This window comes from Coregonus clupeaformis, chromosome 25, assembly GCF_020615455.1.
Source record: "Coregonus clupeaformis isolate EN_2021a chromosome 25, ASM2061545v1, whole genome shotgun sequence".
Taxonomy (NCBI): Eukaryota; Metazoa; Chordata; class Actinopteri; order Salmoniformes; family Salmonidae; genus Coregonus; species Coregonus clupeaformis.
In genome coordinates this window covers 35,496,589-36,611,907 of record NC_059216.1, presented here as the reverse complement: position 1 = coordinate 36,611,907, position 1,115,319 = coordinate 35,496,589, and the positions used below count along the sequence as shown (strand labels likewise).

The following is a 1,115,319-nucleotide window of genomic DNA, read 5'->3' as shown; positions in this document are numbered from 1 at the left end:
CTAACAAATTGAGCATTTCGATTTTTGTCTTTATGAAATATAGAGGCACAGAGAACAGCAACACATACAATGGTGTAGTGGAGAGTTGTTTTTATGCCCAACAGTTTACCCACCTTTTGCAGAAAAATGCATTATAAGTATAGGGAGCGTTATTTTCTTTCACCATGACCAGTGATCAGGGTTTACCCACCACATTTTTTTACCACTATATCACTGATCAAAAACATTTCCAGTAGATCTGTAGAAAGAAAATGTCAGAATTGAAACCAGAGACTTGATATGCCACTCCCTTATGCCACTCCCTTGTGGACATATGCCAGGCCTAAGACTCATGGAATGATTAATCAGCATCAAGATTAGGCTATGATATTTGTCTTATATTAGGCCTATGCAAAACACAGCTCAGCTCCCAGAATATAAACTGTCACTGTAGCCACACTGTGAAATGGGTTGCCTTTTACCACCACCTTGTGGTGATGAAATGAATCAAAAATCTAATCATTTGATAATCAAAAAATCAAATCAAATCAAATCAATTGGTCACATACACATGGTTAGCAGATGTTATTGCGAGTGTAGCGAAATGCTTGTGCTTCTAGTTCCGACAGTGCAGCAATATCTAGCAAGTAATAACAGTTCTACAACAAAAACCTAATGCACACATATCTGAAAATCTGATACAACTTGGCCCATTTACACTAGATACAGGGTTCCCAAACTCGGTCGTCGGACCCCAAGGGGTGCACATTTTGGTTTTTGCCTTAGCAATACACAGCTGATTCAAATAATCAACTAATCATCAAGCTTTGATAATCTGTGTAGTGTTAGGGCAAAAACAAAAACATACACCCCTTGGGGTCTCCAGGACCAAGTTTGGGAAATGCTGCACTAGGAACTGTAACACTGATCTGGATGCTACATCCAGTACAGCATCCAGCACAGAGTTACATACAGCATCCAGCACAGAGTTACATGCAGCATCCAGCACAGAGTTACATACAGTATCTGGCAACAGGCACAGAATTACATCCAGCGTCCGGTTACACCCATTTACATTTTAGTCATTTAGCAGACGCTCTTATCCAGAGCAACTTACAGTAGTGAGTGCATAGATTTTCATACTGGTCCCCCATGGGAATCGAACCCACAACCCTGGCGTTGCAAGTGCCATGGTCTACCAACTGAGCCACACAGTTCAGCAGCTGGCTCAGAGTTACATCCAGCATCGGCTCAGAGTTACAGTACATACAGCATCCAGCTCAGTTACATCCAGCATCCAGCAGGATGTAGCAATGAGCTGGATGTAACACACTTCAAAATAAGAGTCCCCCAATATGTAATGCCAAAATAAGTCCTGTCTGCATTACTGATTCCAAAATAAGAGTCCCTCACGTTGTCCTGCCAAAATAAAAGTCCTGCATTTTCAATTTCAAAATAAGAGTCCCTCAATTGGTCATACCGAAATAAATCCTGCAATTTCCTATTTCAAAATAAGAGTCCCTCGATTAGTCATGCCAAAATAAAAGTCCTGCAATTTCCAATTTCAAAATAAGAGTCCCTCACTTTGTCATTACATTTACATTTACATTTTAGTCATTTAACAGACGCTCTTATCCAGAGCGACTTACAGTTAGTGAGTGCATACATTATTTTTTTCATACTGGCCCCCCATGGGAATCGAACCCACAACCCTGGCATTGCAAACGCCATCCCTGCCGGCCAAACCCTCCCCTACCTTGGACGACGCTGGGCCAATTGTGCGCCGCCCCATGTCTCCCGGTCGCGGCCGGCTATGAAAATAAGTAATGCAATTTCCAATTTAAAAATAATAGTACATTTATTTATCATGCCAAAATAAAATTCTGAATTGTATTTCTTTCAAAATAAATATGTCAATTTCATGCCAAAATAAGTCCTGCATTTCTAATTTGAAAATAAGACTCCCACGATTTGTCATGTATGTTTTATTTAATTTCAATAGTAATTTAAAACCCCAGGAAGGAATGTCATTAAATTAATTGTCAAGGCACAGATATACATTAAACACAATGTCATGCTGTTAACTCACCCCTTTGTTAGCCCAACTCATGTAAAGTTGCCTCTGACCAGAACGAATGCATCTATGTCTGCATCTATGTCATATCTTTGACTGTACCATTAAAAGTGATATTGTCTGAAACAAATTACACAAAGTTATTCCAGTCTCAGCCTCTTTCCTGGGAGAAATAGTTTGAGCTCCCACCAGATCTTAGAACTTGTATTGTACTGTATTAATAGGCAGAGCTCCCCATGCTCTATTTTTAAACCTGCGGATGCATAGGTCATCAACACTTATCCCTCTACATCTATATTTACACACACACACACACACATATATATATATATATATATATATATACACTACCAGTCAAAAGTTTGGACATACCTACTCATTCAAGGGTTTTTCCTCCGCATGTGTATTTCCCACTGTAAAGCATGAAGGAGGAGGTGTTATGGTGTGGGGGTGCTTTGCTGGTGACACTGTCTGTGATTTATTTAGAATTCAAGGCACACTTTACCAGCATGGCTACCACAGTATTCTGCAGCGATACGCCATCCCATCTGGTTTGGGCTTAGTGGGACTATCATTTGTTTTTCAACAGGACAATGACCCAACACACCTCCAGGCTGTGTAAGGGCTATTTGACCAAGAAGGAGAGTGATGGAGTGCTGCATCAGATGACCTGGCCTCCACAATCCCCAGACCGCAATCCAATTGAGATAGTTTGGGATGAGTCGGACGGCAGAGTGAAGGAAAATAACCCAACAAGTGCTCAGCATACGTGGGAACTCCTTCAAGACTGTGGGAAAAGCATTCCAGGTGAAGCTGGTTCAGAGAATGCCAAGAGTGTGCAAAGCTGTCATAAAGGCAAAGGGTGGCTATTTGAAGAATCTCAAATATATTATATATTTTGATTTGTTTAACACTTTTTTGGTTACTACATGATTCCATATGTGTTATTTCATAGTTTTGAATTCTTCACTATTATTCTACAATGTAGAAAATAGTAAAAAGAAATAAAGAAAAACCCTTGAATGTGTCCAAACGTTTGGCTGGTACTGTATATTACACTATTTATTTCCTTTTCATCAACAAGTAATACTATATAGAGCGAAAACCCTGCAGAGTACACAACTTGTGATGTGGAAACTGGAACCTAGACCAAAATCAAAGAAAGAAAAGGTTTTTGTAACATTTGTAATGCTTGTTATTTTACCATTGCAACTGTCAACAAAGGATAAAATACCACAACATAGCACACACAGACATTTATATAAATGATTAATAAGACACATAGAATGAAACAGCATGGAAATGGCAATGTTTTTTTGTGTGTGTTAGCAATGTATTCAGCTACAAGTGTTTGTGCCAGACAAGACTAACCTAGAGACAGTATTCAGGACTCAGGACTTATAAAATCATATCAGGAAAGGGTAACAAAACATGTAGTCAACATGTAATTAATCATTCGTTTATGATAAAAGTTTCAGTAAAACAATCACTTTATTCACTGTTATTCACTCTTGTGATGGATAGTGTGCTGGTGGTTTCCATTTGATAAACACCTGTCAAACAGACTTTTATGTAATTGTGCCATTTGAAGCATTTGGGTTGGGCAGGATCGTACACAGCAGTGTGTGTCTTTTTGGTTGTAGACACAACATGGACGAGAGCTGCAGCCACCTCTTCCAGTTCAGCTTGAGTTAGTGGTGTGTGGCATCCATCCAGCTCACCCATGCAAAGAAATAAAAAAAAAGCAGTATGAGTCAACATATGTAAGACCTTCAGTGACACTGACAGCATCAACATGTGTTGCAATATTGTTCAGATAAACAATATTGTGCTTTTGGTTCTCTCAGACTGGGCTTCAATATCCCCTCCTTTATCCAGAAGGATCTCCACCTCAACATGACCCGCTGTAGCAGCCAGAATTAGAGGAGTGAAACCTGGGGGCAGACAGATTACTCTCCAACACCAGATACATAGATACAGACTCCCACTTCTACACACAAATGATCAAGTTCCCTGAAAAATGGACATGAAAATCTAGCTATGTGGTGTGATTTACAGTATATGTGCATCGATGTCCCCAGAGGGGTAGAGGGAGTGCATGGAGGGTGGGGACACTGCGTTGAAGGGTGTCTGTGCTGTGGGTATGGGCGAGGTTGTATTGTTCAACACAGGCACTCTTCAAAAGCCCAGTCTTTTTTACACTGCTGCTACTCACTGTTTATTATCTATGCATAGTCACTTTACCCCTACCTACATGTACATATTACCTCAATTACCTCAACTAACCTGTACCCCCGCACATAGACTACCCCCTTTATATAGCTTCGTTACTGTTATGTTATTGTGTGACCTTTTTGCTTACTTTAGTTTATTTCATTTTGTATGTATTTTTTTACCAAATATTTTCTTACTTACTTTTTTTATTTTTATTCTGCATTGTTGGTTAAGGGCTTGTCAGTAAGCATTTCACGGTAAGGTCTAACCTGTTGTATTCGGTGCATGTGAAATGTTTCTGTTGATGTAATTATACTTTCCTGTGGATGTATTGTCTCACATTCCTACCGCCAAAAGGACCAACCACACGGACAACCGTTAAAGTACATTAAAATATCATTTTATTCTAGGTTGTAGAGCTAATGTCTGCCCAACAATTCAATACAATTCAACGGCAGGTTTCCAGGCAAGCTGAGCACAATAACTGTGGACACGGTCACTTGCATGGTGGCTCTCATGGAATTAACAAACTTCACAAATCCGAGAGAGGATTAGGGAGAGAATCCATTGAAGATGAGACCAGTAGGCCTATCCTGTTTGATTGCAGTCTGAAGACAAGGCATCTCAGAGCAGGTCCAGGAGGAGATCAAGGTCTGTCTGTTGAATTTACCTTTCGTAATAATTACAGGCTATGTAAGTAATTTTCTTTATGATCATCAATGAACACAAAGTTTAGTGAAAGGAAATGAATGTACCACTGTTTAAGCAGTTTGAAATCTAAATGACAACAAGGGAACAAAAAACAGCACATAGGGTAATAGTTAGAGGGGAAATGGGGGTAGGCCTATATAAATGTGAAAATATAGAAGGGTATTTATACAAGGCCTGTATTATATTAATCATTCAGGATTCTTATGTTTAGCCTGGGTACCTGTTTGTGCTAACATTCCACTACTTGTACTCCATGTCATATGCCAAATATATGACACAAATTACAAGGAGTGGAATGTAAGCACAAATCAGGTCTTATTTTCCATACTCCACAGAAATCCCCAATAAGGACAACCTTGAGGTCCACATGAACGAGATCTCCCTGGAGGAGTTGAATGGGAGCCATCATGACTCCACTTCACAGCTCAACATGCAGGGTGTCTTCCTCCACATCCTGGTTGATGCCCTCGGCTCTGTCATCATTGTGGTCAGCGCTCTTCACCTACATGTGGCAGCCTTGTCATGCAGGAGAGACCTGTGTCAACCCATGCTACAACAGCCACGACTACACTAACCACCACCAACAACCAGTCAATGCTACACTGGTCACCATGCTTGGTAGTAGTACCCAGACTACAGTGCACCTCGCTGGGCCTTGCTGGGGGCTCTACCTCGACCCCATACTCTGCATCATCATGGTGGCCATCTTGCTCTATACCTGAATGAGTCAGCCCTCATCCTCCTGCAGACTGTTCCTAAATAGATAAACATGCACCGGCTGCTGGGGAGGGTCAGGAGCCTGGATGGTGTGTTGGCTGTCCACGACTTACAGATCTAGTAGCTGGCAGGGCACAGGATCATTGCCACAGCACACATCAAATGATTCCTACATGGATGTGGCCAAGTAAATCAAAGGCCTCTTTCATGAAGAGGGTATCCATGCCACAACAGTTCAACCACAGTTTATTCCCGTTAACTTTGTATCTAATACACTGAACGAAAATATAAACGCAGCATGTAAAGTTTCCATACACACAAAAAGCTTATTTCTCAAAAATGTTGTACAGTGAGCATTTCTCTGTTGCCAAGATATTCCATCCACCTGACAGGTCTGGCATGTCAAGAAGCTGATTAAACAGCATGATCATTACACCGGTGCACCTTGTGCTGGGGACAATAAAAGGACACTCTAAAATGTGCAGTTTTGTCACACAACACAATGTCACAGATGTCTCAAGTTTTGAGGGAGTGTGCAATTGGCATGCTGACTGCAGGAATGTCCACCAGAGCTGTTGCCAGATAATTGAATGTTCATTTCTTTACCATAAGTCGCCTCCAATGTCGTTTTAGAGAATTTGGCAGTATGTCCAACCAGCCTCACAACCGCAGACCACGTGTAACCATGCCAGCCCAGGACCTCCATACCTGGCTTCTTCATCTGCGGGATTGTCTGAGACCAGCCACCTGGACAGCTGATGAAACTGTGGGTTTGCATAACCAAATAATTTCTGCACAAACTGTCAGAAACCGTCTCAGGGAAGCTCATCTGCGTGCTCGTTGTCCTCACCAGGGTCTTGACCTGACTGCAGTTCTGCATCGTAACCGACTTCAGTGGGAAAATGCTCACCTTCGATGGCCACTGGCACGCTGGAGAAGTGTGCTCTTCACGGATGAATCCCGGTTTCAACTGTACCGGGCAGATGGCAGACAGAGTGTAGGGCGTGATGTGGGTGACCGGTTTGCTGATGTCAACGTTGGGAACAGAGTGCCCCATGGTAGCGGTGGGGTTATTGTATGGGCAGGCATAAGCTACAGACAACAAACACAATTGCATTTTATCGATGGCAATTTGAATGCACAGAGATACCGTGATGAGATCCTGAGGCCCAATGTCGTGCAATTCATCCACCGCCATCACTTCATGTTTCACTTTGATAATGCACGGCTCCATGTCGCAAGGATCTGTACACAATTCCTGGAAGCTGAAAATGTCCCACTACATCAATGGCCTGCACACTCACCAGACATGTCACCCATTGAGCATGTTTGGGATGCTCTGGATCGATGTGTATGACAGCGTGTTCCAGTTCCCGCCAATATCCAGCAACTTCGCACAGCCATTGAAGAGGAGTGGGACAACAGGCCACAATCAACAGCCTGATCAACTCTATGCAAAGGAGATGTTTCGTGCTGCATGAGGCAAATGGAGGTCACACCAAATATTGACTGGTTTTCTGATCCACGCCCCTACCTTTAAAAAAAAAATGCCCCAAAGCTGTGCTGTGGAAGATTTGACAGAACAGCGCTAAGAGTACCTGCTGGAGAAGAGGTTGTTTCCTCTCAGTATCACTCAATACAACACCAGTCAACCTCAATACAACAGTCACCCTTTGCAGCTACCATCAAGCTAACTGCCACGCAGAGCCCCAAGCCTGACATTTATAGAGGCAGAATCCTCAGTGTAATAATGAATGTATTTATACATTGGGAACTTGAAATTGGCGAGAGGTTTAAGTGAACTTCTTAGCACACTGTATGCCACAGCAGGAGGCATCGTAAGTGATACTCATCCAACTAAATTCCTAGTGTCTGGATATTCTGTCTACTGTGTCTATGCGAAGCAGTTGGTGTATGCTGAGAAAACAAGTAGTATTACAGCATCTGCCATGGCTTTATGAGCTCTTTAGTTGCTTTTGTCATTTAATAGTAAGTCACAATTGTGTCTATAGGCTTTGCAGACAACTTGAGTATGCAACTCTTAGAATTGTGCCAGCAATTAGGTCACTGCATTGAGAATAGTGAGCGCACCCTGACCTCCTATCATTCTCACCCAAATAACTGAAATTATGTGAAACTGGATGCCCGATGAAGACCTAAGGGTCGAAACGTTGTTATAAATAAATATCACCTGGAGCCTGAGCAGCAATGTGCGGCGTTTTCCTTTCTGTATTTCATGAATTTGCTACAACTCCAGCACGTGCGGAAAGTACCTGGATGTGCATATTTTCTTCAGCTTTTGAAGCTGATGAACATCCCATTTATCAGAACCGTTCATGTTTTGTTGCACATATCAACAATAAGTGTCAAAATTATATGAATATTTTTGACAATTTAATTATTTTTTGTCTCGCCTGTCTGCTAGAGGCAAAGCAGACTTTTGTCCCACTTTAGTGCGCTCCCGCATATGTCTTCCGGTTGTCAGCAGTCTGGTTGTTTCGGCGTTCTTGACCTCCCAAGATGGCTGGTGTTCGAGCCCTGGGTGCACTCTCCAGAATTACAGCAAGGAGATACAACGTTCTCTCAGGTGAAGTTGTGTTGAAATGTGTGGAATTGATGCCAAAGTCAAATGTCTTTCAACGGTTTAGGCACATTTTGGAAACCGACGAAGGGTCTCTACTGGAGATGCAGCTAACTTGGCTAGCTAGCTAGTTAACGTTAGCTAGCCAACACCGGTAGACTTCTGACAGCTAGCTAGCTAATTAATTTAGTGTGCTAGCAACAAAACAACGTTACTGGTAGACACGACTAGGTTTAGATACCTATTTGTTATTCATTTAGATTAAGATAAGTTCACGTGAGTAAACGTTCACCGCGTGAGCAAATTAGCGTGCTAGATAGCTAGTGAACTTGATTCATGTGACGTAGGTAACGTTAGCTGGCTAATCAAACTTTTCCTGCAATTTTATTGTTGTCTTAACATATCTACACTTTACAGTAGACGCTTCCATTTGTCATTCATTGTCTAACAGCATCAATGTGTCCCTGACTGATTGTAGACAGGGAATCTAGGTGAGAGTTCACAGTGGTCAGTGTCTTAAGGTCAAACTATAGAGCAGGCAGGCATCATCATATACACTGAATATATATGTATTTTTTTGTTTGTTTGTTTATAATATAAACGCAACATGTAAAGTGTTGGCCCCATGTTGGCCTGGCTGCCAAGAGGTTGGGCCTATGCCCTCCAAGGAACAAATTACAAACCACTTTACATTTTTTTTGGGGGGGGGGTAGAAGGATTACTTTATCCTTTGGGATAGGATAAAGTAATCCTTCTACCACCACACCCATTTCTCCTAAAAAAAATAATATTGTAAAGTGGTTGTCCCCTGGCTATCATAAGGTGAATGCACCAATTTGTAAGTCGCTCTGGATAAGAGCGTCTGCTAAATGACGTAAATGTAATGTTTTAAATGGTTATGTTTTAGTCAAATATTATATCTGTTTGGGCTTCTTGCTGTCAATTTGCAGTCTACAAATGATTTGTAATTTGTTCCTTGGAGGGCATAGGCCCAACCTCTTGGCAGCCAGGCCAACATGGGGCCAACACTTTACATGTTGCGTTTATATTATAAACAAACAAACAAAAAATATAGATTCAGTGTAGATGATGATGCCTGCCTGCTCTATAGCAAAACCTTGCTTAAAGATCACATCTCTATTATGCATGGGAATACTTTGGAACAGATTTCCAAAATAAAAGTTTATTGGAGCTGATTTTCTGGTGTTTTTAGTCTTATGTCCAACAATAAAAAATAAAAATGTATAAATGTTGCTCAGATCTTGGGGGGCAAATAAAATCACCCACGGGCCGCCAGTTGGGGAACCCTGCCATATACATTTTCCTCCCTCTATGAGTCTGTCATCAACATTAGACATGAGTTATCACAGCCCCAGGCCGAGAATAAATAAAGCTTTGCCTTATTTGACTTCCCATACAGAGACACATGTAAAACCTAAGATAGATAGCTGTGTTTTCTTATCTTTCCGAACTACCTGAATGAAATGTAACCCTTTTCTTGTTTTATGTTTTTAGATATCTCATGTCGTACCTTCTCAGTTGCACCTGCCATTTCAGGTAAGTTGAAAGACTGCTTAGTGGGATATGAACTTGATTTGATTAGCCTAATAAAAGTATGGAGTTTGTTAATTTGATATGTTTTTATGTGTGATATTCACTCTTTTTACACAGCCCGAACCCATGTCAACTATGAAGTCAAAGAGGATGTGGCAGTTATTCGGATGAATGACCCAACTTCAAAGGTAATTTACATAAAGATGATGATTGCATCTTCCTTTGTACATTTTTCATTTTCAATTCATGCATGAGACTGAAATCTAAATCTGTCTTTTGTGTATCCATGTGTCTGCAGGTCAACACTCTGTCGGTCCAGATGCAGAATGAGATGATAGAAGTATTTAATGAGGTCTTGGCCAACAATGCAGTCCAGAGTGCTGTCCTCATCTCCTCCAAGCCTGGTTGCTTCATTGCAGGAGCTGACATCAAGTCAGTCACACCTTTCACATTATATTATAGAAAACATTCACATTTTAAATTTGGTGCCACCGAGGCCTACATGCTGTATACTCAAAATGCTGAACTCATTCTTGTTAAATGTTCTGATACCTAGGCCTACACAATACTGAAAATGTTGCATTTTAGTCTAGCTGACGGTTTGGACACTCCTACTCATTCAAGGATTTTTCTTAATTTTTACTATTTTCTAATAGTAAAAATTAATAATAGTGAAGACATCAAAACTATCAAAGAACACATATGGAACCATGTAGTAACCAAAAAAGGGTTAAACAAATCAAAATATATTTTAGATTCTTCAAAGTAGCCACCCTTTGCCTTGATGACAGCTTTGCACACTCTTGGTATTCTCTCAACCAGCTTCACCTGGAATGCTTTTCCAACAGTCTTGAAGGAGTTCCCACATATGCTGACACTTGTTGGCTGCTTTTCCTTCTCTCTGCTGTCCAACTCATCCCAAACCATCTCAATTGGGTTGAGGTCGGGGGATTGTTGAGGCCAGGTCATCTGATGCAGCACTCAATCACTCTCCTTCTTGGTCAAATAGCCCTTACACAGCCTGGAGGTCTGTTGGGTCATTGTCCTGTTGAATAAGAAATTATAGTCTCACTAAGCGCAAACCAGATGGGATGGCGTATCGCTGCAGAATGCTGTGGTAGCCATGCTGGTTAAGTGTGCCTTGAATTCTAAATAAATCACAGACAGTGTCACCAGCAAAGCACCATCACACCTCCTCCTCCGTGCTTCACGGTGGGAACCACACATGCAGAGGTCATCCGTTCAACTACTCTGAGTCTTACAAAGACACGGTGGTTGAAACCAAAAATCTCAAATTTGGACTCATCAGACCAAAGGACAGATTTCCACCGGTCTAATGTCCATTGCTCGTGTTTCTTGGCCCAAGCAAGTCTCTTCTTCTTATTGGTGTCCTTTAGTAGTGGTTTCTTTGCAGCAATTCGACCATGGCCTGATTCACGCAGTCTCCTCTGAACAGTTGATGTTGAGATGTGTCTGTTACTTGAACTCTGAAGCATTTATTTGGGCTGCAATTTCTGAGGCTGGTAACTCTAATGAACTTATCCTCTGCAGCAGAGGTAACTCTGGGTCTTCCTTTCCTGTGGTGGTCCTCATGAGAGCCAGTTTCCTCATAGCGCTTGATGGTTTTTGCGACTGCACTTGAAGAAACGTTCAACGTTTTTGAAATGTTCTGTATTGACTGACCTTCATGTCTTAATGATGGACTGTAATTTCTCTTTGCTTATTTGAGCTGTTCTTGCCATAATATGGACTTGGTCTTTTACCAAATAGGGCCATCTTCTGTATACCACCCCTACCTTGTCACAACACAACTGATTGGATCAAACACATTAAGAAGGAAAGAAATTCCACATATTAACTTTTAACAAGGCACACCTGTTAATTGAAATGCATTCATGAAGCTGGTTGAGAGAATGCCAAGAGTGTGCAAAGCTGTCATCAAGGCAAAGGGTGGCTACTCTGAAGAATCTCAAATATAAAATATATTTTGATTTGTTTAACACTTTTTTTGGTTACTACATGATTCCATATGTGTTATTTCATAGTTTTGATGTCTTCACTATTATTCTACAATGTACAAAATAGTAAAAATAAAGAAAAACCCTGGAATGAGTACGTGTGTCCAAACTTTTGACTGGTACTGTGTGTGTGTGTGTCAAAGCTGTAAAACATCCTAAATATAAACCAACTTAGTGAATAATATTGGTGTTTAATGAGGGTTTCAACATGAAATATATATATATATTTTTGCACACTTTCATTTATTTGTTATGTTTTTGCGCCAAACTGGTGGCAGTCTATTTGGGAGAGTTGCAGAGTTAATTTTGCAATTTTTCATTAGATGCTTTGTTCATTAATTAGGCGATTGTCTCTTGAACCATATGGTCTATCTACTAGAAACTAATGGACAGTATGGACACAGATATAAAAAATGAATAGTATTTCTGAATATATTTTAAGTTATTCAAGTATAAATCTCTGCCGTGCGGTCGCCTAGGCAGAGAGTTCCTGTACATTTAGTAAATATTTGTAGTAATTATTTTTATGGCATTTTTCCCTACGAACCTTTTGTTTTATCAATTAACGATTGATTTAGCTTATTATTGTTTGAATCCAGCATGTTTTCAAGACTGAAGTTTGCAGTTGGTTTTTGGCTTGCTAATATTCGCTGGCTAGCATGCAATGTTTTGATTAGATAATGCTAACTGTCCGGAGGTTGAGGATGGTGAGAAACCCGAATACAGAGATGACAGATGGCCATGACTGTATGGAGGACTATGTTATAACGCTACTCCTGAGTTAATATTGACTGCCGTAGTAGTGAAGAGTAGCTAGCTAGCTACTAGTCCAGTGGCTAGTACGGAACTCTAACTTCATCTGACTGAGTTCTACTACGAAGCCACAGACAGCGTGGATGGCGCTGCCTGCCTGCTCCCAGCTCTCCCCTTTGACCACCTCCCTTCGCTGACCTCAATCAAGCCATTAACTTTATTAACCTTCAGTCTCTTGACCATCTATCTACTCATGATGATTAGTTGTTTTTAAATTGATTGTTTTTTGTTGTTGCTTTACAGCGCTTTGATAATTCTTTATGTAATTAATAGCGCTATAAAAATTTACTGTATTATTATAAATTACCAATGTTACCATAGATTACCAAAAGTACAGAAGATTCCGCGAACTTTTCTAAATTAACGGTAGCTTTGCAACCCTAGCTCTGTTCCCCAACACATACACTCTCCTCTCCTTTGCAGCATGATCCAGGCCTGTAACACCTCAGAGGAGGTCACAAAGCTTTCTAAGGAGGGACAGAAGATGTTTGAGAGGATTGAAAAGTCTCCCAAGCCTATTGTTGCAGCCATCAATGGCCCCTGCTTAGGAGGAGGCTTAGAGGTGAGCAAAATGGCTACCATTACACTGTGTTTTGTCGTAATAGCAGTGCATAATTTGGAGGTGATGGAACAAAAAGTGAGCCCGAGAGGGGGGTGACCTGGGGGGCTCTGAGGTACCAGGACGCATGAAAGACGGGCTACTTTGACACTGACAAACTTGGAATCTGAGATCAATTAAAATGACCTTGTCTTGAATCGATTAATAGTCTAGGCCTAGGTGTGTGGAGACACAGATATTGTACAATATGAGGAGGAAATTATAGTCCTAAAAAAGCTTTCCAGTTTCACTGACTCACCCAATGATGTGCAGCTCACTCACCCACCGGCGATTGGCCGACGCGCTTGTGCCAAAAGCTTATCTCTCTTGTTTTACTTTGTAAAACAATGCTGTTCGCTCAATAGGCTTATTTGGAAGTTGATGACTTTGTAGCCTACAGACAGATTAGTCTTCTCTTTTCAGCAGGATCCATTTGCTTTTTAACCTGTTTCCCCCCGCGATTGTATTTGAAATATTGCGAAAGGCCTGTTTTGGCTGCATGATGTTCACTGACAGAGTTGCCGCGCGTTCCCGACTGTAGGCATGCCTTGTGACTGGGCTACTATTTCAAATCAAATCAAATTTGATTTGCCACATGCGCCGAATACAACAGGTGTAGACATTACCGTGAAATGCTTACTTACAGCCCTTAACCAACAATGCATGTTGTTAAAATAAAACAACAACAACAAAAAGTGTTGAGGAAAAAAAGAGCAGAAGTAAAATAAAATAACAGTAGGGAGGCTATATATACAGGGGGGTACCGGTGCAGAGTCAATGTGGGGGGGGCACCGGCTAGTTGAGGAAGTTGACGTAATATGTACATGTGGGTATATTTTAAAAATATAAATAATAATAATCCTCTGTGGCTAAATTATAGGCCTACTCCTGGTGTAGTATTTTGAATTATGAAATTTGTTTCTGAACAGACAGCAGTAATTCTATAATTTTGGCAAATGTATTTCAATTTATCAGGGGTGCTGCGGTACCTCCAGCACCCTTCCCACGGTTATGATTCTATAAGGAAATAAATGATGAAGTTCAACGCTGGAGAGATGAGAGTTGCAGGCTCATGTCTAGCAGAGTAGAGAGAGGGCAAGAGATCATAGAAAGACACGCTTCTCTCGCTCACCACAGCAATGGCCATGCGTTGATGTATATAGGCTACAATGTACTCCTGAGTGGTGCAGTGGTCTAAGGCACTGCATCGCAGTGCTAACTGTGCCACTAGAGATCCTGGTTCGAATCCAGGCTCTGTCGCAGCCGGCCGCGACCGGGAGACTCATGGGCGGCGCACAATTGGCCCAGTGTCGTCCAGGGTAGGGGAGGGAATGGCCGGCAGGGATGTAGCTCAGTTGATAGAGCATGGCGTTTGCAACGCCAGGGTTGTGGGTTCGATTCCCACGGGGGGCCAGTATATATAAAAAAATATGTATTCACTAACTGTAAGTCGCTCTGGATAAGAGCGTCTGCTAAATGACTAAAAATGTAAAAATGTAAAACAATGTTGTGCAAATCATAAACCCGGGCCGGCCCAACCCAAATCAATTCTTAGAATATCAGGCACGTTTTCACATTACGCTTTTTATGGGGCAGTAGAATTACAGAGGAGTCAACTTGAATTAACTGTGATTGCTTTTATTAGAATTTTTACATTGCAAACACAAAAAACAAAATTCATGCCACGAGGTACTGGATCCTGGCAAATGGGTTCCGGAAGGAAACAGTCAAACTGAGGTGTGCCGGATCCTTTTCCGGCAGGATCTGGCTCAAATTAAGCACTGCATAATAGTACATTTACTGATCTCAAGGAAGAAAATTGATTCATCACTACGAGCATCAGCAATACAAAATGCACATAGATGGGACAAAGGTCAATAACGTACAGACACTGTTAAGTCCTAAGGTACATCATATTATTCCAATATTACTTATAAAAACACATTTTAAAATTCTCTTAACAAGAACAATTTGAGTTTAGTTCCTATTCTCCCAAGGTATGTTATTTTCTAAATGCAATGTTTAATGTGTTGTGTGTTTAGTTTGCCATCGCCTGCCAGTACAGAGTTGCTACTAAGAGCAAAAAGACTGTCCTAGGTACTCCGGAGGTGATGCTTGGTCTTCTGCCTGGAGCTGGTGGAACACAAAGACTCCCTAAGATGGTCAGTATCTGGGGAAATACTCTATAAATCCATAAACCGTACCTGAATAGCACAGTAAAACTTTGATCTACAATAGTATTTCAGAGTGATATTAGTACAGTGCAACAGCAAATCATAGTCGCTACAGTACGCACACTGACTACTGCAGAATGCAGTATTCTTAAGTTGAACAGCTTTGCAGCACTGTATTTGCCTGCTGTAGCAGTGTTTCGTTTTCTTGATTTGTTGTCAGCAGATTTTTTTTAAATGAAATTGAATGTTTTCAGAAATGTAAATATATTTTGTCTTCAGGTGGGTATTCCCAGTGCCTTTGACATGATGCTGACGGGAAGAAACATCAGGGCAGACCAAGCCAAGAAGATGGGTCTGGTCCACCAGCTAGTGGACCCATTAGGTATAGTAATCACTCAACTCATTTAATCATATTATAGTCAATAAAAGTTACTGATAAGCGCATACTTTAATTGATGAAATGTTCATTGAGATTAATAAATATAAATTGTTTACAGGTCAGGTAGTTTCAGTTAAGGTGTCTAAATGCTTCTAATTTATGCTCTTTTGTTATTCTAGGACCTGGATTGAAGAGTCCAGAGGAGAGGACGATTGAGTACCTGGAGGAGGTTGCCATACAGTGTGCCAAAGGAATCGTCAACAAGAAGATCGCTCTCACCAAGGAGAAAGGCATGATGCAGAGTAAGTATTAGACCCAAATACCGTGTAGCACTTGGTATAGTGCCCAAAAACAAAGACTAATGCCAAGAAGAACTACTACACAGTTGTGGCCAAATATATTGGCACCATGAAATAATTCCCTATTTCTTGTCAAATAAGTTGAAATAAAAACATTTAAAAAATTCTCCACACCTTGTTATTGGTTTTCCAACATTGCAGAACCAATTTTATTTTTGTTAACTTAAAGGTGCAATATGCAGAAATTGCTTTGCCATTTCCTGATTGCAAAAATTCTAATAGTTCAGTTTGTGACAACAAGCAACCAAAGTGTAGAGCATCATTGTACCATCTAAACCGCTGTGAAATATATTTTCAATAACCAAAAATATTGTATATTTTCAGCTGTTTGAAGCTAGTGTACAAAACCGAAAGTGAAAGACCCAAAAAACGAAACTCATGAACGGGAAGCATAGGAATAGCGTGCACAGAATAGATCTATCACTTCTTAGACACGCTTACAATGAAAATTACAGATCTATAACTCGCATTTCTATGTGAATTTGGTTGATCTCCCCAAAAGTTACATATTGCAGCGTTAAGTTTATAATTGAGAAAATAAAGACAAATGGCAAGGACAAAATTATTGGCACCCCGGAGCTAGCAGATAAACGCTTTTTGTAGCCATCAATGAGCTTGCTGCACCTTTCTACTTGCAAACTGCTCTAATTCTTCAATGTTTGAAGGGTGCCCTCCACCAACTGCTGTTTTCAGGTCTCGCCATAGGTTTTGGATGTGATTCAGATCTGGACTCTTCACTGGCCACTCCAGAACTACTACCTCTCTCAAAGAGTGCAGTGTATAAAGTCAGAACATCTGCTATCTCAGCCACTGCCTGTCACCAAGGGAGTACCCCAAGGCTCGATCCTAGGCCCCACGCTCTTCTCAATTGACATCAACAATATAGCTCAGGCAGTAGGAAGCTCTCATCCATTTATATGCAGATGATAGTCTTATACTCAGCTGGCCCCTTCCCGGATTATGTGTTAAACGCTCTACAACAAAGCTTTCTTAGTGTCCAACAAGCTTTCTCTGCCCTTAACCTTGTTCTGAATACCTCCAAAACAAAGGTCATGTGGTTTGGTTAGAAGAATGCCCCGCTACCCACCGGTGTGATTACTACCTCTGAGGGTTTAGAGCTTGAGGTAGTCTCCTCATTCAAGTACTTGGGAGTATGGCTAGACGGTACACTGTCCTTCTGTCAGCACATATCAAAGCTGCAGGCTAAGGTTAAATCTAGACTTGGTTTCCTCTATCGTAATCACTCCTCTTCCACACTATCAATCTTGTTTTTATGCATGTATACAACCTATTTGGACGCTTTTAACATTTGTTTTTTTTTCTCTCCTTCCTCTGCAGAAGTCCAAGACTACGTAATGGGCATTGAGTTTGTGCGGCAACAGATCTACAAAACTGTCACAGGCAAAGTCATGAAGATGAGCAAGGGACTGTATCCTGCCCCCTTGAAAATCATTGAGGTAGGAGGAATTTGTCATATCTACTTATTCATTCAATAATAATGAGGATGATTTTAGTGAGATAATGATATCAAATGGCAGCCGTTTTTGAAAGCAGATGCAGAGCTCCAGATTGAACTTGGTTCACTCATGCCCTCTTGGTTTTATTAAAAGACACTTATAACTTCTCATTCTGCTTTCTCCCCCCTCAAGAGTGTGAAGGCAGGCTTGGAGCAGGGCCCAGATTCTGGCTATTTGGCAGAAGCCCAGGTGAGAGAATATACATTGAGTTAGATTGATTATGAATACAGTAAAACATGCATAATGTGCTTATCAATAAGTTGAATGGTTTTGTATGAAACATTTTACAATTATTATTTTGTTACAGAACTTTGGCAAACTGGCAATGACCTCTGAATCAAATGCGCTGATCGGCCTCTACCACGGCCAAGTGGCATGCAAGAAGAACCGCTTTGGAGTCCCTGAGAGACCTGTGAAGTAAGTGATGACCTTTGACCCAAAACTAGTTAAATAGTTATTTTCAGTAAGAAATGCAAATTGTATTACAAATATTAGAATACTGTTCAGACGCAGCTCTGAGGTCTTTGGAGATCAAAACATTTATGCTGATGTCATAATTTCAGATAGGTCATGGCATTAACCTTTAACCCCTTACACTTGTGGGAATTGGCCTATATGGATAGGGCTAAATTGAAATGTTTCTTACAGAAGAAATATGGAAAGCATATTCATAACCATGGTAGCAATGAAAAGGGAACCGTTTGGAGATTATGGGAAATGTATTAGACTAAAGGTGAGGACAAAACAGTAAATCTGACATGACTGAATCTAAACATTACATTATTGATTTTATGTGCATTTTACATTTATTGTACTTTTCAATGCATTTGTTGATAACGAAATCAGAAAATACTCAGTAACATGATAAGAATATTTGGGGTAGGTGCAACATAATACAAAAAAATGACAAGGGTTTGAGTGCGAGGTCTAACTAGCGTCTCCAAGTGTGCACAGTTCCTACATAATTTCAATGCGCTTTTATGACTCAAAGAAGAGGCTTCAATTAGGGCCCTGTGTAGCTCAGTTGGTAGAGCATGGTGTTTGCAACGCCAGTGTTGTGGGTTCGATTCCTAGCTCTCCTAGCTGTGCTGTTGAGGAACTAGAGCAGGGGTAGGCAACCCTGTTCCTGGAGTGCCACAGGTACTGCAGTATTTTGTTCCAGCTAGGCACCACACCTGACCAACTGAGCTAATTGATCAGTTCAATGATTGCCTAAATTCAACACAAGTGCCTGCGGCACTTCAGGACCAGGTTTGCCTACCCCTGAATTGGAGCAAGCAGACTTGTAGTTGTTTTCTTTGGAACACAGCCCTGCATCCCCGCCCTTACACAATTACTGTTTACGCATTCCAAAAACGGTCCATTTATAAATCGTAATCTAGTCAGGTGGGCATAATTTGAAAGTGTGTACTATTGCCAACATGGCTAGCTAAATTACAAAATACGATCTTACAGTGTTAGGCTTTCACAAGTCAATTAAGAGAAGCAGGTCGTAATTTTGGTGCATAGAATAGAGTTCTGGTCACCAACTGGTCGCTCTTCAAGACATTCCTAGTGATCACCAAACATTTATGTAGAAAAGCCAACGATAAAGCCTTGGGCTCATATATTTATTTCTTCGTCTTGCGCTGTCAGCGGCAGGTGCACTTGATTCAGAAGCCCTGCGTGCCGATTAGGCAAAGTTTTCCTGTTTTTAACAATTTATTTGTCTGAAGGGACAAACGCCCACCTATCCGGCAGACCAGGAGAGCTAAATCAAGTGCGCCTACTGCGCTGCCCAATCGGATAGCTCAAATCACCGTGCCTACAGCTTCCACGACCCCACAGCAAAGTTTGATACTAGCCTACGTGAGTTTTCTTAATTTTAAAACCATGACCAAAGAGAGACTGTCAAAGAATACAGCAAAGAGCTTTTACAAAACATAAAACGTGCTTCTCCCTACTTCCACTCGCACTGCAATGAATGACTAGCCAAGTGTATGATAGGCCTGTGTTTTTATTATTAGCAGCTAGTCGTGTTTATTTTAAATTGTACTTTCTTTGGTCATAGCAACAACATGAATTTGTGCATGAGGTAGAAATCTCACCAGAGGAAAGGAGAGAGCAGGGGCCGTGAGAGGCGGAACCTCTGCTGCTCTCACCCTCCACTGAGATGCAGGTATCGTCAGTCCAGTAAAATAAAAAAGCTCAGCTATGCCTCGCAAGTAATACAACTGATCTATTTTGTTATCAAAGCTTGAGTTTTGAAATATAATATGGTGTGAGCAGAACAATATTGGCAGGCCTAGCATAGCCAATATGCTGTGATAATGTACTAGGCCTACTGCACAAACCTCATTCCTACAGAACTGTTTTTATTAGGTTAATGGTGCATAGACTTACATTTTAAGTCATGTTTAAAAAAATAAAAGAATAATCTGAGCGGTAGATCTCTGCTTGCTTTTTTGACTGCGAAAGTGATCTTGACTCAGAAAAGGTTGTTGACCACTGAAATAGTCACGAGTGCATTCAGATGCGTGTTTCCTGCCAAATTTCTTCACAATATGACAAACACAGGCTCATTCGGTTCAGAGCAAACCAGTTTATGACGTCATGTCATCTTGTAACTGTACATCAAGCATAGTGATCATAAACGTCTCATCTTTCAAAATACATAGTCCTCTCTATTTACAGCATTTCCCTCACGCAGACAACAAAAAAATTGCTACAGTTGCCCAATTAGCGGGAGGGATGGGGGAAAGGTCTTGTTGCGCACAGTGTTAAAGTTCCGAACTGCTGTCAGTCGAAACCAATACTAGGCTGTGAAGCGGAGACCTTAAGCTCTGACGTCATGTATAGCATGTTACTGTACAGACACTGCGTTCCAATTTAAGCACTTATCAGTGTCCAAATATGCTATTTTTAACCCATAAATAGGTACAAGTGTAAAGAGTAGGGCTGTCCCCGACTTTAAAAAATCTTGGTCGACCGAAAGTTGTTTGTTCTTTCAACCAATCGAATGTGTATTTTCCATATATAGACACCATATGTGTTTTATTAAAATCAACTATATGCATTGAGCTTGCCTGATGCTTTAAGCATACAGTTTGATGAAATAAGACAAAGGCCTCAACGGAGCCAGAGATCTAGATAGCCAGAGGAAAAAAACTTTACCTGACCCAACTATTCTCCTTCAGCTCCTGCTGGCTTTCGCAGATTCTGCCATTACTCTCCTGAAGTTGCCGGTAATAGGCTACACGAGGAGTCGGCAACCTTTCTCATGTTGAATGCGAATTTATCTTACCATTTCTACCGATCTGCGTGCCAGTTATGGTTTTCATATGCACATTTCCGGGAAACGTTTTTATTTTATAATAGTCTTCGTATCTCAAAATCATTGTCATGTGGTTAATAAAAATTATAGTCAAATCTAAATGAAAATGATACAAACCTAAAAGGTAACTTATATTGCCATTGCCAACTATGTAAAAATAGCCTACATAAAGCCAACAAATAAAAACATTGCAGCCTGCAGGTAGAAAATAACCTGATAAAAATAAATAACCTATAAATCACATTGGCTACACATGGCCTGTCTGCAACGAACTTGAAACATTGTATCAACTATTAACTTGGGTCTGCCCGAAGCTTGCCCTAGCAAACTTGCAACATTATATAAAATATTCTCTGCCCTCAGAGTTTCCTGTGCCAGTGAGCTCGGGACAGACACAGCTGTAGGCTGTTTGCGCAAGGGATAAGAAGTGGTGCTTGACTTGGGCAGGAGCTCGCTGGAGCGGAGTACCAGCACCTCAAATTTTCTACTGCTTGAGCTTCTGTTCCTCTTATAGAATACTAGCTCAAAAGTATTGTGGAGCTCCTGCACCTAAATATAAACAGTACCAGCACCCAAAATGAGTACCGGAACCTATTTCAGGTCAAGCACTGATAAGAAGTAATCAGGTAGGCCTATTTTATGACGTTTCCACTGGATTGTTAGTGGTTATTGGTGGTGCGGTAAGCCAATCAGAAATACTATCAGATCCCCAAATGGGCACATTTATATACCTACATTTGCGCGCAGGCCAGGTAGCCTGTAGGCCTACTTCTATACGTGCCGTCCTTACTCAACATTGACAGGAGCGCTCCAAACAAAAGACAATGACTAAATTGACAAAACTCGTAAATGGAATGAAATACTGTAAACCAAAAGTTGTTCCTCACAAGTGTAGCATAGGTTATGCACTCTGCAAACAATGTGTCCACTCCGACAATGAGAATGGGAAGACTGGAATAATAATATTGAATGTATTAAAATAAATTACCATAACCAGAGTAACAAACATTGTAGATTAGAAATTATAGGAATTAACGGTAAATGTACTACTGGTGATATATGTAATGAGGAATTGATATACACTAACAACCAAACGCAAACAATTCACACAATGAAGTTATGAAACAATGAATGTGCACAAATTGGTGGGAGAGAGCACATTCTGGAGAGAGAAGTGCATTGTGCATCTGGGCGCAAGGTCAATCCGACGTCTGCATTTTCCATGCAGCATTTACGGTGATATGGCCTCAGCAGAAGTCAGGGCATTCATACTTCTTGCGCTGAGCTGTTGTCAAGGAAGTGAGTTTGTGTTTATACAGGATGTACCGCCCCCACATACTGTCAACCTTGAACGCTTTAGCAGGATTCTTGCTCTTCACAACTGGCTACGTGATTATTGCAGCTCAATGGGTGTAACTTTTGTTGACAATTTCTATACCTTTTGGAAACAAAACACGTTTTATAAGGAGGATGGGATCCACCCAAATCATTTGGGTTCCTGGATCCTTTCACAGCATTATAAGGCTGCGTTGAGACAATGACTTAGCAATGACCGAAGCCCAGCTCAACTAATCCCTACCATTGTGACGCAGAGTTGTCAAAATGCTTCAGCAAATGTACATTACACCAGGGGCGTCGGTAGACGCAATATAAGTAACCTAATTTATGTCCCTCTAACTGCACTGAATGTCTCTGCTGATACTACAGCTATTGTATGCAGTAATCATGTGCCTAAGAACCAGATTTATTTTACATTTACATTTTAGTCATTTAGCAGACGCTCTTATCCAGAGCGACTTACAGGAGCAATTAGGGTTAAGTGCCTTGCTCAAGGGCACATCGACAGATTTTTCACCTAGTCGGCTCGGGGATTAGAACCAGCGACCTTTCGGTTACTGGCACAATGCTCTTAACCACTAAGCTACCTGTTAGCACTGAGCCGGTGTGCCCGAGGAGGAAGTCCACTGTGTGCAGCTCACCCTGCACTAACATAAAGAACATTACCACATCTACTGCTGCTAAGCTTCCCAGTAAAGCAATAAAAACAAGTAAGCATCCCAGAAGAAAAGTGCTCAAAATAGCCCACGTTAACATGTGTAGCTTAAGAAACAAGGTTCATGAAATCAATAATTTGCTAGTAACAGATGACATTCATATTCTCTGAAACACACTTAGATAATCCCTTTGATACAGTGGTAGCAATACAAGGTTATAACATTTACAGAAAATATAGAAATGCCAATGGTGGAGGTGGAGGTGTTGCTGTTTTATATTAAGAACCACATTCCTGTGAAGATTAGAGCGGATCTCATGTTAAATACTGTTGAAGTATGGCTACAGGTTCATCTGCCTCACCTAAAGCCCATTCTGGTGGGAAGCTGCTATAGACCACCAAGTGCTAACAGTCAGTATCTGGATAACATGTGAAATGCTTGATAGTGTATGTGATATCAATAGATAGGTATACTTTCTGGATTATTTAAATATTGACTGGCTTTCATCAGGCTGCCCACTCAAGAGATCGCATCAAACTGTAACCAGTGCCTGCAACCTGGTTCAGGTTATCAGTTAACCTACCAGGGTAGTTACAAACAGTACAGGAATGAGATCATCAACATGTATTGATCAAAGCTTTACTAATGCTGTAGAGATTTATTTGAAAGCAGTATCCAAATCCATTGGATGTAGTGATCACAATATAGTAGCCATATCTAGGAAAACCAAAGGTTGGGCCTAATATTGTGTATAAGAGGTCATACAATAAGTTTTGTAGTGATTCCTATGTTGTTGATGTAAATAATATATATTGGTCCATGGTGTGTAATGAGGAGCAAACAGACACTGCACTTTACACATTTATGAAATTGCTTATTCTAGTTACTAATAAGCATGCACCCATTTAAGAAAATGACTGTAATAACGGTTAAATCCCCATGGATTGATGAGGAATTGAAAAATTGTATGGTTGAGAGGGATGAGGCAAAAGGAATGGCAAATAAGTCTGGCTGCACAACCGATTGGCAAATGTATTGCAAATTGAGAAATCATGTGACTAAACTGAATAAAAAGAAAGAAGAAACTACACTATGAAACAAAGATAAATGACATAAAGAATGATAGTAAAAAGCTTTGGAGCACCTTAAATGACATTTTGGGAAAAAAGGCAAACTCCGCTCCATCATTCATTGAATCAGATGACTCATTCATCACAAAACCAACTGATATTGCCAACTACTTTAATTATTTTTTCATTGGCAAGATTAGCAAATTTAGGCATGACATGCCATGCCAGCAACAATTGCTGACACTACACATCCAAGTGTATCTGACCAAATTATGAAAGACAAGCATTGTAATTTTGAATTCCGTAAAGTGAGTGTGGAAGAGGTTAAAAATTGTTGTCTATCAACAATGACAAGCCACAGGGGTCTGACAACTTGGATGGAAAATTACTGAGGATAATAGTGGACGAAATTGCCACTTCTATTTGCAATATTTTCAATTTAAGCCTAGTAGAATGTGTGTGCCCCCAGGCGTGGAGGGAAGCAAAAGTCATTCCGCTACCTAAAAATAGTAAAGCCCCCTTTTACTGGCTCAAATAGCCGACCAATTAGCCTGTTACCAACCCTTAGTAAACTATTGGAAAAAATTGTGTTTGACCAGATACAATGCTATTTTACAGTAAACAAATTGACAAACTTTCAGCATGCTTATAGAGAAGGACATTCAACAAGCACAGCACTTACATCAGTAACCCGACGATGATTGGCTGAGAGAAATTGATGATAAAAAGATTGGGGGGGCTGTTTTGTTAGACTTCAGTGCGGCTTTTGACATTATCGATCATAGTCTGCTGTTGGAAAAACTTTGAGTAAAGCCAGAGTGTCTATGTATGCGGATGACTCAACACTATACATGTCAGCTACTACAGCGACTGAAATGACTGCAACACTTAACAAAGAGTTGCAGTTGGTTTCAGAGTGGGTGGCAAGGAATAAGTTAGTCCTAAATATTTCAAAAACTAAAAGCAAATGATTCACTAAACCCTAAACCTCAACTAAATCTTGTAATAAATAATGTGGAAATTGAGCAAGTTGAGGTGACTAAACTGATTGGAGTAACCCTGGATTGTAAACTGTCATGGTCAAAACATATTGATACAACAGTAGCTAAGATGGGGAGAAGTATGTCCAAAATAAAGCGCTGCTCTACGTTCTTAACAGCACTATCAACAAGGCAGGTCCTACAGGCCCTAGCTTTGTCACACCTGGACTATTGTTCAGTTGTGTGGTCAGGTGCCACAAAAAATGACTTTGGCTCAGAACAGGGCAGCACGGCTGGCCCTTGGAAGTACACAGAGAGCTAATATTAATAATATGCATGTCGATCTCTCCTGGCTCAAAGTGGAGGAGAGCTTGACTTCATCACTACTTGTGTTTATGAGAGGTGTTGACATGTTGGGTGCACCGAGCTGTCTGTTTGAGCTACTGACGCACAGCTCGGTCACTCATGCATACCCCACAAGACATGCCACCAGAGGTCTCTTCACAGTCCCCAAGTCCAGAACAGACTATGGGAGGCGCACATTACTACATAGAGCCATGACTACATGGAACTCTATTCCACATCAAGTAACTGATGCAAGTAGTAAAATTAGATTAAAAAAACACCTTATGGAACATGGGGACTGTGAAGCAACACAAACATATGCGCAGACACATGCATACACACACACGATAACATACGCACTATACACACACGTACACATGGATTTTTGTACTGTAGATATGTGGTAGTGGTGGAGTAGGGCCCTGAGGGCACACCGTGTGTTGTGAAATCTGTGTATGTATTGTAATGTTTTTTAAATTGTATGAACTGCCTTAATTTTGCTGGATCCATAATAAATACAAATGCAAACCAATCATGTCAGTGCGGAGCTATACAGAGCTCTCCGCATTGTTACAAAATTTGTGAGGTGCATGGCGATGCGGTACGGAGCTTGATTTGGCCTCTGCATGCCTTTGGAGGCTCCGCAATTGCATCACACCGTCCATATGGAGCCGCCGACCACATTTTCGGATCAAGCATAAATTGGCTTTTAGTCTAGGCCTCCGCAATGGATTAGTTCACTGAGATGGGCGCAAATATATATATGCAGTGCCTTCGGAAAGTATTTACACCCCTTGACTTCTTCCACATTTTGTTACGTTACAGCCTTATTCTAAAATGGATTAAATAAATAAAAATCCTCAACAGTCTACACACAATACCGCCAGGACAGCGGAGTCACTGTCCACCTTCCGGAGACACTTGAAACCCTACCTCTTTAAGGAATACCTGGAATAGTATAATAGTAATCCTTCTACCCCCCCCTTTACTACCACTGTCTTTTGTCTAAACTAACACCCGACTTATTTCACCTGCTAGCACTGACTTGTTTAAAGAAATGTACTTATTGTGATCGAGATGTAGTTGTCCCTGATTGCACTGACTTTGCTCACAGCTGCTTGTTTGAAGAAGTGTACTTACTGTGATCAAGATGTGGTTATCCCACTGGCTATCCTAAGTTGAATGCACCAATTTGTAAGTCGCTCTGGATAAGAGTGTCTGCCAAATGACTTAAATGTAAATGTAATACCCCATAATGACAAAGCGAAAACAGGTTTTTAGACATTTTTGCAAATGTATTACAAAAAATATATATAAATACCAGATTTACGTAAGTAATCAGACCCTTTGCTATGAGATTCGAAATTGAGCTCAGGTGCATCCTGTTTCCATTGATCATCCTTGAGATGTTTTTACAACTTGATTGAAGTCCACCTGTGGTAATTTCAATTGGTTGGACATGATTTGGAAAGGCACACACCTGTCTATATAAGGTCCCACAGTTGACAGTGCATGTCAGAGCAAAAACCAAGCCATGAGGTCGAAGGAATTGTCCATAGAGCTCCGAGACAGCATTGTGTTGAGGCACAGATCTGGGGAAGGGTACCAAAAAATGTCTGCAGCATTGAAGGTCCCCAAGAACACAGTGGCCTCCATCTTTCTTAAATGGAAGAAGTTTGGAACTAGCAAGACTCTTCCTAGAGCTGGCCGCCCGGCCAAACTGAGCAATCGAGGGAGGTGACCAAGAACCCAATGGTCACTCTGACAGAGCTCTAGAGTTCCTCTGCGGAGATGGGAAAACCTTCCAGAAGGACAACCATCTCTGCAGCACTCCACCAATCAGGCCTTTATGGTAGAGTGGCCAGACTGGAGCCACTCCTCAGTAAAAGGCACATGACCGCCCGCTTGGAGTTTGCCAAAAGGCACCTAAAGGACTCTCCAGACCATGAGAATCAAGATTCTCTGGTCTGATGAAACCAAGATTGAACTCTTTGGCCTGAATGCCAAGTGTCACGTCTGGAGAAGCATGGTGGTGGAAGCATCATGCTGTGGGGAGGTTTTTCAGCGGCACGGACTGGGAGACTAGTCAGGATCGAGGCAAAGCTAAATGGAGCAAAGTACAGAGAGATCCTTGATGAAAACCTGCTCCAGAGCGCTCAGGTCCTCAGACTGGGGCGAAGGTTCACCTTCCAACAGGACAACGACCCTAAGCACACAGCCATGACAACGCATGAGTGGCTTCGGGACAAGTCTCTAAATGTCCTTGAGTGGCCCAGCCAGAGCCTGGACTTGAACGAACATCTCTGGAGAGACCTGAAAATAGCTGTGCAGCAACGCTCCCAATCCAACCTGACAGAGCTTGAGAGGATCTGCAGAGAAGAATGGGAGAAACTCCCCAAATACAGGTGTGCCAAGCTTGTAGTGTCATAACCAAGAAGACTCTGGGCTGTAATCGCTGCCAAAGGTGCTTCAACAAAGTATTGTGTAAAGGGTCTGAATACTTATGTAAATGTGATATTTCATTTTTGTATTATTAATACATTTGCAAAAATGTCAACTTTTTTTGCGTTGTCATTCTGGGGTATTGTGTGTAGATTGATGAGGGAAAAAAATTATTTAATCCATTTGAGAATAAGGCTGTAACGTGACAAAAATGTGAAAAGTCAAGGGGTCTGAATACTTCCGAATGCGCTATGTGTGTGTGTGATATATATATATATACACACACACACACACACAGTACTAGTCAAAAGTTTGGACACAGCTACTCATGTAAAGGTTTTTCTTTATTTTTATTATTTTTTACATTGTAGAATAATAGTAAAGATATCAAAACTATGAAATAACACTTATGGAATCATGTAGTAACCAAAAAAGTGTTAAACAAATCAAAATATATTTTCAATTTGAGATTCTTCAAATTGCCACCCTTTGCATTGATGACAGCTTTGCACACTCTTGGCATTCTCTCAACCAGCTTCACCTAGAATGCTTTTCCAACAGTCTTGAAAGAGTTCCCACATATGCTGAGCACTTGTTGGCTGCTTTTCCTTCACTCTGCCGTACGACTCATCCCAAAACATCTCCATTGGGTTGAGGTCGGGGGATTGTGGAGGCCAGGTCATCTGATACAGCACTCCATCACTCTCCTTGGTAAAATAGCCCTTACACAGCCTGGAGGTGTGTTGGGTCATTGTCCTGTTGAAAAACGAATAATAGTCCCACTAATCCCAAACCAGATGGGATGGCGTATCGCTGCAGAATGCTGTGATAGCCGTGCTGGTTAAGTGTGCCTTGAATTCTAAATAAATCACAGACAGTGTCTCCAGCAAAGCACCCCCACACCATAACACCACCTCCTCCATGCTTTACGGTGGGAACTACACATGCGGAGATCATCCGTTCACCCACACCCGTCTCACAAAGACACAGCGGTTGAAACCAAAAATCTCAAATTTGGACTCCAGACCAAAGGACACATTTCCACCGGTCTAATGTCCATTGCTCGTGTTTCCTGGCCCAAGCAGGTCTCTTCTTCTTATTGGTGTCCTTTAGTAGGTTTCTTTACAGCAATTTGACTATGAAGGCCTGATTCACACAGTTCCCTCTGAACAGTAGATGTTGAGATGTGTCTGTTACTTGAACTCTGAAGCATTTATTTGGGCAGCAGTTTCTGAGGCTGGTAACTCTAATGAACTTATCCTCTGCAGCAGAGGTAACTCTGGGTCTTCCATTCCTGTGGCGGTCCTCATGAGAGCCAGTTTCATCATAGCGCTTGATGGTTTTTGCGACTGCACTTGAATAAATTTTCAAAGTTCTTAAAATTTTCCGGATTGACTGACCTTCATGTCTTAAAGTAATGGACTGTCGTTTCTCTTTGCTTATTTGAGCTGTTATTGCCATAATATGGACTTACCAAATAGAGTTATCTTCTGTATACCGCCCCTACCTTGTCACAACACAACTGATTGGCTCAAACGCATTAAGAAGGATATAAATTCCACAAATTAACTTTTAAGAAGGCACACCTGTTAATTGAAATGCATTCCAGGTGACTACCTCATGAAGCTGGTTGAGAGAATGCCAAGAGTGTGCAAAGCTGTATTCTAACATCATATTTCTTCGTCCCTGATCCACCAGGAATCTGGCCATCTTGGGAGCAGGTCTGATGGGTGCAGGTATTGCCCAGGTGACTGTGGACAAGGGCATTCACACCGTCCTGAAAGACACCACCGTGGAGGGACTGAGCAGGGGCCAGCAGCAGGTCTACAAAGGGTGGGTTTACCAGAGAGCAATAGCACACTGCTAACTAGCTATCGATGCTACATCGGCTACACAATGTTCTGGTTGTCTGGCATATGGGATCACAGAGGGGAGGGATGCGGTTAAAACTCCTAGGAATGGTTTCCTACAGATTAAGCCTGGTCTTGGATTTAGAAGCATTTTTATTGGAGATTCTATATTTTTTGTACCGGACTAGGCTTAATCTGTGTCTGGGGAACCGGCCATAGTTCACCCAAATTACAAAATGACATATTGGTTTCATTACTCTGTATGCAGTCTATGGACAAGGTATGACAGCAATCCATGCTTTGGTTTAGTTTCCCTGGCACTGTTTCCACATGCTTACGTTTTAGTATTTGTGGCACAAATCCCATTCAAGTCATGGGACCGATATTAGCATTTTTCGCGCATAATGTTAAAATCATTTGTGACTTTGTTGAGCATCACAATACATTTTAGATACTTTTGGATGATTTGGACTTGATGCGTGAAATGCTAATATCCTTCTCATGACTTGAATGGGATTTGTGCCACAAATGCTAAAAGGTTAGCATGTGGAAACAGTGCCATGGAAACTAAACTAAAGCATGAATTGCTGCCATACCTTGTCCATAGACTGCTTACAGGGTAATGAAACCAATATGTCATTTGGGTGAACTATTACATTACTTACAGGAGCAATTAGCCATCCTGGGAAAATCGACAGATTTTTCACGTAGTCGGTTACTGGACCAACGCTCTTAACTGCTAGGCTACCTGCCGCCCGGTTCCCTATCCCTTTAAAGCATAGTTGGAGTTGTTGGTGAAGGAACTAAATGAATGTTGTTGAACCTGCCCTAATCTCTCTTGACAGACTGTTAACATAAATGTAAATCCAGTAACTGACGTACACAAGATTTGGTTCTGGGTACCGATATTAAACCTGCCCTCACTTTCCTCACCAGCCTCAATGACAAAACCAAAAAGAAAGCCATCACGTCATTTGAGAGGGACTTCACACTGGCCAGCTTAACTGGCCAGTTGGACTACAGCGGCTTTGAGAAGGCTGACATGGTCATAGAAGCTGTGTTTGAGGATATCAACATCAAACACAGAGTCATCAAGGAGGTTGAAGCTGTAAGTAGCGCTGAATGTTAAAATCAGGGCTGTGTTCATTAGGGCATGCAACGGAAATAGTTTTCTAACACAACATAAATAAGCATTTCTTATTGGACAAGATGTTTGTTTTAAATTAACTTTTGTGTTTCATCGCAGGTGATCCCCCCTCACTGTATATTTGCCACCAACACATCTGCTCTCCCCATCAAAGATATCGCTGCTGCTAGCATGAGGCCAGAAAAGGTATGTTTACTAAGAGTTCAATAGGGAGCAGACGTCTAGAATTACCTCTCTACATGTTTTTTGTGGTTGGGGCTGGGTACTGTGACAGCAAAACATTATTTGTAAGTAAGCAAGTCTTGGACAACTATGCCTTGTCTGAGCCAGAATGGTTCAGAGGGACAGGAGCCTCTGTACTGTGAGCAGGGCTCAAAATTATTTTAAAAATCATAGTACTGGTGGTCCCAACTTTAAAAAGTTAGGAGCACCACATGAAATTTAGGACACCAGATGTATTTTTGTAATTGATTGAGAAACTGCCTATATGGATTCTAGCTACTTTTGAAGCACATGTTGTGCCCTAGAAACTAATTTGTAGTACTGTAAATACATTTGTTTATTATAAAAGCTCAAATGTTGTTACGAATACCTATCATTGAAATTACAAAGTCATTTGTGGAGTATTAGGTTTCTAGATTGTGTAAAAGCACTATTTTCCTATTAAGATGCATTACATTGAAAATTGTACACCGTCTCTTTGAAAACATCAGGAGATATGTCATTCATTCATTGCTATGATCATTGATCTCCTGAAGAAGCTATCTCTTTTCCTTTCTTTCTGTGCCCCCAAATGTTTGGATATACTGGTAAAGTTACCAGGTAGCTAGCTAGCTAGCCAACGAGGTAACATGACTGAGCAAAGTGTAAACAATCGTTAACGACGTTGAGTTTTAGAACTGCCCACGACATGGTTTATGAGTGTAAAATGCAGTATAGGAAAATAGAAATGTTCCACTGGTAATATGGGTCACATCTTTGACCTGGTTAAACTAAAAGCAAGCCGTTTTTGCAGTAGTAATGGTGCAACCATGACGCTAATGAATCTGCACTCACTTGTTTCTGTAGGGTACTCTGAAAAAACGGTACAGTGAAGCCTAATCATTACAATAATTGTTATCTGGGAGATTTTTTTCATAGTCGCACAGTGCTCCCAAAATAAAACTCCTGGTCGCACAGCAAAATATTTATTTGCACTTTAGAGCCCTGACCGTGAGGCAGATTGATGTACAAGTAAATCCCCTGGACAGGATGCTAGTCTGTCACAGGGCTTTACCCCTAATCCATCTTCTTGGTTGAGTGCTTTGGTATGACTCGACCGGGGCAATCCCAATCTCAGTGCGGACACACAAGGCCACTGAGTTGGTTATTTTGTATAAATGGATACAGTTAAATAAAGTTGTATTGTATTCTCTATTCCTGTAGGTGATTGGCATGCACTACTTCTCTCCAGTGGACAAGATGCAGCTGTTGGAAATCATCACTACAGATAAGACCTCTAAAGACACCACCGCCTCTGCTGTAGCTGTAGGCCTGAAGCAGGGGAAAGTCATCATCGTTGTCGGGGTGAGTGAGCTTCTGCTTAGTGCTTACTTCCTGTATTCTTCCTAAGCGTGTTGATAAGCATAATGATGCTAATACATGGATTTTATATATAAAGTGCTTTTCATGGGCCCATAATAATTTGTGTTCTTTGTTGTTTGCAGGATGGACCTGGGTTCTACACCACCAGGTGTCTTGCTCCTATGTTAGCTGAGGCAGTGAGAGTACTACAGGTTAGTGTTATTACACACACACAAACTGGACGTGTCCGAATGCCCATACTAGTGTACAACATACTTCACCTGCATACTATGTATTCTTCATCGCATACTATTTAGCACGTACCGTTTAGTAAAAAGTATGCAGTATGCCACAACCCAGTAGCGGCTCCTTACTGGCTGAGTAGGTGGGGCGGGGCCGAGTGCAGGTGGATTTTTCCAAATTCAACAGGCATGCATCGCATTAACCAGCTAATTTCCAATTCGATACATTTCTCTAAACTCTGAATAGAATAGCAATGGAGTTATACGCCTTCTCAGGCTGGTTATAGGCAGACTATCACATTCGACCTATACCATAGCCCATCTATCCTATTTAAAAAGGACTGAAGACAGAAACGGAACATTTGGTTTCATTTCAACATATTTATTAGTGAAACCAAAGTGCTTTAACATATATACATTAAGTCAAATAGCCTAGTACACACACAAAAACGTTTCAAATGTTCAAATCAAAAGGCGATTACACAGAAAAGCGTGGACATTCGGGTACAATTTCAGAACCGCTGGACAGCAACATAATAAACTAAAGCACTGATCATTGGGAACGAGATCAGAATGACTACTAAGGCTTGCTCCATAAATTTAATAATTAAATGGGTAGCCTCGCAAAAGGCCTGATTTAACATGACATCAATAACGCAGCCATATACCGAGTCCCCGGTGCTGACACATTCAGAAATCAAAAGATGGTTTAGGATTTACTTTAAAAGCTCTGAGGAAGGCCAAGAGAACAAACACTTTTCAATGAGAAAACAGAAATCCAGTTTGGTAAAAAAATACTTCGGTTTTCAAAGATGTAGCCTGTGATGGATGGAGCACAAACACTACTTAGCCTTCATTTGAACACCACCGCAGAAGCTTCGCTATTTGGCATCTTCCCATTTAAGTAGCCTAGTTTTGTTGTTTGGCTACTTGAAGAGAACTAGGCCCTATCACTCGAAGCCCACCTCTTCCAATGCATTGTGGAAAAGTGTGTATCGAATTCTACTAGATGGAAAGCTGAAATTAGTATAATATCTTGGCATTTAAACCGTACTTGATCTTTGAAAATTCACATACTATAAAATGTTAAATTTTTCGCATACTGACAATTTGTCATGCGCTATTGCGTTGTTTTGCATTATTGGTTAATTTCGGTAGCCGTATGACATCCGATCCGGGCATTTAAAGTATACTTGAGTTTCAAAATGTCACATACTATAAAACATAAATTTTTTCGCGTACTCAAACTGCCTATTATTTAAGACGCAAGTATGAGTATTCAGAAACGGCCACTGCGTTGGGATGGTGTGGGTATTGCATACGTCCAATAATATTTTATATTTACCTTTATGTCTGTGCTGTGTGTGTTCTCAGGAGGGAGTAGACCCCAAGAAGCTGGATGCCCTGACCACAGGCTTTGGGTTCCCAGTGGGTGCTGCTACACTGGCTGACGAGGTGGGTATTGACGTGGCTGCCCATGTAGCTGAAGACCTGGGCAAAGCATTCGGCTCGAGGTTCGGAGGTGGAAACATTGAGGTGCTGAAGACTATGGTGGAGAGAGGATTCAAGGGTAAATTCTTGTTTGCAGGACTTTGAGACGAAGACTCTTTCTTAATCAATATTTCCTCGATCCCTTGCATCCTCTCACCTTGCCTTTTTCTCAAAATGCATTGGGGAGGGACTTTAAATATTGTCCTCCATTTGAGGTTTGAGAAGGAGTCAAGGAGAGAGTGGACGCGAGGAATCTAGGGAAAATTGTGGGAGCCAAATGCTATAATGGTAATGCATGGTCATCATTGGTATATCTGATACCCAATTTATTTAATCAACAGGCCGCAAATCAGGAAAGGGATGCTACGTCTATACACCAGGACTTAAAAGCAAAGATGTCAACCCCGATATTGAAGACCTCTTGGAGAAATACAAATTGACACCAAACCCTTTAGTGTAAGTAGTAACCACTGGGGAATTGTCTTCTCTAAAGCAACTTAAAGTACATTGAATGCATAAAAACTAAAAATCTGCATTTGTTACCAACTGAGCCATATAGGATCATACACTCACCACACCACCACTTAACCCTGTCTGTATCTTCTCCCTCCAGGTCTTCAGACTCTGATGTCCAATACCGTCTGGTCTCTCGGTTCGTCAACGAAGCAGTTATGTGTCTGCAGGAGGGGATCCTGAACGGCCCTGTGGAGGGAGACATAGGAGCTGTGTTTGGTCTGGGATTCCCCCCCTGCCTTGGAGGTGAGTGTTCATTCCATACCAGGGGTATTCATATACAGTTGAAGTCGGAAGTTTACATACACTTAGGTTGGAGTCATTAAAACTCGTTTTTCAACCACGCCAAAACTATCATTTGTTATAAAGAAATTTGTGGAAAGTCGGTTAGGACGTCTACTTTGTGCATGACACAAGTAATTTGTCCAACAATTCTTTACAGACAGATTATTTCACTTATAATTCACTGTATCACAATTCCAGTGGGTCAGAAGTTTACATACACTAAGTTGACGGTGCCTTTAAACAGCTTGGAAAATTACAGAATAGGATGTCATGGCTTTAGAAGCTTCTGATAGGCTAATTGACCTAATTTGAGTAAATTGGAGGTGTACCTGTGGATATATTTCAAGGCCTACCTTCAAACTCAGTGCCTCTTTGCTTGACATCATGGGAAAATGAAAAGAAATCAGCCAAGACCTCAGGAAAAAATGTGTAGACCTCCACAAGTCTGGTTCATCCTTGGGAGCAATTTCCAAACGCCTGAAGGTACCACGTTCATCTGTACAAACAATAGTACGCAAGTATAAACACCATGGGACCACGCAGCCGTCATATTGCTCAGGAAGGAGACGCGTTCTGTCTCCTAGAGATGAATGTACTTTGGTGCGAAAAGTGCAAATCAATCCCAGAACAACAGCAAAGGACCTTGTGAAGATGCTGGAGGAAACAGGTACAAAAGTATCTATATCCACAGTAAAACAAGTCCTATATTGACATAACCTGAATGGCCGCTCAGCAAGGAAGAAGCCACTGCTCCAAAACCGCCATAAAAAAGCCAGACTACGGTTTGCAACTGCACATGGGGACAAAGATTGTACTTTTTGGAGAAATGTCCTCTGGTCTGATTAAACAAAAATAGAACTGTTTGGCCATAATGACCATCGTTATGTTTGGAGGAAAAAGGTGGCATGCTTGCAAGCTGAAGAACACCATCCCAACCGTGAAGCACAGGGGTGGCAGCATCATGCTATGGGGGTGCTTTGCTGCAGGAGGGACTGGTGCACTTCACAAAATAGATGGCATCATGAGGAAGGAAACTTATGTGGATATATTGAAGCAACATCTCAAGGAAGTTAAAGCTTGGTCGCAAATGTGTCTTCCAAATGGACAATGACCCCAAGCATACTTCCAAAGTTGTGGCAAAATGGCTTAAGGACAACAAAGTCAAGGTATTGGAGTGGCCATCACAAAGCCCTGACCTCAATCCTATAGAAAATGTGTGGGCAGAACTGAAAAGGTGTGTGCGAGCAAGAAGTCCTACAAACCTGACCTTACACCAGCTCTGTCAGGAGGAATGGGCCAAAATTCACCCAACTTATTGTGAGAAGCTTGTGGAAGGCTACCCGAAACGTTTGACCCAAGTTAAACAATTTAAAGGCAATGCTACCAAATACTAATTGAGTGTATGTAAACTTCTGACCCACTGATTAAATAAATAAAAGCTGAAATAAATAATTCTCTCTACTATTATTCTGACATTTCACATTCTTAAAATAAAGTGCTGATCCTGACTGACCTAAGACAGGGAATTCTTACTAGGATTAAATGTCAGGAATTGTGAAAAACTGAGTTTAAATGTATTTGGCTAAGGTGTATGTAAACTTCCGACTTCAACTGTATAAGCCTGGATGTCCGGAGAGAGTACTACTGGTTTTCTGTTCTATATTATTAATTCTGATAAATTAACTGCGCCCACCTGGTGTCCCAGGTCTAAATCAGTCCCTGACTAAAAGGACAATAATGAAAATCAGCAGTGGAACTGGACTCGAGGTCTAGATTTGAATATTCCTGCTTTATACTATGCTATATGGCACTTACAGTACAGTGTGGGTGTACATGTTTAGGATGTGTATCTAATCCCTGTGGGAATTGAACCCATGACCTAGCACCATGCTTTTACCAGCTGAGCCACACACACAGGATGATCACATGACATGCGCATAAACAGCTCTAGTGTTGTATGTGGTGTTGAACTCTTTTCAGGTTTAACAGTAGGCAGAGAGCCTTTTGTTGTGCTACAATTAGGAATGTTATTTTACCTTCTCTTTGACCTTCCCTGTTTAGTCCTTTCCGGTTTATGGAGCTGGACTTGACAAAAATAATTTGACTATCCAATTTTAGTATTTCAGACTGAGCTATCAGATATGCCTATATTATAATATTATGCTTTCATCATGGGATGGCCTTTTGAAAAGTGTAATCCTACAAACATTGTTTTAACCTTCTCTTTAAACCTTCTCTGTTCAGGTCCTTTCCGGTTTGTGGATACCTTTGGTGCCAACAAGCTAGTGGAGAAGATGAAGAGGTATGAGGAGGTTTACGGCAACCACTTCACCCCGTGTCAGCTACTGCTGGATCACGCCAAGGACTCCAGCAGGAGATTCCACAAGTGACTTTCCCCACCACCATGTCCTACTACCACCTAATAGCAGGCTGCCATTAGAATGTGCCTAGGCCATATATTTGTCTGTTAAAGAAATAAGCACTGAGCTTAAAGAGATGGTTCGGGATTTTGACAATGAAACCCTTTATCTACTTCCCCAGAGTCAGATTAACTCGTGAATACCATATGCTAACTAGTTTAGCTCAAAGACTGAAAGTAATCTAGTGCTAACGCTAGTTAGCATTGGCTCGCGAAACTACCTCTAACTTCCTTCATACTGGACACAGAGACATAAAAAGGCTATCCATGAGTTCATCTGACTCTGGGGACATTGATAAAGGGCTTCATTGCCAAAATCCAGAACTATCCCTTTAAGTTAAAGTTTGGATTGCAGAAGAGAAATCATGAAAGTGGTCAGTTTTTACAAATCACCAAACAAAATAAATGTTTTCAAGTTGTCATCAGAGATTTCAGAATTCATGACTAACAGAAATAGATTTTTTATTGTTTGGTTTGTTTTTGTATTTTGGGAACATTATTTGACGGTTTACTTTTTGATAGTATTCTACTGTAATATCCATCTGAGGCAGGTGTAGACTCAAGGGGCAATCTTAGTCTTCCCACAATGCAAATGTAAATTAAATCCATGGTTACATCCCAAATGGCACCATATTCCCTATATAGTGCACAACTTTTGTTCAGAGCCCTATGGGGCCCTGGTCTAGGAGTGCACTATAAAGGGAATAGTGTTCCATTTCAGCCTTAATAAGTGACTGGTGTAATCCTACTCCTCTTGGCTTGTTCATGTTTTATTGATTGTCATCTACTAATGAGGTAAACATATGTTTTTTAAAAACATTTTATCACGTTGGTCTTTATTCCATGGTTTGGGCAGTGATTGTATAAATATTTAGAGACAGTAAGTTAATAAATAATTATGTTAAAGTCAAATGTGTAGGCCTATGTATATTCTTTGTTTTTCAATGAATGAAAATCAAATTGGGCTAATCGGGTAATTTGTTTATTAGGGGTATTTGATCACATTTATTAAAGAATTGCAGTAGGCTACACCTAGTTACAAGATTTTGTTTTAAAGCGGCAATCAGCAGTAGAAACAATAACGTGATCCCCGCCCCTGTTTCGGTAAAAAGCTGAGGGATGGGGCTGGAGTAATGTCACAACTCTCCAATTCACAGGCAGAGCTATGATGCAAGGACTGGCCATCCATTAAATTATAGCTTTAACCATGTTTTGAGGCTATACTGTGTTTGTTTACATTTACTTGGTTTACAGACATTGGAGTAAAACAAGTTTGTTTTGTGTTCAGATGGTAGGACATTTGAACTAAACTCATGAGGAATTTATAAGTTATATAAGAATCAATGGGTACATTCCAGTTTAAGTCCAAAAATGTATTGTAGCAAGTGCTGATTGCCCCTTTAATCCAATTCGTTGTGTGAGTCACATGTCTTGTTCCTATTGTCTGCAGCAGAGGTAAGGGTGTGTACGGGGGACTGGGGACGTATACAGGGTTGGGCTGGCCTACGGTGGTATTTTTTAGCGGTGGTGGCGCAGCATCCTTTGTACCATGAAGCCTTGGTGCGCTGCATGTGGATTGATGAGAAGGGTGGAGGCAGTTATCGTTGTCAGGATCAAGGAGGATATTCATCAGATTTTGAGAACGTACATGTAGGCTACGCAGGGTATGTCCGTGTTATTAAGTGTGTCCGAGTACAGAATGTTACCATTTTCTGCGAATGACATGAATTGGCTTACCACCTGGGTACCGCTCGGCGGAGGATGCTGCGGTGTAAGACGTGAGTCATCTCCTTGATGCGTGATTAGCGACGTATACGGTGGGAGTGTTGCGGAGAAATCAATTTTCATTTTTACCGTCAAGGATCGAAGGAATAAATATGTCGAGACAGTGCGAGGCTGTGAAGGTGGTGGTGCGATGCCGCCCATTCAACAGGAGAGAGGAGACGATGGACAACGATAACATCTTGGAGGTGAATACAAAACTGGGGCAGATCACATTGAGAAACCCAAGGGCGTCACCTGAAGAACTCATGAAATCATTCACCTTTGATGCGGTCTATGACTCTGAGTCGAAGCAGAGCGATATTTATCATGACACGGTCAGACCCCTTGTAGACTCCGTGTTGCAAGGTTTCAACGGGACCATATTAGCTTATGGGCAAACTGGGACAGGTAAAACATACACCATGCTAGGTATGCCCACAGACAATGAGAGAGGGATCATCCCAAATTCATTTAACCAAATTTTTACGCAGATCTCCAGGTCTCAGAATCAGCAGTATTTAGTGAGGGCATCCTATCTAGAGATCTATCAGGAGGAGGTCCGGGATCTGTTATGTAAGGACAACAACAAGAAACTAGACCTCAAAGAAAACCCAGATTCAGGTGTCTATGTCAAAGACCTGTCTTCGGTTGTCAGCAAGAATGTCATGGAGATCGAACATGTCATGAACATAGGAGACCAGTCCAGGTCTGTGGGTTTCACCAATATGAATGAACGCAGCTCGCGGTCCCATGCCATCTTCATGATCACGGTGGAGTGCAGTGAGAAAGGTGCAGATGGAGAGGACCACATACGGGTTGGGAAGCTGAACATGGTTGACCTGGCTGGCAGCGAACGCCAGAGCAAGACAGGTGCTAATGGGGAACGCCTGAAAGAGGCCACTAAAATCAACCTGTCCCTCTCAGCACTGGGTAATGTCATCTCTGCTCTGGTTGATGGGAAGAGCACACACATCCCTTACAGGGACTCTAAACTTACCCGCCTGCTCCAGGATTCACTAGGTGGCAATGCGAAGACGGTCATGGTAGCCACTCTGGGACCAGCGTCCAAGAACTATGAAGAGTCCCTAACGACCCTAAGGTATGCTAACAGGGCTAAAAATATCAAGAACAAACCCAAGATCAATGAGGATCCAAAGGATGCTCTGCTGAGAGAGTTTCAGGAGGAGATCACCCGCCTGAAGGCCCAACTGGAGGAGCGAGGGATGCTGGCAAAGGAGAGGAGAAGGAGGAGGAATAGCAGAAGACTGACTAAAAGTATGATTGTTGAGGATGTAGCCCACAGAGAAAGAGATGCGGAACTGTGGAAGGCTCTGGAAGCGGAATGGGAGCGGAATGCGAAATACTATATAAAGGAAGAACAGGAAAGCAAGATGAAAAAAGAGGAGGAAAGTATTATAGCGATAAGTAGATGCAACTCCATGGATAACTCTGTAGAGGGCAGTCCCCAAAAAGTTGTTACATCCAGAATACCGATACATAGATTTAGCTCTGTGGAGGATAGCCCCAAAAAGGCTCTTCCCACCAGCGCCCATAGCAGCCCAGGGGCCAGAGAGAAATGGAAGCCATTTGGTGAAAAAGAGCAGATGGAAAATGAAAGGATGATGGAAGACATGCAGAAGGAACAGGAATCCATGGAAAAAATTATTGAGAAATATAAGGTGACAATAAATATATTATTATTTACTCTGTTTATGTATATGAGACAATAATGTGCATTTTGATATCATATTTAATATGAGCAATGATTAATTGGTGATGATAGAGCGCATCAGTCTTAACAATAATATATTATCCATATTGCCACGTGTCTCCCTCCAGGCTATGGAGAGCAAAATATTGGCTGGGGGAAAGAACATTATTGACCACACTAACGAGCAACAGAAGATGCTGGAATTGAAGAGGCAGGAGATTGCAGAACAGGTGGGAGATCATTTTTTTACATTTACATTTTAGTCATTTAGCAGACGCTCTTATCCAGAGCAACTTACAGTTAGTGAATACATATTTTTTTTTATACTGGCCCCCCGTGGGAATCAAACCCACAACCCTGGCGTTGCAAACGCCATGCTCTATCAACTGAGCTACATCCCTGCCGGCCATTCCCTCCCCTACCCTGGACGAATTGTGCACCGCCCATGAGTCTCCCGGTCGCGGCCGGCTGCGACAGAGCCTGGATTCGAACCAGGATCTCTAGTGGTACAGTTAGCACTGCGATGCAGTGCCTTAGACCACTGCGCCACTCAGGAGATCATCTATAAACCAATATGCTATGCCTCTAGTATATCAGAAATATTGCTGTGTCTAATGACCATGTTGAAAGTGGTAAGTCTATATAATATAATGTTTCTCAATGTGCATGCAGGTTTATGCATTGTTTCTTTTCTCTGTGTACACATATCTTAGATTTTGGTCAGCATTAATCTCATATTGTTTGAGTGTAGGCTAGGCCTAGCTCTATTGTGTTTGCATGAATGAACCATGACTCCACAAAGGAATTTCTCTGGAATAAAATGTATTTGTATTTAGATAAGACGGGAGAGAGAGATCCAGCAGCAGGTGATGGCTCAGGATGAGGAGACAGGAGAGCTGAGAGAGACCTTCTCCTCCCTGCAGCAGGAGGTGGATCTCAAGACCAAGAAGCTGAAGAGGGTAAATGGATGACTAACCAGTCCTTCCATATCCAGAAAGCCCATCTAGTGTAGGATCATTATTATGACCTCATGTTTAATTTGAAGTGATTTGAGACAGTGTTTTGATCCAAAATCCTATTTCCTAAAGGATGTTAATATTTCATGGTCTTATTTTGGTTCTCCTATTGTGTTTCCTCTCTCGTTGATCCAGTTGTATGCCAAGCTGCAGTTGGTGAAGGCTGAGATTGGGGATGTCATTGATGAGCATGTAGTAACCAGACAGGAGCTTGAGCAGACACAAAATGAACTCACCAGAGAACTCAAGTTCAAGTGAGTATTAATAACATGTAATCATGCAAGCGCACACACGCACTCAACACACACACTACGCCAACTTGGTAAACTTTTCACAATATTTTTTATGTTTTACCTGCAGGTATCTCTTAATTGAGAATTTCATTCCTCCCGAAGAAAAGAACAAAATTATGAACAGGCTTCACTTTGACAGTGAGGAGGACCAGTGGAGGTTTAGGCCCTTTGTAACTTCAGAAAGGTCAGTGAGTTCACCCAGTCAATACTAGTCTATACTACACTCTTAGAAAAAAAGGTGCTATCTAGAACCTAAAAGGGTTATTTGGCTGTCCCCATAGGATAACCCTTTAAAGAACCCTTTTTGGTTCCAGGTAGAACCCTTTTGAGTTCCATGTAGAACCCTCTACACTATTCTCTGCTAATGTTATTGGTACTACATATTATTGACTGGCGCTGAAAGGACAGCTCCGCTAATCGGACAGGTATAAAGATAGCGGTGTCCAGGGCGAACTTTGTGGTGCTGAAAGGACAGCTCCGCAGAACCAGTTACAGAAATGTCACTGATTAGGGTAGGCACACTTAGTCACAATTTGATTATTTCCTTGTTTCACAAGTCTAAAATAAAAGTATAAAAAAATGTGTCTACTTTGTCACAATATGATATTATATATACTTTTCTTTTAACTTCTTAAATAACCCCTAAACTAGCCTTTCCTCCCGTACACATCTTATTGCAGTAAATCGGCTCATCAGGTGAAACGAAGGCCCACTTCTGTGGTGGGATACAAGAGACCTATCAGCCAATATGCACAGATGGCTGTCACAACAGGAGCTCCATCTAGATACCGGGTGGGTTAGTGCTAGGTTTTTTATCCATGGAAATTAAGTGTAGTGTATTTTTGCTAAATGTATTAGATCTGCTAGATGGAAAATATCTAATCAGTTGTATTTGACAGTATATGAGTTTAAAAAAATCAATTTTGCTCATACTTGAGGGCCATTGACATACTGTACTGACTAATGTCTAGAATACAATTTCCACCCAAAAAATGTAATCATCAATTGCAAATGCTTTCCATCGTCACTGCTCATTACATTAAACTTCCTCTCTCTTTCTCTCTCATTCCTTATTCCTATAGGCTGAGAATGTAATGCTCCTGGAGCTAGATATGAGCCCACCCACCATGTACAACCTCAACCTTAACGGAGCACACCTGGAGCAGGCCTTTGGAGGTCCCGGTAGCCCCAGGAGAGACCTGCTAGTCAACGTCCCCTTCAGGGACAGGACCACTGCATCAGGAAGGGTCCGAAAGTCACGATCCTGGTGAGTTACAGTACCTGTAATAACCTGGTGAGTTTAACCTGCATGGTGAGTTTAACCTGCAGAGGCGGACTCTCTTAGAGTTGCTACATTAACTATTATCTGATTAGTCTTTCCTACTTTACTAATAATTGGCAGCATTTAGAGAAATGAATATCATAATTTTATATGCATTAGTATTGCTGTTAGGCCTACTCTTGAGACAGCAGTTTTGGGATAGTCTTTGTTGCAGCTAAAAATCCATATGAAAGGATCCATATAAGAAGATACTCAAGTTGCCAGCTAAATAGGTCATACGTATACCCTCTTCTTCATTCCCAGGTACCAGGCACCACGTTCATCCTCTTCATGCGTCTCATCCTCTTCATCATCCAGCTCTATAACACAAGGACCCCAGATCCAGTGCTCTCCTCACCCCCAGAGACCCTCCTCATCCATCTATACTCCATTGGAAGGTGCCATTCCAGGGAGCCCCTGATTATAGAACATTCCAATGTATATCATATATGCCTATTTGCTGTGTTACATTATGCAATCAACAATTTCAAAGTATATTATTTCACCAAATACAATTTGTCTGTAACCAAAAGTTTTGCATAATACTTTGTGGAAAATATAGTAAAGCTGAGCTTTTCATTATTTTATATTTTTTCTGCTATCATTATAGCTTATGCTGATGATGACTAACGTAATGTTGAGCTTTTTATGTATTGAAACATCAGAATAAATGGTACAAACTGTTAAATAACATGTATGAACCTACATTTTTTAGTGAAAAGGGAAAATACCTGTCTTTCAAGTCAAATGAACTGCCATTGACAAAAAATAGGGAGAAGAAGAAAAAATCACCAGCCTTAAGGTTTTTATTAATTTTACTAATTTTAGAGGATTTACGCGCTAGGCTAATATTCTATTCTATTCTAGCCTAAACACCGCCATCTCCCCAAAATAGTCACATGTTCTGACAGTAACAACAGTCATGGTATTATTTTATTAGCTATGTATTTTTTTTATAACAAAGTAAAACAAATGTGTTTCAATACTCCAGTGTTTGCCAGTGACAGCTGTCATTTGTACAGTAAGATTACGTCTCTCTCAATGTCACATGACACACTCCTTACAGTAAAGCAGTAAAAGCCCAATATGGCAGAAGCAGCGGGTCTTGCGCGGTAACTAAAGCAACATTTCAACACACTGTCAAATTCAACACTAATCAGCGCAAGACCGCAGCGATGAGGGAGAGACAGAAGAAAAAGAAGGGGAGGACATGGGCAGAGGCTGCTAAAACGGTATTTACTGTCGTTCTGTTCAACGTTTGTTGTGCTTGTTTTCCCTTCGCTCCCACTTGTACAACTGTTTATGAGTTCATGACCCGCTGGTGTAGACGAAATGTTGCGTATGCAACGCAAGGCCTGCTTTTCGGCTAGCTAAGCACTGGAAGTCCATCAAGATTGTCTTGACAGTCTTGTGGATTCATTTACAGCAAATAACTATATCAATGTCTCCATGTAGTTTGCTTTAGTTGCTGAAGTTGTAGATGGGAAATTTACAGAATTATTGTTTGGACCGCAGACGTGGAGCATTACATGTCTGTGTTTCGCTGTAAAGTAAACACCGAAGTGTTGCGCGAGCGTAGCTAGCCAGTTAGCAAACTATGCTAGCTCAAAAATTCAGTTTGACAGCTTGTTCTGAACTAATAAAATACATTGAAACATAGCCGTTGTCAAGTGTCTAGTTCTCCAGCCTAGCTCTAATCGCCCTATGTCGATGGACATAAGCTATAACGCTAGCTAATGACCAATGAACGACAGCTAGCATGGTAGTAGTAGCCAGCTTGCTAACTAGCTAGCTAACTACTTATTGCTAACTAGTAGCTACATCAGTAGTGTTTATAAACTATTTATAAAGTTGCTTTAGCTACCTGGTCACTGTATTGGCCATTCAGTAATATTAAAATGCTTAGCGACCTATAGCTACATGTATTAGCAAATCATTACTGTTACTAGTTTTGATTAGCTACATTGTGTAAACAAGACACACTAACATAGCTAGCTAGCTAACAGTAGTTAGTTGACAGCTGACAGTTCGCCTACTATTCATATGAAAACCTTTGTGATATCAAAGATTTTTATAACTAAACCAAGATAGACCACAGCCTGTCGTTTCCGATGGGAACAAATTAGTCATAGTGGGCAGAACAAGCAAGGAATCAGAGCTAAGCACGAGCTAGCGAGATCTTATTTGCCTGTTTTAGCAAGTATCTGCATATTTCCGTTAGGGAACGCCTACTCTGTGAAGTGCGCGTGTGCAATAACTCAATTCGCCTTTGCACTCCTAAAGAACGCGATTTTTTACAACTTTGGCAAAGGGTAAGGTCTACAAAACTTAGTCGACTCAGTTCAAAACAGATTCTAGTTTTGGGAACTGGAAACTGTATTGAGACTAAATCTTTCATCGATGAGATAATTTGAAAAATGTCGGCCAAAATCCATCTCCTTCCATCTGCTCCCACTGCTGGCCACTGGGTTTCCTCTCACTACCAAATTTGGTAGTAAGTGGAAACGCCAAGCAGAAGCTTCACATTTTATACATTAGGTGAAATATCTGTCTCATTGTTCTATCTGTGGTGACATGTCATCATGGCTATAATTTTGGCTAGCTACATCAGCTATTATGGTGGTGATCTTGCTCAGACTTTCTCTTCTTACACGTACACAAAGGAAGTGAATCATGCTTTGGTGAGGCCATTGAGGTCTGTTTTATTCCCAGCAAGTAATATATTCTCTTGACAATGGGCAAAAGCATGCACTAAATCATTGGGCAGGAGTTGTTGACAGAACAGAGGTTGACTTCATGTGTAAACAAACCACACCACTAATGAATGTAATGTGCTAAAATCTCAGGGGCCGTATGCGTAGGAGTGCTGATCTAGTATCAGGTCCTCCCTGTCTATGTAATTTTATTCATTGTGATCTAAAAGGCAACACTAATCCTAAATCAGTACTCCTTCTCAAAGTCAGAGCTATGACATGACAGCACAGAACTATAGAACACCTCAGTAGAAGCTTGCTCAATTGCTACATGACATGCTAATTTCATACCACTAGGCCCTAATTTCATACCACTAGGCCCAACTATAGAATCGTGGGTTTATAATGTGTAGTAACACCATAAGCAATGTGAATACTAGTCTAGGACAGGTTGACGTATGTTATTATCTTTAGGCTAGAGGTTGTTTTACATACTCAAGTGGTTTTAGGTATGTATTACACATTATTACACTGCAATCCATTGACAGAGTTTGTGCTGTATTCTTTCAGGTATTAGAAAAGTACCCCAACACACCCATGAGCCACAAAGAGATCTTACAGGTGATCCAGAGGGAGAGACTGAAAGAGATTAGGTAAATGAACAGTCTCTCATATGTCTTCTGTGTGTTCTCAAAGAAAAGGTCCCTTTTTAGACCCTTTTTAAGGTTCCTTTAGGTGTCCTCTGTTAGTCCCCATCACAGTTTTGACTTCATTTTTGATACACAAGATCAGCACACTAGGCCTAGTTTTGTTTATGAATAGCAACGCATCATTTCTTCTTGTTTGATTGATTGCTAATGTCCTTTCCCTTTTTATTTTCTTCTTCTTGGTAATTATTACGTTCACATCATTCTAATGATTTCCTTTCTTTCTTGTTTAATTTTTTCACTCTTGTCATCCAGAAGGTAAGACAAAGCTAGTTTTGCCCCTCCCTCCCTTAACAAACTCACTAAAATGTTGTTTGTTTTTCCTGTTGCATGTTATTAACAACTTGTACTTGTAACAACAAGTTACAACATGTGATTAACAACATGTTCTTCCATGTCAGGTATTGTTATTTCAGGCAGCACAGCCTAATAATTTCAGCTGAATCTGTTATACTCTGAATACAGTACACTGGCGCCTGATTCACACTATAGGGCCAAACCGGGCCAGGCTGAGCTGTACTGGGTTGGCCAGCTTGGCCTGGTTACACATCCACCATAGTTGCTGAAACTATGCTGGAAAGGACAATGTGAAAAGGAAATGTCAGAGCCAGCACAGTACAGTTAAAGTCGGCTCTGTAGTGGCCAGTCAGCTGTCTGCTTCATTAGGTGTAACTGGCTGTGCTTTCCTCTTCTCCTGTTATCTAGTGGTACTTCTCCGCTGGCCTGTCTCAATGCTATGCTCCACACCAACTCTCGCGGTGAAGAAGGAATGTTCTACAAAGTACCTGGACGAATGGGGGTCTACACACTGAAGGTCAGTTTCAAATTTCTATAAATCTAAAGCGTCAGAACCAATAAGTGCCGACATATCTCTATGTGAGATTGACATGCCATTTTTTACTAATAGTCAGCGCCACATTGTCAATAATTATGCTGTTAAAAGCATTTATGATGACACTGCTTCTCTTTGGAAGGAGAATGAAAAGTAGAGCAACGTTATGACTCACACAGCGAGCTTGTCAAACAATTGGAAATTCACATGAATCATTATTAATTGCTCTGAATGTTAGGAGTCATTCAAAGCAGTCCGTGTTATGGGGGTGTGTATATAATATCTTATTGTGGTGTGTATGTTATATAATATGTGTACACTGAGTGGACAAAACAGTAAGAACAACTTCCTAATATTGAGTTGCTCCCCCTTTTTCCCTCAGAACAGCTCACAGTCGTTTTGGGTGGTGGACCATTCTTGATACACAAAATGAGCTTGCCAGCAGCTTCACACAAACCGGTGCGCCTGGCACCTACAACCATACCCCGTTTAAAGGCACTTAAATATTTTGTCTTGCTCATTCACCCTCTGAATGGCACACATACACAATCTATGTCTCAAGGCTTTAAAATCCTTCTTTAACCTGTCTCCTCCCCTTCATCTACAATGATTTGAAGTGGATTTAACAAGTGACATCAATAAGGGATCATAGCTTTCACCTGGATTCACCTGGTCAGTCTGTGTCATGGAAAGAGCAGGTGTTCATAATGTTTTTGTGTATAATGTGCTGTATTAATATATTTGTGTATAACGTATATGTATGTTGTGTGTCTGTGAGTAGAAGGACATTGGGGACGTGGTGAAGGAGCTGTCTGAGGAGGGGTCCGAGGAGGACGATAGTGATAATCTGTCTGATTCCCAGGGAAGCACAGAGAACAACAACTACACTAACAACCAGGAGGGCATGAGGGGACAGTGGAGGAGGAGAGGTATGCTACTACTTCACAATATATTTATAACATCACTCTCTTTTTTGATTAGGAAATAGGGAGGAAGAGAGGTGGGATACTGTATATTTCACAATATATTTATTAGCTTCACCTTTTTCCATGATTAGGCTATATTATTGCAGTACTTGAAATTGACTGAAATACAGTGCATTCGGAAAGTATTCAGACCCCTTGACTTTTTCCACATTTTGTTACGTTACAGCGTTATTCAAAAATTGATTAAATTGTTTTTTTCCTTCATCAATCTACACACAATTCCCCATAATGACAAAGCAAAAACCGTTATAGAATTTTTTTTGGTGCTAATTTATTACAAATAAAAACTGGAAATATCAAATTTACATAAGTATTCATACCCTTTACTCAGTACTTTGTTGAAGCACCTTTGGCAGCGATTACAGCCTCAAGTCTTCTTGGGTATGACACTACAAGCTTGGCACACCTGTATTTGGGGAGTTTCTCCCATTCTTCTCTGCTCTGTCAGGTTGGATGGGGAGTGTCGCTGCACAGCCATTTTCAGGTCCCTCCAGAGATGTTAGATCCGGGCTCTGGCTGGGCCACTCAAGGACATTCAGAGACTTGTCCCGAAGCCACTCCTGCGTTGTCTTGGCTGGGTGCTTAGGGTCGTTGTCCTGTTGGATGGTGAACCTTCACCCCAGTCTGAGGTCCTGAGTGCTCTGGAGCAGGTTTTCATCAAGGGTCTCTCTGTACTTCGCTCCGTTCATCTTTCCCTCGATCCTGACTAGTCTCCCAGTCCCTGCTGCTGAAAAACCTCCCCACAACATGATGCTGCCACCACCAGGCTTCACCGTAGGGATGGTGCCAGGTTTCCTCCAGACGTGACACTTGGCATTCAGGCCAAAGAGTTCAATATTGGTTTAATCAGACCAGAGAATCTTGTTTCTCATGGTCTGAGAGTCCTTTAGGTGCCTTTTGGCAAACTCCAAGCAGGCTGTCATGTGCCTTTTACTGAGGAGCAAAGGGTCTGAATACTTAAATAAGGTATTTCTGTTTTTAATTTGTAATACATTTGCAAAAAATTCAAAAAAACAGTTTTTGCTTTGTCATTATGGGGTATTGTGCATATATTGAAGAGTAAAAATAATAATTTAATCCATTCTAGAATAAGCCTGTAACGTAACAAAATGTGGAAAAAGTCAAGGGGTCTGAATACTTTCCAAATGCCCTGTAGGTGCTGATGCTCATTTGGGTGCCGACCATGACTCTTTATATTTAGGTGCCGCTCCCACTCATGCGCTGCGTTATTGTGGTGTTTCCATTTTCACTATTGAGTATGCAGCTGTACATCTTGTGATAAATACTATACAGCAGACTGTTGCCCATCTTAGTAACACTTTAGAAGGAGATTACGTTTAGGCCATTTCTGTCATTATTTCTCTTTGTCCCTTAAACATTTTAAGCAACGGTTATAACAGGAAATTCTTTTTTTTTTTTTTGAGTCGGATCTGTGACCACTTCCTCATATACACATATGAACGAGTTAAGGAGCCGTTGAAGTAAAGTAACAGCGTATCGTCTGAGCACGGGGATATAATATTTTCTTTTTTGTTTTCAATTTTTATTGTTCTTAATATCAATGCAAAAAAGCTCCATCAAAGCAAATGCTATCAAAAGAACCAAAAACACAGTCAAGGGATAACAGCTACGGTGAGTGAGAAATGAAGATACAAGCCTTGTAAAAAAAAAACAGGAAATAACCATTACAAAAGTTGTTTTAAATAATCTTGCTACTAACAGTTTTTTTGGCGGTTGGAAAGTCAAAGATTCTTCGATTTTCAAAAATGCAATGCACATCCAGTCCTACTTTTTGTGGATGTTTTCAGCAATCTTTTAGATGCAACAGATTTGTATGAGTGCAAAACAAAACATATCTACTTTGGTATATCCATCTTAAAAATGAACTGAAACACTCATATCAGCATACAACTTGTGTATTTATGTTAATGTTATCAGTGTTTTGGATGTGAACATTGGGGATTGTTGTTGTTGTTAAGCATAATAATGTGTTATTGACTGTGTGTCTAAGTTGTGCTGTGTTCTGTTTCCTTCCCAGGGCCCTCCAAGCTGCCGTCTGATCCGTCGTCTCCTCAGCCACGTTGTTCATCTCCCTCTGTCCCCAGTAGCAAGCTCATCTCTCCCTCACAGAAACACAGCAAGAAGGCCCTCAAACAGGTAGGCTACTGGGCTAATTCTCCATCGGTCTTGTTTTCACTGGTTAATAGAGACCAGTTCTCTCTTTTCTCAACAAGACTAACCTGGGTAAGTAAATGTTAAATAAAGTACTGCTGCTGACCTGGTGCCTCATGACATGCCTGACAGTGTCTCTGTGATGCGCCCTCAGTGTTTTCCACAAGTACCTGGAGTAGCCAGACAAATAGAAAAATTAGCTATGCGGGCCTCCCCCAACATAATTTTTTTTTTGCAGAATGACCTATATTTTGGTGGCCTCTGGTACATTCTAATGCCTTGATTCCATCTGAAATACACAGCTAAATTATTGAATTCTTTATCAAATTTACCTCCCAGATTGGAAAAATGAGTTGTGGTATTGGACATGACTACAATTTACATTACTGAGAATGTATGAATTCAGTGTATTAGTAGTTGTTTGGGATATTGTCTAGGCCTAGGCCGCTTTGATCAGCACCATCTCCTAAGTAAAATAACATTAAACCTTTTTTAACATTTAACCTGTCTTCTCTTGAGATCAAAGTTTTTTTTAACAGTTTTACTGCATGATCTGAATTGCCACAATAATGTTTGTTCTTTAAATTATGTATTTTCTTTAAACAGAAAAATGGTCCACTGCACACATTATCTTGAAAAATAAATAAAAAATGGCTGATTATATGAAACACCCAAAAGAAAATAAATGAATGTGCCAGAAACAATAATATTTGACTCATCGTTACCACTATACGCTACATTACATGAGAAGTGGAAATTCAGGGCTCAACGCTGAATTGTTTTACAAGGAGCACATTTAGGAGCACATTTAGGAGCACACAAAGAAATGTAGGAGCAGAATGAAAGTATTTGGGGAAGCTTGTTTAAAAAAATTAATTTGTATTTATTGGTTTTAGATCACAACAAAATATATGGAAGGTATAATCAACGAGGGGCTATGCGTTCTATGGAAAGTAATGAATGAGGTGGAAAGTGTGTTCCACGACGCCCTAGCGTACACATATTATTAGAGAATAATTAACCTAAACAGGCCAACATTTAGCATTCCGTAAGGCAATATAATTATTAAGTCATTGTTGACTCTAAGAAAAATAATAATACAAAAATAATACTAATAATAAATACAATTAAACATTAAAAGCAAGGTATCATTTGTTTGGCGTTGGCTTGGGCAGTGGACATCTTTCTGAAGTGTTATTGTTTTCATTTATGTGGTTGTTTTTTGTTGGTTAAATCTCATATTCGTGGGGTTGGCATCCTGGCTTTCCTATCTGCATTGCGTTTGCACCGTCTTTGCGTGCATGACACACACATGCACAGACACGCACACTCTCCCTCTCTCCTTCTCTCCCACACACACACACAGACACGCACCCACTCATGCATACACACGCTTGCACTTCTACACTCACATACATGCACCCATTCACACGTATCCACGGCACACACACACACGTGACCACCGACACATTTTAAAAACATGTACTTTGTGGAAATGTGAAATTAATGTAGGAAAATATAACACATTAGATCTGGTAAAAGATAATACAAACCAAAAAAACATGATATATATATATATATATATATATCTTATTATTTTTATTTTTTATCTTTGAAATGCAAGAGAAAGGCCACAATATAATATTGCAGTTTAGGCACAATTTTGATTTTGGCCACTAGATGGCAGCATTGTGTGTGCAAAGTTTCAGATTGATCCAGAGAAGCATTGCAATACTGGACTAAATACTGGACTATTTTGTATCAAGTCTGCCCAAATGTGCCGAATTGGTCAATTGATACATTTTCAAGTACATAACTATAGAGAACATACAAAAATGATATGGTAATACAAAATGTAAGTTTACACACTCCCAGGAATGTCATACATGATGGATCATTAGCTTATACACTAACTTTCACACATCTAGATGGCCGGGCAGGGTGGGTGTGGAGCCAGAGACAGCAGGGGTTCAAACTGTAGAACCCAGTTCCTACATTTGAATATGAAAATATTTTTTATCAAACAAAACTATGCTACATTTTATCTCTGGGACCCTTGGGATGACAAATCAGAGCAAGATTACTGAATGTAAGTACATTATTTACCTTCAGAGGTGAATGTATCAAACCAGTTGCCGTGATACGTTTTTTGTTGTTGTGCACTCTCCTCAAACAATAGCATGATATTTCTTCACTGTAATAGCTACTGTAAATTGGACAGTGCAGTTAGATTAACAAGAATTTAAGCTTTCTGCCCATATAAGACATGTCTATGTCCTGGAAAGTTTGCTGTTACTTACAACAGTCATGCTAATCACATTAGCGCACGTTAGCTCAACAGTCCCGTATACGGGACACCGATCCCGTAGAGGTTAAGCCAGTTTCTAGTAATCTGTTTAAGTGCTGTTATTCTCAGAATTCTGAAGAGGTACTTATCAGAATCGAGGACCAGTGCATGAGGGGTTCTCCCCAGGAGTATGTGTTCTGGATTTAGAGAAAGTGAGCGTTCAAACATATCATGCAATACTTTGTATACTTTGGTCCAGAAATTATTGAGGACTGGGCAGGAGTATGGGTGTGGTTAGCCCTGCTCTCCCCACGGTTACCCAGCAACTTGGTGTGATGTCACGGTTGTACTTTGATTGTATTATAGGAGTTATGAAAAACCTTGACTGAATTTTCCAAGAGTATTTCCTCCAGAGTAGATTGTTGGTTGTCTTGGACGTGTTTCTAGATACTGTAGATCAGGTCTGTTTGGATGCATTTTGTTTTGGGGAACTTTTGTCCAGACCTTTATGGTGTTATTTATAAAGGTATTTTCTATCTTCCTAGTGTGTTTATTGATTGTCTTCATAAATATAGTTATACTTATTGTTTTTTCCATCTGTCTCCATTTAGCTGTTGATGCTGGGTTCATCCATACAATAATTCATTTTAGTTGGGCGGCCAGGTTATAATTAATTAGGTTTGGTAGTGCTAGTCCCCTTGCTTGTTTACGTTGTTTGATTGTGTTAAGTTTGACACAGGCTTTTCTTCCAACCCCAGATACATTTACTCAGGAGTTTGTCCCACTGTTTAATAGTTATTGGTGAACAAAAATCTTGGGAGGACATTCATTTTAATAGTTTCAAATCTTTCTGTTTTTGTTAAAGGTAGGCTACTAATTTCCACCTTTTGTAGGTCTTGTTTAAGCTGGTTTTCCAGTGTACCAAAGTTATACTGATGTAGTTTCATCAGATCTTGGGGGGATAGTAATCCCTAAGTATTTCAGTTTATTTTGATCCCATTTAAGTTTAAACGTAGTTTTGATGTCTTGGGATATTGGTTGACCTACCGTCATTGCTTCTTATTTCCCTGTATTTAGTCTGTACCCAGATACGGCACTGTATTGTTTTATTTCATCCATAGTGACAGGAACTGACTGAGGTATGTTTATTAAGTAGAGAATCACGTCGTCTGCATACGTTGCTATTTTGTGTTCTTCCTTATCGATCTGTAGACCTTGTATTTTCTGATTGTTTCTTATATTTTCGGCTAACGGTTCCATACTTAAAATGAATATTAAAGGTGTCTTGTCCCCATTAGTAGGTCAAAAGAGCACGATAATGTACCATTTACCCTTATTCTGGCATTTGGTGTTTTATACATCATCAGGAAAGTTTCACAAAAGCGTGTTTTTATGATAAGAAATGACTAAGAAATGAATAAAAGTTAATGAATAAAAGGTTTTTGGGGTGTTCCATGCTCAATAAAGCGCAATGTACCTTCAAATATTTGAGTCACTTGGGTGAGACAAAAATATTCAGTTGCAGATTAGATTCTCTGACATCCATTTGCTAGTACCAGCAAGCTCAACTAACACTGAACAACAACCTAGTGTGTGAACAAAACGATGCAAATAGCCAAGAAACACGAGGACAAAGTCACACTTTAGTAGACTTTGTCCCAATTTATTTAACTTATGGGTCTGTAGTCTGCAGGGGACTCTTTTCCTGGTTTTAATATAACTGAAGTAACTGTTAGATACATGGAACTAGGAAGCACTGAATTGAGTGACGTGTGTTATCATTTGTGTAAATAGAGGCACTACTTTGTCAGAAAATGTTAAATAAAATTCTATACGAAAGCCGTCCATTCCAGCTGCTTTCTCCTCGCGAATGTTTTAACAGTGTCTAATATTCCATTTGGGGGCTTTTTCTATTTTTAGTGATTTCTTTTTTGTCTACTGACAAAATGTAACTTAGGGCCCCAAAAGGCTAGGGCCGGCTCTGACTGCATGTTTTGGTATGGATTTGGCTATGCAGACCTGCGAACCACTGCGGCCGCAGTGACCCCCACCCCATCAAGGTTGCCCATTCCTGATATAGGGAATAGGGTGCCATTTAGGACGTAGACTTAGCCTTTTGTGCTCCGTATTAATTCGATTTTAGTTGATCGCACAGATCATCATTAATTCCAGCTGCCCTGCTGTGGAATTTTCAGCTGTGTGTGTAAGAACAGTTTTTTTATGGGTTTATTAGGCAGAAATAAACCCTATTCAGATAAAGATCTGGCTGCAAGGTGAGGCACACAGAGTAGAGTAGACAGTAGGTGTATTTTCCATCTGTAACTGTTATGTACTGTATATTGAAAAGTATTTATAGGGAAATAAAAATAATCAAGTGAAAATGTAGGCTAATGCCACTTATTTCCTAGTTGAGTGTTTCACTTGCCTGTTAGATTGTAAGGTTGTTAGACAATTCGATTAAGTTTTTTATATTGATAGTGGTGTTGATTCTAGACTAAATCACATAATATATATATACTAGACATTTGGTAAAACATTTCAAATAGCCACGTAGAGGGTCAGTCTAAGACTTAATGGGCTCCCGAGTGGCGCAGCGGTCTAAGGCACTGCATCTCAGTGCCAGAGGCATCACTACAGACCCTGGTTCGATTCCAGGCAGTATCACAATCTGGCTGTGATTGGGAGTCCCATAGGGCGGCGCACAATTGGCCCAGCGTCGTCCGGGTTTGGCCGGGGTAGATCAGCTTAATATTACAGATAGATTGTAACTTCCATCAATGTAATTGTCTGCATCACTTCCAATCCCCCATGTTTTATATATACACATATACACACATACATACATACAGACATACACACATACATATCCTTAAAAAAAAAAAATAATAACCCCTTTATTACATTCCAACCCCACCACCCTTTCCCTACTTGGAGTAAACTAGTGAACAACAATGCTTAGGCCTCTACTTCCAGCTTATACTTACTATCTACATTTTATGGACACAGTCAATTTTACAATAATTATATTTTGTTAGTTTTTTCTCCTGAACTACTTCTACTCTCAACCTCTCCGATCATTTTCATGATGTCCATCCGGTTTGCTTCTATATGCCATATCTTTCTAACTGTGCTCTTTCACAAAAGCTCCCAACCTACAACCTATATACTTATTATGGACACAGTATGCTTACATTATTAGTTATCTTGTTATTATTTGTTGTTAGTTGTTATTAGTCCCATCCTTCAACTCCATTCAACACCACCCATCTATCTCTTAACACCATCCATATAGGATTTCTATTTGCCATATATTTTTCAACTGTACTGTGATGTTTTACAAAAGTTCTGAACCTTTCTATTCTCATTGTTTCTACAGATTGTGAATTGAAAATAAACATCTTTGCTAAAAGTATTATTATATTATTGATCGATTGACTATGACTTTTCAGATCACCCAGTAATGCTATCTGCAAGGTTAGCTCCAGGTAAATATTGCAATCCTTTAGCCATTCCTGGACCTGTGTCCAAAAACAAGCTACAAATGGACAGTACCAAAACAAATGATCTAATGATTCTGTCTCTTCGCAGCAAAATCTGCAGAGCTGGGAAGATTGTATCCCCCATATAAATAACATTCTATTGGTAGCAATAATTTTATATAATAATTTAAATTGAAAGATTCTAAGTTTTGAATCCGGTGTCGTTTTGCGTATCAGTTCATAAACACTATGCCATGGGATCGGTACGTCAAAAATCTCTTCCCAACTATTTTGCAATCTATATGGGACGGCTGTCAATCCTTTTATCCTTAAATGAAACTGGTATACTTTTTTATTTATCACAGTTTTCCTTAACCAATTACAGTGAGGGGAAAAAAGTATTTGATCCCCTGCTGATTTTGAACGTTTGCCCACTGACAAAGAAATGATCAGTCTATAATTTTAATGGTAGGTTTATTTGAACAGTGAGAGACAGAACAACAACAAAAAAATCCAGAAAAACGCATGTCAAAAATGTTATAAATTGATTTGCATTTGAATGAGGGAAATAAGTATTTGACCCCCTCTCAATCAGAAAGATGTTTTGCTCCCAGGTGTCTTTTATACAGGTAGCGAGCTGAGATTAGGAGCACACTCTTAAAGGGAGTGCTCCTAATCTCAGCTTGTTACCTGTATAAAAGACACCTGTCCACAGAAGAACCTTGTGTAGACCTACACAAGGCTGGAATGAGCTACAAGACCATCGTCAAGCAGCTTGGTGAGAAGGTGACAACAGTTGGTGTGATTATTCGCAAATGGAAGAAACACAAAATAACTGTCAATCTCCCTCGGCCTGGGGCTCCATGCAAGATCTCACCTCGTGGAGTTGCAATGATCATGAGAACGGTGAGGAATCAGCCCAGAACTACACGGGAGGATCTTGTCAATGATCTCAAGGCAGCTGGGACCATAGTCACCAAGAAAACAATTGGTAACACACTACGCCGTGAAGGACTGAAATCCTGCAGCGCCCGCAAGGTCCCCCTGCTCAAGAAAGCACATATACAAGGCCGTCTGAAGTTTGCCAATGAACATCTGAATGATTCAGAGGAGTACTGGGTGAAAGTGTTGTGGTCAGATGAGACTAAAATCGAGCTCTTTGGCATCAGCTCAACTCACCGTGTTTGGAGGAGGAATGCTGCCTATGACCCCACGAAAACCATCCCCACCGTCAAACATGGAGGTGGAAACATTATGCTTTGGGGGTGTTTTTCTGCTAAGGGGACAGGACAACTTCATCGCATCAAAGGGACGATGGACGGGCCATGTACCGTCAAATCTTGGATGAGAACCGTCTTTCCTCAGCCAGGGCATTGAAAATGGGTCGTGGATGGGTATTCCAGCATGACAATGACCCAAAACACACGGCCAAGGCAACAAAGGAGTGGCTCAAGAAGAACCACATTAAGGTCCTGGAGTGGCCTAGCCAGTCTCCAGAACTTAATCCCATAGAAAATCTGTGGAGGGAGCTGATGGTTCGAGTTGCCAAACATCAGCCTCAAAACCTTAATGACTTTGAGAAGATCTGCAAAGAGGAGTGGAACAGAATCCCTCCTGAGATGTGTGCAAACCTGGTGGCCAACTACAAGAAACGTCTGACCTCTGTGATTGACAACAAGGGTTTTGCCACCAGGTACTAAGTCATGTTTTGCAGAGGGGTCAAATACTTATTTCCCTCATTAAAACGCAAATCAATTTATAACATTTTTGACATGCGCTTTTCTGCAATTTTTTGTTGTTATTCTGTCTCACTGTTCAAATACACCTACCATTAAAATTATAGACTGATCATGTCTTTGTTAGTGGGCAAACGTACAAAATCAGTAGGGGATCAAATACTTTTTTCCCTCACTGTATGTTCTTTAATGCAAGGCCTACAGACAAGTTCCTTACTTTCTCCCCCTTCCACTTTCCTCTTCCATTTTTGCGTTAAGGCTGCAATTATTTGGTTGTAATTTTGGGTAGAGCAGACATTTCCATATGTTTTTGTTAGCTGCATGTGCGACATAACTCCACCAGTCCTACCGATGATATCATTTACGAAGATTATACCTTTTTGAAACATTTTGTCAAATTTATTTTTATTTTTTGTCAATTAGTATATTTGAGTTTAACCACAGTATTTGTTGCATTATTTGTTCTGTCGTTTTTGGAGGATTAAATTGAAATTGCAACCAACTTTCTATGGCTTGTTTTAGAAATAGTGATATTTGGGAGATGATTTCCTTTTCAAATAACTGAAAGTGAAAAAGGCCATTCTTGAACATTGGGTGAGACAATCTTACTAATTTGCTGGCGAACCAGTTCGGATTTAAGTATAACTTTTGTATGACAAGCTTTTAGTGATAGGTCTAATGCTTTAATATTTAATAATTTCTGTCCTCCGAATTCATATTCATTATATAAATAGGCCCGTTTAATTTTGTCTGGCTTGCCGTTCCAAATAAAATGGAATATTTTTTTCTCATATAATTTAAAAAACTGTTCGCTAGGCGTAGGCAAGATCATAAGCAAATAGGTAAGCTGGGATAATACTAAAGAGTTTTTTCCACATCACCATCAGTAGCAAGACATCATTCCATGGTAGCAAGATCTTATCTATTTTTGCTAACTTTCTATTAAAATGTATTGAAGTGAGATCATTTATTTCCTTTGGGATATGTATTCTGAGTATATCCACATCACCATCAGACCATTTTATTGGTAAACTACATGGTAATGTAAATTTTTTATTTTTTAGTGATCCAATACGGAATATGGTACATTTGTCATAATTTGGTTGTAATCCAGAGAGGTTAGAAAATGTATCTAGATCCTCTATGAGGCTGTGGAGGGATTCTAGTTGTGGATTTAAAAGAAAACATGAATCATCAGCGTACAATGACACCTTTTGTTTTTAAGCACTGGATTTCTAATCCCCTGATATTATTGTTGGATCTGATTTTAATAGCTAACATCTCGATGGCCACAATAAATAGATATGCCGATAGTGGACAACCTTGTTTCACTCCTCTTGACAGTTTAAAACTTTCTGAGAAATAGCCATTATTTACTATTTTACACCTAGGGTTACTATACATGATTTTGACCCATTTTATAAGAGATTCTCCAAAATTGAAATGCTCCAGGCATTTATATATATAAACCCCAGTTGTACTTTATCAAATGCCTTTTCGAAGTCTGCTATGAATTGCAGGCCTGGTTTCCCAGATTTTCCATAGTGTACTATTGTTTCCAATACTTGCCTTATATTATCTCCAATGTATCTTCCATGTAAAAAACCTGTCTGATTAGAATGAATAATATCCAACAATACCTTTTTATTTCTATGCGCTATACATTTTGCTAGAATTTTTGCATCACAACACTGAAGTGTAAGGGGCCTCCAATTTTTTTAATGGACTGGATCTTTATTTTTTCCACTTGTATCCTGTTTCAGTAATAATGAGATCAGACCTTCTTCTTGAGTGTCAGATAATCTACCATTTACATAGGAGTGGTTAAAACATGCTAATAACGGTCCTCTTAGTATATCAAAAAAGGTTTGGTATACCTCGACTGGTATGCCATCCAACCCCGGAGTTTTCCCAGACTTAAAGTCTTTAATTGCATCCAGAAGTTCCTCCAATGTAATTTCACTTTCACATGAGTCTTTCTGTATGGCTGTTAATTTTACATTATCAATAGAAAAAAAATCTCTACAATTAGCTTCAGTTAAAGGAGACGGAGGTGACTGAAACGAAAACATATGCTTAAAGTACTTTGTTTCCTCCTTCAAAATATCATTTGGTGAATCATGAATCGTGACTCCATCAATTGTAACCAGTTTCATTAAATTCTTTTTGGAATTTGTTCTTAATCGACTTGCCTAGTTAAATAAAGGTTAACACATTTTTTTTACAAAAATTATGACAGCACTGGTAAATAATCTGTTCCTTTCTTTATTCCTCTTTTCCTTCTCCCTCTTCTCTGTCCCACAGGCCCTGAAGCAGCAGCAGCAGAGGAACCAGCGGAGACAGGGGGGCATGCCCACCACCTCCAGCCCGAGACTGCTCATCAAGAACGTAAAGGACATGGCTGACACCATTGCCACTAAGACCGGTAGGTGGCAGACATAGACATATACAGTATATGAGCTCCAAAAGTATTAGGACAGTGGCAATGTTGTTGTTGTTGTTTTGGGTCTATACTCCAGCACTTTGGATTTGAAATGATACAATGACTATGGAGGTTAAAGTGCAGACTGTCAGCTTTAATTTGAGGGTATTTTCATCCATATCGGGTGAACCGTTTAGAGATTACGGCACTTAGTCCCCCCATTTTAGGGGACCAAAAGTATTGGGACAAATTCACTTATGTGTAATAAAGTAGTAAAAAGTTAAAGTATTTGGTCCCATATTCCTAGCACGCAAGGACTACATCAAGCTTTTGTTTTGGTTGTGTTTCAGATTATTTTGTGCCCAATAGAAATGAATGGTAAATGGTATTGTGTAATTTAGGAGTTACATTTATTGTAAATAAGAATAGAATATGTTTCTAAACACTTCTACATTAATGTGGATGCTACGATGATTACGGATAGTCCTGACTGAATCGTGAATAATGATGAATGACAATGTTAGACACAAATACGATACCCACAAGACATGCTAACCTCTCACCAATACAATAACAGGGGAGGTTATCATTTTTGGGAGGGTATGATATTTATGCCTCTAACTTTCTCACGCATCATTATTCACGATTCATTCAGGATTATCCGTAATCATGGTAGCATACACATTCATGTAGAATTGTTTAGAAACGTTATATTCTTATTGACAATAAAATTAGGGGACTATGTACAAAATGTGCTGTAATTTCTAAACGGTTTACCCAATATGGATGAAAATACCCTCAAATTAAAGCTGACAGTCTGCACTTTATCCTCCATTGTCATTGTATCATTTCAAATCCAAAGTGCTGGAGTACAGAGCCAAAACAGCAAAACATGTGTCACTGTTCCAATACTTTTGGAGCTCACTGTAGCTACAGTGCATTCGGAAAGTAAGACCCCTTGACTTTTTCCACATTTTGTTACGTTACAGCCTTATTCTAAAATGTATTACATAAAACATTTCCTCATCAATCTACACACAATACCCCATAAAGTGAAACGTTTTTTAGACATTTTTGCAAATGTATAAAAAAATAAAATGGAAATATGACATTTAGATAAGTATTCAGACCCTTTGCTATGAGACTCGAAATTGAGCTCTGGTGCATCCTATTTCCATTGATCATCCTTGAGATGTTTTTACAACTTGATTGAAGTCCACCTGTGGTAAATTCAATTGATTGGACATGATATGAAAGGCACACACCTGTCTATATAAGGTCCCACAGTTGACAGTGCATGTCAGAGCAAACACCAAGCCATGAGGTCTAAGGAATTGTCCGTAGAGCTCCGAGACAGGATTGTGTCGAGGTACAGATCTGGAGAAGGGTACCAAAAAATGTCTGCATCATTTAAGGTCCCCAAGAACACAGTGGCCTCCATCATTCTTAAATGGAAGAAGTTTGGAACCACCAAGACTCTTCCCAGAGCTGGCCGCCTGGCCAAACTGAGCAATCGGGGGAGGTGACCAAGAACCTGATGGTCACTCTGACAGAGCTCCAGAGTTTCTCTGTGGAGATGGGTGAACCTTCCAGAAGGACAACCATCTCTGCAGCACTCCACCAATCAGGCCTTTATAGTAGAGTGGACAGACAGAATCCACTCCTCAGTAAATGGCACATGACAGCCCACTTGGAGTTTGCCAAAAGGCAGCTAAAGGACTCTCAGACCATGAGAAACAAGATTCTCTGGTCTGATGAAACCAAGATTGAACTCTTTGGCCTGAATGCCAAGCGTCACATCTGGAGGAAACCTGGCACCATCCCTACGGTGAAGCATGGTGGTGGCAGCATCATGCTGTTGGGATGTTTTTCAGCGGCAGGGAATGGGAAACTAGTCAGTATTGAGGGAAAGATGAACGTAGCAAAGTACAGTCGTGGTCAAACGTTTTGGGAATGACAGAAGTATTGGTCTTCACAAAGTTTGCTGCTTCAGTGTTTTTAGATATTTTTGTCAGATGTTACTGTGGTATACTGAAGTATAATTACAAGCAAAGAGTCAATATTTGCAGTGTTGACCATTCTTTTTCAAGACCTCTGCAATCCGCCCTGGCATGCTGTCAATTAACTTCTGGGCCACATCCTGACTGATGGCAGCACATTCTTGCATAATCAATGCTTGGAGTTTGTCAGAATTTGTGGGTTTTTGTTTGTCCACCCGCCTCTTGAGGGTCGACCACAAGTTCTCAATGGGATTAAGGTCTGGGGAGTTTCCTGGCCATGGACCCAAAATGTCGATGTTTTGTTCCCCTAGCCACTTAGTTATCACTTTTGCCTTATGGCAAGTTGCTCCATCATGCTGGAAAAGGCATTGTTCATCACCAAACTGTTCTTGGATGGTTGGGAGAAGTTGCTCTCGGAGGATGTGTTGGTACCATTCTTTATTCATGGATGTGTTCTTAGGCAAAATTGTGAGTGAGCCCACTCCCTTGGCTGAGAAGCAACCCCACACATGAATGGTCTCAGGATGCTTTACTGTTGGCATGACACAGGACTGATGGTAGCGCTCCCCTTGTCTTCTCCGGACAAGCTTTTTTCCGGATGCCCCAAACAATCGGAAAGGGGATTCATCAGAGAAAATGTCTTTACCTCAGTCCTCAGCAGTCCAATCCCTGTACCTTTTGCAGAATATCAGTCTGTCCCTGATGTTTTTCCTGGAGAGAAGTGGCTTCCTCGCTGCCCTTCTTGACACCAGGCCATCCTCCAAAAGTATTCGCCTCACTGTGCGTGCAGATGCACTCACACCTGCCTGCTGCCATTCCTGAGCAAGCTCTGCACTGGTGGTGCCCCGATCCCGCAGCTGAATCAACTTTAGGAGACGGTCCTTGCGCTTGCTGGACTTTCTTGGGCGCCCTGACGCCTTCTTCACAACAATTGAACCTCTCTCCTTGAAGTTCTTGATGATCCGATAAATGGTTGATTTAGGTGCAATCTTACTAGCAGCAATATCCTTGCCTGTGAAGTACTTTTTGTGCAAAGCAATGATGACGGCATGTGTTTCCTTGCAGGTAACCATGGTTAACAGAGGAAGAACAATGATTTCAAGCACTACCCTCCTTTTAAAGCTTCCAGTCTGTTATTCTAACTCAATCAGCATGACAGAGTGATCTCCAGCCTTATCCTCGTCAACGCTCTCACCTGTGTTAACGAAAGAATCACTGACATGATGTCAGCTGGTCCTTTTGTGGCAGGGCTGAAATGCAGTGGAAATGTTTTTTGGGGGATTAAATTCATTTTCATGGCAAAGAGGGACTTTGCAATTGATTGCAATTCATCTGATCACTCTTCATGACATTCTGGAGTATATGCAAATTGCCATCATAAAAACTGAGGCAGCAGACTTTGTGAAAATTAATATTTGTGTCATTCTCAAAACTTTTGACCACGACTGTACAGAGAGATCATTGATGAAAACCTGCTCCAGAGCGCTCAGGACCTCAGACTGGTTCACCTTCCAACAGGACAGCGACCCTAAGCACACAGCCAAGAAAAAGCAGGAGTGGCTTCGTGACAAGTCTCTAAATGTCCTTGAGTGGCCCAGCCAGAGCCTGGACTTGAACCTGATCGAACATCTCTGGAGAAACCTGAAAATAGCTGTGCAGCGACGCTCCCCATCGAACCTGACAGAGCTTGAGAGGATCTGCAGAGAAGAATGGGAGAAACTCCCCAAATACAGGTGTGCTAAGCTTGTAGCGTCATACCCATGAAGACTCAAGGCTGTAAAATGTGGAAAAAGTCAAGGGGTCTGAATACTTTCCGAATGCACTGTATATCATAGGTAGAAGCCTACAGGAAACACTAACAATCACTATCGATGATGATCAATGATCATCTCACACTAGTCTCTACCTTTATACACAAAGCACTGTAGTCATAGCTTTCTTATCCAGTGCTAATTTTTTTAAATGCAGTGTATCCACTTGTGTGGCTGAGTTGTGTTTAAATCAAATCAAATGTTCCTCACTCTCCATCCAAACAGAATCCTGTCCTGCCTCTGGTACCAGGAAGATGTCTCAGAGGTCCAATCGACTCAGTGCACGTAAGTACTACATATTTCAGACATTCCAGATGGAAGTTTAATAGAATTTGCATCCATATACCGCAGCAGCATGATCGCCCATTTAAATACTGCTGAGGCAATATCGTGTTACTGCCACGACAAGATCCTACATTTGAGTCATTTAACAGACGCAGACTTATTGGAGCAATTAGGGTTAAGTGCCATGCTTAAGGGCACATCGGCAGATGTTTCACCCAGTCGGCTCCAGGATTCGAACCAGCGACCTTTCAGTCACTGGCCCAACGCTCTTAACCGCTAGGCTACCTGCCGCCTCTGTAGTAGACTCATCCAGCCTATCTTTGTCATTTAGATATAGTAGGCTTATACGGTACATGCCAGTCTCTGTTGGCCTGGTCCCAGATCTGTTTGTGCTGTCTTGCCAACTCCCATGGTCATTGACATGCCAAACATAACAACAACCATAGGAGTTGGCTACAGCACAAACAGATGGGACTAAGTCTCTGTATCCTTTCTTGTTCTTTTGTATGATTTATAGTGGATTTATCTTCTCTTGTGTTGTTGTCTCCAGGGCAACTGAAGCGTACCAAGTGTGCAGAGATAGACGTTGAGACACCAGACTCTATCCTGGTTAACACCAACCTGCGTGCCCTGATCAACAAACACACCTTCTCTGTCCTGCCCACAGAGTGCCAACAGAGGCTACTCACACTACTGCCTGAGGTCGACCAACAGGTGGGGTTATACTAGACACCATAAGGTCTCTAGCGCGAAAGAGGTTTAAAACCAAGAGACTCAACTTGAGATTAATTTCTGTAATCATCCACAAGGTATTTGCAGGAAATAATTGCATGGTGAGTCTCTCATCTCTCTTTATGTACTGATTATGATAATGACGATGATGATGATGTTGATGATATTGAAAATGATGCTGATAATGATTATCACATTGACAAAGATGATGATTATGATAGTGATAATGATGCTGCAGCTTGTGATGATGATGATGATGTACATAAGTTATCTCTGTCTGTATCTCTAGGCCTGTATGGATGGTCTGTTGAAGGTCACCAGTTCTGCCTTGAACAATGAGTTTTTCACATCAGCAGCTCAGTCCTGGAAGGAACGACTGGCAGAAGGTCAGTGCTTCAAGCCTGGTCCCGGATCTGTTTGTGCTGTCTTGCCAATTGTCAATGGCATGATAATTACCATTGGCAAGACGCCACAAACAAATCTTGGACCAGGCTACTGTGCTTCTGCTTCAAAATAGAACATGGAAGAAATGTGTTATTACTCACCTTTTAAAACTTTTTATTAAACATGATCTTTTTCATGTTTCCAGTAACACGTTTTTTAAATGTCTCATAAACCTTTTTAAATTTTTATATTTTCCACACCACCAAGGTGAGTTCACTCCTGAGTTGCAGCTTAGAATGCGTCAGGAGATTGAGAAGGAGAAGAAGGTGGAGCATTGGAAGGAAAGCTTCTTTGAGAGCTACTATGGTGAAAAGTAAGTCATTTTTCAGGGCTGGAATCTTTAAAATACAAGGCAGTTATTGTTATGTCATTCAAGATTTTTTTACCTGCAAGGCTCTGCTTGCATACAGTGAGGGGGAAAAAAGTATTTGATCCCCTGCTGATTTTGTACGTTTGCCCACTGACAAAGACATGATCAGTCTATAATTTTAATAGTAGGTTTATTTGAACAGTGAGAGACAGAATAACAACAAAAAAATCCAGAAAAGAACGCATGTCAAAAATGTTATGAATTGATTTGCATTTTAATGAGGGAAATAAGTATTTGACCCCTCTACAAAACATGACTTAGTACTTGGTGGCAAAACCCTTGTTGGCAATCACAGAGGTCAGACGTTTGTTGTAGTTGGCCACCAGGTTTGCACACATTTCAGGAGGGATTTTGTCACACTCCTCTTTGCAGATCTTCTCCAAGTCATTAAGGTTTCGAGGCTGACGTTTGGCAACTCGAACCTTCAGCTCCCTCCACAGATTTTCTATGGGATTAAGGTCTGGAGACTGGCTAGGCCACTCCAGGACCTTAATGTGGTTCTTCTTGAGCCACTCCTTTGTTGCCTTGGCTGTGTGTTTTGGGTCATTGTCATGCTGGAATACCCATCCACGACCCATTTTCAATGCCCTGGCTGAGGGAAGGAGGTTCTCACCCAAGATTTGATGGTACATGTCCCCGTCCATCGTCCCTTTGATGCGGTGAAGTTGTCCTGTCCCCTTAGCAGAAAAACACCCCAAAGCATAATGTTTCCACCTCCATGTTTGACAGTGGGGATGGTGTTCTTGGGGTCTTAGGCAGCATTCCTCCTCCTCCAAACACGGCGAGTTGAGTTGATGCCAAAGAGCTCGATTTTGGTCTCATCTGACCACAACACTTTCACCCAGTTCTCCTCTGAATCATTCAGATGTTCAATGGCAAACTTCAGACGGGCCTGTATATGTGCTTTCTTGAGCAGGGGGACCTTGCGGGCGCTGTAGGATTTCAGTCCTTCACGGCGTAGTGTGTTACCAATTGTTTTCTTGGTGACTATGGTCCCAGCTGCCTTGAGATCATTGGCAAGATCCTCCCGTGTAGTTCTGGGCTGATTCCTCACCGTTCTCTTGATCATTGCAACTCCACGAGGTGAGATCTTGCATGGAGCCCCAGGCCGAGGGAGATTGACAGTTATTTTGTGTTTCTTCCATTTGCGAATAATCGCACCAACTGTTGTCACCTTCTCACCAAGCTGCTTGGCGATGGTCTTGTAGCCCATTCCAGCCTTGTGTCTACAATCTTGTCCCTGACATCCTTGGAGAGCTCTTTGGTCTTGGCCATGGTGGAGAGTTTGGAATCTGATTGATTGATTGCTTCTGTGGACAGGTGTCTTTTATACAGGTAACACACTGAGATTAGGAGCACTCCCTTTAAGAGTGTGCTCCTAATCTCAGCTCGTTACCTGTATAAAAGACACCTGGGAGCCAGAAATCTTTCTGATTGAGAAGGGGTCAAATACTTATTTCCCTCATTAAAATGCAAATCAATTTATAACATTTTTGACATGCGTTTTTCTGGATTTTTTTGTTGTTATTCTGTCTCTCACTGTTCAAATAAACCTACCATTAAAATTGTAGACTGATCCTTTCTTTGTCAGTGGGCAAACGTACAAAATCAGCAGGGGATCAAATCTCTCTCTCTCTCTCTCTCTCTCTCTCTCTCTCTCTCTCTCTCTCTCTCTCTCTCTCTCTCTCTCTCTCTCTCTCTCTCTCTCTCTCTCTCTCTCTCTCTCTCTCTCTCTGTCTTTCTCTTTCTCTTTCTCTTTCTCTTTCTCTTTCTCTTCCTATCCAGCTCTGGACTCAGCTTAGAGGAATCCAAAGAGTTGCTTGAGTCTGGTCTTAGTCTGGAGCTCTCAGCCACCAAACCCCAGTCGTCTCCTCCAACACAGCCAAGTCCTGCTGGCCAAGCACTGCAAGATCCCAAGGTCCCTGAGAACAGCTGCCATACTCGTTTTTCAGAGAGGAGGCTCCGATCATCATCACTGCCTATAAACCCTACATGTAAACCAATAGAACCTCCATCTAAACCCATAGAGCCTTCCAAGCCAAGACCGGAACCAGAGCCTGTTCAGGAAGAACCAGTACCAGTCCCACCCGTTGTCCCACCAGTTCTATTACCGAAAAATGTACAGAAGACACTGGAGGTTGAGTACCCCAGACACAGGACTCGTAGCAGAGGTTTATCCCTGCCTATAATGGCAGTGGAGGCACCTGTTGTGAGGAGACAAGATGTGGTGGACTCAACCTCAATGGTTACTCCACTTGGGGAGAAGCAGAAGGAGGAAGAGGAACAGGAGTTGAAAGAGGCCCAGCCGGAGACCCCCCAGTCCCCTGAGGTCCCACAGTCCCCTGCCCAGGAGAATCATCCAGAGGTCTGCCCCCAGAAGAAGCTCAGATCGTCACTGCTGACCGACCTTCCAAAGCCAGAGCCTCTGGGCTTGGACAAGCACAGTGGGGAGAGGAGGGAAGATGTAGATGTTGCACCAGAGAGAGGCACCTCAGTCTCAGTGTCAGTCACCCCCGTATCCACCCCCGTATCCACCCCCGTATCCACCCCCGTATCCACCCCCGTATCCACCCCTGTATCCACTCCTGTATCCACCCCTGTATCTACCCCCATATCCACCACCCCATCCCCGGAGCCGTTGAAAAGGAAGTCCTCATCCAGTGAACAGGAAGTAGAGCTGACTCCAGAGAAGAGGGCCCGCATCACATCCGTGGTAACCTCTCCAGCAACCACCATAACAACAGCACAGAGAGTGCCTCCGCTTAAGGTAAATATAGTAATTATTTTTACAATTAAATATTGTATATTGAAATGTATTTGTGGTGAATAAAAACATCAGGTACAAATATATTTAGACCAACTGTGTCTCCTACCACCAGGAAGGCCCACACATGTTCATCTTGAGTTCTTTCTTGTTCACTTTCTTTTTCAGATTCCTGTGTCACGAATCCTATCAGTCCCTGCATCTCCAACCCAGGTGTCCCCCAGAACCCCTCTCCCCCTCAGCCCTGGCCCCAGCCCCGGACGCACTGGTGCTCGCACTCTGGCTGACATCAAGGCTAAAGCTCAGCTAGCCCGGGCCCAGCGTGCAGCAGCAGCTGCTGCAGCCAGCTCCTCCTCTAAAGGTGCAGTACCAGGCCCGGGACCAGGAGGAGGCAATGTAGAGCAGAGAACCCATAGAGCTTCAGCCCAGACCCTCCACTCCAGACCCTCCTCCTCCACCCACAGCTCCACCCAGTCTCAGTCAATCACCAGGCTGCCAGTAAGTAGCACCACTGGTCAATCTACCTGTCAATCACCTGATGCAGTCATCACATCAGCCCACTCCCGTTTGGTCCAATCATCAGGCTCCTCTGTGCCCTTTGACCTTAGCCTGTCTCAAAGAAGCTCCAACACCGGTAGAGTGTCTCTCACTGATGACCAACAGAGAGGCTACTCCGATAGTCTTATGAACCCAGGTTCTCTGATGGGCCCTCAACATGGGAACATTCAACATACGTCATACCCACCAGGTCCCCAGTCAACCTCTAGCTACACCTCATCTGTGTGTGGTGTGAAGAGCCAGTATGTATCTGGTGTATCTGGAGGCTCCATGGCAGCCAGGGCTAGCCACTTCATCCCAGCCAACAACCCTCTGGTCACCTCTCTCCTCCAGGGGAAAGAGGTTCCTCTGGAACAGATCCTCCCCAAGCCGCTGGCCAACGCAGAGGTCCAGATGGCCCAGGCCAAACCCTCCCATGATGACAAAGGGACGATAAAGTCCCACAGCACTGCTGGGACAGCCGGTGGTGAGAATCAGAGCCAATACCTACACGCTGGTGGTGTAGAGGACTACAGTAGATCTGAACAGCAAGGATCCATAGGCCAGTCCACTTCCACCATACCTGGAACAAGAGCAGGTATGTTGGCAGAGCTCCAGCGCCATCCAAGGGAAACACCTAACAAAGACATCCAGGAACAGATCCTCCAGACTCTGATGCAGAGGGCCACCCAGCAGCACCAGAACCAGCCATATGGGGTCTCAGGCAGGGCTCAGCCTGCCCAGTTCGGAGCTTGTAATCTGGGGCACCAGAAGGAGTGTGTGGACCGTCTTCGGTTCTCAGCAGGGTTCCCTGGACGGAAGAGGATGTCCAGGCCTGCCATGTCAGGGCACTACCTCCTCAATGTCTCCACGTACGGACGAGGCTCAGAGAGCAGTAAACGCTCCCACCCATTGACCACCGCTAACACCTCACTGACCCCACTGACCAATCTAAAGAGAGAGCACATTGAGGGGGAAGGGGAGGAGTCAGTGGAGAATAAGTCTCATTCTCATTCTAACCCTGCTGGAGTGAAGATGGAAGAGCAGGGCTTCTCAATCACAAAAATGGATGAAGCTCTGGGCTTTCAACACTGCTCCAGAGTAATGTCTGAGTCTCCATCAGTGGGGGGCTGTCTACCGGAGCAGGAGGACAACAGTTCAGCCGGTACAGATAGAGACAGTGGCACTTCTGCAAGAGCCAAAGAAACCAACCCTTTCACCCAATCACAATCACAGCACAGGAGGCACCCGGAACTCTGCAATACTAAACAGGGTGGTCATTCCGAGCCATATCGTTTATCTGTATCTCCCCATGTGGGGACCATGGACCCCAGTCACCCCAGTACTCACCAGCGTCCGTCTGCCTTTCAAATCCAGAGACCTCCAATCGATAATCAGGAATCCATGGTGGGTTCCTGCTACGGTGGCACCATCAGCATGTCTGTACCTCACCACAGTGCTGCTGCTTCAGGCACCGCTTCCAGCGCCTCCCCCTCTGTGTCAGGTAGTGGTGGGGACAGTGGCAGTGGCACCGGCAGTGTCATGTCTTTCTCAGTGACCGTCACCACCATACCTGCCGGTCACCCATTGGACCACAGCAGCCAGGGGGAGGGGTCTCCAGAGCAGGGGTTTATGGAGGGATCTGGTATAGAGAACGTTCAGTCTAAATGCTACTGCCGACTCAAAGCTATGATAATGTGTAAAGGGTGTGGGGCCTTCTGCCATGACGATTGCATTGGCCCTTCGAAACTCTGTGTCTCGTGTCTAGTGGTACGATAAAACTAATAATAATGTCATAATGCAGTGCTGAGAGAATAACTGTTATTTTTCGTCGGTTCAATTATTTGAATTCCATTTCTGTGAGCTCGATGTGCAGTTAAATCAGATCAAGCCTCAAACTGTGATGTAATAGGGAGTTGTAGTTTCTAACAGGCCAATATTCTACATAGTTTAGCGCATAAAACGTGGTAATTAACTACGTACAATGACCATAATCCATTGTGTGCCCGCTTAACCTTGTCCGGTCTGTGTGGAGCAAGACACGGAGACTGAGAGGAGAGAGAACGCGCAATCGAGAGAGATAGAAAGCAGTTGCTTCGCGAGCCTGAAAATACATGATCTAAGTGATTGATAGTATTTAGCAGTCATAAAAGTATGCCTTATTTGCTTTGAAGAACTACTAAAATAGTGATTTTGTCAGACAGAATAGGCAGCAGCTCTATATGAGATAATGACTTGGAATGAAATAATAAAGTCATCAAATAAAGCAAATATTTTATTAAAAGTAAAGTAATGTGGATGAATGATGGTTAATAAGTGATAAGCAGTAATGGGCAGTCACTACCATCATGGGACTTTTATTAATTGTTTTATTCTGTGTTGTTACAGCATTCAACCCACATAATGTATAGTGCATTTAATGTCTAAAAAGATCATCGAAAACTGTGAATATTTTTTTAAATAATCGAACCGAATTCAAACCGACCTCAAAAAGCACTAATCGCTCAGCACTACATGAATGTAGAAATGATCTGTTTCAATTCTTTATTATTGCACCAAGGAACAAATCAGCATCAAGTAATCTACCATCATCAACAAGTAGCGGTTACCAGCAGGGTCAATATCATTTAAATTCAGGAAGTAAACTGATCCTAATTGTTCTATTTCAATTCCGATTCTAATTTTCAAAACAAAGACGAATTGGAATGTCAGTGTATTTTCCTGAATTGACTGAATTGAAGTGGAATTGACCCTAACCCTGGTTACCAGGGTCAAATGCACAGTGGTCATACTCAACCCAGCACATGGTTTTTAGTGGGGAGGCAAATCATTTATATTGGACGACGCAGGAGGTTAGTGGCACCTTAACTGGGGAGGATGGGCTCGTGGTAATGGTTGGAGAGGAAATAAGTGGAATGGTATCAAATACATCAAACGCATGGTTTCCAGGGGTTTGATGCCATTCCATTTGCTCTGTTTCAGCCATTATTATGAGCCGTTCTCCCCTCCGCAGCCTCCACTTTCATCTATTCCATCTGAAAAATAGTTTGTTTTGTGCAATTCACCGTAGTAGTTTTTGTTTTGATCAGTTCAAATCAAATCTTAACCTTTCAGACATGAGACAAATGTTGAATCTTGGCAATATTTTGCACTTGGACATGTTATTGTGCTATATTTTTGTAAAGATAGTTTAGATTTTAAAAAAGGAAGAAAAAAATGAATGTTGCTATTTTTGTAGAACGTAATAACAATGTTATGTTAAAGACTGCCACTCCTCGTTCAGGAGTTTAAGTTATGATGTTTTAAAAGGTGAAGAAGGGAGTTACATTTATATTCATAGACCCGTTGGGGTTTGTGTGTAGGTGGGGGAGTACAAATACTGATTTATATAGATTTTAAAGGTTGCAATCAATCATTTATATATATATATATATATATATATATATATACAGTACTAAAAACAAACTTACATATATATTAAAAGATAATAGATATTTCCAATTATTTAGATTATAAAACATTATTTCACATAACGATTGCACATAGCGTTTCTACTAACAGGGGTGACTGACACTGAGACTGTATAGAACATGTAGTGTACAGTGTTTGTACTCTAACATGGTGATGAAAAGTAAAAGCACTTCACAAATAAATGGATGAATAGTGCCCTTCAAGGAGCAAGCTGACTATAGTCTGATTCCAGATCTGTTTGTGGTGTTTTATGGCAATCATTTACATTACATTACATTTTAGTCATTTAGCAGACGCTCTTATCCAGAGCGACTTACAGGAGCAATTAGGGTTAAGTGCCTTGCTCAAGGGCACATTTACGTCATTTAGCAGACGCTCTTATCCAGAGCGACTCACCAATTGGTGCGTTCACCCTATAGCCAGTGGGATAACCACTTTACAATTTTTGGGGGGGGGGGTAGAAGGATTCAATGACCATAGGAGTTAGCAATACAGCACAAACAGATCTGGGCCCCGGCTACAAACTGAGGTCTTTGCCATTTCAGATCATTGTGTGAAGTTTACCTACTCCATGAACTCCCAATGCCTCGACTTGTAGATATTCTGTCTCATGACGCATTTGTTTTCATATATGTTTGTTTGTGTATAGCAGAGTAACTATTAGCAGTGATGTACATTTAAAACACTCAGAGAAAGAATGGAGAAAAATGAAGATTTCAGTTCTTGTATTATTATTTTGCTTTGTAAATATTGGCTTTCTTTGAGCTAGATTTAGACATTAATTTAGCTTTATGTTCCTTGCTTAAGCATATCCAACATTACATGTGTTTATTGCAAAAGAGTTTATATCTCTAAAAGAAACTACACAAAAATGTGTATTTAAACGCTAAATGCTGTGCTATCATGAAACCATTCAAAGTTGCATAGGCTCCAGGTACAGTATTCAGGTTGATAGGCAGTAGAGATACAATTTACTAGCGACATATAAAACAAAGGAACATCATATGGGTATGCATGGTGATTGCAATTATGAAATCAAAATGGTATCAATCATATTTTTGAAATTATCTGACTAAAACTGAAGATAGTTGCTGTGTACCGGTATATTTTATATAAATAATTTCCATGGTTAACATGCCAAAGTCACCTTATGAAAACAAAATGATCAGATCTCATTTTTAAATGTCTGACTAGTTAAACAAAGTAATATATTTTAATATAAAAATAAACTATTTACAAATCATAAAAAAACAACAACAGGGTATTTACAAGAATTATATACATTCACCGGCCATCTAGTAGAGGGTCAGACCTCCCTTTGCCTCCAGAACAGCCTGAATTGTTCGGGAAATGGATTCTACAAGTCGGAAACGTTCCACAGGGATGTTGGTCCATGCTGACATGATGGCATCACACAGTTGCTGCAGATTGGACGGCGGTACACCACCGCCACCAACCTGTACCGTTGACACCAGGCAGGATGGGTCCATGGACTCATACAGTTTACGCCAAATCCTGACTCTGCCATCAGCATGACGCAACAGGAACCGGGATTTGTCGGACCAGGCGATGTTTTTGCACTCCTCAATTGTCCAGTGTTGGTGATCGCGTGCCCACTAGAGCCGCTTCTTCTTGTTTTTAGCTGATAGGAATTAAACCCGGTGTGGTCGTTTGCTGCAATAGCCCATCCGTGACAAGGGTCGACGATTTGTACGTTCCGAGATGCCGTTCTGCTCACCACTGTTGTACTGCTCCGTTATTTGTCTGTTTGTGGCCCGCCTGTTAGCTTGCACCATTCTTGCCATTCTCCTTCGACCTCTCTCATCAACGAGCTGTGTTCGCCCACAGGACTGCCGCTGACTGGATATTTTTTGTTTGTTGCACCATTCTCAGTAAGCCCTAGACACTATCGTGTTTGAAAAGCCCAGGAGGGCGGACAATTCTGAGATACTGGATCAGGTGTGCCTGGCACCGACTATCATACCAAGATCATACCACATTCAAAGTCGCTTAGGTCACTCGTTTTTCCCATTCTAACGTTCAATCGAATAGTAACTGGATGCCTGTCTGCCTGCTTTATATAGCAGGCCACGTGACTCCTGTCTGTAGGAGCGATCCATTTTTGTGAACAGGGTGGTGAACCTAATAGACTGGCCGGTGAGTGTATATTGTCTGTCCCCTTTTCTTATATTTTTGTGTGAAAGAGTGGACAGATCACAACAACCTTTGTAGCAAAAAAACATCCCCAAATTTTCTGATTCTGTATGACCCATGTATTTTTATGGAAATCTACATGTCCTTTTCCGCTGAAGTCCTGCCTGGAATATTTTAACCATCTGAACTGTATGCTCTTGTAACGACTTTGGTTAAAAAGATATGGGGCATTGTTTTGTCTAACACATATTTTCAGCATTATGTGCTTATTTGGGGAAAAATGAATGCCTGTAAGTTAACGATGCAATATCATGGCACCATTTTGTAAGTGGTCTGTGGATTGGATCCAGGCCTCCATGTGTGTGAGTGAGTGAGTGTTTTAAAGTTGGTTGTAGTCTTCATTTACAGTCACATGATTCTTTATAGTCTCATGATTCTTTATAGTCTCAAAAAGTTCACAAAGCCTGCATCCCAAATGGGCTCTGGTCAAAAGTAGTGCATTACATATGGAATAGGGTGCCATTGGGATGCAGCCAAATGGTTCATATATGGAGGGTGCATACAGTTGAAGTTGGAAGTTTACATACACCTTAGCCAAATACATTTAAACTCAGTTTTTCACAACTCCTGACATTTAATCCTAGTAAAAATTCCCTGTTTTAGGTCAGTTAGAATCACCACTTTATTTTAAGAATGTGAAATGTCAGAATAATAGTAGAGAGAATGATTTATTTCAGCTTTTATTTATCTCATCACATTCCCAGTCGGTCAGAAGTTTACATACACTCAATTAGTATTTGGTAGCATTGCCTTTAAATTGTTTAACTTGGGTCAAACGTTTCGGGTAGCCTTCCACAAGGTTCCCACAATAAGTTGGGTGAATTTTGGCCCATTCCTCCTGACAGAGTTGGTGTAACGGAGTCAGGTTTGTAGGCCTCCTTGCTCGCACATGCTTCTTCAGTTCTGCCCACAAATTTTCTATAGGATTGACATCAGGGCTTTGTGATGGCCACTCCAATACCTTGACTTTGTTGTCCTTTGCAACTTTGGAAGTATGCTTGGGATCATTGTCCATTTGGAAGACCCATTTGCGACCAAGCTTTAACTTCCTGACTGATGTTGTTGCTTCAATATATTCACATAATTTTCCTTCCTCATGATGCCATCTATTTTGTGAAGTGCACCAGTCCCTCCTGCAGCAAAGCACCCCCACAGCATGATGCTGCCACCCCCGTGTTTCACGGTTGGGATGGTGTTCTTCGGCTTGCAAGGCACCCGCTTTTTCCTCCAAACATAATGATGGTCATTATGGCCAAACAGTTCTATTTTTGTTTCATCAGACCAGAGGACATTTCTCCAAAAAGTACAATCTTTGTCCCCATGTGCAGTTGCAAACCGTAGTCTGGCTTTTTTATGGCGGTTTTGGAGCAGTGGCTTCTTCCTTGCTGAGCGGCCTTTCAGGTTATGTCGATATAGGACTCGTTTTACTGTGGATATAGATACTTTTGTACCTGTTTCCTCCAACATCTTCACAAGGTCCTTTGCTGTTGTTTTGGGATTGATTCGCACTTTTCGCACCAAAGTACGTTCATCTTTAGGAGACAGAACGCGTCTCCTTCCTGAGCGGTATGATGCTGCGTTGTCCCATGGTGTTTATACTTGCGTCCTATTGTTTGTACAGATGAACGTGGTACCTTCAGGCGTTTGGAAATTGCTCCCAAGGATGAACCAGACTTGTGGAGGTCTACACATTTTTTTCTGAGGTCTTGGCTGATTTCTTTTGATTTTCCCATGATGTCAAGCAAAGAGGCACTGAGTTTGAAGGTAGGCCTTGAAATACATCCACAGGTACACCTCCAATTGACTCAAATGATGTCAATTGGCCTATCAGAAGCTTCTAAAGCCATGACATCATTTTCTGGCTGTTTAAAGGCACAGTCAACTTAGTGTATGTAAACTTCTGACCCACTGGAATTGTGATACAGTGAATTATAAGTGAAATAATCTGTCTGTAAACAATTGTTGGAGAAATTACTTGTGTCATGCACAAAGTAGATGTCCTAACCGACTTGCCAAAACTATAGTTTGTTAACAATACATTTGTGGAGTGGTTGAAACATGAGTTTTAATGACTCCAACCTAAGTGTATGTAAACTTCCGACTTCAACTGTATCTTGTAAAGATAAAAAGAGACCCAATATTTATGATTTGACATCTATCATTGCAAACTTTGTAAATTCATTTGATCAGCTATCAAATTGTATTAATTTTATTTGAAATAAATACATGTTTTAGTCTCATTTGGTTTCCCCAACATCTAGTATTGAGTATTGATGTTTTTTTTGTAATGAATTTTGTTTTTGTTCTATTAACTGACTTGTGTATGTGATGGATTGCAAAGAGAAAGTCGTTTTTACCGACATTTTGTAAACAGGCAGCTGACATCTTGTAAAGTATAAGAGAGCGTTGAATTATTGATTCAGTAGCCTACTCCACTTTGTCCTTTCTCTCAAACCATGATTGACTTTTTTAACCAATCGATAGTCTAAATTCTGAGGGATATATTGATTAGATCCCATTTTTAAACCTAAGGACAAAAAGTAAAGAGTGAGGATAGACTTGGTTAGGAGGAAACGTTTCCTAAGTGTCATCAGGCAACCAATTATTGTTTGAAAATGTCTGTCTGTTTGTCTTGTGAAGGGTGCATTCCCTTCAGTCTGTGTCATTTTTGCTGTTTTTAGATTGGAAGTCTTCATTTTAAAATGCAGGTGAATGTAATATAGTAATCAGCACTTGTAAACAAAGTGTATTTTATCAAACTATATATTATGAATAAATAACAATGAGAAAACATTTTGATTGGGTGTGACATTTACATTTTACATTTTAGTCATTTAGCAGACGCTCTTATCCAGAGCGACTTACAGTTAGTGAGTGCATACACTTTCATACTGTCCCCCCGTGGGAAACAAACCCACAACCCTGGCGTTGCAAGCGCCATGCTCTACCAACTGAGCTACACGGGGCCCTAATTTTTTTTATGTCAATTAAATTAAATGTATTTTATAAAGCCCTTTTTACCTCAACAGTCGTTGCAAAGTGCTTTACAGATAACCGGCCTAAACCCTAAAGCTGAAACACAGTGGCTAGGAAAAACTCACTAGAAAGAAGGGACCTAGGAAGAAACCTAGAGAGGAACCTGGCGGTAACTGGTATGTATGTAAGTGACTACTCTACTCTAATACTAGTACAATTTACACTGCAGGCCTACTATCAGTACCACATCACAATACTACAGAAGGCTTTTACACTCCACTAAGATACAATCACCAGTCAAATCAGATGCATGTTGTTTCCATATTATGCATGAGAATTTTTTTTGGTCTATTATTGCTTGGAATATTATGGAACACCTGCTGACTATCACAAATCATATAATTACTATGCACATAAAATATATAAACAAACGTGGGACGTGACTCTTCAGTGGTTTTTACTGTGTGTGCCTCCAAGTGGCGCCTGGCGCTACACTTGCCAGCGTTCGCGCCGGCGCGTAGGGCCGTTTGTGATGCGCGCGCAGCCTAATCTTTCTTGCTTGCCTGCGCTTTGCTGTCCTCTGCTGTTCGGTCGTTGATGATGCTGAGGAGAGAGCGCGCGCTCGTACATTTTTATGAGACACCACGGTCCAACGCAATTCTGAGTCGTAGGCTATGGAACTGGAAACGCACTGGAAATGTAACGATGGATAGATAATCTCAATCGTTTGGCATTGCTCGGACAGCAATAACGAACGACAGCAGACAGACAGCGTGTGAAATTTGTCAAAGGTGAGACTGAGCGCAGTGATGATTCACGAAGGAAATATCCTGACTACTTATCCTCATCATCTAATAATGATGATGGTGCTATGAACGCAACCTGCGTGATTTTCCTACTGGTAAGGCTAATAGATGCATCATTCTAATTTAAATAGCCTATAGAATGCAGAAGGCACATCTAAATTAGGCCACTACACATTTATAAGGGCAGATATTTAGGAGAAATTATCACATAGCATCTCAATATGAATATTCCTTTAAGATACATCGCACGCATATATTCATATTGCAGAAACAATGTAAATTGGGAGTTAAAACCGCAAATGGCCACGTCGGTCGTGCGGTTCCTTCAAGACCTGAGACGCATAAAGTCTTGTAAAGCTAAACGGTTCGTCACAGAGAGCGTTTGAGCAGCTCAACAGAGACGGAAGTGGGTGATGTTTAGACATTCGAGCCCTAAAGCGGCCACTGCAGTGGCCTAGTCCTCCTTTTGCCTCATGTAAAAGGATGTTGTCATTATTAACTACATACCCGACAAGGTGCGGTGAATACTGCACCTTTAATAATCGCCCTTTAAACATTTAAATCACATTCAGACATCCAGGATATTTTTGCATAGCTTGAAGAATCACTGCGTTATTCGATGACATCATTTACATGTAGCTACTAGTTATTAAATTAGTATTTGTACGGGGATGCTCCTATAGAGGGTGATAGGCTTGAGTTCAGTAATTCCCAAAAGGAACCCGTGAAATGACATAATGCTTGGCAATAGGCCTACTATCATCTCTGTATTTGCATTTTGTTTAGGTTTACCTTATATTAAAAACGCCTATAGGCCTAATAATGCAGATGAAATAGCTTCATCATCACCACTGCTATTTTAGGTTTCTGTTTTAACCTTATGATGCCTTGGTAGCCCATTCTTATTTACAGTAAACTGTAGCTTAAGCCAACATATCTGGAAATTGAATTGTATGTGATGAATGTGCACCTGCAGGCCTGTCACCAGGGAACTCAGAAGTTATTAATTATTCACCATATAGTACCTAAAGTTCATTAGGCTTATTTACTTTTAATGTCTTGCGTATTATTAACCAAATCTTGCGTATTATGTTACTGCTGTCCACGAGAGACCAATCAAGCTCTGATATCCTCATAAGTTATATTCAGTTTCACAATGGGCAATCTAAGATGGACATTTGCCTCTATCAATAGAATGTATTTGTTTTGGTTAACCAGTTCCTCATTTCGGGCAATAGTTGCCTACATATGAATAGCTCAGGCAAGCTTACAGTAGGCCTACTTCATAGTGGAATATTACAGAGGGACAATTGTACAATTTCTTCTGACTTGCTTCTGTTAGTTTCCCTCCTGAGCTCAGCTTGTGTTTTCTACCATTCTACATCCTGTTTACTACATATCATAATCATGTAATAACCCTTTATTACACATTATATGGACAACATTATAGTATTATCACAACAGTGAGTGATCACTATGCAAAGGAGGGCCTCAATCTTAGAATAAATAGTAGGGAAACTATCAGAGCTATATATATATATATATATACACACACACACACTACCAGTCAAAAGTTTGGACACACCTACTCATTCAAGGGTTTTTCTTTATTTTTACTATTTTCTACATTGTAGAATAATACTGAAGACATCAAAACTATGAAATAACACATATGGAATCATGTAGTAACCAAAAAAGTGTTAAACAAATCAAAATATATTTTCAAATAGCCACCCTTTGCCTTGATGACAGTTTTGCACACTCTTGGCATTCTCTCAACAGCTTCATGAGGTAGTCACCTGGAATGCATTTCAATTAACAGGTGTGCCTTGTTAAAAGTTAATTTGTGGAATTTATTTCCGTCTTAATGCGTTTGAGCCAATCAGTTGTGTTGTGACAAGGTAGGTGGGGGTATACAGAAGATATCCCTATTTGGTAAAAGACCAAGTCCATATTATGGCAAGAACAGCTCAAATAAGCAAAGAGAAACGACAGTTACTTTAAGACATGTTGGTCAGTCAATCCGGAAAATTTCCAGAACTTTGAAAGTTTCTTCAAGTGCAGTCACAAAAACCATCAAGCGCTATGATGAAACTGGCTCTCATGAGGACCGCCATGAAGGGAAGACCCAGAGTTACCTCTGCTGCAGAGGATAAGTTCATTAGAGTTACCAGCCTCAGAAATTGCAGCCCAAATAAATGCTGCACAGAGTTCAAGTAACAGACACATCTCAACATCAACTGTTCAGAGAAGACTATGTGAATCAGGCCTTCATGGTCGAATTGCTGCAAAGAAACCACTACTAAAAGACACCAATAAGAAGAAGAGGCTTGCTTGGGCCAAGAAACACGAGCAATGGACATTAGACCGGTGGAGATTTGTCCTTTGTTCTGGTCTCCAAATTTGAGATTTTTGGCTCCAACCGCCGTAGCTTTGTGAGACGCAGAGTGGGTGAATGGATGCTCTTTGCATGTGTATTTCCCACCGTAAAGCATGGAGGAGGAGGTGTTATGGTGTGGGTGTGCTTTGCTGGTGACACTGTCTGTGATTTATTTAGTATTCAAGGCACACTTAACCAGCATGGCTACCACAGCATTCTGCAGTGATATGCCATCCCATCTGGTTTGGGCTTAGTGGGACTATAATTTGTTTTTCAACAGGACAATGACCCAACACACCTCCAGGCTGTGTAAGGACTATTTTACCAAGAAGGAGAGTGATGGAGTGCTGCATTAGATGACCTGGCCTCCACAATCCCCCGACCGCAATCCAATTGAGATAGTTTGGGATGAGTCGGACCGCAGAGTGAAGAAAAAGCAGCTAACAAGTGCTCAGCATATGTGGGAACTCCTTCAAGACTGTTGGAAAAGCATTCCAGGTGAAGCCGGTTGAGAGAATGCCAAGAGTGTGCAAAGCTGTCATCAAGGCAAATGGTGGCTATTTGAAGAATCTCAAATATATTTGTTTAAAACTTTTTGGGTTACCACATGATTCCATATGTGTTATTTCATAGTTTTGATGTCTTCACTATTATTCTACAATGTAGAAAATAGTAAAAATAAAGAAAAACCCTTGAATGAGTAGGTGTTCTAAAACTTTTGACCGGTAGTGAATGTATGTATACTGAACAAAAATATAAACTCAACATGCAACAATTTCAACTCAATTACTGAGTTTACATTTCATATAAGGAAATCAGTATATTGAAATAAATAAATTAGGCCCTAATCTATTGATTTCACATGACTGGGCAGGGGCGCAGCCATGGGTGGGCCTGGGAGGGCATAGGCCCATCCACTGGGGAGCCAGGCCCAGCCGATCAGAATGAGTTTTTCCCCTCAAAAGGGCTTTATTACAGACAGAAATACTCCTCAGTTTCATCAGCTGTACGTGTGGCTGGTCTCAGACGATCCCACAGGTGAAGAAGCCAGATGTGGAGGTCCTGGGCTGGCGTGGTTACATGTGGACTGTGGTTGTGAGGCTAGTTGGACGTACTGCCAAATTCTCTAAAATGACATTGGAGGTGGCTTATGGTAGAGAAATGAACATTAAATTCTCTGGCAGTTGCTCTGATGGACATTCCTGCAGTCAACATGCCAATTGCACGCTCCCTCAAAACTTGAGACATCTGTGGCATTGTGTTGTGTGACAAAACTGCATATTTTAGAGTGGCTTTTTATTGTCCCCAGCACAAGGTGCACCTGTATAAAGATCAGCTTCTTGATATGCCACACCTGTCAGGTGGATGGATTATCTTGGCAAAGTTGAAATGCTCATTAACAGGGATGTAAACAGATTTGTGCACAACATTTGAGAGAAATACAATTTTTGGGTGTATGAAAAATGTTGGGAATCTTTTATTTCAGCTCATGAAACATGTTGAGCTGATTGACCAGGGTAACATGCCCCTGTTTCACCAGGGCATGAAACATGTTGCGTTTATATTTTTGTTTAGGATATGTCTTAATATATGGCCCTGCAAACCCTGGCTCTCCAGCCACACGAATGAGGAGGGGGGAATAAAAAGGCCATGTCAACAGAGTTCCTGAGGGTTCAACCTTGGCTGGCTTCACTGATTACGTCCCAAATGGTTCTCTATTCCCTATAATGCACTATTTTTGACGAGGGCCTATGGGGCTCTGGTCGAAAGTAGTGCACTATAAAGGGAATAAGGGACCATTGGGGACACAAGCCACTGACTGCTCACACTCAACTGGTCAGCTAATGCTGATCCCTGGCTTGTCCGTCACCCCATGGCCACAGTAGGCAGCCATGTGATTGGATAGTGATACTGTACTGTATAGACCTGGGTTCAAATATTATTCCAAATCATTTCAAATACTTTATCTGGGCTTGATTGAGCTTGCCTGGCTTAATGGAACCAATAGAAAAGTTCCATCAGTGCAAGCCCCATCCACCTGGCACTCCAGGCAAGCTAGAGCAAACGCTAAAAGTATTTGAAAGATGTCAAATAGTAACATTATATATATATATATATTTCACCTTTATTTAACCAGGTAAGCCAGTTGAGAACAAGTTGTCATTTACAACTGCGACCTGGCCAAGATAAAGCAAAGCGATAAAAACAACAACACAGAGTTACATATGGGGTAAAAAAACATAAAGTCAAAAAATACAAGAGAAATTATATATACAGTGTGTGCAAATGTAGCAAGTTATGGAGGTAAGGCAATAAATAGGCTATAGTGCAAAAGAATTACAATTAGTATTAACACTGGAATGCTAGATGTGCAAGAGATTATGTGCAAATAGAGATACTGGGGTGCTAATTTGGGTGGGCTAATTTCAGATGGGCTGTGTACAGGTGCAGTGATCGGTAAGGTGCTCTGACAACTGATGCTTAAAGTTAGTGAGGGAGATAAGAGTCTCCAGCTTCAGAAATGTTTGCAATTCGTTCCAGTCATTGGCAGCAGAGAACTGGAAGGAATGGCGGCCAAAGGAGGTGTTGGCTTTGGGGATGACCAGTGAGATATACCTGCTGGAGCGCAGACTACGGGTGGGTGCTGCTATGGTGACCAATGAGCTAAGATAAGGCAGGGATTTGCCTAGCAGTGATTTATAGATGCCCTGGAGCCAGTGGGTTTGACAACGAACATGTAGTGAGGACCAGCCAACGAGCGTACAGGTCACAGTGGTGGGTAGTGTATGGGGCTTTGGAGACAAAACGGATGGCACTGTGATAGACTACATCCAATTTGCTGAGTAGAGTGTTGGAGGCTATTTTGTAAATGACATCGCCGAAGTCAAGGATCGGTAGGATAGTCAGTTTTATGAACCCAGGTCTGGTGCCATCCAAGCCTATCATGCCATTCCCCGGGTTTTTGAACCAGTCATTGAATAGCTATAATGTGTTTTGTGTCCATCATCATTAAGTGTCTCCTCTGTCTGCATCCCTGGCTGGCCGTCGGTGTCATTAGTTCACCGGATGCAGTCTTAGCTGAGTGGCGATCTCATGGAGAATTATCATTTGTAGTGTACATACACGGTGTGTTTCCTAAATGGCACCCTGCCCTGGTCAAAAGTAGTGCACTGTAAAGGGAATATGGTACCATTTGGGACACATTCAGAGAGACAGAGCAGGAGCACTCAAGTGTTCACTTGTGCCAGACAGTGAAATTGCACACATCTCTTTAGAGGAAGAAAAAAACACTGTTTTGTAGCGTTCATCAAGTCCTTGAAGGGAGGGCATTAATGACTAATTTAAAAGTCAAGCCCATTTTGTCTGGAATGACTGCTTATTTTAACTACTACAGAGCATACCAGAGACACATAATATTGTATTCTCTTCACAGGGCAGCAGCAGCTAATGCTTCACTTTGTTTAAAATTCAGCCAGCGACAGGTAAATACCTCTTTCATCTGACAAAAGCATCTGTTTTCTTGAGCTTTATGCATAGACAATGTGTGTTTAAATGTATGGTATGTGTTGTACATTATTGAACATTCCATATATGATGTATACATACTTAGAGGGATCAATGTATAGAGTAAACAGAATCAGTTTGATTTACATACTGCATGTAACTTTAAAGATGCGCTATGCAGAAATTCGAATAGTTTGCTTAATTTCTGTTAATGTGACGAAACAAGCAAGTATAGTGTAGAGAATCATTGTACCATCTAAACCGCTGTGAAATATATTTTCAACTGAAAAAATTGTACTTTCAGCTGTTTGAAGCTGGTGTACAAAACCGAAAGTAAAAGACGCAAAAATGAAACTTAAGAACACATAGCATAGAAATAGCGCACATAGAACAGATCTACTGCTTCTTAGACTTGCTTTCAATGAGAATGACACATCTAGAACACCCATTTCTATGTGAATTTGGTCGCGTCTCCCAAAAAGTTACATATTGCAGCTTTAATGTAAAAAATGTATAAGATGTTTTATTTTCACATGACTATAATGGACCTTGATAATGTATAAAATGATTACAATGATATACAATCATTACTGGTAATGCATGTTTGCGGTTTTCTTTTCCTCAAAATGTGGAATAGGTCTGATGTATACAATGTTATACAAACTCTTGATAATGTATGCAATAATTATGTAATTACTTAGTGAGTAGGTAGTAATGCTTGCTTTATTCTTTCCCCAGAATGATTGAGGAGGGCAGTGAAGGCCGATAATACAGCTTGATAATGTAAATTGTATACAATGATTATGTCATTACATAATGAGAAGGGAACGCGTGCTTATTGCCTGTCCTGTTATTCCCCTCAGAATGATAGAGGAGGGCAGTAAACGAGGCAAAGCCATGGTGGAGAAGAGACAACTCTTCATGGAGATGAGTGAGTAGAGAGAGAAGCCTCCAGAGCCAAACCATTACAGTCACACTCTGCTGTGTCTTAGCAAAGCCATACAGCACACACACTCCCTTCCCCATGCAGTGGGTTTTGTGTGTGGTTGAGTTAGAGTTGTTGATTCATCTTTTTTATTTTTATCAGGGGCACAAAACTTTGACGTCATCAGGCTGTCAACCTATAGGACGGCCTGCAAGCTAAGATTTGTGCAGAAGAGATGCAACCGTAAGTACTGCCTGCCTGGCTCGTTTTGTTTCCTCTACTGAAAATGACACTGTGTTACATGTGTTGGTTTCAAATATGGTACACTTGAATGTAATGAATTGATGTTGAAGAAATCGATTCTATTCTAAACCTCTTTCCTCCTCTCCTCTCCTGCTATCCCCCTATCCCAGTTCACTTGGTGGATGTGTGGAACATGATTGAGGCGTTCCGTGACAGCGGTCTGAACACGCTGGACCACAACGCAGAAATCAACGTGTCTAGACTGGAGACTATCCTGTCCTCTATATATTACCAGCTCAATAAGCGTCTGCCCACCACACACCAGATCAACGTAGAGCAGTCCATCGGCCTGCTGCTCAACTTCATGGTGGCCACATACGACAGGTGCAGTAGATGAGACACAGGATATACAGTACATTTGATATAGGATATTAGATATATACATTTGCTTTGAACTGCTTTCTGAAAAGTGCTATACAGTGACATAGGATGTACATATAGTCCATGGATATGTCTATGGTGCAACACCTTATTTACAGAACAATTTAGAATTTAGTGTTAGCGCACAGTTGGACAACACACTCTACCAGGAGACACACTCCACACTGCATCCCCCAGGTGGAAGCAGCAACCGGCTCAAGGGCTGTGCTCTGCCAGGAAGCCTTGATAAGCACATCAGGTGCTTCCAATTAAGGTGATCGTCAGTCAGGGTCCCAGCTTGCAAGCCGTGAGGCTACTGGTTTGTTTGGTGGCCATGAGGCCTTTCGTTTTGGTTTTAAATCTTTACTTTGGGCATGCCTGTTTGTAGTTTTCCTTTCTGTATATATTTATTTTCGTCATCATCTGAACAAATAGCAATCCGCTTGGGCTCGTCGACCCAAAGTAGTCAAGACAGAGCTGACCATGGTAAGGTCGCTGTCTCCTGGGTACATGCATTCAACACAGTGTCGCATATGCTTACTGTTCACATAAATGCACACAATCATTCAGGTTACAGCGAGGACAGTGTTAAAAGTAGGCTGTCTAATCGGTTCCGTAAACAATATGCAATTAAATTCTGCCTCTGGGGTAACATCTATAAAACTGTAGAACTTTAGTTGAATGTGCCTTTGTGTGCACCCCCCAACCCCCCAATAACTAGGTTATATATAAGGGGTACCAGTACCGAATCGATGTGCAGGGGTACGTGGTAATTGAGGTAGATATGTACATATAACTAGGAATAAAGTGACGAATAGTACAAAGTAGCAGTAGCGTATGTGTTGAGTGTAAATAGTTAGTGCAAAAAGGGTCAATGCAGATAGTCAGGGTAGCTATTTGGTTAACTATTTAACTAACTATTTAGTAGTCTTATTACTTGGGGGTAGAAGCTGTTCAGGGTCTTGTTGGTTCCAGACTTGGTGCATCGGTACTGCTTGCCGTGCGGTAGCAGAGAGAACAGTCTATGACTTGGATGGCTGGAGTCTTTGACAATTTTTAGGGCCTTCCTCTGACACCGCCTGGTATAGACGTCCTGGATGGCAGGGAGCTCAGCCCAGTGATGTACTGGGCCGTATGCACTACCCTCTGTAGCACCTAATGGTTGGATGCCAAGCAGTTGCCATACCAAGTGGTGATACAGCCACTCATGATGCTCTCAATTGTGCAGTTGTATAACTTTTTGAGGATCATGCTAAATCTTTTCAGCCTCCTGAAGGAGAGGAGGCATGGTCGTGCCCTCTTCACGACTATGTTGGTGATTGGACCATGATAGATCCTTCGTGATGTGGACAACAAGAAACTTGAAACTCTCGACCCGCTCCACTACTGCCCTGTCGATGTGAATGGGGGTGTACTCGGCCCTCAATTTCCTGTAGTCCACGATCAGCTCCTTTGTCTTGCTGACATTGAGGGAGGGGTTGTTGTCCTGACACGACACTGCCAGGTCACTGACCTCTCCCTATAGGCTGTCTCATCATCGTCGGTGATCAGGCCTTCCACTGTTGTCGTCGGCAAACTTAATGATGGTGTTGGAGTCGTGCGCGGCCACGCAGTCATGGGTGAACAGGGAGTACAGGATGGGTCTAAGCACGCACCCTGGGGGCCCCCATGTTGAGTGTCAGTGTGGTGATGTGTTGTTGCCTACCCTCACCACCTGGGGGCATCCCGTCAGGAAGTCCAGGATCCAGTTGCAGAGGGAGGTGTTCAGTCCAAGGGTCCTTAGCTTAGTGACTGGAGGGAAATATGGTGTTGAACGCTGAGCTGTGGTCAATGAACAGCATTCTCACTTAGGTGTTCCTTCTGTCCAAGTAGGAAAGGGCAGTGTGGAATGCAATAGAGATTGCGTCATCTGTGGATCTGTTGGGGCGGTATGCGAATTAGAGTGGGTCCAGGGTGTCTGGGATGATGGTGTTGAGCCATGACCAGCCTCTCAAAGCAATTCATGGCTACAGATGTGAGTGCTATGGGGCGATAGTCATTAAGACAGCTTATGTTGGCACTCTTGGGCACAGGGACTATGGTGGTCTGCTTGAAACATGTAGGTATTACAGACTGGGTCAGGGAGAGGTTGAACATGTCAGTGAAGACACTTGCCTGCTGGTCAGCGCATGCTCCACCATAATCCGTCTGGCACTGTGGCCTTGTGAATGTTAACCTGTTTAAGGCTCTAGCCTTTAGCTCAGTGGGGATGTTTCCTGTAATCCATGGATCTGGTTGGGATATGTACATACGGTCACTGTGGGGACGAAGTCATCAATGCACTTATTAATGAAGCCGGTGACTGATGTGGTAAACTCCTCAATGCCATCGGATGAGTCTCTGAACATATTCAAGTCTGTGCTAGTGAAACAGTCCTGTAGCTTAGCTTCAGCTTCACCAGACCACCGTATTGAACAGGTACTTCCTGTTTGAGTTGTCCTTATAAGCCGGAATCAGGAGGATAGAGTTATGTTCAAATTTGCCAAGTGGAGGGCGAAGGAGAGCTTTGTATGCGTCTGTGTGTGGAGTAAAGGTGATCTAGAATTGTTTCGCCTCTAGAGATCGCGCACCAGCTGTTGTTAACAAAGGGACACACACCACCACCCTCGAACTTACACAACGCTGCTATTCTGTCCTGCTGATGCATTGAAAAACCAACTAGAATATTATCCATGTCCTTGTTCAACCAAGTTTCTGATGAACATAGGATATTACAGTTCTTCAGGTCCCGTTGATAGGATAGTCTCGAACGGAGCTTGTCCAGTTTGTTCCCCAGTGATTGTACAGTGGAAGTCGCTTAGGTTGGAGTCATTAAAACTTGTTTTTCAACCACGCCACAAATTTCTTGTTAACAAACTATAGTTTTGGCAAGCCGGTTAGGACATCTACTTTGTGCATGACACAAGTAATTTTTCCAACAATTGTTTACAGACAGATTATTTCACTTATAATTAACTGTATCACAATTCCAGTGGGTCAGAAGTTTACTTACACTAAGTTGACTGTGCCTTTAAACAGCTTGGAAATCTTCAAAAAATGATGTCATGGCTTTAGAAGCTTCTGATAGGCTAATTGACATCATTTGAGTCAATTGGAGGTGTACCTGTGGATGTATTTCAAGGCCTACCTTCAAACGTAGTGCCTCTTTGCTTGACATCATGGGATAATCAAAGGAAATCAGCCAAGACCTCAGAAAAAAAATTGTAGACCTCCACAAGTGTGGTTCATCTTTTTGAGCAATTTCTAAATGCCTGAAGGTACCACGTTCATCTGTACAAACAATAGTATGCAAGTAGAAACACCATGGGACCACGCAGCCGTCGTACCGCTCAGGAAGGCGATGCATTCTGTCTCCTAGAGATGAACGTACTTTGGTGCGAAAAGTGCAAATCAATCCCAGAACAACAGCAAAGGACCTTGTGAAGATGCTGGAGGAAACAGGTACAAAAGTATCTATATCCACAATAAAACGAGTCCTATATCGACATAACCTGAAAGGCCGCTCAGCAAGGAAGAAGCCACCGATCCAAAACTGCCATAAAAAAGCCAGTGTCACAGTTCCCTCAGACAGAACCCAGAAGCAGACCAGGACAAGGAGAGTTGAACGAAGGTGAGGGTTTATTACAGACTCAAAAGGTGCAGAATAATCCAGGGAACAGAGCGGGCGGCGTGGATGAGTTGTTGAGGGTGCAGTTGTTGGTCCAATGATGGCTCGGCAGCCGCCCGACCATCAGGCAGAGGTAGGGGTGAAGGTTCCCGGACGAGTGACTGTAGATGGAACAAAAACGGAGGTAAGTAAACAATAGACCAACAAGGTACAAAACAACAAAACTAACGCTAGAAGCTCTAGGACTGATACACTGATAAACCTACTGTTCATGGCTAACGATCCGGCAGGAACTGGATGTTCGGCCAGAGCCTAAGAAGGGTGATGATCAGGACCAGGTGTGCAGATTGCTGATGGGATGCAGGTGCGGAAAACAAGAGAGCTCCCCGGAGCGTTCCCGAACCCTCGGAAACTGGAGATCACGAACAGGAAAAACTAGTCACCAGACAGGACCCGACTCAGACTGCCGGGATCGTTACAGTACCCCCTCCGGCGAACGCCACCGGGCGGACTTCCCGGAGCGCCAGGATGGAGGCGGTAGAAATCACTGATGAGGTCAGCATCTAGGACCTGTCGCCGCGGAATCCAACTCCTCTCTTCAGGGCCATACCCTCCCAGTCCACGAGATACTGGAAACCCCGGCCCCGCCGTCTGGAATCCATGATGCGACGCACCGTGTAGGCAGGACCACCTCCGATCATCCGAGGAGGAGGAGGAGGAGGCGGAGGAGACAACAGAGGACTGAGGAAGACAGGCTTGAGGCAGGAGACATGAAAGGTGGGATGGACTCTGAGCGTCCTCGGTAGTTTGAGTCGAACTGCCACTGGATTGATCACCTTCTCCACCACAAACGGACCAATGAACCCGGTAACAACTTCCCTAGACTCAGTCCGTAGGAAGATCCCGTGTGGCCAACCAGACCCTATCTCCGATGGTGTAGGTGGGAAGCGGGGATCGGCGGCGATTCGCCTGGAGCTGATACGGTCCGAAACTCTAGGGAGTGCCTTTCTGGCCCGATGCCAGGTCCGGTGGCAACGACGAATATGGGCCTGAACAGAAGGCACTGAGAGCTCCTTCTCCTGAGAAGGGAACAAGGGAGGTTGGTAGCCATACAGGCACTGGAAGGGAGACATACCAGTGGCAGATGTAGGGGAGAGTATTGTGGGCATACTCAACCCAAGGCAACTGAGAGACCCAGGAGGTGGGGTTGGAAGAGGCCAAGCAGCGTAGCGTGGATTCCATCTTCTGGTTGGCTCTCTCCGCCTGACCATTAGATTGGGGGTGAAAACCAGATGTGAGACTGACTGTAGCTCCAATGGCCAAACAGAAGGACTTCCAGACAGCAGAGGTAAACTGAGGGCCACGGTCGGAAACGATATCACTGGGCAACCCGTGGACCCTGAAAACCTCCCTAACCAGGATCTCGGACGTCTCCGAGGCAGAGGGAAAGCTTGGCAATTGGCACAAAGTGGGCGAACTTGCTGAATCTGTCCACGATAGTCAGAACGACCGTGTTCCCCTCAGAAGCGGGCAACCCAGTGACAAAGTCCAGGGCCAGATGCGACCATGGTCGCGGGGAATAGGAAGGGGGTGAAGTAGTCCAGAGCTGGGCCGATTGGTACTCTTATTCTGCGCACACACTGGACAGGCAGCAACATAACCCCGAGTATCCTCGGCCATGGCAAGCCACCAAAACGTCTGCGAAGAAACGCCATCGTCCGAGCCACGCCAGGGTGACAAGCCATCTTGCTGGCGTGGGACCATTTGAGACCGCAGGACGAACCGACTCCGGCACAAACAACCGACCGGGTGGACCGTTACGGGGACCGGGCTGCGTCCGAAGAGCCGCCATCACCTCCTCCTCAATCTTCCACCTAACAGCTCCCACGACGCAGTTCGGGGAGAATTGTCTGGTCTTGGACCCACTCTCCTCCGTCTTGGAGAACATCCGGGACAAGGCGTCCGCCTTGCCGTTCTTAGATCCAGGTCGGAACGTCAGGACAAACTTGAATCGTCCGAAAAACAACGCCACCTGGCCTGGACCGGGGAGTTGAGGCGTTTAGCCGATTGCACGTAAGCAAGATTCTTGTGGTCAGTCCAGACAATAAGCGGTTGCTCCGCCCCCCCCAACCAGTGGCGCCACTCCTCCAAGGCAAGTTTCACCGCGAGAAGCTCCCGGTTACCCACATCGTAATTCCTCTCCGCAGGCGAAAGGCGACTAGAGTAGTAGGCGCAGGGATGGAGTTTACTGTCCGTGGAGCATCGCTGCGACAGGATGGCGCCAACTCCCACATCAGACGCGTCCACTTCAACGGCGAACTGACGGGCCGTGTCCGGTTGAGAGAGAATCGGTGCGTTGGTGAATCGCCTCTTCAAATCCAGAAACGCTCGATCCGCCTCCGGATTCCACTTGAAGGTCCTGATACTGGAAGTCAAGGCAGTTAATGGAGGCGGCCACACGGCTGTAATCCCGGATGAATCTGCGGTAGAAATTCGCAAACCCCAAAAATCTCTGGAGCTGCAATCTCGTACCGGGCTGGGCCCATTCCAGAACCGCTCTAACCTTCTCCTGGTCCATCCTAATCTCTCCCCTGGAGATGATGTACCCGAGAAAGGATGTCGTGTGGGCGTGAAACTCGCACTTCTCGCCTTCACGAACAGGCGATTCTCCAACAATCGCTGCAGAACCTGCCGGACATGCTGGACGTGGTCGGAAGGTTCCTTCGAGAAGATCAGAATGTCATCCAGGTAAACAAACACAAAGAGACCGATCATATCTCTCAGGACGTCGTTCACCATACTCTGGAATACCGCTGGAGCATTGGTCAGTCCAAGCGGCATCACCTGATACTCGAAGTGACCCATCGGTGTATTGAAACCCGTCAACCACTCGTCCCCCTCTCTGATCCGGACCAGGTGATACGCATTGCGTAGGTCTAGCTTGGTGAACACCGTAGCACCCTGTAAAGAGTCGAAGGCAGAACTCATCAAGGGCAGGGGATACTTGTTCTTGACCGTGATGTCATTCAACCCCCGATAATCAATACACGGTCGAAGAGAGCCATCCTTCTTACCCACAAAGAAGAATCCTGCCCCCAGGGGTGATGACGAGGGACGAAACGAGACCAGCAGCTAGGACTCCTTGATGTAGGTCTCCAACGCCTCACGTTCAGGTCGGGAGATACTGTATAACCTTCCCTTGGGGTAGACAGCTCCAGGGACCAGGTTGATGGCACAATCATATGGTCGGTGGGGAGGGAGTGACAGAGCCTTCTGCTTACTGAAAACTTCCCCCAAATCGTGATATGTCTCGGGAACCAGGGACAAATCTGGGGGTTTAGCCTCAATCACCTGACTGGGAACCGAATGGGGGCAGGCAGTCTTGAGACAGTTAGCATGACAATCAAGGCTCCAACTTCGTTACCTTGCCCGTCACCCAATCGAACGTGGGATTGTGTTCCTTCAGCCAGGGGTATCCAAGGACCAGAGGAACATGGGAAGACGGCAGAATGAAGAATGAAATCATCTCAGAATGATTCCCCGACAACCGCATCTTAACCCGGTTCAGTCCTCATCGTGATACGTGCCAGACTACTGCCGTTCAGAGTGGTCGCTTCAATGGCTTCCGGCAATTGCTCCTTGGAAAGCCCCCAGCTGTTCCACCAACTCGGCATCAAGAAAGCTTCCGCCGGCACCTGAATCGATAAAAGCGTTAAGCGCTAAGCTCTGATTCCTGTTCACAAGGGTAGCCGGGAAACGGGGTCTGACAGAGGTACTGAGAGGTTGAAACTGGCTCGCTAAAAGTCCTCCCAACTTTAGCGAGCGGGCAGTTTGACGACCGCCGGGGAACAAGTGGAGATGTAATGTCCCGAGCTACCACAGTAGAGGCAGCAGTTGGTCTTACGTCTATGTTGGCGCTCCTCCTTGGTTAACCCGTGCCGCCCCACTTGCATGGGTTCAGAATCGAGAGCGGACCTCTCCACTAATCCATTGTGGTGGAGAATGATCGACGTGTTCTGGTCCACCACCCGACCCGACTGGGAACTGAGAAGCTGATCGATTGGACGGACCCCATTGCTTCTCCCTCCTTCGCTCTCGGACTCGATTATCCACCCGAATAGACAAGGCTACCAAGCTGTCCAGGTCACTAGGCTCCGGATAGGAGATCAACTCATCCTTGAGCTGCTCCGACAGACCCTGGTAAAAGGCCGCTTGCAGAGACTCCTCGTTCCACCCACTCTCCACCGCCAACGTCTTGAACTTCGATCACGAAGTCGGCCACGCTGCGAGTTCCTTGGTGAAGCGAAAACAGGCGCCTAGCTGCGTCCCTCCCTCGGACGGAATGGTCGAAGAGCTTCCTCATCTCGGCCGTGAACCCCTGGTATGAAGCCATGCGGGATCCTGTCGTTCCCAAACGGCTGAAGCCCACTCCAGCGCTCGACCACGCAGCAACTCAATCACAAAGGCTATCCTAGCCTTGTCTGTGGCATAAGAGTAGGGCTGTAGATCGAACACTAATCCACACTGCATAAGGAAGGAACGGCATCTTCCCAGCTCCCCCTCATATTTATCCGGCGTCGGAACCTTGGGCTCACGGAGGGACACAACTTCAGAAGCGGCAGGCGAGATGGGTGAAACCGGTAGTGGGTCCTCCACCGGACACTGGCGTTGGTTCTGGACCTCCGTCAGACCGGTAGAAAGGTTCGAACTGACAACGCGATCTCCTGTAGTACCGTGCTATGATGGCCCAACATCTTCTCCTGCTGGGTAATGGCATGGCGAACAGAGTCCAGGTCCGCTGGGTTCATTACTGGCCGGATCGTTCTGTCACAGTTCCCTCAGACAGAACCCAGAAGCAGACCAGGACAAGGAGAGTTGAAACGAAGGTGAGGGTTTATTACAGACTCAAAAGGTGCAGAATAATCCAGGGAACAGAGCGGGCGGCGTGGATGAGTTGTTGAGGGTGCAGTTGTTGGTCCAATGATGGCTCGGCAGCCGCGACCATCAGGCAGAGGTAGGGTGAAGGTTCGAACCAGTGACTGTAGATGGAACAAAAACGGAGGTAAGTAAACAATAGACCAACAAGGTACAAAACAACAAAACTAACGCTAGAAGCTCTAGGACTGATACACTGATAAACCTACTGTTCATGGCTAACGATCCGGCAGGAACTGGATGTTCGGCCAGAGCCTAAGAAGGGTGATGATCAGGACCAGGTGTGCAGATTGCTGATGGGATGCAGGTGCGGAAAACAAGAGAGCTCCCCGGAGCGTTCCCGAACCCTCGGGAAACTGGAGATCACGAACAGGAAAAACTAGTCACCAGACAGGACCCGACTCAGACTGCCGGGATCGTTACAGCCAGACTACGGTTTGCAACTGCACATGGGGACAAAGATCATACTTTTTGGAGAAATGTCCTCTGGTCTGAAGAAACAAAAATAGAACTGTTTGGCCATAATGACCATCGTTATGTTTGGAGGAAAAAGGAGGTTGCTTGCAAGCCGAAGAACACCATCCCAACCGTGAAGAATGGGGGTGGCAGCATCATGCTGTGGGGGTGCTTTGCTGCAGGAGGGACTAGTGCACGTCACAAAATGGATGGCATCATGAGGAAGGAAAATTATGTGGATATATTGAAGCAACATCTCAAGACATCAGTCAGGAAGTTAAAGCTTGGTCGCAAATGGGTCTTCCAAATGGACAATGACTCCAAGCATACTTCCAAAGTTGTGGCAAAATGGCTTAAGGACAACAAAGTCAAGGTATTGGAGTGGCCATCACAAAGCCCTGACCTCAATCCTATAGAAAATTTGTTGGCAGAACTGAAAAAGCGTGTGCGAGCAAGGAGGCCTACAAACATGACTGAAGTTACACCAACTCTGTCAGGAGGAATGGGCCAAAATTCACCCAACTTATTGTGGGAAGCTTGTGGAAGGCTCCCCGAAACGTTTGACCCAAGTTAAATCCAAATACTAATTGAGTGTATGTAAACTTCTGACCCACTGGGAATGTGATGAAAGAAATAAAAGCTGAAATAAATCATTTTCTCTACTATTATTCTGACATTTCACATTGTTAAAATCAATCAATCAATCAATTTTATTTTATATAGCCCTTCTTACATCAGCTAATATCTCGAAGTGCTGTACAGAAACCCAGCCTAAAACCCCAAACAGCTAGTAATGCAGGTGTAGAAGCACGGTGGCTAGGAAAAACTCCCTAGAAAGGCCAAAACCTAGGAAGAAACCTAGAGAGGAACCAGGCTATGAGGGGTGGCCAGTCCTCTTCTGGCTGTGCCGGGTGGAGATTATAACAGAACCATGCCAAGATGTTCAAAAATGTTCATAAGTGACAAGCATGGTCAAATAATAATCAGGAATAAATCTCAGTTGGCTTTTCATAGCCGATCATTAAGAGTTGAAAACAGCAGGTCTGGGACAGGTAGGGGTTCCATAACCGCAGGCAGAACAGTTGAAACTGGAATAGCAGCAAGGCTATAAAGTGGTGATCCTAACTGACCTAAAACGGGGAATATTTACTAGGATTAAATGTCAGGAATTGTGAAAAACTGAGTTGAAATGTAGTTGGCTAAGGTGTATGTAAACTTCCGACTTCAACTGTACATTTGCCAATAGAACAGATGGTAGAGGGGGTTTATTTACTCTCCGTAGTTTCATCAGTGTGCCCACACATCGGCCTCTATATCACCATCTCTTTCTCTTCCGAGTGTCGGGGATTAGGGCTTGTTCTGTGGTGAGCAGTATGTCCTGCGCCACTGACTCAGTGAAGTAGAAATCTTCAGACAAATCAAGGTTAATGATCGCTGTTCTGATGTCCAGAAGCTCTTTTTTATCATAGGAAACGATGGCGGAAACATTATGAACCCGTAAAATGACCGCTATACATTCCAGGGCTAATCAGTATGCTGAACTGTACTCAAAGCTTTCCCCTTGAAATTATGATTTTGGACCTTCAGACAACATGGTAAAGGTCAAGATGGATTCAGAAGTGCCAATTATTTGTGCTACATTGTGACCAGCATGCTAAAGCAGATAATGGAAAAAAATGAATTTGCTTTGGGAAATATGCTTCACCTTTATCAGAATGATAACAATGTGTGTTTCAATACGTTTGTTACATATTTTCCTAAATTATGTTTTTTGTTTTGTTTTTTTGTTTAGTGAAGGCCACGGGAAACTGACCGTTTTCTCGATGAAGTCTATGTTGGCAACCATGTGTGGAGGGAAAATAGTGGACAAACTACGTTGTAAGTAAATCTCCTTGAATTTAGCCGAAGGGCATAAGTTACAGTTAAAGTAACTTAATAGAAAGTTAATTCTGTTTTGCAGTAGTCACACTTTCATTGCTTAGTTTGCTAATTAGTTTGCATCAGACACAAGGAAGTCCTTTATGAGACCCTTGAATACATGTAGTCTACAGCAGGGTTTCCCAAAGTCGGTCCTGGAGCCTCCAATCAAATCTTGATGATGAGTTGGTTATTTGAATCAGCTGTGTAGTGCTAGGGCAAAAACCAAAACGTTCACCCAGGGGGCCCCAGGACCAATTTTGAGAAACCCTGGTCTACAGTATCTGCTTTTTGATCCTGTCTGCAGTTGCATAAATGATACACACAGGAGCGCTGTTGAGTCAATTACAGCACAAACATCATCGTTGTAATTGGAGTAATTTTATTAGATGGAAGTGTCAAGAAGAAGTATCACCCATACCTCATATTCAATAAATTATAGAAATGGCATATACAGTGCCTAGTGAAAGTCTACACACTGCTTTCACAGTCTTCACATTTTGCTGCCTTAAAATTAAATCAAAAAATTATTACATTCGATGTCTTGATTGCATATGTCTTCAGACCCCAGAGTTAATAATAATATAATAATAATATGCCATTTAGCAGACGCTTTTATCCAAAGCGACTTAGTCATGTGCGCATACATTTTTACGTATGGGTGGTCCCGGGGATCGAACCCACTACCCTGGCGTTACAAGCGCCATGCTCTACCAATTGAGCTACAGAGGACCACGTACATACTTTGTGGAAGCACCTATGACAGCCATTACAGCTGTGAAACATTTTGAATAGGATTCTACCAATTTTGCACAACTCTTAGGGCAACAAATGTATGTTATGATGAACTTCACAGGGTGGTGAAAGTGCAAGCTTGATAATCCTTTCCAATAAATATTGAGGGTCTTCTTCTGGTGACATGATCATCAATGCTTGGCTGCCATTTGACAAATAAAAATAATCTTGCTCTTTTTTTCCATAATAATCTCATCATGTAGGCTATACCCGCCCTGTATTGTGAGATGTCGGCTAGAGCGCATGTGCCAATACCAGAGTTGGCATATACTCATTATATAACAACAACAAAAAAAGTGAGAAAACCATCAGAGTTGAAAATGCGATGGAAACCCATTTAACTTGTATTTTTAATTTGTATGTGCACTACGTAATCACCTACAGCCTTTTATCCACAACAGGTCAATTTGATGGAAACACATCTCTGGTGGGAAAATGCGCATATTGTTTATATGTGGATTTTAGCCTATTCGCATGAAAATCTGTCGCCAGTTGAATGGTAACATTGCTAGTGTCTCGCTGAAAAATTAAACTCTATCCCAGGGTTAGGTTTTCAAAAGAGTGATGCGGGTTTTCTTTTCACTTTTTACATTGGGCTTGCTCTTTTCATATTTATTTTTATCCTGACAAACTCCCCAGTCCCTGCCTGTGACAAGCATACCCATAACATGATGTTGCCGCCACAATACTTGAAGATACTCGGTATGATTCTCGCCGGCAGGGACTGGGGAGTTTGTTAGGATCAAAATATATATGAAGGGAGCAAAGACCAGGTAACAAATTAGAGGAAACCAGCCTCAGTCTTCTGAAAACCCTGGGATAGAGTTGTATTTTTCTGCGGGATATTTACACACATTTTAATGCCAAAGACACACCAGATTAGCTTTCCAAGAGGTATCGAGTGTACCTGAATGGTCCATTCTCCGTCCTGACTTAAATATGCTTAAAACATCAGAGACAAGAGACATCAGAGACATCAGAGACAAGGTTTGAATATTGCTGACCATCATTGATTCCCAACCAGATTGACTGAGCTTGAGCAATTTTGACAAAAACAATGGATATATTTTGCCAGGGACGCAACCTTCACTGGGGACGGGGGGAACACATCCCCCCCAGATTCTGAAATTGCATTTTTGTCCCCCCCAGTTTTATATAATAATAATATAATATGCCATTTAGCAGACGCTTTTATCCAAAGCGATTTACAGTCATGTGTGCATACATTTTTACGTATGGGTGGTCCTGGGGATTGAACCCACTACCCTGGCGTTACAAGCGCCATGCTCTACCAATTGAGCTACAGAGGACCACATGTATCACATGTATCATTGGAATATGATACAAAAAGAGGCAACGGTGTGCTTTAGGACCATGCGGACGCCTCCGAGCGGTCGGGTAGGCTGTTTGGAGTGTTTATCTGACTGGATAAAAAAATATATATATATTATGACGCCCCCACTTCTAAATCCAAAGTTGCGCCCCTGTATGTTGCCCTAAGAGCGCATTGTTGGTAGAATCTTATTCAAATTGATTCACAGCTGTAATTGCTGCCAAAGGTGCTTCCACCAAGTATTGACTTTGGGGTGTGAAGACATACGCAATCAACATCCTCATTTTATATTTCTTAGTAATTTGGAACATTTTGTAAAATCTAATGTAATCCCTTTTTAGATTTAATTTTAAGGCAGCAGAATGTGAAGACTGTGCAAGTGTTGTGTAGACTTTCACTAGAGGCAGTATATGGCACTGATGTACTCACCACCACACGTCTCTCTCTTAGATATCTTCTCCCAGATATCTGACTCTAATGGTGTGATGGCCTTTGCTAAGTTTGACCAGTTTCTGAGGGAGGTTCTGAAGCTGCCCACAGCTGTGTTCGAGGGCCCGTCGTTTGGATACACAGAACACTCCGTACGGACATGCTTCCCTCAACAGGTAGGTTGGCCTGGCCAGGAGTGGGTTTCTATCACTGAAATTATATACAACGTGCACTGCTCACACATCATAAACGAGAGAGAGCGTTGGAGTGAGAGAGGGCGTTGGAGTGAGAGGAAGCGTTGGAGTGAGAGGGGACGTTGGAGTGAGAGGGAACGTTGGAGTGAGAGAGGGAGTTGGAGTGAGAGAGGGAGTTGGAGTGAGAGAGGGCGTTGGAGTGAGAGGGAGCGTTGGAGTGAGAGGGAACGTTGGAGTGAGAGAGGGCGTTGGCGTGAGAGAGGGCGTTGGAGTGAGAGGAAGCGTTGGAGTGAGAGGGAGCGTTGGAGTGAGAGGGAACGTTGGAGTGAGAGGGGACGTTGGAGTGAGAGGGAACGTTGGAGTGAGAGAGGGTGTTGGAGTGAGAGGGAACGTTGGAGTGAGAGAGGGAGTTGGAGTGAGAGGGAACGTTGGAGTGAGAGGGAACGTTGGAGTGAGAGGGAGCGTTGGAGTGAGAGGGAACGTTGGAGTGAGAGGGAACGTTGGAGTGAGAGAGGGCGTTGGCGTGAGAGGGAGCGTTGGAGTGAGAGGGAACGTTGGAGTGAGAGAGAGCGTTGGAGTGAGAGGGAGCGTTGGAGTGAGAGGGAGCGTTGGAGTGAGAGGGAACGTTGGAGTGAGAGGGGACGTTGGAGTGAGAGGGGACGTTGGAGTGAGAGGGAACGTTGGAGTGAGAGGGAGCGTTGGAGTGAGAGAGGGTGTTGGAGTGAGAGGGAACGTTGGCGTGAGAGAGGGAGTTGGAGTGAGAGAGGGCGTTGGAGTGAGAGGGAGCGTTGGAGTGAGAGGGAACGTTGGAGTGAGAGAGGGCGTTGGCGTGAGAGAGGGCGTTGGAGTGAGAGGAAGCGTTGGAGTGAGAGGGAGCGTTGGAGTGAGAGGGAGCGTTGGAGTGAGAGGGAACGTTGGAGTGAGAGGGAACGTTGGAGTGAGAGAAGGGCGTTGGCGTGAGAGGGAGCGTTGGAGTGAGAGGAACGTTGAGTGAGAGAGAGCGTTGGAGTGAGAGAGAGCGTTGGAGTGAGAGGGAGCGTTGGAGTGAGAGGGAGCGTTGGAGTGAGAGGGAACGTTGGAGTGAGAGGGAACGTTGGAGTGAGAGAGGGCGTTGGCGTGAGAGGGAGCGTTGGAGTGAGAGGGAACGTTGGAGTGAGAGAGAGCGTTGGAGTGAGAGAGAGCGTTGGAGTGAGAGGGAGCGTTGGAGTGAGAGGGAGCGTTGGAGTGAGAGAGAGCGTTGGAGTGAGAGAGAGCGTTGGAGTGAGAGGGAGCGTTGGAGTGAGAGGGAGCGTTGGAGTGAGAGGGAACGTTGGAGTGAGAGGGAGCGTTGGAGTGAGAGGGAACGTTGGAGTGAGAGGGAGCGTTGGAGTGAGAGGGAACGTTGGAGTGAGAGGGGACGTTGGAGTGAGAGGGAACGTTGGAGTGAGAGAGGGCGTTGGAGTGAGAGGGAACGTTGGAGTGAGAGGGAACGTTGGAGTGAGAGGGAACGTTGGAGTGAGAGGGAACGTTGGAGTGAGAGAGAGCGTTGGAGTGAGAGAGAGCGTTGGAGTGAGAGGGAGCGTTGGAGTGAGAGGGAGCGTTGGAGTGAGAGAGAGCGTTGGAGTGAGAGAGAGCGTTGGAGTGAGAGGGAGCGTTGGAGTGAGAGGGAGCGTTGGAGTGAGAGGGAACGTTGGAGTGAGAGGGAGCGTTGGAGTGAGAGGGAACGTTGGAGTGAGAGGGGACGTTGGAGTGAGAGGGAACGTTGGAGTGAGAGAGGGTGTTGGAGTGAGAGGGAACGTTGGAGTGAGAGGGAACGTTGGAGTGAGAGGGGACGTTGGAGTGAGAGGGAACGTTGGAGTGAGAGAGGGTGTTGGAGTGAGAGGGAAGCGTTGGAGTGAGAGAGGGAGTTGGAGTGAGAGAGGGCGTTGGAGTGAGAGGGAGCGTTGGAGTGAGAGGGAACGTTGGAGTGAGAGAGGGCGTTGGCGTGAGAGAGGGCGTTGGAGTGAGAGGAAGCGTTGGAGTGAGAGGGAGCGTTGGAGTGAGAGGGAGCGTTGGAGTGAGAGGGAGCGTTGGAGTGAGAGGGAACGTTGGAGTGAGAGGGAACGTTGGAGTGAGAGGGAACGTTGAGTGAAGGGAGCGTTGGAGTGAGAGGGAACGTTGGAGTGAGAGGGGCGTTGGAGTGAGAGGGAACGTTGGAGTGAGAGAGGGTGTTGGAGTGAGAGGGAACGTTGGAGTGAGAGGGGACGTTGGAGTGAGAGGGAACGTTGGAGTGAGAGAGGGTGTTGGAGTGAGAGGGAACGTTGGAGTGAGAGAGGGAGTTGGAGTGAGAGAGGGCGTTGGAGTGAGAGGGAGCGTTGGCGTGAGAGAGGGCGTTGGAGTGAGAGGAAGCGTTGGAGTGAGAGGGAGCGTTGGAGTGAGAGGGAGCGTTGGAGTGAGAGGGAACGTTGGAGTGAGAGGGAACGTTGGAGTGAGAGAGGGCGTTGGCGTGAGAGGGAGCGTTGGAGTGAGAGGGAACGTTGGAGTGAGAGAGAGCGTTGGAGTGAGCGAGAGCGTTGGAGTGAGAGGGAGCGTTGGAGTGAGAGGGAGCGTTGGAGTGAGAGAGAGCGTTGGAGTGAGAGAGAGCGTTGGAGTGAGAGGGAGCGTTGGAGTGAGAGGGAGCGTTGGAGTGAGAGGGAACGTTGGAGTGAGAGGGAGCGTTGGAGTGAGAGGGAACGTTGGAGTGAGAGGGGACGTTGGAGTGAGAGGGAACGTTGGAGTGAGAGAGGGTGTTGGAGTGAGAGGGAACGTTGGAGTGAGAGGGGACGTTGGAGTGAGAGGGAACGTTGGAGTGAGAGAGGGTGTTGGAGTGAGAGGGAACGTTGGAGTGAGAGAGGGAGTTGGAGTGAGAGAGGGCGTTGGAGTGAGAGGGAGCGTTGGAGTGAGAGGGAACGTTGGAGTGAGAGAGGGCGTTGGCGTGAGAGAGGGCGTTGGCGTGAGAGAGGGCGTTGGAGTGAGAGGAAGCGTTGGAGTGAGAGGGAGCGTTGGAGTGAGAGGGAGCGTTGGAGTGAGAGGGAGCGTTGGAGTGAGAGGGAACGTTGGAGTGAGAGGGAACGTTGGAGTGAGAGAGGGCGTTGGCGTGAGAGGGAGCGTTGGAGTGAGAGGGAACGTTGGAGTGAGAGAGAGCGTTGGAGTGAGAGAGAGCGTTGGAGTGAGAGGGAGCGTTGGAGTGAGAGGGAGCGTTGGAGTGAGAGAGAGCGTTGGAGTGAGAGAGAGCGTTGGAGTGAGAGGGAGCGTTGGAGTGAGAGGGAACGTTGGAGTGAGAGAGGGCGTTGGCGTGAGAGAGGGTGTTGGAGTGAGAGGGAACGTTGGAGTGAGAGAGAGCGTTGGAGTGAGAGGGAGCGTTGGAGTGAGAGGGAACGTTGGAGTGAGAGGGAACGTTGGAGTGAGAGAGGGTGTTGGAGTGAGAGAGGGCGTTGGAGTGAGAGAGGGCGTTGGAGTGAGAGAGGGCGTTGGAGAGAGTGTTGAGAGAGAGAGTTGGAGAGATTTGGAGAGAGAGATTTGGAGAGAGTGTTGGGAGAGAGAGAGTTGGAGAGAGAGAGTTGGAGAGAGAGAGTTGGAGAGATTTGGAGAGAAAGAGTTGGAGAGAGTGTTGGGAGAGAGAGAGAGTTGGAGAGAGAGTTGAAGAGAGAGAGATTAACAGAGGATGTACGTACCAGGTGGTCCAGGTTAGCACAAGTGTGATTGACAGCCTGGTTGGGTGCTAGAACCTTGTAAATATAGTCCACAAAAATAGAAAAATGTATGGACAGCATTATAAAAGGTTATCCTCAATAAGCAGGGCAAGTTAATCTATTATTGAAGATGACCTTTTGCAGTGCTGTCCATTTCATTCACTATGTGATGCGTCCTAAATGGCAACCTATTCCCTATACAGTGCACTACTTTTGACCAGAGCCCAATGGGCCCTGGTCAAAAGCAGTGTACTACATAGGGAATAGGGTCCCATTTGGGACGTACGCATGGAGTCAATGCCAGCAGCATTACTACTTGCATTCTGTCTGACAACGTCTTGCTGCTCTGCTGTCTGTCAATTAACCTTATCCACATCTGTTTGTATCTGTTTGTTGAATTATTTTAATTGTCCCGCTCTGTGCCTCTGTGTCAATGAATGCATTGTGGTGTGGTATCTCTGTATAACTGAATGCATCTTGGTGTGTTTGTATCTAGAAGAAGATCTTGCTGAACACGTTTTTGGACATTTTGATGGCAGATCCTCCCCCTCAGTGCCTCGTGTGGCTACCTCTCATGCACCGACTCGCTAATGTTGAAAATGGTAACGTTTCCCTGTTATTAGTTTTTTTCTAGGCTCTATTTTCACAGTGAATTTGCCTCCAAACTCCAGTAATTGTCATTCTAATCTATCTAAGCATTTCTATTGACAAATGTGGTAACACTTTTACCTGTAGGTATAATGCTATTATAAGCATATATGTGCTTTTATAATGCCTTATAATAAATCTTATAATATGTTATGTCTCACTGTATCAACATTTCAACTGACAACATCAGTGACCTATGAACCATTTCTCTGTTGTTTCCTTCTAGTCTTCCATCCCGTGGAATGTTCCTATTGCCGGAGTGAAAGTATGATGGGATTCCGTTACCGGTGCCAACAGTGCCATGGCTACCAACTCTGTCAGAGCTGCTTCTGGCGTGGCCATGCCAATGGTCCCCATAGCAACCAGCATCAAATGAAGGAGCACTCCTCTTGGGTAGGCACAGCAACCACAAAGGTTCTATCTCAATTGGTTTTTAAAATCCCTTTCCTCGTCTCCTCCCCTTCATCTGCACTGATTGGAAAAAGACTTGACAGTAGGGCTGTGACGATCCAAGTATAACAGTATTTTTTCCATGGCAAGAATGAAAACACGAAGCAGGCCAAACTATTTGGTCCTTTAAAAACCTGCTGTATGTAAAATATTGTGTACTATAGCTTAGAAAATAAATAAATATGACTCTGGATGACAACATAATGATGAAGAAGTTAAATCCGCTTTGTGTTTTGTTTCTTTGCCACGATACAAATGGCTATCGCGATACTGGTATAGTCCCGGCCCTACTTGACAGGTGAAAATAGTAAGGTGGAAGCACATCATTAGGCTGGCTTTTCACCTGGTCAGTTCTTTCAGATCACTACAAGAAAGGAGGGGAGGCGAGGAGAAGAGGAGATTACAGATTTTTAAGACAATTGAGAAAGAGCCCATGTCTCACAATCACACTCATACACACCAAAGATAAGTTAGAATCGTTTCATCTTAACGAATACCAAGATTCATCATTCCTTTGTGCTCGGACAATCCAATAGCTACCTGCATGCATTATGTTTCAAGTTTCAAAGTTTATTCACCATGTGCACAGGATACAGGATACAACAGGTGTAAACAGTACACATGTTACATAGCAGAGCATTGGGCTTGTTTCCACATGAACAAACCTTTTTTTTTAAATATTCTGAAAGGGAGTTTATGGGTTTTTACTAATTTCAGCTAATTAAATTGAATTTCCAATGCTATGCCAATTCCACCATTTTCCCAAATCTCAATCAGTGTGATGTAAATTCAAGCTGGGGAAATGATTTGCGCTGGTTCCAAATCCAATACTGAACTCTCTGTGTGCCCGCGATAAGGATGGTGATGATTATTTATTTTTTAGGGCATCGTGACTGGAATGAAATGTCTGAGCATATTTGGAAGTAGAAAAAGGGCTTGGTAATTGTCAGACAAAAAATCTATGACAAAGCAAAGTGAACTATGTATTTGGTCCCATTTTGCATGAACCAATCTTGTCATTCTTCAAATCAAATGTTATTGGTCACATACACATATTTAGCAGATGTTATTGCGTGTGTAGCGAAATGCTTGTGTTCCTAGCTCTAACAGTGCAGTAGTATCTAACAATTCACAACAATACACACATCTCAAAGTAAAATAATGGAATTAAGAAATATATAAATATTAGGACCAGCAATGTCGGAGTGGCATTGACTAGAATACAGTATATACATATGAAATTAGTAAAACAGTATGTAAACATTATTAAAGTTACCAGTGTTCCATGTTTATGTACATAGTGCAGCAACCTCTAAGTTGCAGGGTTGAGTAACCGGGTGGTAGCCGGCTAGTGACAGTGACTAAGTTAAGGGAAGGGTACTGGGTGGAGGCCGGCTAGTGATGGCTATTTAACAGTCCGATGGCCTTGAGATAGAAGCTATTTTTCAGTCTCTCGGTCCCAGCTTTGATGCATCTGTACTGACCTTGCCTTCTGGATGATAGCGGGGTGAACAGGCCGTGGCTCAGGTGGTTGATGTCCTTGATTATCATTTTGGCTTTCCTGTGACATTGGGTGCTGTAGGTGCCCTTGAGGGCAGGCGGTGTGTTCCCGGTGATGCGTTGGGCAGACCGGTGCAGTTGTCATACCAGGTGGTGATGCAGCCCGACAAGATGCTCTCAATGGTGCATCTGTAAAAGTTTGTTGGTCTTAGGGGCCAAGCCAAATTTCTTCAGCCTCCTGAGGTTGAAGAGGCGCTGTTGCGCCTTCTTCACCACACTGTCTGTGTGGGTGGACCATGAAGTAAGATGGCTCCGACAGACATGGAAGCTCTGCTTCTAGCTCTTAAGTAACTTTGCAGTATCCTTTTTTTTTTTTTTTTTTTTTTTTACATTATTAGCCCAGAACGTTTGTTATTACATACAGCCGGAAATAACTTTTGGATATCAGAATGGCGGTAACTCACCAGCATTCCGACCAGAAATACAACTTTCCCGAATTGGATCCTTTCTTCTTACCCCCCAAGGTAATTGATCTTATCCCAGAGGCTGCTCCAAGATGCCACCGGCAGAGAAGAGATATTAGGAGCAGACTTCTAGTCCGTCTCAGGAGGCATGCACATCATCCACTGCTTCCGAGTATATTACTCCCTAATGTTCAGTCCCTGGACAATAAAGTAGACGAGCTCAGGGCGAGGATCTCCTTCCAGAGAGACTTCAGGGACTGTAACATACTCTGTTTTACGGAATCATGGCTCTCTACGGCTATACTGTCCCCGTCCATATAGCCAGCTGGATTCTCAGTACATCGCACAGACAGGAATATAGAACTCTCCGGGAAGAAGAAAGGCAGAGGTGTATGTTTCATGATTAACTACTCATGGTGTGATTGTGATAACCTACAGGAACTCAAGTACTTCTGTTCACCTGACCTAGAATACCTCACAATCAAATGCCGACCGTATTACCTCCCAAGATAATTCTGTTCGGTTATAGTCACAGCTGTGTACACTGTGTGCACAATTATTAGGCAAGTCAGTATTTTGACCATATCATATTTCCCAACTCCAAGCTGTATAAACTGGAATACTCATTTAAGCATATCAGGTGATGTGTATTTGTGTAATGAGGGATGGTGTGGCCTAAGGAGATCAACACCCTATATCAAGGTGTGTATAATTATTAGGCAGCTTCTTTTCCTCAGGCAAAATGGGCCAAAAAATAGATATAACTGACTCTGAAAAGTCAAAAATTGTAAAAAGTATTTGAGAGGAATGCAGCGCTCTTGAAATTGCTAAGATATTGGGGCGTGATCACAGAACCATCAAACGTTTTGTTGCAAATAGTCAACAGGGTCGCAAGAACCGTGTTGAGAAAAAAAGATGCAAATTAACTGCCAAAGATTTGAGAAGAATCAAATATGAAGCTACAGTGAGGGGAAAAAAGTATTTGATCTCCTGCTGATTTTGTACGTTTGTCCTGGAGTGGCCTAGCCAGTCTCCAGACCTTAATCCCATAGAAAATCTGTGGAGGGAGCTGAAGGTTCGAGTTGCCAAACGTCAGCCTCGAAATCTTAATGACTTGGAGAAGATCTGTAAAGAGGAGTGGGACAAAATCCCTCCTGAGATGTGTGCAAACCTGGTGGCCAACTACAAGAAACGTCTGACCTCTGTGATTGCCAACAAGGGTTTTGCCACCAAGTACTAAGTCATGTTTTGCAGAGGGGTCAAATACTTATTTCCCTCATTAAAATGGAAATCAATTTATAACATTTTTGACATGCGTTTTTCTGGATTTTTGTTGTTGTTATTCTGTCTCTCACTGTTCAAATAAACCTACCATTAAAATTATAGACTGATCATGTCTTTGTCAGTGGGCAAACGTACAAAATCAGCAGGGGATCAAATACTTTTTTCCCTCACTGTAGCAGGAACCCATTAACCTCCAGTGCTGTCATATTCCAGAACTGCAACCTACCTGGAGTGCCCAGAAGTACAAGGTGTTCAGTGCTCAGAGACATGGCCAAGGTAAGGAAGGATGAAACCCGACTGAACAAGACACATAAGTTGAAACGTCAAGACTGGGCCAAAAATATCTATGGAGTGATGAGATGAAGAGTGACTCTTGACGGACCAGATGGATGGGCCCGTGGCTGGATCAGTAACGGGCATGGAGCTCCACTTCGACTCAGACGCCAGCAAGGTGGAGGTGGGGTACTGGAATGGGCTGGTATTATTAAAGATGAGCTAGTTTGACCTTTTCGGGTTGAAGATGTATTATTATTATTATGGACTCAAACTCAACTCCCAAACCTACTGCCAGTTTTTAGAAGACACTTTCTTCAAGCAGTGGTACAGGAAAAAGTCTGCATCTTTCAAGAAGACCATGATTTTTATGCAGGACAATGCTCCATCGCATGCATCGAAGTACTCCACTGCGTGGCTAGCCAGTAAAGACCTTAAAGATGAAAGAATAATGACATGGCCCCCTTCCTCACCTGACCTAAACCCTATTGAGAACTTGTGGTCCCTTCTTAAATGGTCGATTTACGGTGAAGGAAAACAGTACATCTCTCTGACCAGTGTCTGGGAGGCTGTGGTCACTGCTGCAGAAAAAGTTGATTGTCAACAGATCAAGAAACTGACAGACTTCATGGATGGAAGGCTTATGACTGTTATTGAAAAGAAGGTTGGCTATATTGGTCACAGATTTTTTTTTTTATGTTCATTTGTAAATTATGAGTTATTTGTTTATTATTCTCACTAACAGATGAAAATAAAATTAGTGAGATGGTGAACTTTTCATTTTTCATTTAGTTGCATAATAATTCTGCACACTAATAGTTGCCCAATAATTGTGCACACATAGATATTCTCCAAAGAAAGCCAAAATCTCACTTTTACTTTCTAAAATATTCAGGTTTGAGGTTTATTAACATTTTGGATTGACCGAGAGCACTGTAGTTGTTCAATAATAAAATGAATCCTCAAACATACAACTTGCCTAATAATTGTGCACACAGTGTATATTCCCCCTCAAGCCGATACCACAACGGCCCTTCTTTGTGCACTACACAATATAACTGGATATTTTAAAGAATTTTAATTACTATACATCTCTTTACACTACTTCTATAAGCAATTCCCACATAACAGACAGCGTTGGGGTCAATTCCATTTCATTTTAATCAATTCGGTAAGTAAACTGGAATTTCAGTTAGTGAATGTAATGTCCACCATCTTGTTTCTGCCTCTCTCACAGAAGTCTCCGGCTAAAAAGCTGAGCCACGCCATCAGTAAGTCTCTGGGCTGTGTCCCCATTGGAGAGCCACCTCACCCAATGTTCCCTGAGCAGTCAGAGAAACCGCAGGACAGCATGGCCCACACTGTGTAAGTATTCTGGATACTTCTACCACCACTGGACACAGATTAAGCCTAGTCCTAGACTAAAGAGCATTTTCAATGGAGATTCTCCATTGAAAGTCTGTGTCCATGAATCCGGCCCTGTATGTCTATCTTCCCAAAGAGTGTCCCATCTGCTCTGTCCTTTTCCCTTCAAGTGCTGCACTGTAAGGGTTCTAAACTCCTTATGATACAACCATTGGCTCGCTGTCAATTGATGGTAGTCTGGCTGACGCGTCCCACGTGACTCACAGCGTAGGGAGAGCGGACTTCGAAAGTTAGGTGTTCGGCAGTCTAAATTGATGGTGCATTGTCAATCATTTCTCACTAAGATGGAAGGAACCATGATTATTTAGTTATACAGTACATCTGGGACGTGTGAGAAAGCTGATGTGTTGTGTAGGTTCAGGTTGGTTTACTGAGAGGACGGTGCTTTCATAGAAATAGAATGCTATATTATATTCCAAGTAATTCTATTATATTCTAAGAAATTGTAGGCGCTTTGAACAGCATCTTGGTCCCCATCAGTCCGCTGTGTGTTATGTCATGAAGCTGGAGCTTTGGTATAAATCTAAGGCTCTGGCTGGGAGGCTCTTTCTTGAAAGTCATTACAGAAACTGTTGTATATCTTACTGGCTGTTGCATACCTTCAGTCTAATTTACATTTCAGAAAATGTCATATTTTTCAGAATAATATGTACTGTGTGTTCCGTAGTCCATTTCACATTTCTATTACCAACATACAGTATATTTGATCGGCACTTCCTTGAAATATATTGATTAAAATTTTAAAAAATACGGGTTAAAGATTGTTCTGGTTTAGATGTTGTTGACTTACCCTTTCCCCGTGTTGATGTCTTCTCTAGTATGCTGATCTTTCAAGTCAAATAAGCTGCAAATTAGTTTTTTGTCAATTACATCCCTTATTACTTTGATACCATTGCGCTGCACCACCATCCGCCTACAAGTCAGATTAATCTCTTTCTCTATCTGGTTTACTAGTTATTTTAAGACCCGGGCTGAATGTCAGTGAGTACTGACATTCAGAGCCATCAGAGGAAAAAGTAGTAATCAGAAAAATGCCAAGAGGAAACATGCTGCGTGTGGAAGTATGTGTGCTGTGCATGGTTTCCTGCTTTACTGCCTAAGAAATACTGCATCTCCAGACTCTGAATCACTCCTGGGTCCGCGTCTCAGAATAGGAGTGCTGATCTGGGATCAGGTCCCCTCTCTTATTCATTATGAGTTAAAAGGCTAAACTGATCCTAGATCAGTACTCCTACTGAGACCCTGTAGGGTAGTTCTGCAGGCCTCTCTCTCCGACTGCTTAAGGGAGATCAGACTTATTAATGGTCTAAAGAGCTTTAAAAATGATTTATAGTATAAATTATCATTAACTTCTAAACACCAGAGTGCATGCATATATCAGAGATATATGGCTCTCTAGTGTATTCACTGCATTTCACAGAAATGTTGCATTTGATGATGAATTTAGCAGATAGAACGAAGCCACATAGTGTAAAAATAAACTAGTATGGAGTCCCACATCTAGCCTGTAGCCTGGTCCCACATCTATTTGTGCTTTCTTGCATACTCCTATGGTTGTTGTTTGGCATGACAGATAAACAGATCTGGGACCAGGCTACTGTTATTGTGCCTCTTTGTTGCTGTTGGGGAGTCAAAGTAGAAACTGACGCAGTATGAGGGTTATTCACAGAGCTCCTCCCTCCATACCTCCCTTGAATGATGTTGAAAACGATTTTCTGGGTTTCACCAAACCAAACACTATTTCTATCAAAATGTGCTGACAGCAGGGAATGAGTTGAGCAACGAGTCCAAGTACAGTATTATGGATGATAATGAAGTATGATGAGGGGCTGAAAAGTAATAATCTGTAAAACCTAAGCATTGAATAAAACTCATAAAATAATTGTTCTCTCTTTGCCATATCTGCTCTGACCAGAGGGCACAATGGTCTGTTTGTTTTGCACATAGCTTCTGCTTCTTCATTTTCATATTTCAATTTAAAATCTGTGGCAATTAAATGCTGCTATTCCTTCCAGCAATATTCCCTGGAACCCTTCTGGAATAAATGTAGGGGAAAATACATCCTCTTCCTCAAAGACCATTTTCAAAGACCTAAGTTGTGTTCCAAGTGGCACCCTACTCCTTATAAAGTGGATTACTTTTGACTAGAGCTCTATGGGCCCAGGTCAAAAGTAGTGCACTACAAAATGGATAGGGTTCCATTTAGGATGCAGATCTAGTCATCTGTTTTCTAATAAGGACAAATGTATTCTGAGAGGATGAGGATTCAGAAGAATTTCCTGAATTTGTATTAGTAGGCCTGAACCGAAATGAAACAGTGTAATTAGGATGATGGTATTTAAATTGAAGTCTGGCTGCAATGTTAAGACATGGTCAGATAAATGAGTGGGTTTGAAGCATAAAGGATTAATATGTGATTGATTGAAGTGTAGGCTAATGTCAATGTACAGGATTTAAACCTATTGAGGCAATGAGACCCTTGTGTGACAGACAGTGGGTATGAGATATTTGGCATGGCCTGATAGCTCCTCAGCAGGCTTATAAGCAAGCTGTGAGTTTAGGATCCCCTGACTAACAGTGAGTTTCCAGTGGATTTATACACTACATGAAGGGAAGCAGAGTTATGGTTTTGTGATGGACTATCTGTCACTGTTGATCTGTAATCTAAACTGATTTAGGCAAAAAAAATTTAGCACCTGACAATTTGACCCCCTCTATAATATATCATGATGAATTTGATGGATTGGCTTTACGCTACACAGTACTACTCAATTCCTCATTTTATGATTGGATTCCCCCGCCACCAATTATGCTTTTGGTTTGGCCCGGTCCTCAGAGGCCGCGGTTTGTAAAGGGTAAAAAAAGTTGCGCAAGGCTTGTAAGAAGAATGGTGCAATAGCTCCTCTCTCTCTCTCTCTCCTCTCTCTTCTTAACAAAACCCTTAATTCTGTGAGCTAACGTGTAACAAATAAAGAAGTACAGTCACATTTAACATGGTAAATTCACAAGCACGAATAAGAATAATATAGAAAATGATATTTTTCAAATGGAGAAAGTTTCTATTGGAAAGTGGCGAGATGCGCATCTCGTGTGTGAGTGATATTTCTCAAAACAAGTGATAATTGGTAACGGTTATATTGGGCTCAATTTTGTGAGTTTAAAGACAACTTTGGTATTATTATAAACTTTGAAACTGGTTTTTAGTAGGCTACAGAATTAGAGAAGTGATGTTTCTCTGAACCTCAGGCAGTATTCTCAAGCAAGCCTGTTTCTCTCCCCAGTCAGTGGCAGCCTGCCTGTCTCACAGACTCTGAACATCAGCAGCAACCTATCCTCCTTAATTATGTTTAGAAAACAAATGTGAAGGCCAGAATTGTGGGGGGAGAGCACTCATCATGTTCATGCAGAATACTTCCAGAACCACCATATTGTATTTCAATTGAGAAAATCTACAAAATAAATTGGCCAACCCTAGTCTTCATTGATAGGGACGCAAGTGACGTTGCACAGCAGTAAGATGGTTTCATCTGATGTTCCCCCATGATGAAAGGGAGCCATAACAGAAAAGGTTTGGGAAGCACTGATCTAGCTAATGATTAGCACAAATACAGATGGGCAACCCCATGCTTCAGCCTATTGATTTATTCATAACCACTATGCTGCATCAGTTGGGCTACAGGTGATAATGCTTATTAACACACCAGCCTGATAATATGGACCAATATGTTGTTAGGCTCATTTTTGCAGGGGAAAATCATATTTTAATGGTCACCATCATTTTATTAATTATGGAGTAGGAAAAACACGTGATGCAACGCTCAATTAAACGGAAACAGTGCTGTTCTGAATGACCAGTAAAAAAATGGGGAGAGGTTGGGTGTTCGAAATGCACCACTGCCTTTCAAATACGTCACTAATTGCTTCAAGCCGCACCCACCAAACGAAGAACATGTAGGCTACCTCAAAGTCTGTTCAAGAACATTGAAGGATGTTTTGGAGGAACCGTGTCTTTGGAGGAAACGTGTCGTTCAGTACAACCCGTTATGCAATGTAGCAAACGTTCAATCGATCTTAACGCACTCCAGAACTGACCTTCTCATAGTTGTTCTATGAAGAAATCGCCAAGCGTGGTGTGTTCAATTAACAGGTGTGCCTTGTTAAAAGTTAATTTGTGGAATTTCTTTCCTTCTTAATGTGTTTGAGCCAATCAGTTGTGTTGTGACAAGGTAGGGTTGGTATACAGAAGATAGCCCTATTTGGTAAAAGACCACGTCCATATTATGACAAGAACAGCTCAAATAAGCGAAGAGAAATGACAGTCCATCAATGCTTTAAGACATGAAGGTCAGTCAATATGGAAAATGTAAAGTACTTTGAACGTTTCTTCAAGTGCAGTCGCAAATACCATCAAGCGTTATAATGAAACTGGCTCTCATGAGGACCGCCGCAGGAAGGAAGACCCAGAGTTACCTCTGCTGCAGAGGATAAGTTCATTAGAGTTACCAGCCTAAGAAATTGCAGCCCAAATAAATGCTTCACAGAGTTCAAGTGACAGACACATCTCAATATCAACTGTTCAGAGGAGACTGCGTGAATCAGGCCTTCATGGTCGAATTGCTGCAAAGAAACCACTACTAAAGGACACCAATAAGAAGAAGAGGCTTGCTTTGTTCAAGAAACACAAGCAATGGACAGTAGACCGGTGGAAATCTATCCTTTGGTCTGATGAGTCCAAATTTTAGATTTTTGGTTCCAACCGCCGAGACGCAGAGTAGGTGAACAGATTATCTCCGCATGTGTGGTTCCCACCGTGAAGCATTGATGAGGAGGTGTGATGGTGTGGGGGTGCTTTGCTGGTGACACTGTCAGTGATTAATTTAGGCACACAGGAATTCAAGGCACACTTAACCAGCATGGCTACCACAGCATTCTGCAGCGATACACCATCCCATCTGGTTTGCGATTAGTGGGACTATCATTTGTTTTTCAACAGGACAATGACCCAACACACCTCCAGGCTGTGTAAGGGCTTATTTGGCCAAGAAGGACGGTGATGGAGTGCTGCATCAGATGACCTGGCCTCCACAATCACCCAACCTCAACCCAATTGAGATGGTTTGGGATGAGTTGGACCACAGAGTGAAGGAAAAGCAGCTAACAAGTGCTCAGCATATGTGGGAACTCCTTCAAGACTGTTGGAAAAGCATTCCAGGTGAAGCCGGTTGAGAGAATGCCAAGAGTGTGCAAAGCTGTCATCAAGGCAAAGGGTGGCTACTTTGAAGAATCTAAAATCTAAAATATATTTTGATTTGTTTAACACGTTTTTTGGTTACTACATAGTTTTGATGTCTTCACTATTATTCTACAGTGTAGAAAATAGTAAACAATGAAGAAAAACCTTTGAATGACTAGGTGTGTCCAAACTTGACTGGTACTGTATATACAGTGGGGAAAAAAAGTATTTAGTCAGCCACCAATTGTGCAAGTTCTCCCACTTAAAAAGATGAGAGAGGCCTGTAATTTTCATCATAGGTACACGTCAACTATGACAGACAAATTGAGAATATTTTTTCCAGAAAATCACATTGTAGGATTTTTTATTAATTTATTTGCAAATTATGGTGGAAAATAAGTATTTGGTCACCTACAAACAAGCAATCTCACAGACCTGTAACTTCTTCTTTAAGAGGCTCCTCTGTCCTCCACTCGTTACCTGTATTAATGGCACCTGTTTGAACTTGTTATCAGTATAAAAGACACCTGTCCACAACCTCAAACAGTCACACTCCAAACTCCACTATGGCCAAGACCAAAGAGCTGTCAAAGGACACCAGAAACAAAATTGTAGACCTGCACCAGGCTGGGAAGACTGAATCTGCAATAGGTAAGTGTCAAGAGTTGCTGTAGGTAGGTGTGGTGTGGAATCAGGCGCAGGACGCAGAAGTTAAGTCCAACAAAGACTTTAGTAGATCACACAAAATATAATCCAAAAACAGCCCGGAGGCGAGAAAAGCGCGCACAGGCGTAAACAAACGGGCGCACTAAACATGTGCGTAATCTTCTCCTTAAAACAAACAAGGAGGTAAGCTACAAAATAGCGCACCAAAACAGGTAGCGCAGCAACACGACAAGGAACAATTACACACAACACCTAAACTAACAACAAGGAACTAAATAGGGTGCTTAATGAGACATAACACAAAACAGGTGTGACAAACAGACAAAACCAATCAAACAAGAAACATAGAACGGTGGCAGCTAGTACTCCGGAGACGACGACCGCCGAAACCTGCCCGAACAAGGAGGGGCCGCCGCGGCGAAACCGTGACAAGTACCCCCCTTGACGCGGCTGCCCAGCCGTGGCGCCGCCCCGGCCTCGGGGACGACCAGGAGGACGCGGAGCAGGGCGCGTAGGATGACCACGATGGAATTCGGTCAGCAGGGGACGGATCCAGAATGTCCCTCCTCGGCACCCAGCACCGCTCCTCCGGACCGTACCTCCCACTCCACGAGATATTGGAGACCCCCCATCCGGCGTCTCGAATCCAGGATGGTCCGAATAGTGTACGCCGGAGCCCCTCGATGTCCAACGGGGCGGAGGAGTCTCCTCTATCTCAAAATCCCGGAGTGGACCAGCTACCACCGGCCTGAGGAGAGACACATGGAACGAGGGTTAATATTCTTGTAATCAATGGGCAGTTGTAACCTGTAACACACCTCGTTCAATCTCCCTCAGGACTTTAAAAGGCCCCACAAACCGCCGACCCAGCTTCCCGGCAGGGGGCAGGCGGAGGGGCAGGTTTCTGGTTGAGAGCCAGACTCGATCTCCAGGTGCGTACACTGGCCCCTCACTGCGGTGTAGGTAGGCGGCTCGTCTTCTGTCGACGGATGACTCGCTGCAGATGGACGTGTGCAGCCGTTCCCACGTCCTCCGAGCGCCGCACCCACTCATCCACAGCAGGGGCCTCGATCTGGCTCTCATGCCAAGGTGCCAGAACCGGCTGGTACCTCTAACACACACTGGAAAGGGGGTTAGTCTAGTGGAGGAGTGGCGGAGAGAGTTCTGTGCCATCTCGGCCCCAGGGGCACATATCTCGCCCACTCCCTCGGCCGCCCTGACAATATGACCTCAGAAACCTACCCACATCCTGGTTGACTCTGCTCGACCTGCCCATTACTCTCGGGTGGTAACCCGAGGTAAGGCTCACCCGAGACCCCCAACCGTTCCATAAAGGCTCTCCAGACTCTGGAGGTAAACTGGGGGCCTCGATCGACACTATATCCTCGGGCACCCGAATGCGGAAGAGATGAGTAAATAGAGCCTCAGCGGTCTGTAGGAGCAGTAGGAGACCCGGCATGGGAAGGAGACGACAGGCCTTTTCGAGAACCGATCCACAAACGACCAGGATGGTGGTATTCCCTTGTGAGGAGGGAAGGTCGGTAACAAAATCCACCGAGAGGTGAGACCAGGGTCGTTATGGAACGGGCAGGGGTTGTAATTTACCCCCTGGGCAAGTGTCTGGGCGCCTTACACTGGGCACACACTGAGCAGGAGGAGACATAAACCCTCACATCCCTGGCTAACGTTGGCCACCAGTATTTTGTACTAAGGCAGTGCACTGTCCGGCCAATACCTGGATGTCCAGAGGAGGGTGACGTGTGAGCCCAATAAATCAGCCGATCCCGACCTCGAGCGGGACGACGTCCACCCACGGACACTGTGGAGGGCTAGGGTCAAGTGCGAATGCCCGCTCGATCTCCGCATCGACCTCCCACACCACCGGTGCCACCAGACAAGACTCCGGTAGTATGGGAATGGGCTCCACGCACCTCTCCTCCGTGTCATACCGCCGAGACAGGGCATCTGCCTTCCCGTTCTGGGACCCAGGGATGGGTGATCTTGAAACACAAACCGGGCGAAACATAGTCCATCGAGCCTGGCGAGGATTCAGTCTCCTGCTGCCCGAATGTATTCCAGGTTACGGTGGTCGGTCAGAATGAGGAAAAGGGGTGTTGAGCCCCCTCAAGCCAATGCCTCCACACCTTTAGGGCCTGTACTACGGCTAACGAGCTCCCTGTCCCCTACGCCATTATTCCGCTCCGCCGGACTGGCTTCTTAGAATAAAAGCACAGGGGCGGAGCTTAGGTGGTGTGCCGGACCGTTAGAAAGAACTGCCCCGATCACGGCCTCAGACGCCTCTACCTCTACTTGGAAGGGTAAAGTGGGATCCGGGTGCGCCAGCACTGGAGCCGAGGTAAACAGGTCCTTCAGTCTCCCAAAAGCCCTGTCCGCCTCAGCCGACCACCGCAAGCGCACCGGACCCCCTTCAGGAAGAGACGTTATGGGAGCTGCCACCTGTCCAAAACCCCGGATAAACCTCCGGTAGTAATTGTAAAACCCAAGAACCGCTGCACCTCTTTAACCGTAGTTGGGGTTGCCAATTACGCACGGCAGACACCCGGTCAACCTCCATTCTCACCCTGACGCAGACAACTGGTAACCCAAAAAGGAGACTGACTCCTGGAAGAACAGACATTTCTCGGCTTTGACATACAGGTCATGCTCCAACAGTCTCCTCAAACCTGCGCACCAGGGCTACATGCTCAGCCCGAGTAGAACTGTACACAAGAATATCATCTATGTACACCACTACCCCTGCGCCTGCATGTCCCGAAAATCTCATCTACAAAAGATTGGAAGACTGATGGAGCATTCATTAAACCATATGGCATGACAGATACTCGTAATGGCCGGAGGTAGTACTAAATGCTGTCTTCCACTCATCGCCTCTCCCTAATGCGCACCAAGTTATATGCGCTCCTGAGGTCCAATTTTTGTGAAGAACCGTCCTCGTGTAAGGACTCCGTCATGGTCGCAATCAGCGGGAGTGGATAACTATATTTCACAGTCACCTGATTGAGACCGCGGTAATCAATACACGGACGCAAACCTCCATCCTTTTTCTTCACAAAAAGAAGCTCGAGGACGCGGAGAAGTGGAGGACCGTATGTATCCCTGTCTCAGAGACTCGGCAATGTATGTCTCCATTGCCCTTTTCTCCTCCTGTGACAAAGGATAACATGGCTCAGCGGGGCGCAGCTCCTGCCTGGAGGGTCTATCGCACAATCCCCCTGTCTATGAGGCGGCAACCGTGCCGCTCTTGTTTTACTAAACACGAAAAGCAAATCCTCATACTCAGGCGGAATGTGCAGTGCTGGCATCTGGTTCGGACTCTCCACCGAGGTCGCCCCTACGGAAACACCCAGACATAGCCCCTCACACTGAGCAGATCACCCTTTAAGAGCCTTCTCTCGCCACGAAATCGTAGGATCATGGGTAATCAACCAGGGAAGCCCCAGTACCACCGGATACGCAGGGAGAGTCGATCAGATAGAGTTGAATCGTCTCCTCATGACCCTCCTGCGTCATCATCCTAAGTGGCGCCGTGACCTCCCTAATCAACCCAGATCCTAACGAACGACTATCTAGGGCATGTACAGGGAAAGGCTTATCGACCCCGGGAAGTAGGGGAATCCTAACTCAACACAGAATTCTACGATCTACAAAATTCCCAGCTGCGCCTGAATCGACTAGCGCCTTATGCTGGGAACGAGGTGCAACCTGTGGGAAACAAACAGGTAATGTTAAGTGTACGACAGAAAGCTCCTGGGTAAGTAGGGAGCCTACTCACCTGGGAGGACTCCCCAATGTGTGACCTGCCATCTCCCTCACCAGGGGACCCTCCCAGCACCTAGCCGCGGTGTGCCCTCCGCGGCCACAGTTGGTGCAGGAGACTGCCCCCTCGCGCCTTCTACTCCTCCTCTGAGCGCCAGCACCTCCGAGCTCCATCGGGCTCGGCTCGGAGGCGCTGGAGGGTGGAATGGGCGGCCCCCACCTGGGACGTCCCGCTGGTCGTCGAGCAGGGTGTCCAGCCGAATGGCCATGTCCACCAACTGGTCAAATGTTAGTGTAGTATCCCTGCACGCTAACTCTCTGCGGACGTCCTCCGAAGGCTGCATCTAAAGTGGTCTATGAGGGCCCGCTCATTCCACCCTGCATCTGCCGCTAGAGTCCGGAACTCCAGCGCAAACTCTTGAGCGCTCCTCATCCCCTGTCGGAGGTAGAATAGACGCTCCCCGCCGCCTCCCTTCTGGTGGATGGTCGAAGACCGCACGGAAGCGGCGGGAGAACTCCGCACAGGTGACTGTGGCGCGTCTATTCCCCTCCATCCGGCGTTGGCCCACTCCAACGCCTTGCCGGGTGAGACAGGAGATGAGGGCGGAAACGCTCTCGTATCCCAGGGCGCCGGGTGTATGGTGGCAAGGTAGAGCTCCACCTGTAACAGGAACCCCTGACACCCGGCAGCGGTGCCGTCGTACGCCCTCGGGAGCGAGAGCCGAATCCCACTGGGTTCCGGTTGTTGGACGGGCGGGTTGACAGAAGGTGATGGTGCGGTAGGTGGAGGTGTGGGTACATCGCTGGTCTCCCAACGATGGAGAATGTTCATCACCCGGTCCAAAGCGTGCCCGATCTGATTAATCCGATCATCTTGACCTCGGAGACGCTCCTCCATGATGTCGGTGGGTGCTCCTGCTGATTCCATAAGAGGTGTGTAATTCTGTCAAGAGTTGCTGTAGGTAGGTGTGGTGTGGAATCAGGCGCAGGACGCAGAAGTTAAGTCCAACAAAGACTTTAGTAGATCACACAAAATATAATCCAAAAACAGCCCGGAGGCGAGAAAAGCGCGCACAGGCGTAAACAAACGGGCGCACTAAACATGTGCGTAATCTTCTCCTTAAAACAAACAAGGAGGTAAGCTACAAAATAGCGCACCAAAACAGGTAGCGCAGCAACACGACAAGGAACAATTACACACAACACCTAAACTAACAACAAGGAACTAAATAGGGTGCTTAATGAGACATAACACAAAACAGGTGTGACAAACAGACAAAACCAATCAAACAAGAAACATAGAACGGTGGCAGCTAGTACTCCGGAGACGACGACCGCCGAAACCTGCCCGAACAAGGAGGAGGGGCCGCCTCGGCCGAAACCGTGACAGTAAGCAGCTTGGTTTGAAGAAATCAACTGTGGGAGCAATTATTAGGAAATGGAAGACATACAAGACCACTGATAATCTCCCTCGATCTGGGGCTCCACGCAAGATCTCACCCTGTGGGGTCAAAATGATCACAAGAACGGTGAGCAAAATCCCAGAACCACACGGGGGGACCCTAGTGAATGACCTGCAGAGAGCTGGGACCAAAGTAACAAAGCCTACCATCAGTAACACACTACGCCGCCAGGGACTCAAATCCTGCAGTGCAAGACGTGTCCCCTGCTTAAGCCAGTACATGTCCAGGCCCGTCTGAAGTTTGCTAGAGTGCATTTGGATGATCCAGAAGAGGATTGGGAGAATGTCATATGGTCAGATGAAACCAAAATAGAACTTTTTGGTAAAAACTCAACTCGTCGTGTTTGGAGGACAAAGAATGCTGAGTTGCATCCAAAGAACACCATACCTACTGTGAAGCATGGGGGTGGAAACATCATGCTTTGGGGCTGTTTTTCTGCAAAGGGACCAGGACGACTGATCCATGTAAAGGAAAGAATGAATGGGGCCATGTATCGTGAGATTTTGAGTGAAAACCTCCTTCCATCAGCAAGGGCATTGAAGATGAAACGTTGCTGGGTCTTTCAGCATGACAATGATCCAAAACACACCGCCCGGGCAACGAAGGAGTGGCTTCGTAAGAAGCATTTCAAGGTCCTGGAGTGGCCTCAGCCAGTCTCAGATCTCAACCCCATAGAAAATCTTTGGAGGGAGTTGAAAGTCTGTGTTGCCCAGCGACAGCCCCAAAACATCACTGCTCTAGAGGAGATCTGCATGGAGGAATGGGCCAAAATACCAGCAACGGTGTGTGAAAACCTTGTGAAGACTTAAAGAAAACGTTTGACCTGTGTCATTGCCAACAAAGGGTATATAACAAAGTATTGAGAAACTTTTGTTATTGACCAAATACTTATTTTCCACCATAATTTGCAAATAAATTCATTAAAAATCCTACAATGTGATTTTCTGGAAAAAAATTCTCATTTTGTCTGTCATAGTTGACGTGTACCTATGATGAAAATTACAGGCCTCTCTCATCTTTTTAAGTGGGAGAACATGCACAATTGGTGGCTGACTAAATACTTTTTTGCCCCACTGTATATTAGGTTTATAAATGAAATACTGTCTACTCGAGAAATTTGACATTACAGTATTCCGACGTAGCCTACAAACGAAAAGGTGAACTGTCTGTTCTACCGTTAAACTGCACTTCAGATCGGATCGCATAGAGCAAAATACATTAAATAAATACATTTTCGCTCTTCTCACTAATGGCAAATGTTATTACATTTATCTGCTCTTGCAATGGAATACTTCAACCACTAGAAACTGTGCGTATGCATGGTCTAAAGTTTGCCGGATGATAAGCACATTCTCACATCAAGTTACGTTTTTATAAATGCCAACTTGTGCGTGAAAACTGGCGTATGTATGTTTTGGGGCATATTTTGTTCGTACGCAATGTTTATAAATGATGCCCCAGGTCATACTCAGTGTAACTTTAAATATTTCCACCACCCAACCTTTACTCATCGTTAAAGGAGTAACTGTTGTTTGTAATGTCAGAATGTCTCCTGTTATTTTATTCCTTCCCTCATCCCCTTAGTCAATACTAATCCTATCACTACCATTGCAATAGGAAATAGTTCTGTAATTAATTTTGCTGTGAGCGTGATGTGATCCATGGGATTTTATGACAGGAATATTGACAGATGGAGAGAATGAGGGAGAGTGCGTTAAGTAGTAGATTAATATTATAGAGGGAAGGAGTGAGGGAGGGAGAGAGGGAGGGAGAGCTTCAGTCGCAGTGGAAAAACATCCTTATAAACACTCTCAGAGCATGTCAGTCTTAAACCTTTTGTATAAGAGTCTTCTCAACCACTACTCTTAATACCGCACATTGCGCACAGTATTTCTCCAGAATTAGGAGCTATTTTTGTATACTGTATGCAGAAAGGTTTGATGATTATTTCTAAGAGGATAGTACAGTACTGTATATGAAACACAGCATGTAAAGTGTTGGTCCCATGTTTCATGAGATGAGATAAAAGATCACAGAAATTGTCCATATGCACAGAAAAAAGCTTATTTCTCTCTAATTTTGTGCACACAATTGTTTACATCCCTGTTAGTTAGCATTTCTCCTTTGCCAAGATAGTCCATCCACCTGACAGGTGTGGCATATCAATAAGCTGATTAAACAGCATTATCATTACACAGGTGCACCTTGTGCTGGGGACAATAATAGGACACTCTAAAAGGTGCAGTTTTGTCACACAACCCAATGTCACAGATGTCTCAAGTTTTGAGGGAGCATGCAATTGGCATGCTGACTGCTGGTATGTCCGCCAGAGCTGTTGCCAGAAAATTGAATGTTCATTTCTCTACCATAAGCCGCTTCCAACGTCGTTTTATAGAATTTGGCAGTACGTCCAACCGGCCTCACAACTGCAGACCACGTGTATGGCGTCGTGTGGGGGCGAGCAGTTTGCTGATGTCGACGTTGTGAACAGAGTGCCCCATGGTGGGGTTATGGTGTGGGAAGGCATAAGCTACGGACAACGAACACAATTGCAATTTGAATGCACAGAGATACCGTGACGAGGTCCTGAGGGTCATTGTCGTGCCATTCATCCGCCGCCATCACCTCATGTTTCAGTATGATAATGCAAGGCCTGCCCCATGTCGCAAGGATCTGTACACAATTCCTGGAAACTGAAAATGTCCCAGTTCTTCCATGATCTGCATACTCACCAGACATGGATCGACGTGTACAACAGCGTGTTCCAGTTCCCGCCAATATCCAGCAACTTCACACAGCCATTGAAGAGGAGTGGGACAACATTCCACAGGCCACAATCAACAGCCTGATCAACTCTATGCAAAGGAGATGTGTCGCACTGCATGAGGCAAATGGTGGTCACACCAGATATTGACTGGTTTTCTGATCCACGCCCCTACCTTTTTATGAGCCGTCCTCCCCTCAGAAGCCTCCACTGATATAAAATGCCTGTTATGTAATGGGCCTTGGAGAACTTTGGATTTTTGAAACACCTGAAACAGCTTTTTCTTATCCAACCTCCCCCCTCCATCCTCACTTATGGAAAACCACATGAATTTCACATATGAACGCGTGAAAATGTGATCACGTGATTTAATGTGAAGCAACATGTGAATGTTTTTTTTTTTTTTTTTTTAACTACACGTGACAACGTTTGAGCACGTGAGAGCATGCTCTCGTGAAATTATTGTGAAATAAATGTGACAAAATGGGGATGCAAAATTTCAACATGTGATACCATGAAATTACATATGTTACAACATTTGAGCACGTGAAAGCCCATGTGTCAAATGTAATTTAGAAATATCTTACTTTAAAAGGCATAATTTACATTAATTCAATTTAAACTGTCATGGTCCCCTGCAGGTTTTGTTTAGTTCCTGGTTTGTTCCAGGAATGTCCCCAAGGACGTTTTTAGGACATTCCCTGAACGTTGTGTCCCCTGGAGGTTTTGTCTAGTTGCGGTGTAAATACTACAAAATGTTAATGTATTTGTTCAGCTAAATTAAGGTGTTAATGTTAAAGGACAGTATGCTGCTGATTACTTGGGACTCAACCTCACTTGGGATTTGAACTCACAACCTCTCGGTTGCTAGCTACCTGAAGTTCCTGCTGCACCAACAGGTCCCGTGTAGCTCAGTTGGTAGAGCATGGCGCTTGCAACGCCAGGGTTGTGGGTTTGTTTCCCACGGGGGGCCAGTATGAAAAAATTAATAAATGTGTATATATATATGCACTCACTTAACTGTAAGTCGCTCTGGATAAGAGCGTCTGCTAAATGACTAAAATGTAAATGTAAAAATGTCTGTGGACAGAATTGAAATTGGCTATATATTTATTGCCAAGAATATATTTCTGCACTTTGCTTCTCACAAGTTGCAGTAGAAATAAAGTAAATATATACAAGAACTTGGTGTTATTTCTATAAAATGACAGTATGGTGCTGCATTCTGAATTCAATTACTGTAAAATCTCTCTCTCAATTACTGTAAAATCTCTCGCTCTCTCACACACACACGCACCCCTCCCCCCACACACACAGACACACACGTAGACGGGGCTTCATGCATCCATTATTTTAAAGGGTGCACAAAGTCCCCTTACAAAAAAAACACGATTTCCAAATGTTTTGCTCATGTGAAACCATGTTTTTTTGGAACTCTTCACATATTATGTGGATTTTCACATTTTAAATCAGGTGAAACCATGTCTTTTTGGAACACATGTTATGGGTGTGCTTGTAATCGTTAAGGACTGGGCACTTTTTTTGTATGAAATAAAAACTGAATGGAGCTAATAATTGTGTGATTATCTGACAACACCAACGAAAAAGTAACAGTGCTCAGGGACACTTGACATTAAGGCCTAAACTGTAAAAAACGTAACTTGTTTTTACGGTAACTTACTGTCAGCCAGTTACCTGTAAGTTGCTGTAAAAAAATGTATAGTATGTTACCGTAAATTCGAAATATACTTTGGTTTAACAGTAAATTACTGTAAAGAAAGTGCTTATTTCATTACATTACTGTAAGAAACGTTGGTTTAACAGTAAACCAACGTTTCTTTGGAATTTACAGTAACATACTGTACTTTTTTTTACAGCAACTTACAGGTAACTGGCTGACAGTAAGTTACCGTAAAAACAAGTTACGTTTTTTACAGTTTAGGCCTTAATGTCAAGTGTCCCTGAGCACTGTTACTTTTTAGTTGGTGTTGTCAGATAATCGCACAATTATTGTCTTGATTCTGGGCAACTTTTAGCAAAGTGCAGAAATGTATTCTTGCCAGAAAATCTGTGGCCGATCGCTCTCATGGTCCACAGACCTGGTGGCGAAGCTGGAAATTCAGATTGCTGGTATCCAATAGGTTGTGTTCAAATCCCAGGTGTGGTTGTGTCCCAAGTGTGCCAGTCAATGTTGAGGTCAATTCTATTTAAATTACGGCCAATTCAGAAAGTAAACCCAATTCCACATTTTCTGGTATTGAAAATAATTGGAATTGGAATTTCTGTGTACTTCCTGAATAAAGGTCATTGTTGTATATTTACTGCCAAAATACAGTTAAGCTGTAAAAATACATTAAAAGTTGATTCCACTATTTTCACCACAACTCAGTAGCCAGTAACTTACTATAAAATTACAGGATTTTTTTGTGTGAAAACATGTGTTTTTGGAACATTTCACATGTGACATTTCACATGTGAACGTGTTTTTGGAAGGCTTCACACGTGACATTTCTAGGGCTGTCAAAGGTAATGTGTTAATAACGCGTTAAAGAGTTACATTTTTAATGCCGTTAATGCATTTTCTTAGTTTGACCCCCTGAACCATCCATAGTTCAAATTCAAGCCTCGGCAGCCGATGCACTAGTTTAACAAACACTTTACTAGCTCGCTACTCGTATGACTGAATGATGGAGAATACTTTAAGGGGCTTTTAAATGGCAAATTCAATTTAAAATCCCTCCCAGATGGCTCTCTGGATAAAACCAAAGTAATTTACATCTACTGCAAGGCTACATTTGTTTATCACCGAAGTACATCGAGTCTTTGTTATCATTTTACATTACATTTACATTTTAGTCATTTAGCAGACGCTCTTATCCAGAGCGACTTACAAGCGAAATACACCATTGACGAGCAGCAAGCTAACACAAGCAATAGCCAAGTGGATAGCTACAGCTTGCAGGCTAGTCCACATTGTGGAGGACGAAGCCTTGAGAGGGATGTAATTTGTATCACATCGAATGGAACGACTCAAAGTATGAGTTGAGAGCAACCGTCGTTACAAGAATACACGAGCTGTATGAAAGCGAGAGGGCTACGAAAGCGGGGGAGTTGAAACATGCAATGGCTGTTGCTCTCCCGGGAGACCACTGGACTTCGGTGAGTAACCACAACTACCTTTGGGTTACTGCGCTCCACATCGATGGAAACTGCATTCACACGCTCTGGCCGTAATGAAGACAGAAATGTGCGCCGAGCATTTCATGGATGTAGCATCTGCCTTTTTAACACCTGCCCTGCACCGCGCACAGCCTCCAAAGGTCCATCACAGTGTCCCTACAGAACAGCGGGTTCGACAATGCCCTAGCCAAATGCCAAGAAATTGTTGGGCATTTCAAACACAGACCACCAAACGCTGCAGAGCTAGGACGTAAATGGGCAAAAGGAGTCACATGTCACAAGTCCACTCTGGAAATGGTAAAGTGTGTCCACAGAAACCAACAACCACTGAGCGATGCGCTGACCCAACAGAAAACAAACCACCATGCCAACTACAGCTGAACTGCAGGAGAGAGTGAGAGAGAGCGAGTGCTTCCACTGCAGGTACTTGACTGAACTCTTCTGGGAGGAGAGAAGTACATTGGTGGTGTTGCCTGCTTTGTGCCATCTCCTCCGGGTGATGGAGAGCTCTGATGATGACCCTGTCTATGTGGTAAGATTCAAGCTGACATTCACAACAGACCTGGAGGAACGCAAGGAAAACACCAACCTCACATGGCTGAAAATCGCCACAGCCCTGGACCCAAGATTTAAGGACCTGAAGTGCCTTCCCAGACCTTAGCGGGGTGAGGTGTGGGCTTTGGTCAGCAACTTGCTGAAGGAAGAGAGGCCTGCACAGCAACCTGATAAGCCAACAGAGTCAGAGCCACCAAAGAAGAAAGCTGCCCTCTTGTTGAGTTCTTCTGACACTGATGAAGAGGAGTCCATTGAGAAATGTGTGGAGCGTTACAAAGCAGAGCCCAGCATCAACAGGGAGGACTGTCCACTACAGTGGTGGTCACAGCATGCAGGGGCACACACCAGGCTGGCGTGCATTGCACGAAGGTACCTGGCAACGCTTGCCACATCAGTACCTTGTGAGAGGTTGTTTTCACTCTCTGGGCATATCGTACAGAAGAAGAGAGCAGCTTTACCATCTGAAAATGTCAACAGGCTTGTTTGCCTTTGCTGCTAGCTCAGTGAAAAGAAATAGGTGGACGACTGAAGTGTATGGTCACAGGTTTATGTTCTGTGGAATTCACGACATTGTTGGACAGGTTTATACTCTTTGTTCTTTGTATCCATAGAGCCAGTTATTTTTTGTTATAGCCAACCCTCCAATCAGTAATTGGGAGAACAATAATTTGGAATGGCTGAAGCTTTAACTGTGTGTGTGTGTGTGTGTGTGTGTAGTTTCATGTTGTCACATGTTGTCACGTTAACTTCACATAAGATTAAACCATTCCAAACCATTATAGGTAAAGTAAGGTAATGGTATGGGGGTTTTAAAGTAAGTGGTATGCTGTTCAGCGAAAATATGACCTAATTTGTGATTTGAACTCATAACCTCTGGATTTAAGGTCCCCTGATATTTTTGCTGCGCCACGAAGTCTGCAGCGTTCCCTACACATTCATTACTATTTTAGTTATGAGTTATTCTCTCATCATTGATTACATTTACTTATTTCAGGAATTTGAGGGTTTTCTGTATAGTTGTCTAATGTTGGTGGGGCATATTTTTCTGTTTTAATATTACTCCTGAATTACTATGATAAATATAATCGTTTTTCTTGAGGGTATTTTTTAACAAAGCTGAGATTTACTTTGAAGTCCAAAGTGTAGCAATTCGGGTGAAATCAGTTATTAACACAGACAAAGTGGCGTAGCAGGAAGATCAGAATGCAGTGAACAAAGAGGTTGTGAGTTTACATCCCAGGTAAGGACATGTTGAATAATAATTACTGTGTAGTTAAACATACATAATGTAGTCATGTATCTCAAATATGTACATTGGAAACACTGTATCATAATGTCTCATTTTTGTTTGCAGGGCATCACCTTTGAAATCTCGTGACATTTTTTATCCACATGTGAAAGATTGTGATCACGTGAAAATCCAGATGTGAATCTTCATGGAATGTCATATGTGAAAATCCAGATGTGAAACTTCATGAAATGTTATGAAATTCAAGCCACATGATTATTATTTATTTTTTTGTAAGGGGACTCTAAAATAATGGATGCATGAAGCCCCTGTCTATGTGTGTGTTGGGTGTGCGTGTGAGAGATAGACGGAGAGAGAGAGAGAGTGAGAGTCTGACTCTGCATTGTCATACAGTCATGTGACTGCTGGGTCTCCTTGGAGACAGCAGCAGAGTAGTTCGTTGAGATACTGGCTCAGTTGAGAGCAGAGCGGACCAGGGTATGCAGCTGGCTACAGCAGCACTTGGATGGTTGGATGTATTTGGTTAGCCGCTAGCCAGACAGGTGCTTTCTACCCTCTAAAGGAGGTAAGTGAGATCTGATAGCCTCTTATCTTTGTCTTGGTTATCACTGAGTCAGTTATTATAGTATTAGATCCTACATGTTAGTGCACGCTGGCTTTTTCATACAGTTGGAGTTACTCTGAAATATTTGATTATAGGAAATCAGCATCTTACTAGAGACGTGTATGTGTCCTGTCTTGCTTAGACAGTAGAACATTCCAAAAGAGAAGTCTGCCCAGTGTCTATGTTCAGATTTGAGTATAAAGACAGAAATATCAGTGATTTCTCTCATCTCTTTCTTGTCTGAACGTGATCAAACATTCTATTTTTATTGTTTGGGATTGTATGTGTGGAGCCAGTTTAAAAATAGTAGCTAAAGAATATGTTCCATGGTGTGCTTTGAAGGTATTAGCTTGACTCTGGGGAAATCTAATATTGGATCTTCATAGTAATGCAAATACACTGCTGACCCCCTGAGGTTATACTCATGAGTAGTACTGTGATTGAATAATGAATTCAGTTGCTTTATTATGAGAAATATTGATACAAATATGATGAATACTGATTCAGTATAATGGTTATTCCCTTGCGTTCATAGAGAGGAGATAACACTTGTTTTCCGTCCCGTTCATTTGTGTACTGTCATGTGAGTACACAAACTAATGATCAGTTTCAGAACAGTGAAATGTCTGTGCAAACATACTAATATTACTTCCCTGACACTTACTGTTATGGAGACTCCTCTATATAATATAACGTCTTATTTATAGAAATGGTTCACTTCCATGAAGGTCAAACATTCTTTGAAGATATTTTGGAGAAACGTATGCTAAATACTTCTCAGTACTCATGGCTGTTTAAATTGTTGGAGGCTTGTAGCTGATTAATGGCTAAGCTACAAAGAGAGGTCTAGAGATAATGGATGAGAGATAGAAATAGTGAGAGTAACCATACAATGTTCTTTTTTGACCAATTGTATGCATGGGAGTGTGAAGTGAGATAGGCTACACTACAGTACTTTAGGAAGAATGCATGAGAGATCGAGATTACTTTGCAACAGTTTTTCTTCCATACATGGAAAGAGAGAAAGACAGATCAGGAGAGAAACAGACCAACACTAATTTACAACGGTTATTTCTCCATACATGGGACTACATCTTAGCTCTTATCCAGAGCGACTTACAGGAGCAATTAGGGTAGTGCCTTGCTCAAGGGCACATCAAAAGATGTTTCACCTAGTCAGCTCAGGGATTCAAACAAACGACCTTTCGGTGACTGGCTCAACGCTCTTAACCACTAGGCTACCTGCTGCCCTGGAGTGTTTGAATCTGAAATATGCAGATGTTTTGATCATGTTTAAAGAGTTTTCTGGTCCAAGCAGCAGAGTCTGCGTCTGAAATGGCACCCTATTCCCTATATAGTAGACTACTTTGGGCCCTGGTTAAAGGTGTTAAAGTGAATATGATGCCATTTCAGACGCACCCAGAGTGAGCCAATGAGTCTGGAGAAGCTAGCCAAACAGATTGAGCCCCAGCCAGCTAGCACAGGACCGCGGTGCTGATATGAAAGCCAGATGGACTTAATAGTCATTATTTACTCTCCCAAATTACCTTCTGTAGTGCAATGTCACCTTTCCCAGTTCCTCACCAACCACAGACTTCGAGTTTAATTAGATTCCTTGTCTGCTTTTGTGCCTCTTGTTCGGTTTTAATTAGTTTTAAGCTAATCAAAATGCCAAATCTATTATTCTTTATACAAACCATGACAAATTAACTCACATATACTGTACAGCACAATCTTGTACATACAGTACAATTGTTCCCTATATGATAATGATAATCCTTAAACACGAAAGGTTGCATCCATTGATTGTAGTCTACAGTCATGATTGCTTATTCATGAACCTTACCGTAATTTACATTTTTATGCAAATGCCCTCTCTCCTCCCCTGTAGTGACAGAATCCTCAGATCTCCCTAGTGTATAATAGTATAAGTATATGAAGTATATTTCTCCTACAGTGTAGCAATAAAGTCCTGTAATCTTGTTTTACTGTGGCATTTTTTCTACATACTGTACAGTAGTTTTGTATGGTGATTGCTTACAGTCACCATTGCATATTCATGATTCCTACAGTAATGTAATGCAAATGTCCTCTCTCCCACCCCATAGTCAGTGTATAAGTCTATTTCACAGTGTAGCAATAAAGTGGTATAATCTTGTGTTTTACTGTAGTCAGCCGAAGCCAGTGGCCAACAATATGAACAACACAATGCTCATGTCGTCTGGGGCACCTACTCCTACTAAAAGGTAAGTTCCTCAGAATGAGCTTTGTTATGGCCCTATACCTATCATACCTAACGTATTTCCTGAATTCCTTGCAGAACATAGGCCATTGTTGACCGACTGCTTCCAGTCCCTTATGTCCTGCGCCCTTAAAGATGTGACCAAGTCCGTCCCCCTGTCTTCCCCTTTGAGTCATTCCTGAGAAAACTCATTATTTGTTAGCTACTTTAGTAGCCCTAATGATAAACTCTTGATTGAAGTGACATGTACACATGGGTTCGATAGCGTTCGCTATGTCATTAGAAGTAGAAGAGATGAGTGTGTATGATCGTGTGTGTGTGCGCAGTACTGCGATGTAATCAGGCCTTGGCAGCAGCTCCGGGCGATTGAGAGGCAGGATTCAGAACACATTCTCCTCTAGGAGGTCATACGCATACGCATACGCATACGCACGCACGCACTTACACACTATATTGCCAGAAGCTGCATATCAACAGAACAGAGAAATCCATTCTGATGTTTAGGCTAAATTGGTTCCAGATTGTTCAGAGTTAAGTGTCAATGTGGATGCAAAGAGATGGTTAAGGTAGATAGTTTTCTCTCGCATTATCAGATCAGAAGCAGGCAGAGGAAAGGTGTGTGTGTGCATGCTAAGGTCTTGTTTGTGAAGCAGCAAGCCAGCCTATTCCCTCCCAGATCCTTCTAGCCTGGCGTCTGACTGTGTGAGCTGACATACTGTCACATTTGGTTTTTAAATATTAATCCATGTAATTATTACTGTGTTCTGCTTGGCTTCTTCTGATGTGAAGGGCCTGGAAGTCAGAGATGTCACTACAGCTGAATAATAGGACTCTGCTTTAGCTCACTGGTGCTTAGCTGAATGCACCAAAAGAGCTTTACGTTTATTTGCCATATGTTATAATAAATACATTGGAGATCTTACTCACCACAGCTCTCGCATTAACAATAGCATGATTAAAACAGTACCTAGAGTATCAACCACTGTTTTATGTCCCAAATTATACAGTGTAGTATTTTTTTTATTCCGGATTCCAGTTGATGAGGCGATCTTATCTTTTTTCTTTTATTCAGAGATGTTTTTATTGTAAGCCTAGTCCATCATAGGGTTGCACAATTCTGGGAACTTTCAATAAATTCCATGGTTTTCCAGAAATCCCAGTTGGAGGATTCCTGGAATCAGGAGGGAATAAGCAGGAAATCTGGAATCCTCCAACCAGGATTTCTGGAAAACCATGGAATTTATTGAAAGTTCCCAGAATTGTGCAACCCTATGATGGACTAAGCTTACAATAAAAAAATCTCTGACATTTCCATCAAGAATGGGTATTATTGTAGATTATGTTTGTGGAGGCCCAACCTTCTATCCCAGTCTTGCACCGAAACCTGTCTGGTCCTCTCTGTCTGCTGACAAAGCATATTTTCCCTCCTCCAGCCTCTCTCAAACAGATTGCTCAGCGCTGCTCTTCCAAGGACCAACCCACCGACCAATCAACACCCCACAATTTATGACCTAATACTCGTGCAGAACCACAGCGCCAGAAAATACAAATAATTTGCTGTTGGAGAGTTCGATGAGTTTTAATTTGGAGTTAACTGACTATTGACCGAAACGCCACCAGATATGAAATCACAGACTGAACTGGTAGGCAGACTGAATGTTAATAACGAGAGGTGTCAATATTGTTGCCATCATGCCCAAGACGAGAACAGTAACTTACAGTATTTCCCCACTGAAATACTTCATGAAATGTTACATTGATTGCATTGTAATAACAAGAACATAGGCATATGTTAGAGAGACTGAGGGAGGGAGGGATAGCCCTGTGATTAACATAGCCATGTGATTGTGTTGATAAACAGATTCTGTGTGTATATGAGCAGTTGTGTTATTTTGCGGTAGGACCTAACAACAACAAACTATTTTATTGTCCAATTTGAATGGGAAATGTGTATGCTGAGACTCAAAGCAGCACAGAATCCGCTACATTATACAGTATTTGAGCATGTTGTGCGTCAAATGGCATAAGCTCATTTGAACCTAGTACAGACAGAAGGGCATTGGTGACCGGCTGCTCACAGAGGATCAACAAGCCGTTTACACACAGTCTTGTCTGCAAGCCTTCTCCCAGATCTACAGTATATGTGCCGTCTTGCCAACTCCTATGGTCATTGTCATGCCAAGTTAGCATGAAAATGACATAGAAGTTGGCAGGACAGCAAAGTGGATTTGGGACCAGGCCATGAAAACAACCAACACAAACAGATCTGGGGCCAGGCTAGAAGACAAGGTTGTCTGTGACCATAGGAGTTGGCTGTACAGCACAAACAGATCTGGGACCAGGCTATTGACTAGTGCCAGGAAACTCTGTCTCTGAAGGAGAGGCACTAAGACACGACCTGGTCGTAGTGGTCTTGTAGATTAATGGAGAGGAACAGCTAACAGCCCAACTCTGACTGACCCAGTGGGGTCATCTTTCTCTTTTCCACACTGATGTACACAAATGTATTACTTAAATCCTGGGACTGACCTCTCAGAACTCAATCTAGAGTTAAGACGCGGGATAGAAAGCCATAGTTGGTTTCTAACAGGACTGACCTCACACTTAATTTAGACTTCTAGGGCCGGTTTCCTGGATGCAAAAAGATTGGTGGTGACCTTAAACATGCACTCCATGAGACAGTGGAATGTACTGTGGGTATAAGACAAACCAAAGTAGTCTTGCTAACACCAGCCTCTCTACGTCCTTGACTTGAGAGTCCGTCAGCCAAGCTAAAACCAAAGAGAGGGAGGGAGGGAGGGAGGGAGGGAGGGAGGGAGGGAGGGAGGGAGGGAGGGAGGGAGGGAGGGAGGGGAGGGAGGGGGAGAGGGAGGGAGGGAGGGAGGGAGGGAGGGAGGGAGGGAGGGAGGGGGAGAGGGAGAGGGAGGGAGGGAGGGGGGAGAGGAGGGAGGGAGGGGGGAGGGAGGGAGGGAGGGAGGGAGGGAGTGGGAGAGGGAGGGAGGGAGGGAGAGGGAGGGAGGAGGGAGGAGGAGGGAGGGAGGGAGGGAGGGAGGGAGGGAGGGAGGGGGAGGGAGGGAGGGAGGGAGAGAGGGAGGGAGGGAGGGAGGGGAGAGGGAGGGAGAGGGGGAGGGAGGGAGGGAGGGGGGAGGGAGGGAGGGAGGGGGGAGGGAGGGGGGAGGGAGGGAGGGGGAGGGGAGGGAGGGAGGGGGAGAGGGAGGGAGGGGGAGAGGGAGGAGGGAGGGAGGGGGGAGAGAGAGGGAGGGAGGAGGGAGAGGGAGGGAGAGGGAGGGAGAGAGGGAGAGGGAGGGAGGGGGAGGGGAGAGAGAGAGCGCTTTTTCACAGAAGTTATTAATGATAAGACCACAGGGATGGCATAAGTTATATGGGCGGCGGTTAGAGCGGTGGGCCAGTAACCGAAAGGTTGCTAGTTCAAATCCCTGAGCTGACACGATAACAAATATGGCGAAGTGCCCTTGAGCAAGGCATTTAACTTCATTGCTCCAGGGTTGCCGTTGATAATGGCTGGCTGTGACCCCACTCTCCCTCTCTCCCCCCTTCCTCTCTCTCTCTCTCGCCAGTGTCTTGGAGAGTCCCAGTAGGCTAGACGAGGAGCATCGTCTGATTGCTCGCTACGCAGCACGCCTGGCAGCAGAGGCAGGCAACTCCACAGTGAGTAGCTCCACAGTGAGTAGTGTGTATGTGACTAGTAGGGCAACCCCAGGGTGGTATTCTGTCAGCCTGCATTTAGCCTCTTCTTATTATGTAACACTTTGTGTAACTGCAGAATGTCCATAAAGAGATAATAATGATCTCTGCACCGAGAATCAAATCAGATAATGTTAAGGCTGTCACCAGAGACTAACACAATCATTACCCACAGTGTAGTCCGTCGATCAAAATTAGATGAAATTAAGTTGCAGGTTGGCTGAAAAGGTCCCTGATGTTAGAATAGTCATTCAAACGTCTAAAGCACAGCACGCATGACTTTTAATTCTGGGCAATAGATCATGTTTGATGTGTTACTCTCTCTTTTATCCACTCAGTTTTATTAATTCTGTGTTTAATGGTAATTTTGTCTTTCAGCAATGTCCTCCAACAGATCTGAGTTTCAACTTTGATGCCAACAAACAACAGAGGCAGCTAATAGCAGAACTAGAGAACAAGAACAGGTGGGAATGTATTTGATTGTCACTTTATGAATAAACATGAAAATAATCAAAAAATCACTACTTAAAGGAACTGTCCGGTGAAAATTTCACTTTTAAAAGTTAATATTCTATTAATTCATACCCAAATAATGTAGTTGACTCATCCTATACTCGTATCTGTGGCCAAAGCATAAATTTGAGAAAAAACACTTCCAAAACCCCACCTCAAACTCAAAAATGCTTGCTATTTCCTCATAGAACATGATGAGATATTGGCTCATTGGCTGAGCTGGCCAATCAGCTGTCTACTCGCATTCATATTTTTAATGACCATTCTGTTGTTGGGGTACGCCCACACCATTCCAACACAGAAAAGCTGCTTTTTAACATACTTAATCAATAAAAAATTGGAAGGAAAACTATTTCACTCATATTGTAATGAATTATAGGTCATATTTCATAGAAATCTGGAAACACTTGACAGTGACTTTATCAGGTAATTTAGTTAAATCAGTCATTAGATGTATTGTATGCTCATAACTTAAGAATTTTGTGAAATATAAGTAAATAAACTGAAATCTATCTTGGTCACCAGAACCTGCTTTCAAAACGTCATCGGCAGATTTTAAATCTCCATTTTGTTGTGTCTTCTGGTCCCTCAGAGAGATCCTTCAGGAGATCCAGCGGCTGCGTCTGGAGCATGAGCAGGCCTCCCAGCCCACCCCCGAGAAGGCCCAGCAAAACCCCACACTGCTGGCCGAACTCAGGCTCCTTAGGTACCACATATCCACCTAGATCTATTACCCACATATATCTTATCTATATCCTTCTATATCAGGGTTCTTCAATTCCGGTCCTGGAGGGCCGAAACACTTCTGTTTTTTATTTCTACCTGGTAGTTAATTGCACTCACCTGGTGTCCCAGGTCTGAATTAGCCCCTGATTAGAAGGAGAGGATGAAAAACAGAGGTGTTTCGGCCCTCCAGGACCGGAATTGAAGAACCCTGGTCTATATCATTTATATCTATGCCCATCTATAACCTCTATAATCAATGTTATAACTGCTCATCACATATTTATACACTCTAAAGTCATAACTACGCCTTTATTAACTCTTTATTACTAATTGATATGCCTTAATAAAGTAAAGTATGCCTTAATTCCTCAGTAAACACAGCATGACCTATAACAGCACTAACAGCCAGTGGCCTATGTGTGTGTTAGATATCTGTCTTTATTATGGCCTATAGCCCTGAGGTAGAGAGGAGAAGAAAGACAGCCAGGAAGCAGATGGTTGAATTTTTTGAATAGGCAGATAGATGGACAGGACAGTGTATTCAGTCCTCAACAACGTTTTGAGCTCATAATGTGAATGAAGATAATTACCACATTTGACCACCAGAGGGTGTTCAGACGCCAATGGTTCAATTGGATTATCATCACATAAAAAGGGATTGAGCCAGTAGTGTGTTCAGTTGTCTCTTTCTGTTACGCTGGAGTGTAACCAGCAGGCTCAAAGAAGGGACTGTCTGTGAGCATGTTGTCTTTGGGATGTTGGGAAAGGGACAGATAAACAAAAGACTGACTAATGTTTTACATCAGTGGTTTTCAAAACCGCTCCTCGGGGACCCCCAGCCATTCAATGTATTTGAACTATTTCAGAGCTATCACACCTGATTCCAATCGTCTATTAATCATCAACTGAGGTAAACTGAGGTAATTGTGAAACATCTGACGGTCCCAGAGAAGAGGTTTGAAAACCACTGTCTTACATCAGCACGACGCCACCTGACAGAAGAGTGTGGGGACTGACAGGCTTTCACCTTTCAGGAGGCAATAGGGACTGACAGCCAGGTGTTGTTTGTGTGTAATTGCGGGACAACAGACACAGGAAGGATGAGCTGGAGAGGCGCATGTCGGCCCTACAGGAGAGCAGACGTGAACTGATGGTCCAGCTGGAGGGACTGATGAGGCTACTCAAGGTAGGAGAGGACTATGACTACGGAGTATTATACACTATCTGATACACTATATCACTATCTGTTTGTTGTTATTCTGACTTTTATATACTAACGCTATACTATTTGTTAGTTGTATATCCGTATCAACATCTATCATTATTGCTTTTCATGTCATCAGGTATTCGTTAGCATCAACCGTGAATTTGTTTTATATTTTATACAACCATTTAGAACGTGTTAGACGCTGCATTGATTGTAGCTGACAGTAGTCTGCCTCAGGGTCCATTGGTTACCTTGAAAGGACCTTACACGTATAAACCTGTCTGTTCTGTCCTGATATTGAAGCTCCTGACTCTTTGCCTTTGCCACCATCTGTCTTTCTTTCTTTCTTTCTATCTTTTTCTTCCTCTCTCTCTCTTTATCTCCATCTCACTTCTTTCCTCTCCCTCACTGCTCATGCTTTATATCACTGCTTACCATTGGCTGGCTGATAGGATGAGGAGCAGAAGCAGGCAGTAAGTGTCTCTATATTCAGTTAACTATACATTAATACACTAATAGAGCAATACAGTAGCAGACCCACTCATTCAGCCACCATAGTATTATGTTTCATACTACTCTCCAAACTTAATGCATGTCTGTCTCAGACAGATCGTGTTTCAAGGAACTTAGAGTAGCATATTTGTTTTTTACATATGTACAGTAAACCATACACTAGACTACATTATAAACTGGGTGGTTCGAGCCCTGATTTGGCTGACAGCCGTGGTATATCAGACCGTATACAACGGGTATGACAAAACATTTATTTTTACTGCACTAATTACATTGGTAACCAGTTTATAATAGCAATAAGGCACCTCGGGGGTTTGTGGTGTATGGCCAATATACCACGGCTAAGGGCTGTATCCAGGCACTCCACGTTGCGTAAGAACAGCCCTTAGCCGTGGTATATTGGCCATATACCACACCCCCTCAGGCCTTATTGCTTAATTATACCATGGCATTGTTGAATACTTGTTTCTGATTGGCTTAAAGGGCATTCTAGAGCGTGCATTATTTAAGTGATAATGCCCGATAAGCCAGTGTTTGGAGGATATATTGGCACGGGTGTTAGGCCCGGGACGAAGCAAACTGTGCCAATATATCCACCAAACACTGGCTTATCGGGCATTCTCACTTTTATGCATCTGGTTACCAACATATTCAAATAATGATTGACATATTTTCATTAAAAACATTATTTTTATGAATTTATTCATATTATTTCATCCTTCCACGAGATATAGTCCCGACACAAATCTAGGGTTGCTACCCAAGCCGGCTGGTCGTTCGTTCTATTGGTTCGGTTGCCATACTTGCTGGCAAAGTTCTTATCCCTTGCTTGCTAACTAGCCAACTACGGCTAACTTAGTCACGTCAAACATCAAAAAGAATAACAACAGTAGCTGCATTTGCATTTGTTTAAGCTGTTTTCTAGTGACATTTATTTGGATACATCCATAACAATGAGCTAATGAGGAGCGATTTCGCCTGGCATAGAAAATGTGCTCTCTCGTCAGGACACTGTTGTTCAGAGGAGCTAGCCAACAACACAGCTAACACAATCACTTCAAACACTGAAGCTGTAAAGACTGCAAACTAGCTGCACTTCGCTTGGTTTTTACCTTTTTTCAATTGACATTTCTTTGTATATATCCATAAAAATTATGCCAGCTGATTCATGATTTCGACTGGCTGAGAAACGCTGCCTGCCTGTCTGTCTGTCTTGTCCCGACCCCTACACTTTCATTACTATGGGACAGCTGGAGATCGAATTTGAAAATTTAAACAATGTTGCAAATGTCAGAGAGACAGACAGCAAGGTTTATACAAATCTCCGCTGTTGAAAACGAAATGTTAGTCCCCTGTTGCTCAGCTGGTAGAGCATGGCGCTTGCAACGCCAGGGTTGTGGGTTTGTTTCCCACGGGGGGGCCAATATGAAAATGTATGCACTCACTTAACTGTAAGTCGCTCTGGATAAGAGCGTCTGCTAAATGACCAAAATGTAAAAGAAATGTGAGAATGTCTAGATGCTTTTTATAGTGGAGATCAAGTTTAGAATTTGCCTGGCTGGGTTGATGAGACAGTGGATTGTGCAGTCAGATGGAACAGAGTAAATAGGCATTTTAACGTCATAGATTTAGCCGGTGGTAACTTGTGGAATAGACACCGGCTGGAATGCGCTTTTAACCAATCAGCATTCAGGATTAGACCCACCCGTTGTATAATCCCTATAACGCTCGGTATATCAGCACGGTAGAATTCAATGGCTATAGTTCATTCTTACATGTTCTATGTTTCAGATGCTTTTGAAAGCAAAAGTTGAAATGAAAACATTATTGGCATTGATTAAGGCAAGTCTGTTTGTTTGGTTACCAAGGCAACTACTGTAGCTATCTAGTCAACTTGCTAGCTACTTCAGTGGATGTTGAACACATTTTGACCTGCAAATGCACACATTTCTAGCAGCAAATGTGTTAAATTATAGTCATAGTATAAAAGGGATAATCGACTCGGGGCTCTATGCGTTCTCTGGCAAAACATGCAACTCCGTGGAAGGTTAGTTTCACTCCACTAGCGTGTCATGGAAATCACCTTCCACTTCGTTCATAATTCTCCATAGAACACAGCCCCTCGTTGATTATCCCTTACATATTATAGTCTACTGGTACCTTTTTGGTCATTTCTATATGAGAGAACATACATTCTAATCTACACTAAGTTACAATTTTATATCTAGGTTATATGTTGCTTCGTGAGATATCATACAGTCAATTATAGACTGAGGTAAAGTCCTTTTAGTGTGCTAGGTTATTTGGTGAGAACTCCACCATGTATTCCTTTCTTTGCCAAACAAACGTCTGAGACCTGTTCCTTTCATCAAAACGAACAACCTTCCCTCTAATGTGACTGCAGTCTGGCTAACCATCTGCTGCCTGGCTCTGAGCCATACAGTCCTGGACCCGGCCAGACCTGGGTTCAAAGTAAACAGTACTCGAAATCTTTCCAATACCTCTGTATTTGCTCTAGCCTGCCTGGAGTGCCAGTTGTGGCGGGGTTTGTAGTTTTGGGACTATCCTATTCGTCCATTTTAAGCTAGGCAGGCTCAATCAAGCACAGATAAAGTATTTGAAATGATTCAAATAGTGTTTGAACCCAGGTCTGGCCAAGGGCCCTGCACCAACCCTCTCCTCTCCCCTTCTTACCTCCTCCCCACCCTAGGAAGGACACAGTGCCCCTTTCTCCAGGCAGCATAGTACCCAGGCGGCACATTACAGGCCCCTCTTTAGCCCCTGCAGGAAGACAGGCAGGCTCACACATGGTTCTCATTAGCTTTCAGAGCAGTAAAGGTGCTGTAATAGACAGGGAGTATATGTTTAGGTGTGTGTGGGTCGGGGGGGTGTAGGTGTGTGTGTGTCGGGGGGGTGTAGAGGTGTGTGTGTGTGTCGTGGGGGGTGTAGGTGGGTGTGTGTGTGTCGTGGGGGGTGTAGGTGTGTGTGTGTGTCATGGGGGGTGTAGGTGTGTGTGTGCATATGTGTGTTTTCTTAGCAAAGATAATAAGTGGTGGTCTAGGCCTCCTCTAATCCTAACCCTACCCATGGTGGTGTTGGTATATTTCTATAGTATTTGGATCCTAACCCATGGTGGTGTTGGTATATTTCTATAGTATTTGGATCCTAACCCATGGTGATGTTGGTATATTTCTATAGTATTTGGATCCTAACCCATGGTGATGTTGGTATGTTTCTATAGTATTTGGATCCTAACCCATGGTGGTGTTGGTATATTTCTATAGTATTTGGATCCTAACCCATGGTGGTGTTGGTATATTTCTATAGTATTTGGATCCTAACCCATGGTGGTGTTGGTATGTTATGTTATCAGGCACAGACAGGAGGCTCACCCCACTCCTCCCCCAGCCACGGGGCAGGCTGCTCCATGCCCATGCCCATCCGCTCCACCTCAGCTGGGTCCACCCCCACCCACACACCCCAGGACTGCCTGGCCGGGGTGGGGGGGGACGTGCTGGAGGCCTTCGCTCAGGGTGAGTCCTGGACCTCCACCTAGCGGGCAAAACTGGTTGAAATGACATCAGTTTCTGGTTGAAAAGGCATCATGACATCATTTCAACCTGTTTTCCCCGCCGGACTATGTCCTCCTTTAGATCCAATGTGACCCAGTGCCTGTCTGTTGTTAGTTATCCTTGCCTTGTTTGTGTCAAGGAGAACACAACAGTTTGACCTGTGTTTGAGCTGTGCCAAATTTGATGAAAGTATGTATTTTTTTTTTACCATGTCTAAAAAATACTAGCCACTAAATGCCATGTAAATCACTTACTTCTATCATTGACTGTGTCCTCTGTCTTTCAGGTGTACCTAGAAATCTTCGTAATGATCTATTGGTCGCTGCAGATTCAATCACAAACACAATGTCTTCACTCGTCAAAGAACTCCACTCAGGTTAGTTGAAAGGCACATGACTTCCTGGTTGCCTGTGTTTGTTTTATAACTCTGGGACTGAAGATATCATCTCTGAATTATTTGGGTCTCTGTCATAAAGTAGATGATGCTGCAGAGGAAGAGGACAACAACATGAGGAACGGAGGCCTAAGGGACAGGGGTGAATAAGTCTTGGCTCAGTATTATGTTATTAACATTGCTTAGTTCCTGTATCAAGCTGTTTGAGATTTTGAAACGTCATTCCTTTGAAACATCATTCTAGTATTCTAATTGTAATTCTCCATTCCAAAAGGAAGCAGGTCATTATTTGTGGTAATCGTATGTATTAGACTTTTATGTTACTGCAAATAACGGATCATTTCTCACTGTTTTCCAGCCGAGGCAGAATGAAAGGAGTGGAAAAAGTATGTATGAATATTCTGATATCTGTGATATTGTCCGTATAATATCATCCCATAGTAATTCATTAGTAATTCATATTGTAATATAACAAATCTGCCAAGGACCTATGAACAAAACAGAGATCAGAGGAACTTTTTCAGTCCGACTTGGATCGTCGAAATCCAAACTTCCTCAGTGAATAGTTATCTTTATGGTTATTTTGTGCCCCAGTCTAAAACCTATCCTTCTTCCCTGTCTGTCTGTGTGTCTTCAGGCACGGTGAGAGAAGTAAAGCATCATCGAGGGAGCAACAACCACTCCATCTATACCGGATGTCAGACTGGACTTGACTGGAAAAGAAGAATCCAAATGAGAATCAGTCACACCAACCAAACCCTTCTATCAGGCATAAGCACGTAGAGTAATGCATGCTGTTATCAAACAGGATTTCACTATGTGAACTACTATCAAACATGTTTATTACACCTTGCTGCGGAAAAAAAAGCAAGATGTGTCTATTAGCGAGTGTATATGTTGTTCTGTATAAAAACTTAAAGCTGTAATTATTATGTATTGATTGATTCCCCTCATCATGACTGCAATGGTCAAAGCTCTAAGGAATGGCTAGCTGTGCTTTCTCTCAACCTGTCTTGTCAATAACAGACCATTCTGTTTCAATCCCAAATGGCACCCTATTCCCTATATCGCGCAGGACTTTTGACCAGAGCCCTATAGGCCCTGGGCAAAAGTAGTGCACTACATAGGGAATAGAGTGCCATTTGGAATGCTCCCTATCTATCTGTATATACTGTACACATTATACATGACCTTGGGAACACAGCACTGAAAGCAACCTATTTTCATGATGATGATATGTTCCCTAGCCTTCATTGCTTTTGTATGATTAGAGACCGCTAGCTAGTATGTTTTTATTAGGGGTTTTGCATGATGTTGCACTGTCCTGAGTCTGACTGGGTGTACTGTAGGTAGGTAGGTAGGTAGGTACGATATTATGCCAGCTCTTTGTGGGTTTATCAGTGTTTCTCAACCTGTGGTCCGCAGGCCAGCACTGGTCCCTGTGATGTTGTTGATCGGTCCCTCAGATAGTGAGTTGAAACTGATATAGTCAGTTCTCAAATGCTAGTTTTAATAGAAGTGGTCTTCAAAGGAGGAAGGACCGTAGCTGGGCCTTGCAGTTCCCTGGTACAAAAAAAGGTTGAGAAACGCTTGGTTCTAATGACTGCTGGGATCTGTAGTCCTGTATGTTGTCATGCCTCAGAATTCACATTGACCGCGTCCCAAATGGCACCCTATTCCCTATACAGTGCACTACATTTGACCAAGGCTTATAGGGCTTTGGTCAAAAGTAGTACACTATATAGAGAGTAGGGTGTCATTTAGGACACAGCCTTTGAGTCACATACTGCTGCTACTGTGTACTCACTGTCGTGAGACACCCTTGCAAAAATATGAGGGCTGTTTGTTTGTTTGGTTAAAGGGAACCTAGTATGGGGGCTATTGTTGTCAATGCTAAATGTTTCATTTAATCAGGGAAACGTCCCTTTGTTAGAAACAGATGTATTATTCTCCTTGTTTTGTCTCTATAAAAAATTAACTAAGTGAGAGAAGCTAGTAAATGCATCTTAAAGAGCATTTAAAACTGCATGGTTCCTCGTCCCTAATCCACTAACTAGTCACTTAGTAGTAACAGTATTTATTGTCCACGTAAAGTAAAGCGAGGGAGAGCACCTCAGGACGTTAGTTTAAAAGAATATGATTATATTGTGTGCTCTTTCGTTCAAATATGTTGAGTTACAACATATCCACCTATACAGCTGTACGTAGGTGAGGACAGGCGGTACAGAAATAAAAGTTATGCACTGAAACGTTTCTTTGATAGCTTTATTTAGTTAAAAGAAACGAGGACTGGAACATGTTTATGTGAGAGTTAATAGATAGGTGCTCAGGGACTGTAGACGTAGATGGAATGTGGTGGTGGTGGCGGGTGGTTGCATCCCAAATGGCATCCTATTCCCTACATAGTGCACTACTTTTGACCAGGGCCCATTAGCCCTATGAGCCCTGGTCAAAGGTAGTGCACTATATAGGGAATAGGATGCCATTTGGGAAGCATCCTCTGTGTGGTTAACTCTTAGGAGTCAGTAGCCTAGGCCCTAATGGGCTCCAGACCTGTGTCTGTAGGGGTCAGAGGTCAGAGACTGTGATCATAAAAGAGCCTGGAGGGAGCAGACAGCAACCCTGCGTCTCAATAATCTGTCTTTCTCCCAAAATGTGCACTCATGCACTCTTCCCCACACATTCAAAAGCATTAAATTGGTGTGAGCATAAACTAAAGTAGAATTTCCACCATATTTATTCTACCGGTTCATTCCTTTTAAATACTCTGAGTGTACAAAGCATTAGGAACACTTTCCTAATATTGAGTCGCACCCCCACCCCTTTTGCCCTCAGAACAGCCTCAATTTGTCAGGCCATGGACTCTACAAGGGGTCGAAAGCGTTCCACAGGGATGCTGGCCCATGTTGACTCCAATGCTTTCCACAGTTGTGTCAAGTTGGCTGGAAGTCCTTTGGGTGGTGGACCATTCTTAATACACACGGCAAACTGTTGAGCGTGAAAAACCCAGCAGCGGTGCAGTTCTTGACACACTCAAACCGGTGCGCCTGGCACCTACTACCATACCCCATTCAAAGGCACTTACATTTTTTGTCTTGATCATTCACCATCTGAATGGCACACATACACAATCCATGTCTCAGTTGTCTCAAGGCTTACAAATCCTTCTTTAACCTGTCTCCTCCCCTTCATCTACACTGATTGAAGTGGATTTAACAGGTGACATTAATAAGGGATTGTAGCTTTCACCTGGTCAGTCTATGTCATGGAAAGAGCAGGTGTTCCGAATGTTTTGTGCGCTCAGTGTACATGAAGGGTAGTGAACTAGTGCTCACGTTAGGAGAAAGGATTATTGGGACATAGGGCAAGTGGGGTTAACCAGTCGGCAAGTCTGGTGTTGACTAAGAATGTTGAATGACTTAGAGGAGAGAAATAGGAGGCTATTGCTGAAGTGCTATGTTTGACTGAGCATGTTGTTTTTGTGAAATTTTGTCTGATTTGGCATAAGATAAGCTATATAGTAGTTACAGGCTTAGAGACAGAGGTGGACTGGAAAAGGATACTGACTTACTTGAATTAGGAGGATATCAGGTCCAATAAAACACTCACGTCTTCTGGTTGATGGAACTTTCTGTTGTTCAAGATTTCCATTTATCTCTGAAAACAATCACTGACATTAATAACTTCATAATACATGTTAGGCTTAGCAATGTGAAACAATAAATGGCTAGACAGAGAAGAGTAGGGTTTGGTTCAGTTTGGTTTGGTTTGTCATGATATAACATGATAATAACATATGAATGATAATAATTGGACCAGAATGATAATAATTCAATGATACCAAACACTGGTTAAGCAATGACCTGTACTGAGTTTGTACTGAATTTGTGCTTGAGAAATAAATTTTGCATTGATATGATGTGTACAGTACAGACCGCCTATCCTATAAGCTAAGTACAAGGTCTTATCAACCTATTACACTGTGTCGAGAAATAAAATAACAAAAAGTGTTTCCGTTGTTCTAAATGTGATGTTTTTATTTGGTTATTTATTTTACATGATGTTATCATTCTGGGTGTTATTCTAGTTTGCTTGTGGAATTTAATCATTGATAATGATTTATCGAAACACATCTTAATCGAGTGAGCACTTGTCTTGCACATCAGTTAGTTGCCTAAATTATTAAGAAGAGTATATTATATGAAACGGTGACCAATATACTGTAAAGTACAGCCCCACATTGTAAAATATAAACATAGAAGTAACTAATACAAATGAAGTCTTATACACTGAGGGTTTGACACTTTTGTTTCTTCTATACAACAATGTATATTCAAGATCTAAAGGAAAATTGAAGTGCTGAGATAGAACCTTTTGAAAAGTGAATAATTGTATTCCCTCTTCACTCCGGTCACAGATAGGAATGCAGTGTTATGATTTGAGTTTGTGCCTAGATGTTCTGTATAAAGTAAAATCCATTCATGCAGATATAAGAATATCAATCAGCCTTTTAAGTAGGAGTTTTAGTCTCAGTGTGTGACAATGTGGAAAAAGTGTATTTATGTATTGTCGTTCAGGAGGGAAAGCAGTACACTTTTATTCAGCCTTTACATTTGTGTCAATGTTTGCAGACGTTGTGTGTCATCATACAGATATATCTACATTCTATATGTTGTTGTTGTTGATGTCCAAATTTTGAGACCACCCACATTTACATGGTCTTCCTTAATTAAAATGTTGAATCGTTACAAGTTCTAGAGCTATCAACAGTTCTAGAGCTACCAACCGTTCTAGAGCTAACAATTGTTCTAGAGCTACCAACCATTCTAGAGCTATCAAGAGTTCTAGAATTATCTCCTTCTAGCCAACAGATGCAATAGAAGGGTACATACAGCACTTTGTGATCATTTTTTTTTGCATAGAGAAAATGTGCAAGATGACAAACCACAAGCTTCCCTAAATGTTATTTATCTATCTCTGTTATGTACCGTTATGCTTCTGGTATACATTTGTTTCTAATGTTAATTTTTAAAACATGGTTTTATGTCACATGACCACTGTCTTTTGTAAATAAAATGAATAAATTGTGAAATATATTAAAATATTTAAAAGCTTGATATGCTTTGTATTGGGATGCCTTTTTCCAGAACTGTATTTACTGATTGTTATCATTTGCACTATGTACAGGAATGCACTATCTATGTGGTCTCAAGTAATTGAGTGGTTGTTGAAAGCCCAAAAAGTATTCCTGGGAAAAAACTCCCTCCTATCTGATGAGATTACCATTGGTCCCAGGGAGTAATATATTCTAGGACGTCCAATGATAAACAATATTGTGTGATGTTTAATGTGCAGATGAACTGTAATCATAACATACAAAGAAGGCATCAGACCAGACCACACTGAAAGAGAAATCAAGACAGAGGTCAACTAGACACTTGGATGTCTGTAGATGAGTGCTATGTTTCAAGGTAAAATAAATAATAGATAATATGCCATTTAGCAGACGCTTTTATCCAAAGCGACTTACAGTCATGCGTGCAAGTTGTGTTCGCGTGTGCATGCATGCATTCGTAAGAGTGTTTGTGTGTTGTATGTGCATATGTGTCTGTCTGTGTGGGGGTGGGGGTCAGTGAGAGCAGCTCCTGTTCTCCTCTCCCTCTGCGGTGGGTTGTGTCATCATACTGCTGTCCTTGACTGAACCAGACCACGAGAGACCGAGAAAGTCAGTCTACCCTACAGACGTGGTGCTGTGTGATGTGAGGAGCTCCTTGCTCCAGCCATGCTTCCAGCTCACTGAACCACATCCACCTGCTGTCCCTCACGCTCTCTCACTCTTTTTCTCTGTCTCTCCCCCCCCCCTCTCCTTCTCTCTCTCCCGTCTCTCCCTCCCTCCTCTCTCCTAAAGAGCTGTAGCCTGTCTGCTCCCCATGGTTTTGTTCTGTTTGTGCTTGTAAGAGCCTCAGCCTCAGGCACTATGTTATGTGTCTGAGACTGACATAGCCTACTGACATCCTCCCGAAGCAACAGACAGAATGTACACTATGTCCCCGTCTAGTGGGCATGTATGGAAATAATATATGATGAGTATATTTATGAATTACTATTGCTATATTTGTTTAATCAATCCACTAAAAATGTAATTTAGGTCAAATCACTCTGGACAAATCTTTATTTGTTATTGGGTTTTATTTATTGGGATATTGGTCTTCAGTATTTGGCACAGAAATATAACATAATTTTGAAACAACAATTGTAATCATATATTTTGTATAAAAATATAAGCCTAATGGCAGTAAAGCAGCAGCCGGCAGTAAAGCAGCAGCCGTTACACCACTACCTTTAGGACCTGGTGGAGACACGATCAGTCCGCTGGCCCCTGCAGTGTGAACGGAGCATCTGGCGGAGTGCTGGCCGGCTGGGGAGGTGGAGGACGGGGAGAGAAGAAGTAGGAGTATCCCGGAGCAAGAGAAAACAAAAAGGGTCAGGCCTGGGACTTGGCAAAACGGGTAATGAACACCGTGACATAGCCCGTTAACACCAAACCCTCTGTATGGGTAGCCTAACCGTTATCGGAATAGACACAGTCATGAGAGCCCTGAGAACGGAAGGCAGATTGGCTGCACTCGATGGTGGTGGTGAAGGGAAACAGTTAGCCTTTTTGTGCTTTTGCAGATGTGGAGACTGACGATTAGACATTGCGATTTTCACTTGAACTTGATGACCGCGTATTTGTAGACACAGAACGGCGATTGTTGCTACAGAATACCGGCCCGTCTGAAAATATCGGGGGTTTTATCCTTTAAATGGTTGTGGCCTATAAACGGGATAGGCTACAGTCCCACCGGTTTACAGATTCTGATTTCCACTGCAAATACGTGTAAAACTTTGTCATTTAGCCTTCAAGAGTGACAAATGCAGGTGACCGCCAACCATGTGTGCATTGATAAAGTCTTTCAATCAATCATAATTGTTATAATGTACAGATGTGTGTTTTGTGCTGACAATGGAACAGTAGGCCGTAACGTTGAGTCCACACTCATTTTTAAATTTTAAAAGTAACACGTTTTGTAGCTGCAATATCATTTTCCGCAACATTTTTGTCTGTTCAAGAAAAAATGGAAACATGCATTTACACTTTAACAATGGTGATACATTTACCAATATGTTTACATTTATATTAAGTATCATTCCAATCTGTTATAAATGTTGCATTCATGCTACATTTGTATCAATGTGTCAGAAAGTCTGCCTGTGGGTGAACGTGTGTCTTGAGCACTTTAACGCCGGCAGTTATCCGTAGTGTAGCACTAACGTTAGCTAAAAATGGGGGCAATGACCAAAACACAAAGGAGGTTTAGCCTCTAACAAGACTAGGCCTATATCACAAGCCTTCTGGAAAAATCACTGAAAAGTGTTACATTGACCATCAACATTGATACCGTTTCTATAGGCTCTAAAGTGCACATGGTAGGCTATTGATCTCAATTAGGTAAAGAGGTAGGAGGCTAAAGTGGGCTAGTCTAGGCCTTGCATGTAGCCAGTAGTCTGTGCAAAGTAGTAAGTCCAGTTTGTAAAGACTGGCTGTAATGAAAATGTAATATGCATATAGACTATAATATGCATAATGCATATACAGCATATCATTCGTTTTCGATAAGACCGTAGGCCTACACACGTGTTATACTGTGTGTAAGAGAAACTGGAGAAACTAGAGAGAACTGACAACTTCTCAGCATCCTTAAAATGTAGTTCTAACAAGTAATCTAACTAAAGCCATGGACAGTTCGGCCCTAATAGGCCCTACTGTTGCCTAATCAGATCACTGCAATTAGTAGGGAGACTGTGATTGATTGAATCCATTGTGTAGGCTAGAATAATGTTCAACTTAATACAAAAACTAAGGAATAATAATAAAGTTATAATATTCTAATAATAAATACTTATGTTTTTGTCCTTATTTTATGTATTGCCAGTTTTTCAGCATGAATGATTCAATTTGTTGTTCTTCATATTGCAGGGGAGGATCATTGATCACCATTTTTTGTTCTGTTTATTTTATTTATCAAATTTTGAAGCTTCTTCTGATTTCCATTAAGAATATCATCCATACGATTTGCACTCTTGGCGATGCCGTCCAACACTGTTGCCACCACCAACACCGCTGCATTCAAAAACTCAGACTACACCTGTGATGCACCTGGGAACAGAATGGTAAGAAACAAACAGCTATGTAAAGCAAAACTACTGTCATTTAAGCACTATAAAAGTGCTATTACGTTATAACAGTGTGTATTACAAGTGTATTATAACATGTCATACCCATGTTGATCAGAGATCTTGTCATGGAGTTTTTTTTTGTGCATTATTAGCCTGAACCACTGTGTAATTGATTTGATTGATTTATTGTGGAAAAGAAACTGAATACAACCGAAGGGATAAAACGTTTAAGCGATTCTCTTGCTTCCAACGTGGTCCCAGATGGAATACACATCATTTCCATAATAATTTCCACATCATTTCCATAATTGCCATACAAGAATGGCCATACACAAAATACACCCATCAAATGTTGCGATTGTAGGTAAGGTTTCATATAGTGCAATGAATCTATACGCTCTACAGTTGGACTATACACATCATAAAATGTAATGCTGGATCACTGTAAGTTAGCCACCCATTGATCTCTCGGCGACAGACTACGTAACATAAATGGCATCTGACCATATTACTCAAGATTTGAGTTCTGGGTTAACCGTGATTAGCCACCCATTAGCCACATTGACAACTGCGGATGTGAAAGGGCTTTATTAATACAGTGTTCTCTTTGACCCCCCCCACACACATTTTTGTGGTTTATATAACTGGACTCAACCCATCAATGTAGGTCATACTTTATTGATAAATATACCCACAATATCACCAATCACCTCTTTAGCTCAGACCATTCCCATAGATATTGGTGACCAGTGTCTATCGGTCATCTATCTAATGTATGTTGCTATGTCTTCTACTTAGGGTTAACCAACTTATAAGAAAATCAATGAAGAGACACTCCTAAATGCTGGACGCTTATTAGTCAATATAACCAATTAGCAATATCACCAATATCAGTTTGAGCTCAGAGAATTTAGCCATAGAGATAGCCTATTAGTTTCCAGTAACCACTGTCTATATGTCATCTAATGTATGTGGTTAACCAAGTTATAGAAAATCAATAAGGAGACGCTATAGGACCCCTAGTGATGAAAATATGGAGAAGAAAATGATTAGTAATGTATATTAATGGAGAGTGTACTGTCTGTAACATGATCACATAGGCCTACTGTATAGTTAAAGCATCATTGATGCCCCCCCAAATGGTAGCTTTCTGTATTATGTGCTGATTGTGCCTGTTAGAAAGATGCCACTGGTTTGTTACTGTGACGTGGGGCGTTGGCTGTTGTACGCTGAGCCAGCCAGCCAGCGAGCCAGCCAGTTGGTGCTGAAACTGCTCTGTTTCTGTGTTATACTGGGGCATTTATCCTCCTCTCTCCTCTCTTCCTCTTCCTCTCCTCTCTCATCTACTACACTCTCCTCCCATCACACTGCCCACCCAATGTATTATTGTTGCTAAGCAACAACCATTGCCTTAAATAAACTGACTTCCGACTGGAAATAGTGCCAGAGATATTGAATAGTGCCAAATAGTTATTGTATTTTATGCCATGTATTGCTTTTTGAATTGCCATTTTTACATATTTTAGTAATGTGTTAGAATGGTGTGTTGTTTCATTGAACATTTTCAGGATTTTGTCAATACAACAGAAGGCTACATGTCCATGGAATCAGACAGCACTGAATTGTGTTAGTTGTGTGGCATCACTCCAAACGAGGCATCGTTTAGGGCTGCATACGCCCTTGCGATTACCGACTTTCCACCCTTGGTGATTTCTGCCATTTGGTGGGGGGTTGGTGACAGCTCATCCCATATAGAAAGGCAATAGGAGTGCATGCAGTGCCAATACTCCTTTGGTGGAGGCAGGCTTAACCAGGCACTAGGATTGTGTCCCAAATGGCACCCTATTCCCTATGTAGGGCACTACTTTTGACCAGGGCCCATAGGGACGCAGTCCTAGATAGGAGGAGGAGGAGGGAAATCACTGCTGGAGAAATAAACAACAGACAATGAAAATGCAAAATCTGATCATTTTATTAATCAAATGTAAAAATAGATTATGAGGATTATGTGAATGATTGAAATATTGCATATGAATCCAGGTCTCGCCCAAGTCATATTAAAACAAAACAAGGTTTTCCATGTACTAGATACTAGATTTACTACAAATAATGTGACTAGATAATGTGGCAGCCTTTTTTTTCACTGTGCTCCATCCACTGTGCTCCAAGCCAAGGCTGTTTTTCATCGGCAGCTCCCAGTAGCTCCCACCTCGTGATGCTGATAGCTGGTTGCTAAGCAGGATTTGGTCTGCTTCAACTAATTGTTCAAGCTTGTCTCCCTTCATACCCCAAACAACACACTCACTAAGACACTCAGTCAGTACATATTATTCAGTTAATATTGAGGCCCTGGGCCTGTATTCACAAAAATAGTCTCAGTCAGAGTAGGAGTGCTGATCTAGGATCAGGTCCCCCTGGTCCATATCACCTTAGAGGGCTTTGTCTTAGGGGGAGGACACAGTTTTATTCATCAAAGGGAATGTGCAGGAGGGGGTCCACACACACACATACACACACACTCACAGTGTCTTTGTAATAGTGTCATTAGGGAATGTATCTCAGTGAGGTCAGGCTCTGTGATAGTATCTATAGCTCTCACTTCACCCAGACTCAAAGGGACATGTCATTCAAATCCCATCTGTCCCATTGTCTCTCTTCATCTCAAAGAGGCACAGGATGGAGACCTATTGAGAGTCCCTAAACTGTTCAAGAGTTGGAATTTATACTGCACACTGTACAGGGTTGGGGTCAATTCCATTTCAATTCCAGTCAATTCAGACAGTAAACCAAATTCCAATTCCACATTTTCGTCGTTAGAAAACAATGAAGATAATTGGAATTGGAATTAGAACTTCAGTGTACTTCCTGAATTGACTGGAATTTAAATGGAATTGACCCCAACCCTGTACAGTATACAGTTGCACTACAATTAGAATCACATTACACATTCATACTGCCTCTCAATTCTATGGGTGATGTTTACTATGCATTTCATTTTAACTGTGAACTGAGAGCTATACAGTAAATTCAGGGTACAATTTTAGGGTTAAAGTAGACACCTTAGATAAGCTAGTTGATAGTAGTTAGATATCTAATTGACTGATGTCACATTTTTTATATGGTTGGTTTGTGATTCTACCTGACGCTACTCTGATTCTACTGTGATTCTACCTGATTTTACTGTGATTCATTCTGATTCTACTGTAATTCTATTTGATTCTACTGTAATTCTACCTGATTCTACTGTAATTCTATCGGACTCTACTTTGATTCTACCTGATTTTGCTTTGATTTTCTCTGATTCTACTGTGATTCTACCTGATTCTACTGTGATTCTACCTGATTTGACTGTGATTCTACCTGATTCTTCATATGAGGGTGAAAATATTGTGTTGTGTGTTTTAGTTTGACAGAGTGAGATTGATAATATTGTGTTGCGTGGTTGTTTGACAGAGTGAAAGTGCGATACTGGACAAGGAGCTGGCAACAGAGGAGAAATCAGCTAAAAGCAACACCACCTGTAAAGTGGGCCGGCCTGCTGGGAAGAAACGCAAGCAGATACCTGTGAGTAGATTATTTGTAATAATATCTTTATTGGGCTTTAGAATTTTTTTCATAACCATCAATGGAGAAACAAGAAACACTGTCTTATGGACCTGAAAGCTGCACACGTTGTAGGTTTATTGTAAAACTAGCTAAATATACAATTTGGTTATTAAAATGATCCCAGATATGTTTGTATACAACGGTTCAAGTTTCAAGTTCATTTGCCATATGCCAAAGGTCCTATAACATATACTATGTGTTTACAGTCATTGCAAAGGCATCTCTTACGAAACTCCGTCATGCATAGTGACATTGTGCCTCAGTGAGTGTTTTCACAGCTGTGAGATGCATGGATAGCAGTCGTAGGAGAAAACACTGTGCCAGAGAATAGGGATGGGTATTTGAAATAATTTCACTATTCGAATAATATCATGACATTTTTTCGGATATCCGGATAGTCGAAAAACATGTTTTTCTGTAACTTTTTAAAAACTGGGACACTTGTTTGCTGCGCAGCCTGTGCAACTCGGCAGCAGGGCAGGGGATGGGCAGGGGTCGGTGTGGCGGACTAAACTCCACTCCATTGTGAAGGAAGTTTCTGATGAACTTCACCAACGGCGTGGATCTGAGACCAGGCTTTGTGGAATCTAGCTCCGACTACATCGATTTGCCCCAAAAAAGAAAAAATGAAACGCCTACCTTGTACCACCACAGACTATTTCCTTATTGAGATTCAATGGGCACATTCGCATTTGCGCCGTTGCCATCTTAGAGCAACAGCAATGAGCAAACAATTGGTGGTTCATTTTGATGAAACTTTATTGAAAAAGTCAGAATTTCAGCAAACAACTACAGAGGCCAAACATAGGTGCAAGGTGGGCATTTCATAATTATTATTTTTGTAAGTATTGACCTGGGGCAAATCGATGTGTTCGGAGATAGATTCTACAAAGCTTGGTCTCGGCTCCACAGCGTTGGTGAAGTTCATCATAAACGGCCTTCACCATGGAGTGGTCTGCTAGGGCCGGTGGTGTGTATGACACAGGAAAGAGAGAGAGAAAAAAGTAGCTACTGACTTGCCCTAGTTAGATAAACTTGTAAACTTGTAAATGCTATCATCCTATCTGGCAGTGCCTGTCTTTACTTCAATCAAATAGATGTAAATACGCTAGCTAAGATAGCCAGCTAGCTAGGCAAGTGAGGCTATTTTGCTGTACTCCCTGTCCTTGTCTACAACTCCATTCAGATTAAACAACAGCCTACCTGTCGGTTGCTCATTGTAGCTAACTTAATTCCGTAATTTAAATTCCATTTTGCATTGATTAGAAATCCTCCACTTCACATTGCTTCACATGGACCCTCTGACTGTAGTGCCAACAACAAGCTACACGCGTGAAACATGTGTAGGCTATACGGTTTGTATTTTTATGGCGCACGTGTCATAAAACCTACATTCAAAAGTTAGTTTTTTAATTAAATTAAGAATTTCAAATATCATGGTATATTCTTTTGTGTAGCAATGTCACATAGATAATTATATTTAATTGAGACAAAGCCTTTTCATTGTTAAATTAGGCCTATGATTTTTTTCCCTAAAAAATGAATACTTTCGCAAGTATTCGAAAACTAACCTCCGTTCGGATATTCGAATAACCGTGCCCATCCCTACTAGAGGCTGGGTGAATCACATAGTTGTCATTAGGAATCTTTCTCTTGCGTTACTATTGACAGTGTGACGAGTACTGAGTATACAAAGAGGCAGGACGCAGACACAGGAATTAACAAGGTCAAGGTTTACTCAAACAATGACAAAGAGAATTAACAAAGATAGAGTACATGACACGAAGCAAAACAATCACACACAACATCATAAGGAACAGTCCAGGGCTAAATAGGGGTGGTGATGAGATGAGGTGCAGGTGCGCTGGAGGTGATTAGGGTGCGTTGGGTTCCCATTCCGGTGTTGCCGAGGTGATGCGCTCAGACCGGTGGCTCAGTAGACCGACGAATCAGAGCGCCGGAGGGGAGCAACGGGAGGAGACGTGACAAACAGAACCTTAAAACCTGTTACACTCTGAACCCCTCTGGTGGCATTTTCTAAACGACGCATAATATTGGATGCTACCCTCATAAAGTACATTTCGGTTTCAAAACTGTAAGTCCAACAAACACATGCTTAGTACTGTTAGAAAGGGGTCAGAAACAATGTGACTACTACAGAGCCTGAGATACAGCAGGCCCCCCCAAACATTTGGGAATAAGAGATTTGAAAGTCTAGGTTTGAGATAAAATATGTCACAAATTACAGTTCCAAAATGAATTTTTAAAAAATTGAAAAAAAACAAATTGTCAGATCTTTTACCGAATGGTTGCGCTCTAAACATTCGAATGACATTGCCAGCAGTAAGATTTGAGTTTGATTTCCAAAAAGACAAAGCCTGTAGCTTTCAAATGATATGTCACTTTGGGGGTACCCTCCAAACTCACAGGGCCCAAAACAACCGCTTAGAGTTTAACAGGTTAAGCCTTAAGTCAATGGGTCTCTAAACGGAGTTCATCACGCTAAAACTTTAGCCAGGAGAGATCAGCTGGTCAACCAACACACAGTGCAGTGAGAACTAAAAGTCTTTATAAATGTATGGAGACTGAAAAATGTGAGTGGCTTATAATGGCTGATTCGATGAAGAAAAATCATATATATATTCAGTATATGTGGCCAAGATTGATTTTAGCATAATTTTGTTATTCTTGGTGTTGTGATAGTTAACACCATGAGTTGGCTGAGTTTCCTGACATTCTATGTCTGTCTTGTCTATGACCTCTGTGACCTTTGGCAGGGGGCCAGTTGTCGGTCACTGGGTTGTGTTTCGTAACACCCTGGTGCTGACAGAAAGTGTAATGTTGCATTTCTCAGACACACTGTCTCTCTCACTCTTTCGCTCTTCCTTACACTACGTGTTGTTGTGTAATGTTTCTGTAAAATGCTTTCCCTGTTTCTTATGTCAGTGAGAAATCAGTGGAATTTGATTTCAGAACACTTTTCTGAAAATAGCTTGACAAATAGCAGTGGACATGTTTTTTCTTCTACTCTGCATTGCAGTATAATTAAGATTGTTTGCTCTAAGGAGACCAAGGAAGCAGTCATTAGTTATTAATAAGCAGTCATTAGTCTGATATAATAAAAATCTTTTCCACAACATCCTCCATTTAATGTTTCACAATCTAAAGTCTCAGATCTCATGTATTATTGATTTTTTTATTGGTTTATTTGGATTATCATTAGCATTTGATATATTTAAGACCAGTTTATTATTATTATGTGGTCCTCTGTAGCTCAGCTGGACCACCCATACACAAAAATGTATGCACGCATGACTGTAAGTCGCTTTGGATAAAAGCGTCTGCTAAATGGCATATTATTATTATTATTATTATTTGCCGAAGCAGCAGCTATTCTTCCTGGGGTCCACACAAAAACATAAAGCACGGCAAGTAACAAAACAGTCACACAAATGTAAAATACAACGATATATAAACAACATAACTATAGAATAATGTGTGTGTAGATTGTGTATGTTAAGCCCTATTCGCACGGGACTAGTATTACTATAGAACGTCGGTTATGTAATTATTACCCCAGCATGTCAGTTTTTCCAGTGGATGATTCGGACAGGATTAGTTTTACCAAACTGCCCCTGTAATTATTATTTTTTCCTTATTCAAAATTGACCATTATGACGGAAGCCTGGAGGCTCTTCTAGGCATGAAGATATTCACATGTCTAGGGATGGCCTAATATTGGCCTAATGACCTTCAGTTTGGAGAAAGTCTAAATAAGAATGCATATCAATAAGAACTATGAACTGTAACCTATGTAGAAATGTAATTACCTGACATATTTGGCAATTTATCAATTCATTGGCACAATATCATCCACTTCATTTTTTAAAAGAGAAGTATGGCATTAGTAAAGTTGATATGTGACAAAACAGATCATTAATCTGTAGGCTAGGTCCATAGCACTTTGTTTGAAGCATCAATTTCTTCCCATGTTCTTACCCAAACTGGGTGCAGCACCTGTTAAACTGTAATATCCCTCACAACACAGGGATGACGATTGGCACGGGATAAGTATTATCAGAGGGCCTGGGAGTTTGCCGAAAAACAGGAGGTTTTTAGGGCTGGGATAATAACCTTCCTGCCTAGTAAAAAATGACTGACATGGCAGATTCGGACGGGACTAAAATGACAGATGTGGTGATTTGTGCTTGTGCACATAATTACATGACCTGAGCTCCCTCAGTAAAACTTATCCTGTCCGAATAGGGCTTTAGAGTGTGATAGAGTGTGTGCGTGTGTTTGTGTGTGTCTCATTTCACAGTCCCTATTGTGCCATCACTGCCATGAGATGTTGTTTTATCAATTTTTTAACTGTAATCTTGCTGTTTGCTTTAGTAGTTGCAGATGGAAGGGAGTTCCAGGTGATCATGGCTTTGTATAATACTGTCCGTTGCGTGAATTTGTTTTGGATTTGGGGACTGTGAAGAGACCCCTGGTGGCATGTCTTGTGGGGTATGTATGGGTGTCTGAGCTGTATGTTATTTGATTATGCAGACAATCTTACATTTTCATCACAGTGATATTTCTCATAAAACCTATAAGAGAAGCAGTTAATCTCTCGTCAACCCTGAACCAGGAAAGACTGGCATGCATGTTGTTAATGTTAGTTCTGATTGTGCAGTTAAGGGCAAGGCGTGCTGCTCTGTTTTGAGCCAGCTGCAGCTTTGTTAGGTCTTTCTTTGCTGAACATTACCATATTACTGGACAGTAATCAAGATGGGACAAGACCAGAGCCTGAACAACTAGTACAGTTGATTTTTGTGTAAAAAATGCAGAACATCTTTTTATAAACCCTTCCCCATCTTCCCAATAACTTTGTCAAAATGACTTGACCATGATAATTGACCATCCAATGTTATACCTAGGAGTTTATTTTCCTCAACTTGCTCAATAGTTACACCCTTTATGCACAACTCCAGTTGAGGTTTAGGTCTTAGAGAATGTTTTGATCCAAATACAATGCTTTTAGTTTTAGATATATTTAAGACCAGTTTATTATTATTCAGCCATTCTGATACTGACTGTAACTTAGAATTTCACTGAGCTCACTTTGGGTGCTGAGATGTAGAATGTGGAATCATCCGCATACAGTACATAGTCATTCTAGCTTCGTGTAAGACCAGTGGCAAATCATTTGTAAAAATAGAGAAGGGTAACGGCCCAAAGCAACTGCCCTGAGGGACACCGCACTGAACACGTCTGATGTTAGAGAAGCTTCCATTGAAGAACACTCTCTGGGTTCTATTGGATAAATAACTCTCCAACCATGTGATGGCAGGTGATGTAAAGCCATAGCAAGTGAGTTTTTAAAATAACAATTTACACTACATGACACCTGCTCGTCGAACATCTCATTCCAAAATCATGGGCATTAATATGAAGTTGGTCCCCCCTTTGCTGCTATAACAGCCTCCAATCTTCTGGGAAGGCTTTCCACTAGATGTTGGAACATTGCTGCGGTGACTTGCTTCCATTCATGCACAAGAGCATTAGTGTGGTCGGGCACTGATGCTGGGCGATTAGGCCTGGCTCGCAGTCGGTGTTCCAATTCATCCCAAAGGTGTTCGATGGGGTTGAGGTCAGCGCTCTGTGCAGGCCAGTCAAGCTCTTCCACACCGATCTAGACAAACCATTTCTGAATGGACCTCACTTTGTGCACGGGGACATTGTCATGCTGAAACAGGAAAGGGCCTTCCCCAAACTGTTGTCACAAATTTGGAAGCACAGAATCGTCTAGAATGTGCTGTAGTATTAAGATTTCCCTTCACTGCAACTAAGGGGCCAAGCCCTATCCATGAAAAACAGCTCCTGCTCGCCTGTGCCATAGCAGCCACTGAACTGCTCCCGGACTCACCTATTGCTGTTCACTGGACCTTATGATCACTCAGCTACACAGCTGATGCCTACTGGACTGTTCCTTTATACGGTACCCCATCCTGTTTATCTGTTTAGCCTCAGCTCAAACTTTCGTCGCCATTACTAGCTGTTGTCTTAGCTCTCTTGAATAACACCTGTGATTGCTTTATGCCTCACTCCCATGTCAATATGCCTTGCCTATTGCTGTTTCAGTTAGTTCTTACTGTACTTTTTCACTGTAGAGCCCCCAGTCCCGCTCAACCTGCCTCAGATACAGTGAGGGAAAAAAGTATTTGATCCCCTGCTGATTTTGTACGTTTGCCCACTGACAAAGAAATTATCAGTCTATAATTTTAATGGTAGGTTTATTTGAACAGTGAGAGACAGAATAACAACAACAAAATCCATAACAACGCATGTCAAAAATGTTATAAATTGATTTGCATTTTAATGAGGGAAATAAGTATTTGACCCCCTCTCAATCAGAAAGATTTCTGGCTCCCAGGTGTCTTTTATACAGGTAACGAGCTGAGATTAGGAGCACACTCTTAAAGGGAGTGCTGCTAATCTCAGTTTGTTACCTGTATAAAAGACACCTGTCCACAGAAGCAATCAATCAATCAGATTCCAAACTCTCCACCATGGCCAAGACCAAAGAGCTCTCCAAGGATGTCAGGGACAAGATTGTAGACCTACACAAGGCTGGAATGGGCTACAAGACCATCGCCAAGCAGCTTGGTGAGAAGGTGACAACAGTTGGTGTGATTATTCGCAAATGGAAGAAACACAAAATAACTGTCAATATCCCTTGGCCTGTGGCTCAATGCAAGATCTCACCTCGTGGAGTTGCAATGATCATGAGAACTGTGAGGAATCAGCCCAGAACTACACGGGAGGATCTTGTCAATGATCTCAAGGCAGCTGGGACCATAGTCACCAAGAAAACAATTGGTAACACACTACGCCGTGAAGGACTGAAATCCTGCAGCGCCCGCAAGGTCCCCCTGCTCAAGAAAGCACATATACAGGGCCGTCTGAAGTTTGCCAATGAACATCTGAATGATTCAGAGGAGAACTAGGTGAAAGTGTTGTGGTCAGATGAGACCAAAATCGAGCTCTTTGGCATCAACTCAACTCGCCGTGTTTGGAGGAGGAGGAATGCTGCCTATGACCCCAAGAACACCATCCCCACTGTCAAACATGGAGGTGGAAACATCATGCTTTAGGGGTGTTATTCTGCTAAGGGGACAGGACAACTTCACCACATCAAAGGGACGATGGACGGGGCCATGTACCGTCAAATCTTGGGTGAGAACCTCCTTCCCTCAGTCAGGGCATTGAAAATGGGTCGTGGATGGGTATTCCAGCATGACAATGACCCAAAACACACGGCCAAGGCAACAAAGGAGTGGCTCAAGAAGAAGCACATTAAGGTCCTGGAGTGGCCTAGCCAGTCTCCAGACCTTATCCCATAGAAAATCTGTGGAGGGAGCTGAAGGTTCGAGTTGCCAAACGTCAGCCTCGAAACCTTAATGACTTGGAGAAGATCTGCAAAGAGGAGTGGAACAAAATCCCTCCTGAGATGTGTGCATCTCTCATTAAAATGCAAATCAATTTATAACATTTTTGACATGCGTTTTTCTGGATTTTGTTGTTGTTATTCTGTCTCTCACTGTTCAAATAAACCTACCATTAAAATTATAGACTGATCATTTCTTTGTCAGTGGGCAAACGTAAAAAATCAGCAGGGGATCAAATACTTTTTCCCCCTCACTGTAGCTCCTTTGTCCCACCCCCCACACACGCGGAGACCGGCTCAATCGCTGCCTCCAGTGATGCTATCTCTTTCATCGTTACCCAAAGCTTAGGTTTACCTACACTGTACTCATATCCTTCCATATCCTTGTCTGTACATAATGCCCTGAATCTATTCTACAACGCCCAGAAATCTGCCCCTTTTATTCTCTGTACCCAACGCACTAGAAGACCAGTTCTTAAAGCCTTTAGCCGTATACTTATTCTATTCCTCCTCTGTTCCTCTGGTGATGTAGAGGTTAACCCAGGCCCTGTAGCCCCCAGTATCTGTCACATTCGTTCAAGGACGGGTCAGACCAAGGCGCAGCGTGATATGCATACATGTTTATTTACAACAAATAAACACACGACAAAACAACAAACCAAACCAAACGTGAAGTCCAAAGGCTGAACACAAAACAAGCCTACTCACGGAACAAGATCCCACAACCCATAATTGCCAATAGGCTGCCTAAGTATGCTCCCCAATCAGAGACAACGAGCGACAGCTGCCTCTGATTGGGAAACACACCCTGCCAAACATAGAACTACAAAACCTAGATCACAAACATAGAAAATACAACTTAGAATATCCACACCCTGACTCAACATACAAGAGTCCCCTGAGTCAGGGCGTGACAGTATCACTCCTACTCCCCAGGCGCTATCATTTGTTGACTTCTGTAACCGCAAAAGCCTTGGTTTCTTGTATGTTAATATCAGAAGCCTCCTCCCTAAGTTTGAGTTATTCACTGCGTTAGCACACTCCGCCAACCCTGATGTTCTAGCAGTGTCTGAATCCTGGCTTAGGAAGGCCTGCAAAGATTCAGAAATGTCCATTCCCAACTACAACATTTTCCGTCTAGATAGAACTGCCAAAGGGGGCGGAGTTGCAATCTACTGTAGAGATAGCCTGCAGAGCTCTATCATACTATCCAGGTCTGTGCCCAAACAGTTTGAGCTTCTACTTCTAAAAATCCACCTTTCCAGAAATAAGTCTCTCACTGTTGCCGCTTGCTACAGACCCCCCTCAGCCCCCAGCTGTGCCCTGGACACCATATGTGAATTGATTGCCCCCCATCTATCCTCAGAGTTCGTATTACTTGGTGTCCTAAACTGGGATATGCTTAACACCCCGGCCGTCCTACAATCTAAACTAGATGCCCTCAATCTCACACAAATTATCAAGGAACCTACCAGGTACAACCCTAAATCCGTTAACATGTGCACCCTCATAGATATTATCCTGACTAATTTACCCTATAAATACACCTCTGCTGTCTTCAACCAGGATCTCAGCGATCACTGCCTCATTGCCTGCGTCCGCAATGGGTCCGCAGTCAAACGACCACCCCTCATCACTGTCAAACGCTCCCTAAAACACTTCAGCGAGCAGGCCTTTCTAATTGACCTGGCCCGGGTATCCTGGATTGATATTGACCTCATTCCGTCAGAAGAGGATGCCTGGTTGTTCTTTAAAAGTGCTTTCCTCTCCATCTTAAATAAGCATGCTCCGTTCAAAAAATTCAGAACTAAGAACAGATATAGCCCCTGGTTCAACCCAGACTTGTCTGCCCTTGACCAGCACAAAAACATCCTGTGGCATACTGCATTAGCATCGAACAGCCCCCGCGATATGCAACTTTTCAGGGAAGTCAGGAACCAATATACACAATCAGTTAGGAAAGCAAAGGCTAGCTTTTTCAAACAGAAATTTGCATCCTGTAGCACTAACTCCAAAAAGTTTTGGGACACTGTAAAGCCAATGGAGAATAAGAGCACCTCCTCCCAACTGCCCACTGCACTGAGGCTAGGAAACACTGTCACTACCGATAAATCTACGATAATCTAAAATTTCAACAAGCATTTTGCTATGGCTGGCCATGCTTTCCACCTGGCTACCCCTACCCCGGCCACCAGCTCTGCACCCTCCGCTGCAACTTGCCCATGCCCCCCCCCTGCTTCTCCTTCACTCAAATTCAGATAGCTGATGTTCTGAAAGAGCTGCAAAATCTGGACCCCTACAAATCAGCTGGGCTAGACAATCTGGACCCTTTCTTTCTAAAATTAGCCGCCGAAATTGTCGCAACCCCTATTACCAGCCTGTTCAACCTCTTTCGTATCGTCTGAGATCCCCAGAGATTGGAAAGCTGCGGCGGTCATCCCCCTCTTCAAAAGGGGGTGACACTCTAGATCCAAACTGTTACAGACCTATATCCATCCTGCCCTGCCTTTCGAAAGTATTTCAAAGCCAAGTTAACAAACCATTTCGAATCCCACCGTACCTTCTCCGCTATACAATCTGGTTTCCAAGCTGGTCATGGGTGCACCTCAGCCACGCTCAAGGTCCTAAATGATATTATAACCGCAATCGATAAAAGACAGTACTGTGCAGCCGTCTTCATCGACCTGGCCAAGGCTTTCGACTCCGTCAATCACCGCATTCTTATTGGCAGACTAAATAGCCTTGGTTTCTCAAATGACTGCCTCGCCTGGTTCACCAACTACTTCTCAGATAGAGTTCAATGTGTAAAATCGGAGGGCCTGTTGTCTGGACCTCTGGCAGTCTCTATGGGGGTGCCACAGGGTTCAATTCTCGGGCCGACTCTATTCTCTGTGTATATCAATGATGTCGCTCTTGCTGCTGGTGACTCTCAGATCCACCTCTATGCAGACGACACCATTTTGTATACATCTGACCCTTCATTGGACACTGTGTTAACAAACCTCCAAATGAGCTTCAATGCCATACAACACTCCTTCCGTAGCCTCCAACTGCTCTTAAACGCTAGTAAAACTAAATGCATGCTCTTCAATTGAACGCTGCTTGCACCCGCCCGCCCGACTAGAATCACTACTCTCGGCGGGTCTGACTTAGAATATGTGGACAACTACAAATACTTAGGTGTCTGGTTAGAACGTAAACTCTCCTTCCAGACTCACATTAAGCATCTCCAATCCAAAGTTAAATCTAGAATCGGCTTCCTATTTCGCAACAAAGCCTCCTTCACTCATGCTGCCAAACATGCCCTCGTAAAACTGACTATCCTACCGATCCTTGACTTCGGCGATGTCATTTACAAAATAGCCTCCAACACTCTACTCAGGAAATTGGATGTAGTATATCACAGTGCCATCCGTTATGTCACCAAAGCCCCATATACTACCCACCATTGTGACCTGTACGCTCTCGTTGGCTGGCCCTCACTACATACAATTGAAGTCGGAAGTTTACATACACTTAGGTTGGAGTCAATAAAACTCGTTTTTCAGCCACTCCACAAATGTCTTGTTAACAAACTATAGTTTTGGCAAGTCGGTTAGGACATCTACTTTGTGCATGACACAAGTCATTTTATAATTCACTGTATCACAATTCCAGTGTGTCAGAAGTTTACATACACTAAGTTGACTGTGCCTTTAAACAGCTTGGAAAATTCCAGAAAATGATGTCATGGCTTTAGAAGCTTCTGATAGGCTAATTGACATAATTTGAGTCAATTGGAGGTGTACGTGTGGATGTATTTCAAGGCCTACCTTCAAACTCAGTGCCTCTTTGCTTGACATCATGGGAAAATCAAAAGAAGTCAGCCAAGACTTCCACAAGTCTGGTTCATCCTTGGGAGCAATTTCCAAACGCCTGAAGGTACCACGTTCATCTGTACAAACAATAGTACGCAAGTATAAACACCATGGGACCACTCAGCCGTCATACCGCTCAGGAAGGAGATGCGTTCTGTCTCCTAGAGATGAACGTACTTTGGTGCGAAAAGTGCAAATCAATCCCAGAACAACAGCAAAGGACCTTGTGAAGATGCTGGAGATACAATGTACAAAAGTATCTATATCCACAGTAAACGAGTCCTATTGTCACGTACGTTAAGAGAAGGGTCGGACCAAGGTGCAGCGTGAAAGGCTAAACACACGACACAGTAACCAAAATAACAAACTTAACCGTGACGGTCCAAAGGGCTAACACACAAGCCTAAACAGGAACACAACAAGATCCCACAACACAGGCAGGAAAACTGGCTGCCTAAGTATGATCCCCAATCAGAGACAACGAGCGACAGCTGCCTCTGATTGGGAACCACACCCGGCCAAACATAGAAATACAAACCTAGAATATTCACACCCTGACCAAACTAGCTAGAGTTCTATAGGCCAGGGCGTGACACCTATATCGACATAACCTGAAAGGCCGCTCAGCAAGGAAGAAGCCACGTCTCCAAAACCGCCATAAAAAAGCCAGACTATGGTTTGCAACTGCACATGGGGACAAAGATTGTACTTTTTGGAGTAATGTCCTCTGGTCTGATGAAACAAAAATATAACTGTTTGGCCATAATGGCCATCGTTATGTTTGGAGGAAAAAGGGTGTTGCTTGCAAGCCGAAGAACACCATCCCAACCGTGAAGAACGGGGGTGGCAGCATCATGTTGTGGGGATGCTTTGCTGCGGGAGGGACTGGTGCACGTCACAAAATAGATGTCATCATGAGGAAGGAAAATTACGTGGATATATTGAAGCAACATCTCAAGACATCAGTCAGGAAGTTAAAGCTTGGTCGCAAATGGGTCTTCCAAATGGACAATGACCCCAAGCATACTTCTAAATTTGTGGCAAAATGGCTTAAGGACAACAAAGTCAAGGTATTGGAGTGGCCATCACAAAGCCCTGACCTCAATCCTATAGAAGATTTGTGGGCAGAATTGAAAAAGTGTGTGCGAGCAAGGAGGCCTACAAACCTGACTCAGTTAGACCAGCTCTGTCAGGAGGAATGGGCCAAAATTCACCCAACTTATTGTGGGAAGCTTATGGAAGGCTACCCGAAACGTTTGACCCAAGTTAAACAATTTATAGGCAATGATACCAAATACTAATTGAGTGTATGTCAACTTCTGACCCACTGGGAATGTTTTGAAAGAAATAAAAGCTGAAATAAATCATTCTCTCTACTATTATTCTGACATTTCACATTCTTAAAATAAAGTGGTGATCCTAACTGACCTAAAACAGGGAGTTTTTACTAGGATTAAATGTCAGGAATTGTGAAAAACTGAATTAAATGTATTTGGCTAAGGTGTATGTAAACTTCCGACTTCAACTGTATCTACCTCAAATACCTCATACCCCTGCACATCGACTGGGTACTGGTACCCTGTGTATACAGCAAAGTTATTGTTGCTCATTGTGTATTTATTCCTCGTGTTATAATTTTTCTATTTTTTCTTTCTGCATTGTTGGGAAGGGCCTGTAAGTAAGCATTTCACTGTTAGTCTACACCTGTTGTTTACGAATCATGTGACAAAAAACATTTTATTTTATTTTATTTGAGTAAATACTTATTTTCCACCATAATTTGCAAATAAATTCATAAAAAATCCTACAATGTGATTTTCTGTATTTTTTTTTCTCATTTTGTCTGTCATAGTTGACGTGTACCTATGATGAAAATTACAGGCCTCTCTCATCTTTTTAAGTGGGAGAACTTGCATAATTGGTGGCTGACTAAATACTTTTTTCCCCCACTGTAACTATGTAACATTTCATATCTCCTTATGTTACTGGGTGAAAACAGTTTTCATGGGCACACAAATCCAAAATAATGAATGTGCAAAATCGAATGCTTCTAACTAAAAAGTCACCTTCCCTTGATACTTTAAACATAATCTGATCCAGGAAGGAATTTTCTGAATGACAGTCAAGTGACGAACAGCTGTTGTGATGGCGCATGCAATACAACAGCCCAAGTGCTGGAAAAAAAGGTGTTCGCGAGGAATGTCCAGAATATGTTGGTGTCTCATTCGTTACGCCGTTGAAGACAGTTGTGCCTGCATCCACGTTGGATCTAATATCCCTAGAGAACTGATCATCTGTTGTTGTCTGCTTGCTTTACAGCAGGGTCTCATTAGATTTAGCAGAGAAAGCATCAAGGTAATTTGTTCATGTTTTCATATGTTATTGTGCCTCGGATTGGACACCGAGTCTACTGTGCGCAATTGTGTAGGATAGACTATTGTGCAACACCCAACGCTATTCCTATGAATTATTCAGGATATAATGACAACAAATTACATATCCTAGTGGGCTTCTTCACAATATGATCTGGTAATGAAATAACATGACAAATACATTTTGTTTTCCATGTTACACCTGCAATTTTAAACAATACAAGGGGCTTGAAGTATCCTACTTGAACTTGAATCTCAGAAATTAAAGTACTGGATAGGCCTACCTTGAAAATGAGAAATGTCCTACATTTGATGCTTGAAAGTCCTTTTAATTATTGTAGCCAATTTATAAGTTCTCCTGCTCCCTTATAATTATCCGTGGTTTCATTTTTGATCCGTTTTTGTAAGAGATGTGGCCACTTTAGTTTGTTTCCCGCTGCTTCAATTGAAGGGTGTTGTTGCGCAACTCTGTTGCAGTAAAACCATGTGCGGTATTATGAAGACGACAACATCTAATGCTGGCTTCAACTTGGATTTCCATACAAATCCTTCGATTAAAAAAGGAACAAGGTTTCTGGTCACTTTCTTATTATAAAATCAGCGATGGTGAGAAATCAAATGTTGCGTGCGTCGGCCACATAGATAGGCTGCAGAAAAATCACCATGCATGCGTCCAATCTATTTAGTCAGGCAATGTCCACATTATTCTCACATATTTTACTATGTAATAATAATTTGAATATCAATGCATGGCAAGGCCTAAAAAATTAATTTTCATTGTTTTTTTGGGGGAGGGAGGGTTCTATATTAGGCCCTAAATGTACAATTATATCAATTATACAATTGTATAACATTAAATTACAATGAAGTTATTTCTAAAAGTTCCTGAAAGTCCTTGAATTTGACTTGCCAATGTCTTATGAACCCTGCTTAAAGGATGTACACTGAGTATACAAAACATTAAGAACACCTGCTCTTTCCATGACATAGACTGACCAGGTGAATCTGCATATATGCACTTTTATTCCTCTAAGTACACATGTGGAACTGCATGAAAATCCTTTTTATTTTTGTTTCAAACTATTTAGAAATGTTTATCCCAATGTCACACATTGGCCCCATTATTTATAGAAAGACCCATGTCCTCTACTTCAAACATTTGGAAATGAAATTAATAAATTTCCTAGGTCATTAAGAAGAGGTGTAAATCAGGTGATCGACATTTGATTTATCTATGTACTTATCTTAAAAGAGTATTGGCGTGTCTGCCTTGACGTAAAGATATTATATAGATATACAATGAAATAGATTTACAATGTAGTTAAATCACGCCCATATAATCCCAGCCAGATAATCTTGTTTGGGTCTGCTATGGGGTCATTGGGTTGGGGAATCTCTGAAATGGTTTCCAGGGGTGAGTCCCCACGTCAATGAAGTATCCAAACAAAATTAAAGATTTCCTTCCTTTGACAGAAATCCAACATTCCTCTCATATTTCTGTGCTGCTGTAATGCCTTGAAAAACTCTACAAATGAGTTACAGCACTCAACGAATGCACAGCCAGTTGAGTTCACAGGGTTTCTGACTGTAACCCTTTCAATGCTGGATAATACAATAACCAACAAACGGTTATTTGTACAGTGTTACTGTATTGACTCAGGTGTAGAGCTACAATGGTTATGGGAGGGAGGCTAACAGGACCTCAGGCTATTGAAGCATGAGATACAAATATACTGAATTGTGCTTTTCATTCAAATAAAGGTTAAAGTGATGCAGTGGAATATGATATATATGACTTTATTATTTTATACATTTCTAACAACGTGAAGTGATTGGCAATAATATCAACACTCAAATGTAATCTTCCTATTGTCTTAATATATCTTCTTCCTTTGCCTGCAGGTGAAGGAGAGTGTGGGCGGAGGTGGGTGCAACAGTCGCACCGGGGTGGCAGCGGAGAGAGAGAGACAGTCTGTGTCTGTGGCGCAGGTGCACAATGGAGTCGTGAGCAGCGGGCACGCAGACAGAGACAGAGACAGGACCCAGGCTGATGCCCGCTGCTGCCCCAAGCAGGACAGGAAAGCTTCAGAGAAGAACGGGTTACAAGGCATCCTTGGTACCCCCAGTGCCCCTGCCAGCCGGGCTGAGGATGCCCCCCCCGGACCCCACACCCTCCTGTGTCAGAGCCGGAGCCTGAGTCCCCCCTCCCTGGAGAACGGGTTTCTACTGAGCCGGGAGCCAAGCCGGGACGAGCAGGACGACTCTGAAAAGGACAAAGAGGAGAGTCTGCCAACTCCACCGCGCAAGAAACGAGGCAGGCGGAAACTGGAGCGCCCAACAAAATGTGAGTCGCGTCTCCTGCTTGGTTATATTATTATCTTCGTTCTCACTACTTTCTTGGCACAGCCAGCTCTGCACTGGCACCACTGACGGCCAATGCCAAAGGAATGAAAATGAACAATGAATTCGCATTGAATGGATGTGAGCGGTTTCTCATTAATTGCTATGGCCATTTTGAATTATTCTTTGGTTGTGTTCAATATGGATGAATTTAACACAGTAATGTAAAACATTTTAAATAACTTGTAATAGAAAGAGAGAGCGAGAGAGAGAGAGAGAGAGAGAGGGAGAGAATCCTGTTCACTGCCAGTCTGTTGTCATGACGTAGAGATTAACCAATTTGCTAGCTTCCCCTCTCCTGTGTCGTGTTCATTAGGTCACACCATAGCAAAACTGGACAGGTGTTTCAGTTTGGTGCCTAATTAACTTTACCCTGGTCACCTCTGTGGCCCCCCTCTTATCTCACTCCTCTCTCCCTCTCTTCGCTCTTCTCAGAGGTGCAGCCAGGCTATGACCTCCGCGTTCCTCTCCCAATCTCCCTCCCCCTCTCGCCCCATCTCTCCCATCCCCCTACCCCCCCCCTCTCTCTCAGAGTGGTGCAGCCTGGCTGTGACCTTGATGAGGAGTAGAGTAAATAAAGCCCTGAGAGAGCTCAGAGTAGAGAGAGGAGAGAGTGAGAGAGAACGAGAGAGAGAGGAGAGCTTCCGTCTCCTGGCAACCTGCCTTCCTGCCCCTGTTCTGTTCTAGTTCTGTTGGGGCTGTGTGTGTCTCCCTGTTCTGTAGGGGCTGTGCTCAGGCTCAGGGAGCAGGTCTGGTGTGTGTGTGTTGTTGTGGCCGCTGCTCCTTGTGCTCTGTGTGTGTGTGTGTGTGTGTGTGTGTGTGTGTGTGTGTGTGTGTGTGTGTGTGTGTGTCTTTGTCTCTGTCGGGGGCACGCCAGGTGGATGGCACACAGCCCAGAGCAGAGCCACTTACACACTGAGTCTGCACTCTAATAACCTGACACACACACACACACACACACACACACACACACACTGCCCTACACACTGTGTAGCCAGCTTCCTATCTAAATGTACCTCTCCAAAACTGCATTGCAAAATCAGTGCTGGGTGAATGATACAGGGATTGTATTTGGTTGTGTGTACAGCACATTCATTTGAAATGTAAATCACACATTCACTGGAGTGAATAATACTGCTGTAGATAATTCCGTTTGATTATTCCACATTAAATTAATACATTAGTTATAAATTGATTAATTAATTAATCTCAAAGGAAGAGGAGAGGAAGATATTAACTTTTGTCAGCATGGTGGATGGATAGATGGATGGATAGATAGATGGATAGATAGATAACAGGCTGAATGGAAGGAGGGGGTTCTGCCATCCATCTGAAGGGCACAGCACAGGAAGGATTGCAGCTTAGAGAGGAGGAGAGGAGGAGGAAGAGAGGAACTGCATGAGCGCTAGCAATACGAGAGCTGGAACACCCCCAAACTGGCAAGGTATAGGGTGAGTCCCAAATGGCACCCTATTCCTCATTTAGTGCAGTATATAGTGAATAGGGTACCATTTGGGACACAGCTATAGTAGCAGGTAGTCTAGCGGTTAAGAGCGTTGGGCCAGTAACCGAAAGGTTGCTGGTTCGAATCTCCAAGCCAGCAAGGTGGAAAAATCTGCCATTCTGCCCTTGAGCAAGGCAGTTAACCCGTAACAACAACTGTTCCCCGGGCAACGCTGACGTGGACGTAGATTAAGGCAGCCCCCCTTCACCTCTCTGATTTAGACGGGTTGGGTTAAATGTGGAAGACACATTTTGGTTGAATGCATTCAGTTGTGCAACTGACTAGAAATCTCCTGTGCGTAGCGCCAGCCAACTCTCCCCTCTCTCCTCTCCTTACAACGCAACAGAAACTCCCATGCCTTGGTAGCAGCCCCAAAGTAAAGTAAGTCTGCCTCACCCACTGGTTATGTAGTCACTTATTCACTTTGAGGAAGCACAGAGAGAGGGAGAGAGAGGGAGAGAGAGAGAGTGAGGGGAAGAGAGAGAGAGGTGGATAGGGAAAGGGAGAGAGGAAAATAGAGAGAGAGACAGAGAAAAACAGAGAGAGGGAAAAGCGAGGTGGAGGCAGAAAGAGAGAGTTACACAAGGGACCAAGTTGAAGAGGCCTCTATGGATCGTGATCCATTGTGTGTAGGGTACTTCAGTGACAACATCAGGATAGTTAAAGCAGAAAACATGGGCTTGTTTCCCAAATGGCACCTATTCACATATAGTGCACTACTTTTGACCACGGCCTATTTGGGCCAAACCCATACTATAAGGACACTACCCCAGGCCTCTCAGAGCTCAAGTGTTGTAATGGGGCTGGATGATACAACTCTTAAGAGTACTGTGTTTGTTTAAACTGGGCCGCCATGGTCTTTTAGGGTATGGTAATAATGTGGTTGCATTCTGTGTTTTTCTTTGTGTCATTCTGTTACGTGCAACAGCTACATGCAATATTGTTTTACATTTTCAATAGACATTGAAGGCTGATATGAAAACAATGTATAGTTTTCGTTAAGGTGTACTGTATCACCACTGTTCCACAAATGCGAACATTGCAACTATGTTTAGCAACAAAACCGACACGTGCGCAGCTATGGGGCAAAACAGATGGAGTTTGCTTAGATCAGTGGTCACCAACCTTTTCAGAGTCAAGATCACCAACCTTTTCTGAGTAAAAATGCAAGGTGAGATCTACCGCTCAGATTTTATTTTTACATGATTTAAAAAATATAAGCCTATGCAACATTAACCAATAAAAACATTTCTGTAGCAATGAGGTTTGTGCAGTAGGCTATAGGCCCAATACATTATCAACGCATATTGGCTATGCTTGAATTGCCCTGCCAATGTTCTTCTCAGACCATTTTGAAATTATATTTTAAAATATTAGGTATATGATTAGGTAATAGAGAATTTGTTGTATTACTTGTGAGGCACAGCTAAGTGAGCATAATAATTTGGTTATTTATTTTTTTACTGGACTTATGGCCTGAATCTGATGGTGAGTCTGATGCTCCATTTACATTGTGACGTATTTCATTACGCCGTATGTCATCTTCACAGAGTCTTGCCCCGCTACTGAACGGACAAGTGTAGTGTTTGTGATACAAGATGGAGGAGAGCCTGTCTCGTCAGAGATGCATTTATTGTGGGAGATTGCAAAATATGACCTTTTCATTCAAGACAGGATAAATATATTGTTTCAGGTGATAATAAAACATGTTTTGTTTAGTTACTAGCTAGCTAGCTAGCTAAACGCTAGGCTAGGTTGAAGATACCATTGTAGTTAGCGACCTCCACCTAATAATTATCATCAAAAACAAACGTCATTACCATCACAATAAACTTAAACGGGAGGCAACAGTCATATAATTGGCTTAGCAGCCAATGTGTATTATTTAACATTACTATTAAAATAGTACACACTTATAGCGATGGGTAATTGTTTATAAGTTGCTAGCTATCCCATAAAGCCATCACCGAATACCACATACTGTGTTTTCATCTTCTGTGGTTTGGTAACTTCCTGTTCTTCGACAGACTCTGACTGGACTGAAGAAGACGCAAAGTTTGAAAAATGTCAATGTATGGGCCGTCTGTCTCACAATGGAGCCTTCAACCACAAGGGGGCGTTGCGTTTCCACTCCATTGTGGAAGTCCCCGTTGAAATGCATGACATCCGGCGCAACGTAACGGAGTGCTTATGGGTGATGTGAACGAGGCTTGAGGAGAGGGAAGGAGCAGCGGTGAGGCTGCCTCTCACTTCGACTCAAGTCGCACTGCATTATTTCTGCCTCATGCACCGATTCATGTTGTTACTCCTATGAGAAAGTGAAGTATTCCTCGATATTAAAAAAAGACACAAGACGCTAATAATAACAACGCAAGCTTATCGGAACACTTTGCTATACTGATTAATTGCAGTTGCAGTGCTGGTTGTAGCATGAGTGGAAGTAGGGAGAACGCACATTTTATGGCTTGTGTGTGTGCCTCCGCTGCTCTCTCTGCCTCTCCTCCCTTCTGAGCCAACCCCCCCCCATCCATCCCCCCTAATATTGCAGGCAGCCAGGCCCAGGCAGCCCCCTCCTCCCCTCTCTCACCCATGACTGAATGTTGCAGTGAGTCCTCAGTAGGGTTGGGCGATGTCAACCTTTGTCCTATCGTGATTATGTACCCATAAAACATTGTGATATACGATACTATCCCCCCTATTGGCCAACCTCCAAAAAATGTATAGATTTATGCAGCTGGACAAATCATGATGAAAGATAATGTTTTAGAAAGTCTGGCAAGTGCATGTAATGGCAAATATTTTCTAATATTCCTTTCTGGTGGAGGAGCAGAAAGGTGTCTGTGTGGCGCACACATGATGGAGCTGTAACCTTCTGAGGAATGGGCTGTCTTACCGTACGTAGTAAGCTAGGTTATAGGCCTACATGAATGTATGGAGAAACATTTTTTATGCACTCACTAACTGTAAGTCGCTCTGGATAAGAGCGTCTGCTAAATGACTAAAATGTAATGTCAATGTTATAACAGTGTTAAACAAAGTGTTGACAGTGCTGAATAACAACTTAAACTTACTCATAAAAACAGCAGCTCTTTGCTGTATTTGTTAAGTCTCTAGCTATGGTTTTAAACGTTTTTAAATCTCACACTATCAACTTTGCTGTTCGTTCGAGGCTTATTTTTACAGCTGGAGGAAACTGTACAGACACGGTGGTCTGAGCTATCTGATTGGCCAGCAGTAGGCCTGTAGGTGCACTTGATTTGTTCGCTGGGCGTGCCGGGTAGGCGGAGTTCTACCTTCAGACACATGAAATGGTTCAAAATGGGAAGACTTTTCCTTCCTGGCGCTAGGGCTGCTGAATCAAGTGCATCTAACGGCAACAGTGCGAAACGAAGAAAAATAACAGGAGCGCAAGGCTTTATTGTTTGTTTTTTTACCGAAATGTTTGGCGATCGACCGGTTGGTGACCACTGGCTTAGATTGTTGACAACATGTTAACTATATTTCAACTCCAATGTTTATTGAAAACATAAATACATTTGCACAATGAGCACTTGTTGTCTCTCAAATACTTTGTTACAGTAGTTAGCTAGCTAGCTAATTTGAGCCATATTAGCATTGACATGAAATCAGTCAAAACACCTCTAAACAAGACATGGTATCAAGATTCCCCACATGGCAGTTTCTTGTCATTTTTGGTAACTAACTAGCCATCCAGAATCATAACTCACAGACTTCTGCCCCATTAAAGCATGCGCATGATTTTCGTGATGTTGTCAGCTAACCCATCTATAAAGACGTGTAATTGTTGTTGTGAGTGTTTGTGAGGGAGTTGCTTTTGGCTTGGACCTTCTCCCTCCCTCAGCCTCTTGCTGCTGTAATGTGTGTAGTGAAAAACTCTTCATGAATCATGAATCATAGTGGCCTAGTGACTCTTCTAGTGTTTCAGTTGGGTAGCATCCATGCTCCTTGGCTAACCTCTGCTGAGCGCAGGCAGGAAAACAATGCTGCTTAGGAATGGCTAACACGCCATTACAGTTACAGCAGACCTGGGTTCAAATACTATTCAAAATAATGTCAAATACTTTATCTGGGCTTGATTGAGCTTGCCCGGTGTAATGTAACCAATAGAATAGTTGCAGAAGTACAAGCCCCGCCCATATGGCACCCCAGACAGGCTAGAGCAAATGCTCAAAGTATTCGAAATATTTTGAATAATGTTTGAACCCACGACTGACTTGCAGACCTCAGTAACTCACTTCATTCAACACCAGATATGTGGGAAAACCCCATGGCTGCGTCCCAAATTGCACTCTATTCCCTATGTAGTTCACTACATTTGACCAGGACCCATAGGGCTCTGGTCAAACGTAGTGCACTATGTAAGATATAGGGTGCCTTTTGGGGAAAAAGGACAGTTTCAGAAGTTAGATATTGTACTATTAGTGGAGAAGGGGGAGTAGGCTAAGCTACATTGGGGTCTAGAGGAAATATGTTTTGTGCAGCATTTAGCCTACAGGAAGTGTGTCAGTTTCCTTTTCTGCACAATTTCATCACACTACCAACGGCAATGTGGCTTTGTACTTTCAAACCAGGTATAATGTTGAAGGTTTATGTTGAGGCTCAGGGCCCTATTTTCTATCCACACGCTCACACGTGCACACACATGAACACACATACGCACACACACACACAGGATAGATATTTTCAACTAAACCATGTGCTCATACAGGAAATGCAATACATATTTCTTTGGGGTGATGTGAAGATAGGAAACACACAGAAACATACAGTCAGGCCAGGGAGTTGATACAAATAGGAGTGATTAGGAGATTTGTTTACAGTGTACTTCATTTGATAGTGCCCTTATGTTGAAGTAGTGAAGAGAACTGCTGAGGCTACTATTACTACTATTACTACTTTATTCCAATGAAGTCATTGGAACGACATTGTTGCAGAAAGTTGTGCATCATTATGAAGGAGGCAGAGTGTGTTAACCCTATCCCAAAGCTTAACCCTTACCTTAACCATTTGGAATGAGTGCCTAAACTTAACCCTTAACGTAGTGCACATAGGTGCAATTTCCTGCCGTTGTGCCCTTGAGCAAGGTACTTAACCTCCCACAACAACAGCTCCCTGGGCGCCCAGTGTGGCAGCCCCCCGCAGCTCACCAAAACCTGTATATGTATGTATGTGTATGTATGTGTGTCTTTCGGAGGGGTTGGGTTAAAAGCGGAAGTAACATTTCGGTTGGACCTTGTGTGCAATTGACTAATAAAGTGATCTTAATCTTAACATAATCAAAAAGGCATGTACCATTGATCACCAGTTGGTGTAGCACATGTCCATACTAGCCCGATTCTATTAAGTGTGTGGAGATCGCAGCAGAGATTGTATGTGGGCCTAAAGTCACACAAGAGAAGCAGTGAGTAGGTTACAGTGTTGTTGTTTTTTCTGCTTAGTGTCAAGGGGTTGTGAGGTGAGAGGAGCTATGGTAATAGCAGCCAGCTGTGGCTCTCCTCTCCTCTCATCTCCACTCCTCTCCACTCCTCCCCCTCCTCTCCACTCTCCTCTCCTCTCCTCCCTTGATGGTATGTCGGGGGGATATAAAGTCACAGTGTGTAAAAATAGAAATCATCCAAAATCAAACATTAGACACTGCTAAAACATTCGCATTGGGAAAAGAACCAAGTCTGGACGGATTTCCCATAAAAATGTATTCAACATTCTGGGACAAAGTAGTGCCCCTATTTACTCAAATGACAACACACATGTCACTCAATTCAGTGCTTCCTAGTTCCATGTATCAGAGAGTTATCTCAGTTATATTAAAACAGGAAAATCTGGGGAGTCCCCTACAGATTACACACCTATACAGTAAGTTAAATAAATTGTGACAATAAAATAATAACAAAACTCATAAGCAACAGAATAGCAAAACTCTTACCAGACCTGATACAGTGGGGGAAAAAAGTATTTAGTCAGCCACCAATTGTGCAAGTTCTCCCACTTAAAAAGATGAGAGAGGCCTGTAATTTTCATCATAGGTACACGTCAACTATGACAGACAAAATGAGAAAAAAATATCCAGAAAATCACATTGTAGGATTTTTAATGAATTTATTTGCAAATTATGGTGGAAAATAAGTATTTGGTCAATAACAAAAGTTTCTCAATACTTTGTTATATACCCTTTGTTGGCAATGACACAGGTCAAACGTTTTCTGTAAGTCTTCACAAGGTTTTCACACACTGTTGCTGGTATTTTGGCCCATTCCTCCATGCAGATCTCCTCTAGAGCAGTGATATTTTGGGGCTGTCGCTGGGCAACACGGACTTTCAACTCCCCTCCAAAGATTTTCTATGGGGTTGAGATCTGGAGACTGGCTAGGCCACTCCAGGACCTTGAAATGCTTCTTACGAAGCCACTCCTTCGTTGCCCGGGCGGTGTGTTTGGGATCATTGTCATGCTGAAAGACCCAGCCACGTTTCATCTTCAATGCCCTTGCTGATGGAAGGAGGTTTTCACTCAAAATCTCACGATACATGGCCCCATTCATTCTTTCCTTTACACGGATCAGTCGTCCTGGTCCCTTTGCATAAAAACAGCCCCAAAGCATGATGTTTCCACCCCCATGCTTCACAGTAGGTATGGTGTTCTTTGGATGCAACTCAGCATTCTTTGTCCTCCAAACACGACGAGTTGAGTTTTTACCAAAAAGTTATATTTTGGTTTCATCTGACCATATGACATTCTCCCAATCCTCTTCTGGATCATCCAAATGCACTCTAGCAAACTTCAGACGGGCCTGAACATGTACTGGCTTAAGCAGGGGGACACGTCTGGCACTGCAGGATTTGAGTCCATGGCAGCGTAGTGTGTTACTGATGGTAGGCTTTGTTACTTTGGTCCCAGCTCTCTGCAGGTCATTTACTAGGTCCCCCCGTGTGGTTCTGGGATTTTTGCTCACTGTTCTTGTGATCATTTTGACCCCACGGGGTGAGATCTTGCGTGGAGCCCCAGATCGAGGGAGATTATTAGTGGTCTTGTATGTCTTCCATTTCCTAATAATTGCTCCCACAGTTGATTTCTTCAAACCAAGCTGCTTACCTATTGTAGATTCAGTCTTCCCAGCCTGGTGCAGGTCTACAATTTTGTTTCTGGTGTCCTTTGACAGCTCTTTGGTCTTGGCCATAGTGGAGTTTGGAGTGTGACTGTTTGAGGTTGTGGACAGGTGTCTTTTATACTGATAACAAGTTCAAACAGGTGCCATTAATACAGGTAACGAGTGGAGGACAGAGGAGCCTCTTAAAGAAGAAGTTACAGGTCTGTGAGAGCCAGAAATCTTGCTTGTTTGTAGGTGACCAAATACTTATTTTCCACAATAATTTGCAAATAAATTCATTAAAAATCCTACAATGTGATTTTCTGGATTGTTTTTCCTCAATTTGTCTGTCATAGTTGACGTGTACCTATGATGGAAATTACAGGCCTCTCTCATCTTTTTAAGTGGGAGAACTTGCATAATTGGTGGCTGACTAAATACTTTTTCCCCCCACTGTACATATTAATCAAATGGGGTTGATTAAAAATAGATACTTAGAAACAAATACAACAACATGTTTTAGTATAATACAATACGCAAAAAAACTAGATGTAGATTTATCAATATTGGCTGTTGATGCCGAAAAGGCTTTCGACCGTCTTGAATGGCCTTTTCTATTCAAAACTTTGGAAGCCTTCAACTTTCCAGCTAAAATAACTCAAAATCATAAAACAATTATATAAATATCCTAAAGCAAATATATACACAAAAAAACATTATCTGATGAATTCACTTTATAAAGGGGCACAAGACAGGGATGTCCTCTCTCCTCCCTCCTGTTTGAGCTTAGGTTGGCATTTATTGTCTTGAATCTTGCCCTGGAGGCAGCTCTGCAGGGTTGTCACTAGCTGGTACAGCCACAAAGTCATACAATCTGATTTTAAACCTAACCCTAACCTTAACAACACTGCTAACCCTAATGCCTAACCCTAAGACAAAAAAGAACATTTTTGTTTGCATGAAATGTTACAATATAGCCCATTTTGACTTTGCAGCTGGCCCATCTAGCGGAAATCGCTCAGTTCTGCCTCCAGGGCAAGATTCATGACAATAAATGTAAACTTGCTGTTTGCACTGGCAATTGAACCGTTTGCAGAAAGAATTAGACAGGACCCAAACGTAACAGGTATCGGTATTGGTAAGCATGAATATCAACTAATTGTATTTGCCGACGATCTCCTGATATACCTGACTTATATTGAAAGCTCATTGCACCCCTTGTTAAAGATATTTTCAGAATACTCTAAAATCTCAGGATATAAAATGAACGTGTAAAAAACTGTAATGGCAATAGAAAAAATAATAACTCATGATCTACACAGCAATCCTTTAAATGGACCACAAAAAATATGAAATAATTAGGATGTTTAATTAGTGACAACAAATATATGAAGATAACTTTATCCCATTACTCAACAACATGAAAACAGATTGATCTAAATGGAACAATCTTCCCATAAATCTTACAGGTAGAATAAACCTCTTTAGAATGGCATGGCTCACAAAGTTCTTTTTTCGGTAATACCAATTACCCCCCGAAGACATTCTTTTAGAATGTATACTCGGTAATAACAGACTTTATATGGGAAATAAAACTCATAGAATATAAAGGAAAGCTTTACATCTCCATAAGTCTGAGGGTGGTTTCAACTCGCCACCCAAGGCTTTTACTTGCGACATATAGTTAAATGCACTAAAGAGGAACAATGGGTACATGTCGAAGATGTGCATGCTCATGCTCAGAATCTTTTCATGTGTCTATCACTCCCTAAAAACCCACCCCTATGGAACAATCCTTGGATAGCTTTTCAGAATTCACTGATAAATTGGCCCACATGGAAAACTAAAGGCACGGAAACTGTAAATGACTTGGTAATAGGAAATATAATGATTTCCATGACAGAATTAAAAAGCAAGTTTGAACAGACCAATATAGAGATTTTCAAATACATGCAACTTAACAGTTTTATATCACAAAATGTTGATCTGAAATCTTTTGGACATCAGAGCAATGTTGAGGGAATCCTATTTGACTCAGAAAAGGATACTCATATGATAGGTAAGATATACGAAACATTGCAGAGAGCCTATCCACCTGACAAAAAATATATAAACTATTGGAACCAAGACTTAAAAAGAACTGATATTGGCACAAGATAGAGGGAGTGTTGGATCATAACTAATGAGATTACAGTTAACGAAAATGTATGCTTAATCCAGTATAAACTAATGTATATAATTGATTATACAAGCACAACGACAGAGTCATGTCTTAAGTGGAAAACAAACAAAGACTCAATAACTCACGCCTCCTGGGAGTGCTATAAAGTCCAAAAGTTATGGTCAGAGGTAGAAAGTTAGCTATCAGAAGCTTTACAATTTAAATGGACCTTTAATCCGTCTATCTGCATATTTCAAGACATGGCATATGAATGTGCGGTGAGATACCTAATGCGTTCGTGAATTATTTTTTGGGGAAAAACAGGAAATCTAATGATCCTCCTTCATTAAAGCGGCAATCAGCAGTAGAAACAATAACAAAGTGTTTTCCCCACCCCTGTTTCGGTAAAAAGCTGAGGGACGGGGCTGATGGAATGTAACCACTCTCAAATTCATAGACAGAGCTATGGATGCAAGGACTGACCATCCATGATATCAAAATTATATTTCAACCATGTTTTGGGGCTATAGAGTGTTTGTTTACATTTACTTTGTTTACAGACATTGGAGTAAAACAAGCTTATATTTTGGGTTCTGATGGGGTACGACAGTTGAACTAAGCACTCTTCCTGGGGTCCAAACACATTATGTCACTTACATCACACATAAAACAAAAGATAAAACAGTACATCATATAACATTATTGCACCACTACATACAGTTGAAGTCGGAAGTTTACATACACCTTAGCCAAATACATTTAACTCTGTTTTTCACAATTGCTGACATTTCATCCTAGTAAACATTCCTTGTCTTAGGTCAGTTAGGATCACCACTTTATTTTAAGAATGTGAAATGTCAGAATAATAGTAGAGAGAATGATTTATTTCAGCTTTTATTTCTTTCATCACATTCCCAATGGGTCAGAAGTTGACATACACTCAATTAGTATTAGGTAGCATTGCCTTTAAATTATTTAACTTGGGTCAAACATTTCGGGTAGCCTTCCACAAGCTTCCCACAATACGTTGGGTGAATTTTGGCCCATTCCTCCTGACAGAGCTGGTGTAACTGAGTCAGGTTTGTAGGACTCCTTGCTCGCACACGCTTTTTCAGTTCTGCCCACAAATTTTCTATAGGATTGAGGTCAGGGCTTTGTGATGGCCACTCCAATACCATGACTTTGTTGTCCTTAAGCCATTTTGCCACAACTTTGGAAGTATGCTTGGGGTCATTGTCCATTTGGAAGACACATTTGCGACCAAGCTTTATAATAATAAATAATAATAATATGCCATTTAGCAGACGCTTTTATCCAAAGCGACTTACAGTCGTGCGTGCATACATTTTTGTGTATGGGTGGTCCCGGGGATCGAACCCACTACCTTGGCATTACAAGCGCCGTGCTCTACCAGCTGAGCTACAGAGGACCACAAGCTTTAACTTCCTGACTGATGTCTTGAGATGTTGCTTCAATATATCCACATCATTTTCCTTCCTCATGATGCCATCTATTTTGTGAAGTGCACCAGTCCCTCCTGCAGCAAAGCACCCCCACAGCATGATACTGCCACCCCTGTGCTTCACGGTTGGGATGGTGTTCTTCGGCTTGCAAGCAACCCCCTTTTTCCTTCAAACATAACGATGGCCATTATGGCCAAACAGTTCTATTTTTGTTTCATCAGACCAGAGGACATTTCTCCAAAAAGTACGATCTTTGTCCTCATGTGCAGTTGCACTGTATCTACAATACAAAATGTATAATACCACCATACAACAATATTACAATGTACACTACCGTTCAAAAGTTTGGGGTCACTTAGAAATGTCCTTGTTTTCCATGAAAACATACATGAAATGAGTTTGAATAGGAAATATAGCAAAATGCCTAGGAAATGTAGTCATTGACAAGGTTAGAAATAATGATTTTTAATAGAAATAATAATTGTGTCCTTCAAACTTTGCTTTTGTCAAAGAATCCTCCATTTGCAGCAATTACAGCCTTGCAGACCTTTGGCATTCTAGTTGTCAATTTGTTGAGGTAATCTGAAAAGATTTCATCCCATGCTTCCTGAAGCACCTCCCACAAGTTGGATTGGCTTGATGGGCACTTCTTACTTACCATACGGTCAAGCTGCTCCCACAACAGCTCAATAGGGTTGCGATCCGGTGACTGTGCTGGCCACTCCATTATAGACAGAATACCAGATGACTGCTTCTTCCCTAAATAGTTATTGCATAGTTTGGAGCTGTGCTTTGGGTCATTGTCCTGTTGTAGGAGGAAATAGGCTCCAATCAAACGCTGTCCACAGGGTATGGCATGGCGTTGCAAAATGGAGTGATAGCCTTCCCTCTTCAAGATCCCTTTTACCCTGTACAAATCTCCCACTTTACCACCACCAAAGCACCCCCAGACCATCACATTGCCTCCACCATGCTTGACAGATGGCATCAAGCACTCCTCCAGCATCTTTTCATTTGGTCTGCGTCTCACAAATGTTCTTCTTTGTGATCCGAACACCTCAAACTTCGATTTGTCTGTCCATAACACTTTTTTCCAATCTTCCTCAGTCCAGTGTCTGTGTTCTCTTGCCCATCTTAATCTTTTCTTTTTATTGGCCAGTCTGAGATATGGCTTTTTCTTTGCAACTCTGCCTAGAAGGTCAGCATCCCGGAGTCGCCTCTTCACTGTTGACGTTGAGACTGGTGTTTTGCGGGTACTATTTAATGAAGCTGCCAGTTGAGGACCTGTGAGGCATCTGTTTCTCAAACAATACACTCTAACGTATTTGTCCTCTTGCTCAGTTGTGCACCGGGGCCTCCCACTTCTCTTTCTATTCTGGTTAGAGGCAGTTTGCGCTGGGAGTAGTACGAGATCTTTAGTTTCTTGGCAATTTCTCGCATGGAATAGCCTTAATTTCTCAGAACAAGAATAGACTGACGAGTTTCAGAAGAAAGTTATTTGTTTCTGGACATTTTGAGCCTATAATCAAACCCACAATTGCTGATGCTCCAGATACTTAACTAGTCTCAAGAAGACCCGTTTTATTGCTTCTTTAACCAGCACAACAGTTTTCAGCTGTGCTAACATAATTGCAAAAGGGTTTTCTAATGATCAATTAGTCTTTTAAATTGATAAACTTGGATTAGCAAACACAACGTGCCATTGGAACACAGGACTGATGGTTGCTGATAATGGGGCTCTGTACGCCTATGTAGATATTCCATTAAAGATCAGCCGTTTCCAGCTACAATAGCCATTTACAACATTAACACTGCATTTCTGATCAATTTGATGTTATTTTAATGGACAACAAAATTGCTTTTCTTTCGAAAACAAGGTCATTTCTAGGTGACCCCATACTTTTGAACGGTAGTGTACGTACGTGTAGAGTGCGTGTTCTAGCGTGCTTGTGCGTTTGCGTGTGTCTGTACCTGTGTGTGTATCTCTCTTCACAGTCCCCGCTGTTCCATAATGTGTATTTTTATCTGTTTTTTTAAATCTGATTCTACTGCTTGCATCAGTTAACTGATGTGGAATATAGTTCCCATAGTCTGTTCTTGACTTGGGGATTTTGAAGAGACCTCTGGTGGCATGTCTTGTGGGGTATGCATGTGTGTCCTAGCAGTGTGCTAGTAGTTTAAACAGACACCTAGGTACGTTCAGCATATCAACACTTCTTACAAAAACAATTAGTGTTGAAGTCAATCTCTCCTCCACTTTGAGCCATGAGAGATTTACATGCATATTATTAACGTTAGCTCTCCGTGTACATTTAAGGGCCAGCCGTGCTGCCCTGTTCTGAGCCAATTGTAATTTTCCGCGGTCCCTCTTTTTGGCACCTAACCACACGACTGAACAGTAGTCCAGGTGCGATAAAACTAGAGCCTGTATAGGACCTGCCTGGTTGATAGTGTTGTTACGAAGGCTTTATTATGGACAGACTTCTCCCCATCTCAGCTACTGTTTTATCAACATGTTTTGACCATGACAGTTTACAAATCCAGTGTTACTCCAAGCAGTTTAGTCACCTTAACTTGCTCAATTTCCACATTATTCATTACAAGATTTAGTCGAGGTTTAGAGTTTAGTGAATGATTGGTCCCAAATACAATGCTTTTAGTTTTTGAAATATTTAGGACTAATTTATTCCTTGCCACCCATTCTGAAACTAACTGCAGCTCTTTGTTAAGTGTTGTAGTGATTTCACTCGCTGTAGTAGCTGACGTGTATAGTGTTGAGTCATCCACATACATAGACACACTGGCTTTACTCAAACTACTATCATTCTTTATATCATTTATCTTTGTTTCATAGTATAGTTTCTTCTTCTTTTTATTCAGTTTAGTCACATGGTTTCTCAATTTGCGGTACGTTTGCCAATCGGTTGTGCAGCCAGACTTATTTGCCATACCTCTTGCCTCATCCCACTCAACCATAAAATGATTAAATTCCTCATCAATCCATGGGGATTTAACAGTTTTTACAGTAATCTTCTTAATGGGTGCATGCTTATTAGTAATTCTCATAAACAATTTCATAAATGTTTCATAAGTGCAGCGTCTGGTTGCTCCTCATTACACACCACAGACCAGCAAATATTCTTATACACTATATTAGGCCCAGCCTTTGAAACTTTGGTTTTCCTAGATATGGCTACTATATTTTGATCACTACATCCAATGGATTTGGGCACTGCTTTAAAGCTAATTTCTGCAGCATTAGTAAAGATGTGATCAATACATGTTTATGATTTAATTCCTGTGCTGTTTGTAACAACCCTGGTAGGTTGACTGATAACCTGACCAGGTTGCAGGCACTGGTTACAGTTTGAAGCTTTGTCTTGAGTGGGCAGCTTGATGAAAGCCAGTCAATATTTAAATCATCCAGAAAGGATACTTCTCTTTTGATATAATATACAGTGGGGAAAAAAAGTATTTAGTCAGCCACCAATTGTGCAAGTTCTCCCACTTAAAAAGATGAGAGAGGCCTGTAATTTTCATCATAGGTACACGTCAACTATGACAGACAAATTGAGATTTTTTTTCCAGAAAATCACATTGTAGGATTTTTTATGAATTTATTTGCAAATTATGGTGGAAAATAAGTATTTGGTCACCTACAAACAAGCAAGATTTCTGGCTCTCACAGACCTGTAACTTCTTCTTTAAGAGGCTCCTCTGTCCTCCACTCGTTACCTGTATTAATGGCACCTGTTTGAACTTGTTATCAGTATAAAAGACACCTGTCCACAACCTCAAACAGTCACACTCCAAACTCCACTATGGCCAAGACCAAAGAGCTGTCAAAGGACACCAGAAACAAAATTGTAGACCTGCACCAGGCTGGGAAGACTGAATCTGCAATATCTGCAGCTTGGTTTGAAGAAATCAACTGTGGGAGCAATTATTAGGAAATGGAAGACATACAAGACCACTGATAATCTCCCTCGATCTGGGGCTCCACGCAAGATCTCACCCCATGGGGTCAAAATGATCACAAGAACGGTGAGCAAAAATACCAGAACCACACGGGGGGACCTAGTGAATGACCTGCAGAGAGCTGGGACCAAAGTAACAAAGCCTACCATCAGTAACACACTACGCCGCAAGGGACTCAAATCCTGCAGTGCCAGACGTGTCCCCCTGCTTAAGCCAGTACATGTCCAGGCCCGTCTGAAGTTTGCTAGAGTGCATTTGGATGATCCAGAAGAGGATTGGGAGAATGTCATATGGTCAGATGAAACCAAAATATAACTTTTTGGTAAAAACTCAACTCGTCGTGTTTGGAGGACAAAGAATGCTGAGTTGCATCCAAAGAACACCATACCTACTGTGAAGCATGGGGGTGGAAACATCATGCAAAGGGACCAGGACAACTGATCTGTGTAAAGGAAAGAATGAATGGGGCCATGTATCGTGAGATTTTGAGTGAAAACCTCCTTCCATCAGCAAGGGGATTGAAGATGAAACGTGGCTGGGTCTTTCAGCATGACAATGATCCCAAACACACCGCCCGGGCAACGAAGGAGTGGCTTCGTAAGAAGCATTTCAAGGTCCTGGAGTGGCCTAGCCAGTCTCCAGATCTCAACCCCATAGAAAATCTTTGGAGGGAGTTGAAAGTCCGTGTTGCCCAGCGACAGCCCCAAAACTTCACTGCTCTAGAGGAGATCTGCATGGAGGAATGGGCCAAAATACCAGCAACAGTGTGTGAAAACCTTGTGAAGACTTACAGAAAACGTTTGACCTGTGTCATTGCCAACAAAGGGTATATAACAAAGTATTGAGAAACTTTTGTTATTGACCAAATACTTATTTTCCACCATAATTTGCAAATAAATTCATTAAAAATCCTACAATGTGATTTTCTGGATTTTTTTTTCTCATTTTGTCTGTCATAGTTGACGTGTACCTATGATGAAAATGACAGGCCTCTCTCATCTTTTTAAGTGGGAGAACTTGCACAATTGGTGGCTGACTAAATACTTTTTTCCCCCACTGTACATTCTGAAGAATTACACACATTTTATCCAGATACTGACTGCTTCCCACAAGAATTGGCTTTAGGCGAGGCAGATGAACCTGTAGCCATGTTACTTCAGCAGTATTTAACATGAGATCCTCTCTAAGCTTTACAGGATTGTGGTTTTGATTATACACAGCAACACCTCCACCGTTGGCATTTCTGTATTTTCTGTAGACGTTATAACCATGTATTGCTACCACTGTATCATCACATGTATTATCTAAGTGAGTTTCAGAGATAGTCAGTATATGAATGGCATTTGTTACTAGCAGGTTATTGATTGCATGATCCTTGTTTCTTAGGCTACATATGTTAATGTGGGCTATTTTTAGCACTTTTCTGGGACGCTTGATTGTTTTCATTGCTTTACTGGGATGCTTAGCAGAAGTAGACATGGTCATGTTATTTATGTTTGAGCTGATAGTGCAGGGGAGCTGCACACAGTGGACTTCCTAATAGGGCACACCACCTCAGTGCTAACACTATAACTGGTTCATAGGCACATGATAGCGGATCAACAGAGGCATTCAGGACAGTTAGAGGGACATAAATGAGGTTACTTACATTGTGTCTGCCAACGCCCCTGGGATAATGTACATTTGCTGCAGCATTATGACAACTCAGCGACACAATTGTAGGAATTAACTGAGCTAGGCTTGGGTCGTTGATAAATCATTGTCTCAACGCAGCCTTGAAATGCATGGACCAGGAACCAAGATGATTAGGATGGACTGCATCATTCCTGTAGAGCATCTTCTGTTTCCAGAAGGTGTCAGAGTTACAGTGGGGGAAAAAAGTATTTAGTCAGCCACCAATTGTGCAAGTTCTCCCACTTAAAAAGATGAGAGAGGCCTGTAATTTTCATCATAGGTACACGTCAACTATGACAGACAAATTGAGAATTTTTTTCCCAGAAAATCACATTGTAGGATTTTTTATGAATTTATTTGCAAATTATGGTGGAAAATAAGTATTTGGTCATCTACCAACAAGCAATATTTCTGGCTCTCACAGACCTGTAACTTCTTCTTTAAGAGGCTCCTCTGTCCTCCACTTGTTACCTGTATTAATGGCACCTGTTTGAACTTGTTATCAGTATAAAAAGACACCTGTCCACAACCTCAAACAGTCACACTCCAAACTCCACTATGGCCAAGACCAAAGAGCTGTCAAAGGACACCAGAAACAAAATTGTAGACCTGCACCAAGCTGGGAAGACTGAATCTGCAATAGGTAAGCAGCTTGGTTTGAAGAAATCAACTGTGGGAGCAATTATTAGGAAATGGAAGACATACAAGACCACTGATAATCTCCCTCGATCTATGGCTCCACACAAGATCTCACCCCGTGGGGTCAAAATGATCACAAGAACGGTGAGCAAAAATCCCAGAACCACACGGGGGGACCTAGTGAATGACCTGCAGAGAGCTGGGACCAAAGTAACAAAGCCTACCATCAGTAACACACTACGCCGCCAGGGACTCAAATCCTGCAGTGCGAGACGTATCCCCCTGCTTAAGCCAGTACATGTCCAGGCCCGTCTGAAGTTTGCTAGAGTGTATTTGGATGATCCAGAAGAGGATTGGGAGAATGTCATATGGTCAGATGAAACCAAAATAGAACTTTTTGGTAAAAACTCAACTCGTCGTGTTTGGAGGACAAAGAATGCTGAGTTGCATCCAAAGAACACCATACCTACTGTGAAGCATGGGGGTGGAAACATCATGCTTTGGGGCTGTTTTTCTGCAAAGGGACCAGGACGACTGATCCGTGTAAAGGAAAGAATGAATGGGGCCATGTATCGTGAGATTTGGAGTGAAAACCTCCTTCCATCAGCAAGGGCATTGAAGATGAAACGTGGCTGGGTCTTTCAGCATGACAATGATCCCAAACACAAATGAAGGAGTGGCTTCGTAAGAAGCATTTCAAGGTCCTGGAGTGGCCTAGCCAGTCTCCAGATCTCAACCCCATAGAAAATCTTTGGAGGGAGTTGAAAGTCAGTGTTGCCCAGCGACAGCCCCAAAACATCACTGCTCTAGAGGAGATCTGCATGGAGGAATGGGCCAAAATACCAGCAACAGTGTGTGAAAACCTTGTGAAGACTTACAGAAAACGTTTGACCTGTGTCATTGCCAACAAAGGGTATATAACAAAGTATTGAGAAACTTTTGTTATTGACCAAATACTTATTTTCCACCATAATTTGCAAATAAAATCATTAAAAATCCTACAATGTGATTTTCTGAAATTTTTTTCCTCAATTTGTCTGTCACAGTTGACGTGTACCTATGATGAAAATTACAGGCCTCTCTCATCTTTTTAAGTGGGAGAACTTGCACAATTGGTGGCTGACTAAATACTTTTTCCCCCCACTGTATCTATAAAAGTGATTCCAACAGAGCTACAGTAATCTTTTAGCCAGGTGTGTAATGCCACACCTGCGGCCCAATGATGGTACCGGACCTGAAATAATTGGCCGCTATTTGGAATCTTTCAGTGCTAGAATCCGTTCTTTAATTTCCAGAAGTTCCAAGCTAGCCCTCATAATGTCGTTTGACCCAACATGGACTACGACAGCGTCAGCTCCCGGCATCTGTGGTAGAATGGTCGGAAGCAGCCTTGTAATGTCCTGTAACCGTGCTCCAGGATAGCACAGGGTTTTTGCCCCGGGAACCTTGATGTTCCTTACCATAGACCTGCTGATGACAAAAGCTGGTGCTAAGGAGGTCCGGCTGTTCTTTCGCCTTGAGTGGTTTCGCAAACTACTTGAGGACTGAGGGGCAGTAGGGCCCGATGGACACGAGCCAGCTGTAGTATCCATCGTGGATGTTGAATGGGCCGGAGTCTCAGACAGCCTCATGGTCTGTTGAGGGTGGGAACTCTGATGATCTGAACCCGAGCCATCGGAGAGGTATCCAGAACAGAGGACGAAGGCGCAGGTACCTCCGGGTACCTCTGAATCCCCCAGGGAAGAAGGCACCAAAGTCTCTGGATCCAAGCTGTTTCTAGTCTGTCTCCGGTCTGGGCTTAACATCTGCAAGGAGGCCCCCATTGCCAGAGGACGCTGTTTTTGATTTCCACGGCGAGTGACGTACAGTGCATTCGGAAAGTATTCAGACCCCTTCTCTTTTTCCACATTTTTTACCTTACAGCCTTATTCTAAAATGGATTAAATACATATTTTTCCTCATCAATCTACACACAATACCCCATAATGACAAAGAAAAAACAGGTTTTTAGACATTTTTGCAAATGTATTAAATATAAAAAACAGAAATACCTTATTTATTTAGGATTCAGACCATTTGCTATGAGACTCGAAATTGAGCTCAGGTGCATCCTGTTTCCATTGATCATACTTGAGAGTTTTCTACAACTTGATTGGAGTCCACCTGTGGTAAATTCAATTGATTGGACATGATTTGGAAAGGCACACACCTGTCTATATAAGGTCCCACAGTTGACAGTGCATGTCAGAGCAAAAACCAAGTCGTGAGGTCGAAGGAATATTCCGTAGAGCTCCGAGACAGGATTGTGTCGAGGCACAGACCTGGGGAAGGTACCAAAAAATTTCTGCAGCATTGAAGGTCCCCAAGAACACAGTGGCCTTCATCATTCTTAAATGGAAGAAGTTTGGAACCACCAAGACTCTTCCTATAGCTGGCCGCCTGGCCAAACTGAGAAATCTGGGGTGAAGGGCCTTGGTCAGGGATGTGACCAAGAACCTGATGGTCACTCTGAATGAGCTCCAGAGTTCCTCTCTGGAGATGGGAGAACCTTCCAGAAAGACAACCATCTCTGCAGCACTCCACCAATCAGGCCTTTATGGTAGAGTGGCCAGATGGAAGCCACTCCTCAGTAAAAGGCACATGACAGCCTGCTTGGAGTTTTGCCAAAAGGCACCTAAAGGACTCTGACCATGAGAAACAAGCTTCTCTGGTCTGATGAAACCAAGATTGAACTCTTTGGCCTGAATGCAAAGTGTCACGTCTGGAGGAATCCTGGCACCATCCCTACGGTAAAGCATGGTGGTGGCAGCATCATGCTGTGGGGATGTTTTTCAGCGGCAGGGACTGGGAGACTAGTCAGGATCGAGGGAAAGAGGAATGGAGAGAGATCCTTTTCATTTGTATAATAAATAAAAAATGACCCCCTTTTCCTCCCCAATTTTGATCTTGTCTCATCGCTGCAACTCCCCAACGGGCTCGGGAGGCGAAGGCCGAGTCATGCGTCCTCCGAAACAAACCACGCTTCTTAACACTCGCCCGCTTAACCCGGAAGCCAGCCACACTAATGTGTCGGAGGAAACACCGTTCGCCTGACGACCAAGGTCAGCCTGCAGGCACCCGGCCCGCCACAAGGAGTCGCTAGAGCGCGATGAGCCAAGTAAAGCCCCCCCGGCCAAACCCTCCCCTAACCCTGACAGCGCTGGGCCAATTGTGCGCCGCCCTATGGGACTCCCGATCATGGCCGGTTGTGATACAGACCAGGATCGAACCCGGGTCTGTGGTGACACCTCTAGCACTGCGATGTAGTGCCTTAGACCGCTGCGCCACTCGGGAGGCCCCAGTACAGAGAGATCCTTGATGAAAACCTGCTCCAGAGCGCTCAGGACCTCAGACTGGTGCGAAGGTTCACCTTCCAACAGGACAATGGCCCTGAGTACACAGCCAAGACAACGCAGGAGTGCCTTCGAGATAAGTCTCTGAATGTCATTGAGTGGCCCAGCCAGAGCCCGGACTTTAACCTGATCGAACGTTTCTGGAGAGACCTGAAAACAGCTGCGCAGCAACCTTCCCAATCCAACTTGACAGAGCTTGAGAGGATCTGCAGAGAAGAATGGGAGAAACACAAATACAGGTGTGCCAAGCTTGTAGCGTCATACTCAAGAAGACTCGAAGCTGTAATCGCTGCCAAAGGTGCTTCAACAAAGTACTGAGTAAAGGGTACTTACTGTATGTAAATGTGATATTTCCGTAAATGTGCAAACATTTCTAAAAACCTGTTTTTGCTTTGTCATTATGGGGTATTGTGTTGTAGATTGATGATAAAAAATTTTTTTTAATCCATTTTAGAAAAAGGCTGTAATGTAGCAAAATGTGGAAAAGTGAAGGAGTCTGAATACTTTCTGAATGCACTGTATCTCCATGGCTGGTTGGTAAGATCAACAACAGGAACATCCACTAAGTCATCCAAGAGCATCTCACCAACTCCATTCTCCAGGGAAGGGATCCCTGCAGAGTACCGGCCAGTTGGCTTTGGAGAGCCAACATGGCGGAAACACTTCCACCTGACCAGAGCGGCGTCTGGTTACTGGATTCCCCAGTAGCTCGTGTAGGTTCGCTACCTGTATGCTAAGAGTAGCCACTTCGCCCCTGTAGTCCTCTGCAGTTGATCAGACTGAAAAATAGTATTGTTTCCATGCAATACAGCATGTCAGATCGCTATTGTTTAGGTGTATAGGCTGCTACATTTATGTAAGAGTTTCTTCTTGTGTCTGTCGGGAGTGATGTGTTATCACGCTTGCTAAATAAATACCGGAGGAAAGTGGAGAGCACGCCATGAGTTTTGTGCGCCAGGCGACCTGCGATTTCTGTGAATCTGATTGCTCAAGACACGCAAAGAGCCTACTGCAGCACTCCGATGTGAAGGACAAAGAAATTGTGAGAGAGTTGACAAATCATGAGGGAAATCGGTCAAAAAAACAGCACTTTGCACAGCTTTTTGAAGCTTTGCGTCAATATATTTTATTAAACTAAATCAGAAGTGGTGTGGCGCTGCCACACCTGATTAAAAAGTGCTGTGGCAAATGCCGCCTCGCCACACATTAGGTCTATTCTCTGTCATTCAGCACAGTGTGGTGTCTGAGCTTCAGTTATGAAAGGGCCTACAACAGACATGTTCAGTTACCTCTGGTTTTATTTTCTACCTGGCAGTTAATGGATTAATGTTTGGCCTGAGAGTCTGAATCAGAGAAAATGAAGATCATCTTCAGGGGCCATGGCCATTGTCTCCAGAGTCCAGAGAGCTACGTCATTCTGACACGTCTAACTTTCCTAAGACAATAGAGCAATGGGGTGAATAGACTTCTAACCCGGTCGGCAGACATTGGCAGACATTGATATCAGGTGCTAAGGTGACAGGCTATTGTGGCTAGCTACAGGTCAGGTAGAACTCTTATGAAAGATTGAGGTGAACGTTGCTCTTGTGTCGCTGACTCGCTGTGTTTTTCTCTAGAGGCTAAACCAAGGTGATGAAGGCTACTGTGACTATCTAGCATTGAGGTGTGAGTGACTAGCCTACAGGTAGACTCCTATGAATGATTGAGGGGATCCATTGGTCCTGTGTGGCTGACTCGCTGTGTTTTCTCTCTAGACTACAGCTACTGTGACTGTAGTCTCTGTCTTCTCATAGGCTGGCTAGCGACACTACTGTGACTATTGGCTAGCCCAAAGGTACACTATTGATTGATTGCTCCTATGTGTCTCACTGTGTTTCCCTCTAGATGTGGAGCAGAAGGAGGAGGATGGAGGGGATGCAATCAAGAATGAGGTAAGTCATCAACTGTCTTCATTCTGCTGTGTTGTGTTACGTCATCAATCAATCAATCATCAATCAATCAATCAATGGTTCGGTCTCTGTAGGTGTGTCTGTTCTCCAGCTTTCTCGTGAAGTGTGCACTTGTACAGTTTCTAAGCTTATGGCATGGATTTAACAATGGTGTAAACTCCCTCCAGCCAATGCTTACATGAAGTCTGTGCTTGATGGGGAGTGTAGAAGTACAGGCTCCTGGAAAAGGGTGTAGCCTCAGTCAGTGCCTTCAGACGCACCTTTAGGACGGCCCACATGTTGGGTGATGGTGATGCTGGACTAGGGGGATGTTTTCCTTTAGTCGATTATTTTTATATCATGACCTCTTGGACTTTTGAAAGAAATGGTACCTAATGGCATATAGATCTGACATATCAAATCCACTTGGTGCCCAGTCCGACACGGAAGGTCCTCGCGTTAATCGATGGTGTCAGCAGGCTCGCCACGCCAGGCTGTGATTGGTTGAGACTGTAGTGGGTTGCAACGGCTCTGGAAGAGACAGTTTGTGCTCCTTGCTGTTTGACCAATTACACACTGTCTGCATTGGGCTGCAGTTTTGTGAATGAGTCATCATCTCTTTCCGGAGCACACACCCCCTCCCTCCACACCCCAAAAAAGACAAAGAGCAAGAAAATGCTACTCCGACTAGCTAGCAACAGTATTAGCCAGCAGTTTCAGCAGTGATAGCATGAAACTGTTTGCTTGCGTCATCTTCCTCCTCTGCAAACATGCAAAATCTTAGCAGAGCAAACAAACATCAAACTAATACGTTAGTTAATTTCTTTATTTTGGTGTTCTTCTTTGTATCCCTTTAAACAGGGAGTTCGAGGCCCTGGGACAGGCAGGCTGCGTGGCTCCGTCAGTCTGCGTCAGAGGCCCATGCCCAGAGTAACCTTCCAGGCCGGTGACCCATATTACATTAGCAAGAGGACCAGGGAGGAGTGGCTGGCTAAATGGAAGATGGAGGTGAGTACAGTACCACCCACCGGCTGGCTGTCTCGCCACTGTCTTAGGCAGGCTTTGACTCTTGGGGGTGCCCAAACTACCCATTGTGTCTTGGGGGTGCCCAAACTACCCAATGTGTCTTGGGGCTGCCTGATGTTGATATTTTTGACAATTGTGGGGCTTATGTGTGGGCTCTAGGGCTGACCACAAAGATTTGTTATGGGGATGATTGGTTCCCAGTCCTCTCTAGCCATCCTGTTATTCAAACCTGGTCTCAGGGACTACAGATGGTTCGGAGCTGCCTGTCTATTAGGGTTAGCAAGAGTCCAATAGACAGGGCATTCACAGCCAAGTGGACCGGTATTTGTTGGGTGCTTTCACAGCCAAGTGTATTTGATGGGTCATTTGATTTATCATAGAGGTACCATTTATTTCATTGGCTTTGTAGGGTGTTTGAGTCTCCTGGAGTTTCCTTCCTGTCTTTGTAGGGCCTACCAATGATAAATGACCACTAATTGTTATTGCTCACTCGTGTTCTCTGTTGCCTCGGATTAGTTCCCACTATACAGCCCAAAATGACATTATAGTCATGGTCCATGCCGTGGACTTGCACCAGTCAGAGACTAATCTAGCCTCCACCTGAATCCAAACTCATTTTAAGTTGATTTGCCATGCAATAAACTAATTGGAAATCTTACTCACCAGTAAGAATCCAAACTAAGGAGATAAACCAATAAGATCATTTACAATATCGAGACTAAAAAGCAAGTTCTTCCATTGTTACATCCACTTCATTATACACTGAGTGTACAAAACATTAGGAACATCTTCCTAATATTGAGTTGCACCCCCTTTTGCCCTCAGAACATCCTCAATTCATCGGGGCATGGACTCTACAAGGTGTCAAAAGCGTTCCACGTGGATGCTGGCCCATGCCAATGCTTCCCACAGTTGTGTCAAGTTGGCTGGATGTCCTTTGGGTGGTGGACCATTCTTGATACACACGTGAAACGGTTGAGCGTGAAAAACCCAGTAGCGTTGCAGTTCTTGACACACTCAAACCAGTGCGCCTGGCACCTACCATCTACACATACACAATCTATGTTTAACCTGTCTCCTCCCCTTCATCTACACTAGGTTTGAATATTATCCCAGCATCTTACAAATGTTCCATCCCGAGAATAAATAACTTTTCTCCCGGGTAACCCAGTATTTCCCGCCAAAACCGGAAGTGTCATTCAAAAGCATTCTGAAGCATATAAATATGACTGGATTTGATTAGAGCTTTGATCAGCATGAAAATTCAAACCTGATGCTACCTGAGCCTGATGAGCCATATATTAAATATATTTTATGAGCCCTACATTAACGACATTTATTGAGCCCAAGCCCAAAAAAGCCCAAATGATTGTGCTGTTATCCAATACATATTTGATATAGGCTACTGCGACAGAAAAATATAAAAACCCATAGATGTAGCTAGCTATATGGTCTCTTGGGTAAATAAATGAAACTAGCTCCAGTAGGCTAATCTTTTTGAGTGTGAACTGTATTACTGTACTGTATTGTATTATACTGGACTGGAATTACGCACATCGTTCAAACCATGATAGAGCAGAAGAAGAGAACATGTGATATTGGTGCAGCACATGCGGCCTGCAAAGTTAGAAGTATAGGCTAGCGAATTTGATTTGAAATTTGAAATATAATAGGACCTGTTTGTATAATTAGTAGGCTGACGCATATATACCTTTCAGAATATTTCCCCTAATGTTATTAGCCTGCCTCTTTCTCTCTCTAGTGTTGCTTCATTCCTTCCTCGCTTTCAACAGTTAAATGAAATACGTTTCGTTGTCCTTATCTTCATCATTCTAATGACATCCTTGAATAATATAGGACTAGAATGAGATGCAGAAGGCTTTCACTTCGCTTCACAAAGATTCAGTGGTTATGGTCTGAATAAATAACTGCTATAGACTACCGCCATTTCGCGTTCGCTCCTCTTTCAAACTACCTCAGAGTTCTATTGGTTGCTGTATTTAACATTCAGCAAAAAAGAGCTTGCATCCCTCTTCGAATAGTCTATTGGTATAAGAAATGCTAAAAAAAATCATGTCCAGCAAGCTATTCTAGTCTAGCTTTTCCTCCATGGGACTTCAAGCTAAGGAACGTTTTTTAAGGAGAGGCCACCGGAGCACAGGTGCTTGCCTAAGTTAGATGCATATTATGCATAACCCATCATTCATTAGCTAAATATAAGGCTAATACTGAATGTAATGTATTACCTGAAAGAGGTAGGCTAGGACATCTAGGTACAGTATTCTGTCTTTATATTACTGTAGCATAGGCTATGCTGCAGCAAATGTAGGCCTACCTGTCACAATAACAAAAGTTACCATGATGAGATGATTGTGAACTGCATTCCATACTGAGATGGGCTGTCTGTCCCCACCCTGAGCGTTGATTCATCAAGCCAGATTTATACATTGCATGTAATTTAACAGTTACATTTCACGCTATGCTGTTCATACAAATCATTTATTATAATTTACCGGTTTCTCACAGTTATTTAAAGAGAGTGGTTTTGGGCGGTAAACGCCGGTAAGTATCGGTAACCGGGTTCCCGCCATTCAACCCTAATCTACACTGATTGAAGTGGATTTAACAGGTGACATCAATAAGGGATCATAGCTTTCTCCTGGATTTACCTGGTCAGTCTATGTAATGGAAAGAGCAGGTGTTCCTAATGTTCTGTACACTCAGTGTAGTTTATGTTGCAGTATTGTGGCTGCCAAATGTACACCCCTATAATAGGCTATTGCATTTGTATTTATTTAAACATGCCTCCTCCTGAATGTGACTACACAGCATCTTACTAACCTGATGTGACAATGTACTCTACAGCTTATTCAAGTTGTGTGATTTCATTTCAGATCATTCATAACTCGTTCCCCAAAAAATATGTCATAAATCCTTGTAAATGTCTCCTTGTAAATCTCTCTCTCTCTCTCTCTCTCTCTCTCTCTCTCTCTCTCTCTCTCTCTCTCTCTCTCTCTCTCTCTCTCTCTCTCTCTCGCTCAATTCAATTCAAAGGGCTTTATTGGCATGGGAAACATATGTTTACATTGGCAAAGCAAGTGAGATAGATAATAAACAAAATTGAAATAAACAACAAAAAATGAACAGTAAACAGGAATAGAGACATTTCAAATGTCATATTATGTATATATACAGTGTTGTAATGATGTGCAAATAGTTAAAGTACAAAAGGGAAAATAAATAAACCTAAATATGGGCTGCATTTACAATGGTGTTTGTTCTTCACGCTCTCTCACTCTCCTTCTTCACATCAGGAACATGTAGTGATTGTGTGATTTCATTTCAGATTATTCATAACTTGTTCCCAAAACAATATGTCATACATCCTTGTAAATGTCTCCTTGTAAATCTCTCTCTCTCTCTCTCTCTCTCTCTCTCTCTCTCTCTCTCTGTGTCTCTTTGTCTCTCTCTGTCTCTCTCTCTCCCTCCTCTCCTCACTCTTTACCTCCCTCCCTCCCTCCCTCCCTCCCTCCCTCCCTCCCTCCCTCCCTCCCTCCCTCCCTTCTTCACTTCAGGAACATGTAGTGAGACTCAAAGTTACATAATGAGTGGCTGTGTCCATGGCAACAAGATGGGCCCTACCATTCTGTCTCCTCCCCCCCTCCAGTACTCAGTTCTGCCATTGGAGCAGGCTCAGGGAGATCCCATAAAAGTGTCTGGTGGGGGGAAATATTGGCAAATTAGCAGGGCATGCTGGGGTCTCACGAGTGAAACGTCGTAAAGAACCAGAGAAACAGGCAGCTGGGGCTAGGCAGCTCACATTTTATAAATAGAGAGAGGCTGTTTTTCTTTCAACTAAAGGATTTACAAATCATAAGATGACATAAGAGGACATTGCACATAAATAAGCATGTGTAAGAAGAAATAGTCAGTATTTTGTTATTGAGAACATTATTTTTTTGGTGATATAATTACATAAGGATGAATTTGTTGTGATGGCATTGCAGCCCTGTGCTCAGGACTAAACAGAGAAGGTAAAGAAGCTTGCTGGTTTGACTGTGTTGTTGCTGCTGGGGCCAGGGCATCAGGTTCACTGTGCTGCTAGAGCTGACCAAGGAAGAGGAGATATCTTAACTGAAAGGGTTAGCTTAAAGGGGAAGAATCCCTTTCTGCTCTCATCTTCCGCTTTCTCAGAGAGAGAGAGAGAGAGAGCGAGAGAGAGAGAGACAGAGCGAGAGAGAGATAGACAGAGAGAGCAGGAAGGGATCAATCTTTTTATGTGCCTTTCGTTGTGTTACAGTGGACTTTTCTCTCCTTCCTCCCACCCCTCATTCTTCTCCTAACCCCTCCCCCAGCCCCAGCTATGGAAATGAACTCTGTGAAGATGAGGTTTGCAGCAATTTTCCAGCCCTGCTTGCAAGACAGCCTCTTGGCTCTCCGCCAACATTTTGCAAGTCCTCTCTAGCCAACCAGAATTCCTGTCGGCAGTCACCTGACCCTGAATTCCCAGACAAAGAAATGTTCATGCTTCTTTCTCTTCTTTTTTTTGAGCGATCTCCTCTACCCCGAGTGGGGGGTAAAAAATTGCAGCCCTACATTGGATTAAAAGGGTCGTGTGTTGGCGTGTATGGGTATGTGGATTGCATTATTTGTTTGATAACATGGTGGTGGTTAGTGTGCATGAGAGATTAGCCCGCGTACAGCGAGGGGAATATGCTGAGTTAAGGTATTTCCACTAGAGTTGCTACAGACCATCTGCTCTCCCTCAGCAGCTTAAAGGGAAACCGTCACTTTAAAAAAGGAACGTGAGAGCAGTGATTTGCAGAAGTGCTGAGAAAAAGTGCTCATGTTTGAAAAAAGTTTTTTGAGATGAGAAGAAAGTAATCCAGAGCAGTGTTTGTGCAGAAAGTGTTTCCTGTTTGACAGCAGTGGCACTAAGAGTTCTTTCTGTTTAACAGCAGTGGCAGTAAGAGTTCTTTCTGTTTAACAGCAGTGGCAGTAAGAGTTATTTCTGTTTAACAGCAGTGGCAGTAAGAGTTATTTCTGTTTAACAGCAGTGGCAATAAAAGTTATTTCTGTTTAACAGCAGTGGCAGTAAAAGTTATTTCTTACTGTACATATTATATCACTTGTGTTAGTCAGAATATTTTTCTCTATTTTGTTTTTTTTGTTTAGATAAGCTACATGCTTATACAACACATAACATTTGTGTGTACATAATCACACATCCATTATAGATTTGAATAGTTATACATACATTATACATTTTCTGACAGATAGTTTGCAGCTGGGAGGTTTTGATTGTAAAGATTGAATAACTGAACCGGTTGAACTGGGAGAAAGTTCACTACTAGGCCCCACCCCCTTCCCATGTGTTATCAGTGGATAAATTACACTTAAAACACACCAGAATAACACTTTTATAATCACCTTCTTTGCTGTAAACTGTTGTAATTGTATAGACCTATAGAATTCTATGGACGTTTTTTTTCCCGATTATCGCATACTTGAATAGTTTACATTTACATGGAAAAAATACTTAATGGAAACTCCTTTTAAGATGATTAAAAGCTTTTCAAGTTATTTTGAATATCATTTAACCAAGCTCCCCAGGAGGCAGTTTTAAGAATGCCACTTGTGGATTCATAGTGAACTATGTTTATATATTCATGACTGACCCTGTAATATTCCTAATTGTCTCCTAAAAGGACATAATACAATGGGGACCAGATGGCGTCTTTCTGGATGTGTGTGTGGGGGGGCTGTGATTGTGTGTGTATGTGAGAGTGACCCCCCTGGGTCAGTAATAAAATACACAGCCATTGTCGGGCATTATGGTAAAGATCAGGGCTAATGAATGCTGTTGCCACATTGCTACACATGGTTCTTATGTGTTAATCTGTGTGTTGAGGCATTTTAAGGGTTCATTTCCTGCCATAAATCAGCTTTCTGGATAACAGTTCATGATCTGATGATCCTAATGTCTGTGAACGATAAAGTTACCTCACATCTCTCTGGGAATCTCCATTGATTTCTTAATGTGTGGGAAAAAAGATTGTTGTGTCTATAGCTTTGCAAATACAAACCCAGTCTGCCATATAGTATACAGATAGATATCATTCCACAAGACAATGCCCCACTACTGCAGTTGTGTTGGAGGACGTTGTGTGAGACACATGACTAGGTCAGCCCTTTTACCATACCTGTGTGGTAACACTTTAGTTGTGTATTTAATCTGGTAACACATGAAGCTGCTCTTATACCTGTGTAGTAACACTGTAGTTACTGCAGTAATAACATAGCCCTGGGTATACGTAAGAAAAGCATAGCCTTTGGTGTACAGTACACAGGCCTACGTACGTGGAAACTGTAATAGAGCCAGTCTATGAATGAGAAGCAGTTCTAATTACCTGACTTTGCACTCCATCACCCTGTAGTTGCCCTGGGGGTATTGTGGTGTACAGAACTACAAGGACGTGACAAGTTTCCCTTCTATTGTGTCCTCAACATGTCTCTACAGTCAGGAAGTCAGCCAGAGGAATGGAGGGCTTTTTCACCGTTTAACTAACCCATATCACAATCACACCCAGGCGCAGTTAGTACACTGAACAGAAATATAAACGCAACATGTAAAGTGTTGGTCCCATGTTTCATGAGCTGAAATAAAAGATCCCAGAAATGTTGTGCACAAATTTGTATTTCATCCCTGTTAGTGAGCATGTTTCATTTGCCAAGATAATCCATCCACCTGACAGGTCTGGCATATCAAGAAGCTGATTAAACAGCATGATCATTACACAGGTGCACCTTGTGCTGGGGACAATAAAAGGACACTCTAAAATGTGCTGTTTTGTCACACAACAGAATGCCACAGATGTCTCAAGTTTTGAGGGATCGTGCAATTGACATGCTGACTACAGGAATGTCCAACAGAGATGTTGCCAGAAAATTGTATGTTCATTTCTCTACCATAAGATGCCTCCAACGTTGTTTTAGAGAATTTGGCAGTATGTCCAACCGACCTCACAACCGTAGACCACATGTATGGCGTCCTGCGTGTGAGCGGTTTGCTGATGTCAACGTTATGAACAGAGTGCCCCATGGTGGCGTGGGGTTATTGTATGGGCAGGCATAAGCTACGGTGAACGAACACAATTGCATTTTATCGATGGCAGTTTGACTGCACAGAGATACTGTGACGAGAGGCCCATGTCGTGCCATTCATCCGCTGCCATCACCTCAAGTTTCAGCATGATAATGCACAGCCCCATGTCGCAAGGATCTGTACACATTTCCTGGAAGTTGAAAATGCCCCAGTTCTTCCATGGCCTGCATACTCACCAGACATGTCACCCATTGAGCATGTTTGGGATGCTCTGGATCTACTTGTTCGACAGCTTGTTCCAGTTCCCGCCAATATCCATCAACTTTGCACAGCCATTGAAGAGGAGTGGGACAACATTCCACAGGCCACAATCAACAGCCTGATCAACTCTATGCGAAGGAGATGTGTCACGCTGCATGAGGCAAATGGTGGTCACACCAGATACTGACTGTTTTTCTGATCCACGCCCATATCTTTTTTTTTTTTAAAGGTATCTGTGACCAACAGATGCATATCTGTATTCCCAGTCATGTGAAATCCATAGATTAGGGCCTAATTTATTTATTTCAATTAACTGATTTCCTTAAATGAACAGTAACTCAGTAAAATCTTTAAAATTATTGCATGTTGCGTTTATATTTTTGTTCAGTATAGTTGAAAGGTTCTCCATTGTTGCCTATGTTTGCCTCATTTTCTGTCAGATAGACTACTGTATATTTCAGATACGTTCAGTGTATAGTACAGTGTGTATAGTACATTATATGAATACTCAGCTTCTTGTGAACATCAAATGTACCATGTACTAGCAAGTAGCTACTTTTCCTGAATAGAGTGGTTTTATTTTTAGTATCCATGCATGGTGTTATTTTCTGTGGTTATCTCTGACATGGCACATACAGTGCCTTCAGAAAGTATTCATACCCCTTGACTTATTCCACATTTTGTTGTGTTACAGCCAGAATTCAAAATTGATTAAATTGATTTGTTTTCTCACCCATCTACACACAATTCCCCATAATGACAAAGTGAAAACATGTTTTAAGTCAAAACTGTATCTCGGCCACTCAGGAACATTCACTGTCTTTTTGGTAAGCAACTCCAGTGTAGATTTGGCCTTGTGTTTTAGGTTATTGTCCTGCTGAAAGGCAAATTAATCTCCCAGTGTCTGGTGGAAAGCAGACTGAACCAGGTTTTCCTCTAGGATTTTGCCTGTGCTTAGCTCCATTCCGTTAATTTTTTATCCTGAAAAACTCCCTAGTCCTTAACGACTACAAGCATACCCATAACATGATGCAGCCACCACTTTGCTTGAAAATATGGAGAGTGGTACTCAGTAATGAGTTATATTGGATTTGCCACAAACATAACACTTTGTATTCAGGACAAAAAGTGAATTGCTTTGCAAAAAATGTTGCACTATTACTTTAGTGCCTTGTTGCAAACAGGATGCATGTTTTGGAATATTTTAATTTTGTACAGGCTTTCTTCTTTTCACTCTGTCAATTAGCTTAGGATTGTGGAGTAATTACAATGTTACAATGTAATCCTCAGTTTTCTCCTATCACAGCCATTAAACTATGTATGTGTTTTAAAGTCACCATTGGCCTCATGGTGAAATCCCTGAGCGGTTTCCTTCCTCTCCGTCAACTGAGTTAGGGAGGACGCCTGTATCTTTGTAGTGACTGGGTGTATTGATACACCACCCGACGTGTAATTAATAACTTCACCATGCTCAAAGGGATATTCAATGTCTGCTTTTTATTTTATTTACCCATCTACCAATAGGTGACCTTCTTTGCGAGGTCTTTGGTCTTTGTGGTTGAATCTGTTTGAAATTCACTGCTCGACTGAGGGACCTTACAGATAATTGTATGTGTGGGGTACAGAGATGAGGTAATCATAAAAAAAATCACGTTAAACACTATTATTGCACATAGAGTGAGTCCATGCAACTTATTATATGACTTGTTAAGCAAATGTTTACTCCTGAACTTATTTAGGCTTGCCATAACAAAGGATTTGAATACTTATTGACTCAAGACATTTCCGTTTTTCTTTTTGTATTAATTTGTTAAAAAAAAAATCTAAATACATAATTCCACTTTGATATTATGGGTTATTGTGTGTAGGCCAGTGACACAAAATAGTAATTTAATCCATTTTAATGTAATTTAATCCATTCAGGCGGTAACACAACAAAATGTGGAAAAAGACAAGGGGTGTGAATACTTTTTGAAGGCACTGTTGGTGCTGCTAGCTGCTATTTCTGAGGTTGTCAGTGGCAGGCAGCGTGTCTAAATGATAAATACTGCATTGTCTCTTTTCTCCACTACCTCCTTCTCTTTTTATTTTTTTCTCCTCTGGATCTAGAGAGCCTGTCTTGCAGGCTGCCTGCCTGGTGTAGCTGCACTCACACGAGAGAGAGAGGCCCTCAAAAGGGGGCATTTACAACTGGGAAAAAGGCCAGAGACAAATATCTGGTTCTTATAGCCACTGTACTCTACTCCTCCCCCACCAGCGTTTGGTAGAGTCAGTTTTCCATTGATTCTGAAGATAAATAACCCAATAGCAGCACCCCGGAGAGAGCAGTTACTCCCCCAATCTTGCCAAAATGGCCACCACATTAGGCTACAGGATTTTCCTCACTTTCTTTGAAATCCACCCTGAATTTATTTACCCTTATTTTACCAGGTAAGATGACTGAGAACATATTCTCTTTTAAAGCAACAACCTGGGGAAGAATTACAGGGGGGTAGAATGAGCCGATTGGAAGCTGGGGATGATTAGGTGGCCATGATGGTATGAGGGCCAGATTGGGAATTTAGTCAGGACACCGGGGTTAATGCCCCTACTCTTACGATAATTTTACTCTCACCCATTTTAACGTCCCATCCGATATATGCCACCCTATGCAGGGCAATGTCCCCTTCACTGCCCTGGGGATCTCCTTAGACCAGAGTGCCCCCTAATGGACCTCCAACACCATTTCCAACAGCATCTGGTCTCCAATCCAGGGACCGACCAGGACCGACCCTGCGTAGCTTCAGAGGCAAGCCAGCAGTGGGATGCAGGGTGGTATGCTTACTGTGTTGTAGTCCCACCATATAGCCTGCTACATTAGCAATGAGTCTGAACCTATTGAACTCAGTTACCTTTTAATTTTATTTCCCTTTTCCAGTCAATGATTAGCAGAGTTTCCTTTGTTGTGCCATACTGTATACACAGTACAGTTGTATTAACAGTTACACTTGTAACAGATTTGACTTGGCATGAATGCTCTTGGCACCAACTCAATTCTTTGACTGCACAAGAAAATGTAGTAAAACTCATCAATCAGTGTTTGATTCAGAAGTTTGTTGAATCAGTGTGTTTGTTTCACAAATCTGTTTGAATCAGAGTGTTTGATTCAGAAGTTTGAATCAAATACACATCCAAGAGGACACCACCTCTATGCTCTGCTCTGCTCATCCTCTGACTCATGTGTTCAACAAAACGTAGTAAAAAGGTTAATAAGACCATAGAGTCACATACCTCATCTCCTGCCTCCTGCATTCCTGGAGCTGAGCCAGCTGAGCCAACTCTCTAACACACATATGGTTGAGGAGGGCTTTGAACCAGGCAGTCATCCACTACTTCTACTGGACAGAAGATATTTATAAACTAGAGCAGAGCCTCTTGATTGAACACCACATGTTTCTGCTCTGCCCCACCAGCCATCTCCATGCTGTCCCACCCTCCCCCCCTCCCCCTCGGGGGCCTACTGTATGGGGGGAGAGAGGCACACTGAGACCGCTGAGACAGGGGCTTAGGGTTTGTTCCCAGCCCTCTCTCTCCTCTCCCTCTGCCCCTCTACACACACACACACACACTACAGTCAGCCCTGGGACACTCATGCGTGTGAGAGAAACCTGAGAAAGATTTTGGACCAGAGCGATGGAATGAGTGCAGCTGTGAAGGGGATTCACGTGTGTGTGTGAAAGTGAGAGTGAGAGAGAGAGCGAAAAACCGGGAGAGAGAGAGAAACCGGGAGAGAGAGAGAAACCGCGAGAGAGAGAGAAACCGGGAGAGACAGAGAGAGAGAAACCGGGGGGGAGAGAGAGAGAGAGAGAGAGAAACCGGGAGAGACAGAGAGAGAGGCAGACTGCAGTAGGATGAGTGCAGCTGTTGGGGATTTAGTGTGAGAGGCTTAAGTCATGTCTGGGCCTGGCTTGCTCGTCCTCTGTGTGATTGACCTAATGGTTCAGTGTCAGGTACCACAAACCCAGTGAACTCTTCCTCTACTGCTGGGAGCCACCAGAGAAAGCTACACAGATACACTACAGTTGAGAGATAGGTTTGGTTTTCGTATTGGTGAGCAGATAGCAGTGCTCTCTACACTACAGGAAATACAAAATATGTGTTTTGTATTGTGTGAACAGTCACTAGTGCTGGACACTAAAGTATTTTGGATTCCTTTTACCTTTATACAGGTTAGCATAATGTTTACACAGGTTTTAGAATGGCTAGAATCTAGAATCAGTTTTTTATCTTTATTAAATCTGTATTTTACCAGGTTGTCCCGTTGAGGTCAAAATCCCACTATTTCAAGGGATATCTGTTTTTATATTTTTATGTAGTAGTTTATGGCTATAATTACTTGCTATATTCCTGCTCCATAGATGTGTAAACATTAGGTAGGCCTAATTGAGGCTACTTTTCTCTGACTCTTGTTGACATTTAAACGCTACACCCATTGAGCTCAGCTCACTACAAGAATGTGTGAAACACATTAGTCCTAGTGGTCGGTAGTCCTGAAGCCAGACTTTGCTGTACAGTTCTGAGAATTGAAAACTTGCACTGCAGCGATGTACATAAGCTGTAAGTTTGTTACAAAGTGGATGTACACTGAACAAAAATATAAATGCAACATGCAACAATTTCAAAGATTTACTGAGTTACAGTTCATATAAGGAAATCAGTCAATTGAAATAAATTAATTTGCCCTAATCTATGGATTTCAAATGACTGGGAATACAGATATGCGTCTGTTGGTCACAGATCAGAAAAACAGTCAGTATCTGCTGTGAACACCATTTGCCTCATGCAGCGCGACATCTCCTTCTGCCCGGTACAGTTGAAACCGGGATTCGTCCATGAAAAGCCGAACTGCAGTCAGGTCAAGACCCTGGTGAGGACGACGAGCACGCAGACGAGCTTCCCTGAGACGGTTTCTGACAGTTTGTGCAGAAATTCTTTGATTGTACAAACCCACAGTTTCATCAGCTGTCCGTTTGGTTGGTCTCAGATGATCCCGCAGGTGAAAAAGCCGGATGTGGACTTCCTGGGCTGGTGTGTTTACTTGTGGTCTGCGGTTGTGATGCCGGTTGGACATTCTGCCAAATTCTCTATAACGACGTTGGTGTCGGCTGATGGTAGAGAAATTAACATTCAATTCTCTGGCAACAGCTCTGGTGGACATTCCTGCAGTCAGCATGCCAATTGCACGCTCCCTCGAAACTTGAGACATCTGTGGCATTGTGTTGTGTGACAAAACTGCACATTTTAGAGTGTCCTTTTATTGTCCCCAGAACAAGGTGCACCTGTGTAATGATCATGCTGTTTATTCAGCTTCTTGATATGCCACACCTATCAGGAGGATGGATTATCTTGGCAAAGGAGAAATGCTCACTAACAGGGATGTAAACAAATTTGTGCACAACATTTTAGAGAAATAAGCTTTTTGTGCTTATGGGATCTTTTATTTCAGCTCATGAAACATGGGACCAACACTTTACATGTTGCGTTCATATTTTTGTTCAGTATAAAATACATTAAGAAATGTATTTAATTACATGGGGTATTGTCAGAAGATTGCTGATTGACATTACTCCACAAAAAAGTTTGTCCCATTAACCTTTCTGCAGAAAGGTATTTTGAATGTTTTAATTTTAAATGTGCTGAAGTGTACATGGAGCTTCCTCATCATCCCTTTGTGGCTTAGTATGTAGAGCATGGCACTTACAATGTCAGAGTTGTGGGTTCGATTCTCACTTGGCCACCCATACAAAAAATGTATGCACACACACACAGATCCTATTAAATAGATAAGTAGTTTCTATATATAATTCTATGTGCACACACTCTTAGATAAAAAGGTGCTATCTAGAACTTAAAAGTGTTCTTCGGCTGTCCCCATAGGATAACCCTTTTTGGTTCCAGGTAGAACCCTTTTTGCGTTCCATGTACATCCCTTTCCACAGAGTGTTCTATATGGAACCCAAATGGGTTCTACCTGGAACCAAAAATGGTTCTACCTGGAACCAAGAAGGCTTCTATTGGGACAGCCGAAGAACCATTTTGGAACCCTTTTTTCTATGAGTATACTGTAAGTAACTTTGGATAAACGTATCTGCTAAATGGAATACATATTATATTAGATTGACATCTCCCCTGCCTGTGGTCTATCTGAGTATGTTTCAGGCAGAAAGAACTGACCTCTCCCTGTCCTCTGTCCTCTGTGGTGTTTCAGGCAGAGATAACTGACCTCTCCCTGTCCTCTGTCCTCTGTCCTCTGTGGTGTTTCAGGCAGAGAGAACTGACCTCTCCCTGTCCTCTGTCCTCTGTGGTGTTTCAGGCAGAGAGAACTGACCTCTCCCTGTCCTCTGTCCTCTGTGGTGTTTCAGGCAGAGAGAACTGACCTCTCCCTGTCCTCTGTCCTCTGTCCTCTGTGGTGTTTCAGGCAGAGAGAACTGACCTCTCCCTGTCCTCTGTCCTCTGTGGTGTTTCAGGCAGAGAGAACTGACCTCTCCCTGTCCTCTGTCCTCTGTGGTGTTTCAGGCAGAGAGAACTGACCTCTCCCTGTCCTCTGTCCTCTGTCCTCTGTGGTGTTTCAGGCAGAGAGAACTGACCTCTCCCTGTCCTCTGTCCTCTGTGGTGTTTCAGGCAGAGAAAAAGGCCCTGCTGGTGTCAGTGATGAACACAATGGAGGACCATGAGGAGATGGAGCCTGAGCCACAACAGAAAGAAGAGGTGTCAGTCATCACACACAACCAACAACAACAACAGCAACAACAACAACAGCAGCAGCAGCAACAGCAGCAACAGCAGCCCACGGACCCAGCGTCCCCGACAGTGGCCACCACACCTGAACCTGTCGCCATGGCAGGAGGGGACAAGACGTCACCCAAGACAGCTGATACTGAGCCTGAGTACGAGGTAAACACAAGACACACAATGTAGCAATTACATATATGCCACTTAGCAAATGCTTAGCAGACGGTCATCCACCAGAAACTGACTTAAAGTACAGTGAGTAGATACATTTTGTTTGTTAGTATGTGTATGTGATGATCTTATCCCAGTAGGACGGATGTGGTTTCAGCATTGGGGAGCTAGTGTGGGGGAAGCTGAGGCGGTTCTCCTGGTGTTGTTTACCGTTGTTGTTGTTGTCCTGCAGGAGGGACGTGGTTTCGGCATTGGGGAGCTGGTGTGGGGGAAGCTGAGGGTGTTTTTCTGGTGTTGTTATCCTGGTGTAGTTGTTTACTGTTGTTGTTGTCTTGTAGGACGGGCGTGGTTTCAGCATTGGGGAGCTAGTGTGGGGGAAGCTGAGGGGGTTCTCCTGGTGGCCTGGTCGTATTGTCTCCTGGTGGATGACCGGACGCAGCCGAGCTGCCGAGGGGACACGATGGGTCATGTGGTTTGGTGACGGAAAATTCTCTGTGGTGAGTAAAAACGGTTAAAACAGCACACCAGTGTCGTGTTCAGTAGGCACCAAACATATGAAAACAGACTGGAACTGGGAGTGACTACCTGGATTAATTTGTCCAGTAAGAAACAGTCATTTTCGGTTTCCGTTTTAAAACGTTTTGCTATGGTGTGCCCTACTGAACACGACCCGTTAAAACTGCATTTTCTGTTCCACTAATGAAAACAAATAAAATTAGAAATTACTAAATTCAGTTGTTCATCTGTGTCTACTATTTTCCTACAGGTGTGTGTAGAGAAACTGTTGCCTTTGAGTTCCTTCTCCAACGCCTTCCACCAGCCCACCTACAGCAAGCAGCCCATGTATAAAAAAGCTATCTACGAGGTGCTTCAGGTCAGTACTGGGCTAAATTTCATTATGTCTCATTCACAGCATTCAGTCGTGTCCCATTTAATCACAGCGGGCTAAACTGGTTGAAATTACGTCATTACAACCAGTTCACAACTAGAACTGGATTGGAATCTGGTTTTAATGGTTGTAATTCGATTGTGATTATGTCATGTCAACCAGCTTTGTGCGCTGAAAGATATTGCTAGTCAGCACCTTTCAAAATCATAGACTGTTGAAAAAGGCCTCAAGTCCTCTAGAATGGCTCAGAGAAGGTCTGCTCTGTAGTAATGATAGATGCTTATAATACCTGCTGAGTGAACATTAGGAACACCTGCTCTTTCCATGACTTAGACTGACCAGGTGAATCCAGGTGAAAGCTATGATCCCTTATTGATGTCACTTCAATCCGTGTAGATGAAGGGGAGGAGACAGTTTAAAGAAGGATTTTTAAGCCTTGAGACATGGATTGTGTATGTGTGCCATTCAGAGGGTGAATGGGCAAGACAAAATATTTAAGTGCCTTTGAACGAGGTATGGTAGTAGGTGCCAGGCGCACCAGTTTGTGTCAAGAACTGCACCGCTGCTGAGTTTTTCGCGCTCAACAGTTTCCCGTGTGTATCAAGAATGGTCCACCACCCAAAGAACATCCAGCCAACTTGGCACAACTGTGGGAAGCATTGGAGTCAACATGGGCCAGCATCCCTGTGGAACGCTTTCGACACCTTGTAGAGTCCATGCCCCGACGAATTGAGGCTGTTCTGAGGGCAAAAGGGGGTGCAACTCAATATTAGGAAGGTGTTTCTAATGTTTTGTACACTCAGTGTATATACATACAGTCACCTCCAAGATTATTGGCACCCTTGATAAAGATGAGAAAAAAAGACTGTATAAAATAAATCATTTAAATACCTAGCTATATTGGATGATTTAAAAAAATTATAAAATGATATTCTATTATACTAATAAAATTACTCAGAGAAAGAGATCTTGTGTAATAATGTATTTTCTCAACAGGATAGGTGTCAAAATTATTGGCACCCCTGTTATCAATACTTTGTGCACCCTCCCCTTGCGAGGATTACGGCACTGAGCCTTTTTCTATAATGTTTTATGAGATTGGAGAACACATTGGGAGGGATCTTAGACCATTCCTCCATACAGAATCTTTCCAGATCCTTGATATCCTTCGTCTGTACTTATGGACTGCCCTCTTCAATTCAAACCACAGGTTTTCAATGGAGTTCAAGTCCGGAGATTGAGATGCCATTGCAAAATGTTGATTTTGTGGTCAATTAACTATTTCTTTTTGGATTTTGATGTGTGCTTGGGGTTATTGTCTTGCTGGAAGATCCAACTATGTGCCAAGTTTCAGCCTCCCTCCCAATATTGTCACGGTTCAGACAGACGACAAGAGGACCACAATTGCGTCACACCAGAAAGTTTATTTAAACTTAAGGGAAAAGGGAAGTAGGGAGTGAGTGAAGGCTCCAGGGGTTATCCCGTCCAGTGTGCTGGGTCTGTGCCTCCCCCCCAGTGGCAGCGATGCGTCCGATGACGCCGGTGGTTGGTGGTCCAGAAGTCCTGGGGGGGGGGAGGAAACACAGACACAACGGGGCGGATGAAAACAGGCAGAAGTACAGTTCAAGGGAAATCCAAATACGTTGTAGCAAGGCAGAAGGCTGGTCAGAGTTACCGGGGTCGAAGAGTAGTCAGGAGTCGTAATGGCAGAAAGCAGGTCTGGTTTTCCTGGGGCAGAAGAGTATCCAAGAATCAGGCAGGTCCGGGGTCACAAAACAAGGGTGAGCCAGAAGCGTGAGCACACAGGTTCGGGTGTGAGCTTTGCAGACGATCTGACAAAGGAGAGCTGAAAGACGGGACTTTAAATACTGGGAGAGGTTAGTGGGTAATGCAGCGCAGCTGGCAGAGTAATTAGAGCCGAGCAGAGCAGGGACAGGTGGAGCTCGTTAGGCTGAGTAGAGAGAGAGAGATGAGCAGAGTGGAAGATAGTGGAAACACATTAAGGTGGTAACCCGGTGGAGTGAGAGGGCTCATGACAGAACCCCCCAAGGGACGGCCCCAGAAGTCCCAAGAGCAACACCACGCCGGGCGGGAGGAGGGAGCCGGAGGAGGGCTAGAACTCCTCCGAACGGTCCCGAGCGAACGCCCTCATCCTCGGAGGAAGCCGGAGGGCCGTGGTCGGGAGATGGGACAGGTCCCGAGACAGGATCAGGCACAGGACAGGAAGCCGAGCGGGCAGGACGGTTAGGGATCCCTCTGGGGCGGCCCCTACGGATTGCAGGTTGATCAGGATGCCGTTGGTGGAAGGCGGTGATGAGAGTCCTATCCACAATCCGACTAGCTGGCACCCAGGTCCTTTCCTCAGGTCCATAGCCCTCCCAGTCAATGAGGTACTGGAGACCCCTACCCCTCCGTCTGGACCGAAGCAGGCGGCGGACGGTGTAAACCAGACCACCATCGGCGAGCCGTGGAGGAGGAGGACAAGGCGCAGCAGGGACCAGCGGACTCTCATGAATGGGCTTAATCTTAGACACATGGAAAGTGGGGTGCACCCTCATGGAATTAGGCAGTTGGAGCCGGACAGCAGTTGGGCTAATCACTCTTATGATAGGGAATGGGCCAATGAACCGAGGTGCCAACTTCTGCGACTCCACCCTGAGTGGCAGGTTCCTTGACGACAACCACACCCTTTGACCAACATGGTAGGTGGGAGCAGGGATTCTCCGACGGTTGGCCCCGGTAGTGTAGCTGGCAACGGATCTGAGAAGTGTGGCTCGGGCCTGTGACCAGGTGCGGCGACATCGACGGGCAAACGCAAGTGCAGATGGGCAAGTAACCTCCCCTTCCTGACTGGCAAATAGAGGAGGCTGGTATCCATAAACACATTGGAAAGGGGACATACCGATGGCAGAGCAGGTCAGAGAATTGTGTGCGTACTCCACCCATGTCAATTGCTGCGACCAGGAGTGGGGGTTGCGTGAAGTCATGCATCGCAGTGCCTTCTCGAGCTCCTGATTTGCCCGCTCTGACTGCCCATTGGATTGGGGATGGAATCCGGAAGTCAGACTGACTGTGGCTCCCAGCAGGTGACAGAACTCCTTCCAAAAAGCGGAGGAGAATTGTGGACCACGGTCAGAAACTACATCCTTTGGCAGTCCGTGGATCCGGAAGACGTGTTCCAGGACCACCTGGGCGGTCTCCTTGGCGGTTGGGAGCTTGGGGAGGGGAATGAAGTGTGCCATCTTGCTGAATCGGTCAACTATGGTGAGAATGACGGTCTTGCCCCTTGAAGGGGGCAGCCCCGTGACAAAGTCAAGGGCGATGTGAGACCAGGGACGTCTGGGCACAGGCAGGGGCTGCAGCAATCCGGCTGGGGGGCTGGCAGGACGACTTGTGTTGGTTGCAGATGGGGCAGGCTTGGACGAATTCCCGTACATCCTTTCTCAGAGCGGGCCACCAGAACCTCTGGGCGAGCAGGTTGTAAGTGCGGGTGGAGCCAGGGTGACAAGCTAGGCGGGAGTCATGTCCCCACTGAACGACCTGGGACCTTAGGGTTTTCGGGGACAAAAAGGCGGTCAGCTGGGCAAGTGCTGGGACCGGGCTGGTTACGGAGAGCTTCCAGCACCTGTTCCTCAACAGCCCAGGTCAGAGCTGCTACGATGCAGGGACTTGGCAGAATCGACACAGGATCCTTGGAGGGGTTGTCATCCTTCTGGAATTGACGGGAGAGGGCGTCTGGCTTGGTGTTGCGTGATCCTGGCCGGTATGACAGAGTGAAATTAAACCTGGTGAAGAACAGGGCCCAGCGGGACTGCCTGGAGTTCAACCGTTTGGCCGTGCGGATGTACTCCAAGTTCTTATGATCGGTCCAAACGAGAAATGGAATGGTGGACCCCTCCAGCCAGTGACGCCACTCCTCCAAGGCAAGCTTCACAGCCAGCAGCTCTCGATTCCCTATGTCGTAATTGCACTCAGAGGGGGACAACCGACGTGAGAAAAAGGCACAGGGATGGAGCTTCCTATCCTCCGCAGCCCACTGAGAAATCACAGCACCAACTCCCACATCCGAGGCGTCCACCTCCACAATGAATTGCCGGTCCACGTCAGGCATCTGGAGGATGGGAGGCGGAGGTGAACCTTACCTTGAGGGTACTGAAGGCCTTGTCGGCTGCTGGGGTCCAGGTGAAGGGTTGCTTGGTGCTGGTTAGAGCAGTGAGAGGGGCAGCAACGGTACTGTAGTTCCGGATAAACTTTCTATAGAAGTTAGCAAACCCCAGAAACTGTTGCAGCTTCTTTCTGTTCTCCGGAACTGGCCATGACGTGACTGCTGATACTTTGGCAGGATCCATTTGGATACTTCCCTCTGCCACTATGTACCCCAGGAAGGCCACCGTCTTGACGTGAAACTCACATTTCTCTGCCTTGGCGTAGAGGGAATTCTCCAGAAGACGATGAAGGACTTGCTGGACATGGCGGGTGTGTTCAGACAGGTTTCTGGAGTAGATTAAGATGTCATCCAGGTAAACGAAGACAAACTTGTTTAACATGTCCCGCAGTACATCATTCACTAGAGCCTGGAACACAGCAGGAGCATTGGTGAGGCCAAAAGGCATAACCAGATACTCGTAGTGGCCTGTTGGTGTATTGAATGCGGTCTTCCATTCATCTCCCTCCCGGATCCGCACTAGGTGGTAAGCGTTTCTGAGATCCAACTTGGTAAAAACAGTGGCTCCCTGGAGCAACTCAAAAGCAGAGGTGAGCAGAGGGAGAGGGTAACGGTTTTTCACTGTGATGTCGTTGAGTCCCCTGTAGTCGATGCAGGGGCGAAGAGATCCGTCCTCTTCCCCCACAAAGAAGAAGCCAGCACCAGCCGGAGATGAAGATGAACGGATCAATCCTGTGGACAGAGAGTCATTGATGTAGTCCTCCATGGACCTTCTTTCAGGAGCAGACAACGAATAAAGACGGCCCCTTGGAGGAGCTGTTCCAGGGAGGAGGTCGATGGCACAGTCGTACGGTCGGTGAGGGGGCAGAGATGTGGCTCTTGCTTTGTTAAACACTTCTCTGAGACCATGGTAGCATTCTGGGACATGGGAGAGGTCAGGGGCGGAGTTAGTAGGTACTGGCCGAGGGGGTAGTGCGGCAGCAAGCAGGCAGGTTCGGTGGCAGTCCTCTCCCCACTCCCTGATCACCCCGGTCACCCAGTCGAGCTGAGGGTTGTGCCGGGCGGAGCCATGGGTAACCCAGGATGAGGGGTTGGCCTGGAGAGGGGAGCAGGTGAAACTGGATAGTCTCTTGATGGTTTCCGGACAGACCCATCAAGACCGGGGCCGTGACATGAGTGACCGATCCGAGTAAGTGTCCGTCCAGTGCCCGGGCAGGAATAGGAGGTGTCAAACGGAGGTTCTCCAGTCCCAGTTGGCGTGCCAGCTTGATGTCCATTATGTTGGCTTCGGCGCCAGAATCCACCAGAGCAGCCAGGGTGTGAGTCGAGTCAGAGAGGCGGAGGTGAACTTGCAGCAAGGGTTTGCGGTCGGAGGACTGGATGGTCATTGAGCTCAACCGGACTCCCCTATGCCCGGTGAGCTTCGGCTTTTAAAGGGCAGGTTACCACACGATGTCCATCACCTCCACAATAGAGGCAGAGGTTTGAGGTGAAGCGGCGCTGGCGCTCTGCAGGAGTGAGAGAGGCTCGCCCAATCTCCATAGGCTCAGACTGATCAAGCTGACTTGGGTGAGTGGCAGTAGCTGACAGGAGCCCAGTCGGATCTCTCCGAATGCCGGTAGTTGGTGGACCTTGGCGCCCCCCTCTCACGACGACGGGTCTGTATCCTTCTGTCGATCCGGACAGTCAGTGCGATGGCTTCATCAAGAGTGGAAGGCAGTTCATGGGAGACCAACTTCGTCCTTGATATAGTCAGCCAAGCTATGGAAGAAACGCGTCCACCAACGATGGTGTGTTCCAAGAACTTCGTCTTGCCAGGGTTCGGAAGTCGATGGAATGGTCTGCGACTGTATGTCTGCCTTGTCGAATACTGAACAGTTCACGAGACGCCTCTGCGGTTGGTGAATCCAGGTCAAACACCTTCAGCATCTCCTCAGCCAACAGGTCGAAGGTTGCACATGCGGGGGTTTGACGTTCGAACTCTGCTGTTCCCCAGAGTCGAGCTCGGCCCGTCAGGTGAGTGATGGCATACCCGACCCTAGCCCCCTCCGTGGCGAAGGTCCTTGGCTGCAAGGAGAACTGAAGTCGGCAGCTAGTCAGGAATGGCCGGACCTGGGTAGAATCGCCGTTGAACCGCTCGGGGTTTCCAATCTTGGGTTCGGGGCAGCGGCTGAAATGACCGGGGCAGGTAACTCGGAGGCAGGGCTGGTGGGCAGACTGGCTGGGGTAAGGTTGGTGAGGAGTTGGATGATCCTGGCGAGTTGTTGTTGCTGCTGCTGGGACTGCTGCTGGTGCTGCTGGAACTGCTGATGCTGTTGGTAGCCGACCTGAAGCAGAGAGGTGATGTCGCCGCTCATGCGGCCTAGCTCTCTCTCAGTGTGTTCCAGGCGTAGCATGGCGGTGGGTTGCTCAGGTTCTTCGGTTTCCATGTCGGGGGAAGTGTGCGCTGAGTCCATGATGGTCAGATCGTACTGTCACGGTTCAGACAGACGACAAGAGGACCACAATTGCGTCACACCAGAAAGTTTATTTAAACTTAAGGGAAAAGGGAAGTAGGGAGTGAGTGAAGGCTCCAGGGGTTATCCCGTCCAGTGTGCTGGGTCTGTGCCTCCCCCAGTGGCAGCGATGCGTCCGATGACGCCGGTGGTTGGTGGTCCAGAAGTCCTGGGGGAGGAAACACAGACACAACGGGGCGGATGAAAACAGGCAGAAGTACAGTTCAAGGGAAATCCAAATACGTTGTAGCAAGGCAGAAGGCTGGTCAGAGTTACCGGGGTCGAAGAGTAGTCAGGAGTCGTAATGGCAGAAAGCAGGTCTGGTTTTCCTGGGGCAGAAGAGTATCCAAGAATCAGGCAGGTCCGGGGTCACAAAACAAGGGTGAGCCAGAAGCGTGAGCACACAGGTTCCGGGTGTGAGCTTTGCAGACGATCTGACAAAGGAGAGCTGAAAGACGGGACTTTAAATACTGGGAGAGGTTAGTGGGTAATGCAGCGCAGCTGGCAGAGTAATTAGAGCCGAGCAGAGCAGGGACAGGTGGAGCTCGTTAGGCTGAGTAGAGAGAGAGAGATGAGCAGAGTGGAAGATAGTGGAAACACATTAAGGTGGTAACCCGGTGGAGTGAGAGGGCTCATGACAAATATGTTCTCCAATCTCATAAAACATTTTAGAAAAAGACTCAGTGCCAATCCTCGCAAGGGGAGCGTGCCGGAGTATTGAAAACGGGTGCCAATAATTTTGACCCCTATTCTTTTTGAGAGAAAAAAAGTTATTACTTGTTAAACAGTATAAAATAATATAAAATGAGCATACAATATAGCTCAGTGTTTCCATGATTTATTTTATACAGTCTTTTTTGCTCATCTTGATCAAGGTGCCAATAATTTTGGAGTTGACTGTATATACAGGTGATGAAATGATGACAACAATGACTGGTCATGTCCCTCTGCAGGTGGCCAGCACCCGAGCAGGCAAAGCCTTCATAGGCTGTCCGGAGAGCGATGAGACAGACACCTCCAAGTCAGTGGATCTACAGAGCAAACAGATGATAGAGTGGGCTAAGACAGGCTTCCAACCCACCGGACCCAAGGGCCTAGAGCCACCAGAAGGTACGTTTCAAGTTTATTTGCCAATTATTTGTAATGAATACATTGAAAATCACCTTAGCTTAGAGCCACCTGAAGGCAAGAGGAGCTTTATAACAGGCGGTTAGAGCGCTGGGCCAGTAACCAAAAGGTTGCTGGTTGAATACCCAAGGCGACAAGGTGAAAAATCTGTCGATGTGCTCTTGAGCAAGGCACTTAACCATAATTTGCTCCAGGGGTGCCATACTACTATGGCTGACCCTGTAAAACAACACATTTCACTACACCTATCTGAAGACTCATACATACAATAACATTTTGTTGTCCATGTTACAGCGAATAACAAAAGTCCCCCCAGACAGAACACATCACACATCACACACAGTTGAGACAAACACATGGTCAAGCTGCAGATGGGGAGCATGGATGTTGTGGGGTTAAGGGCCTAACGGTAGGGGAATGTCTTTAGGATGTGAACCCAGCAGCCCTCCAGTTGCCAGATCAATTCCACCCTTTTTATCCAGCATTCCCCTACCTATCTTTGGTAGTCTTTTGGTAATAGTAAAAATGTCTGTTTTTGTCTGGTTATCTGAGTTGTTTATTGTGTTACTGATATGCCCCGTCCACCAGAGGAGCGTAACCCATATAAGGAGGTGTACCCTGACGTGTGGGTGGAGCCAGAGGCAGCAGCCTACACGCCCCCTCCCGCCAAAAAGCCTCGCAAAAGCACAGCAGCAGAGAAACCCAAGGTCAAGGAGATGATTGACGAGGGGACGAGAGGTAAGGTAGCTTTTTTCATTGGGTTAAATAGGGGTTATGACCTCTATATCCCTCCCCCTCAGGGAGGTTTAGCTAGGGGTGTGTGTGTGTGTGTGTGTGTGTGTGTGTGTGTGTGTGTGTGTGTGTGTGTGTGTGTGTGTGTGTGTGTGTGTGTGTGTGTGTGTGTGTGTGTGTGTGTGTGTGTGTGTGTGTGTGTGTGTGTGTGTGTGTGTGTGTGTGTGAGTGTGAAAGAGAAAGACTGTTTGTGAAAGACAGGGTAGCAGGTGCTTAGTACTAGAAGTCAAAGGGTTAACATGGTCAACTCTATTAATGAGTGTAGGTATTATATGTTATGTAGATAGTAAATGTTATGTAGCACTGCAACACTTATGTAGGTGTTATGAATATACTCAGCCTAGCTCTCGTTATAATATACTTTATATTGGCAAAAAAAAAAAAATGTAATATCTTAAAAGCAAATGGAGAAGTAGGGGTAAGACAGGGTATGTCTGCAGCTTTTTTCTCTCTCTTGAAGATGTCATCTGCAAGGATGTATAGTAACAAACATTCAAATCATATCCTGATCAGAAACCATGTTTGTTTTCTGTCTGTATTTCCAGAGAGACTTGTGTATGAAGTGAGACAGAAATGCAGAAGCATAGAAGGTAAGTGGTCTGTCTCTGTGTTCAGGCAGCCAGGGTCATGTTCAGTAGGCAGCAAATGAAAGAAAGTGACTATTTTATATGAGTCCTCAAAGCATATTAGCTTTCCTTATGAAATGTACATTCCTCTCACAGCTGTTCAAATATGTCTATTGAATCAAAGGCTTGATGCAAGGCAGTGTGGTTTTTAGACCTCCAGTTGGCTTGTCTAGCACCAGTGGTTTAGTGGAGGGTAAATGTTTAGAAACGTTGTTTACACATCATTTCCTTTTGTAAATAGTGCCTGTACCTATTATGGTAAAGTAGCGTTTCTCAATCTTGATCGGCGATCAGGGTTTACCCATTTATTTGCTTACCACTGCATCTCTGGCTTGCACTAATTACATTCTGTCTTTCTCCACAGACATCTGCATCTCCTGTGGAAGTTTGAATGTTTCCCGTGAACACCCTCTATTTGCTGGAGGAATGTGCCAAAGCTGTAAGGTAAGGATGGAGGCCATTAAGGCTATTGAATCAGGGCTAGCTGTAGGCCATGGAGTCTGTATCTCTGGGGCTGTATGTATCAAGCCACTCAAGCAGGAGTGCTGATGATCGGTTTAGCCTTTTGGATCACAATGAATAAGATTACATGGACAGGTAGGACCTGATGCTATATCGGCACTCCTACTCTGAGATGATTACATGGACAGGTAGGACCTGATGCTATATCGGCACTCCTACTCTGAGATGATTACATGGACAGGTAGGACCTGATCGTAGAGGGTGGCAGGTAACCTAGCGGTTAAGAGCGTTGGGCCAGTAACCGAAGGGTCGCTTGTTTGAATTCCCGAGCCGGCAAGGTGGAAAAATCTGTCGTTCTGCCCTTGAGCAAGGCAGTTAACCCCCGACAACGACTGCTCACCGGGCACCGATGACGGCGATTAATGCAGCCACCCGCACATCTCTGATTCAGAGGGGTTGGGTTAAATTCGGAAGACGCATTTCGGTTGAATGCGTTCATTTGTGCATCTGACTAGGTATTTCCTTTCCCTTGACATATACGGGCCCAGGTCTAGCTCCCCTCTAGAAAAGCCTGGCCTCAAGGGACCCCACTTTGAGCCATTAACACGTCTTTTGGACGTCAACATTCTAATAAATACATTTCATATATGCTATCACAAATTATCCTTTGGTTGTGTTTATGAAGGTGTTAGGTAACATTAGAATATGAAAAAATATATATTTCAAAGAACATAATAGCATTTTCATTAGTTAATGTTACTGTAGGCTATAAAGTAAAAATGAAAAACCACTGAAACCCCAACAATTCAACAGTTAAATTCATTATTTCCTTTTGGCAGATCTTAAGAAACATTATGGAAATAAGAAAATGTATTTCAAAAGAACAGAATAGCATGTTTTAATTTGTATTTTGTTACTAGTCTTTGCTTAGTAGCCTGAGCAATGCTGCCGCGAGTGCTCACGTGTTGAACGCATGGAACCGCAGTTATTCTTGGAAAAAGTGGTATTTTGAAATGGAGCTCACCTCTTAATTATTTTTTGTTATTTGACAAAGGTAAGTGTTTTAGGAACTGCAGAATTTGCTCTTTCTGATACTATATAGAAATCAAATTGTCTTACCTGCATGTGACTCTGTTGGAGGATTTGAAAAAGTGACTTTCTGGCGCTCTGTTTCCCTGCATCTGTGTCAATTCCCAATTGGTAATATTGTCACCTATCAGACTTTTCTTCATTTAATCTTGTCTTTAGGCTAACTCTATTATTATATTAGTTTCGATAAAGTTTTGGCGTAGTTTCGATGGGCCATCAGCTGCACAGGCTGACTGGTGGTGAATGAGGGGCAGGGGGTGAAAATGACATGTCCTCTTAAAACTGATATTAAGATTCTAACAATGACAGTGTGTTATATAGACTTATTTAGGAAAAGTCAAGGAAAGGGGGGAGGGAAATTACTTTAAAATGGCAGAGTAATTAAAAATGGAAATTAGTTTGGCGTCCACATGACGCGCTCAGCTTTTCTAGTGTTAAAGCTCTCTGTTACCAAAACACAACCACAGTATTCACATATTGAGTGGTGGTTTTCTAATCGCTACTTGTTTTTCTGTTAATAATAATATTGACAATACTTTATTCAACTTATAGAGCGCATTTCATTACACCACGAATCAAATATTTCTCCACTGCTGTGTCCCAGAACTGCTTTCTAGAATGTGCGTATCAGTATGATGACGATGGTTACCAGTCATACTGCACTATCTGCTGTGGGGGACGAGAGGTGCTCATGTGTGGAAACAACAACTGCTGCAGGTGAGGGGGGGTACTTTCATCTGATGCTAACTAAGTTCATAATTGTTGTGATTCACTCAGTGTATTTGTGTGTGTTAGGTTAGTATGTGAGTATGCCGGTTTACCTTCATAAGTGTGTCTGTGTGTAACATTGTGCGTGCGGATGTTCGTTCTTACGTGTATGTGATTATGTGCGTCCATGTGTCTGTGTGTATTAGCGTCTAGCAGGATAATAACACAGCCCCCCCCAAGGTGTTTCTGTGTGGAGTGTGTGGACCTGCTGGTGGGCCCAGGCGCAGCACAGATAGCTATAAAAGAGGACCCTTGGAGCTGCTACATGTGTGAGAAGGGCCAGAAGGGGGTGTTCGGCCTGCTGGAGCGTCGCGCTGACTGGCCCTGCCGTCTACAGCACTTCTTCGCTAATAATCATGACCAAGATTTTGTGAGTAGTACCTCAGTACTATGTGTCAAGCTTGCTATAAAGTTCACAGCCACAGAGCCACAATTAGTCTGTGTTCCATCGTGACACAGTACGTCCGCGCCTCTATAAGGGCCAAATGAGCTCAAACAAGCTTCCTAAATATGTAAATAATGAGCAGGCAGACTATCACGGCTCTGGGGCTCTACGAATTGAGCTTCAAACAGTAGAGACAGCTGACGTCATTCCAGGCTCTCTCTGGGTAAATACTAGCCCCATATTTTCTCTCTCTCTGTGTTGTTTCACAGGAACCACCAAAGCTTTACCCTCCTGTCATGGCAGAGAAGAGACAACCCATTCGTGTCCTGTCACTGTTCGACGGCATAGCAACAGGTTAGAAGAGAATCTCCTCCCCCTCTTCTCGCCTCCCCCTCTCCTCCTCCCCCTCTTCTCTCCTCTCCTTGACACAAAACCCTCTGAACTTCTCTGTCTCTGTCTGTACAAAGTGTTCCGTCTGTTTCAGGTTTCATTGGGACTGTCCCCCTGACTCATGACTACAAACTAGGCTGACTGTCTATTGTTGTAAAGATAGATAGATAGCAAACTAATCCACACAGCATGCTGTTTAACCATATTGTCTAGCAGTGCGCTTCTCATAGCTTTCCTGGCTGTCCTTCACTTCCCTATCTGTTCAATAAAACCACACAAAAATACTAAAGAAGTGGGAATTCCCATTCCTGTGAAAAGAAAAGACCACCACAATAGTGTGCCTCAGGCCAGACCAGGCCTTCAGTATTGTGTCTCGTCGGTATTGTTATTCAGTTCAGTTCACCAAGTTCAAGTTAATCATCCACTTTATTTAACCAGGATCCACTCAGCAACAACTGCCACTGTTGACCAGGGAGTCATGGAGCATCAAAAGAACAAAAACATGCTACTGTTTGACCTATTTCCACGTTGACCCCTGACCTTTAGGTCTGCTGGTGCTGAAGGAGCTGGGTATCCAGGTGGAGCGCTACGTGGCGTCGGAGGTGTGTGAGGACTCCATCACGGTGGGCATCGTCAGGCATCAGGGACGCATCATGTACGTGGGCGACGTGAGGAACGTCACACGCAAACATGTGAGTATATCATATTTTATAATGTTATGAACCATGGGAGTAGTGCAAGATCACGCATGGCCCATGAATCACATTAGCCTGGCTCAAATACGAACGCCCTAGCCACAATCTCAATAAGGATATTTCAATTGAGAAAGATTGGAAGGTGCCTATCAGCTAGGGCCATTACAAAAACACTTCATATAACATTACTTCAACCTCTAAACCACAAAAAAGTATCTCTTAGTTGGATAATCTGTCTATTTTGTCTTTCTTATCTCCTGTCCTCCTCTTTCTCGTATTGTTTTTCCTGTTCTCTCTCTCCCTTGGTACAGTTACACGAGTGGGGCCCCTTTGACTTAGTGATTGGTGGAAGTCCATGTAACGACCTCTCTATTGTCAACCCGGCTAGGAAGGGTCTTTATGGTAGGTAACAACACTGTACATTTATCACTTGTGTTCTGTGATTGGTGAAGAGTTATTTCCTGTTGCTGAATTTTAAATGACTGTCCTTCTCTGTTTCTCCTGTAGAGGGCACTGGTCGGCTGTTCTTTGAGTTCTACCGCCTGCTGCATGAGGCTCGGCCCAAAGAGGGCGACAACCGGCCGTTCTTCTGGCTCTTTGAGAATGTGGTGGCCATGGGCGTAAGCGACAAGAGGGACATCTCTCGCTTTCTAGAGGTTTGTTCCTTTACAGAGACTATATCACTTCTAGGAGTTCTAGGAGAACGAACTGTACATCAGGCATGTAAATGTTTAACCTTTGGAATATGGATACATTTTTGATGAATGCCACCTTGTGGTGATAATTCACAGTGCATGGTGTCAATATACTGGTTAGGTTATGAGGGAACAATTTAAACGGTTAATTTAAAGATATTAATTTATCATTGTATGAAATTCTCCTTATACGAAAGATCATCTCCACTACTTCAATAAAACCCTTCAGGTCATTATTGTAAAAGAGAATATGTTCTCAATAACTTACCTGGTTAAATAATGGTTAAATAAACCTCCTGTCTCCCCCTCCCAGTGTAACCCAGTGATGATCGATGCCAAGGAGGTGTCTGCTGCTCACCGCGCCCGCTACTTCTGGGGCAACCTGCCTGGCATGAACAGGTTGGTGAGAGAACGGTGAGGGAAGCAACAGCCAGCCTGTCACCTAAAGCAACGCACACCGTGGCTAGTTCCTGAGCCAGTCAAACCCTGCAACGAAAGAATCATCACCTCCTTTTACGCACTGTTTTTATCTCTCTCTCTTTCTCTCTCGCTCACCGTCTCTCTCTTACGCTCTTACTCTCTCACACTCTCTTTTTCTCTCTTTCTTTCGCTCAATCTCTCTCTCTCTCTCTCTCTCTCTCTCTCTCTCTCTCTCTCTCTCTCTCTCTCTCTCTCTCGCTCACCGTCTCTCTCTTACGCTCTTACTCTCTCACACTCTCTTTTTCGCTCTTTCTCTTTCTCTCGCTCTCTCTCTCTCTCTCTCTCTCTCTCTCTCTCGCTCTCTCTCTCTCTCTATTTTCACACATCCCTTACCTTTCCCTCTCTTTTCCTCTGCAGACCCTTGACTGCCATGTGCACTGACAGACTGGACCTTCAGGAGTGTTTGGAGCATGGCAGAACAGCGAAGGTCAGTTATAGATGTCTGGCTTCTTATTGGAGCTGTGCTTTTGCTGTTCTGGCATAGACCAAATTGCCCGAACATGTAAATTGTGTAGTTCATTCATTTGTACAACTTAGTTCAAGGTACATGCACTCAAACGGTGTAGAAACAAACATTGAGTGTGAGTACCTTTTGAATTTTCAAATGAAATGTTTGGTCATATGGACAATTTGGTCCGTAAACAATACTTGGTTATCTTATTCTCATGCACCAGCCACTTAGTGTGTGCACTGTCTGGTTTCCCCTCAGTTTGGCAAAGTGAGGACCATCACCACTCGCTCTAATTCCATTAAGCAGGGTAAAGACCAGCATTTCCCCGTCTTCATGAACGAGAAGGAGGACATTCTCTGGTGCACTGAGATGGAGAGGTAGGAACTGATTACCTTTCAAATTCATTCATCATACCAGCAAATGAAATGACGTTATTACAAGCAGTTACCTCTTTATTATTCGAATGATTCCCTTACAGGAAGTCATATATATTATTCCATATTACCCTTCTATGAAGCACCTAAAAGTAAATCTCACATTGAAATATAACGCCATTTTAGATGTCACTAATTCTCAAGTGTATCTGTCTGTCTGTCTCCTGCTCTGTCTGTCTGTCTGTCTGTCTATGTCTGTCTGTCTGTCTGTCTGTCTGTCTGTTCCCTCTGGTGGCTGTCTGGTTACTGTCTCCCTCCCTAGGGTGTTTGGCTTCCCAGTCCATTACACAGACGTGTCCAACATGAGTCGACTGGCCAGGCAAAGGCTTCTGGGAAGGTCGTGGAGTGTACCGGTCATCCGCCACTTGTTTGCACCACTCAAAGAATACTTTGCCTGTGTTTAACAAGACTTGGCTCAACAAACCATCACAAACATATAACTGATGTTGTAACTAGAAACAAGAGTCTTGGTGAAATTATACTACTCCCTGGTATCATTTCTCAGGCAAGCAAAACATCATCAGAGTAGATATTTCACATTATTTCTTGTATTTTGAAATGTACTTCTTATTCTATTTAATTTGTATATGTCATTTTACCTTTTAGCAGTGTTATCCAGTATTTTTTTATTGATTTATTTGTGCAAGCTATACTTGAGACAAGGCTTTCTTCTCAAGGCACTGAGAAAGAAGAAACTATGATCTGTGCGATTTTTTGAATAAAGACTAGGATTTGATGATTGGAAAATATCTGAAAGATAGAATTTATGATACTGTATGTACAGTATGTATGTGAATGATTTTGGCTGTGTAGGCATGATATTGTATTGGCCTATATCTGAAGTGGACAAAGCAAATCCAGCTCCAGCCACTGAGCCTCGCAGAGCTAAAGTGAATAAGAGTGATTTTCTTCAGTGTGACAGAAAGCTGTGTCTTAATGAATCCAAAACACCAGATCACATATACCTCTTTGTTTACAGTTTATATACACAGTTAACTGAAGGTAAAGGTACTACTGTAAAATGGTTACAATACCATGGTGCTTCGAGACAATAGGAAACATCACAGTCCATGTGGCACAGGCACTACACTTTAGACAAGATGGGAATAATAAATACAAAATATCACCTGGAAAGTTGTTTTTTCAGTGTGATGTTTTCACACTTTTAAATAAGTTATGTGCTATCTTAATAACTTGAAATGACTTGAAAGTGGCGATAAAATAAGGCGTGGTGGCAGAAGACTGCAGAATATCATGCCATATCCTCCTCTTTCCTATGTTTTACAGCTTTTTTAAACAAAGATTATACTGGTGCTTTTTCAATCATTTTTCAAGCCTTGCTACATGCAAACTCAGGCCCCCATGCCTGCCTGTGTCAGACTCTGCACAAACAGAAAATGAAGCTAGCCACATGGGCAGTGATGTTTTCTGTAGTTACAAAAACAAAAAAATCTTGATCAAAGTCTGTGGTGAACTACTTTTTTCTAGTTTCATCCTGACCAATGTCATTACTGTACAACTGTTAGTGAGCATGGTCGGTGGACTGGAGGGAGTGTGGGTGCCCTGGTGTTTCCACAACCAAGTAAAGACTCTCCTTCCCTTCTCACCCCTGCAAACTAGATACTGTCAGGTGCAAGTCTTCAAACAATATGGTGCGGCTTCACAATGTTCTTCTACCTTTTTATAGCAATTTTGTGCTGTTTTACCAACATTATAAAGCACTTTTTATATGTATATTTCTTTCTTTTTTCTTTAGTATTAGAAAATGTCTTCTTGGTTTTTCTTGTGAAACGTTTGTTTTGTTTTTATGAGGTGAACTGTTCTACCATTGTGTAATACAGTATGTTTTCTATACAGTAGGGCTGTGCCAATAGAAGTGAAAGAATGGATTATTAGAAGTATGTTCTATCCATGTATCCATGGAAACAATTAATTATTGGTCCTACTCAATGTACAGTAGATTAATTGAAAATTATTAATGTGCTCCATTACCATATTGTCTTCTGTTCAAAGCAGTAATTCAGTATCATCCTCTGGATAAAAAATAATGTATATTTCTATCAAGATTGTAGGATTTAGATCCCAAATAGTTAGAGAGAGAGAGAGATAGAGAGATAGAGAGAGACATATTCAAACGATTATTAACCACACTTGGATTACATTCCAAATCTGAATTTTCGGATTATCTGAATTATTGTGACCTTGAATGTGGATGATTTAGAAATGAGTTTGTCAGAACTCAAAATTGAAGAGTGAACCGTGGCCAAAAAAAAGAGCAGAGATTATGACTTACCCATCTAAATATTCAATATGACTTAATTTCATAAATGTAGTTTCATACATGATTAAGTTCTTAAGTGACCTTATTGTATCCTTGTCACCATTTTAGTTGAACTTCACACATTGGGTTCTCAGGAATTCTTGTGCGTTGTGTTGACATTCATTCCCCTTCCATATAGCAAATGACCATGCCCCTTGTACATTTTGTACATAGAGTTTTCCTGTTGCTGTTTTTGGTTTGTTTTTATCTTTTTTAATTACCTATGAGATGTACAAATATAATTCTTTGCTAATATATATCATGGAATTAGAAAAAAAAGATTAGGAAGAAAAAAATGGAATCAAGTCAAATGGAAAAAATTGAATCAAAATAAGCTATGAAGCATTAGAGGTGGGTAGACTCCAAGTCTTGCCTTCTAGTACTGTTAATTTGTTTTATTTGTTTTTGTTTTTCAATGTTCTGAGTGAATCCAGTTGAAATGTGTCACGTGATCTTAATAGTAGCCTAATAATGACAGCTTTAAGATGGAACGGTCTATACTTCACTGCACAGCCCTACATAATGTTGGTTGTTTTTTTGCTTTTGTTTCTTTAAAGAATTATAAAGAGGGATTGTAGGTGTTTCTGATGGTGCTAAAAATTTTATCTAATCAAGAAAAAATATATTTGTTTGGAAGAGAAATAAAACTTGTCTTGACAATGACTGTTTTTAAGTTCCTTATAGTAATGATGGAAGAGCACTATTATTTCACTCTCATATGATGCATATATTAACAAAGGCATTTTAACTTTGTACTTGAAAAAATTATGAATAATAAATAATGAGTTTCCGATATTGTTTTAGACTAGAAATTGCTGTAGTTGGTTGGTGCTTATCTGTGGGAAAAACCATGTACTCCGTAATGGGAAATAACAAAAAAAAAAAAACATTTCGGTAATAACTTTTACTGTAGCATAATGCATAATGTATGCTTAAAACTTGGCATCCGCGTTGCTTCTTAATCCCACATTCCATGCCGTAACATCCTATCTTCCATGTCTTGTTTTCAATTGTCGTTTTTTGATTGATGCTTTTGTTATTATTGGCTAATGTTATGTCCCAAATGGCACCCTGTTCTCATTATAGTGCACTACTTTTGGCCAGGGCCCATAGGGTGCCATATATAGTGAATAGGGTGCCATTTGGGATGCTCCCCATGACATTTCACTGTTTCAGACAGGTCAGTTCTATTATCCAGTGATACTGTTAGTTGGCGCTCAGTCTGTGTGACTTCTTCTTTTGTGTCATATTAATTGTTTTATGGCCTATGTTTTTCTTCTTTAAGATGATCAGTGCGTACAGCAAATGTAGCAGTCATTCTCCACCCTTTACCCAATACTTCTGTTTTAGTACCCAGAAAGAAGAAAAAGGCTCCTTATGTATTTGTGCTGGAGAACACTTGAATAAATGTATTGTTTTTGTGCAAAAATATGATAGCTCCTGTTGTTCTTCACCTGTACCGAGAATAAATTGAACTATACAAAATCTTATCACTATTGATCAGGTTCCTTGGCAACATAATAACATACCATGTCTATGGTACCATTGTTGCACATCTATACTAAAGTTATAGCTAAAGCCTACTTTTAAATTGCTTTAAAATCTTTAAAAATTACTTTAAAATCTCAAAGCGGGACCTTTTTCTTTTAACAGTATAAAAGGTAATAGTTTGTTGGTTTTGCTTTTTTTCATATCACCGCATTTGCTCACACATTTAATGACTGCAACTACTAATAATAATCTGTGTTTGTAGTGTTCTCTTGTCTTCATAATGATTACACAAACCATAAATCTGAATAGCATACTTTATGAATTATTTAGAAATACTGTGTATTCTAATGATCATATGGCCTCCTTGCTTTATCCATGATCTTTCCTTTCCCCATAAGCACAGTTCACACCCACTTCCTCACACAATGGTACAGCCCCCTCCAAGTGGACACGCCCTAAGTGCAAAGTAATTGGTTCCTCTGGTGACCGAGTCTGCGTTCCCTATCGGTGATTGGAGCGTCTGCATGTCGCTCGGGCTTGGATGCTGCGACCGGAGGTTGAGCAGGCTGTATTCAGAGTGAAGCATCTGCCCCTGGCTGCCGCAAGTGTTCGTCTCATTCAACGGATTGGTGCTGTTGTAGGCTATCAGAAAGTAACCGAAAAAGCGTTTTGGAGCCGTAGGCCTGTAGGAGAGGTATGTGGAGCGCAATCGAGATTTGCAACCTTAGCATACTGATAGGCTATTTACTAAGAATTATTTGAGGAGGCTTTGATTTGGGGCCCCAGACCATGCAGGTGTATGGATCGTCCCTAGACACGGATGCTTGCTTTATGTGGATACTTTGTTTCTTATGCGGACTGGCTGAATGTCTGTCTGGGGGTTGCTACCTGGCGTCCTGACTGATTATCTTCCATTTCTAATTTTGCCATCCTGATTCCTTTCATGCCATTGACTTTTGTTTGGGTAGTCGAAATTAGAACCTACATGAGTATACCGGCAGACGGCATATGGAACTCAGACTGGGAACATAGGCTAAATGCTATAGCTATCTAATTACACCTGCTATGAATTTGGCCCATTGATTACTACGATGCAAGTGCAACATTATCTTTAGGCGGTGGGATGGAAGAGGGTGTTATTATGGAGTGTTCCGTTATTATGGGAGGGTGGGAGGGTTTTGGAAACCGTTTTCTGGGTTATGTATCCTGAAGGATGAAGGCCGGTGTTTCTTTGTGTCAAGTGGCACAAGTGGGATGTGGGATTTATCATTGTAGATCTATTTACATAGTGATTTATTACCACAGTAAATTAAATATATGTTCTGTCCGTATTTGTTAAGGACTAGCCTATAACATGTTTAGGCTATAAACCTTGGAAAGGCTATACTTTATGAGGGAATCAAACTCCATGACCAATTTTCAAAAGAAATATCCACGTAGGCTACTGTAATTTCTAGGTTTGTGTCAATTTTGTGTGAATATCCTAAACGCTGTTTGTAATAGACTTAGGTCCTATTATTTATGCGGTAGGCAAGCATAGACTAATGAGTTGTGCTCCACCCTAAAATTAGTCGATTTTTTTGTTGTTGTATCCTGTAGGCTATTTGTTTCTATTCTATATATGGAAGGCATATTGCTGTAACTTCATTCATTCATTAATCCTAAATCCTAGAACACTGTCAGATGTGGGTCAGTAGAAGTGATGGATAACCAATGGTTGGGGCATATTTCCTTCCTCCCACCTTTCAAAATGAACATGATATGACGTTTTAGACATCCGCTGTCTGCCTTTACAATTGGCCTAAATTTGAGTCTGAGCATTCATGTGCAAGATGTCATCTAGTCATCATTTTATATAGATGATCTCAGCTCCAAATCTGGAGCCATGAGGATAGAGAGCATGTGGTAAACTTGCTGGCTGCCGCACCCACACTGTCACATACTTTACCACTCCCACACCCACACCCACCTAGACACACACACATAAAGAGGGGGAGTCCCTGGGGGATATTTATCATATTATTCATATTAATCCAATAAAGATGATAGTATTGGAATATCTTAATGTTCTGATGCAATAAGAAATTCCTCTATGTCTCGTACCACAGTACACTTCTACAATATGTATGTACAGGTTCAGTTTATAATGTGCTACATTTAGTTTTTAGAATTAAAAAAATGATGGAATTCTGTTATGGATGAAAAGTGTGAGCCAGTGTGTGACTTGTTGAACAGTTTTAGTCCAGACAGACAGACAGCTAAGCTAAGGGATGTTTGGTCATACTCAGTGACAGACACAGCCTCAGGCCCATTAGTTGATGTCACAGCAGCTTGGCCATGCCAAGTTGAGAACACAATGTTTACTGTGTTATAGCTTGTTTTAGAACACAGCGATTCATTTGTGTTCTTCAGTGGGTCACTCCCCCCTCACATCTGAATGTAATGCCAATGACAGATAGTAGTACCATAGCTTGTATACTTAGTTGTAGTTGAAGTGTTGTGGTATAACTGGTCAGAAACTAATACCATTCTCCATGAGAGTGAAACGTAGTTTTTTTTGTCTGCGTGTCTCTCTTCCAGAGAAAATATGCAGAGATATACAAAAAAAATGGTTATTCTTCTACAATATCAATTTTGGGGCTGTAACTCCCTGCCCCACAAATGAGAAAATCATGGTAGTGTTTTTGTTAACCCTTCACTTCTAATCTCTCTCTTCCAGAGCCATCATGTCTTCCAGTTCAGCGACAACCAGAATCCTAATCAAGGGTGGCAAGGTGGGTATGTTGTGTTGACTGTTGTTGTTGGTGGTGAAGATCTCAGTGGGATCGAAAAATGGTGATTGTGAAGCATTACATTTATGCATTTTCTTCTGTCCAGCACCTGATTCTCTCCAGGACCTGATTAGTGCGTATCTTTTTCCTTTTGCCACCAGGTGGTGAACGATGACGTTACGCTGGAGGCGGATGTGTACATCGAGAACGGCATCATCCAGCAGGTGGGGGAGGGGCTGATGATCCCAGGAGGGGCCAAGGTGATTGACGCCTCCGGGAAACTGGTCCTCCCCGGGGGGATCGACACCAGCGTGCACCTGCAGCAGAGTTTCATGAACGCTACCACCGTGGACGACTACTACAGCGGCACCAAGGTATGGATGGTTTACAGCTGTTCTACTACTGTCTGTGAGGTTGAGAAGAAATACCCACGCTTAAGGACACTGGCATTATCCTCAGTAACCTTGTATAGGCAGTGCAGGATGGATCTCCCATCTGAGTCTGGTTCCTCTCCAGGTTTCTTCCTTCTAGGGAGATTTTCTTTGCCACTGTGCTGCCGCTTGCTCTGGAGATTTAGGCAGGGTTACGGAACAAAATGTTGTAGCAAAAAGGGCTGTATCAATCACATTTGATTGGTTGGTTCATTGAGAAAAAGGTCTGTGTGTGTATTTTGGTAGAAACCTGCGGCAGGGTTTGTCTAGCAATGCCAAATACTCAGTTACAACAATTAAAATCCCAGTGGGAAGGAAAATGGTTGCAATGACATCATTATTACTTTTAACTAGGCAAGTCAGTTAAGAACAAATTCTTATTTACAATGACGGCCTACACCAGCCAAACCCAGACAACGCTGGGCCAATTGTGCGCCGCCCTATGAGACTCCCAATCACGGCTGGTTGTGATACAGCCTGGAATCGAACCAGGGAGTCTGTAGTGATGCCTCAAGCACTGAGATGCAGTGCCTTAGACCACTGCGCCACTCAGGAGCCCACAATACCCTCTGGGAATTTAGTAATACATTATACTAATAGGGTGGGTCATTGAACTGAACTGAATGATGAACTAAATGATAGCAACTATTGGAACAAGAGGCAGTATTGTCTTGTATATTGATTAGAACCAACATGGTGGTATATGTATTGAAAGACAGATACATAATTACTATGTACCATTTAATACACAATAATTGGCCCAGTCTTGCGGGAACCCAGTGGACCACCATCTACCATGGCAACTAAATAAACTCATCTTCCCAGCTTGCCTTGCAGTGTGAGAAAATAACCTCAGACTTAAGGTGGAGACAGACTCTGAATCCCAAGTCAATCCCTTCATCCCTAGACACTCCTTTCCTGTAGATGTGAAAGATTTGGATAGGTGTAAGCAATAGGCCCTAAGGCCAAAACCCCACTCAGCCTATCAGAAGGCACATTGAAGTAATTACCATATTGCCAATGAATTACTCTTTGATCTACAGAAGTAGCTAGGAGCTAGCGGTTGATTAGGGATTTGGGTAGAGACCAAGAAATATTCAGAGAACTACTACAGTATTAAACTGGGCGTGGTTCAGACTCAGAGATGCTGCTTTGATTTAGACAAAGATAGTGGATACATAAGGCTGCTGACTCAAGTTATCTATTATATAATATTCTCTGTTTTTCTGAGTCATCTTTATTTTATTTTATTACATATCTCACCTACCCCATAAATGGTTTATATAGATAATGTGGCAGAAAGCTGTGGAATCGGTAGCAGGGTGTGCTGATGCAGTCAGACAGAAGGGTACTGAACAGACTGGAGAGAGAAGATGGAGGAGGGATAGAGAGAGATAGATAGAGAGGGAGAGAGAGAGGAGAGAGAGAGAGAGAGAGAGAGAGAGAGAGAGAGAGAGAGAGAGAGAGAGAGAGAAAAGATGGTGCAGGGATAGAGAGAGATAGAGAGAGACAGAGAGACAAAGATAGAATGAGAAAGAGAGAGAGAGAGTGCAAGAGAGAGAGCAAGAGAGAGAGAGAGAGAAGATGGTGGAGGGGCACAGACTGAGACTGGGGCTATCCCAGATCAGGGCATGCATGACTCATCAATTATCATTCTCTACCACCCAGAGATGACATATAGAGTCTGAGAACATAGCTGTGTTTTAGACATTAATGACAAGCTAGCCAAGGAGATGTTATCGTTCTGCTATACTGGGGTTGGCAGATCCTGGCGACACAGGCACTATTTTCTGCTCCCCCCGCCCGCCGTTGCTGCTGCCGTGCTGCCCGGCTAGAGTACAGAGACAAATGCAGATCAGTTTCTGTTTCCATGGCTACCGTCTGGTTGCTGCAAAGACTGCTGCGAAGCCTTTTCACTCAGGCCATTGTGCTTGAAGACAATAGTTCTCAAACACACTAGACACACCGCCAACCCTTACCAGACACTACTCCACTCTCTCTATTGTCAGCTGACTGAAAGATGCTATTTGGAGCATTCACTTAGCTACACATAGTAACAGACTACCAGTATTTTAAAGGATTTATATAGAATGTATTTGTTGTTTACATCAGTATCAACCTGGTTTTGTAAGGATTTAGTACATTCACAAATATGTAATGGAGCAGTAGTGAAGCTTTCATATCTTGGAATCTATGAATATAGAAATGTATCCTCTTTAATAATACCTTTTTTTTTTACTATTTTGATGGCCATACAATGTATTCTTCATTCCTACATTTCCGATCTAGTATGTCTGCCTCTGCTTCAGATATACAGCCCTTATTGGATAGCTGATTGAGAGTGTAATAAACAATGAAAGGACTGACAGTTTCTTGATATACGTTAGCTCACAGACCATCATCATGGCTGTAATACCTCTTTATTATACCCCACGGGTTATCTCCCAGTCCCCTTCCCATGTTCCAATCTAGTTATTGATATATGTTTTTCACATCCCACCCAGTAAATAAACATTAGGGGTAATTGACACCTTTTACTGTTGGTTTTAAACCTGAGGTATATTGGCATGTTAATTATGTCTTGCCCCTGAATTTATAGAGAATAATCGATGCATGCATTAACCCTATACAGTCATTGGCATTAACCCTATACAGTCATTGGCATTAACCCTATACAGTCATTGGCATTAACCCTATACAGTCATTGGCATTAACCCTATACAGTCATTGGCATTAACCCTATACAGTCATTGGCATTAACCCTATACAGTCATTGGCATTAACCCTATACAGTCATTGGCATTAACCCTATACAGTCATTGGCATTAACCCTATACAGTCATTGGCATTAACCCTATACAGTCATTGGCATTAACCCTATACAGTCATTGGCATTAACCCTATACAGTCATTGGCATTAACCCTATACAGTCATTGGCATTAACCCTATACAGTCATTGGCATTAACCAGACCGGACGGACATCATCATGGAGCCTCTGGCTAGCGACACTTACATGTATTGTGTCTCAGTGGCCTCCTACTTATAAACCATTTACAAACCCTTTTATAAAGTATTTCTTAATGTAACGTAGTACCTATACTGAACAAAAATATAAACGCAACATGCAACAATTTCAATGATTTTACTGAGTAACAGTTCATATAAGGAAATCAGTCAATTTAAATCAATTCATTAGGCACTAATCTATGGATTTCACATGACTGGGCAGGGGCACAGCCATGGGTGGGCTTGGAGGGCATAGGCCCACCCACTGGGGAGCCAGGCCCAGCCAATCAGAATGAGTTTTTCCCCACAAAAGTACTTTATTACAGACAGAAATACTCCTGAAGTTGGTGGGCCTTGTGCGCAAAATTTGAGAGAAATAATATTTTTGTGCGTATGGAACATTTCTGGGATATTTTATTTCAGCTCATGAAACATGGGACCAACACTTTACATGTTGCGTTTCTGTTTTTGTTCAGTATAATATACCTTTATGTAAAGTGGTATCCATAGTTGTAATGTGTGTGTCTTCTCTGATCTGAGATACTGGTGGTTTTGTCTACAGGCAGCCCTGGCTGGAGGTACCACCATGGTTATAGGACATGTATTACCAGAGAAGAATGAATCTCTACTTGAGGCCTACGAGAAGACCCGCTCCCAGGCCGACAATAAAGCCTGCTGCGATTACGCCCTTCATATGGGGGTCACCTGGTGGGGGCCCAAGGTAACTGTCACACTCCCTTGATAACTGGTGTTTATACCCTTTTCATTTTACTGAGCTAAGATGAACCTAGCGGAGCTGATCTGTACTGCACTGACCTGGTTACACATCCACCATATTTGCTGGAACTGTGCTGCAAAAGTCACTGAAAGGAAAATATCCAAGCCAGCACACTACGATTCAGGTTGGCACGATAGTGTGAAAAGGTATGACTCCTGACTAGGGCTGTGGCGGTCATGACATTTTGTTAGCCTGTGATTGTCAAGCAAATAACTGCCGGCTCTCCGTCACGTGATCAGGTCTTTCTCACAGGCTACATACAAGTGAAGACAGACACATCGGGGACGCAACTGCGCGCGTCCTTATCCAATTCCGAGGCGCACATTGAAGATATTGGAAGAACTGTCCACATTTACTTTTCGTCAGCCAAAAGCACTAGCCTATGTCAATCTACTATCCCCCATAGTACAAAAGTTGACCTATTCTATTCTGTGAGATAAATAAATATTCCAAACATAGTCTGGGACAGTTGTGGGATGTGATAGATCCCAAATTAATACAACCACTAGCATCAAAAAAACTTTTTTAAGCAATGAGCCTGACACAACAGATCAGAACGTTTAGCTTAAAATGTTGATTAAATATTCGGCTATTTCTTCACATTATAAGCTCAGCAATGCGCACACGGCAGTAGGCTATAAGCGTGAATGTTCCATTAGCAGGAAAACACCATTCTCAAAAGTGACCGCAAATGTGATTATGCATGTAATGCTTTTATTATTAAGATGCATTTTTATGGTGAAAATGATCTTCCCCAAACTTGAAACTCACACGCTGCGTATGTATGCCAGGTAGGGTCTACACCCATTGTATTGCGGATTAATGTGCTTCATTTTAAGAAGTTATTTGGCCACTTTAGTTGTGATACAAACCTTAACAAAACATATAGGCCAATGGGCTAAGCTACCTGAGGTGTGCGACTATGATTAGAAAAAGTCGCCAAAAAAAAGGCATGTGCTGTTTCTTGCCATAAGCTGTGCATCATTCACAAGTGATAATATATAATTCACAAGTGATAGGCTAATATTGTCACCCATCAGACTATACTTGATTTAATCGTTACATATACTAAATAATATACAGTACCAGTCAAAAGTTTGGTCACACCTACTCATTCCATAGTTTTGATGTCTTCACTATTATTCTACAATGTAGAAAATAGTGCAAATAAAGAAAAACCCTTGAATGAGTAGACGTGTCCAAACTTTTGACTGGTACTGTATGTGTGAAATTTGTTTTGATTTAGAACAGACCATTATCATGCACCTGTCTCGAAACAGGGGCAGGGGAAAAAATACATGTAATCTATGCACTTAAATAGAGAATGGAGGACACGTTTCCCGTGGTTCATTTTCATGCCAGCCAGGTAGGCTATTCTCCTGTTGTAAAGAGAAGCAATGTGCTTAATATTAGGAAAGTTGAGAAATAAATATAGTAGGCCTAGCCTTTAGAAAGCTGATGGGATCCTTATATTTTTAATAAAGGTCATCACTCTGTTTTCTCACGCAATTGCATAGCCTATAGAAATGTTGCGCAACATGAGCTCATGGGCTCTCATGAAGTGTTTGATTAGATTTTCGATTAGATTTTAATTGATGTCAGAGTGATTAGAGGGACAATAGAGTACCAGGCAGTTAGCAAGTTTGGTAGGCTACTAATGACCAGCAGCAGCATCAGATCTTGGAGAAGACTAATTACAGTGACTAAACGGTCACGTGCAATTTGACCGCCGTCATGACTCGTGACCGCCGGTGTGGTGGTAATACAGTCACTTTAACAGCCCTACTCCTGTCTGTGTTCATCTTGTTCAGGTGAACTCTAACCTCTAACCCCTGACCTGTAGGTGCGTGCTGAGATGGAGAGCCTGGTAAGAGATAAAGGGATCAACTCGTTCCAGATGTTCATGGCCTATAAGGACCTGTTCATGCTGAGGGACTCAGAGCTCTTCCAGGCCCTACAGAACTGTAAGGACATCGGGGCAGTGGCCCGCGTACATGCTGAGAACGGAGAACTAGTGGCCGAGGTGAGTCTCAGACAATGGTTCAATATGTAGTCCCATATCAATTACTTTTCTTCCATCATATCTTTGATCAGAAATAAATACAACAAAGTCAGCTTAATTTCATTAATTACTTTTAAAAACCCTTACTTATCTATCCAACTGTAAGAAATTGGCTGACACAAACAGTTTACACAAGTGTGGTAGGGTCCCCTGTAGCTCAGTTGGTAGAGCACGGCGCTTGCATTTTACATTTTTACATTTTAGTCATTTAGCAGACGCTCTTATCCAGAGCGACTTACAGGAGCAATTAGGGTTAAGTGCCTTGCTCAAGGGCACATCGACAGATTTCACCTAGTCGGCTCGGGGATTAGAACCAGCAACCTTTCGGTTACTGGCACAACGCTCTTAACCACTAAGCTACATGCCTCTTGCAACGCCAGGGTTGTGGGTTCGTTTCCCACGGTGGCCAGTATGAAAAATGTATGCACTCACTAACTGTAAGTCGCTCTGGATAAGAGCGTCTGCTAAATGACTAAAATGTAAATGTGTGGGAAACTGACTGGTACTGGTTTTACAGAGGGACTGCCACCACAGTAAGTAGTATGGATGTGGGTACGCAGACCCACAAGCCACTGCGGCCCATCATGATGAGTTCTGTTTTTTTTGTGGCCCCCACCATCATCAAAGTTGCCCATCCCTGCCATAGAGTTAAAATTACTTGAAAGGACATTCAACGTTCCGTGATGGATGAACCCGGCGGCCATATTTAGTGTACATCCTATTTCTATCAGCACATACACCAGGATTCCTGTGTGTTTTCTAGGGCGCCAAAGAGGCATTGGACCTGGGAATCAGCGGCCCAGAGGGCATTGAGATCAGCAGACCAGAGGAGGTAAGACATACTATAAAAGTGTCTGCTAATTGGCATATATTATTATTATATATTGTAGTCTGAGCTCATAATGGACACTCCTTGTATTTCTTTCATGACTTCATAGACAAAGCCATCAATGGAACACATTTCAAGGAGTTCTATTACAACTGCAGTTTTATAGTCTTATTGTTATCCAGTGAAGCATTTCCAGTGCCTATGTTATAGATATCAGCCCTTCATAATATTGTAATGACCCTAGCATTGAGGAGTGTCTTATACTAACTCAATACAATATCCGGTTGTTTTGTCTTTCTCACAGCTGGAGGCAGAGGCCACCCATCGAGCGATCACCATCGCCAATAGGGTGAGTGTGTGTTCTGTGTCAAGTTGTTGCATTTTCTTTATCATCAAGCACTTCAGCACAATGATAACTGCCCCCGAAATACCCTGCAATATCTAGAAATAGTCATGGGCATTTTGCGTGTTTATTTCTGGTGAAACTCTCTCTAAAACATGTTGTCTCGCTCTCTGTCATTCTCCCTCAGGCCCACTGTCCTATCTACCTTGTCAACGTGTCCAGCATGTCAGCAGGAGATGTGCTCGCCACAGCCAAGATGCAGGGTAAGGCCAAGGCATATCTGTCTTGTCATATCCTGCCCTGCCCTGCCCTGTCCTGTACAGATCACAGATTACTTTTCATGTGGTTTGCGACCCTCTGCTGGCTTGGTCTGGGCTGATCTTCACCACAAGTGCTTTTGGAACCCCACCCGTCTGTCTGTCTGTCTTGTACAGTAACTGGCCACACTACACATCACTACACACTACACATCACAGATCTGTATGAACCCATCTATGTAATCTGTCTGTAGGTAAAGTAGTCCATGGGGAGACCACCACGGCACATGCGGTGCTGAACGGCCTGCAGTACTACCACCAGGACTGGGCCCATGCTGCAGCCTACGTCACAGTGCCTCCTCTACGCCTGGACCCAAACACACCCAACTACCTGATGAGTCTACTGGGAAAGTAAGAGCACACACACACACACACACACAAACAACTATCTGATGAGTCTACTTGGGAATTAAGTGTAACACATATCCTTTGTACCCTGCTGAAGGTGATTTATTTAGCGAATGTGATGTCCCCTGAACGTCTGTGAAATTGCCTTTAAATTCTACCGCTGTGCACAGATCGTACATCTGCGTTGGATTGAATCCAGGCACCAGTCTTAACAGCTCTTGTAGCTCTCATTAATATATATATACATTATTTTAGCTGTTTGCATTCAATGGTATTATAAAATGTCAACAAAATTTCCCCCATGACCCGTCCTCTCCTCCTTCTCTCTGGGCTTTAACAGTGACACCCTGAACGTAGTGTTATCAAATCGAAGTTAATACAATATATATTTGCATTCTCTAAATGTTTCCCCTGACCTATCCTCTCCTCCTTCTCTCTGACCCACTACAGTGACACGCTGAACGTAGTGGTGTCTGACCACCGTCCCTTCACCACTAAACAGAAGGCTATGGGCAAGGATGACTTCACAAAGATCCCCCACGGAGTCCCGGGCATCCAGGACCGCATGAGCGTCATTTGGGAGAGAGGAGTGGTAAGCAAACGTGATGTATCTCTACTGTTTGTGCGTAGGCAAACCTCTACGGCTGTATAGAAAGACAACAGAAATATTAGATCTGCAATTGTGACTGCTGTAACTAACTGCTACCTTGATACCATGTTGCAGTCGGCAATGTATCTGTTGCAATATTTGTTGTGCATGTTCCCTGTCAAATACATATGCTGTTTGAGTCTAGTGCTTGACATCTTGATAACAGAATTGCTCCCTCTGCCCTCTCCCTCTGACATGGAACATTTTGATCCTTTGCTACTGTAGGTCGGAGGCAAGATGGACGAGAACCGTTTTGTTGCAGTGACCAGCTCCAACGCAGCTAAGATCTACAACCTGTATCCCAGAAAGGGTAGGATCATCCCAGGGGCTGACGCTGACGTGGTGGTCTGGGACCCTGAAGGGACCAAGTATGTAACCATATCCACTATCCACTCCCTCCCTCCCTTCTCACTACTACCGCTAAAGCGACCCTTTACCCTATGGGGGATGCTAAGGTTTTTATTTTACACACTCTTAGAATTAGTGGTGACTCGAGGAACCATTGTTAGTAAATGGTTCATATTTGCACCTTCGGTTAGTTGAGGGGTTCTTGTAGGAATCTTTAATGGTTCAATGTAGCAACAGGTTCCTGGAGGAACCCTGGAGTGGAGGTGTGGCTTAGTAGGGGTGTGGCTTTAAGATAGATATATTTTGGGCCACCTGTTAGAGTAAATGTAATTTCTGTTCATGTGTTCTGTTGTATTGTCATCACAAGGTTGAACACTGACAGTTTTGCAGCGTCAATGAGGCTAAACCCAGAACATATCAGTTTTTCCGCCGGCATCACTGAATCACTGGACCTTTAACTCCGGATTCATCGCTACCAGCTGGCTACAACAAAACGGACGTAGCACACGCTAGCCGTGGCCTCTTACTCACTAGCGCTTCACCACCGGACCTTATGATAACTCAGCTATACAGCTGATATCTGCTGGACTGTTCCTTTTTACGGTACTACATCCTGTTTATGTTTAGCCTCAGCCCAAACATGGTTAGTTTATTGTTGTTTCGGTTATTTCTAATTGTACTATATCACTGTAGACCCCCAGCCTAGCTAAACCTGCCTTGGTTAGCTCCTTTGTCCCTCCACCCATACACTCAGAGACCGACTCAATTGATGCCTCTAGAGATACTATCTCTTTCAGTGTTACCCAACGCTTAGGTTTACCTCCACTTTACTCATATCCTTCCATATCCTTGTCTGTTCATAATGCCCTGAATCTTTTCTATAACACCCGGAAATCTGCCCCCTTTATTCTATGTACCCAACGCACTAGAAGACCAGTTCTTAAAGCCTTTAGCCGTATCCTTATTCTAGTCCTCCTCTGTTCCTCTGGTGATGTAGAGGCTAACCCAGGCCCTGTAGCCCCCAGTATCACTCCTACTCCCCAGGAGCTATCATTTGTTGACTTCTGTAATCGCAAAGTCTTGGTTTCTTGCACATAAATATCAGAAGTCTACTTCCTAAGTTTGAGTTATTCACTGCGTTAGCACACTCTGCCAACCCTGATGTTCTAGCAGTGTCTGAATCCTGGCTCAGGAAGGCCACCAAAAATTCTGAAATTTCCATCCCCAACTATAACATTTTCCGTCTAGATAGAACTGCCAAAGGGGGTGGAGTTGCAATCTACTGTAGAGATAGCCTGCAGAGCTCTATCATACTATCCAGGTCTGTGCCCAAACAGTTTGAGCTTCTACTTCTAAAAATCCACCTTTCCAGAAATAAGTCTCTCACTGTTGCCGCTTGCTACAGACCCCCCTCAGCCCCCAGCTGTGCCCTGGACACCATATGTGAATTGATTGCCCCCCATTTATCCTCTGAGTTTGTACTGCTTGGTGACCTAAATTGGGATATGCTTAATACCCCAGCCATCCTACAATCCAAGCTAGATGCCCTCAACCTCACGCAAATTATCAACGAACCTACCAGGTACAACCCTAAATCCTTAAACATGGGTACCCTCATAGATATCATCCTGACTAATATACCCTCTAAATACACCTCAGCTGTCTTCAACCAGGATCTCAGCGATCACTGCCTTAGTGCCTGCGTCCGTAACGGGTCCGCGGTCAAACGACCACCCCTCATCACTGTCAAACGCTCCCTAAAACACTTTAGCGAGGAGGCCTTCCTAATTGACCTGGCCCAGGTATCCTGGATGGATATAGATCTCATTCCGTCAGTAGAGGATGCCTGGTTGTTCCTTAAAAGTAATTTCCTCTCAATCTTAAATAAACATGCCCCATTCAAAAATACAGAACTAAGAACCGATATAGCCCCTGGTTCTCCTCAGACTTGACTGCCCTTGACCAGCACAAAAACATCCTGTGGCGTACAGCATTAGCATCAAATAGCCCCCGCGATATGCAACTTTTCAGGGAAGTTAGGAACCAATATACACAAGCAGTCAGGAAAGCAAAGGCTAACTTTTTTCAAACAGAAATTTGCATCCTGTAGCACTAACTCCAAAAAGTTTTGGGACACTGTAAAGTCCATGGAGAATAAGAGCACTTCCTCCCAGCTGCCCACTGCACTGAGGCTAGGAAACACTATCACCACCGATAAATCTACAATAATCGAGAATTTCAACAACCATTTTGCTACAGCTGGCCATGCTTTCCATCTGGCTACCACTAACCCGGCCACCAACTCTGCACCCTCTGCTGCAATTTGCCCATGCCCCCCCCGCTTCTCCTTCACACAAATTCAGACAGCTGATGTTTTGAAAGCGCTGCAAAATCTGGACCCCTACAAATCAGCTGGGCTAGACAATCTGGACCCTTTCTTCCTAAAACTAGCCGCCGAAATTGTCGCAACCCCTATTACTAGTCTGTTCAACCTCTCTTTCATAACGTCTGAGATCCCCAGAGATTGGAAAGCTGCCGCGGTCATCCCCCTCTTCAAAGGGGTGACACTCTAGATCCAAACTGCTACAGACCTATATCCATCCTGCCCTGCCTTTCGAAAGTATTCGAAAGCCAAGTTAACAAACAGATCATCGACCATTTCGAATACCACCGTACCTTCTCCGCTATGCAATCCGGTTTCCGAGCTGGTCACGGGTGCACTTCAGCCACGCTCAAGGTCCTAAACGATATTATAACCGCGATTGATAATAGACAGTACTGTGCAGCCGTCTTCATCGACCTGGCCAAGGCTTTCGACTCTGTCAACCACCGCATTCTTATTGGCAGACTAAATAGCCTTGGTTTCTCAAATGACTGCCTCGCCTGGTTCACCAACTACTTCTCAGATAGAGTTCAGTGTGTCAAATCGGAGGGCCTGTTGTCTGGACCTATGGCAGTCTCTATGGGGGTGCCACAGGGTTCAATTCTTGGGCCGACACTTTTCTCCGTGTATATCAATGATGTCGCTCTTGCTGCTGGTGACTCTCAGATCCACCTCTACGCAGACGACACCATTTTGTATACATCTGGCCCTTCATTGGACACTGTGTTAACAAACCTCCAAACGAGCTTCAATGCCATACAACAATCCTTCAGTAGCCTTCAACTGCTCTTAAACACTAGTAAAACTAAATGCATGCTTTTCAATCGAACGCTGCTAGCACCCGCCCACCCGACTAGAATCACCACTCTCGACGGGTCTGACCTAGAGTATGTGGACAACTACAAATATCTAGGTGTCTGGTTAGACTGTAAACTCAACTTCCAGACTCACATAAAGAATCTCCAATCCAAAGTTAAATCTAGAATCGGCTTCCTATTTCGCAACAAAGCCTCCTTCACTCATGCTGCCAAACATGCCCTCGTAAAACTGACTATCCTACCGATCCTTGACTTCGGCGATGTCATTTACAAAATAGCCTCCAACACTCTACTCAGCAAATTGGATGTAGTCTATCACAGTGCCATCCGTTTTGTCTCCAAAGCCCCATACACTACCCACCACTGTGACCTGTACGCTCTTGTTGGCTGGTCCTCACTACATGTTCGTCGTCAAACCCACTGGCTCCAGGCCATCTATAAATCACTGCTAGGCAAATCCCCGCCTTATCTTAGCTCATTGGTCACCATAGCAGCACCCACCCGCAGTCTGCGCTCCAGCAGGTATATCTCACTGGTCATTCCCAAAGCCAACACCTCCTTTGGCCGCCATTCCTTCCAGTTCTCTGCTGCCAATGACTGGAACGAATTGCAAAAATCTCTGAAGCTGGAGACTCTTATCTCCCCCAATAACTTTAAGCATCAGTTGTCAGAGCACCTTACCGATCACTGCACCTGTACACAGCCCATCTGAAATTAGCCCACCCAACTACCTCATCCCTATATTGTTATTTAATTTGCTCTTTTGCACCCCAGTATCTCTATTTGCACATAATCTCTTGCACATCTAGCATTCCAGTGTTAATACTATTGTAATTATTCTGCACTATAGCCTATTTATTGCCTTACCTCCATAACTTGCTACATTTGCACACACTGTATATATATTTTCTGTTGTATTTCTGACTTTATGTTTTTTTTACCCCATATGTAACTCTGTGTTGTTTTTATTGCACTACTTTGCTTTATCTTGGCCAGGTCGCAGTTGTAAATGAGAACCTGTTCTCAACTGGCTTACCTGGTTAAATAAAGGTGAAATAAAAAATAATAATAATAATAAATAAACAGAGGTGAGTTTCTCAAGAGCCTATGCAATCCCAAAAGTTGGAATAGTTACAACTTTATTATATGTAATCAGTAATGTTAATATTATATAAAAATATGTAATATGCAAAAATATTCAAGGATTTTGTGTTGTTGTTGCAGTATTCAAACGTTACATGATGAACAGGAATGACATTTACATTAACGGGTGGCCAAAAATAACTATCCGAAAGCCACGCCTCCAATAAGCCACGCCTCCTATCTGATAGGCTGACACATCTACAATATATTATTAAAAAGGAGGGAAAAAAATCCCAACACAAAAAGGTTCCGGTTTGAACCTTTAAACAGGGGTTCCTCAAATACACTTTTCAGAACCTTTTTGAACTAGAAAGGTTATGCCGGTGTGGCAACTCATAAGGTTCTTCCAGGCACATTTACCTCTAATAATAATAATAATATATGCCACTTACCAGATGCTTTTCTTACCAACTGAGCCACACAAGACCAATAACCTATCGTATGTGTTAAGAATATATATTTCTCTGTGTCCAGGACCATCTCTGTGGACACACAGGTGCAGGGTGGAGACTACAACCTGTACGAGAGTCTTCGTTGCCATGGTGTCCCCCTGGTTACCATTAGCCGTGGTCGGTTGGTCTATGAGAACGGAGTGTTCACGTGCTCCGAGGGCTCTGGGAAGTTCTATCCTCTCAGAACCTTCCCTGACTACCTCTACAAGAAGATGGTGCAGCGGGAGAAGGTATTGTAAAAAGCCATCAACAGGATGTGGATTTGAAAATGTTCCTTTACCCATGAATTTTGCAGCAGACAAAAGGTGATCTTTGAATCGCATAAACTTTCTATACCTGCTTCAGATTGTCTTGATTGTCATCAAGTATTATGAATGTGTTATTACTGTGTGTATAACCAGAGACTAATGATTGTGTGTGTCTATGTAATTATTGTGCTTCTCTATGTAATTATTGTGTGTGTCTATGTAATTATTGTGTGTGTCTATGTAATTATTGTGTGTGTCTATGTAATTATTGTGTGTGTCTATGTAATTATTGTGTGTGTCTATGTAATTATTGTGTGTGTCTATGTAATTATTGTGTGTCTCTCTCTCCTCAGTGTCAGGCCCTGAAGCCCGTGGAGCGTGAGCCCTACGTAGGAGACGTAGCATTGATGAATTCTGGGAAGAAGGACTGTGGACAATGTGATGGGGACACTCCAACACGACCACACACCAAGCACGGAGGACAGAGAGACCTGCATGAGTCCAGCTTCAGCCTCTCTGGTAACACACACACACACATATCACTTTGCAATTTGGGATTGTATAATTTGCATCTCTGCCTCTAAGGCCTATATAACTTTATTAATCACCAGCTCTAATGCAGTATCTACTATATATATGTGTTTCAATCTCCACTGGTAAGATGCACAATTAGCTACATTTTGTTAACCTGACAGATTGTTATTTCCCACTTTTTGTTTTATCAATCTCTCCAGGTGCCCAGGTCGATGATAAAATCCCAAAGAGATCTTCTGCGAGGATTCTGGCCCCCCCAGGTGGTCGATCCAGTGGCATCTGGTAACTGTGTGGAAGAGTAGTGAGTTCTAAAACCAAACAGTTACTGTAGTTCTCTATTAGAATGAAGAATGAAACCTGAAGGGAAGTTCAGGGCCAACCAAGACAAACTGCTTGTTACGTTCACCCAGAAAGCATAGAAAGCAAAGAAAACCTTACATGTTATTTCAAAAACGAACTCACGTATTTAGTGTATATATGATGACAGGGTCTGAGTAACATTTATATGACATTGATGTCATTTTAATATTTGTTGGAATATCTGCCTGTATGGTCGAACCCTGAACAATATTGGGCTTAACAAATTTTAGACAAATCGAAACTAAATTTGCACGGTAGCTAAGTTGCTAGTTGACTGTTTTGGATACATGTATGTATGTTAGAGAAAGTACTCTATGTCATTATACACTAATGGTTTTAGGGGGATGATGGGGTTGAGTTGATAATTGGTTTACCTCACTGTTTAACCTACAATATTGCACTTGTATCATGTACTACTTAGCTGCCTTTTCCTTACATGATTTTATGTGTAACAAAACAACTTTTTCTACCAATACAGAACTGTCATGAATTCACGTGATTAGTTATTTACTACACAATATCTCAAAGCACTTGACATGATATAACGTGGATATCATAATTTATGTGTGAAACACCTATTTTCTTTTCCGGTTCCTTCATGATTCCATTTGTCTAATATTGACGAAAACTCAAATGCAAGCTGATACTTTTACATTTTTTTGTATCTTACAATGTTATTTGAAAAGATGTCCCTTTAGATCACTGTCAACAGTATAATCATGAGTCCTGAACAACTAAGGATGACATAGCTCATCAAAATACGTAGGCTAAGTAAGTTCAGAGTTTTTATAGCTTCTATGTTGCTGTTTACAGTTTAATATAGTAGCACTCCTTCCTGGTCATCTCATCTCCCATCAATGTGAATGAACCTCCGCTGTGTTTACTGTATGTATGTTGTGGCATAGAACACTTATATGTGAGGCACTGATATGACTCATATTTAGCAGCATTCTATGTGTAAGTGGTGGTATGATATTTCTTTACTTTTTTCTGTCTGTTAGCGATAAGTTAGTTAGCTCCACTCTGAAATGCCTTTTTCTCACAAGAGAAGTCTCACATTAAACACATATACAGTTACTAGAGATAACATGTTTATCATTGGGATTCCTCTTAGGATGTGCAAACTAACTACTGAGCACATAACACTTTTTATTACTTTGAGTTTCTTTTTTTAATTACAACACTGAGGAATTCTGGTCTTGCACTGAAAAGTATTTGACAGTTTTGTATATCTTTTGGGTTGACATTTCCAAGGTTGTAACACTGTCGATTGGGTAAGAGAAGTGCATGATCTATAATTCGATTGAATCTTGGGTATTATAATGGCAATGTAAATATACAAATGCAAGTTCTTCAGGTTTGTTATGTGTTTATGTCATAATGTCATTCAACAATGCACTGTCGTTATATTACTGGATGGCATGCTTATTCAAGATTGTGTCAACGAAAACCACTGATGTGTTTTTGTTTCAAATTGTCTTGACACTGTTCCATTGTAAGCTACTGAGAACATATCATATGAGTTTTATTTGTGAAGAATATACTTTATTGTTTTGCCATAGTCCAAACCACACTGTACATGATATCACTGCAGTGTAAGAGGTCCTTACTGGTGCTGAATAGCCTACTGTGTTTTCACTGAGGTTTTGTTTTGTTTTATCCTATGTGTTGCAGCTCTTTATCACATGATTGAGTGCAAATAAACCACACGGAAATTTCAAGTTTGAATTGTGTTTCTTTAAAAACTAAAAAACATAATAGGACCTATTGCCTATACTGTATTTGGCAAATGAGGTTCAATACATTGCAATGTATGTACAATTGTGTTTCTTTAGCATATAATAGCCTATAATATGATAGAATAGAATAGCTAGAATATAATAGGGTTTATCAATGGTGAATAAAACGACCTCAATAACCACATTGGTCTTTAGCAAAGCCCTATGTAACTGTAAGTACATGTAGGCTAGTGACTACTCCCTATAATAGGTCAAAGTCCTATTTATATATTTACCGTAGACGCACCTCTAACAGCATGTCGTACGCATGCGCATTAGTTCCTGGATTGTTGCTGACGAAACGTCGGTAGTGGTGGGGTCCGTGCTATCTGGGATTCCTTGAGACGTCCATAACCTTTTGAAGTTGACATTTAAAATGGTTACGGTTAGGGTTAGTTAGAGGTGAATGTAGATTTATTTTCTTCCCGGTTCCGGACCTCCTAAATGCGCGTGCATCAATAAAATGTATGGGCCTAATCATGTATAATCTCTATTAGCCTAATTCAATAGGATCTCTGTGGGCCTAGTCGTAAAGATTCGTCATTTAACTTTTTTAATGTATTACCTTTTTATAGAGGCCTAAACACAACCAGTCATGATGTTTTCATCTGATTGTCAAACAATCTCTTCAAAGGGCTCCTTTACTAGGCTACCCACGCACGTTCATCCATTTGCAACATATTTCCAGCCTCCAAACAGTGGTGAATGCAAAGAGACATCGTTTAAACAAAACACCAAAAGGTGTAGTGCTGATGACATTTGGCCACTGCCATTAGTCCAGAATGTTTGCAGCCACTGCCATTAGTCCAGAATGTTTGCAGCCACTGCTGTCCGTGTGCGTCTCGGTGCATCTCTGTCTTGGCAAGATGCAAATGTTCTTGTCGAACGACATTGCATTTTGGAGCGTCGGCTTGCAGCCTGGTCTCATATATTAGACGTAACATAGTACACGTAAATCCAGAGACTCATATTATTTTGTTTGGTAATTTGGTAATTACATGAGACAGATGGTTACTTAAGGCAAAAAACGAATTGTAGGGGTGGATGGATGCGAGTATAACGTGAAGGCCTAGCAACCCAAAGGTTGCATGTTTTAATTTAATCACGAACAACTTTTGCATTTTAGCTAATTAGCAACTTTTCAACTACTTACTGCTTTTTAGCTACTTTGCAACTACTTAGCATGTTAGCTAACCCTTCCTCTAACCCTAACTTTAAGCATTTTAGCTAACCCTTCCCCTAACCCTAACCTTAACCCTTTTAGCAAACCTTTCCCCTAACCCTAACCTTAACCTTAACCCTTTAACCTAACTCCTAAACTTAACCCTAACCTTAACCCTAACCCCTAGCCTAGCTATTGTTAGCCAGCTAGCTACTAGGCACCTAGCTAGAATTCGTAACATATACATTTAGAAAATTCGTAACATATAGTACTTTTAACAAATTCGTAACATTTTACATTTACATTTACATTTTAGTCATTTAGCAGACGCTCTTATCCAGAGCGACTTACAGTTAGTGATAGCATAATTTTTTTTTCATACGTTTTGCAAATTTGTAACATATCATACTAATTGTAATTCGTAACATATCATACGAAATGGTTGATGGACATCCACAAATTAATACAAACCATACGAAACGTAACATACATCATTAATTATGTTTTGGTTTACGTACAGAATAATACGAAATGTTCTGAGACCAGGTTGCAGCCATACCACCCGTTTTTAAATCCATTCGCACATTTTTCATGTCTCTGACATACGGTAATGATAAATAATGGTGTAACAGCCTACAGTTTTCTTGACATTTTGTTTTCATTATTGTGATAGGCTCACTATTTATTTTGCCGGGACGCCGTACCGGAACTTATCGCCTTACTTTCACCCCTTGGGTCAATGAGGTTTACGGTATGGACGTCCCAAGGATCCCGGATAGCACTGACGAAGTGGTGGGGGCGGCCCGTTACTAACCAGTGGACGGCGCAGGAGCTCTGGCAACAACGACAGCGGAGGATTGGAGCGTAGGAATACTGCCAGCGAAATAACAACAGAGAAAGATAGCTCTCGGAATACAGTGAGTAATGCATTTTTTACCAAAACACTGCATTTGCCTTTGCAAATTAGACATTTTATGCTTGCCTTTTGCATTTTTAGGGCTTAATATGGTGCCTCTTGTCCATTCAGTCAGGATATTTCGTTTACAGTGACAGTCCTCTTTTCGGAGAGGCCTGCAGAGGGGGCCCTGCTCCTTGGATAGCAACTGTAACATTGCAGGGTTTTGTTTCTTTACACCTAATGCTAATTGGGCAAATGTATTGTTCTCTAAGCATGCAATAAGGGATCAATTTACGACGAAAAAATACCGAATAAATTAATATATTTTGTGAACCTTATATAGAGTGAGATTGCGCACCGTTCTGTAAAGGCCTAGAATAAGGTTTAGAGACGACAATAAAATTGACTCCTCGCAAGATAGTGTCTGTGGTGTTTATGGTTGCTTGTAATTGGGCTTTTATTACAGTAGAATAGTCATGATTGAATAACCCTTTACATACAGCCCTCTATAAAACAGTAAACGGCAGGTGGAGTAGGTTTACTGTCCGTTATAGGCTACAATTAGCCTACCTAATTGTGCGGCCCGGTGGGACTTTGACAGATAGGCAGACTAGTGCTATTCAATCCACGCTCCTGGGATGTGCACGGATTGTATATCGCTATGCAATCATGTATAATGTTTCTGAGAGCAAGGGCAGACATGGGGAAAGAGCTAGGCCCTTCTCCTCTGTCGGAACAGACTGATCATTCGTTCATATGAATACATTATAATCAATAATTTAAATGTCATAAAAATATGTACAGTGTAGGCTAACCTTTCTACACGCAACTCGTTGCGTTGGCTAATGCCTTTTCTTTTCGTTTCCAAAAAGGTGATGATACTAGCCTAGGTTATTTATTTTTATCAGGTCATGCATATGTCAAATACATGGCCCATTTCTCTGCACGTATCCACAGATCCTGGGTCAGGTAATAACCGCTAAAAAAATATTTCTGATTGGTTATTATCAGTGCCATCAGCGCCAGTGATTTCTCCGTAGTAATAAGAGAGATTGTTTTTTGCTAGAAACGTATCCTAGTAAATACATTCTATTCCTAAAACAGCAGAAAGGCAGACACTCCAACTAAACTGACTACGAGATGCGTCCTATCTGTCTGTGCTGCTTTTCTCAAGCACTAGGAAATTCTGTCTAATCTGAGAGGATTATTGTGACAACAGAAGATTAAATGTTAAAAATAAATCACTTCTGCAACATAAAACTAGCCCAGAAGGTGTAGTGTTCACTTCAACATTAGGCATAAGTTAGTTTTTATTTACATTCCTGTTTTGTAGTGATCAAATCTTGCAGACATATAAATACCTTTAGTCAAGGCTGTAGTGTAGACCATGTCAAAGCAAGTTTTGGAACAAAGCCCTCTGTGCTGATGTCTTGTGACCCTGTGAGGAACCCTCATGTTCTCCTCTCTAACAAAGTATGAATTCCTTGATTTTTTTTATAATAGTTCTTTGAATTCCTTGTATTTTTAACCACAAAATTCCTTTTATGTTTTGCAGCACTCATATGCTATGCTATGGAGTTTGCTTAAATGCAGCCCAGTTTAACATCTTTGCGCAAAAAAATGTTTTGGCAGTGAATGTCAAATTGTAATGTGTTTTTCTTCTTCATGTATAGAGGATGGCAGTGAATGTGCACGCCACGTCTGTGTCCTGTGACACCCTGAGCCGACATGATATGCTGGCCTGGCTCAACGATTCCCTACACCTCACCTACACCAAAATAGAACAGCTTTGCTCAGGTAGGTCTCCATTCCTGACTTGTGATTTCATTGTGCCTCCAAAGTTATCTATTTTTGGTTTCTTATCTCCACGTAGAGAACACACGAGTTGTTCTCTCATCTCCCAAATAATGTAAATGAATGGCCCTATCCCTTTGGGAAAATCTGGTTGAAATGACATCATTACACTGGTTGTAATTTTGTTATAATCATGACATCATTTCAACCAGTTTTGCCTGCTGGGAAGGACCTCAAGTCCTCAACAAAGCCATTCAAATAATGAGTGGAGATGAGATTTCAATTGTGTTGTCTTATACCAGTATGCATCTTTTCTCCTTCTGTTCACCTTCTAGGGGCAGCGTACTGTCAGTTCATGGACATGCTGTTTCCAGGCTGTGTCCTGCTAAAGAAGGTTAAGTTTCAGGCCAAGCTGGAACATGAGTTCATACACAACTTCAAAGTTCTCCAGGCTGCCTTCAAGAGGATGGGAGTCGACAAAGTCAGACTATTATCTATTTATCATCATCTATAAAACATTACAAATCAGAACATATTCACACCCCTTGACTTTTTCCGAAATTGTTTGTGTTAAGGCCTGAATTTAAAATTGATTAAATTTAGATTTTGTGTCACTGGCCTACACACAATACCCCATAATGTCAAAGTGGAATTATGTTTTTAGAATATTTTACAAATGAAATGTCTTGAGTCAATAAGTCTTCAACCCCTTTGTTATGGCAAGCCTAAATAAGTTCAGGAGTAACATTTTGCTTAACAAGTCACATAATAAGTTGCATGGACTCACTCTGTTTGCAATAATAGTGTTAAACATGATTTGTTAGTGACTACCTCATCTCTGTACCCCACACATACAATTATGTGAGGGCTTGCCTCTAGATTTTTCAATGGAAAGATTTTCATCTCTCAAAAAGCTTTCAAACATTTAATCTTATTTCTACAGATAATTCCTGTGGAGAAGCTGGTAAAAGGAAAGTTCCAGGACAACTTTGAGTTCGTGCAGTGGTTCAAGAAGTTCTTCGACGCCAACTATGATGGGAAGGAGTACGACCCTCTTCAAGCCAGACAGGGGCAAGACATGGCTCCCGCCCCCAATCCAGGTGATCACTTTTCCCACAGACCAAAGAGAACTCATGGTCCTCCAGGTAACCCCAAATAATGGTTATATATCTTCTGAATGGGATTGTCTCGCTGATTGAGCTTTGGATGGCTCAAAACACGCACAGCGCTCTGCAAGCAACTGGTCTGTTTGTGTGTGTGCACGATCCACTGGATGACAGCTCTGATGGTCATTTCACAGGCTAGCATTTTAGAAACAGTCAAGGAAAGGTCGCTCTGGGAGTCAGTGTCCGGATTCTTGTGATCTCCACAGTGCCTTTAGCAGACTTTTTGAACAAAAATACATTATTTTCCAATTTATAAATACAATTGTTCCAGTTATTCTGTATTGAGTGAATTGATAATTGTGGTACCGCTTTGGGACCCTTTGGACTAACAGAGATGTTTTAAGCCTTGATCTTAGACCTGGTATGTGTAAAAGCAGCTTTTTTGTGCATTGTCTTTTGGTATTAAGGTTGAAAATAAATCAGCATCGGTTCTCAAAATCAATAATATAGCAAGTGTGTGTTACACCACAGGCGCAACATTATGCTATGCTTACAACATGGGTTCTCCTTGAAACTCTGTAGTAGTAGTATCCATGGCTTTGATCGCATGGGGTGACAAACAATGAACACTTGTTTACTATGTTTACTAGTATTTACTACTATTTGTACTCCTTTTAGTTTACAACTATTTGTTTAATAATATTTTGTTGACATTTACTGTGAGTATGGCTGGGATTCAAGCCAAGGCGCATTACAGAGCAGTGCACTAGAGAGCCCTCAATGCGCCCTTTAAAGGCATTTTCCCCCAAAGTTTGCGGAGATCGCATTCACTGTAAATTACCTTTAAAAGTCTGTTATAGTGCGCTGCTCAATAACGCTCCTTGGATTGAATCCCGGCCTAAATGTTATAACAGTAAACCTGCACTGCAACACAAAGGACTCTATTCAATCAGTACCACGGAAGTTCAGCGTTACAGCGTGATTGAAATTTAAAGGCAATGTTTCTGCGTTAGCGGAGACTGCATTTACGGTAAACTGCATATGCTCCATATGTCGGCTCAATCTGACATTACCTTTACATTTCTATCGCACAATCTGTAACGTATCAGCGAGCGAGATTGAATAGAGCCTTAACACTATCTGTTCATTCCAGGCCCCCAGAGGATGTCGCCCACAGTGCCCAAGATAATGCCCGCGCCCCAGAGGGTGCTGAACACCACCGTGCATGTGAGGAAGACCCCGGCTCTGGCGCGGAACGGGGGCAGCGACGCGGAACTCATGGAGCTAAATCAACAGGTAGAGTCCCAGGGAGGGTAAGGAGGCCTTACTCTACATTGGAGAAGTAAACTCATGGGCCATACTACTGTAGTATTGACAGTATTCAATACGAATTAATGTGTCCTGTATTAGTTTTACCTCAGTTATCAGGTTTTATTTACTGCAAGTAGAGTCATGCTTAGCCCTAAGTCTTGGCTGTAGGCTAAATCCATGTCTCCGGGCTAAGTCATGCTCTGGTCTTTGTAATGTGAAGGGTGAGTGTAAATTCACACTAGAGTTTGTATCCTAATTTCTGACTCAGTTGTGACTTATCCAATAAAGAGGAGGATAAAAAGTGATATTTGATGCATATTAGGAAACAAAATGTAAGTTCAAGTATAGGAAGCATGTAACTAACATAAGTTTGTACTACTCAGTGAGTACTACATTGACCTTTTCATTCCCCATGTGTTTGAAACGACTTTTTCTTGTCTGTGTAGTTGATGGAGCTTAAGTTGACGGTGGACGGACTAGAGAAGGAGAGAGATTTCTACTTCAGTAAGCTGAGAGACATTGAGCTGATCTGTCAGGAACACGAGTGTGACACCAACCCTCACCTCTCCAGGATCATGGACATTCTCTATGCCACAGAGGTACCTGTCACAACTCAGACATATACAGTATAATTCAATGTGTTCATATAAATCATTGGTCACAACACTGAAACTGAATAAAGAATAGGCTACTTTTTTAAACTAGAGATTCTACAGTTTTAATAAGAATTGTACTAATCTTTGTGTAGCCCTGATCTATCCTTAATTTGATCTATCCCTCTCTCATGTATCAAATATTAGGGGTTGTGGGTTATCATCACATACACTGTAAATCTGATGATATCTGTATTTTGTGTTTCAGGACGGCTTCGCTGCTCCAGATGACGATGAGATTGATGAACAGGCCCACTTGGACCAGGATGAATACTGAGCCTCTCATACCTTCTGTCCATATCCCCCCTCTCCCTCCTCTATACCCTTCTGTCCATATCCCCCCTCTCCCTCCTCTAAACCCTTCTGTCCATCCATATTCACCCTCTCTCTGCCTCTCTCCTTTGTCCCTCTTTCATTTACTTTCACTCTGCACGCTAAAAATACCTCTATCCTATTCCTGTTCTATCTCTCTTTTCCTCTCTTCCTCTCTCTTCATATGTATATATGTTTGTCTCCGCCCTTTCCCCTGGCTATCTACTGTACATACACCACTACTTCTCAGTGTCATAAGCTACTCCTCCCTCCCTCCCTCCCTCCCTCCCCAGTGACACAGTAGCAGCAACAATAACAGAACATATCCTGGTCGTTCCAGCATGGTACATAGTATAACACAGAAAAATGAACAGAGGTGATATTAATGGGGGTGTTAGGCCTACACAATTCATTCAGAGTTGTAAATATGACAAAAAAGGAACGGTTTTGAAATAAGGTAGTTGTCAGAATGCATTTGTTAGTTTGTCTTTTGGTTTGACTCATGCTTTTTCGAAACCTCATTTTGGTTTTGTTTCCTGAGCATAGAAAGCACCTTGTGCATGTTACTGTATTACAGGTTACCCGTTACCACAAGAGTCATACTTAGACTCTAACAAAATGGTCTATGACAACAAATTATATTTCATTTGTCTATACTTTCTTATTTATTGATTTGATTTAACAACTAGTAGAACAATTGATGTAAAATGTATGTAAATTAAACAATACTGTAATTTGTGCTGATGGCAGTGAAACAGCATAACAAGCTTTTTCTTTTAGTTGATGGCATGTAGTAAACATCAAGGGAAAACACATACAAAAATACATTGGTATAGAAATGATCATTTAGGGCATAGGATATGACCTATGCCCTTTGACTCATTCTTGATTAGCTGTATCTGAGCATGAGAATGTTATAATTGACAGTGAATGGGCAATATATTTGTCAACTATTTTATGTGCAGATTTTGTCTTCAGTCGGAAGTGTCTGGTTAAATGCAATGGTATTTATTTTGTATAATGAGTTTGAACTTCATTTGGTATTAACAATACCTGAGGTACTATGTAGGCTGACATTATGGCAGTAAAATGTTTTTTAAATTTAACTGTAAAAATGTGTTATTTGAAGCTGGAATCCGTAATGGTGAAACTGCCTGTTCCGTTTGCGATATATAAATAAAATGACAAAAACAAAAGAAGTTACTTCAAACAACGAACACTGTTTTTTTTTTCACGATGTTGGATGCTCCTCTCCTCCCTTTCATAATTAAAACAATAACAAACGTGCTGGGGGCGAACAGTGGCGCTGTTTCCCCTTATGCGGATTTCAGCTTTTAAAGAGCCTGAAAACAATGATTTACTTTGATTTGATCATATCACGTTTCTGCTGCTAATTTTGCTGTGTTTGTACTTTTGATTTGCTATAATATATTGCTCAGCTGTAGTCTTACGAATTGCAAGTTGAGTTTAGTGAACAGTGAAGTCAGAGTTACGTCCCAAATGGCACCCTATTTCGTATATCGTGCACTACTGGTCAAAAGTACGTCACTATGTAGGGAATAGGGTGTCATTTGGGACACACAGAGTTAGTTAGGGGTCTATGACAAGTTCAAAATGATGCTGGTCGTCATGAGCATCATAAGGAATAGAAGTCCTTTCCCCTGTACTACTGCCTTTACAATGCAAACAGACATCTGTAATAGAATTTGACCTGCATTCTCTCTCGTGCGTTGACTGTATACCAGTGTTTGCATAACTCTCATCTCTTTGAGTTTTATTAAGGAAATAAACTATTGTGAAATAAACTGTTATAATACCGTTGTTTATTTCTGTTTGGCTACAAGATTGTGCGCACAGAAAACCTTAGAAGGGCTATGGTGGGGGCCCAATTGGCTCCAAGTGGGCCCCCTATGCGCAGTGGTTCCCAACCTTTTTCGGTTATTGTACCACCAACTGAATTTTGCTCTGCCAGGAGTACCCCTGAAGTACCTCCTCATGTGCATTTGACCAGTAGGCCTATGGTCTCATGAGTCTTTTCAAGTACCCCCTGTGGATAGGCTAAGTACCCCCGGGGGTCCTAGTACACCTGGTTGGGAACCACTGCACTATGGGACCCACTGTCAATGGTAGGGCCCAGAAAAGACAATGCGTTTCCATTCAACGACTGTAGAGGGCAGTATTGTTCCACACAAAGTGTTGCAGTGGTGAAAGGAATTGTAATTCTATATATTTCGTAGATCAGCCAGAAACATTCATGTAGAAAGAAAATGTATCTACAATTTCGGATATAGATGTCGAATCACCGTACTACTCACATCAATACAGGCAATGCTTATTACACAAGTTCAACGCAACACCAGCGACGTTTTAAACTATTAAGAAGACAAGGCACCCATCCGGGGGATTAGCTCAAATGGTAGAGCGCTCGCTTAGCATGCGAGAGGTAGCGGGATCGATGCCCGCATCCTCCAATCGTTTTCATTTTTTTTGACAGAAGTGAATGTAAGCGTGCTTATTATGAGTTTACTCTCTCAACGTAAATAACATAAAATATCTAAATCAACCTTTAGAACTGAGAGATTGTAAACTTACGAAACGTTTTCATCAATAGGTCCATTATTTTGGTGGTGTGGTGGGATAGGCCTATAGACAATCAAAATATCAGTAAATAGACTACATATTTAATAGATTTAATAAACTCCTTAATTCAATACAGTATTGTCAATTCAAATAATGATGTTTGAAATAAAATAATGCTAAAATCCTTGAAAGTGAATTGGACATAGACATGCTCCTGGTAGCTAGTATAAGATTATGGAGCCAGTAAGTTAAAACTATGTGTTACAACTAAACTACAGTATCAAGTCACCTCTATAACTTTTGGAAGTAGGCCTACACATCAACACACACCAATTGGCTGAAGAGCATAGGACTAGTGAAGGGAGACAAGCAATTTTTCCAGTAGCCATAAGGCACTGCACAGCACTGTGTTTGCCTATCATGGCAAACCAAGTAAAATAATACACTCCACTAAAATCATAGTAGGCTATACATACATAGGTCTATGTGTAGCAGATTTGGGTTTAAATACTATGTAAAATCTATAAAATACTGCCTAGAGCACCAGATGGGTGGGGTTTACAGTTTGACTATTCTATTGGTCCTTGAAGCCAGGCAAGCCTAATCAAGATAAAGTATCTGCATTTTGAAATGATTTCAAATAGTATTTGAACCCAGGTCTGATGTGTGGGGCTGAAACCTAACTGCCTATAGATATCGTAGACGTTTACAGACAAGAACACCCTCTCAGACACCAAGTTGAGTTTCAATGAGCTGCATTGTACAATGTTCGCTTATCAAGGTACACCAAACAATGCACTCCACTGTAGAAAAAGTAGGCACTGCATTTAAAACATAGTAGGCTATACATACGTCTGTCTATGTGTTTGGGCAAAGGACACAACCCTATCTCTCAGACACCCATTAGTTTCTTGGCCATGTATCCAGGCATGCTGTAGATGAAGAGGCCCAGGATGAGCACCAGCAGCAGAGCCACCACTAACTTGACCGTGAGCCAGAAGTACTGGTTGCAGATGAGGTTTTTGATGGCCTTGAAAGGCATAAGGAACCATAGGAAGGCTGTGTCTGGACGACTGGTGGAGAAAAATAGGGTTGGTTGGTTAGTCTGCACTAATGCCTTATAAGGCCATCACACAGACACACAGAGGATGAGCAAATATGACTATAAGAATTAGGGCCGGTTTCCTGTGAATATAAAAGAATCCATAAAAATTATGGGGAAAATAAAGGGTATTTTAGTAACTTACCGTGTAAAGTATGATGATCCCTGGTCAAATCCGGTACTTGGTCGAAGCAATTTCGTAAAAGACCCTTTCTTTATCCCATAATTTGCGTGTATTGTAATCAAATGGACCATTACGTTAGGGTGCGTACCAACGAGGGTGCGCTCCGACCGCATGGTAGAGCGTTGTTTTAGGGCAACCTCATGATGCAAAATCATGCTCCTGCCCCTTCCCCACTCCAATGCAACTTCCCAGTTGAAATACATTGAGTTGGCTCCAACATTTTACACTGTATTTGTTAGCTCAGTGTGTAAACACCCTAAAGGGGGTAGTGGTAAAGGGTGAATGGTGCTCTTACTTGGGTTTCTCCAGGGGCTCAGGTTCGTTGCGTCCGTCACCTACTGGATTCTTCTCAGCCTCCTCTGCAGTCATCAGCTGCAGCTCTGCTTCCACTTTCCCCTGCAAAGACACAAACAACATCACTACTAAAATACTGGGGTTCATACAGTATATAAAGTAGGTCTGTATCTTTTGACTGATCTGTTCAATATTTAACTCAGTTAGATTCTTCAGGGTGTAACCCAATTGTCACGTTTTGTTGAATCAAAGACACCGTTTTGACAAGTGTATAGTTGAATGTGTTTAATCCAGTCCACATTACATTAGAAAAAGGGAAAAGGGGGATACCTAATCAGTTGTACAACTGAATGCTTTCAACCGAAATGTGTCTTCCGCATTTAACCCAACCCCTCTGAATCATACCGTGAGTTCAAAGTCGTCGTTCTCGTCTCTGGCCAGGAAGGGCCACCAGCCCTTGACCCTCCTCTGTTTGAAGATAGACACCATGGGAATATCCTGTTCGTTCAGCACCATATTGATGGAGCACTGCTTGGCTGTCTTCGCTCCACGAGGGAAACGGTTCAGGTCCAGCTCAATGGCGCCTAGGAAGAGACATAAATATCATACATCTTTATTTTATATGCATGAAGGGTTCTCAGCTGTTGTTGTTGATTATGTTGATGTTGTTGTTATGACTGCCACAACAGTATTTTCCATGTCGCACAATACAAGTTCAATTACAAAAAGTAAAATATTACAACAAGGGAAATGCAATCCACTGTAGCCCTAGTCTGAAACGTTATATTCACAGAAAGACCAACATCTACAGCCCAGAAAATCATTATGGTGAATGTTTAGTAGAGGGAAATCAAATCACTCCACCTAAAAAATCATCTGCAGAGAAGTGGTCAGCATCCCAGACTTGTAAGTTGAGACGAGCAGGGATCTTATACTCAGTCTCGTCCCAGGCGAACATGGACTCCTTCTTAGAGATGACGATCTTCTCCTCGGCCTGTAAGTAGTCAAAGGGGTAGATGAAGCGCCAGTTGAAGAGACCCTCCCCTGTCAGGGAGTGGTAGTGGACATCTGTGTCCTGCTTGTCCTCCTGCTGGCCCTTCAGCCAGCTGTTGAATGATAGAAGAAGAAGAAGAAGAAGAAGAAGAAGAAGAAGAAGAAGAAGAAGAAGAAGACATGGTTTAAATATTTAGTACAAGATACCCCCTGAAATTCGAAAAACATATACTTTCAAAGGAAACATTCTTAACCCCCGCACGAAGATATCACTGGACTTTTCTCCAGTGAAGATGTCATCATCCTCCAGAATGACCTCGTCTGTGTTCCAGATGATCACCCTCAGTTCAAACCTGCAGACGACCAAACAGTACAGTGAGACAAAGTACAACTTTTGTTGAATTATGTGATATGCCTGTTTTAAAAATGTGACATGCCTGTTATGTGATATATCTGATCATATAACATGGGGAATTTACTGATATTTATATTACTGATATCAAATCCTGCCGACTATGCCAAATGTAACTTGGGGGACAATGGACATTCATCAGAGAACTTTATCTTCACCTTGCAAATTCTCTTACTGAATGTTTTTGAAAGCACATTACATTGTACTAGAACATACTTCTTTGGTTTCCTGGGTGAAATATCAATGGCAGGTCCAGGTGCAGGCAAATCCTTGGGGAACATGTCCACCCACATCTCAATCCTCCCCTACACATAGAGAAACACAAAGACAAACTTGGGATGAGATGCAATTGAACCAGTGGCATAGCACACACCCCTGCAGCCCCCGCAAAGCAGGGGGCCCCATGAGCTTGGGGCCCATGAGCTTTGCCCCCCTCCCCGAAACTCTGCTACGCGAAACACTAAAATCAAGTCTAATCAATCAGGCCTACAGTACCTTTTGTTAACTTTATATATATATATATTTTTTATTGGGGGGGGGGGTGGGGGTAGCTATGAAACTAGCAGACAGATTGGTTTATAAAATAACATTAGTTGCATCATTTCTGATCCCTTTCTTTGTTTTTATGTTTTACCATCCCGCTCCCCTGGTTGGAAGACCTGGTGGAAAACGTAAAAATTCTATATATATACATATAGCCTCCACCTATTTGTACTGGACTCCAAGTGCATCATCAAATTAACCAATCCTTCTAATCTTAATTCCACCCCTCAGATGTCAACAGACTAACCCATCTTTCCCAGTATATTATCATTTTACTATTTCCTTTTGCAATACATCCTTCTATTTTACTGTGATGTCTCACAAGGGTCTTGAACCTCTCTATTTGTACCATTTCTACTGAGATTGCCTTAAAAATAAATACTTTACCTAAGAGTATAATAATATTTCCCATCAGATTGTGAACGTTAATTTACTCTACTTTAGTTTTGCTTTCAACCTTCACCAGCTGGATTGTTTGAAAGACACTGAAGCAGGCACTCAGGCAGTTAGCAAGCACAACCTTAACACTTGTCTTACCTGTTCGATCCCAGGCTTGTCAGGGTTGAGGAGTGGCCTGGTCTCCACATGTTCTGGAATCAGTTTACAGCCCACCCTGGGGATATCCTCCCAATGCTTCAGCACTGTCAGGGCCAGGTGCTCATCCGTCTGCTTCTTCAGACCTAAAGAGCATCATCAGACCAACCCAGACTAACATACAGCACAGACTAGTCTAGTAATACCTGGCCTACCCACAAGGGGTACTTGGGAAAGCTCATAACATCATAGACCTATATGATCAGTTGTACATGAGGGGGTATTTCAGGTAGAGTAAAATACCAGGCTGGTGGTATTTCAGGGTACAGTAACCAACATAGGAGAGTAAATCCGGGTAATCTGCCGAACGTATTACCGGGGGCAAACTACCCGCCCTCCAAGACACATACAGCACCCGATGTCACAGGAAGGCCAAAAAGATCATCAAGGACATCAACCACCCGAGCCACTGCCTGTTCACCCCGCTATCATCCAGAAGGTGAGGTCAGTACAGGTGCATCAAAGCTGGGACCGAGAGAATGAAAAACAGCTTCTATCTCAAGGCCATCAGACTGTTAAATAGCTATCACTAGCACATTAGAGGCTGCTGCTGCCTATTGAAATCACTGGCCACTTTAAGAAATGGAACACTAGTCACTTTAATAATGTTTACATATCTTGCACTACTCATCTCATATGTATATACTGCATTCTATTCTATAATATTCTACTGTATCTTAGTCCATGCCGCTCTGTCATTGCTTGTCCATATATGTATATATTCTTAAATCCCATTCCTTACTTTTTTCTGTGTATTGGGTGTATGTTGTGAAATTGTTAGATATTTCTGCACTGTCGCAGCTAGAAGCACAAGCATTTCGCTACACCCGCTATAACTTCTGCTAAACGTGTGTATGTGACAAATACATTTTGATTTGATTTGATTTAAAGAAGCATTTCAGGCAGTGTTATTTTGTTCTGCACTATACAGTACCATTTTCATCTTCGATCTCAGTTGGGCCCATGAAGACCCGGTTGGCCACCTTGACCCGTCCTCCAGGGCCGTAGTGTGGCCCGTCCAGCTTACACTCCTTACACAGCTTCGCCAGGATTTGGGTCGGCTTCAGGGGGTCCCGCCACACGTTGTAGCCATGGCTACAGGAATTAATAACAATGATGAATGACACAATTCCCTCACAGTTCTTATAAGATGATATATGGGTATTTATCCTTTACATAGTATATCCTATGCTGTTCGTATATATTGATTACATGTACTGTAAATGGCGTAATGCTACAGAGAGCTAGGCCGCACTTACATGGCATATTTAGATGGGATGCCACATATTGCTCTGTGCTTGCTGTAGTAGCGGTTCTCCAAATCCAGTTGGGTTTCTCCAATGAGATCGTCAGTGCCCACTAAGTCCCAGTCATAGACTGAAACTGTTAGTGTGGAGTCCATGGGAAATGTGGCATCGATGTCAAAGGATCTGATGGGTTCAAAATAAATGACTTTGTTAAGTCTTTGGTCATAACTTTGGTTATAATTTTCCACAGGTTTTACATTTTCAAAGCCTATTCAATGCACAAGCTATAACTACAGTGAGGGAAAAAAGTATTTGATCCCCTGCTGATTTTGTACGTTTGCCCACTGACAAAGACATGATCAGTCTATCATTTAAATGGTAGGTTTATTTGAGAGACAGAATAACAACAAAAAAATCCAGAAAAACGCATGTCCAAAATGTTATAAATTGATTTGCATTTTAATAAGGGTGTCACTAGAACCGATGTGGATGTGGTGGAGGAGTCAGGCGCAGGACACAGATGTTAAGTCCAACAGACTTTAATAGTCTAATGTTTACGAGAAAAAACCCCGACCTCAAAATAACCCAAGAGGCGAGGGAAAATTACGCACACACGTAAACACTAAACACAAAACAAACAGGGTGCAAACACGTAGCTCCGACACAGTGGCAGTCATAACAACACACAATCATTCTAGTGCAAAACAAGGAACTTATAAGACACGTAATCAACACACAAATGGACACAGGTGTAACAGACAGACAAAAGCAATCAAATGACGAAACATAGAGCGGTGGCAGCTAGTACTCCGGGGACGGCGAACGCCGAAGCCTGCCCGAACCAGGAGGAGGAGCAGTCTCGGCCGAAACCGTGACAGTACCCCCCCCTTGACGGGCTGCACCAGCCGTGCGCCGACCCCGGCCTCGGGGACGGCCAGGAGGACGCGGACCTGGGCGCGTGGGATGCCCACGGTGAAACTCAGTCAGGAGGGATGGATCGAGTATGTCCCTCCTGGGCACCCAGCACCGTTCCTCCGGACCGTACCCCTCCCACTCCACGAGATACTGGAGACCACTCATCCGGCGCCTCGAGTCCAAGATGGTCCGGACCCTGTACGCCGGGGCCCCTCGATGTCCAAGGGGGCGGAGGGGTCTCTCCTATCTCATCTTCTTGGAGTGGGCCAGCTACCACCGGCCTGAGAAGAGACACATGGAACGAGGGGTTAATATTTTTATACTCTATAGGCAGTTGTAACCTGTAACACACCTCGTTCAATCTTCTCAGGACTTTGAAGGGGCCCCACAAACCGCCGACCCAGCTTCCGGCAGGGCAGGCGGAGGGGCAGGTTTCGAGTCGAGAGCCAGACTCGATCTCCCGGTGCGTACACGGTCCCTCACTGCGGTGGCGATCGGCGCTCGCCTTTTGTTGACGGATGGCACGCTGCAGATGGACATGGGCAGCGTCCCACGTCTCCTCCGAGCGCCGAATCCACTCGTCCACCGCAGGGGCCTCGATCTGGCTCTCGTGCCATGATGCCAGGACCGGCTGATAACCTAAAACACACTGGAAAGGTGTTAAATTGGTGGAGGAGTGGCGGAGAGAGTTCTGGGCCATCTCTGCCCAGGGGATGAACCTAGACCACTCCTCCGGCCGGTCCCGGCAATAGGACCTCAAAAACCTACCCACATCCTGGTTGACACGTTCCACCTGCCCATTGCTCTCTGGGTGATACCCCGAGGTAAGGCTTACCGAGACCCCCAACCGTTCCATGAACGCCCCCCAAACTCTGGAGGTGAACTGGGGACCTCGGTCAGACACTATATCCTCGGGGACCCCATAGTGCCGGAACACATGGGTAAATAGGGCCTCAGCGGTTTGTAGGGCAGTAGGGAGACCCGGCATGGGAAGGAGACGACAGGCCTTGGAAAACCGATCCACAACGACCAAAATGGTGGTATTCCCCTGGGAGGGGGGTAGGTCGAGTTACGAAATCCACCGATAGGTGGGACCATGGTCGTTGTGGAACGGGCAGGGGATGTAGCTTACCCCTGGGCAAATGTCTAGGCGCCTTTACACTGGGCACACACCGAGCAGGAGGAGACATAAACCCTCACATCCCTAGCTAACGTTGGCCACCAGTATTTCATGCTAAGACAGTGCACGGTCCGGCCAATACCTGGATGTCCAGAGGAGGGTGATGTATGAGCCCAATAAATAAGTCGATCACGAATCTCGAGCGGAACGTACGTCCGCCCCCACAGGACACTCGGGGGAGTAGGGTCGGTACGCAGTGCCCGCTCGATTTCGCGATCGACCTCCCATACCACCGGAGCCACCAAACAAGACTCCGGCAATATGGAAGTAGGCTCGTTGGACCTCTCCTCTGTGTCATACCGCCGGGACAGGGCGTCTGCCTTACCATTCTGGGACCCAGGGATGTATGTGATCTTAAAAACAAACCGGGTTAGGAACATGTTCCACCTAGCCTGACGAGGGTTCAATCTCCTAGCTGCCCGGATGTACTCCAGGTTACGGTGATCAGTCAGAATGAGGAAAGGGTGTTGAGCCCCCTCAAGCCAATGCCTCCACACCTTTAGGGCCTGGACTACGGCTAACAGCTCCCTGTCCCCAACATCATAGTTGCGCTCCGCCGAGCTGAGCTTCTTGGAGTAGAACGCACAGGGGCGGAGTTTAGGTGGCGTGCCGGACCGTTGTGACAGAACTGCCCCAATACCGGTCTCGGACGCGTCTACCTCTACTTGGAATGGTAAAGAGGGATCCGGATGCGCCAGCACAGGAGCCGAGGTGAACAGGTTCTTTAGTTTGACAAATGCCCTGTCCGCCTCAGCCGACCACTGCAAACGAACCGGACCCCCCTTTAGCAGGGACGTAATGGGAGCTGCAACCTGTCCAAAACCCCGAATAAACCTCCGGTAGTAATTAGCAAAACCCAAGAACTGCTGCACCTCTTTTACAGTGGTTGGAGTTTGCCAATTACGCACGGCCGATACCCGGTCTACCTCTATCTCCACACCAGACGCGGACAACCGATAACCCAAAAAGGAGACGGACTCCTGGAAGAACAGGCATTTCTCTGCCTTGACATACAAGTCATGCTCCAACAGTCTTCTCAACACTCGGCGCACCTGGGCTACATGCTCGGCCTGCGTAGAAGAATACACTAGGATGTCGTCGATGTAAACTACTACACCCTTCCCATGCATGTCCCGGAAAATCTCGTCAACAAAGGATTGGAAGACTGAAGGAGCATTCATTAACCCGTATGGCATGACGAGATACTCGTAATGACCCGAGGTGGTGCTAAATGCTGTTTTCCATTCATCCCCCTCCCTAATGCGCACCAGATTGTACGCGCTCCTGAGATCCAACTTTGTGAAGAACCGCGCTCCAGCGTAATGATTCCGTCATCGTCGCAATCAGTGGAAGTGGGTAACTGTATTTAACTGTGATCTGATTGAGACTACGGTAATCAATACACGGGCGCAATCCCCGTCCTTCTTCTTCACAAAGAAGAAACTCGAGGAGACCGGGAAGTGGAGGACCGTATGTATCCCTGTGCCAAGGACTCGGCTATGTAAGTCTCCATAGCCGCTGTTTCCTCTTGAGACAGGGGGATACACACGACTCCGTGGAAGAGCCGCTCCTGTCTGGAGATTTATCGCACAGTCCCCTTGTCTATGAGGAGGTAGCCGTGTTGCCCTCGATTTGCTAAACACGAGTGCTAAATCCTCATACTCAGGGGGAATGCGCAGTGCGGGCACTTGGTTCGGACTCTCTACCGATGTCGCCCCTACGGAAACACCTAGACATCTCCCCTACACACTGGGCAGACCACTCCATAAGAGCCCTCTGTTGCCACGCTATGGTAGGATCATGGGTGCTTAACCAGGGAAGGCCCAACACCACGGGGTACGCAGGAGAGTCAATCAGATAAAACTGAATGATCTCCTCATGACCCCCTGCGTCGTCATCGTCAGTGGTGCTGTGACCTCCCTGATCAGGCCCGACCCCAACGGCCAGCTGTCTAATGCGTGGACAGGAAATGGAGCTTCTACCGGCCGAAGGGGGAATTCCTAACCTACAACAAAATGCCCGATCAATAAAGTTCCCAGCTGCGCCTGAATCTACTAGCGCCTTATGCTGGGAATGAGGTGCCACCTGTGGAAATCTCACAGGAATACTCATGTGACCAACAGAAAGCTCTGGGTAAGTGGGGCGCCTACTCACCTGAAATGACTCCCCAGTGCGTGGCCTGTTGTCACCTCTCCCAGGAGACCCTCCCCAGCACCTGGCCGCGGTGTGTCCTCCACGACCACAGGTGGTGCAGGGGATGGCCCCCCTCGGGTTCCCTCTCCTCCTCTCTCTAGCGCCAGCACCCCCGAGCTCCATGGGAATCGGCTCGGAGGTGCTGGAGGGTGGAATGGACGACCCCCACTCGGGGACGTCCGCGGGTAGCCAGCAGGGTGTCTAGACGGATGGAAATGTCCACCAACTGGTCGAACGACAGGTTGGTGTCCCTGCAGGCCAGCTCACGACGAACGTCCTCTCGTAGGCTACACCGGTAGTGGTCGATGAGGGCCCTCTCATTCCACCCCGCATCCGCCGCTAGTGTCCGGAACTCCAGTGCGAACTCCTGTGCGCTCCTCTTCCCCTGTCGGAGGTGGAATAGACGCTCTCCCGCCGCTCTCCCCTCAGGTGGATGATCGAAGACAGCCCTGAAGCGGCGGAAGAACTCCGCGTAGGTGATGGTTGCGGCGTCTATTCCCCTCCATTCGGCGTTGGCCCACTCCAACGCCTTGCCGGATAGACAGGAGATGAGGGCGGAGACGCTCTCGTATCCCGAGGGCGCCGGGTGTATGGTGGCAAGGTAAAGTTCCACCTGCAGGAGGAATCCCTGACACCCGGCTGCAGAACCGTCATATGCCCTCGGTAGCGAGAGCCGAATGCCACTGGGTTCCGGTGCTGAGAGAGGAGGACTGGCCGTTGGTGATGGGATGTTGTAAGAGTGCGTGGGCACCTCTCGATTCACCAATCGGCGCAGAGTGTTGGACACCTCGTCCATGGCGGTCCCGAGTTGCCGGATCATGGTGGCCTGGTAGTTGATCCGGTCTTCCAGGGATTCGGGTGCCGCCGCTGTTCCTGCTGACTCCATGGTGGTGTGTTGTTCTGTCACTAGAACCGATGTGGATGTGGTGGAGGAGTCAGGCGCAGGACACAGATGTTAAGTCCAACAGACTTTAATAGTCTAATGTTTACGAGAAAAAACCCCGACCTCAAAATAACCCAAGAGGCGAGGGAAAATTACGCACACGCGTAAACACTAAACACAAAACAAACAGGGTGCAAACACGTAGCTCCGACACAGTGGCAGTCATAACAACACACAATCATTCTAGTGCAAAACAAGGAACTTATAAGACACGTAATCAACACACAAATGGACACAGGTGTAACAGACAGACAAAAGCAATCAAATGACGAAACATAGAGCGGTGGCAGCTAGTACTCCGGGGACGGCGAACGCCGAAGCCTGCCCGAACCAGGAGGAGGAGCAGTCTCGGCCGAAACCGTGACAAAGGGAAATAAGTATTTGACCCCTCTGCAAAACATGACTTAGTACTTGGTGGCAAAACCCTTGTTGGCAATCACAGAGGTCAGACATTTCTTGTAGTTGGCCACCAGGTTTGCACACATCTCAGGAGGGATTTGGTTCTACTCCTCTTTACAGATCTTCTCCAAGTCATTAAGGTTTCGAGGCTGACGTTTGGCAACTCAAACCTTCAGCTCCCTCCACAGATTTTCTATGGGATTAAGGTCTGGAGACTGGCTAGGCCACTCCAGGACCTTAATGTGCTTCTTCTTGAGCCACTCCTTTGTTGCCTTGGCCGTGTGTTTTGGGTCATTGTCATGCTGGAATACCCATCCACGACCCATTTTCAATGCCCTGGTTGAGGGAAGGAGGTTCTCACCCAAGATTTGACGGTACATGGCCCCGTCCATCGTCCCTTTGATGCGGTGAAGTTGTCCTGTCCCCTTAGCAGAAAAACACCCCCAAAGCATAATGTTTCCACCTCCATGTTTGACGGTGGGGATAGTTTTCTTGGGGTCATAGGCAGCATTCCTCCTCTTCCAAACACGGCGAGTTGAGTTGATGCCAAAGACCTCGATTTTGGTCTCATCTGACCACAACACTTTCACCCAGTTCTCCTCTGAATCATTCAGATGTTCATTGGCAAACTTCAGACGGGCTTGTATATGTGCTTTCTTGAGCAGTGGGACCTTGCGGGCGCTGCAGGATTTCAGTCCTTCACGGCGTAGTGTGTTACCAATTGTTTTCTTGGTGACTATGGTCCCAGCTGCCTTGAGATCATTGACAAGATCCTCCCGTGTAGTTCTGGGCTGATTCCTCACCATTCTCATGATCATTGCAACTCCACGAGGTGAGATCTTGCATGGAGCCCCAGGCTGAGGGAGATTGACAGTTATTTTGTGTTTCTTCCATTTGCGAATAATCGCACCAACTGTTGTCACCTTCTCACCAAGCTGCTTGGCGATGGTCTTGTAGCCCATTCCAGCTTTGTGTAGGTCTACAATCTTGTCCCTGACATCCTTGGAGAGCTTTTTGGTCATGGCCATGGTGGAGAGTTTGGAATCTGATTGATTGATTGCTTCTGTGGACAGGTGTCTTTTATACAGGTAACAAACTGAGATTAGGAGCACTCCCTTTAAGAGTGTGCTCCTAATCTCAGCTCGTTACCTGTATAAAAGACACCTGGGAGCCAGACATCTTTCTGATTGAGAGGGGGTCAAATACTTATATCCCTCATTAAAATGCAAATCAATTTATAACATTTTTGACATGCGTTTTTCTGGATTTTTTTGTTGGTATTCTGTCTCTCACTGTTCAAATAAACCTACCATTAAAATTATAGACTGATCATTTCTTTGTCAGTGGGCAAACGTACAAAATCAGCAGGGGATCAAAAAAATTTTTCCCTCACTGTATATAAGTGGCAATCATCAATAGTAAATTATTTGGCTAGCTTGTATGCTATTAAGGATTAAGAATTAAGGCCGTATTAAGGATAAATCCACTCTATTACGACATCATGAACTTTAGTGGAAATGGACAAAATGTTGTTTTTAAAGTTTCTCCACTCACTTGCCAAAGATAGGGTTGAGTTGTTTGGAGATGTAGTTCTCTTTGTCTTTGATATCTGACTTGCCCAGTTTGATAGCGATGTATGGATCTGCTTTTCCATTGATATCTGCTGGATGCAGGTCAGTAGCCTGTAGGAAAGTATCAAGTAGAGAGATTTTATTTGTTTTATTTGACAATCAAGATATGACATGTTCATAATCACAGGGTAGTTTAATTACAGCGCCTATAGAAAGTCTACACCCCCTTGAACTTTTTCACATTTTGTTGCCTTACAAAGTGGGATTGCAATAGATTTCATTGTAATTTTTTGTCATTGATCTACCCAAAATACTCTGTAATGTCAAAGTGAAAGGAACATTTAACAAATTTTTACAAATGAATACACACCCTTTGTTTATCCAAGCATAAATTAGTTCAGAAGTCAAATTTGGCTTAGCAAATCACAAGTTATATTTTATACTCACTCTGTGTGAAATAATAGGGGTTGACATGATTTTTGAATGACTACCCCTTCCTCTGTCTCCCATACACACAACATCTGTAAGGTCCCTCTGACAAGTATTGAATTTCAAGCACAGATTCAACTACAAAGACCAGGGAGCTTTTGGAAAGCCTCATAAAGAATGGCAGTGATTGGTAGATGGGTAACAATAACAAATCAGACATTGAATATATCTTTAGGCATGGTCAAGTTAAGAATTATGTTGTGGATGATGTATTAAACCACCCAGACACGTCGAAGATGCAGTCGTCCTTCTGAACTGAGCTGCAGGACAGGAAGGAAACTGCTTAGGGATGTCACCATGAGGCCATTGGTGATTTTAAAACAGCTACAGAGTTCAATGGCTGTGATTAAATCAAATCAAATGTTATTGGTCACATGCGCAGAATTAAAACAGGTGTAGACTTTACAGTGAAATGCTTACTTACGAGCCCATTCCCAGCGTTAAAAAGTACGAGACATTTTCAAAAATAAAAAAGGAAATAGTAAAACAATAAAAACAATAACAAGGCTGTACAGTGCATTCGGAAAGTATTCAGACCCCTTGACTTTTTCCACATTTTGTTACGTTACAGCCTTATTCTAAAATTGATTAAATTGTTTTTCTCCCTCATCAATTTACGCACAATACCCCATGATGACAAAGCAAAAACTGGTTTTCAGAAATGTTTGCAAATGAAAAACTGAAATATTACATTTACATAAGTATTCAGACCCTTTACTCAGAACTTTGTTGAAGGACCTTGGACAGCGATTACACCCTCAAGTCTTATTGGGGATGACGCTACAAGCTTGGCACACCTGTAATTGGGGAGTTTCTCCCATTCTTCTCTGCAGATCCTCTCAAGTTCTGTCAGGTTGGATGGGGAGCGTCGCTGTACAGCTATTTTCAGGTCTCTCCAGAGATGTTAGGTCGAGTTCAAGTCCGTGCTCTGGCTGGGCCACTCAAGAACATTCAGAGACTTGTCCCGAAGCCACTCCTGCGTTTTCTTGGCTATGTGCTTAGGGTCATTGTCCTGTTGGAAGGTGATCCTTCACCCCAGTCTGAGGTCCTGAGCGCTCTGGAGCAGGTTTTCATCAAGGATCTATCTGTACTTTGCTCTGTTCATCCTTCCCTCAATCCTGACTAGTCTCCCAGTCCCTGCCCCAGAAAAACATCCCCACAGCATGATGCTGCCACCTCCATTCTTCACTGTAGGGATGGTGCCAGGTTTCCTCCAGACGTGACGCTTGGCATTCAGGCCAAAGAGTTCAATCTTGGTTTCATCAGACCAGAGAATCTTGTTTCTCATGGTCTGAGAGTCTTTAGGTGCCTTTTGGCAAACTCCAAGCGGGCTGTCATGTGCCTTTTACTGAGGAGTGGCTTCCGTCTAGCCACTCTACCATGAAGGCCTGATTGGTGGAGTGCTGCAGAGATGGTTGTCCTTCTAGAAGGTTCTCCCATCTCCACAGAGGAACTCTGTCAGAGTGACCATTGGGTTCTTGGTCTCCTCCCTGACCAAGGCCCTTCTCCCCCGATTGCTCAGTTTGGACGGCCGGCCAGCTCTAGGAAGAGTCTTGGTGGTTACAAACTTCTTCCATTTAAGAATGATGGCGGCCACATTGTACTTGAGGACCTTCAATGCTGCAGAAATGTTTTGTTACCCTTCCCCAGATCTGTGCCTCGACACAATCCTGTCTCGGAGCTCTACGGACAATTCCTTCAACCTCATTGCTTGGTTTTTGCTATGACATGCACTGTCAACTGTGGGACCTTATTTAGACAGGTGTGTGCCTTTCCAAATCATGTCCAATCAATTGAATTTACCACAGGTGGACTCCAATCAGGTTGGAGAAACATCTCAAGGATGATCAATGGAAACAAGATGCACCTCAGCTCAATTTCGAGTCTCATAGCAAAGGGTCTGAATACTTATGTAAATAAGGTATTTATCTTATTTATTTTCCTTCTTTTGTTTTGCACAAATTTCTAAAAAACTGTTTTCACTTTGTCATTATGGGGTATTGTGTGTAGATTGATGAGGATTTTTATTTATTTAATCAATTTTAGAATAAGGCTGTAACGTAACACAATGTGGAAAAAGTCAAGGGGTCTAAAAAAATCAAATCAAATCAAATATTATTTGCCACATGCGCCGAATACAACAGTTGTAGACCTTACAGTGAAATGCTTACTTACAAGCTCTTAACCAACAATGCAGTTTTAAGAAAAATATGTGTTAAGTAAAAAATAGATAAGTAAAAAATGCAAATAAAAAATAATTAAAGAGCAGCAGTAAAATAAAAGAACAGTAGGGAGGCTATATACAAGGTGTACCGGTACAGAGTCAATGTGCGGGGGCACAGGTTAGTCGAGGTAATTGAGGTAATATGTACACTACCAGTCAAAAGTTTGGACACACCTACTCATTCAAGGGTTTTTCTTTATTTTTACTATTTTCATTTCATTGTAGAATGATAGTGAAGACATCAAAACTATGAAATAACACATATGGAATCATGTAGTAACCAAAAAAGTGTTAAACAAAAATATATTTTATATTTGAGATTCTTCAAATAGCCACCCTTTGCCTTGATGACAGCTTTGCACACTCTTGGCATTCTCTCAACCAGCTTCACCTGGAATGCTTTTCCAACAGTCTTGAAGGAGTTCCCACATATGCTGAGCACTTGTTGGCTGTTTTTCCTTCACTCTACGGTCCGACTCATCCCAAACCATCTCAATTGGGTTGAGGTCAGGGGATTGTGGAGGCCAGGTCATCTGATGCAGCACTCCATCACGCTCCTTCTTGGTAAAATAACCTTTACACAGCCTGTTCGGTCATTGTCCTGTTGAAAAACAAATGATAGTCCCACTAAGCCCAAACCAGATGGGATGGCGTATCACTGTAGAATGCTGTGGTAGCCATGCTGGTTAAGTGTGTCTTGAATTCTAAATAAATCACAGACCGTGTCACCAGCAAAGTACCCCCACACCATAACACCTCCTCCTCCATGCGTTACGGTGGGAAATACACATGCGGAGATCATCCGTTCACCCACACCGCGTCTCACAACGCCACAGTGGTTGGAACTAAAAATCTCAAATTTGGACTCCAGACCAAAGGACAAATTTCCACCGGTCTAATGTCCATTGTTCGTGTTTCTTGGCCCAAGCAAGTCTCTTCTTCTTATTGGTGTCCTTTAGTAGTGGTTTCTTTGCAGCAATTCGACCATGAAGGCCTGATTCACACAGCCTCCTCTGAACAGTTGATGTTGAGATGTGTCTGTTACTTGAACTCTGTGAAGCATTTATTTGGACTGCAATTTCTGAGGCTGGTAACTCTAATGAACTTATCCTCTGCAGCAGAGGTAACTCTGGGTCTTCCATTCCTGTGGCGATCCTCATGAGAAAGTTCTTGAAATGTTCCATATTGACTGTCCTTCATGTCTTAAAGTATTGATGGACTGTTGTTTCTCTTTGCATATTTGAGCTGTTCTTGCCATAATATGGACTTGGTATTTTACCAAATAGGGCTTCTGTATACCCCCTGTCATGAATTGCCCTCATGGGCTGAGGATCAAAGAAGCTAGGCAAAGGTTTGAACAACCCCTCTCCTGGGGGCCAGTTTTATGACCGGTCGTAAATTCCTTGCAGAAACTTTCTCTTCCGTGCCATGCAGTATTGGGAGAGGGAATATCCCTGTGGAACAAAGGAAGTCTTCCCGCCAAGATTCCAACATCCCAAAGTGGATAATGAAAGAATATTTCTACTTCAAAGAATGTGGGAAATGATCAGTGGGGACTTAAAGAACAATCATGTCAAATGCGTTACTATGTTGTGATGTCATTAAAGACGGTGGAACAACATAACTGTATCTCTGGGGGTGTACACTTCCCAGTTATGAGGTTTGCATCTAATTGTTGTATAAAACGAATGATTAAGTATAATAATACTTTTGTGAAGATAACAATGTGATTTTAGCATTCTAGATGAGATGATTGTTTTCCATATTGAGTTGTTCTCAGTCAGTGGCCACGCCCAGATGAGCACAAACATGATGAAACGCCCCCTTTTCTATTTTTGTATAAAACCCCTCGTGACGAAATTCACATAAGACCCGCCGAAGTACAGCGCGAGCTGACTATGGCAAAATGGTTTAAAACTACAACTCCATTACCAAAGGAAAAGACCAAGCAGACTACGGTATAAGCCGGATATTGCGAATGGTTGAATTTCTACCAGACCAGGAAACGTGAAGCTGAAGCTACACGGTTTAAAATGGTGAGACCAGAAAGACCAGAAAACGTGAGACGTTAGTCCGTGCGTTTGAAATGGTGAGAAACTCTGAAACTCTCAATCTCTACAAAAGAAGAAGAAACTCACTAGACCGTAGCATTACCAGTCTGCAGCTGGCATGTATAGTCGTCTAGAGAACTTTCACTAAAGACAAGAGTTGGGAAGGACAATCCCTCTCAGACAACCGTTGGTACATCTGAAGTATCTATTCTAACAGATCAACTCTACAAACTACAGGGTACGCTGAAGTAGCCATTCTAACCACCACTACGACCAGAAACTCTACCAAGGACATTGGGATCTCCGGTGGGCAACCCAGTCCTACATCATCAACTCAACTATCGAGGACAGCTACACGTAAATACATGTTGCATTTCCAATCCGAATGAGCGGTTATTAGGGTTCTAAGCATTTGTATTTCCGTGAGCGTAGTTTCCAAAGTAACAACGAAAGTTTGAATCTCTGTCGCTCCCTTCCACTCTGACCCCTCCTTCTAACCAAGCATTCATGCTATTGTTAGTCCAGTCCACTAGGGACCTGTTTCCATTGTATTACATTAGTAATCAATAACCTATGTGTGTGTGTGTTTGTATTCTGTGTTATTATTTAGTTAGTTAGTAAATAAATAATTATGCCAATTTGTGCATCGCTGATTCATCAATAAGGTTAGGGTTCTTGCAGGTTCAAGGATTATGCGACGTTCAGAATGAGACTGATAAGAGGTAATTATTTAATAAGTGACTGTTATCGATATATAACATAGATCTTCTAAGAGTTTAATTCGGGAGATGGTAACTCGTTAAACAACTTATTCCGTGGTGCCCTATATTCCTAATGAGTTAATTGTTACATTATTAATTTAATTGAGTGACAATTAAACATAGTTAGTTGATTCGATAAATAACAGTCGCCCTATTAATGAAAGTAACGTCATAATACCCCCGTACCTTGTCACAACACAACTGATTGGCTCAAACGCATTAAGAAGGACAATGCAAATAGTCTGGGTAGCCATGATTAGCTGTTCAGGAGTCTTATGGCTTGGGGATAGAAGCTGTTAAGAAGCCTTTTGGACCTAGACTTGGCGCTCCGGTACCGCTTGCCGTGCGGTAGCAGAGAGAACAGTCTATGACTAGGGTGGCTGGAGTCTGACAATATTTAGGGTCTTCCTCTGACACTGCCTGGTATAGAGGTCCTAGATGGCAGGGAGTTCAGCCCCAGTGATCTATTGGGCCGTACACACTACCCTCTGCAGCGCCTTGCGGTCGGATGCCGAGCAGTTGCCATATCAAGCGGTGATGCAGCCAGTGAAGATGCTCTCAATGGAGCAGCTGTAGAACTTATGAAGGATCTGAGGACCCATGCCTAATCTTTTCAGCCTCCTGAGGGGGAAGAGGCATTGTCGTGTCCTATTCACGACTGTATTGGTGTGTTTGGACCATGATAGGTCCTTGGTGATTTGGACACCGAGGAACTTGAGGCTCTTGACCTGCTCCACTACAGCCCCGTCAATGTGAATGGGGGCATGTTCGGCCCTCCGTTTGCTGTAGTCCACGATAAGCTTCTTTTCTGGCACATGTTGAGGGAGAGGTTGTGATCAGGCCTACCACCATCATGTCGTCGGGCAAACTTAATGATGTGTGCGGGGGAACAGGGGGTACAGGAGGGGACTGAGCATGCACGCCTGAAGGGCCCCTGTATTGATGGTCAGTGTGGCAGATGTGTTGTTGCCTAACCCCACCACCTGAGGGCGGCCCGTCAGGAAGACCAGGATCCAGTTGCAGAGGGAGGTGTTCAGTCCCAGGGTCCTTAGCTTAGTGATGTGCTTGGAGGGCACGATGGTGTTGAATACTGAGCTGTAGTCATTGAACAGCATTCTCACATAGGTGTTCCTTTTGTCCAGGTGGGAAAGGGCAGTGTGGAGTGCAATAGAGATTGCGTCATCTGTGGATCTGTTGCTTTGAGTACGCGTCCTGTTAATCCGTCTGGCCCTGCGGCCTTGTGAACGTTAACCTGTTTAAAGGTCTTACTCACATTGGCTACGGAGGACATGATCATACGGTCATTCTGGAACAGCTGGTACTCTCACGTATGGTTCAGTGTTGCTTGCCTCGAAGTGAGCATAGAAGGCATTTAGCTCGTCTGGTAGGCTCGCGTCACTGGGCAGCTCTCGGCTGGGTTTCCCTTTGTCATCCGTGATAGTTTGCAAGCCCTGCCACATCTGACGAGCGTCAGAGCCGGTGTAGTAGGATTCGATCTTAGTCCTATATTGACGCTTTGCCTGTTTGATGGTTCGTCGGAGGTCATAGCGTGATTATAAGCGTCCGGATTAGTGTCCTGCTCCTTGAAAGCGGCAGCTCTATCCTTTAGCTCAGTGAGGATGTTGCCTGTAATCCATGGCTTCTGGTTGGGATATGTACGTATGGTCACTGTGGGGACAACGTCGTCGATGCACTTATTAATGAAGCCGGTGACTGATGTGGTAAACTCCTCAATGCCATTGGAGGAATCCCGGAACATATTCCAGTCTGTGCTAGCAAAACAGTTCTGTAGCTTAGCATCCGCTTGATCTGACCCCTTCTGTATTGAGTGTGTCACTGGTACTTCCTGTTAGAGTTTTTGCTTGTAAGCAGGAATCAGGAGGATAGAGTTATGGTCCGTTTGCCAAATGGGCGGGGGAGAGCTTTGTATGCGTCTCTGTGTGTGGAGTAAAGTTGATCTAGAGTTTATTTCCCCTAATTGCACAGGTGACATGCTGGTAGAAATTAGGTCAAACGGATTTCAGTTTTCCTGCATTAAAATCACCGGCCACTAGGAGGGCTGCCTCTGGATGAGCATTTGTTTGCTTATTGCCCTATACACCTCGTTGAGTGCGGTCTTAGTGCCAGCATCGGTTTGTGTTTGTAAATAGACAGCTACGAAAAATACAGATGAAAACTCTCTTGGTAAATAGTATGGTCTACAGCTTATCATGAGATATTCTAACTCAGGCGAGCAGAACCTTGAGACTTCCTGGGAGAAAACGAAGGATGGATCAACAACATTGTGGTGACTCCACAATAATGACCTAAATGACAGAGTGAAAAGAAAAATACAAATATAGAGAATAAAAAATATTCCAAAACGTCATATGTATGCAACAAGGCACTGAAGTAATACTGTAAAAAACACGGCACAGGAATACACTTTTTGGCCTAAATGCAAAGCCTTATGTTTGGGGCAAATCCAACACAACACATCACTGAGTAACTGCCTCCTTATTTTCCAGCATGGTGGTGGCTGCATCACGGTATGGGTATGCTTGACATCGGCAAAGAATGGGGAGTTTTTCAGGATGAAAAGACACAGGATGGAGCTACTGTAAGCACAGGCAAAATCCTAGAGGAAAACCTGCTTCAGTCTGCTTTACACCAGACACTGTAAGAGGAATTCACCTTTCAGCAGGACATTAACCTACAACACAAGGCAAAATCTACACTGGAGTTACTTACCAAGAAGACAGTGAATGTTCCTGAGTGGCCAAGTTACAGTTCTGACTTAAATCTGCTTGAAAATCAATAGCAAGACTTGAAAATTGCTGTCTAGCCATGATCCCCAACATATTGACAGAGCTTGAAGAATTGTGAAAAGAATAATGGATGCACACAATAAAGGTGTGCAAAGCTCTTATGAGACTTACCCAAGAAGACTCACAGCTGTGATCGCCGACAAAGGCATTTCAAACATGCATTAACTAACATGTATTGGGTGAATACTTATCTAATCAAGGTATACTAGTGTTTTATTTTTCATTAATCTTAAATTTGTTTTATAAATGTTCTTCCACTTTGACATTACAGAGTATTTCGTGTAGATCGTTGTGAAAAAATGAAAGAAAGAAACAATTAAATCCATTTTAATCCCACTTTGTAACACAATAAAATGTGAAGAAATCCAAGGGGGTGTAGACTTTCTATAGGCACTGTACTTTCACCTGAGTGTAGTGTTGTGTACCTACCCTGATGACATAGACTCTGACATATACTGTAAGTACTATTGTAGGCACACAATAGAGAGTAGTGTACCTACCCTGATGATATAGACCCGGACTAGGACGTTGATTGGGTCATTAGTTGGAATGTTCTGGAACATGCCCATGTTGGAGTCAAAGCCCATCTCCCTCTGCATCTCATCTGATACCGGCACTTTGTACATGCACAGAGAACCCTGAAATACAAACAGACATGCACAATTGTGGTGATATTTAACACAATAATGTACCCTATCCAGTTCCTACCTAGCCTGGTCCCAGATATGTTTATGCTGTATAGACATCATCGTTGAACAAGAACTATAGGATTTGGCTATACTATATTATACAGTCTATGTACAGCACAAGAAGATCTGGGACCAGGATAATTCCATCTCTCTTCCATCGCCGACAAAAAATAAGCTACAAAGAAGGGAACACCCTCTGTGTGAAAGGGGTTTTACTTTGAATTTGCCAATAATCCTGTCTTCATCCGCCATGTTCTGGTCGTCGTCGTCTCCAGCCTTCCCTCTGAACAGGTTGAAGGTGTGAAGCCAGTCTTCAAAGTTATCAAACTCATTCTCCAGCTCCTTGGGGTACATCTAATGAGGAAATACGAAAAAGTACTCTATACATTAAAAACATAATTTCTAAAAAACATATTTCAACATATAAAAAAAAAAAAAGTATATAGCACTTGACCCACTGTCCAGACTTTCTTAAACTTAGAGACAGGTTCCAGTGGGTAAAACTGGGCTAAAGTGTTTGAAATTACAATTCTGGTTGTAATGACATAATTTCAACCAGTTTTGCTCGCTGGGGCTCACTGTTGAGTAGCCACATACCTGTAGCTCATCAATTTTGTGCTTTTTCTTCTCTGGCATGTCTCCAGGCCCAGCCCTCTTCTTGTCCTTCTTTCCCTTGCCTCTCTTTCCTTTGACAAGAGAGTCATCAGGTTTGATCTCTGAGAATAGGTTAGGAGTGAGGGGTGAAGGGATGAGGGTGAGGGTTGAGGGTGGAGGGATGGAGGATGGAGAGGAGAGGTGGTGCACAGCAAGGCACTCAAGACATGAATTCCACATGAAAGTTGCCAAACCAATGTATTTTGGCCACTGTATACACAATATGAACAGTATATACAGTGAATGCCAGTGCAACAGACAGAATAGCTAAGACAACATTTACCCCAATAGGAATAGGTCTCTAGCTTAGCTTATGAGTATAAACTTTATCAGTAAACTTGCATATCTAGATACACCATCATGCACACAATCTCTGCATAAAAGTGCATTTGGGATTCCAAAAGATTTGTTTCAGTTAGTTTTCTATAAATATTTTATGTATGATGTTATGTCAAAGCTATACATAACAATGTATAAGTGCTTTCATGGCAGGCATATTGTAATATACCTGCAATTGAGAGCAGGAGGAGGTCATGATATGAGATATGAAGTGATGGAAATCATGGATTCATGTTTGTGTAAATGTATGCAGTGATGAACTATGACAGAGATGTCAGGGGTTATGTGAAGGGTTAGTGGTATGGGTTGTCATGATTTGAAGAGGACAGTGTAGTAGGCATATGAAAGTGGACATAGCATACAATCTGATAACATGATCATTCCCTTTGACTGCAACAATTATATTCTACTTTAAAGTCTCGATCAATATGCAGAGATTCATGATTATGCTGGACTATCTAATCATGCTGGACCATCTACAAGACATAGTATCTACTTGTCAATATCTACCAAATTAACAAACATCAACAACCTAAACAGGACATATTGATGATACATAATACGATGTATATTTGCATGAAATGTGTATAGATATGGCCTAGATGTAATACATTTGCTGCTCTTGTGTTTTCCACATTAGTTTAGGATTGTTTTTGTTACCTCCGCCCTCAGCAGCAATATCCTGGTCCTCTTTCTCCTCAGCATCCGCCATAGCTGCCTCCTGAGCTTTGAGAATCTACAGAGTAAGACACACAAACCAATAATATCAAATACATATACACAGGATCACTTTTTTAATTCAATTCTGAGTATCAAAATGTAGCCATTAGATGATTATAATGTTTAATTGTATAAAAGTTAACAAAATGTCATTTTCACAGATGGCCTCACCTCCATCAGAGTTTCGATCGAGGCAAAGTACTTGGACCACCAATCCAACATGCTCTCATCAAACTCCTCCTCCTCCACCTCGTCTCCTCCCTTCTTCCTCTTCTTCTTCTTCCCTCCCTTCTCGTCCTCCTAAAATATCAATGCAAGTTTAGTTTACAGGTTGCAATAGCCCTTTTACTGTTAACTACTGTACAACCTTTACAAATAAACTGTCACGTACAAATGCTTTTAACATTGCTCCTACAATGAGAAACAGAAACATTTCCAGATCAACGTCGTAACACCTACCTCAATTTTAACCACAGCATCAGACCCCTGGAAAATACCATACAACATATTATATCAATCATATTACAACTCAGTTAGGATATTTTATTAAAGTGTATTATTAAGGTTAACATTAATTTAATGGTGTGAGATCTTACAGAGTCCAGCTTAACCATGGTCTCCATCTTCTTGATGGTGGGCTCTGGCTCATAGTTGACAATGATCTCCTCTGTGAGAGGAGAAAGACTGCATTAGTATGTACAAATCAAAGTGTAAGGGCACAGCAAGGCGTGTGTGTGTTTGTTTGTATGTGTGTGTGTGTTTGTGTGTGTATGTGTGTGTGTGCATGTATGTGTGTGTACCTTGAGTGTTCCAGTTGTTGGCGTGCTTGTCTGCTGCCCGGTAAATGAACTTGCGTAGGGTGGTGACAGCATGGTTCCCCACCAGGGTGTAGCGTCCGAACGCTCTGCAGTCCACCACTCTGATGTTCAGGGGAGGGTGGAGTAGCTCGTTCTCAGGCAGGTCCTGGAGAACAACAAGTTCACAATAAATGAATGGGCCACATTTGGCACAATTATGGTGTCATTTCCTGGTTGTAAAATGGTTGTCTGGTTAAGAAGACGTCATATAACCAGATTACAACCAACTGACCTCTATTACAATAAGGTAAAGATTTCGTTTTCATGATGACATCACAATGTCGTGGGAAAGTCGTTATATTTTGGTTGTTATTAGGTGAGATAACCAGGTGAACGATGGGAATGATTTTAAAGAGAACTTACCACCTCAAACATCTTGACCAGGGTGCCAAAGTTGGGATTTTTCTTGTAGTTCTGGATGAGGGAAGACTGGACTCCTTTACCGGCACATTCTATGTCCACACGAGGCCTGTCCACCGTGGCTAGGTTGACTCTCTTCAGGTCCCTCAGGCCCCAGAACAGCACCTACATTTCAGTATCACTTTATTTAAAGGGTACCTACATAAGGACTTCATAACACATTTATAACCCATACATACTACATTCATAAGCAGTACATAAGCGTTTCATATGTTACATCAACATTTACAGTGCAATATTTACAAATACACTGCCTGTATTTCAAGGCCAAGAGGAGTTTAATTCCCACCTCGATCCTGTACTTGCTGAGGATTGGTCTGATGCCCAGAGGGACAGGTAGGATGGGACCACGGTCCATGTCTGTAGGACCATCGATGGGCGGCAGGTCAGCTTTACCATGAGGACCAATCTGAAACATGAACAGACATAATATAATAATAATATTATATATGCCATTTAGCAGAGGCTTTTATCCAAAGCGACTTACAGTCATGCGTGCATACATAATATTTCTGGGTGGCCCCAGGAATCAAACCCACAATCCTAGCATTGCAAGTGCCATACTTGACCAACTGAGCCATACAGGACATTACTGACATCAACATTACTGATCAATTTGGGTCTAATCAAAGCATTTATAATCACACGACTGGCAGATATTATGTTTTGTTTGACTGTTATTAAAGGCCCAGTGGATTTTAAAGTGTGTGATTTTCCTGTGTTTTGCATATATTTCCACACTATGAAGTTGGAATAATATTGTGAAATTATGATAATAAAGAGCTGTTTGAAAAGACCGCCTGAAATTTCTGCCTGTTTTGGTGGGATGTAGTTTTGGCATTCCATTCTGATATCACCATGTGTTAAATTAGTTAAATATGCACTATGCAGAAATCGCTCCGCCATTTCCCGGTTGAAAAAATTTGAATAGTTTGCTTAATTTCAGTATATGTGACAAAACAAGCAAGTATAGTGTAGAGAATGATTGTACCATCTAAACCGCTGTAAAATATATTTTCCATAAAATATTGTATTTTCAGCTGTTTGAAGATGGTGTACAAAACCTAAAGTAAAAGACGCAAAAACAAAACTTAAGAATGGGAAGCATTGAAATAGCGCACATAGAACAGATCTACAGTTTTTTAGACTTGTTTTCAATTATAATAACAGGTCTATAACACACATTTCTATGTGAAGTTGGTCGGTTCACTCAGACCACTCCCAGACAGTCCTAGCAATATTCTTGCTTGAGAAATTGCCCTTTGCTAAGAAGCTATTTTTGTTTCTTTTTGACCATTTTAATTTAAAACAATCACAGTAAGGTACTTAATAATGGCTGCATTGGACCTATAACCTAGGAAATCTCGGAATACATCAACTTTGAAAGGCAACTTGAAAGTCAACATGAAAGTCAACTTTCAACTTCTACCAACCAATTTCCCTCTACTCTGGGACAAATAATGTGGAAAGTTGATCTATTGCCAGGCTCACCTGCAACAGTTCGAAGGCCGCCAGCATCTCTCCAGCAGTGCAGTTCCCCCTATAGATCTGGTAGTACTCTAGTTGGGGAGGGAAACGCGGAGGTCCGTAGTGTTCATCAGCCATCTTGGTTATGGGCTTGGCGAAGGTCCTGCCCATGAACTCTGCTTTGCCCTGGAGTCACATCATAACAGGAAGACATGGGAGACAATCAAAATATAACCCTGAACCTTCTGTGGTAAATCAAAGTCCACACCACATCCACAAATATTAAGGTTTAAATATTTGAAAGAATGGTCTCTTTGGAATAATGTACCATCTACAATCCGAGGAAATTGGCCGGAGTTTACATTACAAGCGTTTGAAGAGAAATATGTGATATTTAAAAAACTATATCATAAGAAATACAATAAAGGGTCTTCATGGCACGTCATTCATCAATATGTTAAGTATGGCATTAGCTTTACCTAACACAGAAGCATGGCTTGACAATGCACATGCTTCAAAGCTCAAGAAAACACAACAGAACAATGAACAACTAGCCTGGTTCCAGATCTGTTTGTAATGCTTTGACAGCTCGACCATAGGAGTTATCTATATGCACAAACAGATCTGGGACCAGGCTAGAAAACAATGACAAGACACCCAAACATAACCACTGTACCACATAAGCAACAAGCTTTCATTGAAGGAATGCAAGAGGGATAAGGCTGATGTCCAGTGAATTTGTATTTTCAGCTAAATCTTATACCTCTTGCATGACTTGGGCAAGGCTCTCCAACCCTGTTCCCGGAGAGCTAGCGTCCTGTAGGTTTTCGCTCCAACCTTAATCTAGCACACCTGATTGTAATAATTAGCTGGTTGATAAACTGAATCCATATGGCTGAATCAGGTTCGTTACAACTGGGGTTGGAGCAAAAAACTTCAGGAGGGTAGCTCTCCAGGAAGTGGGTTGGAGAGCCCTGCCTTGGGGCATAATTCTATTTCAAACCTTCAATCAGAATTCAGTTCACACTCTACTTATCCCGAGTAAAGGTCATCCAAAACAATGGTGTTCAGGAATAGATGATATGATCATCAGTTGAGTCAACATATACATTCTTTCAAATATGATTCATAACAATTCTGTAAAATCTGATAAACATATAAGGTGTCACATTCTTTTATAATGATGCCAACAAAATACATACTGCAGTATCTCTTTCAAATGCAGAGCCTAATTCGTATTTGAATGACATGTCATTTATGTTACTTAGAGGACTTGAGCAGCAAGGAAATAGTGGTCTGGAAATCTAAATGACTGTATGCATTGTCAGATGATCAATTGAAATTCAGATAGAATCTGTTATGATAGATCTGTTCATGAGTTCTAACCAGGCATTATGCTTACCACCGTGTCCTGGTCATAGATTTCTATGACGATGATGGGAGGGTCGTCCCTCAGTTCTCCGACCTCTCCAAACAGTTCTATGTTGTCAAACACCATCAGCTGGTCCCAGGTGGGGCACAGTGTCTCATTCAGCACCTGGGCAGAGAGTTATATTCATTCATTGATTCATTAATTCACTCACCATCTTGTTACTCCCATTCACCATTCTGTACCACGTAATTCTTATATGGACTATTTAATTACTGGACCAAACTTCACCGCTGTTCAAAGATGATAGTTATATTCGTGGAATCACTGTATTTTGTAATGAATGAACGAACAAACAAACAATCAAATCTAGTTGTCCTACCTCTGTGACCTGGCTGTGTGTGGAGAAGAAGACCCTGGCGAAGGGGTCTGAGAGGCCGCTGCTGTCTGCTGCAAACAGGCTGCGAGCCTGGTACATATGGACCCTCAGCTGGAAGATCTGCTTCACTGTGGAGGGGGGAAGATCCACAAGCATTTATCAATGAGATCCTCTAGTTTCCCTTATTCATAGTGATACAATATGTGCAATATTTTAAAAGAAAATACATTCCGATTCAAGTTCAAAGCTCCCTGATGGTCTGAGGGCACCGGGGTAAGTCCGAGGGATTTGTCTATTCAAATCTTTCTATTTCTATGGAGATATGTACACATGCATGGGACATTATCATCTCCCTTACTCATCTAGACCACAGATAATGTAAGCACTTATCCATGAGATTCCCTAGTTTCCCTTATGCGTAGTGATCTATGTGGCTCATCGGACGCCATCGGTCTCCCTTACTCATGTATGTGAGGCTGATGGGGGGAGCAGACTGCGAGCCAGGTCCTTTCAGCATCTTGTTCTCCTCAAAGCCATTGGGCAGCCCAGACAGGAAGTCCTTCCTCTGACGGTTCAGACCCAGCCACAGGTAGATCTCTGTCTTAGCCTGCACTGTCCAGCCAGCTGCCCCAAAGCCCTTCTTACCAGGCAGCTGGGATGATGAGGCAAATACATGAGTGAAAAATCAGATGGACACATCAGTAGTGATTCAGAACTAGTGAAAACTGAAAAAGGGATGGCTGTAAATAATACAATCTTTGGATTTCAAGCAAAATCAATGAGCCCACAATGGAAGAGGAAGTATGCATAGGTTTGGTTTTGGATGTCGAGTAACTATGCACAGACCTTGAAGAAGATGGTTTTGACTTTGCCACAGTCCTTCCCAGTCTCCTCCTCCACCCCAGAGTACAGGATGTCTTTGGAGGGGACACGGGCGTAGGCAATACGCTTGTTGTTACTCATCATCCAGATGTAGATGTCAGGGATACTGTGCTGCGGCTGCAATTACACATAGAGGAATCAAACAACCAATCAATCTAAAAAATATTTATTGGAAAATGTGTAGTTCAAACATATATACATATACGATAAAATAAAAGAAAGACGAACAAAGACTTCTAGAATGGTATCAATAGTTTTAGATGTATTAACAATTATGTATGTACAGTATATGCACCCCTTACTGACTTACCTCGTCAGCTAGGAACCTGAGCTTCTGGAGGAAGTTCTGAACCAGCTTGACCTTATCCCTCACTGTATTCTTCTTCACCTGCATCCTAATGGTCTTAGCCTGCTGACCTATGCTCTCCTACAAGCACACACAATGAGACAATCATCATTTTTAGCACACAAACACAAGATGAATCAATAAGATATAAATAAAATCAAATTTTAATTTTCACATGCGCCGAATACAACATGTGTAGACCTTACAGTGAAATGCTTACTTACAAGCTCTTAACCAACAATGCCGTTTTGAGAAAAATAAGTGAAGTAAAAAAAGAAGAAAATAACAAAATAACAAATAATTAAAGAGCAACAATAAAATAACAGTAGTGAGGCTATATACAGGGGGTACCGGTACAGAGTCAATGTGCAGGGGCACAGGTTAGTCGAGGTAATTGAGGTAATATATACATGTAGGTAGAGGTCAAGTGACTATGCATAGATAATAAACAGAGAGTAGCAGCAGTGTAAAAGAGGGGGTGGGGGGGGGGGGGGGGGATCATATCATCTATTCCTGGACAATGCAAATAGTCCGGGTAGCCGTTTGATTAGCTGTTCAGGAGTCTTATGGCTTGGGGGTAGAAGCTGTTAAGAAGCATTTTGGATCTAGACTTGGCGCTCTGGTAACGCTTGCTGTGCGGAGCAGAGAGAACAGTCTATGACTAGGGTGGCTGGAGTCTTCCTCTGACACCGCCTGGTATAAAGGTCCTGGATGGCAGGAAGCTTGGCCCCAGTGATGTAATGGGCCGTACGCACTACCCTCTGTAGTGCTTTGCGGTCAGAGGCCGAGCAGTTGCCATACCAGGCGGTGATGCAACCAGTCAGGATGCTCTCGATGGTGTAGCTGTAGAACCTTTTGAGGATCTGAGGACCCATGCCAAATCTTTTCAGTCTCCTGAGGGGGAATATGCTTTGTCGTGCCCTCTTCACGACTGTCTTGGTGTGTTTGGACAATGATAATTTGTTGGTGATGTGGACACCAAGGTACTTGAAGCTCTCAACCTGCTCTACTACAGCCCCGTCGATGAGAATGTGGGCATGCTCGGTCCTCCTTTTCCTGTAGTCCACAATCATCTCCTTTGTCTTCATCACATTGCGGGAGTGGTTGTCGTCCTGGCACCACACGGCCAGGTCTCTTACCTCCTCCCTATAGGCTGTCTCATCGTTGTCAGTGATCAGGCCTACCACTGTTGTGTCATCGGTAAACTTAATGATGGTGTTGGAGTCGTGCTTGGCCATGCAGTCATGGGTGAACAGGGAGTACAGGAGGCGACTGAGCACGCACCCCTGAGGGGCCACAGTGTTGAGGATCAGCATGGCAGATGTGTTGTTACCTACCCTTACCACCTGGGGGCGGCCTGTCAGGAAGTCCAGGATCCAGTTGCAGAGGGAGGTGTTTAGTCCCAGGGTCCTTAGCTTAGTGATGAGCTTTGAGGGCACTATGGTGTTGAACGCTGAGCTGTAGTCAATGAATAGCATTCTCACGTAGGTGTTCCTTTTGTCCAGGTGGGAAAGGGCAGTGTGAAGTGCAATAGAGATTGCATCAACTGTGGATCTGTTGCGGCAGTATGCAAATTGGAGTGGGTCTAGAGTTTCTGGGATAATGGTGTTGATGTGAGCCATGACCAGCCTTTCAAAGCACTTCATGGCTACAGACGTGAGTGCTACGGGTCGGTAGTCATTTAGGCAGGCTACCTTAGTGTTCTTGGGCACAGGGACTATGGTGGTCTGCTTGAAACATGTTGGTATTACAGACTCAGCCAGGGTCAAGGTTGAAAATATCTGTGAAGACACTTGCCAGTTGGTCAGCGCATGCTCAGAGTACACGTCCTGGTAATCCGTCTGGCCCTGCGGCCTTGTGAATGTTGACCTGCTTAAAGGTCTTACTCACATCGGCTACGGAGAGCGTGATCACAAAGTCGTCCGTAACAGCTGATGCTCTTATGCATGCTTCAGTGTTGCTTGCCTCAAAGCGAGCATAGAAGTCCTTTAGCTCGTCCGGTAGGCTTGTGTCACTGGGCAGCTCGCGGCTGTGCTTCCCTTTGTAGTCCGTAATAGTTTGCAAGCCCTGACACATCCGACGATCGTCAGAGCCGGTGTAGTACGTGTCAATATTAGTCCTGTATTGACGCTTTGCCTGTTTGATGGTTCGTCGGAGGGCATAGCGGGATTTCTTATATGCGTTCGGGTTAGAGTCCCACTCCTTGAAAACGGCAGCTCTACCCTTTAGCTCAGTGCAGATGTTGCCTGTAATCCAAGGCTTCTGGTTGGGGTATGTACGTACGGTCATTGTGGGGATGACGTCATCGATGCACTTATTGATGAAGCCAGTGACTGATGTGGTGTACTCCTCAATGCCATCGGAAGAATCCCGGAACATATTCCAGTCTGTGCTAGCAAAACAGTCCTGTAGTTTAGCATCTGCGTCATCTGACCACTTCTGTATTGAGCGAGTCACTGGTACTTCCTGCTTTAGTTTTTGCTTGTAAGCAGGAATCGGGAGGATAGAATTATGGTCAGATTTGCCAAATGGAGGGCGAGGGAGAGCTTTGTACGCGTCTCTGTGTGTGGAGTAAAGGTGGTCTAGAGTTTTTTTCCTCTGGTTGCACATTTAACATGCTGGTAGAAATGAGGTAAAACGGATTTAAGTTTCCCTGCATTAAAGTCCCCGGCCACTAGGAGCGCCGCCTCTGGATGAGCATTTTCTTTTTTGCTTATGGCCTTATACAGCTCGTTGAGTGTGGTCTTAGTGCCAGCATCGGTTTGTGGTGGTAAATAGACAGCTACGAAAAATATAGATGAAAACTCTCTTGGTAAATAGTGTGGTCTACAGCTTATCATGAGATATTCTACCTCAGGCGAGCAAAACCTTTGAGACTTCCTTAATATTAGATTTTGTGCACCAGCTGTTATTTACAAATATACACAGACCGCCACCCCTTGTCTTACCGGAGGCAGCTGTTCTATCTTGCCGATGCACCGAAAACCCCGCCAGCTGTATGTTATCCATGTCGTCGTTCAGCCAAGACTCGGTGAAACATAAGATATTACAGTTTTTAATGTCCCGTTGGTAGGATAGTCTTGATCGTAGCTTGTCCATTTTATTATCCAATGATTGTACGTTGGCTAATAGGACTGATGGTAGAGGCAGATTACCCACTCGTCCCGTATGGCTCAGTTGGTAGAGCATGGCACTTGCAACGGCAGGGTTGTGGGTTTGATTCCCAAGGGGGGCCAGTACAAACAAATATGAAAATGTATGCACTCACTACTGTAAATCACTCTGGATTAGAGCGACTGCAAAATATGTAAAATGTAGTAGGAGGGCCATACAAACAAGTCTTACAATGCATTCTAACCGTATTATACCTGTAGGCTTTAAATAAAGTGTTACCCACAAAGATCGTATATATGTAATTCTGTGGTGTTACCAACATAATATATAAAAATATCACAATAATCTTTGGATCAGGTGTGCCGTACCAGTTCCCTCATGCAGGACTTGAGTCTCTCCTTGTCCAGCTTGGTCCTCCCAGTCTGATTCTGGTCTTTGTTAGCCAGAGTCAGAAACTGACTGAAGAAATAATTAAATGTTAGCCAATTCTGCATCCCAAATGGAATAGGGTGCCATAATTGTGTAAGTAAGTAATATGGGGAAGTAAGTAATATAGGGAAGTAAGTAATATAGGGAAGTAAGTAATAGAGGGAAGTAAGTAATATAGGGAAGTAAGTAATATAGGGAAGTAAGTAATATAGGGAAGTAAGTAATAGAGGGAACAGGGTGCCATAATTGTGTAAGTAATTGTAGAAAGGGTAAGTAGAGACCTGCATCCGTTGCCGAGATCCTCCAGGACCCCTCTCAGTCTGCGTTCAGGATAGGCCTTCTCCGTCTTAATGACCTCCTGAACATCGTTCAGACCCTCCTCCTGTTGACACAGTGTCATAGACATGTTAGAACATTACGAGTATGCTTTAATAATGTTGTTGATTGTGAAAATAATAGGGCTGGTAATTGCCAGGGACCTCACAATACAATATTATCACGATACTTAGGTGCCGATATGTAACTGTATTGATCTTTCCCCCATCACTAGAAAATTATGTTGTAATTATGTTGTTTTTACACATTTTTATGGGTATTAAGGTGATTGACTGACTCACCAGTTTATCTGCGATGTTGTCCATGATGTTGGCATTGTACAGTCTTCTTCTCTGGTCCTGCCACCAGCTCTTGATGTAAATACATGGCTTCCTCTCAAAGTAAGGCAGGTGGAAATAGTTTCTGAAGGTTTGAAATTAATAAAGAGAGACACTGAAACCTGACCTAGTGAGACCTATGATCCGGTTATAGTGAACGACAATCCCAGCAGGAAAACTAGCTGAAGTGATTGTTACAACAACTAGCAGAACTAACGTAATTTCAACCAGCTTTCCCCGCTGTAGTATTCTGCTTATGTGTGTGATGGGATCTGACCTGTCGGTGATGACCGGTTTCATGGGCGGGGTGGAGGACACTGAGACCAGGTCATTATCATCTCCCTCCTCTTCATCACTGGAGCCTTGGATCAGCTCTGACTCCTCTTCATCTCCGTCTCCCCCACCCTTCTTCCCGCTACTCGACTTGGGTTTGGTCACACCGTCAATTTCGCTTCCATAGTTACCTAGTTAAAAGACGCAAGTTTAAAATATGATTATGAACATGGCAATATACAGATCATCAAGGGTTGCCACCCGGACCCAGATTATGCTTAGTCATGGATTTCTTTATATTATTCATGGAGAATCTTCATTGAGGGACGGTTTCCCAGACACCGATAAGGCTAGTCCTAGACTAAAAAACCCAGGACTAGGCTTAATCTGTATCCGGGAAACCTGCCCTACATGTGCTACCTGCTGCCTTAGTATTATGTTATAAAGTGAAGTCAGTTTTATTGATATAATAGGGCTGAATTCGAACCTGAGTTTTATGTGGCTTAACTTTGCATAGCTCATGCACTGATGTCAAGGGGAGATGAGTGAGTATTGAGCTACCAACCTATTGTAACCTCGAAGCTGATTGGTTTGTCCCCGATCTTCCTGTCAATCATGGTGGCCTCCAGGAACGCCCCGAAGAGGAAGAACTCCTCTACTTTCCCTGTGGCGCTCTAGATTGAGAGGCACAAAGATGAACATGGACATACATTATAACAGGAATAATTATTCCACCTTCCCAGTGGCATTCTGGATGGATAGGGAGTAAAGACACAAAGATTAATATGGAAAACATTTTCAGGAAGAACACCTCCACTTTCACAGTGGTGTTCTGCATGGATGGAGAGACAAAGATTAAAAGGAAACTTTTGACAATGATGCCCTTTATCTATTTCTCCAAAGTCAGATGAACTAGTAGAGACCATTTTTATGAGTTAGAGGTAGTTTCACGAGCCAATGCTAACTAGCGTTAGCGCAACGACTGTTAGTCTATGGGTATCTACTAGCATGCTAGCATTGTCATTCTGTCATTGCGCTAACACTAGTTAGCATTGGCTTGCGAAACTACCTAACTTCCTTCATACTGGACACAGAGACATAAAAATGGCATCCACAAGTTCATCTGTCTCTGTATCCCATTACAGTTTTTCTCGATTGCTAAGACACATTTCTTGAAAGCTGCTCTCCTTTTCTCTTAACGGTGAACACAAAACCCAATTTTCAAGCTACATTCACAAAACCTCAGACTCTTCTTGCAAAACCAAACTTTCACCTCAAAACAGTTCAATCTGTGCTCAAAACTGAACTATGTTGTCAAATCGTGCCCCGAGTCAATCAAAATTAAAAACACTACTGAACAGTCACTAAACACTACGTAGAAAAATAGAAAACACAATGCTCAGGACATGAAGCTGGAGAAATAAATGTTTATTGTTCACTGTAGGCTAAATGCATGTTGCAAAACAAAAAAAAACTGTGCATTTAGCACTTGTACAAAAATATAAAACAGAAATCTTGTGCATTTACATGTAGCACTTGTAAAAACAAACAGAAATCTTATGCGTTTGCCACTTGTGTACAGTAAGCCCATGTAAAAATAAAGTACAAAAATATACAAATAAGTGCATTACTCAGCCACAGCATCATGTCTCCGTACTGGGTCAGGCCACAGGACTTCATCCACATCACAGGCCACATTTTGTCTGGCCAGGCAACGGGGGAAAAAAATCCTGGCATGCCGTATCCAGGCTTGGCATGCCTCCACACCTATGTCACCACAGGCAAGTCCCATGGCTTGCAGGAGATTTACCCTGGTGTAAGGTTGGCGTTCATATACCTTCCACCGCCATGAGGAGAAGAATTCCTCAATGGGGTTTAGGAAAGGGGAGTACGGTGGAAGGCAAAGATTGATAAAACCTTGGTTCATATTGTACCACTCTCTAACCTGGAGGGCTCTGTGAAAACTCACATTGTCCCAAACAACAACATAGATGGGATGCTCATCCTGCTGCCCTAACAAAGCATCTCGCATGTGATTGAGGAAAATGAGGAGCTGGTGAGTGTTGTAGGGCCCCAGGTTGGCATGATGGTGGACAACCCCATGATTGCTGATGGCAGCACATAATGTGACATTGCCACCACACTGCCCAGGAACACCAACAATGGCCCGATGGCCAATCACATTACGGCCTCGCCTTCTCCTTTTGGTGAGATTAAACCCAGCTTCATCCATGTAGATGTATTGATGGGGTCTTTCCATTGCATCCAGTTGAAAAACCCTCTGTAGAAATAGATATAGTTTTGTAAGTGATACGGAAAAAGTGATTTAGGCCACTACAGTAAATCACTACTTAGAGTAATCAACATTGAATGTGTCTGGATATATGCCAACCTGTACATACTGGAATCTTTGCTCTTTGACTCTGTCTGAGTTGCGATCAAAGGGCACTCTGTATAGCTGTTTCATGCACAGTCTGTTGCGCTTGAGGACACGATCAACAGTAGAGAGGCTGACACTGTTGATACCCTCAAAATTTAAATGGTCCTCAATGATCTTCTGCTGAATTTCGCTCAGTTTAATGGCATTGTTCTCACGGACCATATCAACAATTAGGGTCTCTTGGTGTGGGGAGAACATACCTGTCCTCCCACCCCCATGTGGCAGTCTTTCAATTCTACAAAAAGAGAACATGGAGTTACAAAAATATACATGGAATACTAGGCCTACAAACAGTTAGACCAACCCTCCATTACAATACTACAGTACATTGGTACAGTGATGTACTGAAACATACATTTACTTACAGTATACTGTGGTACAGTATATAGTATGTCATACAGTAATTGCTGTCAACATTTACATACTGTACTATAATGTCAAAAAAGGTAATTACCTGTTCTCTTCTCTAAATCTTCGGATTATGGTGGACACAGTGAATCTACTGATGTTTGGTTGTACCCTTTGTCCAGCCTCCCTCATGCTCATACCATGGACAAGAACATGGTCAATCACAGTAGCTCTGATTTCATCAGATATTACTGTTCTTTGTCTTCGCTGACCACCTCGACCACCTCGACCTCCTCTCACACGAACTCTTCCTCTCAGATTTCTATCCATTGTAGGGCCTCACAAACCAGTGCTCTCTGAACTGGCTTACTGTATATGTTCCCTCACATCATTAGCCACAAGTGTGATCAATTTTGAGTTGTTGTGTTCAAGTGGTGACACCTGTGCTCTAATTGTGTTTGACTTTTGTCACCTGTGCTCACCATTATGCAGCACGGGTGCATCACAATGAAAATGTGTTGGCAAGTTATGTCTAAACAGGTGAAAAGTGCTTATGGTTTTGCCAAAAGAGTGATTGATTCAATCAGTGGGTTCAGGCAACTGAGCATTTGGTTCAGACAATAGGGTTTAGTGTTTTAGCAATTGAGAAAAACTGTAATATGGAAACCCTCATCTGTGATAATTAAGCAATAAGGCCCGAGGGGGTGTGGTATATGGCCAGTATACCACGGCTAAGGGCTGTTCTTATGCACAATGCAACGCGGAGTGCCTGGATACAGCCCTTATCCATGGTATATTGGCCATATACCACAAACCCCCGAGGTGCCTTATTGCTATTATAAACTGGTTAACAACGTAATTAGTAAAAATAAATGTTTTGTCATACCCGTGGTATATGGTCTGTCAGCCAATCAGCATTCAGGTCTCAAACCACCCAGTTTATAACTGGAGATGTATGTCTTGAGAATGCTGTGATGTGTCCTATATGGTGTCTGATGTATGAAAATATAGTGTATGAGAGTTTGGTGAGTATTTCAATGATGAGTATGAAAATACGGTGCATGCAGAGCTCTGGTTCAGGACTAATAATGTAGCATCAGCGATCAGCTTAATAAAGATGATCAATCATTTAGTCAGATTGCACCGTGATGACCTGTATGTTGTCAGCTGTGAGTCAAAATAGGAGGGTTTATCTGCTTGAGCACTCACCCAAGAGAGAGAGTGAGAGAAAGAGACACACAGAGAGACAGAGAGAGAGAGACAGGAGACAGAGAGAGAGAAAGAGAGAGAGAGAGAGAGAGAGAGAGAGAGAGAGAGAGAGAGAGAGAGAGAGAGAGAGAGAGAGAGAGAGAGAGAGAGAGAGAGAGAGAGAGAGAGAGAGCGAGAGAGACAGAGAGAGAGAAAGAGAAAGAGAAAGAGAGAGAGAGAGAGAGAGAGAGAGAGAGAGAGAGAGAGAGAGAGAGAGAGAGAGAGAGAGAGAGAGAGAGAGAGAGAGAGAGAAAGAGAAAGAGAGAAAGAGAAAGAGGCAGAGACAGTGTGTGTGTGCATGTGTGTGTACGGGCAAGCGTGTGTGCATATTTACATACATGCATGTGTGTGAGACCCACCTCTGAGATGTTGGGCACCCCCTCCACCTGCACCTCGGTGGAGCTCATGATCTCAGGGGAGGAGGTGTCCAGGATCTCCACACCCAGGCTGACCAGCAGGCGGGCCCTGAAGGACACCCCCTCCCCCAGACCCTCGTTCAGGTCCTGGTGCTCGTCCATGATGGTGTAGCTACGAGTGGAGCCATACATGTTCACCCAGGCCGGACCCAGAGTGGGAAGGAAGCCTGGCAGAGAAGAGTATGGGTGTTAAGAGCATGGCAATTTGGCATGGTGGCGCAGTGGTCTAAGACACTGCATCGCAGTGCTAGCTGTGCCACTAGAGATCCTGGTTCGAATCTAGGCTCTGTCGTAGCCGGCCGTGACCGGGAGACCCATGGGGCGGCGCACAATTGGCCCTGCGTCATCCAGGGTAAGGGAGGGAATGGCCGGCAGGGATGTAGCTCAGTTGGTAGAGCATGGCATTTGCAACGCCAGGGTTGTGGGTTCGATTCCCACGGGGGGCCAGTATGAAAAATAATGTATGCACTCACTAACTGTAAGTCGCTCTGGATAAGAGCGTCTGCTAAATGACGTAAATGTAAGTGCTTTTGGAGATTGTGGCGGTAACACAGCCAACTCCGCATCACACACTGGCAAAACGCAAAACGCCTCTCTCGGTCGGTTACACTTGGTCAGACTTTTTCATAAGGTAACACTTCCACAATTTGCTCCAGCTGGGACTTGTCACCTATTGCACTTTACTTTATAAAAAATGAAAGACACAGAAAAGAAAAAGAAAGAAACACAATACAGAGTATCTTCTGAATTAAGGGAAACATTTCTGCACTGAAGCACCTTTGTCTCCATCATTGGCGATCTTTCTCAGGTCAATGAAGTGTGTTCCGAGGGCCACGTCGTTCACTTTGTCCGAGTCTCGGATCTGGACCTTCATGCGTTTGCAGAGTGGTGGAAACATCTCAGTGATGACGATCTGCTCGTTCCAGATTGGCTCGTAGCTGCTTTTCTGGATAGATGTTTTCCCCTGGGATCACAAAGCAGTCCACTTAAACAGTACAATAAAACAAGTTGTGCCCATTGCATATAACATAACATAGCATAATATACAATGGTGAGAGAAAGTTTGTGAACCATTTAGGATTTTCTGCATTTCTGCATAAATTTGACCTAAAATGTGAACAGATCTTCATCTAAGTCCTAATAATAGATAAAGTGAACATGATTAAACAAATAATACAAAAACAATTTAGTTATTGTGCAAATTGGTCCAACATTCAATTTCTTTGTCGGAAAAAGTATGTGAACCTCTAGATTAATCAGCTCAATTAAGTGTATTAAAGTAGTCAAACGTTTAGTATTTGGTCCCATTTTCCTTGAATGCAATGACTACATCAAGCTTGTTTTGGTAGTGTTTTGGATTATGTTTTGCCCAATAGTAACTGAATGGTGAGTGATAACTAGAGTAATTTTCTTTATAAGTGAGTAGATGAGAGGTTTCTGAAGACTTGAATGAATCACGAATAATGATGAGTGAGAAAGTTACAGAGGCTACAACAAAACATATAACATCTCACCATTACCAATAACAGGGGAGGTTAGCATTTTCTGGGGGGGTATGATCTTTTTGCCTTTGTAACCTTCTCATACATCATTATTAATGATCTATTCAGAAACATCTTCTATTCTTAATAACAATAAAAGTGACTCCAAAATGGTAGATATTATTCACCATTCAGTTCCTGTTAGGCAAAACATAACCCAAAACAAACTGCAAATGCATCCAATGAGTTTGTAGAGTCACAAGCTTGATGTAGTCATTGTGTGCAAGGAATATGGGACCAAATACTACACTTTTGACTACTTTAAATCACTTAATTGAGCTGATTAATCTAGAGGTTCACATACTTTTTCCGACAAAGAAGTTGAATGTTGGACCAATTTGCTCAATATAAAAATGAAAAAGTACAATTGTTTTTGTGTTATTTGTTTAATCATGTTCACTTTATCTATTATTAGGACTTAGATGAAGATCTGATTACATTTTAGGCCAAATGTATGCAGACATGCAGAAAATCCTAAAGGGTTCACAAACTTTCTCTCACCATTGTACTTTAACATAGCATAGAATAACATAATGTAACATAGCTTAACATAACATAACATAGCATAGCAACAGAAGAGTGCTATAACTTACCCTCTGGCCAGCGAAGAGTACTTGTACATAAGGGTCCACAAGGTCCTTGTTCTCCCCTATGAAAGCCTTTTTGACATTAGCCATGATGCTGGTGTTCATCTTGGGAAGGCCCTCGGCTCTGTAGATCTTCACATAGTAGCGAGCCCACTGACGCTCCGCGGGAACCCCCTCAGGTAACAGGAGGTTACTGAAACCACAGAATTAAAGACAAACACTTGTAACACATTGCATTGTATCTCTATCACTAAAAACAGCAATAGAAAGTAATCAAGAATTGTGAGATGGGAGAGCTTTCACAGGACTCTCTAGAGCTTGGCCTATTGCTGCTTTTATTACTACAGTATTACTACTACAGTTTTACTACTACAGTATTATTACTACATTATTACTACTAAAGTATTATTACTATAGTATTACAACTAAAGTATTACTACATTGTTACTACTAGAGTATTAGTACTACATTATTATTACTATAGTATTACACCTACAGTATTACTACTACAGTATTATTACTAAAGTATTACTACTACAGCATTATTACTACAGTATTACTACTACAGTAGTATTACTACATTATTACTACTACAGTATTACTACTACAGTATTACTACTACAGTATTACTACTACAGTATTATTACTACATTATTACTACTACAGTATTACTACTACAGTATTACTACTACAGTATTACTACTACAGTATTATTACTACATTATTACTACTACAGTATTACTACTACAGTTTTACTACTACAGTATTATTACTACAGTATCATTACTACATTATTACTACAGTATTACTACTACATTATTACTACTACACTCATATCCCCAGTAATATGTTGGTCATTTTTACCCTTCTATGTCATCGTCATCGGTTTCGGTGGCCTTGTGTGGAGTCTTGATGTTGTCTCCTTTCCCCACGACAGCGATGTCACATTTAATGTAACCTTTGCACCCGGCAGTGATGTCATCAGGGTCAGAGAGAAGGGCCCATTTGTGGAAAAACTGGTGTTCTATTAGACAAAAATCATTATAATAAACGACATTCATATGTACAGTATACTGGTCAGTACCAGAGCCATACAGTATAGACATAGGTCACTAGTAGCTACTGTGTTTCCTTCTATTTCTCCCTGACCTGGATGCGAGTAGACAGTGCCTACATCCAGTTTGAAAGAGCCAACCAGAGTCCCACTACGCAGCAGGTTCTTGGAGTGGATTACCTGAGGGATGGATGAGCAGAGTGAAGATTGCAATGTGCATCAATAATATGTGACCTGAGTTGAATATTATGAATGACTGTATAAATAATGGACACATTGATTCCCATGGCTCGCCGTTCATTTAGATAGGGAGGGGAATTATAGCGTAACTGTTTGTTTGTGTTGTGGTAAAGCTACTCACCGACAGCTTCAGGATCTTGTCAAACATAACATCAGGTGGGACGTGGAAGTCAAAGACAAAATACTAAAAGAGAAATGTGACATAAAATAAATGTATCAGTGTAATGAAGTGTTCTGTTAAAATGTGTAGCTTTATTGAAATTATACATGTAGCTTTATTGATGACTATACATGCAATTACAATGCTTTAGACCTTGTCATCATCATCAACCTCCTCCTCCTTATCATCATAATCATCATCATTCCAGGGCAGGTTGGCTACCTCATTGTAGTATGGGCAGTTTGTTGACTCCTTCATCTGAGTGTACTTCTTATCGTCTCCGATCTCCACACAGACCACTGGATCCATGTTCAGCCCTACTAGCTGCCTGGCCTCTATGATGGTAACACTAACCTGGTAAAATAGGGTTATCATGTATCAACACTCTTTAGTGTAACCATTTTTTATACTGTATGCTGATTATTCCTTGATTCATTGAGCGTATATTTTAATTTACTTGGTAATCCATTGGTCTCCCGGCACTAGGTTCCATCTTAATGTCTGGTTTTGATCTGATGTTAGACACGTTAGAAAGATGTTTCAGTGAGATTAAATCAATGCAGACTTTCATTTCCGAATTTTGTAAACTACAAGATACTACATTGTAAACAATGTAATTGAATCATTAGTCTTCAATTCAACACTAAGAGTTTGCTTCTATGTTATCTAACTACATAGAATTGTCTGTTATGTGTAAATTGACTGGCAAACCACAAGTAACATAGAACTGTGCTCTGTGCTTACCTCTTGTTGGAGACATTAGTGGTGACGGCTGTGACTGAGGCCAGGGAGATGGTGTCGGGGTCAGGACCCCCTCCCCCTCCCATTCCTCCCATGAAGTCCAGGTCCTCTGTCTCCAAGATGGCTGCCTCATCGCCTGGACAATCACAGTCAAGGAGGCCACACCTGTCAGAACAGCCTGACAGGATGACGATAGCTAAGCTTGACAACCACCCTTTTAGGTTGTTTGTGTCACTTTTGTATTGTATTTATTTTTGTTTGAATTTAAGTTGAATATTACTATTTATCATAGGATATGTTACACATTTTTCATCTATACTTTTCTAATTTTTTTATGTCATTTTATCAGAGCGTATCAGAGAGTGATTAGGACCAAAGCTTGTAAGAAAGCATTTTGTGTAGCTCCATTATTATTACAAGAAACAATTGGGGTGAGTGGTGGTGGTGGTGGTGGTGGTGGTGGTGTGTGTGTGTGTGTGTGTGTGTGTGTGTGTGTGTGTGTGTGTGTGTGTGTGTGTGTGTGTGTAATGTGTGTGTGTGTGTGTGTGTGTGTGTGTGTGTGTGTGTGTGTGTGTGTGTGTGTGTGTGTGTGTGTGTGTGTGTGTGTGTGTGTGTGTGTGTGTGTGTGTGTGTGTGTGTGTGTGTGTGTGTTGTAGTATACTGTACCTCTTCCTCCTTTTCCGTGGTCTGACTTATGGCCACGTGATTTCTTCATGATTCAGAACAATCCTTTTCTTGCTCTGTGAAGTAAATAGAATAGATATATAGATTTTGTGGGAGGTTCTTGATTGCGACATAGACTACGTTTTTGAGTTAATAAATCAACAAATACTGCACTGTGGATTTGATTGATGTGAGCTTTTAGGAGCCCTATTTAGTGCACTACTTTTGACCAGAACCCTATGGGTGAATAGGGTGCCATTTGAGACGAAACCAGTGTATTTCTTAAGGCAGGTCAATCAATCAATCAATTTTATTTTATATAGCCCTTCTTACATCAGCTAATATCTCGAAGTGCTGTACAGAAACCCAGCCTAAAACCCCAAACAGCTAGTAATGCAGGTGTAGAAGCACGGTGGCTAGGAAAAACTCCCTAGAAAGGCGAAAACCTAGGAAGAAACCTAGAGAGGAACCAGGCTATGAGGGGTGGCCAGTCCTCTTCTGGCTGTGCCGGGTGAAGATTATAACAGAACCATGCCAAGATGTTCAAAAATGTTCATAAGTGACAAGCATGGTCAAATAATAATCAGGAATAAATCTCAGTTGGCTTTTCATAGCCGATCATTAAGAGTTGAAAACAGCAGGTCTGGGACAGGTAGGGGTTCCATAACCGCAGGCAGAACAGTTGAAACTGGAATAGCAGCAAGGCCAGGCGGACTGGGGACAGCAAGGAGTCACCACGGCCGGTAGTCCCGACGTATGGTCCTAGGGCTCAGGTCTCTCAGTTGGCTTTTCATAGCCGATCATTAAGAGTTGAAAACAGCAGGTCTGGGACAGGTAGGGGTTTCGTAACCGCAGGCAGAACAGTTGAAACTGGAATAGCAGCAAGGCCAGGCGGACTGGGGACAGCAAGGTGTCATCATGCCCGGTAGTCCTGACGTATGGTCCTAGGGCTCAGGTTCTCAGAGAGAAAGAGAGAACGAGAGAATTAGAGAGAGCATACTTAAATTCACACAGGACACTGGATAAGACAGGAGAAGTACTCCAGGTATAACCAACTAACCCCAGCCCCCCGACACATAAACTACTGCAGCATAAATACTGGAGGCTGAGACAGGAGCGGTCCGGAGACACTGTGGCCCCATCCGAAGAAACCCCGGACAGGGCCAAACAGGAAGGATATAACCCCACCCACTCTGCCAAAGCACAGCCCCCGCACCACTAGAGGGATATCCTCAACCACCAACTTACAATCCTGAGACAAGGCCGAGTATAGCCCACAGAGGTCTCCACCACAGCACAAACCAAGGGGGGGGCGCCAACCCAGACAGGAAGATCACGTCAGTAACTCAACCCACTCAAGTGACGCACCCCTCCCAGGGACGGCATGAAAGAGCACCAGCAAGCCAGTGACTCAGCCCCTGCAACAGGGTTAGAGGCAGAGAACCCCAGTGGAGAGGGGAACCGGCCTGGCAGAGACAGCAAGGGCTGTTCGTTGCTCCAGAGCCTTTCCGTTCACCTTCACACTCCTGGGCCAGACTACACTCAATCATATGACCTACTGAAGAGATAAGTCTTCAGTAAAGACTTAAAGGTTGAGACCGAGTCTGCGTCTCTCACATGGGTAGGCAGACTGTTCCATAAAAATTGAGATCTATAGGAGAAAGCCCTGCCTCCCGCTGTTTGCTTAGAAATTCTAGGGACAATTAGGAGGCCTGCGTCTTGTGACCGTAGCGTACGTATTGGTATGTACGGCAGGACCAACTCGGAAAGATAGGTAGGAGCAAGCCCATGTAACGCTTTATAGGTTAACAGTAAAACCTTGAAATCAGCCCTTGCCTTAACAGGAAGCCAGTGTAGGGAAGCTAGCACTGGAGTAATATGATCAAATTTCTTGGTTCTAGTCAGGATTCTAGCAGCCGTATTTAGCACTAACTGAAGTTTATTTAGTATTTAGGGTAGCCTGGTTTCCACTCTACCACCACACCCTCATCTGGCTCCAATGAGGAGTTTAAATAATTCACATCCCATAACCTTAATACAGTGTCTTCAGAAAGTATTCATACTTCTTGACTTTTTCCACATTTTGTTGTGTTACAACCTGAATTCAAAGTGGATTAAATTGTTTTTTTCCCCCCTCACCCATCTACACACAATACCCCATAATGAAAAAGTGAAAACAATTTTTTTGAAATGTTTGCAAATGTATTGAAAATGAAATACAGAAATAGCTGATTTACATAAGTATTCACACCCCTGTGTCAATACATGTTAGAATCACCTTTGGCAGCAATGACAGCTGGGAGATTCTAAGAGCTTTGCACACCTGGATTGTACAATACTTGCACTTTTTTTAAACAATTTTATTTTTCAAGCTCTGTCAAGTTGGTTGATGATCGTTGCTAGAGAGCCATTTTCAAGTCTTGTCATAGATTTTCAAGCTCTTTAAGTAAAAACTGTAACTAGGCCACTCAGGAACATTCAATGTCATCTTGGTAAGCAACTCCAGTGTTATTTGGCCTTGTGTTTTAGGCTATTGTCCTGCTGAAAGGTGAATTGTCTCCCAGTGTCTGTTGGAAGGCAGACTGAACCAGGTTTTCTAGCTCTATTCTGTTTCTTTTTATCGTAAAATACTCCCTAGTCCTTGCCGATGACAAGCATACCCATAACATAAGGCAGCCACCACCATGCTTGAAAATATGAAGAGTGGTAGTCAGTGATGTGTTGTATTGGATTTGCCCCAAACATAACGCTTCGTATTCAGGACATAAAGTTCATTTCTTTGCCATATTTTTTGCAGATTTACTTTAGTGCCTTATTGCAAACAGGATGCATGTTTTGGAATATTTTTAATCTGTACAGGCTTCCTTCTTTTCACTCTGTCATTTAGGTTAGTATTGTGGAGTAACTACAATGTTGTTGATCCATCCTCAGTTTTCTCCTATCACAGCCTTTAAACTCTGTAACTGTTTTAACAGGGGTGTAAAGTACTTAAGTAAAAATACTTCAAAGTACTACTTAAGTAGTTTTTTTGAGTGTCTGTACTTTACTGTACTATTATATTTTTGACAACTTTTACTTTTACTTCACTACATTCCTAAAGAAAATAATGTAATTTTTACTCCATACATTTACCCTTACACTCAAAAGTACTCGTTACATTTTGAATGCTTAGCAGGACAGGAAAATGGTCCAATTCACACACTTATAATAATAATATGCCATTTAGCAGACGCTTTTATCCAAAGCGACTTACAGTCATGTGTGCATACATTTTTACGTATGGGTGGTCCCGGGGATCGAACCCACTACCCTGGCGTTACAAGCGCCGTGCTCTACCAGCTGAGCTACAGAGGACCACACTTATCAAGAGAGCATGCCTGGTCATCCCTACTGCCTCTGATCTGGCGGACTCACTAAACACAAATGCTTCATTTGTAAATTATGTCTGAGTGATGGAGTGTGCCCCTGGCTATCTGTAGATAAAAAAAATTAAAAAACATTATTATAATTTGGTTTGCTTAATATAAGGAATTTGAAATTATTTATACTATTATTTTTACTTTTGATTCTTAAGTATATTTTTGCAGTTACATTTACTTTTGATACTTAAGTATATTTAGAACCAAATACTGACTCCTGAGTGGCGCAGTGGTCTAAGGCACTGCATCGCAGTGCTAGCTGTGCCACTAGAGATCTTGGTTCAAATCCAGGCTCTGTCGCAGCCGGCCGCGACCGGGAGACTCATGGGCGGCGCACAATTGGCCCAGGGGAGGGAATGGCCGGCAGGGATGTAGCTCAGTTGATAGAGCATGGTGTTTGCAACGCCAGGGTTGTGGGTTCAATTCCCACGGGGGGCCAGTATAAAAAATTTAAAAATGTATTCACTAACTGTAAGTCACTCTGGATAAGAGCGTCTGCTAAATGATGTAAATGTTTTAGACTTTTACTCCAGTAGTATCTTACCGGGTGACTTTCACTTGAGTCATTTTCTATGAAGGTATCTTTACTTTTACTCAAGTATGACAATTGGGTACTTTTTCCACCACTGTGTTTTAAAGTCACCATTGGCCTCATGGTGAAATCCCTGAGTGGTTTCGTTCCTCTCCGGCAACTGAGTTAGGAAGGACGCCTGTATCTTTGTAGTGACTGGGTGTATTGATACACCATCCAAAGTGTAATTAATAACTTCACCTGCTCAAAGGGATATTCAATGCATTATTTTTTTTATTTTTTTCATCTACCATTAGGTGCTCTTCTTTGCGAGGCATTGGAAAACCTCCCTGGTCTTTGTGGTTGAATCTGTGTGTGAAATTCACTGCTCGATGAAGGGACATTACAGATCATTGTATGTATGGGGTACAGAGATGAGGTAGTCATTTAAAAATCATGTTAAACACTATTACTGCACACATTGACTCAAGACATTTCAGCTTTTCATTTGTAATGAATTAGTAAAAAATTAGAAAAACATAATTCCAATTTAACATTCAGACTATAACACAACAAAATGTGGAAAAAGTCAAGGGTTGTGAATACTTTCTGAAGGCACTGTACATCAATTAACCACGGATACATTTTACATGCTTTGTGGAAAATTAAACTCACAATAATTATTATTGTATATAAAACACCTTTAAAAGCATGTATTGTATTGTAAGATTTGAATTGTAAATGATGAATCCAACAGATCTCTTCTCAATGGGCTTAACTTTCTGCTGTATACTGTAGCTGGCTTTTCTTTGGTCAAATCTATTTTGTTATAATATTGAGGTAACCAAAAAAGCAAAAGAAACACATACAGTACAATTTGGGTAGAATTAGTTCATGTTTGATTTCATGATAGATCTCTATTCAGTTTGCTTTGACCTGTTTTCAGGTGATCTTCATTCATTTACAGATTTTGCTTCAGGGATTCTGTATTGCATAGTCTCAGTAGAGCTATAGTTAGTTGCTTTACTCAGAACAGGGATGGGCAACTGGCGGCCCACAGTTTTGTAGGCCCGCGGATCAATTCCCCCACCCCAAAAAAATGTATTAACTCAGTCGGGGTCTCAACTTACTGTTGAGAGTTAGAATAGTAGAATACACAAGGTTGTGAACTTTGGTTGTGCTGCAGCAGTTTATCGCTTATGTCAGTCACTTACAGTCAGTTAGCCCATATCAGCTAAAACATTTTAGATTGGTAAATTAGTCTAGCCAGCTATCTAAACTTGTAGTAATCATGGTTGAGTTACCGACCAGGGGGCCCCCATTGATTTTGTTAGTCACTCTCACTCAGATATCATATTAAAAACTGCAAACATTTATCTTCACCCTATGGTTCGTAATTATTGTAAAAAAAAAATGGGGGGGTGATTATGTGTGTATTGTTTTGTATTGCTAGGTATTACTGCACTGTTGGTGCTAGAAACACAAGCATTTCGCTGCACCTGCGATAACATCTGCAAATCTGTGTACGCTACCAATAAACTTTGATTTGATTTGGCAAAATGAGTAGAATGGCATGAAATTAGTTATAAAATTGCTAAATCTCCTCTCTACCCTATGGCAAAATGTGTAGAATTGCAGCATACTTGCTTTAAAACTGCAAAACTTTTTTCTCTACGCCCCATGTCAAAATGTATAGAATTGCAGGAAATGAACTCTAAAACTTCAATTGTTTCTCTACGCTGTCAAGAGGGGGGCTGCAAAAATATTTTGCTCACAAGGCATTTCGCTACACCCGCAATAACATCTGCTAAACACATGAATGTGACCAATGAAATTTGATTTCATTTGAACATTTCTGAGTAGAGCTTGTTATTTCAATATTTTTCCATCCTCACTCATAAATAAGCTGATGCTTTAAACTAAGCTGTGACTATGTTATACACAACAGCATTGCTATCCATGAAGTCTATCGAAAAATGTATAATGTTTATACATACCATACAAGAAAACGGCACACTTTCTTTTTTTTCAAACCAACTCCCAATGGTTCCTGGTGAAAGAAACAAACCAAACTGAGGGCTTGAGTTTTTCTACAAAATAGTTATCCTACATAGCCATTTTAGACATTTACATTGCAGAAACAGAAAGGTCACAAAAGTGAAGTTGCGCTAAAAAGAATATGGTTTGTCCAGGGCCAGGAGTTGGGCTGGAGTGATGTGATATGTCAATTAATAGTGTATGAATGTTGAACCCGAGAACAGACAGGTAACTATAACTAAATAGGTTGGTGAGAGCGATACGTCATCGCAAACAGAGTCTGCCAAGCCAGACAAGCCAACAAGACTTGTTCCACCAAGTTACGGCAACTTTTTTTTATGAGACCTTAAAGTTCAGATATGCAAACATATACAGCACATTCGATGAATCCAATGTGTCTGATAATGTAAGAAATGATTGTAATCCAATGTGTCTGATAATGTAAGAAATGATGGTAATGCAATGTGTCTGATAATGTAAGAAATGATGGTAATCCAATGTGTCTGATAATGTAAGAAATGATGGTAATGCAATGTGTCTGACTCAGAATTCAGAATTCAATTTACATTGTGAAGGGAACTAAAAGTAGCTTTGGGAATTGTGACAGAACGTGGGTTGGCCGAAAATGTTTGAACAGAATTAGGCTATTTCTTTGTAGGCAACCAAAGACATGCGTTAATATGTGTGAGGTCAGGTGTGTGTGTGTACGAGAATGAAAATGACCTGTGATAGATTTTCGTGCTACCAAACAAAAAGTCAGAGTGTCTCAGTATTGTAGGAAGAAGAATGATCTTCCTTAAATCATTCATGGGGTACTGCTCCTATAGGGAGCTCATCTCAGTGTACATTTCTTGGTAGACATCTTGGTCTACTATGCACCATCAAAAGGCATCAAGCCCTATTCTCAACACCACTGTGTTGTGTTATTGCGTTTATCTGGGTTTAACATTGCTTTTAACTTTCAAGGTTTCTGACTACATGTTTCAAGTGATCTATCACACATTTCTAAGTAGGAATGTGGTGGAAAAACAACCGAAATCTAGCCACATGATCTAACAAGGTCTTGTTATGTAAATAACCTAGCTCTTTCTTCCACAATAAATAAAATGGGCATTGAGCAAAAAGCATTGATTATAGTTGTATTACTCAGTTAAAGCACGCTTTAGCAGCTTGTGTTCAATACGAGTTCCACTGAAAACTAAAGTACATTTCACCAGCTCATCAATAACACATACACTCTGTAAGCCATACGTCTAACGTCTAACGTTGCCTGTATCCAATGAAACAAGTCTATCAATTATTTAGGCTTTGGTTCCAGCCAATGTTGCATGTGTCATTCTCATTATGTGAAGGTATCGCCTACATCAAGAGAAAAAGAAATGGATTCAGGTTTGCATACAAAGAATGCATTTACAATACATGTGTAATGCGAGTCAAAACGATTTGGTACTGAAAGCCAAAGCTTTGCTGTATAATATTGAGTGTTACTGTATATACAGTAGTACAATACTGGCTTATGTTGCTCATAATTAGTTATTATTAGTTGGGTATCATTCAAATACTTTTACCATAGCCTTTTCTATCCAGTTGCTTTACCTAAGCCTGCTGTGTGCAGACCAGACTGTGTGCACATTCCATATAGCTCATTGGAAGGGAAACTCATTCTGCCAAGCTCTTCAGAGGGTTCTGATGGAGAACAATAACCAGCAGGTGGTGTGTGACTGCGTGATACCCGTGTTGACATCAACACGCCAGTCCTTGTTGAGAGACTGGGCCTTTAATTACATGATTTAGTACCAGGCCTTGGACTGAGGAGATTTGAACTGTAGTCTCTTATTGCGTCCCAAATGGCATCTTATTCTCTATATAGTGCACTATAGGATGCCATTTGGGATGGGCCCTCTCACTCCTGCATGGCCAGTAACAGGGTCACCACCCCATCAGATTACTGACTTACCTGTAACTCATTCTCTAATGTGTGGTTAAGGATGACACCAGGAGACATTCTGGTCTGCGGGAGTTGACACTGAAGGCTCATGATGCAAGCCAGCTCCTCTGTCGTGGGTTTTATTCTCTTCATGCTTGTCATTCTTTCTCTTCTCTTTCTCTGAAGAATATGAATGAAAGATTTCGGTCAGTATGTGAATAAACTTTATCGACCACAGAGTCTATATGAACACCGACATAGACAGGGATGATTTAATGGTTTGCGTAAATAGGTCTGTACTTTGGTCAGTGGTTAATTTAATGAAATAGAAATATAGGTATATTTATACAGTATGTCAAAGCTTCCATTTCAAATACCACACTTGGTTCAAAATTACATTATAATATTTGTATTACTGTGTTAGAGTGTGGACGACGAGTACTTAGGTTACATCAATGAATATGCATGAGGTTGCAACTGAGCCCTCACAAACGACACCTTTCACAATGCTGTCCAGGGTGACCACAAAATGACTTGATACCAACCATGCAATCTTATCCATGTAGGCCCACACTGTCCAAAGCCCTTTCTTGGATGTGGGACAGACGGGTGATGGCTGGAGATATGTTTGTGCTCCAGTAGCTTTGTAGGTATGCCATCTGATGACTGGGGTGTTATGTGTCATACTGTCATCCTGACAGTCTCCTGGGGAATTTAACCTGGCGTATTAAAGGCAGAGAGAGAGGCAGAAGCATTGTCAATAGGAGTGCATGTTTTCTACCTGGCTTAGAGAGGCATAGAGCGAGACAAGGTCTATTGTCATAGGACTTCATGTTAATACCTGGTGTTAGTCACGCATAGTCACTTTAACTCTACCTACATGTACATATTACCTTAACTGCCTCAACTAGCGGTGCCCCCAGCACATTGATTCTGCACCGGTACCCCCCTGTATATAGCCTCTCTACTGTTATTTTATTTTACTTCTGCTCTGTTTTTCTCAACACTTTTTTGTTGTTGTTGTTTTATTTTACTTTTTTATAAAAAAATAAATGCATTGTTGGTTAAGGGCTGAAAGTAAGCATTTCATAGTAATGTCTACACCTGTTGTATTCGGCACATGTGGCAAATAACATTTGATTTGATTTGTTAGTAAGGTCCCTCATGTTAGTAACTTGATGTTCCTTAACAACCTTGAGGGAAATTAACACAAATCTATTGTAGATTTTGCCTCTCCAGCTGCGAAACAACTACCAGTGTATTGGTATTAGCAAAGATACTGGTAACTTTTATCTGTGGTATTACTAGGCCTGATATAGACCACATGCTAGCTTCTGAAGAGTCTTACCAGTGTTAGAAATTGCGTAATTCAAATCTGGTATTGGAATAAGAGAAAACATAATCAAGAGATATTCAATCCAAGCTAAATTTATTATATGCAAAATGTATGTATGATAAGTATGAAGGTTCGTATACGGGCTCACTGAAAAACCACGCAGGGCAGACAGAGAACTGATCCATTGTTCTAAGTTCTTCTTCAAATACTCTGACAGAAAGCCTCCACTTCTTCTGTTGGCCAACCAGAGCAAAGGACTGAGTGTGGTTCAGCCAATCCGTTGGCGCAGGGGTTGGTCCCAACTCCTCGGCATTTCATTTGTTGCACATTGTTTGCCAGGCATAAGTTGCTATCATTATAACCTGTGGAGTCAGCACCCAAAAGACACCATTCCACTGTACTCCATGTACCCATGTTCAAGGACAGTTTCACAGACAACAAAGAGAGAGTGTTCGTATCTGTGAGAAATACAAGTCTTATCTCATCCTAGCCCCTAACGTTCCTTACATGAATAACAGCCTGTTATGTGAAACAATTTATATCAGTACAGTTCATTAATGCATTCCTTCCAAGCTATTCATCACATACAGATCCAATTATGAGAAAAATAGAACCCAACACCAGTCACCACACAGTGAATATGATAATGAGTAAAGGTATGTCATCTGGAGGCGACTGTTGAACTGTTGCTATTGCCTACATTAAATGTACATTATATTGTGACATTATCGCTAGCATAGTCACAACAGAATATACTGTAACACAACAGCAGATGTCCCTGGCGGAGTCTGACCAATCACAACGAAGGAAGGGCAGAACATAGCTCTAGAAGTGAGTTAGCTAGTTTTGCCATAGATAGGAGGAGGATCCACAGGTAGCGAGGGAAATGGCGTCTCTTGAGAGGGCAAGAACGAGATGTTTGTTAGGGGAAGTATAATATTATCATAAGGATACGTATACTTGGAATACAGAGGAGGAATTAAGGGAAAAAGAGAGGCAGAGGAGGTCGAAGAGAGAGAGGGAGGAAGAGGGTGAGCTTGAATCAGTTAAAAATGGTGGGAAAAGGGGAGATGGTTTGTTAAAGAGGAATGGTAGAAATTGTAAGCAGAGTGAGCTGTACGCCGAATCGAAGACAGGAGGAGAAATGGAAGTGAGTGAGAATTATCGGAGGTGGTAGGTGTGGTGAAGTTCTCGGAGCCCGAGGCTTGCACTGAGGGTCAGGTCTGTGATGGTAGGAGTGACATTTTTGGGGAAAGTGTGGATTCAGGGTGGGTGAAAACAGAGTTGGGTACTGTGGAATCGGTGAAGGTGGTCTTGTGATAATTGTTTGTGTTTCTGCTGGTCAGAGGGAGCAGGCGCTCCGCGTCAAATAATATGGGGACAAGAGATGTGAATTGTTTTTCTCTCAAGAAAAGGTTGCCATTGAAAGGAGTGATTACTGGGGTAGCGGTGAAAGTTCACCAACTGAAGGGGAAGATTCCCGGTGTTTGTGAAGCTCGTCGTTTGGTGCGATGCAGACAGGGTGGCGTGAATGGTGAAACAGAAGAGTCGTCTGTTCTTTTGAGTTGTGATGTTAAGTCTTTGCCCGACAAAGTGATGTTAGGATATATAAATTATTCCGCATGAGAGGCCTGATCACCAACAACGATGAGACAGCCTTGATCACCAACAACGATGAGACAGCCTATAGGGAGGAGTTCAGAGACCTGGCAGTGTGGTGCCAGGACAACAACCTCTCCCTCAATGTGAGCAAGACAAAGGAGATGATCGTGGACTACAGGAAAAGGAGGGCCGAACATTCCCCCATTCACATCGACGGGGCTATAGTGGAGCGGGTCGAGTCCCTTGGTGTCCACAAACTATCATGGTCCAAACACACCAAGACAGTTGTGAAGAGGGCACGACAAAACCTTTTCCCCCTCAGGAAACTGAAAACATTTGGCATAGGTCCCCAGATCTTCAAAAAGTTATACAGTTTCACCATCGAGAGCATCCTGACTCCAGTCACCCAAGTCATAGACTGTTCTCTCTGCTACCGCACGGCAAGTGGTAACGGAGCGCCAAGTCTAGGTCCAAAAGGCTCCTTAACAGCTTCTACCCTCAAGCCATAAGACCCCCCCCCTTTGTTTTTACACTGATGCTACTCGCTGTTTATTATCTATGCATAGTCACTTTACCCTAACCTACATGTTCAAATTACCTTGACTCGGTACCCCCTGTATATAGCCTCGTTATTGTTATTTGATTGTGTTTATTTAGTAAATATTTTCTTAACTCTATTTATTGAACTCCATTGTAGGTTAAGGGCTTGTAAGAAAGCATTTCACGGTAAGGTCTACACCTGTTGTACTCGGCGCATGTGACAAATAAAATGTGATTTGATTGATTTGAGCTTTTGTGCTGTATACATTATGTTGTTACAGGTGTCAAGTTTATGGGCATGTGGCAGCAGTGTGTAGGAGGGAGGTTCCTAGGTGTGAGAAGTGTGCAGAATGGCATGAGACAAAGGAATGTGTAACATTGGGGAAAGAAGTGGTATGTGTTAATTGTAGGGGTGTCCATGGGGCTGGGGATCAGAAATGTCCAGTGTGAGAGAGGCAGGTTGAGGTTTCCAGGGTTAGAGTAGTGCAGAAGTTGTCATATGCTGAGGCAGTGAAGAAAGTAGAGGAAGATAGGTCAAGGGGGAGGGATCCTGAGAGGAGTGGTGTGAGTAGTAGATCTGTACCGGTACAGAGGGATAAACCAACAAGTGTTTTTTTTTCTTCCTTATTTGTTTTAATTTTTAGTCATTTAGCAGACGCTCTTATCCAGAGCGACTTACAGTTAGTGAGTGCATACATTTTCTCATACTGGCCCCCCGTGGGAAATGAACCCACAACCCTGGCATTGCAAGCACCATGCTCTACCAACTGAGCTACACGGGGCCAATAACGAGAGTGTATGCTTTAGTAAGATTGGATTTTTAGCATTTATAGCAATGGTTATCAACTGTTTTAGTGTTTATAGCAATGGTTATCAACTGTACTGCAGGGATGGAACGTAAGTCGCAAAAAATGGAGGTTGTGGTGGCAGCTGTAGAGAAGTACTTAGGTGTATGAGACTTGATGTCCGAATAATTACAGGGTGTGTTGTGTGGTGGTGTCCCGTCCTTTCAGGCTGTTGGCCTGAGGTAGGACTATATATATTTAAATAGTGGAGCAAGGTGGTGGGTTTTTAATGAGTGTAGGGTAAGATGGTAGGGTATTTGTTGATTTATTTCCTTTGTTATTAAAAAAAAAAAAAGCAAAGTATAAGGGAGTTATACTCCAGTCTAGTAGGTGGCGGTAATGCAACATTTATTGGATGCCAACCGCCGTTTAACCTCGAAGAAAAAGAAGATGTCCCTGGCCTCGGGCACGCGCGCAATCCCACAAGTTGTTGTGACGCTTTCGCTCCTCGTGCACTTGCGTTCCTCCTGGCTGGCTGCATGTTTCCTGTCTTTCAACACTTGGCGGCGATGCAGGACAACATGGCGCAAGCAACCTAAGTCTGTAAAAATATACCAAGATAGACGACTTAACTGTTAATGCATAATTTGCCTAACTGACCAAGTTCACCTTTCAAGCTTACAGGTCAGTGTATTACCAGATATTAGGTACAGTAGCTGAGCTTGCTCAGCCAGCTAGCTAGTTAACTAACGTTAGCTAAGACAGTTAGCCAGAAGCTACCTAGCTCTGTTACAGGGCTTTACGTGTGGCTTGCGCTTTCTTCAACGCGCTGAATACACTCTCGTTATTCGCCAGAGTAAAGCTGTAATTTCTCCAAAACACGAACTAGCTACTTTGTTTACCGCTAAATTTGCTCTAGTTCATGCGCATGCGTCGTAGTGAAGACCAGACGCATGCGCATGGTCCAGAGCTAGAAGCTACCGAGCCTAGCCATATTGCTAAGTGAAATGAGCTTGTTTACCAATAGTGTAGGTAGTTAACTAGCTATATTGTAAATTATATCCCTGTATATTTGATAAATAACTGCTAGCTAGCTAACTAATGGTAACTAACTATGCTGTGGGCTAACGGACGTTACTTATGCTTACCTAACCAGCCTGCTAGCTGGCCTAACTAGGTCGCTAGCTAGCAGCTGCTAGTGCTAAAACACTTACAATTATAAATAACGCTAGCTAACTAAACTATATAATGATCAAGCTCTGATTATAAATCATTTCAAGGTATCCCTAAGGCCAGAATGACTGAGGAACCTTTACCTAAAAAGGTGAGTTCAAGAAGTACCTTGCATTAACCTTTCTCAAGCTGACTTTTGCCTCAAGTGACTTTACCTGGTGAAGACCAGAGTCAAAAGTCTCAGTACTAATACTGATCTATTATCCCATTTGTCTATGAAGGTTCGCCTCAGTGAAGCTGATCTGAAGACTCTGACCAGAGAGGAGCTATGTGAAAGGTATTGCTATAAGTTAGCTAACTTTGCTAGTGTGCAAGTCTGCAAGATTAATTTTCTTCATATGCACCATTATGAATAGTTTAATATTCTTTCAGGTGGAAGCAGGAGGATGCTTATGTGCAGATACTTGAGACAAAATATTCAGAGTTGAATTGTAAGTAACGCTGAACTCTTAAATGTTAACATGCATGAATGCCCATTGAACAAATAAGTCTCTTCAAAGGTCTGCACAAGCAACTGAAATGTATCCTGTTTTGACTCTGCAGCAAATGATGTGACGGGCCTGAGGGAGTCTGAGGAGAAGCTGAAGCAGCAGCAACAAGAGGCTGCCAGGAGAGAGAACATCCTTGTTATGAGGTTGGCCACGAAGGAGCAGGAGATGCAAGAATGCACTGTGAGTATGGTGATGTGTTGTTGTTGTTCTGTGTCTGAAGTCCATTGGTTTGAGTTTTCCAACCCTGTATGAAAATGCTAAAATGATCACAAATCAAGGGAACGACAGTTGATAGTAACATGTGTTAGTGACATACAGTGAGGGGAAAAAAGTATTTGATCCCCTGCTGATTTTGTACGTTTGCCCACTGACAAAGAAATGATCAGTCTATAATTTTAATGGTAGGTTTATTTAAACAGTGAGAGACAGAATAACAACAACAAAATCCAGAAAAACGCATGTCAAAAATGTTATAAATTGATTTGCATTTTAATGAGGGAAATAAGTATTTGACCCCCCTCTCAATCAGAAAGATTTCTGGCTCCCATGTGTCTTTTTTATACAGGTAACGAGCTGAGATTAGGAGCACACTCTTAAAGGGAGTATAAAAGACACCTGTCCACAGAAGCAATCAATCAATCAGATTCCAAACTCTCCACCATGGCCAAGACCAAAGAGCTCTCCAAGGATGTCAGGGACAAGATTGTAGACCTACACAAGGCTGGAATGGGCTACAAGACCATCGCCAAGCAGCTTGGTGAGAAGGTGACAACAGTTGGTGTGATTATTCGCAAATGGAAGAAACACAAAAGAACTGTCAATCTCCCTCAGCCTGGGGCTCCATGCAAGATCTCACCTCGTGGAGTTGCAATGATCATGAGAACGGTGAGGAATCAGCCCAGAACTACACGGGAGGATCTTGTCAATGATCTCAAGGCAGCTGGGACCATAGTCACCAAGAAAACAATTGGTAACACTCTACGCCGTGAAGGACTGAAATTCTGCAGCACCCGCAAGGTCCCCCTGCTCAAGAAAGCACATATACAGGCCCGTCTGAAGTTTGCCAATGAACATCTAAATGATTCAGTGGAGAACTGGGTGAAAGTGTTGTGGTCAGATGAGACCGAAATCGAGCTCTTTGGCATCAATTCTCGCCGTGTTTGGAGGAGGAGGAATGCTGCCTATGACCCCAAGAACACCATCCCCACCGTCAAACATGGAGGTGGAAACATTATGCTTTGGGGGTGTTTTTCTGCTAAGGGGACAGGACAACTTCACCGCATCAAAGGGACGATGGACGGGGCCATGTACCGTCAAATCTTGGGTGAGAACCTCCTTCCCTCAGCCAGGGCATTGAAAATGGGTCGTGGATGGGTATTCCAGCATGACAATGACCCAAAACACACGGCCAAGGCAACAAAGGAGTGGCTCAAGAAGAAGCACATTAAGGTCCTGGAGTGGCCTAGCCAGTCTCCAGACCTTAATCCCATACAAAATCTGTGGAGGGAGCTGAAGGTTCGAGTTGCCAAACGTCAGCCTCGAAACCTTAATGACTTGGAGAACATCTGCAAAGAGGAGTGGGACAAAATCCCTCCTGAGATGTGTGCAAACCTGGTGGCCAACTATAAGAAACGTCTGACCTCTGTGATTGCCAGCAAGGGTTTTGCCACCAAGTACTAAGTCATGTTTTGCAGAGGGGTCAAATGCTTATTTACCTAATTAAAATGTAAATCAATTTATAACATATTTGACATGTGTTTTTCTGGATTTTTGTTGTTATTCTGTCTCTCACTGTTCAAATAAACCTACCATAAAAATTATAGACTGATCATGTCTTTGTCAGTGGGCAAACGTACAAAATCAGCAGGGGATCAAATACTTTTTTCCCTCACTTTATTGTAATGGGGAAACTTGATTTACTGTACCTACTGTTGCTCTTTCTTGGGACCTGAGTGCTCTGGTTACACATGGTTGATAAATGTATTATTTTCACCTCTTTTCAGACCCAGATCCAGTACCTGAAGCAAGCCCAGCAACCCAATGTGGCCCAGCTGAGATCTACCATGGTGGACCCTGCGGTCAACTTGTTTTTCCTCAAGATGAAGAGCGAACTGGAAGAGAACAAAGACAAATTGGAGCAAGCCCAAAATGAACTAAATGCCTGGAAATTTACACCTGATAGGTAAACCAAACCAAAATAACCCTCGATCCTCCAGCCAAAGACTGTGCCAGCCAGACAACTGACTCTCTTCTGCAAGAATGCAAAATGGAGGGAAAGGAAGGCAGGAAAATGCAATGCGCTCAAACATGACTGTGACTTTTTAAAAAGGAAAGAGAGACAGATCAGATCAGCCCCACTACTCCTCCTGCATATGTCATAAACTCTTTGTCAGGTGAACTGGTTTCAGCTCTGAGTGACCCTGTTAAGGGGCTTGAAGGAATCGGGACTGCTCAGAAGAGATGGTCACTGACACTCAACCTCCAAACCCTCCCCCGCTAGGAACATTGCTATACTTTGTTTGGTTTGATGGGAACATTTCAGTGTGAATGGCTTAGGCCTAGAACACACAACTTGTAGTCTCCTTACTTAGCATTTGTTGGAGAAAACATGTACTAACTTAAAAGTCACTGACCCCATTCCACATAGAGTATAGATATTGAGTTAAGTTAAATAGTTGAAATGGAGGAACTTGCACAAGGCCCAGTCCAGAGACTGTTAAACACTAAATACATTTGTTATAGTGATCCTGGGCTTGCTTCAAGGAGTCATCTTGAACACCTTTTTCAGTAATATGAACGATACCCAGGTATGACTGTTTCATTTATTAATCACACAATAATCCAAACTTTTTCTGTTCAGTTGAATTGTGCAATTTTTGGACAGCACTGTTGAAAGCAGGCCTGTTACCAAGGTCTAGTTCAGATGTATGTGTTTAAATGATTTCACCTAAATGTTGAACTTGTTTAGCAACTGTAACTGGTTCAGGTAGCAGTGTAAGCATTTGGTAAGTCAAATGGGCAAAATGTATATTGTATTATGATATATATGACAACATATGATCATATTGCCTTGAATCTTGGTTGCCATCAAACTAATGCCCATCGTTCTTGTTTGCTGTGTGAGTTGGTATCTTAAAAAACCCACACTGATATCTTTGAGGGACTGAGCATTGGGGCTGCTGGGACTGTCTTTTGACATTATATATAGTTGTGTGTATAGTCCATCATGTTGACGTTAACCCCTGTCTCCTCTGCAGCCAGACTGGGAAGAAGCTGATGGCTAAGTGCAGGATGTTGATCCAGGAGAACCAGGAGTTGGGCAGACAGATCTCTCAGGGTCGTATCGCCCAGCTGGAGGCAGAGCTGGCCCTGCAGAAGAAGTATAGCGAGGAGCTCAAGAGCAGCCAGGATGGTGAGTACTATAGTCTCTCTATATCCTTAGCTATTTCACTATTTCTGTGGTACACAGGGCTCTAAATTAAAATAAATCATTGGTAGCACTGGTATTCCTAACTTCAAGAAGTTAGGCGCACTACCACATCAGATTATGAGCACCAGAAATATTTATTGTTTTAATTGATTGAGATATAGCCTATATTGGGCCTATGTGAATCCTACTTACTTTTAAAGCACATCTCCTGAAGAAGATATCACTTTTCCTTTCTTTCTATGACACCAAATGTTTGCATATACTGGTAAAGATATCAGGTTGTTAGTAGGGCTGCACGATATGGGCAAAAATATATAATTGTGATTATTCAACCAAATATTGCGATTTGACTTGCGATACAGATCAAAACACCTGGGTGAACTGTTGGAATCATAGAAATATAATGATTTATTCTATTTAGCTAGCTAGTTAGCGATTGGCACAGGGCTGTAAACTAACTTTTTCCACTGGTGCTACAAACTTTTTCAGTTGATGGCACCAGCACATGATTTGGTGCGCGATATTGCCCTAAGTCCAATAATGTACTTGAATTAAATTACGGAACCAGGCTAATAATGACTAGCCATTTTTAAAATTAGCATCCCCTTGAAGGGCTTGACATTCAGGTTAATTTGCCAGTGGCAAACCGGCAATGAAAAGAGTACTGGCCTGGGAAAGAGGATGACGCGTGTATCATTTAAATGTTCTCTTTAAATGGCGGGCTGAGCAAGTAGCCTATAATGACCTATCCTCCATACCCAAATAATTACATTTTAACTTGACTATCATATTTACATTGATCGTTTGGAAGGAAAAATCTCACAGAGGGTGTTATTGTTAACAATTTTGAACCGTCACTCTACAGTTGTAGGGCCCTATAAATCAGTTTGATCTTTTGGTAAATTCAGTTTTTCCTGATGTATTTTTCAAGGTTTCTGAGTTTTCCCAGTTTTCCCCCCATGTTTTCACTCTCAAAATCACACTTTGTAATAGAACCTCAATTTTTTGTAGTTTTTCTAACGCCACAACAATGCTTAAACCACATCAGGAGACCACTTTTGAGGTCTGGGAACAATAAATACACAATAAAAAGATTTGAAGGGTGTAGTTGTCCTTTAATTAAATTGTGTGCCTAGCAAGAGACCATTGTGTTTGGCTAGCAGTGTTTTTGTACTGTACAATTTACAGTGTAGCGTATATGTGATGGCAGAGTTCGCAAAACGAATGCCCCGCGATTGATACAAATCATCATGATATCGTTCAGCCAGTAGGCCTACTTTGCAGTCAACATTTCATTGGGAAGGTTTTTGGGAAAGCCTTTAGAAATGTTCATTAAACAGCGCATGTTGACTCAATTGCGCGTCGCAAAGATTCAACCAAGACTTCGGGCCAACCTTTATGAATACCTGGTTTGCATACCCATTGTTGTTTGAATAAATACAACAAATACATAGAAAAAATAACTAACGTGAAATGCGAGTGTTTTGGTCGCAGTTTTTGAACCCTAGATTAGCATAATTGTAGGCACATGCCAGCGTCCTTATACTAACTCGCAAATCAAAATTAGTAACTAACTTACAAAATAATAATATAATAGAGAAAACATGTGGATTCATATTTAGAAGCCACGTGGAAAACACATCGTTTTTGTTTTGGAAGAATATATTGAGTGCATGAATTGACAGCACGCTGAGAGAATAAACAGCATGGAGGAACTGTGACAGAGGGCGGGGCTTGGTGTGTGTGGCCTGGGAACTAGAAGCAGGCAGCCTGTCTCGTTTGAACAGTGTAGAGAACTGTGTTGCGGCAAATTATTGTTACGCATTGAATTATTTATAGGATTTTCACTTAGCCGCACTGGTGCGCCCAAAATATAACTCCAGGTCGCACTTTAGAGCCCTGGTGGTACATATTTGATTAATATGTTATTCAGTACATTATACAGCTGCCTTTATGTTGTGGCTCTGTCATTCTTCTATGCTAATATAATTTAGCCACTTAGCAGACTCTTTTATCCAACGTGATGTGCAGTCAGTGAGTGCATACATTTTTGATATGGGTAATTGGGTATGTGTGCCCTGCGGTAATATTGATGTGTCTGTCTCTCTGGTCTCCACACAGAGTTGAACGACTTCATCATCCAGCTGGACGAGGAGGTGGAGGGCATGCAGAGCACCATCCTGGTCCTCCAGCAGCAGCTCCGGGAGACCCGTCAGCAGCTAACCCTGAGAGAGAGCTCTGTTCCTGGGTCGGCTCCCCGCTCGGCCCCCCTGGACCACCACCCAGAGCCAGAGTCTGGCCGGAGCAAGGACTGCGAGGTGGGATTGGTCAAGGCCAACGGACCAGGCAACACCAGCCCCTTTGATAGGACAGAAACAGCTCCTGGCCCTTTCACAGAGGCAGAGACAGGCATCAATACAGAGCATGATCAGGAGTCCCTACCGTCTCTATCTCCCTCAACCACAGGCACAGACTCCAAGCTCTCTAGCCACTTTAGGACCATAACGAACCAGCTTAGCGAGGGCTATGAGACTGTAGACTCCCCCACAGGTAGTGATACCTCCGTCACACAACACTTTATAGAGACAGACTCAAACCAGGACCCCCAGGAGGACAGGATAGTGACACAGACTAGGTCTGGCAAAGGCGGCAGGACTGTGGGCTCATGCCATATCCAGAATGGATTGAATGTTACAGGGTAGGGTCTCAGATATTTATGGCCGGTTTCCCCGACCCAGAGTAAGGCTATTCGTGGACTAAACTTTCAATGGATAGAAATCATGCCCAAGAATACTGGCCTAGGTTACTGATAAAATGTTATGTATGCCCCATGTAGAGAAAAGGTTCACCAGTAGTTGTTGAATGTGATGATATTCAGTGATAAAGACATTCATACAGATTTTTCAATGAGTACATTGTCTCAGTTTGTGCACGTGTGATGTGTTATGATAACAACAAGGCGAAGTCAGACTTTTACTTGTTTTAAGTGTAACAAGTTGTCATGTGCTGCATACTTTCATTTTGAACTTGATTATGATTTCCCATTTATTGTGAAAAACTGTTTACAAAAATGTGGCATCCTGAATTTGTAGATGTTCGATCCAGACTGAAGTACAATAAAGATTGTTTTTAATGTAATGAGCATCTCACTTTGTATGAATAATCAGTTGTAGATTGTCATTAGGTGAAGTGTCCAGATGGACTAAGATAAATTGATAACTCAATAGTTTGAGATTGATTCCTTTCCCTCTGTCCTTTCCTCCATGACTGATCATATTGTAAAGTGGTTATCCCACTGGCTATAAGGTGAATGCACCAATTTGTAAGTCGCTCTGGATAAGAGCGTCTGCTAAATGACGTAAATGTAAACATGAGAAGACAAATCTTATCCAGTCCCTTCATCAGAGACTAAGAAAGGAAAACGATGGAGAGTATTGAGACATCCCCCTGGATGTAAGGAGGCTTAAAGCTAAGCTACTCTCCTAGAGGCCCAGCTCTAGTCCCTCGCTGCCAGTCAGTACACTCACTGTATTCTTCTCTCGAATGGTTTGATTTAGGGTCGAGGCTAGCCCACCTCCAGCCAACAAGGAAAGACTTCCATCTAGTGGTTGATGAGGATGCTGACTCACCCAGACTAGAGTGAAGCATTGTGGGATTGCAAGGTATAAATATCCTTCCATCCCTTGCCTCAGATTCATAACGAGAACAGTGGAGTGCATCAGGGTGAGTTAATGTTCATGTCCCAAATGGCGCCCTATTCCCTGTGTAGTGCATTATTTTTTCCAGAGCCCTACAGTGCACTATATAGGGAATAGGATGCCATTTGGGATATAGTACAGCGCAGTACCACTGTTGTCACGGCAACCATTCACAGAACAAGGCCAGATGGATTAATTTGCCTGCCAGTGACTGTCTTTGCCTCCCTCCCTCCTTTCCCTATTTCTTCTGCACTGAATATTTCTTATCCATTTAGCTGGCTCTGGTTCAGTCCCAAATAGCACCCTATTCCCTATGCAGTGCACTACTTTTGACCATGGGCCCTGGTGAATTGTAGTGCACTACATGGGGAATAGGGTACCATTTGGGATGCAAACTATGGCTGCTTGCATTCAGCAGTGGGTGGTGGGATGGGTTGAATTAAAGTGACAGGACTGCAGTACGTGACAGTAGCTAAAGAGATCAGAGTAGCACTCCAGGGTCTGTGAGCTGAGAGATTTTCAAAAGGGAAGTAACCATTTCAGTACAGTAGCCAGCCCCTGAGAAACGAGAATAAAGCTTTTCACTAGGCTATATAACATCCATGTCTCTATTCTAGCTTGTGAAGGACCCTCAGTGGAACTGGGAGAGATAAATATATTTTAAATTCTCATAGATTTTTCTCAGTGTTATTTGGATTATGCATATCTGTGCTTTCCACTTCACTGGACCTGGATGCAGGATCCAGCAAGTCAGCTGGTTTACCCCAAAGGGCTTTTTCCTCAATTTTTCTCTTCTATTTGTTTGAAATGCGAGCAAGCAGCTGAAGCAAGAGGCAGTCAAGGCAGTCGGTCAGCTGCACAGTGAGCACAGGGGACCAGGAGGACCTTCAGTACAGTACAGGCATCTTAAAATAGAAACATAGGAGGAGGAGAGTCTGTGTTGTGTGGCAGAGCTGTGGTATGCCATGCTCAGCGCCTAGCAGTAACATGGCTGTGATACAGGAGAAACAGAGGGAGACCCCCAGCAAGAAGACAGTATCCCAAGAAGACAGAAAGGGGCTTTCTACCAGAGATAATCAAGACAACCAGAAGAAAGATAGCAGAGCCGGGAGACAGGGAGGTGATTACTGTGGCTTTGATATTATATATATTTTTTTACTGTGTTTCTAGAAAAGCAGGGATACAGGGTGGTGGGTAGCTGTAGCTTTGCTATGGTGAGGATGATAGCTTTGCTGTGGAGTGTTCACTGTGTTTATAGAATGACATGGAGGTTGGTATTGTAGCTTTACTGTTTACTGTGTTTATATACAGGGCAGGCTATCTGAACCAGAATCAGCCTCTCCCTTCTAGTTCATCATCAATGGGGAGATGTTCCATCATGTATCTAGGCCAGATAATGAAGTCATTATTTTAATTGAGTTTTATTCTGTAGCATGTACAGCAGGGGAATTTGGAAATGTCTATGGATCAGATGATCTGATATTGCCTCGTACTTGTACATAGATGTTCATCCTATTCTCTACTGCCATTTTTTTTGTGTAAACAGTGAGGTAATGATGTAGCTTATTGAATCACCCTCTATCTCTGCTGTGGTAAACATCAACACTCACCATAGGCCTGATTCAGTAAGATAAATGAATGCCCATTATTATAACATCGAGTGTCAAGGAAGATCATTTTTTGTGTGTCCCTCACTTGCTCGAGAATGATAATGTATTGTGTACGTCTCTTGCACCAAAATTCTGAGATGGTACTTATCACTATTTAGCGACCTCCTGTGAAGCAAGTCTTTCTTCTTATCCTCTTCTGTCTCTATGTGCTTGTTTTCTTTTAGCCATCTCCATGAAGACTTGTGTCAGGCGCTGGCATTTGTTTACCCCTGCAAGGCACAACAGGAACAGGCACATAATAATAGCTCTTTTATTAACAGCTAACATTCAGCCTAGAGGCTTAGTGCCTGTATTAAGTATGACCAGTCAGTTTTCTGGAAACTGGAATGATATGACCTACTGTATAAGGAAATTAAGCATCTTACACTAAGATTATAGGATTCTCTTTTTCTGAGGCAGTCATGTGTCTCAGACTTTGCCAGCAGGTATAAACCATGATGATGCAGTTATACTTGTCATAAACATTTACTGTATGACCACCTTATCATTTCTTATTCTCATCTCATAATGATCCTGACTAAATAACAGTCATTTTGAGTCAGCTGAAAAAGTCAGAGAGACCTAAACAAGATGTTCTCTTTTATTCTTTATTTCGTTTCAGAAAAAGGCAATGACGACATGAAGCCCCATAATTCAGAGAAGAGGAGAGCAGTCATCTGTGTCCCTGCCTCCATCAAATCAGCTGTGATCAGTACCAACACAACCAGCCCTGGAAACCCAGCAGGTCTTACATCAGTTTTTTTTCTCTCTCTCTCTCTCTCTCTCTCTCTCTCTCTCTCTCTCTCTCTCTCTCTCTCTCTCTCTCTCTCTCTCTCTCTCTCTCTCTCTCTCTCTCTCTCTCTCTCTCGCTCTCTCTCTCTCTCTCTCTCTCTCTCTCTCTCTCTCTCTCTCTCTCTCTCTCTCTCTCTCTCTCTCTCTCTCTCTCTCTCTCTCTCTCTCTCTCTCTCTCTCTCTCTCTCTCTCTCTCTCTCTCTCTCTCTCTCTCTCTCTCTCTCTCTCTCTCTCTCTCTCTCTCTCTCTCTCTCTCTCTCTCTCTCTCTCTGGGGTACTGCTTGTTCTTTGCGGGTTATCCGTCATGAGTGGTCTTCCTCTGACGTGCGCTACCGCTATCAAGACATTTTCAATTTCATGCTTTGTCCTCACAGAACGGTTTGAGTATAACCTGACATTGTGCTTTTTTCCCCCCATGTCTTAACTTTAAGTCAAAAAAATCCACCCATTGTAAACTGAATATTGTCTGAATGAAAGAAATAGTGTCCCTTCATATGAACCAAGCTCCAGCTACTGTAGAACCATCTTAAACTCCCTGTCATGATCAGTAATGTCACCAAACCCATACTGTTTAATGTATGTACTTGATGTGGAGTGAATGTGACATCTTTTCTAATATTCCAGGACCCCATGCACTGAAGGTTGATGAGAGACTGAGACTAGCGAAAGAGCGGAGGGAGGAACATGAGAAACAACTTGGTATGTATACCCACACATGATGACGGTACAGCTAATACACCAATGAGATCACTCAATTTTCTGTCACTTATTTTTGTCATTTCTTGAAAGTATTTTAGTAGCCTGGTCCATATCTATTTGTGCTGTCTTTTTGCCAGCTCCCATGGAAACTGTCACGCCAAATGAGTTTATTAGAAGTTAGCTATACAGCACAAAGATCTGGGACCAGGGTACTGGTATTATTGTGGCTAATAAGTCTCACAATGTGTTTGCAGTGTCCAGAGAGCTGGGCTGGTTGGCTCGAGAGGAGAGGGCCAGGCGTCTCTATGAACAACAGCTGGAGGAGAGGAAGAGGAAGCTGCAGGAGCAGAGAGAGAAGGAGGAGAAGAGGAGGACTGCTCTGGAGCGGAGGGAGGAGCATAAGAAACAGCTTGGTATGTAGCCACTGGGAGTACCTGGCCTTATACCCAGGGGGTACTTGGGAAGACTCATAAGAACATAGGCCTAATGATCAGTTGTAGGGGATACCGGGTTGTTTGTCTCACGGGGTGGTTGTCACAGTGCTAATTAGTCCCAATCTAAATGGCGCTGTGTAATATTTTTAAGGTTAAAATGTGTGAATTCTTCAAAATAACTCATCCACCTGGTCAATTCATGTCAGCATGACACAAAACATTGAGGTGAGGGGTTTATTTTGTGTTTTTCACAGGGTAGTGTAAATAAATACATTCTTGGTATTTTCTATTTAAATGTTTTAATTATGGAAGCATCCTGGAACAATTATGTTTGTTGAAAAGAGGAAATATATTTCAAACGAGTTCCTATGCCAACCAGTGTGGTAACTAGCATCTTAATTAGCATGGGGGGGCGGGGTTGGGGATGGTTGTCACATGGAATGTGGGGTTGGTTGTCACTATCAACATTGTCACTCCCAGTATACAATCAATCCCAAGCTATTTTGTGCTTGTGCTATAAAGAGCCCCCTTCATTGCCTCTCTCTCACACATATTTTCTCTGTCACACATCCACACACACACACACACACACACACACACACACACACACACGTATGTGCAAACACACCCATACACATACAAATTTACTCAAAATGTAATATGTTATTCTCAAGGCATAAAATGCTAATACAATTCCTAATATTGAAAAGAGTCATGTAAGATACAATGCATTTGGAAAGTATTCAGACCCCTTGAGTTTTTACATATTTTGTTACGTTACAGCCTTATTCTAAAATGGGTTAAATACTGTATACTGGTGCTGAGAAATACACACAATATGAAGGGGTACTTCGGGGCAGAGCAAAATGTGATAACCAAAGGAGGTTGAGAACCACTGAATAAACAAAACAAAACTCAACTAAATATGTTTGTAGTTTCCAGAGAGCTGGGCCGGTTGGCTCGAGAGGAGAGGGCCATGCGTCACTATGAACAACAGCTGGAGGAGAGGAAGAAGAGGCTTCAGGAGCAGAGAGAGAAGGAGGCGAGGAGGCGCACTGCTGTGGAGGAGAAGAGGAGGCAGAGAATGAAGGAGGAGTCAGTGAGTTCAAATTTTATTTGTCACATGCTTCGTAAACAACCGGTGTAGAATAACAGTGAACTGCTTACTTACGGGCCCTTCCCAACAACGCAGAGAGAAAGAAAATAGACAAATAATAGAAAAGTGATAATAAATACACAATGAGTAACGATAACTTGGCTATATACACGGGGTACCAGTACCGAGTCGAAGTGCAGGGGTACGAGGTAATTGAGGTAGATATGCACTACATATAACTAGGAATAAAGTGACAGATAGTAAACAGTAGCAGCAGCATTTGTGATGAGTCAAAGTTAGTGCAAAAAGGGTCAGTGCAGATAGTCCGGGTAGCTATTTGGTTAACTATTAACTAAATATTTAGCAGACTTATGACTTGGTGATATAAGCTGTTCAGGGTCCTGTTGGTTCCAGGTCGGCATGTTGGGTCAGCATGGATCAACAGTTACTTCGGTTTAGGTGTCTATTGTGGGCACCAGTGTTGCTTTACAGCTTTTTCCAATAACAACCGTTTTTCTACAGAGAAGAAAATATACAGATACTGTTTTCCACATTTTGTGTACATATCTGAAGCTAAACGATTTTAAGGCTCAATATGATGTTATGGAGCTTGTGACCAAGTTACTGTATCACTAGTCATAATGCTCAAACTCAGCACCTACAGTGGATGTGGGAAGAGACTACTATATCACTGACATTGAGGCTCGTGTTGTTGTCTGAAGGAGCGCTATGAGTCTGTGGTGAAGAAGACCTTGGAGAAGAGCCAGAGGATTAAGCAGAGACTCAGCCAGGGCTCTCGAGGAAGGAAGACCGACAACAAGAGCGGTAAATTAATAAAGGCTGCATCTCAAATGACACCCTATTCCTATATAGTGAACTACCTTTTAGTGTCTTCTTGACTTTCATCCTCTTAACCCTTATGCTACCGAGCTTATTTTTCACCCTGTAACATCTTTTAACCCTAATTCTTCTTCACTTTCCTCCTATTTCCTACCAATTCTTACTTGTATTTTCTATCTCTGTCTTGTATTTTCTCTTTATCGCTGTCCCTGTTAATTGGCTTTTCTCCACTATGCTTGGCTTTACCTCTGTAGCTCCTCGCCGCTCCCCCCTGACTGCCTGGGAGAGGGCTCTGGTCAGTCGCCTCCTCACCCCTACCTGCTCCTACCTAGCCAGGAGCAGGAGCAGGAGTCATAATTGTCAGTCAAGAGAAGAAGAAGGTACTCTACAGGCCTGTAGAATAACAGTTATATACAGTATAGAAAGTTATAAAGACCAGATCTAAAGCTAAGAAAAAATGACATATAATACAGTATATTATATGTATTTTGGTAAAATCAATGGATATTTGGACATCATATTTTAATTCCCACAAAAATGGTAAGGCTTCTCAAGTGAATTGTTTACTAACTCTTTGCTTCTTTTTCTTTTCTAAACCATTTTTGGACACACTTACATTCTTTCACTGTATCACTTGCTAACCCTCACCCCATTGCCCCACAACAATGAAACAAACACACTGGTTCAGTTGTCCATATTTGTCCCCGTTCAGTTTCATGCCACTCCATGCCTGCCACTGCCACGAACTCTCACAAATCACCACACCGCTCTGGCACACCTGACCACCACCTGGCGCAGGCAGACCTCCGGGAAGACTACCGGGCTGACTACCGGTCTATCATCCAGGCAAACTACCAGGTAGCCGCCTCCCCGGGTCCCAGCCGTACAAGCCATAGACCCATCAATGCGGCACAGGTAATACCTGCTGGAAATGTCATTGTAAACATAGATCGTTTTATCTCTATGATTGTAAATGTCTGGGTCGACTGGGTTGGTGGGATGGTGTTGTTGGTCTGTCTCCATGCAATGTATGAACTTGTGGGAAATAATTTCCTTGGATGAAGACAATAAACTGAATCTATTCCATTCTATTCCTTCTGACTCATTTTACTATCATATATTTGCTATATTGATAGGTAAATGATTTTAATTGTCATACCATGTATTGGTAATAAGCCTAAATCACTTTCATGTCTTTCTGAGGTCCTAAAAAGACTGCAGTAAGATGATCTTGTAACCTGCCTGTTAATTTATTATGAAGCTAAAAGCAGCGCAGCAGAAGGAAAATGAGAGGACGGCCAGGAGGAATACTCAGCAGCCTCACATTCCCAATGCTCCCTTGAAAGCATTACCCACAAACCCACTACCCAACGCTGGCGTGAAAGCGTTACCCACAAACCCACAGTGCAGAGCAGCAGTGCCCTCCCATGAACGGTATGACTGTCCATCCGTCCGTCTGTCTGTTATTGTGTCTGGATGTTGTTTTCACAAAAACGACTGTACCGAATTTCTTTCATACAATGATAGCACTCTGTTGAGAATATTGTGCAACCAACCCCATCTTAGTGACCCCTTTTGATGTTGTTTACTTATTTATCTAAACAAAAGTCTCCTCTTCCTTTTTTCCAGTAAACCTGTGATCAGACACACATCTGTGATCAGACAGCCCCCATCACAGCAGTTAGAGCTGGAACTGGACCCTGTACCAGAGGAGGACGTTCTTCCAGTCCCCAACCATACCCTTTCCCCTGGGAACTCACGGCCCATCAGGACCCCAGCTGCAGCATGGGACCAGGTCCAACCATTCCTACACTCCCCAGAACCTCAGACTCAGAGAGAAACCACACTTAGTACTGAAGGCAGTGCAGGTGAGGGTGAGTATCTAAAAATGAAAGGTACTGCACCATCAATTACTATCTATTTTCTAGATAGATTTCAGATATTGTATTATTGGGTGTGAGGTTGGAGTGAATTCCAATGCAGGATATCCAGTTCTACAAATTTGGATTGGTGTGTTTTGGTTCAGAGTGACTCTTATGACATGTCCACCTCCTCAGCCCTCCCTCCTAGAGCCACTCCCAGCCCAAGGCCCTCTGCTGGCACCATGGACCCAGAGGAGGCCTCACGTCTCCTGGCCGAGAAGAGGAGAGAGGCCCGCCTGAAGAGAGAGAGAGAGGAGGAGGAAAGCCTGTGTAGGGAGGGGTTAGAGAGGTACGGACGGAGGGCCACCTTACATCTTCGAATGACCCAACATTAATCTTCCCAGTATGAACAAAATCTGTTGAGTAAACTTTTTGCGTAAAATACAAATACGCAGTTGTGTCTTGTGGACCTATTTGTCAGCTTAGGAAGTCTAAGAGGGCATTTAGCGTGTGTTCAAAGGTTCAGATTAATTTGTATAGTAATGTGATGTATGGTGTGGTGTTATGCAAATGTTATGTTATGTGGGATCATAGGCGAGGCAGAGAGGAGCTGGAGCGCAGGAGAGTAGAGCAGCGAGCACGGCTAGAGGCTGAGGCCCAGTGGCTGGTAGAAGAGAGGAAGAGGAGGGAGAAAGAGGAGCAGAAACATGCAGAGGAGGAGAGGGCCCGTGCAGAGGAAGAGAAAGCCCTCAGAGCCATGCAGGAAGCTGCTTTCCTCCAGAAACAGGTGAGGGATGTGGTCTATGAATACTGTACAGTGCTAGAAAGTGCTTTGGTCAGATGGCCGTCAGATATTTATGCACCCTCAAATGATATAGACGATATATAACTGAAACACTAAGTAATACATTGTCCCATTCTGATCTTTCCATTCTCTGTGTCCCAGAGAGAGGAGGAGGAGACCCAGGCCAGGGAGAAGGCAGAGCAGCAGAGGCTGGAGAGAGACAAACACTTCCAGAAGGAGGAGGAACAACGACAGGAGAGAAAAAAGGTGAAAGAGACAGAGGCAAATGTTCTTATCATACTGAAATGCTTGTAAGATATTCTGGGGATCCATATTGTGTACAATTGACTACAAGCACCACTCAGGATCTCTATACAGTGGAGCTCAATTATGGTGAACTTCAATACATGGGATGGAGGGAGGTTAGGGGGTATTCTTGTTTTGTGTTTCACAAACAAACATTTGTTCTTAAGTAAGGGTGATAGTTTATCATAAAAGCGTTCAAGACTTTTAACAGACCTCTTTTTGTTTTCAGCGACTGGAGTTGATCATGAGGAGAACTAGGAAACCTTCAGTTGAAGATAAAGACGTAAGAACATTGCCCTAAAGCACTCAGGTTCTGCCACACCTACCAATGGTTACCCATCTTTGGCTTAAAATGAAACAAAAAAACTTGTATTTTCCTGCCACAAGTACCATAGTCGTTAACCATTTAAAAACCAAACCAAACTTGCCCTTGACCACATTGATGTGATCACTTTAATGAAATCCATCCCAAAGGTACAATGGTTTTAGCAAAAAACTAAACCAAAGCACTTGTAATTTCCTGCCTCAATTACCAATGTTATTAACCATACTTTGCTTTAAAAAATAAACAGAACTTGCCCTTGACTTGACCAAATTGACATTATTGTTTTGTTTTCATGCAGAAGCCTGCCCAGAATGGGAACTCAAACGGTAACTCCTCCTCTCCAGAGGAAGCCCAACCAAAAGAGAACACTAAGCCTGTTAAGAATGGCAACGGCACTTTAGAAGAGGTCATCAACCTAGGGGTCGGTGTTGGGACTGGGACCAAACCGTCCAAGCTAGGTCTGAGTGACACGGAAGACATGGTTCCTGTTGTGGCCTTCAAAGAACGCAGGTATATCCACAGTATATTTATGTTTTTCTTGTGAAACATGTTCTGTGATGCATGTTATCAGAAGTGATGTACTGTATGTGTTGCCTAGCACATTTTGGTTCATTCATTCAGGTCCCTGAGAACTCTGACAGGCATGGAGGAGATCCAATCCCATCAGCGAGCAGGTGAGAGCTCATCACCAGATCCTCCATCAGCTTATCTATACGCTCTATGCTATGTAGATATTACACTAGAGTCCTGAACGAATGAGCTTATGGTTCTAATTTCAGAAGGGTAAGGGTGGGCTGGGCAGTGGGCACCCCCATAGCAAATCACCACCTCACACACTGTAAAGAAAAGTATACTTTGGGCGCCCCAAGAGATGATGCGCTCTTAAAATTCAATGTGTGATTCTAACCATGAAGCTGATTGCATAGTTAAGGCCTTTCAATCATTTTTGTTGTATGTGCTTCTAAGTCTAAGATAAATATGAAGTGAATCAACTGATTTGATCTTATTAACCCTTTTCTATCACATACTCCTCAGAGGTTATCTGAGTATCGTACTGATCAGAGGGGGAAGACAACCCATCCAAGAATCTTTCCACAGCTGTGGTGTTTTTTCCTTTTTTCGACAAAGAAAGGAATAACTGCAGCTTTTTTTCCTGCCCTGCACTTTGAGAGAGAGCATGTGATGTGAAACCAACACACACTACTTTTCCCTGGAAGACTTTCCTATCTCGGAGTCGATCACCACCATTTGGTCACATTTCTCTTTAATCCAAAGTGGCACGAGCTGCATGTGGTATCAGTATCTACACTAGACAGGGGAGCTTGTTTGTTCAGTGTTGCTGCAATGACAATGTCTTATCTAGTCTAAATGAGAGCTCATGCCTCATAGCTGTAGATTTAAACTGTGATAAAATGAGTTCGCTTTGGTGGGAGTCAGACACAGCAATCAATTGTGAAAAGATGTATTCTCTCTACATTTTTAACTGTAGGTTTCACAATCACGACTGATGTTTTTAGCCACGTGCTTTAGCTTATTCCCTAAGCATTTTTTAACTGTGCTGCTATTTGAGCACTTTGCCTTGCAGTTAGTAGGAACTTGCATCCTAGTTTCAGAATAAAAGCTTTAGTTTTGAGTTCAAATAAAGAACACTTTCTGTCTTACATTCCCTATTTTTGTGGAATATAATCCAAAGCTGCTATGGAACTTAGTTCCAGAATAGTTTCAGTACCTTTGTGTGGTTTATAGTTTTAGAGTACTATAGATATACTCACTCGTGGTTGACCACTTGCAAAGTATTTTGGCAGTCCCCTTCTTGGAAATTGTGCAATCATTTTAGAAAACAAATTATAAAAAGAGTGAAGTGTAAAATGTAAGCCTGTTTATTAAAACGTACAAAAGTGTAAAAACAAATAAAGCAATGCACTGATACATCTGTTTGAATCTGTGTAGAATATATAATACACCCCAATTCAGTTCCTTTTCCCCTGTTCACCAGTGCAATATGGATGTAAACCCTCATAAAATAGAACACCTCATCAACATCATAAAACATAATCATGACATGCAGTAGCAATCATTGTCATGTTCTAAAGGTAATGGCAAGTCAGTACAAACAGTGATACGCATGTCCCACATCCCAGTCTGTGTCCTGAGGCAGAGAGGTCTCAGTCTGTGTCCTGAGGCAGAGAGCTCTCAGTCTGTGTCCTGAGGCAGAGAGGTCTCAGTCTGTGTCCTGAGGCAGAGAGGTCTCAGTCTGTGTCCTGAGGCAGGGCTCCAGTGGACTGGTCAGGAGGATGGAGGCTTCTGAATCATCTGCAGTAACTGTCTTGTCTGCTCCGTCTGTGCATGCACCCGCTTTAGCTGCTTGTCGAGCACACTACCACTCATCACCACTGACAACTCTCCGTCTGAAGAATAACATGACATAGCATAACGCACCTTTTGACTATAACTGCATGTACCTGCCCTTATGTTAATCCGCTAGTATTAACTTGCTCAGGACAAATGACTAGAAATTAATGTTATTGACTGAGATATTAACTACAGAAATATGCTATTTTAGGCATAGACAGCGTGACTGGCAAACGGGTTGTTACAAAACCATGACAAACCTTTCTTGAGGTTGCATAGAGTAACAAATCCCAGCTGCTGGAATCTCACTTCCTGATTCTTGAGGTACATCAGTAGATATTCTGAGATGGCAGCGTAGTGTGGTGTCAGTAGTTGGATTACATGGTCTGTATGATATATGAGCGACAAGAAAAATACATGGATTTTACAGCTCTGCATTTTCCATTTGTGCAGAAAACTTAAACAAACTTGAAACATGTTCCGGGGTCATTTTTGTGGCCAAATGAGATCGAAGTGAGTCTGAAAAGAAAAGAGGAATTGGAATTTCAATTTACTTGCTGAATTGAAATGATATTGACCCCAATCCTTTCACCCCAGCTGGTCAGCTGATATAAACAGGAAGTAACACAGAACAGTCTCCTCTGAGGTCACACTGGACACAAGGGCCTCGAGAAGTCCTGTTACACACTCACTGTCCATCAAGGCCTAGACAACACAACAAAGGTTAATCATTTTAATGACAGTGCATGGTTCCCCATATCAGCTGCATTCGTATGATTGTCAATCTTTTTTACAATAATAACATCACATGACCAGGTCGGTATCTCCATATCCTTTTCGAAGGACCATAGGTATGCTAAACTGATAAATAAGTGAGCCTTTTAAAACGTGAACATGTGACTGAACATTTAGATGGAAACCATATCTACAGTCCAATGTCCATACAAGCAGACCAGCTCGAATTAAGCAATGTAATGGCCATGTATTCTACGTAATATGCTAGTGTGGACATTGGAACAGAGCCTAATATTCGAGTGAGTGAGTGAGTGAGTGAGTGAGTGAGTGAGTGAGTGAATGAGCGACATGGCAGCAGTTACTACCTGCTGTCCCTCGCTGGTGCTGCTGAGGTTGGTGATGGTACCAACACTGTGGTTCATGATGATGGAGCTAGATCTGTGACAGATCTGTGACAGAGGAGCAGCTGCCTTATCACCTGTACTAGGCTCTCATTCACCAGGCTCTCCTTGAAGGAAACACAATGAATATTGACTGTTAACACTGGAACAAAGAACATTGATTGTAAATCACCATCATAACAGATAGAATCCTTCCAGATTTTTTTTATCGGCCCTGAGATTCACTGGCTACCTCTAACTTTGAGGCTACCGTTGCCCCCATCAACATCATTATCTATTATGAAAAGTCTCACTCTATTGGGTTGGTGTGTAGATAGCTCAGACAGTAGTGTTATAGCAGATGCAGCCAGAGGGAGAGCAGGGGAGTTCAGCAAAGCTTTCAGAGGCAACACACAGTCCAGGTACATCGGCTGCTCCTGGGTCACAACTACAATACAAAGCATAACAATCAAACTCACTGCATCCAATCCACAAGGCTCTGCACAATGTGAGAGAAATATTAACATCTAACATGTTTACCTGCTTTGTTTAATATTAATAGTTAACAATTATATACTGTTCTACTAATGCTGTGTTTTTGTAAAGGGATGGTTTCTACTCCAGCTCCCTGCAGCTAGTCTAGGCGTGTGGTCAAGGACATGGGTTTTACTCGAGATAGGGGTATCTGGAGCTGACAATTGATTTATGGATGGTTTGGTGATAAAATCTACAGCATGCATTCCATAGAATGAGTTGGGGTTTGTGTAATGTAAGGTACCAGGGAGAGATGGCTCAGGTATGGATAATGATGAGAGGAACCTTGTTTTGGGGGCCAAACTCTGGTTTCCATACAGTAAGAACAGTCTTCATAGCAAATGCTATCTGGATGGGAGATACTCCTTTCTCATATATCAAGTCTCACCTTTTGACCCATTCCACACATCTATTGTTTGTCATATAGACTGGGAGGGTGTATCGTGCTATAAAATATATTTGTATTGTCTGTATGTCGGAGCTTTTCAACCCAACAGTCAAGAGTGTTGGGTCGACCAGCCTCACTTATTACCTTATTAATACGTTTTGAATTAAGTAATATCCTGAATGGTGATTGACCTTGTCTCCACGACAACAATCTGTGTTGAATATGTGCCTCATAACGTTAAATGGGTGTGTTCCGTGGTTATACGTTAGAATGACCATTCCCTGAAAGGATTCGAAGGCATCTGCAAGCTTGTGATGCATTCTGGAAATAAAATTAAAACATTTTGGCTGAGGTTGAGTATGAAAACATTACATGACAGCAGGCCTGGGTTCAAATACATGTGTATTTGAGTTTTATTATTTAAAGTTTTCTGTGTATTTGAGTCCTTTAAATACACAGCCCAAAACATAGTAATGTTATTTGAGTATTTGAATGGTTATTTGTAAAAACCAAATAGTTCACCAAATTGTATTTGTTCAGTTTACTTGAGTGGCCTGCGCAGCCCCCAGATCTCAACCCAATAGAGCATCTTTGGGATAAGATAGAACGGGCTGTTCGCAGCATGAACGTACCGCCGTCCAATCTGGAGCCACTGTGTGATGCCGTCGCGTCAGCATGGACCAACATCCCTGTAGAATGTTTCCGACACCTTATAGAATGCAGGCTGTTCTGGAGACAAAGGGGGTTCCGACCCAGTACTAGATGTGTGTACCTAATAAACTGGCCAGTGAGTGTATGTCTAGGAATGAGTTATGAGGGTTCATAATTAATGTCGGGACCACAATCTAGCCATCTATTCTTGATTGATCTCTATGGTTAACAGTGGCACACATCACTTATTTTGAAAAGTCAACAAACAAGCTGAACACAGCCAACTAATGTGTAATTTGAACTCCACCCATTTTGAACATATCAACTCAGCAACAACCCAAAATGTGGCGGCAACCTGAGATATGTACATTATCTACTGGTGGACAGTCCTGTGCAGACCTACCAGACTGTTTGAGGTTTAAATGGTCCCAAACTGCATTCTTTTGGACTTGAGGATCGTAACACTTGGCTAAAACCAGTAGTGGAATCACCCAATCAGCTGACACGATAGCTTCTCTGTTTGAGTCTACAACAAAATTGAAGCAAATTGAGATTACATCTAGTTTGGAAAACTGAGAGTCATGTTGGATTAGAATGGAATGTTGGGTTAGCATAAAATATTGACAAAACACATGGAACAGGACGTCCAACATATGTGCCATGCCTTTCACTAACCAGAAAGAATGAAGGCATACATACATACATCTTCCAGCAGGGAACACATACATGTTGGAATGTACAGGTAACTGTCAAAATAAAGGAAACACTAACATAAAGTGTCTTAATAGGGCGTTGGGCCACCATGAGCCAGAACAGCTTCAATGCACCTTGGCATAGATTCTACAAGTGTCTGAAACTCTATTAGCGGGATGCAACACCATTCTTCCACCAGAAATTCCATAATTTGGTATTTTGTTAATGGTGGTGGAAAACGCTGTCACGATCGTCATACATAGAGGAGGACCAAGGCGCAGCGTGTTGAGCGAACATACTTTAATTAGTTAAAGTGCACACACGATACAAAACAACAAAACGACTCGTAACGTCCTAGGTAACAATGACCAACTGGAACAAAAACCCACAAACACCAAGGGAAAACAGACAGTTTAAATATGGCTCCCAATCAGAGACAACCAGCCACAGCTGACACTCGTTGCCTCTGATTGGGAGTCACTCAGGCCAACAAAGAAACAGAAGAACTAGAACCCCCAACATAGAAATATAACACATAGAATGAACACACCCTGGCTCAACATATAGAGTCCCAGAGCCAGGGTGTGACAAACGCTGTCTCAGACATCCTCTTGCCCTGTGGATGAAGGCATTGTCATCCTATGGGGGCATAGCCATTGTAGACAAAATAATGGCAAAAATTCTGGGCTGCCCAGCATTTCTCTACATGACCCTAAGCATATTGGGATGTTAATTGCTTAATTACCTCAGGAACCAAACCTGTGTGGAAGAACCTGCTTTCAATATATTTGTATCCCTCACTTACTCAAGTGTTTCCATTATTTTAGCAGTTTCCTGTTTAACATAATGTGTTGTACTGTAGATAACTACCTATGCTAACCATGTGAGTAGTCTGTACGTAAATTTGAGACGTTACATTTAATATGATATGTTACAGTTCGTATGGTATTAATTTGTGGTTGTCCATCACCTATTTTGTATGATATGTTACAAATTACAATTCGCATTATATGTTACAAATGTGCAAAATGTACAATATGTAAAAAATTTGCTTAACATACTATATGTTACGAATTTCCAAACGTATGATGATATGTTATGAATTCTAACTAGGTGGCTAACATTAGCTAGCTGGCTAACTTCAGCTGGGGTTAGGGTTACGGTTAAGTTTAGGAGTTAGGTTAAAGGGTTAGAGTTGGGGGAAGGATTAGCTAACATGCTAAGTAGTTGCAAAGTAGCTAAAAAGTAGCAAGTAGTTGAAAAGTTGCTAATTAGCTAAAATGCTAAAGTTGTCCGTGATGAGATTCAAACTTGCAACCTTCAGGTTAAAGTTAAGGTTAAGTTTAGGAGTTAGGTTAAAGGTTAGGTTAAAGGGTTAAGGTTAGGGGAAGCTGAATGGGTTATTAGCTAACATGCTAAGTAGTTGAAAAGTTGCTAATTAGCTAAAATGCAAAAGTTGTCTGTGATGAGTTTCGAACTCGCAACCTTTGGGTTGCTAGACGTTCGCATTATACGCCCGACCATCCACCCTACTTTTGTTTTTGCCTTAAGTAAACATTTGTCTTATGTAACCATACCAAACATAACATACTAATTTGAGTGTACCAGATTTACATTTACTATGTTACGTCTAGCCTATGAGACCAGGCTGATTGATTGTAAACATGAAATGCACTGACAGTAGCACCAGCACTTGATTTTGTAATGTGTATATTGCCATGTGTAGTGATCTTGTTCTGTAAGCCCGGGACGTATTATTTTCCTCTGGGAATCAAAGTTCAAATGAAGTCAAAATCAAACGTGACAACATTAGTCCACCGACCTGAGGCCAGTAAGGCAACACATTGACAGGAGTTACACTGTGCAGTGGGGTCACCAGACTGGAGCATCTCCATCTCAATTACCTTCTCCTAACTCACTGGGAAACAATAGTACAGTGTTAAATCTTGACACATGTGGCAAAGACAGTGTGAGTGTCTGTCTGTGTGTACATACCTTTGTTCTTCACTAGCAAATGAACCAGCGACAGAGAGGTGGTCCTCTGTACCTCCAGGTCATTGGATAGCAGTAGGGCTGTGTATGGCTCCAGGATAGCAACAGGTAAAGGAGCCTCCACTGCAACAAGACAGAATTAAAAACAATCAATGTCACCAATCATATTCCTATATTTTCAACTTGTATCTTTCTGTAGACCGCTATAGGCTGTACAGTATAGCTTTCCAACTATAGACCTATTGGCTGCCTCCACGTTACAGGGGGAATACATTCTTATCTCCCAGCCCTCAAGCAAAACATTTGGTCTGACATTTTCATAATGCTGGTCACAACTGTAGCACTACAATATAAAAGATAAACTGATGGTAGCCCTTGATCATGACGCTCAGTTCCATTACATTACACATAAGAGTCATTGGACGAAGGCGTCTTCTGTCGGGTGGAGTTTTGTTAAGAGCCCCGACGCTCAATTAACACGCTTCGTTTGCGGTACGGGTTTGGAAACATTAGGACCTTCATTTTCAAAAAACAAAAGGTTAAATTGATACACATCTTGACATGGTTCAGGTTAATGTTCCCACATGACCATCTCTCCACGTTACAACGCTTGTTTACGGAAAACTGACGGAAGACAAGAGGCGACCACCTGTGCTAATTAACTATCTAGCATGCTCCAACACCTGTGTGTAAGCGTAACTCTGGAAGTGTAGTTTCGTTGGATGGAGGTAACGTTACCCATAGCTGTATGGATCGGTGCAAAACTGCCACAGTAAGTTGTTAGAAATTGCGTAATTCAAATCTGGTATTGGAATAAGAATCAAGAGATCTTCAATCCAAGCTTAATTTATTATATGCAAAATGTATGTATGATAAGTATGAAGGTTCGTATATACGGGTCCACTGAAATACCACGCAGGGCACTCAGTTAACTAGAATTATTGTTTACAGATTCTTTCTCAAATACTCTGACAGAAAGCCTCCACCTCTTCTGTTGGCCAACCAGAGCAAAGGACTGAGTGTGGTCCAGACTCCATTCAGCCAATCCGTTGGCGCAGGGGCCGGTCCCAACTCCTGGCACTCCATTTGTTGCCAGGCATAGTTGCTGTGATAATAACCTGCGGAGTCAGCACCGAAAAGACACCATTCCACTGTACTCCATGTTCAAGGACAGCTTCACAGACTACAAAGAGAGAGTGTTCGCATCTGCAAGAAACACAAGTCTTATCTGTCCTACCCCCAACGTTCCCCACATGAATAACAGCCTGCTACGTGAAACAATCCATATCAGCACAGTTCATTAATGCATTCCTTCCAAGCTATCCATCACATACAGATCCAATTATGAGAAAAATAAAACCCAACAATTCCCCCTTTTGACACCCTCTAGGGTGTCACTCATTAAAATACAATACAAACAAAAATAAACACTTTTATTAATAGACAATTTGATAATAAAAGTCCTTCAGTCCTTCCATCTACACCCAACTTTGCAAACGGTTGGCCACAAGTCACCCAGGCACTTCAAACCTTCACATAAGGAAAGACAAACATTCTCAATGGTTAACTTGATTAATAAAGCATAAAACACAGGATTAATAGAACACAAAACATAAGATTATTAAAACATAAAACACCAACAGGGAAGTAAATTTTGGCCCCCTTTAGACACCCTCTAGAGTGTCACTCCACCAAGCCTGGTAGGTCATATCCTTCATTCCTTAGGTCGGAGTCCGGGATTGGGCCGTATCTCACCATCTGTTTGGAAACCACCTTCTCCATCTCCTTTTCTCACCAAACCTCAGACACAGGAAATAAGACAACATCCACAAAGAACAAGTGTACCCATAGAAGCTATAACTTCACCCAGAATAGTCACAACAATAGTTTTCCATTTTACCAAATATGTTATCAAACCAACCATTTATGGAGCTATCAATACCAGAGTTCTCAACCAGTTCGTTCGCCAGCGTGGCGATGGTCACTCAAGCGCTTTGGTCACGGGCCCGTCCGGTGCTATATTGTTGGAGATGAAAGTACAGCACATATATCCAAACAGAACACAAACCCCGTCCCGCTCAGCCAAAAGCATATCTAAAGCTATTCTATTCTGCCATGTCATTAAGCTAGTTGCCGCTGTCTGCTCAGCTAATCCCTTTATTGCATCACGAGTGTGGTTTATAAATCTTTTGCTGGTTATATTAAATATAATTTATCCAATCTACATTTTTATTAATTGTTGACCACCAGAAAATACTTGATTCAAACCCAGCTGCGATCTGATTGTGGATCCCATCAATATATATCCTTTCATCAAAGGATCCCGGGAGGAGGTCCTACTTTCTATGTGACAACTCACCAGTCTCTGACACGTTTGATTGTTTGCGTATGTAGGTGAGTTCACAATCAGTTATCACCACACAACCATCAGATGTCAGCACGGGTCTGGTTTTGGTTCCTAAAATCCTCTGGCTGCAACAAAGAGGAGAGATTAGTCGCATCCTCCACCACTCCATAAAATTCACTGTGTGCTCCTCTAAGACCTATCACCCTTGACCTGCTGAAACCCCCCCAAAATTGAAACAACAAGGCTTTATAAACATCATACTAGGTGTGTTGTTTTTTGTTTGAAAAACCCAATTTGAAAAACAACCACAAATAGCCAGGCCTTAATTTGGTAGCTCACTTTTATGACCTAAATACTGCCTAACTTCACTACTGCTCCCCTAGCCCTAGGCAACATTCCAACGAGATGAGCTAATCTCTTTCTCCTGGTTATCCCCAGTCTTAACCCATCAATAATTGTTTGTATCAATCTAATTCCTCATTTCCCGCTAAACCATTTCAGTTCGCTATTCAATTTATTTAACTGTTCTCTCTGATTATGCCCTAATTAATAAAACAACTACTTGCTATCGTTGATTAGCATACATTTAATGATGTTCCTACTATCTGAACTGTACTGTCTCTCACCCTCCCCTTGCTCCTTCGGGGAGAGCGCATGGTAACCTTATAACATATTTTCATAGACTTTTCTAGAATACTTCTATTTAAGCTATCTAATTCAACCTTTCACATTTCTCAATCCACATAGTAATGTAGGTATATAGCCCCACTGCGAAAGCTTTGTCTACTGTCCCTACCTGTGTTCGAACCAGGGACATCGCCAGTCACTCCACACCATCTACGATTCTCTCAAAGTAAATACTTTCACGTCGCACATCCAGCCACGTCATCACCCCCGTCTAGCCAGCCCTTCCGTCTCAAACACCCTAGTAGCCATAATAAAACACACTCTAACAGCGTTCTGTATTTTCCTCTATCATCGGGTTTAAGAACTAACGTAACAACATTAACTATTCTCTATTGCTGTAGTAACGTCTTGTTTGGTTTAGTTTATTTATTACGGAGTGTCCATAATACTATAATAATACATAATCGAATTCCCCTCATGCATACAGATTTCACCTTATGCCATTGAAATGCCAAATAAACCATAATAGTTCAATGGAGCCCCCTATTGGCTCTCCCCTACCTATACATTACTTCTATAACCACTTTAGTTATGGTCCGATTACAAATTAAACCTTATCACATGATCAAACAACGCCACAACCTTAAACTCATATGGGGCGGCAGGCAGCTTAGTGATCAGTAGCGCCGCGCCAACAACCGAGAGGTCGCCAGTTCCAATCCCCGAGCCGACCAGGCGAAAAATCTGCCGATGTGCCCTCGAGCAAGGCACTCAACCCCAATCGCTCCTGCAAGTCGCTCTGGACAAGAGCGTCTGCCAAATCACCAAAAATGCAAATGTAAATATTCTCTACTTTCTCACCCATCTCATCCCTCGTCAGAAACCCACAGGCACCTCTCAAATAATCACCCCGTGGTGTTCCCAGCCAACTCCAGTCTTTCCTCGCTCCAAAAGCCACACTTTCGCTCTCTCCAGCCCCTCCCCTCGCAACTCTCTCTTCAGCTTTTGAGGAGCTGTGTTTCCAATATTCTGTCGTTATTTAAGGTACTTTAATCTAGTTATTTAAATCAAATTATTCCCACCTAATTAGTTAAAGTTGGTGCATATTTATATTTCAACGATAAACCAAATTATTTCAGTCTAATTGTTTAACCAGTATTTTGCAGGGTCAAACATCAAACGCTACATCAAATAATCAACAAAAAAGCCTCAACCCAAGCACCTAAAACCAGTATTATGCTATGTCTAACACCAAACGCCACAGTTCAATCATATCAGCTCAAACGTTTCAGTTCAGTCACACTAGTCATTCATCACTTTAGCTTTATGTTCCTAATTGTTATTAACGGGTTATATGGTTTAAGCAACCACAAACCCAACAGTTATCCCCAAATTTATACAGTTTGGACAGGCACAGACGTCTTTGATTCCCAATTAGTTTTCTATCAAGGTATACAGGTTTATCATTCACACTCTCATGCATACGTCACCCCTGTCTTAAAGAATTTTAAGTGTCTCCTTTGAACCTAGTCATATCTAGTCTGAACTGATATGTGCCATAGCGTCGCACTGCCTATTTATTTAAAGTACCTCCTATGGGTGTCTTTTGTTAACGTTTGCACAATTTAAACTTTATTTCCTAATTGTAATTCTCATTATTTACTGTTTTAAAATATTGTTTGTATTCTCAGCCAAAATGGTACACAGTTATTACACAGATAAACGTAGTATACAGTTATCACACTCACTCACAATACACAGTCATAATCCTATCACAGTCATAAATGACACACTTACACTCGACACACAATCGTAATTCTTTGTCACACAACTAAAGTTTCTTAGGACACACAGATAACAAAGGTATACAATGGGGCACACAGCCACCTCTACTATGGGGCACACAGCCACCTCTACAATGGGGCACACAGCCACCTCTACTATGGGGCACACAGCCACCTCTACAATGGGGCACACAGCCACCTCTACTATGGGGCACACAGCCACCTCTACTATGGGGCACACAGCCACCTCTACTATGGGGCACACAGCCACCTCTACTATTCCATGGGTTTAACCATCACAATTATCAAACATTTGCATAGTACATTATGAAATCGAAGTAGTATACTGTAATCGTTATTTATAGTATAATAGGGTTTACTTACATCAAACAGGTGCTTCACAAAATTAATTTGGATAAAGCCAATGTGCAAAACTTCAGTTATATTACAATTGGTGTTTTGCTTACCTTTATAGAAGCCCGGGCAATTTGTGAAACACAGTTCGATGACAGTGATGTCCAATAGGCTGGGTGAATTCCAGCGAAGTTCCGCCACCAGATCACAGTCGGAGGTCACCAATTGTTAGAAATTGCGTAATTCAAATCTGGTATTGGAATAAGAATCAAGAGATCTTCAATCCAAGCTTAATTTATTATATGCAAAATGTATGTATGATAAGTATGAAGGTTCGTATATACGGGTCCACTGAAATACCACGCAGGGCACTCAGTTAACTAGAATTATTGTTTACAGATTATTTCTCAAATACTCTGACAGAAAGCCTCCACCTCTTCTGTTGGCCAACCAGAGCAAAGGACTGAGTGTGGTCCAGACTCCATTCAGCCAATCCGTTGGCGCAGGGGCCGGTCCCAACTCCTGGCACTCCATTTGTTGCCAGGCATAGTTGCTATGATAATAACCTGCGGAGTCAGCACCGAAAAGACACCATTCCACTGTACTCCATGTTCAAGGACAGCTTCACTGACTACAAAGAGAGAGTGTTCGCATCTGCAAGAAACACAAGTCTTATCTGTCCTACCCCCAACGTTCCCCACATGAATAACAGCCTGCTACGTGAAACAATCCATATCAGCACAGTTCATTAATGCATTCCTTCCAAGCTATCCATCACATACAGATCCAATTATGAGAAAAATAAAACCCAACAAAGTGTATCTTTTTTTTATTTGAAGGATTCTTTATTACTGATTAAAAATAAAGGCCATATGTTTCGAAAGCTGTATCGCAAGCGATGATTGACGTTTCTAAACGTTCAAACACAGCGTCGGGATTGTAGTTCACATGAGTCAGTCCTATGCGAAGCTATTGGCTGAAAATTGAAGGGAGAAGGCAGAAAGCCGCCTAGAGTTTGAGAGCTAAACTGATGGGAGACCTCGCTGCACTGCACAGCCATGACAAAGTAGTTAGAATATTATAAACTTATAATAACCAGCTGTCTCAAATAAACATGACACTTCCAGTAGGCTAAATGCTGAAATCACCTACTCAAAATGACACTTACACAGTACACAGACTGAGTTGTGTAATAAATGAACACTGCCCCATGATATCCTGATGCTCGTATGTATTTAATGCTTGTAGACAATACTGGGTTGGGCAGTGGGGTTAAACCTGTTATTAGACTAGTGTACTACACTACACATCCATTTACATTACCTGTGTCCAGGTGGTCCTGCAGTAGACGAGCAGCCTGTCTCTGGTGCTGCTCAGAAGTATAGGACTCAGAAGATGCTCTCTTCTTCCTCAGACAGTTACATCTTGACAGGGCCTTTATACACCTTTATCTTAAGTACAAATTCAGCTGACAATCTCTTTACATGAGCATCGAAGTCCTTCAGCAGTTGCGCACACTTTTCACATATTTCAGTGGCCATCTCCAAAGTAAAGTGACAACATTCACTATAGTAAAACATTGATATTGTTCAAATACATTCTACCAGGGCATAGTTCAGTTGTCAAACGTTTTCGAACGTTGCATATAGAAATGCTATGGCTAGAGCTGATGTGATTCTACATGTCAGAGAGGCATGTTTGTTCTACTTAGGCTATTTCTATCTGAACGTTGCATCCGGCTGAACTCGCAACAGTAAGCACGTGGGGACGCATGTTCCTTTGTCATTCCAAAGATTCTGAGCATGTTCATTAAATACAAGGAAATATGACTCAACATTCATAAAAAAATGCTAAATACATAAAAGATAAATGCATATACGTTTGGCTGAATTAATTGCTATCCAAAAGTAGAGTTCTGCAGAGTAGATTCAGATATTGAGAAATAATGGCTGATGTGCAATGTCTTGTAAACATTTTCAACTATATATTCTCCAAGGAAAAATTACTGATTGATAAAAGTTATATTGTACACACATTGCTAAAAAAAAAATCAATAGGATTCAGCTGGACGTTAGATGGGCGGAGGATACTTCGCTTCCCGATGCTCATTGGTGAAATCAAAGACCATGGCTGGAACGTCATCCACAATCTGGAGAAAAAAAATCTCTCACTGTTGTTGTTTTGGAAACCATCGCAACGGAGCTGGTGGTGGGGTCCCAATCGTTTACTCAAATATTGTGGTAAATTGTATGTTTTTCAGTTTGTCGATGTTAGTTTGCATGTCCATCCACTTAAATAAGCACTATTGTAAAACACCGTTACGTTTGGCATCATTGTGGTGACCCTAGCTAGCCAGATTAGCTGATTTGATTAGCTAGCATTAGCTAATGTTAGTAACGCTAACAAGTTAGCTAAAACGGCAAGCTAGCTAGCCACAGTTCTATGCTATAGACTATAGCTAGCTATGTGTGTTGTCATCAGTTGAGTAGGCCTAGCCTATGTAGTCAAAATGGACTGGCTAGGCAGGCTTGCTTGCAGATTGTTCAAATACAAGTTTGAAAACTTCCATTGCTTGCAGTCAGACCCATAACATTGTATTGTGCCCTGTTACTGTAGCTAGCTAACGTTAGCTAACTAGCTAGCTTATTTATCTACCACATGAATGTAGTTATCTGATTAGTCTGCTGCCTTGCATTTTTCAGGAGGAAAATCTCCCTTGGTCCTTTGCATGCAGAATGAGTGTCACTTCAGCATTCGAGAATGCCAGCAGGTGAGTACACACATACCATAGCTTGGTTAATAAATTAAGCCCTGGCCTTATGAATATAGGAAACAGAGTAACAGACTATATTTATTCTCTAGGTGAGAGTGAAGCTCGAGCTAAGACCAGGGCCAGTTTTGACGAGGTCTTCAAGAGATACACTGACCCGGCTACATCGGAGAAGAAAAAAGTGAAGAAGAAGAGCCCAGCTCAGCCAGAGCAGGAGAGTATTGTGGTACGTTCGAATAGGTCAGATCAAGAAGGTTTGGGGCTGAAATCACTTTAACAATATTTGTTGTGCATGGTCTCTGTAAAATTAACTTCCATGCACATAAATGCCTATTCTTACCTTTGCATCCCCACTCTTCTCTTTCAGCTCCAGACTTTGAAACAAAACCTTGACCTTGTGAAAGACACAGAGGACGATGAGACTGTTCTTCAGAACATCTACCACGCTGAACGGGGCAGCCCTCGTTTCACCAAGAACAAGCGTAGGGAGAGGGAGGTAACAGAGAAGGTCAACAACAACAACAATGGGAACCAGGACGAGGAGGAGCAACCAATCAAAGGGAAGAGGAAGGGTAAAAGTACAAGGGAGCTGCCTCCAGCCCCAGTGCAGCAGGAGAACAGTTATATCATTCAAATCGACCAGACTGACAGTACTGCTGGAAATGCCAAAACACCAAAATCCAAGGCCTCCTTGGAGTCGGAAGAACCTGGGAATATACAGAGGAGAAAGAGTAAGAAAGGGAACAGTAAAGAAGGAGAGGAGGAGGTGTCCGGGGCCCAGAGTGGGGATGCGGTGGAAGCTGAGGATGAGTTGCTTCATGAGTACCAGCAGCAGATGGCACAGGAAGAGGAAATGGCTACTGTGAAGAAGACTGTACACAAGAAGTCAACAACAGACAAGACCAATGCTGCCGCTCAGGAAGTAGTAGCATTAAACAATGAAGGTGCAAAGAAGAAGAAGAAGCTGAGGTCGTCATTGGATCTGGAGGAGAGGGAGGCGAGGTTTGTAGAAGTCTTACAGGATGAACTTTCATAACTAGTAAGGTTTGCATGAACCTGGAAGGAAGCTGTAAATGACCTAGCCAGATCTGCTTGTGCTATCTTGGCAACCTTTATAGCCATATTCTTGGCATAACAATGTCCATAGAAGTTGGCTATAAAGCAAAAACAGATCTGGGACCAGGCTATAGGCCTAAACTACCCACTAATGCCATGGAAAATAATTATGATAATCTATTCTATTTTGTTTTACAGTATGATAGAAGATCTGCAGAATAGCCAGTCTGAGGATGTCACTGAGAGGAAGCGGTCCAAAGAGAAGAGCCAAGAGAGCCACCAAGAGGAGGACGAGGAGGACAGACTAGAATCTTTAAAATCTAAAGGCAAAAAGAAGAAAAAAATTAAGCAAGGTGGGTAGAAAAAGCTAAGAAAACATTCCGCAGGTCATACAACTTGCATTATGAACAGTTAGGAATTATGTGGCTAAGCTCTTCTTGAAAAGTTGGTGTGATGTTTTTTGCTATCTTCAATAACATTAGTTAGTGTGATACTGTACGAAGATAGGGAAGCACAAAATACTCTGCTTTACTTGGAAGGTGAATAACATAATAACATTGAGTAACACTTATTTCCCTGGTTGTAGTGGTGAAGGAGGAGAGTGATACAGAGATTGCTGAAACTCCTCAGGGACCAGTCTTTGATGACAACCTGGTCCTGGGAGTCTACATCCACAGGACAGACCGCCTGAAGACTGACCTGTTGGTCTCACACCCTATGGTCAAGATCCATGTTATTGATGAGATGACTGGGCAATACGTGAAAAAAGAGGACAGGTGAGAAATGGTTTTGTTAGTTTGTGATTTTGTTCATTGTGGGTTTTTGGTGTTACTAGCTTGGTGGCCAGATCTGTTTCTGCTGTCATTTAACTCCTATGGTTGTTGTTTGGCAATAAACATAGCAGTTCGTAGCATAAATCGATCTGACTATGACCATAGCAGTTCGCAGCACAAACCAATCTGGGACCAGGCTAGTTGTTGTTGTTACATGTTGCCGTCACAACAAATTAAAAAACTGGTGGTGACGAGAATTTTGATCAAATCGTTTTTGTATCCCTCTCCGTATTTTGCAGTCATCGTCCGGTCTCGTCGTTCTACGAGCAGGAGAGTGTGGAGCATATCCTTCCCATCATCACCCAGCCTTTTGACTTCAAGAAGAACAAGTCAACCGTTCCAGAGTGGGAGGAGCAGATCATCTTCAACGAGCGCTTTGGATATTTCCTCCAGGATAACCATGAAGGCCCTAGAGTTATGCTATTTTTTGAGGTAAAAATTATGCAAAGAGGATGAGTGTGTGACACCAATATCTTCCTTGTGCAATTTTCAATGTATCTTTTCTTGCAGCAGTAGGGGAAAAAATCTTGACACACATTAAGCATCAACCAGAAACTTTTTCCAAAAGGCCATTTTGAAAAGATTGTCTCTTAAATATATTTCAGGTCCTAGATTTCATGACCATGGAGGAAGCCAGAGCCAATGTTGACGTCGACAGACATGAACGAGGGTTTCGAAAGATCGCCTGGGCATTTCTAAAGGTAATGCATTTAGAAATATTTTTGTCAGGTCGTTATGAATAACAATGAGTTTATCCATTATTGAAGAAAAAAAACGATTTGTAACAATTTTTATTTCTACATCTCTGTTCCCTGCAGCTTGTGGGCACTAACGGAGTGCTGAACATCGACAGTAAACTGCGTTTGCAGCTCTTCTGTCCCCCTCCCCGGGGCAAGAGACAAGAAAAGACCATTGAGGTGGTGGACTGGTGGAGAAGATATCCCCGTAGCAGATACACATCCACCCTCTACATCACTGTGAAAGGCCTCAAACTACCCGATCATGTAAGTCAAAACTGCTTTGAAATCATACTACAAAAACATGTTACTGAAATGTCTGCTTTAGCAAAACTACCACTACCACCACTATGATGATAATGCAAATAATAGCAATAGTATAATAATAATGTATTAGTACGTTATTAGTAGTAGCAGTTTAGTAGTAGAAATCAAATCTTCATCCATAAGGAGTTGCTGTTTTATTTCCCATGGGGTGAGTTGTGGTTTGACCAGGTTTTGGTCTGTTGTGTAGGTGGACCCTAGTATCCGCTCCATGATGGCCCTGCAGCAGGAGAGAGGCTCCACTTCCTTTAGCGAGCTGCAGAGTGAGATCACCAGGAGAACCATAACACAACCTCTAGGCAACAAACCTGAGCTCCGTTGGAGCAGAATGCCTGGCCAGGTCTGTTTACTAAATTATCTATTTTCTAAGAATCTCGAATCTCTCTTCTAACAGTATCTAACTGCTACCTAATTCAAGGGCTGTCCAATCGTTGTTGGTACTCCCGAGTGGCGCAGTGGTCTAAGGCTGTGCCACTAGATCCTGGTTCGAATCCAGGCTCTGTCGCAGTCGGCCGCGACCGGGAGACTCATGGGCGGCGCACAATTGGCCCAGCGTCGTCCAGGGTAGGGGAGGGAATGGCCGGCAGGGATGTAGCTCAGTTGATAGAGCATGGCGTTTGCAACGCCAGGGTTGTGGGTTCATTTCCCACGGGGGGGCCAGTATAAAAAATAATAATATATATATATATATATATATATATATATAATATATATTCACTAACTGTAAGTCGCTCTGGATAAGAGCGTCTGCTAAATGACTAAAATGTAAATGTAAATGTTGTTATAAAGTCATGAAGGCATGTTGAGAAACACAACTTTGAGACAACATTTACGCAATGTTCTGTGGTGGTTGTGTGTTTGCTGGGAAATCCAGAAATGCCATCGTCCCCAGATGTGTTACTTTGTGTAAGTTGAATTTATGTTACAGGTGTGCCGGATCCCTAATAAGCCCATGCTGTCGTTCCGTGGTGGTCAGATGGGTTGTTTCACGATACGATTCTCCCACAACGGGAGGAGGCTGGCTGCTGCGTGTGCTGACAGAGATGCTTTCCCCATCATAGGTAAGAATTGTAAACCACTGCTCAGATCTCTCTTATTGCTCAGTGCCTTCAGAAAGTATTTATACCCCTTGACTTATTCCACATTATGTTGTGTTACAGCCTGAATACAAAATTGATTATATAGATTATTTTTCTCACCCATCTACCCACAATACCCCATAATGACAAAGTGAAAACATGTTTTTAGAAAATTTAGCAAATTTATTGAAAATGAAATACAGAAATATTTCTCATTTACTTAAGTATTCACACCCCTGAGTCCATACTTTATAGAAGCACCTTTGGCAGCTATTACAGCTGTGAGTCTTTAGGAGCTTTCCACACCTGGATTGTGCAACATTTGTCCATTATTCTTTTCAAAATTCTTCAAGCTGTCAAATTGGTTGTTGATCATTGCTAGACAACAATTTTCAGGTCTTGACGTAGATTTAAGTCAAAACTGTAACTCAGCCACTCAGGAACATTCACTGTCTTCTTGGTAAGCAACTCCAGTGTAGATTTGGCCTTGTGTTTTAGGTTATTGTCCTGCTGAAAGGTGAATTCATCTCCCAGTTTTTGGTGGAAAGCAGACTGAACCAGGTTTTCCTCTAGGATTTTGCCTGTACTTAGCTCCATTCCGTTTCTTTTTTATCCTGAAAAACTCCACAGTACTTCATGATTACAAGCATATCCATAACATATGCTTGAAAATATGGAGAGTGGTACTCAGTAATGTGTCGTATTGGATTTGCCCCAAACATAACACTTTGTATTCAGGACAAAAAGTTGAATTGCTTTGCCACATTTTTTGCAGTATTACTTTAGTGCCTTGTTGCAAACAAGATGCATGTTTTAGAATATTTTTATTCTGGACAGGCTTCCTTCTTTTCGCTCTGTCAATTTGGTTAGTATTGTGGAGTAACTACAATGTTGTTGTTCCATCCTCAGTTTTCTCCTATCACAGCCATTAAACACTCTAACTGTTTTAAAGTCCCATTGGCCTCATGGTGAAATCCCTGAGCGTTTCCTTCCTCTCAGGCATCTGAGTTAGGAAGGACGCCTTTATCTTTGTAGTGACTGGGTGTATTGATACAGCATCCAAAGTGTAATTAATAACTTCACCACGCTCAAAGGGATATTCAATGTCTGCTTTTTAAAATAGGTGCCCTTCTTTGCGAGACATTGGAAACCTCCCTGTTTTTTTGTGGTTGAATCTGTGAATGAAATTTCACTGCTTGACTGAGGGACCTTACAAATAATTGTATGTGTGGGGTACAGAGATGAGGTAGTCATTTGAAAAGTCATGTTAAACACTATTATTGCACACAGTAAGTCCATGCAACTTATTATGTGACTTGTTAAGCAAATGTTTACTCCTGAACTTTTATTAATTTGTAAAATTTCGAGAAACATAATTCCACTTTGACTTTATGGGGTATTGTGTCTCGGCCAGTGACACACAATCTCAATTGAATCAATTTTAAATTCAGACTGTAACACAACAAAATGAGGAAAAAGTCAAGGGGTGTGAATACTTTCTGAAGGAACATGCCTGTTGTTCTTCCTGTTGTAATGTGTTTTCACATATAGTCTTTAAAAGAACCGATCTCAGTCCTCTTTAAAGTGAACTCTGGAGTAAAAAAGAAAGAGCAAAATAACGCAGTTCTCTTTGAATTCACACTGCCCTTGCCTTTGAATGAGGACTTAACTCTTTTGCCAGTTCACTTCACCTATTTTGTTGTCCGAGTCCTCTTTGCATTCACATTGCTATGCTTAAAAAGCAACCAAGATCTTTTTCCAACATTCACTCGATGCACTCTGGGTCTTTACAAAGTGCAGGACAAGCCATTTCATCAGAACGTGTTATCGGACAGCTAGACATACCTACTTACATTTTGGAAGCTAATAGATTGCATTTAGTTCAAAGATGAGACATTATAGTAATCAGAAGAGACTATTAACATGTACATATTATTGGTAACAGAATAAATAGGAGAAGAATAACTGCAGATTAAATAATGCTGTAATTGAAAATTGTACACCCAATGTAGGCTACTACCCCTTTAAGAGCTAGAATTGATTTTGTACCCTATGTTGTGATTCTTACCAAATATGTTGCCGTCTCACACTATTCAAACCCCACAATCCAATAAACAGCTTATGGAGCTCTCTTAGTCTTACATATTGCTAAAAAATTATCTGAAGGAAAAATTCCACACACATCTTGGAATTTCTGTGCATCCTTGGCAATCGCTAATCGCTAATCAGTATCCCAAAACAGCACACGTTTCTTTCTGCAAAACCTGCACATCACCATCTTCTGTCTTTTGTGGCACCAATGTCAAATCAAATTTTATTTGTCACATACACGTGTTTAGCAGATGTTATTGTGGGTGAGGCGAAATGCTTGTGCTTCTAGCTCCGACAGTGCAGTAATATCTAACAATTTCAGAACATATACCCAATACACACAAATCTAAGCAAGGAATGGAATTTAAGAATATATACATACAGTGGGGAAAAAATGTATTTAGTCAGCCACCAATTGTGCAAGTTCTCCCACTTAAAAAGATGAGAGGCCTGTAATTTCCATCATAGGTACACGTCAACTATGACAGACAAAATGAGGGAAAAAAATCCAGAAAATCACATTGTAGGATTTTTTAATGAATTTATTTGCATATTATGGTGGAAAATAAGTATTTGGTCAATAACAAAAGTTTCTCAATACTTTGTTATATACCCTTTGTTGGCAATGACACAGGTCAAACGTTTTCTGTAAGTCTTCACAAGGTTTTCACACACTGTTGCTGGTATTTTGGCCCATTCCTCCATGCAGATCTCCTCTAGAGCAGTGATGTTTTGGGGCTGTCGCTGGGCAACACGGACTTTCATCCCCCTCCAAAGATTTTCTATGGGGTTGAGATCTGGAGACTGGCTAGGCCACTCCAGGACCTTGAAATGCTTCTTACGAAGCCACTCCTTCGTTGCCCGGGGCTGTGTGTTTGGGATCATTGTCATGCTGAAAGACCCAGCCACGTTTCATCTTCAATGCCCTTGCTGATGGAAGGAGGTTTTCACTCAATCTCACGATACATGGCCCCATTCATTCTTTCCTTTACACGGATCAGTTGTCCTGGTCCCTTTGCAGAAAAACAGCCCCAAAGCATGATGTTTCCACCCCCATGCTTCACAGTAGGTATGGTGTTCTTTGGATGCAACTCAGCATTCTTTGTCCTCCAAACATGACGAGTTGAGTTTTTACCAAAAAGTTCTATTTTGGTTTCATCTGACCATATGACATTCTCCCAATCCTCTTCTGGATCATCCAAATGCACTCTAGCAAATTTCAGACGGGCCTGGACATGTACTGGCTTAAGCAGGGGGACACGTCTGGCACTGCAGGATTTGAGTCCCTGGCGGCGTAGTGTGTTACTGATGGTAGGCTTTGTTACTTTGGTCCCAGCTCTCTGCAGGTCATTGACTAGGTCCCCCCGTGTGGTTCTGGGATTTTTGCTCACCGTTCTTGTGATCATTTTGACCCCACGGGGTGAGATCTTGCGTGGAGCCCCAGATCGAGGGAGATTATCAGTGGTCTTGTATGTCTTCCATTTCCTAATAATTGCTCCCACAGTTGATTTCTTCAAACCAAGCTGCTTACCTATTGCAGATTCAGTCTTCCCAGCCTGGTGCAGGTCTACAATTTTGTTTCTGGTGTCCTTTGACAGCTCTTTGGTCTTGGCCATAGTGGAGTTTGGAGTGTGACTGTTTGAGGTTGTGGACAGGTGTCTTTTATACTGATAACAAGTTCAAACAGGTGCCATTAATACAGGTAACGAGTGGAGGACAGAGGAGCCTCTTAAAGAAGAAGTTACAGGTCTGTGAGAGCCAGAAATCTTGCTTGTTTGTAGGTGACCAAATACTTATTTTCCACCATAATTTGCAAATAAATTCATTAAAAATCCTACAATGTGAATTTCTGGATATTTTTTCTCTCAATTTGTCTGTCATAGTTGACGTGTACCTATGATGAAAATTACAGGCCTCTCTCATATTTTTAAGTGGAAGAACTTGCACAATTGGTGGCTGACTAAATACTTTTTTCCCCCACTGTATATGGACAAGCAATGACAGAGCGGCATGGACTAAGATACAGTAGAATATTATAGAATACAGTATATACATATGAGATGAGTAGTGCAAGATATGTAAACATTATTAAAGTGACTAGTGTTCCATTTCTTGAAGTGGCCAGTGATTTCAATAGGCAACAGCAGCCTCTAATGTGCTAGTGATGGCTATTTAACAGTCTGATGGCCTTGAGATAGAAGCTGTTTTTCATTCTCTCGGTCCCAGCTTTGATGCACCTGTACTGACCTCGCCTTCTGGATGATAGCGGGGTGAACAGGCAGTGGCTCGGGTGGTTGATGTCCTTGATGATGTGAGGGGTTATGTCAGGGGAAACGGTGTTGCAGTAGTCTAGTGTGTGTAGTGCGGGAATAATGACAAGCGAACCTGGGGAGCTTTGTCTTCACATTGCCCTGAAAAAGGGAACCGGACCACGGAATTCAAGCGAACCGAACTCAGACCACCTCTCGAGATGGTTTCAGTTCGCTTCGTGGGTTCTTTTGAGGGGTCTGAGTTTCTTTGAAGTGTTCACACTGCACAAAAGCTTAAGTGATCCACATTGAGTTCACAAACATTGGCTGAAAAGGACCAAAACACCCTAAAACGTTAGTTACACTGAGCTAAGGAGATTGATTCACTTGAGTAATGAATTCTGTGTGTTACTCCCAAACGAGTATGAATTATTGATTTATTATTTTAGTTATCTAATCATTTTTTTTGTCAGTGTATGAGATTCCTTCAGGCAAGGTGTTGGCTGCCTTCAACGGCCACCTCAGTATCGTGTATGATCTCTGCTGGTCCAGAGACGACCGGAGCCTCCTGTCTGCCTCCTCTGATGGCACTGTCAGGTAAATGGTCTACCTGTACCTCAAATATACCCTGCCTGGGAAAGAGAAACATGGAGCCTCGATTAAGATTACGCTGATGCTTAGGATATATTTGTGTACGTGTTGTCACTAATATAATGTATTGATGTCATACCCACATATCTCCTCTAGGGGGCATGTGTGCACTAGGCACCATGCCTCTCTCTCTAATGGTGCATGCACAATATACAGCGCATTCGGAAAGTATTCAGACCCCTTCACTTTTTCCACATTTTGTTACCTTACAGCCTTATTTTAAAATTGATTAAATTGTTTTTTCCCCTCATCAATCTACACACAATACCCCATAATGACAAAGGCAATAACAGGTTTTTAGAAATGTTTGCAAATGTATAAAAAATGAATATCACATTTACATAAGTATTCAGACCCTTTACTCAGTACTTTGTTAAAGCATCTTTGGCAGCGATTACAGCCTTAAGTCTTCTGGGGTATGATGCTACAAGCTTGGCACACCTGTATTTGGGGAGTTTCTCCCATTCTTCTCTGCAGATCCTCTCAAGCTCTGTCAGGTTGGATGGAGAGTGTTGCTGCACAGCTATTTTCAGGTCTCTCCAGAGATGTTCGATCGGGTTCAAGTCTGGGCTCTGGCTGGGCCACTCGAGGACATTCAGAGACTTGTCCGGAAGCCACTCTTGCGTTGTCTTGGCTGTGTACTTAGGGTCCGTTCATCTTTCCCTTGATCCTGACTAGTCTCCCAGTCCTTGCCTCTGAAAAACATCCCCACAGCATGATCCAACCACCACCATGCTTCACCGCAGGGATGGTATTGGCCAGGTGATGAGCGGTGCCTGGTTTCCTCCAGACGTGACGCTTGGCATTCAGGCCAAGGAGTTCAATCTTGGTTTCATCAGACCAGAGAATCTTGTTTCTCATGATTTGAGAGTCCTTTAGGTTCCTTTTTGCAAACTCCAAGCGGGCTGTCATGTGCCTTTTACTGAGGAGTGGCTTCTGTCTGGCCACTCTACCAAAAAGGCCTGATTAGTGGAGTGCTGCAGAGATGGTTGTCCTTCTGGAAGGTTCTCCCATCTCCACAGAAGAACTCTGTAGCTCTGTCAGAGTGACCTCCCTGACCAAGGCCCTTCTCCCCTGATTGCTCAGTTTGGCCAGGTGGCCAGCTCTAGGAAGAGTCTTGGTGGTTCCAAACTTCTTCCATTGAAGAATGATGGAGGCCACTATGTTCTTGGGGACCTTCAATGTTGCAGAAATGTATTGGTACCCTTCTCCAGATCTGTGCCTCGACACAATCCTGTCTCGGATCTCTACGGACAATTCCTTCGACCTCATGGCTTGGTTTTTGCTCTGACATGCACTGTCAATTGTGGTACCTTTATATAGACAGGTGTGTGCCTTTCCAAATCATGTCCTGTTTTCGCTTTGTCGTTATGGGGTGTTGTGTGTAGATTGATGAGGGGAAAAAAATACTGTAAAACGTTTTAGAATAAGGCTGTAATGTAACAATGTGGAAAAAGTGAAGGGATCTAAATACTTTCCGAATGCACTGTATAATATACTGAACAAAAATATAAACGCAACATGTAATGTGTTGGTCCCATGTTTCATTAGCTGAAATAAAAGATCAAAGAAATGTTCCATACGCACAAAAAGCTTATTTCTCTAAAATGTTGTGCACACATTTCTTTACATCCCTGTTAGTGAGCATTTCTCATTTGCCAAGATAATCCATCAAGAAGCTTATTAAACAGCATGATCATTACACAGGTGCACCTTGTGCTGGGGCCAATAAAAGGCCACTCTGAAATGTGAGGTTTTGTCACACAACACAATGCCACAAGTTTTGAGAGAGCGTGCAATTGGCATGCTGACTGCAGGAATGTCCAACAGAGCTGTTGACAGAGAATGTAATGTTAATTTCTCTACCATAAGTCGCCTCCAACGTCGTTTTAGAGAATTTGGCAGTACGTCCAACCGGCCTCGCAACCGCAAACCACGTGTAACCACGCTAGCCCAGGACCTCCGGCTTCTTCACCTGCGGGATCACCTGAGACCAGCCACCCAGACAGCTGATGAAACTGAGGAGTATTTCTGTCTGTAATAAAGCCCTTTTGTGGGGAAAAACGTATTCTGATTGGCTGGGCCTGGCTCCCCAGTGGGTGGGCCTATGCCCTCCAAGGTCCACCCATGGCTGCGCCCCTGACCAGTCATGTGAAATCCATAGATTAGGACCTAATGAATTTATTTCAATTGACTGATTTCCTTATATGAACTGTAACTCAGTAAAATCATTGAAATTGTTGCATGCTGCGTTTTATATTTTTGTTCAGTATAAATGATGTGTGGTGTAGCACGCTCAGTAACATGAGGACACGGTGGGTATAAGTAAGGGGACGTTTACTCAGCAAGCTTAGCACTCCATACATCATCAGCACATGCATTCTCTTCTTCGACATATCTGATATCCTGATCTAATTGTACAACACTATGATCCAGCTCAATTCTCTCTTGCAGAGTGTGGAACGTGCAGAGGTTCCAGGCCATCGCCCAGAAGGTGCTCCCCCACCCATCATTTGTCTACTGTGCTCAGTACCACCCTACGGCCCAGGGCATGGTGGTGACGGCTGGGTACGACTGTCTGGTGAGGGTCTGGAGGGTGGACGTCAAGGATATCAACGGACTGCTGCTCCAGGAGTTTGATGGTCACAAGAGCTTCATCAACGCTCTGTGTTTCAACTCTGAAGGTATGGAGTCAGTAAATCAATCAATCACATTTATTTATAAAGCACTTCTTACTTCAGCAGTCTCTTTCTATTGGAGAATAACTGTTTTTTGTTCCTGACTAGAGTATCTATTCATGGCATTTGGTGTATGGCTTACCGCCCTTATCGCATGAGGATTGAAATATGGAAGTAATGTGTTTACTGTATGTCTATTCAGGAAACCGAATGTTCTCTGCGGACAACGTTGGGTTCATCATTGTGTGGCGGACGTCGGTTGATGACAGTCTGCATCAGAGACCGTGTCGTCACTGGAAGATTGAGAAGGTTTGAGAACAATTTTTTTAGCATGAAGTGTCTTATGCTGGTGACAATGTTCCCTCTGGGGATCAATAAAGTGTATTCATTCATTCAAATTAGAGAGCTGGATTAATACTTTATTTTACCCTGCAGGAGATAGAAGAGTGTGACCTGAATGGCCTTCCCATCAACACATTAGAGGTCCATCCTAATGGTCGTCGTCTACTGATCCACGCCAAAGACAGCGTTGTCAGGGTGATGGATCTCAGAGTGTAAATATATATTTTTTTTTAAACCCCAATTGAGAGCAGAGTCTCATTCCCAATGGTGCCCTGAGTTTATTAGGTATACCAATCTGGTACCGGGTCGGACCCCCATTTGCCTCCAGAACAGCATGAATTCTTCAGGGCATGGATTCTACAAGGTGTTGGAAATGTTCGTTGCTCAAGGGATCTAACGTGTGCTAGAAAAACATTCCCCAAACCACCGCCACCAGCCTGTAACATGCTGCTTACGCCAAATCCTGACTCTGCCATCAGCATGACGCAACGGGAACCGGGATTGGTCGGACCAGGCGATTTTTCTTTCCACTCCTCAATTATCCAGTGTTGGTGATCGCGTGCCCACTGGAAACGCTTCTACTTGTTTTTAGCTGATAGGAATGGAACCCTGTGTGGTCGTTTGCTGCAATAGCCCATCAGTGACAAGGATCGATGAGTTGTGCGTTCTGAGATGCCGTTCTGCACACCACTGTTGTACTGCGCCATTATTTGTCTGTTTGTGGCCCGCCTGTTAGCTTGCACAACAATTCTTTCCAATTCCTTCGACCTTTCTCATTAATGAGCTGTTTTAGCCCACAGGACTGCCGCTGACTGAATGTTTTTTGTTTGTCGTACCGTTCTCGGTAAACCCTAGACACTGTCGTGAGTGAAAATCCCGGGAGGGCGGACGTTTCTGAGATACTGGATCCGGTGCACCTGGCACCGACGATCATACCACGCTCAAAGTTGCTTAGGTCACTCGTTTTTCCCATTCTAACGTTCAATCGAACAGTAACTGAATGCCTCTGCCTGCTTTATATAGCAAGGCACGGCCCCGTGACTCACTGTCTGTAGGACAGTGTCCGGTGAGTGTAGTTGTGTATTGCCATAACTCAAGTAAGTTTCCATGTTCCTTTTATTTATCTAATGTACAGACTTCTAAAATGTCATTTGTGTGTGTGTTGTTGCAGATTGGCTGTGAAGAAATACACAGGTGCCACTAACTACAGGGAGAGGATCCACAGCACGTTCACACCCTGTGGGAGCTTCATCTTCTCAGGCAGCGAGGATGGGATGGCCTACGTGTGGAATGCAGAAACAGGTGAGGAAAAGCCAGCCACATCTGATCATCCAGTATGAATTTAGACACAAACAAAAAACAAACAATGCATGCACTTAGGGCCATTTTCCAGAATCCAGATTAAGCCTAGTCCTGGACTAAAAAGCCTGCTCAATGGATAATCTCCATTGAAATTGCTTTTTGTTCCAGGACTAATCTAAATCTGTATCTGGGGAAACTGGCCCTAGCTAAGTGCATGCATAGTTTTTTTGTTTTGTTATGATCAATAATAACTGCTGGTTTTGTGCCTGCATCTACCAGGTGACCAGGTGGCGGTGTACTCGGAGCTGTGTTACCCCACAGCCCTCCGTGGTGTGGCCTTCCACCCTCATGAGAACATGGTGGCCTTCTGTGCCTTCGGTCATAGCCAGCCTGTGCACGTCTACTTGTACGACCTCCGAGGTGAGCAGCTCATTATTGTACTGAGATAGACCACTTAATGAGAAGATCTTAGGAACACGCCTCAGCTGTGCCTGAGTACCTGGCTCAGAGCATTCAAATAATTGTATTTTAAGAGGACAGTGGCGTTACCAAAGATGGTGGATAAATGAAGATAGTTCACTCAAGCCATTTACCATTGTAAAAAATATTAAATGCTCCTTTCTGTGTAGGTGGGCATTCCCTCTCTCACGTGAGATTGCTTTCCAACGTGAGCTCACAGTTCCTCCGTAATATCTGGCATGCTCAAGTGAGAGAGGGAACAACTGGCTCTGGTCTACTTATTGTCCCCTCCCCGCTCGTCCCACCCGCCCTGCCTAGAAAAAATGTGCCAGTGAGATGTCTTGCTCTAGGACATCCCATCCACGGAGCGGGGGAAATAAGTAGACCAGAGTGGCCCCGCCCCGATCAGAAGAAATTAGGGAGTGGGATGTCTTGCTTTCTCTGGCGTTACTAAGTCTTGATTCCACACAACTTGAGTCATTAGTGTAGGAGTCATTTGACTGTTTATAGCAGGGGTGTCTGGCCCACGGGTGGTTTGAGTAAAATAAAAAAAGTATAAGAAGTATTTTTTTGGGGGGGGTGAAACGAGCACAATATACTTTAAAATGTCTAAAACCTAATTGAAACTGTGTAGAAATTATAATGGACCTACATTCATACACTTTCTGGACTGTGTCCAGCTCGCTAATAATCACCGAAATGAAAACTAGACAGTCAGGGAGCATCGAAAATTCCAAAAACAATGGATAGAGGACTATTTTTTGGTGATTTTGACAGCGAGAAAATATATATTTTTTAAATTGTGCTGCCCTCCGGACCTCATTGAAGACCGAATGCGGCCCCAGGGCAAAATGAGTTTGACACCCCTGGTTTATAACCTTATTGAATATTTTGTGTAAACTTAGTCTGTTTTGGGATGTTTGAAAATGGTAGCTAACGGGTTCGCATAAGGCCTTGAGATTGGGTAGACTGTGGATGAGTATTCTTTGCTGTTTTGTGGACTGAGTGGAAAAAGATGCGCTGAGTACAACACTGGATAACACATTAAAGTGATTCCACTTGTTTCCAACGTGGTCCCTGATGGAATACACACTATCAAATAAAATAAAATTTTATTTGTCACGTGTTTAGCAGATGTTATAGCGGGTGTAGCGAAATGCTTGTGCTTCTAGCTCCGACAGTGCAGTAATATCTAACAAGTAATATCTAACAATTTCACAACATATACCCAATACACACAAATCTAAGTAAGGAATGGAATTTAAGAATATATACATATATGGATAAGCAATGACAGAGCGGCATGGACTAAGATACAGTAGAATATTATAGAATACAGTATATACATATGAGATGAGTAATGCAAGATATGTAAACAAAATATAAAGACAAAACAAATAATATTTTTCTCTCTGTTTCTCCTCAGTGGCCCAGCTGGAAGTGGAGAGTTTGAAGGGCCACAGCAGGTCTGGATCAGCCGACACTAAGATGTTCAGGAACACATCTGACCCAGTCACGTTCCAGGACACCTCCGGAGCAGCCATGGACTGCTTCGCCAAAGCAGCCAGACTGTCTATGAAGATGCAGCGCGTCAAAGATAAGCTGGACTCTGTTCTAGTGAGTATAAATCTTGTTTTGATTTCGTTTTAAAATGTTAATTATATTTTTTACTCCAAACTGTGATGGTAAATCATTATGCAAATGTACTTGAATTTAATAATGACCCTCTCAAACACATTTTTGTAGGAACCATCTCAGAACTCCTCTGCTGTGGAACACTTGTATGAGCAAGGTATGCTTTAACAATGATATTGGTTTGTTTATGCGACAATATGTTGACATTTATTCGACATGTTTTTGTGGTTTAAAGGGTGCATATATCAGATGGGGAGGAGCCTATCCCAGGAAGCTGGCCCAGTAAGTAGTACACGTATTAACTCTGTAAACACTTCATATTAACCGTTTTATTGTCCACAAAGAGGCCCCCTTTGCGCCGACCTCTGTGTGTATGTGTGTAGCCTGGAGGGGTTGGGATAAAGCAGAACACATTTAAGTTACCCTGTATTCTTCTTCTACTGTTTTCAGATGAGCTTGAACTCGTCCCTGCCTCCTCCGTCCCTCCTGTCACCACACTCCAAACTGCAGCTGTCTGGGTCCCTGGGAGCTCAGTTCATCCCCCAGGCACCCCTCACCTCCCAGAACCGTGAGTGGCTCTAACCAGGCCCTTTCTTTGATAGAATTGGTCCACTCCTCGCCTCCCGGCCTTCATTGCACTGATCCTTAATCTAAAAGAACTGACCAGGTGAAGGCCAGCCTAAAGATGAGCTTCCACCATAATGTTTTCAACTGTCAAGTTTTTCCCTATCAGTGCAGATGAAGGGAAGGAGACAGATTGTACTGCCACAGGTCTATGAATCTAAGCAGCTCTGTGAACCACTGTGTCATCAATCATTTGTAAGAATTGAGGTCCGTTTACCCAAATGAGCTTAAGACCCATTCATGCAGAATGAGAGCTTTGGCCAGACATTTCAACAACATTGCAAGGGAAGGTTTGAACAAAACGCAACATTCCCAGACTCACTAGACCTGTTAAGGATCTTACAGAGCAGCATGTTCACTGTACATAAGGACCAAGACGGGCCTCTCCTTGTCTTCAGTGCAGTCCGTAGCGGTAGGTGTTCACACCTCTACGATTATGGTTTATCTTCGATTTAATATATTCATCTAGTATTTCCTTTCTCTCTTTTTCTTCTCTGTTTGCAGGTGGTTTCAGCCCAGTGGGTCAGCATCTAGGAAGAACGCCATCTCTCAGGCTACAGACAGTAAGTCACTATTATAATGTTATATCTGGAAGCTCTTTATGCTTTTCTCATTGCTTCCTTTTATATGTATTTTATTGGGTTTTAAACAGTAACTTTATTTTAGTCTTGTGGACTGAATATTTTCTTTATCTATTTGAAAGAGACCGACGTAACGCATGAAGTTGAATATGGAATTGAAGTTTAGGAACGTTCCCTTTCTTCCCTCAGAGCTTCCCTGATCATCTGTCTACAGCCATTAGAGTGGAAGCAGATTCCTTGGTACCAGTTCAGCAAACAGTAAGTTCATGTTTTTATTCTAACATTGACAACTGTATGCATTATAAGAACATACTATACCCAACAATCAAATATGACAATTTAACATAAGCAGTTATTTTAACACCATGGTCAACCATTCTTAAATCCTTTTAATTTCTCTTCCTCTCTGTCAGGTTGTCTCTTTGTATGACTACAGTGCTACGCGGTCAGATGAGTTAACGGTACAGCGTGGTGATGTCATCCATGTGCTCTACAAAGACAACGACAACTGGTGGTTTGGCCGGCTGGCTAACGGACAGCAGGGATACTTCCCAGCTACCTATGTTGCGGAAGAGCGTAAGTAGAGTTTTATATATTTTCCACATTAATATAATATATGCACTTAGCAGACTCTTTTCTCCAAAGCAACTTACATTACAGTGATTGCATACATTTTATTGAGAGCTTGATCCCTATGGGAAACCCACAAACCCACCTTGGTGTTGTTAGCAGCATACTCTTACCAACTAAGCCACACAGGACCACTTTTCTACATGAAAAAGAACCCATGTGGATATATAGCCTATAAAGTCAAGTCTGTATGGATGTGGTGTTGTTGCTGAGCTATTTCCCTCGTCTGTCCCAGGGGATTACAACGAGGAGCTGTCTCAGGCCCTAAAGGCACAGTCTGCCCTGTCTGAACAGACCGACCAATCAGCTCCTCTGTCTGAACCGCGGACCGACCTATCAGTCCCTCCGTCTGAACGGACTGACCAATCAGATGAGAGGTTGACACCTACCAAGGTAAGGAGAGAGTGGGTTCTGTTTCAGTGATCGTTGTGTGATGTAGGGCGGCAGGTAGCTTAGTGGTTAAGAGCGTTGTGCCAGTAACCGAAAGGTCGCTGGTTCTAATCCCCGAGCCGACTAGGTGAAAAATCTGTCGATGTGCCCTTGAGCAAGGCACTTAACCCTAATTGCTCCTGTAAGTCGCTCTGGATAAGAGCGTCTGCTAAATGACCAATTATTATTATTATTATTAGCTGAAGTGTCTCTTGGTTCTGATGGAGCAGGGTACTTAAAGTAAAATCATTGATTGATGATTTATTTTAGAATTTACCCAGACATCCCCTCCACCAATACAGTCCTCAGCTCATCCTAGTTCGAAAATCAACAGGTTAAGACAACGTCGTCACAAATCTGGGACCAGCGTTGTTGCTAACTACCTACGCCGTTGCTAACTTGCATAGTTAGTCCCATTGTTGCAAAGAGTTATGGGATATTAGAATCCTGTTGTCTTAACCTTTGTCATCTTCAACCTAGAGGTCATCTCGTTCTCCTTCTTCAGGGAACCAAGGTTATATGAATTACTGGTCATTTCCTTGTCCCTTCTTTTTTTGAACTCTCCCTCCACTCACAGGTGTCAGCTGCCGTTGTCTCTGGGGAACTCAAGTTCATCTCTGAGCTGGACACAGACCCTGAGCAGCCTGCTGCCACCAAGTAAGTCCTCTTCCTCACAGCGACAGTCCTCATAAGTCACAGCAGTGGCTCTGATATCATCCCGATAGTTTGTGTACACTCGTCTTCTAACCACATGGAGAGAAAATGGGAAGAAAATGAACTTACTAGATATGTTATATAGCTTATAATTTATACTAGATACTTTATTCGATTACATCAAATTGGTTTAAGTGCTGAAGTGTTAGATTGGTTCCAAAACGAACTCTCTGACAGAACACAGTGTGTGGCTCTGGAGGGCATGAAATCAGACTTTTGACAGCTTACAAAAAGAGTCCCTTAAGGTTCCATTTTAGGGCCGGCTCTTATTACACTGTATGAAATAGGAAGAAATTGAAAGTCTGCAGAACTCCATCCATATGCTGACGACACAATCGTTTACTCTTGTGCCTCTAAAATTGAGAAGGCTTTTCTGTATTTACAACTAGCATTTGATGACATTCACAAACAACTTTCTCAACAAATGGAGTCACTTGCAGATTTGAACTGTAAATGATGATTGATTGATGATGATTGACTGATTTGAAATAGTATGTAGGCATTTGAACTAAGTTTTAGACAGCATATTTTCCCATAACGCTCTTTGGTCTTGTAGTGAGCTACGAAATACTTAGAACTGGGCGAGTGGGTATCTCTGACTGAGTTTAAAACTCTGACTGAAATGTTGTTGACCGCTGTAATTGTTTTAAATGTATTGTCCTTGTATGTGCTCTTGTATTTTATGGTCACGCTGACTACTTCCTGCTGACCTCTTGCCAGGTCCCCTTCCCAAAGTATTTTAAAAATATATATAAATAAATGTCAGGCCAATGTGTTTTTCCCCCATGTTTCTCAAAAGAGTGAAGAAAAAGAAAAAGAAGTTGGTGAAGAAGTTAGAAGCTCCGTCGTCACCAGCCAGTGTCTCCGACCCTGATGCCCCAGGAACGTCATCTACCAGGAGGAGGGCCAAGGCTGCAGGCAGCAGACCACTGCCCCCCAGCCCCAGGACAGGACAGTCCAACAGCACCTTGGAGCCTGATACCTAGACCCATGGATCTTTGGTTAAGAGTACCGTAGGAGCTGTTTTTGAACACTAAATTCCCCTTTGAACAGAAGATAAGAAATATGTTTATAATGAAACCATCCTGTAAAGTGTATGCATATTGTTTTTTTTGGCTTTTTTTTTTTCCAAATATTTTTTAAATGATTGTCCGAATTACTATTATTTTTGTATTTATTTTTATAACATCTGAATTTTAAAAAGCTTACTATTATGTCCTACAATGTAGTATCAGTCCTGGAGAGATTGAGTCCAGGAGAGATTTTGTATGTTTTGCTATTTCATGTTTTTGTCCTATTTATTAGAGTAATGCATTCATTGACTTCTGTAACCTATTTGTCATGAGCTATAGGAAAGGCCTATACTTATTAATAATAGTTTTATTTTCTATAGCTTAAAGGGTTGAGGAAAGTGTCACCAATATATTTAAAAATAGTTGCCAAGTTAATTGTTTGTATATGTATTTCTGTAATTACAAGTTGCTAGTCATATCTTAAATATGTCAGCAGTGATTGTGTAATATAACAACTATGAAATGTGTTATGAGTGAAGAAAATGTAGCTAAATACATATAAAAAATAATGATATCTCTGAATGTGATGTAAAACAAAATAATCTCAAACACAGATAGTAGACAAAATCTGTTCTCTTTTATTATGAATTCCCTATTTTATTTGACCAGACACATTTAATTAGTTAGAAACTTTTGTACAATCTGGAACTCTGCAGTCAGTGAGGAAAAAGGTACCCATTGTTCTCCTAATGCCATTATTGTAAATATTAGTTTAAGAGAGCAGAAGCACACATTGGAATAACACCAAAGGCATGTAACTACAACAGAAGTAACTACAATACTGTAACAAAGGTTTAAGCTTACATTGGTTACATATTTTCAAATAGTTTGGTGTCCTTGAATGAACCACATTTATGATCATACGGTCATTTTGGTCAATGGTCAATCTACATAACCATGAAGGAGGTCAATAGCTAGGCACGTTGTGTTCTGACCCCACTGTTTAGACATATAATCCAAGTAATGTGGTGTTGGAAATTATTGATTGGAAATGAGAGGCATTTACATAGTACTGCATTTCAATGGGTACATATTTACATAGCCAAGTGATAAATGGCCTTTGATTGTCATTAAGTAAACATTATTTTGTGAAACATTCACCTATTCCAAAGAAAATTGTGTTTTGAATTAGTTTGCTAAAAGCTCATTCAAAATGTTCCCAAGCTTTACCACAGCTTGTTGAGGTCCTTGACAGTTCAAGTATACACAGGTCCTATTTTGATATTGGCATAATGCAAACTGCAAACTGAACTGCTTTTGTTTTGATTGCTAATGCTACTCTACGACAACAAATGAGAAGTCAAACTTGTGTAGCATCATCCTCTTAGTTTTACATTTTAATACAAGTTACAGTCCACGTTTAGCATCTCTATGTACTGTATATAGATATATTATTCACTGTCTGGCTGCTTAAATACATTATCACCAAAGGTTTCTTATAACTAACCCAAGATCGATCACAGCCTGTCGTTTCCAATGGAAGCAAATGAATCATAGTGGGCAGAACATGCAAGGAGGTGGGCAGCGCAGAGCCAATCACAAGCTAGCAAGAGCCTATCGGTGCGTACTAGCATGTATTTGCTTACTCTGTGAAATTCGCACTTGCACTCCTAAACAATGCAATTTTTTGAAACTTTGGCAAAGGGTAAAGTCTACTAAACTTAGTCCACTCAGTTCGTAACATATTCTAGTTTTGGAAACAGAAAACTGTATTGAGATCAAATGTTCATTGATGAGAAAATTTGCAGAATGTCGGCCAAAATCCATCTCGCTCCATCTTCTCCCACTGCCAGCCACTGGGCTTCCTCTCACCACCATATTTGGTAGTGAGTGGAAACGCCAACCGGATGCTTCACATTTATACACTACCGTTCAAAAGTTCGGGGTCACTTAGAAATGTCCTTGTTCTTTAAAGAAAAGCAATTTTTTGGTCCATTAAAATAACATAAAATTGATCAGAAATACAGTGTAGACATTGTTAATGTTGTAAATGGCTATTGTAGCTGGAACCGGCTGATTTTTAAAGGAATATCTACCTAGGCATACAGAGGTAGAGTTACATATGGAATAAACTAAACGTACAGTCAATAACACAATAGAAAATCTATATACAGTGTGTGCAAATGTAAGTTATGGAGGTAAGGCAATAAATAGGCCATAGTGCAAAATAATTACAATTTAGTATTAACACTGGAGTGATAGATGTGCAGAAGATGATGTGCAAATAGAGATACTGGGGTGCAAATGAGCAAAATAAATAACAATGTAAATAACAATATGGGGATGAGGTAGTTGGGTGGGCTAATTACAGATGGGCTGTGTACAGGTGCAGTGACCGGTAAGCTGCTCTGACAACTGATGCTTAAAGTTAGGAGGCTTTGTTGCGAAATAGGAAGCCGATTCTAGATTTAACTTTGGATTGGAGATGCTTAATGTGAGTTTAGGAGAGTTTACGATCTAACCAGACACCTAGGTATTTGTGGTTGTCCACATATTCTAAGTCAGACCCGCCGAGATTAGTGATTCTAGTCGGGCGGGCAGGTGCAAGCAGCGTTCGATTGAAGAGCATGCATTTAGTTTTACTAGCGTTTTAAGAGCAGTTGGAGGCCACGGAAGGAGTGTTGTATGGCATTGAAGCTCGTTTGGAGGTTTGTTAACACAGTGTCCAATGAAGGGCCAGATGTATACAAAATTGTGTCGTCTGCGTAGAGGTGGATCTGAGAGTCACCAGCAGCAAGAGTGACATCATTGATATACACAGAGAATAGAGGGCCTCCCACTCCTCTTTCTATTCTGGTTAGAGCCAGTTTGTGCTGTTCTGTGAAGGGAGTAGTACACAGTGTTGTACGAGATCTTCAGTTTCTTGGCAATTTATCGCATGGAACAGCCTTCATTTCTCAGAACAAGAATAGACTGCCGAGTTTCAGAAGAAAGTTATTTGTTTCTGGCCATTTTGAGCCTGTACTCGAACCCACAATTGCTGATGCTCCAGATACTCAACTAGTCTCAAGAAGGCCAGTTTTATTGCTTCTTTAATCAGGACAACAGTTTTCAGCTGTGCTAACATAATTGCAAAAGGGTTTTCTAATGATCAATAAGCCTTTTAAAATGATAAACTTGGATTAGCAAACCCAACGTGCCATTGGAACACAGGACTGATGGTTGATGATAATGGGCCTCTGTATGCCTATGTAGATATTCCATTAAAAATCAGCTGTTTCCAGCTACAATAGCCATTTACAACATTAACAATGTCTACACTGTATTTCTGATCAAGTTGATGTTATTTTAATGGACCAAAAAATTGCTTTTCTTTCGAAAACAAGGACATTTCTAAGTGACCCCAAACTTTTGAATGGTAGTGTACATCTGGTGAAATATCTTCTCATTGTTCTATCTGTGTTATCACAGTCTCTAGCAATACATTCACATAATGTATTAAGAAGTGGTGTTTAGTGTTTGGTACCCATCTCACACTGTACATGTTCCTGGTGGATGATTGTTGTTCAGGACAGAAGACGGGTACGTTCATCTGAAGGTCTTTTCCTCTCAATCTGAGGAGCCCTTTACATCCAAACAAATAAAAGCAAATTCAGGGACAAATAAACATTTATCCGAACCAGTTACTCTTTTCAAATGGCTTTCTCAACATTTATTTTCTACTTGTTTATGTCAATAAACAAAATATATTATGGAATCATTACCTTCTTTGTTGTGTTCCTTGACAGATAAAATATATACCAAGAAAGAAAGCCTGAGGAGAGGAGGAAGCATTAGTCTTATTCAGATTTCCCCGTTTTTTACTTGGCCCAGGGCTAAGATCCATGTGGAAAACATTACAAAATTCCATGTGACCTAAATTACTCTTACTAACTAGCATAAATAATGTGTTGATGTCCAAGTCAGCAATTTAGCACAGACATTTGAGTTACCCATCCATTGGGTCATTAGTGTCGAGGCAGGACTGACAGTATGGAACCGTGTATAATAGGATACGTAAATGTCCGTACTTACGGCTAAAAAGGCCAGGCCTCCTTGAACAGAAGCAGCCCACTCAAAGCTCAGCTGCTGTGTGGTGAAGCCACCGAGCGTTGGACCACAAAACATTCTGAACAAATAAAACACACCTTTGTTTAGGATTCATATCTCCAAACTCCAACTCTCAAATCATGCCTCAGAGAGTTAATATGACAAATATATTAAGCACATACCCAATGGACCACACTGCTCCAAACAACCCAGACACCAGTCCAAGAGTGCTCAGCCCCTCCTCAAATCCATTTTCACTGCCATCGGAAATGTTTTAAATATTATTCCGTATTCTGCACCTCATGCATTATGATGACACCTGTTTTTCTAAGTGAAAGTGGACATTGCAAATATAGTGTGTGTGTGTGTGTACGTGCCCTGGTGTGTATGTGACTGGTGAACTCACTATGCACAGTTGAGTATTTCAGGGAAGGTGGGGATGGCAATCATGCCTAGAGAGAATCCTATGACAACCAGCATGAAGACCAACAGCCACAGCTGACTACAGAGACAAAATAAGTATAATTCTTCTTGTTAGTATAATAGTAGTACAATTATAGTAATAATAATGCATTTCACACTGATAATAACAGATTCGGACCTCTGTATCTGCAGAATGGGGACAGGACCTAAGAACCAGAAACCTGTTGCTGTAGACAAGCCTCCTAGCACCATCAACCACGGCCTCGTGGACTGGAAACACAACCAGAAGGTAAAATCACATTGTTGTCTATGTGTGTAAAAGAGAAGTTGTGACTACGATACACCACTAGTATTGGTTGGTATAGTGTTGGGTTAACTATACTCACAGGAAACCTGTCACTAACGATACCAAGCAGAGGTGAGGCCAGACAGTAAGGCAATGACAGGCCAAGCAAGAGAAGACCCACATAACCTGGAGAGAGGTCAAACTACATGTAGAAACAAAGGAGAAACATATTAAGGTATCGAGGTCCATCCTACTGGACATAACAATCGCATTTTGAAATGTGACATAAATATATTTTCAGATATGAGGCTTTCAGTTATACCAGGGTTTGGAAAATGCCAGTTCAGTCAATTCAGTAAGTAAACGGAATTGAAATGGAATTCACCGCAACCGTGGTATATGCCTGGCTTTACCTTATCAATGGCATATATAGACAAGGTTGCATCCAGAAGGCCGAGTCCAGAGCTCAGGGTGAATATTGCAAAGCAAATAAGGACTATCTTCAGATGCGTGAACAGCCTGAAGAAGGAGTCCTTGGTAGGATCAGCAGCTGAACAATGGAACAAACAGATTAATATAATTAAGCACGAAATATCATCACATGAATAATTGAATCCCCCCCAAAATACAAAATATTGTCATAATGACAAATACAAACAATGTGGTCTCAAAATGTCGGTCTCTTTTCGATTTCAGAAAACGTGAACATTCAGTTAACAATTTACACACTTTATTCTTCAATGGGGGAACGTAAAGGATGTAACTAGTTTATAGACAGATCATTATTAGTTAAAAGTTCATAAATCATGAATAAGCAGTTACCAAAGCTTGGTAAGATGTACATGTTGAAGGGGACCATGAGAAATAGGAAGCATCCCAGAGCGATGAAAGGGACTTCATATCCAAATGACTGATACAACCAACCACCTATTGGTGGTCCCAGTATCATACCCAGCCCTGTAAAGATCTCCAAACTACCCTGAAAAGACAAACACAACACATTAATATTCAACATAGTAAATGTGCACATGCAGTTTTACCTCGTACCAACAGGCTTCTGTTTACAATTCCACACAGAATCCAATTGTATCATCATCATATCATTATGACCAAATAGAGGAACTAGTCACGATGCCTGTTGCTAAGGAGGCTTTCAGACAGCCACAACACGAATTGGGCAAAACTCTTTGGATACAAAACATTTAAACAACCTAAACCATAATGCTTTTTTGTTTGAGCATGGTGTCTAATGCCTACACATAACATACCAGGCAGACCCTTACACAAGGGTTGGTTGACTAAACTCACCAAAACAGTTGCTATGTTGTTTGGGAAAACTTTTGCTGAAATTGCAAAAGAAGACGTCATTGCAGCACTGAAGCCCACAGCATCAACAGACCTTACGATAAAGCACAGAGTAATAAAAGTAGCTCCCTCAGGAACTCTGTCGAGTAAGCTGCAAAACAAGAAGAGGAAAAGTTTTAGACTAAAATATGTATTTGTCCAAGTTGAGTAAAATGTTGAGGAGGGCACTTAGAAATGTGCTTTGGCACTTTAGCTGGTGTCTGTTGATGGATAACTCACTCACCCAAAGATAATGGTGCACCCCGATGACACAAATAAGCCAGAAATTAGCATGACCTTTGCCCCGATCTGGACAATCTGAAAGGACAGAGAGAGGAGGCATGTGTTATGTGTGTGACAAGTCATGTTGCAAGCAGAGTAGTCTGATGACTAGACGTAGGATGTGTGCGTCCCAAATGGCACCATATTCTCTATGAGCCCTATGAGCCTGGTCAAAAGTAGTGCACTACATAGGGAATAGGGTGTCATTTGGTACATAGCCTAGAAATTCCAAATACTTACATATTTACCCAGTACTAAAGAGCCCATGAGATTGCACAGAGCATAACAGCCAAATATAAGTCCGATGACAGTCTGACTGGCTCCTTTTTTCATGGCCTGTACAGAAACAATAGATACATAATACTCCTGTACTATCAATACATTACAATAATCAAACATACAAATACTGCAAAACACCAAAAAGCTTGCTGAAAAGCTTCCGTTGTGCACAATAAGTTGTTTTCCTTTTGGAAGACGAGGGCCAGTGCTTAACAAAATTGGACAACAGTCACAACAGCTGACTATAAAACAGTCATGACTCAAAGTGTTGTTTAGGTCAGTTTATCACTAGCCTAAATTTAATAATCTGGGGTGAGTTTCCCAAAAGCATATAGATCAGCTTTAGCAATTCGATCACCTTCAGTCAATTGGTAGGCAATAGACAAACAATTATCTTAATGCCAAAGATGATCTGATGTTATTGGAAAACTCACCCATGAAAGTTTGTGCCATTACTTGAGTTATGACACTTGCCATAGGCTATCATATCAGTGGTCATGACTTCATTAGATTGGTTATGTCATTATTTTGACACCATTATATTGCCTAGGCCTTATAACAGGGATTTCAGTCAGTCACTAGAGACTACTCTCTGGTCACTGAAATGCATATGTCCACTGGACAGCCTATCATCTGACCTGTGTTGATGTGTGAGTGTCGATTGTATGGTACATCATTGCCCTTAGGAGCTTTGCTCATGTCCAACACATGATACACAGACAACCACTTGAACAGTCATATAGTGATGTCCTACATCCAACCAAGAAAATTAAGAGTGAACTTTTACTATGGCCCTCCTAAACATTTGTCATTTCTGTTTTGTAGGCTATATTATTCTGTAATCTGAATAAAGAAATCATGATTCTGCATAATAATTCTGCATTACTGCTCAGACAGCTTAGCCTATTTCACAAGCAATGAATAAATAAAATGGTTGGTATTGAACATTACCTCGTTGGGGAAGAATGGCCCCAGTATAGAGTAGCAGATCATTGAGCTGAAGTTGACAGATGCCATTGATATCAATGTGAGGATCTGATATCTTGTTATCCTTTGATTAGGACCACTTGTTGATTCTTCTAACGTCATGCCATCTACAGAAAGAATGAATTGATCAAATAATGAATAAATGAGTGAATCAGTCTATCAATCAATCACACAGTAAACACAATATGTGGGCATTATGAAATAAATGAATCCTTTAATTAGAACATAACATAAAGCCATATTAGAGTACATAATTGCAGTCAGAGTCCGACTGAAAACAGAACATATTAACAATGTAACAACTGTTTTTTTGTTGTTGCAACCAATAAGTGCATTCTATGAGAAATACAGCTCATTTCCAATATGTGTAGTGGTAGGAATTACATTAGATGAATTACAAACGGTTTAATGATATTTGAAACTAGACATTTAAAGAGATAAACTCTCAGAAACAATGTTTTATTATTAGAAAAACAGCAACTTCTATGTAATGTCACCAACCTGTTTGTTGAACTTGATCAGAATCCATATTGTTGTCATTCATATTAAATTATACTGCTGATCCGGATTGTTATTCAAGTCACAAATTCCTGTTACACGAATAGACGAATAGATATCGCTTCATAACGTGTTAACAACATAGGGAAACCAAATGTATCACAACTTGGCTGGTTAAATCTACGAATGAAATTTCGGTGCTGGCGCTCATGTCAAAAACAGCGTGGCTCCTGTCTGTAGAAAGAGCACTGTATTCCCCAAAGCGTGTGTGTCTGGAGAGTTGCCCTGTGACATCTAGAGTTGTGAATGTGAACTAACTTATTGAGTGAGAAGGGTGTCTTGGTGATGTTCGATAAGTCCCGCCCTTAAAGGGAGTGCACACACACACTGGCTGAGGCTCTCACAGTCTCACGTCTCACAGTTTAGGCATTAACTCAGAATTTGTATGGTTAGGTTTAAATTTAGGCATGAACTACCAAATGTTAAGGTTAGGTATTAACTCCGAATGGTTAAGGTAAGGGTTAAGGTTTGGGATAGGCATAATTATTTATTTTTTTAACGACTTTCTATCACTGTTGCCCCTAGATGCCAGTTTTCACGTCATCTCCCGACGTCCTCAGACATGGATGGACGTCGAATACTGACTTGTATCACAGGTGACCTGCCTGCACACACTCTCTCACACACACACACACACACACACACACACACACACACACACACACACACACACACACACACACACACACACACAATGAATAGACATAAGTGTTATACATTTTATTACGTTTTTGGACATCGGATGGTAGACCTATCTTTTAATGTATAATATATCTTCTGATATATATTCTGGTTTAAATAATTGTATAAGACTTAAAATAAAATTAAAATCTATCTAGGCAACAAAATAATATTCATTTAGGTGGAGATGCTGATTCACAATGACCACACACTATCTGTATTGATAATAATAAGCATTGAAGTATTGCTGTATTATACAGTAGAGTAACAATGCTAAGCATTGAATATCTGAATCATCACATAACTTGTCTACAATACTTTTTCAAATAATCCTGCAGATATACAGGTAACTGTCAAAATAAAGGAAACACTAACATAAAGTGTCTTTATAGGGCGTTGGGCCAGAACAGCTTCAATGCACCTTGGCATAGATTCTACAAGTGTCTGGAACTCTATTGGAGGGATGCGGCACCATTCTTCTGAGAGAAATTCCATAATTTGGTGTTTTGTTGATGGTGTTGGAAAACACTGTCTCAAGCGCCGCGATAACAATGGGAATCGTTGTCCACAAAGCGGCATGGCGGGCTGTCTAGCTCCCGCCTATCCTTTCTTTGGATTGGTGGATACATCTCATTATTGTAATCCTTTTTAAAATATTTGATGAGGGTCGTTGACGTCAACCTCCTGTATTCAATGGCGAGAGATGCTATGCTACTAGCCTCATGCCATGAATATCCATAGCCAACTCGAGACAACTCCGATATAAAGTGTTTTTTCTCAAAGTTGCTGGGATGTTACGTGTCCTACTTATATCAGTACACTCATAACAACTTAAGCATTACGAAACTTCTATTCGATCATATAAACCTCAAGTAGCAAATAAGCCATTCATTTTTTTGTTGACCAAATTCGACACTCTCTCATTGACCTCCATACAAAAACTCTGCCAACTGCTGGAGGGAGGCGCCATTCCAGAATCTCCCATAAGTGTTCAATTGGGTTGAGATCTGGTAACTGACACAGCCATGGCATATGGTTTACATAGTTTTCATGCTTATCAAACCATTCAGTGACCACTCGTGCCCTGTGGATGGGGGTATTGTCATCCTATGGGGGCATGGCCATGGTAGCCAAAATAATGGCCTGCCCAGCATTTGTATGCATGACCCTATGCATGATGGGATGTTAATTACTTAATTAACTCAGGAACCACACCTATGTGGAAGCACCTGCTTTCAATATACTTTGTATCCCTCATTTACTCAAGTGTTTCCATTATTTCGGCAGTTACCGTACTTTCAGATAAAGCAGCCCAAGACAAATGTTAATTACTGAATAACATGTTCACAAATGAGTCAATAAAATCCTATTAAAATCTGAAAATATAAAAAATGATAACTTCAATGTCTTCAGTACCAAGTGACACACTATTAGCAATAATGCAGACAATCTCTATCTATCAAAAGCAGCAGCAGAAACTCCAAGGAGGCAAAGCACTTCACATTCAAATGCAATGTTCAAGTAGCATCATAACCACACCCAGTGACTAAAACACAGAGCCAACCAAGCTTATACACCATAGCATTAAATTAAGGATAACTTTTCTTTTCTTTGCAGGATTTAACATGAGTTGACCGATCTAGCAGCAGATGTATAAACTTTTCCCCAGATACATGATCCATGCATTTGATGATTTTGGTGAATGATTTACACATGCATTAATTTTTTTTTTTCATAGGTTCAACCAAATGAAATGATGGGCAGAAAGTTAGGTCTAATATTGATAATATACATGTTACAATTTAGTTATAAATGTGTTACAATTTATCTCGTATGAGGGTATGTGGTCCTACAATAACATTTACATAATGGCATGTAAATTATGGCATAATTTACGGAAATGTGGATATTCCTAGGATCACTTCATAGAAGTGATCTTCGAATTAACATCTAAATAAACTATTTTACTTTCAAACTCATCATGTTGTCTTTCCACAATCAACATGGTCTCCTCTCTCACAATACATTATTTCAACATTATCCAACATTGTACTTACTTTTCTTATGACCATTATAACCTGCAATGTTAGTCACGTCTTTTAAAATGGCACGTCTCCACAGGGCAGTTTTTAAATCCAATGCATATGTACGGTAAGTAAGAACAACTTACCTACTAAGAAGCTTTGTTGTGAGGCTTACTAAAGTGTATTTCATAGCCCCATTAACCGTCTTGTCCAGCACAGCACTACATTGACAGTCCCATGTTACAGGACCCAGGATAATCATCTATGATTATTCTGTCACTTTGCACCAGAGTCCGTTGTAACAGAGCCATATACTGTATATGACACATATGTGGCGTTGGGTTAGAGCCAGTGATGTAGTGGTAAAAAAACATAGGTGGGTAAACACTGATCGCCATTTGCGGTGAGTAATGTAACGCTCCCTATACTTTCAATGCATTTTTCTGCAAAAGGTGGGTAAACGCTTGCGCAAAATATCCTCCACTACACCACTGGTTAGAGCAGTCTCTTACTTCAGCCTTTGAGTAACATTGGCTAAGGCAACAGCAAAGGCCTGCACTGCTGAGAAAGGATACTGGAAATCCAGGATATATGCGTTCCCATCGATTCTGCCAAACTGCATCACCTGTAGAAAGACGGGGGAAAAGAGACAGGAAAACAGAAATAAGGAAGTTTTCCCCAACCCCCCCCCCCTCCAGAGAGACTGGATGCTAAACTTATATTTAAAGCAAGCACAAACAGATTTCATATTCTAAATGATATATAGGTGGTTCTCTCTTATTATTATTATATTATATTATTCTTTTTTTACAATGTATCTAGGGTTCAGTAAATAATGGAAGCAAAATTGTACCTGTCTCCCGTCCAGCTCGATCTGAAAGTTCTTAGCAGACTCCTGAGTGACCCGTCCTCCGAAGTCCAACTGGTAGACCTGTGTGGCCTCGTTCCAGAGTGGCTGCTTATTGGCCATGACGTAGATGAATCCCTGGCTGCCCAGCCCGCGGTCCTCTCTCTCATTGGCCTTCCTGCACTTAATCTCCTCCAGTTCACTGGCCATCCTCAGGCTCCTCTTACTCTTCCAACCCTTCTTGGAGCTCTGGCTCTGGTTCATCAGTTCGTCTCCGCTGATGAAGAGCTCAGGCTCGCTCTCCGAACTGTCCTGGAACTCGCTGGTGGTACTGGTCCTGTTGAGCTTCTTGGTTTTGTTCAGCTGCTCCCTCTGGCCTTTGGGTTTCTTCTTCTCCCTGCAGCCAAGCCTGGGGCTGGAGATTAGGGAGTTGAAGTCGGAGAGGGCGCGCCCTTCCTTTTTGGATTTTCCCTCTGAGACGGTGGTCATGTTTGCCTCCTCGGCTCGGCTGTCCAGACGTTTACGACTTTTCTTGCTGAACCTGTCGGACCCCTGTCGGTCTGGAACAGGGCTTTGGTTTGGAGAAGACGGCTCCTGGAAGCTACTGGCAGATTCTGCCAGCTCCTCTGTAGGGCTTTTGGGTTTCGGCAGCTCGGTTGGTGGAGGAGGAGGAGGAAGTGAAGGAGGTGGGGGAGGAGGAGCAGTAGGAGGAGGTGGGGAGAGGACTGGCTTCTCTAACACCTGATGAGACTTGCTGGGGAGGGTGGCAGAGCCTGACGGGTCCTGCATGGGTAGGCTATATGGGTTCCAGGGGTGCAGGCTAACAGGGTGCTGCTGAAGCCCGGCACAGGATGTGGCCCCTGGGTACATTGGGGGCAGTGGGCAGCAAGCTAGGTTGGCATGGTTGGGAGGGTATCCAGGTGGCAAGACCAGGTTGGGGTCCTGCTGGGCAAACTGGGGGACTGGGGCAACTACTTCGTTGGGAGGGCTGGGTGGTGGAAGGCTCTGCATGGACTGGAGTGGGGATCCACCCTGACCTACCCCTGGAGGGAAAGGTGACAGAGAGATCTGGTAGCCCGATGGGAAAGTAACAGTACTTGGGCTGCTGGGAGGTTTTGTTGAGAGTACGAAAGGCAGCCGTGTCATGTCCAGATGCTGAGCATTGCTGAAGATGAGCGGGGGTGGTGGTTTGTGCGTTGGTGGTGGAGGGGGAGCTAAGATAGTCTGTTCTGGGGGTATCCAGAACTCCTCTGAGGTGTTGGGGTCCCACTGGTATGGTGGGGGACGTTTCAGAGTCAAACTAACCTCCCCAAGTGTCAAGTGACGACACTGCTGACTTAATGTCTCGTCTTCGGTAAAGGCAGAGTTCACATACACAGTCCTATCCCTGCTGTTATCAATAGGACTCAGCAGATTGTAAGACGACTGAGAAGCTTGAGGGGAAGTGCTTTTAGAGTGAACAATGATGGTGCTGTGATGTGCAACTTTTCCTGGTGGGAAATCCTGTCGCACTACAGTGCCTCCTACGATGCCACTGCTGCTACTACCACCACCGCTAACACTGACACTGGTGCTGCTGCTGTTGCTGCTGCACTGAGTGCAGGTATACAGAGCCGTGGGCACCCTCTGCTGGTAAGAGAGCGCTAGGGCAGCACTGTTGATCTTAGACTTGGTTGGTAGAGTCCTTGAAGCGTCAACCATCTGGGACACCTTCAGGCGGGATTCCACGTCTCGCCGGTCAGGTCGCAAGGTGCCGTGAATCATGTGACTACTGTCCATGCGTTGGGGAGGAGGAAGTGTCGTCGTGTTAATGTTAACCTGATTGGCTGGATCTGGGTAGGGGGGCGGGTCTCCGCTGGGTATGGAGTATCGTGGCACCGAAAGGCGGCTTAGAGTTGCTGAGCTGTAAGGAAGCAGGACTTTCTTACTGTCAGACGATGAGGTGACTTTAAGTGTGGCCGAACCTCCCATGCCTTGAGCAGCGTAGGTGTTCTGGTTGCGTATGAGTCTTCTGCGAGGGCGACACACCTCCTCTACATTCCCACTGCTGTCAAAGGTTGTGATCCTCTCGTATCCCATCTGATACTGGAGACCAACTGGGTGGAGTGAGAACTCGTCTTTCTTCAGACACGGGTCTGCTGTGACCAGTATGCTAGGGTTGTCACAGTTGGTGATGAGGGTCTGAGGAGTGGTGGAGGTTGTGGCGGTGGCTGCAGACACTACGGTGCCTGGGTAGGGTGGTGGAGGGTTCACCTTTCTCATCTGGATCTCAAGGGAAGTCTCTGCATCGAGGAAGGAAGGAGGTCTGGACCGTAGTGTGTCTGTGTCTATGAATGAAGGAGGTCTGGATCGGGAGGAGTCCACATCGAGGAAAGACGGGGGTCTAGACCGCAATGTACCTGTATCTGCATCAATGAAAGAAGGAGGTCTAGTCCGTATTGTGTCTATGTCGATGAATGACGGCGGTCTAGATCTTGATGTGTCCGCTTCGATGAAGGAAGGAGGCCTAGACCGTAAGCTGTCTACGTCAATGAATGATGGAGGCCTTGACCGCGGTAGACTTGGCCTGCCCAGAGTATGGCTCTGACTATGCCCCTGCTCTCCTCTTTCTGGTCCCAACTCTGCACTGGGGTGGGGTATCTGTTGCAGTACCTGGAACTGCTGCAGAGAGATGGTGGGATAGCCAGTAGGCGGAGGGGGCAAGGTGATCTGCAGCTTCATTTGCTGCTGCATTTGTTGGTGCTGCCTCTGCATCTGTTGGTGTTGCTGTTGTATCTGGTGATGCTGCTGCTGCAGCTGCTGTTGTTGCTGCCTCATCTCTATAATCTGCTGTCGGATCTGCTGTTGTTGCTGCTGCATTTGTTGCTGCTGCTGATGCATTTGCTCATGCTGCAGTTGCATCTGTTGGTGCTGCTGAGCGATTTGCTGATGTTGCAAGTGTTGGTGCTGCTGTTGGATCTGCTGTTGTTGCTGTTGCAGTGCCGCCTGTTGTTGTTGGTGCTGTTGTTGCAGTGCTTGGTGCTGCTGAGTCTGTTGCTGCTGCTGCTGTTGGATCTGCTGTATATGATGCTGCTGTAGTTGTTGTTGTTGAATCTGCTGTTGTTGGTGCTGTAGTTGTTGATGCTGTTGAATTCTCTGTTGTTGTTGCTGCTGCTGCTGTTGGGTTTGTATCTGCTGTGTTGTTTTGGACTGCTGTTGTTGGTGTGTCTGTTGTGACTGAGGACGTTGTTGTTGAGGTTGTTGAGGGAGGTGATGTGGAGGCAGAGGTGAAGGTAGCGTTCCAGCTAGGAGGGGACCCATCTCTAGCCCGTTAAAGATCACCTGTCCTGGGTTGGAGTACCTTCCCAGAGTCCCACTGTACTGTGCTGCTACTGCATTCTGACTGTGATCAGGCCCTGCAATAGAGGCTGATGCAGCTGCAGCGGCCGCCGCCGCTGCTGCTGAAGCCATAGCCGTGGGATTGGTCAAGACATCCAGCTGGATGTTCTGATTGGCCAGCAGGGACTGGACCAGACCAATGCTCTGAGTGGGGGACATGGCTTGGGCAGGGCTGTGGATGGGTGCAATGGGGATGTTGACCGTACAGGGAGGGTTGTCACTTGTCACTCCAGATGGTCCCATCACTGAAAGACAAGTCAAAGAATATTCCAATAACTTTAGGTATTGTTATGAATTACATTCATTACTAAACAGAAGTCAACATCCAACCGAAATTCATGTAAACTTGCACGTGATACTTAATTCCAGTATCAATTATTTGGTAGTTTGTTTAATTGTTCATTCATTCATGACTTACCTGGCAAGTCATCCTCATCCTCACTGAAGACATTTGGGTTAAAGACAGGCAGGCTCATGAAGTCAAGTGATATTTTCCGCACCTCCGGAAGGTAGATTGTCATCTGCCTTGGTTGTAGATGGAGCAAACTGGTCTTATAGATAACTAAAACAGAGGTAAACATTTCTAAAATCAAATTGGAATGAAATCTGAAATGGAGCAGTCAATGTAAAGGAATATTTAAAAATAAAAGATACATTCTGTAAATATGGCCGTGTTTGATTTCAGTACATTTTCTTCTCTCCACATTTTTGAGATCTTACCTGCACCAAGATTAGCAGGTAGGAAAGAAGCAAGTCCAACGATTTTGAACTTTGTCCCCCATATATTGGACGTGACTTGAGCAAGATAATTATGCTGTGAAATCAAGCAAATATATATATTTTTTAATGATGTAGATATTGCATGCGCTAGCCAGACGTGGCTAAATCTAAACATGCGGAAACCACAGTTTCAGCCCCTAACCACTAAAGAACCACTATACCTACTTTCCACACGACACATATTCAGACAATACCTCAGAGATTCCATCCATGGACATCTCTCGACGCGTCAGACTGGGAGATCGAATTGGAGGCTTCTTTGTTGGTAACCGTGGTGATCGTGGGCCTTCCTGACTAGCCCGGGACATTTTGGGAGATTTTCTAGATTCCATGTTCCTTCTACGCCAGATAACAACCAAAACAAACAGCAAATAAAGGCAAAATAGACCAATTTAAAATTATTAACAAATAACATTTAAAACAAATATAATTATCAGTATGACATATTGAAGAAGCTTGAACTTTTGTATAACATCAGCTACTAAAGGTAATGGTTAGGATTAGGGTTGAATATGGTAAACATTAGTCTTATAACGTCATTCTTCCAGAGTCCAGACCATTGTAATGAAAGATACCTGGAAAGCTTGGGTGATCTGTTTCCTCTGGATAGTTTAGGTGACTTCTTCCCGACCCACTCATCACTCAACTCAATGTCGCTGGAGTCGGAACAGTTACAGCTGTCAGTCATGTAGGAGATCATAGCATTCACACACACCTCATCTGAAGAAAAAAAACAAGCAAACAAACAAATAAACAAACAAACAAACAAACAACAAATTAAAAATAATCTTTGACTCAACCTCTATGAACAGGTCAGAACTGTAGAACTTCTGGAAAAAATGGCAATATACATCTGAACACACAATAGTAAGGTTGCCCAACTCATCAATCGTGATCGACCGGTCTAAAATGTGCTTCTTTGTGCGTAACATACTATCTATTTTTGAAAGCACATTATAATACATTTTACTGTGACAATCCCACCTGCTTTGCTGTCTGTTTTAGGGTCTATGATGATGAACTCTGGCCGTAGCTTGCTGATGCGTCTGCCTTTGAGGATGGGCACCAGCCCCCCTAGGTGTTCCAGGTAGAGGGTGTAACAGGGTCCCCCTGCCTCGGGGTTGTCCTCCGCTCGCTTCATGGTGCAGTGCAGCCTCTCGTTGCCAGCAGTGGGGTAGCTGACAAAGTCCCGGATGTTGTTGGGATCAGGAATAGGAGGCTAGAGAAACAAGAGAAAAGCATGAACAGTTGGTTGCAATCCGCTCACTATCCCTACCCTTTCCCCTTGGCCCTTACCCCTTTAGATCGTTAGGATCTGGATAGGTACACTCAGGGTAGTGATGGAGCTTCCAGCATATCCCCTGTACCTTTCAGATCTAGAAACATTGAAGGGTTACGACCAAGGGGTGCTGTGATTTTGAAATGAACAAGTCCAGATGGCTTTGAGCTCAGATAATAACCTACAGTAGCCAACTGAATAAAGCTCCTTTTACCTTGATGGTGGGTATGAAGGCGGTTGTGACGTAGGAGCAGAGTATGGAGGGCATGTTGAGTTTGCCCACGTCCCTCTCCTCCCGCAGGGCGCTGGCGATGCCCTGTTGGCACAGCAGCTGCAGGCTGGCCACCCGGTGCTCCACACGCACCACGTACAGCACCGGGCCACACGCCAGGAACAGACGAGAGTCTCTGTGGCCCCAGCAGATGGTGGTGATGGGACACTGCAAGGCAAAGGTTGACAAGGCAGGTCTCCAGTCAGCCCTGTTCTGTTATATTCACATTCTATGGCTTTCTCCATAGCCCACTGAACAAGACTTGGAAGTGTGGCAACAGTACATTTCATGTTAAGTATAATTTCTGTTAATATTGTAGTTATTCATTGAAGATTTCAGATGACTTATAGACTTTGACTAATACGTGTCAGAGGACCTACCCAGAAGGCAAAACTGGTTGAAATTATGCCATCACAAACAGATTATAACCAGTTTGAAAATATCATACTATAACATTTCAGAAAAGTGAATCAAAGAAGGGAGCTCACCTGGGCAGGTGTTTCTAACGTGTAGATATGTTCTCCTTGGATGTTGTAGAATTTGACCAGGGCGTTCCTCATGATAGAGTCAGAGGGGACTCCAGGGAGCCCATGTCTCTCCATTCCAGCTACCGCCAGGAGGTCCCCCTGAGAACACCACTGGACCTCCACATCTGAACAGGAGAGACTCAGTCACGACGACACATTTGGTCCCCCCACATATAGAAGATTGAAAAAGTAATTACCTTTGAGTCCTGAGCGGATGACGGTAGGAGCGAGGTCATCATAGTTGTTCATCAAACTGATGTCTCCTGATATGAAGCTAACTGTCAGAAGGGGCTTCAGGATACGCACTTGGGAGAGAGAAATAAACACATTAGCCTCCTGGCCAATGTGCACGATCATAGTGTTCACAGTAGAGGTAAAAAATATTATCACATCTCCTTTTTTACGTTTGATAGAGGTACAAGACATGGATGTTCTCTTTCTCATTTGATCTTTGTTCTAGCGTTAAAACAATGTGTTACCTTGAGGTGGGTTATTGTCATCAGAGTCAGTGTCGCTTTCTGTGCTGTCCTGCACTAGGAAGCAGGGGCAGTTCCAGGACATGCCGACGATGCCATCTGACTCGTGTAGCAGGAGATGGGCCAGCATGCGACCATGACAGTCCATCACTATCACCTGACCGTCGGCTGTACCAAACAACACCTGAAGTAAAGTGGGCAGGAATCATTATTTTCTGAGAGAAAACATACATGGAGCTGGTTTCCTGGACAAAGATTGAGTCTAGTCCAGGACAAAGAGTAAGAAAGCCTTGTCCGAGCCAGAACGACCCATAGGGGCAGGAGCCTATCAAATTTCTCTGCAGCATGAGGCAGCTTGATGTACAAGTACATCTCCTGGACAGGCAATAGACAAACAAGTATGCAAGAATCTCAAATGAACATGTTTTTTAGTCCAGGACTAGGCTAAATCTGTGTCTCCGAAACAAACAGATGATTTAATATATTGTTTGCCTGTGACAAAAAGGTCAATACTATAATATGTATCTTATTTGTTTGTAAAAGGGCAATAAATGCTAAATGTTTTGTTTAGGTTCAGCCAGAAACCAGGTTTGTTCAGGTGTACCTACCTGTTGGTCGTCAGGTGTCCAGATGCCACAGGTGATCTGGCTCTCCAGGTTGATCTCTGAGGACCAGTGTCTCTGTCCGCTGACCGACCCCACCAGGACAAACCCATCCCTGTAGGCGATCAAGGCCTGAGTGCCATCATGGGACCACGTGAAATCACTCACCTGATGGAGAGAGTAGAAATGCATCCATTATATTATCTTTCCAGCATTACATAATGTTTTCACCAATACGTTATCTTTCCCAATAAAAATAAATAAAAAATATCCTACCTGGGCATCTTATACCTACCTGGGCACCACGGTCATTCACTAACTCTACAGACCACCGTCCCTCATACTGAATCCAGACGAAGATGCCTCCCTCCATGTCACACGTGGCCAACTTCTGAAAGGGCTCATTCCAACGAACCAACACAACCTGCAAAGGGAAGTATGCAACTGCTATTACACTCCACAAACACAGGGGGCTCTCTAGAAATGTGAAAGTGGAATACAATTCATATTCAACATGGGATACACACGCTGAAAGAGAGAAAATACAAAACAGTCCACTTCCTCCACCTACTCTACATAGTCTATTTCATACTAACACAAAATGCTATTTTGTGATGATTGTCAGCTTAAATATGGGTGTTTATATGAAGGTGTTTTTGATTCATTCTGCAGATAAACGCAGTTTCGGAAAAGAACAAGACCCACCTCACTGTTGTGTCCTCGCAGGTTGAAGTTGATTCTCTGAGGGGTGTTCCTGTCTCTCCTGCAGTGGCTGGATGTGAACGTCACGCCCACCACCCCTCTACAGTTCCCTGTGGCCAACCAGCCCTCCTCATAGTAGCGCCGCTGGCACACAGGCTTGTCCTTCTCGCTCTTGGGGACCCGGCCCTTCCAGGAGAGGCAGAGGATGTTGGAGTCGCTGCAGAGGATGGGACCATGTTCCACAGCAGCCAACATCCCTACTGAGTGACCAGGCTTGGAGGTAAGCAGAGGAGGAGAATATAGTGGTTGGTGTCTTTCTTCAAGGGTATCATTGACTGACTTGATTATTTGTTTGTTTTTTGTTTGTGTTTTTATACCACGCTTTATTCTAGATTATTAGGTAGGCTACAGTGCTTAGGTTGTTTCTCCAAGAGGTAGGCCTAGCAAACCATCCAATACAGTCAGGTCATAACTCAACATTACTAGGCAATGTATGACCAGGTAATGTAACATAGAATATAATAGAATTATAATTGCCTACATGTTACTCACCTCATAGTTCCTGGACATTGTTGACTACAATTCCTCCTTTGTAGGTGGTGTCCATGTTTCCATTCGGATGGTGCACTAAAGAGTGAGATAATTCCTAATGCCCAGATAGAGAAAATCTATCAATGAAAAATTTCAGGGCATCACACAGCATTCAATTTACTACATGGAGACATCCTATTCTGTGTCAAGGATAAATAAAAAGCTAAAGAATACATGTGGCATTTCCTGTTTAACAGCTTTTTTATTCCAAGTTATCCATAGCCTATATAGATTCAATCGAAAGGGTGCATCCTTTAAACAGGAAAAGCACTGCCTTGTCCATTCAGTGCATCAACCTTGAAATGAATATTGCTCTCGGCTATGACATGGGAATGTCTAGAATCCTGGTCTCTATGCAACACTGCGTTGAACATTCTGAACCGAACACTCTTGCGTTCGTGTCTCCATAGATACGGAGAACATCAGTCTGTTACGTCATTAACACCATACTGATTCAATAAAACGTGTAGATTTCAATGAATACACGGAATAAGAATCAGCCCTTAAATGGCATTACGCGAAAGGAATAATCCACCACCCCACCATATGTCCAGTATCCACCGGCTATATTTCCCATATTTACAATAAGATGGATAATCAATGAATCAATCAAATCGCCCTGTCATAGTGAATGAAGATAATGCATTTAGACTGAATCCATCACCCCCATCCACCGCTATTCGTTTAGATTGAATCAGAGGAGAGGAACCAGTATAAAAAGGATGATGACCCTGGCTCGTTTGCCTTTATCTGACCAATTCAAATTCTGACAAAATATGCAGGACACCTACACAAACAAGATGCAGAACTCACTTGATAAAATATAAGGTCGCTGGCCTATCCTTGATCTGTGCTGTCCACCATAGATTTATGATAAAGTGCAGTCGCGTTGCCAAGCTGCTTTCAGCTGACGCTCAGTGCGCCTTTAATGCCGGTTGCCATGTAGTTTTTCATTGTCCTGTAAGCTTCATTGGGTGCGTTCCAGTTTGTCTTTATTGTAGTCACGCTGCGCAGATCATCAGATCTCACAAATCCTGGAGAAGTGTTGAAAATATCAGGGAACATATCAGTATGATATAGCAATCTTCTGAGACCCGCAGTGTGAATACCATAATGAAGACCTGGATCGCAACCAAAGACATGCTATTTGCAGAGATAAATCAGTTGATTAGAAAATAAAATATCAGTGGTGATCTCAGTGGGTGAACAGATGAAGATATTTCTCTAGCAATAATCGGAAATATATATTTTTTAAAGTAATGTTGCTTTTATGGAAAATCATCCCTCTGCTCTACAGACATATCACAGAAACGTTCAGATTTACATGTAGATGTAGACAGACCACATAAGACTGCATAAGACATAAGACCTCTATACCAGGCGGTGTCAGAGGAAGGCCCTCAAAATTGTAAAAGACTCCAGCCACCCTAGTCATAGACTGTTCTCTCTGCTACCGCACGGCAAGCGGTACCGGAGTGCCAAGTCTAGGTCCAAAAGGCTTCTCAACAGCTTCTATCCCCAAGCCATAAGACTCCTGAACAGCTAATCATGGCTACCCGGACTATTTGCATTTTTTCTCAACACTTTTTGTTGTTTTATTTTACTTTTTTATTACAAATAAATGCACTGTTGGTTAAGGGCTGTAAGTAAGCATTTCACTGTAATGTCTGCACCTGTTGTATTCGGCGCATGTGGCCAATAAAATTTGATTTGATTTGATTCGATAACAATTAAACTTTATTAACAACTTTATCAACATATCACAGAAACGTGGGCCATAATAGACAATCCTCCCGACCCTTCATCTTTTTGCACATAGATTCCATTGGGATACACACAGTTTTTCAACATAAACATAGCCTATGGTCAGTCAGAGCACAATCTATTTATTTAGTTTTCTTAGATAGCAGACTGAATAGAAGGCAGGGTGGACCAAAGGACCAAAGGTCACCTTACTCAAAACTGAACAGTTCTCTATAACAGAGGGCACCTATCTCTTCCAAAGGCCCCCTGCAGTAAAGCCTACACTGTAATAACCAGTCAACCTATGTATCCCAGGCAGCATATGGTGACATTATCAGGTGCATGTCTCTTGAAAGGCGTTGATGACACTGTCATATGTGGGAGGAGGAGTCTGTGTGGGCAGGAACCCTTTAAGACTGCTGTTGCCCAACCAGAAAGAGTTCCGTTGGGGTTGAGCTGGCATGAGGGAGGCAGTATCTGCTGCTGATGAATTGGTGGCAGTAGTGTCATGAAGGGGCAAGGTATCCTGGTTGTTAGTGTCACCCTCAGCCCCGTCACCTTGACCCATCCTGCTGCCCTTGGGCACTGGTCGGAAGGTGGATGCTCCTGAGCTGGTCTTCTTCCCCAGTGGCCCAACCGGCTCCACCGATGGCTGTCTATATAGGCTTAGAATGCCTCCTCCTCCAAGGCTGTTGTCACTGCGCCAGTCGAACACGGTGCTCCGGTAGAGGCCTAGGCGGTTGGCCATTGGGTTGTATAAGTGCTGGGAGGTGGCTGAGCGGTGCTGCTGTTTGGGGCGCCTGGTAATCCGGGTGGAGGCTCTGCGTCTCGACAGCCATGTTAGGAGGATGTAGATCAACGCTCCAAACAGGAGGCCCAACAGCATGGACAAACAGAAGGCTAGGACTAGGTTCCCTGGAGGAAAAGGAGGAAGATATCAGACAACTTTTTAAGATTTTCCCAAATTTAAAGTTAACATATTTGAGGTGAACTGTTACTGAATGTTCAATGCTGTCCTAGTCGGGAAAGCTGGTTTAAAAAAAATTGGTAATTACAAGCAGGGAGCAATCAAGTTGATTCACAGTGAGAGAGAAAAAGTATTTGATCCCCTGCTGATTTTGTACGTTTGCCCACTGACAAAGACATGATCAGTCTATAATTTTAATGGTAGGTTTATTTGAACAGTGAGAGACAGAATAACAACAAAAAAAATCAAGAAAAACGCATGTCAAAAATGTTATAAATTGATTTGCATTTTAATGAGGGAAATATGTATTTGACCCCACTGCAAAACATGACTTAGTACTTGGTGGCAAAACCCTTGTTGGCAATCACAGAGGTCAGACGTTTCTTGTAGTTGGCTACCAGGTTTGCACACATCTCAGGAGGGATTTTGTTCCACTCCTCTTTGCAGATCTTTTCCAAGTCATTAAGGTTTCGATGCTGACGTTTGGCAACTCGAACCTTCAGCTCCCTCCACAGATTTTCTATGGGATTAAGGTCTGGAGACTGGCTAGGCCAATCCAGGACCTTTTTTTTTTTTTGCCATTTAGCAGACGCTTTTATCTTTTTATTCTTCTTGAGCCACTCCTTTGTTGCCTTGGCCGTGTGTTTTGGGTCATTGTCATGCTGGAATACCCATCCACGACCCATTTTCAATGCCCTGGCTGAGGGAAGGAGGTTCTCACCCAAGATTTGACGGTACATGGCACCGTCCATCGTCCCTTTGATGCGGTAAAGTTGTCCTGTCCCCTTAGCAGAAAAACACTCCCAAAGCATATTGTTTCCACCTCCATGTTTGACGGTGGGGATGGTGTTCTTGGGGTCATAGGCAGCATTCCTCCTCCTCCAAACACGGCGAGTTGAGTTGATGCCAAAGAGCTCGATTTTGGTCTCATCTGACCACAACACTTTCACCCAGTTCTCCTTCTGAATCATTCAGATGTTCATTGGCAAACTTCAGACGGCCCTGTATCTGTGCTTTCAGTCCTTCACAGCGTAGTGTGTTACCAATTGTTTTCTTGGTGACTATGGTCCCAGCTGCCTTGAGATCATTGACAAGATCCTCCCGTGTAGTTCTGGGCTGATTCCTCACCGTTCTCATGATCATTGCAACTCCACGTGGTAAGATCTTGCATGGAGCCCCAGGCCGAGGGAGATTGACAGTTCTTTTGTGTTTCTTGTCCCTGACATCCTTGGAGAGCTCTTTGGTCTTGGCCATGGTGGAGAGTTTGGAATCTGATTGATTGATTGCTTCTGTGGACAGGTGCCTTTTATACAGGTAACAAGCTGAGATTAGGAGCATGCCCCTTCAGCTCGTTACCTGTATAAAAGTCACCTGGGAGCCAGAAATCTTTCTGATTTAGAGGGGGTCAAATACTTATTTCCCTCATTAAAATGCAAATCAATTTATAACATTTGTGACATGCGTTTTTCTGGATTTTGTTGTTGTTATTCTGTCTCTTCTGTCTCTCACTGATAAACCTACCATTAAAATTATAGACTGATCATTTCTTTGTCAGTGGGCAAACGTACAAAATCAGCAGGGGATCAAATACTTTTTTCCCTCACTGTATTTGGTTGTAATGACATCATTGCAACCAGTTTTGCCTGTTGGGGTTGATCAAAATGGAGTGGCAAGGAACTCACTTGTTGGATAATTGAGTTTTCATATTCAAATGGCAAATTCTTGATTCTATGGTCCACAATTTACATTTTCACAAATGAAAAACCGACAGTAGTAAATCGAATACTCAAAGATGGTCTCATATCACTTAATGCACTGTAGGTATAATTCAGACAATAACTTTAATAACACATGTACTGTAAAATGCATCCTGCACAGAAGTTGAGTGGTCCTTTGTAGCTCAGTTGGTAGAGCATGTCGCTTGTAACGCCAGGGTAGTTTGTTTGATTCCCGCGACCACCCATATGTAAAATGTATGCACGCATGACTGTAAGTCGCTTTGGATAAAAGCGTCTGCTTAATGGCATATATTATTATTTATTATTGTTATTGTTATTGTTATTATTATTATTATTTAAGACTAATGCAATCATTTTCAGATAGAATCCACATATATATATATACAAAAATATATATATATATATATTAATAAGGCAGGCTTAAAATTCTTACCTATGTTAAATGATTTTAGTATATCCAGAAATGGATTTGTCCCATTGAACGCCATTATAATACCGAAAAGAAAAGTAGTTCACATCCAAGCTGATAGAGTGAGAACTCTGCGGCACATTGAACTGAACTCTTTCCAAGACAGGCTGCCTGCTTGGTCCATTTCTTCCTGTTTAGTTTGTTTGCAATAGTGGAAACGTTGCTGTCATGCTTCCTGCCTCTCTCTCTACTTTTTAAAATTAGCTTGTGCTTTGCTTATCTGCGTTGGGCAGAACTCTGGGAAACAAGGCTGCTTCCTCTGACAATCAATGTTCCTCTTGAACAATGGCCTTTTGGCTCCATTATTAAATATTGTGATTTACTTGTATTTGAATGGCAACTTTGTGACTTTTAGATCAGGAGCCTTTTTCATGTTATATAGAGTGTTACAAGGGTATATTGTGTAAGGTATAGGGGCAGTAAGGATATAGTGTACATCAATATAAACACAACCCTCTGTGGCCCACAATAATCTAATTGTTTCCAAGTGTCTTGCAACTGTTTCACCAGGGTTATGTATGATAAGAAAACCCAACAAAATGTCACTGTCCAATAGAAAGTCTGCAGTGAACACTATCTAGTATACAGCCTCTGCTGGGATTTCCTTCAATTGTTGTGCTACTCCCTACCATCCCCCCTAAACTCTAAGCCTTCCTTAACTGCAGTGGTTCCCATGTAGGCTACAATAATCTATGGCCGCTGTCACTGAATTGCTGGTATAAAGTGGTTGCCTAGATAAATAGACAGTTTCCCACAATTTTCTGAATAAAAATATATTGTAGTAGCTAATTACTAGGACTACTAAGCAGCACTGTGTAGTGTGTACTGTAGGCCCATACAGAAAGGCAGACAAACTCCTGAGTGGCGCAGTGGTCTAAGGCACTGCATCGCAGTGTTAACTGTGCCACTAGAGATCCTGGTTCGAATCCAGGCTCTGTCGCAGCCGGCCGCGACCGGGAGACTCATGGGCGGCGCACAATTGGCTCAGCGTCGTCCAGGGTAGGGGAGGGAATGGCCGGCAGGGATGTAGCTCAGTTGATAGAGGATGGCGTTTGCAACGCCAGGGTTGTGGGTTTGATTCCCACGGGGGGCCAGTATAAAAAAAAGATGTATTCACTAACTGTAAGTCGCTCTGGATAAGAGCGTCTGCTAAATGACTAAAATGTAAATGTAAAAATGTAGATAGCCTACATTACTTCAAGAAACCAGAAGATGGCAGTGAAGTCAAATGATAGACAGATGCACATAAAAAACTAAAGTGTAAGGAAAGGAACGTTTCAATTTGACATGGCGCGAATAACTACGTGATAACTTTAGCGCGAGGACCATATTCTCATTTTTTTATAGCAAGAAACTACAAGGAACTGAAATATTATTTAATATTGCTACAATGTTTCACATAAAAAATTATACCTAAAAATACGGCGACTGCTACAGAGTTTGAGTGTTACCATTGGCAACATAGTAACACACACATACACTTCCTCCCTGAAGTCGATGCTTCATGCGCTTGCTGCAGGATTGACAGTTGTGGTAAGAAACGTTTGAGCGCTCTATTTAGTGCAACTTTTCTTAGTTACATTTCTTTTACTAGATTAATCAATTTGTGTCAATTTGTTTTACTAATGTGTTACTAGTACTACTACTGCCTTTTCTTCTAGTTATTTCACCTCATGTGGGGAGGCACATTTCTCGCCTAGCCAATTGATGCAATAGCTCGAGACAAGAACTCCTAATGGAGCCTACATTATAGCGAATTAATATGCAATGACTTGTTGTTTGCAGTGTGACTCAAAATTACATTTTTTTGACAGCTCCTTCATTTTTTGTTTATCCAGATGATGCATGCACTGTAGGCGTACTGTAAACTTAATGTCACTTTCATAGAGAATTTTCTGTTGACTCATGATTTCACATTCCTATTTCATTTATAGATACTAGGGGTTTTGATAACACTTCCTATGAATAGCCTACCTTCCCTCTTCATAATGCATTATAAGCACATTTATAATGCCTTATGAGCTATGAATAATGCTTTTATTTAGTTCATATTCATATATTAATACATGTGTGACAGTGATAGCTGTCACTTTCAAGGAAACACACTTGACTGGCACACTTATCATCTCTCTCCTCTCTAGACAATGAATGGAAGGACGGCTGCCATTGGGTAGCAAAACTGCTGATCCCCCTATCTGAAATCTGAGATTCGATTGGACCCTCTGCTGCAGTAGCCCAAATCAAGCCTCTAAAATCGGCTTGAGAGAGAGAGAGAGACAGAGATAGAACGTGAGAGAGGAGGAGACATAGATAGAGAGAGACAGACAGAGAGACAGAGGGAGAGGGAAACAGAGAGAGAGTCAGAGAAAGGAGGGGAGAGGAGGGGCGTGAGGGGATGCCTTCCTCAGAAAAGTAACATGGGATGATCTCCTGTCGTCTCGTCTGCATCAGTGTATCACCTGCTGTGGTCCAAACAGTAGCAGAAAAACGATATGGCCTCACCATGGCAGTCCGGAAGAACCTCCAAGAACATTGCCAACCTGATGCAAAAACTGCAAGGTAGGTCTCATTCATTTGGGTGCTATGGAGGTACTGGTACTTTGGATGCGTACAAAATGGCACCCTTTTCCCTGACCTATATAGCCTACTATATAGGATATAGGATGCCATTTTAGACAAACCTTTCTGTTAATATCCATTCTGTGCTGCTGTGCTATTATGCTGATTCAATACCTTGGCCATGTGCCTGCATGTCTGGAGTTTGCCAGGTACCCCTGCATGATAGAATGCACAATGCAGACTTTCCCAGACACACATATACAGACCAAGTTTTTCTATTCTGTTATTTTCTACTCTATTCTGACACAACTCACACAATGTGTGAGGGCTTAAGGTATACTTGGCATTCTGTCACCATGATGATGATATGTACAAACCCTATGGAAGGTATGCTGCGCTGACTTGTGCGGAAATCAACGTTTTCCATTGATCAGAAGTTGTGCGTAGCGACACGCAGTATGTGGGAAGTACTGTTAGTATTTCAGATGCCTCACTTGTGCATGTTGAGATATTACGTTTAGGTGAAATACTTTCAGAGAGAAGATATGCATGATTCTGAATACAAGGTCTTGTTTGTAATAGCCTTGTGTGCACTGCCACTGCAGTGCTGCCTGAGGGATAGGGTATGGAGAGAATTACTCCCTCTTCTTAGGATTGCCTACCCATTCATCCTATAACAGGGAATAAGGCACCTCTTTTGTTGTCTTGTTGTTGAAGTCTTTCTTTAACTAAAGCAATTGCTAATTTAATTAAGGTAACTGATGAGATTAATTTAGAGAATTCCTGTAATAGGAGTGGTCACCGAGCTACAAAGAGCTGCATTGTTGTAAGCTGTCCCTAGATAAATGTGTATCAAGGGTAAACATTTTGATTTTAATATAGTGTAATAAGAATTAATTATCATACAGTAAATGTGTCTGTTTGTGCCAGAGCCATATACTACACAGCTCTGGTTGGTGCCATTGATATAAAACACAATTTCCTGTTTGCTCTAAACCAAACAAAATGTTAATGACACTTCCTCAGTATGTATAAAAATATGTTCTTCTTAGTCACTGTCTTATTTTCTAGAAGTAGAGCAATGCTATTTGGAGAAGTGTCAGAGATAAGGTCCTCAGGCATTTCACACTTTGGTTGCCATGGAGTCCAATGCTCGCTGCAATGAAGCGTCATAGCTATCTATTTGTCTTTACTATCTGAACTTAATGATCAGCATTAAACACAGTTTTCAGGACTTTGCTTTGTTGTTACTTTGTGGTTGGCATATGCTTGGGTGCTAGTTATTTTAGGTCAGGTATGACATGACTCAAGAGTAGGCCTAATTGGGTTATTCCACCAAATTAGTACCTTTTGGGTATTGTAACTTCATATATATATATATATATATATATATATATATATATGTATATATTTTTTATAATTCTGACATAAATAGCAGCTGTTCAACTTAATAAAAAACATGTTTTCCCATCTCAAGAGGTTCAATTATTATTATTATAATACTTTTTTACATTTCCATTATTAAAACATGGATTAAACATGATGTTAAAAACTTGGAGAAATGTTAGGGTTAAGTGGGTTAAAATCTTCCTAGAAGTTACAGAGGGTGCACAAATACTGAATTTTGGCACTTTAGCAAGTCTTTATTAATATTAAAAAGATGTGGTCTATATTAAAGGGCACTTCATTCAATAGAACAGGCTTTTAAAATGCAATATTGGTGCACAATTTCTACTTAAAATATCAAAGGGACGCAAAAGGTACTCATTTGGTGGAACGACCCAATTCAGTTTTAGAAAAGGACTGAAAGTGTGATTCCACAAACACAGAAATGGGATGACCTATTTCTTTACCGCAGAGTCTAGTACTGTTGTGACGAGGTGTGAATGAAGGAGTCAGGCGCAGGAGGTAAAACACCGAAGTCCAGAGTTTATTCCATTTACATAAATAAAACGCACTAACAAATGGAAGAGTATGAGCTACTCACTCTCACAATGAAACAATCACTCACAAAGACAAGGGGAACACTTATACACATACTAATTAGGGAAATGAGCACCAGGTGTGTGTGATTGACAAGACCAGACATGACAAGTTGAGTGATGAGAATGGGATCGACAGTAGCTAGTAAGCCGGTGACGACGAACGCCGAAACCTGCCCGAACAAGGAGGGGAGGCAGCCAGCGGCTCCAGCAGTGCGCCGACCCCGTCCAGGAGGACGCAGAGCAATGCGAGTCGGATGGCGACGGTGGAAATCCCTCAACAGGGAGGGATCGAGGATGTCCCTCCTTGGGACCCAGAACCGTTCCTCCGGACCGTACCCCTCCCACTCCACGAGATACTGAAGGCCCCCCACCCGACGCCTCGAATCCAGTATGGAACGGACCGAGTACGCCGGGGCCCCCTCGATGTCCAGAGGAGGTGGAGGAACCTCCCGCACCTCAGACTCCTGGAGCGGACCAGCTACCACCGGCCTGAGGAGAGACACATGAAACGAGGGGTTAATACGGTAATCAGGGGGGGAGTAACAACCTGTATGTAACCTCGTTTATCCTCCTCAGGACTTTAAACGGCCCCACAAACCACGGGCTCAGCTTCCGGCAGGGCAGTTCGCCTTCTGACGACGCACAGCGCGCTGGAGGCGAACGTGGGCAGCGTTCCAAGTCTCCTCCGCGCCGAAACCAGTCATCCACCGCAGGAGCCTCAGTCTGGCTCTGGTGCCACGGTGCCAGGACCGGTTGGTAACCCAAAACACATTGGAAGGGTGTTAGGTTAGTGGAGGAGTGGCGGAGAGTGTTCTGAGCGTATTCTGCCCATGGCAGGAACACCGACCACTCCCCCGTCCGGTCCTGACAGTAGGTCCGCAGGAACCTACCCACATCTTGATTCACCCTTTCCACCTGCCCATTACTCTCGGGGTGAAATCCAGAGGTCAGGCTGACCGAGACCCCCAGACGTTCCATGAACACCTTCCAGACTCTAGACATGAACTGGGGACCTCGGTCGGACACTATATCCTCTGGTACCCCGTAGTGCAGGAAGACGTGAGTAAACAGAGCCTCTGCAGTTTGTAGGGCCGTGGGGAGACCGGGCAGAGGAAGGAGGTGGCAGGACTTCGAAAAGCGATCCACAACGACCAGGATAGTGGTGTTAGCTTGGGAGAGGGGAAAATCAGTAAGAAAATCAATACTAAGGTGAGACCATGGTCGTTGTGGAACTGGTAAAGGTTGTAGCTTACCCGCTGGGAGGTGCCTAGGTGCCTTACTCTGGGCGCACACTGAGCAGGAGGAAACATACACCCTCACGTCCTTAGCCAAGGTAGGCCACCAGTATTTCTCGGTCAGGCAGCGCATTGTACGACCGATACCTGGATAACCAGAGGAAGGTGTTGTGTGTGCCCAGTAGATCAGACGATCACGGATAAGCGCAGGCACGTACTGCAGCCCAGCTGGACACTGCGGTGGAGATGGATCTGTGCGTAATGCCTGCTCTATATCCGCGTCCATCGCCCATACTACCGGCGCCACAATGCATGAGGCCGGGACTATGGGGGTGTTGTCTCTGGGCCTCTCCTCTGTGTCATACAGCCGAGACAGTGCGTCTGCCTTCACGTTCTTCGTACCCGGAATGTATGAGAGTGTGAAATTAAACCGGGTGAAGAAGAGGTCAACACCTGGCCTGGTGAGGATTCAGCCTCCTCGCTGCCCGAATGTACTCCAGGTTACGGTGGTCTGTCCAGACAAGGAAAGGGTGTTTCGCCCCTTCGAGCCAATGCCTCCACACGTCAAAGCTCGGACAACAGCCAGCAGCTCCCGATCACCAACGCCGTAGTTCTGCTCCGCCGAGCTGAGCTTCTTCGAAAAGAAGGCACAGGGGCGGAACTTGGGTTGTGTGCCCGAGCGTTGGGATAAGACAGCGCCTATCCCTACCTCAGACGCATCCACCTCCACTACGAACGGTAGTGATGAATCGGGGTGAGCCAGTACCGGGGCTGAGGTGAGCAGACCCCGCAATCTACTGAAGGTCAAATCAGCCTCAGCAGACCAGCGGAGCCGGGACGGCCCACCCTTCAACAAGGATGTAATGGGAGCTGCGACCTTGCCAAAGCCCCGAATAAACCTCCGATAGTAGTTGGCAAAGCCAAGGAAGCGCTGCACCTCCTACACCGTGGTTGGAGTCGGCCAATTACGCACGGCTGAAATGCGATCTCCCTCCATCTCCACACCTGTGGTAGTAATGCGGTATCCGAGGAAGGAGATTGACTGCTGGAAAAACTCACACCTCTGCCTTGGCATAAAGATCATTCTCCAGCAGTCGGACCAGTACCTTGCGAACCAGGGACACATGCTCGGCACACGTAGCGGAATACACCAGGATGTCATCGATGTAGACCACCACACCGCGACCAAGCATGTCCCGAAACACCTTGTTCACAAAGGACTGGAAAACGGATGGAGCATTCATCAAACCGTAGGGCATCACCAGGTATTCATAATGCCCTGAGGTTGTGCTGAATGCTGTTTTTCCACTCATCCCCTTCCCGAATACGCACCAGGTTGTATGCACTCCTGAGGTCTAATTTGGTGAAAAAAATGGGCCCCATGCATTGACTCAATCATTGAAGGAATGAGGGGAAGAGGATAACTAAATCGTACCGTCACCTTATTCAGTGGTCGATAATCAATGCACGGGCGTAAACTGCCATCTTTCTTCTTCACAAAGAAGAAACTCGAGGAAGCAGGTGAAGTGGAGGGACGTATGTACCCCTGGCGCAGGGACTCAGTGTCAGGCGTGCGGTAGGTGTAATAGTGGAATCAAACGCAGGACTCAGAACGATATTCCCAAAGGCTTGTATTATAGGCCAAACCAAGGCAAATGGAAACTTTGCCCGGAGGCAACAATTACGCACGAAGGCGAAAAGAAACTGCGCACGAACAGGTGCGACAAAATAGTAACCGCGCACAAACAGGTGCGACAAAATAGTAACCACGCACAAACAGGTGCGGAAATACTCCAGTATAATGGAGAGAAGCTCAACCGAGCAAATACACACAACTGACGGAAATCAATTACACACAACACTAGACAAACACAACGAGAAACTTATAGGACACTAATTACGCCAAAACAGAAACAGGTGTGAAAAACAAACAGACCAAAGCAAACGAACAAGAAACAAACAGCGGTGGCAGCTAGAATTCCGGAGACGACGAACGCCGAAACCTGCCCGAACAAGGGAGAGAGGCAGCCTCGGCCGAAACCGTGACAGTACCCCCCCCTTGACGCGCGGCTCCAGACGTGCGCCGACTCCGGCCTCGGGGACGACCAGGAGGACGCGGCGCAGGGCGCGTCGGATGCCCCCGATGGAATTCCGTCAGGAGCGACGGGTCCAAAACGTCTCTCCTCGGCACCCAGCACCGCTCCTCCGGGCCGTACCCCTCCCACTCCACTAGATACTGGAGACCCCCCATCCGACGTCTCGAATCCAAGATGGATCTCACGGAGTACGCCGGTGCCCCCTCGATGTCCAACGGGGGCGGAGGAGTCTCCAAGATCTCATCTTCTTGGAGTGGGCCCGCTACCACCGGCCTGAGAAGGGACACATGGAACGAGGGGTTAATACACTTATACTCCACAGGTAACATTAACCTATAACATACCTCGTTCAACCTTCTCAGGACTTTAAATGGCCCTACAAACCGCCGACCCAGTTTCCGACAGGGCAGGCGGAGGGGCAGGTTTCTGGTAGAGAGCCAGACTCGATCACCAGGTGCGTACACCGGTGCCTCACTGCGGTGGAGATCAGCGCTCGCCTTCTGACGTCGGAGGGCCCGCTGCAGGTGGACGTGTGCAGCGTTCCAAGTCTCCTCCGAGCGCCGCGCCCACTCATCCACCGCAGGAGCCTCGATCTGGCTCTGCTGCCAGGGTGCCAGAACCGGCTGGTAACCTAACACACATTGAAATGGAGTTAGGTTAGTGGAGGAATGGCGTAGGGAATTCTGGGCCATCTCGGCCCAGGGAACGTACCTCGACCACTCCTCCGGCCGGTCCCGGCAGTATGTTCTGAGAAACCTACCCACATCCTGGTTTACGCGTTCCACCTGCCCATTACTCTCCGGGTGGTAACCCGAGGTGAGGCTTACCGAGACCCCCAACCGCTCCATAAACGCTCTCCAGACTCTGGAGGTGAATTGGGGACCCCGATCAGCCACAATGTCCTCGGGTACCCCGTAGTGCCGGAACACATGGGTAAACAGTGCCTCGGCAGTTTGTAGGGCAGTAGGAAGACCCGGCATGGGGAGCAAACGACAGGCCTTAGAGAACCGGTCCACCACGACCAGGATGGTAGTATTCCCTTGGGAGAGGGGAAGGTCTGTTATAAAGTCCACTGAGAGGTGGGACCATGGTCGTTGTGGAACGGGCAGGGGTAGCAACTTACCCCTAGGTAGATGTCTAGGCGCCTTACACTGGGCGCACACCGAGCAGGAGGAAACATAAACCCTCACATCCCTTGCCAACGTGGGCCACCAGTACTTGGCACTAAGACAGTGCACTGTCCGGCCGATACCCGGATGTCCAGAGGAGGGTGACGTGTGAGCCCAATAGATCAATCGATCCCGAACCTCGAGCGGAACGTACTTCCGACCCTCCGGGCACTGTGGTGGACTAGGGTCGGTGCGTAACGCCCGCTCGAGTTCAGAATCGACCTCCCACACTACCGGTGCCACCAGACACGACTCAGGCAGTATGGGAGTGGGCTCCACGGACCTCTCCTCCGTGTCATACCGCCGAGACAGCGCATCTGCCTTGCCATTCTGTGACCCAGGGATGTACGTGATCTTAAAAGTAAACCTGGTCAAGAACATACTCCATCTTGCCTGGCGAGGGTTTAGCCTCCTCGCCGCCCGGATGTACTCCAGGTTACGGTGGTCCGTCAAAATGAGGAAAGGGTGTTGAGCCCCCTCAAGCCAGTGCCTCCACACCTTTAGAGCCTGTACCACGGCTAACAGCTCCCTGTCCCCTACGTCATAGTTCCGCTCCGCCGGACTGGAGCTTCTTGGAATAAAAAGCACAGGGGCGGAGTTTAGGTGGCGCGCCAGACCGTTGTGAAAGCACGGCTCCTAAACCGGCCTCCGACGCGTCCACCTCTACCTGGAACGGCAAAGAGGGATCCGGATGCGCCAGCACCGGGGCCGAGGTAAACAGGTCCTTCAGCCTCCCAAACGCCCTGTCCGCCTCGGCCGACCACTGCAGACGCACCGGACCCCCCCTTCAACAGAGACGTGATGGGAGCTGCCACCTGTCCAAAACCCCGGATAAACCTCCTGTAGTAATTTGCAAACCCCAAAAACTGCTGCACCTCCTTCACAGTAGTTGGTGTTTGCCAATTACGCACGGCCGACACCCGGTCTACCTCCATCTTCACCCCTGACGCAGACAACTGATAACCCAAAAAGGAGACCGACTCCTGGAAAAACAGACACTTCTCTGCCTTCGCATACAGGTCGTGCTCCACCAGCCTCCGCAACACTCTTCGCACCAGGGCCACATGCTCGACACGGGTAGGCGAGTACACGAGAATGTCATCAATGTACACCACCACTCCCTGCCCCTGCATGTCCCTGAAGATCTCATCCACGAAGGATTGGAAAACTGACGGAGCGTTCATCAACCCGTATGGCATGACCAGATACTCGTAATGGCCCGAGGTGGTACTAAAGGCTGTTTTCCATTCATCACCCTCCCTGATGCGCACCAAGTTGTACGCGCTCCTGAGATCTAATTTCGTGAAGAAACGCGCCCCATGCAACGACTCAGTCATGGTCGCAATCAGCGGGAGTGGATAACTATACTTCACCGTAATCTGATTGAGACCACGGTAATCGATGCACGGACGCAAACCACCATCCTTTTTCTTCACGAAAAAGAAACTCGAGGACGCAGGGGAAGTGGAAGGCCGTATGTATCCTTGTCTCAGAGATTCGTCTATGTAAATCTCCATAGCTTTCTTCTCCTCCTGAGACAGAGGATACACATGGCTCCGTGGGAGCGCAGCTCCTGCCTGGAGGTCTATCGCACAATCCCCCTGCCTATGGGGTGGCAACCGCGTCGCCCTCGCCTTACTAAACGCAATAGCCAAATCCCCATATTCAGGTGGAACGGGCAATGCGGGTACCTGGTTTGGACTCTCCACCGAGGTAGCCCCCTACGGAAACGCCCAAACATCTACCCCCCACACTGAGCAGACCACTCCATCAGAGCCCTCTCCTGCCACGAAATCGCTGGGTTATGGGTACTCAACCAGGGCATGCCCAGCACCACCGGATACGCAGGAGAATCAATCAGGAACAGCTGAATCATCTCCTGATGATCCCCCCTGCGCACACATCCTAAGTGGCGCTGTGACCTCCTGATCAAGCCCGTACCCAACGGACGACTATCTAGGGCATGAACGGGGAAAGGAACATCAACAGGAGTAAGGGGAATCCCTAACGCTAAACAAAACTTTCTATCAATAAAATTCCCAGCCGCGCCTGAATCTACCAGCGCCTTATGCTGGGAATGAGGTGCTACCTGTGGAAAACTGACAGGTATACAAAAATGGGCAACAGTGAGCTCTGGGTGAGTGGGGCGCCTACTCACCTGGAGGGAATCCCCCAGTGCGGGACCTGTCGTCATCTCCCCCTAGGAGGCCATCCCCAGCACCTAGCCGCGGTGTGTCCTCCCCGACCACAGTTGGTGCAGTGGATGGACCCCTAGCCTGCCGACTCCTCCTTTCTCTAGCGCCAGCGCCCCGAGCTCCATAGGACACGGCTCGGAGGCGCTGGAGGGTGAAATGGACGGACCCTCCGCAGGACGTCCCGCGGGTAGCCAGCAGGTGATCCAGCCTGATGGACATGTCGACCAGCTGGTCGAAAGTGAGGCTGGTGTCCCTACAAGCAAGCTCCCGACGGACGTCCTCTCGTAGGCTACATCTGTATAAATCGATGAGGGCCCGATCATTCCACCCTGCATCTGCCGCTAGAGTACGGAATTCAAGAGCGAATTCCTGGGCACTCCTCCTCCCCTGCCGGAGGAAGACCAGACGCTCCCCGCCGCTCCCTCCGGGGATGGTCAAACACCGCCCTGAAGCGGCGGGAGAACTCGTCGTATGTAATCGTCGTGGCGTCGATCTTCCTCCACTCCGCGTTGGCCCACTCCAACGCTTTACCGGCCAGGCAGGAGATCAGGGCGGACACGCTCTCATGCCCCGAAGGGGCCGGGTGCACGGTGGCCAGGTATAACTCCACCTGGAGTAGAAATCCCTGACACCCAGCCGCGGTCCCGTCGTAGGCCCTCGGGAGAGATAGTCGGACTCCTCGAGGTTCCGGCGCTGGAATGAGCGGGCTGGCCGATGGTGCTGGCAGGGAGGGAGGTGGTGGAGGCGTACCCCAGCCTCGGATGGTGGAAATCACCTCCTGCAGGGCGGTCCCCATCTGTTGGATCTGCTCTCGTTGGTCCCGAACCTGGGCCTCCAGTCTCGTCTGAGCTGCTTCGGCTCCTGCTGATTCCATTGAGGGTGTGTAATTCTGTCAGGCGTGCGGTAGGTGTAATAGTGGAATCAAACGCAGGACTCAGAACGATATTCCCAAAGGCTTGTATTATAGGCCAAACCAAGGCAAATGGAAACTTTGCCCGGAGGCAACAATTACGCACGAAGGCGAAAAGAAACTGCGCACGAACAGGTGCGACAAAATAGTAACCGCGCACAAACAGGTGCGACAAAATAGTAACCACGCACAAACAGGTGCGGAAATACTCCAGTATAATGGAGAGAAGCTCAACCGAGCAAATACACACAACTGACGGAAATCAATTACACACAACACTAGACAAACACAACGAGAAACTTATAGGACACTAATTACGCCAAAACAGAAACAGGTGTGAAAAACAAACAGACCAAAGCAAACGAACAAGAAACAAACAGCGGTGGCAGCTAGAATTCCGGAGACGACGAACGCCGAAACCTGCCCGAACAAGGGAGAGAGGCAGCCTCGGCCGAAACCGTGACACTCAGGGACGTATGTTTCCATGGCCTCCGTTTCAGCCTGCGACAGGGGATACACATGACTCCTGGGAGGTACAGCGTCTACCCGAAGGATTATCACGCAATCCCCCTCCCGATGAGGTGGTAATTTAGTCGCTTGCATCTTGGAAAACGCGAACGCCAGATCATGGTATTTGGGGGGAATGCGCACGGAGGGAGTACCGTCTGGACTTTCCACCGTGGTCGCACCAACGGTAACACCTAGACACCTACCCGGACACTCACGCGACCACCCCGTAAGAACCCTCTGCGGCCATGAAAAATTGGGGTTGTGAAGGGCTAACCACGGAATACCTAAGACTACAGGGTAAGCAGGAGACTCAATAATCAAGAAAGTGATCTGCTCAACATGCGTCTCCTGTGTAATCATGGTGACTGGTACAGTAACCTCCTTAACCAACCCAGACCCTAATGGTTGACTATCAAGTGCTCTGATGGGGAGTGGAATGGATAGGGGAACCAATGAAATGCCTTGACGGCGTGCAAATGCCCTGTCCATAAAGTTCCCAGCTGTGCCTGAATCAACTAGCGCCTTACACTGGGAAACTACCAGGTGATCGGGAAAGGAGATAGATAAGGTACAGTGCGCCGCAAAGGGCTCTGAACAAGTTTGGTTGTTTGTTACCTGGGGTGATGCGTGAGTACCCTGCCTACCGCCTCCAGACCCATAGGAACGTTGACTGCGACGTGAGGTGGATTGTCCCTTCGTGCCACCAGAGTGGCACTGTCGCTGTCCTCCTGCGCTCTCTCGACCGGCAGCTCCCCCCAGCTCCATCTGCTCGGGGTCAGAGTCGTCCGGAGTGGGAACGGGCAGACCCCTACCAGGACGTCCTCTGGCTGCTAGCAGATTGTCCAGCCAGATGGCCATGTCCACCAGTTGGGAGAACGATAGCATGGCATCACGGCAGGCTAGCTCCCGTCGGACGTCCTCCCTTAGGTGGCACCGGAAATGGTCGATCAGGGCCCGCTCGTTCCACCCGGACCCCACTGCCAGCGTCCGGAACTCCAGCGCGTAGTCCTGTGCGGTCCTCGTCCCCTGCCTCAGATGGACCAGTCGTTTGCCCGCCTTTCGACCCTCAGGCGGGTGATCGAAAACGGCCTGAAAGAGGCGAGCAAACTCCCCGTAGTCCTCCAACGCGGCACCTCCCTCGTTCCACACCGCGTTGGCCCACTCCAGGGCTCTCCCACAAAGTCAGGAAACTAGCCTTATACCTTCTCCCGCTCCAGTGGCACCAGCCTGATGCTGGAGAAATACAGCTCTAGTTGAAGCAGAAATCCCTTACATCGCGCTGCCGTCCCATCAAACGCCGGTGGCCGGGATATCTGGATTCCTCCAGGGGCTGGGGTGTAGGTGGCTGGATCCGGTTGACCAGCTGGTCTCGATAGATCGGGTCCTCTCCTCTCCAGGCATTGTACTACCTGAAGAACCCAATCCATCGCTTCCCCCAAGCTAGCCAGCATTGAGGAATGCTCCTGGACACTTGCCACAACTCCAGGCATGCGGTCTTCTCCTGCTGACTCCATTCAGCGGGTGAGTGATTCTGTGACGAGGTGTGAATGAAGGAGTCAGGCACAGGAGGTAAAACACAGAAGTCCAGAGTTTATTCCGTTTACATAAATAAAACGCACCCCGCGTCAAAACGAAACTATCACAAGGGAAATATTCCACCATGGCAATAACAAATGGATGAGTAGCTCAACCGAGCTACTCGCTCTAACAATGAAACACTCACTCACAAAGACAAGAGGAACAGAGGGAACACTTATACAAATAGGGGAATTTAGGGAAATGAGCACCAGGTGTGTGTGATTGACAAGACCAGACATGACAAGTGGAGTGATGAGAATGGGATCGGCAGTAGCTAGTAAGCCTGTGACGACGAACGCCGAAACCTGCCCGAACAAGGAGGGGAGGCAGCCTCGGCGGAAGTCGTGACAACTGTAAAAATTATAAATGAGGATTTACAACCAAATGGGCACAAGCATTCTTGCTTTAAAGTCCAATTTAGTCTAAGAACAGGCTTGATCTGTGTCTGGAATCCAGGCATTGGTGTCACTCTCTCGACTCATTCCCATTGTGTCGGATGGTGCATACGGTACCATTGGTGTACTCCCTGTATCATAGCCAGTCCTAAAATGATTAATTTATATGTTCCCTGAAATGGAAGTCAGTGGCCCAACCCAAAGTCTGTAACAAATCCACTGTCAGTGTGCTGGACATGGGTAAAACCTGATACCATTCCTGTCTGTCCTTGGAAAGGGGTCAGATCAATACAGGAAGTCTCTCTGTTGGTGTTACCCTCCTGTTGCAAGGGCATCAGGTCATCACCACCATCCCCTGATAGGGGCCATCCCTGAATTGAGAGTCTACATTTTTAGCTTGTAACTTGAACCTTCACCTGTGGGACGTTTGCCCATAGAAATTCTAAATCCATCCTTGAATTGAGAGTCTAGTCTCTGTAGTCCCAATTCTCTCTCTACCCCTTCTACTTGGGCCCAACCTGTCCATGTTTGCAGATCCGAAGGGTGAAAAGCAGTGTAATGTTGGAACTGACAGGTCTGCAAACATCAAAGGGGTTAGGGTCAAGGGAAAGGGGTTTGGGAGCAAATTGGGACCGAATTTGAGCTTGTAACCTGCACCTTCACTTGTGTTTGTTTTGTCACTGATAGATTCAGCAGGGTGTGTGTGTGTGTGTGTGTGTGTGTGTGTGTGTGTGTGTGTGTGTGTGTGTGTGTGTGTGTGTGTAGCTCATTACCATAGTTACTGTGTTATAAAATATCTGTGTGTGGTTGTATCACTTCTGCCCATGTCTATGTCTATTTATTGTGTGTGTGTGTAGTGCTTTACCATAGTTACTCTGTTATGAGACGTGTGTGGTTGTGCCACTGCTGCCCGATAACTAACTTTCTGCTCTTTGGGAGGATGTTTTCCTGTTCGTTAAACTTGAGCTTTTTCTAATCTATGTCAAATTTGAACAGTGAGTGTGGATTTAAAGGGATACTTCGGAATTTTCTTCCCCAGAGTCAGATGAACTATTGGATACCATTTATATGTCTCTGTGTCCAGTATGAAGGAAGTTAGAGGTAGTTTTGCGAGCCTATGCTAACTAGCATTAAAGCAATGACTGGAAGTCTATGGGTATCTGCTAGCATGCTCATTGCCAAAATCTTGAAGTATCCCTTTAATTGTGAGAAACAATGAGTGCCAATAGTCCAGAACACCTGCCATTTTAGTGGACTGTATCTTCTCTTAGAGGTTAAGTGCACGATTTAGGGGACTTTGAGCGGTTCTGGACATGTTGGTGTACCAAGCACTCTGTGAACTTCGCAGGGTCCAGTGCCTTATAATGCCAGAAAGCCACATCTGTCTGATTTCCGCTACCACACTGTCAGCGGAGCTGACTTGAAGTGTCAGGTTTCACAGGTTTCTGGCCTATCCAGTCAAAGATTTCCTCTTCCTCTGAGTGAGGTTTCCTCTTCCTCCAGCAGTCATGGTTTCATCTCGCTGTGATATTTTCAGCCATATTTAGAGCTCTCAACATGACAAAATACAAAATAATTTTATAGAATTGAAACACAGAGGGACTAAATCACTTTGTGCATAAAGCTGAAGTTGTAACGAGTCTGCAGACATTCAAATGGTGTCTCTGCGTTGCTCAGAGGAGGCTTGGCAGAAAATACTCTGTCGTCAGTTAAATGAAATGGGGCCAAATTTGTTCTGTCACTAAATATTATCATATTTATTTTACAGTTATAAGAAAGGTGAAATCTTATAGTAAGTCATTTATAATTTGATTGTTCATATATTTAAAGTTCAGTTATCATTCTCCCACTTTTGTTGAATAGGAAAAATATATATGATTTTTTAAATGTTCATAATATTTGTACTATGTACTTGAGCTTATGTCCTCAAACGTGAGTACACCTCAGCAATTTATAAATAATTTTACCAGAAAGGTGAGTTCCAGACCTTTCTAGAACTATGCAGCATTACTAGTTGTTTATGGTCATCTCGTGAAAAATAATTACTTTTGGGCATGTCTATTTAGGCGGAAATCAAAATTTTGCCACAACGTTCAAGAGTTAATCATCATGACATTTTTGAGGTGGAGATGCTCTCTTAAACTATACATAGCAGAACAGTGTCTGAATTGTATAGGTCGTGAGATGTAAAGTGCAAAGTTTGGTATTTTTATTAATTCATTTTAGTGAATAAAGTATAGTCTTTGAGAAAGATGTGATGTTGACTGAACATGGGAATAATAAAGGCTATCTATAGTTGTAAAACTTTTCTCTGTGCGTGTGTGTGTGAGCGTGCATGTTTGAGTGCCAGTGTATGCCTGTGTGTTTGTGTTTGTGTTTGAAACCTTACTCTCAAACCTTTTGCTTAGGCATGTCCAGGCTTGAAGTGGGCATGTGCTAACCTGGCTCAATGTCAGTGCAAGGCAAAGCTTCCTACGCTTAGTCAATGACAATCTAGTGTGTATGGCTATACTGTATGTTTGACATCCAGCTGCATGTTTGAGTGCTTGACAGGTAAACTCAACAGTGAAGAAAAGCCTATTAATGTAGGCTACATTTACAGAAGTGACACAAGAGGCAGTTCTCTATCCTTCCTCTTTCCCTGAAATTTCCATTCATAATATTTTACCCCCTAATATTTGTTTTAAACACCTAATTGGCTACTTCCTAATAAGCTACTGCATTGCTGACATTCTTCTTCCCTCAATCACAACCACGTCTGTGTCCCAAATGGCAGTCTATATCCTATATATTGCACTACTTTTGGTCAGAGCCTTATGGGCCTTGGTCAAATGTAGTGCACCACGTAGGTAATAGGGTGCCATTTGGGATGCATTCTAAAGCTGGAAAGGGCCCCCATTCGATGACTGTACAGAAAGTACCCAGCTCTACCAGTAGGTGAGGTTACTGAGTTTCCATAGCTTGTGGCTGAAAGAAAGAGGTATTCTGTAGGTAGGTAGGTCACATCTGTAACAGATCAACATAATGGTAGTCTTCAGGTTGGTGTTGTGCATTGTGGAGACCAAAGGAGAAGTAGCTAGTTCATTAGGTCATGCAACAGAAAACGTCCAGGTACTCCTTCTCTGTTTGTCTGTTTTCTTTCGTTTGGTGCCTTATGAACACAACCCAGAACTTACAGGGAACACAACGACCTGTCACAAAAAGGAGATATCCTGTGAAGAAAGTTACCACCTTCTGTCAGGCTGTTGGGGTACTGACGGATTGAATGGTCTCATCTTGATGATGATTTACGTAATTCTCTCCCTGACAGACGTTTTTTGGTTGGCCACTGGGCTCTTCGACTGGAAGCAAGTCTAGTACGCTATGCTACAGCACCATGTGAAATTATACCCAGATTTATCCTGTAGTCTGCCCAACTGCAGGCTTGGTAATTAATTAGTGCTTCCTGAGAGTCAACATAAATTCTCTGTCACTTGCCCTTGGGAAACATTTGGCCTCAGACATTGGGACTCTGTATACCATTTACACACTGAGAGAGGCTGCCTGCCTTAGGCCGAAACAAGTTTGCGCATGGTTAATGACTAAGTATTGAAATTGAACATTCATAGACAGTGCTGTCCATGTCATATAATCCAAACATTTAGCAGAACCATTGCATAACATTAGACTAGAGCACCATGGAATCCACCCAGGCCAACAGATCCTCGCCTCATTCGGATGGATGGTGACTCTCAGGTTACCACTGATGTGTCTTTTACTGCCAGGAGAGACCAGAGAGTAGAGTGGTGTGCATGACTGGCCCAGCCCACCCCAGATGCTCTTGCGTTCAGAATGACATGACTGACTGAGCCATTGTGGTTTCCCCTTTTATGTCTGGGGATGGTGGTCTAAGGTGGATGTGATGAAACACTGCCAGTGAAGGGTTTGTGGTGGGGATGTCGCGTGTGATCACTACCCTCCCTTACAGGAACCACAGTGATAAAGCATAGAGAGAGAACCCACCCACCAGACTTCATTCTGGCCTCTCACAATCAGCATAGCACAAACACGTCGTATGCAGTTTGCTCTGAGGATTTGTGACATTTGTATGTTAAATGGCTCTATATAGAGCTCAGTTGCCCTTTCTGACTAGACATGTCTTGTGTTTCATTCATTTTCATTCATTAATACATTTGCAGGCTATAGGCAGGATATATAGGCTCCATATGAGGCTGGTGGGAGTAGCTATAGTAGGACAGGCTCATTGTAATGGCTGGAATGTAATAAATGGAACGGTATCAAACATATGGAAACCACGTTTGACTCTGTTCCATTTATTACATTCCAGCCCTTACAATGAGCCCGTCCTCCTATAGCTCCTCCCACCAGCCTCCACTGATAGGCTCACATCTCCTCTATAGATGTGAGAGAGTGGTGATTATTCTCTCTGTCTCCATACATGAGATCAGATCAATCTGTAAGCTGTAAACCGTAAGCTGTAGATCATTGAGCCTGTGAGCTCTGGCCTGAGAGTACCTGGCAGCTGCTGCTGACACTGTCTGGGAGATAGAGGAGGAGGCAGCTCTTACAGCTGACCACCCCCCCTCTCTCTCTCCCTCTCACCCCCACACACATAAATCATTGCAATACGTGTATTTACTTATTTTCTGTCATTGTAAAGCCAAGCACCAGATGTCACTGTTTCGCGTGCAAATTCAGACTTTGTCTTATCAAACTTGACTGGTTGAAGTCCAAGTGCAGAATCAGTCCAAGCCCTATAGCCCTATATCATTATTCTATGCTTGTCAGGACTACAAATTACTGTTGCTCTCAGCTAAATGGAGCAACAGAGTGAGTGGGGTTTTACAGTGGGTCCCTGGTGACCTGCAGAAACCTCTGAAGCCGAACTACACTACAGCGTGCTTCTTGCCAAAGGTATCACCATGTCCTAAGATCGCTTTAAGTGCTACATCACTCATGTAAATGACTTCTACTCTGGGGTTGATGGTATTTGTGTTTGCTCCTGGGTCTATCCCCTTCAATGCCATTTAGGTTACATCCCTATTGTAGGGCTTACCTACCGTACGGCAAACTAAATTGAATGAATCGTCTAATATATAATACTGGAAAAAACGAGACCGGCTGTAAGTGAACTGATAGCAGATACATTTTTTACATTTTTGTCATTTAGCAGACGCTCTTATCCGGAGCGACTTACAGTTAGTGAGTGCATACATTTTTCATACTTTTTTTCATACATACCCAGTAGATATTGTCATGGTTTAGAATAGTCCTGTACAGCATAAGCCTACTGATTCCCCTAAACAAAAATAGCACAATAACTCCCTCCTCTGATTTCAGGACTGGACAGCTCCTTCATACACTAGATTATGGTACAGTTTATTCAGAGAAACCGTATGAGTTTTCCGCCCACAATACCTGCAACATGCAATGCATGTACTTTTTTGTTCTATTTTTACTTTAAAAGCTTTTTCAGTCAGGACTGCCTGACTAACAGGGTCCTGTACTGTAGTACTGAAATGGTGTGACGAGAACTAGTTTAGTGTATATATAGTCTGTCAGAAAAAAGCTTTTAGAAGAATAGCTGCTGTGGTCCTGAAAGAATAAAGGCCTTTCTGTGCTGCATATGACAAGCTACCATGTACTAAACTATATTCATTCTATTGTGTTGTTTTATTCAGGAAGGTGGGGCTGTAATAGCCTGGTCCCAGATACATTTTATATACAAAAGTAGACTTTGGACACACCATTTTGCCCTAATGTCACTGAGTTTCCCCTTTGTCTTTATGCTCTCTTTTTAGTGTCTAACAACATAGTGTACTAGCTGAAGGATGAACCATATAGGCTCAATAATACACTATATATACAAAAGTATGTGGACACCCCTTCAAATGAGTGGATTCGGCTATTTCAGCCACACCCGTTGCTTACAGGTGTATACAATCGAGCACACAGCCATGAAATCTCCATAGACAAACATTGGCAGTGGAATGGCTTACTGAAGAGCTCAGTGACATTCAACGTGGCACCGTCAAAGGATGCAACCTTTCCAACAAGTCAGTTTGTCAAATTTCTGATCTGCTAGAGCTGCCCCGGTCAACTGTAAGTGCTGTTATTGTGAAGTGGAAACGTCTAGGAACAACAATGGCTCAGCTGCGAAGTGGTAGGCCACATAAGCTCACAGAACGGGACTGCAGAGTGCTGAAGCGCGTAAAAATTGGCTGTCCTCGGTTGTAACACTCACTACCGAGTTCCAAACTGCCTCTGGAAGCAACGTCAGCACCAGAACTGTTCGTCGGGAACTTCATGAAATGGGTTTCCATGACCGAGCAGCCGCACACAAGCCAAAGATCACCATGCGCAATGCCAAGCGTCGGTTAGAGGGTTGTAAAGCTCGCCGCCATTGGACTCTGGAGCAGTGGAAACGAGTCATTAATCACGCTTCACCATCTGGCAGTCCGACGGACGAATCTGGGTTTGGCGGTTGCCAGGAGAACGCTACCTGGCCCAATGCATACTGCCAACTGTAAAGTTTGGTAGATGAGGAATAATGGTCTGTGGCTGTTTTTCATGGTTTGGGCTAGGCCCCTTAGTTCCAGTGAAGGGAAATCTTAACGCCACAGCATACAATGACATTCTAGACGATTCTGTGCTTCCAACTTTGTGGCAACAGTTTGGGGAAGGCCCTTTCCTGTTGCAGCATGACAATGCCCCCGTGCACAAAGCGAGGTCCATACAGAAATGATTTGTCGAGATCGGTGTGGAAGAACTTGACTGACCTGCAAAGATCCCTGACCTCATCCCATCGAACACCTTTGGGATGAATTGGAATGCCGACTGTGAGCCAGGCCTAATCGCCCAACATTAGTGCCTGACATTAGTGACGACTCATAGGATGGACAAGTTATGGTAGTCGATTTAGACTTTTTTCCCCAAACAAAAGTGAATTGCTGCTAACTCTTTAGGATAGATTACTGTAAGTATTTTTAACATTGTTGAGGGTTTTTTAAAGAGATACTTTGGGATTTTGGCAATGAATGTCTCTGTTTTCAGTATGAAGGAAGTTAGATGTAGTTTCGCGAGCCAATGCTAACTAGCGTTAGCGCAATAACTGGAAGTCTATGGGTATCTACTAGCTTGCGAAACTACCTCATTACTTCCTTCGTACTGGACACAGAGACATAAAAATGGTATCCATTATTAAAGGGACTCAGATGTGTGTTGTCCTGTCACTGGTTTCTTGTCCAATGTTTCTCTCCACAGTCAGTCAGACAATAGGCTTATTGAGACTTCTCCAGCTATGTCATAAAGTGGGCGTCTGGGAGAGGGAGACAAGAACTGTATTCACATAAATTCAGGCAGGAGCTATCAAATACCCCTACAATTCAATCAATTCCAATGTTATTGTCCCCACATGAAAATTCATTCTGCAGGCATGAGGACTGCACAATGTACGAAGGGTAAACGAGAATTGAAGAGTTCAAGAGAACATTTGAACCTAAAATAAGAAATAATAGTCTGAACTCGAATAAAACAAGTTACAGATCAAAATAGTTAATAACTATTGCCTTCACATTGTAGAATGACAATCGTAGGCTCGTTTTGAGGTACTGTTATTCAACAGAGAGCATTCATTTACTTGATTGCCTGTGGGGGAAGCCCTAGGGGAGTCCTATGGTACTGTATCTAGTTTGGTCTCACAACAATAGCCCTGACAGTCAGAGAGCAGGTGGCTGATGCCATCTACCAGCTATGAAATCAATTATTTAGAACTGTTGTCCCATGCTGGGCTATTGTAGCATAGTCTTAATACTATTCTGGTCTTTGTGGGAGGGAAGCTAATGTAATATATATATCATTGATATAATTCAATCTTAGAAGACTTTAGTGTAATACTGTATATAATTTGATCAAACTGAACTGCTAACATTGTGCTGGCCACACATTTATTGTTATTATTAATAGTGCATAAAACACAGTACTCCTTTGTTTGAGTGTCCCACATAATTATAGTTACAGTTACAGCAGATTAGATCTAAATCTTGTATCCAGAAAACATGAAAACACACACACGCACGCACGCACGCACACACACACACACACACACACACACACACACACACACACACACACACACACACACACACACACACACACACACCCCCCCCCCCCACACACACACCCTCCCACTACACACACACACACACACACACACACACACCCACCCACACACACACACACACACACCCTGCTTGAATAGGAGATAATGCAGCCATGGCAGCCTGTGACATCACTGCCTTCCCTTGTGCTGATTGGTTGAGCAGAACTCCAGGCTGATCCCCCCCTGCGCCTGTCTCAGACGGATGCTGCTGCGGGAGGGAGGCAGGGTTACTGGGAGGCAGGGAGGCAGACAATGCAGCGGGGGCTGGTCGGTGCACACATCACACACACCACATATCACATCCACACAACACAAGCATAGCTCTTCTGGATTTTGGGAGAATAACAGGAAGAGGAGGGAAGGATGGGAAAGATTGTACATATCTGTCTCTATTAGAGGGGTTTCCACTGGTCTCTGTGTGTTTGGTCGGTGTGTGTTTGTGTGTGAGGGGTGTGTGTCGGGGTGTCGGGGGAGGAAGGGATTGAGGCTGTGTCCCTGCAGCAGTCAGGCAGCCCCCATCAGCTCAGCTCTGTGTTGTCACCGGGGAAACAAGCGACCAACCAGGCTGAGGCAGCCCAGACCTGTTTTGCTTCCTGCCGCCTGAAATAAAAGGGAAAGGAACAGCTCTGTTTTTTCCCTCTTTCCTCTGTTTCTTTTTCCACTGTGGATGGACTGTCATCTTCTACTCCCACAGACAGACAGACATACAGAGGCTCACAACAAGCGTACAATGTGAAGGGCATAGGGGCAACGGAGAGTGTGTGGATAATGGCTCACTATAAGGATGTAGCTGTCAAAAAGACCTCTTCTCTCAACCTGGTGACGGGATTCTTTCAGTATCTCCGCGGTAAGTAGGCCAGCAGCAGTGATTTCTATAGATCATCATCTCTCACTGCATCCCACCCTCTCATCCTTAGTGGATGATTTAGTTAATGCATATGGAAAATAACAAGGAACCAAGCTTGGATTGTGGTTTATATGGAGGTGAACCAGATGCATGAACCAGAAATATACTGACACAGCGGCACTATGGATGTAAGGCATATGGAGGAGGATTTAGTTAGTGCAGAAATAACAAGGAGTTTACTGATGCTTTGGTGTAGCTAGGTAAACCAGATGAAGCACTATGTTTGTTGTATGCTTCACTGGGCATCCCTGCATGTGCATCACTGATGCTCCTTTAGATTATACTATATGCCTTTGGGTTAATATGGGTTCTTTGCTCTCGGTGGAGGCTATCTAGTGTTAGCATAGCCCTGTTCTCCAGCATCACGAGACCAGAGAGTATACTTTAAGTGCGGATGTTTAAAAATGGCCACTGTGTGTGTGCAGTATTCCTCAACCTACTGACACAAATGCACATGTCACTGTATGTGTTCAGTGCACTACAAACACTGTGCAATGCAAGTCACCCTTTTCTTCTATGATAGCGACAGATGTTTTGTGTAGTGTGAAAGCAGAAATGCATTATGCATAAGGCACAGAGTCTGTCTGCATATATTATCCACCCCTCCACAAAGGCGCAGGCTGGGGGTGACCTGAAAGAGTATGCATGCTGTTATTGGTGGGTTGGGCTCTGAGCAGTGAGTCTGCAAGACGTGTGAAGCTGTGAACAGATATCTCCTCTGCTTATACTCTGATCTACTTAGGACTCTTACTTTGATGGGACTTTTATCTGTCAATATCTAATCATTATACAGTGCATTCGGAAAGTATTAAGACCCTTTGACTTTTTCCATATTTTGTTACGTTACAACCTTATTCTAAAATGTATTAAATAAATGTTTTTCCTCAACAATCTACACACAATATCCCATAATGACAAATCAAAAACTGGTTTGTAGAAATGTTAGCAAATGTATAAAAAAGAAAACGAATACCTTAAAAAAAAGTTTGGAAGCACCAAGACTCTTCCTAGAGCTGGCCGCCCGGCCAAACTGAGCAATCGGGGGAGAAGGGCCTTGGTCAGGGAGGTGACCAAGAACCCGATGGTCACTCTGACAGAGCTACAGAGTTCCTCTGTGGAGATGGGAGAACGTTCCAGAAGGACAACCATCTCTGCAGCACTCCACCAATCAGGCCTTTATGGTAGAGTGGCCAGACGGAAGCCACTCCTCAGTAAAAGGCACATGACAGCTCACCTAAAGGACTCTCAGACCATGAGAAACAAGATTCTCTGGTCTGATGAAACCAAGATTGAACTCTTTGGCCTGAATGCCAAGCATCACGTCTGGAGGAAACCTGGCACCATCTCTACGGTGAAGCATGGTGGTGGCAGCATCATGCTGTGGGGATGTTTTTCAGCGGCAGGGACTGGGAGACTAGTCAGGATCGAGGGAAAGATGAATGGAGCAAAGTACAGAGAGATCCTTGATGAAAACCTGCTCCAGAGCACTCAGGACCTCAGACTGGGGTGAAGGTTCACCTTCCAACAGGACAACGACCCTAAGCACACAGCCAAGACAATGCAGGAATGGCTTCGGGACAAGTCTCTGAATGTCCTTGAGTGGCCCGGACGATCAAACATCTCTATAGAGAGACCTGAAAATAGCTGTGCAGCGACACCCCAAATCCAACCTGACAGAGCTTGAGAGGATCTGCAGAGAAGAATGGGAGAAACTCCCCAAATACAGGTGTGCCAAGGTTGTAGCGTCATACCCCAGAAGACTCTAAGCTGTAATCACTGCCAAAGGTGCCAAAAGTACTGAGTAAAGGGTCTGAAAACTAATGTAAATGTCATATTTCTGTTTCTTTTTTTTTTGCAAAACTGTCTAAAAACCAGTTTTTGCTTAGTCATTATGGGGTATTGTGTATAGATTGATGAGGATATATATTTTTAAAATCCATTTTAATAAGGCTGTAACGTAACAAAATGTGGAAAAAGTCAAGGGGTCTGAATACTTTCCGAATGCACTGCATGTGATTGTATTATAAATATATGGTTTTTAAAGGTGTTTTGTGTGCATCTTTAGTAGGGCCCGGAGGATACCAGTATTGCAATATTTTTTCCATGGCAAAAATGAAAACATATTAAATATTCTGTGCTAAAGCTTGGAAAATAAATACAAGTGACTGTGGAGAACAACATAATGATGTTTGTTTCTTGTGCGACATCATGTATTGACCATGTTCTGTACCACTTCAATTCCAGATGAACAAGAGGCCGTACAGAAGAGGACCTTTACAAAATGGATCAATTCCCACTTGGCAAAGGTAAGAAGATATCCTTTACTATGTCTTTGTGCTTCAACACAACACTTGATAAGATGGGTGTGTGTTAACTATTAATGCCACCCGCAGCCTCCATTTCCATATAGGACCGGAGATGATTGTTACAATGGTATAATCACTGATATTCAACAATTGTATCACTATGATAATATTGCTATCCTGAATATTATCCTGACCTATGTTATCAGATGGCTGTAGTAGTATTGTACTGCTGTCTTTGACCGCCCAGTTTAATAGCTGCTCTATGGACAGTGGCATTTCAGTAGTCCTTATGACAATCATTGTTGAACAGAGAATGGACCATGAGATGAGGGTTGTCATCCAATCATAATGATTCTGCGAGCCACCTCATAGTGTAATGGAACCACATTACACAAACAAAAGTGTCAGAGGTTTTATGTACGTTTTGTACATATGGAAAACTACAGTTTGATTGCATCCATAATAGACACTTAACATTTGGAGATATGTTTTTCATCATCGGGATGTTTGGATTGTGTTACAGAATAGCTACTGAGTTGTTTGTAGAATCAATCCTGTAAAGTTATTTTAATTGTGCTGAAAACTAGACCAGAGGAGAGTGAGGCAGAGAGAGACACTAGTAAAGACGACTCAGGGCAGAGATCCCTGTTTCTCCGTTTCTGAGTAGGCCTACAATATGCCTGGAGTATGCCTTGCCGAGCCAATGTGATCGGCAGAGTAAAGAAGACTAGGAAGGAATCGTAAGGTCTCTACCACAAGGTGGATCTATCTATGTCACTATATTGTATACAGGAGATCACCAGGGCTGCATTTTAGAGTAGATGGTACCTGTAGAGTAAAGCTGTGGGTGTGTGTGTGTGTGTGTGTGCTGCGTTTGTGCCTGTGTGTACGCCTGCACACTTGTTTGTGTGTGTGGGCGTGCGTGTGTGTATATTTGAGTCCATGGCTAGGTTTGGCAGGCAGGGAGTGTTCAGCAGCACGGTGCAGATGGAGAGCGTGAGGTGGGAGGAACATTTCTCTGCAGGAAGCAGTCCCTCTGCTCCAAAAGCCCATGTGACAGTTCAGCTCTTTAACACTATAAACATACTCATATTAAGTTCTAACTATATACACTACCGTTCAAAAGTTTGGGGTCACTTAGAAATGTCCTTGTTTTCGAAAGAAAAGCAATTTCTTTGTCCATTAAAATAACATCAAATTGATCAGAAATACAGTGTAGACATTGTTAATGTTGTAAATGGCTATTGTAGCTGGAAACGGCTGATTTTTTATGGAATATCTACATAGGGGTACAGAGGCCCATTATCAGCAACCATCAGTCCTGTGTTCCAATGGCACGTTTTGTTTGCTAATCCAAGTTTATAATTTTAAAAGGCTAATTGATCATTAGAAAACCCTTTTGCAATTATGTTAGCACAGCTGAAAACTGTTGTGCTGATTTGAAGAAGCAATAAAACTGGCCTTCTTGAGACTAGTTGAGTATCTGGAGCATCAGCAATTGCGGGTTCGATTACAGGCTCAAAATGGCCAGAAACAAAGAACTTTCTTCTGAAACTCGGCAGTCTATTCTTGTTCTGAGTAATGAAGGCTGTTCCATGCGAGAAATTGCCAAGAAACTGAAGATCTCGTACAACGCTGTGTACTACTCCCTTCACAGAACAGCGCAAACTGGCTCTAACCAGAATAGAAAGAGGAGTGGGAGGCCCCGGTGCACAACTGAGCAAGAGGACAAATACATTAGAGTGTCTAGTTTGAGAAAAAGACGCCTCACAGGTCCTCAACTGGCAGCTTCAATAAACAGTACCCGCAAAACACCAGTCTCAACGTCAACAGTGAAGAGGCGACTCAGGGATGCTGACCTTCTAGGCAGAGTTGTAAAGAAAAAGCCATATCTCAGACTGGCCAATAAAAATAAAAGATTAAAATGGGCAGTCTGAGATATGGCTTTTTCTTTGCAACTCTGCCTAGAAGGTCAGCATCATCTTTCAAAAACAAGGACATTTCTAAGTGACCCCAAACTTTTGAACGGTAGTGTATAAACACATAGAATTGCTCATAATGTCATCATCATAATCGTCATCATCATGAGTGTGGGCATAACGCATTACAGATATGGGCTTCATAGAAACTATTAGGGCCAACCATGTTATCTTGCTGTATTTTAGACAGCCATAGGCTCAAAGGCTTTCGGTGACACAGCACATTGTGCTGCTGCTTGGTCAGAGAGGGTGACTAATCACTAATACAGGGTTTAAGTTTTGAACCCAGAGGAGAGATTTGTCTTTTGTTCTGTCAGATTTGGCCAACGGGGAGTTCAAAGCGTGGGGTCAAAAACTTTGGAAGAATCTGAGTAATGTGGCCAGCCAATAAGTCACCATGGAGATCTATTCCTCATTATTCATGTTATACTCTTATACCCCCCCTCTCTCTTTCACTCTATCACTTGCTTTTATTCTCTCTCTCGCACTCTCCCCTCTTTCTTTCTTTCTTTCTTTCTTTCTTTCTTTCTTTCTTTCTTTCTTTCTTTCTTTCTTTCTTTCTTTCTTTCTTTCTTTCTTTCTTTCTTTCTTTCTTTCTTTCTTTCTTTCTTTCTTTCTTTCTTTCTTTCTTTCTTTCTTTCTTTCTCTCTCTCTCTCTCTCTCTCTCTCTCTCTCTCTCTCTCTCTCTCTCTCTCTCTCTCTCTCTCTGTCTCTCTCTCTCTCTCTCTCTCTCTCTCTCTCTCTCTCTCGCACTCTCCCCTCACTCTCTCTCTCTCTCTCTCTCTCTCTCTCTCTCTCTCTCTCTTCTCTCTCTCTCTCTCTCTCTCTCTCTCTCTCTCTCTCTCTCTCTCTCTCTCTCTCTCTCTCTCTCTCTCTCTCTCTCTCTCTCTCTCTCTGTCTCTGTCTCTGTCTCTCTCTCTCTCTCTCTGTCTCTCTCTTACACTCTGCCCTCTCTCTTTCTTTCTCTCTCTCTTTCACTCCATCACTTGCTTTTATTCTCTCTCTCTCTCTCTCTCTCTCTCTCTCTCTCTCTCTCTCTCTCTGTCACTCTCTCACACTCTGCCCTCTCTCTTTCTTTCTCTCTCTCTCTTTCACTCCATCACTTGCTTTTATTCTCTCTCTCTCTCTCTCTCTCTCTCTCTCTCTCTCTCTCTCTCTCTCTCTCTCTCTCTCTCTCTCTCTCTCTCTCTCTCTCTCTCTCTCTCTCTCTCTCTCTCTCAATTCAATTCAATTCAAAGGGCTTTATTGGCATGGGAAACATATGTTTACATTGCCAAAGCAAGTGAAATAAATAATAAACAAAAGTGAAATAAACAAAATTAAATGAACAGTAAACATTACACTCACAAAGTTCCTAAAGAATAAAGACATTTGTCTATATACAGTGTTGTAACAATGTGCAAATAGTTAAAGTACAAAATGGAAAATAAATAAACATAAATATCATCTCTCTCTCTCTCCCTCTGTCTGTCTCTCTCTCCCGCTCTCTCGCTCTCTCTCTCTCTCTCTCTCTCTCTCTCTCTCTCTCTCTCTCTCTCTCTCTCTCTCTCTCTCTCTCTCACACACACACACTCTCCCCTCTCTTTCTCTCACTCTGTGCATACCAATGGACCTGTAGAATAAGCCAAGTCATGAGCCTCTCTCCAGTTCAGCCACATCTACACTAGGCTACTGCTACTGTATGAGGGATTCAAATCTCAATTCTTATCAATAAAAAAAATAAATAATAATAATATGATTATATCAATTAATCTCTCAATCATTTTATCTAATCTCATCTAAACCTTTTCAGTCTGATAAGCAAAGCCGTTCATAATGTATTACGATAGATCCCATGGTGGGTACCTTAAAGTTCCCATTTTAAAATAGATTTTGTCATCAAATTCTGAATGGAACAAAATGTAATATGTTTTCCATGACAATAGCATGGATGGTTTTATGATGGAAAGTGCCGGCTCTTTTAGTTTGAACTTTCACTGGGCAGTCACGCTTTTCCCATTGTGTCCATTTCCTCTCACATTATCAAGCACTTTTGCACTGATTTTATGACAGTGTGTGCGTGTGTCCGTGTGCATGTGTGTGTGTTATGACAGTGAGAAGGGGGTTTGTTATGTGACTCCTATTTTGTTTGTCACTTAACCCAGGATGAGCTTGATGGTTTGTTTACCTTGTGACTCATATAAGTATAATGACATTCTGGAAATGTATGGTTGATGTTACCAGTCAAATAGTTTAATGTAGTTTATATATTTAAATTGATCTTGTTGTTAGGATACTGGTGGTCATGGGGGAGGAATAATAGCATCTAAAATACTTCCATTGGATTCTGTCTTTGAAGCAAAGAAATGTGTATAAAAAAAAAGTGTATACTTTTCACACTGTTGTACCCCAAACAGTCCCAGCCAACTGCGTCCTGTCATCCTGTCATGAAATGTGACGAGTTGTGATACGAACAGCTCAGCCTGCCAAGACAATTCCCACAAATACCAGAGTTTCTGCTCTGCCCAAAATTACAACCGAATAATTGCAGCATTACTGCAAAAATGGAAGAGGAAAGTGGAAGGGGGAAAATGTAAGGAACTTGTCTGTCAGCCTTGCATTAAAGAACATAATTGGTTAAAGAAAACTGTGATAAATAACAAAGTATACCAGTTTCATTTAAGGACCAAAGGATTGACAGCCATCCCATATAGATTGCAAAATAGTTGGGAAGAGATTTTTGACATACCGATCCCATGGCATAGTGTTTATGAACTGATACGCAAAACGACGCCGGATTCAAAACATATAATTTTTCAATTTGAGTTATTATATAAAATTCTTGCTACCAATAGAATGTTATTTATATGGGGGATACAATCTTCCCAGCTCTGCAGATTTTGCTGCGAAGAGACAGAATCATTAGGTAATTTGTTTTGGTACTGTCCATTTGTAGCTTGTTTTTGGACACAGGTCCAGGAATGGCTAAAGGATTGCAATATTTACCTGGAGCTAACCCTGCAGATTGCATTACTGGGTGATCTGAAAAGTCATAGTCAATCGATCAATAATATGATAATACTTTTAGCAAAAATGTTTATTTTCAATTTACAATCTGTAGAAACAATGAGAATAGAAAGGTTCAGAACTTTTGTAAAACATCACAGTACAGTTGAAAAATATATGGCAAATAGAAATCCAATATGGATGGTGTTAAGAGATAGATGGGTGGTGTTGAATGGAGTTGAAGGATGGGACTAATAACAACTAACAACAACTAATAACAACAAGATAACTAATAATGTAAGCATACTGTGTCCATAATAAGTATATAGGTTATAGGTTGAGAGCTTTTGTGAAAGAGCACAGTTAGAAAGATATGGCATATAGAAGCAAACCGGATGGACATCATGAAAATGATCGGAGAGGTTGAGGAAGTTCAGGAGTAAAAACAAACAAAATAAAATTATTGTAAAATTGACTGTGTCCATAAAATGTATATAGTATGTATAAGCTAGAAGTAGAGGCCTAAGCATTGTTGTTCACTAGTTTACTTCAATAAGGGAAGGGGTGGTGGGGTTGGAAAGTAATAAAGGGAAATATATTTTAAAAAAGGAAATGTATATTATGTATGTATGTGTGTATATATATATATATATATACAGTGGGGAGAACAAGTATTTGATACACTGCCGATTTTGCAGGTTTTCCTACTTACAAAGCATGTAGAGGTCTGTAATTTTTTATCATAGGTACACTTCAACTGTGAGAGACGGAATCTAAAACAAAAATCCAGATAATCACATTGTATGATTTTTAAGTAATTAATTAGCATTTTATTGCATGACATAAGTATTTGATCACCTACCAACCAGTAAGAATTCCGGCTCTCACAGACCTGTTAGTTTTTTTTTAAGAAGCGCTCCTGTTCTCCACTCATTACCTGAATTAACTGCACCTGTTTGAACTCGTTACCTGTATAAAAGACACCTGTCCACACACTCAATCAAACAGACTCCAACCTCTCCACAATGGCCAAGACCAGAGAGCTGTGTAAGGACATCAGGGATAAAATTGTAGACCTGCACAAGGCTGGGATGGGCTACAGGACAATAGGCAAGCAGCTTGGTGAGAAGGCAACAACTGTTGGCGCAATTATTAGAAAATGGAAGAAGTTCAAGATGACGGTCAAATCACCCTCGGTCTGGGGCTCCATGCAAGATCTCACCTCGTGGGGCATCAATGATCATGAGGAAGGTGAGGGATCAGCCCAGAACTACACGGCAGGACCTGGTCAATGACCTGAAGAGAGCTGGGACCACAGTCTCAAAGAAAACCATTAGTAACACACTACGCCGTCATGGATTAAAATCCTGCAGCGCACGCAAGGTCCCCCTGCTCAAGCCAGCGCATGTCCAGGCCCGTCTGAAGTTTGCCAATGACCATCTGGATGATCCAGAGGAGGAATGGGAGAAGGTCATGTGGTCTGATGAGACAAAAATAGAGCTTTTTGGTCTAAACTCCACTCGCCGTGTTTGGAGGAAGATGAAGGATGAGTACAACCCCAAGAACACCATCCCAACCGTGAAGCATGGCGGTGGAAACATCATTCTTTGGGGATGCTTTTCTGCAAAGGGGACAGGACGACTGCACCGTATTGAGGGGAGGATGGATGGGGCCATGTATCGCGAGATCTTGGCCAACAACCTCCTTCCCTCAGTAAGAGCATTGAAGATGGGTCGTGGCTGGGTCTTCCAGCATGACAACGACCAGAAACACACAGCCAGGGCAACTAAGGAGTGGCTCCGTAAGAAGCATCTCAAGGTCCTGGAGTGGCCTAGCCAGTCTCCAGACCTGAACCCAATAGAAAATCTTTGGAGGGAGCTGAAAGTCCGTATTGCCCAGTGACAGCCCCGAAACCTGAAGGATCTGGAGAAAGTCTGTATGGAGGAGTGGGCCAAAATCCCTGCTGCAGTGTGTGCAAACCTGGTCAAGACCTACAGGAAACGTATGATCTCTGTAATTGCAAAAAAAGGTTTCTGTACCAAGTATTAAGTTCTGCTTTTCTGATGTATCAAATACTAATGTCATGCAATAAAATGCAAATTAATTACTTAAAAATCATACAATGTGATTTTCTGGATTTTTGTTTTAGATTCCGTCTCTCACAGTTGAAGTGTACCTATGATAAAAATTACAGACCTCTACATGCTTTGTAAGTAGGAAAACCTGCAAAATCGGCAGTGTATCAAATACTTGTTCTCCCCACTGTATATGCGAGAAAAAACTAACATATGGGGGATTGGAAGTGATGCAGACAATTACATTGATGGAAGTTACAATCTATCTGTAATGTTAAAGCTGATCTACCCCCTAAAAATAAAGACCAGAGTTTCATTAATTAAAGCATTGTTTTTGTGTATGATTTCTGAGAATGTTCTGTGTGTTTCATAAAGTAGTTTGCTCTGTCAGCTAACTCCGTCAGAATTCCCTCAGCTTTGATAATACATGGATAGTTGGATACAGTACGTTACATGAAACAACTATGCCCAGCTAGGATTAAATGGACCCATGCTCTGATTTTGCTCTGAATCACACCGCCTCAGGAACGGGCACCTAGCCATCTCAGAGGCACAGGCACCATCTTTTCAGCTGCAGGGGAGCTCTTTCTGTTCTCTTTATAGTCCAGCCTTTAGCTAGCCAACAAGCTCTGTTCGGTCTGTACTCCAGCCTGTAGCTAGCTAGCTCTGCTTATACTCCAGCCTGTAGCTGGATAGCTCTGCTTGTACTCCAGCCTGTAGCTAGCTAGCTCTGTTTATACTCCAGCCTGTAGCTGGATAGCTTTGCTTGTACTCCAGCCTGTAGCTGGATAGCTCTACTTGTACTCCAGCCTGTAGCTGGATAGCTCTGCTTGTACTCCAGCATGTAGCTAGCTAGCTCTGCTTGTACACAAATAAATGTATGCACGCATGACTGTAAGTCGCTTTGGATAAAAGCGTCTGCTAAATGGCATATTATTATTATTATTATTATTGTACTCCAGGCTGTAACTGGCTAGCTCTGCTTGTACTCCAGCCTGTAGCTGGCTAGCTCTGCTTGTACTCCAGCCTGTAGCTGGATAGCTCTGCTTGTACTCCAGCCTGTAACTGGCTAGTTCTGCTTGTACTCCAGCCTGTAGCTGGATAGCTCTGCTTGTACTCCAGCCTGTAACTGGCTAGCTCTGCTTGTACTCCAGCCTGTAGCTGGCTAGCTCTGCTTATACTCCAGCCTGTAGCTGGATAGCTCTGCTTGTACTCCAGCATGTAGCTGGCTAGCTCTGCTTGTACTCCAGCCTGTAGCTGGCTAGCTCTGCTTGTACTCCAGCCTGTAGCTGGCTAGCTCTGCTTGTACTCCAGCCTGTAGCTGGCTAGCTCTGCTTGTACTCCAGCCTGTAGCTAGCTAGCTCTGCTTATACTCCAGCCTGTAGCTGGATAGCTCTGCTTGTACTCCAGCCTGTAGCTGGATAGCTCTGCTTGTACTCCAGCCTGTAGCTAGCTGGCTCTGCTCTCTTTTCTCCTCAACACAAGGGCTGGGGGAGAATGAATGTGTTGTGTTTCTAGGATTGACATATTGAAAGATTATAGTGGATTGTAATAAGATAATACGCCTTTGTTAAACGACAGTAGGTCTATAATTTGTAACAGTATAGCCTACCAATTATCATGTTCAAACAAGTATTTGATTAGTTTCACTGTTGAATCTTCTCTTTCCTAGCGTAAACCACCTCTAGAGGTCACCGACCTTTTCGAGGACATCAAAGATGGTGTGAAACTTCTGGCTCTGTTGGAGGTGCTGTCTGGACAGAGACTAGTAAGCACTGCTCTTAATATATACAGTCATTGGTAATGCTGGATTCTTCTATTCATGCTACAGAGTTCAGTCACATTTCATTACCATAATATTGTGTAAAGGGAGGATTTTGAAAATGTATAAATAAAGGAATTAAGAACTCACAGCCAATAATCACACTGTAGTTAGTTCTGTGTTGTATAGGCCTACTTTTCAGTCAGTGCTACTCTCTTACATTGCTGGTTGTTTATATGTATTTGTCTTGAACTTTCTTGCTGTTTTTAATGTGAGCGCTCTGGTAAGATTTTGTGTATTTACAGGACTACATATGGGAAATACACTTAAACTTTACTTGAAGCCTCCCTCCTCTCTCCCCAGCCATGTGAGCAGGGCCGCCAGCTGAAGAGGATCCACTGGGTGTCCAACATCGGCACCGCCCTCAGGTTCCTCGAAGGCAGGAAGGTAAGCACGCCCTCAGAGTATAAATACACAGCCAAAGGGCCCCTTCGCAATGTCACTTATATCTTATAAGGGTTTTATTAAAAGCAATTGGGCAAGGCTTGTGAAAAGAAGATTCATCTCTGTTTAATGCTAGAGGTTTGAAAATACAATATTGTATCACAGTGTTTATGAACAAAGATAGATCAATGAAGTATATGTACTGTATCTATGCAAGGCCCTTTGGATGGTACATCCTCTCTCAGTCAGTATTGCTTTGAGGCCTGTCTCTTATTGTGACCTTCTCTCACCATGCCTGACCTCTGACCTCAGTCTGTGTACCGAGGATCCCCGGTCAGTGGCTGCCTGTAAAACACACTGTGTTCAGATACTGTATACATTTCTTTTGTTTGATGCACGGTGTGTATTCCTAGCTATTCTTTGGTTGAGCCATTCCTTTCCTCCTAGTGCATCTTGACTATTGTACAGTCGTGGTCAAACATTTTTGAGAATCACACAAATATTGGTCTTCACAAAGTTCGCTGCTTCAGTGTTATGAGATATTTTTGTCAGATGTTACTATGGTATACTGAAGTATAATTACAAGAATTCCATAAGTGTCAAATACTTTTATTGACAATTACATTAAGTTTATGCAAAGAGTCAATATTTGCAGTGTTGACCCTTCTTTTTCAATCCGCCCTGGCATGCTGTCAATTAACTTCTGTCCACATCCTGACTGATGGCAGCCCGTTCTTGCATAGTCAATGCTTGGAGTTTGGAAGAATTTGTGGGTTTTTGTTTGTCCACCCGCCTCTTGAGGATCAACCTCAATGGGATTAAGGTCTGGGGAGTTTCCTGGCCATGGACCCAAAATGTTGATGTTTTGTTCCCCAAGCCACTTAGTTATCAATTTTGCATTATGGCAAGGTGCTCCATCATGCTGGAAAAGGCATTGGTCGTCATCAAACTGTTCTTGGATGGTTGGGAGAAGTTGCTCCCGGAGGATGTGTTGGTACAATTCTTTATTCATGGCTGTGTTCTTAGGCAAAATTGTGAGTGAGCCCACTCCCTTGGCTGAGAAGCAACCCCACACATGAATGGTCTCAGGATGCTTTACTGTTGGCATGACACAGGACTGATGGTAGCGCTCACCTTGTCTTCTCCGGACAAGGTGTTTTCCGGATGCCCCAAACAATCGGCAAGGGGATTCATCAGAGAAAATGACTTTACCCCAGTCCTCAGCAGTCCAATCCCTGTACCTTTTGCAGAATATCAGTCTGTCCCTGATGTTTATCCTGGAGAGAAGTGGCTTCTTTGCTGCCCTTGACACCAGGCCATCCTCCAAAAGTCTTCGCCTCACTGTGCGTGCAGATGCACTCACACCTGCCTGCTGCCATTCCTGAGCAAGCTCTGCACTGGTGGTGCCCCGATCCCGCAGCTGAATCAACTTTAGGAGACGGTCCTGGCGCTTGCTGGACTTTCTTGGGCGCCCTGATGCCTTCTTCACAACAATTGAACCTCTCTCCTTGAAGTTCTTGATGATCTGATAAATGGTTGATTTAGGTGCAATCTTACTAGCAGCAATATCCTTGCCTGTGAAGCCCTTTTTGTGCAAAGCAATGATGACGGCACGTGTTTCCTTGCAGGTAACCATGGTTAACAGAGGAAGAACAATGATTTCAAGCGCCACCCTCCTTTTAAAGCTTCCAGTCTGTTATTCTAACTCAATCAGCATGACAGAGTGATCTCCATCCTTGTCCTCATCAACACTCTCACCTGTGTTAACGAGAGAATCACTGACATGATGGCAGCTGGTCCTTTTGTGGCAGGGCTGAAATGCAGTGGAAATGGTTTTTGGGGATTAAGTTCATTTTCATGGCAAAGAGGGACTTTGCAATTAATTGCAATTCATCTGATCACTCTTCATGACATTCTGGAGTATATGCAAATTGCCATCATCAAAACTGAGGCAGCAGACTTTGTGAAAATTAGTATTTTTGTCATTCTCAAAACTTTTGACCACAACTGTAGTGCCATCAACCAGGTGCTTTCTGGTTGTCATGCATTTTGTATGCATTTCGAAACTTTGGATTCAAATCTTTCCTGATCTCACCTTTTTACTTAGTTACACAATCAAAAAAGATCCTACAAAAAGACAAACGAAAATATGCTGCAACCTCTAAAAACACATTTATGTAAACTAGTTTGTTGATCCAAAGTTTGTTACAGTGATATTCACTACATTGGCTTTATTGTTACTATCCTGCCAAATTGAGGACGCTCCATATGTTATTGAGCTTGGCTGTTTCTGTCTCATTTGCTTCCGCTCTGCCTAATATCACTTTGTTGCATCAGAGAGCTGATTTTGATGGCTGTGAAAGAAAAAACATAAAATGGTCATTATTATGGCAGTGGCCCACTCACTCAACAAGGCCTTTATTTGTTAAACAATGAGTACATGTATTTACCGGACAATTCTTTTTCTGACAAGTTGTGAATTGCAGTTCAATTGGGGTTTTCTTTCCCAACAGATCAAGCTAGTCAACATTCATGCCACTGACATCGCAGACGGTCGACCATCCATTGTCCTGGGGTTGATATGGACCGTCATTCTCTACTTCCAGGTAATGTGTTGTTGTATCTGGTCAGTTTGCAAAGTTACGTATTGTAATATGACTGTCTGTGATTGTTAACAGTGTCTCACAACTCTCAGTGGGTGGTCTTCAGTGTTGTTTGACCTTTTATTCTGTTTGTCAAATGTTGTTATATTGAGGAGTGACACTTTAATAAACGTTTTTAATCTAATCGGATCTACATACATTTATTGGATATTGCTATGGTTACACAGAGCACGTTTGCTCTAATTCCTTACCCTGTCTCAGATCGAGGAGTTGACCAGTAACCTGCCAGCCCTGGCAGCCCTGTCCAGCAGTACCTCCTCAATGGACAGCATGGCCAGTAACTCAGAGACGGGCAGTCCCCCAATGAAGAGGAAGGTAGTACCCAAGAAGTTCCAGGGCAACGCCAAGAGGGCCCTGCTCAGATGGGTGCAGTGCACCGCCGCCAAGTACATATACCACTATATATTTGGGCAGCTTCTCTAACCAGTGCTCCAACGGGCAAAACAGGTTGAAATGATGTCAATACCACTAAATTACAACGAGTTCAACATCATTTTCTCAACCAGCTTTGCCTGGCGGGTGGTGGATTTATTTGCCTGTGTGTGTGTGTGTGTGTGTGTGCATGCATGCATACTCTTGACTGACCACCACCATATTGTCAGCCAAGAGTATGGGAACCCGAACTGTCTGTATCTTGATTAGAATTATAATTTCAAGAGTGCTCTGCCACCGCCCCACTGTAAACGTATACTTCTGTTTGTCCCAAGGCGTCAGGGCATGGAGGTGAAGGACTTTGGTGCCAGTTGGCGGAGCGGGGTGGCGTTCCACTCTGTGGTCCATGCCATCCGCCCAGACCTGGTGGACATGGAGGTGGTGAGGAGGAGGAGCAACAAGGAGAATCTGGAGGAAGCCTTCTTATTGGCCGAGAACGAGCTGGGCATCCCACGCCTGCTGGATCCAGAAGGTTCCTACCTCTACCCTTCTATTTAATAAAAAAAAGATTGCTTTGTCAAAATATGTGCATACCCCCTCACTCATCCCCAGCTCTGGCTGGTGCATAGGTCAGCAACAAAGGATCTCCACCTCTGTCTTCCATGATGCAAGAATTGTGCAATTCCAACAGAACTTGAAGTACTCTTCAAGTTTTCATTGAAGATTGTGCAAGGTTTATTTTGTTCCATCAAAGTGTTGTTGATACGTCTGTCTGGAGATAATAATGCAGACAGCAACTCTGCAGCAGTCACGTCAGGAGAGATCAGACTCCTGAGCCCTGAGGCTTCATTACGAGCCTCAATAAACATCTCTGTTTTTATCATGGCCCTCGTTTTCTCCGAGATCAGGTCAGCGATGGAGACTACAGAATACATTTATAATTAGATGTCAGTGTGTCAGAGGAAACACTACATTTAGTCTCCTTCAGGGCACAAATGTGTTCCCTGTTTTTATTGTGTCATATTTATTATATGTCAGGAATGATGTCCCTGCACTGTCATGTCTGTATTTTACTCTATATATCATTTTAACATACTGCTATTCTAAAGTGACATATAGACCTATTCACACATCATACTTAATTGACTTACTGTAGTTTGCTTGATGGATACCACTAATGTCACGGTTTCACTATTACTACTTTCACGCCAGACTGTCTCTCTTCCTCTGCAGATGTGGATGTAGATAAACCGGATGAGAAATCCATCATGACGTATGTTGCTCAGTTCCTCAAGCACTACCCAAACCCCCACCATTCTGAGACAGATGGACAAGAAGATGAGGTACCTAGCTATATTCACTGTAGTCCTGAGTCAAGTACTGTATTGGCATTGGCAAACTCAGTGTTGTGTTGTAATGCTTTATTTAAGTGATAATGCTCGAGAAGCCGGTGTTTGGAGGATATATTGGCACGGGTTTTGTTCGTCTCGGGCTGGCAAACCGTGCCAATATATCCTCCAAACACCGGTTTCGAGGGCATTATCACTTTTATACAACGGGTTACCAACATATTCAAATAATGATTGACATATTTTCATTAAAATCGTTATTTTGATGAATTTATTAATACTATTTAATCCTTCCACCACGAGATATAGTCCCAACACAAATCTAGGGTTGCTAACCAAGCTGGCTGGTTGTTCGTTCTATCGGTTCGGTTGCCAGAGATGCCACCCAGTCGTTAAGTCTTTTTGTTCTAAATCTATGGATGCGACCCAGTTGTTCGTTCTAAATGTTTCGTTGCCATGATGGCTGTCAACGTCCTTATCCCTTGCTTGCTAGCTAGCCAACTTTGGATACATCCATAACAATGAGCTAATGATGTGCGATTTTGCCTGGCATAGAACATTTGCTCTCTTGCCAAGCCATTGTTCAGAAGAGATAGTCAACTACACAGCTAACACTTCAAACTGAAGCTGTAATGACAGCGAACTAGCTGCATTTCGTGGTTTTCTATTGGCATTTCTTTGTATTGTGATGTCACGAGAGGCTGTGTCCTGGAGGGACGTTACATCCCCCTGAGGTGGCTGCAAACCCAGACAGCTATGGCTCCATCTGCTGGTATGGTCGGGAACTCCAACCCTCTATGGCCAATCTTCCCACGCAGCTGAAACAAATGAGGAGCTGATGAGCTGAAGGTTTGGGAAGGGAAGAGACACAGTCTCCAACCTGGGCTCTCTGGAGGACAAGAGTGCTGCACGTCCACTTCCAGGAGGAATATAAGGATTTGGAGATACTTACCTTTGGGGAAATACTCACCTTTGGATATATGCACCGGTGGAAATACGTGTGGGACATTTGGAAGGACGTTTTGCTGGGTTGGCCACTAGCTGCAACGTGGAATACAGTAAGACTGGGGAAAAGTTATTTGAGCGAGTGAGAGTTATGATTTTGGATGTGGAAGAGACATCCCTGAACTGTTAACCCTTAAAGAGCCACAAGAGAACAGAATTGTGTTATACTTTCGTTAGTTTCCCAAGACCTTTAATAAAATCCTTGTTTTGATTGAACCTGGTCTCCTTGCACTACTTGAGCAATCCCGCTGAAAGCTGTGTAGCCTCTCGTGACATCACAGATGGTGGAGAATACGGGCACGCTCAAGCGTTAATAGTGCATGTCAGAGGGGGATACCGAAGGTTTGATCACCCAGTTTTCCAAGTTGGCCGTAGGCTCCCCGCCGACTGAAATGGAGGACATATTGAAAGCCCTTGTTGCTGGCCAGCAAGCCCAGATGCAAGCAAACGTGGCTCTCTTGGAGGAGCAAAAGAAAGCCAACCTTCTGAAGGCAGAGGAATTGCAGTTGCAGAGACAGAGGGTGGTCCAAAATACCCGCCCAATAAAGGCAAGTGACTTTATATCTAAGATGGGAGCTACCGATGACATTGAGGCATACCTGCATGCATTTGAGGCCACGGCCACTAGGGAAGCCTGGCCCAAGCAACAGTGGGTTGGTCTGTTAGCCCCCTTCCTAACCGGGGAAGCGCTGAATGCTGTCCGGGACCTGGGCCCTAACCAGGTTACTGACTATGATGCCCTGAAGTCTGAGATCCTCAGCAGATATGGACTCACAAGGTTTGGTATGGCCCAGCGCTTTCACAGTTGGACCTTCCAACCAGACCAACCTCCTCGGGCGCAGATGCATGAACTTGTCCGAATCGCAAGGAAATGGCTGGATCCGCAGAGGAATACAGCAGCGGCGGTGGTGGAGGCCGTTGTGGTGGATCGTTACCTACGCGCCCTGCCTTATGAGGCAAAACGGTTCATCAGTCAACAGGCCTTGACCACGGCTGATCTGACCGTGGAAGCTGTGGAAAAGTACCAGGCCACAGCGGAGATGCTGAATGCTTCCCGAAAAGACCCCAGGAGGGCGGCCCCACCACAAATGGGAAGAACCCGTCCAAAGGACCCCAAGGTCTCGAACCCAGCCACGTCAGGACTTATCCCGGCTCCAGGGGGAGCCAGAAACCAGGCGGGTCCAAGAAGAGTACACCAGGAGGGGGAAACTCGACAGTGTTACCGGTGTGGGGAGATGGGACATATCTCCTGGCAGTGTGGGAAACCAGCCGATGAACCTATGCCCACTGCGGAGTCCTCCAGCTCAGCACCCACACACCGTTTTGCCTCGCTCTTGGGAGTCGTAGATGGCGGCCCAGATCGACCCCCCACCTGCCCGGTAACTGTGAATCACCATGATGTGGAGGCCTTACTGGATTCTGGTAGCCGGGCCACCCTGGTGCGTAAGGATTTGGTGGGCCCAACGTGTCTGACCCCGGGGAAAGTCCTCCCAGTTTCCTGTGTCCATGGGGACACCAGAGAATACCCCATTACTGAACTTACAATGACCAGCACACGGGGAACCATACACACGACGGCGGGGGTGGTTGAGTCCCTCCCCGTCCCTGTCCTAATTGGACGAGACTGCCCAGCCTTTTACCCACTCTGGAGAGAGTCTCAGGAGAGGATAACCCGAGTACCTCGGAAACGGAGAGGCAAGACTCATCCTGGGAAGGCTCCGGTGCAATCCTCCGAGTTACTCACTCCCGCCCGGGCTCTGATAGGGATGGCAGGTGCCCAGACCGACACAGAGACGGAGCTACAGAATCTGGACAAAGAACTGTCTGGTCTGAAGGGGACCGCTGAGAGGTATCGTTGGTTAAAGCAACAGTTAGACATGAAGACAGAAGAGTTAGATATCCTCCAGGCTAAACTCCAACAGAGCTCCTTCCCTAAGCAACAGGAGGAGCTGGAGAGGCTGCGCAGGACCATCGAGGAGTGTGAGGAGACCCTGCGCAGTAGTAAGGAGGTCCAGAAGAAGGCAGAGGGAGAAGTACAAGGTGTTGGAGAACAAGATGAAGAATGCGGAGGCAGAGAGAGAGAGGGAACTGAAAGCTGCTCAACAGAAGCTAAACTCTGCTAAAACCAAGGCTGATGCGTTCAGTAAGAAACTCAAGGAGAGACAACAGGAGGCTGAGTCCCTGGTCCTAGAGGTGGAGGAGTTGAAGAGAGAGCAGGCTGGCAAGCACCACGGCAATGCGGACGCCCTCTCCCGGCGTGATGCCTTCTTCGCTGCCTTTACCCGACGAGGACGTCGGTCCCGAGGAGGGGGATGTGTGATGTCACGAGAGGCTGTGTCCTGGAGGGACGTTACATCCCCCTGAGGTGGCTGCAAACCCAGACAGCTATGGCTCCATCTGCTGGTATGGTCGGGAACTCCAACCCTCTATGGCCAATCTTCCCACGCAGCTGAAACAAATGAGGAGCTGATGAGCTGAAGGTTTGGGAAGGGAAGAGACACAGTCTCCAACCTGGGCTCTCTGGAGGACAAGAGTGCTGCACGTCCACTTCCAGGAGGAATATAAGGATTTGGAGATACTTACCTTTGGGGAAATACTCACCTTTGGATATATGCACCGGTGGAAATACGTGTGGGACATTTGGAAGGACGTTTTGCTGGGTTGGCCACTAGCTGCAACGTGGAATACAGTAAGACTGGGGAAAAGTTATTTGAGCGAGTGAGAGTTATGATTTTGGATGTGGAAGAGACATCCCTGAACTGTTAACCCTTAAAGAGCCACAAGAGAACAGAATTGTGTTATACTTTCGTTAGTTTCCCAAGACCTTTAATAAAATCCTTGTTTTGATTGAACCTGGTCTCCTTGCACTACTTGAGCAATCCCGCTGAAAGCTGTGTAGCCTCTCGTGACATCACAGTATATATTCATTAAAAAAATTCTGATTCATGATTTCGACTGGCTGAGAAAAGCTGCCAGCCTGTCTGTCTCGTCCCGACTGCCGACATGTTCATTACCATAGGACATCTGGAGATCAAATTTCAATATTGAAACAATGTTGCAAATGTCGGAGAGACAGACAGCAAGGTTATTAAAAATCTCTGCTGTTGAAAACGAAATGCTAGTCTAAAAATCAAATCAAATCATATCAAATTTTATTGGCCACATGCGCCGAATACAACAGGTGCAGACATTACAGTGAAATGCTTACTTACAGCCCTTAACCAACAGTGCATTTATTTGTAATAAAAAAGTAGAATAAAACAAAAAAGTGTTGAGAAAAAAAGAGCAGAAGTAAAATAAAATAACAGTAGGGAGGCTATATATACAGGGGGGTACCGGTGCAGAGTCAATGTGCGGGGGAACCAGCTAGTTGAGGTAGTTGAAGTAATATGTACATGTGGGTAGAGTTAAAGTGACTATGCATAAATAATTAACAGAGTAGCAGCAGCGTAAAAATATGGGGTGGGGGGGCAGTGCAAATAGTCCGGGTAGCCATGATTAGCTGTTTAGGAGTCTTATGGCTTGGGGGTAGAAGCTGTTGAGAAGTCTTTTGGACCTAGACTTGGCACTCCGGTACCGCTTGCCGTGCGGTAGCAGAGAGAACAGTCAATGACTAGGGTGGCTGGAGTCTTTGACAATTTTGAGGGCCTTCCTCTGAAATGAGAGATAATGTCTAGATGCTTTTTACAGGGTAGATCTAGTATATAAATTGCCTGGCTGGGCTGATGAGACAGTGGATTGCGCAGTCAGATGGAACAGAGTAAATAGGCATTTTAACGTCATAGATTTAGCCGGTGGTAACTTGTGGAATAGACACCGGCTGGAATGCGGTTTTAACCAATCAGCATCCAGGATTAGACCCACCTGTTGCATAAGTACTTTTATCTTTTGTCTTCTATTGTATTTGTATACTATTTGTATGTATGATTGTTTTACTTTACCTAGCTACAGTGTATTTAATATCAAGTGGCAAACTAATACTGGCACCCTCAGTGTTGTAATGCTTTATGTACTCTATCTGTTATTGTATTCTTGTATCTGCTACTGTATTTGTGTTTTCAGTATGCTAACGCTTGTTGCTAACCATATTTCCCATTACACCAACGACAGCTCTTATGAAAAAAGATACATCAAAACAATGTATCATTGCATGAACTCAACAATCATCTTACTTTCCTCATTGTGCATTACGTCATGCTCTCACTCCATCTCTCTGTCTATGTTATCTTTCCTGTTGCATTTGAAGCTGCTTCTTCGCTGCATTCCAACTTTTGCACTCTCTATCCCAAACCTACAAGTCCATCCATGCCATGCAGTGTAGTGTCTCCCTGCACTGTTCTATATTTCCTCTGCTTTATGTTTGTCATGGCTTTGCTTTGATTTTGCTCTCTTTCTCTCTCTCTCTCTCTCTCTCTCTCTCTCTCTCTCTCTCTCTCTCTCTCTCTCTCTCTCTCTCTCGCTGCCACTAATGCCTTTCTGTGCTGTCTGTTTGTTTTTTTGCATCTCTTCGTGTGGCTTTCTTTCCTGGATAGTATGGTCCTCAAGATATAGAGCAAATGCTTGAGGTATGTTGTCACTGAATATATAGATTAATCAGGGATTCTTATTTTGCTTTGAATCATATTGTGCTTGCTGTGGTACTGGAATTATATTTGGAAGGGGTTTGATAGGAGTAGTTTCACTTTCTGTTGTTTGTTGAGAACTCTGTTGGGGTTGAGAGAGGATGAATAATGGTGCATTGTATTACCTGAATATTATCTGTCATCTGAATGCTGTGTGTTACCTGACTCCCAGAGAGAAGAGCGTAAGGTTCTGAGAGAGCTGAAGGTGTGGCTGGATCAACTGGAGAGGGACGTGCTGCGAGTCCAGGGGGCAGAGGGCAACCTGACAGACAAGTACCAGGTTAGTACCAGGCCAACAGGGGGCAAAGGGCAACCTGACAGACAAGTACCAGGTTAGTACCAGGGGGCAGAAGGCAACCTGACCGACAAATACCAGGTTAGTACCAGGTGACCGGGGGCAACCTGACAGACAGGTACCAGGTGATTGAAACCAAATCTCACGCTACAGTTCCAGGTCACGAGGTGGGGGAAAGAGAGAAGAGACAGAGCTCCGTAAATACCATGACTCTTTCTCAATAATCCTTCCTCAATTTCTTGTATCCCCATGTCCTTGCTGACATTTGAAAAAGGATGTGGGAAGAGGTCACTAAAAAATCAAGGAAAGACTATTAAGAACAGGCCCATATCTGACTGAGCCCTACATTCCTGTGTTATATAATATAATAATAATATAATATGCCATTTAGCAGACGCTTTTATCCAAAGCGACTTACAGTCATGCGTGCATACATTTTTGTGTATGGGTGGTCCCGGGGATCGAACCCACTACCTTGGCGTTACAAGCGCCGTGCTCTACCAGCTGAGCTACAGAGGACCACATATATACTACCTCATTTGTTCGATGTGAATGTTCTTAAATAGTAACATTTCTACTTTGCTCCAGGACTTCAAGAGTTTCCGTGTGCAGTATGAAATAAAGAAGAAACAGACAGAGCCTCTGCTGCAGCCAGTGCACAGGGATGGGAAGCTGTCTGTAGACCAGGCCCTGGTCAAACAGGCGTGGGAACGTGTCTCTATCAGGGTGAGTCAGTGTATTGCTCTCTATGGATCCCTGGACAACTAGCCTGATCCCATACTGCTTCAGTCAACTCTTATTTACAAAGATAGTCCACCAGGCTACTGCACAACCAGCCCAAGAGTGCACAGCGTCTGACACCCTCACATAATCTATGGGCCAGATTCAAAGGGCCGATTTCACGGGGACATATTAAGCTTACTGTAATTATGGATTAGAGAGCATACTCTATGGAGAATGTCCATTGAAATTGCTTTTTAATCCATGACTTTATCTCTGTCTGGGAAACCGGCCCAAAGAGACCATTATAAATAGACTGTAACCTTTATCAATGAGAAATTGTTATTTTTGTCCGCCAACTCATTTTCATTTGCTGTGTGTTTATTAGTTAGACTAAGACGCATTGCAGAATGTGACCCCAGATAGCTATCATAATACACTGAATGAGTGTTCAGTGAGGCGCAAGCTTTTGAAGGAGCGCTCATTAAGAGGGCAGGAGAGTTTTGGAGAGAGGGGAACAGAGAGAGTTTTGTTCAGTTGATAGACTGTTCTGCCTTTAGCGAGTGTCCCCAGCCTGTATGGACTATGGACCGGAGTAGCACAACACTGTTGTCATCCACTGGAGTAGATGCTTGAGAACATGTGGAAACCTTTTTAATCACCACCTGCTTTTTAAACAGCGTGGTTAATGCTAATGCCTTGATTGTACTGATTGTTCTGGCTGTAATGGGTGGCTGATGAAGACCTGAGTGGTCGAAACAGTATCACTAACAAACCACATGGGAGAATAGATTGCGGTGTGCAGAGTCTCTTTTTACCAAACTATGAAGACATTTTAATTTTTTTATCCAGTACCTGCTCAAAGACTTTGGATATGTAATATTTTCTTATACTAGCTCCTGGACTGGCACATCCATCTGGATAAGTCGTTGCCTGGCCCACTGGGGGTGATCGGAGCCTGGCTGCATCGAGCTGAGATCGCCCTGAGAGAGGAGATTCCTATCCAACAAGCCCATGAAGAGACGGCCAATGTGATCCACAGGAAGCTGGAGCAGCACAAGGTATTCAGCAAGAGCAAATCCCATAATATATACATGCACTGTTGCAAAATGATCCTTGGATAGGCATTGTTAGAAGGTACAGCAAATCCCATAATATATACATGCACTGTTGCAAAATGATCCTTGGATAGGCGTTGTTAGAAGGTACAGTAAATCCCATAATATATACATGCACTGTTGCAAAATGATCCTTGGATAGGCGTTGTTAGAAGGTACAGTAAATCCCATAATATATACATGCACTGTTGCAAAAGGATCCTTGGATAGGCGTTGTTAGAAGGTACAGTAAATCCCATAATATATACATGCACTGTTGCAAAAGGATCCTTGGATAGGCGTTGTTAGAAGGTACAGCAAATCCCATAATATATACATGCACTGTTGCAAAAGGATCCTTGGATAGGCGTTAGAAGGTACAGCAAATCCCATAATATATACATGCACTGTTGCAAAATGATCCTTGGATAGGCGTTGTTAGAAGGTACAGCAAATCCCATAATATATACATGCACTGTTGCAAAATGATCCTTGGATAGGCGTTGTTAGAAGGGACAGTAAATCCCATAATATATACATGCACTGTTGCAAAAGGATCCTTGGATAGGCATTGTTAGAAGGTACAGCAAATCCAAAGATTCTTGGTTTTGTTGGTCACATAAGAAAAGATGACAAAGTCACATGATGTTTTTGATGTTGCACCAGTGTCTAGTCTAAATGATTCAACAATGCATTGTTTTTTATTTGAACGTGCATGTATGTGGATATGTGTTTTAGGAGGTACTGAAGAACTTGGAATCCCACCAGCAGACGTTCCAGCAGATCCACAGAGACAGATCTGTGAACGGGGTCCCTGTCCCCCCTGAACAGCTCCAAGACATGGCTGAGCGGTCAGTCATCCTTCAGTCAACTCTACATCAGTGTTAACGCTAATACTGTAACACATCTAAGGATGTCTCTGGACAATATTAGCCTGGTCCCTGATCTGTTTGTGATGTCTTGCCGACTCCTATGGTTGTTGTCAAGCCATGAGTTGACAAGAAAACACAAACAGATCAGGGACAATATGACATTACTTAAATAAGACTGATATTGATCAGAATGATCAGAATATTAATATTGATTTTCTATTTTGTCAAACAGGTTCAACTATGTGTCCACATCATCTCATGCCCACCTGATCAAACTGGAATTCTGGGAGATGAAGTACCGTCTGATGGCGTTTCTCATCCTGGCTGAGTCAAAGCTCAAGTCCTGGATCATCAAATATGGCCGGCGTGACTCCGTGGAACTACTGCTGCAGAGCTACATTGTGAGTTGGTCTTTTCATTAGTTGTTACTGGTTTGTGGTAGCCTGGTGGTCTAGATCTGTTTGTGCTGTTTAGCCAACCTCATGTTTGCCATGAAAATGACTATAGGAGTTGGCAAGACAGCACAAACAGATCTGGTACCACCAAGCTAATTTCCGATGGATTTTGTTCCAATTCTATCCTCATGATAATTCCATGCTTTTCTCACCATCATTCCCAACAGTCCTTCATTGAGGGACACAAGTTCTTTGAACAGTATGAGACAACATTTAAGGCACTCAGGCAAGCTGCAGATGTCTACATCAAGTCTGATGGTTCAGGTAGGATGTTTTTTCTTGTGTGTGTTTTACCTCAGATGTGCTTTGATTGAATGTGTTGTCTGTCAGAGAGGGCTAAACGGGCTAACTGTTGATTTCATATTCTAGGCATTAAGATCAGTAAGAAAGGTAAGTCTAGATTCATTTGGTATTGATATACAATAGGTAATATGGTGACCACACTAGCCTTTGATTTGCTGTGCGCTAGTGGCTCACTGGTCTAACAAAAAATCAAAAAGATCTGATAGAATCTCACGGTGCTTGGCTGTTTACTAACTAACATCTCTATATTCTTCCACAAAGATAATTTTCTGTAACACAATTACTCTTTGCATGATACAGTAACAAAACTCACAGTAGGTCTTGGAATGTTAAACACTGCAAATGCAAGTTCCTTACTGTCTTGACCTACTTGGCTTATTCAAGCGCCTTGAAACTTCTCTGTACTGGGTTCTTTTAATAAGATCTTGAGTAACGAGTTAGGACGTGACCCAATAAACCACTGAAAAATTGTATGTCATGATGAAGAGAGAACTGACTCCATTATGTTTTCTTTCAGTTGAGGAAGTCGAGGGGGTGGGTAAGTTCCTGTCGGACGCGTCGGCCCAGTGGAGGAACCTGTCGGTGGAGGTACGTAGTGTGAGGAGCATGCTGGAGGAGGTCATTTCTAACTGGGAGAAGTACAGCAGCACGGTGGCCGGACTGCAGGCCTGGCTGGAAGACGCAGAGCAGATGATCAACCAGTCAGAGAACGAAAAACGGGTGAGCATGAGGCTGGGTGGGTGGGAGGCAAAAAGGTTCAAATGATCTTTATTCCATTGTCATGGAAATTCTTACACAGGGACACTCAAAGTCAATCTTAAATGAATCATTGTTTATTGTCAGCGCGCTGGAGAGGTTCCAACAAACTTAATGCACCATAGTGAACGTCTATCAGAAGCTCTAACGGGGCAGTCCCGTTAGTTCTCTTATATACTGCAGACAAGTCATATTTGCATGATTTAGCTTATTCATTAATAATTAATCATTAATATTTGCTTCATTCATGTGACCGACCAATACTGGCTCATAACATGTGACAGAACAATACCTCACAAGTCTTCTTCTCTCTAAGCTGAGACCTTGAAACTGAGATCTTTTGTTCTCCAAACAAATGTCTGGGTTGACTGCCAAATTGCAGCTACTGATAGTGAGGATTCGTTCAAGCAGTCACTTGCATGAACACAGAAATGGGTTTATAGAAAAGCACAAACATAGAGCATAGAAATTGGTAAATAGAAAAGCACCAACATAAAAATGTCCATCACACCATGTCAACAATTTATGTTTGGCCATTGTGGACATGGAATAAAGATACTCTCAGCTTACATTTTTACCTCCCATTCCCTTCCTCTACAGTGCATATGGAAAGTATTCAGACCCCTTGACTTTTTCCACATTTTGTTATGTTACAGCCTTATTCTAAAATTTATTAAATTGTTTTTTTCCCCCTCATCAATCTACACACAATACCCTATAAGGACAAAGCAAAAACAGGTTTTAAGAAATGTTTGCAAATGTATTGGGGAAAAAAACTGAAATATCACATTTACATAAGTATTCAGACCCTTTACTCAGTACTTTGTTGAAGCACCTTTGGCAGCGATTACAGCCTCGAGTCTTCTTGGGTATGACGCTACAAGCTTGGCACACCTGTATTTGGGGAGTTTCTCCCATTCTTCTCAAGCTCTGTCAGGTTGGATGGGGAGCGTCGCTGTACAGCTATTTTCAGGTCGCTCTCCAGAGATGTTCGATTGGGTTCAAGTCCCGGCTCTGGCTGTGCCACTCAAGGACATTCAGAGACTTGTCCTGAAGCCACTCCCGCGGTGCCTTTTGGCAAACTCCAAGTGGACTGTCATGTGCCTTTTACTGAGGAGTGGCTTCCGTTTGGCCACTCTACCATAAAGGCCTGATTGGTGGAATGCTGCAGAGATGGTTGTCCTTCTGGAACATTCTCCCATCTCCACAGAGGAACTCTGTAGCTCTGACCAAGGCCCTTCTCCCCAGATTGCTCAGTTTGGCCGGGCGGCCAGCTCTAGTAAGAGTCTTGGTGGTTCCAAACTTCTTCCATTTAAGAATGATGGAGGACACTGTGTTTTTGCGGACCTTCAATGCTTCAGACATTTTTTGGTACCCTTCCCCAGATCTGTGCCTCGACACAATGCTGTCTCTGAGCTCTACGGACAATTCCTTTGACCTCATGGCATGGTTTTTGCTCTGACATGCACTGTCAACTGTGGGACCTTATATAGACAGGTGTGTGCCTTTCCAAATCATGTCCAATCAATTGAATTTACCACAGGTGGACTCCAATCAAGTTGTAGAAACATCTCAAGGGTGATGAATGGAAACAGGATGCACCTGAGCTCAATTTCCAGTCTCATAGCAAAGGGTCTGAATACTTATGTAAATAAGGTATTTCTGTTTTTTCTAAAAACCTGTTTTCACTTAATCATTATGGGGTATTGTGTGTAGATTAGAGATGTTTTATTTATTTAATCAATTTTAGAATAAGGCTGTAACGTAACAAAATGTGGAAAAGTTCAAGGGGTCTGAATACTTTCCGAATGCACTTTATATGCTTTTTGGGACAGCATTACATGTGAAGCGCTGTGTCAAAATACTATTTCTTGCTGTGAAGACACCCACTATATCTTCAAAGCTGACTGTTGGCCCCTTTAAAGAATATTCTATGCTCACAACTATTGCTATCAATTGTGTAGAGTTTATGAGTTTCGTTCTTTCTTCTTCACCCCTAGGACTTCTTCCGGAACCTTCCTCACTGGATCCAGCAGCACATGGATATGAATGATGCAGGGAACTTCCTGATTGAGACGTGCGACGAGACCGTCTCCAGAGACCTTAAACAGCAGTTGCTCCTTCTCAACGGGAGGTGGAGAGAGCTGTTCGTTAAAGTCAAACATGTAAATTATTTAAAAATCTCCTATTTTTCCTACACCTACAGTAGATTATGATTTTTAAGAAGCATACTTCTGGATTGGCCATGAAACATGGCTGTAGACTCCTAGACACCATAGGAGTCTACAGCCATGTCTCAGGGCTAACCACAATTAATTAGGCTGTGAGACTCAGGTGTCATAAAAGATCTCGGCATCGGTTTTATAAGAACAGTTCACAAATTATAAAGAAAATTGTTGTATTCACTGTTCCTCTGTTTCCATGGCAGTATGCTAGAGCGGATGAGGTGGACAAGTTGAAACAGGACTATCAGAACTCAATTGCTACTCTCAAAACCTTCATGGATGCAACCAAGGACAAGATGACTGCCCCTGTCCAGGTGTCCTTCCTGAATGTCAGGACATTCGTTCAAGATGTTGAGGTACCCATCACGCACATACAGTGCCTTTAGAAAATATTCATAATCTCTTGACTTAATCCACATTTTGTTGTTACAGCCTGAATTCAAAATTGATTAAATATTTTTAGAAAACATGTTTTTATAAATTTTGGCAAATTTATTGAAAATGAAATACAGAATACAGAAATATGTCATTTACATAGGTATTCACACCCCTTTGCTATGACACTCCAAATTGAGCTCAGGTGCATCCGATTTCCTTTGATCATCCTTGAGACGTCGCTACAACTTGATTGGAGCACCTGTGGCCAATTCAATTGTTTGGACATGGTTTAGAAAGAAACACACCTGTCTATACAAGGTCCCACAGTTGACAGTGCATGTCAGAGCAGAAACTATACCATAAAGTCCAAGGAACTGTCCGTAGATCTCAGAGATGATGAGGCATATATCTGGGGAAGGTTATAAAACAATTTCTAGAGTGTTGAAAGTTTCCAAGAGCACAGTGGTTTCCATCATTGGGAAATTGAAAACATTTTTTACTACCCAGACTCTGCCTAGAGCTGTCTGTCCGATCAAACTGACCACTCTGACAGAACTACAGAGTTCCTTAGCTATGGGAGAACCTGCCAGAAGGACAACAGTCTCTACAGGACTTCACCAATCTGGGCTTTATGGGAGAGTGGCCAAATGGAAGCCACTCCTGATAAAAAGGCATGCCTGGAGTTTGCAAAAAGGCATGTGAAATACTGAGAGCATAAGGGAAAAGATTATATGGTCTGATGAGACAAAAAAGTACTCTTTGGCCTGAATGCCAAGCGCTATGTCTGGAGAAAACTAGGCACAGCTCATCACCCGTCTAACACCATCCCTACCGTGAAGCATGGTAGTGGCAGCATCATGCTATGGGGAGGCTTTTCAGTGAAAGGCTTCAGAACAAGAATGTGAAAGTCCTTGAGTGGCCCAGCCAAAGCCCAGACTTTAATCCCATTGAAAATCTGTGGAAAGACTTGAAGATTACTGTTCACCGCCGGTTTACATCTACACTTAACAAAAATATAAATGCAACATACAACAATTTCAAAGATTTTACTGAGTTATACTTCATATAAGGAAATCAGTCAATTTAAATAAATTCATTAGGCCCTAATTTCATATGACTAAGAATACAGATATGTATCTGTTGGCCACAGATACCTTAAAAAAAGGTAGTGGCGTGGATCAGAAAACCAGTCTGTATCTGGTGTGACCACCATTTGCCTCATGCAGCGCGACACATCTTGTTCGCATAGAGTTGATCAGGCTGTTGATTGTGACCTGTGGAATGTTATCACGCTCCTCTTCAATGGCTGTGCGAAGTTGCTGGATATTGGCGGGAACTGGAACACGCTGTCGTACACGTCGACCCAGAGCATCCCAAACATTCTCAATGGGTAACATGTCTGGTGAGTATGCAGGCCATGGAAAAACTCGGACATTTTCAGCTTCCAGGAATTGTGTACAGATCCTTGCGACATGGGATCGTGCATTATCATGCTGAAACATGAGGTGATGGCGGCGGATGAATGGCACGACAATGGGCCTCAGGATCTCGTCACGGTATCTCTTTGCATTCAAATTGCCATCAATAAAATACAATTGTGTTCGTTGTCCGTAGCTAATGCCTGCCCATACCATAACCACACCGGCACCATGGGGCACTCTGTTCACAAAGTTGACATCAGCAAACCGCTCGCCCACACAACGCAATACATGCTGTCTACCATCTGCCCAGAACAGTTGAAACCAGGATTCATCCGTGAAGAGCACACTTCTCCAACATGCACTAGTGGCCATCGAAGGTGAGCATTTGCCCACTGAAGTCGGTTATGACGCAGAACTGCAGACAGGTCAAGACCCTGGTGAGGACGACGAGCACGCAGATGAGCTTCCCTGAGACGGTTTCTGCAGTTTGTGCAAAAATTATTCGGTTGTGCAAACCCACAGTTTCATCAGCTGGCCGTGTGGCTGGCCTCAGATCAATCAATCAATCAATTTTATTTTATATAGCCCTTCTTACATCAGCTAATATCTCGAAGTGCTGTACAGAAACCCAGCCTAAAACCCCAAACAGCTAGTAATGCAGGTGTAGAAGCACGGTGGCTAGGAAAAACTCCCTAGAAAGGCGAAAACCTAGGAAGAAACCTAGAGAGGAACCAGGCTATGAGGGGTGGCCAGTCCTCTTCTGGCTGTGCCGGGTGAAGATTATAACAGAACCATGCCAAGATGTTCAAAAATGTTCATAAGTGACAAGCATGGTCAAATAATAATCAGGAATAAATCTCAGTTGGCTTTTCATAGCCGATCATTAAGAGTTGAAAACAGCAGGTCTGGGACAGGTAGGGGTTCCATAACCGCAGGCAGAACAGTTGAAACTGGAATAGCAGCAAGGCCAGGCGGACTGGGGACAGCAAGGAGTCACCACGGCCGGTAGTCCCGACGTATGGTCCTAGGGCTCAGGTCTCTCAGTTGGCTTTTCATAGCCGATCATTAAGAGTTGAAAACAGCAGGTCTGGGACAGGTAGGGGTTTCGTAATCGCAGGCAGAACAGTTGAAACTGGAATAGCAGCAAGGCCAGGCGGACTGGGGACAGCAAGGTGTCATCATGCCCGGTAGTCCTGACGTATGGTCCTAGGGCTCAGGTTCTCAGAGAGAAAGAGAGAACGAGAGAATTAGAGAGAGCATACTTAAATTCACACAGGACACTGGATAAGACAGGAGAAGTACTCCAGGTATAACCAACTAACCCCAGCCCCCCGACACATAAACTACTGCAGCATAAATACTGGAGGCTGAGACAGGAGCGGTCCGGAGACACTGTGGCCCCATCCGAAGAAACCCCGGACAGGGCCAAACAGGAAGGATATAACCCCACCCACTCTGCCAAAGCACAGCCCCGCACCACTAGAGGGATATCCTCAACCACCAACTTACAATCCTGAGACAAGGCCAGTATAGCCCACAGAGGTCTCCACCACAGCACAAACCAAGGGGGGCGCCAACCCAGACAGGAAGATCACGTCAGTAACTCAACCCACTCAAGTGACGCACCCCTCCCAGGGACGGCATGAAAGAGCACCAGCAAGCCAGTGACTCAGCCCCTGCAACAGGGTTAGAGGCAGAGAACCCCAGTGGAGAGGGGAACCGGCCTGGCAGAGACAGCAAGGGCTGTTCGTTGCTCCAGAGCCTTTCCGTTCACCTTCACACTCCTGGGCCAGACTACACTCAATCATATGACCTACTGAAGAGATAAGTCTTCAGTAAAGACTTAAAGGTTGAGACCGAGTCTGCGTCTCTCACATGGGTAGGCAGACTGTTCCATAAAAATGGAGATCTATAGGAGAAAGCCCTGCCTCCCGCTGTTTGCTTAGAAATTCTAGGGACAATTAGGAGGCCTGCGTCTTGTGACCGTAGCGTACGTATTGGTATGTACGGCAGGACCAACTCAGAAAGATAGGTAGGAGCAAGCCCATGTAACGCTTTATAGGTTAACAGTAAAACCTTGAAATCAGCCCTTGCCTTAACAGGAAGCCAGTGTAGGGAAGCTAGCACTGGAGTAATATGATCAAATTTCTTGGTTCTAGTCAGGATTCTAGCAGCCGTATTTAGCACTAACTGAAGTTTATTTAGTGCTTTATCCGGGTAGCCGGAAAATAGAGCATTGCAGTAGTCTAACCTAGAAGTAACAAATGCATGGATTAATTTTTCTGCATCATTTTTGGACAGAAAATTTCTGATTTTTGCAATGTTACGTAGATGGAAAAAAGCTGTCCTTGAAACAGTCTTGATATGTTCGTCAAAAGAGAGATCAGGGTCAAGAGTAACGCTGAGGTCCTTCACAGTTTTATTTGAGACGACTTTACAACCATCAAGATGAATTGTCAGATTTAACAGAAGATCTCTTTGTTTCTTGGGACCTAGAACAAGCATCTCTGTTTTGTCCGAGTTTAAAAGTAAAAAGTTTTCAGCCATCCACTTCCTTATGTCTGAAACACAGGCTTCTAGCGAGGGCAATTTTGGGGCTTCACCATGTTTCATTGAAATGTACAGCTGTGTGTCATCCGCATAGCAGTGAAAGTTAACATTATGTTTTCGAATAACATCCCCAAGAGGTAAAATATATAGTGAAAACAATAGTGGTCCTAAAACGGAACCTTGAGGAACACCGAAATGTACAGTTGATTTGTCGGAGGACAGACCATTCACAGAGACAAACTGATATCTTTCCGACAGGTAAGATCTAAACCAGGCCAGAACTTGTCCGTGTAGACCAATTTGGGTTTCCAGTCTCTCCAAAAGAATGTGGTGATCGATGGTGTCAAAGGCAGCACTAAGGTCTAGTAGCACGAGGACAGATGCAGAGCCTCGGTCTGACGCCATTAAAAGGTCATTTACCACCTTCACAAGTGCAGTCTCAGTGCTATGATGGGGTCTAAAACCAGACTGAAGCATTTCGTATACATTGTTTGTCTTCAGAAAGGCAGTGAGTTGCTGCGCAACAGCTTTTTCTAAAATTTTTGAGAGGAATGGAAGATTCGATATAGGCCGATAGTTTTTTATATTTTCCGGGTCAAGGTTTGGCTTTTTCAAGAGAGGCTTTATCACTGCCACTTTTAGTGAGTTTGGTACACATCCGGTGGATAGAGAGCTGTTTATTATGTTCAACATAGGAGGGCCAAGCACAGGAAGCAGCTCCTTCAGCAGTTTAGTAGGAATAGGATCCAGTATGCAGCTTGAAGGTTTAGAGGCCATGATTATTTTCATCATTGTGTCAAGAGATATAGTACTAAAACACTTAAGTGTCTCTCCCGATCCCAGGCCCTCGCAGAGCTGTGCAGATCCAGGACAGCTAAGCCCTGGAGGAATACGCAGATTCAAAGAGGAGTCCGTAATTTGCTTTCTAATGGTCATGATCTTTTCCTCAAAGAAGTTCATGAATTTATTACTGCTGAAGTGAAAGCCATCCTCTCTTGGGGAATGCTGCTTTTTAGTTAGCTTTGCAACAGTATCAAAAAGAAATTTTGGATTATTCTTATTTTCCTCGATTAAGTTGGAAAAGTAGGATGATCGAGCAGCAGTGAGGGCTCTTCGGGTACTGCACGGTACTGTCTTTCCAAGCTAGTCGGAAGACTTCCAGTTTGGTGTGGCGCCATTTCCGTTCCAATTTCCTGGAAGCTTGCTTCAAAGCTCGGGGTATTTTCTGTATACCAGGGAGCTAGTTTCTTATGACAAATGTTTTTCGTTTTTAGGGGTGCAACTGCATCTAGGGTATTGCGCAAGGTTAAATTGAGTTCCTCAGTTAAGTGGTTAACTGATTTTTGTCCTCTGACGTCCTTGGGTAGGCAGAAGGAGTCTGGAAGGGCATCAAGGAATTTTTGTGTTGTCTGAGAATTTATAGCACGACTTTTGATGCTCCTTGGTTGGGGTCTGAGCAGATTATTTGTTGCGATTGCAAACGTAATAAAATGGTGGTCCGATAGTCCAGGATTTTGTGGAAAAACATTAAGATCTACAACATTTATTCCATGGGACAAAACTAGGTCCAGAGTATGACTGTGGCAGTGAGTAGGTCCAGAGACATGTTGGACAAAACCCACTGAGTCGATGATGGCTCCGAAAGACTTTTGGAGTGGGTCTGTGGACTTCTCCATGTGAATATTAAAATCACCAAAAATTAGAATATGATCTGCTATGACTACAAGGTCTGATAGGAATTCAGGAAACTCAGAGAGGAACGCTGTATATGGCCCAGGAGGCCTGTAAACAGTAGCTATAAAAAGTGATTGAGTAGGCTGCATAGATTTCATGACTAGAAGCTCAAAAGATGAAAACGCCATTTTTTTTTGTAAATTGAAATTTGCTATCGTAAATGTTAGCAACACCTCCGCCTTTGCGGGATGCACGGGGAATATGGTCACTAGTGTAACCAGGAGGTGAGGCCTCATTTAACACAGCAAATTCATCAGGCTGAAGCCATGTTTCAGTCAGGCCAATCACATCAAGATTATGATCAGTGATTAGTTCATTGACTATGACTGCCTTTGAAGTGAGGGATCTAACATTAAGTAACCCTATTTTGAGATGTGAGGTATCACGATCTCTTTCAATAATGGCAGGAATGGAGGAGGTCTTTATCCTAATAAGATTGCTAGGGTGAACACCGCCATGTTTAGTTTTGCCCAACCTAGGTCGAGGCACAGACACAGTCTCAATGGGTATGGCTGAGCTGACTACACTGACTATGCTGTTGGCAGACTCCACTAAGCTGGCAGGTTGGCTAACAGCCTGCTGCCTGGCCTGCACCCTATTTCACTGTGGGGCTAGAGGAGTTAGAGCCCTATCTATGTTGGTAGATAAGAGGAGAGCACCCCTCCAGCTAGGATGGAGTCCGTCACTCCTCAGCAGGTCAGGCTTGGTCCTGTTTGTGGGTGAGTCCCAGAAAGAGGGCCAATTATCCACAAATGTTATCTTTTGGGAGGGGCAGAAAACAGTTTTCAACCAGCGATTGAGTGCTGAGACTCTGCTGTAGAGCTCGTCACTTCCCCTAACTGGGAGGGCCAGAGACAATTACTCGATGCCGACACATCTTTCTAGCTAATTTACACACTGAAGCTATGTTGCACTTGGTGACCTCTGACTGTTTCATCCTAACATCGTTGGTGCCGACGTGGATAACAATATCTCTATACTCTCTACACTCGCCAGTTTTAGCTTTAGCCAGCACCATCTTTAGATTAGCCTTAACGTCGGTAGCCCTGCCCCCTGGTAAACAGTGTATGATCGCTGGGTGATTCGTTTTAAGTCTAATACTGCGGGTAATGGAGTCGCCAATGACTAGGGTTTTCAATTTGTCAGAGCTAATGGTGGGAGCCTTCGGCGTCTCAGACCCCGTAACGGGAGGAGTAGAGACAAGAGAAGACTCAGACTCAGACTCCGACTCGCTACATAATGGGGAAAACCGGTTGAAGGTTTCTGTCGGCTGAATGAGCGACACCGGTTGAGCATTCCAACAGTATTTCCCTCCAGAAGCCATGAGAAAGTTGTCCGGCCGCGGGGACTGTGCGGGGGATTTATACTAACGTTACTGTCTGTACTTACTGGTGGCACAGACGCTGTTTCTTCCTTTCCTACACTGACATTACCCTTGCCTAACGATTGCGTCTGAAGCTGGGCTTGTAGCACAGCTATTCTCGCCGTAAGGCGATCGTTCTCCTGTATATTATGAGTACAGCGACTGCAATTAGAAGACATCATGTTAATGTTACTACTTAGCTTCGGCTGTTGAAGATGTTGACGAACCATGTCCAGATAAAGCGTCCGGAGTGAAAAACTTGAATAAGGGAAAAAAGTTGCGATGGAAAAATGGAAAATAAAGTAAAATTGGCAGCTAAAACGCACAGGAAAATGACTCTTCTGTCTCGGGATAAAACGTCCGGGGTGAAAAAGTTTAACGAAAAAAGATGAGTGAGGACAAAACTAAAAAGTTGGTAAATTTGTTGAACACAGAGATTGATTAAACGTTTATTAAAAGTAAAACGTGAATAGTTTGGCAGGTAGCCAAGTAGCAACAAACAGCACAGCAGCACGGAGACAATGCGGAAGCGAGACGGAAGTCACGTGGTTCAAGATGATCCCGCAGGTGAAGAAGCTGGATGTGGAGGTCCTGGGCTGGCGTGGTTACACGTGGTCTGGGGTTGTGAGGCTGGTTGGACGTACTGCCAAATTATCTAAAACAACGTTGGAGGCGGCTTATGGTAGAGAAATGTTAGCTAGCTAAACAATGAACCGGCATAATCCCAACTCCTACTACTACCACCAATACAAACTGATCGTCATAGCTGTAGTCTGAATCTGCAGGTAGCTAAAGCTAACCAACTAGGTTCAGTGTTAGCTAGCTAGCTAACATTAGGCTTTAACTTGCAATTAAAACAACTTTCTGACTAAATTTGAAATGTATAATATCTGAAAATATAGCTAGACTCTTACCCATATACAGTGAGGGAAAAAAGTATTTGATCCCCTGCTGATTTTGTACGTTTGCCCACTGACAAAGAAATGATCAGTCTATAATTTTAATGGTAGGATTATTTGAACAGTGAGAGACATTATAACAACAACAAAATCCAGAAAAACGCATGTTAAAAATGTTATAAATTGATTTGCATTTTAATGAGGGAAATAAGTATTTTACCCCCTCTCAATCAGAAAGATTTCTGGCTCCCAGGTGTATTTTATACAGGTAACGAGCTGAGATTAGGAGCACACTCTTAAAGGGAGTCCTCCTAATCTCAGCTTGTTACCTGTATAAAAGACACCTGTCCACAGAAGCAATGAATCAATCAAATTCCAAACTCTCCACCATGGCCAAGACCAAAGAGCTCTCCAAGGATGTCAGGGACAAGATTGTAGACCTACACAAGGCTGGAATGGGCTACAAGACCATCGCCAAGCAGCTTGGTGAGAAGGTGACTACAGTTGGTGCGATTATTCGCAAATGGAAGAAACACAAAAGAACTGTCAATCTCCCTCGGCCTGGGGCTCCATGCAAGATCTCACCTCGTGGAGTTGCAATGATCATGAGAACGGTGAGGAATCAGCACAGAACTACACGGAGGATCTTGTCAATGATCTCAAGGCAGCTGGGACCATAGTCACCAAGAAAACAATTGGTAACACACTACGCCGTGAAGGACTGAAATCCTGCAGCGCCCGCAAGGTCCCCCTGCTCAAGAAAGCACATATACAGGCCCGTCTAAAGTTTGCCAATGAACATCTGAATGACTCAGAGGAGAACCGGGTAAAAGTGTTGTGGTCAGATGAGACCAAAATTGAGGTCTTTGCCATCAACTCAACTCACCGTGTTTGGAGGAGGAGGAATGCTGCCTATGACCCCAAGAACACCATCCCCACCGTCAAACATGGAGGTGGAAACATTATGCTTTGGGGGTGTTTTTCTGCTAAGGGGACAGGACAACTTCACCGCATCAAAGGGACGATGGACGGGGCCATGTACCGTCAAATCTTGGGTGAGAACCTCCTTCCCTCAGCCAGGGCATTGAAAATGGGTCGTGGATGGGTATTCCAGCATGACAATGACCCAAAACACACGGCAAAGGGAACAAAGGAGTGGCTCAAGAAGAATCACATTAAGGTCCTGGAGTGGCCTAGCCAGTCTCCAGACCTTAATCCCATAGACAATCTGTGGAGGGAGCTGAAGGTTCGAGTTGCCAAACGTCAGGCTCGAAACCTTAATGACTTGGAGAAGATCTGCAAAGAGGTGTGGGACATAATCCCTACTGAGATGTTTGCAAACCTGGTGGCCAACTACAAGAAACGTCTGTGATTGCCAACAAGGGTTTTGCCACCAAGTACTAAGTCATGTTTTGCAGAGGGGTCAAATACTTATTTCCCTCATTAAAATGCAAATCAATTTATAACATTTTTGACATGCGTTTTTCTGGATTTTTTTTGTTTTTATTCTGTCTCTCACTGTTCAAATAAACCTACCATTAAAATTATAGACTGATCATGTCTTTGTCAGTGGGCAAACGTACACAATCAGCAGGGGATCAAATACTTTTTTCCCTCACTGTACATGTATGAACACTTCACGGCAGACTGGAACCGTTTTACTCTGTTTTGTTTGTAGCTACATCTTGTTTGGCCAGCGTGGTGTAAAGTCACTCTGGTTCACACTGACCGTGGCGTGTGCAGAAAGAAGCCCATCACAACTTTTTTCAGCTGATCTGTCGATAGCGCCTGCTAAATTCAGGGCATCAATGTTGTTGAGTAAAGTAGCAAAACTTTTGTAGTTCTCGATGACTAACGTTATATCTTTCAAAAAAGCAGCAGTAGAAAGGATTATCAACACATACTTAGCAGCTCATGTTATAGACAGAATCATGCTACATGGCAGACCAATCCAAACTCATCTCCCAGGATGTCCAGCCCATCCATTATCTCAGCCAATCACGGCTAGTGGGAAGGTTCCTGTCTTTTTCCGTGGCTAAACCAACTAGGCTCGTAATTATATTTATTTATTCGTATTTACATATGGAATACAAGAAAGTTCACATGTTCCAGAAGGCATTTCTGCTCCAAAAACGCATTAAAAAAAAGTTGTGACGTGCGACATACGCCTAGCTTCCTGAAACGGGTCACAATTGAACATTAAATTATCTGGCAACAGCTCTGATGGACATTCCTGCAGTCAGCATGCCAATTGCACTCTCCCTCAAAACTTGAGACAACTGTGGCATTGTGTTGTGTGACAAAACTGCACATTTTAGTGTGGCCTTTTATTGTCCCCAGCACAAGGTGCACCTGTGTAATGATCATGCTGTTTAATCTGGTGGATGGATTATCTAACAGGGATGTAAACAAATTTGTGCACAAAAGTTGAGAGAAATAAGATTTTGTGTGTACGGAACATTTCTGGGATCTTTTATTTCAGCTCATGAAACATGAGCCCAACACTTTATATGTTGCGTTTATATTTTTGTTCAGTGTAACTAAACAGAGCTTGAGAAAATCTTAAAGGAAGAATGAGAAAAAATCCCCAAATCCAGATGTGTAAAGCTGATACAGACATCCCCTAGACGACTCAAAGCTGTAATCGCAGCCAAAGGTGCTTCTACAAAGTATTGACTCAGGAGTGTGAATACTTATGTAAATGAGCGATTTCTGTATTTAATTTTCAATACATTTGCAAAAATGTCTAAAAACATGTTTTCACTTTGTAATGATGAGGTATTGTGTGTAGATGGTTGAGATAAAATCTCAATATAATCCATTTTGAATTCAGGCTGTAACATTAGAAAATGTGGAATAAGTCAAGGGGTATGAATACTTTCTGAAGGCACACAGAGCATACAGAACATGCACATTTGCTTTTCTTTCAAACTTGATTGAACTATCTATAAAGTTTTCAGCTTGGCTCACTTTGTAGCCCCCCGTGTAGCTCAGTTGGTAGAGCATGGCACTTGCAACGCCAGGGTTGTGGGTTAATTTCCCACGGGGGGCCAGTATGAAAATATATGCACTCACTAACTGTAAGTCGCTCTGCATAAGAGCGTCTGCTAAATGACTATAAATATAAATAAATGTTGCAAGTAACAATCACCCGGTGTCAGGCTGTCATTGTAAATTAAAGCATTTGTTCTTTATAGACATTCCTGGTTACATAAAGGTTAAATAAATTAATGAATACATAAATACTAAAAGTAAGGCGAAACGGATCGATGTTTGATCTCTGTCCATCCGCTTCCCTTTCCAGGACATCAAGCACAAAGTGCCGGCCATGGAGGCAGCCTGTAGGACAGCCGCCCGCACCGCCCAGCTGCTGACCAAAGACACACCCCCGGACGAGGTCTCAACGATGCAGGCTGTCATGGCTTCTATCAAGGAGGAGATGAGCAAGGTGACCATCCATCTCACCTCTTCCTGTTCGAATTGTTCAAAATTGCATCTTTCCCTCCTCCTTTCCTTGGAATAATCATTGATCAGATATTACTAGATTGCTGAAAGTTATTTAGTGGAAGCCCTGCTTTCACCTAGCCAACTTTGTTAGATCAGTGATTACCTCTGTCTATCACCTAGTCTTTCCGATCAGCCATCTTTAGTATGGCCCTGCATCAGCCATTCTTCTCCCTGTGTCCTCCTTCTACCAGATAAGGGAGAGGTGTCTGCCGCTGCTGCGGGAGGCCCAGTCACTGCTTCCCCCTCTGGAGGAGATGGAGAAGAATATCACAGGGTTCTACCAGGCGCTGGAGAAGGCTAGCCACATCACCCGCTCCAGGGACTCAGAGGCCCCCGGGGACTTCAAACAGAAATGCCAAGTGAGATCAGGAGGGTCAGGGGTTGAATAGAAGTGATGAAACGTGCTTGAAGGATTTGGTTTTGGTTGCCGTTCAAACTGTTATACAGACTTCTACATAAGTAAAACATAATTCTACATAAGTCTTATATATGAAGAACCTAAGACACTGTGCTGTTGTGGTTTATTAAAACATGATTTGACCCATTAGTTAACACTACTTAATTGCCTAATTAGTTAACATGAATGAATTGCTTAATTGACCCATTATGTTATTACTAGTAACCCAAAGTCTCTACACTCTACTGCCTACCCCGTCTCTGCCTATCCAGGAGCTGGTGACCTTCACCCAGAGCTGTAAGAAATGTCTGACAGTGATTGAGAAGAACCATCAGGGCATCCAGAGAACCCTGGATAGCAGTAAGACCCTACAGCACATGGACATGGCCCTGCTGCAGAAGAGAGTTGTTGACCTGCAGGTGTCCTCACAGGTACTGGACATGACTATACATGGCACTGCATGCTTCACGGTTAGGTTAGGGTTGTGTGTCATTTTGGAAATGAATGAATGAATAAACGTAATCGATCTTGATCGATCAATCAATCAATCAATCATGGGGTTTTGACAGAGGAATATGTGTGTATAATGTGAGGGAGAGAGCGTCTGAATGACGTAGTCGCGCTATACAGCATGTTCAATTCAAATCAATTCAATATAACCTTACTGTCACTGAAGGACAATAAAGGGTCATGTTGAGTGGTGAATGTGAGTTTGTCTGTAATTTTGTGTCACAGGCCATGATCAAGGAGTCCACTGAGTGGAGGAAACACGTGGAAGCCAACAGCAGCTTAATGAAGAGGTTTGATGAGTCCCGTGTCGAGCTGGAGAAGGTGCTCAAGGTGGCTCAGGCCTCTCTGACGGAGAGAGGCAACCCAGAAGACCTGCTCAAAAAACACACAGTAAGACATGGATCGGACCAGAGTTTTAGATGTTGTTTGAGCTGGACTTATCCTGGTCCCAGATCTGTTTGTGCGACCTTGCCAACTCTTATGGTTAATGTTTGGCATGACAATGGCTGCACACTTGGCTGCACAGCACAAACAGACCTGGACCATACTAATCTGGACTATGGAATCAGTAGAGGAACTGAAGGGAATGAGGGGTAGGATCATAAAGACAATCTCAGTGAGACATCTTTGTCAATATTTGCAGGAGTTCTTTGGGCAGTTGGACCAGCGGGTCCTCAATGCGTTCCTGAAAGCGTGTGATGAGCTGACAGACATACTGCCTGAGCAGGAGCAGCAGAGTCTGCAAGAGACAGTCAGGAAACTGCACAAACACTGGAAGGTTGGTGCCATGTTGACAGACAGGACACGTACTGGCTATCATGATCATTCAAAGTCTATCATATTCGTCTTCAGTGTCTTGTGCACTTTGTCAGTCCTGGATAGTCATATGTCTGTCAGACCTTAATTGTATTGTATAGTATGTTCAGGTTAACAGTGAGAATGAAAGAGTCCCTCCCTCCCTAACTCCCTTCCTCTCTCCCTTCTCTCTCTCTCTCTCTCTCTCTCTCTCTCTCTCTCTCTCTCTCTCTCTCTCTCTCTCTCTCTCTCACCCTCCTTATTTCCCTCCCTCCCTCCCTCTCTCTCTCACTCAGGATGTCCAGACAGAGGCGCCCTACCACCTTTTGCAACTAAAGGTAGAGGTGGAGGGGAGCAAGCTGATGGTCTCCCTGCAGGAGTGTCAGTCAGAGCTGACCAGGGAGAACAGACACCTGGCTGGCATGGGGAGCGAAAGGCTGGTCAAGGAACACAGGGTGAGACGGGTTGATGGCTGTGGTCTCCATCCTGATCTAATAGTGATCTCTATTCCATGGTGCAACTCAGTTTGCTTTGCCATGATCCCATGATCTGGCTCATATCAGGCAGTGAATGTGTGGGGACTGTTACTCTACCCTGTAGAAACAAATCAGTCACAGTGCTTGTCCACAGTGCATGTTTCAGAAAAGCATTTCATGACATAAGTTATCGTTTGATTGATAGAGTTTGTCACATTAACAACGTACCTTTCTGCAGGGCTTCTTCAGAGAGAAGGGTCCTCAGTCTCTGTGTGAGAAGAGACTACAGCTGATGGAGGAACTGTGTCAGAAGCTCCCAGACAGATACCCAGCCCACCAGACCCTGGACAGCTCTAAGAAGGCCCACTCTGAACTCCAGGAGGAGATAAACAGCACCCATCACAAACTGATGCATCACCCTGATAAGTGGAAGGAGTTTACTACTAGGTAATATGAGAACATTTATGAACTCACTACTGTAAGTTGCGCTGGAGAAGAGCGTTTGCTAAATGACAAAAAAATTATTGTAATAAGTCCTCACAAACGATGCTGATCCAAGACTGTCACGATCATGATTTGTATTATGTTATTTATCATCATAACATACCATTTTGTTTTTATAATGTTTTGTTTTTGTTTCAAGTCCAAGGACCTTTTTCGCCTTTTCGTAGTCACTCACTACTCACTATCCACATTGATGCACTGACTAATAACAAACCAGGGGCGTCAATTGGGTTTGGCAGAGTATGGCAGTCGCCATACCGTAGCTCAACACCAACAATTTAAAATAAGCTACTAAAATCATTCCAATTCCGATTAAAAGGCAAATGCAGTTAACGGATAGAAGGGCAGGCTTTCTTCTGGCTGGCATAGCGGGCGGGATGTCTTTAGAACGCATCGAGCCGAGGCATCTGCTGTGAACAGCACAACTTTTCTCTTAAAACAGTGCAGAGGTGGAAGATGGCTAGGTAACTACTGTTTGACTTCACATGAAACTAAACTAGAGTTTTTAATCCTGGTGCTAAACTAGTCCGCAGCAGCTAATTACTGTATGTTTGTAGAATGATAAATCCCCTATTATCGACTGAAGGGAGGGAAGCTACAGCAGCCAAGGTGATAGTGGCTGTAGTACATTTTGCTTATTTTCGCTGTTCTCCAAAAAGCATTTTAGAAAGTTTAAATTGTGTAGAAATGCATTAAATGAGCTTTAGAAATGCATTGGGTGGGGGGGGGGGGTGCCCCCTTCCTCAACCACCCCCACCCTGTCACTTTGCCATACCCTAGGTTTAGCTGAAGTGATGCCACTGTAACAAACCACCAATTTATTTAAACCTAATGAAAACTGAAATATTGGGTAGATATACAGTACGATCATACTTTGCCCATCTTTCATCCCAGGTTCTCTGAGCTGTCAGCCTGGCTGTCGTCTAAAGAGAGCCAACTCAGACTGCTGAGGAACCGAGCCAACGACCCCAGCAAGTACGGACAGGTCAAGTCCACCATTACGGTAAGTTGGAGTCCCCCTGTGTGTACGACAATGCATATACTTTATGTTTCAAAGGCATCAGGTTTGTGTTCATTAGGAACCAAATTGACATAAATGGACTAAAGCACTGCCTGCACTTTCCTTTTCACAATGTTTTTCAATGGTGCGCCCTACTCATTATGACCCTGTTGAGCTAAATACACTGTACAGAACAGAAACCATTGCCACCTTACTCATCCCTCTCCAGGAGCTGAGGAACGATGCAGAGCTGCAGGAGGGGAACCTGGGCTGGCTAAAGTCCCGCCTGGCTGTGCTGATAGAGATCTGCTCTGAGACAGATGCACAGAGGCAGGCTGGGGCCCTCAATAAACTTTCCACCAACTTCAAGGGCCTCCTCTCCTATCTAACTGAGGTAAGGAAATAAAGCTTGGGAAAAGCACCCACTATCTCAGATTGTTCTGAAATCATGTCTATAGTTAGAAACAGATGACAAAAAACACCTAATAGTAGGAGCACCACCATCTAGTGGTCAGAACCTGGTAATATCAGGATTTAGGATGGGACATAAACCTAACTTCAATTACTAATTTCTCTGAAGAGGGGAAAAAACATCACCAAATTCACTGAGAATACATTACATAGGATAAAGAAACAATATACTCAGAGCTGCAGCTCCATACTACTTTTTTGTGGTGGGATTGGCGTAGGCTGTGGGGGGTCCGTTGGTGGCTTTTGACCATTTATTTTGGATTCCTCAAGTCTTACTCATTGTTAGAAAAAAGTTAGTTCCAAATCGGATGTTAGGTACTACATTTGTTGAATATTATATGAATCCTGTCAATTACAATGGCTAATTTGGCTGCAATCAATTAGATTAATTTCTCAGACATCAAATTATATTTAAACCAAAAAATGTTGCAGGAATGCTAATCTTATCTGTTTCTAACTACAGAAATAATTTCAGAACAATCTGAGATGTTGGGTGTCATGGCTTTCTGAAATGACTAGTGTCTATCTGGAACAATCCTGGAGCTTAATTATTCTATTAAATATAGGTTCTGTCTTATTGAAGAATAGTCTAATATAAATCAACATGCTGTAAGCCAGGTAGCCAGCGCTGTAGCAAAACCTTTATCTGGGCCACACAGTCAGAACCACAGCATTATATTGTACCCACATTCCCGATACTCTCCCTCTGTGGTTTCATCATCAATCCTCTACTATCACTACCTCAAGGTGATGAGTTATCGATTGTTTGGGTTGGCTAGGGTTCCTTATCACTGAAAGAGGCTGTATCGCTTTCCTCTGTGTTGTCTCCTAGTCTGTTTTACCAACTTCCATTGTCCTTATACCAAGAGTTGTTGAATATATTATCTTCTTTAGTTTGCTCCACTGTTCATGCAACTTGGTTTGAAAGCGAGGTATCTAAGTCATTTGTGGTGTCTAAGTCATGCTTGTCCCTGTTAAAGTCCTGCATTTGTTTTGTTTGGCAATAGAAATTCAATAAGAATGTTTTTTTTTCCTCTTGTGTTTTTGTCTCCCAGTCTGAGAAGTTGGTGCTGGCGGTGGGGGACTGTGTGCAGTTCAGGGAGGAGGTGCGTGGTACGCTGGATGAGCTGGTGCAGGGTCAGCAGGAGGTACACCAGGAAGTGACCAGGATACTGGACTCTGAGACCGTCAGGGAGGCCCAGCAACTGCTCCAGGTTCACCAGGTAAGTCGGACTGGAGTGGAGCACCACTGGCTGTCTATGTTAGATGGATAACTGGCTGCACATTGCTTCTGATTAGATTGAACTATTCTCAAAGGTTTCTGCGATGTAAAAAGATTGAGTTGGAGCAACAAGCATTGCCCTGGCTGTTGGAACTTTACATTGTATTCATCAAAGAACATTTGTTTTTTTTGTGGTTGTTGGAAATTTCTTTTTTTTGACATACAACAGTCGATGCATTCTTTTTTCGAACAGTGAGACAGTATATGACATGGAAAGCATCTGCATGACATTCCAACACTTACACCTTGACTGTGTCTTGTCTGTGTGCAGCAACAGCTGAAGCGTCTGAGGATGAAGAGGAAGGATGTGCAGCAGCAGATCACCAGGGGCCATCAGCTACAGGCTGAGGAGGGGCTGGGGGAGACCTTACAGCAGGACCTACAGAGTCTGGAGACAACACTCAGCAAGATGGACCACACCATGGACTCACAGGAACAGGAGTTAGAGGTGAGCTCTCTCACCGACTGGACTGTCTGGGGTGTTCCAGAACCTTAGGGTCAGTTTCCTAGACACAGATTAAGCTTTGTCCTGGACTAAAAAGCATGTTTAATTGAGATGTCTATTAAAAGTGCTTGTTAGTCCAGGACTTAGTCCAGGAATTGGGCACTATCTTTTACTGTGGTATTTTTGGTGTGGATTAGAAAGGACGTGTCTACTGAAGATGTAATAATGCAGACCATATCAGGGTGTTAATAAGTGTGCTGAATGTCCCCATTTGTTCATTTGTGTATTACCTGTGTGTCCCCGTTTGTCCAACAGGTGTCAGGGTGTTTGTGTATTGAATGTCTCTTTTTGTCCCCCAGGTGACCCTGTCTTCATGGCAGGAGTTTGACAGCCAGCAGAGGGCAGTGCAGGAGTTTGTTACAAGGGCCCGCTCTGTCATGGACAGAGACCTCAACTTCAGCAGCCCAGAGAGCCTGGCTACTGATCAGCACCAGGCCAGGGTGAGTGAGAAGTACATTTTGTGAACATGTTAGTGTGTCAGTTGACACTTTTGAATGATAGTTGACATTTGGCAGGGCTGTATCATGTCTTTACTTTAAAGGTTTGCTATTCAGGCTACATGTTGAGATGTGAAATTAAGATTTTAAAACCTTTCAAGAATAATTAAACTTAGTCATATCACAAAGTGTCAGTCACATTCTGACTCTCACATTCTCCATTGTCGTAACAGGTCCTTTTAAAGCAGAGTGACGCAGAAGCCTCCATGGTGAACACCTTGTTAAGGAAAGCAGCAGAGATCCAGCTCGGTCCAAAGAACAGCACCCTGCTACAGAAGCAAGCCCGCTCCCTCAGTGAACAACTGGACAAAGTGGAGGCTGGCCTCAAGAAAGAGTAATAAAACACCTCCTAGTCGAGGTTCTGATCTGGGCCTGTATTCATAAAGGGTCTCAGAGAAGGAGTGCTGATCAGTTTTGCCTTTTAGATAATAATTATTAACATTACATGGACAAGGAGAACGTGACCCTAGATCAGCACTTCTACTCTGAGAGACTTTATGAATACTGGCCCTGAACTCTATTTGTTGTGTTGTCTACCTACCCAGTTGTATTTTATTAGTGGTTCACAATTGGTTTTGCCTCGGGACCCAAATTGAACCAGGTTGTCTCAGTCGCGACCCAATATTCGCATCGCATTTTTATTCTATTTTTATGCAAACTGAAGGGAAAAAAGTATGCTATATTGACAGTAAATGTCGCAATTATATGAGAACATTCCCACCTTGTGGCGAGTAATTTGAAACGAGTCAGGCGCAGGAGGGTAAATCACAGAATAAAAGGGTTTATTCCGAAGGCACAGTGGTACGCAGCAATGCGTCAAACACTCCACTGCGTAATCAGGCGCACTGAGAAACTAACAAGGCACACGGATGAAATATCCCGGCGATACAAAATACATGGAGCTCCACTGAGCTAAACTAACCTCCACAGTAAACAATCACAGACAAAGACAAGGGGGCAGAGGGAACAGTTATACAGGTACTGATGAGGGGATATGAACCTGGTGTGTGTAATAAACAAGACAAAACAAATGGAATGATGAGATGAGGAGCGGTAGTGGCTAGAAGGCCGGTGACGATGAACGCCGAAGCCTGCCCGAACAAGGAGGGGAGGCAGCTTTGGAGGAAGTCGTGACACACCTTTTTAATTGTCAATAATTCCCCTCGGGGGGCCAGTATGAAAAATAAAATAAAATTATGCACTCACTAACTGTAAGTCGCTCTGGATAAGAGCGTCTGCTAAATGACTAAAATCTAAAATCTAAGAATATTGGTAAACTCACTGGTTTGAGACCACAAAATCAACCAAATCTGATAAATAGCGCTTCTAATAGCTCTATATTTAAAATACTGTGATTGAAGAAAAATAGTTTTCAGAGATTCAATTATTGTAAAATGTAGTTTCATTATAATTTCTACACACATTACACATGTTCTTAGTCATTTAAGTTCAGACTGGAGTATTTTTTCATCCCAGCAAAAAAAACGTAAAAAACTAATCTGACACCTGCGACCCATTCAAAACCTCCCGACCCACCAGTTGAGAATCACTGAGCTAAATTAATCGTGCTCCTTTTCTAGTGTCAAGGCTCTTGATGGGATGAAGGCTCAGTGGGACCGGTTCGGGACAGAGTTTGAGGCCTTCTCCTCGTGGATCTCTGAGAAAGAGAAAGAGCTGGATGCTCTAAAGATTTCTACTGCTCCACTTGAACAACAGATCAACACAGTAAAGGTACTGTAAGCAACCTCTGAATTTCATGTATGTTTTAGCACATTTTCCCTAGACAGTATGCACAGCATGTTGATTGTTTAGAAGATTTTCCATCTTTGATCCAAAGCAGGGACAGATAATTTCAACAGAGCACTCATAACTTCACTTTAATGACTCCATTCCGACAGTAAAACCTTTGTTACTGATCTGACATTTGAGAAAAGTGATAATTGATCAATGTTAGTATTAAGTAGCCTAACAATCTCTATCCTCCTCTCTCCTCCCAGGCGGTGGGTGTGGAGCTGGGGGACAGGGCAGAGGTGTTATCCCAGCTAGAGGCAGACTCCCAGGTTCTGGCGCAGTTTATCTCCTCTGGGGAGGCAGCCCGCATCAAGGCCCGGCTCACCCAGATTGGCAGGTACTGATTTGTGGATGTTTTTACCTACCTTGGTTGAATGCACTGACTGTAAAAATATAAATGCAATGTAAATGTACAATTATCTGGATAAGAGCATCTGCTAAATTACAGAAATGTTAATGTAATGTTTTTAACAAAAATTATTGTTACATAAGCAGCATGAGTCCATGGCCCTATCTTGCCTGGAGTGAACGGTACAGGCTGGTGGTGTAATGGTGTGGGGAATGGTTTCCTGGCACATGTTAGGTCCCTTGATACCAATTGAGCAACGTTTGAACGCCACACCTTGTACAATCCATTCCCCGAAGAATACAGGCTGTTCTGGAGGCAAAGGGGGGTCCGACCCAGTACTATACTGAGTGTACAAAACATTAGTACATTCCTAATATTGAGTTGCACCCCCTTTTGCCCTCAGAACATCCTGAATTCATTGGGGCATGGACTCTATAAGGTGTCGAAGCGTTCCACAGGGATGCTGGCCCATGTTGACTCCAATGCTTCCCACAGTTGTGTTAAGTTGGCTGGATGCCCTTTGGGTGGTGGACCATTCTTGATACACACAGGAAACTGTGAGCATGAAAAAACCCAGCAGCGTTGCAGTTCTTGACACACTTAAACCGGTGCGCCTGGCACCTACTATCATACCCCGTTCAAAGGCACTTAAATCTTTTGTCTTACACATTCACCCTCTGAATGGCACACATACACAATCCATGTCTCAATTGTCTCAAGGCTTAAAAATCCTTCTTTAACTTGTCTCCTCCCCTTCATCTACACTGATTGAAGTGGATTTAACAAGGGACATCAATAAGGGATCATAGCTTTCACCTGGATTCACCTGGTCAGTCTATGTCATGGAAAGAACAGATGTTCCTAATGTTTTATACACTCAGTGTAGCTGGATCTACCTAATAAACTGTATATTGACAACTTGGTCTGGAACCTATATGTTTTATCTATGCAAGGCTCTTTTACTTTGTGCTACAAAAAGTTTCTGAGTGTTATCCTTTCATCTTCAGGTACTGGGAGGAGCTGAGAGAGAGTGTAGACCAGCTAGATGGACAGCTACAGGAGAGCTCCTCCACACAACACCGCTTCAACACCAGCCTCGAAGAGGTACGACTGACAGAAAGAGTCTTGGTTACTCGAGTAACCTCGGGAGAACGAGACATCACCTCTAGAATTACCACTAGCTAGCTATACGTCACCTCTAGAACCAATTAAAATATCCCTTAAAAGGATACTTCGGGATTTTGGCAATGAGGCCTTTAATCTACTTCCCCAGAGTCAGATGAACTCGTGGATACCATTTTTATGTCTCTGTGTCCAGTATGAAGGAAGTTAGAGGTAGTTTCCTGAGCCAATGCTAACTAGCGTTAGCGCAATGACTGGATGTCTATGGGTATCTGCTGACTCTGGGGAAGTAGATAATGGGCCTCATTGCCAAAATCACAAAGTATCCCTTTAAAGGTGTTAGAGCAGATGATGAACGTCAAAGTCAATGATTGTCTGAATTATTTTAATTAAAGGCCCAAACAACTCTTGGCGATCTCCATGAGAAACTGGACCATCCTGTCACCTCCTGTACCTCCTCGTCAGAGACCTACAAAGGTCTCCAGAACCACATGGTATGTCTTTCTCTCACTCTGGTTTCATCATTACGATATACTGACTATATCTTACTAACTACTTATTTAATTACTTACTTAGGCTAGTTCATTTTCCTAATTTCATGTCAGACATAAGACCACAATTGGCTCCCTCTATTGTTTCTTCTCCTTGTAGATACACATTTTTAGCTTTAAGGTTGTACACTTAGAACATCTCCATGGCACACTGCCACCTATGAGGTTCTGCCATTTGACTGACAATGTTGTCTTGCTGTTTTTTCCCTAGTGTTGTCTTTATAGAGCTATATATAGTGTTGTATTAGTAAAATGTTCTATTTCATTATGTGGTTCTTGCTTTCTATCCCCCAGGATGTGTGCCAGAGCTTGGAGAGGCTGAAGGCAGCCTTCTTGTCCCTGTCTGCTGGGGCACGTAGACTCAGTGACAGGGAGCAGGCTGAGAGGGCCTTGGTAGCTCTACAGACCAGCTACGACCAGAGTCTACGGCAGGCCAAGGACAAACAGAACACACTGGAGAAACTGCTGTCTCTATGGCAAAAGTAGGAAGGCTGGGCTGGAGGGAGACATTTTGGGCCGGTTTTCCGGACACAGATTATGCATAGTCCTGGATTAAAGCATTTAAAGAACCTCCATCGAAAGTGCTTTTTAGTCCAAAACTAGGTTTAGTATGGATCCGGGAAACTGGGCTTTTAGCTCTGAAACACTTGTTTTTGAAGTGTCCCTTTTGTTCTTAAAGGCCCAGTGCAGTCAAAAATGTGTTTTAATAATATTTCCACCCTGAGGTTGGAATAATAGTGGGAAATTGTGAAAATGATGATAATGCCGTTTTAGTGTAAGTGCCGTTTGAAAAGACTGCCTGAAATGTCATCCTGTTTTGGTGGGATTGAGTTTTGTTAGACCAATAAGAAAGAGAGTTCCAAACCTCTCTGCCAATAACAGCTAGTTTTCAGTTTTCCCCTCCCCACTCAGACCAATCCCAGACAGCCCTAGCAAAATCTTGCTTGAGAAATTGGTCTTTGTTAAGAAGCTATTTTTGTTTCTTTTTGACCATTTTAATTGAAAACAATCACAGTAAGGTACTTAATTGTTACCCAGAAATGATTTGATATTAAGATCAAAACGTCTGCATTGGATCTTTAAACGTATACTTTGTTTCAGGTATGAGAAGGATCGTTCTAGCTTTGTATCCTGCTTGGAGAGATGTGAGTCTACATCCAAACCTGAGAGCCATTGCCTGCCTGCAGATAAAACCAAGCTACAGAGTGAGCTGCAAGACTTGCAGGTACTATAAATTCATCCATTTTGAATTTGTTCCTGAAGTGATCCTGCACACGTTTCCATATGTATTTAGGGCCAGTTTCCAAGACACAGATTAGGCCTGAAGATTCTCAATTAAAAGTGTTTCTTGGTCCAGGACTAGATTTCATCTCTCTGGGAAATCATTTTGTTGAAAGGCATGCTGGGGTAGATGCTCAACAAAAGCTTGTCTTCTGTAGGATTTGCAGTCTGAGGTGGTGTCGCTGGAGCCCCTCCATACTGGCCTGGTGACCTTAGGAACATCTCTGTACCCCACTGCCCCAGAGGAGCGGGCAAGGCATCTTAGAGAGGACCTGGAGCAGCTGAAGAAGAGATGGAGCTCCCAGAATGAACTCATCCCTCACAGGTCAGTCAGAAGATGGTGTGTTTGTCGCTCGGTTCAACAGTAACACATTGGTTCAATCAGACTGCCTCCAAAATGGCACCCTATTCCCTATACTATGTAGTGCACTACTGACTACAGACTGTCATTGTTGGCAGATGGATCCTGTACATCTTCCAAATCAAGTCTGTTTTGTCATATCACATTTCCAACACAATTAGCTCTTACTAGTACTGCACAGCGCACAGTTGATTGATTTTCCTGTTATTTGTATACTGTACAGAATCCAGGAGCTCCAGAGCCACCTGTCCCAGGTGGAGCAGTTTGACCAGGCCCTGCATACGTTTTCTCAGTGGAGTGAGACGCTCCTCTCCACCCTACACTCAGCTTCCCAGGTCAACATCACTGACCTGCAGCCTGCTGTGGCCCAAGTAAAGGTACGAACTATGGTTAACTGGTCAATCATGTTTTTTTGTTTTGTCTGTTCTACTGTAAGAAGTCTATAATAACAGTGTATATGACATCTCCTCTTCCTCCTCCTCTGCATCCTGTATGGTCTGCTGTAGGAGACTCTGGCTGCACTACAGAAGCAGAGCGGTGTGAGGGAGAGCCTGGAGCTCCAGACAGAGGGGCTGTGTGCCTCGTGTGAACCCCAAGATGCTCAGCTCCTCCAGGGGAGACAGGGGAGCTGCCTACAGCCCTACCTGGAGGCCCAGCAGCTGGCTGAAGTCCGGCTGGACTGCCTGGGGAAGCTAGATACCTTCCTGGAGGTAAGACATAGGCAGAATAGGGTGCCATAGTTCATACAACATTACCAGACAACATGTTAAGATCAAGCTCTGGCTGGCTAGCTTGCCTTAGTCCTGCCTCCTCTCTTGGTCACCATTTTTTAGTACCCAGATATGCTAAAAGTAGGAATATGGTGCCTCCCGAGTGACGCAGCGGTCTAAGGCACTGCATCGCAGTGCGAGATGCGTCACTACAGACCCGGGTTCGATCCCAGACTGTGTCGCAGCCGGCCGCGACCGGGAGACCCATGAGGCGGCACACAATTGGCCCAGCGTCGTCCGGGTTAGGGGAGGGTTTGGCCGGCCTGGATGTCCTTGTCCCATGGCGCTCTAGCGACTCCTGTGGCGGGCCGGGCGCATGCACGCTGACTTCGGTTGCCAGTTGTACGGTGTTTCCTCCGACACATTGGTGCTGCTGGCTTCCGGGTTAAGCGATCAGTCTGTCAAGAAGCAGTGCGGCTTGGCAGGGCCGTGTTTCGAAGGACGCATGGCTCTCGACCTTCGCCTCTCCCGAGTCCGTACGGGAGTTGCAGCGATGGGACAAGACTGTAACTACCAATTGGATATCACGAAATTAGGAATATGGTGGAGTGTAAGGGGTTAACATGTTGGGGTTAAAAAACACAGCCTGTCTTATGCCTCCCTTCCTACAGGCCCACGGTGCAGCTGCAGGGGTGCTACGAGGCCTGAGGCAGACGGTGGAGAGCGCAGGGAGCTGGGACCGGGGTCGGGTGGAGGAGCTGCAGCAAGAACTGGAGGCCATCGTCCCAGACATTAACAGACTGGAGAACCTGGCAGCCAGTTTGGACAGCAGCCTCTGTAAAGGTATTTCTATTATTTATTTAATTTCTATTATTTATTTTATGTATTTTTTCCTCTGTATTGCTATCCTGCACTTTGTATTGCTACATTGTACGACGAGTTATACGAATAACGTTTTGATTTGATTTGAAGGCCACCTCCACGTGGTGAGCAGCACTGCTGAGGGAGGTACCCGGACGTCGTGCCGGGTGCTGGCTGATGGTCTCAGCGGGGAACTAGACACGGTGAGGAACCTGTTGGGGACCAAGCAAAGTGAGGCAGAGGCTCTTGGAGCGCTGTGGAGCTCCTTCAGGCAGAGGAAGGAGCAGCTGCTGAAGAGTGTGGAGGACATTGAGGAGAAGGCGGACAACCAGAGCCTCAGAGAACCCAGCCCACTTGCCCTGCAGCAGAGGTAGCTACGTTTTAACGCTAGTGTCACAAAGAGCAGAATTCAAACATGACATTTAACACGTTTAACTTGACGACTGTCTAAATCATGCATTGATGTCAATGGTTATGCATCTGGATCTCAAGTTAGGTTTTGGGCCATATCCTGCTTGTTGTTTTAATTACAAGTTCCATTTCCATACTCTCTCTCTCTGTTCAATACTCTCTAATGCAGGGATCATCAACTAGATTTAGCCGCGGGTCGATTTTTTCTTTAGCGGATGGTCAGGGTGCCGGAACATAATTACAAATAATTTGTAGACTGCAAATTGACAAGTAGCCCAAACAGACATATTATTTGACTAAAACATAATATTTTCAAACCTTGCTTACATTGTATAAGATCACATACAGTAGTATATCTCTTGATTATGTGTGGGAATACTTTGGAACAGATTTCCTAAATTAAAATTACTTGGCGCTGATTTGCTGGTGTTTTTAAAGTATTTTATGTCCAACAATAAAAAGTAAAAAATACATATTTTTTCATTGCTCAGAAAACTTTGGGGGCCAAATCAAATCACCCGCGAGCCAAATTCGGTAACCCAGTTGGGGAACCCTGCTCTAATGTGTGAGTTGTGAATAGCTGACTGTAACTGAGTCCCTCCCTCCTCTCTCGTTCTCTGTGGCGTCCAGGCTGCGGTTCTTTAACCAGCTGGAGGATGAGCTCCAGTCTCACCAACACGAGGAGCAGTGGCTTAGGGACAAGGGCCAGCAGCTAGCGCAGAGGGATGCAGAGCTGGCTGGGGAGGTTCTCAGAGAAATCAGCCTCCTGGAAACCACCTGGGAGGATACCAAGAGACTCATCACTGACAGGTGCGTAGGTCTCTGTCATCTGCATAACACAACATAGAATAAAGACCTATCACAAAGTCTCTAAACTAATCATGGACATATAGTTAGCAGACCCTTTAAGAGTTTGTTTGTTGGCAGACAGGAGCAGTGCAGTGTTCTGGTGGAGCTGATGAGAGTGTACCAGAGCTTGAAGACGTCCATAACAACCATCACGGAGAACACTGAGGCTGGGGCTGACATTGGTTCTGCTCTTAAGGACCATGAGGAGACCAAGAGAGCGCTGTCTAAGGTTATGATAATGACATTCATCTCAGCTCTCATTTAAAACAGGTTGCAAAAGGTTTACATTAGTACACAGTTACTAGCTAGTATATTTTTATTGCTACTATATTGCGACAGTGAACTTCAAAATAAAAGTAATCACTAAAAAATAAAAGTATTTGTTGCTCTTCGTTCTCACTGTTTTCCCATCTCTATGTGTGCAGCATGAAGCAGCGAAGGCGGAGATGTCAGCCAGGCAGAGTGAGCTCGACCAGTTTTCCAGTAAAGGGAAGCAGCTGTTGAGTGAGCTGAAGAAGATCTCAGACTGTGAGACCCAGCTAATGAGGAAGGACATGGAGACACTGGTGGACCAGTGGCTCGACGTAAGTCTACATTTCCAGGCTTGCCATGAGGAGTTTAGGTCATCCACTATTGGTGTGTTGTTGCTGTGATTAAGTCTTATGTTGATTGTTATATGTTGTTTTTACGTACCTGCACATCTGCCTACATCATTGCCCCTTGTGGGATATTCAGTATTTTGAATATTTTTTTGAATAAAAAACAAGCAGTACAATAGTGATACAGTAGTTCCATTGGAGTCTTGACTTGACCTTTTTAATCTGACCGTGAGGAGCATAGGTGATCCCCAAATGTTCTCCACAGCACTCTGTTTTGGGCCAGTTTCTCAAGTTCCTTCCATTAGTATTTCAGTTTGTCCATTTCTGTTTGTACAGATCCTCTTCAAGTGTTCCTTGGTCTCCCGTGATTTAGTTTGCCTCCACAATTTTGTGAATTTACAGAGGTTGATTTTGTCCCTTTACATTACAGGTGTCGGAGAGGATTGAAGACAACATTGAACATCTGAGCCAGAGCTTGGCATTGTGGGATGATGTACGCCAGATGAGCGAGGAGATCGAGGGATGGACAACCAGCTCTGTGATGGAACTCAGTGAGAGCCTGAACAACCTCAACGACAGCCAGAGGATGGAGACCAGACTCTCTGCATTACAGGTATGATGCATCGAGACACACCAGACACATAGATATACAGTAAGATGATCCTTCTACTGCCATTTCAGTAAAACAGGAGAATCATGGAGCTAAAGTTGTCTGTTAAATGATTCTGTCCAATCAGTTCGACTCAATTCATTTGTCAAATACTGCATCCCAAATCCACTAATCATCCAATCCTCTTAATTCCTGCAAATCCCAAATGCTCAAACATATAAATGAAATCGAATTTTCCCATTTTTTCCGTATGTATAGGTGGAGATGAGTGAGAATGAGCAGAAGCTTGTAAACCTGCAAGGGAACGTGTCAGAACTGAAGCATCTCAGCCGTAGCCAGGAGACTCCCTCCAAACTACAGGTATTGCACATGAATCTTTTGAAGCCCAGACTTCAGACATCTATAGCTTTTAAAAATCTTGTTTGAAGTTATGTATGTTGAGGGCAACTTTTGAACTAACTGACACATTGTGAGTTTTCTAAAACCTTTGTAGAACTAAGATCATCTGAAGTCCATTGGTAGGCAATGAATGAACAATAGTGCTACAAACATTTTGGGAAACTCATCCTCAGTCGGTTTGCCACATACAACTTCTGGAGATCTAAAGATCTTCTGTATGTTTCTATCAGGTGCTGGAAGCAGACTTAACGAAGAAGATGAGCCAGGTGCAGAAGCTGTGTGAGCAGGCCAGTGGCAACCTCCGGGACTTCAGCTCCCAGAGGAAGCAGCTAGAGGACTACATTACCCAGATGTCTGATTGGCTTAAGAGCATGGAGCAATCCCTAACGAGCTCACCGATTGGCTCTGACCCAGAGGACATCTGCAGAGTCAAGGTAGGTAGACGTTGAATTGAAACATCTTTTACCTGAGAACTTACTTGACTCAGTCCTCTTGGCCCTCTTGGGAGGATAGGGCGTCCACCATGGCTCGCCACCTCACTCTTTTCTGCGCAAGGCCTTTACCTCTTTCCAGGAGATCCTGACTAAGTTATTTTCTGAGAGCTCACACATGTTATTCTGTAAATTATTATTGCTGTAGGTGTTGAACTCGTATGTATATTGATTGCATGACAGGACCTTCAGAAGGACCTTCAGAACCAGCAGGGCAGCATAGATTCTACCAGGGAGAGCCTGAATACTTTGTGTCGGAAGTACCCTTCTGAGGAGCTGGCTGGGCTGGGTAGTGCCCTCACTGACCTCATCAAGAGCTACGAGTCTGTCAACCAGCTCTCCTCCAGGACCCTGGCCTCCCTGCAGCACGGCCTGCAAAAACACTTCAATGGTGAGAAGGACTGAATCGATGGATGGATTGATTGATCTATCGATACATCTATTCTGCACTACACTACTGTATTCTATTCTGCAATATTCTACAACCATGATGAGGATGATGATGATAGTCTCTCTTGTTCTGTAGACCTTGTTCGGGAGTTCCACACCTGGCTGTCTGGGCAGAGGGAGGTAGTGAAGGAGTGCTCTGACCGATCAGGAGACACTAGTATCGTGGAGCGCAAACTCCAGAAGCTAAAGGTACAGTCCAAACACAACATATAACCCACACAACCTAGAACCCTTAAATATACTATTAATCCTCAATCTCTTAAAGTCGGTTTCCCGGACGCAGATTAAAACTAGTCCTGGAGTAAACAGTATTTAAATGGACATTTTCCATTGAGTCTGCTTTTTTTGTCCAGGACTAGACTAAATCTGTGCCCGGGAAACTGGCCGTTAAACAGTTAATTACTTGTGCAAGTGTTGCCCTGTCACGAACAGTTTAAAGACATGTCTCCTCCTATCCTTTAGGGGGCTCTGGATCGTGTGGAGGAGGGGGAGGTGCGTCTGACTCAGGTGTGTGAGGAAGGGGAGAAGCTCCTTCTCCACCTCCCTAAGGCCAGCGCTGGCCAGGTGCAGCAGCACCTTTCCTCCATCCAGCAGGACTGGGACCGCTACGTAGGGCAGTGTAGACTCAACCAACAGGCCCTGGAGGACAGCACTGCACAACTAAATGGGTAAGAGATACTTGGGATGGATCTCAAAAATATAAAGAGACTTCCTCTCCTTTCCTTCATCTTCACTTATCCAGGCGTATCCAGTCGTTGCTCTCTCCTATACAGTTATTTCAGTACAGATGGGGGAAAATAGACTTCTAGAGGTAAAACTTTAGAATATTGAGATGCAGCCTTGGAGCCCAGGAGTAGGCCTCAGGAATACAGTCATAGATGTGTAAGAGTCTGTGACTGTGACAGGGTGATATATCTCTGTCTGTCAGGTTTGAGAGCCGTCTGAAGAGGCTGAAGCGTTGGCTGGAGCACATGGAGCAGAGGCTGAACACAGAGCTGCCTGAGGAGAAGCACAGGGATCCTGAGAAGGCAACACTGGAGAGGGTGGAGGGATACCAACAGGACGTGCTCAAAGAAAGGGACTCGTTTGAGCGACTGTGTCAGGAGTCGCAGGCCCTGAACGAAGGTGGACGGGGTGACGGTGGCGAGACGCGGGCGGCTGCGGGGCTGCAGTCTCAGCACCAAGCTCTGCTGCGGAGGGTGAGGGAGAGGCTGCGGAGCTGCCAGATGACCCTACAGGAACAGCAGGCATTCGAGGAGACCCTGCAGAGCACCTGGTCCTGGCTGAACGTTGTACAGGAACGACTGGGGAGCCTCAACAGTACACTGGGGAACAAGGAGACGCTGGAGAAGAGGCTGGGACTTGTACAGGTCAGACAACATGACAAACTGAAGCTGATGTATCCATGATAGAGACCTTAATTCAGGTGTTCTCAATCTTAATCTTTTTTGGTTACTGTACCCCCTATTACATTTACCTCAAGTACCTCATGTGCAACTAATCATTAGCCTGTTCTTATGAGTCCTCCCATGTACCCCCTTGTGGACAGGCCAGATACCCCCAGGGGTGCTAGTACCCCAGGTTGAGAACCACTACTTTGGGATAACACGAGCCATGGAAGGTCAACGTTTCAATGAGGAAATGAGCTACTTGGATGTTGAACAAGTCTTCAACCAGTCTAAATAAAGTTTGCTTTGATCTTCCTCCATGTGTGTTCCAGGACATCCTGCTGATGAAGGGTGAGGGCGAGGTGAAGCTGAACATGGCGGTAGGGAAGGGCGAGCAGGTCCTGAAGCACAACAGTGTGGAGGGACAGGAGACCATCCGCTCCCAGCTACAGAACCTGAAGGACGCCTGGGCCAACATGCTTATGACCTCCATGAGTTGTCACAGGTACAGTACATTGCCCCGTTTACCCCAATAAAACTACAGTGAATCACTTGCTGCAGTTTGGAGTAGCACAATAAAAGATGTTATGTGTTTAACAAGCCTCTCACTCCCCTAAGTATGCACAACTTTTCCACATGTATGTGTGTTTGTTTGTGTTTGTTTGTGTTGACCAACCCAGTCGTCTGGAGTGGACGGTTGCCCAATGGAGTAGCTACCAGGAGAGTAAGAGTCAGCTGCAGCAGTGGATGGAGTCTGTAGAGCAGGAGGTGAGCTTCAGCTGTGTACACTTCCAGAGCTTGGGACTATAAGGTTCTATATCCATTTTTGTCAAAATTGAGTTATTGACATAGCCTTGTTCTCTTCAATGTTGTCTACCATATAGTTCTCAAAATACCCCAATTCATGTTGTTAAGTTCAAAAGAGTACAATATAAAAATTGCTGACACCATTCAAACCAATGAGGGTTCGGAACTTTAAAGACAATTATCTCAGAATCATCTTTTTGCTTTTATAACCTCTCAACTTGTCTTTTCTTACTACCACTGATTTAGCATATAACGGCTATTTTAAAATACTTGATTGATTGAGATATGTGGTTGTTTTACCTTCCTTACCTGAACGCACTGCATGTACGTTTCTCAAGATAAGAGCGTCTATTAGGGGACTAAAATGTATATATAAACGTAGGTGGGTCTGGCCCTGGCCCAGCAGCCAGGCCTGAAGGAAAAGGCTTCTCTCCTGGAGCGTCTCAGAGCCCTGCAGGCTGATGTGGAGGCTCATACAACACCACTGGCCAGGCTGACAGAGAAGGCTGCGGAGCTGCATGAGAAGACAGGCGACCAGGCCTTCGGACCAGAGCAGAGAATGGAGCTCAATGCACACTTTGCTGACATCTCCGCTGTCGTTAAGGTAATCAAGCCTTGCTCCTAAAGGATGGCAGTTAAATACAAGTCTGACGATTATGGTTATTAGCCTCAATTCATCTAGTTTGGTTGTTGTAATAGACTTGCATTGATGTTAATGCATCAAGAAAATATCCTTACAGTCCTTGTTCACAGTGTAATCTATGTGCAAATCTGACACAGCCTAACCCAGTCTCTGTATGCTGTCTACCCCCCAGGGTAAGGTTCACGCCATGGAGAACATAGTGACAGAGCATGAGCACTACCTGGAAGCTGTGAGGGACTTCAATGATTGGCTGACCTCTGCCAAGGAGGAGCTCCAGCGCTGGTCGGATCTGTCAGGAGACTCCACCTCTGTAAAGAGGAAGCTCGCCAAAGTTCGGGTGAGGATGTTCAAGCATCACATACAATATAAACACCTTGTTGACGCATCATTGACAAAGTTATCATTATAGATGTGAAAATTATTTAAGCACATGCAAAAACTTAAATAAATGTTAGCCTCCCGTAAGGAAAAGTATGTCTCTCTCAGTCTGCACTAAGCCTCTATAGGACATCAGAGTGACGAATGGAGAGTAGTTGGCGTAGTCGGCAGGAACAGTAACAGTTGAATGTTTCCTGTTCAAATGTTCCATATTCCATGTTCCAACCCAGGAGCTGATAGACTCCAGGCAGTGTGGCCGAGAGCGTCTCAGCCGGGTGCAGCGTTGTGGGGCAGCAGCAAGGGACCACACAGGCTCCGGGGGCTTTGAGGCAGTGGAGAGGGAGGAGGCAGCCCTGCTGTCTGCCTGGGAGCAGTGGGAGCGCGGGGCACTGCAGACCAAGGCAGGCCTGGAGACTGCTCTCTCTCAGATCGCCAGCTCAGAACAGGAGTTTAACTGCTTGGCTGCTCAGCTGGAGCAGGACCTGCAGGAGTTTAGCAGTCAGCTGCAGGAGTGGAGACACAGACTCTCTCAGGCCGAGGGGAAAAACAGTGGGGAGGAGGCTGTGCAGGGCTGGCAGATCGCAAAGGTAAGGCTCATTTGCAGGTATTCTTATGTATATACTGTTCAAGTATTGCTGCAATGCCATAGCGAAATGTAACAATAAAGGAAGGATCTGTAATAGTTATGATGAGTGTTGACTTTTCAAAGTCAACACCCAAAATTGCCATATACTCAGGGCTACATTCACAATTATCCATTCCTTCTCCTCTAAAGCATCTTCTCATTGTGTGTGTGTGCCACCCAGGACACTCTGGATGGCCTGGTTAAAGTGGAGCCCATGTCAGACAGTCTGAAGTCCCAGCTCAACGACCTATGGCGGTTCTCCAGGGACCTGGGCACTCAGTCAGAGAGAGTGTCCTCCCTCATCAAGGAGTACAACAGGTGAGTCAGTCAGCAGCAGGATGGAGGATTCTTACTATACTCAAACTTTCGCGCATTCACTGATGTCAATGGGAGACTTGCACGGAAAGTTAAGTGTGCAGAATCAGATCTCAAGTCAGAATACCGCCCTGTAGGTGCTGTGTAAAAGTAATTTTATCTGGTGCTCTCTTCTCCGTCCTAGTCTGAGCCTGCAGGCCTCCAGAGAATGCCAGAGCAAAGAGAAGCTTCTGGAGCAGCGGTTCCGTGCCACTTTCCGAGAGTTCCAGCAGTGGCTGGTTAACGCCAAGATCAACACAGCCAAGTGCTTTGACGTGCCTCAGAACCTCAGCGAGGCCTCCTCCAGCCTGCAGAAGATACAGGTACACTAAGGGCCAGTTTCCCTGGACACAAATTCAAGCCTAGTCTATCAGTTCTCCCTCTCCCTCCTGCTCTCTCTCTCTCTCTCTCTCTCTCTCTCTCTCTCTCTCTCTACCACACCTGCTGTCTCGACCTCTGAATGCTCGGCTATGAAAAGCGAACTGACATTTACTCCTAAAGGTGCTGACCTGTTGCACCCTCGATAACCACTATGATTATTATTAGAACCTGCTGGTCAACTATGAACGTTTGAACATCTTGAAGAAAGATCTGGCCTTAATTGCCATGAACTCTTATAATCTCCACCGGGCACAGCCAGAAGAGGACTGGCCACCCTTCAGGGCCTGGTTCCTCTCTAGGTTTATTCCTAGGTTCCTGCCTTTCTAGGGAGTTTTTTCTAGCCACCATGCTTCTACATCTGCATTGCTTGCTCTTTGGGTTTCTATATAAGTACTTTGTGACTTCTGCTGATGTAAAAGGGCATTATAAATACATTTTACATTTGATTGATGAGTTCTTCAATGGATATTCTCCAGTAAAAGCTCTTCTTATCTTTGTTCAGGAAACCTTTTGTCCTTGAACATATTTGTCCTTGCAAGCACATTTGATTTCGGTGGACATTCTGTTTTAAAGTATGCGCCCTCATGTCTTGGCTTCTCTGTCTCCACCCCAAAGGAGTTCCTGAGTGACAGGGAGCAGGGCCACTCCAAGCTGAATGCTGTGGTGCTCAGTGGTGAGCTGGTGGTCAGTATTGCTGCCCAAGACAGAGTGGACGCTGTCCGGGCCAAGATTAGCAGTGCCAGAGAGGACTGGAAGACTCTGATGTCCAACCTGCACCAGAGGGAGACTGCTCTACAGGTAATCAATATATGTACAGTACAGCATGTGAATCCTTTCTGGTGAGAATGTGTAATCTATTCAGTTTGTACAAAACTATTCTCTCACACTCAGTGTACTTTACTGTATCTTGAGAGGAAGCATTTTTGGCCTTTTATCAATTTGTGTGGTGCTGAAACCTCTGGTTTGAATTGCGTTTCAGAAGGTGTGTGTGTTTCACTTCTATGTTTCAGAACCTCCAGTCTCAGATGAAGGACTTTGAGGCGAGTGCGGAGCCTCTTCAGGAGTGGCTGCACGGGACAGAGGTTGCTGTACAGGAGAGCAGCACACGACTCCACGACCTCACAGCCAAAAAGCAGGAGTTGCACAAGCTGCAGGTAAACGTGGCTCTCAGCCTGTGTCATTATGTCACTTCATGAATAGCTATCACCATACCTGTTCCCATCATCCCACCATCCACCCAGCCCTGCCAGGCACCAGCCCTGCCAGGCACCAGCCCTGCCAGGCACCAGCACGGCCGTTACAGAAGCTTACCATTTCAGCTCTGTCACAGTTAATCATAGTCACTGATGGAGTTCCGCATTGCATTGTTAAAGCTTATCATAACTGCTAACTGCTCATTTCTGCCCTGCCATCTACTCTATTTATTTTCAAATGCTTCTGCTGAATGTGTGTTCAATGCAGAGTAAAGAATAACTGTTTACAGAGTTGACACTTGAAAACCCTGTTCAAATGCTTGCATCAAACATCTTTGTCTGCTGTGTTTATTAACCATCTTTGGATTTCCATGTCATGACAGTATTTCATGATCATAATATTGACCAAATCTCCTTCTTCCATGTCTGGTCTCTAAGTGTCTATGTTACCTTAGCTAACTGTCTCTGTGTGTTGGCTTGCATGCCTCTGTCTCTGTGATAACCTGCTTGTGCCCTTGCAGTCTGTGCTCGAGCAGTTAGCCTCTCAAGAGGTTCAGCTGATCAGGCTCAAAGAGAAGGCCCAGCTACTGTGGGACGGACACGCGGCCGGAAAGGGCTTTGTCCACCGTGTCTCACAGCTCTCTGCACAGTACCTAGCTCTAACCAACATGACCAAGGTAACTAATGCCCGCCTGCCAGCCAGCCTGTCTACCTGCAAGAGGGCAGGAAGGAGGTACTAGACTGGGTTTGTCTGGAGCTCACCACTCCGGTTAAAATTGCATAGATAATCAATTCATTTACAATCTTATAGCTGTAGAATGAAATACTGTATCAATGTAAACTTCATTCTGTTTGATACTAATTCGTTTCGAGGTAATGCTGAATTGCTAACACAAATACTGCTAATACTGAATTTCAATTCTTGCTGGCAAAATTACTACTGCTCTTCTTTTCTTCCATACTGGATTGTAGCCCTTTGGCATTTGCATACACAAACCCCAGGTTCACTTTAAGTTGAATTTGTCATGAGTATGCACATGAACGAACACACAGAGGCTGACCTGTGTGCTATGCTGTGTGGTTCCACAGGAGAAGGCTTCCCGTATCGACCGGATTGTCACTGAGCACCAGCTGTTCTCCCAGGGGCTGAAGGAGCTGCAGAACTGGGTGGCCGACACCAGCCACATGCTGCAGACCTACTGCACCCCCACAGCAGACAAGAACGTCCTGGACAGCAGGATGATCAAGCTGGAGGTACAGTACAACCACCTCTGACCTACATCAAGCAAAGCTAAACTAGACTAAGTAAACTAAATTAGCTGAACTAAACTGAGTAAACTAAATGACCTAAACTCAGTAAACTAAACTAAGTAAACTAAACTACGCTAAGATAAACTGAGTTGAACAAATCTAAGCTAAGATAAACTAGCTAAAATAAAATAAATTAAACTAAGCTAAACTAAAATAAACTCAGACTTGGATTACAGAGTAGAAGCTGTTTTAAATCTCCAGTATGTAACGGGTAGCTAAGTTACTATTGCTACTGCCTTCCTGAGGCCTTACTATGTTATACATGGACTGACCCTTGATGTCTTTTTCCCAGGCTTTGCTGACAGCACGTCAGGAGAAGGAGATCCAGCTGAAGATGCTGGTCACCAGGGGAGAGTCTGTCCAGAGGAACACCTCAGTAGAGGGAGTACCAGTAGTCTGCAAGCACATGCAGGACCTCAAAGACTCCTGGGACGCCCTTCTTTCCGCCTCCATCCAATGCAAAAGGTTAGCTTTTCTTTCTTATGTACTGAATGCCTTAGTAGAATACTTACTGGGTTATGATAACATCTGATCAAATTGAATATTTTGTTTTACTTTTAACATTTGGGTAGTGTACAAGTACCTTTTAGTGGTGATTAGCTAATGTATTTATGTTTACTACACTGTATTCCCCTCACAGTCAGTTGGAGGGAGCCCTTTCCCAATGGACCAGCTACCAGGAGGACGTGCTTCAGTTTGTGGGCTGGGTGGAGCATGTTGAGGAGAGCCTGGACCCAACAGACAAACAGTTCTCCGAGATGAGAGACAAAACTGCCAACCTGGGTAAAGCCAAGGTACCCACGGTCATCTATACTACTCATTATTATTGACAGTTGATGGGAAATGTGATTGCAAATAATAACTGTAAAAGAGGGAATCATGTCCGGTGCCAGTGCAAATAATAATGGTGAAAAAAGACGTCATGTGCCTCTGTCTTAAAAAAACATTAGGATAATGTGACCTTGGTAATGATTGGTCACAAAGTGCTTCTCAAACATCTTTAGTTTTATCAAGAGGTATTACCCTGGGAAATGCCATGGTTTGTTTCCACTTCAGACAGTGCAAATAATAACGGTGAAAGAAGACATCCTTGTCGGGTGCCTCTGCCTTAAAAAAGTCTCAAAATGCCAGTCTCCTACACGTTTGGTTTTATCAAGACGTAACCTAACCCTGTGTCATGCTGTGGTTTTAGTACAGTAGAAACATACACATTAACCCTGAGCCATGTTGTGTTTGTTTTAGCTTCTCTATGAGGAGGTACTGAGCCACAGCAGTCTGCTGGACACCATCACTATGAAGGGAGCCAACATGGCCGAACATTACGTCACACAGCTAGAGCTCCAGGACCTGCAGGAACGATACAACAATGTCAAGGACAACGCCAAGGTAGATAGAGTACATCAGTGAAGCATGCTCCATCTCCTTCTCTTGTGTTATTATCATTTGCCAGACATATGTTGTTCCTCCCATGCATTAGCATGAAAAGAAAATTGTAGTAGTTGCATGTCTGTAATGAACATCATTCTTATTGTGTTCCCAGAGTACGATGGGGAAGGCAGAGGAGCTGGTGCAGGCCCACCAGGATTATCAGAGAGGCCTGCATGTGTTTGAGGCGTGGCTGGAGCAGGAGCAGGAGAAGCTGGGCTGCTACACACAGCTAGAGGGGGATGTGGAAACCCTGGAGGAGACGCTTCAGAAACTACAGGTCAGAACAAGAACATACTGCTACCTCCGGATACATAGCAAAAGAAGAGTGGCTTTTCCCATTTCTCTCATTCTCCGAGATGAGAGACAAAGCTGCCAACCTGGGTAAAGCCAAGGTACCCACGGTCATCTATACTACTCACTGTTATTGACAGTTCATGGGAAATGTGATTGCAAATAATAACAGTATTTTTTATTTAACCTTTATTTTATCAGGGAGTCATACTGAGACCAAGGTCTCTTTTACAGATGAGTCCTGAATTACATAAATTACAGAAAATACATACATCAATATAAATACAAAATGCAAGCAGAAAGAAAAACACGGTCATAAAACACATTCATCAGTAATAAGGTCCCAAAACATCACATTTAAGAACATTTTGAAGATTTATTTGAGAACATTATGAAGTAAAAGAGGGAATCATGTCCGGTGCCAGTGCAAATAATAATGGTGATAAAAGACATGTCATGTGCCTCTGCCCACCCAATCAGATTGAGCAACAAAAAATAAAAAACAGAAATACCTTATTTACGTAAATATTCAGACCCTTTGCAATGAGACACGAAATTGAGCTCAGGTGCATCCTGTTTCCATTGATCACCTGTGGTAAATTCAATTGATTGGACATTATTTGGAAAGGCATACACCTGTCTGTATAGGGTCCCACAGTTGACAGTGCATGTCAGAGCAAAACCAAGCCATGAGGTCGAAGGAATTGTCCGTAGTGCTCCAAGACAGGATTGTGTTGAGGCACAGATCTGGGGAATGGTACCAAAAAATGTTTGCAAAAGGCACATAAAGACTCTCAGACCATGAGAAACAAGATTCTCTGGTCTGATGAAACCAAGATTGAATTATTTGGACTGAATGCCAAGGGTCATGTCTGGAGGAAACCTGGCGCCATCCCTATGGTGAAGCATGGTGGTGGCAGCATCATGCTGTGGGGATGTTTTTCAGCGGCAGGGACTGGGAGACTAGTCAGGATCAAGGGAAAGATGAACGGAGCAAAGTACAGAGAGATCCTTGATGAAAACCTGCTCCAGAGCACTCAGGACCTCAGTCTGGGGCAAAGGTTCACCTTCCAATAGGACAATGACCCTAAGCACACAGCCAAGACAATGCAGGAGTGGCTTTGGGACAAGTCTCTGAATGTCCTTGAGTGGCCCAGCCAGAGCCCGAACTTGAACCCTATCCAACATCTCTGGAGAGACCTGAAAACAGCTGTGCAGCGATGCTCCCCATCCAACCTGACAGAGCTTGAGAGGATCTACAGAGAAGAATGGGAGAAACTCCCCAAATACAGTTGTGCCAAGCTTGTAGCGTCATACCCAAGAAGACTCAAGGCTGTAATCGCTGCCAAAGGTGCTTCAACAAAGTACTGAGTAAAGGGTCTGAATACTTATGTAAATGTAATATTTCCCTTTTTTATTTTTAAAACATTTGCTAAAATTTCAAAAAACCTGTTTTTGCTTTGTCATTATGGGGTATTGTGTGTAGATTGAGGGGGGGGGGGGGACAATGTAATCAATTTTAGAATAAGGCTGTAATGTAACAAAATGTGGAAAATGTCAAGGGTCTGAATACTCTCCGAATGAACTGTATATATTAGCTTGAATTAGCTTTAAAACTTATACATTTTCTCTCAGCCTCATTTCAAAATGTATAGAATATCATGAGATTAGCTATAAAACTGCACATTTTGCTCTTTGCTCCATGGCAAATGTGTAGAATTACAGGAAGTTAGCTGCTTCTGCAGGCCCACACACCACTGAAACAAATAGATGAGCAGCATCTCCACTTTTTTGCCCAGGTAGAGATCAATTAACTATTATACAGATAGAGATTTAGTGAAACAAAATCACATCGATTGATTATCAGACAAGTCACTAGCTTTTGGTCGGGAGTAGGCTACTCCACGAGTGAAGAGGATAATAATCCACTAGGCTACATAGCCTAACATGCTAGCAAAATGGTATCAGTCCTGCTAATAGATGAGCCAACTAGACTAATGATGATGAACACTCACCTCAATTTAGCTAACATTTCCCCAGCCTTATTGTAACCAAATATCCAAAACAGATTCAGTGAAAACAAAAATCGGACATTGATTGATTAATCAAGACGAGTCCCAATGCTTTTCTCAAAGCAGCGAAATGGCATTGTCCCAATCAAAACGGTGTGGAAATTATCATCTAGACTGCACACGGCTATTGTTGCTTTACATTTATTATAGCGGTTGGATGACTTTGTAAGTTTCAGTGAGCAACAATTTGATACATGCCTTCAATTACATCAGCCTTTTATTGCAATATTATATTTTCATCATTCAGTTATATTTATTCCCACATTAATTCTTTATGGATCCATCCAGTTGTGGTTTAGGAAATGTTAATGTGGTGGGCAATGCGAAGTGATGGGCAAAGTGACATGCCTTGCAAAGTTTAGAACTGCCACGAGGATGGTAACAACTTAGTAACTGGCGCTGCCTAGCAACTATCATTATAAAGCATCAAATCTCATGAACACGCATTGCTTACGCTGGACTTAGCTACAACTAGTCTTATTTTTGGTTGGTGCAACAGGTGTAAACTCTGATCACAAAGTCAGACGTAGCTACAACCGACCTAGCATTTAAGACCAACTTTTTTTAATGCCCAACTGGTCTAACTGGCCCCTGATGTATTGAATATAATGGATCATATTCAAAATTGTTGTCTAAATAGATGTTGTTCAGCATAGGAAAAAATGCCTAGCTTTACCTGTCGGTGCGAGATGTACAGTATAATGGCGTTGGAATGTCCAGTAATATTTTGGAATGGCCAGTAATATTTCGGAAAGGCCAGTATAAATAACAATGACAGCTGTCTCTCTGCATTCATTCCCAGGAGCTACAAGTCCAGTGCACGGAGGGCCAGGCCCTGCTCAACACCCTGCTAGACAGTAGAGACCAGGTTGTGCCCTGGGGAGTCCCCCAGATCGAGGACCGCGTCCTGGAGACTGTACAGCAAGACTGGAGGCTGTACCAGGGGAGGCTGGGAGACACCAGGGGCCAGTTCAACAGTGCCCTGGCCAAGCTCCGCCAGATGGAGCAGAAGTTTCAGCGTCTGGACAGCTGGCTGAAGAGCATGGAGAGCAAAGGTCAACTACGAAGCCATCGGAGGTCAGACCGCGCCACCAAGGACGCTCAGCTGCAACTAATTAAGGTCAGCAGTGGTTCAGAGTAGATTGCGGTGAAACACTAAGTGACATCAATGATGATGTTGATTATTGTTATATTAGTAGTTACACAGTCTTGTGTGTGCACGTTATGCAGTAAGGGGTAGCAGGTAGCCTTCTTCTCCTCATCATCCTCCTCCTCCTCATCTTCCTCCTTCAGTGCCCCTGTGTTTAAATAAATGATATGCCATGTTATATGTGTCTCTGTATACAGGGTTGGCAGGAGGAGGTGCTGGTGTACCAGGAGGAGGTGGAGGGTCTGAGTGTGCTAGCCCAGCAGGTGTTGGATGAGACCCACATCAGCAGCCGGGTCAGCACCAGAGCTACCCAGCTCACCACCCGCTACCACGCCCTGCTTCTGCACCTACTGGTATGGAACACTTACAGATGCTCACACACAGACACACACTGACGGATACAACCACATGGAACAGAGTAGATTTGATCCCTGTCCTGACCTGGGCACAGACCTGGGACCTTCTGCTCAACAACACTTTGCACTCACCAAGCTCTGCAACCACAGTGCAAGATCTGACAATTTTGTCTCTCTCTTTTTCCTAAAATGGCTGTATTGATGACGTAGGAGAGCATCAAGCAGCTGCAGGAGGAGGTGTATTGCATAGAGGAGGCCCAGAGTGTGTTCAGTACCTTCTCTGATTGGCTGAGCTCTGCCAAGAACAACTTCAGCACCGTGGCCATCAGCATCGACGTAGTGGACCGTGTTACCATGGAGAGGAAGAGGAAGAAATTGGAGGTACAGTTACGGTCTCTTCTTACAGCTGCTGCCCTCAGTCTGCCATAAGAGAGACTACAGTCTTGAGCTTCAGCTAAATGGAAGCCATGCCTCAAGCAACTTAGTTGGTAGACAACAACTGTTAGCGTAGCAAAAGTAAGCTCTTTTGAACTACTTTTTGAGTGCGGACCTAGTGTGTTTTAGCATCGCAGTGACACTCCTAAGGCTCCAACTCCCTTTGCTTTGCTTCATCCTCTGAGAAGCTAATGGTCACAGGCATAACTGTTTCTGCTTTCTCTCTATGTATATGTGTGTCTGGCCTGAAGGCTCTGCAGGGTGACATGGAGCAGGGCCACAGCTTCCTGAGGACGATGCGTGAGAAGACGGAGCGAGCCATGGCCTTCCTGGAGGAACCAGAGGCAGACCAGCTGAGGGAGGAGGTGGACGCCCATCTCTCCCAGCTAGAGGGCCTGATGATTGGGCTACGCACTGAACACAGCTCCCTGGAGAAATGCATCTCCCTCTCCAAAGACTTCCTGGACAAGTACAAGGCCCAGGCTCAGTGGCTCACAGAGACCAAGGCTCTGCTAGAGATGCCTGTTGAACCCAAAGCTGAGCTCTATCAGAAGAAGGCCCAGTTAGCCAAATACAAGGTATGAACAGATCTATCTATCTATCTATCTATCTATCTATCTATCTATCTATCTATCTATCTATCTATCTATCTATCTATCTATCTATCTATCTATCTATCTATCTATCTATCTATCTATCTATCTATCTATCTATCTATCTATCTATCTATCTATCTATCTATCTATCTATCTATCTATCTATCTATCTATCTATCTATCTATCTATCTATCTCATCTATCTATCTATCTATCTATCTATCTATCTATCTATCTATCTATCTATCTATCTATCTATCTATCTATCTATCTATCTATCTATCTATCTATCTATCTATCTATCTATCTATCTATCTATCTATCTATCTATCTATCTATCTATCTATCTATCTATCTATCTATCTATCTATCTATCTATCTATCTATCTATCTATCTATCTATCTATCTATCTCATCTATCTATCTATCTATCTATCTATCTATCTATCTATCTATCTATCTATCTATCTATCTATCTATCTATCTATCTATCTATCTATTTATCTATCTATCTATCTATCTATCTATCTATCTATCTATCTATCTATCTATCTATCTATCTATCTATCTATCTATCTATCTATCTATCTATCTATCTATCTATCTATCTATCTATCTATCTATCTATCTATCTATCTATCTATCTATCTATCTATCTATCTATCTATCTATCTATCTATCTATCTATCTATCTATCTATCTATCTATCTATCTATCTATCTATCTATCTATCTATCTATCTATCTATCTATCTATCTATCTATCTATCTATCTATCTATCTATCTATCTATCCATCTATCTATCTATCTATCTATCTATCTATCTATCTATCTATCTATCTATCTATCTATCTATCTATCTATCTATCTATCTATCTATCTATCTATCTATCTATCTATCTATTCTCATCTATCTATCTATCTATCTATCTATCTATCTATCTATCTATCTATCTATCTATCTATCTATCTATCTATCTATCTATCTATCTATCCATCTATCTATCTATCTATCTATCTATCTATCTATCTATCTATCTATCTATCTATCTATCTATCTATCTATCTATCTATCTATATCTATCTATCTATCTATCTATCTATCTATCTATCTATCTATCTATCTATCTATCTATCTATCTATCTATCTATCTATCTATCTATCTATCTATCTATCTATCTATCTATCTATCTATCTATCTATCTATCATATCTATCTATCTATCTATTCATCTATCTATCTATCTATCTATCTATCTATCTATCTATCTATCTATCTATCTCATCTATCTATCTATCTATCTATCTATCTATCTATCTATCTATCTATCTATCTATCTATCTATCTATCTATCTATCTATCTATCTATCTATCTATCTATCTATCTATCTATCTATCTATCTATCTATCTATCTATCTATCTATCTATCTATCTATCTATCTATCTATCTATCTATCTATCTATCTATCTATCTATCTATCTATCTATCTATCTATCTATCTATCTATCTATCTATCTATCTATCTATCTAGCTATGTGTGCCGTTTACAAATAGGCATATCATCAACAACTGATTCATTATTGACATTCAAAGGATGTTTTTCCTCTTATATAGACGATCCAGCAGACAGTGCAGTCTCACGAGTCAGCAGTGAGGTCTGTGGTCGAGAAAGGAGAGGCTCTGCTGGATTCGGTCCGTGACCCTACCATCAGGGACAACATGAGCAGACTACAGACAGACTACCAGGACGTCTGCACAGCAGCCAGGGTAGGTGTTGGACTACAGTACACATGATTAACTTTTAAAGTATTAGAGAGCTTCCTTGGTTTGTAGTTGTCTAGTATCTTGTGACAGACTAGCTAGCTACCTAGAGCATGCAACCAAAATGAGTCATTGTCCAACCTGATTGGTGTGGTGGCTGAGATAGCTACTGTAGCTTTGTCTATATGGTACAAAGTCATCGTGTACTATTTACAGGGCCAGGTCCAGAGTCTGATGGAGTGGGTGAAGGAGCATGAGGGCTACAGCAGTGAGCTCCAGGAGGTAGAGAAGTGGCTTCTTCAGATGTCTAGTAGGCTGGTCACCTCAGACTCCATGCAGACCTGCAGCATGGAGACGGCCACACAGCAACTGGCCCGGCACAAGGTGAGTAGATGACTGAAGTTATGGAATGGAACCGTATGAGAATCCATGAGAATTAAATTATGCAATAACACCTGTTAGCGTGACAATGGAATTATGCTTCTGAAGTTCTAAACCAACATTCGAAAATGGCATTTTATTTTTCTAATACTTTTTCTAAACAATTTAACCGTTTTTGTTTATAGTCATAACCCTTGTCTGTCACATTTCTTCTCAGGCAATCATGGAAGAGATAGCTAGCTTTGAGGAGCGCCTTACCAGTCTGAAGGAGAAGGGAGATGACCTGATGTCCAACTGTACTACAGACCAGGTGCAGGCTAAGATCAGCCAGCAGGTCCAGGCTCACCAGCAGGGCACCAGAGACAGCTACTCAGCCATCTGCAGCACCGCACAGCGTGTGAGTACTATAGTAACACTCTACTCTAAGCTACGCTACGCTGGTCTGTTCTGCTCTACTCTAATCTACTATACTCTACTCTGATCTGCTCTACGCTACTCTACTCTACTCACTTATCGGCTCCATCTCCCACTAACCTGCTCTATCTCTTCACTTGTCTCTGTGTCTGTGTCTGCTTCATCAGGTGTACCAAAGTCTTGACAGGGAGCTGCAGAAACATGTCAGTCACCAGGACACTCTGCAGCAGTGCCAGACCTGGCTCTCCACTGTCCATGAGGAGCTCCGGCTGCACTGTCAACCTCCCTCTGGCCTGCAGGAGGCCCTCAAACAGGTTAGTGACTGACTGCTCCCTGCTCTTTTATAGGCAAATGAGAATCAAATGACACAATAATGGTGTTTTCATGGCAATGTTATGCCTTAGAGTTCTGGAATTTCGTGGTCAGATGAAAATAGAAGGCTCTGCTTCAATGGGAAAACCTGGTTAAATAAAGTAAATGAACAAATTAAAATGTTTATCAAGCTGATTACATTTGTTTGTATATTTCCCTATTACCTGTACAGGTGAAGCACTACAGGGCTCTACAGGAACAAGCCAGTACGTACCTGGACCTGGTGTGTTCTGTGTGTGACCTGTCTGATGATGCTGTGAGGGTCACTGCTGCTGAGGTCCAGCGGGTCAAACACACGGTGTGTAGGCTGGTCTTACTGTACATTCACTTCTGGTCATCATCACATCATCCTTCCCGTATTGACAACAGGGTTTTCACCATGAGTTTCAAGTATTTGCCCTATGTAATACATACATCTTACTCTCACTATCTCGCACAATAAAAACAACATTAAAGTTCAGGGCATGAGAGTTTAGGGCAAATGTGTAGGCCATAAAGCTGATATACATAAAGTATCACAGTAAAACAATCTTATGTTCATAGGTTGACTTCATGTTGTTTTGCGCTCTGCTGTATACTTCATGTTGTTGTACACTGTACTGTGTGCTGTGCAGATCGAGGAGAGGATGTCGAGCTCCCAGGAGCTGTTGGAGGGCTGGAGGGAGATAAAGGAGCAGAAGCAGGAGCTGTCTGGTCTGTTCCAGGACATGGAGCAGCAGCTCCTCAGTCTCTCCAGAAGACCAGCCGAGCTCGAGACCAAGATCGCCCACAACATGCTTACCCAGGCCAAGGTAGAGATCTGATGACAGACCAAGGTGGTCAAAACATTGTCACCAATATACAACATAGGAGCATAGACTGCAGTGTGCAGAGTCTTTTTTTAACAATTCTTTGCCTGGTCTCATAGACTAGACATAACATAGTAAACGAAAATCCAGGACACTCAAATTAGTATGATATGTTACATTTGGTATGGTTACATACCAAATGGTCGCGTATAACGCGAACATCTAGCAACCCAAAGGTTGCGTGTTCGAATCTCATCACAGAAAACATTAGCAGTTTAGCTAATTAGCAACTTTGCAACTACTTACTACTTTTGAGAAACTTTGCAACTACTTAGCAGGAGAAGGCTTCAGGGCGCCCAAGAAAGTCCAGCAAGCGCCAGGACCTTCTCCTAAAGTTGATTTAGCTGCGGGATCGGGGCACCACCAGTACAGAGCTTGCTCAGGAATGGCAGCAGGCAGGTGTGAGTGCATCTGCACGCATAGTGAGGCAAAGTCTTTTGGAGGATGGCCTGGTGTCAAGAAGGGCAGCGAGGAAGCCACTTCTCTCCAGGAAAAACATCAGGGACAGACTGATATTCTACAAAAGGTACAGGGATTGGACTGCTGAGGACTGGGGTAAAGTCATTTTCTCTGATGAATCCCCTTTCCGATTGTTTGGGGCATCCGTAAAAAAGCTTGTCCGGAGAAGACAAGGTGAGCGCTACCATCAGTCCGGTGTCATGCCAACAGTAAAGCATCCTGAGACCATTCATGTGTGGGGTTGCTTCTCAGCCAAGGGAGTGGGCTCACTCACAATTTTGCCTATGAACACATCCATGAATAAAGAATGGTACCATCACATCCTCCGAGAGCAACTTCTCCCAATCATCTAATAATAGTTTGGTGACGACCTATGCCTTTTCCAGCATGATGGAACACCTTGCCATTAAGGCAAAATTGATAACTAAGTGGCTCGGGGAACAAAACATCGAAATATTGGGTCCATGGCCAGGAAACTCCCCAGAACTTGTGGTCAATCCTCAAGAGGCGGGTGGACAAACAAAAACCCACAAATTCTGACAAACTCCAAGCATTGATTATGCAAGAATGGGCTGCCATCAGTCAGGATGTGGCCCAGAAGTTAATTGACAGCATGCCAGGGCGGATTGCAGAGGTCTTGAAAAAGAAGGGTCAACACTGCAAATATTGACTCTTTGCATAAACTTAATATAATTGTCAATAAAAGCCTTTGACACTTATGGAATGCTTGTAATTATACTTCAGTATACCATAATAACATCTGACAAAAATATCTAAAAACACTGAAGCAGCAAACTTTGTGAAGACCAATACTTGTGTCGTTCTCAACTGTAGATAACGTTAGCCAAAACAAATTGGAATTCGTAACATATCATACGAAATGTAATTCGTAACATTCCATACAAAATGGATGATGGACATCCACAAGTTAATACTTACCATACCATACCAAATGTAACATATCATACTAATGTTGAGTGTCCCGGGATTTTCATTTACTATGTTACGTCTACCCCTGAGTCCAGGTTGCACTCCCATCTTCCCTAGCTTCTTTGAAATGACTTCTCTGATCACTCCAGATGAATAAATAAAAATCTTAATTTTTAGAGGAAAAATCGAGATGGAAATTAGTCAATATCAAAATCTAATAGTGTGTAATAGTCAATATCAGTTTCACCGATTAGGATATTGCTCACTTACAAACCACTAACACAGCATGAGACCAAACATGCACATTGATCAAATCCAATGAATCTTTCTCTACTCTCTCCAACAGGAGTTTAGCCAGCAGCTGCAGAGTAAACAAGCCACCCTAACCAGGATGACAGAGCGTGTGAGTCGTCTGACTGAGGGCCAGCACAGCCCGGAGCATGGGGAGATAGGGCGTCTGAGCCACTCCTGGCTGGAGCTGTGCCACCAGGCTAACAGGCTGCAGGAACAGAGACAGGAGGACCTGCAGAGGACCCAGGAGTACCACGACTGCATCACAGCCATGGAGGGCCTGTTTGAGCAGGTGTCCAAGGAGTGGGACAACCTGGCCAGGTGGGGTCATCTATTTATCTGAAACACAGCACTGAGTTACTACAGGATGGGAACTAGAAGTGTAGGCAATAAGGGTGTATTGCAATAACTTTACTCTGATCCCACCCACAATAGTATCACAATACACTATCAAAGCGAACACATTATGTATTGATAACATCACAAAAAAGCAACAACTTAAAATGTATTTGGTTCTGTATGGCCTGATCCCAGCTGGTCTTGTTGCTATGTGGGTTGCTTGTGAATGAGCAGTCCCTTTCATAGCAAAAGTCTATTGATGTGGGACCAGTCTCCAGAGCACATAGAAGACTGACTCTGTGTGGAATCAATAGCTGAATAATCATAGTTGCATGACAGTGGTAACATGACCAACATTCTAAAAACCATGACAATGGGTCTCAAACACACCCCTTGAACAGTAGAACTGAACTTCTTCAATCACTATCATCACTAGAATGTGTGTTAGCTTTGAAAAATAGTTATTGTGAAATCCAGTCATTGAATATCTTCCTTTTCTCTCCAAGGACTGATGCTGAAAGTTCATATGAGCACTTGGAGGCGTTGAAAAAACTTGCCGTGGCTCTCAGACACCAGAAGGGAACTCTGGAGGACCTGAAGGACCAGAGGCAGAAAGTCATCCACCACCTGAATCTTGACGATAAGGAGCTGGTCAAGGAGCAGATAGGCCACTTCGAGCAGCGCTGGGCCCAGCTACAGAGCCTCATCGACAGGAAGATCCAGGACTCGGTGCTGACCCTGGAGGACATGGCCCAGGTGTGTGTGTGTTTGGGTGGGGGGGGGCAGAAGACACATTTCTGGTCTAACCTATGGGCAATTAAGTATAAATTCTATTCTATTTAGGTGGAGGCCCGTCTGAGGGAGGCCAGGGAGTGGGCCGAGGAGCAGCAGCCTGCCCTGTCTGAAGCCATGAAGATGAGTCCTCCTCCAGAGTTATCCCAAAGCTTCCTGTTTGACCACCTCAGCATCTGCAGTGAACTGGAGGCTAAGCAGCTGCTTCTGGCCCAGGTCATGACCGACGCTGACCGCGTTCTGGCTGACCTGGGGCTCAACGAGCGCCAGCGCCTGCAGCAGCTCATCTCAGACACCCAGGCTGAGTTGGAGTCACTCAGTGTGAAGGTGGGTGTAAAGCAAACAAAAAAGAAGACTATTTGGGTTTCTCACCTCTCTTGCACATGCCTGTTTAACTTATGTTTATACTGTATTCATGCTACTATCTTTTTTACATGTCTTTATTGTGTAAATAAAATAAAGGTGGCCCAGAGGAGGAAGCACCTCAGCAAGGCCTTCACAGAGAGAACACAGTTCCTGCAGGCCGTCAACCAGTCCATCAGCTGGGTCCAGCAGAACGAGAAGAAGGCCCAGGCAGAGGAGTACATCGCCCTGCTACCTGACGACCTGGCCAAGCAGGTGCGAACCTGCAGGAACATCCAGAGCAGCCTAAAGGCCTACCAGAGTGAGCTGACCTCCCTGTGGTCCCAAGGCAGAGACCTAATGAGGGACACCACGCAGGATGAGAAAGTTGAGATGCTCACCAAGCTGCAGGAGCTGCAGAACATCTTTGAGAAGGCCCTGCAGAAGTGTGGCCAGAGGCTCCAGGAGCTGGAAAAGGTGCTTGTCTCCAGGAAGTACTTCAAGGCAGACCTGGAGAAAACATGTCAGTGGTTGAAACAGGCAGACATAGTGACCTTCCCTGAGATTAACCTCATGAATGGTGACTTGGAGCTGAACGTGCAGCTGTTGAAGTACCAGCAGATAGTAGAGCAGGCGATGGAATATGAAAACCTCCTACTGATCGTCCAGAGAGCTGGACAGGAGATCCTGCCCACTCTGAATGAAGTGGACCACTGTTACTTGGACGAGAAACTCAATGCTCTCCCACAGCAATACAACAGCATACTAGCTCTGGCCAAAGAGAAACAGGAGAAGATTGAACAGGCCATTCTATCCAGAAAGGAGTACGCCTCCTTCATAGATGTAACCCATAATGCGTTGAAGGAGCTTGAGGAGCAGTTCCATAACTTAGGGACTCAGCCTGTCGGTCTACAGACAGAGGAGGTTGTCAGTTTACAGAGCGATTACAAAGCTCTTCAGGTTGATCTGAGCAACCTTGGTCTGGCTGTCAGTGAACTAAACCAGAAGAAGGAAGGCTTCCGAAGCACCGGTCAACCCTGGAGGCCTGAAGAGATGACCCAGCTGGTGAGCCTCTACAATGGACTCAAGAGGCTCATCGAACAGCGGGTGGAGCACCTCGATGACACGCTGGAGTCCTTCGAGGACCACAAGGCCATGGCCATGCAGGTGGACTCAGAGCTGAAGGCTACCAAAGAACAGCTGGTCAAGGTCAACGCAGAGACTCAGTCGGCGGAGGAGAGGCTGAAGAACTACCACGCCCTGGCCGGGAGTCTCCAGAGCGCCAGCTCTCATCTCTCCCGACTCATGGAGCAGATGGATAACCTGGCTCCTCAGCTGGACCAGGCTGCCCACGAGGCCTCCAGAGAACAGGTGGTCTTGTGGCAGGAGGAGCTGCAGTCCCTGCAGTCTGCCGTAGGGGAGCTGATAGTGGAGTGTGAGAATAGGTTTGTCCAGAGTAAAGACTTTGAGACGGAGGTGAAGCGGACCCTGGACTGGCTGCAGCAAATCAGGGATGAGCTGGGCTGTGCTGTGGTGGTGGACGTGAGGGTAGAGAAGGTCCAGGAAGAGATCAGGAAGCAGCAGATTATGCAGGAGGAGGTCCAGTCCAGGCTGAGGATCGTGGCTGCCCTGAGCAGCAGGGAGAAACAGAAGTACATCAGCGCCAATGAGCTGGTCCCAGCCCACGTTGACTTGAGCCTGGGGGAGATGGCCAAATTACAGGCTGATGTCCAACAGGCTCTGAGCTCCAAACAGGTGAAGTGATATCATATTGTCTCTATGTATTATAATATAAGGGAGTGGGATTGCAAAAGTCTGGAAAAAAATCCCGGTTGAAGGATTCCATCTGGGAACTTTGGGAACGTTTCTGGAATTTTGTACGCTATGAGGTAGTAATAATGTCGATAACATAGCCTGTTTGTTGACATGTATTAGTATTTTAGCTTCACCTACTCACCATTTCCCTTCCCTGTCTGTTCTCCAGATCACCCTGGAGCAGGCCTTAGCGTTGTGTCAGAAGTACCACTTCCAGATGCAGTCAGCGTGTGAGTGGCTGGAGGACGCAGTGGCCTTCCTACAGCTAGCCAGCCTGGGGGTGGACGTAGAGAACTACGAGGAGTGTCTACGCCAGCAGGAGGACATCATGGCCTCGGAGCAGGTGGGTGCTCCAATAACATGTCCGGGTGGAAAATGTAGAGCAAAAAATAAATCTGCACAATGGTATAACGTCCCCAAAGTGTTTAGTTTCATAGGACATTTCGACACCAATCTGGGCCTTTGTCAGGACTAAATAAAGTGTGGTCTATTAGGAAATGTTGCTATAAGGTAAAGAAAACTGAAACAAAGCTTCAATTGCAACTTATATTCAAGAGTGATTTTTTGTGTGCCGTTTTTTCAATTTTTGATGTGATTGATTGTCTCTCTCTGATTGTGATTGATTGTCTCTCCCTTTACCTCTCCCTTAACCACGTTCTCTCCCTGTGCCTCGTGGCAGGAGTTCTTGGACCACCTGCAGGAGTTGGAGGCTCTGTCCCCCCAGCTGGAGAACCTGGTTAACCCTACAGCCAAGGAGCAGCTCAGGCTGAGTGTGGAGTCTGCTCAGCAGAGAGGAGTGGAGGTCCGAGATCAGCTGCAGTGTCATCAGGACGTCCTGATCAGGTACAGGAAGTAGAGGAAAAGGTTCAATTGTAACCAAAACATGGACATATATAATTATATCTTTATATGCCATTTAGCGGACGCTTTCATCCAAAGCGACTTAAAACCATGCGTGCATACATGGACAATAGGGTTTTAAAAGTGTTGAATACAGAGAGAGAGACCTTGGTGCAGAGATGGGCAATTTAGTGTTAACTTAGTATAACAGACAGAACTGATTGGATTGTCTTAAAGTGATCGCCGTCATTGTGACATTGTTACTCAATTGAAAGTAAGACATTATATCCCCTTCAACACATGCTTCCCTCCAACACAATGAAGTGCATATTATGTTTTATAAACTGGGTGGTTTGAGCCCTGAATGCTGATTGGCTGAAAGCTGTGGTATATCAGACCGTGTAGCACCGGTATGACAAAAAGTTAATTTTTACTGTTCTAATTACGTTGGTAACCAGTTTATAATAGCAATAATTTATAATAGCAATAAGGTACCTTGAGGGTTTGTGATATATTTTCATATATATTTTTTTTGATTCACCTTTATTTAACCAGGTAAGCCAGTTGAGAACAAGTTCTCATTTACAACTGCGACCTGAGTTACATATGGCCAATACCACAGCCAATGGCTGTATCCAGGCACTCCGCGTTGTGTCGTGCTTAAAAACAGCCCTTAGCCGTGGTATATTGCTTAAATATCTTCTGTAAATAGTTGGCTGCACCATGCATTTCCCTACAGGTACAATAAAGTTGGAATTGAATGAAATTGACTGTCCTGTGTTGTCCCTAGCTGTGTTGCCCAGTGGAAGTCCTACCAGGAGGCGAGGCAGACAGTGATTGAACTGATGAACGAGGCAGAGAAGAAGCTGACTGAGTTCTCCACCGCCAAGGCTGCCACCTTTCTGGAGGCAGAGGAGAAGCTCAGGAGTCATAGGGTAAAAGAGGACCATGGGAAAATAAAGATTGTCTTCTATTTGGACTTTTACATTAAATTATAAACTTTGCTAATGGCGGCGTAATTAGCCAAATGATGGCGTCATTGTACATTCATCTTTAGTAATCAAAGCACAAAGAAATAAAGACTACACATAGAATTTTCCAGAGAGAACTTTATTTATGAACACTCATAATATGCAAACTGACAATGACGCTTCTCTTGTGTGTATATTTCCTCCTCTCCTCCCTCCCTGCCAGTCCCTGGTGTCGATGGTGAATGGGTTCCAGGAGAAGCTGACCGGGCTGGAGGAGCAGGCATCCCAGCTGGAGCTTGTGGGTAGTGACGCCAGCAAGGCCACCATCAGCCGCTCCATGACCACGGTGTGGCAGCGCTGGACCCGGCTACGCAGCGTAGCACGAGGGCAGGAGAGGGTCCTGGAGGACACGGCCCAGGAGTGGAGGACCTTCAGAGAGAAGGTATAGTAGGCTAAAACAGAAACACGAGGCTATGAGTGTGAGTACAGTGTGTTCACAAATAAACAGTGAAGAAGACCATAATATCAATGTAAGTTCATGAATATAACTACTGTTCCCTAAGGAGGGCAACAAGGTACAACACAGTTAGGGGGACAGGAGTGCAATCCTCATAGCTGTCCGTTGTACAGTATACTGACTGAAAGGGAACTAAACAGGACACTATCAGCACTTGCTGTATTATCTATTTGTTCCCCTTCTGCCCTATGTTGCTGTCTGCCGTATAGGTTCTCTAAAGAGTGTACACTACTCCTTAGTAGAAGCTAACAATTATGCTTTATAAACAAGTCATTGCAGGTTCAGCACACTATCTAGATTTCCCCTGCCTGTGTTGCTTTCAGATGGTGAAGCTGAGGAACATGGTGGACGAGCTTCAGAGCCGTGTCATGGACTGTGCTGTTGAGAAGGCGTCTAAGGCTACCTTACAGTCTGTGTTGGACCAGCACGAGCTGCTGATCCAGGACGTAGAGAGGGAGCTGTCCTCCCTCACCCTGCTGCGTCAGTACGCCCTCAGCCTGCTCCATGACGTGGAGGTCCCCTCACCATCCCCCACCTCCGAACAGGACCAACTGCCCAGTCTCAAGGAGATCAGAGCTGTACAAGACCGCATGGAAAGGTGCAGATCATGATTTTTGTGTTTTGCATGGTCTCTTCCCACAGCCGCTGTGGAGCACCATGAGTCTGGCAAGTGAGCCTATGTTTTTTTCATTTGCATAACAGATTGGTTGACAACTCACGAATTAGATCTGTTGTTGTTTTGCATAGTTTTGAATAGAATAGATAGATAATTGTCCATTTAGTTACAAGTGGAAGTTTGTCTCCTGCATTTCCCAACTGTCCAGTTCAAATAACTCAGGAGGAACAGAATAATGGAGCGGAGTGGTTTTATGTCTCTCCACCAGTCTGCTGCAGCAGGCGCGTACCAAGCGTACCCAGGCTGGGATGGAGCTGAGGGACAGAGAGGAGGTGGAGAAGAACCTGAGTGTGGTCAGAGCCTGGATCCAGGAGACCAGGGAGCTGCTTCTCAACCCTACCCCAGATATAGATGCTCTGCTGCAGAAGCTGGAGGTAAGCGGCTGGCTAACTCTATGGAGCTAGAGACAGAGTAAACACAATCCAACACATGATCACATTATATTTTGCAACGTTGTATTGGCCATACATGACTCGGTCACAAAATTGCCAAAATTCCATAACGCATTTACTCAACTGTTGTATCAAGTAGTATTGTATGCTAAGGCGTATTCTCACGCTGGGATCAAGGCTAGCTATGGCGTAAATTAAGTAATTGTTATGTGTGTGGCTTGTTTTTGGGTATTGGTGCATGACCATGTTTCTCTGATGTATTGGACAGGTGGTGCACAGTGATGTGATAGGGTACCGTCAGCATGTGGATAAGATAGCAGAGCAGCAGCAGAGCAAGTATCTGGACCTGTACACCATCCTGCCCTCAGAGATCTCAATGCAGCTGGCTGAGGTGTCCCTCGCACTGGGGGCCATAGAGGACCAGGTACTAGACTATCTAAGGCCTCAGTTTGCTATTTCTAACTAGGCAGGTTTCCTGGACACAGATTAAGCCTAGTCATGGATTAAAAAGCATCTGTGTCCAGGAAACCGGTCCACTACGTCAACTACTGTATCTTTTACTATTGTAAATGTAAAGATTAGAAAAGTTATTACAGGGTTAAATTTGTATGTTTCTCTTCTGAATTTTTCCTAAGGTTCTATCCAAAGAGAGAGAGATTCAGAAGACGAGAGACATCAAGGAGGACTTCAGTTCCAGGATCCATGATGTGTCGGAGAAGATGAAAGCCATCTCCACCAGACTCAAAGATAAAGCCAGTGATGTCGATCACGCTAAAGACGAGACCAAGGTGAGCGGGAGCTGAAGATGCTCATGCATACTGTATGTCTCTTAATAAGGGTTGGGGTCAATTTCATGTCAATTCAGTCAATTCAGGAAGTAAACTGAACTAGATACAAAAGTGAATGAGCTGCTATCTTGGTCAGTCTGTTTAACCCAGAGTTTCTCTCCTCTCCTCAGTGTCTTTGTGATGACCTGGAGAGCTGTCGTCGGACTCTCTCAGAGCTGGATGCTGCAGTCCAGGAGTTTGGCAGACGGAACCCCATCTTGGCCAAACAGCTGAGCGATGCCATAGTCAAGTTAGGAGACATCCACCACCACACTGCCCGACTGGCCGAGTGTAGAACCATCTGGCTCAAAAAGGTTAGGAACCAAATGTATACAGTCGTGGTCAAACGTTTTGAGAATGACACAAGTATTGGTCTTCACAAAGTTCGCTGCTTCAGTGTTATGAGATATTTTTGTCAGATGTTACTATGGTATACTGAAGTATAATTACAAGCATTCCATAAGCGTCAAAGGCTTTTATTGACAATTACATTAAGTTTATGCAAAGAGTCAATATTTGCAGTGTTGACCCTTCTTTTTCAAGACCTCTGCAATCCGCCCTTGCTTGCTGTCAATTTACTTCTGGGCCACATCCTGACTGATGGCAGCCCATTCTTGCATAATCAATGCTTGGAGTTTGTCAGAATTTGTGGGTTTTTGTTTGTCCACCCGCCTCTTGAGGATCGACCACAAGTTCTCAATGGGATTAAGGTTTTGGGAGTTTCCTGGCCATGGACCCAAAATGTCGATTTTGTTCCCCGAGCAACTTAGTTATCACTTTTGCCTTATGGATGGAAAGGTGCTCCATCATGCTGGAAAAGGCATTGGTCGTCACCAAACTGTTCTTGGATGGTTGGGAGAAGTTGCTCTCGGAGGATGTGTTGGTACCATTCTTTATTCATGGCTGTGTTCTTAGGCAAAATTGTGAGTGAGCCCACTCCCTTGGCTGAGAATCAACCCCACACGAATGGTCTCAGGATGCTTTACTGTTGGCATGACACAGGACTGATGGTAGTGCTCACCTTGTCTTCTCCGGACAAGGTGTTTCCGGATGCCCCAAACAATCGGAAAAGGGATTCATCAGAGAAAATGACTTTACCCCAGTCCTCAGCAGACCAATCCCTGTACCTTTTGCAGAATATCAGTCCCTGATGTTTTTCCTGGAGAGAAGTGGCTTCTTTGCTGCCCTTCTTGACACCAGGCCATCCTCCAAAAGTATTTGCCTCACACCTGCCTGCTGCCATTCCTGAGAAAGCTCTGCACTGGTGGTGCCCCGATCCCGCAGCTGAATCAACTTTAGGAGATGGTCCTGGTGCTTGCTGGACTTTCTTGGGCGCCCTGACGCCTTCTTCACAACAATTGAACCTCTCTCCTTGAAGTTCTTAATGATCCGATAAATGGTTGATTCAGGTGCAATCTTACTAACAGCAATATCCTTGCCTGTGAAGCCCTTTTTGTGAAAGCAATGATGATGGCACGTGTTTCCTTGCAGGTAACCATGGTTAACAGAGGAAGAACAATGATTTCAAGCACCACCCTCCTTTTAAAGCTTCCAGTCTGTTATTCTAACTCAATCAGCATGACAGAGTGATCTCCAGCCTTGTCCTCGTCAACACTCTCACCTGTGTTAACGAGAGAATCACTAACATGATGTCAGCTGGTCCTTTTGGGCAGGGCTGAAATGCAGTGGAAATGTTTTGGGGGGATTAAGTTCATTTTCATGGCAAAGAAGGACTTTGCAATTAATTGCAATTCATCTGATCACTCTTCATGACATTCTGGAGTAAATGCAAATTGACATCATCAAAACTGAGGCAGCAGACTTTGTGAAAATGAGTATTTGTGTCATTCTCAAAACTTTTGACCACGACTGTACATTTTTGAGGGGAGAAAAACACAAAATACATGGGAAGTCTTGTTGTTGTTGTTGTAGTTACACTGTTGCTGTTGTTGTTACACTGTTGTTGTTGTTGTTGTTACACTGAAGAGGTGGCATTAATGTACTGTGTTGCCCAGCCCAAAATGTTTATATGGGGCCATTTGACTTTTAATCGTAAAAGGTTCTATTTATACCATGACGTACATTACCCATACATGGTCAGTGTCACAAAGGTATGCATTTCCCTGCTGTCTGTTCCCTAGTTCCTCAATGCCTCTCTGTTATCTCACCTGTCCAGGCCGGGGCCCATCTAGAGGAGTACAATGAGATGCTGGACTTCATAGTGAGGTGGTCGGAGAAAGCCAAGGGCCTGGTGAGGGCCAACATTATCTGGAACTCCTCCCCTCATCTGCAGGAACAGATAAGGATGTATCAGGTGGGTGGAGAATGACGAATAAACACATGTAGAGTTGCAGGATTGAAATGCTGATACAGACTGTATAAAATTCTCTCACTGTTCACTTCCACTATACCATCTTCAACAACACTGGTGGTGTTTGTGTGTGTAAGGAAATAAATATGTGTCCTGTTACCCTGTCTCCTATCATTATCCCTCTAACCGGGGAACCAGGATGTTGCTTCTTTTCTTATTAACCGGCATCACTGGATGGCCCTTTTTTTCATAAACGTACTCCATTCATTGCCTGTGTTGTGTTTTCCCCCTCCCCGTCCCATCAGTCTGTGCTGCGTGAGTCCCGGGAGCTCCATGGGGACCTGCAAGCCATGGGAGAGAAGGTGGATATGCTGTCTGAGGTGCTGCAGACAGAGAACATGTCCCAGCAGGTGTGTGAGCTCAGCCGCCACACCGAGGAGCTCCAGCAGACCATCAGGACACGACTGCAGAGCCTACAGGACGCAGCCAAGGTACTCACTCAGACATACAGTATGCACTGGCCTGGCGTTTTAGCCTAGCATCTGCTTTTACTGTAGCATTGTTGTTAGTCTTTGTCTCAGAGACGGTCGAATAGCTTTTAGCATCTCAGTGTTATTCTCACCTGTACATACAAATATACTGTATTTGATTGATTGACCTGTGTGTAGTCTCTCCTGACAGACGATTAACATGACTTGATTAGCTAGCCAGCTAGCACTCAGAAGATTTGGTTCTGGGTTCCGAGATGAACCTGTGTGTGTCCTGTTTCGTCCCCTCAGAGTATGGAGCGTCTGGAGTACGAGGTGAAGGCCCTACATGTTGCTCTAGAACAAGTCCAAGCTACACTTACCTCTCCTGAGCTGGCCCGACAGAGTCTCAAGGAACAACTGGCCCAGAGACAGGTAACCTTCTTCTTCTTCTTCTTCTTCTTCTTCTTCTTCTTCTTCTTCTTCTTCTTCTTCTTCTTCTTCTTCTTCTTCTTCTTCTTCTTCTTCTTCTTCTTCTTCTTCTTCTTCTTTCTTTCTTCTTCTTCTTCTTCTTCTTCTTCTTCTTCTTCTTCTTCTTCTTCTTCTTCTTCTTCTTCTTCTTCTTCTTCTTCTTCTTCTTCTTCTTCTTCTTCTTCTTCTTCTTCTTCTTCTTCTTCTTCTTCTTCTTCTTCTTCTTCTTCTTCTTCTTCTTCTTCTTCTTCTTCTTCTTCTTCTTCTTCTTCTTCTTCTTCTGTGGAGAATGTGACGTTTCCTCCTGTCTGTTTTCCTAGCGTCTGCTGTCGGAGATGGAGGGCTTCAAGCAGCAGGTGCAGGCGGTGCAGCTGTGTCAGAGTGCCCTGCGCGTCCCAGAGGAGGTGATGCCTGGCCTGGCTATCTGTCGCACGGCACTGGGCCTACAGCAGGAGGCCAGCCAGCTGCAGCATGTCGCAATACAGCAGTGCAACATTCTACAGGTAGGGAGGCCACAGCACTCTATGTAATGGATGATTAACCGCATAATGAATAAGATTGCCTGTGACTGAAGACTTGTGTTAGTTCCCCGAGCTAATGGCTAGGTTTTAGCTCAACGGGCTAACACAGTCTTGAGGAACACAGAAAGTCACGGTTTGAATCCGTTTGGCCATACCTGCAAGCCAAGAACAGTTCACCCTCCTACATTGGGCACCAGTATCAACATTCCTTGATTTCCTTTCCTTATGTAGGAGGCTGTTGTTCAGTATGAGCAGTATGAGCAGGAGGTAAGACACCTCCAGGGGCTGATAGAGGAGGCCCACAGAGTCATCCAGGACCGACCCATTGCCACCAGCAACATCCAGGAGCTGCAGGCTCAGATCCTACACCATGAGGTACTGTACATAGCATTACCAGTGGAACGGAATGCAGTATTGTGAATGTATAAAGGAAGTGAAAACCTCTAGATCCAGGACTGGTAGGAACAATTAGGTACCCAAAGCAAAAAAAACAACAACAAGCACACTAGTTAAGCTGTAAAATGTTGTGCCTATATGAATGCTTTGTTCCGCTGTTGTCACCATAACCACCGACTGTGATCGGGATGTTTCTAACAGGAGCTGGCCCAGAAGATCAAGGGTTACCAGGAGAAGATAGCCAGTCTAAACTCTAAGTGTAAGATGCTTGCTGTGAAGGCCAAGCACGCCACCATGCTGCTCACTGTGAGTGACACAGAGGGGGCGGGGCTTACTGAGGAGGACCTGGATGGAGACACACACAAACCCTCTGTAGTCATGGTGAGAGGCCAACTCCCCTCCTCGATCGAGCTTATTGATGTTGTAAACAATACGAGTTTACTAATTATACAGCAGGTTTTTTACTTTGTGTATTTTCTGGTTAATTAACTAACTCAGACAAATCACTCTACTGTTACTCCCTTTATCAAATCTCGAGCTAGCATGCTGTCTGTCAGAAAGACTCTGTGGTGGTCTTTTAATAAATTCACACAATCTTCTCTGCATGTATTTTCTGATTAACTACCTAATTCAAATCACTTACCTATTTGTGATTATCCGTCTCTAAAACCGGGATGCTATGTCTGTCTGTTCTTTCTAACTCTGTCCTATGGTGTGATCAGATGACGGCTGGCCGCTGTCACACCCTCCTGTCCCCCGTCACAGAGGAGTCTGGGGAGGAGGGCACCAACAGTGACATCTCCTCTCCTCCTGTCTGTCACTCCCCCTCTCCCATCACTCCCAGTCAGGTCTGTCACTCCCCCTCTCCCATCACTCCCAGTCAGGTCTGTTGCTCCCCCTCTCCCATCACTCCCAGTCAGGTCTGTCACTCCCCCTCTCCTATCACTCCCAGTCAGGTCTGTTGCTCCCCCTCTCCCATCACTCCCAGTCAGGTCTGTTGCTCCCCCTCTCCCATCATTCACACTCAGGCATCACCTACTGAGTTCTTTCTCTCTCTCTCTCTCTCTCTCTCTCTCTCTCTCTCTCTCTCTCTCTCTCTCTCTCTCTCTCTCTCTCTCTCTCTCTCTCTCTCTCTCTCTCTCTCTCTCTCTCTCTCTCTCTCTCTACTCTACCTGCAGACCATGAGATATGAAAATACATCTCCATATCCTGTCATCCTGTATGCCTCAAATTAAATGCATTGCATTAGCACAGATTAACGCATAGCTAGGCTACTGTACTTCTCCATTAAGGGCCTGGGCCCAGTTGCATAAAACATCTTAAGTGTTTCCCTTAAGGGTTTACCTTAAGGAATAATGTTTAAGGGTGTTGCATAGAGCCCCTCAAATATTTCCTTAGGTAAGGGCATATTTAAGGGGTTGTACAGTAGTTGAAGGCAGGTATGGCAGAAAGAGTATCTGGTTACCACGGAGACGGCCTGATTCACTGACTAAAGGTCTCATCAAGGAGATCCTATTCATTTTGTGAGATTCCAAAATAGAACTTCTACAATCAAGACAGGATACCCAAATTGCTTCAGAAGATAATATATCACGTTTCTTGTAGTTACTTTTTTCCCAACTTGTTTATATTACTTTCTAGTACGTCAAGCTAGTTTACAGAGTACCTATAGCTAACTAGCCAGCTAGCTTCGTAGACATGGATTGTGAACCTTCCATTGTTTAGCTAGCTAAAGTAAGTAGCTAGCTGGTTGATGTTTTCCTTTTGTAACCAGAGCAGATGAAGCAACATTGATATCTATACTGAATGAAGCAGTTAACAGACCTCATGGGCACCCTTAACTTTTTCACTTAATTTAAAGGGGAAATTCACCTTAACATTTTTTGTGTAACTGACTTAAAGTTAAGGAAACTTGAAGGGAAAAGACAAAGGGGGAAATTAACTTAAGGTGTTTTATGCAACCGGGCCCTGACCTTTAACCTTATTGTGTACCTACCTATACACCAAGTAACATTGTGATGCTTCTCCGTATTTATTGCTCGTGTCTTCTTTCAGATGGGACTGGGACGAGCCACCCTCACCAGAGCCCCCATACAGGAGCTATATGACCCGACATTTGAATCTGTGGCCAACTTCGATGACCTGCAACGCTCCTGGGAGACCTTGAAGAATGTGGTATGCAATGCATATAGACTAAATATGTGCTGCCACCTATGTACTATCCTCACTTTCTTTACACAGCGTTTATATTTGATTTCATCATCTATTTAGAAAAGTGGATTTACAAATAAACTGTGAAGTACCACTATTTTTGGCCGAGGTCTGACTACTACTATTTCCTATCCTTCCTTTTACAGATCAGTGAGAAGCAGAGGACTCTGTACGAGGCGTTGGAGAAACAGCAGCGTTACCAGGGTTCTCTCCAGTCTATCTCCTCTAAGATGGAGTCCTTAGAGGCCAAACTCAACAAGCCACTGGAGGCTGACAGGAGCACAGACAGTCATATGGAAGCCCATAAGGTAAGAATCAGTATTGCTTAAGGAAGTCTTATGGAACATTTCGCTATGCTCAAGATACCAATTTCCACAAGGCAGAAATCCTATGCGACATCTCGAAATGCTCAAAATACAAATTCCTGCTTGAGGCAGAAATCCTGTATAACATCTCAGTATACTCATGACTCTATGTTTTCCGTATTCGTAAACTACAATGTAATATTATGGTTCCAACCCTAATCAATGCTCAGTGCTCAGCACAGCCTTCCCATTATAACTAAATACTGTTATTCCCTCCACCAGGCCATGGGTGAGGAGATCCACAGTCTGCAGGAGGAGATAGATAAGCTGCAGACCAGCTTCTCAGAGGAACTGGGTTCTGATGCTGTGGACTCGGATACGGCCGACCAGCTAGCCATGCAGTCCACCCTCACTGTCTTGGCTGAGAGGATGGCCACCATACATATGAAGGCCACAGGGAAACGACAGCTTCTGGAGGTACATTCATGCTCCCAATACCTTTTCTCTCTCTTCTATATTTTTGGCAGATAGGTTCAATCCCACTTCTTCCGATGATCATTTAGCTGTATTTGGAAACCAACGATGATTGTTTTGTTTTGAAGATTAGAGTCTTAGGTCAGGCTCATCACATGACATGACCATTAAAAGCATGTTTGTTGAGGGGTCAAGAGGTTCATGAACATTACAACAAGCTGTGTCTGGCCTACTTCATGTGGTGTCTTGTGATGCCCTGTCCAGGAGCGTGCGACTGACCATCTAGAGGAGCAACGTCAGGAGCAGGCCTTACAATACTATCTCAACCAGGCTGACCAGATGGACCAATGGCTGCTCAGCACCCGCTCTGCACTCACAACCTTCCTCCAGCCCAGCGCTAAGGAGGATGAGGAGGACATGGAGGAGCAGCTCATCGAGTGCCAGGTTAGAACAGAGCCCCCTCTACTGGCGGGTACTCACACGCGCGCACGCACATGCAGTGCATTCGGAAAGTATTCAGACCCCTTCACTTTTTCCACATTTTGTTACGTTACAGCCTCATTCTAAAATTGATTAAATAAAAATGATCTTCAATCTACACACAATACCCCATAATGACAAAGCGAAAACAGTTTTTTGGAAATACCTTATTTACATAAGTATTCAGACCCTTTGCTATGAGACTGGAAATTGAGCTCAGGTGCATCCTGTTTCCATTGATCATCCTTGAGATGTTTCTACAACTTGATTGGAGTCCACCTGTGGTAAATTCAATTGATTGGACATGATTTGGAAAGGAACACACCTGTCTATATAAGGTCCCACAGTTGACAGTGCATGTCAGAGCAAAAACCAAGCCATGAGGTCGAAGGAAGGTCCGTAGAACTGCGAGACAGGATTGTGTCGAGGCACAGATCTGGGGAAGAGTACCAAAAATGTCTGCAGCATTGAAGGTCCCCAAGAACATGGTGGCCTCCATCATTCTTAAATGGAAGAAGTTTGGATCCACCAAGACTCTTCCTAGAGCTGGCCGCCCGGCCAACCTGAGCAAATGGGGGAAAAGGGCCTTGGTCAGGGAAGGGAACAAAAACCCAATGGTCACTCTGACAGAACTCCAGAGTTCCTCTGTGGAGATGAGAGAACCTTCCAGAAGGACAACCATCTCTGCAGCACTCCATCAATCAGGCCTTTATGGTAGAGTGGCCAGACGGAAGCCACTCCTCAGTCAAATGCACATGACAGCCCGCTTGGAGTTTGCCAAAAGGCACCTAAAGGACTCTCAGACCATGAGAAACAAGATTCTCTGGTCTGATGAAACCAAGATTGAAATCTTTGGCCTGAATGCCAAGTGTCACGTCTGGAGGAAACCTGGCACCATCCTTACGGTGAAGTATGGTGCTGTGGGGATGTTTTTCAGTGGCAGGGACTGGGAGACTAGTCAGGATCAAGGGAAAGATGAACGGAGCAAAGTACAGAGAGATCCTTGATGAAAACCTGCTCCAGAGTGCTCAGGACCTCAGACTTGGGCGAAGGTTCACTTTCCAACAGGACAACGACTCTAAGCACACAGCCAAGACAACGCAGGAGTGGCTTCGGGACAAGTCTCTGAATGTCCTTGAGTGGCCCAGCCAGACCTCGGACTTGAACCTGATCTAATATCTCTGGAGAGACCTGAAAATAGCTGTGCAGCGACACTCCCCATCCAACCTGACAGAGCTTGAGAGGAACTGCAGAGAAGAATGGGAGAAACTCCCCAAATACAGGTGTGCCAAGCTTGTAGCATCATACCCAAGAAGACTCGAGGCTGTAATCGCAGCCTAAGGTGCTTCAACAAAGTACTGAGTAAAGGGTCTGAATACTTATGTAAATGTAATATTTCCGTTTTTTGTATTTTATACATTTGCAAACATTTCTAAAAAGCTGTTTTTGTTTTGTCATTATGGGTTATTGTGTGTAGATTGATAAGACAAAATGTGGAAAAAGTGAAGGGGTCTGAATACTTTCCGAATGCACAGATGCACAGATGCACGGACACACACAGAGTCCCTTTGTTTAAAAGCTCCTCCGTGAGTCCCGTGAGTTTTCCCCTTTCACACAGCTGCTCATTTAACATCCCACTATTACTGCCTGTCACATATGGATCCACCTGGGAGGGGTAGGAACCTGGCAGCAGTAAACAACAGTATTAGCAGCAGAGTAGAGGGCAGGGCTGCCTTCAGAGGCTTGGTTAGGTTCCTAAGCGTCTGTAACACTAGTCTAGTTAAGCAGATTATGCAGATGTCTTCTGTGTGAATGCATGGGGCCGTGTCTTCAGGGGGAGGCTTATTTGCTAGATTAATAGATTCCGACTGCAGGGATTGGTGTTGGTGTTGGTGGTGGAGCTGGATCAGCCTGCTAGAATATCCAAGTAGGGAATCCTAACTGACGAGAGCGAGAGGGGGAGGAATGAGGGGAGTGAGGGAGGCGGGGAGTTGAAACCCGTTCAACTTACCGATACACACACACGGGATATGGGTCTATATATGGAGGAAACTCCTTTGTGCACGGATCTTTGAGGAAGCATTTACTATGGGACATCTGTGGTAGCTTTGGATCGTTTCATTACAAATGCCTACAACAGTCCAGGCCACTTGGGAACCTATATTTTTGATCTTGAGCGGGAACCTGCTGAACATGGGACGTGAAGGATTAGTGCTAGTGTGTTGTGCTGTGCTGGAGGTGAGGGTGTTGGTAGGGAGGTGTGCCTACAATGAGAGCAGGACAGTACCTAGAGAGACCTGCTGCTGGGTCTGCTGAAGGGGTCTATACTGACCCTGGGACTGGAGGCCCTGTTGACTGAAGCTCCCTTGGGGGAAGGGTCTGCCTGGTATCCAGCACCATGTTTGAGATGGCCTCTCTCCTCCTGCTGCTCCAGAACATGCTGCAGGAGATTGAGCAGAAGGTGGTGGCCCTGTCGGAGCTGACCATGCGGAGCGAGAGACTGCTGCTGGAGGGGAGGCAGGAGACGCGGATGGACATGAGGGAGGATGCTGAGCAGCTGGCCAGGAAGCTGCGGATGCTGAAGGGAAGTCTGCTGGAGCTGCAGAGGATGCTCCAGGACAAACACATCAACATCCAGGTGAGTCAGGCTGCTTCTGGATACCTGCCCTGTAGCTCACTACTACAGTAAAAGGTGTTGCCGGCTTTATCTGTGGAGAGGAATGTACTAGTAGCCTGGTAGATCTGGGACCTGGCTACTGCTACAGTCATCTCCGCATCTGAATCTGGAACCTCTTTAGAATACTTATTTCAATTTGACTGCAGACAGTGTTTACAGAGTTTACAGAGGTGCCTGGTTGCTTATGTGACTGACTGTGTTCAACTCCAGGTCTCCTGGATCATGTTAGACCACCGAGCTAAAGCCTATGCCTTCACCTTGTTTGTCCTGCAGGCCACTCTGGCATGGGAGGCTTTTCAGGAGCTGAAAGGCCCATTGAGGAAGCATGTACATGTAATGTCTGTTCTGAGACTTTAATGGAATGTCTTCTGATTTTGTCCCCTCCTATTCTTTACTGTGGCTAATGTGTGCAGGGATATGATTGGGTGAACTGGATTGCATACAAATTAGCTTGAATTATTTCAACCACTCTCTTGTTTGAGGTTTACGAATCAAAATAAGGAGAGTTGACTTATAATCAAATGACTTGTAATCCTCACCAGCCTTGATGGTTGGTCGGTCTTGTTGTCAAGATGTGAATCAAACGAATCCTTACATGAATAACCATTTCTCTTGTCCTTTTGCTCACTATTGTTTCCATAAGTAACCCTCTCTCTGCTTGTGTCCTTCTCCAGGGCTCCCTGCAGGGCCAGGAGGACAGTGAGTATGACTCCAGCCTGTCTCCGGGGCCCAGTGTACAGGACTGGCTGGCCCAGGCCCATACCACACGCTCACAACATCACCAGGACAGCCTCCAGAGACAGAGGGTAGGGTAGTCGCTCTCAAACACACACCATCACACTACTGCTGCCATGCCAGTGTAGGATCTTTGTTTTGTTTGCTTGTTTGCTTGTTCGTTCATTTGTTTCTTCATTCGTTCATTCATTCAAAGAGAAGCCATTGCTGTGAACAGAGTGATCATGTTTGTGCGTTGTTGTTGTTTAGGAGCTGGAGGAGCAGCTAGCAGAGCAGAAGAAGCTGCTCCAGTCAGTAGCCAGTAGAGGAGAGGAGATCCTGATCCAGCAGGCCTCACCCAGCAGTGTCAGGTATGGCATCCACTTTAACACAACAACACAGGGTTCTGACATGGAGATTATTTTGAATTACCAGAGGCCAATAAGCCTTATCCTCTGTATAATGTTTTTATGTTATATCATATTCCGTCTGTTTTTTTGCCTGCAGTATGACAGAGCCCTTCTCTCCGGAGCTCTTGCTGGAGAGAGAGACCCGGGCTGCCCAGCAGCAGATGAGACAGAGGTGGGAGAGCCTGAGGAAAGAGTTCAGTACCAAACTCAAGCTCCTACAGAAAACCCTGGAGCAAGACAACAAGCAACCGGTACGGACCCCACCGTCAACACCTATCCCAGCGGCCAAAACCAGATTACAACCAGTTATTTTTGGTTGTGTATCAGCAGTTTTTCTGTTGTTATGTCAGTCACTGACAGTCACTCAATTAGCCATGTCAGCGAACAAGTTTTATATTGGTAAGTTAGTCTAGCCATCTAAACTTGTAGTAATCATGGCGAAATACCGATGCAGGGCACGTGCTCAGGGGCCCTGACTTCCAGGGGGCCCCCCATTTGATTTTGGTAGTCATTCTCACTCAGATATCATATTAACATGGCATAAGTCAATTTGTTATAAAATTGCAAAAAAAAATCTCTGCCACGTGTCAAAATGTGTAGAATTGCAGAAAACTTGCTTTAAAGCTGCAACATTTTCTCTACACCCCATGGAAAAATGTGTAGAATTGCAGTAAATTAACTTTAAAACTTACATTTTTCTCTCCGCCGTCAAGAGGGGGACACTAAAATATTTTGATACGAGGTGGGGGCCTCCCAAACCAAATCGCTTAGGGCCCCCAAAAGGCTAGAGCCGGCCCTGCTCTGAGGTATAGTACTGTGATGTCTGACAGTGACAGTGGTCATACTCTGTTCCAGGTTTACTCCAGAACTGCCAGAGTGACCACCGCTGGGACCCTGTTTAAAGGAGAGACAGATAAAACAGAGGACAAGTCTTCACTGAAGATGTTATATGATGGTTTCAGCCAGACAATGGGAGAGATGTCTTCTCAGGTAGGTTATAACATCCCTCACTGTTATTGTACTGTATGTTGTCCTTGTTTTCTTTTGTTAAATTATGTTTATATATGGAAATATATAAGACAACTATGCACTGTATCTATCAGGGATGGGGCTAATTCCATTTCAACTGAATTGACAAAATTGTAATGGGAATTTCAGTTTACTTCTTAAATTGCTGGAACTCAAATTGAATTTGTATTTACTTCCTTAATTGAATGTATTGAAATGGAATTGACCCCAACCCTGATATCTCTGTCCAGACTGGGGCCTCTGAGGGCCAGGTGATGCCAATGGAGCAGCAGCTCTACCAGGCCGTGTCAGCTACCTCCTCCTGGCTGGATGATGTAGAGAACACCCTCTTCTCTGGTGCTGTGCTGCTGGCTGAGAACGCTGAGACACAGCTACAAAACCAGGAGGTACGCCACAGCAACACCTGAATAGTAGAAACAGTCATCCGGTCCCCAGTCACTCCCCTTGCCCGGCCTAACCCTTCCATGTTTGCAGATCTGAAGGATCTATATAGATAAGTAGTGTAGTGGTGGAGCTTCCACCATATTGCTTCCACCTTAGAGATCTGCAAATATGGAAGGGTTAGTGCCAAGGGGAAGGGGTAGGGAGCAAATAAAGACTCCTTCCAAGTCTTCCTCCATTCCTGTGTATCACCTGGTGCCATGCATGTTTGGTGACTTTGTCATCTCTGTTTCCCCCAGGCCTTAGGGAAGGATGTCAGTGAGGTGAATGGGGAGGTGAGCTACAGTCGGGGTCTCCTGGGCCAACCTACAGGGCTGTGTGGGGATGACCAGGCCCTGCTAGAGGACACACTGGACTGTCTGACAGAGAGGCTAAGGACTCTGGACTCTGCCTTGGGGCGACGCTGTGAACACATGAGGACCAGGATGGAGGAACTCACTGCCTACCAGGTCAGGCTATGTGGTGTACTCTCTATGCTTTAGTTCTCTAGGCTACTGAGCATGTGGTGTACTTGTCCCCTTATGAGCCATTTCGGACTCCACTATTCTTGGACTAAAAAGCTTGCAGTTATGCATTGAGTTTATCTTGTATTGGTTTATGCAGACGGAGTCACAGCTTCTCCTCACTGATCTAACCGACACCAAGTGCCAGATTCTTCAGACGTTGGCAGGAGCCATGGACAGACCGGCCTCCAAACAACTTGAGGTAAAATGACACTTCCTTCTCAACCGACAGTATAAAAGATAACCAAAAGGAATGTCTAAGACGCTAACCAGTATTGGTTTTCTCTTGCAGGTCATTGCTGAGGCTGAGGAGAGTTTGAGAGAGTTTGAGCAGAGGATTACCCAGGTCAAAACCAGAGGAGCAGAGCTACAGGCAGACCAGATCTCCACCAACGAACTGCTAAAGCTACAGGTATCTGACCTCTTCTTACAGACAGTTCTCACACACAAACACCCACAGACACTGTTTTAACACTGCTTAAACATTGGTGTATCAGATTATATCTGTATGACTTCTTCTTCTTCTTTTTCTCTCCTCTCTCCTCTTCCTCCAGGATGCCTATGAGGAGCTGGTGATGACGGTGGGGTCGCGGCGTAGCGGCCTGAACCAGAACATGGCTCTGAAAGGCCAGTATGAGAGGGCTCTACAGGATCTGACTGACCTGGTGGACACTGCTCAGGACAAGATGGCTGCCAACCAGAGGATCATCGCCAGCTCTGTGGAGGAAGTACAGATCCTCCTGGACAAACACAAGGTAAACTTCAACCTTACATATACATTACCGTTCAAAAGTTTGGGGTCACTTAGAAGTTTCCTTGTTTTCGAAAGAAAAGCAATTTTTTGGTCCATTAAAATAACATCAAATTGATCAGAAATACAGTGTAGACATTGTTAATGTTGTAAACGGCTATTGTAGCTGGAAACGGCTGATTGTTAATGGAATATCTACATAGGTGTACAGAGGCCCATTATCAGCAACCATCAGTCCTGTGTTCCAATGGCACGTTGTGTTTGCTAATCCAAGTTTATCATTTTAAAAGGCTAATTGATCATCAGAAAACCCTTTTGCAATTATGTTAGCACAGCTGAAAACTGTTGTGCTGATTTAAAGAAGCAATAAAACGGGCCTTCTTGAGACTAGTTGAGTATCTGGAGCATCAGCAATTGTGGGTTCGATTACAGGCTCAAAATGGCCAGAAACAAAGAACTTTCTTCTGAAACTCGTCAGTCTATTCTTGTTCTGAGAAATGAAGGCTATTCAATCCAAGAAACTGAAGATCTCGTACAACGCTGTGTACTACTCCCTTCACAGAACAGCACAAACTGGCTCTAACCAGAATAGAAAGGGAGTGGGAGGCCCCGGTGCACAACTGAGCAAGAGGACAAATATATTAGAGTGTCTAGTTTGAGAAACAGACGCCTCACAGGTCCTCAACTGGCAGCTTCATTAAATAGTACCCGCAAAACACCAGTCTCAACGTCAACAGTGAAGAGGCGACTCCGGGATGCTGACCGTCTAGGCAGAGTTGCAAAGAAAAAGAAAAATCTCAGACTGCCCATCTTAATCTGGCCTCTGGTAATCTTTTCTTTTTATTGGCCAGTCTGACATATGGCTTTTTCTTTGCAACTTTGTTCTGTGAAGGGAGTAGTACACAGCGTTGTACGAGATCTTCAGTTTCTTGGCAATTTCATTGGAACACAGGACTGATGGTTGCTGATAATGGGCCTCTGTACGCCTATGTAGATATTCCATTAAAAATCAGCCGTTTCCATCGACAATAGCCATTTACAACATTAACAATGTCTACACTGTATTTCTGATCAATTTGATGTTATTTTAATGGACAACAAAATTGCTTTTCTTTCAAAAACAAGGACATTTCTAAGTGACCCCAAACGTTTGAATGGTAGTGTAAGTCTCACAGAATTACAGTAATTTTGGATAGTACAATCAATTATATGCATAGTAAATATTTTTCTTAAATTCAAAAGGCAATTCAAGAGTATATCGCTCAAGGATGCCTTGAAGTCCGTTACAAGGGAAGACATGTCTCTGGTTCACCATATTGGATATTCCCACAGGTGTGGCATATCTCACTCGAGTGGCATTTCTCAACATTATACCATCTCTGGTTTCTTTCTGCAGGAGTTCTTCCAGGGTCTGGAGTCCCATATGATCCTGACAGAGACATTCTTCAGGAAGATCAGTGGCCTGGTGGTTCCTAGGGAGAACCAGGCTCTGGAGGAGACTCTGGCTCAGGCCCAGGGAGTCCTCAAACAGGCCCACAGGAGAGGAGTGGAACTGGAGTACATACTGGAGGTCAGAGACAACCACAAAACAAACTGCTATCATACTTATAAATCAGTCAAATACCCTTTTCACACTAGCGCCAAGCTGTACTGTACTGGGCCGGCCTGATTACGCATCCACCAGACTTGCTGGAACCATGCTGGAAAGGACAATGTGAAAAGGCAATATCCGAGCCAGCACAGTACAGTTGGGGTAGGCACGATAGTCTGAAAAAGTTATATCTGTAACCCAAGTACAGCTGAATTGTTCTTTTTTCATGAGTTATACTTGTCTGTATCTGTGTGTTTTCAGACTTGGAGCCGTCTGGTGCAGGACTACCAGGCTCTGTGTAGACAGCTGGAGGCAGTGGAGGGTAGCATCCCCACAGTGGGCCTAGTGGAGGAGACAGAGGAGAGACTCACTGAGAGGAGCTCACTGTGTCAGGTACAGGATGCCACTATCATCCCTCTGTACAATGGCAGAAAACCAATGGCACTCACATGTATACTGTGTGTTACTTTTGCCATATCTTCTACTGCCTTCTAATAGCATCATACACAGCACTGTCATAATCTTTATCATGATGTTCCTAATAAATACCAGATAACTACCTGGTCAATAGTACAGTAAAATAAAGTGCTACCAAGCATACATTTGATATGAATTTATGTAGTGGTGGAAAAAGTACTCAATTGTCCTACTTGAGTAAAAGTAAAGATACCTTAATAGAAAATGACTCATGTAAATGTGAAAGTCACCCAGTAAAATACTACTTGAGTAAAAGTCTAAAAGTATTTGGTTTTAAATATACTTAAGTATCAAATGTAAATGGAATTGCTAAAATGTACTGAGGTATCAAAAGTAGAAGTAAAAGTATAAACCATTTCAAATTCCTTATATTAAGCAAACCAGACGGCACAAAGTATATATATTTTTTGACGGATAGCCAGGGGCACACACCAATACTCAGACATAATTTACAATCGAAGCATTTGTGTTTAGTGAGTCCGCCAGATCAGAGGCAGTAGGGATGACCAGGGATGTTCTCTTGATAAGTGTGTGAATTGGACCATTCCTGTCCTGCTAAGCATTCAAAATGTAACGAGTACTTTTTGGTGTCAGGGAAAATGAATGGAGTAAAAAGTACATTATTTTCTTTAGGAATGTAGTGAATTAAAAATATAAATAGTAAAGTACAGATACCCCCAAAAACTACTTATGTAGCACTTTAAAGTATTTTTACTTAAATACTTTACACCACTGTATTTATGTAGTTGTGTTGTGGATACCTGTATGCCCCTCTTTCATCATCTTGGTCTACCTAATCTCCTCACCATAGAGTCTGATGGATAGACTGACGGAGCACCAGCACAAGCTGTACCAGGTCCTGGAGGAGGGGAAGAGGTTGCTGCTATCTGTGTGCTCTCCTGGCCTGGAGAACCAGCTCACAATGCTGGGGGAACACTGGCTCAGCAACACTACCAAGGTCAACAAGGAGCTGCAAAGACTAGAGGCCATTCTCAAACACTGGACCAGGTCAGGGATGAACCCCAAGGGATGTTATTTCAAGTGCATTGTGTACTGTATGTGATGTAGACCTGGATTCAAATAGTTTTGTTTTCTTTCGAATACTTTAGCTGTGCTTCATTGAGCTTGCCTGGCGCAATGGAATCAATGAAATAGTCCCAAAAAGTGCAACCCCATCCTTCTGTCACTTAAGGCAGGTCTCAATCAAACACAAAAAAATGAAACACTACTTGAACCCAGGTCTGTACTGTATGTAAGTGGATATTTTGGGGAGTTTGAATATCACCCACTCAACCTGTTTGTCTCCATTTGATGTCCAGGTACCAGAAGGAGTATGCAGAGCTGAATGGCTGGCAGCAGTCTGCTCTAGAACGTCTGGAATTCTGGAACACACAGGCAGTCTTAGTTCCACAGGAGCTGGAGACCGTCAGAAATCATCTCTCTGCCTTCCTGGTGAGTCAACATGTCAAAAGACTGGGTGATACCTTATAGGAAGTGGATATTCGACTGGCAAATCAGGATCAAATGATTAAAGTTATTGGTTAAGGGTAGGGTTAGGGTTGGGATAAGGGTTAAGTATAGGCATAAAGGGTTAGAGAACCATCATCCGGAACCTTTAAAAATCTGCCAGCTGTATACACATCCTAGTTATATTCCATGTGAAACTGACCATTATAATGTTCTCTGTTCACAGGAGTTCTGTAAAGAGGTGGAGATGCATTCATCTTTGAAGTGCTCTGTGATGACTGAGGGCAACCAGCTCCTGAGGCTGAAGAGGGTTGACACCACAGCCCTGCGTTCTGACCTGGCCCGCGTGGACTCCCAGTGGACCCAACTATTCACACGCATCCCAGTGGTGCAAGAGAAGCTACACCAGGTACTGTCTAACCTCTGAACCCAAAACCAAATATTGCGTGAACTCTGTCAAGCTACTCGATTTAGGGACAGTGGTTTATGGTAACTGTGTCTCACGAGAGACAAGGCACTGCACCCTATTCCCCTACATAGTGCACTACATTTGACCAGAGCCCTATGGGCCCTGGTCAAAAGTAGTACCCTATAAAGGGAAGGTGCTTTCATTTGGGACGCACATTAGGAAACAGGCTTATCTGGCCAGGCCAAATACGGCAAATAGGATTAGTGTTTGACTCCTACTCTTCTGCTTCACTCTCATACAGTAGTTAGATCAAGCAACACCTTCTTTTCTCAACCATGTTGTGTATAGAAGTTTCTGTCTATTAGAGGAATGCCTATGACTATTTTTGACTATTTTTATACGCAAAGAAGCTCTCCTTTTCCCTTATTTAGGAATGCCAGGCTGAAATCAAAAAGCAACAACGGAGCAATTCAGTTAGGATCCAGGCTAGTAGCCTATATTTCTCCCATTTGCATGCCTTTCATATATTGGCCTGTTTCTTTTCCTCAGCTGCAAATGGAGAAGCTGGCCTCTCGCCACGCCATCTCTGAGCTAGTCAACTGGATGTCTCTGATGGAGAAAGTGATCGAGGAGGATGAGGAGAACCTGAAGGGAGCAGTGGGGTCAACTGTCATCCAGGACTATTTACAGAAGTATAAGGTAGGGAACAGAACACTAGATAGGTTTCCATCCAATTGGCGACAGATTTCCATGCAAATATTCAAAAATCAGCATAAAAACAATATGCACATTTTCCCACCAGAGATGTTTCCATCAAATTGACTTGTTGCAGATAAAAGGCTGTGCGTGATGACATAGTGCACATAAAAATACCTTTTGCAGTTAAATGCCCATGTACCGAATAACAATACAAGTTAAATGGGTTTCCATCACATTTTCAACTGTTGTTTATATAGAGAATGTGCCCACTCTGGTATTGGCACGTGCGCTCTAGCCAACAGCACAGATACAGGTTCCAGCCAACTGTTGACTACATCGCACGTATAGCGTACATCAGGGGTTCCCAAACTTTTCCACTCAGGCCCCCCTTTCAGCATTAGGGAACATCCCACGCCCAACCTGCGTGGGCGCCACGTCTATTTCTATGGGCACAAGCACTGTTCATGAAACAAACTGTTCACACCCCTCTTGTTGGTGCAGAGAACATTTTGCAGTTTTAAAGCTATTTTCTTGCAATTCTATACATTTTGCCATGTCTAATGTGTATTCATGTGACATTTGAGTGACTCAAACATTACTACAAAATCTATGGGCTAAAAATGTTAGCTTACATGGGCTAGTTGATCTGAACATTTCTAACAAGTTATAAATAGCTCTCTAAGGTATGCAATGACTGACATGACAAAGAGGAATACTGATGATGCACTACCCAATTTGGAAATGTCACCTTGTGCATTCTACTATTACAACTTTCAAAAATAAAAACTCCCCACAGTTAGGAACCACTGGCCTACATGATGAGATTATTATGGACAAAAGAGCGAGATTTTTTCTTTGTCAAACGGCAGCCAAGCATCGATCATCATGTCACCAGAATAAGACCATCAATATTTATTGGAAAGAAGCATCAAGCATCAACCTTGCACTTTCACCACCCTGTGAAGTTCATCATAACTTATTTCATCTGTAGCCTAAGAAACAGCACGCTTTCCCAAGTCGTAGTGGGAGGACCACACGTCATCGCTGGACTCCAAGTTTATTTCGATATGATGGTTATTATATCAATATTTGTGCATAAAAGCGTTTCCACCAACATTTCTCGCAAAGTTCATTTTACAGACACAAAAAGATCCCACCTTGTCTAGGGTATTTGGTTTTGTCGACATTTGGAACGTTTACAGAAACATTTTCTGTTTCCATCAGGCCTGTCATGACATTTCTTATTTGACGTGTACTTTACTGGCATAAAAAGGTTGGATGGAAACCTGGTTACTAAGACTAAAATATTCCATATTCACTACCGGTCAAAGGTTTTAGAACGCCTTCTCATTCAAGGGTTTTTCTTTATTTACACTATTTTCTACATTGTAGAATAATAGTGAAGACATCAAAACTATGCAATAACACATATGGAAACATGTAGAAACCAAAACAGTGTTAAACAAATGAAAATATATTTTATATTTGAGATTCTTCAAATAGCCACCCGTTGCCTTGATGACAGCTTTACACACTCTTGGCATTCTCTCAACCAGCTTCACCTGGAATGCTTTTCCAACAGTCTTGAAGGAGTTCCCACATATGCTGAGCACTTGTTGGCTGCTTTTCCTTCACTCGGCGGTCCGACTCATCGCAAACCATCTCAATTGGGTTGAGGTCGGGGGATTGTGGAGGTCAGGTCATCTGATGCAGCACTCCATCACTCTCCTTCTTGGTAAAATAGCCCTTACTCAGCCTGGAGGTGTGTTGGGTCATTGTCCTGTTGAAAAACAAATGATAGTCCCACTAAGCCCAAACCAGATGGGATGGCGTATCGCTGCAGAATGCTATGGTAGCCATGCTGGTTAAGTGTGCCTTGAAATCTAAATAAATCACAGACAGTGTCACCAGCAAAGCACCCCCACACCATAACACCTCCTCCTCCATGCTTTGCGGTGGGAAATACACATGCGGAGATCATCCGTTCACCCACACCGCGTCTCACAAAGACACGGCGGTTGGAACCAAAATTCTCCAATTTGGACTCCAGACCAAAGGACAAATTTCCACCGGTCTAATGTCCATTGCTCGTGTTTCTTGGCCCAAGCAAGTCTCTTCTTCTTATTAGTGTCCTTTAGTAGTGGTTTCTTTGCAGCAATTCGACCATGAAGGCCTGATTCACACAGTCTCCTCTGAACAGTTGATGTTGAGATGTGTCTGTTACTTGAACTCTGTGAAGCATTTATTTGGGCTGCAATTTCTGAGGCTGGTAACTCTAATGAACTTATCCTCTGCAGCATAGGTAACTGTGGGTCTTCTATTCCCGTAGCGGTCCTCATGAGAGCCAGTTTCATCATAGCGCTTGATGTTTTTTGCGACTGCACTTGAAGAAACATTCAAAGCTCATGAAATGTTCCGTATTGACTGACCTTCATGTCTTAAAGTTGTGGCAGACCAGGGGGTTTGATCAAGACGTTTACACAGATCAGACACGGACACAAGTGTGATACCTCAGTTTCAAGGGTGTTTATTTAAAACAATAAAGAAAAAGAAAAGAAACCGGTCTCCTCCAGGAGACCTCTTCCGGGTTACCATCTTCTGGGCTCCGGGGAATGCTGTCTCCTCTGGGGTAGAACACCGAGCCCCTCGGTTCTATCAGACCGTGAGGACGTCTGTCCGGTAGCAACATCTCACTACCTCCAACCGTTCTCTGTGCTGCCCTCCTGGCAGTTTTATGGGTCCCGTACGGCTGGTGAGCAATCAGCCCCTTGATTACTCACCAGCCCCAATTAGTCCTGGCCGGAGGACCCGCCGAGACCTGGCACGTCTAGCAGAGGGAGCCACCGCCGCGTGATGTAGACTCCGTCTGTCACCAGGCCTCGACGAGTCTCCCCGCGGTACGCCACAAAGTAATGATGGACTGTAGTTTCTTTTTGCTTATTTGAGCTGTTCTTGCTATAATATGGACTTGGTCTTTTACCAAATAGGGCTATCTTCTGCATACCCCTCTACCTTGTCACAACACAACTGATTGGCTCAAACGCATTAAGAAGGAAAGAAATTCCACAAATTCACTTTTAAGAAGGCACACCTTTTAATTGAAATTCATTCCAGGTGACTACCTCATGAATCTGGTTGAGAGAATGCCAAGAGTGTGCAAAGCTGTCATCAAAGCAAAGGGTGGCTTTTTGAAGAATCACAAATATAAAATATATTTTTATTTGTTTAACATTTTTCCTATTTTGTTGCATTACAACCTGTAATTGTAATTTTATTTGGATTTCAAGTAATGGACATACACAAAATAGTACAAATTGGTGAAGTGAAATTAAAAAAATACATTTTTTTTTTTTAATTCTAAAAAAGAAATAACGGAAAAGTGGTGCATGCATATGTATTCCCTTTGCTATGAAGCCCCTAAATAAGATCTGGTGCAACCAATTACCTTAAAAAGTAACATAATTAGTTAGATTGCACACAGGTGGACTTTATTTAAGTGTCACATAATCTGTCACTTGATCTCAGTATATATACACCTGTTCTGAAAGGCCCCAGAGTCTGCAACACCACTAAGCAGGGGCACCACCAAGCAAGCGGCACAATGAAGACTAAGGAGCTCTCCAAACAGGTCAGGGACAAAGTTGTGGAGAAGTACAGATCATGGTTGGGTTATAAAAAAATATCTGAAACTTTGAACATCCCACAGAGCACTGTTAAATCCATTATTAACAAATGGAAAGAATATGGCACCACAACAAACCTGCCAAGAAGGAGCCGCCCACCAGAACTCACGGACCAGGCAAAGAAGGCATTAATCAGAGAGGCAACAAAGAGACCAAAGATAACCCTGAAGGAGCTGCAAAGCTCCACAGCGGAGATTGGAGTATCTGTCCATAGGACCACTTTAAGCCGTACACTCCACAGAGCTGGGCTTTACAGAAGAGTGGCCAGAAAAAAGCCATTGCTTAAAGAAAAAAATAAGCAAACACGTTTGGTGTTCACCAAAAGGCATGTGGGAGACTCCCCAAACATATGGAAGAAGATACTCTGGTCAAATGAGACTAAAATTGAGCTTTTTGGCCATCAAGGAAAACGCTATGTCTGGCGCAAACCCAACACCTCTCATCACCCCGAGAACACCATCCCCACAGTGAAGCATGGTGGTGGCAACATCATGCTGTGGGGATGTTTTTCATCGGCAGGCACTGGGAAACTGGGAAACTGGTCAGAATTGAAGGAATGATGGATGGCGCTAAATACAGGGAAATTCTTGAGGGAAACCTGTTTCAGTCTTCCAGAGATTTGAGACTGGGACGGAGGTTCACCTCCCAGCAGGACAATGACCCTAAGCGTACTGCTAAAGCAACACTCAAGTGGTTTAAGGGGAAACATTTAAATGTCTTGGAATGGCCTAGTCAAAGCCCAGACCTCAATCCAGTTGAGAATCTGTGGTATGACTTAAAGATTGCTGTACACCAGCGGAACCCATCCAACTTGAAGGAGGTGGAGCAGTTTTGCCTTGAAAAATGGGCAAGAATCCCAGTGGCTAGATGTGCCAAGCTTATAGAGACATACCCAAGAGACTTGCAGCTGTAATTGCTGCAAAAGGTGGCTCTACAAAAGATTGACTCTGAATAGTTATGCACGCTCAAGTTTTCTGTTTTTTTTGTCTTATTTCTTGTTTGTTTCACAATAAAAAATATTTTGCATCTTCAAAGTGGTAGGCATGTTGTGTAAATCAAATGATACAAACCCCCCAAAAATCCATTTTTAATTCTAGGTTGTAAGGCAACAAAATAGGAAAAATGTAAAGGGGGGTGAATACTTACGCAAGCCACTGTATGTGTTATTTCATAGTTTTGATGTCTTCAGTGTAGGAAATAGTAAAAATAAAGAAAAACCCTTGATTGAGTAGGTGTTCTAAAATGTTTTACCGGTAGTGTATATTTCAAGTATTTTCTGGCTAAATGGAGTACCTTCTGTACATTCTCACAACCCATCATAAATATTTAATGACTCTCTCACTCTAAAAGAGAACGCAGAATACAAATGTATGTTAGACAATAAAGTAATCTTCTTTTTGTACTTCTCTTTCGCCTTCTCTCTCTCTCTCTCTCTCTCTCTCTCTCTCTCTCTCTCTCTCTCTCTCTCTCTCTCTCTCTCTCTCTCTCTCTCTCTCTCTCTCTCTCTCTCTCTTTCTCTCTCTCTCCTTCCCCAGGGCTTCAGAATAGATGTGATCTGTAAGCAGCTGACGGTGGACTTTGTGAACCAGTCTGTGCTCCAGATCAGTGGTCAGGATGTGGAAAGCAAGCGCAGCGACAAGACAGACTATGCAGAGAGGCTTGGTGTCATGAACCGACGCTGGCAGATACTACAGGGACTCATCACGGAGAGGGTGAGAGAGAAAACAAACCACTTTCAACCTCAACTTTCATGGTTCTACCTGGAACCAAAAAGGGTTTTCCTATGGGGACAGCCAAAGAATACTTTTGGAACCCTTTTTTCTAAGAGTGTAGAGACTAGTTATGATCAGACAAAGCCTGTTATGTATGTGTTTCAGGGATTATTTCATTGTCTCAGTACAACGTATTTGAACATTGTTTCCTGCTCTGTTGTGTGGTCAGGTCCAGTTCCTGGAGAATCTGCTGGAGGCCTGGTTGGACTATGAGAACAACATACAGGGCCTGAAGACCTGGCTGCTCACTCAGGAGGAGAGGCTGAAGAGGAAACACAGGATAGAGGACCTAACCTCCGTACAGAACGCCCTCAAAGACTGCCAGGTACAGTAGGAACACTCGCTGTCTATACTTTGTAATGATTTATTATCTAAATCATATATCATTTTGCACATGTGTGTAGTATACGCTGTAGGTCTTTTTTAAATCTTTTTTTTAATGAAGAATTGATCTTGATCAGGTTCTTGATCTTGATTTTGATCTTAAACCTCTTGACTACTCTCTGCTCTCTCTTTCCACTGCTCCTGCAGGAGATGGAGGAGGTGGTGAAGGAGAAGGAGGGTGAGGTGGAACGTGTGGAGGAGCAGGCCTGTGCCCTCATCCAGAACAAAACAGACGAGGCCTGTGCTGTCGTCATGGAGACGCTCCAAGCTGTCAATCACACCTGGGCTAACCTAGATCACCTTGTAGGCAGAGCTATCTTATCATCTGTTCATTTCACTCTGTATATCTCTCTCCCTCATCCTCTATTCATTCTCTATAGAGTGTAAATAATGTATGCTTTGTCTCTGAGTTATATGAGAGTTGTGATAATCACAGATCTAGCCCACCTATTACCGCACACTGTACAACTGCCCCATTATAACTACCGCACACTCACTAAGCCACTATGATGATCCCCTGTTGCAGAAAAGCACTAAACACAACTGCAAAATGAAGTAAGCTCCTTGAACTACTTTTTAAGTGCAGATCTTATTGTTCTTCTCCATCTCTGCTCCACCCCAGATTGGGCAGTTGAAGATCAGCCTTGTGTCAGTGATGGACCAGTGGAGTCTGTACAAGCTGTCTTCAGAGGAGATGAACGGCTACCTGATGGAGGGGAGGTACTCTGTGTCTCGCTTCCGCCTCCTCACCGGCTCCCTGGAGGCGGTACAGCTACAGGTGGAGGGTCTCCAGGTAATTCACCAACATGCATCTCAGGCTTTTATACATTTGTTTTCTTTAATGACTGGTTAAACCTACACTGTAGACCAATTGTAATTCTCTCCCTTATTCATAAAGTGTGCACTAGTTCCATCCCGCTCAATGATTTAAAAGCATTGGATTGGTTTAAGAAATATGGTAGACATGATATCCAATACTTCTTTGAGGGGGAGTGGAGAAGGGCACACTTCGGGAGAAATTTGGGCTAATGTTTTTGTGACTTGTGTTGTGTAGAGCCTACAGGAGGACCTGGAGAAGCAGGAGGGCAGTCTGAGGAAGTTTGGCTCTGTGACACACCAGCTGCTGAAGGAGTGCCACCCGTCTGTGTCCGACTGCCTCAACAATACCCTGAAGGACGTCAACGCTAGGTTTGTTTGTTTATTTGGATCACTTTAAGACCACAACGTGGGCTTTTCTTCCATGAATGGGTGAGAACCACTGGTGTTGATTCATCATCAGTTGATCCAACAACAATATGATGTTATTGATCCAAGATGTTCATCATCAATGTATGTTGCGTCCAGGTGGAGCAGTCTGCTGGAGGAGATCTCTGAGCGTCTGAGGAGCAGTAAAGCCCTGCTACAGTTGTGGCAGCACTACAAAGAGCTGTATGAACAGAGCTGCTCCAGCGTCCAGCTGCAGGAGGAGCAGGCTGGCCAGCTATTGGAGACTGCCTGCAGCAAGGACATCGCAGACGAGGAGGTGTCCTCCTGGATTCAAGACTGCAGTGTGAGTTGGAACAGGGACAGTGTTGGATTGATCATTTTACATACGCATAGGACTCTCCCTAGATGGCCTACTATGGAAAGAAGTGTTGGCACACTTGAATCAGATGCAAGTTTCAGGGTTTAATGTCCTAAGCTTTCAGTCAACAATGATCCTTGTCTGAAAACTAAATTACATTTGATCATATTGCTTTGTGACAATATATGATTTGTGTTCTGTTACACTAATGTGTGTTGGTGTATGGTGGTGTCTTTCCAGGAGTTGCTGCGGGCTCAGGTTCCAGTGCAGGCATCTCTACAGGTTCTCCAGGAGCTGGGAGATCAGCTGAAGCAACAGGTGGACACCTCTGCAGCGTCCGCGGTCCAGTCAGACCACCTTTCTCTAACCCAGCGCCTGGCCACCATGGAGCAGGCTCTCAGCAGGCAGCTCATAACACTACAGGTACAGGGGAATATGGGACCAGATCTACCCGACAAGACATGCTTTTGCCAGATGCTAAATTGTTCCCGAAGACATTGAGAAGTTAGAGTAACCTCATGCTTCTGAAATCTTCTGAAGAATGTCATTTTCAGTTGCTTCATTAGCCATTGGTTCATTCCTCTTGGCCTTGAAAAAAATAGATTTATATTTCAATGGGACTCACCTGGATAAATAAAGCGTGTGTAAATAAATACATCTCTTGTCCTCCAATCCCTCCTCCAGACGGGAGTCCAGGACTATGAGACCTTCAGTGAGCAGCTGGATTCGTTGGGTCGCTGGATGGTGGAGGCAGAGGAAGCTCTGAAGGTCCAGGATCCCAACGGTTCTTCTGACCTGTCCATCATCCAGCACCACATGGAAGAGCTCAAGGTAAGTCAGCACCATGATCTATCTATATGACTGTGATCCAACTATAACGCTCATTGGAAAATACTTGACAGGTGGAAACAATAAGGTGGAAGCTCATTAGGCTGGCTTTTACATGGTCCATTCTTTCAGATTATAGTGATAAAGGAAACGATTCTTAGACAATATATGCCATTTAGCAGACACTTTTATCCAAAGCAACTTACAGTCATGCATGCATTCATTTTATGTATGGGTGGTCCCGGAAATCGAACCCACTATCTTGGCATTGCGAACGCCATGCTCTACCAACTGTGCTACAGAGGACCCAAAACAATTAATTAGACAATTAGAAAGAGCCATTGTCCTGGGGAGAGTTAGCGTCACTGAGACTCACTACTAGTTATGCTCTTGTTCCCCCTCTAGAGACAGATTCTGAGATTCAGTAGCATGGCCCCTGACCTGGAACGTCTGAATGAGCTGGGCTATCGGCTTCCTCTTAATGACACCGAGATCAAACGCATGCAGAACCTTAACCGGAGCTGGTCCTCAGCCAATGCCCAAACCACCGAGAGATTCAGGTAAGGTTGAAAACTGAAGTTCATGAAAAACTTTGATCACATGAAATAACTTCAAAGACTGACATTTTTTAAAAGAGATTAAGGTAAATTCATAAAATCATTTGATGACATTGGGCACTTATTCTGACTTGAGATCTGTGTGCTTAACTAGAAGTCTCCCATCGATGTCAATTAATGATTTAAGAGAAAGTCTGAGTTGCGGCCACTTATCTTAACTGTATCGGGCCCATAGTTATTACATTGACTGAAGGTTTTTGGGTCTGATATTATTGGTTCTTGGTCTCTCCTCAGTAAACTGCAGTCGTTCCTGCTTCAGCAGCAGACGTTCCTGGAGAAGTGTGAGACGTGGATGGAGTTCCTGGTACAGACGGAGGAGAAGCTAGCTGTGGGAATCTCTGGAAACTACCAGAGTCTGATGGAGCAGCAGAGAGCACACGAGGTACTGGAGGAGTCCTGCTGGAAACAGAGTCCAGTATTGAACCCAGTGGGAAACATTTGTTGTGGTGACATCATTTCAACTAGCTTTGCGTGCTGGGATTTGGGACGTCTGGATTCCATAGAGTCATAATGACTGCTATAGTGCAATAATTACTGCAATGTCGCTTCCCAAGATGCAGTTATTCAGATCTGATTGTATTTTCTCCGCAGCTATTCCAAGCTGAGATGTTCAGCCGTCAGCAGATCCTTCACTCCATAATCAGTGATGGCCAGAGGATGCTGGAGCAGGGACAGGTGGATGACAGGTACAGTACACTGCCTCAGTGTGTAAAGTGTGTTGATACACATATCATGATACCCATATGATGCACTTTAAATAAACTTGACTTAACTTGACGTATACTTGTCTCTTATCATTCACAAAGCTGTAGGTGAGTGCCTTGGTATAAGCATGGTCATTTTTGTCAGATGTGTATGACTGCTCTATGGTATATCTATCTAATCCTTCCTTATCTTACTGTAAATGTCCTCTGTCTCATGCAGGGATGAATTCAACCTGAAGTTGGCGCTGCTGAGTAACCAGTGGCAGGGTGTGGTCCGTCGCACCCAGCAGAGGCGGGGTATCATCGACAGCCTGATCCGCCAGTGGCAGCGCTACAGAGAGATGGCAGAGAAGCTGAGGAAATGGCTGGTAGAGGTTTCTCACCCTGCCGAGGCCCTACAGGCTGGGGCGCCCGTACCCCTGCAGCAGGCCAGATCCATGCTGGACGCAGTTCAGGTACTGTAGGCTCAACTCACTCTGATAACCTCATGACCCTAGCGACCTACTTCTTGGTAGTATTAAACTTGTGACTATTTATACCACAACTCACTCTCACAGATGACTGTGTCAAATGGGACTACCTTTTTTCACCGTGCAAAAATATGGCTTCGGAGATGGAGACGTACAGTACCAGTCAAAAGTTTGGACACACCTACTCATTCTAGGGTTTTTCTTTATTTTTACTATTTACTACAATGTAGAATAATAGTGAAGACATCAAAACTGTGAAATAACACATATGGAATCATGTAGCAACCAAAAAAGTGTTAAACAAATCAAAATATATTTGAGATTTGAGATTCTTCAAATAGCAACCCTTTGCCTTGATGACAGCTTTGCACACTCTTGGCATTCTCTCAACCAGCTTCACCTGGAATGCTTTTCCAACAGTCTTGAAGGAGTTCCCACATATGCTTAGCACTTGTTGGCTGCTTTTCCTTCACTCTGCCGTCCGACTCATCCCAAACCATCTCAATTGGGTTGAGGTCGGCGGATTGTGGAGACCAGGTCATCTGATGCAGCACTCCATCACTCTCCTTCTTGGTAAAATAGCCCTTACACAGCCTGGAGGTGTGTTGGGTCATTGTCCTGTTGAAAAACAAATGATAGTCCCACTAAGCACAAACCAGATGGGATGGCGTATCGCTGCAGAATGCTGTGGTAGCCATGCTGGTTAAGTGTGCCTTGAATTCTAAATAAATCACAGACAGTGTTACCAGCAAAGCACCCCCACACCATAACATCTCCTCCTCCATGCTTTACTGTGGGAACTACACATGCGGAGATCATCCGTTCACCCACACCGCATCTCACAAAGTCACGGCGGTTGGAACCAAAATTCTCCAATTTGGACTCCAGACCAAAGGACAAATTTCCACCGGTCTAATGTCCATTGCTCATCTTTCTTGGCCCAAGCAGGTCTCTTCTTCTTATTGGTGTCCTTTAGTAGTGGTTTCTTTGCAGCAATTAGACCATGAAGGCCTGATTCACACAGTCCCCTCTGAAGAGTTGATGTTGAGATGTGTATGTGACTTGAACTCTGTGAAGCATTTATTTGGGCTGCAATTTCTGAGGCTGGTAAATCTAATGAACTTATCCTCTGCAGCAGAGGTAACTCTGAGTCTTCCATTCCTGTGGTGGTCTTGACGAGAGCCAGTTTCATCATAGCGCTTGATGGTTTTTGCGACTGCACTTGAAGAAACTTTAAAAGTTCTTGACATTTTCCGTATTGACTGACCTTCATGTCTTAAAGTAATGATGGACTGTCGTTTCTCTTTGCTTATTTGAGCTGTTCTTGCCATAATATGGACTTGGTCTTTTACCAAATAGGGCTATCTTTTGTATACCCCCCCTACCTTGTCACAACACAACTGATTGGCTCAAATGCATTAAGAAGGAAAGAAATTCCACAAATTAACTTATAACAAGGCACACCTGTTAATTGAAATGCATTCCAGGTGATTAACTCATGAAGCTGGTTAAGATTATGCCAAGAGTGTGCAAAGCTGTCATCAAGGCAAAGGGTGGCTATTTGAAGAATCTCAAATATAAAATATATTTCGATTTGTTTAACACTGTTTTGGTTACCACGTGATTCCCTATGTGTTATTTCATAGTTTTGATGTCTTCACTATTATTCTACAATGTAAAAAAAATAAAGAAAAACCCTTGAATGAGTAGGTGTGTCCAAACTTCTGACTGGTAGTGTATATCATGGATAACAGTATTGTACTTACCCCCAAAATCCTATGTCCTCACCCTTTCAACTATACCAAATAACAAGGCAGGGCTGACATCTATCACCTTTATTGTTTGCTATCACCATAGAGCCATTGGTAAGGGTCAGGATTATTTTCTAACTATCATGATATTCCTGTGTCTCTGTTATCCCAGTTGAAGGAGAAGGTTATGTAGTGGCATCAAGGTTCTGTTGTGGCTACATCTTAACAGTGGAAGGTTAGGGTCAGGGTTACGTTCTAGCTGTCCTGTGTGTATTCCTCCAGCTCAAAGAGAAGGTCCTACAGCGGCAGCAGGGCAGCTACATCCTGACGGTGGAGGCTGGGAAGCAGCTTCTCCTATCTGCAGACAGCAGGGTGGAGGTGTCTCTGCAGGGAGAGCTCACAGGCATCCAGGACCGCTGGAGACACGCCAACATCTGCCTAGAGGAACAGAGGAGAGAGCTGGCCAACCTGATAAAGGTACACTGAACCAAACTGTAACATAAACACACAGTACCTTTCACTTTTTGGAGGTTCACCTTTTAACTGCAAGTAGATTATTCACTTCAACTGCAAGTATAGACATTTTTTTGATTGATTGATTGATTGATTGATTGTTTGATTGAGGACATATTTTATACTACGATGTTAACAGAAGATGTTTAAGTACTGACACTGTGTGTGGGTATGTTTGTTGTCCACAGGACTGGGAGAGATGTGAGAGAGGCATTGAGGGTTCTCTGGAGAAGCTGAGGGCATTTAAACGGCAGCTTTCTCAGCCCCTCCCTATTCACCACGAGGACCTGCAGGCTGAACAGATGCGCTGCAAGGTAGGCCCGAATCCACTGAATGGTGCTCTTGGAGAGGCGTACTAAAACCACATATCACCAGTGTGCTTTGATTTTATACACTACCGTTAAAAAGTTTGGGGTCACTTAGAAATGTCCTTGTTTTTGAAAGAAAAAGCCATATTTCAGACTGGCCAATAAAAATAAAAGATTAAGATGGGCAGTCTGAGATATGGCTTTTTCTTTGTAACTCTGCCTAGAAGGTCAGCATCCCAGAGTCGCCTCTTCACTGTTGACGTTGAGACTGGTGTTTTGCGAGTACTATTTAATTAAGCTGCCAGTTGAGGACCTGTGAGGCGTCTGTTTCTCAAACTAGACACTCTAATGTATTTGTCCTCTTGCTCAGTTGTGCACTGGAGCCTCCCACTCCTCTTTCTATTCTGGTTAGAGTCAGTTTGCGCTGTTCTGTGAAGGGAGTAGTACACAACGTTGTACGAGATCTTCAGTTTCTTGGCAATTTCTCGCATGGAATAGCCTTCATTTCTCAGAACAAGAATAGACTGCAGAGTTTCAGAAGAAAGTTATTTGTTTCTGGCCATTTTGAGCCTGTAATCAAACCCACAATTGCTGATGCTCTAGATACTCAACTAGTCTCAAGAAGGCCAGTTTTGCTTCTTTAATCAGCACAACAGTTTTCAGCTGTGCTAACATAATTGCAAAAGGGTTTTCTAATGATCAATTAGCCTTTTAAAATGATAAACTTGGATTAGCAAACACAACGTGCCATTGGAACACAGGACTGATGGTTGCTGATAATGGGCCACTGTACGCCTATGTAGATATTCCATTAAAAGTCAGCCGTTTCCAGCTACAATAGCCATTTACAACATTAACAATGTCTTCACTGTATTTCGGATCAATTTGATGTTATTTTAATGGACAAAAAAAGTGTTCTTTAGAAAACAAGGACATTTCTAAGTGACCCCAAACTTTTGAACGGAAGTGTAGGTTTGAGAATATTTTGTGATAATTAGAGAAGTACATTATCTTTAAAAGGAAAATGATTTGTGAACTACCACAGTACAATACAGACAGCTTTTTCAATCCCATATAGGCGATATGATTTCACAGATGTTTCCTTCACACATATTTTGAATGTTTGCCTTGTGTTTTGGACCTTTAGACATGGTCCTCACATTTCTCCTAACAGTTATGTTCAGGTAAACTCTCATTGAACAGTGGGTTTTATTCTTAGCAATCATGACTTTAGAGGCTTTAGAACACCTTGTTCTGGAGGCATATTTAACTGATGTAATTATAGACTCACTTGGCACCTTTATGAGTCTGATCTAATTACAACATTCCTCCAACATTCCCCACACCAATGCCAGGAGCTGTTTACTGGTCTGCAGTACTGACTCACTAAGGATTTGATGAACATAATAGCAAGGTCATTACATGGCATTGCGGTTCATGATCCTAGTAATCAGGAAATGGATTGTATTACTGGGTTGTTCCACCAATTCGGTGCCTTTTGAGAAGTGTAACTTCGTCCCAATTTGTTTTGATTTCACCTCATTTTAACATTCTGTCATAAAGAGCATATGTTCAACTTCATAAAAAAACATGTTTTCCCATCTTGAGGGTAAATTTAAAAAAATACTTTAGTAAGTGCCAAATAAAGTAACAGGGTTGACGATTTCATCTTAAATCAGCCATGAATCCCCTTTTGACAGGGGGAATGGAAGCTTGTTGTGTGCAACAGGGAGTGGCAATTGAAAGCAATTTTAACAAAAACTTTTTTATTGTTAAAAAATGTCCAGCCTGTCTATCTATGGGTAACAGGGTTGACGTATAATGCTCGAACTGGCTCAGTTTACCACCACAAAACACCCAACAATTGCTAAAAAGAGTAGAACCAGCTCACCTGCTTTTACACTATAATTTGACTATAAGATGTTAATTATTATTATTTATTTTTTTTATATTTAAAAAGGAGTTCAGTTCACCTAACAAGCTTGACCTTAAAATGAGGGAGAGACATAAATTAATCACTAATCTCACAAATTAAATAATAATCTTCATAAATGACTTTGTCAAAGCAACAAAATAACTAGGGCTTTACAATGATGGAGACATTTGGGGGGTCAGTGGGTTAAAATCTTCCTCAATGTCACAGAGGGTGCACGGAGGGACATGTCAAAATGCTGAATTAGCAAGTCTTTATTCATATAAAAAGTCAGATTTATTGAAGACTCCATGTGGTCTATATTAAAGGGCACTTAATTTAATATAACAGGCTTTTACGATACAATATTGATGCACAATTTCTACTTAAAATGTCAAACCCACTCTTTTCGTGGAACGACCCTACAATTATTATAATATGTTTAATACTGAATACAGGCAGGCTCACATAATGTCCAGGGAAATTATCTGTAGGTGGGCTTAGGCCTATCATGGACTGTGTCCTAAATGGTACACCAATGGTGTGCACTATGTATGGAATACAGTGCCATTTCAAATTGACCCATGATGTCTTCACAAATGTTCAGCTAAACATAGTCTTGGTTGCTTAAAGCAGATGATAATGTTCTCTCTCCTATGACCAGGACTTGGAGAACACATTTGATGGCTGGACAGAAGACCTAGCCCACCTGACGGTGCTGAGGGAGTCCCTGTCTAGCTACATCAGTGCTGAGGACCTGTCTGTTCTGCAGGAACGCATAGAGCTGCTGCACCGCCAGTGGGAGGAGATCTGTCACCAGGTACTGTATGGCTGTTGAATATGTTGCTGTGAGGAGAAGCAGTCTCTTCCCACAGCCTCTGTGTCTCTGACACAATAGGTGGAGTGGCATCAGTCTAGCAAGAGAGACTAGAGCAGTCATTTTAAGTTGTAATGACATGTGGTCCCATATGGTGGTGCTGATGCTCCACAATAGGCCATGGCTGCACTACGTACAGTAGGCGTAGTTATGGGAACAGGGTTGAATCTTGCAGGCTTGCACTGATTGCTAACTAGTGCAGAAAGGTCTGCAGCAGACTATGGTCAATATGATTGAATAGTGGTTCTGCAGTCTTCTTTAACGCCTTTGTGAAACATATATCTGGTGATTTCATAAAGCTGGTAGCTTAGTGTATAGTGTAACTAGACTTGAAGTAGAGAGAATCTTTCATGCAAAACAGTACAGGATGTTTCTCCTTCAAACTGCATCCGGTGTTGTATGTGTATGTAGACCACATACCAGATAGTGACAGGAAGTCACACTGTGCTAGCTTTAGATGCATACATTAGGTGACACCTCTCCATCACTGATAACCTCTTCATTAATGTTCTGCTAAATCTATGCATATTGCCTAGTACCGGTAGTTGTGTATGTTTCTTTTTTTATAGGAAAATGTTCATTTCTTTCTCTCTGCAACTAGCTATTATCCTTACCATGGTGAATTAATTTCAAATGAGTATATGTATTTACAACACGTGTGTATCTGTGTCTTGCTGTCTCTCTCTCTCTCTCTCTCTCTACATAGCTATCCCTTCGGCAGAAGCAGGTTAGTGAGAAGCTGAATGAGTGGGCCGTGTTTAACGAGAAGAACAAGGAGCTGTGTGACTGGCTCACCCACATGGAGAGCAAGGTCTCCCAGAATGGAGACATCAGCATCGAGGAGATGATCGAGAAGCTACGCAAGGTAAACACCAACCGATACCAGACCTTGTCTTTTCATTTGTGTTTGAGTAATTAGACAAATAAATATCCCATTGAATCTGCTCTTCTCTACTTTGTATTGTACTGAGCAGTAAGAATACAGGTTCCTATGAGAAATGCTTGTAGAAGTTGATTCCTCTTTGAATAATGTTTTAGTCCAAACTGTTATGCTATTCTCCCTTTTTAAATGGTCTGATTCCAGTTTTTACTCCCTCTCCCAGGACTACCAGGAGGAGATAGCGGTGGCTCAGGAGAATAAGCTACAGCTGCACAAGATGGGTGAGCGTCTGGCCAGGGCCAGCCACGAGACCAAGGCCTCTGAGATAGAACACAAACTCAGCAAGGTGGGCGAGCGCTGGCAACACCTGCTGGACCTCATCGGAGCCAGGTAAGGAGAAGGATATATATACTACGGCCGTGTGTGTGGGGTAGGAAGTACATGGATATACTATACTGCTGCGGGTTAGGAATATACACACACTTGTTTACACACGCCATTGGCGTTAATATTTGCTTTGATGCAGCCTGTCAGAAAATCCCTGGCTGCCCCAGTGTACAGTACTGTACTTGGCACAATCTGACCACAATGGGACTTCCTGGTAAAATATAGGTTGAATAAAATAAAAACAATGAGTTGAAAGAAGCGGTTTAATGACTTTGTTAATTGTTTTTAGGTGCTTCATTACTAGGAATCTACTGTGTAGTGTATGTTTTTCTAAAACAAGCATAATGTATCCCATTGATATAGAGTGAAGAAGCTGAGGGAGACTCTGGTGGCAGTGCAGCAGCTGGATAAGAACATGAGTAGTCTGCGGTCCTGGCTGGCCCACATAGAGACTGAGCTGTCCAAACCCATCGTCTTTGACACCTGTGATTCCCAGGAGATACAGAGGAAGCTGGACCTGCAGCAGGTAAATACCCCATCAGCTTGGTGGTCCCAGATCTGTTTGTGCTGTCTTGTAAACTCCTGTAGTCGTTGTCATAGGAGTTGGCAAGACGGCACAAACAGATCTGGGCTGTGGGTACTTTGAAAACACACTGTAGTTTACATCCCCTGATATAGCTTATTGATAGAGCTACTGTACATAATCAATGATGGTTGCTTATGTTGATACTTTATAGATCCTTTTTAGTTCCTATCAGACAGGCTTACAGACAATACAATAGAGATGGGCTTATTGAAAAATCTTAGTAGGTTTCTTGATTCTGAAAATATCAAGATCCCGCCCTCTTTCTCTAACATAGCGTACCATAACATCCTTCCATCTTTCTCTCCGTCCATCCAGGAGCTTCAGCGTGACATAGAGAAGCACAGTACAGGTGTGGCGTCTGTGTTGAACCTGTGTGAGGTGCTGTTGCACGACTGTGACGCTTGTGCTACGGACACGGAGTGTGAATCCATCCAGCAGGCCACTCGCAGCCTGGACCGCCGATGGAGGAGCATCTGTGCCCTGTCCATGGAGAGAAGGCTCAAGTAAGACACACACAGTTTAACTTAACCTTTTACTGCAGTGGGCTAAATCAAGGTCACACAGTGTTTTCTTGGTAGTCTTAAACAAATCTACTTTGAAACAAAAGTATACACCTCACACACATGGTTATGTACAATGTCAGATATAGAGTTGAAATGTATTCAGTTTTGAGTTTGCATCCCAATATTACACTTTATATACGTCACAGAAGACTGGACATAGAAACGTTTAAACAAATATATGTTTATTAATTATGAAATTATGAAAGATATTAATAACATTCCATCCATGAGGCCACTAGAGGGTGATTTGGTCATTTGACTGCAGGACAGTTGTTTCTACAGTAGCACAATTTTTTTCTTCCAAGAGTATCAACAAGCAAAGTGCAGTGATGTAACTCTAGGGTTGGTTAGTCTATTTGAAAGCTTATGATGTAGGCTGTCACCATATCTTAAACTGTCCATATCGTTTTAATTTCTAAGGATTGAAGAGACATGGCGTTTATGGCAGAAGTTTTTAGAGGACTTTACGTGTTTTGAGGAGTGGCTAGTGACCTCAGAGAAGACTGCTGCTCTTCCCAACTCTTCAGGCGTGCTGTACACTGTGGCCAAGGAAGAACTAAAGAAGTTTGAGGTACAGACCACCTTATTTGATATGCTGTAAACCACTATATTCTCTCCCCATGTATCTCACATTCAGAAGACAGTACCTCTAAAGTACATATCTGGACAAAACTCATGGATGGACTGACTTGTCTCTGATTGATACTAAATTATCAATTGTTCAACTAAATTGTCAACTAAATGGATTGAGGTCTGGGCTTTGACTAGGCCATTCCAAGACATTTAAATGTTTCCCCTTAAACCACTTGAGTGTTGCTTTAGCAGTATGCTTAGGGTCATTGTCCTGCTGGAAGGTGAACCTCCGTCCCAGTCTCAAATCTCTGGAAGACTGAAACAGGTTTCCCTCAAGAATGTCCCGGTATTTAGCGGCATCCATCATTCCTTCAATTCTGACCAGTTTCCCAGTCCCTGCCGATGAAAGATGGTGTTCTCGTGGTGATGAGAGGTGTTGGGTTTGCGCCAGACATAGCGTTTTCCTTGATGGACAAAAAGCTCAATTTTAGTCTCATCTGACCAGAGTACCTTCTTCCATATGTTTGGGGAGTCTCCCACATGGCTTTTGGCGAACACCAAACGTGTTTGTTTCTTTTTTTCTTTAAGCAATGGCTTTTCTGTAAAGCCCAGCTCTGTGGAGTGTACGGCTTAAAGTGGTCCTATGGACAGATACTCCAGTCCCAGCTGTGGAGCTTTGCAGCTCCTTCAGGGTTATCTTTGGTCTCTTTGTTGCCTCTCTGATTAATGCCCTCCTTGCCTGGTCTGTGAGTTTTGGTGGGCGTCCATCACCAGATCTTATTTAGGGGCTTCATAGCAAAGGGGGTGAATACATATGCACGCACCACTTTTCCGTTATTTATTTTTTGAAACAAGTTATTTTTTTCATTTCACTTCACCAATTTGGACTATTTTGTGTATGTCCATTACATGAAATCCAAATAAAAATCCATTTAAATTACAGGTTGTAATGCAACAAAATAGGAAAAACGTATCTTGCAAAAAAATACTTTTGCAAGATACTGTATATATTTTTATTATATGTTGTCCTGTAGGCGTTCCAGCGTCAGGTCCATGAGAGTCTGACCCAGCTGGAGCTGATCAATAAGCAGTACCGCCGTCTGGCCAGGGAGAACCGCACCGACTCCTCCTGTCGCCTCCGGGAGATGGCCCACGATGGGAACCAGCGCTGGGACAACCTGCAGAAGAGGGTGGCCTCCATCCTCCGCAGGCTCAAGGTACACAATTGCGTCCAGAGTAGGCCTTGATGAGCAACTGTAACACAACAGAAAGTATTGTATATAGTCCAATTCTACACTCCAAAATATCCGTAGTGCTCACAGAAAGAGGAGTGTCTGCCCAAAGTTGCAATTCATTGGTAAAAAAAAAATTTGTTGCGAGAAATGTGTATCCTAAAGGTTCTCTTCATGATTTCTCCAGCACTTTATCAGTCAGCGTGAGGAGTTTGAGACGGCCCGAGACAGCATCCTGGTGTGGCTCACGGAGATGGACCTGCAGCTCACCAACATAGAGCACTTCTCAGAGTGTGACATCCAGGCCAAGATCAAACAGCTCAGGGTAAGAATGCCCACAACACCTCACACCTTGGGGCTGCCCAGGTACATGATACTGGTCATCATTGTTGCTGAAACATTTCACACCTGGTAGTTGTGAACTCAACCTTACTTGGTTGGTCTCTGCTTCTCTTCCCCTTTTTGACAACCACTGATGTAAAATGAAGTACATTTGATTGATTGATTGATTGTCTACCAGGCGTTCCAGCAGGAGATCTCTCTGACCACTGGGAAGATCGAGCACATCTTCCACCAGGGTGAGGTGCTGCTAGAGAAGAGTGAGCCTCTGGATGCCGCTGTTATAGAGGAGGAGCTGGAGGAGCTGCAGAGATACTGCCAGGAGGTGTTCGGACGCGTGGAGCGTTACTACAAGAAGCTCATACGCCTACCGGTAAGCCTAGGGATGACGGCAAGCCTAGGGATGACGGTAGGCCTAGGGATGACGGTAAGCCTAGGGATGACGTCTACTGGCCCCCTTGGTTCTATTTTGATGTTGTGTGACTGTTGGCTTCTAGCACCCTTTCATTGTTTTGGTTTTTTAAAGAGGATAGAGTTGAGCACATTCTCTCCCTCCATCTGTGACCATTTTACCAAATGATGCCATGTCTTGATTCCTGGAACCTGTTGTCTTTGTTGACTGTCTCATAAGTGTACCTCCCACCCCTCTTCCTCCAGCTAACAGGTGACGAGTACGACGTGTCATTCTCGGACCGGGAGTTTGAACTAGACGAACCGGGGGACTGCATTCCCTGGAGTGAGCGTCTGGGAGACTGCCTGATGTCCCCTCTACCCTCCCTAAGCTGCTCTGCTTCCCTGGCTGCCCCTCTCCGGACTGGGGCTGAGCGCTCGGGCAGGGACACCCCAGCCAGTGTGGACTCCATCCCCCTGGAGTGGGACCACGATTACGACCTGAGCCGGGGGCTGGAGAGCGCAAGCAGGGCCCTGGGCCTGGCCTCTGAGCAGGGGGAGCATAGAGATGAGGGGAGCTACCAGGGATCAGCTTCTGCCTCTGCTCTGTCAGGTCAGTCTAGTCTACACCCCACACCCCTACTGTCAGATACTAAGGATACCACACCCCTCACAACTTAAGATAGCCTCTATCTCAAAGAGAGTAGAGACATCACAGTGGAGAGATACAGTATTGTACAGTGGCGGTTAAAGCGCACTCATATTCAGCCTTGTTAATTGTAAGAAATGTATGTTTGTATGTATATGTTTCTTCCAGATGTAGTGATCCCAGAGAGCCCTGAGGCCTTTGTTAAACTAACTGAACAAACCCTGAGGTCCTTTGATGGTAGGCAACATGCCGTAGTGTGGAAAAATAACACTCACAGCCTGCTCTCTGCCTGCTAGGAGTTTGATTTGGTTTGGTTTTCTCACTCGCACACTGAAGCGTAACAGCAGGCACTGTTAACCAACAGCACCAATTCCTAACGATTTGTATTTTTTTGTATTACATTTTGCAGCGCATAGGCTACTGTAGCTAACCTCAAGCTAATTTGTGGTTGGCATCCTGTGTGTTTCAAAAGGTGCATGTTGTTGTCTGTTTTATTGTGTTACAAATGTTCTTTGTCCCTTGTCTTCTAATTTACCACTGAATGGATAACACTCACTATTAATGATATCTTAGAACGTTTTGCAGTGGATGGATTTCTATGTCTGTTTGAAGAAAACATTTAGGGCCAGTTTTTCAGACACAGATTAAGACAGATTAAAGGAAAACTCCACCCAAAAACTATATTTTGGTATTTGTCCATTGTTGACATAGTCCCAAAATGTTTTGCTTGTCAGCAATCAAGTTTTCAAGATATGTAACTTTCAAAATACAGAAATCATTTTGAAAGTTACTAATCTTGAAAACTAGATTTTTGGATGGAATGTTCCTTTAAGCTCCTGAATAATGTATATTGAAAGTGCTTTTAAAGGTCTAAGAAGGTCTAAGAAACCGGCCCATGAACATAAAATCAAAGCCTTTATCTAACTGTATTCCATGTGGGTGTCCATCTCTTCTTCCCATCCTCAGGAGAGGGAGGTACCCTGGAGACTCACATTCTCCAGTTGGACAAGATTCTGGACACCAGCCGGTTCCACCTGCAACAGACAGAGAACATAATCCGCAGCCGCACCCCCACTGGCCCCGAGCTGGACGCATCATACATGGGATATGTGAGTACTGCTGGTCCCATTCACTAGTTACTATACTTGTCTCATTCACTAGTTACTATACTGGTCTCATTCACTAGTTACTATACTGGTCTCATTCACTAGTTACTATACTGGTCTCATTCACTAGTTACTATACTGGTCTCATTCACAAGACTAGACACCCAAGTCTTCTGCAGCCCATTTGGCTCTTAGGGTTTGTAAAGGTGAAGTTACGAGTTAAAGTATTCCATAAATCGTATTGTTATGTCTGATAAGAGATCCTTATCACCGTTCTGTGGGGTATGTCTCAATGGAAGGTCTTTAGGAAACATTTAGCTACATAACTCATGTGGTTTGTAAAAGAAGTATCTACTCAGTGTGATAACATGATGTGAACATCTCAGTGACATGCTTTCCATCAGTTGCCTGTCCTGTGGTGTTGTGTAGATGCGTCTGCTGGGAGAGTGTCGTGGCAGTATAGACACTGTGAAGAGGGTGGGCTACGAGCTGAAGGGGGAGGAGGACAAGGCCTCAGGACTCGCTGACCCCATTGGTGATGAATCACAAACAACAGGTAACGTTTGGCCTTCAGATGTTGATATACAGTGCCTACACACAATACCCTATAATGTCAAAGTGAATTATGTTTTTCAATATTTTTACAAATTAATTTTTGTATTTATTAAGGATCTCAGCAACATTAAGGCAGTTATATACAATTTAAAATATTACATGACATTACATTTCATAACACATTTCACAACACATTAAGTGTGTTCCCTCAGGCCACAACTTTACTACCACATATCTACAATACAAAATGCTTGTGTAGGTGTGTGTAGAGTGTGTCTTATCATGTGTACGTGTGTCTGTGCCTGTGTGTGTGTATCTTCACAGTCCCCGCTGTTCCAGAAGGTGTATATATATTTTTATTTTATTTTATTTTTTATCTGATGCTACTGCTTGCATCAGTTACCTGATGTGGAATAGAGTTCCATGTAGCAATGGCTCTATGTAGTACTGTGCGCCTCCCATAGTCTGTTCTTGACTTGGGGATTGTGAAGAGACTTTTGGTGGCATGTCTTGTGGGGTATGCATGGGTGTCCGAGCTGTGTGCTGGTAGTTTAAACAGACACCTCGGTGCATTCAGCATGTCAACACTTCTTACAAAAACAAGTAGTGATGAAGTCAATCTCTCCTCCACTTTGAGCCATGAGAGATTTACATGCATATGATTAATGTTAGCTCTATGTGTACATTGTAAGGGCCAACCGTGCTGCCCTGTTCTGAGCCAATTGTTATTTTCCGAGGTCCCTCTTTGTGGCACCTGACCACACCACTGAACAGTAGTCCAGGTGCGACAAAACTAGGGCGTGTAGGACCTGCCTTGTTGATAGTGTTGTTAAAAAGGCAGAGTAGCACTTTATTATGGACAGACTTATCCCTGTCTTAGCTACTGTTGTATCAACATGTTTTGACCATCACAGTTTACAATCCAGGGTTACTCCAAGCAGTTTAGTCACCTCAACTTGCTCAATTTCCACATTATTTATTACAAGTTTAGTTGAGGTTTAGGGTTTAGTGAATGATTTGTCCCAAATACAATGCTTTTAGTTTTTGAAATATTTAGGAGTACCTTCCATTCTGAAACTAATTGCAGCGCTTTAAGTGTTGAAGTGATTTCACTCGCTGTAGTACTGTGAGGGAAAAAAGTATTTGATCCCCTGCTGATTTTGTTTTTTTGCCCACTGACAAAGAAATTATCAGTCTATAATTTTAATGGTAGGTTTATTTGAACAGTGAGAGACAGAATAACAACAAAAAAATCCAGAAAAACGCATGTCAAAAATGTTATAAATTGATTAGCATTTTAATGAGGGAAATAAGTATTTTACCCCCTCTCAATCAGAAAGATTTCTGGCTCCCAGGTGTCTTTTATACAGGTAATGAGCTGAGATTAGGAGCACACTCTTAAAGGGAGTGCTCCTAATCTCAGTTTGTTACCTGTATAAAAGACACCTGTCCACAGAATCAATCAATCAATCAGATTCCAAACTCTCCACAATGGCCAAGACCAAAGAGCTCTCCAAGGATGTCAGGGACAAGATTGTAGACCTACACACGGCTGGAATGGGCTACAAGACCATCGCAAAGCAGCTTGGTGAGAAGGTGACAACAGTTGGTGCGATTATTCGCAAATGGAAGAAACACAAAATAATTGTCAACCTCCCTCGGCCTGGGGCTCCATGCAAGATCTCACCTCGTGGAGTTGCAATGATCATGAGAACGGTGAGGAATCAGCCCAGAACTACACGGGAGGATCTTGTCAATGATCTCAAGGCAGCTGGGACCATAGTCACCAAGAAAACAATTGGTAACACACTATGCCGTGAAGGACTGAAATCCTGCAGCGCCCGCAAGGTCCCCCTGCTCAAGAAAGCACATATACAGGCCCGTCTGAAGTTTTCCAATGAACATCTGAATGATTCAGAGGAGAACTGGGTGAAAGTGTTGTGGTCAGATGAGACCAAAATCGAGCTCTTTGGCATCAACTCAACTCACCGTGTTTGGAGGAGGAGGAATGCTGCCTATGACCCCAAGAACACCATCCCCACCGTCAACATGGAGGTGGAAACATTATGCTTTGGGGGTGTTTTTCTTCTAAGGGGACAGGACAACTTCACCGCATCAAAGGGACGAAGGACGGGGCTATGTACCGTCAAATCTTGGGTGAGAACCTCCTTCCCTCAGCCAGGGCATTGAAAATGGGTCGTGGATGGGTATTCCAGCATGACAATGACCCAAAACACACGGCCAAGGCAACAAAGGAGTGGCTCAAGAAGAAGCACATTAAGGTCCTGGAGTGGCCTAGCCAGTCTCCAGACCTTAATCCCATAGAAAATCTGTGGAGGGAGCTGAAGGTTTGAGTTGCCAAACGTCAGCCTCGAAACCTTAATGACTTGGAGAAGATCTGCAAAGAGGAGTGCACACATCCCTCCTGAGATGTGTGCAAACTTGGTGGCCAACTACAAGAAAAGTCTGACCTCTGTGATTGCCAACAAGGGTTTTGCCACCAAGTACTAAGTCATGTTTTGCAGAGGGGTCAAATACTTATTTCCCTCATTAAAATGCAAATCAATTTCTAACATTTTTGGCATACGTTTTTCTGGATTTTTTTGTTGTTATTCTGTCTCTCACTGTTCAAATAAACCTACCATTAAAATTATAGACTGATCATGTCTTTGTCAGTGGGCAAACGTACAAAATCAGTAGGGGATCAAATACTTTTTTCCCTCACTGTAGCTGACATTGTATAGTGTTGAGTCAACCGCATACATAGACACACTGGCTTTACTCAAAACCAGTGGCATGTCATTAGTAAATATTTAAAAAAGTAAGGGGCCTAGACAGCTGCCCTGGGGAATTCCTGATTCTACCTGGATTATGTTGGAGAGGCTCCCATTAAAGAACACTCTCTGTGTTCTGTTAGACAGGTAGCTCTTTATCCACAAAATAGCAGGGGGTGTACAGCCATAACACATACGTTTTTTCATCAGCAGACTATGATCGATAATGTCAAAAGCCGCACTGAAGTCTAACAAAACAGCTCCCACAATCTTTTTATTATAAATTTCTCTCAGCCAATCATCAGTCATTTGAGTAAGTGCCGAGCTTGTTGAATGTCCTTCCCAATAAGCGTGCTTATTGGTCTGTTGTCAATTTGTTTACTGTAAAATAGCATTGTATCTGGTCAAACACCATTTTTTCCAAAAGTTACTAAGGATTGGTAACAGGCTGATTGGTCGGCTATTTACCCTATTCTTTGGGTTGTGGAATTACTTTTGCTTCCCTCCAGGCCTGAGGGCACACACGTTCTAGTAGGCTTAGATTAAAGATATGGCAAATAGGAGTGGCAATATCGTCCGCTATTATCCTCAGTAATTTTCCATCCAAGTTGTCAGATAGACAACAATACTTTTCACCTCTTCCACACTCACTTTATGGAATTCAAAATTACAATGCTTGTCTTTCATAATTTGATCAGTTATACTTTGATGTGTAGTGTCAGCGTTTCTGCTGGCATGTCATGCCTAAATTTGCTAATATTGCCAATGAAAAAATTATTAAAGTAATTGGCAATATCAGTGGGTTTTGTGATGAATGATGGAGCTGAGTTTGCCTTTTTGCCCAAGATTTCATTTAAGGTGCTCCAAAGCTTTTTACTATCATTCCTTATACCATTTATCTTTGTTTCATAGTATAGTTTCTTCTTCTTTTTATTCAGTTTAGTCACATGATTTCTTAATTTGCAGTACGTTTGCCAATCGGTTGTGCAGCCAGACTGATTTGCCATTCCTTAGAAATTAAAAACTGAAATGTCTTGAGTCAAACTATTCAACCCCTTTGTTATTGTCACGATCGTCATAATGAGTGGACCAAGGCGCAGCGTGATATGCGTACATCTCTTTAATAGAGTACTTTTCAACACGATACAAATAACAAAAACAACAAACGAAACGTGAAGTCCTCGGTCATACACAAACCAACACGGAACAAGATCCCACGAATCACAAGTGCACAAAAGGCTGCCTAAGTATGGTTCCCAATCAGAGACAACAAGCAACAGCTGATTCTCGTTGCCTCTGATTGAGAACCACCCCGGCCAACACAGAAACACATAACCTAGAACAGACCATAGAAAAACGAAACATAGACTCTACACAACGAAACTAACACCCTGGCTCAACATACAAGAGTCCCCAGAGCCAGGGCGTGACAGTTATGGCATGCCTAAATAAGTTCAGGAGTAAAAATGTGCTTAACAAGTTACATAATAAGTTGCAGTGTTGGACTTTGGATTCTGTGTGCAATAATAGTGTTTAATATGATTTTTGAATGACTACCTCGTCTCTGTACCCCACACATATATATTCCTCAGTTGAGCAGTGAGTTTCAAACACAGATTCAACCACAAAGACCAGGGTGGTTTTCGAATGCCTCACAAATAAGGGCACCTATTGGTAGATGGGTAAAAATAAAAAAGCAGACATTGAATAGTTATTAATTACACTTTGGATGGTGTATCAATACACCCAGTCACTACAAAGATACATGCGTCCTTCCAAACTCAGTTGCCAGAGAGGAAGAAAACTGCTCATGGATTTCACCAGGCCAATGGCTGTGATAAGAGAAAACTAAGGATGGATCAACAACATTGTAGTAACTCCACAATACTAACCTAATTGACAGAGTGAAAAGAAGGAAGCTTGTACAGAATATAAATATTCCAAAACATGCATCCTGTTTGCAAGAAGGCACTAAAGTAATACTGCTAAAAATGTGGTAAAGCAATTCACTTTTTGTCCTGAATACAAAGTGTTATGTTTGGGGCAAATACGATACAACACATTACTGAGTACCACTCTCCATTATTTCAAGCATAGTGGTGGCTGCATCATGTTATGGGTATGCTTATTATCGTTAAGGACTGGGGAGTTTTTCAGGATAAAAAAGAAACGGAATTTAGCTAAGCACAAGCAAAATCCTAGAGGAAAACCTGGTTGTCTGCTTTCCACCAACCACTGGGAGATTAATTGACCTTTCAGCAGGACAATAACCTAAAACACAAGGCCAAATATACACTGGGGTTGCTTACCAAGAAGACAGTTAATGTTCCTGAGTGGCCAAGTTACCGTTTAGACTTAAATCTACTTGAAAATGGTTGTCTAGCAATGATCAACAACCAATTTGACAGAGCTTGAAGAATTTTGAAAATAATACTGGGCAAATGTTGCACAATCCAGGTGTGGAAAGCTCTTAGAGACTTACCCAGAAAAACTCACAGCTGTAATCACTGCCAAAGATACTCATTCATTTTCAATAAATGTGCAAACATTTCTAAAAACATGTTTTCACTTTGTCATTATGGGGTATTGTGTGTGTAGATGGGTGAGATATATTTATTTTAATCCATTTTGAATTCAGGCTGTAACACAACAAAGTATAGATTAAGTCAAAGGGTATCAATACTTTCTGAAGGCACTGTAAATCAGGCTTAACATAGTCAGTAATGGAGAGGTCTTTAGATGTAAAGTAGCAATGGTACGTTGATGCCCAGAACTTGTAGTCAACGATGACACAACATTGTGTGGTGGTTGTGTGTTTGCTGGCTTGTCTTTGCCTTATGCGCCAGTAGGCTCAACGAGAGAAGTAAGTAAATAAATACGAAGTCAGCTGTTTTAAGGCAGATACAGTGGGTTGCGAAAGTATTCACCCCCTTGGCATTTTTCCTATTTTGTTGCCTTACAACCTGGAATTAAAATGGATTTTTGTATCATTTGATTTACACAACATGCCTACCACTTTGAAGATGCAAAATATTTTTTGGGGTGAAACAAACAAGAAATAAGAAAAAAAAAACAGAAAACTTGAGTATGCATAACAATTCACCCCCCCAAAGTCAATACTTTTTAGAGCCACCTTTTGCAGCAATTACAGCTGCAAGTCTCTTGGGGTATGTCTCTATAAGCTTGACACATCTAGTCACTGGGATTTTTGCCCATTCTTCAAGGCAAAACTGCTCCAGCTCCTTCAAGTTGGATGGGTTCCGCTGGTGTACAGCAATCTTTAAGTCATACCACAGATTCTCAATTGGATTGAGGTCTGGGCTTTGACTAGGCCATTCCAAGACATTTAAATGTTTCCCCTTAAACCTCTCAAGTGTTGCTTTAGTCTCAAATCTCTGGAAAATGTAAACAGGTTTCTCTCAAGAATTTCCCTGTATTTAGCGCCATCCATCATTCCTTCAATTCTGACCAGTTTCCCAGTCCCTGCCGATGAAAAACATCCCCACAGCATGATGCTGCCACCACCATGCTTCAGTGTGTGGATGGTGTTCTCGGGGTGATGAGAGGTTGATGTTCAAAGTTTTGGATATTTTTTTATAACCCAACCCTGATCTGTACTTCTCCACAACTTTGTCCCTGACCTGTTTGGAGAGCTCCTTGGTCTTCATGGTGCCGCTTGCTTGGTGGTGCCCCTTGCTTAGTGGTGTTGCAGACACTGGGGCCTTTCAGAACAGGTGTATATATACTGAGATCATGTGACAGATCATGTAACACTTAGATTGCACACAGGTGGACTTTATTTAACTAATTATGTGACTTCTGAAGGTAATTGGTTGCACCAGATCTTATTTAGGGGCTTCATAGCAAATACATATGCACGCACCACTTTTCCGTTATTTATTTTTTAGAATTTTTTGAAACAACTTATTTTTTTCATTACACTTCACCAATTTGGACTATTTTGTATATGTCCATTACATGAAATCCAAATAAAAATCAATTTAAATTACAGGTTGTAATGCAACAAAATAGGACAAACGCCAAGGGGGATGAATACTTTTGCAAGGCACTGTACTTCCTTTGGGGCGGAAGAATACAAATTTATTTGGGCTGTACTGGGCTGTAAGTTGTATCTAACCTCAAATGTCTGAATATATAACTAGCCAAAGACATAAATAATAGATAAACTACGCATATATCCCATTACCAAATTAATAATTTCATACCCTTTCTTTCCTACCTCCTATACTGTACTGAACAGTAGGATAGTTAATGCAGTCTCAGGCCCTCAGTAAAGAGATAGATAGACATAGATATAATAGATAACGACGTATATATCCCTGAAATAAATAATATAATACTCCTTCCTTCCCCCTGTGGTGTCAGTGTGATAGAACACTGGGAGTTGCTGCAGGCCCAGGCCCTCAGTAAAGAGATGGATAGATATAGTATAGCGCCGCTTATATAATATAATAGCCCTTTCTTCCCCCCCTGTGGTGTAGGTGTGATAGAACGTTGGGAGTTGTTGCAGGCCCAGGCTCTCAGTAAAGAGATGCGTCTGAAGCAGAACCTTCAACAGTGGCAGCAGTTCAACTCTGACCTCAATGCCGTGTGGGTGTGGCTGGAGCAGGCGGGGGCGGAGCTAGAGCAGCAGCGGAGCCTAGACCTCATTACCGACATCCAAACCATCGAGATGCGCATCAAGAAACTCAAGGTGACCTTTGATTTAGGCTTTTTGCCCTCTGAGTCCTGAAATGGGTGTTGAGCATCCTCACTAAGATTACAAAGCTTGCAAGGTTTGCAAGGCTTTCCCAAAGTTCCCGGGTTTTTCATAAACCCCGATTGGATGGTTCCTAGTACCGGGAATCCTCCAACTGGGATTTCTGAAAAACCTGGGTTCTTAGGGAAAGTTTCTGAAATTTTGCAACCCTAATCCTCAAGAGTTATTAAAAAAAATACTCTATGCTGATATTAGACACACTGTCCAATTATCGCTTTCCATAATGTCTTTCTACAGGAGCTGCAGAAGGCTGTTGACAAGCGTAAGGCCATTGTACTATCCATTAACCTGTGCAGTGCAGAGTTTGTCCAGTCCGCCACAGAAGAATCCCAGGACCTGCAGGCCAGGCTGAAAGAGATGAACAACCGCTGGGACAGACTGGGAACCTCTTTGGGGGAGTGGAGGGCAGCGCTACAGAACGCCCTCATGCAGTGTCACGTAGGTGTCCAACTATCTATCCACCTAGCCTGGTCCCAGATCTGTGCTGTCTTGCCAACTCCAATGGCCGTCGAGGAGTTGGCAAGACAGCACAAACAGATCTGGGACCAGGCTACAGTTTTTTTGTTTTGTTTTTTGGGTGTAGATCAGCTTTAATATTGCATATAGATTGTGGCTTCTATCAATGTAATTGTCTGCATAATTTCCAATCCCCCATATACAGTATTTTTGGGTAAATATATATATTTTTTATATATTTTCCTTCTTAATTATTTTCCCTCAACCCTATCATCCCTCCCCTAATTGGAGTAAACTAATGGACAACAATACTTAGGCTTCTACTTCCAGCTTATACATACTATATACATTTCACGGACACAGTATATTTTACGTTAGATATTTTTATTTATTTTTTTGTGTTATTTTTAGTCCCACCCTTCAGCTCCCCTTAACCCCTCCCATCTATCTCTGAACACCGTCGAGTTTTGATTTCTATTAGCCATATATTTTCCAACTGTGCTGTGATGTTTCACAAAAGTCCTGAACCTTTCTATAATCTCATAGTTTCTACAGATTGTAAATTAAAGATAAAATGTTTTGCTAAGAGTATTATTATATTATTGATTGACTGACTATGACTTTTCAAATCACTCAGCAGTGCTATTTGCAGAGTTAGCTAGAGGTAAATGTTGTAATTCTTCATCCATTCCTGAACCTGCAACCAAAAACAAGCTACAGTGGCTTGCGAAAGTATTCACTCCCCTCGGCATTTTTCCTATTTTGTTGCCTTACAACCTGGATTTTTGTGGGGTTTGTATCATTTGATTTACACAACATGCCTACCACTTTGAAGATGCAAAATATTTTTTATTGTGAAACAAACAAGAAATAAGACAAAAAAACAGAATTTTAGTTTCATCTGACCAGAGTACCTTCTTCCATATGTTTGAGGAGTCTCCCACATGCCTTTTGGCGAACACCAAACGTGTTTGCTTATTTCTTTCTTTAAGCAAAGGCTTTTTTCTGGCCACTCTTCTGTAAAGCCCAGCTCTGTGGAGTGTACGGCTTAAAGTGGTCCTATGGACAGATACTCCAATCTCCGCTGTGGAGCTTTGCAGCTCCTTCAGGGTTATCTTTGGTCTCTTTGTTGCCTCTCTAATTAATGCCCTCCTTGCCTGGTCCGTGAGTTTTAGTGGGCGGCCCTCTCTTGGCAGGTTTGTTGTGGTGCCATATTCTTTCAATTTTTTTAATTATGGATTTAATGGTGCTTCGTGGGATGTTCAAAGTTTTTTATATATTTTTTATAACCCAACCATGATCTGTAATTCTCCACAACTTTGCCCCTGACCTGTTTGGAGAGCTCCTTGGTCTTCATGGTGCCGCTTGCTTGGTGGTGCCCCTTGCTTAGTGGTGTTGCAGACTCTGGGGTCTTTTAGAACAGGTATATATATATACTGAGATCATGTGAAAGATCATGGGACACTTAGATTGCACACAGCTGGATTTTATTTAACTCATTATGTGACTTATGAAGGTAATTGGTTGCACCAGATCTTATTTAGGGGCTTCATAACAAAGCACCACTTTGCAAGCACCACTTTTCCGTTATTTATTTTTTAGAATTTTTTGAAACAAGTAATTTTTTTCATTTTACTTCATCAATTTGAACTATTTTGTGTATGTCCATTACATGAAATCCAAATAAAAATCCATTTAAATTACAGGTTGTAATGCAACAAAATAGGACAAACGCCAAGGGAGATGAAAACTTTTGCAAGGCACTGTACATATTGGCAGTACCAAAACAAGTGATCTAATGATTCTGTCTCTTCGCAGCAAAATCTGCAGAGCTGGGATGGTTGTATCCCCCATATATATAACATTCTATTGGTTGCGAGAATTTGATATAATAATTTAAATTGAAAAACTCATAAGTTTTGAATCCGATGTTGTTTTGTTAATCAGTTCATAAACCATGTGCCATGGAATCGGTACATCGAAAATCTCTTCCCAACTATTTTGCAACCTGTATGGCACAGCTGCCAATTTTTTGGTCCTTAAATTAAACTGGTATACTTTTTTAGTTATCACAATTTTCTTTAATGCAGGGCCAACCAATAAGTTCCTTACCTTCTCCCCCCTTCCACTTTCCTCTTCCATTAGTTGGTTATAATTTTGAATAGAGCCGATATATCCATATATTTTTCTTAGCTGCATGTGTGACATAACTCCACCAGTCCTATTTATGATATAATTTACAAAGATTATACTGTTTTAAACCTTTTTTCCAAAAATAATGTTTTTTTTAATCAATTAGTATATTTGATTTTAACCACAATATTTGTTGTAATATTTGTTCTGTCTTTTCTGGTGGATTAAACTGAAATAGCAACCAACTTTCTATGGCTTTAAAAAAAAACTGCTATATTTTGGAGAGGATTTCATTTTCAAATAACCAAAAGTGTGAAGTTGTAATCTGAATAAAGGGAAAAGGCCATTCTTGAACACGGGATGAGCCATTCTTACTAATCTGCTAGAGAACCTGTTTGGATTTAAGTATAGTTTTTGTGACTGAATCCTTTAGTGAGAGGTCTAATGCTATAATATTTAATCATTTCTGCCCTCCGAATTCATATTCATTATGTAAATAGGCCCGTTTAATTTTGTATGGCTTGCCATTCCAAATAAAATAGAATATTTTTTGCTCATAATTAAAAAAATAAGTCGTTAAGTGTAGGCAGGGCCATAAGCAAATCGGTAAACTGGGATATGACTAAAGAGTTAATCAGGATGATTTTTCCACAAATAGACAGGTATTTTCCTTTCCATGGTAGCAAGATCTTATCTATTTTTGCTAACTTTCTATTAAAATGTATTGTAGTGAAATAATTTATTTATTTCGGGATATGAATACCTAGTGTGTCCACTTCACCACCAGACCATTTTATTGGTAAACTACACAGTAATGTAAAAGTTGTATTTTTTAGTGATCCAATACGTAATATAGTACACATATCATAATTAGATTGTAATCCAGAGAGGTTAGAAAAAATATCTAGATCCTTTCTGAGGCTGTGTAGGAATCAAAATTGTGGATTTAAAAGAAAACATGAATCATCAGCGTACAATGACACCTTTGTTTTTAAGCCCTGGATTTCTAGCCCCTTAATATTATTGTTGGATCTGATTTTAATAGCTAACGTTTCGATGGCCCTAATAAATAGATATGCCAATAGTGGACAACCTTGTTTTACTCCTCTTGACAGTTGAATACTTTCTGAGAAGTAGCCATTATTTACTATTTACATAACTTTAACCCATTGTATAAGAGATTCTCCAAAAAATTACAATATTCCAGGCATTTATATATAAATTCCAGTCATACTTTATCAAAAGCCTTTTCAAAGTCAGCTATGAATACTAGGCCTGTTTTCCCAGATTTTTCATAGTTTTTTTTATTGTTGAATCTGTTGTCGAATCTTAGTGCAAATGTATACAAATTAAAAAGACCTAGCTAGCTAAAAGACAAGTCCTTTAAAAATTGCAGTTCATTTTCTTAAATCGTGTTTGTTATATTATCTCCAATGTATCGTCCATGTAAAATACTGTCTGATTAGGATGAATAATATCCATTATATATACAACACTGAAGTGTAAGGGGCCTCCAATTTTTTTTAATGGACTGGATCTATATATTTATCACCTGGGTCCTGTTTCAGTAATAGTGAAATCAGACCTTCTTGTTGAGTATCTGGAGTGGTTAAAACATGCTAATAACGGTCCTCTGAGTACATAAAAAAGTATAATATACCTCAATTGGTATGCCATCCAGCCCTTGAGTTTACCCTGACTTAAAGGCTTTAATTGCATCAAGAAGTTCCTCCTCTGTAATTTGGCCTTCACATGAGTCTTTCTGTACAGCTGTTCATTTTACATTATTAATAGAAGAAAATCCTAGCAATTAACTTTGGTTAGTGGAGGTGGAGGAGACTGAAATGAAAACAAATGCTTAAAGTACTTTGCTTCCTCTTTCAAAATGTTGTTTGGTGAATCATGGGTGTCTCCGTCATTTTGTAACAAGTTTCAGTAAATTATTTTTTGTAGAATTTTTATGTTGAAGATTAAAAAGTAGACCAGGCTACTGTTGACTTAATCAACGATCCAAAACAGGACTGATAATTTCTGCATGTTGGACAACTGAGACATCAACTGGACATCAACATCAAGGTTTATCATTAGTTAGACATATTAAATATGTTACTTTTGGTAGAAGTCATGACTTTTGATAGAAGGTGGAGTAGAGTGCTGAATACTCCATCGTCTTTGCATTTGTATTCACATCTCCTCTCCTGTAGGACTTCCATGAGATGAGTCACGGCCTGCTACTGTGGCTGGAGAACATCGACCGCAGGAGGAACGAGATCGTTCCCATTGACCCCATCCAGGACAGCGACACCCTCCACGAGCACCACAAAACACTCATGGTAGGTAGAGAAGACTTATGTTAATGTCTAATCCTGAAAAACCCAGAACCAAATCTTGTGTGTCACAAAAGGTTAGTTAAACAGAGTGTTTTAGGGGATCAGTTTGACTGCAGAATCTCTAATATTGGTTATTTGATGAGTAGTTGTTTGGAATGCAAGGTGATTTATAGATCAGAGATTCTTCGCGCTCAGACTGCAATGTAGTCAATCTCAAACATGAGATTTTTATCTCCACTCCTCTCCTTCTACAGCAAATCCGTGGTGAGTTGCTGGAGTCCCAGAGGAAAGTGTCGTCCCTGCAGGACATGTCCCTGCAGCTGCTGGTCAACAGCGAGGGCAGCGACTGTCTGGAGGCCAAAGAGAAGGTGCACGTCATCGGGAACCGCCTCAAACTGCTCTTCAAGGAGGTGACCAGAGACCTCAGAGAGCTGGAGAAGATTCTGGACATCACCAGCAGCCAACAGGTCAGAACAGCAGTGCTTGTACTGTACAATTAAATAGAGCAATTTAATGTACCTCTATGCAGTACACAAATTACACAATAATAAATAGTACAGGAGAAAAGTTTGTAGCCTTTCTCTACTGTATCTAACACAATTTCTCATGCTCCCTCCCTCCCTCCCTCCGTGTGTGTCTCTCTCTGCCTTTCCGTCTCCCCCCCCCCCCCCTCTTTCCGTCCCTCCTGTCTTTCTCTCTCTCCTCTCAGGATCTGTCTTCATGGTCGTCGGCTGATGAGCTGGACACCACCTCTGGATCCATCAGCCCGGTGTCGGGCAGGAGCACGCCAAGTCGCCGTCGATCGGTAACGTATAATAGTCCCCCTGGCGTAACATGGTGCTCTACCAGAAGGAAGGTGTTTGGTACTCCCCGAATGCCCCAGACAGTGCATCACTTGTGCCCCCGAATGCAACGCCCAGTTTTCTCCAGTTTAAGACCATGCAGAGTCACTCCCTCCCACCATCCCAGGACCTCTCCTTCTCACCTCCTTCCCACCACACTCTGATCCTGTTTCCACACCTTTACACCTTGCATGTCTTCTTCTCCCAGAGTCAAACCCACCAGAGTTCTGGAGACATGATTATTCCCTCTCTTTTTTCATTCATTTTTCTTTCCCCCTCTTCTCTTCTTGATGGACTTGACTTCAATTTCTACCCGGGTTTGAACATTTGAAGTCAACATGTCTTTACACCCCAAATTCTGCCCCCTAAACCTCTACTTCTACCATCTCCTGACTGACTCTTTCTTGTTTTGTTCTTCAATTCTTTAGTGTCCTGTAGTTGTAGGTCCCTGTAGTGTAGTGTTCAAGGAATACTGGCTCTTTGATACTGCTGAAAACACAAAGTAGAACATTTAATCCTGCTTGGTTTTTATCAATCCAATTCTCCAATTTCTTTTAGTTTTTCTCTGAAGTAATGACTTGTTTTTTAAGTCAATCCCAAAGATTGATCTCAATGATTTTAAGATACAGTACAAGTATATCTTAAATGTCTTACTTCTGTCTCCCACATAGCATGTCATTCATCATATAATATATCACATAATACAAGTTGTGCTAAAGCAGCTTATGAATTCACTTTGTTCAAAATAACAGCATGACCATCCAGCTGTAGCTGTTCAAAGTAGCTGTACACTTTGAAAAAAGCCAGTTTCCTTGTTTTCCATTGAATTATCTCTCTTATTGTCACCTTCCTTCACAAATTTGATTTTGTTGCTGCCTTTCTATTCTTTCATTTTCATCGGTAGCTTTGTTCTTTATTTGCCTGGACTGAAACATACTTTCTTTCTTTTACCCCCCTGTTCATTGCAAACAGCAACGGGGCAAATGTAGTCTGTCACAGCAGACCTCTGGACCCTCTGTGAGCAGTCCACACAGACCACACAGGTACCTTTCTCCTGGTTTCTAGAACACCCAGAAGATAATGGAACCCATGGAACATGTTACTCCTGTTCTGAAACCTCAGTCCGTCGTGCTGCACGGCACTGCACACATACAGTACAGGGCAACGCTACAGTGCAACAGAAACATAGATAGAAAACCCTGAGTGCTGTTTTTTTACTTACTTCCAAAGGTTCATAAAAGGTAAATGAAAAATGAATTCCATCATCTTCTACCATTCTAGATACTATGTAGAGGCTAGGGCTTTACAGTAGATGGTGGTTAAATCCCACACATCCTTTACATTACAGTTCCGCAAACTATAATGAGACTTGCAAGCCTCTTCGCTGCCAATGTCCTCGGCTGCTTGATTAACTACGCTACCAAGAATGCACCTTGAGTGCTTAACATACTGTAAACAGTTTCTCTAATACAGGGCCCTTAACGCTCCTTTTCTACTGCTGATGGGCACACACAGTTTTTCTTTTGAATTGCCAAGCCAGCAAGTGTCTGCAATGAACAATATGATAGCAGCAAGTCTATCTCTCTATTCCTTTCTCTTTCTTTCTCTTGTGTGTGACATCTATTCTTCTATTTCACATAACTAATCCACCATCTCCCCCTCGCTCCCCTCAATCTGCCATCTGTGGGTCTCGCCTCGCAGGTCTCCATTTGTGAAGTGTTAGGGGGCATTTTGGTCACAATCTAGCATCTAGACAGTCAAACCTGAGGGTAAAACAGACATCACTGTTATCTACACATACCAGGAATATTATTAGTAATCATTTTAAAGTAAGCCAATTTCACAGTTATAAAATAGACCTCAAAGCTACGTAAAACAGATTAACATCAGGTATCACATTGCTGTAAAGTCACTGTAACTCTTCCCAGCTGTTGTTTTGTTACTTTACATTCCTTGTGCATAGTCCAAACAGGTTATTTAGTGTATTTAGTAGCAATTTAGTGTTACTGTCAGAGTTGGGATCAATTCCATTTCAATTCAGGAAGTCCTCATTGCTTTTCAGTTTTCAGTTCACTTCCTGAATTGACTGATTATGGTCCTCTCAGTTTGACAGCAGCCAATGTTGTTCACAGTCAGATGAGGGTGTATTAAGATGCTTCTGCTGCTGACTAATGCTAAAAAGATCAGAGCTACAGCTACCCCCTTTAAAACAGACTGCTCTATGCTGCTATGCTCCTGTCTTGGCATGCTTTTTAACAGGATATAAACTAATCAGAGAGACCTTGTAGGAGTATCTAAACGGTCAACTGCTACTTGCAGCATGCATTTTGTCACGCATCCTAACACCTCGCATCCTTTATAAAGGAATGTCAGCTCAACATATTTGTTTTATGGGTTTGAAAGGATTGGATTTCTTGAAAATGTTTGTCAATGTTTGTCAAGTGATATTCAAATGCCTGTCAGTGTATTGATCACAGATATCATTTGGTTATTCGGTCATGTTTGTGGAGATACACAGTTCATCATCATAATTGTAGTTCAAGAACTACCATACTGTAGTTCCTCAAGATCATTTGGGATAGTTTATATCTTGTAACTAAATAGTTTGATTCTGATTAATCTAATGACATAATGTATACTTGGATGGATGTGTGGTCTGGATGCATGTCCTTAGCTCTACAGGTGTCATAACCTAAATCTACTTGGCTTGGTGTTGTTGTGTGGCCCTCGTATCATGTTTAATCAGGTCTCCCAACGTCGCTGGATCCGCTTCCTCCCCTTCTGAGGCCGTGGTGATACCATCGTCATTCCTGTACCGCGTCCTGTGGGTGGCGGTGCCCCTCCAGTTGCTCCTCCTCCTGCTGCTGGTGGGCATGGCCTGCCTGGCGCCAATGTATGAGGGGGATTTCAGCTGCAGCCAGTCCAATAACTTTGCCCGTTCCTTCTACCCCATGCTCAAATACACCAACGGGCCCCCTCCTGTATAGTCTATCATGACAGACCAAACGTTTGGTTCTGGGTGCCGTGCGAGATTACCTCGTGTATATGCCAGCCTGGCCCTGGCATGGAGACGAACCTGAGAAGGACAGTTGGGTTTTTTAATTGTATTGGAACTGTTTCAATGCTCCACTACCTTGCAGCTTCCATGAAGAATAGAGAGATATGGCATGCCGTCATTCGGCTCCTTGTGCCGCCATAAGCAAGAAACATAGGAACTGATCTTGGACATGTCTTCTTTGTATGGATGGAGTACAGCAGCTGTCTTAACTTATCTTTTGTGGCTGATAGAATCACTCATGTCATCTTTTAGTTGTCTGTCATGCTGTATGTATGTATAGACTAAAAATGATCTTTGGAGAAGCACATGTAAGAACCCAAAATGTTTCTGACTGCAGTCAGTGGATATCAACTGGATGCTGGAACTGTTAGGTTGAAACACAGCTGCCATTTGACACCTAGTTCAATACAGAACATGTAACCTGTGAATTTGCCTGTTGTAACAATTGAACATTTGTAAAATCACATTTTAAAATGACTTACATTGCATTTATTTTTTACATGTATTTTGGCATGCAGTTATAATCTTTGCTTTTACTTATGCTTTCACTTGATACGTGTTGAATAGTTGATTTTTAATATGAACTATACTGTAACTGGGTGTAAGAATCTATTTAATCTGAATTGTGTTTTGAATGTGTATGTAAAACAAATGAAATAATGAGAGTTGTTTGCTATAAACTGTTTGACTGCATAAGAAACCTTTAAAAAAACATGTACTGTATGGAAATAATGTACTGAACACACTTCGTTGTTATTTTTATAACTGAAAATATGGAAACTATCAACTTACTATTAATCAAAACTATAACGAATTATAAAACAACTGTGTATTTTCTATGGCTCTGTGCATTCAGTATTACATGTATAACAGTCCAGGATTACTTAACGTGTTCTGTATATAATATAAATGTATATCTATAATGTATATCTGAGCCTAAATTACAAATATTGAATGCCAAATTCTCATTTTGATTCTGTCTTTTATTCAACATAATTTCTCTCTGGAGGCAGCAAAATGGCTGATTCTTATACTCTGATTCAGTGCTGTTAACTTGACAGTGTGTGGATCTTACTTTGGATACGTCATAAACTCAATTCAAATCCAATTTCAATGGGCAAAAACGTACATGATGCATCTCAAATTAATACATTTGATTTTGATAATTTAAATAAATCATTCATATCATACAGGTGCCTGTCCTAAGCAGAGTCCTCGGGGCCAGTGGGCCTCTGAGAGAAAGCTGAGCGGGACGTGATAGATCCAGAGGTATCTTGGTCCTGGAGCTGTAGGAGATGGTGGTGCTGGTGGTGGGTAGGACAGGGCCAGGACAGGGCCAGGGAGTGGTTGAGGTCATGGTGGGGGTGATGGTGATGGTAGGGGTAAAGCAGGCTCTCCAGAGATTTGATGATCTCATAGTTTGGAAGAGCCAAGGCTGTGACATCCAGACCTAACATCTGAGAGACCACCATACGGAAGTCTACCAACTGAAACAACAGAGTAAACATACCTCCAGTCAGGTTTCGGATGTTCTTTTTCTGTACTCCTAAATCAAATTATATTGTGTGTGTTTGTGTGTGTGTGTGCGTGCGTGCGCATTCATGCATGTGCATGTTAATACGACTATGTATCCATCCATCCCCCCACCTCTTTCTCTCTGTCAGTGAGCTGGGCCAGGGTCTGTCTAAGGGTGGTCAACTGCTGCTGGGCCTCCCTGGCCAGATGCTCCTGGCTCTGTAGGTCTGTCATGGCTGTGCTGAGCTTCTTCTCCACCTTGGCCTTTCCCTTCTCCAGGTCCTCCAGACTCTTACTCTGCTCCCCATTGGTCTGACTCTGCTCCAGGACTTTGAGCTTAGACACAGCATTCCAAATTGGACATGAACGTATTTGACATTTTATCATATTACTTCACAACAACATAACATTCGAAACTATAGTCTTTTGAGTAGTAATAATCAACTTTTATTCAAACTCATTTTGTAAACTTGTAGCTACAGGAAGTCGCCAGGAAATCAAATTATATGACTCTGCCTCTAGAGGATGTGTGAGCCTGAGCCGTCCTGCCCTCTACCTTCAGCTCGTTGGTGTGTGACAGCTGGGCCTTGAGCTCTGTGATGGAGACCTTACTGGATCCCAGTTCCCGCTGCAGTCGCTCCACCTTCTTCTTTAAAATAGAATAGATACTTAAGATAGAATAGATTCTTTAGATACAGTAGAATACATACTTTATCGTCCATTTAGTAAGAAACATACATTTGGCTTCTGCCTATCTTAACCTCGCCTCTGGATGGGGAGCATTTTTAGGGGGTAAGTGCCTTGCTCAAGGGCACAACGACAGGAGATGATACCTTGGATCACAGACCAGCAGCCCTCCAGTTGCCAGTTCAGTTCCCATTTTTTACGCCCGGCCTGGGGCTTGAACCAGCAACCTTCTGGCTACTAGCCTGCCCCTCTAACCTCTAGCCTACCTGCATCTTCCTAGCGGTCACATTGGCGTCGTCTCGCTCCACAGCCAGGGCTGAGCGACTCCTCTTCTCCTCCTCTAGCTCAGACACCTTCCTCCTCAACAGCTCCATGTGGAGCTCCTTACTCTCCAACCGCTCCTTCTGGACCTTCAACTGCAGATAACATGGTATACGGTAAACATGGCAAACAGGTGTTTGAGCACAACATACAATGATACTAGTAGATTGAACAGTTATGATAGTAACTCGATTGACAGTAATGTTGGTGTGAGATCCATTAAATACTGTACATTGTGGAATGTGGAGCACACAAAAATACCAGAGTGCTTGAGTTATTTTTTTTATATGCACCTAGAATGATGTAAAGTGTGCAAACAACCCTCTGAACATCAACAAATGACATGTACACTCTTAAGTTGTAGGTTCAGTAGATACTAGTTTCATTTTGTGTACCTTTCGCTGTAAATTGTGGGCCAGGGTCTTGCTCTCCAACAAAGCCGTCCCTTCTAGTTTGACAAGTTGCTCTGCCCGAGACAGAATGAGCTGTAGCCTCATGTTGTAGCCCAGGTCAGTGGCGATACTGTCTACTTTCATCCCCTCTGACAACTGTTCCAGGAACTGCTCATACTGCATGGGAAAACACAAGGCCCATATTTACAAAGTGTCTCAGAGTTGGAGTACTACAATTTTGCCTTTTAAATAATATATGCCATTTAGCAGACACTTTTATCCAAAGAGACTTAGTCATGCATGCATTCATTTTACGTACGGGTGGTCATAACGAATAAGAGGGGGGGGGGCTGTTCTTAGATGAGTACTCCTACTCTGGGGACGCTTTGTGAATACAGGCCAAGGCAGTAATATCTCAGCTATTCCTGTAACATCCAAATCAATTTACAGTAAATGTGCCATTATGATTTTAGTACGAGGATGGTAATGGTCCTGGACCAATTAAGGTCCCTTGCCGATTTGGTATTAAAAAAAGAAAAGCTTCCACACAGTATGCTGCTCCCGTGCTTTATTACTGCACCCTATACACGGAGTGTGCAAAACATTAAGAACGCCTTCCTAATATTGAGTCGCACCCCCTTTTGCCATCAGAACAGCCTCAATTCGTCGGGGCATGGACTCTACAAAGTGCTGAAAGCTTTCCACAGGGATGCTGGCCCATGTTGACTCCAATGCTTCCCACAGTTGTGTCAAGTTGGCTGGATGTCCTTTGGGTGGTGGACCATTCTTGACACAAACGGGAAACTGTTGAGCGTGAAAAACACAGCAGCGTTGCAGTTCTTGACACACTCAAACCGGTGCGCCTGGCACCTACTACCATACCTCGTTCAAAGGCACTTAACTCTTTTGCCTTGCCCATTCACCCCCTGAATGGCACACAAACACAATCCATGTCTCAATTGTCTCAAGGCTTAAAAATCCTTCTTTAACCTGTCTCCTCCCCTTCATCTACACTGATTTTATTTGATTTATTAGGCTCCACATTAGCCGACGCCAATGGCGATAGCTAGTCTTACTGGGGTCCAACACATAACGAAAAACACATTACAGACATACGTTTAAAAACATTAACATGTAGTGTGTGTGTGCATCTATCAGTTACACATACATGTCAGTACATACACACAACAAGTAGGTCACATGGGGGAGAGGCGTGGTGCCGTGAGGTGTTGCTTTATTTGTTTTTTGAAACCAGGTTTGCTGTTCACTTGCGCTATATAAGATGGAATGGAGTTCCATCCACTCATGGCTCTGTATAATACTGTACTTTTCCTTGAATTTGTTCTGGACCTGGGGACTGATTGAAGTGGATTTAACAAATTACATCAATAAGGGGTCATAGATTTCATTTGGAATCACCTGGTCAGTCTATGTCATGGAAAGAGCAGGTGTTTGTAATGTTTTGTACATCCAGTGTACATTTTACATTTTCGTCATTTAGCAGACGCTTTTATCAAGAGCATCTTACATTTAGTGCATTCATCTTAAAATAGCTAGGTGAGACAACCACATCTCAGTTATAGTCAGTACATTTTTCCTCAGTAAAGTAACTATCAGCAAAGCCAGTGCTAGTAGGAAAAAGTCAAGCGGGAGTGTTAGTTCACGAAAGGCAAAGTGTAGTTGTTGGGGGGGATTGGGTGCATATAACCTATAGCATACTATAGCATGGTGGTATCAACAGTGTTATATACTACCGTAGTTATATGTTCTATATACTGTGTCTAACGTTAGTTATAAAGACTGTTATTATAATTTTTTGGGGGCCCAGCACCAGTGGAGAAATGTGTGATGTTCCCCTACTACACACTCTACATGGTTGCCAGTGTGCACACTCACAAGGTGTCTGTTATGACTCAGCCCATCTCGGTGCACGTCTGCAGTCATCAGCTCAGCTTCCAAACCCTGCAGCCTGTTGCTGAGGTCTGTGACCTGTTGCTCAGCCAGCTGGGCTCTCTGCAGGGCACCGTGGTGGAGCTCTGTCTGCCTGGACACATCCTCACTGACCTGGGACAGCCTCCTCTCCATCTCCTCCATGATCTGACAGGAAATATCGGCGGATACAATTTAAAAACATAACTACTGATAAAGAATAACTACTCAAGGTTATTGCAATGTGCATCCACTGTAGGCTATCGTTCAAACGTTGTACCTCCTGGTATAAAATGATTGAAAATACTGATTGATTATCTATCAATATATTATATTCTTGCCTATTGAAACTGTCAAACAATGTAATAACAATGTAGTAGTATAAGAACAGAAAAAACACACAGAGTAAACCCTACCTACCGCTTTCATACGTTCCTGCCTGGTGCAGAGATCCCCGAGTCTCTGTAGTATTTCCTCCTCAGTTGGCATGGAGAGACCCAGCTGCAGAAGGGCCCCTACCTCCCCCAGGAGGGCCTGCAGTTTCCCCTGTGAATAGGGTCTCAAAATTCAGGAAACTTTACCAAAATCACAGGGTTTTCCAGAAATGCTGGGATTTCTGAAAAACATGGGAATTTGTGGAAAGTTTCTAGAATCCTTCAAACTGGATTTCTGGGAAAACATGGGAATATTGCAATCCTACCTTTGTAGCCTGGTTCTTCCCCTGGCTGGTCTGGAGCTTCCCTTCCAGCTCCTGGATCTGCCTCTCCAGGCACCCTGCCTCCTGCTTGGCTGCCTCAACCATGCGCTGACTGGCCTCCAGCCTCTCTGCTAGACTCTGGTTCTCCATCTCTATGCTCCTCTTGGTCAGCAAGGCACTGTCTAAATCCTGGAAGAAACATTTTGACAAGGAAACGCAAAGTTGCAACAGATAACCATTTACTGTACATAATGCTTGTGTGAAGATTTAACATATTAATTGATGCTTATACATAACAAAGATGACAGTTGTACACTACTGAGACAAGCCAATTCCAGGCTGTACTGCCCTGGAAAAATATATATCCGAGCCAGCACAGTACAGCTTGTATCAGCACAACGTGAAAAGCGTATGTGTTTTAAAAGGATGCACATATGGATACCTACCAGTCTGAGCAGATCCAGAGCCTCTGCACTGCCTGCTGCGTTCCTCCTCTCCCGGGCCACCTCTGCCACCAGTCTCATCACCGTCTCTCTGCTGGCTTTACACTCTACCTCGTAGGACCTTACACTCTCCTCCAACACAGAGACCCTCATCCTCAGTCTGTCCCTCTCAAGGCAGGGCTCCACCTGGGGACACATTAAGCAGGGCACAATGTTGTGGAAAAAGTAAAAAATGTTATGTTAGGTTATGTTAAAGGACAACTCCACAACTTTTCAACCTCATTTTCATTATCTGAAGCACAATACCTGTGTCAACATATGTGAAAACTGCAAATTTCTAAGTTTTTTATTTAAAAAAAGAATAAAGTAAAAAGGTTCTACCAGATGACATCATCAAAAGTTAAAACATTTAAAAACTGTGATTTTCAAACACTATGCAATTCGCGGTGACGTGGGGAGCAAGAAAATACCCTCCCTGGGCTAGAAACTCATTGTTTTTTTACTTTTAATCCTACCATTTTTTTTAGGACCTTATCTTTTTAACCACAGATCATAGAAACCACAGATCATAGAAACCTTTTCACATTAATATGAATAGGAATTGCCCTTTAAGTGTAGAACAAACATGCTTCCCTAACATGTAGAATAAGGTCAGCTCTATTCATGACATTTCTATTTTACCTTATCCAGTTGTCTGCCTTCTGTTGCTGTATCAATACTTTCCATTTTCTTTCTGTGTGTTACTGTAAGTCGCCTTATAAGTAGAGTAGAATAGAATAGAAATAGGTGAGAGTTTTGAGTTGGGATTTCAACCAAGTGCTATACAGTGCTGTTTCCAGGAGTCTCCAGGCAACAGAAAACATTGTCTCGCGTTTCACCAAAGGGGGTACTGTTGTTCAGGATCCCTTGCTTCAGGATGACGCAATGACGCGTCACTGCAACCAAGAAATACAGTAGCTGTTCAAATGAAACTTTATGCGCAACAAGCCTGCGTTCAAACCTCAAACTGTTATGCGGATCTAACCAGTGTTGCCAATTTAGCCTCGTTTTTGTCGCTATATTTAGCGAGTTTTCAGACCCCTCTAGCGACACATTTTCAAAAAGGCGACTAGTGACAAATTTAGCCACTTGTTCTGGTGTTATTGGAGACTTTTGGAGACTCTGACGTAAAAACACGTATCATTCTTACTCTTCTCAACGAGCAGCGGGTGCTGCCGTGACCCCCGGGCCTCACCCCCGTGTGCCCACCCCTCCCCATCCCCGTGGGCCCCGCCCCGCCCCACCCTACTTCACCCCATCCCCGTGGGCCCCACCCCACCCCACCCCCATCATTAGGTGATGACGTCATTTAGCGACTTTTAGGACAGCCAATAGCTACTTTCCTTACTGAGGAGTTGGCAACACTGATATGTGACTAAACGTAGATACTGTAGTTATTTTAACATGACAACCATTGAAACATCTTGTTTGCAAAGCCTGATTTGGTGAGTTATTTTCTTTAGGCTAGCTAACGTTAACGTTACATCAAAGATATTTATAACTAACCCCTTCTGTCTGTGGTTACATCCTTGGATCTCATTCATTTGAAGCTCGCTATTTAGCGTAGCTACCTTGCAGGTGCTAGTGCACGAACCTTAGCTACATCATGGAAGTTTTGAATTGGAATAGTGATACTCTCGTGCTTTATTGTGAGGTTCATGAACAGCTACAATATAGTAACCAATTACCATAGCTAATGTTGCCCAGAACGTTTACTGTAATCTACCTAGCTAGCTACTGTAGCTAGCTATTGCATTCATTGCCATTCAACCAAGGTCAATCTTCTTGTCCTGCAGTATAGCTAGCTATATTAATGTACAGTACATTGCCAAAATGCATTTCTATGTGTGAAGGTTTTATCATGGGGTCCTTTTGAATAGAATAAACCCCATAGATATGTTGTTCCCATCATTATTCAACATTTCTAATTTATTGATTTAGCTAGTCAGTATGCTTACGTTTTCTCTTCGCATTCCTGTGTACAGTCCATCCATGCAGATAACATGCTCCAGACACTGTTGTGCCGACTTAGGATACAGCAGCCTTTGAGGAGTAGGACATGTGCCTATGGCTTCACCCCTGCCAATCTGTCGGACCCTGTCCAGCTGCATGTGACTCCATCTAGAACTCAATTAGCTCACTGGACCACCTTAGACTCTGTTCATCATAGGACCTGTCATTCAAACACACACTCCCAACAGCATGGCTGGACTGTCAGAGGAGACAGGAAGCGAGATGTTTTGTATGTGTCACAACGTTTCAGCACCGGTGTTGTGTCACTATCAGCTATCATTGGTCATCCCACCTCCACCAGACATTGGGGTGTCAGTATACAGAGGAGGCTCTATTCAACGGCCCCTATTAAATCAGTGATTAAACCAGTGACCATGCCAGGAAGTGGGAAGAAACTTCCTAAAGGCCCCAGGACCAAACAACCATCCAGAACCAATCAGCCGACCCCAAAGGAGGACAAGGTGATGCCGTCCACCAATCAGATTAGAGGACTGGGATATTCTTAATGAATATATCTATTTTATTTATTTAACTTTTATTTGTATTATAAGGAAGTGAATGAATGAATGAATGGATACTGAGCATGGACGGATGAATTAATGAATCAATGTTACATACAGGGACAATACAGGGACACACTTTATACATCAGAGCACATAGACCTGAGCACTGATGGCTGGTGAAACAAGTAAGATACCTTACGTGTATCTAACATCTAGTATGACCCGATTCTTGATCATGTGGGTTATTATGTCAGTAATATGATGGCAACCATGTTCAATTTGTCCCCTATAGGATATTATGCAGTGCATTGCTTTTGCAACAGCGGACCAGTATCATTTGCCAACACTCTGCCATGACCTCATAGCCCATGGCTTCTACGAAATAGATTTACCAAGAGGTAGGCCAACACCTTTTTACTTTACTTCATGGATGCTCTAGGCCAGGGGTCTCCAACAGGTCGATCTCGAGCTACCAAACAATTCAGAAAGTACATGCAATCTTCACATGTTCCACCGCAAACTGTCATTAATGCACCAATTATGCACCAATTTGTAAGTCGCTCTGGATAAGAGCGTCTGCTAAATGACGTAAATGTTAATGTAATTAACAAATCTCACAAGTATCAGACACCGCAAGCTCCCAGCTACTATCTAATCAACGTAACATTGACATTATCCCACCCCTGGTTAGCCACTATTGGCTTAAAAAGCCAGACCTAACACAATCTCTGCCAGCAATCTCTGCTCCTGTCTTGGTCTGTATGGTGCGCACATTTGTCTATCACTCTGTGTGTAGCCAATTGATGTGATAACCGTCTTGTGGTTGACAGAAATACTTTACCCCAAATCTTCTCGATTAAATGTTAACTGCAAAGTAGGCTTACCTGGCAGTAGTATGTCATGAGTAAGTATATCATTTGTATCTATTATTTGTTATTTGAAAACTTTCCCATGAAATGAGCAGCAGCGGTACAGAACCATCACTAGACCGGCACATTAGAAGGGACATTCTTTACTCACTAGATGCACAATTAAAGGGCCAGATGCAGATGCGTAATTGAAGGGGAATTAAACACACAAATCCCAAAATGCTAATTTTCTTCCAGACATAAAACAATTCTCAGAACATCCAATTTCATTGTTTCTCTATAAAAAGTGTACATTTTGAGTGTAAAACAAAACAAATTCTAAAACCAGGAAAACTAAAACTGAGAAAACATAATTTGGAAAATATTAAACAGAATTGTGGGGGAAATAATCACAGATTTTATAGGGCTCCCCTTAGAGTTGTTTATTAACCATTATTTTACCAGGTGTATTGGCATAAAACAGTGCACTACTTTCTCTTGTACACTAAGGACCTGGGGAAGAGTTGCGGGGAAGAGTAGAAGAGAAGAATATGCTTATTTGAAAGCTAGGAGAAAATTAGTAGCTCATGACAGGTTTAATTTTTTTTTAAGTAGCTCTCATGCTAGAAAAGGTTGGAGACTCCTGCTCTAGGCTAATTGCATACTCTTTTCATGGCTGTGCAATGATACAAAGAAACATTTTGATCATATATTTTCATTTCAGATGCCTCAAATGTACTTGTAATATGCACTGACAATGCCCAAAAACCCAGTGACAATGCAACAATGTTCTTCTTCAGGTATGTATTTTTCTATATCTTATTGGTTATGTCTCTTAGCTAATTGTTTTGTTTTGAACATTAAGCTATTTTTCTTTCTAGGGAGGGATCAGTGGTCTTTTGGAATGTTGAAGAGAAAACGGTAAGAAGGATTCCGATCCTATTGCACATAAGAAGTCACTGACATATTTCATTAATTTTCGTAATTTCTCACAATAGTGTAGTAATTCTAGTTTTGATAATAACAAAATGATCACATTACAGTCACCTTAAAAATCACTGTTAAGGGAAGGTTTGGTTCTCTTGAACCAGGTAGTCTAAGCAGGGGAATTGTTGAAGGAGCTGCAGATGTCATCAGTTACAGATCAATGATGCAATTTCTTGCTATTAATCTGCTTTGTTTCTCAGATGAAGAAAGTGATGAGGATCCTGGAGCAGCATGAGATTCAGCCCTACGAGGTAGCTCTGGTCCACTGGGAAAATGAAGAGATCAACTACAGTATTGGAGAGTATGTCACCTGATATGGTTGGTCGTAACAGATCGATGATGCAATTTCCAATATGCATTATAGCAAAATTAAATTGTAGATGGCTGAAAAAATGTATGAATGACTTTACCATGATATAGAAAGCAAAAAGGGCTTCTTTTGATTTGTCATTTGGATTGTTCCATAATTGTTGTAGCTATATTGTTGTCTTTGGTGACAGTGTTTTCTTTTGTTCTCCCAAGGGGAAACTCAAAACTACAACATGGTAACTTCCTGCTGAACAATGAAATATATCCTGACGAGGCCGTGCTGGATAAATTTGCATTCTCAAATGCCCTTTCTTTGTCAGGTTAGCTGGAACCCCTTTATGTTTACTGTTTGTTGTTCATGTAGGGAACATTACTGTTAATCGTTCTATATACTACTATGGCTTTCTTACCATCCATATTGTGCTTTCCCGTCTGTCTTGGTTTTGTTTAAGTGAAACTGGCTATATGGGAGGTGGCTTTGGATCACTTTGTGGAGTCGATTCAGTCCATCCCAGAGGTAAGACCTTTAAATGATTCTGTAAGTGTCAACAGACCTCCACACTTGAGAAACCATCATATCTGACCATGACTGAATAATTATACAATGTATAATAGGTTCTCCTAACTTCATTATTTGCTCTTCCCAAAAAGATGCTGAAATCTGGGAAGAAAATAAAGCTGTCCAGAGCAGAGGTCATGCAGAAAATTGGAGAACTCTTTTCTCTGAGGTAAATAAAATCTGCTGCAAATATCAAAGCAGCAGGTTAAATATTGGATTCATTTTGTTTATTACAGCTTGAGTAACCAGAAGCAATTAGCAGACAATACTATGTAACCATCCACCACTGAATCTGGCTATTTTACGTGTTATGTTATTCCAGGCACTGTATCAACCTGAGCTCTGACCTGCTGATCACGCCAGACTTCTACTGGGACAGAGAGAACCTGGAGATGCTCTATGACAAGACCTGTCAGTTCCTTAATATCAACCGCCGGGTCAAGGTAGGGTTTTGTGTCTTATTTATTCTTAGTATGAGTTTATGGATCATATCATATTTGATAACAGATGCAGTATTACTAGGGCGGCAGCTAGCCTAGCGATTAAGTGTTGGGCCAGTAAACAAAAGGTCGGTAGTTCAAATCCCCAAGCCGACTAGGTGAAAAATCTTCCGATGTGCCCTTGAGCAAGGCACTTAACCCTAATTGCTCCTGTAAGTCGCTCTGGATAAGAGCGTCTTTTAAATGACTAAAATGTAAATTTACTTTTAGGATGCTGAACTGAAACGTATATAGAGTGGGGGAAAAAAGTATTTAGTCAGCCACCAATTGTGCATGTTCTCCCACTTAAAAAGATGAGAGAGGCCTGTAATTTTCATCATAGGTACACGTCAACTATGACAGACAAATTGAGAATTTTTTTTCCAGAAAATCACATTGTAGGATTTTTAATGAACTTATTTGCAAATTATGGTGGAAAATAAGTATTTGGTCACCTACAAACAAGCAAGATTTCTGGCTCTCACAGACCTGTAACTTCTTCTTTAAGAGGCTCCTCTGTCCTCCACTCGTTACCTGTATTAATGGCACCTGTTTGAACTTGTTATCAGTATAAAAGACACCTGTCCACAACCTCAAACAGTCACACTCCAAACTCCACTATGGCCAAGACCAAAGAGCTGTCAAAGGACACCAGAAACAAAATTGTAGACCTGCACCAGGCTGGGAAGACTGAATCTGCAATAGGTAAGCAGCTTGGTTTGAAGAAATCAACTGTGGGAGCAATTATTAGTAAATGGAAGACATACAAGACCACTGATAATCTCCCTCGATCTGGGGCTCCACGCAAGATCTCACCCCGTGGGGTCAAAATGATCACAAGAACGGTGAGCAAAAATCCCAGAACCACACGGGGGGACCTAGTGAATGACCTGCAGAGAGCTGGGACCAAAGTAACAAAGCCTACCATCAGTAACACACTACGCCGCCAGGGACTCAAATCCTGCAGTGCAATACGTGTCCCCCTGCTTAAGCCAGTACATGTCCAGGCCCGTCTGAAGTTTGCTAGAGTGCATTTGGATGATCCAGAAGAGGATTGGGAGAATGTCATATGGTCAGATGAAACCAAAATAGAACTTTTTGGTAAAAACTCAACTCGTCGTGTTTGGAGGACAAAGAATGCTGAGTTGCATCCAAAGAACACCATACCTACTGTGAAGCATGGGGGTGGAAACATCATGCTTTGGGGCTGTTTTTCTGCAAAGGGACCAGGACGACTGATCCGTGTAAAGGAAAGAATGAATGGGGCCATGTATCGTGAGATTTTGAGTGAAAACCTCCTTCCATCAGCAAGGGCATTGAAGATGAAACGTGGCTGGGTCTTTCAGCATGACAATGATCCCAAACACACCGCCCGGGCAACGAAGGAGTGGCTTCGTAAGAAGCATTTCAAGGTCCTGGAGTGGCCTAGCCAGTCTCCAGATCTCAACCCCATAGAAAATCTTTGGAGGGAGTTGAAAGTTCGTGTTGCCCAGCGACAGCCCCAAAACATCACTGCTCTAGAGGAGATCTGCATGGAGGAATGGGCCAAAATACCAGCAACAGTGTGTGAAAACCTTGTGAAGACTTACAGAAAACGTTTGACCTGTGTCATTGCCAACAAAGGGTATATAACAAAGTATTGAGAAACTTTTGTTATTGACCAAATACTTATTTTCCACCATAATTTGAAAATAAATTCATAAAAAATCCTACAATGTCATTTTGTCTGTCATAGTTGACGTGTACCTATGATGAAAATTACAGGCCTCTCTCATCTTTTTAAGTGGGAGAACTTGCACAATTGGTGGCTGACTAAATACTTTTTTCCCCCACTGTATGTTGTTTCTTATGGGATATATTCCACTTAAGCTATAGGCAGCAAACCGTCAAAATGCTTGTCATTATGCAAGCAATTAGCTATAGTGGGATTGAAATCCACTTGCAGCAGTGGGGCCTACTGTCATCCTATTTTTTTCCCAGGTAGTGAACGAGAAACTGCAGCACTGCACTGAGCTGACAGACCTGATGAGGAACCACCTGAGTGAGAAGCACAGCTTAAGGCTAGAGTGGATGATAGTCATCCTCATCACTATTGAGGTCAGAAACCCCAACATCACACACACACACACACACACACACACCACCCCCTCCAAGGCTTATGTTCTTGTGATGGTGGTGATGATAATGATGGTTATTATTATGATGAAGATGATAATTATGTTTCTAGCATTATAATGAAGAACTACAAGAACAAACTGAAGCCTAGCTTATCATTTCATTTGGAATGTCATCTCACTACTCTTTTGGTTTTGTTTCCTTTGAATTTCAGGTGATGTTTGAACTTGGCAGAGTGATCTTCTGAAGAGCTGCATCAGTGACGATGAAATAAAAATACTGACAAAATATATATTTTTGTAAGTACATTACATCATGATCATAATTAACAAGACATTAAAAAGAAGGCTAAACTTTTACCGAAAATAATGTAATTTACTGAACAAAAATGGCACAACTACAGTAGACTTACCATTCATTAACACCAGCAGCGATGAAACGCAAGAAGTAGGAGAGAGACTTGAGGAATATCACTTTATAACTTACAATTCTTTCGGGTGGAGCAAGGCGAAAATGATGAGGAAAGTTCATCTTTTGGGAAATCACCAGTGTCAGCGCAACAAAATGTAAATGTCTTGATAGCTCACTTTCGGAATGTTGGATTGCTGTTAGTATGCTGTTAAAAATATGTATCCATATGTGCTCATTAATTAGGGATGTGCATCTTTCCCATTCAAGACAATTTGATACGTATCTAGATACATGGGCTCCGATACGATACAGGAACGACATGTTGTGGTTCGAAGCGATTCGGTTTGATTAGAAAACAAATCGATGCGATTCGGGGGGAATGTAGCCTATGCTTTTTGTCCTCACACTCTGGTTCTGAAATCATCATCTAATTAACTTGTCATTTTTGCAGATTAAGGGTTTGAGCTAGTAATGTATCAATATTTATCATTTACAAATTTGCTATGACATAGCCAATGAATATATATAGCAGAATTTGGGATTTTACCCCTTACCCCCATCTCAAAATTAAATGGTTTTGGCCGTTTGGAAGTTTAGTGAGCTTCTTTTTCTCATCCAGCTTTGGCCATGCATGCAGTGCGCCTCGCAAAAGTGATTCCTCGTTATGAAATTATCAACTTTTCCCTGTATATCTAAAAATGACCATATACACTGATTGTTTAAGGCAAAACTACTAAAACTATTGCTGATGGTGAACCTGAACAATCTAAATAAATCTATTGTAAACCCCGTTCAGCAGATGAGAGTTGTGTCTCCGGTAGCTTACTTTTGTTTTCAACGGCGTATAGATAACAATAACCTAGCAAATGACAAAGGTTGTCTCACAACTAATAAAGTCTAATATCGCGCAAGCCCTTTTAGCATTTGAATGCTGAAGGTTCCGCGCAGATGTGCAAGATCAGGATCAGGCCGCCTACCTCACGTTGGTCAGTGTGCTAAACTTGGCTTTGTCTAATCTACTAATATTCCCTAGGGTTGTTCGACATTCAAAATGACTTGTAGATCAATGACTGTCAACACAGTTACATGCTTAGTTCGACACTGAAGGAGAGGACGCATCAGTTGTCACAAAATATGTGGTATTTTCGGAAGGTAGAAAGTAATATGCGCAAAAAAAATGTGAATCTGCGATTCGTAACGTTTGAATACATTTTATGACCAATGCATGCTACATTTGGATCGGTTTGGGGTCCAGTGGACCGATGCAGTCCAATCTTAATCATTTGAATCGGGCACCGATGCGTATCAGTGAATCATTACATCCCTATCATTAAAATATGCATGTTTTTGGGGGATTTAAATGCTTCTGTTTATATTTGAGTTGAAACTTTAAATTGCCTATATGTATTGATTCACAGTACTTATTTTTATATTTGCAGACATACATGTCCGTGTGTGTCTTAATTCTGGCAAACTGTGTAATAATTCAAACAACCAATCCGATATCTCATGATCCTAGTGACTCGTCTGTAAGAAGCTGAGCCAATTGCCTGGAGCTGCAGGTCATTTAGAGGATGCTAATTGTCTGTGGTCTTGCCATGTCAACTGTTATTCACATTCATGTGATCCATGAAGATCTACAGCACATACATTTGGTGACAGCTGTCATCTCCTGTATAAAGTTATTATTATTATTATTATTAATATCTGTCTTTTATACAGGTAACGAGCTGAGATTAGGAGTACACTCTTAAAGGGAGTGCTCCTAATCTCAGCTTGTTACCTGTATAAAATACACCTGTCCACAGAAGCAATCAATCAATCAGATTCCAAACTCTCCACAATGGCCAAGACCAAAGAGCTCTCCAAGGATGTCAGGGACAAGATTGTAGACCTACACAAGGCTGGAATGGGCTACAAGACCATCGCCAAGCAGCTTGGTGAGAAGGTGACAACAGTTGGTGCGATTATTCGCAAATGGAAGAAACACAAAATAACTGTCAATCTCCCTCTGCCTGGGGCTCCATGCAAGATCTCACCTCGTGGAGTTGCAATGATCATGAGAACGGTGAGGAATCAGCCCAGAACTACACGGGAGGATCTTGTCAATGATCTCAAGGCAGCTGGGACCATAGTCACCAAGAAAACAATTTTGTAACACACTACGCCGTGAAGGACTGAAATCCTGCAGCGCCCGCAAGCTCCCCCTGCTCAAGAAAGAACATATACATGCCCGTCTGAAGTTTGCCAATGAACATCTGAATGATTCAAAGGAAAACTGGGTGAAAGTGTTGTGGTCAGATGAGACCAAAATGGAGCTCTTAGGCATCAACTCAACTCGCCGTGTTTGGAGGAGGAGGAATGCTGCCTATGACCCCAAGAACACCATCCCCACCGTCAAACATGGGTGTTTTTCTGCTAAGGGGACAGGACAACTTCACCGCATCAAAGGGACGATGGACGGGGCCATGTACCGTCAAATCTTGGGTGAGAACCTCCTTCCCTCAGCCAGGGCATTGAAAATGGGTCGTAGATGGGTATTCCAGCATGACAATGACCCAAAACACACAGCCAAGGCAACAAAGGAGTGGCTCAAGAAGAAGCACATTAAGGTCCTGGAGTGGCCCAGCCAGTCTCCATAACTTAATCCCATAGAAAATCTGTGGAGGGAGCTGAAGGTTCGAGTTGCCAAACCTCAGCCTTGAAACCTTAATGACTTGGAGAAGATCTGCAAAGAGGAGTGGAACAAAATTCCTCCTGAGATGTGTGCAAACCTGGTGGCCAACTACAAGAAACGTCTGACCTCTGTGATTGCCAACAAGGGTTTTGCCACCAAGTACTAAGTCATGTTTTGCAGAGGGGTCAAATACTTATTTCCCTCATTAAAATGCAAATCAATTTATAACATTTTTGACATGCGTTTTTCTGGATTTTTTTGTTGTTATTCTGTCTCTCACTGTTCAAATAAGCCTACCATTACAATTATAGACTGATCATGTCTTTGTCAGTGGGCAAACGTACAAAATCAGCAGGGAATCAAATACTTTTTTCCCTTACTGTACATACGTACATACACATACATATCCTTTAAAAATAATATATTCCCCTTTATTACTTTCCAACCCCACCACCCTTTCCCTACTTGGAGTAAACTAGTGAACAACAATGCTTAGGCCTCTACTTCTAGCTTAAACTTACTATCTACATTTTATGGACACAGTCAATTTTACAATAATTATATTTTGTTTGTTTTTTCTCCTGAACTAATTCTACTCTCAACCTCTCCGATCATTTTCATGATGTCCATCCGGTTTGCTTCTATATGCCATATCTTTCCAACTGTGCTCTTTCACAAAAGCTCCCAACCACAACCTATATACTTATTATGGACACAGTATTCTTTACATTAGTTATCTTGTTGTTAGTTGTTATTAGTCCCATCCTTCAACTCCATTCAACACCACCCATCTATCTCTTAACACCATCCATATAGGATTTCTATTTGCCATATATTTTTCAACTGTACTGTGATGTTTTACAAAGTTCTGAACCTTTCTATTCTCATTGTTTCTACAGATTGTGAATTGAAAATAAACATCTTTGCTAAAAGTATTATTATATTATTGATCGATTGACTATGACTTTTCAGATCACCCAGTAATGCTATCTGCAGGGTTAGCTCCAGGTAAATATTGCAATTATTTAGCCATTCCTGGACCTGTGTCCAAAAACAAGCTACAAATGAACAGTACCAAAACAAATGATCTAATGATTCTGTCTCTTCGCAGCAAAATCTGCAGAGCTGGTAAGATTGTATCCCCCATATAAATAACATTCTGTTGGTAGCAAGAATTTTATATAATAATTTAAATTGAAAGATTCTAAGTTTTGAATCCGGTATCGTTTTGCGTATCAGTTCATAAACACTATGCCATGGGATCGGTACGTCAAAAATCTCTTCCCAACTATTTTGCAATCTATATGGGACGGCTGTCAATCCTTTTGTCCTTAAATGAAACTGGTATACTTTTTTATTTATCACAGTTTTCCTTAACCAATTATGTTCTTTAATGCAAGGCCAACAGACAAGTTCCTTACTTTCTCCCCCTTCCACTTTCCTCTTCTATTTTTGCGGGAAGGCTGCAATTATTTGGTTGTAATTTTGGGTAGAGCAGACATTTCCATATGTTTTTGTTAGCTGCATGTGCGACACAACTCCACCAGTCCTACCGATTATATCATTTACGAAGATTATACCTTTTTTTTTTTTATGTTGTCAAAAAAAAAGTTTTTTTGTCAATTAGTATATTTGAGTTTAACCACAATATTTGTTGCATTATTTGTTCTGTCGTTTCTGGAGGATTAAATAGAAATTGCAACCAACTTTCTATGGCTTGTTTTAGAAGTAGTGATATTTCGGAGATGATTTCCTTTTCAAATAACTGAAAGTGAGATGTTGTAATCTGACTGAAGCTTTTAGTGATAGGTCTAATGCTTTAATATTTAATAATTTCTGTCCTCCGAATTCATATTCATTATATAAATAGGCCCGTTTAATTTTGTCTGGCTTGCCGTTCCAAATAAAATGGAATATTTTTTTCTCATATAATAAAAAAAAAACTGTTCGCTAGGCGTAGGCAAGACTATAAGCAAATAGGTAAACTGGGATAATACTAAAGAGTTAATCAGGGTGATTTTTCCACAAATTGACAGGTATTTACCTTTCCATGGTAGCAAGATCTTTTCTATTTTTGCTAACTTTCTATTAAAATGTATTGAAGTGAGATCATTTATTTCCTTTGGGATATGTATTCCGAGTATATCCACATCACCATCAGACCATTTTATTGATAAACTACATGGTAATGTAAAAATTGTATTTTTTAGTGATCCAATACGTAAGACAGTGAGGGAAAAAAGTATTTGATCCCCTGCTGATTTTGTGTGTTTGCCCAATGACAAAGAAATGATCAGTCTACAATTTTAATGGTAGGTTTATTTGAACAGTGAGAGACAGAATAACAACAAAAAAATCCAGAAAAACACATGTCAAAAATGTTATAAATTGATTTTAATGAGGGAAATAAGTATTTGACCCCCTCTCAATCAGAAAGATTTCTGGCTCCCAGGTGTCTTTTATACAGGTACCGACCTGAGATTAGGAGTACACTCTTAAAGGGAGTGCTCCTAATCTCAGCTTGTTACCTGTATAAAAGACACCTGTCCACAGAAGCAATCAATCAATCAGATTCCAAACTCTCCACCATGGCCAAGACCAAAGAGCTCTCCAATGATGTCAGGGACAAGATTGTAGACCTACAGAAGGCTGGAATGGGCTACAAGACCATCGCCAAGCAGCTTGGTGAGAAGGTGACAACAGTTGGTGCGATTATTCGCAATTGGAAGAAACATAAAATAACTGTCAATCTCCCTCGGCCTGGGGCTCCATGCAAGATCTCACCTCGTGGAGTTGCAATGATCATGAGAACAGTGAGGAATCAGCCCAGAACTACACGGGAGGATCTTGTCAATGATCTCAAGGCAGCTGGGACCATAGTCACCAATAAAACAATTGGTAACACACTACGCCGTGAAGGACTGAAATCCTGCAGCGCCCGCAAGCTCCCCCTGCTCAAGAAAGCACATATACATGCCCGTCTGAAGTTTGCCAATGAACATCTGAATGATTCAAAGGAGAACTGGGTGAAAGTGTTGTGGTCAGATGAGACCAAAATGGAGCTCTTAGGCATCAACTCAACTCGCCGTGTTTGGAGGAGGAGGAATGCTGCCTATGACCCCAAGAACACCATCCCCATCGTCAAACATGGAGGTGGAAACATTATGCTTTGGGGGTGTTTTTCTGCTAAGGGGACAGGACAACTTCACTGCATCAAAGGGACGATGGACGGGGCCATGTACCGTCAAATCTTGGGTGAGAACCTCCTTCCCTCAGCCAGGGCATTGAAAATGGGTCGTAGATGGGTATTCCAGCATGACAATGACCCAAAACACATGGCCAAGGCAACAAAGGAGTGGCTCAAAAAGAAGCACATTAAGGTCCTGGAGTGGCCTAGCCAGTATCCAGACCTTAATCCCATAGAAAATCTGTGGAGGGAGCTGAAGGTTAGAGTTGCCAAACGTCAGCCTTGAGACCTTAATGACTTGGAGAAGATCTGCAAAGAGGAGTGGGACAAAATCCCTCATGAGATGTGTGCAAACCTGGTGGCCAACTACAAGAAACGTCTGACCTCTGTGATTGCCAACAAGGGTTTTGCCACCAAGTACTAAGTCATGTTTTGCATAGTGGTCAAATACTTATTTCCCTCATTAAAATGCAAATCAATTCATACCATTTTTGACATGCGTTTTTCTGGATTTTTGTTGTTGTTATTCTGTCTCTCACTGTTCAAATAAACCTACCAGTAAAATTATAGACTGAACATCTCTTTGTCAGTGGGCAAACGTACAAAATCAGCAGGGGATCAAATACTTTTTTCCCTCACTGTATAGTACATTTGTCATAATTTGGTTGTAATCCAGAGAGGTTACTAAATGTATCTAGATCCTCTATGAGGCTGTGGAGGGATTCTAGTTGTGGATTTAAAAGAAAATAGTTAACATCTCGATGGCCACAATAAATAGATATGCATATAGTGGACAACCTTGTTTCACTCCTCTTGACAGTTTAAAACCTTCTGAGAAATAGCCATTATTTATTATTTTACACCTATGATTACTATACATGATTTTGACCCATTTTATAAGAGATTCTCCAAAATTGAAATGCGCCAGGCATTTATATATAAACCCCAGTTGTACTTTATCAAATGCCTTTTCGAAGTCTGCTATGAATAGCAGGCCTGGTTTCCCAGATTTTCCATAGTGTTCTATTGTTTCCAATACTTGCCTTATATTATCTCCAATGTATCTTCCATGTAAAAAACCTGTCTGATTAGAATGAATAATATCCGCTATACATTTTGCTAGAAGATTTGCATCACATCACTGAAGTGTAAGAGGCCTCCAATTTTTTAAATGTTTGGATCTTTATATTTTCCACTTGTATCCTGTTTCAGTAATAATGAGATCAGACCTTCTTCTTGAGTGTCAGATGATCTACCATTTACATAGGAGTGGTTAAAACATGCTAATAACGGTCCACTTAGTATATCAAAAAAGTTTTGGTATACCTCGACTGGTATGCCATCCAACCCTGGAGCTTTCCCGGACTAAAAGTCTTTAATTGCATCCAGAAGTTCCTCCTCTGTAATGTCACCTTCACATGAGTCTTTCTGTATGGCTGTTAATTTTACATTATCAATAGAAAAAAAATCTCTACAATTAGCTTCAGTTAGAGGAGATGGAGGCGACAAACGAAAACATATGCTTAAAGTACTTTGTTTCCTCCTTCAAAATATCATTTGGTGAATCATGGGTGACTCCGTCAGTTGTAACCAGTTTCATTCAATTATTTTTGGTAGCATTCCTATGTTGAAGATTAAAAAAGAATTTGGTACATTTTTCCTCATATTCCATCCAGTTTGCTTTATTTTTATAATATATTACACTTGATCTTTCTTGAATAAGTTTTTCCATTTCTTTCTGTTTTTCCTCTAATTTATTCTGAGCCTCTATGTTACAGTTTTTATTGCCATCTATCAGTTCTGTTAGACTTTCTATTTCCTTTGTTAGTATAAACTCTTTTGACCTAAATTGCTTTTGTTTTCGAGATGAGTACTGAATTGCATGGCCTCTAAAGGCACATTTAAAGGCGTCCCATACAATAAGGGGATTTGCTGTACCTATGTTATGTCGGAAAAAGTCAGTTATAAATTCCTTTGTCCTAGTTAAAAATAAATGATCATCCAATAGGCTTTGATTAAATTTCCAATATCCTCGTCCACGTGGAAATTCAGTAAGAGTAATGTATATGCCAATTATATGATGGTCCGACCGCTTTCTGTCCCCTATCAACACTTTTTTAACTTTTGGTGCCAACGAGAATGAGATAAGAAAGAAGTCAAGACGACTAGCTTGATTGAGTCTCCGCCATGTACAGTGGGGGAAAAAAAGTATTTAGTCAGCCACCAATTGTGCAAGTTCTCCCACTTAAAAAGATGAGAGAGGCCTGTAATTTTCATCATAGGTACACGTCAACTATGACAGACAAATTGAGAAAAAGAAATCCAGAAAATCACATTGTAGGATTTTTAATGAATTTATTTGCAAATTATGGTGGAAAATAAGTATTTGGTCACCTACAAACAAGCAAGATTTCTGGCTCTCACAGACCTGTAATTTCTTCTTTAAGAGGCTCCTCTGTCCTCCACTCGTTACCTGTATTAAAGGCACCTGTTTGAACTTGTTATCAGTATAAAAGACACCTGTCCACAACCTCAAACAGTCACACTCCAAACTCCACTATGGCCAAGACCAAAGAGCTGTCAAAGGACACCAGAAACAAAATTGTAGACCTGCACCAGGCTGGGAAGACTGAATCTGCAATAGGTAAGCAGCTTGGTTTGAAGAAATCAACTGTGGGAGCAATTATTAGGAAATGGAAGACATACAAGACCACTGATAATTTCCCTCGATCTGGGGCTTAACGCAAGATCTCTACCCGTGGGGTCAAAATGATCACAAGAACGGTGAGCAAAAATCCCAGAACCACACGGGGGGACCTAGTGAATGACCTGCAGAGAGCTGGGACCAAAGTAACAAAGCCTACCATCAGTAACACACTACGCCGCCAGGGACTCAAATCCTGCAGTCCCCCTGCTTAAGCCAGTACATGTCCAGGCCCGTCGGAAGTTTGCTAGAGTGCATTTGGATGATCCAGAAGAGGATTGGGAGAATGTCATATGGTCAGATGAAACCAAAATAGAACTTTTTGGTAAAAACTCAACTCGTCGTGTTTGGAGGACAAAGAATGCTGAGTTGCATCCAAAGAACACCATACCTACTGTGAAGCATGGGGGTGGAAACATCATGCTTTGGGGCTGAGTTTTTCTGCAAAGGGACCAGGACGACTGATCCGTGTAAAGGAAAGAATTAATGGGGCCATGTATCGTGGAGATTTTGAGTGAAAACCTCCTTCCATCAGCAAGGGCATTGAAGATGAAACGTGGCTGGGTCTTTCAGCATGACAATGATCCCAAACACACCGCCGGGCAACGAAGGAGTGGCTTCGTAAGAAGCATTTCAAGGTCCTGGAGTGGCCTAGCCAGTCTCCAGATCTCAACCCCATAGAAAATCTTTGGAGGGAGTTGAAAGTCCATGTTGCCCAGCGACAGTCCCAAAACATCACTGCTCTAGAGGAGATCTGCATGGAGGAATGGGCCAAAATACCAGCAACAGTGTGTGAAAACCTTGTGAAGACTTACCGAAAACGTTTGACCTGTGTCATTGCCAACAAAGGGTATATAACAAAGTATTGAGAAACTTTTGTTATTGACCAAATACTTATTTTCCACCATAATTTGCAAATAAATTCATTAAAAATCCTACAATGTGATTTTCTGGAGAAATAAAATATCATTTTGTCTGTCATAGTTGACGTGTACCTAATGATGAAAATTACAGGCCTCTCTCATCTTTTTAAGTGGGAGAACTTGCACAATTGGTGGCTGACTAAATACTTTTTTTCCCCACTGTATATCTCACTAGATCAGGATATTTAAGCCTCCATATATCTACTAGTTCTAATGTATCCATGACATTCACGATTTCCTTAAGAGCATGTGGGTGATTGTTTGTGGTGTGATTTCCTTTACGGTCCATTGAGCTATTTAAAACAGTATTATAATCCCCCACCATAATAATATTGTCTTGAATTGCTTGCAGGGTTGATAATTTATTATATATATTGTCAAAGAAGTGTGGATCATCATTATTTGGTCCGTAAAGGTTAATGAGCCATATCTGTTTATGGCCCAATAACATATTTAAAATAATCCATCTACCTTGCGTATCTATTTGGACAATTTGCACATTCGGATCGAAATTACTATTAATTAATATCATCACCCCTTTTGAGTTTCTTTGCCCATGGGAGAAGTATATTCCGCCCCCCCCCCATTCCTTTTTCCACGCAACTTCATCTAGAATTGTTGAATGAGTTTCCTGTAAACAATAGATATTATATTCCTTCTCTTTGAGCCATGTAAATATTGTTCTTCTTTTGTTATTATCAGCTAAGCCATTACAATTATAACTGGCTATACTTATTTCACCATACACCATAATGAGATACAAGTTTCAAGTCTATTTTTAGTCTTTAAGAATGGCCCTGAGAGGCTCAGAGTGGTCCTTCAAGCCGGATGTAAATGCCTTTATCTGGCTCGAAGGACCATGAGAAAACACTCATAGTACTCAAAGCAGATTTTTAAGACTATTGAAATTAAAAGATTTTCATTTATTTCACTAACAGCTTTGAAATATAAAAATGTCCATGCAACTCTTTTATGTTTTGCATTTAGTTATTAGTTAATATTACATTTTAAGATAAAGAGGAATATATATACACTGAGTGTACAAAACATTAGGAATACCTTCCTAATATTTAGTTGCACCCCATTTTGCCCTCAGAACAGCCTCAATTCGTCGGGGCAAGGACTCTACAAGGTGTCAAGTGTTCCACAGGGATGCTGGCCCATGTTGACTCCAATGCTTCCCATAGTTGTGTCAAGTTGGCTGGATGTCGTTTGGGTGGTGGACCATTCTTGATACACACGGGAAACTGTTGAGCTTGAAAAACACAGCAGCGTTGCAGTTCTTGACACACATTTAAACCGGTGCACCTACTACTATACCCTGTTCAAAGGCACTTAAAGCTACATTATGTAACTTTTTGGACTACCTGACCAAATTCACATATAAATGTGTGTTATAGATTTGTCATTCTTATTGAAAGTCTAAGTGGTAGATCTGTTCTATGTGCGCTATTTTTTTTATTATTATTATTTTTTTCTATGTGCGCTATTTCTATGCTTCCCATTCTTACGTTTTGTTTTTGCGTTTTTTACTTTCGGTTTTGTACACCAGCAAGAGCTGAAAATACAATTTGTTTGGGTATGGAAAATATATTTCAAAGCGGTTTAGATGGTACAATGATTCTCTACACTATACTTGCTTGTTTTGTCACAAACTTAAATTAAGAGAACTATTAGAATTTTGGCAACCAGGAAATGGCGGAGCGATTTCTGCATAGTGCATCTTTAAATATTTCGTCTTTCCCATTCACCCTCTGAATGGCACACATACACAATAATTGTCTCAAGGCTTAAAAATCCTTTAACCTGTCCCCCACCCCCCTCATCTACACTGATTGAAGTGGATTTAACAAATGACATCAATAAGGGGTCATAGCTTTCACCTGGATTCACCTGGTGTCACGACTGCCTCTGCTACACCTGGTCAGTCTATGTCATTGAAAGAGCAGGTGTTCTTAATGTTTTGTATACTCAGTGTATAGTCACAGGCAAAAAAAATGAATACACAAATAGTTCTGTTTTTCAGATGCAACTCGTGATAAAATACAGATTTTGTATCAGTATTTTGGTCTGTGTCAACTAACTATTGCAGTGCATAGTTTGCAAACTTTGCAATTCAACTATAATTCTATGAGATAATGAAGATTGCAATATTCATAGGAAATATGATAAATGTGATATAAATACTAGTCACTACACATGACTAGAGCAAATGTTCTATTACCGGTATGTGCTGAGTCGAGCAAACATTTAGTGTCTGACAGAAGACAGTGATAACACAGTAAGATCGGGAACAAATCTACATACCTGTATATCTAATCAAAGTTTGTCTTTGCATTGTTTTGGTGAGCAGTGGGGTAAATATGTCCTGTGTTGAATGGAAGTGTATTATATGTTGATAAAAATATATGTTAGGCTTCTGTTCAATCCAGAAATGACATTAAAGCTAAAGAAAACTAAACTCAGATAAATATACTCTGTGTAATACAATTATCTAAGGGAAGGACAAACATTTTCTAAAATGTTAACATAAATATTATATAATATACATTATTGTACCTCCAAGTTCTGATAAGATGACATGGTTCCTTGAAAAGGAACACGATTGTATTAAAATAAGTAGAAGTAAATACACATACAGTTAAACTTTGATATAATTACATTGCAACTAACATTCATGTATTCAACGATCTGAATGTCTCCACAATAGCTTCAGCTGACCCCATCTCAGCATTTGCATCTGTCACTTGTACTTGGATCTCATGACCCTTGACATCAGTTAAGACAACCTCAAGCACTGCATCAACAATTGTTTCAGCTGATTCAATCTCTACATCCATCTCGTTTAATTGGATCTCATGATCAGTGACATTGGTTGAGCCCACTTCAAGGGTTGTCTCAACATTTGCTCCATCTGATTCAATCTCAGCGTCCACCTGTTGTAATAGAATCTCGTGATCATTGTCATCAGATGAGCCCACTTCAAGCACTGTCTCATCAATGTCTTCAGCTGACTTTAACTCTGCATCCGTCACTTGTACTTGGATCACATGGCCATCAACAAACTGCACTGATGGCACCTTCTTCGTCACAACCATGTCCTTTGCCTTTAGTGTCTGAACCATAGCGGAGCCTATGAATGGTCTTAGAGCACCCAAAGGATCCTTCTTCTCTGGGGATTCTACTTCAGGTGTCACTATGGAAATCAAAGATTCCAGAACGTCAGATGGTTCCGACATTGGAACGTCAGGCATTGCAGCTGTGACATCTTGAACCTCACGTGATTGTTTCTACAACTGGTGCATTCTCATTCTCAACTCTGTGGGTACTACCTCAGTGACCTCAGATGGACACTCTACCATAGGAGTCACAGGGCTTTTATCAACAGCATCAATTTGTTGAGACTCTTCACCTGTGCGGATTTCAATCTGATTTTTCATGAGCTATCAAAACTGTTGCTTCCGTCTCTTTTGGTGTGTGTAATATATGTGGAGAAACTGAAATTGCTTCCAGATGTGGGTCTTTTGTAGTTACCAATGAGAGAGTTTGGGTTCTGCTAATGGTATCAACAGTCTCATACAGAAGTAATTCTGTGTCCTTTAATTCTTATTCTAGTGGGACAGGTGTTGTGCTGCCTGATGTTTTGGTGGACTCATCTGTCAGCTGTGATACTGCTGAAACCATTTCTGTTGTTTCTTCATCTAGAGGTTCTGGGGCAGTGACGGCTTCAGATGTCAACTCTATTAGGTCCTCGGCAATGGTATCGTCTCGAGTGGCTTCTTCAGCAGTGGACACTTGTGTGGCAATGGTCTCCTTTATTAAGCCTTCCTCAGGTATATCACTGAGTTGCTGATGTTTACTTATGAATTCCGTAAGGTCCTCAAAGTCTTCCATAGCAGTGGGGGATGTTGATGGGGCCAACTGTTCCACAGTATATTTGTCTTGAGCCTTCTCTGCTTCAGTGGGCAGGGTGTCTTTGGGTATGGCCAATTCGGTGACCAGACTAGAGACGTCTGGCTGAGTTTCTTCTTCTGTTATGTTTAGTAGAGTTTCTATAACAGCCTCAGTTGATATGTTGTGTTTCTCTCCTAGCTCTTCTGCATCAAACTCTGACATGGGGACCACTGCTGGCGTTTCAGAGTCCTCCTCATCATCTGATCCAAGACCCTTATCTGCCTCGTCAGAAGATATTGGTTCCTGCTTTTCTCCATGCTTTCTCTTTTTGCGTCCAGGGATGAGTTTCTTTAGAGAAAAAGAAGACTCCTCTTTGGTGATTTCGCTGCCACATTGCATCTGCTCTGGTGAGCTAACTTTGCCTGCCTCCTTGGTTTTTGCCTTCTTATTTGAGGTGATCAGCTTTTACGGTATTTCCATGTAGACCTCCCTTCACTCCCTGAGGGACTTCCAGCTTGCTCAGGGGAAGAGATACAATGTTCATAACCTCTCTCCTGAGAACTGTCCACTGGCGACTGCAGTTTTTCCTGGTTCACTTAGTATTTCACCTTCATTCATGGGTGCTTGCTTCCTCTGAGTCAGATGTTTTTCTGCCCCTCCTCTTTGCAGATCCACATAGGAGAGCCTCCCAAGAAACAGATATATATCGACCTTCTTTTTGGGCTCTTCTGTGCTATTTTCTAGTACATGCTCCCCATCACTTTTCTTTGGCTCCTCATCTTTTGGGATGTCTTCTGGGCGTCATTCGTCCAGGTGCTATCCTTCTTCCTTTCACTGTCAGAGGTTACATCATCATCTGATTCGTGGCTTGACCCTACCTGAGCAGACACGTTTACCTGCTCTGCTGCTAATTCTTCTGGCAGAGAGGCAGGACTTTCTCCTTTCTGGTACTCCGCTGACTCTGTGGATGACAGTAGATCCTCAGCTACATGCTCACCAGATCCGGTCAACTTTTCTGGTTTACTACCTCTCCGCTTCCTAGTAAGCTTCTTCAAACCAGCCCCAGATAAGAGCTTCCTGAGTGGACTTCCTTGATTTTTAGCTTTCTCTTGTGAGCTAAGTTCAGCTTCATTTGAGATAACTGTGTGGAATCCCCAAGAAGAAGACTGCTCATCAAGAATATCCTGGACTGGAATTCCTTGGCTTTTAGCTTCCTCTTGAGAGTTAAGAAGTTTAGCCTTGTTTGAGGTAACTGTCAGTAATATCTCAGGATCTGGCTCCTCTTCAGGAACATCATCTGTGGCTGTGACAAATCCCCAAGAATGAGACTGCTCTTCAATACTTTCCTGGGTTTTAACTTTGTCTTGAGAGTTAAGAAGTTTGGCTTAATTTGTTTCAGCTTTATTTGTTATAACTGTTACGAATCTCCAAGAAGGAGACTGGTCTTCAATAATATCCTGGACTGAACTTCCTTGACTTTTAGCCTCCTCTTGAGAGCTAAGAAGTTCAGCTTCATTTGAGATAATTGTCTGTAATACATTAGTAGCTGGCTGCTCTTCAAGAACATCCTCTCTGTTTTCACTAGTTTTAGGGACATTACTCTTATTGAGTTCTGGGACATTGGATGTCTCAGCCATTAGGGAATATGTTACTCCCTCTAACATTGTGGCTGCAATTTCAAATTGAAGTTGTTTCTCATTTTGTTCCCTCTCAACACCTGGACTGATCTCCTCCTTTGTTTGTTCTTGCTCAAGTCCAGCTTCCTCTGGTGTGTTTACATCCTCCTGTTTTTCAATGCTTTGCGGTTCCTGTTCCTTCTCAACAGTCTCATCTTTGGGCGTTTCCTCTTCTATAAGCTTTTTCTTTTTCTTTAAACCGGCGAAGATTCCAGTGGTGAGAAATGTCTTTATCGGGGATATAATTTATTCTTCAAAATCCAGAATGGTTGGTGCTGGTGCCTATGTCTCTTCGGTTGGGAAGACTTCCTCCTCTACTTTCTCCTTGACTTTGTCCTTAGGTTCCTCATTGACGTCTTCCTTTCGTTCCTCTTTGGGTTCATCCTTGGGTTCTGTCTTGGGTTCATCCTTGCGTTCTGTCTTGGGTTCTTCCTTAGGTTCTTCCTTGATTTCCTCCTTAGGTTCCACCTTGGGTTCTTTCTTGGGTACCTGCTTGACCTGCTTGTGTATTTTTCCTGTCAGGAAAAAATGTTTGAATGGGGACATTTCGTCAACTACCGGAACCAGTGGGGCTGGTGCCTCTGCCTCTCTCTACCTTTGCCACTTCTTCAGGTGTGACTTCCTCCTTAAGTTCTATAATTTCTGTGGTATGTTCCTTGGTAGTTTCATTGAGAAAATTCCACAAATGTGAGGTCTGTCATCGTAGGGCAAGAGGTAAAATCATCAGCAGGTTCCTCTGTTGTGTCATCAACAACCTCATTCGGTGCATCGTCAATATGCGCTTCTAGTGTATAATCTACAAGCTCTTTTAGTGTATAATCAGAAGGCTCATCTGGTATATCATCAGCAGACTCTTTTTAGTATTTAGTGAACTAGTTTTTCTAGTGTATCATCTACAAGCTCTTTTAGTGTATCGCCAACAGGCTCTTTTGGTGTATCGCCAACAAGTTATTTTATTGTATCATCAGTCAGATCTGCTCTGCTCAGTATTCTCCTCAGCATTATCTAAAGTGGTCTCCTGTGTGTCCTTGATATCCTCAGGAGTTCTTGCTTCGCCCTTTTCTTTCTTAGTGCTCACTTCTTCTTGTGTTGTGTCAGTCTTTTTTTCAAACGTTCATTGACTTCATTTAATTTAACTTCTGTTTCTGTCTCATTTGTTGATGCCTCATCGTCTGCATCTGGTGATTCCTTCCCATCACGTTTTCCAGAGGAGGTACCTCTGTGAGAGTCTCTATCGTCTCCGGAATGTCCTTATTCTGAGAAATGAGAACCAAATTTGTCTCACCAACTGCAATGAAAAACAAATATGCATTACCCAAAACTGTTAAATTGCCTGATTCATACATATAACCTATAATTATAAACTACAAATAAACTCTTTACAACCCCATATATAGCTTAATTTGAAGTGTTCACCATGATCGTAACATTGTAAGAACTTGAGGAAACAACTGAACTCTTTTTCAAGAAACCAAAAGTAAATTATTTCTCATACACACACAAATGAACTCTCGTCCACACTGTGATGACTCACCCTCTGCAACGACCCTGTCTTCACACAGGCCATTGACCTCCTCAGTCTTGCCCGCTGCTTTTTCACTCAGCCCGGAGATCTGTCCATTCTTTTGGAGTAACTAAAACAGAGAAGGGAACCTTTTGAGATATACCTAATATACAGTACCAGTCAAAAGTTTGGACACACCTACTCATTCAAGGGTTTTTCTTTATTGTAGAATAATAGTGAAGACATCAAACTATGAAATAACACATTTGGAATCATGTAGTAACCAAAAAAGTGTTAAACAAATCAAAATATATTTTATATTTGAGATTCTTCAAATAGCCACCCTTTGCCTTGATGACAGCTTTGCACACTCTTGGCATTCTCTCAACCAGCTTCACCTGGAATGCTTTTCCAGTAGTCTTGAAGGAGTTCCCACATATGCTGAGCACTTGTTGGCTGCTTTTCCTTCACTCTGCCGTCCGACTCATCCCAAACCATCTCAATTGGGTTGAGGTCGGGGGATTGTGGATGCCAGGTCATCTGATGCAGCACTCCATCACTCTCCTTCTTGGTAAAATAGCCCTTACACAGCCTGGAGGTCTGTTGGGTCATTGTCCTGTTGAAAAACAAATGATAGTCCCACTAAGCCCAAACCAGATGGGATGGCGTATCGCTGCAGAATGCTGTGGTAGCCATGCTGGTTAAGTGTGCCTTGAATTATAAATAAATCACCGACAGTGTCACCCGCAAAGCACCCCCACACCATAACACCTCCTCCTCCATGCTTTACAGTGGGAACTACACATGCGGAGATCATCCGTTCATCGTTTTGAACCCAAAATCTCAAATTTGGACTCCAGACCAAAGGACACATTTCCACCGGTCTAATGTCCATTGCTCGTGTTTCTTGGCCCAAGCAGATCTCTTCTTCTTATTGGTGTCCTTTAGTAGTGGTTTCTTTGCAGCAATTCGACCATGAAGGCCTGATTCAGACAATCCCCTGAACAGTTGATGTTGAGATGTGTTACTTGAACTCTGTGAAGCATTTATTTGGGCTGCAATTTCTGAGGCTGGTAACTCTAATGAACTTATTGTCTGCACCAGAGGTAACTCAGGGTCTTCCATTCCTGTGGCGGTCCTCATGAGAGCCAGTTTCATCATAGCACTTGATTGTTTTTGCGACTGCACTTGAAGAAAACTTCAAAGGTATCTTCTGTATACCTTGTCACAACACAACTGATTGGCTCAAATGCATTAAGAAGGAAAGAAATTCCACAAATTAACTTTTAAGAAGGCACACCTGTTAATTGAAATGCATTCCAGGTGACTACCTCATGAAGCTGGTTGAGAGAATGCCAAGAGTGTGCAAAGCTGTCTTCAAGGCAAAGGGTGGCTATTTGAAGAATAGGGTACTAAGCTAGCATATGGAATATTTGTAAGATACCATGGATCATTTAGCTATTTGATTTGGATTTTTAGGACCCCTTTAGGTATCAACATTTGTTTTTAAAATAAATTAGTTGATAAAATATTGAATTTGGCCTTTACTACTACAGCCAATAGAAACACATTGAATAACACATTCGTCAATGGCAAAAAAAAAACAGTAAAACAATTTATAATAAGGAATAAGTGTTTTGAAGTGTCTGTTCTATATCTAGGAGATATTTATTTTTTATTTTTTACACATTTAACCCCTTATTTTTCTTGGCACAAAACTACCTCCATACTTCCATTTGTGTGTATGGGTTACCTTCAGACATTACACTTGTGTGGGTCGTAGAGCAAAACGGAGAACACCATCAAGTTCGTGAGAGTAATAGCGTAATAGTTTGTAGGCCAATATCGGGATGTCTCATGGTCTGACAAATACCGCTGTAGCTCGGCCACCTTCCACCGCAGATGTGGAATGCCGACATAGGCGGATGATATCTCTAATTTAAACTGACGGATTTTGATGGGTATTTTTTTATTATGTTAATTAGATGTATCATATTTTCCCTTTGGGAGAAAGGGGGGACAACTTTTAAGACTGCAATAGTAGTACTAGTGCATGAGTCATGTTATTCCGTAATGTTATTTCTTGCTTTCAACTTATCAGGAACCAGGATGTCCTCTATGAAGTTATGATAATTTTGCATCCTAGAAATCTGAGAATTTGCCTCCTTAGAAAAATAAGATTGGAAGATTTGGAGAACTTGGGTTACTAAAAGGAATCTCAGGCACAAATGATTAACAGTAGTGTTTGTGCTGTGTTGAAATGTATTACAAGGAGACACATATGATGTTCGTCATTCTATGACTACTAGACAACAATGAATATCTAAGTTGGTAATCAAATCATAAAAAAAGAGAGTAGAAGTGGTAACATTTGGTAATCATGAATAAGCCTTTAATTAACTATTTATAAACAACAACAAAAAAGTTATTTGTCAACATTTGTAAAAGCCTTTATAAGCATCTACACATGTTAAAAGCATTTATAATGGCTTAATCAGGAAAGTTATTTTAAAGTGTAACCAAAGTATTTAATGAAGAATTTGAGTCCTCAAAGACACAGCTAACAGACTTCCTGCTCACCCACAGCTGAGCTCATCATGTCTTACAGTGCATAGGTAATCAATGTAGCTTTATAAAGAATGCAGACAAGGTGACATTCCATCTCTCTCTCTAGGGTCCCACACTTAATTTAGGGCTTGATTCAATCTATATCGCCATAGTTCAGCGCTATAGCTCACTTGAAATGTAAAGGTCATTTCTGATTGAGCCGACATATGCAGAGTTTACCGTGAATGCAGTCTCCGCAAACGTGGCAACATTGTCTTTAAACTTCAATCGCACTATAGCGCTGAACTTGGGTATACGGATTGAATCGAGCCCTTAGATACATCTAAGAATGGAAGGTCATCATTCCACTAGTAACATTTTCCACTGGTATTCTATTCTATGGTCTCCAACAACTGAAACAATATGGTAAAAAGTAAAACATGGACCATGATAGTGCAAATAATGACACAGAAGATGGTATCTCTTTACGGTTAGGCCCAATGAGGATGACATATTATTCTCAGGGAAGACCTGGCTAAGAGGCAGCATAATAACAGCAACGCACAATCAAAAGCCAAACATTGACTCGCAGAGAAGTGTCAAAAAGGACAGTGACACAATGTGCAATTGAATATGAACAGTCAGGTCCCTTACAGAGCTGTAGATGTATTGCACTTTGACCATACCTATAAATTATGTAGCCTAATCTCACATGAAAAAATACTACAGTTTACTATAGAATACTACAGTACTTACTATAGAATTCTGTAGTAAACTGTAGTATACTTAAGCAATAAGGCACGAGGGGGTATGGTATATGGCCAATATACCACGGCTAAGGGCTGTTCTTATGCACGACGCAAGGCGGAGTGCCTGGATACAGCCCTTAGCCATGGTATATTGGCCATATACCACAAACCCCCAAGGTGCCTTATTACTATTATAAACTGGTTACCAACGTAACTAGAACAGTAAAAATAAATGTTTTGTCATACCCGTGGTATATGGTCTGATATACCACAGCTGTCAGCCAATCAGCATTCAGGGCTCGAACCACCCAGTTTATAATATACTACACACTGTAGTATCCCGCGATCATGTGTACTACTTACTATAGCATTTTGTAGTTTACTATAGAATACTATAGTAAATAGGCCTTTTACAGATTTATTGCAAAAAAACACTAGTAAATACTACAGTAATGTTTGCAAAAACACGACAGTGTTGTAACATTAGTAATACTACAGTATTCATACTATAGTACACTATTGTATTTTTCATGTGGGATAAAACTGAAAAATAAGCTATGAGATGTATTGTGAAAATTATATAGACTCCAAGTTATTAGAGATAGCCTACTCAGAAAGTTGAGGAATTAAGCAAGTCAATAGGAATAAACAAAAGAATAGCCTACAGTGCATTCGGAAAGTATTCAGACCCCTTCACTTTTTCAACATTTTGTTACATTACAGCCTTATTCTAAAATTGATTAAATTGTTTTTTCCCCCCTCATCAATCTACACACAATATCCCATAATGTGGTCCTCTGTAGCTCAATTGGTAGAGCATGGCGCTTGTAACGCCAGGGTAGTGGGTTTGATCCCCGGGACCACCCATACGTAAAAATGTATGCACACATGACTGTAAGTCGCTTTGGATAAAAGCGTCTGCTAAATGGCATATTATTATAATGACAAAGCAAAAACATGTCTTTAGACATTTTTGCATTTATAAAAATTTTAAACAGAAATATCACATTTACATAAGTATTCAGGCCCTTTATCCAGTACTTTGTTGAAGCACCTTTGCCAGTGATTACAGCCTCGAGTCTTCTTGGGTATGATGCTACAAGCTTGGCACACCTGTATTTGGGGAGTTTCTCCCATTCTTCTCTGCAGATCCTCTCAAGCTCTGTCAGGTTGGATGGGGAGCGTCGCTGCATAGCTATTTTCAGGTCTCTCCAGAGATGTTCGATCGGGTTCAAGTCCAGGCTCTGGCTGGGCCACTCAAGGACATCAGAGACTTGTCCCGAAGCCACTCCTGCGTTGTCTTGTCTGTGTGCTTAGGGTTGTCCTGTTGGAAGGTGAACCTTTGCCCCATTCTGAGGTCCTGAGCGCTCTGGAGCAGGTTTTCATCAAGGATCTCTCTGTACTTTGCTCCGTTCATCTTTCCCTCGATCCTGACTAGTCTCCCAGTCCCTGCCGCTGAAAAACATCCTTACAGCATGATGCTGCCACCACCATGCTTCACCGTAGGGATGGTGCTAGGTTTCCACCAGACGTGACGCTTGGCATTCAGGCCAAAGAGTTCAATCTTGGTTTCATCAGACCAGAGAATCTTGTTTCTCATGGTCTGAGAGTCCTTTAGGTGCCTTTTGGCAAACTCCAAGCGGGCTGTCATGTGCCTTTAACTGATGAGTGGCTTCCTTTGGTTTTTGCTCTGACATGCACTGCCAACTGTGGGACCTTATATAGACATGTGTGTGCCTTTCCAAATCATGTCCAATCAATTGAATTTACCACAGGTGGACCCCAATCAAGTTGTATATCATCTCAAGGATTATCAATGGAAACAGGATGCACCTGAGCTTAATTTGGTCGGAATACTTATGTAAATAAGGAAATTCTGTTTTTTTTTTTTTATACATTTGCACACAAAAAACTAACTGTTTTAGCTTTGTCAATTTGGGGTATTGTGTGTAGATTGATGAGGATTTTATTTATTTAATCAATTTTAGAATAAGGATGTAAGATAGCAGAATGTGGAAAAACGGATGGAGTCTGAATACTTTCCGAATGCACTGTATATGTATCTAGCCATAGCTATGACTAAAAAGAGAACAAGTTTTACAATCTGAGATATTGTATCATTTCTAAAACGTCTTCTCTTTTTAGTCATAGATATGGCTAATATATATCCTGGAAAGATAATAGTTGGGACAATTTCCAATAGTGAAAATGTAACCCTTTGCATTTTATATCTAGCCTATTTCCAGTGCCATTTAATTCATTCAAATACTTTGGAATGCATTGGAATACTTTGTGAAGCAATGAAAATAAATATTGTATCAAATGCATTGTTGTTAAATGGGGCCGGTATTTTGGCACTGGTGCTCACTTCAATCAACTGAATGACCAACCTTATCTCTGCAGCCCGACAAAAACAACACTTCACAGACAGTTGAGAAGCATCGTCTCTTATTGTTGTGGCTTTAATTAGCCATAGAAGCCTTTCACTTGAATGTCAGGAGACGTAAATACATGATCGTATTAACGTAAGCTAATAAAAGCCTACCATTTGATAAGAATAAATAATAAGATAAATGTATCATTACTGTAACAGTGTGGTGATTGTTGATGCACTCCTCTGTCTATATTTAAAACATTCCCTAAATTCCACTTCAGCTATTTAGGGATATAAAGGCAACAAAATCGAAATATGTTTCCTGATGGGTTAGTTATCAATACATCAATCTGCTATAATTTAGCTTTACCTTGGCATCAGGAGTCTCGCCATCCTGTACATTGTTCGCACTCTCCTCATCTGCCACTGCGTCCTCGTCCTCGTCCTCGCACTTGCTGCTATCCTCCCGCTGCTGCGCAGATTCAGGCGCCCCGTGAACAAAACTGTAGTGGCTCCCGGGCCTGTCCGGTACCGTGTGAGCACATACCAAGTATGGTCCTCCTGCAAACTCTTTTAGAAATAATGCCTCCCCATTACAGTATTGCCTACCGCACACCTTGCTTTGCTGCATCAAGACTTCTGAGTGCAGGGAGACTGAGAACTTGTCCTGGGATGACTATTGCAACAAGCATCTCACTATCTCAGGCACATATGGCAGAGAGGGCCAGTCGCAAGAAGTCTATCTTCCAAAAATAAATAAAATCAAAAGCTCTTAAGGTGAATGTTCCCAGGTGAATGTTCCCAGCTCGAATCACGAAATTTCCTCAAAAATCTTAAATCACTGTCATCAAGATTATGATGATGCTGCAGATTAAGTCAGTAGTGATGTGATGTTGGGATAGCCTTCTGAATGTCTCAGAAGTAAGTTTTGAGGACACCCAGACATTTAAATGCCACAGAGGCCTTTTTGTAAATGGCATAATAATGACCATCATAGTCATGTAGATATTATTTAAATCACTTTATTCATTTACTGTTTGGAATGTGAGCGATGTGATCTTAAAACGTCCAAATCTCTATGAAGTTTATTATGTCCAAAATTATTAGAAGAAGCAGTTGACCTTTTTCCCTGTGGAGCTGGACCTGATGGTGATTTGTGATAGCATCTTTTTGCATTCCAGAACTGTTTGAGGAATATGTCTATTTGATTATTATTTTCTATATTTAATAACTTTAATACACAGGAATTTTACTGTCAACCTCTAACATTATACCCTGAATGAATAGAATGTATGTGTTAAAAACCATCCCAAAGATGCCAGACTGGACCGCAGACAGAGCATTTTAAAAGGAAGTTTGCAGTCTCCCTCAATTTGATCTGCCATATTTCATAAAACGTGTTGACAGAGCCATTTTTAACATACCATGAAACTAACCACCCATAAATTGTGAGGCCACACAGTATGTGCAAGGGTAGGCTATACGGTTCTTTCATTTGAATGTGTGATCCTAGAATTAACATAACCTCCCCATGACCTTTATCCAGAGGAAGCTATGAAATTTACTCCTGACCCCACACTTGATTGACCAAATCTTATTATGGTGTGGTCTTGTCTGAGTGGCTACTTCAGTGGGTTGTCCGAGTCTGTCACACCCTGGCTCTGGGACTCATTATGTTGAGCCAGGGTGTGTTCATTCTATGTTTTCTGTTTCTATGTTGGGTGTTCTAGGTTGTTTATTTCTATGTTTGACTGAGTGACTCCCAATCAGAGGCAACGAGTGTCAGCTGTGTGCTGGTTGTCTCTGATTGGGAGCCATATTTAACTGTCTGTGTTTCACTTTGTGGTTGTGGGTTTTTGTTCCGTGTTCGGTCATTGTCACTGAGGACTTCACGAGTCGTTTATTGTTTTGTTATCTCGTGTGTATGCTTTAATTAAATAAAGCAAGTATGTTACGCAACTAACGCTGCGCTTTGGTCCACTCCTTCATACGACGTTCGTGACAGAAAAACCCACCATAAAAGGACCAAGCAGCGTGTCCAGGAGCAGGCAGACTGGACATGGGAGGAAGCGCCAGGAAAGGAGATGGAGAGGCTGGCGATGGCCCAGGTGGGCAAATCGTGGTCCTGGGAGGACATGCTCAGGGGCAAGGGACCTTGGGGGTAGGATTAAGGCCCTGGCGAGAGAGGAGCAGCGGCGTCAGCAGTGCCATCGTCGGACGGACGAGAGGCACCCCCAATAATTCTTTAGGGGGGCACACGGCATGGGGCGACTGGGCAGCAGGAGGCTGCCACAGGGCGAAATGGGAGACGAGGAGAGAAGGCCACCGGGTTACGGGAGCCATTGGCGAGAGGAGGGAAGGAAGTTGTAGAGGCACGGCGAGAGGTACTGAGGTGTATTGCCAGTCCGGTCCGGCCCGTTCCTGATCCCCGTTAAGGCCAGTGGTGTGTGTTCCCAGTACGGTCCGGCCTGTTCCTGCTCCACGCACCAAGCCTACGGTGTGCGTCGCCAGCCCAGTCCGGCCTGTCCCTGCTCCACGCACCAAGCCTACGGTGTGCGTCGACAGCCCAGCCCGGCCTGTCCCTGCTCCACGCACCAAACCTACGGTGTGCGTCGCCAGCCCAGCCCGGCCTGTTCCTGCTCCACGCACCAAGCCTACGGTGTGCGTCGCCAGCCCTGCCCGGCCTGTTCCTGCTCCACGCACCAAGCCTACGGTGTGCGTCGACAGCCCAGCCCGGCCTGTCCCTGCTCCACGCACCAAACCTACGGTGTGCGTCGCCAGCCCAGCCCGGCCTGTTCCTGCTCCACGCACCAAGCCTACGGTGTGCGTCGCCAGCCCAGCCCGGCCTGTTCCTGCTCCACGCACCAAGCCTACGGTGTGCGTCGCCAGCCCTGCCCGGCCTGTTCCTGCTCCACGCACCAAACCTACGGTGTGCGTCGCCAGCCCAGCCCGGCCTGTTCCTGCTCCACGCACCAAGCCTCACGGTGTGCGTCGCCAGCCCAGCCCGGCCTGTTCTTGCTCCACGCACCAAGCCTACGGTGTGCGTCGCCAGCCCTGCCCGGCCTGTTCCTGCTCCACGCACCAAGCCTACGGTGTGCGTCGACAGCCCAGCCCGGCCTGTCCCTGCTCCACGCACCAAACCTACGGTGTGCGCCGCCAGCCCAGCCCGGCCTGTTCCTGCTCCACGCACCAAGCCTACGGTGTGCGTCGCCAGCCCTGCCCGGCCTGTCCCTGCTCCACGCACCAAGCCTACGGTGTGCGTCGCCAGCCCTGTCCGGCCTGTCCCTGCTCCACGCACCAAGCCTACGGTGTGCGTCGTCAGCCCAGCCCGGCCTGTCCCTGCTCCACGCACCAAGCCTACGGTGTGCGTCGTCAGCCCAGCCCGGCCTGTCCCTGCTCCACGCACCAAGTCTACGGTGCGCGTCGCCAGCCCGGTCCGGCCTGTTCCTGCCACTCGCACCAAGTCTACGGTGCGCGTCGCCAGCTTGGCCCGGCCCGTTCCTGCCACTTGCACCAAGCCAGGGGTGCGAGTCGTCAGTCCGGCACAACCCGTGCCTGGGTCATCGGTGCCAATTCAGGTACCGCTCTACTGCTCCACTAAGGAGCTGAAGCCTACCGCTCCTGCTACGTCCAGTCCAGCTCCAGCCAGCGGGGCCAGACCGGACCAGGGGCGCTATGGGGGGTTTGTTGGAGGGTGGTGGGCAAGCCCGGAGCCGGAGCCGCCGCCGAGGAGGAATGCCCACCCAGCCCTCCCTGTTTTGCTCGATTTGAGCGCGGTCGCAGTCCGCGCCTTTGGGTACTGTCACACCCTGGCTCTGGGACTCATTATGTTGAGCCAGGGTGTGTTCATTCTATGTTTTCTGTTTCTATGTTGGGTGTTCTAGGTTGTTTATTTCTATGTTTGACTGAGTGACTCCCAATCAGAGGCAACGAGTGTCAGCTGTGTGCTGGTTGTCTCTGATTGGGAGCCATATTTAACTGTCTGTGTTTCACTTTGTGGTTGTGGGTTTTTGTTCCGTGTTCGGTCATTGTCACTGAGGACTTCACGAGTCGTTTATTGTTTTGTTATCTCGTGTGTATGCTTTAATTAAATAAAGCAAGTATGTTCGCAACTAACGCTGCGCTTTGGTCCACTCCTTCATACGACGTTCGTGACAGAGTCCAAAAGGAACAAATCATTGCCTGCAACCATCTATTACCCATTGGGAACACCACATAATTTCAACATGGATTATTTAGTCATATTTGGTTGAGACGTTGATCAATGCGATTACCACCTATATTCACCCACTCAAAAAGACAGACAAAAGTTTGTTGAATTTCCAATGCGTTATCACTATGCTTTCAACCATCTAAAATCACAACCAAATTTCAATGGAAAAACAATGTCTGATTTATGGTTTAGTTGTCATCCAAATGTCTATCACCGCGCTTTCAACCATTTAAAAGCACAGCGAAGTTCAAATACAAGTCAGATATTTGGTTTATTTATAGAACAGAATAATTTATTATCACTGTGCTTCTTCGAAAAGCAGAACCAAATGACTTGGATTGCAGTTGAGATTACATTTAAAGTACATGGTGCAAAAAAAGTGATTGTTGTGTCGAGAATACTATGCTGAGATGCTGTGAGAACAAGGAAATCCGCTGACGCTGTACTTTGATCATAAAGGTTTATTCATAACAAAGGGTTACAGCGTCGATTTACAGATACCTGCAGCTATCTGGAGAATAATCGCCCCATCTCAAATATGATTATTCTGTCTTCCTTTGTCTTAACTGTGGTATTTATATCCTATGCCCTATGTAATATAATATGGGTGGTTCTTCCTACCAACCAATCCCAGGAGGACACCTAACAGACTTCCTCTGCTTTAGGGTGCCCCCATAAAACTGCTCCCCAGATGCTCCCTCTAAGCTGAATAAACCTCCTCTCAGGTTCCATTTGAAAATGTTAGCAAAGTCATAATTCCTCAGATACTACATGATCAATGCCGTTCGAGATTCTGCGTAGATGATTACAGCAATTGGGAAGATCTCCACAGATCTGCAACGACTATCTTGAACATGCACGCTTTGTATGATTACATAAGAAGACATTTATAGTTACAGTAACCTCAAAATGTGACCATGTCACACATTTTAATGTTGAATGCTACATTAGTTTGTAAGATAGCTTTAACTTTAGGCTATTTAATGCATTACAAAAGTATTATTGAATTGTGTTTGGTTTACAACGCAACCAAAATCAACATTTAAAAAGGAAATGTATCTACCGCTTGGATAGTTCCATCTGAGCAACTGGCTTAATCCCATTAATTCTTTAACTTTTATTTTTGGTTGAGTTGGAGACGTGAATCCAACATATAATTTGATAACTTGTCGACAAGTTAAAACCCCTATAGTCGATGTCCGCGCCCCCGCATAAATCTAATTAGCATAATAAAAAAATCCCCATACCAATCTGTCAGTTTAAACTAGTGATATCTGGGTTTTTTGCATTGGATGCATCTCAATCCACCTCATCCCCCAATGTCGCGCTTCCGCATATGCAGTGTAAGGTGACAGAGCTAGAGTAGTGTTTGTCAGACCATGAGATCACGAAAATCGGTCTTCTCACAAAATTGTCTGTTGCGTCCTAACGGTTTGGCCTACAAACTATTATGATCCATATGGAAAGATGAGACTCTCACGAACACATACACAGGCCTCACAATACTCGTCTGAAGGTCCCACGGTACCAGTTGAAAAAATGAATGGAAGTATATATGGAGACTGTTCAGTGCCAAAATTAAGGGGTTAAATACATGTACATTTTTTAAATACATTTTTTTGTGGGTAAAAAAGATTCTCTGTTGTTCCAATCTGTTTTTCAAAACGTTTGTATTGGCAAATAGCAGTAAGGCCAAATACAAATATTTTTGGGATACTGCAAGGGGTCTTAAAATTCAAAATCAAATAGCAAAATTATCCTTGGTATGACCTTCTTAAAACAATTCCATATAGCTTAGTAGAACCCTCTGCCCCGGTTTAGACAGGGCTTAGACTGTAATGGGTTAATAGGCCATGTATTGTATTTCAAAAGTGATATTGAATTGTGTTTGGTTGTCAACGCAACCAAATATCAACATTTGAAGGAGATTTATCTTCTGCTTCGATAGTTACGTCTGTGCCACTGTCTGGCTTTAATTACAATTAGTCTACAATTAATAATTGACATGATTCACGTCTCCATCTCAACCAAAAATCGAAGTTAAAGAATTGGACTAAATCAAATCAAACTTTAAATGCACTTTAAATCAAGTTTGATTTTATTTAAGTGCAAACCTCACCAGCCACATTGCGTGCACGAGCGTTGCTAAATAAATCTACAGTGTCTTCAGAAACTATTTACACTCCTTGATTTTTCCACATTTTGTTGTGTTACAGCCTGAATTTAAAATTGATTAATTTGAGATTTTGTGTCTCTGGCCTACACACAATACCCCATAATGTACCCCAAAATGAAAAGCTGAAATGTCTTGAGTCAATAAGTATTCAACCCCTTTGTTATTGCAAGCCTAAATAAATATGTTCAAGAGTAAAAATGTGCTTAACAAGTCACATAAGTTGCATGGACTCACTCTGTGTGCAATAATAGTGTTGAACCTGATTTTAGAAATATTTTTTTAACACCTCATCTCTGAACCCCACACATACAATTATCTGTAAGGTCCCTCAGTCGAGCAGGGAATTTCAAACACAGATTCAACCACAAAGACCAGGGAAGTTTTCCAAAGAAGGGCACCTATTGGTAGCTAAAAAAAAAACAATTTAAAAAATCAGACATTGAATATCCCTTTGAGCATGGTGAAGTTATTAATTACTCTTTGGATGGTGTATCAATACACCTAGTCATTACAAAGATACAGGTGTCCTTCCTAACTCAGTTGCCAGAGAGGAAGGAAACCGCTCAGGGATTTCACCATGAGGCCAATGGTGACTTTAAAACAGTTACAGAGTTTAATATTGGCTGTGATAGGAGAAAACTGAGGATGGATCAAAAACATTGTAGTTGGACCTCCCGAGTGGCGCAACGGTATAAGGCACTGCATCGCAGTGTTGTGGCATCACTACATCCGATCCCAGGCTGTCACAACTGTCCGTGACCGGGAGTCCCATAGGGCGGTGCACAATTGGCACAGCATCATCCGGGTTAGGGGAGGGTTTGTCCGGGGGGGGCTTTACTTGGCTCATCGCGCTCTAGTGACTTCTTGTGGCGGACCGGGAATCTGCAGGCTGACTTCTGTCGTCAGTTGAACAGTGTTTCCTCCGACACATTGGTGCGGCTGGCTTCCGGGTTAAGCGAGCGGGTGTTAAAAAGCGCGGCTTGGCAGGTCATTTTTCGGAGGACGCATGACTCGACCTTTTCCTCTCCCGAGCCCATTGGGTAGTTGCAGCGATGAGACAAGATCACGAAATAAAAAAAATAAATAAAAAAAACATTGTAGTTACTCCATTCTAAAATGGAATAAATAAATAGAAATCTCAGCAATCTACACACAATACCCCATAATGACAAAGCGAAAACAAGTTTGCAAATATATTAAAATAAAAAAACAAATAGCTTATTTACATAAGTATTCAGACCCTTTGCTATGAGACTAAAAATTGAGCTCAGGTGCATCCTGTTTCCATTGATCATCCTTGAGATGTTTCTACAACTTGATTGGCGTCCACCTGTCTATATAAGATCCCACAGTTGACAGTGCATGTCAGAGCAAAACCAAGCCATGAGGTCGAAGGAATTGTCCGTAGAGCTACGAGACAGGATTGTGTCGAGGCACAGATCTGGGGAAGGGTACCAAAACATTTCTGCAGCATTGAAGGTCCCCAAGAACACAGAGGCCTCCATCATTCTTAAATGGAAGAAGTTTGGAAGCACCAAGACTCTTCCTAGAGCTGTCCGCCCGGCCAAACTGAGCAATCGAGGGAGAAGGGCTTTGGTCAGGGAGGTGACCAAGAACCCGATGGTCATTCTGACAGAGCTCTAGAGTTCCTCTGTGGAGATGGGATAACCTTCCAGAAGGACAACCATCTCTGCAGCACTCCACCAATCAGGCCTTTATGGTAAAGTGGCCAGACAGAAGCCACTCCTCAGTAAAAGGCACATGACAGCCCACTTGGAGTTTGCCAAAAGGCACCTAAAGATTCTCTGGTCTGATGAAACCAAGATTGAACTCTTTGGCCTGAATGCCATGCGTCACGCCTGGAGGAAACCTGGCACCATCCCTACGGTGAAGCATGGGGGTGGCAGCACCATGCTCTGGGAATGTTTTTAGCGGCAGAGACTGAGAGACTAGTCAGGATCAAGGCAAAGATGAACGGTGCAAAGTACAGAGAGATCCTTAATGAAAACCTGCTCCAGAGTGCTCAGGACCTCAGTGGGGTGAAGGTTCACCTTCCAACAGGACAATGACCCTAAGCACACAGCCAAGACAATGCAGGTGTGGCTTTGGGACATGTCTCTGAATGTCCTTGAGTGGTCCAGCCAGAGCCCGGATTTGAACCCGATCGAACATCTCTGGAGAGACCTGAAAATAGCTGTGCAGCAACACTCCCCATCCAACCTGACAGAGCTTGAGAGGATCTGCAGAGAAGAATGGGAGAAACTCCCCAAATACAGGTGTGCCAAGTTTGTAGCGTCATACCCAAAAAGACTTGAGGCTGTAATCGCTGCCAAAGGTGCTTCAACAAAGTACTGAGTAAAGGGTCTGAATACTTATGTAAATGTGATATTTCAGTTTTTTTTTTTTATATAAACTTGCAAACATTTCTAAAAACCTGTTTTTGCTTTGTCATTATGGGGTATTGTGTGTAGATTGATGAGGGAAAACATCAATGTAATCCATTTTAGAATAAGGCTGTAATCTAACAAAATGTTGAATAAGTCAAGGGGTCTGAATACTTTCCGAAGGCACTGTTATTCAATCATTTCACCCACACCGCTCGCGCGCTTGAACAGCATCTACGTAGCCAAGCGCTAAAATAGAACTTGGTTCTATTTGAGATGCTCCACGTGCTGCAGGTCCCCTCCTTTTTGGATATCAGGAAGATACAGTGGCGTGTATTCAAGGATGCCAAGGGAAGCCAGGCTTCCCAAAAAAAATTAAGAAGAAAAAAACTACAAATAATGTATCTTTCGTCTCTCTGTGTTTCATAATGTTCCTTCAATTTGCAAGAGGCTCAAAGCTTCTCACCGGAGAAAGCATCCGAGCGTCTCTGTATGTGTAGGCCATCTATCTGATGCTGTCTGGTCAAAAAGAGTATGACATTGTTGCCTCCCGTAGCATTGAATGCGAGGGAAGCCAGCGAGCCTTTGGCCTCCCTTCCTAAAACTTTTTTATAAAATAATAGCCAATCAGTGTTGAGATAAACTGAGTGAGCTGTGAATGGTCCTGGCGCACCCAAAATAAATGTAACGTTTGGATTTGGCTTCACTCCAGTCACATCGAGAGCAATACGTCATTGACAGAAACAACTTCAATTGTTGAATCTTGTTGTGTTGTCCTCCGGTGGCTAGCTAGCTAGCTAGCTAAAATTGGCCCCTTTCCTAAATCAAATAAAATTTTATTTTCCACATGCGCCGAATACAACAGGTGTTGTATTGGCCATTCCCTCCCCTACCCTGGACGACGCTGGGCCAATTGCGCGCCGCCCCATTGGTACTCCCAAGTGGCGCAGTGGTCTAAGGCACTGCATCGCAGTGCTAGCTGTGCCACTAGAGATCCTGGTTCGAATCCAGGCTCTGTCATAGCTGGCCGCGACCGGGAGACCAATGGGGCGGCGCGCAATTGGCCCAGCGTCGTCCAGGGTAGGGGAGGGAATGGCCTGCAGGGATGTAGCTCAGTTGATAGAGCATGGCGTTTGCAACGCCAGGGTTGTGGGTTTGATTCCCACAGGGGGTATGAAAAATATATATATATGCATTAACTGTAAGTCGCTCTGGATAAGAGCGTCTGCTAAATGACTAAAATGTAAATGTAAAATGTGTAGACCTTACAGTGAAATGCTTATTTACAAGCCCTTAACCAACAATGCAGTTTTAAGAAAAATAATTAAAGAGCAGCAGTAAATTAAAAAAAACAGTAGGGAGGCTATATACAGGGCGTACCGGTACAGAGTCAATGTGCGGGGGCACCGGTTAGTCGAGGTAATTGAGATAAAATGTACATGTGGGTAGAGTTAAAGTGACTATGCATAGATAATAAACAGAGAGTAGCAGCAGCGTAAAAGAGGGGGTGGGGTGGGGTGGACAATGCAAATAGTACGGGTAGCCATGATTAGCTGTTCAGGAGTCTTATGGCTTGGAGATAGAAGCTGCTAAGAAGCCTTTTGGACCTAGACTTGGCGCTCCGGTACCGCTTGCCGTGCGTTAGCAGAGAGAACAGTCTATGACTAGGGTGGCTGGAATCTTTGACCGTTTTGGAAGGAAGCTTGGCCCCAGTGATGTACTGGGCCGTACGCACTACCCTCTGTAGTGCCTTGCGGTCGGAGGCCGAGCAGTTGCCATACCAGGCGGTGATGCAACCAGTCAGGATGCTCTCAATGTTTAACTTTTTGAGGATCTGAGGACCCATGACAAATCTTTTCAGGCCTACCACTGTTGCCCTCTTCACGACTGTCTTGGTGTGTTTGGACCATGATAGTTTGTTGGTTATGTGGACACCAAGGAACTTGAAGCTCTCAACCTGTTCCACTACAGCCCCGCCAATGAGAATGGGGGCGTGCTTTTTTTTTCTGTAGTCCACAATCATCTCCTTTGTCTTGATCACGTTGAGGGTGAGGTTGTCATCCTGGCACCATACGGCCAGGTCTCTGACCTCCTCCCTATAAGCTGTCATTGTCTGTGATCAGGCCTACCACTGTTGTATCTTCTGCATACTTAATGATGGTGTTGGAGTCGTGCCTGGCCATGCAGTCATGGGTGAACAGGGAGTACAGGAGGGGACTGAGCACGCACCCCTGAGGGGCCCCCGTGTTGAGGATCAGCGTGGCAGATGTGTTGTTACCTAACCCTACCCCCTGGGGGCAGCCCGTCAGGAAGTCCAGGATCCAGTTTGCAGAGGGAGGTGTTTTAGTCCCAGGGTCTTTAGCTTAGTGATGAGCTTTGAGGGCACTATGGTGTTGAATGCTGACCTGTAGTCAATGAATAGCATTCTCACGTAGGTGTTCCTCTTGTCCAGGTGGGAAAGGGCAGTGTGGAGTGCAATAGAGATTGCATAATCTGTGGAGGGCGGTATGCAAATTGGAGTGGGTCTAGGGTTTCTGGGATAATGGTGTTGATGTGAGCCATGACCAGCCTTTCAAAGCACTTCATGGTTACAAACGTGAGTGCTACGGGTAGGTAGTTATTTAGGCAGGTTATCTTAGTGTTCTTTGGCACAGGGACTATGGTGGCCTGCTTGAAACATGTTGGTATTACAGACTCAGTCAGGGACATGTTGAAAATGTCAGTGAAGACACTTGCCAGTTGGTCAGCGCATGGTCAGAGTACGCGTCCTGGTAATCCGTCTGGCCCTGCGGCCTTGTGAATGTTGACCTGCATAAAAGTCTTACTCACATCGGCTATGGAGATCGTGATCACATAGTCATCCGGAACAGCTGATGCTCTCATGCATGCTTCAGTGTTGCTTGCCTCAAAGCGAGCATAGAAGTGATTTAGCTCGTCTGGTAGGCTCGTTAGCCATAGATGGAGATAGGGATTTGGACTTGTGGTTTTACTTCATTCTCCGTACTGGCCAATGATTATAATGGTACTTCTGATCCAACCATAAATTCATACATTGTGCCCCTGGCCTGGGTGGATGGAAGTTCAATATGTAGCTAGGTGTAGAAGGCTAATGTTAACTAGCTAACGTTGCCCATGGAAGGAAGTTAGGCTAGCGAGCAAGCATTTTAGCCAGGTAGCCTAGGACAACAAAAAATTAAAGTGTGTACTGTATGACAGGGTTATAGACTGTTTTGTCAACATGGCGTTTCTTTACAAGTTGGGTGAGTCAACAGGTTTTTTCTACTTGCACGTACACACACACACACACACACACACACACACACACACACACACACACACACACACACACACACACACACACATACACAAATGTATTCTACCACTATGTCTTCTTATTGTATCAGCCTTAAGCCTACATATCATGGTCGCAAGGCATATGAACTAACAGGTTATAGAGCAAACAACGCAATTCTTTTTTTCCTGGCTTGGTTTCACCAGTGATTTTAGCCATGCACCGCTACTGGAAAGATATAAACCCAAATGGATGCTGGAAAGACGAACAATGAGAGATTAATTAAAGCAATTGTACACGAGAGGGCATGCTAAACAACTTTTTTAGCACGGTTTTGCTGCAGTCATAGGTACGAGGCAGAGCCGATGGGACAGTGGATGCGCAGGGATTTCTCAGATGGAACAGAAATCAAGATGCCCATTTTTGAGGCAAAGGCTTACTTTTTTAGTGTGGCTTAGAACGTGTCTCAACCAGGGGCGGCCTGTTCAATAGGGCGATATGGGCGACGCACTGCCAAACGGGAAAAGGAAGGGATTTTTTTTCTAATCAATTATATCACGGCAACAGTAGTTATCAGTGTTGTAATCTATACGTCTGATCTGCCACAGTGCCACACTGCCACTAAATGTCGAATCAGGCTAAAGTCGTGCTTCAAATGGCTCCCCCCCCTTTTGGGGCGATTTCAGTCAGGTTGAAAATCGCCCAGAAGTCTGTAATAGACTCCCATGTAAAATCTATTTTTTTCAAATTTCAGAGCCTTCAATACAATCTCAATGGGTGTCTGTGGGCTTGCACTTCACGCTTTCGTCATACGTTACGTAACCATGAACGTAACTGAGAAAAGAGTGGATTGTTTGAAAGAAGTTCCTTTTTGTCGGGCGAACAAATGGAGATAAATTGGCAACGAAACAATTAGGACCTCCCAGACCAAATTTAATAATTCAACAGGTTTCTACTAAAGGCGGAAAGTCCTACACCCGAGGATTTTCCAAAAATTGGTACGAACGAAAAAAGACATTGCCACTCACTCAACTGGATGACGAGGGATACAGGCTAGCTGTCCGCCGCCACAACGATGAGGTTAGTGTTGATAATCACAAGTTTACTGGATGTGGATATGGTGTAATAAAGGCAGTTTATTCAGAGGTAAATATATCTGGAATCGCGTTCACGGACCCGTTCGTCAAACTCTTAGGGAGCTATAAATTAAGCCCCATTACTTACCATATCAGATAAGAGAAATTGCTGCAGCTACATATATTTTACATCCTGGCCCTACATAGTTCACTATTTGCATCACTTACCAAAATATTACATGTGGTCATATATGCTTGGAAAGTGGAGATGCCATAGAACGTCAAAAAAGTAAACATTGCTGGAGACACATTGCCGTTTTGGAGAAGACATCGCGTTTGCTAGCGAAGAGATTTGTTGTGGCAAATGAACTTGGGCTGGGAATTGCCAGGAACCTCACGATAAGATATATGCATCAGCATTGCGAGTCTCATGATTCTATACGTATTGCGATTCGATACTGTGATTTTATTGCGCACCATATGTCTGTTGCAGAGGGATCAGAAAGCCATGAGAACGAGTTTTGATCAGTCATGGAAATAAAAGTGCTGAAAACAAATTTGCTCCCAATGTGAAAAGATTGAGAACAAGCTATGAAGGAACAATAATGGTGTTTTGGTGCAGGTACAGCCAACTAGCGCTAAAATATTGCGATATTGTCAATACAGTATATCGTAAAGTATCACTATGTAACTCGATTTCTTTCACCCCAATCCCTCAAATTAACGGTAAATAACTGAATTGTTTGCCCCACATTTAGCTAAGATGATTAGCTAGCCAGCTAAAATGTTTTATTTAGTTAGCAGTCGCATCTACAATAGTTTACTGTCAATAACATGTCTCCAAAAATGACGTGGTGTCTCCAATTGTGTTGACATTTTACAATTGCAATGCGCATCCATGAGTATCCACTTTCTGTAGCTCAGCTGGTAGAGCATGGTGCTTGTAACGCCAAGGTAGTGGGTTCGATCCCCGGGACCACCCATACACAAAAATGTATGCACGCATGACTGTAAGTCGCTTTGGATAAAAGCGTCTGCTAAATGGCATATTATTATTATTATTATTATTATTATTATTATTATCTGAAGAGAGCCCCGAAACATTGTGTGCAGACATTTTATGCAATAAATGAAGTAGGTTCAATCTAGTAGTTCTGATCTTCTGATTGGTCCTGATGAGTTGGGCGAGGTCCCCTGCAGGCTACTGTCACTGTTGCATTGGCTCTGAGTCGGGTTCTCTGTCTTCAAATGTTCAGCCTAAGAGAGGGGATTTTTGTGTGTGTGTGTGTGTGTGTGTTTAACAGTGATGATGTGTGTGTGTGTGTGTGTGTGTTTAACAGTGATGATGTGTGTGTGTGTGTGTTTGTGTGTGTGTGTGTCCTCAGAGCAAGAACTCGTGAGTTGGAAGAACTGAGAGGCCTATGGCGTGGGTGTTGTCCTTGGCCACCTGCTGACAAGGCTGACAAGATAGGACCCTTTTGTCCATTGTTATTGGATAGGAACAGAACTTATAACCAGCTCCTGACCTAAATAGATCTTAGCACAACATTTTACTCAACATATCATATTCCATATTCACTATAACAAATATATTTACTACGACATTAGCAAGAACCGCCACATCCTCAGCCGGCTAATCCAGTGTGTGAAGTTTTGCGGAGTGTTTGAGTTAGCTTTGCGAGGCAAAGATGAAACTGAGGGCTCCACCAACCCTGGTAAGCCAACACTTTTGAGATCAGTCAATAAATGCTTCTGGTATTGACTTATATGCTGCCCCTGTCTTCATGTTGTTGCTGGACATATATTTTTTTAAATGTGTGTAGGTCACCTAAATCATCAGAAAAATTGCCCCTCCTGAGAATTTTTTCAGGAGCCGCCACTGGTCTCAACCAATCACAATGCTTGTTTTGACCAACCCGTTGTAGAATAAAGCAATTGTACACAATAGGTTGTGCAAAACGACTTTTTTAGCACGTTGTGCTGCGGTCATATGTACAAGGCAGAGCCGAGTACCGTAGATCAGCACAGCCTTGCTAATAAATGTTGTTTTGCACAACCTAGAGTGTACAATTGCTTTTCTACAACGGGTTACCAATTAAATAAAAATCGTTATTTTGATCAATGTATTCATAGGCTACTATTTCATCCCTCAAGCTGGCTGGCCGTTCATTCTATTGGTTAGGTTGCCAGAGACGTGACCCAGTCGTTAAGTCTTTTTGTTCTATATCTATGTTGTTGTTGTAAATGTTCCGTTGCCATGCTGGCTGGCAACGCTGTTTTCCCTTGCTTGCTAGCTAGCCAACTCTGGCTAACACAGTCAGGTCAAACAGTGCAGCTACAATAACAGCAAAGTAGTTGCATTTGCATTTGTTTAAGCTATTTTGGATACATCCATAACAATGAGCTAATGATGCACGATTTTACCTGGCATAGAAAATGTGCTCTCTCATCAGGACACTGTTCAGAGGACCTAGCTAATGCAATCACTTCAAACTGAAGCTGGTAAGACAGCAAACTAGCTGCATTTAATGTAGTTTGACCTGCTTTTCTATTGACATTTCTTTGTATACAGTTGAAGTCGGAAGTTTACATACACTTAGCTTTTTTTTCAACCACTCCACACATTTCTTGTTAACAAACTATAGTTTTGGCAAGTCGGTTAGGACATCTACTTTGTGCATCACACAAGTAATTTTTCCAACAATTGTTTACAGACAGATTATTTCACTTATAATTCAATGTATCACAATTCCAGTGGGTCAGAAGTTTACATACACTAAGTTGACTGTGCCTTTAAACAGCTTGAAAATGATGTCAGGGCTTTAGAAGCTTCTGATAGGCTAATTGACATCATTTGAGTCAATTGGAGGTGTACCTGTGGATGTATTTCAAGGCCTACCTTCAAACTCAGTGCCTCTTTGCTTGACATTATGGGAAAATCAAAAGAAATCAACCAAGACCTCAGAAAAAAATGGTAGACCTCCACAAGTCTAGTTCATCCTTGGGAGCTATTTCCAAACGCCTGAAGGTACCACGTTCATCTGTACAAACAATAGTACGCAAGTATAAACACCATGGGACCACGCAGCCATCATACCGTTCAGGAAGGAGACGCGTTCTGTCTCCTAGAGATGAACGTACTTTGGTGCAAAAAGTGAAGATCAATCCCAGAACAACAGCAAAGGACCTTGTCAAGATGCTGGAGGAAACAGGTACAAAAGTATCTATGTCCACAGTAAAACCAGTCCTATATCGACATAACCTGAAAGGCCGCTCAGCAAGGATGAAGCCACTGCTCCAAAACCGCCATTAAAAAGACAGACTATGGTTTGCAACTGCACATGGGACAAAGATCGTACTTTTTGGAGAAATGTCCTCTGGTCTGATGAAACAAAAATAGAACTGTTTGGCCATAATGACCATCGTTATGTTTGGAGGAAAAAGGGGGTTACTTTTTAATTTTTTTGTCATTTAGCAGACACTCTTATCCAGAGCGACTTACAGTTAGTGAGTGCATACATTATTTTTTTATTTTTTCATACTGGCCCACCATGGGAATCGAACCCACAACCTTGACGTTGCAAACGCCATGCTCTACATACCTGCCGGCCATTCCCTCCCCTACCCTGGACGACGCTGGGCCAATTGTGCGCCGCCCCATGGGTCTCCCGGTCGCGGCCGGCTACGACAGAGCCTGGATTCGAACCAGAATCTCTAGACCACTGCGCCACTCGGGAGGTTACTTGCAAGCCGAAGAACACCATCCCAACCGTGAAGCATGCTGTGGGGGTGCTTTGCTGCCGGAGGGACTGGTGCACTTCACAAAATAGATGGCATCATGAGGAAGGAAAATTATGTGGATATATTGAAGCAACATCTCAAGACATCAGTCAGGAAGTTAAAGCTTGGTGATGGGTCTTCCAAATGGACAATGACCCCAACCATACTTCCAAAGTTTTGGCAAAATGGCTTAAGGACAACAAAGTCAAGGTATTGGAGTGGCCATCACAAAGCCCTGACCTCAACCCTATAGAAGATTTGTGGGCAGAACTGAAAAAGTGTGTGCGAGCAAGGAGGCCTACAAACCTGACTCAGTTACACCAGCTCTGTCAGGAGGAATGGGCCAAAATTCACCCAACTTATTGTGGGAAGCTACCCGAAACGTTAAACAATTTAAAGGCAATGCTACCAAATACTAATTGAGTGTATGTAAACTTCTGACCTACTGGGAATGTGATGAAATACATAAAAGCTGAAATAAATCATTCTCTCTACTATTATTCTGTCAGGAATTGTGAAAAACTTAGTTTAAATGTATTTGGCTAAGGTGTATGTAAACTTCCGACTTCAACTGTATATCCATAAAAATTATGCTGATTCATGATTTCGTCTGGCTGAGAAAATGTGTCCGTCTCGTCCTGACACGCTAATTCTCATTAGGACAGGGGAGATCGAATTTCAATATTGAAACAATGTTGCAAATGTCAAGAGACCGACAGCAACGTTTGTACAAACCCCCGTTGTTGCAAACCAAATGCTAGAATCAAGGGCAAATAATGTTTAGATGCTTTTTACAGTGGAGATCAAGTGAATGAATTGGCTGGCTGGGCTGATGGAACAGTGGATGTGCAGGGATTTATCAGATGGAACAGAAAACAAGATGCCCATGTTTGCGTCATAGGCTTAACCTTGCTAAACAGGTTTTTTAGTATACCTTAGAACGTGTCTCAACCAATCACAATGCTTGTTTTGACCAACCCATTGTAGAATAAGCAATAAGGCATGAGAACCCAGGGATTATCGTGTGATAACTCCCGACTAAGGGCTGTTCTTCACCGATGGCCGGGAACTCCCTCCTAAGGTCTGTTACACACTATATATAATCCCCAGGTTCAAGGGCCTTATTGCTTTTATAAAATGGTTGCCAACATACACTAAGTATGTGGACACCCCTTCAAATTAGTGGATTCGGCTATTTCAGCCACATCCGTTGCTGACAGGTGTATAAAATCGAGCACACAGCCATGCAATCTTCATAGACAAACATTGGCAGTAGAATGACCTTACTGAAGAGCTCAATGACTTTCAACGTGGCCCCATCATGGGATGCCAACTTTCCAACAAGTCAGCTCATCAAATTTCTGCCCTGCTAGAGCTGCCATGGTCAACTGTAAGTGCTGTTATTGTGAAGTGGAAACGTCTAGGAGCAACAACAGCCAGCCGAGAAGTGGTAGGCCCCACAATCACACAGAACGGGACTGCCGAGTGCTGAAGCGCGTAAAAATGGTCTGTCCTCGGTTGGGAGAAGGTCTCCAAAGATGGTCTGGAGAAGGGAGGAGGGGATGGGGTAGAGCGGGCAGGTTGTCGAACGGCCGGACCTCACTAGTCGCAGGATTTCATCTGGAGATAGAAGGGAGAAAGAGGTCAAGGCGTAGGGTAGTTATGTGTGAGTGGGACCAGTGGACTAAATAGGCTGAGTGAATGAGGAGCGGATATCGTCAACCTTCTTTTCAAAGTGGTTGACAAAGTCGTCCGCAGAGAGGGAGGAGGAAGTGGGAGAGGGTGGAGGATTAAGGAGGGTGGAGAAGGTGGAAAATAGTTTCCTAGAGGTAGAGGCAGAAGCTTGAAATGTATCGTGATAGAAAGTGGCTTTAGCAGCGGATACAGAGGAAGAGAAGGTAGAGCGTAGGGAGTGAAAGGATGATAGGTCCTCCGGAAGTTTAGTTTTCCTCCATTTTCACAGCCCTGTTCTGTAAGCTCGCAATGAGTCAGTTAGCCACGGAGCAGAAGGGCAGGGACAAGTTGGCCGGAAGTAAAGGGGACAGTGCGATTCCTAGGATGTGGAAAGGGAGGATAGTAGGGTCGAAGAGGCAGAATCAGGAGACAGGAGAGAGAAGGATTTAGCAGAAGGGAGAGATGATAGGATAGAAGAGGGGAGAGTAGAGGGAGAGAGAGCGAAGATTGCGACAGCGCATGACCATCTGGGTAGGGGCTGAGTGGCTAGGGTTGGATAAGAGGGAGACAGAAAAGGAAACAAAGTGGTGATCAGAGACCTGGAAGGGGGTTGCCGTGAGATTAGTAGGCAATCAGCCTCTAGTAAAGATGAAGTCAAGCATATTGCCAGCCTTGTGAGTGGGAGGGGACTGGGAAAGGGTGAGGTCGAAAGAGGCAAGGAGGGGAAAGAAAGAGTTGGAAAGAAATGAATCAAAGGCAAACATTGGGAGGTTGAAGTCGCCCAATACGAAGAGCAGTGAGCCATCGTCAGGAAATGAACTTATCAAGGTGTCAATCTCATTGAGGAAGTCTCTAAGGGCACCAGTTCCAAGCTTAACATTGATCGGCAGTTCCAAATGCTGCCGTAGACCAGGAATTGCACATGGGTTGTGCTTGCAGGGTACACTAAATTAGAAGGGTTGCAGCCAAGAGGTGGGGAGCGTCTGTAAAGCCTACAGGAAAAGGAGAGAACTGGGATAGAAAGCACACACTAATGACCCTGATCTTCAGTGAAGAAATTACATTATTTGTTTAAGGAGGATAGATAGATTACCAGCTCAACCATATTTGTCTATGTAATTATTAGCCTACCAAAAGTGTCCATTCTACATTTAGAGTTTATTTTGTAAGATTGTTAACGTAAACTTCTAATTTACTGGAATTATATAATGTAATTACCATTAATATAATCATCCGTGCTTCATTATATAGCTAGAGGACCCCTGATATATCCAGGAGTGATAAGTATAATTTTTGTCTAGCACTGTCTTTTTGCTGGCTAGGGCCATCTACTTTAAGTGCTGCCTGTCTACCCAGTAGCCTACTTTGTGTGTGAACTGCTAACTGCTCATAACTTGCAGATGATTGTTGACACATCAACCAGGATTAAGGGGCAGGGCAATTTGTGAATGTTGTGGTTTTAGTAATCAGTGTCAGCGGCAGTCTCATCGTCAAAACTAAGACCATTTGATGAAACAAAGACGTTTCTGCCGAGTATTCGAGGAAGGAAAGAGAGGAAAGCTTCACACCACTCTCTCACTTTAGTATCTTACTTAGTTATTTCAGATTATCTCATTTTGCTCTTTTGTAGCTTTGGCACAGGCATAATGGGACCCATGTCATCCAAAAAGTTGACTCAAGTTTCCCAAAAAGCACCTGGAAGCACCTGGCTGATCATCAAGACTCTTGGAAGAATGTTCTATGGACAGATGATTCAAAAGTATAACTTTTTGGACGACATGGGTCCCATTATGCCTGGTGAAAACCAAACACTGCATTCCACAGTAAGAACCTCATACCAACGGTCAAGCATGGTGGTGGTAGTTTGATGGTTTGGGGATGCTTTGCTGCCTCAGGACCCGGACGACTTGCCTTCATAGAAGGAACCGTGAATTCTGCTCTGTATCAGATAATTCTACAGGAGAATGTCAGGCCATCCATCTGTGAGCTAAAGCTGAAGCTCAGCTGGGTCATTCAGCAACACAATGATCCAAAACACACAAGTCTACATGAAAATGGCTAAAAGCAAAACATTTGAATTTTTGGAATGGCCTAGTCAAAGTCCAGACCTAATCCCAATTGAGATATGGCAGGACTTGAAACGAGTAGTTCATGCTTGAAAACCCACAAATGTTGCTGAGTTACAGCAGTTCTGCATGGACGAGTGGGCCAAAATTCCTCCACAGCGACGTGAGAGACTGATCAACAACTACAGGAAGCGTTTGGTTGGAGTCATTGCAGCTAAAGGTGGCACAACCAGTTATTGAGTGTAAGGGGGCAATTACTTTTTCACACAGGGGCATTGGGTGTTGCATAACTTTGTTTATTAAATAAATGAAATACATGTGTTATTTGTTCACTCAGGTTCCCTTTATCTAATATTAGGTTTTGGTTGAAGATCGGATAACATTCAGTATAAAAGAATATGCAAAGGTAGAGAAAATTGGAAAGGCGGCAAATACTTTCTCACGGCACTGTATATAAATCATTGGTTGAACCTCAACATGATTCATTATATTGAGGAACATAACATTTTATTTGTAGGTATGAGAAATAATACAGCAGTTCAGCATGTATACAGTATGACCATGGTTTTAGTTAAGAGGCTGATGGGATGTAGCCCTGACAGTAACACTTTGGTGATCTTGTCTCACATTAACGTTTCAATTCCTCTGATGACTACTCCCACTTGGTAGATTAAATATCTAGAATACTTCCTTCTTATTTTTCACATTATTTTGGTGTTTGGTGTCAGTGTACAATGACGTGAACTTTTAAATGTTATCATGTGCATATTTGCCCTAGCGTAGGCTACATGATTTGCCTTAGTTGTTTGGGTAATCATCCCTATGCTGTCTACCTGCCACAACCCTTATAACAAAGCATTTTTATGCCTAGTATTTTCATTAAAATAGTATTTAAAAAACTGCCATCTACAATCGCGGTATTACAGGAAGACTTATTTGTTTTGAAGGTCAGGTAAAGTGCTATTGACTTGAGGCCTACTGAAATAGTCTATAAAGCGGTGTTTTGGACACAAGTCATATGTTTATTGAGATCCAGTTTAAATCAGGGTGATACGGGAGACTGGATTCAAAAAGGTACTACACATCCTATAATAGACATGTTGTCTTTAAAAACAATAGCTTCCAGACAGTATGGAGGCTTGGCCTGAAACCAACCCTCATTCCATAGGCCCATGTGACATGAGACTGTGACATGACTGGAATGTTGTAAGAACTTAACCTGGCCAGTCAGTGACAGTGACAGTGGCTTACAGTTCAGAATAACTAACCTGTTCCATCATTGGACATATTTAGTCACTGTACTTGCGTTGACAGGTTTTTCTGTGTTCTTGAAGTCACTTCAGAGTAAAACAGGAGGAGAAGAAATTAAACATATTTGGCGACCAACATTCATCATATTGGAAGGGTAACCAAACCAAACTCATTCTGATTGAAATATGTAGATTTGAAATATTATGACTATTTTGTCCTAGAGTTAAATGAGCGCAATCATTGCTTTTATTCAATGATTACATGTGATCTCTTTCCTTCCACTCTCTACATTTTAGGCTACTGTGTGAAAAGGCATGTGATAATAATCCCTGACAAATAGCTATGTCTTGTTTAAGGTACTTTTCATGCTCATATTGTGTTAAAGAGCTACATTTTTTGTCAAAGATTTTGGTGCATTTTTGGGTTAATTTGCCAAGTCACTTTCTATAAATCAAACAAACACTGTTTTCCATGTAAAAAAGACAAGATCAAGTATGTTTTTAAAAATGACCTTTATTACCAGATCTTTGGATTAAGAACAAACTTGTTTGGTGAGTTTAGTAGCATGACATTTGATTTTTAGAACTAAAACATGAATGGGATGAACTGGTTGAAGACCTCAGATATCAGTGGGTTAGTGAGCAGATAAAGGACAAGGGCAAACAGGATAAAACACCAGCAAATCATGGGATTCAAGACAGCAGGCAGAGCATGTAGGAAGATAGGCAGTATGGGGGGAATTCAGACCTGAGTTACACGCGCGTAAATTGAACTTTATTCACTTTTTTTTGCACTTTTCTCTCTACACGTTTTACGTATTCTGATATTTAACTTAAAGGAAGACTGAGGAAAATGACTTTGCCATGAGCAGCAGCACCACAGATATTGAGATGAGCGAGATGCAAGACTTCGCTCTCACAGTCACACACAGTATCTGCGCATGTGCACGGGTTTGCTTCATGCTGTTACAGCATGGTACCCACGAGACTAAAACGGCGGAGAAGTTGAGCCTCGCGCTTCAACGCTCTTAGTTGTTGCGGAATTTGACCCACTATGCTGTTTACTTTCTGCATTTATGTCATATCGCTGAATCTACCCTTAAGCATGAGGAAACGCATGTGACAGCCAGCTATTCGTTTGGGGTGGAAATCATAGAGATGGGCGTATTCTGACCTTGACCAGAGATACTCTATATTAGAACAAGATGGTCTTGTCTCCGCCCTAACAATGGGAGTCATTGTCACAAAGGTGGTAAGGCAGGCGGCAGCAGGCAAGATCAGCTGGGAACATTCTAGCCAATGAGCGCAGATATACGCGTGAACAACAGGCCATAGAGATAGATTTAAAATAGTTTTTCTCAAAGTTGCCAGTGTTTACACTTATATCAGTACATTCAGAACAACCTAAATATTACGAAACTTCTATTCGATCAAATAAGCCTCATTTAGCAAATTAGCAATCACATTTTTTGTTGACCAAATCCGACACTCTCATAGACCTCCATACAAAAAATCTCCACTTGATCTGCTTACGTTGTATTCTCGCATTGGCATATTTTCGCCTCTCGCTTCGCCTTCGCCTCTTCCTTTCTGCCTTGACTTCATTCCCTCATAATTCCACCACCTTTACATGCGAGGAAATCATGAATATGGTAAAGCAACCTGTCGGTTCCAAGTGGAAAAACATTGACTTTGTTTTTTTCCTTTAGAAATAACACCGATATCAATGCACTGTAATTTATACATCGATAAGATCTATTGATAAGACCTAGGTAAATAAGCAATCCATTTGGTTAAGGGAATTGTAAATATAAATTACAATTGTTTTAGATCTATTTTACTTTATGATATCTGGAGACAAATGTGAAAGCAGTCATATTTATTCAACTGAAAAGCATGTCAACATGAAATTATTTCCGCCTCTTTCCCACAGTAACGTTTAAATAGCTAGGGGGGATTGACCCCAGCCATTATCACATTGGTTGCTGTAGCTTCACTTACCTCAGTCAATCTACAAACACATAGCCTATTAGCTATACAATTAGCCGATACAAATGAACTCACATTAACTCAGTTCCTAAAATATGCCCTCATATGCAGGGGGTGAAATTTGGAAACCCAAGCCGGGGCTGTAGCCTATGGAAACGGGCCAAACCTACCGAGTTTATTTATGTGCTCTAGAATGTTTTAATTATATACCCAGACTTTTCACTTTAAAAAAAAAATATATATATATATATCCTATTACATATTAGTATTACACGTTGTGCAATAATTTGGGACATGTAGCCTATTTTAATCATTATGGACCATACATAGCAGTTTAAACCTGGAGCCTGGTGCACAGTTCACGACAACTCTACTGTTGTCATCACAGTTCCTTGATTAGTGAGGATTAGGGTAGATTTATAGGACAATTGTTCAACCCCTATAGTACAGTTTTCTCACTTTTCAATATTTCATGGATTAAACAATTGAATTTGGCAACTTTCATGATGAATCAAATCACTGTATTTTTTAATTCACCAATATATTGTGTGCATTAATGCTCTTTAACTCTATTTATGTATGATTCATAAAAACTTTCCTAACCCTAAATAATCTACAAGATCAGAGTATTTTTAAATCTACCAATTGGTGCAGAAAAGTAGACAAATATGCAGGTATTTAGATGGTTTTCTTTCATTGATCCCAATTCTGAACCCGTTCTTTCAGTAAAATCTGTGGAGAAAATGTAAATTAAAGCTACATCGTATTTAAAGAAATGGCTTTAGATAAATGTACTGAAAACCCTATTGAATACAAATTCCACAAGAAAATCTGTTGGACAGCAAGTGGGAGGGTTTTCCGTAGTTGAATTAAATGTATTCAGTGTGCGCAAGGGGGCCACACCTGCAAAGCCCCTTACACACCTGTATACAGTAAGTCTAAATACCAACTACTGAGAAGTGCTTCAATCTAAATGTGTGAAAAATAAATAGATTTCCTAAGCCTGAATGGGCCATTGGAATCCAGCAAGGCAGGAGGGACAACACAGGTAGGAGATGGGTAGCCTGTTGGTATGGTATGGTGGCTGGATCACTGGGTATCACTGACTCTCTCTCTCTCTCCAGATGAAAGACAGATTCGGCCAACTGCAGGATACGTTGGACAAGCCTGGAGGAAGAGGAGGAGGAGGTTATACCAACAAGGCCTTCTCCACTGTGGATCTGGACCTAGATGACCTGTCTGCCCATTTGGGCAGCAACCATGCAACAGTGGCGCCTGACAACAACCCTGAGCTGAACAGCATCCTCCAGGAGGCCCAGCATGTTCGGCAGGAGATCCAACAGATCCAGGAAGACCATGCCCAGCTCAGGGAGCAGAACTACCACGCCTTGAACAATACATTGATGGACGACACCAGTGAGGTGATCCGGGACGCCAACAACATCTCAGCAGACATCAAGGCCAGAGGAGAGGCCGTGTTGCAGAGGCTACACAGGATGAACAAGGAGACCAGGAAGCTGGAGGTTCAGCGAGGTAGCACTAACCACGTGGTACGCATCGCCCGGACGCAGTACACCAACCTGAGCACCACCTTCAGAGAAGTGATGTTCAACTACAATGAGACAGAGCTGGGACACAGGGAGAACTGTAAGAGACTGATCCAGAGACAGATGGCGATTGTGGGCAGAGACGTCACGTCTGAGGAGGTCGAGGAGATGATGGAGAGCGGGCAGCAGTTCAATATCTTTAACGCCCTGACTGATGGGAAGACGGCCCAGTCGGCACTGACGCAGATCGCTAGTAGACACAAAGAGCTGCTAGACCTGGAGAAGAGGATCCAGGGGGTTCAGGAGCTGTTTCTGGATGTGGCTGTGCTGACAGAGGAACAGGGAGCGGTGCTCAACAACATCGAGACCAACGTACAAAAGACAGAGGCAACTATCGCAGGTGCCAGCGTTAAACTGAACAAAGCCAAGAGATATGACAAGAACAATCCCATCAAGAAACTGTTCTGTTGCTGCTTTCCATGTTGCAAATGATTGTATGTCTCATCTGATACATTGTGTGTGTTATCCATTATTTTGATATTAATGTAAATAATAAGATTGTTTAAGAAAGCAGACTTTGCAATGGGACTGGGAGGTAGGCCTACAATAAGGCCAGGTGTCGATGGATAACCATTTCCAGGAGGTTAATACTGTATGAGGGATGTGTAGAAGGGCCTAAAACCCCTCTTTGGACTACCAACCAACCACACTTTCAATCAAAAGAACATTGCATTGAGTTTGCAGAGAGTCTGAACTCTTTCTATTCTAGGTTTGATCATCTGCACTTTAGTCCTGAGAAGGATGGGCTGCTGTGTGAACTCTTATCATTAGCACAAGGGGAAGCTGATTTGGTAATAGAGGAAGCAGATGTTGATAGGGTTTTAAAATGAATAGCAGTAAACAAAGCCACTGGCCCAGGTAACATTAGTAACCATGTTCTGAAGTCCTGTCACAAGGAATTGTCAGGTGTGTTCTGTGAGCTGTTCAATCGCTCACTGAGAGAGCATACGGTACCAGCTCTGTGGAAATCATCCAATGTATGCCCAGTGCCCAAGAAGAGCTGCCCTGCTATCCTCAATGATTACTGCCCTGTTGCACCTGTCATAGTGAAACGTTTTGAGCGTTTGGTTCTCTCCCACATACAAAACAAGGTTTGAGACATAGTAGATCCCTTTCAATTTGCCTACAAGCAACAAAGAGGAGTGGACGATGCTGTTCTGTACCTACTGTTTCAGTCACATCTTGAGAAGCCTAAGTCCTATGCCCGGATGGTGTTTGTGGACTTTTCCAGTGCTTTTAACACTATACAGCCACATCTAATTGAACAGAAACGTTTGACTATGAACCAAAACGTGGATTCTATATTTTTGGTCAAATAGTCTGCAATGGGTGAGATTCAACAGTGAGTGCAGCACATTTCCACTAGAACACCACAGGGCTCAGTCATCTCTCCTGTCCTATTTACACTATACGGATGACTGTAGGAGCACCTGCCCTGAGACAACTTAGATCAAATACACAGATGACACTGTTATTCTTGACACATCCAACTCTGATGCCCTAATTAAGTCCATAGTGGACAAGTTTGACCTCTGGTGCAAGGAGAACTTCCTAGATCTGAATGCCACCAAGACCAAAGACCTTGTCATAAACTTTAGGAAGGAAACATCAGCTCCAAAGGCAATCACCATCGGTGACCAGAGCATTGAACAGGTGGATGAGAATAAGTACCTTGACAACAAGCTAAACTTTGGAGCCAACTGTGGGCAAGTGTTAGTCTCCTGAGTGGCGCAGTGGTCTAAGGCACTGCATCGCAGTGCTAGCTGTGCCACTAGAGATCCTGGTTCAAATCCAGGCTCTGTCATAGCCGGCCGTGACCGGGAGACCCATGGGGCGGCGCGCAATTGGCCCAGCATCGTCCAGGGTAGGGGAGGGAATGGCCGGCAGGGATGTAGCTCAGTTGATAGAGCATGGTGTTTGCAACGCCAGGGTTGTGGGTTCGATTCCCACAGGGGGTATGAAAAAAATAAAATAATGTAAGTCGCTCTGGATAAGAGTGTCTGCTAAATGACGTAAATGTAAAAAGTGTTATCAAAATGTCAATCCAGACTGTAATTCCTGCGCCAATTTAGAAGGCTGAATGTTATTAATCAATCTATTTTACAGATGTTTTATTGAGTCTGTCATAACATTTAGTTTAGTTTTCTGGTTTGGGTCCATCACACGGGCAAGTCAGAATACCGTAGAGAGAGTTGTGCAGGTCAGTGGTAAGATTAAAGGGAGAACCCAAAAGGCTCCCCTGAGACATTTACTAAGACCACACATGCAAGAGGGGTAAATAAATAATCTTGGATCTAGCACATCCACTGAACAACCAATATGCAATACTGCCATCAGGGTGCAGACTCAGGTCTTTAACTCTTAAAACCAAGAGAAGCACTAACAGTTTTGTACCGGCATCTGTACAGCTTTTAAATATAAATAGATTTTTGTAATTTATATTTATCTTGTATAGTATGGCTCTTATGTTTACTATATGTATTTATCTTATATGACTTGCCACAACTGAAGTTCCTTCTGGAAAAATAAAGTTATTCTATTCTATAACAGAACCATTGAAAAGCATCAAATATCAGCTCATGATCTGTCTTCAGATACATTTCTATTCAGAAAGTATTCACACACCTTGACTTTTTCCTCATTTTGTTGTTACAGCCTGAAGTTAAAATGGATTAAATTGAGTTTGTGTGTCACTGGCCTACACACAATACCCCATAATGTTTTTAGAAATGTTTTCAAATTAAATACAAATGAAAAGCTGAAATGTCTTGAGTCCATAAGTATGTAACCCCTTTGTTATGGCAAGCCTAAATAAGTTCAGGAGTAAAAATGTGCTTATCAAGTCACATAATAAGTTGCATGGACTTACTCTGTATGCAATAATAGTGTCTAACATGCTTTTTGAATGACTACCTCATCTCTGTACCCCACACATACAATTACAGTATCTGTAAGGTCCCTCAGTCGAGCAGTGAATTTCAATCACAGATTCAACCACAAAGACCAGGAAGGTTTTCCAATGCCTCGCAAAGAAGGGCACCTATTGGTAGATGGGTAAAACAAAAAAAAGCAGACACTGAATATCCCTTTGAGCATGGTGAAGTTATTAATTACACTTTGGATGGTGCATCAATACACCCAGTCACTACAAGGATACAGGCGTCCTTCCTAACTCAGTTGCCGGAAAGGAAAGAAACCTCTCAGGGATTTCACCATGAGGCCAATTGTGACTTTAAAACAGTTACAGAGTTTAATGGCTGGGATTTATTTTTTTAAAGACAAAACTGAGGATGGATCAACAACATTGTAGTTACTCCACAATACTAACCTAATTGACAGAGGAAAAAAAGGAAGCTTGTACAGAATGAAATATCCCAAAACATGCATCCTGTTTGCAATAAGGCACTAAGGTAAAACTGCAGAAAATGTGGCAAAGAAATGAACTGTATGTCCTGAATACAAAGCGTTATGTTAGGATTAAATCCAACACAACACATCACCGAGTACCACGCTTCATATTTTCAAGCATGGTGGTGGCTGCATCATGTTATGGGTATGTTTATCATTGGCTAGGGTGTTTTTTTTTATATATAAAAAGAAAAGGAATAGAGCTAATGTCGTATCGCGTAAGTGCTGGCAATTATTGCTGATAAACAAAGGAGTCCGCTCATACTGAACTTTGATCATAAGGTTTATTCGTATCACAAGCTTTCAGCATAAGTTACAGGTGACATGCCCACCCGGAGAGCGACGCCTCAGATTGCAATGGCCGCTCTGACTCCCTCTTTGTCTTGCTCATACTTATAAACAATGCAAACAGATGGGTTGCTCCCTCTTCTGGCCAATCACCAGTCTCCCCTGGGGCGTCACCCTCCAAACGGCTACATTTGAACTAAGATAAACATCCTCTGGTTCCATTAAGAAAGTCATAATCTTTAATACACTACACTAAGCACAGGAAAAATCCTAGAGGAAAACCTGGTTCAGCCTGCTTTCCAACAGACACTGGGAGACAAATTCACCTCTCAGCAGGACAATAACCTAAAACACAAGGCCAAATATACACTGGAGTTGCTTACCAAGATGACATTGAATGTTCCTGAGTGGCCTACTTACAGTTTTGACATAAATCGGCTTGAAAATCTATGGCGAGACATGAAAATGGCTGTCTAGGAATGATCAACAACCAACTTGAAAGAGCTTGAATTTTTTGAACAATAATGTGCAAATATTGTACAGTCTTATAGGTGTACAAAGCTCTTAGAGACTTACCCAGAAAGACTCTCAGCTTTAATCGCTGTCAAATGTGATTCTAACATATATTGACTGAGGGGTGTGAATACTTACCTAAATAAGATATTTCTGTAATACATTTTCAATAAATTTGCTAAAATTTCTAAGAATATGTTTTCACTTTGTCATTATGGGGTATTGTGTGTAGATGGGTGAGAAAAACACCCAATTTAATCAATTTTGAATTCAGGCTGTAACACAACAAAAGTATAATATGTATAATATGGGCCGATTCCGACTTAGGAAATGTACGACTTTCCTACGCGCTTCTCAGTAGTTGGTAGTCAGACTTAATTTATGCAGGTGCATAACGGCCTTTGCAGGCATGGTTCCCTCGCCTGTGCTCAATACATTTAATTAAACCGCTGAAAACCCTCCCACTTGCTGGCCAACAGATTTTCTCCTCTAGTTTTCATTCAATTCGGTTTTCAGTACATTTATCTTAAGCCATCCATTTAAATATGGTGTACTTTTAATTAGACTTTTGTTGGCCGACTCACTAGAATACATCGAAAGAACGGGTTCAAAATATAGTTATCAATGAAAGAAATCCATCTAAACATATGCATATTTGTCTCCGTTTCAGCACCAACTGGTAGATAAAAAAAAAACTGATTTTAGGCTAATTTTAGGGTTAGGAAAGTATGCATGAATCATTAAAAAAACAGGTTTTCAGAGCCTTTACGCACAAAATATATTCCTTTATCCTGAAAGTTGTCATATTCAAGGTCAATCCATGAAATATTGGAAGGTGCAAAAAAAGTGTACAATAAAGGTTGAACAATAGTCCCTAATCTACTTAATCTACCCTAATCATGGAACTGTATGACAACGGTCCAGTCGTCGTGAACCATGCGCCAGGCTCCAGGTTTAACCTGCTATGTGTGGTCTGAGTTCCATGATGATTCAAATAGGCTGCATGTCGCAAATTATTGCACAACATTAGCCTAATATGATCCACTAATGCTAGTGACCCTCAGGAACAACTTCACATACGTGACAGAGGAAAGAAAGGTAAACGGAATTGAATGGAATGATGCAAAATGTAAGCTACAAATGTAAGAAAACTAACACTAAAGTGACAGTTATAAATGTATGTGGGTGTTACTGATGGTGGCTCCCGATAGTGGCTAATATTTAACATGATAAAAATGATAAAATAAAGTGGAGAAAAGCCCAGGCATATAATTAAAACATTCTAAAGCGCATACATCAACTCGGCAGGTTCAGCCCTACAGAAGCCTATAACTTGGGTCTCCAAATTTCATCAACGCTAATTATAAGGGCACACAAATACAATTCTGAATAACGGTACCGCTATTTATAGTCTACTTCACTGTGGAAAAGGGGCACACGTCATAATGATATGATTTTCAGTTTGCTTCTATATGACTGGTTTCACATTCGTCTCCAGGGATCATAAGGAAAAATCATCTAAAACAATTGCTATGTGTTTTTATAATCCCCTTCTCCAAACGGATTACTTATTTACCTAGCTCTTATCAATAGATATTATCAATTTATAAATTACAGTGTATTGCGAATGCTGTTATTTCTATCGGGAAAAAATAAAGTAGACTTGGAACAGGTAGGTTCGCTCGACGTTATTCATGGTTTCCTTGCACGTAAAGGTGGTGGAATTATTAGGGCATTAAGCAGAGTGTGAATTACACTATGGCATTCATTTAAACTGTAAAAAAAAAAAAAAAATTTAATGTGGCATGAACACAACCAGTCATGATATTGTCATCTGATTGTCAAACAAATCACTTTAAAAAGTAGGCATGTTCTTCCACTCCAAAATAATTCCAACATCCAAACCATTTTAATTAATGGAAATAGACACCTGTTACAAAACACCAAAAAGTGTGCCTAATGACATTCAGAGATTGTCATTGATTAGCCCTGCATTAGTTGATGTGTCTTGGTGACAAATTGACCTTTTTTGGAGCCTGAAAAGTCAGGACACCTGAAATGGGGCTGAAACTGTCCCGGGAAAAACGGGATGGTCACCCTAACACACATGATCAACTTACTAGACTAGGATACAATGTGTATTAGCATGAACTTCAAATAGGCCTACCGGTAGCCAGTGGTGTAGCGTTTAAAAAATAGGTGGGTAAACTCTGATTGCCCGTAGCGGTGAAAAAAGTACCGCTCCCCATGCTTTCAATGCATTTTATTTTTTTTAAAGGTGGGTAAATGGCGTTTACTCTCCACTAGGCCTACACCACTTCCGGAAGCCTACCCTCTCAGCCGAGGCAATTTTAAACACATGAACACGCGCAGAATATGTAGCCTACATTCAATATAATGCATGAGTTGAATCAAAACATGTTTTACACCCTAGTTCATGAGTTGTCCATAATTCATGAGTTAATGTTTGGAGTCTTCACAGATCGTGTGACATAAAACACTTCCTTTCTTTCCTTACATTAATGACATTTACGACAGTGTTATTTGTCATTATTAATCATTTAACAATATAATTAGAATATTGAATTTAAACCCTGTACGAATGATGGATCTTGGAGATCTCAGAAAATGCACAAGTGTAATTATGCCTACGTTACATTTTATTATGTTTTCCGTGAAAACAGTTCTCATGCGCACACAAATCCAAAATAATATAGGCCTATGCCATTGCAAAATCGAATGCTTCTAACCGAAAGAGTCAACTATTGGCCTACTGTCATTAACGTATACTTGTTGGATGGATTGGATGCGCATTGGTGTCTAGCTGTAGGCTGTAGGCTAGTCTAGTGATATTATCGACCATCATGACATGGTCAAAACATATTGCTAAAATGGGACGAGGTCTGTCCATGATAGGTCGTTGCTCTGCCTTCTTGACATCTCAGCCGACCAGACAGGTCCTACAGGCGCTAGTTCTTTCGCACCTGGACTACTGCCCAGCTGTGTGGTCATGTGCGGCAAAGAGGGACATAGGTCAATTGCAGTTGATCCAGAACAAAGCAGTACATACTGCACTTAGATGTACACGGGGGAAAGTGTCAGGAACATGCATGTCAGTCTCTTCTTGCTCAAAGCTGAGGAGAGAATGACTGCATCACTATTGGTCTTTGTGCGAGGTATTTATGTGTTGAAGGTACCGAAGTCTGTTCAAGCAGTTGGCACACAGTTTGGACAGTCATCGGTACAACACAAGACATGCAACTAGAGGGCTCTTCACAGTCCCCATGTCCAGAACAGAGGCTGGGAAACGCCATGTCTACATGGGACACTGCCACCCCAGATAACTCAAGGTAGCAATAAATACAGTTAAAAGAACACCTTACAGCACAAAGGGGACAGTGAAGAGACACAGCCATTTTATATATATTGTATTGTAATTTGCCCTGTATTATGTATTAGACCTAGATATTGTGTGTATGTTCTGATATGTAGGCTATGTGTGACGTTTTAAATGTATGTATTTCAGTCCTTGACTAATAATGTTCTGTACTATGTATTATGTATTATGTCAAGTTTCATGTGGACCCCAGGAAGAGTAGCTGATGCTTTTGCAGCGGCTAATGGAGATCCTAATAAATACCAAATACCAAAGGTGATCCAGTAAAGAAAATAAATATTGATAGAAAATAATTAAGCTAAATAAATTGTCTACTACTTCTGGCCACAGATGGCTCGGAGAACACCAGTACCCGCGCACCTGAACAACAAAGCAATGAGCGCTCTAAACAGCTGAATGACTCAAGCAAACAATGATAAATTAACAGATACAGCTAATACATTGGAATAAAGGCTATTTTTATCAAGGTCGCATGGCAAACAAATGGCGAAAATGACGAAGTACAAAGGGAAATGTGTGCATAAAGGAGCTCAGCTGAGGCTGAAATTCAGCACTAGGCCTACCAGGTGGACAGCTTCCCCACAAATAAAAAACAAAATGTTTAAACCATGACAGAGAGGTGGGGGTGTTCGTTTCATTAGAATATTTTATTTTAATATTTACCACTGTAAAATATGTTTACCACTGCATTTTAAAGAAATAGGAGAGTGGTTAAATTAGCATTATTTTGAGACCCCCCCCCCCCAAGTTAGACTTTTGTTGCATTTAGTGGTGCTAATGTCTCAAATTCGCACCATGGAATGAAATCAAGGTCAGAATACCACATATCTGTAGACACTCCTCTGCCACACCTTAATTTCTTAGATCTCCACCCCGAACGAAGAGAGGTTGAATAGCATGCTGATCTCATGCTTATGTTTAAATTCAGAATATGCATAGAGAGAAAAGTGCACAAAACGGGAATTACCCGTTCCATCATACTCATTGAAATATACTAGAAGTATAATGTACAACAACAACATTGATAAAATCTCTGTTTCCAGTAACATAAAACAACCACAATATAAATGATAACTGGCAACAATGTTTTAAGAGTTTTAAATATGAAAACGTGAACATGGTTGTTGTCCTTCCTTCAGCTTTTTCACCTGCGCTGTTGCGGTGGATGAGAAAAGTCAGAGCAGCCGTGGGGACCTCCCTGCCAGGGGTGTATTCACTAGGAACCAACCGGAACCAAACTGCAGAAACGGGGAGGGATCAATCTGAATGTATCCAATATAAAACGTTTTGCTACGGTTTGCACTCATGAATATACGCTATAAATTAGGTGGTGGGCTGGTTCCTGGCAGCACAGCTAGATGACTAAACGGAGCAGAAAGGGGAAATGATTCTTCGAGGATTTGTCTGTTCTGTTTTAATGATTTTGGTGTTATAGGACAGTCTACGGAGCACGATATCAGGTAAAATGTTTAAGATTAAGTTTGGAGTTGCTTCAGTCCTGTTATTTAATTTAGCCTACAACGTTATCACAGAACGCAAGGTTGTGATGAGATGCGTTTTGCTCATCAAGTTGAGTTTGGGTTGTTGTCCGAGTGAAATTGTGTGCTGCTCTATTTAATTGTAATGTGCATTATTCCTTAAATGTAATGTGTTGCGACTGTTGTCTGTTACAATAAATAATGTCGAGAATATAGGTGTGTACCTGCGCTTGTGTTTTGGCCCGACATTTTTGCCATGGTGTTCAGTTTGGTCACAGAAAGAAACTTGTCATATTGCATTCTCTTGTGTAGCCTACTGTAACAGTAAAATACATGTAGCAACATGAAAGAGATTAGAGAGATGATAAATCATAACCTAAGCCTATAATTAAATGCCTGGAAAGGGTTCAAGGTGTGTTGAAGGGTGGTAAAGAATTTCTTTCAGTGATGAAATTGTTGTGAAAATATTAACTTTTGTTATATTTTTACATTTTATGTCATTTAGCAGACGCTCTTATCCAGAGCGACTTACAGTTAGTGCATACATTATTCTTTTTTATTTTCATACTGGCCCCCCGTGGGAATCGAACCCACAACCCTGGCGTTGCAAACGCCATGCTCTACCAACTGAGCTACCTCCCTGCCGGCCATTCCCTCCCCTACCCTGGACTACGCTGGGCCAATTGTGCGCCGCCCCATTTGTCTCCCGGTTGCTACAGCAGAGCCTGGATTCGAACCTGGATCTCTAGTGGCACAGATAGCACTGCGATGCAGTGCCTTAGACCGCTGCACCACTCGTTATAGATGTCCTATGAGTCAATGGCCTGGAATCTAATAACTGATGTCTATAAAAAATAAAGTAATCACCGACCATAGCCGCGATAAGTAGGGGCGCTGAAAAATCGGAATAAAAACACCCAACATATGAATTGTAGTTCTTCACAAAAGTAGCGCACTGGGCCTTTAATAGTCCTGTATCGTCTGCAACACCAGCACAGTCAAAAATATTTGTCCAGCCCCATTGTCTACTCGGACGAAATAGGTGTCATTTCATTTCCTGTTATAGAATGGTGTTAAATTGCCTTAACAGAAAAGGGGCTTGTGTCTGTTATCTATTTAAATCAGATATGTTGCACTTAATACAGTTTATGCAGCTTGCTAACTTCTTAAGGCAAGATAAAGTCAACTTTTGCTGAAATTTGTTGCATGACCATAAATAATTAAAACAGCAATGCTCTAGCAGGGTTTTGCTCTACAATATACAGGAAGTAGGATGAAAGTGAGGAGATGATCAGGAGATGACCCCATGAACATACAATAACCCTCAAAACATTTCCCGCCCATTCCAGGTAGGATGAGAGACAGACTGGTTGACCTGAAGGGGGTGGCCCCCGCTTCTCCACACACAGACGAGGGAGGTCAGGGTCGGGGCACTGATGACGAGGAAGAACTGGAGCAGCAGTCAGTGGTGTTCGAAGACATGATGGACAGCATCTTCAGAGAGGCCCAGTCCATGAGGAAGGAGATCGCTCTGCTCCGGATGGATGTGAAGCGTCTGGGCAAGCAGAACACCCGATTCCTCACCTCTGTCCGGCGGATCAGCTCCATCAAACGAGACTCCAACGCCCTGGCCAAGGGCATCAAGACCCAGGGGGAGGGCATCTACACACGGCTGGAGAAGATCGGCATGCAGCACAAACAGCTGGAAGAAGAGCACGGTGCCCATTCTGCTCTGGTCCGCATGGTGCGCTCACAGTATGTTTCTCTCACCGGGGCCTTCCACGAGGCCATGTCTGAGTACAACCAAGCGGAGATGAGCCAGAGGGAGAACTGCAAGACCCGAATCCAGCGCCAGGCAGAGATCATGGGCAAGGAGGTGACCGGTGAGCAGATCGAGGAGATGGTCGAGACGGGTAAGTGGAACGTGTTCTCCGACAACCTCCTGACGGACGGGCGGATGGCACGATCAGCGCTCACGGAGATCGAGAACCGGCACAAGGAGTTGGTTGAGCTGGAGAGTCGGATCAAGGACATCCATGAGCTGTTCTTCCAGATGGCTCTGCTGGTGGAGGAACAGGGGGCCATGGTGGACAACATAGAGGCCAACGTAGTCGCCACAACAGACTTCGTGGGCAAGGCCCAGGCTCAGATAAAGATGGCGGTGAAGTACAAGAAGAACAACCCCTGTAGGAAGTTGTTCTGTTGTTGTTTCCCTTGCTGCAACAAGTGAGACAGACAGCGACCGATATCAGTGTTATTGTTTTATCTAAAGTCAAGATCCTCTCAAAAGTGTTTTCATGGCCATGAAAATGTATTTAAAGAAGTAGAAGTAATCAATTTGCAGTTGTTTACACAAGTATGAACTTGATCCTGAAGATGTACAGTATGTGTGTTCCAATGTACACTGAGTGTACAAAACATTAAGAACACCTTCCTAATATTGAGTACCCCTACTACCATACCCCATTGAAAGGCACTTAATTATTTTGTCTTGCAAATTCACCCTCTGAATGGCACACATACACAATCCATGTCTCCAGGCTTAAAATCCTTCTTTAACCTGTCTCCTTCCCTTCATCTACACTGATTGAAGTGGATTTAACAGGTGACATCAATAAGGGATCATAGCTTTCAACTGAATCTATGTCATGGAAAGAGCAGGTGTTCCTAATGTTTTGTACACTCAATGTATGTTTAAAATTATTTATGCAGTTTGACATGCAGCTATTTCTGCCTCTTACTGTAGAAGATACATTTTATATTAACGCCCTTGCCTAGCTGGTGTTAGGAGAAAAGACCCAGTATCTTGATGTCAAACCACAGAAGCTAACATGCAAATGAATAGTGTGATATGGGGTGTACCATTTCTCTAATGTTGTAAAAAAAAAACATTTGTTCGGTGCGCCAGGCTGGCAGTTAAAAGAATACTTGATGAGTGAATCAAGAATGTTTACTTGAGTGCAGTTCAAATGCTTGCTTCTCCCACTTGTCCTATAACTTTCAGCTGTATTGAATGTTTGATTTTACAATTGTTTATATTATTTATGGTTTATGACAGGATATTGTGATTTGTATAAATACAAATGCTGTAGAATGGCCCTATGTGTTTCATTTTTGATGTACACAATTACTTGATCATGATGCAACATTCTAAACTGTTATTGTGATACATTTTAGTTCCTTTCTTGGAGACACAACCATTATTGCTACACTGACTGATATTGCAACTGAAGGCAACCTCAGAATGACTCAACAGGATTTTACAGTGTTAAGAAAACAAGAATGTGCCTCTACTTTTCCATTATACACATCACATGCAGATATCCAAGAGACCATTGCTATGTTTAGTCTCCAGCATGAGTCAAAAACAGACTCATAGAATCCTCATCAGATTGCTGTGACATGTAGGCTAACTTTCAACGTCTGTGTTCCATAACCCCACCAGCAAGTGCAGTACCTATCTCTCTGTTTGACAATCGCCCAATCCTAAATCAACCACTGCCCCTTCCCCACAAATATCTAAGGATCCTGCTGTGTAGATCTGAAAGGATTGGATGCGTATACTATATAGTAATACTTCCATAAGTCAGTTGGTATTTCAGAATTGAGCCTCAGCCTACAGTATAGGAGATGCAATGCAATTTGTGCCTGATGTTTTAGAATGTGAGTCAATCACTTAGGCTATAGGAAGTGTGTGGTATATGGTCGATCATTGGGCAAACAAGCTTTGCCTATACCAATGCTGCTGCAGCCTGTGGCTTTTGCATAGGCATACTCTGTGTAGCAACCCATTTAAAGAGGCTATCTATGCCCTGGGTATACCTATTTATTTTGTAGGCTGTGACTAGTCACAAACAGTGGTGTAAAGATACTTTAAAGTACTACATATGCCGTTTTTTGGGTATCTGTACTTTACTATTACTTTTTTTGACTACTTTTACTTCACTACATTCCTGAAGAAAATAATGTATTTTTTACTCCATACATTTTCCCTGACACCCAAAAGTACTCTACATTTTGAATGTTTAGCAGGACAGGAAAATGGTCCAATTCAGGCACTTATCAAGAGAACACGTGGTCATCCCTAATGTCTCTGATCTGGCAGACTCACTAAACACAAATGCATAATTTGTAAATGATGTCTGAGTGTTGGTGTGCCCCTGGCTATCCCTACATTTTAAAAACAAGAACATTGTGCTGTCTGCTTTGCTTAATATAAGGAATTTGAAATGATTGATACTTTTGATACTTAAGTATATTTTAGCAATTACATTGACTTTTGATACTTAAGTATATTTAGAACCTAATACTTTTAGACTTAAGTAGTATTTTACTGGGTGACTAACTTTTACATGAGTAACTTTCTATTAAGGTATCTATACTTTTACTCAAGTTTCACAATTGGGTACTTTTTCCACCACTGGTCACAAAGTTTTCTCCAATGAAATGATTGCCTATGTTTAAATCAAGGGAAAATAAGACAAAGCACAATATTCAAATAACTGCCCAATTTATGCTGTATCGTCATCAAGGGAACGTATTAATTTGATAGAACACATTGTCAAGCGTTTGATTTGTATCTGTTGATCAGGCTGAAGTCATTATGGTCAATCGACAGCTGTCTTGCAACATCGTTACAATGGCATGTCAGAGTAGCTATCTCTTTGATAATAACAGTAGCACCCGCTGCAACGACATAAGATGCCGTTTGATAGATTGTTTTTACATCGGAATGTTACATTTTTGCGAGTAGCATGCAAGAAAACGATTAACCTTTGCAATATATCCAGATATCCATGACCTGTTATTGGACCTCCATTTGACGCCAACCAGGATGGCCGAGTGGTTAAGGCGTTGGACTTAAGATCCAATGGACAACTGTCCGCGTGGGTTCGAACCCCACTCCTGGTAAACAGCGCACGTTTTTTATTAATAGTTCGAGTTCCTGATGTCATGTTGATTGGTAATGTTCATACTACTTCTAAAGATGTGCAGAAAATGTATTCACGACCTGAAAGAGTTACAGCGCTACAATTGTCTATTATATTTACCATTGTCTATTATATTGTAAAGTGACCGAACTAACAACGGAAATGCATGTCCTCAAAGATGGAAGGGAGGCGAAATCAGGTGGCACCATTCTAGCCAATGAGAGGGCAAATACGCGAACAACAGGCCATAGAGATAGATAGAGGACTCATCTTTGTATCGGTGCCACTGTAGCATCTGTGACAGAATGGGCAGAGCCATTGAGGCTGATTGACGCTCCCAAATCATAAGAATCCCCACCCAGTTGACTAATTTAAAATGGTGAAAGCCCTCTATGGCAATGTCCCTAAAACAGGTTATATCCACAACTCAGATATAAAGTTGTTTTTCAAAGTTGCCGAAATGCCACCTGCGTCCACTTACATCAGTGACTTCATAACAACCTAAATATTACGAAACTTCTATTAGATCAAATAAGCCTGACCTAGCAAATGACCAATTACATTTTTTGTTGACCAAATACGACACTCTCTCATTAACCTCCATACAGATTTTGGTCGGAGTTTAACATAGTAAAACCAAAGATTATGGCAAGATACATGTCTCTCCGCCCTAACAATGGGAGTCGTTTTCCATAAAGGCGCATGGCAGGTTGTCTTGCACCCTCCTGCCCTTTCTTTGTATTGGTGGATAGATCTCATTATTGTCATCCTTTTTTAAATATTTGATGACGGTTGTTGACGTCAACTGCTTGTATTCAATGGAAAGAGCATGGCACCGACATGGCAGCTCTGCTTCTATCTCCTAAGCAACAATTTTGTTGTTTTTTGTGTGTTATTTCTTACATTATTAGCCCAGAACGTTTTTTTGTGTTAATACATACAGCCGGAAATAACCTTTGGATATCAGAGCGGCGGTAACCAGCATTACGACCAGGAATATGACTTTCCCGAATTGGATACTTTGTTTGTACCCCCGAGGGCAATTGAACATATCCCAGAAGCTGCTCCAAGACGCCGCCAGCGGAGAAGAGGTATTCGGAGTGGACTTATAGTCTGACTCAGGTGTGCACACCATCCACCACTTCCGAGTATATTACTCGCTAATGTTCAGTCTCTGGACAATAAAGCAGACGAGCTAAGGGCGAGGATCTCCTTCCAGAGAGACATCAGGGATTGTAACATACTCTGTTTCACGGAATCATAGCTCTCTCCGGATATACTGTCCCCGTCCATACAGCCAGCTGGGTTCTCAGTACATCGCGCAGACAGGAATAAAGAACTCTCCGGGAAGAAGAAAGGCGGTGGTGTATGTTTCATGATTAACTACTCATGGTGTGATTGTGATAACGTGCAGAAACCCAAGTCCTTTTGTCCACCCGACCTAGAATACCTCACAATCGACTGTATTACCTCCCAAAATAATTATCTTGGGTTATAGTCACAGCCGTGTATATTCCCCCTCAAGCCGATACCACGACGGCCCTCAAGGAACTACACTGGACTTTGTGCAAACTGGAAACCACAGATCCTGAGGCCGCATTAATTGTAGCTGGGGATTTTAACAAAGCAATTTGAGGAAAATGCTACCGAAGTTCTATCACCCTCCCTTTGGCAAATCAGATCACGACTCCATTTTGCTCCTCCCTTCCTATAGGCAGAAACTCAAACAGGAAGTACCCGTGCTAAGGTCTATTAAACGCTGGTCTGATCAATCGGAATCCATGCTTCAAGATTGTTTTGATCACGCGGACTGGGATATGTTCCGGGTAGCCTCTGAGAATAACATTGACGCATACACGCGGACACAGTGATTGAGTTCATCAGGAAGTGTATAGGGGATGTTGTTCCCACTGTGGCTATTAAAACCTACCCAAACCAGAAACCGTGGATAGATGGCAGCATTCGCGCAAAACTGAAAGCGCGAACCACCGCATTTAACCATGGCAAGGTGACTGGGAATATGGTTGAATACAAACAGCGTAGTTATTCCCTCCGTAAGGCAATCAAACAGGCAAAACGTCAGTAGAGTCGCAATTCAACGGCTCAGACACGAGACGTATGTGGCAGGGTCTACAGACAATCACGGATTACAAAGGGATAACCAGCCACGTCGCAGACACCGACGTCTTGCTTCTGAACACCTTTACCCGCTTTGAGGATACCACAGTGCCACCGACGTGGCCCGCTCCCAAGGACTGTGGGCTCTCGTTCTCCGTGGCCGACATGAGTAAGACATTTAAGCTCATTAACCCTCGCAAGGCTGCCGGCCCAGACGGCATCCCTAGCCGCGTCCTCAGAGCATGCGCAGACCAGCTGGCTGGAGTGTTTACGGACATATTCAATCTCTCCCTATCCCAGTCTGCTGTCCCCACTTGCTTCAAGATGTCCACCATTGTTCCTGTACCCAAGAAAGCAAAGGTAACTGAACTAATTGACTATCGCCCCATAGCACTCACTTCTGTCATCATGAAGTGCTTTGAGAGGCTAGTTAAGGATCATATCACCTCTACCTTACCTGACACCCTAGACCCACTTCAATTTGCATACCGCCTCAATAGATCCACAGACAATGCAATTGCCATCGCACTGCACACTGCCCTATCCCATCTGGACAAGAGGAATACCTATGTAAGAATGCTGTTCATTGACTATAGCTCAGCCTTCAACACCATAGTAACCTCTAAGCTCATCATTAAGCTCAGGGCCCTGGGTCTGAACCCCGCCCTGTACAACTGGGTCCTGGAATTCCTGACAGGCCGCCCCCAGGTGGTGAAGGTAGGAAACAACACCTACACTTCGCTGATCCTCAACACAGGGGATCCACAAAGGTGCGTGCTCAGCCCCCTCTTGTACTCCCTGTTCACCCATGACTGCGTGGCCACGCATGCCTCCAACTCAATCATCAAGTTTGCAGATGACACAACAGTAGTAGGCCTGATCACGAACAATGACGAGAGCCTACAGGGAGGTGGTGAGGGCCCTGGTGGAGTGGTACAAGGAAAATAACCTCTCCCTCAACGTCAACAAAACGAAGGAGCTGATCGTACAGCAGAGGGAGCACGCCTCTATCAGCATGAACGGGACCGCAGTGGAGAAGGTGGAAAACCTTCAAGTTCCTCTGCGTACACATCACTGACAATCTAAAATGGTCCACCCACACGGACAGTGTGGTGAAGAAGGCGCAACAGCGCCTCTTCAACCTCAGGAGGCTGAAGAAATTCAGCTTGGCCCCTAATACCCTCACAAACTGCTTCACCGCCTGGTACGGCAACGGCACCGCCCACAACCGCAGGGCTCTCCAGAGGGTGGTGTGGTCTGCCCAATGCATCACCGGGGGCACACTGCCTGCCCTCCAGGACACCTACAGCACCCGATGTCACAGGAAGGCCAAAAAGATCATCAAGGACATCAACCACCCGAGCCACGGCCTGTTCACCCCGCTACTATCCAGAAAGTGAGGTCAGTACAGGTGCATCAAAGCTGGGACCGAGAGACTGAAAAAAGCGTCTATCTCAAGGCCATCAGACTGTTAAAAAGCCATCACTAGCCGGCTACCACCCGGTTACTCAACCCTGCACCTTAGAGGCCATAGACATGGAATCACTGGTCACTTCAATAATGGAACACTCGTCACTTTAATAATGTTTACATACTGCTTTACTCATTTCATATGTATATACTGTATTATATTCTACTGTATTTTAGTCAATGCCACTCCGACATTGCTTGTCCTAATATTTATATATTTCTTCATTCCGTTCTTTTACTTTTAGATTTGTGTGTATTGTTGTGAATTGTTAGATACCACTGCACTGTTGGAGCTAGGAATACAAGCATTTCGCTACACCCGCAATAACATCTGCTAAATATGTGTATGTGACCAATAAAATTTGATTTGATTTGCTGGAGAGAGAGGCTATGCTGCTAGCCTCATGACATGAATATGCACAGCCATCTCGAGACAACTCCGATATAACGTGTTTTTTCTCAAGGTTGCAGGGATGTCACGTGTCCTACTTATATCAGTACACTCATAACAACTTAAGCATTACGAAACTTCTATTTGATCAAATAAACCTCAGGTAGTAAATAAGCCATTACTTATTTTTACCACATTCGACACTCTCTCATTGACATTCATACAAAAACTCCTTTCTTGATGGCCGAAACAACGAAAAAACGCCACCTGCTGGAGGGAGACAGATTTTCCGCAGAGTTGGGCCTCTCTCTTCCTCGCTGGTAAAACCTATAGCAAAGATGTTCTAATTGTTCTCATTTTTCTATCAGTGCATCTAGTTTTGCCTCTTCCTCTCTGGCAGTACCAGCTACCATAGATAATGATAGAGGCCTTGATTGTTGTGTGTCGTAATGCGCTGCTGAGAGTGAACTGAGCAAGCGAATCGAGGAATCTGGGAGAAAGAGAGCGCGCTTGTTTGAAATGGAAAAGCGGCGGGGTAGCTATTGCTAAAGAAGAACATCAAGACCAAGCTGCTGATTTACTACTGGGATGCACTGCTGAGCGCTACATCCCGAGTGGTTCGTGCTGATTGTACGGAGATTGTAACAGCCGGTTAAATGGCGTCCCTTGACAAGGCAAGAACAAGATGTATGTCAGGAGAAGTGCAGTTTTATCATAATGAGAGTTATACTTGGAATATGGAGGAGGAATGGAGGGGAAAAGAGAGGCAGGGGAGGTCTAAGAGAGAGAGGGAAAGGTGAGCTTGAGTTGGTTAAAAATGGCTGAAAAAATTGAGATGGTTTGTTAAAGAAGAATGGTAGAAAGTGTAAGCAGAGTGAGTTGAAGACAGAAAGTGATGTTAAGTTATCCTGTATGAGCTTTTGTGCCGACTACATTACGTTGTTACAGGTGTCAAGCTTATGGGCATGTGGCAGCAGTGTGTAGGAGGGAGGTTCCTAGGTGTGAGAAGTGTGCAGAAGGGCATGAGACATAGGAATGTGTAGCATTGGGGAATGTAGTGGTATGTGTTAATTGTAGGGATGCCCATGGGGCTGGGGATCAGAAATGTCCCATGCGAGAGAGGCAAGTTGAGGTTTCCAGGGTTAGAGTAGTGCAGAAGTTGTCATATGTTGAGGCAGTGAAGAAAGTAGAGGAAGATAGGTCAAGGGGGAGGGATCATGAGAGGAGTGGTGTGAGTAGTAGATCTGTGCCAGTACAGAGGGATAAACCAACAAGTGATATATGTTTCAGTAAGATTGGATTTTTGGCATTTATAGCAATGGTTATCAACTGTACTGCAGGGATGGAACGTAAGTCGCAGAAAATAGAGGTTGTGGTGGCAGCTGCAGAGAGGTATTTGGGTGTGCGAGACTTGACATCAGAAGAGTTACAGGGTGTGTTAAGTGGCGGTGTCCCATTCTTTCAGGCTGTTGGCCTGAAGTAGGACTAAATAGATTTAAATAGTGGAGTATGGTGTTTATTATAATTTTTATGTTTTGTGTAGTGTAAGATGGTAGGGTATTAGTATTATTATTATTTAAGCAAAGTATAAGGGAGTTATACTCCATTCTAGTAGGTGGCTGTAATGCAGCATTTATTGGATGCCAACCGCCGTTAAACCTCATCGAAGAAGAAGAAAGTTCTCATCACCTAATGTTAGTGAGAGGAAGTCTGTCGCGGGTGGTGGGAGAGGATGGAACTAGGTGGAACTGGGCCGAAGTTATACAAATGTTCTCATCGATGAAACATCTGATCTCAGTACATTTTTCTGTTCCCAAAACTAGAATATGTTACGAACACAGTGCATTAAGTTTTATAGACTTGAGGTTTGCCAAAGTAAACATTTTTTTGTGTGTTGTTTAAAAGGAGCGCAAGGCCGAATTGGTTTGTGCACAAGCGCACTTCACGGAGGACGCGTTCCCTAACGGAAATATGCAAATACTGAAGTGAGAACGCAAACAGAAGTAGGAAATATGTAGTCTACATTTTAGAAGCTAACTTGACATTTTCCTGACCATTATTGTGTACTGATGTAAGAGGAATTATGTTAGGTTGCCTTTTAAAATATTTGCTAAGATGATGTATTGTTACTTTATACATGCTGAAACGGTAATTCGTTTTTGGCTAGACTATCTGTAAATGTCAACTACCCTTTTTAAAAAGTTGAGTGAAATTAGCACTCATCAACCTTGGATGTGTATTAAGTATGCATGTAAAGTGGACTTGAGTGCTGAATACCTAAACATATAAAACTTAATTTACCAGGAGAGATAGTGGACAAGCAAACATAAGAATCATCACAGACACCCTTGTATTGTGTGATATGTTTCTTGTTGAATATGTAATATAGTGAAACAAAATGTTTTAAATGCTTCAATCTACAGATTTAAGGGCATGGAAGTGGTAAACAATGGCATAAAAAGGCTTAAAGCAGTAAAGAGGAGAAAATACATTTACAATGGTTATTTCTGTATTAGTATTACCCACATCAGCCCATTAAAACACTTAGGTAGAGCAGAGAGGCCTTAGAGCATGTGGCTTTGCAGCACACGTGTTTGTTACATCTCCACACTGGAATGATTTTAACAGTGAAACACCACACAGGCCTCATTCCGCTCAGGTAGGAGGGTACCAGAAATAAATGAATAAAAACAAAACTAATGAAAGAGCACACAGGGCCACAGCACTTCAGGAGCACGCAGACACCAACAATATCCCTGGCATCAATACTGTCTCGGCTCGCTATTACAGCACCACAAATGTAAATCTATTAGAAGAGGATAAAATTGCTATTGAGAGGGGTGGCTGGAAACAACTGTACCGGGCAGATGGCGTTGTGTGGGCAAGCGGTTTGCTGATGTCAACGTTGTGAACAGTGCCCCATGGTGGCGGTGGGGTTAAGGTATGGGCAGGCATAAGCTACTGACAACGAACACAATTGCATTTTATCAATGGCAATTTGAATGCACAGAGTTACCGTGACAAGATCCTGAGGCCCATTGTCGTGCCATTCATCCGCCGCCATCGCCTCATGTTTCAGCATGATAATGCACAGCCCCATGTCGCAAGGATCTGTACACAGTTCCTGGAACCTAAAAATGTCCCAGTTCTTCCATGGCCTGCATACACACCAGACACGTCACTCATTGAGCATGTTTGGGATGCTCTGGATCGATGTGTACGACAGTTCCTAGTTCCGTCAATATCCTGCAACTTCCATTGGCCACAATCAACAGCCTGATCAACTCTAGACGAAGGATAGGTGCTCTCGCGGCACGAGGCAAATGGTGGTCACACCAGATACTGACTGGATTTCTAATCCACGCCCCTACTTAAAAAAAAAAAAAAGGTATCTGTGACTAACAGATGCATATCTGTGTTCCCAGTCATGAAATTCATAGATTTGGACCTATTTATTTAAATGGACAATTTTCCTTATATGAACTGTAACTCAGTAAAATCTTTGAAATTGTTGGATGTTGTGTTTATATTTTTGTTCAGTGTAGTTGCATGCTTCCAAATCTTAACGAATTTATTCACATATCAACTTAAATGTTTGACGTGCAAGTGTTGTCGCATTTATTCACAAAATAAGTTACGTTGGCAAATATTTTTTGCAACTACAAAACGGATTAAACAGTTGCAACTCATATGTTACATGTGCAAATCATACATGCTTGTACACTTAAGGCACTATTTTACCTTCATAATATAAACAATGCTTTTATGCCACCCCACAATACAATTTGTTTTACATTATGTGACTTGACATACAATATCAACATCCTGGTATTACTGCATAACTACATTTTATTTACAACCATTGTGACAAATGCATTTTACATCCATCTTCCAACCTGAGTGTGAACTAAGGCAAAGTCAATTGTGTTGGGCCAGACTGGTTTCCTTCAGTCAGTTCTGCTGTGCCCATACAGTCTATGGCTGGGCTGGTCCTGATACATGGCTGTTGACTCCTTTGCGTCGTCTACGGCCATGTATCAGGTCTATGGCGGGGCTAGGCTGGTGGTGTAGAGGTAGGAGACAGTACCAGCCTGTATCTGGAAGGTCTGGCCCTGGATATGGTGATTTGGGATCTGTTCACTGGTCTGACTGATTGAGATGGGCTGGCTGCTCTGGCTGTTGATGTGGATAGCCTGGGCCTGACCCTGCTGCTCTCTGCTCATCTGCCCCAGCATGGCGCCCTGGTCCTGGGTGACAGCCAGCTGAGAGAGGGTCTGGTGCTGGTGCATGACGTGGAGCTGCTGTACAGAGCCAGGGCCAGGGAGGGAGCCAGGCCTGGGTGCTATGTGTAGGGGCTGGGGCGGCCCGTGGTGGGCCTGAAGGTGCTCCATGTCCTCCTTGGATAGAGTGATGACATGCATCTGTTCAGGCTGACCTGCGACCCCAACCCCGTTGGTCATGTGTCCGTCCTGCAGGACGCTGATAGTCTGGATCTGCTGGTTGTGATGGTCCACGCTGCCCTGAATTGAATAATAATAATAATACATTGGATTTAACACGCCATTCAAATAACCAAAAGCTCAAAGCCCTATACCTTTATTGAGCCCTAGAGGGGAAACCCAGCATTGGACAAGCATAGGACAATACAGATACATAGACATACTGTACATCTGCACACATAGACCTGAGTACTGATGGCTGGTGTGTCCAAATACGATACAAATAAACAAAATAATAAACCCTGCATAAAAGCAAGGGGACTGTACAATACATTGTCAGCGTCCCAAATGGCACCCTATTCCCTACAAAGTGTACTACAATAGTAGTGCAGTATATAGGGAACTTTACCTGTGTGACCAAGGCCACGTTTTGCATGTGTCCTGACGGCTGGGTGAGGAGGGTCAGTCTGGAATGGGCCTGGTCTGCCGCCTCCGAGACCCCTCCCTCTGTTGTAGTAATAATGCTGATGCCCTGATCATGCCCACAGTGACTGGGCACAAAATTGAGGTTATCCACATCTCCAGTCACAACCAGCTGTATCTCCTGCTCTGGGTGGCCAGGTAGCTGGTACTGCTGAAGCTGTAGGATGCTGCGTACCTGTGTATAGATGATGTCATGTATTATAGCTGATATCAATGACCTACTTCACTATGATTGCCTACAGTGTCACAAAGCTCTGAGTGGTCCATAGTGTGGTTTTGAAATCTGTAATTTGTATTGTCGATTATACTGTAATATTGTGGCGTGACACTTAAAATGGCCTAACTACCTCCTCCGTTGCCCCTGTGGTGACCCCAGCCTCCTCCTCCACCACCCCAGCCCCGCTCTGGGCCTCCTCGGTGGTGATGGTGACTACGCTCTCCTTGTTGTGGGTTTTGGTGTGGGTCTTCAGGTTGTCCAGGCGAGCAAAGGACAGGTTGCAGAAGGAGCAGGTGAAGGGCTTCTTTCCGGTATGGGAGGCTACGTGACGTCGCCTGGCACTGGCGTCAGAGAATGACTTGTTGCAGACGTTACAGACATATGGCTTCTCTCCTCTGGAAACACAAACATGTTAACACTGGTAAATGGATATGGGTTGGATCACATTTTCTTTCATATTTATATAGACAAAAACGATAAGAAGCCCATTGACTACATCGAACCCGGCTCTCCCACTGCACTCTGCTTAGAGTTTTATGAAAGTACTCCATTGAGTCTGCAGCAGCTGAGCAGAGTGGCCCTGAGGACGATGCTGGGTATCAGAGCTCTGGAGGTCGTAGTTCAACTGGACATACCAAAGCAAATCATTAGCTTCCTCTGTTACCACTGACCCTGACACCATTATCTTACTAAGGAGAAGGAAGGAAGCTCAGAGACTGAAACCTTTCAATCAAACATCACAATTATCAAAATGCTACAGTCTGAACCTTAGATACCACTAGATTAGATGCATAAAAATAATATGCAGACAGCAAAGCACAGGTTTCCAAATGTACAAACCAACAGTATTTTCTCTTTGATGTCTTCAGAATGTGCCATATCAACACATTCGATACATATTTAAATAACAGAAGCATAGGAGGTTTTAATGGGGACTTTTCAGATACATTTTATTCTTAGAACTTCCATATCTTGTAAACCTACATAAAAGACAAATGGAGACCCTCAGGGAAAACGAGGAAGAGGGGGAGAGGAGAAAAGAAATGGAGGAGAGGAAGTGATTTTGGCAGCTTATCCTGTCCGCTCTGCAACACCAGCTGTGGACACTACACCAGCATTTTAGTCGCCATGACAATGCAACACAACCATTAGACAATCTCCCGAGTGGCGCAGTGGTCTAAGGAACTGCATCGCAGTGCTAGCTGTGCCACTAGAGATCCTGGTTCGAATCCAGGCTTTGTCGAAGCCTGCCGCGACCGGGAGACCCATTGGGCGGCGCACAATTGGCCCAGCGTTGTCCAGGGTAGGGGAGAGAATGGCCGGCAGGGATGTAGCTCAGTTGGTAGAGCATGGCGTTTGCAGCGCCAGGGTTGTGGGTTTGATTCCCACGGGGGGCCAGTATGAAAAATAAAAAAATAATGTATGCACTCACTAACTGTAAGTCGCTCTGGATAAGAGCGTCTGCTAAATGACTAAAATGTAATGTAAAATGTAAATATTTGTTGTGCTCTTCATGTGTAGAACACGTTCGTTATAAGCCCCTTCTGAGTTTGTCATCCTCACATGCACATACATTGTGTCATATTTTATGTGAAAATAAATAAAATAAACATACGGTAAGGGTGTTTTCTTCACCATCTCAGGATTGGTGTAGATACATTCTATGACTAGACCTTGTGGAATAACTCAACCTTGTATAAGTCATATCACACCTGTGAATCCTGATGTGCGTCTGTAAGGTGCTCTTGGCTGTAAAACACTTTCCACAGATCTCACAAGTGAAAGGCTTCTCACCTGTAACAACAACAAGATCAGCAACAACAACAACTTATTACATAGTAACACACTAGAATTTGTATAAGTTCAACCTCGTCTCACTCTACCTGTGTGGGTTCTCATGTGCTTCTTCAGTTGAGCTGCATCCATGAACCTACGTTGACAGTGTGCACATTCTGGTAAAGATTTACCCGTATGGACCCTGTAGTGGCTCTTTAGTTGTCTCTTCTGGCTGAACATCTTTCCACATTTGTCACAGCTGAATGATTTCTCCTCTAGGATTCAAAAGAGAGAATAACAGTCCAAGTCCAATTAATTAAAGGCAAACATACTTTAGCTATTCTGAATATGAAAGATGAAAGCAGAATTGAACAGGGATACATTTTATACATTTTGATTGAAGTTGTATACCCAAAGAAACACAGTAAAGCATTATCACTAGCTATAAGTCAGTCAAATAGGCAACCTGTGTGTAGGTTCATGTGATCCACTAGTGAGTGTTTGGTTGACAGGGCTTTAGAGCAGACGGTACAGACGAAGGGTTTCTCTCCAGTGTGCATCCGCTGGTGAACCAGGAGGGTGTGCTTCTGTGTGAAACTCTTCCCACACGCAAAACACTTGAACGGCTTTTCACCTGGTGGGAACATTTTAAAACATTATCACTCAGACCTATAAAAGAATACGCTTTAATCTAATTGGAGGGATAGTCACAGGCCTCACCTGTGAGGAACTTGTCAGAAATAAATATGTGCTAGTAATTCTGTTTATAATGAATTGAAATGAGCCAATAAAAACAATCCTGGAAGTAGTAGAGACTAGTAGAGGTCCCAGGCCTCACCTGTATGAGTTCTTTGGTGTATCTTTAAGAACAGGTGGCTTTTGAACACTTTCCCACAGTCTTCACACCGTGCCTCTGTGTTGGGGTATTTTCTCTTCCTGCCCCTCTTCCCTGGTTCTCTGCATTCAGACGTAGTGTCGTCCCGGTCCCCCACTCTGTAGCCCTTAAATTTCACTGGTGGCCTGATCTTCCTCTTACTCTGCCGCCTAGTACGGGCTGATCTAGGATCATAGTCTGCATCATCAGAATCTCTTATTGGAGAAGCCAGTTTATCATGTGACTCAACCAGACATTCTTCAGTGTCTACACAGTCTACTGTGACATCATTAACTATAACCTGCTGTTTTTCATTGGCTGCTTCCTGGATGGTGATGACATCACTTCTTACTTCCTGTTTATTGGACTCTTCCAATATCTTCACAGACATGTCCACTTCATTCTTCCTGGGACGACCCCTTTTCCGTTTCGGCTGCATCGCTGACGATGTCCCTCCTCCCAGTCCTTTACCTTCTCCACTGTCTGTATTCACTTCCGGTCTCACCTCGAAACCAGGATAGGTGATGTTACTAAGGCCTCTTCCCTCTACACCCGGATAGGTAATGTTCAGGTTATGGTCCGCATGGGCTTTCACAAGGTCACTAACCTCTAGGAGTCTGGCCAGGTCTAGTAGCTGCTCGGTAACGCTCTCCTCCACAGATACCTGCAGGGGTAGAAATGGAAGAAAATCACTCTCAGATGAAAGATCCTTGAATTTTCAGTGCACGTAAAAATTATTACACTCCTTGAATTCAATGTAAAATGCACATTTATGTAAATGTATAAATGATTTTGGTTTCCCCCTGGGATTTCACTCCACAGAACCCCGTTTCCATCAACCCCATTTCCACCCCTAGATACCTGGGCACTGTAGATGAACTCCAGTACAGCGCCGAAGGTCTCCGCCGCCATGCCGTCCAGCCTGTAGGTAGACTGGCTGATCTGCTCCTCAGCAGTGAACATGAGGGAGAAGTAGTCACTGCTGGCGGCCAACAGGGCCTTATGTGCTTTGAAGTGCACATCTTCTACGATAAGGGTGATGTCACACAGGAGCTCTCGTTTTCTCAGCTTGTCAAACTTGCAGAGGATGGTGTCCTTGTGTGTTGTTGAATGAAGGGCTGTGAGGGAGGTGGGTGTGATTAGGGTCTTCTCAGACATTTTCTTGAGGATGGATTGTGAAGTATGATTCTAACCAAACCTCACCACCTGCAACAAAGTGAAACTGTCGTAGTAAATATATTATGTTATAGCTTGGTCTGGCTAAAATTTTGTGCATGACCCATCTTGTGTTGGGCCTTCGGATTTAATACAATGGACAAAGACTTCTATCTTGTCGGCCTTGTCAGCAGGTGGCTAAGAACAACACCCACGCCATAGGTCTCTCAGTCCTTCCAACTCACGAGTTCTCCCATGACACACACAAACACAAACACACACACACACACACACATTATTACTGATAACACACGCACACACAAAATCCCTTCTTTTAGGCTGAACATCTGAAGACAGACAACCCGACTCAGAGCCAATGCAATGGAAGTGACCTCGCCCAACTCATCAGGACCAATCAGAAGATCAGAACTCCTAGAATCAACCTACTTTATTTTATTGTATAAAATGTCAGCACACAATGTTTAGGGCGCTCTCAGATATCTCCCTACGAGATTGACGGACGGGTCCGTGCACGCTATTTACAGATATCTTTACCTCTGAATAAACTGCCTTATATTATACAATTATCCACCGTGTCCGAAAGTCTCTACTTGGTCTCCGTTCTCCAGTAAACTTGTTTTATCAACAAAACTTGGTAGCAGAGGATGGTTTTCTAACTCTGAATTCGGTCCATAAAAGTTGATAGAGACAGGAGACAAGTAAGAGACGGATCTGAAAGGACGGGTGACCCTGTCCGCAGGAGCAGCCGGGAATCCAGCTCGCCTCAGGAAACTGATCTAGACGGCCGTCAATACAAAGGTAAGCAGAACCTGTTAAAACAAAATCTGCATATTGTATTATAGGATAAACCCAAATTATGATCAGTAGTACTGGGCGTGAGTATGGATTACTGATAAATTTATAACATATCTATTATGACTCAAAAGGCACATATGTGAAGATATCTGAATTCTTTAGGTTTTTACTGTTGAAATGTGACTCTCTAGAGAGGAGTCTAGTTACAGTGGTTCACAAGAGAAGGACCGACTTTTATTTTCTGTTGAAATGTGATTCTCTAGTGAGGAGTCTATTTACAGAGGTTTGGTTCACTAGAAATGGACCCTTTTATTTTTACTGTTGAAATGTGACTCTCTAGGGGAGGAGTCTAGTTACAGAGGTTGAGGTTCACGAGAGACGGACCCTTTTATTTTTTGCTGTTGATATCTGAAATCTTAGGTTTTTACTGTTGAAATGTGACTCTAAGAGAAGAAGTCTAGTTACAGTGGTTTTATTTCCTGTTGAAATGCGGCTTTCTAGTGAGAAGCCTATTACAGTTTTTGGTTCACAAGCGATGGACCCTTTTATTTGATCCACAAGAGAAGGATCTGGTGACTTGATAAAAAGATTCAGATAGTCGGGTTGAGTTAATTCCGTGAGAATCCAAGTCCAGAAAAGGTTCTCCCGACTAGACGCCAGTTGAATGGTTTAAACGACTGGGAGTCTCCTTGAGGAGAATCAAAAAAAATATATAATAAAAAATACAAGTTCAGATAGTCGGGCAATTTGGTTGACGTGGCACTCAACTATATGTACTGTGAGGAACTTAAACTGAATTCGTGTGTTGATGCTGATATGTAATGAAAAATGTAATTGTTGAAATGATAACCTGAATGTTGTGTAAGATTGGCCGTTTCATGAGACTAACTAGTTGATAACTTTTAAGAGGACCACCGAGTCCTATTTTGCCTGTTATGTAGCCGCTGCGCTAAAAGCTGACTTGAACTTTTTCCCTCTTGCGGTGTTGGTATTTCAATAATTCCTAGAATTAGATTGATAATTGTTTTGGAAGCGCTCGAGTTTGCTAATATATTCTTCCAAAAGGCGATTCTGATACCTTTTGGGAAAATATATAATAATTCGAATAATTGAAAAACAATAATAACTTTTGCAAAATAATTCCCAAAATTAAATTGATAATTATTTTGGGAGCGCTCGAGTTTGCTAATATATTGTTCCAAAAAGGGCGATTCTGATACCTTTTGGGAAAATATATAATAACTTCGAATACCTGAAAAACAATAATAACTTTTGCTAAATAAATCCCTAGAATTAGATTGATAATTATTTTAGGAGCGCTTGGGTTTGTTAATGTATTCTTCCAAAAGGGCGATTCTGATACCTTTTGGGAAAGTATATAATAGCTCGAGTACCTGAAAGACAATAATAACTTTTGCAAAATAATTCATGGGATTAAATTGATGATTGTTTTGGGAGCGCTCGGGTTTGTTAATATATTGTTCCAAAAGGGCGGTTCTGATAGGCCTACCTTTTGGGAAAATATATAATAATTCGAATAATTGAAAAACAATAATACCTTTTGCAAAATAATTCCTAATAATAAAGCATTGAACATTTTTTTGTGTACGAGGGTGGGACATCAGAGATAAATCTCAGTCAGCGCCAAGAATACATTGCTGGATTCGGCCAGTGACGGGCTAAGAGCACCAAGATAGTCTAATAAACTGTATAACCATGGCAACCACTACCGTCCCAAAACTCAAATTTAATGAATATCTAGATCAAAGAATACAGGATAGAGCGGGAGGGAAAGAACAGTATAAGACAGTAAAGAAAGTGTGGGAGGGAGTGAGACTCAAATGGACACAGGCAGGTTACTTTAGCGGGGGTGCCCCGTCTAAGGGCAACTCATCTCTATGGAGATAGAGCTAGGGGAGGCAGTGAGGGAAGGAACAGAAAGTGAAGTGAAAAGGAATAAGTCTCACTTATTCAAGAAGGAAGGGACTAAACACAGAGAGAGAGCAGAGGCTGAGCTAAGGATAGGGTACGTGGGCAATTGAGGAAACACGACGAGCACACCCATACAAGAAACCAGACATGATGGGTGTGGTGATTGAACCCACAACTGAGACAACACCAATAGTGGGGACACAGTCCATGAGTGACATACCAGCGCCCTCAGCACCACTGTATCCGACCCTGCCACAGGAAGCGAAGAGCACACCACCCGCATACACACCCACTCCTCCAACTAACCCTTATAACCCATTCCTAAGTCCTGCAGTGGTACAAGCGCCTGTGTTCGTGGTGCAAGGAGGACACCTAGTGGGGAACATGGCACTAAGACCATACCATTGCTCTTCCAATGGGGCCCTTCCAATTTGAAGCATCAATTCCTATATTGTCCCAACTGTCCAATCAACCTATTAGGAAGGGACCTATTGTGCAAACTGAAATGTTCAATCTACCTTACCGAAAAGGGGTGTGGAGGTTTCCATTGATCCCATTACCTCCACACCAGTTCATCCAGTTAGGGTGCTGATGCTACCCATCATCCCAACCCCAGTGCTCTCCCTGACCCAAGAAATATACTGGTTGAAGTGCATCGAATCCGGCCAAGGAACCCCTGAGGTTCAATTCAAGTTCAACCAGCTGAGACAACTCATTTACACATTTCACCCATACAAGACTCCTCAAGCTGAAATCCACTGTACACTTAATGTGACTGATAATGATGTCAACCCATATACCGATGACTGGGATGAAAACATGATGCACCTGACACCAACAATCAGATGTTGTACCATAGTGTGTGGACAGGAAGGAGTGGCTGCTCCGGTTATCCTACCTTCCCATTTGAAATCCTGGTACCTACTGGGCGAAGAATCTGCTCCCCATGTTACACTGGCAGTTGGAAACGGTTTTGAAGCAAGGAGCCTTGGGCCTATGATCAGAAGAGCATCCAAACTCCAGTGGGAACCCACCCAAACTCCAGGAATAACCACAGCGACCACTGAGAACATGTGGAGGTTTATGACAGTTGACACAGAGGAACATTGCCTTCCTGAACGTTTGACTCTCCCAAGACACCATGGTAAACCTTACACAGACCACCCCTCATCACAAGCACTGCTTTCCACCATTGATGAAGGCATATGGACACACACCCCATTTGATGTTGGACAACTACAGGTGGCACCAGTCACCATCACCTTACTCAACCCTGATCAAATTCCTATCTACCGAACACAGTACCGTCTGAAACCTGAACAGACCATGGGGATCAAACCAACCATAGATGGGTTGTTGGGAGCTCGTGTCATATATCGCACTGTGTCTCCATGGAACACACCAATCTTACCAGTCTTGAAAACAGGAGGTGAAACATACCGGATGGTACAAGACTTCCGAGCAGTGAACGACGTCACTGCACCCATTGACCTACCTGTCCCTGACCCTCACATTACACTGAGTAATCTCTCACCAAAACACCAATACTTCACCGTTGTGGATCTGGCTAATGCCTTCTTCAGCATTCCACTGGATGAGGCTTCACAGCCTCTCTTTGCCTTCACATATGAACATCAACAGTATACGTATTCGGTTCTTCCACAGGGTTACAGGTGTTCTCCCGGAATCTTCAATCATATCCTAAAGACACACCTGGCTGAATTGAAAATCCCTGAAGGAGTGATACTCATCCAATATGTAGATGACCTTTTGCTGGGGGGCTCCCACATCTGATCTCTGTCTACAAATGACAAAAACCCTACTTGACTTCTTGGCTGTCAAAGGCTACAAGGTCAAAATGAGCAAAGTCCAGTCCTGTCGCAGAACTGTCCTTTTCCTTGGCAGAGAAATCTCAGGAGAAGGTGCTGGTCTCTCGAAATCCCACCGAGATTCCATACTCCATCATCCACGTCCCACCACAGTGTCAGGCATGTTGTCCTTCCTTGGGTTGACAGGGTACAGCCGTACCCACATCCCTGACTACACATCCAGGACTGAACCACTGAGAGAAATAGTGAGAGAAGCAGGACCAAGAAACTTACACTCCTCACTTACCTGGACACCTGAAGCATCAACAGCGTTTGCTCTCCTAAAAACCGATCTCTCGGTGGCAGCAGCTCTGACAGCACCCGACTACAAAAACAAATTTCATCTTGATGTTTCTGAAAAGGAGGGGTTCACTTCTTCCATCCTTTTTCAGAAACAAGAGGGGGAGAGAAGAGTACTGATGTATCATTCCTCTAAGTTGGACCATATTGAAGCAGGTCAGACAACATGTTCCAGGTACGTGGCTGCAGTGGCAAAAGCTATTGAAAAAACCGCCCACCTGGTAATGTGCCACAAATTGGAAATCCATACGCACCATGGGGTTGCAGCATATCTGATGAGCAAGGAATTCACGTTCAGCGCTGAAAGAAAGAACAAAATCCAGAATAAATGCACCCAATCACACATTACTTTTGTCAACACCGACAAAAACATGGCAGACGCACTCAATGCAGAAGAAGGGTTGGCACACTCCTGCGAAGAGAGGGCGGCACAGGAACTGAAACTGCGACCAGACTTGGGAAACGAACCCCTTACCAATCCTGATCTATGGTTGTACACCGATGGATGCTGCTATAGAGGAGAAGAAGGGAACATAGCAGCATATGCAGTGGTACAGCAGCTTCCAGACGGGTCACACGTGACCCTGGAATCAGACATCATCCCACAACCTGCCTCAGCCCAACTAGCTGAGATCATTGGTTTGACTCAAGCCCTGGAAAAGGCTGAAGGAAAGACTGTGAACATCTACACTGACTCAGCATATGCTCATGGAGCAGTCCATACAGATGGACCACAATGGGTCAGACGTAACTTCACCACAACAGGAAACCTTCCGATCAAACACAAGGCACAAATGGAGAGACTGATAAAAGCAGTCTCACTACCTGAGCAGGTGGCCATCATGAAGTGCAAAGGACATCAGCAACTCAAGAACAAAGTCAGCGAGGGAAATGACGCAGCTGACAAAGCAGCCAAGAAAGCTGGGGGCTACACTCCAAGACAGATGGTGCTGCAGACTCAACCAGCTAGAACAGAACTCACAGACCAACACATAAAGGAACTACAATTCACAGCGGGCCCGTATGAGCACTCGGTATGGGGACAGATGGGAGCCACCAAAGGACCTGATGAACTTTGGAGATGCCATGACGGCAGGTTGGTGGCCCCAGCTAATCTCTGCCCCGAGCTGATACGTGAGGCTCATGGGCCCACCCATGAAGGGAAACTCAAAACTTTACAGAAGGTTTCCCATATTTGGTGGCACCCACACATTAAGGACATGACAGACTTGTTTTGTGATGAGTGCAGCATTTGTGGCAGCCACAACCCAAAGAAACCTTTCCAAACACCCATGGGTTCATACCCAGTACCTAATGCATGTTTTCAGGACATTAGCATAGATTACACTGACATGGGGGGCTGATAATGTAACTAATGGGAAAAGGTACTTATTGGTAATGGTAGATCGATTCTCCAAATGGGTTGAGGCAATACCAACAGCACGTGAGGATGCTAGGTCAGTTATTAAGTGGCTGCAGACTGAACTCATACCAAGGTATGGGGTTCCAAGACAAATTCGATCCGACAACGGGTCCCATTTCAGTAACCAACACCTGAGACAGGTGGAGGAGAGGTTCGGCATTGTGCACAAGTTTGGGTCTGTGTACCGGCCGCAATCTCAGGGGCCTCGTGGAACGCGCCAATCAAACTTTGAAGGCTAAGATAGCCAAGGTATGTGCAGGTTCAAAGTTGACGTGGGTTGAAGCTCTGCCCCTGGCGTTGATGGCCATGAGAGCCTCTCCAGGAGCAGGCACCCATCTCTCTCCACATGAGATTATGACTGGTAGAGTCATGCCTGGTCCACCAAGGGGAGGGAGGTCATATGCCCGCCCTTGATGTACAACAAATTGTAATGTCTGAATATGTGAGAAAACTAACGGAACTCTCTGCAGCTCTCTCCAAACAGATTCACAAGGTCCAAGAGGGGGAGCTGACGGGAGATCCGGCGCTGCTGAAGGTAAAAGTTGGCGACTGGGTAAGGATCAAGGTTCACAAGAGAAAGTGGCAAGATCCCAGGTGGACTGGACCGTACGAAGTGAAGGAGGTTACTTCACACTCAGTCCAGGTCAAAGGTAAATCAGGCGCACCTTGGCACCACTTGACACATTGTACACCAGCACCAACTCCTTCCAGAACCCTGACTGAAGTCAGAAGTGATTTAATCACATTAAATTCGGATCAAATTCTTGACACCAACACTATCTGAATATGTGGAGGAGACTCCCATCTTCAGATACTGGAGGGGGAAAGACAGAGGAGGGACAGACCACCATGGGAGAGACTGGGGTGCTCTGCTCCACTCCTTGTTTTGCTGATTGTAACTATTGGGGTTATCTAGGAATCATACTCTGGTCAGTACAGCACATGACACAGACACCCATTACACCCACTAGTAAACCTAACGACACATTCAATGCCACAACCATACGTCCGACCAACCTGCACTCCGACACATTGAGCCCAGATCAGAATGTAAGCCACAGCCACCACGTAAATAAACGACAAGTTGTCTCTAACACCCTTTCCTGTGGGCCCAGACAATTGTATAGAAGCACCACATTATGTATACCCTTTAATGTTACCACTACTGCGACAGTGCCGTGGGTAGACTTCAGAGACCTTTCCTACTACCGTGACTGGGACTGGTATATGACAGTGGGGGACACCCATAGCGATTGGACTTGGACAAACTTGGTATGTGAGACTAATTATGACTGGTCCAGTTGCACCTCTACTACATTAGGGAAAACAATGGAGGAAACTCTTGACTTTGACAAAAGCTCTAAAGGACTCAAATTTACTATCTATCCTGGTATTGCATTAGGCTGCCAGGACTTTAGACTTGCTCCTTATGTAAGCTGTACCACTGCACCAGTCCATTGGAATGTTCGAATTTGTCATATTAATAACACAAAAGCACAGGCTATTAATGAAAATGGTAATAAGAATAATTCTATTATTTTACTTACCACTCCACCTACTTTGGATGATGTAATCCTGACCGCTACAGGTGTCTCCGGCCTTTCTAACAACTGGCTCTTGTTGACTGAGGAAGCGGCAAAGGTGACTCATCAGAGTTGTGTGGTTTGTATGGAGGCACGGCCATTGCTTCGCATTATCCCTGCCGCCATTACGCCAGAATGCTTCCTGTCTGTCATGAAACATGACAACCCTTCCGCCAATTGTACACTATGGGACGTAGTTCATCCCTTGGTTACTAAAGCAACTAAGAAACCAATTTTTTCCTATCAGGTGGCTAGAGCTAACTTTACCTGTGTTAATCTCACGAAAGGTCTACCATTGTTGGGTATGGTACCTGTTGGATGGTGTCGGTTTATCTATACGCCTAATGCTGAGTTTAAACCTGTTTCCAGGGCTGATGTCTGGTGGTGGTGTGGAGGCGTTCATCTGTTTGATGGACTGCCTGGAAATGCCACAGGCACCTGTGCACTAGTCTCTCTTTTTGCTACCAATTTCTGTGTATCCAACAGGTGTTCAGGAGCTGGTGACCCATGTGTCTGACTTAATTCCTACCAGGACCAGGCGCGCTGTGGGCCTACTCATGGGGACCCAACCTACATTGATGCAATTGGGGTCCCTAGGGGGTACCAGATGAGTATAAATTGATTGACCAAGTAGCCGCAGGTTTTGAATCTTCATTTTGCTGGTGGTGCACAATTAATAAAAATGTTGACAGAATCAATTATGTCCATTTTAATGTTCAAAAATTAGGCAATTGGACACAACAAGGTTTTGAGGCGGTGCATGGCCAGTTGGCTGCGACCTCTCTCATGGCTTTCCAAAATCGTATTGCTGTCGACATGCTCCTGGCTGAAAAAGGAGGAGTATGTGCTATGTTTGGTGAACAATGTTGTACCTTTATTCCCAACAATACAGCCACAGATGGCAGCTTGACTGTCGCCCTGGAAGGGTTACGAACTCTTAATGGCAAAATGAAGAGCCACTCAGGGTGGATACTTCAATGTGGGACTCTTGGATGGATGCGTTTGGTAAATATAAAACGCTTGTTTCTTCTATACTTGTATCCATCTCTGTTTTTGCTGCAATTCTAGTGCTTTGTGGATGCTGTTGCATTCCATGCATACGGACGCTGACAACCAGGATTATAACCACCGCTATTGATCCACATCCTGCAGATAACGGTCAGATGTTTCCTTTGCTTGCTATTGACGATGCTGACCAAGGATATCTGGATGATGAATAGCATCTAAGCTTTTGTCACGTCTCTTGTGAGACGTGAAGAGGGGGAATGTAAAACTTTATCTTCTGATAAAGTTTTCCCTATTTTGCCAAATTGCAGCATTTAAGCTTTATGTCACGTCTCTTGTGAGACGTGAAGAGGGGGAATGTAAAACTTTATCTTCTGATAAAGTTTTCCCTATTTGCCAATTACACTGTTAGCTTGTGTCACGTCTTAAGTTTTCCTTCTTTACTGTTACTTGGTCACGTCTCTGGGGAGACGTGAAGAGAGGGATTTGTCGTAGTAAATATATTATGTTATAGCTTGGTCTGGCTAAAATTTTGTGCATGACCCATCTTGTGTTGGGCCTTCGGATTTAATACAATGGACAAAGACTTCTATCTTGTCGGCCTTGTCAGCAGGTGGCTAAGAACAACACCCACGCCATAGGTCTCTCAGTCCTTCCAACTCACGAGTTCTCCCATGACACACACAAACACAAACACACACACACACACACACATTATTACTGATAACACACGCACACACAAAATCCCCTCTTTCGGCTGAACATTTTCCCAAAAAACACACACACACACACACACACATTATTACACACACACACATTATTACTGATAACACACGCACACACAAAATCCCTTCTTTTAGGCTGAACATCTGAAGACAGACAACCCGACTCAGAGCCAATGCAATGGAAGTGACCTCGCCCAACTCATCAGGACCAATCAGAAGATCAGAACTCCTAGAATCAACCTACTTTATTTTATTGTATAAAATGTCAGCACACAATGTTTAGGGCGCTCTCAGATATCTCCCTACGAGATTGACGGACGGGTCCGTGCACGCTATTTACAGATATCTTTACCTCTGAATAAACTGCCTTATATTATACAATTATCCACCGTGTCCGAAAGTCTCTACTTGGTCTCCGTTCTCCAGTAAACTTGTTTTATCAACAAAACTCAATCTGAAACATAATTTGCAAGAAATAGGCCTAATAAAGTGCAGTAAATTGCATGGAATATGTTGAGATTGGCACAAAGCTGTGATGTGACCATTATAATTCACACAGTTCATAATTGTGAGCCTGCTTGAAATTTTTCATATAGCCCATCAATCTTATCTGAACTTTTCAGGGCTCAGCTGACGCCACACACATTCACACATAATTCGCTACTGCAGCCTACAGAACAATGAGTGCTCCAGGCGCTCTCACTAGAGAAAACAATTCTCTCGATTTTGTAGCGTTTTTTCACATAGATACAGCATTTGTCGACCAATAGCTGTTTGGGACCTTAGTAAGAGCTGTTGAAGAGCCACAGGACAGATCAATTTAGCGATCACTGGTCACAAAGTCACTGAGAAGTGTGCACATACATTTTTGCATCGTTTCAAACAGCGACACAACACAGGCGGGCGCCATGTAAGCTTTCTACATTATACACAATGAATGCACTTCAAGTGGAACCCAAAATCCAAACAAGATAACACTGTTCAGTGAAAATACTAAGAAACTTTCTCAGCATTTCTATCATAGTTGCAAACACTGCAATGCCTTTTTAACAATATATCAAGCTTTCAGGACCTTACCGTCTCTTCTTCGCAGTCGTTCAGATTATCGCGAGATGTGGAGGTTGTTCACTGGTGTTTCAGGTTCGCGCAGTTTGAATTCACGATCTTTATATGCTTTGGTTGGTACCATTTTTCAAATTCTCACTGCATTAATCTATCCACTGTGTTGTTATATCTATGCCCAGGAGCAAGGAAATGTTTGTTTATGGGAGTCGAATAGTTATTATTATTACTCCGTGGTCGAATCTTTCACATTATTATAATAAATGTTGTTTAGGCGAATCTTTATAGATCTCCAGACTCCAGTCATGCCTGTTGTTTGACTAAGGTAAACTGGAACAACTTGTGGGACATTCTTACAGTATCAATGATGTAAATATAAATAATTGGTCAGTATCCTAGCATTTTATATCATAAATAACTGGTAGTCCCACCAGAGGCTAATAGAGCAGGATTTCTATGTAATGATTCGGGGTTAATTATACAGAGTAATAAATGAGTTGATAAACTCGTACAGCCTGCAGGTAGGTCAAACATTTGTTGGAGAAGTACTGTTATGCATCATAAGACTATGGGCAAGTAAGTGTTTTATCTGTAAATTAAAATGTTTTAAAAGTAATATTTCTGCAACTTTTTTTCTGAATAGAGAATTAATGAGGTTATTATGCAAATGTAGGCTATTTTAACTTCAAAATCCTAAACAGTGTTGGATATGTTTCATCCAGATTATTAAAAATGAAAAGGTTGACAAAAAAGGTTGAATGTTGAGCACTTAATTAAGTCAAGTGGATCGGTTGTGGTTTTACAAATAGCATATTGTATTTGCTGTGTAATAAACCATAACCAACCAACCCACTTATCCTTAACCTTTAGCCCAGATTGCAATATCTGGAACACTGTCCAGCTGTTTTGATATAATTTACATTTGATAATAATTACCTTAACATATAACCTAAAGGTGTTTGCACAAATCAGGTAAAATGTAAATGTATAACACAATTCAAGTGTCTAGGTAGTATTTTGTAGTTTTTCTCCCAGCAGAATCATCCTGAGATGAAGTGTGTGAAGGTATGGTGGTGGGTGGGGGTGTGGTGGGTTTCTCCATAGCTGTGTGCATCGCTGAGGCCCTCCCCTACTGCTCTGTGACCTTCATAGCAGACAGGTTTACCCATTGACACCACCAGCGATGTGGCTGCTGGGATCCTGATTTGCTCACCGTTCCCAGGTGAGGCACGGTCTTATCGATTGTTTATTAACAATCAATGACTTACTGGTTTCTGATCACTTCATGTGAATCGGCAGACAATACGATATATAACTTTGCTATGCTATAGGAGGTGTACTAGGCTAACTATGTGTTAAAACACCAGTCTCAACGTCAACAGTGAAGAGGATGCTGACCTTCTAGGCAGAGTTGAAAAGAAAAAGCCATATCTCAGACTGGCCAATAAAAATAAAATATTAAGATGGGCAGTCGCCTCTTCATTGTTGACGTTGAGACTGGTGTTTTGAGGGTACTATTTAATGAAGCTGCCAGTTGAGGACCTGTGAGGTGCCTGTTCTCAAACTAGACACTAATGTATTTGTCCTCTTGCTCAGTTGTGCACCGGGGCCTCCCACTCCTCTTTCTATTCTGGTTAGAGCCAGTTTGCGCTGTTCTGTGAAGGGAGTAGTACACAGCGTTGTACGAGATCTTCCGTTTCTTGGCATTTTCTCGCATTGAATAGCCTTCATTTCTCAGAACAAGAATAGACTGACGAGTTTCAGAAGAAAGTTATTTGTTTCTGGCCATTTTGAGCCTGTAATCGAACCCACAATTGCTGATGCTCCAGGTACTCAACTAGTCTCAAGGCCAGTTTTATTGCTTCTTTAATCAGCACAACAGTTTTCAGCTGTGCTAACATAATTGCAAAAGGGTTTTCTAATGATCAATTAGCCTTTTAAAATGATAAACTTGGATTAGCAAACACAACGTGCCATTGGAACACAGGACTGATGGTTGCTTATAAATGGGCCTCTGTACGCCTATGTAGATATTCCATAAAAAATCAGCAGTTTCCAGCTACAATAGCCATTTACAACATTAACAATGTCTACACTGTATTTCTGATCAATTTGATGTTATTTTAATGGACAAAAATATTGTTTTTCTTTCAAAAATAAGGACATTTCTAAGTGACCCCAAACTTTTGAACAGTAGTGTATAACATAACAAAATGTGGAAAAAGTGAAAGGGTTTGAATACTTTCCGAATGCACATACATACATATTTTTAAAATTTATTTTCCTTTATTATTTTCCACTAACCCTACCACCGCTCCCCTAATTGGAGTGAACTAATGAACACTTAGGCATCTACTTCCCACTTATACATACTATATACATTTTACTGACACTATCTATTTTACAATAGTTATATTTTGTTTGTTTTTAGTCCTGTCCTTCCTCAACCCCTCCCATCTATTTGTGATGTCCATCCAGTTTGAGTTCTATTTGTCATATATTTTTAACTGTGCTGTTTAACAAAAGTTCTGAACCTACAGTGGGGGGAAAAAAGTATTTAGTCAGCCAGCAATTGTGCAAGTTCTCCCACTTAAAAAGATGAGAGGCCTGTAATTTTCATCATATGTACACGTCAACTATGACAGACAAATTGAGGAGAAAAAAATCCAGAAAATCACATTGTAGGATTTTTTATGAATTTATTTGCAAATTATGGTGGAAAATAAGTATTTGGTCACCTACAAACAAGCAAGATTTCTGGCTCTCACAGACCTGTAACAACTTCTTTAAGAGGCTCCTCTGTCCTCCACTCGTTACCTGTATTAATGGCACCTGTTTGAACTTGTTATCAGTATAAAAGACACCTGTCCACAACCTCAAACAGTCACACTCCAAACTCCACTATGGCCAAGACCAAAGAGCTGTCAAAGGACACCAGAAAAAATTTTGTAGACCTGCACCAGGCTGGGAAGACTGAATCTGCAATAGGTAAGCAGCTTGGTTTGAAGAAATCAACTGTGGGAGCAATTATTAGGAAATGGAAGACATACAAGACCACTGATAATCTCCCTCGATCTGGGGCTCCACGCAAGATCTCACCCCGTGGGGTCAAAATGATCACAAGAACGGTGAGCAAAAATCCCAGAACCACACGGGGGGACCTAGTGAATGACCTGCAGAGAGCTGGGACCAAAGTAACAAAGCCTACCATCAGTAACACACTACGCCGCCAGGGACTCAAATCCTACAGTGCCAGACGTGTCCCCCTGCTTAAGCTAGTACATGTCCAGGCCCGTCTGAAGTTTGCTAGAGTGCATTTGGATGATCCAGAAGAGGATTGGGAGAATGTCATATGGTCAGATGAAACCAAAATATAACTTTTTGGTAAAAACTCAACTCATCGTGTTTGGAGGACAAAGAATGCTGAGTTGCATCCAAAGAACACCATACCTACTGTGAAGCATGGGGGTGAAAACATCATGCTTTGGGGCTGTTTTTCTGCAAAGGGACCAGGACGACTGGAAAGGAAAGAATGAATGGGGCCATGTATTGTGAGATTTTGAGTGAAAACCTCCTTCCATCAGCAAGGGCATTGAAGATGAAAAGTGGCTGGGTCTTTCAGCATGACAATGATCCCAAACACACCGCCCAGGCAACGAAGGAGTGGCTTCGTAAGAAGCATTTCAAGGTCCTGGAGTGGCCTAGCCAGTCTCCAGATCTCAACCCCATAGAAAATCTTTGGAGGGAGTTGAAAGTCTGTGTTGCCCAGCGACAGCCCCAAAACATCACTGCTCTAGAGGAGATCTGCATGGAGGAATGGGCCAAAATACCAGCAACTGTGTGAAAACCTTGTGAAGACTTACAGAAAACGTTTGACCTGTGTCATTGCCAACAAAGGGTATATAACAAAGTATTGAGAAACTTTTCTTAATGACCAAATACTTATTTTCCACCATAATATGAAAATAAATTCATTAAAAATCCTACAATGTGATTTTCTGGATTTTTTTTTCTCATTTTGCCTGTCATAGTTGACTTGTACCTATGATGAAAATTACAGGCCTCTCTCATCTTTTTAAGTGGGAGAACTTGCACAATTGGTGGCTGACTAAATACTTTTTTCCCCCACTGTATATACATTTTACGGACACAGTATATTTCACATGAGTTATCTTGTTGTTATTAGTCCCACCCTTCAGCTCCATTCAACCCCTCCAATCTACAGTGAGGGAAAAAAGTATTTGATCCCCTGCTGATTTTGTACGTTTGCCCACTGACAAAGACATGATCAGTCTATAATTTTAATGGTAGGTTTATTTGAACAGTGGGAGAGAATAACAACAACAAAATCCAGAAAAACACATGTCAAAAATGTTATAAATTGATTTGCATTTTAATGAGGGAAATAAGTATTTGACCCCTCTGCAAAACATGACTTAGTACTTGGTGGCAAAACCCTTGTTGGCAATCACAGAGGTCAGACGTTTCTTGTAGTTGGCCACCAGGTTTGCACACAGCTCAGGAGGGATTTTGTCCCACTCCTCTTTGCAAATCTTCTCCAAGTCATTAAGATTTCGAGCCTGACGTTTGGCAACTCGAACCTTCAGCTCCCTCCACAGATTTTCTATGGGATTAAGGTCTGGAGACTGGCTAGGCCACTCCAGGACCTTAATGTGCTTCTTCTTGAGCCACTCCTTTGTTCCCTTGGCCGTGTGTGGGTCATTGTCATGCTGGAATACCCATCCACGACCTATTTTCAATGCCCTGGCTGAGGGTAGGAGGTTCTCACCCAAGATTTGATGGTACATGGCGCCGTCCATCGTCCCTTTGATGCGGTGAAGTTGTCCTGTCCCCTTAGCAGAAAAACACCCCCAAAGCATAATGTTTCCACCTCCATGTTTGACGGTGGGGATGGTGTTCTTGGTGTCATAGGCAGCATTCCTCCTCCTCCAAACACGGCGAGTTGAGTTGATGCCAAAGAGCTCGATTTTGGTCTCATCTGACCACAACACTTTCACCCAGTTCTCCTCTGAATCATTCAGATGTTCATTGGGAAACTTCAGACGGCCCTGTATATGTGCTTTCTTGAGCAGGGGGACCTTGCGGGCACTGCAGGATTTCAATCCTTCACGGCGTAGTGTGTTACCAATTGTTTTCTTGGTGACTATGGTCCCAGCTGCCTTGAGATCATTGACAATATCCTCCCGTGTAGTTCTGGGCTGATTCCTCACTGTTGTCATGATCATTGCAACTCCACGAGGTGAAATCTTGCATGGAGCCCCAGGCCGAGGGAGATTGACAGTTCTTTTGTGTTTCTTCCATTTGCGAATAATCGCACCAACTGTTGTGACCTTCTCACCAAGCTGCTTGGCGATGGTCTTGTAGCCCATTCCAGCCTTGTGTAGGTCTACAATCTTGTCCCTGACATCCTTGGAGAGCTCTTTGGTCTTGGCCATGGTGGAGAGTTTGGAATCTGATTGATTGATTGCTTCTGTGGACAGGTGTCTTTTATACAAGTAACAAGCTGAGATTAGGAGAACTCCCTTTAAGAGTGTGCTCCTAATCTCAGATCGTTAACTGTATAAAAGACACCTGGGAGCCAGAAATCTTTCTGATTGAGAGGGGGTCAAATACTTATTTCCGTCATTAAAATGCTAATCAATTTATAACATTTTTGACATGCATTTTTCTGGATTTTTCTGGTCTCTCACTGTTCAAATAAACCTACCATTAAAATTATAGACTGATCATTTCTTTGTCAGTGGGCAAACGTACAAAATCAGCAGGGGATCAAATACTTTTTTCCCCTCACTGTATCTCTTAACACCATCCATATTGGATTTCTTTTTGCCATATATTTTTAAAATGTGCTGTGATGTTTCACAAAAGTTCTGAACCTTTCTATTCTCAGTTTCTACAGGTTGTAAATTAAAGATAAATATTTTTGCTAAAAGTATTATATTATTGATCGATTGACTATGACTTTTCAAATCACCCAGTAGTACTATCTGCAGAGTTAGCTCCAGGTAAATGTTGCAATTCTTCAGCCATTCCTGGACCAAAACAAGCTACATATGGACAGTACCGAAATAAATGATCTAATGACTGTCTCTTCGCAGCAAAATCTGCAGAGATGGGAAGGTTGTATCCCCCATATACAGTGGGGAGAACAAGTATTTGATACACTGCCGATTTTGCAGGTTTTCCTACTTACAAAGAATGTAGAGGTCTGTAATTTTAATCATAGGTACACTTCAACTGTGAGAGACGGAATCTAAAACAAAATCCAGAAAATCACATTGTATGATTTTTAAGTAATTAATTTGCATTTTATAGCATGACATAAGTATTTGATACATCAGAAAAGCAGAACTTAATATTTGGTACAGAAACCTTTGTTTGCAATTACAGAGATCATACATTTCCTGTAGGTCTTGACCAGGTTTGCACACACTGCAGCAGGGATTTTGGCCCACTCCTCCATACAGACCTTCTCCAGATCCTTCAGGTTTCGGGGCTGTCGCTGGGCAATACGGACTTTCAGCTCTCTCCAAAGATTTTCTATTGGGTTCAGGTCTGGAGACTGGCTAGGCCACTCCAGGACCTTGAGATGCTTCTTACGGAGCCACTCCTTAGTTGCCCTGGCTGTGTGTTTCGGGGTCGTTGTCATGCTGGAAGACCCAGCCACGACCCATCTTCAATGCTCTTACTGAGGGAAGGAGGTTGTTGGCCAAGATCTCGCGATACATGGCCCCATCCATCCTCCCCCTCAATACGGTGCAGTCGTCCTGTCCCCTTTGCAGAAAAGCATCCCCAAAGAATGATGTTTCCACCTCCATGCTTCACGGTTGGGATGGTGTTCTTGGGGTTGTACTCATCCTTCTTCTTCCTCCAAACACGGCGAGTGGAGTTTAGACCAAAAAGCTCTATTTTTGTCTCATCAGACCACATGACCTTCTCCCATTCCTCCTCTGGATCATCCAGATGGTCATTGGCAAACTTCAGACGGGCCTGGACATGCGCTGGCTTGAGCAGGGGGACCTTGCGTGCGCTGCAGGATTTTAATCCATGACGGCGTAGTGTGTTACTAATGGTTTTCTTTGAGGCTGTGGTCCCAGCTCTCTTCAGGTCATTGACCAGGTCCTGCCGTGTAGTTCTGCGCTGATCCCTCACCTTCCTCATGATCATTGATGCCCCACGAGGTGAGATCTTGCATGGAGCCCCAGACCGAGGGTGATTGACCGTCATCTTGAACTTCTTCCATTTTCTAATAATTGCGCCAACAGTTGTTGCCTTCTCACCAAGCTGCTTGCCTATTTTCCTGTAGCCCATCCCAGCCTTGTGCAGGTCTACAATTTTATCCCTGATGTCCTTACACAGCTCTCTAGTCTTGGCCATTGTGGAGAGGTTGGAGTCTGTTTGATTGAGTGTGTGGACAGGTGTCTTTTATACAGGTAATGAGTTCAAACAGGTGCAGTTAATACAGGTAATGAGTGGAGAACAGGAGGGCTTCTTAAAGAAAAACTAACAGGTCTGTGAGAGCCGGAATTCTTACTGGTTGGTAGGTGATCAAATACTTATGTCATGCAATAAAATGCAAATTAATTACTTAAAAATCATACAATGTGATTTTCTGGATTTTTGTTTTAGATTCCGTCTCTCACAGTTGAAGTGTACCTATGATAAAAATGACAGACCTCTACATGCTTTGTAAGTAGTAAAACCTACAAAATCGGCAGTGTATCAAATACTTGTTCTCCCCACTGTATATAAAATAAATAAAATAAAAAATCATGAAATGATATGATCTATTCACTTGGTATGCACATTTTTGAGTCACAATTAGTGATACCTGTCATTGCACATTAATAATTTAATGAATGCAAGAGTTGAGATTTTGCCGGCTTGATATAAAATGCAATTGATTTTATGAATTTAATCTCTACTGTGAAATAATGTTATGTCATTTGAATGTTTTGGATGCTACCAAGACTAATTACATTTAATTAATGCATTTCTGGATTCTACTGAACAGTACTTTGTTTTTTAAACATAGCCAAAACCCCTCAGGAGAAGGATATTTCAGACAAGCAAAAGATCATCGCTGCAGTAGAACAGTACGGCACATAGACATTTCAGTTAGTATTGTTATAAATCATGTTTTATGTTCAGATGTCTCAGATTTTTTTATACATTTTAACTTTCCAGAAAAGGTACACTGAAAGACATTGTTTTGTATTGCTTTAATGGCACTCAACCGTACACAATATACAAATGAAAAAAATCAGTAGTCCTCAGTCACAGTATTTCATGTACACTATTAACATGACAGCTTGGCAACGTTCATATTAGTTTAGAATCAAACAGGGTTAAAGGTAAATTACTTGATACGACACCTTGATAGGAAACCCAGTAAGCTGCAGTAAATTATATTTGTGTCACTGCTGTTAGTCCATGCGCTAGGGTCTGTGGCTTTTGACACACCTGGGGGTATGGAGGATAGGAAAAGCCATTTAGAGCAGTGTCATTTAGATAATGCTACCCCGAGCTGAACTTATTTAAATGTTCAAAAAAAATGAACAAATTAAGACTGTAGTAGTATAAAAGGTCACTCACTGCCATGCGCTGCTGCTTGCGGAGCTGTGTGAGTCTGAGCAGGTCCATGGCATGCATGGTCTCTGTTAGAGGCTGGTTCAGCTCAGTGGAGTACCTCTGGACCAGAGACTGGGGGATTCCATAGCGACCATACTGCAGGTGGAGATAGGTCAGAGTGAAACACTGGGCTTAAAGGGGCAACACTGTGAGTCTGTACCAAATGGCACCCTATTCCCTATATAGTGCTATGGGCCCTGGCCAAAAGTAGTGCACTATATAGGGAATAGGGTGCCATTTGTGAGGAAGCCAGTGAATGTGTTGTGTACCCTTTTGCATGTAGACAGCACTGTGGATACCTTATGTAACTGAACACAGTAATTACATGGACACACATTGAAATGTATGAGCATAGTACTGCTGCTTAATCCTGAGTGAGCATAGTGCTACCATAGTACTTCTTAGTACTGCATGAGAATAGTACTACCATGGTACTACCACCAGTACTGTATATGTGGTGAGGGCGTACCTTGTCAGAGAAGGGCTCCGCTGTCAGATCTATCCCCTCTGACTCCAGTCTTTCCTCCAGGAGGGATCCCAGGTTGACCGACCTGACAGGCATAGTTTTCATTCCCCCAGCAGGCTGCGTCCTGTGGGCTTCAGACTGGAGAGGAGAATCTGCAAGGTCACAGTCTGAGCTGCACGGTTGGGTTGCTGCCTCTGTAATAACGTCATCCTTTAAAGAGGTGCCATTTAAAGAGAAGAGTTTACAGGCACTACCACCGTCACTGGTCAGTGCTGGGGGTGATAATGGTGTACATGGGTTTGACAGGAAAGGCTTGGCTGAACGATGCTTGGGCCTATGTCTTGGTGCTGGAGGGGATATTTTGAGGTGGGTGCGTGGAAGAAGGCCTGTTAACCTGGGAACTCCCATGTCCAACTCTAACGTATCAGACAGACCACTACAAGGTGAGGTGAGCAGTGGTTGTGAGGGTAGGGAGGATCCTTCAGAGTGTGTCAACAACTGCTGTAGGGCCTCCTCTTGTGTAGGGTAGCCCTGTCCCTCAGCCTTGGACATGGTGGTATGAGCTGGCTTCAGGCCTTCCAGGGTGTGGAGCTCAGTGGTGTGGAGGACCTGGTCTGAGTGGAGCTCCCCCAGGTAGAGGCAGGGTCTCAGCAGCCCCAGGTACTCACAGCTCCAGCTCCTCAGTGGCATGGCTCTGTGGGTGTGACTCTGGCTCCTGCCTGGGCTCAGAAGGTTGCAGCTGGTCATGGAGGCGCCTAGAGATGGTAAGGTAGAGGACTGGTGCTCTGGTCTGGTCTGTAAGGTGGTCTTGCTGGGGTGGGTCAGGGGGAGGCTGGGGTGGGTTGGGGTGAGGGGGAGGCCGGGGGACTCTGGGGATGGGAGGTGACTGGATTCAAAACCAGCTGAGGACCTGCTCATGGAAGAAGACGTCTTTTTGCCCGTCCCTCCTGAAACAAACAGGTACAGGTGTGTGCATAATGCAGATCATTTGTTACTTACTTTATTATATGAAGCTCTTTCCAGAGGAAAATAGAAATACATGAGTAACAGAAAATAAAAAAATAAAAGTATTTATTGAATTGTGAAAGTTGACTGGAATACAAAGCATGCCTGTCCAGTAGGAATTGATGGTGAGTGAAGTGAAAGGAGGCAGAAATAAGCAGGCAGACAGGCCAGACTAGTACACCACCGAGCAGTTTATTCCATCCCTGGGCTCTCACTCGGACAGTGGCACACTTCAGAACTGCTCAAAGACTGTCGTTATGTCCCAATGGGTACCCTATTACCTACAGTGAGGGAAAAAAGTATTTGATCCCCTGCTGATTTTGTACGTTTGCCCACTGACAAAGAAATGATCAGTCTATAATTTTAATGGTAGGTTTATTTGAACAGTGAGAGACAGAATAACAACAAAAAAATCCAGAAAAACGCATGTAAAAAATGTTATAAATTGATTTGCATTTTAATGAGGGAAATAAGTATTTGACCCCCTCTCATTTAGAAATATTTCTGGCTCCCAGGTGTCTTTTATACAGGTAACGAGCTGAGATTAGGAGCACTCTTAAAGGGAGTGCTCCTAATCTCAGTTTGTTACCTGTATAAAAGACACCTGTCCACAGAAGCAATCAATCAATCAGATTCCAAACTCTCCACCATGGCCAAGACCAAAGAGCTCTCCAAGGATGTCAGGAACAAGATTGTAGACCTACACAAGGCTGGAATGGGCTACAAGACCATCGCCAAGCAGCTTGGTGAGAAGGTGACAGTTGGTGCGATTATTCGCAAATGGAAGAAACACAAAAGAACTGTCAATCTCCCTCGGCCTGGGGCTCCATGCAAGATCTCACCTCGTGGAGTTGCAATGATCATGAGAACGGTGAGGAATCAGCCCAGAACTACACGGGAGTATCTTGTCAATGATCTCAAGGCAGCTGGGACCATAGTCACCAAGAAAACAATTGGTAACACACTACGCCGTGAAGGACTGAAATCCTGCAGCGCCCGCAAGGTCCCCCTGCTCAAGAAAGCACATATACAGGCCCGTCTGATGTTTGCCAATGAACATCTGAATGATTCAGAGGAGAACTGGGTGAAAGTGTTGTGGTCAGATGAGACCAAAATCGAGCTCTTTGGCATCAACTCAACTCGCCGTGTTTGGAGGAGGAGGAGGAATGCTGCCTATGACCCCAAGAATACCATCCCCACGTCAAACATGGAGGTGGAAACATTATGCTTTGGGGGTGGTTTTCTGCTAAGGGGACAGGACAACTTCACCGCAACAAAGGGACGATGGACGGGTCCATGTACCATCAAATCTTGGGTGAGAACCTCCTTCCCTCAGCCAGGGCATTGAAAATGGGTCGTGGATGGGTATTCCAGCATGACAATGACCCAAAACACACGGCCAAGGCAACAAAGGAGTGGCTCAAGAAGAAGCACATTAAGGTCCTGGAGTGGCCTAGCCAGTCTCCAGACCTTAATCCCATAGAAAATCTGTGGAGGGAGCTGAAGGTTCGAGTTGCCAAACGTCAGCCACGAAACCTTAATGACTTGGAGAAGATCTGCAAAGAGGAGTGGGACAAAATCCCTCCTGAGCTGTGTGCAAACCTGGTGGCCAACTACAAGAAACGTCTGACCTCTGTGATTGCCACCAAGTACTAAGTCATGTTTTGCAGAGGAGTCAAATACTTATTTCACTCATTAAAATGCAAATCAATTTATAACATTTTTGACATGTGTTTTTCTGGATTTCTTTGTTGTTATTCTGTCTCTCACTGTTCAAATAAACCTACCATTAAAATTATAGACTGATCATGTCTTTGTCAGTGGGCAAACGTACAAAATCAGCAGAGGATCAAATACATTTTTCCCTCACTGTATGTAGTGCACTATGGGCCTTGGTCAAAAGGAAAAGGGTGCCATTTGGACTTAGCCTAATATATCTAGGCCAGTATTACTCCTAGCATCAGAAGTGCTATGGGAAGATTGCAATGAGCTGTATTTAACACAGATTTTAAGGTTTCCTCAACTCTAATACACAGCTTATCTCTTAGACATTTTAATAATTTGTTTCAGTCACAACTATGCATTTTGATGCACCCACAATTATTGTTGTACAAAAAATGTTGCACCCCCATTTTAACAAGTATAATTGAACCACTTAGTAAATCTTAATCTGAAATTATTTGCATAATGCAGGTCTGTATTTAGGCACATCATAAAATATTGTGCAACATATGAACTAGAAAAATATACACACAAAAACCTTGAGAGAAATATACAAGTGTGGAAAATACTCTGACATCAAACTCTCCACTGAGGCTGTTGACATTCACAACAGCCTTCCATATCAGCACCATTTATTAGGTTATACGTTATTACGTTAGACTAAAACCAAAGCAAACAACCACAATAAGAATGGTATAGTTATCAAATAAAGCAAGCTTTCACAGTAAATATGTAAGTAGTACGGACAAGTATTTAATTTTTTACTACAGCTTATCGTCACACCTTTGGTTCAACAGTCACCATTTTCAGCAAATGCAAAACCACCATCACGCAGTACACTAAGACAGAACTATTCCTGTATAGGTCTAGAAACAGCCCTACAGAACACATACAGTAGTACAGGTCTCTGAAAATCATTTAGTTACTGAGTGAGTGTAAAAGAGTTAGCTGTCCTCTCCCAGTCTTCTCTACACAGGCAGAGATAGATACCATCTCATCAGTTCAGTTCTCCCCCGTTTTGAATGAAGGGAAAATGAATTCTTGCAACAACAACAAAAACAACAAAAAAGAGAAGATTAGTGCCTGTATTCAAAAAGCTCTGAGTAAGAGTGCTGATCTAGGATCAGGTCCCCCTGCTGTCTATATAATCATATTCATAAGATCTAAAAGGCAAAACTGATCCAAAATTAGGAGCCCATAGCCTTTAGATAGAGAATTGAGGAGGTTGGAGAAGACCCATGGCAGCAAGAAGAGGATGAAGAAGAGGAGAGTCAGTGTCGAGTCAGGCTGTCGTTACCGTTCTCCAGATTCTCGTTGCTCTCGTAGCAGCCAGAGTCTCGTGGGGAGTCCCCCAGTGGGCCCCGACGGTCCAGTAACAGCTTCTCCTGAGAACCCCCTGACTGGCCGCTACGGTCCGGGTCGCTGCTACCTGTAGAGCACAACAACACCAGCAGAGGGACGTCAGTGGAACGGAGTCAAACCTGGTTTCCATATTTGAAAAAGTTCAATCAATTCCATTCCAGCCATTACAACGAGCCCGTCCTCCTATAGCTCCTCCCACCAGCATCCTCTGGTGTCTATGTACGTGTGTGTTTCTGTGTGTGTGTCTATCAGTGTGTGTACTAACCGTCGTACTCCTGCAGTAGCTCGACAGCGGTGAGCAGCACAGCTCTGTGTTGAGGGTCTCCGATGTCCAGCTCGTCTAGATCCTCCTCTTCCAGAAGCTTAAAGGTATCCAGGTCCTCATAGCCGTTGAAGAGGAAAGTGGGCAGGTGCTCCTGGGGCAAAGGATAGGGGAAGGCTTTGGTCACGTAGCCAACTTATATATATCACAAAAGGAGGAGGATATTAACAGTATTCAAGTGTGTGAGTGTCTACAATTACTGTAGGGTTGTTTCTATGAGGTTGAGTGTGTGAGTTTGTCTGTGTTTATACTGTACTTTGAGGTTGATGCGTTCCAGGAGTTCCTCTACAGAGGTGGGTTTGGGCTGCCGTCCCTTCCTCCTCCGTCGGTTGCGTTTAGGTTTGTCTTCCTCCTCAGCCAGAACGTCCACGTAGATGAACTTAAAGGTTCCCACCTTACTGTTCAACAGGCCCATCCATGTCCCCATTGGAGGCTTGCTGATGATGTCAATGACATCACCTCTCTGCAAAACAAGAACAAACACTGTGATTGGTCCGTTTGGATAATGTGTGTGTGTGTGCGTTCGTTACCTTCAGTTTGAGAGAGTCAGTGTCGTAGGGGCTGGGGGTGAAGTCGGTGTGCACCGTGGCTCGACCACAGAAGGGTCCTCTGTAGGGAAGCTCATCCTCCTCTCCATCCTCAGACTTCACACTCTCTCTGTTGCTGTTGGAGGAGTCTGTGGTGCCCACTGTCTGACCACCTGCAGACAACGAGATGAGATGGTCATTCAAAGGAACTAAACCACATCAAGATCTATGGTAAATAAACATGCAATAGTTGTCTGTTCTGCCTGCTGTTTCACTTTGGAACTAAGGCTGAATATAGGCCACATATAAGACAAATAAATGTGGACCCAGACAGACCCCACACCTACCCCCAAACACACGTGGTACTTACTCATGGAGCTCTGTCCACTGAGGGAGCTCCTCAGGCTCTCTACTGACCCTCCAGCTTTCAGCTTGGGTTTCTCCAATGAGTCTGTGTCTGTGTGGCTGTGGGGGGACTGGGGCCCGCTGGACATACGGTCTGGGCTGGACTGGAAGGCAAGAAGACATGGTTACTACAGGTTTATTACATGGTTACTACATGTTTACTCCAGCTTAAATCTCCCGATCGTCATGAACCAAGTACAACAAATTGCCACCAGGTACACAAGCTAGTGTGTAAGTACGGTTTGACCACTGGATCATTTTGCATACGATTTGCATCAAGTCTGACATACCTGTTCAGCGAGAGAGCAGTGGTATCTCTTGGAGATGCGTTTTCTCATGGTCTCTTTCACAGACTTCACTTTCTTGCCCAAAGAGATTCGATGGTTCGTCTGTGGAGACTTGACTACGCCTTTCACACTGGCATCCCCATCTTTGTTCTAAAGTTAGTATGAAGTATGGGAGGTCCGGAAACAAAGGCATTGGAAAACAAAAAAATCCCAACTCAATGATTCAAATGATTGTTAAACTACTTACAGTGAGTTCCTGATCTCTGTTGACCATGTGCAGAGACCGGTTGGTCAGATCAAACCCGCCAAAGCTACAGGTTCTCTGTGAAACAAAGGAATAAATCACCTTAAAAATATCACTTCCAAATGGAGATATTGACAGGTTCATTAATCAAGCACATAAGACAGTGTGGTTCATTGTGACAATAGCTTTGGACTGAGTGAACATCCAACCGGTCCTAGCATGGTCCCAGATCTGTTTGTGCTCATGCCAACTCAATGGCTGTCATTGTCAAGCCAAACATTACAATTCCATAAGGAGTTGGCAAGGGAGCAGAAACTGTCACCCAGGCTGAACTGTCCCTGACTAAAGATATAGAGAATACACAGTCCATTCACTAAGTCCCAAACAGCACCCTATTCCCTATATAGGTCACTACTTTTGACCAGAGCCATATGGGTAGTGCACTATATAGGGAATAGGTGGCCATTTGGGATGCAGCCAAACGTTACTCACCCCATGGTAGCTGAGTACTCTCCTGATCTCTCCATCCGTGACTGACCGGGGCATCCTGGGTCCATCCTCTCCACCACCGACCTCTATCTCTGACAGGGAGGAACCACTACCTCCGACTCCCACTGCCCTCACGTCCCCGCTGGGGCCTGTGTCCGGGTGTCTCCCTGGGCTACAGGCTGGGCTGGATCCTTCTACATCATCAGGTAAAAGGAGAGAACGTGCTCAACTCTTATCCTCTTGCTTAAACAAATGAAGGGTGCTTGGAACCAAAAATAGATCACATAAAAAAATCACTGGGATATAAGTAGCAATTGAAGCTTTGTTAAAATGTTGTCATAGCGGCAGGTAGCTTAGTGGTTAAGAGCGTTGTGCCAGTAACCGAAAGGTCGCTGGTTCTAATCCCCGAGCCGACTAGGTGAAAAATCTGTCGATGTGCCCTTGAGCAAGGCACTTAACCCTAATTGCTCATGTAAGTCGCTCTGGATAAGAGCGTCTGCTAAATGACTAAAATGTAAATGTAAATGTAATAGAAAGGGTAATTTTCCTGAAGAAAATTGTGTGACTTGCTTCACCTGTCTTACTGAAGGCTGTGAACAGTCGCTGGGTGGCGCTGGAGACTGTATCCAGGCTGTGGGTGTGTGTGTTGCTGCTGCAGGTGTCCAAGGAGGAGGAGGAGGGGGAGGTGGTCAGGCTGTCCGAGTCTCGAAGGTCATAAGTCAGCTGGTCGCGCAGGGCGGAGGCCAGGGAGTCAACGTTGTGGCACCCCCCAGACTGCTTCTTCTGAACCCCAGAGTACAGGGACAGAGAGGACATGGCATCACCCAGGACAGGCCCGACCATACTCAGAGACTCTGGGAGAGACAGGGGAGGTGACAGGAGTAAGGACATGTTTGTGGCAGTCAGGGAATGTCAAAACAACGTGATGTGCAATGGATGACAACAACTCAACTTGGATTAGTAGTAGTAGTCTTTTTTTAAACAAGCTCTAGATAACAACAACAAAATAGTTTGTTGGGTATAGACTACAGACTATTTAAAGGTTCACATCTGCACCCTAATGGGACTTATCCTAATCATATCTGGTGCACTATGGTCTTGCCCTAATCTTCACCCTACACTCGTTGAAAAAAAGGTGCTATCTAGAACCAAAAAGGGTTCTCCCCATAGGAGAACCCTTTGAAGAACCCCTCTTGGTTCCAGGTAGAACCCTTATAGTTCCAGGTAGAACCCTTTCCACATAGGGTACCTCATGGAACCCAAAAGGGTTCTCTCCTATGGGGACAGCCGCAGAACCCTTTTGGAACCCTTTATTCTAAGAGTGTTCGGGCTTGTCGTAAGACTCGTGCAGTGACCCGTCTCACCCTCAGACCCAGGCTTCTTGGACTCGTCAATCCTGATGAGCTTCTTGCGGACCCTGCGACTGGAGCTGACCAGCTTATGGAGCCGTCTGAACGTCCCGGACTCCTCCTGTTCACCATCCGACAGCTCACATGACTGAAGATGACAGACAAACCGGGTTAGAAGGCCAGTAGTGGGGAAGGAGATGAGACCCAGTTAAAAGTGGGTAAGGATGATAAAAAGAGTCCGTCAGTAGCTCTGAAGCTATTTGGAACCTATTTCAATGTTTATTTGACCTGTTTATAAGTAAAGTTTGTATTAGTACAATTCTCCACCCTTTCCGAGAAATGCAATTGGAACATAGCTCTATTATTGTTGAGGTAGAGACTGCATGCAGCATATGACCTCAATATAAATATTGAAGTATTAAACTGCAGTGTATACCTGCAGTCTATGTATAGGCACTGTGGTCAGCCTGTTTGACTCAGCGGTTTGTGCTAGAAAACGAAAGGTTTGCAAGCTGGAATTCCCCATCTACTTGAATGAATGTCAGAGGACTGAGCAGTTAGAAGTGTCAGACCAAAAAATACCATCTCATATTTAGGGCCTGGGACAGTGGTCAGAAAAAAAACGTCAGTTTATTCACAGCGGATCAATAGTTTATGCACACCACAGCTAGAAACTCAGAAGCTTTCCCACCTCTTTTTATATGCTTATGATGACATACTGTATGTGCTACAGCTAACCATAGAGTTAGTGAGAAATAAACCATATGTGAAAGCTACAGCTGTGGACCAGAGGAGAAAAAGAAACCATGGTTATCATTTCTTAAATATAGCCTAGCAGACATCTAACCACATGGGCTCATCTTTGTAGTCTCTTGTCGCAGATCATCTCATCTTGGTGAGATGTGAGCACTTAAAATGTCCACCAAATTCAGGGGCTTTTATACAGGCTACATCATAGTATGCATAGCATCTTGAACCATTAAATATCATGCCTATTCTGCCTGAGGTACAGCAATGTCTAGAGCAGGCTTCATCTTGGCAAAAAATAGATCATATTCAAAATGTTTGAGAAAGCAATCTATTATTTACAGCACTATAGTTGTAAATTGTTCTTGAGCAAGCTCAAAGAAAGACACAAAGAACAGTTGTTCAGTTCAAAGTATTTTCTAATATTTGGCAGATAAAGTTGAAGTTAGAAGCTGTGGCTACAACATGGAGCCAAGAACTAGCAGGAAAACAAGTGACGTCTCCAGGAAAATTTGCATCAATTTCAAATATCGATTCAAAGCTCAAAAGCGCAAACACTTTGGTTTTGATGGGGATACACTACAAACAGAGAATTAGGTTTTAAAAAAGTGACAGTGGGAGGATAGAGAAAACGCCAGTGTGGAGAGATGACAGAGCGAGAAACAGAGTGAGGCCATCCAGATGAATCTGAAATATTTGGGCTGGACCTGAGCCCCCTAATCACCCCAACCATGCAGAAAAGAGCTGCGGCCTGCATAACACAGCACAGTGCTGAATCCACCCACTCACAGCAGCACAATAGGGGTTAGCAGGCGCTTTGACTGGGATGAATAGAGGACTGCCTGGATGGCCTGCCTGTTGGGAGAGGGCCTGGAGTGGGCAGGTTACAGGGGCCCCCGGTTCATAGAGAGAGAGAGAGAGAGAGAGAGAGGGGGGAGAGAGTGATTAGAGAGAGGGGGGAGAGAGTGAGAGAGAGAGAGGGGGAGAGAGTGAGAGAGAGAGAGAGAGAGAGAGAGAGAGAAAGGGAGTTGGGGAGAAAGGGAGTTGGGGAGAGAGAGAGAGAGAGAGAGAGAGAGAGAGAGAGAGAGAGAGAGAGAGAGGGGGGGAGAGAGAGGGAGGGGCATAAACACCTCACTAGCCTTGTTAGATGGCAGAACGATGAACTCATACTGTATACACCAAACACATACAGAGTGACAACACTTATATCCATGAGTTATCAGCGACACTTACATTGCAGTTGGAGGACTCGTTCAGGGTTGGACTGGGAGCATCAGGCCATTCTGTAAGATCAGTGCTGCAGGTCTGTCTGCTCTGGGTCTCAAACTCTTTCAGCTGTGAGGAGGAGAGGGGAGAGAAGAGAGGAGGAGAAGTAGACTCGATAAGTATCCAATATGGCACTATTAGAACTAAAGAAGCACAATAAATATGATATCAAATCAGACTTGTATTCCCTCATTATAAATCCTACTGAGATGCTCAATATCCAGTAACTGCAGATGACTCCTACAGTACATCGTGAGAAAAGAGATCCAGTACAGTATCTGGAGGGAAATACATCATACAGTAGGAAGACAGGAAGTGACATCATCATACCCTTGCCAGGGCCTCCTCCACGCTGATCATCTTCTCCTTGACCATCATCATCAGCTGGATGCGCTCTTCATCACTCATAGTGATGTCACTGGCTACAAAGCCTATGTCCTCACCTGGTAAACAGAACACTGTGAATTTAAGAAACCCCTTTTTCAAATGTTAGGACAAACAAACTGTTTGTGTTTTTAACTAATAGTAACATCACCATGTGTAGATATTTGTAAATATGTACACTACCAGTCAAAAGTTTGGACACGCCTACTCATTCAAGGGGTTTTCTTTATTTTTACATTGTAGAATAATAGTGAAGACATCAAAACTATGAAATAACATATGGAATCATGTAGTAACCAAAAAAGTGTTAAACAAATCAAAATATATTTTACATTAGAGATTCTTCAACAAGCCACCCTTTGCTTTGATGACAGCTTTGCACACTCTTGGCATACTCTCAACCAGCTTATTATGCATCCCAAGTATTTCATATTTTTTTGTGGTCCACTTAAACGATTCCTGTAGATCGTGAGTTATTTATTTATTTTTCCTATTGCCATTGTTTTGTTTTTTTCCTACCTACATTTTATATCCTGAGATGTTTTAGTATTCTGAAAATATTTTTTACAAAGGGGTCATTGAGTTTTCAATATTGGTCAGGCATATCAGGAGATCATCTGCAAATAAGTTTAGTTTATATTCATGTTTACCAATACTGATATCTCAAGAGATTTCATCCTGCAAAAATGTCTAATAAATAAAGTACAGTTGGACAGATTTGATAGAAAGCCGCCGCCCCCAGCACATACCGTGTGGGATCGAATCCCAGTCCCAACTCTCTCCTATACACTATCCCCTCTACCAGTCTTTCCTTAATTTCAGTGCAGTCCCTTTCAATAAACACATGAAAAATACAAAATGCGATCCAAAAAAACAGATGCGGTGAAAATGGGACACAGCTCCCTGACTTGTGTGATCAGAAATATGTTGGGTAAAGTGGGAGGATATATCCAAAACAAAAACATACCTTTTGTGGTCTGCCGGACGACACCTTTCTGCGACTTCCTGAAATTCTGCCAGAAAGACTTGTTTTTCTGTCTCTTTCCATCCCAATTTCCTAAACAAGGAGATACAGTAAGGTTTAATAAACAAACAGATGAAATCCACACTGCCCCATACAATGGCTACCCCTAGCAAACTTTCAAAATATGTAGATGTTTTTTAAGTTACGCATATGTAGTTATTCCCAAAATGTAACACACATTAAATTGTGTCTCAATTGTGATAAAAGCAAAACTGTCCAAGTTCAATCTTCAAATTAAGTACTATTGTAGTAAATTTGTAGTCAGTCACAATAACAGTTGTGTTTGTAGTTACACACAATTTAAATGTCAAGTAATTACATGATATGGGACCAAGACCCATCAAACTACAGAACTGATGAGAACTAAATAAAACTTACCCACTGATCCATCCTCAGAACTTGATTTATGCACGGACAACCTAAAAATAAACCAAGATTGAATCAAAAACAAGACAGATGGCACAAACAAAAAAACACAATCCAAGAAACAGAAGATGCAGAGTCCGGTCACAGACATCATCATCTCACCTGTTTTCCAATGCAATTTTCTTCATTGTACTGCTTGTATCCTACTGTACCATCTTCGACAAAACACCCCTTTATCCACTGAGTTCTCTGTCCCTGTTCAAGAATTATAGACGCGTGCACTGTCCCTAACAAATATGCACTACCGTATCCCTCACAAACGTGCACTGTCCCTCGCGCCACTGGACCCGGCCAGTACAGTGCAGTGTTAGTGGAGGCCGTTCCCAGTAGTCAGTCCAGATGGGAAAACATCACGCTGTCAGTCTGCTGGACAGAGGTCAGATCACTGTGGCTATCTCAACAACAATAGAGGCTTTTCACACCCTGACTGCCTGAGTTTTACTGACTGCACTCACTTCAACACTACAGCTCTTCACGTGTCCTCAGCATTCCCCTCTCGCTCTCTCTTATATATTTTTCTTTCTCTCTCTCTATCGCTGTTCTGTCTCCCTCTCCAACTCTCTCACACTTGCGCTCTTTGTCTATCTGTCTGTCTCCTCACTCTCTCTCGCACCCTCTCTCTCTCCCAATCGCTCTCTCCTCTGACATCAGCTGATAGTTGTTGCTGATGCTAGCGACTATTATTCCCCCACCAACACAGTTCTACAGGTGGCCACAAGAGGGCTCCTTGCCTAAAGTCACAGCAAGCCCAGTACTGTACAACCTTTCCCTCAGCAAGATTAGTAGAAATCAAGGCTCTTGTGTTCATGTAGTTTATGTGGGGAACCAACTCTCAGAGGTCGTTACTCCAAACCAGCATACTGTATAAAGTCATGTTACTTTGAGGTGATTTGGCCTTACATTTTAGAGCATGCTAACAGGAGTTACTACTTCTCTCATTGTATTGCACTGGACAATGCTAAAGCTAAGGTGTAACTAGCCAAGTAACAAACTTCAATCTGGTGTCGCCGACACCCCACTGACTCAGTGTATAGTACTATATTATTACTCATGACCCAGATTCCTCCTTTCCTCCCTTATTTCTCTCACTAATTCTCCTGCGTTCACAATATGACCATCCATCCTTCCAAACACACAATAGGGGGAAGGAGAGGAAGTTTCCTGTTGGTATACTAGCACTTCATAAAGGTGGCTGGAGGTCATCAGGACAGGAAGTATGAAACACATTTCCTCACGCTGACTAGGTTTGCATCCCAAATGACACCCTATTGACCAGAGAGAGCCCTATGGCCCTTGGTCAAAAGAAGTGCACTAAATAGGGAATAGGGTGCCATTTGAGACTCACCCTATGGGGATAATGTATGAAAGGGAATGACTGTCCTACTGACTGTTCTGTCCTATGAGGGTCATTCTACAGAAGTGGTGGAAATTGGGGGCTGAATTGTTTAAAAAAATGTGTATCCTATTTATTACAACATATAGTATATGTCAGATAGACATATCTACTACTCACAAACTTTGTTTGTATTGCATATTTGAAATCCTGTCCTGAATTGGGGCAGCAGGTAGCTTAGTGGGTAAGAGCGTTGTGCCAGTAACCGAAAGGTCGCTGGTTCTAATCCCCGAGCCGACTAGGTGAAAAATCTGTCGATGTGCCCTTAAGCAAGGCACTTAACCCTAATTGCTCCTGTAAGTCGCTCTGGATAAGAGCGTCTGCTAAATGACTAAAATGTAAATGTAAATGAATTCCTTATCACCCCACTAAATTTGTCACTACCGAAACATAGTGAAAAAGCTGCAATAAAGGGAGAGCCATGCACAGTAGTGATCATTTTGATTAACATTCTATTACAGATTAATTTTAGAAATGTTATTTGCCTACAGCATTTACCAAATAGTGAAAATTACTTTTAAACTGATTTTCAAAACCTTAAAATGTAATTTAGAGAAAAAGTCTCTATTTTTCTCTGTAAAATGTTCAATGTTGATTTTATGAATCTAAAACATATTGATTGAATTACTGAATTGCATCTAATTATGTTAGATTTTTTCATGGGTCACCTTTCCCATCTTTATTGTGGCAAAATAACAGGCGTTTCGGTGGTGACATTGTTTCGGTTGTGACCTGGCTTATACATTCTGAACTTAATTGCTTACTTAATTGATACCATATCGAATGGGGCACATGTGATTCACATAATTATCACAATCAATCAAATACGTGTCTTTCTGCCTTTTCACTCCAGCCCTCTTGCTCAGATAAATATTTTACTAATTTGACTTACTTTCCTGCTTCCTTTCTTTATCTTTCAGATATTCTTGATATTGCACAGGGTCCGTTTTTATACTCTCTGTCCTCTCTGACTGTCTGCTGTACATTTCGGCATGTTGGCACCTTATGGATGTCCCTGTCCTTCAATAACTCTAAAAATAATCAAAAATATAAATAATTATCTATGTGTTTAAATGTAGATGATCATTTCAGATGTGAAGAAACAAATGTAAAGAAATACACTGGACTAACAAGAGTCAGTCATAAGCTAGGTTTCCATCCAATTGGCGACAGATTTTAAAGCAAATATTCTAAAATCTGCATAAAAACAATATGCGCATTTTTCCACCATAGCTGTGTTTCCATCAAATTGACTTGTTGAGGATAAAAGGATGTGTGTGATGACATAATGCACATAAAAACACCTTTTGCGGTTAAATCCCCATGTACCGAATATTAAAAACAAGCAACTTCCTTCAAACTGCATGCAGAGACATCAAAAATGGTATCCACGAGTAAATTGTCATCTGACTCGGGGGAAGTAGATTGAACTTTTATTTATTAGGATCCCCATTAGTGATAGCTAGTCTTACTGGGGTCCGACATATAACGAAAAATACATTACAGACAAAATACTTTTCGATTTGCATACATTTGAAAAACATTAACATGTAGTGTGTGTGAGCATCTATCAGTTAGACATACATGTCAGTACATACACACAACAAGTAGGTCACATGGGGGAGAGGCGTGGTGCCGTGAGGTGTTGCTTTATTTGTTTTTTGAAACCAGGTTTGCTGTTCACTTGCGCTATATAAGATGTAAGGGAGTTCCATGCACTCATGGCTCTGTATAATACTGTACGTTTCCTTGAATTTGTTCTGGACCTGGGGACTGTGAAAAGACCCCTGGTGGCATGTGTGGTGGGGTAAGTGTGTGTGTCAGTGCTGTGTGTAAGTTGACTATGCAAACTATTTGGAATTTCCAACACAATGTTTCTTAAATAAAAGGGCTTCATTGCCAAAATCCTGAAGCATCCATTTAATGAATCCCCATAGTGAGCATATGCCTGGCTAGCTATAATTTGTATCAGATGTACATCCCAGAAAACATATATCTTAGTCCCAAAACCGTACTTTACATATTTCTTGAAATATTAGATATTCGGTGGTGACACTTCTTAAAAATACATTAAGATTTGCTCACTCATTTTCTCCAAAATGTTTGCAGATATACTACTCACCATGTGGCCATGCTGTAAAGGGGTGCAATCCCATCACCTGGTGATATTTGTATGGGTGTGGCTTAAGTCACATTGATTCTACAGTCTTAATGTGTGTGTTTCGGTAGTGATGTCAAAAGGTGGGCCAGCATTTTTTTTTTTTTTTTTTACACATGATAAAAAATATACAAAACTACTTAATAGATCAGTATCTTTCAATGTAATAATATAACATCAAAAAGAAAGGAGGACCAAGGCACTCTTCATATAATTCATTAAAATGCCTTTATTAGTATGGCATGTTCAATAGAAATAAGTTTTTTTTTTTTTTATCCGATGCGTTTCGGCTGCATGGCCTTCGTCAGGGAGTCTCTGACGAAGGACATGCAGCCGAAACGCGTCGGATTAAAAAAATAAAACGTATTTCTATTGAACATGCCATACTAATAAAGGCATTTTAATGAATTATATGAAGAGTGCCTTGGTCCTCCTTTCTTTTTGATGACCAATTCACCCCTTTGACCAAAGAGCACCTTCTGTCTACCAACATTTACTATTGTGTACCTTAGTAGCGCTTCCCTTCCTCCTCTTTCTACTAGTAATAATATAACAATTCAAGATGTTCTTTTGAAATAAGATCTAAAATCATGATTTGTTTTATTTTCAAACACGATGTTTAGGAATCAGGGTGTGGGACAGCCACCTCAATAGAAATAGGTGTATAAACGAGGACTTTGTACTATATTCATTTAACATTATGTTTGTTATTGCCTTGGAATGAATTAGAACATATCATGATGGAAGTTTGGAGACTTAACAATTTTAGTTTCTTTGGGGTGGGACAGCAATTTACATCACTTCTGTAGAGTCGCCCAAATACCTCCCAGGAGTTCAACAATTTATAGAAAGACATAACTAATTTTACTAGGACATGAAGACAATGCATGAGAGTGCTATGACTGTCCTACTTCACTGATCGACAACACCAATTTAACTACATACAGCATAAGGACATCACAATAATACCCACAATACACTCCACACAAAGGGGAGACAATACCATGGTTGACTATAGAATAGTAACAGCTTCAGTATCTCTATGGTCTTACCTTCGCTCTGTCTCAGGAGTGGACATAGCGCTACTGCTACTCAGCCCAAGCGATTCCTGTAGAGAACAGAATACTGCAGTCAGACAGACATGCAGGCAGGCAATGGAAACTGACAAACTAAGAGGAACCACAATCTAGCACACTGGCAGGCAGATTGGTTTGGAACTCTTAATGTGTATGTCATTGGTCTCGGTTGCATAAAAAAAATAAAAAAAAGTTATTTCCAGACACATTATAACAGTATATATTACAAATAACAAGGCCAGAGTTTCCATTAGACAGTGAAATGTGAATTTGTGATCAAGGAAAACCAAGATGTTATAATGCTACAGGGCTGTGATCTGGTTCATAGCAGCTCTGTGATGTCTGCGGGATTAGGGCTTAGGAAATCCCTCCTCCCAGAGGGTTAACATACAATAGGGTCAAAAACAAGAGAGAGAATAGGAGACTCACCTGGATCTGTGAGCGAAGTTGCAGTGATGTGGGCACTTTGTCAACCTTTTCCTGAAACACACAGAGGCAAATTAAAGGAGTGACAACATCTGATTTAATCAGCAATTCAAAACATAAATATCTTGATAAATTAAAAGGCCAAAATTGTAACATTTGTCACCCTAAACTCTCACACATTAGAGGATTTAAATGTAAACCACATTTCCAAAGGCTTCCTCCACATCATTTTAATTAGAATGAAGTCTGTGCAAAGAGGGTATCCACAGATGGAAAAAAACATTTTATGCAAATTCTTTATCACACTGAACATATAATATATGTTCGTACCATCTCTGGTTCTGCATCTTGTACAACTTTGCGTTTGCAGATCTCCTCCATTCTGTCTTGGACTTCAGTGAGAGAAGTGCTGTAATACTCTGAGTACTCCTGAGCCAAGTCCTCAAAGGTTCCCAACGAGCCATCCTAAAACAGAGAAGACATAATCCGTAAGAACAGAGATGAAGACCTCCCTCACCACATAGTAAGGATCTACATGTTACGGAGAGTCAGCACAAGCCATCACATTACATTAGACCCACATCCAGTGCATACAGTACAACAGAAAAACAGAAGACAAGTCAACAGACCATTGTTTTACAACATCAACATCAGAAGCCTTAGGAATGTGCAGTGGTAGAGAACCAGCGGAGTGCGTTTGTGACCAGCGGCCAGACCGAATGTGTGTGTGTGTGTGTGTGTCTGAGCTACTGTCCTTGCCTCTCCCCTGTAGCCCATGACCCCTACACACTTCCAGACCTCCTCAGCTGTGACCCCAGAGGCATAGCGAGGGGGGAGAAGCATCGTGTGACGCAGCTACAGTTCTCTTTGACCTCACCACAGTCAACAGGATCAACTTGAGTCGCTGTAGTACATAGACACAGCTCAGTGTACCATAAATAACCAGGAACAGTAGAGGTGCCTTTTCCTCGACAGAAACCCAGGACCTCCAGACCTACACATGACTCCGCAGAGACTTCCTACTATTGTGTTCCTTAGTGCCCTTTGTTGTATTGGCTGAAGAAAAAGAAGATCGGAAACATTTCAGGACTTTTGCACACTCATCTCCTGCAAATGTCTTCAAAGTATTGCTGATGATTTTAATCTCCCAAAAGGGATTTATAAAATGTATAATATAGTGATATTGGTTCCCTGTCCTACAGAGCCAGGCTGAAACCATTTAAGGTCAGGCACCACAGGCTGAAATTACATTTTTGCACCTACCTATCCATTTTGAGATTTGTTGGTATTTTGGTCCATTAATATGAGTATTTTCAAAAAGTAAACCTAATAATGTAAAAAGATCATAAAAGGTATCTTTTCTTTAGTTAATCATACTACCGTCATCACCATTTTAATGAATTTTAACCACCTTAAAATGGACACGCATCAATCATTTCAAAGCTCACTACATTGAATTACACATAATTTCAAAGCCCATTTCATAGAGAATGTTAAAAAGTGGACTACATTTAGTAACCTACTTGAAGACATGGTGATTGGGTCTAAATAGGCTTTTGGTCAGACTCTTCCCAAACACCAACTCATTTTTCTCAGCTTCAGAAGCATCTGCATTCACCAAATGGTGTGTGGTTCTCCTTAGATATATTATCCAGACTTTCCCAGAGGGAATTGTTGATATGTTGTACATTTTGCATTCTACATAACATTTGATTTGGAAAAATGCACCAAAGTTTTTAGTATTTTACAGATACAAAAATGTATTTATCCACAATCTGCTCTGGACAAGTCCAGTCCTGGAGTGTTTTAACAAAATTTGGCTCATCGCCAAGTAAGCCGTTTTAGAGAATTTGGCAGTACGTCCAACCGGCCTCACAATCGCAGACCACGTGTAACCACGCCAGCCCAGGACCTCCACAACCAGCTTCTTCACCTGTGAGATCGTCTGAGACCAGAACCCCGGACAGCTGATGAAACTGTGGGTTTGCACAACCGAATAATTTCTGCACAAACTGTCAGAAACCGTCTCAGGGAAGCTCGTCTTGCGTGCTCATCATCCTCACCAGGGTCGTGACCTGACTGCAGTTTGGCGTCGTAATCGACTTCAGTGGGCAAATGCTCACCTTTGATGGCCAATGGCACGCTACAGAAGTGTGCTCTTCACGGATTAATCCTGGTTTCAACTGTACCGGGCAGATGGCAGACAACGTGTATGGCATTGTGTGGGCGAGGCATAAGCTAAGGACAACGAACACAATTGCATTTCATCTATGGCAATTTGAATGCACAGAGTGACCATGAGGAGATCCTGAGGCCCATTGTCGTGCCATTCATCTGCCACCATCGCCTCATGTTTCAGCATGATAATGCACGGCCCCATGTCGATCTGTACACAATTCCCGGAAGCCGAAAATGTCCCAGTTCTTCCATGGCCTGATACTCACCAGTCATGTCAACCATTGAGCATGTTTGGGATGCTCTGGATCGATGTGTACGCAGTGTGTTCCAGTTCCCACCAATATCCAGCAACTTCGCACAGCCATTGAAGAGGAGTGGGACAACATTACACAGGCTACAATCAACAACCTAATCAACTCTATGCGAAGGAGATTTGCCTCATGCAGCACGACACATGGTGGTCACACCATGACTGACTGATTTCCATATGAACTGTAACTCGTTACGTTTACACTGCATAACAGGGACTAGGAGATGGCATCATGGATAGAGATGAGGCTGCTGAATCACATTTTGATATCCCAATATCAGTACTGCCCTTCCTTCCAAATGGCACCCTATTCCCTTAATATATGCACTACTTTTAACCTGGGCCCACAGGGTGCTGGTCAGAAGTAGTGCACTATATAGGGAATAGAGTGCCATTTGGTACATCCCTGGTGTTTAATTGAACTGATTTAGACATTCTTCTTCACCACAAACTGCTTATCAGTGAGAAAAACACTCAAGGTTACAACTTGTTTATCTGGCCAATGTTTGATATCATACTTCTCTTCGAGGAAAACACGTGACTAAACATGGTTTCCAGCTTGCTCTGCAAAAATCATAAGAATGCACAGCTGACAAGCTGCTGTTACAGACCTGTGCATGTGTGTCTCTGTGTGTGTGTGAATGCTGCTGTACGAAACACTAAAAACTCGTATTACTAGTTTAAGAAGGGCACATCAGCCAATTGAGACAAAAGAGTTTAAACTTTACATGCACTGTCAACTGTGGGACCTTATATAGACCGGTGTGCTTCTTTCTAAATCATGTCCAAACAATTGAATTGGCCACAGGTGGACTCTAATAAAGTGTAGTGATATCTCAAGGATGGGCAACGGAAATTGGATGCACCTGAGCAAAGGGGTGTGAATACTTATATAAATTAGATATTTCAAACATTTCTAAAAACATGCTTTGACATTGTCTTTATAAGGTATTGTGTGTAGATGGGTGAGAAAAAAACATATTTTGAATTCAACCTATAACACAACAAAATGTGGAATAAGTCAAGGGGTATGAATACTTTCTGAAGGCACTGTATTGCGATTCGATAACGCGATTTGATGTTCCAAACATAATGCTCACCATATGCCTGATGCAGAGGGACAAGAGAGCCATGAGAAAATTTGTTTTGATCAGTCATGGAAATAAAAGTGCTGAAAACAAATTGGCTCCCTATTTAAAAAGATGAGAACAAGCTAGGAAGGAAAAATACTGGAGTTTTGGTGCAGGTAAAGCCATCTAGCATGGAAATTATATTGCGTTAGTCAAAACGATACGATATATCGTCAAATTATATCCCGATATGTAACTATCTACGTGAGAATGCTATTCATTTACTACAGCTCAGCGTTCAACACCATAGTGCCCTCAAAGCTCATCACTAAGCTAAGGACCCTGGGACTAAACACCTCCCTCTGCAACTGGAACCTGGACTTCCTGATGGGACACCCCCAGGTGGTAAGGGTAGGTAACAACACATCTGCCACGCTTATCCAACAGTGGGCCCCTCAGGGGTGCGTGCTCAGTCCCCTCCTGTACTCCCTGTTCACCCCATGACTACATGGCCAAGCACGACTCCAACACCATCATTAAGTTTGCCAACGACACAACAGTGGTAGGCCTGATCACCGATAACGATGAGGCAGCCTATAGAGAGGTGGTCAGAGACCTGGCAGTGTGGTGCCAGGATAACAACCTCTCCCTCAACGTGATCAAGACAAAGGAAATTATCGTGGACTACAGGAAAAGGAGGGCCAAGCACGCCCCCATTCTCATCAACGAGGTTGTAGTGGAGCAGGTACAGACTTTCAAGTTCCTTGGTGTCCACATCACCAACGCCTAGTCCCCCTCAGGAGACTGAAAAGATTTGGCATGGGTCCTCAGATCCTCAAAAGGTTATACAGCTGCACCATCGAGAGCATCCTGACTGGTTGCATCACCGCCTGGTATGGCAACTGCTCGGCCTCCGACCGCAAGGCACTACAGAGGGTAGAGCGTACGGCCCAGTAAATCACTGGGCCCAAGCTTCCTGCCATCCAGGATCTCTATACCAGGCGGTGTCAGAGAAAGGCCCTGAAAATTGCCAAAGACTCCAGCCACCCTAGTCATAGACTGTTCTCTCTGCTACCGCAAGGCAAGCGGTATCGGAGCGCCAAGTCTAGGTCCAAAAAGGCTTCTTAACAGCTTCTACCCCCAAGCCATAAGACTCCTGAACAGCTAATCAAATGTCTACCTGGACTATTTGCATTGACCCCCCCCCCCCTACCTACATGTACCTAATACCTCAATTACCTCGACTAACCTGTGCCCCCGCACATTGACTCTGTACCGGTACCGCCTGTATTTAGCCTCATTACTGTTATTTTATTGTTGCTCTTTAATTATTAGTTATTTTTCAATTTATTTTTTACTTCAGTTTATTTTAGTAAATACTTTATTAAAACGTATTTTTCTTAAAACTGCATTATTGGTTAAGGGCTTGTAAGTAAGCATTTCACTGTCAGGTCTACACCTGTTGTATTCGGCACGTGACACATAACATTTGATTTAATTTGATTTACATGTAGGCCTACATTGAACACCACACCTGTAGGCTGAATGATAGAACAGCTATTTCATGTTAAAATGTTAAGGGATGCATTTTCTCCATTGTTTTTGATGGTAGGCCACTCTGGTAGGCATACATTATGATCAAATAGCCACACTAGCCTACTTGGTCACTGTTAAAACTAACCTAAAGCAGGTCCAGCCTCAGTGTTCACTGTAAATGCGCGCTGGAAGTTGCACAGAATTTTCACAACGTTCAAGTTTGCGCTCAGCAGACCTGCTCAGTGCCTAATTGTTTTTGAGGGAACATTGCTCCACACCCACCTTGACAAAGGGAATACCTATGAGTCGTTACATGTCATTTCAGCAAGCCATGTCACCCACCATCTCAAATTGTTCTGAAATGGTTTCAGTAGTTAGAAACGGGTAAGATTGCTAATTGATTGCACCTAAATTGGGGCCATTTTAATTTATAGGATTCAGATAATATTCAATAAATATAGTACCCAACATCCGATTTGGACAAAACCTTTTCCTACCAATGAGTAAGACATGAGGAATCACAAACCTCATGCCAATCCCACCCCAACAACCAGTATACAATATAAATTATCTATGTTTGACAAATAGTTTGAAGCTGTTATACAGCTTGACCATTGAGAGCATCTTGACTGTAAGGCAACTGCAAAGCACCCAACCGCAAGGCGCTACAGAGAGTGATGAGTACGGCCCAGTACATCACTGGGGCCGAGCTCCCTGCCATCCAGGACATCTATACCAGGCGGTGTCAGAAGAAGACCCCAATAAATGGTCAAAGACTCAAACCACCCAAACCATAGCCTGTTCTCTCTGCTACCGCACGGCAAGCAGTACCAGTGCACCCAAGTCTGAAACCAACAGGACCCTGAACAGCTTCTACCCCCAAGCTATAAGACTACTAAACAAGACTGCTAAATAACTAATCAAATGGCTACCCGGACTACCTGCATCAACCCTTTTTTTAACTAACTCTCCTGCACTGACTATGCACACACAAAAGGACTCTACCCACACATACTTACACCCCAACACACACACTACATACTGTATGCCCACACGCACATAACGTGCACGCACATGCATACTGACACCACACACACACACAATTTCACACTCTCCACATACGCTGCTGCTACTGCTACTGTCTATTATCTATCCTGTTGCCTAGTCACTTTAACCCTAGCTATATGTACATAGCTACCTCAATTACCTCGTACCCCTGCACATCGACTAGGTACTGGTACTCTCTGTATATAGCCATGTTATTTTTATTAGTTGTTATTCACTGTGTATTTATTCCTCGTATCACTATTTAACTTTTTTAAATCTTTAACTCTGCATTGTTGGAAAAGGACACAAGTAAGCATTTCACCGTTGGTCTACGACGGTTGTTTCTGAAGCATGTGACAAATACAATTTTATTTGATATCTCTGAAAAATTGTGAGTAGCAGCGCATTTATGAGCGCATTCAATGCAGATTAGGGGACGGATATAGGCTACTGAATATAGCCTATTCACGTCGCAGTTAGAGCGGTTATTGTTTCCTCTCGCATGTTAGAAGACCAAAGTGAAAGTAATATGAAGATTGGGACACACAAGTGATGCTTCATGATAATCGAACTCCGATTCGAACTATAGCTCAAAACGCTGTTAGATTTAGACAAATACATTTCAAAATATTACAATGTTTATGAAATCTTATGAATTCATTTAAAAAGGGTATGCATCCCTCACCACTACTCCCTTGTGTGTATGTAAATGTGTCTACACTCTGCCCCAACCTTAGATCTCTAAACGGGCCTCCCGAGTGGCGCAGTGGTCTAAGGCACTGCATCGCAGTGCTAACTGTGCCACTAGAGATCCTTATTTCTTATTTGTTTGCATGTTTGTCACACTTAAATGTTTCAGATCAAACAAATTTACATATTAGTCAAAGATAACACAAGTAAACACAAAAATGCAGTTTTGAAATGAAGGTTGTTATTATTAAGGGAAAACAAAATCCAAACTCACATGGCCCTGTGTGAAAAAGTGATTGCCCCCTACAACCTAATAACTGGTTGGGCCACCCTTAGCAGCAACAACTGCAATCAAGTGTTTGCGATAACTTGCAATGAGTCTTTTACAGTGCTGTGGAGGAATTTTGGCCCACTCATCTTTGTAGAATTGTTGTAATTCAGCCACATTGGAGGGTTTTCGAGCATGAACTGCCTTTTTAAGGTCATGCCACAGCATCTCAATAGGATTCAGGTCAGGACTTTGACTAGGCCTTCATTTTGTTTTTCTTCAGCCATTCAGAGGTGGACTTGCTGGTGTGTTTTGGATCATTGTCCTGCTGCAGAACCCAAGTTCGCTTCAGCTTGAGGTCACGAACTGATGGCCGGACATTCTCCTTCAGGATTCTTTGGTAGTCCACATAGTATTTTCCCAAAGGTCTTGGGGATCATCAAGATGTTTTCTGGCAAAAATGAGACAAGCCTTAATGTTCTTTTTGCTCAGCAGTGGTTTTCGTCTTGGAACTCTGCCATGCAGGCCATTTTTGCTCAGGCTCTTTCTTATGGTGGAGTCTTGAACACTGATCTTAACTGAGGCAAGTGAGGCCTGCAGCTCTTTGGATGTTGTTGTGGGGTCTTTTGTGACCTCTTGGATGAGTCGTCGCTGCACTCTTGGGGTAATTTTGGTCGGTCGGCCACACCTGGGAAGGTTAATCACTGTTCCATGTTTTCGCCATTTGTGGATAATGGCTCTCACTGTGGTTCGCTGGAGTCCCAAAGCTTTAGAAATGGCTTTATGACCTTTTCCAGACTGATGGATCTCAATTACTTTCTTTCTCATTTGTTCCTGAATTTCTTTGGATCTCAGTATGATGTCTAGCTTTTGAGGAACTTTTGGTCTACTTCACTTTGTCAGGCAGGTCCTATTTAATTGATTCCTTGATTAAGAACAGGTGTGGCAGTAATCAGGCCTGGGTGTGGCTAGAGGAATTGAACTCAGGTGTGATAAACAACAGTTGAGTTGTGTTATAACAGGGGGGGGCAAACACTTTTTCACACAGGGCCATGTAGGTTTGGATTTTGTTTTCCCTTAATAATAACAACCTTCATTTCAAAACTGCATTTTGTGTTTACTTGTGTTATCTTTGACTAATATTTAAATGTGTTTGATGATCTGAAACATTTAAGTGTGACAAACATGCAAACAAATAACAAATCAGGAAGGGGGCAAACACTTTTTCACACCACTATCTTATTGACAAACCTCAAGTATTTTTCCTTCATAGCTTGTTCGCCATCTTTCTAAATAGGGAGCTCATTTGTTTTCAACACTTTTATTTCCATGACTGATAAAAATGTGTTCTCATGGCTCTCTCTTGTACAGTGCCTTGCAAAAGTATTCACCCCCCTTGGCGCGTTTCCTATTTTGTTGCCTTACAACCTGGAATTAAAATGGATTTTTGGGGGGTTTGTATCATTTACACAAACATGCCTACCACTTTGAAGATGCAAAATATTTTTTGGGGTGAAACAAACAAGAAATAAGACAAAAAGAAACAGAAAACTTGAGCATGCATAACTCTTCACCCCCCCAAAGTCAATACTTTGTAGAGCCACCTTTAGCAGCAATTACAGCTGCAAGTCTCTTGGGGTATGTCTCTATAAGCTTGGCACATCTAGCCACTGGGATTTTTGCCCATTCTTCAAGGCAAAACTGCTCCAGCTCCTTCAAGTTGGATGGGTTCCGCTGGTGTACAGCAATCTTTAAGTCATACCACAGATTCTCAATTGGATTGAGGTCTGGACTTTGACTAGGCCATTCCAAGACCATTTAAATGTTTCCCCTTAAACCACTCAAGTGTTGCTTTAGTATCAAATCTCTGGAAAACTGAAACAGGTTTCCCTCAAGAATTTCCCTGCATTTAGCGCCATCCATCATTCCTTCAATTCTGACCAGTTTCCCAGTCCCTGCCGATTAAAAACATCCCCACAGCATGATGCTGCCACCACCATGCTTCACTGTGTGGATGGTGTTCTCGGGGTGATGAGAGGTGTTGGGTTTGCGCCAGACATAGCGTTTTCCTTGATGGCCAAAAAGCTCAATTTTAGTCAGATCTGACCAGAGTACCTTCTTCCATATGTTTGGGGAGTCTCCGACATGCCTTTTGGCGAACACCAAACGTGTTTGCTTATTTTTTTCTTTAAGCAATGGCTTTTTTCTGGCCACTCTTCCGTAAAGCCCAGCTCTGTGGAGTGTATGGCTTAAAGTGGTCCTATGGACAGATATTCCAATCTCCTCTGTGGAGCTTTGCAGCTCCTTCAGGGTTATCTTTGGTCTCTTTGTTGCCTCTGATTAATGCCCTCCTTGCCTGGTCCATGAGTTTTGGTGGACGGCCCTTCTTGGCAGGTTTGTTGTGGTGCCATATTCTTTCAATTTTTTTATAATAGATTTAATGGTGCTCCGTGGGATGTTCAAAGTTTCTAATATTTTTTTATAACCCAACCCTGATCTGTACTTCTCCACAACTTTGTCCCTGACCTGTTTGGAGAGCTCCTTGAATTTTCATGGTGCCGCTTGCTTGGTGGTGCCCCTTGCTTAGTGGTGTTGCAGACTCTGGAGCCTTTCAGAACAGGTGTATACAGTGAGGGAAAAAAGTATTTGATCCCCTGCTGATTTTGTACGTTTGCCCACTGACAAAGAAATGATCAGTCTATAATTTTAATGGTAGGTTTATTTGAACAGTGAGAGACAGAATAACAACAAAAAAATCCAGAAAAACACATGTCAAAAATGTTATGAATTGATTTGCATTTTAATGAGGGAAATAAGTATTTGAAAGATTTCTGGCTCCCAGGTGTCTTTTATACAGGTAACGAGCTGAGATTAGGAGCACACTTTTAAAGGGAGTGCTCCTAATCTCAGCATGTTACCTGTATAAAAGACACCTGTCCACAGAAGCAATCAATCAATCAGATTCCAAACTCTCCACCATGGCCAAGACCAAAGAGCTCTCCAAGGATGTCAGGGACAAGATTGTAGACCTACACAAGGCTGGAAAGGGCTACAAGACCATCGCCAAGCAGCTTGGTGTGAAGCTGACAACAGTTGGAGCGATTATTCGCAAATGGAATATACACAAAAGAACTGTCAATCTCCCTCGGCTTGGGGCTCCATGCAAGATCTCACCTCGTGGAGTTGCAATGATCATGAGAACGGTGAGGAATCAGCCCAGAACTTCACAGGAGGATCTTGTCAATGATCTCAAGGCAGCTGGGACCATAGTCGCCAAGAAAACAATTGGAAACACACTACGCCGTGAAGGACTGAAATCCTGCAGCACCCGCAAGGTCCCCCTGCTCAAGAAAGCACATATACAGGCCCGTCTGAAGTTTGCCAATGAACATCTGAATGATTCAGAGGAGAACTGGGTGAAAATGTTGTGGTCAGATGAGACCAAAATTGAGCTCTTTGGCATCAACTCAACTCGCCGTGTTTGGAGGAGGAGGAATGCTGCCTATGACCCCAAGAATACCATCCCCACCGTCAAACATGGAGGTGGAAACATTATGCTTTGGGGGTGTTTTTCTGCTAAGGGGACAGGATAACTTCACCGCATCAAAAGGGACGATGGACGGGGCCATGTACCGTCAAATCTTGGGTGAGAACCTCCTTCCCTCAGCCAGGGCATTGAAAATGGGTCGTGGATGGGTATTCCAGCATGACAATGACCCAAAACACACGGCCAAGGCAACAAAGGAGTGGCTCAAGAAGCAGCACATTAAGGTCCTGGAGTGGCCTAGCCAGTCTCCAGACCTTAATCCCATAGAAAATCTGTGGAGGGAGCTGAAGGTTCTGAAAGGTTGGCTGAAAGTTCCCAAATGTCAGCCTCGAAACCTTAATGACTTGGAGAAGATCTGCAAAGAGGAGTGGAACAAAATCCCTCCTGAGATGTGTGCACACCTGGTGGCCAACTACAAGAAACGTCTGACCTCTGTGATTGCCAACAAGGGTTTTGCCACCAAGTACTAAGTCATGTTTTTCAGAGGGGTCAAATGCTTATTTCCCCTCATTAAAATGCAAATCAATTCAATTTTGACATGGGTTTTTCAGGATTTTTTTGTTGTTATTCTGTCTCTCACTGTTCAAATAAACCTACCATTAAAATTATAGACTGATCATGTCTTTGTTAGTGGGCAAACGTACAAAATCAGCAGGGAATCAAATACTTTTTTCCCTCACTGTATATAGTGAGATCATGTGACATTTAAATAAAGTCCACCTGTGTGCAATCTAACTAATTATGTGACTTCTGAAGGTAATTGGTTGCACCAGATCTTATTTAGGGGCTTCATAGCAAAGGGGGTGAATACATAAGCAAGCACCACTTTTCCGTTATTTATTTTTTTCATTTCACTTCACGAATTTCGACTATTTTGTGTATGTTCATTACATGAAATCCAAATAAAAATCCATTTAAATTACAGGTTGTAATGCAACAAAATAGGAAAAACGCCAAGGGGGATGAATACTTTTGCAAGGCACTGTACCTCTGCAGCAGACATATGGTGAGCAATATGTTTGGAACATCGAATCACAAAATCAGTACTGAATCGCAATACATGTAGAATTGTGAGAATCGCAATACGACACCTAAATATCGTAATAATATCGTATCATGAAGTCCTTGGCAATTCACAGCCCTACCGAACAGTCCTGTGTTGTGACCAGCAGTACTGTAGGCTGACTTGTCTCCTTCTCGTGGTATGGTACTGTATGACTGACTGGCTCAACTGTCCAGAAAAGAGAACCATTCATTGAGTTGGTTAAATGACATGATGCCATGAGGTCAGAAACAGCCTGAAATCCAGCTGCGTCCCAAATGGGACCCTATAATGGCCCATAGGGCTCTGGTAAAAAATTATGCACTATATATGGAATAAGGTGCCATTTGGGACGCAGGGCTTTTCTTTTCACCAGTTGAGTTGAGGAATGAATGAATGAATAGGCTGTGGTCCAGTGAGAGGCATAGTACTGTGTCAGGCCACAGACAGACTGCCACTGCATGCTTCTTATAAACAGTCCATTGTGGTCTGACCACATGATATCTCATGTCCCCAAGTGCTTCTTTGGCATGGTATGTATGTTACTGTTCAAAACAACATGTCCTACATCATCATAGCTAGTATACTATATGATCCTGTGTGGCTCAATTGGTAGAGAATGGCGCTTGCAACGCCAGGGTTGTGGGTTCGATTCCCACAGGGGACCAGTACGAAAATGTATGCCCTCACTACTGTCGGTCACTCTGGATAAGAGTGTCTGCTGAAAGACTAAAATGTATACAAAATAGCTCTCTAGAAGTCTTCACTTCTCACATTATGCTCTTGTGAATGTAACATTAATGGTTATATTTTCCATTCAAGATCCTGCTAAATACTTTCTTTGGTATACAACAGTCTGATGCTTGTCAGTCAGAGAAGAGGGAAAGCTATAACATGGCACCTTTGTTATGACACTCAGACAAACAGTAGGCCAGTATGGATGGGTTGCAGATGCCCTGTGCATGTCCTGACAGGGGGAATCCCAATAGAAACGACTTAACAATAGCATCAGGGCTTCCTTACATCTATAAACTAACTCTTTATAACGAAGCAGTAACAGAGGCAGCCCCCTGTAACAGGGTCTCATCAGATCAGAGAAGTGAAAAGGAGAGTGTTGGTGTCATGTTACCGGCTGACAACGATTGGATAGGGAACGTCTCTGTGAAGACAAACGATCTTCCTTGACTCGTGTCCTGAGGCCTCTGTGTGTCTGATGATAAGAGATCCGTCTTATGTTGCTCCTTTCAGAAGCAACACTACAGTGGATACGTTACCTGACCCCTTGTGATGGAACGGTCTATCCATCTGGGGCTGCTCTAAGTAGCACACACCTCAGGTGAGACCTGAATGGCTATGCTTCAGATGGAGCATAGCATTCAAATCTTTACATTTAAAATCAATAATAATATAATATGCCATTTAGCAGTCACTTTTATCCAAAGCAACTTAGTCATGCGTGCATACATTTTACGTACGGGTGGTCCCGGGAACCTAACCTACTATCTTGGCGTTGACGTCCAGTCCGGACCAAATCTGAACCAATCATGTATGTTTATGCTTGATTTCAACGTCTATGGACGTTGAAATCAAGGCCAGGGCGGACTGGCCAAATATCAGCTACTTTTCAACGTCCATGGACGTCCGGTGTCGGTCAGTGCTCAGTAGGTAAGGATGCTGGTTACAGTAAATGGAAAGAGGGTAGGTGTTATGGTGGATGTCAGTAAGAGCCGGGATAGGGGATATTAACGAGATAGAGAGAGGCAGAGAGAGAGAAAGGGAGGGGTTGTCCAGACGACAGAAAGAGAAAGAACTCAGTTATGAGTTGAATGTAACAGTATGCCAGTGGAAGGGACGACTGTAGTAGGTGACCCAACTGTGAATTGTAGCCAATTCAATTGCAGTAATTCTGTTACTGATTTTTCTGAAATTCGTTTACCAATTTGGTAACAGAATTTCTAGTTTTAATCACTTAATAATTAATGTCTTGATATTAGTTGGCAGGGTTCTTTACTTCAACATGTTTGTGTTTTGATGCATTTCTAATACCTTAAGACTTTTTCTGGTAGATCTTTTCTAAAATACCTATTTTTCATCTGTTTGACCAGAAATCAAAGCCTTTGCTTATTCCTAATATTTAGGATAGAAAATGGTTGAAAAATGTATATATGCCTTAATTTCTCAAAAATAGACTCTTAGCTTTCATTTGACTCCAGAATTGACGAGCACCTATGAACTTCACATGTTGGTGCTCATGGGCCCTTTTATATGGAAAATTACCCTATGCACAATTTCAACAGAACATTTTACAAAAACACATTTCCTTAAAGAGCAGTGCAGATGCAAAGTTTACCAAACTTTGCATCTGCACTGTTCTTCAATTAAATGTGTTTTTGTAAAAATGTTCAGTGGAAATTGTTAAAAGTCACACTTGTGCATAGACTTGTATGGTTTGTTTAACTTTGCAATCATTGTTTTTTATTTGGCATGCATTTTACCGCATCACTCTGTTACCATGGAATTGTCCATATCCCTTTGTGTCATGTATCAACACAGTCTAATAACATGGGACTGGGTCATACCATACGTCATAGCTATTATGTATACCACTACACAGTCTTTAAGCTGGGTCATACACACCATACACAGCTTGGCGAAACAGGACGAGACTAAGGAAGGAACCACAGATACAGCAAATAAAAGCGGTTCCAATTATTATGATCAAGCTTCTCCACAGCCACTAAAGAAGTCTACATCATTAAAGAACTTCCATGACTTTTTATCCTATGAAAGAAGGCTACCATCGGCAAACCAACACTAAATGAACAGACTTAGTTAAACTTATCTTCCAACTGTAAATGCAAAAACTGAATTGAAAAAAATAAAATAACTTATTTTCCAGTTGAGAGAGTAAATGGGAAAAGAAAAGAGGTCCTTTAAAATTCTAAACTCACCACAAGTTGGCAGCGTCCTCCAGTTGTGCTACACAGCTGGAACGACAGTCAGTCTCCTCTTTCTCTTTTCAAACTTGACTGAACAATGCAACTCAAAGAGGAATGCCCAGCACACATAAAATATAGCCAGGGGACGACCACAGAATGACGCTGGAGATGCAGTGAGGATGGGGCTCTGTGTGTGGCTGCTGTAAGGAACGGGGTGGAGCTTTCTGTTCCAGCGGCAAGGACAGCTCACTACCACACATTGACTCACTGTTCATTCCCTACTAGATAACATAAACCACTCTCTGCTGAGTGTTAGGATGTTTTTGGTGTGTGTGTGTATGTGAGTGTAATTCCGATTGGTTAAGGGTTACGTTTTTGGATAGCGTTAAAACAGAAACAACTCGATGGCTAAGTTTATGCATTAATTCCGAAAGGTAAGGGTTTTTTATTTGTTTTAAAGAGTGCCTAGCACTGGGATTGAACCGGCGATCCTCGGAGACGGAGCTTGTGGCTTACACCCCATCCACCATCCCTCACAAGCCGCGAGTCTACTTGATGGCAATAGTGCTCACCGTTGCCCCTATTGGCCAGTATTGAATACCTGGACGAACATCGAATATTGCATTGCAACCTGACTGGTGTGTGTGTATACCACATGTATTCTCCCGACAAACCATTTTACGAGTTTTAACCACAAAAGGTTAAAACATGGATGAGGACTTTCTACCACAAATATTTGACGCTAAATGAGTATGGGGCAAAATGAACTTAGAAACAGCAGAAAAGGGGCAAGATTTAGTGACGATCATTCAACCCAACATCTCACTAAACACCAGCAGAGGGCAGCAAAAGGCAACTAAACTAGCCCAAAGATTCTCCCCTTCTTGGTTCACAGAGGGTGAAGAAGACTGAGGGGAGATCAGGGGGCCAGGGTTCCGGTCTGGAAGGACGCTTTCCACTGTGCTCAGAGTGTACTTTCGGTACTGCAGTTTAGCTGGTCGAGCGCAAAAAGTATCATTGCCATTGACGGCCCCATTGAGAAGTCCAATAAAAAAATTCATAAAAAGACACCTTGGTTATAACATCATTTTTCCAGTAAATGTCTTCACTGACAGCCTAAGGTATTAACATTTTGGATGATCATATAATGTCTGCCATGCTTCTGCTCGCACTTGCGCCAATGCGCACTGAGTGCGCAGGTGTTATCGTCTCTGTAAAGCAGATGTCAGCGACCACGAAACTGCGTATGCGAACGCGAGTCGATTACCTTGAAAACAGCGGTCGGCCATCAGTGGGAAGCCAGTAAAAAGTTTATTTTAAAAAGTATTCTAAAGAAATACATACTATTCAAGATGACAAAGCATAATGTCTTTATAAGATCGAACAATCAATTCATGGGCAAAGGGTGGCAATCTAAACAGCCTCTGGTGAGAATCTCTTAATCCTCCTAAAACAAACATAAATCATAATCAATAAACGTCTACACGTAAATCAACATAGTCCGATTTACAGGTATAGAACAGTTTACTGCACTAATAAAATCACCACAGTAAAACTCGGGAGATTAACAGTATGATGCCTTCCCCATCAGGGACTAAATTCCAAATTGTTGATATCCACAACAAATATGCAGATCTTTGTTTGACCTTCTGTGACTGGCCCCAATATAAGCCTACTCGCCCTACTGTATGAGACAAAGGATGGAAAAATCCTGTGTCGGTCTTCTTATATTAACCCCAGTATCTCCAGTGTACAGCATAGCTATGGCAGGGCAGCCAGAAACAGAGAGTCATTAGATCGGTGGCAGAGATTATAGTGCAGGGGCAGATGGGAGGTGGATGAGTGAGGCAGGTGCGAGCTGCATACCCCCACCCCCCCCACACACAGGGCATGGCAATGTAGGCAGCTTGTGCCAGAGGGCAGTTTTCCGCCTGGATACACTGCACAGGGCTGGGTGTCACCTCAGTGCACCAGAGGACGGGGGATGGACAGGCGGAGGTGTACTGTCTGTCTGGGTCTGCCAGTTCCTCCTGAATATGATCATAAACTCCCCTGACTTCATCTGCACCGGGCTGGTAGGAGTCTGTTTGCCTTAGCTATGAAGCCTTAGGAGCTCAGTCTGTCTGTAAAGGGGTACAAGAATGTCTTAAAACGTATATTAAATACATTTGAAAAGAGTGTGAAAGATGCAGATTGAGAGCAAGAAGACTTTCACGTTAACCATTTTAGTGTGAGTGTGAGAGAGAGGTGCACAGTCTGTGGATGGCCCCCCAACGAGAGAACAGGAGAATCTGTAGAGGAGTTTAACCAGCCGAGGCTAGCTGTACTAAGTGGATTTTGACCCAAATGAGGCTTGAGGTTGATGAGGGACCACTCTGACATGCTGTCACTCAGTCACAGCAACACACTGCATATTAAAGAGAGCGCTTATTCAATCTGACCTAGTCTGGAATCACATTAACAGTATCCCTCCATCTCCCCAACCTCACTCTCCTCCTCCTCTCTCTCCCACTCTCCCTCCTCATCTTCCCTTCCTTCCTTCCCTCTTTCTCTTTCCATTAACTTTCTTCCATCCCCTCAGAGATAAATGTTTTCTACATTAAGAGACAATAGACCGGCATTACCACACAGAACAAACAAGTAGGTTAGTCCTTGCCATAATGTTATGCATATCAGCCTAGAGACACGTGTGCCACTGATGCCCTCTCCTGCATGAGCTCCTCCGCATAGGAGCTGGCTGCTCATACATTTATTATCGAATATAATTTCTTTAAAAGATTCACGGATGAAACAGAACTGTTGTAAAGGACCTGAATGAAACTAGAAGAGGATGGGAATAAGTGGAACGAACACTGAGCATTTCTATACATCAGTAGGCTAACTTTGCCCTACTCCAGAGGGATTGGGACAAACTTTCATAACAAGCGGACAAATGTCCCAAAACTATCTCTACAGACAAGAAGAGAATGAGAGAGAGAGAGACACACATAAATAGTGGCAGTAATTTTCCCTCTGTATGGTTGAGGAGCCTGCCTGTGGATTGTTCCACTTAGAGGAAGATTTATAATTCACGACCATTACATTTTTAATTTCCCCATCTTTTCTGCGTGAATCCTTTTTGTTTAAGCATTCTGCATTATTCAGGTTGAGATTATATTTTCATAAATTGGTCACTCAATTGGATCTTATCCAGTTCGATTGGAAACGGTCTCATCTCATCTACACAATATGGAAATATGAAATGGAATGCATGTTACTGTATCTTTCTTTCAGACTCACAATCTCAACCAATACTAGCTGGACACATAGCAGGAGACTGGTGGTGTCTGTGCATTGAAGTGACTGAACACACATTGACAGGTTTAAACCAGCCCAATGTGAGTCACCCACTCAGAGGCCTATGCTAGATATTGAATAAAAATGTTGTTTTCATAACCTGGTCATGGAGTTCTTATCTTATCTAGCTGTATTCCCAGTCATGTGACATCCATAGATCAGAGCCTAATACATTTATTTCAATTGACTGATTTCCTTATATGAACTGTAATTTTGTAAAATCTGAAATTGTTACGTTTATTTTTTTTGTTCAGTGTAGCTATGGAGGAGGTTGTCCTTGGGAGGACGGACAGAAAAAGGAGATGGGAAGGCTGAGAGTCAGTCTACTAAAGATCTAAATGAAGTAAGAGTCCTAGGCGAGAAACTTATTTTCACGATTTCAGTTATATTATCAAAATCAAAGCACGTTTTTGGGCTCATTCAGTAATTTATACCTGATTAAGTAGAAACCGGGTTAAACATATATTTTTAAAGTATAATTTATATTCCTAAAACATAAGTTGAAAATGATACTGTTGCTGCTTCCTCTTGTCAAATATTTGATATTACAGCCTTATTCTAAAATGGATTTTTTTTAAAATATCCTCAGCAATCCACACACAATCCACGATAATGACAAAGTGAAAACAGGCTTTTAGAAATGTTTGATAATTTATAAAACGTTAATAACAGAAATACCTTATTTGCATTTACCTGTTTCCATTGATCATCCTTGAGATTTTTCTACAACTTGGTTGGAGTCCACCTGTGGTAAATTCAATTGATTGGACATCATTTGGAAAGGCACATACCTGTCTATATAACGTCCCACAGTTGACAGTGCATGTCAGAGCAAAATCCAAACCATGAGGTTGAAGGAATTGTCCGAAGAGCTCCGAGACAGGATTGTGTCAAGGCACAGATCTGGGGAAGGGTACCAAAAAATGTATGCAGCATTGAAGGTCCCCAAGAACACAGTGTCCTCAATCATTCTTAAATGGAAGAAGTTTGGAACCACCAAGACTCTTCCTAGAGCTGGCCACCCGGCCAAACTGAGCAATTTCGGGGAGAAGGGCCTTGGTCAGGGAGGTGACCAAGAACCCGATGGTCCCTCTGACAGAGCTCTAGAGTTCCTCTGTGGAGATGGGAGAACATTCCAGAAGGACAACCATCTCTTCAGCACTCCACCAATCAGGCCTTTATAGTAGAGTGGCCAGACGGAAGTCACGCCTCAGTAAAAAGGCACATGACAGTCTGCTTGGAGTTTGCCAAAAGGCCCTTAAAAACTCTCAGACCATGAGAAACAAGATTCTCTGGTCTGATGAAAGCAAGATTGAAGTATTTGGCCTGAATGCCAAGCGTCACGTCCAGAGGAAACCTGGCACCATCCCTACGGAGAAGCATGGTGGTGGCAGCATCATGCAGTGTTTTTTTTTTCAGCGGCAGGGACTGGGAGACTAGTCAGGATCGAGGCAAAGATGAACGGCGAAAAGTACAGAAAGATCCTTGATAAAAACCTGCTCCAGAGCACTCACGACCTCAGACTGGGGCGAAGGTTAATCTTCCAACAGGACAACGACCCTAAGCACACAGCCAAGACAACGCAGGAGTGGCTTCGGGACAAGTCTCTGAATGTCCTTGAGTGGCCCAGCCAGAATCCAGCCTTGAACCCAATCTAAGACCTCTGGAGAGACCTGAAAATAGCTGTGCAGCAATGCTCCCCATCCAACCTGACAGAGCTTGAGAGGATCTGCAGAGAGGAATGGGAGAAACTCCCAAAAACAGGTGTGCCAAGCTTGTAGAGTCATACCCAAGAAGACTCAAGGCTGTAATCGCTGCCAAAGGTACTTCAACAAAGTACTGAGTAAAGGGTCTGAATACTTATGTAAAATGTGATATCAGTTTTTAATTTTTAACACATTAGTTTTGCTTTGTCATTATGGGGTATTGTGTGTCGATTGATGAGAAAAAAATACAATTTAATCCATTTTAGAATAATGCTGTAACGTAACAAAATGTTGAAAAGTCAAGGGGTCTGAATACTTTCTGAAGGCCACCATTGTTCCTGTACCCAAGAAAGCAAAGGTAACTGAACTAAATGACTATCGCCCCGTAGCACTCACCTCTGTCATCATGAAGCGCTTTGAGAGACTAGTCAAGGATAATATCGCCTCTGCCTTACCTGTCACCTAGATCCACTTCAATTTGCTTACCGCCCCAATAGATCCACAGACGATGCAATCGCCATCACACTGCACACTGCCCTCTCCCATCTGGACAAGAGGAATACCTATGTAAGAATGCTGTTCATTGACTATAGCTCAGCATTCAACACCATAGTACCCTCCAAGCTCATCATTAACTCAAGGCCCTGGGTCTGAACCCCGCCCTGTGCAACTGGGTCCTGGACTTACTGACGGGCCGCCCCCAGGTGGTGAAGGTAGGAAACAACATTTCCACTTCGCTGATCCTCAACACTGGGGCCCCACAAGGGTGCGTGCTCAGCCCCCTCCTGTACTCCCTGTACACCCATGACTGCGTGGCCAAGCACGTCTCCAACTCAATCATCAAGTTTGCAGATGACAGAACAGTAGTAGGCTTGATTACCAACAATGACAAGACCGCCTACAGGGTGGAGGTGAGGGCTCTGGGAGTGTGGTGCCAGGAAAATAACCTCTCACTCAACGTCAACAAAACAAAGGAGATGATAGTGGACTTCAGGAAACAGCAGAGGGTGCACCCCCCTATCCACAATCGACGGGACCGCAGTGGAGAAGGTGGAAAGCTTCAAGTTCCAATTGAGAGCATCCTGTCGGGCTGTATCACCGCCTGGTACGGCAACTGCACCGCCCGCAACTGCAGGGCTCTCCAGAGGGTGGTGCGGTCTGCCGAACGCATTACCGGGGGCAAACTACCCGCCCTCCAAGACACCTACAGCACCCGATGTCACAGGAAGGCCAAAAAGATAATCAAGGACATCAACCACCCGAGCCACTGCCTGTTCACTCCGCTATCATCCAGAAGGCGAGGTCAGTACAGGTGCATCAAAGCTGGGACAGAGACAATGAAAAACAGCTTCTATCTCAAGGCCATCAGACTGTTAAATAGCCATCACTAGCACATTAGAGGCTGCTGCTGCCTATTGAAATCACTGGCCACTTTAAGAAATGGAACACTAGTCACTTTAATAATGTTTACATATCTTGCACTACTCATCTCATATGTATATACTGCATTCTATTCTATAATATTCTACTGTATCTTAGTCCATGCCGCTCTGTCATTGCTTGTCCATATACAGTGGGGAAAAAAGTATTTAGTCAGCCACCAATTGTGCAAGTTCTCCCACTTAAAAAGATGAGAGGCCTGTAATTTTCAGCATAGGTACACGTCAACTATGACAGACAAAATGAGAAAATAAAATCCAGAAAATCACATTGTAGGATTTTTAATGAATTTATTTGCAAATGATGGTGGAAAATAAGTATTTGGTCAATAACAAAAGTTTCTCAATACTTTGTTATATACCCTTTGTTGGCAATGACACAGGTCAAACGTTTTCTGTAAGTCTTCACAAGGTTTTCACACACTGTTGCTGGTATTTTGGCCCATTCCTCCAAGCAGATCTCCTCTAGAGCAGTGATATTTTGGGGCTGTCGCTGGGCAACACAGACTTTCAACTCCCTCTAAAGATTTTCTATGGGGTTGAGATCTGGAGACTGGCTAGGCCACTCCAGGACCTTGAAATGCTTCTTACGAAGCCACTCCTTCGTTGCCCGGGCGGTGTGTTTGGGATCATTGTCATGCTGAAAGACCCAGCCACGTTTCATCTTCAATGCCCTTGCTGATGGAAGGTGGTTTTCACTCAAAATCTCACAATACATGGCCCCATTCATTCTTTCCTTTCCACGGATCAGTCGTCCTGGTCCCTTTGCAGAAAAACAGCCCCAAAGCATGATGTTTCCACCCCCATGCTTCACAGTAGGTATGGTGTTCTTTGGATGCAACTCAGCATTCTTTGTCCTCCAAACACGACGAGTTGAGTTTTTACCAAAAAAGTTATATTTTGGTTTCATCTGACCATATGACATTCTCCCAATCCTCTTCTGGATCATCCAAATGCACTCTAGCAAACTTCAGACGGGCCTGGACATGTACTAGCTTAAGCAGGGGGACACGTCTGGCACTGCAGGATTTGAGTCCCTGGCGGCGTAGTGTGTTACTGATGGTAGGCTTTGTTACTTTGGTCCCAGCTCTCTGCAGGTCATTCACTAGGTCCCCCCGTGTGGTTCTGGGATTTTTGCTCACCGTTCTTGTGATCATTTTGACCCCACGGGGTGAGATCTTGCGTGGAGCCCCAGATCGAGGGAGATTATCAGTGGTCTTGTATGTCTTCCATTTCCTAATAATTGCTCCCACAGTTGATTTCTTCAAGCCAAGCTGCTTACCTATTGCAGATTCAGTCTTCCCAGCCTGGTGCAGGTCTACAATTTTGTTTCTGGTGTCCTTTGACAGCTCTTTGGTCTTGGCCATAGTGGAGTTTGGAGTGTGACTGTTTGAGGTTGTGGACAGGTGTCTTTTATACTGATAACAAGTTCAAACAGGTGCCATTAATACAGGTAACGAGTGGAGGACAGAGGAGCCTCTTAAAGAAGAAGTTACAGGTCTGTGAGAGCCAGAAATCTTGCTTGTTTGTAGGTGACCAAATACTTATTTTTATATATTTATTTGGAAATAAATTCATTAAAAATCCTACAATGTGATTTTTCTCAATTTCTCTGTCATAGTTGATGTGTAACTATGATGAAAATTACAGGCCTCATCTTTTTAAGTGGGAGAACTTGCACAATTGGTGGCTGACTAAATACTTTTTTCCCCCACTGTATTTATATATTCTTAAATTCCATTCCTTACTAGATGTGTGTGTATTGGGTATATTTTGTGAAAATGTTAGATATTACTTGTTAGATATTACTGCACTGTCGGAGCTAGAAGCACAAGCATTTCGCTACACCCGCAATAACATCTGCTAAACACGTGTATATGACAAATAATATTTGATACTGTATATCTGGGGAAGGGTATAAAACAATTTCTAGAGTGTTGAAAGTTTCCAAAAGCACAGTGGTCTCCATCACTGGGAAATTGAAAAAATATGGAACTACCCAAACCAAACTGAGAAACCGGGCAAGAAGGACTTTGGTCAGGGAGGTGACCAAGAACCCAATGACAGAACTACAGAGTTCCTTGGTTGGCTGAGATGGGAGAACCTGCCAGAAGGACAACAGTACCTACAGCACCTCACCAATCTGGGCTTTATGGGAGTGGCCAGATGGAAGCCACTCCTGAGAAAAAGGCACGTGAAAGACTGGGAGCATACGGCAAAAGATTCTATGGTCTGATGAGACATAAATTGAACTCTTTGGCCTGAATGCAAAGCACTATGTCTGGAGAAAACCAGGCACAGCTCATCACCCGTCTAACACCATCCCTACCGTGAAGCATGGTGATGGCAGTATCATGCTATGGGGATGCTTTTCAGCAGCAGGGACTGGGAGACTGGTAAGGATAGAGGGAACAATTAATGGAGCCAAATACAGGCAAATTCTTGATGAGAACATGCTTCAGAGTGCAAACAACCTCAGGCTGGGGCTAAGATTTAAATTTAGCCCAGCCCATCCATTTTGAATTCAGGCTGTAACAACAAAATGTGGAATTACATTTACATTTTACATTTTCGGCATTTAGCAGACGCTCTTATCCAGAGCGACTTACAAATTGGTGCATTCACCTTATGATAGCCAGTGGGACAACCACTTTACAATAGTTTTTTTTGGGGGGGGGTGTGGTAAGGGGGGGTAGAAGGATTACTTTATCCTATCCCAGGTATTCCTTAAAGAGGTGGGGTTTCAAGTGTCTCCGGAAGGTGGTGAGTGACTCCGCTGTCCTGGCGTCGTGAGGGAGCTTGTTCCACCATTGGGGTGCCAGAGCAGCGAACAGTTTTGACTGGGCTGAGCGGGAACTGTGCTTCCGCAGAGGTAGGGGAGCCAGCAGGCCAGAGGTGGATGAACGCAATGCCCTCGTTTGAGTGTAGGGACTGATCAGAGCCTGAAGGTACGGAGGTGCCGTTCCCCTCACAGCTCCGTAGGCAAGCACCATGGTCTTGTAGCAGATGCGAGCTTCAACTGGAAGCCAGTGGAGTGTGCGGAGGAGCGGGGTAACGTGAGAGAACTTGGGAAGGTCGAACACCAGACGGGCTGCGGCGTTCTGGATAAGTTGTAGGGGTTTAATGGCACAGGCAGGGAGCCCAGCCAACAGCGAGTTGCAGTAATCCAGACGGGAGATGACAAGTGCCTGGATTAGGACCTGTGCCGCTTCCTGTGTAAGGCAGGGTCGTACTCTGCGAATGTTGTAGAGCATGAACCTACAGGATCGGGTCACCGCCTTGATGTTATCGGAGAACGACAGGGTGTTGTCCAGGGTCACGCCAAGGTTCTTTGCACTCTGGGAGGAGGAAACAACGGAGTTGTCAACCGTGATGGCGAGATCATGGAACGGGCAGTCCTTCCCCGGGAGGAAGAGCAGGTCCGTCTTGCCGAGGTTCAGCTTGAGGTGGTGATCCGTCATCCACACTGATATGTCTGCCAGACATGCAGAGATGCGATTCGCCACCTGGTTATCAGAAGATTAATTGTGTGTCGTCTGCATAGCAATGATAGGAGAGGCCATGTGAGGATATGACAGAGCCAAGTGACTTGGTGTATAGCGAGAATAGGAGAGGGCCTAGAACTGAGCCCTGGGGGACACCAGTGGTGAGAGCACGTGGTGCGGAGACAGATTCTCGCCACGCCACCTGGTAGGAGCGACCTGTCAGGTAGGACGCAATCCAAGAGTGAGCCGCGCCGGAGATGCCCAACTCGGAGAGGGTGGAGAGGAGGATCTGATGGTTCACAGTATCAAAGGCAGCAGATAGGTCTAGAAGGACGAGAGCAGAGAGAGAGTTAGCTTTAGCAGTGCGGAGAGCCTCCGTGACACAGAGAAGAGCAGTCTCAGTTGAATGACCAGTCTTGAAACCTGACTGGTTTGGATCAAGAATGTCATTCTGAGAGAGATAGCAAGAGAGTTGGCTCAAGAGTTTTGGAGAGAAAAGATAGAAGGGATACTGGTCTGTAGTTGTTGACATCGGAGGGATCGAGTGTAGGTTTTTTGAGAAGGGGTGCAACTCTCACTCTCTTTAAGACGGAAGGGACATAGCCAGCGGTCAAGGATGAGTTGATGAGCGAGGTGAGGTAAGGGAGAAGGTCTCCGGAAATGGTCTGGAGAAGAGAGGAGGGGATAGGGTCAAGCGGGCAGGTCGGCGGTCACAAGTCGCAAGATTTTATCTGGAGAGAGAGGGGAGAAAGAAGTCAAAGCATAGGGTAGGGCAGTGTGAGCAGGACCAGCGGTGTCATTTGACTTAATAAATGAGGATCGGATGTCGTCAACCTTCTTTTCAAAATGGTTGACGAAGTCATCCACAGAGAGGGAGGGGGGGAGGAGGATTCAGCTGGGAGGAGAAGGTGGCAAAGAGCTTCCTAGGGTTAGAGGCAGATGCTTGGAATTTAGAGTGGTAGAAAGTGGCTTTAGCAGCAGGAACAGAGGAAGAAAATGTAGAGAGGAGGGAGTGAAAAGATGCCAGGTCCGCAGGGAGTCAATTTCCGTGAATTTGTCCGGGTCGCCCAAAAAGTTACATATTGCAGCTTCACTCACTCTCCGTCCTTTACTTGGATCTCTCGTTCTCACTTTTCCCCAATCTCTCTGGATAGCCCTCTCTTTCTGTGGCATCTCTCCAATGCTTTCCAAGAATATCCAAAAGAAGGTCCATTATATCAGGAAAAACATTAAGCAATGTACAAAAAATGGGATGCATGAATAAATCCTGTATTCTAAATTTCGAGTCTCTAAATGTGGAGGTTGTGGCAACATTGTGACCAAAAGCATCTCAGTCAGAAAGAGTTTAGATCAAGGTACAGTGAGTGTACACATTTTCAGTATGAGTAGGTGATCCCTGCAGAAATTGAACCCACAACCTTCGCATAGCTAGAGCCATGGTCGTACCAACTGAACCAAACAGGACCACAGAGAGAAAAGTAGAGGCCCAGGTATATGCATGTCAGGGACACAGAGGACAATTCTTTAAAAACATTTATTCAGGTTATTATACATTTCATGATTTACAACTTCAGATTAGGCCTACTTCATTCAGTGACATACATTTAGAGGGTCAGGTACAAATCCCCCCAGTTTTATAAAGGCACACCAGATTAAAAGAAGAAACTGAGGATTTATTTGCTGTGCCACATACTGTAAAGGAACATGCAGGAGAGGTGCAGACAGGAGAAATTGCTGGGCCCCATCCGTAAAGGTGCAATCTGCAATATCACTCAGCTTTACAGCAAAAAGTGACAGGGATACAGTTACTCTAAAAACAAAAACAAATGACAGACTGTAGCTTTAAAGGAGTTGTTCTAACTGTTTAGAAACATTAACATCTGTACTGTAACAAAACCAGTGTAGAAATCTCTCAAACTCTCATATTAATGTTTGAATCCATTAGTTGTCTACCCTGTAAATGTCCCCCCCCTCCCTCCCTCCCTAATATTTTAGGCACAAATGTCAAAAACATTTCACAGGGCAGAATTTTACAGGATTATACAGACCTGTTTCTCACTTAACACCACTAACATATTCAGAGACCAGGGACACCAATACATTATACAGTATTCTAATTTACATTATATTCCCATCTGTGCCATGCATATTAACATGGTGTATGTGGAGCAGCCAGAGAGTGACACAGCATGCCTCCCTGCCTGCCTGCCGAGAGAGATCGAAAGAGAGATAAAAGGAGAGAGCTAGAAAGAGAACGAGATAAAGAGAGCGCGTCACTCCTACATGGGAATCATTGGGCATGATGACAAAACGCTCCAGCAAACATCAGCTGTTCAAGGATTCTCTGCTCTCCGACTGATGTTAAAGAGCATAATGAATTTCAATATGGATGTTTAACAATGTCACACACTAACTCCTGACAAATACCAAAAAATGCTCCGTTGTTCTCAGGGGCCTCATTTATAAACCATGCGTACGTACACAATATACCCCAAAATGTGCGTGGCAGTTCGCGCAAAAGTAGGCATTTATATACAGTGCATTCGGAAAGTATTCAGACCCCTTGAATTTTTTCCACATTTTGTTACGTTACAGCCTTATTCTAAAATGGATTAAATAAAACATTTTCCTCATTAATCTACACACAATACCCCAGCGAAAACAGAAATACCTTATTTACATAAGTATTCAGACCCTTTGCTATGAGACTCGAAATTGAGCTCAGGTGCATCCTGTTTCCAATGATCATCCTTGAGATGTTTCTAAAAGTGAATTGGAGTCCACCTGTGGTAAATACAATTGATTGGACATGATTTGGAAAGGCACACATACATACATATATATATATATATACACATATACATACATACATACACACACACACACACACACACACACACACACACACACATACACACACACAGCTCAAAAAAATAAAGGGAACACTTAAACAACACATCCTAGATCTGAATGAATGAAATAATCTTATTAAATACTTTTTTCTTTACATAGTTGAATGTGCTGACAACAAAATCACACCAAAATTATCAATGGAAATCAAATTTATCAACCCATGGAGGTCTGGATTTGGAGTCACCCTCAAAATTAAAGTGGAAAACCACACTACAGGCTGATCCAACTTTGATGTAATGTCCTTAAAACAAGTCAAAATGAGGCTCAGTAGTGTGTGTGGCCTCCACGTGCCTGTATGACCTCCCTACAACGCCTGGGCATGCTCCTGATGAGGTGGCGGATTGTCTCCTGAGGGATCTCCTCCCAGACCTGGACTAAAGCATCCGCCAACTCCTGGACAGTCTGTGGTGCAACGTGGCGTTGGTGGATGGAGTGAGACATGATGTCCCAGATGTGCTCAATTGGATTCAGGTCTGGGGAACGGGCGGGCCAGTCCATAGCATCAGTGCCTTCCTCTTGCAGGAACTGCTGACACACTCCAGCCACATGAGGTATAGCATTGTCTTGCATTAGGAGGAACCCAGGGCCAACCGCAACAGCATATGGTCTCACAAGGGGTCTGAGGATCTCATCTCGGTACCTAATGGCAGTCAGGCTACCTCTGGCAAGCACATGGAGGGCTGTGCGGCCCCCCAAAGAAATGCCACCCCACACCATGACTGACCCACCGCCAAACCGGTCATGCTGGAGGATGTTGCAGGCAGCAGAACGTTCTCCACGGCGTCTCCAGACTCGTCACGTCTGTCACGTGCTCAGTGTGAACCTGCTTTCATCTGTGAAGAGCACAGGGTGCCAGTGGCGAATTTGCCAATCTTGGTGTTCTCTGGCAAATGCCAAACGTCCCGCACGGTGTTTGGCTGTAAGCACAACCCCCACCTGTGGACGTCGGACCCTCATACCACCCTCATGGAGTCTGTTTCTGACCATTTGAGCAGACACATGCACATTTGTGGCCTACTGGAGGTCATTTTGCAGGGCTCTGGCAGTGCTCCTCCTGCTCCTCCTTGCACAAAGGCAGAGGTAGCAGTCCTGCTGCTGGGTTGTTGCCCTCCTACGGCCTCCTCCACTGGCCTGTCTCCTGGTAGCGCCTCCATGCTCTGGACACTACGCTGACAGACACAGCAAACCTTCTTGCCACAGCTCGCATTGATGTGCCATCCTGGATGAGCTGCACTACCTGAGCCACTTGTGTGGGTTGTAGACTCAGTCTCATGCTACCACTAGAGTGAAAGCACCGCCAGCATTCAAAAGTGACCAAAACATCAGCCAGGAAGCATAGGAACTGAGAAGTGGTCTGTGGTCACCACCTGCAGAACCACTTCTTTATTGGGGGTGTCTTGCTAATTGCCTATAATTTCCACCTGTTGTCTATTCCATTTACACAACAGCATGTGACATTTATTGTCAATCAGTGTTGCTTCCTAAGTAGACAGTTTGATTTCACAGAAGTGTGATTGACTTGGAGTTACATTGTGTTGTTTAAGTGTTCCACTGGAATTGTGATACAGTGAATTATAAGTGAAATAATCTGTCTGTAAAGAATTGTTGGAAAAATTACTTGTGTCATGCACAAAGTAGATGTCCTAACCGACTTGCCAAAACTATAGTTTGTTAACAAGAAATTTGGGGAGTGGTTGAAAAACTGAGTTTAAATGTATTTGGCTAAGGTGTATGTAAACTTCCGACTTCAACTGTACACGCACACACACACACTAGCTCAGTTGGTAGAGCATGGCGCTTGCAACGCCAGGGTTGTGGGTTCGATTCCCGCGGGGACCAGTCTAAAAATATATATATGTATGCACTCACTAACTGTAAGTCGCTCTGGATAAGAGCGTCTGCTAAATGACTAAAATGTAAATACATACATACAATACCGTTCAAAAGTATGGGGTTACTTAGAAATGTCCTTGTTTTCGATAGAAAAGCATTTTTTTGTCCATGAAAATAACATCCAATTGATCAGAAATACAGTGTAGACATTGTTAATGTTGTAAATGGCTAGTGTAGCTAGAAACGGCTGATTTTTAATGGAATATCTACATAGGCGTACAGAGGGTCCGATTATCAGCTACCATCAGTCCTGTGTTCCAATGGCACGTTGTGTTTGCTAATCCAAGTTTATCATTTTAAAAAGGCTAATTGATCATTAGAAAACCCTTTTGCAATTATGTTAGCACAGCTGAAAACTGTTGTGCTGATTAAAGAAGCAATACAACTGGCCTTCTTGAGACTAGTTGAGTATCTGGAGCATCAGCAATTGTGGGTTCGATTACAGGCTCAAAATGGCCAGAAACAAATAACTTTTCTGAAACTCGTCAGTCTATTCTTGTTCTGAGAAATTAAAGCTATTCCATGCGAGAAATTGCTAAGAAACTGAAGATCTTGTAAAACGCTGTGTACTACTTACTCCCTTCACAGAACAGTGCAAACTGGCTCTAACCAGAATAGAAAGAGGAGTGGGAGGCCCCGGTGCACAACTGAGCAAGAGGACAAATACATTAGTGACTCTCTGGCTTCCAGTTGAAGCTCGCATCCGCTACAAGACCATGGTGCTTGCCTATGGAGCAGTGAGGGGAACGGCACCTCTGTACCTTCGGGCTCTGATCAGTCCCTACACCCAAACGAGGGCATTGCGTTCATCCACCTCTGGCCTGCTGGCTCCCCTTCCTCTGCGGAAGCATAGTTCCCGCTCAGCCCAGTCAAAACTGTTCGCTGCTCTGGCACCCCAATGGTGGAACAAGCTCCCTCACGACGCCAGGACAGCGGAGTCACTCACCACCTTCCGGAGACATTTGAAACCCCACCTCTTTAAGGAATACCTGGGATAGGATAAAGTAATCCTTCTACCCCCCCCCCAAAATTGTAAAGTGGTTATCCCACTGGCTATAGGGTGAACGCACCAATTTGTGAGTCGCTCTGGATAAGAGCGTCTGCTAAATGACGTAAATGTGCCCTTGAGCAAGGCACTTAACCCTAATTGCTCCTGTAAGTCGCTCTGGTTAAGAGCGTCTGCTAAATGACTAAAATGTAAATGTATGTAAATGTAGTTTGAGAAACTGATGCGTCTCAGATCCTCAACTGGCAGCTTCATTAAATAACATACATACATACATACATACATACATACAGTGGGGAAAAAAAGTATTTAGTCAGCCACCAATTGTGAAAGTTCTCCCACTTAAAAAGATGAGAGAGGCCTGTAATTTTCATCATAGGTACACGTCAACTATGACAGACAAAATGAGGAAAAAAAATCCAGAAAATCACATTGTAGGATTTTTTATGAATTTATTTGCAAATTATGGTGGAAAATAAGTATTTGGTCAATAACAAAAGTTTCTCAATACTTTGTTATATACCCTTTGTTGGCAATGACACAGGTCAAACGTTTTCTGTAAGTCTTCACAAGGTTTTCACACACGGTATTTTGGCCCTTTCTCCATGCAGATCTACTCTAGAGCGTGATGTTTTGGGGCTGTCGCTGGGCAACACGGACTTTCAACTCCCCTCCAAAGATTTTCTATGGGGTTGAGATCTGGAGACTGGCTAGGCCATTCCAGGACCTTGAAATGCTTCTTACGAAGCCACTCCTTCGTTGCCCGGGCGGTGTGTTTGGGATCATTGTCATACTGAAAGACCCAGCCACGTTTCATCTTCAATGCCCTTGCTGATGGAAGGAGGTTTTCACTCAAAATCTCATGATACATGGCCCCATTCATTCTTTCCTTTACACGGATCAGTCGTCCTGGTCCCTTTGCAGAAAAAACAGCCCCAAAGCATGATGTTTCCACCCCCATGCTTCACAGTAGGTATGGTGTTCTTTGGATGCAACTCAGCATTCTTTGTCCTCGAAACACGACGAGTTGAGTTTTGACCAAAAAGTTCTATTTTGGTTTCATCTGACCATATGACATTCTCCCAATCCTCTTCTGGATCATCCAAATGCACTCTAGCACGGGCCTGGACATGTACTGGCTTAAGCAGGGCACTGCAGGATTTATGTCCCTGGCGGCGTAGTGTGTTACTGATGGTAGGCTTTGTTACTTTGGTCCCAGCTCTCTGCAGGTCATTCACTAGGTCCCCCCGTGTGGTTCTGGGATTTTTGCTTACCGTTCTTGTGATCATTTTGACCCCACGGGGTGAGATCTTGCGTGGAGCCCCAGATCGAGGGAGATTATCAGTGGTCTTGTATGCCTTCCATTTCCTAATAATTGCTCCCACAGTTGATTTCTTCAAACCAAGCTGCTTACCTATTGCAGATTCAGTCTTCCCAGCCTGGTGCAGGTCTACAATTTTGTTTCTGGTGTCCTTTGACAGCTCTTTGGTCTTGGCCATAGTGGAGTTTGGAGTGTGACTGTTTGAGGTTGTGGACAGGTGTCTTTTATACTGATAACAAGTTCAAACAGGTGCCATTAATACAGTTAACGAGTGGAGGACATAGGAGCCTCTTAAAGAAGAAGTTACAGGTCTGTGAGAGCCAGAAATCTTGCTTGTTTGTAGGTGACCAAATACTTATTTTCCACCATAATTTGCAAATAAATTCCTTAAAATCCTACAATGTGATTTTCTGGAATTTTTTTCCACAATTTGTCTCTCATATTTGACGTGTACCTATGATGAAAATTACAGGCCTCTCTCATCTTTTTAAGTGGGAGAACTTGCACAATTGGTGGCTGACTAAATACTTTTTTTCCCCACTGTACATACATACATACATACATACATACATACATACATACATACATACATACATACATACATACATACATACATACATACATACATACATACATACATACATACATACTGTGACGTCACGAGAGGCTACACAGCTTTCAGCGGGATTGCTCAAGTAGTGCAAGGAGACAAGGTTCAAACAACACAAGGATTTTATTATAGGTCTTGGGAAATTAACGAAAGTATAACACAATTCTGTACTCTGGTGGCTCTTTCAGGGTTAACAGTACAGGGATGTCTCTTCCACATCCAAAATCATAACTCTCCCTCGCTCAAATAACTTTTCCCCAGTCTTACTGTATTCCACGTTGCAGCTAGTGGCCAACCCAGCAAAAAGTCCTTCCAAATGTCTCTCACGTATTTCCACAGGTGCATATATCCAAAGGTGAGTATTTCCCAAAGGTAAGTATCTCCAAATCCTTATATTCCTCATGGAAGTGGACGTGCAGCACTCTTGTCCTCCAGAGAGCCCAGGTTGGAGACTGTGTCTCTTCACCCCCCACACACTCCCTCAGTGTGTCTCTTCCCTTCCCAAACCTTCAGCTCATCAGCTCCTCATTTGTTTCAGCTGCGTGGGAAGATTGGCCATAGAGGGGTGGAGTTCCCGACCCTACCAGCAGATGGAGCCATAGCTGTCTGGGTTTGCAGCCACCTCAGGGGGATGTAACGTCCCTCCAGGACACAGCCTCTCGTGACATCACAATACATACATACATACATACATACATACATACATACATACATACATACATACATACATACATACATACATACATACATACATACATACATACATACATACATACATACATACATACATACATACATACATACATACATACATACATACATACATACATACATACATACATACATACATACATACATACATACATACATACATACATACATACATACATACATACATACATACATACATACATACATACATACATACATACATACATACATACATACATACATACATACATACATACATACATACATACATACATACATACATACATACATACATACATACATACATACATACATACATACATACATACATACATACATACATACATACATACATACATACATACATACATACATACATACATACATACATACATACATACATACATACATACATACATACATACATACATACATACATACATACATACATACATACATACATACATACATACATACATACATACATACATACATACATACATACATACATACATACATACATACATACATACATACATACATACATACATACATACATACATACATACATACATACATACATACATACATACATACATACATACATACATACATACATACATACATACATACATACATACATACATACATACATACATACATACATACATACATACATACATACATACATACATACATACATACATACATACATACATACATACATACATACATACATACATACATACATACATACATACATACATACATACATACATACATACATACATACATACATACATACATACATACATACATACATACATACATACATACATACATACATACATACATACATACATACATACATACATACATACATACATACATACATACATACATACATACATACATACATACATACATACATACATACATACATACATACATACATACATACATACATACATACATACATACATACATACATACATACATACATACATACATACATACATACATACATACATACATACATACATACATACATACATACATACATACATACATACATACATACATACATACATACATACATACATACATACATACATACATACATACATACATACATACATACATACATACATACATACATACATACATACATACATACATACATACATACATACATACATACATACATACATACATACATACATACATACATACATACATACATACATACATACATACATACATACATACATACATACATACATACATACATACATACATACATACAAGGTCCCCACAGTTGACAGTGCATGTCAGAGCAAAAACCAAGCCATGAGGTCGAAGGAATTGTCTGTAAAGCTCTGAGACAGGATTGTGTCGAGGCACAGATCTGGGGAAGGGTACCAAATACTGTCTGCAGCATTGAAGGTCCCTAAGAACACAGTGGCCTCCATCATTCTTAAATGGAAGAAGTTTGTAACCACCAAGACTCTTCCTAGAGCTGGCCACCCGGCCAAACTGAGCAATCGGGGGAGAAGGGCCTTGGTCAGGGAGGTGAACAAGAACCCGATGGTCACTCTGACAGAGCTCCAGAGTTCCTCTGTGGAGATGGGAGAACCTTCCAGAAGGACAACCATCTCTGCAGCACTCCACCAATCAGGCCTTTATGGTAGAGTGGAGAGACGGAAGCCACTCCTCAGTAAAAAGGCACATGACAGCCCGCTTGGAGTTTGCCAAAAGGCACCTAAAGGACTCTCAGACCATGAGAAACAAGATTCTCTGGTCTGATGAAACCAAGACTGAACTCTGAATGCCAAGCGTGATTTCTGGAGGAATCCTGGCACTATCCCTATGGTGAAGCATGGTGGTGGCAGCATCATGCTGTGGGGATGTTTTTCAGCGGCAGGGACTGGGAGACTAGTCAGGATCGAGGGAAAGATGAACGGAGCAAAGTACAGAGAGATCCTTGATGAAAACCTGCTCCAGAGCACTCAGGACCTCAGACTGGGGCGGAGGTTCACCTTCCAACAGGACAACAACCCTTAGCACACAGCCAAGACAACGCAGGAGTGGCTTTGGGACAAGTCTCTGAATGTCCTTGAGTGGCCCAGCCAGAGCCCGGACTTGAACCTGATCGAACATCTCTGGAGAGACCTGAAAATATCTGTGCAGCGACGCTCCCCATCAAACCTGACAGAGCTTGAGAGGATCTGCAGAGAAGAATGGGAGAAACTCCCCAAATACAGGTGTGCCAAGCTTGTAGCGTCATACCCAAGAAGACTTGAGACTGTAATCGCTGCCAAAAGTTGCTTCCACAAAGTACTGAGTAAAGGGTCTGAATACTTATGTAAATGTGATAGTGTTTTTAAAAATATAAACTTGCAAACATTTCTAAAAACCTGTTTTTGCTATGTCATTATGGGGTATTGATGAGAGCAAAAAAACTATTTAATCAATTTTAGAATAAGGTTGTAACGTAACAAAATGTGGAAAAAGTCAACAGGTCTGAATACTTTCCGAATGCACTGTAAATGTAACTTGATGTGAAAATGTGCTCACCTCCCTGCAAACTATAGACCATGGGTACGCATCGCAAGTGGGAAAGCTAAGTATTTTGTGGAAATGGGGGATATGATGAAAAGCTTATTCATAAAAACAAAATAAAAACAGGAAAACATTAACAAACATGCGTATGTATTTCATGCGCCAAGTTTATAAATCAATATCTTTGTATCTGCGCAGACTTCAGAAATGGCGCACGCAGAAATTTAAAATTTACGCAACAGTTATAAATGAGGCCCCTACTGTTTTGCGACTATTCTATTGGTTCCACTGCACCAGGCAAGCTCAATCAAGCCCAGATAAAACATTGACAATTATTTAGAATAGTATTTGAACTCAGGTCTGCCATCATCCCATGGCGAAAGCAAATTAAAAACAAGTCTGTGTATCCAGTCAAAAGTAATTTTATTGCCAGTGGAGAAAGAATTAAGCGTCAGCTCCACCAAAGCTCCTAGACTGATGCTGAAGTGTTAATTCCAACCAACTGGCTGTCTTGATAAGAGTGCTCTTTCATTCTGTGACATTTAGGAAATTCCCTGCGAGAAAGAAGCCTTCCAGTCTGATGATGCTCATGGTTGGCCTTTTCACTGTAGCACCAAACACTACATGGATATGAGTCAGTCCCTGTTTAACTTCTGAACCCATAACATGCCCATGGAATATTTATAAACCCCAACATTCCCTTCACTTTACCTCAAAAGTAGACTGGCTGGTGCTGGAGCTAGAGGCGCTCACACAAGTGAGTCTGTTAGCCCATATATAAGGCTAGAAACGTGGGTGTGTGTCGGAGGCAGGAGGCCTCATTGTGCAGGAGGAGGACGCCTGTATAGGAGGCACCACGTGGGTGACGTCTCGGCACATCTGCCTCATTGTGCAATATGGAGTTTGTCTGCTCATCTAGACTAATTACAGTACAGTGTGAGCCCTGGGTGTACCAACCCTTTAAACGGCTGGTGAAGAGGTAAGCCCCTGGCAAGGTTAGGGTTAACCCAGGCAGGCAGCCCTGGCTACAGCAGCTGTCAGGTTCAGGCCAAACAAGTCGCTGATGTCTCAGCCCACTAGGCAACCCGTAGCACAGTCCATTGAGGCTAGTGTCAGCCTGGTCAAACATAACTGCTCCTGCATCCTGGGGACAGGGAAGTGAAAGGACACAGCACGGGGCCGAGAGCCCGGGGCCTGCCAGTCTGCCAGCTCAAACCCACACCACCTCCCTGCTGTGTCGCTGAGCTAATGACTACCCACAATGCATCAGTCACACACCAGAGGAGCAGTGCAGTGAAGTGTGTTTCAGAATACTACTCAATGCTTCAGAAGGCAACCAGAGAGACTAGCCATCAGTATTTATTTAGGGATGTGCATCATTCCCTTTCAAGACGATTCAATATGCATATACAGTACCAGTCAAAAGTTTGGACAAACCTACTCATTCCAGGGTTTTTCTTTAATTTTACTATTTTCTACATTGTAGAATAATAGTGAAGACATCAAAACTATGAAATTACACATATGGAATCATGTAGTAACCAAAAAAAAGTGTTAAACAAATCAAAATATGTTATATTTGTGATTCTTCAAATAGCCACCCTTTACCTTGATGACAGCTTTGTACACTCTTGGCATTCTCTCAACCAGCTATATGAGGTAGTCAACTGGAATGCATTTCAATTAACAGGTGTGCCTTCTTAAAAGTACATTTGTGGAATTTATTTCCTTCTTAATGCGTTTGAGCCAATCAGTTGTGTTGTGACAAGGTAGGGGGGGGGTATACAGAATATATCCCTATTTGGTAAAAGACCAAGTCCATATTATGGCAAGAACAGCTCAAATAAGAGAAACGACAGTCCATCATTACTTTAAGACATGAAGGTCAGCCAACATGGAACATTTCAAGAACTTTTAAAGTTTCTTCAAGTGCAGTCGCAAAAACCATTAAGCGCTATGAAGAAACTGGCTCTCATGAGGACCGCCACAGGAATAGAAGACCAAGAGTTACCTCTGCTGCAGAGGATAAGTTAATTAGAGTTACCAGCCTCAGAAATTGCAGCCCAAATAAATGCTTCAGAGTTCAAGTAACAGACACATCTCAACATCAACTGTTCAGAAGGGTCTGTGGGAATCAGGCCTTAATGGTCGAATTGCTGCAAAGAAACCACTACTAAAGGACACCAATAATAAGAAGAGACCTGCTTGGGCCAAGAAACACGAGCAATGGACATTAGAACGGTGGAAATTTGTCCTTTGGTCTGGAGTCCAAATTTGAGATTTTTGGTTCCAACCGCTGTGTCTTTGTGAGACGTGGTGTGGGTGAACGGATGATCTCCGCATGTATATTTCCCACCGTAAAGCATGGAGGAGGAAGTGTTATGGTGTGGCGGTGCTTTGATGGTGATACGGTCTGTGATTTATTTAGAATTCAAGGCCCACTTAACCAGCATGGCTACCACAGCATTATGCAGCAATACGCCATCCCATCTGGTTTGGGCTTAGTGGGACTATAATTTGTTTTTCAACAGGACAATGACCCAACACACCTCCAGGGTGTGTATGGGCTATTTGACCAAGAAGGAGAGTGATGGAGTGCTGCATCAGATGACCTTGGCCTCCACAATCCCCCGAGCTCAACCCAATTGAGATGGTTTGGGATGAGTCGGACCGCAGTGTGGAGGAAAAGCAGCCAACAAGTGCTCAGCATATGTGGGAACTCATTCAAGACTGTTGGAAAAGCATTCCAGGTGAAGCTGGTTGAGAATGCCAAGAGTGTGCAAAGCTGTCATCAAGGCAAAGTGTGGCTATTTGAAGAATCTCAAATATATTTTGATTTGTTTAACACTTTGTTTATTACATGATTCCATATGTGTTATTTCATAGTTTTGATGTCTTCACTATTATTCTACAATGTATTATTCTACCAATTTGAAATGAATGTGGCATAAACACATTCATTTTCCATTCTAAATTAAAATCTGCTGCTGATGGAGCTCATGAGCTGGGCCTCTCTGAGCTGACTTCTGTTTGTGTGTGTAAATGATGTACAGTGCACTCCGTAACTATTGAGACAGTGCAGCATTTTTTCTTTTGGCTTTATACTTCAAAAGTTTGGATTTGTGCAGACTGTGAGCTTTAATTTGAGGGTATGTTCATCCAAATCGGGTGAACCGTTTAGAAATTATAGCACTTTTTGTACATAGTCCCCCCATTTTAAGGGACCAAAAGTATTGGGACAAATTCACTTGTGTGTATTAAACAGTGGAGGTTCCTCAGAGAAGGAAGGGGAGGTCCATCCTCCTCAGTGAATTTCAGAATAATAGTGGAACAATACAAAAAAGTTATCCTTTTTGGATAAAACTATACTAAATATATTCACGTCATCAAATAATTGATTAAAAACACACTGTTGCAATGAAAGTCTACAGTAGCCTCAACAGCACTCTCTGGGGTAGCACCATATTGTAACCGGAGGACAGCTAGTTTCCGTCCTCCTCTGGGTACATTGACTTCAATACAAAACCTAAGAGGCTCATGGTTCTCACCACCTTCCATACACTTGCACAGTAATTATGACAACTTCCAGAAGACATCCTCCAACCCATCAGAGCTCTTGCAGTATGAACTGACATGTTGTCGACCCAATCAAAGGATCAGAAAATTAATCTAGTACTGAAAGCATACGCTACAGCTAAGCTAGCACTGCAGTGCATAAAATGTGGTGAGTAGTTGACTCAAAGTATGAGAAAGACAATAGTTGAACAAATTAATTTATTCAAAAATGAATGAGAAGCAACAGAGAGAGATATTTTGTAGTATCCCTCACAGAGAGGGATGCTATGTTAGCTAGCTAGCTATCCAACACTGGAACTCTTCCAAGTCAAGGTAAGCTTTTGGTTGTATTAATTGATTGTCACCAGGGCCTGTCGGTGTAACTAAATTGCTTGTGGTACACTATACTGCATGATTGTAGCGGGTTTAACGCATTAGTTCTAGTAGCTATTTTGACTGATGTCAGCTAACATGGTGACAACAATGTAGGCTGTGTGTAGCGGTTAGCGGTTATGGCATGAAGGTTTGGCTTGGAAAGGTTTTTTTGCCTGGTCACAGACTGCTGTTGTATTGTCCACAAGTGAAAGGGAAAAGTGAGAGGTAGATGTGAGAAGGAATAATACAACAAGCAAATGATCATGCTGTTTGTATGTGGCTGCTATGAAAGTGAACTGTGTTTGCGGTGATCAGGGGTGTATTCATTCAGCAGATTCTGTTGAAAAACGTCTCTTAAACGGAAGCAAATTGAACGAAACAGGGATAAACATATTTGAATTTGTCCAGTGGAAACTCATTTGCAAACTGTTGGACTAATGATTACACCCTAGACCAGCTAGATACAGGCAAGAGTGTGCAAGGTGGTATTGAATGAGTCACTGTCTGTCACCTTAATTACTCAAATCTCTCTCCACCTGCGCACCTACGTTGTAAACTTTCATTCATAGGCTAGGTTGTAGCAACCTCATGATGGGTATAGGGAAAATGTTAGTATCATGTAGTAGCCTAAACCTATCGATGTTACATTGAACTGGGTGAATGGAATATGAATGACAGTCATCCAATATGCTGTAATAGAAATAAGGACATGCTCATAAAATTTAAAAAATAGTCCTCCCTCATCTGAAACGGCACCGACCGCCACTGGTATTGAAGTAGTAAAAAGTATTTGCTCCCATATTCACATCAGGCTTGTGACGCTACACATTTCTTGGATGCATTTGCTGTTTGTTTTGGTTGTGTTTCAGATTATTTTGTGCCCAATAGAAATGAATGGTAAATAATGTATTGTGTCATTCTGAATGAATCGTGAATAATTATGATATTTGTGTGTCTAACTTTCTCACTCATCATTATTCACGATTCATTCAGAATTATCTGTAATCATGGTAGCATGGGGTGGGACTATGTGCAAAAAGTGCTGTAATTTCAACAGTTCAGCTGATATGGATGAAAATACCCTCAAATGAAAGCTGACAGTCTGCACTTTAACCTCAGTCATTGTTTGATTTCAAATCCAAACGTTTGGAGTATAGAGCCAAAATAAGACAGAAATACTACACTGTCCCAATAATTACAGAGGTCACTGTATGTCTATGGTGTATGTACTATAACAAAACAAGCCGACCATCTGGATGAGCGTTTCAGGCAGCGGGGTTCCCAGAGGAATGGCTGCATGACGCAAGGGAACGTTATATAAATATGACCCAGGATGACAACCTCACACCCAAACCTCCCCGCCCTCCAGACCAATGCGTTCAATGCTTCCTTCAGTACTCCCCACTTGGTAAACAGTTCGACCACATCATTAAAAAACACTGGTACATCTTGAGCACTGATCTACAACTAGAAAATACATTTAAAAAGAACCCCCGCGGGTAGTCTTCAGACACGCCCCCAACATCAGTCAAATGGTAAAGTCTGATCTTCCACCAGTGCCACGCAGTACCTTTCTAGACAATGTTCCGGACGTTAACTATAGATGTGGCGGATGTACCCAGTGTAACTTCACGAACAAATGTACAATGTTCAAATCACCCTATTACGGGAAAGGCCATTAAGATTAGGGGCATCATTACATGTTCCCCAAAAAATGTGATATACCTGATCAAGTGTATTTGTGGTCTATGTTATGTAGGATAAACAAAACGAGCTCTGAAAACAAGGATAGCAGAACACAGGAGTAATATCAGGACCCTTGACCAGAGAAACCCTGTGGCTGCTCATTTCATGGAGGCTCGTCACAACATTATCTCTGAGATACATTGGCATCGAACATGTTAAGACTCCTAGGAGGGGTGGAGATACTGATAATCTATTATTGAGAAGAGAATTGTATTGGATTCACCGTTTGTGTACCATGTCTGCTAGAGGTCTGAACCAAGAGTTTGATATCAGACCATTTCTTACATTAATATGTCACTTTACTTTGATTTGTCTTGCCTTCCAGGTCACCGACTTGGTCATTTTGTACATATATATTATTTTCTGGAACCACTACATGTACCCATCTCATTGTTATTCAATTATTAGAGATACAAATGTTTTTTGCACCCACCATGCGTCATGTCCGCAATGGTCATGTGAGGTGAAATGTGTATATTTTGGGATGTGAGCACTCAGTTTGTTTGATCTGACGAAGATCCGTTTCGGATTGATAAAGCGGTGAATTAGGAGCTTTAACAGTGTGCAGCCATTCTTCTTCTATACTAGTATGTACTATGTAGGCACCTGAGCTGAGCCATAAAGAAGACATGGCATCTATCACCCCACTATCAGATTAGGGGGGGCAAAGGAGACTGTTTTAGTCCCCCCACATTGGTTCTGAAATCACCATCACCCACTAATTAACTTGTACTTTTTGCAGATTAAGTGTTTGAGCTAGTAATGTATCAATATTTATCGTTGACAAATTAGCTATGACATAGACAATTAATATATAGCACAACTTTGGATTTCACCACCATCTCAAAATCAAACCGTTTCGCTTCGGCCATGCAGTGTACCTCACAAAAGTGATTGCTGTCCTCGTTATGAAATTAACAACTTGACCCTATACAGTGCCTTCAGAAAGTATTCACACCCCTTGACTTTTTCCACATTTTCTTGTGTTACAGCCTGAATTTAAAATGGATTAAATTGAGATGTATTGTCACTGGCCTACGCCTATAATGTCAAAGTGTAATTATGTTTTTCAACATTATTTACAAATGCAAAGCTGAAATGTCTTGAGTCAATAAGTATTTAACCCCTTTGTTATGGCAAGCCTAAATATGTTCAAGACTAAAAACGTGCTCAACAAGTCACATAATAAGTTGCATGGACTCACTGTGTGCAATAGTGTTTAACATGATTTTTGAATGACTACTTCATCTCTGCACCCCACACATACAATCATCTGTAAGGTCCCTCAGTTGAGCAGTGAATTTCAAACAGATTCAACCACAAAGACCAGGGAGGTTTTGCAATGCCTTGCAAAGAAGGGCACTTATTGGTAGATTAAAAAAAAAAAAAGCACACATTGAATATCCCTTTGAGCATGGTGAAGTTATAAATTACACTTTGGATGGTGTATCAATACACCCAGTCACTAACTCCGTTGCCGGAGAGGAAGGAAACCACTCAGACATTTCACCATGAGGCCAATGGTGACTTTAAAACAGTTACAGAGTTTAATGGCTGTGAAAGGAGAAAACTGAGGATGGATCAACAACATTGTAGTTACTCCACAATACTAACCTAATTGACAGAGTGAAAAGAAGGAAGCCTTTCTAGAATAAATATTCCAAAACATGCATCCTGTTTGCAACAAGGCACTAAAGTAATACTGCAAAAAATGTGGCAAAGCAATTCACTTTTTTGAGAATACAAAATGTTATGTTTGGGGCAAATCCAATACAACACATTACGGAGTACCACTCTCCATATTTTCAAGCATAGTGGTGGCTGCATCATGTTATGGGTATGCTTGTAATCATTAAGTACTAGGGAGTTTTTCAGGATAAAAAAATTAAATAAATGGAGCTAAGCACAGACAAAATCCTAGACGAAAACCTTGTAAAGTCTGCTTTCCACCAGACACTGGGAGATGAATTCACCTTTCAGCAGGACAATAACCTAAAACACAAGGCCAAATGTACACTAGAGTTGCTTACCAAGAAGACAGTGAATGTTACAGAGTGGCCGAGTTACAGTTTTGATTTAAATCTTCTTGAAAATCTATGTTAAGAGCTGAAAATGGTTGTCTAGAAATGATCAACAACCAATTTGACAGAGCTTGAAGAATTTAGAAAATAATATTGGGAAAATGTTGCACAAGCCAGCTGTGGAAAGCTCTTAGAGACTTACCCAGAAAGTCACTTCTACAAAGTATTAACTCAGGGGTGTGAATACTTATATAAATTAGATATTTCTGCATTTCATTTTCAATGCATTTGTAAAAATGGCTAAAAACATTTGGAATAAGTCAAGGGGTATGAAGACTTTCTGAATGCACTGTATATTGACTACTAATACATTACAATTCCACAGCGGGACAGTGTTAGCAGCAGAGAAATAGAAGCATTAAAGCAGCGAGCCATGGCCCCTGAAGAAGGAAAGGTCAAGTGGTTCCAGCCCTATACATCAAAACATAGGGTGCCATTTTGGATGCACACTATTCACTATATAGTGCACTACTTTTAACCAGGATCCATAGGGCTCTGGTCAAAAGGAGTGTACTATATAGGGAATAGGGAGCTATTTGGGACAACCATAGGCTGCATTCCACTTCAATGTCTGTCAACAGACACACACTCTGTGTTTGGTGTTTGTGACTACATTACCCAGTCTGTCCATCTGTGATGGGTACTGGGACGGAGCAAAGTTCCCCTTCCCCTCCCCACCTCCATATGCTACTACGGTACTGTAGTATCTGGGGAATCAGCAATAGATGACACCAGAGTGAGTGTGGAGAGAGGGAGGAGAGCAGAGAGTGACTCTGGTATAGACAGACGGCAGGCAGTCTGGGCAAGCCAGTTTCCTGTGGATTTCCCCATACGGTCTGACTCCACTAAGTGTGTCAGTAAACCTCTGATGTACAGCATTAACAGTTCGCTTACATGATCCCCCACAGCAGCAATTTAGAAGACAGATTTCAGTTAAGACTTCTTTATTGAAAGATTAAAAAGTGTTAATATACTAACACTGTACACAATCAACAAAGACTTTCGCCCACATGCATTTACCCAGTTGGTTCATGCTGGGTAAATGTGTTACTGGCCTTACTATTTCTGACAGCGGTTAGCTAGAGAGAATACACCAGTCTTGTTCCTCTTTCTACAATACATTCCTTAGAGAATATTATTTGTGTATGGGCAATTCCACGATAACAGATTGAGATGACAATTTTTCACTTAAAAAGTATGCCAAACAGGCCTCCCGAGTGGCGCAGCGGTCTAAGGCACTGCATCGCAGTGTTAGAGGCGTCACTACAGATCCAGGTTCGATCCTGGGCTGTGTCGCAGCCAGCCGTGACCAGGAGACCCATGAGGCGGCGCACAATTGGCCCAGCGACGTCCGGATCAGGGGAGGGTTTGGCCGGCTGGGCTGTCCTTGTCCCATTGCACTCTAGCGACTCCTTGTGGCAGCCAGGCGCATGCACACTGACTTCGGTCGCCAGCTTAACGGTGTTTCCTCCGACACATTGGCGCAGCTGGTTTCCGGGTTGGTGGGGGTTGTGTTTTGGAGGACACATGGCTCTCAACATTCGCCTCTCCCGAGTCCGTACAGGAGTTGCAGCGATGGGACGAGACTAACTACCAATTGGATATCAAGAAACTGGGGAGAAAAAGGGGTAAAACGTACCAAAAAAGTATGCCAAACAAAAACCATTGATTGCTAAGTAAAAACAAACCATACAACTCTTTGCACAAGGACCACTTTTAAAAATGTCCACTGAACATTTTACAAAAACATTTACTTGAAGAGTTTAGTAACAGAATGACAGTGGGGGGGACATTCAGTAGCAATGGAAAAACATCCTTATAAAACACTCAGAGCAGGTGACCCAACTGTGGTTTGTTTGTGACTACTATGAATTCCCATTGTAGCCAATTCAGTTGCAGTCATTCTCTTACATATTTTTTGGTCATTGTATTACCGATTAGGTAACAGAATCACGCGTTTTAATCACTTAACAAACCATAAACCAAATTGTTACCAGTAAAAACACAAACTAAATTGGTAGGTCTACCTTTACTTGTTACTTCTGTGAACTTTCATTATCCACATTTCTCATGAGGGAGCAAAATTATAACATTTCTTAAAAGATACTGTATGTGGGTTTTAGGTAACGGAATGAAAAGACACTAGGAAATATTTCTTAAACTTACAGAAGGCAAATAATTTCTGCAAAACTAAAGATATAATGTTGGTAGGGGACTTCAATATTAGTGTTTTGATGTATTTCTAATACCTTAAGACTTTTTCTGCTAGATATTTTCTAAAGACACTTTTCCATCTGTTTGACCAAAAAGCAAAGCCTTTGCTTATTCCTAATTTCTAGGATAGAAAATGCTTTAAACATTTATAGAGGCCTTAATCAACATTTAAAAAGTATCATTTGACACTAACTTTGATGTGCTCCTATGAACTTTACATGTTAGTGCGCATGGGGCATTTTACACGGAAATGCCCGTATACCTTTGCTTTTGGAGGATTATTTCAGGAGGAAAGTGTAAAGTTTAAGGTTGTGGTGCTACTTGTCAATGGAAGGCTGTTCTGTGGAAAACTGAAATCCACTCCACACCTCAGCATCGTCAACAAAACAAAAACAACTACGGCCGTGGGACAGACAGTGGCAACGTTTCCCCCTATTGCTGAGTCCATCTTTAATGTTTCAACATTTCTGTTGTTGTTGTGAAAGATACTTGAAACTCCATAATTGGAGTTGCACTTCCCTGTTAGCCTTGGGGATATAGAAGGTACCGTAGCACTACTCCCAGCATCTCTACCACAGATTCACATCTCCTTGCCCCAATTGGCTCAGCCTGCACCATAGAAGCTCTTTGAGAGGGGTCATCTTATATACTGTCTCGGTGAGGCGAGGGGTAACATTACTGGCTGAATAATGAATGACTACTGTATCTAAATACCTCTAGTTTCTAAACTACCAGATACAGCTGGGTAGAGAATGGAGATGTGTAAAATATATGAGACCTGGGAGATCATAAATGTCATCACCATCTATCTGATGAGAAAACAGAGGATTGAAACTTCGATTTATATTCATGGAGTTCTGTCCTGCCACTAGGGATACTGTATATACAGTCTTTCATTGTGGATGTGGTGTGATTGTTTGACTGATTATGAGACACACATATTCCAGGTTCTCAGAACAGTTTTTCCTCATAACTACAATGTTAGATTGCTGTGTTTAGAACTGCCAGGGGGGGGTCCATCCTCAGCTTGGAGTGACCGTGCAATCCACTTTCCAGCTGCAGAAAGAGCATAGGGGGCATGCTCTTGACTGAGCCTAGTGTCAAGTCAAAGGTTAAAGACAAGTGCTGATGGTTATTGCAGTATACTGTAGCTCAATGTTGTGGGGATGAGATGGAAGGGTTAAAAGCATGCCTCTTGTTGTGGGCATAGGATGGAGGGGTTTATACTGTATGAATGTATGTTGTGGGGGTGGGTTGTAAGGGATAAGAGAGTAAGGCTATGTGTTGTGGATGAGATGGAAGGGATTATACACATAAGCCTGGTTATGTAGCAAGCACGCTAAGGTGATAATGCCTGCCATGGACGTTTCCCAGTTGCTTTGAATGTTCAAGATCATAGTGTAAGAACAAAGCCTCAAAGGATAAGATGATCCAACTTTCAAAACAAATCCTTTTTGGCTAGCCACAGCAGTCAGCTAGCTCAGATTTGACCGTTCAGACACTGGAATCAGATTTGTATCCAACTTCAAACCATCTAGAAAGGCAGTTTGGAATGTGGCTTGAAATATTAAATACCATGTGCTTTTTGACAGTTCAGTCTGCAGAAAAAAGAACAGATTCGAATCAGATATGCAAATAAATAGAATTTGAGTCACTTCAAACTGCCAATGTGAACATGGCTTAAGTGTATGTTGTGGTGGGGGTGGATAGGATGGCAAATCAGGGAGCAAACAGAGCATCTGTTCACAGCAGTATGGTAAACTGCCTTAGGATTTATACTGTACTGTTATACACCATGTAAACAACACATACAGTAAATAAACATGGTATGCGTCCCAAACATCACACCCTATTCCCTATATAGTGCACTATTTTTGACCAGAGCCCTATGGGCCTTGGTCGTAAGTAGTGTACTATAAAGGGAATAGGGTGCCATTTGGGACGGATCCTTGGGCTTCGTAGTTAATTAAGTATTTTTTACCTGTTTTGTGTGGTAATGGCAATATGCTAGCATTATATTTTCCGGTACATCACAAGTAACAATGGGGTTGAAATGAATAAAGAAAATGCATCCCAGTTTTTCAATTTCATTTGGCAACTACGAACAGCTTACATATTGCTGAGTGTACATGTCTGAATGGATAATACATGCATTGCCAGGCGTAGCCTACAGCCCAGCCCCAGTTTTCAGTTCATTATGTAGGTACACTATGCAGCAATAGTGTCATGACTGGCCATGGTAAATTAATAACATGGAAGAAGCTCCACAGAGTGTTCTGGCTCTGTGGGGTGTGTAGTGTCAAAGACAGAAGGGATGTGTCCAAAACGGCACCCTATTCCCTATATAGTGCACTACTTTTGACCAGAGTAGTGCACTACGTAGGGAAAAGGATGCCCTTTTAGACTCAGGGAGGAGAAAGTGGGTCATAATAATCTGATGCATTTCATGCTCAATGGGAGTCTGAGTCTCTGCCCCTTTGCTTTCAGCTCACGTAAATTGGCCATGTGGTGCCTGAGGGGGTCGGAGTGATGTAATTACAGCATGAAAGCTGGGCTGGAGTGTCAAACTAATTTTGCCATGGGGGCCGCATTCGGTCTTCAGCAAGGTCCGGTGGGACTCACTGAAAATTGGTTAGACAGTCCTCTATCCATCGTTTTTGGAATTTTTGATACTCCCAGACTGTCTAGCTTTAATTTAATGGTTTATTAGCGAGCTGAACACAGCTTGGGTAGTCTTTCTCGCTTTCCCAGTGCACTCGACAGAGTTCTCACCTTAGAACCAATGGGATTGTCTCAAATATGCTAACTCTACCCACCCAGTGCCCTGGGCAAGCTAAAGCGAATGAACCGACTTATGACGTACATGCAGGGTTATTAGCACTATACCGCACAGCATTTGACTGAGCCATCGATTCTTGTTTAGGCCATGTCTGTCTAGTGTACTTTCCATTGTCATTGTAAACTCGTCAGAGAAGATAGATATGATTATGTTCAGCCACATGGCATCACTGTTAATGGGTGGAGATTAAGTCACAAGGGCACTAGAAAGACAAAGATCTGTGTTTGTTGATTAACTTTTACAACAAAATAACCAAGCAGGAGTAACGTTTCAATAAGTTTAGTGAAAGTCAAACTCGAGAGATACAAAATAATAATGACATCATCAGAGTGGTCAATCAATGTCCAACACAGAATTCTTATTCTATGCCTATGCATTCACTAGGCAATATACTACAACTCTCCCCTACTAGGGTGGCAGGTAGGCTAGCGGTTAAGAGTGTTGGGCCAGTAACCGAAAGGTCAGTGGTTCGAATCCCGAACGACCACATGGAAAATCTGTTGGCGATGTGCCCTTGAGCAAGGCACTTAACCCTAATTGCTCCTGTAAGTTGCTCTGGATAAGAGCGTCTGCTTAATAACAAAAGAAATGTAGATAAGTCCCCAAAAGAAAATATCTCTTCTAGAACTCTAATGTGCTTGAATAAGCTCTTGTTCTTGTAAGATAACTGTACACTTCACTTGCAGTAGGTAATCCAGAAGGTGAAGCAGGTGCAAGCGCGAAGATCACATCTGGAAGAGTCTAGTCCTTGGCGAGTAGTTTCTCCTACTTTCAAATGTCGTGTCCCCCCCACATTTCTGGTATGTTTCAGTCTTGAATCTGCATTGGGATGCATTATACCAGCCTTTGCCACAACAGTAACACACTACACCTTTTCCGGTTGTCTTCTGTGATTTATTTACTGCTGCCATCTTGTTAACAGGTACTTTCACTCCTGACCGTAGCTCTATAGCAGGGTTCTTCAATCCTGGTCCTGGAGGGCCGAAACACTTCTGTTTTTTATTTCTACCTGGTAGTTAATTGCACTCACCTGGTTTTCCCAGGTCTGAATTAGCCCCTGATTAGAAGGAGAGGATGAAAAACAGAGGTGTTTCGGCCCTCCAGGACCAGGATTGAAGAACCCTGCTCTATAGCATCTCTGGCGGCTGTTTCCATGGCTACTGCCCACTTGAAAGTAAGATCAGCCTTGGTCAGCAGTCTCTTTTGGGTACTCTCAGTATTCCACATACCAAACGGTCTCTCAATGCATCATTCAGTCCCTCTCCGAACTGGCAGTGTTCTGACAACTTATTTAGCTCAGCTAAGTAGGCTGCAATAGATTCTCCTTGATACTGATTGCGCTTATTAAATCTGAAACGTTCTGCTATGAGCAATGGTTTTGGCGCCAAATGCTCTTGCATTGTTTTTGCAATGTCATCAAAACTGAGCTCAGATGGTTTTCTAGGAGCAGTCAAACTTCTCAGCAAAGCATAAGCTTTTCCTCCCATAGCAAATCGATAACACTGGCACATGTTTCTCTTCATCCATGTCATTGGCTTCAAAATACTGCTCAATCCGTTCACAGTACATATTCCAATCTTCTGTACTGCCATCAAATGCATCAATTTTCCCAATGTAGCCAGCCATCACTCCTTTTCCTTGTCTACTCATTGTGGCCGCGACGTTCGTTGCTAATGAGTTTACCTCTTGCTCGGATCCGCTCTCTGTCCTCCTCGGGAGAGGACCTCCGTCGACAAGTTCACTTTCACGACCTCGTCTTCTCTCGGGAGATGAAACATCCACTCCGCTCATTAGTAGAGTACTTTTAGGGCCACTGTTTTGTTTGTTGATTAACTTTTACTACATAAAATAACCAAGCAGGACACAGGAGTACCGTTTCAATAAGTTTAGTGAAAGTCAAGCTTGAGAGATAAAAAATAATAATGACATCAGAGTGGTCAATCAATGTCTAACATAGTTCTTATTCTATGCATTCACTATGCAATATACTACAGAGTACATTATAATATACACATAGGCGCCTGAGCAATGGAGCAGCTGCACTCCAACTTACTTACCAGAAAATTATGATCCATTGGGTAATTTGTCATTTTCAATGATTAGTAATGGTTTGGCGGATGCCAGGAGAACACTACCTGCCCCAATGCATCGTGCCAACTGTAAAGTTTGGTGGAGGAGGAATAATGGTCTGGAGCCGTTTTTCATGGTTCAGGACCATTAGTTCCAGTGAAGGGAAATATTGATGCTACAGCATACAATGACATTCTAGACAATTCTGTGCTTCCAACTTTGTGGCAACAGTTTGGGGAAGGCCCTTTCCTGTTTCAGCATGACAATGCCCCCATGCACAAAGCGAGGTCCATACAGAAATGGTTTGTTGAGATCGGTGTGGAAGAACTTGACTGGCCTGCACAGAGCCCTGACCTTTGGGATGATTTGGAACGCCGACTGCGAGCCAGGCCTAACCGCCCAACATCAGTGCCCGACCTCACCAATGCTTGTGGCTGAATGGAAGCAAGTCCCTGCACTAATGTTCCAACATCTAGTGGAAAGCCTTCCCAGGAGAGTGGAGGCTGTTATAGCAGCAAAGGGGGGACCAACTCCATATTAATGACCAAGGTTTTTTTAATAAGATGTTTGACGAGCAGGTGTCCACATACTTTTGGTCATGTATTGTATATCTTGAAAACTTGATTGCAGAAATGCAAAAATTTTTGAAACTCTCTCAACAATGGACTAATGAAACAAATACCAAAACAGTTTTTGGGTGGATTTTTCCTTTAAATCTACACCCGTTGTATTCTGCGCATGTGTCAAATTAAATTGTATTTGTTTTGGTTCAGTGTAGTTAGAAAGCATTACTTGCACCACTGGTGTTAAAATGAAAAGGCACCTGCAAAATAAAATGTTTTATCTATTTTGTTGTGCTGTTACATTTGTATTCTTGTTTCATGCCCAATGGTGGTGTTACATATCATTTGAGATGCGTGCACCACGAGCAAATTCAATGTATCATTTCACTTTGCCTGTAAGAACCATGATGAGCACAGGCATGTCTGATTAAGCTTCACTGTAGTGCAGACTGACTGAGTAGCCTTCCATCAGCCTACCAAAGGTTGCACCTTAGCAGAAAACTGCATGTCCGGTAGCTCGTTGGCTGTTACGGAGTAGCTCGCAAGTAGATGAGAAAATAATCAGTAGGCCTAATATTACATGATTTGAAATCATTTCTCCTCAAGCTGTTTACAGGCATTTAACACCATTCTGCATTTTTGCCATCTATTTTCCCACCTTCAAAATTGGTTAAATCACATTGTGCACATCACATAAATTATCAACTGCCACAGGAGCGTGCCTCTTTACCTTGTGTTTGTACATATGAACAACACCAATGATTAGCATTTTAGAAGTTTACTTTAATGAAATTTGGATCTAACGGTTGCATGCTAATTGATAACCGCTAACGTTAGCTAGCTCAGCATACCAATGCTCCCTACTAGCTAGCTACATTTAGCTTATGTTGTTATTGGCTAGTTGTTCATGGGTTGTTACATTTAAATACACAGGCCTCTTCTATAATGTGTTTGTACTGTTGTACAAACTGTTGTAGCCATACAATGCATGGTGTATATTTAGTGTTTTTGCACACCACCACCTTCACTTATAAACTAGCTAACACTAGCTAGGTAACTAATCCGGTTCCAACCCTGATGCGTCATACACCTAGTAAGACATACATTTTTGTAAAGGCAATTAGTTGATAAAGTAGATTCCTTTAGAGATTGTTGAATTGAGTTGTAACATTTACACAAATGGAACTCTTTTGCATTCTCTCAGACACACAGATATACCTCCCAGCAGAATACGTCTGTGCGATGTCAAAGAGCATGAATGCGTGACTGGATGTTACTGTTGTACAAAATGTTCTGTGTTCATTCAAACACTGAAAGAGTGTGATACTCACAAAAGGTATGCTTAATGATATTTTTACATATGATAGCAAGGCTCTGCACCGGCGGCCTGGCCACCAAAACAACAAAATTAACCTTGTGCTTATATCCAATGCATATTCTTGTGCCACCTACTACAAGACTGTGAGGCGAGCATATCTCTCATGTTTACCTGAGAACATAGGGGACACAATCTTTGAGAACCATGCAAAGAAGGGTCACCAGAGGAGAAAACAGGTAAGCCTTTTGTAAAAGTAGTTTATTTGTAACACTAGGTTTATTACTCCTGTATTACTCCTGGTCCTTGGAATACGAAGTGCATACATGGCCCAATTACATGTTTCAAGATATATATTTGAGTCTAGTAGTGTAGAATGAAAACAGTCATTGAATTCCGAATGAAAACAGTCGTTGAATGTTGTTTTCACAATAGTCCAATAATACCAATAATCTTAGTAATTTCACAAGATATTTAAAAAACTGTTTGGGGGAACTACAATCAAGGTAAGTGATAAATGTCAAAGGTTGGAATTCCCCTTTACAATCTCTCAATCTGGGGTTGTGGGATAAAGTTCAGATTATATATTACTTGAGACTGATGCCTTTGTTTACTGTGTTCTATTGGTTCCAGATGCACTAATCGAGAGTGCTTGCAGACGATGAAAGAGAGACATTTGGAGAGGAGTTAATGTGGACCTGATGAGCGATGAAGAGGATGATCTGCAAAACGACAAACCAGTGTGGTTTGTCAAGCCTCCCTACTTCCGGAGTGTGGTGCTCACTGCCCTTATTCAAGAACTACAGAGCTGCTTGGAGAGGGACCAGAGCTACTTCGCGAGCCACACCACACGGATCATGTCTGGGGAGTTTTGATCAAGGCAAAGAATATCACATGGACACCTCAACACTGTAGCGCCCCCAATGGAGGCTCGCCCTGGGCGAAGCTGGATGGCTCCTGTCAGTACTGTACTTCATTATTTTGAAAACACTTTTGTCGATCTTTGAATTTTGAATAGACCCATTCATATTCCTCCATGAGGTAGAACCCCCACCCCCCTTAAAGACATTTAAGCAGGTAAGCACCACATTCGAAATTCAAAGATTAATGAAAGCAGTGGCGGTCAGTGCCGTTTAAGATGAGGGAGGGCGACTTATTTTTCATGAGCATGGCCTTACTTCTATTACAGCATATTGGATGACTGTCATTCATATTCCATTCACCCAGCGATAGGTTTAGGCTACTCCATGATACTAACATTTTCCCTATACCCATCATGAGGTTGCTACAACCTAGCCTATGAATTAAAGTTTACAACGTAGGTCCACACTGGTCGAGAGACAAATTTGAGGTGACAGACAGTGACACATGGACTGACGGTGACATTCAATACCGCCTTGCACACTCTTGCCTGCACCTAGCTGATATAGGGTGTAATCATTAGTTGCAAACGAGAGTAGGATGTTTCGGTAGGCTGAACTAGCTAGCTGCATTTGCCAGCTAAGTAAGTGAAACTGAAAAAAAGACAATCTCTCTCGAAATTAATTTGTTCAAAACTGTTCAACCATGAGCCTCCTAGGTTTTGTATTGAAGTCAATGTACCCAGAGGAGGATGGAAGCTAGCTGTCCTCTGGCTACACCATGGTGCTTCCCTACAGAGTGCTGTGGAGGCTACCGTAGACCTTCTTTGCAAAATAATGGGTTTTAAATCAATTATTTGGTGACGTGATTATATTTAGTATAGTTTTATCTAAAAATTATATTCACTGAGGATGGTCCTCCCCTGAATGAAAGTGTTTTCAAAAGAATCGAGCAGAGTACTGGCAGGAGTTACTTTAGCTTCAGGCTCTGCTTAGCGTAAAAGCAGATGCTATTACCCGCTTTGCTCTACTGAAATTGTCGTCTTTCATGTAGTGCATTCGTGTGTTTTATTCAAGGAACTAAGAGTTGTTTTAGTATAACAACGTCGTGAGGTGCTGGAAAAACCTTGATAGTAATTTCTGAAAAGGTGAAGGAACCCTGATGTGTATACTAATGATACTAATAATAATTAAGTCATTTATTCATTCCTAATTCACTGTAATTCATTCATTCATTTAATAATTGGGTTTTTAATATACCAGTGACAGCTACTAAGGCAAGCTAGCAATGACTAGCATTAGCATTCAATGGGGCGAATAAGCACGCGCAACCTTGAGCAAGTACACAGCCATTTACTGACATTTATGGGCGGGACGTGGACAGAGATGTATTGCAACTAACGTCAAAGGCGTACACTGGAGTTTCAAGATGTGTCCTGGTAAGTGGGTGGACGTGTGCGGTCGTTTCTCTGGATTTACTGAACCGTTTCCGGACATATACAAGTCTGTGCACATCCGCCCACAAAAGTGGTCCATTATCTGAGATTTACGGGACATGTGCAGAGCTGAACACTGCTGGACACATGCCCGCAAATTTCCAGAAACAGTACGTTTTCGGACTTGTGCACTAGAGTGTTCGTCCCGTAAATGTGCCTTTTCATGCAGTGGTCTGTATAAACCTATGCACCAAATGAAAAAGCACAGGATATTTGTATCTCAATAAAACAGCAGTATTTGGCTTGGTAGGTAATTTCGACCAAATAAGCCATTTCTACCCTCTTTGCATCAAATATGTATGCTGCTGACAAGTTAATTTAAACAGAATGGCAATACAAAAAAAAAGGGAAAATAATCAATAGTAGCCTAATCTCGTTTTAAAAAGGCTAGATTCTGAAGGTAGGCTACAATAATGAACCAAAACAATCACATTATGTATGCAGTGCTGTTCTTTGTTTACATTAAATCAAATTAGGCCTAAACAATAACAAAATCTGCATGCTGTATAGGATTAGCTCGTGAAAACATAGCCTTTATGAAAGAAAAGCTTTGAGACCCCTACTCTAGCCCAAACTGTTCAAATGCGATCCATATTACCGGAGCTACATTTGATCCATTCTATTGCAGATTCTGCAGATTTTTATTTGAACACTCAATGACCAAATCTAAATGCAAAACTCCAGTTTGCATTTTCAAGTTGACAGTTCTTGTTTAATGCCCTACCAGATAACACTGCCATATCGCGAAAGGAAATTGTTAAAAGATGGGGGGGATGTTTGTGAGTCACAGAGTTGGTAGTGTCAATTCATTATTGGGGGTGGGATTTTCAGGTGAGGTAGTTGATTAGTAATCTAGTCATTAAAACCCTTTTTCAATATAATGTACTATGGCAAACTTCAGAAACATAGTTGTGTTCTGTTCATAAATATGGATTCCCCCTGTTAAGAAAGTGTAGAATTGCAATAATAACAATTTGGCAGGTCATGTTTCGGAGGACGCATAACTCGACCTTCCCTTCGCCTCTCTCTCGTAAGGAGTTGGAGCGATGAGACAAGATCGTAATTGGAAGGGGGTAAAAAAAATTAAGGAGTTACGAACTTCACAGGGTGGTGAAAGTGCATGGCGATGAGTTTGATGCTCCTTTCCAATAAATATCGAGGGCCTAATTCTGGTGATATGATAATCGACGCTTGATTGCATATTCTCGCTCTTATTCATAATAATATTTGAGACTAGTGTTCCTACCTGCACTGAATCTGCGAGCTGTTGGCTAGAGCTCACATGTCAAGACCAGAGTAGGCACATTTGCTATTTAACGCAACAGTTTGAAAATGAGATGGAAACATTTATTCAGTAAATGAAAACTTAAGCGAAAAAGTACATTGTGTGTACACCACGGTGGTGATGGGGTTATGGTATGGGCAGGCATAAGCTACGGACAATGAACACAATTGCATTTTATCGATGGCAATTTGAATGCACAGAGATACCGTGAGGAGATCCTGAGGCCCATTGTCGTGCCATTCATCCGCCGCCATCGCCTCATGTTTCAGCATGATAATGCACGGTCCCATATCGCAAGGATCTGTATACAATTCCTGGAAGTGGAAAATGTCCCAGTTCTTCCATGGCCTGCATACTGACCAGACATGTCACCCATTGAGCATGTTTGGGATGCTCTGGATCGATGTGTACGACAGCGTGTTCCAGTTTCCGCCAATACCCAACAATTTCACACAGGCCACAATCAACAGCCTGATCAACTCTATGCAAAGGAGATGTGTTGCACTGCATGAGGCAAATGGTGGTCACACCAGATTTACTGATTTTCTGATCCACGCCCCTACTTAAAAAAAAAAAAGGTATCTGTGACCAACAGATACATATCTGTATTCCCAGTCATGTGAAATCCATAGATTAGGGCCTAATGAATGTATTTAAAAATTGACAGATTTCCTTATATAAACTGTAACTCAGTAAAATCTTTAAAATTGTTGCTTGTTGTGTTTATATTTTTGTTCAGTGTAATTTCTCAGACATTAGCGGACATCACATTTACTGTTAACGCAGCGGATGTGGGCTCAAGCAGAATTCACCTTTAAAAAGTCAAATGCCATGCACAATTCCAATTTAGTAAGGTGAACATACCAAAGAAGACCAGCAGAGGTTGTCCTTCCAAGCCATTGTGTCATTACATATTGCTTAATGTTACATAAAATTACTGCACATTGATGTCAGAGATGACTGAAGAATGTGAATGGTATTCTCACTAGGAATATTTATAGATTGAATGCTGACTGAGTCTTGCATAATGTAAGTACTGTTCTACGAAACGCTTAGTCACTGACCTACACTACATGACCAAAAGTATGTGGACACCTGCTCGTCAAACATCTCATTCCAAAATCATGGGCATTAATATGGAGTTGATCCCCCTTTGCTGCTATAACAGCCTCCACTCTTCTGGGAAGGCTTTCCGCTAGATGTTGGAACATTGCTAAGGGGACTTGCTTCTATTCAGCCACAAGAGCATTAGTGAGGTCGGGCACTGATTTTGGGCGATTAGGCCTGGCTTGCAGTCTGTGTTCTAATTCATCCCAAAGGTGTTTGATGGGGTTGAGGTCAGGGCTCTGATGTCTTGAGATGTTGCTTCAATATATCCACATAATTTTCCTTCCTCATGATGCGATCTATTTTGTGACGTGCACCAGTCCCTCCTGCAGCAAAGCATCCCCACAGCATGATGCTGCCACCCCCGTGCTTCACATTTACATTTAGTCATTTAGCAGACGCTCTTATCCAGAGCGACTTAGTTAGTGAATAATTTTTTTTTTTATACTGGCCCCCCATGGGAAACGAACCCACAACCCTGGCGTTGCAAACGCCATGCTCTATCAACTGAGCTACATCCCTGCCGGCCATTCCCTCCCCTACCCTGGACGACGCTGGGCCAATTGTGCGCCGCCCATGAGTCTCCCGGTCGCAGCCGGCTGCGACAGAGCCTGGATTCGAACCAGGATCTCTAGTGGCACAGTTAGCACTGCGATGCAGTGCCTTAGACCACTGCGCCACTCAGGAGCTCGGTTGGGATGGTGTTCTTCGGCTTGCAAGCCATCCCCTATTTCCTCCAAACATAACGATGGTCATTATGGCCAAACAGTTCTATTTTTGTTTCATCAGACCAGAGGACATTTCTCCAAAAAGTACGATCTTTATCCCCATGTGCAGTTGCAAACCGTAGTCTGGCTTTTTTATGGCGGTTTTGGAACAGTGGCTTCTTCCTTGCTGAGCTGCCTTTCAGGTTGTGTCGATCTGGGCTCGTTTTACTGTGGATACAGATACTGTTTCCTCCAGCATCTTCACAAGGTCCTTTGCTGTTGTTCTGGGATTAATTTGCACTTTTCGCACCAAAGTACGTTCATCTCTAAGAGACAGAAAGCGTCTCCTTCCTGAGCGGTATGACGGCTGCGTGGTCCCATGGTGTTTATACTTGCGTTGTTTGTACAGATGAACGTGGTGCGTTTGGAAATTGCTCCCAAGGATGAACCAGACTTGTGGAGGTCTACAATTTTTTTTATGAGGTCTTGGCTGATTTCTTTTCATTTTCCCATGATGTCAAGCAAAAAGGCACTGAATTTGAAGGTAGGCCTTGAAATACATCCGCAGGTACACCTCCAATTGACTCAAATTATGTCAATTAGCCTGTCAGAAGCATCTAAAGCCATGACATCATTTTCTGGAATTTTCCAAGCTGTTTAAAAAGGCACAGTCAACTTAGTGTATGTAAACTTCTGACCCAATGGAATTGAGATACAGTGAATTATAAGTGAAATAATCTGTCTGTAAACAATTGTTGGAAAAATTACTTGTGTCATGCAAAGTAGATGTCCTATAGTTATGGCAAGTCGGTTAGTTTGTTAAAAATAAATGTGTGGGAGTGGTTGAAAAACAAGTTTTAATGACTCCAACCTAAGTGTATGTAAACTTCCGACTTCAACTGTAAGTGTGAGAAGCAGTGGGGAAATTATCACATAAATGATTTGACACGACTCTGGCCACGTCCTAGAGCAGGGGTTCCCAAACTCTTCCAGCATTGGGGAACTTCCCGCGCACGCGGCACGGCTATTTCTATGGGCACAAGCACAGTTTATGACACAAACTGTTCACACCCCTCTTTTTGGTGGAAGGAATTGTGCAGGTTTTAAGCTTATTTCCTGCAATTTTACACTTATCATGGGGTGCAAAGAAGATATAGCAGTTTTAAAGCCACATTTCTTGCAATTCTATACATTTGCCATTTCTAATGTGTAATCATATGATATTTGAGTGACAAATTACAACAATATCTATGGGGTAAAAAAACTGAAATAAAAAAACATTAGCTGACATTGGCTAGTTGATCTGGATATTTGACAAGTTATAAATAGCTAAGGTATGCAATAACTAACATGACAAGAGGAACTGACGATGCACTACCCAATTTCGAAATTGCACCTTGTGCATTGTACTATTACAACTTTCAAGATTAAGTTTAAAGTCAGTCTGAGTTATTTAAAAAAAAATGAATAATATTTATTTTTTAAGAGGGGGGGGGATCCCCACGCCTGACCTCTCAGTTTGGGAACCACTGCCATAGAGGAGCAAGTTCTATGAGATTCCCATGAGAAGTGATGCAATAAAATGTACATTTGGTCAGATGCTTCTTCATTTAAAAACATGCATAACTATCTTTTTTTAAATTGTAGATCATGGATATCTCCATTGTTGGACAGGCTCTCTTGATGAGAAGATTGAGGGAGCTGTTTTGTTAGACTTTGGATATTATCAATCATAATCTGCTGCTGAAATGGCTTTGTATTATGGCTTTACATCCTCTGCCATATCGTGGATTGAGAGATGCCTATCTAACAGAACACAGCTGGTTTTCTTTAATGGAAGCCTCTCTAACGTAAACCAGTCAGTGTGGTATACCTCAAGGCAGCTGCCTTGGTCCTTTACTGTTTTCTATTTTGTCTAATGACCTACCACTAGCCTTGAGTAAAGCATGTGTGTCTATGTACGCGGATGACAACGTTATACACGTCTGCTACCACAGCAAGTGAAATAAGTGCAACTCTTAACAAAGTGGTGCAGTCAGTTTTAGAATGGTTGGCTAGTCCTAAATATAAGCTAGTCCTAAATATATAAAAAACTAAAAGCATTGTAACTGTCTGTGATAACTGCCCTAGTTTTATCACACCTGGACTACTGCCAAGCTACAGTGCCTTCAGAAAGTATTCATGCCCGTTGATTTCTCCACATTTGGTTATGTTACAGTCTTAAATAAAAATTCGAGATTTTTGTGTCACTGGCCTACACACAATACCCGATAATGTCAAAGTGGAATTATGTTTTTAGACATTTTTACAAATTATAAAAAAATGAAAAGCTGAAATGTCTTGAGTCAATAAGATTTCAACCCCTTTGTTATGGCAACAAGTCACATAATAAGTTGCATGACTCACTCTGTATGCAATAATATCAAATCAAACTTTATTGGCCACATGCGCCGAATTCAACAGGTGCAGACATTACAGTGAAATGCTTACTTACAGCCCTTAACCAACAGTGCATTTATTTTTGATAAAAAAGTAAAATAAAACAACAAAAAAGTGTTGAGAAAAAAAGAGCAGAAGTAAAATAAAATAACAGTAGGGAGGCTATATATACAGGGGGGTACCGGTGCAGAGTCAATGTGCGGGGGCACCGGCGAGTTGAGGTAGTTGAAGTAATATGTACATGTGGGTAGAGTTAAAGTGACTATGCATAAATAATTAACAGAGTAGCAGCAGCGTAAAAAGATGGGGTGGGGGGGTCAGTGCAAATAGTCCGGGTAGTGTTTAACATTATTTTCTAATGACTACCTCATCTCTGTACCCCACACATACAGATAATTGTAAGGTCCATCAGTCAAGCAGTGAAAATATAAACACAGATTCAACTACAAAGACGAGGGAGGTTTGCCAATGCCTCGCAAAGAAGGGAACCTATTGGTAGATGGGTAAAAATAAAAATAAATGTGTCAAAGCAATTCACTTTTTGTCCTGAATACAAAGTGTTGTATTGTGTTATGCTTGGGACAAATCCATCACTGAGTACCACTCTTCATTCATCTTTCAGCAGGACAATAACCTAAAACACAAGGCCAAATATACACTGGAGTTGCTTACCAAGACAACATTGAATTTTCCTGTATGGCCTAATTACAGTTGACTTAAAATCAGCTTGAAAATCTAATGGCAAGACTTAAATGGCTGCCTAGCAATGATCAACAAAAAAACTTGACAGAGCTTGAAGAATCTTAACAATAATAAATATGCACATTTGTACAATCCAGATGTGCAAAGCTCTTAGTGTCTTACCCAGAAAGACTCACAGTTGTAATCACTGCCAAAGGTGATTCTAAGATGTACATGGATGTGAATTAGGGCTGTCCCAGACATTTTTTTTATTTTTTATCTTGGTCAACCAAGAGTAGTCTTTCCAATCGATTGGTCGAAATTTTAAAGTGTGTAATTTTCCATATATAGACACACCCTATGTGTTTTAATAAAACCAACTATATGTACCGAACTTGACTGATGCTTTAAGAAGGCTGTTTGATTAAATAGAACACACAAATGACTCAAGAGGGTGCCAGAGATCAAGATAGCCTAACCAGAAGAAAAAACCTGTTCCCTAACATCTTCCTCCCATTGCTGCTGGCCTACACAGATTATGTCGTTACGCTGCTGAAGTTACCGGTAATAAGCTACACCAGCGGTCGGCAACCTTTTCCATTTGGAGTGCCAATTTATCTTACCATTTCTACCAATTTGCGATCTAGGGCGATGCAGTTACCATACCAAATGGTGATGCAGCCAGTCAAGATGCTCCCAATGGTGCAGCTGTATAACTTTTTGAGAATCCGAGGGGCCATGATAAAATTATAATGATTCTAATTCTATAGCTCCTTCTCCAGTTGTAGAATGTATTCATCATTCTAATATATAGGCCCCTTGGATCCTCAAAAAGTTATACAGCTGCACCATTGGGAGCATCTTGACTGGCTGCATCACCATTTGGTATGGTAACTGCATCGCCCTAGATCGCAAGGCGCTACAGAGTGTAGTGAGGACAGCCCAGTAAATCACTATACATCCAGGACCTCTATACCAGGCAGTGTCAGAGGAAGGCCCAGAAAATGGTCAAAGACCCCAGCCACCCAAGCCATAGGCTGTTCACTGTGCTACCGCACGGCAAGTGGTACTGGAGTGGCAAGTCTCGGGACCGAAGGCACCTGAACAGCTTATCCCCCCAAGCTAGAAGACTGCTGAACAGTTTATCAAATGGTTACCTGGACTATTGCATTGACCCTTTTTTGTACTGACTCTCTTACACCGACTACGCACACTAACTGGATTCTACCCGCACACTACATACGCTCTCACACACGCTGCTGCAACTCTGTTTATTATCTATCCTGATTGCCTAGTCACTTTTAACCCCTTCCTACATGTACATATTAACTAAACTACCTTGTAGCCCTGCACATTGACTCGGTACTGGTACTCCTTGTACATAGCCTCGTTATTGTTATTTATTGTGTTACTTTTCTATTTGCTACATTTTATAAAACTTTAACTCTGCATTGTTGGGAAAGGGCTTGTAAGCATTTGACAGTCAAGTTTACACCCGTTGTATTCGGCGCATGTGACAAAAGTATATTGAAATAATTTTAGAAATATTTTCTTTTGCATTCTAGTAAATTACTTTTTTTTTTTTCCACACTTGTGTGCCATGCCGGTAATAACGTATATCCTGGGATGGCACAGGCACCGTATGAAGTTACGGAAATCTGGATACCGCCCAACCCTCACATATAGCACAGTGTAGCCAAGTAGCCAATAATTGTTTTAAGAAACGCATGCAAAACAAAAACAGTCCATTTAATCCTGTACTTTTTGTAACAAAGACAGAGACATCTGTCTGTTTCTATAGAGCTTTGTGTGTTTGTGAGGTCCTATTCAGCTTGGCTTTATCTTGGGCCAGATTGTCCAAAAGAGCCTGCTGGTTCTGCGAGCCTCGAAGGGCAAACCAGGCCAACCCTTCCGGAGGAGCGCTTTAGAAGTTATAGAACTCATTCTAATTCTATGGTAGTAGAACTGTTGTTAGTCATTCTGTTCAAAGAATGTGCCAGACTGCCAGTCCAGTGCAGCAGAGGGGTTCTGGGGTAATGTGCCCCATTGTTGTGACAGAGAGAAAGGGGGAATATGGCCCACCAGGAGTCTGGTGGGACAAACAACTTCCTATACGCTGCCTTATATTAGAATGACAAAAGGAAAATATTTCAATGTGAATTCAGAGAAATCTCATTATGTACTTTGTTGGGTCCTTGCAAAACACCAGCCGTAACCGAGAGAATAAAATCTGTTAAAAACAGACTTTACCAGGCCACATTATATAGTTCTGCTAAAACCTTAACTGTGCAGGCTACATTTCATGACTCATGAGTTTTTATTACTATAAATCTTGTCTTTGTCAATATAGTAAGAGAGAAATACCTAGCTAAATATTCCAGCATAGATTAACTTCACTGTGAGAAAGTCGAGCCCGCAATCGTATTATATTTGGAAATAGATTACAGCTATACTTTAAATAGCCTCTAATGCTTGTCATTTTCTGTAAAACATAATGTCCATTCCAGGCAGGTCGTTTACAAGGGCCTAATTGTATTCATTGTTTTTTTTCTCCAAAAGCCACTAATAGGGTGGCTGCCTGGTCATGCAAACTGACCAATGCTGCACGACAGTACGGTTGCCTCCCAAATGGCTCCCTATATAGTGCACTACTTTTGACCAGAGGCGCTGGTCAAAATGTGTGCACTATAAAAGGGAATAGGGTGCCATTTGGAACGCAGTCAGGCACAAAACAACAAGGCTCATTTAGTTAGGATTGATCGTGCTGTGCTGCTATGGAACACACATCGAAACAAGGCAAAGGTATTAGGCAATTACAGCATACAGACCCATTTTTCATTGATCAAATTAGGACAGTGTCCAAACCAGCAGCATTTACTTTATAATGCTGCCAAATCGGCTTGTAATAAGATCCATTCTCACTGTGTAATAACAATTCTATTAACATGCATAACTGTAATAACACTAATCCCATTTATTATTACTCTGGTAAAACAGTTATGATTGATCCCTTTATCCCCAACACAGCCCCTTCCATAGAATGATTCTAGTTATACAATTATAATGATTCTAATTCTATGGCTCCTTCTCCAGTTGTAGAATGTATTCATCATTCTAATATATAGGCCTGTAGCCTATATCTGAATCATCCAACTTAATGGAATTAAACTGCTGACCTGAAAGGACTCTATTCCAAAAAGCTATCAACAGAACATGGATCAATCTCCGGTTGTGGTTGTCCTTTTTAAATGCCAGTTAGACTTAGTCGTCCGACATCAGACATATGAAAGAGCAAACAATGTCAGAGTTAAATGTTATATCAACAATGTAAATACTGTAGCTCAAAACAAACATACTGTACAGCACACCACTGTTCAATCTCCTAATAACAGAGACCATCCATAATCAGTTAGGGTAGCATAATCAAATTCCCTTGTGAAGCACAGATGCTGTGATTATGGCAGACATGGCAAACATCTTTTGCCATAACCTCTGGTTCCTATCATCTTTGCCTCTTCCATTTCTCTACCATTTTCCTGTTTGCTCCCTTTTTTAATATATTGTTATAAAACCCTCTGTGGAATTGATCAACTCAGCCAATGACTAGCCTGACTAAACTGTTTGTGCTGCTTTGAAACGACCAAAAATAACTACACTGAACCAAAATATAAACGCAACATGCAACAATTTCAACGATTTTACTGAATTACATTTCAGTAAATTCAGTAGGCCCTAATCGATGGATTTCACATGACTGGGCAGGCACGCTGCCATGGGTGGGCCTTGGAGGGCATAGGCCTACCCACTGGGGAGCCAGGCCCAGCCAATCAGAATGCGTTTTTCCCCACAAAAGGGATGTACTGCCATACTGCCAAATTCTCTAAAACGACGTTGAGGCGGCTTATGGTAGAGAAATTAACATTCAAATATCTGGCAACAGCTCTGGTGGACATTCCTGCAGTCAGAAAGCCAATTGCATGCTCCCTCAACTTCAGAGTGGCCTTTTATTGTCCCCAGCACAAAGTGCGCCTGTGTAATGATCATGCTGTTTAATCAGCTTCTTTGATACACCACACCTGTCAGGTGGATGGATTATCTTGGCAAAGGAGAAATGATCACGAACAGGGATGTAACAAATTCGTGCACAAAAGTTGAGAGAAAAACTTTTCTGGGATCTTTCATTTTAGCTCATGAAACATGGGACCAACACTTTACATGTTGTGTTTATATTTTTGTTCAGTATATTTTCAGTCAGATAAACCTGAATCTGTTTGCCTGTGCTTCCATGCAAAAAGGTCAGTAGTGAGTCACAAAGTGCCTCTCTGCACTTGGCAGTTTGTAGCCCCTGAATCTTTCATGAACATTATGTACATGTAACAGAGAATGTGAGCACAAAGGTACAACGTTGTCTTAAAATGTGAGCAGAGCAGCCATGAGAGCTCTGCACAGTACAGTAGGTCTGCTCTGCATGCATCACATCTCCTTAACTCCTGCTATGGATAATAACCAAGCCACTTATTAGTGGCACTGTAGTTTGGTAAATACTGTTGATCCAAGTCGGATTTGGAAGGAGTTTAATTTTACTTGTGTGTGGTGGCGTTATAACGTGTTACAGAATGCAGATTGCAATTTGAAAACTCTGAGCCACACGGTAAATACAATGATGTTTTTTCAATCAAATGTAATCTTTTCAGAGAGGAGCTAAAGACGGTAAAAAGGAAATCCACATAAAGTAGCTGATGCGCTGTGTTCTCTCGACATTCTATAGAATGCTGCCTGATACTGTAGCCTAAGCATGTCTCCTTAATCTGTTGTGACACAGCTCAGCTCCAATAAGACTTTCTGGAGAGGCAGAGCCATTTTGGACAACCATGCCTGGCTCACCGATCCAGGAAATCACACTCATTATTATATTTGTTCAGTGTTACTTTAGTGCCTTATTGCAAACAGGATGCATGTTTTGGAATATTTTCTATTCTGTACAGGCTTCCTTCTTTTCACTCTGTCAATTAGGTTAGTATTGTGGAGTAACTACAATGTTGATCCATCTTCAGTTTTCTATCACAGCCATTAAACTCAAAGGGATATTCAATGTCTGCTTTCTTATTTTGACCCATCTACCAATATGTGCCTTTCTTTGCGAGGCATTGGAAAACCTCCCTGGTCTTTGTGGTTGAAATTCACTGCTCGATGGAGGGACCTTATAGATAATTGTATGTGGTACATTGATGAGATAGTCATTCAAAAATCATGTTAAACGCTATTATTGCACACAGAGTGAGTCCATGCAACTTATGTGACTACTTAAGCACATTTTTACTCCTGAACTTATTTAGGTCTGCCATAACAAAGGGTTTGAATACTTATTGACTTAAGACATTTCAACTTTACATTTGTATAAATTTCAAAAAACATAATTCCACTTTGACATTCTGGGTTATTGTGTGTAGGCCAGTGACAAAAAATCTACTATTATTCCATTTTAAATTCAGGCTGTAACACAACAAAATGTGGAAAAAGTCAACCGGTGTGAATACATTTCTGAAGGCACTGTATTTCTCTATGGAGGCAGACTCCTCAACAATGGAAGCCATCAGTTCCACCCACAGTAAAATACTGTTATGTAACATTGACAGCTGTCTGAGTCTGAAGGATATTAGTTTATTACCCCAGCCAGGGCAATAACGTTTTACCGTAGGACTTAAATGAAATGCACTCAGATAACGGAAGATTGCTTTAGCAGGTCTGGGTCAGACCTATAGGACCAAAATAATTTCTGAGTAAATATATATTCTAAATGTATGCATATTGATGTCCTCTGACTGCCTGTCAGACCTCAAACAAGTGAGAGTCATCTCCTGACTGAAATAATTAGTATAATTGACAGTAGACAGCACTATCAAAGCAATTGGCCATACTATTCATCACAGCAAGCCCAGATGGAAGAGTGTGTAATTGTATGTGACAGTCTATGAACAAATCCTTATAATAATCAACATCATGAATGACAAATAGGAGCCTACCTTATAGGTGTATGGCGGCTCATTGAGGTTGATTGAATCTTTCACAAGTTTATCCCTGATCAAGATCTTCAGTTTCAGTTTGGGGTAGGTCACCAACTCTTTACAATCATCAGTTACATTTAGATTGTTGTTTGTAGGACATGATGACCGTTGGTGACCCCCAGTTCCAACTTCCTCCTGATTGGATTCTGTCCATGACCTTGACCACTGGAAATCCTTCTCGCAATCTGTGATGAGCGTGGTGCTGGTGCCCAACAAGGGGCTAAGGGGAGAGGGGTTCAGTGGCTCGAGGATGAAGTAAAGAGCGGGAGCTTTTTTCTTGTCCTCCTCTCTCAACTTCTTCACCGCGTTGAGTACCTTTTGTCGGTGGTGCTGCACGTGTACCCCTATGGCGTCAAGATCGGGGTCCCCAATTTGTTTACAAACTTCCAGATCGTCGTATCCATTGTCCACAAACCCCTCCAAGTATTGAGGCAGCTGAAGAGTCTGTAGCCACTCGTAGACTAGGCTGGGGCCGGTGCGCATCATGTTGATATACGATACGATGAGCAATGTATGCCATGCATAAGCTGTTAGAAATTGTTGTCTCCAAAACGTCAACTTCAGTGGCGCGCGTGTTATCCTTAAGACATTACATCCGCCGTGGCCTCTATGTCATCGCCATCAGTTGTCCAAAGTTCCAGGCTCGTGCAAAGATGATTCCACTGATGGAAAATCCAAAGAATCAAATCAACTAGTGTTACAATAAAGGATCATGATCAAGACTTGTGTATTCACGATTCAGAATATCAACATGTTAGCCTAAATCTTTCATAGGCCTGCATGTTGTGGAGACTTCAGGTTCCAAAAATCCAACCAACCAGGTGCATGTGGTTATCAATTAATCCAAGCAGGCGAGAGAACTTGAAGGCGTGGCATGATATCCAAGCAAAACACAGCAATGGGTTTAAAAACACAAATCAAGGAATTGTGCACGGGCTCAATTTCAGTCGGTTTCTAATTCTCACCTTTTTGTTCGTTTCGTTGCAGCAGTTTCCAAAGGCAGACGCGATATAGTTACAAACTTCAGGAGGATCCGAGATGGTAACCTAAATGTGAGATAAAGCTTTTAATTTATCACTGCTTCTTATCAACAGATACCGATACATTTGTTGTAGCACATGGGGAATCCTCTCTCTCCCGATTGAACTTTCTCTCCGGTCTAGAATGCTTTCGACTCCAAAATCCCATTGAATCCAAACGTATTCGCTTTGCGCCTGCCTGTGTTCTTTTATGACCAGTGAGAATTATCTGGACCAGTGAGAAGTATCTGTACTCTAGCGGCCCCTGTCCGACACACACCGTAGTTGACTGATTGAAAATATAAATCATAGCCTACAGTAATGTATGCAAATTGGAATCAATTACACAAAATGAAGGCAATAATTGTCGACTGAAGTAAATCAAAAGGCTACAAATAATATATATTATAAACTACCGTTCAAAAGCAGGCCGTCATTGTAAATAAGAATGTGTTCTTATCCGACTTGCCTAGTTAAATAAAGGTCAAATTAAATAAAATAAAATTAAAGTTTGGGGTCACTTAGAAATGTCCTTGTTTTTGAAAGAAAAGCAATTTTTTTGTCCATTAAAATAACATCAAATTGATCAGAAATACAGTGTTGACATTAACGTTGTAAATGGCTATTGTTGCTGGAAACGGCTGATTTTTTTAATGGAATATCTACATAGGTGTACAGAGGCCCATTATCAGCAACCATCAGTCCTGTGTTCCAATGGCACATTGTGTTTGCTAATCCAAGTTTATTATTTTAAAAGGCTAATTGATAATTAGAAAACCCTTTTGCAATTATGTTAGCACAGCTAAAAACTGTTGTGCTGGTTAAAGAAGCAATACAACTGGCCTTCTTGAGACTAGTTGAGTATCTGGAGCATCAGCAAATGTGGGTTCGATTACAGGCTCAAAATGTCCAGAAACAAATAACTTTCTTCTGAAACTCGTCAGTCTATTCTTGTTCTGAGAAATGAAGGCTATTCCATGCGAGAAATTGCCAAGAAACTGAAGATCTCGTACAACGCTGTGTACTACTCCCTTCACAGAACAGCGCAAACGGGCTCTAACCAGAATAGAAATAGGAGTGGGAGGCCCCGGTGCACAACTGAGCAAGAGGACAAATACATTAGTGTCTAGTTTGAGAAACAGACACCTCACAGGTCCTCAACTGGCAGCTTCATTAAATAGTACCCGCAAAACACCAGTCTCAACGTCAACAGTGAAGAGGCGACTCCGGGATGCTGACCTTCTAGGCAGAGTTGCAAAGAAAAAAACATCTCAGACTGCCATTAAAAATAAAATATTATGATGGGCAAAAGAACACAGACACTGGACAGAGGAAGATTGGAAAACAGTGTTATGGACAGACAAATCGAAGTTTGAGGTGTTCGGATCACAAAGAAGAACATTTGTGAGACGCAGACCAAATGAAAAGATGCTGGAGGAGTGCTTGATGCCATCTGTCAAGCATGGTGGAGGCAATGTGATGGTCTGGGGGTGCTTTGGTGGTGGTAAAGTGGGAAATTTGGACAGGGTAAAAGGGATCTTGAAGAAGGAAGGCTATCACTCCATTTTGCAACGCCATGCCATACCCTGTGGACGGCGCTTGATTGGAGCCAATTTCCTCATACAACAGGACAATGACCCAAATCACAGCTCCAAACAATGCAATAACTATTTAGGGAAGAAGCAGTCAGCTGGTATTCTGTCTATAATGGAGTGGCCAGCACAGTCACCAGATCTCAACCCTATTGAGCTGTTGTGGGAGCAGCTTGACCGTATGGTACGTAAGAAGTGCCCATCAAGCCAATCCAACTTGTGGGAGGTGCTTCAGGAAGCATGAGTTGAAATCTCTTCAGATTACCTCAACAAATTGACAACTAGAATGCCAAAAGTCTGCAAGGCTGTAATTGCTGCAAATGGAGGATTCTTTGACGAAAGCGAAGTTTGAAGGATACAATCATTATTTCTAACCTTGTCAATGACTACATGTCCTATGCATTTTGCTATATTTCCTATTCAAACTCATTTCATGTATGTTTTCCTGGACATTTCTAAGTGACCCCAAACTTTTGAACGGTAGTGGATATATAATGATTTGTACCCAGTAGCTCTAAGGGGGGTTGGACCACCCCTGATTTATGATTACTGTCAAGAGATGTTTTATCTTCCCTTAAAACACATTACTTTTAATGAGCATATGGGTGCAGGCATTCGCTCCAGCCCTGCTCTGATGACACACCTGATTCAAACCATCAACTTATAAATACTTTGTTTTGATTTACTTCACCCAACAATTATTGCCTTCATGCTATTTAATATTTGATTCCAACTTGCATAAATATTTGGCATTTATTTTCAATCAGTCAGCCACAAAGACAACGTGAGACAAATGGGTTCGTATGATTTGTTTTCCATTTATTTTTCCATTGCACAATAATACATGGCCAAAAGTATGTGGACACATGCTCCAACATCTCTTTCCAAAATCATGGGCATTAATATAGAGTTGGTCCCCCCCCTTGCTGCTATAACAGCCTCTACTCTTCTGGGAAGGCTTTCCACTACATGTTGGAACATTGCTGAGGGGACTTGCTTCCATTCAGTCACGAGCATTAGTGAGGTCGGGCACTGATGTTGGGCGATTAGGCCTGGCTCGCAGTCGGCGTTCCAATTCATCCCAAAGGTTTTCGATGGGGTTGAGGTCAGGGCTCTGTGCAGGCCAGTCAAGTTCTTCCACACCGATCTCTACAAACCATTTCTGTATGGACCTCGCATTGTGCATGGGGGTGTTGTCATGCTGAAACAGGAAAGGGCCTTCCCCAAACTGTTGCTACAAAGTTGGAAGCACAGAATCGTCTAGAATGTCATTGTATGGTGTAGCGTTAAGATTTCCCTTCACTGCAACTAAGGTGCCTAGCTCAAACCATGAAAAACAGCATTATTCCACCACCAAACTTTACAGTTGGCACTATGCATTGGGGCAGGTAGCGTTCTCCAGGCATCCACCAAACCCAGATTCATCCGTCGGACTGCCAGATGGTGAAGCGTGATTCATCACTCCAGAGAACGCGTTTCACTGCTCCAGAGTCCAATGGCGGTGAGCTTTACACCACTCCAGCTGACGCTTGGGATTGCGCATGGTGATCTTAAGCTTGTGTGCAGCTGCTCGGCCATGGAAACCCATTTCATGAAGCTCCTGACGAACAGTTCTTGTGCCGACGTTGCTTCCAGAGGCATTTTGGAACTCGGTAGTGAGTGTTGCAACTGAGGACAGAATATTTTTACGCGCTTCAGCACTCGGCAGTCCCGTTCTGTGAGCTTGTGTGGCCTACCACTTCGCAGCTGAGCCGTTGTTGCTTGTAGACGTTTCCACTTCACAATAACAGCACTTGCAGTTGACCGGAGCATCTCTAGCAGGGCAGAAATGTGACAAACTGACTTGTTGGAAAGGTGGCATCCTATGACAGTGCCACGTTGAAAGTCACGGAGCTCTTCAGTACGGGCCATTCTACTGTCAATGTTTGTCTATGGAGATTGCATGGCTATGTGCTCGATTTTATACACCTTTCAGCAATGGGTGTGCCTGAAATAGCCAAATCCACTCATTTGAAGGGGTGTACATACTTTTGGCCATGTAGTGTATCTATATATCTACATACTTCTTAAATCGTTTGTGGCAGAAGATTAATTCAGACTGACATCCATTCATGTGAAATTGCAGCTTTATAAAACTGTACAATAAATTGCCTACATGAGAAAATACTGCAACTACATATATTTTATCCCAGATGACTGATGATGAGTATAGCGGTTGGTTGGTTGAGAAACCTTTTGGCCTCTCCTGGTTGCAGTTTGTGTACAGTATAGTTTCAGTTGCAATAGATCTGTTAGGTAAGCAAAAGGAGTATGGGGAACACAGGAAAACAAAATCATGGCTCTCATCAAATAAATATGGTTATTGCTATCTGGGATCATTGGGACGTCCCTACCCTAAACCCTAACTAACCATTTTAAAATGTCAACTTCAATGGGGTAGGGACGTCCCAAGGATCACGGATAGCAAGGAGCAAATAAATAGTATTTCACACTCCAGAGGAAAAACAAACATTTACCACAATCAGCTCAACTGATGAAAGTGTCTGATTACGAGAAAATTTGTGGTCAATCAAGATAGGTTGTAATAGACCTTATCGAATACATGGTTCTTTCAAGTCTGTAAACATTAAAGATCATGCATCCTCCTGTGCAAGAACATTAAGGACATCAAATATGTTGCGACCTGACTGAATTGCTTCTAGTGGCTTTAAATATACTGGGAGCCCATCCAGAGAAATCACCCTCAACAGACAATCTTCCAAAAACGGGATATAGCGGATTCTGAGATGCACACATTTAATATCACCAGAAATGTTTATTTACATGTTTGAATATTGGGCAAAATGTACAACCATTGTTTTGGAGAAAAATGTGTCATCTTAAAATGCACCATTCTATTCTTCTTAAATTATATTAAAAGTATTAATATGGAATATTGAAATTAAAATATATTTTTTCAAAGATATAAATCTATTAGAACATCATTAACTGGCATCAAAAACTAATCCGAAAGTGAAGCCAGTCAGTATATTACTGGGAAATGACACATAATGTTTTGGTCCCTCAGAGAAAAACAAGAAAAAGGACAAATATAAACAACAAACAAACTGACAAAAGTGGTTCAAGGTATGAAACAGTGCAAAACCACACAACAGCTCTTTACAATATATGTAGCTCAGTAGTACGAGTAATAACACATCCGGTCAACTGAAAATCTACTTTTCCTGGGTCTTCTGCACACAGGTACATATGGCAAGTTACAAGGTTAGGGAGTGACAATCATGGAGAAGCTATTCCACCATTTTCCCAAACAGTATGGCCTATAGGGTTATTTCATCCAGACAGACTGTTGGAGTTTGGAAATCAAGACAACAGTATATAATTAAGCAACTCTTTGGTGTCAGAAAATAACATGGCTGCTGACCTGTCTGTCTCTGGTGTCCCAAATGGCACCATTTTCTCTATGTAGTGCACTACTTTTGAATAGGGTGCCATTTGGGACACATCCTGTCATTTTGCTCAAACCAACACTATCAGATTTGTCTCCAGTTGTCTTGTCGCACTACTTATTTATTTACAGCTTTTGGCAGAAACCTGGGGTGAAAACAATCTGTAGTCTCTTATTTGGAAAATCATTTGGAAAATAAAAAACTAAAAGAAATGCTTCTACCTCAACTCAAATGGCAGCATCTCCATGCACGTTGCAAAATAATTTCTAAATCGAATAGTCACGCTGAAAAACACCATTAAGGAAAAAAATATGCATCAAAACTTTGAAATATACTGTAAGTATAAATATGTGCCCATACACATCTGAATATATGTACGTTCACAAACACACAGATATACACACACATAGGTAGAGGTTAGCATATCCGTGTCATGACAAGCAAAGGCAGAAGAGAGTTGTCTGTAAGATAGTGGTTGATTCAGAGAATAATGACCAATGAATGTTTTACTGCACATTAAGTGGCACTTGGTCACTTCTTCTACTGACGCTACGAATACAAAGACAGCTAACCTATATCTGTATCCTTGTGATGGATCAGACATGCTTTCTTTCCTAAACATTAAAAACTATTTAAAATGAATAAACAATGAGAGAAAATTATATTCAAGTGGTATGAAACAAATTGTTAGATTAGGATCAGTATCTCAAAGGATTGTGAGAAGACTCAGAGAGTAACCCAACCTGTATACAGTAATGCAATATTACCACATTGTTTAGTATGTTGAGGAAGAGTTGAAGGCCTTTAGGTTTCCCCTAGGTACAGATCTAGGTTCAGCTAGAAGCCCCTCCCCCAATCCTAACCATTAGTGAGGAAAATGCTAAACTGACCCAAGATCAGCATCTAGGGGCAACTTCTCCAGAATCCGTTGTACATTACCCTCAACTATCTCTCAACCAATCAGAGCCCAGAACAGTAACCTCAACTCTGTCTCAGCCAATCAGAGCCCAGAACATTAACCTCAACTCCATGTCTCAGCCAATCAGAGCCCAGAACAAAAAAAACAACACTGGCACTGACTTCATTCTATGGCCATACCTCTATTAGTAAGATAGAACTATATACAGCATAAGCTGCAAAGTGTGTTCAACATACTAATCCTTCAAGTTTTGATCATATCAATGTAGATCTCATTTTGTCTAGTGGGTTCAGTAAGAGCCTGTAATGTTTGCACTGAGAACACACAACAGCTGATAACTTACTCCCCATGATAAATTACACTTTTTTTTTTTAAAGACCTTTCAGTTAACAAACATGAACTGTGCAGTATTTGACTTCTTGCTTCAAAACAAATCTGATAGGCAAACTAACCGTGATAACGTATAACCAGGCCTACTGTAAGTAGGAGAAGAGATAAGAACCTATCACACCATCAATATAACTTGTTAATAAACTCATGGTTAATTAAGTGCTTGGATGGACTCCTGAAAAACAAAAACTGTCTCAAATAAAGATGACAAACAAAGCCTCACATGAAAGAAAAACGTAAATCAGAAGAGAAAAAACAAAGACTTGAGACGAAACACAGAGGGGGTGAATCAATTGCTGATTCATCCTATCATAACCATCGCTATAGATATTGGGACTTCAGGAGCAGAGCTGGCTCCACTGACTGTGGTTTCCATGGAGCTTCCTCCACACACAGGAGACTCCCCTTGGAGGTCCATTGTGATTGGTTGACACTGAAGAGCAGACAACGCCTCACCTGGACACTGCACAGGTAATCACATGTAACCTAACAGTACTCATTTTGTGTAGAATTGTCTTACCTCTTGGACAACAAAACAGCTGAACAGATGAGAACATGACCGATAAAACATAGGAGCAGCCCCGATACATTGAGTCTCCTCTCATCTTGTGTGTTAAGGAAATTAACAATCTCTTTCAGATGACCTAGAAAGAAACATCCAGAATAACTTTCCTGTCTGTCTGTTTATCTGTCTGTTAGTCTACTCCTCCTCATTGATAACCAGGTGACTGAGGTAATGCAGAGTGTTTTATTGTGCTGCTAGGAAGAAAGCATCAGTCTGTTCGAAGAAGAGGAGGAGGAGAAGGAGCTGCATCTCCTGTAGATGATGAAGTGGTGCAAGAAGACAACTGAGTCCCACTGTCTCCTCTCGCTGCCATCAGAGCTGGTACCACTTCTTATCTTTGTACTTCAGCATCATCTGAGAGAGAAAAATAAGGAAGAGAAGAGGATGAGAGAGTACGGTACTCATAAAATGAAGGTAATATATTTATATATATACACACACAGTGAGGGAAAAAAGTATTTGATCCCCTGCTGATTTTGTACATTTGCCCACTGACAAAGACATGATCAGTCTATAATTTTAAATGGTATAATTATTTGAACAGTGAGAGAGAATAACAACAAAAAAATCCAGAAAAACGCATGTCAAAAATGTTATAAATTGATTTGCATTTCAATGAGGGAAATAAGTATTTGACCCCCTCTCAATCAGAAAGATTTCTGGCTCCCAGGTGTCTTTTATACAGGTAACGAGCTGAGATTAGGAGCACACTCTTAAAGGGAAAGCTCCTAATCTCAGTTTGTTACCTGTATAAAAGACACCTGTCCACAGAAGCAATCAATCAATCAGATTCCAAACTTTCCACAATGGCCAAGACCAAAGAGCTCTCCCAGGATGTCAGGGACAAGATTGTAGACCTACACAAGGCTGGAATGGGCTACAAGACCATCGCCAAGCAGCTTGGTGAGAAGGTGACAACAGTTGGTGCGATTATTCGCAAATGGAAGAAACACAAAAGAACTGTCAATCTCCCTCGGCCTGGGGCTCCATGCAAGATCTCACCTCTTGGAGTTGCAATGATCATGAGAACGGTGAGGAATCAGCCCAGAACTACACGGGAGGATCTTGTCAATGATCTCAAGGCAGCTGGGACCATAGTCACCAAGAAAACAATTGGTAACACACTACGCCGTGAAGGACTGAAATCCTGCAGCGCCCGCAAGGTCCTCCTGCTCAAGAAAGCACATATACAGGCCCGTCTGAAGTTTGCCAATGAACATCTGAATGATTCAGAGGAGAACTGGGTGAAAGTGCTGTGGTCAGATGAGACCAAAATCAAGCTCTTTGGAATCAACTCAACTCGCCGTGTTTGGAGGAGGAGGAATGCTGCCTATGACCCCAAGAACAACATCTCCACCGTCAAACATGGAGGTGGAAAGGGTTTTGCCCTAAGTACTAAGTCATGTTTTGCAGAGGGGTCAAATACTTATTTCCCTCATTAAAATGCAAATCAATTTATAACATTTTTGACATGCGTTTTTCTGGATTTTTGTTGTTATTCTGTCTCTCACTGTTCAAATAAACCTACCATTTAAAATTATAGACTGATCATGTCTTTGTCAGTGGGCAAACGTACAAAATCAGCAGGGGATCAAATACTTATTTCCCCTCACTGTATATATATTTACATACACCTTAGCCAAAAACATTTAAAGTCAATTTTTCACAATTCCTGGAATTTAATCCCAGTAAAAATTCCCTGTCTTAGGTCAGTTAGGATCACCACTTTATTTTAAGAATGTGAAATGTCAGAATAATAGTAGAGTGATTTATTTCAGCTCTTATTTATTTCATCACATTCCCAGTTGGTCAGAAGTTTACATACACTCAATTAGTATTTGGTAACATTGCCTTTAAATTGTTTAACTTGGGTCAAACATTTTGGGTAGCCTTCCACAAGCTTCCCACAATAAATTGGGTGAGTTCTGGCCCATTCCTCCTGAAAGAGCTGGTGTAACTGAGTCAGGTTTGTAGGCCTCCTTGCTCGCACACGCTTTATCAGTTCTGCCCACAAATGTTCTATAGAATTGAGGTCAGGGCTTTGTGATGGCCACTCCAATACCTTGACTTTGTTGTCCTTAAGCCATTTTGCCACAACTTTGGAAGTATGCTTGGGGTCATTGTCCATTTGGAAGACCCATTTGCGACCAAGCTTTAACTTCCTGACTGATGTCTTGAGATGTTGCTTCAATATATCCACATAATTTTCCTTCCTCATGATGCCATCTATTTTGTGAAGTGCACCAGTCCCTCCTGCAGCAAAGCACCCCCACAGCATGATGCTGCCACCCCCGTGCTTCACGGTTGGGATGGAGTACTTCGTCTTGCAATCGACCCCCTTTTTCCTCCAAACATAATGATGGTCATTATGGCCAAACAGTTATTTTTGTTTCATCAGACCAGTGGATATTTCTCCAAAAAGTACAATCTTTGTCCCCATGTGCAGTTGCAAACCGTAGTCTGCCTTTTTTTATGGCGGTTTTGGAGCAGTGACTTCTTCCTTGCTGAGCGGCTTTTCAGGTTATGTCGATATAGGACTCGTTTTACTGTGGATATAGATACTTTTGTACCTGTTTCCTCCAGCATCTTCACAAGGTCCTTTGCTGTTGTTCTGGGATTGATTTGCACTTTTCGCACCAAAGTACATTCATCTCTAGGAGACAGAAAGCGTCTCCTTCCTGAGCGGTATGACGGCTGCGTGGTCCCATGATGTTTATATTTGCGTACCATTGTTTGTACAGATGAACGTGGTACCTTCAGGCGTTTGGAAATTGCTCCCAAGGATGAACCAGACTTGTGGAGGTCTACAATTATTTTTCTGAGGTCTTGGCTGATTTATTTTGATTTTCCCATGATGTCAAGTAAAGAGGCACTGAGTTGAAAGGTAGGCCTTGAAATACATTCACAGGTACACCTCCAATTGACTCAAATGATGTAAATTAGCCTATCAGAAGCTTCTAAAGCCATGACATCATTTTCTGGAATTTTCCAAGCTGTTTAAAGGCACAGTCAACTTAGTGTACGTAAACTTCTGACCCACTGGAATTGTGATACAGTGAATTATAAGTAAAATAATCTGTCTGTAACAATTGTTTGAAAAATTACTTGTGTCATGCACAAAGTAGATGTCCTAACCGACTTGCCAAAACTATAGTTTGTTAACAAGAAATGTGTGGAGTGGTTGAAAAACGAGTTTTAATGACTCCAACCTAAGTGTATGTAAACTTCCGACTTCAACTGTACACTACTGTTCAAAGATTTGGGGTCACTTAGAAATGTCCTTATTTTTGAAAGAAAATCAATATTTTTGTCCATTAAAATATCAACTTGATCAGAAATACAATGTAGACATTGTTAATGTTGTAAATGGCTATTGTAGCTGGAAACGGCTGGTTTTTAATGGAATATCTACATAGGTGTACAGAGGCCCATTATCAGCAACCATCAGTCCTGTGTTCCAATGGCACGTTGTGTTTGCTAATCCAAGTTGATCATTTTAAAAGGCTAATTGATCATTAGAAATCCATTTTGCAATTATGTTAGCACAGCTAAAAACTGTTGTGCTGATTAAAGAAGCAATACAACTGGCCGTCTTGAGACTAGTTGAGTATCTGGAGCATCAGCAATTGTGGGTTCGATTACAGGCTCAAAATGGCCAGAAACAAATAACTTTCTTCTGAAACTCGGCAGTCTATTCTTGTTCTGAGAAATGAAGGCTATTCCATGCGAGAAATTGCCAAGAAACTGAAGATCTCATACAACGCTGTGTACTACTCCCTTTACAGAACAGCGCAAACTGGCTCTAACCAGAATAGAAAGGAGTTGGAGGCCCCGGTGCACATCTGAGCAAGAGGACAAATACATTAGTGTCTAGTTTGAGAAACAGACGCCTCATAGGTCCTCAACTGGCAGCTTCATTAAATAGTACCCGCAAAACACCAGTCTCAACGTCAACAGTGAAGAGGCGACTCCGGGATGCTGACCTAGGCAGAGTTGCAAAGAAAAAGCCATATCTCAGACTGTCCAATAAAAATAAAAGATTATGATGGGCAAAAGAACACAGACACTGGACAGGAAGATTGGAAAAAAGTGTAATGGACAGACTATTCAGTTTGAGGTGTTCGGATCACAAAGAAGAACATTTGTGAGACGCAGACCAAATGAAAAGATAATGGAGGAGTGCTTGATGCCATCTGTCAAGCATGGTGGAGGCATTGTGATGGTCTGGGGGTGCTTTGGTGGTGGTAAAGTGGGAGATTTGTACAGGGTAAAAGGGATCTTGAAGAAGGAAGGCTATCACTCCATTTTGCAACGCCATGCCATACCCTGTGGACGGCGCTTGATTGGAGCCAATTTCCTCCTACAACAGGACAATGACCCAAAGCACAGCTCCAAACTATGCAATAACTATTTAGGGAAGAAGAAGTCAGCTGGTATTCTGTCTATAATGGAGTGGCCAGCACAGTCACCGGATCTCAACCCTATTGAGCTGTTGTGGGAGCAGCTTGACCGTATGGTACGTAAGTGCCCATCAAGCCAATCCAACTTGTGGAAGGTGCTTCATGAAGCATGGGGTGAAATCTCTTCAGATTACCTCAACAAATTGACAACTAGAATGCCAAAGGTCTGCAAGGCTGTAATTGCTGCAAATGGAGGATTCTTTGACGAAAGCAAAGTTTGAAGGACACAATTATTATTTCAATTAAAAATCATTATTTCTAACCTTGTCAATGACCACATTTCTTATGCATTTTGCTATATTTCCTATTCAAACTAATTTCATGTATGTTTTCATAGAAAACAAGGACATTTCTAAGTGACCCCAAACTTTTGAACGGTAGTGTATATTGACAACACTGTCACAGAAGGCAGGCTTCTCATCAGACCTGGGTTCAGGTAGTATTCATTTTCTTTCAAATACTTTAGCTGAGCTTCATTGAGCTCGAAAGTGAAAACCCTGTCCATCGTGCACTCAAGGCAGAATCAATCAAACAAATACTAGTTGAACCCAGGTTTGCTCCTCACAGATGACCATGTGGATATGCCCTACATCATGAGCGTGTTTAGAGAAGGAGTCAGCGCTGGCCATCATGGCTGCGGTTCTGTCCTCCAGCTCGCCCAGTTTCTGCCCCCTCTCGTCCAGGGCTATCCGGGCACGGGCCAGGTCCCCCACCACTCCCGAGGCTGCCCCCTTCATGCCCTCCATGCCCTGGGGCCCAGGGATGTGCTGCGCCAGGCTACGAGATGCCTTACCCGCCGCCGTCTCACCAACTGTCGAGGAGAAAAGGAGAGAAACCAAGGTGTGCCAACAAAACAGGCTTTTTCATTGCAATGCCATTATCTCTATTATTTAACCTTTATTTAACCAGGAAAAGCCCATTGAGACCTAGGGTCTCTTTTTCAAGGGAGACCTGGCCAAGAAGGCAGCAACAAATCAATACATTACAGAATTAAAACATACAACAATACAACATGATCCAGCCTAAAAAAAGCATTTACACTCCTCTAACAGAGTCTCCCATCAAAATTGTAAATTCATTCATTGGCACTAACATATCTAGATGAAATATGGATTGTAGACTATTCCATGTCTCTGGTGCACAATACGAGAATGCAGTCTTGCCTAATACTGTAAATGTCCTGGGGACTTTAAGTAGCAACCACCTAGCAGACCGGGTATGGTAACTGCTGGTGGTGAAGGAAACCAGACTACAGAGGTAAAGAGGGAGTTTACCCAAAAGGGCTTTGTAGATGAACACATACAAATGTAGCTTTCTGCGCATATAAAGTGAGGTCCAACCCACCATTTGGTACAAGGTGCAATGGTGGGTGAGTGACTTGGCATTTGTAATAAAGCACAAGGAAGCATGATAAACAGAGTTCAGTCCCTGTAAGACAGAGGCTGCATGCGAATACAACAAGTCACCATAATCAATTACAGAGAGAAAAGTGTCCCGAACAAGCTTCTTTCTAGCCATAAGCGGGAAGCAAGCCTTATTACCAAAATAAAAACCCAATTTCAATTTAAGCTTCCTCACAAGGTTATCCATATGAACTTTAAAAGGACAACTTGTCATCCAACTATATACCTAGGTATTTGTAGGATGACACTTTTTCAATGGATAAGCCACCAGATGTGACAATGCTAACCTTCTCTGGCTGAGTGTGAGCTCTGGTAAAGGTAATTAATTTGTTTTTTTGTACATTCAAGACCAGTTTGAGACCATAAAGGGAGGTCTGCAGTGACTGAAAAGCAGTCTGGAGCTCTTCAACAGCCTGAACCAGAGAAGGAGCACATGAATATATGACTGTATCATCTGCAACTTTGCTGGTTGCATCCCATTTCCCAAATCATTAATAAAACAACACAGGAGCTAAAATGGAACCCTGGGGCACACCTCTATTAATCTCAAGAAATCTAGACTTGTGATTGTCAGCATATACACATTGTGTTCTGTAAGAAAGATAGTTCCTAAACCAATCTACTGCCCCTTCACTGAGACCAATGTTACTGAGTCTAGCTAACAACAATTCATGGTCAACTGAATCAAATGCCTTTGATAAATCAACAAACAGAGCAGCACAATGTTGCTTTTTATCAAGTGCATTTATGATGTCATTTGCCACTGCCATAGCTGCAGTTGTGGTGCCCTGATCTAAAGCCAGACTGAACCCTGCTCAGTATGTTATTTTCAATTAAGAAGTGTGAGTTCACTAGGGATTCATAGACTTTGGCTAGGATAGGGAGTTTGAAGATAAAATGATAGTTATTAACATCTGAGGGATCTCCATCCTTTAGCAGTGGGAGGACATAAGCTGATTTCCAAATGCTGGGTATGGAATTGGTCAAGAGACTCAAGTTGAAAATGTGTGCCACAGGTTCAGTAATAATACCAGCTGCTATCTTTAAGAGGTAGAGATCCAGGTTGTCTGGACCTGCAGACCTTTTAGTGTCTATTGCCTTTAGTGCTTTATAGACCTCAGCATAAGAAACAGGCTCAAAGTTAAAATGGTTCACAAGGGCCTATATCATAGTTTACTGTAACAAAGCTTACATTAGAGGCCTGGGCCCCACCATTATCAAAAGCTGAACCAGCAGATATGAAGTGCTTGTTAAAAAACCCTACAATATCGGCTTTATCCTTCACTTCATTAGAATCCATCATTAAATGGTCAGGAAGGCCAGAGGATACATTAGGATTGCTTATCACAAATGGACACAAATTTCAAATAAAAATAGTCCCAGGCAGTGTCAACATCGGGAATCAGACTTACTCTGTTAATATTATGGTACAGATCATGTAAGAATGGGGTTTGGCTTTGGTCTAAATGTCTAATAAGAATGTGCCATTAATAAACATATGCCAAACATATTGTATGGCATAATCTATGTGCAAATAAATCAGATGTGCCCTAAAAATGCTCTAGAATGTCAGTCACAGTTAAATGAGAATACAGTTTTACATTGAAGGTGAGGTGTACTGTGGGGATGATACTCACACAGGTCTTCTCTATCCAGGGACTGAGCTCCTCCCCCAAACAGGCCCTTGAGGAAACCTCTGTTAGGAGCCTCAGGCGTCTCTATCGGTGTAAACAACTCTCCCATCATTTCCTAGAGAAGATGCCGATGTAACAGTAACGTGTCAAAAATAACTTCAGTATTTATCATACACACAAACACAAAACGTGATATCTCTGTCACTCACTCACACACACGTACCTGTAGATTGTCGCAGGTCTCCTGGCTGTATGTGATCCTCTGTATCTCGGTGGGGGAGGTGAGGTACATGGCCTGGCCCAGGTTGGAGAAGCACAAGGTCCGGGCTATCCTCATGTCGGTCAGGGGAAGGTAGTTCACATCCAGGAGTGGTCTGAGACTGGGTAGACTGGAAGGGAGCGAAGGAGAGGGAGCGGGAAGAAGATAGAGCAAGAGACACAAACAGTATGAATGCCCTGAAGTAGACAGTGTAGTATACAACATCTGCCACAATCAGCCATAGAGAGCACCAGAGGTCTATGTTACAGTAAGAGTACCTCAGAGTACATACAGTACAACAGACTGGGCCTTTAAGAGTACCTCAGAGTACATACAGTACCACAGACTGGGCCTTTAAGAGTACCTCAGAGTACATACAGCACCACAGACTGGGCCTTTAAGAGTACCTCAGAGTACATACAGTACCACAGACTGGGCCTTTAAGAGTACCTCAGATTACATACAGTACCACAGACTGGGCCTTTAAGAGTACATACAGTACCACAGACTGGGCCTTTAAGAGTACCTCAGAGTCATGATGTGTCCATTAGCACAGAAGCAGGCGAGGCAGAGTCCAGCAGCCATCTGCACCACGTCAGCTCTCAGCACGAAGGAGCTCTCTGTGATGTTGTGTTTGAAGAAGCAGGACTGGGAGGGAAGGCCCACCACCTTGGCCTGTTTCTCTGAGCACACCACAGCATACTGGCTGTCCTGACCCTCCTGGGTGGGGGGTGGGGAGGACGGCCGGCGCCTCCTCACCTTCTCCTTCTCCTCGTCCGGAGGGTTGGGCTCCGACCACGGCTCGTAGGAAGGGGGGAGGACCGCCCCAAGGGAGTCCAGGAAAGCCATGGTCAGGATAGCTCCTTTTAGTCTGACCAGAGTACCTTGAGGACAGAGAGACAAGTTAGATCTTTCGCTTCATAATGCATTATAAGCACATTTATAATGCTTTATGAGCTATGCTACACAATAGTCTGATCAGAGTACCTGGACAATAGAGACAGGTTAGACCTCTGAGGAAGTTTCTCACGCCTTCCTTCTCTAATGCAAACAAACTAATGCAAAAAAAAACATTTGTATATTACAGTGCATTCGGACCCTTTGACTTTTTCCACATTTTGTTATGTTACAGCCTTATTCTAAAATTGATTAAAATGGAGAAAAGTGTTTTTTCCCCTCAATCTACACACAATACCCCATAATGACAAAGCAAAAACAGGTTTTTAGACATTTTTTTTGCAAAAAAATAAATAAAACTGAAATATCACATTTACATAAGTATTCAGACCCTTTACTCAGTTCTTTGTTGAAGCACCTTTGGCAGCGATTACAGCCTTGAGTCTTCTTGGGTACTCTGTCAGGTTGGATGGGGAGCGTTGCTGCACAGCTATATTCAGGTCTCTCCAGAGATGTTTGATCGGGTTCAAGTCCGGGCTCTGGCTGGGCCACTCAAGGACATTCAGAGACTTGTCCCGAAGCCACTCCTGCGTTGTCTTGGCTGTGTGCTTAGGGTCATTGTCCTGTTGGAAGGTGAACCTTCACCCCAGTCTGAGGCCCTGAGCTCTCTGGAGCAGGTTTTCATCAAGGATCTCTCTGTACTTTGCTCTTTCCCTCAATCCTGACAAGTCTCCCAGTCCCTGCCGCTGAAAAACATCCCCACAGGATGATGCTCCCACCACCATGCTTCACTGTAGGGATGGTGCCAGGTTTCCTCCAGATGTAACGCTTGGCATTCAGGCCAAAGAGTTCAATCTTGGTTTCATCAGACCAGAGAATCTTGTTTTTCATGGTCTGAGAGTCCTTTAGGTGCCTTTTGGCAAACTCTAAGCAGGCTGTCATGTGTATTTTACTGAGGAGTGGCTTCCGTTTGGCCACTCTACCATAAAGACCTGATTGGTGGAGTGCTGCAGTGATGGTTGTCCTTCTGGAAGCTTCTCCCATCTCCACAAAGGAACTCTGGAGCTCTGTCAGAGTGACCATCGGGTTCTTGGTCACCTCCCTGACCAAGGCCCTTCTCCCCCGATTGCTCAGTTTGGCTGAGCGGCCAGCTCTAGGAAGAGTCTTGGTGGTTCCAAACTTCTTCCATTTAAGAATCATGGCCACTGTGTTCTTGGGGACCTTCAACGCTGCAGACATTTTTTGGTACCCTTCCCCAGATCTGTGCCTCGACACAATCCTGTCTCGGAGCTCTACGGACAATTCCTTCGACCTCATGGCTTGGTTTTTGCTCTGACAACTGTGGGATCTTATATAGACAGGTGTGTGCCTTTCCAAATCATTTCCAATCAATTGAATTTACCACAGGTGGACTCCAATCAAGTTGTAGAAACATCTCAAGGATGATCAATGGAAAAAGGAGGCACCTGAGCTCAATTTCCAGTCTCATAGCAAAGTGTCTGAATACTTATGTAAATAAGGTATCCGTTTCTAACTTTTTTTAATTTGCTAACATTTCTAAAAACCTGTTTCCGCTTTGTCATTATGGGGTATTGTGTGTAGGTAGATTGAGGATTTTAAATTTTTTTATCCATTTTAGAATAAGGCTTTAACGTAACAAAATGTGGAAAAAGGGAAGGGGTCTGAATACTTTCCGAATGCACTGTATATATTTGTGTTAATATATAATTTGCTGATAACCTGCAGTAACATTGTACACCACTAGGGGTCCCCAAACACCAGTTTGGGAACCACTGCTTTAATTTTTTTACATTAAAATGTTTTGTCATTTACCAGACGCTCTTATCCAGAGCGACCTTATAGTTAGTGAGAGCATACATTTACATACTGCCCCCCCGTGGGAAACGAACCCACAACCCTGGCGTTGCAAGCGCCATGCTCTACCAACTGAGCTACAGGGGGCAAAGAAACATTGGTGGCCGCAAGCTATTCCTTCCAGTTACATCCAGATTCGGCACAATGAGGGTGGTGGTAACGCTTCTGCTTATATCACAGAGATGCTTCAGTGAACCGGCTCGTGTGAATAATTAACCTTCTCTGAGACCTGAAAAGTTGGATTGGCTTCCTGAGCACCATTCATTGTCTTGTCATTAAAACTTACCATGGCTGCCCTATGGGCCATTGTCAAAAGTAGTGCACTACATGGAATAGGGTGCAATTTTGGACGCAAGCCTAGCTCATATCAGCAAGCACGCTTACCACAAGATGATACTCTGACAGGTTGCTGAAGCCTCTGGTCCCCTGTGGGTGGCAGGATTAGAGCCAGGGCCAGAACAGTGCCCTGGGTAGTACCCACCCACAGACTGGGGCTACCACTGCTGTCTGTCTTCCTGGGGAAACTCTCACTGAAGTGGAAGGAGGAGATGGCCTCGCGGGACTCCCGCTCTATACTGGTCACACTGGAGCTCCTCGAGCGGCTGAACAACCTGTCCTTGGCATCTGGATGGTGGCCCACAGAGGACAAATAGAGAGAGGGGAAGTGAGGGATAATATGAAAGTGGATACTTTGATTTAGTAGGAAAAGGAAAATAGGAGTGGTTAATAATCCTTGGACACACCAACGGAAGGTTAGATCTGTGTACTTCATGTAGATGCTCTGAAATTCAGGAGAAGTCCTGCATTGTCTTATGAGCAAGTTAGTTATACAGAGGTACATCCAAGCTAGAGAGAATGAGAAACCATCACATTTCTTCACAATGCACACAAGGAGCAGCACATGAAACACCTACCCAACTACAGTAGCACAAAATAAAGACAATTCCAGAGAAACCACATGGCCTTTTATCATTAAGAGATTACCAGAGATCGTGTTAATTTTGTTTCCAAAACAACAAATATGTGAAAACATTTTGACAAATAAGTTCAGTGCCTAATTCACCTCCAGTAGAACCCTGGCCAATTACCCAAAGAAAGTGTATTCTCAATGTGAAACGTCAAAAAAATCCATACCGTATGCAGTACCTCACTTGAGACAGGAAGGGGCATTACTTTCCTACAGTATGAGTGGCAGTTTGAATAGCATGGGAAAAACATGTCAAACCATAGATGACTCATCTTTGTGTCTGTCCCATTATGGTGTCGGTGAGAGCGGGGGCAGCCCCATTGAGGCCATCTCCATTTTGAAGTAGTCCATTTTTCTTCTACTACTTCTATGAGTTGGTAAACAAACTAAAAGGGTGCAAACTGCCACCTGGAGTGTGTTGTTTGAACAGTTATGAAGCCAAGGTTGGCGATTTACTGCCACATGCAGTTATGGAACGTTTGCTCACGAGTATAATGTCTCATCCCTTCTGGTGACCTGGATGGAATGTGATCCTTCCTTAACCCATAGGAAGTCCCACCCAGTTGACTGCTTCAAAATGGTGAAAGCCCTCAATGGTAATGTCCATGCAAAAACAGGTTATTTCCAAGTAGTGATCACTATCCATCTCTGTGTCAAACACATTGCTGCATTCAACACACGTTTCAGAGAAATAAACAAGAAAATCAGGATTTTCAACACTGAGTGCATACAGTAACTGAAGAACTTCCTCAAAAACAAAACAAGGGAACCAACAAGTCAGTCAGTGAGACAGTTGGCGTTAATGTTCAAAGTTCACAAACAGCTAACAGGAGGCCTTAGCAGAAGTGGTGGGGGTTAGTACCAGTACAAGTTTTCCCACTGCAGCCCAAGTCAATGGCACCCTATTCCCTATACAGTGCACTACTTTTGACCAGAGCCCTATGTGGGCCCTGGTCAAAAGTAGTGCACTATATAGAAAATAGGGTGCCATTTCAGATGCAGACCCCATGCCTGGTCCACTCAGTGACGTCAGGGACTGAGAGAGTCCTTTGTTGGGAAAGAGACTTCCTGGGCTCCTTGCCCTCCTTCATACAATAAAAGCGCTTCTTATATGGGAGAGAGTGCTGGCGTCGCACCCTCTCCTCTGCTCAGAGAGGACGAGGGCAAACAGAGAGTACGTGTCTCAGTTTACCAGATTACAAGATAACAGCATTTCAATTTTGCACATTCACAGTGTCTTTCTTACTGGTTAGGCTTAGCCTGGTGGAACAAGCCTGATCGTGCGATAGCACACAATTCTGTTGTAATGGTAAACGCAGCTATCAGGCTGGTTCCACCAGGCTAGGGCTACACTCTCACAAACAAACCAACATTTGGCAGCCTACATAAGCATTCTCCTTATGTAGGCTACCACTCTCACAAACAAACCAACATTTGGTAGCCTACATAAGCATTCTCCTTATGTAGGCTACCACTCTCACAAACAAACCAACATTTATGAACATTGAAAATGTAAGGAAAGTTTGTGGTAATTTAGAAGTGGGAATGGAACAGCACCTGAAAAGTCAAAGGGCTACCAGGGAATGTAAACAACACTAAGTTATAAGGGCTTACCCAGGTCTGTCTTTTGATCCGTAGGCGAGCTAATTTTCCTTGACATCTTGGCTGCAAGAACAAATTAATAAAATATAACTCTTTACAAATTAATACAAGCTAAATGAATGTCAAACGCATTGATCTCCCTTAACATTTTTAAACTGGCCATTTAAAATGCTACTTGTTTTGATCGCTTTCAGCAATTTGTCATCTGTCATTCATTGGCAAAAAGCATGAGAGGAGAATGTAGAATTAGCATTTATACTCAGAGGCAGCTGGTTATTGAGTGCATCATGCCTAACAGCCAGGCTATGAGGAGAGAAGTAAGTGCCCTCTGTCACACAGTCAACACGAGCCTAGCATTATCATACACACAGCCTGTAATGTCAAACAAAGCAAGAGGTAGACAAGAACAAGAGATTGAATTCTGGTTATTGTTACAATGGAAGACTGGAAAGGAGAGAGAGGAAAAATCATTCAACTCAAGTACCAAGGTCCTGTAATAAAAATATGTATATTTTTTGTTAAACCAAATATTACGTTATTCTATTGATGAACATTGCCACATTCCCAATACCTCAAATTTGTTAGAAATTAGTAAGAGATTAATCATCAGAATTACTATACGTTTGAACCAGTGAAAATGTGCACCTCTTGTAGATTTGAGTGATTTTGCAAAAAGTTTTTATCTTTATTTCACATTTTATTCCCTTTAGAGAGAACATGTGCTACTGTGATTTTACTCTAGTGCAAAACGCATAGTAAATTACATCCTAAGAGAGACATGTGGAGACCCCTCTATCTATCGTCCATTTGACAAAGTGCAGAGGATAATTTTTGATAGACCATCAGCCACCTTGTGATTGACAACAAGAACCCACAGATTGAGAGCGTGCATCTTCTCCATCATCATCATTAGCACGTTGGATTAGAGCACAGCCTTGGTTAGAAGCCCAGTGAAGTCGGTAAGAGAGAAAGCAGTAGAGTTTATAACACAGGGATCATACACTACCAAAGTCATTGGCAACCGTCTTGGAAAACCGCCTGCTTTTGGACTTCACTGCAAATGCGTTTTAAAAAGACAAAGGCAAATGTAAAATTGCATTGCATTGCCGACGGCCAGAACATTTGGGAAGAATGAAGCTCTGTAGATCTTGTAGATTCATCAATGTAATACAGTACCCTTCTCTATGAACCTTTGCTGTTTGTGTTCATCGTCTGAATTGGTGGGTGACGTAGAGCCTACTGTATATGGCAACAACAACACTTCAGTTGACACGTTAGTGGACATCAACCCTTTCAACACTCCTTTACTGAATTGATACCCAAAAGCAGCCAGTAAATAGATAAATCAAACAATCTAATTTGTACTTCTTCAAGAAAAAGGTAGATTTTTTTGTTGTTGTATTATCCAGTAATGGAGAATGACATTTTTACCTGACGTTGGTGATTTGTTGCTTTTCTCCTCTAAAGCGTTGTTTCCATGGTTGTTATCACCGAGAGCTGTGGAGAACAAACATATCTAAGACCAACGTGTCGTTATCACAGAGCTGTGGAGAAAATACATGTCTTAGACCAACGTGTTCTCTACAGTGAAGACTGCTGCTCACCATCAACTAGCCTCAAAGAGAGCTTAAGACGTGCATAGTGCTGAAAAGTCTGAGGCAAGTAACTATGGTATGAGCAGCTTTTTAACTGAGCTGATAGATATTAAAGGCTGTCAATAATTGATATATTTTCCCCATTCCTCCATGTGACTATCATTTGAAAATCATATTCTCTGTCCAGTTAAGCTACTTATTCATACACTTTTAAATAAGTGACAGCTAAAATGTGTTGTCTGAGTGCATAAAAACGAATGGTTATCGAAACAGATTGAAGATTGAAGAGAGAGAGAGATGGAGAGCGAGAAGACAGTGTGATAAACATGAGATGACTTACGGGAGTTAGAAGGACGAGAAGTCTGTTTCACAGACTTATAAAAGATAGAAAGGCGGGACATGCAAGACGTCACAGTCACAGGCGGAATGTCTTTGTCTTTACAAGGCCATAGAGAGAGACCAACATAAAGGGAGAGCAACAGTAAAGAAACGTAAGACAAAACATTGATAAAAAAATCCTAAGAATAGAAAAAAGCCAAGGAACTCAGAGGCTAGCAACTGGGTCGTTCCACCAATTCGGTGCCTTTTGATAAGTGTAACTTGGTAAAAAAAAAAAAAAGTTTGATTTCACCTAATTGTTTAAAAAAATCATAAAGAGCACATGTTCAACCTAAAAAACATGTTTTCCCATCAAGAGGTTCAATAAAAAAATTATACTATAGTAAGTGCCTATTAAGTGCCAAATAAAGTAACAGGGTTGATGATTTCATCTTAAATCAGCCATAAATCCCCTTTTTGACAGGGGGAATTGAAGCTTGTTGTGTGCAACAGGGAGTGGCAATTGAATGAAAGCTTCCCCCCCAAAATGTAAATTGTTAAAACATTTCTAGCCTGTCTATCTATGGGTAACAGGGTTGACGCGTTATGCTCGACCCGCTCAGTTTTGAAAATGGCCAAAAAGAGTAGAACCAGCTCACCTGCTTTTACACTATGATTTGACTATTAGGAGTTCAATGTTTCTTTTGAAAAAAATATTTTTAAAGGAATAGTTTCACCATATTAAAACGAGAGTTCACCTCACGTAACAGGGTTGACCTCAAAATGAGGGACAGATGTAAATTAATCACTAATTACACTAAATAAATAATTATCTTCAGAAATGAATTTGTCAAACAACAAAATAACTAGGGCTTTACAATGATGATGAAAACTTGGGAGACATTTGGGGGTAAGTGGGTTAAAATCTTCCTAGAAGTCACAGAGGGTTCGCGAAAGGACATGTCACAATGCAGAATTCTGCAGATTTTTTGAATTCTCGATGTGGTCTATATTGAAGGGCACTTCATTAAATATAACAGGCTTTTAAAACTCAATATTGGTGCACAAGCTCTACTTAAAATATCAAATGGACGCAAAAGGCACTCTTTTCGTGGAACGACCCATCTGCATTCCCTAATTAATTTACTGTTTTCAAACAATCCCACCGTTTATAGATTTGTAAATGGTATTTTTCTACAAATCCAATCAATACAAGATGTTAGAATAGATTTGTGAATGAAATTGAAAGTTACATCAGACTGTAGTCAATGAATGTGTAATACAGAGTTTTGAATCCAGTGCTGACCCTCTGAATTGTAAAGTGGTTATCCCACTGGCTATAGGGTGAATGCACCAATTTGTGAGTCGCTCTGGATAAGAGCGTCTGCTAAATGACGTAAATGTGCCCTTGAGCAAGGCACTTAACCCTAATTGCTCCTGTAAGTCGCTCTGGATAAGAGCGTCTGCTAAATGACTAAAATGTAATGTAAATGTAAGCCTCACTGAGCATAAGATGAATGAACATATACAGAAGAGCACGAGTGGAAGGAGTACAAGACAGAGAGGACAGAGAGAGATGAGAAAGAGGGGAGAGAGAAAGCAAGAGAGCGAGAGAACATGAGTGGGGGAACGACAGGACTAGGGTTGCAAAGAGAGGGTATATTACTGGAAACTTTCTAAGTTTACCAGTAAACTACCAGAATTTGGGTATCTTAAAATGTTGGTATCACAAGACATCTAGTGGCCCTTTTGGGTCCTTCAGATTTTTACAGGGGTCTGTAATTATCTCTGACCTTCTGTGCGGCCTTATGACATGTAAAATAGTGATTTACATAGGGATATTTTTTTTAATGATATATCGTATTGTTTTGACAATATCACAATATAATTTTTGCACTAGTAACTGCCCCAAAATGGCAGTATTTTCTTTCATAGCTTATTCTCCATCTTCTTTTTAAATAGGAAGCCAAGATGTTTTCAGCACTTTTAGTTCCACGACTGATCAACACTTGTTTTCTCAAGACTCTCATGGTGTGGAATAGAGATGGTGCATCTTTTGTTGACCAATAAGAAGGCTGCACCATTAAATGCAATTTTGTGTGTGCCCAATAAAACTTTGGGGAAAAAATATTGTTAAACACTATCATTACACTATTAATGTAGACATTTTCTGAAATTACAATGGAACAAATATTACATATAGCACCTTTAATATTATTACATTGTATTGCATTACGCCCTATAAACTTACTCCACGAATCCCTTGGCCAGAATTAGTTGAATCTGTTGTTGTTAGTAATTTAAAAAATGGAATGTAAATTTAATTTTATTTTTTATCTGTCCGCGGACCCCCTGCAGTACCTACGTGGCACGGGCAGAGCCCACTCATGATGAGCATGTTTCTCTGGGTTTCTACTGAGCCACTGAACAGTGTGTGAGGCCTGCACCTCTAGCCAGCTCAGTGACTGGCTTTAAGAGTCATAGACAGACAGGCCCAACAGTATTTGAACAGTGACACATGTTTTGTTTCTGTACTCCAGCACTTTGGAATTGAAATGATACAATGACTATGAGGTTAAAGTGCGGACTGTAACTTTAAGTTGAGGGTATTTTCATCCATATCGGGTGAACCGTTTAGAAGTTACAGCACTTTTTGTACATAGCCAGCCCATTCTAGGGAACCAAAAGTATTTGGACAAATTCACTTATGTGTATTAAAGTAGTCAAAAGTGTAGTACTTGGTCCAATATTCCTAGCATGCAATGACTTCATCAAACTTGTGACTCTACAAACTAGCATCCACATTAATGTAAAAGTCTTCAGAAACAAAATTCTATTCTTATTTACAATAAATTGACACAACGCATTATTTACCGTTAATTTCCATTGGGCACCAAATAATCTGACACACTACCAAAACAAACTACAAATGCATCGAACAAGTTTGTAGAGTCACAAGCTTGATGTAGTCATTGCGTGCTAGGAATATAGGACCAAATACTAAACTTTTTACTACAGCACGTTAATATACATAAGTCAATTTGTCCCAATACTTTTGGTCCTCTAAAATTGGGGGACTATATACAGAAAGTGCTGTAATTTCTAAACGGTTCACCCGATATGGATGAAAATACCCTCAAATTAAAATCTGGCAGTCTGCACTTTAAGGGCTCTGTGATTGTTTTCCATTAAAATGGTCAAAAACAAACAAAAATAACTTCTTAGCAAAGAGCAATTTCTCAAGCAAGAATTTTGCTAGGAATGTCTGGGAGTGGACTGAGTGGGGAGGGGAAAACTAGCTGTTATTGGCAGAGAGGATTGGAACTCTTTCTGATTATGGTGATGTCACCAGGCAGGCCAAAACTCCATCCCACCAAAACAGGCTGACATTGCAGGCGGCCTTTTCAAACAGGGGCCTGTTGCACAAAAGTAGAATTAAGACATCCGGGATAAATGACTCAGCTGAGCTCAATGAAGCCAAAACATGTGCGTCCAGGCTTAATTGGTTGCACAAAGACCAAGCCAGGATGAGCAGACACGGATTCATTAAGCCAGGTGAAACCAATCCTGGATAGGTGCTGCGCTCACGGCTCACTCAAATAGACCCCGCCACAGATCACAGATTAACTGATTTACCATGGCAACTAGAGCCGCGACTTTTCCCCGTCGGAAGCACAAATCCTCATGGAGGCATACGAGGAGGTAAAAGATATAATTAAGAAGAAAGGCAACTACCGCCACAGTGATAAAGCAAAGAGAAAAAGCGTGGCAAAGTATTGCAGACCGCCTGAATGCGTAAGTAGTGCACAATTACACACTCACCGCTCCGCTGAAACATCACAATTACAATTCAAATATTTAATTCACATCTCCAAAAATGCAGTTGTACTGTAATTATGAAACGGTTAAATTTTTAATTGAAATGCACTGCAGATATGAGTGAAATTGTGTAAAGTAACTCCATCACACTGTATAAAGCTATGATAAATTTTTTGATATTTTTACTGAAAACAAGACAAAAATACCAAGTAATTTTTTGCAGTGTGACTCCATTAAATGTGTGTGTGTGTGTGTGTGTGTGTGTGTGTGTGTGTGTGTGTGTGTAGATTAAACATGAACGGGCCAAAACGGACATGGCAGCAGGTCAAAATCAAATACAAGAACATTCTGCAGAATGGTATGGTCCCTGACTAATATTTAACAAAAGCACAAGCATATATTGTACCCAGAAGGTGCCTGCTCACACATTGTCTGTACTGTTTTAGCAGTGAAAAAGAATACCCACAGACAAGGCACGGGTGGTGGGTCACCAAAGGCTGACCTTACCCCAGCAGAGGACATGGCCTTGGAGCTAAATAAAGGCAGGCCCGTCTTAGAGGGGATCCCTGGGGGGAAAGAGACGAGCATAGGTTCCTCCCAAGATGCCACCCGCTTCATTCAAGGTATGTCCTTCCATCTCTACATGGGATACAACCACATTCATATTGAATCAATTTGGACTGTCTGACTTTGGTTTACCTATTGCCTTGCAGTGTCTGGCAGCACTGTGTTCCTGTTAGAGCCACCAGCACAAGCACCAGACGATGCTGATCCAGTGAGTACTCCATCAAAGGCATACTGTAGGCCTGGCATGTCTTGTCTACTAGCTTCAATATGAATCCGATTAAATGTGATAGGGTGAAGGCCCCAGTGCAGCAGCAACAGCACATGATGGAGACGATGATGAGGAGGAGACCATCTCTCTGGATTCCAGAAGGCATGAGGTATCATGTTAAGACTGTGAAAGTACTATTTACTCTACAATGGTGAGGAGTCCTCATCAAAATCAAAAAATCTAATTTCTTTTACAGGACCCAGATGCTATACAGTGGGAAAACCAGCCTGGCAACATAGTGCGTATTAATAAAAAGGACACCACATCCTGCCAAATTCCAGCTGCGCTAATTGTATTGTGTTCACAGAGCTCACAAGCTATCAGAAAGTTGTATGGCAACCACCTCCGGCGCCAAATAGAACTGGCAGACATAGACATTCAGTACAAGAAGAAAAAGATGGAAAATCTTGCACTGGAGTCCGAAATAAAAAAGAGGACAATTAGGAAACTGGACCTTGAAATAAAAAAACTTGAGAGGGAGGTGAGATATGCCTTCAATGTACACTGTATGCTAACTGTAACACAAATGTATTAATCATTATTTTTCTTTCCTCCCCAGCTCCAAGAAGATGAACAGCTCAAAATAAAAATTAGGTATATTCTCGTAAAGTCAAGTGAGCCATGACATATGAGCTCTTATTGTGAGCACACAGGACGGTGGCATCTTTCTAAGTTTTTTTATTTTCCCAGCAATCAGTACAACCAAGTCATCGTTATAAGGCATCGCCTCTCTTTGCCCACCCCCAGCACCAGGTGTGGCCACTAGCCTATATGAAGGCCCAAAATTGTGTGTTCCTTTCTGCTCTGACAATGGCATGCCCATTCGTGCGAGATGTGGTGGATGAAGAAGCACTTGTGCTGAGGAGAGCCTTCAGGTGAGAAAGGGTCTTCAGGGGACCGGTTGGACCCACTGGCCTTCCCTGATGACCATCTATATGAAAGATACAGGTTTTCTGCAGATGGCATCAGGTATCTATGCAGACTACTGGGTCCCAGGATTAAGCACCGCACTGCACGGAGCCATGCACTGAGTGTGGAGCAAATGGTTTGTGTGGCCTTGCGCTTTTTGCTAGTGGAGCCTTCCTGTACTCAGTGGGGGATGCAGAACAGCTGAACAAGGCCACAATTTGCCGCTTACAATAAGGAGTGTGTGTCTGGCTATCAAAGCATTAGCAGATGTCTTCATCTCCTTCCCTGGCCACAGAAGACTCTGTGACATCAAAGAGGAGTTCTATAGGATTGCAGGTAAGAGGATCTACAAATTACAGGACAACTGTTAACACATAGTAGGATACTCATTACTTTGTGTGACAGGTTTCCCCAATGTCATTGGTGCAGTGGACTGCACACACATAAGGATAAAAGCCCCCTCAGGTGCCCATGAGGCCGATTTTGTGAATAGGAAATCCTTTCACAGCATTAATGTTCAGGTGAACATAACTTTTTGATATTGTCCATTGACGAACACTCTGCATTGCCAGTGATGTGCATTGATTGGTGTAATATTCCTCATCTTATGATTTCAGATGGTCTGCAATGCTGACTGTGTGATCAGCAATGTTGTGGCAAAATGGCCTGGCTCAGTCCATGACTCCAGAATCTTTCGGGCCTCTGAAATCTATCAGTGCCTATCACAAGGTAAGCCACACAACCCCCTATTTATAACCATCATGGCTGTGTCAAGAATATCACTGTGTTTATGAGGTAGTAATGATGAGATTTTGTGTTGACAGGTGAATTCTCTGGTGTGTTGCTGGGAGACAGGGGTATGGCTGCCAGCCTTTTCTCCTGACACCTTTCACAGACCCCCAGGAAGCACAGCAGGCCTACAACCATGCCCATGCCAGGACCAGGGCCAGAGTTGAAATGACCTTTGGCCTCCTGAAGGCACGCTCACTGCCTTCACAAATTAAGGGTCAGCCCTGTTAGGGCATGTGATATTACTGTGGCTTGTGCTGTCCTCCACAATGTGGCCTGCCTGAGGAAGGAGAGGGCCCCCAGAGTGCCACCAGCCATGGACTGGGACAATCCGGCAATCTTCCCTGATGACGACAGTGGTCGGCTGCTGAGGGACCAATATGTGTTGAATTATTTTAGTTAGTATGTGTGCTTTCAATTTTGGTTAAATATGTCCTGCGGTGGCAGAGGAATTTGGGTTTTTTGGGTTCGTTTTTTACGAATTTGGCCTCTTATGATGTTTGTGCGGTATACTGTGTGTAATACAAGGCTGCAGGGAGGCTACTGCATCCATTCATTTGTCTGTTCAGTTGATGTGTATGGATTTGTCCTGCATTTATTTTAGTGTGCAGACATGCAGGGTGTGTTATATACAGACCTTTGAATGTGTATGTATCATTTTGTATAATATGCTTGGATTCTGTGCTTTCCATCTTGTAGAGTCACTGTGACTTCAGTTTCGAAAGGAGCTGATGGTTTACCTGCTTTGTTTTGTCCTTATTCAATAAAGGAACATAATGTTACACATTGTGTTTTTTATATTCATATGGAATGTGTATTTGTTTATATGACAGAGTACTAGGCCACACTGAAGAAAAAGGATAAAGTCATAAATTTATGAGGCTGGTTCTTTCTGCAGAAAAGCTACATATTGTTTTTAGCAGTTTTGATACTTATGACAATGTGATACTTAATATTCTGGCACATCAGCATGTCTTTGTTTATGAAACCATACTGAAGTACAATTTCACGAAATGCCCCACATCTGTCATTTTAACAACTGTCCTCCTTTTAAAACAACTGGTTACAATATTATGACTTGTGTTTTTTTCCCCTCTGTGGCCCTAATATTCTATCATTTTATATATAGCCTTATAGTCTATGGGAAACTGTAAATTATCTAATGATAGCAACATCATCTAAAAATCATTTTTTATCCAAAATCATTGAAATTAATGATCACAAACGTTTAAATAATGACAGTGGGTCTAGTTATATGTGATAACAATGTATAGTGAGCAGTGAAATAACTATTGGTTTCCATTTGTGGTGACTGCTGACTGACATTAGGGATGAGATTAAATAGATCCTGGAATTTAGCCTGGTCTGGAGCAGGCTAGCTCCACAGAATAAATCTCCATGGTAATTTATACCATAACATATCCTCCTGCCCCTATCCATCTTTAGTGCAACCGGATTACGGATCAATTGAGCCAGGATCACCAAGATATCCTGGCTTAATCCCTTATCCTAGTTTTGTGCAACAGGCCCCAGCTCTTACACTAAAAGGACATGATCATTTTCACAATATTATTCTAACCTTATTTAAAACACAGGAAAATCTATTTTTGATTGCACAGGGCCTTTAACCTCAGTCATTGTGTCATTTCAAATCCAAAGTACTGGAGAACAGAGCCAAAACAACAACAAAAATGGTCAATGTCCCAATACTTTTGGACCTCACTGTATATACAGTAGCTGTGTTGTCATTCGATCCCCCGGCTTTGACTATCAATACCTTTCAGTCCGGACTACAACTCACTTGACATCACATTACTATACTAATCCCTTTCATGACGCCATCAAGTGGGGGCTCTAGGGAACATACTTAAGTGATTATCCCCTGCTGCAAGAAAAAAAAACACACAAAACAATTGCAAAAGGAAGATATGGTAGTCTTTCTGATTCTACTTTCTGTGCAAAATACTCCCTTTCTCATTTCTGGGAACATACATGCCTTAGCCTACTCAACATTAAGATCAGAAAGAGTTCAGGGAACCCCTCACCCCCAGATGGCTGTCGTGTCTTGCGAGGCGACCGAGACGGTCTCTGGTAGGGGTCTGAGGGACTGTACAGCTCTGATGTGCCCATGTTCAGGAGGAGGGTCTTCTGAAGGTAGTCCACTATAGCCAGACCGTTGCTGTTGCCAAACACCACACTGAGGGAAAAGATTATGCTATCATTTCTTACTGAACTCATCTGCAGTTTTATAAACAACACAAAGGTTTTCAGCCCCTAAGGCAGGGGTGTCAAACTCATTCCATGGAGGGCCTAGTGTCTGCAGGTTTTAGTTTTTTCCTTTCAATTAAGACAACCAGGTGAGGGGAGTTCCTTACTAATTAGTGACCTTAATTCATCAATCAAGTACAAGGGAGGAGTGAAAACCCGCAGACACTCTGCCCTCCGTGGAATGAGTTTGACACGTGTGCCCTAAGGCAACCAATAAAGCCTTTGATGCAGTTACAGTATATTCCCTTTGTGTATGATCTCTGCTCGCTGCATGAATACAACTGCAGGTGATGTGTCTAATGTACATCTTGACCATCAAGAGTGCAGTGGTTCGTGCTGACAGACAGACAGGCAGGCAGACAGACGTAGACTTACAGTCCGTATGAGGAGTTGACATCCAGGCTGGTGATCTGCTGAGGCGGCTCCCCACTAACCCAGACCAGCTGAATGACCAGCTCCACCTGGTAACCCGGAGACTGCTTCAGAGGGGTGCTCCGGACCCTGCAGGGAAACAACACATCAGGATTAGACGACATGCGGTGTGAAAGGTACATACTGTAGTGTACCTAGATACACATCTACACTACCATCTATTATTCACATGCATTTGTATATGCATTAATCTTATTTATTATCTTATCTTCATGGATGGTACTTTTTGTAATAAAACACTATATTGGAGTTTTGGAGTCTACAATTGAAATGTCAATGCCAGGCAGGAAAAGAACATGAACTGTTTGGTTCGTACTTGAGGCATGGTACATTATCCCGGGGCCCGTCATCGGTGGTGGAGGGCTGGGTCTCAGGGAGGTCTCCCTCCTGGGTTGGGCAGGAGGAGGAGGGGGGTACTGGGGTAGATGGGGTGGGAGGATGCTCTCCTGCAGGGTCTGGAGAATCCACATCATTCAGCTCACACTGCATACGCACCTCCAACAGCTGAGACAGACAACAAATGTTAAAAAAATTTTTAATTTTAGTAATTTAGCAGACACTCTAATCCAGAGCTATTTACAGTTATAATTAGGGCCCTGTGTTTTGGATTATCATGTCACATGACCTAGAGTTGAACCTTTACAAATGAGAATTACACCAAAAATGAAAGCAATTGTCTGAGGATGGTGCTGGACCATCTGACATAAAAAGAAAAGGGGAAAGTAAGATGAAAAACCTTTAAATAAAGGTTAAAATCCAGGTCATGTGACAATGCCCAAAACACAGGGCCCTAGTGATAATATCTAGTCATAAACATGAACTCTAATAGCAGGAGACATGGAAAATCAGAGGGAAATATTGGTTTTGGAAATAGGTAAAGTTCAACGATTTTATGACTAGAGGATGATGTCAGAAAAGCAGGAATTCCAGATTAGTCATGTAAAAAAACACATCCCTGTAATACAACCCACACATCCTGATATACAGTCAGGCCCGGCGGAGTGCTGAAAAACAGTATTTGGCACTCCCTCTCATTATCCTCTTCTTGCTGGCCCATTGTTGTTTCGACCACATATTGTTTCAGATTACTACTCACTACTCTTTGCCGTTTGCTTTGAGCGGGGGTGTCCGTGTGCTTGTATTTCTCCCATAACTCATCAAACTGCATCTGCCTTGCAGGAATATTCCTGTCACTCTCTGCCTTTGAACCACGCGCTACAAAATGCCTGTTTTCTCCCCTCATCCCCGAGGTCGTCAGGCACTAACGGAGGCGTCGGTGCTTGTAATATACTGGCGGTACTGCTGCTAGGTTCGGTCTTGGCGGCTGCAGGCCCCTCCTTGGGTTGGTTACCTCCTATGTCACCAGGCTGCAAGACGGTTGCGCAGGTGCCTTTGCTGCTGGGCTCGGCGGCCTTGGCCTCTGTGGCAGGCTTCTCCCCCTCCCCACCGCTTTGATCAGATGCTGCCATTGTGCCCTGGCGAAGCCACTTTCTAATATCCATCATACTATCAGCTACCTACCTAACTGTTAACATTAGCATAATTCCATCCAGCTGCGCGTTTTTTTTTCGTAGTACGTAACTTTGAAAGTAAACCTAAACGGTGAAATTGACCCGCACTTCTACTGTGAAGTTTTTTTCAAACTGTAAAATGTGTATGACGTACGTATGATGCGTGCAAGGGAGTTGCATGAATGAAGCATACACAACAAATCGGTTGGGAATGACGGAGGGGGCAGATTGTGGGACAGAATAGGGATACAAAACTGAGGTGGCACAATATTCCAACTAAGGGGACATTGCCCCCTTTTGCACCCTCGTGGCGCCGGGCCTGTATACAGTACCTACAGTGCCTTGCAAAAGTATTCATCCCCCTTGGCGTTTTTTCTATTTTGTTGCATTACAACCTGTAATTTAAATTTATTTTTATTTGGATTTCATGTAATGGACATACACAAAATAGTCAAAATTGGTGAAGTGAAATGCAAAAAAGAACTTGTTTAAAAGAATTCTAAAAAATTAATAACGGAAAAGTAGTGCGTGCATATGTATTCACCCCCTTTGCTATGAAGCCCCTAAATAAGATCTGGTGCAACCAATTACCTTCAGAAATCACATAATTAGTTAAATAAAGTCCACCTGTGTACAATCTAAGTGTCACATGATCTGTCACATGATCTCAGTATATATATACGCCTGTTCTGAAAGGCCCCAGAGTCTGCAACACCACTAAGCAAGGGGCACCACCAAGCAAGAGGCACCATGAAGACCAAGGAGTTCTCCAAACAGGTCAGGGACAAAGTTGTGGAGAAGTACAGATCAGGGTTGGGTTATAAAAAAATATCAGAAACTTTGAACATCCCACGGAGCACCATTAAATCCATTATTCAAAAAGGGAAAGAATATGGCACCACAACAAACCTGCCAAGAAAGGGCCGCCCACCAAAACTCACAGACTAGGCAAGGAGGGCATTAATCAGAGAAGCAACAAAGAGACCAAAGATAACCATGAAGATTGGAGTATCTGTCCATAGGACAACTTTAAGCCGTACACTCCACAGAGCTGGGCTTTACGGAAGAGTGGCCAGAAAAAAGCCATTGCATAAAGAAAAAAATAAGCGAACACGTTTGGTGTTCGCCAAAAGGCATGTGGGAGACTCCCCAAACATATGGAAGAAGATACTCTGGTCAGATGAGTCTAAGATTGAGCTTTTTGGCCATCAAGGAAAACGCTATGTCTGGCGCAAACCCAACACCTCTCATCACCCCGAGAACACCATCCCCACAGTGAAGCATGGTGGTGGCAGCATCATGCTGTGGGGATGTTTTTCATCGGCAGGGACTGGGAAACTGGTCAGAATTGAAGGAATGATGGAAGGCGCTAAATACAGGGAAATTCTTGAGGGAAATCTGTTTCAGTCTTCCAGAGATTTGAGACTGGGACGGAGGTTCACCTTCCAGCAGGACAATGACCCTAAGCATACTGCTAAAGCAACACTCGAGTGTTTTAAGGGGAAACATTTAAATGTCTTGGAATGGCCTAGTCAAAGCCCAGACCTCAATCCAATTGAGAATCTGTGGTATGACTTAAAGATTGCTGTACACCAGCGGAACCCATCCAACTTGAAGGAGCTGGAGCAGTTTTGCCTTGAAGAATGGGGAAAAATCCCAGTGGCTAGGTGTGTCAAGCTTATTAGAGACATACCCCAAGAGACTTGCAGCTATAATTGCTACAAAAGGTGGCTCTACAAAGTATTGACTTTGGGGGGGGGGTGAATAGTTATGCACGCTCAAGTTTTCTGTTTTTTTGTCTTATTTCTTGTTTGTTTCACAAGAAAAAAGATTTTGCATCTTCAAAGTGGAGGCATGTTGTGTAAATCAAATGATACAAATCCCCCAAAAATCCATTTTAATTCCAGGTTGTAAGGCAACAAATTAGGAAGAATATCAAGGGGGGTGAATACTTTCACATGCCACTGCATATTCAAAACGCGGCATTGGTATAATATCGAGAAACTGATTGCTACAGTTACCTGTACCACCTCAGTGGTTATTTCCTGTTTGCTGAACCTATAGATGATGACGTGGGCAGAGACTCCAGCCACACACAGCATCCTGCTCTCTGGGCACAACGACATGGTCTGGATGGCGAAGGGATCCTCATCCACTATCTCTGTGCTTGGCTTCTCCTCCTTACCACCCTTTAGAGCCTTCTCAAACACCTTAGCGGTCTTCAGCTTGTACAGTACTTGGAGCATTACTAGGACAAAGGAAGGGGGATTTTATAACGAACTATGAGAAATGACCTACAGGTATCATTGGGTCTACATATTGTACACAAATTAATTCCATTGCTTTACAAAAGGGACGAACCATTGTGGTATTCTTATTTCAGCCAATTATATATCGAAGGAATCAAATGAAACAACACTCACTTGCAGAAGCATCCCAAAACTTGATTGATCCATCAGCATGTCTGTTCATTGCAAAGAAGGAAAATTGGAACAGTTTAGTTTGTATATACATATTGTAAATACATCATCGAAATACAGTTTATGTTAGGTAAGCGTTGTGCACATAAACGTATAAAGAACTACGTTTCAGCCTTCATGTGTTCGTTAGGTACCCACCCAGTGACGATGATCTCAGGGTAGCTCAGTGTGCCTTGGCCCCAGTTACCACCACTTATTGGCCATTCCTGGAAATACAAAAAAGGCATTTACTACAAAAATATACCCTTGTGACCACAGATACAGTCAAAGCCCTATTCCAATATTTAAAAAAAATTGTAAGCACATAACACATTTCTTAAGTGGGATAAAGCCATATTCAAATATATAACTATTTTATAACAGTTTTATTTTAAAGTGGGATACATTACCTTCTTACTGTAACCCTGTCTTTTTTGCCGGGAGCCCACAGAGTAAAGTGCAGGTATGAGTTCAGGAGGGCAGTCGGCAAAATACTCTACGCACGTCACTGGAGACTCGTGGATCGACAGAGGGTACGGGTTCTCAAATATTGGGTATCTGTCAATCAAAAGGGAAAAAGCTGTGGTTGTAAGACACTAGGACTTAGAAGAAGATTACTTTAGTGTCCAATGTACTTGGATGTCCAATGGAAACTTGTCTTCTGCTTTCATTCCAACCCCTCCCCCCTACTATATGTGAAGTTTGCAAACAGCAGACCATCGTTCCATGTATCGTGCCACCATAAGTAAACATGCAAGTAAGCACACAGTAGCCTACTGTAACTACAAGACTCACCCAATTTGTCTAAGGTCGATGACAACTAAATCCTTTTCCAAAAGGACAACTACAGCATAAGGTTCCTGGAAATCTGTGAGGAAGCAGAAAAAAAGGTAAAACATGTTAAAAAGAGTTAAACCATTAGAAAACGACAGCAAAGTCTTTATAAAGAAATCCTAATGACAGTGTTATATATTGAAGTATATACAGTGCTTTCATAAATTACTCACACCCCTTGACTTTTCCCACATTTTGTTGTTTAAATTTTTTACTAATTAATTAAAAATGAAAAGCTGAAATGTCTTGAGTCAAAAAGTATTCAACCCCTTTGTTATGGCAAGCCTAAATAAGTTCAGGAGTAAAAACGTGCTTAACAAGTCACATAATAAGTTGCATGGACTCATTGTTTGTGCAATAATAGTGTTTAACATTACTTATGAATGACTACCTCATCTCTGTACCCCACATACAATTATCTGTAAGGTCCCTAAGTCGAGCAGTGAATTTCAAACACAAATTCAATAACAAAGATGAGGGAGTTTTTCCAATGCCTCGCAAAGAAGGGCACCTATTGGTAGATAGGTAAAAAAATTAAAAAAATAAAAGACATTGAATATCCCTTTGAGCATGGTGAAGTCACTACAAAGATACAGGCGTCCTTCATAACTCAGTTGCCGGAGAGGAAGGAAACCGCTCAGGGATTTCACTATGAGGCCAATAGTGACTTTAAAACAGTTACATAGTCTAACGGCTGTGATAGGAGAAAACTGAGGCTGGATCAACAACATTAAAGTTACTCCACAATACTAACCTAATTGACTGAGTGAAAAGAAGGAAGCCTGTACAGAAGAAAAATATTCCAAAACATGCATCCTGTTTGCAACAAGGCACTAAAGTAATACTGCAAAAAATGTGGCAAAACAATTAACTTTTAGTCCAGAATAAAAAGTGTTATGTTTGGGGCAAATCCAATACAACACATTACTGAGTACCTCTCCTCATATTTTCAAGCATAGTGGTGGCTGCACCATGTTATGGGTATGTTTGTAATGGACTGGGGTGTATTTCAGGATAAAAAATAAACAAAATGGAGCTAAGCACTGGCAAAATCCTAGCATTCCACCAGACACTGGGAGATGAATTCACCTTTCAGCAGGACAATAACCTAAAACACAAGGCTAAATCCACACTGTAGTTGATTACAAAGAAGAAAGTGAATGTTCCTGAGTGGAGAAATTACAGTTTTGACTTAAATCTACTTGAAAATATATGGCAAGACCTGAAAATGGTTGTCCAGCAATGATCAGCAACCAATTTGACAGAGCTTGAATAATTTTGAAAAGAATAATGGAAATATATTGCACAATCCAGATGTGTAAAGCTCTTAAAGACTAACAGCTGTAATAGCTGCCAAAGGTGCTTCTACAAAGTATTGACTCAGGGGTGTGAATACCTATGTAAAATTATATATTTCTGTATTTCATTTTCAATAAATTTGCTAACATTTCTACAAACATGTTTTCACTGTCATCATGGGGTATTGTGTGTAGATGGGTGAGAAAAAAAATATATTTAATCAATTTTGATTTCAGGCTGTAACACAACAAAATGTAGAATAAGTCAACGGTTATGAATACTTTCTGAAGGCACGGTGGCTCTCAAAATGTATCAATATCCAATTTCAATTTCAAAATGAATTTTTACAGCTATTTGCTTCCAAAGTATCAAACTGTAACTCACCATTAGGATAAGGTGTTTCGCAGAGCGTGAGGAAGTCTACGATGGGATAGTCCATCTCCAGGACGGCAGTACTCTTCCCATGCATCACCGTCAAACAGGCTCTCCTGCACCCTGTGTCATAGGACAGGCCTCCAGACATGACCATGAAGGCGTCCCTAGATAATAAACAAGTAAATTAAATAAATAAAACGAGACCAATATTATGGTCAGGCATGTCGCAGGACAGGCCCCCAGATGGCACCATGAGTGGGTCCCTGGAATAGCCTTTATTTATTATTGTTTATTAGGACAACCAACCACTCACCCAGCTCTTGTCGTTTTGTACTCCACTTTGAGGATAGGTTTGCATGGTTCTGGCTTCTTTCCATCCTTGGGCTCCTTACCTGAGAGGGAATTTTGCACACAAAAAACGTGATTTTCTGCACACAGATTAATACAACTAGTAAACACATGCATTTAAATGCACATGAACATATTGTACCTATAGTCTATCATCTGACTCCTTTGGGCGTGCTCAAATCAAATTTTATTTGTCACATGCGCTGAATTACAACAGGAATACAACCTTACCGTGAAATGCTTACTTACAAGCCCTTAACCAACATTCCAAAGTTTAAAAAAGTAAGTAAGAAAAAGTTGCTAAATAAACTAAACTAAAGGAAAAATAGTAACACAAAATAACATTCACAAGGCTATATACAGGGGGTACCGGTACCGAGTCAATGTGCAGGGGTACGGGTTAGTCAAAGTAATTGAGGTAATATGTACATGCAGGTAGGGGTAAAGTGACTATGCATAGATAATAAACAGAGAATGTGTGTGTGTGTGTCTGTGTGCCGTCAATATGCATGTGTGTGTGTTTTGTGTGTGTGTGTGTGTGTGTGTGTGTTTGTGTGTTTGTGTGTTGGAGTGTCAGCGTAGTATGTGTGAGTGTGTGGTTAGAGTCCAGTGAGTGTACGTCGAGCCTGTGCAAAAAATAATAATAGATAATAATAAAATAAGGGGGTCAATACAAATAGTCCAGGTAGCCATTTGATTTACTGTTCAGCAGCCTTATGGCTTGGGGGTAGAAGCTGTTAAGGAGCCTTTTGGTCCCAGACTTGGCGCTCCGGTACCGCTTGCCATGCAGTAGCAGAGAGAACAGTCTATGACTTGGGTAGCTGGAGTCAACAATTTTTAGGGCCTTCCTCTGACACCGCCTGGTATAGAGGTCCTGGATGGCAGGAAGCACGGTCCCTGTGACGTACTGAGCCATACGCACTACCCTCTATAGTGCCTTGCGATCGGATGCCGAGCAGTTGCCATACCAAGCAGTGACGCAACCAGTCAGGATGCTCTCGATGGTGCAGCTGTAGAGTTTCTTGAGGATCTGAGGTCCCATGCCAAATCTTTTCAGCCTCCTGAGGGGGAATAGGCGTTATCGTGCCCTCTTCACAACTGTGTTGGTGTGGACACGAAGGAACTTGAAGCTCTCGATCCGCTCCTCTACAGCTCCGTCGATGTGAATGGGAGCGTGCTCGGCCCTCCTTTTCCTGTAGTCCACGATCAGCTCCTTTTTCTTGCTCACGTTGAGGGAGAGGTTGTTGTCCTGGCACCACACTGCTAGGTCTCTGACCTTCTCCCTATTGGCCGTCTCATTGTCTTAGGTGATTAGGCCTACCGCCGTTGTGTCGTCGGCAAACTTAATTATGGTGCTGGAGTCGTTGGTGGCCACACAGTCGTGAGTGAACAGGGAGTACAGGAGGGGACTGAGCACACAGCCCTGAGGGGCCCCCGTGTTGAGGGTCAGCGTGGTGGATATGTTGTTGCCTAACCCCACCACCTGGGGGCGGCCCGTCAGGAAGTCCAGGATCCAGTTGCAGAGGGAGGTGTTCAGTCCCAGGGTCCTTAGCTTAGTGATGAGCTTGGAGGGCACTATGGTGTTGAACGCTGAGCTGTAGTCAACGAACAGCATCCTCACGTAGGTGTTCCTTTGTCCAGGTGGAAAAGGGCAGTGTGCAGTGCAATTGAGATTGCGTCATCTGTGGATCTATTGGGGCGGTATGCGAATAGGAGTGGGTCCAGGGTTTCTGGGATGATGGTGTTGATGTGAGCCATGACCAGCCTTTCAAAGCATTTCATGGCTACAAATGTGAGTGCTACGGGGCGGAAGTCATTTAGGCAGGTTACCCTGGCGTTCTTGGGCACAGGAACTATGGTGGTCTGCTTGAAACATGTAGATATTACAGACTGGGTCAGAAAGAGGTTGAAAATGTCAGTGAAGACACTTGCTGGCTGGTCAGCACATGCTCGGAGTATGCGTCCTGGTAATCTGTCTGAACGTTAACCTGTTTAAAGGTCTTACTCACATCGGCTTCCCTATGTTGTGCTGTTTCCATCCATCGTTTTTTTTCCTAAGGTGCATTGAGACCCTTGGTGTTATGTCTGCGTGTACAACAGAACGTACCGTGTGGTGTGATGGTGATTGTAGGCTTGGCAGGGACGCGTACGTTCCATGTGGTCAGAGTTCCATCTGAGTGGCTGCAGGTGAACTGTTTGCCCTCATGGTGCCAGGCTACTGAGTGGATAGCCTGGAGGAGAAGAGGAGAGAGGAATAAAGACAGTGTATATTGAGTGGCTGCTTCATAGTATATCAGGAAATTAACTTTGAGGGAAATAATAACAACATAGTGTGGATTTCAAGACCTTCAGAAAATGAGATTATTTTTCCAAAATATTGTTACATAATCAGTCGGAATCCACAAAAATATGAATTTCTTACAAATCCATTGGTACTTTCCAATAAACATGTTGAATTGAGCATAAACATAAAGCCCCAATACAAATTTAACCAATGAAGATCAATAATGTACAGTACCAGTCAAAAGTTTGGACACACCTACTCATTCCAGGGTTCTTCTTAATTTTTTTACTACTTTCTACATTGTAGAATAATAGTTTAGACATCAAAACTATGAAATAACACATATGGAATCATGTAGTAACCAAAAAGGTGTTAAACAAATGAAAATATATTTTATATTTGAGATTCTTCAAAGTAGCCACCCTTTGCCTTGATGACAGCTTTGCACACTCTTGGCATTCTCTCTACCAGCTTCATGAGGTAGTCACATGGAATGCATTTCAATTAACAGGTGTGCCTTGTTAAAATTATATTTGTGGAATTTCCTTCCTTCTTAATGCGTTTGAGCCAATCAGTTGTGTTGTGACAAGGTAGGAGTGGTTTACAGAAGGTGTGTGCAAACTTTTACTGATACTGTAGTACGACAGATCATGAACAACATTGTTCACTGTGTATTTCATATTTAAATGGCACTCCCCCTCTCCCCAGTCAGTTCCCACAGGAACCAACAGCCACAGAAAGATGCCTTACCTCATCATAATTGTAGCGGTAGTCAGCTTTTTTGCATTTCAGGTCCCACAACACAACAGTCCCACATTCAAATCCAATCAAAATCTGCCAAAAGAACACAAAAAACATAATTATTTTCCATTTTGAGAATTAGATTTTTAGTTGCAGGTTGTAAATAATCAGTAATGTTTTGAAGCTTGGAAATGAATAAATTAATGTTCTTTGGAAAGTTCCTACCTTTCCCTCGTCCATAGGATTATCACTGATGTGAACCACAGGCCCAGGGTGTGACTTGGAGGAACTAAGGAGGAACAAGGGGAGATTGAGGGAACAGCCTCACTCCTAACATTCTTGGCTTCTACGGTCTGTTTGATTCAAACGATGAATGTAACATTATCTCATTAACTTCCTGGTTTACATTCCAACTTCCCCAGCTGTCAAGGAAATTAACAGTCTAAGTCAGGGGTCTTCAACTTTTTTTTGCCCAGGGACCCCCTCCAAGGCAAACCGGCGACCCAGAGACCCCCATCATACGTTAGCAAAAATATTACAAATTCTCACATCTTGTCTTATCATTAGGTGAATGATAATGGCAAGGAGAAGTAATCAACATTTAAAAATGAATAGATTTGGAAGATAAGAGTTCAGGTGGGCCTTCACACCTCACCAAACGAAGGAAAGGAGGGGTGCTCGACAACAATGACAAAAATCATGAAAAGGGCTTACCAAGAAAAACTTCCAAAAGGGCAATTCGAGGCAGAAAGGAGTTGGAGCACTCAAGAAAAAAGGATGAGAATAAATTATTTTAGCTCACTTTTATCCATTGTTCAGGATGAGTACAGGTGACTGATGTTGATACTGAAGAACATGTCAGCTTGACGCCGAAACATCAGTACGAAACTGTACTCATCCTGAACAATGTTATTAAATTATTCTATGCTTTTTTTGTTGAGTGCTCCAACTCCTTTCTGCCTCGAATTAGTCCTTTTGGAGATTTAGTAGATATTTTTTCATTATTTTGAAAGAGGACGTGTAAACTCTAACATAGCCTATGAGCTAGAAAGGTAACTACAAACACATTTTCGCTAAGAGCATCTGTTTGGCTGGTTAAACAAAGGTTAGCCTTGTGTATTTGTACGTCCAAGTCAAGAAAGCTTACCAGCAGCACTTGCCGCACTGGTAGCCTATTTGCGGGTACTTTTTAAAAGCCTATGTCAGATACTCCAGTGAGTGTAGTTGGCTCCAAAGAGTGTAATTTGCTCAATATTAGGAGTTGAAAAATACAGTTCACATCATTAGAAAGATATTCTCCTTGTTTCTACTGCACGTACACTACCGGTCAAAAGTTTTAGAACACCTACTCATTCAAGGGTTTTTCTTTATTTTTTTACTACTTTCTACATTGTAGAATAATAGTGAAGACATCAAAACTATGAAATAACACATATGGAATCATATAGTAACCAAATAAGTGTTAAACAAATCAAAACAGATTTTATATTTGAGATTCTTCAAATAGCCACCCTTTGCCTTGATGACAGCTTTGCACACTCTTGGCATTCTCTCAACCAGCTTCATGAGGTAGTCACCTGGAATGCATTTCAATTAACAGGTGTGCCTTCTTAATGCGTTTGAGCCTATTCGTTGTGTTGTGACAAGGTAGGGGGGGTATACAGATGATAGCCCTATTTGGTAAAACACCAAGTCCATATTATGGCAAGAACAGCTCAAATAAGCAAAGAGAAACAACAGTCCATTACTTTAAGACATGAAGGTCAGTCAATACGGAACATTTCAAGAACTTTGAAAGTTTCTTCAAGTGCAGTCGCAAAAACCATCAAGCGCTATGATGAAACTGGCTCTCATGAGGACCGCCACAGGAATGGAAGACCCAGAGTTACCTCTGCTGCAGAGGATAAGTTCATTAGAATTACCAGCCTCAGAAATTGCAGCACAAATAAATGCTTCACAGAGGTCAAGTCAGATACATCTCAACATCAACTGTTCAGAGGGGACTGTGTGAATCAGGCCTTCATTGTTGAATTGCTGCAAAGAAACCACTACTAAAGGACACCAATAATAAGAAGAGACCTGCTAGGGCCAAGAAACACGAGCAATGGACATTAGACCGGTGGAAATTTGTCCTTTGGTCTGGAGACGCAGTGTGGGTGAACAGATGATCTCCACATGCGTAGTTCGCACCGCAAAGCATGGAAGAGGAGGTGTTATGGTGTGGGGGTGCTTTGCTGGTGACACCGTCTGTGATTTATTTAGAATTCAAGGCACACTTAACCAACATGGCTACAACAGCATTCTGCAGCGATACGCCATCCCATCTGGTTTGGGCTTAGTGGGACTATCATTTGTTTTTTAACACGACAATGACCCAAAACACCTCCAGGCTGTGTAAGGGATATTTGACCAAGAAGGAAAGTGATGGAGTGCTGCATCAGATGACCTGGCCTCCACAATCCCCCTACCTCAACCCAATTGAGATGGTTTGGGATGAGTCGGATGGCAGAGTGAAGGAAAAGCAGCCAACAAGTGCTCAGCATATGTGGGAACTCCTTCAAGACTGTTGGAAAGGCATTCCAGGTGAAGCTGGTTGAGAGAATGCCAAGAGTGTGCAAAGCTGTCATCAAGGCAAAGGGTGGCTAATTAAAGAATCTAAAATATAAAATATATTTTGATTTGTTTAACACTTTTTGGTTACTAAACTCAGCAAAGAGAATTCGTAAAATTCCAAATAACTTCACAGATCTTCATTGTAAAGGGTTTAAACACTGTTTCCCATGCTTGTTCAATGAACCATAAACAATGAATGAACGTGCACCTGTGGAACGGTCATTAAGACACTAACAGCTTACAGACGGTAGGCAATTACGGTCACAGTTATGAAAACTTAGGACACTAAAGAGGCCTTTCTACTGACTCTGAAAAACACCAAAAGAAAGATGCCCAGGGCCCCTGCTCATCTGCGTGAACGTGCCTTAGGCATGCTGCAAGGAGGCATGAGGACTGCAGATGTGGCAAGGGCAATAAATTGCAATGTCCGTACTGTGAGACGCCTAAGACAGCGCTACAGGGAGAAAGGACGGACAGCTGATCGTCCTCGCAGTGGCAGACCACGTGTAACAACATCTGCACAGGATCGGCACATCCGAACATCATACCTGCGGGACAGGTACACGATGGCAACAACAACTGCCAGAGTTACACCAGGAACGCACAATCCCTCCATCAGTGCTCAGACTGTCCGCAATAGGCTGAGAGAGGCTGGACTGAGGGCTTCTAGGACTGTTATAAGGCAGGTCCTCACCAGACATCACCGGCAACAACGTCGCCTATGGGCACAAACCCACTGTCGCTGGACCAGACAGGACTGGCAAAAAGTGCTCTTCACTGACGAAGTCGCGGTTTTGTCTCACCAGGGGTGATGTTTGGATTCGCGTTATCGTCAAGGAATGAGCGTTACACCGAGGCCTGTACTCTGGAGCGGGATAAATTTGGAGGTGGAGGGTCCGTCATGATCTGGGGTGGTGTGTCACAGCATCATCGGACTGAGCTTGTTATCATTGCAGGCAATCTCAACGCTGTGCGTTACAGGGAAGACATCCTCCTCCCTCATGTGGTACCCTTCCTGCAGGCTCCTCCTGACATGACCCTCCAGCATAACAATGCCACCAGCCATACTGCTCGTTCTGTGCGTGATTGCCTGCAAGACAGGAATGTCAGTGTTCTGCCATGGCCAGCGAAGAGCCCGGATCTCAATCCTATTGAGCACATCTGGGACCTGTTGGATTGGAGGGTGAGGGCTAGGGCCATTCCCCCCAGAAATGTCTGGGAACTTGCAGGTGCCTTGGTGGAAGAGTGGGGTAACGTCTCACAGCAAGAACTGGCAAATCTGGTGCAGTCCATGAGGAGGAGATGCAATGCAGTACTTAATGCAGCTGGTGGCCACACCAGATACTGACTGTTACTTTTGATTTTGACGCCCCCTTTGTTCAGGGACACATTATTTCATTTCTGTTAGTCAAATGACTGTGGAACTTGTTCAGTTTATGTCTCAGTTGTTGAATCTTGTTATGTTCATACAAATATTTACACATGTTATTTCATAGTTTTGATGTCTTCACTATTATTCTACAATGTAAAAAACTGTAAAAATAAAGAAAAACCCTTGAATGAGTAGGTGTGTCCAAACTTTTGACTGGTACTGTATATTTTCAATGTATATATATTTTTGTGGTCCCGCTGCAGTACCTAGGGGCCGCGGACCCTTGGTTGAAAATCCCTGGTCTAAGTACAAAACACTGCAGAAATGGCGCGAAAGAATAAACACCGTCTTTGACAGACTTCTAACTAACACATAGGGTGTGTCCCAAATGGCACCATATTTCCTGTATAGTGCACTATTTTTGACCAGAGCCCATAGGGAATAGGGTGCCATTTGGGACATAGACATAGAAACCCAAGCAGATAACAGCATAATACAGACAGACAGACTCACAGTTCGATGGCTTTGTTCCACATGATAACGTAGCCTGAGAGTGTGAAGGACTCAATGTTGACGATGTGGATGTTTCCTTTCTCTGTTCCGATGTACAGCCATTTACTCTGGAAGGGCAGGTGACAAAACGTGATCCTGTAGGGGCAAAGGCTAAATTAATCAAGAGGTGCATCGCAAATGCATCGCAAAGGGCTCTGGTCAAAAGTAGTGCACTATATATGGAATAGGGTGCCATTTCAGATGCAGACATTATGATTATTTGATCATGATCCTGTCAAAATGGGAGTTTAATGTCAAAAATGTCAAAAGTTTAATGAGAAAGAGTATATGATTTCTTAGTTACTTCAACAAACTACATCAAGTCAATCTGATAGCTTTCTATGAAGCAATAAAATATACACATTAAAACATATTAGGTTATAGGTCCCCCTTTCTATCCTAGCAAGGGACATATCAAATAATCTACAGTATTTGACAGGTGAACCTACACTTTCATATGACAAAAAGGCTCCATAATAAATACACAGTGTAATATTTGCATACAGAGACATCAGCATGGATTCCTATCTGGTAGCAAGCAACTGACTTGCTCTGTCCAAAATGACACCCCATTCCCTTTATTGCACACTACTTTTGATGGGCCCTGGTCAAACATAGTGCACTATATAGGGAATAGGGTGCCATTTGGGACACTGCCACAACCGCAGAGAGGGTGAAGCAAGACAAGAGAAAAGACTCAAAAGATAATATTTCATATGATGACTTGTGGGTCTAAGTTAGTCTATTTGAATGGAGCTACAGCTTAAGCTCTATTCAAATACGACCACTGTTCATGTTATACCTACGTACCTCTCCCTGTTGAATTTGAGAGTGTGCAGGATAGCTGGCTGCTTCTGTCTCAGGTTCCACAGGTGAATGCTGTCATCAGCTAAGGCACTGACTAGCGCCCCCTGTTGACAGGGGTTATAATAGATTATAAAGGAGTAATACCGCCACACATCTAATAAGTACCAACAGGGTCATGTACATAAGGGCACAATGTTGCAAAAAGTTTTACTAAAATGAGTGTTTCTTATTCGACAAGTACACATTTCACTCTGTTTTGGACATTTTCTTTCGTTTTGTGCCTATTGAACACAACCTCAGTGGACTGAGTCAAAGGTAGGGCTGAATAAGAGAATATCATGTCCATACAATAAAGAACCCATTACAGAGAGTCTTGCCTCCACAAAGCCTACATTACTGTTTAATCAATGTGTTCACTAGTAAAGATTTATGGTCCATTAAAGGGTAGGAAGCATTAGTTTTTACTCACCAAAGTAACAACACAGTGTGGTCAAAGATTTAGTAACTTAGTTGTAGTCACGCTCTGGTTACCTATAACTACAAAACATAGTTATGTTTTGGGTTTTTTACATATTTATTAACTTATTTCTGGAACTACCCACAATGCACTAGTTCTCAACGTCATATGGAGGATCTACTCTGTGCTACCGAGTTTGTATACTAGCTCGGCAGCTAGCTCAAGCTGGCTAACGTTAGCTACACCTCATGTGCTTCACAGACTTTGTGGCTGTGTTATCTAGTGGGAACCCGTTAGCACTGCAGGCTCTGGTGCCTTCTTGCCATGGCTCAAAATGAAAGAGAAAATCATACCTGCTTGCTCTAACTTTGTAACAGTGGTACCTCATCGATTCTCCTTTTTGTTTTGTCAACTTTTTGGCGTGTTCTCTGTGAAGTAGGCTACGGGAGTTTTGTAACTTTTTCCACATCGGCTTAGTGCTAGCTCGCTACCAGACTGACATCTGGAATCTATACATTTAGGATTTTTCTCGCTATTGCCATTGGATTTTCCCTGACTCTTACCATTGGATGGGCCCCAGCCAGCAATCTGTAAGTCTCTGCTCTTTTGATCTGCAGTTATGTTTTAGTTGTGTTCTAACTGGTCTCCAGTAGTTGGGCTCTAGCATGCCGACAATAGCCACGCTGGTTGGCTAGGCTGGATAGGCTAATAGCTCATGTTAGCTGGCTCATTATTTATTTATTTATTGCTGGCTAGCTTGCTGGCTAAGATAACTGCATATAGCTTTATTATTTGATTAGATATTTGGTTAGATGGCGTTATGTATTTCCAATGTGTTTACTTTAATGTAGCTGTCAGCTGGGTGTTGATAGCAACTGGCTGACTCATTCAATCCTAATGTAACGGTAGCAGGCTAGTAGGGCTAACGTTAGCAGGCTAGTTGGCTAGCAACCTTGCAAGTTGATTTGTAACAATAAATTCAAAAAGTATTTGTTTGTAAGTTTGCTGAAAATGTAATTGAAACCAGTAGTCATGAGTGCAAACCATTTGGTTTAATTTGAAGTGATACATTTGATGTTATTTCTGTTGGAGTTTACATTATAGGGAAAAGGCTTCTTCTCAAATGCGTTTTGAGAAGGTGAGAACAGAGAGAGGACACAAGGAATCGAGGAAAGACTGTTGAGACAGAGCACTGGAGTGCTGCTGGGGAGCGGGACCATAGAGTTGGATAGAGGAACAGAAATGCAAAGATGTGCCCTGTACCCAACTCTATGAGTGGGACTCACCTCATTGACCAGGAACTGGAGCTGGATGACAGCTGCACCACTCTCATGTTGACAGTAACACTCCACACCCGCACGGCCAAAACTAACCAGCTCAGTCAAGGAACAGACCATACTAGAGAGATGGACATGTATTCATCATCAGCATCTGGGTTTATAGACATCCCCAGGGGGAATTAGATTTGTCACCAGCAAGACACATACAGCACCAGCCTTCGTGTAAATATTCTGTGTAAATATCCTTTCTGGCAGGGTTCAAGGAAACAGTGAGGAAAACAATACAGATGTAAACTAATTAAAGGGAGGCATGGTAGTACTGTATCTGACTTGGCACACAGTGATCCTCCTATGCTTAGACCATCAACTTTAGCACTGGGTCTGTATGATGCATTTTCCCTGAGCCCCAGAGCAGTTGAATGAGCTTGGAGATAAATTGGTAGAGCACCCCCCCCTATCAAATGATCCCAACCACAGAAAGTCAAGACACTTTGCTTTCCTCCCTTAGCTTTTAAAACAACACTGACTGACTCCGCTCCACAAAACAACTACAGTGCTATGAAAAAGTATTTGCCCCCTTTCTAATTTTCTCTACTTTTGCATATTTGTGATACTGAATGTTATCAGATCTTCAACCAAAACCTAATATTAGATAAAGGGAACATAAGTGAACAAATAACACAATTACATATTTATTTCATAAACAAAGTTATGCAACACCCAATTCCCCTGTGTGAAAAAGTAATTGCCCCCTTACACTCAATAACTGGTTGTGCCACCTTTAGCTGCAATGACTCCAACCAAATGCTTCCTGTAGTTGTTGATCAATCTCTCATGTCGCTGTGGAGGAAACCAAACTCTGCATTCCACAGTAAGAACATCATACCAAAGGTCAACCATGGTGGTGGTGGTGTGATGGTTTGGGGATGCTTTGCTGCCTCAGGACCTGGACGACTTGCCTTAATAGAAGGAACCATGAATTCTGCTCTGTATCAGAGAGTTTAACAGGAGAATGTCGGACCATCCGTCTGTGAGCTGAAGCTGAAGCGCAGCTGGGTCATGCAGCAAGAAAATTATCCAAAACACACAACCAAGTCTACATGAAAATTGCTAAAAAGCAACAAATTTGAAGTTTTGGAATGTCTAGTCAAAGTCCAGACCTAATCCCAATTGAGATGTTGTGGCAGGACTTGAAACGAGCAGTTCATGCATGAAAACCCACACGTCACTGAGTTAAAGCAGTTCTGCATGGAAGAGTGGGCCAAAATTCCTCCACAGCGACATGAGACACTGATCAACAACTACAGGAAGCATTTGGTTAGAGTCATTGCAGCTAAAGGTGGCACAACCAGTTATTGAGTGTAAGGGGGCAATTACTTTTTCACACAGGGGAATTGGGTGTTGCACAACTTTGTTTATGAAATAAATATGTAATTGTGTTATTTGTTCACTTATGTTCCCTTTATCTAATATTATGTTTTGGTTGAAGATCTGATAACATTCAGTATCACAAATATGCAAAAGTAGAGAAAATTAGAAAGAGGGCAAATACTTTTTCATAGCACTGTATATCTGTTCATATGGTCCAGTCCGCCTTCACCACAGTTGGCACCACGACTGATTAAATGAGGGACTTATAAATAAAAACCAGTGGACCATGACAGTGTTATGTATTCATAACTCTATGCATCAATCAGTATGGAAGCCAAGCAGCACAGGGCTACTGCGGAGTCTCAGCTCTCTCGCTCTGACTGTGTCCCAAATGGCACCCTATTCCCTAGTGCACTACTTGTGACTAGGGCTCTGGTCAAAAGTAGTACACTATCTAGGGAATAGGGTGCCATTTAGGATGCAGCTTGTGGGGTCCTTCAAGTCAGAGGTTTCCTGTCTGCTGACACTGTGAAACTATGACCCCAAGGCCACTGATATACTGTCCATCACTGCCAAGCAACCATGGGAGCAGTCTTGTGAGAAATAATTCACTGTGGAATTGAGCCAATAGCGGTCTCAAAATGAGTGTAGAGTAAATGAGATGGAGCTTAAAAAGAATTAAAGGGGCAATCTGCAGTTCAAAAAACTCACCACGGTTTTCGGTAAACAGCTGAGGGATGGGGCTGGAGAAATAAAACCACTCAAATTCATAGACAGAGCTATGGATGCAAGGACTGATCATCCATTTTAAACATAGTTTTAACAATGTTTTGAGGCTAAACAGTGTTTGTTTACAATTACACTGTTTACAAACAAAAGGATAAAACAAGCTTATATGTTGGTTTCTGATGGGGTTCGAAAGTTTAACTAAGCTCAGGCGGCATTTATAAGTTATATTCTTCAAGAATCAATGGCTATACACCGAGTGTACAGAACATCAAGAACACCTACTCTTTCCATGACAAGACATCTTTGTTTTTTGGGGGGGGGTTTTGGAACTCAGTCGGGGTCTCAACTTACTGTTGCGAGTTAGAATAGTAGAATACACAATGTGGTTGTCCATCAGCAGTTTTTCTCTTGTTATGTCAGTCACCGATAGTCAGTCAATTAGCCATGTTAGCTAACATTTTTATAGATAGCTAAGTTAGTTTAGCGGCCAGCTATCTAAACTTGTTATCATGGTCGAATTACCGGCCGGCCGCTGTCAAGAGGCGGGCCATTAAAATGTTTTGCTCGCAATGTGTGTGTGTGTGTGGGTGGGGGGGGTCAGTCAGAGACACAACTTTCTGTCAGAACACAAAGCACCCACACGGCTAGCCTCAGCCTTAATTTACCTGGTAGTGAAAATGAAAACAGCACTAGATGACAGACATGCGCCCATGCTCAGAGATGAGGCCTGCTGTGCTGTATACACTGAGTGTATAAAACATTAGGAACATCTGCTCTTTGCATGACAGACTGACCAGGTGAATCCAGGTGAAAGCTATGATCCCTTATTGATGTCACCTGTTAAATCCACTTCAATCAGTGTAGATGAAGGGGAGGAAGACAGGTTAAAGAACGATTAAGCCTTGAGACATCTGAACATCATTGCCAATCAGGTGCATTCCTTCCATAATTTTTTCAGCTGGATAATGCCCCATGCCACAAGGCTAGGATTGTCCAGGAATGGTTCCACAAACGTGACAATGAATTTAACTTACTGCAGTGGCCTGCCCAGTTACCAGATCTCAATCGTATTTAGCATCTGTGGGATGAGATGGAACGAGCTATTCGGAGTAGAGATCCACTACCAGCCAACTTGACACAACTGTGGGAAGCATTGGAGTCAACATGGGCCAGCATCCCTGTGGAATGCTTGACACCTTGTAGAGTCCATGCCCCAACGAATTTAGGCTGTTCTGAGGGCAAAAGGGGGTGCAACACAATATTAGGATGGTGTTCCTAATGTTTTGTACACTCAGTGTACTTGCTACTGTGTCGTTAGCTTATGTCTGTTTGAACAGGATTAACAAAGCTGTAATCAAACAACCCCTGAATGCCTTGAAAAAACTAAGGTGGTGTTACACTAAAGCCCAACAGACTGCCATTAACCAGGCAGGCTCCACTGTGGGCATCGCAGTATAATCTGATCGGAGGGCCATAAAGTCACGTGATGATGAGTGGAATGTCATTGTTCACTCTGCATATGTCATCTGAACAATTACTGTGTTCAAGTGAGTAGAGTTCTTTCTCCCAAGTCCAAAAGCAGTTGAGTGCATGTTGATTGTGCAGCAGACTCCTACAGCTTCCATAGCTGCTGCTAGGCTGCTGACAGAGTACAGGATTCACTAATCACCACCACGCAATCAATTACAAGATTATTTTAGCGCTAACGTTTTCCACTTCTCATGAAAAGCCTAAACACATGTTTTTGGAATGTCATGGCATAGGAAGCAGTCACACGTGGTCCCCATGATAGCATCAGCATCTCCTTTCTAGTTGATAGAGGCACTTAATTGTTCTTAGTAGCTGACCTGGGTTCAAATACTATTTGATATCAGTTCAAATACTTGATCGGTAATTGATTGAGTCTGCCTGGCTTAATTAGACCAATACAATAGTCCCAAAATGGTAAACCCCGCCCATCTGGCACTTCAGGTAGGCTAGAACAAACTCTCAAAGTATTTAAAAGATTTCAAATAGTACACTGCAAAAAAATATAAACGCAACATGGAACAATTTCAAAGAGTTACAGTTCATAGCGTTACATATTTTTTTTAACATTTTAGTCATTTAGCAGACGTTCTTATCCAGAGCGACTTACAGTTAGTGAGTGCATACATTTTTCATACTGGCCCCCCGCGTTACAGTGCATATAAGGAAATCAGTCAATTGAATTACATTTATTAGGCCCTAATCTATGGATTTAACATGACTGGGAACACAGATATACATCTGTTGGTCACAGATACCTTTTTTAAAAAGGCAGGGTTGTGGATCAGAAAACCAGTCAGTATCTAGTGACCACCATCAGCCTCATGCAGCGCAACACATAGTGGCGGCAGGCAGCTTAGTGGTTAAGAGCGTTGTGCCAGTAACCGAAAGGTCGCTGGTTCTAATCCCCGAGCCGACTAGGTGAAAAATCTGTCGATGTGCCCTTGAGCAAGGCACTTAACCCTAATTGCTCCTGTAAGTCGCTCTGGGTAAGAGCGTCTGCTAAATGACTAAAATGTAAATGTAACACATCTCCTTCACAAAGAGTTGATCAGGCTGTTGATTGTGGCTTGTGGAATGTTGTCTCACTCCTCTTCAATGGTTGTGCAAAGTTGCAGGGTATTGGTGGGAACTGGAACACGCTGTAGTACACGTCGATTCAGAGCATCCCAAATATGCTCAATGGGTGGTGAGAATATGGAAGAACTGTACAGATCCTTGCAACATGGGGCCGTGCATTATCATGCTGTAACATGAGGTGATGGCGGTGGATGAATGGCACGACAATGGGCCTCAGGATCTCATCACGGTAACTCTGTGCATTCAAATTGCCATCGATAAAATGCAATTGTGTTCATTGTCCGTAGCTTATACCTGCCAAAACCATAACCCCACCGCCACCATGGGGCACTCTGTTCACAACGTTGACATCAGCAAAACACTCGCCTACACAACGCCCTGTACAGCTGAAACCATGAAGAGCTGACTTCTCCAGCATGCCAGCGAAGGTGAGCATTTGCCCACTGAAGTCGGCTATAACACTGAACTGCAGTCAGGTCAAGACCCTGGTGAGGACGACGAGCATACAGATGAGCTTCCCTGAGACGGTTTCTGACAGTTTGAGCAGAAATTCTTTGGTTGTGCAATCCCACAGTTTCATCAGCTGTCCAGATGAAGAAGCCAAATGTGGAGGTCCTGGGCTGGCGTGGTTACACGTGGTCTGCGGTTGTGAGGCTGGTTGGACATACTGACAAAATTCTCTAAAACTACAGTTTATTGTAGAGAAATGAACACTCAATTCTCTGACAACAGCTCTAATGGACATTCCTGCAGTCAGAATGCAAATTGCGCGCTCCCTCAAAACTTGAGACATCTGTGGCTTTGTGTTGTGCGACAAAACTGCACATTTTAAAGTGGCCTTTTATTGTGCCTAGCACAAGGTGCACCTGTGTAATGATTGTGCTGTTTAATCAGCTTCTTGATATGCCACACCTGTCAGGTGGATGGATTATCTTGGCAAATGAGAAATGCTTACTAACTGGGATGTAAACACATTTGGGCACAACATTTGAGAGAAATAAGCTTTTTGTGAATATGGAATATTTCTGGGACCTTTTATTACAGCTCAAGGAAAATTGGACCAACATTTTTACATACGTAAAAATGTATGCACACATGACTGTAAGTCGTTTTGGATAAAAGCGTCTGCTAAATGGCATATTATTATTATATTATTACATGTTGCGTTTATATTTTTGTTCAGTATATTTTAACCCAGATATGCTAATTTAAACTGCACCACAGAGAGAAAAAGGCTTTTCCACCAACTGACAGAGAGACACTTCCTCATTGGTAAACCACAGTGGTTCGCCTTGCAGCATTTCACAACAGCAAGAGGGTTTATATCAGATGACAACAATCATCATAAGACAAGAACCTGCATGTCTCAATCATATGAAAATGTACAAACAATAATGTGTTTCAATAAAAAACCAAACAGCTTACAATATAACACAATACAACTCAACACAGCACAACATGCAGAGAACTTGCTCTTCTGCTATTTGACATTTGTGAAGTAGGAACTAGTTTCAAACGCCTCAGATTCTGTAACCGGTAATACTACTGTATTATAAACTGGGTGGTTCGAGCCCTGAATGCTGATTGGCTGACAGCCGTGGTATGTATATACCACGGGTATGACAAAACATTTATTTGTACTGCTCTAATTACGTTGGTAACCAGTTTATAATAGCAATGAGGCACCTCGGGGGGTTGTGGTATATGGCCAATATACCATGGCTAAGGGCTGTATCCAGGCACTCCACGTTGCGTCGTGCTCAAGAACAGCCCTTAGCCCTGGTATATTGGCCATATACAGTGCATTCGGAAAGTACTCAGACCCCTTCACTTTTTCCACATTTTGTTACGTTACAGCCTTATTCTAAAATTGATTAAATACAACATTTTCATCATCAATATACACACAACACCACATAGTGGCAAAGCGAAAACAGGTTTTTAGATTTTTTTTGGAAATGTATACAAACTAAAAAATACATCACGTAGGTATTCAGACCCTATGCTATGAGACTCGAAATTGAGTTCAGGTGCATCCTGTTTCCATTGATCATCCTTGAGATGTTTCTACAACTTGGAGTCCACCTGTGGTAAATTCAATTTAATGGACATGACTTGGAAAGGCACACACCTGTCTTGATAAGGTCCCACAGCTGACAGTGCACGTCAGAGCAAAAACCAAGCCATGAGGTCGAAAGAATTGTCGAAAGAGTGCCGAGACATGATTGTGTCGAGGCACAGATCTGGGGAAGAGTACCACAACATTTCTGCAGCATTGAAGATCCCCAAGAACACAGTGGCCTCCATCATTCTTAAATGGAAGAAGTTTGAAACTACCAAGACTCTTCCTAGAGCTGGTCACCCGGCCAAACTGAGTAATCGGGGGAGAAGGGCCTTGGTCAGGGAGGAGATCAAGAACCCGATGGTCACTCTGACAGAGATCTAGAGTTCCTCTGTGGAGATGGGAGAACCTTCCAGAAGGACAACCATCGCTACAGCACCTTTATGGTAGAGTGGCCAGACGGAGGCCACTCCTCAGTAAAAGGCACATGACAGCCCGCTTGCAGTTTGCCAAAAGACAGCTAAAGACTCTCAGACCATGAGAAACAAGATTCTCCGGTCTGATGAAACCAAGATTGAACTCTTTGGCCTGAATGCCAAGCGTCACATCTGGAGAAAACCTGGCACCATCCCTACGGTGAAGCATGGTGGTGGCAGCATCATGCTGTGAGGATGTTTTTCAGCGGCAGGGACTGGGAGACTAGTCAGGTTTGAGGCAAAGGAAGAAGAAGAAAGAGAGATCCTTGATGAAAACCTGCTCCAGAGTGCTCAGGACCTCAGACTGGGGCAAAGGTTCACCTTCCAACAGGACAACGACCCTGAGCACACAGCCAAGACAACGCAGGAGTGGCTTCGGGACAAGTCTCTGAATGTCCTTGAGTGGCCCAGCCAGAGCCTGGACGATCGAACATCTCTGGAGAGACCCGAAAATAGCTGTGCAGCAACGCTCCCCATCTAACCTGACAGAGCTTGAGAGGATCTGCAGAGAAGAATGGGAGAAGCTCCCCAAATACAGGGGTGCCAAACTTGTAGCGTCATACCCAAGAAGACGCAATGCTGTAATTGCTGCCAAAGGTGCTTCAACAAAGTACTGAGTAAAGGGTCTGAATACTTATGTAAATGTGATATTTCCAGGTTTTTTTTTATTCTAAAAACCTGTTTTTGCTTTGTCATTATGGGGTATTGTGTGTAGATTGATGAGGGGAAAAAAAACAATTAAATCAATTTTAGAATAAGGCTGTAACGTAACAAAAAATGGGGAAAAAGTCAAGAGGTCTAAATACTTTCCGAAGGCACTGTATGTATGTATGTATGTATGTATGTATGTATGTATGTATGTATGTATGTATGTATGTATGTAGTATGTATGTATGTACGTATGTATGTGTGAATATATATATATCAGTACCAGTCAAAAGTTTGGACACACCTACTCATTCCAGTTTTTTTTTTTACTATTTTCTACATTGTAGAATAATAGTGAAGACATCAAAACAATGAAATAACACATATGGAATCATGTAATAACCAAAAAAGTGTTAAACAAATCAAAATATTCTTCAAAGTAGCCACCCTTTACCTTGATGATAGCTTTGCACACTCTTGGTATTCTCTCAACCAGCTTCATGAGGTAGTCACTTGGAATGCATTTCAATTAACAGGTGTGCCTTGTTAAAAGTTAATTTGTGGAATTTCTTTCCTTCTTAATGCCAATCAGTTGTGTTGTGACACGGTAGGGGGAGTATACAGAAGATAGCCCTATTTGGTAAGACCAAGTCCATATTATGGCAAGAACAGCTCAAATAAGCAAAGAGAAACGACAGTCCATCATTACTTTAAGACATCAAGGTCAGTCAATCCAGAACATTTCAAGAACTTTAAAAAGTTTCAAGTGCAGTCGCAAAAACCATCAAGCGCTATGATGAAACGTTACCATTCTCAGAAATTGCAGCCCAAATAAATGCTTCACAGACTTCAAGTAACAGACACATCTCAACATCAACTGTTCAGAGGGGACTGTGTGAATCAGGCCTTCATGGTCGAATTGCTGCAAATAAATCACTACTAAAGAACATCAATAAGAAGAAGAGACCTGCTTGGGCCAAGAAACACGAGCAATGGACATTAGACCGGTGGAAATGTGTCCTTGGTCTGGAGTCCAAATTGGAGATTTTTGGTTCCAACCGCTGTATCTTTGCGAGACACGGTGTGGGTGAACGGATGATCTCTGCATGTTTAGTTCCCACAGTAAAGCATGGAGGAGGAGGTGTTATGGTGTGGGGGTGCTTTTCTGGTGACACTGTCTGTGATTTATTTATAATTCAAGGCAAACTTAACCAGCATGGCTACCACAGCATTCTGCAGTGATACGCCATCCCATCTGGTTTGGGCTTAGTGGGACTATCAGTTGTTTTTCAACAGGACAATGACCCAACACACCTCCAGACTGTGTAAGGGCTATTTTAGCAAGAAGGAGAGTGAAGGAGTGCTGCATCAGATGGCCTCCACAATCCCCCGACCTCAACCCAATTGAGATGATTTGGGATGAGTCGGACTGCAGAGTGAAGGAAAAGCAGCCAACAAGTGCTCTTCATATTTGGGAACTCGTTCAAGACTGTTGGAAAACATTCCAGGTGAAGCTGGTTGAGAGAATGCCAAGAGTGTGCAAAGCTGTCATCAAGGCAAAGGGTGGCTATTTGAAGAATCTCAAATATAAAATATATTTTGATTTGTTTAACACCTTTTTGTTTACTACATGATTCCATATGTGTTATTTCATAGTTTTGATGTCTAAACTATTATTCTACAATGTAGAAAGTAGTAAAAAAATTAAGAAGAACCCTGGAATGAGTAGGTGTGTCCAAACTTTTGATTGGTAGTGTAAACTGGTGCCATGCCATTCCATGATCTTCAAAGTAATACGTTTATCCAAGCCGAGCTTAACTGACTGAGCCTTCTCCAGGCCTATGTTTCACCAATGAGGACCAGGACCCTGCCTGGCATGCAGCATGTAGCTAGCAGCTTGGCTGTGTGCTCTCTCACATGGTCTGACAGACATGCACAGCAGGACCAGGCTGGCATCCTGGCACACACCAGGCAACACAGTGGCTCCCCAGCATATGGCAGTAGAGCAGAGCCGAGCAGCTCATCATGTCATGGTAGAGATATTACTAATGAGTCTGGGGGTGCGTCCCAAATGGTATCCTATTCCCTATATAGTGAAACTGACTCTGCTGCTCAGAGAAACATGTGGTACTACTGGGCAATCCTCTATAACCACAATTTCCTAATTTACTGTATTCGAGGATCTTACACAGAAGCCAATATAAGGTCCCATATAACTCTATCAACAAACAATCTCCATTGAGCATGCTTTTTAGTTCAGGAAAAGGCTTAACCTGTCTGGGAAACTGTTCCTAAATGAATAATCTCAGAGATAGGTCTAACTGCACTGGGATTGCTAATATTGTTTGTTGAGTTTCCTATTAAAAGACAAAAAGGATACAGTCTCACAGCTCCGCTTTGAGTCCCGATGGCCAGAATCTTCTGCACAGGGTCAAAGGCCATGGAGGAGGGCTGGTAAGGGAAGCCATGGCGCACAGTCTGAAGGAGACAGGAAGAACACATTCTGCATTAGCTGTTAGATCACATCCAGATTAACTATTTTACAGACATACAATCAAGTACTGTAGTACTGTTATGTCATCTCATGTTTTGTTGTAACCAGGAAACTGATATTTTTGAGAGGCATTTGTTTTCGTCAAAATACAAAAGATTTATGATCAGTTTAAATCCATATCTAGACAAGTCTCTCTTTTTCACAGAAGAAAAAAAGCCAAAGATTTCTAGTAAAGTAGCTATCCCGTTTGACAACAAGCCAGGTGTTCCCTGTCACTGTCAGATCATTGGATAGCTGCTGTAGCTTGCTAGCTAGCCAACAACACTGTCTGGATGACCTATCACCTTAATTATAGCGGACTAAACTCCACTGAAATTCATCAGAAAATTCCTTCATGTAGTTGGGTTTATTCTGCTACTTAATTAAATAATCCAGAGGAACTGGATTATTCAGATTACATTTATGGCTGGCTGGTTGTGGACACTAATGACAAATATTATATAACCTTGCTTCATCTAGCTAGTTAGTTAGCTGGTGGGATGATGCTTTGGCCAATGGCAATGCCAGAAATTGGGACCGTGGGAGGCAGTCAGCCGATTACCTTGACATCTAGCAATTATATAGTAGCTGGCTACCTCCTATACTAGCTAGTTACAAGATCCGCACCAATGCAATGTCAGCATAGACACAAATAACTTACCGACACTAATGATTTAGAAATCACGCGATGTCAATGTGTCAACATAGATCATGCTAACTCGCTGTAAACTTCAATGATTCCCAGCAAAAACAGCTAGCTAGTTAGTAGCCCACCTTACAGAGATGAAAATGCTCCGACAGTAGAGTGTCTTGGATCACATCGTTTTGACTAGTTCCCGGTTGTGGTGATGCAGAAGAAAATGAAGAAGCAGTCAAGCCGTCCAGCACTTTTCTAATATTGAACTTCTTCATTTTCCCCCAATACAGACGAGGACGAAACACACAAAATGGATCAACGAAGCCACCATTAATTGGATAGAGCGCTACCTAGCTAGCTGTTACTTTAAAACGCACATATATATATATTGTTCTTATAATCTCGCATGTTACGGACTGTGTTGTCACTGCACTCTCCACACCATAATTCACATGTACACAGTTTAAGCATATGCACATTAATGCATTCTTGTCGAAAATCAATTTGTATCCATCGATATTGCTAGTATCCAGTCGGAATCGATTGTAAACTCTGCTGACTGCAGCCAGCTAGCTAGGCTACTGTGAGCCAGCCTAGCTAACACGGAAACACAGAGACGAGTCTGCGCGGTAGAGTCACTGGATGAACTCATTGTATGTAAACATCTAAATAATGTTACATTTTGATTTTTGGAAACTGTTGTAAAACAAATGATGAGTCACTGAATAAGATAACCTTCAACATGATGCACCATCAATTCATTTTCTTATCCAGCGAGCTTACTAGACAAAGTCGCAAAGCAAGCACTCATTGAAAATAGCATGGGAAATAGAGACGAAGCGATAGGGACAACTTGGCCAAAAATCATTTCTCCGGCAGGTGGCGGTGTTTCGTTTTCTTCGCTCACCAAGCGAGGAGTTTTGGTATGGAGGTCAACGAGAGTGTCGAATTTGGTCAACAACAAAATGTAATGGCTTATTTGTTATGTTAGGTTTATTTGATCGAATATAAGTTTCGTTATGGTTATGTTGTTACGAGTGTACTGATATAAGTAGGTCACGTGACATCCGGCAACTTTGAGAAAAAAAACATTTATATAGGACTTGTCTCAAGATGGCTATGCATATTCATGACATGTAGCATAGCATATTTTGCCGCGTTCAGAAAAAGTGGGAACTCGGAAAAATACAAGGTCAAATCATGACGTCAGTGATCTTCAGGTCGGAAAGTCGGAGTCTAGAAAGAGGCCCGAGTTGAAATTCCGAGTTAGATGACCGTTCAAATCGATTTTAACAAGTCGAAGCTCGTTTTTTTCCGAGTTCCAAGTTGTTTTGCACGCACTGAAGTCGGAGATTTCCGAGTCACCAGTTCCAAGTTCCCAGTTTTTTTGAACGCGGCACAACCACGTTTCCATCCAACCATTTCATGCGGATGAATTACCAGATGCAAGAAAAAGTCACGACCGCGAGGTATAACGTGGTTCCGGGGACATCATCGGATATGGCTGCCAATGCAATGCCATATTTGGACATGCTCTACTCTCATTGGTCCTAACGATTTGTTAACGTTTTTTTGCGACACAGCCGTCAAGACATCATGGATGAGATCAATGGATAATCAGAAATGGGTATAGATATATGGCTAGATGGATATCTACTTAAGTCAGTTTGCAACAAATAATATATATATTTTTTAATTAAATAATAAACTAATCTGAATGCAATGCTCACAAGTTCTGTTCCCAAAACAATCAGCGATAGCTAGATAGTTGGGTAATGGTGCATATTTAAGGCGTTAAACAGGGTAAAGAGTGTTAGAAATGGTTTTATATTATATATATATACCTCCTCCATTGCCCATACATTCACACAAACACACACCAAAGGATTGGGATAACCTGGTTTGGTTGTCAATTGTTCTATGTAGTTGGAGTCACTCACCTGTATGTCATTGTAAAGCATGTGTGTGTCCTGCTATGTTCAGTAGAGAACGAAGGTTACATATGTAACCACGGTTATGTGAGCTATATGGATCACTCCAATATATTGGTATCACTCCGCGGCGGAGTGATACATCCGAGGTGAGGATTTACTCTCGTGTACACCTGTGTCATGGCTGGGGTCCACCTCTATATTTAGACCCCATGGCCGCGACACACGTTCTCTACATCATTTTTGAGCCACCTCGAGCACCGTAGAGGATTGGAGTTTTCTTTATTTCTTTATTTTATTTTTTATATCACCTTTATTTAACCAGGTAAGCCAGTTGAGAGCAAGTTCTCATTTACAACTGCGAGATGGCCAAGATAAAGCAAAGCAGTGCGATAAAAACAACAACAACACAGAGTTACATATGGAATAAACAAAAACGTACAGTCAATAACTCAATAGAAAATAGAACATCTATATACAGTGTGTGCAAATGTAGTAAGTTATGTAGGTAAGGCAATAAATAGGATCACTCCAATATAGAGGGACCTGGCCAGCCAGCGGCGAAGTACCAGCGTGGAACCGAGACACAGAGGTTGTCAATGTGGAAGGGGGGTCCCGGCACTCCTCTCAGTAGAGCCCAGGACGCAGCCACACCTCGTGTTGAATGTGCCACCACAGATCCTAGCACTGGCCTGCCAGCCAGTCGGTATGCTGTCGTAGTCATGTCCACGATCCAGTGAGAGAGCCTCTGCTTTGATAGCCCAGCCCCCAGGACTCTCTCACCATAGCAGACAAAGAGCTGGTCTGTTGTTCTCACTGACCGTGTCTGCTCCACATAGGCAGCCAGTGCCCGCACAGGCCACAGCATGCTGGAGGGAGGCCCAGATTCCCCCGCCACTGCCGGGGGGGGTCGTAAGCAGATAGGATTAAAGGGATGTTCACATGCCTGTCTGACAGAACCTTCGGGAGGAATGAAGGGTTGGGGCGGAGAGATATACTCCTCCCACGGGGTCCATCCGGTAGCACGCAGAACTTAACGAAAAAGCATGGTGCTCACCCACCCTCTTCATGGAAGTAATCACTACCAAGAAAACCACCTTCATAGAGAAGTGTTTCAGGGAGGCAGACTCCAATGGTTCGAAAGGCGGCTTTGCCAAAGCTGCCAAGACCACATCCAGATCCCAGCTCGCCATTGGGTCCTAGCTGGACGCAGGCGACGAACCCCCTTCATAAACCTGGAGACCAAGGGATGGCGCCCCACTGGCATGTTCATCCACCCCACATGGCAGGCAGATATAGCGGCCAAATACCCTCTCAGTGTAGAGGCTGCCAAGCCCTCATCCAAGCAAGACTGCAGGTATTGGAGGACATACTGCACCCCGCATGACTCGGGCACAACCTCCATACCAGGGCACCAAGAGCAGAACAACCGCCAGCGCAACTGGTATGCCGCGGTTGTAGCCGGTGCCCTTGCGCTCTGCATGGTGTTCATTACGCCCTCCTGTAGTCCTAACAAGGACCATTGGTACCGTTCAGCGGCCAAGCCCACAGACTGGTGCGGTCTTGGATGCCATAGAGTTCCCCCGGCCTGAGACAGCAGGTCGGGTCTCAGGGGCAGTTGCCAAGGTGTCCCAGACAACAGGGACAGGAGAAGACTGAACCAGGGTCCTGTCCAGCACAGCCTGGATCAGGGGAAAAGGGGGAATGCGTAAAGCTCCAGCCCTGTCCAATCGTGAGCCAGAGCATCCAAGCCCAGAGGCCCTGGTGGCTTCGACATGGAGTACCACAGGGGGCAATGTGCATTGCCCAGGGAGGCAAACAGGTCCACCTGCGCCCTCCCGAACTTGTCCCACAGGTGCTGCACCACCTGGGAATGTAGGCTCCAGTCCCAAGGTGGCGGGTCCTTCCTCGAGAGCGTATCCGTTTCCACATTCAGGATGCCAGGTACGTGCGTTGCACACAGTGACGCTAGAAGTCCCTGAGCCCAGAGAATAAAATGGAGACGGTGGGACCTCAGTCCACCCAGATGGTTGACGTAAGCCACCACTGTGGTGTTGCCCGTTCTCACCAGGACATGTCATCCCTTCAGATGTGGAAGGAAAGACCGCAGGGCCAGCAGTACAGCTCAGAGCTCTAGTGTATTGATGTGCCTGCCGCTCCAAGGGCGTAGCCAACAGCCGCTGGCCAACCTTTCCTTGGTCACACCCCCAAGCCGATCTGGGAGGCGTCTGTGCTGACCAGCTCCCGGTGGCACATCCTCAGCATCTCCACCCCACCTGAGAGAAAGGAGAGACAGCGCCACCTCAACAATGCCCTGAGGCACTGTGCGGTCACCCACAGCTGGCGGTGACAGTGACGCTTCGGGTGCAGCCGGTGGGAGTTGAACCACCATTGAAGAGGCCGGAGATGGAGCAGGCCCAGGGGAATCAGCAACGAGGCCAACGTCAGCAAGCCCAACAGGCATTGGCAGGTCAGGGCAGATACCACCCGCCCCTGATGAAAGTGGTTGAGGCTAGATAAGATCGCCTGAACCCTTCTGGTGAAAGGCGTGCTCTCATGATGACTGAGTCCAGTTCCATGCCAATGAAAGCCACCCTCTGGGTGGGCGTCAGACAACTCTTCTTGTCGTTTACAGTATTGCCCAGCCCGCCAATGTGGGTCAGGAGCGTGTCTATGTCTGACAGGACCTGGATCCTGGTCGGGGCACAAATCAGCCAATCGTCCAGGTAATTGAGGATCAACAATCCTCGGGACGTGAGAGGTGCCAGGACAGCATCCATGCACTTTGTGAAAGTGCTGAGTGCCAAGGAGAGGCCGAAAGGAAGAACCATGAATTCGTAAGCCGTCCCTTTGAAAGTGAATCGTAGGTACTGCCAATGAGCTGGGAGAACAGGAACATGGAAGTACGCATTCCTCAGGTCCAGCCTCACAAACCACTGGTCGCTGGACACGGCCTACAACACGCGGGCTGGGGACAGCATGTGGAACCTCAGTACCTTCAAGTACCCATTGAGGTTGCGGAGGTCCAGAATCAGTCGAAACCCTCTGTCTCTTTTTGGGACCACAAAATAAGTGGAGGTGGGTGGCGACGGTCCATCTGCCTTGGACCCGGGCCTGAGGAGGCGGCATTCACCATCTCAGGGTCTCCCAGTCCCTACGAACCTTATCGGTCTACTCCAGAATGTCATCAACCTCTGGGCAAACATCAGCCGTGGGGTGATGTGGAGAGTGGCAAATGTGCTCTGGAGAGCAGCTGGCAGACGGGATTGGGCCAGCCAGAGATGGCGCCGGGAGATAACCACCTGCTCCATGGCCCGTCCGTTGGCGCGGGCCACATCCCTCTGGAGCAGGGAAAGCAGGCGAGACACCTCCATCGCTTCCCAGAGGAGCTCCTCTGTGCCCTCCTGCAGTGGCTACCTGAGGGAGTAGGCTCCTCATAGCCTCTCGAGCCGCTGGGGGCGATGAAGCCCTGCTGCCGGCTTCTGATGGCCTGTCAGCCTGTTAGCCCCGCTCACAGCGGTGAACAGTGCCAGCATCGTCCCCCAGGAACAGCCTATCACTGGCCAACAGGGAAAAGCTGTCGACGCCACGGAAGCTATCAACCTCCTGATGCAGGGCATGCACCCTCCGTTCAAGGTGGTCCCAGCGGTCCGGGGCAAAAACCGGGGAAGACCAGTGTGAGAAAAACAGGCAGACAAAAAAACAGCAACCAGGTAATGGATTTGATTTATTTGTTTTTGTTTTACGCCAACTGCAATATTACCTAGCCAGTTTAATATCTAAGCAGCAAAAACAGCACAATATGATGGAGTAACTCTGTTAAGGAACTCCAAAGTTAATGTCTCAACGTAGTGGAAAGCCCACCACGTTACTCTTACACTCTGCTGGGGAAAGAACAAGAAAAAACCCTGCATGGTAATTAGCAGAGAACCATATTAAAGCAATTCACAACACACACATAGAACAAGCCAGTCAGCAAGTTGTGTAAGGTAAATTACAGTGTGTGCAGCAAGAGCCATCATACTTATGGATGCACACGGAGTCGTAGTGTAACGCTAACGAAACACAAGTACGACAAACCACGGGAAGAAGATAGAGATCAATCGCGCGCAGCGAGTGGAGCACTCAAGAGGAGGGGCTGGCCATGTGGCCAGCTTCTCCAGGCTGCAAACAGCCAGTGAGTATACTTCCACGCAATATATTACACTTAACAGTGATTTACCAAGCGAACTTCAGAAAGTTTGTACTTCAAACCATACGGATTTCCGCCGAGAAAATGAAAGAGAACGTGTGTCACGGCCATGGGGTCTATATATAGGGGCGGACCCAAGCCGTGACACAGGTGTACACTGGAGTAAATCTGTAAATCCTCACCTCGGATGTATCCCTGCGCAGTGAAGTGATGCCAATATATTGGAATGATCCAATATAATGAAACATACCCATAAAACCTAGTGGTCAAACAGGGAAATGGTTCCAATAGTTTTTCCACCATTCACCTTTCCCATAGGGAATTTTAGAAATACTTAAAATAAGGGCTGTGTTTCGTGTAGGCTTACCCTGGCGTGAAGTTTTGATAACCATGTCAATCTCTCTCTGTGACTTTTATAAATATATTCGGCTCTATTTACTCTCAAATTCGAAAATGCTAATTAGCATCTTAGTAGACATCATGCAAGACTACAAATTCATGCAAACTCCTGCAAGTCATCTCTAGCTGACACCTTTGCTAACAGGTATTGTGTCAATTTAAAACTTGCACAAGACAGTTCACAGAATTGTCAGTTTAAAGAAATGAAGCCAATTTATTCATTACTAAATTTAGCTAATATTAGATAGTTAATCCAGAGATTCTTACCTTTGCCTTGATTCGGCAGTCTCGTCCAGATCATCATGGTATTTGTAGTTCTTTATGATAGCCACATTAGCAGCTAATTAGCATTTCATTTTGGTGGGTAAATAAAATAATAATTATTGGTCATTTAGCAGACGCTCTTATCCAGAGCGACTTACAGGAGCAATTAGTGTTAAGTGCCTTGCTCAAGGGCACATCGACAGATTTTTCACCTAGTCGGCTCGGGGATTAGAAACAGCGACCTTTCGGTTACTGGCACAACGCTCTTAACCACTAAGCTACCTGCCGCCCCAAATACAGGTGGATATATTGATAAAGTCACCTTGTCCTAGAGATTTATACGGTTATCAAAACGTCAAGCCAGGGTAAGCTTACATGAAACACAGCCATTATTTTAAGTGTTTCTAAAATCCCCTATGGAAAAAATGAATGGTGGAAAAACGATCGGAACCATTTCCTTGTTTGAACGCTAGGTTTTATGGGTATTATGACTCATACTGTGGTACTCTATTGTCGAAAGTTCAGATATAAATTCATTGTTTAGATATTATCTTATGTGTCACTGCCAAGTAGGTCTAGCAATTTATCATATAATCTCTATTCATTACATTAGGCCTACTACTATCTTCAATGTGTACATTGTCATCCAACTGAACTCAGCCATGGTGATGCTGTCCTCTATTGATGTTCTTTATTGAAGCTGGGTTGTGTTCATTAAACAAGCATTTGATATTGCACAAGTTCAGGAAGTATTCTACATCCTGTTTCACTGTGTTTTCTTACTTGTTGTGCCTTCTGAACATTACCCTGTCCTTTATTGACTTCTTCTCTGTCCATCTCTGTCACGCTCTGGCTCCGGGACTTTGTATTTTGAGCCAGGGTGTGTTCGTTTGGTTGTGTTTTGTGTGGTTGGGTTGTCATTGGTTGTGTTTTCCTTGTTTGGTCAAGTGACTCCCAATCGGAGGTAACGAGTGTCAGCTGTCGGCTCGTTATCTCTGATTGGGAGCCATATTTAAACTGTCTGTGTTCACCTTGTGGTTGTGGGTTTTTGTTCCTGTACAGTCATTGTCACTGTGGACTTCACGTATCGTCATTTGTTTTGTGGTTTTCGTGTTAGGCTTTAATTAAATAAAGTAATGTTCGCTCAACGCGCTGCGCTTTGGTCCACTCCCTCATTAGACGATCGTGACAGAAAAACCCACCGTAAAAGGACCAAGCAGCATGTCCAGGAGCAGGCAGCCTGGTCATGGGAGGAAGCGCCAGGAAAAGAGATGGAGAGGCTGGCGATGGCCCAGGTGGGCAAATCGTGGTCCTGGGAGGACATGCTCGGGGGCAAGGGACCTTGGGGGAGGATTAAGGCCCTGGCGAGAGAGGAGCAGCGGCGTCAGCAGTGCCATCGTCGGAAGGACGAGAGGCACCCCCAATAATTTTTTAGGGGGGGGCACACGGCATGGGCGACTGGGCAGCAGGAGGCTGCCACAGGGCATTTTGGAGAGGAGGCCACCGGGTTTTGGGGGCCAGAAGGCAGGTTGGCGAGGCCGGGATGGAGAGCGGAACCAACTTCCCGTGCTCAGGCATGGCAGCATGGGACGGGGCAGGTTCCGCGGTATGCGGAGCAGCGTACGGTGCCACGAGTGGTCCGGCACAGTCCTGTACGTCCTGTGCGAGCACCCCGCACGTGTCGTGCGAAGGGGGGTATGCAGCCAGGACGGAGTGTGCCGGCTCAACGCTCGTGGTCTCCTATGCCTCTCCGCGGTCCCGGATATCCTGCTCCAGTATCACGTGCTGTCATGTCGATGCGGGTACACAGCCCTGTACGTCCTGTGCGGATGCCTCACACAGAGTGTGTGAAGGTAGGCATTCAGCCTGGGACGGGTTGTGGCCGCTCTTCATTCCAGGTCTCCTATCCGTCTCCACAGTCCGGTGAGGCCTGTCCCTGCTCCACGCACTAAGTTAATGGTGCGCGTCGCCAGCCCAGCCCGGCCTATCCCTGCTCCACGCACCAAGCCTACGGGGGTGCGTTGCCAGCCCAGCCCGGCCTATCCCTGCTCCACGCACCAAGCCTACGGGGTGCGTTGCCAGCCCAGCCCGGCCTGTCCCTGCTCTACGCACAAAGCCTACGGTGTGCGTCGCCAGCCCAGCCCGGCCTGTTCCTGCTCTACGCACAAGGCCTACGGTGTGCGTCGCCAGCCCAGCCCGGCCTGTTCCTGCTCTACGCACAAAGCCTACGGTGTGCGTTGCCAGCCCAGCCCGGCCTGTCCCTGCTCTACGCACAAAGCCTACGGTGTGCGTCGCCAGCCCAGCCCGGCCTGTTCCTGCTACTCGCACCAAGCCAAGGGTGCGAGTCGTCAGCCTGGTCCAGCCCGTTCCTGCTACTCGCACCAAGCCAAGGGTGCGAGTCGTCAGCCTGGTCCAGCCCGTTCCTGCTACTCGCACCAAGCCAGGGGTACGAGTCGTCGGCCTGGTCCAGCCCGTTCCTGCTACTCGCACCAAGCCAAGGGTGCGAGTCGTCAGCCTGGTTCAGCTCGTCCCTGCTACTCGCACCAAGCCAAGGGTGCGAGCCGTCAGCCTGATCCAGCCCATTCCTGCTACTCGCGCCAAGCCAGGGGATGCGAGTCGTCAGCCTGGTGAGGCCCGTCCGGCCCACGCATCAAGCCTAGGGTGCGTATCGTCAGCCAGGTCCGGTCCGTTCCTGCCTCACGCGCCAAGCCAGGGTGCGCGTCGTCAGTCCAGATCCTACCAGCTGGGTCAGATCGGACCGGGGGCGCTACGGGGGATTGAAGAAGGGTGGTGGTCAAGCCCGGAGCCGGAGCCGCCTCCGAGGAGTAATGCCCACCCAGCCCTCCCCTGTTTGGGGTTTTTGAGGCGCGGTCGCAATCCGCGCCTTTAGGGGGGGGTACTGTCACGCTCTGGCTCCGGGACTTTGTATTTTGAGCCAGGGTGTGTTCGTTTGGTTGTGTTTTGTGTGGTTGGGTTGTCATTGGTTGTGTTTTCCTTGTTTGGTCAAGTGACTCCCAATCGGAGGTAACGAGTGTCAGCTGTCGGCTCGTTATCTCTGATTGGGAGCCATATTTAAACTGTCTGTGTTCACCTTGTGGTTGTGGGTTTTTGTTCCTGTACAGTCATTGTCACTGTGGACTTCACGTATCGTCATTTGTTTTGTGGTTTTCGTGTTAGGCTTTAATTAAATAAAGTCATGTTCGCTCAACGCGCTGCGCTTTGGTCTCCCTCATTAGACGATCGTGACAATCTCTGTAGTGGCCTGTTGTTATTGTTGCATTGACGATGTTGTCTTCTGTTGTTATTTCCCCAGTGGCCTGGCTGCGAGGTGGTGGTGGTCTATTGGTGCTGGTCTAGGTGGAGAGTCATAGGCTGGAGGAGTGGCTGTGTTGAGGTGGTGCCCGTGCCAGGCCATGCCCGGGGGCCGGAGAGGGCTGAGTAAATAGCAGCTGCGCCGCTCTGCTCTGCCGTACAGACACTGGTAGGAGCCACCCTCAGCAATGGCAACGGACCCAGGAACAGGTGTGGAATGGATGAGGGGAGATGACACAGAGAGATACACACACACACGGACGTGGTACAGTACTGTACTACAACAAGCAGGCTTAACATCCCCTCCCCAAACATGCTACTTATTTACGCAAGGCTCATTCCATGGGAAATTAAATGTGTAGGCCTATTTGATCCGACCCCCTTGCAGACGCTCTTATCCAGAGCGACTTATAGGATTCGAACCAGCGACCTTTCGGTTACTGGCCCAACGCTCTAACCGGTGATGTAAGATAGCTGTCTTTTAATATTCTCTCCCATCTTCTCTAACATAGCAGAGGTTAGGTTAGTCAGATAAATCATTCATGTGACTGAGGGGGAGTAGAGAGTATTTACCTTGTCTGAAATATTTCCCCTGAGGGGTAAGAAGGTATGGCAACACAGATAAGAGGAGAGATATCTTCCACTGTTCTGTTCTCTCCACAACATGCTCTTCCACATGCTCTCTCTCTCTCTCTCACACACACACACATTCTTAGCTGCTGCAGACCTTAGCTTGAGTCCCAGTCTGTTTGTGTCATCATGCCTACTCCTTTGTCACTCATGGTGATGCCAAATGTTTGGCTTGACAATGACAGCAATGGCTTTGGCAAGAGCACAAATCAATGACCATGCTACAGACACCTAGGCTTATTCCTGTAGCCAACTCACACTGCACCACAAACACACACACTAACCCCTCTACCTGTATGTCCCCCTCCATCTAGGAGGAGAAACTGTGTGGGTCTCTCGGCCCCGCCCCTCTCGGCCATCATCATGCTGGAACCTGTCCGTCACTCCCGGATCCCTGACTTCCCATTGGACAGCAGCCTGCTGTTTGAGCTCCTGCTCTTCCTCTACCTGCTGGTGGCGCTGTTCGTTCAGTACATCAATTTCTAAAGGAACGTGTGGTGGTACCCTTACAGTCATCCTGCCGCTTCCATGTCTCTGGTGGGTTGTAGTACAGACAGACAGACACACAGACACACTGTACATTCATATCTACAGGACCATGTGGTGGTAACCCTATAGACATCCAGCAGCCTCAATGTGTCTGGTTAGTAGTAATATAGACACACACACGCAGTCGCACACACACCTGCACGCAGTCACAAACACACACACACACAGCCACCTGCTGCCTCTACCTCTCTGGTGAGCAAACGCACACACAGAGCCATGTTTCTCTCACTCCCTCAGGATGATAATATATAATAATATGCCATTTAGCAGACGCTTTTATCCAAAGCGACTTACAGTCATGCGTGCATACATTTTTTGTGTATGGGTGGTCCCGGGGATCGTTACAAGCGCCGTGCTCTACCAGCTGAGCTACAGAGGACCACAGGATTGCTGGAGACAGCCCTGGATAAGAACATCCATGAGTCTGTCAGCGCCCAGATCAAGAAGAAGGGTGGGTTACTCTTACTGCATTCTCCTGCTATCAACTATTATAACTTCATGTAACATTTTGAGCTTCATGGTGCAAAATGGCATTTTACAATTAGGGTCCCTTTACAAGGGGTTTATAAAGGGTTTATAATTAGTTTAGTAATGGTTAATGAATCATTTATAAATGTGTATGTCTTTGATGGGAATGTGTTTGGTCCTGCAGCAAGCGTTTAATGCCACATGAGGCATCTCCAGCTGGGGACCAGTCAGGAGGCTCCCAGCCAGACCACCCTGCCCCTGTAGAAGACACCTGCTGCTGGGTAAGAAGGTTGAGGAGGAACACACAGGCCAGTGGCTCACAACACGACCAATTAGGATGACATGTAGTGGAATAGCAAAACAAGTGTCTCACTTACTAAAACTATGAGAGTTCTCACTTCGTAAAGAGCCTTGATTTCCAAGATCACAGTGTGTCTAGGCCGGAACTCTCCCTGTCTCTCTGTTTCAGAGTCTCCAGTTGAGGGGGCTGTTACCCAAAAAACTAAGAATAGGTCTCAGTTAATCCACAGAGGTCTCAGTTAACCCACAGAGGTCTCACTTAACCCACAGTTTTACTCCTTGATGTTTAAACCACATTCTAACCTGAAAGGGCAGTATTTTGGGGGAGAGTTTCAGTGCTTTGAACTGGTCAAAACTTAATCCATTTATGTTATTGAGACCATGGAAGATGTAATGAGATCAGCCCTCTTGCTTAACAGCAGGGAATAGATGTGTTCGAATACAAAGCCCTTCCATGGAATTTTTCTTTATTCATATTGGGGTAGTTTTTTAAAGCCATTATATGTGTACAGAGAGAACTTCAATTCAAGAATGTAAACAATATATCCAATTGTCTTCATCATTACATCTGTCACTCTCGATCTCACCATAAGGTCACGTTAAGATACTTTTCATAGCCTATTGCACATACAAAAGTGGGATTTTATTTATTCACTCGACTACTCATTTTAAAAAAATGTTTTGCACCACCCGATTTTTCCCATTACTCTGTTTAAATGTCCATAATTTTTATGTATGTACGAGAAACAGCTTGGCTACCTTTGGGGTCTAATATGTTGGGATAAGTGGCATTGAAAAGTCTGCCATGGAATATATACCCTAACCTGTGATCTGTGTAAGAGGCGATATCTAGTGAGAAATTGTCAGTTGTAACCCATTTGGCTGAGGTTTTCAGCCCTCTATCAAAGTAGTACAAGTCATATGGGTTAATTAACCACCTTTGGGGTCAAAGAAATTGACAAAAGTGGCATTGAAAAGTCTGACATATCATGTCACTGTTCAATATCATGCCTAACCCAACCTGTGAAAAATGAATATACTACTACAATATCCTACCAACCCCCAATTCAGGAGTGGTCTTCAGTGAGGTACACAGCTGCATGTTTCTGTCCTCCATGACTGGGAAAGGCATAGAAGACCCTACATCCATCGCATTAAATCAGAACAGTATGGATCAACAGTGATTCATATTTATAGTTTACATCCCAAATATATTGTGTTAATTGTTTTCACAGCCCTTTATGTAAAGAGAATAAGGACAGGTGTCACATGATTGATTAAACATGTTTGGAGAATTTGACAGTGGTTCCCAACATGACTTCTTTGACACATGCTATGGGTGGGAGTCTTGCATCGAACATCTCATTCCAAAATCATGGGCATTAATATGGAGTTGGTCCCCCCTTTGCTGCTATAACAGCCTCCACTCTTCTGGGAAGGCTTTCCACTAGATGTTGGAATATTGCTGCGGAAACTTGCTTTCATTCAGCCACAAGCGCTTTAGTGAGGTCGGGCACTTGGGCGATTAGGCTTGGCTCGCAGTCGGCGTTCCAATTCATCCCAAAGGTGTTCGATGGGGTTGAGGTCAGGGCTCCTGTGCAGGCCAGTCAAGTTCTTCCACACCGATCTCAACAAACCATTTCTGTATGGACCTCGCTTTGTGCATGGGGGCATTGTCATGCTGAAACAGGAAAGGGCCTTCCCCAAACTGGTGCCACAAAGTTGGAAGCACAGAATTGTCTAGAATGTCATTGTATGCTGTAGCGTTAAGATTTCCCTTCACTGGAACTAATGGTCCTAGCCTGAACCATGAAAAACAGCCCCAGACCATTATTCCTCCTCCACCAAACTTTACAGTTGGCACTATGCATTGGGGCAGGTAGCGTTCTCCTGGCATCCACCAAACCCAGATTTGTCCGTCGGACTGCCAGATGGTGAAGCGTGATCCATCACTCCAGAGAACGCGTTTCCACTGCTCCAGAGTCCAATGGCGGCGAGCTTTACACCACTCCAGCCTACGCTTAGCTTTGCACATGGTAATCTTAGGCTTGTGTGCGGCTGCTTGGCCATGGAAACCCATTTCATGAAGCTCCCAACCAACAGTTCTTGTGCTGACGTTGCTTCCAGAGGCAGTTTGGAACTCGGTAGTTCGTGTTGAAACCGAGGACAGACGATTGTTACACACTACGCGCTTCAGCGGTCCCGTTCTGTGAGTTTGTTTCCACTTACATTTACATTTTTACATTTTAGTCATTTAGCAGACGCTCTTATACAGAGTGACTTACAGTTAGTGAGTACATATATTATTATTATTTATTTTTTCATACTGGCCCCCCGTTGGAATCGAACACACAACGCCATGCTCTACCAACTGAGCTACATCCCTGCCGGCCATTCCCTCCCCTACCCTGGACGACGCTGGGACAATTGTGCGCCGCTTCACAATAACAGCACTTACAGTTGACCGGGGCAGCTCTAGCAGGGCAGAAATGTGACGAACGGACTTGTTGGAAAGGTAGCATCCTATGACGGTGCCACATTGAATGTCACTGAGCTCTTCAGTAAGTCCATTCTACTGCCAGTGTTTGTCTATGGAGAGTGCATGGCTGTGTGCTTGATTTCTATACACCTGTCAGCAACGGGTGTGGCTGAAATAGCCAAATCCACTAATTTGAAGGGGTGTCCACATGCTTTTGTATATTTAGTGTATATTTTGAAAATAATTTGTGTGGAAGTTTATTCCAGGTGGTATTGGCAGAAGCGGCAGATGAAGCCCTATGTTGACTTCATGCAGAAGAACTATCTTCCAGACTTCAAGTATCAAGACTTTGCCCCACAGTTTACAGCTGAGTCCTTTGATGCCAAAGAATGGACTGACATCTTTGCCTCATCCGGGGCTAAATATATTGTCCTCACCACAAAACACCATGAAGGTGGGCTGTGTGTGTGTGTGTGTGTGTGTGTGTGCAATGCGTGCTCCACTAATAAGGTGTAGCCTTCTATTGAATAAAATAATCATTCTTATGATTCCACGTGATTAGGCCAATAAAAATGTATTTGTGGTTCATTGTTATTGTCCTATCTGCAGGCTTCACTCTGTGGGGTTCTGAGAACTCCTGGAACTGGAAAGCAGTGGACGTGGGACCTAAACGTGACCTAGTCGGAGAAGTGGCTGGAGCACTCCGAGCCCACAGCGACCTGCATCTGGGACTGTACCACTTTCTGTTTGAGTGGATTAACCCGCTTTTCACGCAGGACGCTGCCAACCTGTTCACTACCAACCTCTTCCCCACCACTAAGATGCTGCCTGAGCTCTATGAGATCATCAACAAGTACAAGCCGGAGCTGCTGTGGTCCGATGGAGACGGGGATGCTCCTGATAAATACTGGCACAGCATTGGATTCCTGGCTTGGCTGTACAACTAGAAGTACAATCATAGAGATAATAGGCTGAATCTACCGCACTCCCAAAACCTATTAGTGAAGGTGCTGGAGGCAAAATGCAAAACTGGAGAAAGCAGAAAAAGTCTGCACACTTCCAGTCAGATGCACATTTATTTTAATAGTAGCTGAACTTTCAGTCAGTCGACCTCCGTCAGAGCATATCCACAAACAAAAGTGGGAACAGTCATAGAGATAAAATATGATGTAATATGTTTAGGGAAATAATATACAATAAGTGTTCTAAATCCACTTGCCTTTACAATGAGAGGTAGGGACATTATGGGCTAGGACACAGATTAAGTCTGGTCCTGGACTAGAACGCACTTTTAATGGAGATTCTCCATTCAACATGCTTTTTAGTCTAGGACTAGGCTTAATCAGTTTCCAGGGAAACTGGCCCTAAATGTATAGAAATCCACACAGATGTCTTTGCAGTTATACAGTGGCTTGCGAAAGTATTCACCCCCTTGGCATTTTTCCTATTTTGTTGCCTTACAACCTGGAATTAAAATTGATTTTGGGGGGGTTTGTATCATTTCATTAACACAACATGCCTACCATTTTGAAGATGCAAAATAGTTTTTCTTGTGAAAAACAAGAAATAAGACAAAATAACAGAAAACTGGAGCGTGCATAACTATTCCCCCCCCCCCCCAAAGTCAATACTGTCACGTCTCCTCCCGTTGCTCCCCTCCGGCGCTCTGATTCGCCGGTCTACTGAGCCACCGGTCTAAGCGCACCACCTCGGCAACACCGGAATGGAAACCCAACGCACCCTAATCACCTCCAGCGCACCTGCACCTCATCATCTCATCATCTCATCACCACCCCTATTTAGCCCTGGACTGTTCTGGATGATGTTGTGTGTGATTGTTAAGCTTTGTGTCGTTTACTCTAGCTTTGTTATTTCTCTTTCTCATTGTTAAGTAAACCTTGACCTTGTTAATTTCTGCGTCTGCGTCCTGCCTCTTCGTATACTCAGTACGCGTCACAGAATCACACACCAAACGAAAATGGATGCAGCAGGAGTTTCTCAGTGCCTCGACCAGCACCAGCAGCAGCTTGCCCAGTTGAACGCCACCATGCAGGAAGTGCTCCAAACTCTGCATAATCTGCCCAGCACTCCGGTTCCACCAGGGAGCGGCGAGTGCCCTTAATCCACCTGTTCCCGTGCTCTCACCCACTCCTGCGGGAACCCTCGCCCTACTGGAGCGCTATGACGGTAAAACGACTAAATGTAGCGGCTTCCTGCTACAAGTTTCCCTTTCTCTGGCGCGTCAGCCTGGGGTATATCCATCTGACCAAGCCAGGATAGCGCTGGTGATTTCGCTTCTTAAAGGAAAGGCGCTGGATTGGGCCACGGCAGTCTGGGAAGGAGAGGAGGCAGTGGCGCTTCCCTACCTCACCTTCCTCGCTAGGTTCAGGGCGGTGTGTTTGATCATCCCACGGAGGGAAAGGACGGGGGTGAGTGTCTCCTCCATCTACAACAGAGAGAGGGGCCCACGTCCGAGTACGCTCTGAGCTTTCGCACGGTGGCTGCGTCTTCCGGCTGGAATGACCGTGCTCTGTGCACGGCCTTCAGGAGAGGCTTATGGGACATCAAGATGGAACTCGCATGTCAGGATGAAGAAATGAACCTTGATACCCTCATCACCACGCCCTCCGTCTAGACGACATGTTGAGAGAGAGAGACGGCGTTCCCAACACCTCCCGGAGCCTCTCGTCCTTTCATCCTGGAGGTGGATGCATCAGAGGAGGGCGTGGGTGTGGTCCTCTCCCAGCGGCACGGTAAGCCAGAGAAAATGTATCCCTGTGCCTTTTTCTCTAAAAAGCTTACCCCCACAGAGAGGAACTATGGAGTTGGAGACAGGGAGCTGTTGGCGGTGGTCCTCGCTCTGGAGGAATGGAGACACTGGCTGGAGGGCACAGTCCATCCATTCCGGATTCTTACTGACCACTGGAATTTGGAGCACATACTGGCAATGAAACGGATGAACTCTCGTCAAGCCAGGTGGGCCCAATTTCTCACTCGCTTCCAATTCATTCTATCCTACCGCCCAGGATCCGAGAATGTGAAGGCCGACGCACTCTCCAGGATGCACCATACCGGAGAAAGGAAGGATCTGGGGGGTCCTATCCTGCCCTCGTCTCTCATCGTTGCTCCTGTCGTTTGGGATGTGGACGAAGACATCCGCCTGGCGGCTCAGGAGGACCCAGCGCCAGCCAACGCCCCTCCGGGGCGCGTGAATGTACCCACCAGTGTCCGTGACCGCCTGCTGATCTGATGGCACACCACCCTTAAGGCAGGGCACTCTGGTATTATGCGCGTCCTGCATTCTCTAGCCCAAAAATACTGGTGGCCCACCTTGGCATCTGATGTCTCCCGCTACGTCAACTCCTGTTCTGTATGTGCCCAAAACAAAGACACCTCGGAACGCCGCGGCAGACAAACTAGTTCCTCTCCCAGTGCCTCAGCGACCTTGGTCACACCTGTCCATAGACATGAAGATGGCGGCCTCGCGACTAGCTCTTAGGAAACTTTGCAGTATTTTGTTCTTTATGTATTCTTTTTTACATTATTAGCTCAGAAAGTGTTTTGCATCATTACATACAGCCAGGAAAAACTATTGGATATCAGAGCGGCGGTAACTCACCAGCATTACGACCAGGAATACGACTTTCCCGAAGCAGATCCTTAGTTTGCACTCCCCAGGACAACTGAACTGATTCCAGCGGCTGACCCAAAACATCGCCGGCGGAGGAGAGGGACTCGGAGCGGCCTGCTGGTTCGACTTAGGAGGCGCGCACACCACCCACCACTTCCAAGTATCCTACTCGCTAGTGTTCAATCTTTGGTTAACAAAGTCGACGAACTACGGGCAAGGATTTCTTTCCAGAGAGACATCAAGGCCTGTAACATACTCTGTTTCACGGAAACATGGCTTTCTTGGGATATTCTGTCAAAATCGGTCCAGCCAGATGGGTTCTCAGTTCATCGCGCAGACAGGAATAAATATCTCTCCGGGAAGCAGAAGGGCGGAGGTGTGTTTCATGATTAACGACTCATTATGTAATTGTAGTAACATACAGGAACTCGAGTCGTTCTGTTCACCCGACCTAGAATATCTCACAATCAAATGCCGACCGTATTTTCTCCCAAGAGAATTTTCTTTGGTTATAGTCACGGCCGTGTATATCCCACCTCAAGCCGATACCACGACGGCCCTCAAAGAACTTAACTGGACTTTATGAACACTGGAAACCACATATCCTGTGGCTGCATTTATTGTAGACGGGGATTTTAACAAAGCAAATTTGAGGACTAGGCTGCCGAAGTTCTATCAACATATCGACTGTTGTACTCGCGCTGCTAAAATCCTCGACCATTGCTATTCAAACTTCCGGGATGGTTATAAGGCCCTCCCCCACCCTCCTTTCGGCAAATCTGACCACGACTTTGCTTCTCCGTTCCTATAGGCAGAAACTCAAACAGGAAGTACCCGTGCTAAGGACTATTCAACGCTGGTCTGACCAATCGGAATCCATGCTTCAAGATTGTTTTGATCACGGGGACTGGGATATGTTCCGGGTAGCTTCCGAAAATAATTTAGACAAATACACTGAAACAGTGACTGAGTTTATCAGGAAGTGTATAGGTGATGTTGTGCACACTGTGACTATTAAAACCTACCCTAACCAGAAACCGTGGATAGACAGCAGCATTCGCGCAAATCTAAAAGCGTGAACCACCGCATTCAACCATGGCAAGGTGACTGGGAATATGGCAGAATGCAAACAGTGTAGCTACTCACTCTGCAAGGCAATTAAACTGGCAAAACGTCAGTATAGAGACAAAGTGGAGTCGCAATTCAATGGCTCAGACACAAGATGTATGTGGCAGGGTCTAGAGACAATCACGGACTACAAAAAGAAAACCTGCCACGTCACCGACACCGACGTCTCACTTCCAGACAAGTTAAACACCTTCGCCCGCTTTGAGGATAACAAAGTGCCACTGATGAGGCCCACTACCAAGGACTGTGGCCTCTCCTTCTCCATGGCCGACGTGATTAATACATTTAAGCATGTTAACCCCTGCAAGGCTGCGGCCCGGACGGCATCCCTAGCCGCGTCCTCAGAGCATGCGCAGACCAGCTGGCTTGTGTGTTTTATGGACATATTCAATCTCTCCCTTTTTCCCAGTCTGCTGTTCCCACATGCTTCAAGATGGCCACCATTGTTCCTGTACCCAAGAAAGCAAAGGTAACTGAACTAAATGACTATCGCCCTGTAGCACTCACCTCTGTCATCATGAAGTGCTTTGAGAGACTAGTCAAGGATCATATCACCTCTACCTTACCTGTCACCCTAGACCCACTTCAATTTGCTTACCGCCCCAATAGATCCACAGACGATGCAATTGCCATCACACTGCACACTGCCCTATCCCATCTGGACAATAGGAATACCTATGTTAGAATGCTGTTCATTGACTATAGCTCAGCATTCAACACCATAGTACCCTCCAAGCTCATCATTAAGCTTGAGGCCCTGGGTCTGAACCCCGCCCTGTGCAACTGGGTCCTGGACTTCCTGACGGGCCGCCCCCAGGTGGTGAAGTTAGGAAACAACATCTCCACTTCGCTGATCCTCAACACTGGGGCCCCACAAGGGTGTGTGCTCAGCCCCCTCCTGTACTCCCTGTTCACCCATGACTGCGTGGCCAAGCACGCCTCCAACTCAATCATCAAGTTTGCAGACGACACAACAGTGGTAAGCTTGATTACCAACAATGACAAGACCGCCTACAGGGAGGAGGTGAGGGTTCTGGGAGTGTGGTGCCAGGAAAATAACCTCTCACTCAACATCAACAAAACAAAGGAGATGATGGTGGACTTCAGGAAACAGCAGAGGGTGCACCCCCCTATCCACATCGACAGGACAGCATGGAGAAGGTGGAAAGCTTCAAGTTCCTTGGCGTACACATCACCGACAAACTGAAATGGTCCACCCACGCAGACAGTGTGGTGAAGAAGGCGCAACAGAGCCTCTTCAACCTCAGGAGGCTGAAGGAATTCGGCTTAGCACCTAAAACCCTCACAAACTTTTACAGATGCACAATTGAGAGCATCCTGTCGGGCTGTATCAACGCCTGGTACGGCAACTGCACCGCCCACAACCACAGGGCTCTCCAGAGGGTGGTGCGGTCTGCCAAACGCATTACCAGGGGTAAACTACCCGTCCTCCAAGACACATACAAACACCCGATGTCACAGGAAGGCCAAAAAGATAATTAAGGACATCAACCCCCCGAGCCACTGCCTGTTCACCCCGCTATCATCCAGAAGGCGAGGTCAGTACAGGTGCATCAAAGCTGGGACCGAGTGAATGAAAAACAGCTTCTATCTCAAGGCCATCAGACTGTTAAATAGCCATCACTAGTACATTAGAGGCTGCTGCTGCCTATTGAAATCACTGGCCACTTTAAGAAATGGAACACTAGTCACGTTAATAATGTTTACATATCTTGCACTACTCATCTCATATGTATATACTGCATTCTATTCTATAATATTCTACTGTATCTTAGTCCATGCCGCTCTGTCATTGCTTGTCCATATATGTATATATTCTTAAATTCCATTCCTTACTAGATGTGTGTGTATTGGGTATATGTTGTGAAATTGTTAGATATTACTGCACTGTCGGAGCTAGAAGCACAAGCATTTCGCTACACCTGCTATAACATCTGCTAAACACATGTATGTGACAAATAACATTTGATTTGATTCTGACGGCTTCACCACAGTCATGGTGGTCGTAGATCGGTTCTCCAAATCATGCAGTTTTTTGCCACTAGCTGGTCTTCCTTCTGCTCTCCAGGTCGCTGAGGTCCTGTTCCAACAGGTCTTCCGGCATTATGGACTTCCGGGGGACATAGTCTCTGACCGTGGCCCCCAATTCACATCCAGTGTGTGGAAGGCTATCCTGGAGAAGATCGGGGCCATGGCCTGCCTCACTTCCGGGTATAGGCTTCAGTCGAATGGGCAGGTGGAGCGCATGAACCAGGAGCTGGGGAGGTTTCTTCATTGCCACTGTCAGGACCGTCAGGGTGAGTGGGCAAGGTTTCTTCCCTGGGCAGAATATTCCCAGAACCCCCTCGTTCACTCCTCCACGGGGCTCACTCCCTTCCACTGCGTCCTGGGGTACCAGCCGGCCCTGGCCCCTTTGACACCCAGCCAGACCGATGCGCCCGCTGTCGACGAGTGGTTCCACAAGGCCGGACAGGTCTGGGAAGCCACCCATGTCCATCTCCAGAGGGTACCTGGTGGACTGGGGGGGTATGGTCCTGAGGAGAGGAGCTGGGTTCCGGCTGGGGACGTTCTGGACCCCAACCTAATTCGGGACTTCCACCGTCACCGCCCTGACCGGCCCGCTCCTCGTCCTCGGGGTCGTCCTCCTGGCCGGCGATGTCCAGCAGCTGGAGCCGCGTGTCCGGGGGTACTGTCACGTCTCCTCCCATTGCTCCCCTCCGGCCGCTGGTCTACTGAGCCACCGGTCTGAACGCACCACCTCAGCAACACCGGAATGGAAACCCAACGCACCCTAATCACCTCCAGCGCACCTGCACCTCATCATCTCATCACCACCCCTATTTAGCCCTGGACTGTTCTGGATGATGTTGTGTGTGATTGTTAAGCTTCGTGTCGTTTACTCAATCTTTGTTATTTCTCTTGCTCATTGTTAAGTAAACCTTGACCTTGTTAATTCCTGCATCTGCGTCCTGCCTCTTCGTATACTCAGTATGTGTCACAAATACTTTGTAGAACCACCTTTTGCAGCAATTACAGCTGCAAGTCTCTTGGGGTATGTCTCTATAAGCTTGGCACGTCTAGCCACTGGGATTTTTGCCCATTCTTCAAGGCAAAACTGCTCCAGCTCCTTCAAGTTGGATGGGTTCCGCTGGTGTACAGCAAACTTTAAGTCATACCACAGATTCTCAATTGGATTGAGGTCTGGGCTTTGACTAGGCCATTCCAAGACATTTAAATGTTTCCCCTTAAGCCACTCACTCGCTTTAGCACTATGCTTAGGGTCATTGTCCTGCTGGAAGGTGAACCTCCGTCCCAGTCTCAAATCTCTGGAAGACTGAAACAGGTTTCCCTCAAGAATTTCCCTGTATATAGCGCCATCCATCATTCCTTAAATTCTGACCAGTTTCCCAGTCCCTGCCGATGGAAAAACATCCCCACTGCATGATGCTGCCACCACCATGCTTCACTGTGGGGATGGTGTTCTCGGGGTGATGAGAGGTGTTGGGTTTGCGCCAGACATAGCGTTTTCCTTGATGGCCAAAAAGCTCAACTTTAGTCTCTTCTGACCAGAGTACCTTCTTCCATATGTTTGGGGAGTCTCCCACATGCCTTTTGGCGAACACCAAACGTGTTTGCTTATTATTTTCTTTAAGCAATGGCTTTTTTCTGGTCACTCTTCCTTAAAGCCCAGCTCTGTGGAGTGTACGGCTTAAAGTGGTCCTATGGACAGATACTCCAATCTCCGCTGTGGAGCTTTGCAGCTCTTTCATGGTTATCTTTGGTCTCTTCGTTGCCTCTCTGATTAATGCCCTCCTTGCCTGGTCCGTGAGTTTTGGTGGGCGGCCCTCTCTTGGCAGGTTTGTTGTGGTGCCATATTCTTTCAATTTTTTAAATAGTTGATTTAATGGGGCTCCGTGGAATGTTCAAAGTTTCTGATATTTTTTTATAATCCAACCCTGATCTGTACTTCTCCACAACTTTGTCCCTGACCTGTTTGGAGAGCTCCTTGGTCTTCATGGTGCCGCTTGCTTGGTGGTGCCCCTTGCTTAGTGATGTTGCAGACTCTGGGGCCTTTCAGAACAGGTGTATATATACTGAGATCATGTGACAGATCATGTGATACTTAGATTGCACACAGGTGGACTTTATTTAACTAATTATGTGACTTCTGAAGATAATTGGTTGCACCAGATCTTATGTAGGGGCTTCATAGCAAAGGGGGTGAATACATATGCTTGCACCACTTTTCTGTTATTTATTTTTAAAATGTTTTTGAAACAAGTTATTTCTTTCATTTCACTTCACCAATTTGGACTATTTTGTGTATGTCCATTATATGAAATCCAAATAAACATCCATTTAAATTACAGGTTGTAATGCAACAAAATAGGAAAAACACCAAGGGGGATGAATACTTTTGCAAGGCACTGTAGGTCTATTTAAAGTGTCAGTGCCATGGAGTATGCTGTATGCACCAACAGTATAAACATCACATGCTTCATCATTTGCAACACTGGTACAATATTGGCATAGCCTAGTGCGAGAGACTGTGGTGAGACCGTGGTGACCAATGATTGTTGGGGTTACAGCAGTATCTGTACCCATGGAGCCTACTACACCTGCGCTGATCGCTACCAGCCCGGACACCTGCTCAAACACAAATGGGAGAACTGCTTTTCAGTAGACAAAGCTTCCAGTTTTAAATGGTTCGGATAGCACTTTAGTTTTATGGTAAACAGGAGACTCATCCTTTTAGATCACAAAAGTTATTCCACTACCATAACAAACTTTTTTTGCAGCTGAATCAGTCATTATTTTGTTTGTATATTATTTAGTATAACTCATAAACAGCATAAATATACCATAGCATGCACTCAGTCTTTTGACTTGTTTTTGAAATCGCTGCTTGTCCCGTGTGTTTCTTGTGTAACACTTTACAACTGTGTTTTTTGGGTAACCTAAATGCTCTACTCTACAGCATGACTTGCTTGGCTTCATTCTTCTCTTCTATACAGAATAATTGTACACTACAGTAGGACATGTATTTGGTATTGGGGAGACTGAAATGTGGTTACTTTTCCAGCCCCACACAATTAAACTACGCAACAAAATTTAGCAGCGCAAGGTCAGCTGCATGCCTACCTATGGAAGATGTTATAATATTTCATATAGCTGTCATAAAGGCTTAATGAATGCATACTTGTGTCCTGAGTGATTCAGACGTTGGTGGAGACAGTGTGGAGGGAACCTGCTGATGAACATCGGACCTACGCACAACGGACATATCGCCCCCATCTTTGAGGAGCGTCTGAGGCAGATGGGTCAGTGGCTGGTGGTCAATGGAGAGGCCATCTACAACACCATCACATGGAGTGCCCAGAACGACAGCATCACACCTGGCGTCTGGTCAGTTCATATAAATAATAATAATAATAATAATAATAATAATAATAATAACTAGAAAGGGTAATTTTTCGTCTGTGATGAGGTGATGTCGAAGGAGTCAGGCGCAGGAGGGTAAATCACAGAATAACAGGCTTTATTCCGTTAATACAGAGTTACGCAGTAATGCGTCAAAACACTACAGTGCGCAAAACAGGCGCACTGGAAAATACACGGCACACAAGGAAATATCCTGGCGATACAAAATACACGGAGCTCCACCGAGCTTCACTATCCTCCACAATAAACAATCACACACAAAGACAAGGGGGCAGAGGGAACACTTATACAGGTACTGATGAGGGGATATGAACCAGGTGTGTGTAATAAACAAGACAAAACCAATGGAATGATGAGATGAGGAGCGGCAGTGGCTAGAAGGCCGGTGACGACGAACGTCAAAGCCTGCCCGAACAAGGAGAGGAGGTAGCTTTGGAGGAAGTTGTGACAGTACCCCCCCCCCCCTTGACGCGCAGCTCCAGCAGCGCGCCGACAAAGGCCTCGGGGACATCCAGGAGGACGCGGAGCAGGGCGAGCCAGTTGGCTATGGTGGAAATCCCGCAACAGGGAGGGATTGAGGATATCCCCCACCGGGACCCAGCACCGCTCCTCTGGACAGTACCCCTCCCAATCCACGAGGTACTGAAGGCCCCCCATCCGATGCCTCGAATCCAGGATGGAATGGACGGAGTACGCCGGGGCCCCCTCGATGTCCAAAGGGGGCGGAGGGACCTCCTGCACCTCAGACTCCTGGAGCAGACCAGTCACCACCGGCCTGAGGAGAGACACATGAAACTAGGGGTTAATACGGTAATCTGGAGGGAGTAGTAACCTATAGGTAACCTTGTTTATTCTCCTCAGGACTTTGAACGGCCCCACAAACCGCAGGCTCAGCTTCCGGCAGGGCAGGCGGAGGGGCAGATTCCGGTCGAGAGCCACACCCGATCACCCGGTACAAAAACTGGGGCCTCACTGCGGTGGCGGTCAACGTTGGCCTTCTGGCGACGCACGTGCGCTGGTGGTGGACGTGAGCAGCGTTCCACGTCTCCTCTGCACGCCGAAACCAGTCATACACCGCAGGAGCTTCGGTCTGGCTCTGATGCCACGGTGCCAGAACCGGCTGATAACCTTAAACACATTGAAATGGCGATAGGTTAGTGGAGGAGTGGAGGAGAGAATTATGGGCATATTCGGCCCATGGCAAGAACACCGACCACTCCCTCGGCCGGTCCTGGCAGTAGGACCGCAGGAACCTACCCACATCCTGATTCACCCGTTCCACCTGCCCATTAGACTCCGGGTGAAACCCAGAGGACCCCCAGACGTTCCATGGACGCCTTCCAGACCCTAGATGTGAACTGGGGACCCCGGTCAGACACTATGTCCTCTGGCACCCCGTAGTGCCGGAAGATGTGAGTAAACAGGGCCTCTCCAGTCTGCAGGGCCGTGGGGAGACCGGGCAGAGGAAGGAGGCGGCAGGCTTTTGAAAAGCGGTCCACAACGACCAGGATGGTGGTGTTACCCTGAGAGAGGGGAAGATCAGTGAGAAAGTCAACACACAGGTGGGACCATGGCCGTTGTGGAACTGGTAAGGGCTGTAACTTACCCACTGGGAGGTGCCTAGGTGCCTTGCTCTGGGCGCACACCGAGCAGGAGGAGACATACACCCTCACGTCCTTAGCCAAGGTAGGCCACCAGTACTTTCCGGTCAGGCAGCGCACAGTATGGCCGATACCTGGGTGACCAGAGGAGGGGGACGTGTGTGCCCAATAGATTAGATGGTCACGTACAAGAGACGGCACGTACTGCAGCCCAGCTGGGCATTGAGGTGGAGATGGCTCTGTGCGTAACGCCCGCTATATGTCTGCGTCCATCGCCCATACTACCGGCGCCACAATGCAGGAGTCCGGGAGTATGGGGGTGTTGTCTATTGGCCTCTCCTCTGTGTCGTACAGCCGTGACAGTGCGTCTGCCTTCACGTTCTTCGTACCCGGGATGTAAGACAGTGTCAAATCAAACCGGGTGAAGAATAGGGCCCACCTGGCCTGGCGAGGGTTCAGCCTCCTCGCTGCCCGGATGTACTCCAGGTTACGGTGGTTCGTCCAGACGAGGAAAGGCTGTTTCGCCCCCTCGAGCCAGTACTGATGAAGATTTTTTTGTAAACTATTGGATAAACAAAGTTAAATCACAGACGTGACGAACATATAGTCAGGATTCTCTGTTGCTAGGCAAGAACTTGAATGGTTCCTTTCACGGGGTTTGCGTGTGTGTGAAGTGGGGATATGACCTAGGGTCGAATTGCTCGCTCTTACCTAATCCATGGCTGTCCTACCTTATCAGAGACTGAAACCAGACTGTTGCCTAATGCATCTCTCCTCAAACAAAGTAGAGAGAGAGCGGCGCCAGAATTGAACAGAGTCTAGACTAATCATGAGTAATTACAGCATGACGGGAGGGAAGAGAGGAATGGGTTTGGGTATGTTTGAAAGATTAGTGTGGACCTGTCATGTCCAACAATCAATCTTCAGATCAAGCCAGGGAGAGCCGGGGTTGAACAGAGTTTAAACTGAACATGAGTGTTTTTGCATGATAAGGGCTGGATTGATTGTATTACTAGGGAACCGAAGAGGGAGGGGCTTTAAACTAAGATGTATGTGAATATGACTATATAAACGGAGAGCTGAGAGGTAGATGGGAGGTGCTCTGCACACCATCTCGGCTTCCATTACTCTGTGTAATAAAGTCTATCTTGATTCTACAAAAACTTTGGAAGAACTTTGATTTTTAATAAGTATAGTGATGATTTTCCACAACAGTACCTCCACACAGTCAGGGCTCTGACAACAGCCAACAGCTCCCAATCACCAACGTCGTAGTTCTGCTCTGCCAGGCTGAGCTTCTTGGAGAAGAACGCACAGGGGCGGAGCTTGGGTGGCGCGCCCGAGCGTTGAGATAGGACAGCGCCTATTCCTACCTCTATGCATCTACCTCCACTACGAACGGTAGTGACGGATCGGGATGTGCCAGTACCGGGGCTGAGGTGAATAGAACCCTCTGGTTACTGAAGGCCCTGTCAGCCTCAGCAGACCAGCGGAGCCGGGACGGCCCACCCTTCAATAAAGATGTGACGGGAGCTGCGACCTTGCCAAAGCCCCGGATAAACCTCTGATAGTAGTTGGCAAAGCCAATAAAGCACTGCACCTCCTTTACCGTGGTTGGAGTCTGCCAATTACGCACGGCTGTAATGTGATCTCCCTCCATCTCCACACCTGAGGTGGTAATGCGGTAGGAGACAGACTGTTGGAAAAACAGACACTTTTCTGCCTTGGCATAAAGGTCATGTTCCAACAGTTGGCCCAGTACTTTGCGAACCAGGGACACATGCTCGGCGCGCCTAGAGGAATACACCAGAATGTCATCGATGTAGACCACTACACCGTGACCAAGCATGTCCCGAAACACCTCGTTCACAAAGGACGGGAAGACGGATGGAGCATTCATCGAACCGTACGGCCAACACCTCCTTTGGCCGCCATTCCTTCCAGTTCTCTGCTGCCAATGACTGGAACGAATTGCAAAAATCTCTGAAGCTGGAGACTCTTATCTCCCTCACTAACTTTAAGCATCAGTTGTCAGAGCACCTTACCGATCACTGCACATGTACACAGCCCATCTGAAATTAGCCCACCCAACTAACTCATCCCTATATTGTTATTTATTTTGCTCTTTTGCACCCCAGTATCTCTATTTGCACATAATCTCTTGCACATCTAGCATTCCAGTGTTAATACTAATTGTAATTATTTTGCACTATAGCCTATTTATTGCCTTACCTCCATAACTTGCTACATTTGCACACACTGTATATATATTTTCTGTTGTATTTTATGACCTTATGTTTTTTTTACCCCATATGTAACTCTGTGTTGTTGTTTTTATCGCACTGCTTTGCTTTATCTTGGCCAGGTCGCAGTTGTAAATGAGAACTTGTTCTCAACTGGCTTACCTGGTTAAATAAAGGTGAAATAAAATTTTAAAAAATCACCAGGTATTCGTAATGCCCCGTGGTTGTGCTGAATGCTGTCTTCCACTCGTCCTCCGCTCGGACACGCACCAGGTTGTACGCACTTCAGAGATCAAATTTTGTGAAGAAGCGCGCCCCATGCATTGACTCGAATACCGATGGAATGAGGGGTAGAGGATAACTATAACGTATTGTCCCGTTGTTCAGTGCTCGGTAATCAATGCACGGGCACAGACCACGTCTTTCTTCTTCACAAAAAATACACTTGAGGAGACGGGCGAAGTGGAGGGACATATGAATCCCTGGCGCAGGGACTCGGAGACGTACAGTACCGTTCAAAAGTTTGGGGTCACTTAGAAATGTCCTTGTTTTCAAAAGAAAAGCAATTATGTTGTCCATTAAAATAACATCAAATTGATCAGAAATACAGTGTAGACATTGTTAATGTTGTAAAAGGCTATTGTAGCTGAAAACAGCAGATTTTTAATGGAATATCTACATAGGCGTACACAGGCCCATTATCAGCAACCATCAGTCCTGTGTTCCAATGGCACGTTGTGTTTGCTAATCCAAGTTTATCATTTTAAAAAGGCTAATTGATCATTAGAAAACCCTTTTGCAATTATTTTAGCACAGCTGAAAACTGTTGTGCTGATTAAAGAAGCAATAAAACTGGCCTTCTTGAGACTAGTTGAGTATCTAGAGCGTCAGCAAATGTGGGTTCGATTACAGGCTCAAAATGTCCAGAAACAAATAACTTTCTTCTGAAACTTGTCAGTCTATTCTTGTTCTGAGAAATGAAGGCTATTCCATGCGAGAAATTGCCAAGAAACTGAAGATCTCGTACAACGCTGTGTACTACTCCCTTCACAGAACAGCGCAAACTGGCTCTAACCAGAATAGAAAGAGGAGTGGGAGGCCCCGGTGCACAACTGAGCAAGAGGACAAATACATTAGAGTGTCTAGTTTGAGAAACAGACGCCTCACAGGTCCTCAACTGGCAGCTTCATTAAATAGTACCCGCAAAACACCATCTTAACGTCAACAGTGAAGAGGCGACTCCGGGATGCTGACCTTCTAGGCAGAGTTGCAAAGAAATAGCCATATCTCAGACTGCCCATCTTAATATTTTGTTTTTATTGGCCAGTCTGAGATATGTATTTTTCTTTGCAACTCTGCCTAGAAGGTCAGCATCCCGGAGTCGCCTCTTCACCGTTGACGTTGAGACTGGTGTTTTGCGGGTACTATTTAATGACCTTCACAGCAACTTCACAAAATGTGTGTTTAGTTTATTAGGATTTGAATGCATTTGATAGGTTCTGTTAATTTTGTTGTATGGCTTTAGAAATTACATCAATAAAATAAATTCCAATTTCATTTAATTATCCTTTAACGGTTGTCAAATATTTTGTCCAACATAATTATTTCAATCCATAAATGCCATAGGGACATGTAAAACTGTAATTATGCATAGTCCTTGTTCTCTCCTGAAACGGGAGAGGCTGTACGAACACACCTTGTGCCCAAATTGATGACGTGTTACGCAGCTGAGAGTCGAGTGTGGAGACCAATGGATTCAGTTCATTCAGTCGTCCTGATGAGCCCTTCCCAGCTAGTTTATGCTGGCAACAACAGCAGCATGGCACTAGTTAAAACCTGTCAAATAAATGTATGTTTATTTCGATAGGCGAGGGAGAAATAACTTGTAGTATTGCTCACCATCTGGATTTGGTCACCATCTCCAATTTGTTTCATCCCACTTGATTTTATTTAGAGTAGGAGAGCAGCCTGGCCTCAGAACAGTCTCAAGTTGTCGGGGCATGGACTCTACAAGGTGTCGAAAGCGTTCCACAGGGATACTTGCCCATGTTGACTCCAATGCTTCCAACGGTTGTGTCAAGTTGGCTGGATGTTTTTTGGGTGGTGGACCATTCTTAATACACATGGGGAAAATGTTGAGTGTGAAAAACCCATCAGCGTTGCAGTTGTTGATACAAACCGGTGCGCTTGGCACCTACCACCATACCCTGTTCAAAGGCACTTAAATATTTGGTCTTGCCCATTCACCCTCTGAATGGCACACATACACAATCCATGTCTCAATTGTCTCAAGGCTTAAAAATCGATCTTTAACTTGTCTCCTCCCCTTCATCTGCACTGATTGAAGTGGATTTAACAAGTGACATCAATAAAGGATCATAGCTTTCACCTGGATTCACCTGATCAGTCTGTCATGAAAATAACAGATGTTCGTAATGTTTTGTATGTTGCCTTCTCACACTTTTCAAACCCCACAATCGAATAAACAGCTTATGAAGCTCTCTTACCCTATAGATCACATATTGCAAACAAATAATCAGAACTGAAAACTCCACACATATTTTGGAATTTCTGTGCATCCTTGACAATCGCTAATCAATACACAAAAACAGAACACGTTTTTTTCTTCCAACCTACCTGTACATTATCTACTCTCTTTTGAGGCACCAATGTGCTGGGTTATGTCAGGGGAAATGGTGTTGCAGCAATGTAGTGTGTGTTTCAGGAATAATGACAAGTGAACGGGGGAGCTTTGTGTTCACATTGCCCTAAAAAAGGGAACCGGATCACAGAATTTAAGCAAACCGAACTCAGACCACCTCTCGAGATGGGTCTCGGTTCGCTTCGGGGCTCTTTTGAAGGGTCTGAGCTCTTTTGGAGTGTTCACACTGCACACAAATTGACTGAAAGGGACAAAGTGTGAAAACTCCCTGAAACAAGATCCCCTACATACTTGACGAGAAGAAAAAATAGTGTCTCGGGGGAGGTTCTCTTCTGCACTGTTCAACCAATCCAGTAAATTTGGAGGAGGAGTTAAGATGGAGTGTCGCCTTATTAACGTCCAAAAGTGGAAGTCGAGTCACAGGTTCTCTTTCCATTTCCCCTGAAAACCTGAACATCTGGTTTTTGGGGACTCGGCAGAGGCTATCGCCATACCGTAATACAGTTTACACTGCTCAATTGGGAGAGTTTGCACTGCAAGCTGGCAACACAACAACACGGGACACAGTGTCCTTCGCTCCCACCTGCGGCAGTAAGGAGAGGGAAGTAGCTAGATAGTTAGCCAGTAATGGTAACACCTCACTGGTCTCAGATATGTGGGCACTGGGCCGCCACTTTTTATCTGTGAAATCATTCATCTTATGACCAATGGACCATTTCACTGATGTTCAGAGGCATGCAGTGGAAGAAAAAAAAAATGTTGTGCAATATGTTCATTGTTACAGATATGTTGATTAAGCACTGTTTCATTCTTATTTGCATTGTTCATATGTATGAAACACTATTTAATATCAAAACAAAGAATTACACACCAAGGAATTCATTAGAGACTTTTTAAATGCATTGGTCAAATAGTGCTACTGGAGGTAGCTATTACTTATGAGTTCATAGAGTGTGACAAAGATAACCTGACCCAGATCTGTATGCGCTCTTGCCAACAAATGTTTGGCATGATAGGCTATGAAAAATAGACACTAGATGGCACAGTTTATCAACATTGCTACCCAGCAGCCGCTCTCAGAGCAATCCATTACAAAGGGACAAATCAAATCAAATTGTATTTGTCACATGAGCTGAAAAATGATTGCTTACGAGCCCTACACAACGATGCAGAGTTTAAAAATAGTAATTCAAATAATAACACGAGGAATAAAATACGTAAGAATGAAGCTATATACAGGGAGCGCCAGTACCAGATCAATGTGCAGGGGTACGTGTGTGTTATGTGTATATGCGTATATAGTGTATGTGAATGTGTGGGGGGTTTATGTGAGAGTGTCAGTGTAGTGTGTGTGAATGAGTGAGTGTATATATAGTCTTGTGAGTATGCATAGAGTCAGTGCAGGATAGGGTCAATATGGATACTCCGGGTAACCATTTCATTAACTATTTAACAGCCTTATGGCTATTTAGCGGCTTGGGGGTAGAAGCAGTCTCGGAGCCTGTTGGTCCGGGAGCCAATGCCCCGGTACCGTTTGCCGTACGGTAGCAGAGTGAACCGTCTTTGACAATTCTTCTGGCCTTCCTCTGACACCGTCTGATTTAGAGGTCCTGGATGGCAGGGAGCTCGGCCCCAGTGATGACATCACTGATGTACTAAATAGAAAATAGAAATATTATAAAATAGAAATAGAAAAACACCAAGAGGAGACATTGATGGGAATTGAAAATATCCATCAGAAATATTGAACATGGTGGTTCAATAGAGTTACAGGTGTATTATGTTAGACAAGTGTTAGAACATGTAATTTACAGTCTCTCCTCCTATCTCCCGTTCTTTCTTTCTTCTTCTTCTTCTTCTTCTTCTTCTTCTTCTTCTTCTTCTTCTTCTTCTTCTTCTTCTTCTTCTTCTTCTTCTTCTTCTTCTTCTTCTTCTTCTTATTATTATTGTTATGTGTTCAATCAATAGGCAGAATAAACAGCATTGGACAAATGACAAATGCTTTGTCAGCGCACGTGCATATCACATGATAATCATTTCATGTACATGCACAGACCTACCAAGTAAAAAATAAATATTATGCTAATTGATTCCACCATTACAAGATGAATTGGAAAATAAATCCAAAATAAAACCCACCCCATCTCATCCCTCCCACTCGAGTGACCCGTTTGATTTAACTCTTCATAGCAGGAGTTCTTACACTTTCAGCTGCATTTGACCACATCGTTAAGCTTCTTTCATTCGCACCATGAGAACGTGCATTGGACAATTTCGAAAGAACAATATCTAAAATCGAGAAGACGCATTGGAGCCACTCTGTATGAGGAGGCTTCCATCTTAAGGCAAGCCATTTTTTTGCCTTCTCTCTCCTCCTGAATCCCCAGCCCTCTCTTCTCATCTAACCCTCTCTCCTCATCCCATCCCTCTCTCCTCTTTCCACCCCTCTCTCCTCATCCCACCCCTCTCTCCTCTTTCCACCCCTCTCTCCTCATCCCATCCCTCTCTCCTCTTTCCACCCCTCTCCCCTCTCCCATCCTTCTCTTCTACAGATGACCAGCAGAGCGTTTTAGGTTTGAATCTTTATATAATTCAGCAACATGGACAGCGACATATGCCAGATCAGTTGAGGGTTTCAGTGTCATGCTCTGTAAGAATATAAAAACACTGAAAACCCGTACATAAATTAGTATGGGCCATCAACTTCAGTATCCAAGCTCTCTCTCGATATATATTTTTATTTAAACAGTGTTCATTTGCATGTAAAAGACAGTTTATGAATATGAAACAGCCCCCAATGTGTTGGATAGAAGAGAAGCCATTGGAGGAGTTTTGGCTAAACCCTACTGAATGGTGCACAGGATGCAGTGAGAGAGATAGAAGAGCCAGATAATAGAAAGTGTGGCCGTGTCCCAAATGGCACCCTATTCCCTAGATCAACGATAGGCAACTGGCCCTTTTGTAGGCCCGTGGATCAATTCCCAAAAACAACAAGTATTTTGGTTGTGCATCAGAAGTTTTTATCTTGTTATATCAGTTGTCCATCCAATTTGCGACAGATTTTCATGCAAATATTCTAAAATGTGCATAAAGAAAATATGCTCATTTTCCCACCGGTAGTGTGTTTCCACCAAACTGACTCGTTGTGGATAAAAGTCAGTGCGTGATGACATGAAAATGTACTTTTTTCACTTACATTTTAATGTACTGAATAAACATCTTAAATTCAATGTGTTTCCATCGCATTTTCAACGCTACGGATAGTTTTGTCACAAAAACTGTAGCGTTAAATAACAAATGTGCCTACTCTGTTCTTGGCATGTGCACTATAGCGAACAGCTCGCAGATACAGTGCGGGTAGGTTGTGCGGGGGACTAGTCTACATGATGAGATGATTATGGATAAGAGCAAAAATATGTTTATTTGTCAAACGGCAGTCAAGCATTGATCATCATGTCACCAAAATAAGACCCTATGGTAAATCCACCCTATGGTATCCACCCTATGGCAAAAAGTGTAGAATTGCAGGAAATTAGCTGTAAAACAGCAAATTTTTCTCTCTGCCCCATTGCAAAATGTGTAGAATTGCAACAAACTTGCTTTAAAACTGCAACATTTACTCTATGCCCATGGCAAAATGTGTAGAATTGCAGGAAATGGACTCTAAAATGTACAAAAATATCTCTGCTGTCAACAAATATTTTCTCTCCCTCCAAAGTTTTTTTGCTTAGGGCGCCCAAAAGGCTAGGGCTGGCTCTGACTGTATGTTTGGGTACTTTTTGTGGCCCCCACCCCATCAAAGTTGCCCATCCCTGCCCTAGATAGTGCCCTGGTCAATAGGGGCCCCTATGGGCCCTGGTCAATAGAAGTGGGCTATGTAGGGAATAGGGTGCCATTTGGGACTCAGACCGTGTATCTGCTGCTAGCCTAGCTAGAACTGTCTTTGGTGCCAACTCAATAAACAACATAAAGTAGTATCTGGTGCTAGCTACTTGAACAGCATGCTGTACTAATTCAATAAACAGTTTGGCTCATCAGAATTCTTCATAACACCGTACGTAGCAGTAGTTCCCAGAGAGAGTGAATGAAAATAGGAGAATTTAAAAAGTGTTAGGATGGGTTGAATAAAGGGTCTTTCATTCACAATGTCACATTTATTAGCACGTCTTTAATAATAGATCAGTTATTAATGCGCTATTAATGAGCTATTATGTGTTGGTCCAGAATGTAAAAGTATTTGGGGCAACATCTTAGCTTGACTCCTGAATCTAGGTCTCCTGGCTATATCTAGGATGTAATCCATATTTAGAAGTTGTGTTACTTCTCCTCAGTCACTTACTCATAGGAGGTAAACTAACAACACAATGCATGACCATGATCATGACTGTCCTGCTGCACCAAACCTGATCATGGTGAACACATACACACAGTATCAATCATAAGCTATCACGGTGCTGTCAGGTTCACAGTTTTCAAGACGAAGTTACTCTGAACATATAGGGTCGGTTTCCTGGACACAGATTAAGTCTTGGACTACAAAGCATGCTCAATGGTGAATCTTCATTGAAAGTGCTTTTTAGTCCAGGGGTATATTTGTCCGGAAAACCAGCCCATATGTGACACAGACAGAAACCTGAATGTGGCCGAGTGCTATAGAGTGTATAGCACAGCAACCAGTAGAGTATATAGAACAGATCCCTAGACACACAGCGAGGAGTCTGAGGACACTGCAAAGTAAAACTACAGGACAGTAAAGTACAGATGGGATGTAAAAATAACCTGTCACTAATATGCGGCATGTCAGCAAATACAGTATAAGGGTCAAGGTTTCACTTCCAAAGAATAAAGAACTATATTAATAAGCAACAACAAAATACAATGTGTGGCAAAAAAATCATTTCAAATTTGGGAATTGATTACATGACAGGGATAACAACTGTAAAACAGCACACCCTTAAAGAGAGGATAACAACTGTAAAACAGCACACCCTTAAAGAGAGGAGAAGGAAAGTATTCAGACCCCTTGACTTTTTCCACATTTTGTTACGTTACAGCCTTATTCCAAAATGGATTAAATAGTTTTTCCCCTAATCAATCTACACACAATACCCCAAAAAACAGGTTTTTAGACATTTTTGCAAATTTACATAAAACATATATACATATATATATATCTCATTTACATAAGTATTCAGACCCTTTACTCAGTACTTTATTGAAGCACCTTTGGCAGCGATTACAGTCTTGAGTCTTCTTGGGTATGACGCTACAAGCTTGGCACACCTGTATTTGGGGAGTTTCTCCCATTCTTCTCTGCAGATCCTCTCAAGCTCTGTCAGGTTGGATGGGGAGCGTCGCTGCACAGCTATTTTCAGCTCTCTCAAGAGATGTTAGATCGGGATCAAGTCTGGGCTCTGGCTGGGCCACTCAAGGACATTCAGAGACTTGTCCCGAAGCCACTCCTGCGTTGTCTTGGCTGTGTGCTTAGGGTCGTTGTCCTGTTGGAAGGTGAACCTTCGCCCCAGTCTGAGGTCCTGAGCACTCTGGAGCAGGTTTTCATCAAGGATCTCTCTGTACTTTGCTCCGTTCATCTTTCCCTCGATCCTGACCAGTCTCCCAGTCCCTGCTGCTGAAAAACATCCACCTTCACTGTAGGGATGGTGCCAGGTTTCCTCCAGACGTGACGCTTGGCATTCAGGCCAAAGAGTTCAATCTTGGTTTCATCAGACCAGAGAATGTTGTTTCTCATGGTCTGAGTCCTTTAGGTGCCTTTTGGCAAACTCCAAAAGGAGCTGTCATGTGCCTTTTTCTGAGGAGTGGCTTCCGTCTGGCCACTCTACCATAAAGCCTGATTGGCGGAGTGCTGCAGAGATGGTTTTCCTTCTGGAAGGTCCTCCCATCTCCACAGAGGAACTCTGGAGCTCTATCAAAGTGACCATCGGGTTCTTGGTCACCTTCCTGATGAAGGCCCTTCCCCCTTGATTGCTCAGTTTGGCCGGGCGGCCAGCTCTAGGAAGAGTCTAGGTGATTCCAAACTTCTTCCATTTAAGAATCATGGCCACTGTGTTCTTGGGGAACTTCAATGCTGCAGAATTTTTTTGGTACCCTTCCCCAGATCTGTGCCTCGACACAATCCTGTCTCTGAACTCTACGGACAATTTCTTCACCTCATGGCTTGGTTTTTGCTCTGACATGCACTGTTAACTGTGGGACCTTATATAGACAGATGTGTGCCTTTCCAAATCATGTCCAATCAATTGAATTTACCACTGGTGGACTCCAATCAAGCTGTAGAAACATTTCAAGGATGATTAATGGAAACAGGATGCACCTGAGCTAAATTTCGAGTCTCATAGCAAAGGGTCTGAATACTTATGTAAATAATGTATTACTGTTTTTTATTTTTAATACATTTGCAAAAAAATTGAAAAACCTTTTTTCGCTTTGTCATTATGGGGTATTGTGTGTAGATTGATGAGGATTTTTATTTATTTAATCCATTTTAGAATAAGGCTGTAACGTAACAAAATGTGGAAAAAGTCAAGGGGTCTGAATACCTTTCAAATGCACCGAGTGTTCTAAAAATTAAGGACACCTGCTCTTTCCATGACATAGACTGCCCAGGTGAATCCAGGTGATGTCACTTGTGAATCCTTTATTGATGTCACTTGTTAAATCCACTTCAATCAGTGTAGATGCAGGGGAGAAGACAGGTTAAATAAGGATTATTAAGCGTTGGGACAATTGAGACATGGATTATGTATGTATGCCATTCAGAGGGTGAATGGGCAAGACAAAATATTTAAGTGCCTTTCAACGTGGTATGGTTGTAAGTGCCAGGCACACCGGTTTGTGTCAAGAACTGCAACGCTGCTGAGGTTTTCACGCTCAACAGTTTCCCGTGTATATCAAGAATGGTCCACCACCCAAAGGACATCCAGCCAACTTGACTCAACTGTGGGAAGCATTGGAGTCAACATGGGCCAGAATCCCTGTGGAACGCTTTCAGTCCATGCCCCGACATGGTTAAAACTATAATCTCATGGATGGTCAGTCCTTGCAACCAGAGCTCTGTCTGTGAATTTGAAAGTGGTTACATTTCTAACCCCACTTCCCTTGCTTAGCTGTTTATAAAAACAGTGGTGGGGTGCCCGCCTTGTTGTGGTTTGAACTGCAGATTGCTCCTTTAAACACACGTTCTCCATCTAGAGACTGTGACTGAGACGGGTCCTCTACACTGAATATAGCACACTCCAATATAGAACACATCTCCGGAGGGTGCAGCACTAGCACTAGCATTATGTTGCATTCTCAGATATTTCTTCAAGAAAGCATGCCAGAAAATGGGTCATGCTGAAAGTTATTTCCTCTATCTACAATAGTGTGGCTGCTATAGTTCACTGAATGAGTGTTTGACAATAATATTGTCTTAGAGATCTCCTCTATCTGGTGAGGGAGTAGGAAATAATGATATCGAAGAGTTTGACAAGGATAAAATTTAATTAAAAAAAGTTGTCAGTCAGTCTTATAAAAGCTAACATAGTTTCGCTTTTATGTTAGTCAGACAGCAAGATTATGTAACCCGTGTGAGCAGCCCCCCAAAAAAAAAAAAAAGTATAATTGTAAAGTGGTTATCCCACTGGCTATAGGGTGAATGCACCAATTTGTAGTCGCTCTGGATAAGAGCGTCTGCTAAATGACGTAAATGTGCCCTTGAGCAAGGCACTTAACCCTAATTGCTCCTGTAAGTCGCTCTGGATAAGAGCGTCTGCTAAATGACTAAAATGTAAAATGTAAATGTAAATATAAAGGGAGTGTCACAGCCATAGAATTAATATTCTATTCATTATATTTCTGTAATCATAGCCAGTGTTCTCACAGCAAGCTGCTGTAGCTCAGGAGACTATGTAGCAGTCTGTGAATTCCTTCTAGTCGGTTTATTTGCCTGCTGATTGGATCAGTGGATTACCAGAGGATATGAGCTCAATCATCTCCATAGAGGTGTTTATTACAAACCCCACACATAGATACCCATGTACTGCTGATGGAATGTGTTGAAATCATATGTGAGGGTGTGAAATGAGAATGATATAAACTGACATGCCTGACAACCAGTGGGCAATGCTGGTTGAAATTACATATTTATGTACAAGTATGAGTTTACCCAGCTGTCCTTCCCTGTTCAAGTCCCTCTATCCCTCTGTCCCCTGAGTCCATTGTCTCCATGGTGGTACTAGCAGCATTGAAATGTTTCCTTGGACTGTCTCATGTTGATCCTGTCATTTTTGTTGTCTCTGCTGGATAGCCCTCTGTCAATCCGCAGCATGTTCTCCACTAGGAAGGCTCCTGCCTCGTCAACATTGAGATTGTCCTGAAAGTCAGACACAGGGGAACATGGTACAAGGAACACTTTTTAAATTCCTTCTGAGGTTATTTAAGAATGGTGAAATGCAACCCCTTTTGGTCACAGTCAGAGTCAATATCAGGTTTGTAGCAGTTTTTCATTCAATTACAACAGAGTCATTCCACCTCAAAAAGCACAAGAAAAGGATTTTGAAACCCACCATCTCAGATTGTTCTGAAATCTTTTCTATACTTGGAAACTGATAAGATTGAAATATAATTTGATCTCTGAGAAATTAAGATAATTGATTTCACCCAAACTGGCCATTTTAATTTATAGGATTCATATAATCTTCAATAAATATAGTGCCTAACATCCGATTTGGACCATAATTCTTACTAACAATGAGTAAAACATGAGGAATCCAATGAAATTATCAAAAGCCACCCAGTACACAATATTGGTTCTCTATGTTTGACAAGTAGTATGGAGCTACTGCTTGGAGTATTGCTTCTTCATCCTTTGTAATTTATTGCCTGTGAATCTGGTGATGTTTTTTCCCCCCTGTTCTGAGAAATTAGCCGTTGAAGTCACTTGCATTATATAGTGTGAAAGTACAACGTTTTGCCCACTAGATGCCACTGTTCCTGCTACTGTCACCAAACACTTTTGTCCATTTTGCTGGTCTCGTGTTTATTAAATGGACCACAACATTTTCTTTGCAACTTTGGGTAGAAAACCGTTAGCTTTTGCTCATGATGAAAATAGATTATATGGTCAACCTCACAATTCAAGTCAGTCTTCCATGAAAGCAATTTAGTTTGTCCTTCTCGGCTTAATTTGTGTCCAGGAAACGGCCCCTCTGTGTGTGGTTTATTCCCTTCAAAAAAGGGCCGTATTAGTTGCTGTTCGACCATTCCTGGTGAACAAGCAAAATATTAGGCTACAGCAGTTCTACTGGTTTCAATGTTATGGTCTCTAATGGTCTTCAATGGTAAATGTCCCAAACACACACTGTACAGTTTTTTGCAATGGTAATGGTATTGGGTTGAGTTTAATGGTAAATGTCACTAATCACACTACAATATCATTTTATTGAAAAACATATGACTGCAATGGGCGGCAGGTAGCCTAGTGGTTGAGAGCGTTGGGCAAGTAACCCGAAATGGCGCTGGTTCTAGTCCGAGAGCCAGCAAGGTGGAAAAATCTGCTGTTCTGCCCTTGAGCAAGGCAGTTAACCCCCAACAACAACTGCTCCCCGGGCGCCGATGACACACCTCTTTGATTCAGAGGGGTTGGGTTAAATGCGGAAGACACATTTCGGTTGAATGCATTCAGTTGTGTAACTGACTAGGTATCCCTTTCCCAATGGTTTATAATTTTATTATTGTCACAACATTTTAGTCACTAGCCCATTTCTCCATGAAAATTTTGGGCTTGTAGGAAAAGTCTTCATATGAGAATTGCATCATACAGCCCTCAGAGAGCTGCCATTTGTTGGACTATTCAAGGAGAGTTAGGTTTAAGTATTAGGTTGCTAAGAGAAGGACAAACTGAATTGCTTTCATGGAGGACTGGCTTGACCACACAATTGACCACACAATTTATTTTCATCATGAGCAAACACTATTGGCTTTTCGACCCAAAGTTGCAAAGAAACTGTTGTGACTCATTTAATAAAACAGCAAAATTGATAAAAGGGTGTGGTGGCAGTAGCAGGAACAGTGGCGTCTAGTGGACAAAACCTGATACTTTCACATTAATTTATAGTAAATTATACAAGTGACTTCAATGGCTAATTTCTCTAAACAGAGGGAAAAAGCCATCACCAGACTCACAGTGAATACATTACAAATGGTGAAGAAGCAATACTCCAAGCCACAGCTCCATACTACTTGTCAAACATAGAGAACTGATGCTGTATACTGGTTGTTGGGGTGGGATTGGCATGGGGTGTGGGGGGTCCGTGGGTGGCTTTTGACAATTTTATTGGAATCCTCATGTCTTACTCAATGGTAGAAAGAAGTCTGGTCCAAATCGGCTGTTAGGTACTATATTTGTTAAATATTATGTGAATCCTATAAATTAAAAGGGCCGATTTGGGTGCAATCAATTAGATTAATTTCTCATAGATCAAATTCAATTTTAACAAAATAATGTTTCAGGAATGTAAAAATCGTATCTGTTTTTGTAACTACAGAAACGATTTCACAACAATCTGAGATGGTGGGTGTAATGAAATGGAATGACCCAATATCCATTAGTCCCCAAACTCTATATGAGGGTGAACAGAGCTTTTACTAACAGATGAGTGAGGGCAAATGGTTGTTGTGCTGACAGCCAATGCACTACATAATGTTTGTCTTGCACAATGCACAGCTTCTTTAAACCACATTAAAGCACTGTAACTACTGTATAGCATGAACTTTAAAGTTAATGTTTACACACCTTAAGCCTTTATGAGTACATTGTTACTGTGTTAAAGTCCAAAAATGTACATCACATGACTTCATTCTATGACTGATATCGCTCTGACTCCCTTACCTTTGCTGATGTCTCAAACCAACCCAGGAAGCCTTTCTCTTTACAGTAGTTGTCCATGAGGGCAGACAGCTCCTTGTTTCCCTCTGTCAGGTCACACTTGTTGGCTAACAGGACAGCAGGGATAGGGCTTCCACTGGCCAGTCTCACTTTGCTATCTAGGTCATGCTTCCACTGTGAGGCAGCCTCTAACGTCTCTATCTTGGTCATGTCAAAGACCACAAACGCCCCCATGGCCTCCTTGTAGTATAGTCTGGTCATGTTCCTAATCCTCTCCTGACCTTCAGGAAATAGAGAAAAACATAGTGTGTCCCTATGGGCCCTGGCCAAAAGTAGTGCACTAGAAAGGGAATAGGGTGCCATTTGGGGCACAGCCATACAGTTGTCATCTGCTTTGCTTTCTTAAATCCTCCTTAACTTTGAATGGAAAGCTGTTCACTTACATAAATGTTAATCTGGCTGTGGAAAATGTACAACTTGGAAAGCAAAATGTTGTCTACAATCCATGGAGATAACCTAGCAAGGAGAAAGCTGTAACCCCAGACCCAATAACAAAAGCAGAGAAACACAGAACTGTGACTGTCATCATATTGTCAACCCCACTCCACAATGAAATATATCACTGAAACACAGATCATCAGGATCTAATTTCAGTCCACTTTTTTGACGCCCAATTCTACACTTCTCTATATAGGAATATTGAAATTGTTATTGTTAATAGAGTAAACTTTTCTTTAGCTTTATTGAGTTAGTTGCATAATCTTATTTCTATTTCTAGGCTTTATAGTTTTATGAGTGAGAAAAACATGATTGTGCTTGCTGAAAACATCTGTCCATCCATAGTAAATTGGAAGCCCTCTCTTTATTGTTTCACGTGTTTGTGTGTCTGTGTGCTCAACATATTCGGTTTACCTGCGATGTCCCAAAGCTGAAGTCTCACCACTGTTTTATTGTCCCATTCGATCGTTTTCAACGCGAAGTCAACTCCAATCGATGCCTTGTACTCCTCCTTGAAGCGCATGTTAACGTACCTCGTGATAAAGCTGGTTTTTCCAGCACCTCTCTCTCCAATTACCAAAACTTTAAACAAACACTCTGTGCATACCGATACTGAACCCCCCGCCATGATAAAATATCAACAGCATCAGCTTTGTTGTAGGCTAGCGATATAGACCAGAGAGTGGTAGGCTTCACTTTCTTTTTGCTGCAGGTGACCAAGGTACAGACAGTCACCATGAATGAATGACTCAGTACACGTGCAAAAAAAATTTTTTTTTATTCATTCTAACAAAACATATATCTTTCATAATGTGAACGACAAAGACTGTTTGCACTACTGTGTTTGATACATGTTTAAAACAGAAAACATGATTAGACTCTATGAAGGCATATCAATCAAATAGCCTATTCATAATACTATCAATTGTTTATTACATTATATATAGTGAGATCATAACAATTGGTAAAAGTAAGAATTATACTGTACAACCCCAACAGTAACTATAAGCAACACACTTAGAAATTGTAAAATAAACGTAGTAATTCCTTTTAGTAAAACTAATCTGAATCATTACCAAAATAGGATGCATACTACTTACTGTACATTCACAAAAGTAACAAATTACATTTTTGGCAGTCATATTATAATAGACACTGTTGCAAGTATGGATATAGAGGGCTGTTTATAAAATATACAAACTTTCAATAGAAATTAGAGACATTTTAAAATGTTTTTCTATAAATGGAAGCATACCGGATACATTGCACTTGAATCCATCTGGTTTTGTTTGCTACATTCTTACAGTAGTTAGTTATTGTATCTGTATAATATATTCATTCTGAAGTTATCTGATGAAGAAAGTGACTGTGACAATCTCTGTGCTTTTTTCTGAATATAATACATACTTGCTTTGAGCAAAACAACAAAACACATTCATCTAGAATATTTTACATTGTAAGGTTATAATTGTATTAGAAAACATGGGACTACACAGTGCATACATTATTTCTAGACATGTCTGTGAACTACAGGTTGGATAGTCTAGTATTATAATTGATAAACTATCTACTTTCAAGTGGTGGAAGTTTGCCTTAATGAAAACAAGCGACAAACACAATCATTGTTGTAATACCTGATGATGGTCAAATTTACACTGCATTGTACCCTTAATAACTGCTACTTATATGACTTCAATAAGCTACATGAAGGAAACTATCTTAGCTTTTTGCTTTCCTAATAAGACACTGAGCAAGTTCAAAGCTTTTCATCTCTTGCATAAACATGGAAATACATTTAGCAACGGGTTAAATCCTTTCTCCATTATATTTATTATACAACAATAAGACCTTTTTAAAAGTGTGTCCTGTGCTTTTTTGCTCACTTTCATCCCTGTAAACACAAACACCTTTGCTCGTAGATTTCATGAGTCAACCCATATAGTCCAGTCAATAACTCAATAACTTATTCAATACATTTTAGTCATTTCTTACTGGTCATTAAATGGAACGTGAACAATATGCTACAAGTCATCAGCTACAAAATGACTCTATATTATTCTACATTTTAGTCATTTAGCAGACGCTCTTATCCAGAGCGACTTACAGTTAGTGAGTGCATACATTTTTATTTTTTTCATACTGGTCCCCCGTGGGAATCGAACCCACAACCCTGGCGTTGCAAGCGCCATGCTCTACCAACTGAGCTACAGTACTCGTTCACAGCGTTGAGGAGCTTTGTTTGTAGTCCTTCAGAATGACGGAGGCGTAGTTTGGAGGGGTGCATAATATGGACTCAGACACGGGTGAGGCGTTATGAAAGGGACTCCCCATGCTCGCTGTATCACGGAATGGGGAGGGGGGCATCAGGGCCATAGAATCCTCCATGGCTAATTTGATCTGAACGAGGTCGTCGTCCTCTTCTTCGTGAATCAGGGCGTTGTCATACATGTATCCATGGAGGAGGCCAAACTGCTCATTCTCCACCTCTACCTCCTCCTCAATCTCCTCCTCCTCCTCCTCCTCCTCCTCCTCCTCTTCCTCCATCTCCAGGTGGGAGGTGGGTTCCTCGTCGTCGAAGGGGCCAAGGTCTAGTTGCAGGGGCAGGACTGCATGCTGCTGGATGAGATGAGCCTGGTGGTACACAGGCCTGCCATGACTGCTCCCAGACCTGCCCCCAAAACCATCACCACCACCCACAGGGCCGGGTAGACTGATCATGTCCATATCATTGAGCTCAGGGATGATGAAATCACTGTTGTACTTGCCCACCACCTCCTGTAGCTGTAGGTGGTCCATGTTGACACTCTGCTGGGGGATCACTCTGCTCTGTGGCAGGTGCAGGGGCATGTGCTCAATGGGGGGGTAATATTCAACCACCTCCTCGTCCACCTCTTTAATCGGCCCACCGGTGGAGGGCATTATCTGCCCGTGGGCCATCATGTGTGGACTAAGGGGAGGATTGTATCGGACTAGGTCGCTCTCGTCCTCCTCAGCTACATTGTACAGAGTCTTGGTGCTGAGGTCAGAGAACTCCATGGCCATGCTGCTGCCTGTGTTATGGTAGGTGTTAGTTAAGGGTCTGATGACGGCCATCTGATTGGAGCATCCTGCTTCCTGTCTCTTCACGTGCACAGACAGTCTGTGCCAATTGTGCTCCCCTTTTGGAGGATGATGTCTTGCACCTGGTTCAGACCATGACACAGACTTTCCATTAGAACTATGAACAGAATAAAGATGGCTGTTAGCTATTTCATAGGAACTCAGAAAGGTGGAGACAACAACTGTGTTTCTGGTTCATGTAATAAAAAATAATAAAGGAAAGTTAAAATCTCTAACAGATCAATTACAATTCTATGTTGATGGTGACTTTACAAAATGCATCTTCTTGGTTTGAATTACTGAAGATTGTATATATTTATTTATATATTCAGATGAATGTACTATACATCCTAATGCTGTGGTACAGTGTATCCTGATAGTGATCCTTCAGTACTCATGGGTATGCTGGTTTTAATTATATTCAGCAACAGATCAAAGGTGCTTGTTAATTGAACATTGACCTGGATCTGGCATATTATCCTCTAACACTCTCTCTGTGTCCCAAATGGCACCATATTCTATACATAGTGCACTACTTTTGGGCCCTGGTCAAAAGTAGAGAACTAGTCTATATAGGGAATAGGGTGCCATTTGGTACACAGACTCTGCCCTCTGAGTGTGAATTACTTGTAAAGCAAAATCAGCATCCCAGTGGTACCTCAGGAGCACGGCCCATATTCACAAAACGTCTCAGAGTAGGAGTGCTGATCTAGGATCAGGTCCCCCCTTTCCATCTTATCTTATTCATTATGCTCTAAAAGGCTAAACTTATTCTATGTCAGCACTCCGACTCGGAGACTCTTTGAATACAGGCCCAGGACTGATAAGACTAATTTCCATCAACTTACTTCTCAGAGTTCTTCTTCCGTTTGAACATGTTGAGCAGGCTGTTGCTCCGGCAAGCGATCTTGCCGTCGCCGACGTGCATGCGCACTACATCTGAGGTGGTGAACGCGCTGCGTACATTCCGCTCCGGCTTGGCGAGGATGATGTAGATCTTGGGCGAGAACATACAGCCCAACGCCACAGTAACACTCAGGCTCACTGAGAACGATGTGGTGATGATCTTATAGTTGGAGCCAAAGTAGATGGGCACAAACGCCAGCCAGATGATACATGTTGTATACATAGTGAAGGCAATGTACTTGGCCTCGTTGAAGTTAGCTGGAACGTTGCGCGTCTTGAAGGCGTAGTAGGTACAGCTCATGATCAGCAGGCCGTTGTAGCCCAGTGGCGCCACCATGCCCACCGTGCTGGTGTTGCAGATCAGGAAGACCTCCCTGATGCTGGGGTAGGACTTGACGGGCATAGGTGGCTCCAGGATGATCAGAGTAACCTCCAGGGTGAGCTGGACACTGACTAGGAGGCCGGCGATCACCAGCTGATTATACAAAATAAGAAGAACACACAGGTTTTATATGCCACTTTTCGAGGACCCAAAGACATACTAAAGACAAAACAATAGGTGCGTCTGAAATGGCATCTTATTCCTTATAGTGCACTACTTTTGACCAGAGCCCTATGCAGGCCCTGGTCAAAAGTAGTGCACTATATAGGGAATAGGGTGCCATTTGGGAGGCATCCAATGTCAAAACCAAACAGATGAAAACAAGAACAAAGAGTAAGGAATACGTCTATATAATCACCTGGGCCCAGGCGCTCATAAACCGCGGCTTCCTGGTGCAGATCTTCTTCTTGCTGCCAGCCAGGATGCGTGCAATGCGGTTGGTCTTGGTGACTAACGCTGAGTAGCACATGGCGGCTGAGAGGCCCACCAGGAGGCGCTGCAGGTAGCAGGAGGCCACGGTGGGTCGGGCGATCAGGGTGAAGGGGCAGATGTAGCCCAGAAAGATCCCGGCCAGGATGATGTAGCAGAGCTCGCGGCTGGAGGACTTGACCACGGGCGTGTCTCGGTACAGGACGAAGATGAAGGTGACAAAGGAGGTGACCAGGATGCCCAGGCAGGCAAACACCACCTGGACGATGGACTCTGGATTCCCCCACTCCAGGTACCGCAAGGTGATGGGCTCGCAACCTGGGGAGAAGACACAGATAAAGAGAATAAGTGTGAGACCTTTCTCTGAAGATATTTCATTTGAAACAAAGCACAAAGGCTCTTACTGTATGTAATAGGCTAACTGATTGATGGATTGATTGATTTAACCTAGGTCCCAGACAGTGTATGTCTGACTTCACACTTCTTCATTCCATATTGACGAAACTACCCAAAATCACAAAGGATGAAATAAACAAATAGTGGGTAAAAAATGTCATTCTGCACAGTTGAATATTATGAATTAAATATGGGTAGCCTATTGCATATTTCTTTCTCCAAATCGACCATCTGAGAGCCTGTGTGACCGCTGCCTCCAGTTGGAAAACACACCAAGTATTAAAGTAGGTTTTCAGCTCAACTATAAATAAACCCCTTCTCTACTTAAGGAGGGCCAGTGCACAACACAGCTAGCCATGGGGAAGGGAGGGAGAGGCAGGCTGGAGTACAAAGCATAGCCATTGGAGGCGAGGGAGAACGACAGGACTGCTGCAGGAGTCAGTAAATCACTGCAGCATACCACTGGTCCAAGCATCCAACTTAACCACAGTATACATCCACTGACACACCTAACTAATGCCAAATATTTCACTGACCAATTTTATATTAAAGGCATACTTCGGGATTTTGGCAATGAGGCCATTTTTCCTTTTCCCCAGAGTCAGATGAACTTGTAGATACCAGTTGTATGTCTTTGTGTCCAGTATGAAGGAAGTTAGAGGTAGTTTCCTGAGCCAATGCTAACTAGCGTTAGCACAATGACTGGAAGTCTATGGGTATCTACTAGCATTGGCTCGCAAAACTACCTCTAACTTCCTTCATACTGGACTCGGAGACATACAAATGGTATCCACGAGTTCATCTGACTCTGGGGAAGTAGATAAAGGGCCTCATTGCCAAAATCGTGAAGTATCCCTTTAACGTCAAACTGCAAAAACTAAATAATCACATAAGGTCATTAAGTAGTGTGTGTTATGGTTGTTCAAATAATTGCTATCTAAACAAAATGTTCACTTTCACACAGTTGATGACAATTATTTTTTGGTCAGTATTGTTGTTTCATGTCTAATGTCTCTGACGTGAAAGGTAGACATTTCAATTAATTTAAAGGAGAGCATCTTGTCTGTGAAGAGCTTGAAAGCCATAAGCAGTAGCAGTAAGAAAAGTAGGGATGTCTGATACATGTTGAATATGATTCATGGTTCTCCTAGTCATGGGAGCACCTTTGAAAATAGGACAGCAGTACAGGCCAGGTGGGTGAAATAGTGCTGTTACCAATAATCATGGATGAATAAACTCAGTTGAGCTCAAATTAAGTGTTGTGCTGTGAAGGCTTTGAGGAACTGAACTTCAAAATAAGACTGTAGTACCTCTGGGGGGATGGTGACTCCCCTGTGAATAAGATATCTGCTCTGATCTCCTATTAAAGGGATACTTAAAGGGATGGTGATTTCTTCAAAATGTGAGATGAACTCGTGGATAGCATTTTTATGTCTCTGCGTTGGAAGGAAGTTAACTAGCGCTAGCGCAATTGCTAACTAGCGTTAGCACAATGACCAGATACCCATAGACTTCCAGTCAGATACCCATAGACTTCCAGTCATTGCGCTAAAGCTAGTTAGCAATTGCGGTAGCGCTAGTTAGCAACTTCCTTCAAACTGCACGCAGAGATATAAAAATGTTCATCTGATTCTGGGAAAGTAGATAGAGGGCCTTATTGCCAAAATCCCGAAGTATCCCTTTAGCATTATGCAGCTGAACAGAAAGGCAGAGTGCATCACATGAGCAAGGAAGTACATTTAAATATTCACTCCAAATTGACAATATACTTTAGGCCTACTGTAATGTCATTTAATACTATACATGGACGTAATAGTATAAGATAACATATGGTAAAAAATCCTCTGATATACTGTAACCAGGTGTACAGTGCATTCTGAAAGTATTCAGACCCCTTTACTTTTTCCACATTTTGTTACCTTACAGCCTTATTCTAAAAGGGATCAAATAGTTTTTAACCCTCATCAATATACACACAATACCCCATAATGACAAAGCAAAAACAGTTTTTTATAAATATTTGCAAATGTATTACAAATAAAAAACTGAAATATCACATTTAAATACATATTCGGACCCTTTACTTAGTACTTTGTCGAAGCACCTTTGGCAGCGATTACAGCCTTGAGTCTTCTTAGGTATGACGCTACAAGCTTGGCACACCTGTATTTAGGGACTTTCTCCCATTCTTCTCTGCAGATCCTCTCAAGCTCTGTCTGGTTGGAATGTGAGTGTCGCTGCACAGCTATTTTCAGGTCTCTCCAGAGATGTTAGATCGGGTTCAAGTCTGAGCTCTGGCTGGTCCACTCAAGGACATTCAGAGACTTGTCCCAAAGCCACTCCTGCGTTGTCTTGGCTGTGTGCTTAGGGTCGTTTGGAGCAGGTTTTCATCAAGGATCTCTCTGTACTATGCTCCATTAATCTTTCCCTCGATCCTGACTAGTCTCCACGTCCCTGCCGCTGAAAAACATCCCCACAGCATGATGCTGCCACCACCATGCTTCACTGTAGGGATGGTGCCATGTTTCCTCCAGACGTGACGCTTGGCATTCAGGCCAAAGAGTTCAATCTTGGTTTCATTAGACCAGAGAATCTTGTTTCTCATGGTCTGAGAGTCCTTTAGGTGCCTTTTGGCAAACTCCAAGTGGACTGTCATGTGCCTTTTATTGACCACTCCGGTCTGGCCACTTCCGTCTGGCCTGATTGGTGGAGTGCTCCAGAGATGGTTGTCCTTCTGGAAGGTTCTCCCATCACCACAGAGGAACTCTGGAGCTCTGTCAGAGTGACCATCAGGTTCTTGGTCACCTCCCTGAACAAGGCCCTTCTCCCCCGATTGCTCAGCTTGGCCGGGCGGACAACTCTAGGAAGAGTCTTGGTGGTTACAAACTTCTTCCATTTAAGAATGATGGAGGCCACTGTGTTCTTGGGGACCTTTAATGTTGCAGAAATGTTTTGGTACCCTTCCCCAGATCTGTGCCTCGACATAATCCTGTCTCAGAGCTCTACGGACAATTCCTTGGACCTCATGGCTTGGTTTTGCTCTGACATGCACTGTCAACTGTGTGACCTTATATAGACATGTGTGCCTTTCCAAATCATGTCCAATCAATTGAATTGATCACAGGTGGACTCCAATCAAGTTGTAGAAACATCTCAAGGATGATCAATGGAAACAGGATGCTCCTGAGCTCAATTTCGAGTTTCATAGCAAACGGTCTGAATACTTATGTAAATAAGGTATTTCTGTTTTTTATTTTTAATAAATTAGCAACATTTTCTAAAAACCTATTTTCGCTTTGTCATTAGGGGGTATTTTTTGTAGATTGATGAGAAAAACATATTTAATACATTTTAGAATAAGGCTGTAACATAACAAAATGTGGAAACAGTCAAGGGGTCTGAATACTTTCCGAATGCACTGTATTTTGGCCTTCATTAGCTTTGTGTATATGTTGCTGTAGGCACCTCTACAAAGACAAAAAAAAATCTAAAAACAAACAGCATACACTCCTACAAAACCTAACAACTTGATGGTACTGTTTTGTACCAATTTATGCACAATTCTGTAGATATGAAAGAGGGAAGGGAAGGGTACCTTCCAGTTCGGGGTCCGGCCACCAGCCTAGGTCGCAAGCCTTACAGGTGAACTCATCCTGAACAATCTCGTTGTCTTTACAGGCTGTACAGATCCAGCAGCAGCTCACCTCTCCCTTCCTGATCACCTGTATTGATCAAACACATAGACAGGATGAGATTACACTGTTGGTTGAGTCTCTCTACTCACTCATTTTACCCATACAGCCGGTCACAGTTCTCTCCCTAGTCCCTACTCCTTCCCCTTGGCCTTAACCCTTCATTTGCAGATCTGCAGCATCTGAATAAGTATAATCAGGGTAGAGGTGGAGTGTCCACCATATTGCTTACACCTTACAGATCTGCAAACTGGAAGGTTTTGCAGCTTGCTGATGTGAAAATTGGGTTAACACAAGTTATAGAAAGGGAAGGAGGAGGAGCTTTTACAATGGCATGCAGATTTATTTTAATTTGAAAATCAAGCACCAGTGGGTGTCCTAGTGTTAATGAAAGTCAATGGATAAATAAATAATATTGTTCAGTAGCATCAGACCAGCTGGGACGTTGACCCCCCACCTTGATCTCTCCCTTGGAGCAGGGCTCGCTGCAGACGGAGCGGACCATGTCACTGCGGTTTATCTGCATCATGTAGTCATCAATGCTGAGCTGACCCTCGTGCCACGAACCCACATTGATGTAGTCGAACGCACCAGGCTCCACATACTGTAGGTTCATTATTTCATACCTAAGAGTGAAGGGAAAGTTGCTCTGATGAAGATCGATTGTATCTGATTCAAGTGTACGGAGACTTATTTTCATAGTGAAAGAGAAAGCAACAGATTAAATGATATTCATCATGGGCAGGGGGCTTTGGTATACATAGATATATAAAGGAACTTTTCTTCATTCAAAGTTGACAAGTACATGTATTTGTTATGTTTCAGTAGGATTGGTTGTGATCTTCTGGGCACATCTTCCTAATAATTTGGAAACAGTATTGTCACTGTCAGGGGATTTTTGTTGAGTACAAAGAGTAGATGCTGTACTGGTCGGATTCATACCGCAGTCACCTCACTCAGGAAACCACCGTCTTAACCTTTAGTTTTAGAGGAAATTCCCTCTTGGGCTGAGGGTGACACTGGTTTTATGTCTCATGGCAGGGCTATCTCATCATGAGAGTGTGACTCTAAATCACCTGGGCTACACCTACCTGCCAGGTGTGTCTCCGTTCTCATCAAACCACACATCTTCTCCAGACACCCCAGTGAAGGAGGTCCTCATGAGGAACTCCAACAGCTGGCTTCCATCGATGGGGTCCATGGCCTCACATAGTCCCACATGGCCGGGGCAGAGGTGGCTGTGCATGTCATGCAGACCCTGAGCCATGGCGTATATAGCATTGATGACGAATCCCATCTTACTGTCCTGGACATAGTTGTCCTCTAGACTTTCGTAACCTGCCAAATACAATTAAAACATGAAATTAAGATTAGGGATGCATTGTTTCCTCAAAGTAATAAAAAAAAGAAAGTGCTTCATGTTTCAGTTCTGCAAGCATTATACAAGGATTATACAAGGCTATGCAATACAAAGTGCAATAGTTAGTCACAGCTGAATATGAAAGAAACTATTCAATTTTTCTATTATCAAACGTCTTTTGCAGTATAATATACACTGAAATATAACAAAGGAATGATAGGGTGTCCAAAAACACATGGTTATTATTATTCTTGGGTTTTGGGCATCAGAAGGACACACTGTTCTGTTCTTTTCTATGTCTGGGAGCATCAAAGGGCAGGCATCATTATATTATGGCATCAAAGAAATGCGTGTTACCATGGAGCCACCAACTATTTTGTATTCGCAACTCACAATTCAATGAGGTATAAATAATGTGGAAATATTATAATTAATTGACAGAGGAAGAAAATCTTTTATTCTCATTTATTCCTTCCTCCCTCGATCCATTTGCATCCTTGTTTGCCAGAAATACAGGTCTCGTGAATACAACTGTTTGATACATTGTGCAGTATGTTAAAAGAAAGAGACAGTAGAGTAACACTTTGATGATTTACAATTTGAAGAGAACAATATAGAACTAAGTCCAGAGACACCCTATCGATTAACAAGCGTGAAGCAAGCTAGAAGCAATATAAGTAGCACATACTGTAGCAGATCTTGATCTTATACTAATATCACAATATTAAAGGGCAACTCTGCCACTTTTCAACCTCATATTCATTATCTCCAGCACTAAACCAGTGTCTACATAATATGTGAAAACAGCAAGTTTCTATGATCTGTGGTTAAAAAGATAAGAAGAAAGGTCCTGAGAAATGCTTCTCTGTGATGTCACAGGGTAGGATTCAAAGTAAGAAAAAACATGATTTTCAAAACCTGCAGCGAGTTTCTAGTCAGAGGGAGGGTATGTTCTTGTTCCCCACATCACCGCGAATCTTGTAGTTTACAAAACGTAGAAATGCGCAGTTTTCACATATGCAGACACTGGTTTGGTGCTGGACATAATGAATATGAGGTTGAAAAGTGGCCCTTTAATAATAGTATCCGGTACAGAAAGAATCAACAATTTGATTCATATCAATTTGTGAATCAAACGGTTCGGGTACAATGATTGCTCAGGTTTCAGATGTGTTTGTTTGTAGGCAGGTTTAATTTTCTTATTTGACCCCCTTTATCTCCCATATGTCAATCTTGTCTCATTGCTGCAACTCCCCAACAGGCTCAGGAGGCATCCTCCAAAACATAACCCACCAAACCGCGCCTCTTAACACCCACCCGCTTAACCCGGAAGCCAGCCGCACCAATGTGTCAGAGTGAGCACATCAACTGACGACCCAGGTCAGCCTGCAGGTGCCCAGCCTGCCACATGGAGTCGCTAGAGCGCGATGAGCCAAGTAAAGCCCACCCGGCCAAGCCCGGATGACACTGGGCCAATTGTGCGCCGCCCTATGGGACTCCCGATTACGGCCGTTTGTGATACAGCCCGGGATTGAACCCGGGTCCGTAGTGACGCCTCAAGCATTGTGATGCAGTGCCTTAGACCGCTGCGCCACTCAGGAGGCCCTGCTTGCTTTTTAAAAAATTGTTTTTTTGTTTTTTTATGTATCAACTTACTGAGTAATACAAGTACAAACAAACACATCAACAATCGATTGGATAGGGTTGTGGATAGTGACATGAAGAGTGAGAGTTATACACCTTCCTAATATTGAGCCCTCAGAACAGCCTCAATTCGTCAGGGCATGGACTCTACAAGGTGTTGAAAGCGTTCCACAGGGATGCTGGCCCATGTTGACTCCAATGCTTCCCACAGCTGCGTCAAGTTGGCTGGATGTCCTTTGGGAGAGGTCCATTCTAAACCCATGGTGTCTTAACGTATTGGGCCAAGGTCCATATAGGAACATGCAGCATGTGGTTCTACAAGGCAGAGCAGCCAGTTGGCATCTCATCTAATGCTTTCAAATGTTATTGGGCTATGTTTTATACAGCAATCTCAAAACCAGGAGGATGTGAGAATACACAGTGTGTGAGGGAAACCAGCTGTTGTGCTCTCACTGCAATGCATAAAAACACCCCAATAGCTTTATATAGTAGGGGTCAACAGATATACATCGATAGCATTGAATTTCAGGGTTGATATGACTCTGGTTTGGTCTCTATGCAGCTTAGGAAAAACCATCTCAACCACAAAGGGGGATAACTTCCCATCAAACAAATCATAGAGTTTTCTATTGATGATACACTATATCAGTCGACCTCTATGTATATTGCCAGAGTGACGTGCTTGAAGAGTTCATTCAGAAAAATACACACTCACCGTTTTGGAGCTCTTTACAAAGAAACAATAGAAGTGACAGAACAGCAGACTATGACTCTATCTCTGATTATCACAAATGATCAATATCCCTGTTATACATAGTACAGACAGTAAGAGAAACTTAGTGCTTGATTTTTTAAATGAGGAGGTGGGTATACATTAAAAAAGATAAAACTAGTCTTTGAAAAGGAGATGTAAAAGAGAAACGTAAATTCATGCTAAATATTAAAAAATGTTTTTCCATACTGTTGCATGCATTGTTTAGATTTACGTTTACCTGTAACACATTGTTTAAAAAAAAGAAAACATCACTAATTTTTATAGAATTCATCACTGGATTTGCTAAGCAATGGTAACCAACTCGTAAGTTTAGTTTGAAAACGTATATAACGCAAAAAGAATATAAAAGTGCAAGGTGGGGAAAATAACTTTTTGAAAACATGCTTTTTGAGCATTGTTTCAAGTGATCAATATACTGTAGCTATGGCTAATCAATGAATCTGATTATTCATTTTTTTGTGAGATCCAATGTGCCTTGCTAATTCAATTTACCTAGATCATCTTTGGTTGGCCAGGAGAATGTTTTAGAAATAAAATAAAACAAAAAACAAAACATTATTGTATGGCTAGATGCACAGAAACTATTTATTTGTTCCAGTTTAATGAAATTTCTAGCCATTTGAGACAAAAATACAAAAACATTTAAACATCTACAAATCTAAATGTAAATGTATAGTTGAGACAACATCAAGTATACCATATGCTAGTTTACAATGTATGTCAGCAACCCTTCTGAAGAAACCATTATCATTCTCTATCATATCCTTTTCTCCCCATATCTACCTGAGCAGTTTTTCCTGTAGTTCATGTTCTCCAGCGGGTGCCCTGGGATGCGACACTGGAACTTGTGCTGCCAGAACTCAGGGAACCATGGGTTCCTGGTGTTGGTGTTGAGGCGGAGCTTCAGGAAGTAGTCATCAAAGGACGAGACCTCCTCCGACTGCAGCTTCACAGTGATACCGCCCACAGCCTCCTGTTCATAACCCTCAACCACCTCATCTCTGTCTGCCCAGCCATCACTGTGGGGAGAGACACAGTAACATTCACTTTAGAACTACTCCTTACCACCCCCAAATGGATGGTCTTTTAGAACTTTTCAATGGTCCCCTGAAACAGATGTTGAGAAAGTTTGTAGATGACTCTGGTAGGGACTGGGACAAATGGTTACCTTTTCTTTTGTTTGTCTACATCATGTAGATGCCAGACAAGTTGGACAGTCTGAGGGAGATGGCAAAGCAGCATCTTCAAGAGTCACAACAAAAGCATAAGGTATGGTGCAACAAAAATGAAAGAGAAAGTGAAGTCTGAGCAGAAGGTGTTACTACTCTTACCTTCTGATTCAGGTAAACTCCTTGCCAATTGGCAGGGGCCATAAACAATGGTCAGGAAGACAGAGTCTATGTAACCTATGAGATTCTCTTTCCAGGAAAGCTGCTTCCCAACCAGAGAATATCAGAAATAAAGTTGATGGGGTGTTGCATGTACTCATTTCATAGCTTAGGGAAGAGTAATGAGCGTGTGCTCCATGATACAGTAACACCACAGTAACCTCATCACAGCCTCCTGCTCATATCCCTCCACCACCCCATCTCTGTTTGCCCAGCCATCACTATAGGGGACAGGACAGTTCATCAGTAACATAATACATAGAACTACACACCTTGCCACTTGCCATATTATATTTTTGTGTAGCACACAAAACATTAACAATTGACTGATGAATGCCCTCCTCCCTCCTCCAGCATGGCAACATCACCAGTATCTAGCCATCTGTTTCACAGCACCACACACACACTATGTTCCAAGAACCTGCTTCTCTGACGTCAGCACATAGCAGTCATCATTCATACCATGGTATGAACAAAACATACGCAACCAAGCCATACCACCTCCATGTGGGATACTGGGTATAATTGTTGCATTGTCTAACCTTTACATAGAATGAAGCCTATAGCCTATATACCAAAATCAAAGACAATGGCAAATGTAATGTCAGCGTTTAACAAAAAAGAGCTCTGCTATTTAGAAAAAGCCTCTTGTTTCCTACAGGAATCACATAAACATGGGCGGCAGGTAGCTTAGTGGGTAAGAGCGTTGTGCCAGTAACCAAAAGGTCGCTGGTTCTAAACCCCTAGGTGAAAAATCTATCGATGTGCCCTTAAGCAAGGCACTTAACCCTAATTGCTCCTGTAAGTCGCTCTGGATAAGAGCATCTGCTAAAATGTAAGTAACCTTGTACTTTACAAACTACTGTCCTGTATTTTGGATAAAAGCATCTGCAACAGTAAGTGGATATATACTGAATGAATAAGGTCCACCCTGCCAACAAGGCTTTCCTCTCATCCTCCACACAGCCCAGGATAGATGGATGGTCATCCCCAGCCTCCTCTATCATAGATGGACCCAATGCAATGGGCTGGCTGTCTTCACTTACTGCACTGCTCTACAAAACGGTATTTTTTTTCAGTCGCTAGTCTCCTTGACCCAGAAAGAAACAGCCGCACCAATCCCATGTCCTATTTACCATCCACGAAGACGTCACAAGCTGCATAACTCAACTGCAGAGAGTTCTATGTCCATTTTTTATATATTTGCGTTTTATCATCAGTGTTTCAGACTGTATCCTCACTATCACCATATATCAGTGTTACATGACTTACTTAGTTTGTATATACAACATGTTTTTGTCTTTTGATGAGGAATCGTCCAAACTGTTATCCAGGGCTAGCCTGCATGGTCCAACTGTATTGTTATTGTGTGAAAGGAAACAATAAAAACTACAATTGAAAAAATACCAGGCTAATTTAGGACAGTCTTAGCTGCTGCTTGAGCTCCACTACACCCGTCAGGTCTTAATGCTAGCTAGCTCCATCCTCACTGCATAGCTACGGCCTTACTACAGTGAGGGAATGTCTATAAGCTGATCTGTGCTTTGATGCTCAGTAGTCCTCACCACTGAGCTCTGTGCTGGAGGTGCTGTCCTATATTAGCCTAGTCTCCCACTGAGTCTGTGATCTGACAGGGGAGAAAGAGAAAGAGAGAGATCGGTAGAGATAGAGAGAGAGAGAGAGAGAGCTGTCTAACCATGCATTATTCATGAGTGTGAGTGTGATTAAAAGCTTCTTTCTGCTTTCAGAAGGAACTCCACTACTGCTAGAATAATGATTATTATTGTGTTCAAGTTTAAACTGAGTAAACCATAGGGGGCCTTGGTATGATATATCAAAGGGAGAAACAGCAGCATATTATTTTGGACAACGATCAATGGTCATGGCAATAATTTCGTTATACTATATGATAATAATGAGGTCAATCACTCCACAAAATGGAGTAAGGCAAGAACAGCAAATTTGCCATTCTATGTTCAGATTGATCTGATCTGGGGCCTAATGTAGGAGTGCTGATCTAGGATCAGGTCCCCCTGTCCATGTAATCTTATTAATTGTGATCTAAGCTGATACTAAATCAACACTCTTACTCTGAGATACTTGATACATAAGGCCCCAGGTTGATATGACTCCCTTTAACCCATTGGCAAGACTGATTATGAACATATACAATGACTTTACCTGCCAATGAGAAGGAACTCCCCTGCCACCCCAAGTCGTCTCATAGCCATGAGCAGTCCACGAACTGTCATACCCTCGCAGAAGCAGACGACCACCCGGGCCTTGGGCAGGCGTTCTCTCAGCTTTCTCAGCAGCCTGTCAAAGTGCTTCTCCCCAGCGTTGCTGTAGATCTTGTCTGAATGGGCGATACACAGCCCCTCCTGAGAGGCCAGCTCCTTAAAAGCTTCCATGCCACTTTCTCCGTAATTACCTGGGGAAATAAACAGCATTAACAAACAAAAAACAACACTATATCATGGTCTTTAAAGGTAAATATATATTTGAACACAATATTATTTAAAAGGTCAATACAGTATTCTACATTCTGAAGAAGTTTAAGACATTTTGTATTAGAACTTCACCTGTAAGTATTGCCAACAAGCCAAACGCAACAGTACTGCAACCCATAACTAGTGATTGCATTTCAAACTTTCAGTCTGTTTGTTAGCACTCTATTTCAGAGATGAAAGTGCCATGTGATGTCACTGTAACTCATATCACTTGTTTATCTAATAAAAACACACATCATTCTACTCATCGGTCTGGTATATAACGAAGGTGCAACAGAACAGAAATGTCATTGGGTTTTAATCAGTTCATCGCCAACTCTCTGCCTGAGTCCCCTGAGTCCCTCACTGCAGGTAGATCAAAGGGCGCGTCCCAAATGGCACCCTATTCCCTTTATAGTGCACTACTTTTGACCAGGGCCTATAGGGCTCTGTTCAAAAGTAGTGCACTATATAGGGAGGGAATATGACGCCATAGGACGCTATGAACCTTATATCATTCAGACATCTCATCATCGGGGAATGGTATCTTAATTATTGTATAATAATCTATCCTACATCCTAGCTCTTCTTCCTGTACTGCAGAACAGAACTGTAGCTACTAAAGACGAGAATTGTCTTGTTTTCTCAGTCTCATATGCTGTAGTTGTTCAATACTCAAAAGGTGGATTTTTTTAAAAATCGTATTACCGGTAGTTTATAACATTGTAGTGAATTCATCAAAAAATATCGAAAAATCTTGCTGCAGAGAGTTTGTGGATAAGGACAGCATATCTATTTCTATCTAACCTCTTAAATGCGGTTATTTACCAACAGTCGTCTCACCAGGATACTTTCTGACAGCTGGATACCTGCTGGATTACCTGCCATCACCTCCCCAGTAAGATTTAGTAGGAGAGACATTTCTGAAGGACTTGGTTCACGAAATCCTTCAAAGTTTCAATTCATATAACTCAAGAATTTTGTGGAGTAGGTCAGTTGTGGTAGTATTTGGAGCACATTAATTTCTAAACAGAGGTCAGAAGCAGGTTGTAAGTATTTGATGCTATTGGCATGATAAACCAACAAAACAAGATTATATCTTTGGGAACATCAACACAAATCATTGCAAGGGATGCCGTCATGTAAAAGCTTCTATTGTAGTACCTTTATGTTTTTTGGGAGATGAAGTACTCTTTTTGGTTTCAGGTAGAACCCTTTTGGGTTCCATGTAGAACCCTCTGTAGAAAGGGTTTTACATGGAACCCAAAAGGGTTCTACCTGGAACCAAAAGTGTTCTACCTGGAACCAAAAAGGGTTAATCAAAGGGTTATTCTACGGGGACAGCTGACGAACCCTTTTAGGTTCCAGACAGCACCTTTTTTTCTAAGAATGTAGTCATGATTGCTATTTGTGCCAACTTCAAACTATAGATAGACTATTCCCTCCTCCCTAACCTACAGCTGAATCCAAACACTGCCCTGTCTTCACTGGTCTGACACTTCTCTCCACACCCAATTAAGCCCTTCAAAAGCTATAGACAGTGACTTACCCTCTGTATGGACTGCTGACACATAGGTCCAGTTATAGCGTTTGACTATGTCCAGGATGGCTCTGGCTTGGAGAGTGTCAGAGGGCACAACCCTAAGGAAATACTTGAAGAGTGTTTTGTCACTCAGATCTATGCTGGTCGCAGAATATGCTATCTGGGGGATGTTGAACAGCTGCAGGAGGTTCTGAACTTGAATAGCCACTGAGCTTGACCCAGGTCCGATGACTCCGGCTATGGGTCTCTTGGTGGCGGGTGGCTGACTCGCAGGCGTCCCTTCAATGCACCACTGTCTGGAGGTACCATCTTTGTTGTCATCATCCCGGATCGAGATGAGAGAGTCTCTAATGAACTCAATACTCTGCTCCAGAGCCACTGAGGAGTGCCAACAGGAGTCCCTGATCTCGCACCCCAGAGTGATGTTGGGTAGAAGATTCGGGTTGGAGTTGATTCGGTCCAAGGTGTGGAACATCGCTTCTACTCGTTGGATTCCATACTGTTCCCGAACCTCACCGCATTTCCTCTCCGCTACCTGCTCTGTTGACGGTTGGTGGTGGACCGAGAACAGGGCACCGATTATTACGTCCCCGTCCATTCTGGCCACCAAGCGGGACGAACCAGCTTTAGGAACCACTGACCTCTCAAATATGTTACTGGGGGAGACGAATGCATCATACAGTAAAATAGGGAAATACAAAAACCTAATGGCATTCAAGTACATCATATTCCACATAGTGTAAACGGTCTTGGTGATGGAATCATGTCCGCTTGGCCATTGGGAAGAGCTGTGGGTCCAAGTTTAATCGAAGACCCATCATCTCCTTACCATCCCTCTTTCACTGATGTCTTTTCTGCAGATGAGATACATATATTAATTCAAGTTTTCTTTAGAAACAAGTGATGATAAACAGCTGTCTGTTGCCAATATATTTTAGGCAACTCTTTATACCCCTTTGAAACGCAACATAACTTCTCAATTAACCAAAGGAAAATATCCCACTGGGTACAGACGTCAATTCAATGTCTATTTCACGTTGGTTCAATGTAATTTCATTGAAATTAAGTGGAAACAATGTTGATTCAACCAGTGTGTGCCCAGTGGGATAGCTATAATGCAGAAGCGAACTAGCCATTCAATCTTGAATAATCAAAGTAATAATAGCCTAGGCTACTGTAATTTATAACCATATAACGACTTTGAATGCCTTTCATAACATATTCAGCAAAGACAGCTTGCCAGAGGCTGATTAAAAGTTGATTGGTCTGATGGTTGGTTTGCATGGCTGGTTTCAGCACCTAGTCATTGGACAGCACTCAGTGCTAACTTGCCTGTTGGGCGTACAGTCATTTACCCACGCTGAGATTGTTTAAGGCTACATAAATCGCTACTTAAAATATTGCTAAAATGACTCATTGAAATTATGAATCAGATCTCATATAATTTCCTATGCCATTAGGCCTATGTATATAGCCTATTGAGATTTTCAACGTCAAATGGACATTCAAATGGACATTCAAATTGACATTCACTTACAAACGGTTTAGGTAAAATAGGCTATTTCACAGTTTTTCATTTATTCAAATGTTTCAGACATGTGCGAATGAAATGCCATATTATTCATATAGGGTGAAGTCAGCATTAGTGGGACATTTGTGTTTGAGAGTACTGTACTATGCTAATTTTGCAAACCAATCACAACAAATGTTATTGGGGTTGTTGCTGCATGTGTTCTGTGCATGAAAAAATGGTTTTGGTTAGTGTGACATCGCATCATTGATGAGTGTGGTCAGGTTTCTTAGATGGGGTGACCCGTTGAAAATCATGAAAAACTGCTGTACTATGAAACCTTGCACTAGAATGACAAGGCTGTCATTCTGTCAATTATAATTTCATAATCTAGTATTTTGGTGTTAAAATTAATAGTTATTGATAGCGTTTTGAAATATAATAAACATTCATGTAAACAGCTTGTATATTTAATGAAAATCTGATTTATAGTATTGTCCCATATCTAATGAAGGAAATTACTGACAGGGACCTTTCAGCTATAAAAATGCACAAAATAAACCTTTAATCAATTTATCTGTAATTTCCTTCATTAGATATTCTGGAGTGCATTGCAATATGTTGTTGTAGTTGTTCATAACATCTCAAAATCAAGTCTAGACGCTATATAGCACATAAACAACATAGGATGACAGTGAAAGGAATTAAAGGGAAATAACAAGGGTAGGTAAGGAAAGGAAGGACAATGACATGTAAGAAACGTAGGATAGAAGAGAGCTTCAATTTATGAAAGGGGACAGCCTTTAGGGAATAATAGAGGTGATTCAGGATCAAGTAAAAGCTGAGCAGACTCCTTTAGATAGATTTCCACCAAGAGTTTGGAATGTCCCCAAATCAATTTCCCAATAGCATAGAGAGGTTCTAATAGAAGATCATTGAAAGTAAAACAGAGAGTGTGTTATCTATAAGCCTCTACAAAGTATTATTGATGATTTCATAACAAGTGCCAGGTAAAGTGGGACACTAATGTATTTCTAATGAGAAAATGGTGCCCCACATCATCTACTTAAGTGTCCCACTAAAACTTAAAGCCAGGCTCTAGCAAAAGTAGGGGTCTGATGTTCTTTTAGGGGTAGTAGCATCCACGGAATAATACATTATCAACTTGTTTCATCATAACAATTTAGATAAGACCTTAATTAATTGAAATGAACATCATTTGAGTAGGGGTGGACTTATTTTGATTGTGTACATAGCCATCTACCAAAAAGTGTCCCACTCATGCATATATCACCCTAACTAAACAAAATGCTACCATCATTGCTATTCACATGAAGGGCAGTCTCCTCCATTCATGTTACATTGCACCGTTTGAAAACATTAGCATAAAACACCTTAGATATCATAACGTTAGAGTGTGGACATACCTGCACCTCCTGCCTCGGAACATTGCGTACCTCCTTGTCCCCTGAACCTCTCAGTTTGGAGCCCAAGTTAAGCCTTTGCCGCGCCAATACAGGGTTTCTCTTTTTTTCTGCCTCTCTCTCGCTCCCTCTCTCTATCTCTCTTTTTGAAATGCAGCATGGGTGCCCCCCCTCTATTCCTCTTGATCATTGCATGCATCTTTAAAACCGGGTCACATAAATTGCATCATATGGCCCTGATAAAAGACAGTATGCAGAGAGAGATAGACATTTAGTATGCATTTGCATGGTGGAGTATTTTAAGCTAAATAAAAACGTTAATTGCGTGTACAAGCTTGCTTTATTTATTTTTCAGAATAAAGGTATAATCATAGAGGCCTACAAAAGGTCAGTATTATCAGTATGAAATGAGGCTATAGGCTTCTGCAGCTATTGGCTAATAGTAGTAGGCTAGGCTAGCCAGTGGCATAAGCCGAAATGTAACATATCTAAATAGACAACACTAGCCTATATTTGTTTGGCGGCGCATCAATGGCTGCACATCCAAGTTAAGCTTCCCCTAAAGTAAATTGAATTGAACTTGCCATAATTATATACTTACTGCTGTCTATACACAAATACATTAAATCCTTCATAACAGCACAACAGAGAGCATGATTTAGCCACAGAGGATCAATAGCTTCTTTTAAAAAATATATGTGGATTGATTGTCTTAAACCTCTACGTTATCGGTGTCCCGTATACGGGACGGTTGAGCTAACGTGCACTAATGTGATTAGCATGACTGTTGTAAGTAACAGCAAACTTTCCAGGACATAGACATGTCTTATATGGGCAGAAAGCTTATATTCTTGTTAATCTAACTGCACTGTCCAATTTACAGTAGCTATTACAGTGAAAAAATACCATGCTATTGTTTGAGGAGAGTGCACAACAACAAAAAACTTATCACGACAACTGGTTTGATACATTCACCTCTGAAGGTAAATAATGTACGTACATTCAGTAATCTTGCTCTGATTTGTCATCCTAAGAGTCCCAGAGATAAAATGTAGCATACTTTTGTTTGATAAAATCCATTTTTATATTCAAATGTAGGAACTGGGTTGTACAGTTTGAACCCATGCTGTCTCTGGCTCCACACCCACCCCGCCCGGCCATCTAGATGTGTGAAACTTAGTGTATGATCCATCATGTATGACATTCCTGGGAGTGTGTTAATTTACAATTTGTATTACCATATCATTTTTGTATGTTCTCTATAGTCATGTACTTGAAAATGTATCAATTGACCAATTCGGCACATTTGGGCACAATTGATACAAAATAGTCCAGTATTGCAATGCTTCACTGGATCAATCTGAAACTTTGCACACACACTGCTGCCATCTAGTGGCCAACATTTAAATTGCGCCTAAACTGCAATATCATATTGTGACCTTTCTCTTGCATTTCAAAGACGATGGAACCAAAGAAAAAATAGAAAACGCATGTTTTTTTGTTTGTATTATCTTTTACCAGATCTAATGTGTTGTATTCTCCTACATTAATTTCACATTTCCACAAACTTCAAAGTGTTTCCTTTCAAATGGTATCTCTGGGCGGCAGGTAGCTTAGTGGGTAAGAGCGTTGTGCCAGTAACCGAAAGGTCGCTGGTTCTAATCCCCGAGCCGACTAGGTGAAAAATCTGTCGATGTGCCCTTGAGCAAGGCACTTAACCCTAATTGCTCCTGTAAGTCGCTCTGGATAAGAGCGTCTGCCAAATGACTAAAATGTAAAAAATGTAAAAATGTAAGAATATGCATATCCTTGCTTCAGGTCCTGAGCTACAGGCAGTTAGATTTGGGTATGTCATTTTAGGCGAAAATTGGAAAAAAAGGGTCCGATCCTTAAGAGGTTTTAAATCCCAGTGCAGAGCATAACCTAGACTCCGGAAGCGCGCAATTTGGGCAGCGTGTAGCAAATATCAAATAGCTGATTGTTGATTTGCAGCTGTCAGTGTAAAGCATCTAAAATCCTAAGCCTATCACAATGTTTCAAAATTCAATTGCGGGAAAAAGCACAAACGAGAGGAGACAAAAACAAATCTCTAACCTGTCTGTCTTTAGTTAAGCTAACAAAATTCTCAACTCCCACTATAGCAGAGAGCGCCGGTGAGTGCGCATATTCACTGTCTTTATCAGTGAGTGAGTCCGCGCCACTGGTAGGTTTTTTAGGACAATAATATCCTCCTCTTGGCTAGATGGACGTCATAGCCTACACCATGTCTCCCCTTTTCATAGACCTCGATTAGATGGTTGCATTCAAGACATGGTCGTTTTATTGATCTCATATTTTGATCTCAGTATTTTTGTGATATTAAAGATTCGGCCATGGAGAGTAAAGTGTCGTAGATTTGCATGAAATGTGTTTGTAAAAGGCCACATTTTTCTCGGATCCTACAAAAAGAAATCCTAATCTAGCTCGGGTTGAGCTCTGGATGTGTGCAAAGAAAGCAGAACGGTCTTTTTCGCAAAGTTAGTTAGCCTTATTTATGGCTATCCAATCTACTCATCACATTATAGGAATTGTAGGCTATTTTACATCAGTCTGCAAATGCGATGATAGTTGCATGCAATGCTTTATCATTAAGGTTTTTCGTGAAAAATATACCTTCCCCAAACTTGAAAGTCACGCGCCGCCTACGATTTGACTGAATTATTGTAATGATTTTTTTTGGGGTGAGAAGTGACTGGGGCAAGTTGAAGGCGACCAGAAAGAGAGCAAACGCCATATTTATTTTACTCTTTACAGATAGAGAGCAATGCTGCGACCTAGTGGTTATGGCTGGACGGTTCTGATTCAACGTTGTTGTGACGCTACCTCACTTCCGTCCTGTGTTATGAAAACATGGCGCACCGCAGCAGCGGAGGAGCAGGCTGTTCAAGAAGACTGTAAAGTCTATACTTGACTGATTTTGATAAACCAGACCAGTCTATTATTTCGTCTGCAGGGACCAGGAACAGATTCGACGCTTTGTGAGCAATAAAAAGTAAATGTTCAATGTTTGTTAGAGCCAGACAGTAGACATATTTGCTATCAAAGCCAGACAACAATCACAATGCACCTAGAAGCGGCACTGTGGTGTAGCCTACTCGTTACATTGTTGGAAGCTCGTCATGTAGCAAAATGTTGCAGTATGGGATTTGTACATTGCAGAGCCATTGTTGACACTTAGAAGTTAGATAATCATTCAGTGACCAGTTGTCATAATGTGAAGACAGGAGTTTACACCAAGGATTTAGAACGACAGGATAACGAAATTGCCTGACCACGACGTTTTATGGTAATCTGGTATAGACCTCAATGGTATAAGTAGAACCGACAGGTGTTAAAAAAAAAATCCATGCGTGTCCATAACGTGGGTTTTTGCTTTGATTACCTAACCTCTCATAACTTTTATTGCATGGTTCTGCATAACTCAGTTCCCTCCAAAAATTGTGCAAACTTTCATGTGGCCATGCTTTACTTATCATAAGTGTTACAGCAGTGAGCGACTTTCCTGACATCCTATGCTCTCCTAGGCTGTCATCATGAGCAACAGAAGGAAGCGTGCCCCACCGGTGAGGGTAGATGAGGAGGCCAAGAAGAAGCTGAACTGGAACATGCACGAGGACCGCAGGAATGAGACTCTACTCCAAGAAGAGGAAGACCAGATTCCAACCAGCTCTTTTCTGTCCACCGGCCACCACATCCCAACTGCTTCCCTTCTCTTCACCAGCGACCAGATTTCAACCAGTACCCTTCTTTCAACCACCCAGCAGATCCCAACTGGTTCTCTTCTCTCAAGCGTCCAGGAGGACTGTGAGGCAAGCTGCTCCAGCTCAGGAGCTCTGTTGTCAGACCTAGGACTAGGAGAGGACCCCCAGCTCCCTGCTTCATCCTCCACAGACACTTCATCCTCCACCTTCCTCTCCCTCACTGTGCTGCCTCTTTCTGACCTGGCTCACGTCTGGAAGTCTCTGATCGGGGAGTTCAGCCTCCGTCCTCCCCCTCTGTGGGTTAATCCCCCAGGCTGTGACCAGAGGGCCTTCACCCTCCGTAGGACAGGAGATCAGTTGTGCCTCAGTTTGACCAGCATCAGCGACGAGAGTAGTACTAGTACAGGAGGACTGGAGCTGAGGCCTCTGGATAAGACCTGCCCAGTGGAGTGTTTCCTGGCTGGAGGGATACTATTGGAGGAGCTGGACTGGCTGCAGAAGAGAAGAGTTGTGCAGCTGTGTCATCAGCCAGGAGAGGAGGATATTAAGGTGTGCAGTTTCACTTCACTGTGATCATTTAGAGAGTAGTGTCAATGTTGTATTATTCTTTTTGTTCTTCACAAGTGCTTCAATTAAATGTGTAGTTTATTCAGCATGGTGGCTGATGTAGTCACCCATCAATTGTGTTTGGCTGTTAGGGTTATGAATATGGAATGAATTATTATATTGCCTTTTATTTTGCTGTTTATATTTTTCTGAAGAAGTGCAGTCTAAAGTGGTGTTTTTTTCTCCTGTGTTTGTTGGCTTTTTTTTGGCAGGTGGGGATATATGTACTGGAATCGGGATTGGGAAAGCCTGAATTCCTCAGTGAGGGAAACGGACGGCTCAGAAAAGCAAATCAACTGATGCAGAAGTTAATGGAGTTTTACTATGACTTTATCATCCCTGGTAAGTAACTTGTATCTCTCTTCTTCCTCCTCCTCCTCCTCCTCTCCTCCTGGGTCGTTCCACCAATTCAGTGCCTTTCGAGAAGTGTAACTTGGTCAGATATCTTTTTTATTTCACCTAATTTGAACATTCTGTTCTAAATAGCACGTTCAACTTTAAAAAAAAACAAGTGTTCCCATCTCAAAAAAATACTATAGTAAATGTCTATTAAGTGCCAAATAAAGTAACAGGGTTGACCGTAACGGGGTTGATAATTTCATCTAAATCCGCCAGAAATCCCCTTGTGACAGGGGGAATGGAAGCTTGTTGTGTGCAACAGGGAGTGGCAATTGAATGCAAGTTTCACAATACCAAATAAAAAACATTTCTAGCCTGTCTATCTATGGGTAACAGGGTTGATTTGTTATGCTCGACCAGCTCAGTTTTCCACCACCAAACACCAAAAAAAAAGAGTAGAACCAGCTCACCTGCTTTTAAACTATGATTTGACTATTAAAATATTTAACAAGGAATTGTTTCACCATATTAAATTGAGAGTTCAGTTCACGTGACAGGGCTGACCTTTAAATGAGGGATAGATGTAAATGAATGACTAATCACATGAAATAAATAATCTTCAGAAATGACTTTGTCAAAGCAACAAAATAACTAGGGCTTTACAATGATGGTGAAAACTTGGATGCATTTTGGGGTTAAGTGGGTTAAAATCTTCCTTGAAGTCATAGAGGGTGCATGGAGGGATCGTATAAAAATGCTGGATTTTGGCGGCAGGTAGCCTAGCGGTTAAGAGCGTTGGGCCAGTAACCAAAAGGTCGAATCCCAGAGGCGACTAGGTGAAAAATCTGTCTGTGCCCTTGAGCAAGGCACTTAACCCTAATTGCTCCTGGAAGTCGCTCTGGATAAGAGCGTCTGCTAAATGACTAAAATGTTGTTTTTTTTTTATTGCACTTTGGCAAGTCTTTATTCACAATAAAAATCTGATTTATTGAATTCTCCATGTGGTCTATATTAAAGGGCACTTCATTTAATATAACAGGCTTTTAAAATTCAATATTGTTGCACAATTTCTACTTAATATATCAAATGGATGCAAAACGTACTGATTTGGTGGAACAACCCTCCTTACTTCTCCTCCTCCTCCATTGACCCTGTGTACCATTTCTCTGTTCCCATGTTAGAAGTGGTGGAGACCGAGGAGGAGGAGTGTGACACTGACTTGGAGAGGCAGAATGTGGAGGAGCTGTATGATTACGTCAGACACCTCCACCAGAGAGAGAACCAGGACGTGAACATAGATGTACAGCACAAGGCTCTTATCCCGGTCCTCAGACCCTACCAGAGTCAGGCTGTTAACTGGATGCTGAGGAGAGAGAAGTACAGGAGCAGTAGCTCTTCTCAAGGTATACATTCTCCAAGCTGGCAAAATTGGTTGAAATGAATACATTTTGCCTGCCAGGTTGTATGTTATGGAACTAATTCCAAATGGGAAAGTGTGTTTTATTTTGATTATACTGGACAACAATAATAATATGTAATTTCGCCTTCCCAGAACAATCTCTAAATTTCCTATGGAGGGAGCTTGTCACATTGTGTGGGAAGAAGCTATTCTACAACCCATATACAGGCTGGTAAGACCTTATCTACAAATATCTTCATTATCAGACACTGGCAGATAACATAAATCATAAACATAAAGAAATAGAATAAATCAGCATCTGAACTGTAGTTATTACATTGTTATTACATGGATATCACATTCTATTACATTATTATAATAATAATAATAATAATAATAATAATATGCCATTTAGCAGACGCTTTTATCCAAAGCGACTTACAGTCATGCGTGCATAAATTTTTTGTGTATGGGTGGTCCCGGAGATCGAACCCACTACCTTGGCGTTACAAGCGCTGTGCTCTACCAGCTGAGCTACAGAGGACCACATTATTACAGTTTATCTTGGCAATGTCATGACCCTATCTCCCTGCTGCAGCCTGGTAGTAGTTATTACAGTGTTATTACTGTTTTTACGTACCAATAACAGACCGTTTCTTGTCTATTGCTCTAATTACCCCATCTCCCTCCTCCCTGCAGCCTGATTCTGGAGTTCCCCCTGGCTGGGTTGGAGTGGCCTGGGGGGATCCTGGCTGATGAAATGGGGCTGGGGAAGACTGTGGAGGTCCTGGCTCTTATACTGAACAATAGCAGACAGGGCCTGAAGCAGGAGGCCCTCACCCTGCCTCTGGTGAGAACCATGGGACTCAGGGGCATCAAATGGCACTTTGACTTTCTCTCCTGTCTTTATCAGAGATGGGATGATTCTTTTTCTGTATTCTGTGGCAAAGATACTCCCATTGGTTGATGAACTCATAGGGTTGTCTCTCTTGTGATTTTCAGGGAAAGTCAGTGAATTATTTTGTCCCACCTCCACCACCAGAAGAAGAGGAAAATATAATTCACTGCAAGTCAGAGGCTCAACCGAAAGTGAAAATATCCTACCCAAGTAAGTCACTGTTGTTGGCTACATCCTTTCAAATGAGCGTTTTGATGTTTTTTACAACTTGTTGTGTGTTATCTCTGTGCAGCTGTGCGTGTGATGCTGCTCACAGCAATAAAAGAGATGAGGGTTGGTAAAGGAGCGTCGGTCAACGCCATCTTTGCGTACATTCGCACCACATACCGGTACGACCTCTTGAAGAACCGTAACCACATCAAGAGGGCCCTGGGCAAGCTGCTGGATGAGGAACTAGTAGAGAGGGTCAAAGGTCGCGGTCTGGCCGGATCCTTTAAACTGGGGAAGAAATACAAGGAAACCAAGAAGAAGACCACCACGGCCAAGTCTGTACGTATTGGAGTCCTTGCAGAAATACATATAGTCTTCTCAGTTACGCTATCTTCCATAAGATATAGAGAGTTCGATAAAGTTATAATTGTGAAATACCCTCACTTTGTAAGCATCACAATTGTTTTTCTGTTCTTCTAATGGCATGCATTGCATTCAGATTACTGCTGTTAAACCCAGCTTTTCATTGATGGTCTTTGATTGTATTTGGTTTGGTTTTGCAGCAGAGTCCCTCCAGAGACAGTGGGCCCAGGAGAACTTCCCTAAGGCGAGCAGGGAAGAAGAGGAAGACCTCTTATAAAGACCCTGATACCCCAGACCTCTCTCCTTCAGAGGATATTAGCCAGAGCTGCCTGTCTCCTGACCGTCCTGCTACTGTAGAGGACAGTAAAGAGGAACAGCAGGAGGGACGTCTTGAGAAAGGAAAACGCAGCGACACACTCAGCGCCTCACCGGATCTGTCAGCTGTTGCGAAGGCAGACCGCCCTGAGGAGGATGACAAAGAGACACTCCACAACTCCCAGGACAGGAGGGAGTCCGAGGAACAGGAGACGGTGAGAGGGGATAAAGGGGAAGATGTCCTTGAAGAGAGTAAGCAGCAACCAGGTCCACCTGCCACTCCTGAGATGCCGCCCGCCACCCGGGTGTCGTTCACCCCCTTCAACACCACTGACTACCGCTTTGAGTGTATCTGTGGCGAGCTGGGTCTCATCGACTACAAGGCCCGGGTGCAGTGTCTCAACTGCCAGCTGTGGCAGCATGCAGAGTGTGTGAACTACAAGGAGGAAAGCCTAGACACCACACCGTTCTACTGTCCTCACTGCCTGGTGGCCATGACACCTGTCCCTACAGGAGCAACTCTCATCATATCCCCCTCCTCCATCTGTCATCAGTGGGTTGAGGAGATCAACAAACACATCAGCTCCTCATCACTACGAGTACTGGTAAGGACCTTTATAAATCTGTGCTAAACAGTTATATTACAGTTGAACTTTTATAAATAGTTTGGAATCTTAATTGTTAGTTTATACTCGTTTATAAATCTGTAATAAACTGTTATATACCTAGATGTAAAGTGCTGCCAACACTGTTTGTAGTAGCTGACATTGACATGAGTTGGTCCACCCATCCATTCATCCTTCCATCCTCCCTCTATCCCTCCCACCATCCCCAGGTGTACCAGGGGGTGAAGAAGCATGGTTTCATCCAGCCTCACATGCTGGCTGAGCAGGACGTGGTCATCACCACCTATGACGTGCTGCGCTCGGAGCTCAACTACGTAGACATCCCCCACAGCAACAGTAAGGACGGCCGGCGCTTTCGCAACCAGAAGCGCTACATGGCTGTTCCCAGTCCCCTAGTGGCCGTGGAGTGGTGGCGCATCTGTCTGGACGAGGCCCAGATGGTGGAATGCACCACTGCCAAGGTGAGATGCCTGGAAAGAGAAGAATAATTATGGGCGGGGTTAGCCTGGAGGTTAGAGAGAGGGGTCAGAAACTGGAGTGCTCTTGTAATTCAGATGCCATAAATGTAATAGCAACAAGCAAGATTGTAGCAACCCCCGAACTACCTCTGAACTCTCCTATTGCTGTTTACCGGACCTTATGATAACTCAGCTATACAGCTGATGCCTGCTGGACTGTTCCTTTATACGGTACCGCATCCTGTTTATGTTTAGCCTCAGCCCAAACTTTGTCGCCATTACCAGCTGTTGTCTTAGCTCTCTCGAATAACACCTGTGATTGCTTTATGCCTATCTCCCATGTCAATATGCCTTGTTTTATTGCTTCGGTTATTTGTTATTGTACTATTTCACTGTAGATCCCCCAGCCCAGCTCAACCTGCCTTAGATAGCTCCTTTGTCCCACCCCCCATACACGCATAGACCGACTCAATCGGTGCCTCCAGTGATGCTATCTCTTTCATCGTTACCCAACGCTTAGGTTTACCTCCACTGTACTCATATCCTTCCATATCCTTGTCTGTACATAATGCCCTGAATCTATTCTACAACGCATGGAAATCCGCCCCTTTTTTTCTCTGTACCCAACGCACTAGAAGACCAGTACTTAAAGCCTTTAGCCGTGTCCTTATTCTAGTCCTCCTCTGTTCCTCTGGTGATGTAGAGGTTAACCCAGGCCCTGTAGCCCCCAGTATCACTCCTACTCCCCAGGCGTTATCATTTGTTGACTTATGTAACCGTAAAAGCCTTGGCTTCTTGCGCGTTAACATCCGAAGCCTCCTCCCTAAGTTTGAGTTATTCACTGCGTTAGCACACTTCGCCAACCCTGATGTTCTAGCAGTGTCTGAATCCTGGCTTAGGAAGGCCACTAAAAATTCAGAAATGTCCATCCCCAACTACAACATTTTCCGTCTCGATAGAACTGCCAAAGGGGGTGGAGTTGCAATCTACTGTAGAGATAGCCTGCAGAGCTCTATCGTACTATCCAGGTCTGTGCCCAAACAGTTTGATCTTCTACTTCTAAAAATCCACCTTTCCAGAAATAAGTCTCTCACTGTTGCCACTTGCTACAGACCCCCCTCAGCCCCGAGCTGTGCCCTGGACACCATATGTGAACTGATCGCCCCCCATCTATCCTCAGAGTTCGTACTGCTTGGTGACCTGAACTGGGATATGCTTAACACCCGGGCCAACCTACAATCTAAACTAGATGCCCTCAATCTCACACAAATTATCAACGAACCTACCAGGTACAACCCTAAATCTGTAAACATGGGCACCCTCATAGATATCATCCTGACAAATTTACCCTCTAAATACACCTCTGCTGTCTTCAACCAGGATCTCAGCGATCACTGCCTTATTGCCTGCGTCCGTAATGGGTCCGCGGTCAAACGACCACCCCTCATCACTGTCAAACGCTCCCTAAAACACTTTAGCGAGCAGGCCTTTCTAATTGACCTGGCCCGGGTATCCTGGATGGATATTGACCTCATTCCATCAGTAGAGGATGCCTGGTTGTTCTTTAAAAGTGCTTTCCTCTCAATCTTAAATAAGCATGCCCCATTCACTTTTTAGGGAAGTCAGAACCCATCCATCCTCCCCTCAATACGGTGCAGTCGTCCTGTCCCCTTTGCAGAAAAGCATCCCCAAAGAATGATGTTTCCACCTCCATGCTTCACGGTTGGGATGGTGTTCTTGGGGTTGTACTCATCCTTCTTCTTCCTCCAAACACGGCGAGTGGAGTTTAGACCAAAAAGCTATATTTTTGTCTCATCAGACCTCATGACCTTCTCCCATTCCTCCTCTGGATCATCCAGATGGTCATTGGCAAACTTCAGACGGGCCTGGACATGCGCTGGCTTGAGCAGGGGGACCTTGCGTGCGCTGCAGGATTTAAATCCATGACGGCGTAGTGTGTTACTAATGGTTTTCTTTGAGACTGTGGTCCCAGCTCTCTTCAGGTCATTGACCAGGTCCTGCCGTGTAGTTCTGGGCTGATCCCTCACCTTCCTCATGATCATTGATGCCCCACGAGGTGAGATCTTGCATGGAGCCCCCAGACCGAGGGTGATTGACCGTCATCTTGAACTTCTTCCATTTTCAAATAATTGCGCCAACAGTTGTTGCCTTCTCACCAAGCTGCTTGCCTATTGTCCTGTAGCCCATCCCAGCCTTGTGCAGGTCTACAATTGTATCCCTGATGTCCTTACACAGCTCTCTGGTCTTGGCCATTGTGGAGAGGTTGGAGTCTGTTTGATTGAGTGTGTGGACAGGTGTCTTTTATACAGGTAATGAGTTCAAACAGGTGCAGTTAATACAGGTAATGAGTGGAGAACAGGAGGGCTTCTTAAAGAAAAACTAACAGGTCTGTGAGAGCTGGAATTCTTACTGGTTGGTAGGTGATCAAATACTTATGTCATGCAATAAAATGAAAATTAATTACTTAAAAATCATACAATGTGATTTTCTGGATTTTTGTTGAAGTGTACCTATGATAAAAATTACAGACCTCTACATGCTTTGTAAGTAGGAAAACCTGCAAAATCGGCAGTGTATCAAATACTTGTTCTCCCCACTGTATATCCATCCTGCCCTGCCTTTCGAAAGTATTTGAAAGCCAAGTTAACAAACAGATCACCGACCATTTCGAATCCCACCGTACCTTCTCCGCTATGCAATCCGGTGTCCGAGCTGGTCATGGGTGCACCTCAGCCACGCTCAAGGTCCTAAATTATATTATAACCGCGATCGATAAAGGACAGTACTGCGCAGCCGTCTTCATCGACCTGGCCAAGGCTTTCGACTCTGTCAACCACCGCATTCTTATTGGCAGACTAAATAGCCCTGGTTTCTCTAATGACTGCCTCGCCTGGTTCACCAACTACTTCTCAGATAGAGTTCAATGTGTCAAATTGGAGGGCCTGTTGTCTGTCTATATGGGGGTGCCACAGGGTTCAATTCTTGGGCCGACTCTATTCTCTGTGTATATCAATAATGTCGCTCTTGCTGCTGGTGACGCTCGGATCCACCTCTATGCAGACAACACCATTTTGTATACATCTGGCCCTTCATTGGACACTGTGTTAACAAACCTCCAGACGAGCTTCAACGCCATACAACACTCCTTCCGTAGCCTCCAACTGCTCTTAAACACTAGTAAAACTAAATGCATGCTCTTCAACCGAACGCTGCTTGCACCCGCCCACCCGACTAGAATCACTACTCTCGGCGGGTCTGACCTAGAGTATGTGGACAACTACAAATACCTAGGTGTCTGGTTAGACTGTAAACTCTCCTTCCAGACTCACATTAAGCATCTCCAATCAAAAGTTAGATCTAGAATCGGCTTCCTATTTCGCAACAAAGCCTCCTTCACTCATGCTGCCAAACATGCCCTCGTAAAACGGACTATCCTACCGATCCTTGACTTCGGCGATGTAATTTACAAAATAGCCTCCAACACTCTACTCAGCAAATTGGATGTAGTCTATCACTGTGCCATCCGTTTTGTCACCAAAGCCCCATATACTACCCACCATTGTGACCTGTACGCTCTTGCTGGCTGGCCCTCACTACATTTTCGTCGCCAAACCCACTGGCTCCAGGTCATCTATAAATCACTGCTAGGCAAATCCCTGTCTTATCTTAGCTCACTGGTCACCATAGCAACACCCACCCGTAGTCTGCGCTCCAGCAGGTATATCTCACTGGTCATCCCCAAAGCCAACACCTCCTTTGGTCGCCATTCCTTCCAGTTCTCTGCTGCCAATGACTGTAACGAACTGCAAAAATCTCTGAAGCTGGAGACTCTTATCTCCCTCACTAACTTTAAGCGTCAGTTGTCAGAGCAGCTTACCGATCACTGCACCTGTACACAGCCATTCTGTAATTAGCCCACCCAACTACCTCATCCCCATATTGTTATTTATTTTGCTAATTTGCACCCCAGTATCTCTATTTGCACATCATCTTTTGCACATCTATCATTCCAGTGTTAATATGAAATTGTAACTTACTACATTCACACACACTGTATATATATTTTCTGTTGTATTTTTGACTTTATGTTTTGTTTACCCCATATGTAACTCTGTGTTGTTGTTTTTATCGCACTGCTTTGCTTTATCTTGGCCAGGTCACAGTTGTAAATGAGAACTTGTTCTCAACTGGCTTACCTGGTTAAATGAAGGTGAAATTAAAAAAAGATGGTATTCCTACCATCTCCCTCATCATCACCCTTGTGCTTTTTGCATCTGTGCTATTGTTTCCATCGTTACAGACTGTTCAGTGTTGTTTTTCTTCATCAGGCTGCAGAAATGGCTCTGCGTCTCTCGTCAGTCAACCGTTGGTGTGTCAGTGGAACTCCTGTGCAGAGAGGCCTGGAAGGTAAATTCTAATTTATAATTCATTGATACCTACAGTAGTTTTCAATAGTTATCATACCATGCTTCTCCGGTCTTCACTTGACTGATCTGTCTCTGTTCTGTCCAGATCCGTCTTGCCTTGTCCTGTTCCGAACCCTAACCTGACAGAACTCTCTGTTCCTAACAGATCTGTATGGTCTGGTTCTGTTCTTGGGGGTCGACCCCTACTGGGTCAAGTACTGGTGGGACCAGCTGCTCTACCGACCCTATCGCCGCGGAAACACAGAGCCACTCTACAACCTGATTGGTCAGCTGCTGTGGCGATCGGCCAAGAAAGATGTCATTGATCAGGTAGTTTGGATAGTAACAAATGTTGTATGATACAAATATCATCGTAACATATCAAGTACCTAGTCTTTATTGTAAAAGACAATGTGTTTTCAGTAACTTACCTGGTTTAATGTGGTAAAGTAAGTGTTGCCCTTTTAGATTCACTAGTATCACTTTTCACTGTTTTCCAGATTCAGATTCCCCCTCAGACAGAAGAGGTCCACTGGCTGCAGTTCTCTCCAGTGGAGGGTCACTTCTACCACCGGCAGCACGAGGTGTGTTCCCAGGACGCCCTGGTTAAGCTGAGGAAGATCCAGGACTGGAGCCTGAAGCTGGGCAGCCTGGACAGACGCACGGTCAACACCATCCTGTACCCCCTGCTCAGACTCCGTCAAGCCTGCTGCCACCCACAGGCTGTCAGGGGAGAGTTCCTGCCCTTCCAGAAGAGGTAAAGGTTTAAAGAAATACAAAATCTTCCAGAAGATGTAGGTATGATGAGCTTGACAGATGAGCCTGACACTGTTGCTGTTCTAGTAGAAAAAGAGAAGAAGTGTAAATGTTTGGGCTCTGGACTTAATAGCGTAGTTTCTTTTTTTTGGACCTTACTTTACTGTGTTACAAGGCCCCATTCACTGTGTAAAGCAGGGTGGGTTGGGGGGGCACTAGAAAGGCTCTTGTCTGGTCATGCTGTCTTTGGCGACTGAATTGTTCTTTCTTATGTATCAGTTGATTCGTAAGGAGCCCAAATTACTAGCTGCTAATTGGATGGCCTCACACATAGAGATAAATGGTATCTATGGCCGCACGTTTGTTTGTTGGTTGATAGATAAAGCCCTACAGTTTGTTTGGGTCGCTGGTGCGGATTTGTTTTGTTTAGTTCTGTTTGTCAGTTGGTGAGGTCTTACCTACTATGTGTTTCAGTGGCGCTGTTTGGTTTGTTGGTTAATAAAGGAAGCCTAAAGTGGGTTTCAGTCTCTGGTGCTGCGGTTTGGTTTTGTTTAGTTTGCGATGACGTTAGTGACTAATGAATCCTATGAACTAATGCCCCTAAAACAGCACCATGACAATGGAGGAGCTGCTCAAGTCCCTGCAGAAGAAATGTCGAGTGGAGTGTGAAGAGGTTCACAGGCAATTGGTGTGCGCCCTCAACGGCCTGGCAGGCATCCACATCATCAGAGGTAGACAACAAAAATCCTCCTCTCCTCTACCTCTCCAGGGGTTCTGTCTTCTCATCTCTTTCCCATGGGAAACTGACCTGGTAGACTGTGACATCATTGATCTGTGATTGTCCCTATAGTAATGAGCATCCTTTATCCTAGTGCTATGTGTAGTAGTATATAGCATGACGCATGAAACTGCTGGAAACACATAGAGCAGTGGAGCTTTAATGGCGGGTGTTGTTGTTGTCGTCATTGCCACCTGTAGACGAGTTTGGTGAGGCAGTGGAAATGTACAGAGAAGTCCTGAGGTCTTCAGAGGAACACAAAGGACGACTGAAGACTGATTCATTGCAGGTATATGCTACAATCACTCAGCCAACATCTAAAGGGCCGTTTTAGATTATCAAAGCCTATTCAACAGCAGATTTGCAACCTTTCGGCTCATATTAACTCTCTTTTGTATGCGTCATCTGGTTTATGCTGATTAGCATGGAAGGAAACCCCTCTGAAGTCCTGAATGTTTCTATTTCATCTTTCTGTTTCTGTGTCTTTATAAACAGAGGCTTCATGCCACACACAATCTAATGGAGCTGCTCAATGCAAAGCACCCTGGGATACCGCCCACTCTGAGAGACGACCGGCTGAAAGAAGAGGTGAAACACCTGCTGATGATGGTGTCATGTGTTTGGTTCCTCCCTGACCCCGATCTCTGCTTTGTGTTGTTTCTGTGATGTGGCCAAAGAAATCTAAATTAAAATTTATTTCACTTTCCTAGGATTTGGCCTACCTGTGTACTATCATGTCTTTCCATTTGTACAGTGTGGGGAAAAAAGTATTTGATCCCCTGCTGATTTTGTACCTTTGCCCACTGACAAAGAAATGATCAGTCTATAATTTTAATGGTAGGTTTATTTGAACAGTGAGAGACAGAATAACAACAAAAAAATCAAGAAAAACGCATGTCAAAAATGTTATAAATTGATTTGCATTTTAATGAGGGAAATAAGTATTTGACCCCCTCTCAATCAGAAAAATGTCTGGCTCCCAGGTGTCTTTTATACAGGTAACAAGCTGAGATTAGGAGCACTCCCTTTAAGAGTGTGCTCCTAATCTCAGCTCGTTACCTGTATAAAAGACACCTGTCCACAGAAGCAATCAATCAATCAGATTCCAAACTTTCCACAATGGCCAAGACCAAAGAGCTCTCCAAGGATGTCAGGGACAAGATTGTAGACCTACACAAGGCTGGAATGGTCTACAAGACCATCGCCAAGCAGCTTGGTGAGAAGGTGACAACAGTTGGTGCGATTATTCGCAAATGGAAGAAACACAAAAGAACTGTCAATCTCCCTCGGCCTGGGGCTCCATGCAAGATCTCACCTCGTGGAGTTGCAATGATCATGAGAACGGTGAGGAATCAGCCCAGAACTACACAGGAGGATCTTGTCAATGATCTCAAGGCAGCTGGGACCATAGTCACCAAGAAAACAATTGGTAACACACTACGCCGTGAAGGACTGAAATTCTGCAGCACCCGCAAGGTCCCCCTGCTCAAGAAAACACATATACAGGCCCGTCTGAAGTTTGCCAATGAACATCTGAATGATTCAGAGGAGAACTGGGTGAAAGTGTTGTGGTCAGATGAGACCAAAATGGAGCTCTTTGGCATCAACTCAACTCGCCGTGTTTGGAGGAGGTGGAATGCTGTATATGACCCCAAGAACACCATCCCCACCGTCAAATATGGAGGTGGAAACATTATGCTTTGGGGGTGTTTTTCTGCTAAGGGGACATGACAACTTCACCGCATCAAAGGGACAATGGACGGGGCCATGTACCGTCAAATCTTGGGTGAGAACCTCCTTCCCTCAGCCAGGGCATTGAAAATGGGTCGTGGATGGGTATTCCAGCATGACAATGACCCAAAACACACGGCCAAGGCAACAAAGGAGTGGCTCAAGAAGAAGCACATTAAGGTCCTGGAGTGGCCTAGCCAGTCTCCAGACCTTAATCCCATAGAAAATCTGTGGAGGGAGCTGAAGGTTCGAGTTGCCAAACGTCAGCCTCGAAACCTTAATAACTTGGAGAAGATCTGCAAAGAGATGTGTGACAAAATCCCTCCTGAGATGTGTGTAAACCTGGTGGCCAACTACAAGAAAGGTCTGACCTCTGTGATTGCCAACAAGGGTTTTGCCACCAAGTACTAAGTCATGTTTTGCAGAGGGGTCAAATACTTACTTCCCTCATTAAAATGCAAATATATTTATAACATTTTTGACATGCGTTTTTCTGGATTTTTTTGTTGTTATTCTGTCTCTCACTGTTCAAATAAACCTACCATTAAAATTATAGACTGATCATGTCTTTGTCAGTGGGCAAATGTACAAAATCAGCAGGGGATCAAATACTTAATTCCCTCACTGTATATCTGTCCCTCTGTTATGTGTGTTATCTATACAGGCAGAGCAGCTGAGGCAGCACTACATGACCAAACACAACGCTGAGGTGTCTGAGGCCTACCAGTCTCTACAGCCTGTACTGCAGAACATCAAGGAGCTCAAACGCAAAGTAAGAGACCTACCCGTGCACAGTGCCACTGATTGTTTTGACAAAGCAAGGTAGTGCTTGAAGTGGAGGTTGGGATTTTAACCAGAAGATTCTTAGTGGTTCTGTACTGGGGAGGGGTCGAATCTGCTCTTTCCATTTCCAGCTGTGTCGGTCTCCGGAATCAAATCAAATAGCTAGCTAGTGTACGCAAGATTTGGTTCTGGGTTCCAAGATGAATAGCCCGTTAACCTACACATTACCCAACTGTTGCATTATCCTATATGCACATGTGTCTGTGTCTGTATTTGCCCCCTGTATGACTGTCTCCTCTCATCGCTGTTCTCTATGCCAGGTCAATCTGCGATCACCCTGGTGGCTGGACGTGGTACAGCGGGCCATACAGCACAACGTCGATGATGACCTGGTTTCCCGGATCCAGAACGAACTGACCTGCAGCTACAAACAGCAGGCCAACAAGCTCTCCATGGCTGACAAGTAATAGCTGGTTTTGGATTTGAATTGACTATATTTATTTAAAAAATAATTGATATACAGTGTTAGTTTTGGCAGCTACAGTATTTTAGATGTAGTTTTAGTCTTAAAATACCTTTTAGTCTTAGTCACATTTTAGTCATTTCATCCTTCGTTAGTTTTAGTTATTATCAGTCGACTAAAACTCTGGACAATTTTTATCTAGTTTTAGTCATAGACATAGTCTCATAATAGTCAGTACATTTTATTGTATTAAATAATGAATATTTAGGCTACGTCTTAACTTTCATCATGTGCACATTCAGATAGCCTTGTCCAGCTAGGATGACTATCCCCTCATGACAACATTGATATTGTGGCAGATTGTAACCAATGGAAGAAAGGAAAAACCAGCACTCACTGAAATATTCTTTAAGTTTTAATGTCTTATGTTTTAGCAGCAGAGGTCAAAACAAACAGGCGCGTTTCGGTGGCAGCCTTCGTCAGCGTTTGGAGAACAATAGACATCCACCTAGATTGTAGGACTGCTTCTTTCTTTTTTCACATTCATTATTTACATTCATTATTTACATTCATTATTTTCATACATTTTCTACTGTTTTTCACAAGAGCTGTTAATCACAGGCAGCAACCTAACAGGAGTTCTTCATTAAGGCCTCTAGGTCTCTCTGTTTGTAAAGCATGGATATAATATGCCTCTCTGTAACAGCAATATTTTCTCAATCACCGCCTCTCTTAAGTATCTGTACAACTTCTAAGCCCTGGAACTTGGCACACATCATGTCCGACCGTATTAAAGTGTCTGGCTACAGGGGACTTCTCGTCAACAATTCTGATGTTTCTCTTATGCTCTGTAATATGAACTTTACATTTTCTGTTAGATTTTACAACATAATAATAGCCACTTCAGTAAACAGACCACACATTTCATTTTCCAGGAAATTCTACCCCTGACATACATTTTCTTTCCCGTATGAGGATGAAGAAAGAAATTACCCTTGATCATCGCATTACAGTTCACTCAATTATGACATGGAAAATTGCCTGAGGGGAGGGTAGAAAATACTGAAGGGGTACATATTCATCTGCTCATACCAGTCTGTCCCTTAGGTTTCTAGCACGTTTAAAAGCGAATCGAGGGATATTTTGAAAAGCCCGGTCTACAGAGGGGTCCGTAGACAGAACATGCCAATGCTTTTTAATGGAATATTTAACAGCCTGAGAGATAGAGGAGTTCGTAGACACACACAGCAGGAAATTGTTTCTATCTGTCTTCTTGCGAGACACACTGGTCTGAAGTCCATTGTCTTTGTGAACCAGTACATCCAAAAATGAAAGAGTTTCCTCACTGGATTCGAGAGTGAATTTCATAGTAGGCAAAGTGGAATTAATGTACAGTCTGAACTCTTCCAATTGCTCATGCCACACTCCAAATGAAAAATAAACATCATCAATATAACTGAACCAATATTTCAAAAGGGGGAAAAACGAATTACCATTATAAACAAAATCTTCATCAAACTTCCCTATGAATACATTTGCATAATTCGGTGCGAATGGGGACCCCATCGTAGTGCCCTGTGACTGGATGTAGAAATAATTCTCAAACTTAAAGTCATTTTTGGTTAACACCACTTGAGCCAGTTCACATAAAAAGTCAGTGAGGGGCACCTGTTCTTCGTCTCTCTTGTACAAAAAATAACTAAAAGCATCAAACCCATGGGGGGGATATTAGTATATAAACTGGTCACATCCATTGATAAGATATGCTTTATTAGTCCATACAAGATGGAAAACTGTCTTCTGCTTTTTATCTAACCGCCCCAATATACACACATTTGGTTGGATAGGCTGGAGAAGAGGGCAGCCGCAGTGCAATTAGCAGATTAGGGGGTTAAGTTCCTCTCTCAAGGGGACATTGGCGGTAGGTGGCACCTGAGACATTGATGCCAGCAACCCTCTGGTTGCCGCCTCACTCCGGACAGATTTTTGCCCTCTTCAGTAGTGGGATTCAAACAGGCAACCGTCCGGATGCTGGCCCGCTCCTCTAACCTCGAAGCTACCACCGCCCATTGTCTGTCAGCAATACCAAGGCATTGTGCATATAACGTCTGAGTCAGCGATGCCTTGTATAGAGTTCAGTTTGTTAAGGAAGTCAGTTGTATCCCTTAAATATGAAGGTAACAGCAGGCTTGATGCAGGCTTCAGTGCCAGCAACAATGTGACATCTGGGAACAGGTTCTTGGCAACTCTTGTGAATTTTTTGAATTGTTTAAAACGGAGGTCGGAGAACGTGTTCCTGTAACATAAAGTTATACTCATTTTTTGTTAAAGTGTGATTGCTGATAGCATTGTCCAAAATAACTTTGATTTCACCCATAAACTTGGCGGTAGGATCACAACTCAAGGGGGAACTCAAGTCTCTGTTGCTCAATTGATTCAGTATTTTTCTTCTATATGACTCCTTGTTTTGACGAACAATTGCGCCCCCTTTATCTGCAGGTTTGATAACCACACTGTCATCTTTGGATAGGGAGCGTAAAGCTTGCCTCTCACCAAATGACAGGTTCAAATGAAAATTCTGAAACTCATCAGGAACAAAAAGATGAAGACATCCTGGTCAACTAGACGGCAAAAAGTATCTACAGGAGCATTCAGAGCAGGGGGGATGAAAGTGCTCTTCGGTTTAAACCGAATCGTTGTCTTAGGACTAGTGACGAGAAGTCCCCTGTAGCCAGACACTTTAATGCAGTCGGACATGATGTGTGCCAACTGAGGTTCCAGGGCTTAGAAGTTCTACAGCCACTTAAGAGAGGAAGTAATAGAGACACATTGCTGTTACAGAGAGAGGCATATTATAGCCATGCCTTACGAACAGAGAGCCCTAGAGTCCTTAATGAAGAACTCCTGTTAGGCTGCTTCCTGTGAGCAAAGGGTGCGCTTTTTATTTGATTTATTTTGGGATTTTGAAGCTCTTGTGAAAAACAGTAGAAAATGTATAAAAATAATGAATGTGAAAAAAGGAAGCAGTACTACAATATGACATCATCTATGCATATGTGTGTTTCTGTTGTTCTCCAAACTCTGACGAAGGCTCCCGCTGAAACGCGTCCGTTTGTTTTGACCTCTGCTGCTAAAGAATAAGACATTCAAATGTAAAGAATATTTCAGTGAGTGCAGGTTTTTTCCTTTCTTTCCGGTATATGCCTTTTGATCCCAGCACCCAAAGCTGAGCACACCATTTTCTCTTTTTAATATTGTAACCAATGCCAGACATAATTAACCATATAGGCTATAAAGCAGGGGTCGGCAACAGAGTGATTTTTTTTGTGGGCCACCCAAAGTTTTTTGTAAAGAAAGGAATTCATCCCAAAAAATATTTAGGAAATCTGTTCCCAAGTATTCCCACAAATATAAAAAGAGAGATGATTGTGTCTCAATGTAATCAAGGTATGAAATGATTGTATTTTGAAAATAACAATCTCTTTTTGGGTAGTGGTCAATTTGCAGTGTACAAATTATTATTATTATTATTCAACAAAATAAAACCAATATTTAAAAATGCTAAATCTATTATTTAATTTAGAAACAAAACATTAAATGATTGTCCTCCTGGCTGCAGGTTAAACAATTTACAGCTGATTAACCGTCAAGGGGGTAAATAACAGTGGTTTCCTTGAAAAAGGGAGGATGTGAGCTTTACAACAATGCCAGAAGTATTACTGTACTCCTAATATTCACCAAATAGCTGGGGGGTTTTTTATTGTAAAAAAGCAACCGCAATTCGCATCTGCGGACCGTGGCGCGAGAGGGGCAAGACCGATAAATGAATAAAAGCGGGCATGGGGACAATAGAGCTTCTGATGTGCTCAGAGCAAAAATAGCCTACATGAAGGTAAGAGAGAGAGTAAACATAGTTTCTAGTTGAGGTTAGTTACAAGTCAAGTGTCCTGGCTTCGCATCAGTTAAAAAGATTAACGAGTGACTGAAGTGACCGCCTGGGAGCTGTGTGGGAGAGCCGGGCAGATTAGCTCAATCAGACCGCGCAACTCAAAGATGTCAATTCTGCCATGAGAGGATTGCATGAAATGGTCTTAGTGCATGTTTAGGATTGGAAAAAACAGATGAAAAGGAGCTTCATGTCAAAGTCTATGTCAATTAGTCTCACGTGGAATTCTTATATACTATATATTATTATTTAATTTTAATTGAAAACAAATGTTGGTTGAGGGAATCTCGCTATTGTTATAGTTTGTTGACAAGTATGTTTACGTCATAGTTAATGTTGACAAAATGAACACCGCGACTTACAGTACAGCTTTGGTATATGTAGGTGATCCCTGCAGGAATTGAACCCCCGACCATCAGGGTGAATGTGTGCACTCAACCATTATGACTCCTGTAGGTTCCGAGATGGGCGTGGCCTGCAGTTCCTGCTCAGCACTCAGATGGAGAATCTGACGAAGTCCCAGAAGTCTGTGCAGGACGCGGTGAAGAGGCTGGAAGGCACGCCCTCGGAGGCTGTCATAGAGGAGACTGTTCTCTGTCACCTCAGACCTGTCCGCCTGCCACTCAATAAGTAGGCCTTAGACCCTCTCTCATATGCAAAAAAAAAAGTTTAATTTTTTTGAATAATGCATGGTAATTTGACTCTTGTGACTCTTGTATCTTTCCAGCTGTGTGTTTTGCAAAGCGGATGAGCTCTTCACTGATTATGAGTCCAAGCTCTTTTCACACACGTAAGTAAAATAAACACAGATTTACAATAAATGTACAATAAATCAGCGAATCTGAACCAACCTCGTTGCTCTCCTATATCTCTATCTCTGATATCTCCCCCTGTCAGGGTAAAGGGTCAGACGGCCATCTTTGAGGAGATGATTGAGGATGAGGAGGGGCTGGTTGACGACCGTCTCCCCACCACCAGTAGAGGGTTGTGGGCTGCCAGCGAGACAGAGCGGGCCCTGAAGGCCATTCTCTCCTTCTCCAAGGCCCGGCGCATGGACCACGACCTGGTGGAAGAAGGAAATACCTTCATGGAGCTTTTCGAGAACTGGAAGAAAGAGTACAAGGTATCCTGACTGACTTACTGTATGTCTGTATACAGTGCATTCGGAAAGTATTCAGACCCCTTGACTTTTTCCACATTTTGTTACGTTCCAGCCTTATTCAAAAATAACTATCCTCATCAATCTACACACAATACCCCATAATGACAAAGCGAAAACAGGTTTTTAGAAATTTTTGCAAATGTATTAAAAAGAAAAAACAGAAATACCTTATTTACATAAGTATTGCTATGAGACTCGAAATTGAGCTGAGGTGCATCCTGTTTCCATTGATCATCCTTGAGATGTTTCTACAACTTGATTGGATTCCACCTGTGGTAAATTCAATTGATTAGACATGATTTGGAAAGGCACACACCTGTCTAGATAAAGTCCCACAGTTGACAGTGCATGTCAGAACAAAAACCAAGCCATGAGGTCGAAGGAATAGAGCTCCGAGACAGGATTGGGTCGAGGCACAAATCTGGGGAAGGGTACCAAAAAATTTCAGCAGCATTGAAGGTCCCCAAGAACACAGTGGCCTCCATCATTCTTAAATGGAAGAAGTTTGGAACCACCAAGACTCTTCCTAGAGCTGGCCACCCGGCCAAACGGAGTAATCGGGGGAGAAGGGCCTTGGTCAGGGAGGTGACCAAGAACCCGATGGTCTCTCTGACAGAGCTCCAGAGTTCCTCTGTGGAGATGGTAAAACCTTCCAGAAGGACAACCATCTCTGCAGCACTCCACCTATCAGGCCTTTATGGTAGAGTGGCCAGACAGAAGCCACTCCTCAGTAAAAGGCACATGACAGCCCGCTTGGAGTTTGCCAAAAGGCACCTAAAGGACTCTCAGACCATGAGAAACAAGATTCTCTGGTCTGATGAAATCAAGATTTAACTCTTTGGCCTAAATGACAAGCGTCAAGTCTGGAGGAAACCTGGCACGGTACCTACGGTGAGGCATGATGGTGGCAGCATCATGCTGTGGGGATGTTTTTCAGCGGCAGGGACTGGGAGACTAGTCAGATCGAGGGAAAGCTGAAAAGAGCAAAGTACAGAGAGATCCTTGATGAAAACCTGCTCCAGAGCGCTCAGGACTTCAGACTGGGGTGAAGGTTCACCTTCCAAAAGGACAACAACCCTAAGCACACAGCCAAGACAACACAGGAGTGGCTTCGGGACAAGTCTCTGAATGTCCTTGAGTGGCCCAGCCAGAGCCCGGACTTGAACCCAATCGAACATCTCTGGAGACATCTCATACCCCAGAAGACTCAAGACTGTAATCGCTGCCAAAGGTGCTTCAACAAAGTACTGAGTAAAGGGTCTGATTACTTATGTAAATGTTATATTAAAAAAATATATATTTGATACATTTCCCCCCCAAAAAAACCTGTTTTTGCTTTGTCATTATGGGGTATTGTGTTTAGATTGATGAGGGGGGGAAAACAATTTCGTCCATTTTAGAATAAGGCTGTAATGTAATAAAATGTGGAAAAAGTCACAAAATGTGGAAAAGTCAAGGGGTCTGAATAGTTTCCGAATGCACTGTAGATTAAGTCTAGATAGTACTTATACTATTAAGAACAATTCAAGACTTTACTTCCACAATTAGTTTCCTATACTTCCACAAATGCGATTCAGGTTACCACATGTGAACTAAAATATATATATATACTATGAGTCTTGTATTTCATAAATGCGTAATCCAAATCATATTGCATATCCCCCCTTTGTTTGTCCTCAGGTGTTGCATGAGTACTGGATGGTACTTAGGAACAATGTGTCAGCCATTGATGAGCTGGGGATGGCCACAGAGAGGCTGCGTGTGAGGCTGCCTGATGAACCCAAACCCAAAGTACTAGTACTGCACATCATAGAGCCACACGAGGTGAGATAGCTACACCAGGGGACGAGGTGGGGACTGGGGCTGCAGGTTAAAGGACTGCTGGTTCAAGTTCTATTTGACATCCTTTTACCTTTTTTAGTTTTTTGCTCATATTATGCATGACATACGATGTAATTAAAGATTGAAAGACTGTGATTCAGTGTAATTTCATTAAATATAAAATGTGCGATTTACTCTGTATAAGGACAAAGTTATTACTGCTGTTATCTCAGTGCCTATTTCACTAACTGCTGTTTTCTGGTCATTCTGGGTGTAGGTGGATCAGAACAGAGTGAAGCTGTTAAACGATAGAGCGGTGGCAAAGTCTCAGCTCCAGAAGAAGCTGGGCCAATTCCTTTATCTCTCAAATCTAGAGAAGGTAAGCCTGCCATTCGCCTGTGACCATTTTAGGGTTTCTGGTCAATACCAGAGTTTCTCTTCCTATGCTTTAAAATGTAATAGCAGTGGTTTGTTTTTGTCGATTGGTTTTGTCTTGTCTTCTTTGATTTAGATGTCAAACTAATTTTGCCCCGGGGGCCGCATTCGGTCTTCAAGAGGTCTGGAGGGCCGCACTGAAAATGTGTTATATTTCCTCACCATCAAAATGTGCAAAAGATAGTCCTCTATCCATAGTTTTTAGAATTTTCTGATACTCCCTGACTGTCTAGCTTTAATTTAGGTGATTATTAGCAAGCTGGACACAGTCAAGAAACGGGATAAATGTAGGACCATTATCATTTCTACACAGTTTCCATTTGGTTTTAGTAATTTTAAAGTACTGAGTTCGTTTCCACCACAATTTCTGTTGTTTTGTTTTTATATTTTACTCAAACCACCCGCGGGCCGAATTGTTGCCCCTCACAGGCCGGATCCGGACCACAGGCCTTATGTTTGACACCCCTGATTTAGAAGAAGTGTGCTACATGCTGTAATGACATGCTAAAGGTAAATGTTTGTGTTCTTGTGTTGTTTCAGTCCCAGGACAAGGCGACAGGAGGACTAAACCCAGAACCATGTCCTATCTGTGCCCGTCCTCTAGGTCAGGAGGTGAGACGTTATAATCTGCCCGTTTACAACCCTGGTCTGTTCAATCTGATTCCCCTTTAGACAAGTGTTTCTATCTGTGTCTGTGTCCCCCATTCTACCTCTTCATCTTACCACTCTTTGAAATATAAAATGTTCTGAACTGTGATGCTTGGTAAGTATGCGTAATACATACTGTACCTTATCATGGTTGATTCATGCCGTGTGTGTGTCTCTCTCTGAATCTCTCTGCTCCAGTGGGCGGTGCTGACCTGCGGTCACTGTTTCTGTAACGAGTGCATCGCCATCATCGTAGAGCAGTACAGCGTGGGGTCGGGCACGCGGCGGAGGGCCATCAAGTGTGCCATCTGCAGACAGACCACGTCCCACGCAGAGATCTCCTATGTCTTCACCACCCAGACAGACAACCAGGGGACAGACATCCCTGTCAAGGTACATAGACAGACGCACACCTTTGCCAAGCATGTATATGAACAATAAGTTAACTTCCTGTATCTGTTCTATTAGGGAAGCCACTCTACCAAGGTGGAGGCGGTAGTCAGGACTCTGAAGAAGATCCAGCTAACTGACCCAGGAGCCAAGTGTCTCGTCTTCTCCACGGTAACGCATGTGTATTTTGTGAACAAAGTGTAAACAACAACAGAGTAAACAAACTGCCATCATTGCACTTATTGTGACGGTCATTTATTGTGATACAAATCATGACAATGCTGTTTAAAACATCACATTAGGATGATGTTGATGATGTGTGTGTTCCTTTTCTCCAGTGGCAGTGTGTGTTGGACATCATTGCCAAGGCTCTGTTTGACAACAACATGGAGTTCTCTCAAATCAACGGCATTCACAAATTCCAGGTTTATGTTGCATGTCACTCCAATCATAGATTCCGTACAACTTCTCAATGGCACAATCGCAATGCTTTTCTCCTAAATTAAGTATATATTTTTTACTTGTAGAGCGAGAGCTGCCACTGAGAAGCTTTTTTCCCCTGTCGCAGCATCTCTCATTTCCAAATTCAAATTTGCTCCAATTATTAAGTCCACCCTGCTTGCTTGCTGTTACTGTACGCCTTCTTCTCCGTGTCTTTAACCTGTGAATTGGTCGTTGGTGTTTCAGGAGAATCTGTGTTCGTTTAAATACGAGGAGAAGATCAACATCTTGCTCCTTCCTCTCCACACGGGCTCCAATGGGCTCAACATCATTGAGGCTACGCACGTCCTATTGGTGGAGCCCATCCTCAACCCCGCCCACGAGCTGCAGGCCATTGGCCGGGTGCACCGCATTGGACAGACCAAGTGAGAACACTGGGGTTGCTTTATTACTTGTTATAAGTGTGTATAGGCCATTATGTCTCATTATAAGGTTTATAACATGTTATTTATCTGTTCTCTAGACCCACCTATGTCCATAGATTCCTCATCAAGTCCACTATTGAGGAGAGAATGCAGGCGATGTTGAAGACTGCAGAGAAATGGTGAGGGCCTTTTCTTGTACTGAAAACAGAGGCCAGTGTTCAAAAAATGATTTTAAACATTGTTGTCCTAACACCACAGTCACAGTGTGACTAAGTTAGTTCTGAACATTGTAAATGTTGTCATACCACCACAGCAGCCACAGTGCGACTGCAATGAAGCACTCGGAGGCTGCAGTCCTGATGGTAGCTGATCTGGCTGATCTCTTCACCGAGGACAGCGAGGCTCTGGAGTAAACCATGCCACTACCGCACCAGGCCCTGGAGTGAAGCTGAACCTGTCCACCAAGCCACTACAATACTAATCCTAACCCCATCGGGCTACAGCCACAGACGAGGCTGTCGTACAGATAAACAGGCTCAAAGCTAAGCGCACTGCATCCAGCACACAGTTTTGATAGTAGACCAAGCAAGTCTTTCATTGATAGTAGACGAACAATGATATTACACTTAGACCCAATGGAATCGTTGTTTTGCATATTCCACTTTTTATGTAGCTGTTCCAATGGCGTCACATAGTTATATGGATTAAAAAGAAAACGTAGAAAAAGGAAGCTGTAAGTAAAGTACCAAATATCACTTTGTGTCTTTTAAACTATTTAAAGTGACAGTTTAATGGTCTTGTTAGATCTCTCTCTCTGGTACAGTATATTTAGTTCTCTTGTTGCCACAGATTGGAAAACTGTGAGGTTTTTAATGGGTGTATATATGTCTCCCATCAACACACTCAGATTCCACCTCATTCTGATGAGTAACTGCTTTTATGATTCCATTTGAGTAGATTTCACTGAAATGTTGTGATGTCGTACCTCTCTGTATTCCCCTCTGCTCACAATGCATCTAACAGTAGGTCATATATTATGTTAATAGACATCAAACATGCTCCTTCTCCACATGTTGATATTCTGATGAGGGAAAAACATTCCAGATGATGTAATCACTGTGGTGATTGGTTGAGGTATTCCATCCCTTTTTAAAGAATAAAAGGCTGACATAGGACAGTTGTTTATTAATCTGTTTTGAACCTGCTTCTTTTGTATTGTAAGACATTCATGTCAAACTCAGACAAGGTTGTTAATGTCCATGTTGTAAAAGTTTGCAGGGAGGAAGGAAGCTGTTGTCATTTACAACATGAGTGGATTTTGTACGTTTTGGGGGAATCTCTTCCGTTGAGAGGATCAATTGAAGCTGGTTGTCTGTTGGAATAATGACAGACAATCACAGTCTAACTGTTCAGGTAGTCTTATTTGCAAGACAAAAAAGCACATGATTCCATGTCCGTAAAACTTTGACTGTAAAGTCAACTCGTAAAAATGCCAAATATATCTTTTTAGATTTTCATCAAATGTTCCTCATGTTCTAGCTACATGCTTTGCGGTGCTCCTTGTCTGTCACACACCACACACACACACACACACACACAACATTAGACCATTGGCAGTGTCAGTGAACTGCCCTTGACTCATCGGCAGGCCTTATTTTCCTCTTATCCCAAATGGCACCCTATTCCCTATGGGCCCTGGTCAAAAATGGTGCACTATAGGGAATAGGGTGCCATTTGGGACACAACCATTGACTGGGGTCCCCGCAGCAATAAATATTTCACCATGGTCTTTAAAAACGTATGGACAAAAGACAGCAGATAAAAGAAGCAGTACCACCCCTGTACTATTGTCTCTGTTTACATGTTAATGAGCCTGCTTGTTGATATGTGTAGTATGACGATGTAGTTGCGTAGCAAAATGTTTACTACGAGGGCATCGCCGGCAACGGCCCAGTTGTATGGCTACGTCCCCAATGGCACCCTATTCCCTACATAGTGCACTACTTTTGACAAGAGCCCATAGTAGCGCACTATATAGGGAATAGGGTGCCATTTGGGATGCAAACCAATGTGTGTTACCTCGGACTCCCCTCGGCTCCCCCTATTCATGTCTGGAATCTCATTGTTGGTGGGGACATCATTCAGGCTAGTGTTTTAAGGTCTGGAGAAAGGGAGGGAGGGAGGGAGGGACGCTGGTTCCCGGTCCTAGTTCATTAGAGCTGTGTTTGGAGGACTGCACTGAGAGTGGGCACTACGTCTGGACCTGACAGCTGCACTTTGGTGAATAGGTTAGAAGATTCACAGATCTGTGGGAAAGGGCCAAGAAGACAGTAGTCTGAGGTTTGGAGTGTCTGACCGTAGAGAAGCCAGAGAGAGAGAGTCCCTTTGAAGATGACACCTGCCAATTTGGTCTTAGCCTGGTTCCTGCTCGCTGTGAGGACAGTCACCTCTGCTGTCTATCTGGAGCCTGAGGGTGAGTTCAGTTCAGTTCAACTACTTCATGAGCAGGGTTGAAAACATCCCCCAAATTCACTGTTTTATTTCTTCAGAAATCCCAGTTGCAGGATTTCTGGAATCAGCAGGGAATACACTGAAAGAATCCTCCAAGCTAGAATTCCATCAACTTGAATTTTTGAAAAAACAGGGAATTTTGGCAACGTTTTATGTGTTTTGCAACCCTATTTGTAAGCAAATCTCAAGTTTAAATCTAGAATCCTTAATGGAAACAATAACAAAGGGACACCCCGCTTCTGTTTTGGTAAAAAGCTGAGGGAATGGCCTGGAGAAATGTACCCACTCTCAAATTCATAGCCAGAGATATGGATACAAGAACTGATCATTCATGATTATAGTTTTAACCATGTTTTGAGGCTGTTCACTGTTTGTTTACATTTGCATTGTTTACAAACATTGGAGTAAAACAAGCTTGTATGTTGGGTTCTGATGTGGTATGACAATCGAACTAAGCTCATGAGTCATAAGTTATATTCTTCAAGAATCAATGGGTATATATCATTAATTTATAAGTCCATAAATTGATGTAACATGTTTTTTTGGATCTGTTTCTTGATGTGGTCTTAATGTTGATGGGTCTTTTTCAACAATAAGCACCTGTTAAAATCTAGAGACCACATATATTAGACCAGAATCATGTTTTCACTGGGGAAACTGTTTGGAGTCTGATGGAACATGTAGGAGAATGGAATCTATAGTTGTCCTTTTTCTGTGACCATATTGATGTCACAACTGCCCTTCATAATAACTGGGCTAAATATATTTTGTAAATAACTCTTGAACTGTATACTTGCACAAATGGATTAACAATGGAATACATTTAAAATGTGTGATATATTTCATATGATCTGATTTCATGTCAGGGGACAGGATTTTTTCAACGTTGTCCAGCTGACCCCTTCTTCTCTCCTAGAGCTCAATGAAACTGTCCTCTGCACCAATGACCAGATGGAGGTGGTCATTCCCAGTGCCTTCTTCTTCAACAAAGTGCCACCCATTTATGTAAGTTCAGTGTCAACCAGAATTAATATTACTTTATATTACAGCTTACTTACCATGAACTCACTGTTAAGTTTGATATAATAGATTACTCCCTGTGTGTTGCGCTGTGCTATGCCATATTGTGCTGTATTGTTCTCTAGTAATCTCAACACCCAGAACCAAATCAACATTTTAATATTAAGGCTGTCAGGAAGGTCTACTGTAGTTCTCTAGTGAAGTCCCTTCCTCTCTTTCTTAGGTCTGGGATTTGCACCTAAATGACCCAGAGTGCCGTGGTGTTGAGATTGAAGATGACTATGTCTTTAGCATCAAGACCAATCTCTCTGACTGTGGGACAATCGTGGTAAGACTTTGAGCTTTTCTCCCCTAGAAATGCCCTTTCATATTAGGGGCATTTCATTGCCATTCTCTGATGATTGCTTTGGGAGATTAAGATTTACTTGTCTACGCCAACTATGAAGGATTTAACCTCGTAAAGTAAACAAAGTAGTAACCTTTGTCGTTCAGAGCAACCCTGACAAAGAAGAAAAACATTAGCACCAGTAACATAGAGACAAACTACAGTTTGGATCTCTTTTACTAGCCACATAAAATCCCCATCACAGTAAATTATCTAATTTTACGATGCTCCTCTGTTATACTGAGCTCTGGCCAAACGTCTGGTGTAGTATTGTAGAACTTCCCTGCACTGGTTTGTGCCAGAAAATAACTTAAAGGGACACTTCAGGATTTTGGCAATTCCCTTTTTCTACTTCCCCGCAGTCAGATGAACTAGTAGAGACCATTTTTATGTCTGTGTGTCCAGTATGAAGGAAGTTCGAGGTAGTTTCGCAAGCCAATGCTACCGATAGACTTCCATGTATCCTTTAATTGGGTGAGCTAACTGGGAGTTTGGATACACACTATGCTCAAAATAGCTAGCATGAATAACACCTCTTTTCATTTATACATTACATACATGGACCTCCGCTGTCAGTTTCCTGCAATGAAATTATCTCATAATCTGTAAAAAGCGTGAGGGACCCAGAGAGACAGAAAGAGAGAGGGGAGGAATAAGTAGCCTATATTTAAAAGAAAATGGGAGTGTTGTTCCTTTGCCCTCCCAAGAGCCACTGGACTTTATTCAAAGCAGCGAGGAGTGGGTGGGAGCTCTAAATTATCAGGACTTACATGGAAATGAGCATGTTTTCAGACCTGCTGAATAGCCAGGCTATAATTCAGTGGCCCACTTTGTGGTCGCCCCTTTTGGTGGCAGTAGCACAGCTCAGAGGACAATTTTAACTTTGGCGTGGTATAAATCTGTACTCAAGACCATGAGTGTCATTGAAACGCTTGCTTAGAATGCACAGAGGCATTTCTTGTAAAGCAAGCAAAAGGTTAACACAGCTTTGTGGGGGGAGAAAATCTCCCTCTTTCTCTACCCTCTGAGGTTTTACAAGGCTTTAGCTTCAGCATACCAGACCTAGTGAACGTAGTAAGCCTGCTTTGCTTTTGGGATTAGACACTGTTGGGAAAAGAAGGGAATGCCATAGTTACCAAACACTTTTCACCTTGAGAGGTAGAAGTAGACCCTCGTAAAGCTATTGAACCCCACAGACAGGACCGGAGCGACTAGCAAGTGGGAATGTAATGACTCTCCACACTTGAAAAGTGAAATGATCTAAACAACTAGAAATAAATTGGACTTGAAGATTTTGTCGCCCATTGCTATAATCATTGTGGTCTCTCTGTTTGTCAAATTGCATGAGTTTGTTAATTAACCATTCATAAGAACCCAAGGTTAGTGAGCAGAGCATTATTCCTACAGAGTAATGAAGACGTTAGTGCACTATAGAGGGAATAGGCTGCTATTTAAGACGCGTTCTCTGTGGGACAGACCGTGAGTGGTAGGCCCAGTGGGGGGCTGTGTATTTACCCTGGGGTAATAAAACAGTACTAGACAGTAAGGGCAAGGGGCAATTCATCCTTCTCAATGGCCATGGGACCAGTCCTCCATTTGCTCTCAACAGGGATCCGGACACAACCCGGTCACAACCTTTTCATCCAACCCCTCTTTATGGTTTCTGCCTACGTCAGTAGTCTGCTACTAAACATTTGAACTGTATTACTCACACATTTTATTTATTTTATTATTTAACCTTTATTAACGCTGGGCCAATTGTGCGCCGCCCTATGGGACTCCCAATCACGGCCGGATTGTGATACAGACTGGAATCGAACCAGGGTCTGTAGTGAAACCTCTAGCACTGAGATGCAGTGCCTTAGACCGCTGCGCCACTTGGGAGCACATTCTATAATGACAGAAAATTACAGTGCTACTGTACGTAGGCGCTCTGGTTGGGGAAAGAGTCATCTTGGAACCCAGAACCAAATCTTGCATGGGCTAGCCAGCTACTCAATTTGATATTTATGTTAACAGTATGTCACATGAAATTAAGGAAAGCGTTTTGGTGAATGTAGCAGGGTTTGTGACATGTAGTTTGCGCTAGGTCACCCTTTCATGGTTATCAATCTGCAGTTACAGCACTTCCAAAGTGACTAATTTAGTTACTTCCAAAGTTGCACCATAATGGAATAACGATTCATACTTCTCTTTCTAGGCATCGGATGATACACATATTATGTTCATTAACACCATACGCAACAACGATTCGGATGTCGTCACAAGGAACTACATAAACATCACGTTTGTCTGCCGCTACCCAATAAACTACATGGTCCAGCAACCTAATGGGGAAAACATGATCAGGGTGGATGTCAAGTAAGATATCTAGTTATGGCTATTAAAAATGGTCATAGATTTTCATTACGAGTTCATTAATACCTGGTTTAAACTTTCATTAACATTATTCACACAGTCTTAATTGGCCAAAGAAGCTGATCTAAAAGAGGACATTTTATGTTCTATGTAGTGCTTGTAGTTTGTAGAATACATCAATCCAATCACTTCTAAGCTCTCTGTGGGGCGACCAGAACTGCCACTTAAATCGAATTTTGGACTTGTAACTGTAACTCAAGCACTGCATCTATACAATCTATACTATTCTCTCCAGGACAATCACTCTGAACACAGAAGATGGGAACTTCTCTGTGTCCATGTTGCTGTATAAAGACGAGGACTTTGAGGACAAGTGGACCACTGTGCCCTCACTGACACTGGATGACAACATCTACGTTAAAGTTTTCATGGTAAAGGTCATCATGTGATTTCATTCTGTTTGATATCTGTTGTATTTTTTTCCAACCTGGACTCAGGGGTAGACATAACATAGTAAATGTAAATCCAGGACACAAAAATATGTATGATATGTTGTGTTTTGCATAGTTTGTATTAATTTGTGGATGTCTATCATCCATTTCGTATGATATGTTACAAATTACAATTCGTACAATATGTTACAAATTGCAATTCGTACAATATGTTACTAATTTGCCAAACGTATGATATGTTATGAATTCCAATTTGTTGTGGCTAATGTTAGCTAGGTGGCTAACGTTAGCTAGTGTTAAGGTTAGGAGTTAGGGTAGGGGAAGGGTTAGCTAACATGCTAAGTAGTTGCAAAGTAGCCAAAAAATAGTAAGTAGTTGCAAAGTTGCTAAAATGCTAAAGTTGTCCGTGATGAGATTTGAACACGCAACCTTTGCGTCCAGCACTCCACCCCGACCAACCACCCTACTTTAGTTTTTGCCTTAAGTAACCTTCTGTCTTACGTAACCATACCAAACGTAACATATCATACTAATTTGAGTGCCCCAGATTTACATTTACTGTGTTACGTCTAGTCTGAGACCAGGCTGATTTATTTTTCTTATTGTCATTGCAACCACACTTGACACCATCAGTCTTCTAGGAGTTGTGTTGTTGAAATATGAAATCAGAGCTGATCATGTGATCATGACCAGCAGATATTTAGTTAGGCTAGTTAACTGAAGTACCAACCAATGTGGTGTAACTTACTGTGCAACTTTTGAATGTTAGAATAGACCCAATTCTGTGTAAGCTTACCGTGGTTGAGCCGTTTCTCCCTCTTGCTAGATAAAGATGAGCACCTTTAGTGAGTGTTGAGCTGAAGACCAGTCTTTGGCCCTGGCCATAGACATACGGTAAATGTCAAGTAGATTGGCTCTGATCCAATGTGATTGTCTGTTGCTCCATCTTTGGCTTCCAGGAAACCCTAGTTCCCACTGTTGTTTACTCTCTCTTTCATTGTACATCTGTTGACCTGCTGACTTGGTCAAAATATTTACTGAGTGCAGTGCAGGTCGGAGACAGCTCTCTCTCTGTCTCGCTCTCTCTCTCTATCTGTGTGTGGGTGTGGGTCACTGACTGTAGTCCCGGTTTGTCTCTCTCTCTCTTAGATACCGGCTCATCTTTTGCTGCGTGTGGAGAGGTGCTGGGCTACCCCAACCAATGACCCGTACAGCAACATCCAGTACACCTTCATCAAGGACAGGTCTTTTCAAAGAGAAGTTTAACATTATATCACTGTGTATTATAAGCCCTCTCATCACATATTGCTCTTCATTCTGTTTATTAGAATTCAAAAATGTGTTATGGAGGCCTATCTAAATGTACAGTGCATTCGGAAAGTATTCAGACCCCTTGACTTTTTCCACATTTTGTTACGTTACAGCCTTATTCTAAAATGGATTAAATAAATAAAAATCCTCATCAATCTACACACAATACCCCATAATGATTAAGTGAAAACAGGTTTTTAGAAAAAACAGAAATACCTTATTTACATAAGTATTCAGACCCTTTGCTATGAGACTCGAAATTGAGCTCAGGTGCATCCTGTTTCCATTGATCATCCTTGATGTTTCTACAACTTGATTGGAGTCCACCTGTGGTAAATTCAATTGATTGGATATAATTTGGAAAGGCACACACCGTCTATATAAGGTCCCACAGTTGACAGTGCATGTCAGAGCAAAAACCAAGCCATGAGGTCGAAGGAATTGTCCGTAGAGCTCCGAGTCAGGATTTTATCGAGGCACAGATCTGGGGAAGGGCACCAAAACATTTCTGCAGCATTGAAGGTCCCCAAGAACACAATGACATCCATCATTCTTAAATGGAAGAAGTTTGGAGACCGATGGCCACTCTGATAGAGCTCCAGAGTTCCTCTATAGAGATGGGAGAACCTTCCAGAAGGACAAACATCTCTGCAGCACTCCACCAATCAGGCCTTTATGGTGGCGAGACGGAAGCCACTCCTCAGTAAAAGGCACATGACACCCGCTTGGAGTTTGCCAAAAGGCACCTTAAGGACTCTCAGACCATGAGGAACAAGATTCTCTGGTCTGATGAAACCAAGATTGAACTCTTTGGCTTGAATGCCGCCAAGCATCACGTCTGGAGGAAACCTGGCACCATCCCTACGGTGAAGCATGGTGGTGGCAGCATCATGCTGTGGGGATGTTTTCCAGCGGCAGGGACTGGGAGACTAGTCAGGATCGAGGGCAAGATGAACGGAGCAAAGTACAGAGAGATCCTAGTCTCCCGAGTGGCGCAGTGGTCTAAGGCACTGCATCACAGTGCTAGCTGTGCCACTAGAGATCCTGGTTCGAATCCAGGCTCTGTCGTAGCCGGCCACGACCGGGAGACCCATGGAGCGGCGCACAATTGGCCCAGCGTCGTCCGGGTAGGGGAGGGAATGGCCGGCAGGGATGTAGAGCATGGTGTTTGCAACGCCAGGGTTGTGGGTTCGATTCCCACGGGGGGCCAGTATGAAAAATAAAATAAAAATAATAATGTAAGTCGCTCTGGATAAGAGCGTCTGCTAAATGACTAAAATGTAAATGTAAATGTAAAGCCTGCTCCAGAGCGCTCAGGACCTCAGACTGATGCGAAGGTTCACCATCCAACAGGACAACGACCCTAAGTACACAGCCAAGACAACGCAGGAGTGGCTTCGGGACAAGTCTCTGAATGTCCTTGAGTGGCCCAGCCAGAGCCTGGACTTGAACCCGATCTAACATCTCTGGAGAGACCTGAAAATAGTTGTGCAGCGATGCTCCCCAACCAACCTGACAGAGCTTGAGAGGATCTGCAGAGAAGAATGCGAGAAACTCCCCAAATACAGGTGTGCCAAGCTTGTAGCGTCATACCCAAGAAGACTCGATGCTGTAGTCGCTGCCAAAGGTGCTTCAACAAAGTACTGAGTGAGGGGTCTGAAAACTTTTGTAAATGTGATATTGAAGTTTTTTTTTTTAAATAAATGTGCAAAAGTTTATAAAAAACGGTGTTTGCTTTGTCATTATGGGGTATTGTGTGTAGATTGAGGGGGGGAAAAACTATTTCATCCATTTTAGAATAAGGCTGTAACGTAACAAAATGTGGAAAATGTCAAGGGGTCTGAATACTTTCCGAATGCACTGTATATTTTTGTAGTGTCACACTTTCAACCACACTTGACACCAGCACATATTCCTCTGGGAATGGTGTTGTTGAAATATGAAATAAGAGTTGTTGAATTGCTTAGACTTAAGAGTTGGGGGTAACACAACAACTTCAGACCCCTGTCACGTGACCCAGGACCCAGATCAACAGCTGTGCATGTCCTTGACAACCAGGACATATGTTGTACTGTTAGCAACAGCACAGCAATGACTTGCACAAGTACTTCTGTTTACTATGTCTGAGAAGAAAACACTTAAAAGGATCTGCCTTGTCATTCCCAGAATCCCATTATGAAAGATGGGAATATCACAATCACAAAGTGCTCTGCTCTTACATGGCATGTGTTCAGTGTAAACAAGTGAATGTAGATTATTTGTCTGGGTTTTGTATCAGGTGTTAGTATAGCATACCAGGAATGATTTCATTAACCAACACATTTTAAAATGTATGATATCTTATTCAACGGTTGCACATGCTGCCTCTGATACTGATGCGATCCACTGCCTGTTCTATCTCTCTCGCTCTCTCTCTTGCTCTTTCGCTCACTCTCTCTCTTACTCTCTCTCTATCTCTCGCTCTCTCGTGTGTGTTTCAGCTGCCCCTTGTTGTCAAACGAACAGACGTTGACAGTGCTGAAGAATGGACAGGGGCCAGAGGCTATGTTCAGGATACAAATGTTCAAGTTTGTGGGCAGCTCTTACAAGGATGTGTTTCTCCACTGCAATGTTCAGATCTGTCACAACACACCTGGGGTCTGTCAGCCTGTGAGTGATCCCTCCCCCTTTCTTCATTCTGATGATGCTCACTGGCTCATTCAAACCCTAGTTTATAACAAGGGCCTACTGCTGTCATAAATAAAGACAATGAAAAAACTTGATTTATTTGCAACTGGTGTTAATTAAAGAAATATGTGATCATTTTGGAAATGTAAAAGGAAAAGTAAATATGGTAATAATGCTGTGATAATACTTTAATGAAGCTATATAAATGCTTGTTGTACCTTAATATTAATATTTCCATGTAACAGAACTGTTCTGGTGAGGATAGCTCCAGGCGGATGAGAAGAGATGTTGCCATGTCCCATACAGTATCTTATGGACCAATCAGGCGACGTCTGCCTGAGAGTGACCAACCCAGCCTGAGTAAGTCTCACAATAAAGGCTCTTTATTTATTATCACCAACATACTGTACTGGGTTGTGTTCAGTAGAGATACAACTTTTGTATTAGAGTGAAACAGGGAGATACTACCTGAGCTTGTCCAATAAGAACATAGCCAAATTCAGTAGCCAAATATTGTCGAACATTGTAGATAGAAATGCCATGATAGAGCCAACATGATGCCATGATAGAGCCAACATGATTCCTTATTCTACATGGCAGAGACAGACCTGGGTTCAAATACATGTGTATTTGATTATTTGTTCTTTAAAAACGTATTTTCTGTGTATTTGAGTATTTGCACAAAATCAAAAATCAACTACTTCTATTGGAAGCATTTGAAAGTATTTCAAATTAATTTCCTATAAATAGTCCACTATTTGAAAGTATTTTCTAATACCTGGGTTAAATGCATGGAAGTGTATTTGAGTCAGTGTATTTCAAATGCATGCCAATACTTTCCAAGTATATTTCCAAATACATTTCAATATTCAACTACTTGTCTTAAAAATAAAAATAAAAATAAATCGGAATACTTACTTCTAAATGTATGTGAACATAATTGAGAGACTTGAAATAGTATTTGAACCCAGGTCTTGTCAGAGAGGCATGTTTGTTCTACATAACATATACTGAACAAAAATATAAATGCAACATGCAACAATTTCAAAGATTTTACTGAGTTTACAGTTCGGAAATCAGTCAATTTAAATAAATGGATAGATTTCACATGACTGGGAATACAGATATGCATCTGTTGGTCACAGATACCCCCCCAAAAAAATGTAGGAGCAGAAAACCAGTCAGTATCTGGTGTGACCACCATTTGCCTCATGCAGGGTGACACATTTCCTTTGCATAGAGTTGATCAGGCTGTTGATTGTGGCCTGTGGAATGTTGTCCCACTCCTCTTCAATGGCTGTGCGAAGTTGCTGGATTATCTTGGCAAAGGAGAAATGATCACTAACAGGGATGTAAACACATTTGTGCACAAAATTAGAGAGAAATAAGCTTTTTGTGTGTATGAAACATGGGACCAACACTTTACATGTAGCGTTTTATATTTTTGTTCAGTGTATTTCTATCTGAACGTTCCAAAATGTTGAACGCACCCCAGTTTATTTATGTTTTCCATTTCAAAATGTTTTCCTACTTCTGTGTTTTGCTAACGTTGTGCCCTACTGAACACGTCCCTGCATCTCTGACTTGCCAATCTCTTTCCCTGCAGACTCTGGAGGTGTGCTTTCGGTGGAGACGTTTGTCCTGGGAGGCCTGCTGGTGGTCCTGCTGCTGATCATTGGAGTGTTCGGGAGGCTGTGGCTGAGAACCAGACACTCCTACCCAGCACAGGAGGCCGCACAGCTCACTCTGTCCAATATACACCACATCTCAGAGGTGGCCTCCTAAAATAGCTGAGCAGACCAGAAGTCCAAGCTATGAGAACTGATGTCAAACGGTGCATGCATACATACATCTACAAAAGCAGACACACAAATGCAAGCATGCACAGGCAATGGTGTAGTGGAGGGAATACGCAGGTATACGCCGTATACACACTTATTTTTCAGAGGGCATTGCGTATGCTCACTTCTTAATCCCCTTGATGCGTATCAAAGTAGTGTAGTGGATGTATACGGCGGATCAATTAATAAGGTTGATGGAACAGATCAGAATGTTTAGCTTAAAATGTTGATAAACTATTATTTCTTAATATTTTAGGCGCAGCAATGTGCACAAGGCTGTAAAATACGCACAAATGTTCCAAAATGGAATTTGCGGGAAAACTCTGTTCTAAAATGCGCACCCGGATTCGTGGAAATATCAGTTAGACATTTTTAAAGGGGCAAGATCTTATGATGCAACAACTATCATGGGTTGATAATATGACTAGGATAATGCCTTTGACTGCTAGACAATGAACGAAAACCAAAAGAACAGGAGAACACGTATGAGGAAGTCTTTATAAAATAATTGCCTCCACATTTCTATGATTTCAAACAATTAAGGAACAGTAAAAATATAGTGATGGTAATGATAGGCCTAACCGTCTTCTGGTAGATGGAAAGGCTTTCCCAAAAAGCTTCCCAATGAAATGTTAACAAAGTAGCCTATGCCTACCTGGTAGAATGATATCATGATTATTTGCATCAATCCTGTGGCCATTTGTTTTGCAACGCCATCTCATGTGCTACAGAAACACTGCTAACAAAGCAACAGTGCTAGGTGCCTGTGCACTTGAATTAAAGGATAACTACACTCAAAAATAGAAATGTCTTAGATTTTTCCAAGATCTCAAAAAGTGGTCTCCTGGTGTGGTTTAAGCATTGTTATGGACTTGGGACATCCAATTCTGTTGTTTTTCTATATCAAAATGTTTACTTTGAGAGCAAAAACCTTTATTTTTATTTTTTATGGAAGAATCTGAAACCTGTGTATTTCTGACCAAGTACACCTACTATTAGCCTATTTGCACAGTACAGCTTGGGTTGGCCTGATTGTGAAAGACCAATATGGGATTTATCATATTAGGTCATTCAGAGTGTATGTCACTTGTTTCTCATATAATTTTTCACACAGGGCGCCTTTCCTTCACTGGGTGGGCCTTTTGGGAAATTTCTGGCAAAATTAAGAGTATACCCACTTCTCCAGGCACAACTACACTCACTGCATGCATGCACGTGCACCCACACACACAAATTAAAATGTTGCATAAGGAAAGAGGAAACCATGAATTTACTGTACTTTTGGGTGTATATAAAATATCAGTGTAGAAATGAGGGATTTTTAAGATGTGGTATGAAAATGAAAACATCTCTTGTAACATATGGGTTTTCAGTGTTTTTTTGTAAAGAAAAAAATACATGTATTTCAAAAAGCTGTTGTGTTTAATTGAACTATTTCTGACCTTTTCAATGTCTAAAACAACATATTTCTTTGAGATGTAGCTAGCTAAGTATTCTCGGGGTATTCCCCATCTATTTCAGGCGCACATCTCTAGCAAAACTTGGCTGTGGTCCGGGTCCGCAGCGTGATGACGCAATCAACTTGCGCCATTTGTAGATATTAGCAGCTAGCCACAGATGAGCTAGCTAGCATTTTACAGCAGAAGTCACAATAGCGACTCGAGGCGAAAGAGACGACGTGAATATTTGTAGCTGACTAGCTAGCTGCTACAACATTACCTACATTTTAGTTAATTGTGTTTGGCTAGTGTCACTGCTGAATATAAGGACAAGACTCGGAAAACAACGATTTGCTGTATCGTTATTTAATACGGGTAAGCCGACTTTGCTAATTAGCTAAATGGAATTGTGACTGTTTTTTGTTAACTTGCTAACGTTAGCTAGCTACCAAGCTAACGTTAGCTAGCTCAGTGGCTGGCTAAAATGGGACATTTGGAGAGCCACCGTATCCAACCTCCATCTCCTTTTCACCCGTTATTCAATAAGGGTTTTGTTAGCCGCTAGCTAGCACAGCTACGACTGAAGAAGGTGGTTGGTGTTGCTAGCTAGCTAACAATGTTAGAGAGTCTTGATAATTGTTTTTCCCTTTTGAAACCGCACTAAGTAAGCCGGACATTCCACTTGCCAATGGCAAACTTAACTAGCTAACGTTAGCTGGCTATCTTTTTAAACTGTATTCATATTGTGTTAATCTAAATAGCCAGTTAGCTTGTTAATACTATGTGTTGTGTTATATTTAAATATGTGTTAGTTACAAGTAATTTGTTTTTGTTTATCTTGCGCAATCTGGCACGAGGCCTGTGAAGCCAGACAACTCAGTCATGCCCTGTCAAGACCGGCAGTACAACGTTTCCCCTTACAGCCACTATCATGGTTGGCTGACAGTTGTTTAGAAAAGTCTCAAGGTTTTGTTGTCATCACGCTATGAGCAGGCCAGTAAGTCCACTGAACTGTCCTCTGCTTCATCAAAGATTGTGGATATACTGACAAGATACACTGAGTGTACAAAACCTTAAGGACACCTGCTCTTTCCATGACAGACTGACCAGGTGAAAGCTATGATCCTTTGATGTCACTTGTTAAATCCACTTCAATCGGTGTAGATTTAGGGGAAGAGACTTTTAAGCCTTGAGACAATTTTGACATGGATTGTGTATGTGTGCCATTCAGAGTGTGGATGGACAAGACAAAATATTTAAGTGCCTTTCAACAGGGTATGGTAGTAAGTGCCAGGCGCACCGGTTTGTGTCAAGAACTGCAACGCTGCTGGGGTTTTCACATTCAACTGTTTCCCGTGTATATCAAGAATGGTCCAAAAACCTGAGGACATCTAGCCAACTTGACACAACTGTGGGAAGCATTGGCGTCAACATGGGCCAGCATCCATGTGGAACGCTTTCGACACCTTGTGGAGTCCGTGCCACAACGAATTGAGGCTGTTCTGAGGGCAAAAGGGCCGGGGGTGTAACTCAATATTAGGAAGGTGTTCTTATTATTTTGTACACAGTGTAGCTGTCCGCCCTAACAATGGGAGTCGTTGTCCACAAAGCGGCATGGCAGGCTGTCTAGCTCCCGCCTATCCTTTCTTTGGATTGGTGGATAAATCGTATTATTGTAATCCTTTTTTGAATATTCGATGAGGGTTTGTGACATCAACTGCCTGTATTCAATGGAGAGAGATGCTATGCTACTAGCCTAATTTCATGAATATGCATAGCCATCTCGAGATGACTCCGATAGTGTTTTTTCTCAGTTGCCGGGATGTTACGTGTCCTACTTATATCCGTACACTCTTAACAACTTAAGTATTACGAAACTTCTCTTCGGTTTTTTTGTTGACCAAATTCGACACTCATTGACCGCCATACAAAAAACCCTTTGTTTGGTGGGTGAAAGAACGCCACCTGCTGGAGGGAGACATTTTCCGCTGAGTTGGGCCTCTCTCTTCCTCCCTGGCTTCATACAACCTCCGCAAGGGGTTAAAGGTCATGGTCCTTTAGGCTAGATTCTAGAACTGGCGTGTTGTGTGATCATGCACTGTAACCCAAGAAGAGTTGTGAAATGTCATGTGGCAGTTTAAGATTTAGTAAACAGAAACACTGAGATGGGAGCAGGTGCTAAGTTATAGAATGTGACGCTGGCCATTTAAAGGCACGAGACTCCATTGCCACATGCTTGGTAGCTAGAGAGCCGGCCCTAGAACTATGTCAGTGGGATAATTTAACACGACAGGATGTTTTTAGAAACTGGGACATGGCCTGGTTGCTTTTTCTATTCATTAACTGACTATGGTTCCACATCTAATTAGTTAAAAATCCTAATGTTTTTAGAAATGTTTTTTTCTCTCACATTAATTCAGGGCAGACCACTTCACCCCTTCCTCCTTGTAAATCCAGAATATCAACACAACAAAGATGGAGGCGCTCCATGCTCACTGCCTGAACTGTGTGAACAGGAGGTGTATGATCCGCCCAGAGACTGGTGTGTCCTGTGATCTCATTTGCTGCCCTCTCGTCTGTGGAGCTGTCTTCCACTCCTGCAAAGTGGAGGAGCATCATTTACTATGCCCGTTTGAAAGAGTGCCTTGCCTCAACACTGGATTCGGGTGCCCATTCACTATTGCTCGGATCAAGATGGCTGAACACCTAGAGACGTGCCCAGCCAGTGTGGTGTGTTGCACCATGGAGTGGAACCGTTGGCCTGTGAGCTATTCAGACAGGAAGTCCTATGAGCACCTGAGCAATGTTGAAGTGGTGGAGCAGCTAGACATGGCCCTGGCTCTGCAAGATCAGAGGATGCTACTGGAGTCCCTCCGAGTCACCACCAACACATCAAGGAACGGGTATAATAAACCAGCTGTGGAAACGAGTGAAAAGATGGCTGATGTAGTGTCAAGTGTTCCAGACACTGCAGTAAGTAATGGGATCGTTGAAATAGACGAGGCTGCTGCTTTGACTAATGGAGTGATTGAAATGGATGATGAGGATTCCTATATTGCAGTACACAAAAAAAACTTAGCTGCAACCTTGGACGTTCTCAGAAGTGCAAAGGACATTAACTTGATCAATGGAATTATAAATGGGGAAAAGACTGAGAGAAATGGGGTTCTCCATAATGGAGAGAACAGTGATGGTGGTAATCATGATGACTTGAAGAATGTAGAGATGAAGGAGAGTGACACAGAGTTGGACTGTGACCTCGGAGCAGTGGGCGGCGTGTCCGTGGACTGTGGAGTCGGAACCGACAGACGGGGAGACGATGAGAGCTACTGGATAGAGCTCAATGAACTAATCAAGTCTTCAGAGGAAACGGAGAAGGATGGCATGATGGGTCTAGCAGAGGTGGGTCCTCCTCCCCTCAGTAACGGTTTCCACCATACAGGAGACGGCCACGATCGCTTGAGACGACGTGAGCGGATGGATCTGAGCAGATCTCCACCCAGACGCTCTGAAGTCAACAGGTCTTCAGACTTCAGGCCGGTGATGCCTTATCTCTCCATGCCTAATATAGTAACACCACGGGAGCCCTCTGGCCCCCACCCTCCACCACTTCCCATCCACCTGCCTCTTCCCATGCCTCTCCCTAATCTGGAACCCTACAATGTGCTTCAGCACCTGCCCTTAGAGATCGAAGACAGGTGGCTGGAGAGGAAACTACAGAACCTCCAGGTGCTCAGAGGGATGAGTGTGTTTACGTTTAACGGGCGCAGGGCTATGATGTCTGACCCCTATCTGTTCAGAGCTAAAATGGAGGACAAGTCAGTGGACACCTCAGACCTGGAGGTAACTGACGATCCATTGGGGCTCCATGGGATCGACCTGATCACGGCAGCGCTGCTCTTCTGTCTGGGGGACTCCCCTGGGGGCCGCAGCATCTCAGACAGCAGATTTGTAGACGGTTACCGCGTCGACTTTGGTACCCAGACCTTCTCCTTCCCCTCGGCAATACTGGCCACTAACACCATGGTGGGGGACATCGCCTCAGCGTCGGCCTGTGATCACGCCAGCCCACAGCTCTCCAACCCCAGCCCCTTCCACACCCTCAGACTGGACCTGGTTCTGGAGTGCGTGGCCCGCTACCAAACAAAGCAGCGCACCATGTTCACCTTTGTGTGTGGACAGCTGTTCCGCAGAGACGAATTCTCCTCGCATTTCAAAAATGTTCACGGTGACATCCACGCCGGGTTGAACGGCTGGCTAGAGCACCGCTGTCCTCTGGCCTACTACGGCTGCACCTACTCCCAGAGACGCTTCTGTCCCTCCGTGCAGGGCTCCAGGATCATCCACGATAGACACCTGGGCTCGTTCGGGGTGCAGCCGGGTATGCCTCCCCAGTTCGGAGATAAAACTCTCCCCAGGAATGCCTGTCGGTTCGGCTCCACCTGCGACCACCTGAGCTCCTTGCCCTTCGAGGTGCAACAGTATGTGGCCAGTTTCCTGGATGGCTTCAGCCTGTGCCAGCTGTCCAGGGTCTCCCGGACCATGAGGGATGTGTGCGCCAGCTTACTGCAGTCCAGAGGCATGGTGGTGCTTCTCTGGGAGAACACAAGACGGGCAGATGGGTCCTCCTCATGGCAGATCCAAAACAAGGTTAGTCACTCACTGCATTTTAAACATGTGCATTAACATCTGTATTGAATTTAATTTTATTGCATTTTCCCATAAATCTATGATCAATAGGAAATGTCAGATTTGTATGACAGTTTGAGATGTGCATGGGGATCTCAAGTTAGAATTCATTTCCTGACCACTGAATGCATGCTGTCCTGTATTAACACAGTAATCAATTAGATTAAAGGCTTTGCATTGTAAAAGGACATACACAAGCAGGCATACCATATTACATATATAAACGTCTTTATCATTAGAACTAATTCATTTATATGATTCTGTTTTGTGAACCAGGTGTGGCGATTCAGTACGGCCTTCGGTACGGTGAACGAGTGGAAGTTTGCCAACATCGCCAATATGGCCGAACATCTGAAGAAGTGCAAGTTTAACACCATCACCCGTCGGGACGAGGCTATCCCTCTGCCCTGCATGTGCTTCACCAGAGAGCTCACCAAAGAGGGACGCTCACTGCGCTCAGTCCTCAAGCCAGTATTATGAGTTACCCTATAACAGGGTTGGAGTCCATGGTTACGTCTGAATTGGCAGCCTATTCCCTATATAGTGCACTACTTTTGACCAGGGCCCATAGATATAGAGCGGCAGGTAGCCTAGCGGTTAAGAGTAACTGAAAGGTCGCTGGTTCGAATCCCTGAGCCAACTAGGTGGACAATCTGTCGATGTGCCCTTGAGCAAGGCACTTAACCCTAATTGCTCCTATAAGTCGCTCTGGATAAGATCGTCTGCTAAATTACTAAAATTGAGATGTAGGAATTAGGGTGCTATTTCGGACTATTTTCATTTAAATCAATTCAGGAAGTTCTTCTTACTGAATTGAAATGGACTCTAACCCTGCTCTATAATAAGCACATACAAAATGCTGCTTTCTTCCAGTCTTGACAGAAAGATGCTGAATTGTTTTCAATGGAACTTTGTAATTTCATATTGTTACCAATGTACTGAAGCGATTATTTAACTTTTACATACTCTGTCAATGTGTAAATAAAACAAATGTTACTTTATTTTTATATGAATAACTAGCAAAGTCAGTACTGTGCCACATTGACAACGAAAGAAAGTGGAGCCTTAACTTATGATAAACACTTGATTTCTGGTCATAAGAGGGTTCTGACGAAGATCTTTAATAAAGCGATTTCTCATTGACACCCGGCTAGAGCGATTTACAATATCTTATTGTCGTGCACGGTTTTACATACTTAGGGTGATCATGGTTTCAGTTAGCGGATAATGTAATTTACCTTATCTGAATTTTAAGATTCAGACCAAACTTAAAATGTCCACACTACAGGCCATTATCAGAATGGAACATTTACTATGTAGCTATTTAACTCCACAACCAGTATCAGACCGGACAACAATGTTGGCTGGTTAAATGAAGGGTGATTTGGTTGTCTTTATCTACTTTCCTCATTTGAGAAAAATGGTACTTCTGTGAAAAACATTTGTGTGAATTCTAGTTATTGATCTGTTCAAGTCCAGTGAATCCTGCAGGTCAGGGAACGTGGGCATACCGTAGCTTCTGGGGATGAGGGTTGATATGTTGAAACTGATCATGTCAACTAATGATCAACCATGGTCCTGTCTATAAGTTGTCATATTAGTGTTTCTCTTTATTTTCCTCTTGGCACTACGTAGACACTGCTCATAAGTTGCCTGCTGTGTCTCAGGGTTTGTAAAACATTTCTGCCTCCAAAATAACACTCTATTCCCCTATATAGTGCACTACTTTTGACAAGGGCCCATTTAGGGCACTATAAAGGGAATAGGGTGCCATTTGGGATGCAGAGGTGAAGCTGAATCAGTAAGTGCTGGCCATTACTTGTACTGTATTTCCTGCTTTACAAACCATACTGTACAGCTCTGCTTGGTTTTTGGTTCGGCTCTATAGTGTGAATCAGGCTCATGTGTAAAAGATACACTAATCTACCAGTCGTCACTTTAAAGTTGTGGTTATAGAGTGTGGTTAGTCATAGGACTGATATACCGTTCAGTATTATTGATGTTCTATGGCAGTGTTGGTACTGACACATTAACTTCCATGTCCTCAATAGATCTTATAATTATCAATAACCTACCTATCGTTTGACTTGATTTTCTCTGATTTGAATATTAGTTGAAAATCTGTTTGGATTTGGAAGTGTGTAGAACAAGATTTAATTATTCGGTCTAAGATTGTGCTGTAGAACTTAAGGCTGGGATTCAATCCGATCACAAGTTGTAGACAATGCGGCTTTTAAAGGCAATGTTTGGCGCTCGTATTCCTGGTAAACGCTGCATATGTCGGCTCAATTAAATGGCACATTGTGGACAAAGTGTAATCGGATTGGAGTCCAGCCTTAATTCATGGGTCTAAGATTCTGTTGTAGAAATTGAGGGCCAGACTTGGGTCTTAAGGGCACTGTTTGCATCTGTTATAAAAATTTAAAAAAGTAAAAGACAAACCATTTCTTTATTTTACCTTAAGTTCTCTTCCTCTGAATCACTGTACAGTTTGTTCTACAGTTTTATTCCATTTTGGGGGGAAAGACCGGTGCAAACTTTGCATTATTGAAAACATGATTAGCACCCCGAATGAATAGTTTGAAACATTTTGATATGGTGAAATAATCCATGTGTGTGTTAGGTTTGATGCATATTTTGGAAGTTAACTGAGTGTGTTTTATGATCTTTTATTTGTATTGTCAGAACTCTCAACTTTCATCTGTTTTTTTGTATTCTTCCATGCAATCCTTTTTTTTATAGAATTGTTTTTCTATTATCTGGTGTAGTTTCTGATGTGATGAACATGCCACAAATATTACAGACTGCTCAGATTTAACCTATTGATCATCCCCACATTATAGCCTGGTCCCAGATAAGTTTGTGCTTTTTAGCCAAGTCTGATGGTTGTTAAATACCGATGACTGTAGGAGTTGGCAAAACAGCATAAACAGATCTGAGACCAGACTAGCCATGTTTCTGCTCGAGTCAGATTTATTTTCAAAAAATGTTTCCTGCATGTGAGTGAAGAGATTAACGGTCATTATTAAAAACCTAATTTATCCATAAAATGTAAGGTTATGTTTCCTCTACAATAACCTTTCTAAAGGTTGTGTGTGTATTGAGCCTGGATACACTGGGCCTATGTAGTTCCGTCACAACTCTTTATATTTGGTTTGTATTACTACATTTGTATGGTAGTATCTGCAACAATGAGATCACACCAAGTTATAGCTTTAAACAAGGTGTCTTACAACTGTTTTACAATGTTTTTGTTTCTTGTTTTAGCGGCCCAAGTGTATAAAGGTCCTTCACATACTGTGTATCATCTAGATCATTTTCATTACCAATAAACGTTTGTTTTCATTACTTGCTACAACATGGTTGACATTTTTCTACAAGAACAGCATCATTTCTACTGATGGTTGAGTCTCAGCTGCTGAAGGTGTGTGAGGAGACTGGAGGAGGTTGGGCCTCCATCAGTGAGGTTTGGAAGCAGGGCCTCAGTGGTGAGGATACGCAGGCGAGATGGGTCCTGACAACACACACACACCACAAATGATACATTTCTATTAGAAAATGAAGCAACTCAAAGTTCACTAGGCTGTAATATGGCAAGAAGAGATACTCACTGTTTTGGGTCTCTCCAGCTGGGTGGTAGAATCCCTCTTGCTATCGTCCTGCTGTGGGCCAGCGTGTTCTGGATTTCTGATGCTGGATCTGTTGTGAAGGAAAGTGTAACAGGATGTCTTGCTTCGCCCTGTGAGAGAGCACAGGCAAAACAGGCTGAATCAATGGCTAGCTGCAGCATAGTGAGTTATTAATTAAACTGTTACTTTTTGTACCCTACACCTGCAAGTTACTTGGCGCATACACTACTCCAGAACTGCATAGTGAGTTACTGCTGTGTGGAACAGAGTGAAGCTTAGCCATTACCTGGTGTGGAGGTACACCTGGAGAGAGCCGTCTCAACGTCCTCCACCTGGCTCTGCAGCTTGTCCACCCTCTGGAAAGCCTTCTGTTTGAGGCTGCGTTCCTGATGAAGCTGGCCCTTCACCTAAAGCCACAGTGGGTGCCTGGGTTAATGTCCATTACTGTTACACCAAGGATCTAAACTTGCTCTGTCTGTAATATAGAGATAAATGTGCACCCTTCATCAGAGAAGATGCACATTTAGATAAGTTATTCCCCAGGCCAGGAGTTTGTCCTGACCATATGATCTGACCAGGAAAGGCTGGGCCCTAAGTTTAGACCTACTGGACACATACAATATAATTATTATCCAACTCTGTTTTATGGTCCTTCAAGCTGGATGATGTCTGTTTTAGTAATACTACATAATGTTATATTTTGTGTTGGTGTGTTTGTACTGCAGGGATGAGAATGAGTGCCACCTGTCTGATGTCTTTGGCACTGCGTTGTCTCAGTAGCTGTCTCTCTCTGCTGCTCCTGTCCAGCTGAATACTGAGATCTCGGAGCTGTCTGTCTCTGTCCCCCACACCCTCTTTCAGCTGCTCCAGTTTCTGCAGGCGGTAGCTGTCCAGCTCCTGTCTGCTCTGGGCCTCCTGAACAGAGCGATGCCTCACCTCATGGAGCTCTGCGCTCTGTGGACATAATGTCATGGAATAAAAATCACTCTACTGTCAGACCAGACAGGCAAATATCTTTAGATGTGGTTATTAAATCAGATATGACAGAAAATATCACACTATTTACAATTACATAAAATGAGAAGAAAATGTAAAGATTAATTTACACGTATTGCTTTCTGTAACGTTGCAAAAAGAAATTGATATGAATGATTCAGGGTGAGGATATAGCTAGCTACCTGTTTGGTGAGCAGTCTCTTGGTGCGGTTGTAATCCATCTGACACTGTGTCATGGCCCTCTGAGTGACCTCCAGTTCCTGCTTCAGTACGATCACTTCATCCTCTGACATCATCTTCATTCTCAGGGCCTCCCTCTGACAGGACATCTCCCTCTAGACACAAGTCACAGTCGCACAAAACGTCAGCAAGAAACATGAAAAGCTACAGCCAATCTGGTGCAATCCATATGACTCTGTACATTTGTATTTATATTTGAGTAATTTAGATTAACATCTGTGCATTCAACTTAAGTAGGTAAAATAATAAAAGAACCGCATGTCACGGTCCTTGCAAGTCAATACACTTGTGTGATTTTGGGGACACTCCTTTCCGATCATCCTAACCGTACCTGCTGGCTGTGGAGCAATCTACGGTGCAGCTTGCCCTGTCCAACCACCTGTCTCCAGTGGCCCAGTGCCTTCACCTTAGACAGCAGGCCAGTCAGCTGACTGTTCTCCACGCTCAGGTCGTGGAGCTCCTGCTTCTGATGGAGGAAGGAGGAGGAGCAGAAGAAGAAGAAGAAAGATTATGGAAGAGAATAACTGTTAGTCATGAATGCAATATGCAAACAGCTGAGTCACAATTCAGTCACTTGCTTTGAAAACAACTTTGGCCCAATCATCTCACCTCCGACTGTGTCGTAAGAAGAGCTTCATTGCCTTTAGTGGAGCCAAACTTCTTCAGCTTGATGATGTTATCCACTCCCTCTCTCCTCACTTTGCTCACCAGCTGAGTAACATCCTGGTCCATTCGCACATGGTACTCATCAATCCTGGCCTGTGATCCATACAAGTAAAAAGACAAGAGAGTTATGGTGCTTTTAGCATGGCAGTAATGTGGTCAAAAGTACTTCCACATTAACCAGTGTTGTTATTGTGGAACAAAGTTAGTCAGGATCATTATGAGATGATACTAAGACACTATAAGTGGCTCATACATGCTTATGACAAGTCTTATAACGCATTCTAACCACATCATAATGCACTATACCTTCAAGCTTTAGATAGTTACCGTTATGTTAAAAAGAGAGGTTTTAAAAACGTTTCGTACCTTCAGTTGAATGCAGGTGGAGAAAAGATGTCGGACCAGGGAGTCATAGCATTGTCTGTATTTGAGGCTGATCTGCTGCTCCAGACCTCTCTGTTCCTCCTCCAGTTGGGTGATCCGGGTATGCAGGGCTGTGGTCTGCAACATCATCCCACGACAGAGCCCACTGACCTCGCTGTAAGGGTTGATGGTCTGGGACTCCTCAAGGTTCTTCACATCCTGCAGGACAAATATTGAAATGTCAAGAGCAAGAACTTAAAGATACGTTTGTGTGCTGTTTAGCAAATACATGGTATAAAGCCCCAGAATCAAATGGTTTGGAACCCTGCTCACGTGATAACTAACCTTGCCTGACACCAGAAGAATAGCATTAGCTCCCAGAGGTTCTAATCCCAGTCATTCACACATATATTGTATTACCAATGAAAAAAGGTATTGCATATCTTGACACACATCTTATGCGCTTTGAAGAGGTGCTGAAGTACAGTAGAGTAGGATACCTGTTCTCTGCGGTAGAGCAGCTGGCTCTCCTGCTGTAGGATCTGTTCATAGAACTGGGAGTAGAGGAGGAAGCTACTGCGTTCTCTCTCCATCACAGAACAGCCCAGAGTGGACAGACACCGCTGGAGGTGGGCCGTGGGGAAGGTCAGCTGGCAGAAGATGTATAACATATATATTGTCATTAAACTGTTCTCATGTTCTTTGTGCTTGAAACCTACGCACCTGTGACTGACACTTTTTTATTACTGAGAAAAAGGACCAGACTGCTACCCACTGTTTTAGGGCTATTGTCTTGCCTGTCCATCCATTCTGTGTTGGGTTTCTCACCTGTCCCTCCTCTGTCTGCTCAGCACACTCCATTAGCTGCTGGGTGAAGTTCTCCACTATCTGAGGTCTCTCTGGGGACAGACTGTGCTTCATGGGGCCTTGCTTCCACAACTCTGGAGAACAGTCATAACAGTGATAAGTCAACCATTACAGCTAGAGTCTGTTGACTCATACTCGTAGGTGTTAAATCTGTTTATGATGTAACAGTAAAATGTTAGAAACGTAAAATGTAAACATATTCCAATTTTTAAATGAACAACAACAGAAATCCAGGTCCAACATTGGTTACTGTCTTTGTGAGAGGTGAGTAGTGTACCTGTGGGGAGGCCTGTGTCTTGGCGTGCCCGCTCTGAAGTCACCAGGGTCAGCTCTCTGGTGATCCTCCTCTGTACCGCTCGGATCATATCACACTCTGTACTCTCCAGCAGCCTGAGCAACTGAGACACCATGCACAGATTCAAAGAGATGTTCCTCATCATCTTGTCCACCATATTACAGATAGAACCTATTCCTCAGTCTGTAGCACTACTCGACTAGTCTGGGCTCCAACCTTTTATTTATATATTTTTTATTTAACCTTTATTTAACAAGGGAAGTTAAATAAGAACCAATACTTATTTACAATGACGGCCTACCAAGAGGCAAAAGGCCTCCTGTGGGGAAGGGGGCTGGGATTCCAAGTACAAATGTAGGACCTAACACACATCACGACAAGAGAGACCTAAGACAACAACACAACATGGCAACAACATAGTAGCAACACAACATGACAACAACACAACATGGCAGCAACACAACATGACAACAACACAACATGGCAGCAACACAACATGACAACAACACAACATGACAACAACACAACATGGTAGCAACGCAAATGGCAACAACACAACATGACAACAACACAACATGGTAGCAACGCAACATGGCAGCAGCACAACATGGCAGCAGCACAAGCATGGTACAAACATGGTTAGGCACAGACAACATCACGAACGACAAAAAGGTAGAATCAACCTGAATCAAGGCTTTATTTCTTGAAGTGAAACGAAGCGTGGATTCAGTTTGGATCCCAGGCTACTACGGTATATGGGTTGTTTCACGAATACAGTGCCTTTTATGTCCCTCAGACATTATGTGTGTACATTTATAAAACACTCAAGTTAACAGTTGGATCACATACACTGAGTGTACAAAACATTAGGAACACCTGCTCTTTGCATGACAGACTGACCAGGTGAATCCAGGTGAAAGCTATGATCCCTTATTGATGTCACCTGTTAAATCCTCTTCAATCAGTGTAGATGAAGGGAGGAGACAGGTTAAAGAAGGATTTGTAAGCCTTGAGACATGGATTGTTTATGTGTGCCATTCAGAAAGTGAATGGGCAAGACAAATGATTTAAGTGCCTTCGAACGGGGTATGATAGTAGGTGCCAGGCGCACCAGTTTGTGTCAAGAACTGCAATGCCGCTGGGTTCTTCACATTCAACAGTTTTCCCATATGTGTATCAAGAATGGACCACCACCCATTTTTACATTTTAGTCATTTAGCAGACGCTCTTATCCAGAGCGACTTACAGAAGTGAGTTCATACATTTTCATACTTCTTTCATACTGGTCCCCCGTGGGAATCGAACCCACAACCCTGGCTTTACAAGCGCCATGCTCTACCAACTGAGCCAGACGAGACCACCCAAAGGACATCCAGCCAACTTGACACAACTGTGGAGAGCATTGGAGTCAACATGGGCCAGTCCATGCCCTGACGAATTGAGGCTGTTCTGAGGGCAAAAGAGGGGGCCGCAACTCAATATTAGGAAGGTGTTCTTAATGTTTTGTACACTCAGTGTACATCTACGCTCTACCTAAACTAAACTGTGTTAAAAAATTCCAATAGAGGTCAGGTGTGTGAGTGAGCTATCATGGTGTGCTGCAGTAGTACAGTACTTGGCATGTCTTGATGTGAACTTCGGAGGCTCCTGCAGGAGGCAGTAGAGGCTGGTTGTCAGACAGCAGAGCCTCAAAGTCCTTCTGTTTACCCATCTGTTGAGCCAGGGCTCTCATACTGGGGTACTCGATGTCTGCTCTGAAATGTAGAAGCATGAGAACCACTGAGATATATATTAACGATGAGACCACATAATCTTACAGTCAGGATTAAAATGACTTGATTTTGATAAACAATCAAGGAACAATCAATTATATATGAAACCTTGTTAATGTCTCTGTTGTTTACCCATCACTATTCACAAACCTTGATATCACCCCCCGTATTCAAATCAAATCACATTTTATTGGTCACATACACATATTTAGCAGATGTTTTTGCGGGTGTAGCGAAATGCTTGTGTTCCTAGCTCCAACAGTGCAGTAGTATCTAACAATCCGCAACAATACACACAAATCTAAAAGTAAAATAATGGAATTAAGAAATATGCAAGAAATATGTATTGCATGGTATGCCAGAATATTACATAAAGTAAAAACTTGTTCATGGGCAATAAATACTAACTAACCTGTAGAGTCTTGAGAAGTGCCTGTGGATCTTCATGGTATTGATCTGTTCCACCCCTAGCTGTCTCCTTCCCCAGCTCTCCTTAAACACCTCCAGCTGTTTGGTTAGAAGCAGGAACCCCTTCAACACAGACAGCACCTGGAGAGGGTCCTGGAGGGGACCAGAGGAGAACCCCTTCTCTTCTTCATCACCTTCGTCATCAACACTGTCATCCATACTGCTACCATCCTCCTGGTATTAAGACACAATGCTGTAAGCCAGTGCAAAAAACGTGTTTTTCTGGTGGTAAATATATGTTTACATAAATCTTTAGGCCTACATGTGTTTTGAATGCAATTATGTAAACCTAGTAACCCATATATTTTTAACACACCCCAAGAAAATATATTACAACACGTATGTAAACATACTTCCTCAGGCTTTCCACGTGAGACCTCCACCTTGTTGTCATGGAGACGTAGCGGTGCTGCCCCCCTCCCTCCGCTGTTCAGGACATCCTCCATTAGTAGAGACATGCCCAGGATCGCTCCATTGGCCTCCATCCTGCTGTGGTCACCCAGCCCACTCAGACACAGCTGGATACAAGCAGCATAAGACCATTAACATCCTCAATATAGTAATTTAGCATCGTAGATACTCTTATCCACAGCAGCTTATAATGCATTCAACCAAAATAGATAAAACAATCACTATCATTTCTAGTAGCCTCTATCTGCAAAATCAGTTGCTGGTAAGAAAATAAAAACAATAAATATCATAAAGGAGAGTAGAGTTGTACCTGCATGCAGTACTCAATGGGTGGGATGCCCCAAATGTCTACAGGGTGCAATCCATGACACGCCAGAAAACTTCTCCATGGGTACATCCTTTGAGCCTAGAGAGCACAAATACATGATGACCTCACAATTGTCTAAGAGTACAACCCTGCCTGAGCAGTGGAAAACTATTAAAAGTAGAATTAACTATACTGTGTTTCCCATTTACATTTACATTTACTCTGGATAGTAACACAAACACTGTCTGGGCTTTATAAATGTAAACTTTATTACCAACCCGGGGGCAGTGAGGCTCCATTGGTTCTGGTAAAGACAGTAGAGAACTGTGATTGGTTCTGACGCTGTCACTCAGCGCAGGGAGGGCGTGTCCCATGTTGTCACTCACGCTCTGATAGGCTACGATGTTACCAGAGGAGAGAAACGCCTCTCTGAGAGAGAGAGAGAGAGAGAGAGAGAGAGAGAGAGAGAGAGAGAGAGAGAGAGAGAGAGAGAGAGAGAGAGAGAGAGAGAGAGAGAGAGAGAGAGAGATGGGTCAAATCCATATCAAATCCTTTGTGTTTTCACTTTTGGTCTCCATTGGTCCCATTGAACTGATTAAGCTAAATCAAGCTCAAGCATTTGAAAGTTGTTGACACATAATGTATTTGACCAAGGTCTGGTTCTTATGCTAGGAACCCTCATACTCCATTACATTTATCTAAACCTACTCACTGATGGCATATACCAACCCCTTCTACCTCTCTCCACTCACCTGATGAGGTGCCTCACAGCGGTGTCATACTGCAAGAAGAGCACGTGTCTCCGTAGTTGCAGCAGCCGACCCACAGCCTCAGGGCTACCAGGGTCACACAGAGAGTCGACCTGTCTCTGGACCTCCCACAGCTCCGCACCTTAACAATAATAACATGGTCATTTAGCAGATGCTTTCATCCAACGGGACTTACAGAACTGTCAACATTGACAGTGACACAGATAGTATATGTGTTCCAATGCGGAAAAAACAAACTCACAATCCTGCACCATGATTTAACCCACTGAGCCATTGGAACCACAGGTCTCTTATAACTTATGCATACCGATGCCTTCAGTGCCGCCCCAGTCAGCTGTAAGCTCTCCTCCTCCTGCTCCCCCTCCTCTCCTGGAGCTGAAGACTCCTGGGTTCCCAAGTCGAGCGAAACTGACCAGGTAATAGATGATGTCATGCAGGGCAGACACTATCTCCAGACTATGGTGAAGAGCCCGGCTACATGCCTGTAATACAACAAAAGTAAACAAAATCAAAATAAAGATAGCTATCAACATGCTCTATACAGGGATCATCAACTACATTCAGCCAAAGGCCGATTTCTTTTTTTGTCGATGGTAGGGGGGACGGAAGATAAGTAAATAATTTGTAGACCGCAAATTGACCGCAAGAAGCCGCCCAAACAGATATAATATTTGACTAAAAGATAATAATTTCAAACCTTGCTTACATTTGTATTCGATCACGTCTCTCTATTATGAGTGGGAATACTTGGGAATAGATTTTCTAAATTAAAATCACTTGGAGTTGATTTCCTGGTGTTTTTACAGCCTTTTATGTCCAATGAAAAAAAAGTCAAATAAAAAAATAAAAAATCCTCAGAAAACTTGGGGGGCCAAATAAAACTGCCAGTTAGGAAACCCTGCTCTAGAGTCCTAGAAACATTCTGTTGTTCTGGATTTAGTTTGCATTTGCATACAGGAAAGATAGACACAGACGTAGCAAGGCCATGGTTTTGTTTTTTACTGATATCACAAAATCACATTTCAATCCACTACTCCATGCATGAGTCTGTGTCTGCGTCTGTGTCCATCTGTAGGGTGATATAATGTAAAACAGGTTAGAACCTCTCACCGAGTCCTCCAGGGTTCTGAACATGAGGAGAACCTCTGTGTAGTGGGGGATGAACCACAGGTTGAGGAACATTCTGCCGTCAGCTGACAGCAGGCGCCTGGGACGACGCTGGAACTTCCTGTCCAACCAAGTGGAACAAAAATAACCTTTGACCTCCAACAGCAGAGTCACTCAGCAAATACACTACCACAGGGTGTCTTTACACTCCTCAAATATTCTTTCTGTCAGCATATGCAAGGTTTTCTAAAGTAGGTATTCTTATATGATCATTGATGTAGTGGATGTTTACCCACCTATTTACCACTACATCCCCAAATGTGATGCTATTAAATGCTCTCTCACACTGGTCTTACCTGGGGTCAGGGCGAACGCCTAGTCCTGAGTCCATATCGCTTTTCAACTCATGGTCCTGGCCAATCAGGAAGTGGGACTGGCGGATGTCTGGCAGCTCGTCCAATAAGGTGGTCAGGCTGTGGTACAGGCCTATAATCTGCCCTCTCACAAAACACTGGGACATACGCACACTGAATCTAGGAAAAGGTTGACAGACAGACACAGAAAACATGTTATAGGTACACCTGGAGGAAAGCTTGTTTGACTACAGGTAAATAAGTCCCCAAAATGTGATGAAACAATCGGGTCTCCTGTGAATAAACACTTCCAAATGTGTCATGCTAGGAAGCTTCACTTTAGCATGTCTGAACATGGCGATCATGATCATCAACTTCTACTAAAGATGATGTACATACTTTCGACAGAACTCAATAATCAGCCCCCTCTTGATTTTCGCTACTTCATCCTGCGGTGAAAGAGAAGTGTCATGAAGGTAAACAATCAAACAAGCAAACAGTAATATCTGAGATCCAACATAGCCCCTGCCCCCTCTGACCTCTATGACATTTCACTTACAGGGTTCATCATCACAACACCCATGATCTGTCTCCTCTTTATGAAAGAGTTCAACATCTCATCTCGTGGACCCACTTTCTCCAGCTGGATGGAGACAAACGCCTCAGTCAGCCTGAATAAACACAACAGTCAAATCAAATAACATAATAATTATATTTAACTGTAATAATATTGATATTTATAAAACATGGCCATCATTGACCCTCCAACTCACCTCTCCTTGGTTCCTGCACCAGTTCTCTTTGGTTCACTTGTATCTTTGTGAACTTTGTGACCCTGCTTAGCTAAGGAGTTTGCGTCGCCACTAGAACTAAGATCCTCCTAAATCAAAGAGAGAGAGAGCGAGAGAGGTCATTTGATCCCAGCAAACCGGCCACTGGATTAAAGTATGTGTATTGATGTACGGTACCTCTGGAGAGCCTGTGAAAGTCTCTGACCAATAACATAGACACGCCTGCTTCACTGCACCAATCAGAGCGTTCTTCTGAGTCACCTGACAGGCTAGTGTCACCTGTAGGTTTTCTATGGCTGACCTGTTCATGAGCTGGGGAGAGGTAGAGAGAAGACAGGGACTGAGGTGACACCTATAAGATCAAGTGTGAATCATAATGGGTAATAGCTATAATATCTCTTCATAAAGGGCAGGATTCTGTCTTGACATTGATTTACACAAAAGTTGTGCCCTCTTATCTCAACTCTGAATCAGGCCCAAAGTCTCAGTTGACCTTACATCCACTACTGCCTCTTCAGAGTAGAAGCTGAATTTTCCAATCTGGTTCTCATCAAGCTCCTGGATGCTCAGTGGAAACTTAGATGGAGTGTACCTACAGGAGTAGGGAATAACAAACATATGAATATAGCTGCGAGCAGCAATGAACGGGGTTCACAGGATGACAGAAAGGACACAAGATCAGTTGGATAACACAGCAAGCACTCTATCATGTAGAAACTCATGAGTCTAAATACAATATCTGGAGTGAATTTTAATACCTCAGCCATCTTTTGACCAATCCCTTAGCTTTTCTCTAACTAAGTTAAGACATGTACCATTGCCTACATTCAGAATGTGGTGTCATTTGGTCTATGGTTCATGAGAAGAAGAATTTTGAAGTATTAAGTATTTGACCACTATGCAAAACATGACTTAGTACTTGGTGGCAAAACCCTTGTTGGCAATCACAGAGGTCAGACATTTCTTGTAGTTGGCCACCAGGTTTGCACACATCCCAGGAGGGATTTTGTCCCACTCCTCTTTGCAGATCTTCTCCAAGTCATTAAGGTTTCGAGGCTGACGTTTGGCAACTCGAACCTTCAGCTCCCTCCACAGATTTTCTATGGGATTAAGGTCTGGAGACTGGCTAGGCCACTCCAGGACCTTAATGTGCTTCTTCTTGAGCCACTCCTTTGTTACCTTGGCCGTGTGTTTTGGGTCATTGTCATGCTGGAATACCCATCCACAACCCATTTTCAATGCCCTGGCTGAGGGAAGGAGGTTCTCACCCAAGATTTGACGGTACATGGCCCTGTCCATCGTCCCTTTGATGCAGTGAAGTTGTCCTGTCCCCTTAGCAGAAAAACACCCCCAAAGCATAATGTTTCCACCTCCATGTTTGACGGTGGGGATGGTGTTCTTGGGGTCATAGGCAGCATTCCTCCTCCTCCAAACACGGCGAGTTGAGTTGATGTCAAAGAACTCAATTTTGGTCTCATCTGACCACAACACTTTTACCCAGTTCTCCTCTGAATCATTCAGATGTTCATTGGCAAACTTCAGACGGGCATGTATATGTGCTTTCTTGAGCAGGGGGACCTTGCGGGCGCTTCAGGATTTCAGTCCTTCACGGCGTAGTGTGTTACCAATTGTTTTCTTGGTGACTTTGGTCCCAGCTGCCTTGAGATCATTGACAAGATCCTCCCGTGTAGTTCTGGGCTGATTCCTCACCGTTCTCATGATCATTACAACTCTACGAGGTGAGATCTTGCATGGAGCCCCAGTCCGAGGGAGATTGACAGTTCTTTTCTGTTTCTTCCATTTGCGAATAATCACACCAACTGTTGTCACCGTCTCACCAAGCTGCTTGGCGATGGTCTGGTAGCCCATTCCAGCTTTGTGTAGGTCTACAATCTTGTTCCTGACATCCTTGGAGAGCTCTTTGATCTTGGCCATGGTGGAGAGTTTGGAATCTGATTGATTGATTGCTTCTGTGGACAGGTGTCTTTTATACAGGTAACAAGCTGAGCTTAGGAGCACTCCCTTTAAGAGTGTGCTCCTAATCTCAGCTCGTTACCTGTATAAAAAGACACCTGGGAGCCAGAAATCCTTCTGATTGAGAGGGGGTCAAATACTTATTTCCCTCATTAAAATGCAAATCAATTTATAACATTTTTGACATGTGTTTTTCTGGATTTTTTTGTTGTTATTCTGTCTCTCACTGTTCAAATAAACCTACCATTCAAATTATAGACTGATCATTTCTTTGTCAGTGGGCAAATGTACAAAATCAGCAGGGGATCAAATACTTTTTTCCCTCACTGTATCTGAATACATCAGCGTTATTTTCTCAAACTCTTTAGGGACTATTGTGATGAGTCCAAAGACCAAATTTGGAGTGAATATGACTTTTAGTCCATGAGAATAATATTTTTTATGATTATTTTAAGCATTAGCGTTACATTGTAAAAAAGAAAGTGAATTGTTAATAGTTTCCTTATTTTTTAAGATCTCAATGGCAAACTTAACATGGTTCATCATGGTAATGTCTTTGATGACCCTAAAAAGTTTCAAGTTGATAGGCCATTGTCAAGTGGATTTACAAAGTATTTAAATGGACACGTAACTCAGCCATCTCTTAACCAATCCCTTAGCTTTTCTCAAACTAAGTTAATGTACCATGGGCCTTCATAGCGAATTTGGTGTTATTTGGACTTATTTGACCATGTCAAGGGAATAAAAAAATAAATAAGAATAGCAATAGATTTCACAGCTTCGCTTGAACCCCTAAATATGATTTACTGTAGATATCATACAATTTACTTAGAAAGAAAAATAATGTAGCTGCACATCTATCTATGTTAGTAGAGTAACAGGTGTCGTGGATAATTATCACTATACTTATTAAAAATCTAAGTTCTTCCAGAGTTTTTGTAGAATCAAGATAAACTTTATTACATAGAGCAACAAACGCCGAGCTGGTCTGCAGAGCAACTAACTCACAACACTTGGCCCTCAGTTTACATACAATGTCCATTCCTGCTCATTTTACATACTTTTAGCTTAAAACACACCCAGATCAGTTTCTCCACCATTGTCTCCAAACTTTCATATTTTGACCGCTCCGCCCACTAATTTATGATAGTGGCGAAATCTGACTTCTCCTCCTATATTTATTTAGCTTGGATACAATGGTGGCCAAACCAAACTTTCTCATGTAAAAAATAACAGAGCCACCACCTGGCTCTGCTCCGTTTATTCCAAAACATATCAATCGATACTTAAATATGGTTTAAACATAGCAGATCCATAACCCATTCTAAACCACATACATTTAAGACTTTCCTAATGCATTACCTCATACATAACAGTATAATCAATCAAGAGCCATCTCCTGACTCTGGCTTAGACTCCCTCCTTGTGTATCACTCGGTACCACACTCCACACCACTTAGTCCTATTGCCTCATCCTCCGTACCATTCCGTACCACACTCTGTCTTTATAATTAACTATATTTTAATCTTTATAGTCTAGAAAGATTTACCACGTCTTTATAATTGGCTATATTCTAATCTTTATAGTCTAGAAAGATTTACTATTTTAACCTATGGTCTGATCTTGGGGACCACTCGGTACCATAGCTCCGTATGGTCCACTGAAAAAATACCCACCCCTACTGAAAAAAGACCCAACACAGGGTAGGGAGGGTACCTGTCCATCAAGCTGTCGTCCTGCAGTAGCGCCGTAACAAACAGAGGTCTATGATCTGCCGTGTCTCTCTGGACAGCAAACTCAAACTGCACCGGACGCACATACAGGTGGAAATCATCAAAGCCCAGCTCCAGAGCTTGTGTTTTGTATAACCTAGGAGAGCCAGACCATAATATGAACACTACAGAAGGGACATTTAATGTTTTATATCATATAAACACATTTAGTAACACTTAACTCAAAGCCTGCAAATACAGTGATGGTGATCTCAGCGTAATGTAGTTTTAAAGCAAATTTCCTGCAATTCTTTGCATTTTGCCATGGCTAATGCAGTGTTTCTCTGCTCAAACGTTATAACAAAATCAATGGGCATGTTGCTTTAATACCCTCTTTTTTTATGTTATTCTCCATGACTGTCTAGCTTTTCTTTGGTTGTTAGTTCTCAAAGATCGTATTATTTAAAATATATATATAGTTCAATATCTTTTCTGCATGCTTTCTGGTCATTTAAGTTGACACTGAAACAGTTTTTCCATCCCGAAAGTGACCACTTAGATGGCTCACCTAAGAATTTTAAATACAGAAAAAAAAACTTTAATTAGTTCTAATGACTAATTTCCTCCATATTAAAGGGATAGTTTCAGATTTGGGCAATGAAGCCCTTTATCTACTTCCCCAAAGTCAGATGAACAAGAATATCTAGCATGCTAACTGTTCCTGTAGTCTTCCAGTCATTGCACTAAAGCTAGTTAGCATTGGCTCATGAAACTACCTTTAACTTCCTTCATACTGGACGCAGATACATAAAAATGGTATCCACGATGGTATTCATAAAATAATAATAATAAAATACAAATCGCAGACCCCCTGAAGTACCTCCGCGGACCACTGGGGGGGGAGGACACAGACCCCAGTTTGAAAACCCCTGAAATAGGTAAACAACTACAATAAATATAGAAATAATCAACTCAACTGTGCCAGATGTGCAGTCTCTGCTGCTGACTCCATGAGGCGATGGCGGATGGTGACTATCTCCAGCAGCTTGGAGAAAGTTTCCACAGCAAAGAACTGTTTCTCCTTTCCCTGCTTCATGCCATGCTCCTCAGCCGACCTGATCAGAGAAACCCCCACCGCTCGGACCAGGGATGGGTCCTCCATGAACACATCTGAAAACAACTGGAGCGAAAGAGATGAAGAGAAAAAAAAATTAAGAGAAAAAAAATGAATGCTGATTGGTGCTTGTCATTGCACAGAACAATATTGATTGAGAGTAAAAAAAATAATAATTAAGCTTTATTTACACAGTTGAGTCAATTAAGAACAGATACTTTTTTACAATGACAGCTTCTCAAGTGGCAGGTGCAGCATATCAGCAGAATGTGAGGGAGATACTCAACTCACATCCTTTTGAATTTGAGAGCTATAGTAGGCCCCGGGAGGATCCAGGGAGTGCCAGTGCTGCAGAGCCTGCTGTAGGAGCCTCTGTTCCAGGGTGACTCTCTCAGTCACCCCCCTGGCACGGTGGAGCTGGCAGAGCTCAGTGTGAGCCTTGGTCAGGACCTGGTACATTTCAGAGGCCAGGCTTAGGGAGTGGTGCACCTCCAAAAGGAACACATTCATCAGGGCAGGACTGGTAACAGAGGACAGACAGGCAGGGGTGTGAGCACACATATTTATATTAACTATTTATTTATACTGCTTAACATGTTAGTCTGTTTTGAGGTGATATCACATTACACTGTAATTAGTCTATAATTTATGGGTAGAACTAGGACTTGCCTGCCACCACCGAGGGACACCAGATGTTTGGCCGCATAGTTAGGAGGAAGACCATAGTCACAAGGAGTAGCTCCCTGTCCCTGACCTCCTCTCCACACCCGATGGAGGTACTCCCGCTGACGATCTATCTAATAGTCAACATAACACAGTTAGAGAGACCTTTAGAACGCATGGAATGAGAAAGTGAATACATCTTCGACTTCAAAACCTATAGCTTTTATTAGCTTTACTAACGGGCTAAACTATAGCCAATAGTTTTTTCATGGTCCGTCAAGCCAGATACACCTGTGGTGATTCAACTATCTACACTGGCATCAATAGCTCTCTAGGCTGTGCCCCAATTTTTCACAAACAATGACCTGGTTGTCCAGCACGGTTCTGACGAGTTGCTGGTGTGTCTGCATACAGACCATCTCTGCCCGGTAGGCCTGAACAAAGTACTCTGCTCCCATGTCCAGGTGTAGCCGAGGCCTTCTGTGCATGATGTCTGTGATGACCTGAGCCAAGGAGAACCTCTCCTCTGGTCCTGTCACATGCTGGTAGGCGTCAATGTAGCAGTTCAACAGCTGGAAATTAACAGAGGGGGCATGATTCAAGTAATGACACGCAATATACTGGACTTGAAAAGCAACTGATTATCACCTGGGTCGTGTTCATTAGGCATCAAGGAGAAGAAAACAGACTGAAACAGGGAGGGACTACATGTACTTGTCCAATGAGAAATGTGAATTTTTGTTTTCCGTTTCAGAACATTTTAATATGTTTTCTGTTTCGTGCCCTAATGAACACGGCCCTGTTCAGCATATTTACTAACCTGCACTTTACTCTCCAAAAAAGCAACTTCACACGTCCACAGGTCTAGGAGAACTGCAACTCTATCCACATCTGTCTGACTCCAGGAAGAGTGGAGGTCTGCTGTAGCAGAGCTGTGTGACCTCTCAGACTGACCCTTGACCCTGCTGCCATCAGACTGACCCTTGGCCCTACTACTACTCCTTTGGATGTAGTGTGAGCCCAGAAGAGTCAGTGTGTCTTCCAGCTCCTCCAGGTCCTTCAGAGCCACGTCGTACACCACGTAGAGCCCTCTCTGGTCCTGGGTGTGGACATATCTCTCCTCAGTGGTGTAGAAATCATGAAGATTCTCCACCTCTGGGTACTCCATGAACTCTGAACAGTGAACCTGTAGTCACAGTAACACAGATATCAATTCCCTCATGAACCTTTGACATAGCACAGATGCACTCACTCATGTACACGCTCGCGCACACGCACACACACACACGCACACATTCATACTACACATTGGCGGCAGGTAGCCTAGCGGTTAAGAGCGTTGGGCCAGTAAATGAAAGGTTTCTGGTTCGAATCCCCAAGCTGACTAGGTAAAAAATCTGTCGATGTGCCCTTGAGCAAGGCCCTTAACCCTAATTGCTCCTGTAAGTCACTCTGGATGAGAGCGTCTGCTAAATGACTAAGATTTAAAATGTACATCTCTACCAGAATCTTATGATTGCACAATTAAACACTTGCCCCCCAAAACACGTGTAAATATTGGACGACACTCTTAGAAAAAGGGTTCTTCGGCTGTCCCCATTGATCTTTTTTTGGTTCTGTGTAAAGGGAACTTTACATGAAACTCAAAAGGGTTATTCAAAGGGTTCTCCGATGGGGACAGCCGAATAACCCTTTTATGTTCTAGATAGCACCTTTTTTTCTAAGAGTGTATACTGTGTGCCTTGCTGTATAATACTTACGCTAAAATGTTTATTCTATTCTACTGAGTATTCATCCCCCTTGGCATTTTTCCTATTTTGTTGCCTTACACCCTGGAATTAAAATCTATTTTTGGGGGGTTTGTATCATTTGATTTACACAACATGCCTACCACTTTGAAGATGCAAAATATTTTTTATTGTGAAACAAACAAGAAATAAGACAAAAAAACAGAACTTGAGCATGCATAACTATTCACCCCCCAAAGTCAATACTTTGTAGAGCCACCTTTTGCAGCAATTACAGCTGCAAGTGTCTTGGGGTATGTCTCTATAAGCTTGGCACATCTAGCCCCTGGGAATTTTGCCCATTCTTCAAGGCAAAACTGCTCCAGCTCCTTCAAGTTGGATGGGTTCCGCTGGTGTACAGCAATCTTTAAGTCATACCACAGATTCTCAATTGGATTGAGGTCTGGGCTTTGACTAGGCCATTCCAAGACATATAAATGTTTCCCCTGAAACCACTTGAGTGTTGCTTTAGCAGTATGTTTAGGGTCATTGTCCTGCTGGAAGGTGAACCTCCTTCCCAGTCTCAAATCTCTGGAAGACTGAAACAGGTTTCCCTCAAGAATTTCCCTGTATTTAGCGGCATCCATCATTCCATTTACTTGATGGCCAAAAAGTTCAATTTTAGTCTCATCTGACAAGAGTACCTTCTTCCATATGTTTGGGGAGTCTCCTACATGCCTTTTGGTGAACACCAAACGTGTTTGCTTATTTTTTTCTTTAAGCAATGGCTTTTTTCTGGCCACTCTTCCTTAAAGCCCAGCTCTGTGGAGTGTACGGCTTAAAGTGGTCCTATGGACAGGTACTCCAATCTCTGCTGTGGAGCTTTGCAGCTCCTTCAGGGTTATCTTTGGGCTCTTTGTTGCCTCTATGATTAATGCCCTCCTTGCCTGGTCCGTGAGATTTGGTGGGCGGCCCTCTCTTGGCAGGTTTGTTGTGGTGCCGTTTTCTTTCCATTTTTTAATAATGGATTTAATGGTGCTCCGTGGGATGTTCAAAGTTTCGGATATTTTTTTATAACCCAACCCTGATCTGTACTTCTCCACAACTTTGTCCCTGACCTGTTTGGAGAGTTCCTTGGTATTCATGGTGTCGCTTGCTTGGTGGTGCCCCTTGCTTAGTGGTGTTGCAGACTCTGGGGCCTTTCAGAACAGTTGTATATATACTGAGATCATGTGACAGGTCATGTGACACTTAAATATAGTCCACCTGTGTGTAATCTAACTAATTATGTGACTTCTGAAGGTAATTGGTTGCACCAGATCTTATTCAGGGGCTTCGTAGCAAAAGGGGGTGAATACATATGCACGCACCACTTTTCCGTTATTTATTTTTTAGAATTTGTTGAATCAAGTAATTTTTTTCATTTCACTTCACCAATTTGGACTATTTTGTGTATGTCCATTACATGAAATCCAAATAAAAATCCATTTAAATTACAGGTTGTAATGCAACAAAATAGGAAAAACGCCAAGGGGGATGAATACCTTTGCAAGGCACTGTACTTTATGTTCGTATTCTTATCTTTTATTATTTCTTATTGTTGTTGCATTGTTGAGAAGGAACCTTCACGTAAGCATTTCGTTGGACGATGTATACCGTGCGTATCCCGTACATACGACTAATACAACTTGAAACTTGATAGTTCACAAGAAGTCTGGAAGTTGTGGGGAGTGGGTAGGGGGTGTTGTGTTTGTATAATACTATTGTGCTGTGTTTCAGTAATTGTTAAATGAAAAACATTTGGACACAAAACAACATCGACCAGTTAATATCAGGTCCCCACTGTCCATGTAATCTTATTCATTATGATAATGATGATTACAATTGGTCCTAGATCAGCACTCTTGCTCAGAGACACTTTTTGAATATGTGGCAGAAAGAAGGGAACTTTGTGGAATGGAACTCAGTCCAGCCCAGGACTGGGTCACTTTCAGTTACATTTCCTGGACACTCTGGGCTCTTTGTGGTTAGTCCTGCCTCCTTATTACTAGGCAACAGCAAGGACACACACACACAAACACACACAAACACACACAAACACAAACACACACAAACACAAACACACACACACACAAAGAAAGGAAATGGGTCTGGAAAATAACTGTATCACACCACACACTCATAAACACTGTGAGACAGATAAAATAGCTATCATACAGGTCTTTTAAATGTGAGGAGATGAAGAAGAGCAACACCACAACACCAGCATACCGTAAGTTACTGTAAATGTAACATATTTTATGTGTTTGCTTGTGTGATCTTGTTTGTCTATACCAGGGATGTATACTTAAAGAGCCACTGAACAGTATGTTTTTCTGTTGCTCATTAGAAAAACAAGATTTCAGTCTTAGAGGTGTGTTTCCTGACCGATTCTGCATTTGGTTAATGATGTTTGTCCCTCATGAGACCCGGAAGCCTATTTCTGTGTCTCATACATATTTTATTTTATGTAAACAAAGTCGGAACTGCTGGGCAGGTCTGTCTCACTGTCTATGCTATTGGATAGAGAGCAATCGCCGCAGCTGTTCACCCCATGTTAGTGGGCAAATGGACATCGTCAAATAAAAACCCAACCTTCATTTACCCGTTGTGAAGCACAAGTGTTCCAAACTCTGTTATAGATGAGACTGACTTTATGGCCCAAATTATCCTAATTACACTTTGTAGTCAATTTTGACACTAGGATAACTGTTTCTGACTCAAATCGATGCCACATTCCAAGGGATTTGTTGCTTTTTAAAGTTGCTCTTTAACACTAATGCAGTCAGTTCTAGTTTTAATGTAAGCAGTCCCCCAAGGAGGAAAAATCATGGCTTAACGTTCCCTGGTATCTTAAAAATTGAACGCTGTGATAGTACAATGTTAGTATTAGTTAAGAACAGCTGACATGTTGTAAGGGTTATGTGTCCATGCCCCACAGTGTGGACAGAGCCACTCAACATCTTTTTCACACCCATGCAACCTTTTCTACCATAAAAGCGTTTGCCCTCTATTTATTAAACAACATGGTTTAATATTTTCTTTAAAGACGTTTTTTATCACAATGTCAAATCATTTCTGGGTAACAATTAAATAATACACTGCTCAAAAAAATAAAGGGAACACTTAAACAACACAATGTAACTCCAAGTCAATCACACTTCTGTGAAATCAAACTGTCCACTTAGGAAGCAACACTGATTGACAATACATTTCACATGCTGTTGTGCAAATGGAATAGACAACAGGTGGAAATTATAGGCAATTAGCAAGACACCCCCAATAAAGGACTGGTTTTGCAGGTGGTGACCACAGACCACTTCTCAGTTCCTATGCTTCCTGGCTGATGTTTTGGTCACTTTTGAATGCTGGCGGTGCTTTCACTCTAGTGGTAGCATGTGTCTGCTCAAACGGTCAGAAACAGACTCCACGAGGGTGGTATGAGGGCCCGACGTCCACAGGTGGGGTTTGTGCTTACAGCCCAACACCGTGCAGGACGTTTGGCATTTGCCAGAGAACACCAAGATTGGCAAATTCGCCACTGGCGCCCTGTGCTCTTCACAGATGAAAGCAGGTTCACACTGAGCACATGTGACAGACGTGACAGAGTCTGGAGACGCCGTGGAGAATGTTCTGCTGCCTGCAACATCCTCCAGCATGACCGGTTTGGCGGTGGGTCAGTCATGGTGTGGGGTGGCATTTCTTTTGGGGGGCCGCACAGCCCTCCATGTGCTCGCCAGAGGTAGCCTGACTGCCGTTAGGTACCGAGATGAGATCCTCAGACCCCCTTGTGAGACCATATGCTGAGTGCGGTTGGCCCTGGGTTCCTCCTAATGCAAGACAATGCTAGACCTCATGTGGCTGGAGTGTGTCAGCAGTTCCTGCAAGAGGAAGGCATTGATGCTATGGACTGGCCCGCCCGTTCCCCAGACCTGAATCCAATTGAGCACATCTGGTCCAGGTCTGGGAGGAGATCCCTCAGGAGACCATCCGCCACCTCATCAGGAGCATGCCCAGGCATTGTAGGGAGGTCATACAGGCACGTGGAGGCCACACACACTACTGAGCCTCATTTTGACTTGTTTTAAGGACATTACATCAAAGTTGGATCAGCCTGTAGTGTGGTTTTCCACTTTAATTTTGAGGGTGACTCCAAATCCAGACCTCCATGGGTTGATACATTTGATTTCCATTGATCATTTTTGTGTGATTTTGTTGTCAGCACATTCAACTATGTAAGGAAAAAAGTATTTCATAAGATTATTTCATTCAGATCTAGGATGTGTTATTTTAGTGTTCCCTTTATTTTTTTGAGCAGTGTAGTTTCCATTAAAATGGCCAAAAAGAAACAAAAATGTTTCTTTTTGCAAAAAACTATTTCTCAAACAAGAATTTTGCTAGGACTGTCTGGGAGTTGTCTGAGTGAGGGACCTAAGAGGAGGTGCCTAATGGGAGGGATATTTCACCTGAAAACGAGCTGTTATTGGCAGAGATTTGGAACTCTCTTTGTTATTGGTGTATTAACAAGCTAAAACTCCACCCATGCAAAACCTGCTGATTAGGTCCTGTGTAAATTGTATTTTCAACCAGCCACTATTCAGAAATAACACTGATCACATTTTTTTCCCACATTTACAGAGTTAGTTTCATCAGCTGTTGTACAATATTGTACAAAACACAGGTAAAACAGAATTTTGACTGCACTGGGCCTATAAGGTTCCAGGGTATGTCAGCATATTAAGGGATTTTATTTCACACAATCACACCTACTAAAGTTCTCTCTCTCTTTCTCTCTCTCTCTCGCTCTCTCTTAAGGGTACCACCATGGTTCGAGGTACGTTGAACACTTTGGCGAACCGAAGACATTCTGGGTTTGGTCGTCACTTGCCCAGGCATGGACTCAAGCTCCTGTTCTGGTTCGCCAAGAATTACATCAACTTTGACATCATGGGTGAAATGGTTGCAAGATACAACCCTAACAAGGGGGGCTTTGATTTCCATCCCTTCCAGAACAGACCGGAGTGGGACTGCTACAATGTGACCACAACTAGATATGCAAGTATATCTGTAATTTACAGCAATATTCTGCTCCCATACTATTGTGATGTCACGAGAGGCTGTGTCCTGGAGGGACGTTACATCCCCCTGAGGTGGCTGCAAACCCAGACAGCTATGGCTCCATCTGCTGGTATGGTCGGGAACTCCACCCCTCTATGGCCAATCTTCCCACGCAGCTGAAACAAATGAGGAGCTGATGAGCTGAAGGTTTGGGAAGGGAAGAGACACAGTCTCCAACCTGGGCTCTCTGGAGGACAAGAGTGCTGCACGTCCACTTCCATGAGGAATATAAGGATTTGGAGATACTTACCTTTGGGAAATACTCACCTTTGGATATATGCACCTGTGGAAATACGTGAGAGACATTTGGAAGGACTTTTTGCTGGGTTGGCCACTAGCTGCAACGTGGACTACAGTAAGGCTGGGGAAAAGTTATCTGAGCGAGTGAGAATTATGATTTTGGATGTGGAAGAGACATCCCTGAACTGTTAACCCTTAAAGAGCCACAAGAGAACATAATTTTGTTATATTTTCGTTAATTTCCCAAGACCTATAATAAAATCCTTGTTTTGGTTGAACCTTGTCTCCTTGCACTACTTGAGCAATCCCGCTGAAAGCTGTGTAGCCTCTCGTGACGTCACAGATGGTGGAGAATACGGGCACGCCTAAGCGTTAATAGTGCATGTCAGAGGAGGATACCGAAGGTTTGATCACCCAGTTTTCCAAGTTGGCCGTAGGCTCCCCGCCCGACTGAAATGGAGGACATATTGAAAGCCCTTGTTGCTGGCCAGCAAGCCCAGATGCAAGCAAACGTGGCTCTCTTGGAGGAGCAAAAGAAAGCCAACCTTCTGAAGGCAGAGGAATTGCAGTTGCAGAGACAGAGGGTGGTCCAAAATACCCGCCCAATAAAGGCAAGTGACTTTATATCTAAGATGGGAGCTACCGATGACATTGAGGCATACCTGCATGCATTTGAGGCCACGGCCACTAGGGAAGCCTGGCCCAAGCAACAGTGGGTTGGTCTGTTAGCCCCCTTTCTAACCGGGGAATCGCTGAATGCTGTCCGGGACCTGGGCCCTGACCAGGTTACTGACTATGATGCCCTGAAGTCTGAGATCCTCAGCAGATATGGACTCACAAAGTTTGGTATGGCCCAGCGCTTTCACAGCTGGACCTTCCAACCAGACCAACCTCCTCGGGCGCAGATGCATGAACTTGTCCGAATCGCAAGGAAATGGCTGGATCCGCAGAGGAATACAGCAGCGGCGGTGGTGGAGGCCGTTGTGGTGGATCGTTACCTACGCGCCCCTGCCTTATGAGGCAAAACGGTTCATCAGTCAACAGGCCTTGACCACGGCTGATCTGACCGTGGAAGCTGTGGAAAAGTACCAGGCCACAGCGGAGATGCTGAATGCTTCCCGAAAAGACCCCAGGAGTGCGGCCCCACCACAAATGGGAAGAACCCGTCCAAAGGACCCCAAGGTCTCGAACCCAGCCACGTCAGGACTTATCCCGGCTCCAGGGGGAGCCAGAAACCCGGCGGGTCCAAGAAGAGTACACCAGGAGGGGGAAACTCGACAGTGTTACCGGTGTGGGGAGATGGGACATATCTCCTGGCAGTGTGGGAAACCAGCCGATGAACCTATGCCCACTGCGGAGTCCTCCAGCTCAGCACCCACACACCATTTTGCCTCGCTCTTGGGAGTCGTAGATGGCGGCCCAGATCGACCCCCCACCTGCCCGGTAACTGTGAATCACCATGATGTGGAGGCCTTACTGGATTCTGGTAGCCGGGCCACCCTGGTGCGTAAGGATTTGGTGGGCCCAACGTGTCTGACCCCGGGAAAGTCCTCCCAGTTTCCTGTGTCCATGGGGACACCAGAGAATACCCCATTACTGAACTTACAATGACCAGCACACGGGGAACCATACACACGACGGCGGGGGTGGTTGATTCCTCCCCCGTCCCTGTCCTAATTGGACGAGACTGCCCAGCCTTTTACCCACTCTGGAGAGAGTCTCAGGAGAGGATAACCCGAGTACCTCGGAAACGGAGAGGCAAGACTCATCCTGGGAAGGCTCCGGTGCAATCCTCCGAGTTACTCACTCCCGCCCGGGCTCTGATAGGGATGGCAGGTGCCCAGACCGACACAGAGACGGAGCTAAAGAATCTGGACAAAGAACTGTCTGGTCTGAAGGGGACCGCTGAGAGGTATCGTTTGTTAAAGCAACAGTTAGACATGAAGACAGAAGAGTTAGATATCCTCCAGGCTAAACTCCAACAGAGCTCCTTCCCTAAGCAACAGGAGGAGCTGGAGAGGCTGCGCAGGACCATCGAGGAGTGTGAGGAGACCCTGCGCAGTAGTAAGGAGGTCCAGAAGAAGGCAGAGGAGAAGTACAAGGTGTTGGAGAACAAGATGAAGAATGCGGAGGCAGAGAGAGAGAAGGAACTGAAAGCTGCTCAACAGAAGCTAAACTCTGCTAAAACCAAGGCTGATGCGTTCAGTAAGAAACTCAAGGAGAGACAACAGGAGGCTGAGTCCCTGGTCCTAGAGTTGGAGGAGTTGAAGAGAGAGCGGTCTGGCAAGCACCACGGCAATGCGGACGCCCTCTCCCGGCGTGATGCCTTCTTCGCTGCCTTTACCCCGACGAGGACGTCGGTCCCGAGGAGGGGGATGTGTGATGTCACGAGAGGCTGTGTCCAGGAGGGACGTTACATCCCCCCCTGAGGTGGCTGCAAACCCAGACAGCTATGGCTCCATCTGCTGGTATGGTCGGGAACTCCACCCCTCTATGGCCAATCTTCCCACGCAGCTGAAACAAATGAGGAGCTGATGAGCTGAAGGTTTGGGAAGGGAAGAGACACAGTCTCCAACCTGGGCTCTCTGGAGGACAAGAGTGCTGCACGTCCACTTCCATGAGGAATATAAGGATTTGGAGATACTTACCTTTGGGAAATACTCACCTTTGGATATATGCACCTGTGGAAATACGTGAGAGACATTTGGAAGGACTTTTTGCTGGGTTGGCCACTAGCTGCAACGTGGACTACAGTAAGGCTGGGGAAAAGTTATCTGAGCGAGTGAGAATTATGATTTTGGATGTGGAAGAGACATCCCTGAACTGTTAACCCTTAAAGAGCCACAAGAGAACAGAATTTTGTTATATTTTCGTTAATTTCCCAAGACCTATAATAAAATCCTTGTTTTGGTTGAACCTTGTCTCCTTGCACTACTTGAGCAATCCCGCTGAAAGCTGTGTAGCCTCTCGTGACGTCACACTATATAGTGGGCAACCTGAACCTGGAAGAATCTAATTGCCTTCCTCAGTATGTCAGAAAAGACTTTGCTGGTGACCAAGACCACAGCAACATCAGTCTGCATCCAGACGGGACTGTGGATAAGGTCTATGTGACCCAGCATGACGATGACGGGCGGAGTTTTGACCCTGACAACACCTACCGCGTCACCAGGGGTCTGCTCAGGGCCATCCGTGGCCTAAAGCTGCGTAAGTTCCTGAAACAGGCAGGCTATAACAACCGCCAGCCAATCATATACATGAATGATTATGAGAGCATTCTGAGTGATTTTGAAGACTTCTGTAGACTGTAGTGTAGTACAGATCTCAGTAACCATGATTCGACTATTAATCTGATTCTTAAGTGAAAGGACAGGACAGGAAAACAGCAGTATAGTTTTGCTTACCCTTTTTCAATCTGTATTATGTAGGTAACAGAATGTATTTTAATTGTATGCTGTTGTAACCCCCTCCCGTCTTCTTCATTGTTTTGTCATTTAGCTTTTTCATGTTGAAATCGATTTTTTTATAAAAATGTATCTATTTACCATTACTATGCTATTGGTAATACAAAAAATATAAATATTTTCTATACAACATTATTGTATGTGTGTGTATCTAGCTCATGCAAATCTATGTTATGAATAGTGCCTCGACTCTACCATAATACCTTTCTGTATAAAAAATTAATTGCAGTCAAATTTATGTTTTTCCTGTGTTTTGTATAATTTTGTACAACAGCTGATTAAACTAGCACTGTAAAAAATGTTAACAAATGTGATCAGTGTCATTTTCGGATAATTGCTATTTGAAAATACAATCTACACAGGACCTGGTTTTGCATGGGTGGAGCTTCGGCGTGCCTCGTGACATCACCAGGCAGTATAAGTTAATAGACCAATAACAATGGAGTTCCAAACCAGAAGAGGAACAACTTTGTGGAATGAAACAGCCCAGATCAGGCTGCAAGGGTCACCAGAACTGCCTGTGCTAGTGAACTCCATTGGCTTTAACTCACACACATGGGCCCGTATTCACAAAGTGTCTCAGAGTGGAGTGTAAACACACGGAAAACGGCATTTATGATCCTTTTTATTTCATGCGAGTGTTTACACTGCTTTTGAGGAAAAATGTGTTGAAAGTTTAAGGAGCATTATTTTATTCACCTCGACCGGTGATCAGCGTTTCCTCACCTATTTTCTCTACCCCTACATATCACTGATGTCATTACTGTCTCAGGCTGTACTGTACCTGCGATGCCTTACCTTGTAGTCAACCGGAGTGTTGTGGCTGTAGAGGTGAGAGCCCAGACCTCCTACTGTCCCACTGTACCCCTTGGCATTCATCCAGCTTGACTCCTCAGTGCTGCTGACCAAACCTCCTCCTCCTGCTTCCCCTCCTGCTTTCCTTCCACCTCCTCCTCCTGCTCTTCCTCCTTCTCCTGCTCCTCCTCCTCTTGGTCCTCCTGCTCCTCCTCCTCCACATGCTCCTCCTCCCTCCACATGCATCCCAGCTGTGTCAAAGGTCAGGGTTCTCTCTATAGACCTCAGGTAGTTTAGAATGCCTAGGGAGATGCGCTATAAGGGAGAGAGGACGGGTAGGACAGCTCAGGCTCCAGAGGGAATGGCAGGGTAAATAAGATGATAGAGTAGATCATGGATAGCAGTTCAGCATCCCAAGAGAGACTCACTGGGGGAGAGAGGACAGCTCAGGGTTCAGTGGGAGCGACAAGAGTTTAGATAGCGGTCCCTAACAGTCTAAAAGTCTACCCTGAACTCCCTTGTGGACTTGTGTGGCGCTAGCTATGCCAAGGTCATCGGTTCAATTCCAGCAGCGATCACATGTAAGTCTCTTTGGATGAAGCTCACCTGCAGTTCCCTGATCTTGAGGTGTCGAAGGTAGAGGAGTGACAGGTAGGCTCCCCTGGCTGTGACGGGGTCTGAGGTACTCTCCTCCCCCTCCTGGCCCTCATCCAACCCCAACAGCTGCATGCTGCTCAGGTAGCTATAGCTGGGATGAATGAGAGAGAAGGGATGCCAAATAAGCAAAAGGCATTACATTTTAATTCAATGAGACCCACATTCAAGTGATCCTATTCTGTCCTTCTTAATAATGTACCTTTCATTTATTTTCTCAACTGAAGGGGTTCTGCTCTTTGTGTTGCTTTTATCCTGTCCTCCACATCCATTGGATTCCTAACAGGGAAAAATGCTCATTGTGGTTATAATGAACCCAGACACAATCCATTTTACATGATGAAAAAGAATGTTGTCTTTGTAGCACACATAATCTCTGACTAGGTAATACATGCCTGAGAAAGATTGGCAGCGCTGTAAATGCTGGTCCAGATCTGCAAGGTGTTGTGTCTGTTGGTGTGTGATGATGTCAGTGATGATGAGGGCTGGATGGCCTGAGGGTCACAGACCTGGGAAGCATGCTCCCTCAGGGCCTCAGTCACTATGACAGGATCTGACAGCTGGGGAGGGAGAGAGGGAGAGAGTGTGTGGGGGGGGAGAAGCGAGAGAGAGAGAGGTGTCACTGTGCGTATGAAAAAGAACACATGATTGAAAGTAATTGTAGGAAGCCCATACTTTGATGCATGATACAAGCTATAGAGATGAAAGCTAATAGGGAATTTAGATTTCAAAAGAGAAATCCCTTTTTAGGTGTTAGACTGATTACCTGGAGGAACCTGCAGTGAGTCCTCAGCAACTCATCATAAGACTGGAGTTCCTTCAGCTTGGTGACAAGTTTCTGTTGCCAGGGATCCCGTTTGGGCTTCACCTGTTTTATTAGTGTTTAGTCAGAAAATAAACATTAGGGATGGAACTTGAGGATTTTGGGCACTGGTCAGCTGGGCTAGTAGGCTGCAATTTTTATTAGGCTAGGTCCAAAATCTGTGCCATGCCATACTTGGAAAGTTTCACTAGACGAAAGGCTAGTTTGGCACATTTTCTTCTAGCCCGGTCTGAAAAGTACGAGCCTGGGGATAGAGGGCTAGCTTAATTGCCATCCCTCATATATCAACATTCCTGACACCTTTTCTTCAATCATCTCTGAACGAACTGGTTAACACTTCAAGTGTTATACAATCAAGTACTATGCAGGACAAGGATGCACAGGAGAGAGATCACGACAGAGACAGGGACAAGCCCTCTCTCTCCAGACCTGAATGTATGGTATCCAGTTAGCGTTCTTCCTCAGAGCCATGCTGCTCCTCTTCCTCCCCCACTGTCCCTCTACAGCCTCTGTCCCATCATACTGGAGGAAGGTCTTCATCACCTCCTGCTGTCTGAAGATCACCCTGAACTCCTTCGAGACCTGACCAACAAACAAAGGACCAGATTCAGAGATGAGATAAGTGCGAACAGCTCAGACGTTCGCATAACTCATTCATTGATGTCAATGAGAAACTTGACATGAAAATGTGAGTTTAGTGTGCAGATCTCCAGTAAGAGAGTACACTACGAACCAAATAACTTGAAATTAAGGTTTCAATGGTACTACCATGCTGAAGAGCTCCATCTCGTCTGCAGTGTTCCTGATGTTTTGGGTGTCGTAGGGCAAACGGAAGTAGGAGACCAGGCTTTGTAGTTCTGGGAGGAACTCCTCCAGTTTCACAGTGTGCATCGGAACCTGGCTAGCCAGTCTAAAAATCCCTACGGAGAGGAATGGTCACGATCATGAGCATGAATGAATCTCTTTTGTACCCACATGTAGAGTTAAATCTAGTTCAAGTAAGACATTTCAATGTAGAGGTTCAATAAGGTAGCAGTCGATGTTACCCTCAAGCCCAGCCAAGACTTGGTCTTTATCTTCTGAAGATGTGTGGACAGATTCAACCAGCACTGGGGAACTTGATGGGAACTTCCTTAATAACTCAGAAGAATCTTTATCCCTCTTCTCAGAGGCTGGGATGTAGTGGATCACCTGTAACTCATCATATCGTGTGAGGTAAAAACCTGTAATCTCTAAAAAAATCTATTACAAGGTATTCATCCACCCATCCCAAAAGTCATCCAAGCTTTGGGGTGCATCTCAGTAGTCTAAAGTGACTTCCTCTCTAAACTAGCCTTTGATTTCAGCTACGTGGAGATGAAGGAGAGGAGACGAGGAGAGGAGGAGAGGAAGCCACTTTAGACCATTGTGATGCAGCCATAGGATGCACCCTAAATGGTGCCCTTTTCCCTATATGGTGCACTACTTTTGACCAGAGTCCTATGAGCCCTGGTCAAAAGTAGTGCACTATATAGGGAAGAAGGTTCAATTTGGGACATACTCATAGGGCAACATTTCTGTAGTGCAAAAGCAATGTGTTAAGTGAAATGTGTACCATAAACCTAATTGTAATCTGGCAACGTGATTTAATTGTATACTTTTTTTCAACAATGCGCGTTTCAACAAAGAGACGACTATTTATATATTGCTTAGTCTCCTCCTTATAATGCACATTGTTAAAATTAATTCACAGTGCCAAATTACAATGAGGTTTATGGTCAATTTTGCAATTAACACACTGCTTTTGCACTATCAAAACGTCGCCCATAGTCTCTCTGATTGCCTTACTCTCAGGAAGTGGTGGATGGTCTTGGAGGCATGCAGGTGACAGACCAGCCAGGTGAGGTAGATGGTCACATCTTCCTGGGTGACCGTGTTGATGGGGTTGCCCCGCCCTGTCAGGACTTTCTCCCTGGAAACAGCCAGTCTCCTGGCCCGCTGGACAGCATCCTCATACTCACTGACCAGGTGGGATACCTGGGCCTGGTGGAACAGCATGGTGAAAAGAACACACCCGACCTGGGTTCAAATAGTATTTGTTTTCTTTTAAATACTTTAATGCTTAATTGAGCTTTCCTGGTGGAACACCACAGAAATCAATTGGTGACAACTGTTGATGTAAAAAGGATGTATTGATTGATTAACTGATTGATTGATCGATTGTCCTCTAGTACTCATAATAAACGAATGTTATATATTAAATATCAAAGTGCCAGGTTACCTTGTAGAAGGGATACAGCTGCTCAATGATGTGGGAGTGACGACAGAACCTTCTCCATCTCAGCATCAGCAGGTACTTGATCTGGGCCAACTGGTAGCATCGGTCTGCATAAAACTACCATAAATACACTGAGTGTACAAAACATTAGGAATATAACTTCCTTATATTGAGTTGCACCCCCTTTTGCCCTCAGAACAGCCTCTTAATTTGTCTGGGCAGCTGACATTATCATCAGCCCAGCTTACCTGGTGCAGGAGAAGAGGCAGACTCTCAGGTGTGTACTCCAGACATAGACAGCTTTCCAGCTCTCTCTGTAGCACATCAGACGGAGACATCACTGGCAGTGCTTCTGCCACCTGAAGACCTCTCCTCAGGACCTGCTCTCTCTCCATACGAAAGTATGATACATCTTTAGGAACTGGAACTGAGCTATAATAAGATCCAAAAATAATATAATAGAATACAATAAAATACAAATTACAAAAAAGACAGCAAGTATATCACAATATCACAATCACTGGCATTTTAACTGGGCAACTTTATTTTGCTCACAGACCTCCCTCATATCCATGTGTCCATCTGTACCTATAAGACTTGGAGGGTGTTTCCAGGGGAGATCCATTCTCCTCTATCTCAGTTTTGAGAGCTGACAGCTGGGCAGACAACTCTGCTTCCATCTGCTCTACCTTGGCAGTGGAGGAAACTTTGTACACCACCTTGGACATGACAGGACGTCCTGGATACTATATAAGTAACAAATGCAAAAAGGTAATTTATGAACAGATGTCCCACTGCACAATCAAAGGGCATAACTCTATTGGTGGTGTTATCCAATCAAAACATTTGAGAGATATTGCTGTTTGGGTTTTTATATAATACATGTAGTAGTTAGATTTCTCAATAAGTCTTCCGAAACAGAAAATAAACTTGCCTTAATTTAAATGAATCATTGGCTCCTGAAAGCAACTCCAAACTGGTTCCCAAGCTTGTTGTCCAGAGTCACCATGGAGACAATGGGGCCATAAAAGTCTATACAGACTCCTAATTTACTTTGTAAAGCCAACCTATACATACTTTTGAACTCTAGAGGGCACCAGAACTTCAATAACGCCCCTTGATCCAACTGGATTGCTGACCTATGCAAATCTGAATTTTCTGATAGACAATGACCATATGCCAAAATGTGTTTTTCAAATGTATCAATTTGTGGTAATATTTGTCTGTGCTGTTTCTTTCATTGGTGAATACACTTAATTATCTTTGAATAATTTCAAGGGAATTTCAAGGGAGATAAATGCACTATGCTCTTGTAAAATATTTTCATTGATAATCTATTTAGCAGATCTTTGTTTAAAAAGAATAATGACATTGACATCACTCAATGAAATCACAATGATAAACTTCTGTTTTAAATTTCCACAACAATGATCAGCTATTTAGATAAGTCAGGTGTACCTTGCAGGAATACAGTGCAATGATCTCTTGGTGGTAGATATTTACCCTACTGTACCTTTCAAATATTTCATTATTCTATTATCAGCTCCCCTAGCTGGATTTAAATAGCTCAACATGCTCACTTCTCTTGGATACAGGAAAGCTGATTAGCGCCAACAGAGGATGGGCACATCCAATAAAAAATCGTCACAAGGTGCACTTCTACCAATAAGTACTCAAGGACAAGGGAGTTTCATAATTCCTTTGTCACCAGCAGAAGGAGAGGAGAGGCTATGATAGCCTGAAATTAACTGCATGGTGACTGTGACTGTGGATGGAGGATTAACAAGAATGCAATATGGCTTGTTGTTGAATTTATGAATCAAGTGTGCATCCACACACCATACTATTCCTATCCCAAAAAGGCAGTACTACAGAAATGCTCAGTTGAACAATCTGGTAGCTAGCAATCCCACATTTTAAGATGGCATGTTTCCCCAGCAACCATTTTCTATAGCATGATGTCTGAGGACAAAGGACACATAGGAATCTAATAATGTTCTTATAAGAAGGCTCCCTTTGTCTTAGAACATTTTGCTATATAAATCCAATCAATTTTTTCTAGGTTACATTTGCAGTAGCAGTGGAGTAATTTTTTAAAAATACATGTTGAGATTGATATAAATATTCAATACAATAAAATAATAAACATGCATTAACAAGACGATTATAGTGCTTCACAAAGCTTTTATTTACATGCACCATTTCTTATACCTACATTACATCATCCAAAGTGGAAATACATAAGGAAATGCCAACAAACATCAAGTAGGGTGACGCAATTTAGGACCAGCAAGGTTAATAAGATCATAGGTAGGCAGTGAGTGATCTACAGTACATGAAGTAATACTGCAATATTACTTTAATGATGATACTAAACTAAATGTATTTCAGCATAAAACCAGACAGACAAATGGTTAATATCTAACCATCCCAAAGCCAATCCAAGTACTGTATTCAAAATCCATCTAACTTCATTTCATAGAACTCCTATGTTGGTAGCGTTATAGAGTTACATACAGTGCCTTGCAAAAGTATTCATCCCCCTTGGCGTTTTCCCTATTTTGTTGATTACAACCTGTAATTTAAATTGAATTTTATTTGGATTTCATGTAACGGACATACACAAAATAGTCCAAATTGGTGAAGTAAAAAAAAAAGAACAAAAAAAGAAAATCACATTTTTTACTAAATAAATAACGGTGCATGCATAGGTATTCACCCCCTTTGCTATGAAGCCCCTAAATAAGATCTGGTGCAACCAATTACCTTCAGAAGTCACATAATTAGGTAAATAAAGTCCACCTGTGTGCAATCTAAGTGTCACATGATCTCGGTATATATATACACACACACACATACACCTGTTCTGAAAGGCCCCAGAGTCTGCAACACCAAGCAAGCAGCACCATGAAGACCAAAGAGCTCTCCAAACAGGTCAGGGACAAAGCTATGGAGAAGTACAGATCTGGGTTGGGTTATAAAAAAAATATCAGAAACTTTGAACATCCCACGGAGCACCATTAAATCCATTATTAAAAAACGGAAAGAATATGTCACCACAACAAACCTACCAAGAAAGGGCCACCCACCAAAACTCACGGACCAGGCAAGGAGGGCATTAATCAGAGAGGCAACAAAGAGACCAAAGATAAGATGGTCAGAATTGAAAGAATGATGGATGGCACTAAATACAGGGAAATTCTTGAGGGAAACCTGTTTCAGTCATCCAGAGATTTGAGACTGGGACGGAGGTTCACCTTCCAGCAGGACAATGACTATAAGCATACTGCTAAAGCAACACTTGAGTGGTTTAAGGGGAAACATTTAAATGGTCTTGGAATGGCCTAGTCAAAGCCCAGACCTCAATCCAATTGAGAATCTGTGGTATGACTTAAAGATTGCTGTACACCAGCGGAACCTATCCAACTTGAAGGAACTGGAGCAGTTTTGCCTTGAAGAATGGGCAAAAATCCCAGTGGCTAGATGTGCCAAGCTTATAGAGACATACCCCAAGAGACTTGCAGCTGTAATTGCTGCAAAAGGTGGCTCTACAAAGTTTTGACTTTGGGGGGGGTGAATAGTTATGCACGCTCAAGTTCTGTTTTTTTTGTCTTATTTCTTGTTTGTTTCACAATAAAATATATTTTGCATCTTCAAAGTGGTAGGCATGTTGTGTAAATCAAATGACACAAACCCCCCAGAAATCAATTTTAATTCCAGGTTGTAAGGCAACAAAATAGGAAAAATGCCAAGGGGGGTGAATACTTTCGCAAGCCACTGTAGCTGTCAAGAAAATAAGGAGTCATTAAAACTCCTAACATTTTCAACATAACAGCATAGGACAGCCGTAAAGCTTGTAGAATGTATGTTGATTCTAAATTTTGGTTATCGTCTCTTCACTTAATCCTATTCCATGTGAGAAATCGGCTCAAAATATTCACCTTATATTATTTTGGGGGCAATAATTCAAACAGAATGTTAAGAGTTTATTGCTTCTGATTCTGTATGGAATGGTCTTTTCAATAATCTGATATTTCAGGCTTTGCCTAAATATCAATACTTAGCATGAGTAAATGATTATCCAATGTAAAAAAATTAAAAATAATTGTCAACTGTAATTCTTTCGGTGTTCAAAATAAATAAAAATACAAAGTAGATCCTTTGTCATTGGAGGAGATTGTAAACTTAACCTTCCTGTTGACCCTTTTTTGTTCTTACAAAGTATATTGGAAAACCATGATTTAATTCCATTGTTAATTTTTGTGACAGTCGTCGTTTTGCCTTTAGCATTGTACTTTATTATTTCTACTAAAGCACCTGCTGAACAAAGTACATTTTCAATGTTTCCTTTTATTGTATTTCTTGAATGTGGAAAGGATTTGGCAATATTCAAGAAGATATTGTACTGTGATTGTTCCCTATTTAAAAGCCATCTAAATGGTATGCTACCATGCAACTGCCACTCCTTTTTACAATGCTTTTTCTTAAAGGCTCTGCATGGTCACTCCGAAATCTGCAGTGGCCATACAGCATTTGCTGCGATGCGGCGTCCGCAGAAATCAGAGCATTTCAACTTCTTGCGCTTCGCGGAGCTGTTGGAAGTTGTCAAGGAAGTGAATGTGTTTATACAGCGCCTTCACGTACCGTCAACCAATCATGTCAATGCAGAGCTATACGGACACCTCCGCATTGTTACAAAATTTGGGAGGCACAAGGCAATGCGGTGCGGAGCTTAATTTGACCTCTGCAAGCCTCTGGAGGCTCTGCAATTGCGTCAAACCCTCCGTACGGAGCATCCGGATCACATTTCCAGAGCAATCATAAATTGCTATAAGGACTCACAACAATCAAGCAACACCTGGGCCTGTATTCATAAAGCTTCTTAGAGTAGGAGTGCTGATCTAGGATCAGGTCCCCCCCGTTCATATCATGTTATTCATTATGATCTAAAAGGCTAAACTGATCCTGTATCAGCCCTCGTACTCAGAAATGCTTTATTGAATACAGGCCATGTTATAGTGCAGAGTCTGACATTGCAACATTACAAGCAGAAACTTCTCTCAGGAGTATTGAATACCAAAATCACTGAAGAAAATTAAAAGAAACCAAACATTACATACAGTACAATTAACACCATGTGGATAACCTTGCATTTGATGATATTAAACATTTATAAACAAAATGTTTTATGATATAGGTGCATGGAATGGTTCATTGATGCAAGGCGTTTCAAAAATACACGATTGCTTTTTTCCTTATTTCTTTCGTCCTCTTTTCTGCTGAGAACATACCAGTAAATGCATAAAATGCTGAATCAAGTATATACAAAATATTGGTAACATTCTCTGGAGCTTGTTCGATGTAAACAGGCAGTCAACCACACTGGACTGACGGCTGGTTTGGCAAAAATATTGTGTTGGTTAATGTATGGTTAAGAAATATGACATGGGAAGCAGGGGGGGAAAAAAACAACATTTGTATATCAGTGTTTACAATTCACCACATAAGGATAAATCCCTGAGACTTAAAATTAGTGTCCATTTCACGTTTTAACTTCACATTTACTAAAATCCCACTGATAATACTGATGGTTACTGTCCCAACTCAGAGACTAAACAGCGCTCCACAGTCCCGGGCCTGTATTCACAAAGCATCAAGACAGTCAGCGTCCATCAGCTCATTACCTATGATCGTGTCCATGTCACAGTCCAGGCTGCCGTTGAACACGTCCAAATCCAGATCATCAGGGATGGGAGGGATTGGAAAGCAGTCCGGAGAGGTCAACTGCAACGGGTTTCTAGAAGTGCTGTTGTTGGTACCAGAGCCACCAAGCTGCATAGAATAGTTTCTACTGGGAGATGGTAGGTGCTGGAGAAGCTGCTTGGCCTGCTGGTCCAAGTCATTGCTTGAGCACAACACTTCATTGTTAGGCGTAGACAAGCCAGCCTGAGCCCGCCAACCAGGCATTAAGGAAGTCTGGGAATTTGGACCCGCAGCACCGTCCCAGTTTGATGACATCATAGGGTCCTTGCGGAGCAGCATGGCATTCCGCCGGGAATTCTGGGACAAAGTGACAGAGGCGCTGGCTTGTGACATCAGTGGGTCACAGTGCGTGAGCATGATGTCGCTGACATGGCTGCCATGTGTCTCCAGGCTCAGCAGGGTGTGGTGGTGGTTGAAACGAGAGGACAGGCAGGAGAAGGAAGCTTGGTGGTTCTCCTGGATGGTCTGCATGGGGGACTGGCGTAGGGAGGTCACTGAGGAGGACGGGGGGCTGAGCTGGAAGATGGAGATGGGAGGGACATAGCTGCCGGAGGATGGGACGCCCAGACTACTACTGCTTCCTGAACAGCTGAAGGTTAACACGGAGCTCCCTGTCTGATTGGCTCCTCTGCTCTCCACCTCCTGCCCCGGGGGCTGCTGGGACGCCGTCAAGCTGATGTTGTCCAGAAGGTCACCCATCAGGTCGTCAGGGAGCCCGTCATCGAGGTCCATAGTGAGGGCCAGGTCGGCCAGACCCAGGGGGCCGGTGGAGGGGGACAAACTGCTGGGACTGGAGTACAGCATGGGGGAGAGGGGAGAGATGGAGTCATCATCCAGAGCCTCGTCCAGCTCTGGGTTGGCCAGGATAGGGGAAAGGCGTCCACTGACCGTGCTGGCGTTGGAGTTGGTGCGAGACCTGAAGTCCGTCCAGGCATCCAGTTCGTCGCTGCTGCGAGACGTGGGACTTCCTGTCCACTTGGACAAGCTAGAGGATAAGGATAAACTCTCGGAGCTGCCATCTTGGACGGCCTGTAGGCCTAGAGATGCTTTCTTCTTGGCGGCGCGGCCTCGAGCACCTTTGATCAGCTTGTTGCTGTTGTCCATGGATACGGCCCGTCGTCGTGGAGCTTTGCCGCATTTCCCGCCCTCAGGGTTGACCATCCACCAGGAACTCTTCCCCGTTCCTTCATTCTGCACCCGCATGAAACGACTGTGGAGAGACAGGTTGTGTCGGATGGAGTTCTGGAGATAGAGGAGAGGAAAGGGTTGGCTTTGTGTAACACTATAACAACAGGTTAATACAACGTTGTTACTTGTTTAATTACAGTGTTACTACACAGGTATAAGAGCAACAAAAAAAACAAAAAAAGCCCAATGCATGCAAATTTTGCAGTATTGATTTCATTCCTGATGCAAATGTGTGGATTGTCTTTGATGTTAAAGATTCTTGGTGGTAAAATTGCTCCAAAAAGTAGTTTTTATATGGAGACTTGTGAAAAATGTCTTAACCTCTGTAAGAAAGGTCTGTGCTCAATCATACACACATATGGGCATAAAGCTAAGAAGAAAAGTAAAAGGGAAAAAACAACACACACACATATATATATATATATATATATATATATACTTATGCAATGTGTGGGTCTTATTCTGGGAGACACAGCATTCCAATGCAGCTGTGACCTATTTTCTGCCTGCTGCTGTAAAAGGTCTAACAGATTTCCCTGGAGATATTCTCAACCATGTAGCTCAGTTGGTAGAGCATGGCGCTTGCAACGCCAGGGTTGTGGGTTTCGTTTCCCACGGGGGGCCAGTATGAAAATGTATGCACTCACTAACTGTAAGTTGCTCTGGATAAGAGCGTCTGCTAAATGACTAAAATGTAAAATGTAGCTTCTAAATTAAAAAAGGGCTGGAGTCTGTGCATTCAGGTTACGCTAACCGAGTACTGCCACAGAGCGAAGCAGGGGAGAGGAGGTTAACGCAGTAAGGCTCTGCAGCACCAGGGCTTGGAGAAGGGTGGGTTAATGAGATATGTATGGATAGGTGGGAGTGGTCAAGGGTAGAGGGTAGTCCTAAGCGCCTCTACCATTTTGCCTAGCAACATTTGATATGCACACATAAACAGTTTGTCTACTCTGCAAAGCTGGAAAGTTCTGTGATGTGAGAATGATCACTGACCAAACCGGTCTATGCTATCCTATGGGTCAGTGGGCTGGTCTGAGCAACCCTTCCCATGCTTTCCTATGGGTCAGTGGGCTGTTCTGTGTATATTTTAATATGGGTCAATGGTTTGGTCTGTTGACATCAAACTTCCAGAAAAGCCCTCGGTCACTGACTCGCTCCAAGCCAATTACAGGATTAAACCAACCAGTGAAACACTTTCATCATCCAGTCAGTCAGGAGTGAAACATGCTTCTCTTTTCTTGAACTCTTAAATGCACGACTCACCAGCCGTTCTTTTACTTATTGACTAGCCTGGCAAGGTTGATAGGACTTTGCAACATGCCAACCACTGTGGGTATGACTATGGTTAGCTGTAGGGCTGGGAATTGCCAGGGACCTCATGATACAATATTATCACGATACTTTGGTGCTGACACAATATGTATTGTGATTCCAACGATTCTAAATGTACTGCGATTCAATAATGCCATTTTATTGTGATTCGATCTTCCAAACATTTTGCTCACCATCTCTGCTGCAGAGGGACAAGAGAGAGCCATGAGAAAACGAGTTTTGATCAGTCATGGACATAAAAGTGCTGGAAACATGTTGGCTCACCATTTAAAAAATAAGATAGAGAACAAGCTAGAGAATGAGAAATACTGGAGTTTTGGCACAGGTACAGCTGACTAGCGCTAGCTAGAGTTAACTACTTATTATTATTTATTTTCGATACTTGGAGTCATAGCATCAAGATAATATTGTAAAAAATGTCACAATACTCTCCTGTGTCAATTTAGCTGATTAGGTTACACAAACCTACCTCAGATCTAAATGTATACATTGTTGTATTTCTTGCATTTTCCCATATATAATCCAATCAAACTGGCCCATTTTGAAATGCGAAGTTTGTGAACCCATGTTGCCCAATCCAGACCTTTTCCTTGTAGGCCAATTCATAACAAACAAACATTTGTGTTTTATTGTTGTGGTGCATACAAGAATACATGGCCTCTGGTTGCTTTTCAGCTCTCAGACTGTGAAATCAAAAGGAATTTCCTTCTTTGTGGCCGAGACAGTCAAAAGCCTAACCCCTCAGTCATATTCTATGGACTACATTTTTAGGCTTTCCCCTGATCTTGGAACTTTACATTGACTATTCAGTTAAAGTCATGCCTTTGTTGCCAAGCTATGTAGTTGAACTCAAGCCCTCTAGGGAAGAGTTGGAATAGCATTTATTAAGTCCGATCACATTTGAAAACCTCCTCAAAAACCTGTCTGAAAGTGTATCATGCAGTGTGCAGACTTCATATTTCTCTTCCAAGTCCTCTTTTGTGTGGAGCAAGAAACAGGGGCATGTACAAGACTTCAGACAATTTACAACAGTCTGTGGGTGAGTGTTCTTCTCAAACCTGTTCTTCTCAAAAGGAGGTTCAACAGTTTGAGTTGACCGAAATGGGAATCGATGTGTACCATTACCAGAGGCATGTGATCTGAATACCTTGAATTTTTTCTGCAAGTCTTCCATTGATGTGACATTGGACAATGCTACATGGCAGCAACCTCTTCCTGGTGTGCAAAATAGATCTAATGCAACATGCCTGACATCGAAACCAATAAACACTGACACTACTAAGCAAGATGCATAGTATATCTGAAGACCTCTGATTGAAATCCAAGGGGGCGTATACTAAAACCGGTGATGTTTGACCCATTTAATTTAATAGGTCTGTGCATTTTGCAGAGGGAAGAATATTGTAAAATGTGATCTCGATATGCAGTGCTTTCTGTAAAAAGACCGAGCTAAAAGCACCCACTGTAGTGCTCCCTTCCCCCACACGGTCATACAACAGCAGCGCTGCTGCAGCAGCCGGTAGCAGCCTTTGACCAAAGCCTCATTGTGAACAGACCGACAAACCAACAGAAACAAACCGACACAGACACCAGAGCTCTGCCAGCCTACACAAAGCAACGTCAGATCCAGAGTAAAACAGCAGCACGCCTGTCCCCTTCTATTTCTCGCCCCCCTCACATCATCTCTGTCTCTCCCTCACAGACACCCTCTATTTCTCCCTTGCCATCACTCTCCCTCCCCCCATCTCTCTCTCTCACTGCTACACATTGACCTACATAGTTTCCAGTCAGCTGATTGATTCTTGTGCTCAGGCCACCAGCCAATAAAAAAATGGAGGTATGGAGCACAGCAACCAATTGCACGACTCCCATTGATTAAAAACGAACCACAGTAGGTAGGCCCATAACACTGTACCAGAACAATAGCTACAGCAAAGGGTGCATTATCTAGCAACCAGACATAATGCATACATTCTGTAAAAAATAAGGACTTTCAAATATGTTTTAGGACAAATGTGCACTAAATGGGTAAGTTATGTATGGAACGAATTGGGTTGACTGCAAGACTAAATACAAGCTATTGAAGCTATATTCAAGGTTGAACACAAGCACTAATGTATGACATTAAACATTGAGTTATTATCAAAGTGGGAGCTGGATTACCTACTGTATAGATTGCCAACGTCAACGATTAGCTCCAAATCACTCTTCATTAAAGGACATTATGTACAGTCCTTGCCCCAGCCCAGCCGATACAGATGGACAGCCTAAATCTTATATTGCTTAATGCCACACTGTCTAATAACTGAGATAGTGCTATAGTCAGCAGTTTATAGGCTAAATCCCTTCCTAATATGCAGACTAAATCTCTTCCTATGTGTACAGAGTATCAGTACACTACTGTACCAGATATATAGTGGCAATAGAAGAATAGCACTAACCTATAGAAACTAAGACCTAAATGGTGATCTCTAAAGCAGTCAGCGTGCTATAGTCAGCAGTTTATAGGCTAAATCCCTTCCTAATATGCAGACTAAATCTCTTCCTATGTGTACAGAGTATCAGTACATTACTGTACCAGATATATATAGTGGCAATAGAATTCAAGGTACACTTAACCACCATGGCTACCACAGCATTCTACAGAGATATGCCATCCCATCTGGTTTGGGCTTAGTGGGACTATTATTTGTTTTTCAATAGGACAATGACCCAACACACCTCCAGGCTGTGTAAGGGCTATTTGACCAAGAAGGAGAGTGATGGAGTGCTGCATCAGATGACCTGGCCTCCACAATCACCCAACCTCAACCCAATTGAGAGGGTTTGAGATGAGTTGGACCGCAGAGTGAAGGAAAAGCAGCCAACAAGTGCTTAGCATATGTGGGAACTCCTTCAAGACTGTTGAAAAAGCATTCCAGGTGAAGCTGGTTGAGAGAATGCCAAGAGTGTGCAAAGCTGTAATCAAGGCAAAGGGTGGCTACTAATCTAAAATATATTTTGGTTTGTTAAACCCTTTTTTTAGTTACTACAGGATTCCATGTGTTATTTCATAGTTTTGATGTCTTCACTATTATTCTACAATGTAGAAAACAGTAAAAATAAAGAAAAACCCTGGAATGAGTAGGTGTGTCCAAACTTTTGACTGGTACTGTATATAAATGAGATCAAATAGCCTAGTACATACACCCAAACTTTTCAAAATGTTCAAATCAAAAGGCTATTGCACAGAAAAACGGACAGTCGGGTGCATCGCAAATTCAGAACATTGCAAATTCAAAACCGCAACATAATAAACTAAAGCACTAATCATTGGGAACGAGATCAGAATGACTGCTATGCCTTGATCCATAAATTAAATAGGTAGCCTTACCAACAAAACAAAAAAACAATCCATATGTTCAAATCAAAAGGCCTGATTAACAGGACATCAATAACGCAGCCACATTCCGAGTCCCCGTTGCCAACAGATTCAGAAATCAAAAGATGGTTTAGTATTTAGTTTAAAAGCTCTGACGAAGAAGAAACACTTCAGTGAGAAAATAGAAATCCACTTTGGGATTTGTCATTTTTTTTAAAGAACGTTTCCAAAGATGCAATACTTGTGATCATTTTAAGGAGAACAAAAACTACTACATTTGAACACCACCAAAGAAGCTTTGGGCATCTTCCCAATTAAGTAGCCTAGTTTTGTTGTTTGCCACCTGAAGAGAACTAGCAGCCCACCTCTTCTAACGCATTGTGGAAAAGTGTGCATCGAAATCTACTAGATGAAGAGCTGAAATGAGTATAACATCCTGGGATTTAAACCATACTTGATTTTCAAAATGTTGCATACAATAGTTGGACCGCTATTGAGGACGCAAGTATGGGTATTCGGACACGGCCCATGTCACCAGAATAAGACCCTCGATATTGATTTATTGTTATAGTTATTATTATGATAATTATTCCTTTCCCACAAACCTCTATCCAACAGTTGCACAGGATTACAACCCAATTTCTATTTCCAGACCTCTTTTCCATTTAAATCCAGCAAAGCTGAAGCTTTCATTAGACTCGATTCCATGACGGACGGATTGGTTTTCCAGCCCAAACTAATCCCCAGAATCAAACGGAGGCAAGAGACCAGAGACCAGAGAGAGCCCTTTGCAGACCAGAATTATAGGCTAGCCCAGGCTTAAAGGGATATTTCAGGATTTTGGCAATGAAGCCCTTTATCTACTTCCCAAGAGTCAGATGAACTCATGGATACCATTTTTCTACATCCAGTATGAAGGAAGTTCGAGGTAGTTTCGCGAGCCAATGCTAACTAGCTTAGCGCAAAGACTGGAAGTCTTCGGGTACAGCTAGTGCTAATGCTAGTTAGCATTGGCTCATGAAAGTACATCTTATTATATTATTATTACATCTAACTTCCTTCATATTTGCTTCATAGCCTAAACCTGACCTATCCCTTTAACCACCAGGTTATAAGGGCAGTAGAAGAGAGGCCTCTGGTGTATTCACTAGGAACAAAAAGGGCAGAAATGGGGAGGGACTACCTGAACTAATGAATACTCCCCAGGAAAAACAATCCCTCTTCATCCACCTTTTCCCATTTTATTAGTATCTCCACTCGGGAGAAATGAAAGGAAAAGGACTACCTTCATTGGCTGTTGAGGACAGGTAGTGGGGCCTTTTGTTTTCATCCTCAGCTGTATGTATCCATTTTACATAATTAAAGCCTATCATTCACCATCTACCATCACAATGAATAGCCAACCATTAGTAAGTCCCAAATGGCAGCCTATTCCCTACATACTGTAGTGCATTCCATTTGACCAGACCCTATGGGCCCCTAGTAAAAAGTAATGCACGATAAAGGAAATAGGATGCCATTTGGGACACAATTGTGTTTAACTGCACCTTCGTTCTGATCGTGTTACTGAAAACTGCTCTAATAACTAAACTCAGATCAAAAAGGACACTAGCCTAAACTTCCACTAACATAACAACTAGTCACCCGAAATGTGTTTTAAAGTTTCAACTGCTGACAAATATTCCTTTACAAGAAGAGTGTTTATTATGATTCGTTGCATTGAGCCGAGATCCCCTGCAGGCCAGAGGGCCTCTTTTACATGCAAATAACCTGATAAGACGGTGGCAGTCAGAGGAACTCGCCACTCAGTGTTACAGTACGAATAGCATAAAGTGAAACTGAACAAGTCGGTTTGGACCCAGGCTGACAGTATATAGCCTACCTCTCCTTAACCAGAGCTATAGTGTAGGCCTATATGGTTCTGTCCTAAACTCGAGAGAGCATCTGATTGTCCAGCTTTCTCTGAATGGTTTTCATCAAGAGGGCTGAATGACAATGTAGGTATGCATCTTTTTCTATTACAGCACTGTCATAGGCCGGGTGACAGGAGATGTGTTGGCAGCGCTCAGGAGGAGCCCCATGCAACAGTGATATCTGCATGGGGCGTCCCTTGGCAGCAATGCATGGTTGGGCAGGCACACCCTTGGCTCACCCTGTGTCTATCAGGCAGCCACACACTTTCCAATCCCAGCTGGTTATCATTATTTTTAAATTTGCATTGTAATTCCAGAAAATGTCCATAATATATCTGCCACTAATAGTGGAATGATAGTGTTTCACAGTATTACTTACCCGCCATTGTTGTGATTGGCTGTTATATTCGCCTATTGATTTTAAACATTTTAGTGGCCAGCTTCAAACAGCAATTTAGATGGTACAATTATACACTAATTAGTGCTTGTTTTCTCAGATGAACTGAAATTGAGCGAACAGTGTAGACTTTTCGCAACCAGGAAATGACAGCTTTCCCATTTTCACAACAGATTCCATTCTGGACAAATCAATAGGCGAATATCACAGCCAATCACAACACTAAGTAATAACAGTAAGTAATACTGTGACACACCATCATTCCACTATTAGTGCCAGATATATTATAGACATTTTCTGAAATTACAATGCAAAAATTCAACAACAAAATGCTATGTGAGCACCTTTAAGAACACTATGACCTCAGGCCTTAAAACCCCAAGAATTGCAGGAAATTTGCTTTAAAAACTAAAACATTTTCTCTACGTAAAATGTAATATACTCCGCTGTCAAGAGGGGGGGCCACTAAAATGTTTTACTCACAACAAAATTTCACGTGGGGCCCCCAAAAGGCTAGGGCCGGCTCTGACTGCATGTGTGGGTAAGCAGACCTGCGAGCCACTGCGGCCCCTAATGAGTTTAGCTTTTGTGGCCCCCACGCTTTTATCCAAAGAGACTTACAGTCATGTGCGCATACATTTTTACGTATGGGTGGTCCCGGGGATCGAACCCACTACCCTGGCGTTACAAGCGCCATGCTCTACCAATTGAGCTACAGAAGAACACATGGGCTCACTCACACAGCCTTTGTTACAGTGTTATGACTGAAAACATTGTCCATATCAGTGATGTCACCCCGCTGCTCACCTTCCAGCCTGCAGAGCTGTTGCTGTCTCCTTTGTCCTTGAAGTAAGGGACAGACCTCACCATCCACTCATAGATCTGGGATAACGTCAGCCTCTGGTCCGGGGAGCTCTCTATGGCCTGGGTGATGAGGTCCGCATAGGAGTAGTTCCCCCAGGCATTCCTCCTAGCTGAGGACTTCCTAGGTTGGGAGGTCAAGCCATTGAGAGCTGAGACAGCATGCGTCTGTGTGGACAAGGAGGACCCATCGACATTACTCCCCTCCTCTTTGGAAGTGGGGCTTAGTACTTCTTCCTTAGTGGTGGTGGTGAAGCTTGGGTGTTTAGAAGAGTTCTTTGTGTTCTGATGTATGGCTATTCCACCATTCACATTGTTGACAGTATAAGAGCTAGAGCTGCTGGGTGCTGTGACGTCATCATCCTCTTCCTCGGGGATGATGTCATCGTTTGATTCGGGCTTCCCTGCGTTGGACTCTGGTCGAGGCAGAGGCCAGGTGCAAGACCTTGGTCGTTTCTGGGGCTCGAAGTCTGGATCGATGTCAATATCCTGAGCGTGTGGTTCACTGTGTGATACTTCAGCCATATTCCTCTCCTTGGTTTCTCGCTTGTTTTCGGTATAAACTGACCAACTAAGTTGCATTCCATTAATAATAGGCTATTATTTGTTTGGTTATCATGCATAATATTATCCATCAATTACCAGTCAGACTCATTTAAAGCATGCATAATTAGTAAAATATGTGTCCAAGGTCCACATTCCACACCTCCAGCTGATGATAGGAACCCCACGTGCGTCCCATCGACTGTCTTCTCTATGCTGATCGCAGCAACTTGATGGCGCGATTCAAAAGGCCATTGTTTTATGTGAATTTAGTACTGCAGCGTCTGTCTGTAAACAAATTGATTTATTATACATACGACATTTTAAGTGATCCAATAGAATTCCATCACCTTCCTTGGGAATGGCGTGTAGCGCATCCTCTAGAATAAGGTTAGCTAGCTACTGTATACAACCAACAATCAGCGTTCCGTGTTTGTTTACTATTTCCAATAAGCGGGTTAAATAAAAAAAAGCTACAACACTAGCTCGCTAGCGATAAGAATCCACACCTTCAAATTCCGAATGGAGCTGCCATCTTGACCATTTCCTTTCCAAATCCTTTATTAACCGTGTAGCTACGAGGAGAGCACCGCCGCAAGCTTTCATTCCCTGCCTCCAGTGAACTACTGGTTACCATCAAGCGATAATTTTTTTTAGAGTTTAGCTACTTACACAATGTTACATGTCGAATTAATAAAACATTCGCTCTGCCTGTGATTCTGCTCTCCCTCTCCTCATCCCGAGCAGCGGTGCACACCACAAGCACAACCTCCAAGGCCATCTCTAGCTGGCTACTAGTACTGTGGTCCCAGATGACGGAAAAGACCTGCCCCTTAGATTGCGTTGAAGGAATCGGCTTTAAAGTGACACGCTCACTGTATTGCGTCACATTGACAGGTTGGGACATTTCAAGTAAAGGCAACATACCAAGACATTTAATACAATGATGGTGTCATCATAATTCTGCTGAATTACAGAGGTACTTACTTGGTATTTAAAATAATAATTATAATACTATTATGATCATGGAGGGCAAAATTACACAAGGTACTGCACAGTAAAGATATACTATATTTACAAAGGTATGTGGACACCCCTTCAAATTAGTGGATACGGCTATTTCAGCCACACCCGTTGCTGACAGGTGTTTAAAATCGAGCACACATCCATGCAATCTCCATAGACAAACAGTGACTTTCAACGTGGTCCCGTCATGGGATGCCACATTTCCAACAAGTCAGCTCGTCAAACGTCTGCCCTGCTAGAACTGCCCCGGTCAACTAAGTGCCGTTTGTATTTTTATTTATTAAGGATCCCCATTAGCTGCTGCCAAGGCAGCAGCTACTCTTCATGGGGTCCAGCAACATTAAGGCAGTTATACACAATTTAAAATATTACATTTCATAACACTTTACACATTACATTGTGTTCCCTCAGGCCACTACTCTACTATCACATATCTACAATACCTATTATTGTGAAGTGGAAACGTCTAGGAGCAACAACGGCTGAGCCGCGAAGTGGTAGGCCACAAAAGCTCACAGAACGGGACCGCCGAGTGCTGAAGTGCGTAAAAATCACCTGTCCTCGGTTGCAACACTAACGAGTTCCAAACTGCCTCTGGAAGCAACATCAGCACAAGAACTGTTCGTCAGGGGCTTCATGAAATGGCCCACACACAAAGCAGCCGCACACAAGCCTAAGATCACCATGCGCAATGCCTAGCGTTGGCTGGAGTGGTGTAAAGCTCACCGCCATTGGACTCTGGAGCAGTGGAAATGTGTTCTCTGGAGTGATGAATCACGCTTCACAATTTGGCAGTCCGATGAACGAACCTGGGTTTGGAGGATGCCAGGACAACGCTACCTGCCCGAATGCATAGTGCCAACTGTGAAGTTTGATGGAGGAGGAATAATGGTCTGCGGCTGTTTTTCATGGTTCGGGCTAGGTCCCTTAGTTCCAGTTAAGGGAAATCTTAACGCCACAGCATACAATGACATTCTAGACGATTCTGTGCTTCCAACTTTGTGGCAATAGTTTGGGGAAGGCCCTTTCCTGTTTCAGCATGACAATGCCCCCGTGCACAAAGCGAGGTCCATACAGAAATGGTTTGTCGAGATCGGTGTGGAAGAACTTGACTGGCCTGCACAGAGACCTCAACCCCATCGAACACCCTTGGGATGAATTGGAACACCAACTGCGAGCCAGGCCTAATTGCCCAACATCAGTGCCCGACCTCACGAATGCTCGTGGCTGAATGGAAGCAAGTCCCCGCAGCAATGTTCCAACATCTAGTGGAAAGCCTTCCCAGAAGAGTGGAGGCTGTTATAGCATCAAAGGGGGGGGACCAACTCCATATTAATGCCCATGATTTTGAAATGAGATGTACGACGTGCAGGTGTCCACATACTTTTGGTCATATACTGTATGTCATCATGTCAAACTACACAATTGTGCCCAGTAATATGTGTTTCCTAGCCTGATCCTAGATGTTTGTGCTCTTCCCAACTCCAATTATTTGACATGACAAAGAGGTGGCATGATAGCACATCCCAAGCTGGCACTCAGGCTACAGTACTTTCTGTTTGCTAAATAAAACATAAAACCATGAAGAAGGCAGGTGGCAGGATGTTGCTTTCAACATCAGAGACAAGCAGCCTTAAATACATCCATGATATGAACCATACTGTAGTAGTCATCTCTCTCGATGCTCTTTTCAATAGACAATTATTTTCATCATAAGATATCAATAAAATAACAATGCACCTTGAACCAGTAGTTCCATTTGTATAAGTGGATTCCATTGATCTTTTTTGCAAACGCCATTCACACAATTTACCCTCTATCTACTGTATGTGTACAGTATAGAAAGAAATCCACAGATAAAGGTTTAACTTAAAATATTATGTACAATATGGTCAGTTTGTAAAGTGCAATGGCAAATTAAAATCATAAAGGCTTGAAGTCATACTTTGTATAATAAATATCTTCCATTGTTTTGAGTCCCTCGTGGTAGTGTATGTGCATGGTTTGAGATTTACTACTTTGCAGTCAGACGGCGTAGAATCACTGATCTACAAATCACTGATCTACAAATCACCATACCACATGATTAGTGATTCTGCGCCTCGCCTTGCTCAAATTGATCCTGTCAAATTAACTGATAGTCTGTACTGGTGAGGTGGTTTTCACTGTCCTTGCAGGTAGTGAAGGGTTTAGAGGGTTGATGGGGGTACTGTACAGCTACGTGGTGATGGTGCTCCTGTCCCCTTCCAGCCAGTACTCTTCAGTCTGCATCTCAGTGAGGCGAGACACTGTCCTCTGGAAGGCAAAGATCTCCTCTGCTCCACTGAAGATAGACAACTCACTGGCTGCATCCTGATCCAGGAACAACACAGGAGGGTGTAAATGCATTCAATAGAAAAACACCATTAGTAAGAGTGTTTGGTATTTTGGGGTGTTTTCCTAAAGTCTGAGAACAAAACATTTGTAAACAATCATCTCTGTGAAAATCGGCAGTATTGGAGAGAAGCCGAGAAGTCAAACAGAAGGTCATAGAGTGTACAAAACATTAGGAACATCTGCTCTTTGCATGACAGACTGACCAGGTGAATCCAGGTGACAGCTATGATCCCTTATTGATGTCACATGTTAAATCCACTTCAATCAGTGTAGATCAGGGGTCTACAACCATTTCTAGCACGAGAACTACTTTAAAAAAATAAAACATGTTGAAAGCTACTTTTCTAGCTTTAAAATAGACATTCTTCTCTTCTCCTCTCCCCTGGGTCTTTAGTGTACAAGAGAAAGTGGTGCACTATGCACTGTCAATATACCTGGTAAAATAATGGTTAATAACTCTAAGGGGGCCCTATAAAATCTGTGATTTCTTTCCCCAAATTCTGTTTTATATTTTCCCAAATTATGTTCTCAGTTGTATTTTTTCTGGTTTTAGATTTTTTTTGTCTTTCACTCTCAAAATTATAATTGTTCATAGAGAAACAACAAAATGGGATGTTCTGAGTCCATGTCAATGCTTAAATCACATCAGAAGACAACGTTTTCTTCTTTCTGGAAGGCTGGAAGGAATTCCCCTTTAATATACTTACTTATGACATACTACTGCCAGGTAAGCCTACTTTGCAGTTAACATTTAATCGAGAAGGTTTTGGGGAAAGTATTTCTGTCAACCTACAAGACAGTTATCAAATCAACTGGCTCCACACGGAGTGATAGACCAACGCGCGCACCACACAGACAGGCGCAATATTGTTGGAAATTAATTGACAGATAGTGTTAGGTTTGGCTTTTCAAGCCAATTGTGGCTAACCAGGGGTGGGACAATGTCAATGTTGCGTTGATTAGATAGTAGCTGGGCGCTTGCGGTGTCTGATACTTGTGAGATTTGTTAATGACAGTTTGCGGTGGAGCACTTGAAAATCGCATGCACTTTCAGAATTACTTGGCGAGCTACTCAAAGGTGGGTTGCGATCAACCTGTTGGGAGACCCCTGGTGTATATGAAGGGGAGAAGACTGGTTAAAGAAGGATTATTAAGCCTTGGGACAATCGTGACATGGACTGTCTATGTGTGCCATTTAGAGGGTGAATGGGCAAGACAAAATATTTAAGTGCCTTTGAACGGGGTATGGTAGTAGGTGCCCGGCGCACTGGTTTGAGTGTGTCAAGAATTGCAACGCTGCTGGGTTTTTCACGCTCAACAGTTTCCTGTGTGTATCAAGAATGGTCCACCACCCAAAGGACCTCCAGCCAACTTGACAACTGTGGGATGCATTGGAGTCAACATGGGCCAGCATCCCTGTCGAAGGCTTTCGACAACTTGCCCCAATGAATTGAGGCTGTTCTGAGGGCAAAAGGGGGTGCAACTCAATATTAGGAAAGTGTTCCTAATATTTTGTACACTCGGTATATTGTAGGTCATATACTCTCTACCTAAGTTAGAGATCAAGAAAAAAAGTGTCTGGTTGCAATTCGTACCTTTTTTAGGTTGAGGTCATCCATGAGTTCATGATGGTGGTGTTCGTGATCTCCGTTGTGTACAAAGATGTCATCCAGAGGGTGATCGGCCAGAATCACCACTCGTACCTGGGGGACCAAGGATGTGACGTTTACTGACACTGGTAGTTCTCATCAAGCCTGGTCTGGGACCAGGCTAGTTCTTAGCAACTCACCAAAAACAAGTGCATACAACAAAGCTAATCAATCAACCTCAGTGGTACATACACTGCTAAAAAAAATTAAGGGAACACTAAAATAACACATCCTAGATCTGAATGAATGAAATAATCTTATTAAATACTTTTTTCATTACATAGTTGAATGTGCTGACAACAAAATCACACAAAAATTATTAATGGAAATCAAATGTATCAACCCATGGAGGTCTGGATTTGGAGTCACCCTCAAAATGTAAGTGGAAAACCACACTACAGGCTGATCCAACTTTGATGTAATGTCCTTAAAACAAGTCAAAATGAGGCTCAGTAGTGTGTGTGGCCTCCACGTGCCTGTATGACCTCCCTACAACGCCTGGGCATGCTCCTGATGAGGTGGCGGATGGTCTCCTGAGGGATCTCCTCCCAGACCTAGACTAAAGCATCCGCCAACTCCTGAACAGTCTGTGGTGCAACGTGGCGTTGGTGGATGGAGCGAGACATGATGTCCCAGATGTGCTCAATTGGATTCAGGTCTGGGGAACGGGCGGGCCAGTCCATAGCATCAATGCCTTCCTCTTGCAGAAACCGCTGATACACTCCAGCCACATGAGGTCTAGCATTGTCTTGCATTAGGAGGAACCCAGGGCCAACCGCACCAGCATATGGTCTCACAAAGGGTCTGAGGATCTCATCTCGGTACCTAATGGCAGTCAGACTACCTCTGGCGAGCACATGGAGGGCTGTGCGGCCCCCCAAAGAAATGCCACCCCACACCATGACTGACCCACCGCCAAACCGGTCATGCTGGAGGATGTTGCAGGCAGCAGAACGTTCTCCACGGCATCTCCAGACTCTGTCACGTCTGTCACGTGCTCAGTGTGAACCTGCTTTCATCTGTGAAGAGCACAGGGCGCCAGTGGCGAATTTGCCAATCTTGGTGTTCTTCTCAAATGCCAAACGTCCTGCATGGTGTTGGGCTGTAAGCACAACCCCCACCTGTGGACGTCGGGCCCTCATACCACCCTCATGGAGTCTGTTTCTGACCGCTTTGAGCAGACACATGCACATTTGTGGCCTGCTGGAGGTCATTTTGCAGGGCTCTGGCAGTGCTCCTCCTACTCCTCCTTGCACAAAGGTGGAGGTAGCAGTCCTGCTGCTGGGTTGTTGCCCTCCTACGGCCTCCTCCACGTCTCCTGATGTACTGGCCTGTCTCCTGGTAGCGCCTCCATGCTCTGGACACTACGCTGACAGACACAGCAAACCTTCTTGCCACAGCTCGCATTGATGTGCCATCCTGGATGAGCTGCACTACCTGAGCCACTTGTGTGGGTTGTAGACTCCGTCTCATGCTACCATTAGAGTGAAAGCAGCGCCAGCATTCAAAAGTGACCAAAACATCAGCCAGGAAGCATAGGAACTGAGAAGTGGTCTGTGGTCACCAACTGCAAAACCAGTCCTTTATTGGGGGTGTCTTGCTAATTGCCTATAATTTCCACCTGTTATCTATTCCATTTGCACAACAGCATGTGAAATGTATTGTCAATCAGTGTTGCTTCCTAAGTGGACAGTTTGATTTCACAGAAGTGTGATTGACTTGGAGTTACATTGTGTTGTTTAAGTGTTCCCTTTATTTTTTTGAGCAGTGTATATAAAGCACACTAATATCAAAGCATCGTCTCAAAAAACAATCAGGAAGTAGGTACAATAATAGAAGATGTGAGGTAAGAATTTATGGGGCAAAGACAAAGTTTCCTTACAAACTATACTATATTAAAATGATCCAGCCTCAAGCTTAGAAAGAAAGCCCTCCGTTTTTTCCCTCCCTGTACAATTATACTGGTTGATTCTGTTTCTTTGAGGTGCAAATAAATAATACATAAATTAAAACTAAGAGGCTTGTAATGTTACCTTGTGATCATAGAAGGCATCTATAAGCGTGATCAAGCGTCTCGCTTGAGTCTTCTTGTTCATAGTGAGCAGGGGAATGTTCCTGATGAATACAGTATCAAACTGCCTGGAGATCTCCAAGTAGTCACTGGCACCCAATGGCTAGAACACAAAATACATCATGTATGCACCTTACAGGACAGGGAGTGCATACATACAGTGAGCTCCGAAGGTATTTGGACAGTGACATTTTTTATTGTTGTTTTGGCTCTGTACTCCAGCACTTTGGATTTGAAATTATACAATGACTATGGAGGTTAAAGTGCAGACTGACAGCTTTAAATGTCGGGGTATTTTCATCCCTATCGGGTGAACCGTTTAGAAATTACAGCACTTTTTTTACTCCCCCCATTTTAGGGGACCATAAGTATTTTGGAGACACTTTTATTGTAAATAACAATAGAATATGCTTCTAAACACTTCTACATTAATGTGGATGCTACCATGATTACAGATAGTCCTGAATTAATTGTGAATAATGATGAGTGAGAAAGTTAGACGCACAAATATCATACCCCCAAGACATGCTACCCTCTCACCATTACAATAACAGGGGAGGTTAGCATTTTTGGGGGGTATGATCTGTAACTTTCTCACTCATCATTATTCACAATTAATTCAGGACTATCCATAATCATGGTAGCATCCACATTAATGTAGAAGTGTTTAGAAACATATTCTATTCTTATTCACAATAAAAGTCTCTCCAAAATGACAATACATTATTTACCATTAATTTCTCTTGGGCACAAAATAATCTGGGGGGAAAAGTGCTGTAATTTCTAAACGGTTCACCTGATATGGATAAAAATACCCTCAAATTAAAGCAGACAGTCTGCACTTTAACCTCATAGTAGTACAGAGCAAAAACAACAACAAATGTGTCACTGTCCCAATACTGTTGGAGCTCACTGTATTTAGTATGTCTGTGTGATCCCTGTGGGAATTGAACCCACAACTCTCTTACCAACTGAGCAACACAGGACATACAGTCTGCTGTGGCCACTTACTCTATCACACAGCTCCTCGAAGGTACAGTCTGCTATGGTCCCACAGGTTTTCATAAGACTGACCTCCCTGGCCAGCAGTTTCAGAGTCCTTGGCCGTGTAACTAGAAAAATAAAATCTGGTTTAGCTCAATTACAAGTAATAAACTCAACATGATGAACACAATGAGGCTCAATATATTTTTAAGTATACCATTAATACAGAATGTTATGTTCATATCATAAACCTATAATTATAGATAGCTCCATCGATCCCTCTTTATCTACACTCAAGGACAACATGAGCATCTTACTGTCGTTCTGTTTGAAGGCCAGCTCGTCAAACATCTTGTCCAGTATCGCCTCAACACCAGGTTCACTTGAGCTGTGTCGAAAAAGGGTAACATCCCAAAATATGATGAACCACATCATTTAAAACATGAAACTATACTGATCAAACACAATAGGCTTGAGAGAAAGAGTTCCATGTTAAAATAAATACTACCCAAATATAATCTAGTGATTTAAGTATTGAAATGCCTCATGGCTATATCCATGGTTTGCACCATGCAGTTCTTACAGGAAGTACAGTTTCCCAGCTGAGGGTCTGTTTCTTCTGCGGTAGTCTATCCCAGAGTCCAGGCGGAGCTCGTGGCAATAGTTCTGCATGAGAGAAGAGAGGCAGACTACTGTAAGACAAACGTTGTCTGTATGTTTTCAAATCAAATTTTATTGGTCACATACAGATATTTAGCAGATGTTATTGCGGGTGTAGCGAAACGCTTGTGTTCCTAGCTCTAACAGTGCAGTAGTATCTAACAATACACACAAATCTAAAAGTAAAATAACGGAATTAAGAAATATAAATATTAGGATGAGCAATGTCGGAGAAGCATTGACTAAAATACAGTAGAATACAGTTTTGTAGAATACAGTTTTGTCTAATATACGAAATAAACAAATCAGAAATGTAGTTCTTATTTACCTTCAACACAGCAATAAATGGCACAAAGTTGACCCTCTGTAGTCCGTTCTTGTACAAATCTAGAAGAGAGGAATAGGTCTGGTTAGATCAGTATAGATTGTCCTCTATGGATTGTGCTGAACCCAGCTCAACAAGGTATTTGTTTTGTGATGTGATATTCTACTTACCCTGTGGGGGCCGGTTGGACGTGGCCACTACAACAACCCCATTCTTAAAGAGGTTTTCAAAGAGCTGTTTCAGAATCATGGCATCTGCGATGTCTGTCACCTGTGGAATACATTTACATCCAATTCACTCAGATATTGTTCTATCCTGTTATATTTTTATGCTTCCAAAACTGGGAACCGTGTATAGAATATAACTTTATTAGTCCAGCTCTAAACAGGTTTTGCTAAACAGGATTCCACATTATCACATCCATACATTAGCTAATGCTATTCAGGTGATTTTGTACAATTATAACATGAAGGTATAACAGTGGTTACAAGTGATCAGTAACAGGAATATCCCCCGGCCCTCACCTGAAACTCATCAAAGCACAACAGACAGGCCTCTTCACTGATCTCCTCTGCTACTGGTGCAATTGGGTCGTAGACTTTAGCCATTCTCCCTGCTTTCCTTTTCGGCAGGCTCTTTTTAAGGCGATGTATCCCTAAATACAATAAGTAAAAGAACAAAGATTGAGTTGACTCTGGACCTACTCAAAGATTTAAGTTCAATTAATCAATCAATCTGAATCTACAGTTGAAGTCGGACGTTTACATACACCTTAGCCAAATACATTTAAACTCAGTTTTTCACAATTCCTGACATTTAATCCTTGTAAAAAATTCCCTGTCTTAGGTCAGTTAGGATCACCACTTTATTTTAAGAATGTGAAATGTCAGAATAATAGTAGAGAGAATTATTTATTTCAGCTTTTATTTCTTTCATCACATTCCCAGTGGGTCAGAAGTTTACATACACTCAATTAGTATTTGGTAGCATTGCCTTTAAATAGTTTAACTTGGGTCAAACGTTTCGGGTAGCCTTCCACAAGCTTCCCACAATAAGTTGGGTGACTTTTGGCCCATTCCTCCTGACAGAGCTGGTGTAACAGTCAGGTTTCTAGGCCTCCTTGCTCGCATACGCTTTTTCAGTTCTGCCCACAAATGTTGTATAGGATTGAGGTCAGGGCTTTGTGATGGCCACTCCAATACCTTGACTTTGTTGTCCTTAAACCATTTTGGCACAACTTTGGAAGTACGCTTGGGGTCATTGTCCATTTGGAAGACCCATTTGCGACCAAGCTTTAACTTCCTGGCTGATGTCTTGAGATGTTGCTTCAATATATCCACATAATTTTGTGTAAACCTGTGTCTCCTGAGTGGCGCAGTGGTCTAAGGCACTGCTTCGCAGTGCTTACTGTGCCACTAGAGATCCTGGTTTGAATCCAGGCTCTGTCGCAGCCGGCCGCGACCGGGAGACTCATGGGCGGCGCACAATTGGCCCAGGGTAGGGGAGGGAATGGCCGGCAGGGATGTAGCTCAGTTGATAGAGCATGGCGTTTGCAACGCCAGGGTTGTGGGTTCGATTCCCACGGGGGGCCAGTATAAAATAAAAAAATGTATTCACTAACTGTAAGTCGCTCTGGATAAGAGCGTCTGCTAAAATGTAAATGTAATAATTTTCCTTCCTCATGATGCCATCTATTCTGTGAAGTGCACCAGTCCCTCCTGCAGCAAAGCACCCCCACAGCATGATGCTGCCACCCCGTGCTTCATGGTTGGGATGGTGTTCTTCGGCTTGCAAGCTCCCTCTTTTTCCTCCAAACATAACGATGGTCATTATGGCCAAACAGTTATATTTTTGTTTCATCAGACCAGAGGACATTTCTCCAAAAAGTACGATCTTTGTCCCCATGTACAGATGCAAACCGTAGTCTGGCTTTTATATGGCGGTTTTGGAGCAGTGGCTTCTTCCTTGCTGAGCTGCCTTTCAGGTTATGTCGATATAGGACTTGTTTTACTGTGGATATAGATACTTTTGTACCTGTTTCCTCCAGCATCTTCACAAGGTCCTTTGCTGTTGTTCTGGGATTGATTTGCACTTTTCGCACCAAAGTATGTTCATCTCTAGGAGACAGAACGCGTCTCCTTCCTGAGCGGTATGACGGCTGCGTGGTCCCATGGTGTTTATACTTGCGTACTATTGTTTGTACAGATTAACGTGGTACCTTCAGGCGTTTGGAAATTGCTCCCAAGGATGAAACAGACTTGTTGAGGTCTACAATTTTTTTTCTGAGGTCTTGGCTGATTTCTTTTGATTTCCCCATGATGTCAAGCAAAGAGGCACTGAGTTTGACGTTAGGCCTTGAAATACAGGTACACCTCCAATTGACTCAAATGATGTCAATTAGCCTATCAGAAACTTCTAAAGCCATGACATCATGGAATTTTCCAAGCTGTTTAAAAGGCACAGTGAACTTAGTGTATGTAAACTTCTGACCCACTGGAATTGTGATACAGTGAATTATAACTGAAATAATCTGTCTGTAAACAATTGTTGGAAAAATTACTTGTGTCATGCACAAAGTAGATGTCCAAACCGACTTGCCAAAACTATAGTTTGTTAACAAGAAATTTGTGGAGTGGTTGAAAAACGAGTTTTAATGACTCCAACCCAAGTGTATGTAAACTTCCGACTTCAACTGTATTTCTCAACTCATTATTGACATTAAGTATGATCAACCGTCAAGTCAATCGTCATTTAGCGACACATAACTTAACCTACTATTATGTACATCTAACATGAAGCCGTGGAAATGGACCCTCTTTTTCTTCTCTGTCTCCACGTGTGAGTAGAACATGTCCATAACCATTGTTTTCCCTGTACCTAGAAATAAAACAGAGAAAGACTGAATGATAATGAATTGTTCCAAATGTGCAATGTAGTCAAAAAGGGAAATATCATAAATGTAATACTAAAGTGGCAGCACAAAGATATATATTATACAGCTACTACTTACCAACATCTCCATAGATGTAGTACCCTTTTGGGGGCTTTGGCTTCGAGAAAAACTGTAAAATAAAAGAGTCAGTGTTCAATGTATTGTGAGTCTGTGTGAATATAGGGTTAACTATAGGTTAGAGTCTATACCTTATTTAATGTGTTTTGACACCAGTGTCTAAAATCAAATAATGTATTATTGACATCAGCAAGAGCATGCATAGAAATCAGATTACCGTCGAGAAGAGGGACGTAGGCTGGTTGTTGTAACCTCGTATGGTTTTGTGCATTTTATCCAAGGTCTGAACCACGGATTTTTGATGCGGGTCCTCTCGCAGCGACCCGTCCCTGACCAGACTGTTGTAGTGCTCCAGTGGGCCGCTGTACGCTGCGGCAGCATTGCTGTCTTCTGCAGCCGGCTGGGGGAGAGCATCCGTCGAGAAGCCTGAGCAGTAGAAAAGATAACGGAATCGGAATTATCGTTACATCCTGAAGCTGTGGTAGCTAGTAACATAGTTAGCTAGACCCCCTGTGGCGGTTATCGGTTAACGTGCTAAGAAGAGCAGAAACGTAACGTTATCCATTTAGCGAGCAAACTGTCCAAAGCAAAGGTTCAGTCAGCGATTCGATATTCCCTCGTCTCTAAAGGTAAGTTGTGTCAGCACCGTAACAATGTAAGTAGTTAGCTAAAAATATCGTTATAATAATGGCTGATTGATGCCTAGGTTGCTAGTTAATTAGCCATCTAGTCTGACTAGACAGGTCAGGAATGAAATTAAGTTTGACAGCTGACACTAGGGTTTAGAGAAGCTAACGTTAGCTAGCTATGCTAACTAACTGTCAGTACTCATTTTGAACAACACACAGCAGTCAATGTAGTTCTTCCCTCACCAAAATAATATTCTCACCTCGTCTGGAAATGTTAGTCACACCGTTACATATCGTTGTCGAGGAATGGTACTGCTCTTTCAGTAGAAATCTAATGATGGGTGAAACCAAGGGCGACATCTTTGACGACAACATGCACGTCGCCATTTTGGCTTTAATTCCAACTTTATTGAACCTGGCGGCAATACACAAAACGATTCTTAAGTGCGTCAGGAGAGGGCACTATAGGAAGAGGAAGAGAGAGGCCAACTCGGCGGAAAATATGTCTCCCTCCAGCAGGTGGCGTTTTTCGTTGTTTCGCCCACCAAGCAAAGTGTATGAGAGAGATACATTTGTGTCGAGTGTCGAATTTGGTCAACAACAAAAAATGTATGAGCTATTTTGCCACAATATATTTATTTGATCGAATAGAAGTTTCGTAATGCTTAAGTTGTTACGAGTGTACTGATATAAGTAGGACACGTGATATCCCGGCAACTTTGAAAAAAAACACTTTATATCTGAGATGTCTCCAGATGGCTATGCATATTCATTGTATGAGGCTAGTAGCATAGCATCCAGTGGCTTGTATTCATGGATGCCAAGGTAAGTCAGGCTTCCCAAAAAAATTTAACTATTTAAAAAAGATTTATTTATTTTTTTGTATCTTTCTTCTCTCTATGTTTCATGATTTTCCTTCAATTGGCAAGAGGCTGAATGTATATGGAGCCAGATAGCTGACAAAAGGTTGTACGTACGTATCGTAAGGATAGTAAGAAAATCCATATGTAAACTGAGGAGAGGCTTCCGTCTGGCCCCAGTCAGAGCTTCAGAGTTCCTCTGTGGAGATGGGAGAACCTTCCAGAAGGACAACCATCTCTGCAGCACTCCACCAAATAGGCCTTTATGGTAGAGTGGCCAAATGGAAGCCTCTCCTCAGTAATAGGCACATGACAGCCTGCTTGGAGTTTGCCAAAAGGCACCTAAAGGACTCTCAGACCCTGATGAACAGAGCAAAGTACAGAGAGATCCTTGATGAAAACCTGCTCCAGAGTGCTCAGGACCTCAGACTGGGGGCAAGTTTCACCTTCCAACAGGACAACGACCCTAAGCACACAGCCAAGACAACGCAGGAGTGGCTTTGGGACAAGTCTCTGAATGTCCTTGAGTGGCCCAGCCAGAGCCTGGACTTGAACTCCCCAAATACAGGTGTGCCAAGCTTGTAGCGTCATACCCAAGAAGACTCAAGGCTGCAATCGCTGCCAAAGGTGCTTCAACAAAGTACAGAGTAAAGGGTCTGAATACTTATGTAAATGTGATATTTACGTTTTGTTTTAATTGTATCATTGTAAAGCCCTAGTTATTTCATGCTTTGACAAAGTTATTTCTGAAGATTATTATTTATTTCATGTGATTAGTGATTAATTTACGTCTGTCTATCATTTTAAGGTCAACCTTGTTACGTGAACTGAACTCTTATTTTAATATGGTACATTTCAAAAGAAACATTGAACATCTAATAGTAAAATCATAGTGTAAAAGTAGGTGAGCTGGTTCTACTCTTTTTGGCCATATTCTGGTGTTTTGTGGTGGAAACGAGCACAACACATCAACCCTTTTACCCATAGATAGATAGACAGGCTAGAAATATTTTAACAATTTTATTTGTTTTTGTGAATCTTGCATTCAATTGCCCCTCCCTGTTGCACACAACAAGCTTCCATTCCCCGTGTCACAAGGGGATTAATGGCTGATTTAACTAGTAATTACCAGTAGGAGGGCTGTCCAAATGGAATTTTTCCCAGATGTGGTAAATTCCCACTTGTTTACAAACAAACGTAACACCACTAACCATCCACTGTAGAGCCATATAATATCACGCATTGGAATCACAAGATCTAGACCTACACTTTGAACTACATTTTGACATACGATGTATAGTTTTTGATTACATCGATATAAGATAATACAAATAAAAAAAAATCATTATTTAATTTAGCTGGAGAGGCACTTACTATAGTATTTTTTTTTACCTCTTGAGATGGGAAAACATGTTTTTTTTTTTATGAAGTTGAACATGTGCTCTATATGACAGAATGTTAAAATTAGGTGATATCAAAAGTTTGCCCCCAGAAATATCTCCATTGATCAATATGTAAAGAGTAATTTAAGAAGGCAAATTAGGCACCACATTAGCCACCCTGTAGACTTTTTTTTATTTATTTTAACTTTTTTATTTAATTTCACCTTTATTTAACCAGGTAAGCCAGTTGAGAACAAGTTCTCATTTACAACTGCGACCTGGCCAAGATAAAGCAAAGCAGTGCGATTAAAAACAACAACACAGAGTTACATATGGGGTAAACAAAACATAAAGTAAAAAATACAACAGAAAAAATATATACAGTGTGTGCAAATGTAGCAAGTTATGGAGGTAAGGCAATTAATAGGCCATAGTGCAAAATAATTACAATTTAGTATTAACACTGGAATGATAGATGTGCAAGAGATGATGTGCAAATAGAGATACTGGGGTGCAAATGAGCAAAATAAATAACAATATGGGGATGAGGTAGTTGGGTGGGCTAATTTTAGATGGGCTGTGTACAGGTGCAGTGATCGGTAAGGTGCTCTGACAACTGATGCTTAAAGTTTTGCTTAAAGTTTGTGAGGGAGATAAGAGTCTCCAGCTTCAGAGATTTTTGCAGTTTGTTCCAGTCATTGGCAGCAGATAACTGGAAGGAATGGTGGCCAAAGGAGGTGTTGGCTTTGGGGATGACCAGTGAGATATACCTGCTGGAGCGCATAATACGGGTGGGTGTTGCTATGGTGACCAATGAGCTAAGATAAGGCAGGGATTTGCCTAGCAGTGATTTATAGATGACCTGGAGCCAGTGGGTTTGGCGACGAATATGTAGTGAGGACCAGCCAACAAGAGCGTACAGGTCACAGTGGTGGGTAGTATATGGGGCTTTGGTGACAAAACGGATGGCACTGTGATAGACTACATCCAATTTGCTGAGTAGAGTGTTGGAGGCTATTTTGTAAATGACATCGCCGAAGTCAAGGATCGGTAGGATAGTCAGTTTTACGAGGGCATGTTTGGAAGCATGAGTGAAGGAGGCTTTGTTGCAAAATAGGAAGCCGATTCTAGATGTAACTTTGGATTGGAGATGCTTAATGTGAGTCTGGAAGGATAGATTACAGTCTAACCAGACACCTAGGTATTTGTAGTTGTCCACATACTCTAGGTCAGTCCCGCCGAGAGTAGTGATTCTAGTCGGGTGGGCGGGTGCCAGCAGCGTTCGATTGAAGAGCATGCATTTAGTTTTACTAGTGTTTTAAGAGCAGTTGGAGGCTACGGAAGGAGTGTTGTATGGCACTGAAGCTCGTTTGGAGGTTTGTTAACAGTGTCCAATGAAGGGCCAGATGTATACAAAATGGTGTTGTCTGCATAGAGATGGATCTGAGAGTCACCAGCAGCAAGAGCGACATCATTGATATACACAGAGAAAAGAGTCGGCCCGAGAATTGAACCCTGTGGCCCCCATAGAGACTGCCATAGGTTCAGACAACAGGCCCTCCGATTTGACACATTGAACTCTATCTGAGAGGTAGTTGGTGAACCAGGCGAGGCAGTCATTTGAGAAACCAAGGCTATTTAGTCTGCCAATAAGAATGCGGTGGTTGACAGAGTCTAAAGCCTTGGCCAGGTCGATGAAGACGGCTGCACAGTACTGTCTATTATCGATCGCGGTTATAATATCGTTTAGGACCTTGAGCGTGGCTGAGGTGCACCCATGACCAGCTCGGAAACCGGATTGCATAGCGGAGAAGGTACGGTGGGATTCGAAGTGGTCGTTGATCTGTTTGTTAACTTTGCTTTCAAAAACTTTCGAAAGGCAGGGCAGGATGGATATAGGTTTGTAACAGTTTGGATCTAGAGTGTCACTCCCTTTGAAGAGGGGGATGACCGCGGCAGCTTTCCAATCTCTGGGGATCTCAGACGTTACGAAAGAGAGGTTGAACAGGCTAGTAATAGGGGTTGCGACAATTTCAGCTGCTAATTTTAGAAAGAAAGGGTCCAGATTGTCTAGCCCAGATGATTTGTAGGGGTCCAGATTTTGCAGCTCTTTCAGAACATCAGCTGTCTGAATTTGTGTGAAGGAGAAGCGGGGGGGCATGGGCAAGTTGCAGCGGAGGGTGCAGAGCTGGTGGCCGGGGTAGTGGTAGGCAGGTGGAAAGCATGGCCAGCCGTAGCAAAATGCTTGTTGAAATTCTCATTATTGTAGATTTATCGGTGGTGATAGTGTTTCCTAGCCTCAGTGCAGTGGGCAGCTGGGAGGAGGTGCTCTTATTCTCCGTGGATTTTAGTGTCCCAAAACTTTTTGGAGTTAGCGCTACAGGATGCACATTTCTGTTTGAAAAAGCTAGCCTTTGCTTTCCTAACTGCTTGTGTATATTGGTTCCTAACTTCCCTGAAAAGTTGCATATCGCGGGGGCTATTCGATGCTAATGCAGTACGCCACAGGATGTTTTTGTGCTGGTCAAGGGCAGTCAAGTCTGAGGAGAACCAAGGGCTATATCTGTTCTTAGTTCTGAAATTTTTTAATGGGGCATGCTTATTTAAGATTGAGAGGAAAGCACTTTTAAAGAACAACCAGGCATCCTCTACTGACGGAATGAGATCGATATCCATCCAGGATACCTGGGCCAGGTCAATTAGGAAGGCCTGCTCGCTAAGGTGTTTTAGGGAGCGTTTAACAGTGATGAGGGGTGGTTGTTTGACCGCGGACCCGTTACGGACGCAGGCAATAAGGCAGTGATCGCTGAGATCCTGGTTGAAGACAGCGGAGGTGTATTTAGAGGGTAAGTTAGTCAGGATGATATCTATGAGGGTGCCCATGTTTACGGATTTAGGGTTGTACCTGGTAGGTTCCTTGATAATTTGTGTGAGATTGAGGGCATCTAGTTTGGATTGTAGGATAGCCGGGGTGTTAAGCATATCCCAGTTTAGGTCACCAAGCAGTACCAACTCTGAGGATAGATGGGGGGCAATCAATTCACATATGGTGTCCAGGGCACAGCTGGGGGCTGAGGGGGGTCTGTAGCAAGCGGCAACAGTGAGACTTATTTCTGGAAAGGTGGATTTTTAGAAGTAGGAGCTCAAACTGTTTGGGCAAAGACCTGGATAGTATGATAGAGCTCTGCAGGCTATCTCTACAGTAGATTGCAACTCCAGCCCCTTTGGCAGTTCTATCTAGACGGAAAATGTTGTAGTTGGGGATGGACATTTCTGAATTTTTGGTGGCCTTTCTAAGCCAGGATTCAGACACTGCTAGAACATCAGGGTTGGCGGAGTGTGCTAACGCAGTGAATAACTCAAACTTAGGGAGGAGGCTTCTGATGTTAACATGCAAAAAGCCAAGGCTTTTACGGTTACAGAAGTGAACAAATGATAGCGCCTGGGGAGTAGGAGTGATACTGGGGGCTGCAGGGCCTGGGTTAACTTCTACATCACCAGAGGAATAGAGGAGGACTAGAATGAGGATACGGCTAAAGGCTTTAAGAACTGGTCTTCTAGTGAGTTGGGTACAAATAATAAAAGGGGCAGATTTCCGGGCGTTGTAGAATAGATTCAGGGCATTATGTAAAGACAAGAATATGGAAGGATATGAGTACAGTGGAGGTAAACCTAAGCATTGGGTAACAATGAAAGAGAGAGCATCACTGGAGGCACCGATTGAGCTGGTCTCCGCGTGTATGGGGGGTGGAACAAAGGAGCTATTTGAGGCAGTTTGAGAGAGACTTAGGGCTCTACAGTGAAACTGTATAATAAGAACTAACTGGAACAGCAATAGGCAAGGCATATTGACATGGGATAGAGGCATAAAGCAATCACAGGTGTTATTCGAGAGAGCTGACAACAACTGGTAATGGCGATGAAAGTTTGGGCTGAGGCTAAACAGATAAACAGGACAGGGTACCGTGTAAAGGAACAGTCCAGCAGGCATCAGCTGTGCAGCTGAGTGATCATAAGGTCCAGTGAACGGCAATATGTGAGTCCGATAGCAGTTCGAATTGGTGCTACAGCACAGGCGAGCAGGAAGCATGGCTGTTGAAATGCGTGTGCTAGCAGGCCGGGACTAGCAGATGGATCTTCGTGGTCGTCGCAACGGGAAGCCTGTTGAAACCACAGACGATTACGTCAGCAGACCAGTTGTGATGGATCGGCGGGGCTCCGTGTCGACACTAGGAGGTCCCGTCCGGTTGACATAGAGTTAGATAGCCGGGAGATGGGCCTGACTCGAGGCTAGCTCAAGGCTGATTAGCCAACCACAACATCCATTCGGTTGCAGCTAGCTAGTTGCGATGATCCGGTGTTAAAGGTCCAGTGATTCAGTGATTCCGGCAGAAAATCCGATATGTTCTGGGTCGATAACGCGCTGTGCAGACTGGCCGATAATAGTCCAGGCTAGAGCTGGCTGGTAGGTAGTGCAGGCCACGGACAATGGTGAAAAACCCGCTAACGGTGGCTAATAGCAGGTAGCTAGTTAGCTGGCTACTCCCGTCTGGTAGACAGAGAGGTAGATAGCCGGGATATGGGCCTGGCTCGAGGCTAGCTCAAGGCTAACTGGTGCTTGCCTCGGGGGCAGTGGTGATTAGCCAACAGCAACATCCATTCGGTTGCGGCTAGCTGGTTGCGATCCGGTGTTAATGTCCAGTGATTCAGTTATTCCGGCAGAAAATCCGATGTTCTGGGTGAAAACCGCTAACGGTGGCTAATAGCAAGTAGCTAGTTAGCTGGCTAGCTAGTTTCAACTGGAGATTCTAGATAAAAGGTAAGTAAATAATAGAATCCGTTCCACATTGAGTGAGGCGGGTTGCAGGAAAGTATATTTAGTAGAAGGATGAAACGTGTGATAGGGAAATATTTACGAAAAAGACAAAAAAATAAAAAAAACATGCTATTTACACGGACACACTACAGAGTACACGAATGCACTGCTACGCCATCTTGGAACCATGGTTATGACTAACTGTCATAGCCATGCATTTCTGGAATAATGTCAGGCCTTACATGCATTTGAGCAAGGATCCAATGTCTGTACAAGCATCTCTGTAATACATGTTAAGTCATTACATGCATTTTAGCAAAGATGCAAATCTATCTACATGCATTTCAAATACATCTCACTTGACATTTTTTCCCCATATGGGACACACACACACAAACACACACACACACATCTATGGACACTCTCAATACTTTCAAATTCATTTCCTATTGTAATTAGAGGTTGGTTTGAGGATGTCTTCTGTACTAATTATACATCCTCACAGTTTTGAGGGAGCCTGAGTATCAAGCGGCAAAACATGGAAGATACAGCCGCCAGGGTGATACAGGCTTGTTGCCATGACAACAGTAGAACATTTATCAGCACTGGCAGACACACACACACACACACACACACACACACACACCATTACAGTGGAATCTGCCTTGCTTGGAGATTCCGCTCTGCGGTGCGGTTCAAGAAATTTAGAAGCAGGCAAATACACTCAAAGACAGACAGGACAGAGGGGGATTCAATAGGAGAGCAACTGAAAAGGGATATACTCTCCAATCCTCATTCATTCTGATGGTGTGTGCAAATTGGCTATGTCTTCTGTTCCTATTTTCCATTGTCTTTGTCTGCATGAAGGAAAGATGAAGCCTGCTGCATGCTACTGCTATATTCTGACCACTATAATAATTCAGCATTGCCTGTGTGTATAGCCTTCTGTGCTGTATATATGAGACGTACGTTGTTGTTTTTTCATCAGTCGGCTGGCACTTTGCTTTTTTAAGATTAGGGCGAGCACTGTCATCGTAATGGTAATTCATAGCTGTGTAGCCATGGTGAAGTCAATTCCCCCCTCCCTCCCTCCGCCACTGCTGAATGCATTAGTGTAATGAGATGTCTGCAGCCAGCCAGCCAGCCAGCCTGTGTGCCGTGCAGCAGTAGAGACGAGAGGAGCAGAGAGAAACACGTACAGTAGCTAGAGGCAAGTTGGCTTTCACAGCCTGCTGAGGGAGTGTGCTGTGCTTAGAACCTTCTGCTATTCTGGACTCTTAACAGGGATCTAAGAAGGGAAGAGCTTGGTTCTCAAGCGTTCTTAGATCAGAGGAGATAAGGTAACGGAAGCACTGGTAGACAAGCAGCCAGGATGTTGGGGCTCACTATGAGGATAGGATGGACTGGATGGTGGAAGTGTTCCATGAGGAGGAGCTTGCTTTATACATGGTTGCCTTTGTGTTGTCTGTTTTTTAGTGTTCAACAAAATGTTCTGTAGCTGGCTGCATTAGTGCCCTGCAGCAGAATGTCTTGCAGGCTCTTCTGTTTATTGTTGTTGTGGTTAATGTTCTGTGACAGCATCTTTTTCCACAGCAGCCTCAGTAGCTGGAATATGGAGGCACAATTGAAATAGATTCTTATGTAGCATGTGTATGTTTGTTATATGTAAATAGATGATTGATTCTATGAAAGAACAATGTTGATGTATGACGTGTGCACTAACAGTGGTTTAGATTACAAGCCATGCAGTCTTAAATTATTATTATTTTATCTCCCTTTGTGTTTCCCTCCTTTCTGTATGTCTCCCTCCAGATCCAATGAGTGTACTTGCAGCAGCACAGAAAGCAGACAGCAACAGTGAAATGCAGTCGCCTGCAGTGTCTCCTTCCTTCCTCCCCAGCCAGCCAGGAAAGATTCCCGGCAGGAAGAGAGGGAGACCCCCACTACATCGCAAGATGGATTTTCCAACCCACTACCCTGAGTCCCTTCCTCCTCTCAAAGTGCCTAAGAAGAGGGGGAGAAAGCCTGGCTTCAAGGTCAGTGTCAGGGATGGGATGGGAAGGGAGAGGAAGAGGAGGGTATCGGATGGGGGGAAAGAGAGTGGAAGGGGAGGCGGCAGTGGGGATGCAGGATGTTTAAAAATGCATATGGTGATGTAGCTAGACAGACCCCATTTCATTTATATTTAGTGGGAGTCATATTTTTGGAAAAAGGCTTAACATGAGTTAGCCTATGTTTGTTTAATCGAAACCAGTTTAAATAATATTCTGATTGGCCGCTGTATATGCTAAATGTCTGCATTGTTAAAATGATTGGTCAATGCTGCAATAAGAATAGGGAATATTATGAATTATTTCGTAAAAAGTGATTTCATTTTATTTATACTGAACAAAAATATAAACGAAACATGCAACAATTTGAAAGATTTTACTGAGTTACAGTTCATATGAGGAAATCAGTCAATTGAAATAAATTAATTAGGCCCTAATCTATGGATTTCACATGACTGGGAATACAGATATGTCTCTGTTGGTCACAGATGCCTTAAAATAAATGGGACTCACAATGGGCCTCAGGATCTCGTCACGGTATTTTTGTGCATTCAAATTGCCATCGATAAAATGCAATTGTGTTTGTTGTCTGTAGCTTATCCCTGCCCATACCATAACCCCACCGCCACCATGGGGCACTCTGTTCACAGCGTTGACATCAGCAAACCGCTCGCCCACACATGGTTGGACATAGTGCCAAATTCTCTAAAACGACGTTGGAGGCGGCTTATGATAGAGAAATTAACATTTAATTATCTGGCAACAGCTCTGGTGGACATTCCTACAGTCAGCATGCCAATTGCACACTCCCTAAAAACTAGAGACATCTGTGGCATTGTGTTGTGTGACAAAACTGCACATTTTAGAGTGGCCTTTTATTGTTCCCAGCACAAGGTGCACCTGTGTAATGATAATGCTGTTTAATCATCTTCTTGGTATGCCACACCTGTCAGGTGGATGGATTATCTTGGCAAAGGAGAAGTGCTCACTAACAGGGATGTAAACAAATTTGTGCACAAAACTTGAGAGAAATAAGCTTTTTGTGTGTATGGAACATTTCTGGGATCATTTATTTCTGCTCATGAAACATGTTGCATCTATATTTTTGTTTTGTGTACAAATTGCTGTGCAAATATATTAATGTGGAGATTGCTGTTGAGGATTTACTAATGCAAATTGAGAACCATAGTATTTTAATAATAATATATGCCATTTAGAAGACACTTTTATCCAAAGCGACTTAGTCATATATTTTACGTATGGGTGGCCCCGGGAATCAAACAACCAACCCATGCTCTACCAACTGAATCCATAGAGGACCATTTTAGTCTATTGTTGCTACCTAAGACTGTAATGAAATGCCATTATTTACAAGTGATCCGTTTAAACTGTGTGCAAATAACCCAATAGATACTGAGATCCAACCCTCGTGTCTCCCTGCAGCTGAAGCCCAGGATGGTGATGACTCCCCTGGCCATCTCTCCTCCCAGCAGCACCCCAGAACCAGACATGAGCTCCATCCCCCAGGACGCTGCTACCATCCCCCACTCTGCCACGCCCCAGGTGCTCACAGGTAGGCCATGCCCTCAGGTGCTTACAGGTAACTCCCACTCTGCCACGCCCACACTGCCACGCCCCAGGTGCTCACAGGGAGGAGGAGTTTGCCTCACTTCTCCGACGTCTCCCCCCATAATGCTTTGTCCAGTGAGAAATCTTGGGTGTTATGAAAAGTTTAATCGGTGATCACATTTAAAATGTAATTTGTATCCTGTTCATTATAAGCATACTGTATTCATTCATTTAATAGTGATTGAAAGCAACGTCACCAAAATAGCCAACCTAAATATCTTTGCCTTCTCGGTCCCTCCTATTGTGTTCCCTGCAGTGTGTATCTACATCAACAAGCAGGCCAACATGGGTCCTAACCTGGACAGGAAGAAGCTTCAGCAGCTCCCAGATCATTTTGGGCCCGACAGGCCCTCCGTGGTGTTGCAGCAGGCTGTCCAGGGGTGCATCGACAGCGCCTTCCAGCAGAAAGCTGTGTTCACTCTCCTCACACAGGGCTATGGAGGGGAGAAAATATCAGGTATAACATAAACCCACAAATTGTATGTAGTGTCACTGAGATTTTTAGTTTTATATTCATTTATATGATTAGTAGAAATTGCCCAGAGGGAAATAGCAGAAATTGGCATACACTCATTTGATCATCTAATAACCATGAGGTATCCTTCCTTTCTCTTGCCCATTCACCCTCTGAATGGCACACATACACAATCCATGTCTCAATTGTCTCAAGGCTTAAAAATCCTTCTTTAAACTGTCTCCTCCCCTTCATCTACACTGATTGAAGTGACATCAATAAGGGATCAAACCTTTCACCAGGATTCACCTGGTCAGTCTATGTCATGGAAAGAGCAGGTGTCCTTAATGTTTTGTACACTCAGTGTAGAGCAATACTTTCGACCAGGGCCCATAGGGCTATGGAATAGGGTGACATTTGTTGCTTTGAGATTGTTGCTTTGAGACATGGCTGTAGAGATGTGTCGCCTAGGGCAAGGTTAACTGCAACAAGCTTTACTGCAATAGGAAATGAACAATGTTTCCAAGTTAATCAAGTGTTCCTTTGATTCCCAGCCACCTTCGATGGTAAGCAGCACCTTCTGAGTCTGCCTGTGGTCAACAGCATTGGCTACGTGCTACGCTTCCTCAAGAAGCTCTGTCGCAGCTTGCACTGTGAAAACCTCTTCAGCGACCAACCAATCACCCAGCATAATGCCTCCTACCAATCAGAGGGTATTGTACTGTCCTTTATTCAATTAAATTCAAAATACTTTATTTATCCTACAAGGGGAAATTATGTAGGCAGGAGTGCAGATATGATGCATTGTGCATTACTCCTTGGAAAACACACTCCTGTACCTTAACAAGAGCCTCTGAAAAAATGTCCCTCAGAAATATTGTGGGCTCAGTTCCCCAAATATTGTGCTATATTGCTTCAGATTGCACATGGAAGCACAGAAAGACAATTTGTGAAATACACATCATTTGGTGTTTTACTTGTGTAATCCATTATCCAAATCCCTGTATTCCTACCCAAACAGCTGAGACCTCCATGCCAGAAGACTACCTAGAACACTCCCATATCCCCCAGAAATATCCTAGGCTCAATTCCCCAAACATGTGCGTTTGTTGCTTCGGATTGAAAAATTAAAGCACAGAACGGCATTTCAAATACATATTTCAAAGACTTCAGCTTCTGTCCAAAGTGATTCAAAGTATTGCAAATATGTTTTACTTATGTAATCTCTTTCCATTCATTTCACAGCTGAAACCTCCATGCCAGAGGAGTACCTTCTGGACCCGTCAGACAAACGCTACTCAATGGACCCAGGTGACTCCGCCTTTAGTGCCATAAGCTCCTCCTACTCATCCAAACCGTCCTATGGGTTTCGCTCCTCGCAGCAATTCCCCAACGGCTCCTCCCCCTTGGGCATGTGTAGACAGACGTCTAGTCCAAATACTTTCCTGGAAGGTAACAGGATAGGTAAGAGACTGGAGAGTGGAGACTAGGGTTGCAGAACTCCGTTAACTTTCCCAAAATGACCAGGTTTCTTATTCCCTTCTGATTCCGGTGATCTTCCAACCGGGATTTCTGGAAAACCTGGGGATTTTGGGAAAGTTTGTTTCTTGCTATACTCACAACCCCCTAAACAGGTCAAATTGACCAGTAGTGAAATATTTATTCTGTACCTGTCTTTCTCTTTTCTCATCCAGCGTACAATCCATCTCAGGACTCCCAGGAGTCCAAGGTGCCCCCCAGAAAGGACCCTTCCACCTGGAGTGTAGAGGACGTGGTGTGGTTCATCAGAGACGCTGACCCCCAGTCCCTGGGCCCTCATGTGGACATATTCAGGAAGCATGTAGGCTACCCTTGGGCTCACTCTTAATTAATGAGTATTTTGATACCTTGCATCCTCTCTCCTCACCTACTCAAAACGCCTTAGATGAGAAGGTCAGAGGGGAGGAACAGAGGAACCTTGGACCTTCTCCTCCAATATAGTTGAGAAGGAGGTGAGGAGACAGGGTGTGAGGAATCACAGAAAAACTAATTGAGATTGAGGCCTGCCCACTGGGCAAAAACTGGTTGAATAAACATTGTTTCCACGTCATTTCAACAACTGAAAATAAATGTGATGACATTGAATCAATGTGGAAAAATGTTTGGATATGCAAAAAGTCATCAAAAAGTTTTTATAAAAATGCAACCAACTTGCAACCTAAATCCAATGACATAGTGACTTTTTTTGTTGATTTCACATTGAATTCACATTAGTTGACAACTTAATCAAATGTAAATCAAAACTAGATGTTGAACTGACGTCTGTGTCCAGTGGATGGATCTGCTACAGTGATCGGATTATATCTGGAAGTTATGTTTTGTGAAATACTAACCAGGATTTGGGGCACTTCCATTTCAATTCAGTAAACAACCCTGATACATGTGTATGATTAGTTTACTTTACTTGTGGAGATATAACCTGACTTTCTTTCCCACAGGAGATAGACGGCAACGCGTTGTTACTTCTAAAGAGTGACATGATCATGAAGTACCTAGGACTGAAGCTGGGGCCAGCCCTGAAGCTCTGCTATCACATCGACAAACTAAAACAAAACAAGTTCTGAATCTGAACACTTTTTCACTACATCAATCTGTGGGACCCAACTTTGTGGATGCTTCCCAAATGGCACCTTTATATAGTGCACTACTTTTGACCAGAGCACTAAGGGTCCTGGTCAAAAGTAGTACACTATATAGGAAATAGGGTGCCATTTGGGACGCTATATTTTACTGATTATTTTGCATTTTCAGATGTCATGTAGTTAAAGAAAAAAAATTATTGTGACAGAATACAACGTTTTGGGAAATTCTCGTTTTTATGTTGAAACAACTTTTTGGTTTATACAGATGACACAATATGCACATTCTGGAATGCATAACTGATACACTGGCAGACAATATCAGGAAAAGTAGACTATACTACTTTGAGGATTCAGTTGTCCCATAAATGAGTTTATTAATGTATCTATGTGCCCAAAGCATATAGCAACTCACATTTATGATCAGTTGAGAAGTGTGAATTATTTTAGATAAACTGTTATTTATACTTGGTCTTATAAAAACGTAGTTAAGGCCCCACAAATGTGTGACAAACACATAAAAATACTCCCATATTGTTTTGATTCTATACCCTCACAAAAGTGTTTTGAATGCGTCATAGGGTTGAAGCTACAGATACAGTTCCACATATGGTTTTGCAAGTTCTATACACATCAATGTAAACTCATATTGTGAAGCATGTGATTAGAAACAGGAATTTAAGCCCATGTTAAACATTATTACTGTTTTGTTTTTTACACAAAATAATGTAAACCCAACTCAACGCAGAAATGAAATACAAATAACTTTGCACATTGTTTTACATATTATTTTGATAAAATTGTCAAAAAAACATGTTTGTGCTGAAATACATAACAATGAGACATTTATAGTTGAATATACCAGATTGCCAAATAATGATCATCTCCAGCCTCCTCACAACTTCATTGAAACTTGATTGTGTGGGTATTTACTATATACATTTTTTTACTACATTATCATTCTTGAAACCGAGTTGAAGAGCATAAGGGATGATAACACTCACTGCGAAAATGTCTAATGACCTACAGTATTGGGTTATGAGGCCATATAGCATTGCTTGTGTATGCCAGTTTGGCAGTATGTGTACTTTTTAGTAACCAGTGTATGTGAATGCTGCTGTATATGATTACATGTAAGCCATGCCAAGTCAAACCAAGCTGGTCTTTTATTTTGAAAATCATATTGGAAAGATATACTGTAAGTCAGAGAATAACCAATGTATGGATGAGTTTATTTGTACGGGTGCTAAAGAAGTTCTCAATGTATTGAATATCTCATGTTTGCTTTTGTGTTGTGAGTTTTAAATGGAAAACACTCAATGTGTGTATTTAACCTGGCTGTGTATCCTATCTGAGTATTAAATTAAGAAAATATTAAGGAAACAAGGTGTGGTTTGAGGAGCATCTTTCTTTGTGATATCAATCAATTTACAGAATGAAATCAAGCTTGGGATTCATGGAAAAATAATTATTAAATGTTACCAAATGTGTCCACATGGTGACACAATCATATGTTAATTCAGATAGTTCTGCTTCCTCCTGATGCGGAATTATTTATTACAGGCTATTTCAGTATATTTGAATTAGTCAAACAGTATATATAGCCTATCCCTTGTTTGGCTCATGGTATATCTTTACAGCCATGTTTGCATTGGAAGTTAGGCTACATAGGCTACATGCAGAAACCGGTGCAAATGTAGAATAGGGCTTCATGCCTTACTGCAGTAGGCTTTGCAGGGGGCATGTAAGTGGTATAATCTGACTGAATATAACTGTTAAAATGTAAGTATTTATTGAATATTCCATTATGAAGCATAGCCTTTCAACAAAACAAAATAAAATCCCCCAGGTAAAATACATATTTAATTATGCTGGATGTGCTTATTGACTGGTTTTGGTCACCTCAATCATAATTTATCCATACACCTACCTATCCAATAAATGTCATTATTTGTGCTAAAAGGGAACAGGACTTATAAGTCATAGATAGGCCTATACTTCTTTTATCAACGCAAATATAAAATCAAGCAGTTGGAGCAATGCACAGAGACAACAGTCAACATAAGATCAATTTGTGATGCACACGGGTGACGCCGTATGTCTAGAGTCGCATTACCAAAGACTAGCGTGGGATCGGTCCCTACTGCCGCTGCTGCCTGCCTGCGCCTGTCTCATCTGGAATAGCACGGGAACCCGTTATTTTTCACTCTGCGTCTTGAAGAGGCCAATTTTAGGGGATATTCCCATTTAGGCATTCTTGATCATCGGGAGGTTTTTTACTGTCTCAAAATACACGACAGTGCAGACGACCATTAGTAATAGCATCTCCAAAAATTGTATAATAAGGTAAGAAGCATTTTGTCTGCAGAATGTCGTTTTTATGTTGGCATGGCATGTATTTAAATTGTTTGAGATGATTGTCTAGAGATATAATAATTTCCATTCACTATGTATCACATAATTGGGGGTTTTCCTGCCCTTATAGACAAATTTCAATGAATGATATTTGGGGAGAGGTTTGGCGTTTTATTTTGGGGATCTGCGCATCCATCATGAACATTTGCATAACGTTTAGAAAACTAAAAACATGCTAAATGAATTACTTCTATTTCGAAAATAATATTCAAATCATGCTTTTCCGTTGGTTTAGTCACATTTCACGAGAATGACCAGACGACTATGTCATTTGATTGGTTGATTCTCCATTTTTGTCATTTTTAGATGTTGCGCATGGTGAAAAATGACATGAGAAATAGAGTGATGTGATTTCGAGCGGGTTATCACTTACAAGGTTTAATTCCCACACCACTGCGTCGTTTCTATCGGAATGCACTTGTATACCCCCCTCTATGTCCGAGCAGGCTTATACCATTAACTGGATATCTGAAACGACATGTTCTATCTGCAATTAAATAGCATATTTTCCCCCACATCACGTTAGTGTTGCGCGTACATGTGATGTGGACAACCATACATTGTTATATGTGTAACGACATTAATCTAAGGTGAAGAATATTAAGCCTTCAGACCGTAGGTGCCAAACCCATTTTCACCTTCCCTCTGATCTCTTTACTCATCTTCAAGCAAAAATGTTTCTCCTCAAGGTCATTCCATGCCTTGGGCTCATTTGATGTTATGTAAGATCCAAATCATTTCAACACAAGCCTTTTGGTTGCATCATCTAAATATATGTCATTTTTTAATGAAAAATATCCTTTGCGCCAAATGTTGGATATGCAACACACATTGCAAATAGGCCAAGCCTATGTCAATGTGTAATGTGCCTGTATGGGGCATACATGGCCTCTGCAAAGAGGTCTGCACCTTTTTGGCATAGGCAGTGCACTACCACATGGTTGTTGGTTCAAGCACGGTGCTTGCTGTCCATGACTCCATCACAATGTATGCCTACTGCATAGCCTACACCTAAGGCCATCGACAGCTTTTATCATATTATGGTTGTTCCAGTTATCTCCCACAACTGTCAATTTAACAATTAGTCTTTGAGTTAATTTAATTTTGATTATGTTTTCTAGGACAGGATAACATTTTAGCATATAGGCAACTGAATGGCCCATGTATAGTTTCCATAGTCAACAAACATATTGGCAGAGCAGATGTAAGCAGTAGCCACTGCCAATCCAGGCTGTCAGATTTGTGACTTTTTATTATTTAAGATGATGATCCACTGTGAAAGAGAGCAGCTCGCCAGTTGGGTTGATTCCCTTGTTGATTCATTATCTAGTCAATGGCTTTAAAGGATTAATGAAGTACTGCACCATCGATGCTCCCTCCCTCCGCCCAAAACATGCTGCCTGTCTGAAGAGAGCTGCATCTACTCCTATCTAACTACAGACTCCCTCACATCTGAAGTTGCGGAAGGCATCGCCCAAGAATTTGTGAGATCAACATGAATTCGATTTTTTCTGTTTTGTTTTTACAGCAACTTTGAGATTCCTTGTGTAATGAAAAGCGCTATATAAAATAAATATATTATTCTTATTACTGCCCATGCACCCTATGGGCTACACACTGCTGGCTTCATATGATTACTCCATTATGTTATGATGACATATCCTTATCACTCATTCATTAATGAATAGATTCCTCTAGAGGTTTATACTTTGACGTTATTAAATGTGAACTGCAGTTAAAAGTATACGTCCCAAATGGCACCCTATTCCCTATATAATAAACTACCAACCAGTGCCCTATGGGCACTATACATTTGGGACAATCCCCAAATATCAGGCTACAGGTAATTTTGGAACCCAGAACCAAAACTCGCGTGCGAAAGTCTGTCACAAGAGACTATAGGCTACAGGTAAAACGTAGACAGGTACGTTGGATGATAGGTAATGATCGAACGCTTGATGTGATAGTCAGTCTTGCTGACTGCAGTGGTCCTACCCAGCACTGTGTGATGTCAGGCCAGAGACTGTGGTGCCAACAGATTTAGAGAACACAAATAGAACACTGGCATCAGGCAGGGAAAGCAATTCATTATTGATATATAGTCTTTTCTTTTTTTTCCTTCTTTTTTTTTTACTAATTTCATTCCTTACAAAGGGACTGTTTGAAACAAAGCAGGTTTGAGAGCAAACTTGTTGGTTACATTTCCTATGAAAACCCTCTCTTTATAATGCGTTATAAGCACGTTTATAACACCTTATGCGTTATACATAATGCATTATAATGCACAACATACATTTGAATGTGTGGTAGGCTATTTCTATCACCACGTTGGTAGAAAAATACCCTGATGAAGGTCTATTGAGACCGAAATGTTGGTCTATGATCCATTAAATGTCGCGAAGCATCAAGATCACCTATGTGCTGGAGTTTCCTTTCTATTCAGTATAAATCCTTCCCAGTCATCATTTTCAGAGATGTTTTTTGTTATTGAGTCTCTTTGGTCATGTGCTTCCTGCACAACAGGCACCATGGGAAAACAGAACAGCAAGCTGACCCCTGAGGTGATGGAGGACCTGGTGAAGAGCACAGAGTTTAACGAACACGAGCTCAAGCAATGGTACAAAGGCTTCCTCAAAGACTGCCCCAGCGGCAGGCTGAACCTGGACGAATTCCAACAGCTCTATGTAAAGGTGTGTTGTGATTGGCTACATTCTCTTATTGCAGATCAGGTATGGTACATCTGCTTTACATGCTGGAGACGTTATTGATATGGTGTTATAACTTCTAGCTAGGGAAATGATTGATACCATGATTATATAATGTGATTATAAGAAACCTTTGTAAAGCTAGAACAGAGCGGAATCAGGGTTTGATTTCTCTGTTCGTATTGAAACTGCACTGTTGTTCATTATGTTTTCTAACTGATCATAATGCTTGAACAGTTGTCACTCTGAGCTATGTATTATGGAATCCTTGTAAATGGTTCAAAGGAAGCCAGTAGAGGTGCGTGGGTAAAATCACTGGAGAAGCCACGGCAGGAAAGAAATGGCATATTACAACCTGTGTTGTGATAATTGCGTTGTTTGCTCTATAACCTGTTAGTTCATATGCCTTGCCACCGTGATATATAGGCCTAAGGCCAAGACAATAAGAAGACACAGTGGCAGAATAAATTCAACCACACCTTTGTTTCATCACAAAACCGGAGAGCAACATCTGTCCGGTGGAGTCCACAAAGCATATTGCATGTAACAAACAGTTACATGACCTACAGCACGGTCAATCAAGTTAATGTTTTCTACATTTTCGGACTACTAAACAAACACCAGAGAGTTACCGCAAGTCACAAAGAAAACAGGAGCTGCCTCCACTATTCCAGCACCATTTCAACTTTAACATTTCAACATCATCAAATCACCTATACTTAGTCTAATACAGTGACAACTAAAAGATTCCCAAAACAATTTAGTCCAATCAACGTAAGCAAAATATAATGTGGCTGTCCATGGTTCTGATTTCTGTGTGTGTGTGCATAAGTAGAAAAAACATGTTGACTCACCCTACTCCAATGCCATCCTCCTCTCTTTCATGTTGCCGAAACGGTCTATGACTCTGTCATACAGTACACGCTTTTAGTTTTTGTTATCCTAGGCTACCTGGCTAAAATGCTTGCTCGCTGGCCTAACTTCCTTTCATGGGCAACGATTAGCCAGCTAGTTAACATTAGCCTACTACATCTAGCTACATATTGAACTTCCATCCTCTCAGGCCAGAGGCACAATGTATGAATTTATGGTTGGATCAGAATTGTCGTTATAATCATTGGTCAGTACGGAGAATTAAGTAAAACCAAGTCCAAATCCCTATCTCCATCCATTTCTAATTTAGGAAAGGGCCAATTTTAGCTAGCCACCGGATGACAACAACACAACAAGATGCAACAATTCACGTTTTTTTCTGTCAATGACGTTTAGTTTTTGATGTGATGTGATTGGTGTGATGCCATATCCAAACTGGCTTCCCTTGACACTTTTTTTGGTGCGTCAGGACCATTCACAGTTGAGTTCACTCAGTTTATCTCAACGCTGATTGCCTATCATTGTATAAAAAAAAAATATTAAGGGAGGCCAAATGCTCGCTGGCTTCCCTTGCATTCAATGTTACGGGCAGCAACAATGTCATACTCTTTTTGACCAGACAGCATCAGATAGATGGGCTACACATACAGAGACAGAGGGGCGCTGTTTCGCTCGCTAGGATGCTTTCTCCGGTGAAATACATTCAGCCTCTTGCGAATTGAAGGAAAATTATGAAACACAGAAAGACGAAAGATAAAATGATTTCTGGGGGAAGCCTAGCTTCCCTTGGCATCCATGAATACACAACAAGGAAGGAAGCTGCTCTAATCAGTTAAAGATCTAAGTTAGATACAACTAAAGACATGTTTTTAAACGTCATGTTAGAGATTAATAAATAGTTGTATATCACAGCTGTCTCTCAATCAATCAATCAATCAATCTCTCTCTATTTCGCAGTTCTTCCCGTATGGCGACGCGTCAAAGTTTGCACAGCACGCCTTTAGGACCTTCGACAAGAACAGCGACGGCACCATCGACTTCCGAGAGTTCATCTGTGCCCTGTCCATCACATCACGTGGCAGCTTCGAGCAGAAGCTCAACTGGGCTTTCAACATGTATGACTTGGATGGAGACGGCAAGATCACCAGGGTGGAGATGTTGGAGATCATCGAGGTAAGGAATCACATTGATGGCTGGTTTCCCGGACACAGATTAAGCCAAGTTCTGGATTGAAAAGCTATTTCCTCCATTGAAATAGTTTTTTAGTCCATTATTAGGTTTAATCTGTGTCCGGGAAACCAGCCCTATACTGTATGTTTAAAACAAATTATACTGGATTGTTACCATGACATTTATACCATTTGTTCAAGCTATCTATCCAGTTTGAAGTAATCAGCAGTGCATGTTGTTAGAATGTATACTACTAAAGACAAACATGACTAAAAGGAAACATTGAGACAGAGGATGATCAAGTTTAGCTAGATAATCAGCAGAATGTTTAGGACTACAGTTTTATATTGTGGGGAACATTTGCAGTGGTGTAAAGTACTTAAGTAAAAATACTTTAAAGTACTACTTAAGTAGTTTTTTGGGGTATCTGTCCTTTACTTTACTATTTATATTTTTGCCAACTTTTACTTTTACTTCACTACATTCCTAAAGAAAATAATGTACTTTTACTCCATACATTTTCCCTGACACTCAAAAGTACTCGTTACGTTTTGACAGGAAAACACAAGTGCTTTGTTTGTGTTTATGTCTGAGTGTTGGAGTGTGCCCCTGGCGATGCGTCAAAAAGAATATATACACTGCTCCAAAAAATAAAGGGAACACTTAAACAACACAATGTAACTCCAAGTCAATCACACTTCTGTGAAATCAAACTGTCCACTTAGGAAGCAACACTGATTGACAATACATTTCACATGCTGTTGTGCAAGTCGAATAGACAACAGGTGGAAATTATAGGCAATTAGCAAGACACCCCCAATAAAGGACTGGTTTTGCAGGTGGTGACCACAGACCACTTCTCAGTTCCTATGCTTCATGGCTGATGTTTTGGTCACTTTTGAATGCTGGCGGTGCTTTCACTCTAGTGGTAGCATGAGACGGAGTCTACAACCCACACAAGTGGCTCAGGTAGTGCAGCTCATCCAGGATGGCACATCAATGCGAGCTGTGGCAAGAAGGTTTGCTGTGTCTGTCAGCGTAGTGTCCAGAGCATGGAGGCGCTACCAGGAGACAGGCCAGTACATCAGGAGACGTGGAGGAGGCCGTAGGAGGGCAACAACCCAGCAGCAGGACTGCTACCTCCGCCTTTGTGCAAGGAGGAGCAGGAGGAGCACTGCCAGAGCCCTACAAAATGACCTCCAGCAGGCCACAAATGTGCATGTGTCTGCTCAAACGGTCAGAAACAGACTCCATGAGGGTGGTATGAGGGCCCGACGTCCACAGGTGGGGGGTGTGCTTACAGCCCAACACCGTGCAGGACGTTTGGCATTTGCCAGAGAACACCAAGATTGGCAAATTCGCCACTGGCGCCCTGTGCTCTTCACAGATGAAAGCAGGTTCACACTGAGCACATGTGACAGACGTGACAGAGTCTGGAGACGCCATGGAGAACGTTCTGCTGCCTGCAACATCCTCCAGCATGACCGGTTTGGCGGTGGGTCAGTCATGGTGTGGGGTGGCATTTCTTTGGGGGGCCGCACAGCCCTCCATGTGCTCGCCAGAGGTAGCCTGACTGCCATTAGGTACCGAGATGAGATCCTCAGACCCCTTGTGAGACCATATGCTGGTGCGGTTGGCCCTGGGTTCCTCCTAATGCAAGACAATGCTAGACCTCATGTGGCTGGAGTGTATCAGCAGTTCCTGCAAGAGGAAGGCATTGATGCTATGGACTGGCCCGCCCGTTCCCCAGACCTGAATCCAATTGAGCACATCTGGGACATCATGTCTCGCTCCATCCACCACAGACTGTCCAGGAGTTGGCGGATGCTTTAGTCCAGGTCTGGGAGGAGATCCCTCAGGAGACCATCCGCCACCTCATCAGGAGCATGCCCAGGCATTGTAGGGAGGTCATACAGGCACGTGGAGGCCACACACACTACTGAGCCTCATTTTGACTTGTTTTAAGGACATTACATCAAAGTTGGATCAGCCTGTAGTGTGGTATTCCACTTTAATTTTGAGGGTGACTCCAAATCCAGACCTCCATGGGTTGATAAATTTGATTTCCATTGATAATTTTTGTGTGATTTTGTTGTCAGCACATTCAACTATGTAAAGAAAAAAGTATTTAATAAGATTATTTCATTCATTCAGATCTAGGATGTGTTATTTTAGTGTTCCCTTAATTTTTTTGAGCAGTGTATATACCTTGTGGTGTCTGGTTTTCTTAAAATAAGGAATTTGAAATGGTTTATACTTTTACTTTTGATACTTAAGTACATTTTAGCAATTCCATTTACTTTTAATACTTAAGTATATTTCAAACCAAATACTTTTACTCAAGTAATATTTTACTGGGTTACTTTCACTTTTACTTGAGTCATTTTCTATCAAGGTATCTTTACTTTTAGTCAAGTATGACAATTGAGTACTTTTTCCACCACTGAACATTGGTAAATAACTGCAGTAGTATTGAGAATAAACTTTGAACATGTTAACATATTAACCAAGACTGTCTGAAAATAGGTATTTCATTCATTCCTTTCTGTGGGATCGCCTCAAACATGTCGTCCCCTGTGTTTCTCTAGGCCATATACAAAATGGTGGGCACTGTGATCATGATGAAGATGAACGAGGACGGCCTGACACCGGAGCAGAGGGTGGACAGGATCTTCAGCAAGATGGATAAGAACAACGACGACCAGATCTCATTGGATGAGTTCAAAGAGGCGGCCAAGAGCGATCCGTCCATCGTGCTCCTCTTGCAGTGTGATATGCAGAAGTGAGAAGGAGGTGCTCATCTGTATAAAACCAGACGTGTACACTCTCTTTGGACAGGCAGCACATGTTTTAATGTCTCATTAAGTTCTTCTTCTCAGCCATTTCTACAGGAAAAAAAATTATGCTTGGACTATTTTTCAATGGACTCGCTTCTTGTGGTTGTATGCATGAGAATGTGAAATAGCTGAATAATTTGGAATATATTATATTACACAGTATCATGATACATTTATATTTTATCAAACCTAACCTGCCAATGTGAATTGTGCACAAGTAATCCTATTCCATTTACCTATTCACTTTTAGGCTAGCTTGTATATCAGTGAAGCGCTATACATTGAATTATTCTGTACTTGCAGTATTTAGATGATCCATGTCCACTGCTGCAGCTAGCTGCTAATGCTAACGCTTAACATACTGGTAATGAACAATAATTCCTATGATAATTGTAACTCGTCTCTATAATATCCAAACGTATTGAGCTCTTGGAAAAATAGAGATTCTTGTTTGTTCCAAATAGGAAACTAACTGGAACTGAAGTGTAGGTTCTAATCTTTGCATGCATGTGTTATGTGTTCAGACTCTATAATCTAACCTCTTATTACGTTTCTGCATCCTCAAGAGCGGTATTCAAGAAGAAGCCCTCCGAAAAGCATTTGGTATTGTTGCATGGGATGTACAGTAGTGATTCACCAGACCATTATATTATTAACCTCCTGTGGGAGCATGTTGCCCTCCTTATTAATAACATAACGTATGTGTAATTAATGTGACACGAGTTCTTGAATGATAGCTAATACGAGCCCTTGTTGTAACCTTTCACACAGAGACCAGATGTATCTGAAAGTTGAGTATTGAATTTAAGTCCAACAGTATTGAACAACTAGTGAATAAATATGCTGCTAATGATATACTATATTTCCCTTATAATATTATTCAATTGTACTGTTGCCATCAATCAACACCAGGCCAATGCTTATCCATCTTCAATGGAATCAGCCACCCATCACTCTTAGCATTGCTGGATACATAAAGCGCCATGATAGCTCCAAATTGGTTGGATTTCTCAGCCCACTCTATTTACAATACAAAGTAACATCATACATATCAATATGTTTACAGTAACACAGAGCACGGCAGAAATGTAACAAATCTTGGCTTTCAAGCATGGCGTCCGGAGCTTGTGAATTTCCAAAGCCAGATACGAAAGCCTTACATGAGTTTACTGGACATACTGCATTCCTAAGAACGGTACTTTTATAAAAAACAACTTTTTATTGAAGGTTTCATCTTCTAATCTCTTAATCAATCTAAGTTTACAATGGTCTGTGATGATGCAGAACCATTCACGAGTTGCAAGAAGTGCTAGATAAAAACAAAGCTTCTGAAACTAAAGGTTGTAGTCCTGTTTCAAATTTACTCCTATACGGATTGCAGATATCGTGAAAATGTACTTTTCATTGAACATACTAGACCTATTTACCATTTCGAAGCTATGCAGGCATGTACTGGCAAACATTCCACTTATTATACTAGTGGAAGCTGACATTGTTTTTCACAGTTCTGGATACAGCATAATGTAGACTTGAATGCTCATTATTGATTATTATTAGTCTATACTATTATTTGTACAGGATGATCCAAACTCCATGGCAACAATCTTTGTCGAGTAAATGTTTATACTAAATATGAAAAATCCAATTCAAAAGATAAGTTACTGTGTATTTTGTTTGTTTTGTTCTTTTTATACGTGGCATGTGTTGCACCCAAAATTACATGGTTACATTCTTTATGTAGTACTAATGAAACTCAATAAAAACATCTATGGGCTTTTTCAAAAGGCATGGTCTAGTAAGTGTGATGCTATTCATTAACCAATCAATCAAGAACGTTACATATTTCCGTGATTTATACTCCTACATAGAAATTATGCAAGTTTGACAATTGGTAAGGTTCCTAAGGTATACGTTTTGTGATGCATTTTATTGTTGTTTGAGGTGAATTATTCACTTTTCAAGATTCTCTGATTTAAAAAGAAAAATCTCCCATTTCCGTCAATTTTTCCGCCAATGTCTGTAATTGCATTTATTACAACCAATGATAATTGGTTCAGCTAAGATTTGTTATATAATGAGGGGTGAAAGTAAGGCGGTACGGTCCGGTACGGCATCCCGGCAAAATAAATAGTGGGGGTACGCCATATCGGTAAAACATGAGTCTATCACAATAATTAAAACAAAATGTCAAGAAAACTGGAGGCTATTACACCACTTTTTTATCATTACTTCATATCAGATGCATGAAAAATGAGTGAATGGACTTGAAAACTGGTGGTGTAGCCCACGCTCCAAAATGCGATGAGGTTCGCTGAGAACAATGACATTTTGCCAAGGCAGAAATAAGTGGCAGACACAGAGACGCATGTGAACAGCAGTGGACGCATAAATTCTGACCTAATGACAATCGCCAAATGTCATTACACCTTTTGCTGTTTTGTGTAACAGATGTCTCTTTCCATTCACCACTGTTTGGAGGCTGGAAATATGTTGCGAGTGGATGAACATGTGTGGATAGCCTAGTAAAGGAGCCCTTTGAAGTGATTATTTGACAATCAGTTAAAAGCATCATGACTGGTTGTGTTTATGCCACAATAAAAGGTAATACATAAAAAAAATTAAATGACAAATCTTTATGACTAGGCCCACAGAGATCCTATTGAATTAATAGGGATTCTATGTGTAATTCTATGATTAGGCCCCTAAACATTTATGCTGCAAGCGCGCACATATAGCAGGTCCCGTACCAGGATGAAATTAATTATACTTTCTTCCCTGTATATAATTTTTTGTAACAGTAAGAATTCCAACATAATATGTTCTTAGAAAAATTGGCTGCTTAAAACACATACTTCAATTGACAGTAGTTTAAAGGGATATTCAGGATTTTGGCAATCAAGCCCTTTATCCACTTCCCCAGAGTCAGTTGCTAACTAGCGTTAGGCAGTGGTGTGTATTCATGGATGCCAAGGGAAGCCAGGCTTCCCCCCAAAAATGACAAAAAAAAATTGTTTTGTTTTTTGTCTCTGTTTCATAAATGTCCTTCAATTCGCAAGAGGCTGAATGTATGTCACCGGAGAAAGCATCCAAGCGAATGAAACAGCGCCCCTCTGTCTCTGTATGTGTAGCCCATCTATGCTGTCTGGTCAAAAAGAGTATGACATTGTTGCCGCCCATACCATTGAATGCAAGGGAAGCCAGCGAGCATTTGGCCTCCCTTGATATTTTTTAAATACAATAATAGCCAATCAGCGTTGAGCTAAACAGAGTGAGCTCTGCTGTGAATGGTCCTGGCGCACCAAAAAAAAGTGTCAAGGGAAGCCAGTTTGGATTTGGCTTCACACCAATCACATCACATTAGAAGCCAAACATCATTGACAGAAAACTTGAATTGTTGCATCTCATTGTGTCATTGTCCTCCGGTGGCTAGCTAGCTAGCTAGCTAGCTATAATCAGCCTTTTCCTAAATTAGCCATGGATGGAGATACGGATTTGGATTTGTGGTTTTACTTCATTCTCCGTACTGGTCAATGACTATAACGGCGATTCTGATCCAACCATAAATTCAAACATTGTGCCCCTGGCCTAAAATAATGGAAGTTGAACATGTAGCTGAAACATGCACGAGAGCATCAGCTGTTCCGGATGACTGTGTGATCACGCTCTCCGTAGCCGATGTGAGTAAGACCTTTAAACAGATCAACATTCACAAGGCCACAGGGCCAGACGGATTACCAGGACGTGTACTCCGAGCATGCGCTGACCAACTGGCAAGTGTCTTGACTGACATTTTCAACCTCTCCCTGTCTGAGTCTGTAATACCAACATGTTTCAAGCAGACCACCATAGTCCCTGTGCCCAAGAACACTAAGATAACCTGCCTAAATGACTACCGACCCGTAGCACTCACGTCTGTAGCCATGAAGTGCTTTGATAGGCTGGTCATGGCTCACATCAACACCATTATCCCAGAAACCCTAGACCCACTTCAATTTGCATACTGCCCCAACAGATCCACAGATGATGCAATCTCTATTGCGCTCCACACTGCCCTTTCACACCTGGACAAAAGGAACACCTATTTGAGAATGCTATTCATTGACTAGCTCATCGTTCAACACCATAATGCCCTCAAAGCTCATCACTAAGCTAAGGACCCTGGGACTAAACACCTCCCTCTGAAACTGGATCCTGGACTTCCTGACGGGCCGCCCCCAGGTGGTAAGGGTAGGTAACAACACATCCGCCATGCTGATCCTCAACACGGGGGCCCCTCAGGGGTGTGTGCTCAGTCCCCTCCTGTACTCCCTGTTCACGCATGACTGCATGGCCAGGCACAACTCTAACACCATCATTAAGTTTGCAGATGACACAACAGTGGTAGGCCTGATCACCGATAACGACGAGACAGCCTATAGGGAGGAGGTCAGAGACCTGGCCGTGTGGTGCCAGGACAACAACCTCTCCCTCAACGTGATCAAAACAAAGGAGATGATTGTGGACTACAGGAAAAAGAAGACGACCTAGCACGCCCCCATTCTCATCGACGGGGCTGTAGTGGAGCAGGCTGAGAGCTTCAAGTTCCTTGGTGTCCACATCACGAACAAATTAACATGGTCCAAGCACACCAAGACAGTCGTGAAGAGGGCACGACAAAACCTATTCCCCCTAAGGAGACTGAAAATATTTGGCATGGGTCCTCAGATCCTCAAAAGGTTAGACAGCTGCACCATCGAGAGCATCCTGACTGGTTGCATCACTGCCTGGTATGGCAACTGCTCGGCCTCCGACCGCCAGGCAGTACAGAGGGTAGTGCGTACGGCCCAGTACATCACTGGGGCCAAGCTTCCTGCCATCCAGGACCTCTATACCAGGCGGTGTCAGAGGAAGGCCCTACAAATTGTCAAAGACTCCAGCCACCCTAGTCATAGACTGTTCTCTCTGCTACCGCACGGCAAGCGGTACCGGAGCTCCAAGTCTAGGTCCTAAACAGCTTCTACCCCCAAGCCATGAACATCTAATCAAATGGCTACCCAGACTATTTGCATTGCCCCCCAACCCCTCTTTTACGCTGCTGCTACTCACTGTTTATTATCTATGCATAGTCACTTGAATAACTCTATATACATGTATATATTACCCCAATTACCTCGACTAACCGGTGCCCCCACACATTGACTCGGTACCGGTACCCCCTGTATATAGCCTCGCTATTGTTACTTTTACTGCTGCTCTTTAATTATTTGTTACTTGTATTTTGTTTTATTTTATATTGTATTATTTGTGATTTGTTTTGGCATTATTTCTTAAAACTGAATTGTTGGTTAAGGGCTTGTAAGTAAGCATTTCACTGTAAGGTCTACACCTGTTGTATTCGGCGCATGTGACAAATACAATTTGATTTGATTTGATTTTATGTAGTAACGTTAGGCTAACGTTAACTAGCTGGCCTGGCACATCGTTGCCCATGAAAGGAAGTTAGGCTAGCGATCAAGCATTTTAGCCTGGTAGCCTAGGACAACAAAAACTAAAAGCGTGTATGACAGAATCATAGACCGTTTAGGCAACATGAAAGACGATGGCATTGGCATTTCTCTACAAGTAGGGTGAGTCAACATGTTTTTTTTACTTGCTCGCACACACGCACACACACACACACCCCTACAGCATGGTAACTCTGTGGTTCTAAATCAATAGCTGTTTAGTAGTCCGAAAATGTCGGAAACATTAACTTGCTTCCTTTTTTTTAAAATGGGGGGTGGGGGACACCAGTGGTGAGAGCACGTGGTGCGGAGCGACCACCTGGTAGGAGCGACCTGTCAGGTAGGACGCAATCCAAGAGTGAGCAGCGCCGGAGATGCCCAACTTGGAGAGGGTGGAGAGGAGGATCTGATGGTTCACAGTATCAAAGGCAGCGGATAGGTCTAGAAGGATAAGAGCAGAGGAGAGAGAGTTAGCTTTAGCAGTGCGGAGAGCCTCCGTGACACAGAGAAGAGCAGTCTCAGTTGAATGACCAGTCTTGAAACCTGACTGGTTTGGATCAAGAAGGTCATTCTGAGAGAGATAGCAGGAGAGTTGGCTAGAGACGGCACGCTCAAGAGTTTTGGAGAGAAAAGAAAGAAGGGATACTGGTCTGTAGTTGTTGACATTGGAGGGATCGAGTGTAGGTTTTTTGAGGAGGGGTGCAACTCTCGCTCTCTTGAAGACGGAAGGGACATGGCCAGCGGTCAAGGATGAGTTGATGAGCGAGGTGAGGTAAGGGAGAAGGTCTCCGGAAATGGTCTGGAGAAGAGAGGAGGGGATAGGGTCAAGCGGGCATTTTGTTGGGCGGCCGGCCATCACAAGTCGCAAGATTTCATCTGGAGAGAGAGGGGAGAAAGAAGTCAAAGCATAGGGTAGGGCAGTGTGAGCAGGACCAGCGGTGTCATTTGACTTAATAAATGAGGATCGGATGTCGTCAACCTTCTTTTCAAAATGGTTGACGAAGTCATCCACAGAGAGGGAGGAGGGAGGGGGAGGAGGAGGAGGATTCAGCAGGGAGGAGGTGGCAAAGAGCTTCCTAGGGTTAGAGGCAGAGGCTTGAAATTTTGAGTGGTAGAAAGTGGCTTTGGCACCGGAAACAGAGGAAGAGAATGTAGAGAGGAGGGAGTGAAAAGATGACAGTCCGCAGGGAGTCTAGTTTTCCTCCATTTCCGCTTGGCTGCCCCGTGCCCTCTTCTGTGAGCTCGCAATGAGTCGTCAAGCCACGGAGCAGGAGGGGAGGACCGAGCCGGCCGGGAGGATAGGGGACATAGAGAGTCAAAAGATGCAGAAAGGGAGGAGAGGAGGGTTGAGGAGGCAGAATCAGGAGATCGGAGTGAGAAGGATTTAGCAGAGGGAAGAGATGATAGGATGGAAGAGGAGAGAGTAGCGGGAGAGAGCGAAGGTTGCGACGGCACATTACCATCTGAGTAGGGGCAGAGTGAGTAGTGTTGGAGGAGAGCGAGAGAGAAAAGGATACAAAGTAGTGGTCGGAGACTTGGACGGGAGTTGCAGTGAGATTAGTAGAAGAACATACAATATGTTTTGTGGACTTCACTGGACAGGTGTTGCTCTATGGTTGAATTTATTCTGCCACTGTCTTCTTATTGTCTCGGCCTTAGGCCTATATAGACACTACATGACCAAAAGTATGTGGACATCTGCTCGTCAAACATTTCATTCAAAAATCATGGGAATGAATATGGAGTTGGTCTCCCCTTTGCTGCTATAACAGCCTCTACTCTACTGGGAAGGCTTTCCACTAGATGTTGGAACATTGCTGCGGGGACTTGCTTCCATTCAGCCACAAGAGCATTAGTGAGGTCGGGCACTGATGTTGGGCGATAAAGCCTGGCTTGCAGTCTGCGTTCTAATTCATCCCAAAGGTGTTCGATGGGGTTGAGGTCAGGGCTCTGTGCAGGCCAGTCAAGTTCTTCCACACTGATCACGACAAACCATTTCTGTATGGACCTCGCTTTGTGCACGGGGGCATTGTCATGCTGAAACAGGAAAGGGCCTTCCCCAAACTGTTGCCACAAAGTTGGAAGCACAAAATTGTGTAGAACGTCATTGTATGTGGTAGCATTAAGATTTCACTTCACTGGAACGAAGGGGCCTAGCCCGAACCATGAAACACAGCCGTAGACCATTATTCCTCCTCCACCAAACTTTACAGTTGGCACTTTGCATTCGGGCAGGTAGCGTTCTCCTGTCATCCGCCAAACCCAGATTCGTCCGTCGGACTGCCAGATGGTGAAGAGTGATTAATCACACCAGAGAACGCGTTTCCACTGCTCCAGAGTCCAATGGCGGTGAGCTTTACACCACTCCAGCCGACGCTTGGCATTGCCCATGGTGATCTTAGGCTTGTGTGCAACTGCTCGTCCATGAAAATGTGTATGTGCTACGCGCTTCAGCACTCGGTGGTCTCTTTCTGTGAGCTTGTGTGGCTTACCACTTCGCAGCTGAGCCGTTGTAGCTCCTAGACGTTTCCACTTCACAATAACAGCACTTACAGGTGACCGGGGCAGCTCTACAAGGGCAGAAATTTGATGAACTGACTTGCTGGAAAGGTGCTGTGGTGACCCGTCATTCAGGTCAGGTGGGGCTCTGCTTTCTTGAGTAAGGCAGCTCCAAAATGCAGGTGTTTCAGCCTAGCTCAGTGCTTTCTATGGTGGTGTGGTAGCCAGCGGAAAATACGGAGGGTAGGGGTTGGTAATGTTCTCTAGTTGCGCCGTGATTGACTCAGTGTTCTGTCACTCATGGGGACACTACGTCACTGCAAAATCTACGGGAGAGCTCGACAATTCAAGCCCCTTGGGTGAAAAATATAAAAATAATGTATGCACTAACTGTAAGTCGCTCTGGATAAGAGCGTCTGCTAAATGACTAAAATGTAAATGTAAAATGTGTTGCCATAGAGTTACATTAGAAGTGCCCATCCAAGAAGGCTCAAGGTCATTGGCCACAGATAAAATGACGTCAAATCACGTTATATCTACCGTAGCTTTGATTGGACTGATCATGTCAACATCATACTTTCAAAATCTTAGCTAGCAAACTAGCAGTCATCATCATGAATCAAGTCGACAATCTACTGGCAAATCCTTTTCAATCCTTGTTATTTGAAGATAAATAATGAAGATAAATAATAGATAAAACGTATCGTTGCTCATCGGCCATTGGACATAAACATTACACAAGTTGGAAATCGCAAATTCAACAATGAGTGGTTTGGAAGCAATCAGTGGCTAACTGCAAGCATTGCAAAGCAATCACTAGCCTGCTATTCAGAGGAGTGGGTGTGTGGTCCAAGTCTGGGTTTAAGGGTCTCTTTTCCAAGCTTAAAAGGATGAACATTTAACATTGGCCAGGCTGTCAATCCAGCATGACTTCTGCAGCGTTCAAGACAACTTGGAACTCGGAAAAAAACTAGCTCCGACTCGGAAAATACGTTTTGAACAGTCATCCAACTCGGAATTGCAAGTCGGGAACTCGGGCCTCTTTCTAGAGCTCCGACCTGAAGATCACTGATGTCATGATTCAACCCAGTTATCTTGAAAGCACCATAAATCCAGAGAATGCCAGACTTGATGACAGAATTTGCCCATGAAGGAACGCCGCGCCACCTTCCTGTTCAAGTGAGCACAGCACAACAAGGTGAGTCCAAAAATGTATTGTATGCTGCTGCATAAGTGATGTGATATGCCAGGGAGATATGTATACTGTAGCTACGAAAGTAATACTAAGTGTATGTTGTGTAGTAAACTGTTAGTAGTCCATGTGCCTCACCCTAATAATTTGGTCCCTTTTCCCCTCTTAATTAATCCTACTGTTCTGACTTGGTGGTGCACATGTAGCCTATAGCCTGTTTTAGAGAACTGTCATCATCGAATATTGTAAGAGCTTTCATTGTCTGCTTATATGCCCCCTTTATTTATCCTACGGTTCTGACTTGGTGGTGCACATGTAGTCTATAGCCTGTTTTAGAGAAATGTCATCATCGAATATTGTAAGAGCTTTCATTGTCTGCTTATATGCCCCCTTTATTTATCCTACGGTTCTGACTTGGTGTACAGGGAGAATACTGTAAGAACGGCCCATGTTCTGAATTCTGTCGCTGTACATTTCAAAAGGTGTCACGAGTTACAAAGCCAGAACCCAGAAGCAGACCAGGACAAGGTAAGTTGAAACGAAGGTGAGTGTTTATTTACAAATTCAAGAGTGATGCTGAATAATCCAGGGAACAGAGCGGGCGGCGTTGATTAGTTGTTGGGGGTGCAGTGGTTGATCCCATCATGGCTCGGCAGCCGCCGACCACCAGGCAGAGGTTGGATGAAGGTTCCGGACGAGTGACTGCAGATGGAACAAAACGGAGGTAAGTAAACAACAAACCAACAAGGTGCAAAAACAACAAAACTAACGCTAGAGGCTCTAAGACTGATACTCTGGTAAACCTACTGTTCATGGCTAACGATCCGGCAGGGAATGGATGTTAGGCCAGAGCCTAAGAAGGGTGATGATCAGGACCAGGTGTGCAGATTGCTGATGGGATGCAGGTGCGGAAATCAAGAGAGCTCCCCGGAGCGTTTCCAGAACCCTCGGGAAACTGGAGATCCCGAGCAGAAAAACTAGTCCACAGACAGGACCCGACTCAGACTGCCGGGATCGTTACAGTACCCCCCTCCGACGAACGCCACCGGGCGGACTCCCCGGAGCGCCAGGATGGAGGCGGTAGAAGTCACGGATGAGGTCAGCATCTAGGATCTGTCGCCGCGGAATCCAACTCCTCTCTTCAGGACCATACCCTCCCAGTCCACGAGATACTGGAAACCCCGGCCCCGCCGTCTGGAATCCATGATGCGTCGCACCGTGTAGGCAGGACCACCTCCGATCATCCGAGGAGGAGGAGGAGGAGGCGGAGGAGGCAACAGAGGACTGAGGAAAACAGGCTTGAGGCAGGAGACATGAAAGGTGGGATGGACTCTGAGCGTCCTCGGGAGTTTGAGTCGAACTGCCACCGGATTGATCACCTTCTCCACCACAAACGGACCAATGAACCTCGGTAACAACTTCCTAGACTCAGTCCGTAAAGGAAGATCCCGTGTGGCCAACCAGACCCTATCTCCGATGGTGTAGGTGGGAGCGGGGATCCGGCGACGATTCGCCTGGAGCTGATACCGGTCCGAAACTCTAAGGAGTGCCTTTCTGGCCCGATGCCAGGTCCGGTGGCAACGACGAATATGGGCCTGAACAGAAGGCACTGAGAGCTCCTTCTCCTGAGACGGGAACAAGGGAGGTTGGTAGCCATACAGGCACTGGAAGGGAGACATCCCAGTGGCAGATGTAGGGAGAGTATTGTGGGCATACTCAACCCAAGGCAACTGAGAGACCCAGGAGGTGGGGTTGGAAGAGGCCAGGCAGCGTAGCGTGGATTCCATCTTCTGGTTGGCTCTCTCCGCCTGACCATTAGATTGGGGGGTGAAAACCAGATGTGAGACTGACTGTAGCTCCAATGGCCAAACAGAAGGACTTCCAGACAGCAGAGGTAAACTGAGGCCCACGGTCGGAAACGATATCACTGGGCAACCCGTGGACCCTGAAAACCTCCCTAACCAGGATCTCGGACGTCTCCGAGGCAGAGGGAAGCTTGGCAATTGGCACAAAGTGGGCGAACTTGCTGAATCTGTCCACGATAGTCAGAACGACCGTGTTCCCCTCAGAAGCGGGCAACCCAGTGACAAAGTCCAGGGCCAGATGCGACCATGGTCGCCGGGGAATAGGAAGGGGGTGAAGTAGTCCAGAGCTGGGCCGATTGGTACTCTTATTCTGCGCACACACTGGACAGGCAGCAACATAACCCCGAGTATCCTCGGCCATGGCAGGCCACCAAAAACGTCTGCGAAGAAACGCCATCGTCCGAGCCACGCCAGGGTGACAAGCCATCTTGCTGGCGTGGGACCATTTGAGGACCGCAGGACGAACCGACTCAGGCACAAACAACCGACCGGGTGGACCGTTACCGGGACCGGGCTGCGTCCGAAGAGCCGCCATCACCTCCTCCTCAATCTTCCACCTAACAGCTCCCACGACGCAGTTCCGGGGGAGAATTGTCTCGGTCTTGGACCCACTCTCCTCCGTCTTGGAGAACATCCGAGACAAGGCGTCCGCCTTGCCGTTCTTAGATCCAGGTCGGAACGTCAGGGAAAAAATTGAATCGTCCGAAAAACAACGACCACCTGGCCTGACGGGAGTTGAGACGTCTTAGCCGATTGCACGTAAGCAAGATTCTTGTGGTCAGTCCAGACAATAAACGGTTGCTCCGCCCCCTCCAACCAGTGGCGCCACTCCTCCAAGGCCAGTTTCACCGCGAGAAGCTCCCGGTTACCCACATCGTAATTCCTCTCCGCAGGCGAAAGGCGACGAGAGTAGTAGGCGCAGGGATGGAGTTTACTGTCCGTGGAGCATCGCTGCGACAGGATGGCGCCAACTCCCACATCAGACGCGTCCACTTCAACGACGAACTGACGGGCCGTATCCGGTTGAGAGAGAATCGGTGCGTTGGTGAATCGCCTCTTCAAATCCAGAAACGCTCGATCCGCCTCCGGATTCCACTTGAAGCTCCTGATACTGGAAGTCAAGGCAGTTAACGGAGCGGCCACACGGCTGTAATCCCGGATGAATTCTGCGGTAGAAATTCGCAAACCCCAAAAATCTCTGGAGCTGCAATCTCGGCACCGGGCTGGGCCCATTCCAGAACCGCTCTAACCTTCTCCTGGTCCATCCTAATCTCTCCCTGGAGATGATGTACCCGAGAAAGGATGTCGTGTGGGCGTGAAACTCGCACTTCTCGGCCTTCACGAACAGGCGATTCTCCAACAATCGCTGCAGAACCTGCCGGACATGCTGGACGTGGTCGGAAGGTTCCTTCGAGAAGATCAGAATGTCATCCAGGTAAACAAACACAAAGAGACCGATCATATCTCTCAGGACGTCGTTCACCATACTCTGGAATACCGCTGGAGCATTGGTCAGTCCAAACGGCATCACCTGATACTCGAGTGACCCATCGGTGTATTGAAACCCGTCAACCACTCGTCTCCCTCTCTGATCCGGACCATGTGATACGCATTGCGTAGGTCTAGCTTGGTGAACACCGTAGCACCCTGTAAGGAGTCGAAGGCAGAACTCATCAAGGGCAGGGGATACTTGTTCTTGACCGTGATGTCATTCAACCCCCGATAATCAATACACGGTCGAAGAGAGCCATCCTTCTTACCCACAAAGAAGAATCCTGCCCCCAGGGGTGATGACGAGGACGAACGAGACCAGCAGCTAGGGACTCCTTGATGTAGGTCTCCAAAGCCTCACGTTCAGGGCGGGAGATACTGTATAACCTTCCCTTGGGGTAGACAGCTCCAGGGAACAGGTTGATGGCACAATCATATGGTCGGTGGGGAGGGAGTGACAGAGCCTTCTGCTTACTGAACACTTCCCCAAATCGTGATATGTCTCGGGAACCAGGGACAAATCTGGGGGTTTAGCCTCAATCACCTGACTGGGAACCGAATGGGGACAGGCAGTCTTGAGACAGTTAGCATGACAATCAAGGCTCCAACTCGTTACCTTGCCCGTCACCCAATCGAACGTGGGATTGTGTTCCTTCAGCCAGGGGTATCCAAGGACCAGAGGAACATGGGAAGATGGCAGAATGAAGAATGAAATCATCTCCGAATGATTCCCCGACAACAGCATCTTAACCGGTTCAGTCCTCATCGTGATACGTGCCAGACTACTGCCGTTCAGAGTGGTCGCTTCAATGGCTTCCGGCAATTGCTCCTTGGAAAGCCCCAGCTGTTCCACCAACTCGGCATCAAGAAAGCTTCCATCGGCACCTGAATCGATAAACGCGTTAATCGCTAAGCTCTGATTCCTGTTCACAAGGGTAGCCGGGAAACGGGGTCTGACAGAGGTACTGAGAGGTTGAAACTGGCTCGCTAAAAGTCCTCCCAACTTTAGCGAGCCGGGCAGTTTGACGACCGCCGGGAACAAGTGGAGATGTAATGTCCCGAGCTACCACAGTAGAGGCAGCAGTTGGTCTTACGTCTATGTTGACGCTCCTCCTTGGTTAACCCGTGCCGCCCCACTTGCATGGGTTCAGAATCGGGAGAGAGGACCTCTCCACTAATCCTTTGTGGTGGAGAATGATCGACGTGTTCTGGTCCACCACCCGACCCGACTGGGAACTGAGAAGCTGATCGATTGGACGGACCCCATTGCTTCTCCCTCCTTCGCTCTCGGACTCGATTATCCACCCGAATAGACAAGGCTACCAAGCTGTCCAGGTCACTAGGCTCCGGATAGGAGATCAACTCATCCTTGAGCTGCTCCGACAGACCCTGGTAAAAGGCCGCTTGCAGAGACTCCTCATTCCACCCACTCTCCACAGCCAACGTCTTGAACTCGATCACGAAGTCGGCCACGCTGCGAGTTCCTTGGTGAAGCGAAAACAGGCGCCTAGCTGCGTCCCTCCCTCGGACGGAATGGTCGAAGAGCTTCCTCATCTCGGCCGTGAACCCCTGGTATGAAGCCATGCAGGGGTCTTGTCGTTCCCAAACGGCTGAAGCCCACTCCAGCGCTCGACCACGCAGCAACTCAATCACAAAGGCTATCCTAGCCTTGTCTGTGGCATAAGAGTAGGGCTGTAGATCGAACACTAATCCACACTGCATAAGGAAGGAACGGCATCTTCCTAGCTCCCCCTCATATTTATCCGGCGTCGGAACCTTGGGCTCACGGAAGGACACAGCTCCAGAAGCGGCAGGCGAGATGGGTGAAACCGGTAGTGGATCCTCCACCGGAAACTTGCGTTGGTTCTGGACCTCCGTCAGACCGGTAGAAAGGTTCCGAACTGACAACGCGATCTCCTGTAGTACCGTGCTATGATGGCCCAACATCTTCTCCTGATGGGTAATGGCATGGCGAACAGAGTCCAGGTCCGCTGGGTTCATTACTGGCCGGATCGTTCTGTCACGAGTTACAAAGCCAGAACCCAGAAGCAGACCAGGACAAGGTAAGTTGAAACGAAGGTGAGTGTTTATTTACAAATTCAAGAGTGATGCTGAATAATCCAGGGAACAGAGCGGGCGGCGTTGATTAGTTGTTGGGGGTGCAGTGGTTGATCCCATCATGGCTCGGCAGCCGCCGACCACCAGGCAGAGGTTGGATGAAGGTTCCGGACGAGTGACTGCAGATGGAACAAAACGGAGGTAAGTAAACAACAAACCAACAAGGTGCAAAAACAACAAAACTAACGCTAGAGGCTCTAAGACTGATACTCTGGTAAACCTACTGTTCATGGCTAACGATCCGGCAGGGAATGGATGTTAGGCCAGAGCCTAAGAAGGGTGATGATCAGGACCAGGTGTGCAGATTGCTGATGGGATGCAGGTGCGGAAATCAAGAGAGCTCCCCGGAGCGTTCCAGAACCCTCGGGAAACTGGAGATCCCGAGCAGAAAAACTAGTCCACAGACAGGACCCGACTCAGACTGCCGGGATCGTTACAAAAGGATAGACTACGTCCATCCTAGCTCGCTAATTAATGTTACGGATTGCCTCTTATCCGCTCGTCGTCCCCTTATGCCATAGTTTGTACATCTCAATTGTCAGTAGAAACCACATTTGTTTAAGCAAGTCAGCCATATCAGCGATGTTTTTTTAAAAGGCAGTAAATCAGGCTGAATTAATTGTTTCGCTGCCAGACAAGGCTCCGCTGATAGCCAGGTGTCAGGTTGAGAGAATGCCAAGAGTGTGCAAAGCTGTCATCAAGGCAAAGGGTGGCTACTTTGAAGAACCTCAAATATTAAATATATTTTGATTTGTTTAACACTTTTTTGGTTACTACATGATTCCATATGTGTTATTTCATAGTTGTGTTGTCTTCACAATTATTCTACAATGTAGAAAATAGCGAAAATAAAGAAAAACCCTGGAACGAGTAGGTGTGTCCAAACGTTTGACTGGAACTGTATGTGTTGTGATAATTGCATTGTTTGCTCTATAACCTGTTAATTAATATGCCTTGATACCGTGATACACTATATATACAGAAGTATGTGGACACCCCTTTAAATTAGTGGATTCCGCTATTTCAGCCACACCCGTTGCTGACAGGTGTATAAAATGGAGCACACAGCCATGCAATCTCCATAGATAAACATTGGCAGTAGAATGGCCTTACTGAAGAGCTCTGTGACTTTCAACGTGGCACCATCATAGGATGCCACCTTAAAGACTCTCAGACCATGAGAAACAAGATTCTCATTTTTTATTTTTTTATTTTTCTATTTCACCTTTATTTAACCAGGTAAACCAGTTGAGAACAAGTTCTCATTTACAACTGCGACCTGGCCAAGATAAAGCAAAGCAGTGCGATAAAAACAACAACACAGAGTTACATATGGGGTAAAACAAAACAAAGTCAAAAATACAACAGAAATACATATATATACAGTGTGTGCAAATTTAGCAAGTTATGGAGGTAAGGCAATAAAATAGGCTATAGTGCAAAATAATTACACAATTAGTATTAACACTGGAATGATAGATGTGCAAGAGATTATGTGCAAATAGAGATACTGGGGTACAAATGAGCAAAATAAATAACAATATAGGGATGAGGTAGTTGGGCGGGCTAATTTCAGATGGGCTGTGTACAGGTGCAGTGATCGGTAAGGTGCTCTGACAACTGATGCTTAAAGTTAGTGAGGGAGATAAGTGTCTCCAGCTTCAGAGATTTTTGCAATTTGTTCCAGTCATTGGCAGCAGAGAACTGGAAGGAATTGCGGCCAAAGGAGGTGTTGGCTTTGGGGATGACCAGTGAGATATACCCGCTGGAGCGCAGACTACGGGTGGGTGTTGCTATGGTGACCAATGAGCTAAGATAAGGCGGGGATTTGCCTAGCAGTGATTTATAGATGGCCTGGAGCCAGTGGGTTTGGCGACGAATATGTAGTGAGGACCAGCCAACAAGAGCGTACAGGTCACAGTGGTGGGTATTATATGGGGCTTTGGAGACAAAACGGATGGCACTGTGATAGACTACATCCAATTTGCTGAGTAGAGTGTTGGAGGCTATTTTGTAAATGACATCGCCGAAGTCAAGGATCGGTAGGATAGTCAGTTTTACGAGGGCATGTTTGGCAGCATGAGTGAAGGAGGCTTTGTTGCGAAATAGGAAACCGATTCTAGATTTAACTTTGGATTGGAGATTCTTAATGTGAGTCTGGAAGGAGAGTTTACAGTCTAACCAGACACCTAGATATTTGTAGTTGTCCACATACTCTAGGTCAGACCCGTCGAGAGTAGTGATTCTAGTCGGGTGGGCGGGTGCAAGCAGCGTTCGGTTGAAGAGCATGCATTTAGTTTTACTAGTGTTTAAGAGCAATTGGAGGCTACTGAAGGAGTGTTGTATGGAATTGAAGCTCGTTTGGAGGTTTGTTAACACAGTGTCCAATGAAGGGCCAGATGTATACAAAATGGTGTCGTCTGCGTAGAGGTGGATCTGAGAGTCACCAGCAGCAAGAGCGACGTCATTGATATACACAGAGAAAAGAGTCGGCCCAAGAATTGAACCCTGTGGCACCCCCATAGAGACTGCCATAGGTCCAGACAACAGGCCCTCCGATTTGACACATTGAACTCTATCTGAGAAGTAGTTGGTGAACCAGGCGAGGCAGTCATTTGAGAAACCAAGGCTATTTAGTCTGCCAATAAGAATGCTGTGGTTGACAGAGTCGAAAGCCTTGGCCAGGTCAATGAAAACGGCTGCACAGTACTGTCTATTATCGATCGCGGTTATAATATCGTTTAGGACCTTTAGCGTGGCTGAAGTGCACCCATGACCAGCTCGGAAACCGGATTGCATAGCGGAGAAGGTACGGTGGGATTCGAAATGGTCGGTGATCTGTTTGTTGACTTGGCTTTCAAAAACTTTTGAAAGGCAGGGCAGGATGGATATGGGTCTGTAACAGTTTGAATCTAGAGTGTCACCCCCTTTGAAGAGGGGGATGACCGCGGCAGCTTTCCAATCTCTGGGGATCTCAGACGTTACGAAAGAGAGGTTGAACAGGCTAGTAATAGGGGTTGCGACAATTTCGGCGGCTAGTTTTAGAAAGAAAGGGTCCAGATTGTCTAGCCCAGATGATTTGTAGGGGTCCAGATTTTGCAGCTCTTTTAGAACATCAGCTGTCTGGATTTGTGTGAAGGAGAAGCGGGGGGCATGGGCAAGTTGCAGCGGAGGGTGCAGAGCTGGTGGCCGGGGTAGTGGTAGCCAGGTGGAAAGCATGGCCAGCCGTAGCAAAATGCTTGTTGAAATTCTCGATTATTGTAGATTTATCGGTGGTGATAGTGTTTCCTAGCCTCAGTGCAGTGGGCAGCTGGGAGGAAGTGCTCTTATTTTCCATGGACTTTACAGTGTCCCAAAACTTTTTGGAGTTAGTGCTACAGGATGCAAATTTCTGTTTGAAAAAGTTAGCCTTTGCTTTCCTAACTGCTTGTGTATATTGGTTCCTAACTTCCCTGAAAAGTTGCATATCGCGGGGGCTATTTGATGCTAATGCAGTACGCCACAGGATGTTTTTGTGCTGGTCAAGGGCAGTCAAGTCTGAGGAGAACCAGGGGCTATATCTGTTCTTAGTTCTGTATTTTTGAATGGGGCATGTCTATTTAAGATTGAAAGGAAATTACTTTTAAAGAACAACCAGGCATCCTCTACTGACGGAATGAGATCTATATCCATCCAGGATACCTGGGCCAGGTCAATTAGGGAAGGCCTGCTCGCTGAAGTGTTTTTGGGAGCGTTTGACAGTGATGAGGGGTGGTCGTTTGACCGCGGACCCGTTACGGACGCAGGCAATAAGGCAGTGATCGCTGAGATCCTGGTTGAAGACAGCGGAGGTGTATTTAGAGGGTAAGTTAGTCAGGATGATATCTATGAGGGTACCCATGTTTACGGATTTAGGGTTGTACCTGGTAGGTTCATTGATAATTTGTGTGAGATTGAGGGCATCTAGTTTAGATTGTAGGATGGCCGGGGTGTTAAGCATATCCCAATTTAGGTCACCAAGCAGTACGAACTCTGAGGATAGATGGGGGGCAATCAATTCACATATGGTGTCCAGGGCACAGCTGGGGGCTGAGGGGGGTCTGTAGCAAGCGGCAACAGTGAGAGATTTATTTCTGGAAAGGTGGATTTTTAGAAGTAGAAGCTCAAACTGTTTGGGCACAGACCTGGATAGTATGATAGAGCTCTGCAGGCTATCTCTACAGTAGATTGCAACTCCACCCCCTTTGGCAGTTCTATCTAGACGGAAAATGTTATAGTTGGGGATGGAAATTTCAGATTTTTTGGTGGCCTTCCTAAGCCAGGATTCAGACACTGCTAGAACATCAGGGTTGGCGGAGTGTGCTAACGCAGTGAATAATTCAAACTTAGGAAGGAGGCTTCTGATATTTATGTGCAGAAAACCAAGACTTTTACGGTTACAGAAGTCAACAAATGATAGCTCCTGGGGAGTAGGAGTGATACTGGGGGCTGCAGGGCCTGGGTTAGCCTCTACATCACCAGAGGAACAGAGGAGGACTAGAATAAGGATACGACTAAAGGCTTTAAGAACTGGTCTTCTAGTGCGTTGGGTACATAGAATAAAGGGGGGCAGTTCTCCGGGCGTTGTAGAAAAGATTCAGGGCATTATGTACAGAAAAGGATATGGAAGGATATGAGTACAGTTCAGGTAACCCTAAGCGTTGGGTAACAATGAAAGAGATAGCGTCATTGGAGGCACCGATTGAGCCGGTCTCGGCGTGTATGGGGGGTGGAACAAAGGAACTATATGAGGCAGTTTGAGAGGGACTAGGGGTTCTACAGTGAAATTGTATAATAAGAACTAACCCAAACAGCAATAGGCAAGGCATAATTGACATGGGAGAGAGGCATAAAGCAGTCACAGGTGTTATTAGAGAGAGCTAAGACAACAACTGGAAATAGCGATAACGTTTGGGCTAAGACTAAACAGAATAAACAGGACAGGGTACCGTGTAAAGGAACAGTCCAGCAGGCATCAGCTGTGCAGCTGAGTAATCATAAGGTCCAGTGAACAGCAATATGTGAGTCCGAGAGCAGTTCAAATTGGTGCTTCAGCACAGCTAGCAGGGAGCACAGTTGTAGTTTGCGTGTGCTAGCGGGCCGGGACTGGCAGATGGATCTTCGTGGTCGTCGCAACTGGAAGCCTGATGAAACCACATCAGACTATTTCGTCGGCAAACCAGTCGTGTTGGATCGGCGGGTCTCAGTGTCAACACTAGGAGGTCCCGTCCGGTTGACAGAGAGGTAGATAGCCGGGAGATGGGCCTGAGGCTAGCTCAAGGCTAACTGGTGCTTGCTATAGGGCAATGGTAATCAGCCAACAACAGGTTGCAGCTAGCTAGCTGGTTGTGATGATCCGGCGCTAGGGTCCAGTGATTCCGGCAGAAAGTCCAATAAGCTCTGGGTCGATAGCACGCTGGGTCGATAGCACGCTGTGCAGACTGGCCGACGAATTGTCCAGGCTAGAGCTAGAGCTGGCTGGTGGATAGTGTAGGCCACGGACAGTGGTGAAGACGCTAACGGTGACTAATAGCAGGTAGACATTCAGTTGCGGCTACACTAGTATCAGCTTACGGTTCTTGATGAAAGTTATAAAGAAATAATAGAATCCTTTCCACGTTGGGTGAGGCGGGTTGCAGGAAAGTATATTTAGTTAAAGAATGAAAAGTAAAAATTGAGAGATATATACAAAATAGACAAAAAAAACAAGAAACGGGATATTTACACAAGGACGATGAAATAAAAGCGACCGCACTGCTACGCCATCTTGGTCTGATGAAACCAAGATTGAACTCTTTGGCCTGAATGCCAAACGTCACGTCTGGAGGAAACATGGCACCATCCCTACGGTGAAGTATGGTGGTGCCAGCATCATGCCGTGGGGATGTTTTGTAGCGGCAGGGATTGGGAGACTAGTCAGGATCAAGGGAAAGTTGAACGGAGCAAAGTACAGAGAGATCCTTGATGAAGACCTCCTCCAGAGCGCTCAGGACCTCAGACTGGGGCGAAGGTTCACCTTCCAACAGGACAACGACCCTAAGCACACAGCCAAGACAATGCAGGAGTGGCTTTGGGACAAGTCTCTGAATGTCCTTGAGTGGCCCAGCCAGAGCCTGGACTTGAACCCAATCGAACATCTCTGGAGAGATCTGAAAATAGCTGTGCAGCGACACTCCCCATTCAATCTGACAGAGTTTGAGAGGATCAGCAGAGCAGAATGGGAGAAACTCCCCAAATACAGGTGTGCCAAGCTTGTATCGTCATACCCAAGAAGATTCGAGGATGTAATTGCTGCCAAAGATGCTCCAACAAAGTACTGAGTAAAGGGTCTGAATACTTATGTAAATGTTATATTTCAAAAAAAAAAATGGTTTATTAGAAAAATGTTCTAGAAACCTGTTTTTGCTTTGTCATTATGGGGTATTGTGTGTAGATTGATGAGGGGAAAAAACAATTTAATCAATTTTAGAATAAGGCTGTAACGTAACAAAATGTGGAAAAGGTCAAGGGGTCTGAATACTTTCCGAATGCACTGTATGCCTCCTACTTATTTCCCCTACTTCTTCTTCCTACTATTTCCTCCTTCCTGATAGATAGGGGGGTGATGAAGAAAAACTGATGAAGGTTGCTACCGTTCTGACAGCTCCAGGAGGAGATCCAATGAGATACGGCGATTGTGCATGTCCTTTGGAAAACAAATTGGAGACAATTGTAAATTTCAACTTTTCCAAACCAGCGTTGATTCAGTAAGACTTAAATTAATCATAGAAGTTGAATGTTTGATGAAATACTGTTTCAAAATTTTTGTGAATCCAGGTGTGTAAATAACAAGCATGCATGTAGGCCTGTCTTAACATGTAGATGTCAAACTCGTCGAGGCACCTGAAGGGGGTGAAGCACACTGTAGAGAAGGATCTCTCTCCTCCAGACAGAGAACGCATGTCACTCATACTGTCGTTCTCATGGCCTGGCAGCTTCACCTGCAAAGGCCCAGGAGGTTACAGAGGACAAGACAAAAAACAGGACGAACTAAGTTGGGTTTCACACCCATAGCTTGTGTGTATAGCTCTATCTGTTTCATGTGGTTGTTGTCATGCATTACCTGTTGTCTGTAAATGTTGATGGTTTAATGTTGTCTCAGTCTCAGTCCTCTTGAATGTGAAATACATTCCTGTAAAAGGCCAAATAAAGTAACTGAACTGAACAATTTTGATAAAAATCAATATGTCAAATTGATTCTGACGAATACAGGTAACTATTTTAAACAAATATATTGGTATTATGCAAGAGCTACGGAGGCCATTTGAAAGCTATCAGGATTAGCTCACATACCGAGATGGAGAGTGTCTCACAGTTGTGATCAAACATCATGGACCCACAGCAATTCATCTTTATCAGGAAATTATTAAACTACAACTTGCATCTCACAGAGAGGGACCTATGTACATAAAGACACAAATATTAATTCAAAAGAATGTGGGAATATTCAATATACAGTATTATATACTCAGTATTGTGGACTATAGGGCGAGTTGTGGACTTAAAGGGCTAGTTGTGGGCTAAAAAAGCTTGCTCAATGGAGATTATCCATTTTGTACAGGGTTAAACTTAATCTGTGTCTGGGAAACCAGCCATAGAGTAGTATTTTTGGGGTTTAATCCTTAAGAGTCTAAGCCGGGGGTGGGGGGTGGGGAGGAATTGGAATTGTTTTAAGATGGTCATACAAAGGATCATTTATTTATTAATTAATATTTGATGAAACATTGAATTTGGCCTTACTGCTATTAGCCCATAGAAACACGTTGAATAACAGCTTCATAGATGGATAAACAGATAGTAAAAAAATAAAAATCTAAAAGAAAGTTTGTTCTGAAGTGTCTGTCCTATATCTGAGAGATATAAGAATACCCATACTAACAAACTGTATACTACATACTTAATGAGTATATACTACATACTATATACTATTAGTTCATTTTAGTATACTGTAAACGAACTATATTGTTTCAGTTGAGGGTACTAGCGCTTCGCATGTCTACCGGAAGTTGATGCTGTTGCTATGCAACCTCTTGCTAGCTTGTTAGCATAACAAATGACTAGCTATACATTTTACGATTTCGGGTGTGTTCGTAAATTCAATCTGGAGTGCCAGAGTGTGCTCAGAGTGCGCTCTGGGTGTTCGTAAAGAGCATTGTCAGATTGTCCATTGGTAAATTCAGAGCGTTTCGCCCTCGGAGGGTTCAGAGCGCACACTGGACGCTCTGGCTGAGGAGTAGGGTTGATCCGAGCGTTCTGACCTCACAACGACAGTCAAGCACCCAAGCTAACTGGTTAACGTTGGTTAGCTTGCTAGCTACTTCCAGAAACAAATGAGAGAACACCTCACTCTGATCATTTTACTCGCCCTAGCAGAGCTGGTTAGGCTGTTTTCATGTTATCCAGAGCGTTGGTGACTGTAACTGTGCTGCTGGCAACAATTTAATAACGTTTTTTTTGCCGACATTTACTGACACCGGCCATATTCAACGGGTGTTGAGCGTTCCTGCGCTCTGGCACACTCAGATGAGAGTGCTCTGAAATCGGAGTAGATAGCTAGAATTAACAATGTCCATTAAGAACGCACAATGACTATATACCACTTAGCTAAGAATGACGTGAATAAGCAAGTCAATAAACGTTGGGTAGTTAGTTAGATAGCATATATTTAATATACTGCCTGGCAAGTTCGATGTATTAGTAGCCAACTAACGTTAGCCAGTAAATAGCTAACATACTGGTACATACTGCTGTAATGCTGTGCGGTTCATAAGAATAGCGTAGCTAACAAATTGTCAGCCAACATAACGTGTAACGTAACTTATTTGATAAATCATTACTTTATTACATTGCTCAACATTTTCTTAACATTTGTCTTAATTAGGTAAAGCAATGAATTTGTATCTGCTCTACTCGGACTTCGGCTGCATATTTTCTTCAAATCTGAAAACGTTGTGAAGCCACGCCCATTTTCTGAAGAATTGCGTTATGGGCCCTAAAATCACGGAAATAGTGACCACTGCTTGTATACTTTGTATTTTGGTGAATTTAGTACGACATCCGGGAACTTTTAGCATACTAACTATATCCATACTATGACCAATCACAAATAGTAGGGTTAGTGCGGTTAGTATGAGTATTCGAACACAGCTTGTATTTAACCCCTTGTTTTAGGCACTAAACTCTCCATATATACTTCCATTCATTTTTTGAACTGGTACCCAGCTACCTTCAGACTAGTCTTGTGGTCCGTGTTCGTGAGAGACTCACCTTTCCATAGAGTGGTCATATTAGTGTGTAGCAGAAACTGTTCGGACGCTACAGACAGAAGTTGGCAGATCGGCTGTACGGACTTCAGACTAGCAAAACGGAGAACAGATTGTCCTTTATGAAATGCGTCAAATGACCGGGAATTACCAGCACATTATTTTGTACCGGGTCTGCCTGTCGGACATGATGTTGTCAAGGCGATCTATGAACTTCTTCAGATTTCTCACTTGGTTGGAATTTTCCCTGTAGTTAGCCAGGGCCTCTGCATACTCTCTGGTGAGGAGACAAAGATATATACAAAATTCATGTACAGTATTGGCCTTGAAATGTTACATTTTCAATATGTCTTGACGCAGTAAGTACAGCATGTCTTCTAACATGACATAATCAATGTTAACCCAGAACAAAAATCTTGCGTAATTTGGTGTTAACGTAGTCTGTCCACGAGAGATTAAACATTACAAAACAATTGAATGAGCAACGTTTTATGAAATATCCAATGCTGTTTGGATATGTACTGATGCAGTATCCTACCTGACCACCTGCTCGTCGTCTCCATGGCTACTCTCCTGAACACTGATCTTCTTCCGTAACCGTGTGATCTCCACATCAATTCTCTTCGCGCTTCACTCTACCTGTTGGCGCTCTGGGCTGATCTCTTCGGCTTTGGCCACAAATTCCTGTCAACAGGTTATAAACTACAGATTAGGAACTGCCATTTATATTACATTCATTTCACGTTGCCAACCTGGCCTTATCGTTCTTGTTTTTTACTTAGCAAAATAAGACGCAGGATTACAATAAAAAACTGAATGCAAGAATTGTAATTAATATAATATAATGCACTGATAAATATCCATATATGGGTTGGTTCTAACATTGTGACAAATATTATCGCTTACCGCAACCTCTTCTTTTAGAGCCAGATCCCTTCTCATAGCCTGTTGTCCTGATGATTCTTGAGTTTATTTTCCAAGATCTTCAGGATTCGGTCCAGTTTACTGCACTCTGCCTCCACCTTGCCCCGTTCCTCCTGGTCAGCCAAGACCACAACAAGTTTTATGTGTGTGTATCAAATAGTTGCCATTTTATTAGGGACCATTTAACTATAAAAGCAAGGAAAATGTGTATTTCATTGTCATTTTTGTAATGATTAGGTATCCTGTGTGCCGCAGTTAGTAAGAGCATGGCACTAGCAATGCAAAGCAAGTTAATGGGTTCAATTTCCACAGAGATAACATACACATACAAAAATGTACTCATTGCACTGTGACACACCACCTCCCTGTACTGTTAGTTGCTTTGGTTAAAAGTGTCTGCCAAGTGCATATACAGTGTATTAACTGTTTTCATCTGTACAGCATCAGGCACTGCAAACATGTCTCTTTACCTTCAGTGGCTCCATCTCTTCAGGCAGCTGTTTAATCCTGTCACACTGGCCTTGACTTGATTCACTGTGGCCTGCATTCAAATATACAGGTAAACAGTTAAACGGCATTCATGTCATACATTACATAAAGGTGTAATACCAGTCTTTTTCAGTAATTATGGGGTCATGATGGTGCTAAAGTGTGATGGTACAATGCATCTGACTGTTGTCTATTCAATGTGTCAATGTTTTAATTGTATACAGCAGTGACAGACACATTACAACACAGTTCAACACATTACCAGAGGAATTTTCAGAGTCATGATGGTGCTGTGTAGTTTGGCCTCCATGCGCTGGATGTCCTCAGTGACTGAGCTCAGGTGAAGATGAAACCGGGAGAACTGGGCCTTGTAGTTCTCCAGCTCTGACTCCAACATGCTGAGAAATAAAACTACAAATCAATACAATTCTGAAAGACAGGATCAGGTTCGGGGCGGCAACTTAATTCCCTTCAATTATCGCCTCCTCCAAAAAGAGATCATTCTTCTCATGGGACTTCCTGGTTAAATAAAAGGTAAAATAAAATAGATACAAATATTTCCTGCTGATGCGTTTCATCAACCATACAATAATGAATATTGAACTCATCTAAATAACTTAAAGACATCCTCCAGTGATTTTTGAACTTTTACTGTTGAAAAGCGATATCCCAAGTATACTGTAAATACAGTAAAGTAGACACACTAAAGGGTAAAAAATACAGTGGGAAAAAAAAGTATTTAGTCAGCCACCAATTGTGCAAGTTCTCCCACTTAAAAAGATGAGAGAGGCCTGTAATTTTCATCATAGGTACACGTCAACTATGACAGACAAATTGAGAAAAAAAAATCCTGAAAATCACATTGTAGGATTTTTTATGAATTTATTTGCAAATTATGGTGGAATATAAGTATTTAGTCACCTACAAACAAGCAAGATTTCTGGCTCTCACAGACCTGTAACTTCTTCTTTAAGAGGCTCCTCTGTCCTCCACTCGTTACCTGTATTAATGGCACCTGTTTGAACTTGTTATCAGTATAAAAGACACCTGTCCACAACCTCAAACAGTCACACTCCAAACTCCACTATGGCCAAGACCAAAGAGCTGTCAAAGGACACCAGAAACAAAATTGTAGACCTGCACCAGGCTGGGAAGACTGAATCTGCAATAGGTAAGCAGCTTGGTTTGAATAAATCAACTGTGGGAGCAATTATTAGGAAATGGAAGACATACAAGACCACTGATAATCTCCCTCGATCTGGGGCTCCACGCAAGATCTCACCCTGTGGGGTCAAAATGATCACAAGAACGGTGAGCAAAAATCCCAGAACCACAGGGGGGGACCTAGTGAATGACCTGCAGAGAGCTGGGACCAAAGTAACAAAGCCTACCATCAGTAACACACTATGCCGCCAGGGACTCAAATCCTGCAGTGCCAGACGTGTCCCCCTGCTTAAGCCAGTACATGTCCAGGCCTGTCTGAAGTTTGCTAGAGTGCATTTGGATGATCCAGAAGAGGATTGGGAGAATGTCATATGGTCAGATGAAACCAAAATAAAACTTTTTGGTAAAAACTCAACTCGTCATGTTTGGAGGACAAAGAATGCTGAGTTGCATCCAAAGAACACCATACCTACTGTGAAGCATGGGGGTGGAAACATCATGCTTTGGGGCTGTTTTTTCTGCAAAGGGACCAGGACGACTGATCCGTGTAAAGGAAAGAATGAATGGGGCCATGTATCGTGAGATTTTGAGTGAAAACCTCCTTCCATCAGCAAGGGCATTGAAGATGAAACGTGGCTGGGTCTTTCAGCATGACAATGATCCCAAACACACCGCCCGGGCAACGAAGGAGTGGCTTCGTAAGAAGCATTTCAAGGTCCTGGAGTGGCCTAGCCAGTCTCCAGATCTCAACCCCATAGAAAATCTTTGGAGGGAGTTGAAAGTCCGTGTTGCCCAGCGACAGCCCCAAAACATCACTGCTCTAGAGGAGATCTGCATGGAGGAATGGGCCAAAATACCAGCAACAGTGTGTGAAAACCTTGTGAAGACTTACAGAAAACGTTTGACCTGTGTCATTGCCAACAAGGGGTATATAACAAAGTATTGAGAAACTTTGGTTATTGACCAAATACTTATTTTCCACCATAATTTGCAAATAAATTCATAAAAAATCCTACAATCTGATTTTTTCTCATTTTGTCTGTCATAGTTGACGTGTACCTATGATGAAAATTACAGGCCTCTCTCATCTTTTTAAGTGGGAGAACTTGCACAATTGGTGGCTGACTAAATACTTGTTTTCCCCACTGTATATATGTTTTGAGCAAAATATATATTTTTTTTACACAACTGTAAACTTCAAGGAGTAGGGCATTCAAGAAGTTGGTCTGATGAGAATCCTGCAATCAAAATAGGGACAGAAACATTAGTACCTGGGCACTTTATAACCTTCTTCTCGAGCAAGCAAGGGGTCTACCTTTTACATTTGCATGCAGCAAAGTCTACTGCCAGCTAAAACTATCTTCATCAAACTTCAGCTACATACAGTGCCCACTATATGCAAGACAGCCTGATAAATTCCATGATGGTACAGTTAGAAACACAAATGTCATAACCACTTTTATATCTTTCAATTTTAGCTGCCTCAATGCACACTCCTTCAAACAGTTTGTTGGACTGTACATGCAACATGTAAATATTATGAACGATCTGGGTAGAAACTAACTTTGATGATGAGAATGGATTCTATGACCCTCATGTCAATGAGACAGTTGGTAATGACTGGGTTGGCTATGCTCAGAGAGTCCAGCACCGAGGGGTAGTCAGGGTGATTGACTCCCCTGAAACACAACAAAATACAAAAACACATTTATACAAAATAGCTTTACTGACTCAACATTTTTATATACAGTTTGTTATGTGCATATAACATAATTATTTGTTAACATTAAGACTTGTCTTCATCAGTCTACACACAGCTATAACTAAATATGGACATTGACCAAATATGGTCAATAGTAGCTACCGCTATTCAACAACATCAATAAAAACTATGCTTGCGTCCAAATGGCACCCTATTCCCTACATAGTGCACTGCTTTTGATCAGAGCCCTATCGGCCCTGGTCAAAAGTAGCGCACTATGTAGGGAATATGTTGCCATTTCAGATGGAGCCAGTGTGTCTCACCGTCCTTGAACCTTGTAGACAGAACTAGAGAAGGGGCTGACGATGATCTGGGGCCTGTTGCCTTTAGAGAAGTAGCGTGACATCAGGTCCTGGAGGACAGTCTCGTCCTTGTAGTTGTCACAGCAGAAGGTCTTCATGAAGCTCCTCAAGCAGCTCTCCACTGCAACAGCTAACGTAGGGTCCTTCAGGTTGATACATGCACCTGAGGGGAAAACATGGATGGATGGATGGGTAAGTGGATGAATGAATTAATGAATGAATGAATAGACAGACGAACAAACATTAATTCATGATAAGTACATCTTTGTGAGGTTTCTCAACAAGGGGCACTAAGGGGTACTACCTATCCATAGGGGGTACTTAGGAAGACTCAAGAACATAGGGCCAAAGATGTGCTGCACATGAGGGTGTCATTTGGGCAGACCACAATATGAATGGGCTACATTAACCAAAGAAGGTTGAGAACCACTGACCTATAGGACCGAAAGGTTTCTTGGTAAAGCGTCCTTGGATGTGAACCTTATCGATGGTGTCTAGCAGGTCAGGCATGTTATTTCCAAAGCGCTTCAGTTTGTTGGATCTACTGGCCAGGAGCTGGTTCTTCCTCTTCAGTTTAGCCCCCATTGACACTTGGATATTCTTATCTTCCAACCTAGTGCATTCAATCAATACATGAGCATTACATACATTTTAGTACTTGTACTATAGAAGTGGAGTGCATCTGATACACAAACATTCCATGTCAGTCACAGTTGATGCAAAAAGTGGTGGTGACCATTTTGCTGAGGCCTATAAGTGGCAGTCCTGGGCCACACCCTACTCGAACACTAAGCTTCTCAGTCTCAATACTGACTGAGGATGTCTAAAATTGCTAATGGTCTGTAGGTATTTGTTGGAGTACTCATTTCATACTGTAGTAGAATGCTGGTGTAGAAGAATGTAAACGGAATGCATCTCTGACTTTAAAAACAAGCTGTACAGTATGATAAGATTACATTCTTGGATGAGAAAGAAAATCGACTTTGAATCATTTCCCATTACCATAGCTTGTCCAGCTCCTTCTTTTCTTTGAACAGAGCCTGTTGCTTGTCCTTGATCTCCTGATTCAGGGTGGTGCACTGCGTCTCATGCTTCTCCAGCTGCATCCTCAGACTGGAGATTTTCTGCAGTCTTTTTGTGTGCTCTGCCTCTGCCTCCTTGTTCTGACTCCCACTACAGGGTTACATCAAAGATAATTTCAAGAAAAGCCTGAATGTATGCAAAGAAATCAAAACTGACTCCCACTGTTGGGTTTAAAGCTGAAAGTAACTACAGTAGTTATCTAACCAAAAGAGTAAGTGGACCACGAATGCAATGAATAGTCATACCTACAGTTGAAGTCGGAAGTTTACATACACTTAGGTTGGAGTCATTCAAACTTGTTTTTCAACCACTCCACAAATTTCTTGTTAACAAACTATAGTTTTGGCAAGTCGTTTAGGGCATCTACTTTGTGCATGACACAAGTAATTTTTACAACAATTGTTTACAGACAGATTATTTCACTTATAATTCACTGTAGCACAATTCCAGTGGGTCAGAAGTTTACATACACTAAGTTGACTGTGCCTTTAAACAGCTTGGAAAATTCCAGAAAATGATGTAATGGCTTTTGAAGCTTCTGATAGGCTAATTGACATAATTTGAGTCAATTGGAGGTGTATCTGTGGATGTATTACAAGGCCTACCTTCAAACTCAGTGCCTCTTTGCTTGATATCATGGGAAAATCTAAAGAAATCAGCCAAGACCTCAGAAATAAAATGGTAGACCTCCACAAGTCTGGTTCATCCTTGGGAGCAATTTCCAAACGCCTGAAGGTACCACGTTCATCTGTACAAACAATAGTACGCAAGTATAAACACCATGGGACCACGCAGCCGTCATACCGCTCAGGAAGGAGACTTTGGTGCGAAAAGTGCAAATCAATCCCAGAACAACAGCAAAGGACCTTGTGAAGATGCTGGAGGAAACAGGTAAAAAAGTATCTATATCCACAGTAAAACGAGTCCTATATTGACATAACCTGAAAGGCCGCTCAGCAAGGAAGAAGCCACTGCTCCAAAACCGCCATAAAAAAGCCAGACTATGGTTTGCAACTGCACATGGGGACAAAGATCATACTTTTTGGTCTGATGAAACAAAAATAGAACTGTTTGGCCATAATGACCATCGTTATGTTTGGAGGAAAAAGGGGTTGGCTTGCAAGCCGAAGAACACCATCCCAACCGTGAAGCACGGGGTGGCAGCATCATGCTGTGGGGGTGCTTTGCTGCAGGAGGGACTGGTGCACTTCAGAAAATAGATGGCATCATGAGGAAGGAACATTATGTGGATATATTGAAGCAACATCTCAAGACATCAGTCAGGAAGTTAAAGCTTGGTCGCAAATGGGTCTTCCAAATGGACAATGACCCCAAGCATACTTCCAAAGTTGTGGCAAAAAGGCTTAAGGACAACAAAGTCAAGGTATTGGAGTCACAAAGCCCTGACCTCAATCCTATACAACATTTGTGGGCAGAACTGAAAAAGCGTGTGCGAGCAAGGAGGCCTACAAACCTGACTCAGTTACACCAGCTCTGTCAGGAGGAATGGGCCAAAATTCATCCAACTTCTTGTGGGAAGCTTGTGGAAGGCTACCTGAAATGTTTGACCCAAGTTAAACAATTTAAAGGCAATGCTACCAAATACTAATTGAGTGTATGTAAACTTCTGACCCACCGGGAATGTGATGAAAGAAATAAAAGCTGAAATAAATCATTCTCTCTACTATTATTCTGACATTTCACATTCTTAAAATAAAGTGGTGATTCTAACTGACCTAAGACAGGGAATTTTTACTAGGATTAAATGTCAGGAATTGTGAAAAACTGAGTTTAAATGTATTTAGCTAAGGTGCATGTAAATTTCCGACTTCAACTGTAGATACAGTAAATCAGAGTGCAACGTGTATCTTTTCACAGTATATCCTTCCAAACATTGACTAATGCTGAATGCCCAACTATCACTCAAAAACCACTCACATATTTTTCACTTTGTGAATTCTCTCCCGAAGAAGAGATTGCTTCAGTTTGTTTGTTCAGCGCACGGAAGAAAACTAGCTAGAATACAACATTTGTAGGAGAAAAAGTACAGCTCAGACAAATGTGTTAACTTTTAAAGTGCTGCAAATACATGCATAAAATGCACAAATTAGTATGTAAAGTTATTGGTGAGGAAAATTAGAAAATGTCCCATTGTCTTACGTCAGACGCGTGGCAATGCGTGTCGTGTTAGAATGACACCATCTGTCATAAGGCAATGGGATGTATCCCAAACTGCACCCTATTCCCTATAAAGTCCACTATATTTTAACAGAGCACTAGGGACCCTGGTCAAAAGTAGTGTACTACATAGGGTATAGGGCGTCATTTAAGACAGCCTCAGTTTACTTACTAAAATGGGATTGACCCCAACCCAGCCTCTTACCTTCTGTTCTTTCTGGGCTTTATCCTTCGCCTTCACTACTTCCTTTATCTTCCGAAAGTCAAGGTCTCCTCCTCTTCTCTCCGACTGTCAAGCCTGCTCTGCATGTCCTGCAATTTATTTTCAGCTACTGTCACTTTATTCTGGATGGAAAAGAGAGATATAAAACCAAGATATAAAACAGGTTTACATTTCTCTATCGTATCAATAGCTCAAATGGTTTGAGTGTGACTACAGATCCAGTTGACACACTCAGATCTTAAATTAACCCTGATAACAACCTGACAACATATTTATACAAATATACTTCACAAATACCTGACAAGGAAAAACCTACCAAGCACCATGCCATCATCTTCTTCAGTTCCTCCAGAGTCTCCTTCATCTCACCAACAGATGACAGGTTTTCATACCTCTCCTTCTGTAAAAACTTGTGCTTGAGATCCTTTAGACACTGAAAGCAAATGATAAAACATGGTTATAGTTTAACGTACTGTCCTGTTTATAATTGAATTGAAAACCTGTAACAAACCTATACATATGTACAGTGAGGGATAAAAGTATTTGTACTGGATTTTGTACGTTTGCTCACTGACAAAGACATGATCAGTCTATAATTTTAATGGTAGGTTTATTTGAACAGTGAGAGACAGAATAACAACAAAATAATCCAGAAAAACGCATGTCAAAAATGTTATAAATTGATTTGCATTTTAGTGAGGGAAATAAGTATTTGACCCCTCTGCAAAACATGACTTAGTACTTGGTGGCAAAACCCTTGTTGGCAATCAAAGAGGTCAGACGTTTCTTGTAGTTGGCCACCAAGTTTGCACACATCTCAGGAGGGATTTTGTCCCACTCCTCTTTGCAGATCTTCTCCAAGTCATTAAGGTTTCGAGGCTGACGTTTGGCAACTCGAATCTTCAGCTCCCTCCACAGATTTTCTATGGGATTAAGGTCTGGAGACTGGCTAGGCCACTCCAGGACCTTAATGTGCTTCTTCTTGAGCCACTCCTTTGTTGCCTTGGCTGTGTGTTTTGGGTCATTGTCATGCTGGAATACCCATCCACGACCCATTTTCAATGCCCTGGCTGAGGGAAGGAGGTTCTCACCCAAGATTTGATGGTACATGGCCCTGTCCATCGTCCCTTTGATGCTGTGAAGTTGTCCTGTCCCCTTAGCAGAAAAACACCCCCAAAGCATAATGTTTCCACCTCCATGTTTGACGGTGGGGATGGTGTTCTTGGGGTCATAGGCAGCATTCCTCCTCCTCCAAACACGGCGAGTTGAGTCGATGCCAAAGAGCTCGATTTTGGTCTCATCTGACCACAACACTTTCACCCAGTTCTCCGCTGAATCATTCAGATGTTCATTGGCAAACAACTTCAGACGGGCCTGTATATGTGTTTTCTTGAGCAGGGGGACCTTGCGGGCGCTGCAGGATTTCAGTCCTTCACAGCATAGTGTGTTACCAATTGTTTTCTTGGTGACTATGGTCCCAGCTGCCTTGAGATCATTGACAAGATCCTCCCGTGTAGTTCTGGGCTGATTCCTCACCGTTGTCATGGTCATTGCAACTCCATGAGGTGAGATCTTGTATGGAACCCCAGGCCGAGGGAGATTGACAGTTCTTTTGTGTTTCTTCCATTTGCGAATAATCGCACCAACTGTTGTCACCTTCTCACCAAGCTGCTTGGCGATGGTCTTGTAGCCCATCCCAGCCTTGTGTAGGTCTACAATCTTGTCCCTGACATCCTTGGAGAGCTCTTTGGTCTTGGCCATGGTGGAGAGTTTGGAATCTGATTGATTGATTGCTTCTGTGGACAGGTGTCTTTTATACTCCCTTTAAGAGTGTGATCCTAATCTCAGCTCGTTACCTGTATAAAAGACACCCGGGAGCCAGAAATCTTTCTGATTGAGAGGGGTTCAAATACTTATTTCCCTCATTAAAATGCAAATCAATTTATAACATTTTTGACATGCGTTTTTCTGGATTTTTTTGTTGTTATTCTGTCTCTCACTGTTCAAATAAACCTACCATTAAAATTATAGACTGATCATGTCTTTGTCAGTGGGCAAACGTACAAAATCAGCAGGGGATCAAATACTTTTTTCCCTCACTGTATATGTTGTAGCTTAGACCCAATTTTACATAATCTGAGGTGTTTGTGTTGTGCCTGCCATCGGTTGAGACACAGCATACTCTTGAATGCAGGGTGGGTGTCAGATATCAGAGAATGTTGACTTGAGTGGGAATATCCATTGTTATAAATTGAACTGTCAAGCTTCTATAGGAAACCTATTGAAATCCTAGAAATATAGATAATAGAATAAACAGACCCATTCAAGTTGACATTTGACGGTGGGTGGACCGGTTGGCCATCTTTCTGGTAGAAATTGGAAGTTGAAGTTTGAATTCAATTTAAACGTCAGCGGTCTGAAGGGATAGGTCCATTCTATGAATTCCATTTGTATGATTGAAATGACACCCACCCTTTTTCCAAGAGTATGACGGGCACAACACAAACACATCAGATTATGTAAAATAGGGTCTAAACTACAATATTTGTGAAAATTTAAAATATCTGAGTTTTAAATAATTGACAGTAAAGCTTAATTTTTATTTTATATTATGAACAACTTTTTTTCCAAGAAATCATAGAATAGTTTGACAACCCTGTTTGTAAGCATTCAAATGATATCAAACGCAACCGTTTATCTTTTTCAGTGATGAAGACATGGATGTCTCATGGTAGGGTGGGGTATGCAAAATTGGTAAACTTTGAGCACCTCTAAGGTGTCGTTCAAATCAAAAAGGGTGCAGTCAGAAAGTGATTGAAAATCATATGGAATGACCCAGAGGTAAGATAAGGCATAGAAAACATGTATATATGGTGAGCCATATAACCAATACAAAGTGACAGTTTAAAAATCATCTTTCTTACTTCCATTGTTGCCAACAATGAAGTTCACATTGGGACCGAACTGGACCAAGAAAATGGTGACACGTGAAATTCTTTATGGTGATGCTTTCAATGACCCAATATCTCCCAAACCCTTAAAAAAATGTAAGAACAACAAAAATAGAAGAACATTGTAAGCTATTACAAATCAATCAATCAATCAGATAATTGATTTGAGGAACTGACCGAGGGAGAGGTGGAGTGGTCATTAAAATTAAAGGATGTCCCATGATCCTCTCTGCCATCTTCTTCCTATGTAACTGCTTCCAATCTACTTTTCTTGGTGAATATTGCATCATTCAGCTTCATTTTAGTAAGATCTGGGTCCACTCTGTCGAACCAAATAAAACAAATATCTGCATAAATGATAGTAATTGCTAGCTCTCAGAAACTCAAGCATTACCCAGCCTTACAGTTCTCAATCGAACCTGTATCGGACACCTGGATTAATTGACTACAAGTATAAAGTTTTAATGTCACAAGCACAAGTACAGTGAAATGCCTTTCTTGCAAGCTCTAAACCCAACAATGCAGTAATCAATAACAATGTAGAATACAAACACACGAGAAATAAAAATGTGAAATAAGAAGAACACAAGAAAGTAAGTATACTATATACAAGGTTGTTACAGGAGGGGGTCGCAGTTCCGGAGCGATCCACTAGGTGTCCTCCTCCGACAACCTTAGGCACCTTCTCACTCACAGTCTGGACTAATCATGATCCTATTGGTGTCACCTGTGTCTATCTGTTCACCTGTGTATTTATGCCCTCACTTCCCTGTGTTAATTTGCTCAGTTTACTCTGCTAGTTTCTCTATGCTCAGCAGTACTAATCAGTGTCTGATCGGAGAAGTATATACAGGTACTCGAGAAGTGTTCTCCCTGTTTCTTTATTATTTCAGTCGTAGTTACAATTTTGTATTTTGGCTGTCAGCCTGTTTTTGGAGATTTATTTGCTCCACCTTTCTGTTATTGTGTTAAGTCTGTTGTTTTGTATCCTGGCTTCGGGACCACCAGTAAAGATCCTTGTTTCACCATCTCTGCCTACTGCCTACTGTCTATCCTGCACTGCACATGGGTCACACCTCACACCAGCCCTTACAGAAAACTGAGCCAATATGGACCCAGCGGAGGCAGCACAGTATCGGAGCGCATTGGCCAGCTGACGATCGCCGTGCAGAGCCGGGTGGACACCCGACCAGCCCCGGCAGCCGGCAGAGCGGAAGCCGCGGCAGCGGCGTCTCCAGTCTCACCTACGACATCGATGGAACCCCGCCTACCACCTCCGGAGAGGTATGACAGACATCCAGAGGGCTGCTGGGAATTCCTCACCCAGTGTTCCCTGGTATTCAGCCTACAACCCTCCTCCTTCCCTGACGGAGCAAGGCCGGGTGGCCTACATCATCACTCTGTTGATGGGTCAGGACCTTTCCTGGGCTACCGCGGAGTGGGAGATCCAAACTCTGGCATGCTCTGACTCCTAACAATTCACCCGGGAGATACGCAAGGTGTTCAAGACCTCTCGGGTGGTGTCGGGGCACGAAGCTGGGAGGCAGCTCATGGCCACCGTTCGGTGGTAGACTACTCCGTAGAGTTCCGGACCTGGGCTCGAGAGGCAGGATGGGAGGAGGCCGCCCTGGTCGTCCTTTACGCGCAGGGGCTATCGGAGGGGATGAAGGACAAACTCTCCTTCAGGGAGCTGCCTGAGCGACTGGACGGCCTCGTCGACTTCTCGGTGCAGGTAGACAATCAGTATCATGAGAGGGCGCACGAGAGAGGGATGACGCAAAGCGTGCCTCCGCGTCCCCCTTTTAGCCTGGAGGCTTTCCGCCGATTCAGGGAGGAGACACCTCAGGAGGAGGCTATGCAGCTGGGTGCGGCGTGCTTGTCCAGGATGGAGAGGCAGAGGCGTCTGCGCCAGGGACGTTGCCTGTATTGCGGCCAGGCAGGTCACCACTGCAACTAATGCCCGGAGAAGCAGGGAAACGGGAGGGCTCACTAGTATCGGGAGGGGTGCTAGCGAGCCAGAACCAAAACCCCAACCCCAAGTCAAGGTTCAGTGGGCCCGTGCTGCGCGTCGGGCGCATGCACTGGTGGATTCTGGGGCCACGGGAAACCTGATGGACGCGGGGATGGCCCAAGGGTGGAGCGTTCTGTTATTCTCCCTCTCCGAGCCGGTTCCGGTCATGGGCCTGGACGGCGGCCGTTGGGGTCGGGTTTCATCACCCGGCGCACTGTCCCCGTGCGTGTCCGGGTGGCAGGGGGGCTATGGGAGGATATCCAGTTTTTCATTGTGGACTCTCCGGAGTGTCCTCTCATTCACAGGCACCCCTGGCTGGTCGCCCACAAACCCCGAATAGACTGGTCCACGGGGCGGCTCATCCTGGAGGGAGGCTCCGCCCCTGTCTTGTTCCGGGCTCCACCGACCACTCATCAGCCCAAACCACCGTCCCAGACCACCTACCAGTCCTCACCTCTTCCCCAGGTCCCGCACTCCGAACCGCCTACCGTCCTAGCGGCGGTTACCACCGGAAGGACGGCGGCTACAGACTCCGTCACCAGCCCAGACCTGGTAGGCATTCCCCAGGAGTATTGGGATCTGGGGGAGGTGTTTAGTAAGAGGCGTGCCAAGGGCCTACCTCCTCACAGGCCATACGACTGCCCTATCGATCTCCTGCCGGGCACAATGCCCACACGAGGGCGATTGTTTTCCTTGTCCCGGCCGGAGACGCTGGCCATGAGGGAGTATATCGACGAGGCACTCGTCGAGGGTCACATCTGCCCATCTACCTCACCCGCGGGAACAGGCTTCTTCTACGTGGGGAAAAAGGACGGTGGGCAATGGCCGTGCATTGATTACCGGGCGCTCAACGACATCACAGTTAAGAACCGCTACCCACTCCCCCTGATGACGGCGGAATTCGAGTCATTGCAGGAAGCCCGGATCTTCACCAAGCTGGACTTACGAAATGCCTACAACCTGGTGAGGATTCGGGAGGGGGACGAGTGGAAGACGGCTTTTAACACATCCAGTGGGCTTTACGAGTACGAAGTCATGCCGTTTGGTCTAGCCAACGCGCTTGCAGTGTTCCAGGCGTTGGTCAAAAACGTGCTCCAGGACCTCCTCGACCACAGCGTCTTCCTGTATTTGGATGACATCCTAATATTTTCAAAGGACATGGACCCAGCCAAGGTCAGCGCGGTACTGGATTGGCCCCAGCCCTCCTCCCTCAAGCAACTATAACGGTTTTTAGGGTTCGCACATTTTTATAGGCGATTTATTCACAATTTTAGCTCCCTAGCCGCTCCCTGACAGCCCTCACCCAGACGAGCGTGCGCTCCTTCGCCTGGACCTCGGAAGCGGGGAACGCATTCAATGCGCTTAAGCGGCGCTTTACATCGGCCCCAGTCCTAGGGCATCCTGATCTGTCCCTACCGTTCATTGTGGAGGTGGATGCTTCAGACGTTGTGGTGGGAGCAATCCTGTCCCAGCGGTTCCTCATGGATGGTAAGACTCACCCCTGCGCGTTTTTCTCCCGTCGGCTGTCCCCGGCAGAGTGGAATTACGATGTGGGGAACCGTGAGCTGCTAGCGGGCAAGCTCGCCCTGGGGGAGTGGAGGCATTGGCTAGAGGGGGCCCATCCATTTGTCGTATGGACTGACCATAAGAACTTAGCCTACATTCAGGGGGCCAAGAGGCTCAACTTGCGTAAAGCCAGGTGGGCGTTGTTCTTCACCAGCTCATACCGTCCGGGGTCGAAGAACACCAAGCCTGACACGCTCTCCCGGCAGTTCGACCCCGTGAACCTGGTAGAGAGGGACGACCCCATTGTCCCCAAAGCCCTGATTGCTGCCACAGTTTTGTGGGGAATCAATAGGCTGGTCAGAGCAGCGCTACAGTGGTAGCCCGATCCAGGCGGAGGTCCATCGGGGAGGATGTAACTACCCTTCAGTGGGCGCACGCGTCTGAACTCACCAGCCAACCGGGGGCGCCAGGACGTTGGCGTTCCTGCGTAGGAGGTTCTGGTGGCCATCAGCTGAGGGGGATACGCGCGCCTTCGTGGCTGCTTACCCAGTGCGCACGCACGAAGAGCTCACGTCAGCCCGCGGCAGGGCTGCTCCGACCCCTGCCTATCCCCAAGTGCCCCTGGTCCCACATCTCGCTGGATTTCATTTCCGCCCTACCCCCCTCTGATGGATACACAGTCATCCTGGTCATTGTGGACCAGTTTTCGAAGGCTGCGCACTTCATTCCCCTTCTCAAACTCCTGTCGGCCAGGGACACGGCTAAGTTGGTGGTGCAGCACGTTTTCCTTCCCCAAGATGTGGTGTCGGATCGGGTCCCTCAGTTCGCCTCCAGGTTCTGGAAGGCGTTTGCCACCTGCCTCGGCGCCTCCGTCAGCTTGTCTTCCGGCTTCTATCCCCAGTCGAATGGGCAGACGGAGCGCGTCAACCAGAATCTGCAAGTGGTGCTGAGGTGCTACGCCTCCAGCAAGCCAGCTACGTGGAGTCAGCGACTGGTGTTGTACACCGGTTGCAGGTAGAAGTGGTGCTGAACAGGAACATCTTCAGCGCCTCTGATGTTCATCTTCAGCCGGTTTAGAGTTGTTGTTTTTTAGGGTCACACCATTCTAGGCCGAATTATCCCTGCTATGCATCAAGACACCATCTGTATTTACCTCAAGAGAAGACAGAACATAACAGTTTAGTTGAGTTCATTTATATTCCAAGAAATCCATATAAGCATTGAATATATGACCAATTATTATGTTTTACCAATTATTCTTAATACCAATTTCTAATATACTCCCCAATTTCTGTTAGGGAAACCCTCTACAGACAGAGAAATGAATGCTGTTTCTTGAACTTCTGGAAGATCTTGAAGTTCTTGGATGTTCTTGGAGGTCTGTCCCTCTGCCGAGGGAATCAACCATATCACGTAGCTCATTAGTAGCATTCCCATTGCCATTGTCTCCCATCATCTGATTCCGGTCAGCTCCAGCGTCCTCAGCTCCCTCATCTCTAGGTCGTCGGTTTCCTCATAGTACTCTGTTGCAGTGGTTTAGATGATACCAGGTCGATCTCCCCTCTATCTGTACATCCATTGGTGTAGACTGGGTGATGATGTATGGTCCCTTTAGCTCTGAACCTTCTTCCGTCACTAGGGTCTCGGATCATGCAGAGTACTTCTCCATTTATCAACATTGCTCTGTGGAGTGTGTCCTTCTGGCAGCGTACCAATAGGGAAGTTGAGAGTCCCTGCTGCAAAGACACACAGACACAGACAGACACAAAATAAAACAATGCTCCGCAGTGGCGGTGCCATCTTCCTCCTCTGGGTTGGAACACTCCTACAGTGGGACACATGGATGCAGGTATCTCTCTCTGCTACTTTCCCCTCCATCGATGTAGCCAGCAACACCTAGTACTGACCTCCTCACCTAGGGTTTGTCCATCTCTTACTTCTGTAATCCTTTACCGCCAGTCTCCAGGGCGCAGACAATGCCCAGATTCTCCTGTTAGATTGGGCAGAGAAGCCTTCACCCGTGGGAAGAAAGTCTTAAGAACATTGTTAGGTGAGACACCGTATGCTACTCTACCCTGTCTTCTTATCAGTCAGGAGAAGCCTTGAGATTAGGAAGTGCTCGTTCTTGCAGCTTATAGGTCACTAGTTTCAGAGACAGGCCTCCTCTACACCCTCCCTCCTACCACAAATACACTTGCACATAAAACATTTAATCTAACCCATAACACATTAATTACTACTGCTCATATTCTTAATACAATTAGCATATTTACCAAAAAGCCCCATGCGACCAGTACTTCCCCCCTTTGGACACATGACTAACATCGTGATTCATGCGTTCAAAAAACAAAACAACAACATTGCCTGTTAAACCAAAATAGTCAATGAAATTAAAATGACAACCTTTGATAATACCTTGACTTAATTGTATCCCATAAGGTAATTCAAGGAATATTAAAATTTACTAGCGACAGGTGTCCCTCATTCAGGACTAGCTCTCTCACTCTGTCCTTGTTATGGTCCGAATGATATATAGGACTATTGCCAAATTATAAACTTCTTCATACTTATCAGTATTACAAATGACCCTTAACTCAGTATGTCACTTGGTTTTCCAGTGTGGGTGATCAAATCACACTAGAAAGTCAGGACAGATGTCAGAGGTCATTCAAACCCTTCAAATAAGTGTTTCATTCTATAGTAGACTAATCATTAACAACAGTCAAAACATTTCATGAATGTTGTATCCCAAGTGTGCATTAAGTCCTCATTATATTTCTTCCCAAAATAAATCACGTGTTTACCCAAAACTCACTCATAAAACGAAAACTTCAGAAAATTCCATGTGTGTGCCCCTGTAAGACTTATAATCTCTAACCCATTAAAACCCCCTAAAATCAAAAATAGAAACCCCATATAACCATTATAATAATAGGTGGGTTGTGTGTGGTTATTTGAAAAACCACATTGGAAAACAACAAACAAAAATGGCCAGGCCTTATTTAATTTGTTAGCTCCCTCTTACGACCTAATTATAAGACTGCTAAATTCTACTAACCGCTTCCCCCAGCCCACAGACTTTGGAAACATTCCAATGAGAGATAAGGAAATCCCAATTTTCTCTATCAAATGATCCCTCAACGGCACAAACTCAGAAAACCTTATTTTTTTACCACCCCTGACATACATCTACGTTTGGGTGAGAAAGTGAATATATAAATATTATTCTAATTATTACTTTATCACCTCTCTAATCGATTACACACACATAAAATTCATCCTATTTTTATATCTTCACATAATCCATATAGAACGTTAGAAACTCCTAGGTACTCACATCAAACAATCCCTTCGTGTTTTTTTAACGATTCTCAATCGACACAAATCAACTTCTTCAAACATACTCTCAGCGGAACCAAAAAAAAACAGACTGTCATGGGATCCTCACCGGTTCTCTAACCTTCAGGAAACTCAGTCAAAGTATTTTCTGCTACTCTCTAAAATAACCTCACACTCTTCATACCACTCCTTGATATTCTATGACCTAATTCTGTTATATATCAAAACTTCTTATCCAAATTTATATGAAATTATCATACACATTCATATAACTTATTGTGCCCCCTTCAGATTAAAAGTACTTTCTGCTCTTTGTTCATAAGGTAGGCTATGTTGTTCCATTCAATTACTTAACTTCGTTAGCTGACTTTTGCTCCTTATTTTCTTAATTTTATTATTTCACCTTTATTTAACTAGGTAGGCCAGTTGAGAATAAGTTCTCATTTACAACTGCGACCTGGCCAAGATAAAGCAAAGCAGTGCGATAAAAACAACAACACAGTTACATATGGGGTAAACAAAACATAAAGTCAAAAATACAACATTAATATTAATTATATTAATTATATTTCCAAGCCATCGTGTGCTCATTAAATCGCATGCTTTATACGCCTCTTTCATATAATCTAAACCCCATTTAGTGTTGCTTACGGCGATATTGTCAATTATATATTTTCACGCTATCTGTAACTTATCCCTTTTAAAAATACCTTCTTGAGGATACTCATTATCTGTCCATGCTGATAAATCACTGATATATGGTTCCACATAGAAAAACCCCAATGTACTTAACATCCAATCGCGCATTGTCTGATTTTCAATACTTTTAAAAGAGACTTGTTTTAAATGCAGATTTGTCTGTAATAATTTTGTCATTTCCTTTCGCTCTCTTCGAGGTAAATGAAGCTCTGATTTACTCTTAGAGGTGAGGTCTTTCCAGATACCGGTCTACTAAGTTGGCTATCCATTGCTTCTATTAGTTCATGCAATATTAGTAATCAAATACTTGAATCAAATCCCCAACTTGATCTTTAATCAAATTTAGTTTGCCTATTTTGTCATTGGTGCCATGATTCAACATGCTCAATTGTATCTGCTCTCTCTCCTGGCCGTTTTGAGTAATTCACAAAGGAGTAATTATCTCATAGGGCTTTTACAAAGGACTCTAACCTTTAACAAATATTGTTGAGGACTTGAACCTCTTAACAAATCTAACACTTTATGATGATTCAACACCACAGGACTCAAACCTATTTATCACACTTGATGATGATTCAACACCACAGGACTCAAACCTATTTATCACACTTTATAATGATTCAACACCAAAGGACTCAAACCTATTTATCACACTTTATAATGATTCAACACCAAAGGACTCAAACCTATTTATCACACTTTATAATGATTCAACACCAAAGGACTCAAACCTATTTATCACACTTTATAATGATTCAACACCACAGGACTCAAACCTATTTATCCCACTTTATAATGATTCAACACCACAGGACTCAAACCTATTTATCACACTTTATAATGATTCAACACCACAGGACTCAAACCTCACTACTCTCTATCTTTATAATCTCGTCATGTTGATGACTTGAACCTCTTAAGAACTTTATAATGTTTTTTCACATTAAAGGACTCAAACCTCTATCTTTATAATTTCGTACACATTAAAAGACCCTACGCCCAATCTTGTTAAACCCACTCTCCTTCTCCTCTGTTGTTTTTTACTCATTACTCTGAACAAACCCTGTTTAGAATCATAGCACCATGTCATTGTCTAATTTGATATTTCTCCTTACACCTGTTTACGTACTTGAATACCACTCATCTATTCCCCTCAAAAAAATATTGAATTTCAAACGTTCGTTACAGCTCATCTTTACCACAGATAAGCAGAATTCGACATAATCAGTATAATGAAAGTCTGCTTACCTGTTATTTCGGCTGTAAACTGCATCCTGTTCGTTTAGATGCCAATCTGTTACGACGAGTTTCTCTGGCATCAAGTAATTCAGTATGCAAGAGAATAGTTAAACACTTAGATGGAGAGTTGGTTCAAAGTATTTAATATTACAGTACCGGATTCAGCATAACGATTGCCCCTCGTTATCTGAATGATAGGCATACAAAATCTCTCAGTTTTTATACGGCTTTACAAGCTAATTCCATCCAACAGTTGCCAACCATTATTGAGTGTCACTCCCAACAACAATGGTATCATCTTGCAACCCAGTCAGCTTGCACCCTAATAAGGATATTCCATCACGTACTCATTCTAAGATTAACACAAGTGGGCCCCCTAGACCTCCTTGGCCTGCATACCTTCTGGCACCCACCAGTGACAGAAATAAATACATGGAATGTCCTCATCCTCCAAATCCTTATGTAGCTCTCAATATTCCAAACATTAACTAATACTGTATAAAATACGTAATATCACCCTCACAGATTCTATAGTACCCAAGGCTTTCGTCACCATCTTGGAAACATCAAACTTATCCCCTAGGTAGATCTTCTTATCCACAAACTGCACTCCTACTACAATCTGTGAAGTAGTAGCATGAGCAGTAGGGTTACTAGACAGCGTTTTAACTGTAAATGTAGCTCTCTTTATCCAACCTTTAGCGACAGTAGTCCATCCAGTATTCTCATCAACTTCATTCTCATCTTTGCTGGTGCCATCGAATTCAAACTCGACATCCACTTCGGCCATTTTCCTGTCTTCTCCCCTCTGACTTTCTCCTCCAATGGGTTTTGAGAAGGAGAGAGGATGCGAGGAGTCAAGGTAATGCAATTGAGATTTTCCCTTTGAGACGTTTGAAGCGGAAATTGGAGGGGAGGAAGTGTAGTCTCGTTGGACGCATGCTCTCGAAAATACAGCAGGGCGCAACTTTCCTAAACTGCGTACAGTAAGTGTATCTGTTGTATTTTGAAACAAAAATCTTGTTGATATGAAAGTTAAGTTCCATATGTTTCCAAAACTGTTGCATACAGTGGGGGAAAAAAGTATTTAGTCAGCCACCAATTGTGCAAGTTCTCCCACTTAAAAAGATGAGAGAGGCCTGTAATTTTCATCATAGGTACACGTCAACTATGACAGACAAATTGAGAAGAAAAAAATCCAGAAAATCACATTGTAGGATTTTTTATGAATTTATTTGCAAATTATGGTGGAAAATAAGTATTTGGTCACCTACAAACAACCAAGATTTTTGGCTCTCACAGACCTGTAACTTCTTCTTTAAGAGGCTCCTCTGTCCTCCACTCATTACCTGTATTAATGGCACCTGTTTGAACTTGTTATCAGTATAAAAGACACCTGTCCACAACCTCAAACAGTCACACTCCAAACTCCACTATGGCCAAGACCAAAGAGCTGTCAAAGGACACCAGAAACAAAATTGTAGACCTGCACCAGGCTGGGAAGACTGAATCTGCAATAGGTAAGCAGCTTGGTTTGAAGAAATCAACTGTGGGAGCAATTATTAGGAAATGGAAGACATACAAGACCACTGATAATCTCCCTAGATCTGGGGCTCCACGCAAGATCTCACCCTGTGGGGTCAAAATGATCACAAGAACGGGGGACTCAAATCCTGCAGTGAAAGAGTTTCAGGTCTCCGTCGGAGCATCGGACCGCCGTCCTCAGCTGGCAAACCGCTTTGTGAATAGTCAGACTAGTACAGTGCCTTCGTAAAGTATTCAGACCCCTTGACTTTTCCCACATTTCTTTACGTTACAGCCTTATTCTAAAATGTATTACATTGTTTTTTCCCCTCATCAATCTACACACAATACCCCATAATAAAAAACAGAAATATCACATTTACATAAGTATTCAGACCCTATACTCAGTACTTTGTTGAAGCTCCTTTGGCAGCGATTACATCCTTGAGTCTTCTTGGGTGTGACGCTTCTTGGGTGGCACACCTGTATTTGAGGAGTTTCTCCCATTCTTCTCAGCAGATCCTCTCAAGCTCTGTCAGGTTGGATGGGGAGCGTTGCACCACAGCTATTTTCAGGTCTCTCCAGAGATGTTAGATCGGGTTCAAGTCCGGGCTCTGGCTGGGCCACTCAAGGACATTCAGAGACTTGTCTTGGCTATGTGGTTAGGGTCATTGTCCTGTTGGATGGGGAACCTTCGACCCAGTCTGAGATCCTGAGCCCTCTGGAGCAGATTTTCATCAAGGATCTCTCTGTACTTTGCTCCGTTCATCTTTCCCTCGATCCTGACTAGTCTCCCAGTCCCTGCCACTGAAAAACATCCCCACAGCATGATGCTGCCACCACTATGGTTCACCGTAGGGATGGTGCCAGGTTTCCAGACGTGAAGCTTGGCATTCAGGCCAAAGCGTTCAACCTTGGTTTCATCAGACCAGAGAATCTTGTTTCTCATGGTCTGAGAGTCTTTAGGTGCCTTCTGGCAAACTCCAAGCGGGCTATCATGTGCCTTTTACTGAGCAGTGGCTTCCGTCTGGCCACTACCATAAAGGTCTGATTGGTGGAGTGCTGCAGAGATGGTTGTCCTTCTGGAAGGTTCTCCCATCTCCACAGAGGAACTCTAGCACTCTGTCAGACTGACCATCGGGTTCTTGGTCACCTCCCTGACCAAGGCCGTTCTCCCGCGATTGCTCAGTTTGGCCGGGCGGCCAGCTCTAGGAAGAGTCTGGGTGGTTCCAAACTTCTTCCTTTTAAGAATGATGGAGGCCACTGTGTTATTGGGGACCTTCAATGCTGCAGAAATGTTTTGGTACCCTTCCCTAGATCTGTGCCTCGACACAATCCTGTCTCTGAGCTCTACGGACAATTATTTCGACCTCATGGCTTGGTTATTGCTCTGACATGCACGGTCAACTGTGGGACCTTATGTAGACAGGTGTGTGCCTTTCCAAATCATGTCCAATCAATTGAATTTACCACTCCAATCAAGTTGTAGAAACATCTCAAGGGTTATCAAAGGAGACAGGATGCACCTGAGCTAAATTATGAGTCTCATAGCAAAGGGTCTGAATACATTTGTAAATAAGGTATTTCTGTTTGCAAAAATGTCTAAAAACCTGTTTTTGCTTTGTTATTATGGGGTTTTGTGTGTAGATTGATAAGGGGAAAAAAACAATTTATTCAAGTTTTGAGTAAGGCTGTAACGTAACAAAATTTTGAAAAAGTCAAGGGGTCTGAATACTTTCCGAAGGCACTGTATATACAGTATATAGCAGAGGAGGCTGGTGGGAGGAGCTATAGGACGACGGGCTCATTGTAATGCCTGGAATGGAAAAAATTTAACAGTATCAAACACAGCAAACTAATGGAAACCACATGTTTGACTCTGTTCCATTTATTCCTCCCACCAGTCTCTTCTGATATATACAATATATATACACAAAAGTATGTGGATACCCCTTCAAATTAGTGTATTCGGCTATTTCAGCCACACCCGTTGCTGACAGGTGTATAAAATGGAGCACACAGCCATGCAATCTCCATAGACAAACATTGGCAGTAGAATGGCCTTACTGAAGAGCTCAGTGACTATCAACGTGGCACCGTCATAGGATGCCACCTTTCCAACAAGTCAGTTCGTAAAATGTCTGCCCTGCTAGAACTGCCCTGGTCAACTGTAAGTGCTTTTATTGGGAAGTGTAAACGTCTAGGAGCAACAACGGCTCAGCTGCGAAGTGGTAGGCCACAAAAGCTCACAGAATGGGAGTGCTGAAGCGCGTAGCGCGTAAAAATCGTCTGTCCACAGTTGCAACACTCTCTACAGATTTCCAAACTGCCTCTGGAAGCAACATCAGCACAAGAACTGTTCTTCAGGAGCTTCATGCAATAGGTTTTTATGTCCGAGCGCCGCACACAAGCCTAAGATCACCATGCTCAATGCCAAGCATTGGCTGGAATGGTATAAAGCTCACCGCCATTGGACTCTGGAGCAGTGGAAACACTTTCTCTGGAGTGATGAATCAAGCTTCACCATCTGGCAGTCCAACAGACAAATCTGGGTTTGGCGGATGCCAGGAGAACGCTACCTGCCCCAATGCATAGTGCCGACTGTAAAGTTTGGTGGAGGAGGAATAATGGTCTGGGGCTGTTTTTCATGGTTCGGGCTAGGCCCTTTAGTTCCAGTGAAGGGAAATCTTAACGTTACAGCATACAATTACATTCTAGATGATTCTGTGCAACAGTTTAGGGAAGGCCCTTTCCTGTTTCAGCATGACAATGCCCCATGCACAAAGCGAGGTCCATACAGAAATGGTTTGTCGAGATCGGTGTGGAAGAACTTGACTGGCCTGCACAGAGCGCTATCGAACACCTGTGGGATGAATTGGAATGCCAACTGCAAGCCAGGCCTAATCGCCCAACATCAGTGCCCGACCTCACTCATGCTCTTGTGGCTGAATGGAAGCAAGTCCCCGCAGCAATGTTCCAACATCTAGTGGAAAGCCTTCCCAGAAGAGTGGAGGCTGTTATAGCATCAAAGGGGGGATCAACTCCATATTAATGCCCATGATTTTCTGAATCCTGATCAATTAAATGGATAGGTGTAAGCAATTATGGTAATTCCAAATGCCCTTAACTAGGTGTCTTTGCTAGACAGACACAGAGAGGGGGGGGATGAAACTGAGAGAGGGAGAGAGAGATGTGAAGAGAGTGGAAGACAGACAGAGAGAGAGATGGAGAGAGAGAAACAGAGAGAGAAAGACAGCAGTGCAAATGTACTTAGATTAGAGCATTTCAACAACTCTTCTCTTCCAAATTGTTAGGCAATCATCTGTACCTACGGGGGAAGGAAGGCCAACCACACAGGAGGGTGATTTTTACTAAGGAAGAGAAGGAGGCCGTGCTGACTGAAATGCATGCTGGCCATTTCGGAGTGAAGCGCATGATTGCCAAAATCAACCTACGCTTCTTCTGACGGGGAATTGTCAAGGAGGTGGACAGCTGGGCAAGTGAAATAACCTTTTGTTTATCAGTCACATTCTATCATATCTGAAATTATTATGATTTCAATGAATGTCATATCAGAGAGCACAAAATGTTTTAATTTGTCCCTTTCTGTTTGCAGGTCAGTACCCTGTCTAGCATGCCAGAAGTTTGAGAGGGCGATGGAGTTGAAACCCATCAAGTTGTTTCACCATGGCACATGATCGTTAAGTGTCCCAATTCAAATTTTGCCCTGATAAGCTGTTTTGTAATGGTTGCTTTATTTGATCACATCAGAGTTCAATATTATAGAATGTGTGTGTGTCAGTATCCTTACAAATATGAAAATCTGCATACCATATGACACATATACGGGTAAGAATAACACTTTAAACGTTAGTGGTGGACCTCATCGGACCCTTTACGAAATCCAGGAATGGCAACAGCTGGTGTTGGTAAAGTGACCGATCACTTTACCAAGTGGGTGGAGGCAATACCCATTAAGGTCAGTAAAGGAAGAGTACGTGCTTAACTCTAAATTCCCTTCTGTAACCCATTAAAAAGGGTGCTTGGAACCAAAAATAGATTTTAGTTTTGTATGATACCCATCAACGGATGTTTTAGGTTATATTCTGTCACCAATGGTTTGTTTAATTTATTTTTAACAATTTGTTTTTGTTTTTCCATGGTACATAATCAGACATATTTCAATATCTTACATTATCAATAGATATCGCTTTCCTACCCCCTCCTCCAGGTTTGGTGAATGGACCAACCAGACCCTCAAGACTGCCATGGGTAAGTCCCTTGTTTGGTACCAGGATCGGTGGGAGAACAACCTGAAGGTAATTATCTTTGCACACAACAGCAGCATCCAGGCCTCCACCGAGTACGGACGGGAGCCGCAGGGGTAAACAATGCAATTGTATATACAATTATTGCATATACTGTAGTCTTTCAAATTTGTGATTGACTTAGTGTTGTTGTTTGTCTATTGCTATTTTTTTATAATGTACTTTCAAATCACTGAAACCCAACCTGATGTGGTGGAAGTTGTCGAACTAGATCAGAATGCCTTCGAGGACCACCTTCAGGCACGGACTGAGAAGGATGTGGCGGTTTTTGACCAGGTAAAAATTATTGTCCGCTATTAATTTATTTTCTGGCCCGCCAACAGATATGTGAGAAATGTATTTGTGATATGAAATATAATTGCATTTATTCCTGTTATCAATCAAGGTGAGACTGAAGATGGACAAGGCGCAGGAGAAACAGAAGGAGAGCTACCGGAGCAGAATCAAGAAGGGGACCAAGTGTTGCGACATCCGGGTGTATTACTTGGTTTGGAAGAAGGACGAAAGGAAGGTGAGACCTGGGAAATCCCGCTGCTCTTTCGCTCCTAGCTGGGGTCACCGTCTGTTAAAGTGAATATAAAACATCTCAGAAAATAACTATTTGCATTTGCACACAAAATAACCTGAAGCTAGTTTTAGTTTCCCTAACACTGATATTTTTATCTTTGTCTTCCTAGGGTTACCTCGGTGGAAGCCAACAATCTTCTACAGTTGGAGCAGATGGACGGTCGACCACTGAAAGCACTGACACCCTACACTTCAGTGAAGCCCAATAGACAAAGTATGTTACGCTTTGGTTGAGGTAGGCTATACCTTCCAAAAGTGTTGAAAAGTACATATCTCCCATTTATAACACTGCACTAATCCATCACATTTTCTCACAGTAAAGTGTAACCTGTGTGTTTGCTTGTTTACGTCTCTGTCTCCTACCCTGTTCCCTTTAACTCTGCTCCTGTTCTCCAGGACCAAGGGGTTCTGCCCAACATCCAGACGTGGATCCACCTGATGTCCTCCTGTCACAATCCGGGTTAGAACTCCGGTCTCAGAAGTGTAGAGCTGGGGGTACTACCCCTTAGCCACAGAGGAGATGTTGTAGGACCCAAATGAAACACCCAAGGCAATACTCCAGGCAAGTAGATTTAATGTTCACAAAACAGGAGGCAAAACAAAACAACTCCACGAGGGGAGAAAAACAAACTAAAGATAACTTCAAAAACTTACTAGGACAGACACGGTGAGACAAAGCAGGAGACACACAGTCAGGACGCAATAACCAAGTGACAAACAAGGGGAAAACACACAGCTAAAATACACAAGGGGAAACAAGGCACAGGTGACCTGGATAAGCTAATTAGGACACATGAGGAAGAACTAAGGCAAAGGGGAACACAGCTGACCTCTAGAGGCCAGGAGACAAACAGGGGAAGCAGGAAGCTGACAGGACCCCCTCCTCTAGGGAACGACTCCTGACGTTCCTTCCAGAACACCCTGGCCCCAGGGTGCGAAAATCTCGGATCAACCCTGGGTCCAGGATGTCCCTGGCTGGAACCCAGGAGCGCTCCTCTGGCCCGTAGCCCTCCCAGTCCACCAGATACTGCAGAGAGTTCTGGACCCTCCGGGAGTCCAGTATCCGGCGGACTGTGTAGGCTGGCTGGCCGTCTATGATCCTGGGAGGTGGCGGGGGTCTGTGGGGGGGGCAAAAGGAGAAGACAAGACAGGTTTAAGGAGTGAAACATGGAAAGTGGGGTTAACTCTAAGGGAGCGAGGCAGAACTAAACGATACGAAACAGGGTTAACCTTTCTAGCAATGCGGAAAGGGCCGATGTATCTCTGGGAAAGCTTCTTGGATTCGACCCGGAGGGGCAAGTTCTTAGTGGCCAACCAAACTCTCTGACCAGCTCGGAAACTAGGGGCCGTCCGGCGGTGGCGATTAGCCTGACTTTGGTATCTCTGGGAGGTCCGAAGGAGGGTACACCTGGCCTTCTTCCAGGTCCGCCTACAGCGTTGGACAAAGCGCTGGGCCGAGGGAACACCAACTTGCGCCTCTTCCTCTGGAAATAATGGAGGGTTGTAACCGAACTGGCATTCGAAGGGGGACAATCCGGTGGCTGAGGACTGGAGGGTGTTGTGGGCATATTCAGCCCAAATGATATAGGTGGCCCAAGACGTGGGATTACTGGCCGCCATACACCGCAGGGTGGTCTCCAGATCCTGATTAATCCGTTCCGTTTGGCCATTAGACTCTGGATGGAATCCTGACGATAGGCTGGCTGTGGCCCCAATAAGCCTGCAGAAGGCCCCCAAAACCGGGACGAGAATTGGGGACCTCGGTCAGAGACCACGTCCAGGGGAATGCCAAATATCCGGAAGACATGGTTCATGAGGAGCTCAGCAGTCTCCTTAGCCGAGGGCAGCTTGGGCAGGGGAATAAACCGGGCAGCCTTAGAGAAACGGTCTACCACCACAAGGATGACGGTGTTGCCCTGGGATAGAGGAAGTCCCGTAACAAAGTCCAGAGAAAGGTGTGACCATGGCCTTCGAGGAACAGGTAAGGGATGGAGCAGTCCCTGGGGTCGCTGGCGTGTCGACTTTCCCTGGTTGCACACAGGGCAGGCCTCAACAAAGACCTGCACGTCCTTCTTGATGGACGGCCACCAAAACCGCCGTCGGAGGAACTCCAGTGTGCGAGCACTGCCAGGATGGCATGTCAAGGGGCGACTCATGACCCCACTGCAAGATGCGGGCCCGAACCGAGAGAGGAACGTACAGGCGACGGGCAGGACCACCGCCTGGATCGGGCTCATGGGCAAGAGCTTCTCGTACCCTCTTTCTAGTTCCCACTGAAGAGGTGCGACGATCCTAGACCTCGGAATAATCGATGCCAAGGGCTTCTCTTGTACCTCGGGAGAATAGACTCGAGACAGAGCATCCGGCTTGACGTTCTTGGTGCCAGGTCGGTAAGTCAGGAGGAACTGGAATCGATTAAAGAAAAGGGACCATCGTGCTTGCCGAGGGTTCATCCGCTTAGCCTGTTGGAGATATTCCAGGTTCTTGTGGTCTGTGAGAACCTGGAAAGGGTGCTGAGCCCCTCAAGCCAGTGGCGCCACTCTTCCAAGGCCAGTTTTACCGCAAGCAACTCTAGATCCCCCACGTGGTAGTTGCGCTCGGCCTCAGACAGGCGGCGAGACATGAAGGCACAAGGGTGTAATCTCCCATCCGCACCCCTCTGTGACAGGACGGCTCCCACCCCCCACCTCTGAGGCGTCCACCTCCACCACGAAAGGTCTCTCTGGGTCAGGGGTCACCAGAATCGGAGCAGAAGTGAAGCGGCGCTTGAGATCCTCGAAGGCCCCTGCTGCTTCCGGACCCCAGTGAATCTTGGTCCCTCCTCCCTTGGTAAGCGTCGTCAAGGGGGCTACCACCGAGCTGAAATTCTTGATGAACTTCCGATAGAAGTTAGAAAAGCCAATGAACCGTTGAACCTCCTTGACCGTGGCAGGTGTGGGCCAATCGTGGACCGCCTTGACCTTCTTGGGATCCATCTCTAGGTGCCCGGGAGTGACAATAAACCCGAGAAACTGAGTCTGAGAAACATGAAATTCACACTTCTCAGGCTTAACGTAGAGGTGATTGTCAAGGAGCCTCTGGAGAACCCGGCTAACATGCCCCTCATGTTCCTTCAGTGACCTCGAGAAGATGAGGATATCGTCCAGGTACGAAGACGAACAGATTAAGCATATCCCGGAGAACATCATTAATCAGGGCTTGGAATACTGCGGGGGCATTGGTGAGCCCGAACGGCATCACCCGATATTCATAGTGTCCCGTGGGCGTGTTGAACGCCGTCTTCCATTCGTCTCCTGGCCGGATCCGCACGAGATGGTAAGCATTGCGGAGATCCAGCTTAGTAAAAATGGAAGCCCCCTGAAGCAGCTCAAAAGCAGTGGCCATGAGAGGAAGAGGGTATCGATTCGAACCGTGATCTTGTTGAGTCCCCGGTAATCAATACAAGGCCTCAGACCCCCGTCTTTCTTTTCAACAAAAAGAAGCCCGCCCCAGCCGGGAAGTAGAGGCATAGATGAGGCCGGCTGCCAAGGACTCCTTAATGTAGGTGTCCATAGCTGCGTGCTCGGGGAGGACAAGGAAAAGATCCGACCTCTAGGAGGGCAGCACCCAGGGAGTAGATCAATGGCACAGTCATAAGTGCGATGAGGCGGTAAGGCAGTAGCCCGGGCCTTGCTGAACACTGCCTTGAACCGATGGTAAACACTGGGGACTCGGGGAGACGTCAACAGACTCTTGAAACTGGGTACTAGGGGCTGAGGAACTCTGAAGCATGCAGGTGAGTTGGTAAGTGGGACCCCAGCTAAGAATGGTGCCAGTAGGCCAGTCGATCTGGGGATTATGTCTGCATAGCCAAGGGTGACCCAGGATAATAGGATACTCGGGAGAGTCAATGAGATAGAAGGTCTCCTCCTGCTGGTGTTGAGAGATGGTAAGTCGCAGGGACTGAGTCGCCTCAGTAACTTTTCCTGGTTCCAGAGGTCTGCCATCTAAGGCTGTAACTGCCTGGGGTTGAGGAAGTAGTTGGGTAGGGATCTTAAGTTCCTTAGCCAAGGTTACATCCATAAAATCACCTGCGGCACCGGAATCGATCATAGCCTGGACCCGATGCTGGTGGCCCTCCCAGGACAGAGTGGCTGGAATAGCTAGGACCGCGTTAGTAGGAGGAGCTCTAATTTTCCCCATCACAACCCTCCTGTAGCTGGGCGGGGACAGGCGTTTCCCGAAAGCTCGGGGCAAGTGGAGCGGAAGTGGCCGGCAACCCCGCAGTAGAGGCACCGACGCTCCCTCATGCGACGTTCCCTTTCGTTGGAAGAAAGCCTGGAACGGCCTAACTGCATGCTCTCCGGGGAATCCTGGGGCAGTTCAGGAGCCGGGGCAGCTCTGAATGACGGAGTCCAAACAGGAGAAACAGAGCTGCTCAGAGGAACTTGGGACTGAGACACCTGACGGCGAGCCGTTCTCCGCTCTCTTAGACGATTGTCCAGGCGGATGGCCAAGGCTATGAGGGACTCGAGATCTTCAGCTGGTTCCCGGGTGGCTAACTCATCTTGAAGGGGCTCAGATAACCCTCCCTGAAAGCAGACCCTCAGCGCTTCATCATTCCATCCGCTCCTTGCTGCCATGGTTCGGAACTCAATGGCAAAGTCTGCCGTGCTTCGGGGGCCCTGACGGAGAGACAGTAGGCGCTTGGAAGCCTCCCGCCCACTGACAGGATGATCGAACACCCGCTTGAACTCTTCTACAAATGCAGCGTGGGAGTCACAACAGGCCTCCTGGGACTGCCACACCGCAGAGGCCCAGGCGAGCGCCTTGTCTGAAAGAAGGGTAATGAGGTAGGCAATCTTGGAACGGTCTGTGGGAAAACTTGAGGGTTGGAGCTCGAAGGTGAGGGAGCATTGGGTGAGGAAACCCTGGCAAGAGCTTGGATCCCCAGAAAAGGGCTTGGGAGGTGGTAGTCGGGGCTCCGCCAACCGAGAAGGCCTGTCGTCACTGGGAGGTGACCGGGGGAAGGGGGAGGACCAAGGAGGCGTTCAAAGAGCTGGTGAAGGGAACTCATCATTTCGGCCAGGAGTTGAGAATGTCTAGCCATCAGCTCCTCTTGTCGGCTGAGAACGGCTTCATGGCGCTGGAAAGAAGCCTCATGTCGAATGATCACCGCCAACAGGTCCTGGGAACTGAGTGTTTCTGGGTCCATGATGGACTTGGTTATTCTGTCACAATCCGGGTTAGAACTCCGGTCTCAGAAGTGTAGAGCTGGGGGTACTACCCCTTAGCCACAGAGGAGATGTTGTAGGACCCAAATGAAACACCCAAGGCAATACTCCAGGCAAGTAGATTTAATGTTCACAAAACAGGAGGCAAAACAAAACAACTCCACGAGGGGAGAAAAAACAAACTAAAGATAACTTCAAAAACTTACTAGGACAGACACGGTGAGACAAAGCAGGAGACACACAGTCAGGACGCAATAACCAAGTGACAAACAAGGGGAAAACACACAGCTAAAATACACAAGGGGAAACAAGGCACAGGTGACCTGGATAAGCTAATTAGGACACATGAGGAAGAACTAAGGCAAAGGGGAACACAGCTGACCTCTAGAGGCCAGGAGACAAACAGGGGAAGCAGGAAGCTGACACCTCCATTACCAACCACCCTCCAACTTTTCATTTCATCATCTACTGTTATTGTCATGTTGTCATTATCTGCTAAGAAAGTTTTTTTGCTCTATCATACTGGGCACATAATATGTGAGATACACAGATGAACTAAAAACACTAGCACTGCAAACACTCAGAACAAAGAGAGCAGCAGTGCCTGGACTTAGCAGTCTCCCTCTTCGAGTCCCCCTTCCGAGACTGGCTGCCTGTTGAGAACAAGTGACAGGCAGAACCTCCCACCCACACAGCAACCACCTCCTCTATATTCCACACACCAGAATTCAGTATTTTATTCTTTGTTTGCCATGTGAGTGTACAAAAAATATGTGAAAATAAATTAATGACACAACTGTACCAAAAACTATCAAAGTTTATGTATTAAAATCTTAAATATTGCCAGGTTGATTTTCACAGCTGTTTCACAAGGTGTTCATTATTGTAAGGTATTCTTTGATGGTATTGATTTGTTCCACATTATTCATTGTTGTATCCTAGGTCCTACAATAGATACATATATATATTCAACCACAAGGGTGTATTAATGAGCTATGTGAGATTAAAATAAATTAATCATAATAGAGGACTACTGAAATTGTATTATTTCAGTGTAGATAACGGAAGGGCAGGTTAAAATAAAAACATGACAGCCAGACAAGCCAGTGTATGAATCAAATGGATTTGCATATGATTGGAGTGGAAATTAGCTGACTTTGTGATCTATAAGGTAAGTAACTTTAATGTGTCAAGCAGATTACACGTTTTTCTTTGCCATTTCCGAAACGTAGTAACGTTTAAGACATGGATTTCATGTTGTAATTGTCACGGTTTCGGCCGAGGCTGCTCCTCCTCCTTGCTCGGGCAGGCTTCGGCGGTCGTCGTCCCCGGAGTACTAGCTGCCACCGTTGTATGTTTTCGATGTTTGTTTGGTTTTGTCTTATTTGTACACCTGTTTCCGTTTAGTGTTAATTATGTGTCCTATAAGTTCTCGTTTTGTTAGTCGTGTGTTGTGTGTAATTGTTCCGCCTGTCAGCAGGTGCTGTGATTGTTTTACACACACAATACCCCATAATGACAAAGTGAAAATATGTTTTTAGAAATCTTTTCAAATGTATTGAAAATGAAATACAGAAATATCTCATTTACATAAGTATTCACACCCCTGAGTCAATACATATTAGAATCACCTTTGGCAGCGATTACAGCTGTGAGTATTTCTGGGTAAGTCTCTAAGAGCTTTGCACACCTGGATTGTACAATACTTTCCCATTATTCTTTTCAAATTCTTCAAGCTCTGTCAAATTGCTTGTTGATCATTGTAAGACAACCATTTTCAAGTCTTGCCATAGATTTTCAAGCAGATTTAAGTGAAAGCTGTAACTCGGCCACTCAGGAACATTCACTGTCTTCTTGGTAAGCTACACCAGTAAGGGATTTGGCCTTGTGTTTTAGGTTATTGTCCTTCTGAAAGGTGAATTCATCTATCAATGTATTTGTCTGCATCATTTTCAATTCCCATATATTTTTTACAAATCTTTTTTCCTTCTTTATTATATTCCCCTGACCCTACCACCCCTCCCCTAATTGGAGTAAACTAATGGACAACAATACTTAGCCTTCTACTTATGGCTTATACAGTGGGGAAAAAATGTATTTAGTCAGCCACCAATTGTGCAAGTTCTCCCACTGTAATTTTCATCATAGGTACATGTCAACTATGACAGACAAAATGAGGGAAAAAAATCCAGAAAATCACATTGTAGGATTTTTAATGAATTTATTTGCAAATTATGGTGGAAAATAAGTATTTGGTCAATAACAAAAGTTTCTCAATACTTTGTTATATACCCTTTGTTGGCAATGACACAGGTCAAACGTTTTCTGTAAGTCTTCACAAGGTTTTCACACACTGTTGCTGGTATTTTGGCCCATTCCTCCATGCAGATCTCCTCTAGAGCAGTGATGTTTTGGGGCTGTCGCCGGGCAACACAGACTTTCAACTCCCTCCAAAGATTTTCTATGGGGTTGAGATCTGGAGACTGGCTAGGCCACTCCAGGACCTTGAAATGCTTCTTACGAAGCCACTCCTTCGTTGCCCGGGCGGTGTGTTTGGGATCATTGTCATGCTGAAAAGACCCAACCACGTTTCATCTTCAATGCCCTTGCTGATGGAAGGAGGTTTTCACTCAAAATCTCACGATACATGGCCCCATTCATTCTTTCCTTTACACGGATCAGTCGTCCTGGTCCCTTTGCAGAAAAACAGCCCCAAAGCATGATGTTTCCACCCCCATGCTTCACAGTAGGTATGGTGTTCTTTGGATGCAACTCAGCATTCTTTGTCCTCCAAACACGACGAGTTTAGTTTTTACCAAAAAGTTCTATTTTGGTTTCATCTGACCATATGACATTCTCCCAATCCTCTTCTGGATCATCCAAATGCACTCTAGCAAACTTCAGACGAGCCTGGACATGTACTGGCTTAAGCAGGGGAACACGTCTGGCACTGCAGGATTTGAGTCCCTGGCGGCGTAGTGTGTTACTGATGGTAGGCTTTGTTACTTTGGTCCCAGCTCTCTGCAGGTCATTCACTAGGTCCCCCCCGTGTGGTTCTGGGATTTTTGCTCACCGTTCTTGTGATCATTTTGACCCCACGGGTGAGATCTTGCGTGGAGCCCCAGATCGAGGGAGATTATCAGTGGTCTTGTATGTCTTCCATTTCCTAATAATTGCTCCCACAGTTGATTTCTTCAAACCAAGCTGCTTACCTATTGCAGATTCAGTCTTCCCAGCCTGGTGCAGGTCTACAATTTTGTTTCTGGTGTCCTTTGACAGCTCTTTGGTCTTGGCCATAGTGGAGTTTGGAGTGTGACTGTTTGAGGTTGTGGACAGGTGTCTTTTATACTGATAACAATTTCAAACAGGTGCCATTAATACAGGTAACGAGTGGAGGACAGAGGAGCCTCTTAAAGAAGAAGTTACAGGTCTGTGAGAGCCAGAAATCTTGCTTGTTTGTAGGTGACCAAATACTTATTTTCCACCATAATTTGCAAATAAATTCATTAAAAATCCTACAATGTGATTTTCTGGAGAAAAAAAATCTCAATTTGTCTGTCATAGTTGACGTGTACCTATGATGAAAATTACAGGCCTCTCTCATCTTTTTAAGTGGGAGAACTTGCACAATTGGTGGCTGACTAAATACTTTTTTTCCCCACTGTACATTTTCCGCTTTGAGGGGGACTGAAACCCCTTACAATGAAGCTAACGGCGTCAGTCCCGCAACTGACCCGATGACTCTCACTGGTGAAACGCTGTGCGATATCACAGAAATATATCCTCGTCTCAGTTCGCAGGTACTGGAATGGTTGCCGCATGTGGACGTTGTGGTGACTGACAGGCCACGACAGCCACTGAGCGTTTTGAAGCACAAACACCAGGAGATTTGGTTGGAAGGTTACAGCCAATCTACTAACAACGCGGCTGCCAATAACTTGTACAAAGTGTCCAACCTTTTTGTTTGTGCCTCCGACACCCAACACCCACTGCTGGTGGAGGGGTCCCGAGACACAAAGGGGGGGAATACTAGCACAGACCCATGATGAGCCTCGTCGAGGCCGGTGGGGGGGTCGAGACCACGTGCAACACTGTACGAGACCACCAAAGCAGGAAATAAATCTAGTTTTAAACTTCCCCATGAGAACAGAGAAGAGCGCACAAGCCCCTCGATGGGGATAACCTTAGAACACATCTGAGATATCACTGAGGTGTACCACACTGGTAGTAAAATATGTCCAGTGGACTTTCCACCTCCAAAACAAATGGCAACAATAATCATTCCTTGCCATGTGTAGTTCAACTACAATGCAACTAGTAAAATGCTCTAATCAGGTATTCCGGTAGGATAACATTTCAGAATACATCGATAGGATAGCTGGTCCCCTTGAGTACCAGTACCAATGCCAGCAACAGTCAGTCCAGCCACAATGAGTAAGAACGTTAGAGACCTAACAAGTCGAATTGCCCTTGATAACAGCGACAGAGGAGTTAGTAGTCACTCAGATTGCAACACGTGGAAGGGAATCTCCCAAAACAGTCTTCAGATGGTTAACACACATGCCACTAATAAATAGAACCCTCCATTCAGGAGGAAAGTTATTAGAAGTCATGAACCATGATCACACCGCCTACGACTGGTTCAGTGCTTATAGAGTACTTCCGTCGTGAGGTTAACTCCTCCATGGATAACATAGCTATGAAATAGACTCCTTCATACCTATCACCACTACAATGGTGTAAGACACCGTGACCTGTAGTAAAACCACTGCAGGTCCCCTTGGCATATTGCTTGAGGTCGGCACCGATTCTTGCTGACCTCCAGTCATTGACATGGAAATTATCTGATGATGTCAGACTCATTCTGAACAGGTTGCAGCCTACCAGGATACTTGGTTTTCTTTCCCCTGGCATGTGCGCTTGTGTAAGCATAAACGCACATGTACAACGGAACATTTAATTAGGATTTATGCTAGGATCACTTAAGGGTCCGAGCAAAAATACCAGCCTTGGTAAAGTTGAAAATGTACCCTGAGGCCTTTGACTCTACAGCTACAGTACTCACCAGTTTCTCCCCAGAGGTCCATAGGTCATCCCTGTAGACTGTTCGAAGCTAGTGCCTTACAGTTATAGACTTATCATGTAGAATTCAACTTAGGATAGTGCCCTTAGCAACACACCGCTAAGTAGGAACGCCATAGACATGACATTAGATAATGCCATGATAGAGTCGTTTAGCCAAGACCGTGGACGTATATAGAATACAGTCATGGTCAAAAGTTTTGAGAATGACACATGTATTGGTCTTCACAAAGTTCGCTGCTTCAGTGTTATGACATATTTTTGTCAGATGTTACTATGATATATTGAAGTATAATTACAAGCATTCCATAAGTGTCAAAGGCTTTTATTGACAGTTACATTAAGTTTATGCAAAGATTCAATATTTGCAGTGTTGACCCTTCTTTTTCAAGACCTCTGCAATCCGCCCTGGCATGCAGTCAATTAACTTCTGGGCCACATCCTGACTGATGGCAGCCCATTCTTGCATAATCAATGCTTGGAGTTTGTCAGAATTTGTGGGTTTTTGTTTATCCACCCGCCTCTTGAGGATCGACCACAAGTTCTCAATGGGATTAAGGTCTGGGGAGTTTTCTGGCCATGGACCCAAAATGTTGATGTTTTGTTCCCCGAGCCACTTAGTTATCACTTTTGCCTTATGGCAAGGTGCTCCATCATGCTGGAAAAGGCATTGGTCATCACCAAACTGTTATTGGATAGTTGGGAGAAGTTGCTCTCGGAGGATGTGTTGGTACCGTTCTTTATTCATGGCTGTGATCTTAGGCAAAATTGTGAGTGAGCCCACTCCCTTGGCTGAGAAGCAACCCCACACATGAATGGTCTCAGGATGCTTTACTGTTGGCATGACACAGGACTGATGGTAGCGCTCACCTTGTCTTCTCCGGACAAGGTGTTTTCCGGATGCCCCAAACAATCGGAAAGGGGATTCATCAGAGAAAATGACTTTACCCCAGTCCTCAGCAGTCCAATCCCTGTACCTTTTGCAGAATATCAGTCTGTCCCTGATGTTTTTCCTGGAGAGAAGTTGCTTCTTTGCTGCCCTTCTTGACACCAGGCCATCCTCCAAAAGTCTTCGCCTCACTGTGCGTGCAGATGCACTCACACCTGCCTGCTGCCATTCCTGAGCAAGCTCTGCACTGGTGGTGCCCCGATCCCACAGCTGAATCAACTTTAGGAGAAGGTCCTGGCGCTTGCTGGACTTTTTTGGGCGCCCTGACACCTTCTTTGCAACAATTGAACCTCTTTGATTTAGGTGCAATCTTACTAGCAGCAATATCCTTGCCTGTGAAGCCCTTTTTGTGCAAAGCAATGATGACGGCACGTGTTTCCTTGCAGGTAACCATGTTTAACAGAGGAAGAACAATGAAACCCTCCTTTTAAAGCTTCCAGTCTGTTATTCTAACTCAATCAGCATGACAGAGTAATCTCCAGCCTTGTCCTCGTCAACACTCTCACCTGTGTTAACAAGAGAATCACTGACATGATGGCAGCTTGTCCTTTTGTGGCAGGGCTGAAATGCAGTGGAAATGTTTTTGGGGGATTAAGTTCATTTTCATAGCAAAGAGGGACTTTGCAATTACAATTAATTGCAATTCATCTGATCACTCTTCATGACATTCTTGAGTATATGCAAATTGCCATCATCAAAACTGAGGCAGCAGACTTTGTGAAAATTAGTATTTGTGTCATTCTCAAAACTTTTGACCACGACTGTACAGTCCAATTATATGATTAAGGTGTGGTAACTATATTTTGTATATCTTTTGTTTGTGTTTTTGTTTATTTTTACTTTCATTTTCTTTGACTTAGGAAGTGATAGTGCCACAAACAAGTTCCATTTGGGGAAGAAATGTAATGATGTATTTTGTGAGTGTGTGTGCGTTGTTAACATCTGCCTAAGTTACTGCCCAGATCTACTAGCCTGGACGACCAGCCGACGGGTCCGGAACGATGATTCCCAACCCGGACATCCCCTGCCCATTCTTGTGGTGGCCTGCTCACTTTGCAGAAATCCTACTAGGGTAAACCACCAGAGGGGGACCGCAACGATGATCCACAACCAGGACATCCCGTGATCATTTTTATGGTGGGTTGCAACTTGCAGAATCCTTCCAAGGTTGAGCCCACCAGAGGGGGATTGTCATGACATGATTGTCATCATCTAGGCAAATGTTTGAAGATAGCCAGATCCCCTCTCTCCCACAGAAGAGGGGAAGTGGGGCTGTGCCAGTCTTGACACCTTAACACTGGGTCATACATTTAAGCAGGAGGGAACTTTCTCTGCCTTTCAGTACCCACCAAAGAAATCTCTTTGTTACAGAGAGACTCTTGCCGCCTAAAAACTCTTATGTCAAAAGATTGGACATTGGAACATTATTCCTGACATCCAAATCTTTGGAATGGTTGGTGGGGATCTAAAGAATAATCATGTCATATTGTTTATTATTTTGTGATGTCATTAAGGATGGTATAACGAAATAACTGTGGCTCTGAGGGTGTACACATTCTAGTTGTCAGGTTTGCATCTAAATGTTGTATAAAATATATGATTAAGTATGAGAATACTTTTGTGAAGATAGCAATGTGATTTTAGCCTTCTAAATGAGATAATGTGGTCCTCTGTAGCTCAATTGGTAGAGCATGGCGCTTGTAACGCCAGGGTAGTGGGTTTGATCCCCGGGACCATCCATACGTAAAAATGTATGCACACATGACTGTAAGTCACTTTGGATAAAAGCGTCTGCTAAATGGCATATTATTATAATTGTTTTTCATTCAACTTGTGCCCAGTCAGTAACCACGCCCAAGTAAGCACAGACATTGTGTCGGCGTGATGGAACGTCCCCTTTTCACCCGAAAACGTGAGAGTGGCGACTGCACGTTTAGAATGGTTCGAACTTTGAATCAGAGACCAGAAAGTGTGGAGCTGTGGCTTACGCGGCTTAAAATGGTTAGACCAGAAAGACCAGCCAACGTGCAGCGGTTGCTAAACGTTACAAATGTAACGTGAGACGTTAGTCCACACGTTTGAAATGGTGAGAAACTCTGAAACTCTCAATCTCTACACAGGAAGAAGAAACTCACTAGACCGTAGCATTACCAGTCTGCAGCTGGCATATAAAGTAGTCTAGAGAACTTTCACTAAAGACAAGAGTTGGGAAGGACAATCCCTCTCAGACAACCGTTGGTACATCTGAAGTATCTATTCTAACGGACACTCCATTCGAAGACAAGCCAAGTCTCACCGAAGTAGGACACCCAAAACCTTTTGGTTTCCAAATGTAACAACGATAAATTGAATCTCTTTGTCTCTCCCTTTCACTCTCTTTCTATTGACCCCTCCTTCCCCTAACCAATCAGTCATCTGTTGTTAGTCCACTATAGACCTGTTTTTATTGTATTAGGTTAGTAATCAATAACCTATACCGTGTGTGTGTGTTCATGTATTCTGTGTTATTATTTAGTTAGTTAGTAAATAAATATTGTGTATTGCTGATTCATCATTAAGGTTAGGGTTCTGGCAGGTTCAAGGATTATGCGACGTTCAGAATGAGACTGATATGAGGTAATGATTTAATAAGTGACTGTTTAGTTCTAGAGATGGTAACTCGTTAAACAACTTCTTCCGTGGTGCCCCAAATTCCTAATGAGTTAATTATTACATGATTAATTTCATTGAGTGACACTTAAACATGGTTGATTCGATAAATAACAGTCATCATATTAATGCATGTCACGTCACGACACAGTTAAGTACCATACTGTGATTGTTTTCAATTAAAATGGTCAAAAAGAAACAAAAATAGCTTCTTAGCGAAGAGCAATTTCTCAAGGAAGAGTTTTGCTAGGGCTGTCCAGGAGTGGTTTGAGTGGGATGGGCAAAACTGAAAATGTGTGTCACGTATGTTGAGTACAGGATTGGACTAAGGTGCAGCGTGGAATGCATACATGTTTATTAACGAAGCTAACACACGACAAAACAACAAAAGCAATGTAACGTGAAGCTCACAATGGCTACACACAAACAAGCCAAACAAGAGTCAAGATCCCACAACATATGTAGGCAAAATGGCTACCTAAGTATGATCCCCAATCAGAGACAACGATCGACAGCTGCCTCTGATTGGGAACCACACCCGGCCAACATAGATCTACAAACATAGAATGTACACATAGATACCTAGATAATCACATGATAACCTCTAGCATTCACACCCTGACCAACATAACTAAAGAATAACAGGCTTTCAAGGTCAGGGCGTGACAGTACCCCCCCCAAAGGTGCGGACTCTGGCCGCACCAACCTGACTCATTAGGAGAGGGTCCGGGTGGGCATTCAGCCTCGGTGGCGGCTCCGGGTGTGACGTCCTCTCCCTTTCTGCCTCCCCGTTGCACCCTTGGTCCGGTCTGGACCTCGGCGCGATGCTTCGCCTCTCAGTCCTCCCACGATGCACCAAGCCCTGTCTGCACCCTGGTGTGGGAGGCCCCGACCCTGGAGAGGAGCCGACGTCTGGGCCTGGACCGGCAATCTCCCCGCGATGCACCAAGCCCTGTCTGGACCCTGGTGTGGGAGGCCCCGACCCTGAAGAGGGGTTGACATCTGGTTCTGGAGTGGAGCCGCTGACCGGAGCTGAACTGGACCCTAGTGGAGCGGACTGCTCTGGCTCTGGACTGGAGCAGCTGACCGGGCTGGGGACACGCACCACTGGTCTGGTGCGAGGAAAAGGCATTGGCCGCACCGGGCTGGGAACACGCACCACTTGTCTGGTGCGAGGAGCAGGCACGGGCCGTGCCGGACTGGAGACACGCACCCCTGGTTTGGTGCGAGGAGCAGGCGCGGGCCGTGCTGAACTGGGAACACTCACCACTGGTCTGGTGCGAGGAGCAGGCACGGGCCATGCCGGACTGGAGACACGCACCACTGGTTTGGTGCGAGGAGCAGGCACGGGCCGTGCCGGACTGAGAACACTCACCACTGGTCTGGTGCGGGGAGCAGGTACGGGCCGTACCGGACTGGATATACGCACCACTGGTTTGGTGCGGGGAGCAGGTACGGGGCGTACCGGGCTGGCGACACGCACCACTGGTTTGGTGCGGGGAGCAGGTACGGGCCGTACCGAGCTGGCGACACGCACCACTGGTTTGGTGTGAGGAGCAGGTACGGGGCGTACCGGGCTGGCGACACGCACCACTGGTTTGGTGCGGGGAGCAGGTACGGGCCGTACCGGACTGGATACATGCACCATTAGGTTGGTGCGAGGAGCAGGCACGGGCCGGGCCGGACTGGAGACACGCACCACTGGTTTGGTGCGAGAAGCAGGCACGGGCCGTGCCGGACTGGAGACACGCACCACCGTTTTGGTGCGAGGAGCAGGCACGGGCCGTGCCGGACTGGAGACACGCACCACTGGTTTGGTGCGAGAAGCAGGCACGGGCCGTGTCGGACTGGAGACACGCACCACCGGTTTGGTGCGAGGAGCAGGCACGGGCCGTGCCGGACTGGAGACACGCACCACCGGTTTGGTGCGAGAAGCAGGCACGGGCCGTACCGGTCTGTGAAGGCGCACTGGCGGCACAGTGCGTAAAGCCGGCGCATAGCCTGGTGCCTGCACGGACACACTCTCCTCAAAGCGAGTGCGGGAAGTTGGCTCTGCTAAACCTGGCTCCGCCAGCCTCTGCTCTAAGGCCCGAGCTCTCTGCTGCTGGAGGGTTAACTCCTCTCTCAGCTCCCCTTGTTGCCTGGCCAGCTCCTCTCTCCGTACATCCACTGACTCCTTCTCCCTTTGGGCCTCCTGCAGCACCTCCTTCTGAAGTGAGAGCTCCTGCTCCCTCTTCTCTAACAGCCCCCGTAATGTGGTGGCCTCCTCTCTCATACTGCTGATCCGCAGGTCTTGGAGGACCTCTACAATAGCGGCCTCCTCCTCCACAGTCAGCCCTTTCACGGCCTCCTGCTGCTTCGTCGACCACCCTGTGTGCCCCCCCAAAAAAAATGATTGGGGTTGCCTCTCGGGCTTCATTCGTCGTCGGCACTGTTGGCGTCGCCGTTGATCCGGACTCCAGCCCTCCTCCATTACCTCACCGTAACGGATGGCTTCCTCCTCTGTAATTTTCCCCCAACCGAGGAGGACATCTACCAATGTTGCTTCCCGCTGTGTCCAGGGTGTTTGCTCCTCCTGGGCACGCTGCTTGGTCCGTTGGTGGTGGGATCTTCTGTCACGTTCGTTGAGTACAGGATTGGACCAAGGTGCAGCGTGGAATGCATACATGTTTATTAACGAAGTTAACACAAGACAAAACAACAAAAGCAACGTAACATTAAGCTCACAATGGCTACACACAAACAAATCAAACAAGAGTCAAGATCCCACAACATAGGTAGGCAAAATGGCTACCTAAGTATGATCCCCAATCAGAGACAACGATCGACAGCTGCCTCTGATTGGGAACCACACCCGGCCAACATAGATCTACAAACATAGAATGTACACATAGATACCTAGATAATCACATGATAACCTCTAGCATTCACACCCTGACCAACATAACTAAAGAATAACAGGCTTTCAAGGTCAGGGCGTGACAATGTGCTGATATTGACAGAGAGGTTTGGAACTCTCTTTCTTATTGGTCTAATTTACTGCATGGTGATGTCACCATGGAAGGACAAAACTCCATTCCACCAAAACTGGCTGAAATTTCAGGCAGCCTTTTCAAACAGATCTTACAGATCTAAAAGGGCATTATCATCATTTGCACAATTTCACAGTATTATTCCAACCTCATAGTGTGGAAATATATACAGTGCCTTCAGAAAGTATTCACATCCCTTAACTTTTTCCACAATTGTTTGTGTTACAAAGTGGGATTAAAATTGATTTAATTGTCAGTTTTTGTCAACGATCTACACAAAATACTATGTACTGTCAAAGTGGAAGAACATTTTTATTTTAAAATTGATAAAATAAATAAAAATCCTCAGCAATCTACACACAATACCCCATAATAACAAAGTGAAAATAGGTTTTTAGAAATTTTTGCAAACTTATTACAAATAAAAAACAGAAATACCTTATTTAAATAAGTATTCAGACCCTTTGCTATGCGACTCGAAATTGAGCACAGGTGCATCCTGTTTCCATTGATCATCCTTGAGATGTTTCTACAACTTGATTGGAGTCCACCTGTGGTAAATTCAATTGATTGTACATGATTTGGAAAGGCAAACACCTGTCTATATAAGATCCCACAGTTGATAGTGCATGTCAGAGCAAAAACCAAGCCATGAGGTAGAAGGAATTGTCCGTAGAGCTCAGAGACAGGATTGTGTCGAGGCACAGATCTGGGGAAGGGTACCAAAACATTTCTGCAGCATTGAATGTCCCCAAGAACACAGTGGCCTCTATCGTTCTTCAATGGAAGAAGTTTGGAACCACCAAAAGTCTTCCTAGAGCCTGCCACCTGGCCAAACTGAGCAATCGGGGGATAAGGGCCTTGGTCAGGGAGGTAACCAAGAACCCAATGGTCACTCTGACAGAGCTCTAGTTCCTCTGTGGAGATGGGAGAACCTTCCAGAAGGACAACCATCTCTGCAGCACCACCAATAAGGCCTTTATGGTAGTGGCCAGACAGAAGCCACTCCTCAGTAAAAGACACATGACAGCCCACCTGGAGTTTGCCAAAAGGCACCTAAAGACTCTCAGACTATGAGAAACAAGACTCTTTGGTCTGATGAATCCAAGATTGGACTCTTTGGCCTGAATGCCAAGCGTCACAGCATCTTGCTGTGGGGATGTTTTCAGCGGCAGGGACAGGGAGACTAGTCAGGATCGAGGCAAAGATGAATGGAGCAAAGTACAGAGAGATCCTTGATGAAAACCTGCTCCAGAGCGCTCAGGATCTCAGACTGGGGCGAAGGTTCACCTTCCAACAGGACAACGACCCTAAGCGCACTGCCAAGACAACGCAGGAGTGGCTTCAGGACAAGTCTCTGAATGTCCTTGAGTGGCCCAGCCAGATCCGAACATGAACCCGATCGAACATCTCTGGAGAGACCTGATAATAGCTGTGCAGCAACACTCCCCATCCAACCTGACAGAGCTTGAGAGGATCTGCAGAGAGGAATGAGAGAAACTCCCCAAATACAGGTGTGCCAAACTTGTAGCGTCATACCCAAGAAGACTCGAGGCTGTAATCGCTGCCAAAGGTGCTTCAACAAAGTACTGAGTAAAGGTTCTGAATACTTATGTAAATGTAAATATTTCCGGGTAATATTTTTAATACATTTGCAAAAATTCCTAAAAACCTGTTTTTGCTTTGTCATTATGGGGTATTGTGTGTAGATTGATAAGGAAAACAATTTAATACATTTTAGAATAAGGTTGTTACGTAACAAAATGTGGAAAAAGTCAAGGGGTCTGAATACTTTCCAAATGCACTGTATCTTGATTAGATAAGTATTCAACCCCCTGAGTCAATACATATTAGAATCACCTTTGGCAGCGATTACAGCTTTGAGTCTTTCTGTGTAAGTATCTAAGAGCTTTGCACACCTGCATTGTACAATATTTGCCCATTATTCTTTAAGAAATTAGTCAAGCTCTGTCAAGTTGGTTGTTGATCATTGCTAGACAGACATTTTCAAGTCTTGCCGATTAAACAAACAAACAAATATATATATATATATATGTACAGTTGAGGTCGGAAGTTTACAAACACTTAGGTTGGAGTCATTAAAACTCATTTTTCAACCACTCCACAAATTTCTTGTTAACAAACTATCTACTTTGTGCATGACACAAGTAATCTTTCCAACAATTGTTTACAGACAGATTATTTCACTTATAATTCACTGTATCACAATTCCAGTGGGTCAGAAGTTTACATACACTAAGTTGACTGTGCCTTTAAACAGCTTGGAAAATTTCAGAAAATGGCTTTAGAAGCTTCTAATAGGCTAATTGACATAATTTGAGTCAATTGGAGGTTTACCTGTGGATGTATTTCAAGTCCTACCTTCAAACTCAGTGCCTCTTTGCTTGACATCATGGGAAAATGAAAAGAAATCAGCCAAGACCTCAGAAATAAGATTGTAGACCTTTACAAGTCAGGTTCATCCTTGGGAGCAATTTTCAAACGCCTGAAGGTACCGCGTTAATCTGTACAAACAATAGTACGCAAGTTTAAACACCATGGGACCACGCAGCCGTCATACCGCTCAGGAAGGAGATGCGTTCTGTCTCCTAGAGATGAACGTACTTTGGTGTGAAAAGAGCATATCAATCCCAGAACAACAGCAAAGGACCTTGTGAAGATGCTGGAGGAAATAGGTACAAAAGTATCTATATCCACAGTAAAAACAAGTCCTATATTGACATAACCTGAAAGGCCGCTCAGCAAGGAAGAAGCCACTGCTCCAAAACCGCCATAAAAAATCCAGACTACGGTTTGCAACTGCACATGGGGACAAATATTGTACTTTTTGGAGAAATGTCCTCTGGTCTGATGAAACAAAAATAGAACTGTTTGGTCATGATGACCATCTTTATATTTGGAGGAAAAAGAGGAAGGCTTGCAAGCCAAAGAACACCATCCCAACCGTAAAGTACGGGGGTGGCAGCATCATGCTGTGGGGGTGCTTTGCTGCAGGAGGGACTGGTGCACTTCACAAAATAGATGGCATCATAAGGAAGGAAAATAATGTGGATATATTGAAGCAACATCTCAAGACATCAGTCAGGAAGTTAAAGCTTGGTCGCAAATGGGTCTTCCAAATGGACAATGACCCCAAGCATACTTCCTAAGTTGTGGCAAAATGGCTTAAGGACAACAAAGACAAGGTATTGGAGTGGCCATCACAAAGCCCTGACCTCAATCCTATAGAAAATGTGTGGGCAGAACTGAAAAAGCATGTGCGAGCAAGGAGGCCTACAAACCTGACTCAGTTACACCAGCTCTGTCAGGAGTAATGGGCCAAAATTCATCCAACTTATTGTGGGAAGCTTGTTGAAGGCTACCCGAAACGTTTGACCCAAGTTAAACAATTTAAAGGCAATGCTACCAAATACAAATTGAGAGTATGTAAACTTCTGACCCAGTGGGAATGTGATGAAAGAAATAAAAGCTGAAATCATTCTCTCTACTATTATTCTGACATTTCACATTCTTAAAATAAAGTGGTGATCCTAACTGACCTAAAACAGGGAATTTTTACTAGGATTAAATGTCAGGAATTGTGAAAAACTGAGTTTAAATGTATTTGGCTAGGCGTATGTAAACTTCCAACTTCAACTGTATATCACACTGGTCATTCTAAAGTCCGCATTTCCTTTGGCCGTCATTCAGTCCAGTTTTCCGGTGCCAACGACTAGAACGAGCTGCAAAAGACCCTTGACACATTTCATTCCACCACACTCCTTCAAAAACATTAACTGAGCTGCTATCTGATCACTGTACCTGCTGATCATTAAGTCTGCTGTGTTGACTTAGACTTTTGTGGTCTTACCTACTGTTAATATTTCTTATTGTTGTATATTTGATTAATTTGTACCTTTCCTCTGTATAGTGTTTTATAATTTTTTAGGGGTATTGTGTGTTGTCCTGTTCTCTGTTGCAATGTTATGCCTCTTCGCCAGGTCATTATTGTAAATGAGAATTGGTTCTCAATTGACTTACCTGGTTAAATAAAGGCTAAATTAATTAATTAATTCATCTTCTAGCTGCAAATGTTATTTTTTTTTTTACTTAAAGTTACTTTTACATGCGAAGATGAAGTCCAGAATCTGAATCACCTGTTGATAACCCAATTTCTGAAATGGTTTATAAGCTCCCAGGTCCTTCAGAACAAGGTTGCCAGAGTGTGTGTGGATATTCCCTACAGCTCAACCCAGATGGCAGCTTAGTACTTGCAGGAGATGAGAAGGCCCTATTACATAGTCCCCAGCACCTTTATTGAGTACATAGACACCTTTACCAAGATGTGTCGTTCAGAGGGCTCCAAGCTCCGTAATGTCAGCTGAAGGCTGGAGATTGATTGATTGATTGATTGATGTGGAAGAAGAGATGGAAGAAGAGATGATGATGCAAGAAACAATCCTGCAGCAACAGGAATTGTGAATTATTATGTGGATTATAATGAATGGACATTTTTGTAGGGGTTGATAGATTTTTCGTTAGGGCAAATTACGTCTGAAATTTCAAAGTGGAAATTACAAACATTAGAAGCCTTTTTAAAACTAAAATACACTACAAGTTTACATTTTTCCGAGTGGTCAAATTAAGATCCTACATCTGTACAAACACACGTGCGCACACACACTTTGATAAATGTGGTCTCTGTTGACTGTGAGTAACGTTTTGTTTATGTAAACAATTTGTTCTCATTTTGTGTTGTAAAACTGTAGGACTACACAGCTAATTTTAATAAAGTTTTGCCTCTGTTAGAGAAAGCAGTTTCAGCTTTAGATGCTCTGGAAAAGAGCGACATTTCAGAAATAAGGCAAGTGAACAAAAACATGCTTAATTCTTCACCTAGGCATGCCTTTTACCTTCACAATATTCTTGTCAAATATACCTGATAAAAACATTTTACAACTATTGATTTGTCACAATGTCACTGTCAATATCTAATACTGGATTAATTGTGTGCAATAACCTTGGAGTAAGGCTGCTTTTTCGACCCTCTCTCCCACTAGTAGGACTTGGGATGGGCACAAGGACACTTAAAGCTTATTTTACACCTTTGCAATTAATCGAGAATATGGTGTAGTGTCCTTATTTGAGGGGCAGCAGCTGCACCTGGACATGGTGTCTGGGTCAGGGCCCAAGGGCAGAGGAACTCATCTACAAGGCCCAGGTCCTCAGGGGCCGCTGGGTCTTCCTGCAGAACTGCCACCTGGCTGCTTGCTTCATGCTCAGACTGCAAACCGTGGTCAAGTTGTGAGTGGACAACAGCACTTATTGGTGCACTGCACTGTTTTGAGCTTTTATTTCTGCATGTTTTATGTGTTCATATAATATTTATGTTAATGGTTAATGTTGTGTGAGACAACTATTTGATGTAGTACATTTGTTGAAACCATGTTGAAGCACAAGAGGGTCCTGTGAGGTGTGGTCCTCTCAGGTGCCAGCACCACACAGGACCTAGCTGTAGACGGATGCCTCTCCACAGATCTGAGTGTGTTGAGTGTTTTTCATCCCTCCTCAGGTTGAAATGGAATGGCTCAGACCTGGACCCTCATTTCCATCTGTGGCTGTACGCTAAACCAGACCCAGTGTTCCCTGCCTCCATCCTGCAGAGAGCCATCAAGGTCTTCAGTCCCACAGCTCACCATTAGAGGGTGATCCACCTATAGAAGTATACAGAGTGTACGAAACATTAGGAACAACTCCCTAATTGAGTTGCACCCCATTTTGCCGTCAGAACAGCCTCAATTCGTCGGGGCATAGACTCTACAAGGTGTCGAAAGCGTTCTACAGGGATGCTGGCCCATTTTGACTCCGATGCTTCCCACAGTTGTCAAGTTGGCTGGATGTCCTTTGGGTGGTGGACTATTCTTGATACACACAGGAAACCGTTTAGCGTGAAAAACCCAGCAGTGTTGCAGTTCTTGACACACTCAAACCAGTGGGCCTGGCACCTACTACCATATCCCGTTCATAGGCACTTAAATATTTTGTCTTGCCCATTCACCCTCTGAATAGCACACATATACAATCCATGTCTCAGTTGTCTCAAGGCTTAAAAATCATTCTTTAACCTGTCTCCTCCCCTTCATCTACACTGATTAAAGTGGATTTAACAAGTGACATCAATAAGGGATCGTAGCTTTCACCTGGTTTCACCTGTTCAGTCATGGAAAGACATGTTCCTAATGTTTTGTACACTCAGTATAGTTAGAGATTCTATTTTTATGGTGTACCCATGAGTGAACCAGTCAAATTGCCATTGTCTGAGGGGCTTTGTCTCTTCTTAGGATTCTACACAGAACACAACAATATCTATTGTTATTACAAATCCATTGCTAATGATTATATTCCTGAAGATACAGTGGGGAAAAGTAATTAGTCAGCCACCAATTGTGCAAGTTCTCCCACTTAAAAAGATGAGAGAGGCCTGTAATTTTCATCATAGGTACACGTCAACTATGACAGACATCTGAGAAAAAAAATCCAGAAAATCACATTGTAGGATTTTTTATGAATTTATTTGCAAATTATGGTGGAAAATAAGTATTTGGCCAATAACAAAAGTTTCTCAATACTTTGTTATATACCCTTTGTTGGCAATGACACAGGTCAAACGTTTTCTGTAAGTCTTCACAAGGTTTTCACACACTGTTGCTGGTATTTTGGCCCATTCCTCCATGCAGATCTCCTCTAGAGCAGTGATGTTTTGGGGCTGTCGTTGGGCAACACGGACTTTCAACTCCCTCCAAAGATTTTCTATGGGGTTGAGATCTGGAGACTGGCTAGGCCACTCCAGGACCTTGAAATGCTTCTTACGAAGCCACTCCTTCGTTGCCTGGGCGGTGTGTTTGGGATCATTGTCATGCTGAAAGACCCAGCCACGTTTCATCTTCAATGCCCTTGCTGATGGAAGGAGGTTTTCACTCAAAATCTCACGATACATGGCCCCATTCATTCTTTCCTTTACACGGATCAGTCGTCCTGGTCCCTTTGCAGAAAAACAGCCCCAAAGCTGTGGCGCAGTGGTCTAAGGCACTGCATCGCAGTGCTAGCTGTGCCAAAAGAGATCCTGGTTCGAATCCAGGCTCTGTCGTAGCCGGCCATGACCGGGAGACCCATGGGGCGGCGCACAATTGGCCCAGCGTCGTCCAGGGTAGGGGAGGGAATGGCCGGCAGGGATGTAGCTCAGTTGGTAGAGCATGGCGTTTGCAACGCCAGGGTTGTGGGTTCGATTCCCACGGGGGGCCAGTATGAAAAATATAATGTATGCACTCACTAACTGTACGTCGCTCTGGATAAGAGCGTCTGCTAAATGACTAAAATGTAAATGTAAAATGTTTCCACCCCCATGCTTCACAGTAGGTATGGTGTTCTTTGGATGCAACTCAGCATTCTTTGTCCTCCAAACACGACGAGTTGAGTTTTTACCAAAAAGTTATATTTTGGTTTCATCTGACCATATGACATTCTCCCAATCCTCTTCTGGATCATCCAAATGCATTCTAGCAAACTTCAGACGGGCCTGGACATGTACTGGCTTAAGCAGGGGGACACGTCTGACACTGCAGGATTTGAGTCCCTGGCGGCGTAGTGTGTTACTGATGGTAGGCTTTGTTACTTTGGTCCCAGCTCTCTGCAGGTCATTCACTAGGTCCCCCAGTGTGGTTCTGGGTTCTTGTGATCATTTTGACCCCACGGGGTGAGATCTTGCGTGGAGCCCCAGATCGAGGGAGATTATCAGTGGTCTTGTATGTCTTCCATTTCCTAATAATTGCTCCCACAGTTGATTTCTTCAAACCAAGCTGCTTACCTATTGCAGATTCAGTCTTCCCAGCCTGGTGCAGGTCTACAATTTTGTTTCTGGTGTCCTTTGACAGCTCTTTGGTCTTGGCCATAGTGGAGTTTGGAGTGTGACTGTTTGAGGTTGTGGACAGGTGTCTTTTATACTGATAACAACTTCAAACAGGTGCCATTAATACAGGTAACGAGTGGAGGACAGAGGAGCCTCTTAAAGAAGAAGTTACAGGTCTGTGAGAGCCAGAAATCTTGCTTGTTTGTAGGTGACCAAATACTTATTTTCCACCATAATTTGCAAATAAATTCATTAAAAATCCTACAATGTGATTTTCTGGATTTTTTTTCTCAATTTGTCTGTCATAGTTGACGTGTACCTATGATGAAAATTACAGGCCTCTCTCATCTTTTTAAGTGGGAGAACTTGCACAATTGGTGGCTGACTAAATACTTTTTTTCTCCACTGTAGCTGTAGAGCCTCCGTTACTAATACAATAATTCCACTTCCTGTCCTGTAGATAGCGGTGGATCCTCCTCGGGGTCTGAAGGAGAAGCTCCTTCACACCATCAGTCCCAGTGGAGAGGTGACAGAGGAGCTTCTGTAAGATAAAATGCAGCCCAGCCTGGAAGACTCTGCTCTTCAGCCTCTGCTTCTTCAGCATACTGATTAAACAATCAATAGGATAATTATGATGTTATGTAGTTGTTTTACCTACTTTGCCTAGGTCTGTAAACATCATTTAAAACATGTATGTCACATAATGAAATATTACAGACAATACTTTAAAATAACCTCAAGCAAAACTGTATCTGTCTTATTATTTGTGTCTACATTGAGACCATTTTATTATATTCTTGTTGGTAGGTCTACCCTCCCTTCCCTAAAGACGCCAGCTGGTCCCAGTGTAGAGCCTACATAGAGAACATGCCGGACAAGGACCTGGCGGAGGTTATTGGCATTAATAGCAGGGCAGAGATGGCGATCCTGCAGAACCAAACCCAGCAGCTGCTACAGCCTGCAGCCCAGGCTCTATGACAGCAATCTGCTGGTCAGGTGGGTCCTAGCCTGGTCCCAGAACTGGGTTCCAAAACTATTTGAAATCATTTCAAATACTAATGTCTGGGCTTGATTGAGCTCGTCTGGAAGGATGTAACCAAAAGAATAGTCTCGAGTGCAAACTCCGCCCATCTGGCACTCCACGTAGGCAAAAGCAAAAATTACTTAAAAGATTTCAAATAGTATTTGAACCCAGGTCTACTCCACACTATAGTCAGCCTGCAGCTCAACTGTCAGACAGCAGCCTGCTGACCAGGTGGGTCTGGGTCCCCCTCCAGCAGAAATTCAACCCACAAATAGATGTACTACATGTTCACTTATCCCTTTCACAGTGTTTTGGGAAGCTACTTTGAAAATATAGTTTACCGAGTTATTACTTCACACTGGAAAAAGTTAAGCTACACTAAAGTTACCCTTAAGAAAAATATAGTTGACTTAACTAAAGTTACTTTGAAAAAGTAGTTCACTATTCCAAACTACTTTGTAATAAATTATCATGTCTAAATATGAAATGTCATAGACTACAAATGGCTAGAATAGATCACTCTGGAGTCAATGTTAACAGAATGTATTTTTCGTCCTATTAAACAAACAAAACAAGTTTAATGTGAGAATTAGGCAGGTCTGATGCTGAAAAAGAAAGACCATTCTTGCCTACTTCACCCATATTTTATTTTATTTTTGCAAAAAAAGTAGTGTGTAGTTCCAGTAGTTTGCTACATGGTAAAAAAAATTATGAACTACTGAAAACACTTCAAAGATTTTAATTTAGTTCAACTACTGTACCACCAAGCTATTGCAAAATGTAGTTAAATTAGTTATTGAACTATATGTAGTTCACTACTCCCCAACACTGCCTTTTCACACTACTGGCTGAGCTGAGCCAAGCCAAGCAGAGCTGTACTGAACTGGCGTGGTTAAGCATCCACCAAAGTGACTGGAACTGTGCAGGAAAGGACAACGTGAAAAGATTGTAACTGAGCCAGCACAGTTTGGTTTGTTTCAGCATGATAGTGTGAAAAGGGTGTTGTTGGTTGTATTATGTTTGTTTGTGTGGAGCAGAGACAGAGTGCCAGGATGGTGTAGTTTTGAGGATGGCCATGTACATCCTGAAGAAACTACCAGAGACAGCGTAGGTTGATCACACTGTTCCTCAGAGACTTCATCGCCAAAGTCAACATTGCAGAATCGTCCTCCTCTGTATACCCTCTATGTATTCAGGATACCTATGATAAGTGGAGGAATATGCTCTCTGAACAGTCTACCTAAGACTGACCCGCAGCTGAGCCTCAAGAACAGGAAGCATACATACAGTACAGAAACACATCTGAATTAAAGGGCAACTACACCCTCCAATTATTATTTTTCTCAATTGTTCCCAGACCTCATAAATGGTCTGCTGATGTGGTTTAAGCATTGATGTGGATGAAAAGTTTGGATTTTGAGAGTGAAAACCTGGAGAAAAAAAAATAGGAAAACAGAATTTCTCACACATGGCACCTTTCCTTCGCCGGGCGGGCTGTTTGAGAAATGTTGGGCAAAAATAGAGTATACCAACTTCTCCAGGCACCACTAGTCTTGTGGAACCTGTCTGAGGTTGAAGTCTAAATTGGGCCCTAGGAGCATTTGTGTGCCCAGGCCCCATAGGTATATCGAAAGGATCCCACCCTGGTCACTAATGTAGCCAACCGATGTAAAGAGAGAGATGTATGTGTGGTCCAGAGACAAGAACTCTACCATTTACGGCAAAAGCCTGGGCTCCTGAAGGGGACAATAGAATTCTCATCACTGCATGTTACAGAATCTGTTTTCACCTCGTCAAACTGATTCTATATTGAATTTAGTCTTTGAGATGCTCTAACAAGCATGTGTATCTGTAGTTGGTGTTCTTCAACTCTAAAATGCACTAGACTGTGTAGACCATATAAGACTAAACCCACAAAGGAAAGACAACAGGCATATGGGGTCACAATGTCTAATAGTGATGTTAGGGCTAGTTCAACTGCAGTAGGATAGTCCTCCTCACATGTGAGTGAATCAGCTGAGCCCATGCTTGGTGAATAGCACTTATTTGATCTTTGGGAGCAGGACACATGAGAGGAGAGCTGAATAGCTCATGGGAGACAAAGGTGAGGGACAAGAATTAATCAAAGGATTGTAGTTAATGAGCTAGAAAATGACCATCCTCACCGTTTAAATAATGACAACAACTAGGCTGGGTGCTGTGCCTCCTACTCCAACTAGGCCTATTGACAGGGATAATGTGGCATTTCTTATTTGTTAGCGTTAATGAAATTAGTGAGTCCTGCCTTGATGACTGTATTAGCTATACAATAGACTTTTGTAGTCTTAAATTATTACTTGGAATAATGATAGCTAAAGCTTCCTGTAGTGATAAAGCTATCTGCTCCTGCTAGCTAGCAACAGTTCTACTTGTTGTAGCTAGCTAGCTACATTGCTAAGGTTGCTGCATTCTAAATTGGGAGTTATTTTACAGATTGCATTGATGGTATCACATTTCTATAACTAAACTGTCACCAGCTGTGTTTATGTACCTTAGGTACGGAGAATGTGATTGGCAGACGAGTTTTGATTGGTTTACTCTTTAGTACTTGGCAGCGTTTGCCTGTCCAGTTAGCGAACATAAAAGTAAGTATTTAGAAAAAATGTGCAACAGCCAGAATAAAGATACCTAAACTAGCAGCCATAAAAGAGACACTCCTTCAAGTACAATTTCAAGTTAAAAACGTTCATTGTCAAGCTTTAGAAAAGGGACATTTGTCTTTGGCTTAAAATTGTATCACCCTTACAAATTGAAATACAATTTAAAGTATGAACATAATTTCTATAATATTCTAAAAGAGATGTTTTGACTTATTTAGTTCATGTATCTTTCCTATAGGGCAGGGTTCTTCAATTCCAGTCCTGGAGTGCCGAAACACCTCTGTTTTTCATCCCCTCCTTCTAATCAGGGGCTAATTCAGACCTGGGACACCAGGTGAGTGCAATTAACTACCAGGTAGAAATAAAAAACAGAAGTGTTTCGGCCCTCCAGGACCGGAATTGAAGAACCCTGCTATTGGGTTTCTGACAGCTCTTCTCCAGAACAGTGCTCAACAGAAGAACGTGTCTGTGGACTCTGTCTTTCATGACAAGATTGTGCCAAGCTGTCATCAAGGCAAAGGGTGGCTATTTGAAGAATCTCAAATATAGAATATATTTTGATTTGTTTAACACTTTTTTTGGTAACTACATGATTCCATATGTGTCATTTTATAGTTTTGATGTCTTCACTATTATTCTACAATGTAAAAATAAAGAAAAACCCTTGAATGAGTAGGTGTGTCCAAACTTTTGACCGGTAGTGTATGTGATGATGCTGCAGCTGTGCCTACTACAGATTATCCTGTACCATACCTCCAAGAGGGCAGGCTTCCTCTCCTCCTCAGGCATCTCTACCAACTTCATCACAGCCGTGTCTCTACCCACCTCAGAGTCTCCTACTCACTGGATATTCAGGGGCACTGCCTTCCTCTGCCAACTCAATGAGTGAACTAACTCAATACTAACTTTACACTAAAAACGAATAGATAAATATACTGTTCCTAGTAAAGAAATACATTATCAGCAGCAGTAAGAACTGTGAAACCTGAAATACAATGAAATGTTTATTTAAGATTTTTTTCAAACAATGAAAATGTCTAAGTAGTATAATTTTACAAAAACTATTTTCTACTTCGACACACCAGGCCAACATGACAAAGTTGTTCACTGGAACACATTATTGAAAGAACAACTACTCAGTTCCACAAATAATACAAATACATTTTCTCATTGACAGCAACACAGTGATATCAAAGATTTTTTATAACTAACCCAAGATAGACAAGAGCCTGTAGTTTCCAATGGGAGCAAATTAATCATAGTGGGCAGAACAAGCAAGCAGGTGGTGGGCAGAGCCAAGAACAAGCTAGTGAGATCCTATTGGCATGTTCTAGCATTTATTTGCATATTTTCATTAGGGAACGCCTACTCTGTGAAGTTTGTGTGTGCAATAATAACTACATTCGCCCTTGCACTCCTAAACACCATTTTTTGAAACTCTGGCAAAGGGTAAAGTCTACTAAATGCAGTCCACTCTGTTACAGATTGTAGTTTTGGAAACAGAAAACTGTATGGAGATCAAATGTTTGGTCGTTGAGAAAATTAGCAGAATGTTGGCCAAAATTCATCTTCTCCCACTGCCAGCCACTGGGCTTCCTCTCATCACCATATTTGGTAATGAGTGGAAACGCAAACCAGATGCTTCGCATTTATACATCCGGTGAAATATCTGGCTCATTGTTCTATCTGTGGCGATATCAGACAAGCAGTACTCCATAGTTCTCCGTGTTTCCGCCCCTTGATATGTCTTTATTTAATACCTCACAACAAAACAAATGTTCCATTCAAATCTGATTTTCTCAGAACTAGACGATATGGCCTTGGGTTTATCTTTGATTTCAGAACACGTAATACTCTACGTTTCTTTGGTCTTGTCAGGCGTCATGTACAGTAGACATGTACAGTATCAATGCATTTTTTATCCACTTGGATTACAAACCTGAGCCTGGAGCAAAGCTTTAAAATAAGGGTCACTCCTGACCACTTCTCCTCTCAGAGCATCATCTCAACAGAACAGGTCCTCTATGAAATTCACTCTTTGACATGAAATGGTGAGTGGACAATTTCACTGCCCCGTGGGCCATGACATAACACCGAAAGGTCGCTGGTTCTAATCCCCTAGCCGACTAGGTGAAAAATCTGTCAGTGCCCTTGAGCAAGGCACGTAACCCTAATTGCTCCTGTAAGTCGCTCTGGATAAGAGCGTCTGCTAAATGACAAAAAAAATGAATAACAAAAATAACATGACGTTATGGAAGTGTCTCTGTCCATCACACAGTTGTCTCATATTCCACAGCAGGTGTGTGGTAAGTGGGAAGAAAGCTCTGCCTTTCCTCCTCTTCTTCTGTGTAGACGGCCTGAATATTGCTTTCCTTGTGTTGTGCAGGTAGACATTCCTGGATGATTGGCTACTCGTACAAAAACACACACACTATAAACAACTCACCTTGAGATAAGATAATGGATGTTTTGTACCCTTGATACGATAGCACATACAGTACCTTCAGTATTCATAACCCCTGAATTCAAAATGGATGAAATATATGTTTTTTCTCACCCATCTACAAACAATACCCCATAATGACAAAGTGAAAACATGTTTTTAGAAATGTTTGCTAATTTATTGAAAATGAAATAAGGAAATATCTCATTTCCATAAGTATTCACACCCCTGAGTCAATACTGTAACACAACAAAATGTGGAAAAAGTCAAGGGGTGTGAATACTTTCTGAAGGCACTGTAGCTTTGTTGAAATGTCCCTCACAGACCCAAAACAATAGGACTTGAGTGTTGCTAGCCATAATGGCAAAACAATATAAAATATTTTAACTGAAGCCAAAGTTCAATCATTGAAGAAGGTGGGTTTTCCACAATGGACTTCTTTGTGTCTGCTGTACACACTTGCTGAAAGTGCAGTGTGGAAATTGTATTATCTGCAATGATTGAATTCCAGCCTATGTGCGCGCAGAGCCCTCTCTTGAATGCAGAGCCCCCTCTGCTATGAATGCATCAGGAGAACCTTCATGGCGCAAACATTGTGGAATGTTGCCGATAGAAATGCCATGAATGGAGCTGAAATGATTCCTTATTCTACAGACAAACATAACATATTTATATCTGAACGTTCCATAATGTTGTGCCCTGCTGAATGCAGCCCTGTGTTGAATGCAGCCCTGGGGATCTGACCCTGTCCAGTACTTAATAAATACTTGTTTTTGTAGCAAAATGTTTCATTGCTTTTTGATGTGGTTTGCACTAATGAACACGATCCTGAATTGTGAGTGTGATGAGCCCATGTGCTCTGTTGACTTACCCTGTGCCCCAGTGTGGTGACGCAGCACAGCTTTTGTTTGATGTTATCTGGTACGAAGAACAGCATGTTGCCCAACAGAGGAGACAGAGTACCTGGGGTCACATCCTCCTTTTTCATTGGTCCTTAATTGAAAGATAAAATCCAACCAATTAGATTAACTTAACTTAGAATCATATGTTGTGAAAATGTTAGGTCTAATTTACCAGACAGAGATTAAATGTAGTCCTTGATTAAAAGGCATGCTCAATGAAGAATCTCAATCACCATTGAGCATTCTTTTTAGTCAAGTAGGTTTAATCTGTGTCTGGAAAACCAGCCCTGAGTGCATCTACTATGGTAATGATCAAGAGCTTTCCCCTACCTGTGAGAAAGCTAACGATCAACCCTGTGATCACCACAGTGAAAGAGCTGAGAGCACTGTACCACATGAAGGATAAGGAGTAGAATCTCTGCAGACCCATTGGTCGGCTAAAGAACGAAAGATATAGAGTTAATATAAAATCACTAAATGTATTACAAATTTGTATCTACAGTGCCTTCAGCAAGTATTCATACACCTTGACTTATTCCACATTTTGTTGTGTTACTATGCTTGAAAATATGGAGAGTGGTGCTCCGTAACGTGTATTGGATTTGCCCCAAACATAACACTGTTTTCAGGACAAAAAGTTAATTGCTTTGCCAATTTTTTGGCAGTATTACTTTAGTGCCTTGTTGCAAACAGGATGCATGTTTTGGAATATTTTTTATTCTGTACAGGCGTCCTTCTTTTCACTCTGTCAATTAGGTTAGTATTTTGGAGTACCTACAATGTTGTTGATCCAGCCTCAGTTTTCTCCTATCACAGCCATTAAACTCTGTAACTGTTTTAAAGTCACCATTGGCCTCATGGTGAAATCCTTGAGCATGTTTTCTTTCACTCCGGCAACTGAGTAAGGAAGGACGCCTGTATCTTTGTAGTGACTGGGTATATTGATACACCATCCAAAGTGTCATTAATAACATGCTCAAAGGGATATTCAATGTCAGCTTCTTTTTTCTTTTTTTTTACTCATCTACCAATAGGTGCCCTTCTTTGCGAGGCATTGGAAAACCTCCCTGGTCATTGTGTTTGAATCTGTGTTTGAAATTCACTGCTCGATTGAGGGACCTTACAGATAATCGTATGTGTGGGGTACAGAGATGAGGTAGTCATTCAAAAATCATATTAAACACTTATTGCACACAGAATCCAAAGTCCATGCAACTTCTTATGTGACTTGTTAAGAGCAAATGTTTACTCCTGAACTTATTTAGGCTTGTCATAACAAAGGGGTTGAATACTTGACTCCAAACATTTCACCTTTTCATTTTTAATTAATTTGTAAAAATGTCTAAAAACATAATTCCATTTTGACATTATGGGGTATTGTGTGTAGGCCAGTGACAAAAAAAAATCTCTATTTAATCCATTTTAAATACAGGCTGAAACAACATTTGGAAAAAGTCAAGGTAAGTGAATACTTTCTGAAGGCACTGTATGAGTAATCTATGAGTAAACGAAATAGAATACTTTCAGATTAGCTGATTATTAGTTGTTGTTTGCCTCTTATGATAGCTACATTTTATTTGTATAGAGCTTTTCATGATACACTCAGACTCTTACCTGGATGTACTAGTAGGCACAGCAGTACTATTGAGTACAGTCCCTATGGCTGTGGTGATGCTTCCTGCGAGTTGTATTGCCGTGCAGTTGAACTGAGACACAGCAGCAGGACCACCAGAGGTGCGGGTTACGATGCTCCCGATGCCCACCCAGAAGGCCATCACCAGGCCTGACCCCAACCCCGCCAGGGCACCCTAGAGAAACTCAGTACATCAATCAATCAACTGTATTGATTAAGCCCTGACCTTTTTACATCAGCAGTTGTCACAAAGTGGTTTTACAGTAACCCGGCGTGACGCTAAGATTGATTCCCACAGGGATCACATTCACATACAAAAAATGTATGCCCTCACTGTATACATTGAGTACTTACGGTAGAGTTAGCACAAGGGAAGAACAACCCGAGACAGAAGATGCCAAGAAGAGGACCACCAACCATTCCAAAGATTTTGAAAGCAGCCTTGAATTAAAAAAATTAAATAGAAAAAAGTCAGAATCAGACAAAATATTTGAATTTGAACAAATACAGTAAATTATAAAAAAAATATCAAATGTTGTGCTTACTTGCAAAACAGAATCACTCATCAAGTGGGTTAGATAGGCCATAGCCAGGCACAGCAGTCCATATGAACATGCTAGTTCAGAAACAGAAGAAGTAAATGTCACTCTTTAGTGCTGATATTATATGAGTGCTGTATTGTCTTAGAAAACATGCTCTCACAGGTAAAGTGAGGGAAGCATGATGTAGAACTTACAAATAAGTTAAAAGACACACTGTCAACAGTAAGCAGGGCCCCGTTCAGAATCAACCCCTAGTCCCTACCCCCTAGGCACTTGATCTGGTCTACATGAAGTGACTGGATCCTAGGGGATAAGGTCTAGGGCAGGGTTCTTCAATTCCGGTCCTGGAGGGCCGAAACACCTCTGTTTTTCATCCTCTCCTTCTAATCAGGGGCTAATTCAGACCTGGGACACCAGGTGAGTGCAATTAACTACCAGGTAGAAATAAAAAACAGAACTGTTTCGGCCCTCCAGGACCGGAATTGAAGAACCCTGGTCTAGGGGCCCAGGAGATCTCAACGTACCAAGTCCCTTGGAGAGCAGGGTGGCCCTGGCCTCTGTCATGGATGAGCAGTGTGGTTTGATCAGGTCCTCCATGGTCACTGTGGCCAGAGAGTTAAAAGCTGATGAGATGGTGCTGTGGAGACAAACATGAAACGCAGTCACAACACCAAAGCACCCTTCTGGTACTGTGCATCTGCTTGTTCTGGATGTCTAGGCTGGGTTACTGTAAAGCCCTTTGTGACAACTGTTGTAAAAAGGGTGTTATAAATATTGACTGATTAACATACCTGAGAGCTGCACTAAATAAGCAAGCTATAAACAGTCCAGACAGACCAGGTAGATCCTGCAGCATGTCCATGACAAAGTATAACACCATCTGTGGATAGAGAACACATAATGGTTGGTGTACTGTAGGTAAGAGTGTGGCACTAGCAACACCAGGGTTGTGGGTTAAATTCTCACTGGAGATCACAGACACAAAAAATGTATGCACTCACTGTACTGTAGGTAATGTTGGATAAAAACATCTGCTGACTGCTTATGTAACAGTGTTGCTTCCGTCCCTCTCCTCGCCCCTACCTGGGCTTGAACCAGGGACCCTCTGCACACATCGACAACAGTCACCCTCGAAGCACCGTTACCCATCGCTCCACAAAAGCCGCGGCCCTTGCAGAGCAAGGGAAACTACTTCAAGGTCTCAGAGCGAGTGACGTCACCGATTGAAATGCTACTAGCGCGCACCGCTAACTAGCTAGCCATTTCACACCGGTTACACTCACCCCCCTTTTGACATCCTCCTTTTCCGCAGCAACCAGTGATCTGGGTCAACAGCATCAATGTAACAGTTTTGCTTCCGTCCCTCTCCTCGCCCCTACCTGGGCTTGAACCAGGGACCCTCTGCACACATCGACAACAGTCACCCTCGAAGCACCGTTACCCGTCGCTCCACAAAAGCCGCGGCCCTTGCAGAGCAAGGGAAACAACTACTTCAAGGTCTCAGAGCGAGTGACGTCACCGATTGAAATGCTACTAGCGCGCACCGTTAACTAGCTAGCCATTTCACACCGGTTACACTTAGTGGCATACTGATTAATCCACAAACTATAATACTCTAATGATGAACTCTGAAGGACCAAAATAATAATACACACACACACACACTCCTACTGACCTCATTTTTGGATAAGTTGTCTATTTTGTGAAATTGGTCCTCCTCACAGTAACGTGCAAACATGACCAGCCCCATGACACAGCTCAGAGCTAGAGCTACCTGTAGAGAGGGAAACACCATGTAGCAAGACCTGCAGAAAACACAGAGGAATCACAATGCGTTAAAATAGGTCAGTATCCATACCATTACCATGGTATTACCACATTATTCCATGTGTATGTAATGTGGTGTTGTGTATGGAGTGTGGTACATGTAGTCTTACATGATGGCTTCCCTCTCGGTCTTGGAGCTGAGGTATCTCTGTACCTGGGCCTGGTTCACCCCGTACAGAGACAGCATCAGGAAGACCCCTCCCACCCCCAGGGTCCAGAACGTGTACCTCTCCGTAGGGTCAGGATTCAGGCTGTAGAACAGACATGACAAGAGGGGGAACACAGAATTGGAATATTAGAACTGGAACTTTGGAATTGGAACATTGGAATTGGAACATGGAATTTAAGAAAAGAAAAAAATCAACTTTAAACAGGATTGCCAGTCATCGCTTGAATACATGAAGATAGTGACCAGTCCACTCACTCTATGCCAGAGATACGATTCCCCTCCCAGACCTTCCTCCAGACCTCTGCTAACCCCCCAGTCTGCTGGACCCCCACCACGATGACCGCCAGCTGGCCAGCAAACATCACTATGGTCTGGAAGACATCTGTCCAGATCACTGCCTTCAGGCCTCCCTGTCAGGACCAGGTACAACACAGAGGCACAGAGCCTATTATCGTATAGGCTTCAAGCTTATAATGGCTGATGTTACATCTAAAGATATAGAGAAAAAAGGCCACTTCGGAATGACATTTCATAATGTCAACGTTAAACAAAAAGATTTTCATGGGTATATTTTATTTGTACTTTTGATTATGTAATATGTCCAGTTTATTTACCATTGTATAATAACAGCTTCTTTACAAATGCTGAAAATGACAAAGAACAACTTACCAGAGCTGTATACAGTGTACACACCATTCCAGTGGCCAGTACTGCTCCCCATAGATCAAAGCCAGTAACTATAGGGAAGCATGGAACAAAATTAAGCAACCTTTACTCAAACATAATGTGCATTTTGCACAATTATAGATCACCTACTCATGGCACAAAACACAGTACCATTTCTTGAGCCGAAATTGTGTGGTCCCAACACATTATTTCCTTGTTTTTTTATCAAGAGTGTTAGACCCATAGGGCCGGTTTCCCAGACACAGATTAAGCCTAGTCCTGGACTAAAAAGCTATTTCAACTGAGAATGTTAATTGATGCATTGAATGCTATTTAGTCCTGTACTATGCTTAATCTGTGTCTTGGAGACGGCCATAAACTGCCCATAAAGTGTTATCACTTATCACTGTCTATAAATCCTAAAACCAAAGCCTAAATTACTGACCTGCATTGAGTGCTAGGGCCGGAGTATATATACAAACACCCATATAGATGACCTGCAAGAGATAGCAGTAGTCATATCAGCGGAAAAACTGATAATCATCCACATTTACAAGTTCTTTCTTTTACTTGTTTTTGTCTTTATTATTGCATCTGGTATGTATGGACCTTACTGTCTGAAAGATGAAGGTAAGTGTTCCACAGATACGCACTGGTTTGCTAAAGCGCAGTTCCAGATACTGAAAAGAAAAAATACCATCACTAAGTGATATACACATCAGTATATTCAGAATGTATTTATTCATTATTTATTTCCCTACCAGAAACCAAAACGATGTAAACTCCTTAGCAGGTTTTAAAAGCTTATACATTTCAACTGATATTAGCCTACATATTCTCATTCCAAAGATGTCTCTCCATCTTAAGCTTGCAAAGAGTATAGCCTACAGTACGCACCTGGTAAGCGCTGGTAAGATGCAACCTGTAGAACACAGGAATGAAAACGTGTGCTGGAATGAATAGGCCCAAGATGTAAGCACAGCCTATGAACCAGTACTGAGTGCCATGGGTATAGATCTCTGCCGGCACACCCACTATAGCCACCGCTGACTGAAATGTAGCGATAAGTGACAGGGATACAGGAAGGCAGCTCATGCTCCGGTCCGCTAGCAGGAACTCCTGAGTGGTGCGCTGTCGACCCCCTGACAGGGCGTAGTACAGCCCTATGCCCATGGACGTTACCAGCAAGAGGGCAAATATGACATAGTCGATAGTGGTGAAGTGCATTTTTTCCAAAGCATCCATCTTGGAGCCAGGGACCAGGATATGGCTACTGTGGCTGAATGGGATGGAGATGGAGGTGGAAGGGACTCCAAGTAGGACGGCTCAGCGGAGTAAGGGGAGAGTCTTTGTCCACACCCAATACGTAAGGAGATCCCAACAGCCTTGCACAGATTTCAGATACACTGGAATAAAATATGGGGGGGAAACATGTTGATTAACTCGCCTTTATTGGTATCTACCTACCCAACTACTCCCTCAAGAAAACAGAACTTGGTTTGAGTATGATGAATTAGGTCCACGTTATTGTTTGCCACAATAAATCTATATGACAGCACAAAGTAATTTCAAGAAGCTTTCACATACCCGCCGTAGGTTAATTCACCTAAGTTGATCTACAAACACATAGCCTATTAGCTATACAACTGTAATGTTATATGCCTGAAACGACCCCAAGTTTGGGAATCACTGTACTAGCCTCTCTCTCAGTCTCCTCTGCATGCATTGCCACCTGCCTCAGCCTCACCACTGAGCACCACATCACTGTCTGTCTCAGTAGCCTACTTTCTGTAAAGCAGATGTATGAGTACTTAGTATATTTTTTACTCCTGCTGCTGTATGCTCCATTTAACGTTAGCTATACTTCATCCTTCTAACGGACTAAGTAATACTAGCCAGAGCACTTCAGCGTTACTGCAATAGAAGTCTCTGCTGGCAGCTAGCCACTGGACTGACCTACAGGGGTGAAAGTAGATTTAATTTATTCCCGGTATGGGAAGAATTACATATAGAATCCCTAGTAATTCAATCGGATCTCTGTGGGCCTAGTCGTAAAGATGTCATTTAAAAAAATGTATGTATTACATTTTACCGTGGCATAAACACAACCAGTCATGACGTTATCTGATTGTCAAACAATCACTTCAAATGGCTCCTTTACTAGGCTACCTGCGCATGTTCATCCACTCGCAGCATATTTCCAGCCTCCAAACAGTGGTAACTGGAAATAGACGTTACACAAAACACCAAAAAGTGCAGTGACATTTGGCCAGAATCCACTGCTGAACGCAAGCGTCTCGGGTGGCGGCACCTAATCTCTGCCTTGGAAAAATGTCTGTGTCCTCATCGAACATCGCATTTGGGAGCGTATGCTATACCCGTTTTCAAGTCCAATCGCTCATTTTCATGCGGTAATGACAAATAATAGTGTAATAGCCTACATTTTTCTTTACATTCTGTTTTGTGATAGGCTCATGTTTTACCGGTACGGCGTATTCCCACTATTTATTTTACCGTGATGCCATTCCAGAGTACTTTCACCCCTGCGTATCCTTTATATATATATATATATATAAGCGACTATTTACCAGTTGTGCACTCATTCTCCGACAGTCGGTTATTGTTTGTTTTGGGATGTCTGTAGACACCGCAGGAGTCGCGGGACGGTTTTAAAAATGCCTGTTGTCCGGCATCCCGCAAACACACTTTCAGCAGCGTCTCTTGTTGCCTACTTCAACGACTGCGAGCTGGGGTAGTTCGTTTCACGTCTCAGGCCCGGTCTCGGCCTGTGCTGCTGGAGCAGTGGTTCCCAACCTTTTTCGGTTAGTGTAAGACCAACCGAATTTTGCTTTCCCGGAGTACCCCTTCATGTACATTTTACCAGTTGGCATATGGTCTCATGAGTCTTCTCAAGTACTCCCAGGGGTGCTAGTACCCCTGGTTTTGGGAAACAGTGTGCTAGAGGGCAATATTGTGCAACTGCTTCCTGCAATTTGGGGAGTTCCTGCATGTGGCCATTCCCCCAATCTTCATGCTTGTGACACTTTTGAATGTGGGTCAAAAGGGAAATACAAGTATTATCTCCGTGTTTTTTTTTTTAGTGTCCTTCGCTCCCGCCTGCAGAACACCTGCTCTCACTGTCGTTGCCTGAACTGCGGGAAAACAGTGCGCGACAGGCAGGGGCGAAGGACACGGTCTACCGGTGTCGCACCCGCTTCCAGAGCAGGTGGGAGGCTGGGGAGACAGCACACTAGCTTGCTAGTTAGCTAGCACACGGTGTCTCCCGCCAGCTGTGTGCCGGAGAAAACCGTGTCTAGCACAGCAGACGGGATGCTGGGGGGCGATACCGTGTGTTAACTAGCACACGGTGTCGCCGATACCGTGTGTTAGCTAAGTAGTTGCTAGTTAGCTAGCACACGGTGTCGCCCCCTCCTGCTTTGTACCGGACTATCTGGTTAAGATAGCGCACAGTGTCCTTCTGCCGAACACCTGCCCTTGCTGTCGTTAACAGAACTGCGGGGATGAAGGACACCGTCTACCAGTTAACAGTTAGCTCGTTACGGTTGTCGCCCCCACCGACATTTTCTGTGGGGTTTATTGTCTGCTGGCATCCAACGTTATTGTGCATTAACGCCACCTACTGTCCTGGAGCGCCCCCGCCTGTCGTCGTTCGTCTTCTATGGTATAATGGCGTTCGCAACAATTGGATGTGCATTCCGCCACCTACTGTGCGGGTGGATAATAAGGATCCCCAGAAAATGAAATTATGTGTGTAAAAATAAATCAAATATCATATAAACTATCAAAAAAAGAACTTAACTAAACTAAATCAACCTGCTTTTCTGTAAAAAAATAATAATAATAACCAGGTCCCTACACAGGCTTAGAAGACTCCTGGGAGGGCGGGACATATCCTAGCTATAATAGTCCTTGCAGTGATTCTGCCGTGAACTCTTGGAGCCCTAAAAACTTGGCTGCAGATATAACGATGTTCAGCTTCTTGGACACTTGTGCTGTACAACAGTGGTGCAGTGGTCTAAGGCATCGTCGTGCTAGCTGTGCCACTAGAGATCCTGGTTCGAATCCAGGCTCTGTCGTAGCCGGCCGTGACCGGGAGACCCATGGGGCGGCGCACAATTGGCCCAGCGTTGTCTAGGGTAGGGGAGGGAATGGCCGGCAGGGATGTAGCTCAGTTGGTAGAGCATGGTGTTTGCAACGCCAGGGTTGTGGGTTCGATTCCCATGGGGGGTATGAAAAAAAATAAAAATAATGTATGCACTCACTCACTGTAAGTCGCTCTGGATAAGAGCGTCTGCTAAATGACTAAAATGTTAAATGTAAATTAATCACTGTGGTTATAAATAACACAAAATCCTCTTTCTTCACAATGAGTGTATCCAGATCACTCGATTGACTTAAAACACTAGCAACTGGTTGCAATGCATCCACCGCCATTTCTTCGACTCTTTTCACCGCCTCCACATAGAAGATCCGGTCCACAACGGGACAAGTATGGTATTGAAGCATCTGTGAATGGAAAATGTTGCAACAGTGGTGGGATTCATACTCCAGAGATCCTTGAGTGCCCTGACCTCCTTCACCCTAACAGGGCACTCAAGGAAGTCTGGAGTATGAATCCCACCACTGTTGCAACATTTTCCATTCACAGATTCTTCAATACCATACTTGTCCCGTCTGCAAACATTTGACACGTGACCATATCCTTTACAATTCCCACATTGTAATGGTTTGGACACAAATGCTCTCACCGCACAACTCACATATCCAAGCTTCACATGTTCAGGTAGTCTCCTCAAACAATAATAATATTGATAGGCTTTTCTCCTTCCTTCATTTACTATACGGGTCTGGCGACGTGCACTGACCACTCCTGGGATTTTCTGACTAAGGTACTAGTCATCTAAATCCAGTGGTGTAAAGTACTTCATTAAAAATACTTTGAAGTACTACTTAAGTAGTTTTTTGGGGGTATCTGTACTTTACTACTTTTATTTTTGACTACTTTTACTCCACTACATACCTAAAGAAAATAATGTACTTTTTACACCATACATTTTCCTTGACACCAAAAAGTACTTGTTACATTTGAAATTATCAGGCAGGACAGCAATATGGTCCAATTCACGCACCTATCAATATAACGCGTTGTCATCCCTACTGCCTTTGATCTAGCAGACTCACTAAACACAAATACTGTGTTTGTAAATTATGTCTGAGTGTTGGAGTGTGCCCCTGGCTGGTTTGCTTAATATAAGGAATTTTGTCCTTATCTTTAAAAAAAAGTACCAATATAAGTATAAAGATGGGTTCCTGAAGATGCAGGAATGCCCACATGCAGGAACGTCCCGAATTGCAGAGTTTCTAAACCCAGAGGCGCAACATCTCGAGACTTCAGGGAATGCTTGTGAAACAGACCAGGCCGGGGTTTGGGGTTTGAGAAGTCAATCAGAAAAGTAAAGCAATCTCCCTTAGTTGTTAATTTTCTCGAAATCTATGAGGTAAAAGCTAGATTCGAGCCAATGTCTTACGTAGTTTGACATGTTATTACTCCAACCTTGTGAAAGTGACACCTTTACATTTTTCGCCAAAAACAATTTTATATCGAAGGAGTGACTTTGAGTTGACGGCCTGCACATGCGCAGTTTGGCGCGAAACGGCCGTTAGACCCGATGACGCGTCTCTGCGCATGAGTTTAGCTAGCCAACATCGCCTACAAGTGTGATCGGGATTTATATTGGAGAAGCAGTTTTAGCCTATCTTCATATTGTACTGTCTTTGGTGTGAATGTGCTGCTAATAAGCCATATATGGGGTACGCAGACGAACATGACGAACAAAAATCACTGTTCATGATTCCACTCTTTCGCAAAGAGGCAGGCGCGATTAGAACTCGGTCCGATCAAGAATATAAGCGTTCTGAACTTTGATCAATGCTCGCAGCAATATTTAGATGTTGCCTTGTAATTGATTTTTTGTGTGTGTACAAAATACAATTTTTTTTAATTTAGCAAATTAGAAAAAATTACCGAGGTCCGGAACGGTGTCCTCATACGTATTACCCATATTACCCATTGACTGTACATCTTACCTGGATAAGATGTGGTGCAGACACTTCCAATTCAACACTTTTGTAAATCTATGTCCTGTCATCATCCATCGCGACTAGGTTGCATGCTTTGAAAACGTGGTTTACTTTGGACCAGGTATCATCTCCGAATCTGATGATAATTCTCCCCTAGGTATTAAGCGAAAATCAAAAGTCTGTCTCAAGCTTCTGAAACTCAAGCTGTTTCTGAAGTTATCTAGAGAGGTTATCTGCAAAACTACACATGGGGATGACTCATCCCTGTCTCTGTAGTAACTACTTGATTAACATTCAAGAATGTCACGTTTTGGTTTGTTAACAAACACCTAGAATATGATAAATTAGCATCTAAAAGGTACACCATTACTCTTCAATTTTATCATTTAAAATGTACCTCTGACCATAAGAATGCTTTAGTTCTTCATTGAAAGCAATCGATTGTAAACATTTGTTGTGCATGATGATTATAGTGCTTTTCTCTTGCAACTACTCATGTCTAGGAGGTGATCAGGTGGACGCGTCATAATACCCATAAAACCTAGCGGGAAAACCCGGAAATGGTTCCAATCGTTTTTTCCCCATTCATTTTTGCTTCTGGAATTTTAGAACTACTTCATATAAGGTCTGTGTTTCGTGTAGGCTTACCCTGGCGTGACGTTTTGATAGCCATGTAATTCTCTCTTGGACAAGTTGAGTGTTCTCAATATATTCTCCTCAATTTACTCTCAAATTCGACATGCTAATTAGCCACAGAGAAGACCTCAGCAAGACTACAACTTCCTGCAGGAAGCTCCTGCACCTCACATCTAGCCCACACTGCCAGCTACCATTCACCAGTGCAATCAGAGACCTTTGTGCCCAAGCCAGGAATTTGCATCCCCTTTCTCTGTCTTAGCTAGCCACTGACTACACAGTTAGCAGAGCAGTAGTTAAAAAAAACATATTTTTGTTTTACTTAGCCTAGATGTCTTTGTACAGTACGTCGACGTTGGTGTCTAGTTAAGACCTTATGGCATTTTTCAAGGATGAGCATAAGCGCATTAAAAGTGGAGAAGACCACTAGAAGTCTGGCCATGTGGAGAAGTGCAGCTATAGTGAAGGGCAACTTACCGGTTTGGTCAGGGCCAGCATAAGGGATAAAGTTTATCCTGTGTCGGTGAGTGTAGCTATTAAGTGAAGTTTGAGCAGCTTAGCAATACAATGTTTTCTACACAGCTGTCAACATTCTACAAGGAAATAGCCACTTAATCAATTATATAGATTACCCGGATACCAGACTTCGATGAGCGATAACTCAGTTCTGGAATGTCATTTAGAATGAATCTTAAAATCTATTGACTTTCAAAAAATTGACTTTTAGACATCCAGCCTGTATCGTAGTTTCATGACAAGAGAAATCTTCAAAAGGCACAGTATTTATTTAGAGTGGTACATGCATTCACACAGACTTGATTTATAGGATCCTTCCCACTATATGATTGATGTCAAGTGATAAAATCCCAAGTTATCAATTAAAAGTTTATGGAAAAACTGCACTTGTCCTCGTGAAAATGACAGTTTATTAAATATTCTACAACTGTAATGTCATCAATCAAATCAAACTTTTATATAGCACATTTCTTACAACAAATGCATTTCAAGGTGTTCAGTCATTGGATGGGGTGTTGTCTGTAAAGTGGGGCACAGATAACGAAGAGGAGTGCATCAAGGCATTCAAAATGGCTACAGGGATGGATGTGTAGGAGTCAGGGCTTTGGGTCACAGGGTCTGGGATCCTGGGTGCCTCGCCGGATGGTCTGGTGGACACCACAGCAGTGGTGGAGGTCAAGTGTCCGTATGGTGCAAGGGACCTTACCATTGAAGAGGCAGTGAAGTTGAAGGATTTCTATATCCAGGAGGAGGGAGGGTCTTACAGCCTCCGTGAAGACCATCCTTACAGGCTCCAGGTCCAAGGGCAGCTCCACATCACTGGAAGGGACACTTGCTTCTTTGTTGTGTGAACCACCAAAGCCTCAATCCCCATCCAGCACGACAACCTCTGTCAGATTTATACTGCTGGATTAGAGGAGTTTTTCAAGGACCACATGCTCCCAAAATTGGCACTGCAACAGTGAACATCTGTAAATATCTTGTAAATCGTTTTTGCACAAATCAGTTTCTATTCTTACCTTGAGGTTTTATTCCAATTAGTTTTTTGGGGGTACACTGGATCAGTGTTCTCATCTCTCCTCCTGTCAGTACCCGTTTTCAGGGAAGCCAATGGTCCAAAAATATTCCACAAAGTTCATATAACACACACACACACACACACACATTAGGCTCCCAGAAATAGGTTATATTACATACATTTTGCTCAAAGCAGCCAAATAAAGTAATGTAGTTAACTATATCATGGGCACATTGGGAATTTATATCCGTGATGTTAAAATTATTTCTATTTCTCTTTAACTTGCTGAAGGCCCAAGTCATCCCTGCCTGTAAGTTCAATCACAAAGGCTGGTCTGAGTGCATCTCCTCACAGTTTCATTCAGTAAAACACAATTCACATTGCATTTTATCGTGAAAATGTATTTATGATGTTTAAATTATTTCTTACCCTCTTTGTTGTGTGGAGCTTCCTTTTCTGGTAAATACAGGGCCATTTCTCTTTCCCAACGGAAAATGGCAGCTGCAGACCCGTGTTGTCACTGGGTTTCAGGTCTGCCCGTCTGAAAGACAAAAAACAAATTGTACTAGCTAGCTAGGTTGATTACTAAAATGGTAACATCTATTTAAATACCATAACCCAACGACTTGACTACAGTAACGGTCAAAATAGACTGGGCTTTGGTCTATCTGCATATCTAAAATCCTACTATGTGGATGGGACATTTCTGCTGGGATGGAGGAATTATCTGGAATGCTCAACTAGATGATCAGGACAGTCTAGGGTACTATTTGCCCGAAGAGGTGAAGTATTGTGATTAGTTATATGACTGCACTTCTGACTAATTCTCAAGAGGAAAGTTAAAACCCTCAGCCTTGAGGTTACTGAGGAGGACCAACAATGATAGGGGGATCATCTGAAAGGGACTGACGTGCAGGGATGTAACATAAGGATTTTAGGCACTGGCCAGCAGACCGATTTCTACATTCAGGTCCTAAATCGGTGGCATGCGATGTTTGCTGTTTCAGGCTAGTTTGGCACATTTTCTACTAGCCATTTTACTGCTGTGTCAGGCTAGTTTGGCATATTGTCTATTAGCCCAGTCTGAAAAGTACTAGACTCAGGCTAGCTTAATGACACGTATAACTGACTTCACAGGTCATTTGATTAGTCATGTTCATGTTTTGTATGGGAAAACATTGAGCCCATAAGTCCTTTGATCGCTAGCTAGCCAGCTAGTTAACGTTAGCTCACTGTTCGTGTAGTCACTTTTCCACGTGGTGACATGTAATCCCAACAGGCCAGGAATATTTATCTAACGTTTAGCTACCTAGTTACGTAAGGTGACATGTTAACTTGTCCACGAGGGCATGGATATTCAACGTTAGCTAGTTAGCGCTAATTGCGAACGTTAGGCACATTCGCTAGCATGTTACCGACTACACCATGGTGAAACCAACACTTGTATAACTAAAACGACATGTATGTATGTATATATGTATGTATACACACACACACACACACACACACATACATATACACACACACACACAAAAGTATGTGGATACCCCTTCAAATGAGTGGATTCGGCCATTTCAGCCACACCCGTTGCTGACGAGTGTATAAATACGTACACACAGCCATGCAATCTCCATAGACAAACATTGGCAGAAGAATGGCCTTACTGAAGAGCTCAGTGACTTCAACGTGGCACCATCATAGGATGCCACATTTCCAACAAGTCAGTTTGTCAAATATCTGCCCTGCTTGAGCTGCCCCGGTCAACTGTAAGTGCTGTTATTGTGAAGTGGAAATGTCTAGGAGCAACAACGGCTCAGCCGCGAAGTGGTAGGCCACACAAGCTCACAGAACGGGACCCCGAGTGCTGAAGCGCATCAAAATCGTCTGTCCTCAGTTGCAACACTCACAACCAAGTTCCAAACTGCCTCTGGAATCAACCTCAGTACAAGAACTGTTTGTCTGGAGCTAAATTAATAAAATGGGTTTCCATGTCCGAGCAGCCGCACACAAGCCTAAGATCATCATGCTTAATGGCAAGCATCTGGCTGGAGTGGTGTAAAGCTTGCCGCCATTGAACTCTGGAGCAGTGGAAACAGGTTCTCTGGAGTGATGAATCACGCTTCACCATCTGGCAGTCTGACGGACAAATCTGGGTTTGGTGGATGCCAGGAGAACACTACCTGCCCCAATGCATAGTGTCAACTGTAAAGTTTGGTGGACGAGGAATAATGGTTTTTCATGGTTCGGGCTAGGCCCCTTAGTTCCAGTGAAGGCAAATCTTAACGCTACAGCATACAATGACATTCTATATGATTCTGTGCTTCCAACTTTGTGGCAACAGTTTTGGGAAGGCCCTTTCCTGTTTCAGCATGACAATACAGAAATGGTTTGTCGAGATCGTTGTGGAAGAACTTGACTGGCCTGCACAGAGCCCTGACCTCAACCCCATCGAACACCTTTGGGATAAATTGGAACTACTACTGTGAGCCAGGCCTAACCGACCTCACTAATGCTCGTGGCTGAATTGAAGCAAGTCCCCGCAGCAATGTTTCAACATCTAGAAGAAAGCCTTCCCACAAGAGTGGATGCTGTTATAGCAGCAAAGGGGGACCAACTCCTTATTAATGCCCATGATTTTGGAATGATATGTTCGACGAGCAGGTGTCCACATAATTTTGGTAATGTAGTGTATCTGTGGTGCAACGTTAGCTAATGTAGCCAACTAGCCAACGAAGGTGCCTAACTAGCTATGCCTAACTAGCTAGCTATACCCTTGCCCTGGTGGGCTAACGTTAGCTAGTTAGCCACCACGCAAAAAAGTGATTACACAAACCCTGAGCTAACGTTAACTCGTTTTCGAACTCACAAAGGACTTGTCAATAATAAGTTCACAACAGTCATTATGCTGGTTTTCTATTTACTTGTAAGGAAGGTAACGTGTGTTGTACACGTAACCACAGTAGGTGGTTATCCAGCGAGCTAATTTTCACAAGTACCTAGCTATGGGGGGTGATAAGTGCCAGAATTAAGCCTAGGCAACCGTACCACCGTGTGGTTGTCGCCTACCATTGAACATCTGACTGACATGACACCAAAGCCTTACTAACGTCTGCGTGATGCCTGCGTGTTAATGAAAATGAAGATATTTTTATATTAATTAAATCTCAACCATACAGTGGGGGAAAAAAGTATTTAGTCAGCCACCAATTGTGCAAGTTCTCCCACTTAAAAAGATGAGAGAGGCCTGTAATTTTCATCATAGGTACACGTCAACTATGACAGACAAATGAGGAAAAAAATCCAGAAAATCACATTGTAGGATTTTTTAATGAATTTATTTGCAAATTATGGTGGAAAATAAGTATTTGGTCAATAACAAAAGTTTCTCAATACTTTGTTATATACCCATTGTTGGCAATGACACAGGTCAAACGTTTTCTGTAAGTCTTCACAAGTTTTTCACACACTGTTGCTGGTATTTTGGCCCATTCCTCCATGCAGATCTCAGTGATGTTTTGGGGCTGTCGCTGGGCAACACGGACTTTCAACTCCCTCCAAAGATTTTATATGGGGTTGAGATCTGGAGACTGGCTAGGCCACTCCAGGACCTTGAAATGGTTCTTACGAAGCCACTCCTTCATTGCCGGGCGGTGTGTTTGGGATCATTGTCATGCTGAAAGACCCAGCCACGTTTCATCGTCAATGCCCTTGCTGATGGAAGGAGGTTTTCACTCAAAATCTCACGATACATGGCCCCATTCATTATTTCCTTTACACGGATCAGTCGTCCTAGTCCCTTTGCAGAAAAACAGCCACAAAGCATGATTTTTCCACCCCCATGCTTCACAGTAGGTATGGTGTTCTTTGGATGCAACTCAGCATTCTTTGTCCTCCAAACACGACAGTTGAGTTTTTACCAAAAAGTTCTATTTTGGTTTCATCTGACCATATGACATTCTCCCAATCCTCTTCTGGATCATCCAAATGCACTCTAGAAAACTTCAGACGGGCCTGGACATGTACTGGCTTAAGCAGGGGGACACGTCTCGCACTGCAGGATTTGAGTCCCTCATGGCGTAGTGTGTTACTGATGGTAGGCTTTGTTACTTTGGTCCCAGCTCTCTGCAGGTCATTCACTAGGTCCTCCCGTGGTTCTGGGATTTTTGCTCACCGTTCTTGTGATCATTTTGACCCACGGGTGAGATCTTGCGTGGAGCCCAGATCGAGGGAGATTATCAGTGGTCTTGTATGTCTTCCATTTCCTAATAATTGCTCCCACAGTTGATTTCTTCAAACCAAGCTGCTTACCTATTGCAGATTCAGTCTTCCCAGCCTGGTGCAGGTCTACACTTTTGTTTCTGGTGTCCTTTGACAGCTCTTTGGTCTTGGCCATAGTGGAGTTTGGAGTGTGACTGTTTGAGGTTGTGCACAGGTGTCTTTTATACTGATAACAAGTTCAAACAGGTGCCATTAATACAGGTAACGAGTGGAGGACAGAGGAGCCTCTTAAAGAAGAAGTTACAGGTCTGTGAGAGCCAGAAATCTTGCTTGTTTGTAGGTGACCAAATACTTATTTTCCACCATAATTTGCAAATAAATTCATAAAAAATCCTACAATGTTATTTTCTGGATTCTTTTTCCTCAATTTGTCTGTCATAGTTGACGTGTACCTATGATGAAAATGACAGGCCTCTCTCATCTTTTTAAGTGGGAGAACTTGCACAATTGGTGGCTGACTAAATACTTTTTTCCCCCACTGTAAATGTTAAAACTTAACGTTTTTCCCGTGCAAGCCGACATTCCGAAGGAGCCACCTTGAGCTATAGTATAGCCTACGGTTTGTGTATTTCCTGTTATCGCTAATGGCCTAGAAAAGATTATGTCCAATCTATAGGTAATCTTTCCCTCAACACCTCATGGTATGGTATGCTATCTTATCTCACTGTATACAATCACAGACTGTGTTGTTACCAGTTTCCAGTAGCCTACATCAGGCAACCAATAAGAGTTGTGTACGTTGCTTTCAGTCGAATAGAGGAGTTCATAGGCTTTCCCAGAGGGTCCTTGGTATTTGGGCTCCTTGGGATGTCCCTACCTCAATCAAGTATAAATGTAAAATGGTTATGTTTAGTGTTAGTTAAGGATTATAGTTTAGGGTTCAGGGTAGGGACGTCCCAAGGAATCCAGATAGCAGTGACCGTTCATAGAGTGAGAGACGGGCACGGTATTTGAGAGCTCGGCGGCGACACAGACATTTGTTTGTTTTGTTACAAGCGGCAGACGTGATTTTCGAGAGTGTCTGCCCCAGGTAGTTTCCTTAGAGACTATGAAAATAATTACCAAGATGTCCTTGATCCGATTGAGGAGTAAGTAGGCAATATTTAAGTTATTTAGGCCTACAGTGTTGATAAGGAAAATTTGGTATATTTGAAAATAATACTTTTTTGTTGATAACGTATTGTCGAAAGCACGTAGGCAAATGTACAATAATAGCGTAATTTGATGTGCTAGTATTATTTATTTAATGTTTTAATTAAATTGTAAATGAAAATATACACACGTGGTGCTATAGGATATATGCATGTTTTACATTGGAATACACTACCCCTACATGCCATTGTGTGCTGGAGCTATGGGTTTATTTTTCCACTGTCACTAGGCCTACACATTCACACTAACTGAATTGATGCATAACTACCTTTCACTAAAGAAGGGAACAAGGTACGTCATACAACTTTGATCGAAGACCTTAAAATCATGCCTGACAAGACCAATGAAATCATAAAGGTATCCTAATATACAGTGGGGGAAAAAAGTATTTAGTCAGCCACCAATTGTGCAAGTTCTCCCACTTAAAAAGATGAGAGAGGCCTGTAATTTTCATCATAGGTACACGTCAACTATGACAGACAAAATGAGAATTTTTTTTCCAGAAAATCACATTGTAGGATTTTTAATGAATTCATTTGCAGATTATGGTGGAAAATAAGAATTTGGTCAATAACAAAAGTTTCTCAATACTTTGTTATATACCCTTTGTTGGCAATGACACAGGTCAAATGTTTTCTAAAAGTCTTCACAAGGTTTTCACACACTGTTGCTGGTATTTTGGCCCATTCCTCCATGCAGATCTCCTCTAGAGCAGTAATGTTTTGGGGCTGTCGCTGGGCAACACGGACTTTCAACTCCCTCCAAAGATTTTCTATGGGGTTGAGATCTGGAGACTGGCTAGGCCACTCCAGGACCTTGAAATGCTTCTTACGAAGCCACTCCTTCGTTGCCCGGGCGGTGGGTTTGGGATCATTGTCATGCTGAAAGACCCAGCCACGTTTCATCTTCAATGCCCTTGCTGATGGAAGGAGGTTTTCACTCAAAATCTCACGATACATGGCCCCATTCATTCTTTCCTTTACACGGATCAGTCGTCCTGGTCCCTTTGCAGAAAAACAGCCCCAAAGCATGATGTTTCCACCCCCATGCTTCACAGTAGGTATGGTGTTCTTTGGATGCAACTCAGCATTCTTTGTCCTCCAAACACGACGAGTTGAGTTTTTACCAAAAATGTTATATTTTGGTTTCATCTGACCATATGACAGAGCCAGAGGTTCCGACCATGCCGCCGGCAAGAGAGGTCATCAGAGCGTCATCCTGGTAGCACCCGAAGGGGGTGAGAATGGGAGACGGCACAGCGCCTGGTCCGACTGTGCCCACTATTCCCCCCCACCCTTCTGTTGAGTGTACGGAGGAAACTGTTTTTGTTGATGTGTGTAATAAAGAGTTGGCTCCAACTGGCGTTGTCACAAAAGAGCCCCTTTTCCATGATACATCCGAGAACGTTCAAGTTCCTTCACTCTCTCTCTCTCTCTCTCTCTCTCTCTCTCCTCTCTCTCTCTCTCTCTCTCTCACCACTCTGAGTGTAGCTCAGCCCACCAAGGGTGCGTAGCTGAGCGCACACATGAGGCGGGTGTAAGAAAGGTAACAAGGCGCTGCCTTGATTTACCTCATAAAGACTTCACACCACAGACTTCTAGGAGTGCTGTAGTGGAGGTCTCACAAAGCAGACTGCAGTCACAGCCAGGTAATGGAATGATGACGCAATCGCTATTTGGGGACAGCGCTCTGACTCAGGCTAGCGCCTCAGTCAGTGCAGTTCAGACCTGTGCTGCGTTCACGGAGGGCCGGGATAATGAGGTTACGAGTATAACCAACGTATCGGCACCCCCGTTTCTCTCAGAACACGCTCATGTTTCCTCTCCCTTTTTGGGGGGGCCCGCCTTGGGCTGTTCCACCACTTCAGGTGTTGGGGAACAGCGGCGGCGAGGGCCGTCGAGGAATACAGGTCCTTCCTACTGAATATTGTGACACAGTGACGCAGCCATTGCTAGGCCCAACCATTTTCATTTAGGTGGGAAGTGTTGGGCTCGGCAGGGAGTACATTTTGGAGCATTGCGCTCCGCCTTAAACCAATAGGAGCAGAGCTCCACGATATAGAACGACAGTTACCGGTGTTGTAACTCCAGTTCCGCTGAAGATAATTTCTCGGGAGGCTGATTGAGGGGAAGCGTCCCCTCTTATAGTGACACCTGTACTTCTATTGGCTGCAGGTGTGTGCATCATTTTGTCTCAGGCTGTTTGCTGCCTAGGCAGTGGGGTAAACCAATAGGAGCAGAGCTCACCTATGGGGCTCCGCTCCACTCATAGAACTGGAGTTACAACTCCAGTAACTATCGTTTCTCATAATTTTACCCTATTAATTAATGTGCAAAAGTGCAGTATGACTCAAAATATTGAGGTAACATGGTTAACTGCTTTCTGTACTTTTTTTCAACAACGTTTTAGGTCCAATTTGTTTTATTTTCTATGAACAAAGGCTCAGTTTACTTTAGGTAATATATAAATATGTGATGTCACATAAAATGTGTTAGTGTTAATATTTGTACGAAAATAGAGTTTAACAGTTCGCTAGCTTGATGCTAACCAAATGTAGCTTGGCTAAGCGGCTAGTTACCTCTAGGCTAGTTGGTTTCAATCAATGTTAGCTTACATGTTAGTGGGTAATAATGTAATGGTTGTAGCATTGTTTCGCATCAGCCTCCAGTAATTTATAGGTTTTTCGAAATTAACAGTTATATATAATGTGAAAGTGTAGATGTATGGTGACTCCAGGTTTGGATGAATGGACCAACGGGACTGCCCTGGACAAGGCCCTTGACAGGTACCAGGAATGATAGGAGGACAACCTGAAGGTAATTATCTTTGCACACAACAGCAGCGTCCAGGCCAGAGTACTCACCCTTTCCCCTGCTGTACAGACAGGAGCCGCAGCTGTTTACTGAGGTAAACAATGCAATTGTATATACAATTATTGCATATACTGTAGTATAAAAAATGTGTGATTGACTTTGTGTTTGTCTATTGCTATTTTTGTATAACGTACTTTGAGATCACTGAAACTCCACCTGATGTGGTGGAAGTTGTCGAACCAGATCAGAACGCCTTCATGCATGGGCTGAGAAGGATGTGGAGGTTTGACCAGGCAAAAATTATTGTCCACTGTTAATTTATTTTCTGGCCCTCCAAGAGATATGTAAGAGATTTATAATTATATTTATTTCTATTATCAATCAAGGTGAGACTGAACATGGACAAGTCGCAGGAGAAACAGAAGGAGAGCCACCAGAGGAGAATCAAGGGGAACAAGTGTTTCGACATCCGGGCGAATGACTTCGCTTGGAAGAAGGACGAAAGAAGGCGAGACCTGGGAAACCTTGCTGCTCTTTCGCTCCTAGCTGGGGTCACCATCCGTTAAGGTGAATATAAAAATCTCAGAAGATAACTATTTGCATTTGCCTCGTGGTCATACACGTGGTCATACACCTGGTACTGTCAGCAGTACCAGGTGTATGACTCCAGTGGTCATGACACCACACTGGAGTTTCTCTCACAACTCATCTCTTATCTTTTCCAGGGACCATCCCTTACCTCCCTCATCAACCCCACTGACATAAAACATTTGACAGGTATACTTTTCTGTCTGCCATTAACATTATTGCATGTCTAATCAAACATTTAAATTAAATCATTCAATAACTATATTTTTGATAAACCTGTAACCTGTGTGTTTGCTTGTTTACGTCTGTCTCCTACCCTGTTCCCTTTACTCTGCTCCTGTTCTCCAGGACCTAGGGGTTCTGCCCAACATCCAGACGTGGATCCACCCGATGTCCTCCATTACCAACCACCCTCCAACTGTTCATTACATCAGCTACTGTTATTGTCATTATCGGATAAGAAAGAGCAAGGAAACTATCATACTGGGCACAATGTGAGATACACAGATTAGCTAAAAACACTAGCACTGCAAACACTCAGAACAAAGAGAGCAGCAGCACCTGGACTTTGCAGTCTCCCTCTTCGAGTCCCCCTTCTGAGACTGAATGCCTGTTGAGAACAAGTGACAGGAAGAACCTCCCATCCACACAGCATCCACCTCTTCTCTATTACACACACCAGAATTCTGTATTTCAGTCTATGATTGCCATGTGAGCGTACAAAAAATCTCTGTAAGTTAATTGACACACGTACAAAAACAAAATCAACATTTTATATATTTAAAATCGTAAATATTGCCAGATTGGTTTTCACAGCTGTTTCACAAGGTGTTCATTATTGTAAATTGTAGCGTATCCTTTGATGGTATTTGTTAGTTCAACATTATTCATTGGTGTATCCTAGGACATACAATAGGTATATTTAACCACAAGGATGTACTAATGAGCTATGATTTATTAATTTTTTATCATAAGAGGACTACTGAAATAATATTATTTCAGTGTAGATAAGGGAAGGCCTGTTTAAAACAAAAACATGCCAGCCAGACTAGCCAGTGTATGAATCAAATGTATTTGCATATGAATGGAGTGGAATTTAGCTGACTGATCTGTAAGGTAAGTAACATTAATGTGTGTCTGGGGGGGCATCGAAATGATATTCTTTTTTACCCCGATGCCTGTTTATTCATAAAAAGCAGAAGATTGTAAATAACACTAAATCGCAATGGTTAGCTTATTCAAATTAATAGGAAAACAAAAGCTTATTTGTAGGAATACATTTAGCCTAATTGGTAACATATGTGGGGAAATGTCTGGATCCTAGTCAGGCTATTGTTTGACAAATCCAGATTAAATATAGGTCTTCATGTGTATCAAATCTGTAGGCGATTGTGGACTAAATCAATGATCTGTGATCAAAACAGTCTGGGGTGTTTTGGGGTCTGTTTAGGCTAAGGTTATGCGTAAGAACGCAATTGCACTGAAATGAATAGCCTGATTCAACGCGATTCTCCTGAATAAAAACGTGTTTCTGTTAAGCTGTTTGGTCTATGCATAGACCCATACCGATTCTATCTTTTTGGTATTTTGCGGTAAGCATAGCCTACCTCTAATATTCTAAATTAAGGAGCATTTAATAAACCCACCACAAACGAAACGAGGTCAAATCATGACATCAGTGATTTTCAGGTCAGAGATTTCAGAGTTCCGAGTTGTTCTGAATGCACCACTAGAGACCTAGGCTACCTCTTATTTCTGAATAGGGATACCTCCAACAAAGTAGCCCTTGTGTCTGTATTGATGTGAGAAATAGGCATATCTACACGTTAATGGTGGCTGGCTGCGATATCAACTAGCCTAATAATTTTTGTATTGAGGTGATATGCCTATTTTAGCTAAATCGACAAATGAAATTGATTCGATTACTCTGGCAATGAATTTTATTTTTTACAAAATCATGTACATGTAGACATTTGCGTTCATGGTGAGATCTTTAATATTAAACTAAACAGACACTTAAACTAACACGTGGCGCTTAACACATGTACAGTCGTGGTGAAAAGTTTTGAGAATGTAATTTTCACAAAGTCTGCTGCCTCAGTTTTGATGATGGCAATTTGCATATACTCCAGAATGTCATGAAGAGTGATCAGATGAATTGCAATTAATTTCAAAGTCCCTCTTTGCCATGAAAATGAACTTAATCCCCCCCAAAAAAATTCCACTGCATTTCAGCCCTGCCACAAAAGGACCAGCTGCCATCATGTCAGTGATTCTCTCTTTAACACAGGTAAGAGTGTTGACGAGCACAAGGCTGGAGATCACTCTGTCATGCTGATTGAGTTAGAATAACAGACTGGACGCTTTAAAAGGAGGGTGGTGCTTGAAATCATTGTTCTTCCTCTGTTAACCATGGTTACCTGCAAGGAAACACGTGCCGTCATCATTGCATGGTCCTCTGTAGCTCAATTGGTAGAGCATCGCGCTTGTAACGCCAGGGTAGTGGGTTCGATCCCCGGGACCACCCATACGTAAAAATGTATGCACACATGACTGTAAGTCGCTTTGGATAAAAGCGTCTGCTAAATGGCATATTATATTATTATTATTGCTTTGCACAAAAAGGGCTTCACAGGCAAGGATATTGCTGCTAGTAAGATTGCACCTAAATCAACCATTTATCGGATCATCAAGAAGAGAGGTTCAATTGTTGTGAAGAAGGCGTCAGGGCGCCCAAGAAAGTCCAGCAAGCGCCATGACCATCTCCTAAAGTTCATTCAGCTGCGGGATTGGGGCATCACCAGTGCAGAGCTTGCTCAGGAATGGCAGCAGGCAGGTGTGAGTGCATCTGCACGTACAGTGAGGCGAAGACTTTTGGAGGATGGCCTGGTGTCAAGAAGGGCAGCAAAGAAGCCACTTCTCTCCAGGAAAAACATTACATTTACATTTTACATTTACGTCATTTAGCAGACGCTCTTATCCAGAGCGACTTACAAATTGGTGCATTCACCTTATAGCCAGTGGGATAACCACTGGTACAGGGATTGGACTGCTGAGGACTGGGTTAAAGTCATTTTCTCTGATGAATCCCGTTTCAAAAGTGATAACTGACCTCCTGTAGCTCAATTGGTAGAGCATGGTGCTTGCAACGCCAGGGTTGTGGGTTCGTTTCCCACGGGGGGCCAGTATGAAAAATGTATGCACTCACTAACTGTAAGTCGCTCTGGATAAGAGCGTCTGCTAAATGACGTAAATGTTTTTTAAAATGTAAGTGGCTCGGGAAACAAAACATCGACATTTTGGGTCCATGGCCAGGAAACTCCCCAGACCTTAAAAACCTATATCCATTGAGAACTTGTGGTCGATCCTCAAGAGGCAGGTGGACAAACAAAAACCCACAAATTCTGACAAACTCCAAGCATTGATTATGCAAGAATGGGCTGCCATCAGTCAGGATGTGGCCCAGAAGTTAATTGACAGCATGCCAGGGTGGATTGCAGAGGTCTTGAAAAAGAAGGGTCAACACTGCAAATATTGACTCTTTGCATAAACTTAATGTAACTGTCAATAAAAGCCCTTGACACTTATGGAATGCTTGTAATTATACTTCAGTATACCATAGTAACATCTGACAGTTGTCTGTCTTGGTTTACTTATAAAAATCTTTGGTGGCACTCAATTTAGCTTTGTTTTGATTTTCTTCCGGGTGGAGGAAATCTAACCGCCAAATTGAAATTACCCAAGGCGTATGAATGTGTTAGATTTAGATATCGCTAATGCACTTCATTTGTGTTTGTTTTATATTGCCATTCGCTTACGCATATCCAACAATGTTTAGTGTGATTTTAAAAAAATACTACCATAGCTAACTAACGCGTTATCTCACACGGCGGACACAATGGAAGAGCCGAGAAAAGGTAACGTTAGCTAGCTAGGCAAACTAGGAAGCTAACATTATAACTGTGCATTATCAAAAGTTTATACAATTGACATGTTTGAATACAGTGGTGTCAAATGTGCGTAATTTAGCTTCCTAGTTGGTTTTAATAACGTTATATGCCGCTTTAAAAACAACTGGGATCTCGTAAATCTCCGAGTTCCGACTTCAGTGCGTTCTGAGAACTCGGAAAAAAACGAGCTCCGAGTAGGAATAATCGATATGAATCGTCATCCCACTCGGAATTATAACTCGGGCTTCTTTCTAGAGCTCCGACTTTCCGACCTGAAGATCACTGACGTCATGATTTGACCTCGTATTTTTCCGAGTTCCCAGTTGTTTTGAACGCAGCATAACCGTCCACAGAGTTGTATTATTTTCCAGAGAACGCACCGAGTTGATTATCCCTTTTATACCATGGCTATAATTTAACACATTTACCGCTAGAAATGTGTTCAACATCCACTCGTAAATTTTCTCTGGCTATCTATTCCGATTTCAGAGCACTTGTATGAGTGCGCAGAATAACTGATGAATTTACAAACAGACCCTAGATAGCAACAGTAGTTGCCTTGGTAACCAAACAAACAGGCACGCTAGTTCAGCTAATCAAACCATCAGTCCAAGCTTGCTATTATGAAAATCGAATTCAACAATGGCAATAATGTTTTCAATTCGACTTTTGCTTTCAAAAGCAGCTCAAACATAGAACATGTAAGAACTATAGCCATTGAATTCTACTTGCAAATATACTGTGCATTACAGGGAAATAATGCATGCTCTAGAATGCCCTTCAAGCCAATCAGAAACGAGTATTCAATTATGCCATGGTATAAAATGTATTATCCAAATCTTTTATATTCACAGATGTTTTGGGGTACTTGAACATGTTGGAAGTGGAAGCGAACAACTTGGCAGTGAAGCAGGAGGAGCCCCTTGCTTAGTGGTGTTGCAGACTGAGGCCTTTCAGAACAGGTGTATATATACTGAGATCATGTGACACTTAGATTGCACACAGGTGGACTTTATTTAACTAATTATGTAACTTCTGAAGGTAATTGGTTGCACCAGATTTCATTTAGGGGCTTCATAGCAAAGGGGGTGAATACATATGCACGCACCACTTTTCTGTTATTTATTCTTTAGAATTTTTTGAAACAAGTAATTTTTTTTCATTTCACTTCACCAATTTGGACTATTTTGTGTATGTCCATTACATGAAATCCCAATAAAAATCCATTTAAATTACAGGTTGTAATGCAACAAAATAGGAAAACCGGCAAGAGGAATTAATACTTTTGCAAGGCACTGACAACCGAAGACTTGAGACCATAGACCTACTGGTAAAATGCACATGAGGGGGTACTTCAGGGGTACTCCAGGCAGAGCAAAATTCAGTTGGTGGTATAGTAATCGAAAAGGGTTGGGAACCACTGGTTTAGACATTATCACCAACCATCTATCCACACCTCTTTTGCCTTCATTGTCTTTCTCAGGTGGGTATGATGTACTCCAGACTCATAAAGGAGTGTGTGTCTCGATGGCCACTGCCTACGAAGGCGTCTACCTTGAGACATACAACCTGGAGATGGACCTGGGGTCTAATCTGAGAACATTCCTCAATTCATCCCCCTGGAGAGGCTGGTCAAGCAGAGCAACATGCAGACAGACGTCAGGGCTTTCCTGGATACCCTCAGCCAGTATCTCAATGCCTACGTTGGCCGCAAGCAGCAGCTGCACCTCATCAAGGTACCAGAGTACCAGCCATCCACATTGATATCTGAAATAGAATATTCAGCCATTTCCATATATTATTCATCTTTTGCAGAACTAAAAATATGCTTTTGTCTGCTCAATGTAAGAGAGATGTAATATTATTTGAATAATATAGCATCAGAAACTTTTGTTGTGATGGCTGTATACAGTATGTTAGATTATGCTGTTTGTTTTTCATGGCATTTTGAGAGCCTTGCTCAGAAAGCTCCTATAGACAAAATGTATACACCATAGTTCAGACCAGTCTTCTCCCCCTGTTTCCTGTCTGCTTCCAGGAGCTTCATAGCTCTGTTCAGGTGATGGAGAGCAATACTCTCTATACTATACTATACTATACTGGTGCTGATGTTCACTATACCAGGAGAGAAGGCCAGGGCTGCATTGTGCACACTGGAGTATGCTGACCACACACGATGTCTGCCCAACCGGGTCAACATGGAGTCTGAAGGTAGAATTCATAAATACCATCTAGAGACTTAATATTAAACTACCTTTTAAGGGCTGTTGTTGAAACAACATAGGACGGTATGTATAAGGCTTTTCTGGAGGATGTTATCTTTAGCCATGTGCATGCCTGTTGCTTCTGTAAAATGAGTGATACCTTGCTTTGTGTGTGTGTGTAGACATCGTGCTGGCCAATTCTCCACAATGGAAGAAGAACCACGCCCTACTCCTGGAGACCCCGGTACACACAGCCTTGGTGACCATTAAGAAGACAGGCAGTATCGCTTAGTCTGAACACACAGTATCCTGTAAATACACTCAAGACTGAACAGTTGTTTATGTCAATGTATGAAGTTTGTTTTACATTTGTTTTTTATACTAATTTAATTAAGCCAGTCACTATGTAGGCTAGTAATTGTCATATATCTGTACATGTATGTATTGTTGTTAATAAAAAAATAACTTGTTTTACTCTAGTTTGATAACCCTGTTTGCAATATAATGACAACAACAGTATGTTGCTAAACTAAATTGGTAGTATTGACTTATTTGACTGCATCAGTTAACTTAAGGCAGTAGTACTATTCCCCTGAGCGACCCAATATAGACCTCAGAGTAAACCTGATGGTCTACATTTACAGTCCTTCAAAAGTGTATAATTAATT

General features: G+C 43.2%; 36 protein-coding genes, 3 long non-coding RNA genes, 2 other non-coding genes and 3 pseudogenes across 104 annotated transcripts; 25 read left to right on the top strand and 19 right to left on the bottom strand.

Moving 5' to 3' along the window:
• The first annotated feature begins 5,345 nt into the window (after positions 1–5,345).
• LOC121538927 lies at positions 5,346–7,656 on the top strand (annotated as a pseudogene).
• Positions 7,657–8,158: 502 nt separating this feature from the next.
• Positions 8,159–37,592, top strand: hadhab (hydroxyacyl-CoA dehydrogenase trifunctional multienzyme complex subunit alpha b). The gene is made up of 20 exons (XM_041848140.2): positions 8,159–8,282; positions 9,792–9,833; positions 9,948–10,018; positions 10,129–10,262; positions 13,085–13,223; positions 15,302–15,421; positions 15,713–15,815; positions 15,992–16,114; positions 17,510–17,628; positions 17,821–17,877; positions 17,996–18,105; positions 29,531–29,665; positions 30,619–30,790; positions 30,929–31,015; positions 32,255–32,395; positions 32,536–32,604; positions 34,009–34,204; positions 34,467–34,581; positions 34,739–34,884; positions 37,168–37,592. The coding sequence occupies exons 1-20, from the start codon at positions 8,216–8,218 to the stop codon at positions 37,311–37,313; spliced, it is 2,292 nt and encodes a 763-aa protein (XP_041704074.1). The 5' UTR covers positions 8,159–8,215; the 3' UTR covers positions 37,314–37,592.
• A 1,204-nt stretch (positions 37,593–38,796) lies between these two features.
• LOC121539558 (kinesin-like protein KIF3B) lies at positions 38,797–44,126 on the top strand. The gene is made up of 8 exons (XM_041848139.2): positions 38,797–40,785; positions 40,946–41,047; positions 41,654–41,776; positions 41,969–42,087; positions 42,194–42,310; positions 42,807–42,918; positions 43,209–43,393; positions 43,712–44,126. The coding sequence occupies exons 1-8, from the start codon at positions 39,220–39,222 to the stop codon at positions 43,866–43,868; spliced, it is 2,481 nt and encodes an 826-aa protein (XP_041704073.2). The 5' UTR covers positions 38,797–39,219; the 3' UTR covers positions 43,869–44,126.
• A 386-nt stretch (positions 44,127–44,512) lies between these two features.
• Positions 44,513–71,655, top strand: LOC121539555 (putative Polycomb group protein ASXL2). 4 transcript variants are annotated; one of them, XM_041848137.2, is made up of 13 exons: positions 44,513–44,679; positions 46,711–46,793; positions 47,103–47,105; positions 47,553–47,661; positions 48,542–48,608; positions 50,704–50,822; positions 60,644–60,764; positions 64,798–64,857; positions 65,408–65,571; positions 65,879–65,975; positions 66,241–66,346; positions 68,189–69,170; positions 69,336–71,655. In XM_041848137.2, the coding sequence occupies exons 1-13, from the start codon at positions 44,623–44,625 to the stop codon at positions 71,481–71,483; spliced, it is 4,116 nt and encodes a 1,371-aa protein (XP_041704071.2). In that variant the 5' UTR covers positions 44,513–44,622; the 3' UTR covers positions 71,484–71,655. The 4 variants fall into 4 exon arrangements, with proteins under 4 accessions (XP_041704071.2, XP_041704069.2, XP_041704070.2 ...); XM_041848135.2 differs by having other exon boundaries at positions 48,461–48,608; XM_041848136.2 differs by lacking the exon at positions 47,103–47,105 and having other exon boundaries at positions 48,461–48,608.
• A 7,323-nt stretch (positions 71,656–78,978) lies between these two features.
• Positions 78,979–143,556, top strand: LOC121539554 (dystrobrevin beta). Of its 10 annotated transcripts, none has more exons than XM_045207603.1 (21): positions 78,979–79,156; positions 84,985–85,033; positions 85,919–85,986; positions 86,143–86,223; positions 86,394–86,607; positions 97,473–97,558; positions 100,176–100,330; positions 104,537–104,639; positions 104,912–105,078; positions 109,894–110,021; positions 131,744–131,818; positions 135,393–135,498; positions 135,898–135,983; positions 136,616–136,738; positions 137,848–137,944; positions 138,418–138,438; positions 141,852–142,011; positions 142,337–142,426; positions 142,527–142,586; positions 142,803–142,830; positions 143,082–143,556. In XM_045207603.1, exons 3-20 carry the CDS (start codon positions 85,920–85,922, stop codon positions 142,814–142,816), a joined length of 1,833 nt encoding a protein of 610 aa, XP_045063538.1. In that variant the 5' UTR covers positions 78,979–79,156; positions 84,985–85,033; position 85,919; the 3' UTR covers positions 142,817–142,830; positions 143,082–143,556. The 10 variants fall into 10 exon arrangements, with proteins under 10 accessions (XP_045063538.1, XP_045063541.1, XP_045063540.1 ...); XM_045207606.1 differs by having other exon boundaries at positions 104,534–104,639; positions 135,393–135,483; positions 136,625–136,738; XM_045207605.1 differs by having other exon boundaries at positions 104,534–104,639; positions 135,393–135,483.
• A 5,282-nt stretch (positions 143,557–148,838) lies between these two features.
• On the top strand, positions 148,839–229,264 carry LOC121539590 (DNA (cytosine-5)-methyltransferase 3A). 8 transcript variants are annotated; one of them, XM_045207598.1, is made up of 23 exons: positions 148,839–148,953; positions 150,544–150,658; positions 154,118–154,228; positions 169,837–170,278; positions 194,133–194,179; positions 195,038–195,184; positions 209,229–209,501; positions 209,849–210,007; positions 210,277–210,384; positions 218,013–218,169; positions 218,776–218,925; positions 219,525–219,569; positions 219,970–220,049; positions 221,761–221,873; positions 222,105–222,294; positions 222,579–222,663; positions 223,246–223,391; positions 223,706–223,796; positions 223,902–224,050; positions 224,403–224,503; positions 224,927–224,996; positions 225,279–225,397; positions 225,717–229,264. In XM_045207598.1, exons 2-23 carry the CDS (start codon positions 150,575–150,577, stop codon positions 225,856–225,858), a joined length of 3,009 nt encoding a protein of 1,002 aa, XP_045063533.1. In that variant the 5' UTR covers positions 148,839–148,953; positions 150,544–150,574; the 3' UTR covers positions 225,859–229,264. The 8 variants fall into 8 exon arrangements, with proteins under 8 accessions (XP_045063533.1, XP_045063532.1, XP_045063534.1 ...); XM_045207597.1 differs by having other exon boundaries at positions 150,523–150,658; XM_045207599.1 differs by having other exon boundaries at positions 150,465–150,658; positions 224,403–224,488.
• A 562-nt stretch (positions 229,265–229,826) lies between these two features.
• Positions 229,827–248,808, top strand: LOC121539593 (dihydropyrimidinase-related protein 5). Its single transcript, XM_041848210.2, has 14 exons — positions 229,827–229,959; positions 231,985–232,039; positions 232,198–232,410; positions 236,038–236,196; positions 238,097–238,276; positions 239,079–239,147; positions 239,449–239,493; positions 239,675–239,750; positions 239,999–240,155; positions 240,603–240,744; positions 241,027–241,169; positions 245,968–246,175; positions 246,547–246,712; positions 246,928–248,808. Exons 2-14 carry the CDS (start codon positions 231,992–231,994, stop codon positions 247,011–247,013), a joined length of 1,692 nt encoding a protein of 563 aa, XP_041704144.1. The 5' UTR covers positions 229,827–229,959; positions 231,985–231,991; the 3' UTR covers positions 247,014–248,808.
• A 1,977-nt stretch (positions 248,809–250,785) lies between these two features.
• On the top strand, positions 250,786–257,918 carry LOC121539594 (microtubule-associated protein RP/EB family member 3). 3 transcript variants are annotated; one of them, XM_041848214.2, is made up of 7 exons: positions 250,786–250,944; positions 252,599–252,722; positions 253,055–253,113; positions 253,663–253,864; positions 254,979–255,121; positions 255,583–255,735; positions 255,998–257,918. In XM_041848214.2, the coding sequence occupies exons 2-7, from the start codon at positions 252,602–252,604 to the stop codon at positions 256,064–256,066; spliced, it is 747 nt and encodes a 248-aa protein (XP_041704148.1). In that variant the 5' UTR covers positions 250,786–250,944; positions 252,599–252,601; the 3' UTR covers positions 256,067–257,918. The 3 variants fall into 3 exon arrangements, with proteins under 3 accessions (XP_041704148.1, XP_041704145.1, XP_041704147.1); XM_041848211.2 differs by having other exon boundaries at positions 250,793–250,944; positions 253,055–253,200; XM_041848213.2 differs by having other exon boundaries at positions 250,795–250,944; positions 253,055–253,200; positions 253,663–253,819.
• Positions 257,919–258,499: 581 nt separating this feature from the next.
• On the top strand, positions 258,500–258,572 carry trnaa-agc. Its single transcript has one exon. It is a non-coding gene; the product is annotated as a tRNA-Ala (tRNA).
• Positions 258,573–258,805: 233 nt separating this feature from the next.
• On the bottom strand, positions 258,806–301,664 carry LOC121538933 (otoferlin-like). Its single transcript, XM_041847092.2, has 41 exons — positions 301,616–301,664; positions 300,953–301,085; positions 300,666–300,720; positions 300,431–300,562; positions 300,170–300,232; positions 299,904–299,988; positions 299,619–299,778; positions 298,761–298,947; positions 297,404–297,590; positions 296,570–296,793; positions 292,740–292,848; positions 292,179–292,365; positions 291,866–291,986; positions 291,530–291,630; positions 291,188–291,278; positions 287,670–287,786; positions 287,324–287,476; positions 286,940–287,129; positions 286,481–286,605; positions 286,132–286,266; positions 284,754–284,915; positions 283,552–283,671; positions 283,206–283,367; positions 282,786–282,948; positions 282,582–282,652; positions 282,439–282,471; positions 282,157–282,285; positions 281,926–282,001; positions 280,870–280,988; positions 280,489–280,626; positions 280,084–280,221; positions 271,235–271,362; positions 264,063–264,233; positions 263,738–263,898; positions 262,747–262,889; positions 261,883–261,971; positions 261,509–261,607; positions 261,126–261,367; positions 260,667–260,845; positions 260,263–260,363; positions 258,806–259,754 (listed from the first exon to the last, which is right to left on the bottom strand). The coding sequence occupies exons 1-41, from the start codon at positions 301,662–301,664 to the stop codon at positions 259,574–259,576; spliced, it is 5,409 nt and encodes a 1,802-aa protein (XP_041703026.2). The 3' UTR covers positions 258,806–259,573.
• A 12,607-nt stretch (positions 301,665–314,271) lies between these two features.
• Positions 314,272–322,061, top strand: LOC121539595 (pre-mRNA-splicing regulator WTAP). 2 transcript variants are annotated; one of them, XM_041848215.2, is made up of 8 exons: positions 314,272–314,453; positions 315,050–315,093; positions 315,224–315,279; positions 315,375–315,433; positions 315,546–315,673; positions 317,497–317,675; positions 318,751–318,905; positions 321,045–322,061. In XM_041848215.2, exons 2-8 carry the CDS (start codon positions 315,067–315,069, stop codon positions 321,623–321,625), a joined length of 1,185 nt encoding a protein of 394 aa, XP_041704149.1. In that variant the 5' UTR covers positions 314,272–314,453; positions 315,050–315,066; the 3' UTR covers positions 321,626–322,061. The 2 variants fall into 2 exon arrangements, with proteins under 2 accessions (XP_041704149.1, XP_041704150.1); XM_041848216.2 differs by lacking the exon at positions 314,272–314,453 and adding an exon at positions 314,517–314,797.
• A 1,093-nt stretch (positions 322,062–323,154) lies between these two features.
• Positions 323,155–330,388, top strand: LOC121538934 (ensconsin-like). The gene is made up of 11 exons (XM_041847093.2): positions 323,155–323,741; positions 324,893–325,015; positions 325,687–325,761; positions 326,016–326,174; positions 327,131–327,294; positions 328,014–328,116; positions 328,386–328,511; positions 328,844–329,046; positions 329,393–329,565; positions 329,761–330,005; positions 330,189–330,388. The coding sequence occupies exons 1-11, from the start codon at positions 323,582–323,584 to the stop codon at positions 330,386–330,388; spliced, it is 1,731 nt and encodes a 576-aa protein (XP_041703027.1). The 5' UTR covers positions 323,155–323,581.
• Positions 330,389–330,432: 44 nt separating this feature from the next.
• LOC121539596 (ensconsin-like) lies at positions 330,433–333,341 on the top strand. The gene is made up of 6 exons (XM_041848217.2): positions 330,433–330,780; positions 330,940–331,044; positions 331,313–331,366; positions 331,707–331,918; positions 332,030–332,082; positions 332,444–333,341. The coding sequence occupies exons 1-6, from the start codon at positions 330,541–330,543 to the stop codon at positions 332,452–332,454; spliced, it is 675 nt and encodes a 224-aa protein (XP_041704151.1). The 5' UTR covers positions 330,433–330,540; the 3' UTR covers positions 332,455–333,341.
• On the bottom strand, positions 333,273–340,802 carry LOC121539597. 5 transcript variants are annotated; one of them, XR_005995379.1, is made up of 7 exons: positions 340,771–340,802; positions 339,137–339,256; positions 336,852–336,974; positions 335,190–335,323; positions 334,861–335,003; positions 334,021–334,465; positions 333,273–333,816 (listed from the first exon to the last, which is right to left on the bottom strand). It is a non-coding gene; the product is annotated as an uncharacterized LOC121539597 (long non-coding RNA). The 5 variants fall into 5 exon arrangements; XR_005995381.2 differs by lacking the exon at positions 340,771–340,802 and having other exon boundaries at positions 334,021–334,146; positions 334,315–334,465; positions 339,137–339,987; XR_005995378.2 differs by lacking the exon at positions 340,771–340,802 and having other exon boundaries at positions 339,137–339,987.
• A 5,581-nt stretch (positions 340,803–346,383) lies between these two features.
• Positions 346,384–367,953, top strand: ahi1 (Abelson helper integration site 1). 2 transcript variants are annotated; one of them, XM_041848218.2, is made up of 27 exons: positions 346,384–346,485; positions 346,948–347,015; positions 347,108–347,241; positions 347,383–348,017; positions 348,270–348,424; positions 348,658–348,847; positions 349,144–349,336; positions 349,510–349,605; positions 349,723–349,908; positions 350,156–350,305; positions 350,894–351,026; positions 355,858–355,981; positions 358,490–358,719; positions 358,916–359,022; positions 359,149–359,267; positions 360,227–360,357; positions 360,637–360,777; positions 362,243–362,433; positions 362,563–362,608; positions 362,687–362,733; positions 362,902–363,019; positions 363,580–363,638; positions 363,846–363,914; positions 364,070–364,232; positions 364,522–364,679; positions 365,293–365,372; positions 366,229–367,953. In XM_041848218.2, the coding sequence occupies exons 2-27, from the start codon at positions 347,006–347,008 to the stop codon at positions 366,413–366,415; spliced, it is 3,852 nt and encodes a 1,283-aa protein (XP_041704152.2). In that variant the 5' UTR covers positions 346,384–346,485; positions 346,948–347,005; the 3' UTR covers positions 366,416–367,953. The 2 variants fall into 2 exon arrangements, with proteins under 2 accessions (XP_041704152.2, XP_041704154.2); XM_041848220.2 differs by having other exon boundaries at positions 346,396–346,492.
• Positions 367,954–369,833: 1,880 nt separating this feature from the next.
• On the bottom strand, positions 369,834–375,291 carry slc18b1 (solute carrier family 18 member B1). The gene is made up of 14 exons (XM_041847057.1): positions 374,634–375,291; positions 374,097–374,239; positions 373,107–373,202; positions 372,829–372,902; positions 372,549–372,696; positions 372,063–372,219; positions 371,654–371,790; positions 371,341–371,442; positions 371,133–371,224; positions 370,938–371,033; positions 370,714–370,788; positions 370,517–370,610; positions 370,207–370,256; positions 369,834–370,066 (listed from the first exon to the last, which is right to left on the bottom strand). Exons 1-14 carry the CDS (start codon positions 374,674–374,676, stop codon positions 370,009–370,011), a joined length of 1,365 nt encoding a protein of 454 aa, XP_041702991.1. The 5' UTR covers positions 374,677–375,291; the 3' UTR covers positions 369,834–370,008.
• A 1,288-nt stretch (positions 375,292–376,579) lies between these two features.
• tulp4b (TUB like protein 4b) lies at positions 376,580–387,776 on the bottom strand. Its single transcript, XM_041848221.2, has 17 exons — positions 387,662–387,776; positions 386,810–386,903; positions 386,261–386,530; positions 385,851–385,979; positions 385,562–385,723; positions 384,957–385,137; positions 384,675–384,782; positions 384,439–384,602; positions 383,894–384,118; positions 383,385–383,619; positions 382,976–383,120; positions 382,595–382,739; positions 382,341–382,434; positions 382,039–382,182; positions 381,564–381,865; positions 378,249–381,017; positions 376,580–378,020 (listed from the first exon to the last, which is right to left on the bottom strand). The coding sequence occupies exons 2-17, from the start codon at positions 386,825–386,827 to the stop codon at positions 377,904–377,906; spliced, it is 5,208 nt and encodes a 1,735-aa protein (XP_041704155.2). The 5' UTR covers positions 386,828–386,903; positions 387,662–387,776; the 3' UTR covers positions 376,580–377,903.
• Positions 387,777–388,576: 800 nt separating this feature from the next.
• myct1b (myc target 1b) lies at positions 388,577–391,872 on the bottom strand. The gene is made up of 2 exons (XM_041847058.2): positions 391,731–391,872; positions 388,577–389,506 (listed from the first exon to the last, which is right to left on the bottom strand). The coding sequence occupies exons 1-2, from the start codon at positions 391,783–391,785 to the stop codon at positions 388,926–388,928; spliced, it is 636 nt and encodes a 211-aa protein (XP_041702992.1). The 5' UTR covers positions 391,786–391,872; the 3' UTR covers positions 388,577–388,925.
• Positions 391,873–394,257: 2,385 nt separating this feature from the next.
• Positions 394,258–558,041, top strand: syne1b (spectrin repeat containing, nuclear envelope 1b). Of its 11 annotated transcripts, none has more exons than XM_045207582.1 (152): positions 394,258–394,325; positions 417,711–417,772; positions 426,484–426,579; positions 426,937–427,020; positions 427,330–427,350; positions 429,531–429,623; positions 429,882–430,066; positions 430,388–430,584; positions 431,286–431,395; positions 437,201–437,308; positions 437,912–438,049; positions 438,940–439,104; positions 439,879–439,991; positions 440,245–440,413; positions 440,635–440,731; positions 440,837–440,857; positions 441,288–441,490; positions 443,527–443,691; positions 443,955–444,107; positions 455,401–455,544; positions 455,795–455,962; positions 456,273–456,431; positions 456,736–456,900; positions 457,154–457,288; positions 457,602–457,760; positions 458,020–458,228; positions 459,180–459,288; positions 459,515–459,679; positions 460,812–460,979; positions 461,310–461,486; positions 461,843–461,983; positions 462,214–462,374; positions 463,621–463,771; positions 464,038–464,168; positions 465,188–465,284; positions 465,698–465,796; positions 466,148–466,335; positions 466,955–467,078; positions 467,293–467,459; positions 467,719–467,872; positions 468,002–468,205; positions 468,877–469,048; positions 469,178–469,436; positions 470,108–470,287; positions 470,405–470,555; positions 470,752–470,910; positions 471,356–471,538; positions 471,794–471,895; positions 472,165–472,368; positions 472,609–472,816; positions 472,952–473,064; positions 473,338–473,543; positions 473,804–474,245; positions 474,596–474,768; positions 474,944–475,031; positions 475,453–475,674; positions 475,886–476,050; positions 476,322–476,678; positions 476,898–477,034; positions 477,216–477,393; positions 478,067–478,249; positions 478,462–478,605; positions 479,166–479,321; positions 479,734–479,898; positions 480,248–480,420; positions 480,596–480,749; positions 481,198–481,341; positions 481,496–481,660; positions 484,549–484,866; positions 485,094–485,249; positions 485,463–485,633; positions 485,939–486,265; positions 487,901–488,053; positions 488,264–488,431; positions 488,646–488,825; positions 489,010–489,156; positions 489,387–489,512; positions 489,829–490,005; positions 491,798–492,063; positions 492,588–492,837; positions 492,925–493,200; positions 493,336–494,970; positions 495,200–495,373; positions 495,710–495,873; positions 496,661–496,805; positions 497,065–497,283; positions 497,682–497,956; positions 498,243–498,408; positions 498,695–498,850; positions 499,062–499,214; positions 499,385–499,567; positions 501,430–501,567; positions 501,870–502,055; positions 502,344–502,466; positions 502,823–503,005; positions 503,255–503,398; positions 503,621–503,800; positions 504,142–504,267; positions 505,475–505,594; positions 505,777–505,938; positions 506,218–506,412; positions 506,674–506,853; positions 509,324–509,527; positions 510,241–510,372; positions 510,551–510,651; positions 510,788–510,941; positions 511,546–511,680; positions 511,950–512,105; positions 512,400–512,609; positions 512,764–512,865; positions 512,956–513,075; positions 513,218–513,418; positions 514,811–514,984; positions 515,267–515,398; positions 516,294–516,490; positions 516,802–516,934; positions 517,176–517,358; positions 517,908–518,057; positions 523,276–523,452; positions 523,682–523,837; positions 524,044–524,199; positions 524,519–524,689; positions 524,951–525,084; positions 525,241–525,445; positions 525,701–525,883; positions 526,145–526,291; positions 526,694–526,848; positions 527,140–527,287; positions 527,497–527,591; positions 527,830–528,064; positions 530,113–530,307; positions 530,532–530,657; positions 533,228–533,383; positions 534,147–534,305; positions 534,544–534,710; positions 535,071–535,233; positions 535,609–535,796; positions 536,277–536,427; positions 537,464–537,646; positions 537,849–537,986; positions 538,182–538,373; positions 538,658–539,003; positions 539,208–539,276; positions 540,006–540,148; positions 540,575–540,701; positions 547,977–548,188; positions 548,492–548,692; positions 553,048–553,176; positions 553,428–553,640; positions 553,883–553,978; positions 554,988–555,058; positions 556,762–558,041. In XM_045207582.1, the coding sequence occupies exons 1-152, from the start codon at positions 394,259–394,261 to the stop codon at positions 557,000–557,002; spliced, it is 26,439 nt and encodes an 8,812-aa protein (XP_045063517.1). In that variant the 5' UTR covers position 394,258; the 3' UTR covers positions 557,003–558,041. The 11 variants fall into 11 exon arrangements, with proteins under 11 accessions (XP_045063517.1, XP_045063516.1, XP_045063520.1 ...); XM_045207581.1 differs by lacking the exon at positions 394,258–394,325 and adding an exon at positions 414,806–415,406; XM_045207585.1 differs by lacking the exons at positions 394,258–394,325; positions 427,330–427,350 and adding an exon at positions 414,806–415,406.
• Positions 558,042–558,069: 28 nt separating this feature from the next.
• Positions 558,070–565,210, bottom strand: ccdc170 (coiled-coil domain containing 170). 4 transcript variants are annotated; one of them, XM_041848223.2, is made up of 11 exons: positions 565,055–565,135; positions 563,739–563,992; positions 563,061–563,243; positions 562,618–562,803; positions 562,338–562,463; positions 561,885–562,085; positions 559,992–560,165; positions 559,542–559,691; positions 559,145–559,237; positions 558,721–558,924; positions 558,071–558,560 (listed from the first exon to the last, which is right to left on the bottom strand). In XM_041848223.2, the coding sequence occupies exons 2-11, from the start codon at positions 563,781–563,783 to the stop codon at positions 558,276–558,278; spliced, it is 1,647 nt and encodes a 548-aa protein (XP_041704157.1). In that variant the 5' UTR covers positions 563,784–563,992; positions 565,055–565,135; the 3' UTR covers positions 558,071–558,275. The 4 variants fall into 4 exon arrangements, with proteins under 4 accessions (XP_045063530.1, XP_041704157.1, XP_045063529.1 ...); XM_045207594.1 differs by lacking the exon at positions 563,739–563,992 and having other exon boundaries at positions 558,072–558,560; positions 559,145–559,234; positions 565,055–565,210; XM_045207593.1 differs by lacking the exon at positions 563,739–563,992 and having other exon boundaries at positions 558,075–558,560; positions 565,055–565,210.
• An 8-nt stretch (positions 565,211–565,218) lies between these two features.
• On the top strand, positions 565,219–571,268 carry rmnd1 (required for meiotic nuclear division 1 homolog). Its single transcript, XM_041848225.2, has 12 exons — positions 565,219–565,570; positions 565,730–565,797; positions 565,905–566,010; positions 567,185–567,260; positions 567,342–567,381; positions 567,648–567,748; positions 567,970–568,076; positions 568,209–568,273; positions 568,408–568,484; positions 568,638–568,758; positions 570,775–570,891; positions 571,124–571,268. The coding sequence occupies exons 3-12, from the start codon at positions 565,911–565,913 to the stop codon at positions 571,154–571,156; spliced, it is 837 nt and encodes a 278-aa protein (XP_041704159.1). The 5' UTR covers positions 565,219–565,570; positions 565,730–565,797; positions 565,905–565,910; the 3' UTR covers positions 571,157–571,268.
• Positions 571,135–620,850, top strand: LOC121539603 (syntaxin-11-like). The gene is made up of 2 exons (XM_041848226.2): positions 571,135–571,208; positions 618,580–620,850. The coding sequence occupies exon 2, from the start codon at positions 618,580–618,582 to the stop codon at positions 619,492–619,494; it is 915 nt and encodes a 304-aa protein (XP_041704160.1). The 5' UTR covers positions 571,135–571,208; the 3' UTR covers positions 619,495–620,850.
• LOC121538935 (A-kinase anchor protein 12-like) lies at positions 584,418–586,342 on the bottom strand. The gene is given in 5 exon segments (XM_041847095.1): positions 584,418–585,169; positions 585,172–585,292; positions 585,334–585,408; positions 585,411–585,484; positions 586,306–586,342. Coding segments are annotated over 5 exon segments (1,059 nt in total).
• Positions 620,851–627,953: 7,103 nt separating the features above from the next.
• LOC121538886 (syntaxin-11-like) lies at positions 627,954–630,718 on the top strand. The gene is made up of 2 exons (XM_041847059.2): positions 627,954–628,128; positions 629,496–630,718. Exon 2 carries the CDS (start codon positions 629,501–629,503, stop codon positions 630,374–630,376), a length of 876 nt encoding a protein of 291 aa, XP_041702993.1. The 5' UTR covers positions 627,954–628,128; positions 629,496–629,500; the 3' UTR covers positions 630,377–630,718.
• Positions 630,719–632,974: 2,256 nt separating this feature from the next.
• On the top strand, positions 632,975–633,057 carry trnal-uaa. The gene has a single exon. It is a non-coding gene; the product is annotated as a tRNA-Leu (tRNA).
• A 7,606-nt stretch (positions 633,058–640,663) lies between these two features.
• On the bottom strand, positions 640,664–656,795 carry zbtb24 (zinc finger and BTB domain containing 24). Its single transcript, XM_041848227.2, has 9 exons — positions 656,730–656,795; positions 645,707–646,051; positions 644,810–645,509; positions 644,438–644,605; positions 644,079–644,246; positions 643,908–643,989; positions 642,326–642,590; positions 641,905–642,153; positions 640,664–641,576 (listed from the first exon to the last, which is right to left on the bottom strand). Exons 2-9 carry the CDS (start codon positions 646,001–646,003, stop codon positions 641,100–641,102), a joined length of 2,406 nt encoding a protein of 801 aa, XP_041704161.1. The 5' UTR covers positions 646,004–646,051; positions 656,730–656,795; the 3' UTR covers positions 640,664–641,099.
• An 8,143-nt stretch (positions 656,796–664,938) lies between these two features.
• On the bottom strand, positions 664,939–750,661 carry LOC121539606 (SAM and SH3 domain-containing protein 1-like). 6 transcript variants are annotated; one of them, XM_045207575.1, is made up of 22 exons: positions 750,417–750,661; positions 749,410–750,113; positions 682,775–682,909; positions 682,448–682,498; positions 681,995–682,050; positions 677,344–677,384; positions 676,909–676,998; positions 675,888–676,000; positions 675,525–675,626; positions 673,560–673,692; positions 672,771–673,049; positions 672,199–672,389; positions 671,710–671,784; positions 671,466–671,612; positions 671,141–671,279; positions 670,774–670,943; positions 670,500–670,706; positions 670,187–670,337; positions 669,857–669,988; positions 665,836–666,779; positions 665,331–665,462; positions 664,939–665,198 (listed from the first exon to the last, which is right to left on the bottom strand). In XM_045207575.1, exons 2-22 carry the CDS (start codon positions 749,935–749,937, stop codon positions 665,142–665,144), a joined length of 3,873 nt encoding a protein of 1,290 aa, XP_045063510.1. In that variant the 5' UTR covers positions 749,938–750,113; positions 750,417–750,661; the 3' UTR covers positions 664,939–665,141. The 6 variants fall into 6 exon arrangements, with proteins under 6 accessions (XP_045063510.1, XP_045063511.1, XP_045063513.1 ...); XM_045207576.1 differs by having other exon boundaries at positions 672,780–673,049; positions 749,410–750,661; XM_045207578.1 differs by lacking the exons at positions 749,410–750,113; positions 750,417–750,661 and adding an exon at positions 697,084–697,221.
• Positions 750,662–754,170: 3,509 nt separating this feature from the next.
• LOC121539607 (syntaxin-binding protein 5-like) lies at positions 754,171–810,047 on the bottom strand. 5 transcript variants are annotated; one of them, XM_045207570.1, is made up of 28 exons: positions 809,580–810,047; positions 808,653–808,750; positions 798,386–798,467; positions 796,646–796,746; positions 795,797–795,931; positions 791,524–791,587; positions 791,308–791,391; positions 790,381–790,504; positions 788,239–788,317; positions 787,935–788,089; positions 786,213–786,285; positions 785,828–785,975; positions 785,577–785,644; positions 785,382–785,422; positions 784,980–785,206; positions 781,764–781,951; positions 781,391–781,516; positions 780,793–780,944; positions 771,914–771,979; positions 771,659–771,721; positions 771,489–771,536; positions 770,495–770,545; positions 768,298–768,537; positions 765,668–766,025; positions 765,106–765,271; positions 764,886–764,997; positions 762,436–762,656; positions 754,171–757,739 (listed from the first exon to the last, which is right to left on the bottom strand). In XM_045207570.1, the coding sequence occupies exons 1-28, from the start codon at positions 809,715–809,717 to the stop codon at positions 757,698–757,700; spliced, it is 3,450 nt and encodes a 1,149-aa protein (XP_045063505.1). In that variant the 5' UTR covers positions 809,718–810,047; the 3' UTR covers positions 754,171–757,697. The 5 variants fall into 5 exon arrangements, with proteins under 5 accessions (XP_045063505.1, XP_045063508.1, XP_045063509.1 ...); XM_045207573.1 differs by having other exon boundaries at positions 809,585–809,665; XM_045207574.1 differs by lacking the exon at positions 809,580–810,047 and adding an exon at positions 809,467–809,529.
• A 1,852-nt stretch (positions 810,048–811,899) lies between these two features.
• Positions 811,900–814,747, bottom strand: LOC123481879 (annotated as a pseudogene).
• An 87-nt stretch (positions 814,748–814,834) lies between these two features.
• Positions 814,835–843,267, top strand: LOC121538937 (annotated as a pseudogene).
• Positions 843,268–848,439: 5,172 nt separating this feature from the next.
• rab32b (RAB32b, member RAS oncogene family) lies at positions 848,440–852,752 on the bottom strand. The gene is made up of 3 exons (XM_041848230.1): positions 852,492–852,752; positions 851,583–851,860; positions 848,440–849,065 (listed from the first exon to the last, which is right to left on the bottom strand). Exons 1-3 carry the CDS (start codon positions 852,703–852,705, stop codon positions 848,928–848,930), a joined length of 630 nt encoding a protein of 209 aa, XP_041704164.1. The 5' UTR covers positions 852,706–852,752; the 3' UTR covers positions 848,440–848,927.
• Positions 852,753–854,213: 1,461 nt separating this feature from the next.
• Positions 854,214–873,376, bottom strand: LOC121539609 (metabotropic glutamate receptor 1). Of its 4 annotated transcripts, none has more exons than XM_041848231.1 (12): positions 873,118–873,376; positions 870,187–871,034; positions 868,330–868,579; positions 865,544–865,779; positions 865,253–865,261; positions 864,701–864,712; positions 862,073–862,319; positions 861,439–861,607; positions 860,885–861,011; positions 856,823–857,211; positions 856,025–856,557; positions 854,214–855,294 (listed from the first exon to the last, which is right to left on the bottom strand). In XM_041848231.1, the coding sequence occupies exons 2-12, from the start codon at positions 870,914–870,916 to the stop codon at positions 854,295–854,297; spliced, it is 3,702 nt and encodes a 1,233-aa protein (XP_041704165.1). In that variant the 5' UTR covers positions 870,917–871,034; positions 873,118–873,376; the 3' UTR covers positions 854,214–854,294. The 4 variants fall into 4 exon arrangements, with proteins under 4 accessions (XP_041704165.1, XP_041704166.1, XP_041704167.1 ...); XM_041848234.2 differs by having other exon boundaries at positions 855,048–855,259; XM_041848232.1 differs by lacking the exon at positions 865,253–865,261.
• A 2,608-nt stretch (positions 873,377–875,984) lies between these two features.
• shprh (SNF2 histone linker PHD RING helicase) lies at positions 875,985–901,463 on the top strand. 2 transcript variants are annotated; one of them, XM_041848236.2, is made up of 30 exons: positions 875,985–876,145; positions 876,678–877,403; positions 877,673–877,802; positions 878,981–879,202; positions 879,352–879,430; positions 879,898–880,048; positions 880,201–880,306; positions 880,389–880,645; positions 880,873–881,589; positions 881,820–882,071; positions 886,418–886,496; positions 886,662–886,825; positions 886,996–887,252; positions 887,861–887,982; positions 888,230–888,318; positions 888,525–888,617; positions 890,425–890,532; positions 890,864–891,006; positions 895,409–895,582; positions 895,680–895,742; positions 895,850–896,075; positions 897,795–897,938; positions 898,213–898,314; positions 898,911–898,982; positions 899,217–899,411; positions 899,487–899,579; positions 899,747–899,833; positions 900,096–900,274; positions 900,373–900,453; positions 900,588–901,463. In XM_041848236.2, the coding sequence occupies exons 2-30, from the start codon at positions 876,687–876,689 to the stop codon at positions 900,685–900,687; spliced, it is 5,202 nt and encodes a 1,733-aa protein (XP_041704170.2). In that variant the 5' UTR covers positions 875,985–876,145; positions 876,678–876,686; the 3' UTR covers positions 900,688–901,463. The 2 variants fall into 2 exon arrangements, with proteins under 2 accessions (XP_041704170.2, XP_041704169.2); XM_041848235.2 differs by having other exon boundaries at positions 880,870–881,589.
• A 1,030-nt stretch (positions 901,464–902,493) lies between these two features.
• Positions 902,494–913,379, top strand: LOC121538887 (alpha-tectorin). Its single transcript, XM_041847060.2, has 9 exons — positions 902,494–902,747; positions 903,702–903,790; positions 904,029–904,133; positions 906,391–906,551; positions 906,844–906,979; positions 908,150–908,244; positions 910,792–910,960; positions 911,224–911,338; positions 912,585–913,379. Exons 1-9 carry the CDS (start codon positions 902,666–902,668, stop codon positions 912,761–912,763), a joined length of 1,131 nt encoding a protein of 376 aa, XP_041702994.2. The 5' UTR covers positions 902,494–902,665; the 3' UTR covers positions 912,764–913,379.
• A 1,068-nt stretch (positions 913,380–914,447) lies between these two features.
• fbxo30a (F-box protein 30a) lies at positions 914,448–919,544 on the top strand. Its single transcript, XM_041848237.2, has 3 exons — positions 914,448–914,633; positions 916,679–918,908; positions 919,224–919,544. The coding sequence occupies exons 2-3, from the start codon at positions 916,734–916,736 to the stop codon at positions 919,425–919,427; spliced, it is 2,379 nt and encodes a 792-aa protein (XP_041704171.1). The 5' UTR covers positions 914,448–914,633; positions 916,679–916,733; the 3' UTR covers positions 919,428–919,544.
• Positions 919,545–919,617: 73 nt separating this feature from the next.
• Positions 919,618–949,758, bottom strand: si:ch73-242m19.1 (coiled-coil domain-containing protein 162). The gene is made up of 34 exons (XM_041847097.2): positions 949,686–949,758; positions 949,436–949,577; positions 948,833–949,144; positions 938,267–938,632; positions 937,812–938,018; positions 937,453–937,580; positions 937,075–937,303; positions 936,647–936,849; positions 935,674–935,826; positions 932,481–932,574; positions 932,160–932,294; positions 931,965–932,071; positions 931,751–931,862; positions 931,591–931,640; positions 931,195–931,371; positions 930,842–930,959; positions 930,039–930,213; positions 929,714–929,852; positions 929,240–929,390; positions 928,965–929,060; positions 928,597–928,761; positions 928,188–928,417; positions 927,619–927,757; positions 925,986–926,106; positions 925,670–925,782; positions 925,342–925,491; positions 924,845–925,060; positions 924,422–924,571; positions 924,144–924,278; positions 923,755–923,907; positions 923,321–923,530; positions 922,863–922,983; positions 922,559–922,686; positions 919,618–922,461 (listed from the first exon to the last, which is right to left on the bottom strand). The coding sequence occupies exons 2-34, from the start codon at positions 949,556–949,558 to the stop codon at positions 922,342–922,344; spliced, it is 5,226 nt and encodes a 1,741-aa protein (XP_041703031.2). The 5' UTR covers positions 949,559–949,577; positions 949,686–949,758; the 3' UTR covers positions 919,618–922,341.
• An 859-nt stretch (positions 949,759–950,617) lies between these two features.
• LOC121538940 (putative uncharacterized protein C6orf183) lies at positions 950,618–951,219 on the bottom strand. The gene is made up of 3 exons (XM_045207457.1): positions 951,075–951,219; positions 950,736–950,888; positions 950,618–950,623 (listed from the first exon to the last, which is right to left on the bottom strand). The coding sequence occupies exons 1-3, from the start codon at positions 951,195–951,197 to the stop codon at positions 950,618–950,620; spliced, it is 282 nt and encodes a 93-aa protein (XP_045063392.1). The 5' UTR covers positions 951,198–951,219.
• Positions 951,220–956,302: 5,083 nt separating this feature from the next.
• On the bottom strand, positions 956,303–969,073 carry LOC121539612 (forkhead box protein O3). 2 transcript variants are annotated; one of them, XM_041848239.2, is made up of 3 exons: positions 968,431–969,073; positions 967,325–968,209; positions 956,303–959,568 (listed from the first exon to the last, which is right to left on the bottom strand). In XM_041848239.2, exons 2-3 carry the CDS (start codon positions 967,958–967,960, stop codon positions 958,207–958,209), a joined length of 1,998 nt encoding a protein of 665 aa, XP_041704173.2. In that variant the 5' UTR covers positions 967,961–968,209; positions 968,431–969,073; the 3' UTR covers positions 956,303–958,206. The 2 variants fall into 2 exon arrangements, with proteins under 2 accessions (XP_041704173.2, XP_041704174.2); XM_041848240.2 differs by having other exon boundaries at positions 968,594–969,073.
• Positions 969,074–970,278: 1,205 nt separating this feature from the next.
• On the bottom strand, positions 970,279–981,040 carry LOC121539613 (AFG1-like ATPase). Its single transcript, XM_041848241.1, has 13 exons — positions 980,912–981,040; positions 980,240–980,448; positions 980,023–980,074; positions 979,788–979,889; positions 977,537–977,667; positions 977,183–977,282; positions 977,016–977,074; positions 976,611–976,693; positions 976,345–976,415; positions 976,055–976,155; positions 975,006–975,146; positions 972,919–973,026; positions 970,279–971,299 (listed from the first exon to the last, which is right to left on the bottom strand). Exons 1-13 carry the CDS (start codon positions 981,036–981,038, stop codon positions 971,165–971,167), a joined length of 1,419 nt encoding a protein of 472 aa, XP_041704175.1. The 5' UTR covers positions 981,039–981,040; the 3' UTR covers positions 970,279–971,164.
• On the top strand, positions 980,401–995,865 carry LOC121539614 (sex comb on midleg-like protein 4). Of its 6 annotated transcripts, none has more exons than XM_045207567.1 (8): positions 980,401–980,651; positions 989,522–989,745; positions 991,204–991,333; positions 991,646–991,846; positions 992,398–992,556; positions 993,089–993,307; positions 993,538–993,683; positions 994,321–995,864. In XM_045207567.1, exons 2-8 carry the CDS (start codon positions 989,527–989,529, stop codon positions 994,444–994,446), a joined length of 1,200 nt encoding a protein of 399 aa, XP_045063502.1. In that variant the 5' UTR covers positions 980,401–980,651; positions 989,522–989,526; the 3' UTR covers positions 994,447–995,864. The 6 variants fall into 6 exon arrangements, with proteins under 6 accessions (XP_045063502.1, XP_041704179.1, XP_045063504.1 ...); XM_041848245.2 differs by lacking the exon at positions 980,401–980,651 and adding an exon at positions 988,347–988,516 and having other exon boundaries at positions 992,398–992,409; positions 993,089–993,154; positions 994,321–995,865; XM_045207569.1 differs by lacking the exon at positions 980,401–980,651 and adding an exon at positions 988,347–988,516 and having other exon boundaries at positions 992,398–992,409; positions 994,321–995,865.
• A 695-nt stretch (positions 995,866–996,560) lies between these two features.
• LOC121539615 (visinin-like protein 1) lies at positions 996,561–1,006,247 on the top strand. The gene is made up of 4 exons (XM_041848247.2): positions 996,561–996,807; positions 999,400–999,566; positions 1,001,412–1,001,627; positions 1,004,213–1,006,247. Exons 2-4 carry the CDS (start codon positions 999,405–999,407, stop codon positions 1,004,408–1,004,410), a joined length of 576 nt encoding a protein of 191 aa, XP_041704181.1. The 5' UTR covers positions 996,561–996,807; positions 999,400–999,404; the 3' UTR covers positions 1,004,411–1,006,247.
• Positions 1,006,248–1,025,620: 19,373 nt separating this feature from the next.
• On the bottom strand, positions 1,025,621–1,026,551 carry LOC121538955. Its single transcript, XR_005995288.2, has 4 exons — positions 1,026,460–1,026,551; positions 1,026,230–1,026,298; positions 1,026,010–1,026,107; positions 1,025,621–1,025,812 (listed from the first exon to the last, which is right to left on the bottom strand). It is a non-coding gene; the product is annotated as an uncharacterized LOC121538955 (long non-coding RNA).
• Positions 1,026,552–1,076,981: 50,430 nt separating this feature from the next.
• On the bottom strand, positions 1,076,982–1,097,755 carry LOC121539617 (sodium-dependent multivitamin transporter). Of its 5 annotated transcripts, none has more exons than XM_041848251.2 (16): positions 1,093,983–1,094,443; positions 1,092,292–1,092,800; positions 1,092,009–1,092,074; positions 1,091,840–1,091,891; positions 1,091,398–1,091,465; positions 1,090,984–1,091,138; positions 1,090,670–1,090,810; positions 1,090,408–1,090,537; positions 1,089,524–1,089,612; positions 1,089,257–1,089,369; positions 1,088,736–1,088,806; positions 1,088,545–1,088,631; positions 1,088,172–1,088,365; positions 1,086,888–1,086,994; positions 1,086,527–1,086,648; positions 1,076,982–1,077,357 (listed from the first exon to the last, which is right to left on the bottom strand). In XM_041848251.2, exons 2-16 carry the CDS (start codon positions 1,092,637–1,092,639, stop codon positions 1,077,232–1,077,234), a joined length of 1,869 nt encoding a protein of 622 aa, XP_041704185.1. In that variant the 5' UTR covers positions 1,092,640–1,092,800; positions 1,093,983–1,094,443; the 3' UTR covers positions 1,076,982–1,077,231. The 5 variants fall into 5 exon arrangements, with proteins under 5 accessions (XP_041704185.1, XP_041704184.1, XP_041704187.2 ...); XM_041848250.2 differs by lacking the exon at positions 1,076,982–1,077,357 and adding an exon at positions 1,084,559–1,085,620 and having other exon boundaries at positions 1,093,983–1,094,440; XM_041848253.2 differs by lacking the exons at positions 1,076,982–1,077,357; positions 1,093,983–1,094,443 and adding an exon at positions 1,097,503–1,097,755 and having other exon boundaries at positions 1,085,893–1,086,648; positions 1,092,292–1,092,316.
• A 16,180-nt stretch (positions 1,097,756–1,113,935) lies between these two features.
• On the top strand, positions 1,113,936–1,115,061 carry LOC121538888. The gene is made up of 3 exons (XR_005995273.2): positions 1,113,936–1,114,183; positions 1,114,486–1,114,658; positions 1,114,834–1,115,061. It is a non-coding gene; the product is annotated as an uncharacterized LOC121538888 (long non-coding RNA).
• Positions 1,115,062–1,115,319: the final 258 nt, after the last annotated feature.

Bases quoted from the DNA above. Each gene is read 5' to 3' on its own strand.
- LOC121539609 (XM_041848231.1), bottom strand. From the start codon at position 870,916: ATGTGGAATATGATGTACTTGAATGCCATTAGGTTTTTGTATTTCCCT. The intron at 868,580-870,186 runs GTAAGTCACTGT...TTATTTCCCCAG, and splicing joins GTCAGCAGTCCATACAGAGG to GTAATTACGGAGAAAGTGGC. The intron at 856,558-856,822 runs GTGATTATATAG...TTGTATAATCAG, and splicing joins TTATGAGCGCCTGGGCCCAG to CTGGTGATCGCCGGCCTCCT.
- shprh (XM_041848235.2), top strand. From the start codon at position 876,687: ATGAGCAACAGAAGGAAGCGTGCCCCACCGGTGAGGGTAGATGAGGAG. The intron at 895,583-895,679 runs GTAGGCCTTAGA...GTATCTTTCCAG, and splicing joins GTCCGCCTGCCACTCAATAA to CTGTGTGTTTTGCAAAGCGG. The intron at 899,834-900,095 runs GTTTATGTTGCA...TTGGTGTTTCAG, and splicing joins ACGGCATTCACAAATTCCAG to GAGAATCTGTGTTCGTTTAA.
- zbtb24 (XM_041848227.2), bottom strand. From the start codon at position 646,003: ATGTCTGAGAAGACCCTAATCACACCCACCTCCCTCACAGCCCTTCAT. The intron at 645,510-645,706 runs GTATCTAGGGGT...CTACCCCTGCAG, and splicing joins AGTTCATCTACAGTGCCCAG to GTATCTGTGGAGGAGAGCGT. The intron at 642,154-642,325 runs GTAGTTAGGCCA...ATCTATACACAG, and splicing joins CCACAGGGGCAACGGAGGAG to GTACGCAGCATCCTACAGCT.
- hadhab (XM_041848140.2), top strand. From the start codon at position 8,216: ATGGCTGGTGTTCGAGCCCTGGGTGCACTCTCCAGAATTACAGCAAGG. The intron at 16,115-17,509 runs GTAAGTATTAGA...CTTCCTCTGCAG, and splicing joins GGAGAAAGGCATGATGCAGA to AAGTCCAAGACTACGTAATG. The intron at 17,629-17,820 runs GTAGGAGGAATT...TCCCCCCTCAAG, and splicing joins CCCCCTTGAAAATCATTGAG to AGTGTGAAGGCAGGCTTGGA.
- LOC121539614 (XM_045207567.1), top strand. From the start codon at position 989,527: ATGAGTGTACTTGCAGCAGCACAGAAAGCAGACAGCAACAGTGAAATG. The intron at 991,334-991,645 runs GTAGGCCATGCC...TGTTCCCTGCAG, and splicing joins CACGCCCCAGGTGCTCACAG to TGTGTATCTACATCAACAAG. The intron at 993,308-993,537 runs GTAAGAGACTGG...TTTCTCATCCAG, and splicing joins CCTGGAAGGTAACAGGATAG to CGTACAATCCATCTCAGGAC.
- slc18b1 (XM_041847057.1), bottom strand. From the start codon at position 374,676: ATGAATGACAACAATATGGATTCTGATCAAGTTCAACAAACAG. The intron at 371,791-372,062 runs GTAACTGCTTAT...TCCATTGTTCAG, and splicing joins GTACATCTTACCAAGCTTTG to CTGCTGATCCTACCAAGGAC. The intron at 370,611-370,713 runs GTATGTGCTTAA...TTATTTGTTCAG, and splicing joins GGAGCAGTGTGGTCCATTGG to AATGTTTTGTGGTCCAACGC.
- LOC121538933 (XM_041847092.2), bottom strand. From the start codon at position 301,664: ATGAAGAAATCACGTGGCCATAAGTCAGACCACGGAAAAGGAGGAAGA. The intron at 299,989-300,169 runs GTGAGTAGCTTT...TCCATCCCTCAG, and splicing joins ACAAGATCCTGAAGCTGTCG to GTAATCCACTCCAAGAACCT. The intron at 297,591-298,760 runs GTAAGTTATAGC...TTGTGATCCCAG, and splicing joins TACTCTTCGCTGGCCAGAGG to GGGAAAACATCTATCCAGAA.
- LOC121539558 (XM_041848139.2), top strand. From the start codon at position 39,220: ATGTCGAGACAGTGCGAGGCTGTGAAGGTGGTGGTGCGATGCCGCCCA. The intron at 42,919-43,208 runs GTGGGTTAGTGC...TTATTCCTATAG, and splicing joins GAGCTCCATCTAGATACCGG to GCTGAGAATGTAATGCTCCT. The intron at 43,394-43,711 runs GTGAGTTACAGT...CTTCATTCCCAG, and splicing joins GTCCGAAAGTCACGATCCTG to GTACCAGGCACCACGTTCAT.
- LOC121539617 (XM_041848249.2), bottom strand. From the start codon at position 1,092,639: ATGGATGCTTTGGAAAAAATGCACTTCACCACTATCGACTATGTCATA. The intron at 1,089,613-1,090,407 runs GTCAGTAGGAGT...CTCTATCCACAG, and splicing joins ACAACTTATCCAAAAATGAG to ATGGTGTTATACTTTGTCAT. The intron at 1,088,632-1,088,735 runs GTAAGCACAACA...TTTTAATTCAAG, and splicing joins TGAGTGATTCTGTTTTGCAA to GCTGCTTTCAAAATCTTTGG.
- LOC121539593 (XM_041848210.2), top strand. From the start codon at position 231,992: ATGTCTTCCAGTTCAGCGACAACCAGAATCCTAATCAAGGGTGGCAAG. The intron at 232,040-232,197 runs GTGGGTATGTTG...TTTTGCCACCAG, and splicing joins TCCTAATCAAGGGTGGCAAG to GTGGTGAACGATGACGTTAC. The intron at 238,277-239,078 runs GTGAGTCTCAGA...TGTGTTTTCTAG, and splicing joins ACGGAGAACTAGTGGCCGAG to GGCGCCAAAGAGGCATTGGA.
- LOC121538940 (XM_045207457.1), bottom strand. From the start codon at position 951,197: ATGCACACTGTGAAACTGGAGGAGTTCCTCCCAGAACTACAAAGCCTG. The intron at 950,889-951,074 runs GTAGTACCATTG...TTTGTTGGTCAG, and splicing joins AGATGGAGCTCTTCAGCATG to GTCTCGAAGGAGTTCAGGGT.
- LOC121539606 (XM_045207575.1), bottom strand. From the start codon at position 749,937: ATGATGCGCACCGGCCCCAGCCTAGTCTACGAGTGGCTACAGACTCTT. The intron at 676,999-677,343 runs GTAAGTTTTATT...CTCCTTGTTTAG, and splicing joins TTCTGAGGATGGATCAGTGG to GAAATTGGGATGGAAAGAGA. The intron at 671,280-671,465 runs GTATGTCAGACT...CTTGCCTTCCAG, and splicing joins ACTGCTCTCTCGCTGAACAG to TCCAGCCCAGACCGTATGTC.
- LOC121539595 (XM_041848215.2), top strand. From the start codon at position 315,067: ATGACTGAGGAACCTTTACCTAAAAAG. The intron at 315,280-315,374 runs GTATTGCTATAA...ATATTCTTTCAG, and splicing joins AGAGAGGAGCTATGTGAAAG to GTGGAAGCAGGAGGATGCTT. The intron at 315,434-315,545 runs GTAAGTAACGCT...TTGACTCTGCAG, and splicing joins AAAATATTCAGAGTTGAATT to CAAATGATGTGACGGGCCTG.
- LOC121539594 (XM_041848211.2), top strand. From the start codon at position 252,602: ATGGCAGTGAATGTGCACGCCACGTCTGTGTCCTGTGACACCCTGAGC. The intron at 253,201-253,662 runs GTCAGACTATTA...TTATTTCTACAG, and splicing joins AGAGGATGGGAGTCGACAAA to ATAATTCCTGTGGAGAAGCT. The intron at 253,865-254,978 runs GTAACCCCAAAT...TGTTCATTCCAG, and splicing joins GAGAACTCATGGTCCTCCAG to GCCCCCAGAGGATGTCGCCC.
- si:ch73-242m19.1 (XM_041847097.2), bottom strand. From the start codon at position 949,558: ATGCAGCTGTTGGGGTTGGATGAGGGCCAGGAGGGGGAGGAGAGTACC. The intron at 932,295-932,480 runs GTAAGGTCAACT...ACCTCTCCCCAG, and splicing joins CTGAAGAGGCAGTAGTGGAT to CTCATGAACAGGTCAGCCAT. The intron at 930,214-930,841 runs GTGAGAGGTTCT...GTTGTATTACAG, and splicing joins TCAGAACCCTGGAGGACTCG to GCATGTAGCCGGGCTCTTCA.
- tulp4b (XM_041848221.2), bottom strand. The intron at 382,435-382,594 runs GTATTGTCTGAA...TTGATTTCACAG, and splicing joins CCATGGATGGAATCTCTGAG to CATAATTATCTTGCTCAAGT. The intron at 381,866-382,038 runs GTAAGTCATGAA...CTTGTCTTTCAG, and splicing joins GGATGAGGATGACTTGCCAG to TGATGGGACCATCTGGAGTG.
- LOC121539612 (XM_041848239.2), bottom strand. From the start codon at position 967,960: ATGCAACTTAGTTGGTCAGTTTATACCGAAAACAAGCGAGAAACCAAG. The intron at 959,569-967,324 runs GTGAGCAGCGGG...CTCTATCTCCAG, and splicing joins ACAGCTCTGCAGGCTGGAAG to AACTCCATCCGACACAACCT.
- LOC121539613 (XM_041848241.1), bottom strand. From the start codon at position 981,038: ATGGCGACGTGCATGTTGTCGTCAAAGATGTCGCCCTTGGTTTCACCC. The intron at 977,668-979,787 runs GTAGGTTAAGTT...TATTGTATTTAG, and splicing joins CATGTTAGATGTACATAATA to GGATACATCGCCTTAAAAAG. The intron at 976,694-977,015 runs GTAAATAAGAAC...TCTCTCATGCAG, and splicing joins CATTTATTGCTGTGTTGAAG to AACTATTGCCACGAGCTCCG.
- rab32b (XM_041848230.1), bottom strand. From the start codon at position 852,705: ATGGCGGGGGGTTCAGTATCGGTATGCACAGAGTGTTTGTTTAAAGTT. The intron at 851,861-852,491 runs GTAAACCGAATA...TATTTCCTGAAG, and splicing joins TCAGCTTTGGGACATCGCAG to GTCAGGAGAGGATTAGGAAC. The intron at 849,066-851,582 runs GTAAGGGAGTCA...TCTGACTTTCAG, and splicing joins GGTTTGAGACATCAGCAAAG to GACAATCTCAATGTTGACGA.
- fbxo30a (XM_041848237.2), top strand. From the start codon at position 916,734: ATGGAGGCGCTCCATGCTCACTGCCTGAACTGTGTGAACAGGAGGTGT. The intron at 918,909-919,223 runs GTTAGTCACTCA...TTTGTGAACCAG, and splicing joins CATGGCAGATCCAAAACAAG to GTGTGGCGATTCAGTACGGC.
- syne1b (XM_045207581.1), top strand. From the start codon at position 415,328: ATGGCTCACTATAAGGATGTAGCTGTCAAAAAGACCTCTTCTCTCAAC. The intron at 489,157-489,386 runs GTTAGTGACTGA...TTACCTGTACAG, and splicing joins TGCAGGAGGCCCTCAAACAG to GTGAAGCACTACAGGGCTCT. The intron at 538,374-538,657 runs GTAAGCCTAGGG...CTCTTCCTCCAG, and splicing joins AGAAGCTCATACGCCTACCG to CTAACAGGTGACGAGTACGA.
- LOC121539590 (XM_045207598.1), top strand. From the start codon at position 150,575: ATGCCGTCCAACACTGTTGCCACCACCAACACCGCTGCATTCAAAAAC. The intron at 170,279-194,132 runs GTGAGTCGCGTC...GTTTCCCTCTAG, and splicing joins ACTGGAGCGCCCAACAAAAT to ATGTGGAGCAGAAGGAGGAG. The intron at 210,385-218,012 runs GTCAGTACTGGG...GTCCCTCTGCAG, and splicing joins CTATCTACGAGGTGCTTCAG to GTGGCCAGCACCCGAGCAGG.
- LOC121539603 (XM_041848226.2), top strand. From the start codon at position 618,580: ATGAAAGACAGATTCGGCCAACTGCAGGATACGTTGGACAAGCCTGGA.
- LOC121539596 (XM_041848217.2), top strand. From the start codon at position 330,541: ATGTATGGTGTGGTGTTATGCAAATGTTATGTTATGTGGGATCATAGG. The intron at 330,781-330,939 runs GTGAGGGATGTG...TCTGTGTCCCAG, and splicing joins CTGCTTTCCTCCAGAAACAG to AGAGAGGAGGAGGAGACCCA. The intron at 331,045-331,312 runs GTGAAAGAGACA...TTTTGTTTTCAG, and splicing joins AACGACAGGAGAGAAAAAAG to CGACTGGAGTTGATCATGAG.
- ccdc170 (XM_045207593.1), bottom strand. From the start codon at position 565,207: ATGCAGCTGGACAGGGTCCGACAGATTGGCAGGGGTGAAGCCATAGGC. The intron at 559,238-559,541 runs GTAGGCTAGAGG...TCTATTTTAAAG, and splicing joins TGACCGCTAGGAAGATGCAG to AAGAAGGTGGAGCGACTGCA. The intron at 558,925-559,144 runs GTAGAGGGCAGG...GCTGTGTCTAAG, and splicing joins CACACACCAACGAGCTGAAG to CTCAAAGTCCTGGAGCAGAG.
- rmnd1 (XM_041848225.2), top strand. From the start codon at position 565,911: ATGCAGTGCATTGCTTTTGCAACAGCGGACCAGTATCATTTGCCAACA. The intron at 567,749-567,969 runs GTATGTCACCTG...TGTTCTCCCAAG, and splicing joins ATCAACTACAGTATTGGAGA to GGGAAACTCAAAACTACAAC. The intron at 568,759-570,774 runs GTAGGGTTTTGT...TTTTTTTCCCAG, and splicing joins ATATCAACCGCCGGGTCAAG to GTAGTGAACGAGAAACTGCA.
- LOC121538886 (XM_041847059.2), top strand. From the start codon at position 629,501: ATGAGAGACAGACTGGTTGACCTGAAGGGGGTGGCCCCCGCTTCTCCA.
- LOC121539615 (XM_041848247.2), top strand. From the start codon at position 999,405: ATGGGAAAACAGAACAGCAAGCTGACCCCTGAGGTGATGGAGGACCTG. The intron at 999,567-1,001,411 runs GTGTGTTGTGAT...TCTATTTCGCAG, and splicing joins TCCAACAGCTCTATGTAAAG to TTCTTCCCGTATGGCGACGC. The intron at 1,001,628-1,004,212 runs GTAAGGAATCAC...GTGTTTCTCTAG, and splicing joins AGATGTTGGAGATCATCGAG to GCCATATACAAAATGGTGGG.
- ahi1 (XM_041848218.2), top strand. The intron at 349,337-349,509 runs GTAAAAATTATG...AATATATTTCAG, and splicing joins GAGTTATGCTATTTTTTGAG to GTCCTAGATTTCATGACCAT. The intron at 363,639-363,845 runs GTAAGTCACTAT...TTCTTCCCTCAG, and splicing joins CATCTCTCAGGCTACAGACA to AGCTTCCCTGATCATCTGTC.
- myct1b (XM_041847058.2), bottom strand. From the start codon at position 391,785: ATGGCGTTCAATGGGACAAATCCATTTCTGGATATACTAAAATCATTT. The intron at 389,507-391,730 runs GTAAGAATTTTA...CTTTTCCTCCAG, and splicing joins ACTAAAATCATTTAACATAG to GGAACCTAGTCCTAGCCTTC.
- LOC121539607 (XM_045207570.1), bottom strand. From the start codon at position 809,717: ATGAAGAAGTTCAATATTAGAAAAGTGCTGGACGGCTTGACTGCTTCT. The intron at 788,318-790,380 runs GTACGTTCTGTT...ATTCCCTCTCAG, and splicing joins AATCACCATCACACCACACG to GTAAGGAGCCCAAGGATGGA. The intron at 757,740-762,435 runs GTAGGGCATATC...TTTCTCTCTCAG, and splicing joins TCTCTAAACACGCTCATGAT to ATGATGCTGAAGTACAAAGA.
- LOC121538934 (XM_041847093.2), top strand. From the start codon at position 323,582: ATGCCATGCTCAGCGCCTAGCAGTAACATGGCTGTGATACAGGAGAAA. The intron at 325,762-326,015 runs GTATGTATACCC...ATGTGTTTGCAG, and splicing joins GGAACATGAGAAACAACTTG to TGTCCAGAGAGCTGGGCTGG. The intron at 328,512-328,843 runs GTACTCTACAGG...GTCCCCGTTCAG, and splicing joins TCAGTCAAGAGAAGAAGAAG to TTTCATGCCACTCCATGCCT.
- LOC121538887 (XM_041847060.2), top strand. From the start codon at position 902,666: ATGACACCTGCCAATTTGGTCTTAGCCTGGTTCCTGCTCGCTGTGAGG. The intron at 903,791-904,028 runs GTAAGTTCAGTG...TCTCTTTCTTAG, and splicing joins ACAAAGTGCCACCCATTTAT to GTCTGGGATTTGCACCTAAA. The intron at 911,339-912,584 runs GTAAGTCTCACA...CTTTCCCTGCAG, and splicing joins GAGTGACCAACCCAGCCTGA to ACTCTGGAGGTGTGCTTTCG.
- LOC121539555 (XM_041848135.2), top strand. From the start codon at position 44,623: ATGAGGGAGAGACAGAAGAAAAAGAAGGGGAGGACATGGGCAGAGGCT. The intron at 65,572-65,878 runs GTGGGGTTATAC...CTGTATCTCTAG, and splicing joins TGCCTGAGGTCGACCAACAG to GCCTGTATGGATGGTCTGTT. The intron at 66,347-68,188 runs GTAAGTCATTTT...CTTCCTATCCAG, and splicing joins GAGAGCTACTATGGTGAAAA to CTCTGGACTCAGCTTAGAGG.
- LOC121539554 (XM_045207602.1), top strand. From the start codon at position 85,920: ATGATAGAGGAGGGCAGTAAACGAGGCAAAGCCATGGTGGAGAAGAGA. The intron at 135,984-136,615 runs GTGGGAATGTAT...TTGTGTCTTCTG, and splicing joins GAACTAGAGAACAAGAACAG to GTCCCTCAGAGAGATCCTTC. The intron at 137,945-138,417 runs GTAGGAGAGGAC...GCTGGCTGATAG, and splicing joins GACTGATGAGGCTACTCAAG to GATGAGGAGCAGAAGCAGGC.